The following is a 1,153,433-nucleotide window of genomic DNA, read 5'->3' on the forward strand; positions in this document are numbered from 1 at the left end:
AAAAAAAATACCTAGATCACCCCTAATCCCACATTTCCGGGAATTTAAACAAGAGACTTGGAAGGAGCAAGGAGCGGGAGGTGAGCCTGCAAAGCACAGCAGGCCCAGCCGACACAGCTCCCCTCCATCGCAGCCTGCTGTGGACACACAGGGTAACTTTGCAAAACTTTTCCAACAATCTAGATTCTTACGCAAAATCTCCTGCTTTTTAAATATTGGCTCATAGTTTATAAGTACCATGCCAGCTAATTAAAACACATCTGCAGATTGAATGCAAATGACAGGCCACCGTTTGAAACCCTTCATATATAATTTTGCATCCAAACAAGAGTGAACAGAAGAAACTGATGTCAGTCTATATATTTTACACTTTTAATAATCAGAGCATATTTGAAGAAATATTCTCAAGAATCTTAATGGGTTTCAGCTTTTGAACATATTAAGAGGATACTAAAATAATAATGTAGCTAAAGAAAAGATGTTGGTGAATCAAAACTCCTTACTATGTATTTTTACCAGGAAAACATGTCTTAATCCACCATAGTTACATGCACAGAATTATAAATTTATCTTTAACAAGAGGACCTACTAGAAATGCAAATGTATATTAACCGAGGGTGAAATTGAGAAGATTATTGGGCAAGCATGAAGTCACTCTAATACTATAAGGCAGGGATCCTGGTGCAAACACAACTGAAAAGAATACCTTTGAAAGATTATTAGATTATAAGGAATAACAAAAATCCCCTTTCAATGCTCAAGACACAGGAATTAAGTTATAGCCCATTTCAGAAGTGAATGTAACTATCAAGTAACTGTGTTGCACACTCACTTCTGCAAAGAGATTTCATTTTCACTGCAGGGGAACAAGCTTGGCCATTTCAGGCACACACAGCAGAGGGTATCTGCCATAGCATGGAGTTCTAAGTTTATTTGTTCATAACTCAAGTTCACTCAGAAACTACTGTTTACCTGTTCATTACTCTTTGAGCATCCTTGATGTAACCCAGGGAATATAGAGATGAACACAATAGATGGGGTGCGTGATCTGGTAGAGAAGAAGTGAAATAAAGACAAGTGTCCAAATACTTGGATAAGTCTGAAAAAGTGGTAAGTGCAAAGAAGGCACCAAGCAGCCTATAGAAATGCCTATGCATCTGTCTGCACAAGCAGCCTAGAAATAAGTGGGAAAAAAAAAATCAGGACAACCAACCATGGGGGCTGGCACTGTGACGTTCACCACTCCACAGCCCAGGACTCCCGTCTGCAGTAGTAAAGGCAGACAGGTTCTTCAGCGGGAGAGCCTTGAGAGTATGAAGGTGAGTGCCTCATTGTTAATTATTTACATGCTGTCATTAAAATCAATTACTCTATTTGAAAGAAGCCACTCATAACCACCTCGAAACAGATTCAGGATACCCTAATCAGAGGATATCGGCAACCATCCCTTCCCATAGCAATGACATTGCAGGTTGAGGGTGAAGAGGCAGAGTGACCATGACTCTTGCTGCTGAGCCGGTTAAGTCCCAACACAGACTGGTATTTTAGAATAGACAGCTAGTCCTGAGCGGGCCTTGGAGGTCATCCCCTACCCCCAAACTCTAGGATGAGGCAACCTCCATCCAACCCCAACGATTGATTAAGTACCTGTTCTCCTGAAGCAATTTCCTCTTGAGCTTATGATCTGTCATCACCAGGATGATTTGCTATTGAAGACACATGGACAGCCAACCCTTGAATGTAAAACAGGAGCATACTCAAATAAAGATTTATTTTTGTTTCCTGCTGTGCATGCTCTGAGCTAGGGATAGTCGATGAGGTGCTATCGAGTGTTGGGCCATAAAGCCTCCTCACGCTAACTGCAGGCATGTGAAGGACTGAAATGTGAAGCTCTTTCCGTAATTCCCCTCCTTCTTGTTCATGAATGGAAGCGAGAGTTAGGCTGTGTGGTTTTCACAGCCAACGCTGATCTTAAACAAGAATCTGGCTGTTTCCTCCCCGGGCTGTTTCCTGGCCAATCACAATATGATCCTAACAGGGCTGCCAGAGACCATGACCGCTTCTCAGGGGCTCCTTCCCCACAGCCACGGCACAGCTATGGAGCTACAAGAAAGCCAAGGACACAGCAGCCAAACGTCGGCAACGTTCAAGTCCCTTCCATGAAGCTAGAGAGAGGTGGTATCCGTGACAGGAAAAACCCAGGCACTGAAGGCTGAAGACTTGACTGTCCCTATTCCTCACCATCCCATGGGGACAAAACAGGCCGGAGAAGATTCAAGAAGACACTTCAGGCCAGGTGCTTCTAACCACTCCCGGCACACGGCAAATGCCCGATGCATTGGGCCGTGAAGACCATTCCTACTCAGCCCTCCCTGGCTCATCACTTTACTTTTCTGAGTCTTTCTTCATTAAAAGCAAAGATATTGGGCCAGGTCATCTCTAAATGTCTTCCTGGCTCTAAAACTCTAACTTGAGGACAAGAGCCTATTTCAAGGGCTTTCAGAACAGAAATCTCTTTTGAAATTGCAGAGGCCCAATTCCCCGCGAGGATCTCAAGCTGCAGAATGAAATGGGGGAGTGTGATTCAAACGAACTCATGGGATGCCAGGATCTAGCACAACCCCTGACTCGTGTGGGGGCATAAAGCATCTTAGCCAACACAGATCACAGAAAGCATCTACTGGTCCTACATTCACTGGGCAAGAAAAATGAGTAATTCGTAATTTGTCACACTTACATAAATAATCGTTTTTACTTTTATAAGCATTGCCATACTCTAACACATACTAGATACCACAGTGAGTGCTTTATATATGTTTTCTTTAATCCTTCCAATAATTATGTCAGGCAGATTTTTATAGATAGGGAAACAAGGCTCAGAAAGGGCAAGTGACTTGCCCAAGGTCACACAGCTATTACCTTCATGCTCAGTAGAGCAGCCTGGATTTGCACCCACGTCTGCAGGCTCCAAAGCCACTCTCTTTTCACCATGTCACGAGCCTCAAGGGTATGTTGAATGTTTTTACAGGAGGAATTTTTATTAAAGTTCACAAAACGACAATGCACTAGCCACTTTCATCAGTCACTTCCCGGGAGTGGGTGTGGGTGACGGGGACCATGTGCTGTGAACTGTACGGGCTGACCCATCGCATGGAGAAGCCATGGTCAGCAGGGAGACACAGCCCCTGGGGGAGTCATCACCCATGAAGGTGAACAGGGAGGCTGTTGATGCTGACAGTGCAGTGAGGAAAAGCCACTCTCAAATTTCTACCCCATGTAACTTCTCATGGTTGGAAAAACCAAGGCTGCCAGTACCATCCACCACCAAGGAGGAAAGAGCCCGAGGCCTGTGAGGCTGGGCCACCCACAGGATAGCCTAATCAGGACCAGGCTTCCCGGCACGGAGGACACGGGGGCGCCTGACAAAGAAGTCACCTCTGTGAAATGCCTTCCATGCCTCCCCTCTGAGCCGAAGCCCAAGGCAACCCCACCAGCAGGGAGCGAGCTGCTGGGGGAATGCACCGGGGAGCAGCCTGCAGGGAGCTGCTGGGGGAATGCACCGGGGCGCCGCCTGCAGGGAGCTGCTGGGGGAATGCACGGGGTGGGGGGTGCCACCTGCAGGGAGCTGCTGGGGGAATGCAACGGGGCACGGCCTGCAGGGAGCTGCTGGGGGAATGCACCGGGGAGCGGCCTGCAGGGAGCTGCTGGCGGAATGCACGGGGTGGGGGCACCGCCTGCAGGGAGCTGCTGGGGGAATGCAAGGGGCGCCGCCTGCAGGGAGAATGCACGAAGTGGGGGGCGGTGCCGCCTGCAGGGAGCTGCTGGGTGAATGCACCAGGGCGCCGCCCTGGAGGCCTGCAGGTAACTCCCACCAGAGGCACAGAGCGCAGTCTTAGCCCCTTCAATCAGAGTCTCGCTTTCGGCCAGGTGCGGTGGATCCCGCCTGTAATCTCATCACTTTGGGAGGCGGAAGTGGGCAGATCACTTGAGGCCAGAGTTCAAGACAAGCCTAGTCAACATGGTGAAATCCCATCTCTTCTAAAAAAACAAACAACAACAAAAACAAACAAAAGTCTTGCTTTTCTTCCCCAGTGCTAGCCTCTGGCTCTGCACTGCTGTCACTCCACTCTCCCAGCCCAAGGTCATTATTCGACTCTTTTATAAACTCCTAAATGACCAGATCTTTACAGAGCACCCACTGTATCCCTGTCAGGGCTTCCGGCCCCTGAGGAAGTGTCCCCTAGCTGGGTCTTTCAGGGGAAGTGACAGAGGCTCAGAGAGGGAGCGAATTTGCCCAGGGCCACAAAGCAAGCCAGTGGCGGGACTGGGCATCTAGCCCATGACCGTGGGCCACGTCTGGCTGTCTCGCTTCTAGACCAAGGGAGAACAGACCCAAACACACGAAAAGCTAAACAATAAAAGGGACAATTCAAATAGGGCGAGGCCTGGCCCGGTGCCCCCCAAGAGTCCTGTGAGGCTGGGCACCCAGCAGCCGATGGGACTCAGGGCCTGGGGTGCCAGCGGGCATTGGAACAGTTTGCCTTTTAGAGAAGGCGCCTCTGTCTTGCTCTTTGGGCCCCTTGGTCTTGTGGACAAAGTCCTGTTGCTCTGCGTTGGAGAATGCACAGGTGTTCCCTCTCCCGGATACCTCCCACCCACCGTGCTTCCCTTCAAGGACCACACTTGGGTCTGCCTCCAGTGCCCTGCCCCGCCTGTTTCCCTCAGTGTGGCTTCTCATGTCCTCAGAGGCTCAAAAACTCGGCGTCTCTGCCTTCTTGGGGGGCCTCCGTGATCCCACTCTCTCTGTGCGCATCCTCCTCGCCTACCTCGCCGTCATTCGTCACAGCAGCCTCCTGTCTCTACTCGCACTCCTCACCTCCAGCCCAGCATGCACATTTCCCTTGGAAACTTCCTTCACAGACCCAAACCTCCATGTCCCAGCTCCAACTGCATTGCAGACGTGATGTGCCTCGCACAGGTGAGTATGGAAATGCCCCCTAACCGTCTCTTCTGTGCTGATTTGATCTCACTTAGACCGTTAATTTGATACAGAGATTTTGTGTGTGTGTTCGTGTGTGTGTGTGTTTTAGTATTATTATTTTGATAGAGACAAGGGTCTCGCTTTGTTGCTCAGGCTGGTCTCAAAATACCGCCTCGAACGATCCTCCGACTATTACGTAATTTGATTGCAGAGATTTTGTGTGTGTGGTTTTTTGTTTGTTTGTTTGTTGTTTGTTTTTGAGACGGAGTCGTGCTCCGTCTCTCAGCCTGGAGTGTAATGGCACAATCTCAGCTCACTGCAAACTCCATCTTCCAGGTTCAAGCAATTTTCCTGCCTCAGCCTCCTGAGTAGCTGGGATTACAGGCACCTGCCACCACGCCCAGCTAATTTTCTATTTTTAGTAGATACAGGGTTTTGCCATGTTGGCCAGGCTGGTCTCGAACTCCTGACCTCAGATGATCCGCCTGCCTTAGCCTCCCAAAGTGCTGGGATTACAGGCAAGAGCCACCGCACCCAGCCGGGTTTTTTTTTTTTTTTTTTGGTAGAGACAGTGGTGTCACTTTGTTGCCCAGGCTGGTCTCAACTCCTGCCTCGAGGAATCCTCTGGCCTCACCTCCCAAAGTACTGGGATTATAGGTGTGAGCCAGCATGCCAGGCCTTGTATTTTATATGTTTGAACAATTCCTCCGTGGTGCTCAGCGCCTAGTAACTACAACTAACTAGTAGGCAATTATGTCAGGCTGCCCTGAGCCAGTTTCTACCAACTTCTGTCCCCACATACACACATTGATTACCCAGCTTCCTGAGTTTGCTGTAGATTGATGAGGTCCCTGCGTTCTGCCCTTCCAGACATGTGAGCTGGCACCGTGAAGGGAAGGATGCTCTGAGGCCTGACAGCACATAGACTAACTCTCCTGCGGCATCCGGAGTCCCTGTGAGGCTGGGGGTCTCGGGACGCACGGGCCAGCCAGAGGCCAGGCTGGGATCGCTCTTGCCAAGTGTGAGGCCCCGGACTCGCCTAGTGCTCTGTCCTTTCTGGTACCCACAGGACTTTTGCAGTTAACACGTACTTGACCACCATTCAATTGACCAGGGAAACTAGTTTTTGACATTCTTTATTGCGAAATAACAAGCTCTCAGGTGCAGATTTAGATGGTGGCATTTGAAAGGCTTGCTGAAGAACAGGATCATGCAAGGTTTTTCTGTGAAGAATCAGCTAGTGAGGAGTTTCGCTTTGCAGGACATGTGGTCTGTGTTGCAACCAGCCAACTCTACTACTGTGGAGGAAAAGCAGTCTTAGACAATATGTAAATAAATGGCCTGTTTGCATTCCAACAAAATGCTGTTTACAAAAGTGGGCCTGCCAGCCCTGCTCTAGAAGGTAGATTCTTGATTGAGAGCCTTCAAAAGTGAACCAATGAAAACTGATTAGGGCACTTCAAATGTTGACTATCAGCCCTAGAGTGTAGCTTTCAGGTATCAATACCTACATATCACAATGGGAATACTGCAGAATATTGAATAAACAACAGACAATACTATGGTGACAGAATATTAATAGATGCCATTTATTGAGTATTTACTATATGCTAGCTAAAGCACTGTAGGGGACTTACTCTTTTAAACTGCTCAACAAGCTAGGCACGGTGGTTCATGCCTGCAATCCCAGCACTTTGGGAGGCTGAGGCGGGAAGGATCCTTTGAGCCAGGGGTTTGAGGTTGCAGTGATGGAGCCACTGCACTTCAACCTGGCTGGCAGAGTGGGACTTCGTTTCCTAAAAATAAAAAAATTTAAATGGTAATTAAAAAATAAACTGCACAATTCCACAATAATAGTAGTACCTGAAATAGGTACTACTATTATTATTCCTACTTTACAGATGAAAAAACTGAGGCTTCAGTGAGGACAACTGGCTTGCCTAGCATTGAAGAGTCAGGAGGGGTCACACTGGACAGTTGGGCTCCAAGTCCACACTCAGGCTGCCCCCATTGGCAAATGAAAACCAGAGCCTTCTTCTGCCCCGCCCCACACCTGCTGTGGGACTCTGGGCATATCACGCTGAATCTCAGTCTCCTCATCTCCTAAATGGGGGTGATGATTGCTCCTTTTGGGAGCTTTCCAGTGTATTATACAATACATGTGAAAATGTCCACCACAAAGCTAGGCAGTTGGTGTCAAGTACAAGCAAAGTGAAATGTAACAGCTTTGCTGATATATACAGTCAGCCCCCCTTATCCACGGTTTCAGTTACCCATGGTCAGCTGCAGTCTGCAAATAGGTGAGTACAGTATAATAAGCTGTTGTTGGGGGGAGTGGGGAGAGACCACATTCGTGTAACTTTTATTGCAGTATGTTGTTATAACTGTTCTATTTTATTATGAGTTGTTGTTGTTAATCTCTTGCTATGCCTAATTTATAAATTAAATTTTATCATAGGTGTCTATCACAAAAAAACATAGTATATATAGGGTTCTGTACTATCCTCAGTTTCAGGCATCCACTAGGGGTTTTGGAACATGTCCCCATGGATAAGGGGGACCTACTGTAATCACCTATCAGAGAAAGTATCTAACTCAGTGGTTGTTAGTATTTTCAGAATTGTGCAACCATAACCACGATCAATTTTAGAACACCATCATCAACCCAAAAGTGTTCCCTTTAACAGTGACTCCCCAGATCACCCCAACATCTCAACCCCAGCCCCAGGCAACACTTTCTGTCTCCGTGGATTTGTCTATTCTGGACCATTCTATGTGGGATGAAATCATACAATGTGTGGGCTCTGGGTTCTGACTTAGTTCATTTAGCATAATGTTTTCAAGGTTTGTTCATGGTGTAGTGTGCATCAGTACTTCACTTTTGTTTACTGCCATATAATATTCCATTGTATGGATACACTATATTTTATCCATTCATCAGTTGTTGAACATTTGGGTTGTTTATACCTTTGGCTATTGTAAGCAATGCTGCTATAAATGTTCATGTACAAGTTTTTGTATGGACACCTATTTTCACTGCTCTTGGGTATATGTCTAAGATTGGAATTGCTGGGTCATATGGTTACTCTATGTTTGATCTTCTGAGGAATGGTCAGTTTTTCGAAAAATGGCTACAACATTTTACATTCCTACTAGCAATATATGAGAGCACTGATTTCCTCACATCTTTGCCAACACTTCTTATTATCTGTCTTTTTGCTTATAGCCACCTAGTGAGTGTAATGCAACATCTCATTGTGCTTTTGATTTGCATTTCCCTGATGGCTAATGATATTGAGCATCTTATTGGCTATTTGTATATCTTCTTTGAAGAAATGTCTATTTAGATTCTTTGCCCATTTTTAATTATTTATCTTCTTATTGTTAAGTTGTTCTTTATATATTCTGGCTACAAGATTCTTTTGATATATATAGCTTGAAAATATTTTCTCCTATTCTGTGGGTTGCCTCTTTACTTTGTTGGGGATATCATTTGCAGCACAAAAGTTTTTGATTTTGATGAAGTCCAATTCATCTATTATCTTTTCTCAATTATGCTTTTGGAGTCACAGCTAAGGAGGCTTTGCCTCACCCAAGAGCACAAGATTTATACCTGTTTTCTTCTAAGAGTTTTATAGTTTTAGCTCTTACATTTAGGTCTTTGATTCATTTCCTAAATATGGTGTGAGGTAGGGGTCCAACCCTATTCTTTTGCACCCTTTGATGAAAAGGCTATTCTCTTATGGTATTAGCCATAAATGTAAAAGCTGATTTCTGGACTCTCAATTTAGTCCCATTGGACTACATATTTGTCCATATGCCAGTACCACACTATCCTGATTACTGTAACTTTGTAGTAAGTTTTGAAATTGGGAAGTCTGAATCCTCCAACTTTGTTCTTCTTTTTCAATAATGTTTAGCTATCCTGAGTCAGTCCTTGCATTTCTATATAAAGTTCAGGATTAGCATGTTAATTTACATAACAAAGCCAGCTGGGATATTGATAGGGATTACATTTAATCTGTACATCAGTTTAGGGACTATTGCCATCTTAACAGTAAGAAGTTTTCTGATTCATGAATATGAGATACCTTTCTATAGATTTAGGTCTTTCATTTTTTTCAACAATGTATTATAGTTTTAAGAGTAAAAAGCTTTGCACTTCTTAAATTTATTCCTAGGTATTTTATTCTTCTTGATACCCATGTAACTGAAATTGTTTTATCAATCTCATTTTCAGATTTTTTATATATTATTTATTATCTAATAATAGCAATAAATACATAAATATGTATATATTATATATTATATACATATTTATAATTTATATTATAAATTATTAATGTAATATATCATATATTAATATAATGTATCATTATATATTATAATTTATTGATGTATTATTTATATATTTATAGTATATATTTAAGTATATAAATATTTATATTTATTGCTATTAGAAATATAATTGATTTTTTATATTGATCTATTGTCCTACAATGTTGCCTAAATTTCCATTTTTACAAAAAATAGGCTGAAGGGAAGTAAACTATACTATCAGGAGGCTAAGAAATAATTTCATTTTTATAAATAAAGAAAGGAGTTCTGGTTCTCAGTGGGGATTGCTCAGCAGAAATCCTTCCCTGTACTGTTGGAGCCCTGCTGCAGGAGGAGAAATAGAAAGTTCAGTCACTTATTTATGTACTAAAAAGTATTCATTGAGTGCCCACTAGGAGCCAGTCAGCTTGGGCTTAAATACTTGCTCTGACACTCAGTAGCTGTGTTACCCAGTAGCTGTGTTACCCAGGGCAAGTTACTGAACCTGCTGGTGACTCTGTTTTCTCACCTATAAAATGGGGGGCGGTAATTGTATCTACCTCATAAGTTTTTTGTGAGGGTAATTTAACCCTTTAAACAGTGCCCAGCTGGTGATAAGCACTTTTTAGGTATTAGCTATTGTTTGTATTATGGACAGGCCCTGGACACAACATGAACAAAGACCAAATCGCTGCACTCAGGGAGCTTGATTTTAATGGCAGGGCAGGGGTGGTTAGGAGGGGAAACAGTCAAAGAGATAAAGCAGCAATGATGCCAAGTGCTGATAAAAGAGGGGAAGAAAAATAAAGCAAAGGAAGGGAGGAGGGAGTGCAGAGGGGGAGGGTGGGGCCAGACATTTCAGGTGGGAGCAGGTTAGGCTTCTCAGACTGATGACATCCGGGCAGGCAGCCGGCCAGGAGCAGGACATGCCAGAGAAAGGAGCTGTCCCTGTGAGGGACTGGAGCAGGGCAAATGAGGTGCGTTCCAGGAGCTGAAGTTGGAGGGGGCTGAGCGAGGGCAAAAGTGAAGGCAGAGGCACAGAGGGGCCGTGGGGCTCATGCAGGGCTTTGAGGTCAGGGAAAGAACTTTTTTCAGATGTAAATTCACTAGCCAATTTATTCAAACTGTGGATTTGGGAGTAGGTTTAATAAAGTTTCTTCCTCCTGTATTTTGATAATAATTGTACATATTTATGGGGTACAGTGTGATACTGTGATGAATGTTTACAATGCATAATGACCAAATCCGGGTAATTAGCAAATTCATCTCCAGACATGTATCATTGCTCGGTGTTCTGAACATTCAAAATCCTCACTTCCAGCTTTTTGAAATATACAATAAATTAGTGCTGACCACTTCACCCTACAGTCCTGCCCCAAGGCAGAACTCTCTCCTTCTATCCAGCTGTAATTTGGGACCCGTTACTCGGCCTCACCCCACCCTCCCTACCTCTCCCCCTCCCAGCTCTAATAATCAGGGAAATAACTACCTTTTGTATGCACTGGACTTTCCCACCAGGGAGGTGGGCCAGTTATCTCGCCACATAACAAACCACACCAAAACTAGGTGGCTTACAGCGAGGGCGATCCATTCTGTCTCCTGGCTCTGTGGGCTGTTGGAGCTCACTTGGGAGCCTGCACCCAGCTGGCACCCGCTGGACAGGTCTGCAGGGCCTGCCTCACAGGCCCTCCTTCTTCACATGGGCAGTCGTGACTCAGTTTGTCTCCGCCAAGGCTTCCTTACAGGCCGCAAGAGCATTCTGAGAAGGTCATGGTGGATGCACAAGGTTCCTGGAGGCCCAGATTCTGACCTTGCGCGTTGCTGGGTGCTGCAATGCATCAGTCAAAGCGAGTTATAGGCCAGCCAGGATTTGGGAGGCAGGAGAAGCTCTGCAGCTGCAGAACACTGCAGGCCCTGTCCACCTGCTACGGGAGGCGGGATGGTACTGGCTGCAAGCTGAGGAGCGACCTTTCTAGAGGTCTTCAAGAACGGGCCACACCCTCCCGAGGGGGATTTAACTGAGGCCATGGGACCTGAAGTCTAGCCATGTTTCTGTCTAGAGATCGATGATTACCACGTGCCTTTTTATTGCAAATTTTGCCCAGGACTCTTTTCTTCAGCTTTTAGCAGTTCAAAGATGCACTGCCTGGCTGGGGCTCCTTGAAGAACTGCTGTTTTTCTAAACTCACTCTTTTCTTTTGAGGTTTTGACATCTAGTATTTTCCTATTTTCCCCTGAGCACAGTGTCCTGAGTTGAGCCTCGGAAGTGACTCTGAATGTTTAGGTTGGAAGTCTGGAGGAATCCTTGCTGCTAAGGCAGATATCAGGGGGCTGTGATTTCTGCAACGCCCGGAGACGTCCAGGCAGTCTGCAGGGAGGAAAACCGACCTGGTGTCTTGACTGCCATCTAGTGGCGGTGCCGTCAGGTGGCAGGATTCCATTTAGCTGGGTACTGTCCAAATTACCAGCTCATGGAAATCGGGCTACAATTTTAATTTAGTTTTCATTTAGAGGCAGTAAAGAATAGTGATTGGGAGGGAATCGGCTCTAGAGTCTGACTGCTGGGTTTGAGTCTCAGCTCTGACACTTACCTGTGTGGCCTTGGGTGATTATGTAGCCTCCTGGTGCCTTGGTGTCCTCAACCATGAAGTGGGTTGTTGATAGTGCCTGCTTCACAGGGTGATTGTACGGAGTAATGACTCGATACAGATTAAAGCATTTAGAGATTGTGAGCACACAGTGCTGTATGAGAGTTAGCTATTACCAGGTTAGCATCCCTCATCCAAAAATCCAAAATGCTCCAAAATCTGAAATTTTTAAGCACTGACATGATGCCCCAGGAGGAGAATTCCACACCTGACCTCATTGATGGGTAGCAGCCAAAACACAGGCACACAAGACGTAGTTTATTCAGCATCCCCAAGGGAACAAAGACCCTCCCAGCCCCCTTCAGCTGCAATGTATCTTCCACACACCAGATATGTATGTCATATTTTTTGACTATAAAGTGTGAATAAATGTAAGAAAATGATTGCTTATTGGTATCACATAAATCCAGAGTCAGGAATGATGGTGATGCCAAACAACCACAGGTTGTTCTCATGGGTGGCTGAGATAGGATCACTCTTTCTTTTTCTTTCCTTCTTTCCTTCTTTCTTTCTTTCTTTCTTTCTTTCCTTCCTTCCTTCTTACTTTTTTCTTTCCTTCCTTCCTTTCTTTTTTTTCCTTCCTTCCTCCTTCTTTCCTCTTTCTTTCTTTCTTTTTTTTTTTTTTCTGATGGACTCTGGCTCTGTCACCCAGGCTGGAGCACACTATTGCAATCTCGGCTCACTGCAACCTCCACCTCCTGGGTTAAAGCGATTCTCCTGCTTCAGCCTCCTGAGTAGCTAGGATTACAGCCACACGCCACCATGCCCGGCTAATTTTTGTGTTTGTAGTAGAGACGGGGTTTTGCCATGTTGACCAGGCTGATCTCGAACTCCTGGCCTAAAGTGATCCGCCCGCCTTGGCCTCCCAAAATGCTGGGATTATAGGCTTGAGCCATCGTGCCCGGCCCGGAACACCTTTGCTTTCTGATGGGGCCAATGTGCACCAACTTTGTTTCATGCACAAATTTATTTAAATATTGGGTAAAATTACCTTCAGCGTATGCATATGAGACGTATATGAAACATAAATGAATTTCATGTCTAGACTTGGGTCCCAGCCCCAACATATCTCATTATGTATATGCAAATATTCCAAGATCCAAAAATTTAAATACTTTTGGTTCCAAGTAGAGCCCTTTGACATACACCTTGAGTGAAGCAGAGGAAAGAGAAAAAGGTGCTTTGGACTAGGGTGGACCTGAGTTGAAAGGATGTCAGTTTCTGGGTATCTTGTGTTCCTTATAGCATAGTTGTGTGTAAGTTAACGCACTTGTGAATTGTAAGGAACCCACATGGGTATGGAGTTGTTAGAGAGATCTCATGGCCACAGGCACGGTGTTCCCAGGGAGGACAGATGATGAGTAATCCCCAGTCCTTGAAAATAGACAGGATTGGTCCCTGTGAGCCCATCAGATTCCCCACATCCTAGTTACCTGCTTTGATGCCTACTTTTTGTAAATAATTTTTTTAAACCACAGAGTTTTAATTATATATTAGCAGCAGTAGTAGTTGTTGTTTTTAAGACTATGTTTTTCTCCAGAAGCTTGTAGATACAAGATCAGTTTTGCTTTTTTCAGCCGGAACACTAGTTCTACTACAATTGAAGCAAAATAGTCTTTTATTATAGAAATAAGATCACTCCACTGTGTTTCCAGTAGCTATCTCCACTTTGTAGAGAATGCTCATCCGAAGTATCCATCCCTCTTTCAATTGTTTAATTTTTCTCTCTTTTAAATGTTTACAAAATAAGTCACATTTACCAACGGCTGCACACCATCTACCACATCTGTTAGAGATCACGAGGAAGTGGCAAGAGTCCTTTCTTCCACCGCTCTTGGTGTGTGAGACTGGCGGTCGCTCCTCACAAGCAGCCTATCCAAAAATAGATGCGCTGCTCGAGGAACAGGAAGGGGGCACGCTTCAGGCAGCCCAGGCCCTACCTACTGGTTACCACCCCTTCCCAGGAGCTGAGCCTGGACCATCCATGGATAGAGCTGTGCCCACGGCCACCAGAGTTGAGGCCAGGGCTTCCCAGCCACAATTCCTCCTTTCAGAACCCAAGAGACAGCTCCTCACAACTCTGCCACTCTAGGATCCTTCCAGAAACCGCCAAGGGTACGGAGACCTGAGAAGCCGTAGTGTCTCTCCCTGCTAAGTAATACACTTCCGAAGTTAAGGAATTCATCCCCACATTTTTAAACCCAGCTCCACCTGGTGACCACGGACAACCACGATACGTTTCTGGAAGCCACCCTACCGTTCATGTCCACTCCCACGATAATAACAGTCTCAGTGCCCTCCAGACAGAACAGCAAGGATGTTCTATCCCCAAACACTTTGCACACGTGATTTCATGTAATCCTCATCTTACCCCTTTTGGCTGAAAGCTCAGAGAGTTTAGGCAAATCTAAAACTGCACAGCTGGTGAGTGGGAGCGCTGGAATTCCAACCTCTCCAAGCATTTAGGAGAAGTCCCTGAAGAAGACCTTGGGAGAGAAGGAGCTCAGACATTCCAAGTAAGCGGGGAGCCTGTAAGGTGAAATATTCCCTTCTCCTTCTGTGTGACTGACTGAGTGGAAGAAGTGCTTGCAGAGAAACCAAGGGCCAGGACGAATCATCCAACTCACAGTGCTGCTACTCACCAATGCACAGTCACACACAATTCACTGAAACATCTTTTACATACGTTGCACAGATAACAGAAGACAATTAAAAAGTACAGATTTTTTTTTTTTTTTTTTGAGATGAAGTTTTGGTCTTGTTGCCCAGGCTGGAGTGCAATGTTCGGATCTCAGCTCACTGCAACCTCCAGCTCCGGGGTTCAAGAAATTCTCCTGTCTCAGCCTCCCAACTAGCTGGGATTACAGGCGCCTGCCACCATGCCGGCTGATTTTTGTATTTTTTAGTAGAGACAGGCTTTCACTATGTTGGCCAGGCTAGTCCTGAACTCCTGACCTCAGGTGATCCACCCACCTCGGCCTCCAAAAGTGCTGGGATTACGGGCGTGAGCCACCTTGCCCAGCCAAAATTATAGATTTTAAGGCTGAATGCAGTGGCTCAGGCCTATTATCCCGGCACTTTGGGAGGCCAAGGTGGGAGGATTCTTTGAGCCCAGGAGTTCAAGACAGCCTGGGCAACACAGTGAGACTCCATCCATCTCTACTAAAAATAGAAAAAAAAATAGCTGGGTATGGTGGCACACGCTTACAGTGCCAGCTGCTCCGGAGGCTGAGGCTGGAGGATCGCTTGAGCCCAGGAAGTCGACGCTGCAAGGAGCCGTGTTGGCACCACTGCACTCCAGCCTGAGGGACAGAGCAAGACTCTGTCTCAACAAATAAATAAGAATAATAAAATGACAGATTTTAACGTAGGACTTTGAAAATCCAGGACATAGCCCTCTATTCTTTTGCACAAAATCAGCAGAGTTTATGCCAACATATGTCTTATTTTAAATAATGTGTCACTCCTCTGCTCCATGCTCCCTGGGTGCTCATTTATGAAGACTCTGATGCCAACAGACAGAGTCTCAGAGGGAGTGGCTGTGCCTCAGGCAGGTGCACAGGGAGGCAAGCCACGCCACACACCACAGGGGTCGTGAGCACTCAAGTCCGGGTGAGGCAGTGAGCCCCAGTCACCCAGGAGAGGGGGCGAATTTAACATGAGCTGCTGGCTGACTCTGCAGTTCACCACGGCACAAAGAATTATTTCAATGAGAAGTGCTTATCCCCCTGTAGAATTCCTTTCTTTTTAGAGACTGGGTCTCACTCTGTCCCCGAGGCTGGAGTGCCGTGGTACAATCAGGGCTCACTGCAGCCTCAACCTCCTGGGCTCAAGCAATCCTCCTGCCTCAGCCTCTGGAGTAGCTGGGACTACAGGTGAATGCCACCATGGCTGGCAATTTTTTTTTTTATGTAGAAATCGGGGGTCTCAATATCTTGCCTCCACTAGTCTCGAACTCCTGTCCTGAGGCGATTCTCCTGCCTCAGCCTCCCAAAGCACTATGATGACAGGTTTGAGCCACCACACCCAGCCCTGTAGAATTCTTATAATGAGGGGGAAAAAAACCCAAAACTTAAAATTCAGAGCATAGCTTTTCTGATAATATAGGTGAACCATTATCTATGCCAACCTTCTGTGATTCATTCACACCCCTGCTCCTGCCTGCGTGAGCACTAACCTCTCTGGACTTCCTTCTCCTCATCTGAAAACCTGGGACTATGAAACTCACCTCACCATTTTGCTTAGAGAATCAATAAGATAACATTTGAAAGTTACTCCTTTCCTATGCCTCATCTTCTTTCAAAGATGAAGCTAAATAACTCTATAATGCTTCCCTGACAAGGAGTTTAGTGTAGTTTTATTTAAAATGACCATGTTGTAAAGAGGGAAGTGGAAGGAGAGTTGATTAATAGGGATAATGTTCCAAATGTCTGGGAAATATAAGGTAGGTATCCTATTAATACACATCAATAGGAACTGTAAGAAACTGCTAGGAAGCTCTTCTTCCATGTTAGCCTGGGTGTATGTGCCTAGCAATGCTTAAAAGGATGCTCTGAACAGTGATGGCGAGGATGTGGAGAAACTGGAACCCCTGGGCAGCTGCCACGGAAAACTATACAGTGATGACTCAAAAAAGGTAACCTAAAGGCTGGCCATGGTGGCTTACCCCTGTAATCCCAGCACTTTGGGAGGCTGAGGTGGGCGGATCACCTGAGGTCGGGATTTCAAGACCAGCCTGTCCAACATGGCGAAACCCCATCTCTACTAAAAATACAAAATTAGCCAGGTGTGGTGGCATGCACCTGTAATCCCATCTGCTTGTGAAGCTGAGGCAGGAGAACTGCTTGAGCTGGGAAGGTGGAGGTTGCAGTGAGCCGAGATCACACCACTGCACTCCAGCCTGGGCAACAGAGTGAGACCCTGTCTCAAAAAAAAAAAAAAAAAAGTAACCTAGAATTATCATCTGACCTAGCAATTCCATCTGGGACATCCACAAAAGAATTGGCAGCAGGGTCTTGGATAGGTATTTGCCTCCCATGTTTATAAGAGCATTATTTACAATGTCAAGGAGTGCAACCAGCCTGGTGTCCATCAGCAGATGACTGGACAAACAAGATGCCATCCATCCATACAATGCAGTGTGAGCCAGCTTTAGAAAGGAAGGAAGTCCTGAGACGTGCTACGGCATGGATGAACCTTGAGAACATCAAGCTCGGTAAAGCCAGTCGGTCTCAGAACGGATAAATACTGTGTGGCTCCATTCATACGAGGTATCCAGAGGAGTCAGGTCTCAGAACCGATAAATACTGTGTGGCTCCACGAGGTATCCAGAGGAGTCAGGTTCATAGAGATGGAGAGTAGAATGAGGATTGCCAGGGGCTGGGGAGAGGGGGAATGAGAGCTAGTCTTTAATGAGTGCAGAGATTTATTTACAAGACGAAAAGAGTTCTGGAGGTGGGTAGTGGTGATGGTTGCACAATAGAGTGAATGTATTTAATGCCACCAAACTGCACACTTAAAAATGGTTAAGATGCCAAATTTTATGTTATGTGGCCACAATAAAAAAAATAAAGAAAAAAGCAATCTGTGGTTGCAGGGTGGACCTGTTCCCAAGAGGGGAAGGAGAGGTCCCCCTTAGCTCCTGGAGGGGTCCTGTGACTAAAAGACTCACTCTGATGGCGGCTGGGCACCTCCGCCAGTGGGCCCGGAGGTCTAGATGCCACAGCAGAGCCTCTGCCCGCCCCCAGCCCTCCAGAATTATGTTCATGAGGGCAGATAGACAAGACTAGCCTCAGACACAAAACAGCAGCAGAGAAGGCATTGCCCTAATGGTGGGAACACATACTTTGCAGACACCTAGATTCAAGAGAACGTGTGTAATGTAAACATTGGAAGAAAGCCAGGAGCCTGCTCAAAACTCCAGGTTAGAAGACAAGGGAGGCGGGATATGGGGGAGCAAGATCCCTTTTTTTAAAAAGTTGTTACTGGGTTTTTCAGAGCAATAGTTAAAAGGGAAGGTTTCTTTTATGACACAACACCGCCATCTCATGGACAAAACTCATATGACACCAAGTTTCTCTAAAGCGAGCCCGTCCTCTACTGGGAGCTCGTAGCGTTGGCCCTAACAGCTCCACCTCCACATTAACCCGGCATTCTCAGAGTCCACGAAGGAACATTCCATCTTTGCAAGCCAAATATGGGGCAAAAGTCAGATTCTCATCTCGTCTCCACTTCCCTCTGAGGCTTAGAAAGTCCTTTCAGCACTTGAGTTTCAGTGAAGAGTCTGGACGCTGTCTCACACCAAAAACTCCCCCCGACGTGGGCGCTGCAAGAGCGCCCCTGTCCTGGTGGTCCGAAAAAGCAAGTGTTGGCTTTATCACAGCCAGAAAATGAAACAGTCTGCGAGGAAAAGTACCCCCTCCATCCTCATCACCATTAAATGGCAAGTTCCACTTCTCTTATTTCCTAATTCAAAATTGTTTTTTTAAGGGATGGGGTGGGTCTCACTATGTTGACCAGGCTGATCTCAAACTCCTGGCCTCAAGAGATCCTCCCATCTCAGCCTCCCAAAGTGCTAGGAGTACAGGCATGAGCCACCGCACCCAGCCTCCCAATTTTAAATTGTATGAAGATGTTTCCAGGAGTCTCTGCTCTGGCCTCAGGCTGTTGTCGTTTTTCTGTGCTGTGTTTTTAAATTGCGGTGTGGAAATTTATTTTGATAGTGTAGGGTTTCTTGGATATATTTGTCCAAATCAAAGCTTAAATGCAGAAAGTCTGTTTTTAAAGTGAGTCTTGGATTCACTCAGCAAAGGTTATGGAGAATCCACTCTGGCCTAGCCACAGGGCAAGCTGCGGGGCAGCAGGTGGAGATGCAGCCCGCAGTCTGCACCGGCCCCAGAATTATCTTCCCCTTAAATTGCAAGAACTATACCCGGGGGGAAGTGAGAACATTAGGAGCAGTGTGGGTCTGGGCGCCTGGGACCCCGTATGTGGGGGCTGCAGGTGGAGAGAGGCAGTGATCTCAGTTGGGCAGGGAGTTTGTGCCTCTGAAGGACTTCAGTGTTTCTGGTGCTGTCTCTGGCACAGTCTCTTGGGCCTGGAGAAATGAGCACCGGTTGGAAAGAATCTCAGAGCCCAGGGACTGCCAGTGTCAGAGCTCAGGCTGTGCTGGGTGCCTCACACCCACACTGGGGCTGCCCTTTGGGTCTCCATTCCCATCAACACACACACACACACACACACACACACACACACACACACACACACATACATTCTGGCGACTTCTCCCATCTAAATAAAAAGGCAGTCCCCCCACCCCCACCCCACTTCCGTCCCTTTCCATTCTGAGTCCTCAGCTCCTTTGATTTCTCAGGGCACCCGATGCAGGCAGGCTCTCAGCAACTCCTTCCCAGAGACCCCTCCTTTCTGGCCTCCAGGACTCACCTCTCCTCGCTTGCTCCTAGTCCCTCAGGTCGCCCCTGCTGTTTCCTCTCATTAATCAATAAGCACTGGAGCGCAACAAGCCTCTCCCCTCCCATCCCACCCAGCTCCTGCCTTTCAAAACAGTCGCTATGCTAATCACTCCCAAACGTGTTGCTCTCCCCCATGCCTTAATCACCTGCCTACCTGGCACCTCTGTTCCTGTCCCGTAGATTACCCTAGATGAAGCACGTCCAGAACTAAACTCTTGATCTTCCATGCAAAAGCCTGATCCTCCCACACCCCCACAGAACACCACGACCCCGAGCCCTCACTGGCCCCGATCCAAAGCCCTGAGCTCCACTGTGGCCTCTTTCTCTCACACACCACATCTGATGCATCAGAATAGACCCCTGTCCAACCATGCTTCTCCAGCACGCCTACCACCCTGGCCAAGCCAGGGTCAAGGCTGCAGCCTCCTCCAGGTCTCCCAGCCTCCGGTGGCTACACTTCCTCTTGTCCGGGTTTCAACCCCTCCAGGGGCCTTCCATCCCGCTCAGGGGAACCCTAGGGGCCTGGTTTTACCTACGGGGACTAGCCTGAGCTGCCCTGGAGCACCCTACTGCAGCCCTCTGGGCGTCACCTCTCTGCCCTCTTCCCTCCCTTCTCCTGCTCCTCCCTGGGCTGCTACAGCAAACTTCCCACTGGCCGGGCCCCTTATCCCCGTGTGCCCGGCTCCCTCCCTCCCACCTGCATGCCTCAGAACAGCCTTCCCTGACCACCTGCTCCCCCCACCACCCTCCCCCCAGCCTTTACCCTTCCCGCTGCATGTACCCCCTCCTCTGGCGTGCCGTGTCTGCCTGATCCCCTAACCTCTCTGCCTTTACCTTTCCCGCCACATGTACCCCCTCCTCTGGCTTGCAGTATTTTACTCCAGTAAGTTCCCTCCAGGCACGCCCTTTTGCCGGTTTTCTTCACTCCTGCATCCCCCGCACCTGGCCCATGATGGAGGCTTCATCCACAGAGAATTGTGTATCTGATAAAGGACTTGCTTGCAGCATATATAAAGTGTTCTCCAAACTCATTCATCATTTTTTTAAAAACCCAATTTTTAAAAATGGGCCAAAGATATAAACAGACATTTCACCAAAGACCCTATAGGGGTGGTAGAGAAGGAATGAAAAGATGTTCAACAGCTTTGGTCACTAGAGAAATACAAGTTAAAATGGAATTATTACCACTGAGCTGCACAATTAAAAATGGTAAAGATGATAAATTTTATATGTATATTTTATCTCAATGAAAAATAAAATTAAAAAGAAAAAGAAATACAAATTCAAGCCACAGTAAGTGACCACCGCGCACCTTTTAGAATGGCTAAATAAATAGCCTGGTCACAACCGGTGTTGACGAGGAGGTGGAGGAACCGGACTTCACAGACACTGTGATGGAAATGAAAAATGCTGCCGTCACTCGAGAAAAGAGTTGGCAGTTTCTTTAAAATCCAAACATACGCCCACCCTCCCACCCAGACAGTCCATTGTTAACTTTTTACTCTCCAAAACTGAAAATATGTGACCACACAAAGACTTATCCAGGAAGGCTTATAGCAGCTTCATTTGTAAGAGCTCCAAACTGGAAACAACTTACATGTCCATCAATGGGTAGATGGGGAAACACAATCTCATGGATAAATGCATTGAGTAGCATCCATTCAATGGGACACCACTCAGCAATAAAAAGCAAGGAACTGGGCTGGGCATGGTGGCTCACGCCTCTAATCCCAGCACTTTGCAAGGCCAAGGAGGGGGGATCACCTGAGGTCAGGAGTTCAAGACCAGTCTGGCCAACATGGTGAAACCCCATCTTTACAAAAATTATCCGGGCATGATGGTGGGTGCCTGTAATCCCAGCTACTTGGGAGGCTGAAGCGGGAGAGTTGCTTAAACCCAGGAGGCAGAGGTTGCAGTGAGCCGGGATCACACCATTGTACTTCAGCCTGGGTGACAGAGCGAGACTCAAAAAAAAAAAAAAAAGCAATGAATTATTGAATACATGCCACAACAGAGCCACATCTTCAAATAATGCGCTGGGCAAAAGAAGCCTGACCCAAAAGAATCATACTGCCTGGTTCTACTTTTATGAAACTTTAGAAAATGAGAACCAATCTTCAGAGAGAGAAAGTTTGGAGGAGGGGACTGGAGCAGGGAGGGGTGAGAGGAAAGGAACACAAAGGGGCCCAAGGGGACCTGGCGGATCACAGCCATCTCCACCCTCTGGACTACGAGTTCAAGGCTCTAACCTCTGGCAAGAATGTGAAGTTGTAAAAAATATAGCAAGGCTTTGGAAGTGACCAGTCTGGCTCTATCCCACAGTTCTGCTGGTTTGGATTTCCCACAGTCACAATTCTTTATAATCATAAACATTCCCCAATGCAGGGCCAGCTTCAGGAGGGCAACGCCCATTCAGTCACATAAGGCCCAAGTTTAGAAGCCCCCCACCCCCGAATTCCATTTAATGCTCTCCTGTTACTGTCTCAAAGTGCTTAATAATTTTTTATTTTATTTTTTTATTTTATTTTTGAGATGGAGTCTTGCTCTGTCTCCCAGGTTGGAGTGCAATGGCGTGATCTCGGCTCACTGCAACCTCCATCTCCTTGGCTCAAGCGATTCTCCTGCCTCAGCCTCCCAAGTAGCGGGGATTACATGCGCCCACCACCACGCCTGGCTAATTTTTGTATTTTTAGTAGAGATGGGGTTTCACCATGTTGGCCAGGCTGGTCTTGAACTCCTGACCTCATGATCCACCTGCCTTGGCCTCCCAGAGTGCTCAGATTACAGGCGTGAGCCACTGCACCTGGCCAATAGTTTTTGAACAAAGGGCCTCACATTTTCATTTGACACACTGGGCCCCATAGGTTATGTAGATGGATCTTCCTCAAAGTGTGTTCTACAGAGTTAATTCTTTACTTCCGTTAATTTACGTTAATTGCTGTTGTGGAAAAGGAGCATTTGGGAAATGCTAAGTTAACGTTAAATAACTTCATTTTCCCGAGGACAATTTGTAGCAACAGTTCAGATTAGAAACTAATATTTAGTCATCTTACCAATGACAGAAAAGTCCCATTCGTTATCACAGAGATGTGTGTATATAGTTTTCCCTTGGTATCCACAGGGAGGTTGGTTTCAGGACCCCAGCAGATGCCAAAACCTGTGAATCCTCCAGTTGCTGATAGAAAATGGCATTGCATTTGCATAGAACCGTGGACTTTAACTCCTCTCTGGATTACTTACAATACCCAATACGAGGCCTACACATCACTTCATTCACGTAGATTCAATGTAGTACTCAATGCGCAGCAAATTCAAGCTTTGGTTTTGGAACTTTGCAGAATTTATTTTCTGAAACTTTTCAATCTGCAGTTGGTTGAATCCATAGATGCAGAACCCCTGGCTGTACTGGAGATTAGACCATGTCCCATAAAATCATGCCTCTCACACTTGGACATGCACACAAATTAAAACCAGCCCAATTGTCCCATAGAATTGGGACACTGTTTTGAATAAACATAGAAATTGACCCTCCTGATCTTAAAACTTGAAACTTACATTTGTCTCATCTGAGTTGCTTCCTCAGGAAAGGAGCTGAAACTCATCAGATCACCACATCCAGACAAGATGCCAGTCCGCTCATTCATGATTGCTTCCTGTGTTAATCTGCTGTCACACTGCTATAAGGATATGCTTGACACTGGGTCACTTGTAAAGGAAAGAGATTTAATTGGCTCACAGTTCAGCACAGCTGGGGAGGCCTCAGGCAGAAGGGGAAGCCAACATGTCCTCTTTCACATGGTGGCAGGAAGGAGAAGAATGAGCAAAAGGGAAAAGTCCCTCATAAAACCATCAGATATCATCAGGACTCACTCACTACCATGAGAACAGCAGCACTGGGGTAACTGCCCCCATGACTGAATTATGTCCTACCAGATCCCTCCAACAACACATAGGGATGACAGGAACTACAATTCAGGATGAGATTTGGGTGAGGACACAGCAAACCATATCATTTCCTTACCCCTCCCTAATTCTGTTTTACACTCCTTCCTCGCTATATAAACTCCCCAATTTTAGTCAGTCAAGGAGACAGGTTTGAGACAGATCTCCCATCTCCTCAGCTGCAGCACCCAGTTAAAGCCTTCTTCCCTGGCAAAACTCAACTCAGTGATTAGCTTTCTGAGCAACAAGAAATAAGACCTAGACCAAACCCCTGGCGTTTCGGTAACAGAATCACTTGGGGATCTTCTTAAGGTACACCATCAGTTTCATTAGGTCAGGCCCTAGACACCGTATTTCTCAGGTGGTTCTGATTCTACTGGTCAGCAGAGCACACTTTGAGTAGCAAAGCTCTAAAATGTACATATGCGTAGGTGGACGTAACCCTCAGAGGAGGCTTAGTTCTGTCTGTTCAATTTATATGTCGGTTTCATCACTTAGTGTCCATGTGACTGAGGATAAAGTTATTTTCTCTGAGCCTCAGATTCTTCAAGGTGCCCAAGGTAACCATTCCTAGAATTATTTCAAGGATTTAAGCAAAGTAATTTTATGCTGATATTCATTTTAACAGCCACTTATGGTGAGTGAGGCAGGATAGATACCATTATCTCCATTTTACAGATAAGAAAACTAAGGCTTAGGGAGGTTAAATAATGTGTCCAGTGCTAAAGCATATAAGCAACAGCAAGGGCTCAAAACTTCGTCTTGATTTATTTACTTATTTTTGAGATAAGGTCTTGCTCTGTTGCCCAGGCTAGAGTGCAGTGGCCCAATCTTGGCTCACTGCAGCCTGGACCTCCTGGGCGCAGGTGGTCCTCCTGCCTCAGTCTCCCGAGTAGCTGAAACTACAGGCATGCGCCACCATGCCCAGCTAATTTTTGTGTGTTTTTGTAGAGACAGGCTCTCGCTTTGTTCCGCAGGTTAGTCTCAAACTCCTGGGCTCAAGTGATCCTCTCACTTTGGCCTCCCAAAGTGCTGCAGCCCCTGTGCCCAGACAAAAGTTTATCTTTTAACTCTGACCCCTTGGTCTGTTTCACTCGAAGATTTTGAGTGTCTACTATATACACCAGGCTCTTGTCTTTACATCATTCTGACTTATGGAAGGGTTTGCTTTGCAGTGAAGTTTCAAGTTACTCTCCTTTTGCAGATAGGATCCTTTTTCTTCCTTTTGAAAACGAATTGATTATTCTTTATCAAAATTATAAATGTTCATTGCTTAAAGAATTCAAGCAATACAGAAGAGAACAAACAACAAAAATCTCACCATCTCAGACGTGGCCTTCATTAACATTTTAGTGACTATTCTTCCAGTCCCCTCTTTATGACCTATGGGTGACCCATTGAGAGGTTCCTCTAGTCAAATAATTTTGAGAAGCTTCTGTGTATTATAGTCCCCTCCTGGAGGTCACAGAGAGCATTAGAGTTTTCAAGGCTCACAAAACTTACAGCAAAAAGTTTTGCCACTACAAACAAGCGTCCTTAAGTGTCTATATTTTTTCAATTGTGTTATTATTTTCTTAGGGGAAACGAAGAATGCATAGTGCCCTCCCCAAAGGCTGTGCAACTTTATACTCCCACTAATTACTCATGAGAGTTCCCATTTCCTAAACCCTACTGCTAGCAGACTTTACCAGTTCCTTTGCTTTTGATCAATCTGATAACACAAACAAAGCCAACTGCTGTTTCTATTGTTTCTTCTATTGTTCATGAGGTGTTTATTGATTAATTTATAAATTGTCAATTCATGTTCTTTCCAAATTTGGATTTTTATTTTTTTACTTTTTTTGAGTTCTTTAATAAGGAAATTTATATTTTAGTATGTGAGTTGCAAATATTTTTACCAATTTAGTTTTCAACATGCTTATTTTATTGTGTTATAAAGTCGTTTTCCCCAGCACTTTGGCAGGCCGAGGCAGGCAGATCTCTTGAGGTCAGGAGTTCGAGACCAGCCTGGCCAACATGGCAAAACCCCATCTCTACCAAAAATGCAAAAATTAGCTGGGAGTGGTGGCACATGCCTGTAATCCCAGCTACCATGGAGGCTGAGGCAGGAGAATCACTTGAACTCGGGAGGTGGAGGTTGCAGTGAGCCTAGATCACGTCTCCAGCCTGGGCGACAGAGCAAGACTCCGTCTTAAAAAAAAAAAAAAAAAATAGTTGTTTTCAATTTGTATATCACCAAATACACGGATTTGGGGTTTGGGGATTTCTGACCTGTTCATTTGAAGGACCTCTTGCAACCAAGATTATAAAAATATTCACCCATATTTTCTTATGATATCTTATAATTTCCATATTTACAATTAAATCCTCAATCCACCTAGACGTTATTTTCATGTGAGGTCTGAAGTAGAGCTCTACCTCTATTTTTTGTTTAAGTCACCAGCCTGTTATACCTCATATATTAGATAATTTATTTTTTAACTCTAAGATGACATGTCTTTTTAAGTTTTGTTTTTTATTGCATAATATTATTGCATTGCATAATATTCACTTCTGGTGTATAGTTGCATGATTTGGGCAAATGTGTAGAGTTGTGTAACCACCATCACAAGGCACAGGACAGTTTCATCACCCCCCAAAACTCCCTCTCCCTGTACCTTTGTAGTGATCCGCACCCCCAACCCACAGCCCTCTTCTCCCTCCCAGTGCTTTGCCCTTTCCAGAATGTCCTAAGGAGGGAATGGCGTGGTGTGCACCGCTGAGCACCGCTTTTTTGACTAAGAGCAACCCATGAGATCCCTCGTGTTGCTGTGTCTGTGGACAGCTCATTGCTTTTCACTGCTGAGTAGTATTGTTGGGCCAGAGTCTGTTTATCCGTTTGCTAAAATAGGCAGACAGCTAGCCATGAACAGGATAAGGAACCCCTGAAAAAGGAAGCTCTGGAAAGTCTCACACCCTTGGGATCACCTGCAACATGCCTGCTAGACATGAGCAGAGAGGAGGGAAGATTCTTATGCAGAAGGGGACACCCTGAAACGCTCCTTAGTGTGTCCGGAATTGGTGGGTTCTTGGTCTCACTGACTAGAAGAATGAAGCCATGGACCCTCGTGGTGAACGTCACAGCTCTTAAGCTGGCATGTCTGGAGTTTGCTCCGTCTGATGTTCGGATGTGTTCAGTTTCCTTCTGATGGGTTCGTGGTTTTGCTGGCTCAGGAGTGAAGCTGCAGACCTTCACGGTGTGTTACAGTTAGTAAGGCAGTGCCTCTGGAGTTGTTCCTTCCTCCCAGTGGGCTCGTGGTCTCGCTGGCTTCAGGAGCAGAGCTGCAGACCTTCGCGGTGAGTGTTACAGCTCATAAAAGCAGTGTGGACCCAGAGGGTGAGCAGTAGCAAGATTTACTGCAAAGAGCAAAAGAATGGAGCTTTCACAGTGTGGAAGAGGACCCGAGCAGGTTACTGCTGCTGGCTCGGGCAGCCTGCTTTTATTCTCTTATCTGGCCCCACCCACGTCCTGCTGATTGGTAGAGCCCAGTGGTCTGTTCTGACAGGGTGCTGATTGGTGCGTTTACAATCCCTGAGCTAGATATAAAAGTTCTCCACGTCCCCATCAGACTCAGGAACCCAGCTGGCTTCACCCAGTGGATCCCGCATCGGGGCTGCAGGTGGGGCTGCAGGTGGAGCTGCCTGCCAGTCCTGCGCCGTGCGCCCGCACTCCTCAGCCCTTGGGTGGTTGATGGGACTGGGCACCGTGGAGCAGGGGGTGGCGCTCGTCGGGGAGGCTCGGGCCGCACAGGAGCCCATGGAGGGGATGGGAGGCTCAGGCATGGCGGGCTGTAGGTCCCGAGCCCTGCCCCGCGGGAAGGCAGCTAAGGCCCGGTGAGAAACCGAGCGCAGCGCCGGTGGGCTGGCACTGCTGGGGGACCCAGTACACCCTCCGCAGCCGCTGGCCCGGGTGCTAAGCCCCTCATTGCCCGGGGCCGGCAGGGCCCGCCGGCTACTCTGAGTGCGGGGCCTGCCAAGCCCACGCCCACCCGGAACTCCAGCTGGCCCGCAAGCGCGGCGCGCAGCCCCGGTTCCCGCTCACGCCTCTCCCTCCGCACCTCCCTGCAAGCTGAGGGAGCCGGCTCCGGCCTTGGCCAGCTCAGAAAGGGGCTCCCATGGTGCAGCGGTGGCTGAAGGGCTCCTCAAGTGCCGCCAAAATGTGAGCCCAGGCAGAGGAGGTGCAGAGAGCGAGTGAGGACTGTCAGCACGCTGTCACCTCTCATTAGGACACCCAGTCATTGCTCAGTCTGCAGTTAACCTGTCAGAAGGTCGATAGCTGTGTGCTGATAAGAATGGAAGAAGGGCGAAGGGAAATTCCTAAGAGATACACAGGCGCAATAGGCAGTAATGTAACCGCTACAGGACCTTCCTGGGGTGGTGGACATGAGCAATGCTGCCATCAGGCAGGGTTCACGCTGGTCACCAGCACAGGCACGTTAACTGACAATAAAGGAGAATCCACAGACTTGGGGTGGGAACTAGGCAGGAACAAGGTGGAGACTCAAGACAGAGGCAGGAACTTAAGGAAACAGTCTGATGTAATAAACAGCCCAACGCAGAGCCCTCAGGGCTGCTCCCAGCCGGGCCAGCCCACTCCTTTCCTGGGGTGTACTCTTAGTCCTTCATAACCCACACTTCCCAGGAACACATTCACCAGTTAAAGGACATTTGAGGGGTTTTCCACTTTTTGTGGTTATGAGTGAGTTTGCTATTCACACTTGCCTACAGGTTTTCTGAAGAGAATGCATTTTCATTTGTCTTGGGCAAAAGTCCAGGAGTAGCGTTACTGGGCCATTGCGTGTAGGAAGTGTGTCTTACCTTTCTGAGAGACGTCTTGCTGTTTTCCAAAGCAGCGGCCCGCTTTGCCTTCCCACGGGGAGCGCGTGGGAGTTGCAGCCGCCCAGCGTTCCCAACAGCACTGGGTCTTTTCCATTGCTATGTCTTTCTGGCTTTTTTCTTAATCCGCTCTAACGGGGTTGTCGTGGCGTCTCATTCCACTAATGGGTAATGGCCTGAAGCGTCTTTTCATGAGTTTATTTGCCATTTATAGGTCTTCTTTGGTGAAGTGTCTCTTCAAATCTTGTGCCAATTTTTTTATTAGGTTGTTTTCTATTTCTGAGTTGACACTGTGTCTTTCTTTGCGTGGCATTTCCAGGTCTGTGGAAGTCTATTTTGAACCTTCTGTTCCAGTCCATTAATCTACCTGTCTGTTCCTGGGCCAGGACCACACTGTTTTTATTACTGTAACTGTTGTGTTACTATAAGAATGTATTTCATTTGGATAAGACAATTCTTCCCTTATTATTCTTTTCCAAAATATTCTCAGTTGTTTTCAAATATTTATTTTCCAGCTCAACTTTAGAATAATTTTGTCAAGTTCTCCCCAAATTTTGTTGAGATGTTTACCTTTAATGACACTGAATTAAATAGAATAATTTAGGGGAAATTATCCTTTAAAATACTGTCTTCCAGTGTAGAAACGACAGATTATTCCCTTCATTAAAGTCTTTGTTTGTGTCTGATAGGTTGATTGCTTTTCAGGTATTTGTATTTAGTCTGTTTTCATAGTTGGCCCGTGCAGGATCGGGGTAAAATCAGTAATGAAAACGGACACACTGGCAGAGCTCTGATACACTCGCAAACTGGATGGGCTTGAGATCAGACAATGTTAGTGATGTGTTTTACCTCTGTCCTCATTTTAGCTATTTGTAAAACTTACAACATTAAATTTGAGGATTAGAAAAACAAATCGCCTCCCTAACAGTGACAGCTCCATCTCTGTGCTGCCTGTAAATCTTCACAGTGGGTGAAACTTTCAGTTTATTTTTCCCCAACAGAGAGCTGACCTCCTTTAAAAAAAAAAAAAAATCCAGTAGCTTTCAGAGTACAAGTGGCTTTCGGCTATATGGACGAATCTTATAATGGTGAAGTCTGAGATTTTAGTGCACCCATCACCTGAATAGGTACAATTACCCAATATGTAGTTTTTCTGTTTTGTTTTTTTGAGACAGTGTCTTGCTCTGTCACCCAGGTTGGAGTGCAGTGGCACAATCACAGCTCTCTGCAGCCTCAACCTCCTGGACTCAAGAGATCCTCCTGTCCCAACCTCCCAAGAAGTTAGGACTACAGGTGAAGGTCACCACACCCGGACAATTTTTATATTTTTCTGTAGAGATGGGGTTTCACCATGTTGCCCAGGCTGGTCTCACACTCCTGAGCTCAAGTGATCCACCCACCTTGGCCTCCCAAAATGCTGGAATTACAGGTGTGAGCCACTGCACCTGGCCTGCAATATGCAGTAAATTATTCCTCATTCCCCCCCACCCTCCCCCTTTCTGAGTCTCCAGTCTCCATTGTACCACTCAGTATGCCTTTGCATTCCCATAGTTTAGCTCCCGCTCATAAATGAGAATATACAGGATTTGGTTTTCCATTCCTGAGTTACTTCACTTAGAATAATGGCCTCCAGTTCCACCCAAGTTGCTGCAAAAGACATCATTTCACTCTATTATGGCTGAGTAGTATCCATGGTGCATATGTATCAGGGTGTTTGTGTTTATTTATTTACTTTTATTTTTATTATTTTTTATTTTTTGAGATGGAGTCTCCCTCTGTCACCCAGGCTGGAGTGCAGTGGCAGGATCTCTGCTCACTGCAAGCTCCGCCTCCCGGGTTCACGCCATTCTCCGGCCTCAGCCTCCCGAGTAGCTGGGACTACAGGCGCCACCACCACGCCAGGCTAATTTTTTGTATTTTTAGTAGAGACGGGGTTTCACCATGTTAGCCAGGACAGTCTCGATCTCCTGACCTTGTGATCCACCCACCTTGGCCTCTCAAAGTGCTGGGATTACAGGCGTGAGCCACTGCCCCGGCCTGTATCAGGTTTTCTTTATCCACTCATTTGTTGATGGGCACTTAGGTTGGTTCCTTATCTTTGTAATTGTGAATTGTTCCGTAATAAACATACAGATGTCTTTTTGATATAATGACTTTTCCTTTGGGTATATACCCAGTGGTGGGATTGGTGGATTGAATGGTAGATGAACTTTTGGTTCTTTGAGAAATCTCCACACTGTTTTCCATGAGGTTGTACTCATTTACATTCCCACCAGCAGTGTGCAAGCGTTCCCTCTTTTCCACATCCTTCTGAGGCATTTCAGAAGGAATTTACGTTGCTGCTGTGGGTTGCAGCCATGCATACGTAGCTACACATTGTGGCACATTTAAAATGCCACTTTATTAACTTTTAATATAAACATGATCCCATGCAGACACTCATTTTCTTTTGAAAAGAGCTATTTAGCCTGATCTACAAAAGGATTCTTGTGAATAAGAATGCAAATCACCAGTCTGCCTGCTGACTGCCCAGACTCCTTCTTAGCTGCCAAAGTGATCCATTCCATCCCCAAGTTTTCTCTTTCCGTCATTCCCTAGTCTCGCCTTTGCTTCATTCTGAAGAGACTAGTTTCCGTAATTTACAGTTTGGGAGGAAGAAAATGACTTTTACATATCTGACTTCAAGTCTCTTGATAAGCTTTCAGTACCATGAGTGCTCTCAGTTTCTCTGAAAATCCTTGGTTTCAGGACCTTTTGCTTCCTGGAGCCTTTGCATTCAACAGAATTCAAGTAAATGTTTTGATCATGATGTAGGCTCAGCTTCCTTACAAGACCCAAAATCACAGTGGCTTAAATGAGAGAGAAACTGATTTTTCTCTAAGAGTCCAAGCTGATGCAGCAGTTCAGCTCTGTGAAATTGTCAGGGGCCCAGACTCCTGCCTTAGAGCACTGCCATCCTTCTGCTTGTCTCCTTTGTGGGCATGGACTGGCGGCGTCCCAAAGAGACACTCCAGCACAGACACAGCGAGGACTCAGTTACACAGCCACGTCCTAGCTTCAGGGGAGGCAGGGCAATGCTACCTTTGTCATATGCACCTCTCTGCCCTGCTAAAAATTCTCTGTTAATCTAAGAAATAAGAGGAGAACAGATATTGAGACACAAGTAGCAGCCTCAGAGCCCGCCTGGGCATTAAGAGATGTTTACAGGGCTAGGCTGGGCTTTAGTCAGGATGGGCAAGATGGAGCAGGAACAAATGAACCCCAAGACTTCATTGTCTAGCTGCACAAAAGGTGAACTCTTCCTCAGTCCATTGAAGGCCCAGGACACCTTCTCAAACAACTGTCTCCCTGGGAGAGTTCAGTATTCCGGGTTGCTTCACACGTGCCAACCTGGGCTCCATCATCACACTGGCTGGGAGGATATGGCATGGTAAACCTGGTGCCAGCTCCCAAATGCTTCCACCTGTAAGTGGCATCCAGTGTGTCTGCTCAGATTTCCCTGACTGAAGCAAGTCACATGGCCACTGCTAACTCCAAGGGGACAGGGCACACCCCTCCATGAACTTGGAGGAAGAAGAGGCCAAACGAATGAACAAGAACATGGTCTATGGCATTTTGAGGAGCTGCAGGTCAGCCCCACTGCAGCAGGACGGTCCTAGAGAGGCAGCAGGCAGTCTGGCACCTTTGCATGGCTCCAGACCTGGGATGCTCTCACAACCCACCACACCAAGGTAGGTGCTAGTGGGTCCCTGGGTTTGGATGGCAGATCATTCACTTGCTTACAACCAAGTACAGTTTTTGATTTTAGCTCCGAATGAGCTTTGTGAAGGTGGAACTCATTCCAACAGCGGGAACTGAAAGGACCACAGATGAATTATATATTGTTTACCCTTCAACATAGACCACCCACCTCTTAATTACCCTGGTGCTTGGGTGACCTATTAAATAACTTAGAAAGCATCAGGCACAATACCCTCAACTTGAAAAGCCCGAACAGTGCAAGCCAACATAAACACACACTCTGTGCATTCTCTGCCATGGCCGTCATTTAGTGGCATGGAACCCACAGTTTATTTTAATGAGAATCACTCCACCAAGGGCTCTTGTCCTGGATCCTAGTGTCTTTCTTGTAGCATCATGTGGTTTTAGCATTTACTTCCTCTCCACTCCCAGGACCGTATGGTAATACCGACCTAAAAGGAAGATGCGGAGGCAAAACTTACATAAGTAGAGAGTTTCTTTGGATCAGGGTTTCAAGTTGCAAGCTGGGAGCACAGATGCCAGCTGCCCTGAGTATGCCCTCCAATTAGCAACAGTTACAAGGAGGCTTTAAAGGGAAAGAAGGGGTAGTTCCCAAATTATTTACCAAGCAGATACATTAAAATAACATCAGCTATTGATTGTCTATACATTGTTCGTTGTATCACAAGAATCCAGGAACTTAATGAGTGAGGCAGCTTGTCAGTAACAAAATTACCTGAAGTAATTGTCACTGGACTGAGTGGCTCATGCCTGTAATCCTAGCACTTTGGGCAGTTGAAGCAGGAGGATCCCATGAGCTCAGGAGTTTGAGACTCCCCCGTCTCTACAAAAAATAAAAAAATTAGCCAGGTGCAGTGGCATGCACCTGTGGCCCCAGCTACTCAGGGGCGTGAGCAGGAGAATTGCAGGTTGAGGCTGCAGTGAGCTGTGATTGAGCCACTGCACTCCAGCCTGGGTGACAGAACTAGACCCTGTCTCAAAAGAATAAAACGAAAACACTAGCCCCTGGGCATGGGTGCAGGAGTAGGGATTAGCTAAACCCACACTCTTTTCTCTCTGGGTCTGTGTGCCTCATAGAGCTGAGACTTCTCTGCGCTATTTTTCTTTTCCCAGTATTTAATGAGGCATCTTAGTAGCTTTAATTCATCCTTCCTAGGCCACCCCAGGTGCTCTGCGACTGGGGATGGCAGCACTTCACATTTCACTGCTGCTCCCCTTCTTCCAGGGGTGGCCACCTGTCTCCCTTAATCTACTCGGAAGGTTTCTCCATTTGGAAAGAGTAACTGTGACTGTTGTAATGAATAAATCTCAACATTTCCATGGCTTCCTATGAAACAAGTTTGATCCTCATTTACCTAAATCCCAAATGGATATTTCTGACTATCATCAACAGCAGGCTCCAAACCACAGAGTTATGCAGAAACTTAGGCTAACAGAGGACCCACCGTCTTCAGCAATGTTTCCAAGTTTGTTCTGGACACCCACAGCCCACCCAGCAAGGACAGGAAGAGAGAACAGAGAAGGTACACCTACAACCACCTAATGGGTTCTTCCTGCCCACGGCACCGATAAAAATCAGCACACTGAGACAACAGCATTGCAAAGGAGAAAGACTTTAATTGACTGGAGGCTGTCCCACGCAGGAGAACAGGAGTTCACACTCAAATTCACCTTCCTGTAGGCTCAAAAGTTAGGGTTTTTATGGACAATTTGATGAGCAGGGTCCAGGGAATGGGTGTTGCTAATTGGTGGGGGATGAAATAATAGGGGTGTGAAAAATGGTCCTTCAGCATGGAGTCTGCACCAGCTGACTCACAAGTCTGGGTGGGGTCAGTCTGAAAAACATCGCAAAAAAGCCCTTAGGTTCTACAATAGTGACGTTATCTGTAAATGGAAAAGTCACAAATCTTGTGACCTCTAGCCACATTTTCTATAATCCCAAAGCAGTGAAAGATTACAGAAAATATGTCTATATCTTATCCGAGTTCAGGCCCCTCTCATAATCCTATTCTTGCTTACAAAGTATTTGATGGTGAGCAAGGAGGGAGTTAGTTTCTGGGAAGGACTATTATCATCTTTATTATCATTTAAGTTAAACTATAAACCAAATTCCTCCCACAGTTAGCCTGGCCTACACCCAGGAATGACCAAAGACAGTTTGTTACCCACCAGGAGCTCGTGGGCTCTCAATGAGATAGAAATTGACATAAGGCTGAAAGAGTTTTCCAGACAAGGCTTCACTGGAGCTTATGCCTGGGCATAAGGGAGGCAGCACGGGAGGGAGAGAAAGAGAACTCCCTGACTGACTCCCTCAAAAGAGCTGGTGGGACTTTTTTATTAGGCGAAGCATGGGAATTGACACGAGGGATAGGGTGCACAGGCTGGGCTGGGCGAAGTGCGTGAAGGGTACGGTATGCAGGCCAGCATTATTTGGTTGTAATGGTTCTCTTGATTAATAGTAGGTCACCTGGTGGTCTGGCCAACAGCCACAAGGCTACGAATCAATTGTTCAGCATTCCTTCCCGAGGTGGGACACTCCACAACCTTGGTTATCTCCTAAGGCCAGTTTCTGGAATTCTTTAAGAAAAAGGCATGGTTAAACACGGTGTCAGTGAGGTAGTGGTGTGGGTTTTGTGATCAGTGGGAATGCTCCTGTGGGGATGAAACTCCACCCCCACTCTGTCTCACTTGGAGGTCAGAAGCGAGATGGAGTCAGCTATGTCAGATTTATCTTACCGTCATAATTTTGCAAAGGCAGTTATGCACCCAGTCTTCAGGAGTCACCTCAGGCTACTGTCACAAAGTACCACAGACTGGGGGGCTCAAACAGCAGAAGTCTGTTGCCTCACATTCTGGAGGCTGAAGTCCAGATCGAGGTGTGGCCGGGTGGGTTTCTCCTGAGGCCTCTCTCCTTGGCGTGCACATGGCCGCCTTCCCCCTTGTGTTCTCATGAGGGCTTTCCTATCTGTGTGTCTGTGTCCTAATTTCCTCTTTTTATAAGGACATCAGTCATATTGGATGATGAAGAAAACCAAAATATTTTGTCTGAAAATAGACTCCTTGGACATATTTGGAGGTGCCTGTCAGAGGGCCTGCAGACAGAGGTAGCCCTGCGATGCTGCCTTTTGTGGGGAGATGCGCCTCTATAGAGAAGCCACTTTGACGAAGCCAGACTTTCTCTGAGGCCCTTCCTTGGGAAGGACCTAGAAAAGATTACATGAGTCGACACCATGAAGGTCAGAGAGAAACATTTGCCATCCCTTCTCTCTGAGGGCTGCTAATGTGAGGTTTCATCTACACCACAAGACCAACTTTGCTGGCCAGACCTCCTCTTCTCTACCTCCCATAACCTGTCTTGGCACTAGAACCTGACTCACCACCATCCCTGGTTTTGCCTATGCTGTGAGCCTTATTCTTTTTGGAACCTCAGGATGGTATATAAGCTCTGTACACCATTGAGGGGTTGGGGTAACCACTCTGTGATATTCCCTCCACGCACCTTAACACATTTGTATGCCATTTCTCTTATTAATCTGCTTTTTGTCGGTTGATGTTTCAGTGAAACTTCAGAGGGTGAAGGGAGAGTTATCTCTTGGCCCCCACAGATTTGGCATGCTCAGCAGGACTCCAGAGCTCTGCTCTTCTGGAAGCCACAGTCAAGGGAACCTAAAAGGCAGGCAGAAGGGGAAAAAGTTAGCAGCCAGCTTTGGCCTCTCTGTGTGGAATCTGGTTGAGCAGATGGTAAAAATCACTCTCTCTGAAAAGTTTTGGTTAATAGGAGCAAAGGATTTATGACTTGTCTTGGGCGTAGGAACTCTGTAGTACTCTTTAGTGTGAATGTTCATATTGCTTGATCCCTTTTCCTCCCTGAGTCTATTCCTTTGTCTTTGCCTTTCTGTGTTGTTTCATTAAGAAGGGTACCACAGGATAGCACACGGGCCTAAGTCCATCGTTGGAGCCGGCCCTGCCGGCTGGTCAGTTTTACCGTTCTAATCAGACCTGTATCTATTTAGACAAAACTTCACTGTGGGTCCCTAAATAAAGGTTGGATGAGGTTCCCTGTCATCTTGCATTATGTCCCTACGAGCTTGACTTGTGACCAAGTGGGAGCTCCCTCTCAGTCTCCACCATCCGGGGGGTGAGATTTTTGGGTCACATCAGGTGGGCGATCTAAAAATGGCTGAGAATCTGAGACACATAAGACTTAAAGCAGCACACTTTGTCTTCCAATCATATCAGGCTCTCAGGGGGGAGTTGTCTTACCAAGAAGTCCCATCCATAAGGGGTTTTTGTCATCTCAACCCTTGTGACCTGGTCATCCTGGGCAAGTCCAATCCTAAAATGGCCTACACAGTGTCAGAGATTAATGAGTCTGTGACCAGTGGCCCCCCCCATACATTTGTGGGCTACTGGAGGCGTCATACACACAAACATTATCCTTAACCATCTGTGGCAACCACAGGCTTTGGCTATCTTAGCTTATTCCTGCAAGCGGACTTTTTGGGAATAATTAGAACTGCCTCTTCTATGCCCTCTCCAGGAAACACCTCTTGCACATATGCTAAAAATTTAACCTAAACCTGGAAAATTACTTCACGGGCTTCCAACGAAGAGTCTATTGGATTGAGTTGCTATTGGAATAAGTAGACCATTGAAAATTCTAATTGTTAGTGGTAAAAATATGGATCCTTAGAATTGGACTTCTAAATTTAAAAAAAAGAGGATTTTAGAGATCTCTCCTTCTAAGCAATTGCCTTATTTTTAAGATTAAATTAAAAGAAAGACAAATAATAGTGCCATGGCTAGCCTTAGAAACTCCCTTGATAAAATTAAAGAGCAAAAATACATGACCTTGGCTGGACCCAAAGGCTCATGCCCTAATCCCGGCATTTTGAAGTCAAGGTGGGAGGATCACTTGAGCCCAGGAGTTCAAGACTTGCCTGGGCAATATGGCAAGACCCTCCCTATTAAAAAAAATTAACAAAAAATGACCTAAAGCAGTTTTTATTTATTATATATATTTTTTGAGACACAGTCTTGCTCTGTCACCCAGGCTAGAGTACAGTGGCATGATCTCGGCTCACTGTAACCTTCGCCTCCCACGTTCAAGCGATTCTCCTGGGCTCAGCCTCCTGAGTAGCTGGGACTACAGGCATGCACCACCACACCCAGCTAATTTTTGTATTTTTAGTACAGATGGGGATTCACCATGGTGGCCAGGTTGGTCTCGAACTCCTGACCTCAGGTGATCCACCCACCTCGGCCTCCCAAAGTGCTGGGATTACAGGCATGAGTCACTGTGCCCAGCCTAAAGCATTTTTTAAATCCTTGTACACTCGAAGTACCTGCTTTGAAAACCCTGTGGAATTCACAATGAAGGCTACTCTACCTGTAGGCTGGCAGTTAAAACTTCATGCTTTCACTGTCACAGTCTGGGTTCAATTCTAAGTCAGGGAACCAGTCCCACTAAAGATAATAAAAGATTTGAAAAAAAAGTTTTTAAGGGCTCTCTGATCAGAAGTCAGATTAATTAAAAGCTGATGTTCTAGCTATGTCTACATAAAGGCCTTTCTGCCTTTTCTCTTTTAGATCCTGTTTCTGGGAACTTTTTTCAGTTGAGTGACACCCCTTTTTAAAGTATATTCAGTCCTTCTGTTTGCTTCCTTCCTTGTTGGTATAATTTTTGCAGGGAAAAATGTAATATTTTCATTGGCCTTTTAGAAAACTTTAAATATCCTCAAATTGGCTTCTGTAGAAATTTTTCTTCCATTTCCTTCCACTTGCTGCCTCTCCTTCCTTTTACCATCTTCAGCACCACATGCAGCTTTCTAGAGAGGACTTCTAATGACTCTGCCACCCCCTTAGGAACACAGAAAAAGGCTCTACTCAATCCTTTTATGCACTATTCTGTCTTCCTTGTGGAGTCTATAAAGTCGTAGGCAGGGTCCGTGTTCCTCTGTCTTTCTACTGCATCACCAGGTCTCTTTGGCTTTTGTGGATACCAGAGATTACTTTGTACTGTAAGGCGAAGAAGCACTTGCCCTTTGTATGTGTGGTGGTTGGCAGGTCACTGTCAAGGGCTGCAGCTTTGGAGGTGGCTGACTGACAGTGTGTGCAGTGAATGATTATTACTACAGGAGTTATTCGTTTCTTTGTGCATTTATATAAGAAAGCTGTGGTTTGAAACTCAGAGGCTATGGAGCACTCACCATGAAGGAATAAGACTCCCATAGGGGATGAGCTGACCACAGGGTAGGCTGATGGTACTGGGCCGTCCTTGCAGCCAGGTGTACTGTGGAAGCATTGTGGAACACAGTCCTGTGGAATTTCCCGCTTGGGGGGACTCAAGATTCAGTGTAAAAGCAGGATCCTTGATATTTAAAGATCTAGACGCTCTGACTTTCAGCTGTGCCTGGTTTTCACATATTTAAATATTAGACCCTGAAAACGGCAAATGCTTTCTTCGATCTGTTAAGGTGTTCAGTTGCCCAGTTGGAAAACAGAGATTAAATTAGAAACTACTGATTAAAACTAGTCTCATTATAAAATCCTGTGGTGGGGGCCATGGAATGGCCGGGTGTGATGATTCACACCTGTAATTCCAGCACTTTGGAAGGTCAAGATGGCAGGACTGCTTGAGCCCAGCAATTTGAGACCAGCTCGGGCAATATAGCAGGGGCCCATCTCTATAAAAAGTATGTATATTTATATATGATATTTACTATATTATATATTATATTTATAATAGAAATATATTTATAATATAAAATATATAGTAGATAAATATTTTTATATATGATATATATTATCATACTGTATATTATATATAATACAAATATATATCATAATACAATATATACTATAATACTATATTCTATATAATACAATATATATTATATATCCTATATATTATAATACAATATATTATATATAATATATATTCCATATATTATAATACATATTATATATAATATATATCCTATGTATATTATATGATATATATTATATACAATATATATTATATATATTCTATACGACATATATTATATATATTCTATATTACTACGTTATATATATTCTATATATAACATATATATTATATATATCACATATTACAATATATATTCTATATATATTACAAAATATATATTACAATATACCCTATATATTAATAATTAAAAAATATATTGTTCCAATATGTATTCCATATGTATATTACTATATATACACTATATATAATATATAAAGTATATATTCAATAGATATATATTACATTATATAATATATACACTATATAGTATATACTATATAGTATATACTACATACTATATACACTACACTATACTATACTATATAGTATATACACTATATACTATATATACTATAGTAATAGTATGTAATATATAGTATATGGTGTATATAGTATATAGTATACATAGTATATATATTATATATAGTATATATAGTATATACTATGGTATATATAGTATATATAGTATATACTATAGCATATATAGTATATATAGTATATACTATAGCATATATAGTATATATGGTATATACTATAGTATATATAGTATATATGGTATATACTATAGTATATATAGTATATATGGTATATACTATATAGTGTATATATAGTATATAGTATATACACTACATAGTATACATACTATATAGTATATACTATATAAAGTGTATATAGTATATATTATGTAATGTAATATATATCTATTGACCATATATACACTATATAGTATATACTATAATATATACTATGTAATATATATGGTATATAGTATATACTATATAGTATATATAGTATATTATATATAGTATATATAGTATATAGTATATACTATATATAGCATAGTGTATATACTGTATAGTATATATAGTATATATAGTGTATATATAGTATATATAGTATATAGTATATAGCATATATACACTATATATACTATATATAGTATATAGTATATACTATATAGTACTATAGAATATATATAATATATTGTAATATATATTATATATAGTATAGAATATATATTATATATAATATATATCGTATATAATATATCATAGAATACATGGGATATATATTATATAGAATATTGTATTATATATATAATATATAATATATATTGTATTATATATAGGATATATATTATATATTGTATTATATAGAATATAGTATATATTGTATTATAATATATATTTGTATTATATATAATATATAGTATAATATATATCATATATAAAATTATTTATCTACTATTTTATAAATATATATATTTATATTATAAATATATATAATATAGTAAATATAGTATATATGTTTTATAGATATATATTTATATATTAATTATATGTATATATTACATATTATATATATATAATATAGTATATATATAAACTATAAATATATATTAAATATATATTTATATAAAATATATAATAAATGTTAATATTAGATAATATATATTATAATGTATATATTAATATATATTATTATATATTACATATTACATATGTAATATATATTATATATCACATATATTAAAATATATATTATATATTATATGATATAATTATATTATATAATTATGTACTATATATATTAATTGTATATCATAATATAAAGATAATATATAAGATAATTTATATTATATTATATTATATAAGTATATATTAGTTTATATTATATATTATATATATTTTATATTGATGTTATATTGATTTTATATCAATATGAATATATGTAATATATAATATATAATGTAATATATGTAATATATGTAATATATATGATATATGTGTAATATATGAAATATATTACATGTAATATATGATATATGTAATGTGATATAATATAAAATACTATATAATATATACTATATATAACTTATATATCATAGAATATGATATATATAATATATAGTATATAATTATGTAGTATATAGTATATACTATATACACTATATATAGTATAAACTATGTACTATATATACTATATATACTATATATACTATATAGTATATACTATGTATACTATATACACTATATAGTATATAGTGTATATAGTATATACTACAGTATATATGATATACTATATAGTATATATAGTATATAGTATATATACGATATAGTATATACAGTGTATATAGTATATATACTATATACTATATACAGTGTATATAGTATATCGTATATAGTATATAATTATATATATCATATATCTATGATATATATAATATATAAGTTATATATAGTATATATTCTATAGTATGTAATATATATAGTATGTAATATATGTAATATATATAGTATGTAATATATATAGTATGTAATATATGTAATATATATGTAATATATGTAATATATGTAATATATATAGTATGTAATATATGTAATATATATAGTATGTAATATATGTAATATATATAGTATGTAATATATGTAATATATATGATATATGTGTAATATATGAAATATATATACTATATACTATATACAGTGTATATAGTATATCGTATATAGTATATAATTATATATATCATATATCTATGATATATATAATATATAAGTTATATATAGTATATATTCTATAGTATATTATATATTATAATATATATAACATCAAATATATAATATATATTACATATATCTCATATATTACATGTTATATATTTCACATATATTATTTATTACACATATATCATATATATTACATATTACACATATAATATTACATATATTACATATATATTACATTATATATTATATATTACATATATTCATATTGATATAAAATCAATATAAAATATATATAAAATATATATAATATATAATATAAACTAATATATACTTATATAATATAAATTATCTTATATATTATCTATATATTATGATATATAACATATAGTATATAATTATATGATAATATAATTATATCATATAATATATAATATATTATATATTTTAATATATGTGATATATAATATATAACCTATGTAATATACATTATAATATATGATATATTATCTAATATTAACATTTAGTATATATTTTATATAAATATATCTTTGATATATATTGATATTTTATATAAATATATATTAAACATATATTTATATTAATATAAAATATATAATAGATTATACATAATTTTTATATTAATATAGTTTATATTAATATAAAATCAGTATAAAATCAATATATATACAAAATATATATTAAATACCTATATATCTATTTATAAAAAAATATATAAAATATAAAATATATATTTGTATTAAATTTATATATTATATATCATATATGATATATAATACATATTACAGATATGTAATATATAATATATAATGTATAATATATCATATATATTATATATTATGTTTATATTATATATTTTTATATATGTATATTATATATTATAATATACATAATATATAGTTATATATTATATATCTATAAGTATATAAGTATTCATATTTATTACATATATATTTACAATTATATGCATTATGTATATTATATATATTTTATATATAATTTATATAATATATAATATACATATATAAGATAATATATATATTATATATTATAATCTTATAATATATTATATATTATAATCTTATAATATATTATATATTATAAGATTATAATATATAAGATAATTTATATTATGTAAATTTATATTAGAAGATAATATATGATGTATATATTGTATATAATATATGATATATAAATTTAATATAAAAGTATATTTTATATATTTTCATGTACATATTTTTATGTATAACATTTTATATATTATATATCATTTTTTATATTTTTTTAATTGAGTTTATATTGATTTTATATTAATATAAGTATATTATAAAAATATATATATTTTCTATAAATTTTATATTAATATATATTAATATAAAATCTAAATATATAATTGTATAATATTTAATATTAAAAATATATAAATATATTTTTAATATATTATGTATGTTATATATGTAATATATATTATAATTTATATTAATATAAAATATATATATTGTATTATAATTATATATTATATTACATAATATAGATCATATATAAATCTATATTATATATTGTTTATATATTATATATATTTTATAAATATATAATGTATATTTTTATATATTATAAATTTTTTTATATTATATATAAATATCTATATATTTTTAAATTAACCAGGTTGATGACGTGTGCCTATAGTAGCAGCTACTCATCAGGTTGAGGCAAAGGGATTGCTTGAACCCAGGTTGAGACTTCAGTGAGCCATGATTGTGCCATTGCACTCCACCCTCAGCAACGGAGTGAGACCCTCCCTCCAGAAACAAAATGAAAAACATCCTGTGGTGAATTTCTACGACTTTTTATTACCTTGAAATCCATTTTTAATCTTCCTCTAACACACGCAAACTCCTTCTTGAGAAAGCTAAAATTCCCTCTGTGCTTTGAGATGGAAATTTGCTACCCTGCTTTCTCTAAAACTCTGTAAGGTAAGGACTTCAACTATATAGGACAGATACATTTTAAATTGTTCCATTTACAGAGACACAATTTAATACAACTGTCCTTTTAAACTAGTGAATCTTACCAGTCTCATAGCTAGAATTTTAAAAATAAACGTATATAGTCTTTATTTGTGTTCATTTGTATTTTTATGTATGTGTGCATATGTCTGTGTTTGAACACTGTCTACATGGTACTGAATAGGCTTATAAACAAATGAGTACTCATAAATTAAGTAAATAAGCCCAAATGCTTTTCAGATCAATGGGACTTTAGTCATGTTGGGTAAATAAAGCTAGTTTTTAAAATCATTAGTAAAATAAAATTGAAATCTCTTCAGTATTTAGACACTTTTACCTGGTTCTATTAGCAGACACGTTTATATTGTCTCTGACAGATGTTTTCATGTCATAAAACTGTTGCCTTTGTGATATTTTTTGATACCTGCTTAATTTTTTCATGAGCCTGTGTCCTTGGCTTTGAGCCTTTTGATGCTGGGGTCTATATAAGTGGCCATGGTGAGGCCTGCAGACCCCGTCCTCCCCAGCCCAGCCGTGTCTCTTGCCCTTGCTAGAAGGGATCAGATCCTCCAAGCATTGTTTTCACAGCTCTGTCCTTTGTCCTGGGCTCTGCATCTGATACATAACAATTAAAATGGCTTACTGCCTAGGTTTTTTACTGAAAATTAGAGTTACTAAGAGTTAACATTATAATTAATATATGTAATTAAAACTACTAGATATAAGACAGACACTTCTTAGGCAAAACACACAAGAAAAGTAAGAGGTGTTTTTGGTAAGGAAGGCTATAAAGAAGGCATGAGAATGTAGTTTTTGTTAAAAGAAAAGAAATTTTGTCAGTGTAGGGGTAATTTAAGGGCTGTTTTAAATTGAAGGGGAAAAAAGAATGATAAAACTGAATAGATAGAGAAACTCGAGGAGCAAAAGAGAATGGAAAAAATTATAAAAGGTTCTAAAAGGCTTATGGAAATCTTATCTTGTGTGGTTAAGACAGATTGGATGAATCTGTTTATTAAAATTAGCTTTAGTGTCAATACACTGATGCAAAGACAGAATTTCGTTCTCTGTTTGAATAAGATGTTCATATAGTATTAAAAAGTAGTAAAAGATTTTTGCTTACCTTTTGAGTAAATGACAAAAAAGAAAAAGAAGAGGGTTTGCCTCATTCTGTCTTTATTAGATCTTTTGATTGTTTTAAAAATTGAGTCTCTCCTGACTATCAAAGAGCTAAGTTTTTGCTTTTTAAATTTTTTTAGGTTCAGGGGTACACGTGCAGGTTTGTTATATAGCTAAACTGTGTGTTACGTGTTGTGGGGGTTTGGTGGTTTGGTGTACAGATCATTTTATCACACAAGTAATAAGCACAATACCCAGTAGGTAGTTTTTCTATCCTCATCCTCCACCCTCAAGCAGGCCCTGGTGTCTGTTACTCCTTTCTTTGTGTCCGTATATACTCACTGTTTAGCTCCCACTCATAAATGAGAACATGCAGTGTTTGGTTTTCTGTTCCTGTGTTAGTTTGCTAAGGATAATGGCCTCCAGCTCAAGTTTTTGCTTTTTGAAATATTTTAAATATAACTAAAAGAACCTGGAAGTCCAACAGAGACATATTAGGCTTTTTTGATATGTTAAAATCATACGGGAAGGATTGTCAAACAAGAGTGGTCTTTAACTTTGAGTTATATTTGTATAAGCGTATTATTATTAATAGGTGTCTCAAAATTGTATGAGATTCCTAAAATTCTGATGTCTTTGTCTATGTTACCAATCATAATTATGTTTATTATGTTAAACTGTTGTATGCCACGGAAATAACCAAATTTTCTTGTCAATTGTGTCTTTAACCATAGCTATTCTAATTCTTTTGTCATCCACAATTATTGTTTTACTTTAATTCTTTTCAAAAAGTAGTTTACAGTGTGCGACAGTACAAAATTTGCTTCTTCTTAAAGGAAATGCATGTAAAGGACCCTGACAAGTACTCTTAAATGCAAGTTGCTAATATATTTGGAGATAATACCATTAGATTACGTAAAAATTTCCTGGACTGTAATTAAAAAGTTGATGCATTCATGAGGATTGCTAACCCAACATCAAGTAGAACAAAAGTTAATTCCACGGAACTGAACTGATAGAGTACTGAAATGCTTTTTTATGACTTTTGTTTGAAATAGTACTGATTCTCTTTATGTTTTGTTTTCCAGAGTCAAGAAAACTTTTTTTTCTTTTGAGCTATTTATGGCTTACAGCAATTGGGTAAAGTATACTTCTGTAAGAAAAATTCAAACGTACCTTTCTCTCTAACTGATTTCTCCAGAATTCAGAAACTATTGGAAAGTATTCTTATTTTATGGCAACATAGTTATTTGCACAAGTTTAATAAGAATGTTTTCTCCTGTAACAGGACACAGTTGGTAATGCTAATTATTTTATCAAGGCTTTGACTGGAATGGCATTTTTTGTTGTTGTTTTTCAGATGGAGTCTCGCTCTGTCACCAAGGCTTGAGTGCAGTGGTACGATCTTGGCTCACTGCAACCTCTGCCTCCCAGGTTCAAGTGATTCTCCTGCCTCAGCCTCCCAAGTAGCTGGGATTACAGGCATCTGCCACCACTCCTGGCTAAGTTTTTTATTTTTAGTAGAGACAGTGTTTCACCATGTTGGCCAAGCTGGTCTTGAACTCCTGACCTCAGTGATCTGCCTGCCTTGGCTTCCCAAAGTGCTGGGATTATAGGCATGAGCCATCACACCCAGCCAGCATATTTTTAAATATGACCAAACTGCTGTGAGGAATTGAAGTTGACTTTGTAGAGCTGATAAAAAGCCCCTTGGAAAGACCAGCCTTGTCTATGCAGTTTCCTTACATGATTTCTGACCTGTGGTAAGTAAAGAATGTCACTTTCTGACAGACCCAGGAACCTCAAGAAATATTGGGAACCTCAAGAAGAGAGGAATTCACTGACTCATTCAGGTATTACACAGTCCGATGAAGAAATTTTGACTTGGCTTTCCAGCCTCAAGAGGCTTTTGAAAGTCTAACTGGAGATTCCTTATGAAAATATTTCAGCAAAGCCAACTTAAAAGAAGCCTAAGTGGCCAATTACTATTTGTGCTGCACTTTATGCAAATAAACAGGCCAAGTACAATAATACTAAAACTTATTTTGCAAATAAATTGGTCATAATATTCTTGGTGTAAAGGTGGGACTGGAGAGAGACAAATTGTGATTCAGAAGTGTTAAAGCAAACTAAATATGGCCTGAGAAGGACTCTGTACTTCTATATTTGAGTCTTTGTGGATGAACCGCAACCTAACGTAATAGATAAACAAGATTGAAAACCTATCCTAGGAATACATGCCTGCAACAATCGCTGAGTCTTGGACAATCCCAGCAGCCATACTTCAACTAGTCATACACTGCTGAGTGTTCAAACTGCGTTCAGATAAGGCAAACACCAAGCTGTAACCAATTCAGCTTTTCCTATACCTCACTTCTGAATCCTGTATGTCACTTTACTTTTTTTGTCTATAAATTTTTTCTGACCACGAGGCACCCCTTGAAATCTCTCTGAATGTGCTGTGATTCTGGGAGCTGCCCAATTCTCAAATTGTTCATTTTTCGATTAAAATTCCTTTGAATTTAACTCAGCAGAAGTTTTTCTTTTAACAGAAGAAAACTACAGTATACCTGTTATTAGATTATAGCCTTGTCCATTGTTTTTGAGTTTTTATTTTTAACCTACAACATGGACTGAATCCTGAATCCTTTCCTGGCTATAAGCCTCCAAACTAACATTTTCAAAGTTTTCTCCCGTTTTTTTCTGACTTGGAATCACTAGAAAATAAAACTATGCTTTTCTTAAAGCCCTGCAAACTGAAGTTAGACAACTTAATATAAACTTCAGGAGAAATTCCTACAGTCACTCATATATAAACAGCCTTTGTTCCTGTGGATGCATGGACTACTCAGAAAGTCAACTAGAAGACATGATTCAAACTGCAATCCAGAAAAATCTGTCAGATTGCCAGTGAAATCTGAAGATGCTTCAGGTTCTAAGAAAACTGGTGTACTAGACTATCCCAGACATAAACCTTTGTTTTCCTTCTGTTTCCATAGAAATGCCTCTCACTAGAGACCTGTTTGCCTGCATCCTATGTAGAGGCCTAGCTCTGAGAGCTCGCCTGCAAGGCCACCCCCTGGAATGTGACACAGCTATTTAACTGATCTATTCTCAGGACTAAGAGAATGGTTCAGACAGGGCGTGGTGGCTCACACCCGCAGTTCCAGCACTTTGGGAGGCTGAGGTGGGCGGATCATCTGAGGTCAGGAATTTGAGACCAGCCTGGCTAACATGGTGAAACTCCGTTTCTACTGAAAATACAAAAAATTAGCTGGGTGTGGTGACACACGCCTGTAATCCCAGCTACTCAGGAGGCTAAGGCAGAAGAATTGCTTGAACCCGGGAGGTGGAGGTTGCGGTGAGCCAAGATGGTGCCATTGCACTCTGGCTTGGGCAACAAGAGCGAAACTCCATCTCAAAAAAAAGAGAATGCTTCAAGAAGGTATGGGATGATATATTTAAAGTTGTTCCTTTCTGCTTATCCCAATATGTTCTTCCCTTCCTTTGCCTATCTCTTATCTAACAACCTGTAACCCAAAGCTATCAACTTGGCTTTGATGTGAAACTTTCTGAAAGTACAGTTTCAAAATGGGGACTGAAGGAAACCAAAATATTTCACCCAAAAAAATACTTCTTTGACATAGTTCGAGGTGGCTGTCAGAGGGCCTACAGACAGAAGTTGCCCTGCAACACTGTCGTGTGGAGAGATTTGCATCTGTAGAGAACCCACATCCATGCAGCCAGGCTTTCTCTGAGGCCCTCCCTTGCCCTGATCTAGGAAAGATGAACTGAGAGGCTTGGTACCTTTAAAGGTCTGAAAGGAACATTTGCCACCTATTCTCTCTAAGGGATGCTACCCGTGATGCTGCATCTACATGACAAGACCACTGCCGGGCCTCTCTGCTCCTCTCCCAAAACCTGTCTTGCCACTGTAACCTCATTCACCACCATACCTGTTTTTGGTTATGCTCTGAGCCCCTATTCTTTTTGTAACCTCAAGATGGTAAACAAATCCCAGCTGCTCAGGAGGCTGAGGCACAAGAATCACTTGAACGTGGGAGGCAGAGGTTGCAGTAAGCCGAGATTGTGCCACTGCATTCCAGCCTGGGTGACAGAGTGATACCCTGTCTCAAAAATAAAAATAAAAATAAAAAATAAAAAAATAAAAAAGATGGTATACAAGCTCTGTACACCATCAGGGGGTTGGGGTAACCACGCTGTGATGTTCCCTCCATGTATGTGAATTCATCTGTATGCCATTTCTCCTATTAATCTGCATTTTGTGAGTTGATTTTCAGAGGGTGAAGGAACAGCTTTTCTTGGACCTTACAATTAGGAACCACCCTAATGATCTCATTTAATCTTAATTACTTTTTTAAAGACCCTATCTATCTTCAAATATGACAATAGTGACATTCTGAGATATAGGGGCTTAAGATGTCAACATATACATTTGGGGGCGGGGACATAACTTAGCCCATAACACACCCTGAATCACATTAGATCATGAAGTTGTACCCACTGGCCAAAGCCACTCACACAGCCCCACCTGGACGCAAGGGCCACTGGGCAGGTAGGTGCCCCACAGCTGGCAGCAGCTTCCAGCAAACACTCTCCACTGTGCAGCCAGCCAGCTCTGCCCTAGCAGGAATGCGTTCCTTTGGGCCTCTTCCTCCTGTCTCAGCTGTCACATGCAGATTATCCACAGCAGGGACTTGAAAGCCCCAGAGGATGTGCACAGAATGCTCAATAAAATAAGTCAGCACGCTGCACACATTTCTTTACTTACATTGGGTGATGAAGACCAGACACAAGTTCCCAGTTTCTTCCACTGCATGCTTGATGCAGAATAGATTCTTTTAAAGTTTCAATTATGCACTGAGGTAGCAATTACCATCCTGGGTGTCATCAAAAAGAAGAGGGCCAGGCGTGGTGGCTCACGCCTGTAATCCCAGCACTTTGGGAGGCCAAGGTGGGCGGATCACGAGGTGAGGAGATTGAGACCATTCTGGCTAAGAGTGAAACCCTGTCTCTACTAAAAATACAAAAAAAATTAGCCAGGTGTGGTGACGGGCGCCTGTAGTCCCAGCTACTCGGGAGGCTGAGGCAGGAGAATGGTGTGAACCCGGGAGGCGGAGCTTGCAGTGAGCCGAGATTGCGCCACTGCACTCCAGCCTGGGTGACAGAGCAAGACTCCATCTCAAAAAAAAAAAAAAAAAAAAAAAAAAAGTCAACCTTCCCAGAACTCCAACTTTCCAGATGTCCATGAAACCCTAGCTGATGTCAGAATCAGCTGTGGAATCCCGTGATGAGCCACAGCTTAAATGCCAGCCATGCAGGCTCAGATAGGCACACGCCTCCATTCTAGCTAATGGTTAATAAATGGAGGACGAGTCTTGACATACTCACGAGTGCAAGTTGAAGTGTCTGGAGCCAACATTCTACTTACCCTGAAGCCTAGTTTACTAGATGCCACTGCCTGTTCTGTGAACCTCATGGTCACACATAAATTGTAACACAGAATGGTCTCAGGAGGAAAAGGGTTTCAGTTTAAAAAGATGATCCTGTGTCAACATGGGGCACTCCCTAATTAATTTCTAGTAGCTGCCTTATCTCAAACTTTAGGACCTTGTTCCAGTGCCTTCTTTCTGGGCAAGATGGTCAGACAGTGCAGGGGCCAATAAAAAACTCCCCTTTCATCCTCTGAAGGTTTGCTGAAAAATCAACTGACAAAAGGCAGACTAAAGGAACAAAGGTATATACCAAAGTATTACCATGCACGGGGGTCATACAAAATGTAAGCAAGCAAAGAAGTGGCCAGATGCACATAAGGGTTGCAGAAAGAATAAGGGCTTGGATGGCAGCAAGACAGGTTACGGGAGGGGGAGAAGAGAAGGCCTGGCTAGCAAAGGTGGCCTTGCAAAGCAAAATAAATAAATAATAAACAAACAGGCTGGGCATGGAGGCCCACCCCTGTAATCCCAGCACTTTGGGAGGCCGAGGTGGGTGGATCATTTGAGGTCAGGAGTTCGAGACCAGCCTGGCCATCATGGTGAAACCCCGTCTCTACTAAAAATACAAAAAATTAGCTGGGCTTGGTAGTGGGCGCCTGTAATCCCAGCTACTTGGGAAGCTGAGGCAGGAGAATCGCTTGAACTCAGGAGACAGAGGCTCCAGTGAGCCGAGATCTGAATGACAGAGTGAGAATCTGTCTCAAAAATAAATGAAGAAAGAAAATTTCACAGGTTGAGCAGCGTCAGAGAGAATAGAGGTAAATGTCCCTTTTGGACCTTTAGGATGGCAGAGTCTTGGTTAATCTTTCCTAGATCTGGACAAGGGAGGGGGGCAGAAGAAGGCTGGCTGTGTCCACGCAGATTCTCCACAGAGACTAATCTCCCCACAAGACAGCGTTGCAAGCTGGCATCTGTGTGCAGGCTCTCTGAACAGCCGTCTCAAAATATGTCAAAGATGTGTATCTAGGGGCGAAATATTTTGATTTCCTTAAAGGGTGAGTGGAACTTTTCCATGTGCCTCACATGGTTTCTGTCCATTTCAGAAGACAAAGGTATATTAAAACAAAACTAAGGCACTGTTTTTAAAACCTGAAAAATGTGTGTCCACACCTTCCCCTTGCTTATAAACAGATTAAAAACAAATATCTATACACATGGAGATTTTCTTTTTATGGAACTAGACTCATTGTATGCACACATTGATGAAAAAAACAAACTGGACGATGTGTAAAGAGGTCTAGTCTGAGCTAATATGAGCGACCAAGGGCTGAGCACGGTCTCAAGAGGTCCTGAGAACATGTGCCAAAGTGGTCAGGTTACAGCTGGGCGTTATACATTTTAGGGAGACAGAAGTTATAGGCAAAGACATAAATCAATACATGTAAGGTATACCTTGGTTTGGCCAGCAAAGGTGGAACATCCCCCAGTGGAGTGGGGAGGTGGTGTTACAGGTCATAGGTGGATTCAAAGATTTTCTGATTGGTAATTGGTTGAAAGAGTTAAGCTTTGTCTAAAGAACTGAAGTAAATGCTTGAGTTAAGATAAGGAGGGTTTGGCTGGGCATGATGTCTCAGGCCTGTAATCCTAGCACTTTGGGAGGCCAAGGTGGTTGGATCGCTTGAGCCCAGGAGTTTGAGACCGGCCTGGGCAACGGGGCGAAACCCTGTCTCTATTAAAAATAAAAAAATTAGCCAGGTGTGGTGGTGCATGCCTATAGTCCCAGCTACTCTGGAGACTGAGGTGGGATGCTCACTTGAGCCCAGGAGACAGAGGTTGCAGTGAGCCGAGATTGTGCCACTGCATCCCAGCCTCGGCAACAGAGTGAGACCCTGTCTCAAAAAAAAAAAAAAAGATAAGGAGGGTTGTGGAAGCCAAGGTTCTTGCTATGTAAATGAAGCCTCCAGGTAGCAGCCTTAGAGACAATATAGTAAATGTTGCTTTTCAGACCTTAAAGGTGTCAGACTCAATTAATCTCTTAGATCTGGGAAAGACCTAGAAAGGGAAGGGAATTATCTACAGATACAACCTTTCCCCACAAAAGACAGCTTTACAGGTCCATTTCAAAATATGTCAAGGAAATACATTTTGAGATAATTTTTTTTTTTTTGAGACGGAGTTTCATTCTTGTTGCCCAGGCTGGAGTGCGATGGTGCGGTCTCGGCTCACTGCAACCTCCGTCTCCTGGGTTCAAGTGATTCTCCTGCCTCAGCCTCCTGAGTAGCTGGGATTACAGGCACCTGCCACCACGCCAGGCTAATTTTTCTATTTTTAGTAGAGACAGAGCTTCCCCATGTTGGCCGGACCGGTCTCAAACTCCTAACCTCAGTTGACCTGCCCATCTTGGCCTTCCAAGGTGCTGGGATTACAGGCATGAGCCACCACTCCAAGCCGAGGTAAAATATTTTGATTGTCTTCAGGGTCTGCCATCTGTCACGTGGTGCCATACCAGGGTCAGGTTGGAATTTGATATCTTATTGCCAAAAGCTCTGTTCTGTCAGCTTTAGGATCTCTATTTTAATTCTATTTTTTAATCCTATTTTAATGCTGGTCAGTTCTGCCTAAACTGCAAAACGGAGGGGTGTCCGACCTTCTTTCCCATCATGGCCTAGATTTCACTCTTTCAGCTTTCTATAGGGTCCTCCTGGCCAAGGGTGGGGGCGGGTCTGTCCAGTTGGTTGGGGGTCTTGGGATTTTATTTTTGGTTACACATATTAATTGGCAACAAGCCTTTTTGACCTAACATATTTCACTTAATGTACCTCCTACCAATGGCAAGACCAGGCTCCTTTATCTTCTTGCAGAAAGATGTAAAAGCAAAGAAAATGACCAAAGTGAGTCTCAATCAATAAAGGTTTGTTTTGCCAAGGTTGAAAATATGGCCTGGAAAATGGAGCACAGAATTACAGGAACGTCTGTGATCCATGCTTTCTCCAAAGAGGGTTTGGGGACTTCAGTATTTAAAGGCAAAGAGGGGGAAGTAGGGAAAAGAGGAGAAATGAAAGGGGAGTGTATAAGGGTCAAGCAGCTGCATTCTTTCCAGGCTTTGATCAGCTTTCAGTGAATCCATGTTTTGCATGTGAGAGGGAGGGGGTCGAGGATCAGTCAGTTATGCTCAGTGAATCTGCATTTTCACATTAGATATACATAGAGGGGCCAGTTGCACATGCATTTGTCTCAGGTGAGCAGATGAGTAACTTGCAGTCCTGCCTTCCTTCCCTACCTGTGAAGATAACCTGCTGATTTACATTGTCAGGGTGAAATTCAACAGAATTGTTTTAGGGTAAAGATCTTGGGGTTCACAAGGAATTTCCTTGTGAGTAAATTATGTGGGAGGCCCCCTGGGGAGCCTTTTTTTTTTTTTTTTTTTTTTGAGACGGAGTTTCACTCTTGTTACCCAGGCTGGAGTGCAGTGGTGTGATCTCAGCTCATTGCAACCTCCACCTCCCAGGTTCAAGCTATTCTCCTCCCTCAGCCTCTCAAGTAGCTGGGATTACAGGCACACGTCATGATGCCTGGCTAATTTTTGTATTTTTAGTAGAGATGGGGTTTCCCCATGTTGGCCAGGCTGGTGTCGAACTCCTGAACTCAGGTGATCCACCCACCTCGGCCTCCCAAAGTGCTAGGATTACAGGCATGAGCCACTGGCCCTGGAGAGCCTTTTTTGGCCTTTTATCCTTGTAGCCATCTGCTTAGGAAAAAAAAAACAAGCAGTCTTTGCATGATTCAGTTCCCAAGCTTGACTTTTCCCTTTGGCTTAGTGAGTTTGGGGTCTTGAGATCCTATTTTCCTTTCACAGACAGGTGAGAGTTTACAGAAATGGAGTCACATCGTATAGATCAAGCTTTGCGGCTGACATGGCCTTCTTTTCCTTGCTGGCTTGCCCCCACCTGGTTCTTCTCTATGTCACCTCCCCCTGCCTCCACCACAGGTAACACCAGGCATGTGTCCTTCAGGGAGGGCTTCACCCACACCCCTGTAACCATCGGGATCTGTGAACTGTACGACGGATAGGCATACCAAGGCTTTTCGGTGTTTCTTTTATAAATTTCGGGTCCCAGTATTCACACTTCCCCACGCCTGCCTTTCTACACTCGTAGACTCCTCATGGAATCCCACCAGGTGAGCTGGCAGGGCAGCTGGAACTCGTTTCTTTTAGTGGCTGCATAAAACTCCCTAGAGTAGACCTATCCCAATTTATTCAACCATCCTCGGCCAATGGACATTTACTTTGCTTACATCTTTTCCACAGAGACCAATAGAACAATGCTACTAAATGTTCTTTAGGAAGTTAATTCTTGGAAATTTTATAACATAATGCAAATACACATTCATTGGAACAAATAAGGTGGAGATTTCACCAGGCTAGGTGGACATTTTTCTTATTTCAGGGCTGTGGCATTTCCCCCCAAGGATTCCCTCAGGTACTGTACGAGCTGGGTCCCAGCATGACACTCCACCCAACCGTCCCTGTCACACCCCAAAGCCTCACGTCCTTCCTGGCTCTCTCTCTTAAACATCTCCTGGTTTGCCGAGCTCTAAGCTTCCTCCTCTACTCCTCTGATCCCAAGGGTTTGCTTTATGAATTCTAACAAAAGTATTCATTTCCAAAAAGCATCTGAAGCAGTGATTTTGAAAAGCAATTGTGCAACTCTGGGAAAGTGTGTGCTTTTTACAAACCAGACCCTTGAGGAAGGGGTAGGGGCTTTGTCAGAATCCTTGAGGGACGAGGGGACAAAGACAGCATGTACTGACCATGAAGTCACTCTTGTTTGAAACTGACCATCCAAGAACAACTAAAGAAAGTCACAGTTCAAGTTCTGCTCCTTGGTTCCTCCGTCTCCTGGTCATCCCGGAAGAGGGAACTGGCTTCAGGAGCGTCCTTCTTTCCCCTGGGGGCTGTACTTACCTTAATACACAGGCCTTCCCTGCCCATCGGTAACGAGCTTCAGCTGGAAATCATCACGAGAAACCACAGAGCGGTTTTTCTATGTGATTCTATTCCTGGAACAATTAACACCTTTCACTGGCTGTGGGCCCCTCTCTTCTCAATCCGCCTCAAACATTGCTGACGAGACAGCTCCTCTCTGATTCCACTGAAACCAGCAAATGTACCCCTCGTAAGTCTTCATTGGTTCCTGTTTGCTGAGTGAGATTCCTACTGACACCAACATACTCTATCTCATCTCCAAAATTAGTTGTTTTCTAAGTGGAAACAATCAATGAGCATCAAGGTGAAAAGGCAGAACTACAGAAGTAAATGGCAGCTGCGGAGGATTTATAAAGAGGTGCAAGAACCTTGCGTGATTGCTGTGGGGGAAGAGGGAGAGAGACTGCGGTGTTTTTCTATGCATGGCTGCCCTAAATGTGGGAAGAAACTTGAAATGTTTGAAAGGCAGAAAAAGTTATGTGGAGTGGGCAAGGGACAGAATAATACAATACGAGCCGAAGATGGCAAGCAGGTCAGTCTCCTTTCTGATTATTGCAAAATCAACCAATTAGTGGCCCAAACACAGGAATGAGAGCCCAGCAGGTCCATGGCCCCACTCATACCCCAGGGAGGAGCCATCAGGGTGAGTGCTCAGGGCCCCGGATCTCAGCTTTCACAGGCCATCTTAGAACTCTGCCCAGGACAAGGAAGGATTGACAGCTTTGGAAAATGCTGACCTAATGCACTGACGATACCTAATAACACTCCACTGTTCCTTAAGCATCTCCTCTGTGCCCAGTACCTTACCAGGCACCTAACACGGCCTAGAGCTGATCCGTTGCACAACCCCATGAGGTAGGTCCTGTGACTCGACCTGTAACCAAGTAGCTTAGCTCCAAAACGCATTTTAAAACATCCTTTTCTTCTCTCTAGTTTTAGCTTTGAAATATACTTTGAAACTCTGTTTCCCTAACTTCCCACTGGACCCTCCTTGCACTGCCATAGTTAATCTAATTATGTGCTTGCTTAGAAATTCCAGGGCCTAATCTTGAAATGAACCAGGCATGGAGACCCAGCTGCAGACCCCTCCCATCTAGAGGTGACCTCATGGTGGTTAATCTACAACTGAGCCACTGTCGAGATGGCTCCAGCCCGCACTCCAGGTGGACCATAACTCAAGACAGCCATCGAAACAAGACTCATAGATCTCATATCCAGCGCCATTCCCACAGGCTTCTCATACCGAGTTTCCCTTCTTAAACCCTTCACTGAGCCAAAACAATATGAGATGGTCTTTCAGAGGCACGCGCCTGGCCGTTTCTTGACTGCTAGCACCTAAATAAAGTTGCTTTTTTTTTAACTGCACCTTGCTTCTTGTGTGGCGAGCAGGCGAACTTGAATTGGTTACAGTCCCAGTTTACAACGTTGAGATTCAGAGGAGCTAATGACTCCCCAAGGTCAGGCTGCTATGGCAGCACTAGGGCTCTAGTTCAGAACCATCATCCACCAAAGATCAGGCGTTACCTGAGTCTAGAGGGTTGTGACTGGATTAGAGGAAGAAATTACATGTCAGGCTGTGCTCTAGAGAATACCCTCATTCCCTGCAGATAACAGTCCACATCCTCCAAGCTCAAACCCCAACCCGGTATGGCCCCTTGCCCTTCGGGACTGTGCCTCTCAGCACTTCCTCTCCTGACACACCTTTGGGGTTCACCTCTACCGTGGCACAGGCCCTCCCTCTCACACATGGCCCACTGTATCAGCCCTAGGTGGGTCTCCCTGGCCGCCAGGTCCTTCTGAAACCCAACTGGGCAAGAGTCTTCTCTGAATGCCACGTGCCCCCCTTTTCCCTTTGCCCCTTCCCAGACCAGTGCCGCTTCTTCCTGTCGGCTCCTTGGGGCTGTGTTTATGCCTCAGTCACCCCACAGCCTCTGGCCAGCTTCTATTCAGAACCTGAATAGATGAACTGTCAGCTGACCAGACCAACAGAGGGGCGCTGAGTCTCTCTGAAGGCACTAGAGGTGTGTCTGAGCAGGCTGGCTGAAGCCTCCAGGGCTGACAGGACTCCTGACCTGGGACCCCCACACCTTGTCTTCCCTTTTGTGCCTCCATCCTGGGGTCACAGCAAGGATGCCTCCTGCCCTCTGTGCCTCTCCATCACAGAGCCCCTCCATTTGAACCAGCTGGTGGCGGGGGAGGAGTTTGCTTTTTGTGACCTAAACACCTTAAGACACACATGCCAGGCCTCCTGACATGAGACCTTGTTCTTAATTGCTACTTCAAAACTAACCCTCATTCGCCAGGGGCTGGGAGGAGTGGGGTATAGGGAGTTGGTGTTTAATGGGTTCAGAGCTTCAGTTAGGGAAGATGGGAAAAGTCCTGGGAATGGGTGGTGGTGACGGCTGCACAGCAGTGTGAATGTGCTTAGTGCTACCCAACTATACACCTTAAATGGTTGAAATGGTGGATTGTGTGTATCATAACACAACTGTAGATAGATAGATAGATGGGTGAAGACAGATGATAGATAGATAGATGATAGATACATGGATAGATGGATGGATAGATGGGTGAAAATAGATAGATAATAGAAAATAGATTGATGTAGACAATAAATGATAGAAATATAATAGATATATAGACAATAGATACATAGGTAGATGCATAGATACATAGACAGCTGATAATAGATGAATAGATGACTAGATACACAGACAGATGATAGATAATAGATAGATAGATAGATACATACATACATACATACATACATACATACATACATACATAGACAGATGATAGATGCATAGACTCTCACTCCTGTCTTCTGGACCCACCCAGCCTGCCCTTTCCATGCTGTGCATCCTGTGCACTCAGCACTCAGGGGCCTCCAGGCATTTCCTTTGTCTCTTTGGTTCACTTTGAAGTCACACATTCCACTCCAACTGCCGAAATCCCCATGCTTCCTTTCAGGCCCAGTCTAAGACAGAGTTCCACAAAGCCCTCCTCACCGGCACCATCGCGAAGGATGCCTTCCCCTCACTTAGAGCCCCCTCAGCCCTACTGCAGAGCCTCTTCCACAACTGCAAATACTTGCCTGTGGCTCATCTTGGTTTCACGTGTGTCTGTGTGTCTGGAGAACACAGGGACATTGTGAGCGCTCTGAGGACAGAGATTCCTTCCTGAACAACGGACAAGCACCTCTCACTGAGTGTCTATGTGTTTCCAGCTCTGGGGAACCTGACTCATGGTCTCTGTCCACAAGAAGCTTTTATTTATTGTGTTAAAATATACATAACATAAAATGTACCATTTTAACCATGTTTAAGGGTATAGTTCTGTGGTATAAGTAATTCACATTGTTGTGCAATCATTGTACAGCATTCATCTCCAGGGTTTTTTTTAATCTTCCCAAACGGAAACTCTGCACCCATTAACCAATAATTCCCTATTCTTTCTTCCCCAGCCCCTGGCAACCACCATTTTATTTTCTGTCTGTATGAATTTTACTATTCTAGGTACCTAAACAAGTGGAATCATACAGTATTTGTCCTTTTGTGACTGGTTTATTTCACTTAGCATAATGTCAAGGTCCACGCTGTAGCAGGTGTCAGGATTTCCTTCCTTTTCAAGGCTGAATCATATTCTGTTGTATGGATCCATCACACTTTGTTTAGCCATTCACCTGTTGATGGAGACTTGGGTGGTTTCCACCTTTTCCTATTGTGAATAATAACGCTATGCACATAGGTATAAAGTATCTCTTAGAGTCTCTGCTTTCAATTTGGGGGTATATACTTAGAAGTGTAATGCTGGATCATACAGTAATTCAGTGATTAACTTTTCGAAACCAAGAACCTTCTAACAAACTCAGAAGACAGAACCAATACACACAAGACCATCTGAGACCAAAGAACAGAAGGAGCTTTCTGCTCAGGCCAGAACCTGCAAAGCCTGACTCCACCACCAGGGATGACCTTGACTCATACCTTAAACCTCACTGGGCCTACCTATAAAAGTGAGGTCTAAGTAATACATCCTTTTTTCCTGTTCTAAGATGCACATTGCCTTCACTTTTAGTAGCTCTAAAATCAGCATTGGTTATTTTAATTTCAGCATGTTTTTCCTTAATAGAATGTAAAAGGATAGTGCATTCTGCTCATGACTGGTGGAGCCTTAGACTCCAAACACAGCACCATGGAGGCAAAAACAGATAATAGAATAAGTACCCACCACTTTAATTTTCCTTTATTCAGTTGTGTGGTAATGACTATACAAATGTAATCAAAGTCAAGGAAAGATCACCACCACAACATAACCTAACCTGAACAGACATTTCACCAAAGAAGAGATTGCAAATATGCAATGAAAAGTTGCTCAACTTCATTAGCCATTAGGGAAATGCAAATTAAAGCCACAATGAGATACCTGACACATCACTACACACCTATTAGAACAGCTAGAACAAAGAAATAGTGCTGGTTCCAAACACTGGCAAGAAGGCAGACATAATTGCATCTCTCAGACGTTGCATGTGGGGAGGCAAAGTGGTGCAGATACTCTGAAGAACAGTTTTGTGGTGTCTTATGAAACTAAACATATACTTGTCCAATAGCGCAGAACTTGCCCCTCAGCATTTATCCCAGAGAAGTGGAAACTCCTGTGCATGCAAAAACCCACACACAAATATTTGTAGCAGCTTTATTTGCAACAATCAAAACCTGAAAATCATCCGAATGTCCTTGGGAGACTGCATGGTTAAACTGGCATATCCACACCGTGGCATACTACTGGGCAGTCAGAAGGAACACAGTGCTGAGGCTTCATGCTGAGTGAAAAAAGCCAATCTCAGAAGGTTCCATACGACATGATCCCAGTCATATAACATTCTTGAAATTACATCATTATAGAGATGGAGAAAAATTTGTGTTTGCCAGGGGATGGGGATCCAGGGGGGAATGTGTGTGTGTAGTGGCATGTGACTGTAGACAGGCAGTGTGCCCAGCAATTCCATTACTGGGTGTATACCCAAAGGGCTATACATCATTCTACTATACAGACACATGCACATGTATGTTTATTTCAGCACTATTTACAATATATAGATATATAGACAATAGATAGATACATAGGTAGATGCATAGATACATAGACAGCTGATAGATAATAGATGAATAGATGACTAGATAGATACATAGATACACAGATAGATAATAGACAGATAGATAGATACATACATACATCCATACTATAGACAGATGATAGACCCTCACTCCTGCCTTCTGGACCCACTCAGCCTGCCCTTCCCATGCTGTGCATCCTGTGCTACCTCTCACCACTTGCCCACAGTCCCCTTCCCCCACATCAGCCCTCTCCATCCCCTGACCACCCCACCAGCACTCAGGGGCCTCCAGGCATTGCCTTTGTCTCTTTGGAACCAACCCAAATGCCCATCAATGATAGACTGGATAAAGAAAATGTGGCACATATACACCATGGAATACTATGCAACCATAAAAAAGAATGAGTTCATGGCCTTTGCAGGGACATGGATGAAGCTGGAAGCCACAATTCTCAGCAAACTAACACAGGAGCAGAAAACCAAACACTGCATGTTCTCACTTATAAGTGGGAGTTGAACAATGAGAACACATGGACACAGGGAGGGGAACATCACACACTGGGGCCTGTTGGGGTGTGGGAGGGAAGGGGAGAGAGGTCATTAGGACAAATACCTAATACATGTGGGACTTAAAACCTAGATGAGTTGATAGGTGCAGCAAACCATCATGGCACATGTATACTTAGGTAACAAACCTGCACATTCTGCACATGTATCCCAGAACTTCAAGTAAAATTAAAAAAAAAAAACTCCACACACACACACAAGAGAAGCAATGTGAGAGTGACGTTGTGCAGATAGAACAGTTGGGATTTGGGCTGTGGTGGAAACTGCACATGGGACAAGATTGCATGGAATTACACACATACACACACAAACACACGAATGAGTGCAGGTGAAAACTGGGGACTCTGCCTAAGGTCTGTAGACCAGTCAGCAGTATTATACTCATGTCTATTTCCTGGCTCTGTACAATCATCATGTAAGCTGTTACTCTTGGGGGAAAGTTGGGGAAGGGTACACAGGCCTTTTTGAAACTTCCTGTGGACCTATCATTATTCCAAAATAAAAAGTTTAAAGTTTTCTTCTGAAAAAAAAAAAAAAATCTAGAAGTTAGTTGGCTAGATATTCAAGACTCTGTAAAGTATCAAGATCCTTTGAGTCAGCAATGACATCCTGAAAAGGGCCTCTCCGCCAAGCTTTTAGAGGAGAGGCCACCCTTCATGTGAACACATTAACTCCTGCTCAGCTGCGGGTCATCAATGCCCACTCTGGGCTGCTCCAAAGTCTTTCCACTGGAAATGGGAACTTTCTACCTCCCAATTCTAATATTAGTCAGAATTGTGAATAAGCCTTGGGAGGCTGAGGAGGGAAGAAAGGCAACACCTGGAGATACGGGGATATCTCCTGTGTGCATGTGTATGCGTGTGTACATGTGCACATGCATCCGTGTGTGCAGGTTATGGGGGGCGGGGGTTGCTTCAGATAACATTGCCAGCTGTTTATTTTCCCTAGAGTTGGCTCCAGGTAGATCACAGTGCTGCTTGGGCTTACCCGAGATTCCAGGTCCACTCCCTTCGATCTAACTTAGTTTTGTTCCAAAGCTACGGAATGTCCTCTCACCCACTGGTCTTAAAGGGGTCTAAAATGGAGTAAGAGTGGGTCCGTACTAGTCTTTGATAACCCATAGTCTAGGTGCGTGCGTTCTCATAAGGGAGGATTCCTGGTAAGTTGGAAAGTTGGGTTTCAGAGTCACATCGAACCAGACTTGAATTCTGCCCCTTACACCCATAACTGTGGGACCAAGAGCATGTGATATAATTCCCCCCACCCCCGCCGGAGAGTTAGAATAGTTGTAATCATAGCTCATATTTCTCCAGCTTCTTCTGTGTGTCAGGCACTGTGCAAAGGGCTCACCTACCTTGGAATTTTCTTGGAGAACTAAATGAGCTTATGAATCTTAAGTTGCCTGGCCGAATGCCTATATCAAGAAGATAATTGATAAACTGTGCACTTAACTAATTATTATTCCTATTATTATAGTGTCCAAGAGGAAAAAGAAACACACTTCTCAAAGAGTACAAAGAACTCTGAAAATCACACCAAATGCTTATTTTCAAATGTTGAAACAAGGCTAATTCTGCTATGTGATTTCTATTCATTAAGTGTGCTCTGCACTAGACATTAGTTATGATCCCTGAAAATTTCAGCATAAAGGATCCATGTGTTTGCTGGCACACATCTTGAAGTTGGATTTCTCCTCAAAATACTGTAAAGATTAAGTGCTCCCCTTAGCGTTAGCAACTTGGAAAACACAGCTATTTCCTTTCGTCTAACTATGCGATGATGCATCAGCCAAAGTAAATACGAAGAACACAGCTAGGTAAGAATGCAAGGAACATCAATGAGATGTAGTCTTGAAATAAATTAAATTCCTCAAGAAGCGTTTGGCTGAATTGTGGGGTAAAATGCGAAACACGACCTGACTTTGATGTATAATCCTTGACATAAGAGAGGTAATGATTTGAAGGAATTTTGTAACAGATGGCTGTTAAATTAGGATTTTAATCCTCTTAAGCAGATTTAGTAAATATAAAGCCTGGGTGGGCTGACTTCTACATGCAAACTTTTTGTCCTTGCTTTTAACCTGAGGTTTCTGGTTCAAACATTGAGGGTAGCGTTTTGGTCATGGTGGTGATGGTGGTGTAGTGGTGGTGGTGGTGGTGGTGGTGGTGATATTGGTGATGATAGTGGTGATGGTGGTGGTGGTGATATTGGTGATGATAGTGGTGGTGGTGGTGTAGTGGTGGTGGTGGTGTAGTGGTGGTGGTGGTGATATTGGTGATGATAGTGGTGATGGTGGTGGTGGTGGTGGTGGTGATATTGGTGATGATAGTGGTGATGGTGGTGTAGTGGTGGTGGTGGTGGTGACATTGGCGGTGATGGTGGTGATTGTAACGATGGTGGTAATGGTGGTGGTGGTGGTGATAGTGATGATGATAGTGATGGTGGTGATGGAGGTGATGGTAGTGGTGGTGATGATGGTCGTAATGGTTTTGATGTTGGTGGTGAAGGTAGTATTGTGGTGATGGTGATGATGGTAGTGGTGGTAGTGGTGGTGATAGTGATGATGGTCATGATAGTGTTGTCATGGTGGTGGGGATGGTGGTGGTGATATCGATGATGATAGTGGTGACAGTGGTGTTGTGGTGGTGATGACAGCGGTGGTGATGGTGGTGACTGTAACAATGGTGGTAATGGTGGTGGTGATAGTGATGATGTATTGTAATGTGGTGGTGATGGTACTGTGGTGGTAGTGGTGATGATTGATGGTGATGGTAGTGGTGGTGATGATGGTGCTAATAGTTATGATGTTGGTGGTGGTGGTGAAGGTAGTATTGTGGTGATGGTGATGATAGTGTTGTCATAGTGGTGGTAGGGATGGCGATGGTAGTGGTGATAGTAGTGATGGTGATGGGCAATGGTGATGGTTGTAGTGGTGTTGGTGGCAGTGGTGGTGGTGCTAGCAGTTATGATGGTGGTGGTGGTGGTTGTGGTGAAGGTGGTATTGTGGTGGTGATAGTCATGATGGTGCAGGTGAAGGTAGTGGTGGTGTGTATACATGTATTGGTTACACTAAGTCCCTTGGAATGAGACCAACGTGCCTAATCCTCATTACAAAGGACACTAATAGACAACTACATAGAGTGTCAAGTTAAACAGACAGAATCCAGAGCCTTGCAAGCAGATCCTCTCTCTCAAATATTATATCCTTTCCCTACCTCTCCTGCCTTCTTCCCTCAAACTCTTAGTCTTTGAATTACCACATTCAATTTTGTATTTCAGTTTTTATGAAACTCAGCATATGTTCAAAGCCAATTGTGGCTAACTTGACTCAGGCTTGACTATTTCCCAATCTGGAGAGAAAGAAGATAAATGGCACTATCACATAAGAGACTCTGTTTTCCAGGAGTTACGTGTCACTTTCCCCTGCAAAGGAGCAGGCATGGTTTTTTGGGAGATTGTTTGACATCAAACACATCTGTTTGAAGTTATGTTGAACATAGAGGTTCCAAACCCTAAGTAAAATGGAAAAACTATTTTGTGTGGTTTTCAAAGCAAGTAAAGTGGCCAAAAGCACTTATGTTTCTTAAGCCCCAGAACAACCACTAGGGCCCTCAATCTTTCATTGAGTCTTTTCCAAATCAGTTACTTCTGGAATTTGGTCTCTTTAATCTTCCTCAGCTTTTCTCTCGGTGTAGTTGGAGGTCTATAAAGTCACCCCAAACCTCTGTACCCAGCTAAATTTATTGGTAAGTCCATGCCTCCTAATTTGTTTTTTAAGTTGCATTTTAGGCCTTTAGGCCCAAAGAAAAAATATCTGGAAAGCAGGTAAGTCTCAGAAATTCATTAAGCAGCCTAAAAAACAATTCAAATGAGCTTCATTTCTAAGCTGAGGTTGTCATTAACCAATGTTAATTCTAAAAAATATATATAAATTCCAATAGTTCAGAGTGTACGTTTATTGAAGTTTAAGGATCAAATGCTTAAAAGAGACACTGAACTACCACTGGTTATCCTGTTCTATTTCTAGGAAAGACAAAAAATATCAGAAGGAAATTAGCTAATGTTGGGGATTTTGTGAAAGGAATTTGCAAGAAAATAAAGAATCTTCCAGGGACTTTTCTGAAGTCTGTACATGATAAGCCCAATCCCTTGTGCCTTCTGTTCCTCTATTATCAGGGCTTTAACAAGAGAGCTGCTGCTCCAAACAGGAATCACTGAGGTCTCATGAAACCTTCAACTGTGAAAAGCAGTGTCTATTATTATGTAGCAAATCCATCTTCACTCATTCATTTAATAAATGACTATTGAACGCCCACTGTGTTCTAGGGCTAGGGTTGGGATAGAATGGTTCTTTTCTTCACGGGGCTGGGTCCCAGGGAGGTTCTGGTAGGCTCTTCCTTCTGCCTTGAGGTCAGTCCTGAGCTGCTTACTGGGCAGCTCTACCTGGTACTGCAAACTCAGCCTGCTGAAAGCTGGAATCATTACCTCCTACATGCGCCTCTGCCTTTGTCTTGGATGTAACAGAAACTCATTAGAAGTAGCTTCAGAAAAATATGGGCTACCACAAGGATACAGAGGGAGCCCAGCAGAACCCAAGGACAAGAAGTATAGCCACGCCCCATAAGGGATGGGAAGCAGGAAATGCAAATCCTCTACAACCAGGGCAGTCAGCTCTCCCACACCAATCTCTGGCATCCCATAGTTTTTGTCCCTGCTTCTCTTTATTTCTCTGTGGCCCAGTCTCTCTCTCTCTGTGTCTGTACTAGTTTGCCAGGGCTGCCATAACAAAATACCACAGGCTAGGGAGCTTATATTTTTTCATAGTCCTGGAGGCTGGAAGTCCAAGATCAAGGTGTGGGCAGGGGTGAATTCTCTGAGGCCTCCCTCCTTGGCTTACAGATGGCCACCTCCTTGCTGTGTCCTCATATGCCATGTCCATCTCTGGTATGTCCCTTCTTTTTTTTTTTCAAGACAGGGTCTCACTCTGTCACTCAGGATCACCTGAGCCTTCCACCTCAGCCTCCCAAGTAGCTGGGACCACAGGCATGCACCACCACATCCAGCTGATTTTTTTTGTATTTTTTGTAGAGATGGGATTTCACCACATTGCCTAGGCCGGCCTCAAACTTCTGGACTCAAGCAATCCTCCTGCCTCAGCCTCCCAAAGTCCTGGGATTACAGGTGTGAGCCACCTCACCCGGCCAGTGTCTCTCTTCCTTTAGACACACAGCTCTGTTGGGTCAAGGTCCCACCCTTGTGACTGGGTTTAACTGTAATTATCTCTTGAAAGACCCTATCTCCACACACAGACACATTGGAGATTAAGGCTTCTACATGCGAATTTGAGGGAAACAAGATTCAGTCCCTAATCGTGTCTCAGTCTGTCTCTGACTCTCTCTGTGTGTCTGTCTGTCTCTCTCTTTCTCTCTCTGGGCCATTTTTCTGTGCTTCTCAATGCAGAGGGCAAAAGACAGCTTTTACTTGGTTCCCAAAATTTGTGTCCTCCCAGTTTAAGCTCTAAGTAAGCCTGCTTAGTGACTCCAGTTTCAATTCCAAATTCTTAGGAGAGTAATCATACTGGCATAGTCTAGCTATGGAACACTGCTCAGCTATGTGACCTTAATCAGGAGGGTCACAGCCTGGTACAAACACAGCCACAGGGGTCTATCCACATGGCTAGGGCATGAGAGTGCTGAGGAGTGGCTTTATAGAAAAGTCACCCAAATTCTTTGATACAGAAGAGCTTTGGAAACATCACGGCAGCCTACCTTCCCAGCCTCCCTCTGCATTCCCTGACCTGATGCTAATCTTCTGGCCACTCTGAGAAAAGTCACATGCTCCCATCACTCCTAACATGGTCCCACTCACCCATCTTCTGAGCCCCTGGTGAGCACAGAGCATGTGAGAAGCTGAGCCAAATCAAAGTCTGTTAGCAAGGACTGAAAGGAGGACCAGCTTTTGTGCAGGACCCAACAATGTCTGTGACTCTGCGTGCTATACCATTAAATATTACTGCAGGCTGAAACTGCTCAGAATTGTTATCTTTAAGTCATTTTACGCAATTGCATGGATTGGTGTGCGACAAGGCTTTGAAGAGTTGATGTGTGCATTAATAGCAGTTTTCATCAGGTGGATGTTAGAGGTTGGGGAGGGGTATTCCAGGCCCATGGGACAGTACGTGCAAAGGTACAGAGACTTAAAACAGAAAAGCATATTCAAGGAAAATTTCAAGCACTATAAGTTAACGTGCATGCCTGGGGTAAAGAATTCAAGTGGAGAGCAGAGGTAGAAGCGGCCAGAAACATAGGCAGGGCTAAATCCCAAAAGCCTTTGGGCACTCTTCTAAGCAACTGAGACTTCATCCTCTGGGCATAAGAGTGTCATGTAGGATGAGCATTTTAGAAAAATGACACTGGTAGTGATGTGGAAGAGAAGCATGTCTGGAGGCTGGAAGATGAGTGAGGAGGGTTGGAGGTAAGAGGATGAGGAATGCAGGTAGAGGAACAGGCAGATTTGAGGGCTATCTAGTAGATGGAAGTGACAGAACTTGATGCTGGGTGAAACAGAATGACCTGTAGCTGTCTGGCATGGGAAGCGGATTTTTTTTACAAAAGGAGAAGTGAGATTTTGTTTTAACCTATTTTTATTCTAATAAATTGGACTAAAAGCACTGGTTTGAGCCTGCGCTCCAGTGAAAGTTTCATCATGACTGATAGAGTTGGCCTTAACATCACTGGACTCGACACAAAACTCTTGAAAAAACTGTGACGTTTAACTCTCAGTGTCGCCAATGTCACCTTCCTGTTTTGTTCTATTCTTACCATGAGGAGGCACCTATACAATCAGCCAATTACTATTTTTTGAGCACTTACTCTGTTCCCACATCTTACAGTATGGCACTTAACACACAAAATGAAGTCTCTCAGGTTGGGGATTGTGGTAGATCATCTGCAAAGATGGCAGCCAAAAGTTCCTCCTGTCTCTGAATGCACATACACTTCTCCCATCAAGAGTTAGAGCCTATTTTCCCCTTCTGAGATTATGGCATTGCGACTCACTATGACCAAGAGAATGCAGCAGCCATGGCAGGTAAGAGTGTCAGAGCCTGGACCGTAAGAGGCACTGCAGCTTCCATGCTTGCTGTCTTGAAGTCCGGAGCTATCATATAAAGAAGTTCGAGGGCCAGATGCAGTAGCTCACTCCCGTAATTCCAGCACTTTGGGAGGCTGAGGTGGGCAGATCACCTGAGGTCAGAAGTTTGAGACCAGTCTGGCCAACATGGTGAAACCTCGTCTCCACTAAAAATACAAAACTTAACTGGGCGTGGTGGCAGCGCCTGTAATCCCAGCTACTCGGGAGGCTGAGGCAGGAGAATCGCTTGAACCCAGGAGGTGGAGGCTGCAGTGAGCCAGGATCGTGCCACTGCACTCCAGCACTCCAGCCTGGGCAAAACAGCAAGACTTCATCTCAAAAAAAAAAAAAAAAAAAAAAAAAAAGTTCAAGGATTCTGCCAAAGAGAACTCATGGAGAGAGATGATCAGCCAAGAAGAACAGACCCAAGCTGTTTCAGCTGTCCCATCTGAGGTGCCAGTCATGTAGGTGACGCTAATTTGCATCACCCGCCCCCATCAAGCTGTCAGATGACTGTGCTTCATCAGTGGCCTCAGATGAGACAGCAGAAGTACTACCTGGGTCTCAGCTGAGCTGGTATCATATTGCAGAATTGTAGGCGAATAAAACATTATTATTTTAAGTAATTTAATGTTGGAGTGTTTTATTATAGAGTGATAAATACCTGGTAAAGAAAATTAACTTTAACTGTGGTAAAGTTTAAATTTTAAAAACTAAATGCAAACTTAGTTGTTTTTCCTAAATAAAATCAGAAAGAGGGCAAGACCTATTAGAAATGAACTAGTCCATCAGCCTACACTAATCTGTTTAGTACCTACAGTATGCCAAAAATGAGACGGTTATTCTAAAACACAAAAAGCAGAAGGCATGGAGCCTGCAACTTAGTGAATGAAGGAGACCATATTTTTTGTTTTAGTTTTTGCTTTTTTGAGACGGAGTCTCGCTCTGTCGCCCAGACTGGAGTGCAGTGGCGCAATCTCGGCTCACTGCAAGCTCCGACTCCCGGGTTCACACCATTCTCCTATCTCAGTCTCCCGAGTAGCTGGGACTACAGGCGCCTGCCACCACGCCCGGCTAATTTTTTGTATTTTTAGTGGAGACGGGGTTTCACTGTGTTAGCCAGGATGGTCTCGATCTTCTGACCTCGTGATCCACCTGCCTCAGCCTCCCAAAATGCTGGGATTACAGGCCCGAGCCACCGCGCCCGGCCAGAGACCATATTTTTACAAGAACACAGCACACAATAGAATAATTGGCAATGGTGAAATCCAGGCATCGGGGCAGTTGAATGTGGTGTGTATCTTAGGCAGATGAGTCACGGTGTTCCAGGTAGGTCGTTGTTACTGGGCAAAAGGGCTTTCTGCCCAATGTGCTGGGAGTCAGTACTGTGATGCTGAGTTCTTGAGAAAAGAAAAGATTTTATTGTGAGTCAACTAACAAGGAGACAGGAATCCAACTCACATTCGTCTCCCTGTGCTGACTTCAAGGCAGCTATTTTATTAGAAAAAGCTTAGGGAGTGGTTTCTGGGATTAGCGGGTGATGGGGGAAGGAAAGAGGTCTGAAGGTCCTCAGGCATGAGAGTTATCTCTTCCTGCGTCCTCAGGGGTGGCACATACAAATTTGAGGGGAGTTTGTATGGTAGAAATTCGGGCTGTTAGGTCAGCAAGTTCATTCTGCACAGACTCAAGTTGGCTACATTGGTTCCAACCAAGTTCAGCCAGTTTTGTTATCTCACAGGTGGAGGGAGGCCATGCACAGTGGCTCATGTCTGTAATCCCAGCACTTTGGGAGGTCAAGGTGGGTGGATCACTTGAGGTGAGGAGTTCAAGATCAGCCTGGCCAACATGGTGAAACCCCATCTCTACTAAAAAATACAAAAAATTAGCTGGGCGTGGTGGAATGTGCCTGTAATCCCAGTTACTTGGGAGGCTGAGGCAGGACAATTGCTTGAACCTGGGAAGCAGAGGTTGCAGTGAGCTGAGATTGAGCTATTGCACTCCAGCCTGGGTGACAGAGCGAGACTCTGTCTCAAAACAAAACAAAAAAAAATGGAGGGAATTTCAGTGTTTCAGCATGTTTTTTTCTTATCTGCTATCCTGTAAGCTCAAAAATTTCTATTAGTCACTGTTTTTTCTTTAACTCTATGGGAACAGTTTCTAGGTAATCAGGGAAGTCTCTAATCTATTAGAGAGTTAAAGGACAGGCCTCCTGGGCTCCGTTTATTTAAACCACACAATAGTCAGGTCTGGACTCTGCCACCCTTTATAAATGGGACCAAGGTTGATTGGTCCCACTGGACCAGTTGAGACTTCTGTTGATTCCAACAGAAGTGACTTAGAGACAGGACTGAAAAGGGCCTTAACATTTTTCCCTGGCAAGTTTCTTCTTCTGCGTATCTAAGATTTAGGATTCCCAGAAATAGGTTGAAGCTTGAAGAAAGTAAGTCCGTAAGTAGGCCAGGCATGGTGGCTCATGCCTGTAATCCCAGCACTTTGGGAGGCAGAGGCAGGTAGATCACCTGAGGAGAGGAATTTGAGATCAGCCTGGCCAACATGGCAAAACCCCATCTCTATTAAAAATACAAAACTTAGCTGGATGTAGTGGCGTGTTTAAGTGTCTATAGTCTCAGCTACTAGGGAGGCTGATGCAGGAAAATCGCCTGAACCTGGGAGGCAGAGGTTGCAGTGAGCCAAGATCGTGCCACTGCACTCCAGCCTGGGTGACAGAGTGATACCCTGTCTCGAAAGAAAGAAAGAAAGAGAGAGAGAGAGAGAGAGAGAGAGAGAGAGAGAGAGAGAAAGAAAGAAAGAAAGAAAGAAAGAAAGAAAGAAAGATTATGCAACAACAACAACAACAAAAAACTTATACTCTCACCTCACACCATACACAAAAAACCCAAAATGGCACATCAACTTAAATATAAAAGTTAAAACTACAAAATGGCTAGACGAAAACATAGGAGGAAATCTTTGTGAAGTTTAGTTGGACAATGATTGCTTAGAATGACACCAAAAATATAATCAAAAAGTTTTTCATAATCTGATTTTTAGAGGGATGAATTATTTCAATCGGTGTTTCACCAGAGAAGAAATGTGAATGGCTAATAAACCCACGAGAAGGACTGCAAGCCCACTGGAATGGCTGTAGCAGGAAAAGGAGAGCCAATCCAATGACCCATGCTCTAACCCAGATGAGTCTCAGAAACATTAAGGGAGGAAAGCCAGACAGAAAAGACTACATATTGTGTGATTCTATTTATATAAAATGTCCAGAAATGGCAAATCTGCAGAATCAGAAAGATCAACAGATGCCCGGGACTGGGGTAGAAGCAAGGACTGCAAATGAGCACAAGAGAAATTTCTGGAGTGATGAAAACATCCTAAAACTGGATTGCAGTGATAGCTCCACAACTTTCTAAGTTTGCTAAAAAAAAAAAAAAAAGTCATTGAATTGTACACTTGTACAGACAGTCCTTGACTTACAATGGTTCACGTTATGATTTTTTTGACTTGAGGATGGCTCAAAGGCAATATACATTCAGTAGAAATCATATTTTGCATACCCATACATCACTTCTGTTTTTCAGTTTTGGCACAGTGTTCAATAAGTTACATGAGATATTCAACACGTCATAATAAAAATAGGCTATGTGTGGAATGATTGTGCCCCATGATAGGTTAATGTAAGTGTTCTGAGTATGTTTAAGGTAGGCTGGGCTGAGCTGTGATATTTGGTAGGTTCGGTATATTGAATGCATTTTCAACTTAATGATATGTTCAACTCACAATGGGTCTATCAGGACATAACCCCATTATAAATTGAGGATCATCCGTAATGAGTGGATTTTTATGGTGAGTTATTCTTCAATAAAGCTGTTTTTTAAAAACAGGGAAAATGAGTGATGAGGAAAAGCTTATGAGCCATGAGTGCTGACTAATGAGGCAGCTCCTGTGAACAGGGCACTGTGAAGCGTTAAGCTGGGTATGAATCACAGCAGTGACGACGAGGATGCAGGGTGTGGTGTTTACAGAAAATAACACAAGGAACGGACTCATTTAAAGTGACCTTGACAGCTGGAGGAATTTGGGTTTTATAAAAAGGACATAAAAAGCTTTCAAAATGTTTTAATGGTTGTTAAATTCTACAAAGTTTAAAAAACTAGTGCCTCTTCTGGAAAAGGGAAAGCTATGAAGACAGAAAAAAGATCAGTGGTTGCCAGGGATCAAGGGGAGGGCGGGATGAATAGGCAGAGCACCAAGGATTTTTATGGCAGTGAGACTACTCTGCAAGATGCTATACATCATACATGTGTCCAAACTTATAGATGTCTAACAAGAGTGAATTCCAGCATAAACTCTGAACTCTGGGGATGAACAGTGTATCAATGTAGGGTCACCCAATTGTAACAGATGTGCCACTGTCCTGGGGGATGCCTGTAGTGAGGGAGGCTGTGCATGGGTGGGAACAGGCAGTGTATGGGAACTTTCTATACCTGCCACTCAATTTTGTTGTGAACCTAAAACTGCCCTAAAAAAAAATAAGATTTAAAAAATAAAATATAAGTGGAATAAACACCTAAATCTCAGTGTTGTCATCCTGCTCCCGAATGGTGGTCACCAGAATTATGTGAGGTCATTGTCATCTTCTCATTTGCACAAGCAGGCAGTCTCTGTGGTTATTATCTGGGGTGAGTCTTCACTCTGACTTCCTCACTTACTGCACACAACATCAACCTAGTCCACAGGTGCACAGGGAAATCTCAAGCCTGTAGATGGTCTTGAGAACTCAAGAAGTGTCTAGGCCTACAAACAGCCCACCATTAATACATCTCCCCTTATCCCTGCCCAGCATCCTTCCTTGCTCCCAGATCAGACCCTTCGTTCTCACAGATGGTGAGCTGGACTGGCCAAAGCTGGAAAAATGCAGCCATTTTGAAGCCATGGTATTGAGACAGCTATCAACAAGGAAAAGTTAAATTACTCTATTTAACTTGGTTGTTTATGAAATTACTGTGTAAAAATATGTATTCTTGAGAACAGAATTTATGTTTTGTTCTCCCAGCATTTTGATAAAATCTCCAGTGCAAGCAGGTCAGCAAGCCTGTGGGGACGTTTACATCACAGAGCCGCACGGGGTCACCCCAAGCCCATTTCTCACCTACCTTTGTGAAGGCCTACTCCAGGTGGTCAGCACAGATCCCCTTTATTACAGGGCTGGCCTGGGACAAAGGAAGGAAGCGCTTGGAAAGCCCTGTCCTTAGGGTCAGTGGCTATGCCACACCCACCAGCCGATGGGCCCATCGGGAGGGAAGACAGTGCAGGGATTCCAAGCTGTCTCTCATCTGGCTGCTGATTCATGGTTTATCTTCCAGTGCAGGCATAGATTTTAATTAAAGTAAAAGCTAAGTTTGTTGTGAGCTAGCCAGGGCATGTTGATGAGCTACATTCGGTGCTGGAGTCGGGTGTGTGACCTCTGGCCTGGACTTGTTGAGGAGATTGTGTGCTGTGTTCTGGGAAGGCAGGGGAGAGAGGACAAGGGGCCCAGCACTGAGAAGGGGCCAGGGACTGTGAGGTCCTCCCCATGCCGGTGTTCTGCGATGATGGCAGGCACTCAGGGGCAGCTGAATGACACGTCTGAGGAGGCCAGGCCTTGAGCACTGTCTCTCAGTCCCTGGAGAGGTGACCATGCTTTAGCAGCAATAGAATTCGTGTCCACTGAGAGTAAGAACTCAAGTGGTGACCAGAATGGCCTCCCAGGTGCTTTGGGACTCAGATCCAGTCCCCTTTGCCAAATACTTGGCATACAATTAGGACGGTTATTATCCAAACAAAAACATAAAACATAACATAACAAGTGTGGGTGAAGATGTGGGTATTGGAACCCTTGTGCAGGGCCAGTGAGAATGTAAAATGCTGCCACCACTGTGGAAAACAGTATGGCACTTCCTGAAAAAGCTAAACTTAGAATGACCATACAGCCCAGCAATTCTTCTCCAGATATATACACAGAAGGATGGAAAGCAAGAACTCGAACGGATATTTGCACACCCATGTCCATAGCAGCATATTCAACAGCTGACGGACACACAAATGTGATTGATCCCTACAATGGAACGTTACTCTGCTGTAAAAAGAAAGGGAATTCTGACACACGCTACATGAATGAACCTGGATGGCAGGTGCTCAGTGAGATAAGCCAGTCACAGATGGACAAATACTGTGTGGTTCCACTTAGGTGAGGTACCTAAAGTAGTCAAAGTCATAGAAAGTAGAATGGGTATTGCCAGGGGCTGGGGAAGCAGAGAGTGGGGAGTTAGTGTTAGATGGGTACAGAGTTTCAGTTCAGGAAGATGAAATCGTTCTGGAGATGGATGGTGGTGGCGGCTGCACAACATTATGGATGGACACTTAAAAGCGGTGAAAATGGTAAACTTAATGTTACAGATATTTTACCACAATGTAAGAAATAAAAAATATAAAAATGAAAACACCTTGCTCGCAGCCCCAAGAATGACTGAGGTGGATTTTCCACCAGCTCAGCAGGGGAAGAGCTGAGTCAGATTTGATTGAAAGGAAGAGAGAAGGGCAGCCTTTCCTATCTGAGTTTGCGCGGTCAGGTTCACACCTGTTACAAAGCCAAGGCCCCAGTAGCCATGCTGGACCCTGCACCCTGATATGGTTTGGATTCGGGTCCCCGCCCACATCTCCTACCAAACTGTAATCCTCGGTGTCGGGGGAGGGGCCCGATGGGAGGTGATTGCATCACAGGGCGGACTTCCCCTTTGCTGTTCTCGTGATAGTGAGTTCTCACCAGATCTGGTTGTTTAAAAGTGTGGGCCGGGTGTGGTGGCTCATGTCTGTAATCCCAGCACTTTGGGAGGCCAAGGCAGGCAGATCACCTGAGGTCAGGAGTTCAAGACCAGCCTGGCCAACATAGTGACACCCCGTATCTACTAAAAATACAAAAATTAGCCCGGTGTGGTGGCACACACCTGTAATCCCAGCTACTCAGGAGGCTGAGGCCCAAGAATCACTTGAATCTGGGAGGTGGAGGTTGCAGTGAACCGAGATCTCACCACTGCACTCCAGCCTGGGCGACAGTCAGACTCTGTCTTGGGTCTTATTTTAATAATGATTTTATTTTATTAATGACCTTATTTTAATAATGATCATATATATTTATTAATTACAAAGATAGGAGACTCCATTAAAGAGGAAAAGTACTGTCCATGGTTTGCCTCTATAAAAGTACAAAAAAAAAAGCGTGTGGCACATCCCCCTTCACTCTCTTCCTACTGTTCCAGCCAAGTGGGACGTGCTGACTCCCTGTTCACCTTCCGCCACAATTGAAAGTTTCCTGAGCCCTCCGCAGCCATGCTTGCTGTACAGCCTACAGAAACATGAGCCAATTAAACCTCTTTCTTTATAAATTACCCAGTTTTGCGTAGTTCTTTACAGCAACGCAAGAACGGACTAATACACACCGTCTTCAGCACTCCCTAGCCCCATGCCTGAGCCCCTCTCATCCTTACTCCCCAGAGCTGGGGCTGGGTGGGAGGGAGGCAGTCAAGGAGGGAAGATATCTTTTTCATTCATGACATTAGAATAACTTCTTTTCGAGGCTGAAAGCTTTATGATTTGTTTTCTAGGTCACCTCAAAATGTCCCCAAGCCATCGCTGGAACTGCCCAATGAAGGTCGTTCTTCCTTACAAAGTAGATTCCGTTGCTAGAGCTGCCATAACAAAATGCCACGGCCTGGGTGGCTTAAACAGAATTTCATTTCCCCACAGTCCAGGGGGCTGGAAGCCCAAGGTCCAGGTGTGAGCACGGCTGGTTTCCCCTGAGGCCTCTCTCCTTCGCCTGCAGATGGCTTCTTCTCCCTGTGTCCTCACAGGGCTATCCCTTTGTGTCTGTGCCCTCATCTGCTCTTCTAATAAAGACACCAGTCATACTGGGTTAGGGCCCATCCTAATGACCTCATCTAACCTTATTTATTAACTCTTTAAAGGCGCTATCTTCCAATTCAGCCATTCAGAGGTCCTGGGGGTTGAAACTTCAAGACAGGAATTTGGAATGAGGACACAGTTCATTCCATACAAAGACAGGAGCGGCTTCATCCAGAACCCTGAAAGTCCGTCCCTCTACAGAAACCCAGATCTAATCGTGTCACATGCGACACCAGCTAGGTCCTTCTCAGTTCTTTCTCTACTCCCCTGTTTGGGCGTTGAAGGAAGTTTGCAAAGCGTGTCTGGCCGAACGTTCTCATTGCTTGACGGACTTCATCGCAATGGAGGGACCTCTTCCAAGCTGATGGCTTATTCAAAGCAAAACTCTAGTTTTCCCAATGAGATTTTTATGGTCGAGTGTAAGGCTGATCTTATCAAAAGGCTTTGTCAGCACAGTCTCTGGATTTACATAGGGGCCTCTCGAGAAAGCCACATGGCGTCAAGACAAGGCTGGACTGTAGCCTCTCTTTTGGTAACCAGATTGGCATATAATACCCTTCCCAGTCTCGTTTTTCAACTTAAATTATATATTCCCCAAGTCCCTGGCTGAGTAAATAAATCGAATCAGGGGTGGGGTGTCCAACTTTGAAAGACACCGCTCTGGTGTGTGAAACTCTAGATGGCTTTGTCTGGGACCTAGATCCATTGTTCTTGCTTGGCAATAATGGTTTGATTCTCACATTAAATGCATTAGTTTGATAAAGGGCCAAGAAGTGCACACTCATGAATCTGAAATGACCCCTTTCCTCACCAAGACCCTGGCGTGGCCAGCTATCTGCAGGAGATGAAAGGGACCCAGCTTCTATTTTTGTGGCCTCCCCAAGGAGCAAACTTTTTATTTCTACTTCGATGTAGAAATAAAAAGGCATTTCTACACCAGCAATCCCTTAGCATGAGCATTTAGCATGAACATTTTGTATCTGCCCAGGAATTTCCAAACTTTGATGCCATTACGGTCTGGGAGAGCATGACTGATGCAAGTAAGCCAGGAGCGCAGGCAGGAGCACCGAGCCCAGCCGCCTCCCGCACCCTCTCCACCCGCCCCATCTAGAGCCCATTGCATTAGCAGCCGCCTCCCGCGCCTCCACCCACGCCATCTAGAGCCCACTGCATTAGCCCAGAGGATAAGTCATTTTGCAGCAAAGCCACATCACTGATAGAACCAGCTCCTCAGGCACCCTCATTCCTGGAGACGCACTTGACGGGGCAGAGCCTGAAGCAGAGTTTCCAGGAAGACAAGGCGGCCAACTTTCCTAGGAACTGCAGATGGAGGTCCCGCTCATGCGTTTCTGTGAATTAAGGTGGGGCCTTGGGGAAACAGCAGAAGAGCTCCCCAAGCTGCCTGGGCCCAGGGTACAGGCTGAGTTAAGGGCCGCGTGCACGAGCTTCACCGGATCTCAAAAATGCGGTCACCGTGCCCTCGCTGGGCCCGTCCTAGCCTGCCCCAGCGTGGGGCAGAAAGGGGCAGAGGGTGGCACAGTGCAGGGGAGCTGGTAAAGACTGGACAGGGAACTGCAAACCCCGCCCTCCCAGGGCCTTCCAGCCAAGTCTCAGTTTCTTTTAGGCTCCTCTCTTCCATAGGATTAGCCTCAGCCCTCACCCACAGGCCGACCGAGGCTAATCCTCTGCCATTTCTAGCTGTGGATCCTGAGCAATATTCACTATACAGCGCTTTACTTTATCTACAAAGTGGGGCTCATTGCCCCCTCCTTGGGGTGATCAAAGAGCCCAGGGAATGGAATTATTAATACTGTACTTTCTGGGACTGCAGGGTCGCCCCTCACACCATCAGCTCATCAGAGAAGAACCGAAGCCTGGCTGTCCCCAAATGGCCTCTGGACCAGGCCAGCATGTGGGCCCTCCCTGGTGGTCACACCTCACCATCCAGCACTCAGGGGCCTCTTGTCTCTTCCCACTAACAGAAAGAAATGCTGTGCGGCCACTGGCCTCTGTCTGAGCACAGGAGACACCAAATGGGAGGGTTTTGGCAAAGGGAGAGGGAACTTGGCCCCCTTCCCACACCACGCTCCTATCCTCTGGAATGCAGGGAGGGAGGCTGTGTTCTGCATGTGGTGGCTCTGAAACTAAATGCTCCTTATTTTATGCACACCCAGCAAAGCCAACAGGACACTCACCCACCAAAGACCAGCCTCCCCATTCTACACACGAAGGTCAGGTTTCCCAAAGTCATGCTCAGGGGACCCTAGGAAAAAAGTTTCATCTTGAGTTGGCTCTAATCTCACTGAGGAGAGAGAGTAATTTATTAATTTTTATTAATTATTAATTAATATATTAATTTTTTTAGAGATGGGATCTCACTATGTTGCCCAGGCTAGAGTGCATTGGCTATTCACAGACAATCACGATGCAGTCATGGTGCATCACATCCTCAAACTCCTAGACTCAAGCGATCCTCCTTGCACAGCCTCCCAAGTAGCTGAGACTGCAGGCACACGCCGCTGCACCCAGCCCTGGACTATTAATTTTTATATTTTTTATATCCATAGAGTCAGGCAGCATCTGATGCACAGTAACCATGCAATAAATGTTGAATCAATAAATGTGAATGACCATACCCATGCATAGACATATGCATCCATATAAATCTCAGCTTATCTCATTTTCCTAAGCAATGCTGACAGCCTTGGCAGCTTTTGACAAACTGATTAAAAACAAAGCCTTGATTTTCCCATCCATGAAGTGGGGCTAAAATATGCCTAAATCTACGGATTGCCTTTAGAAGTCAGTCTCCTTCAAAATTTCAAACTAAGGGTCTCACCCCCATCAGTGCATCACGAAGTCAATTTAGTGAACTGTGACCGACATTTGTAAAAAATGAGGTAGAAAATAAAAGGACCCACCAGAAAATATGATTGGAAATACCAGAGTCGATGATGGGGAGGAAGGGAAGGCAGGTCGCTATTTTGTGAAGCTTTTGCTTTGGTTACGTATATGGGTATGTGCTGGGTTGGAAATGTCAAGGCAGTTAAAAAAAAAAAAAAAAAAAAAAAAAAAGGGCTTGAAAGTCACAGCCCTCCAGTAGAGTGTCCACGGCCAGATCTGAGGATGGGACACGGTGCCGTGCCTCATTTTGTGGAGCCTGGCTACACCCTGGGTTGGCAGAAGCGTTTTTCCCCAGATCTGTGGAGTGGCTGCTGCTGTGTTGCAGCCCCTCTGGGATGTGTTCACTTTTTCACGGTGCAAAGGTTTCACCTAGAAAATAAGCCGTGAGTGAAAAATCCAGACTCATGCAAGTCTGTCATTTATTATGTGAAGGTAAAGAAACTACAATTAGGACTAAATTGGTCTTTTCTCAGGGGATGCATAAACACATCCCCCAGAACCTTTTTTAAAACACTGCAGGCAGGGCCTGTAGTTCCCGTGTGAACGTCTTGGATCCAAAGGCTTATCTTTGAAGGAGAAAAGTTGAGGCTTGGAATTATAGAATCCTGAGCCCTTGGAGTAAGAAAGGTCCTTTGGAGTCACTGACCAGCCCCATGCACAAGTCCTCTTTGCAAGGTCACTCCCTGAGCTAGGAATTTCTGCTTCCTGCCAGTACAAAACCCTGCTTCTGTCACTTCAATTACTGATCCTAAAAGCCAAAGAGAAAAGAACTCTGTTCCCATATAAAGCCCCTCAATCAACTTATCCTAAAGAGTTTTTTTTTTTTGTTCATTTTTGAGACAAGGTCTTGCTGTCGCCCAGGCTGAAGCACAGTAGTGTTGTCATGTCATGACTCACTGCAGCCTGGCACTCAAGCTTAAGCGATCCTCCCTCCTCAGCCTCCCGAGTACCCGAGACTACAGGTGCATGTCTCCATGCCCGGCTAATTTTTTTTTCTTTTGCAGAGACTGGGTCTCACTCTGTTGCCCAGGCTGGTCTGGAACTCGTGGGATCAAACCATCCTCCTGCCTCAGTCCCCCAAGGTGCAGGAATTACAGGGTCACACCATGCCCACTGAGTTAACACTTTTTGATAGCCAAGGGACTGTACAAGCCTCTGAGCTCAACCCCACTTGAATCATCTTGAGAGACTTGATCATAATTCAAGTTCTTCTTTGGCACATTTTTATCATTGGCTATGGATTTACATAAAAAACAATGAGTCACAGAGTGGAGAGAGCTATTAGATTGGCAGTCCCCAACCTTATTGGCACCAGGGACCAGTTTCGTAGAAGACGATTTTTCCACAGATGGTGGGGTGGGGGGTGGTTTTGGGATAAAACCGTTCCACCACAGATGATCAGGCATTTCTTAGATTCTCATAAGGAGTGTGCAACCTACGTTCCTCACATGCACAGTTCACAGTAGGGTTCGTGCTCCTGGGAAAATCTAATGCCACCACTGATGTGACAGGAAGAGAAGCTCAGGCAGGACTGGTCGATCACCTGTCACTCACCTCCTGTTATGCGGCCCGATTCCCAACAGGCCACGGACTGGTACCGGTCTGTGGCCTGGGGGTTAGGGACCCTTGTATGACATGAATGTAAGGAAACCAAATACCCACAAAGAGGAACCTGACCGGTGCTACCCACATCCAGTGTCAGTCTCCCTTATGAAGACTTGAACTTCCAAGGTCTAAGCAGAGAAGGGCTTCAACAAGACAGTGTGTCTCCAGGTGGAGAGAGGAGCTGGTGACATGGTCCGAGACTATGTGTGTCCTCCTTCCCTGTGGGGGCTCCGTGCTGACTTCTGCTGTGGAAACTTCCTCTTGTCTCCACACCCGTGTCGCTGCTCCATCAGAGCCCCCTGAAGCATGCTCAACACATTTTATCCGCGGATGCTCTGAGCACTCAGGAGCGTACTGAAATTTGCAGCAAGAGAATCACCCCCGCTGTGCAAGCATCCACAAGGAAATAGACTCAAGGCATTGCTTTTGACACCGTGGACTCTTAGAGTGCTCAGGCCTGCCTGGGCCCCGCCCTCATTCTCTCCAACATGACACCATCTGCTCAAGCCCTTCTGGAATCCTGTGCTAGAAAAGCACTTCACTTTATAGCCTTAAAGGTTCCATCTGGGCTTCCGGGTTTCCATCCTGGCCTGAACCACTTCTCCATTACTCACTAGCTGGATCTACCCTGCAACAAACCTCAGCTCCCTCTCCTACCAGCCAACAGGATCTGGATCTTATCACATGAAGTCCCCCTCGACCCACCCGCACTGTGATCCAGTAGCCTCATTGCTCCTTTTTCCACCCCACCCTCACCCCCCACCCCCAACAGAAAGTGAAAAAGTGCCTTCTCCAGACTTAAGGGACTCACACACGAGTTCCTGTGCCCACTCTGTTGGGCTCCATTAGGCACTCGTTATTTTTCTAAGTAGAGATAAATAAGTAAACACCACAGTGAATAGTCACATCCTCCCTTAGAGACCAAACTCCTAGGCACTCAGGTGTCCCTAGAGACCTGCTCCAGTGTCTCCACCTCCCTATCCCCATCAGCCTAACAGTCGCTTGTTCATTCACCACTGACACTTGTTCTGGGACTCTCATCTGTCCCCCGTCCTGTGCCCCACAGCTCCAGACATTCGGATGGTGGGTATGAGAATGGTTGTCACATGGGAAGCCCCCCTTCTACCTCCAAAAGCATATTGGGGCCCAGGCACATGAGCCAGCAGATCCAGAGAGAAGCAGATAGCAGAAGCTGCCCCAAATCCAGTTCTAGTCATTCGACCACAAATGCAGAGCAAAATGCATCCCTCCTTCTCAGACCCTCTCAGACACCACACCCTTGACTTCCCAGGAGATATTTGATACACTTAGATAGCATTTGAATAAGACTTTACTGGTGTACATCCATTCCTACAATCTTAGCGCTGGAAACATCTCTGAGATCCTTTGATCTCTCTTATCGTTTTTACAGGGTAGAAGCTAAAGCCCAAGGGATTTGTCCAAAGCCAGTCAGCTTGTTACTGAAATGACAGGGGCTGGTATACACCTAATGCCAACATGCCCCACATGATCTCCCCAAGGTGCCACATAGGGCAGTTGGACACTAAGGTCTTTGCCCTCCTTCCTACTGAGACGTGGGGGCAATTCCCTGCACCCTTTAAAGCTGAGTGGGCTCATGGCTCCTCTGACTAGTAGAGTATGGTGGTGGAAGTGATGCTGCATTCTACTGTGAGGTCATAAATAGCCCTACATTTGCTCTTTGGAACCCCTCACTCTTAGATCCCTGAGCCACCATATAAGAAGTCCAGCTACCCTGAGGCTGTGGACTGCGGCTGCCCTCCAGTCTTTAAGCCCAGCTGTGCTCGGGTGTCTCACTTTCTACACTCCACCCTCAGCATCAGATATGTGAGTCTCAGACCACCCAGACTGGCCAGTCTGCCCACTGAATACCACCAAGTGGTGCCAGGCAATTCCACACAGAGAAGAACTGCCTGGCTGAGCCCTGCCTGAAATCCTGGCCCACAAAGTCATGAACTATATATATATATATATATATATATGACTGTGACTTTAAACCACTAGGTTTTGGAATAATTTGTTGTGCAGCAATGAAAAGCTAGAACACTGCCTCATCTCCTATACTAGTTTGCTAGGGCTGCCATAACAAAATATTGCAGACGGGATGGTTAAACAGAATTTTATTTATCACCATTCTTGGGCTGGAAGTCCAAGATTTAGGTGTCTATGCGGCTGGTTTCTCCTGAGGTCTCTCTTTGGCCTGTAAGTGGTGTCTTCTCCCTGTGTCCTCACATCACCTCCCCTGTGTGTGTCTGTACCCTCATCTCCTCTTCTAATAATGACACCAGTCAGGGGGGATTAGGGCCCACTCTAAAGATTACATTTTTACTCCTTTGCTCCTGTAAAGACCCTATCTCCAAATAGAGTGACATTCTGAGGTACTGGGGCTTAGAACTTCAACATATAACTTTGGAGGACATAATTCAACCCCTCATACCTCCTTGAAAGGAAGATTGACCTATCTGTAATTCACATTCCCCAAGTACTGAGTTCTCACTGCTCTAGTAGGAACACCAACTCACTGTGTATTCTTGCTTAGACACTGGATAATCATATGTACTAAACTGAAATTGAAATTCTATACAGGGACAAGAATGGAAGTTATGATTACGTGAACTCCTCCCTTGTGTACAATGGAAATACTAGTGCCCACTTCCCATGATCATGAGAATAAGAAAAGCCCCAGGGGGGGCCGGGCGCGGTGGCTCACGCCTGTAATCCCAGCACTTTGGGAGGCCAAGGCGGGCGGATCACGAGGTCAGGAGGTCGAGACCATCCTGGCTAACACAGTGAAACCCCGTCTGTACTAAAAATACAAAAAATTAGCCAGGCGTGGTGGCGGGCGCCTGTAGTCCCAGCTACTCGGGAGGCTGAGGCAGGAGAACGGCGTGAACCCCGGGGGACGGAGCCTGCAGTGAGCCGAGATCGCGCCATTGCACTCCAGCCTGGGCGACAGCGAGACTCTGTCTCAAAAAAAAAAAAAAAAAAAAAAAAAGAAAAGCCCCAGGGGTGTGGTGACAACCGGCCAAGGAGGCTGGAGTCCTAGGTCACACCTGTGCATGTTACCCCAGGGCCTCTTCTTCAGGGTGCTGGGGGGAGGGCCAAACCTGCCAGAGTTTTTCAGGCACCGACACAGATGGCTCCCCTGTGAGCCTGGCTCCCACGGTCAGGCTGTTAGGTTAGGCACGAGTCCCACCTGCTGAGAAAAAGGGACAAACAGGACGCTCAGTGTTCCATTAAGGACCTTGCATTTCACTCAGCTCTGCAAGCTCCTGTCATGAATGATGTGTGTGATGCTGGGCCAGCCGGGCAGGGCCAGGGTGGGCAGCAGATGGGCACACTGACTTTCCCCTCTGCAGAGCCCAGAGCCAGGCCCCAGCCCCGCCAGCCTGACAGCAAAGTGCGCTTGGCAAGCAGAGCCCGTGTCTGGTTTATGTAGAGCAAGGAAAGCACTGGCAAGCGGTTCTCTTGGCCAGCGCTGTGGGACACAGCCAGGCCCAGATTGCAGGGGTGTCTGGTACAAGCCAGGGGGGCTCTGCAGCATCCCGCAGGGAGAGTGCCTGTCCTTGGAGTAGAAGCTCAGTTCACAGCAACAGAGCTGAATCCTTTATCTGGGAAAGCTCCTTTTCCTCTGTCAGGCCACCTCACAGCATCCTCCCTATCACGTGGTTGTTTTCAATATCCAAGCTTCCCCAGGCGTCCCCTTTGTGTCTGCACTTCAAGCTCTCCTGTGCCTGTGTTGTGCTACCAAATTCTTCAAAAAGGGAAGTCGCAGGCTCTCCCCTCAGCTCCGTCTGCCAGGCCCTGGCCTCAGATCCTGCTGGTCTGAGCTGGGCGCCTGTGGGATTGTGCCTTACTCACTGTTTCTGCCTCTGAAACCTTCTCATTTGAGATGGGCTGCTCTTCCTGAGGCCTGCAGCCCTGCAGCAATTTGTTAGGCACAGGGCAAGCATCCTTGGGTGTGACTGGGGGAGTCTGGGTCATAATGTGTGCTTTATCATTGGAGAGTCAGAGACCCAGGCCAATGGACAAATGCACCTTATCCCCTCAAAACTACTTTTTTTAATGCATGAGGTTATTTTCCTCCACCATAGACTCTATCTCAGAAGCAGAAAGCCATCCGTGAACAATGACCCGGGACCAAGCCAACTCATAACACTAGTGGGAAACAGCCTCGCCACGCTTGCACCTGCATCCTAGTCTCCCGCTGCCTTACGGGACCCTTGCTGTCACCTGGGACTTCAGCAGAGCACAGCCTCGTCTTACAGAGGTCAAGTGTCCCACTGCTGCAGGGCCTTCAATCTGGGTGGGACATGGCCAGGGTGAGGAGAGGGCGGGATGTGGGCACATAGCCCAGTACTCTTTCCCAGACATCTGCCCTCTGGGGTCAGGGGGTCACACGAGCCTCCCAGCCCACACGAGGACAGCCATGTCTCGTGCTCCCTTACCATGCGGGTCCGCCCACCCCAGATGTTCCCTCCAGCCCAAAGTGTTCACAGCACCAACATGACTCAGCTTCAGCAGGAGGCAGGGATTCGGGGCAAACACAGGGATGTGTTCATGGCATGACCCGAGCCACCTGTCCATCACCTGTGCCCACTGTCAGTTTATCGACAGCTCCATATTCACCCATTCATCATCTACCTACAAAACACGGCTGGCCCACTACGTGTGCTTCTTTCGCCAGCTGGCAGTGCTAAGCTTAGTCAGTAGAGGGCATTAGAGGAAGATTATAGGGGAAGGGACTTTCCGTCCTGGTTCCAGTGGGCCCTCTTGTCGAGGTTCCTGCAGGACATGGCAGCCAGCAATCCCCAGTGGCCAGGAGCTCCCTTCCAGACCCCCACCTTGGGTTCAGGCCTTTGGCAAGATGTCTCTTGGTGAATACCTTTCCCTCGATACTAGAGGGGAGATTTCTAGCAAGTTCTGAAGGATGGATTTCCAGAAAGTCCTCCCACACAGTACCACAGCAGCTTCTCTGCCATTCAGGGAGCCATAACTATGGCTGATTAGATCTTTCTAACCAGGTCTGAACCTCAGGTTGGGGAATAGGAGCCCTTTCTTGGGGAAATGTATCTCAGCCCATGGGGGGCTGGGCCCTCCTTATGTATATGCTATTTTTTACTCTTGAGTCCACTTCTAACTAGCCAGTCCTTCAGGACTCCAGTCCCCTGTTATGTTAATAATTCTTTTTGTTGTTGCTGTTTTCTGTTTTGAGTTGGAGTCTCACTCTGTTGTCCAGGCTGGAGGGCAGTGGCACGATCTCGGCTCACTGCAGCCTCCACCTCCCGGGTTCCAGTGATTTTCCTGCCTCAGCCTCCTGCTGGGATTACAGGCACACACCACCACGCCCGGCTAATTTTTTTTTTTTAATTTTTAGCAGAGATGGGGTTTCACCATGTTGGCCAGGCTGGTCTCAAACTCCTGACCTCTGGTGATCTGCCCACCTCGGCCTCCCAAAGTGCTGGGATTACAGGCATGAGCCGCCGTGCCTGGCTAATAATTCTTTATATTAAACTTTCCCTGTTCAAATTTCCTGGTTGGGCCCTGGCTGATGCACTGACTAAGGGGCTCCCTTTTTCCCTCTGAAAAGCAATGTGGGTTTCTAGATTCCAAGAAGGGAGATCAAGTCTTTGATGGAGGCAGAAATCATGCCACACTAGGGATAACTGGCTGGAATCGAGGGCAGCTGGAGGACATTCTAGCAGATGTGAGCCGCTGCCTTCAAGTTCCCAGGGAGCTGGCTTTGGAAACAGACTTGGCCTTGTTCTGTTGGATTCAGAAATCAGATAGAGAACGAGCCAGGAGGTCAAAGCTATGGGGGAGGGGCCAGATTCCAACTCCACATACATGAGGCCCTTCTCATCATTCTAGCTGTTTGAGCATGAAACACATGTGCCATGCCTGAACCTGCTCCAGCACACGCTCCTCAGGAGGGAGGTACAGGCTGGACAATTGCCTTCAGAGGACGATATGGAGGGTTTGGGGTACGATGAAGAAGATTTCTAAGAATCAATTATGCTGAGAAATTTTAACAAATGAAATATAAGGCAGAGCATTACAATGATCAAACAATAAGAAAATGCTAAAGAGTAATCTTAGACACCTCTAACCTAAGATCTTGGGTCTCCATGTCCTTCTAATAATGACATGTATTTGGCCAATGGATTAATAAAGTTGTTATTAAAAGTTTCTCTCCAGTTTTTACTATTTTGGTATAATGTATCTAGCTGGATAAAAGTAATGTATCAATAATCACACAGTTACGTTGATGCTCAAAATATACTGAACCGTGTGAGCGAAATAACATTTTCAACTAAGGTAAGCACAGTATTGCCAGAATTTATATATTGTATAGATCTACAATTTAATTTTCAATTTGATCATAAAATCTCATTTGCTGTTTTTTATCTCAGGAACCCAAGGGCTGTTTAACTTAGACATTTGTGATGTACTAAAGTTATTGTAAGGCTATTTAAACAGTTAAGCATTAAGTGCACATGAATTTACAGTTCTATAAATGTTCTCTTGAACTGTATAAGGTACGGTACTCCTGGAAACCCAGCTGAGAAACCCAGACCCAGTTTCACACTGCCAAATAATTCATTTTCAATCAGGAAGCAATGTTTTTATCTTCACAGATTTAAGTTCACAAGCTTGACCAGGACACAGAAAGAGTCTGATTAATCAATCTGGTAACTTAGCAAATATCTAGTACTTGTCTGAGGCCAGGCACTCTGAATACAGCACTGAGAAAGACAAACACAGCCCCTGCCCTCATGGAGCGAAAACATCATTATTCATCTCATAAGTGACACACAGGCTGAAACTTAACAGGGGTAACTGGAGCTAAGGCTGGGAGGAGGGAGGGCTTGTCGGGCACAGCCTCCATGGAGAAGGCACATGTCAGCTGAGCCCTAAAGGGTGGAGTGAAAGAGGCGAGGGGGATGTTTGCTGGGGGTGGGGTCGTTGCAGGTGGAGGAAACCTCATGTCTCACCATGTGAGAACACAGCCCTTCAGACCTGGCAGTGAGAGGCCAGGGAGGGTGGTGGGGACAGGAACGCAGTGCAGATGCGCTTTACTCTTACATTTATCTTTATCCTATGCATCTTTATTCCTTATCTGAGCATCACAACCCATCAAATACGCGTGTGCGCATGTGTGTGCACTCGGATGTGCGTGTGTTTATTGGGTCTAGATGTAAGAAGTCTTCCTTACAATTGACACGAGTCAAAAACTGTGAAAAATATGGCTTTCTCCTGAGTGAACTGGGAAACTATTGAAGGCTTTTGGGCCACAATGCTGACCAGATTGCATTTTAAAAGTTCTACCCTGGAGCCGGGTGTGGTGGCTCACGCTTGGAATCCCAGCATTTTGGGAGGCCCAGGCGGACAGATCACCTGAAGTCAGGAGTTCAAGACCAGCCTGGCCAACATGGTGAAACCCCGTCTCTACCAAAAAAAAGTAACAATTAGCCTGGTGTTGTGGTGGGTGCCTGTAATCTCAGCTACTCAGGAGGCTGTGGCAGGAGAATTGCTTGAACCTGAGAGGCAGAAGTTGCAGTGAACCAAAATCATGCCACTGAACTGAGGCCTGGGTGACAGAGCAAGACTCTTTCTCAAAAACAAAAAAAAAAAAAAAAAAAAAAAAAAAAAGTTCTACCCTGGTGGCAGAGAAGAGAAGGGACTGACGGGGAATGAGACTGGAAGCCAGGGAAGGGGCTGCAGTGGAGACAGCTGGTGCTGTCCCACATCCGGGTCATGCCAGTGGGGGTGAAGGAGACGTGGATAAGTGTGAGAACTATTCAGGAAAGAGAAACACCAAGATTTGGCGGTGAATTAATATGTGAAGTGAGGAGCGGAGTCAGTCTCCCAGGAAGCTGGCCTGACAATGGCTTGTACGGTGGGGCTGCTTTCTACAAAAGGGCATCCTGGGCAGGAAGCAGACTTGGGAAATGTCAAGTGTGAAGTCCTGCAAGCTGTTAATCTGGAGGTGTTGAGCAAGTCGTCGGATACGTGGTCTGGAGTTTGGAGAGACAGACAGGATTGGAATGAGGTTTACTCAGCAGTTAATTCCCAAGCCCACACCCTTTGCCAGATGCTGCACCTTACATTCTAGACGTCCATTAGTAAACGAACAGGTGCTAACACTGCCACCTGGAACCTAGAGCAGCTGCCATTTAAATGGAGCAGAGGTACAGGGATGGATACTTACCTAGGGTGAGTGTTTTCAGTATGTTGAAATGGGCTGCTACACCCATGATTTGAAATAGAAGAATACTCACCAGAAGGAGACCGAGACATGGAAAAACCAGCAGCATGTCCCGTCCTGAGAGCCAAGGAAACAAAGCATTGCCAAGAGGTGGGTGCGGGTGTCCAAGTCGATGCAAATATCAAATTGAAATGACAGATGTCGCCCACGTGATGGAGGTACTAGCATGTTTCTCTCCTACTTCCCAGCTATGCTCTGAGGATGAGTAAAGGAAGAAATATTAAAGCCCTATAAATTTCAGGATAGAAATTGCATATAAAATAGTTTTCATTATCTTTATTATCATCATTGTAACAGTAATGTCAAAGCTCAATGCAAGAAACCACAACTGTAAAAAGTTAAAGTGCCACCATCCATGACGACTTTTCTTTCAGAGATTAGAAATGGAACAGGGGGCTGTGCGAAAAATAAAACATAGTGAAACTGTAAAAAGAGAAAACAGAAAAATCAGATTCATATTTCCTGGCATTCCCAGTAAACGGTATTTATTTGTTGATGTGTTTATTTATTTACTGTTCTCCGTATGAAAATGTGTAGAATGCAATTAGTGCTTTTCTGATATTGAATAGTCTCACAAATCAAAGAACTCCCACTCTCTTGATGGCTAAGTCTCATAAACACAGAGAAGCTATCAGAGAGCTTCATGCCAGAGAAGTTAGCTCACAGAGCTTTGACTCCTGAGCTGATGCACTGCGCGACGGAATCCTACATCCCTAGGATGAAACCTAAGCAGTATAATCCCGTGAGACAAGGTGGAAATGTAAAGTGTAACGATTGTCATTGTTGTTACTAATGGTCTCTGTGATAATTGGAGGACACTCAGGACAGATGGCAGCTAACTGTAATATGGGACCCTGGATTGCACCCTGCAACAGAAAAAAGGACACTAATAGAAAACCAACTAAGGTCTGTACTTTACTTAATATTGGACTAATGTTAATTTCCTGATTTTGAACATTGTAAAACCAATGTGTCAGATGCTAACATTAGGGGAAGCTGGATGGAGGGTATACTGAACAGGAATTCTCTCTGCTTTACCTCACATCCATGACATCACTCTAAGTCTTCAAAATATTTTCATGCTTCAATTGGCTTTGGCTGTTTCTTCAAGTTTTTCTGCACCTCCGCATAGCAACTCACCTCATTTGGACCTACTATACTAGAAGAAGCCTGGACTCCATGCACGAGCTTGTAACAACAAGTGAAATAGCGTCACTGGCTCTTAAAAATCATGAATCTATCTTTTTACATTTTATTGTTTTAAATTTACTGCCTATTACTCCAAGAATTATTTTTGTATGCTTGTTTTTAAAATATCTATGTCAAAGTATTCTCTGCACTTAGTCACTTTCTGTGTACCAATCTGCAAATGGTCCAGTTTAGTGTATAAACCATCTCGACTGAGGAAGGCTTTGTCAGTGCTCATACCCACACATGAAACACCCATCTCCATGTGCTACTAATTCGCCTGGCAAAAACATGTTATTGAAACAATGCATGTGTGCAAAACATTGAAATTGCCTCTTTTTGTGGTGGTATCATAAACAATGAAATCTGACTGTATCATCAGGAAACACTTGCTCTCCTGTCTCAACTCACATTATTATTTGTAAATGTACTAAGTGTTATAAATGGAAGAGTTTGCCAAAATCAGCAAAGTCCATTAAAAAAAAAAAAAAGCCTGGATATTTGGCTCTGAAAACCTTCTCTGGCCAGATCCTTAAGTCTTTTTTCCTGCTCAGGACTTGCATGAAAACTACAAGAGGACCTGTATTGAAGCCTGTGGGCTGGGAATCCCAGTGGCAGCAGCACCAGGTGGACCAGAAGAGACCCTCAGCAGCAGGGAAGCCCCTTGATCTAACCTCTCCTAATGTAAATGTATTTCATCAGTGCATAATGCACTTCAACATCTCACTTAGACACAGAAAAATGAATTCCATGGAGGGAAGCATTATCTAGAATAACCTTGATTTAACAAGAATGATTTCATTGAGCAAGCATTGAACCATCCATCTGAAGAACAATTTGCTCAAAGAAACCACTAATCAAGAACTGCTCCAGTCAAAACGCTAACCAAGTAAGAAAGCAGCCTGCTGGTTTGGGACTGGGAGAGTGCAGAGCGCTAAGACCACGCTGCCTGCCAAGAGGCTGTGCCTCGCATTTGAATCCCAGCAGTGCTGCTGGAGGTGGCATTGATGGATCTGCATGTCCAAGCCAGAACTGAAGACACTCTCGGGAGGATAGCAAGTGACCTGCATGCCAGAACATGTGGTTTTCTTTACAAGGCTTTCCACCTCTGCATTCTCTATTTTCTACTTAGCAGAAAGTGTGCATGCTACATGTTTTACAGGGCATACGAGGTGGCCTAATCCCGTTACCAAAAACATGTAGCTTATTTTTCCCTGCAAGACTGTCTTGAACAGCAGGGCATCCCTCCATGTTCAGGCGAAGCACTGAAAAATGAAGCTGGGGGGAGCAAGGAGGCACCAGTGAAGCAAGTGTTACAAACTGCAAGATGGAATTCTGCTTAAGCAGAATGGGGAAGCCATTAAAGCCAATAATTCACGTTGGGATCCCTGAAAGGATTCATTGAGTTCTGCTAGCTACATAAAGATAGTCCCTCCAGAGCACAAATGTGTAGCATTTGTTAAAAACAGTATCAGTGAAACTAGATGGTCAGAAATGGAAAAATAGGGCACTGACTTCCTTGTAGCCCCTCCCAGACACCCAGACTGGCCGCGTCAGGAAGAACAAGGCTATCTGGCCTCCTTGCCTCAGACTCGGGTGCAGAGAGCCCAGAAGGTCCCAGGTGGCACTGGAGTGGCAGCAGGGGGACATTGGAACACCCTGGAAGGTGGCCCTCACCTCATAGTGACGGAGTGGAGCTCTTTGTCCCATCCTCAGCCACCCTCAAGACGCAGAAATGAGCAGACAGAGCAGAAAGCGGCACAGACAGCCAGGGGAGAGTTTCGTTCTGTCCAGACACAGACAGGGCACAAACAGGGAATACCTGGTGTCTCCCCCACCACTTCCGTTTTGCTCAGATTAAAGAAGAAAACTGGAAACCACCGTTATCTAGGACACAGCAGCTCTGCTAGCAGTGAGCCAGGGCCACATGTGGACTGCGTCAGAGTGGTCAGGAGCATAAGATTTGGGGACAGAGAAGGGCATTGGGACAGGGGCTGCATCCGTGCATTTGCTTCAATTCTCTCTCCTGCCAGAATCAGAGAATCAGATCTGGTTTTCTGGTTTTTTTGTTTTTTGTTTTTTTTAATGGAGATGGGATCTTGAGCTTCCAGCACCTTCTTTTTTAGCGTAAATATCTCCGTCAGTCCCCACCAGCTAAAATTACATTGAATGGAATGGGACTCAAGGCCAGCACCCTTGTGTTAGAGGAGGGACCCCTCCATGAATCCTGTCTCTCGAACCGCATATCCGACCCATGAGCAGGTCCCGTAACTCTACCTTCCAGATAGCACCGAAGGCAGCTAGCACTTGCCAGTTCCACCGCTGTGCCCCGGGCTAACCACCCCACTCTTCTCTCACCTGTGTGCTATACGGGCTTTCTAATTGGTGTCCCTGAGTCCTTCCTTGCACCCTTCATCCTAATCTCCACATAGCAGCTAAAGCAATGCTGTTAAAACATGTGTCTGATCACACCAGCCCACTGCTCAGAACTCTCCAAGGGTTGTGAGCCAAGCAAAGTCTTACACGGGTGGCGAGGCCCTGTGTAACTGGATCCTGTTATTTCTCTGACCTGTCTATTCTTCTTGCTCAGGCCACCCCAGCCATTCTGTCCTTGTAACTCCTTGAACTTTCCAGACATGGTCCCCCAACAGGGCCTTTGCACCTGCTGCTCCCTCTGCCTATAAAGTTTATTTCTGAGGCTCATTTCTCATCTCTTCCCAGTCTTTTCTCAAGCATGCACCCCACACCCCCCATTCCCTTTTCCTGGCTTTATTTCATTTGTTTATTTATTTTGAGATGGAATCTTGCTCTGTCGCCCAGGCTGGAGTGCAGAGGCACGATCTTGGCTCACTGCAACCTCTGTCCTGGCTTTATTTTAATTCATAGCCCCTGTCACCACGTAACAAGCTATTGACTCCACTTATTTACCTTGCTTACTGTCTGTTTCCCTCAACCAGGATTTGAGAATAACAAAGACAGGGATCTGTTTGCTTATTTTGTTCCATGATGTATTCTGAGAGCCCAGAACAGTGTTTGGTATAAAGTTAGTACTCAGCAAATCACTGTTACCTTCACCGGTGGGATGAATAAATATTGAAGGAATTGCACCAATCAGGCAGGATACAAGAGCACTGAAGAGCAGGCAAGAGATGCTGAGAACCCGCTGGTTCTGCAGGACAAGGCATTTCTTGATCTTTTGGTTGAGAGTGGGCAGAAGAGGCCGGTCGCGGTGGCTCACGCCTGTAATCCCAGCACTTTGGGAGGCTGAGGTGGAAGGATCACTTGAGGTCAGCAGTTCGAGACCAGCCCGGCCAACATGGTGAAACCTTGTCTCTACTAAAAATACAAAAGTAGTCGGGCTTAGTGGTGTGCACCTGTAATCCCAGCTACTCAGGAGGCTGAGGCAGGAGAATCACTTGAATCCAGGAGGCAGAGGTTACAGTAAACCGAGATCATGCCACTGCACTCCAGCCTGGGCGAAGAGAGTGAAATTCCACTCAAAAAAAAAAAAAAAAAAAAAGAGTAGGCAGAAGCACCCTCTAGCACAGCATTTCTCCTCCAGCAGGCTGCCCATTAGAGGGTCCTGAGATCACTGCAGTGGGCCGTGACCACAAATATGAAGAAAATTTTAAAAGAAATAGCCACCCAGGGTGGCATGTACCTGTAGTCCCAGCTGCTTGGGAGGCTCGAGGATTGCTTGAGCCCAGGAGTTCTGCCCTGTAGTGCGCAGTGCCCATCGGGTGACACCCATCAGGTATCTGCACTAAGTTCAGCGTCAAGAGCAGCGGACCACCAGGCTGCCTAAGAAGGAATGAACCAGGCTGCTTTGGAAACAGAGCAGCTGAAACTCCTGTGCCGATCAGTGGTGGGATCACACCTGTGAATAGCCACGCCTGCCCGGGCAACACAGACCCTGTCTCTTGCTAAATTAAAAACTTAAAAATTAAAAAAAAGAAAAGAAATACATAAATTAATTAAATAAAAACAAAATTTTAAAAAATTTAAGGAAATGGAATCTTTAAAATTGGAGTAAATCAAATAGAGTAAGAATAAGTATTATTTCAAGAAATTTCTGTTTCCAATCCACACACACATATATGTGTCAGATTGTTGCAATGTAAAATGTATTGCTTATCATAGTTCTCAGTCAAAAAAGTTAGGAGGCTGGGTGCAGTGGTTCACGCCTCTAATCCCAGCACTTTAGGAGGCCTAAGCGGGAGGATTGCTTGAGGCCAGGAGTTCAAGGCCAGCCTGGGGAACATAATGAGACTCCCCCCACCATTTCTAAAAAATAATTTTTTAAAATTGACCAGGCATGGTGTGTGTGCCTGTAGTCCCAGCCACTTGGGAGGCTAAGGCAGGAGGACTGCTTGAGCCCAGGGGGTTGAGGCTATATTGAGGTGTGCTTGCACCACTGCACTCCAGCCTGAGCGACAGAGTGAAAACCTGTCGCAAAAAAAAAAAAAAAAGTTCTCTATTCCCTGTGACCAAAAGACTTCAGGAGTTTAAAGTATTTTCTGGTTTGAGTCACGATTACGACTGTTGTTATTGTATGCAACTAATGAAAACAACATAAATGTTATAAATGCTGATTTAAAAATTGTGTTACTAAATGCAAGGAGAAAATTTTAATTGGAAATGTATCATATGATGAATGTTCTTTTTTTTTTTTTTTGAGATGGGGTCTCACACTGTCACCCAAGCCAGAATGCAGTAGCGTGATCGTGGTTCATTGTAGAACTCCTGGGCTCAAGGGATCCTCCTGCCTCAGTCTCCCAAGTGGCTGGGACTACAGGTGTATGTCACCACACTCACTCTATTTTTTGTAGAGATGGAGTCTTGCTGTGTTGCTTAGGCTGATCTCAAACTCCTGGGCTTAAGTGAGCCTCCCAAAGTGCTGGGATTACAGGTGTGAGCTACTGCGTTGTTTGAATTTTCTCATTTTAAAATGTAACAGGATAAATATACCACTGCCAGAATGCAACATAGCTCAGAATTAATTATTTTCCTACTTTTTGTGCTTTGTAGATATAACTTCTGGAAAACTCCATCACAAAATTAAGCTGATGGGAATGGAAAAGGTTTGTTAAAGAAATGTCCGTCAATTCTCCCAATTCTTTCCTCATTTTATTCCCCAGATCATCCAGGTCTTCACAGGACTCTCCCCCAGAATGATGCCTCCTTTGACAATAGCTGGAGATGTCAGAGATGAGATCATTACTCAGCACTGGATGCAGTGGTGCGTGTCTGTGGTCCCAGCCACTCAGGAGGCAGAGACAGGAGGATCACTTGAGCCCAGGAGGTTGAGGCTGCAGTGAACTTTAATCTACTCCAGCCCAGGTGACAGAACAAGACACTGTTTCTTAAAGAACAGTAATAATAATAATACATTTAAGTTTGGAAAATCTGTTGTAGGTAATACTCCTGGAGTAGCTGAAATACTCACATTTTAACGGTTTTGTAGAGAGAGATCTTCCGCGGCCTTCTTGGTGCTCCCATTGTGTGTGCTTACGTATGGTGAGCTTGTGGACAACATTTCTCCAGGGCTCTGCTCATTTTTCTTTATTTTTTTCTTTCTGTTTTTCAAGCTGCATAATTTCTACCTATCCTGTATATCTGCCTTCAGAGTTTGTTGATCCGTTTTATCTGAACAGCTCAAATCTCCTGTTGAGCATTTCTAGCGATTTTTACATTTTTGTCATTGTGCTTTTCAACTCCAAAATTCCCATTTGGCTCTTTTTTGTAGTTCCTCTCTTTAGCGACGGTCTCTAAGTATGAGTCATTGCTATCAAACCCTTTTAAAATTATTTACACGTGGTTTCCTTAGTCCTCTGAACACATTTACAATCCTACTTTGAGTATGCACCTGCTTGGTCCCACATCTGAGCCCCCTTAAAGGCAGTTTCTATTGCCTGTTGTTTTTCCTGGGTATCAGCTATTCTTTGTTTCTTTGTAAGCCTAATTTTTTGTTGAAAACTGGACATTAAATAGTACCTTGTAGTAACTCTGGATACTGACATCCCATTTGGCGGCTTGATTTTTTTTTGTCATTTTGTTTACTTGATTAGTGACGTGGCTGGGCTGAATCTGTGAAGTCTTATTTACCTTGCAGTGTGATGTCCGGCTCAGCTATTTTCCCCTTGAGTACGTCTTTTACCCCGGCATCCTAGTGTTCACCCTGGGTCTGCATAAACCACTTATTGGTCAAAGACTGTGCTTAAGCTGCTTAGCCAATTAGATTTTCACCTTTAGCACTGCATCTGTGTGTGGTTGCAGACTGCTTTCACTGCTCAGAGAGTTCAGGATTTTGCCCTGCCTTTAGCCAGGGTCTGGTAGCTCAGAGTTTCTCTTTCCTAAAAAGGTGTAGCCTTGGGCGTCTGCACAGTCTTCCAAACAAGCAGGAATCAGTATGATTTTATTTTTAGACCTGGCTTCCTAGGAGTCAGTCTTGGGTCAGAGTAACTGTTGTTTAGCCAGTGTGTGGTCAGAGGCTGTGCTCAAGTCCCTGGAGCCAGAAAGGCTCAAGGCCCCTTAATGATGGGTCTTCAATTGCTGGGCCTGGAAGCTCCTTCCTACCAATGAGCTGGAGTAGGGCAATTGAGCCCCTGTATTCTTTGTCCTGGGCAAAACTCTCGCCCTACAAATGGAGTCTTTGTGATGAGGGAAGCCCCAGTCCTCCATGCTGAGCTCACCACTTAGCACTTCCACAACACAAGCCTGGGGAAGACGGGAGATGCACATGGCCCTCCCCCACTGGTGTGAAGGCTGGATGCTGGACTGGGAGCTGAGGGTAGAGGGAGTCCCCACCACACAGAGCTGATGAAAAGGCCATGGGGGTAAAAGCCCTGGCTCAAATGCCATAGACTCTTGCTATTTTGATTGAGATTTCATAGGTTTTCTTGAATGACACTTTTCCCTTTGCTGTTTGGCCTTAGAACAACTATTAGAGGCTTTAAATGATTGTTGGTTTATGTTTTACCTTTTAATTAATTTTTTCCAGTTAAATGGTTGCTTTGCTGAGGAAGTCCTGCCCCCTGTGCCTTTTGTACAATCCACATCAAGGTCTTACCGTGTGAAAGTGACTTTCTGTGTGGAACTCAAGCTTAATGTGCCAGGGCCAGCCTGCTACCTTTCAGCCAGCACCTGTTCGATGGGGCACCCCCAAATTCAAATCTCCTGGGCCTGACACAAAGAGGAGCCAGAGGAGAATGAGGAGGAATGGGACACAGAGCTCTTGCTCAGGGGTGGTAGGGCCCAGGGGTCGAGAATTCAGTCCCAGACAATACATATTTACTGATGGAGTTCCCCACATCAGACCTGATGTACTGCCTGTTTTCTTCCACCAGACATGAGGACCAAGCAGATGAGGTTTTTTTTTTTTTTTTTGAGACGGAGTCTCACTGTCACCCAGGCTGGAGTGCAGTGGCGCGATCTCGGCTCACTGCAGGCTTGAGTTTTATTTATTCTGTCCTGTGCTGTATCCCCAGAGCCTGGAACAGTGCCTGGTACACAGTAGGGCACCTGCTGACCAGGTGCAGTTCATGGCCACCACCTCTAGTTACCTGTGGTTGGAGATAAGACAGTAATGAGGCCAGAATTCTTCAAGAATCCCTTGAGCTTCCTAACACGCAGCTGTGCAGCCTGTGCTGCGTTATTTACCAGAGCCCCAGCTCCAGCCCAGGAGGGCTCCCACCCGACTCTGTGGCAAGCTGGACGGAGCACCACAGTTGCAGTCACACGTCAAGCCATAACACTGGCAGAGCTCCTTGAGAAAGCTGCCTCCTCCACCACAATGCACTCCTGCCTCAGTGCCTCCTGTGTAAGAGAAGAGCCAGGCAGAGGAGACGCTTCTGCCTTCATCCCAGGAGATGAGCTTGAACTGCATGGGTCCACTTAGACGTGGATTTTCTTCCATCTCTGCCACCCCCGAGACAGCAAAACCAACCCCTCCTCTTCCTCCTCCTTCTCGGCCTACTCGATGTGAAGATGAAGAGGACGAACACCCTTGTGATGATCCACTTCATGAACAGTGAATGTGTTTTTCCTTCCTTGTGATTTTCTTAATACCATTTTCTTTTCTCCAGCTTACTTTAAGAAAACAGTACATCATGCACATACAAAATATCTGTTAATAGACTGTTTATGTTATTAGTAAGGCATCCGGATGACAGCAAGCTATTCATAGGGGAATCAAAAGTACTCAGATTTTCAGCTGTGCAGGAATCAGTGCCTCTACCTCCACACTGTTCAAGGGTCACCTCTATATCCACTTTATTTTTTTAATATTTATTTTTATGTCAATAGTTTTTGGGGAACAGGTGGTTTTTTGTTACATGGATAAATTCTTCAGTGGTGATTCCTGAGATTTCGGTGCACCTGTCACCTGAGCAGTGTCCCTTACCCCCCTCCCACCCTTCCTTCCAAGATCCCAGAGCCCATTATATCATTCTTATGCCTTTGCATCCTCACAGTTTAGCTTCCACTTATAAGTGAGAACATATGATATTTTGTTTTCCATTCCTGAGTTACATCACTTAGGATAATGGCCTCCAGTTCCATCCAAGTTAGTGCAAAAGACATTGTTTCATTCTTTTTATGGCTGAGGAGTATTCCATGGTGTATATATACCACATTTTCTTTATCCACTCGTTGGCTGATGGGCAGTTAGGTTGGTTCCATATCTTTGCAATTGCAAATTGTATATGTACTTTATTTTTATTATTTTTTAAATTTCATTTCTATATTTCAGAAAACCTACTTGAATACACTTTGAAACAAGAGTCCAACAAAATAGAACAGACTCCAGATGTTGAATATAAAAACTATTATAGTTCAAATCTGAACACTGGTACTTTCCCTCATAAACTTCAACTAAAACAAAAAAAAAGTAAGAAAAGAAAGAAAGGAAGAAGGAAGGGAGGGAGGGGAGAGGGAGGAAAGAAAAAAGAAAAGGAAAAGGAAAAGAAGGAAGGAAGGAGAAAGAAGGAAAGAAAAAGAAAGGAAGAAAGAAAGAAAAAGAAAAGAAAGAAAGAGAAAGAAAGAGAGAAAAAGAAAGAAAGGAGGGAGGGAGGGAGGGCGGGGAAAGGAAAGGAAAGGAAAATAAAGAAAAAAAAGAGAGAAAACTCTAGTTATTAGAGCTACCTGACAAAAATTCATGCTGATCCTGAACTTCCAAGTGACAGTAGAACTGAAACTGTTATGTCTGCACAAATGGCAGGGCTAAGCGAGTGACACAGACATGTTACAGCAAAAGGCCAGGGCCAACTGTTAATTTGTCCACAATTAAGAAACTGACAGACTTAAACTACCATATAAAATCTTACATGTAAACTCTATAACAATACTGTGCTAGGTACAAGATTCAAAAAATTTTTCATTTAATAAAAAAGCTTTACACAAACAAGCCATTAGTTTATTTCAAGAAAGAAAACCGAAAATTAGTCGAAGGCCTTTGTTTTAAATCAGCTTACGCTATATGATCTCTATATATATTTTAATCGTGCTAGACCTTTTTTTGCCATCCTCTTTCTGAAGTTTTTGGATCCTTTCTTCAATTCACATTCTAAAATACATATATTAGGACAGTGTTCACATAGCACCAGTTGAGTACTGTGCGAACACAGTAATAATTGCTGGTACACATATAAAATGCATCAAAAATTGCTATATGTAACAAGATCACCCATCCCAACCCCTCCCCACTGAAACTGAAAACTATATAACCTCTTACAGAACGTCAGTGTTCAAAGTCTTAGTGTAACTTGATAGCTTAGTGAGCTGCTTGGTCCCTTTCAATCCTTTTTCTTAGCGACAGGTTCAGTTGTTTTCCTACTGCAAGAGGCAGTTTTCTGTCAGCATCTCAATACATAGTTTATTTCCCACTGAAACATGGGATAGGTAATTTATTTCCAGTAAGCTTGCTTGTTTTCTTATATGCATTAAACTGTTTTAAAGTCTTCTTTGACTTTTCTTGATGACTTCCCTTGCCAATGTTTATGTCAGTACTGCCACTAACAGCCTGAAGTCCATGGTGGGGCTGCTATTTTATTTCTCACATGTCACAGTAGTCCTTCTGTGTTCACAGTTACAGGAAAGGCAGTAGCTGAAGGCGCACTGACAACCACTACGTGGGTCACTGTCTTATTTCCATCTGCCAGTTTTTCTTCTACCAACTGCAAAGTTTCCACATCACGTTCTTGCTTTTTTGCCACTGCTTCTGATTTAACCTCCGGCCCCTTTATGACTACAGCGATAACTCGAGGAGGAGTCTGCCCGGATGCCTGCTGAGTAGGCACTGATAGTCTCATTACAGGTGTACCATGGGCTATTGAAACGGGGTAACTGCTCTCACAGCCAGTGGGGCTCCAACAATGTGAATGCTTCCTGATCCAGTCAGATTTGACTTTGCAGTTGACACTGTGCAAGCTGTGTAGCTGGGATGGAAATAATTTGGGGACACTGCATGGTGATTTTGTCTCCGTTTTCAGTAGAAGCTGGCATCACAGTAGGGATTGCCTGAATGAGAGGATTGCCCTTGGAGAGGGGGCTGTTGTTGAACTAGTGCTGATTATTAGTGGTGCACCTGCATTAGGTGACTGAACTGCCACAGCTGAAATTTTCTGGCCCAGTGATATCATTACAACAGATACTTGCATTGCCACACGAACTGTCCTTGAAGCTGCTGTTGCTGATACAGATGCAGTGATAGCAGGAGATTCTTTTTCATTGGTTCACAGCTATCTGGTGATGGAGGAATAGGAGAGGTATCCATTGGTTCAGACTCTTCAGTTGACGCCTCCACTACAGTTTCTGTAATGACATCTGGCCTCATAGCAGCATGGATAAATTCTGGAGTTGATACACAGGAGGGACAAACACTTCCACAGGACTTCTGGAATCCCTCAAGCAGGTAGGAGATTCCACATGAAGCAGGGCTTCAGCAGCTTCGCTTGTCTTATCTGTACAGTGTACATTACTGCTGTGAGCAGATGCTTCCACCCCCGAGATGGGCAGATCCAGCTGGTTCGTGGGTCCCTCATGCAGAGACGTTGCCAGGTTTATCCCCGGGCTGGAGCTGCTGCTTCCCACTTACTTACACCGTGAGCAGCGGCGGCAGGGGAGGAGGTGGAACCCACGGCCGGAGACACACGCCGTGCGGTCGGTCAACACACACGCGCTTGCACACGCTCCAGTGCCCGGAAGGAAGCTGAGGCCGGCCCGCCTCCCGCCGCAGAGCTGAGAAATCCCGCCACCTAACGGCAGGGGCAGGGGCCACAGCTGGCAACGCCTACTTTATTTTTTAAAAGAATCACCGGGGCCTGGAGCGGTGGCTCACGCCTGTAATCCCAGCACTTTGGGAGGCCAAGGTGGGCAGATCACCTGAGATCAGGAGTTCGAGACCAGCCTGGCCAACATGGTGAAACCCCGTCTCTAATAAAAATACAAAAATTAGCGGGGCCTGGTTGTGTATGCCTGTAATCTCAGCTACTCAGGAGGCTGAGGCAAGAGAATCGCTTCAACCGGAAGGCAGAGGTTGCAGTGAGCCAGGATCATGCCACTGCATTCTAGCCTGGGCAACAGAGCAAGACCGTCTGAAAAAAGAAAAAGAAAAAATCATCCGGGAATACATTTTGTGCCATATGTATTGGGTGAATTAAGGAAAGGCTCTTTATGTGATAGCTCATTTATGCCTCACCACCACCTCCTAAGATAAGGAATAGCAGACCATTTTCCAGATGAAGAAATGAGGTTTAGAAGGAACGTAATTTTAAAGTCACATGACCAGCAGGTCCCAGACCCTGTATTGGAACCTGAGTATATCTGGCTTATGTTCCTCCTACTGCATATGCTATATCTTCCAGGAAGAAAAAATTATTTACAGTGTCCTAAAGGTCGTCATAGTTGGAAAGGACCTTATGGATAATCCAGGCAGAAGTCTCTCCCTTTTTACATTAAGCTATATAAAGTCTTAAACTGAACTAAGTCTCAATTACGTTAACTGAAAGACGTTATCCCATCGTGTGATCCAAGATGACCCTAGTGGTGCTCGGAACTTGCTTTGCCCGGCAGCAGCTGTTCGCCAGTCCCCTCCTTGGCCCCAAGCCCCCCGGTGATCGTCACATGGCCTCACACTTATGAGCTACATTGTTACAGATTTTAATAATATAACATCCTTCTATGATGGATGTCCAAAAGCAGGCATCAGAAACCACTGACATTTATTATCATTGTCTGTTACTATGGGAAAGTTGGAAGCTGTCGTTTTTAATGCAGATAAATCGGGTCTTACTGTCTGAACCCCCTTTGCTCAAAGCTCTGCTGAAGTGAAGCACGTATTAAATAGTGTTTCTAAATGACCACTGACCTGGCATTTCCCCAATCAGAGATGGTTTTTTTGTTATTTATTTTTAATTATGTCACATCTATGAAACACAATTTGCCAAAAACAAGCCCTTCAGCAACCTCTGAGCACGGAGTTCTGACAGCACAGGGGGGAGCTGTGTAACAATCGTGTGTGTTTTCCGTGATCCCAGAGGACTGCCCTTCAGCTCTGCGGAGAAGGCTCCTCTGCAGCACGAGGCCCACCAGGCTCGAGGCACAGACGAGACCAGAGCACATCTACACTCAGGTCTGGTGCTCTGGCCAGAAGCAGAGGCTGCCAATTGTACTGAGCCATACTTAATTAAGTAATAGTTTTATGAGGTGGACGGCAATACCCCAGGGGCCAACTCAAGGCCACAGGATTTATTGAGCTCTAACTGCAAACCGGCAGTCCCCGGCATGCACACAACAGAGCCTGTATTACGAGAAAGTTAGTGTTGCGAGAGAATTCTTTCCAGGGAAAGTGAGGTGCCCATTCTTCATTTGCTAGTAGGTTCTCTGCTCCGTGAAGCACCAGCACTTCCAGCAGGAGCCTGGGTGGACACACCGTGCGGAATGAAAGATGGGGAGCAATGACCTGAAAGCATGCTTGGGGTTTGCCTGGTCAAGGGAGGCAGGAAGTGGTAGCTTCTAAAGAGGAAGCACCTTCACAAGCAATAACCAACAGCAGTGGGATTTCAGTGTGGGAACAACTGAGGACAAGACAGGTCAGGCAGGGGTGTGATAATTAACTATGGTTTCAAGAAGGAGAGGGCCAGAGCCAGTCACCTGTCCCCAAGTGTCACTGTAACTCCACCCCTCCATCAGCCAAATCAGCGGCAGGAAGCGGGAATGAGTGATGCAGGCAGCCGAAGGGACCACTCACCCCTGGATCTCCGTATCTAGCTGTTTAGCTGTGGGGAACGTTATTGAGTGTGGATTTTAAGGCACAGAAAATACTCTGCTGAAAATCCAAGGAAACACACTCGTAGACTTACAAGTCTACAGATTCTAGCCCATACAGGAGTCAGAAAGTCCATGAGAACCTGGAAGCACCTGCCTGTTTAGATTTTGTACTTCATCTTTTCTGCCGTCACCCTTGGGTAGCTCTCCCAGCAAGACGACTGGAAGAAAGACTGAACTTAAAGCAGCTGTTTCCTTGGAATACTTATAAAAATATGAAGGCTTTGTGTGTTCTTTTTAAAAATCTATAACATTGCAACCCAATTCAAAGCAAACACATAAAAAAACACAAGGCTGATGGGTAAGAAAACGACCTTAATGAGGGATCCTTAGAGATGTTAATATATTGAAGCCAGTGGGTCAAGGCAGAGACCCTTTGAGGCCCTTGCAGGAACTGGTTAGTGCTGAGGACAGTGGCCTTCCCTTCTAGCTTGCCCAGGGCAGTGTCACTTTATCCTGCTGTCCTGGGGTCATCATGAACACCATCCCCTTTCAGACTGAAAGGCATCCTGTAACCACAGAACTAGTTCAAACCGATTCAACCCATCAGTAACAAAATGTAATGAAATGTGAGCTGTTTTTCAGTGCAACAGACCCCCAGATTGCAAGTCATATAATCTGAGTGTGCCAGATGAACTGAGCAAGCCCTATGCATGCTGGCCAGAACATAAAAGCCAACCACAGGTGGAACCAAAATATTCAGACTGCAGAACAGAGAGCAAATTAAGAAGCAAATGAAGAAGCAAGAGGTGCCCTGTTTTGTTGCAGTACAGACTTTACAGCCAACGGCCCATCATTGCCCCTTTGCATGACCCAGTTGGATCCCACCTTGTGGCATCTTCCTGTCTCCCCCATAGTTACCCTCTGCCTATAAAACCTGCCCTCAGACTTTGGCTGGGGGAGATGGATATGAATGCCCTCTCCAGTCTCTTTGCCAGTCCATTCACAATAAGGCTTTTGCTTTTCTCAAAAGCCCATGCCACAGCATTGGCGTCTATGTGTGTTGGGAAGCAAGCCCATGGCTCAATGACGATCCCAGTTTGGACGACAAATTCTGCAGTCATCTGGAGCTGGGAATCAGACCTGGAGCTCTGACAGCTTCTCATCCTCCAGGTGAAGGCTCCAGCAACGACCACCAGCCTGGTGCCCTCGATTGGCCTTGGTTCCAAAGCGGGCAGTGGTGATTAACAGTCCGAGGCACACCTGAGGCCCGAAGCCATGTCAGCTCCTGTGCTGGCCTGAGTAGCTGTGTCTGCCCCATGTGACAGGGAAGTTAACCACTCAGCCTCCCTGGCATCTGCCCCAGGCCCATCGGGATGGATGGCATCATAGTGATGGGAAGAAGCACTCCCCGCTTTGTGACCTGAAGGGCAAGACAGTGCTCTTTCCCAGCCCAGCTAAGGAGTCCTCTTTAACCTTGTAATAGCCATCAGCCTACTTGGTTGTCCTGGAAACACAAACCAAAGATCCCTGTTTCTCATTAGGGTCCCATCACATTCCGGCGTCTTAGGGAGAAACTTTGGGAATAGCCAGGCATCATGGTGGTGAGCACCTGCACTCCCAGCTGACTCATGAGGCTGAGGCAAGAGGATCGTTTGAGGCCAGGAGTCCTGGGCCACAGTGAGCAATGATTGTGCCACTGCACTCCAGGCTGGGCAACAAAAAGAGACCCTGTGTCTAAAAAGTAAATAAATAACTAATTTAAATTTAAAAACAAAGGAGTTTGTTGCTCTCTTGCATCACAGTCTAGATGAATGTTCTAGTTTGACTGGTGGTTCTGGGCCACGCAGTCATTCAGAGCCCCAGGCAGAGAGCATGTCTGCCATCTTTGGCCCATGACTTCCAGGGTAGCTGTGGTCATTGCCACTGTTGTCAGTAAGGAGGGAGCAGCGAGGATGGATGATGCACTCCCATTGTTTTATGGGCCCCAATATGGAGATGGCCCACATTATAGGAAGAATTTAGCTAAGTTGGCCCAAGTACTGCAGAGAGGACTGGGAGAGGTTGTACCTGGTTGGTATCCAGATCCCAGGTAGAATTTATTTTTATGAATGAGGGGAAGAGTGGATGTTGGCTTACAACTAGCATTTTCCATCACAAAGGTGATACTTCCTTCCCCTCAGGCTGTTGCAACAAGTAGGTTACAGTAAATGTGCCCAGCACACACTGGTATTCAAGAAATGGGAACTCTTCCTCTTCCTATTTCTAACATGCTCTTGTCTGGTCTCGAGTCTGTAAATACCCTCCCTGTGCTGGTCGTTTCCAAAATTACATGACTTGCACTAAATTCTCCCCTGAGCTCCAGCTCTAAATATCCAACTGACCTCTTGTCATACCCACTTGGATATGTAATAGACATCTCAAATTTAGTATGTACATATGTTGAAATTTATCAAATCATGCATTTTAAATATGTGTAGTTTATTGTGTGTTGATTATACCTCAATGAAATGGTTTTGAAATAATGGTATAGACAAAAAGGAGCACCTGCTTTTCCCCCTGAAGGAGACCCTTCCCCAGCTGCCATCATTTCAGCAAATGGCACCACACGGTTGCCCATTTCAAAACCTGAGGTCTCCTCCTTGGGTCCTGTCCCCTCCTTACTCCCACATTCAACCCGTGGCAGTCCTGTCTGTGCCATGTCGCAGGCCACCTGCTTCTCCCCACTCATTGCCATGGCCCTGGCCGGGGCTGCCAGCATCTTGTGCTCAGTTCCTGCAACAGCCTGCCTGCTGGGACCCTGTCTCCACGCTTGCAGCCTTCCAGTCCCATCTCTGTGTGTGTATGTGGTGAGATATAAACAATATCAAATGTACTGTCTTAGCCATTTTTAAGAGTACAGTTCAGTGGCATTAAGCACATTCACTTGGTTGTCCAGTGAATCTCCCCAGACTGAAACTCTGTCCCCATTAAACACCAGCTCACCATTCCCTTCACTCCAGCCCCTGGCAGCCACCACTCTACTTTCTTTCTCAATGAATTTGACTACTCTGGATACCTCGTGTGGGTGGGATCACACAGCATTTGTCCTTTGGTGTCTGGCATATTTCAGTGAGCATGACGTTCGTGCATGTTGTAGTATGTGTCAGAATGTCCTTTTTTTTTGAAGACTAATATTCCATTGTGTGGATAGACCACATTTTGCTTACTCATTCATCTGTCAATGGACATGAGTTGTTTCCACCTCTTGTCTGTCATGAATAACCCTGCTATAAACATGGCAGGTAAGTAGCTGTTCGAGCCCCTGCTTTCAGTTCTTTTGAGTATCCTGAGAAGTGGAATTGCTGGATCTTATGGTAGTTCTATGCTTAATTTTTTGAGGAACCATCATACAGTTTCCCAGCCACAGCTGCCCCATGTTACATTCCTACCAACACTGCACAAGAGTCCCAGTTACTCTACACCCTCACCAACACTTGTTTTCATTTTTTTTTTTTTCATGATAGCCATCCTGATGGGTATGAAATGGGATCTCCTTGTGGTTTTGCTGTGCATTTTCCTAATGATTGGTGATGCTGAGCCTTTCTTCATATGTTTATTGGCCATCTGTATATCTTCTTTGGAGAAATATCTATTCAAGCCCCTTGATAATTTTTCAATCGTTTTGTTGCTGAGTTTTAGGTTTATCCTTTAAAACATAAATCAAATCTAGTCATCTTCCACTTCACCCCCTTATGGCTTTCCACTGCATTTAGAAGGCAATCAGTCTCCTTCTCTGGTTACTAGCTACCTCCAAACCACCTCTCAGCACTTCCCTGCTGGCTCCCTGAGCAACCCCTAGGGCCTCCTTTCCCTTCAGAGGCACCAAGCTCTTGCCCAGCTCTCCCTCCCAGCCCTGAGCATCGCAGCGCAAACAGGTCTTCCCTGACTGCCTGAGCTATCCGCCTTAGGAAAAGGCCTGGCATTACTGTCAGTGCATCATCATATTTATCATGACCTTACAATCTTGGTTGCTCTTATCATTTTTCTCTTTCACACCATCTCCCTCTTCACACAGCCCCTCCATGCAGGTGTCTTGCCTGTCTCACGCATGATACCTGATGTCTGCTCACAGCAGGCTGAAGTAAGTATGCGTTAAATGAATGAATTAATCTTCTATTACTCTCCTGTCACTATCACCACTACTTCTGCTCCTACCATTTCTACTATTTATTGAGAATCTCTATGTGCCAGGCACTGTGCTGGGCAACTTCACATACATTAATACCCTCAAAATCTCTGAAAATCAGGCAGGTTGTCCAAACTGGGATCGTCATTTTCAGTCTCTGAAAATCAGGCAAAATCTCTGAAAATATGGAATGAGCGTGCCCATTCCATAGATATGTCTCAAGTTATTAAGAAACATGTCCAAGGTGGCAGAGTATAATGGCGGAAAAATCCAAATCTTTCCACCTTCAGACCTCATAGCTTTTTTGATGCAGGAGCTCAAAATTGGCTTTCTGCTGTTTCGTGCAAAAGGAAAACTGACCAGGGAGATAGCAGAGGTCACCTTTAAACTGTCCGTTGTGGAAAGCTCTGGAAATAAATGCTTACACCTGTGAGGAGAGCTTACCGCTCTGCCTCCCTGTGTCCCCCTCCCTTACTCAACTCATCTGACCCTCTTCCTCCCAGCTCAAGCCCTGCCTCCTCCTCCAAGGAGCCCACCAAGCCCGTGGGTTCCCTCTCAGCCCACCGTGCTTCCTCCCTCCTTGGAGTCCCCTGAACCCCCAAGCCAGAGCTGCCTGGCTTGTCTCAGCATGGTCCCCATCTGCTGACCAGCCACAGGGCTTAGCCTCAGCCTCCTCACCAGACTACACAGACCTGAAAAGAGAAGAAACCCCTCCACATAAAGCCAAGCAAAGACCAGAAAGCAGAAGGAAGGGAGACCAGATTCGCTTGGACGTCCTCTCCAACAGACTTGCGCTCGGCTGAAACTTCCTCACTGGTCTGTGCACACAATGGAATGTTATTCTGCTTTAGGAAGGAATCGGTCAAAACTCCCGTGCTGATCAGCAGTGGGATTATGCCTGTGAACAGCCACTGGGCTCCAGCTGGGGCAACATAGCAAGACCCCATCTCATAAAAAAGGAAGGGAATCCTGTCACACATCTCAGCATGAGTGAACCCTGAAGATGTTATGCACAGATACAAGAAGACAGATACTGTATCAGTCCACTCCAGGTTCCTAGAGTGGTCAAATCCACAGAAACAGAAAGTAGAATAGAGCTTGCCAGGGGCTGGAGAAGGGAAGATGGCAAGTTGGGGTGTAATGGGCAGAGTTTCTGTTTAGGAAGAGGAGAAAGTCCTGATTCAGGTGGTGGTGATTCAACCATGTGAATGTACTTAATGCCAGTGCACTGCACACTTAAAAATGGTTAAAAGGGTGATGTTTATGGTATATATTTTACCATACAAATAATATACGTGTATATATATATATATATATATATATATATTTAAACGTCATGAGTGGAGCAGGGCTCAGCTGGCAGAGGTGCACCGCCTCGCTTGGTTTCCACTCCTCTTGAAAGAACAGGTGCTCGCATCTGCACTACTCTTAGTAAAAGTCAGCACTGCTCTGCAGCCCCCGGGGGCCAGCGCGGGATGCGGGTGGGGAAATAGTCACTACAGGCCGGAGTACCCCCACTCCCTCCCCAGGCCCATTTCCCCGACGAAGTTTCACTCCACTGTTCCTGGGCATCTCCAGGGGTGTCTGGTTTGAACAAGAAAAGGAATGTTCTGTATGGCTGGTCCTGGGCGCTCACCGGGAATGAACGGGAACCGCTCTTTCGCACACAGGCCGCTTTGCGTCCAGCCACTCTTGGGCTGCCCTGAAGTGGTGTCCTGGTGGTCCGTGGAGTACACGGGAAAGTCCAGCAGACAAACATTATCAAGGTCAGGCATTGTGTCGGTTGTATAAACCCATTTTCTCTAAAATACTTAATGTTAACTTAGAAAAAAAAAAAAAACACAGAAAAGCTGCTTAAAGCCGGCCAACGCTCTAAGTCTCACAGAAGCGTGTGAAAATCCCCACGCTCAGTAGCCCCCTCCCTGCACACGCCCTGAGTCCGGGTCTCCCTCCTGTGTGAATCCAGGGAAGCGGGAACGCGGTGAGGGGTCTGGTGCGGAGCAGCCCCAGAGCAGCCGAGTGCAGGGCCCGAGCTCCAGGAACCCAGCCCGTGCCGGGACGGCCCTAATTCCAGCAACGCTAGAGGGCGCCCGTGCCAAGCGCCCGCTCCCAGCAAAGCCGCGTGCTCCCGGGAGGCTGAAACCGCGGGCTGAGCGGGCGGGGGGAGAGTAATGGAAACACGTGCCACGGCCAGGATGAACCTGCAGGGCAAAACGCTCAGTGAAACCAGCCAATCACCAGAGCACAACTACTGCATCACTCCACTGACCACCCACCTACCTGTCATTCTGTTCCGCGTTGCCATAGAAAAATACCATAGACTGTAGCTTATACATGACAGAAATTCAGTTCTCATTGTTCCGGATGCTGAGAAGTATGAGATCAAGGGACCGGCAGATGCGGTCCCTGGCGCAGGTCCTCTTCCTGGTTCTTGCCGTCTTGTCACTGCAACCTCACATGGTGGGAGGGGCCGAGGATCCCTCCAGGGTCTCTTTTATAAGTCCAGCAATCCCATTCAGGAGGGCTCTGCCCCATCACCTGTTTGTATTGTCTCCCAAAGGCCCCACCTCCTAAGACTATCACTTTGGGGGTCAGGATGTCAACATGTGACTTTGTGGAAAAGGGGGTGTGACATGAACATTCAGTCCGTTGCACTACAGTAGTCAGACTCGTGGAGACAGGAGGTAGAATGGTGGTGACGGGGGCTGCAGGAAGGGGGAATGGGAGCTAGTGTTTCCTGGGGACAGAGTTTCACTTTTGCAAGATGAAAAGTTCTGAATATGGATGGTGGTGATGGCTGTGCACCATTGTGAGTATACTTAATGCCACACTGAACTGCACACTTTAAAAATGTTTAAGGGCCGGGCGCGGTGGCTCACGCCTGTAATCCCAACACTTTGGGATGCCGAGGGGGGTGGGGGGGATGGATCACTTGAGGTCAGGAGTTCGAGACCAGCCTGGTCAACATGGTGAAACCCCGTCTCTACTAAAAATACAAAAATTAGCTGGGTGTGGTGGCATGAGCCTGTAATCCTGGCTACTGGGGAGGCTGAGGCACAAGAATCACTTGAACCCAGGAGGCGGAGGTTGCACTGAGGTGAGATCCCACCACAGCACTCCGGCCTGGGCAACATAATGAGACTCCATCTCAAAAAAAAAAAAAAAGTTAAGATGGTAGATTTTATGTTATGTGTATTTTAACACAATAAAAAATCAAAGGTAGCTAATTCCCATTCTGCCCCAATTTCAGAGAAACACATGGGTGAAGACAGGGAGGGGTGACTGTCGGTGCTTCCCCAGGCCCTGCTGCCTTCCAGATCTCTGGCACCAGGGCTCCTTCTAGCTCCCTCCCCAGAAGAGGACATCAGCGACTTGCACAGGCCCCTTCCTGGGCCTGCCTGAACTGCCAGGGGCGATGGTTGTGGAGAGAACCCAGTGCGTGGGCAGGGAGCAGGCAGCATGCCCCTTCCCATTCTGCTCCAGCGTATCACTCTTGTTGCAACACAGGGCGAGTGTTCCCACACTTCATTTAATATTCACGCGCTATAGAGTGCTTCCTCCAGCTCCTCCGTCTTCCAGACAGCCTGGACTCCAGGACTGGTGGTGAGAAGCAGCAGAAATAACAAGCATCTCTTGGGGACCTCTGGCTCCCTGGCCCAGCTTGCTGGCCCCTGGTTGCTTTAGGGAGTCCTGTGCCTTCTCTGAGCAGCAAGTCCCTCATTGAAAGTGAGAGGGTTGGACAAGATGATCCCTGAGAAGCCTTGGAGTGCCAGCTTTCTGAGAACTGGCCTGGCACAACACGCCCCATTTAGTACACACGAAGCCAAAACAGAGAGAAGTGAGTCCCAGCAGGAGGAGTCAGCGAGCCGGCCCAGAGCACGCTTCTTAGAAAAGAACACACTCAGGGCCAAGGGCACAATGACCTTCCCGAAGGCACACAGGGCACAGGGCTCTGCAACTCCTGTTTGTTCCCGGTAGAACATCTCACTGTCCCGGGAGAATATATGAGGAGTGCATAAATATACAGCCCTGCACTGCTTCCTGGGCTCCCGTGTGATTCCAGGGCCTGTTCTCCAGCAGCTGTGAGCACCCACCCAGACCCCACTGGCCTGGGGACGGCCACTGAGCCAGTCCCACCTGCAAGCCCTTCAGCGATTCTCTGGCCCCCATCCCCACCCGTCTGTTCACTTTTCCTGGCAGGCTCGTTAGGGGATAAAGCAGATGCGCGGGACACTTTACTTGCACCTTTCCCGGCCACCCCAGTTCAACCCTCCAGGTTACCCTCCGGCAGCAGAGCCACCCCTGCTCAGGACGTGCACTGCCTTCCATTAGGCAACAGTTTCATGAGGCATTTGCCGTCCTCAAGAGGCTGATGTGACAGCGCCTGATTCACAGAGCCTTCCCTCTGACCTGGGTCTAGCTGGCTCCCCAGTGGGACACCCCAGGACCTTTCCTGGCCCAGATCTGCCGCTCTGGGCTGTCCTGAGTGAGGAACACCTGAATAAGCCACAACATCAAGGAAAGGATCATGAGGATGGGATCACCTGGGAGCAAGCCCCTCCCTGAGCCTTGGAAACCCCATGACTCCTATTTTCCATGTCATTTTCTCCATCATGGAATGAATACTTAGAAACTGGAAGGTCGTGAGCAGAATGATTCCGTCCTAGAGCCTGAAGGAGTGCATCAGGGCCGGGCACCACCCCCCTGCAGCATAGCTTCTAAACCAATGATTGATATCTTCATTTACCAACACGATAAAAAAGGAATTCGTTTTCTTAGAAGCTGTGCCTGTCACTCTGCTCAGAAACAGTCCAAGCAGCCGTTCCAAGTGCGGCCTTCAGCCCATGCCAAACTTAGATCAACTGCAGGCTTGGAGCTTTCTGAGGCGAGAATGGAAGTATGTGTGCTGCAGTGGTGTGTGTGGGTGTGCACTCGTGTTTGTAGGTAGCATTTACACACACCTACCGTGGGCATGCACATGTGTCTCCCCGTGCCAGTATGCTGAGAGCTTCAGGACGTGGCCAGCACTCCACACGCAGGGGATGGAAAAGCCATCACATTTATTGTCTGTCCTTGTGCGGTATTTAAAATACAACTGCGAATGTGTGCAGATTTTTAAATGTTACTGGACCACTTGGGTTTTTTTTTGAGACCGGGCTGACTCTGAGCCAGACTGCATCTGTCTGCGTTGAAAGGGACCATTCTTTCCCTCCTGCTCCCGCCCTGCCCCCTCCACACACACCCTCCTTCATGTGAAACCCGAGAATTTCCTTTCCCGTAAGCCTTCTTCTAGAAGCCTGTGCTCAGCACAGGGGCCAAGCCCTGCGGCTAAGGCAGACCCACGTGACTCTTGAACTGCAGACTCAAGTCCCAAGGTGGGAAACCGTTTGTCAACGGCCCCCAGATTTACAGCCACGAGGCCAGGCTGGTCTTGGGGTGCAAAGCCATTGTTCAAACCATCAGTCATGCAAGGCGTTCCCAGGATTGTTTATTTTCCCCTCCAAAAAGCTCTCTTCAGCTTTGAAGAAATGCTGTTTCCTCCTCTGGTTACTTCTGCCTGATGAGAATTCTGATCTAGGGATCCAAGTAAAGGGTGGGCCACAGAGCACCTTCTCTCTTCGTGAAAGGACACCCCTGTTACTAAGCGTGCCTGAAAGTGTCTGAGTGTTTCCCAGTCCTCATCAGTGTAATCTTAAGCTAGAAGCTCCCCTTGGGCAATGCGTCAGGTCTTCCACTTTTTTCCAATAGACCATGCTTCCTAAAAGACAGGTTTTAAAATCTTCTACTTTTTTTGAAAAACAATTTTGAATCATTAAAGAAATTTTTGAAAATCGTTTTCTATAACCCACACTTCTTTGTGAACCCCATGATTTTCATTTGTGGAAATTTTCCGATTCTGACCATGGGAATGTGTGTCTTACCAAATTTCAACCAGACGTCCAGTGTTTCCACCTAACATGCTATTTAAAGCCACTTCCATATTCAATTCAGTCTGTGCAATCCTAGTTCCAAACGCTCGGTTTCTGTTCCATCCAGAGAATGTGCTGAGATTCCTTTTGTCATTCCTTTATTGCTGGACATTTAGGTGCAACAAGTGTAGACGGTTGTTTTTTCCAGGAATTATTTCCTTCAGATGAATTTCCACAAGCGAGATGACTGGATCCACTGGTATAATCATTTTCAAGACTTGATGTATTTCAAATTACTTCCCGAAAAGCTTTTAACTACTTACGATGCCACCAAGAGCTAGCACAATTTTTTTATTGTGAAATTGCCAGGAATTAAATTAGCTTTTCTTGACTTAGCAGATAAAAATTGACAACCTGAAAAGGTTCATTTTCATTTCTTTAATGACTGGTGAAGGTTTTATTGTTTTGCTTTTGTTCCCCACCCCCCCCCAAACTCTGTGCGTGTTTAAATGTATCCTGTGGCTACATCTTCATCCTTCCTCTCTCAAATCCTACTGCAAAGCAAAGGATGCAGATGGGGGTTGTAGTGAAAGGGAGCTGGGATCATCAGAATGGCCTATAGGGTAACCTCCCCATACAAATTACAATGGAGACCTCCCTAGCTATGAGAACATGGGAGATTGAGCCAGGAGATAGGGTGGGGGTGTGCAAAGAAGTCATTGGCAGGGAGAGTGATGGTTGTAGCATATTTCTTCCCTTTTCTGGGTGATGGTGGGTTTTCTGTGCTGACACCTGCTTTATCCTGGGCCTACTGCCTTCCATGGGACTCTCACATCCCAGAGCCTTAGTTTCCCTTCCTAACCACAGGGATCCAGCACTTAAGCTCACTCTATACAGCTGTTTTGCCTTCAAAGACTAGTACTTCTAATACACACTCTCTACTTTCTCTCCAACAGTGGCGCTGGCTTTTAAAGTCTTTCTTCCTTGTGAAAGGGAGCTTCAGGGCCATGGGCCAAAGCCTCCAGGGGCTCCGCTTTGGGAATCTGATGGAAAGCAGGCATACATCCCATATCAGCCACTGCAGCCACCACGGACTCTGCAGGGATGTTCCGTGTTGCCCTGGTGAAGACACTGATGCCTAGTCAATGCTTTGGGATGGCTCTTCTTGAGGCCTGCCAGGACTGATATTGTCTTTTGAGGAAGTTAAGGGACAGCTTTGGATGATGAGAAAGAGAAACCTGGTGAGAAATTAGGGGCAGGGTATCTGCCATGTTTCCCAGATGTTGAGGTGTCTAAGGAGTTTTCTACTTATGAGGATCTCAATTCCAACATTCAGGACTCTTTATTCTTATATTAAACAGCCCTTCCCAGAAAAGCTTCTCTACTGTCCTAGACAGACGATTTCCCTGTAAACCATCAACCGTGGTCCCTTGGACAATCACACTTCTGAGCTTCTTGGGGTTCCCATGCTGTGCCGTGTTTTTCCCTCTAGCGTGGCAGGAATTGCCCACATGACATGTGTCTGCTTGTGTCTGTCTCTCTCATTAGACTGTCAAGTCCGGGAAACAAGAGCATCTCCCACTTGTCCTATTCCCAGCTCGTGGCAAGCCATGGGGGTGTTGAGTGAAGGAATGGCTTTGGGCATGAAACCAAGGGCTAATCTGACTAAGCCCATCAAATTTAACCTGCCTTGCACGCTTCTAATCACTTGCTTCTTGTCAACTTTTTAACCTATGTAGCTAAAAGTCACATAGCCAAAAGCACCTACCTCAACTCCCTGAGCTTCCTGATAGATAACATCTCTGACAGTGGGTCACTATAGTAACAGTCGCTTAAAGTTGTTTTTTAGCAACTGGGGTGGGGGGGGGTCCAGTCCAGTTTAAACCAGTTGAGACCACCAACCTTTCAACTAGGCCTGCATGAATGCCTGAGAGGTGACCTTTTGAGATCACAAGGCCAAAAACTGCCCCCTCAGGTCATGCTAACACCACCATTTTCTGAACAGGCAGCCTATGAAGAGCCAGGAAAAGCCACGAAGAGCCAGGAAGAGCCACGAAGCTTGACTATGCATGTGCAGATGGCCAATTAACCTCGCTTTTCTTCCCCCTCAGTCACCTTTCCCCACACCTCAGATCACCTTGCTTCCTTATGCCATATATATCTCTAACCTGACTTTTGGGGAGGCAGATTTGAGACCTGTTCTCCTGCCTCCTTGCTTGGTAGCCTCATAGATCAACCCTTTCTTCTTTGCAAAGCCCATTATCACAGTGATTGGCTTACTGCATGTAGGCAGAGGGAGCCTGGTTTGCTATCAGGGAGGCAGACCTAATACTGACCCTCCTTGAGTAAGTGGATGACTGCAGAGCTGGGATGGAAATCAAGGCACAGAGAAGGTAACAGCACCAAGATCTGTTCTAACCATCCACCCCAAACGGCTCCCCTGCCCAGCATCTCATGTGACCAAGGGCCCATGTGAACCCACGCAGAGCCCATACGAATAAAACCTTTGACATCAGCTTCTTGGGAACCAGCCTGCCACCTCCTGAACCAACCAGCTACCAATTAAGCATTAGTCCCCAGAGCAGGAAGCCTGGGCACCTGCTGCATTCTTGGTGGAACCTCATCAGCCCCTGCAGGGTAATCACGCCATCCTAGGTGGTCTCCTGGGATCAGCAATCAGCGACACTCTGATAATAAGATTACTGGGCCCTGATTGCAACAAACTTCCTTGAAGATCCTGGGCCAGTCTTTCTATCTGGGTATTGTGAGAGATAATCAGTTTCATCTGGTTTCGGTTCTTTTAAAACTCCCCCTTTGAAATATTCAGATCATTATCTGTAACCAGTGCCTTGCTTCAGCTTTATACAATTTGTGTTAGAGACTGCTATGTGTTCACCAAACCCCAGACAGCTTTTTAAAGAAATTTTATGCATATATAGTATAGGCATGTACATAGCTTCTATTTTTTGCATGTGATAGCACAATATTACTTTCTTTTCACTTATTACTATCACTTATTACTTATTATCCACTTTTCATTTATTACTAATATTATTACAATATTACTATATTTTCACTTAGCACCATGTCTTGGAGTCCAGTCTGTATCAGTACATTTAGAACTGTCTTGTTCTTTTTCATGGCTGTGTAGTATCCCCATGTGGATTTACCATAATCTGTTTAACCTGCTACCCACTGATGGGCATTTAAGTTGTTCTCAGACTTCTCCTATTATGAGCAATGTTGCACATTCTTGTGAAATTATATCTGCAAGATATAGTCCTAAAGTGGGATTGCTAGGTCAAAGGGCATGTGCATTTTTATTATGGGTAGGAATTGTCCAATTGTCCTGCACAGATATTGATGCCAGTTCTCACTTAAGTTGACCATGTGTGAATGTGCCTGTCTCTCCTTATGCCTATGATATTTTATCACCTGTTTAATCTTTGTTAATCTGATAAATGAAAAAAATCTCATTGAAGTTTTGAGTTGTATTTTTTTTTTTTTGTGATGGAGTCTCACTCTGTCACCCAGGCTGGGGTGCAGTGGCACGATCTCCGCTCACTGCAACCTCTGCCTCCCCAGGGTTCAAGCAATTCTCCTGCCTCATCCTCCCGAGTAGCTGGGACTACGGGTGCGTGCCACCACACCTGTCTAATTTTTTTGTGTGTTTAGTAGAGACCGGGTTTCACTGTGTTAGCCAGGATGGTCTCGATCTCCTAACTTCATGATCCACCTGCATGGGCCTCCCAAAGTGCTGGGATTACAGGCGTGAGCCACCGCGCCTGGCTGAGTTGTATTTCTTCTATTATGAGGTTGAGCATCTTTTGCTAGGCTTTAGAGGCATTGATTCTGCTTGTCTTTCAACTCTCACTTCACCCTCTTTGCCCATGTTTCTCCTGGGTTCTCTCCTTACTAATTTGTAAGAACTCTACACATCAAGAGCATTAGAACCCTGTGCAGTCCAAGGTGAAGCATTTCTTTCCCCCTTTGACTCATGAATTTGGGGTACTTTGCTGTTTTGTTTGTTTTCCGCCATGTGGAAGGTTTTTTCTTTTACATACAGTCATCCCTTTATGGGTCCACATCTGCAGATTCAACCAACCACAGATGGAAAATATTTGGAAAAGAAACAATTGAAAATAACAACACAGCAATAAAAAAAAACAAATAAAAAAACTATACCATATAACAACTATTTACATAGCATTTACATTGTATTAGCTATCATAAGTAACCCAGAGATGATTTAAAGTATACAGGAAGATGTACATAAGTTATATGTACACACTATACCATTTTATATCAGAGACTTGAACATCTGCAGATTTTGGTATCTGTGGGGGTCCTGGACCCAATTCCCCAGATACCGAGGATGAACTATTTATTTTCTTTTAGTCTTTTTGCATTTTTGTCATACTTTTAGCATGTATACTAAATTCTAATATGTATTTGAACATTCTTGAACTTTATAGACTGTTCCATTGAGCTTTTGCGCCACATCAGAAACTCAGTGTTTATTATTATAGCTTAATATGTGTCTAATTTCTGGCACAGATAGTCCCCTTCCCCTACCATTCCTTTTTTTCTAGAACTTTCCTGCCTCTGCTTGCTTATTTATCTTCCTATAAGAGCCTTGGCATTAACTCCCTACATCCAAAAATATTATATCGAAATATTTAAACTATAGAAAATCGACCTGTTAATGATATCTAGTGTTATACAATAACATGGTATGTGGGTTTTTTCTTGTTGTTCTGGGGGGTTTTGGTTTACTTGTTTGTTTGGTTGGTTTTGGTTTTGGTTTTGGTTTATTATTGTTGTTGTTTGTTTTTGACTAAGTCCTAAGCTAATGACTACAGGGCATAAATTTTGATTCCAGCCAATTTGCTAAAATATGTTACTGTTTTTAATTCCCTGGAAAACCCAAGAAAACCTGCTAGAATAAAATAACTATCACAGAAGCTTCAAATGACGATAGTTTACCTTCTCGCCTTTTAAATTTGTATATACCTCATTTCTTCTAGTGTGTTATATTGACTGATCTCTAGAACAGTGTTACATGATATTTGTGAAAGTGTATATACTTGTCTTACTCCTTTCTTTAATGATTCAAGTGTTTCTGCATTTTTAAGTATGATACTGTCTTTGGGATTAAAATATGCTTTTATATCATGCTAAGGATGTATTTATTATTATTTCAAGATATTTTTTGCAGAATAAATAACACTAATGGATTAATGAAGCTAAACACGAACAAAAAATTGTGCTAACATTGCAAACAGTCATCCAGCTGTTAGGTATCTCCTGAGAGAAAAGCACACACAACCTAAAAAGTAATTTTTCATAAAAATATCAGTTGGATCTCACCAAGCCTCTAGATCTAACTACCAACTTACAGAAATGCAGAGGACAGAACAGTCTATTTAATACACTACACACAGGGAGCACACTGCAAAACACAGACTCTGGGAAACTCTACAGGACACACAGCCCAGGTCTTTCAACAAATGTGTTCCAAGTGGTGAAAACCAAAAGATGGAGGGAGATCCCTTTAGGTTAAAGGAAACTTAAAACACATCAACCAACTGCAATGTGTGGCCTTACTAGGATCCTGATTCAAATCAACACGATGTCAAAAAAGTATTCACGAGACAATTAGAACTTTGAACACTTACTGGATATTTGATGACATTAAGAAAGTATTGTTAATTATTTTTGGTGTGATAATGTCGTTATGATTGTTTCACAAAATCTTCATCTTGAAGAGATATGTACTAAATCACTGAAGGATGAAATGATGTGCTGTCTAGGATTTGGTTCAGAAGAGTATACACGGAAGCATGGGGAGGAGTATAGAGTAATGAGATTGGCCATAGTGTGAGCTGTGCGGTGGGTGCGTGGCAGTTTATTTACTATTCTGTCTACTTTTGTATTTGTTTGAAATTCTCCATTACACAAAGTTAAAAAAAAAAGAATAATGCATTTTGATAAATGTCTTTTTAGAATCTGTGGAATAACGGAATTATTTTTCTCTTATATTGTATTAATATGTTGAATGTGATTAATATATTTCCTACTTTGAGCCAATCCTGGCTTCCAGAAAAAAAGCCACTGGGTCATGGTTCATTATTCTCCTAATGAGCTGCTAGGTTCTCTTTGCTGCTATTTTGATAAGGATTTTGAATTATTATTCTTAAATGAGATTAATGAAGACTTTCATTTCAAAGTAGATCCAAGGATAGATGCCTGAGGTCCTCACAATATAATAATTACGGCAACAAATATTGATTACTGGCCCTTGTGCTGAACACTGTATATCTTAGCTCACCCTGCCCCTCACCTTACGGACCCCAAGTGCACTGGGGCAGGAAGCGGAGGGCGGGGCAGGAAGCGGAGGGCGGGGCAGGAAGCGGAGGGCGGGGCAGGAAGCGGAGGGCGGGGCAGGAAGCGAGGGCGGGGCAGGAAGCGAGGGGGGCAGGAAGCGGAGGGCGGGGCAGAAAGGGGAGGGCAGAGCAGCACACATCAGTGGGACACACACCTCTGCATGTGTCATTCCTGAAGTCAGATGCACAAAAGCTGCCAAATACCATGCATGCTTTCCTAGTCTCAGTTGCACAGCCAAACACCCTCCAGTTCCAATGAGAGGTCATTGCCCAGAGAATGACCTAAATCAGGATAGAAGTTGTTCCTTGACAGTCTTTTCCTGGGCCAATATCCTGCTTCATTCACCAATGATGCCATCTTAGGAAAGTTGGAAATGGTCCATTCGAATATCTTGAGACTCTTTGAACAATGAAATATACTTGGAAATTAAAGTTTCACGTCCCGGCACAGTGGTTGTCTCTCATGAAGGGTATCAGATGTTTTACAGGTTTAACTTACATTAATATAGTCGGCCCTTCTTATCTGTGGTTCTGCATCCACAGATCCAACCAACCATGGATCAAATTATCTTTAAAAATAAAATAAAAACAATACAAGCCAGTCACGGTGACTCACCCCTGTAATCCCAGCACTTTGGGAGGCCAAAGCAGGGAGATGGCTTGAGCCTAGTTCAAGACTAGCCTGGGCAACATGATGAAACCCCATCTCTACAAAAAAAAAAAAAAAAAAGATATATATATATATATATATACACACACACATACTTATATATATAAAATAATATATATACTTATATATAATAATATAGATAATAAAAATAATATATATATTTTATATATATATATATATATATATATATATATATATACCCACACACACAAAAATTAGCCAAGCATGGTGGTGCATGCCTGTAGTCCCAGCTACTCGATCCTTGAGGTGGAAGGATCGCTTGAGCCTGGGAGGCAGAGGTTGCAGTGAGCTGAGATCATGCCATTGCAGTCCAGCCTGGGCGACAGAGTGAGACCCCATCTCAAAAAAGAAATTTTAAAAATAACAATACAACAATAAAAAATACAAATAACAACAGTGCAGTATAACAACTATTCACATGTTATTTTCACTGTATTTGGTCTTAAAAGTAGTCTAGAGGTGATGTAAAGTATGCAGGAGAATGGGCTTAGGTTATAGGCAAATCTTACATTTCGGAACTTGAGCACCCGAGGATTTCGGTATCCTCCGGGATCTCAGAACCAGCTCCCCAGATACTAAGGATGCCTGTAATGACCACGGCGGGGGCGGGATTCAAGAGCAGCCAGGGACGGGGACCCGTTAACTTCCCCCATCTCGGGTGCAGCTTTCACCTCACAGCAGCCGACAGCCGGGCTGTCTCTGCAGATCCGTCTGAACTTCCACTGCAGCCGCTGTGGGACTTGCCCTGAACACAGCGATCCTCCGGGCCCCCACTCCCAAATCATGGACGGTGCTTCCAAAATGCACCTCTGCTAGCTGGATGTATCTCCATGTGCAGAAATGGCACACATACCCTAACGCTGTTTTGAAAACTGCACAATAGGTAGGCGCGAGGACATTTGACATTCTCTGGCTGTGCTCGCAGACATAAACAGTTGGCTAAAGAGCACACCACGTTTTCAGAGAAACCTACTCCCTCTCCACCCTTAACAAACCCACAAGTGCAAACCATAAGGAAGGGGGCCTGCAGGCTTGTTTCCTCTGTCTGCTTTTATTACCCAGCATGGACTCTGCTCCCCGAAGACGCCTCAGGTGGACTGTGGTGGCTACTGTTTCAGAAACAGTGACAGGACGATCAAGGGCCGGAACCACCGTGATAACAGCAAGAGTGCCCAGACTTTCAAGAACAGGGGAAACTGACCTATATAAAGCCACTTACACACCACTTAAAAATAGACGCACCAAGGTATTGCAGATACTGCCAAAGAAATAACCCCTTTTTAAAGAACAGCTTTCAGTGGTCTGGAAGAAATGAAGGTTTGCTTAAAAAAGGAAACAATTTGGCTCTCCTCTCAGTACCAACTGTGCCCTTTATAAAAATAAGAGACCTCAAAATTGTCCCAAGCCCATTCCTTGGGGTTGCTGAGGCAGGATTCCAGGCGCTTGGGTGGTCAGCACCGCGTAAAACTGACGGAAGCAAACCAAGGGAAATTGTGGGAGGAAGTGCTTCGTACAAAACAGGGAGGATTATTTGGGAACATTATTAGGAGTTACGTGGTGATAATAGGTTGCACTGACACCAGGCCACGGGAGCTCACGTATCCCTCTGAAGACGCGCATGAGCTTTCAGTATGAAGTAAATAGCATTTTTACATCTATTTTACAGTAGAAGTAATGGATTTTCCCATTGTCTGCAAGGCACAGAGTAGGTCTGGTAGTTATCTGTTTTATTTGATTCGTCTGCAGGTAGCTGCTAGACTGTTCATTTGGACAAAATCTATTTTGAGGGCTAATGGATCCAAATAGGCAGTGAATTAGGCTCAAAATAGCTGGTTGATCACTGCCATGCTTTGTTTTGTTTGTTAATGTATCTGTTTGTTGGTCATGGCTTTGAGAAATTAACTCATTTATATCTACTTAAGAATAGAGCAAGAATTTTTAAACCAAAAATAATAGACCTTAGTGATGGCAATTTACAAAATAAATGAACAGACGAAGACCAAGGAAAAGGAGGGAGGGCTGGGAACGCACCCTGGCTTCCTACCTCACTCCAGTCCCTGCCCCAGGCTGCTGTCTCCCTTGTGTGCAGACCTGACATCAGTACGCCCTCAGCCCCCGGAGGGCAGAAGGTGCTGTAGTATAGATGTTGGTGCCTCGGATGCCAGATGAAGCACACAGTAAGGCTTAGCAGACATGAATCGTGGACTCATTTCCTAAGATGAGTTTCCCTTTGTTGGTCAAACAGTTGGTTGGGTTGGTCTGCTCAGAGCCTCTGTGGCCCACATCCATCCCATACTCATCAATAATCTGGCCTGAAGGAAGTATCTCCCCAAATAAGGTGGGCTTAAAGCATCCTTTCCCAAACCTATCGGATCAAGGGAGTGTCTTCCTTTTTCTCACAGAAATGGCTAATTTCCCTGCAGCTGGTGTTGTGAGGCGCAAGCCTTGGCAAGTGCTGTGCTCAGCTGTGTTCCAGCCTCAGATCCCCCTGCAGGCACTGGTTCTGCTGGGCCCCTCTGCTGGCTCTCCAGGCCCCTCACCCACAGCCACCGGCTGAGCTTTGCTGGAATGCTTTTACATGCGTGAACCAGATTCAGAGATGCTGCGGGGAAGAAAGATGGAGAAAGGACGCCTACATTACAACTATGATGACACGTGTGTGTAGGCATCAAGGCAGGCCTGGGCAAGTTCTGTGCAGATATATTTAACTCTGTCCTTGTAATTTCAGGGTCCCTAGATAAAATGCTTGTAAGAGCCCAGGTCGCAGAGCCAGGGAGCTGGGAGGCCTGTGGTTCCTCTTCCAGAGCAGGCAGCTGGACTTGAGCAAGGACAAGGAGTGCAGAATGTTTTTCCTTATGTGAGAACGAGAGAGTCCCAGGGCCTCGGCTGGCTGGCTGACGTCCGACACACCAGAAAGATCGCCAGAAAAGCGATCCGATGGGCCAACAGAGAGAGCAGGCCCACTTTCAATGTTAGGGTTTCAATGTTGAAACCAGATGTCTCGAAGGCTCACACATTCACAGAGCATCCAGCGATGTGTGTACACACACGGGGTGATCTCCCAAGGCACTTCGACTCACTCCGTGGCTGCCACAGAGGAAGAGGTAAGAGCACTTCCATGGCTGGCCTATTGCGGTAGAAATCACGACTGATGTCAAGGCCAGGGTCATTGCCAGCTCTCTTTACTGCTCTGTGACCCAAAAGACTCCACCGAACCCAAGTCGGCCTGCACAGTGCTAAACTCTCCAGATGTTCCCAAGTATAAAGATTTAAACCAGTCGACAGTGTACTTTCAATATCCAGATGTTCTGCTGTATTGAAAAGATCCTGTTGAAAATATAACTTATAACTTGTTTTCATGGTTTCAGGCACTACCTACTGAGGACCTACTAAGTTCTGCAAACTGTACTAGGTGCTTTAAGCATAATTTCTAATCTTTACAGCCACCTTTCTTTCTTTTTTTTTCTTTTTGAGACAGAGTGTCACTCTGTCATCCAGGCTGGAGTGCAGTGGCGCGATCTCGGCTCACTGCAAACTCTGCCTCCTGGGTTCAAGTGATTCTCCTGCCTCTGCCTCCCGAGTAGCTGGGACTACAGGGGCGTCCCACCACATCCAGGTAATTTTTGTATTTTTAGTAGAAACGGGGTTTCAGCCACCTTGCCCGGCCACAATCACCTTTCAAAGCAAATATGATTACCCCCTGTTTGGCTGTCCTTTTCCTTACCTCAGTCTTGCTGACAAGGAGAGCACCCACCATTTTATGGGGACGAACTGAAATTGGAAGGTCCTGTTGCCTCAGGTGGAGTCCAAGCACTGGCAAGAGCAGGAATGGGAACACAGGTCTGCCCAACTCCAACGTCCACTCTGCCTTCCTCTCTCTGAACCTGTTTCTTCATCAAACCATGGCCACAATGCCATCTTTGTGAAGTTGTTGAGAAAATTAAATAATGTATGTATGCATGGACTAGGAGGCTACAAACTCAAGGCCTATTTAGCCAATTTAGCAACAATATGTATAACTTAGCCAGTGCAGTACTTTGGAAAATGTGTCCATCGACATCAACAGGCAGGGCTGAGGTCACCCGTGAAACGCAAGTACGCCACTCTCCAATGTCCCACCCTGCCGACTCACTAACTGACCTTACCTGATTGGTCCTTGAAATTACGTGTGTTAGGCCGGGCGTGGTGGCTCACACGTGTAATCCCAGCACTTTGGGAGGCCAAGGCGGGCGGATCCCTGAGGTCAGGAGTTTGAGACCAGCCTGGCCAACATGGTGACACCCCGTCTCTACTAAAAATACAAAAATTAGCCAGGTGTGGTGGTGGGCACCTGTAATCCCAGCTACTTGGGAGGCTGAGGCAGGAGAATCGCTTGAACCCCGGAGGTGGAGGTTGCAGTGAGCCGAGGCCACGCCACTACACTCCAGCCTGGGCAACAGAGAGAGATTCCGTCTCAAAAAAAAAAAAAAAAAAAAAAAAAAGTGTATTGACAACCCTCCCCACCCTGCCCCGGGTATGCAAAGCACAAGGACGAAGTCGACAGCAGGCACTCTGTGCTCTTGGGATCCCCGGGATGTAAGAAACACAGGCTGATAAAGATGGCAAGAAGAAAACCCTTCCCTGATCCTCCATCTCCACAGGTGCTCCTTTCCCATGAACAAGCCAGGAATCACAGCCTCTCTCCCATGCCACAGAAGAAAGCAATCTCTTTTTTCATTTGTATTTGTAGTGTGGTAAAATACACATAACATCAAATGTACCCGCTTAGCCATTTTTAAGTGCAGAGTTCAGTGGCATTACTGCACTCACATGTTGTGCAGCCACCATCATCCATCTCCAGAACCTTCTCATCTTCCCAAACTGAAACTGCACCCACTAAACACCAACTCCCAATTCCCTTTGCCCCAGCCCCTGGAAAGCCCTATTGTACTTTTTGTCCAAAAGAGTGACATCTTCCCTACCCTTCCCAAACATGGAGAGCCTTAGTTAATGATTAAACCGGAGCCAGGACACCCCGTCTGCCCTGTCTTATATCAATTCTATGAAGGCTGAGACTGTTTTGAGAAGCTGAGCATTTTGGCCTGTGTTGGAATATTCTGTATTCAGATAAATGATACAGTGGAGTGATACGTTTTTCAGATAACTTTACCTCGTACATTCTTCAACTACTGTCGGAGAATGCATCACCCTGGAGGAAGATTCATGGGGGCCCAACTCCCAGGATAGAGCAGGACTGTGAACAGAAAGCCTGAGCACAGAGAAGCCTGAAGTGTGAGCAGAGGAGAGAGCTGGGGGCAGGAGCCTCTCCTCCATCCCATGGGATCCAATCTGTCTTTCATCATAGGGTGAAAATTTGATATTTCTGGATCCCTTGTGAAATGATCAGAATCATCCAACTCCTTGAGTAGCAATTAGAAAACATATTGGGATTGCTTATAGTTGACTAGCAATATTACAAAGAAACAGAGGACCTGGGTGGGCACGGTGGCTCACGCCTGGAATCCCAGCATTTTGGAAGGCCAAGGCCACCACATCCAGCTATTTTTTTTTTTTCCTGTAGAGATGGAGGTCTCACTATGTTGCCCAGGCTGGTCTTGAACTCCTGGTCTTAAGCAATCCTCCCACCTCAGCCTCCCAAAATGCTGGGCATGGTGGCGCTCCTGTAGTTCCAGTTACTTGGGAGGCTAAAGTAGGAAGATCACTTGAGCCCAGGATGTCTAGGCTGCAGACAGCCTTGATCACACCACTACACTTTGGCCTAGGTGACACAGCAAGGCCTTGTCTTGAAAGAAAGAAAGAAAAAGAAAGAGAGAGAGAGAGAGAGGTGGGGGGGAAGAGGAAGGAAGGAAGGAAGGAAGGAAGGAAGGAAGGAAGGAAGGAAGGAAGGAAGGGAGAGACGAAGGAGAGAGAGGGAGGGAGAGAGGGAGGAAGGGAGGGAAGGAAGGAAGGAAGAAGGAAGGAAGGAAGGAAGGAAGGAAGGAAGGAAGGAAGGGAAGGAAGGAAGGAAAGAAGGAAGGAAGGAGGGAGGGAGAGAGGGAGGGAGAGAAGGAGGGAGGAAGGGAGGGAAGGAAGGAAGGAAAGGAAGGAAAGGAAGGAAGGAAGAAAGAAGGAAGGAGAGAGAGGAAGGAGAGAGAGGGAGGGAGAGAAGGAGGGATGGAGGGAAGGGGGAAGGAAGGGAGGGAAGGAAGGGAAGGAAGGAAGGAAAGAAGGAAGGGAGGGAGGGAAGGAATGAAGGAAGAAGGAAGGAAGGAAGGGAGGGAGGGAGGGAAGGAAGGAAGGAAAGAAGGAAGGGAGGGAGGGAGGGAAGGAAGGAAGGAAGGAAGGAAGGAAAGAAGGAAGGAAGGAAGGAGAGAGAGGGAGGGAGACAGGGAGGAGAGAAGGAGGGAGGGAGGGAGGGAAGGAGGGAGGAAGGGAGGGAAGGAAGGAAGGAAGGGAGGGAGGGAGGGAGGGAAGGGAAGGGAGGGAGGGAGGGAGAGAGGGAGACCTGGTCTTCCAATGCCGTGTGTTCTATGGAGCAGTAATTTCATGAAATGCTCAGGGAGAAAACACTCAGATGATTTGGGAAGACATTGTTTGTGGAGAATCACAAAACACATTAGCACATGAAAGGCTTGTGAAAATTACTTTAAGATTTATTTGTCACTAGAATTGACTTTTCAAATCGCATCATTGACAGCTACTGACAGCCCATGAAACTAGGTATTGTCAGAACATACTCTGGAAACACCAGCCTACTTATGTAAATTAAATGATACATTTTAGAATTTAGAGCCAAGGTACTATTTTCTCTGCTGATAATTGAGTATGCTTTAAAATTTCTGAATATATAACTGAGCTCAATACTCATCTCACAGATAATAGATGGAAAAAAATAACATAACAGAAGCTGTTAATTGCCTCATAATATCCTTTCTTCTCTTCTTCTTTAGTCACAGAACCCTGATTTTATTTGGGGGTAGCAACTTGGCCAACTAAAAACTACATCTCCCAATTTCCTTTACAGCTAAGTATTGCCAATAACTATATTCTGGCCAATGAGACAGTACTGGTGGGGCTTTGGGGAGGGTTTCTTAATGAGAGCTAATTCGGTTGGGTAGTGAGCCCATTTTGCCCTTTCATGGCTCCTTTTCTCTGCTGTCTGGAATGCAGATGTGATAGCAGGAGCTCTATCAACTATTTTGGACCATGCGGTTACCCTGACAAAGGAAGCTATGCATTAAGGATGTGGGATCGGAAAGGCAGAAGGGGCCTGGGTCTCTGCTGACATTGTGAAGCTGCCATACCAGTTCAGGAACGCCTACATTTAGACCTGATAACAAAATAAACACTTGTATGTTTAAGTCACTATAACTGGGGGTTTTCTTTTATATGTAACGAAGCCAAATCTTAACCAAAGAAGACAGTCACTACTTGAGAGAGTTCTTGATACCCCCGGCTCAGGAGATCTGGCCAGCTTTCCAATAAACTTCCATCTTCCCAGCTGTTGTCCCAAGTGAAACATGATCTATTATCTGATAACAAACAGCAAAATTTTCTCTCTGTCTAGGGATTCCTCCTCACCCAGAATCTTAGCCTGTGGCCCTTTCTCCTTTCTACAGGAGAGGAATTATGTTTTCCTTGCCAGATTCCTTACAGTGTTATACATGTGGGTTTGCACCAATCTTTGCTTTCATGATATAAATTTCTCCTGTAAATCTTATTCTTATTTTCTTGCCTGCTTGCCCTTCTGGATGGAGACTCTCACCATGAGGTTGCCAAGTCACTCAGTTGTGATCTTTTCTCCAGGTTCCTACCCCTTTTTCTCCATCTGTCAGGAATCAAGTTTCAATAAAAGGAAGTTTATTTTTGATTCAGTAAATTGATGTAAGAAGGGAAGCAAAACTATTTTGATTAGAATATGTTTGATTAGATACCTTTTCCAGCTGTCTGACCCCAACTCAAGAGCTCCTTATTTAATTCTTTCTATGTGCAAACAAAATGAAGCAAGGCCCACCTTAGAAACAAAAGGTTTTCTCACAATGAAAATGTCAGATTCTTCTTCCCCTCAGAAATAATGTCATCTAAGGAAAAGTTCATGATAAGTTTGCTTTCTTCTTTTAAGGTAACTTTTGCATACGATGTTAAGTAAAATATGAGTTGAATTTTGCAAAAATATCATGATTTAGTCACTTGCTTTGGTCTTTAGAATAAGGATGGATGAATAAATAAAGAGATAGATGGATTGATGGGTGTGTGGATGGGTGAATGGAAGGATGGGTAAATAAATGAATAAACTGATGTGTGGGTGGAAGAGTGGATGGATGAGTGGATAGGTAGATGGATGGGTGGGTCGGTGGATGGATGAGTGGATTGGTGGGTGGATGGGTGGACGGATGGATGGATGAGTAGATGGGTGAACGGATGGGTGGGTGGATGGATGGATGGATGGTGGGTAGATGGATGGATGGATGGATGAGTGGATGGGTGGGTGGATGGATGGATGAGTGGATGAGTGGATCGGTGGATGGATGGGTGGGTGGATCGGTGGATGGATGGGTGGGTGGATGGGTGGATGGATGGGTGGAAGGGTGGGTGGATGGATGAGAGAAGGGGAGGAAAAGAGTAAGAGAGAGAGAGAGAGACAAATAGAGAAAGTATTAGAATCATCAGATGATTGAGAGAAAATGTAGTTCATTTCCCTTTATTTACTGATGAGGAAGCTGAAGCCCAGGGAGACCAAGTCCATGGTTCCCCCAGTGAGACCTAAAATCCAAGACTGCTGCCTCCCAGTCCAGAGGTCTAATATTGCTATTTTGTCTCAGTCCTAATGGAATTAGCCAGTTCAAACTAATTTATTCTGCAATAGGAACCAACGGCCAAATCTCCATGGCTCAAAACAACAATGGTTGACTTCTTGCCTACACTACAGGTCCACAGCTGTTCTGCAGAAGGGTGCTCTGCTCACCTCAGCCAGTCAGAGACTTGGGCTGACAGAGTTTCACCATCTGAGGTCATGGCCATCTCCCCAGACAGTCTTCAAGTTCACTGCTGCGGGTAGAGAGAACATAGAAGTCTCCCAGCAGCTCTTCCATGCCTCTACCCAAAAGTGACCTGTGTCCCTGCCACTCCCATCTCATTAGCCAAAGCAAGTCTCTGGGAAGTTGGAGAAATGTAATCCTCCGTTATGCCCAAGAAGGGGAGAATAAAAATATTAGGGAGCTTGAGAAATGTCTTCCACACCAGCCCTGCCTGCGGTCACTATTTAATAACCCACAGGGCAGCTTTGGGAATGGTCTATACCTCCCACATTTTGCATTATGAGGGTAGGGATAGACAAAAACAAGGCTCACTGTAACACCTTTCTCAAAATAACATAGAATTGACCTCTGAGAGAAGCTTGGAAAAGTCCCAACCCAAAGCCCCAGGAAGCCCTAGACAGCTCTAGTTCTGGCTCTTTGTCATCAAATCTGCGAATACTGAGGGTCCGATCTTAAGACCTTAAGCACATAATACAATGGCCATGAAGAAAACTCTATTTTTAGAGCATGCCATATCACTAAGCTAGATGGTTCTGGAGAATGTTAGACCTGGAACGAACCATTTCCTCCCTTATCTCTTTTAACAGCCCCCATATAGCTGACTGATAGATATTATTATCATCAGTTACAGATGGCAAAACTGATACTCAGAGGATTAACAAGAGTGGACCAAGTGCATTAGTCACAATAACCTGGGTTACCTATGGTGACAAACAATCCTAAAATCCCAGTGCCTCAACATACACGTGTGCTCTTGCTCACATGGTATCCAACATGAGTTGCACGAAATTCTGCTCTACAGCCCCATTTGGGACCTAGGATGGAGGCTCTGCCATCTTATAGCCACAGCATCAAAGCACATGGCCTTCTCATCTGGGAGGTTGGGGAACACATGTCTCCTGCATCTCATGGTGGGAGAAAAGGAGGCGACCAGCGATCAAAGTGCTTCACCCACACAGAGCACAAGTCATCTCCACTCACTGCCTGTTGGGCAGAGTTGGCCACGTGACTGTCCCCCAGCAGTGGCTGGGAAGTACACTTCTCTTTGTGGGCAGGGCAGGAGAGAAGCTGGCGACATACACCAAGCCAGGGCAGGCAGCAGCAGAGCTGGGTCCAGAGCCCAAGCATATTAGTCTGTTCTCACACTGCTATAAAGAAATACCTGAGACTAGGTAATTTATAAAGAAAAGGGATTTCATTGGCTCACAGTTCTGCAGACTGTACAGGAAGCATGGTGCCAGCATCTGCTTGGCTTCTGGAGAGCCCTCAGGAAGCTTACAGACATGGTGGAAGGCAAAGGGCAAGCAGACACCTCACATGGCCAGAGCAGGAGGAAGAAGGAGGGGGGAAATGCCATACACTGTTAAACAACCAGACCTCGTGAGAACTCACTCACTATAAAGTACCAAATGCTAAACCATGAGAAACCAGCCCTATGATCCAATCACCACCCACCAGGCCCCACCTCCAATACTGGGGATTACAACTGAACATGAGATTTGGGTGGGGACATAGATCCAAACCATATTACCAAGTCCTCTGGATTTCCTTCCAATGTTCCTATTCTGTGGCCAGAGTAAATGGCTCAAGTGAAAATTCAGCTAGGCTCTAATCCAAGGATCTTGGATTGGTCACTTCCCTACCTGAGACAACGTTTGCTCACTTGTAAATAGGAATAATAAAAGCTACCCCAAGGCCTATTGTGAGGATTATATGAGATAATGAATATTAAGCACTTACTATAGTATCTTGCACCTAATCAGCCCTCATTAAATTCTTGTTGCTGTTGAGATTGTAGTTTTAAAGCCACCGTGGCCTTTGATGTCATGAACAGGGTCGGCTAGGTGATCGAAACATCTGCCTCTTCTCTGCAGACCTCAGACGTTGTCAAAATCACCCTCTGATGACCCAACTTTATTTCTGGCACCATCCTGGGACTGACAATTTGTCACTCAGACACAAAGAAAAACCTTCTCATGGACCCTCCAAGGAGTCTAGGTTCTTATTATGAACCCTCGTTTTATCTGTTAATTCAGTACATATTTATTAAGCACCTCTTCTGCATTTATTTCCTAGGCTGGGAATAAAATTTTAGAGAAAACAAACATAAATCAACTCATGGCATTTAAGGTCTTTGTTTTTAATTTTTTATCTTATTTTATTTTTAATTAATTAATTTTTGTTTTTTTAGAGACCAAGTCTCACTCCGTGGCCCAGGCTAGTGGTGCAAGCATAGCTCAAGGTATCCTCAACCTCCTGGACTCAAGCGATCCTCCTGCATCAGCCTCCCAAGTAGCTGGGACTACAGGCGTGCACCACCAAGCCTGCCTAATTTTTTTTTTTTCATTTTGAGATGGAATTTCACTCTTGTTGCTAAGGCTGGAGTGCAATGGCGTGATCTCAGCTCACTGCAACCTCCACCTCCCAGGTTCAAGCAATTCTCCTGCCTCAGTTTCCCGAATAGCTGGGATTACAGGCGTGCACCACCACACCCAGCTAATTTTGTATTTTTAGTACAGACAGGGTTTCACATGTTGGTCAGGTTGCTCTCAGACTCCTGATTGAAAAAATTTAAAAAAAAATTTTTGGTAGAGATGGGTCTTGCTTGTTGCCCAGGCTGGTCTCAAACTCCTGGGCTCAAGTAATCTGCCCACCTCAGCCTCCCAAAGTGTTGGGATTAGTGAGCCACTGTGCCTGGCCCACTTTAGAGTCTTTGAAGAACCACAAAGTTACCTCGCAGAGTCTTTGGAAATAAGTAGGCATAGAACTCACCCTTTGCGAGTGAATTGGACTGGCAAACACTGCTGTCGCATTATGTACCCACGCAGAGCCCCGCTTCAGGCACACTTGGTCCACGTGATCTTTGTAGGTGAACCCTGCATGCTGAGTCCTGTGGTGGCCCCTGGCCCCTGCCTCCCTCCTGGGATTGCGCGCTCTCACAGCCACAGCAAGCTCAGCCAGCGTTCACTCTTCTTCTAGCCCATCCTACTTACCACAGTCACTTAACTCCGAAAAATCCTGGCACCTTCTCACTGCCTGCCAAGTTGTACTCCATTGGCAGGGTGGATGGTGTGCCCGCCTTTACACGTGGCCGGGAATCTAAACCCCACCCGGCCCAGGGCCATGGCAGGGTGTCTGATGCAACAGCTTCCCAAGTTGTCAGAGAAGAGCCTTAAGCTTCCTCGCTGCACGGGACTCCAGGAGTCCCTTAGGAAGCTCAGGCTAGAGCCTGTTTGTTCACCTTTCCCGTGATTCCATGAGCCATTTAATATCCTGAAATAAATCCCTTTCTGCTCTGCTCTGTAACTGAACCCTGACCAATACCAAGACTGGAATCAGGAGGGGTCATAGGACTGAGTCTTAGGAATCAAAGTCTCAGCTCCCTCAGCTGGGTGGTTTTCAAACTCCTGGGCCCAAATGTATACACATAATTTTAAAGAAATCAATTTCCGGATCCTTACCTCCTTTATACACTCTTGCCCCAAGGCAAGTGTTCAAAAGCACACTTTATAAAGGAAGCACTAGCCCTCAGCCTTCCCAAACTTACTCCACAAGGGTTTCTAAACCCTCAAATGCCAAACACAGGGAAAGGCTGTCCTGATAACCAAGCAAGGCCCCACCATCCTCTGCCTTTCCAGCTTTCCCTGCCTCGTGGTACTTTCTGCTAAGGAAGGGGCCTGGCCTTTGGGCCACGTTGGGATGTTCTGAATTCAGATATATGACAGTGAGCTGGTGAGTAATGACAAGTGCTGAGTAACGACCCCATCTCTGACATATCTATCTACCGTCAAAGGGGGCAACATTCTGCAGGACAAGTCCTGTGAGGACCTGGGTAGGGAATGCTAGGTGATTTGGGGAAGAGAAAGAGGAAAGAATTGGGAGAATTGACTGATGTTTCTAGAACAAACCTTTTCCATTCCCATCAGCTTAATTTTGTGATCAGGCTTTCCAGCAATTATACCTATGAAGCACAAAAAGTAGGAAAAGAACCCAGGCAGAACCATCTGGCAGTGGTAGATTCTGGCGGTGGTAGATTCAGTCATACATTTTTAAAATAAGAAAATCCCAGTTGGGCCATAGTAGCTCACGCCTGTAATCCCAGCATTTTGGGAGCATCACCTGAGCCTAGGAGTTTGAGACCAGCCTGGGCAACATAGGGAGGCCTCATCTCTACAAAAAAACTTTAAAAATTACCCAGACATGGTGGCACGCACCTGTAGTCCCAGCTACTCGGGAGGCTGAGGTGAGAGGATCGCTCGAGCCCAGGAGTTTGAGGCTGCAGTGAGTTGAGATTACACTACTGCACTCCAGGCTGGGCAGCAAAGTGAGATCCCGAGAGAGAGAGAGACAGAGAAAATTTTAAAAACTCATCATGTAAGTGAGACATTTCCAATAAAATTTCACTCTTTGAATTAACACAATTTTTTTAGCAATGTTTATAACATTTATGTTGTTTTCATTAGTTGCATGATAACAATCATAGTAATCATGACCCAGAAAATACTTTAAATTCCGAAAGTCTTTGGGTCGCAGGAAATAAAGAATGCCTTACAATTTCGATTCACATACATTTTTGGTTGCAGAAAAGGGTGATTAATAAATGTTTCAAGTGTAAGTACAGGATGAACCTTGAAAAAGTTACACTAACTGAAGGAAGTCCGTCTCAAAGGATAGCATGCTGCATGATTCCATTTACATATAAATGCCTGGAGTGAGCAACTCTATAGAGACAGAAAGTGGATTAATGGTGACCTAGAACTGGGTGGGTTTGAGGGAGATGGAACAATTGCTGGGGTGATAGCTGAGGGGTGTAGGGCTTCTTTTGAAATAAAAATGTTCTAAAATATATTGTGGTCATGATGTAAAAGTCTGTGAATATATTAAAAGGCATTCAATTGCACACTTATGTGAATTGTACAATATATAAATTATATCAAAATAAAGCTGTTAAAAATATACATTAGGCTGGGCACAGTGGCTCACACCTATAATCACAGCACTTTGGGAGGCTGAGATGGGAGGATTGCATAAGACCAGGAGTTCAAGACCAGCCTGGGAAACATAGTGAGACCCTCTGTCTCTACAAAAGAAATGAAAAGGCAATTAGCTGGGTGTGGTGGCACATGTCTGTAACCCCAGCTTGTCAGGAGGCTGAGGTGGGAGGATGGCTTAAGCCCAGGAGTCCAAAGCTGCAGCGAGCTATGATTGCGCTACTGTACTTCAGCCAGAGCAACAGAGTGAGACCCTTTTAAAAAAATATATACACACACACACATTACCTTATGAAGTAATCCTGAGAAGAAAGTGAAATGGAACTTTATATGTTCAAGAGTAAAAAGACAAATTTTCAAAATTTTGAAAAATTTTCAAAAATTAAAGAGATTGTTCAAATATTTTAAAGTACATGATGATGGATAGCATGTCATTATAGTGTTTAGGCTCCATGGATACTTTTTACAAAGTTACATGACATTTTTATCATAATGTCCCTATTGACAGTGCAGCGGTAGATTCACCCCAAAGCTAACAAACCCCAATCTTCAGAGGCTTTCACTAGCACAGGCCACCTCCAAGGCCTAGAAATGGCTCTTCTGGGTCACATATTTTAGTAAAATTTGCAAGAGTAAGACCTTTCAACCTTAAGAATTAATACCTCTTTTTACACTCCCCTTTGTCTTTCTTCTCCTCATGTGTGGTGGCATTGCAGTGGCCATGGGTGCTTTTGAAAGTCCACTAATTGAATTGGGATAAATAAGTTAGTTGGGGTTTCAGAGGATATATTTACTGGTGCAGTAACTTCCACATATGATTATGTTATTGCTAGCCCCTCTGGTGTAAAAATGATTTCTAGAAATACTCCCTCTGCCCATGGTCCTGAGGGCCAGAAGTCATGCTGTGATATTCATTTTCTGTGGTGACCAGCACCATGAATGTGTGGACAGTAGAGAAGAAATAAGGTTAGAAATGTACACAACCAGAAGCCAGTCTATGCAAAAACATAATAGAGATGAATCAGGCAGATCTTCAATAAAAAGATCTCTTTCTTAGGTTTTGTCATGTTAGCTTTTTTTAAACTTCTAATGTTCTGTGATCCATTTCAACTATTTACACTTATCAGGAAAAGGTGAGATGTGAAGTTAAAAGTGGGTGAAGGCGAGGTCAGGAGATGGAGATCATCCTGGCCAAAATGGTGAAACCCTGTATCTACTAAAAATACAAAAATTAGCCAGGTGTGGTGGCGCACACCTGTAGTCCCAGCTACTTGGGAGGCTGAGGCAGGAGAATTGCTTGAACCCAGGAGGCAGAGGTTGCAGTGAGCCAAGATCGTGCCACTGCACTCCATCCTGGCAACAGAGCGAGACTCCGTCTCAGAAAAAAAAAAAAAATTGTCTTCAAGAGTGCATGCAGAAAAAAATTTGAAAACCACTAAGTTATCTGACTTGGCTGGGCTTGAAGCACAGGAGGTCTCATTCACATCAGAAGGTGGGACCCTGGTGCTCTGTAGCAAGAGGTGACACAACAGTTGCTCGAACTCTGCTTTCAGAGTTGGGGTTATAGGAGTCAAGTGATAAGTGGAGTTTTGGCTCACGTGCTTCTCATGATGTACCTTGTAGGTCTATAAACTTATCCTGTAGCATTTCCTGGGTTTCTGAATGCAGAGCATTGTCTACGCAGAAACTCTGTGAATGCATGCAGAAACACCCCAGCTATAGAATCCCCACACTCATCCTTGGCCCAGGAAGTAAGGATTATTTAGGTAAGAAAGAGCAAGTGGAAAACCCTGGAACCACTTCTTCCTAACAAGAGTTATCAAAAGCAACATCACATCCCTGAATGAACTGCCAAAGACTTGAAAGATGTAGAGATGGCTGGGCGTGGTGGCTCATGCCTGTAATCCCAGCACTTTGGGAGGCCGAGGCAGGTGGATCACGAGGTCAGGAGATTGAGACCATCCTGGCTAACACAGTGAAACCCTGTCTCTACTAAATATACAAAAAACTAGCCGGGCGTGGTGGTGGGCACTTGTAGTTCCAGCTACTCGGGAGACTGAGGAGGAGAATGGCATGAACCCAAGAGGCAGAGCTTGCAGTGAGCCAAGATCACGTCACTGCACTCCAGCCTGGGCGACAGAGTGAGACTCTGTCAAAAAACAAACAAACAAACAACAAAAAAAAAACAGATGTAGAGATGACATTTCCTATTATGGCCACTTAACACCCCTGCTTCACCTATGTAGAACACATATGGCTGTTGGAGGATAATGAGGGTTCACTGTTAATTTAGTCGACAGATGGCTTCAATTGCAGCTCTTGTTCTAGACATAGTTTTATGACTGTAGCAAACCAACACAGCCCCCAGCACCCAATATGCAACTATTAATTTGGTAAATGTGTTGTCTCTTTCCCAATGAAACCACCAGAAGCAATATTCTTTTACCTGGTAGGGGCAGCAATACACCTCCACAGTCTTACCCTGTGTCAGGACTCTGCCTTCTCTCCCAATTACATCTGCAGGGAACTGTGTTCATGTCACCATTCCAGAGGACACCACATTAGTAATATCATTCTTATTGCACCTAGTGAGCAGAAACAAGTATATTATGTGCCTAGATGTGTGCCAAAGAGTGGAATGTTGTGTCACAAGAATTCAAGAACCTGCTCTCTCAGCAGAATTGCTGTGCCCAGTGATCTGGTGAGCGATGGGATATCTCTCTGAATCTTGCACCCCCTACTGCTAATAAAGAGCTATAGCACTTGATACGACTCTGGATTGGGGAACCAATATGTACTATGTGTTTGTGTGTGTATGTGGGTGTGTGTGCAGCTCTGACCCATATTCTAAATAACCCATTAGTCTGCCAGCTTTGAGAAAATCTCAGGGCAGGCCAGGCATGGTAGCTCATGCCTATAATCCCAGCACTTTGTGAGGGCCAAGGCAGTAGGATCGCTTGAACCCAGAAGTTCGAGACCAGCCTGGGCAACATAACAAGATGCTGTCTCAAAAAAACTTTTTTAAAATTAGCTGGGTACATGGTGGCATACACCTATAGTCCTAGCTTCTCAGGATGCTGAAGCAAGAGGATTTCTTGAGCCCCAGGAGTTCAAGGCTGCAGTGAACTATGGTTGCACTACCATGCCACTCCAGCCTGGGTGACAGAGACAGACTCTGTCTTTATTAAAAAAAAAACATTTCAGGCCATGTGCAAGCAGCTTTACCACCGTTTGGATCTGTAACAGATCTAATAGTGCTGGAAGTGTCCATAGCCAGTCAAGATACAATGGTGTCTTATTTTAAAATGTTAGGTCTTATTTTAAAAATGTAAGACTGAACATACCACTGCCAGAATATACCACTGCAGAACTCCTCAAGGAAAATCACAGGCAAGGCTGTATGTCCAATCACAGAGTTGGTGGAAGACTACAGCATCTCAATACAAGAAAGACCATATAGAAATAGGACCTCTCAGGAAAAAAGACTTAGATCGCTCCACTAGATAAAGAGCACTAACCAGCAGAGGCGCCGGATATGGTGAAAGGAAATACATGCTAGGATAACGCAAGGATGCTCAACAGTCCAACCTCAGACTCAGAAGCCTTGGAAAAATGAGGAGTGCCATATCATTGTTTTTCTTCTTTTCTCTATCCTAGTCAATTTATATTTGTCCTCCCCGTTTCCCTTAACATTTTAGATTGGATGTGTTTTATATAAGATGTGACTTTATAATTAGGTCTACGGGTTATAAGATATCAAGGTAGGATTATGACTGAACTCAAGTGAACACCAGGACAGAATCTAGAACATAGAACCTCCGTGAGGACAGGATGCAGTGGCTCATGGCACTTCCCCCTTTTGGGAAGAAAGTGAGTTCCATGTTTTACTGCATGGGGAATCACTGCCATTTGGAAGTGTACGTATAAGAAGAGAGGAGCGTATGGGAGTTGAGTAACCAGGTGGAGGACTGTGATGGGAACTGCGGATTGAGTCACCAGCAACCATGCTGACATCATCCTAGCATGCCTTCATGTATTGTAGGAGCTGCGACGCTAGGGTTTTTACTATATTTCCCCAACTCTCTTGCATCTAGGGTTCTACAGTGATTTAGATTCCACTATTCGGGAGAATTAGTGCGAGATTAGGAAGGCGCGTTTCTAATATTCTGCTGACGAGCACCATTGTAAAAGGTACCTGGTTTCGCTCTGAAAGCGTGAGGAGAGGTCTCAGTGTCTACTTACTGGCTTTGTGGAGTATTAAGAAGCACTGCCCAGGGAACCTATTTGCTGGTGTGGGTTATACCAGGGGGTGTCACGGTTTTGGAGCTGGCAGCACTAGCAGTAGCTTTCTGCTTGGGGGAGTTTCTTGACTGTATCAATTGCCTGTCACGGTGGTTTCCGCCCCAGGCAGGTGGCATGGGTCTGGAGCTAGCAGCTGTGGCCACCGTTTCCCTACTGGTGTCTGCTGAATTCGAGGAGGGGCATTAGTTTCTTTAGTTCTTCAGGGTGGCTTTGGGTCGTGTTCTTAAAAGATCAGTCTGGAATCTGATCCTTCAGTCTTCCCAAAGAGTCTGTAAACCACTTAATATCCTGCCGCAAATCCCTTTCTGCTTAAACTAACTAGATTGAATTCCGTTCTCTGCAAGCCAGCCTGGGCGATAGACCGCAGAACCCTCTACGCCGTTCCTCTCCCTGTGGATTCTCTTTTTCCTAAACGAAGTCACTACACGTGGATCTAGAATATATTATTTATTCTTCTCGGCCAAACCACAGGCTTTCCTTTTTAAAAAATCAACTTGAGATTTACCCTCTATGAAGGCATTTCAGATGAGGTCAAAAACGCTTCTCACTTCCTCTGCAACTGTGACCCAGACACTTCGGTAACGGCTTACTGGGGGCTCTAAGACCATTAATCGGTTTCAGAACCGGAGTCCCTGTGCCTCCCTTGGGAAGCACTTTTCACATCAAGTAAAAAGTCCTGTGACCTTAGCAGGGCAGACGAGGCCTCAAACACTGCAGTTTAAGGCTGGGATGGCAAAAGACGTGACCACTTATTCCTCTAGTCTTTCCAACTCTCTCTCTTCCGCTTCCTTCTCCCTCCCCTTCTCACGACGCCCGGCCATTGCCTCTGAAGCTGGATGGTGGCTGAGCACGCCCCGCGAGGACACTCGTTCAGGGGAGGGAGCCCGAATCTGTCAACAAAGCATCCCTACCTGCAGGAGGCCCGGAGCCCAGCGTAGCCCCCACGCCTGCCGGGGTCACCGAAACGCGGGGGCTGCAGCGCCGGGGGGTGCACACCGCCCCCTGGAGGCGGTTCCTGGCCCTGAGCCCCGAGCCCCGCCGGCGTTGACTCCACTTCGCGGCTGCGCACTTTCCACTTGGCGCCCAGCCCTGGCAGATCAGGACCCAAACACACACGCACCCACGGTTCACAAGAAAGACTTTTCACAGGAAAACTAAATGAGGGGTGGTCGTTCTAATAAATACAACGTGCGATGGCTCAACTACGTGAGAAATCATTAGAAAATGCAGAAAATGTGTTTCCCTTTCTCTGCCATTCCCATTCCAATTCACTGCTTTTTTAAAACCCATTTATGCCCTTCTCGGAAGCCTCCTCCGTGAGCAATATCACCCAACTTCGACAGCAGCGTCAACCACTTTAGAAAATGAAAAGAGATAATTGGCAATTAACAACATCATCTACGTTTTAATACATTTTACAAAATTAAAAAAATGCAAGGCACCCGGGCGCGGTGGCTCATGCCTGTAGTCCCAGCACTTTGGGAGGCTGAGGCGGGCGGATCGCCTGGGGTCAGGAGTTCGAGACCAGCCTGACCAGCGTGGAGAAACCCCCGTCTCTACTAAAAATACAAAATTGGCCGCGTGTGGTGGCGCATGCCTGTAATCCCAGCTACTCTGGAGGCTGAGGCAAACGAATCGCTTGAACCAGGGAGGCGGAGGTTGCAGTGAGCTGAGATAGCGCCATTGCACTCCAGCCTGGGCAACAGGAGGGAAAAACTCTGTCTCAAAAAAAAAAAAAAAAAAAAAAAAAAAAGCAAGGCAAACTAGTTGGTCAATTGTCATTTGTGTCATTTCCAAAATGACACTAATGATTATGTGTCATTTCCAAAATGACACTAATGTTTATGTGTCATTTCCAAAACTCAATATTCTTTGAATAATAAAACCAACGCTTTCTCTAACAACTTGTGTGACACGTCCCCGATTCAGCATTTAAGATTTCGAACTAAAACATAATCCGAAGAGATTCCTTAATGGGAAGTTTGGCAACCTTGCCAAGTACATAGACCTGGTCCTCTTCTTACTTCAACTGGTCTTTCTTTTAATGAGTGGATTGCATTATACACCTTTTTGTTCTGTTTTGCATTCACATATGCATTAAATGCTTGTTTCACTTGATCAATCAGATATTAAAAGAATGTAAACATATTCTGGCCATAAATGATAAAAGCTGCATTTGTAGACATGCTCAGTATACTTATTATTGGCCACTGGGTCAACGTTGAGAATTCCCAAAAGAAGTCCCCACCTGCATGGCAAAGCTGATGGAGCTTACAAACCGGGAACATCATAAGTATTAACCATCCTGAAGTATATTCTTTCTTACAAGACGTTGGAAAAACAAACGATGGGCATCTAGAATGACAATAGCTTCCTGCTCCTCCTGCAATTGTATCTTTTTTTAAAGAAAGACAAATGCTGAAAACCGTTGGAAAGGCACGCAAAATTGTATGCAAAGGTCCCATTCAGCCAGAAGAGGTGCTCCCAATTATGTTTACTTAAAGGCAGAGGTCCAGACACATTTTTGATATCCTCCTTTAAAAAAAGTTGCAGTCCTTAAAATTTGGTAAGCTTCTGTGACTAAAAGTATCTTTACTGCTACCTAAAATATGTACATATGTGCATGTTTAAAATCCCTTCTTTTCATCATTTTCAGAGACACTATTTCAATTTCCTGCCCTGAAACATGTGGAATTTCATTTTAAACAAAAGTCTCCTTTCAGGGACTTGCAGGCTTGGTGTGGCTGATTGGTGCTGGAGGCCGCTCAGGACCCAGTTTCTCACCTCGCCACACATGACCTCAGACATAGCAAGTGCCGTGCAGAGTGAGCTCTTGCTCTTCAACCCAGGTGACAGCCAGAAGCCTGGGCCATGTCTTCCACAGTCTCGATAGCTGCGGCAAGGTGCCTGTATTATCTTTTTTCGTTTTTCTTTTTTTTGAGGCAGGGTCTCACTCTGTTGCCCAGGCCGGAGTGTAGTGGCATCAGTCATAGCTCACTGCAGCCTCAACCTCCTGATCTCAAGCTACCCTCTTGCCTTGGCCTCCCAAAGTCCTGGAATTACAGGCGTGAGCCACCACACCCAGCCCATATTATCGTTATAATACACACAGGGATCCCAGGAACGAACAAGAGCTAGTACATGTAGAGCATATTCTATGTGCCAGGAATGTATTATTACATGGAATCTCTCACAGCTTTCTGGAAGGTAGGGACTGAAATTGCCTCCATTTTCCACCTGAGTACACTGAGGCTTATAGATGATAGTTACTGGGCCCAAGGTAAAGGAGCCCAGGGGTCCAACCCGGCACCGTTATGCTTAGCATTATATTGTTTTCTTTTAATAACTGCCTTTAATTAATTAATCAGGCACATTATTCTTCCCTTAGACCTGTATGTAATCGACAGTCAGTAAATGTGAAATAAGAATGATGGTGGCAAAGCCAAATAACAACAATGTGCTCAGATAAAAGAGTTTTTAAAATTTAGTTCATACTGAAGACCTTTCTACAGTGAGTTATTCCCAGAGTTTTACAATTAACTTATCAATTTAGACTTTAGGCCAGGTGCAGTGGCTCATGCCTGTAATCCTAGCACTTTGGGAGGAAGAGGTGGGCGGATCACTTGAGGTCAGGAGTTCAAGACCAGCTTGGCCAACATGGGAAACCCTGTATCTACTAAAAATACAAAAATTAGCCAGGCGTGATGGTGCGTGCCTGTAATCCCAGCCACTCGGGAGGCTGAGGCAGGAGAATTGTTTGAACCCAGGAGGCAGAAGTTGTAGTGAGCCGAGATCACACCACTGCACTCCAGCCTGGGCGACAGAGCAAGACTCTGTCTCAAAAACAACAACAAAAATTAAAATTAAAATAAATAAATAAATATAAAAAATAAATTTAGACTATATTTCAACTTAACTCATAATCAAACATTTCAGGATTTATTTAATATATCAGGTTAAATTAAGTCTAAATGGATCATGAAGTCTTTATGCTTCCCCTGAAAATGAAAAATGAGGGCTACATAATTTTTATACGTGAAAGACTTAAGCTTTACAATGCCATATAACAAAAAGATTTCCCATTCCAATACAGTGCTCCCAAGAAAATTAAGCTTTCTTTTCTCCACCATGATAGTTTCCTAAAACAAACAAATAAACTTTGATAAACATAATAAGTTTAAAAGAGTGGGAGAATGAATGAGTTCAGGCTTTTATGTACTGACATTCCACCAAGGGGGTTCAGGCAGCATCAAGACAGTTAGACTAGATAGTCTTTATTGCCTCTGTTTGGGTGGTTTGGATCTGTGTTCCCGCCCAAATCTCATGTTGAAATGTAATCCTCATTGTTGGAGGTGGGGCCTGAATCATGGGAGAGGATATCTCATGCATGGTTTAGCACCATCCCTTTGATGCTATTCTCATGATGGTGAGTGAGTTCTCTCGAGATGGGTCATTTAAAAGTGTGTGTGGCACCTCCCCGCCCCCTGCTCCCCCTTCCACCTTGTGAGACATCTGCTCCCTCTTTACCTTCCACCATGATTGGAAGCTTCCTGAGGCCTCCCCAGAAGCAGATACCTGTGTATCTTCCTCTACAGCCTGCAGAACCATGAGCCAGTTAAACGTCTTTTCTTTATTTATAACAATGCAAGAACAGCCTGATATACCTCTCCATTTTTTCTAGCTATTTATTGAAAAATATATATATATATTTGAGATAGAGTCTTGTTTTGTTGCCCAGGCTGAAGTGCAGTGATGTGATTTCGGCTCATCACAACCTCCACCTCCCAGGTTCAAGGAGTTCTTCTGCCTCTGCCTCCCTAGCAGCTGGAATTACAGATGCACGCCACCACACCCAGCTAATTTTTGTATTTTTAGTAGAGATGGGGTTTTGCCATGTTGCCCAGGCTGGTTTCAAACTCCTGACCTCAGGTGATCCGCCCACCTGGGCCTCCCAAAGTGCTGGGATTACAGGTGTGAGCCACCGCGCCCAGCTGAAAAATATATAAACAGTAGAGAGAATATTGTAATAATTCCTCCCATAGCCTTCACATAATTCAACAGTTATCAATACACTGTCATGTATTATTTATATATACATTTATCTAATTCCTCCCTCCCTCAGTTACCTTGAAGTAAAACAAGATACATCATTTCATACAAAATATTTCAGTAGGTATTTCTAAAATATAATGACTCTTTAAAAAAAGCACAACTATATTATAATTACCACACCTGAAACAAAGTAACAGCAATTTATTAACATCATCAAATTTCCTGTCAGTGTTTAAATCAATCATTTCATCATTTATTTTTATGTTCTGTTCAAATCAGGCCAAAAACCCATGCATTAGAGTTAGCTGATGTATCTATTAGCACATTTTAAATCTATAGTTTCTCTCTCTTTCTTTTTCCTTGTAATGCATTTGTTGAAGAAATCAGGTCATTTGTCCCATAGTGTTCTCTATGATCGGAATTTCCTGACTGCATGCTGGTGATGTCATTTCAACATCCCCTGTACTTTGTGTAAGCTGATAATTGTATCTAGGCCCTTGATAAGGTTCACTGTAACCTCTTCTGAGGTTGTTCAGCTTAATGATTTGCTCTTCCCCTTGAAAAGGTGTCTCAGTTTTGCCATTTCTAACTACTATGAATAAGGATGTCTTTTTTCTGTGAAATTTCTTAGTAGGGAGGATACACAAAGTCTTGCATGGTCTAACGGAAAGAGCACAAAATTTACAGTCTAACAGATTTCTGTGGAAGACCCACTGCCTGTGAACTATGTGATCTAGGGCAAGCTATTTACACCATAATTATTTCATTTATTAAATAGGAACAATAATGATTGACTTATGAAGTTATTGTAAAGAGTGGCAAGAGAAGCACATATAAAGCATCAATCACATCATACTTTTTTATATGAAGTACAGAAATCTATTTCTTACAATTCTGGAGGTTAGAAAGTCCTAAGTCATGAGGCCTGCTTCTGGCAAGGGCCTTCTTGCTGTGTTGTCCCATGGTGTGGAAGATGGAAGGGAAAGAGAGCGCAGGTGTGCATGAGAAAGATAGGGGAGAAAGAAATGAAAATATGAAACTTTTCATTCATTTAAGCATGAAATAGTGATGGGCACAGAACTAAAACATCACTAGGGCCCAATGATTAAAGCTATTACTCACATGATATTGACATTAATCCATTCACGAGTGCAGAACTCTCATGACCCAATCACCTCTTGAAGGTCCCACTGTTGCACTGAAGATTTAGTTTCCAACACATGAACTTTGGGGAACACATTCAAACCATAGCACCTACCATATCTTGCTGTAACTTAACCTAAGCTCTCAGTCTGCATGTTCATGTGCATACGTCATCTTTTTATCCACACAGTCATGCTCTTCCTGCACCCATATTGCTACTTTCCTTTCCTACACACAATTTCAGAACTATATTTTTAAAATCACCACAGATAGGAAGATTGTTTCCTGAAAACAGTCTTTTTTCAAATGACATCCCCAGAATTTGGACCATTTTTGACCCTAAAAAGCCTGCCCCTGACTTGAATGACATGCCTTCTGAGTGCAGTGCTTGTCCTGGAAGCTTGTCTTGTCCTGGGAATAGCATGTCAGTAGGCAGAGCCTCAGGCGGGCAGGATGGCAAGTTGTAAGACAGGAGGCAGGAGAGGGCTTGGGGGAGGCGTGGGATGGGGTTCAGGCATGAGCAGCTCAAGAGTCAGGGCAGATGGAGTCAAGGCAGGAAGGGCTTGCTGGAAATTGGGAGCCAGGCATTGAACGAAAAGTCAGGGCTGAGGGTTTTGGTACCTGGGTGGAATCCAGAAGGCGAGGGCCTGGAACCAAGGCAGCTGAACTCAATGCTGTATTGAGAGCCCAGGCAATGTAATATCTCAGGACCCAGGAGAGAGACCTTCTGGGGACCTTGCATGAGACTGTAAAGCCAGACTGTCTGGGTTTAAATCTTGGCTCTGCCCCCTTATAGCTGAATATCTGGGAGCAAATTATTTCACTTCTCAGTGCCTCAGTTTCCCCATCTGTAAACTGGATGACTCTAATAGTACCTTCCTCAGGGGGCTGTTTAAGTGAGTCAAAACAGGGAAAGTTCTTAGAAGTGGTAGTTGGCCCACAGTGCCATCAGATTCAGCTATTTTCTTTTAGAACTTAATCATTAGACCACTTTGCACATGGAGGATTCATCTCCAAGGGTATGTCACAGGCCCTGAGCGGCCTCTGATGTTGCTGGAAGGGGAGCTTATCTTATCTCCAACCCAGGGGAGTCTTGGCCTTGGTTAGCAAGATAAATTTTTAGTAATGTGTGTTATTATCCTCCCACTATGGAGATAGCAGCAACGGCTCTATTCTCTTCCTGGGATGTTCCTCTCCAACCTGTCCTCCTGACTCCATGCGGCTTTTCAACATTTCAGTCAACCATTACCTCTTCCAGGAGGTCCTCCCAAGCCCCCAGGCTGAGCTGCCAGCAGCTGCCCTGTCTTTTGTGTTATCAGCATTTGTCAAACCTCTCTTACGTTGCTTGTTTCTCTTCCTCACTAAAATGTGAGTTATTATACTCACAGATAATGCCTCTGTGTTTTTTATTTAAATGTTGTTTTCACGTTAAAATATTTCATGCAGAAAATAATATATAACTGATACTTAAGTACCCACCACCAAAATTCAGCAAAAATTGATAGTTTGTCTGTTTGGCTTCGTCTTTCTTCTTAAAAAAAAAAAAAAATGTTACCGACTAGATAAAGCTTCACCCCATACTTCCCTCATTATTTCCTTTTCAGAGGATATGCCCATCTTACAGCATGTTTTTGTAATTTTATTTCACACATACAAATTCCTGATCAAGACATACTATTGCATGTATTGGATCTTTAAGGTCTATGTAAATGGTATCAGGCTGTGTGGATACTTTAGCTACTTGCTTTTTTTTAGAACTGATGTTTTTGAGATTTATTCATGGTGTAATATGTACCTTTTTTTCATGATTTTAACAGCTGTGTTGTATTCCTTTCTGTGAATGAATTACCATTTATTTAGCCATTTTCCTACTCCGGGAAAGTTGAATTGCTTCCTTTTGCTGCTTCAAACAGTGCTCCAATGGACAACTGCGAGCATCCATCTTTGTGCACACACGTCTGTGAGCTAATACTTGTCAATGTTTCTCTGGGGGAAGAGATGACTCCACATTCCTTACTCCCAACACAGTGCCTGAAATAGCAAATGACCAGCCAATGTTTGTTGAAGGAAGAAATGAAAATATGAAACTTTTCGTTCATTTAAGCATGAAATACTGATGGGCATAAAACTAAAACATCGCTAGGGCCCAATTATTAAAGATATAATTATAGCTATGCAGGAGCATTTACAAATGTGAATGGGCTGCTATTTCTTGACTTAAGCCACAGAAATTCCTGTTCAAATGAATTATGGGGGAAATGAAGATATAATGCCAGAGAAAAGTGGTCACTCCCTGGGTTGACTTTAGCTATGTATCCAGTTCAGTTCTGAAGACAGAGCTTCAATTGTTATAGCAGATGAAACTGAAGGGCCAAGTCAACCACAGGGCTCTGATTTATGGCACTATGAGTTGCAAAGGGATCTAATACCTTGCATTACAATGAGGCCTTATTCACTTTTATGTGAATGATCAGGAGCTGGATCACGCATAAACAGATACACTTTGCCTTAAGAGGCTACTTGGGGCATATGATGCCACATGTTGGAACAACATTGAGATCACTGAACTGCTTAAGCTAAACATTATTCAGCTTCTGATGCTGCTTTAGAAACTAAATTATAAAACCTCATAACTTTGTTGTTTTCCAACTTTCCCAGGTGAGAATCTCCCACATGCAAAGGTAGTGTCAAAAATCCATCCATCCCAAACCATGGGAATACCTATGCTTTCCTTAATTAAATCATTAGCAATAGAGATGAGATTATACTTATACCAATTAGATCCACTCCATAAAGCTAAGTAGAGAATCAGCTTTCCCATAAGTCATATGAAAGTGAATACCACATGAAAAGGTAGATGCCTGAACTTTCCTCTTGAGAGGAAAGAAGCAAGGGATAAATCCTGAGAAGACAATCAACTGTGTCAACTACAGTCCACCCCTTTAGCTTCCTGATATCCATACTCCTCTTGCTCATGCCTACATGAAATGTACTCAATGTAACTCCAGTTCTCTGTGTAATGTGCAGTCATCTTCATCAAGTAGTTCCTCATGTTCAAACAACACACAGAAAATCCAAAAGAGTTGTAATTAAAAATCAAAAAATTTGAGTATAATATAGGAGATCAGGAAAGAGCAGCATTTCTGTTGCAATTTGAAAAGCTAAATTGGAATGATCATGTTCTAAAGGCACTGGAGAGACACAAAAGCAACAATAATTAGATGAACTAAATTTCAAATAAGAAAGAAGTCCTTTCAAGGTAATCCAAGGATCACTGGCCATTTTTTTTTTCCTGGGAGCATTTGCCAACTCTGGCCCCAATAAGAGGTACTAGGCTTGGGTAAGGAGATGCCATCAGAGCTTTTGGCAGTTGCATCAAACCAGCCCAAAGAACTGGAAGTGAGAGAGGGCCAAATGCAAGGCTGGCTTTCCTCATTAGTCATTGGCTGAATGCAGGGGTGGTGTAGAAGACTGGGGAGTTTGGCCAGAAAGACAGAGTAAAATCTTCCACAGTCTCGCAGTGCTGTGAAGATAATGTCTTGCTAGAGAGAAGGAGCCTAGAACAAGGAAACAACTGGTCTTCATTACAACACGTTTGTCAGATTTTGAAGCTACATCTAGCAGCAGGGGGTAAAAAACTAAGCTAAAACCTTGGAATGGCAAAACGTCTAAGGCTGAAGAGAGAAAGAATAGCTAGGCTCAATTCAAAGCCTAAAAGGACCACACCCAAGGAATAGGGATTAACCAGAGCTGAACCAAGTTCTACTAAAACTGCAACCTAGTCCCAGCCCAGCTCAGATCCCCTTTTCATTTAGGTAATCATAGGATGCTACGCAGAAGAAAATGAAGACTGGCCAGGCGCGGTGGCTCACGCCTGTAATCCCAGCACTTTGGGAGGCCGAGGCAGGTGGATCACAAAGTCAGGAGATCAAGACCATCCTGGCTAACATGGTGAAACCCCGTCTCTACTAAAAATACAAAAAAAAAAAAAAAAAATTAGCTGGGTGTGGTGGCAGGCGCCTGTAGTCCCAGCTACTCGGGAGGCTGAGGCAGGAGAATGGCATGAACCCGGGAGGCGGAGCTTGCAGTGAGCCGAGATCGCGCCACTGCACTCCAGCCTGGGCGACAGAGCAAGACTCTATCTCAAAAAAAAAAAAAAAAAAGGAAGAAAAAGAAAAAGAAAAAAAGAAAAGAAAATGAGGACCATTCCTGATTTTAAAAAATCAGATGGAGTCAGTGTAGTTATTTTGTGTGTGAGCATACAACAACAAAGAGACAGGAAGGTATGATCAAAAATCAAGACAAAAGTAAACAATAGAGGCAAACTTACCAAAAATCCAGGGTTTGGAATTGGAAGGGAAGGATATTCAAATACATAACATCATATTAAAGAAAGTAGAGGAAAAGATGAACAGAAGTCAACAGAAAATAGTGGAAAAGATTAATGGAAATCAACAGAGAATTGGAATCTATACAAAACAATCAAGTCAACATGCTAAAATTGAAAAACTATCTGAAATTAAGAATCTTAATTTCTTAATTTCAGGTGGGTATCATAAAAGGCTGGAAACAAAAGAAGTCAAGTTAGAGACAAATAGAAAATATATACACTGAAGCACAGAGAAGAAAAAGAAGGCATGTAGAGGACATAATTTTAAAACACACTATATACGTAACCAAAGTCCTAGAAGAGGAAGAGCAAGAAATCAGAGAAGAAGCAATACATGGGGCAGAAGAAATAATGGCCAAGAATATTCCAAAATTTATGAGAAGACATCAACGCACAGATTTTAAAATCTCAGAAACCCAAAGCAGGATAAATCAAAGAAACCGTGCCTACCATCCTATAGTCACACTACTGAAAAACCTGAGAAAAGTGACAGTCACAGGAAGAAAAGACACATTACCTTCAAAGGAGCAGCAATAAAACTGATGGCTGACTTTTCAATAGAAACTGGAAACCAAAAGACAATAGAATGACATCTTTACAGTGCTGAAGGAAACTGCCAACCTTGAATTTTATACCCAGTAAAAATGTTATTTGCAAATTAAGGTGAAATATGGTTGGACATGATGGCTCATGCCTTGTAATCTCAGCACTTTGAGAGGCTGAGGCAGGAGGATTGCTTGAGGCTAGGAGTTTGAGACCAGCCTGGGCAATACTCCATCTCTCCAAAAATAGAACATAAACTTAGCAGGGCATGGTGGCATGTGCCTGTAGTCCCAACTACTCAAGAGGCTGAGGTGGAAGATCACTTGAGTCCAGTTCAAGGTTACAGTGAGCTATGATCCCACCACTGCACTGCAGCCTGGGTGACATGAGCAAGACCCTGACTAAGGAAAAAAAAAACAAAGAAAAGAAAGAAAATAAATTAAAAGTGAAATAAAGACACTTTACTGAAAAACAAAAGCTGAGAGAATTTATCATCAGCACACTGGCACTATAAAAAATGCTAAAGGAAGTTCTTGGGTTGAAGAAAAATTGTCGTAGACAGAAACATAAAACTGTAGCAGAGAACCAAAGAGCACTGGAAAGGAGAAGAACTGTCTGCGCAAGGCCAGCTGTGAAGGAATAGATCCTAGTGCATAAGGCATAAGCTCTGTAATAAGTTTTGAATTCAGGAAGTGTGGGTCCTTCAATTTTGGTTTTTTTTTTTCAAGAATGCTTTGGTTATCCTGCATCCTTTGAATTTCCATATGAATTTGAGAACCAGTTTGCCAATTTCTACAAACAAGTCAGCTGGGATAGGATACAAATTGCTTTGGGTTGGTAGGTCAGTTTGGGAGGATGTATTACCATTTTAAAATATTAAATCTTCTGATCCATAAACACGGGATGTCATTCCATTTATTCAGGTCTTTTTCAATAATATTTTGTAGTTTCAATATATGTTTTTTATTTATTTTGTAAGTTTATTCCTAAGCATTTCATTCTTTTGTAGCTATTTAGATTTCAGAAAGTTTGAGTCCTGGCCTGGTGCTGTGGCTCACGCCTGTAATCCCAGCACTTTGGGACGCTGAGGCGAGTGCATCACCTGAGGTCAGGAGTTTGAGACCAGCTTGGCCAACATTTCTACTAAAAATACAAAAAATTTCTACTAAAAATATACAAAATTAGCCAGGCACAGTGGCTTACACCTGTAATCCCAGCACTTTGAGAAGCCGAGGCAGGCAGATCACCTGTGGTCAGGAGTTCGAGACCAGCCTGACCAACTGGAGAAACCCCATCTCTACTAAACATACAAAATTAGCCGGGCGTGGTGGCACATGCCTGTAATCCCAGCTACTCGGAAGGCTGAGGCAGGAGAATCACTTCAACCCAGGAGGGGGAGGTTGTGGTGAGCCGAGATCATGCCATTAAACTCCAGCCTGGGCAAGAAGAGCAAGACTCCATCTCAAAAGAAAAAAGAAAAGAAAGTGTGAATCCTTCTAGTTTGTTCTTCTTTGTAACTGGAATTGTTTCTTTTCTTGCTCCTTATTTTTACGTACCAGTTGTATGTTTTTAGATTTGAGATTACCATAGACTTGCAAATAATATCTTATAATACATTATTTTAAGCTGATGACAACACTGATTGCATAAACAAACAAGTAAAAAGAAAACTAATAAAAACTCTATACTTCAACTTTGTCTCCCTACTTTTTACCTTTTTCTTTTTTTGAGACAGTATCTCACTCTGTTGCCCTGACAATCACAGCTCACTGCAGCTTTGACTTCCTGGGCTTAAGTGATTCTCCCACCTCAGCCTCCCAAGTAGCTGAGACTACAGGCACACATCACCACACCCAGCTAAATTTTTTTATAATTTTTTGTAGAAACAGGGTTTCACCATGTTGTCCAGGCTGGTCTTGAACTCCTGGGCTCAAGTGATTTGCCTGCTTTGGCCTCCCAAAGTGCTGTGATTATAGACATAAGCCACCACACCCAGACTTTTTAACTTTTTGTTGTTTTTATTTATATCTTATTGCACTATGTGTTGAAAAGTTGATGTAGTTATTTTTTCTGATCAGTTTATATTATCATCTTTCTATTTAGAATATGAGTAATTTACACACCACAATCTTTCAGATTAAAGAACTCCCTTTGGCATTATTTATAGGACAGATCTGGTATTGAGATCCCTCTGCTTTTGTTTGTCTGGGAAAGCCTTTACTTCTCCTTCATGTCTGAAAGATATTTTCACTGGATATACTAATCTAGGGTAAAAGTTTTTTTCCTTTGGCACTTTAAATATGTTATGCCACTCTCTCCTGGCCTGTAAGGCTTTCAGTGTAGAGTCTGCTGCCAGATGTATTCGAGCTCCGTTGTACGTTGTTTGTTTCTTTTCTCTTGCTGCTTTTTGGAAACTTTCTTTATCCTTTACCTTCATGATTGAATTATTAGATGCCTTGAGGTCGTCTTCTTCGGGTTAAATCTGCTAGGTGGTCTAGAACCTTCTTTTACTTGGATATTAATATCTTTCTCTAGGTTTGGAAAGTTCTCCGTTATTATCACTTTGAATAAACTTTCTGCTCCTCTCTCTCTACACCTCTTTAAGGCTAACAACACTTAGATTTGCCCTTTTAAGGCTATTTTCTATTTTTTTTTTCCTTTCTTTTATGATGTCTTTGTTTGGTTTTGGTATCTGGGTAATACTGACCTCAAAGAATACCTTGGTAACTGTTCCCTCCTGTTCTTTTTCTTTAAAAAAAAAAAAATTAGTATTAACTCTATTTTAAGGTTTGGAGAATTAAAAAGTGAAGCCTTTTGGGCCTAGGCCATTTTCGTGGGAAGTTTTCACATTGTTAATTCAACCTCTTCATTTTCACAGGTCTATTTAGGTTATCTATTTCTTCTTGATTCAATTTTAGTAGTTTGAGTTTCCTAGAAACATGTTCATTTCATCTAAGTTTTTTGAATTTGTTAGCATATAAATGTTTATAGTATTCCCTTATAATGCTTCTTATGTCTGTGAGGTCAATAGAATTGTCATCTTTTTTATTCCTGATTTTAGTAATTTGAGTCTTCTTTTTCTTGGTCAGTCTAGCTAATTGTCAATTTTGACGATCTTTTCACAGAAACAACTTTTGGTTTTGTTCACTTTCTCTATTGTTTTTCTTCTGCTTCGTTAATAGCTGACCTAATCTCTATTACTTTCTTCCTTTTGCTTGTTTTAGATTGAATTTGCTCTCCTTTTTTCAGTGTCTTAAGGTGGAAAACTAGGCTAGTGATTTAAAATCTTTCTTCTTTTTTAACAGAGGTATTAACAGCTATTGAATACCCTCTAGACACTGTGTTAGCTGCATCCCATAAGTTTCAACATCCTATATCTTCATTTTCACTCACCTCTAAGTGTTTTGTAATTTCCCCTGTGATTTCTTTATTGATGTATTGGTTATACAGGGATGTGTTTTTTAATTTGCACATATTTGTAAATTTCCCAAATTTTCTGTTATTAAGTTCTAGTTTCATTCTATTGTAGTCAGAGAACATACTTTATAGGATTTTAGTTTTTTAAAAAAATTTGTTAAGGCTTGTTTTACAGCCTGGCTTATGGTCTCTTATGGCAAATGTTCCATATGCATTCGAGAAGAATGTGTATCCTGCTATTGGGTGGAATGTGTATTTCAAAGACCTAGTTGATTTATGGTGTTGCTCAAGTCTTCTACTTCCTTGCTTCTTCTACTTCCTTCTGCTTTGTTGTTCTAGCCATTATTGAAAGTGGGATATTGAAGTCTCCAACTATTATTGTTGAATTGTCTATTTTTCCTTTCATTTCTGTTTTTGCTTCATGTTTTTAGGAGGCTCTATTATTAGGTACATATGTGTTTATAATTATTACATTTTTCTGATAAATTTTATCAGTTTAAATGTTTGTCTTTGCCTTTAGTAACATTTTTTGTTTTACAGTGTCTGATATTAGCAGAGCTGCCACTTCTTTCTTATGGTTACTGTTCGCATGATAAATGTTTTTTCATCTTTTTACTTTTTACCTATTTGTATTGTTAGTTCTAAAGTGTGTCTCCTACACACAGCATATAGTTAGGTCTTATTTTTTTATTCAGTCTGAAAATATCAACCTTTTAGTTGGATTGTTTAATCCATTTACATTTAATGTTATTTTTTAAAGTTGGACAAATGGGTGCAGCACACCAACATGGTGCATGTATACATACGTAACAAACATGCACGTGGTGCACATGTACCCTAGAACTTAAAGTATAATTTAAAAAAAATTTTTAAAAAGTTGGTCTTATGTCTGTCATTTTGCTCTTTGTTTTCTACATATCTCATCTCTTTTTTGTTCATCTATTTCTTCTTTACTGCTTCTTTTGTATTAAGTAAATATTTTCTTGTGTAGTATTTTAATTGCTTTAATAATTTTTCACTGTATTTTTGAGTTATTTTCTCAGTGGCTTTTATATGGTTTATCACATGCACCTTAACTTAGAATCTACTTCAGATTTATATTAACTTAATTTCAATAAGATACAGAAGTGTTGCTTCTACATAGCTCTATACCTTTCCATCCTTTTTTGTGCTGTTTTATATATATATATATATAAAACAATAATACCACATATACATATATATATAACAAACCCAATGGTACAGTTACACTTATTGCATTACATAATTTTATGTCTTTTAAAGAAGAGAAGAAAGGAGAACAAGTTTATAATTATGAAGTTTGTTATATTAACGTTATTATTTACCATTTATAGCTCTCTTCATTTGTTCTTGTACATTCTAGTTGCCATCTGGTGTTATTGTCTTACACAAATACAGCTTTGTTCACATTCACTTCATTGGTACTGTTCTTCTCAAATATATTACATTTCTATATGTTTTGGCTCAACAATACAATTAAATAAATACAAATTGTTTTATACCACTGCTTTTCAAATAGGTTGAGAGAAGAAAGAATAAATATCCATTTATTTTATAATTACATCCACGTCTTTTACAGAAATGTCCACATCTTTTATAATTGCATACTTACCTTGACTGATGTCCTTTATTTTTTATGTAAACTCAAAATTCCATCTGGGGTCACTTGTCAACCTGAAAATTTTTCCCTTAAGTATTCTTGTGAGGTAGGTCTTCCAGCAATAAAATCTCTTAGTTTTTGTTTATCTGGGAATATTTTTATTATACCCTCTTTTTGAAAGATTGATTTTCTGGATATAAGATTCTTGTTTGAATTTTTTCTTTTAGCACTTTGAATATGGAATCCCATTGCCTTCTGGATGCCACTATTTCTGATGAGAAGTCAACTGTTAATGTTTTGGAGGTTTAACATTTTTAATATGATGTGTCTGGGCACGGATTTGTTTGCATTAATCCTACTTGGAGTTTGTTGGGGTTCTTGGATATGTATATTACTTTTTTATCAAATGTGATACATTTCAGCCATTATTTCTTCAAATATTTTTTCTGCTCTTTCCTCTCCCTCTTCTTCTTATATAATCATCGTGTATATCTGTACACTTTATGGTGTCCCACATTTCTTTGAGGTTTTGTTCATTTTTCTTCATTTTTTGTCTCTCTGTTTTTTATTTCACAATCTCTATTAATATATCTTCATGTTTGCTGATTCTTTTTTTTCTGGCAGTTCAAACCTACTGTTGAACTCCTCTAGTGAATTTTCTACTTTGGTTATTATACTTTTCAACTCCAGAATTTCCATTTGAATCTTTTTAATCATTTCTCTTTATTGATATTCTCTATTCAATGAGACACCATTATCATCTCTTCTCTTACTTCCTTAAGCATGGTTGCCTTTAGTTTTTTGTATATATTTCTGATGGTTATCTTTGTTAAGTCTTGTGTTTGGGCCCTCTGACAGTTTGTGTTATCTGCTTTTACCTCCCATGTATAAGTCTCCCTGTCATGTTTATTTGGGTGCCTCATGATTTTTTGTTGAAAATTTGAAATTTTAGATAGTATACTGTAGCCACTCAGAATACTGATTTTCCCTGAAGCCCCTGTCTCTGGAGATTGTTGTTCTTTGTTGTTTATCTGTTTAGTAATTTGGTGGCCCATCTGAGTGAAGTCTACTTTTCCTGCAGTGTAAAGGCACTGATGTTGCTCCTTAGAAAGCACAGCCTTGAGCATGTACATAGTCATCATGGGATAACAGTGGTTTTAGCAGGGTTCTCTTTCACTGTTTGTTTACCTGATCTGTCTGTAAGCTGTCCATGTCTACGTCTCTTGATATCTCACCCAGCTATTAGACTCTACTAATTGCCTGTTGGTTGCTCTATTGTTTGTGATAGTGTCCTGGTGCATAAATTGCTCCACGGTCTCAGTCAATCAAGTTCAAGCCCCTTTGCAAGGATAGTTTTGAGCTAGCTTTGAGATTTTGTTTTCGTTTTTGAGGCTCAAGAAGGCCCTTCTTAGATGTCTCTTTCCATGGTTTTTTTTTTTATAAGCTGATCCACAGTTTCACTTGTTGCTCTCATGGAGCTTCCAGCCTCTTCTTCACTGCTTACCACCAGAATGTCTATTGTTTTTGAGAGCTCCCTTAGGCGTGAACTTCCCCCACATTCTGTTCTAAATAAAGTCAGTTCATTTACAGAAAGCTTCCAAGCTCTCTGTTCTTAAGGCCCACTTTCTGCTAGGCAAAAATCTCTCCCCACTGCTGAGCAACACCCCATCTTTCTGAGCAGCATCCTGGGCAGGGAAAGTAGCCTCTCTGATCTTTTTGCCTTGCGTCTCCCAGCATGGAACTTCTACCCAAAGAGTGAGCTGGGCAAAAGCAATTGGGACCACAGTATTCTTAGCCTGCCACATCTGGGGTAGAGCTTCCACTCTATGAAAAAGAGCTGAATGGAGGAAGGGAGCCCCTGACCTCAGCCACACTCATTTGGAATTTAACCTATTCAACACAGAATTTGGGAAGATGTGAAATGCTGGTGGCCTGCCCCTTCTGAATAGGTACTGTAGCCCCTGACTGAGAGCTGGCGGGAGAGGAAGCCCCATGTCTTGAGCACACACACCTGGAGTGTGACTGCCATCATGATGAGCTGGTGGGGAGAGCAGGTTGCGGCTTCAGTTCCACAGACCCTTGCTCTTCTTACAGAGATTTAATAGAGTTTCTTGAAAAAACTATTTGTTAATTCATTTAATGCTCTTAAGACAACATCCAGAAGTTTTAAATGGTTGAGCTTTAACAACATAATTTTAATTAGCTGTGGTTGTTTGGCTAGGGACCATGTCCATGGAGCTCGTCACACCACCATTCCAGAAGTGAGTTCATCGTATGTGCTTATTTAAGCATAATCATGCTTAGGGGAGAATATTTAAGAAATTGTTAATGGGAGAATGGAGGGGGAGATAAAATTACTTTCATTTAAAACCAATCTGCATTGGAATATGTTTTTCCTTTTAAAAATAATAAAATAAGCAATTTCAAAGCTAGATCATAAAATATCGTGCAGATTCTGCCTTGTCTGATGAAGACTTGCTGTAGGAATCCTCAGCTCTCTTGTGAGATTTCTGGCTGTCCGGAGCCTGCCATACTATAAGGAAGCCCAAGCCACATGGAGAAACCCAGCTAAGCCAAGCCGTCAAGTCATCTCAGCCCACATGCCAGCCCCAAACATTTAAATCGTCCCCAGCTGTTCAGCTAAGGACCAGACATTGTGCAACAGATGCAAGCTGTCCTTGCCATGTCCCAACCAAAATCTGACCCACAGAACCTGTCAGACTAAGAGAATGGCTGTTTTAGGCCCTGCAGTTTGGGGTGGCTTATTACACAGCAAAAGATAACTGGAACTGGGGGTAACATTCAGAATGTGTTCCAGTGATAGTTCTGTTCGCAGATTTGCTTCCTTCTCTTATACCTTCTGATCAGCAGGTGGAAATTAAAAGAGCACTGTGAGATGCTGGAGAGATCCAGAACCACTTGCCATCAATGCTGGGGAATCCTAGCCAGTCAGCTCGCAGGAGTTGGAGCAGTTTTTTCAGTTATAGCAGTTAGAGCCTCTGGCCAGGCCCCTCGACTCTGTACAGATGCCAGTTCCTACAGTTGTAGATGCTAAAAAGGAAGGGATACAATGAGGTGGGGGCTGAAGTGTTGCACAAGGTAGAGTTTACTTGGTTGCATTCACCACAGTCCAGAGATCTGGTGCCTTCTCTTATTCAGGGTGGTCAGTACTGAAGCCAAATTATAATAGGGAAGTTGTTTGGTGAGCAAAGAATCAAAGCGAGGGGTATTCATAAAAACGCAAATATTTAACGGGGATCAGATTCAAATAGGCTGGCAGATCCAGCTGCACAAAGAGGCATAGGTGAGCAAAGCAGGAGCAGGCATCCATGTGCTGCCCTTTTTCATGGTCTGCTTTCTGATTGAGGATCATCCGCAGATGTGTTCATAGCCTCCCCGGGTTCACAGGGCTTCCCATCACCGATTGTCATGTGGAATGCAGGTACAGTATTGCCAGATGGTCTGACTTTTGGAACAGAAGTTAGAAATCCAGACTTTAAATATTCCTGATTTTTAAAATAATGATTCAGAATGTTTGGAAACACTGTGTGGATCCATTTGCAGAATAAATCCAACCTGTGAGCTGCCAGGTTGCAACCTCTGGGTGAAAAGTCGGGTCTCCTTATCGTGTGTGGGCATGGCCAGGCCTGCTCACGGAAAGCCCCTAGCAGGCATCAGAGGGAAACTCCTGGGCCCAGAGAAAGGGAGGCAGCCCAGCAATCACTCCACATAAACCTCAGCGCCCCTCACGCCAGGCTTGGGGGACATGGCTCACCAAGGAGAAGTGTTGCCTTCTATGGTTGTCTCTGCTGTTTCTGGGGCTGATGTGGCTGGAAATATAAAAGGCAGTGAGCACACGGTTCAACATTCCCCCACACTGGCAGTCGACCCACGCCGTGCAGCCTGCCAAGAGCAGGGAGCTTGGGCACAGAGCTGAGAAACTCACAGGGACAAGGGGAGCCACAGCTGCCATCCACACCCCATCTCCTTTATACTCTTTGCACTGCTCTTTCCTACTTCAAGGGCAAACAGCTTAAAGCAAGATTGCACCAACTAGGCCCAGTTCTTGCCCATCTGCAATCCTGGGCCAGACTTTACGGCCTGGAACAGGAACAGGCGACTTTGATAATCCTCACTCAGCGATTTCTCTCCCACCCCAGGTTTCCCAGCTTGCACAATTGCCCCCAAGGCATCCACACTCAGCTGAATGAGCTCCAGGCCTTGCACCCACGACGGGCCCCATCCGGACCAGCAGCCTTGGCAAATGACCGGCGTGGTGTCCTTTCCCCACGTAATGACCTGATGGCCACAGCTCTGATTTTCCAGAACAGTTTAAATTATGAATGATGAGTTCCTTTATCAGATCATGATCAGATTTTTTGGCTCTGAAAATTTCTTCAATGGCCCTAGAAAGGCAGTTCCCACAGGTGAAAAGGCAGGGTCCCTGACCCAACCTTTGTGAACCCTGTGTCCCTGAGCTCTACGCTAACCCTCCTGGAGTCTCAGCTTTCACATCTGTGAAAAAAACAGCAGAGCCTTCCCAGCCTGCTCTGAGTGTCTTCTAAGTGTCTGGAGAATGCAGGGAGGGCTGCCTTGGCGTTTGCTCACTAGGTCTCTCCTTCCTGCACCTTGAAGTGTTAATTACCGTCCCAGCTAGCAACTCAATAAACCTGAGCTCCCTTCCTCCTAATCCCCTGCACAGATTTTATCTTCACACAACCCCCCTCTCCCGCCCCCCTGCCCCCGCCACAAGGGCAGAGTTCTGTTGAGGCCCCGGGCTTGCCCTGTGGTGTCAGGGCCATGACCACCCACCCACACAGGAGCCTGGAGCCTTCCCCCAGCGCCTGCCCTGGCCGGGCCTCCTCTGTAGGTGTGGGTAGGCCTGGGAACCCTGGCCCTGAACAGCCTCAGAGGGCTTCGGTGCTGGAGTGAGCTGGGACCATAAAACTCACAAGCTCCAAGTTCCCAGGCTCTTTGTCAGCCCACGGAGCCCTGTCACCTCACAGCTAACGCAGGCAGTGGCCAGCAATCCCCTGGGAGCGGTTTAAAAGTGCAAGTCTGGTTTTTAGAAAAAGCAGCTGAGGTTTTAGTAAGCAGCTGACAGTTCCCCCACAGCTTCAAGCTGTAAGCAGCAAAGGGAAAGAGGGGAAGGAGCGTCCTGAGCGGCGTTCTCACAGGAGAGTCGTGTCCACCTGGGAAGCAGGGAGATTTGGGCAATCAACCCGCTCTGCCAGGAAGACAGCCAAAAGCCCCACTGCCCCACAGCCGCCCCACTGCCCCACAGCCTCCCCACACCCAGGCCAGCCCCACTCCGGCCTCAGCCCAGGCGTAACACTGACTCCCCCACCGGCCACAGAGGCTGTGGTCTCAGGGCTTCAGACTGCATTTGCTCCTGTTCACAAAGAAAAGGATTCCGGTAACACCAGAAGTTCTCTCTCCAAAACCGGCAGACCCGGAAGCCCTATTTTGAAACGTTTCTTCACACCCAGACCTCAGCCAAAGCAGGAAAGACGGCACTCAGTGGGGAATGAAAGGCTGGCCTTGTTCTGATGGGAAAGCAGCACTGTGGCTCCCCACAATCCGAAAATGCAGTTTTGATGATTAAAGTGCACATTTCAACAGGCTTTGTGACAGACACTCCTGGCGGCAAGGTCTGGGAAAAGGAGGCTGCCAGTAAACCGCCTGCCAGCCTTGTTTGCTCTGAACTTCTGGCCCCAGTGGGAAAGGAAATTAAAACTTCATTTTTAATTTTTAGTTATGACCCATTGTGCTGCAGGGTCACGGCCGGGGGTTTAGAAAACCTAGCCTCGAAAAGGGTCTGAAACACTGTCTTTGAGGTCAGTTCACAAGCCCAGAAGCACCCGAGGAACAGCCGGGTGGCAGAATGTTTGCACAGGACAGACACCTCTGCAGAGAGCCCATAAACATCCCTGAGACCAGGAATGCACTTACAGTTTTGCAATTGACCTAATGGTGCCTACAGGACTTTGTCACTTGTACTCACACCCCAACTTGATGGACTTCGGCTCTCAAATTCTATCACGCTATTTTACTACGTATTTCTTAGAGGTCAGTTTATGAAATAACATGCAGAACAACTAGTCCTGGCAATGATGAAAGGGGAGGAGTTGGAAAAAGACACAACCAGGGCCCAGACTGCACCATTGCTCAATGGATAACCTAACTTCATGGGTACGTTAACTCCCAGTAATTTAAGACAAAGCTCTTTAGGAAACACCAGCTAGTGTCTCTTCTTGACTTCACCGAGGAAGACTAGAAAACGCTACTGACCATGGGAAAGCAAACAGACCCAAAATGGTCGTGTTTGGCCTTCAGGGCATTTTGTTTGTTCTTTTGAAAGAGGTGAATTAGTCACCAACATAGGCCGGGTGCAGTGGCTCACGCTTGTAATCCCAGCACTTTGGGAGGCCAAGGCGGGCGGATCACGAGGTCAGGAGATCGAGACCACGGTGAAACCCCGTCTCTACTAAAAATACAAAAAATTAGCCGGGCGTGGTAGCGGGCGCCTGTAGTCCCAGCTACTCGGAGAGGCTGAGGCAGGAGAATGGCGTGAACCCGGGAGGCGGAGCTTGCAGTGAGCCGAGATTGCGCCACTGCACTCCAGCCTGGGTGACAGAGCGAGACTCCGTCTCAAAAAAAAAAAAAAAAAAAAGAAAGTCCTGGTTTCCTGCTCCTCTCCGTGGATTGGAAAATGAGGCTTCGCGAGGCCCACCGGCCCGTGTGGCATCATCTGTGGGGCTGAGAGCACCTGCCCCCTAGGTCAGTTGTCCCACTCCCACTCAGCACAGCCGCCACGCCAGGCTGCTGGGAGCGTCTGAGCTTCAGAACCCTGTTCTGGAGTGAATGGAACATACTCAACACCCTTGGAGCCAAGCAACTGAGATGTACCATTTTCAATAGACTTCAGGGCCCTATCAGAAAATGCTGTCAAATGATTCTGTTATGTGTAACAAATACACAGACAGAGAGCAAACGGAAAAGGGCCCTGCCAGGGGGCCCACAGCCTAGACAGCCTCCACACCCCGGCTCAGAGGTACCACCTCCCACCACTGCTTTGGCCTGAATGCCCCCTCAATCGGCTACTCCTTCTGGCTGCGGCCCCTCCAGCTTCTGCTAGCAAACGTCCCATAGAGGGTCAAGGGGCACTCATCCTTCTCCCAGGACACTGGCTGCCCAGATCTCCCCCGGCCTGCAGCTGGGGACCTGAATTGGGAGAGGTGAGATATTAGCATCCCCTGGTCCATTTCAGGCTTCAGGAGCCCCGCCAGCCGCAGGCCAACTTTGGAAGACATTCGTGGTGTGGAGACAAAACCGAGTCCCGGCTGGTCACCCCCAACCGTCGGGGCAGCTGTGCCTGCCAGCCCTGCCTGCCCTTGCCATGCCTGCCACACTCCTACCTGGCCCAGGCTGGAAGGCATCCAGGACAGGTCCAAAGTCCCAAATGAGGATGAGTATCTGAAAATGGGCACTGAAAGGGTGCAGAATACATGCGCACTAAACTGCATGTAGCTGTCAAAGCATTTGGAAACAACAGCAGCCTCAAAGCTCAGTGCTACATTTCCACACTGTGATCATTAAAGGGTAAGAAACAACTGTATCAAGAAGGACGAAGAGAACCTTGGATGCCATCTGTGTCAAGCTGTCCCTGGAAAGAAAGAACAGTGAGTCCTGAGGGCAAAGGCGAGAATAAACACCGCGCACCGTCAGCCGGGGCCCCACATTCCTCCGTGGTGTTCCACTTTTGGAAAGGAAGCACTTGGGTACAGAACAACCTGCCTTCAAACGCCAGTGGCGGGATTTGTTTTTACATTTACATCTTATTATTTTACGTAGAAAATCTTGCTTTTGGACACCTCAAAAATGAAACTGCAAGGAAAGGCCAGTGAGACGCAGGGAGGGGTGAGAGGGACTGCGCGGCACCCGGCGCTCTCGGGAAGAAGGCCTGCCGCTCTGCTTTCTGCATTTCTTTGCTGGAATTTATTGCTCATCCAAGCACAACTGATAATTGAGTGGGCCACTCCACCAGCTCTCCAAAAACAATAATGCCGTATGTCCAAAATTCCACGGCTGCAAGAACCTTGTATCCAACAAATTATAAAGAGTCCCTCTATGGTAACCATCTCATACCAAATAAATCCTCCTGTTGTCGCAGACTGGCCACGGTTCTTTCCATTTCTTACGTGGGCTTTGAACAGACCATAAATTCATTGATGAATTAGTCAGATTTTGACCACAGTCCTTTCCACAGAGGCTGGGCTAGGTATGAGGAATTTAAGCCTAGTGGCCATGCACAGGAAAAATCATACAAATTCCCTCCTCGTAAATTGAGGATGAGGCATTGTGGGGAAATGCCCAGTGAGTTCTCGCTTACATCCAGATTTATTGATCATTTATTAGCTGTTTGAACAAATGGTCCGGAAAACATCCTGCATGGGTTCTGGTCCAGTGCACCAGCAGCTAACCACGACTGTGGTCAGGCCACATCTGTCCCCTCTGATGCTCAGATGCCCCAGCTCTAAAATTAGTCCCTAATAGGCTTCTGGCCTGAAACTCCATGATCTTACCTTGTAATTTGCAAGAAAAAAAAATCAGGTAATATCTTGGAAGAAATGAGCAAGAAAGACTGAAAAGGAACTGATGATGGGAATAGCAGATGGCCCTGTCTCCCCTAACGGGAGGGAAAAGGGATCCCTCTGGATTCTGAAATCAGAGTTCATCCTTTCTGATTGCTAGAGAGATTCTGCAGCCTGAGTTTAGCACCCCAGTAGGCAAAGAGATCTGGGCTGAGATGCACACCATTCCCCAGGCTGAAAAGAGACCATGGATGGGACTTTTCTTTACCTGGGAAGAACACACTTCTCACCACATCAAAGCCCTCCAAAGGCAGAGAGGCCACATTTTTATTAGTTCATGTCTGCTCCCGTGGCAGATATAGAGACACAGTGGGAAGATGACGGGGGAAAGCAAGGTTCCAGGAACGGTCTGGGTGTATCAGTGAATAGCAGAGTCATTATAAATACATAATGTAATGTAGTCACAGAAAGGAATTTTTTTTAAAGACATGATACACTGGGTACATACAAAGAGGCAAACACTGCAGGCCTGGGTGAGAACAAGACGTCCTTTATTCTGCAGATCCCAACCTTAGCTCAGCCCCAAAAGAAGACCGCAGACAGTTTGGAGCACCCCAAGTTCAGAGGAACATTGAGACACTGGAAACTTTCCAGAAAGGAGCCACAAAGCTGAGTTGCAGGCTGTGAGGGCTGAGCAGCGGAGAGAGGGTCAACAGCATTAAACACTGAGTAAGTGCTGTGGCTGTGAGTCAACCGGGGCAAGAACGACCTACAAATAATCCCAGGGCCTCCCCGAGGAAGAAGGTTTCCATTCTGCCCAGGATGGAGACCTGGGCAGCTGCAGACCACACCCAGGCTCCGGGCCAAGGAGCCCATGATAAATTTATACACTTGCAGCTTCCAGGGCCCGTGGTTGCTGGCCTGCCTGTGCTAGGAATAGCAAGGTCAACTGTCAGGGACATTGTCCCACAGGGGGTAACAAGCTCCAAAAGAAGCAGCCCCCAGGGACAGGGAAGTGAGCCCAGGTTAGTGTCAGGTGTGTTCCCCCCTCGTTTCACCCCTCCCGTACGCTCGTTTCACCCTTTCCTGTACGCTCCTTCCTCCCCACTACTACTTGCAAGGACCCTTCTGCTACACCAGCCTCCCCAGTCCAGGAGGACAATGAGATGATGAACAGGTTTCCCTGAAGGTGCGAGTAGCTCTGAAAATTCACCTCCAAGAGGGAAGCACCTGTGCAGATAGAGAAGCCAGCGGACCTGGTGGCTGGGGACGGTCCTGGGCCACTGTCCTCCCCTGTGTGAGCTCCTCGCTCAGGCTGGAGCCAACGCAGCATCAGGGGCAGAGACCAAGGTCTGCTCTCCTCTGGGACGAGCCATCTATCCTCCCCTTCCCACAACCATCCCAAGCCTATCCTTCCCTAAAACACACAACTGCTTGCTCTAAATTAAAAAAAAAGAGATACAGAAAGATGTGAGAGAGTTACCTGCTGTTTTCTAGCTTTGAAATCAATGGTCTGAGAAAAAGCAGCTTTCCGGTCCACTAACAGGATTGTTACTTGGGGCAGCTTAGGGATGGATTACTCATGCCCCAGCTGGGGAACACTCTCATGAGTCTACTTTAAAAAAAATAATAATACTGCATTGGCTAAAAACAACCAAGGTCCAGTTTTACATGAAGTGATAAAATCAGTGTATAGAAAACTCCACGAGCCAGCACACCTGGAAGAGAGGTCGTGGATGACTTACCTGGAGCCCAGCTTGCAGGGTGGCCGAGAAGCACCCCATGCTTTGCTGGTGGAACTGGGGGCCACAAAGGGAGGGGAAAGCCAGAACTCTGGGATCAGAATCTTCAGAACCTGTTGTCTACTTTTCTGCCTTAGAAAGAAGCCTTTAGAAGCACAAGAATTATTTTATAATTCAGGCTTGGTCAGGGGCACAGGTCCATCCCGCGGTGGTCTCCCACCACGGAAAGGCACAGGATGGGACGTCGGCTGACCCGAGCCATGAGTGGGCTGAGGAGGGGAAAGCAGCGCAGCCGGCCTGGGGGGCAAGCTGGGGCATGCAAGTGTGTGTTTCCGCAACACTTCCAGCTACCTCGGTTCCCCCTGGCATCCTCCTGCCTTCCTGCAGCCCCTCGCCCTCCTTCTTCCACCTTTGTCTTGCAGGCTCTGGGATGGTGGGGATCCTCTACACCAGAGTCTCCTGCTCATCCTGGTACTAAAGCAGCAGCTGGGCATTGTCAGAAAGGCTGAAGGAGGGACTCAGAGAGGCTGCAGGAGGGAGTCAGGCCTGAGGCGGGTGAGGGCTACTGTCCTATGAGACCAGGAGAGCAGATGAAGGACCCCTGAGCCCAGAGAGCACTTGGCCTGCCCAGAGTTACCCAAGATGCCTAGGGAGGTGAGGCTTGGAGAATAAGTCCCAAAGACCCCAGCAGAGACAGTGGCCAGAAAGCCTCCTGGGCCGTCTCTGTGGGGCTGGTTCACCCACGCGACAGCCACAGGGTGGGGAGGGGCTAGCGACAGGGTGGGGAGGGGCTGGCCACAGCGTGGGGGTGCACTGACCTGAGAGCCCAATGCTGGGAGGCTGGCTCCAGGCACGTCACCACCTGCCTCATGTGCTCTTCTTGTGCCGCCGTTCCAGCAGCGCCCCATCTCACCAACTCCCACCTTCACGTGTGGCCGCCCACCTAGAGCCATGCCTGAGCCACCGTCCCTGACCACAAAGCTTCGGGCTGATGGAAGCATGACAGCACTTGGGGCCCACACTGGAAGCAGGACTGTCCAGAGAGGGAAACGGGGCACCGGGATCGGGAGCTGGGATGCACGTTGGTCAAGGTGTACAAGGGAGGTATCACTGCCATGTGGAGCCACTACTCGGGGGGACGTGGGCCACCCGGAGCTCAGTGACGCTGCTCCTGGGAGTGTACATCGTTGGTAATGTCCACGACAGTGTCCCTGCCTGTGACCCAATAATTTCACATCCGGGGACACACTTCACAGAAATGCATGCACAGGCACAACAGCATCGAATGCGAGAGCTGCACAGAGCCTGTTCATAGCATCCCCAAACTGGAAGCAACCCAAACACCTAGCGGATACAAATGAGTAGAAAATGAACAAAGGAGCATTATAAGCAATGAAAACAGTGAACCACAGAGACACACATGAGGCAGGCTCCATCTCACAAGCGTGAGGTTTAGGAAGAGAAGCAACCAAGACCCCAAGTTGGCCAGGCACGGTGGCTCACGCCTGTAATCCCAGTACTTTGGGAGGCCAAGGCAGGTGGATCACCTGAGGTCAGGAGTTCGAGACCAGTCTGACCAACGTGGTGAAACCCCATCTCTACTAAATACAAACAAATTAGCCGGGTATGGTAGCACATGTCTGTAATTTCAGCTACTTGGGAGACTGAGGCAGGACAATCGCTTGAATCCGGGAGGCAGAGGTTGCAGTGAGCTGAGATTGCACCACTGCGCTCCAGCCTGGACAATAAGAGCGAAACCCTATCTAAAAAAAAAAAAAAAAAAAAAGTCCAGGCAGTATGACGCCACTTCCAGAAAACTCTAAGACAGGCACAAGAAAGACCACTACCCTGTATGGTTTAGGGGTTACATCTAGGCAGCAAAGCAAACATCTACAGAGAAGGGAGACAAAGATGCGATTGGGAATGGCCCATGGCAGCTGCCTTCCTGGGGTGGGACACAGTTCTGGGGGGTTCATAAAGTCCCATTTCCCATATCTCAGGTGGTTTCACTCAGCCATTCATACACAGACCTTTAGGATGAAACTTCAAAATGCTCCTGAAGAACACAGGGTAGAGCTGTGTGGATGGGAGGACAGACCTTACTCGTCTCTTGTGAGGAAGACTCAGCATTAAAGGGCATCAATGGCCAGGCGCAGTGGCTCACACCTATAATCCCAGCACTCTGGGAGGCCGAGGCGGGTGGATCACCTGAGGTCAGGAGTTTGAGACTAGCCTGGCCAACATGGCAAAACCCTGTCTGTACTAAAATACACAAAAACTAGCCAGGCGTGGTGGCAGGCACCTGTAATCCCAGCTACTTGGGAGGATGAGGCAGGAGAATCGCCTGAACTCCGGAGGCAGAGGTTGCGGTGAGCCGAGATTGCACCACTGCACTCCAGCCTGGGGGACGGAGAAAGACTCCATCTCAAACAAAAAAAGGCATCAATTATCTCTAAGGTCACTTATATATGAACATCATCTCCATTTTTAAGAGAGGATTTTTCTGGAACTAGACATGTAGTTTTGAAGTTAATATGGAGAAAAAAAGGAACGAGCAAGACAATTCTGAAAAGAAAGAAAAATGAAGAAGGACCAGCCCTCAGAGGTATTAAAACATATTCTAAAGGTGTTAATTAAATAATTAAAACTGAAAGGCAGACCTGTGGAAAAGAGTCAAAAACTCAGAAGCAGGGTCAAATGAATATGTGAAACCAATATATGATCAAGACTACATCTTAGCTTGGTGGCAGTAAAGATGGACTTTTAAATAAAGGAGGCCGGTGCCATCAGGCAGCCATCTGCAAAAAGGTAAAGTGGACCCACCCTTCCCAGAACGTGCCGGAGTAACTCCAAATGTATCACAAATCTAAACATAAGAAAATAGAAGCACAGAAAGTAGCAGAAAAATTCAAGGGCAGATATCTACCTTTAAAGCCTTGAAGAGGGAGATCTTTTTAACTGTAATGCAGAACTTCAGCAGCCATTTAAAAAAAAAGATTGAGGGATACTGGCTAATCTAAACATAAAAATCAAAAACTTCTATGTGGAAAACACCATAGATAGTATGGATGTGAGATGATATTAAGGAATTATTGTAAATTCTCTTGGATGTGATAATGGTATGATGAGTGTATAATAAAATGTCCTTATTTTTAGAAGGTACACACAGAAGTCCTTGGTGTCTAGAAGCACACAAACACACACACACATGCCCACACATGAGCACACACACATGCGCACACACAGAGATAAAGCAGAAGCAGTACCTGATGTCAATTCAAATTGTTGAATTTAGAGGGTGGACATACAGCTGATCATTGTACTATTCTTTCCACTATTTATTTATGCATAAGAGAAAACTGAAGAATACACCATCAACGAAGTCAAAAGACAAATGACAAACTGGGGAAAAAAATGTTTGTAACTCATATCATAGATGAGGGTTAATCTTCCTAATACATAAAGAACTTCTATAAATCAGGAAGAAAAAGTCCAATAACTCAATAGGAAGGTGGACAAATGAATAAATAGTTCACAGGAAAAGAAATAGAATGTATGAAAAGAACTCAAAGGAAATTCTAATTCAACTACATTGAGATAACATCTCTCACTTATCAGATTGGCAAAATCCAAAAACTGGTCAGCACGTTAGGTTGGTAAGGCTGTGAGGAAACAGTCCATCTCCTTGTGGCTGGTAGGAGGGCAGGGAGGTAAAACGCCGATGAAGAGGGATTTTCCGTCTATCAGAACTATCAGTGCATGGCCCCATGACCTAGCAATCTGACTTTGGAAATTTGCTCTGTGGATGCTCCCACTTCTGTACTTAATGACATATGGCCAAGGCGCTCTGTTGAATCCGTGTTTGTTACGGTCAAGGCTGGCAACAGCACAAGTATCCATCTATAGGGGCCGTGTTAAATCAACTGAGGCCTCTCCACCCCATAGAATACCAGGCAATTCTAAAAGGGGAGGCCCTGTGTACAAAGGGGAGACCAACAGGATGCCATATTAAGTGAAAAAAGCAAGGTTGTATTGGTCATGAAAGAATGAAAAATAAGACTTTTCAAAATTATGAATATATTTCCATAAGGGATGGATGTACTCCCACCTCCCCTCGCACAAAACTAATCGAAGTTATATTTGCTTAGTAGTTATATTTGGCCGTGGGATTTGGACCTGAATGGGAGAAAGGCTTCTCAATGTCTATCTTCTTAGGTCTTTTTTCTATTTAAATCATGCTCATGGTTTGCTATTCAAACAATAAAATTTGATTTAAAATAAAAACAGAGAACTGTCAGAAAAACTCAAGGCTTTCTTCTGATTTTTGAATAAAATTTCTTAAATGTTGGTAATACTTATTTTGAAGGGTATTCTATGAGTTGTCAGGTCAAAACCTTTACTCTCAACATTTTACATAACCTTGGTCATCTCTTAAATTGCGCAAAATAACGAGCCAATATTTCACTGGGTGAGTTTAGTGCTTATGGGGAGCTCACTGTACCAGTTCAGAGCATGAAAACCCTCTCTTCGGCGGCAAGGAACAGGGGCTTTCCTCTGCATGTCCCACTGGCCCTCCCACATGGCTTTGCTTGTGGAGACATTGCCTGGCTTCCCCCAGGCGGCCCTGGAACTCTGTCTCGGTAAGCTCATACAATCACCTTTCCAGATAATTCATAAACAAATACGGAGGTGAGAAGATCAACAGCACAAGAGTGTTGGCTGTCATTCAACAGAGAGGGAATAAGAATCGCTCCACTGGGTCTTGTCCAAAAAACCAACTCAAAGCACCTCTTCCCCCGTCTGAGCCACCCCAGTGCCGGAAGGCCACATGTACAGACTCTATTCGTTATAGTTCTTTTCATAAGAGAGAAGAACCGAGTGTTTCACACGCCTGTAACACGGGCAGGAAATGCTAGGATCCATGTGAAACCCACCACCCTCCCCTAGAAGCTCTTGGCTTTAGCACGGAATACTCTGCAGAACGTAGCTGCCGTGATGATGGCCCTGAACTGCCACACTCCCCAGGGAGGTGATGGGCGAGAGACCGAGGCTGTGGCAATCCCGCCAAGTATCCCCCCCATCCTCCCCACATTCTGACACCCTACTGGGGGCTTTCGTGCAGGTGAAATCTGGTTAAAAGAAACAGTTGGGAAGAGACTAAAACAGTCACTAGAAAGCTCCTGCAGCCAGGAGGAAAGTGTCTGTAGAAGGAGGTGGTGCATTTCCTTGGCCACCATGGGTTCCCCGACAAGCTCAAGGAGAAAGGGTCTTTCATGGATGCAGCAGCAAAGGTAACTCTGCCGACCCGGCAGGGGACCATGGCCACTGCTCAGTGCCCACAGAGCAGGGCCTCTCGTGCAGCCGATTGAGCCATTCTCTGCATCCTCAGTCCCCACCCGGAGGACAGATCAGGCACTGGCTCCCTGGAGGGTCAGCGCAGCCTCTGAATTCCTGATGAGCACCCTGTTGTTCCAGCCAGGTGCTCCCTGGAACAAGCCAAGCCAACCTCAGCATTCCATTTTCTTCTTCAATTCATCCTCTTAAATTCTTTGACCTTTTCCATTCTGTGACTTTTGCCTTTTTCTGCTTTCCTTTTGCAAAATAAAAGAACAAGGCAATACAATTTTTCAGTATGGAAAATTAGGGAATTCAGTTTTTCCCAAATCAGGTAATGTTCGTGTCCAGTTATTTTTCAGAGCCCTTGTGAAGAGAGTTTCAGGTTGTAAAAAGGTCTGTTAAATAAAAACTATCGGTTATGATTGTTGCTCTCCCAGAACCATACCTCTGACTGACTAGAAGTCACTTTATTCATCAAGCCAGCACTTTTCCCTCCAGACAACTGCAGATAGTAATTGCTACTGACTATAGCTATTGACAAGTGGCGTCCACTCTGCTGAGTATGGAAGGCATGGAGGAAACGGAGGACGACACGGAGGCAGGCTTGTGCTCACCTCCATGGCGGGGGTCTAGCCACAGTGTCTTCCTCCTTCCTCTTGTTTTCAAGGGTTACTATTTCCTACCAAGATAAACACGCAGGTCCGGGGGCTGCCCCTCTCCCCCTCTTATGTGGTAACAGGCATTGAGCGAACGTGCCCGGGACTCAGCCTTCACTGCTGTTCCCATTCAAATTCACACTCCTGCTTTTTTTTTTTTTTTCTGTTTGTTTTAGAGACAGGGTCTTACTGTGTGGTCCAGGGTGGCGTGAAGTGGTGTGATCTCGGCTCACTGCAGCCTCCAATTCCCAAGCTCAAACCATCCTCCCACCTCAGCCTCCCAATTAGCTGGGACTACAGGTGTGCACCATCACACCTGGCTAATTTTTTTTCTAATTTTGTGTAGAGACGGGTCTCCCTTTGCTGCCCAGGCTGGTCTCTAACACCTGTCCTCAAACGATCTTGCCTCGGCCCTGCAAAGTGCTGGGATTGCAGGTGTGAGCCACCACACCCAGGCCACACTCCTGCTTTTGAAGCAGCAGGCAAATGAGTGCATTTGTTTGTTGCTGAGAAAGAATGGAGGGCATGATCTGATGAGTTTGTCTGCTCCTCCAGCCTCCCCTTCCCACAGGACCAGGTACAAGAGCCTGCAGTGCCCCCGAGGGAAAAATGACCTTGTGGTTCAGGTTTGAATGGACTAGACCAAGAGTGTAGGCCCTGCATGTGTGTGCGTGTGTTCATGTGTGGTGTGTGCGTCTGTGTGTGTGGTATAGTGAATGTACTGGGTGTATAAGAGTGTGCATGAGGGCGTGTGTTGGGTGTGTGTGCGTATGAGTATGTGAGAGAGTGTGAGAGTATGGGTGTATGTGAGTGTGCATGTGTGTAAGTTGTGTGCAAGTGTATTGGGTGTGTGTGTGTCTGCTTATGTGTGTGGGTTGGGTGTGCATGTGTGTATTCAAGTATTGGTGTGTGTGTGTATGTGTGAGAGAGAGAGATCTTTTAGGTGACTGAGCTAAGTGCTGAATTACCAGAGAACCGACGCCAACAAATTCAAATGAAGAATTTCTTTTTTCATTGATTCAAGAAAGGCTTAATAGCTCTGGCAGAAACTCTCCAGAAAAATTTACCTTTGGGCAGACGTGGCCCAGCACCAGACAAGAAAGCTTTCAGCCTCAAAGAATTTGGCAGAAAGTTATGAGCAAGTGAATAAAGAAGCTGGAAATGAGACTCCATAGATCACTGCAGAGAACCTGTTTGCTCCTGTTAACACCAGGCAGCACCGGTTCTAGTCTTGACTCAGGCACAATTCCCCAGGCAGTGAGACTTGGCTCACCTGGCTTGGCAGCTGCGGCGTTACAACCCATGAAGGCTTTTGTGCGCTTATGTTAAGTGACCTTTATGGAAATATCATATGCTGTCGACATCACAGGAAAACCCATATACTTATCCTAAAGCTATCTCCATGCAGAACCTTGCTTGCTCAGAATCAATCCCACAGTAACCCTTCCTGCAAAATATAGACCCACATCTAAGAGCAAGTTGTCCTAAGTTCATGGTAAGAGTTTGTAATGTTCCTGAACTTCTGCCAATCCACAACGTGGAAATTCACGTGAAAGTAAGGACATGTAAGGAATATGTGGCCCCAAACTATTTGTGCCTGAATTATCAAGATAATGCGTGCTAATACCCAGCACTGCCTTGATTTATCTGATGACTCAAGTCTCCACTTCAGTCACATGTCATTAGTTCTCCAAATGAGCAAAATAAACAAGTCTAAAAATTAAAAGTATGAAAGTGACTGTCTATATACTCTGTTTTGCTGAGTAGTTAATTGTTATTTCTTACTTGAGTCATCATCATCAATTTTTTGTTTGTTGGTCGGTTTTTTGTTTTTTGAATCGAGGTCTTGCTCTGTTGCCTAGGCTGGAATGCAGTGGCACAATCCCGGCTCACTGCGACTTCTGCCTCCTGGGTTCAAGCAATTCTCCTGCCTCAGCCTCCTGAGTAGCTGGGATTACAGGCATACACCACCACACCTGGTTAATTTTTGTATTTTTAGTACAGACGGTGTTTCACCATGTTGGCCAGTCTGGTCTGGAACTCCTGATCTCAAGTGATCTGCCTGCCTGGCCTCCCAAATTGCTGGGATTATAGGCGTGAACCACCATGCCTGGCCCATCATTAATTGTTAACAAACATTTATCAAGTGTGTGTTCTGGGCCAGGTACTGAGAAGACAAAGATGAATAAGAAACAGATGTTGCCCGGCATTATAATTACAATGGGCAGTGAAGGCTATTTTCCTTCGCTCCTACCACAAGGCCAACACTGTACAAGGTGCTTTGCAATTTCATTTATTCCCCAACAATTATAGTCAATTCCATTCAAAAAATCTTTGTACGAAACATTGTCAGCAATATGAGAGTGATTGTTCAGAGCAAACCTACAGTCTTCAAGCAGTGTTTGGTACAGAGTGGGTGTTTGATAAACGGCAGCTGTAATTGTTACTGTTTACTTCTTTCAATTGGGACAGAAATTACATCTCACGGACTGTCTCCTAGTACTTAGCACAGTGACTGGCACATAAGAGGCCTTTAACTACAATGCCATCATGTTTTCTCATGGACAGAGATGACTGATATGAAGTCTCAAGTTGCGCAAAGTAAAAGAAGCACATTGAGAATTCATGACCCTCTTGATTGATTGATTGACTCCCCTTCCAAAAGCCCATTTTAGAGCAATCTTTTAAACATACTATTATGATCTGGTGGCTGGGCATGTGACACTGTCCACACAAGAAATGTGAACAGAGAAGGAAAAGCCACAGCATTTCAACAATAGTCATTACAAGACTGGGATTGGCCGGCAGTGAACTTCTGCCGAGGCACTCCTCAAATCTTTGTGTTTGGTAACTGAGGTGGAGATGATTATCAATTCACCCAGAAAAGCAAGATCAAAGGGAAGTCACTATGAGTTTCGTTCTTCTCTTGGCAACTCCAGGTCTCATTCACCTTTGCACTGCCCACACCAGGCAGCGTCTGCTCCTCATCAGTGGTTAATAAATGCTTCTTACACAATCAGGCATGAGAGAGGAGCATGTCCATTTCAGTGCTTGAAAACCAGGCAATGATCCCCTAATACCCCTACTCAAAGAGAAAAAGAGAGCAACCATCATTTCGCTTATGCAAGACAGCGGGAGGGAGTCTTTCATTTCACTGTGGCCACCACCCTGCCTGCCCTCTATCCGTGAGGGAAACAACACCAGAAACCAAGCACTGGGGCAGCACCTCAGCCTCGGACACTCCCTGTGTATTCTGTGCACCATCCATCTGGTCCTTATCGGAGTGTTTCCCAAAGTGATCCTGGAGAACACAAATCCAGGAGATCATTCCATGGTCAACTCTGTGAGATACATTCCATACCTTGTGATTTCAAAAGGTACATTAGCTGCTGAAGGCTCTGAAAAGGTCTGCAGCAGGAAACAATTCAACATCGCTCATAATTTCCAAGTTTATATGATTACATAACCCGTGTTGCTGGTTCTCTATGGCACTCAGCTTAGGGAATGGTGCCCTATGGGGGCAGCGTCATAATCTTGCTTAGGAAAAAGTTGATAAACCTCCCTTTTCATGAAAACGTGAAAAGGCCACATGAAAGAGATCCTTTACGTGAAGTATTTTTCCCTAATATAGCCCAAGAGGGCAAAAACGCCATCCCTAAGTGAAATTATTCTCTCCCCCAATATGTTGAAAATGCTCATATTCCTAGTTCAACGATGATGAAATGCTGGTCTTTAGGACATCCCAGAACCCCGTTATTGTTGACAGGTAAATGAGGCTTAACACCAGGTCCTTCTGCACACCCAGAGATGCAGAAGGTGTTTGGTGGGTGATTCCCTTGGTGGATGTAGACAGACAACCTGGAGAGACAAGCTTGAAAGACTTCAAGGGGCAAGAAAAGTAAAGAGTTATTTCCCAAGTCATGTCTTCACCAACAAAACACTGTATCAATGCAATTAATTTTTTTTAATGGTTTGACATTAGATAAAACCCCAAACTCGCTTCCTAGGAGTTAACCATTATCCACAATCAACAGATCTTAAAAATGCACATTGGCTGCATCAATATATGATCAGCCCTCATGACTCACAGATTCCATATATGTAAATTGCTCTCCTAACTAAAACTTATTTGTAACTCCCAAATCAACCCTGGTGCTGCTTTCCCAGTTATTCGTGGACACGTGCTGAGCGGCAAAACGTTGGAGTTTCCTGACATGCATGATCCTGGCTGATCACACCACGCTCCAGCTCACGTGGTAAACACGCATCCCTTCCACAGCTGATTGAGTGCCCCATTTTCACACTTGCGTTGGTGGTTTCAAGTCCAAGATGGCCCCAAACACAGTGCTCAGCTATGTAGTGTTTCTGAGCACAGAAGGCGAGAAGCCAGGTGTGTTGGTGAAACTCCATTCAGGCACAAGTGCCGGTGGCGCCACTCTGAGTTTGATGCTAATGAATCAAAAACATAAATACAGTGACCTTAAACAGGAACACACATAAAACAAAGTGTAGGTCAGGCATGGTGGCTCACGCCTATAATCCCAGCACTTTGGGAGGTCGAGGCAGGAGGATTACTTGAGCCCAGGAGTTTGAGACCAGCCTGGGCAATATAGTGAGCCATCATCTCTATGAAAAAAAAAATTTTTTATTAGCCAGGCATGGTGGTGTGCGCCTGTAGTCCCAGCTACTCAGGAGGCTGAGGTGGGAGGATCACCTGAGCTTGGGAGGCAGAGGCTGTAGTGAACCATGATAGTGCCACTGCACTCCAATCTGGGCAGCATAGCGAGTTCCTATCTCAAGAAAAACAACAACAACAAAAAAACTAACAAACAAAAACAAAGGGTAGTGATCAGTTGACAAAAATGTGACCAGAGGCTTGCAGGAACCCAGCCCTGTACTTCTCCTAAGAGCAACGGCGCATGATATGCTAAGTCAGTGTTTGTGGCGACTTTGTAGAACATAACTACTGAGATCATGAGAATCAGGCGTTGTATTTGGATAGCAATGAACAAAGTTTCTGTCAAGAAAATGTCTTACAGAAGTTGAACAGGATGGTTTCAAGAAAGTGAACAGACTATGGATGAGTCTGGGTGCTGCGAGATGCCAAACCTTGGGAAGAAAACAGAAGCCGTCACCCAGCTGCCAGGCATTCTTCCTCGGGCCCTTTCTGATAGGGCATGCAGCTAAATGTGCTATCTGCACTCAATCTGCAGCCAGTCTGTCAACCCTGTGTGTGACACTGTCTTCTTTCTAATTCTTTCTAATTCTACCCTCAGCAGTTTTTTTTTTTTTTTTCAATTCCTAATAGAAACAACCAAATGATGCCCCAGATGCAAAACAGTATTCCCAGCAGGGCGGCTGCCGCGCTAAAATACTGTTCTTTTCTCGGCTCATTTGCGGTCAAGATCTACTACATTTGAAACATCATGACAATAAAGTACGGCTGTAATCGCAAGCAGCTTTAGGAAGGTCTGCAGGCATCAGCAGACATTTTTCACACAGCAATCTCACCCTTTTCTCTAAAGAATTTCGGAGATCATTTCTGAATGAGGCCAGGCTCACCCAACAGTGGCTGCATCACCTGCAGCTGTGCCAGGCCAGGCCATGCAGCTTCCACTGACTTGAAAGAGAACTGGGCGACATGGCAGAGGGTCGGATCCACACAGACAAAGCTCCTGGCAACATCAGTCATCACAGCTCAGCCATCCTGGAGCTCCACAAACACCAGCGTGGCCCACATTAATTCTGGAGGACCAAAAGCTCAACATCTACAGTCCTACTTCCTTGCAGTATACTCTCCCTACCCCTCTACACACACACACATACACACACACACACACCCCCCACACACACCCACACCCCACACACACCCACACACCCACACACCCACACCCACACACCCCCACACGTCCACACACCCACACACACACAGACACACCCACACCCACACACACCCACACACACACACATAGACAAAACATCCTCAGCAACATGGATCTTGCTTAATCTTTAATAAAATACAAGCTTCTTCCCATGCAGCCATAGAAAATAATGAAATCACGTCCTCTGCAGCAACATGGATGGAACTGGGGGCCATTACCCTAAGAAGCAGAAAATCAAATATCACATGTTCTCACTTATGAACGGGAGCTAAACAATGGGCGCACGTGGACATAAAGATGGAAATAGTAGACATGGGAGACTCCAACAGCAGAGAGGATGAGAGGAGGGGGGAGGGGCGAAAACGCCTATTGGGTACAATGTTCAATATTTGGGTGTTGGGTACATTGGAAGCCCAGTTCCCACCATGACACAATAGACCCAGGTAACAAACATGCATGTGTACCCCGGAATTTAAAATAATTTTTAAATGTTTAACCCTACTATAATCGTGAGGAAATAATTTAACAAATCCAGATGGTGGCACATACTACAAGACAGCTGCTCTGGACTCTTCAAAAATATCAATAACATGAAAGACCAAAAAAAGCAGGGGCTCATTCTAATCGATTTAAACAAAACTTAAATAACATGACAACTGAAGAAAAGCATATGCATGCCCCTAGACTCAGCCCATGAACAGAAGGTTGCAGCGAGGTAAGTCTGATTTTGAGGTATATTCAGTGGAAAAGACATGCAAGAAAAGCACTTTCTGGTCATCCCCCGCCCCCAGGTACGGCATGCACGGTGCGTGATGTGATGATTCTGTCGCTATAAAGGGTTACATTCATGGACTGAAAGAGCACATTTTTCCTTTGAACTAAGGAAAAGATCCTTGGGCGATGTTGAAGGCTGTGCGGAGTGTTTGTGAGGAGTGAGGCAATTCCCAGGGATTTTTCTTCCACAAACACACGACGGGGGTGAGAAAATCAGTCACAAAGTCAGGCTTCATGAGGCTGAGGAAGAACCTTTCCTCCTTTAGCGAATTTTCTGGAAGCCCTGCCGAGGCTACCCCCACCCCATGAATGCAGCCAATGCTTTTGGGAACCTGTGCTAATCTGTCGGGTTTGTGCATATCTCTTTGCCCAACCAAAGGGATCCCAGACCCTGTCACCTTTGTCCAGAAGAGCTGGCCTCGGAGGGACAGAGACTCTGAGCCCGCGTCCCAGGAAGAAGGTCACAGGTAGGAGCTTCGGGCCCCCTTGCCCTCCCCAGCAGCCCCACCCACTGGCAAAGGACCCGGGTCTCTTTCTCCAAGGGACAGGGGGGTCGGGACACAGAAAAGACAAGACTCTCCAGTGGGAAAGAAACGCATGTGAGGGGCTGGAGGGTTTCCTTCCTTCTTCTAGAGTTTTAGCAAAAATAGATTCTGGGATGAGAATGTAGGACAAGGAAGTGCTCCCTGGCTTGACTGGTGTTCTTCTGCCCTCACTGGAATCTGCTTGGCAGCTGAAGGCGGTGACGTTCCTGTGGCTTCCATGGTGAATTCAGGTGTGTGTGTGTGATAAGCTGTTTTCATTTTACCATCCTAAAAAAGGAAAAAGACGAAGGCACAGAAAATGGCTGAGAAAGAAATTCCCGCAAGGGCACCCGGTTCCTAGCTCTCCTCCAGCCGCTTAGCTGGTCACCGGGACACTTGGGTAGCCCAGGAGACAAATCTGCTTCCTCTCTGGGGCTCCCCTGTGGAGAGGTCGGCGGGGTGAGCCGCCATCTTTCCCTGTGAGTCCGAGTCTATCCAGACGCAACGCAAATGCCGAGGAAGCTGCCGCGCCCGGAGTTGCCCCTGGAGAGAGACTGAACCTTCTGACGCGCAAGTGCGCGCTCGGGCGCCTCATGGCTCCCACGATCCCAGTGGCCGGGAAACCAGGAAACTGTCAGTCAAGGGTGGGCTGCAATAGAACACTCGCCTCACGACTGCGGCACCGAGAGAAAGCCCTGATTTCTCTTTCATTCCTCAAGGGCTAGAATTCTGTGGTCTAAAACCTGCCTCGTGGAAGCCCGTGGAACATTTGCCTGTGGAAGAGACGCGGTTGTGAGCGCTTATAGCGCGGATGGAGCCGAGTGACCACAGCTGAGGGAAAACAATGAACTTTATGTTCTTCCAGAACAAACTACACGCTCCCCCCAGCTCATAAAGGCTTTTTATATAACTGCAGTCAGGCAATACCTGGGCAGGGAGCGACTGCGGGGGATCCACATCTCCGGGCGGCTCTTGCCTCGGGCGGCCCCACCACGCCCCTCCCAGCACCCAGGGTGTCTCGGCCCTGCCCAGCCGGGACCCACCTCGCAGGCCCTTTTCCCCACCGGGATCCAGGTGCTGACTCGGGCCCTTCGGGGCCACGGGCCAAGGGAGGAGGGAGGGGCAGGCACCTCGCAATTGGAGCTGGTCTCTGGAGGAGCCCAGCCTAGCAGGGCGCTGGGTGAGACAGGCAGCTGGACACCAGCCGTGGTGGCGAGGAACAGTGTGGGCTGCAGCGCCCTCACCATAACCGATGGCGACGACCGAGGCAGGCTCAGGACTTAGAAATGAACATTCAAAATGTACAGCCTAAACACCCTCCTCCGAAAGCCCAGCCTGCTCTCTAGGCGTTCTATCCGCCGTGCTCCTCCTCCCTGCCCATGCCGAAATGTCCTTCAGCCTCGGCGCCCCCCGCAAGCCCTCCCTGCTCTCCAGCCGTGCGCAGGCAGGCGACAGTCTCGCCCCACCTGTGTCTTGCGTGGCAACCAAGCAGAGGAGGAAAGGACGGGCCCAAGCTTGTCCGGGCGGTGGGGGCCTGGTCAGGCAGACACAATGGCGCGCAGTCCTAGCTGCTTTATTGAGGATACTGTGTTGAATAAACCAATGACTAAGAGAGACGAAGGTGAGCTTTCTGTAATTCCCAGGAATCGTCGGAGACAGTTACAAACATTTTGTTTTATCAGTTCATTTCACCCATCATGCCCCCTCATGGGAACCACAATTGAGGTCTCTCCACAGGCTGTATTTTTAGGTGACACACCCACATCGAAGGCCGCCAGCAGACTGGGGATGGTCGGAAAATATCTGCCAGCAGACTAGGGATCCCCATCAGCCCAGGGCTGCTCCTCAGGACGGTCGTGGGGCCGTGCACACCAGCCAGGGTGGGCGGCTGTTCCTGGGCCCCAGCGGGCGCCTGCCCTTCCCTACAGCAGGTCCCGGCACCCCGCATCTACTTCCAGTTCAGAAGCGCAGCACTGAACAGGGTGAGGTGGCCATGGCGCCTTCCTCTCTCAGTGAGAATCTGGACCCTGGGGGCCACGTGCCTCACACAGACTCTCCAGCAGCTGCCTGGGTGTGGATCGCTTTAGGAAACTCAGCTCCTAGCTCCCTAGCTTCTGCACACACTCTTCCCTGAAATCACTGGGCCTGAGACTGCTCCTCGGGGCTCTCCTTCCCACCTCCCTCCGCGAGTGCCAGCCTGAACTTTGCAAACCACAGGGGCTTGCCCCTCCACTGGCCCTCCTCCGCCTTCCCACTCTCTTCTCTCCCTGCCCCCACTACCCAAGTTTACCGTGGAGCACCAAAAGAACAGCTTGGTTTAGGGGGCCTTCTTTGAGGAGGGGCAACAACGGGTTCAAAATTAATTTTGGAGATAATGTGAGCCACGCTGGCCAAGCACAGCCCTCAGCTCTGTCAGCAGAGCCGTGTGCTGCACACACATTTTCAGCTTTTCTGGGCCTCCGTTGCCTCTGGGTACATTTGGATTTGGAGCTGGAGAGAACCAAGCACAAAGCAAGGAAAACGAAGTTCATCGAGGGCTTTTTGGCCCGCCGTAGGGGAACAGGCCCACCAAAACACACCCCAGTTCCCCACTGTGACATTCAACTGCTCTCTCTCGCTCATGAGCTGGAGTCACACTATGGACCCAGCAATAAAGCCCATGCGGTGTATTTCCACTCCAAATCTGGTGGGAAGGCTCTCGGCTTGCAAATGCTTAGTCCTAAGGCTCAAGGACTTCACCTGGCAAACACATCTCACCACCTCGCTGGTGTGAAACCGCCTGGGCTTTCACACCAGCAGAGGCGAGGTATCTAAGTGCACTTCTCCGGTGTTGCCACTAGATGGCATCAGAGCTCCATCACAGTCCCTGCCCACTGGCGCCTTAACTCAGACTGGATTCCTGCGGGGGAAACGAAAAACAAAAGGAGGGGAGGGGGCGGGGGTGGGAAATAATTTCTGTCAATACATTCTTATGAAGTTGAGAAACAACTAAAGCCACTGGTTCCAGCCTTGAAAACCAAGGCCCATGGGTAGTGGGTTATCAGAACTTACTAACTTTAGAGTCACTGAAGTTGGTATACAATGCCCCACTATTAAATTGGTAAATAATCCAAACAAACAAACACAAAAACCAAGGCCCAGTTCTAGTTTATTTGGAATCATAAGACAACACAATGCATTAAACCCATAGCAACTAAATTTGCAACAAATAAGTACAAAAGATGGAAGCTTTCTTTAATTTGTAGCCCCAAATAAAATGCCACTGATTGCATCCAGACATCTGAAACAGGCTGGTAAATGATGGATTTTTAAAAGCAATTTCTTTTCCGTAGATGCTGATGGACAAGAAAGCTCATCTTGGCTGGAGTTGAACACGGGGAACTTCTTGGTTCCTCTCACTCTTTCCCATTCTCAGAGCCTCTCTTCCGTTTAAGACAGACATCACCTAAGATCCCAGCCTCCTCCTCCCCCTGTTACAGTGTGCAGAGTGAAGTTCCAACAGTCGACTTGCCAAGAGACAAGGCTTCATGAAAATTCTCCCCCTGGAAAAGCCAGAGTCATTTGCCCTGGAGGCTCACAGGGACACACACACACACACACACACACACACACACACACACCCAGCCCAGAAAAAACAAGAATGGCCCTCAGCCCTCCTTGCAAGCCCCCTCCCCCCAGCTCCAGTTCTGGCTCCTTCCCTGCCTCTACACCTCCCCACGATAAGCCCCAGAGATAAGATTATGGCAAGTGACAAGGGAGATCCACACTCCCGAAGCCTGTGCCCGTAACTACGCCCCCATCCTCATGTCAATTCTCAGTGCCTTCATTTTGTGAATCAGCAAATGTTATATAAATGATTTACCATTTTAAAGGTGTGATAACATCAGACCAGAGGGAGATAATGGGCTTTGTGTGACACTTGAAGCCACGGTGTTGGGAGTGACTGAGGCTTTCCTTCTCTGCCTTCCCAGGGCTTAATGCCCCTTGTTTATCTCTTCCTCTCACCAAATTACTTCGGGCCATTTACACGTCTCCTTCCCCCACCAGCTCAGCTTCCTTCTCTTCCCACGCCTTCTGTGAGGCTCTCTGCCTGTCCCACCGCTGGTCCCATGCTTATTGGTGGGGATTTCTCAGAGGCTTCTCTGGATGTGTTCTGAGCTCTCAAATGGCAAACAGTGTTTTTCCAAATTCTATCTTCCCACTGTGTAATTTAAGAACCTACACGATCATACAAGCATCATCCCCTGACCTCGGCCATCATTTTTATTTTGCATTTTCTTTAACATTCTCCATCCAAATGAATCCATCTGCAGCTCGCCATTCCAGGCTTTGCAAAGTCCTCATTCTTCTTTTTTTGTGTGATTTCATTAAGTTGATGTTTTTAGTAGTGGACATCTAGTTGGCTTAAAATATTTCACTATTGAAAACCTCACTTGTGTTTAACATCTAACTCACACTGGAGTAAACTAGTATGTTATGCATATTAGTCATTTATATATATTTACAAATCTAAATATCTATTGCAACATATAAAGGATGACTTTTCCTAGACTTCATAGCTCCCTTTGTTTCAAACTATGACGCAATTTTTTCTGAAGCTCGTTGAGATGGTTTATACACAAACTATGATGGGTGAGAGGCGCAGGCAGGTGCTCTGAGGGGAGACTTCCTTGGCCCTGCAGGCATCTGAGCCTCTCCCAGCCATGCTGCCCGCCTCCGTCTGCAGCTTCTTTCCTTAGCAGAGTCAGATTCGAACACACGGCTCCCGGCAGCATGGGGGCCCTTCAACTCTAGCGACAGAACCGTAACTTCAGAGCCCTACCCACCACACTCACTTCTGGTTTATCCTCGTGTTTTAATTTCCTGTATTTACACAGTTTTTCTCAAAGGCATTCCAAAGGTTCTCCATTGAATCATCTCATTAAAACCCCTTAAAAGACAGCTCAAACGTTTAAGTTATAAGAGAGAGATATGATTCATTCCTTTGAGAAAAAATAAACTGAGGCACGGCTAAGCCGGTAGTGCCCCTGGGCCTGACTGGCGGGCAGGGCCTTGCCATGCCTGGTCTAACCTGTAGCTGCTGGTGACCAGGCTGTGTCCCCCGGACCTCCTCGGCCTTCAATGGAAGAAAGTCAGATTTCTCAGTCAGATTTTGCTTGGAGAGCCCAACTATTTCGTTCCATTGAAATAATTGGAGAAGTTCTTTTTTCCACAGGCATCCTGCCTGCACTTCATCATGTGTATTATTTTGGATTTGCTTCAAAAAGAAAAATGGCCTTTCATGGCGTATACAGAATGTGGGCAGAAATTGGACCGGGCAGACACAGAGCTCCGCACAGAGATGGAAAATATTCAGGGTGAACACCCACACTCGACACCCACGCTCCCGCAGAGAAGCGAGCCCCAGCGCTGGCCCCACACCTGAGTGCCTCCTCCGCCGGAGACGCGCCAGCGGCCAGGCAGCCTCTGCTCCCCAGGCCGGCCTCCGCACGTGCTTTATCCGCCCCTGGGTGGCTGCGATAGGAAGGTCCAGAAGTTTCCTGCCCGTGTGCGCTAAAGCGCTCCGTGTGCCTGCGCCCCGGGACCCACCTGCGGAGGCCTGGAGAGGCCCTGCCAGCCCAGTCTCCTCTGCACCTGAGGAAAGGAAGCGGCTGCCCCTAGAACGGAGGAGCTGGCTGAGAAGCTCGAATCCTGGGACCCCCCGCCCCCACCCAAGTTCTGGATGCCAGTGGGTGCCAGTTTCCCCTGCTCTCTTCACCAGAGGGGCCTTCTCTACGCCACCTCCTCCCTCTGTCCCTTCCCTTCCCCAGGGCCCAGTGTCTCTAAGGAAGGAAACGATTACGTCAAAGCAACCAGCACTGAAGTTTCAGAGAGGTCTTGTATCTTTTAAAACAGAAAAGACAGAAAAAAGAGGAGGCGTCTCACCCTGCAGTCAAAAGGACCGCAATCCAGCCAGCAGACGCCAAGGGACGCTCTGTGCACGGCCATCCCGGGGCCTTGCCATGCCTGGCAAGCAGCATCACCAACCAGGGGAAGGAGAGCTTCCCTGCGACGACTCTCCCTGTCACACAGTTTGCTCCCTGTGGTCATCAATGAGCCCTTCCAAATATGAGGGAATTTACAACACAGTCCTCGTGCTTCCTTAGAGAAGGTCGTCGCAGTACAAGGCCCATCACACTCTTTCTTCACAGTTCTGGACTCTATTTGATCTCTTTTCTGAAGCCACCCCCATTCTGTCTTCTATCCCTCCACATCCACCTAATGTCACACTTCAAAAATAATGCATATTTAACAGCCAGCAATTGGGCACCTGGGGGAGGATGAATTGAGGCCATCCAGGGACACACCAGAGTGAACTCCTCAAAATTCCAGAAACTCTTCCTAAGAGAAAGAAATCATGCATCCATCATTTTCTTTTTGCCCCAAACGTAGACACAACATTTGTTTGCCTGGTGGATAAAACTGAAAGTTACGCTAATATTGGAAACCCAGATCTGGGCATATCAGAGAAATTTGTTTTTAAAGACATCGCCAAGGACTTTGAATCCAGCACTCGACCTGTATTTCATATTACTCTGATCTAGTCGGGGATGCCTTCTGGGTTCTAAATACTTAATTGGAAAATGTCTGGCACAGCCAGAAAAGAAAGCCCAACTCTCCTTTTATGAGATTTACAGCAGACTGTCAACACCATCTGATAATTGAATCTCCTTGAAATCGGCAGAGCTATAGAGATCTCATCAGGCCAGCTGATGTGCAAACCAGCAAGAAGAAGAAAAAGAATTAGAAAAACTGATTTTACTCCATTTAATGCATAATCAAGGGAAATGCAAAATTTGCCCAACTAAGGAGAAAGAGAAATATAAGGTATAGTTTTCTCAAGCTTTGTTTAGAAGCAAAAGGATCCCTCCACTACATTCCAGCCTGGGTCACAGAGTAAGACTCTCTCTCTCTCTCTCTCTCTCTCTCTCTCCCTCTTTCTCTCTCTATACACACACACACATATATATTTCTATATATATATGGAAATATTATTGTCATGCATTAGCTCTTTTAAAATATCCAAAGATAACATGAAATGAACAAAGCAGGAGGACCTGGGTGAGTCTGAGCCCATTCCAGAAAAAACAGTTGGCAGCAGTAAGAGTGGTGTTTACTAGAAAATTAACCTACTTCCAGCAGACAGTAGACAATGTGACTGATATTAAACAAAATGCGTGGATGTGTTTGCCTTGATGTTGGAAGGGTGGAGCTCCATCTATTTTCCTATTATGTAAAACCCCTGCCCCGCTCCTGCCAAAACATTCTCCCAGTGACACGTCTGCCCGCCTCTGGATGCGTTCCTTACTAAAACAAATACGCCTAACACAGCATCTTTGATAGCAAATGCTCACAAAGGCAAACAATGAAAACTCCTAGGGTGCGTTTCTTAGGATGGCACCGGGTGCCATGCAGAATTGCCACACACAAAAGCAAAACAGTGCTGCTGGCTGACTGGGCCAGGCCCCAGATGTCAGCAACTTTTAGTAACTTGCTCTTTCTCGGCGAGTAACTAATTTCCTCCGCTCTGGGCATCCCACAGTCCTTCCCTAAGAAGTCACCCTGTGTGTAGATGTTGTCTCTTTGAGGAGAGTGATAACTACTCAAGCAAACCATTCTTATAAGCGCACACTTATTTACTCTCACGAATGAAAGGAGAGTGTCTCATGGAAGTAAGATACTGGCACCCTATAAAAGTGCAATTCAACCTTATCTAATCTGCTGCGTGTTTCATCACAGGGATATGCAATCATGGAAGCCTTTGTGCCAAAGGAAGAAGGAAAGGCTCTCACACACGGGCGAGGTGGCGGGGGTCTGTGACCTGGCCCGGACTTTGTGCGGAGCTCTCAGTGAGGACTTCGCGGTCCTGGGGCCAGTAGGTGAGAAAATGATGGATGGGCCGGGTGGGCGACTGCAGGAACGGCCTGGAGAGGGCTTCCTCCTACCATCTGCTCAGGAAGGACGTCAGCGCCAGACTAAACACAGGCCGGCGCGGCTGCAGTGTGCGAGCTTGTGCCCCGGCCGCCGGCCTTTAAAAGCACCTTCCTGCGCGCGAGGGGGAGACACTGGGAGACCAGGCGCCCCGACCCATCGGCTGGTCTTGAGGAGAAGCAGGGCCGCCCCAGACTGTCGCCGCGGCCGGCAGAGCCGGGCGCTCCCCGGGGAGTCTGGGCCGCGGTGCCCCGTGCCCCACTCCACCAGGACTGGGCTTCCCCGGCTCTTCCAGGGAAGAGGGCACAGAGAAGCGCCTGGGCACCCCTGTGGCGGGCCGGACCCCGGGAAAGTAGAGCCCCTGCTGCCCCGCGCACCCCTTGGTGGCCAAACACCTCTGGAGCCCGAGGTCTTGGGCCTCCTGTGGCTCTGCGTCCTGGTTCTCTTCGCCCCGCCAAGGTTGACCTTTGGGTCAATCGTCCAGACCAAGCCAAGCTCGTGTTGGGCAAGGGAGGAATTCCTGGAGAAGGAAAAAGCGCCTGCCAGCCTCCGCCCTTCATTCATCTTCCCTGCCACCCACTCTCTCCTTTTCCCTGCTCCTGCCCCAACCCTGACCCTCAAGGCCCACCTGGCCAAAGACGACAGCTGCGTTAGTCGCTAGGCCTTGGTGGGACTGAAGGCGGAGGTGCCTGGGCCTTTGCTGGGGCAAGGCCGCGGTAGACTGCAAGTCCTGGGTAGAAGCCCTCCTCTCTTCTGAGAGCCTCAGTTTCCCTCTCTATGATTCCAAGGGCTTGACTTTGGTGACTTCTGGACAACCCCGGCATGGTGGTGAGCTACAACCTGAAACCCACTTCCTGCTGCCCATCCCTCCTCCAGCGTCCTCTGGCTGACATCTGCCATGGGTCCGAAAGGAAGTGCTCCTGCTTCCTCAGTGTCCTGAGGCTCCTGGCCTGCCGGCCTGCCTGCCCATCTGTCTGGGGCTGTGGGTAAGAGCCGGCCCACCATTGAGGCAGGGGCAGAAAAGAGCCTCTCTGCTTTATTTGCTGTGTTTTCTGGAGAATCTTCCTTGGGGAAACTAAATGAAGGGAAAAGCAGGAGAGGAGCCACCAGATAGCATCCAGGAGGAGAGAAAAATGCGTTCACCAGCAGGTCCTTTATTCGTTTATACAGAATGTCTGTGTCCAAATATATACCCTTTTTCTGTGCATGCACTTATACCAGTTTCTCCTCATGGCACTGGTGTGAGCATCTCTAGAAGAGTATAGAAGTGTGCAGATAAACCAGACCAGTGCAAGTCAGTATGTGTACACATATATAATAGATTCAAGGGTTGCTGTGGGTAAACATCCTTCCCATAATAATTAGTATTTAGCTTCGTGGATGTCTGCAAAGGGTGTTCTGTTATACACCCAGCTGCTACAAGAAAGCCAAACAGGGAGCAGGCCTCTCTATGTGTTTGTTGATTACACGAATTAGTAAACGTATCATTGATCTGAAATGCACATTTTTTTTTTTTACATTTTAGCAACTGAAACAGAGATGAGATTTACCACTGATGATATTTAATAATTTAGTTTTTTCCCCTCTTAGTGGCTCATAAGCACTGTACCTTATCATAAATGGTGTCTTAGGTCCAGTGAGCCTGTGCAGAGGGCAATTGCGAGGGCTGTGTAATCCTGGGAAAGCTCTTTCTTTCCTTTAAGCTCAGTTTCCTCATGTATAAGATGTAGATCATAATATCCATATCAGCGTCCTTGTGAGGATTAGGTGAAAGGAGTATTTAAAGCACACAGCAGGAGGACCGCATACTAAGTGTTCTGTGCATCCTACCAGTCTTTATAATTGTGGTTATTAGTGTCCGTGTTTAAGATTGGAGAAACATGGAATAAATTTGCCCCTCATTAGCGTGCACACTCTGCCCCAAACCCCTTTTTTTGTGGGGGGTTTTGTAATTCCCCCCACATCCCCTAACTCACATCTAGTGAGTGCGGAGATTTTCTAATTCCCACTGGGGTCCTTGTGACCCCAAGCCAAAGCGGACCTTTAGTAAATGTAAATTCTGCATTTCTCTGCTGCCTTCATTTATAGTCAACCCAGTTGGACTAAAAAGAACTATCAGGGCAACCATAACTAAACACTACAGAGCAAGTGCCTCCTTTCCTTGCATGCATTTATTTCTGTGGAAATTCGCCTATTTGCTACAGTTTGTCTTTTCTTATTTCTTCACTTCCAAACTAAACAGCGCTAATCCGAACGCATACCTCTCTGTGTGCCAACGTTTAGCCTGTGTCTGTGTCTGCTGCGTATGTAAATACGGGCAAGCCTCTCTGTGGGCAAAGCCATGGGTGTGCATGGTCCTTGTTCCCATAGGTGACTTCAGGGTGTGTAATTGCACGTGGGGGTGTGAGACCTCGCCAGCACCGCCACTCACTGGTCCTGTTCTCGAAACCGGTTCTTTGGAGGCTCAGTTTTTGGTAATTAAGACTAAGGAGTGTTTAAAAAACAGAAGTACATTTTCCTGGAAACCAGCAGTCTTTATTTGCAACTTTTATTGGCAAACCTGGCTGCCAGTAAATACATTCCTTGGCATCTCCCACAATGTAATTCACTTGATGGAGCGGCCTTGCCTTTTCTGTAACGTGTACATCAATTAAAAGGGCCGCCTGGAAGGAATGCGTAGTGGTGGCTGAAAGCCCCAGTCTCAGGTCACCTCCCTCCTCTCCAGGAACAAAAGCGTCCGTGGTCTGTGCCTGGAAGTCTGAGATGGTCTCCCCGATGGGGCTATTCCCGCCTGAACCCTGAGGGATGAGAGTTGCAGCCTAGAAAACCAGGTGCCAGGCCCTGCGGGGTCCTACGCCGGCGGCGTGATCTTCCCCAAGCCTCCTCCTCTAGAGACCGGTTCCCAGGGGACGCTGTGGAGGGACAGGCTGAGCCGGCCCTTGGAGCCCGGCGCGGGCAGAGGCGCCGCGGAGACAACGCCTCCGACGGCAGGGGGCGCTCGTAGCACGCGCAGTGCCCGGTGCGGGCGCCCAGGACGGCTGCCGGGCCCCGGGTTCCCGAGGCGCGGGACCTGCCGGGGTCTGGTCCCCCAGCCTGAGAGCCCCAGCCTGGGTCGGCCAAGTGGCCCCCGGGCTTCCACATCATCCCTTTTTCTGCTTATGCTCGCGGGGAAGCGGCGGGAAGCCTGTGGAGGGCGGCCTGGGAGCAGACCACCAGGTCACCAGTGCACGCTTCCAGGCGCCGACCCACTCGCGAGGACCAGCAGTTCCCGGAGGCGTCGGCCCTCAGGTCCTCAGGGGAGGCCAGCTGCACCGAGCCAGGTGTCTGCCTTGTCCCTGTCCTGAGAGGTGCAAACACCGGCCCCGGCCCAGGCCCCCGGGGCTGCTGCCTAGAAGGTTCAGAGCTGGGGGCCGACCGCGCCTTACCCGCAGCAGGCCCGGCGGTGCCTCCGCGTGGTGCCACTCCCCGGCCGGGGTGAGGGACGTCGGAAGCAAGGTCCCAGGGCGCAGGGTTCCGCGAAGGTAGCCCTAGGAAGGAAGGCTGGCTGCAGCCCCGGCGCCTGGGTCCGCTGCGGCGCGGGGCCGGAGACCCGGGAACAGCCAGCCACCTGCAAGGTTGCAGCCCACCTCACCACGCCGGCGGCTCCGGAACTGTCTGTGGGTCTGTCTCACGGAGCAAAGCCTTTCTTCCGACACCCATAGCCAAGGCGCGTCCGTGCAGGGGCACACGCCTTCCGCTCCAGCCCCAAGAAGGCGCCTTCGCCCTGCAGTCCTCCGACGGCCGGCTCCCGCCGCACCCCGCACCTCGCACCCTGGCTCCGGCAGACTCTAGAGCCTGGGAACTCGCCCACCCTGCGCGGCGCGCCCCCCACATGAGCCGAGGTTGGGAGGCTGCGGGGCCTCTGTCCTTGGAGTGCCGTGGAGTGCGGCGGCCGCTCTGAGTCCGCTGGGGACCTGGATGGAGAGAAACTGGGGCTCGTTCGTGCACACACGCACCATTTGTTCTTTCCGATCATCTATCCCTTTACAAATTTTATTTTTATTCTGGATTGTTAATGCAAGACGACAGTTTGAATCTCCATTTACCTCTGCCTGAACACAGGAAGCCCTAAGTCTTTTGAAGCCGGGCACCAAAGTTAAAGATTCACTTCCCGCATTCTCTATGGTCCCCTCTTGCAGCTTAGCTCGGCTCTGAGTCCCCGAAACGCCCTTCGAGGCGGGGGCTTTCCTGCAAAGGGGCGACAGGTGGGCCATCCCGAGGCGGGAACGAGCAGGTGTTGGCTGGCTTTTTCCTGGGTGAGTAATTAGGGGAACCGCCCCTCTAGGGGAGTTAGGAGATGACATTAAATTATCCCGTCACACAAACTTCCCGTGGAGGTCTGCCCCTAGGAGGGCAACTATCGGATTAATCCAACCACGTAGACAGGCAATATGGATCACTTTGTCTTTAAAACAATCGAAAACCAAACGCTCTTTTCGTTGATTGTAGAAATTTTTCTACTAAGGAGGGGGCTGAATTGGAGGGACTGTGCTAACAAACCCTCTACTTGAAAATCCCCCAGCTAAGGAGTATCTGCCCAAGGTCGCGGCCACTCAGATGTTCGGTCCCCACTCCTTCCTCCGCTGAAAAGTCGCACCGATGACTAACGTTGCCTGCCGGCCTGGTGGTTTGAAAACGAATGCCGGGCATTGATACAAGGATATCCTTCCCTACCCCTGGGCTTCTGGTCTAAGCAAAGGAGGCCGAATGGAGAACTAAGACAATTATCTAAGTAATCTAAATAGCTCAAAGCCACCCCCAAGCGGACCTTGCTCCAGTGGTCTGTGATGGCAGCCTAGTGGGCAGTTTTCTAGTGGCCCTCTGGGGTTAATTGCCTTAATCTTCCACTTTGTCTCCCCCAGCAAAGGGAAAGATGCTAAAGCAGCTGTGGACTTGCAGCCTCCCTCCTGTGTATGCAGTGCCTCCAGGAATCACTGCCCCACTGGAGCAGGAGAAGCGCCTTCCCTCATGCCCTAAGCCTGCCTTTTCTGCTGTCCCCAGCTCCTGGGCCAGGTGGAGCCCCCCCGAAGCTGGTTTCTACCTACCCTCGCCTCCCCACTGCAGCCCACAGGTCGGCTTTCAGGGCTGAACCCAGAGCCCAGGGGATGGAGACGCCAGAAAGCGGGGAGGTAAGGGAGAGGGCGTCTAGGCACACCACAGAGGTGACTGCGCTGTGACGGGGACAATCCGCACAACACGAGCTAAGCTCACACCCCCAGGGAGTGATTTTTCTGGACTGCCCCCATCCCAATCTCCACTCCCTCTGCTTTACTTGAAAAAGAAAGAGAGCTCCTTCTGGCTCCTGGTGACCCATATTTAGGACACCATCCCATCCCCCAGCACACACATTCCTACAGTGTCACCTGGTCCCCAATCCGAGCATTTCCTGAAGTGCTCGCCACATTCCCCTTCCTGGTGCTTTTCTATGGTGGGGCCAGGGGAGGCCTTGTTTTGAACATCGCTGTGACGTCACTCCCCCTCCTCCGAGCTAAGCACCCCTCGGTGGGCCCTGGGAATTATTGCTTGGCCTGCTGGGGAGGGGCGGAGTGTGGGCCCAGGGAGGGTTCCACCAAACCTCCATTACCGCTGTCACCTGCGGGGCCTTCAGGCTGCAAGTACGTGAGGTGTCAGAAAAGAAGCCGAAGGGTTCCTGTGGGGGCTCTTCTGCCAAATGAGTCAAGAGATGTGCGGAAGAGGATGACTGAAGTACCCCGTGGAGTAGCAGAAAGGGGCGTCAAAAACTGTAACCTGAAAATAAAAACTTTAACCTGTTCCCCAAAAGACTTCACGCCTGCGTCTTAATGTTCAAAGAACACCATTAACAACAAAAATGAAATAAGAAAAGTGCTTGAAATACAATCAAGCCGCTTACTGGAGGCTTGCTTCCGAGTAAGTTTATAAAACCCAAATGCAAATATCTTTTCCTGGCGAATATCCAGAGCTAAACCAGTGGAAAGTTGATCTTGATAAAACTACATCCCTCCATTTTTTTTCGCATGCCAGATACTAATTTCATAACGGCAACTTTTATACCCAAAACGGAGAGCTGAGAACACCGCTGCAGTTCGATTTGCAATTTACATAACAAGCTGTTTACACTTCACTGGGCCGATGGAGGGAGGAGGCAGGGAAGAGCAGGAGGCGACAGGCTGGTGGGGGAGGGGGCAGCGGGGCACAATTGCCTGTTGCAAAACTCGGGGCCGAAGGCGTTTCCCGCATTCGGAAAACAAAGCATCCGTAATCGCTGCGTTCATCTCCGCGCACCGCTAGCAGTGTTAAAGGCAGCTTAAAGACCGAATTCACCACTCGCTGAGGTGTTCAGGGAGACCACTGAAGTCTCCTCCAGGCTGAAGCCAGAGCACTCCTTAAAGCCTCGACCAGGGGGGCTGATAAGACCTTCAGGGTGCCGGGCTGGGGGCTGAACACGAATTAAGTGTTCAAGTCGTGGGGCTTCACCACCACCCTCGCCCCTGTCTAGTGTCCTTGGCACCCAGCAAGTACTGAGCCTCCTGTTGGTGCTTCTCCAACCCACCAGTGACTTGGCCCGCAAACCACCTGGAAAAGCAGTCTCCAGCCCCCGGCGCACAGCAGGCCAGGAGGCAGCTGCCCCGGGATTCAGAGCAACCTCGGGGCAACCCTCCCTCCTCCAAAGGCCAGTTCTAGAAGTGGCAGGTCCTCTTTCCTTCGATGTCAATGTCCATTATGAAACAGTAATTTTTAAACGTTCAGGTGACACGGAGATGCGCCTGCTACACGTCAGCGTCCTTCACATGTAACAACCGAAGCTGCAATTTGAATTTTCCTGCCAACGTGAGGAAGCCGGGATTCGAACCGGGGAGACCAAAGGGGTCCCGAACGTGTCCTTGGAGTTAATACATGGTCGGAAATCAGGGGCAGCGGAGCTGTTAAATGCGTCACGCACGCCTCTTCGCAGTCTCCTGAACTCGCCACTTCCCCCAGCTTCTAGTGAACGACTTGGGATTCAGCCTCCGGGAGGGTCTCTCCTCAAATCGCTAAAATGCAGAATCGCCGTGCCGGGGGAGGGAGGCCTGGCTCTTCCCTGCTCCTTCGTTTCTTTCCCTCATTGCTCTTCTTCCTGTCCCATTCCAACCACCCAGCGACGGCAAATCTCAGGCGTGCGCACAACGAGCGGGGGCCCTTCTGTGCGTATCCCCCCAGAATCCTTGAACCGCCCTCTAGGTGCGATCCTGCACATTCCCCCAGACACACCCGTTATCTCTGCGAGCCGGCAGCCCCGCGCATGTGGAGATGGAGACTGGCCCGGGGAAGCGTTAAGCTCTTAGACATATTTATTTGCTTCTTGTCATCACACCTGCTAATGTCACCGAGCCCGCAGCCTGACCCCTCATCTCAGCCGAAACGCGCCTGACGGGATCAGAGGGGGAGGCGGCGCGGCGAGCCGGTGGGACCCTGGTGGGCGAGCAGGGGAGCGCGGGGAAGCAGCTGGGCTCCGGCAGCCCTTGCCGTCCGCACCCTCAGGCCGCCAAGGGCCGGCCCCCCGGGGAGGGGGGCGAGAAGTAGGGCGGCCCACAGCCGGGCAGGCTCATCCTTCGCGGGTGAACGGCCGTCGGAAACTCCCAGCAGGGCCCCGCACCCCTTGCCTTAATTTCGACTGGGGAGGGGTCATGGAGGGGGGCCAGATGGGCGACGAACCTTCTTCCCCACCGCGAACAGGGCCTGGCTGTGACCGAGCCCTCAAAATCATGTCTTTTGTAGCCGAGTTCAGGACAGGAGAACCTCCAAGTGGAGAAAAGCCGGAGACGTCAGTGACCCGAGTGAGACTGGCGTTGGAGAAGGGAGGGAAGGGGCTGCGGGAGAGGAGAGGCGGCGGGGAGGAGAGGCCGGGGCAACCCCAGCGCTGGCGTCGGCGGGGCTGGCGAAGGAATGAGAGCGAGCCAGCACGAGGCGGGGCGGAGACGCCAGGGCCACTCGGGAGCCGTGGACGGAGGAAGGGTCTGCACGGGGCCCGGGAGTACCCAGGAAGTCTGCGCGAACAGCGGGCGTGGGTCCGGAGGGCCCGGGGTGGGAGGTCTGCCGGGCGCCGGCGGCAGGCAGGTGGACTGCACGGGGCGAACCGACGGCGGGCCGGTCGCCGGCGCGGGCGCAGGGCCGGGGCCCGGGCCAGGGCGCCCGGCGCGCGTGTGGTCAGCCCCGCGGTCCTCCGGCCTCCGGGAGCGGGCCGGCAGGGCTCGGCCTCCGGCTCATTCAGAGGCGGTTCTCACCTCCCATTGGCTGCCGCCGCTGGCGGGGCGGGGCTCCGCTGCCCGGAAAAAAGTGTAACTGCGTAAAAAAGTCCTCGCCTGGGTGACGGATGCTCAAAAGTTCAGAAGTTTTCCCAATGCTTCCTTAAGCGGCTGGCGCGCGAGAGACCGAGAAAAGGTGACGCGGGGCCCGGGCAGGCGGCCGGCGCGCGGCCCCCCCCCCCCGCCCTGGTTATTTGGCCGCCTTCGGCAGCTCAGGGCAGAGTCTCCTGGAAGGCGCAGGCAGTGTGGCGAGAAGGGCGCCTGCTTGTTCTTTCTTTTTGTCTGCTTTCCCCGGTTTGCGCCTGGAAGCTGCGCCGCGAGTTCCTGCAAGGCGGTCTGCCGCGGCCGGGCCCGGCCTTCTCCCCTCGCAGCGACCCCGCCTCGCGGCCGTGCGGGCCCCGAGGTAGCCGGAGGCGCCAGCCCCAGCGAGCGCCGGGAGAGGCGGCAGCGCCGCCGGACGCACAGCGCAGCGGGCCGGCACCAGCTCGGCCGGGCCCGGACTCGGACTCGGCGGCCGGCGCGGCGCGGCCCGGCCCGAGCGAGGGTGGGGGGCGGCGGGCGGCGCGGGGCGGCGGCGAGAGGGGGCCATGCAGGCGCGCTACTCCGTGTCCAGCCCCAACTCCCTGGGAGTGGTGCCCTACCTCGGCGGCGAGCAGAGCTACTACCGCGCGGCGGCCGCGGCGGCCGGGGGCGGCTACACCGCCATGCCGGCCCCCATGAGCGTGTACTCGCACCCTGCGCACGCCGAGCAGTACCCGGGCGGCATGGCCCGCGCCTACGGGCCCTACACGCCACAGCCGCAGCCCAAGGACATGGTGAAGCCGCCCTATAGCTACATCGCGCTCATCACCATGGCCATCCAGAACGCCCCGGACAAGAAGATCACCCTGAACGGCATCTACCAGTTCATCATGGACCGCTTCCCCTTCTACCGGGACAACAAGCAGGGCTGGCAGAACAGCATCCGCCACAACCTCTCGCTCAACGAGTGCTTCGTCAAGGTGCCGCGCGACGACAAGAAGCCGGGCAAGGGCAGCTACTGGACGCTGGACCCGGACTCCTACAACATGTTCGAGAACGGCAGCTTCCTGCGGCGGCGGCGGCGCTTCAAGAAGAAGGACGCGGTGAAGGACAAGGAGGAGAAGGACAGGCTGCACCTCAAGGAGCCGCCCCCGCCCGCGCCGCCCGAGCAGGCCGACGGCAACGCGCCCGGCCCGCAGCCGCCGCCCGTGCGCATCCAGGACATCAAGACCGAGAACGGTACGTGCCCCTCGCCGCCCCAGCCCCTGTCCCCGGCCGCCGCCCTGGGCAGCGGCAGCGCCGCCGCGGTGCCCAAGATCGAGAGCCCCGACAACAGCAGCAGCAGCCTGTCCGGCGGGAGCAGTCCCCCGGGCAGCCTGCCGTCGGCGCGGCCGCTCAGCCTGGACGGTGCGGATTCCGCGCCGCCGCCGCCGCCCGCGCCCTCCGCCCCGCCGCCGCACCATAGCCAGGGCTTCAGCGTGGACAACATCATGACGTCGCTGCGGGGGTCGCCGCAGAGCGCGGCCGCGGAGCTCAGCTCCGGCCTTCTGGCCTCGGCGGCCGCGTCCTCGCGCGCAGGGATCGCACCCCCGCTGGCGCTCGGCGCCTACTCGCCCGGCCAGAGCTCCCTCTACAGCTCCCCCTGCAGCCAGAGCTCCAGCGCGGGCAGCTCGGGCGGCGGCGGCGGCGGCGCGGGGGGCGCGGGGGGCGCGGGCGGCGCCGGGACCTACCACTGCAACCTGCAGGCCATGAGCCTGTACGCGGCCGGCGAGCGCGGGGGTCACTTGCAGGGCGCGCCCGGGGGTGCGGGCGGCTCGGCCGTGGACGACCCCCTGCCCGACTACTCTCTGCCTCCGGTCACCAGCAGCAGCTCGTCGTCCCTGAGTCACGGCGGCGGCGGCGGCGGCGGCGGCGGAGGCCAGGAGGCCGGCCACCACCCTGCGGCCCACCCAGGCCGCCTCACCTCGTGGTACCTGAACCAGGCGGGCGGAGACCTGGGCCACTTGGCGAGCGCGGCGGCGGCGGCGGCGGCCGCGGGCTACCCGGGCCAGCAGCAGAACTTCCACTCGGTGCGGGAGATGTTCGAGTCACAGAGGATCGGCTTGAACAACTCCCCAGTGAACGGGAATAGTAGCTGTCAAATGGCCTTCCCTTCCAGCCAGTCTCTGTACCGCACGTCCGGAGCTTTCGTCTACGACTGTAGCAAGTTTTGACACCACCTCAAAGCCGAACTGAACCGAACCCCAAAGCAGGAAAAGCTAAAGGAACCCATCAAGGCAAAATCGAAACTAAAAAAAAAAATCCAATTAAAAAAAAAAAACCCTGAGAATATTCACCACACCAGCGAACAGAATATCCTTTCAAAAATTCAGCTCACCAGCACGAAGAAGACTCTGTTTTCTTAACAGATTAATTCAGAGCCACCTCCACTTTGCCTTGTCTAAATAAACAAACCCGTAAACTGTTTTGTACAGAGACAGCAAAATCATGGTTTATTAAAGGACAGTGTTACTCCAGATAACACGTAAGTTTCTTCTTGCTTCTCAGAGACCTGCTTCCCCTCCTCCCGTCTCCCCTCTCTTGCCTTCTTCCTTGCCTCTCACCTGTAAGATATTATTTTATCCTATGTTGAAGGGAGGGGGAAAGTCCCCGTTTATGAAAGTCGCTTTCTTTTTATTCATGGACTTGTTTTAAAATGTAAATTGCAACATAGTAATTTATTTTTAATTTGTAGTTGGATGTCGTGGACCAAACGCCAGAAAGTGTTTCCAAAACCTGACGTTAAATTGCCTGAAACTTAAAAATTGTGCTTTTTTTCTCATTATAAAAAGGGAAACTGTATTAATCTTATTCTATCCTCTTTTCTTTCTTTTTGTTGAACATATTCATTGTTTATTAATAAATTACCATTCAGTTTGAATGAGACCTATATGTCTGGATACTTTAATAGAGCTTTAATTATTACGAAAAAAAATTTCAGAGATAAAACACTAGAAGTTACCTATTCTCCACCTAAATCTCTGAAAAATGGAGAAACCCTCTGACTAGTCCATGTCAAATTTTACTAAAAGTCTTTTTGTTTAGATTTATTTTCCTGCAGCATCTTCTGCAAAATGTACTATATAGTCAGCTTGCTTTGAGGCTAGTAAAAAGATATTTTTCTAAACAGATTGGAGTTGGCATATAAACAAATACATTTTCTCACTAATGACAGACCATGATTCGGAAATTTTAAGCCCATGAATCAGCCGCGGTCTTACCACGGTGATACCTATGTGCCGAGAGATGGGACTGTGCGGCCAGATGTGTACAGATAAATATTTGGCTTGTGTATTCCATATAAAATTGCAATGCATATTATACATCCCTGTGAGCCAGATGCTGAATAGACTTTTTCCTATTAATTTCAGTCCTTTATAAAAGGAAAAATAAACCAGTTTTTAAATGTATGTATATAATTCTCCCCCATTTACAATCCTTCATGTATTACATAGAAGGATTGCTTTTTTAAAAATATACTGCGAGTTGGAAAGGGATATTTAATCTTTGGGAAACTATTTTAGAAAATAATGTTTGTAGAACAATTATTTTTGAAAAAGATTTAAAGCAATAACAAGAAGGAAGGCGAGAGGAGCAGAACATTTTGGTCTAGGGTGGTTTCTTTTTAAACCATTTTTTCTTGTTAATTTACAGGGGACAATCCGGATTGGGCCCCCCCTTTTGTAAATAACCCAGGAAATGTAATAAATTCATTATCTTAGGGTGATCTGCCCTGCCAATCAGACTTTGGGGAGATGGCGATTTGATTACAGACGTTCGGGGGGGGGGGGGCCTTGCAGTTTGTTTTGGAGATAATACAGTTTCCTGCTATCTGCCGCTCCTATCTAGAGGCAACACTTGAGCAGTAATTGCTGTTGCTTGTTGTCAAAATTTGATCATTGTTAAAGGATTGCTGCAAATAAATACACTTTAATTTCAGTCAAAAACTGCTCTACGTGGCCTGTGATTCGCTCGGTCCCCTCCCCCAGGGTCGTCACCTAATCGCCGGGAAGATCGCAGCGGCGCTGGCGCGGGTGTCTCCTCCGGGCAGGCCGGCTGGGGGTGGCCTCACGGCCCCGTTTAAATCTCGCTGGGCCGTCGCGGCGCTAGGTCCCGGGGCTGCCTCCAGCTGCCTCGGGTTACAGCCTCGCTCGAGGCGGGGGAAGGGGAGGGGGTGAAGGTAAAGACCCATCGCCGGGCTCCAGGAGTTTGGTGTTACTGCTCCACTTTGGGGAGCCGAGCGAGGAGCTGGGATTTGCGGACAAAGGGCCCGCCGCCGGAGCTGGGGTGTCGAGGCCCGGAAGGGGAGCTGCAGCAGGTGACTTACGGCCCTGTCCCCACGGGCGGGCTGGCCCAGCCCCAGGCGGAGCAGCTCGGCCGCCGGAGACGGTAGCGTTCTCGACGTGTCTGGTTGGACTCTGTGGAGTAGGGGGTGGCGGGTGGAGACCCGCGCGGCCCACGCCTGGCTTTCCGGCTGGGGCGTTTCTCGCAGGCCCAGTCCTTTCCGAGTGGCGCCCGCCCCGACGCCGGCCTCCTGGACGCCGCTCGCGACGGGAACGCTCTCCAGCTAATTAGCTGTAATTACCCGCGGCGGCCCGGGCCCGGCTTCTGTTTGCGTTTGGAGCTCCTTCCTCCCCACACCCCGCTCCGCTGCCTCCCTCCCCAGATTAGCCCCGGCCTCCGCGGCCTCCTCCTGAAATGAGTCGTTGGAGAAAACAGAGTTAAAGGAGACCCCTGGTAGTTTACTGGGCTCGTCGCAGGCGGGGTCGGGGTGCCGGGAAGACCCCGCTGAGACAGGGCGGCAGGCGCGGAGTTGCCGGGGATGGGGACCGGGCAGGGGGCGCCGAGCGGGGAGAAGCGCCCTCGGGACTCTGGCCGCGACGCTCGGAGGAGCCCGCTCCCTCGCCCGGTCACCCCGCGTCTCCGCCTGGCGCTGCAGGGCCCCGCCGAGCTCTCACTTCCTCCTCGCTGGCCTTCTTTGTTGTGAAGACACACGTGTGTTTAGGAGCGCTGCTGGGGTGGAAAGGTCAGAGGCACTTCATTGCTCACGGGTGACAGCTCGCCCCGCGCCGGCCCGCAGCCTCCAGGCGCGGGACCCGGAGCTGCGCGTTTGCAGGACCGCCCCCGGCCCACCCGCCTCGGCCTGGCCGCACCAGACCTGCCCGGGCCAGCGCGGCGGCCCCAGGCGGCCTCCCCGGCAGGGCTGCGTCCTCGCGCGGTGTGTGAGGTTTGCAGAGGCCGCCAATCACTTGGCAGTGGCTGTGCGGGGAGTCGCTCGGCCTCAAGGACGCCAGAAGCCCTCGGGCGAGCGGCAGGCTCAGCGTGTTCGGAGCCCACGTGCCTGCGACTCTCCACTCTCCCTGGGTCTCGGCTTTGCGGCCCGGAGGAGGTGGCGGCCGCAGTCAGCCCCGGCCTAGGCCCAGGTCGGCAGTGGAAAGCCCGGCGGGCTTTCTGCACCGTTCCCAGCGGCGGGAGCGAGCTGCTGGGGTGACCTGGGCGAGGGAAAGAGTCGACTCGCTCCCGGCTGGGGGCCCTTCTGAGTCTGGCCTGCCGAGGAGTGGGCCGAGAGCAGCCCCTGTCCTTCCTTGCGGGGCTCCAGTCCCAGCTGCAGGAGAGGAAGCGGCTATGGGGCGAAGCGCGGTGCTTTGGTTTCTGCGGCCAGCGAGGAGCCCCTGGCCCACAGGTCGAGAGTGGTCATGGGCGTGCGCGAGCAAAGCGTCTTAGCAACTTGCTTTACCCTCTTCTATTCGAATGTTTGAAAATTAGGCATGAAACATACATGTGTCTAAGAAGGTGTTTGTGTTAAACATACATGACGTAGTCATTTCTGCACTCGCTGCTGTGCAAGTTTAGAAGCTATGTTAGTGGAAGGAGAAAAGTTCTGCTCATTATTCGGATTTTAAAAACCACATCTATGTAATGTCTGCTACTATCAGTACATTACCTTTTCCATTCTCACATCCGATTCAAGAAAACCAACTTCTGCCAACCTTATTTAACGTGGAACTACTTATTCCTTAGAGGTTTGCACGTTTGGTTTGTACTGTTCTAGGAATAAGGATAATTTTCCTGTGAAATATTCTAAGAAAAACTCCTTGATATTTTAACTAATAGCCAGTACATTTTGAAATTAGCCTGTGACAGCGGTCCAGATCCATGGCGGGGGATTGGCTAATTTTTAAAATAGCCTCTGTAAAAAGCTTTAGGAGAGTAGGTATTTTGTCCTTTATGTAGAAATGGGCACATTTATTTTAATGGCAATTTATGCCATGACTACATAAATGCCAGCATGCCACATGCCATAGGCAGTCTTGCATTTGGCATGTTGCACGTGTGGGAAGAACCGGTGCTGTATTTTCCAGGGTTATGTAGTTAGCAGACCTTTTTCACCAGACTGAGTGCAAACAAGCATGCATTTTACAATTTATTATTCCACAAAATTTGTGTCATTAATAATCGATGCTTGCAAAGGAATAAGGCTCGATTGTACTGGTGGCCTATAAGCTCCTGGCTGTTTCCTGCCGGGTCAGAAACAAGGGTCAGGAAACAAGAGTGCCTTATAGTCCTATTGGGCTCTCCCTAACTTTGACAGGCGAGGAAAGGACCTGGGGCAGGAAGGGTCTCCATTTTTAAGGCGGACTGTCATTAGTTTTGTTCTTAATGGTGCAGGTGGAGGCTGTCTGGACAGATTGCCCAGGAGGGACAAGAGGTGTCCATACTTGATCAGGCCTCAGGCACCCACACCCGTGTTCTCTGAGGCTGTTAGTGGCACCCAAAGCAAGGCCAGTTGGAGTGACAGTTTCCCTCTACTCCTGCCCCATCGCTGAGAGCTCTGTGAGAGGGGCTCTCATTTGCGAGGCCCCCCCCCCGCCCCCATTTGCTTCAGAGCTTAGCTCTGAGTCCCCTGCTCCTTGGGCCTGCCTGGTATTGCAGGGCCTTCTCCACTATAGGCATTTCATGGACAGTTCATGAAGCCATTAGCCCCTTCCCACCCGTCATAAACAAATGTCGTGTTAGGGGCAAGATTGATGGTGGCCAAGTCATAAAGCTGGCCAGGCAGGACAGAATATGATTGTGTGCGGGCAGCCATTCTTCAGCCAAGCAGAGAGATTGGGGTGTGGGACCAAGAGACTGTGTCAGTCTTCCCCCCACCAATCTGAGGGGGAGCTCAGGAGAGCTCCCGACAGGAAAGTTTAATTTATTCTGACAACGTCCACTTAGGCAGGAAGAGAAACCCACTGAGATTTGCCATGGGGCCCTAAATGCCAGCTTCAGAAAGCCCACTTTCTGAAATCTCCTGTTTCCATTTATAACAAAGCCAAAAGTTTCCCTGCAAAGAGCTTTTATTACTGATGCTTTCCCTCCCACCTTAACCGAATGTCTTCCTTTGCAGCTGGAGCTCTATCTTCTTGTCTGAAACTTCTGAGGCCTTGATTTCCCACCCTCTTTTATCCCATCTCCCCCTTTTCGGTGGGAATCCACCATAACCATTAGGCTCTGTGCGTCTTTGTGTCTGTCTCTTCGTCTCTGTCACTTTTCCCCATCCTTCTCCCTTCCTGCCCCCACAGAAGGCTGTGGCGCCCCCAAGTTTCTCCGGGATGTCCCCACTCCCAGCCCAGCTCAGGGGCCTGCATGCCTGCCCTCCACTGCACCATCTGGGGGATGGGCCGGATGCAGCCCTGATGCGGAGCTTGCGCCCAGGCCTCAACAGACTTGGGGCCACACTGCAGCCGGACAGGCAGGTTCCAGGTCCTAGTCGGCTGGGAAAGAAGCAATACTTAAGTAAATGAATTCCAGCTCCAAAACCCATTCAGGAAAATGAAAGCAGCTTCTCCACGAACCTTCTCAACGTGATTACGAGTGGAAAATTGAGCAAAATGTACCATATCCACCTTATTGGAAACCAAAGTACGACGCGGAGAGCATACAGCTCAATTTAAGACCTTTGTTGTGCTCCTTTCCCATCTTACCCTGGCCCCAAAGAAACCCTCTGGTTTATATTATTTTTTTGGTTGTTTACTTGATTTTTTCCCTCACTGATTTCAAATTTGCAGCATATTGAGCGTATTATGGGAGATGCAGTAGGATCTGGAATTTCCTTGCACGTAGACCTGGCCCTGTCTTGGAGAAGGCTGGAGCTCACACAGGGAGATACAGCCAGAGAGAAGAGGCTGGGTCTGTGTGGTCCTCGGGGAGGGCTTGGAATTGTTCCCAGCTCAGAATCTCCCTGCCTGGGGTTGGGAGGGTGACCTGGCAAGCCTCAGTGGGGCTTCTCCCTGGCCCCCTCCTGGTCCAGAGGATGCCTCCCTTTCTCCAAAGAGCATCTTCTCTCTCTGGCCTGTCCGTGGGCCCCTCCAAGCCCACTGGTCCCCATGGGTGTCATTAGGACTTGACGGGTCCACCCTCTCCTGCAGCTGCCACTGCAGGCTGCTCCTACTGAGGGGACTCAGTGGGCTGCTCCTTGGCCCCCTAAGTCAACACAGCTTGGTGCTACTTGGGTGGGCATGGGAGAGCAATTTGTGAGCCCAGCAAGTGAGCATCAGAGCGGGAGCCAGGACCAGGCAGTGAGGCCTCTGGCTTGACCCAACTGGTGGGACCCCAGGCAGGGCCTAGCGAGGCGGAGGAGGCTCCAGGGAGGGGCTCCAGCAGGGTGGTTATGTGGTTCCATGCACTCAAGGTTGGGAAAGGAAGGAGTTTTTTGGAGAGCTTTGAGGACGACTTAGATCCCGAGATGGGGGAGAGGGAGATGGAAAGAGAGGGGAGGGAAGAAGTGGAGAGAGAGACATACCCCCTCCCATTACCTACCCCGGGGAAAAAGCAGGAAAACCAACACATTTAGCGCCATTAACTCTTGAGGCCTCCACATTTCCTTCAGTATAAAAGCAGGTCATTGGTCCCGGAGGCTGTGCCGGGGCTCGTTAAAGGCTACAAACAAACCGGACGGGTGGGAAGCACGTTTCAGCGGCGACTGGATTTTTAAAAATCTGCTGGTAGAGTGACAACAAAAATTGTCCTCCAAGTTGGCAAAATCGGCGTCCCAGACCGTGCGCAGAAGGGTCCTGCGAGGCCTGTCCCCGGAGCCCCGCGCCAGTCCTGGAGGCCCGGCTGGGTCCGCAGCCCGGTGTTCACTCGTGGGTCGGGCCCGGCCGCGGGGTCTTGCCGCAGCCGGGACACTCAGGACAGCAGCGGCTGGGGAGCCGGGGCCAGGGGCTTCCTTGCGATGCCAATGATTTTTATTATTATCACTCGCAAACGACACACGCGGCCAAGGCCGGGCCTCACAGTGGCTGTGCTGGTCATCGCGTGGAGCAGTGCGCGCTAACCCAGGGGCGAGAGGGGCGCGCCCGGTGTCCCAGGGAGAGCTTCGAAGGAAGACGCCCACCGTGGTTCCCACAGTCAGGGACAGTCTGGGTACTAGAAATTCCCAGAGAGAACTCGAGGGGCTGATGTCCTGGGTCACCAGTCCCTGGTGCCTGTGGGGCTTCCTGCGCGCCCACCCCCATCTCCCTCCCCCCTCCCCCCACCTCAGGTTCGACGGATTCTCCCGGAGGCGCAGGACAGTGATTTACAGTAAGTGTTTGGTGACAGTGGAATAACGTGACAGTCCGCTGCATTTGCCAGCTGGCTCCTGGGCGGGCCTACCCGCCCGGCCCGACCCGAGTCGAGTCTTCGGAGCCGCCGGGTAAAGCCCCCTCCCCCGCCCCGGTGCAGCCCCGCGTTCCCCGCGCCCGGCGCTGCCGGGGAAAAGTGGCACAACAGGAAAGCCTCGCCAGAAGGCCCTTCCCAGTCGGCTTCCTCGCCATAAAAAGCCAGACTCCAGCCGAGGTCCTGACCCCTTCCAAATATACATTCCCTTGCCCGCGGCCCGCCACTCCCGCCCGGGCCTCGGGCTGTGCAGCTTCCTCCTAGGCCTGCCCGGGCCCATGCCTCCCCCGAAGCGGCGGGAGTCGGTGCAGCCCCAACTTCTATTGCGTGTCCCAGTTCGCCAACCAGCTTTGCTCGCGTGCCGTTGGCCCCGAGGCTGCCGCGCCGGTCTCTGCGTGCGCCTGAGCGCACTGGAGCATTTGCGAGGCCAGGGCTGCTGACGGCGAGACGATACTTTGATGAACACGGTGCTTCAGTGCCGCCCCAGCTCTCCGCCCGAGCTGGAGGTTGGGGCGCGCTAAGCCGCAGCGCCTGGACAAGTGCGCGGGCCGGAGCCACCCAGGCTTGCACCCAGGGGCTTGCGGCCGGCGCATGCGCACGCGCGGTGGCGGGTCTGCAGGCCCAAAGGCCCGGCCCCTCCCTCAAAACCGGAGCGGGGAAGCCCAGGGGCTGAGAGCCTCGCCCCGGGTCGCAGGAACTGAGGAGCGCGGACGCGGGCAAGCTAGCTCTTACCACCTGCCGTCGGGGCTCCTCCCCGCAGCAGCGAAGGGGTCCCAGTGCCCGTGGCAGTGCACGCCCAAGCGGACACGCTGGCTCCCAAATTCAGAGATCAAAGGGGCAGCTGAGAACGGGGCGTCCGCTGTGTGTGACCCCTGACCGTGGAGGAAGGGCGGGAGCCGAGAGTAGGCGGTGGGGCTTGGGGTCAGGCCCCGGTCGTCGGCTCTCAGTAAAGGCGCTCTAGCCCGGGAAGGGGGTGAGGGTGGGTGGCCTGCCCCTGCCGTCGTAGTCATACCTGGGACGTTGAAATGGGCTTTGGGGATAGAGCTCACTCCCAGCGCGCCCCACAGGAGAAGCCCGCAGCTCAGGCCTGGGCCGTGCAGACCCCTGGGCGAGCTCGGGGGCCGAGGATAGCAACACGGCCCGAGGTCCAGTCGCGAGTAATAACCCCGACAGCACGGCCCCTCAAGACGTGTTCCGGGCACCGGGGGTGTGAGCGGGGAGGCCTCGGGCCTTGGGCCTGCTTGGCACGGGGCGGGGGCGCCTCCTGCAACTCCTGGAGATCAGGCCCAGACCCCGGGTGTTCTCAGGGGACACCGTGGACGGTGGACCAGTTCCTAGCACCGTTTTGTCCCCCATTGTCGCTGCTGCTTGTTAAAAGTATTAGCGACCCCCGTGATGACAATCCACAATTTTTGGAGGGTGCGGGTGGCATGTACGGACGTGAAGATCTCTTTGTAAGGCATGTCCACGCACACACAGGGACACTGATTTTGTAAAACCTAGATGGGCGCTGCCACCACCCCTCCATGCCACCCGCGTACCAGTCAAGGCTGCAGGTTGTAGAAAATACGTGGACGTGTGTGGGCTGCACCTTAAAACAGAATTCACCCGGTAGGCACTCCCAAATCCAAATAAAGTGCGTAGGGTGCTTTGAGACTTAGGGGGAGGGGTGTTAAAAAAGTTACTTGTAAACAATACGTTTAAGGTTATTTTCAAGCGAATGTTTAAAGTGTTGCCTGCTCCAAGCTCTAATAACACATTAGTGTTATAACAACACTCCTTGCATCTGCCAGGAGCCCTCCAACTGGCTGCCAGAGGTTCCACGAGGTTCGTGGTGGTTGGTGTAGGCGAAGGCTACTAAAAGGGGCGAAAAAGAACCCAAAGCCATGCATGTAGGGTTTGCTAGCGCCCACCCGCTCCTCGCCAGCGCCCGAGGCCAAGCGGACCCGGCCTTCCGAAGGAGCCATCTTGCGCGCAGCACCAGCGGCCCACGCCCTTTAGCACTCTCTTAAGGTCGCGCAGCCTGCACGGCTGAGCCTGAGCCTCTAAACAGCTGCAGAGGTGTGACAGGTTTATTATGCTGGGTCTAGCTCGCTCGTAATTCCTTAAAGACAAAGGGCAGCAGAGAGAGCCCGCGATGGGGCCTGGCCTGCGGGTCAGACAGCCGCTGGGAGGCCCAGGTTCCACGCACCTCCTGCACAAACTCGGGCAAGACTGCTTTGCCATGGTGTGTGAGTTTACCTGCAGGTTTAACTTTCTGAGTTTTTCCTTAAAAATATCAAGGTGGAAGACGTTTTATAACATTTGAAACAAACAGCCAAAGTTTGGCAGAGCAGGAAAAAATAAGTTTACTGAAATTTAATTGAGATCTAAGAAGAAACCTGTAATAAGAATTGTCTTGAAGGATGTCCAAATGAAATTCTCTTATAGCACAGAAAGATAAAAAATACCGAAGTAAATCTATTCTCCTTTTCTCCTTTTAAACACATACACCAGGAAACCAAATGAACTCCCGCTCCGTCCATTACTCAGGGTGCAGGAGCAGTGAGAAGGTTGCAACCAAAAATACTTTAGTTTCCTTCAAACATGGATGCTGCCATCCGTTTGGAGAAGTAGAATTCAACATCATGGCTCAACTGGAGTTGCATAAACCCCTGCCTAGAATCTCTCCTGATTCTAGGTGTCCAAACAAGCAACACTGAATTAAACAGGGCCATGGCAAGCCTGAGGGCCCCTGGAATAGTCTCTCCTGGGTGTGGGAAGGGGGGTTCCGGTGGTCAGAAGAGCGAGGGTGCCTGCCCATCAGGGTCAAGGCTAAGAGGAATGTGGCTCTTTGTGAGATTTGTTGGAGGATGTGTGTGACAGTGGGTTTGGGAGTTGGGTTTGCAAGTGTTTGTGAGAATGTGTGACTGTGAGATGGCATGTTTGTGGAGTGTATGTGCACTTGTGAATGGATGTGCATGGATGTTTGTGTTTGAGCCAATGTGTGAGTATGTATCTGTGTGTGTGCCCAGTATCCCGCCCAGGCTCAGAGGCCCGGCCTCCCAGCAACCATGTGTTTCCAATTAGCAGCATCCCGCCTGGGAGTGCAGAGAAGGCGAGTCCTGGGGCAGCTTCTGAGGAGCGGGTGGGCTAGCTCAGGCCCCCCAGTTCTGCTCCATTGAGGGCGAGGCCGCCTGGCCAACATGCTTTCACAGCGACTGGGCAGCCACACAAAGAGCCCTCTCTCCTGCGCCAGTCGGTGGAGACTCGGTCCTCCCCCAGATCATAAACCTGCCCGTGAAGACGTTCAGAAATAGTCTCCCCGCACTCACACACACATGTGCAAAGGCTGGAATTCCATTTGCTATAAAGTTTTATTTTATTTTGCTTGGAAGGGGAGTGAGGGGGAGAAGTGGTGTCCTGACCTAATTTGTTCTAGGGCAAAATACTGTATTTCACGTAGAGGTATACACCTGTACACGAATCCTTGCTTGCTGCCTGTGGGTGTCCTGCACATGTGTGCGTCAGCCTACCTGTAGCTGTACACCATACACAGCTCAGGAGCACACACCTGTGGTCTTACCCAGGCCACCTAAATGATGCACTCAACGAAACCAGATCCAGAGATCTGAGGCTGAGCCTTAAACCTTTGTATTATAACTTCAAATGAACGCTGATGTCGTTCAAGTGCATAGCACAATGTCTGGCATGTGTTAGGCCCTTAACATAAATGGCTGAATGAATACATTAAACTTAGATTTAAAAAGTGACCTAGTAGTAATAAGAAGAGGTTGGAAATAAGCTCTGTGTGAAAGATGCTAGACCACAAGGAAAGGCACAGGCTCAGCGACCTCTGGGTAACCTGGTGGCTTTGCCATGGAATGTTCCAGCAGTATTTGCTTACCTTCAAGTTTCTTCTTCTGACCCCCCTTTATTTCTCAAGCCTTCTTTTCAGATGGTGAGAGTCCTTGGGTTCTAATTATAGTCAGCAGAGACCAGCCAGGGTGTGAATTCCTCCCTCCTGCAGGAACTGGGTTTCCAGAGTGACTTGTCACCAGGAGGGGAAAGAAATGTCCCAGGCAAAGACTAAGGAGGAGGCTCCCGGAGCACCCCCGCCCCCCTTAGCCTTGCAGGAGTCCTCCCACCAAGAGCTTTCTCAAAACAGGGCAAGGCCTGACCACGGCGATCTCATTGCAAGGCCTGGATTGTGGGGTTGTTTGGGGACCCTTACCGCCGTGTTCATAACTTGGAGAAAACATCCACACCGACCCTGGAAATGCTACTTCACAGAAAGACCATTTTTAATATGAAAAGAGAAAAACAATTTGAAGGCCCCACAATTTGTTGTCTAACAACATAATTTCAAGTAAAGTGAATGTGATTAAAACATCTTGATTTCACAAAGCCATTCAGAGGAGGCTTCGACAAAAGCAAAGCGACCCAAACCCTGGAGGGTCACATCCCGGCTGCTACAAACCTCGGCGGGGCGGCCCCGCTCCTGCGGCAGGGACAGCGCAGCGGCAGCAGGGGCCGCAGGGGCCCCGCAGATTGGCACGCCCTTCCCCATCCCCACAGCGCGTCTGCACCGGCGACTCTACGGGGATTGTAGCCGGAGGGCGGGCCGGGCTCCGCGGCGCTGCTCAGGCATTGGGGTTTGTCCTCATGAGCTCCACGTCGGCGTGCACCATCTCCCTCACCAGCTCCTGCAACACAGGGGTGGGCGTGAGGGAGGAGCTTCTGCCACTCTCTCCTGGTGACACCCCACCCCGGGCGTCAGCCCCAGAGAGGCCTCCGCGTCCTCCTTCCAGCTCCCCCCACTTCTCCCGCACCCGCCCTCTGGGCTTTGGGCATCTCAGGCGCCCAACCCTGACCGCTGCCGCCCCGCAGCCCGGGGCCCCGCAGCGGGCAGCGTGCGCCCTAAGAGATACTCACATCGAAAGCGACCCGGGGCTTCCAGTTCAGCTTCTGTTTCGCTTTGGTGCAGTCGCCCTGCAGAAAGTCCTAGGGAAGAAGAGGTGGAGACGAAGCAGGCGTGGGTCGTGGTGGGGGGCAGCAGGTCCCGAGCCCCGGGAACTCCCTCCGCTCCCTCTGCGCGCACAAGCCTCCGGGTTTCCCCGCTTTCAGTCCCTGCTGCGCGCGTTCAGTCGCGGCTCTCGGCGCCGTAAATCACTAGGTCGCGGTTAAGAATGTGCTGTGCGGGCCCGTGAGGACCATGACAGCGATCCATCCCCAGCTACCTCCACCCCTCTTCTCCCCCAACGCGTCCCTTGGGCTCTTAATGCTTTTTTTTTTTTTTTTTTTTTAAACATGAAGTTGTCAGGGACGCTACTATGAGAACTGTTACGAATTACTGCACTTCTCCGGCTGGGAGGGAAGTGAGTAAATCACCAGGCGCCCCTCCCAGTTGCCCGTGTCCCTGCGCCGCTCAGCTCCTGCCGCAGGGCTGGCCGCGCCAAGCGCCCATCCTACCCAAAGCCACCAGCCCCGTGGGGAAGGGACTCGGGGTGTGGGGCGCGAGGTCCCAGGACTCGGGGACCCCTCTATCTCGGCGGGAGCGTGCGACCCTCTTTCTAATGCGGCCGTGGATGTTTCTTACCGGGCCGCAGCCAAGCGCGGTTCTTCCTGGGCGGTGGCTTTGGGCTTTTCGTACCCACAGTAAAGTCAGTTCACATCGCCTCCCGCACACACACGCGTTCATAAAACGAAACTGGAGTTTCACGAAGCAATACTTAGCCTTAGCGTCCAGGAACTCTGTAGACGGTCTATTCTATTCTACCCCTATTCTACTCGTTCGATTCTGTTCCTAAGAAAATGCTAATCTCGACCCACTTGTCCTTCTGCGATCCAGCACGGAGCTGCAGCCAGCAGCTCTGCAGGACCCCGCACTGAGCGCCACCGTCCCCTCTGGGAGTGCCTCCCTCCTTCCGCTTTCCCCAACTGCTCCACTCGAGGAAACAAGGGCATTTCATTTCCATCGACTTAAGAGGCTTCCTTGGAAGGAAGGCTGGCTAAAAGAAACCAGCGGAGAAGAACTTAATCCCGCTCTCAGCCCCTACTCACCAATGTCTTTGTTACAGCTCTGTGAAGACTGATTTACATGAAGACAGATGAGAATTTCAAGATGAATTACAAAATAGGAAAGAAGGAAGAAAGGAAAGGAGGAAAGGAGAAAGAGAGGAAGGAAAGGAGGGAAGAAAGAAAAAAGACTGAGATACATAATTGTTAGAAGTGAGATAAATATTTAGCTTTTCCACACACAAATGTACTCATCAAATAACAGATAAGATGTGATTCCTCGAAATAAACCGAATGCGAAGGCAGTATGAAAATAGCCGATCTTTAAAGGTGAGAAATACTCGATCATTCTATTTCAGCTACATACAAATTAAAGAACAGCCTAAAAGGAGTTTCATCGTGTGAAAGTAACAGTAAAGCTGCCACTGAAAGCCTTTCCTGCTTATTTTCTTCAGACTTCCCTGAAACTTGGCAGGTGGGGGAATTTGTTCTAGATTCATGATGGGAAAGGTCGGGAGGGCAGGGGTAGGACCTGCTTTGCCCTGGGTTTGGAGCTCACCTTCTCTGCTAAGCCTTCTAGAGCAGAGGCTGCCGGCGTCCTACTGAATGTCTGCACCGTGGGCTTGAAATGGGGCTGCAGCAGTACACGCACCGACTCTCACTCTCGTTCTCATCATCCATCACTACTTTTTCAAACGCTTTGCATTTCGCAATACACTAAAGTACCAGTTTCCTCCCCAGAGTGTTAATAATACTAAAACAAGTTATTTCTGCTGGCCCTAAAAGTCCATACACAGATTCTACAGGAAAAGTAGAATACAAAAAGTAGTAATTAGCAATTTAACATAGCGCTACAAGGAAACAGCAATATAAGCAGAAAAACAAAGTAATTTATTTTTCTTTCCCCTCCCTAAATAAACTTGTATATATTTCTACAGGCTTCTATTTTTCTATAAGCGTCACACAAAGATACTCATTCTTTTTCCCCAGAGGAAGCTGTGCAATGTGGAATCATGCAGCCCACTCCTCCCCTCTCTCAATCCTATAGCAGCTAGATGGTGTGGAGAAACATGGTTATTGTTTAATCACATCACACTGGCTGTAAATCAACCAGCACGGCATAGGATGCAATTCATGGCTGTGAACTCATAGTTAGCAAAACCCTAAAACCCAGTTTGGCTTCAAATAATCTTGGTAGGCTTGGGAAATGGAGCTTTGTATTGTAATTATGTTTCCTGTAGTTTTCTACAAGTAGCTCACAATATAAAAACAACCAGGGAACTACAATTAAGGAAAAAGAAAAATGGTTTTCAAAGGCTTAGAAACAGACATTGCTACCATACACTGTAAAAGTATTTCATTGAAACCAGAGATGCACCCAGTTAAACTTCTCAATTTAGTTTTGAGCCTAGCTCCAATACTGCAGTCTAGCTGCTTCCTTTAACCTTCTGCCAAGGTTCTGTCTCCCTGAAATTTAATTAGACCAAGAGACCTTGGGAAGAAAAAGGATGAGTTCCCCTCTGAACAAAACATCATCGGCTCTCTGTGCCAGCTGTTCCTAGGCTGACATCTGGACTGGGCAGTAAGCTTATGTTCCAATCAACTTTTAAGGACAGATTACAAGCATCCCAGCTTGTTTTACACTTAACTGTTCCTGAAGGAATTTCTTACTTCTTCCCACTGTGTCATTTATAGAAAAGATATAGTCAGTGGTTCATCCTGCAAGGTTCTAGGCACAGGACATACTTAAAGGGTGGCGTGGGGAGGGCCTGTGTGGGACAGTGCACACAGCTCTAGAGGGAGAGCAAGGATGTGGATTCCCTTCTTTAAATAAGGCTTCCTCTGGGCTGAGAAGGAATTAGGTGGTGGAAACTGCTCATACAACGGGGTCCAAACTGCTGTGCTCAGATACAGAACTGTGAGGAGTGAGAGGGGAGCGTGGGCCATGATACACGTTCCTTTAATCTTTACCTCCCTCTTAAAGATTTTTGAACTTCCACAAATCCCCTCCACTAGGGTATAATCAGCTCCTAAGGACCAGAGAGAAGAATAAGCTTATCTACTGCGCTCTTTTCTTCTTTTTTGACAGTTCGGTTCCTTCATTATACATACGCTTACAGCCTTAGTATGACAACGGGGGCAAAAGCTGAATTAAAGTGATGATTTTATGTACAGCTTCCCAAAAGGACTTCCACCAGTGCAACTGGGTGGTCTGGAGCTTTTCTTGAAAAAAGAGAAAATAAAGCTTCGAGAAAAATTTAAAGTATTTCTATGTGAATATGACATTTCCTGAACTCTGGCTTCTGGTGTCTTCACTGTTTTCATTGCTATTCCTTAGGTGAACTATACAGTTTCAATATGTAATTTATAATTGTCAAATTCAATTAGGTTTAACTGAGCATTTTACAGCAGCAAAACAGCAGGAGCAATGTCTCCGTCCACACGGCCCTTCAGATTTCTGACTCACGGACTGTGTGTATTCATTTGACCTTCGGGAGTTGTCCTTTAGCTGTATCATCCAGGCATACATTTACAGAGCTGCAAACAGCAGCATGGAGGAGGGCATGTTTGGCTGCAGCCATTTTTTAGGCTTTCCTGGCTTATGTTCTTGTTAAAGTGAACTGATAAAGAGCCAGACCAAATGCTGGAAAAGTCATTAAGCCCGTTTCTGAGCCCACAGTAGTTAACGCAAACTCCAGAAAAGGAGAGACCAGAGTGTGCCATTATCTTCTACCCTAACGACAGGTCCCTTTCCTCAGATCTCTTCCATCTAGATAACAACGCAGCTTTAAAATCACACTGGTTAGTTTTCATTCCTTCCCCCGATGTTATTTTGATCATTCTTTAACACATTCATTGCCTTTGATACTCCCACCTCCATACCACTTTCTCTAAAACCATTTTGGGGAATGCTGTTAAACAGATTGTATCACATAGGATGATTTTTTGAAGCTGACAGTCTCATTTCATTTTCTCCCCTTTTCACTGAGTTTGCTTTGGGAAAACCTTAATATTTAGTTCAAACTAGGCGTTGGATGCCACATTTCCTCAACAGGTCTGCTTATAAGGTTTGCAAAGAACATCTGTTTAGGTGGAGAAATATTCTAAGAGTATGAGATCTTTTGGCAGATTATTGTTGAATTTCTAATGTCCATCTTGGAAGAAATTGACTCTTGAGTGCTATAAATAGGAGAAGATGTATGGACGGGGATGTTAATAAGGAAAGCCGAGACTGATGAAAGCCTTCGCGAAATATCTTTAGGAATTTCAGATACAGAGCTGTGAGTGGTACTGAATATTCTTTTTTTTTTCCCTTCTACTTTTCTTAGAAAAGCAAAATTGAGGAATAGCTCAGGTTCCAAGGGAATAAAAGAATGCCAGTGAATTTGGTTCTTGATCCAACTTTCTGCTAGTGTAGAGTGAATGGGGAAGCTTGACTCTTGGGCTAATGTTTCTTTTTCAGAAAGGCAGAGCTGCTAAACAACAACAAAAAGCCTCAGGAAAAAGCTCTCAAGTCGCACAGAATATCCTAGTCAAGATTCCAGATAGTTGAGAATAAGACTGGGAAATAACAAAAAATGAATTCTGAAAGATCCCCCAGAAAATTTGCAATATACGACTTCTTGGGTATAGCTGGAAGCCTTACATGCTCACGAATTTATCCTTTGGTTTAATCCTTCCCAAAGAGGGAGCGAATGTCCGAGCAGTAAGACATGCTGTGGTGTTAACAGCGGTAATGAACATTCCCCCTCGGTTCCCTTACTGCTGTCTATCCACACAAACTGAAGTGGAAGTCAGACCTCTCCTTTAATGACAAGGGGCGATAAGAGAGGAGAAGAAAACAGCAGGTGGTCCTGTCTGCTCAGGAAGCGGACTCGGTGGGACTGTCCGTCAACAGAGGCTAACAGAATGCCGGCAGCGCTCAAACAATGCTCAGGCAGCCTCAGGGAAATGGAGTCAGTCAGCACTGGCCTGAGGAGGGTGCAGGCAGTGGAGAGGAAGTGGCAGAGGGAGGAGCAGGCCCTGCACCATCGCCTCGTCCGTAGCCACCCTTATGGAGGCTGCTGTGTGGCAATCAGCAATGGTGTAGACTTGGAATAAAACCACCACTGGACACTCCCACTGTCGCCACTGTCACCTCTGCTGGGAGCCTCCTTAGATGACTCAGGATGTGCGGTCCAGTCCTCCTGGAGGTGTCTAATGGGCACTTTAAAATCCTCTGACCACCCCTCTCGCTGATCCCACTTTTCTGATGGGATCTCAGTTGGTAGAATTTGTCATTTGGGATCAGCAGCTGTTAAGCACTACTAAACAAATGGAAAGAAATGCATCCATCCATATGCATGCCCCAGAAACCAGCGACAAAGTCCGGCTAGTACAGTAGAGCTTTCGTGGAAAGTAAATGAGAACACGGTCTTCATTATGTGCCTACTTGTCAATAAAGCTTAGGGTGGTAAAAAAAATTACAGGTGTTCACTTCATGAAAGGAGAACTTAATGGCATGTATAGTGCAACCTATATATAAATGGATCTTTTTTCATTTATATTTTAAAAATATGGTTGATATAGTTGACATAAAACAAGAAGTGTAGTTAGGCGAAAAAAGGGCTCTGTAAGCTACACAGACAACATAATTATTTAGGAGAAATACAGGATTTAAGCAAGTCAACTTCCTTTTAAACAAAGTTTTAAAACGTATTCTGGAGAAAGCCCTTCTAGCAGACATGCTGGAGATGTGTGGAGATGAGTGCAGCAGTCCTCTTTCCTCCATGGGATGAACCGCATGTGGTCTAGGCAGTTTATGCCACCCCAAAGCTTGTTCCTTTCCCAGACCAGGCGGTTGCCCTGGCCGCGTCCGCCTGCCCATTGGCTGCCTGGCCTTTGACTGGGACAGAGGAGCACGCCCCCCCCACCTCCTGAGTGGGTCCCAGCCCAGGAACATGCCCACTCTCTACCCTGTCCAGCCCTGTGCAACTTTGAGGCCTTCCCCGTTCAACCAGGCGGCAGTCTGAGCCAGCTGAGCAGAGGAAAGCACTTCTCAGAGGCTGCGCTGCGAAGCTTTTCGGGAGCTGCCTGCTCTCAGGTAGGTGTCTATGGTTTCTTTAAATGAAATAACCATATAAGACTTTGGGGATGTCATCTTGCATCATACATATTTACAAGGTGCTGTGTCTGTCTGTACCTGTTCTACATCTATAATTGCAATCGTGGAGTTAATTTTTTGTTAGCTTTATTTCTTGATCCCTGGTGCTTACAGTAGCATCAACCTGGGGAAAGCTAGATTAATCACTGTAACTAGAGCCCTCTTGGTTCCGGTTACTTCACTGATCTCCACTCTGACTAGCTGAGCTGGGGGGCGGCTGACTCATAGCTGTGATGCAGGGGTCATTTAATGAAAAGGAGATAAGGCTGTCAGTGACCTCAGCACTCCAGGCTTCAAAGCCAGCACCATCTTGGTCGGAAATTACTGGTTACTGTTAATAACTGGATCTAGGGTGTAAAGATTTATCCGTGCTGGAAGGAGGTGGCAAAACCCCGAGGACAGGAGATAAAGCGCCTTTGAGTGGACCGATTAGGGACTCTTGTGACATCGCTGGCAAGTGGCACCCTGGATACAAGAGGCAGGCTGCTGTGCTCTTGCCACTTAGGGCTTTCTACCCTCAAAGCGCTTTATAGACATCAGCTAATTAAACCACAAAACAATCACATCCAAAATGCAACTTAAGAGGTTTTGTATCTGTTGCAGGTGGCCTCTTTCCTAGAGATGAAAGTTCTGTGCAAAGCAAAGTATCTCGGAGGTAAAAGCTAAAGTACTTGTCATCTGGCTTATCTTTACCCTGAACCTTCTCATCTAGGAATGCCTACCTAGGCCACAGGGGATCCTGAATTGCATAAGAGGAAGGTAATTGTCCTTGCTTCCTTCTAGTTTGTTAGGAAATCTACCCACCTCTTAGAAATGCCCCCCCCACCGCCCCACTGCTTCGGACATGAGTACTACACAGTACAATATCGATGGGATTTTTTTCCTTTATGTTTTTTCTCAATGTATACAGTATATTAAGTCCTCCAATTCAACACACCTCACTTCAATAATCCTTCCTTCCTTCCTCCCTCCCTCCCCTTCCTCCTTCTCCCCAATCCAAATATAAATAACATAACAGGGTCATTCAAACAGGGTCTATCAAACATATACCCACAGGCTCCTCCAAATATTCATTCCCTCAGCCACTTCTTAAGAAACTCAAGGCCTAGCCAAACACCTGACCACATCCAGATTCTTGCTTTTTGGCCATTTCTCTGGGGACTTTTATATTGGAGAAAAGATTAAGACAATTACTATGATATTTGTTAGCCAATTTTTGGAGAGGTATGGAGAGGAGATGAGCATGATGGCGACTCTTTAGGTTTACTGTAATTCTATTATCACCCATTTGGCCACCCATCGTCACAGGAAGGCTAACAGGGTTTTGTCAGGTGTCTATACTACATGGTCACCTGGCACTCCTTCTTTACATCTTCATGAGAGGAACAAAGTCCTTTACCGAAATGCATCTGCAGAGGTATTTCAGCCAAGCCAAGTACTTGAGAATGTCACAAAGTCATCTAGTGGTCAGGTTCTGCTGATTCCTAGTCCAGCAGTCACAACACTCAATAGGACAAAAACCCTCTGTAGAATGTGTTGTAAGCAATACACTTTACACACATTAATTTGAGTGGCAAAGAGGTCTCTAAGTAATAGATGGTATCAATACACAGAAATACCAACTTAATGCTGGATGGAAACTGACACAGAAGAGTCCATATTGTACATATTGTATGATTTGCTGTATGTGAGGTCCCAGAAGAGGCATCCATGGTTATAGAAGAGAGACTGGAGGACAGGGGAGGAGTACTCACTGGGAAGGTTCACCAAAGAACTTTCTGGAGTGATGCAATGCTCCTTATATGAATAGGAGTGTCAGTTACATGAGTGTGTGCATTTGTCAGAACAAACTGTGCATTTCACAGTATATGGATTTTATCTCAATACAAACATTTGGCCAGGTGTGATAGCTCATGCCTGTAATCCCAGTGCTTTGAGAGGCTGAGGTAGGAGGATTGCTTGAGGCCAGAAGTTTGAGGCCAGCCTGGGCAATATGGCAGGACCCTATCTCTATAAAAAACTTTAAAAAATTAGCTGGGTGTGGTGGCACTTGCCTGTGGTCCCAGCTACTTGGGAGGCTGAGGTGGGAGGACTGCTTGAGCCCAGGAGTTTGAGGCTACAGTGAGCTATGATTACACCACTGTACTCTAGCCTAGGTGACAGAATGAGACCTTGCCTCTAAAAGAAGAAAAATTCTTAGGCACAACCAACATGGAGACATTGCTGGAGAGACCTGGAATCATAACGTGGCTCAACCACTTAACTCTTTCTTAATAACTGTGAGATTCAGGTTTTAAATCTGTCAAATGGGGCAGCAAGGCTTGCAAAGTTGTTTTGAGAATTCAAAATTGCACAAGAAAAGCAGCTAGAACCATTTCTAATTCATCCTATACAGGCTTTCCATTGAGGCTATTATTTATCACTAAAATGTAGGAAAAACATTCTTTTAATTTCTTGTAGTAACATCATGGATGAAGATGTAATATTTTTAAGTGGGGTGTTTTATAGTTTTTCTTTGATACTTACATGCAACTTTTACCCTGCACCCCAAACCTTCCTCTAATTTTAGATAATCATTTTCTGAATAGCTGTAACAGAGTGCAGAAGATTTTGTACTCTGCTGTCCCTCAATTTCCGCAAACATTTCACAGTCTCTTGCTTGCTCGTTGCCACATATTTACTGCTTTAGGCCTTGGGGAAGCAAACATGGACAAGAGAAGGCCACGGCTGTCATGAAGCCCATGTTCTAGGGGTTGACAGCACAAGAGTTTGTGGAGACCTGAGTTTCGGCTGATGGGAGCGTGAGGGAACGACTGCAGAGGGGCCTGGCTTGTTGGGAGGGCGGGAGGGCACTCTGTACGGGCTGGGTGGGCAAGGCCTTCCACAGACATCACTGGATCAGAGACCTGCACAATGTGCAGGGGCCGGTCACGGAAAGATCTGGGGTGTGAGGGTCTCCTGGGGACACTGCAGGTAAAAAGGCCATAAGGGAACCCCGGAGAGAAGGCTGCTGTGACTGGGCATGGGGAGTGAGGGGGAAAGGAGTCCATGACCACGAGGCTGGAAGGGACACAGAGGCAGGCACTGTTGGCCTCCCGGGTGGCTTCTGCCACGGAGCCCAGGCCTTTCCCAGCAAAGCCACGTGGTTGCGAGGCTCTGCTGTCTAGTCACAGTGACTGCCTTGGAGCACCTGCAGCCTGCAGGCTGTGGCTGGAGGTTGGAAAGCTGGCTACCTCAACTGGATGGAGTTTACAAGTCTGACTTTCTGGTGCCAATCTTTGAAAGTATGGAACTGACTATAAACTGACATTTAGCTATGTGTCTTTTTAAAAAGGTGGACGAGTCATTCTTGCCCTGCATGGCCCAACTCTAATACATAATCCCTCTTCCCCTGGAAACTCTGCCACTCTTTCATGTGCTTGGGCCACCTAACCTTAAAGCACCTGGTGACTCAGGTGCAGGCCACTGCAGCGGGACTGCACCCAGCTGGCCCTGAAAGACATGGAGACTAGGGAGTCACCTGGCCATGCTATTCCAGCAGTCACCTGGCCATGCTATTCCAGCACCTGCGAGGGTGTGCCGTGAAAGGGCTGTCCCTCTTCTGGCCAAATGAGGACATGCTCAGCCTCTGAGGGCTACTGAGATGCCGCTCCACCCTTCATTTCCTCCTGCCTGCAGTGAAGCTGTGACGCTGAGCTCCCCTTGTTTGTTAAAGGCCTTCTCCTTTCCGAGTAGCTCTCAAGACGATGAGGCACAGCACTGAAACTTGCCTGGGTTTTGAAAACATTTTTACCATTCTCTTGTGTGTATGTGTCTTTCTCTCTGTCTCTCTCTGGGTGTGTCTCTCTGTGTCCATGTGTACTGTGTAAAAGTCCACTCATTTACAGTGAGAACCCACTCAGTTTGAACTCCATCCTTTACTGGCCCAGCACATCCAATATGGAGTCTGGGCTTTGCTCAGAGCCATAGTGGGGTTTCAAGTGCTGGGGGCATATGCTGCGATGGATGAGTTCAAAGATGCCTGCAGATGCTGCCCTGTGGGTTAGAAAGAGGGGCAAGAGCGGGGAGAGACCAGCTAAGAGACTCCAGCCACAGATGTGGTGAGACACGATGGTGGCCTGGACACGAGGGGTGGGGAGGGGACATAGCGAGGGAAAGGCATGGGTGAACTTGAGATGATCTTGGAGAAAGGGCAGAAAAGGCCTCCCTGGGGTTGCAGGCGGTGGTGAGGGAAAGAGGATTGACAGAGAATTCCTAGGATTTTCGTTTGAATGACAACCTTTTTATTGCTTTCAAAGACATTCTATAAATCAACAATGCCAGGAAGTTCTCCTGGTGGAGTCTGCGTGTGCCTCCCATCACAGCCCTGCCAGCATTACGTATCATCTCCTTTTTCAGGATTTCATGATTACAGAACAGGGACCCTTCCAAAAGATCACTTCTAGAGAATCATTCCATGCAGCACACCTTCTTGTTTTGATCCTGATTTGAGGCCAAAGCCTCTCTGCTGAGAAAGTCTGCTTAGCTCTGGGAAAGGAGCTCCGTTTCCCATGTCCTGGCTATGCTCCTGTGAAAGGCAGGCTGAGGGGACACAGCTTGTCTTCTTCCGTGACCCTGGTCCACGGGACAGGCGAGGAAAGGGTTAAGGCAAGCTGTGTCCACTGCGCAACCAACATGGCCCACTTTCATCCTCCCGCTGCAGCAGGAGGAAGTCCGAGAGGGGGCCTTTCACATGACATCATAAAAGCCTGATTTATCGCCAGCCACCAAACATCTAGAAAATCATAACATCCTTTCAGGAAAATGCAGTGGAAAATAATCAGGCTGGCTTTGATGGGAGCTTTGGTGGGGACTCCGAGTGCGACACTGTGCGGTGACCCTTGGGCAGGTGCTTTGTTTGCCGTCGGGGCCAGCCTCACTGACAAGGCTGAGGGTCTGTGCTGTGCAGAGCCCACAGGGGAGTGTGGCCCTCAAGTCTGCAAATGCAAACGAGAGCTTGGTTCATACTCTGCCAACTTGCCTAAAATGAATACTGCGGTGGATGTGAAAGTGCTTTGGAAAAGAGACAGCTCTATCCAGATGTGAGAAATTACTGATTACAGCCTTGTACATAACCCACAGCCACTCCAGGGAAGCAGGGCCGAGCCTCGGCACCTCCAACACGGCGTCTGGGAGTTGCTCTTCTCTGCTCTCAGCTGGGGCTATCTTTAAGACACTACTGTTTGGTTAGAGCCCTTTCCTCCCAAGGCACTTTTCCTACGTCGCATTTCCAGAGTAACCTGCTACCGTGGCAGCCCTCCTCATCACAAAGAGGACTAGGAGACGACAGAAAAGAGACACCCCAGAATGTCAGCGGAAATAGAAACAAAGGGATGAGATCCGCGTGCCACGAGGAATCTGTTCCAGGAATGTCTGCATCTCTTCGGTGCTTCTCTTGCTCAGTAATTTGATAAAACCAGCAGGAACCTCTTCTTTGATGTGCACAACATGCTCTCCAAATAAACACAGGAAAGAGGGACAAGGGTAGCCTAGAGTGTGGGATAGTTCTAGAATTCTGGCCACATCAATTCTAAAAAGCCTGTTGGTGTAGAAAGTAGGCCTGTCTTTGCAAAGTAATGCCCACTCTGAAGGTCTTGGGATTCCTGAGTTTGGAGCAGACAGACATTATAAAGATTGAGCCGGGGCTGACAAAGGGCTAGCCTGAGGTTGAAGTTTGGCAAAAATCAACCCTTGGACTCAGTTCAAAGTTACTTTCACTTCACTTAACTGTTATACCAGCAAGTGTGCAGCATGATCACTCACGAGATGATCAAAGACTCATGTGAGAACACAGCCAGCAGCACCTCTCTGGCCGTCCTGAAGGTGCCTGGAAGGTTGGTGCTGATGCAGCCCCCATGGAGGAACGGGCTCCCATGGAGGTATGAGCCCCCAGGCTGGAGAGCTCAGGGCCTAGTCTGACACCATGAGCCTAGGATTGGGGGCACTGGCTGCCACACAGGCAGCACTTACCACGCTACGGTTATGTCCTTGCAAGTTTGATTCTTACCCGCACCAGCGGGCCCCGGAAGGTCTGCCCATGCCTCACCTGCCCAAGGTTCTGTGCAGGAATGGGAATGGCGTGGAAGGCAGCAGGGAGGAGAGGTGAGGCCTAGGCCTGGCCCTGCAGCACAAGCTCTGAACCTGGGCTTGCCTCACCTGCACGCGGGGGAACACTGGGACTGGAAGAACTCTAACGGCCCCTCTCCAAGCTACTGCTTGCCATTCTGCCAGGCCTGCTGGTGCTCGCAGAACACCTTGAGACTGCTTCTTGCCTTTGGGACCCCGCACTGTGCCTCCTAGCCTAGCGCCAGGCATGGCTCCAGGCAGCTGTGGCAGCAGAGCAGTAGGACTCAAGGTGTCGCAGCTGGGCTCCATCTGGCTCGTTGTCTGCACCGAGTCTGAGTCAAGCCAGGTGTCTGGGGGAGCTGGGTGACTCAGCACATTGTCAGGTGGCAAAGGGTGGTGGAGAGGCCTCCCTTGGCCCTGGTCTCCCTGCACCTCTGCCCAGTAAGGCCTTTCAAGGCATCTCTCCAGGCCCAGGAGCCCCACAGCTGGGCATGTGCTTCCCCACCAGCCCCGCAGACAGCACTTGTGAGGAGGCAGGTGGCCTGGAGGGCGGAGGTCTGACTTGGTTCTGGTGTGCTGAACAAGACTCCGAGGAAACTACTGCTTCAAACCCTCCTCCGTGAAAGCACGGCTGGACTTTGGGGGAGCTGTCACCTACGGCAAGTCAGGCTCTGGGTGCTTATGCTCTCTCATGGCTATAAAGCGGACACTTGTGGCACCTTATTGCCCTGGGTGGAGCAGGTCACTGAAGCACTTGCATAACACATAAATAATGGCACAAGGGGGAAGCATAACCGAATGCACAGACCATAACCAAATGCCTGACCTACTGTAGACTGTTGTGGGGACAGAGGCCTCTATGCAGAAGGCTCCCAAGCGGAGTTCCCTCTGCAGTGGGCCAGTGAGTCCCGGCACTGGCTGTTCAGGATGGGTTTTTTTACCAGTTTAGGCGAGGGTTCCCCGAGGGCCCTTAGACCAGCAGCAACATGCCCCCTGTCCTTCAGCCTTCGAACAGTCCTACGAGGCAGGCAAGGAAACAGCGGTGCTGCTAAGTAGGTAGCTTGCCGTGTGCCACTCGAGGTGGATCCTGGTTCCAAACCCAGGCTTATCTGACTGCAAAGACGAGGTAACTAGCCCATTAACCTCGACCCCCTCCCCTGGGGGTCTTCTCTCTTTAGTTATGTGTGCCGACACTCGGTAACAATAAACGCAAAGCCAAGCGTTCACCACCAGACAGAGGCTGAGGTGTGTAAAGAGAGAATTTGCCAACAACACGGACAGAAGAGAGAGAATATGCTTCTGCGCTACAGAGGTCCAGATGAGATTAGAGCAGAGAGAGGAATGGAACCTAAGAGTTAGAAACGAAGGTGGGGGGCGTGAGAGACACCAGGCAGAAACGAGCACGGGTCTCTTCATGTCAAAGCCCCACACTAACAAAGCCTGATGCAGCCTTGGGTCTAGAGCCAAACAGAAATTCCACTGGTTTTCTCCAGCTGGACATGAATATGGTTTCACAGAGGGAACCCTGGCTGAAGAAAAAGCATCTCTGATTTGGTTAATTAATGTAGCTTTCTCGAAAACACTGGTCAACTCCTCGAGTGCCAGCAGGATAGCCATGATCCTGAACTTTATACTTATGAGTAGCTGAAACACAGGCCAGTGGCTGCGTGCCCATGGATTGATTCTATGCCCCACCCCCCAACCCCCGACACTATGAGGCCGTGAGACTCCCGAAGACTTCCTCAGGCAGGACTGGGCTTTGGGGGCATTATTCAAGGAAGTATTGCTTTTGAGGATGGCAAAGAACACTCAGAGCCACCTGACATGGGGGGTTTGGGGTACTTCCAAGGGACCTTTGCTTGGTATCCATCCCCTTTAGAGCACTCTTTTCTATGAAAGGAACCCAACTCACAGAATTAGAAAGAACTCTCTGGGTCTTATTAATGCCACCACCATGACTACTAACAGAAACACAAATATTCCTTAGGGCGTGGAGACTGAGGGAGACCATGTCTTCAGGTCAATGGGACCTGCAGGAGTAGAGTGACTCTGGAGGTACATAAAGACTTTATCTACAACTGCTTAACTCATGAGTCTGGATAGTGAGAGTTCAGAAAGAAAGAGACACCTTGAAATCTTCTTATTCCATCCTGGCCAACATTCCTTCATTCATGCAGTCAGTCCAGAAACTCAAGGTCAGTGATGGAGAATGACATAGATGGCGATCTCCGACAGGTACCTGTGCCTGGGGTAGGCAACAAGGGCAGGCTAGCAGAGAAGGAGGTGGGTACCTGTGGATACGGGGAGAGGGCCCAGGCTTGAAGAGGAGCAGGAGCAGAGGAGAGAGGGCTTGGTGGTGGCCTCGACAACGCACCATGTTAAGGATGCCACTGAGGCACTTGCAGAAACACATACTGGGTGACGTGCCTCGCATTTTCCCACTGGGGGAAGTGGAAGGATTAAGCTACCTTCACAGTGGGACGCAGGAGGGGCTCACAGGCTAGTGAAGTGAGGGCTCTTGGGACATACTTGCCAGAGAAGATTTTCCCTGAGCTGGGTTGTGAGGAATGAGCAGAAGGTAGGAAGACAAAGTGCAAGGCTAACAGTCCAGATGCAGACGGTTGTTCAAGGACCCAATGGTGTTAGAGAACCTCCCAGGAACCGCCGCGTTTAGTACGGCTGGGGGCCAAGTGGAACTCTCTTGTTTGCTGAATGTGGACCCCCAGGTGCAAAGCAGTCATCGCCAGCTGACCATGAGCTTTGGAGTCAGATCCAAGCTAAGGCTGGGCACGGTGGCTCATGCCTGTAATCCCAGCACTTGGGAGGCCAAGGCAGGTGGATCGCTTGAGCTCACAAGTTCGAGATTAGCCTGGGCAATATGGTGAAACCCTGTCTCTACAAAAACCAGCCAGGTGTGGTGGTGCATGCCTGTAGTCTCAGCTACTTGGGAAGCTGAAATAGGAGGATGGCTTGAGTCCGGGAGACGGAGGCTGCAGTGAGCCAAGATCATACCACTGCACTCCAGCCTGGGTGATAGAGCCAGACCTTGTCTCAAAACAAAACAAAACAAAACAAAAACACAGATCCAAGCTGAATTCCAGTTCTGCCACTTACTTTCTGGATGCCCTGAACCTCACTGGGCCTAGGTTCCACGATGTATAAGCCTGTTGAATGATATCGACCAATGCTAAAGATCAGAGATAAAATCAGTACCTGATGTTGGGTAAGTGACCAACAGACAGCAGCTCCTGCCACTGCACAGTCAGTGACGGCTCTACTGGGGCCCAGGGAATGCAGTTAGACCCCTGAAGGATGTACCAGTCCATGGCACCAGTTCTGCAGCACTGTTGCCCAAGGCTCCCCCACATCACTCTTCATTTCTAGCAATCTGCAGCCCTCCTTATGCAGTTGGTTCCCGACAGCCTGGAATATGCTTCCTCTTCTTCATTGAAACTGTGCCCGTGGAGAAGCACATGGGATTTAGGGTCACAGAGACTTAGGTTGACACTAGATTCACCACTTTTGAGGTGGCACTTCTGAGGTGGCTTGGTGTCCTCATCCTCAGGCATGCCACACCTGCAGATGTGTTATGCACCTGTCACGGAGTAAGGCCTTCCACGTATGCTCGCTCTCCTCCTGCCTCAGGTGCCTCTTTAAGCGTTGGCCACTCCCCAGTCTTGTGCCACCCTGACCTCCTTCTCTGCTGAGCGGCTCTCTGAGGCTATCCCATGCCCGTGGAACATGCTGGATGTGGCTGTGCCTTCTAGGTGCCCGTTTTGGAGAGGATAAATTTCTTATAAATGGCAGGGCAGGCTGTCTCAGGTGTGGTTCCAGAGTACATGGAATGTGCCCTTGCACCTCCACAGCACAGGCCCAGGGCTGCCGACACAGCACCCAACCAGACACATGGGGAGCTCATGTTCTACTGTGGGGGCACTGGCAGTAAACAGGCGAACAAGGGAACAACCAGGTGGTTACAAGGCCTCTGATAAAAATACAATTGGGTAATGGGGGGTCAGAATGCCAACATGGTGCTGTTTAGGCAGAGGTATGATTGACAGTGGGGGCTGCCCTGGGTAAACCTCGAGGTGGAGACAGCAGGCTGGGCGAGGTAGAGGCAGCAGGCTGGGCTGGGGCCCTGAAGTCCAGAGTGACCCCCTGGGGCTGGGGTCAGGGAAGCTGGTACAGGTGGCGGTGGCTCCACGGCTATGAGAATTATTTCTAGCTTCCTCAGGAAAGATCCCTGTATGTATTTCTTCCTCCAGCGCTCATTAGACCCTTTGCCTGCAGATGGTCTTAGGAGTTCCCTTGGGGAAACTGGTGGCCACCCAAATGCTGGAGATTGGATTGGACTCATTTTGGGACATCCTGAAACATGCTGTCTGTCATTCAGGGGCTTCTGGGGCTCACTGAGGTCCTCATCCATTCCTGTGCACCCTAGAGGTCCTGGAGGATGTAATTCAGGGGCTAGTCTTATGTTCCTCAGGGACAATCTATGTCACTGTCATGTTAGTGAAGATAAATGGAGAGAAATATGCCCTGCCAGCTGGTGGCACTCAGAAAGTGCCATGGAGCAGCACAGCCTGCATCTCAGAATGGACAGGAAAAAAAGCTTTATCTTCTTCCTGTCAAAGGAGGGAAATACCTTGTGGAAGGTCAGGGTGCTGTGCACCTGGCAAGTGCCTGCCTGACCCCAGCCTGTGGCAGAACCTGAAAGGCCACTGCGATCTTTATCAGGTGACTCAGTGCTTAGCACTGGGGAAGGACAGAGCATGGAGCAGGCACAGAAGGTCCCGTGGAGAGGCCCTGAGCAGCCCAGACAGGAGGGCTCCATTCTGCTGCTCAGGGCATTGCCTCTAGCAGTCAGGCGCGCACAGCTCACGTCTCTCGGATGACTTCTCTCTCTCTCTCTCTCTTCTATCCCTCTTCTCTCTCCCTTTCCTTCTGCAGGATTTAGTTAATTGAAAGTCAGGTTTTTAAATATTGGTCAGCCTCCTGTTGGATATTTGGAGTCTGCCCTGGGGCTCCCCCATGCATCTCTCTTACGTCATGAAAGGTGAAATGGAAGTACCCCAACAATTCGGCACACTTCTTTTGTCCCAAACAGTGGAAGCACACTAGAAAGTCCTCAGAAACCCGAAGAAAGCCCTCATTTCACCTGCTCCTTCAGGACACCCCGTCCTTTCCTACTGGCCCCCGGCTCAGAAAGTTTGCCCTGCATAGCACTCTCCTTTTCATCCTGTCCTCGCTCACTTGCAACCCTGCTCTTCAGAAACTAAGGGGAGTGCAGCAAGCCTCAATTCCCTTGAAATCTGGGCAGTTTCCATCTTTTTTTTTTTTAAGAAAAAAAAAATAGGCAGAGTCTCACTCTATCGCCCAGGCTGGAGTGCAGTGGTATGATCTCGGCTCACTGCAACCTCCACCTCCCAGGTTCAAGCGATTCTCCTGCCTCAGGTTCCCAACCAGCTGGGACTACAGGAAGGCGCCACCAAGCCTGGCTAATTTTTTTGTGTTTTTAGTAGAGATGGGGTTTCACCATGTTGGTCAGGCTAGTCTTGAACTCCTGACCTCAAATGATCGGCCCACCTCGGCCTCCCAAAATGCTGGGATTACAGGCGTGAGCCACCACACTCGGCCAGTTTCCATCTTTAAACCTACCCCAAAGGTTATATAACTGTTGCTCAGATTTGTCTGAAAATTTTGGTTTTGTCAGGAAGAAAATAAATTTCTCCTTCAAAATCTCCTCCTTCCCCCTAAGGTGAAGGTCAACCTGGTCTTTGTCCTCTAGGTTGGAGAACAGGGTTCCATGGTGACCATCGTCCTGAGTCCTTATGCATAACAGACGTGGGGTCATATTTGGACTTTATAAAGCCTGCCTTCATCATGGCTTCTTCTGTCTTTGTGAACAGCACAGGTGGGCAGCTGTGCTGGTCCCATGTGGGCGACAGGCAAGCTGGGCCTGGATGGTCTGTCTCTCCAAGTCCAACAGGAAGATCAGGATGGTCCTCAGATCTCCGCTCCTAAAGCCGGGCCCCACGAAGCCCCTTTACTCCTTATGGAGTCCCATTCGTCACTGAGCTTTCCCCTATTTTAAAAGAGCTCTTCACGGAGACTCTTTGGATGCTTTTAAACAGCCCTGGCCTCAGCAGAGTTAACACAACCACATCATGAGGCATCTGCTGACGAGGGGGCATCCTGCAGAGCCGGTCCATACTTCCTTTTATTTTCTTATCCAGCTGCTTTTCTTCCCCTGAGTCTCCCCAGAGAGACTGGTGATTCTCAACACATCCTGTGGAGTCTGTGAAAAGTGGAGCTTGGTGAGGTCCTCAGCCAGGTGAGACGTGCTGGAATCTCCAAGGGTGCCCTCATAGAAGGTGTCTGAGGATTGATTCACCAGACCAGACAAGTGTGGGGGGCAGGGACAGCATCTCACTCAGCTTGGTGTCCCTGGGACCCGGCACATTTGGCAGGACACACAGGCATTGTAAGGAAATGCCATTTCCTTAGCCTTCCTGCAAACGAACCGACTGCCCACGGTGCAGCTGAGTCCCCGAGGCTCTGTTGCTGCAACTGTGCTCATCTCCAGGTGGCTCTCAAGGTGCTCATCCCTCCCTCGGCTGCCATGGCATGAATGAAGCAAGGAGAGCCTTCGAAAGCCCTTTTAGGAGAGTAGGATGTGGTTACCAGGGCCTTGGGTAGTTGCGGGGGTGCTGGTCAAAGGATACATACCTATAGCTAGGTGGGGACAGCGGAAGTTCAGAACAGGCAGATGCATAGAGACAGGGGTAGAGAGGTGACCGCCTGGGCCACGGTCGGGGGGGAACACTGGGGACTGCTAATGGTTACGGAGTTTTTGCCTCCGGTGATGAAAATGCCCTAGAGTTGATTGTGGGGATGGCTGCATACTGAGAAGACTAACACCCACTGATCATATACTTTAAGTGGGTAAACTGTATGATGTGTGAATTATACCTCAATAAAATTGTTTAAAAATTAAAAAAAGTTGAAAGTCTCTTCCCAGCTCCCCTCCCCTCTAAAAAAAAAGTCCTTTTAAAAACCCTGAGAGGAAAGAAAGGAGAAAAGCACCCTGCAGGTGGGCCCTCTCTAGAGGCCAAGCCTGACTCCTCAGCTGACAAGGCTCCCAGGGCAGACGGCCCTTACCCAGCCCCCGCTGTCCCCAGATGCCTCTCCTCTGAGCCCCAGGGCCCAGTCCTGTGACTGACGTTGCCGCGGGTCCTCGGCCTGTTCTTCTGGCAAGGAACCCCCAGTCTGCAGGGAGGTCAGCACGGCACCTCAGCCTGCAGCCATTAGTAGCCTGCAGCCACCAGTATGAGGATCCACTCTTCCTCCAGGGACCCACCCGGGGAGGGCCCTCCACCGCCAGGGGAGACCCCGATTCCACCTGAGGGAACGTGTGAATGATAGCAGAAGGCACCGCAGCTGTGACTAGGGCCTGTCAGGTGGACTGCAGATTGCCACCTGGAAGCCCTCGCTGGCATCCAAACCTGCCCTCAACACGGCCAGAGCCTTCCTGCTGGCGTCTCACCATCGCCATAAATAGGCTGCATATGAGCCACTAGGCTGCACTCCCGATAGGCTCAAAACTTTGCTGCTGCCTTTCTCACCACCTTACGCTTTTTCCTCCCTTCCCAAGTTTCCCAGCTGAAATTCTCTCCACTTTAGAAGATGAAATTTGTGCTCTGAGTCAGCCAACATTTCTCAGCATCTCCAGTCGGGAGGAGCCAGGTACCCTCCCACAGGGTGCTGCTCTAATCCCTGCTGCCCCCCCCAGGAAGGAGATCCCAAAGTCCCTGATTTATGGTGAAGAGGGACTGTGAGGTTTTCTGGTGACCACAGAGCCAGGGTTCATGGCCACCCCCACTGCCGTTTCTTGTACCTGTACTGCGAGCCTTGCATCCACTGCAAGCTCTGACTGCTCTGGCCACCTCAGGGCCTGGCTGGCACCTGCATTCTGCAAATGAGGAAGCTGAGGCTTAGTGAGTAACTTGCCCAGAGTCATGAGGTTAGGAAGTGGGGTGTATCAGGATGAGATTGCAATCCTGGTCCTTTTTTTTTTTTTTTTTTTTTTTTTTGAGACGGAGTCTTGCTTTGTTGCCCAGCCTGGAGTGCAATGGCGCGATCCTGGCTCACTGCAACCTCCACCTCCCGGGTTCAAGCAATTCTCCTGCCTCAGCCTCCTGAATAGCTGGGATTACAGGCACGCATCACCACGCCCAGCTAACTTTTGTATTTTTAGTAGAGACGGGGTTTCATCATGTTGGTCAGGCTGGTCTCGAACTCCTGACCTCATGATTCACCCACCTCGGCCTCCCAAAGTGTTGGGATTACAGGTGTGAGCCACTGCGCCTGGCCTGCTTGATTCTTATACTCTGTCATCTAGCACACTTCCTTCACCAAACTGAATGCAAGCCCCCCATGGGCAGAGAATCTATGGTGCCCATTCTCGGTCACCCGTGCTGTGCCTAGCATAGCTTCCTGCACCCATCAGCGCTAAAATATCCCATGGATGCTGTCTTGATGGCAGAAGGCACTTGTCAATCACTGTGCAAATGGCGCCTTCTATCCCCACGATGGCATGTGCACGGCATGCTCGAGTGCCCGGGGACGCTCAGCCTGTCCTCCTGGAGGTCCGCAGCTCTCGTCTGGTGTTCCCTGTGCTGTCCTTGCCTTGCCTCACTTGCTCTTTTCCTCCCACTCTCCAGGTCCAAGGCTTTGCCCTTGGCTTTAGTGTCTCTGCTTTCTGCAGGCTCTCCTGGGGCGGGCCCCTTTCTGCAGACAACTTCAACGATGGCCTCTATGTGAGGACATCACTATCTCTCTCTTCAGCCTTTGCCTTTCTCCTGGATTCCAGGGCTGCATTCTTCTTTCCAGCCTGATAGCTGCAGCCAGTGCCCATGGCCACCGCAGCGTCACCCTGTCTACAGCAAGCATCTCCTGTGCGAAGTCTCCACATGTAACTTCGCTTCTCTCTAGCACAGTATCCTCTTCATTTCTCTGAGGACTTTTTAACAGTCTGTGGTTATTTTGTCAATCCACCCACTACCCTGTCGTCTGCCTCCCTAGAACGTCAGTGCTGAGTGCATTATATGGACCTCTGCCTTCAGGACCTGGCACTGTGCCTGGCACGCAGTATTTGCGGAACGCCTCGAGGGATGTTTAAAACTGAACTCAATATATCTGCCCCCAACTAAACACACTTGTTCTTTTCCTGTTGCACTGTTACCATTCCTCTCACCCACTCCCATCCTTGAGACTTAAAATCTTGGCCACCTTTAGCTCCTTCTTCTCTATTTTGCCCACTTCCAGTACCTTTGGCACTCTGGCTTTCCTTGCGCCTCTTCTGCACCACCGCTGTGGCCCAAGCCCTCAGTTCCCGTGTCCTTGGAGGATGACAGCATCCTCCCCCTTCACAGACCAGCCCTCCCCTGCTCTGGGGTCCGTGCTCATTCCACCTAGGGCTTTTCTGTGACAGTCCCTTAGTCAGGACCCTCCATCACTTGCCAAATAAAAGCCAAACTCTCACCCTGACCTCCAATATCTGACCATTGTGTTTTGAGACAGGGTCTGGCTTTGTCACCTAGGCTGGAGTGCAGTGGCACGATCATGGCTCACTGTAGCCTCCCAAGTAGCCAGGACTACAGGTGCATGCCATGGCACATGGCTAAATTGTGTATGTTTTTGTAGAGATGGATTTTTGCCATGTTGCCTGGGCTGGTCTCAAACTCCTGGGCTCAAGCGATCCACCCACTTTGGCCTCCCAAAGTGCTGAAATTACAGTCATGAGCCACTATGTCCAGCCCGGTATCTTTCAATGTGATCCCAACCTCCTTTTCCAGGTTTATTTCCCATTTTTTTCCAATTATATCCTGCATTCAGGAAAAGTCAGACTAGCCAGGAATCAGGCACAGGCTGAAGACTCCCCACTTCTGCACATTTAGAAAACTCCCTGAAGAGGAATTCATTGAATGCCTGGGTCCTGGGCGCCCCATGTGGTGGGGGGTGGGGTGGGGAGGTTAGTTCAAAAGCCAGGTCAGAGGGGGCCTATTAGGCTCACTCAGTCTCTTACAAAAAGACCACCTTGATGGCTTCTGTGGGCATGGGTGGTAGTCAGGCCTCTTGCCCCTTCCTTGCCCGGGCTAGGGTGGGAGGATGGCAGAAAGGGCTGGGCTGCTTTGCATAAAGGTGACAAGGGCTGGTCAGGGCAGCTGGGCAGGTGTAGAGGGAGAGGAACCCCATCCCTTCCCAGAGGAAGCAGTGTTCTGCAAGTAACAATGAGCAGGAAGCTTCGAGAACAGGCCTGTCCACTATGCGGCTTTAAAGTGGTTTATTAACCAAGACATAAGCCCTCTGCTGAACACCTGCAATTACAGAACATCTTATTTGCTCTGGGATGTAGGAAATGGAGGCTGCAGGGCATTCAGAGTTTCAGTGGAGCCAGGTAATTCTCAGAGCTACTGGGGACACATGGGGTTTCCTGCTGGATGGGAATAAGAATTTAAGCAGCTTCTCCCCACCCCCAAATCCTAAAAACAGAGTGTCCCCAGCAGGCTGAAGGGTCTGGAAGCTGATACCTGGGATACTGAAATAAGAATTAATACCTTCAGCTACACAGAGGATGTGGCCACTCTCTCAAGAGATATATTTTGAGTACTCACTATAGGCAAATAGGTACTAGGCTCTGAACAGGGTGGCTAATGAACAAGGTCGAGGGGACACAGACACATATGCCAGTAACTGCCATGTAGTGTGACAAGACACTGACTTAGTTACTGGGCACAGTGGAAGGAAAGTAGGAAAGGGTGTGAGTCCCCACTCTTGTGTGGAACGGAATGCTCTGCAGAGAAGGAGTCGTCTGGGCTGAGTCCTGAGGAATCTCAGATACATTCTCAGGCCGGAGTGGGGGAAGGACAAGCCCTTCCTTCTTCCTGGAATGTCCTTCTCAGCATCTGGACCTACCAACACTGTACTGATCCCTCCAGGGCCAGCCGAATGCCACCTCCTCTCAGAGTACAACGATGCTAGCGGTCTGGTCTTCCCTTGAACCATAGCTGTTCTCATCTCAGGGACCAGCACAGTTCCCGCATCCCTGATGCTTGGGTGTTCTGTACCTGCAGGGGCTTCTCGACGGTAAAGGAACTCGGTCTTGTTCATTAGCCACCCTGTTCAGAGCCCAGTACCTATTTGCCTATAGTGAGTACTCAAAATATATCTCGAGAGAGTGAGCACATCCTCGCCTAAAGCTCTTTCTCCTGATTAGACGGAACAGGCCTGGGGCTCTGTAATTTGGGCAATGGCTTATCATATCCTCTCTTCTCAGGATCTCCTCACTACTACTCTTCAGAAGTGACAATATAAACAGTGTGGTTGTTCTGTGTGGCAGATAACAGTGGAAGTTACGCTGGATAAATTTCATGTTTCCTATATCTGGACATTTCAGGTTCTACGTTGGTCCAAAGGAAACCTTTCTCTCCAGTGTCATGCGTTCTGATGTAGCTGCCCACTTATCTGAAGCTGCCTATGATCTGTATTCAGTAACATAAGAGACTCTGAAGATTATTTTACATCACCACTAAGGGCAGTTCCATAAAGTATGGCTTAATTTCACAACTAGCCTCACAATGCTACTGTAATTTATGTGGGGAAAACTTAGAACAAGTATCAATAGCAAGGAATCATTTTGAACACGTTAGGAATATGCGATGAGATTTTCCTCTGCACACAAAAAAGCATGGCTCTTGCCTCTTTAGTAAAACTGCAAAGAGGTTTTGCAAAGAGAACTGTCAGATCCGTTAGTGTTGTAATACTTTAATCACAGGTTGTCTAGCTAATTACCACTCCCAAATAATGAAATGTAACTTTTAACAATTTAGAATGCCATAGTTTTTTTGTAAAATAGCTCCGTTTTACTGGTCTAAGTTTAAAATATTATGGCGATCACTGGCCTGCTGCCTCCCTGTTTGATTTCTCCGCTAGCTGTCCCAGAGATCTTGCTGATAAAAGATCTAAAACATACAGTCTTCTGCGAGCTCTTATTTGACTTTTTTGCTCCAAATTTCCAGATATAATGGTTCTCAAGGCAACACTATACAGAATCAGAAAGAGAACATGAGCTTACATTTAAAGCAATCATTCACATTTACACACATATAATTACAACTCTTATTTTTAAAAAGTGTAAATTTATGACACTGTCCTTCAACTATTATTCATACATCAGGTTTTGGGTTATGCTGCAAATCACTTGCCAGTAAGTCTGGGGTTCATGGGGCAGGCATGACACATGAACCCTGTCTGGCCACTGGGGGTCCTGGTTTGGAATAATACTGTGATGCACTGTCAGGAAGTAAGCTTGGGTACTAGGAAGACATTAGCCGACTACTCTTTGGGGTTTTATACAGTCTTGCTGTGATTCACCTCAACTCGTGTTTCAAGTATATGTCATTAACTCTTCACAGACAGGAAAACTCAGTCTCAGAGGTCAATGACTTGCCTTTAGTGCAAATTGAGGTCAGAATACCTGATAATTTCCTAACCTCTAAATTTAACTCATGATACTTATGCCATGAACATTAACACTGACTATACACTGTGCATCCAGCCTCTTTCAGGACACATTTAATAGTACACTTTAATTTTGCTCATAATACGCCATTAAAGTAAGAGTCCTAGAGGAACTGAAATCTGCTATCTTTGCACCTTGTAACATGAAGGCACGTTATCCAAGGCACAGATGCACTAGATCCAAATGCTCCTGCCCTAATTACTGCATCTTTATGTGCAGGCCAAAGGGCATCTTTTTCCCTTTGCTACATTCCAACTCATTCTCAAGCACAAGGCCAGTGACCCCAGGTTCTTTCCAAACTGTCTCTTCTTTATTTTTAAAGAAAGTTTATTGCATCCTTCTCCAATCAAGACATTTTTACTGCGCTTCAAAGACACCCCTTGGATACCATGCTCCAGCGGCTCTGCAGGAAAACAGTTTTAGGTGTCTTGTCCCTTTAGGAGGGTGGCCAGTGCCTGGTTTCACAGTTTTCTAAATCCATCTGTCAAGAGAGCCCTTGAAAGAGCAGACTGGAACTTTCCAGCAGTCTCCTGGCCAGTGAATGTGCACCTTGCTTTCTGTAAGTAACTTCTGAAGTGATGATCTTGCCGTCTGACCTTGGGCAAGCAACGACTGCCATGGCCTCAGTTTCTGCAGCTGTAAAGTGGCAATGTTGGCTGTGATCGTCTAGGTTCCCTCAGCCACGCAGCTCTGAGATGGCCTCCTTTTCCTTTCCTCATCTAGCTCGTGGGGACTGGTGCCAATACTACCAGCAAATGCATTTATCGTACAAAGAGTTTTAATTGTCAGGGCAGCCGTGGGCCCAGCAAACTCTGACAGGATCAACTCCTGCCCGTGGCTCTGACAGCTCTTTTGATCCAACTCACGCCCAGGAAGAAAAAAAACAACCACTAATTATATGCTAATTTCTTCCTTTAAAGACATAAGAGACTCCTTAGGTTCTCAGCCCTCCTGGTGTGTCCCATCCGACGGCTTGGTACAGTGGCACCTTTTTAAGAACGTGTGAAATATTCCAGTCCATTTGGATTCAGGCAGAATACAAATCACTCAAAGCCTTCTCCTACCAATTCTTATTTCATTTTAATGATCAAGCACAGAGGAAAAACCCTCTTAACCCTTACTGTCTACTGATTAAACACATTTATTTATTTATTTATTTATTTTGATATAGGGTCTCGCTCTGTTACCCAGGCTGCAGTATAGTGGTGTGATCTCAGCTCACTGCCACCTCCGCCTCCCAGGTTCAAGTGATTCTCCCACCTCAGCCTCTCGAGTAGCTGGATTACAGGTGTACATCACCACGCCTGGCTAATTTTTTTTTGTTTTTTTTTTAGTAGAGATGGGGGTTTCATCATGTTGGCCAGGCTGATCTTGAACTCCTGACCTGAAGTGATCCACCTGCCTTGGCCTCCCAAAGTGTTGGGATTACAGCTGTGAGCCACTGTACCCAGCCAAGTTTCTATCCTTATCCTCTGACTCTTAAGATTAAATGCTTTAAAGAATAAAACAGTCTTGTTAGATTGAAAAGCAAATGAGTAGATGAATGAAACAGAAAAGTACTCGGCAACCCTGCCATGTCCCCTGAAGAGGCAGGGCCAGCTCTACAGTGAAAATCGGTGGGTGGTTTTCCCGGGCCCTGCATGGGAGGAAAACTAGGCTTGTCCTGAGTGGGTGCACCTGCCCTGCTGAGCTGCTATCTGGATGACGATGGCCATGCTGGGCCTCAGCTCCACTAGGAGTGTGGCATTGTGCTTGGTTTGATGGGGCAGGCCGCACCCGTGGCAGCGTGCACCCCTTCTCACCGGGTCTTCAGCTCACACCCGTCATGCTGGTTTGGAAAATTCAATGATAAGTTCAGAGTCCGGCTGGTGTGAGGGAGCAGCCTGGCATGGCTCACTAAGGCCCAGCACGGTGTCTCACAGGAGTAGTTCTGTGCACACTGACCTGGGACTGGCATCTCAACCTTCCTGGCAAAGAACAGGGAAGGGAGGTAGATGTTCTCCTGGGGCCTCCTTCTCAGATGCTCTGTGCATCTTCACTTCCAGGGCTGGTGTCACCAGGGTTCCGGCCATCCTATGTGCACACCCTCCTTTAACTAGAAGAACAGTTGTGGGGGGCTGCACCCAGGGCGTGGGACATACTTGGCTCATCCTGTCCAGGTCTGAAGCTAGACTTTTACCCTGGCCCCATCTCTGTTCTGGGAGAAAACAGATTCCAATGTGAGCCTGTGGCTGGCATCACACAAATGTGACTGTTCAGTTTTTACCGTCTTTGAGATGATCTCCGTGCTAACTTCTTCATCTTTAGATGGACACCATGACCCCTGCCCCACAGCGTTGTAAGGAAGTAAATGAGATAATGTGTAAGAAAAACCCCTACACCTGGCACTTGATAAACAACAATATTCATTTGTTCCTATTTAAAAGTATAGCTGCCCAAATGCCTTGTTTTTCAAGGGTGCGTTAGAGATAGAAACAATGCACTTTAACATCACACACTCAGTTGGGTGTCTTCTGCACCGCACGTGCTGGGGAATGAAAGTTCCTTGTTTGATGTTTTCTCTGTTGGCAGCAGTGCAGAACTCAGAAACGTTAATCTGAGCTTTCTCTTGGTGGAACTGAGAGATCTAAGATCAGCAGAAATCTTCTAAGATTATCCTTAATAGGCTGGGTGTGGTGGCTCATGTCTATAATCCCAGCACTTTGGGAGGCGAGGCAGGTGGCTCATCTGAGGTCAAGAGTTCAAGACCAGCCTGGCCAACGTGGTGAAACCCTGTCTGTACTAAAAATACAAAAATTAGCCTGCTGTGGTGGCAGGCACCTGTAATCCCAGCTACTTGGGAGGCTGAGGCAGGAGAATCTCTTGAACACAGGAGGCAGAGGTTGCAGTGAGCTGAGATCGTGCCATTGCACTCCAGCCTGGGTGACAAGAGTGAAACTCTGCTTTAAAAAAAAAAAAAAAAATATATATATATATATATATATATATATATAGAGAGAGAGAGAGAGAGAGAGAGAGAGAGACAGAGAGAGAGACAGAGAGAGAGAGAGAAAGAGAGAGAGACAGACAGACACCTTAATAAACTGGATTTCTTTCTGGCCAGCTCAGACACTGAGGTCTCCGTCCTGTCTGGATCTGCTGTTTGTCCTGCCTCTGCTTGTGGGATGTGTACAGGCTGCCACGCTCATATGTGTGCTGCTGGCCTGTTTCCTGCCCTCCTGGGTCACCCGTGTCTGTGTATGTTCCCTCCCGATCCCTCAGGCTTGCCTGCATTGTATTTTGGCCTTCCAGGCCAGTTGCAGTCACCCAGGTCTCCGACACACTAGACACCTGGCCTGCGTGGCTCCTGTTGTCTCCCACAGGTCCGACTGCTGGGCAGCCTTGAGGAGCACAGAGGCACGCCTCCCTCCACAGACCCCCGTGGCACGTCCCCAAGGCGCCAGTGTCACTTCCCATCTACACTCTTATTTGTACAATTTGTCTTATTGTTTAAACTGGACCGTACACTGCCGTAGGAAAAAGATTAAATTATTTTTCCATGACCACATATACTTCACTTACAAGTACTTCACTTATAATAGGCCTTCAAATGCAAGTTGCAAAAGACACCAATAAATGCAAAGACATCTTGTGTTCGCGGACTGGAAGACTTGCTATTGTTAGGGTAAAGATCATTACACAAAGTGATCTACAGATTCAGTGCAATCCCCATCAAAACCCCAATGATGTTCTCACAAAAACAGAAATCCATCTTGAAATTTACATGGAATCTCAAGGGATCTGAAGAGCCAAAACAATTTTGAAAACAACAACAACAAACAACAGCAAAGTTGGAGAGCTCACATTTCCTGATTTGAAAACTACAAAGATACAGTAATCACAACAGTGTGGTACCAGCATAAAGACACGCACGGATACTAATGATGGAACAGAAAACCCAGATACAAACCCTTATATACCTGGCCGATTGATTTTCAACAAGGGTGTCAAGACCACACTATGGGGAAAGAACAGTCTCTTCAACAAATGGTACTGGAAAACTGGATATCCACATGCGAAAGAACACAGCTGGACCCTTACCTTACATCGTATATAAAAATCAACTCAAATTATTGAAGACCTAAACATAAGACTTAAATCTATAAAACTGAGAAGAAAACAGGAGAAAAGCTTCATGGCATTGGGTTTGGCAATGATTTTTAGATATGACACCAAAAGCATGGGCAACAAGAGTAAAAACAGATAAAGTGGACTCCTACAACTAAACAACAACAACAACAAAATAAAGAACAAGCAAATAAGAGAGTGCACAACATCGCTACTCATTAGGGAAATGCAAGTCAAAACCAGCATGAGATACAATCTCATACCCATTACGAGGGTTACTATCAAAAAACCCAGAAAATAAACGTATTGAGGAAGAATATGCAGAAACTGGAATCCTTGTGCTCTGATGACTGGAATGTAAAACTGTGCAGTCATAATGGAAAACGAGTATGGTAGTTCCTCAAAAAATTAAATATAGAATTACCGACATTTCCACTTCTGGGCTAGTAAACAGAAGAACCGAAAGCTGAGTCTCGAATAGACACTCGTATACTCACATTCATAGCAGCATTATTCAAAACAGCCAGAATGTGGAGGGAACCTAAGTGTCTGTTGACAGATTAATGAATAAACAGACTGTGGTAATATTTGCTATGGAATATTATTCCTCCTTAAGGAGGAAGACAATTTTGACACATGCTACAACACGGATAAATCATGCATCAACTACGCTAAGTGAAATAAGCACATTACAAAAAGACAAATACTCTGTGGTTCCACTTACATGAAGTTCTTAGAGTAGTCAAAGTCACAAAGATGGAAAAAATGGTGGTTGCCAGAGCTTGGGGTGGAGAAAATGGGGTAGAGTTTTAGTTTTAAAGGAAAAAAGAGTCCTGGAGATGGGTGGTGGTGATGGCTGCACAACACTGTGAATGTACTTAATGCCACTGAACTGCACACTTGAAAATGGTTAAGATGGCAAGTTTCATGTGTACTTTACCATTATTTAAAAAATATTCCACCAGGCCGGGCATGGTGGCGCAAGCCTGTAATTCCAGCACTTTGGGAGGTCGAGGTGGGCGGATCACGAGGTCAAGAGATCGAGACCATCCTGGTCAACATGGTGAAACCCCGTCTCTACTAAAAATACAAAAATTAGCTGGGCGTGGTGGCAGGCACTTGTAGTCCCAATTACTCAGGAGGCTGAGGCAGGAGAATGGCTTGAACCCAGGAGGCAGAGGCTGCAGTGAGCCAAGATCGCACCACTGCACTCCAGCCTGGATGACAGAGTGAGATACCGTCTCAAAAAAAAAAAAAAAAATTTCCACCAATACTTAACTTGAAAAATAAATCATTATATTGAATCACTAACTCTCATTTTTCTTTTCAAAAAAGAGATTAAAAGTATATCTTCAAAACAGACAAAAAGAGCCACACTAGAGCTACTTCCTTGGGGGTATCTGAGCCTTAACCGTTGTATCATTGGCACCTAGCACAGTGCTGGTTACATCATGGGAACTGGGTAAATGAAATTTTAAAAATAATTGCAGGGATGAATACGTGGGTTCTGATTATTCTTTTCTTAAATTTCCAAGGCTACTCGCTAAGCTATTTCATATTGCACTGACATGTATATATTCTTTTTTCAATTGAAACATTTTCCTATTTATGTAAAATATTTACATTAGTTTTCTTCCTTAAGGCTGAAAGCCTTCAATACACGCGCGCGCGTGCACACACGCACACACACACACACATTCTTTTTTGAGACAGAGTCTCCCTCCGTCGCCCAGCTGGAGTGCAGTGGCGCTCTGCAGCCTCCGCCTCCCAGGTTCAAACAATTCTCCTGCCTCAGCCTCCTGAGTAGCTGGGATTACAGGCGCCAGCAACCACACCTTGCTCATTTTTTGTACTTTCAGTAGAGACGGGGTTTCACCATGTTGGTCAGGTTGGTCTCAAACTTCTGATCTCAGGTGAGCTGCCCACCTCAGCCTCCCAAAGTGCTGGGATTACAGGTGTGAGCCACCGCGCCTGGCTGTCTTTAACATATTTTTATACAAAACTGGAGACAAGAGCACGATGAGCCTGTGGATACATTCCCAGATTCAACAGCTCAGGATTTCTAATTTGGCCACAGTGTATACGTGTTAATGATAATGTCCTCAGAGCCAGAATCACACTGGGATGTCACGCACACCTCACAGCCAGGTCATACATGTGGAGGCTGAGGCACATGGAGGTGAGTGACTGGACCCAGATCACACAGAGAGTGTGTGGTGGAGCTGATGCTGGAACCCAGGACACCTGTCTCCATGGCCCTGGCACCAGGACATCTGCCAAATGTATTAGCCTGAATTTATTTATACAAGTTGATCTTAACTGATAGGATTAATTTTCCAAAACTTAGCTCATTTTTCAGATAAAGTTAATGGAACTTTCTAAAACAGAAAATAAATGCCTTATGAGTCAGTGGTCTCCTGGCCCTGGGGTTTGAGCTTTTGAAATGTCACTACCGTCTCCAAGAGCTCCAGAAATGGTTTTTGCCCTCTTTTTTTCATGCTGTTCCCCAGACAGATTTGCCACCACAAATTCAGGCTCAAAGGAGACAACATCTGTAAAGTGTTCTGTAAATGGTGAATCAGTACACATGGTGATGTAGGATTGATACGACTGTTGGAAAACATAAATTCACATCTTCTGGGGCCGGGCGTGGTGGTTCACGCCTGTAATCCCAGCACTTTGGGAGGCCGAAGTGGGTGGATCACGAGGTCAGGAGTTCGAGACCAGCCTGACCAACATGGTGAAACCCCGTCTCTACTAAAAAAATACAAAAATTAGCCGGGCGTGGTGGCGGGTGCCTGTAATCCCAGGTGCTCAGGAGGCTGAGGCAGGAGAATCGCTTGAACCTGGGAGGCAGAGGTTGCAGTGAGCCGAGATTGCGCCACTGCACTCCAGCCTGGGCGACAGAGCAAGACTCTGTCTCAAAAAAAAAAAAAAAAAAAATTACGTCTTCTGGATCTGGGCTTGGCTCCTGGCTGCACATGGTGCCTCTTTCCACCGTATAACTGAGATACTACCTGTACAGGACTTTGTTGGAGAAGTGCTGAGTGTCCCTTCAAGCAGCCTCTCCCCAGGAGGCAATCTTTACCTTCACTAGCCACAAGGAAAGACTGAAGTCTGGCGCCAAGAGCACCATGCTGGAGGTCTCAGTGGCGGGGGCACATCTCACCCAAGGCCACTCTGCCCTTTCCACTTGCAGAGGGGGTCCTCGGTGTGGGGGGCAGCAAGGGGGTTTCTTTTGCCACAGGACGACCATTGGCCCCTTGGGAGCCTTGGTCCCCTTGACTGATTCAGGGATGGCTGATCACGAACCCTCTTAAAGAGATCTTTGATGCCACTGGACTCCTGACAAGCATGACGTCCATGACGACGTGTCACGGGCCTGCTGGAATCTCTGTTTCAAGGACATTCTTCCCCAGACAGAGTGGAGAGTGAGGACTGAAGGGAGAAAGACAGTGCAGGTGCACGGTGGACGGCACCCATCGACCTCTGTGCTGGAAGCAGTGCTTATGCACTTAGGCAGGTGCTGAAATGAGAGAGGCTGTGCCTGAAGACAGCAGGTCAAGTCTCAGTATGACAGCAACATGGCAGATTATAAAAACCAGATGAGCCAGCAGATAGCCGCTGTATGGGAACTCGTGCCACAATAAAAATGTCAGTTTTCTGTATTATTTTACAACATTGACTAGCTTAGGAATGCTTTCAAGCAGGACACCGATACCCTCCATTGTTAAAGACAGACATAGGCATTTATTAACTGGTGTTCACACGGCTCTTTCACTGCCTGAGTTTGTGAGGCGAGACCAGATTTCCTGTCCTTAGTATTCCTGCGGGAGCAGCAACCATGTGGGCGCCTCAAAACATTTCCATCAGAAATGATAGTCGGGGGCAGGTGCCCCGCACTCACCAATTTCTATCCCACTTACTTCCTCTCTCCCTGGAGAGTCGGGCAAAATTCTCTGTCATTACTTTTATTCTTTACTCCTAAAAGATCCTTGTAACAAAGAACTCAAGAAAAAAAAAAAAAAAAAAAAAAAAAGAAAGAAAATCCCATAATTAGACTAAGTGGCATCCCATCCCTCTCCCCTTTTTAAAGTGAAGTGAGCTCTGTGCACGGCAGCAAACTGGCTGCCTCTGCAGGTCGGCCTTGTGTAGCGCCAGGGTCTGGAGTTTCTGGAGCATTCCCTTGGAACTGCTCAGAGGCTGGGAGTGCCGGGGGTGTGTGTTTGCAAATAGATACCTGAATGATTATCTAGAAAACGTGCCTCTGAATTCCAAGTGAAAAGACATAATTTTGAGGGTTATTTGCCTTCCGTTTGGGTGGTCCATCGTGAGCTGCCTTTATACATGCCACTGTCCTTCCTACTGAAGGTGTCCACAGCATGATCTCTTCGTGGGGATTGGGATGAAAACACCAGTCATCACCCAGCAGATGTTGCTTCTTTACTGAGGACCCTTCAGCTTGTTCACTGTTTCAAACCTGAAGCTGCAATTTGCGAAGTCGCATTTTCCCGACGGCTTTTCCACCTGGGCCTTGCTGAGGAACATACAGTATCATCCCACCGACTGCTCGCATTCGGCCCTGTGCCCACACAGCCCAGCGCTCTGCCCACCTGTGTCCAGGTGACAGGAGTCCTCCTGGACAGGCAGAGGGAAGCCCTCCATTGTTACAGAATGCTTCCTCTACTGTATAACATACTCAGTTGAATGAAAAGAAACATCAGTCTTTCTGAATGGGTAATTATATTGTTTTCTTAAAGAATACTTTCACAGAAAAATAAAAAAATACTTCTGGAGTAAGATTTAAAAAATCAACGTATACATTTGGGATTCTTTGTCTCAAATCACAGACTCTAGAATATTTAAGTTGCTTGAGACACTATTAAGCTCGGCTTTCTGCTCACAGACAGGAACTGAGGCACACGCTTGGGAAGGCCAACATTCTGACTATTGTCACCTTGCTGGCATGGCACTGTGGCCCCAGCCAAGCTCGCAGTTATAAACATCCAGGGAGCAATGAGACTTTGCTTAGAGAAGAGAGCTGTCCTGGAATACCTGAACGGCTCTCACAAGGGTGAGGGGCTGGAACTACTCGGGGTAGATACACGCAGAAGTCACATGAGGCAGGTTTAGAGTTTAATAGAAAAAAACCCCAAAACAACTTTCCGATGGCCTTCTGAGAGTGGAAAGGGCAGCCTTGTGGGCCAGTGGCGAACTCCTCATTAACCACGGCCCTCTGTGGGGTGTATGCAGTTCCTGCTACTCCTCATTAACCATGGGCCTCTGTGGGGCGTATGTGGTTCCTGCTCTGGTGGGAGGGAGGCTGGGCAGGGGACACTGGATGCTATGGGCTCTTCGGTGGCAGGGCCTCTCTCTCTTTTTTTTTTAAAAACATATTGTTGCATGTTTTACATATCATAAAATTCACTTGTTTCAACTGCAAGATTCAGTGGCCTTTAGTAACTTTACCACGTTGTGCAAGCTTCATGATACATCAGTGTCAGAACCTTTCATCCCAATGAGGTCCCATGGGGACAGAGTTTCAACTAAAGCGGGTCTCTTGGGACTACGGCTGTCTAGGGAGGGGCCTGTCTCACATGCATTCCATCCTAGTCCTCCCAGTTACAGACTGGCTACCTTGCTTTGGGTGCGACAGGGTGTTGTACCAATAAGCAATATCCATACTGTCTACCCAGATAGGTTCAGGCAAGGAAGGGGCTGGATGGACAGGAAAATGTTGGCAGGTGGGTGACAGCACCCAGTGGGCCAAGGGCAGATGCCGCTGAGGGGGCAACAGGATAGGGTAGCTGCTTCTCTCACTGCCCCCCTGCCCCATATTCCCATATAGTGAATCTGTTTCAGGCAGAGGACACTTTTCACGCTGACCATGTATCATAATAAACTTCAATGGTTCTCTTAGCAATATTGAATTACTTGAAAAAGACTTTGTTATTCAGGAAACTGAGTAACTGAAGCTCAGAAACTTCTAGTAAAAAGATGATCATAATTGTTACATAATATCCATTATAAAAAAAAAACCAGTAACAGCCATTTTAAACCCAATTCGTTTCCCTGACATGTTAATATACGTTAACCAGAAAAAGGGAGTCCTTTTTAAACCTGGGCTCCCTGTAGTGCACCCCAAAAGGAAGTCTCGGTGGCCTAGACTCCGACGTCCAGTGAGAGACACCCTGCATGTGTCACGTGGCTCCCCAGCCGTGGACCTGCTTGTGTTCTTACAGAAGGTGCCTAAGTGGCACCTTGAAGAAGATGATGTGCTTGCTGTGTTATACACACCTGCATCCTTCCTTGCTAAAGCATTCCTGGAAAGCCCCTGCTGACCGTATCTGGGGTAATAATCATGGGATGGGCCAGGCAAAGCCACCAAACCATGTGCCAATTACATTTCAAGCAAGGGGTCCTATTGGGACCAGCATCATTTTTTTAAGGCAAAGTCTAGGATTTCAGCTGTAGGAATTTAAAAACAGCCGGAGTTAATTTTTCACACAAATCTTGAAGAGTGGGGGCTTTTAGTGTCTTTAGGTTGATAGCATCCAAAATCCAAAAGAAACAAAAACAACACAACGTGCCCAGAAAACTAAGAACACCATTTTGGCTTTCTGAAACTTTGAAAATCCTGCAGACATGGGATGCATTTCTGCGGAGAGGCTGGGGAGGAAAACGGATGTAGGGGGTCACATGTGGCACATCCAGTAGGAGAAAATGAAGACACGTGTCAGCGAGGAAAAGGCACAGGAATCACATCTCTGGTTCAAGTCGTCAGGCAGTGTGATGAAAGCTGTGAGACGCGGGGATGCAGATCAACTGAATAAGAGGCATGTCTCAAACAAGATTTGGGAGTGGATTCTCTCTATTCTGATTATTAGCATCTAGTACCTGAATTCAACCTACCAATTTAGTTTGTGAAGTATAGGCAATACGAGATGACAGGAGATGTTGGCGGCAAAGAATATTCCCAGGCAGACCTGGAGTCTTTGAGAGCTGCCTAGAAGACAACCATATTAGTAACTCTTTCCAGCATAGTTCCACGGGTTTGTAAATGAATCAGAGCTAATCACACCAGATGGCCTCCATTTCCTCCCATCATGACCTTGAGATATGGCCCAAGCAGATCACAAGTCCCAGCAAGCAGTTTTCAATCCATATCTGAGCCGCGCCATATAAAAGATGTGGCTTGGGTGACTGGTACCTTGGCATCTAAGGATCAGAGTTCCCACATGATTACAAGGAACACCATTTGCAGCAAATACCATGAGGCAGTCCTCTCGGCTTCTGGAAAACTGCTAAGGAGCCCTGTAACTGGCCTGAAGTCTGCGTACAGGCCTCACTGATATTTTTTTCAATTATCCATTTGGGTTAAATCCTCATGGGTAGTACCATAGATCCCTGAGTGGATTGCACAGCAGGTGCTATTAGATCCTACTTGTAATCACCGAGTGATGGTCCAGGAACCTGGGAAGGTTCTAATAACACGCAAGGACTATCATCAGAATACTTCAACACTTAAGCAGCTTTGCATCTTCAAAGCTCACTACAAACATTAATTAATTAATATGTACAACACTCCTGTGATGTCGTTAAGTATGATTACCTCCATTTGACATATAAGGAAACAGACAGGTTAAGTGGCTTGCTTGAGGCCACACAACAAGCCCGAGTGGGTCTGGGAATGTAATTTGGAAGCATCTGATCCAGCACACACGGAGGCGTGCTAGTGGCAGGTCAAGAGGCTCACCCACTCCCCAGCCCTCGCCATCCCCAGCAAGTGGGACTGTGGCTGCAGGAGATCTGCTGACAGGCTGTCCGAGGGCCCTGCCCGGATCTTCCTCAACCACGTTCCAACCCAGAAGAGTTAGTAAGAGTCTGACAGAGAGCCAGTAAGCAAGAGCAAGCTCTAGCAAACCCACTGCTGGGTCCAGCTGCAGTGATGGGGAGTGCAGCCCTTGCTTCCGCATTCCCCCTGCTGCTGAGGCACAGTAGGCAGTGGACAGTCGGATGTCATTGTTAAGGGGCGGGTGCCCGAGGGGGGAGAAAATGGAGGAAGCATGGGCAGGAGGTGGGTATCATCTGAGGGTCATCAAAAAGCCCATGACAGAGAGCTACACTGGGGAGATGGAGGAAGGACCTGAGAACTAGATGAAATAGTAGGGCAGGAGCACCGGGACTCACAAATGGCGAGTTGCCCTGCTCCGAAGCTGCTGGTGGGGCGAGAGGAACTGCGTGGCTGGAAGGCATTGTGCAGGGCTGGGAAAGGAAGGAAGGGAGCCAGCACTTCTCGGTGCCTTCCGTGTTCCCGACCTTTACGGCATTCACTTATTCAATCCTCAGATCACCTCCACCAGGTGAACATTACTTCATCGTATTCTTATCTTAGCACTGGGAAACTGAGGTGACAATGGCGAGTTTTCAGGCAGGATTAGAATCGAGTCCATGTGTGGATGATGACAGCGATCCCACACCACCAGACAGGTAAGGACTCTGGACGTTGGAAACAGTGACATGGCAGGAGGGCCTCTGGGAAGAGCTGGAGAAGGTGCAGACTTGGGAACAGCTGGAGAAATGAGAGCAGCAAGCACCCTGTGTGCTGGGGGCTCCACTTTGAATTCTGGAACCTGTGGCATGGGTAACTAGTACCTTGGAATCCAAGGACTAGAGTTCCCACACAAAGAAGTACAGTTGATCTGAGGACAGAGTCTCAGAGAGATGGGGGGAGCCCAGAGGCGGGAGTGGGAGGTCCAGGCCTGTCTGTGCCACTGGAACATCCAAGGAGAAGCAGTCAAGTGGACTGTGTATATGACATCAGCTGCTTTATGTTAATGTGTATATACTGTCCTGAGGGCCAAGGGAAATGCCTTAAATTCTTAACAAAGCTGAGCTGAAAAAAGTCATTCCAACATTTTCCCCATTAGTTGACAGAAACACAAATTTAGGGCTTACTGCTGCATAACATTTTGTATTCTCTCCTGCCAAGATGTGAGGGCAGTCGGCTGGGAGGAATGCTACTTTGGGGATGAATTAAAGTTTGTTGAATAAAGAATGAGCACAGATTCAGAAGCAAAACTTCCATAGTGTATGAATCCCCCAACGAGACTGTCAGAATAAGGATATAGGTTTGCATTTGTTTATTTTACTAAAAGCTTCCTACTTCCCTCCTTTCTGGATATCGTAAGGGGTTTGACCTTTTCGTTTCAAATACGACATTTCTTTCTCTGATCTCCTTTAGCCAGATGTCAAACCTAAAATAGAATTTCTTAGAACTTACTGCTCAAATATGATACTTAGGAGCAGACTGTAGCTTTTCTTAGTGTCTTATGGCTTTTCTAGAACATGCACTGATAAGGAAAGGGGGAGAAATTCAACCTGGGGCGTCTCTGCAACCTTCGTTAGGGATGCTGGGAAGTGATGGCGATGCACAGAAGCACAGTGCAGATGGTTGGCTCAGAAAAGGCAGCCACTGCTTTCATTCAGGAGCCCAGCTCAGTCTGAACTGTGGGACCTCCTTCACCAAAGCACCCCCATATTGCCTCTTGTTCTTACCTACTTAACTGAAACGTCCCAAAGTTCCCTAGGAGAGATTTTAGCTATCATCTCTTCTAGAAGAGCAGGAAACCAAGCTCCCTTTTCCCTGCTTTTATCCTTGCCCCTGCGGAATTTTTCCAAAGGTGCCAGTGATGTTTTTGTGAATGCAAGTACACGGCGGCTGTCCTCCTCACAGCCTGGAACCCCAAACCCTACCACTGGCCTGCAGCGCCTTATGTGACTGCTTGTGGCTACCACCCTCACCACTTCTCTGTGCCAGGAATACTGGCCCCACTGCTGTTCCTTCAACTGGCAAAGCATACACCTGCCACAGGGCCTTTGCACAGGAGTCCCCTGGTGTCTGTTGAAGATCTGTGTGGCCTGCTTCCTCATTTCCTTCACGGCTCTGCTGAAATGTCTCATTAGAGAGGCCTTGATCACCTTTACCCTGCTTTATTTTTCTTCATAGCACAGATCTCCTCCTGACATGTTATTAACATGTTTGTGGTCTGTGCCCTCCTGTATGAATGGGAGCATGTAATTTATTTGTTGTAATTTGTTGGAATAAGTCACCTACCGGCTTAGCCCCCTCAGGACCCACAGCAGTGCCTGGCACACGGTAGGCACCCAGTAAGAATTTGTTGGATAAGTGCTTACATTTATTTCAACAAATAAATCACATGCATGCCCCGTTATAGTTCTTTACAATAATTAGGCTAAAAGTTGCTTATAAAAAGAAAAAGAAGTAACCTAGTCAAATTTTACTTTGGTGTTTCTTAAATGTTACCCATTCTTACTCCAAAAATCAACTCTTGGAATCTTTATCATTTCTTTGTAAGGCCAAGAATCTGCTCTTTGCTACTTGAATCTTGTGTCAGCCTTCAGTTAAAACTAATGAAAGTCTGGTCCAACGAGCTGGCCCCAGATTTCTGGATCATCCAAGCATCTCCTTCACTCTCTGGACCCTCTCACCTGCCCACCCCCTGGAACCACACTGTCCTCTGTCACCAACAGTGAGGAGGGGGAGCGTTCTTACACCTTCATCGTTCACTCATGTGGGAGACCGCGAGTCTTCTCTTCAGAGGGGAGGAATTGTTTCTCCTCAGAGAGGCCTGAGATGAATGAGTGTCCTGTTCTCTCTCGAGTCCCCGATTCATGGTGTCTGGCCTCTCCTACAGGTACAGCACGGACAATCACATAACGAAGCTGAAAGCAATGTGCTTTTGAGTATAAGCCATACTGGTTAGAGGTGATTTACTGTGTCCCTCTGTCATATTGACATGTTTGAGACTCATGTAAACTATTCCCTGATCAGCTGCAGTTCTGGCCTAACAGGGGGAAATGCTAATGTTTAATAATTTAAGCATAATATTCAATTTGGAAAGTACTAGTGATTATATAGCAGTAAAGAGGCTTCACATGTGGGTAGAGATTTTTTAAAAATCTCATTGATACCCAAGGTATAGCACAGTAGAAACGTTTTGAAACTAAAGTTAAAAGCGTCCTAACTGTAGAATGAACATATTCACGTCAGTATTGTTCACTGGGATCACTCACACACCACACGTGCTATGTGAATATAGATATACTTCTGCATATTCAGTTGGCTTTGCACATCTCTACCACAGAGTACGCATACCTCTTGGACAGAGTATGACTGGTGGAAGTGGCATTTGGCAGTTTATCTTTGATCACTGTATTCAGTGGTGGCTTATACTTTTTCTTTTTAATTTTTTTTTATTATTATACTTTAAGTTCTAGGGTACATGTGCACAATGTGCAGGTTAGTTACATACGTATACATGTGCCATGTTGGTGTGCTGCACCCATTAACTCGTCATTTAACATTAGGTATATCTCCTAATGCTATCCCTCCCCTGCTGGCTTATACTTTTAAGGGCACAAAATATATAACCATGATTGCTTTAAAGGGATTTGTTTCAATTCCATGTTTGAGGGAGGTAATGGGCCAGTGTAAGCATCAAAAGTGACAATGAAATATGAACGTAAAAGGGAAGGGAGACAGACCTTTGGCTTGTTAGTACAACAGAATACTTACTTGGGGTTCACTTTATACATTACTTTCCCCCATTTTCCTACCCATTTGGGTAGGAAGGAGATCTGACAGGGAGGTGCATGGGGCAGAAGGCTTTGCTGTTGTATTCGATGTCTTGGTTTGCTTCTTTTACCGGGACCAGAGCAAGAGGCCTCCTTTCTGCTCTCTGGGGGCCCATATAGTCCTGTCTTGATGAGCCACAACTGGATGAAGGAGGACATGCGTGTGCCTTGCTACACAGAACAGCTAAACAGCCCTAGAAAAACAGGGTCTGTGTACATATAATCATGTCTGAAGGCTACCAGGAAGCTTGCTGTGTGAAAAAGCTCTCCTGAGCTCCAATAAGAACTACTTTCTAAGTATCACCTTCATATATCTGGTAGGTCTGGATTTGGTATGTCAAGTTGAGTCCTATAATACGTAGCCTATTTCCTTCTGGAGACCGTATTTTTAATATCAGTGACTTGGAGGAGTTAAACTTGACCTCTGGGCACATTAACAGCCAAGTGGGTGATCAGTGGAGGAGTGACAATGACACTTCCATTCACGTAGGGCTTCCGGTCTACAGAAGGGCTTTCACATAATTGGGCTGCGTACGTGGGAGGTGAATTGATTACGCATTTGCCCCTTGTTATGGATGAAGCAGCAAAGGCCATGAGAGTCCCTGAGGGTCAAGTAGCTCTGAGATCCTAGAGATGGGGGTCCTGCTCTGCCCAGCATCCTCTCCCCTGCACCACAGTACCTGCATCCCCTGCTTTTCGGTGCCGTCGTTATTTTACAGTATGGATCTGGTGGGCTAAGATTCCTCTCCTGCTGGTCCTGATGATGCACCAAGACCAAGACTATTTCTTATTTATGGAGGAAATATGGTTAAGTGCTAAGTGTACAGCCTGACCCTTCCTCTACCCTCTCAGTCCAGTTACACCAGGGAGGCAAATCCCTACCTGTTTGTCTACCTACTTGTTTATATTAAAAGTTCTTGCAAATTTAAAAGGTTATACACTCAGTGATCCAAAGGTAAAGCTGAGAAGACTATAAAAGACCGTAAGCAATATGAAATTATACAGTCAGCTTTCCACATGACGGTGATGTGATCACTAATGGAATTACCGAGTTTCCACAGAATGAAAAGGACGGCTGGGATCTGGAGCTACAGTTTAAGCTGGTCCCTCTCTGGAGTTGTTGTGTAGCAGGCTTCTCCTATAACGTCTACAGCTGACTTATGACACATTTACATTTTTGGTCCTCAAGGTCACAGTGTCCTTCTAAGCAGAACAGTGGTGGAGACTGGGAACTAACTTCTTCATCTCCTCTCTTTGACAGACTGAACTCAGCTTGGCACTGGCTTTCTATCCACCTTCTGTCCAGCAGTGAATGGAATCAACTCTCCCATTAATGGAGCACCTTCTGGGGGACGGGCACTGTGCTTTCTGCTGAGTGCTAGGACCTTCGCAGTCTTCACAGAGCAACAAATCAGAACTCAGCGAGAAGAGCAATGCCAAAGAGGAGGCCTAGCGAGGAGACACACGTGAGCCTAGAACAGCTGTGCCCACCCCAGGCCCCTGTCATTGACTCAGTGTGAGGACAGCTGTCTTTGAGAGTGGCGACGGTAGGGTTCTATAGAAGAAGCAGGTCTGTTAAGCAATCTGCAAGATGGCTGGCCTCAGACCAATCAAAGTCTACCATTTTGTCTTATTTATCTAGAACCATAACTCAAAAATGAAATTGCCCCAGCTTTTCTCCTCCCACCATTAAATTCCATTCAATCATAGAGGGCAAAATGCAGTCACGCTCAAGCAGCCAGATGTTATCATTACAGACTGCTCTTCATAAACCCATGCTGAAACCTGAGTGGTTGATGAGACCAGCTAAGCAGTTGTACCTCTGACCCAATTGCATTAAACTTGCCCTATCAATTTAAGCTCAGTATAAACACCATTCCCAGAGCCCCTCGTGAAGTCAGCAGTGAGAAGAAGCTGACTAAGCCTAAACATTTTTTAACAGCAATCTTGTCTTACAACACCAAGGGGATTTACTGGGTATCTGGGGCTTTATAAAACCATATGAACATGCTGAAAGAATTAAAATCCTTTAAAAATGAGAAATTGATGGTGACACTCCTGTCTGAGACTACTTGGTCTAATGGCAACGTGGAATGGGCACTTTTGTATTTTTTTTTTTGATCTGAGACACTTTTGTATTGTTTTGTAAGTAATATATTTGTATTATTTTTCTTCTTTCTCAAATATTTGCTTTAAGGTGGCCATTCCAATTTCTTAAAAATGAAAAAAATGTGCCCCACTTATCAGTAAATTGGACATTTTAAGAGGAAATGAACATATTTACTGTCCTGGTTAAGTTTCTTTCTAATGAAGACTGGGACCCTCTCCATATTCAAACATTTCAGATAATAAGATCACAGTTCCCTCCACATCACATGCAGCTGACATCCCAGGAATCTGGCCTATGCACAAGTCCCAGGGTGAAGGAAGGGAGTGATCGTACCTGGCTATTGATTTGCTCATATTTCAATAAAACTTAGATGTTCTATAAAAAATGTAAGCATATATTTGTCTTTTGTAAATAAATATACCTCAATGTAAAGGTATTTCAAAAGAGAAGGCTGATCTTAGAAGTGTTTACTTTTTCCTTTTTTTTGCTTTGTATGAAAAGTTTATTCAGTTACTTTGTGGCTGAGTTTCCAAGTAAGTAGGATACTGTTACTTTCTGTTAAAATGCTAAAATAGGACACTGGAGAACAAATAAATGTTTAAGATTTATAAACTCTTATAGAAATGACTTTGTAATATATCTTAGTAAGATAAAAAGGCCTTTGAATTATAAATTGTAAATTATAAAAATTAGGTAGAAAATGTAAATATTTAAAGAGACACTGGGGGCTGGACGCAGTGGCTCACGCCTGTAATCCCAGCACTTTGGGAGACCAAGGCGGGTGGATCACCTGAGGTCAGAAGTTCGAGACCAGCTTGGCCAACATGGTGAAACCCCATCTCTACTAAAAATACAAAAATTAGCCGGGTGTGGTGGCGCATGCCTGTAATCCCAGCTACTTGGGAGGCTGAGGCAGGAGAATTGCTTGAGCCTGGGAGGCGGAGGTTGCAATGAGCTGAGACCACACTACTGCACTCCAGACTGGGCAACGGAGTGAGACTCTGTCTAAAAACAACAAAAAAACAAAAACCCACTGGGGATAAAAAGGAGCCAAAACATTAAAACAGAACATTCTCCATTAAGGGGAAGAAAACAATGCTACGAATTTAGAAATAAACTTTCTTCAAATATGTGTAAAGATGTATAACTAGATAAAGCAGCACATCATGTAATTCTGGCCAAATCAAACAAGTACCAAGGTATCAGCTCAGGAGAACAGAGCCAGTGAATTGCCAAAGGGACTTTTACACTGAACTTGACACACCCTGGAATTAGTGAAGACTCACAGACCTGAATGGAATATATTTCCAACTTATGTCAATACTGTTTTCACTAGTGAAGAACTCTCTGCAACATTAAAATCTAATACCAGGCCGGGCACGGTGGCTCACGCCTGTAATCCCAGCACTTTGGGAGGCTGAGGTGGGCGGATCACGAGGTCAGGAGATCGAGACCATCCTGGCTGACACGGTGAAACCCTGTGTCTACTAAAAATACAAAAAATTAGCCGGGCGTGGTGGTGGGCGCCTGCAGTCCCAGCTCCCCGGGAGGCTGAGGCAGGAAATGGCACGACCCAGGAGGCGGAGCTTGCAGTGAGCCGAGATCGCGCCGCTGCACTCCAGTCTGGGCAACAGAGCAAGACTCCGTCTCAAAAAAAAAAAAAAAAAAAAAAATCTAATACCAAAGTCTAAGAAAACTTTGTCAAATGTCTTGCTGCCCTGATTCAAAGAATTATTATAATTTTTCTCTGGAAGGAAGAGACAGAAGACATTCATTTCATATCATAATGGAAAAAAGTGCAAAGCAGGGTTGGGCAGGCTGGGACGAGGGTTGGCTATCATAGTCTGGGGTGCTTTTTGGGAATTTCAGGGGCCTCTTTGGGGCTTAGCCAAGCATGCACTTCAGAGGAGATGGCCTCTGGGGTTCATTCAGGCTCCACTATTCTCAGTCTACACTCCGGAGGCACACATACTCTCGGGGATCAGTCATCTCTGAGGTTCTTCCCATTTCTAGGATTCAATAAATGTATGAAACGTTTGTTTAGAGAGAAAAACGCACTTTGTGGATGACACCTTCCTATGTCATGTAAATAGAAACACATACTGCATGTTTCGCCATAAAAATGGGGGTGCTGAAAATGAGACTGTCATGTGCTGAGCACTTCACTGCAGCTCAGGCAACTCTGTGTTCAAGCAGGGGTTTGGCATCAAGAGCTGTCATCAGCTGAGTAATCCCAGCACTTTGGGAGGCTGAGGCAGGAGGATCAATTGAGGTCAGGAGTTTAAGACCAGCCTGGCCAACATGGTGAAACTCCATCTCTACTAAAAATACAAACATTAGCCAGGTGTGGTGGTGCACTCCTGTAATCAAAGCTACTAGGGAGGCTGAGGCAGGAGAATCGCTTGAACCTGGGAGGCGGAGGTTGGAGTAAGCCGAGATTGCGCCACTGCACTCCAGCCTGGGTGAAAAAGCGAGACTCTATCTCAAAAAAAAAAAAAAAAAAGAAAAAGAAAAGAAAAAGAGCTGTCACTGCCTGTCCCATGATGGCTGGGTGACTGGAGAGGTCACAGGGCTTCCTTGGGAATGGAGGTGGTCAGGAGGGGCTGGGTGGGCTCCACAGGCACATCTTGGTGTCACAAATGAGGGGAGATCTTGAACAATGTTTTGAAACCCATCATGTCTCCTGGAAGCCTCAAGTTAGAGAGCTGCGCACATGCACGGCACTGCCCCAGCCCCTCAACTCCTCCCTGTGGCACCAGCAGCTCGGGGACTTCTGCCCAGCAGCCTTCCGGGACAAGGGGGTGGGAGGGTGTGAAATGACTGTAATGAGGACCACAGACAAGAAGGGATGCACTGGTTACAGGCGTTGCATGCGACTTTCAGAAGTAATATTTTTCTTGCCCTGATTTGAAAGGGCTACTTCCAAATCAAGTGTTTCTGGTTTTTGTTTGTTTGTTTTGTTTTCACCTGAACTAAAAGTGACAGCATGCTTTGGGAAACTTTCTCGTAATGAGACAAATAAATCTTTTCCACTTAATGTAACACATGCTGGAATGTGGAATTCTGTGTTTCTGAGGAATGGTCACTAATGCTGAGTTTTTCTTAATTAATGAGCAGCTCAGATATGCAAAAGAAATTGGCTCATCTACACCGGGATAAGACAGAGAAGAAAACACTAATATGAAAAGCTAGAATATTTTCTAAGTGGCTCTGTAATTAAAAAGAACACTTAAAATGAGGAAAAGTTAATAGACTTCCAGGCTGTAAATATATTCTTCCTAAGGTAACAGTTCAGTAGTGCTAGAGAGAAAGATAACCATCTCCTCGTGCCTTTTGTCTTCAGCCATACTTTTAGTTTTCATTTGCATTCCATGGTTCCAAACGCTGAAGTCATCTGCAGGTCAAACCATGGCCTGGGGTGAGTACCTAGTACGTTTTTAAAAAATGCATCTTCATTCTGAAAACATGAAAACTCTTGCTCTGAGGCTGGATTCAATGAACCACACCTCTTACAAGTTGTTCATAGTTCCCTGCTCGCCTGGACTTTTGCTCAGAGTTTTGCTGTCACCCCATGGCTGCAGGGCTTTTTGGAATTCTCGACAATGAAGCTCATTTCCATGTTGCTCCCCTCGCAGCGACTGTGGGGGCCTTCAGAAGGCTTGAGCCTACAGACTCAGGCAAAGATCTGATGGCAGCTCCCCTGCAAACCACAGTAACCCACGAAGGCCGCAGAACAATGTAACTGCTCCAAGTGTCAATCAGCGGCACTGAGCTTACCTTTCTCAGCAACCTGTGACCTACAAAGACGCCTGCCCTTCAGAGTCTGGTGGCGGCTGATCACTCTCAATTAGGAGTTTACAGACACATTCATGTTGGTGCATGTGTTCAGGAGGCTGCTTCTCACTCGACGCCCTGTTTAGAGGAAGCAGCGACTGAAGACTGCTGCCCTGCTGGGGTGCTCTCTGGGAAGCCCCATGATCATCAGCAGGTTAATGCCTTGCTTTTGTGATCAGGCCAAAAACAACACCCACCCCCACACACCCCACCACAAAAGGCTACTCTACTCAAGGGCATTATTATTTTCTGAGTTTACAGTCACAATGTATATAAATGTAAACCACCAAGCAAATATGTAGAAACACGGGATCAATGACATCATTCTGAGAATTTGAGAGGAAAGCATTTTGTCCATTCCTAAGTATGTATAAGATATTAAGGTTGGTGCAAAAGTAATCTTGGTTTTTGCCATACTTTTAATTACTCTTTTTTTTTTTTTTGAGACAGAATCTCGCTCTGTCGCCAGGCTGGAGTGCAGTGGTGCGATCTTGGCTCACTGCAACCTCTGCCCCCAGGGTTCAAGTGATTCTCCTGCCTCAGCCTCCTGAGAAGCTGGGATTACAGGTGTGCACCACCACACCCGGCTAATTTTTGTATTTTTAGTAGAGACAGGGTTTCACCATGTTGGCCAGGATGGCCTTGATCTCCCGACCTCATGATCTGCCCACCTCGGCTTCCCAAATTGCTAGGATTACAGGCGTGAGCCACCATGCCTGGCCTAGTTTTAATTACTTTCTGCCATTAATTCTAATGGCAAAAATTGTGATTATTTTTGTATCAACCCAATAAATTTTAAAATGGCAAAATTGCAGATCCAACACAACCACACACTACCTTATTATATTTCTACAAAAGAGTGTTTTTTCCTGGATTAGATGATGCCCAGTAATCACCAAGACAACTACATTTGGGTCTGGCTTCAGAGACGACGACTGTGGGGTATTTGAGACGTTCTGACAAACTTGAGGCCATTGCTGCGCCATGTTCTCCCAAATGATAAAGGCAGCCCAAGTGCCCAAGCCATGATGCATGAATGAGAGTCAGGACAAACATGGAGTGGAAGAGCAGGGAAGGTAATAGAGAAAAGTGGGTAGCTATGATAGAAGGCTGTCCATGAGCCACGGATTAGGGCCTCTCTGTGTGTGCAGGCATGTGTAGACAGTGACCAAGAGTTTTGTGCAGTTCCTGCAGGACAGTGGTGATTCTTCCAACAAAAGTCTCTGAAATTTCCAGCTCTATGTCTAACATTCTCTGCCACTATTTATGTCTTTCAGATTAGCGTAGAAAGGAGCATTTCACAATGCCTGGTTTCCTTAATAAGCAAAATCTGATGCTGGGAGATAATTCTAAGATTGGTTAAGAGGATTCCAAGAAATGGCAGACTGCAGAGGGTTCACCTGGGAGTACAGAGAGAAAACCTATTTCATCACCACCTGACTGGGTACCTTTCCAGAAAGTGAAAACCCTCCTATTCAAATAGGTTTGCCAGAGAATCTAAGCACCTCACCAGGCAACGGAACAGTGGTGATGCAAAATTCTGGGGTTAACTGTGCTCTGTCTGATGCTGCGTTCTTCTGACCCTTTCTTAGGAAACTGCCCTGAGATGCTACTCAGATGCTGGAGATGTCACAGGGCTGGAGTGAAGGCATTCCCTGGTGTCCTTTCTGGATGTGACAAAAGAAACATCTAATTGCTGGCTGTGCACTCCCACCACCCCCAGCCGGGCATTTCAGCGAGGATTGGGAATTCCAGAGTCTATACTGTATTTTCAAACAGCATGAAACAAACATTGATCAGCCAACAGCAGCTGCCAGCGGATCAAGCAGGCCCACCAGTGGCTTGAACTTCAGTGAAAAGAGATGAGGTTTAAGATCTCAGAGAGGTCTCTCCAGTTTCAGACAGTCACCAATGTCAGCTCGGTTTTCTAGTATCTCAGGCTGTTCAGCCTGCTCATCCTCAGCTGACTGATGCCCGCACAACGCTGTGGCTGCTTGGTTCAACAAATTGCAGGGCCAAGTGATCAGGGGACCACAACCCTTCCCCTCCATCCCACTACTGTTTTGGCATGAGGAGACTCAGTTTTTTTCAACTTTGACTGCGACTTTTCCTCAGTTAGGTTACCAAAGGGCTTCTTTTTTTTTTTTTTAATAGACTTAGTATTTTTAGAGCAGTTTTAGCTTTACAGAAAAACTACACGGAAAGTACAGAGAGTTCTCACGGGACCTTTCCTCCACCCCACTCCTGCACAATTTCCCCTATTAACAATGTACCTTAGAGTGTTATATTTGTTATAACTGATGAACTGATACTGATTATTATTATCTAAAATCCATAGATTTTACATTAGCATTCACTCTATGGCATGAGTCTACAGATTTTGACAAACGTATAATGTCATGTATCTACCATTACTTGAGGCTACAGATTTTGACAAACGTATAATGTCATGTGTCCACCATTACTATATCATATAGAATAGTTTTGCTGCCACAAAATCCCCCTGTGCTCTTCCTATATCCCTCCCCTGGACCCTGAGCAAACACTGATCTTTCAACTCTCTCCATAGTTTCGCCTTTCCCAGAATGTCATGTAGTTGGGATCAAACAGTACTCAGCCTTTTCAGACTGGCTTCTTTCCTTTAGCAATATACATTTAAGGTTCCTCCATGGCTTTTCATGGCTTGAGAGCTCGTTTCCTTTTATCACGGAAGAGCATTCCATTGTATGAATGTACCACAAGTTGATCCATGAGAAGGATGTCTTGCTTGCTTCAAGTTTAGGTTGATTATGAATAATGCTGCTATAAACATCTATGCACAGGTTTTTCCGAGGACATGTTTTCAACTTAATTGGGTAAATACATAGCCGCAAGGTTGCTGATTGCGTAGTGAAACCATCTTGCTTTTCATGAAATTGCAAACATTCCTGCAAAGTGTCTATACCTTTTGCATTCCCACTAGCAATGAATAAGAGTTCCTGCTGTTCCTCCTCCTAGTCAGCATTTGGGGTTAGTATTCTAATTTTTTGCCATTCTAATAGGTTTGTAGTGGTATCTCATGGTTGTTTTAAATTCCTTAGTGATGTATGACGCTGAGCATATTTTCATATGCTAACTTGCCATCTGTATATCTTCTTTGGTGAGGTGTCTATTAGCTCATTTTTAAATCAGGTTGTTCATTTTCTTGTGGTTGAGTTTTAAGAGTTCTTTGTACATTCTAGAGAATCAGTCCTTTAACAAATGTGTGTATTGCAAAGCTTTTTTTCCCAGTCTTGACTTGGCTTTTCACTCTCTTAACAGTGTCTTTCATGGAGCAGAAGTTTTTAATTTTTCTGAAGTTCCAACTCATCAACTCTTTTTTTTTGTTTTTTTTTAGACATAGTCTTGCTCTATCACCCAGGCTGGAGCGCAGTGATGCAGTCACATGGCTTATTGCAGCCTCAACCTCCTGGGCTCAAGCTATTCTCACACCTCAGCCTCCCAGGTAGCTGGGACACCTAGGTAATTTTTTTTTTTTTTTAATAGAGATGGATTTTTACCAGTTGCCCAGGCTGGTCTTGAACTCCTGGGCTCAAGCAATCTGCCTGCCTTGGCCTCCGAAAGTGCTGGAATTGCAGGTGTGAGCCAACATGGCTGGCCCTTCATATAGAACTTACACATAATTTTTTAGACTTACAACTATTTCTTTTTTGGGGGTGTTAATATAAATTACATTGTTTTAAATTTCTTTCCTTTTTTCTTTTTTGAGACAGAGTTTTGCTCTTGTTGCCCAGGCTGGAGTGCAATGACGTGATCTCGGCTCACTGCAACCTCCACCTCCCAGGTTCAAGCGATTCTCCTGCCTCAGCCTCCCAAGTAGCTGGGATTACAGGTATGCAACACCACGCCTGGCTAATTTTGTATTTTTAGTAGAGACGGGGTTTCTCCATGTTGGTCAGGCTGGTCTCCAACTCCTGACCTCAGGTGATCTGCCTGCCTCGGCCTCCCAAAGTGCTGATACATTGTTTTAAATTTCAAATTGCACTCGTTCATTGTTAGAATATGGAAAACCAACTGACTGTTGTATATTAAACTTGTATCCTACAACCTTGCTATAAATTAGTTCCAGGATTTTTTTTTGGTTGTTTCTTCGGGATTTTCTATATAGACCATTATGTCACTTGTGAAAGGCAAAGACAGTGTTATTTCTTCCTTCCCAAATCTGCAAGCCTTTTATTCCTTTTCTTACATTATTGTATTAGCAAGGACTTCCAGTACAACACCGAATCGTGGTGGTGGAAGAAGGGACATCCTTGCCTTGTTCCTGATCTTGGGGGAAAGCATCTAGTTTCTCACCATCAAGTATAATGTTAGCTGGCTGGGTGCGGTGGCTCACACCTGTAGTCCCAGCACTTTGGGAGGCTGAGGTGGGCAGATCATGAGGTCAGGAGATTGAGACCATCCTGGCTAACACGGTGAAACCCCGTCTCTACTAAAAATACAAAAAAATTAGCCAGGCGTGTTGGCAGGCGCCTGTAGTCCCAGCTACTCGGGAGGCTGAGGCAGGAGAATGGCGTGAACCCGGAAGGCAGAGGTTGCAGTGAGCCAAGATCGTGCCACTGCACTCCAGCCTGGGAGACAGAGTAAGACTACATCTCAAAAAAAAAAAAAAAAACGATAAAGGAGATATCACCACTGATCCCACAGAAATACAAACTACCATCAGAGAATACTATAAACACCTCTACACAAATAAACTAGAAAATCTAGAAGAAATGGATAAATTCCTGGACACATACACCCTCTCAAGACTAAACCAGGAAGAAGTTATTTGGAAAACCCCATTGTCTAGCCCAAAATCTCCTTAAGCTGATAAGCAACTTCAGCAAAGTCTTAGGATACAAAATCAATGTGCAAAAAGTACAAGCATTCTTATACACCAATAACAGACAGAGAGACAAATCATGAGTGAACTCCCATTCACAATTGCTTCAAAGAGAATAAAATACCTAAGAATCCAACTTACAAGGGATGTGAAGGACCTCTTCAAGGAGAACTACAAACCACTGCTCAACTTAATAAAAGAGGACACAAACAAATGAAAGAACATTCCATGCTCATGGATAGGAAGAATCAATATTGTGAAAATGGCCATACTGCCCAAGGTAATTTATAGATTCAATGCCATCCCTATCAAGCTACCAATGACTTTCTTCACAGAATTGGAAAAAACTACTTTAAAGTTCATATGGAACCAAAAAAGAGCCCGCATTGCCAAGACAATCCTAAGCAAAAAGAACAAAGCTGGAGGCATCATGCTACCTGACTTCAAACTATACTACAAGGTTATAGTAACCAAAACAGCATGGTACTGGTACCAAAACAGAGATATAGACCAATGGAACAGAATAGAGTCCCTGAAATAATACCACACATCTACAACCATCTGATCTTTGACAAAGCTGACAAAAGCAAGCAATGGGGAAAGGATTCCCTATTTAATAAATGGTGCTGGGAAAACTGGCTAGCCCTATGTAGAAAGCTGAAACTGGATCCTTTCCTTACAAATTATACAAAAATTAATTCAAGATGGATTAAAGACTTAAATGTTAGACCTAAAACCATAAAAACCCTAGAAGAAAACCTAGGCAATACCATTCAGGCCATAGGCATGGGCAAGGACTTCATGACTAAAACACCAAAAGCAATGGCAACAAGAGCCAAAATAGACAAATGGGATCTAATTAAACTAAAGAGCTTCTGCACAGCAAAAGAAACTAACAGTGAACAGGCAACCTACAGAATGGGAGAAAATGTTTGCAATCTACTCATCTGACAAAGGGCTAATATACAGAATCTACAAAGAACTTAAACAAATTTAGAAGAAAAAATCAAACAACCCTATCAAAAAGTGGGCAAAGGATATGAACAGACACTTCTCAAAAGAAGACATTTATGTAGCCAACAGACACATGAAAAAATGCTCATCATCACTGACCATCAGAGAAATGCAAATCAAAACCACAATGAGATACCATCTCACACCAGTTAGAATGGCCATCATTAAAAAGTCAGGAAACAACAGGTGGTGGAGAGGATGTGGAGAAATAGGAATGCTTTTACACTGTTGGTGGGACTGTAAACTAGTTCAACCATTGTGGAAGACAGTGTGGCGATTCCTCAAGGATCTAGAACTAGAAATACCATTTGACCCAGCCACTCCATTACTGGGTATATACCCAAAGGACTATAAATCATGCTGCTATAAAGACACATGCACACGTATGTTTATTGCGGCACTATTCACAATAGCAAAGACTTGGAACCAACTCAAATGTCCATCAATGATAGACTGGATTAAGAAAATGTGGCACATAGATACCATGGAATACTATGCAGCCATAAAAAAGGATGAGTTCATGCCCTTTGTAGGGACATGGATGAAGCTGGAAACTATCATTCTGAGCAAACTATCGCAAGGACAGAAAACCAAACACCGCATGTTCTCACTCATAGGTGGGAATTGAACAATGAGGACACTTGGACACAGCGTGGGGGACATCACACACCGGGGACTGTTGTGGGGTGGGGGGAGGGGGGAGGGATAACATTAGGAGATATACCTAACGTAAATGACGAGTTAATGGGTGCAGCACACCAACATGGCACATGGATACATATGTAACAAACCTGCACGTTGTGCACATGTACCCTAGAACTTAAAGTATAATAAAATAAATAAATAAAAACATTCGAATAAAAAAATTCCTTTGTTAGCCTTCTAATATCAATGGGATTAACAGTGATGGAACTTCTTTAATTTTTTATATTTGTAATTTCCTGTTTTCACTTTTATTAATTGCTGCTCTGGTTTTTATTAGCTTGAGAGGTCAAAAACTCTTGGTGGCCAGGCTTAGGAAGGACCCCACAACTTGCACGAGTTTTACCCCTTAGTAGGTTCTCAAGGCGAAGATCAGGAAAAAATCCCCTGTGCTTCTGGCAGGAGGAGGAGAAAAGTAACCATTCTGAAATATACCCAGAGGATTCTGTTCTCCCTAACAAAGGTCTTCCCTCAAGCTAGTCCACACGGAGTCTGTAGCCATTAGTCAATTACCCTCCCAATGTTCCCACCCAATGCTGGCTCCAGTGACAGTTGTTGCTCCTGGCAAGCTCTGATTCTTTGTATCCAACGATCTCTCCGATTTTAGCAGCCTGGTTCCCTGGTGACCTTGATTCACTAAAGGAACCAGGAAGAGCTGCTGATTTTCAGTTTGTTTGGCTTTCTTCTTGTTGTGGGGACTGAGTGACAACTTCCTTGCTCCTTACAAGTTGGGCTGGAATCAGAAGTGAGTTCAATGGACTTTTACTTTTTTTTTCCTCCTCAACTAAATGCAACTCAGATCAACATGGAAAGGTAACACATAAAGCAGGGACAGTGGCAAAAACTAGACAGGATGCCGGGAAGAACATTTTAACTTAAGATTCAGTCAGAGATAAAAGATTAAAATAAACTTTGTAATTATCTTTCCACATGACACATTTATAAATTCCTGTAATTTCCTGTGCCAAAATATATTTTCAGGCATCTCTTTTGATCATTCAAACTTATTTTTAAAACCTTTACATATTTCCATTTACACAAGTAATGGAACACAGACCAGTCAGCTGTATTGCTAAACATTACAAGGATATTATTACTTGTTTTAAACAAGCACCTGCCATAGCACACTCTGATACCTGGAATATGATTCTGATAGCAAAGCAAACTGACTAAATGAGTCCCATTTACTGAAACAACCCTAGACAAAAACTGCTTCTCAGACTTATGTAACTCCAAACATGTGCATGCATACAGAGTCCTCACTCTCACACACACATTTATTATGCACACAATGGACGACATCATTGTGCTTGTGAATCCTGTGTTGAGAACAGACAGACGGCGGTTATCAAATACTTTGGCACTGATACACAGGAGACAGTTACATCTCAGAGGGGCAGTAACTTGTGTGAAGGCTAACGTTGGCACTGGATCCAAACCTGTGCACAGAGCCCTGTGACACCCTCTTCTACTGAAGTATATGAATTGTTTTAGGCCATCGAGGTGGGCTGGGAGCTTAAAATATAAATAGAGACCAGGACAATGACTATATTTATTCAGAGGTGACAACATCCTTAAATAATTTAGGTCAGCTGATGCAAGAGCTGAGAAGCTGAACAACAACTGGCATGGTGCTCTGTCTTCATTACCAGGCCAGGCAAGGGGGCCCCAGCTAATGTTGCTCTGTGCTGATTTGCTCTCTGCTCCTCATACTTGTTGGTATCGACCTTGGAAGAAGGTTCAGATCCATGAGTGGCCCATGATGGCTGAACACTAAATGGATGTAGGGAGAAGCTCATCTCTCCGTGGATGCACTCCACTCACGCAGGGCACCTCGAAGGAGAAGTCTGGTTACTGCAAGTTGTTACAGTTCAGTGTACACCGTATTTTGATAATACACAGAGAGTGTTTTATTGCAGTCAAATAATATCTTGAGCTCTCACAACAGCAAACTTCAGGAACTTCAAAGGAATTCCAGTCCAACTGGAACCGTCATTACAAAACAAATTTTAGCTTTATTGTTAGCCAGACCACAAAGGGGCAGAGACTGTGCCAAAGTAAATGCTCTTGAGATCTCTCTATATTACCTTTGAACAATTAATTGGTCTCCTGGAGACAAGGAAAAAAAAAGGAAAGAAAACAAAATAAAAGATTGACAATGAAATATATTGTTCTTGGATGTCACAGCCTGGATAAGCCATAGCCACATTGAACAAATACCTGCCAAATTGATCATTAATTTCAACTAGTCTATAATTTCACACACTAGGCTAAGTCTTGTATACTGAAATTACGCTCACTTTGTAGATTATATTTTCAGTTGGTCACAAAGAGGAAATTCTACTGCCTAAGAAAATACGCATCCAGATATTCAAAGACCAGGCCTCAGAGGTGAACTTCACTTATGAGGCATTTCTCTGTGCTACTGTGAATTCTTGATGTGCGCCCTTCATCCACCTGCTTCCTTGTAGCACCTTTCAAACCATCCAGACATGACTCTAAGTCATCAGGTTAATGAACAGGACAGGCAGGGAGCTGAGTGACAGTAAAGAAACAGGGCCCTGACCCCTATCAGAATTTAAATGTTTTAGGATCCTGACCCCAACTATCAGCATTTGTCAGCATTGCTAGTTCTCCTCTTATACCTCTGCCTTCCAAAGTACCACACCAATGAGGGTGCAGGTCAGGTGTTAGTTCTGCTTCGGCACCGAGACCTGACTTTTCACACTGAAAGCGGCACGGACCTTCTGGCCTTCCTCCCTTGGGCGCCCAGCCAGGACACGCAAGGTCATACTGCTAAGGCCCTTTGAGATCTTCGAGTTAAAGGGGCTCATAAAGGCAAAGTGTCACGAATGGCGTATGTTCCAGGTGCATCACTTGAGCCGCCAGGGCCACATAATGGTTTGCCTGGTAAGTGCCTTTGCCCAGCATGTGCCCTACTGGACAAACCGCAAAAATAGGACTGTAAAGGGGTCTTCTTATAATAGGGCCTGGTGCCTGGTGGATGCCCAGAGCCCTTGCCATTTCTGAGATGGACATAAGTGACCTAAAAGGCAGCTTTTCATGACAGGTTACCCTGGATGATGTTTCCTAAAGAAAAGTCACATCAGTGGGTGAGACAGAATGTAACAACTAGTCTGTTCTCTCTCACAGTTCACATTTACTGTTGCCTCCTTGGCAGGGAGGATAAAAAGAAAGAAGTAACACAAATATACTCTCACATACATGGTATATACATACACATGCTAACACATACACACACAAGTGCACAACACACTCATACACATACGTACACCTACAAATGCACACACTTACAAATACACACACCTATATATACACACACACACCTCCCCCACCAAGAGGCCATGAGCACAGGGCATGTGCCAATGCAGAAGAGGACTGTGTCTACACACCTGCCTCCTGGCGGTGTCCTGCCACCCTGCTGCCAAGACGTGCTGGTACTTGTTGGGCTGTGATAAAAGCTTCTGCTTGGCTGCCATATGGGACATCTTACTGTAGATTGTTACCTGGTGGATATGCTGCTTAGTTTTCAGTCTGCTGTGTTCTAACATCCACAGTCCCAAAATGGCTCAAGAAGAAAGTGGTCCTACTGAGGTCAGAATCTGAGGTTGTAAGAAATGATGAAAGCTCTGCCATTCAGGACAAGATGGAAATCAGTGTGGCTCCCGGTGAGGAGGACCAGGCGGTAGACCCAGGCGCACAGTGGGAATAGTCCATGACTGCCAGAGAAGGCCTCCGGCAGAGTGGCATCCGCCAGCTCCCCAGCAGTCCCAGGCAGAGAGGCCATGGGATTTCACCAGCAACCCCCACCATAAAGTGCTAGAAGGTGCTAAAGAGAATGCTGTAAATCTGATTTTCAAAACACCACTCAGTGTGTTCGTGCAGAAACACAAGGCTGGAGTGCAGCGGCACGATCACAGCTCACTGCAGTTTTAACCTCCCTGCACGCTGGTGATCCTCCCACCTCAGCCTCCTGAGTAGATGGGACTGTAGGCATGCACCACGGTGTCCGGCTAATTTTTGTATTTCTTATAGAGACCAGGTCTTGCTATGTTGCCCAGGCTGTTCTCAATTCCTGGGCTCAAGTGATTCATCTGCCTTGGCCTCCCAAAGTGTTGGGATTACAGGTTTGAACCACTGTGCCTGGCTTTTTTTTTCTTAATATGGAAAGATTATGAGATTTAGATTTAGAAGACCTGGTTCCACAGTATGGCCCCTTCACTTACGAGTCTCCTGGCCTTCAGTATTGCGTATGCCTAGGTTTATGAAATGCCTTTTCCTCCCAAAACTTTGATGTTTGTTAAATACCTATGTTTTACCTTCCCAAGTAATGCAATTATGAGTAATTTGATGATACGCATTTATTTTATTCTATAATTTATTTTATGACAAATACAAAGGAAGAAGTAAAAGGAATCTATATCCCAAAAGACAGGTACACTTCATAACACCTTCCGACAGAAAGAGGCAGCAGTGTCTGAGCCCAAACAAGCACCTCTGCCAAGCCCCGCCTCCTCAGGTCTCCACCACTACCAAGCTCAGCCTCACTGCTGGCGTTTCTGGTCAGCTCCCATGAAAGAGATTGAGGCTTGTGCCCTCTGGCCATGCTGGTGCCATTGCCACTGGGAGGACCAGGGACTCTGTGTGCCCACTGGGCCAGGCAGGCGGGCAGGCCAGTCAGAGAGGAATCTGCCCCAGCGTTGATGGTCTTTCATTTTTTTAGAAAGGGAAATCTGGATTTTTGGGTGAAATTTGCTGACATTTTCATTCAATTACAGAAACCACTTCTATTGGCCTAGTTGGTCCTAGAGGCCCCCAGTAGAAGACGCATGGCTGGGTCATGGGGAGGGGCACAACCACGCACGTGGGTGGGCACATGGGAGCCTCACTATGCGGATGTTGACATCCTGTCTCTGGGACTGGCTCCTACAGCACACATTTTACCCCAGGGATGGCTCTAGTTTTTTTTGTTTTTTGAGTCAGAGTCTTGCTCTGTCGCCCAGCCTGGAGTGCAGTGGCGCAATCTCGGCTCACTGCAAGCTCTGCCTCCCAGGTTCACACCATTCTCCTGCCTCAGCCTCCCGAGTAGCTGGGACTACAGCCGCCCGCCACCATGCCCGGCTAGTTTTTTTGTATTTTTAGTAGAGATGGGGGTTTCACCATGTTAGCCAGGATGGTCTCAATCTCCTGACCTCGTGATTTGCCTGCCTCGGCCTCCCAAAGTGCTGGGATCACAGGTGTGAGTCACCGTGCCTGGCCTGGATGGCTCTAGTTTTAAAGGTCTTAGGATATTTGCCTCAAGCCCTGTCACAACGGAGAAATTATTTTAACCCAAGAAACTCTGGTGGAAAACATGTGAGAGGGCCAGGTGTGCTGGGTCTGATGCACCATCTTCTCCCACCTTTAGCAAATAGGATGTGACCATTGCCATCATGGCTTTCAAGGATGAGGATCGGTTATTACATAAAAATGACATGACACACGCATCTGGGGGAAAAACCTTTAGACATGAGAGGTGCTTTTGTCTCACTTGTGTTTTTCCTAAACTTGATTTTTAGTTAATTTAGAAAGTTCCCTTGGACATGTTCAACTTTTCATAACTCATGAGATGAAGTAGTATGCTCTTGGCTTCTGCCATTCAAGTAATCACACTGCACTTGTCCTAATGTCCTCTAGGTTATGAACGGAAGTTTTTCTAAGTCGAAGCATAACACATTTTATACCGTAATACAAAGAGGGTGGGTTTTGCCATCAGGAGGCCTGGATCTGCCCTCTATCAGCTATTTTTTTTATTTTTATTTTACACCACTCACTCTCTTCAGGCCTCAGCTTCCTCCTTGGTGAATGAGAGTCACAGAAGTAGTGACTTCACCGTGCTGTGTGAGCATCTGTGAAGTCGTATGGAAACACCAGGATGTGGGGCGGCTGGAAGTCTCCCGTGTTGCTGGTGGGAATGCAACAGAGCAGAGCGGCTGTGGAAAACAGCCTGAGCCTGGCCACAGACATACTTCCCAGATGAACCGTGGGCTCACTCAAACGTATGCAACCAGAGCAATAAAAACACATGTCCAGACAAACTGTGAATGCAAATGTTCACGGCAGCAACAGCCATATCATCCCCAAAGGAAACAACCCAAATGAGCTTCAGGGGAACGGCTGTGCAGCACTGCACCCACACGAACGAAGACCATGAAATGAATGAAAAGAACACACGGACACACCGGGGAACGTGGTAAATCTCAATAACATTGTGCCAGGTAAAGGAAGGCAGGCACAAAAGACACATACTGAAGGATTCCATTTACACGACATTCTAAATTTACAGTGACCAGAAAAGGGGCGGTGCTGGGGGCAGGACTGACTACAAAGAGGGAGGAGTGAGCTTTTTGCTGGTGCTGGAGATGGTCCTGTCTTGGCTGTGGTGATGGTTACACAACTGTATATGGCTAAAACTCATCAAATGGACACTCTTAGTGGGTGATTTTTATTTTAAATAAATTATACCTCATTAAAGCTGGGAATTAAACCGAGTCCAGCATCTGGCACCAAGTAAATATACACAGTAAATTGTTCATCCTCTTCCTGTTAGTTGCCATTTAGAATTATCAACCTGTGCCTATGTTAATGTCACCTGCCACTGAAGCCACAATGATGTCAGGCTTAAGTGTTGCTTTTCTCCTTCAAATACTACGACACAAAACTGCTCCCTTCCTCCCCGCCCCCCGCTTTTTTTTTAACTACTTACCCACCTTAAAAAAAAAAAGGTAGACTTAATTAACACTTGTAAAGCCCACTGAGACACTTGAATTAAAAAGTAATAGAGGAGGCTGAGTGCGGTGGCTCATGCCTGTAATCCTAGCACTTTGGGAGGCCGAGGTGGGCAGATCACTTGAGGTCAAGAGTTTGAGATCAGCCTGGTCAACATGGTGAGACCCCGTCTCTACTATAAACACCAAAAAAATTAGCCCGGTGTGGTGGTACACACCTGTAATCCAAGCTACTCAGGAGGCTGAGGCTGGAGCCGAGATCACGCCACTGCACTCCAGCCTGGGTGACAGAGCGAGACTCCATCTCAAAAACAAAAAACAACAAACAAACAAAGTAATAGAGGAGTACCTGGCACTGTTATTACTCTTCTGTTTTCAATGATGCAAATAGTATAGCTCTTTGTTTGCTAAGTGACTTTGGTAAGGGTTTTTTTTTTTAATTAAAAAAAACTGTTTAATCTGAAAATGAAATTCAAAGGCCTGCTGACAATATATTCCTCATCTCCCTTCATGCCAACAGATGACTATGTCAGCGTTTGCAGATTTATGCCTATGGATTTCCAAACTGGGAGACAGGAAATGGGTGTCCATTCTCCTCCACCTGCAGTTCCAAGCTGGCTGCACAGTCCTGCACAGAGCACAGGGAGGTTTGTTGCTCAGAATGTGGGCATAACATTTACCAGGAAAAATGGAGTGAAAAGGATGGGAAGGAATGGAGGGGCACAGGATGGAGATTTTCCCAATCAAGTTGGGGAAAAGTATGGCTGTTTCACTCAGCATTTCTCGGCTTCACTAATTAAAAATGATTTTAAGAGCTAACAATTGCAAAAATCTTCTTAAGCTTATCAGTGAATTCTTGAATATCCCCTGGTGACGTCTTCTTTTGGCATAGACGGGCATGCCCGAATCTTAATTTCTCTCTACCATTCTGGGTGATCATGCCATAAAGCACAGGCCGTGGAGTCATTTTCTGAGACAAGAAGTCGTTCCACGTGGAGCTTTCTGGCTGGTTCTTTTTGGCCGTGGGTCTGGTTACAGAGGTGGCAGAAGAAGCGAAGTCTGTAGCCCTCATTACAGACCCTTTCTTGGCTGGGGGCATGTGGCTGCGAGAGAGGAGCAGAACTGAAGCCAGTTTCTCCTGCTCTGCACTCTGAAACCCGAGATGACGCGGCCTCTTTCCCGCACAACACCGTAGAGCGTTCAGTTGGTGTTATGACTTGTCTGGTTCCCACAGAGGAAGGAATCCTGCCAAATATTTGTAATCTGCACTTAAGTATGCAATCAGGGAAACCACACCCAGAAGCAAGTGCACGGCTGCATAATTAAAATGGTCTTGCTGGAAGACCAGCTGGAAATGGTTGCAGAGGGTGTGGGGGGAAGCTGATGAGTGAGTGTCACTGGGATCTCTGACACTTGGCCATCATTCTCTGCAAAACATTTTCTCCTTAGACTCTAGCAAGCACGCATCTTTCTCTGTGTCCACTGATTAGTCACAGTATTCGTCTTTGTGTAACCATTTAAGAAAATATTTGCATCTATTTAAAGGATCTAAATAGACCCCCCCGGGTTGGCTTGTATTTATGTCATAAGCCATAATGGAATGTACTTATATGCAAACGATCTTTTCCTCTGAGTAAAGCATTTTGGCATATTTTCTATGACAGCACTGAGTCACAGTGCATGATATATTAACGCAGCAACTTCTGAGATTGAGCTGCCCAGGTTGCAGGGCTGGCAATGCTTTATAAAAGGGTTAAAACCATTCACTCTGAGGTACTGGTAAGATAAAGGACTAAACAAATTAATGTGTTATCCTTGGAGGCAATACAATTTTTTTAAATGAAATTACTGAAATTAGTAAGGATTAAATTTAATTTTTAGTCAGATAATAGCTACCAGCAGCGCCATCTGTTGAAATATTCCAAAACTTCATTTCCTGCATCCGAAATAATATTTACTTAAAGAAAGATACAAATGTTTAAAATCACAAGTAGGACTGGAACTCCATCCTCAGTTTTAGGCAAAATCACAGCTATAATATTTTCCAGGACAAGAGGCGCCACCCCGTTTGCCAGGCCCCAGAGATGTCCTTACCTACATCAGTAACCCTTTCAGGGTTCACAAACCTTCTCACTGACAAAAAACTCCCATAACAGAAACGAAAGAGCTCCTGCTCAACTCCAGCAACACCCCTGAGGCTTGAACATCAGGGAGGATGTGGACAGCTGGGCAGTACCTGCCACCCTGACTCTCCCGCACTTCACGGGCTGGTTGGGTTTCAGACCTGGAAGTGGCCCAGGCCTCCATCCTTCAGGGGAGGAGGATGAGGCCAATGTTCCAGGTCGAGGTCTTGCCTAAGATCAGACGGGTGGCAGGTATCAAGGTCAGGAGCTGCATTCAGGCCCCGGGTGTTCTGAATTTCAGCCAGAATGCTTCCCACTGGATTCCAGGGCCAATACTAAGCCCTCCACTCAGCAGGCTGTCAGCAAGCTCCTGGGTTCCAGGCACCGTCCTAGGCACTAGGGAGAGAGTTGCCAGCACAATGGACAGGGCCCTGAACCACGCAGCTTCCATTCTAGCGGAAGGAGAGATATACTGAACCATGCAGCTTCCATTCTAGCGGGAGGAGAGATATACTGAACCATGCAGCTTCCATTCTAGCGGGAGGAGAGATATACTGAACCATGCAGCTTCCATTCTAGCGGGAGGAGAGATATACTGAACCATGCAGCTTCCATTCTAGCGGGAGGAGAGATATACTGAACCATGCAGCTTCCATTCTAGCGGAAGGAGAGATATACTGAACCATGCAGCTTCCATTCTAGTGGGAGGAGAGATATACTGAACCATGCAGCTTCCATTCTAGCGGGAGGAGAGATATACTGAACCATGCAGCTTCCATTCTAGCGGAAGGAGAGATATACTGAACCATGCAGCTTCCATTCTACCGGGAGGAGAGATATACTGAACCATGCAGCTTCCATTCTAGCGGGAGGAGAGATATACTGAACCATGCAGCTTCCATTCTAGTGGGAGGAGAGATATACTGAACGATGCAGCTTCCATTCTAGCGGGAGGAGAGATATACTGAACCATGCAGCTTCCATTCTAGTGGAAGGAGAGATATACTGAACCATGCAGCTTCCATTCTACCAGGAGGAGAGATATACTGAACCATGCAGCTTCCATTCTAGTGGAAGGAGAGATATACTGAACCACGCAGCTTCCATTCTAGCGGAAGGAGAGATACAAAGAGGCAGGTGAAGAATGTGAGAGGAGGGTTCAGGGAAGTCATGGAGGCTTCTCTGATGCAGAGACTGAAAGAGTTGGGGGAGCAGCCCTGCCCTCTAACTTTCTGGGGGAGGAGCAGGTGTCAGTGCCCCGAGGTGTAGCTGACGGGTCAGTGTGGTTGGAGAGAGGGCATGGGTGTAACAGGGCAGGAGCTCAGCGGGGTGAGGTTGGGGCGGGGCAGGTCACGGAGAACACTGTAAGCTGCGGGAAGGACCTGGAATTCCACTGAGAGAGTTGTAAAGCCACAGGTGGGTTCCGAATGAGAGGTAATGTGGTCTCACTTAGGTAAAAAGTGCCACTGTCTTCACAATGGGCTGTAGGAGGGCAAGAATGGAGGCCGTGAGGCTGTTAAATCCACAGCAGAGAGGATGGCAGCTTCGTTGATGGGGGCTTGGGAGGCTGGTGAGACACGGCTGGAGAGTGGTGAACAGTTTGCTGATGGATAAGTTGTGGTGTGAGAGAGGGAGGGGAGTCAATGTTGACTCTGATGCTTTGGGGGTTCGGCAAAAAGAATACCAACATTTGCTGAGCACCTACGAAGTGTCAAGCATCTTTTCTCTATTAGTCTCAGAAACTCTCAAGTGTGGGCATTTGCCCCCATTACACAGATGAACGACGGCTCGTGGAAACCCAGCACCTTGCTATGGTCACGCACGTGGAATGTGCTGAGTGGAATACAAGCTGGTCTGGCTCTTTTTCTTTCTACTTGGATCTGCTTCCAGCAATCAAGCAACTCCAGTTCCCTCTGCCTTCTAAAGTTTGTGTGTGTTTCTACATTACATCCTCTCCGTGATTCTCCTCTGAAATCTCTCCACGCTCTTCAAAGCATATATTTAGCTATTGAGCCACAAATTCACTGCAGCTCTCATGAGGTCTTGATCTTAAATACCAGCCAAAAAGAAAGAATTTGCCTGGGGGCTTAATACTCCTGCGTAGAGTTTAATTTACATTAAACATATTTCTGTAATGGTCTTCATTAGAGGCACCAAGATGGGATACAGTAGCAATTCTATAAAGATAGCCAGCTAACACTTCTGAGGTATATGCAGATTTTGGGGGTACTGCCTTTTCCAATTTATAGCATCTATTTGAGGAATGTGAGTTTATTTTATTTCTTTGAAGTCAGCTCTCTACATATTCCTGGAAGTTTTGGAAGTGAAATAAATGAAAGCACTTCAACATACTGCCATTTGCCCTAAAACTCACTTACAACTGACATTAGAGAATGCAGATGTGGATGATCATTACTGTAAAGGTTACTTTCTTATAACATGGTCTTGCTATGAGGGTTGCATTGAAAAATGATGCTCTGAAACGATAACCTTTGGGCCATAATAAGCACCAGTGACCTTTTACATGGACAGACGCAAAGTTGTTTTTATTAAATCAAGCCGAGGTGTTGGTTGTGTCAGATAAATATTTTTAACCATGGTAGAGTTGCAGGAGGAATGGCGTTTGTGGGATTCCATATTTCAAGCTTGGTAGAATACAATCAGGGAAGGATTCTGCAACCACTTCTCTCTTCCTCTTCATCTGACTGCTCCACACCCAATACTGCAAACATGAGTCAAGAGAGCCCATAAAATTACCCAAGTGTAGGCCTACCTCACAATGAATACTTGAAAGCTTTCACTAGCATTATAAAGTAACTTTTCATTCTTTGAATGATCTGTCTCATGAGTAATGTCATCTAGCAATGTAGCAAGGTAGGACACTCCCCCTGAATAACAAGCAGTGTGGAATTGAAATAGAGATATAATGTTAGAAATGACACCATCTCTTCGAATCAGATACATTTGCATCTCCTGGTATAAGACAATGGATATTAGGAGTAAATATGTTCCTGGCAACCCTGTCTAAGTAAACTTGAAAACTCAGGGTTGAGCCCATCCCTCACTGACACACAAATCTCCTTCTTACTGCTTTTGTGTCCTGTAACTATTTATCTTCCCAGGATTTTTGTCCAACAACATTGTCTACAATTCTAATTCAATGGTCACCTTGGCACAGGATTAATATACTGTAATGTCTAGCAAATGATCACCTCATAAATGTCTTCTGAAAAATTGTAATAAAGTTAAGACGCATGATTTCCTTAGGTCAAGTGGGGCATACCTGGATTAATCATAAATGAGCATTCACACTGGCTTACAACAGCACAGAAAACAAGTTGAAATCTATGTAGATAACATGTAAAGCATGACCACTGATTAATAAGATTGCTTTTATTAATCAAAATAAAACTGGGCACCCATCTGTAATCCCACCTACTAGGGAGGCTGAGGCAGGAGAATCTCTTGAACCCGGGAGGTGGAGCCTGTAGTGAACGGAGATCGCATCACTGCACTCCAGGCTGGGAGACAGAGTAAGACCTTGTCTCAAAAATAACAACAACAAACAAACCAACCCACAAAAAACTGGGCACTCATTTATATTTACAAATAATTTGAGCATCATTTGTTTTAAAGAAAACACCTTTTGCTGTGCAAAAGCTCTTTAGTTTAATTAGATCACATTTGTCAATTTTTGCTTTTGTTGCAACAGCTTTTGATGTTTTTGTGATGAAATCTTTGCCCATGGCTATGTATGGTATTGCCTAGATTTTCTTCTAGGGTTTTATAGTTTGAGATTTTACATTTAAGTCTTTAATCCATCTTGAGTTAATTTCTGTGTAAGGTGTAAGGAAGGGGTCAAGTTTCAATTTTTGCATACAGCTAGCCAGTTCTCCCAATACTTTCCTAAATAGGGAATCCTTTCCCCATTGTTTGTTTTTGTCAGGTCTGTTGAAGATCAGATGGTTGCAGATGTGCAGTCTTATTCCTGAGTTCCCTATCAGAGTGAACAGACAACCTACAGAATGGGAGAAAATTTTTGCAATCTATCCATCTGACAAAGGTCTAATATCCAGAGTCTACACGGAACCTAAACAAATTTACAAGAAAAAAAAACCCAAACAACTCCATTAAAAAGTGGGCAAAGGACACAAACACACACTTCTCAAAAGAAGACATTTACGCAACCAACAAACATATAAAAAGAAGCTCCATATCACTGATCATTAGTGAAATGCAAATCAAAACCACAATGAGATACCATCTCAAACCAGTCAGAATGGTGATTATTAAAGTCAAGAAACCACAGATGCTGGCGAGGCTGTGGAGAGATAGGGACGCTTTTACACTGTTGGTGGGAATGTAAATTAGTTCAACCATTGCGGATGACAGTGTGGCAATTTCTCAAAGACCTAGAGGAAGAAACACCATTTGACCCAGCAATCCAATTACTGGGTATATACCCAAAGGATATAAACCATTCTATTATAAAAATATATGCACACATATGTTCACTGCAGTACTAGCCACAATAGCAAAGACATGGACTCAACCCAAATGCTAATCAATGACAGACTGGATAAAGAAAATGTAGTACATATATACCATGGAATACTATGAAAACATAAAAAGGAATGAGATGATGTCCTTTGCAGGGACATCGATGGAGCTGGAAGCCATTACTCTCAGCAAACTAATGCAGGAACAGAAAACCAAACACCACATGTTCTCACTCGTAAGTGGGAGCTGAACAATGAGAACACATGGACACAGGGAGGGGCACACACACTGGGGCCTGTTGCGGGGGGTGTGGGGGAGAGAGAGCATCAGGAAAAATAGCGAATGCATGCTGGGCTTAATACTTAGGTGATGGGTTGACAGGTGCAGCAAACCACCACGGCATACGTTCACCTAAGTGACAAACCTGCACATCCTGCACATGTACCCCGGAATTTAAAATAAAATAAAAATAAAAATAAAATGATCTTAGAAGTCTACGATTACCTACACCAGTCTTGGTTCAAAATACGTCTTAAGCGTCCCTTTGGGAACTGCCTTAACAGTGGGTCTACAAGGCACATTAGAAAAGCAGTTTTATATGGTATAGTTACGGTGTTCTAAAATTTATTTTGCCCTAACAGCTTTATTAAGCTATATAATTAACATGCAATAAAGAGATGGCATCCTATCTGTGCTCCTATGTAAACATACCATGTCCTTTTTCTCTGGCTACCTTTAACATTTTTGTTTATCACTGGTTTTGTGCTGTATGATTATGAAGGACCTCAGTGCAGTTTTTTTCATGTTTCTTTTGTTGGGATTTGTGGTGGTTAACACTGAATGGCAACTTGATTGGATTGAAGGATGCCAAGTATTGTTCCTGGGTGTGTCTGTGAGGGGGTTGCCAATGGAGATCAACTTTTGAGTCGGTGGACTGGGAAAAGCAGACCCACCCTCTGTCTGGGTGGTCAGCATCTAATCAGCTGCCAGTGTAAAAGCAGACATGGGAAGGGCAGACTTGCTGAGTCTTCTGGCCTCCATCTCCCTCCCGTGCTAGATGCTTCCTGCCCTGGAACACCAGACTCCACGTTCTTCAGCTTTTGAACTCTTGGACTTATACTAGTGATTTGCCAGGGGCTCTTGGGCCTTCGGCCACAGATTGAAGGCTGCACTATCAGCTTCCCTGCTTTTGAGGTTTTGGGACTTGGACTGGCTTCCTGGTTCCTCGGCTTGCAGACGGCCTATTGTGGGACTTCACCCTGTGACCATGTGAGTCAGTTCTCCTAATAAACTACCCTTCATATATTCATCTATCCAATTAGTTCTGTCCCTCTAGAGAATGCTGACTAATACAGGGCTTGTTGAGCTTCTTGGATATTTGTGTTTATAGTTTTCATGAAATTTGGAAAAAAATGTTTAGCATCATTTCTTCAAATATCTTTTCTGTCCTCCCCTCTTTTTGGGGGACTCTAATTATACACGTATGTTAGGGCATTGGAAGTTGTCCTCCAGAACTGATTCTCTGTTCATTTTTTTAGAATTCTGTTTTTCTGTTTCATATTAGATAGTCCCTATTGCTATGTCTTCAAGTTCACTAATCTTTTCTTTTACAATGTCTAATACGCCATTAATTCTGTCAATATAATTTTCATGACACACATTATAGATTTCATCTTTAAGTCCAATTTGAGTGTCTTCTTTATATCTTCCTTTGACTTAACTTTCTTAACATACAGAATAAGGTTCTAAAAATCAGTTTAACATCTCTACTGCTAATTCTAATATCTGTATCAGTTCTGGGTTGATTTTGATTGGTTGTTTTTCTCTTCTTTAGGGGACATATTTTCCTGCTTCTTTGCAAGCTTGGTAATTTTTTATTGGATGCTGTAAACTGTGAAATTTATCTTGTGGGGCAGTAGATATTTTTGTATTTCTGTACAAACTCTTGAACTGTGTTTCTGGGACACAGTTATGTTACTTGGAAGCAGTGGTCCTTTTGGGTCTTCCTTTCGTGATTTGTTAGGCAGATGTGGAGCAGTCAGCGCCCCTTCTAAGAGGCAAGATCCTTCTGAACACCCTAACCAATGCCCTGTGGATTTTAATCTTTTCCAGTCTGGCTGGTGGAAACAGGCAACCTTCCCAGCCCTGTGTGAACATTCAGTACTGTTCCCTCTAATCTTTTTGGGTGTTTCTTCCTCAGCCTTAGGTAGTTTCCTCCTGTGCTGATCAGCACTCCCCTGACTGCTCCAGGGGCACCTCTGCAGATCTCTGGAGCAATCTGTGCAATTCTCCTCACCTTTGCCCTGTGTTCCCTTACCAGTCTGGCTGCCCTGAACTCTGTCCTCTAAGCTTAGGGAACTTGCTGGGCTCTGCCCGAATCCTGTCCCCATGCTGCATCCTGCTCAGTCTCCCAGCAGTGAGCTAGGGTAGTCGAAGGGCTCACCTCATTTGTTTCCCGTATCTCAGAGGTTACTGTCCTCCGTTGCCTGATATCCAGTGTGTACTAAAAAACATATTTCCATATATTTTTGTTGTTGTTGTTGTTTTGTCTTTTGGGCAGGAGGGCAAATCTGTCCCCGTTACTCCGTCTTGGCTGGAAGTGGCTGTCTTAATGCTAGTGTTTAGTGTCACTCGATGCAGCCATCAACTTGGCAAGGGTTGACTTTGGATTACTTTTTCTTATTTCAGGAAAATAAAATGGCAAAGATAAAGTTCTGTTACTAGCAAGCACAATTACTAGTTTGTTTTCTCCGTTATCATTTACTGAGCACGTACTATGTTCCCTCCAAGTAGGCTGTGCTTCATGTACATTTTTCTTATTTTAATCTTTCTAACAAACTTATAAAACAGATACTATGATTTTTATTTTATATAAGAGGAAACTGAAACTTAGAGAGTCAAATAACTTGCCCAAGGTTATACAACTAGCAGGTGACAGGGCTGAGTTGAAAACAAGTTTCTCCAATGCCAAAGACTGTTTTTATTCACTGCACTTCTGAATGCACTAAAGAGAAGATTCTGGGCCCCCAAAGTGTGTTTGAACAATGGTAGCATTGTAGAAATACATAATTCTCTGATGACTTGACAAAGCATAATGATGCCAATTACTCTATTTTACTGATTCTACTATGCTACGGATTGTAAGAGGTACTATTATTTTATCTGTCCGTAAGAAGGAAAACAATCTGCCCGTTAAACCACGGCATAGTGTTTTAGATGCCGTTAATTTTAGGGTGGATCTCAACGTTAGGGTTGTTAAAAAAGAAACAATATGCACATTAAAATCAATAAAATGATACAGTATCATATACTGGGTACCTATTAAGTACCATTGTTGCTTTTGATTCTTTCAACAACCCTAAAAGCTAGTCATTGTGGTACACGTTTATACAAGTAGAAACTGAGGCTCAGACTCAAGGGTAGGTGGCATGTCTAAGGTCACACTGCAGTAAATGGCAGTGCCAGCTTTTTGCTACTTCTTACATGCTTGTCAAAAAAATCAGTCCTATTAAAATGCTTTTAATGGCATGTCAAGCCCATGTGTGTATATACACACGTCTGCACACATGTATATTCCTAGGTGCTCCCTGGGAGTTATATTTGCTTTAGTAGTAGAGCAAGAGGTGGAAATAGGATAAATGAGTGTGCTGGCAGAATGAAATTTCTCATCTGCCCACAATCTAGTGAATAAACAATTATGTCATGAAGGTTACATAAACTTAGAAAAAGCTTACAGTATTTACAGCAGCAATAACCAAATTTTAAACTAGGACCTACATCTGTCGAAATGAGAAGTACCTATTACTTTTACAGATTCCTACCCAGTGTGAGCACAGTGAGACCCGAAGCCAACGCTGCTTTGGGAAAGTGTTTGTCTAACGCGCTTCGAACAAGGAATGCTTCCTCACAACACCACAGAGGAGGGTGCCATTTCAAGTAGAATTTCTTTGTTTTCTTGTTAATTCTGTATCTCTTTAGTGTGAAAAACAGAGAACAGAGTCATACTTCTTTCTATGAGCAAACTAAAAAAACAACAACAAACTTCCCTGAGGATCAAAGCGTGAGGATGGTCATTTACTTAGATTGACAAATGCAGCCCATGACGGTGTCCGGGAAAGCTCGTCTGCACAATACCACCAGTGCCTTAGGTGACGTGGAGAATCCTGAAGAGTCTGGCTCCTGTTTAAGATCCTCATTTCTGATATGAGTCAGAAATCTCCACAGTGAGTGAATCTTAAATTTGGAGTCTTCTGTAAAAACTGAACCAATGAATAGCACTGAAACGGTAGAATGAAATTCAACTACCTTTGAGGCCTCACATCAGTAATCCCCTCTACAAAATCATAGTTATCTTAATGCAAAGACTGCTATAATCCTGGCCTTGCAGTGCACTATTTTTCATATGAATGGTTCAACTGTGTGTCTTATTTCAGAAGAGGAAGGTGTGGCAGTGACATACAGGGCACAGATTTTCTGAATGTTCTAATGGTAATCATAGAGGGCTCTCTCATGCAGCAGCAGATAACGCCTAACAGCCAGTTCTTTCTTAACATCAGCATCAGCATGTGGCCATGATGAATGAAGTTGGGAAGCAGCTCTTGGCAGAATCCTTAAGGCTGAGCAGAAGATGTGTGCTTTTCCCTGCAAGGCCCCCTTGTGCGGGGACCCTGCCCTGTCACTCTGAGGTCCTGGCACCGCCTCTTCAGAGTCCCACGTGTTCTTTTCCAGGCTCAAACTGAAGAGCCTGGTTCCCAGTGACTGGGCCCTTAGAACAAACAGTGCTGAGATGAAGCCTGTGGCTCCACGGGCAAGCTGAACTGGCCAGAAAGCAATCACAACGTTCTTGTCTTTTTTTTTTTTTTTTTAAGTTTTAGCTTTGATTACAAAAAACAATGCTGGAGGAGAGTGACAGCACCAGGTTGAACCCACGTGGACCAGCTTTGACGATGAAGCTACAGGCAGCCAAGTCAACACACACATAGAGAAAGTGGAAAAAGAACAGAAAAGCAGGAGGCAGAAACAAAAACACGCAGGAGAGGGTGATTCTGTTCCATGATCTTGGCTCAGTGCTCCAGGGTTCCTAATGTTTCAGCAAAAAGAAAATCACTTTAATGAAATGTAACAAGACCCTTTGACACTGAGGAAGTGACAGCTCGGGCTTGGCCTTCTACCACACACCCATCACCTGTGACTTGCAACAGAACGTTTCCCGAAGAGCGCAGTCCTCCCTGAGCAAAACGGCTAGGGCCTGCGCCGTGATTTGCTGCTCTGGAATGGGACACACATGTTGCTAATCCTTGCAAAACCAGCTGAAGAACCATTTTCCTCCTGAGAATTTTCTTCTGTTCACTGCTAATTTTGGCTACTTTAGTTGCTTTGTTTCTCCTCCACTTAAGTAAATATTCCTCAAGTTGATGTGCCAAACCTCTCTTTTGGAATAACAGAAGGTTTAACACATGTATGCTCATAGGGACAGCGCTTTCACAGGTTACTGACAGCTTCATAAACATCATTTCTATTTCTCCTCAAGACAAGCTAAGGCAGAAAGTAAGGCAGGCATTATTATGTCCATTTCACAGATTGGAAAGAGAGGCTCAGAGGGGTTAAAAGACGACCTGATACAAGTCACAGAGCCCGTATCTGGAAGAAGCAGGAGCAAAGTCCAGGCATCCTGATCCAAGCTAGGTCCACTGCCTTCCACTCTGGAGAGGCTTCATCTCCAACAGAGGAAGACACGTGAGTGGCTGGAAAAACTCATGGATAAAGAGCCTCAGATTTAACGCTCCTTGGAGTCACATGGTAAAACAACAAGTGTCTGGCCTGTGGTTCTGCCACTTTTACCATCTGTGACCCTGGGGTAAATAATGGCATCTTTAGGCATTTGTTTTTGAAAGATGGAAATGATGATAATTAGCTGATTGGGCTGCAGTGAGAAGAAAACAGGCTGGTACATGGATGATGCAGAGAAGTGTGTCTGTCACATTGTAGGAACCCAGCAGCCCATGTGTTACTTCAGACGATGGCAGCTGTTTGGCTGTGTGAGCCCAAATGCCACAAGTGGGCATGTTTAAGGTGGATGTGATTCCTACGTATGCCTCCTGAGGAACAATTAACATCCCTAAAGATTGTTGCACTGCATTGACGGCAGGTGTCCCCCAAACTCTAAGTGTCCTGTGGAACCCCAGGGCAACACACTCACAGCCTTTCCAACAGGGCCTCCTCCGAGCCAGATACCAGCAATGTAGATAAAGCATTTGGGAAGCTGGATCAATAGCGAAAGTGGCCAATTCATCCCAGTTTGCCCAGGACTTTCTCAGTTTCAGCATGAATCATCCTGTGCCCCAGGGCAAACTGGGATTGCTGGTCACCCTCTCAATCATAGAGTCTAGGCTGGTAACAAAGTTAAAAAGCTAAAACCTATTTCTTATAAGCTATTCCTTAAGAGAAAACAATGCAAAAACCTTGGCGCGCTGCAGCCTCATGTTCTGAACCAATGGTTCTCAAAGTATGGTCCCCAAACCAGGCCAGCAGCAGCAGTGTCACATGAGAACTTGTTAGAAAAACAAATTTGGGGCACCACGCACACCTCACGAGTCAGAAACTGTGGGGATGAGGCCTAGGAATCTGGGTTTGAACAAGCCTTCTGGGTGTTTCTGATGCTTGTGCAAGTCTGAGAACCACTGGTCCAGACCATAAGTAGAAGTCAGACTAGATGCCAAGGAGAATTAAAACAATGCAAGCTCACGAGAGGAAGCTTTCTTCCTTTCTCATGATCACCTCCATTTCGGATTGCTCAAACTGAACAGGGAAAATATGATGGAAGCACTTCCTGCTCTCTTGTTCCATGGGAATCCAGTATGGCTGCGGACGATCAAGGGTAAAGTATCTCCATAAAGTAACATACTGACAAGAAAGGCATCTTTAGGGGCAAGTCAAGCATATCATTTCATCTGTGGCCACATGTGAATGCTAGCTATGCATGTGTTCTAAAAAGCAAAGAGTAGACAAAGAGGAACGCCGCCCAGCCTCCCAACACCAGAGTCTCACTTCCTCTCCTCAGCTGGCGCTCTGGGGCCGGACTCCAGTAATAACAGCCTCCTGGGGAGATTAAAGCCCTGGCAAGCACAGTTTATCTTGGTGAATGTCCACTGTAGCTTTTGTGTATCTACACATATACATACACTGCAGTATTTATAGCTGGTATACATGTGAGGTAGGCTGCAGACAAGGACTGGAATGGGTGCACAACACCTATGAGGTTGGAACAAAGATCTTTTAAATGCAAACTTGGTTTCCCTTAACTGTCCCTCCACCCGTGTGGTCCAAACACACACTCAGGTGTTTCGGGAAGAACATCCTCCCTCCCTGCAGATAGGGTCAGCAGTCTTTCTTCTGTTTCCAGAAAGAGGTGAGTATTTTGTGGTGGCTTCTTTCATCTCTGGGGACTTTGCTTATTAGAAAAATACACAGAATCACCAATCTCCGAGTAAGGAAATGAGATGGCTGGGAGATGAGCTGAGTCAGGGCTGCTGCTTTAAGTCAAGTCTACAGTTTCAGTATTGAGGTGGAAAAGCAATCAGTGCAGCACAGCCCACTCTGAGAAGGGCAGGCATGGGGGCCTTCCGGCCCCTGGACAGAGGGCGGCCTCCAGTGGCAGTGCTGCTCTGTGGCACACTGGGGCCTGGTTTCCTTTTTTGTTTTTTTGGTGGGGGCACGTATTTCCTCAGGAAGGAGCAGATAAGTTCCTCCTTAGGCTTGTGAATACTTTCTTGTCACCTGGCCAAATGAAATTCCAACGATATTGTGAAGAGGCAGTGCCACTTCACAGCAGACATTCACGACAAGCCACAGTCATGGGGTGGTCAAAACTCCCGATCTCCAGTTTCATGCAAAGCTGAAAGGGCAGCTCAGACCTTTAAAAAGTGTCATGAACACATAGGCCCTCTTAGTCTCTGTCTGCTTGATAGGATCTCTCAGTGTCCATGTGTGATTGAACAGCACATGCCCACAGTGTGTGGAGTGAGGGGCTGCCAGAGCCACACGGTGTAGCCTTCTGTCCCCCATGGAGGCACGGGTCAGAGGAGAGACACAAGACAGAGAGGAAGACTGCACATCAGGCTGGGGAAATGAGCCTGAGGGTTTATGTTTTGAAGATGCAAAGAAAAGAAGAAAAATAAGGAAGACGGCGGTGGGGGAGAAAGAACAAGCTGGGTGAGGGGCGGAGGAGGGACGTACAGGAGACACGGCCTGCGGCAGCCAGGAGGGGTCTCCAGGAGGGCCTAACTGTGGAGGCTGCTGAGAGGCTAGAGGGGAGAGGCTGGAGCCAGACCAGCCTAACAAATTACCACAGGTGGAGGGGTTTAAAACAATACGTGTTGATCCTCTTACAGTTCTGGGTGTGGGCAGGGCTGGCTCCCTCTAGAGGCTCCAAGAAAGAACCTGTTCCCTTGCCTTGTCCAGCTTCTAGAGGCACCTGCACCCCTTGGCTTGCAGCCCCTTCCTCGAATCACCCTGACCCCGCTTCATCTTCACTGCTCCTTTTCTGACTGACTCTCCTGCCTTCCTCCTATAAGAAGGACCTTGTGGTTACCATTAGGGCTCCCTGGAAAATCCAGGACCATCTCCAGACCCTTCACTCAATCCCATTTGCAAAGTCTCTGGATTATCATGTAAGGCGACATAGCCACGTATTCTAGAATTAGCATGGGGACTTCCTTGGGGGGGGGGGACATTCTCCTGTGTGCCACAGAGATTAGGACGGCAGCACGCCATCTGCTGTGACTCCTCCCTGGCACAGCTGAGCGGCACACACAGCCTCCATATGCAGAGGCAGCTGGCCTAAGCCCTGGGGCTCAGCATTTCACCCATGCTCTCCAGGCCCAGGTGAGGAGAGCAGCAGCTCACACGTGCAGAATGTGAACATTCTGCAAAAGTGAGATATTTTTGCATTCTTTTTCTACAGAAGACCCCCCCTCCACCACCGACACCAAGGTGTATGAGCTCCCACAAAAGTTGGATCTGTCCCTGCTTACTCATTTTGTCCATCTATTCAAAGTGCAGGGAAAGGAACATTTCTTTAAGGAAAAGTCTTCATGCTTCTTCTAATTTATCTGTATATGAGAATTTTTTAAAGTATTATTAGAAAACTTCTCACCTTTATTCTCAATTACTCTGCGAAAGTTTTTATTTTTACTCTGGATTTTAAAATATGCTTGTGGGGAAGAAATCTACAATCCCTTAATTCCACTTTCATATAGTCACAAAATCATCAGAAGAAAATGGAATTTTCTGTTCGGATTAAATAGAGCCCCTCAGTACCACTGAGAGCAGGAGGGAAGGGAGAGCCTGGGGCAAGTTTCATAGACTCTGAATTACTAGCTTCTGCAAATCATTAGTTTCTCCCTTGGGAGAAATGCAGCTCTACAGTCTTCTGGTTCCAAGGCACTCTCAGCAGGGTCAGGAGCTGCACGGCCACATTTTAAATTCCAGTGGGCAGCTAAAACAGGATGAACCGAAGTCGGCCTGGCTATTGGGACACTGATTTGAGAAGTGAGATGACAACGCGGGACAACAGCATCTGATTTTGATGTCTTTTGTCTAGTGATGTCCTATGTGGTGGCAAGAAAGAAGACAGCAGGTGCCAGCACACCTCGCGCTGTCCCTCCTCGGGCCCGGCACTGGGACCCGAGGCTGAGCAGTCCACCTCCACTGAGAACAGGGATGCCTGACACTCAAAGGCCATCCCAGCACTAGTTCTGGAAATCTGAGACCCTGACTGTACTTTAAAAGATAACTGACAAACAGGTGGCAGGAGTCAAGGAGAAGGGTCAGTCGTAACTTATCCTGTTCATAAATCACAATAGTGAAGCGCAAAATCCCAGAAGCCAGCTCAGGCTGGTGATGCCACGGGGGTAACAACAAACCAGGGACTAAGAAGTCTGGGTTCAGGAATCTTTAGGTAAGTAACTGCAGAATGACTAGATACCCCCTCCCATATTTACAGCGCATGCCTTTGCTAAACCCATTTTCCCTCCTTCATTTCTTCCTGTCTCCCTGCCTCTCCCTCCCTTCCCTTAGCGTGGAGTACATCAATCTGTCCAAAGGGATAAACTATATTTGTGTTAAGCTTTCATTTATAATTAACCAACTGACCCCAATTCCACACATAAATGGCACTTATTATTTAAAAAATACAGGCTACATTTCTTTCATTGTTCACTGTGTCGTTATGTATACATAACGTTTTCTTCCCACAGAGAATAAAATAATGACCAAAGTCCTATCCTTCAACTCAATGTCTCTGCAGTGTCTTTCCACCCTTGCTAAACACTGCCTGCTTCCATGTTTTCAGAACACATGACCCGCATCTGCTCTGACACTTTCCCATTCATCGACAGAGCAACTTCTAGTCCTTAATTAGGGCAGTGTTTGAGCTTAAAGGCAAGTCTGTACAATTGAAAAGGTGCATATTCAAATTTTTGAGAGAGTAATATCATGGTCTGTGATGACAAAACTAAAAATAATTTATTACATTTTATTTTCTAACGTTAATCCATTAAATCTAAGGTCACTGGGGCAGAGGTCTTATTTTCAAATAATATATATTTATTATAATAAATAAACTTATTTATAAATTCTTCCTTTCCATGCCTCTATAAATGTGCCTATTTCTGTAAGTTTAAATTAAGTTCCTTACAACTAATTATTTTCGTTTACTGATGACAGGTATGACAATTTTATATGGAGTGAAACATGTTCTGATTCAAAGAGAAGTAGTTCTTCCAAAGTAGCTGAAAGCTGATTCACAACACAGGAGTTTGCCTTTTACAGGCAGACATGATGTTATAAAATGTCAGATGGCCAACATTTTTGAGATGGGGGTGTGAGAGATTCTTCTCAAATGACGCATGCCTCTCTTGGGTATTATTGAACTTGAAACTGGAACGCCCCCTGTAAGACAAGGAAAATTTGGAAGAAAGGCGCCACAACGCCACACAGTCAGAGCTGGCGGTTTTCTCAGCAATGCCTGATGCAAGCTCCAGTTTTGACAGCAGTAGCTGGACTCTGACTCTTCATAAAGGTGCAGCTTAACTCAGGCACTGCTAGAGAGCCTTGGAGAGAATTACAGACGTTTAGAGTGGCAGGAATGCCTGGTATGGCTCCTTGGTTTGAGTCAGGGCAGAGATAAAGCAGCACACACTTTAGTCAGAGCGTAGCCTGGCCTAAAACATGAGACTGTATTCTGTTCTCTCACCCAGAGTCTTGATTAAAAATATTCTTTGCCCGTTCAAGAGCTTGATGTGCAGAACTCTTTCCTGATAGCATTGATTCTGGCTCTGTTTTATAATTTCACTGTATGTGGGAGGAGTAGTTAGGAGGGCAGAGAAAGCAGCACTAACAAGATCCACACTTGCTATGACTGAAGCTCATTCCTTAGGGAAGATGATAGAGAGCCTTGGAGAGAAGCCACCACGTGTGTTGTCCCTCTGTGGGTCCCCCAGCTGTGGTGGCATTGATACTATTGTTGATAAGGGTGGTGGCCACCTGTTGGGAACCCTGGGAAGGCCTTAAGAGCTTCAGCAGGAAAGTTTCTGCAAGGTTTCAGGCTGATGCATTTAAGCCATCAGCACTCAGGGTCTTAGAGCTCCAAACATTGGATAGCAGATAATGTCTGCCTCACTGCCCATCTGGCGACCCTAACCTCAATCTGGGGAAATCACTTCTCTATGAAAGATAACTTCGGCTCTGTGACAGCTCCACCCCAACCCTCACTAAGAGGAGGGCCAATACATTGTGTTGACTTATGATCGCTGGGTTTTGTATCCCAGATCACTATCCGTGAGGATTTCCTAAGCCACTGGACCAGAGTCCACATGTGCAGAGACAAGTTGAAGTGCTGAACAAAACACATGCCCTGAGCTACAGCTGCAGGAGCACCTTTTGGGGGAAGGAAGCCGAGATCTTTCTTAAGCGTAACGAGGACAGGCACATGCAGTGGGTTCCTTGGTGTCAGCAACTCCTGTGTGAAACGGAGGAGTCCCCGCATGCTGGCTACGTGGGCACAGGGCACGGTAGGGAAAAGTGAGCTGGGGTAAGTGGGGTGTGCTCACTTTGTTCTCTCTCTCTGCCTCCTCCGTCCCTGCCTCCACCCCTCTGGCTCTTGCTCTTCCTCAGGGAGAGCAGATGTTTTAACTGATAGTTTGTAAATATTCTTAAGGCAGAGAGTTGCTACCTGACTTCACCTTTCTTATCTCCAGTTCCACCCGAAAGTGGTAACACAACATATCCAAACATGCCTTGTCATACCAAAGAGAAGTCTGTGGCTCAGCTAGTTAGAGACTTTCATTCAAAAAAAAAAAAACATTAAAGTTGCTTTTTTATACTGCTTTTTCTGTGCTGGGTGGAAGTCCATTCGAAGCTACTTTGTATAAATAAAGAAATATAATCCTCTTCCCTACTCCCCAATAAAGCTGTGGGGCAGCATGCTGGCCACTGCGCCTGGATACGCCTGCTGGCATCTGTCGAGGTGTCCTGCCCCATAGCTGCCAGGTGTACTGTGGAGACATCATTTACCTCCTGAGCATCACACTGGTGTGACAGAAGCCCGGGGCTGAGCCGCACTTGAGGACCCCATGACACAGGCTTGGTTCACACTCAGCTCACCAGTGGCTGCAGCGCCAAAGCTTTTTCCACGTGTAGCACTGTGAAGTTGTATTTCTCCCACAACTTGATGTTTAGATCTATGTTTAAGACTTACAGTAATCATATTTCTCTTTTTCTTTTCTTTCACCTTTGGCATTAGCATCTTGTAAAAATGAATTTAAGAGCATTGTCCTTGCAAACCAGATTATGTGTTTCTGAAAGTCTGTGCACCCTGCTCATCCATCACCCTATTCATCGTCACCTATCATTTGTCTGCCACAGTGACAGGCACGAGGAAGACATGACAGCAAGACAAGACCTGGTTCTTGACTCCAACAAGTTAACATTTTTGCTAAGGGGACAAGATCAACGCTGATGATACAGCGAGTCAACAACACAAGGTTGTCTCCAGGCTGACTTGGGGATGCTGGCTGTAAATGTAATAGAGCAATCAGAAGCAGAATGAGGACAGCAGGGGTGGGAGCAGCCTGAACAAAGGCACTGAGATTCAAGGCGGGGTGAGTGTGGGGGTAAAGGCAGCCCTGCCTGAGCAATGCACAGGAAACCAGGTTCTGGACACTGAGGCTGGCAGAGTGGTGTGGGCTCCATGGGGGTGGGCAGCGGAGAGCCACTGAGGGTAACTGAGCAACAGTGTGTCTGTGAGGAAGGAAGGTCAGTACGGGGTACCATTCAAGATGGTCTGTTGGAGAAAAAGGAGGAAACCAGCAACACCAACTAGAAAGAAACTTCAAAAAATTAAAGGAGCACCCCAGAAAGGAAGAGAGCCAGGACAGGTGGACGCGGGGCATGAAAATATCTGTGTTGTGATGTCACTGAAGAGAGTAAACGAGCAAATGCACCGGGAGTGCTGAGCAGTGTCCAGTGTGTCATACATACTCAGTAAGTGCTCACTCCTGAACTTCTGTTGTTGTGGCTATTTTCATGTGTGAGAAGAGAAATACGTAAATTGGAAGTAACAAACACAGTCCCTGCCTGCGTGGAGCTTGCTTTGTGGATTAATATTAAGGCCACCTGGCTATGACAGCATTTGTTCTATTGTTTTGGCGGTGGGGGGCGGGGGTGAGGGGGGTGTGGGGGTTCAAGTACACACTTGTTCTTCCTAAAAAGTACCTTTGAAACTGAGTCATTGAATGGTTGTGTTAGTAAAGCATTTAATAGTACTACTCATGTTTAAAATGCTGAACAAAGCCTAGGTGGAAATTTCCCACCTCAGTAACTTTTGACGGTGGGATACTAGTTCTATAGATAATTATTAAATGCCACTAAACAACAAAGTGATGACTACTGAACACTTTGACTAGTAAGTGTTGATAGCTTACTGCATGTCAGGCAAGGCACTGGGGATACAAATGGAACAAAACACTTTCCCTATACTTAAAGAGCCAAAAAGACAGTGGTAGAAATAGACACAAATAATCAGAATACAGGTGCACAGAGCCTTTCCAAAGCCTCCAGAGAGCTTGGAGGTGAGATGTTTTGGCTCGCAGAGATGCAAGGTGATGGGCGCAGCACACACAGGTGGACATTTGCCCTGTACTGCCAGGACAGGCTGAGTTAGGCTTGTCCTGGTGCTGCCTCTGTGCCCTGCCCCTTGTACTCTCAATAGAGAGGTGGTAAATTTGTAGTTACCCTAATCCCATCTTTCTGAGCAGCCCCAGCAACATCTGGCCAGCACACCATAATCAAATGTGAATATTCCTTCAGCAAAATGTATGAACAGTTACACTAAGTGATAAAAAGACGGACTACATAATTAGTCTTGTGTCAGGTCGGGCCAGATTTTGTAGTTGAATGGGTTTTAAGGGAAGTTTTGATTTTCCCTGAGCTCTTTGGATTTTGGAATCATGGACAACGGACTGCGCATGGTGTGGGGCTGTAAGCGTGGGTGTTCATGGCAACAGAAGAGGGAACGCCTAGCTCACTCCTGGGAAGCTGGAGGAGTTTCCAGAGGAAGTTCCAGTAAACCTGAGACCTGAGGGAGGAGGAGAGGTAGCTTCAGGAGAGTTTGGGAACTGGGGAGGGCGGGAATGACCATCAAGTTGCAGTCCTGGGAGGCGGCTGGGCACCCAGCGATCTGGGGCTAGACCCACACAGCAATGAGAAGGGTGGCGGCGCAGCAGGAAGGCTCTCGCAAGAACAGGTGCATCTGGGGGGCATTAGGCCCCGAAGAAGTTTTAGGGTGAGTTGATTTAGTCATTGTTGAATAGCAATTAACCAGTTGTTGATAAGGTGCTTGGAAGTTAGAACTAATATGGGAGGAAATAGAATGATTGGTACTACAGCAGGTAGGCCTAACATTGTTGGGGCAATGAATGAAGTGAACAGATTTTCATTCATTTCGATTCTCAAGGGTTGTTATGGTTTTGTATATTAATCAGATGTACATATTGTATATTATCAGATGTGTGCAGTGTTCTGGCAGCATCACGGCACAGCTGCGATGATTCTGAGGGGAGGTGGTGGGCAGGCGCTGAGGCAGGAATACAAGAAGTAAGCCACAAAGGCAGGCATTCCAGAGACAGAAGCACAGGCTTGGTGACTGATCAGAGGTGGGGGCAGCAGAGGAAACAGGGGAGTCAAGGAAGCGTCCATGCTGTTCTGCCTACGTGTTCTAACCTGAGGCCTGTGAAAAATGCTTGTCTCTTCCCTCACGCGTTTCTTTATTCTAACTGTTGAGAACGATGCTGAGGTCTGACCAACATACTTCACCATTGTTTTCTTTTTGTTGTGAAGTCACACATGTTCGCTAGTGAACATTTGGAAAAGACAAACCGGCAGAGGAGAGCCCGTCACAGGCCCGTCATAGGCCCGTCATGAAGACAACACCGCTGTTAACAGCTCTGCTGGAACGAGGCTGGAACACGAGGCGTCCACAGCACGTGGCTGATTCCCAGTTTTGCTCAGCTGCGTGTAGCTTTCCTTACATGGCTGTGATCATACTGTTTGCGCCTTTTTTATGCTTCTTTTTTCACCCATCGTTTTATCCCAGACACTGCCCTGAGCTACTCCATAGTCTGAATGGACACAGATTTTAGTGGGTTTGCTGCATGACGGCATTTGGAAGGACTGTGCTCAATTATCCCCCACAGCTGGACACTGTGCTATGGAACAGATCTCTAAACCTGAAGGAAATTGCTTTAAAGGCCTACTCCCATGGCAGTATTTTCGGGAAGGCAAGGAAGCATTTGGCATCTCATACTGATTCCTAGCTTATAGCCTTGTGAAGTCTCTTGCTGTCAACTGAACTGAGCATGGAAACATTTACAACTGGTAGTTTGTGGATAACAGAGTAGTATCTTAGCAGTTAAGTGAATCTCAAGTTTCAGTGCCTCTCAAATGTTGCTTACCCGAAATTTCAATATTAGTATTGGTTGTGAATAGAAGGAATTAAAATTACATCTCCATTGTGCCCACCAGAACCACGTCTCTGCTAACCATACTTTTTAATGTGACTTTAAGGAAGCAAAACCCAGTCATAAGGTTTTGAGGTCAAAATGTGAGCTGAAAATACTCTGATTTTTAAAAATATCTATCTGTTGATCCATCTATCTATGTATTGCTTAGAAATACTTCTCGGTCTCACAGAAGGGGGAGGAAAGGCTTTAGTGATAGACCGAACAGCCACACAGGTGAGAGAAGTAATCACAGGACACTCTCTCAAAGGCCCTGCTCCAGAGTCCTCCCCTCCATGGCATTGTCCAGAGTGAGCAACCAGATGGAGGTGGGCTCCCCGCCTTCCTCCTCCCAGGCAGCCTGGCATGGTCCACCACACACAGGCCTGGGAGGAGCTCTGCCAGCCCCCAGCCTTCCCCACTCACCCACTCTTCTGAAAGACACACGTGAGTAGCACCCAGGTTTGGAAGTCGGAATGTGTACTTGCATTGAACGCAATTTTACACATGGTAACTAGTATGCAGTTAAAATATTTTTATTAGTATTTTAGGTATATTATTGGGAAAATAGGCTTGTGTTGGCAGGGCTGGGGCCCTCATATCATTTAAAACACGCTTTCTGGGAGAAAAAGGTTTTCAAGTATCAAATCTGTTATTGCACTGAAGACTTCACACACTAGGCTACATCCTTACCATTCACATGCGTTATTAAACACTCTCTGGAGTAAGGTAAGGTATAAATAAACGAAATACAAACAAAGAAACAAATACAGCACTCATCCGATTTTAACGGCATAGAAAGGAAATATCCAGAAGTATTAAGTGGGAAAGGTGCTTGTCCACACCCTCCTGGGGCTCTGAGGGCCATAAAGAATGAGCCATTTGCTCACCATCCACAGAAAAGCGTGAAACAAAATGCGGCATCTGTGTATATCTCAAAGGTAGGGAAGGAAACGACTCGAAGGCTGTAACTTTCCTGACACTTGAGACGTCACTCCTTTGCAAGGCAGCATTCCCAGCAGGCAGCGAAGCGTGTTTGGAGAAGCTGGAGGGCAGATGAGGAGCGGAGGGAAGGCGGGTAGGGGGCTTGCATTCGAAACCACCTCTGAAGGCGTTCTCAGTACAGCAATAGCAACAAGGACCAACATGCCACACGGTGGGTCCAAGTCTGAATTGCCCGGGGCGAAGTCAGTCATTGCGTAATCGAGTATGGTGTAGCTCCAAAGAATGGATCGGGGTGAGAGCCCCATTACATCAGAAAACTGGTGGATCAAATGGTTTAGATCTTGGGAAAAGCAGGTTTGGGTTTTCCTCAAACCATGCCTGTTATAAACTACTGGTAGAATATTCCTTTCAAATTAAAATCTCATAGTCTATTCTAAGAACTCCAAGGGCACATGAAAGAAAGGCCGGTGGCTGCCTGGGGCCTTCTGGGCCTTGCTGGCATTCCTTTGAGCACTGCTACCTGAAACAGCAAAAGGCCAAATGGGGTCACGTCTCTGTATGCTGCATCTCACAGCTTTGGGTTTTAAATGTAAAAAAGAAGCACCTTTACATGGTAAGTAAGTGTGTGCCAGTCACACACTGAAAAGACAAAAAGCCATTGTCAGGCGCTGTGGTGATATGTTCAGCTGGGCCCTGACCCTTCCTACTCCCAGAAAATCCTTCAGAGCCTTCATGCCTGGTGCCTGTGTCGCTGGAAAAGAGGGTGCAGCTGTCTGATGTCCCCTGATTGCCTGAGAACCGTGTACACTGCCTCAACTCCACAGGTAGGCATGACAGGTTATGTCCCCTGAACGTACAGCAGGTATCTGACTGCTGGTTTATAGATTCAGGCCATTAAGTAGGTGCGAATACACCCACTGCCACACTGAGAAAAGGCAGGAGACAGTGTCCATAGAACCGGAGTGCCAGCCACCCTTGCAATGCTGCTGCTGAGGGGTCTGGCTAGAAAGTGCTGAGAGCAGCTGTCCTTGGAGGCTAAAGTACAGAAGGGCAAAGTTTTTGGGTGACCCAGTGCACGTGATCTGGGAGGAAAGTTGGGGAGGCTTCGTGGGGGAGCACGGCCTAGAAACTGGCTGTGCCACTACCACACAGCATGACCTTGGGCAAGTCACTCGGCTTCCTGGTGGCCCAGTTTCCTCATCTGACATGACGACAGTGAAGATCGTGTTCCCTGAGCAGCTGGAGGAAGTGACAATGGGGCTCTGTGCTGGAGAAGCCACGGTGGCAAAGGCCAACATCTCAGAGGTGACGTGTTGCCTGGCCCCCAGGACCAGGACAAGCCCTTAATGCTTGGAACTGATTGTCACAGATGGAAGGAGAAGTGGACAAGAAGGTGGGTGGGCTTGGCTCCTCTGTTCCCCAAGGCACAAACCCACTCCTCTGGCTGCCCTTACACGGCTATTGAGACTGCTGCTTACATAACAGTAGATGCAAAAAGAGGAATTTATTGAGAATTAATGCTGTAACTAGGATTTAGAGATGGGACTGAGAGTTATGTTTCAAAACCAGAGCTTGAAGTCTGGGGAGAAAACAAATGTCTCTTCTCTCAACAAATACAGTCCTTTGGTTGGGCTAAACCTGCCTAGCTCGACTGGGGCAGGGTATCTATGGAGGAAGAGTTTTTGCCTCATGCAGCTGCTTTTGGCTTAACTGCAGAATATTTCCGGAAATAGTCAATAAAAATTACATACATATATATATAAACCGATAACATAAAACCCCAAACCATACAAGTACACTTAATATAAATGACTTTGGATATTTAAAAATTGTTTTTCTACTGCTGAAGTCCCTGAAGTCAGAGCCCGTGCTACAGCTGGACCCTTCCCAAGAATCACTGCTTGTCAACACCGCTCCTGCAGAGGAAGGCTGTTTACCTCCACTCTGCCTGTCAAGTTGACTTTGTCTCTAAATGCTCTGCTTTTGATTACTACCCTCCACCAGACCGGGAAAAACATTTGTGTATGTGTATATTCCTGAGAAGCTTAACCACATTACTGCTGAGAACAAAGCAGATCTACTCATCAACTTGTTAAAGAAACCAATCGCACTGATTGATCAGATGCCTCAAACGGCTAGTTGATTTTCTTTCCCATGATTTTCTTTCCCATATGTCTGCGGCATTCACTCAGTCCCTAAACCCTGAGCAGCCACCTGCTCTGTACCCGCCGTGGTATAACCAGGCTGTGGTCAAATCTGATGGAGCTTCTGCCTATCAGAGAACTGTGTAGGGGCAATGCCCTCCGGGGCTTCACCAAAAACAACCAAAACACACGTCTGCCCTGACATGGCAGATACACTTTCGAGGTTCCCCTTGGGAATGGTCCCCCTAGACCTGGAGCTCTCCGAGGATGGGGTCAGGGAAGCTGAGACTACCTAGGCACAAAAATCTTGACGTCTACATTTCTATCATCAATTTAACTTCAATCGGTAAATGATCTGGTGACACTGCCAAGCTCAATGTCCAGGTCCTAAGCACACCCTCCCTTGCAGGGCGGGGGTGCGAATGGCTCTTATGTTCCATTGGGGAAGGGGATGTCAAGCTCTTACAAAGCACCCATGTGAGTTTGTGGAGGGCTTAACGACAGACTTGTGAAGGGGTTGACTACACATTGTCAGAAATTATACCAATGACAGTTTTAATCACTTGAAATGAGCATTTAGAAAATAAGTACACCTATGAAAGGAGGTGCCAAGCCAAGCAAAAACTTGGGGCTGAAGAAGAAAGGAGCCGGACCTGGCAGTTCAGCTTTGCTTTCTCCGCATGGACAGCTGGACAGGCACAATTCCCTACAACTACACACATGATGTTGTATTCTGAGCATTTTCCCCCCGGGGGGAATCAGCTTTTATCTAATTCTTCAAGACGTGAATGAAACCAACAAAGTTAGGGACAACTGAACTGTGTGCGTCACTCCCTGACTGCAGCCCAGGGCACAGCTGCCCCCACTTACCGAGACTTGGCCAGTCTCAGAGCTGGCTGCCTCAGGATCCCTGCAGAGTCCTACGTTTCCAGGGTCCACTGCTCAAGTGGTTTGAGGATGAATCCTGGAAGACTGTATTTTCAACAGCTTTCTGGATGAGTCTGTCGTACCAGGCTTAAGAACCATGGACTAGGGTAGCCACCCTCGACAAAGGATGCCTGCAGTTTTGCTTAAAGTAGTAGTATTGCCTGAGAAGAAATGGGTAGCCTCTTTTAGGAACACTCGGGTAACCCACACATCCACAACAGCTCCGATGATTACAGGCAAAATGAAACACATGGGTGGGAAATAAATGTACAGACTCATTTTGCCAGTTTGCACCAAATCTGTGTATTTGTGGCCTGTGGTTTTGGAGATATTCCTCTGCAATGTTTGCACACGTTATGTCTAGGTATGGTTTTCCATCCACCTTGCTTATCTCTGTGCTATCAGCCTGTCTTTGCCTCTTACATCCCGGCTGCCTGCATACCCCTTCCATGCCCCTTAAGTGACCTGGGAAACCTGTGGAAAGCCACCTTTTCAGTCCGATTTTGTGCAGCATGGAGGAAAGTCCCTGTTGATTCTAAGGAATGAGCTGGGTAGAGGGACAGTTTTTCTGGCACAGTGAAGGCCCCACCCGAGCACCAGCCAACCGGTGACTGCTGAGAGCAGCACTGCACAGTCACCAGCAGAACATGCCCCCCAAGTCCCATCCAGCCCCTCACCTGAGCCTTCATTAACACCCGACACTTTTCCTCTGTTTACAAGTTCATGACTGCAGCCTACTCTCTAACCCTCTCCAACACTTGAAACAGACTCTAAGATCAAGAGAAAACTGCAAGAGATTGGGCTTCAGATATAGAAGATATAGAAGATGCTAGAAAATTCAGTCAGATACAGAAGATGCTGGAAAATTCAGCCAGATTAATCCAGACTCTTGGTTTGAGGAATTCTTTTCTTTGATAGTAATCACACCATTCTGCAATACTCTGGTATCTTAGATCATAAGATCTCAACATGCTTCACAAACACTAATTTAACCTCCCACTACTTTTGTGAAGTTTATCATAATCATCCTTCACTTAGGAGATAGGGAAACTGAGATGATGTGTAAAGTAGAAGAGGTAAATAGCTAAATGAACTTTCAAGTGCTGTGTTCTTATCTTAGCTCCTAATTATTTTGACTGAAGTGTTTTTTCTTATTTCCTTCTGATGAATAAACTGATATCAATGGTTTACATAAACAACAGAAACTGCAAAACACACATTCCTAACTTACTCCCTATAACTAAACCTGGGGTGCAAAATGTCACTCACATGGAGAGAAGATGCAGCAGACATAATGACTTATCAACCCAGGGTTTGAAACAAATATCCACTTTACTTTGATGTCTCTGATGCTGACCACAAAGTATGAGGGTATCGGAAAGCTCAGAAGTTCAGACAGAAGTTCAGTTCTCTGAAAAAGTTATAAAGATGGAGAAAGGGAAAAAGCAAAAGGGTTGAATTCTTTAAAAAAAATCAAGATCATGAAAAAGTCAGAAAGGAAGAGGAGAATATTTCTAGCAAGCAATAGGTTATTAAGTTTGGATTTCAATAGAGGTTGTTAGCAGAACAATGTAAATATTACTTAGTTGGAGGGCTGAGGAGAAAGTGGTGTGAATCAGAAAGCCTGACGAATGTCCCTGGATGACTGGGGACAGGGGGCAGACACGAGGCCGTTTCTGCTGCAGAAAGCGAGAAGGCCATGCCATCGTATCTGCATTTCTCCCAAAGCAACAAATCCGTCAACACGAGACTATGTAGAATCCAGCCACGGATGTCAGACTGACAAGTCAGAAGAAATGTGGTAGATCCATAGTGGCCACTCTCAAGGACAAGCAACTGACTCGGTTTTATGTTTTGCCAATAAACCCATAGGCCAGCGGATGGGCGCTAGTCTTTTCGTAAGTACGCCAAGTCAAACCACCATTCAAAGCACGCCCGTGGCCACTGCGCTCCCTGTGGGATGAAGTGTCCTCGCCTCCACTGGATTCCCGCCTGTGTTATCTTTTCACCTCCTTTCTGGGATGAGTTGGTGGTTGCTCAGCACCACATGTGACGACTAGGCACAGGCCCTGGCTGCTCCTGGCACCCACTACCGGCCCACGCTGGGATCCAGTGCTGGCACTGTTTGCTCTGAGTCTCCGCCCCATGGCTCCCTCCCACTACCCACCCCCGCCAGCTGAAAGAAGAGACAATGTATTGGCACTGACGGCCATCCCCATCCCACCTTTAGGAGGAGGTGCTGATGCATGAAGATGGTATTTCGTCTTGCCAATAGACAAACAGGCTCTTGGGATCAATGGGCTACACACACACACACGTACGTGTGTTTGTGCTGCATTTTACAGTTGTGCCAAACTGCATGAAATGGGCCTTTCTCTCATCTTAGTTTGGCAGCGTGAAGCACAAACATCACAAAGGAAAATCAGCAACTGTTTTTATCCATAGTCTCTTCTCTTTTTCTTATTCATCTGATCCACGGGCCCATGTGAGTTCTTATTTTTTCACATCCTCACTGTGAGTTAACAATTTTGGTAACAGAGGCATACTCAGGCCACTTCTCTTCATGTGGGAAACAGAATATTAAAAAACAACAACTGTAGTTAGATACTTGTTTTAGAAAACATATCCAATGACTATTCTAGTGCATTTGATTGAATTTTCCACCAAAATGGATGTGCAAAGAAGAAGACACTGTACACCTTCTTAGGAAAATCTCTATAAGCCCAACACTTTTTCAGACTTTTTTTTGACAGGGAGTCTCACTCTGTCGCCCAGGCTGGAGTGCACTGGCGTGATCTCAGCTCACTGCAAGCTTCAGCTCACCGCAAGCTCTGCCTCCTGGGTTCACACCATTCTCTTGCCTCAGCCTCCCGAGTAGCTGGGACTACAGGCACCCAGCACCACGCCCGGCTAATTTTTTTTTTGTATTTTTAGTAGAGATGGGATTTCACTTTGTTAGTCAGGATGGTCTCTATCTGCTGACCTCATGATCCACCTGCCTTGGCCTCCTAAAGTGCTGGGATTACAGGCGTGAGCCACTGTGCCCGGCCTCACTTTTTCAGAAATTTAAAAAATGTTGTTCTAAATGACTATCATCTTACACAATCACATATTTAAGTTCTTTGCACTTACATTAAAAAAAAAAAAGAAAAACATTGAAGATACTAAGTGAAGAAAAAAAGTAATATCATGCCACCAGGTTTCTGGAAGACCTTGGTTCCACGATACCAATACCAGCCATGATGGCCATTCACTGAGTGGAACTTATTTCTCACTTTGTAATTCAGAAAGTTTCAGAGTAGCAAAGAAACGTGTGTGATGGGGAAAGCCAGAGAACTGAGTGTCTTTTATGTTAGGTGACACTTTGTTCCACAAATATAGCCTCAGAGTGGGTAAAGGAAAGATGGCGGCTGACAATGGGGCATTTCTTATGGAGGCTCAGAGCTGGCAAAGCCTCCAGTTGGCAGGCATACTCTCTTCAGACAGAAGCAACCTTGGACACCTTTTGCATATGCATTATTGTTGATGTTGTCTGCCAAGGCTTCAAGATACTATGGGGTTTTCACACAACGTGCATGCTGTGGATGCCGGAGGCATCATGCCCCAGTGGCCTAAAGGGTGGAGCTGGGCTGCAGTGGCTGTAGTATGGCATCACCAGGTCTTCCTATAGAGAGGAGCCAGGCAGCACGTCTCGAGTGCTGAGCTTGTGTGAGACAGTTGGGATAGATCAACAAGAAAGGTGCAGAGAGAAGTGGAGAAACAAACGGAACCTATGAAAATAAGAGTTTCAGAACAGATGAAGAAAAAAGGAGAGAACATCAGCAAAAACATAAGGAGATAGGAAAGTGGCAGAAAATGAAAGAACTAGTGAAAAGACGTGTGTAGACACAAAGCAATAGAAACGAAATATGACCTTTTCAAAGGCTGGATTTACAAGTGTAAGTTGTGAGTGAACTTAACACTCATCTTGCCATGGAATCTCAAATAGAAAGAAAGAGGAACATTATTATTTTTATTTTCTTTGCTATTTAGAATAGTTTAAACAATTGCTCTCCAATAGTTTAATACACTGGTTTGAATAATTTTGGTTCTATCAGAGCTGGCTGTAAAGCGTAAGAATGATTCTTTGGCAATGCGCACATTCATTCATTCTTTATCGCCTGACAATGTGCCAGGTCATCTTCGAGGCCCTCAGATGTCATTCTTCCCCCAGGACCCCAGGTGGAAAGGACCCATCATAATGCAATGGGACAAGTGGTAAGTGCTGACTGCCTGGGGGAACAGGTGCAGGCTGCACCAAGGAGCTGATACTTGTGTAGGGTCTTGTAACTAGTATTTCATCAGTTTTTTAAACATGCCTATTGAGATCAGTGGGAAAATATTCGTCGTTATGTTGTAGCAGGAAAAACAGAAGTAAGGAGAGGTTAGGAGCTTCTAGAAGACCTCAAAAGTTTGAGAGCTGGGAATAAAAGGTGTTGAGATATATACTTTTAAAACTTATAACGCAAGCTAGTAGGACATATTCAAACTACCACTATACTCTTTAAATTTTAGAATTTCAATAACGGACTATAGTACTTTCTAATCCTCCAAAATAAAAACTGATTCAGAAACAAATACATCTTATTAACTTCAATACCTTAGCAACTTGTCTTAGAAAAAATGACATATTCCCCAAAATTCAAACAACAGGTTTTAGATGATGATGTTAGGCACATTTTTCTCCACTGACCTCTTTTCAAATAATAATAGAAACAGCCTGAATTTAAAATGTACAGTGTCTTTCTAATACCACTATGAAAAACATTCACACAGAATTAATTTCATTCTCAACGAAATCCCTGTAAAATAGCGAAACATTTCATTATGAAGTCAAAGAATATGTAGAAAAGATTAAAAACATCTTTAGATTCATTTTCCCTGAGTAACTGTTAAGGATCCATGTTTATGCTATAAACAAACCTCTCTTATGAAAGTAAGGCCCTCCCTACTCCTGGCTCTGCCTTTTAATCAATGAAATAGCTGGGAACTGTTTAAGAATTTGTCTCAAACACAAAACTTGTTTAACTAACTTAATGGAACAGGTGAGGAGACACTCTTCCAGAATTTGAACCCATCAGGGGTCAGATGGCAGGTATCAAAAGACAGATTAGTGGTATCAGAATAGTGGCTATGTGGAGTTTAATGATGAGATATGACTGGTTTTAAGACTCGTGACATAAAGAAAGAAAAAGGCAAGAAAATAGGAGGTACAAATAAAAGAGGAGTGGCTAAGCTGCTGCACAGACAGACTTGGAGACGAGGCGGTGAAGAGGGGTGGCCTGCTGGCTACGTGAGGGAAGGCCTGGCCAGGGCAGGGTGTGGTGATATTGGCTCTACCAACCTCGCTTCTCAGGGTTCCCGGACTGGGCCACCCACCCACTCCACCTGACAGAGTCCCTGCCTATGTCTCTGTTCATGCCGCTGGTTCATTCCCACAGCACCTCCTGCCCCAATTGTGAACTCCTTCCCAGTTCCTACACCCCGTCCCCCAACTCTCTCTTTTAAGTACAAATCTTTCCAAAGCCCTGCTCTAAAACTCCCCTTTATTAGGAAGCCTGTCCTTGACCCTCTGTCTGATGTTTCCTCAGGCCCAAGTACGACCTGTCCTCATTTCCAGTTGCCCAAATGTATCAGTGGTGTTTTCTGAGCGTGTACATTATGCAATTTTAAATAGATGATGCACCAGAGTCTTCCACTTTGGTTCTGTCTGCAAAGTGATTAACAACATGCTCTCCATTCCATAGAAAACACTAGCCCAGCATTGGTTCAGAGTGATTAACTCAGTATTCTCTGCCAAGAGAAAACCTCACTGTCCAAGAACCCTGGAGCCTCCACAAGGAAGGTGGCTTTGCCAGCACCTTGATTTAGCTCAGTGGGACTCCATTTGGACTTCTGACCTCCAGAACTGTAAGACAGTGAATTTGGGTAGTTTTGAGCCACTAAGTTTGTGATTATTTGTTACATCAGCAATAGTAAACCAACATAGATTTTAGACTATCAAAGTGACACTCAGCTGGCTCTAGGGAGCAAGTATAAAGATGGGTTTTTGCAGACAGGTTTCCAAGGGAGGAGCATTGGGGGTGGTTGGCAGGTAAAAGCAGATGACAGCCTGATGTGTTCCTTGGTGGCTGCTCTCTAGCCTACGGGGGATACTGCAGTTCTAGGAAGAGCCGTAGAGCTTGCTGGATCTCAGCGCCTGTCACATTCCCTTGAAACATACCGTTTAGGCAGAATCAGAAGTCGATCACCAATTCAACATATCCCTACCTTCCACCACGATCATCCTTTCTACCCCCGGGTCAAGAGGTACACAGCTGGCAGTACTAAGGAACAAGTAACTTTTTCTGCGTGAAGCTCTATAGGTATAAAACAAAATAAATATTTAAATAAAAAAAGTCAGGAGTTGAAGAGCCCAAAGTATCCTTTCAGAAGATGTCTTTGGATAACTAATAATTTCACAAGAGTATATGATAATGATAATTAATAATGATGACTAATAAAATGACGATATGCAGCACAAAGTACCTTATACTTATAAAAGCCCTTTCACCTTTAAGAATCCAAAAATGCTTTGCAACCTGACTTCCAGGACACAGTGATTTGAAATTGGGTCTCTGCTTGCCCCCTGAAACTCAGTTTTTCCTGGATTGAGATGAAGTAATCTGCCAATTAATGTAAACTCTTTGATATTAGCTCTTTACACATTAGTCTGGCCCTACAGCTCTCTGATACAAGTGCTTAGTTTGTGTATTCTGTGAATTATTAACCTACTTTTTCAAAATATGTTTCTGAGACTTACCTCCTGGAATTCGAATTTGCCTGGCTCTGCAACCAGCAGCCTGTGCACACTCTTTTTTCCCCTAGAAATGCTCCTTTAGGGAGTTTATACACGTCAGGATTTCAACTCTTGCACATCTTGCACATCTAGGCCCTAGCCCTGACCTCTTTTCTCTACACTAGGCCTCCAGCTCCAACTGCCTCCCTGATTTTGCAGCACAGATATCCCCAAGGCACCATGAGTGTGACAGAACACCCCAACACCTCCCCCTGCAAAATAAGTCTTCCTGCTGGATCTCTGATCTGGGTTCCAGCATCGTCACCTCCCCACTACCCTGCACGGTTCAGCCTCTGTCCTGAGAGTCACCCTCAGCTCTGTCTTCTCTTCCACATGTCCTTAGTCCACTCTGATTCCATGGTCTCCATCTCTGCCATGTTCTGGCACTTGTCACTGCTTCTCTCGCCTGGGCTGCCCTGGTTCGGTGAGTCCCTCGCTACCCCCACCCCACCCCGGGCTGTCCGAGCAGCTTTGCAGCTGCTTCCCTTTCATCTGAGAGTTTCTACTGGACACGGGCCTTATCTCATCTATCTTTAAATTTCTTGGTGTTAGACTGGGACTTACTTTATGGTAATGGAATGTTCAATAAACATTCTTTTCAAATTGAATGTTAAGAACTCAACTATATATTTTATTTTCATATATACTGATATATACCTGAGAAGCTGAAGGTAAATCAGAATTATATTTTAAATGTGCATCGTCAATGTACTATCTAAAATATTCCTGTAATAAATCCTAAAACCTGCAGAATCTTTTAGTACCTACACGGTCACTTATTTTTTAGTTTGGATATTCTTATACCAGGTTTTCATGGGGGCAACACGTACCTGATTTACACAGGAAACTAGCAAATTGATGACAGCATTACAAAATGTACAAAAGCTAGATTTCGCTATTAAGGACAGTTCCTATTTTTGAGTAACAGCTGAATGAAACCAGGTATTTACTGATGGGCCAAACCTGTTAAGCATTAAATGTCTAGGAGGCAGATCAGAGCAACTAAGCTGGGACGGAAGCCCGTCGGTGGTGGACCTATCACCTTGGCAGTTAATGACAAAAGGAGCCAGTGAGTTTTTACCTTTGCTACTAGATGTAACAGTGGATAGAGAAGCCAGCCTGGCATGAGCCACAGGTGTGGGCAGTGAGGTCAGAGAAGGCATGCAGGGGGAGGAAAGGTGGTGCAGCGCTCACAGTAGATGGGCATGGACTATATTTCAGCCCCAGAATATTTTAATGTCTGCAGAGCAACTGTTTTCAAGTAAAGAAGGTGCTAGGAAAACAATTAAATTTGATAAAAAATAATTAACCTTATTGAGAGCACAAGGCAGAAGCGGGTGAGAGAAACTGCAGGCAGTATTCTCTGTGAAATCTCCATGAACACAGATTTTTGGATTGCTGTTATTTTGGAAGATAAATATGGCTTGGTAGAACAGGAAGAGCACTGCTGATTTGTTAAAAAAAAAAAAAAGAGGGATTTTTTAGATTTCAGAATACAGAGGTCATCGGCTAGAGATGAAAATAAAGATGGAACAGGTAATCCATCAGGGATGAATAGATCGCTGATAAGTAATTCTATTCTTTAGGTGATCTACTTCAGAGCTACTTTAGGTAGAAGTTGAGCTCAACAACTAATTGTTCCTCGTACGGAAAGTTGATGCAGATGCTAAAACAAACTTTAAAGATGATAAAAAGATTTTGAAACTTATATTGTAGATGTCAATAAGTCTACATTATGATGATAAATGAAGATAGTCAGTCACCACCTGGATAGCTTTATGGAAAAAAGGTACAGATGTTGCAGGAATTCCCTACGGGTGCAAGTAATGAACATATCTACATTAGGAATACCAGAGGGACTTAAGGATAAATCAAAAAAATTCTTAAATAAGGGAAGATGCACAGCTATGTATAGCCACAAAGATTTTTGAGTCTTCAATGACATCATTTTAATCTAGGTCTGATAATAAGAAAAGAAACTTCAAGGAGAAAAGGAGGAAGTTGGGGGTATTATGATCAGTACACAATTACTATTTCATTAGATATGAAATGCTCTTGAGGGGGGACAGCACCCGAGGAAAGAACCCAGGCTTCAGAGGGAATGTTATATGGCCCTTGGGGTTTTGTATGCGATCCTATGAAGGATGGAAAACAAATAGTGGAATATTTAAGAATCAACTGAAGAGACTGAAACTTAAAGCTCCCTTGGTTAAGTCCAAGGAAGGAAAAGGGCAGGAAAGGCCAATGTGATTAAGGAAGGATATAAAGATTAGTATGAGCAGCCTAAGAGGGAGGCTTAAAATATATAAACAGTGAGTTAGAGATATCAACTATTTATAAAATACAAGCAGTAAGAAGTTCAGAGAATAATTACAAAAGAGGAAGCATTCTGATCAGCATTCCACACTACTGTGGTCCGAAAGTTATGGGAGCAGAGGATGCCAGGATATTAAAATGGGAAGGGACCTTACAGATTGAGTAGTCTCGCCTCTCTTTCTATAGGCCCGGGAAGAAAGGTACTCATCCTTAATCTGCTCTCTCCACATCCTCTGACTCCCACTGGTCAGAGAAAGGAACAAAGAAGAGCAGGGCTGGAGGGGAGGATTACAGCCTTAGAGGTCAGAAGGAGCAGGACCGGGAGGGATGGACTGGCTTCTAACAGAGCTGGTACAGATGAAGGGATAGAGTGGGGGGATCTAATTTCCTGCGTTGGGAGGGGAAGTGTGAGAAGGTGGTGAGAACAGCTATGGGAGAAACGGGGGACAGTTTCAGGACAAAAGGCCAGGCTGGTGGGTGTGTCGAGGGCTTTTCACCCCCAAATGCAGAGACAGAGCTGAGGGAAGCTCTGACTGGTATTTATTTAAGTCCTCTGATGACAGATCAGGTTCCTGAGGTCTGGAAAGTGTTACATATCATTATTCTAAACAGGGCTATGAGATAGAGCAAGCAATTATAGGCCATTTAACTTAACATCATTTACAGAAAAATATTAGGAAAAGTTTGTGGGGGGTGGGGAGGACAACTCCACAAGCATATGGTAATTTGATCAGAAACAGCCACATGTTTTTACGGGAGGAAGGTGTTGTTTTAACTAGCTTGTTGGACTTGTTTGAAGTTATTGCTTTCTTAGTTCTAGGTTTTAACCCACGATTTTTCCCTGATATCTATAAAGATTAGGAATAAATATCAGATATCTAAGTAAATAAAACAAAAACCAATCACAACTGGGGAGATTAAAAACACAATGGGAAGAAAAATGAATGTTAAAGACAAACAGTGTAGCAGGAAAAAAAGGAGTAAACATCAGTTAGTAGAGTTTAAGCCAAGATATTTTCATGAAAAATACTTGATTTGGGTCTGTGAATGTGTCCCTTTATCCCATTTCCTAAGATGCTCTGCAGAAAAAAAAGGGACTTTTTGTTTGTTTGACTGAAAAAATCTCTTTGCTTTTTTTTTCTTTGGTTTTGCTTTTTTAGTGGATTGAGCATTTGATGTGGTTAAAAATTGGGCACATTAGGATGACTACTTCATTAATCCTTCCTTTGTGAATTTTTAAGTTAAAAATTCTCAAATAAGAAGAAGACATATTTGTGGTTATTTTATATATATTAATAGGTCAATAGTAGTTTTCTCATATTTACACAGTATTTCTGTACTACTGAGTAGCTCCTGAACTTTCAGAAAGAGGATCAAAAAGGGTGAAAACCAAGAAAAAAATGAGCATTTTAAAAAGTGCTTAATAATGTTCACTAGAAGCTTCAAGTATGTTTCCTTATCTATTTTTGGCTGGTTAGTCTGCACAATTCACTAATAATGTTGTTCTACTTCTCCAAAGATTCTGGACTCCAGGAACTGCTATCATGTCTTTTTTTTTTTTGAGATGGAGTCTCACTCTGTCGCCCAGGCTGGAGTGCAGTGGTGTGATCTTGGCTCACTGCAAGCTCCACCTCCCAGGTTCCCGCCATTCTCCTGCCTCAGCCTCCCCAGTAGCTGCGACTACAGGTGCCCGCCACCATGCCCGGCTAATTATTATTATTATTTTTTTGTATTTTTAGTAGAGACGGGGTTTCCCCATGTTAGCCAGGAAGGTCTCGATCTCCTGACCTCGTGATCTGCCCGCCTCAGCCTCCCAAAATGCTGGGATTACAGGTGTGAGTCACCGCACCCGGCCAAACTGCTATCATTTCTACATTTGCAATCTCCACAAGGGTGGGGACTGTATCTGTTTTGTTCGTCATTGTACTCCTAGGGTCTAGCACCGTGTTTGATAAATATTTAGTGAATGAATGAATGGTTAAGAACAACATCAATATTGGATATTTACTCTGCGCCAGACACTGTACTAATAAGTACTTTGCATAACTGACTGTGAATTCTCCAATAATTCTTTGAAAGAAGTCCTATTATTAATCTTATTTTTAAAAATGAGGGAACAGAGGCACTGAGAAGTTAAGGAACTTGCCTAACGTCACACAGCTAGTAATCAATAGGTTTCAAATTCAAGCAGTTTGGCCAACAGGCCCACGTTGGAGCATAATACCACTTTCTCTCTGAGAATGAACACACAGTGCAATAAATCTGTGTGTCAATGTATGTATGTGTAGAAAATTATACACAAGACAGGGGTCTTAAGTGGCACAGAACTCAAGTACTAATGTTATCATCAACAAATACCAGCATTCAGGAGTGCTGGAAAATTTAAAGTCTAATTTCCAGGATGAGGCTCTCTGTGGTAACAAACCTCTGTAGGCAGAGTACCAAAAAATGTTGCTCAATTGAGCTTTAATTGGATGCTGGAGTCCTTAGTCCAGAACAAACACTTTGAAAACTTCACACTGGTACAGAAGCGATATTTAAGGTTTTGAGGCACTAAATCAATGAGGAAAAAAAAATTACCAGCACATGTGGAACCACGCCCTCTATGGAATCACTGGTGGCCTCTTTCAAGCTAGCACCTGCCTTGGCTGAGCAAAGGGCCGTTTTTGAGACCATTCTGAGTCTTATTCAAAACACAATATAAAGCTCTATTTCCCTTTAGTCTTGCTGTAGGATGTCAGTGTTCTGAGACCTGATGTGTCCTCACCACTTTTTTTTTTTCAAATTTTCTTTATGGCATTTTTTTTTCCTATCAGTCATTCTGAAATGATTCTAAGAAGGCATAGTTATTGGTTTGAGTGTCCCTCTGTGCAGAAGATCTTGGGGGATAGATGACTTCAGCTGATCAGTGAAAGCACTTTTATAGACTATAAGAAGAATAAGAAGGAGCCTTTGGCATGTGCAGGATGGACTGAGACCCTGAGAGGGAAAGATTCAGTTTAGATGTGAGAGAATTCCACATCTACGCTAAGTTGAATGTGGACAAACCTCAGAGAAGCTTGGTGCTTTTCAGGACTCATACAAAATGGCTCTAGACCATTGGCTGTTGGGACCTCACACCTAACTGAAAGCTTATTTACAATGTAATCTCCAGTTCTGGTTACCTTTCAACTGGAAGAATATTCTCACCCCTGAGGCAACTCAACAGGAGGCTGTCAAGTTGATCCAAGTTTTAGGAAAACTTGTTGTTCTGAGGAATGAGGTTAAAAGTTTAGTCTCACCATACAAGAAAAGCTTACCCAGTGGAATATTAAGTTGAAGTGGAGTGAACGAAATTAATGCAGCCTAGAGGCTTAGAAAGATAAAATGTAGTTCAAGATTCAAAATTGGACAGTAAAGGGAAGCTCAGGAGAGAGCCAAATCAGTGGAAAAATAAAGCAAGCATATGAAATCAGACACCACTCTTATACTCAAAGAATGCTAGTGTCAACAGAGCTGCAGAACAGGTATGATGATAGCATTTGAATGAACAAAAGAAACGGGAGGGATGCGGCGTCGGTCACGGCAGGAAAGGGGGTCGATGCAGATTCAAGAACAGTCTTGTTAGTCTGAGGGTCCTTTTCCTGTTCAGTGAATTCTTTTGTTCTGTGTGCTTATCAATCCCACACCTTGTCTAAGTAGGAATGACAGACAAGCCATTCTTAATGACTTCCTAGCTTTTGAAACTATTTTGGTGTCAGAGAGGGAAAGAGCCACATTTAAGTTGTAAAAATTGAGGTTTCTGTTGGCTTAGTAAATTTCCTTCTCTGAGATGACCACTTTTGACTGTAGATACAGAAACGCATTTGCGTAAATATGCGATCTGTGCAATGTTCCAGAAAATTGACATCTCTGTCGCACCTCATCAAGCCAGAGAGTCAAATGGCAGCACAGCTCAGGGCTCCGGCCGGCAGTCCTTGCTATGTCAGCACAGCGTGGCTGGCATCTTCCTCCCTGAGGGCCAGTATACATCCTCTCCTAGGCACACCCACTCTCCACTAGCACCGGGAACAATGGTTCACTGTGTCAGAGCCCCGGCCACACCCTGTGCCCGGACAATGCACAACTCCACAGCCCTACCTCTCCCAAGCACTGGTTACTTCCTTTCCTTTTTATTTCCTCCTGTGTATAGAGTGCATGAAATACAGTTTTCTCCTGTCTGAAGCAGGACATTTTAAAGAGTGGTAAATGACCGATTCACTTTCAGTCTCTCCTCACTGGGGTTTTCCTAACCTCTCCAAGGTTGTACAACAGATAGGAATTTGGTTCAGAACATAGGGAAAATGGTTTCAAAAAAATTCAATTTTCACAGTTGATGTTCACTAGGTAACACATATGAACGTTTCTCTCCAGAGACGATGCTTTCTATTGTCTTTAGGTCTATTTCAGCAATCACAGCAAGCTTAATAATTAATAATAACAGCAAGCAATTATTAAATTAATAACAGTTATAATTATTATTATAATAACAGGCAGCTTTATAAATTTAGGAAAGGAGGATGTTATGTTCTAACAACCATTTTTTAACACAGGAACTTCTGTATTTAGAAATTCACCCATCCATCTAGCAATCAGTCAGTATTTATTAAGTACCTACCTTGTTATAGTCTAGTCTAAGACTTTTTTTTTTTTAAAGACGGAGTTTCACTCTTGTTGTCCAGGCTGGAGTGCAATGGCGCGCGATCTCAGCTCACTGCAACCTCCGCCTCCTGGGTTCAAGTGATTCTCCTGCCTCAGCCTCCCGAGTAACAGGGATTACAGGCATGTGCTACCATGTCCGGCTAATTTTGTATTTTTAGTAGAGATGGGGTTTGACCATATTGGTGAGGCTGGTCTTGAACTCCTGACCTCAGGTGATCTGCCTGCCTCTGCCTCCCAAAGTGCTGGGATTACAGGCGTGAGCCACCGTGCCTGGCCTTAAGATATTTTTTAAAAGTCCCTATCCTCAAAGAGTTCACAATTTGGTAAAGACAGAAAGACATGTAAACAAATGATTATAGTGAGTTATAATAGGTACTATAATAATGTATAGCATATAATGCGGATACAAAGAAATGAGTGGGAAGGAATTTCAGCAGTACTGATGTATTGGCCAGAAAAGGCTTTATGGACAGGGTGGTACCTGACCTGAGTCTTAAAAAAAGCAGGGGAGACCATTTATGGTATAGCGTGCAAGTGTGTACTTGTATATGAGGACACAGACACAGCCATAGACACAGCTGGAGAGGCCCCAGATGTCCCGCAGGTCTGGGAGGGCATTGTTAAGTCAGGCATCCTGTAGGTTATAAGGGACCAGCCATTAGAATAGGAGACCAACATGAGGAGATCTGCTTGTGATGTGAAATTTCCATTTCTGAAATCAATGATTTCTTTTGGTGGGTTTAACTCTTGTTTTCCTTTATAGAGCAATGAAGTTTGTGGTGAGAATGACAATCTCGAATTGAATTCACTGTGTTCTCATTTTGGAAATGCATGCTGAAGGATGCCAGGGAACTGAACTGACAGCTCCAAAGGCTGGCAGCAGGCATTCCATGAGCGCATTTTCCCAGCCAGCCAGCCAAATGTGGCCACGCACTGGGTGGCCAGAGAGTCCTTACCACTTCAGTTGGCCGGTAGTACTTGAGATCCACGGTCACGTGAACTTTGCCGGTCTCTTTACATCTGCCCACTTCATTTTCATTCTTTCCTTCCCACCTGTAAAGAAGATAAACACTGAATCAGCTCCTAATTGCTTGGGAACATTTGGCCATGCTGTAGCAGCTTCAGATGCCCCAGCCCTCTCCCTGCAGGAGCGCTTAAGCTCATTAACCACAGCAGCACAGGCTGATGCGCAACTTGATTATTAAAGCAACGGGGCCTTTCAAAGACTTTCTAGATCTGTTTTGCAAGGGCAGAGTTTTTTTCCTTTTCAAGAAAATCATGATGAATTCAGAAGTGAGACTTTAGAAATGAACAGATTAGCCAGAAAATAAAATTGGTCAACTTTCAGGGATTTCAAAGATTTTGTATTTCTCTAGACCATTCTTGGTCAATTAATTATTATTATTATAAATTAATTAATAATTAATAGAAATTAATTAATGTCTTTTGTCTTCCTTTTTTTTCTTTCTTTTGTAGTTTTACTGATATTCAGTGTTAATTCAACGCACTCCATTTGGGAATAAGTTTCGTAACCTAATTAACCATTCAATGCATCCCTGGATCATATACAAGTTCTCCTGCTCTCCCCAGTCAATGGTGGGCCTCCTTAATAAGTCTCAGATGATTAAACCTCCAAAAAGTACAGAACTAATTGTTTGTTTCCTGCTGAGAAGAGGGTATATCAATATTACTTTCCTATAACCTCCTCTGACCTAGCTAGGATACTGTTTGCACACAAGTTTCCTTTGCTGAACATCCACGGTTGACAGCAGTAAGGATCCCAGGAGCAACTCCTCAAGTCCACCCTATGCAGGATGAGCTCATATGCTTCGAGATTACCTTCTCGCTAAAATTCTACTTACCCATTTTATGTTCTCATTTTTTATAAATCAAGCCACTTGCTTAATGGTAACGTCTAGATGTCTATAATACTATAGAATTTGTATTATTATTACATATGTATACGTATATATAATACGTATTTGTATTATTTTTACATATGAACTTTTTGCAAAGAAAGAAGAGAAATTAACAAGTATGACATGTTTGACTTTACTGTTTATCCTTAGAACCGGTTTGCATTATGAGCTGGAGATGAATCCTATGGACACAGGACAATTCTGTGTGCTCTCGGGGTCAGTCACCATGGGGAAGACAAAATTAGTTACTTGACTATGTAAGCCACAGGCACCACTGAAAATGAACATTAAATGTTGATCCCAGTTATATTTTGGAATAGATTGAGAATTAAAGATATAAACTGGCCTCATAAGCCTTATTTCTGATGAATCACCTGAATGTTCTGTCAAATCACTTCTTGGTAGCAAAGGGGAAATATTTCACTGTTGGAGGAATAATCAGTTTGTTAGTGTGCTGAATTTACCAGTGGACTCAAGGCAAATATGCAAATTGTCCTGTAACACAGAGAATTATATAGCACAGTATGCTGAATAATATACAACTGTACAACTGGTCATTTCCCCATGACTTTTATATTAATTAATTAACACAAAAAGGGATGTTTGGTAATTTGTTTTCATTTCTTTCTTAATGTTGATTACATCAATTTGGCAGGTCATATAGGTCTAAGAATTTCAAAGCAAGGGAATTGGTAGGTAGGATCAGAGCTAAGTTTTTGGAAAATTCACTGGGAAAGGGTAAGTGGATGTTTTGGAGCATGGAGATTGAAAGTGTTTTAAAACATAACCTAAAGGAATGATGACCCTCATACATCTCCTGTGGATAAAGACCAAATCTTAGCTAATATACACAGGAAGGGAGGACAATTGGTTGTCATGATTTTTTTTTTTTAAATAACTATCTAATTCTGAAGTTAATTGTTTAAGTAGGACCTTTTAAAAAAATTTTGGTTAGGCTTTCAGTAGATGAAAATATATCTGTATTTCACAGGCATGTTTTATCTATTTTTGCTCACATTTCGTACTTCGCAAAGAGAAACAAGTTCAGCAGATACTTGTGTGATAGTATCTCCAACCAGGTCAAAGGGTTAACAGAAATACCATTTACAATTTTGCTGACTGGTTTTTCATTTGTAGCTGGCCACGCTGACTTATGTGCACATCAATATTCCACTGTTCTTCCACTGGTAAATCTCAAATGCCACAAACATGAGAACTGGTGATTCAGATTTATAATTCAGTTTTTAAAAAATCACACACAAACACACACACATATTTAAATCGACAAAACCTTGGTAAAGACTTGGAGAGCTTTTCTTGATTTAGGAGGGAGCGTGTGAGTCAGGAGAGGACTGAGGCCGTGCCTGAGGGGTCTTTAGACTTTAGTGGGGTCTATAAACTGTTTCTGTGAAGAGCCAGACAGTAAACACTTAAAGCTTCACAGATCACATATAGTCTTTGTTACATATTTTTCCTTTCTCCTCCTTCTTTTTCTGTTTATTCTTCGTCCTCTTATTTTTTCTTCCTCATTATTTTCTTCTTTTTTTAAATCACCCTTTAAGACTGTAAAACCTGTCCTTACTTCCAGGACAGTTTAAAAAAAAAAAAAACCACCAAAAACAAAACAAAAAGGGCCTCAGCTGGGATTTGGCCCACAGACCCCAGTTGCCCACTCCTGCTTTGGCCGATCAGGTTAGTGGTATCGCCTCACCCTCAGCTGAAGGAAAGCATTTAATTCCTGTTTATAGCAGCGGCCTGCATGGGTAGACTGCTTGAATTTTAGTGTACTACTGATTCTCTTTGATTGCTTTGCTGGTCATAGACTCACATTTGGGATTTGTAACACTAGCTGAAATGGGAAAAGGCTGAAGGAGAAACACTCCCTCTCTGAGGGGTTTATTAAATACAGCCTGAAAGTCAGACCTGGGTCTGGTGCTACTTTGGCGCTCAACAGGCACCAGCTCCCTTGCACGACTTTCTTGCCACTGTCTGAACGCTGTCTGCCGGACTTCCATCTTGCAAATGCTGTCTACGGTCAAAACAGTCTCTAAGGGCATGGCATTGCCCTGTACAATTGATATAGCTACACTGAATAAGCAAATGTAATCAGGAAATGGCTCAAAGCTGAATTGAGTTGGCAAAAACCACTTTCTAATTTGCACCAGGTCTGAATGAGGGCAGTAAGCAAAAGTTTCGGCCAAGTGCCAAAAAACATTCAGTTACAACAATACATGAAACATTTGTATTAACAAGTAAAAGGTAACAGCTAACATGTCCTAACAAGTGATGTTATGACTCAAAGCAGGGCTGCACTGTTAATGAAATGACGGTGGCTTGACAGAGAGGAGAGGATTCGGTTAATTAACAAGAATTACTACCCACTAATTTAGATCAACAGCTCACCAAGCAGGGATCCTGTATAATTCAATTTTTAAAATAAATTGTTGGCTCCTAATAAGCATTAAATAGCAATAGAAAGCACTGAAGAATAACAGAATCAAGGACAGTAAGGCAAGATAAAGCGCTATGAAAATCTATTCGACTTGGCATTCCTTTGAAGGAACAACAAAAGCAAAGTCAGCCACATGAGTCAAGTTTGGGGCTATGAGACCTAAGTCGGTGGGTGGGGGGAGGGGGGGGCGGAAAAACACACTCCTTGCAGTGACCATGAGTCAAGTTTGGGGACTATTAGACCTAAGTGGGGCGGGGGCAACACACTCCTCGTAGTGACCCAAATATCATAAAAGCGCTCAGGGATTATTCTGAAGAAAGGCTATTTAATTAGGGTATGGAAGTAGGAAGCTGCAGGAGCTAAAATGTAGTCAGTGCCATAAGGCAGGCCTGGAGGAAGCATTAGCTTCTGGATGAAGACGGTGGTTTTCACACACTTTTGCTCCTTCCGCAGACCCCTTTCAAAAAAGGAATAAACTCACATGAGCTAAGAGTGCAGGAAAGAGATGTGAGAAACCAAATTCTGGAAGCTGGAAAGCAGATGGATGAGTGTTAAAGGACTTAGCAGAAGTCCTAGAAAAGTCTTCTAAACCAACAGTGGGAGAGCTGAGAATGGCCCCAATTTACACTTGCAGAAGTTCCCAAATGCTCAGGAAGTGAGGCCTGATTGCAAATCTCCGTAGGCAGCAGTCTGGGGCCTGATTCCCTCCCCGATTCCGCACTGCTTGGCCACTCTCTGCCTCACCTTCCCTGAGGTAGAAGGTGGCTGGACTGAAGGCTATAGGCTCAGTGAATAGTGGGGTCACCATGCTTAAGACAGAGGAAATTAGGTGATTGTATGCATGGCGAATCCTGAGACCCATCATCCAGCTCTCTGTGGGCTGGCAGTCAGGCCTATTTCCTTCCAATGAAGACACTGGGGAGGCTCCTCTGGGCATCAGAGATTCTCCAACTAAAAGGCCCTGTCAATTCCTCTTACAATAAAATAGCCACAAGCGCTAACTATGCTCTCAAAACTCACAAGTAGCTTTTTAGGACCCCCACTTTTAAAGAAGCAGAAAACCAAGTATTACGAGACAGGAAATATATAAGGAAAATCACATATATGAAAAATAGAAACCAAAACAAACAAACTGAAAAAAAGCAACTTGGAGGAAATAGAACAAGCAGGGGGAGGAGAATTAGAAACAAAATAAGACAAACAAGAAAATCCCCACATATACTACCTTTGATATCCTCAGACAGAGAGATCAGGAAAGATATCAAACAAACAAGAACAGGATACTACATAAAAAGAAACAATATGAAACACGGGATTTTAGAAGTTGAAAACAAAACATAGAATTCATAATCCAAGAGGAGATTTTAAACATACAGTTAAGGAAATCTCCCAGAAAGTAGAGCAAAAAGGTGTAGATATGAAAAATCAGAAGAAGGAAGATAAGAACATTAGAGTGCCTCAGGGCAGTCAGTATAGCAGGATTTCCAGAAAGAGAGTACAGAAAAAAATGGAGCAGAGCAAACAACTCTCTCAAAATAAGTCAAGAATATTGATCAAAGCAGAGAGGCACATGCATTTCCACACCGAAAGGGTGTCCCCCAATAATGAATGGGTCTAGACCCACCTCACATCAAGCTCCACACCACTGGGACCAAGAGAAGGTCTGAAGCACTTTCCAGAGGGGACAGATGGGACTGGGAGTCAGAATGGCTCTTGGTTTCCCATGGTGATACTGCAAATTAATAGGCAATGGAGTAACACCTTCAAAGTTCTGAAGGAAAATTATTTCCAATCTATAAATATATACCAGCAACATTATTAATTTTGAGATTGGACTGAAGATATTTTCAGGTATATTTTGTCACAAAGTATTTGTTTCCCATGCATCCTTCTCAGGAAACTAATTACCATTTTGCTTTACCAAACCAAGTAGTCTTGAATAAGACGTCAGGAAATAAGGGCTCAGTGCCGGATAGCAGCTAAGAGAGCGCCCCAGAGGACCATGAAGTGACACAGCAGGGTTTGACCTTCTGGCCAGTCCACACGGGGTCAGGTCAGAGGCTCTAGGCCTGCCTCAGGAAGATGTGACTGACAGCCCAACCGGAGTTTGAGAGCCTGGAGAGGTGATTTGCACAGCTGGAGCAGAGTATGGGGTAAAGTTAGTGATAAGTACATAGAAAATGAATAGAACAGAGAAAGAAGGCATCTGTTAGCTCTACAGTAAACAAATGACAATTGTACATAGAAGATAAAATAGGCCGGGCATGGTGGCTCACGCCTGTAATCCCAGCACTTTGGGAGGCCGAGGCATGTGGATCACAAGGTTGGGAGTTCAAGACCATCCTGGCCAACATGGTGAAACCCTGTCTCTACTAAAAATACAAAAAATGAGCCAGGCGTGGTGGCGGGTGCCTGTAGTTCCAGCTACTCGGGAGGCTGAGGCAGAAGAATCACTTGAATCCGGGAGGCGGAGACTGCAGTGAGCCCAGATTGTACCACTGCACTCTAGCCTGGTGACAGAGCGAGGCTCCGTCTCAATAAATAAATAAATAAAAATAAAAAAAGATAAAATAAATGTGGTTTACTGGAATGCATAGCATTCATCAGTCCTGGTAATGTAACACTAAATATTGACTTGACTTCAAAATTAAAATATAACAATTGAGTATTAAGAGAATGGAGGGATGGGTCAAGGGGAGAAAAAGAGAGCAAAACTCTTGTTTTGAATAAGAGGAGGCCAACAGATAAGGCCTAGAGGGGAAAAATCAACAACGACATGTTATTTGGAAACATGGAGATAAATGCCAAAATAATTGTAACACAGTACAATAGAATTTCCAGAAACAAGTAATTATCTTTAAATAAGACAGTGTACCACAGCAGAACAACAAACATTTCTGTATGTCAGAAAGGGCCCACAGAGCACCGCAAACAGCAGAGCACAGAACATTCCCCAGCAGATGGGCCTAGCCAGGGAACCAGGGAAATGGGCAGGGGGGAAGCAGAGGGTAGGAGACAGCAGGGGTTTGTGAGAACTCCTGTAGAACGATTCAAGGACTAGGGTGCTGGAGTAACTGGACAAAAACATCTAATAAAGAAGGGAAAAAAGAATTATAAATGTGAACTTTGCAAGTAGCAGAGTGTGAGTGACTAACCCCCTCCCCGCAGGCCCCTCTACGTTGCAGAGAAAGCGAGACTGGGAGGAAGAAGACAGGCCTCAGCACACCCCAGCCTGAGCTCTGCCCCAGGGATGGGTATTCTGTCGCACCAGCTCCGCTACAGACCCAGCACTTCCTTACAGGACTCCCCTGTCACCCTGCCTCTGGATGGGGAGGGGATGACATCTTTGGCGCCATCAACATTCCAGATCCCGCATCACCACAGAAGCCACTAACAGGGTGGGCAGATGACAGCTGCAGAGAAGATGGAGCAGGCAACCCTGGGAAGAGGCAGGCCAAGGTGAAGTACGCGACCTCAGCAGCCCAGGGAGGAGGGCGGTGAGCACTGCCAAACTGTGATGATGGACAGATGTCAGGAGGATGCAGGGACTCAAGCAGGGCCCTAGGCACATCAGAGAAAGCTACCTGCATAGGGTGTTGGGAGCTGAATGGATGGGGGGAGGCTGTGTGTGGAGGTGGCTCCTTGATGCCTTTTGGCAGAACAGGGGGAGAGAGAGGCCAGGCAGTGACTGGAGGGACCCCGATCCTGAAGGGGCATCTGTAAAAGATGAGAGGGAGCCTCCAAGGAGGGCCAGAGGCCAGATGCAGTGGCTCACGCCTGTAATCCCAGTACTTTGGGAAGCCAAGGCAGGTGAATCACTTGAGGCCAAGAGCTTGAGACCAGCCGGGACAACATGGTGAAACCATGTTAGGTCTCTAAACACAAAAATTAGCTGGGCATGGTGGTGTGCACCTGTTGTCTCAACTACTTGGGAGGCAGAGTTGGGAGGATCACTTGAACCTGGGAGGCAGAGGTTGCAGTGAGCTGAGATCGTGCTACTGCACTCTAGCCAGGGTGACAGAGTGAGACTCTGTCTTAACAACAAAACAAAGCAAAACAAAACAAAACAAAACAAAACAAAAGGGGGGGGCAGGGCTGAGTGGGGAGGCTGAGCCACAGCCTGAGCCTCTTGAGCAGGCAGAAGGGCTGAGGCCATAGGCCAGGAGGAGGCAGTCTTCCAATGGGCATCAGGGCGACCTGCTAGTGGGACAGGGGAAACGAGGGCAGGTGCCATTTTTATGCTTGGGAACCACTGTTTTAATTACAGAGCCACTCTAACATTTAAAATACAGCACCAGTGTAAACAGTGAGCCCTGGATCTATGAGAACCTCAGCTGTGTATGGCCTCTTGCATTGCTACTGAAATGGAGGCTGGTTAGCCTCCATCCATGCCTAGAATTCTTCAATTTTATTTATGATAATTATTCTAAGTAAGGGGCTTCTGGCAGTATTAAGCCCAGCTGTTATGTTGTAGTTAAGGAATAACCATCTACAACAAAAAATGTGAAATTTAAATCCATTATACAGCTGTTCATGTAGAAGGCACTTCTTAAGATTAACGCCTACATCTATTCTGTGATTTCTCTATCGTGGGGCCCTTATGACTGTTACTTGCTGAATTCATAAGCCAAGAGGCAGGCAAGTAGCATCATCTGTAGTGCATAAATGGAGGAACACAAATTTACAGGGCTGAACAATTTACAGATGGCACATGGGGAAGGGGTGCTGGAGTCAAGACTGCCAAGCCAGGCTTCTGGGCTGCCCCACCCTGGGCCCAGACAACACCTGTTTCACATGGTCTGAGCCGAAAAGGTGTGGTACCCTCTCAAAAGGGCATGGCCATTTTTGTGGGGAGGCCTCCTCACACATTAATTTCAGTAAGAGTGGTCAGCTGGTCAATACTTCCCTTGCTTTCTTCTTTTTAGCAGTAGGACTGAGAAATTACTTAATAGGGAGGCTCTCCTCTCAAACAGTCTTTTCTTATGCTTCATCCCTAGGGAGTCAGGCTAGGAAGATGAATTCAACGGAAAAAGCCTTGTGAGGTGGTGCCTACTGAGGGTAGCTGAAGAGATCAAATAATAATAATGATAACAAAAAGACAAGACCAGAGATGGCTCTCCTCAGCTGTGAAAATGACAGTGAACGGATCTTCTGACGCAGAGCTAGCATTTCAACGAGACTCAGCGTGTCCACGCCACCTCGCACAGCTCATTACATGTGCTCTAGCTGCCTGCTTCATTTATATTTACCCAACTGGGGCATATTAGCCACCCCCAGTGGATAAGGATGGAGCTTCTGCTGTATGGGGGAAAGCAAAACTTACGGAAGCTTCCTGCAGGGCCACAGTAAGTAGACAGTGCCAAAACGACCAGTGCCCAAGTACCCCCAGAGCCGCTGCCACTGTTCTGGGCTATCTGCATCTGTACTTCTTTCACGTACACAACTGCGTCTATCCATCTCCTTCCTCCCACCCCCACAAATCTTCACCAAGCACCCACTAGGTGCCAGCCAGTAAGCTAAGCCAGTTGCTAAGGACACGGGTATGTGGAAGCTAGACATGTCTCTGTCCTTAAGGAGACTGCAGTCTATGGCCACCAGTGAGGGAACGATGGCAGAGAGCCAGGGTGCTGTCAGAGCAAGAGGTAGGCACCTAGCACAGACTAGGCGGAGGGAGGGTGTTGGTCAGAGGGAGGATGCCTAAGCTAAGACCTGAAGAATGAGTGGGAAGCGGCCAGGAGAAGCAGACGGAACTGTAGGAGCAGGCATTTGACGAGCCCACTGTGGCCAGGCTGGTCCACCCTCGTCCATCAGCTCACCCAGCGCCCACACACAACGCACTAGCTCCTGCCTCCATGCCTCTTCTCATGCCATCCCCCCCACCTGGAATGTCTTCCTCCTTCCTATCATCCGTATCTCCCTATCTGGACAAGGGCCAGCTTACATCTAACTTTCTGCAGACATAACTCCAATCATGATTGTGAGGCTATTACTTCAGTATTGATAAAATAAATTTGCACAATGTCTTCATATTTGCATAGATATTTGTAAATAATGTGTTCTTATTAATTGACATCCAATTAGAGTCTATATTTCTCCAGGGCGAGGAAATCCCTTTCAATTCTCTTTGATTAGTTTGGCATTGAGAGGAAATGAGATGAGCAAATAACACATTTATAGAGCATCTAAGAGGTGTGGGGTACTGTGCCAGCTGTTTAGGTACTTATGAAGGCAGCAGTTATTTTGAGGATCTAACAGACCCTTAGTTAAGAATGAAAACGGGTCCACGACCTAGTGAATTGCACCAACTGCCTATGAAATGAAATGAGGGTTGCCTCAGACCCACAGCCCAGCATGACATCAGGGCTCAAATTAGATCTTGCAGGTGCCAGTAATTCAAAAGTCTGTTGCTCCAGCAAAGGCACCACAACATCACCTTATGTTGTAGTATTTTGTTTTTTAAGGGTTAAAAATCTAAGCATCTTAGAAGTTCAGAAATATAAATGATAGTAGGATTCAGATTTCCAGGAGGGAGGTAGAGAGACAGAGAGGAAGAAAGCGAGAGGAAAAAGAGAAGGAGACCTCATTTAAATGGTAACTTGAAGCTTATATGAAAAGTCCTACCTCTTTCTGATGACTAAATATCATGTGAATACTCTTGAAGGCGTGAGCCCCTTTAGAGTCTCTCCAGAACGTTCTCATGGTACTCTACGCAGGTTTTCTCAGCATGACTGCTTTTTCTAGCTCTGATGGGGATTTTGAGTGACGATGAGTGAAGGTGAGTTATATTTCCATCACTCAGTGTCACAGATTTTACTCAACCTGGTCATAGCATGGACATCAAAAGAAGCTTCGGCAAGCTGCTGAGATGGGAGTTAAATCTATCTCAGGGATCAAAGGTGGCTGGTCTAAACAGCACATTGAAAGGTTAGGGAATGATACAGAGCTGCAGTGAGTTTCCTTCTCCTGACTTTGCCCCTACATAGAACCCTTAGAAGTACGGCTCATCACATGAGAGTTCTGTTCATCACCAACAACTGACTGAGTGGAGGGATGTGCTCTCCCACAGTGAGTCTGACAGTCCCAAGCTCTGCAAATTCCCGAGGAATGCATTACAGTAGCTACACTGGCCACAGGATCCACCCCCTGGAACCTGCTGCCAGGCCTTCCTTCTCAGGAGCTGTCTTCAAGATCAGCCTCCAGAGGCTTCAGCGCAGGACCCAGGGTCCAGAAATCCCATCCATCAGGAAACAGTGTCAAATGAAGGGAGCAAAAGGTGCGTGAGCACAAAACAGCTTGTTACCTCTGCCAGGAGGACTTTAGAAATGGGTTTCTTTTCTGATGTATAACAATGTTGCCCTTGTTACTTTCACTGAAAATGTAAATTCAGTATCACAGACTATAACAACCATTTCCATATCTGAAACATTACCCACCCCCCACAACGACAACAAGCAGCAGATGTTGATTCTCACCTGGTTGTAGGGTACTCTTACAACCCTCTTCTCAAAATTTAACAAGATTTATGACAGAAAATTAGTCAAGACAAGTATTTGCCTGTTTGGGTTATCCTCCTATCATTTTAATTGTAGGAGAAAAGTGTTTCCTTTTCACCCTACATACTTAGTGGTAAGTTGATGTGAAAGGAAAAACAACACAGCACTAAAAAGAGCCCCAACAATGCAATGTGCTCCAAACACACACACACACACACACACACACAGATACACACACATACACACACCACACCACAAACACACACATACACACGGAGATACACATACACACACACCACACATACACACAGATACACATACACACACATACACACACACACCACAAACACACATACACACACACCACACACACACACCACAAACACACACATACACACACACCACACACATACACACCACACACACACCACACACATACACACCACACACATACACACAGATACACACATACACATACATACACACACACCAAACACACACACACACCACACACATACACACACACCACACACACATACACACACACCACACACCCATACACACAGATACACATACACACATACACACACACATACACATACACGCACACACACACACAGACACGCACACACACAGACACACACACACAGATGCTATCGAAAGAAAGCAGTTGTCATAAGGCTGCCTTTCTCAGTACAAATGACTGTGTAAGAATTTAAAACGTTACCTTACATTTTATCAGGACTGCATGTGGTACTGATCTGCTTCCCCGAATATCTTCTACTAACCCAAACTCAAATTAATGTGCTATTTTCTAATAAATGCAAAACAAAAATTATTCAAATTACTCAAGTGATGTCAAAGAGTTCAAGAGGAAATATCTGTGTGGATTCTAAATATACAGATGGAAACACGTGTCAAGCCTTTTCGGAGAACATTACAACGGATAAATTTTTAAAACGATAACAAAAATGAGAAGAGACAGCAGATCTTAGAAGAGCAAAGTGAGAATGTTCCAGATGCTGACTGGTGTGTCTGATACAGTGTAGCCTCATGTAATATGAGGCGAGCACACAAAGCACAACAGGTGGAATCTGAGCGAGCAGAAAGCTTTCTAGCTTAATTAATGGCAACGCTAACGAGACTAGAGAGCCGGGCTGTCCTTCACCCTCTACATCTGGCTGTTCACCAAATCCCGCTGATTCTAAGGCTCAAATCAGTCGCTCCTCTCCCTCTCCATGTTCTCAGCTGAATGCAGATCCTCCTCATCCTTAGCTGGACAGCTCCAACAGGCCTCTAGGGAGGAGCATGGTGGCTTCCCTCAAGCTGTCCCCACCATGTGAGAGGGAATAATGCTAACCATGAAATCTGTGGAAATCAGGGTGACAGTGGGCGTTTCTGGGAGGACTTTCTGGATAAGCTGGCTTTTGGGATATCCACTTGTGCTTAATTATTTACAGAGCACCCTCAGCTGTTGAGAGCACTGAGGATAACCTGGGAATGAGACGATGCCCACAGTCATGAAGACCTAGGTCTGTGTTCACTGCAAATATCCTATCACAAAGTTTTTTTTGACAGCATATGAACAAGAAGGATAAAAAGTGCACATAAAGAAAAGAGGGGCATCTTGGGTCGCAAAATTCTCATTTCAGACCCTGGCTCTGCTACTCCCTGGCTGTGTGACCTGGGGAGAGCACTGAACTGCATTGTGCCTCAGTTTCCTTTTCAGTGCAATAGTGCCCCAGCCCTGGAAATTAAACAGAGTCGGGGCGTGGCTCCTGGCATGCTTCCAGGCTCGCCCTAACCACTCCCTGCGTGCCGCCGCGAGCATGGGCTGTCTCTATCTTGGAGCACATTCTGCTGTTCTTCTGCAATAGCATCCTGCTAGAGGGGAAGACCCTGCTCCCCCACATTCAAACAGTGTACTTTCAGTGGGGCTGCTCATCCCAGAATCCTCACATCCTGAAAACAGGCCAAGGCCTGGGATCCAGTCCCACACTGGCTACAGCGACAGGTGTAGGGATAACTGCAGGACCTACACAGGGCCAGCCACAGTCCTTCCTCAGGATTTTTCTAAGTGGATTGTTCTTAAAGGTTCTGTTCCTCTTTTGACTGTGTGAGGCTGTGTCCCCAGAAAGGCAGTCTAGACTGCCCTCTGCCATGGGGAGCAGCTGAGGGATGGAGGCGACATCCCAGGGGCACTGGAGCCAAGAAGCAGACGGGCCCTGAAGGAGCACCAGGTACCTAAGGCTACTCTGAGTTCAGTTTCAGTTCCTGAAAAACAAAAGAACTCTGACTGCTGGAAAAATCCATTCACTTTTCTCCCTTTCCTAATATATTACTAAATACTTTCACTATGCTTAAGCCTTCATTAGCATAGATACTTCACACATTTAAAAAATAATTCATGCGTATCATCCTTTGCAACTTTTGGAGCATAACAGGACACTCCTAATAATAAAATGTCACGTTCGATTCCTATAGAGAACATAAACAAAAGTGCACATATTTTTTTAAAGAATAAGATGTTATGCTTACATCTTATTTTTATCATTAAACTTGTTTAAGTATAATCTGTGTTATTCACATATACAATATAAATTTGGTAAAATATGTTTGAGAGTTATTAAAAAAGTAATTAATGAGAGTGGCAGATATCAATTTCTGCTAAACTATACATTTTAATTAAAATTTTTGGGCCGGGTGCAGTGGCTCATGCCTGTAATCCCAGCACTTTGGGAGGCCGAGGTGGGTGGATCACTTGAGGTCAGGAGTTTGAGACCAGCCGGGCCAATATAGCAAAACCCCGTCTCTACTAAAAATACAAAAATTAGATGGGCGTGGTGGTGCATGCCTGTAATCCCAGCTACTTGGGAGGCTGAGGCAGGAGAATCACTGGAACCCAGGAGGTGGAGGTTGTAGTGAGCCAAGATCGTGCCACTGCACTCCAGCCTGGGCGACAGAGACTCTATCTCAAAAAAAAAAAAAAAAAGGAGGGTTACTTAGAAGCAACATAAATTTTATATTTCAAAGGTATTAAAAAAACCTCAATTCCAAACATAATCAATCCAACAATGCATTTTTAAGTCCACGAAAGAATAAGGCCAATTTTCTTGAAAAATGAGTTATCTTCTTTAAAAAATAAAATAGAAGGCCAAAAGAATCAACATAACCAAATTACACTTCAAAGATTATTTTATATCTTCTTGCTTCTTAACTTTATGCTATTTTCCAACTCCCCATATTATACGTAAAATTTGAAAAAGATCTTATTTTTGCCTTCTCATTTTCAATTTTCTATAATTAATGTCATTAGTTTCCTGAACAAAGTTTTTATGCAAAACAAATTTATTTAACTTTTGGCCATGAATTGTCAATATTTTTTCATAAAATTGGGAGTATATTGAGACAAAATGTTCACAAAATAATTGGGCAGTATCTCTTTTTCTGAATGTTCTTATTTTTGTTTTTAAGATTTTAATTGACACATTATAATTGTACACATTTATGGGGTACATTTTGATATTGTGACACATGTATATGTTGTATAATGATCCATTCAGGGTAGTTAGTGTATCTATCAGCTCATGCACATATTTCTTTCTGGTGACAACATTAAAAATTCTCTCTTCTAGCTATTTTGACATATATAATAGGTATTGTTAACCTTAGTCACCCTATTGTACAACAGAAGACCAGAGCTTATTTCTCCTATCTTATTGTTACTTGTACCCATTTACCATTCTCTCCCCAGCCTCTTTCCACCCCTTCCTTCCTCAGCTTCTGGTAAGCACCGTTCTACTCTCTGCTTCTCTATCATCTTCCTTTAGATTTCACAGGAGTGATATCATTAAGTACTTGTCATTCTGTGTCTGGCTTATTTCACATAACACGATGAAAGAAATTTGGAAAATTTTCCAAATTTCCAAAATTTTCCACATTTCTTTCATCTTTCTTTTAAGATGTTTTTGGCCAAGCATGGTGGTTCATGCTTGCAATCCCAGCACTTTGGGACGCCGAGGAGGGCGGATCACCTGAGGTCAGGAGTTCAAGACTAGCCTGGTCAACACGCTGAAACCCCGTCTCTACTAAGAATACAAAAATTAGCTGGGCATGGTGGCACATGCCTGTAATCCCAGCTACTTGGGAGGCTGAGGCAGGAGAATTGCTTGAACCCAGGAGGCAGAGGTTGCAGTGAGCCAAGATTGCACCACTGCACTCCAGCCTGAGTGACAGAGCAAGACTCTGTCTCCAAAAAAAAAAAAAAAAAAAGAAGGTGCTTATATTGAGATAAAACATTTAAAACTTAAAAAACAATAATAAAATAGTATTTAAAAATAAATAAAAACATCTTTTTTGTTTGTTTGTTTGTTTTGAGACACAGTCTTGCTCTTTCACCCAGGCTGGAATCCAATGGCGTGATCTCAGCTCACTGCAATCTCCGCCTCCCGGGTTCAAGCAATTCTCCTGCCTCAGCCTCCTGAGTAGCTGGGATTACAGGCGCGCACCACCACGCCCGGCTGATTTTTGTAGTTTTAGTAGAGATGGGGTTTCACCATGTTGGTCAGGCTCGTCTTGAACACCTGACCTCATGATCCTCCCATCTCGGCTTCCCAAAGTGCTGGGATTACAGGTGTGAACCACCGCGCCTGGCCAAAAACATCTTAAAAGAAAGATGAAAGAAATGTGGAAAAACTTGATTTAGATGCTGACCAACATTTGACAAATAACACAAGTAGGGTTGGATGCAGAGCAGAGCAAAGGCCCAACTCCACACTGAAACTTTCTGTATTGCTCTTCAGGGGAGTGAAGAGGGAAGATGGCAGCGAGAACTGAGGCTTCAGCAAGCTCAGGTACAGACCTGCCAGAGAGCTAGAAGTGGTCAGTTCTCAGGTATACTTACACAATGGTTTTTCCAATGTGCAAGAATGACTTCTCGACAAATTCCCGGACACTGTGGACCTCCCCAGTAGCTATAACGAAGTCCTCTGGCTCATCATTCTGCAACATCAACCACATAGCCTAGAGGGAAAGAGAGGCAAGTTCATTTTGAAGTCACACTCAGTGGCCACACGTTGTTTTCCAGTGCACATAATCAGATGTGGACACGGACAGCTGGCACATGAGCATGAATTTCATACCATATTCTAACCATAACAGCAATGGCTCCCAGCTTGTACTGAGCATCGGAATAATATGAGGAACATCTCGGTGTGGATGCCAGGGCCGCAGCCGCAGAGCGGTGGGCTCGGAGGCCTGGAGATCATCTCTCAGAATATCTATCCTTAACATCCCAGGTGATTCTCCTGCTGCAGGTCCTCAGACCACAACATAGAGGAACGTGATGTGAAGCAGTGTCTGTGGCAAATAACCTTTCTATAGTATTATTTACAAAAACAGCAGTTCTAAAAGCACTGTCTAATTTTTCTTCGTATCATAGATAGTAGGCAAGGAAAAAAAACACTTAAAGACAGATATTTGTCCTCAAAAGTAGAACTTAATTTTTGAACAATAAAGTTGAGAAGGTACTAGTCAAAAAACAAAATAAGTGCGAATCATTAATGGAGAGTACTACTATTATAAAAAAGCTGTCTGAGAGGCAATGAAAACATTTATGCCAGAGGTAATGGGTTCATAAGGCAGCATTTCAAGGCCAGGGGCTCAACTTCCACATCAAAATGGATGTCTAGACAGGTTCACTTTCTCAGTAGGAGCCAGGAGTCTGGGGCAAAAATGCCACTGCATGTCCAAGGCACAGACTGGTGGCACCAGCACAGCCCGGCTCCCCGTGGTTAGCTTTTATCAACAGCAGATAGGCCTGGAGTTCCTGTATCTTGCAATTGCACCTCAAAGATTTTTTTTTATTATTATACCTTAAGTTTTAGGGTACATGTGCACAGCATGCAGGTTAGTTACATATGTATACATGTGCCATGTTGGTGTGCTGCACCCATTAACTCATCATTTAGCATTAGGTATATCTCCTGATGCTATCCCTCCCCCCTCCCCCGACCCCACAACAGGCCCCGGTGTGTTAACACAGATAGGAGATGGAGATTTAAAAAAAATAAGTGTAGCAGGAATCCAACAGGAATATGTCTCTTCAAAAAAGGTTGCAGCAAAAAAAAAAAAAATCAATCTCTATTTTTTCATCACTTCCACCCGCTTCTCAAAATAAAATAGGTAAAAACAATAAGGACTTAATTATAACACAGCCTCCAATGATATGTGCATTGAACTCTTGTTCCAGCAAAATTTAAACAAAACTGTTTTGGTTTGCGTCTCCCTAAGTTGTTCCTTGATAAGCCGAAAACAAGAAGTTGCTGAAATCAATGAGCCAGCCTATTTTCTCTTAGGAAATGCCACCAAAAAAGTTTAATTTCCTTTTTATTCATTTGAATTTGTAGAAACCTTCTAAAAAATAAAATTTAAAATAATTTGTCTTTTACCTGAAGTCATTTCCTGTGTATGTTTTTGTATTTTTGGTCTATTACAAGATTGTTTTAAATCGTATGGAAGACAAGATTTTGGGCTATTTTACATGCCTTGGAGATGTGGCATGCTGGTTGGGACAATGGTAATAGTTTCAAGTCAGTGATATTCTAAAGTAACTGACAGATGAAATTGTCTCGGTGAGAAGACATATTTGTTCACATTAATGGAATACCTGCAATTTCATTTTGCCTTAAGAAATCATGGTTAGTGAACTTAGCCACAACACTTTTTAAATGTTATACTACCACTACTACTTCTACTAATAAAGCATGAGCTTTTAAAAGGCATGAAATACAAGTTGTTCACTGTTTTGGGATAGTCCACGCAAGCAGATGGAGTCTACAATGGCTTGGTAGCTCCCTGAACGCTGTTAAACCCTGGGGGCTGAGGAGAGCAATGAGATCTGAAGTGCAGCCCAGGCCCGGCACCGTTTGTCAAGAAGTTCCCCAAGGTGTCTTTTTGAAAGTGGCACCAAGGCCTGTGTGCACGAGCAGAGGCCTCGTGAGCAGCTGCTCCTTGTAGGTCTGTGCCTTCAAGTGAAATTCCCGCGGCCTGGAACGCCCTGTCTCCTCATCTGTCTGGGAATGCTGACCTCTCTCTAGGTCCCGGACCAGGGTCCCAAGTCTAGCCATTGGAATGAATTCCACTGCACACAGTATGGTGGCTTCACTGGGATGGGGCCTGCCCTTTGGCCCCCTTCCCAACTAAGCTGAGCCTCCCACTTCACCCAAGTGGGCTCAGGAGTGTACCCGTGGACACACACAGAGGCACACGTGCACACACACACAGAAACTTATTTTGGCTTTTGCCAAAATACCTTCAGAATTTTTAGGAAAAGTTAAATTATGCTTATGGCTAGAATTCCTATCTGAACATTCTTCTGCGGGATTAGATGTAAGGGAATAAATACACTTTAATGTGTTTGACTCAAATTTCCATTCTAAAAATAACATTTCAAATAGGTCTTTCAGGACCACTCAGCTTATTTTACTTCTTTAGAAACAGTCCGCTGTGTTAGAATGGTCTCAAAAAAGTCCTATTTTTAGTCATGTGAAAGAAGGCAAGGGCGTGCTAAAAATGTAAGGAGAAAATATGACCGTTGGTTAATGGTGGATCACTTTAAACACCGGCCCGGGTCCCCTGGTGCTTGTTTTGTTCCCGGCAGGAATCTGGGGATCAGTCAGGGCCTCTCCTTTTACTAGAGCAAGAGCCAAGAATCTGCTCTTTTCTTCTCCATCAGACTATCTGTGGCCTTTGACCTATCAATTTCTAGGCATTTCCTCTGAAGTTCATATTGTACCAGACTCCAGTCTGGGAATGAGAAGAGAAAGGATATACAACTCCAGATTTATTTGTTATTACTGAATAGTTTACTGGTTTCAACAGAGGGATAGGGCTTTGTTTAAATTTCCACTGAGCATAATTAATGGTTATTGACTGGTAAATGAAGAACAGGTGACACTCTGGATTAGAAGATAAATGATCCTGTGTTCTGGTGTGATAATGGGTTAGTAATTCACCACAAAGCCGAGGCTGAGTGCATCCCGCCGTAATGCTAGATCATGTCCAGGAGACAAAGGCCCCTGTGTGAGAAGGACGCAGCCATCCGCCTCCTTATACAGCTGCACACGTTGATGTGCTCCATTTATTCTCTGATGGATGGCACAACTGAGGCAAAAGTTCACCCGTTCTCACCTTCCTGTTCACATGCTGGACCACATGACCCATGACATGGCCAGGCCACACTCTGTGATCAAATCGCCACCCAGCTTTGGCTTCTGACGAGAGGAACAGTGTTGAGGTTACATGTTTTAGAGGTCAGTCTTCTCTCTTTGTCTCTCAAGGAATGGAGGAGGAAAAAGACAGTCTTCCTGCATTCTTTTGGTGTCCTTTGAGGATGTGACTGACTTGTCCACTTCCTCAAACACTTATTTACTTTCAGTCCTGACCTGATTACCAGTGCACAGGAAAAAAATCTCCTGTTTTTTAATCCATCTCACAGAGAAGAAAGCAAATCAGTTAAGGAATGTGCCAGGGCTTCAGATTCTTTAACATAAAAATGTCCCTTAATTGCCAAAAAAACAGTGCCGTTTTCAAATCATGTCTTGTATTCATTTTGCTTTTAAGCAAATGAAGTTTAAGGGAAATCTGACTCCATACCATTGACTTTTGATGGCCAAGTCAAGATGGGTATAAATATTACTTAAATTTGGACATGTACTCTTCTGTAACTATATAATTAATCTATCTGTTCTACAAATCCAATTTGGGGAAGTAAAAATAAAACTTTAATTTTATTTATTTATTTATTTATTGAGACAGAATCTTGCTCTGTCGCCCAGGCTGGAGTACAGTGGCACAATCTCGGCTCACTGCAATCTCCGCCTCCCGGGTTCAAGCGATTCTCCTGCTTCGGCCTCCCGAGTAGCTGGGATTACAGTCGTGCGCCACCACACCCGGCTAATTTTTGTATTTTTAGTAGAGACGGGGTTTCGCCATGTTGGTCAGGCTGGTCTTGAACTCCTGACCTTATGATCTGCTGGTCTCGGCCTCCCAAAGTGCTGAGATTACAGGCGTGAGCCACTGCTCCCGGCCTAATAAAAATACCCCTCTCTCACAGTCTCCCATTTGGTAATTTGAGGGGTGGATGCGGAAGTGGTCTGGGAGGCGCAGGAAGGGCCACTCCCCTGCTTGGGAAGCTGCCAGCTCTGGTGGCTGTTCAGAGCTGGACCAATGAAGGAAAACACTCAAAGTGCATCACCACAGCCGACTGACTACACCTGATTCCGTGCACGCCTTCTGTGGTGGGACGTGTGTTTGTCTTAAAAGTCTGGATTCTACAATTGCTTCCACCTCGACGTTAACCTCCAGTTCAGTCTCCAAGCCACAAACACTTATTAACTGAGCTGGCATCCATGAATAACAAGATTTGTTAATGAAGGTTATGTTTAACTATGTCTATTTGACTGTTACTTTTTCACCCTGGTGCTTTTGTGCTTTACGTGCTACTGTCACAAAAACCTTAAAACTACACACACACACACACACACACACACACACACACACACACACACACTTATGTATGTATACGCATTTCAGGGGAGAACATGTATGAAATAACTCTAATAAAAATCATGGAAATTTGAACAAATGGAAATTAAAGTTCCAGAGAAAGGATGCCCAGTGTGTACCCATTCATATGCATTTCATCTCTAAACATTATTTAGTAGCTGTTTTCACGATGGCAGCCTGGTATTTAGTTTGAGTCAGGACCTCCAGTAGTTTTGTGGTCAGCCAGGCCTTATTCTTTGTGGAATCCACATAGGTAGGTCTTAGGTCTTTGGGTTAGTTTTAATTAATAAAACTATACTAATAAAAACAAACAGTGTAAAACTGAAGTCTGGCCTTATGGCTATGTCTATTTTCTTCCTGGGCAAAAACACTGTGTCACACGGATTCCTTAGATTAAGGGACTTTTAGACATTTTAAGGATACGATGTTACTGAACAGAAAAAAAAAAGATAATAAATTAATAAAAGGACCAAAAATAAAAGAACACAACCCAGAAAGCCATATACCTCTTGCTTCTTTCTTTGCTAACATATCATTCTATATCAACACCATATGTACTGAAAGAGGCAATGTCAAAATTTGTTTTGCCCTTTATCTTTTACCTCTAGCCAGGAATACACAGCTAAAAACTCCAAGTTGGGGTTAATGTTTCTCTTCCCTAGAAACAATATAAAATCGAACAGCTCCTAGTCTTGTGTTAATCATTCTGAATCAGTTTTCTAGGATATTATCTGTTCTTTCAATTTGCAGATTCTAGTTATATATTTATTTCTTCTATTTACCTGTGAATATATCTTATCTCTTCGATTCCATTTCTTTTTGATGCACACCAATTATGCATATATCTCTTTTGTTCCATCTTTTACATCTATCACCTCCGAGCTAATCATTTTTGGGTTTTGTTTCATATTAATTATATGATTTCCTCCAGCCTGTTCACCTGATTGTTTTAGTAAACTTTATTTTATATTTTGTTGGTAATATGGTTTCAATTGCTGTAAGGGTTTTTTTCTCTTCCATACTTTTCCTGTTTACTACCAGGTTGCTTTTTATCTTTTTGTGACTTTATTTAAGCCAGGGGACAGACAACTGTTTTCTTATAGAGCCAGATAGTAAGTATTTTAGGTTTGTGAACCACATGGTCTCTGTTTCTCTGCTGTTGTAGCACAAAACAGCCATGGACAAAATGGAATCAAAAGGGTATGACTGTGTTCCAATAAAACAGTTACAAGGCCCATGGACTATGATTTGCCCACCTTTGCTTTCAGCAAACTTAACAAAAATATGTTGCCTGTAATTTCTTTGACTCTACAGAGAAAAATTACCCAAGCTCCAGCTGCTAATTTTTTTGAATGATACCCCTTATGATATGCACAATGCATCTGTTTTGCTTATGTTCCTTTTCTTCTTGCAATCCTTTCCCCACTCACACTCAAGCATAGATTCTGGGGTAGTGCCTTTCTACTTATTATTATACTTGAACAAGGCTGGCTGTTCGCTGAAGAATCTTAGGAGGGGGAACATGAAAGTACACTGAGGACAGCCTGTAGCTTTAATTCAGGCTTCTCTGAAAGCCCTCTACCAACCTCATTGCACGCTTTGCCCCAGGACATGGCTGCCACAATTTCTCAAGATTTTGCTGGTGAGTGTGATAAGTGGAAAGAAGCCCATGAATTGTAGGGCTGCCCTAGTGCTATCTGGTGATGTTTGCTTTCACTTTGCCTTCACCCCAGATCACAATCTGCAGCGTTCCTTGGCTAGGTTATGCCAGCAACAATAAAACTGACTTCTGGCTGGGTGTGGTGGCTGACACCTGCAATCTTAGCACTTTGGGAGGCTGAGGCAGGTGGATATCTTGAGGTGAGGAGTTTAAGACCAGCCTGGCCAACATGGCAAAACCCCATCTCTACAAAAAATACAAAACTTGGCTGGGCTTGGTGGAGGCAGGGGCACCTGTAATCCCAGCCACTTGGGAGGCTGAGGCACAAAAATCACTTGAACCCTGGAGGCAGAGGTGGCAGTGAGCTGAGATCGTGCCACTGCACTCCAGCATGGGTGACAGAGACTTTATCTCAAAAAAAAAAAAAAAAAAAATTAAACGTAAAAAAAAGAAATTGTCTTCTCTTTCAGCAACACCTTCTTGCCACTGTGTAGTGTACAAGTGGGTATCTATGAGGATATTTTCCACTTCTAATAGGTAATATTTTACGGGTTTTTTAGGACTGAAGTTATTTTGTGTAAAATTCACAACCTGTGTGTATAGTTCCTAACATCTGCTCTAAATTTTCTTCAAATTTCATGGTATCTGTCTCAAATACTTTTTCATTTTTTTTGTAGACAGGGTCTTACCCTGTCACCCAGACCATAGTGCCGTGGCTGATCGTAGCTCACTGCAGCCTTGAACTCCTGGACTCAAGTGATCCTCCAGCTTCAGCCTCCCAAGTAGCTGGGACTACAGGCATGCACCACCACACTTGGCTAATGTTTTTAATTTTTAGTATACAAAAATACTAAAAATGTATGTATGGGCTACATTGTTCCTGGCCTCAAGAAATCTTCCTGCCTTGGCCTCCCAAAGGGCTGGGACTAAAGGAGTGAGCCCCCAGCCTCAAATTACTAATACCTCATATTTCAAGTTGTGTCCAATTTCACTGTTATAATGAAGCAGAAGTTTCCTCTTAGCTTTATTTTATTATTTTTCTTGATTTCAGAGGGTTTCAAAAAAAGGAGTGTTGAATGAAAATGTCCTTATATTTAGTCATTTAAAAATGTATTTCTAGAAGATGGCTAAATAGGAATAGCTCTAGGCTGGAGCTGCCAGTGAGGTCAACACAGAAGGCAGGTGATTTCTGCATTTCCAACTGAGGTACCTGGCTCATCTCATTGGGACTGGTTAGACAGTGGGTGCAGCCCACAGAGGGTGAGCCAAAGCAGGGTGGGGCATTCCCTCACCTGGGAAGTGCAAGGGGTTGGGGAACTCCATCCCCTAGCCAAGGGAAGCCTTGAGGGACTGTGCCATGGGGAATGGTGGATTCTGGCCCAGATACTACGCTTTTCCCATGGTCTTTGCAACCCACAGACCAGGAGATTCCTTTGGGTGCCTATACCAACAGGGCCTTGGGTTTCAAGCACAAAACTGGGCAGACACTGAGCTAGCTGTGGGAGTTTTTTTTTCATATCCTAGTGGTGCCTGGAACACCAGTGAGAAAGAACCGTTCACTCCCCTGGAAAGAGGGCTGAAGCCAGGGAACCAAGTTGTCTTGCTCAGCGGATCCCACCCCCATGGTGCCCAGGAAGCTAAGATCCACTGGCTCGAAATTCCTGCTGCCAGCACAGCAGTATGAAGTCGACCTGGGACGCCAGAGCTTGATGGGGGAAGGGGCATCGCCATTACTGAGGCTTGAGTAGGCGGTTTTCCCCTCACAGTGTAAACAAAGCCATCAGGAAGTTCGAATGGGGCGGAGCCCACCGCAGCTTGGCAAAGCTGCTGTGGCCAGACTGCTTCTTAGATTCCTCCTCTCTGGGCAGAGCATTTCTGAAAGAAAGGCGGCAACCCCAGTCAGGGGCTTATAGATAAAACTTCCATCTCCCTGGGACAGAGCACCTGGGGAAAGGGGTGGCTGTGGGTGCAGCTTCAGCAGACTTAAATGTTCCTGCCTGCCAGCTCTGAAGAGAGCAGCGGATCTCCCAGCACAACACTTGAGCTCTGCTAAGGGACAGACTGCCTCAAGTGGGTCCCTGACCCCCGTGCCTCCTGACTGGGGGACACCTCCTAGCAGGGGTTGACAGACACCTCACACAGGAGAGCTCCGGCTAGCATGTGGCGGGTGCCCCTCTGGAATGAAGCTCCCAGAGGAAGGAACAGGCAGCAATCTTTGCTGTTCTGCAGCCTCTGCTGGTGATACTGAAAAAAACAGGGTCTGGAGTGGACCTCCAGCAAACTCCAGCACACCTGCAGCAGAGGAGCCTCTTTTTTCATTTGTTTGTTTGTTTGAGATGGAGTGTCGCTCTGTTGCCAGGCTGGAGTGCAATGGCGTCATCTCGGCTCACTGCAATCTCCGCCTCCCAAGTTCAAGTGATTCTCCTGCCTCAGCCTCCTGAGTAGTTGGGATTACAGGCACATGCCACCACACACAGCTAATTTTTGTATTTTTAGTAGAGATGAGGTTTCACCATGTTGGCCAAGATGGTCTTGATCTCCTGACTTCATGATCCACCTGCCTCAGCCTCCCAAAGTGCTGGGATTACAGGCATGAGCCACCGTGCCTGGCTGGGCCTGACTGTTAGAAGGAAAACTAACAGAAAGAAATAGAATCAACATCAACAAAAAGAACGTCCACACAAAAACTCCATCTGAAGGTCACAAACATCAAAGATCAAAGGTAGATAACTCCACGAAGATGAGGAAAAACTAGTGCAAAAAGGCTGAAAATTCCAAAAACCAGAATGCCTCTTCTCCTCCAAAGGATCACAACTCCTTGCCAGCAAGGGAACAAAACTGGACAGAGAATGAGTTTGATGAATTGACAGAAGTAGGCTTCAGAAGGCGGGTAAAAACAAACTCTTCTGAGCTAAAGGAGCATGTTCTAACCCAATGCAAGTAAGCTAAGAACCTTGAGAAAATGTTAGATGAATTGCTAACTAGAATAACCAGTTTAGAGAAGAACATAAATGACCTGATGGAGCTGAAAAACACAGCATGAGAACTTCGTGAAGCATACACAAGTATCAATAGCCAAATCAATCAAGTGGAAGAAAGGATATCAGAGATTGAAGATCAACTTAATGAAATAAAGTGTGAAGACAAGATTAGAGAAAAAAGAATGAAAAGGAACGAACAAAGCCTTCAAGAAATATGGGACTATGTGAAAAGACCAAACCTACCTTTGACTGGTGTACCTGAAAGTGACGGGGAGAATGGAACCAAGTTGGAAAACATTCTTCAGGATATTACCCAGGAGAACTTCCCCAGTCTAGCAAGACAGGTGAACATTCAAATTCAGGCAATAAAGAGAACACTGCAAAGATACTCCTCAAGAAGAGCAACCCCAAGACACATAATCGTCAGATTCACCAAGCTTGAAATGAAGGAAAGAATGTTAAGGGCAGCCAGAGAGAAAGGTCGGGTTACTCACAAAGGGAAGCCCATCAGACTAACAGCAGATCTCTCGGCAGAAACCCTACAACCCAGAAGACAGTGGGGCCAATATTTAACATCTTAAATAAAAGAATTTTCAACTCAGAATTCCATATCCAGCCAAAGTGAGCTTCAAAAGCAAAAGGGAAATGAAATCCTTTACAGACAAGCAAATGCTGAGAGATTTTGTCACTACCTGGCCTGCCTTACAAGAGCTCCTGAAGGAACACTAAATATGGAAAAGAAAAACCAGTACCATCCACTGCAAAAACATGCCAAATTGTAAACACCATCAACACTATGAAGAAACTTCATCAACTAATGGCCAAAATAACCAGCTAGCATCATAATGACAGGATCAAATTTACACATAACAACAGTAACCTTAAATGTAAATGGGCTTAATGCCCCAGTTAAAACTTACAGACTGGCAAACTGGATAAAGAGTCAAGACCCATTGGTGTGCTGTATTCAGGAGACCCATCTCATGTGCAAAGACACACATAGGTTCAAAATAAAGGGATGGAGGAATATTTACAAAGCAAATGGAAAGCAAAAAAGAAAAAAAAAGCAGAGGTTGCAATCCTAGTCTCTGATAAAACAGATTTTAAACAAACAAAGATCAAAAAAGAGAAAGAAGGGCATTACATAATGGTAAAGGGATCAATGCAACAAGAAGAACTGTCCTAAATATATATGCACCCAATACAGGAGCACCCAGATTCATAAAGCAAGTTCTTAGAGACCTACAAAGAGACTTAGACTCCCACACAATAATAGTGGGAGACTTTAACACCCTACTGTCAATATTAGATCATCGAGACAGAAAATTTACAAGGATATTGAGGACTTGAACTCAGCTCTGGACCAAGCGGATTTAATAGACAGCTATAGAACTCTCCACCCCAAATCAACAGAATATAATTTCTTCTCAGCACCACATTCCACTTATTCTAAAACTGACCACATAATTGGAAGTAAACACTCCTCAGCAAATGCAAAAGAACGGAAATCATAACAAACAGTCTCTCAGACCACAGTGTAATCAAATTAAAACTCAGGATTAAGAAACTCACTCAAAACCGCACAAATATATGGAAACTGAACAACCTGCTCCTGAATGACTACTGGGTAAATAACAAAATTAGGGCAGAACTAAATAAGTTATTTGAAACCAACAAGAACAAAGACACAACCTACCAGAATCTCTGGGACACAGCTAAAGCAGTGTTTAGAGGGAAATTTATAGCACTAAATTCCCACAGAAGAATGCAGAAAAGATCTAAAATAAAAGATCTAAAATCAACACCGTAACATCACAATTAAAATAACTAGAGAAACAAGAGCAAACAAATTCAAAAGCTGGCAGAAGACAAGAAATAACCAACATTAGAGCAGAACTGAAGGAGATTAGAGACACAAAAAACCCTTCAAAAAATCAATGAATACAGGAGTTAGTTTTTGGAAAAGATCAACAAAATAGGTAGACCACTATCCAGAATAATAAAGGAGAAAAGAGAGAAGAATCAAATAGACACAATATAAAATGATAAAGGGGACATCACCACTGATCCCACAGAAATACAAACTACCATCAGAAAATACTATAAACACCTCTATGCAAATAAGCTAGAAATTCCAGAAGAAATGGATAAATTCCTGGACACATACACCCTCCCAAGACTAAACCAGGAAGAAGTCAAATCCCTGAATAGACCAATAACAAGTTCTGAAATTGAGGCAGTAATAGCCTACCAACCAACCAAAGTCCAGGACCAGATGGATTCACAGCCGAATGCTACCAGAGGTACAAAGAGGAGCTGATACTATTCCTTCTGAAACTATTCCAAGCCATAGAAAAAGAGGGACTCCTCCCTAACTCATTTTATGAGGCCAGCATTATCCTGATACCAAAACTTGGTAGAGACACAACAAGAAAAGAAAATTTTAGGCCAATATCCCTGATGAACATCGATGTGAAAATCCTCAATAACATCCTGGCAAACCAAATCCAGCAGCACATCAAAAAGCTTATCCACCATGATCAAGTCGGCTCATCCCTGGGATGCAAGGCTGGTTCAACATGCACAAATCAATAAATGCAATCCATCACATAAACAGAACCAATGACAAAACCCACATGATTATCTCAATAGATGCAGAAACGGCCTTTGATAAAAATCAACACCCCTTCATGCTAAAAACTCTCAGTAAACTAGGTACTGATTGAACGTATCTCAAAATAATAACAGCCATTTATGACAAACCCACAGCCAATATCATATTGAATGGGCAAAAGCATTCTCTTTGAAAACTGGCACAAGACAAGGATGCCCTCTCTCACCACTTCTATTCAACATAGTGTTGGAAGTTCTGGCCAGGGCAATCAGGCAAGAGAAAGAAATCAAGAGTATTCAAACAGGAAGAGAGTAAGTCAAATTATCTGTTTGCAGATGACATGATTGTATATTTAGAAAACCCCACTGTCTCAGCCCAAAATCTCCTTAAGCTGATAAGCAACTTCAGCAAAGTCTCAGGATACAAAATCAATGTGCAAAAATCACAAGCATTCCTATATACCAATAATAGACAAACAGCCAAATCATGAGTGAACTCCCATTCACAATTGCTACGAAGAGAATAAAATACCTAGGAATACAACTTACAAGAGACGTGAGGGACCTCTTCAAGGAGAGCTATAAACCACTGCTCAAGGAAATAAGAGAGGACACAAAGAAATGGAAAAACTTTCCATGATCATGGATAGGAAGAATCAATATCGTGAAAATGGACATACTGCCCAAAGTAATTTGTAGATTCAATGCTATCCCCATCAAGCTGCCACTGACTTTCTTCATAGAATTAGAAAAAAACTACTTTAAATTTCATATGGAACCAAAAAAGTGCCCATATAGCCAAGAGAATCCTCAGCAAAAAGAACAAAGCTGGAGGCATCACACTACCTGACTTCAAACTATACTGCAAGGCCACTGTACCCAAAACAGCATGGTACTAGTACCAAAACAAATACATAGACGAATGGAACAGAACAGAGGCCTCAGAAATAACGCCACATATCTACAGCTATCTGATCTTTGTCAACCTGACAAAAACAAGCAATGGGGAAAGGATTCCCTATTTAATAAATGGTGCTGGGAAAACTGGCTAGCCATATGCAGAAAACTGAAAATGGACCCCTTCCTTATGCCTTATACAAAAATTAACTAAAGATGGATTAAAGACTTAAGCAAGCCCTAAAACAATAAAAACCCCAGAAGAAAACCTAGGCAATACCATTCAGGACATAGGCATGGGCAAAGACTTCACGACTAAAACACCAAAAGCAATGGAAACAAAAGCCATAATTGACAAATGGGATCTCATTAAACTAAAGAGCTTCTGCACAGCAAAAGAAACTACCATCAGAGTAAACAGGCAACCTACAGAATGGTTGAAAAATTTTGCAATCTATCCATCTGACAAAGGGCTAATATCCAGAATCTATAAGGAACTTAAACAAATGTAAAAGAAAACAACAACCCCATCCAAAAGTGGGCGAAGGATATGAACAGAATTACCATAAATAATATATACCCCAATTATGTGACCATGTAAATAATGTATGAAAGAATCTTAATGAAAAATACACATATAAATAAAGGCTGTTTCACTGTCTGCTGATGCTTAATAAGCCATCCCAAAGCTTCATGGCTGCAGCCTTTTGTTCTGGTTTTTTTTATTTTCTTTTTTTCTTTTTTCTTTTTTTTGAGATGGAGTTTTGCTTTTGTCTCCCTGGCTGGAGTACAATGGCGCAATCTCAGCTCACTGCAACCTCCGCCACCCATGTTTAAGCAATTCTCCTGCCTCAGCCTCCTGAGTAGCTGGAATTACAGGTGCACACCACCACGCCCAGCTAATTTTTTTTTTTTTTTTTTAGTGGAGAGAGGGTTTCACCATGTTGGTCAGGCTGGTCTTGAACTCCTGACCTCAGGTGATCCACCCGCCTCGGCCTCCCAAGGCGCTGGGATTACAGGCATGAGCCGCCATGCCTGGCTGGCTGCAGCCTTTTGATTGTTTGTGATTCAGTGTGCAGGAACTCAAGAGGGCTCAGAAGACACAGTTCCTCTCTGCTCCCAGTGGTGATGGCCACGGGGGGACTGATTGGGGCAGTGGGGCCAAGATGGCCTCCCTCACAGGTCTGGTGCTGGGTGCTGGATGCACCTCAGTTCTCCTCCACGTGGCCATTCTCCAGCTAAGCCTTCTGTCCTTGTTCATTAGTCTAGTCGATGCTTCTTTACGTGGTAGCTGCTTCCAAGGTGGCAAAACAAAGCTGCAAAGCATCCTAAGGCCTTGGCCTGGAAGCTATCCAGTTCACTTCCTCCGCACACACTGGCTACAGGATCAGCCCAAATTCACACAAAGGGGAAACAGACTCTCCCCCTTATGGGAGGGGTGGTAGAGTCACACTGCAAAAGGACATGCAGGTTGGGAGGGGTTACCATAGCCATCTCTAGAAAAAAATCTACCACAAAGAGCTATCTTGTGATAACTCTAACGTCAGCTGATTGTTTCAATATAGCAATGAAGTTATTATTCTTACCTCTAATATAAACATTGCTTCAGCTTGCAGTTTTTATGTAAGCTCCATCTATCTTTAACATTGTGCAGTGACAGGTTTAAACGAGGGCAAAAATAACTCACAACGCATACACCTGGGATATGGGAGCTCACTATTGGGTCACCCTAATCTAACGAATGCTCTAACTGGCCCTAATACCACTACTGTCACAACGTACTTCTCAGAAGTGGCTGTTTCCTGGAGCGTGCCAAGCCGCCTACTTCAGCCAGGTGTTTCCAATTATCTTCCGTCGCTAGGATACCTGGGTAAGCCATTCTAGAATCAGTTCCTGGCCCAGTAGGAACAACATAAAAGCTCTGGGCATGCAGGAGGAAGTTTCGTTACACTCATGGCCACCTGATCCTTCATCTCCATGCTCTTGGCTCCTGACTGTGCTACCTAAATCTGTTCCTGGGAAGCCATTATGACCTTTCTATGACCTTATTCTAAAAGCTAGTCATCCTGACCACCTGGTTCTGCCTCTTGGTCTAACTCTGACCTTGGGAATTTAACCTCTGAACTGATTCTAGGCCCACTAGAATTCCTAGATTAGGTCCTAAGATTGTCATAGGTCTCTTGGTTGAAGTGTTGACAATCACTGTTACCAGAAAATATCAACTTATGGCCATCATAGTGCGTGCATTAAGGTGGATGTAGACAGGACTTCCAGGATTATTCTAAAACAGCACTGCCCCATAGAAATATAATGTGAGCCACATGTAATATAAAATTTTCTATCAATTGCATTGAAAAAGTAAAAAGAAAAGGTGAAGCTAATTTTGATGTTTTATTTAATCGAATATATCCAGTATGTTACCATTTCAATACAAAATATGATTGAGATATTTCACATTCCTTTTCTATGTACCAAGACTTTGAAGTCTAGCCTGTCTTTTGTCCTCACAGGACATCTTCATTCAGAAGAGGCACAATTTGAGTGCTCAGCAGACACACAAGGCTGTGGCTACCACTCTGGGCTGTGTGGGGCTACAGAGCCAGCCTTATGTTCAAGAGGGAGAGTGAACCTTGCTATGTGATACCCTACTCTAATCCTGTTTGCTCATCCTGCTAAAACACTCTGCCAGGCTTCTTGGAGAAGGCCTCCTCATTTTCTCCACAGCACAACTGGAGGAATAATGGCCCCTCCTCCCTTCTTGGTCATTATCTCCACCTCCTGACTTCTTCAGTAGTGATTTCATCAGCGATGACAACTGGGAGAGAGTGAGTGTTTGAAAAGTAGTACAACTAGCTCCTAATTTACAGGCATTTGACGTTTGAATGTCTGCCTGCCTCATCCATCCACAAATGGGCACTCATACCACACTCCCTCCCCAGTTGGAATACCTGGCAGTAAACAGCTGAAAAACCCTTCGGAGTTTGGTGAAAGGTAGTGCTGAAGAGGTGGTAGGTGTTCTCAAATGTTAGTGTGCATTAGAATCATCTGTCAGGCTAGAAGTGTGCACTGCAATCCTCTGGAAGATTAGAACGCAGGCTGCTGGCCCCCTTGAGCCCTGGGGCTACAGATTCAACAGCCCTGGGTGGAGCTGGAGAATGTGCAAGTTCCAGGGTGAAGCAGGCGGCTGCTGATCTGGGAAGCACGCTGAGAAACTCTGTCTGGAGCTCAGGCTGGGAATCAGAAACCCACAACTAAGCTCCAGCCCCACTATTCACTGGGCGACTTCTGGATTACAGGCACGGTGGCTCACACCCGTAATCCCAGCACTTTGGGAAGCCGAGGCAGGTGGATCACCTGAGGTCAGCAGTTAGAGACCAGCCTTTTCTCAAAAAATAATAATAATCCCTACCTCAGGAGGCTGTTTTATTTATTATTTTTGACACGGAGTCTCACTGTGTCTCCCAGGCTGGAGTGCAGTGGCACGAACTCAGCCCACTGCAGCCCACTGCCTCCCGGGTTCAAGTGATTCTCACGCCTCAGCCTCTAGAGTAGCTGGGACTACAGGTGTGCGCCACCACGCCCGGCTAATTTTTTCATCAGGATGATGACAATGATGATTACATATCTTGAGGGAATTACTGGTGCCCGGGAGAATGTGTAGTTCATCTCCACAACCAAACTCTTGCACCCATAAATAGCATGGGGAAGGAAGACTGACAGGGTGGAGTGAATTAAATCCTGATTATGTTAGTCAAAGCCACAGAATTTAATAGCTGGAAGGGGCCTTAGAGGTGTTTTCATTCAATTCGACCAATGTTAAAGATGAAGCAGCTGAAACTGGAGAGATGAAATGGTTCACCTGAAGTCATACACCTGCTAAGCGCTAGAGCTGGGGCCGGAACCTCAACTCCCTTTCCTGTATTCTTGCGACGGCATGATGCTCTCGTGCATTCTCCTAACGGCTGTGTGTAGAATGCATTTTCTTGTTGAAACTCTATTCTACATGCTGGTTACAAACAGCTGTGTGGACTTTTGTGAGCTAACCTGGGGACCTGACCAGACAGGGAATGAATGTTTACAGTGTGCCTGCTAGTTGCTGGGCACTGTGCTGGAGTCTGGCGATAGACCACGTAGGAACAGACAAGGAAGACACTGTGCCTGGCCAATGTGCTTTCAACATTTATATAGGAAAAAGGGTTTTAAAGTCCAAATCTGATTTAAGAAATAACTTTTGGGACAGAGGCTTCAGGTAGTTATCAGGGAACTATCAGGTATGGCTCCTTTCTAAGACCTTCCTCCTAACAAGACTGTCCCCACCCACCGCTCTTGATGAAGGGGTGAGTCAGGCCAGGTGTATTTAAACCAGGTGATGTGTCCCTGTGCCTACTGCACCCCAGCCCCCCAACCCCCAACACCCTTCGGTCTCCATGGATGGAGACTTAACATATTCTGGGCCAACGGGAGTGCCAAAGACATTTGCAGCAAGAGACGCAGAGGCAGAAACAGCAGGAAAGGGCTGAGCACCGAGCCGTGAGACTGTCACCCGGGGCGGAGCCAGCTGGAGCGACTGGGAGGCATGAAGACCTGTGTGGGCAGCAGAGTGGGAAAGGAAGCCCATGAGGAAGAGGGAGTGAGGGAGATGTGCAGACAAAGAGGAAAGCAGATCCTCCTTTCCCATTCCTGCGAGGTGCCCTGAGGCTCCTTACAAAAAATCCCATTTTCCATGAATTTCTTTGAGTTGGTTTCTGCTCCTTTAACAAACAAGTTTGGATAAAGAGCAAATAGGACTTCTGGACCACGAGTATATGGGGGACCAGTTGTGTATCAGCTCTGTATTCAGTGGTAAGAAGAGAGTTCCGGGGGGATAAGTCACCACCTGTTGACCTCAGTATCCAGTGGGGAAGACGGCCACTTGCCCAGCCAGCCACCAAAATGATGGGAGAGGGGCCAGTGGGAAAGGAGCTGTGGGAACACAGAGGAGGCAACCCAGTACACCAGAGGAGGAGGAGTACTCAGGGTCCTCAGGAGGGTGCCATCAACCCATGGCCCCCGCAGTCCGCACTGCCGGGGACCACCCCCCGTTGAGCACCTCTAAAGAAGGCAGGCTGGGACATGCACCATCTTTGCAACTGGGAACCTAGTGTCCTATGCACTTGTTGGTTAAAACTCATTTCACATGTGTTTCCCCAGTGTCTTCATTCACAGAAATCAAGACGTCAAGTTAAAAGTCACTCTTCCACTCAGTACTCTGAAAAATATGCTGAATATAATTAGATTTAATCATTCTTCTTTTAATTTTTGTTTGCTAATCTAAGAATGTCCCACTATGAGGAGTATCTGAGCTTTGTTCTTTTGGGTGGTCAAATTGCTCTTACTAACTTGATCTCACCCGGGACTGGGACGCTCTGTTGTCATAATGATTTCCCAGATGCTGACTCTGCAATGTCCTGGATCAACACAGATGAAAAGGGAAGCCAGTTATATTTAAGAAAACAATGATTGTAACGGTAACATTTGAGTGTAGTGATACAGGAGGAAAGAAATTCTACTATATACATGCAAACAGTCGTCTAGAGAAACCTCCCCTTCCATGGAAGGGCCTGTTCACATTACTGAAAATTAAACAAAAGGCCCCCTGTGTTCTCCAAGATTCAGAATAAAACTCAAGAGTGCACCTTGAAGTTCAATTGTTTTAAAAACACATTATAGATGATCAAGGGAGTTTTTAAAAAATTAAGTCTACTTAATTCTAGATGAAATCTGGAAAAACAGGTAGAAAAAGCCTACAATGAATTAACACTTTTAAAGTATTTAACTTATCGAGTATTTGAAAACTCCAAAATATCCAAAAGATACTTTAAAAAATCTTTGAGAAACTTAAATTATCAGATACTGACAATGAACATTTATTTTTTGATGACTAAAATTCTCAGTAGTCTGACAAGTTATCAACGACTGCTCAAGATTGTTAACAAGAAACCCTGTCTAATACTATACAGCACCATAAGTAATGTCATTTACGCCACTGCTAAAGGTCGAGTTCTGAGGAGCAAGCTTTTCTGTTAATATAACACAACATTTTTCACATTCATTTCATGTGAATGAACAATGTCTTCATTGTTTTCCTGAACACTAATTTAATGTTGTATTTTTTTTGCTTGTGTCAATGAGTGTCAAAATATTGTTCTTTTAATACATGAAAGTATTTGCATAGAGCTTTATTACTGATCTTCAGATGTTAGCCAGAGGCAAAATAAAACAGAGACGCTCCGGTTGGGAAATCTCGCTCACAATGAAAAGCAAGAGTCCTTAACATATTCTGCTCTCCTGCCAATTTTTCTTCCAAGTACACAATGATTTATTTACTCCATAATTGGTGAAATTAAAAGCAACACTGGAGACGAAACAAAAACTATAAGAACCCCTTTCCCTAAAAATGAAACAGAGACTTTGCAAGGAGGAGTACAAAAACTCTAAGAGCAAGTACTAAGATGTGAGATCTTGACATGAATTAGAGGACAATCTGATATAAACCTGATTACAGAAACAGCCGAGAAGCACAGTGTGTTTCAACCATGAAGTGAGAAACACAGAGGCAATTTTTATTAAGTTATGCCTTTCAGCATCATCTCATCATTAAATGCTCAATTGCTCATAACCGTCTGCATTTATTAAGAAAAATAAAGCCACCACATTTTCTGCCTCCACAAAGTTGAAGAGTCCATAACCAGCTATCGGATGTGGTTTTCAATTCTGTTTTTTCCCTCCCTAACACTAATTATCTTGCCATTTTGTACTGCCAAAAAAGACAAAATGCCCTTTCAGAGAAGCATGGGCTCCTGCTGACGGGTTACTCACAACGAAACTTCAGGGCTGTACCCAGGTTGTGGTCAGGAGTGAGCAGTCCCAGAGCTGGCTGCCAGGGCAGGCTGGTAAAGGCCATGCTCGCACGGCGGGCAACCCGACCAGCCTTTCAAGTCAAGTGTTGGCTTGTAGACATATAAGTTAATCAGCTATGAAATAACCACCACAATGTACTTATTGATCACACAGGGCTTATGATGAAACTCTTGGCCCAGGGAAGATTTGTGCTTCTTTCTTTCAGCCTCCAACCTAAGAGAAAGAGCACTTTGAGGGTGGTGTTTATGAAAAGGCAGATGTTAACTTCATGATTTGCACCTTCCTTGGGAAGATGAGAAACATGCCTGGTCTTCAAAATAAAGCATACCAAGCCCAACACATTCACGTCTCTGTTCATTTTTTACAGAACTTGATATTTTCAATGTATTGTGGTTACTATTAAGGTAAGAGCATTTAGAAAGTTTCAAACTGATAAATCTTAAATGTGTTACCCTAATTTCTTTGCTTCGAGACATTAGGGAATGCTGATCATTTTGTTTATAAATCAATAATATCAAAGAATAGCAATTGAACGTTTGCTCCAAAAATCAAAACTATGTTTTAGAAAGCTGGTAGTTTTAAAGTGCTAATGTATGTACAAGCAGAATGTTTAGTATACTTTTTACTGCTCTTGAAAATGAGCTGGTAAACACATGTGGTAATTATACTTTCTGCTCAATCTTCAGTTCCCATTTCTACTAAATTCTTTCTAAGATCGCCAAGGGAAAGACAAGGTGGGTGAGGCTGACTGGTGCTGCAGACATGTTCGAAGATGCTGGCAGATGTGGGCCATGGGTCATCCAGAAACGTGAAAAGAAACCTAAGTCTTTTCCCACTAGGTCAGCCCCATTGCTCTGAGCTGTCTTCTAATGTGTATCTTCTTAACCAAAAATGAAAAAGAACAAATTCAGTTCTGATTTTAGTGAGAGGACTATAGCAAATGGGCTGAAGACTCAGTGACTGAGGTCTTTAAGGGAAGCATTCAGTAAGTCAATTCTCCAAGGGCATGGAGATAAAACCCAAGTGACTGCCCAAGAGCAAACCTACTGGCAAGTGATAAATCCCCCCCACTTCCAGAGTGCTGCCCTTACTATCTGGCGAGGCTACAGATTACAGGTGGACAGACATTAAAAACCACGGCCAGTGTGAGAATGAACATGATGGATGGTATGACAATTATGCAACTGCTCCTTCCTCTTTTTCTTTTCTTTCACATAGATTGCCCTGTGTGTGACTGACTCCAGAATAAACAGATTTTTTAGAGATCAAGTATTTCTAACAGTAAAATGGACTTCCGGTTTGCCCAGGGGGAACAATGGGACATCCCAGTCATCATGGTGGCATGAAATCTAGAAAGCGGAAGAACCAGTTTCTCCGTTTGTACGAATGTCTCCCACTCAGTAGCTCAGTTCGAAACTTTGCTAGGACCACTAGTGAAAGTAGCGAACATCCGCTCCTAAGAGTGAAGAGTGCTCCCTGTCTCCACACTGGGGGCACAGGTGTAGGGCTCCCTTGGAGGGAACAGTGCCATCTGCTGAAGCTGCGATCCACAGGAGCTGAGGCACCCCCTCTTGGCAGGCACCCCTGCTAGTTTGGAGGGTCTGCGGGGAAAGACAGGGTGGGTATCGCAGGCCTGCCTGCTGCTTGTCCGGTCCATCTCCTCATAGCGCTACTGAGGCTGGGGGTTAAGAGTGAAGGAGCGAAGAAAAAAAAAAGCTGTTTGTTTGAAACGATTTTGTTCCCAGCAGTAAAAACAGTGCTGGTAACTGAGAAGGCCTTTCTGTGATCACAAATGTACATTCATACAAGATGGGAGACAACTATTTAAAGCTGGGAATGTGCTGTGAGGGTGAATACGAAAACACACACTCAAAACGGAGACCTGATGTGAGAGCCGAGAGGTTCACAGAGGCAAGAGATAGAGGCTTTATGTGTTTCTTCATCTTTCCAAATGAATTATTTTTACAGGAAAATACTCAATGATAAAGGATAGTCTTAATATCATGTCGTGAAAAGAACTCGGACTGAAGTCCTAAAACGCTGGGCCCTGTCTGGAATAGGCTTGTCACTTTAGACAACTTACTCATTTCACCCTTGATTTTCTTACACAGGTTATATAGGGTTTTAGGTATCCCATCAGATAACATGTTAAAAGCACTCTGTGATCTACAAGATGTTATTGCTATTATAAATGATAATATTATTGGAGAAAATCCCTGGGTTAATGCTTAAGAGATCATCCGTGCTCCCCAACGATCATCAAGATGTGATGTGATAATTCCATGGGGCTGTTATCATACCAAACGGAAACACGCTGCATTTTTCAGAGCATGAATTCTTTTCGAAAGATGAGTTTTAGACCTGAATCTGGGGTTTCAACATTTCCATTCTAAAGAATTTCTGATTCCCTGCCCAAAATCGTTTGGTTATATTTAAGTTTTGAAAGAACATAAAAATCCTGGCAATTTAGATGTTTGTCTTAACATGCGGGATTTTGCAATTTCAAGAAAATAAATGTGTATTATATAGGTAGATATTTCAGAGGAGCTGTCTTTTTTTCTGAATAGTTAGCTTCATGAATTATTGTTAGTGTTCCTTTAATAGTGTTGCTAAATAGTAAACAGCTGTGGGCACATTTTTTTCCCCAGTGTGACTTCTCAATGAGGAAGAAACGTTAACTGACAAGAGTGATCAGAAGATTTAAACAATTTAAATCTTTTAAAAAACAAAACCAAACCAAAAAGAAAAAAAAAATTTTTACAACAGATCAGTTAACTGGAGATTGTGCTTTTTGGAACCGGATTCTAACTTAAGCATGATAGCAATTCTAATGCTATCTTTTATTCAACACCATTTTCCTAATTATCTTGGTCTAAATGTTTCCAAACTTTGTTGTTTATTTTGGCATAAAGAGTTCCCAAGGCCACCGCCTCTTTTCCTAGAGCTGGGGATGGTGTTAACAAGAAGGTGAGATGGGAACACAACCCATTAACAAGCATTGAGAGGGCTGTGGTCTGAAAAACCCCTCAAGCAGATAAGAAGGCGCTAGGCAAGAGCGAGCCCAGGAAGAGAGCAAGGCAGAGCCCCCAGAAAAATATTCATTCGCATTGTTTCAGTGAAGATAATCAGAAGGATTTCCCTCAGGTTGCTTATAAATAACATTCATTTCATTGTCTAATTTTACAGATGGAGAAACTGAGACATGCTTGGAGGACTGACCTGCAACAGGGTCACGCGGAGGCTGGGCAGGAACAGAAGGCAAATTTCCTGGTCCTTGGGCCAGTTTTCCACCCAATCTACCCCGTCTAAATGAAACGGCAGAAGCTTAGTTTTGATAAGCAGTTCCATGAAAACATGTCCTGTGCCAGATTCTCTCTGGTGCCCGAGACACTCCCCGATGGAGGGTTAGGGCTTGAAGCCCTTTAACTCCTTCAGCACAGTGGAGAAAGGTTTAGGAAATAGCAGAACAAACGCAAAGGCCTTGGGAAGGCCCTTCCGAGAGTCAGCCAAGGACTCTTCTCTCTGTCCTATCTTTAGCCCTAAAGCAAAGGGCTGAGGATGTAAGAAGGCTTTCACCTGGGTCCTTCGAAGCATGCCTGGTGCCTTTATTAACTCCTCCACTTCAGAAATCAACTGCAAACGTCCTCTCTCCCAGTGGGCAGACCGGCTGCACTATATGAAAACGACACATGTGAAATGGAGGGTGCGTATGTGAAGTACGGGATGATTCACATCTTCACAAAGGGATTCGCTGCCCGTCTGTGTAAATGTAATACTCTTTCAGTGCATCGAGATACCTCATTCCATGATTAATTTTTGTGTGCGGCACTGAAGAAAGGAGAAGTTAGGTAATTTAAGCTGATGTGCATTGAGTCACTGGAAATTGGACAGGAGCAAAGATCACAGAACTTTTGAGGCGGCAGGTTCATTTGGGCTTTAGGAAAGGCATTGCGTGAGCTGCTTCAGGTGCTGGGGAAAGGCTCTGCATTAGAACCCACACCTTCCATCTCCCAGGCCAGGTCTCTTTGTAGGCCACCGCGGAGAGAGAAAAGCATCTTGAGAATCCTAATGTGAACCAACGAAGAAATGAGTGTCATATTTATATATCTGCTCTAACTTTCTAATGAACAAAGTCGCTTCCTTTGAAAAGTGATTTCTCTCTTGTGTATGGCCCGGGAGGAGGGTCTAAGGTGGGCCTCGCTACCCCAGTGCCTCCGGAGCCCAGGTAAGCTCACCTCAGGCAGCCTGCAGAGGCGCTCCCCTTCTAGAAGGTCCAGCGAGCACCCCGTTTCCCACAGACGGTTCCCACCTGGGGATGTTGAACCAGTCTCACCAGATCTGCTTACACAGAGGAGCTGCACAGCGAACATGCTAAAAACTGAGTTATGTTTTTTCAAAACACAACAAACTCTAACATGTTAACTGTGGGCCGAAACACTGACTGGACTGAACAAAGCCTGGCGATGGGCCAGATCTGGTCGGCCAGGTCTCCCAGCTCTGCAGTCAGGCCCAAAGGAGTACCGGCTAAGGGCTCTTTATTTCCTGCTGAATCTGACTTGTGTGAAATCGAGCAGGGATCCCCAAACCTTCTTCTCACACCACAGCTGTAGGGCACACTGAACTTTATTCTGTTCAGTAGAAAATGAAATGAACAAACTATAAAATGTAGCTCCTTAGGTTTGTTTATAATACAGATTCAATATTTAATAATACTTTTGTTTTCCTAGTTTTCTGAAATTCTTCATATACGAAATGTAAACCACAAAGGGAATATGATTTTAAAACCGGAAACATATTTTCTACCCACCCCCCCAATTTCATTAAATGCATAAAAGAAAATATCCTTTGTAAATCAGCTAATATAATTACAAAATAATTAGTCACAGAGGTCCTGTATAATAGAAACAACAACAACTCTTAAATTTCAGTCATCAAGAATCAAGGAACTTATTATTTAGGAAATAAAAATACCAGTTCACCTTAAAGTAAATTTTGGGTTAAAAGGAAAAAAAGATGGCCAAGCAAAATCAAGTTATTACTTCAACCTTATGCCCTGTCCATCTTTTCAAATGTACTTCAGATAAAAACAAGCTACAAAAGCAGAAAGTGCTATTGGTGGCCCTCCCTTGAATTCTTCTCTGAGCTGCCACCACTCCCGAGTCCCCCAGACTGACCTCTGAGTCAAGCCAGATGGGACTGAGAGAGATGTTAAGCAAGTGCTGAAAAGGTGACTTGAGTCTCTGGCAGCCGAGTCTGGAGCGAGTTTCTCTGCAAATTCTCTGGGGGTTGTTGCTTTCCAATTTCTCAGGAATGTTTAATTCTCCTCATCCCTTCACTGAATCTCTCTCTGGAGAGGTCACAGGGAAGACTGTGACATCCCCGGAGGGCACTGCCTAACTAAATTAGCATGAGATAACTTTGGACTCTCTCCCAAACATGAAAATACAAGGGAGAGAATTTCATTAAAAACAGAATACTAGGTGATCCAAGTTAATCCCGGCTCTAAGCTGCTGTAGAAGTGCCCAGTGTTTATATTTTGACTCTCTTCTCTGTGACAGTTCACTGACTATACTGCCAGCTATGTTATGCATACAGCTTGCCCTCAGCTGACCAAACCTTAGTTTCATAATAAAGGTAAAAAGTGGGTCTGGTGGTGTTAAAATAGGTATTTAGCCTGTTTATATGTTACTATATGAAGCAGAAGATCCAGAGGTAAAAAATAAACATTTCAGTACTGAGGCCTTTAAATATCTTTTAAATCAGGAAACAGGAAACCTTAATAGCTAACATGAGTCATTAACCATATGAATGTGTGTAAACGGGAATATCTAATGTCACTTCAGTAAAGCATATAATGTCATAGAGACAAGCTTTCTATTATATCCACAAATATTTGAAAGAATACATTGTAAATATTTAGAACGACAGTATGACTAATAGGACATGTTCAAAAAGTGCAAGGATGATGATTTCATCATTTGCTTCTAAAAATTTAATTGGAAGAACAGCTCCAAAAAAGGGATCAATATTGCCAGCTACTACCAATATATGACAGATAAGATACTGAAGAATTCAAACTTGGGTACATACCTTAGAACTCCTGCTTCAACCAAGGAGGTGCTATGCTTACGCATTCCTTCATGAATAAATGTTTCTTGTTAGTCACTATCACGTAATATACAGGTTGAGTGCCCCAATCCAAAAATCTGAAATCTGAAATGTTCCAAAATCTGAACTTTCTGAGTGCTGACTTAACACCCAAAGGACATGCCCACTGGAGCATTCCCGATTTTTGGATTTGGGATGTTCGACCAGTAAGTATAATGCAGATACTCCAAAACCCAAAACATTTCTGTTCCCAAGCATTTCAGATAAGGAATACTCAATCTGTATATTTTGCTTTGATTTAAACATGTTTTTGTATCTTTTGAATATTCATAATTTGTAAAAACTGGCACTTCACAACTACTATTTAACTACTGACATTTTACAGACTAAAAGAGTTATGCGTATATTTCTCATTTTTTGTGTGCTTATTCATTTTGAGTTCCTTTTAATATTCCTTCATTATTGTAAGAGATAAAAGATACAGAATAATATGCCCAGGAGAGGAAATAATGGCTTACTCTGTCTGATTACACTATATTCTACAGAGAGAAAAGTACTCGGTGATAAAAAATTATTCACTAGTATAGTATAATTTAAGTTAGGTTATCTACTGATGTAATTTGTTCCTAGAAAAGTCCTTTATTTTGACTTGGTGATTCTGTGTAATCGACTTTCACTCAAGCTTCATAACAATAACTGACACTAATAGAATTGGGTTTACGGAGATAAAGAGGAAACGGATCCTTCTCCCAGAAGCAACCAGTGTCAACAGAAGGTACGCAGTCTAACTTGTAAACAGAATTCTGGGATGTCCAATACTGGGGTAACAAATTCTCTCAAAGCTGGAGGAAATAAAGAAAATGACACTTTCACCTGTGTCAAGCTACTTCTCAGCTAAAATCCAAGTTATATTCACACTGAAGCTGTGAAAACACAAACAACCCAGGAAGCACAGGGATGAAATTGATTGGCATACTGTAACTCCCTGCCTTCCCTGTTGTTCACCCCTCGTGGGCATTTTCAAGGTGACTGGCAGGCCTCAGTGAAATCCTCAGCCACATAACCAGGCTATTCATTGGCCAGGAGGAAGACTGAGGCCCAAGCTTCAACCTCAATAGTTTAAAGCTCTCACAAACCAACATCAATTAGCACAGACACAAAATTTTGATATCCTTTACATGACACAGAGTTTAAATTTTTTTTTTTTGAGACGGAGTCTTGCACTGTCACCCAGGCTGGAGTGCAGTGGCATGATCTCTGCAACCAAAAAATGCGTGATCTCTGCTCACTGCAACCTCCACCTCCCAAGTTCAAGTGATTCTCGTGCCTCAGCCTCCCAAGTAGCTGGGATTATGGGTGTGCACCACCAGGCCTGGCTGATTTTTGTATTTTTAGAGGAGATGGGGTTTTGCCATATTGGCCAGGCTGGTCCCAAACCCCTGACTGCAAGTGACCACCCGCCTCGGCCTCCCCGAGTGTTGGGATTACAGGTGTGAGCCACCGCACCCAGCCTAAATCTAACTTTCTAATGATGTATGTCTTTTGTTATGGATGCTAACTAAAGTCTTAAAACATTTTGGGGCTCTCTGTTTAATTTTTTAAAGCACTTATTATTAAGTTTACTTGAGTCATGGACTCCTTTGAGAATCTGATGAAAAACGAGGAGGGTATCTTCTTACCTGAGAACTGCACACATGGGTGAGCCGACACATGGACACAGTTTTACCTATGACTTGAGGAGATTCACAGACAGCTTTAGACCCTAGGTTAGGAAACTTGGATTTTCAGAGAGAAAGCCACAATTTCCAGTCATCTTTCACTCATTGATGCTTCAATTCTGCATGTGTTTACTGAAGACCATGCATAAGGCACGGTACTAAACGCTGTGTGGGACACAAGGAGCTATCAAATCTGGTTCTGGCAGTGGAGAATCTGACCGTGGAGCACACACAGGGTGAAGCCGCAGACACCGTCAACGCGGCTGCTCCACAGCGCCTCCGGGATGGCCGTTTCCTCCTTGGTGATTTGGAGTCCCTGCCATGACCCCACGGTGTGGGGAGTGAGACAATGAGAGTGAACAGTACTTGCTTTGTAAGTGGTAAACCACTGTGCAAGTGTTAGCTGTTGGTTTTATGAAGTCAAACTTGCTTTCCTGTTTTGAGAGCCAACCATTGAGTAGTAAACCAAAAATTTATACCAGGAAAGTGAAAGTGAGATGGCAGAGGATTAGTCAGAAACATCCACAAGGGTCTTCTTAATGAGGACAGAAGATCACTTAATCAGGAGTCTGCATACCAAAAGCATCCAGTCAACTGTTCTGAAAAGGTATTTTAAAATGATGATCCAATAAGAAAGAAAACTGCCAAGGTAATAATTGAAGAGGCATCTGCCATTGCAGCATGGAGCTCTGCCTGTGAGTTTATGAAAAGTGTTATTTTAATTTCCATTTTCAGGCAATCCCAGATATTTTTGATATATGTAAAATAATGAGCTATTCATGTCTTCATAGGATATATAAACAAACTAAAATTAAATAAGTGAAATGTTTATAAGGCATAGTCACTTATTTCTTATACAGAATATGCTAAAATAGCCCCTCCCTGGTGTTAAAATATCAATATTCTTTTGGAGTGAAGCCATCTAAGCCTGAAAGTGTGATTAATCTGGAGCGTGTCAGCTACCAGACAGTCAAACAAATCATACTCAGTTCCAGATGCATCGCACTGAGGATGGCTGTGCTGGGGGTTTCTGTCTTCTCTTCCTCCTAACTCTCTTCATCCTAACTTAGGATGCTGAAAGAAACCGTGAGGAAGGCCTGGGCCTCAGACACACTCTGGTTTGAATCCCAGCTCTGCTACTTAATGACTGTGATGCTGGCAAGTCACCTCCGCTGTAAAATTATGATAACAATGCCTCCTTTGCAGGCCTAAACAAAATGCACAAGAAAATGAGTGTAAAATGCCTGGAACGGTGCCAGGCAAATAGTAGTGAGTCGATACAATGGTGGCTACAATAGTGTGCACTGATGATGCCACTTCCTCTGAGTCAACTGGATGCATGTATCCTACAGCTACACAGCACTGTCTGTTTTGCAAAACACCTTCATGCAGATGTCATTTGTTCCTCATGACAAATTTCTGAGTTTTGTGCAAATCTTACTGTAACCTGTGAGATGTTCACTGATTTGTCAAAGTCACACAGTGTAAAAATAAGAAGTGGTCCAATTGAAAACTGGAGTTTGACAATATCTGATATGTCCAGCCAGAAAAGCATCCTACATTATCAGCATCTATTGGTACAGTACGATGTTCAAGCTCAGCCCTATGAATACTGTAAAAATTCAAGAAAGGAAAAAAGAGAAGAGCTATCTGAGAAACATGAACGTATAACTAGGAGGCAGTCAGTCTCAGGAGAAACTTTAGACTAAGAAAGAAAAGGAAGAGCAGGAAAAGAAGGTTTTTGTTTAATTTCCAACAGGAATAGAAAGAACAGCCCTGTGAGCGGAAACCTGTGGCCTTACTGAGGGCTGGGCTTACAGGGACTAGAAGAATGATATTTATGAAAACAGTACAATAATGTGTCGAAGTATACACTGCCCTTTTGTAATCTCCAGAATCTCATGCTATTTTCAGTTACTGTTACAAGGAAAATGAAGAAGGAGACAATGAATTGAAGACCATGATCAAAACCTAATGCATGAGCGCTCTCTTTTTTAACCCCTGAGGGTAGCACAAGGAAGGAATATGCTAAAGAAAAGAAAAAATGTGTTTCTTATAATTGGAAAGTGCCTGTAGTATGTGTGGAGAAATTCTGATGCACATAATTTCCTGAGTCCTTTCTTTTAATCCCCAGGGAAAAACATGGCATACCCCCTTCATTTGAATCTGCACGTAAAGAGAAAAGGCAAGTTTCAAATCCAAAAGGGGCCATTAAAGGATTTCACTGGGTACTGGAACTGCATCTGACAATGGTTAGACATTTTACAAATTCTACTTATTTCTTCAATTAAAGTAAAAAACGCTTGAACAGAGATGCAGAGGTCATTCACTGAAGTTTGGGGTGCAACATCACCTGCCGTCGTGTGCTGGCTTATCTAGACTGAGCAGAGCACGGGGGAGTATACGTTCGTGGGAAGTGGCATATAAGAACTTTGAAAACCAGCTGATGACTGTGGACGAAGCCTGGCTGAACAATTGGTCAAAACCAAAAACAAGCATGGACTCAGGGTCTCTTTGCTTCCTCTCCACTGTTCTGTAGGTGGTGGCTTGTCAGCAGCAACTAGTTTCTATATAGACAGTTTTATTGAAAATACTACCTCTGTGTTCCTGTTTAATATTCCTCATGCTTAAGCTGAAATGGATGTTTCAGAGCAAAATAACAGTTAAAAAGATTACATAGGAAAACTTTTGGCTGTCATTAGCTGGAACCAATACTGTAAAATCATATTCTTACTTTGTGAATGACAGAGCCTGCTAATCCCTATTTGCAAACATTAGGCTCAAATGGCAGGGTTAAAGCAAACTGCAAGAACAGAGGCGGCTCTTGGCAAGGAGGGTTTAGACTAACTCACTGGATGATGAAAAAAGGCAGCAGAAATTCAAGGGGAAAAACAGAGCATAGCCTTTATATTTTATATGCATTTGAGGCAGTTAGAAAATGCACAGAGGGTCCTCTTTTTTTTTAACTTTAAGAGAACTCTACTATTCGAGAGCAATATCTACATTATTTGGGTTCACCAAGGTCTTTCTCAATAGTTATGATATTCCTTGAAAGTAATAGCATCTACTGAAGTAATAATTCTCTAAATACAACTCTCTTCTCTTAACAAGGTTATTAACGAAAGCTCTGACCATTGCTTAGAATGTTTAGTGCTCAGCAATGTCAAAGTGTTAGGCATGAAATACATGTTTGTGCTAAGTCGTTTCACAAAATGGTTGGGGATGCCTGGGGACTACAACCCGCAGAGTGATGCTCATGGAGGAAGAGGGCTGCACTTGGGCAGGTGCGTGCACATCGGAGGGAAATCTGAGCACGTGTGGTGTGACAGCTTCACAGTGGGCCAGAGAAGGGCTCGACTGGCTCGGAAACAGGCCTGTGCTGAGCAGCGTCGATGGCTGTCAGATGGACTGGCCCAGTTCTCCATTGGGAGTGTCTGACACAGGAATTCTAACCGTTTCACTCCTCTTGAGAGGATTTGTGAGGAAGAAACTACCATGGGGGTAGTTATATCTTATTCCAAGAAGGAAAGAGTTAATCAAGATTTCAGTCTCCTTGGGAAGCACCCAGGAGAGTTTCACATGAAAGGGTGTAGACTTGTTTTTAAGAAATATCAAATCCATTAACAGTTTATGAGTATCTCAGACTTCAAACATTTACTATTGGGTCAAAAGTTCAAACCACTATACACTGTACATTTTTGAAAAATAGGAACTAAACTGAATTTTGAGTAGTAGCTTTAATTTAAAGCACAGAAATGACAAACTATTTGAAGCCAAACATGACGTATAAAAATTAATTAAAGAAAACTTTGAAAGAAGAAAGCGATGATCATTGTTGCTCCTTAAAAAATTCCCAAAGAGCAGTGAATATATCAGAGGAAAGGCCTTACAAATAAATGAATCAGAACCATAAGAATTCTACTTCCCTCATCTCTTTTCTTCACTGTAACGTTCATGTAAACATAGCTGCAGAATAAAGGACAGTATATTATCTGGTGTGGAGAGATGTACTGTCTTCGTAACTCACTTGTGCCTCATCACTCACATGTCACAGGCTAACCACCCCCGCTGCAGAAATCACAGCATCTATCATAGGATCTTTCTGCATCTGTGGAGGACACTCAGAGCAATGAGTTGATATGAGATATGGAGTATATCCCACAAGGAAGAGGGGCAGGCTCTCAGATGAATTATGAGGGTCATTCCTTCACAGCTGGAGATAATTTTCATATTTTATAAAGCAAAACATGAGGCAATCTCTCACTGTGTTATTAAAGTGGATTAGGGCCCATCAGCATCCCCAAATGATGACTGTGTGTAAATGTGCAGACACACAGACAAACATGTACATGAATGCACACACTCGTCCTTCTGTCTGTCTCACCAAATATCCAGGAAAGACGTTTCAGGCTACAGTCACATTGAAAACATACGTGCAGAAAGGCATGCTAACTCATGTCGGGGTGGAAACGACCTGAGCTAAAGAAGGAATAGCTTCCAAAGTTTTCCTCTGTGGTTATAAAGAAGCAAACTTTCATCAGTCATCACTGCAGTCATCTTCACCTGCCACTCTGATTGAATCAGTGTGGCATATAACTTCAGGCATCAGAAGACTGGAGATTGAGGAAAGGGAACTGAGTTTCAGAGAGCTGAAGGTGGGCAGTTCATCAGAGGCAAGGCCAGGCTGACTAGCGAGGAATGTCTTTGGGACCAGGCAAATGACTACCCATTCCAGGGAGGGTTGAAGGGGATGAGAAATTTCCAAGCGGAACCTGCTCAATGGCCTCCTGTCTTTGGCTTATTCCAAAAGACAAGTCTGTTGGAGACAACAACTTAATACAATCTGTAACACCTAATATGATTGATGGGAAAAGTAATAATAAATCAAGGACCCAGGAATGAAGTTCTTCAGAAATACCAAGCCTTCTAGAGAAGAGCTGGATAATTATGCCAGCAAGTGAATGCATCGCTGAAGGTGGGGAGTTTTATGGGCAACCTTGGTAAGACCCCACTACTCATCTTCTTTAGTCATACAACATCTTCCTGTCTATCTGCGTAGTATTTGGAGATCCTGGAAGAGCCCAAACTATGCAAATATTAAAAGACAAACACTGCATAACCACCACCAATTCTACAGGGTGGCTGCTAGCTCAAAGGCATCTTTGAGTGTCTTAGAGGAAGGTGCCTTTTCCTTTTACTCTGTTGAAAAACTATATTAATATGTTGATTCTTACGATAAAACACTTTACTGTCACTTGCCAGAAAATTACCACAAGTATACAAATCAAAGATGTCTGTAAGAATGGCACTCGCACTGGACATGATGTGCTTGCACCCACTATACTTTGAAGCTTCCTTGACCTCATGTTTAGCAGGGGTCAAAACACATTACTTTGAAGCCTGTGTATATAGAGCGATTTGCAGCTGGCCTGATGCCCTGCTCCAGGGATCCAGGGATATAAAAAAGGCAGTGTTTTGCCACATAGTTTCCATGTTGCTGTGAAATGAAATGAAAGTTTTGTTTTTCCTCTAGAAACTTCTGTGGCTTGGAGTTCAAAACACGGTTCTTTGAAATACAGAGAAATTATCCTACATTTTTTCAAAAATATGAGTAATAGATGGCTGTCTTTATGTAATAGTTATTTTTTCTTCAAGTTCTCTGAATTCTCTAAAACGAACATTTATTCTTTTCTGTCTTTATTGTGAAAAACGAAAAGTTTATTTTTGAGAAATAAAAAGAGGGAGATGGGAGGTATGTGGGGTTTTATAATATTCTACCGAGCAATACAATGGGTGTCCTGTCCCCTCCTGTGCTGTACTGGCACAGCCTCTGCACTGCTACCACCGTGGAATGACACGGGCAGCCAGCTGGACTCGGAGACTCAGTGCCTGCATCAACCTCCAACGAAAGCCATGACCGTTCAGAATCCGGAGTTGACTATACACCAGGATCAAGAAGACACAGGGTTTTCTTAATCATTCATGGGAGGGCAGTGAATAAAGACCATTTCTCTTTCCATCGAGTTTGGAAAGTCAGAGGACAGTTGCTGCCTCTCTTTGAACAAACTATGCAAAAATACATAGAATTTTCATTTAAGATTTCGTTAAATCTAAGGCATCACCATTATTATGAAGAATTATGTCCCACACCGAATTTTTGGAATATTAAATCCTTGGTTTTCAAAAAATGGTCTGTGGGGCCAGGTGTGGTGGCTCACATCTGTAATCTCAGTGCTTCAGAGAGCCGAGGCATGGAGATCACTTGAGGCCAGGAGTTTGATACCAGCCTTGGCAACATGGCAAGACTCTGTCTCTACAGAAAATAAAAAAAGAAAATTAGCTGAGCATGGTGGTGTGTACCTGTGGTCCCAGCTACTCAGGAGGATCACTCTGAGCCCAGGAGTTGGAGGCTGCAGTGAGCTATGATCGCACTACTGCACTCCAGCCTGGGCAACAGAGCAAGACCCTGTCCCTAAAAAAATTAAGAAGGTCTGTGGGCATCACTTGAGAGTGAAATGTGTGGACTCTTAGGCTCTGTTTTAGATTTACACCATTGAAACCTGCCTCTAAGTAAATTTTCAAAGCACTGATTTTGCTCCTTTCTATCTGGGCACTCAACTTGCCTGCCCTGAAAGACCATTAAACAGGAAATGCACAGATATATGGGTGAAGATTGACACTCTTTTCCCCCAAGATCTGCCAAGTCCTGGGGGGATGTGGCCCAAACCTCATCAACGAAGGAAGCAACAACAAGAGCATCTGTAGGTGGGGATCTGGCCAGAGGTCCCAGATGATAGATGAGGTGTTAGACAATCGTGAGTGTGAAAACAAACGGCTTTAGACACTAATTCTAGGCACATTTTACCCTGTAAAATTTGGCATCATGATAAAGCCCCTCACTGATGAATGTCTACCGTGTGCCAGGCACCATATGGGCATGCGCCATACCCCTAGTCCTCACGCCAGCAGTGAAACAGGTTACGTGGCTCCTGCTAGGTGGCAGAAGACACGGAGGGGAGACGCACTGCTGAGCCTCCATAGCACAGCTCCTATGCAGCCTGGAGATCCCGTCCACTTCAAAGGTAACATTCGTTCCACTATTCCACGCTGCTTCCTTAACGTTCATGTTGCTATGGAGGATGTGTGATTTTTTTTTTAAATGTGGCAATTCTAGAAAGAAAACTAATCTGCTTGTATTTTTATTTTATGTTATTTCTATATTTCTTCTTGATATACTTCCAGATTTACTGCTGAAGGCTGAAGTCACTTTGTTTTGAAAAATTAACAAAATACACACACACACCAGCTCCATCTGGAGACTCTACTTCAACAGTGTGTGTTCCACCATCACTCTGAAAAGTTTCCCGAGATTGTGATGACATCAATAATTCTAGGAAAAAGGAGAATGCTGAGCAAGTCTCTGCTCCTGAAATGCAATTATGTGCATTCAACAGGCATGTGTAGGGAACAGAACTAGAGTTAAAATTAGATGATCTTTGGATGAAATTCACATTTGTGGAACACTTTCTTCTTCGGGGGATGGAGGGATAGCAAGAGGGTATAAAGTACCTTCTCCATTATAAAACGCAAACTGTTCTCAGCAGACGGCTCACCATGAATAATGAACCAGGGAATTAAAAGCTTTAAACCTGTTAAAGAAGCAATATTAAGTTTGGTATAAATATAGCTGAAATAATCCAGACAGTTTTATGACCTTACACCCCAAATAAAGGTGAAATGCTGAATTCTTTCCCTAGAAATAGAGGTAAACACAGCTAACAGATGGAAGAGCTGAATGGAAATTTCAATAAAGAGGGCCACAAAGAAGCATTTGTAAGCTCAGGGGTGCATGCATTAAAAAAAGAAGCTGAAAAATGGAACTTTGTTTTATTTTGATAGAGTGCCAAAACAGTACTGCATTCCTTAAAGAGCTGAATAAAGGATCAAGTTAGACTGGCCTTCTCAACACCTCACGAAAAGCCCCCTTGGGTCTCATTTTGCTGGGATGACTATTTATATGACAGGTAAGGGAATAATTTTGCTGGATTCTGTTACACTAGGGCCTCTGTGACCCCTAGGTCAAAGGAGCAAATGCAAAAGTGACAATGTGGATAATTGCCTGTTTAGGATAATGGAATACTGATTGAAGTCAATTATTATAACACCTGAAAGATAAATGAGCTGATGTTAAAGGTTCAGTGGAGACAGCAGACAAGTGGAACGGCAGGCACTGTGCTGAGGAGTGGCCAAGGAATTGTGGAATTCAAGAGGAGGGGGCAGCCTTCCTGACCTGGAACTTACTCCAGCCTGGAGTGTTCCAAGATCTAAAATAGGTTAGTTTGTAAAACATGCCATAAAACAGAAATTTAGCCCAATGTCTCAAACTGCAGGATTAGAGTAACATTAGTTAACGTGGCCCTCTATTAATTTTCACTATAACCTCTGAAGGCCTAGACTTGCCCCAAATCCATTATTTTTGTCTGTCACTGGAGGGAACTTTCCCTTCCTGCCAGCCAGGAAAAAGCCTGCTGACGTTTGCAGCTCAGACCTCAAAGCTCGTCGACAGCAGCGGCCTGACCAGTGTGGGCCAGGACTGTACCAGCTCTGCAGTCAGAACTTGGCCCCTTGCATTTTCTTGTTTTTTTTTTTTTTTTTTTTTTTTTTTTCTCTTATAGCAGAAATATGCCTGAAAATGTTTTTCCAACCCCAACACCCCTGCTGCCCTCCTGGTTCAGGTTTCTTATTGCTGTGTCTGGCCCTTCAAAGGCCTACCCCATCATCTCGCAGTGCTGGTGTGGCCTCCCATGCTGATCCCTGGACCAGTCCTGGCTGGGGTGGGAGTGAGGAGGGAGCGCTCAAGTGGGGGTCTCAAGAGAAGTGAGCTGTACTCTGTTTACAAATTAGACCAGATGTGATCACCACTGTCCACGTGCCTCTGGGTACGAGGACAGCCTTCCTCCAGCAGCCCTCTCAGGATCATGCTGGAGGACTTTCTGTCCAAGGCTCCACCTACTGGAAACTTCAGAGGAGGGTCTTTCATCCCCTGATGGTCCCCTCTGAGCCCAGGCCCAGTTCTGACCATTCTAGCCCAGTCCTACTAACACAGGAATTATACTGCTTCTGGAGCTGGAAGTGCTCCTGTGGCATCCTGATGAATTTGCCAATGCCCAAGGTCACAGATCAGGTGAATTAACAGCCTGGGACTGTACCTGGGCCCTCTGCCTCCAACTGCCACCACAGATAAAGGTAACTGTGTGAACTGAGAAGCTTCTAGAGACAATGACTCTGGAAGGAAAGTTTTTGACAGAGTCTGCGATTTTCCAGCGAGAAACAATGCGTGTGACCCCTGCAGAGACAACCCTCATCTCCTCCATGCGCGTGCGTCTGTGTGAAAAGGAATGTCCTCTGATAGGAAGTGACCCCAAAGCGCTCTTGTGTTTCCCATCCCCTCCCGAGAACAGCGTATAAGCAGCTGCACAAGCATGACTCAATCCTGGATGCGAATCTGTCCCTCTAACTGATAGTGGTAAAATAAAAAAAACCGAACACTGACCAAATTCAATTTCTTCTTTAACTGATTGAAGAAGACACTTTAACAGACGTAACTGAGCTAAGTGTCTGTGTTTCGAGTGCACACAGCTGAGTGGAAGTCGGCCCTGTGACTGTCACATCAGGCATATTTTGGTGAACAACAGACACAGCCAGGCTGGTACCAAAACTGCTGGAGAGAGTCGCCTTTCCCAAATCCTGCCTCAGTTGGCTGTTGGGCACCAAAGGCACAGTGTGGTCCAATTCTGAGTTTAGTCTTTTGAGGGCATATCCCACCCAACAGCTCTCTCAGGCCAGGAGCCACAGTGAGCACGCCTCACTAAAAGTGGGGAACGGACGCCAAATCGAAAAAGAGCGAAGTGAATCCGACACACTCCCTCCGCTTGCAGCCTATCCCTGGCTTATATGTAAAGATACATGCTGGCAATTGTGTTTGGTATATATAAGTAAAAGTTTTGTTTTCTAAATAATGATTTCTAATCCTTTGGCAATGTGTGACTTCAGGCAAATCACTTCTCCAGGTCCTAGTCTCCTCATCTGTGAAATGGCGATAATACTATTTAGTGCCATAGAGATTCTTTTAGGGGTTAAATTACAGTGCCAAGGATGGTAGAAGACACACAGAATGTATCCAATAAATGGCAACTACTACTGTTATCATGGGCTACTCATACAGTGGCAACGGTGTCCCCCCAGCTTCCTGGGAGCGCTTCCTCTGCTGGCCTGAGAGAGGAAGGCATGGCAAGGCCTCCATCTCTCTGCCTGTCTGCAGCGCCAGGAGCCTTTTGGTCAGTTATAAACCCTCTCCTTCCCCTCCTGCTTCCCAGCCTCTCTGCCTGCCTGATGAGAGTGGGGCTGCTGGGTGTAAGGCCCAGGAGCTGGCTCCCGCACTGCTCTGCCCATCCTCTGCCCGTCTTCTGCCCAGGTGCTGGCAGCATCAACACGCAACGGCTCACTGCCACCTCCCCAAGCTGCAGGGCTCACTCACTCCATCACAGGAGTTCTAGTGCTTGGTGAGATGTCAGACTTAGAAGAACCTTGCCATCTTGTTTTGCTTTGTTATACACCAAGGTGATGGTTCCATTTAATCAGAGAGACTGAACTGTAACCCAGGATTTACAAATTACATCAAGGAACCAAACTTATATTTTAAAAACTAGAACCAGATTTCCCTTTTACTTTTCCTTTCACATCTCATTCCGAACACAATTTGAGTTTGAAGAATTGTCTGTGGGGAGTGAGTTTTTCTCTGAAACTGTTGCAGTTCAACAAAAACCAATCTGTGCTGTAAAAGCATCAAACTCACAAGCACTGCCTTAAGTGGGAAATCACATGATTGCAAGATGAAGGAAATAGAGAAGGCACATGACAGCTTGCTGTTTAGAAAAAGCTCTTTGCTGACCAACAGTAAGAAAATGGCCTTGTGTTTCAGGGAACCACGGCAGGCCTCACGAAGGGGTCTCCAGCTCTGCCTGGCTCCCTGCCTTCGCGGTCCTTCCTCCAGGTGTCCTTGCTGCTGGTTCAGGTCCCGGGTGAAGGACAGAGCTCGGAATGGGCTGTGTTCCTGCTGCTGCTGGTGGTCCTTGCCCAGTGTGCAGACCTACTGCCCGGCTCCCGGGCTCTCGCTGCTTACTCTCGCTGGTGTGGGTTTCTGGTATTGTGCTACTCTGGGCCCTGGCCTGGGCTTCTAGCCCTCTGCTCCTCAAGCGGACTCTGCCGAGCCTTCTGCCTGCTTCCTTAGGCCACTGCTCCCACTGGGCCTGATGAGCCTGAGTGCCCGCGTGTGAAGGCTGAACTCTAGGGCCTACTCCCCTCTGCTGTCTCCCTGCCACCCTCACACCCAGGTGGGGCCACCTCAAGTCAAATGTGGTGACGGCTCTTCCATGTGACCTTGAGCCCTCTGAATTGTCAGCTGGGAGAATGACATCCCGCTGTGAATATCCTCTGAAATGAACCCTGCTGGTCATAACTTCCTTTCCTTTCAACTTAGTACTGAAAGATGAGTCACCAGATTCCAATATTCTTAATGGTCATGGGGGCCTTTGTACAATTTTATAGTATTGTAGGAATAATAATTTAGAACTGGTGCAATCCTCTCAAACCAATATATTTTTTTTTTTTTTGGCAAAAGCTGATTTTTAGAGAATCCCAGCTGTCCTGAAACACTGATGAGCAGGAGTAAAGGGGGCTAACTTCAAACACAAATCCCGGTCCCTACACTCGCCGCCAAGTTCAACAGACTGCACAGCAACGGGCTGTTGTGCTTGGATCAAAAGGATCAGAGAGTCTTGAAGCAGAGGCTTGAAATACAACTGATTTTATTATGAGTAAAATTAATTCAATGGAATTCTATCGAAACTGCATGGAAGAAAGAGAATTTGACCCCGTTTAGTCCAGAATCACAGAATTTGGTCCAATTCTTTCATTTACTACCTTACACCAACTTAGCCCAAAATATATTTCTAGCCAAAGACCCAGTCACATGTATTTAAAAAGCATGAAGGAAAAATAAAACACCAAACCAATAAGCCTAAACATAGGTGTACTGTAGGAGTCACTGTTTCCAGATGCCCATAACCAAACACACTCATCTACAATTTAAGCTCTGTGAACATTCATTTACTTATTTATCTTGAGTAAGGACAAATAGATAACATTTTTATTATCTCATCAGAGGCCACAAAAAGCTTCAAATCTGTAATCTTTTAATAATATCTTCCCAGTCCAAGCCTTAAGACCAACTTTGTTAGGACTAATAAAAACCTGAATTTAGAGAAAATAGGACCATCGTCAAACACAAATTTCGTATTACCCATAGAAGGATGAACGCGCTTTATAAAGAGACTTTGGATAGACATGCCTCATGGCTAACTGGCTGATTTTTAGAGCTTACTGATTTTAACTCACTCTTGGCAAAGGCAAATATTAGGAAGTTGTTAGGAAGGGATAAGTACGGGTGGAATGAGAACATAGATCGAAATGAAATAAAACACTTATAAAATAATTTTACTAAATGTCCACTGTGGGCCAGGCACTACCCACCCATACCTGGGTGTGAACTTGTCTAATTCTCAGAATAACCTTGTAAAGGAGGCATTATTATTTCTCTGTCAAGAAAGGATCACAGAGGCTGGGTGTGGTGGCTCATGCCTGTAATCCCAAAACTTTCGGAGGCTGAGGTGGGAGGATTGCTTGAGCCCAGGAGTTCGAGACCAGCCTGGGCAACATAGTGGGACTCCGTCTTTACAAAAAAAAATTTAAAATAGCCGGGCATGGTAGCATGCACCTGTGGTCCCAGCTACTCTGGAAGCTGAGGTGGGAGGATCACTTGAGCCTGGGAGGTCGAGGCTGCAGTGAGCAGAGATCACACCGCTGCACTCCAGCCTGGGCAACAGAGTGAGACCTTGTCGAAGAGAGGAGAGGAGAGGAGAGGAGAGAGGAGAAGGTTAAGAAACTGGTATAACTGGGGGAGTAACCGGGGAGCTGAATTCTGAACAAGTTATTTAACACCAAACCTCAAACAGGACTTAATCACTCGACTTCAAGCACTCTGATATCCCTTCCTTTGGGAGATCTTGCTCCTGAATGTCCACGGGGTACAGGTGCAAGTCTTAATGGGCTCTGATATTTTAATAATCTATTTACTTGGGCATGTCCCACAAAATTATACATCCCTTGAGGGAAGTATGGTGCTTCGTTGACCACTGTATCCCTAATGCCTGACTCAAGTATCAGACAAACACTGAAGTCAGGATTCACACGTCAAAAACAATTCAAATGGAGGAGCATGTTTCTCTTATTGTTTGGAATACAGAATCTGAATAAAATTTGTGAATCCAAATAATAAAATGCACACTGAATAAACTTAACCTTTCCTTGTTCCTTACGAGAAGCCATGATGTTTTATATAGGTAGTGATAACATTGCTACAATAAATACTTGGCGATTTCAAGAGGTGATAATTTTATTACTACTGAAAATACAAGGTAGAGAGAAATTTCCAAACATTAAGTAGGTATAAGCTATCTGACAATGAAGCTTACTCATTCACATTAATAATCTTCAAATACACATACTAAAAGGCCACGAGGCTCTTTGTACTTAGTGACAGAAACGATGTTGAGATGTGAAGGTTACTCTGGGTGACTGTAAAGCCCTGTCCCTTGCCCCTGGGTCTATGCAAGCCCTGGATTTTGTAATAACTCAGTAGGTTGTGACACAAGATGAACAAGCCTAAAAAAACCTCAAACCATGAACATGTCTCCACTTTACTTAAGGCCTTAGTTAAGGCCCTAACAGCAGTAAAAAAATTAGGAAATTAAATCTGTTGTAATAAAAGTAATATTTGTATGTTATAGGTGGGATATTTATTTTTGTCCATTTAAAAAGATTTCTGAGTATAATAATATGTGACAGAGACCTGAAAAGTCAGTTTGAAAATCTTGACCAACCTGACCAACATGGTGAAACCCTGTCTCTACTGAAAATACAAAAATTGGCTGGGTGTGGTGGCGGGCACCTGTAATCCCAGCTACTCAGGAGGCTGAGGCAGGAGAATCACTTGAACCTGGGAGGCGGAGGTGGCAGTGAGCCAAGATCGCGCCACTGCACTCCAGCCTGGGTGACAAGGCGAGACTCCATCTCAAAAAAAAAAAAAAAAAAAAAAAAAAGAGAGAGAGATTTTCGCAAAACTCCTTCCTTTTCCCCTGCCTGAGGATGTTTGGTTTGCCTGATCCCAGGACTACCCGGGGCGGGAAGGAGAGCAGAGGCCAGAGCCAGAAGGGAGAGAGGAGACAGCCGATTTGGCCGGATGTCAGAGCAAAGTCTGGGGCTGAGAGGTATAAAGCAAATCTGGAGACATCTGGGGAGATGGATGGTAGAGAAACTTTCGGACTTACTGCTCTGGGTCATGTGATTGACACCCCTATGCCACTTCTTCTAGAGACTGCAGAAAAGAATAAAGCCATTTTCCCATGCTTCACAGTGTAGTTGGTTTATGCTTCTTTCGGATGGAACACTGGACTAAGGCTGACCACCCAGCAGCAAGCTTCCTTCCTTTGCTTACGTGTAAAGTGCACTGATGTCATTCTCCAATCTATGACTGTTATGCCTTTGCAAATCTGACTGAGGGAGCACTGCTGAACACCAACAACTGAACAATTAATTGAACTACTGCACAATTAGTTTTGAACATTACTATTCATAAAATGTGAAGAAAAGTTACTTAAGAATTTTCAAGAATAGTTCTGATGCAAAAACAATCTGTGCTATAACAAATTTTTCTCAAAGAAAGGATAAAAGGTGGCTTTTTGGTCTAACAGGGCAAGGATCAACATAAAACTGCTGGATAAAGCTATAGTAATACCTCAAAGTCTGAGAAGTTGACCCATTATTTTCTAACAGAGAGTTATATTGCCCAAACAGGGTTATGTATATAATTCATGAAGCTCTTTGTCTTGCTATAACAAATCTAGGTGGTTAGTAATTGAAAAACAAAATAAAAAATGTGTTTTCATTTATGCTCTTAATAAATCTTCAGCATGGAATGTAAAAAATAAAAAAAAGCTCTAGATGGTAGGTTAAGAAAAATTCTAACAAGTAGCAAGAACAAATTGCCTTAAAACTTGGTAGCTTAAAACAACCATTTTCTATGGTCATGAATTCTTTGGGCCAGCAATTTGGACAGAGGTGTTGTCTGGGGCCTGAGCTGGGAGATTCCACAGCTGGCAGCTGCACTTGTTGCAAAGGCCATTCACTCCTGTGTGCGGAGGTCAGTGCTGACCTCCAGGCCCTTCCACGCAGCCCTCTCCATGTGGGCTCCCTTGGACACCCTCCCAGGACAATGACTAGATCCCATGAGAGCAAGTCGGGGGGGCAGTGTTGCCTGCCAGGACCTGCCTCAGCACCAGCCCTGTCTTCTCTTCACCTGGGCAGCCATGACTGTCCTGCCCAGCATCCTTGGCAGGGAAGGAGGCTCCATCTCCTGATGGGGGTAGCAAGGCTCTGGAAGAGCATGTGGGACTCCAATGCGTCGTATTTAGAGCATAATCTGCCGTGGTGGCTTGGTAGAGCTCATCTCTGAGCTTCAGAAGTGCTCATTTTCTGCTCACCGTTCAGCGCCCTCTTACTCCCAAGAAGGGATGACACTTCTCCTTTGTGAAAAATGCTCCTGGAAATAAATTCAAATGCAAGTGCTGACGGAGGAGGTGAAGAGGCTCAGCAGAGATGGTTCTTAGTCAGAAATTTGAAATATTAAGGAGTGAGATGTTAAATATAACAGTGGTAAAGGAAAAAAAAGTTCACCTAAAACCGTGTGCTACTATTTCAGCGTGATGTTCCAGGGCTGTCTGAGAATTTGGAGATGGCGAAGGTCTTGGAAAGTCTTTCTAGTGAAGCTCAAGGTCATATAATCTATGCAGAATGATGTGATTTTAATAACTCCATGAAAATGTTTTATCATTTACAGTTCAATTCAGTTCACCAAAATTCATTAAGTTGCAGCCATCAATGAGGTTGATAACTATGATCCGGAAGGATGGAAATGAATGCCTCAGTACAAAGCACCCAGGAGGTCTAGAGCCTCAGCTGAGGGAAGCAGCAGGAAGCAGGGGCGGCTATGGGCAGGCACCAGTAAGAACCAAGGCCAGCAGGCCAGGGAAAGAGTGGGACTCCAGTTTCTGGGGGTAAAGGATGCAAAGACTGAAGACAAGCCCCTCGCACAGCCTGGGCAAGCACAGCAGAGGCTTCATGGGCAGGAGGGGACCTCAGCATCCCAGGCTGGGGCCACACACGGGAGCCAAATGAACTGAACTCTGGCCCTGAGCGTGTGATGGTTCAGGCACTACCCGGAGTGGCACTGGGCAGTCTCCTCCTTACAGACTGAGCACAGCAGAGGCCTGAAAAAGTCTTTGGGCCTGGAAGCTCGAAGCAATGCTGCCCACACTCCCAGGAGCCTGGTTTTGGTTATGACAGCAGGAGCTGTGGCATCTCCTAAATGAGACAGTTGTATAGCGAAATTATTAAAATCAAGGAAATCTGTCAGTAATTTGTGGTATTTTTTTTATCACTGCAGTAAGTTGAAAACTATGATTACAGTGGAAAAGAAAAGAAAAAAAGAATGACTACCAGTTACTCAAAATGTACAACGGAAGTGAGTAAGCTGACTGCAGGACTGTGACCATGAGCCACCTCACACGTACCTAGAGCCTCGCGCCACTCTGCCAGCGCGCGCCCGCAGCCAAGGGCCCATCAGCAAGCTCAGCCCCGCGGCCACTCACGACTCTCCAGACTCATCTGTGTCAAAACAAAACTAAAGTTTCCCACTTAATAAAAGCGAAAGGCTAATAGACTTGAACATTTACTGCATGTTTCTGCGTATGCCTTAATCTCTCCCCTGGCTAAGCTGCCATCATATAAATCAGAGCCGTAAGTTATCATTGTTCTAGTAGCAATAAAAATAATAATAAAAGCACTGTGAGGTCAGAAAATGTCAAGACCAGTCAGAAAAATGAGCGAGACATAAAACAAGTATAAAGGACCAGCTAGGATTGGAAAAATTCAGGTACTGTACCTCCAAGTATACTACAGCAGGAGGTAGCTGCCACTGCTGTTTTATTTAATGAGCCTCCACATAAATCCCAGCTGCTAACCATGTGATAAGTCCATCTCAGAACACGAGAGGCCCCATTCACTATTGGTGTTCAGTCCTGGCTGCCATTAATGGGAATTTCACTTACAGTAAGGGAAAAAACAGATCTTGAATGTTCTGTTGGATTTAAGTTGTTAGCTTTTTAATTTTAATATCAATTGGTTTGACTATTTTTTAAACAACAAAATTAATATGCAAAGTCTTTTTACCTAAATACATGAAAAAGGAGGGCGAACAAGTCCTGGATACTTGAAACATTTTTAATGTGAAGAAGGTGTAAAAACATTTTCCTGGACACCAAAGACAGAATTCAGACTGCAGAGGAGAAACAAAGCCCACATAAGTTTCGTAAGCTGCCTGCAATGAGTAAACACAGAAAAGAGGGGATTTTGTTTGGAATATTTTTTGTGGGACACACACACTTTTGTAAACTTTTTAACCCTAAGGTTTTGGTGGCAAATGCATCATTTTTCAAAGAGGAATGTGTACAGGACTGAAATGTGGACCTCCGCCTGGTGCTGGAGGTGCAGCTAGTGGGAGGTGGCATGGGAGAGTGTGGAGAAGTAACCCAAGACAGGCAGACTGGGAGCCCAGACCTGCCGCTGCCCACCGTGCAGCCTTGGCAGCTTGCTCACCCTTGCTCTCAGTCGCCCAGATGTCAAATTGGAATATTAACGCGCGGAGGTTAGACAGGCAATGAGGAAAGGCTTGGCAAGCAAGCCAGAAGCAGGCACAGAGAGGAAACCATGAGTCACAAGTAAGGGAGACAGAGGCAAAGGCTGGGAGCCGACCAAGGCCACAGTCGGGAGGGGGATCCAGAGTTCAGACCGGGGAGGTGGAGGAACAGGCAGGCTTAAAGAACGCAGGGCAGAATTGCACAGGTAAAGGATGTCTTACGCGTCCTGTGTACTCCAGGGGATTCTTCAATTTCTTCAAAATTAAAAAGCAATGGGACACGAGTTAAAGAAAGGCAGTAGCACATGAATGCCTAATTTTGGGGGCATTGTTGTTGGTTCCTAAGAGGCATGCGTCAATTCATTCACAGGCATTACTATCCTGGGGTTTCCTGGCAGAAATGTCTGGGAAGATCTGCTTGGAAACAGTTACAAGAAAGAGGTAGTTTCTGATATTACACTAGCAATGGAAGGGGAACAATAAGACCTGCGGTGATGACTTCATTACTTCAGGTAAGAGAAAAAGAGCTTCTGTCAGAATTCTCCTTTTTTCACAAACTCTAATTTAGGGCTAACCTTCAATCTGGTCATTAAGAAATATCCAAGTTTCTCAAATGCTGGAATTTGGCTCAAATGCTGTTAATGGAACTCTATATTTTAGGTCAAATAATTTTAACTGTTTCAAAAGCCATTTCTTGGATTTTAGTTAAAATAAAAAAAATAATTAATTAACTTAGATTTCTGGACACCCTTTCATTTTCCTCTATGTGTTAGTGTAAAACTGCAAAGCAATTTTGCTGCTACCCACCTAGAGTTAGGGAGTGACTCTGCAGACTGAAGGGCACGATCCCCAACAAGACAGCCCTCACTTCGGGCACCAGCCCTGGTTTGTGGATCCCCAGGTCATCTGCACTTACAAACAACTGGTTATAAACTTGAGGGGCTTCCACCTTAAGTTTGATAATTTGCTAGGATGACTCACAGAACTCAGGACACAACAGTCATGTAATGACAGTGTTATTAGAAAGGATACAACGCAGGACCAGCCAAATGAAGGGACAGCAGGGGACGGTCTGGGAGGGCCCCAAAGGCAAAGCTTCCATGTGCTCGAGATGCATCACTCCCTTATTACATCGATGTGTTCACTACCCGGAAGCTGTACTGCCCAGAGTTTTTATTGAGGTTGCATTACGTAGTCATGACTGACTGAACCACTGGCCGTACGCTGACCTCACTTGGCTCAAGGCCCTGACTCTCGAAGCCCATGGTTGGCTTATCTAGCATGGCCAGCCCCCACCCTGAAACCATACAGGGGCCCACCACGAATAACAGAGACATTCCTATTACTTAGGAAATGCCAAGGATTTAGTCTCCCTCCTTGGAATCAGGACAAAGGCCAAATTCTTTATTATATAAGTTAGATAGAACTTGACCAAAAAATTATTTTTTGTTTTCTTTTTTTTTTTTTTTTTTTTTTTTCTGACAGGCTCTTGCTCTGTTACCCAGGTTGGAGTGCAGTGGTGCGATCATGGCTCCCTGCAGTCTCGACCTCCCAGGCTCAAGCAATCCTCCCACCTTAGCCTCCCTGGTAGCTGGGACTACAGGTGCATGCCACCACACTTGGCTAATTTTTGTGTATTTTTTTTGTAGAGATGGGGTCTCACTATGTTGCCCAAGATAGTCCTGAACTCCTGGGTTCATGTGATCCTTCCACCTCAGCCTCCCAGTGATGGGACTGTGGGTGTGAGCCACCAAACCCAGCCTAAAATTACTTTCTAATTGTATCTTACTGCTGGTAACATAGCTAAATATTATGCCAGCATTTAAAGAAGTGGCATATCTGTTTAAATAATATCACACTTATATTTATGAGCCGATCCACTCTGGTATATTCTATCATTCTTTCCCCATCTTGTATTCATAAACATATATTTTTCTGTTCCTAAATATATGACAATGCATTTATTGCTATTAAAGTTCTTATTATTTTTGATGAAATGCTTCTCACATTTTCAGAGTCATCCTGAAAACCTCACTCTTTCTGTCAACAATCTTATCAATCCTACTCATTTGGTGAGAAATCCAGAAATAAATGGTCACACTCCAGTATGACAGCTCAGAAAGAAATTTTCAGCATTTAGGGCTTATTAGACAAGCCCTTCTTCTCAAAAAGAAGATGAGCCAATAATTAGCAATAATAATAATAAAAGCTCCCAATTACTGAATGCTTCCTATGTCTCCATGGGAGTTAGGCACGGTCTTACCACAGCCCAGTAGGGCAGACACTACTATTTTCTTTATTTTACAAAGAAGCAAAAGTGAAATGTAGAGAGGCTGAGGAACTTGTTCAAATTCACATAGAAAGTGGTGAAGTTGGCTTTTAAAACTGTGCTTTGACTCTAGCACCTAAACTCGTAGCTGCTGTTGGCTTACCTACCCGTTTTAAAGGAAACAAGTAGATAAGAATTTCCTGAGGCAAATTTTGAATGAAGTTTCCAAATTTTCCAAAATATCAAGGTTTTCTATAGTTTTTCTATAGCAGTTATATATAGTATATATAGTTTTTGTATAGTATATATAAGTTTTTCTAAGTAGTTATATATAATTGTATGATTTGAATTTTCATTTATATCCACATGTACCGAGGAATATGTGGTCTTCAGTGAATGCCAATTCATTGACAACAATCGTGATACTTAGGGATTAAGTGTAAAGAAGTTCTGCTGCTGCCTCCTTTACCTCTTGTGGTAGGCTGAGTAATGCCTCCCAAAGATGTCCATGCCCTAACTCCTAATCAGTGACTATGTTACCTCACATGGCAAGATGGTCTTTGCAGATGTGATTAAGAGAATGCTGAGTTGGGGAGTGATCCCGGCTGTCTAGGTGGACCCAATGTCATCAAAGGGCTACAAGGCAAAAGGTCAGAAGACAGAGAAGGTAAGTGACGATGGAAGCAAAGGATAGGGAATGTACTTTGTAGGCACTGGAAAGAGCCACAGGCCAAGAAATGCAGGTGGCCTCTAGAAACTGGAAAAGGCAAGGAAACAGATTCTCCCTCAGAGCCTCCGGAAGGGATGTAGCTTTGCTAGATACCTTGACTGTAACACTCATTTGGACTTCTGATTCCAGAACTGTAAGATGGTAATTTGTGTTTGTCTCAGTTTGCTTGGGCTGCCAATATAAAATACCTTGTAATGGGCGCTTAAACACAGAAATTTATTTTTTCACAGTCCTGGAGGCTATACTTCTGAGATCACACTACCAGCACGGTCTTTTTCCAGTGAGGATGCCCTTCCTAGCTTATAGACGGTGGCTGCATTTTCACTGTGTTCTCAATGGTGGTGGGCTGGGGGAGAGCTCTGGTGTCTCTTCCTCTTCTTATAAGGACACTAATCCCATTATGAAGCCCTGGTCTCCTGAACTCATCTAAACCTAGTGATCTCCCAAAGGCCACATCTCCAAATACGATCACATTAGGAGTTATGGCTTCAACATATGAATTTTGGGGAGACACAATTCAGTCCACAGCAGTGTTGTTTTAAGTCACTAGTTTTGTGGTAATCAGAAAAAATAAGAAACAAGTATGGTTTGTTCCCTTCCTCCTAAGTGGAATTAACATATTATTTCCTGTTCCTAGAATACAACATGCATTTTGGTGTTTTTAGTAAAGATTAAAGCTGAATACATTTTTAAACTTTACTACTGTTTATAACATATAGCTAAATGACATGTTTTTAAATGAATTTTTAATCTAATCAAAATAGCATATATAAGTAATATAGAAAGTCAAATATTGATGAGACTGATAATAAAAAACAGAAATGTCTTGTTTCTTGCTCCTCCCACCTTGCCAGACTCTTCAGAGTCCCCTTTCAATACTTATAGTTTGCCAAATGATGTGTCTATTCTGTTATCTCCTGATCAGTGTATCTGAGGAATTAACTATTGACTTCTTATTACAGCACTAAGGAATTTTTAGCATATTTATATACTTTTAAACTCACTTCCCCTCTATAATTACTTCTCAATTTTTGGTTAAGTCTATATTCATAGTAGCAATTATTAGTTTCTATATAAATATTATTTTCTTCAGGATCAACTAGTATAACATGATTTCATTCCTTTCTTTAAAAAACCCATCCCCTTTCCCCACCAGGCTTAACTGTTAGTTTTTTTTTTCTCTTGGATTAGTTTTCCTTATATATCATTTTCTCACACTCTCCAACTTTCTATAACACATGCCAATGTAATTTTTCATACCTTCAAACCTATCAGAGAACTTACTGCCTCCCTTTTCCTTTTCTCCTGGAAACCTCTCTCTTGAAGGGATCAGTGTTCAATACTGTTTGTTTCACCTTCAATATTGATCGTTTCACCTAGACCAGCTACTGTTGTCTGCTTGGGACTTTCTTTGCTGTCATCCTGAGAATTCCCTTCTCTCTCTGTGTTGGATCTCCTGCAACTATTCCTGAATACTACACCTTCATCTTTCTTGATTTATTCCCTTGTTTTGGTAGAGTATATCTACCAATAGCTTTCTCAGAAAAGTACATGGAGGATAATTACATTAAAAATGATACGTGTTTGAAAATGTCCATAATATCTCGACTTGGTTTCGAATTTCAAATTAAAAGTCATTTCCAAAATTTAGAGGGTGGTTTTGCTTTACTGGCTTCTTATTCCAATATTGATAGAATGCCAAATTTACTCCTGATCATGTGTCTGAAATCTGTACTTCTGGAAGTTTTATGATCTTCTCTTTAACTCCAATGCTGAAATTTGACAATAACAGTATTTGGTGTGGGTCTTTGTTCATCCACTGAGCTGGACAATCACACAGCCTTTACAATCTCAAGAATTATATTCTGCTCTGGGAAATTTTCTTCACATACTCATATGATAATTTCCTTATATTTTCCATCTCTCACTATGAAATTCTTATTAGATGTTTTCAGTCTTCAATATATCCTCTAATCCCCATATATCTCATCTTCACCCCTTTCCTGATGCCCTTTCCCTATCTATCTTCACTGCAATAGTGCTCTCTAGTTTCAACAAACGACTTCTTCAGGTTTCCTCCGGGGGCGCTGTGGGGCAGTTTCCTGGGTCATGATAAATTCCCCAATCTCCTGTGTTCTGTGATCGTCTCAGAACCCATGATAAAATGACTATGCATTTGTGAGGTACTTCTCTACTCCGGGACGGCTTTAGGAGCCTACGAGCCTGTTCTAGGGATAGAGAGATAGAGGTTAACACGAGCTTAAGAGTTCCAGCTCACTTCAGAACAGTTTACAAGAAATTCAGATAAACTTATAAATTCCATTTCCATTTAAAGTAGGCCTGAACCAGGGTGGGAAACTTTAAATGACCTCTTTCAAGAAGTTCATGAAACACAAATCTGACTTATGACCTTTAAGATGTCCATGGACTTGATGAGTCTGCTTTTATGTCAGCGAATGTCATCAACTGCAGGACACCTGGATGTTTCTGAGCCACCACAGGTGGAGACTGGAGTGCCTTGTGTACAGAGGTGACAGATATAGTTTATTGTGAAGGCAGCTAATCTTCCTACTTTAAAATGCCAAAGGAAGTCAACAACCACGTGGAGGATAATTACTACCCTTTTCCTTCATTCTCTGCAATTTTATGGTCACCTGGGATTCTGGGTTTCTCATTTTGCTTAGTATTCCTGGAGAAACATAAATTCCCTGCCAGCATATCTCACATCTCAGTGCTTCTCCCAAATGTCTAAGATTTAAAAAAACAGAAAGTTTGACCAGCTTATTGCCAAAAATGAAGAATGTTTGTACTCAGTTTAAAATATAACGTGATTAGGTCTAGTAGGACAGAGCCGCCAATAATGGTAGAAGTGGAATGATGGAAAGGGCTTTACATACTTACGTGGGAGTAACTTCATTTTAAGTGGACAGGAGATGGAGATGGATACTTCTAAACAAAGATTGGGTTAGTGAATGATTATCCCAGGAGGATGAGAAAAAAGAAACAACAAAATACAATGTTTGGATCTGTATGAGAAGTTTATCCTAACATTTTGAAATGAATTTACCAGCCGCTTTTCCAATACCCTATCAACACCTAGTGGGTTCTTCCTCCTTTTATGATAAACCCATGAAGATTTCCAGTTAAATAATTGCATTCCAAATCCCATTTACTTATGTCTACTCTACTCCAAAGATGTATCAATCTAAGATATTCTCTAAAACAACTTCACTGAGGCAAAAAAAAAAAAAAAAAAAAAACAACTTGGAAAATTGCAGCACCATATATAAACCACTGAGGTGGTACAAAACATTTAAATAAACAAAGATACATGTATATCAGCAAAAATCACAGGGAAGGGAAACTGCGGCATTATACAGAAAGCTGGGTATTTGGTTGGTGGTTGAAACCATGGAATGTTCTATGTCTAGGGACAGAATTTGAGGTCAAATCTGGTACCGAGAAGCTGCAGGAAATGTACTAGCCTTAGAGAATTTGGCCTCAGTTTGACTTCATAACACAGTAGGGTCAACACTATTGGGTTGAAGGAATGATTAAATATCATTTTCAAAACTTCCTATCAACTCTGAATATTAACAATGGTACCCAAATCATTTTATAGATTGATTGAGAGCTATCTATATTTCCTGACCAGACCTTTATACGTGTACTATTCGGGACACGTCATTCTTATCCCAAATATATAAAAATCATATGGAACCTCTGAAAAGGAGACAGATGGTCGATTCTAGATTAAATGTATTTAAAATTTAATTGACAGGGGTGAGCCACTGCACCTGGACGATGATATCCTGAGTAATCTAAAATGAGGCTGGGGCCAAGGTGCGGTGGCTCACCCCTGTAATCTCAGCACTTTGGGAGGCTGAGGTGGGGTGGGCGATTACTTGAGCCCTGGAGTTTGAGACCAGCCTGGGAAACATGGCGAAACCCCATCTCTACAAAACAAAAACACAAAAATTAGCCAGGCATGGTGGCACATGCCTGTAGTCCCAGCTACTCTGGAGGCTGAGGTGGGAGGATCACTTGAGCCCGGGAGGCAGAGGTTACAGTGAACTGAGATAGCACCACTGCACTCTTGCCGAGGTGACACCGTCAGACTCTGTCCCAAAAATAATAACAATCATCATCAAAAATGAATGTATTTTCATACATAGACTTCTACATGCTACCAAAGACTCTGAGGTACAGATTTTTTGTTTTTTAAGGAATTCCCAGTTATACCTAAAACCCACAAGGCATCAAAATTACACAAATGCATACAACATTAGTCTAATGGCTAAAATGACTGTGTGGAGTCTACTGATTTTCCTTCTGAATATTCATCCCTTTTCCCATATACCTGTATATATACATACAGATATACGATGCATATATGCATATATTTCTCTTAAATCATTTATTAGGAAGAGTATCTACGCATACCTCATAAACTGTGTTTCCTTATTGGGGAAAAATTAAAAGGTGAATGAAACATTACAGATTCTAAAATGATAATCAAACAATGAGAAATGGGCAAATCAGGAGGAAATATGCTTTGAATTCAAATAAAATTTAAAGATTAGGTCAAAACAGGAAGTTCACATGAAATGCTTCAATGGTATAATAAGCTTTGCAATTTAAAGAACTCGTAAATAAATGTTCTTATTCTGAAAGCATTTCATTCACATTAACAGTCATCCACATTTCAGTGTACTCAATTTAAACATCTCCTTAATTTAAAAATATGCAAGAAACATTTGCAACAGGACCCTAAATAAGCACTCGGATGAATGCTAATAATTTATCCGAAATACATAATCTGCATAGTCACAGTGACCCAATAAACAGTGAGGCCAGAGATGGGGGGAAGGCGGGGCCTGGCCAGTTCTCTTCTCTCTACAAACTCCACCAAATTAGCAGGATGCCTGTATCAGAAGAGAAAGTGGTAACCAGAGGTGTGGCTTCAGCGGAAAGGGTTCTTCTCCCCATGTAAGCACAGAGCTGTGTATCCTTCTCTATTCAAATCCCCACAAGACCTGGAGGGCTCTGCAGCTGTGAACTGCGGACAGGGCTCTGGGGAAGAGATTCTGGAAGGCTGGTTCTGGAAGTCCACCCAGCCTCACAGTTCCTCCTTGTAGGCTTACCGAGATCTGGGATCCGTAGTCATTCTATCTTAGGAAGACACGTAGGAAAAAAAATGTATGTAGGAAAAATGTATGAAACTTGTCATTTTTCAGTACGACAGACCTTCAAAAAATAGGATAAAAAATGAAGCTGGTCCAGGTTATAGACTACTCTTAGTGTATTTTCAGACCCTTGTGGCATTTTTTAAAAATACAAATTCTCAGGCCTCACGCCTGCAGATTGCAATCAGGTATACTGGAGAGGGGCCCGAGAAACTCTAATTTTATAAAGCTCTCCAAATGCTCATAATGATCACGTCATGTTTGGGAGCTCAGATTTGATGCTGTTTTGGGAAATTTCCTTGGGATAATATGACTTCAAATCACAACACTCAAAGCTTATTTCAATCTTCTAATATTGAACTTCTACATACACTTGTCCATTAGCAACACAATAATTCACTGAGCCTCTCACTTCAGCTAAAAATCACAATCATAAAATATTAATTTGCTGTGCTTTCCATTCAAATGCTCACTTTGTTTCAGTAGCAAAAAACTCGAGGAAGCAGAGAATAAGCTTCTTCCTTCCTCGGCACTTAGGAAAGATCTAGCTCCTTCAAAGGGTAGTGAGGTTTGATATGCTCATCAGATGCTTCACCCATTCCCTTATAGTAAGTCAGTAAAAAAGCGATTTGATTCAGTGAGGAATGTTTATTCAAATGGCTCAAAAATGCAGGAAGAACGGTGTTACTATATGCCCAACAAATGATCATTAGATCATGAGTGCTGTGTGCTCAGGCAGGGATCCCTAACCCCCAGGCCAGGGACCAGTACCAGTACATGGCCTGTTAGGAACTGGGCCGCACAGCAGGAGGTGAGCAGCCTGCAAGTGAGCATTACTGCCTGAGCTCTGCCTCCTGACAGATCAGCCGAGGCATTAGATTCTCACAGGAGCGTGAAACCTACTGTGAACTGCACGTGCGAAGGATCTAGGTGGCACACTCCTTATGAGAATCTAATGCTTGATGATCTGAGGTGAAACAGTTTCATCATGAAAGCATCCCCACCCCCTGGTCAGTAGAAAAATTGTCATTTAAATGTTACAGCTGGCCTGCTAAAAGCACAGGTGTATCTGGTAAACTCCACATGTGTTAAAAAGGTAAAAAGAACTCTCTCACTTCCTTCTTGAGCTTAGGTCATAAATATTTTAATAGACTTGTGTCCATCTATGCTGACTTTCTATGAAACTGAAAGCTCCTCTCAAGTAAGTGTTTTGTGATGTTTTGATTTGTACAATGCAAAACAACAGTGGCAAGTATATGTCAGTATTGTCATCATCATCAGAGTTACTAGCATTTTAAAATAGTCACAGTCCAAAGCTACACACATTAATGTGTTTAATTTCCCACCGGAATCCTATGAAGTAAGTATGAATCTTATCTTCATTTTACATAGAGAGAAACTGAGGCACAAAGAACTTAATAGACTTGGCCAGCATTTCACAGCAAGTGAAATGTGTGGCAGAGCCAGTATCTGAACCAGGAAGCTCAGAAATTATGTTCCAAGGGACACCATTCACATAAATACAAGGGAAGGTGTGTATTTGTGGACCCCAATGGGCACAGCTTAGAGTGTCCTCTGTAATTACCAGACCCCATGCCTTGGCATATACCAGGACAGGTTTGCTAACAAGTCAAGGCATCTGCACTTTGATGACAGACACTTTGATGTCTCTGTTTGTTTCAGTTTTGTCTCTGACTCATTTTTCGGTTCTAATCCTAGGAATGTCACATAGTTATTTCCTGGTTTTATATATTCAAAAGTACTCCCGGAAAACATCTTCCTGCAATTCTTGAACAAAGGAGTCAAAGGACACAAAGTTTTCACATTTTTCCAGTTTTGGTTTCGATCTCAGTTTGTACCAGCTTCAGAAAAGCACTCATTCCAAAGTTCTAGAAATTTCATTAACTGTGACTGCACTCTGAAGAAGAACCTTGCTTAAATTTTGATTTATAAGTTTACTTCTAATTACAGAGCACACACATGCACACACGCACACACTCCTGTCTTAAGAGAAAAGTTTTAAGAATTTAAAAGCCATCATTGCAAGATGCAACTCCACACTGTTATGATTTTCAAATAAGTCACTGTAGTGGATAATTTTAAAAGAAACCAGATTTTTAAAGAAATATTAAGAAACTGTTTCTGTATTTAGTTCTTGGATAAGAGCAGAACCTGTAGAACCACTGAGTCTTGTGCAAACCTTTTGTGTGGGTGGGTCTGGAAGAGCATCCAGGCTTTCTCGTAGCTGGAATGTGAGTGAGGCCCATGTGGAGGTAGAAGCATGAGGCGCCTTTGGATCAGAAGGCTCTGTAATTCTGCCTAAAGCCAGCCACCTGCTGAATCTCCAAGAGAAGGCAGAAGCCACCCCTTCTCTTGGCGTATTACTTGCTTGGGAGTCTTCCAAGCGAATACCCCCTAAATGTCAAACAGAACCGAGCACCTTAAAGTTCTGTTTTGCCAGCGCCTCCCTTGCAATCAGATCCCATTTTCTGGTTTTGGCATTGCATACTGTTGGAGAATACGAGACGGCTTTGTTGACACATACACCGGGTGTGTGAACTGCAGGCTATGACACATTGGTGGCAACACAAACCTGTATCTTGCTTGCTTCAAAACATACTTCTTCTTATGGAAAGTACAGGAACACAAATAACTTAGAATCCCACCAATTTACTTCTGTCAAACATAGGGTGTTCTGGGCCTGGTCCATACTTCATGAGCCAGCAAAGAGGCATTTTGATAACTATGACTTGTTTTTAAATAGGAACTTTCAAACCTTTGCTCCTACCGATCCCCAGGATATCGTGTAGGTCAAAGATGAGCGAGGGAAGGGACTGGAGCCAGGGAGCTGGGCTGGAGCTGGAGTAAGAGTGGAGAACTGGCCGCGACGAAGGTGGAGGGTGTGGGTGGGGAGGGGAGGCAGCTAGCTCTGTGCTTCCCGCTGGCAGAGTCCCCCGCTCCCTCCTTCTTTTCCCCTCAATGTTCAGATAATAAAAAAACAGTCTCTTTAAAACTTCCAATTTATTATTGATTTAATCTCTAACGATGATATGCTGGGGTAAGAAAGCCCAAGCCCTGGCCATATGGTGCCTTTTGACTCCCGGCCACCTGCCTTTGGTCTAGTTTTCTTTTTCAAGTTGTGATACCTCTGATGGGAATAATTTTTAAATGGGAAAACTGTGATCAAGATATACTTTTAAGTCTGAAGGTCTTCATTATTATCGAAATAGGTGCAAGAAGACGAGAAAATATGGCTGTGCGTTTCCTTCCCTACTTTCTAGTCACATTCTAGAATAACAGAAGTCAGGAAAGAAGGAAGGCAAAGCAAGGAAATCAAGAGAAATTGGCTGAGGGGCTGGGGAGGGAGGGAGAATTGAAACTGGAGGAGACTCCAGAAAAGATGACTCTTGATATATGCATATGCTGTCCATTCAATGCTGTATGTGACCCCTGATATACGCACATGCTGTCCATTTAATGCTATATGTTGCCACTAACACACGTTGTTGATTTCAGGGTTACAGCTTACTCAACAAACTGCGTACTTTATTCCTAGATACACTAATTTTGGGACTCCTTCTCTGAACAGACAAGAAAACTCAACCACTACTTCAAATACCTCCTCACACATTTATATCAGTTGGAGATTTGTTTAGATTAACAAACTCTCCAAGGGTTAAGACAGTAGGTCATTCAGACCTTAATGTCTTTAAAAAAAAAAAAAAATCCCAGCTAGCTGCAATGGTCTCAGTGATTCAGAGCTTTGCAGTAAGGGAAGGGGGCAGGAGGCCACGGGAAGAGAGGCCAGCCTTCCCTTCCTTCCTCCCACCTTCACTAGGGCTGCTTGATGATGCCCATATGGTGGTTGGCCTCTGAAATTCTTCCTTCTGGACAAGGTCTCCTGAAATAAAATTTAGGTTTCCAAGGTGAGTAAGGTCTAGTTTAAGTAACGTGATATATGGAAATAAAGAAGCTTCCAATTCTGAGAATTCTGGTTGTGAACCCTAGCAACTCCAAGCACAGGTTGTATTGATATTGGTGAGCTCCTTCAACTCTTTAAGTCTCAGTTTACTAATTTGTAAAAAGTGGATAGTAACACCAACCTTTCTCAGGAGGGTTAGACATCTATAAAAGGCCAGCAGAATGTTCTTATGACTCCTAGTAACGTCCATTTCTTTTTTTTTCTTTTCTTTTCTTTTTTTTTTTTTGAGATGGAGTCTAGCTCTGTCACCCAGGCTGGAGTGCAGTGGCGCGATCTCAGCTCACTGCAACCTCTACCTCCTGGGTTCAAGTGTTTCTCCTGCCTCAGCCTACCGAGTAGCGGGGACAACAGGAATAAGCCGCCACGTCCAGCTAACTTTTCTTTTTCTTTCTCTTTCTTTCTTTCTTTTTCTTTTTTCTTTTTTTTTAAGTAGAGATGGGGTTTCACCATATTGGCCAGGCTGGTCTTGAACTCCTGACCTCAAGTAATCTGCCTGCCTCAGCCTCCCAAAGTGCTGGGATTATACATCTATTTCTTTAGAGCATTGTATAGTTATCATCAACTCCTTAGCCCTGGGTGAAGCAGGCACAGCACAGCAAACAGCTGCAGGAAATGGATGTGATTCTGCATCTGAAAGCACAGAGGTGGGTCTGGACCTCCAAGAATGGAGTCACACCAAAAGATGTCAAGGTGCTGAGTAAACTTCCGGGAAGAACTGCTGGAGGAGTGAACTCTGGTTATTGGTGATTCTTGAAGAGTATGTCCTGTTTCAGGGTAGTGAATGTGACAGATCTCTGTAGCAGGCAGCTGCCACTTCATCCCTGATCCTGAAAAGTGACACTTGGGGGATACAATCTGCTTCCAGGTGCTCCCTGGAGCCTGGACTATGAGGGCCTGTGACTAGAATAGCCTGCCCGGAGCTGTAAAATGTGCTTATTCTATGAGACCTGCACCGAATTCCCTTTCAGGAACAGAGAAATATTCTGTGAGGAAGCTATGCAAGGTGGCCTCTTGAGGAAGGGGGCACAAGGATACATTTCCAGTTTGTTCATGAATTTTCAAAAAAGCAAGCTATGCTCCTTACAGGAACGAGAATCTTGCCTTGTTGGAGAATAATGAGTACACCGATTTTTGTGATTGTTATTCAAGCTGCCAATCCTGGTAGCTATTCAGTAGATAAGTAATTAGTAACAGTTTTGTTGGACCATGAATATGAGAGATTCATACCCTTTGAATAGAACCTTAATACAGCAGTAAAGGTTTATAGCTGTATAAAGCTGTCCAACTGGAGTGGAGGCAACCCGCAACATTTTCCATGCAAAACCCACTCACATGATGCATTCCCCACCCCACCTCACTCTCCCCACCTCACTCCCGTTGGAGAGGCAGGGCAAAGGGAGCAGATGTTTGCACGGGAATTTTCCCAGGGCTTAATTCAAGAAGCTAAAACAGTGAGCACACCTGGGCAAATGAGGCCTGACTCTGGCGGGCAGCCCTGGGCAGATGCCCCACATTTTTCCAAGACTATGTTTTCTGCACACAGAGAGCCATGGAGGGTAGAAAAGAAAGGCATTTTCAAGCTTGAAAGTTGGAATTCTATCCACTTGCTATACTGTTTAACTTTATCAGCTTTCACGAGGGGACAATGAAGAACCACAGTAATTTTTAGCTCGTTGAATTTTGTGGTTTATTTATTTACATCTCAGAGAAAGACTTCATCTAATGCTGCCCTCCCACCCCGAATAAAAAGGGCACTAGACACTATAATGTTGAAATAGCCACTGACCTTAAAAGCCACTGTCTCAGGCATTGCCAGTAACAAAATTTGGAGTTGGATATTTAAGCAAATTGTACTTAATAAAGGCCATATTTACTTAAATAGAAAAACTGAGATGCAGTACCACCTAAAGTGAAAAAATGTTGAAAGTTCCAGTAGATTATTCCAATGTAAAATAAAATCAGCTTCTTCAAATATTTCAACAGAGGTACAAATCTTCATTTAAGAATTTAAATTTCACATAAATTAATACTGTCCTAATGAATGTACAACTTTGCAGACACCAGTTAGTCTGGGATCTTGTATATAGTCGTTAATCAATATTACTTGAACTGAAGGACAAGACAGCAATCTGTGAGATCAAAAAAAATAATAGTAAAGTTTCTACACAGCAAGCATTTTCTATAATAGGCGTATCTCAAACTAATAGGCAGGAAGTATATTTAAAAAAATGTTTTTGCTTTAGGTCTAAAAGATTTTCCTTTCCAACTATAAAACAGCTGAAATCATGTATCCTCAGCCCAACATAATTTCACGCCTAATTTATGGAAATAGAATACCAAAGGCCTCTGAAAGGGAGAGGGCAGGCAGGAGAGAAAGGATAGTGTGACATTAACACAGGGACCTGCTCCGCTGCTGTTGTTTGGCAGGAGGGAGGCCTGGGCGAGTCTGCCCTACAGGGCGGCACAGTGAGATTCCAGCAAAAATATGTGTTATGCAGGGAGGAGGGGGCGCTCCGCTGAATGAACTTACTGTTACCTTTTTCCCCCCTCACATAAGTCTTCTTTTTCCTGATACTGTCTGAATTTGAAACATCTAATTTAATCCATTGGAGGGCCAGTCTTCCTTTTATTTCCTGTCTGTACTGAAGCAGTCGCCTGTTTCAATTACGACTTTCTCCAGCTCCTACATTTCTTGTGCTCCAGCTGGCTTAAAGTGCACTTCCTTGGAAGGTAAAATGCACTAACTGTGCTGATCGGAGACTGATAGCTGGAGAGCCACAATATTTAATAGCTGCGCTGATAAGGAGGTTTAAAAAAATCCATTTTTGAGCCTAAACAAAAGGATATTATGTAGCTGCATGTTCAATTAAGATCTAGTTAAATTCTTTTTTCCCATTATGTGGAACCTCATGCAGGCAGCCGACATAACTCATAGTGTTATGGCAAATTTCATCGGCACTGTATGTTTGAGAAATGTTTCCCTCCTGCTTTTCAGTTAGTTACTGCTGATTTGGGACCAGCTTGGTGCAATTATTTCAAAGAACAGAAATGTGGGATTGATACGGCATTCTTGCAAAACCTTGGCTGGCTAAAAATAAGACTGTTTTGTAGTCGAGAAGGCAAAAAACGTCTCTGGGCTGTAAACACCAGTCAATGTATTTCTTTTCTGCTTTATGAAAACCACAATTTTTTTTTCTTTTTTCCGTCTCTCCTTACTCATAGCGTAGTTTAATTACAGTTTAATCTCTTTCAGCGAGCAGCCCTTGAGACCTTATTGTTCAACCACAGTATTATCAAGGCTACAGCTACAATTTATGGCAAAAGGTAGAGGCTCCCTTTAGAAAAACCAAAATGCTCCCTCCCCGCCCCCCAAATAAATAAATAAATAAATAAATATAATAGTTACTTTATTACAAACTCACATTACAAATTTTTATTAGGCTCTAGAGATGCCAGGCCAATAATTAAAGAAATACCTGAGAGGTGTTGATCAACACTTACCCTGTTTAACTCTGCTGGGTCAATAAATCTGCAGGAAAACTTTTAAGTTAACAAGATTGTTTGGGCCTCTAGTTGCTGAAAGTATTTGGTTACACTGAGGGGAAATGAGGTGGGAGAGAGTGGGAGAGGTTCAGAAGTAAAACACGGACTCTCCACTTGCTTGAGGTACAGGAAATATACAGTAAAGAGTTTGCTGCAACTGAAGGGGTGAATAAGGTCAGTAAATTATTTTTGCTGCTTTAAGCTCACAGGTATAATTTAGTGTCTCTGAGTTTTAATACACATTTTGAAAGAAGTGCCAAAATCCTAGGGGTTTCAGTAAAAGAGAAGGTAAAACTTGGCTGTTCACCACAAGAAAACAGATTCTAAGCATAAGGTGGCTACGCAAATTCAAGACGAAACTTTAACCATTACTTTGTTGTTGTTTTTGTTTTTAATAAGATGCGCTGTTTCCTTTTTGTCTTCATCCTTTAAATGCTTTATGGTCAATTTGATTTGTAAATTCATTTGCTCTAAAGAAGCAAGAACAATAAAAGCTCTCTGTGCAGCCTGCCAGTCCTCACTGCTACGTGGCGAGTTCCCCTTGTGCACACTAGCTTGGTTCTAAAGAGGCCGTGGAAGCCATGCACTTCCCGTCAGTCTTAACTCACGGCTGGCCAGCGGCAGATGCCCATGTGGCACACCCCAGCCATCCCTGAGGCTCATCTCCACCACTGGTAACTGTGGCGTCTGCCACCTCCACTTCTCCTCTCTGCTTTTTTCTTCACCACTGTTGGGATTTTGGGTAAAACTGTTGGCTTTATTGCTGATTTTGCCAGTGAATCAGAACTGCAGTGCATGCTGGGCCTCTTAGCGGATTCCACTACCACAGAACACTCAGATCTCTTATGTATCATGAACTGTATATGCTTTCATTTAAAATTATAGAACTTCATTATATATTAACTTTATGGAAAGAAAGAAGCCAGCAAACAGAAAATTCTAAAAATTTATTAAAAACTCACTTCGAATCCTTATCAATAGGTTTTTTTTTTTTTACATGGCAGAAATGTGTTTATTCTACTTTGTGATTTTCTACAATTCTTTAACATCATATGCTCATTTTCAATGGCAGCTGAACTATATTACCCTTAATATTTTTTAGGTTGAAGTCATCTCTGCCAAACTTTAAGACGTAGAACACTAGGCTCTCAATGGAATGTATTTCCCAGTGCTTCAAAAGAATTAATGCCTTCGTTCGAGGAAAAACCTTGGTTTCTAAGTATCCTCTAGCCAACCTTCTTAAGAAGTTGAGTGGCTTTCTATTTCAAAAAGAAATTAAGACAGGTGTCTTACCATCTATAATAGAACTTTCCTACCTGCTTTATTTCATTTTTGGAGCTGATGAGTCTCTCTTCAGTAACACAGAACTCATATCTCTGTCTTTATATTGTTAGATTTCCGTAAGATAAATTATTAGTCTAGTTCTTTGAGATGGTTCAATGCTAAGCTGTTGGATTTTTATTAAATATTAATATAAGAAGGGGTCTGACATTTATGCTTTATTTTTCCTGGTAGTTATATGTGCACTAAAGTATTACAAGATACACTGTTTCTTTTCTTACTAGGAGGAACATATCTTACTAAAAAATGTATCTCGATATATTGACAGTCCCCTACATACATGCCACTGTACAGAGTTATATGGTATTCTGCTGTACTGCTCTAACATGTTTACCATAAGCATTCTAATAGCACAGGGCAGCAGTTCTCAAAGTATGGTCCAGGCACCTCTGGAGGTCTCTAAGACGCTTTCGTTTGGTCTTCAAGGGCAAAACCAATGTTATGATAATACTAGAACCATACTTCTTTGGCATTCACATTCTTTCACCAATATACGGGAGATATTGAAACAGTTAAGAGAACTCAATTGTCTTCTGTCAATGTAGACATTAATGAGATTTTTTAAAATTATGAAACAATGCCACTTTACTACTATTTTTGTCTGGGAAAATACAGTTATTTTTCATAAAAATATTTATCATGTTATTTTTAAAGGAATTAATAAATATCCTTTAAATGTTGCAGTTTTATCTGCTACTATGGTTGATAGATATAACCCACATAAGCAAAAGTGCTTTTGGACCCTCAGCATTTTAAAGACTGTCAAGAGGAGTTCTGAGACAAAAACAGTTTGAGAAACTCTGATATAAGGTATTTAGGTTGTTTCCAATTTTGTGCTACTTCATTATGAAACTTCAATTTATATGAAAATGTAGATATATGTAATTGCCGTAGGTATATAAAAATATATGTGGGTTCTGGGCTTGATGGTATGAGACAGTAGTCCCAGCTACTCAGGAGGCTGAGGCAGGAAGATCTTGTGAGCCAAGGAGTTTGAGTGCAGCCTGGGCAACATAGTGAGACCCTGTCTCTAAAAAAGGAAATAAAGGAAAGAAATAAAGCTTTAAAAAGGTATCCGGGTAATCAACTTTTCTCTCCAAGTCCAATTTAGTCCCTTATACATTGGAGGAAGGAGTCAGTCATTCAAAAATTAAGTTTAGGGGCTTGAAAGAGAGTTATTCTCACTTAAAAAATAGGTCCTAGTATTTGCTTATCGTAGACTAAAGTACTGAATACTACTAAAGGTTCTTATAAATTGAAAACTCAGTTTTGGATTAGAGAGGCAGATTCTTTTAGATTAGGGTTTATGCTGTCCATGTAATTCAAATCAAAGAAAGACTGAATTCCGAGATGGGTGCTCTATCAATTGTCAAAAGAGACCTCGAGCACATGGGAACACACACACACACACACACACACACACACGCGCATGCACATGCATACACACAAATCCTTAATGAGACCCGAGTCTGCAGGCTCTTTTGTAACTGAACAAATCAGGGCTTAAACATTGTTTCCACTCTGTCCATTTTATTATTTGACACCAAAACCTTCTGTTATTACAGCTATTAATAGTTGGCAGTGACATATAATGGATTTGAATTTGTCTAGGTTAGAATTTAGGATTCTTACATATCAAAATGAGAAAGAGCCTCTGTTGATATTTTCACATACTGATACCAGCATTGAATCATAGGGTTTTATTTAAGCAATGGTTATCTTTCAAAAATAGAACCGTAAATATCTCTCAACTTCAGGAACCAACTAATGGTTCTTCCTGTGAGTTGACAGCCACTGCTCTGTCTGTATATGCATGTCATCAGGTTTAGGATAAAGAAGTCTCATCGTTCAACCACTCCAGCCTTGTGAATTATGGATATATTCTGTCCTCATGCTATAAATATAATATGCATATTTGTCTTAATTTAGACCAGAAAAATCTCAATACGGGGAGAGGAGTGGAAGCAGTTTTTAAGCTTTGAAAAAGCATTTTCAGAATTATAATTTTTTTCTGAGACAGGGTCTTGCTCTGTTGCCCAGGCTGGAGTGCAGTGTGGCAATCAAGGCTCAACGCAGGCTCAACTTCCTGGGCTCAAGTGATCCTCCTGTCTTAGCCCCCTGAGAAGCAGGACTACAAGTCTGTACCACCATGCCTGGCAAATTTTTACATTTTTTCTAAAGACTAGGTCTTGCTATGTTGTCCAGGCTGGTCTCGAACTCCTGGGCTCAAGCGATCCTCCCGCCTTGGCCTCCCAAAGTGTTGGGATTACATTGCACTGAGCCTAATTGTTTTGTTTTAGTCACAATATGTAGTTTAAAAATTCAAAGAACAGATTAGAGGCAGTGAGATTTACTGATAGGGACCCCATGCTTAAGTTGACAGATTTTTACTCTCCTACAATCCTGTCCCTGTTTCAATCTTAATCAAGGGGTAGACCCATGGACTATGAACCCCATGAGGGCAGAAACTGTCTATTTTTCACCCTTGTTTTGACAATACCTATACCATAAACTCATTAGAATTCATTAGGATAGTTTTTATAAATGTATCTATTATTCTAATTTTTAAATGAATGACACCATCAAAGCAATTCAATGGGGCAAAGGAAGGTATTTTCAGTAAGATTCCAGAGCAACTGGATGTCCATGTGGAAAGTAATGAATCTCCAACCCTACCTCACATCACACAGAAAATTAGTTAGCAGTGGATCATAGCGGTAAATGTGAAAGCCACAACTACGGAGCTTCTCAGAGAAACACAGAATATCTTCATAACCATAAGGATTAAGGCAAATATTTCTTAAAGGCACAAAAATCACTAACCATGAAAAGAATTATAAACTGGACTTGATGACAGATAAAAACTGCTCATCAAAAGAAACCATTATGGAAGTGAAAAGGAAAGCCATAGATGCGGAGAAAATCTTTACAATGGACATAACTAGCAGAGGACTTCATTTCTAGACTATTTAAAGAACTAGAAATTCATAAGGAAAAGCCATTTCCCACTGTATTATATAATTTGCAGTATACTTTTCTGCCTCCCTGATTAAACTGATAACTTCTTGTCATGTATCTGATCAATTGTGTGTTCACAGTTCCTAACGTGAGTCAAGTACCAGGAACAAGGAACATGCTTGAATGAATCAACAAGTTGCTGCCCTGCCGGTTGGTTTGATCCTATTTCTCAGGGCAAATGATGATCGTTAGTTGGAAAATTGGGGGCTCTTAGCTTTTCCTTATGACGAGGCTTGGCTAAGTTAAAGGGTAGTCCTGAAGGTCGCATAACTAGTTTCATTTCCTTCTAATCTTATTTTTATTACTGCCACTTCTACCACACATACTGAAGTCTTACTTGTCCACCTCTTGCTAAACAGAGACATGAGGCAATGGCTACAGTGAGGTTAAATGAATGACTTGTAGAACGGATAGCTAGGTGAACATCTAGAACTTACTTTCAAAAGAAATGGAATTTTCTTATTGATCAGTATTTAGAGCTTGAATTTAGATCCAGCTTTTTGACAGTGTTTCATACAGTTTAGTACAGAACTGAATTTCTCTAATCCTAGGTGCCAGGTACATACATACAATAGTTATATCAAAGGAGGTAAATTTCTAGTTTTAAAATATTAAAAAATTAATATTGCCTAATGTTGCCATTTAGAAAAAGACTAACTTACCTTGAGAATTTCAAGATTTTCCTTTCCTCCAAATATATTAAAAGATAATAGCTAGAATTCCATTACTTACTAAACTGAAGCCAACATTACAAAATACTACTGATATAAATGAGTAATTTTTAAAGAAAATCCTAAGCTTGCTCACTCAGACTTCTTTGCACTAGTGCATGCTCTCTGTGTGTGTGTGTGTGTACACCTATACACATCCATTATTTACCTACTTCTGTGTCTATATTTAATGGAATTTAACAAAATTAGTATTTAAGGAAATTTTAGGTCCTTATCTTTTTCTTTCTCAAAGATGATTTTATATCAATACTTTCCATGAACACATCTGGTGTTTCTTTATAGCCTGGATTTACTAAATGTCATATCTAATGAAAGTGGGATTTATGTTTTTTTAACATAAATTCATTTTATTTTCTCCAGGCTCCTCCCTCACTACTCAAAGTTGATGACTTCTTAAACCAAAATGGTTGGTCAGAATCCAATCAAGAATATAAAGGCAACTGAATAAATAAAACCATGAAGTAAGTGTAAAATACTAGTGTCCAGACATCTGAGATGTATGTGGCTACTATGAAACTTCCACAGCTGTACCGGCCTGGAGCTCACGTGGTTCCTCAGGTTTAACAGAACCCATTACCAGTAAGAGTTTTATTTGCTTAATAAATTACATTCTAAAGCACAATAGCCTAGGCTCACAGCTGTAAAATTGCCAAATATTGTCGATGACCACTCTCTGGTCATAAATAACAAAATAATCTGTGACTCATTGGATTTTTGATTCCCAAGGCAATTCTTTCTCGCCATTACTCAAAAATGTGAAAAAGTGCCTCTACATGGCATTTTATGGAGGATATAAATTACTCAAAGGAGATGACATAGGACAGATTTGTAGGCTGAGTAACAGGAACCAGCCAACCAACTGTGTAAATTAAAGAACTAGTGACATAGAAGAGGGCTAGTGAAAGAATTCTGAAGTCCCAAGAACAGATCAGGATTAAGATCCTGAAAAGAGAATCTTGGTATAAAAGATGGTATAAAAGAAAAGAGAATCTTTTCTCTTTTCAGGGGAATGAAAGGAGAGTGACGCAACAGCCAATCATGGAATATTTATGTTAACTGGAGGGCAATGCGTTACAATAAAACTCAGGTTCACCGGAGGGCAATGCGTTACAATAAAACTCAGGTTCACTTTGAAATATATTTTATATTTATGGTCTTATTTGCACATATCAAAGGGTAGACACTGGTATCAAGTGTCACAGAGATAAATATTGGGGGGTTATTTTTAATAACCAATATTAATTCTTAAATGTGGTTAACAGTTCCTTCGGTTATGCAGCTCAACTACGCTGAGCAGTTGCTATGTGCTAGCCCCTGAGCCAGGGGTCAGGTATTGAAATTAATAAGGCACAGCCCTGCTCTCCCCTGGAGGAGCGCACATTCCAGACGAGAGGGAGCTGGCTGAGTATGTCACTGTGTGCTGTCACAGAGCAGCCCCAGGTGTGGGATGGTGCACACCAGAGGGATGGAACTCGGCTGGATAGGTGGGCAGGACAAGTGGGAGGAATAGGCAGGGGGCAGAGGAGAAGTTTATTTTTATTTTTTTATTTTTGTTGAGATGGAGTCTTGCTCTGTCACCCAGGCTGGAGTGCAGTGATTCACTACAACCTCCGTCTCCTGGGTTCAAATGATTCTCCTGCCTTGGCCTCCTGAGTAGATGGGACTACAGGCATGTGCCACCACGCCCGGCTAATTTTTGTATTTTTAGTAGAGACAGGGTTTCACTGTGTTGGCCAGGCTGGTCTCGAACTCTTGACCTCAGGTGATCTACCCGCCTCGGCCTCCCAGAGTGCTAGGGTTACAGGTGTGAGCCACCACACCTGGCTGAAAGGAGCAGTTTTATGGCAGGTGGAACAGGGTATGTGAAAGAAGCGTGAAGAGCCTGAACTGCCAGGGAACAGACAGGGAGGAGGGGAAGAGGGAAGGTTGGCAGCAGTCAAAATCACCAAGGGTTTCCTCAGCCAAGATCAGACTGGCATTTAGAAAGATTATTCCTTCATCACTGTGGCGAATTTCATTACAGCACCCCTTAATGATCAAAGTTAGGCATTTTGGCTTTTAAACAGAACAATAACGGAAACTAAAAACATATCTTTGTGGCGATTATGTATCTTTGTGGCATTTTCTGTGGAAACGGAAGGTATCTCACAATGATACTTAGGCATGAGCTTGCCTTTTCTCCTGTTTTTTTTTTTTTTCCCTCTCCCAGTATTGCTGTAAAATGGTTTGTAATTGTTTTAGGAAGATTCTGACAACATGAAACAGAATCTTGATGATCGCTGGTCCTGTGTGGAGAGGACAGACTTTTAAAGTCTTCTTTCGGTTTTCCGATTACTTAACTCACCACCAAGACAACGCTGTGCTAAGTAAACGCTCATATCTTTCTGAAGTTGAAATGATAAAATAATTGTTTCAGATCTTTTACCCTTGTCAAAAAGAAATATGTCCTTTTCCATAAAGGTCATCCAAGAACATACTCTTGCGATCTTTTCTAATATTCAGTATGATGCCATGAAGTTTGAACTGCCATGAACAGACATTTGGACAAACAAGTCATGGAAGCCCCATCAGCTGAGTTTTATTAATGTCTAGTTATAATTCTCCAGCATTTTTCACAGAGTAGGTGATTAAAAACACCTTCAATAAATGAAATAAATGAGTACTGCTTTTAACTGGAGTAGATTATTTCATTTTAATGTATCTTTAATACACGAAATTTTATTTGTACAATAATTAAAATATTTAGACTATTCAAGCTTTTTTTTTTTTTTCAACTGAAGCCCTTCACAATGCTTTCTGGAGACTAATGGGAAAGAGGTGTCTTGCTTCCTGTTACAACAAGCATTTGAAACATCTACAGGCACAACCTTCGTGCCTCACTGAAAGATGCAAATACTGCTAATCCTCCACTGTCACTGCACACAGTAGGCACTCCATGTTTAATGACAGTGACATACTGGTTCTCTATTCCTATTTTGCTAACTGCAATTCTTTGAGTAAGTTTGATGGTCCATTACAGTACAGACTATGCCCACGGAATTCTCTTTGGCTATCTAACACAAATCCACTGGAAATTAAGTACCTAATTTTAAAAAGCTCCGTTTTCACATTAGAATCAAAAGCTCTGATATTCATTTAACCAATGTTCATTGTACACCTACTATGTTCCAGGTACACTGCTGGAAATATAAAAATGATACCTTTCTACTGTCCGAGGAATCATAGTCAAGTAGGGGAAGAGATTTACAATTAAGATCTAATAAATGCTAAAATACAGATCTGCACATAATGCTATAGAAGTACTGCAGAGAGAGGAATTAGTTTTGAATGGTATAAAAGGTAGGTTGGCACTAAACTCACAGAGGCAACATTTTAGAGGAGGACCTTGTAGAATGAGGAGGCGCTCACAAGCCAGGGAAAGGCTGTGTAGTCCAGGCAGAGTAAACAGGACCAGCAAAATACACAGGACTCAGAGCACAGAGCAAGTTAAAGAAAGGCCCAGGACCCTGGTGACTGATGTGAAGAGAGTGTGAGAAGGGGGATTTCAGTCCATAAACCTACTGGGGCCTCCAGAGTTTCGCTAACAGTAAATTTAGAAAAGTAGAGCAAACCAGGGCTTCCCAGTGTTGGCAGCTGTAGAATCTTCTAGGAAATCCAGGAGGAGGATCTGAGGGGAAAAAAAGAAGAAAGGGCAGAGGAAAGAAAGGGAAGGGGGAGAGGGAGAAGAGGAAGAGGAAGAGAAAGGGCAGCAAGGGGGACACAGAAGAGAAGCCACGAAAGGAAGGGAGCAGGTCAGGGCCACCAGGACAGTAGGAGGACAACTAGATTCCAGTTCCCAAACCCCCAGCGACTGAATCAGGATCCGCAAACCAGGGGCTGAGGAAGCTGCAGTTATTATGCAACCAGGTTTGAGATTTGTTAGTGTAAATTCTCAGTCTCATTGAAGAGGAGGTAGATGGTTTCTTCATCTGTGTTTGAAAAGAAAACAAAAGGCTCAATTTGATGTAGATTTCTTAGACTTCAGTACAAAAAGAATGTACACTGGGAACAGAAATTTATTTTTGTTAGTGCTTTTGTTGCTTTATCTTTTTGATTATTCTCTAGGTGCTTCTAAAATAAGTTATTAAGCCAAGCGTGGTGGCTCATGCCTGTAATCCCAGAACTTCGGGAGACCAAGGCAGGAGGACTGCTTGAGGCGGTCGAGACCAGCTGGGCTAATACAGCAAAACCCCATCTCTACCAAAAAAATTTTTTTAATGATGGGTCTGGTGGCTTATGAGCACAGTCCCAGGTACTCAGGAGGCTGAGGCGGGAAGATGGCGTGAGCCTAGGAGTTCAAGGTTACAGTAAGCTGTGAACGCGCCGCCGCACTCAAGCCTGTGTGTCAGAGCAAGACTCTGTCTCTTAAAAAACAACACAGAACAAAAAAAAAACCTTAATTTAAAAAATTGAAGTAAAATTAGATATTAAGAATCAATATGTTTTCAAGAATCTTGGGAAAGAATAAGAATTATTTTTTTCTAAGCTAATCACTTTAAAGCGTTCGTTAGATGAAGGTTCAGAAGAGAAACCCAGCGCTCAATGCCTAAGTGAGGTTATTTTAGAAACCGCTACTCCTGAGCCATTCCTATCTTCACCTGACTTGAGAAAAAGAAATAACTTTTTGAGGCTTCTTTTATCATTTGAAAACTTCACATGATGTCCCAGGAGACAGAAAGAATCATAAAATCCCTAAAGTGGTGCCTTGAGAGTAATTAGTTCTAGATAGCTAATAATGGATGGTTGAGAAAACAGAGAGCTCCAGAGGTTTAAATAAGAGCATCTTTCCAAAGATGATAGCATCCCCATGCGACACTTAAGGTCTGCAAGTAAGAGAGTAGCAGCGATTCACTGACTTTTCCTCTAGTAATAAAGCCTTTACTGATTTGTGCTCATGTATTATTTTTTTTTTTTAAATTCCTTTTAGATTTTTATTAGTATGAGTCAACTAAATACAGAATTATCCATCTTACTGTCTTATCATTGGAAACTGAAATATTAGGCGGGAAAATCAGAGAATAGATCCATGCATTGCTTAACATAAACAGTAATATTCGGGCTCATATAAAGACATATAGAGCCTGAACTGTAAAATCTAATTGCTTCATGTGAGTAAATTTTGAAAACTGACATTATGAGAGCTGTGCTGTACTTTCAAAATGAAATTCAGTGTTCTAAGGCAACCTGGAGCCTATTTGTGATTTGTGTTTCCACTTTCATTTCAGCAGATTCTGACATGTTGATAAGAAAAACTAAGATTGACCACATAATTTTAAACCAAATCAGAATGTCAGTTCTAGCATAAGAGTCTGATTAAATGCAATGTGGCTACAAGAAGGTTTTTAGTTAGCAAAACTGGGAGGCTTTCATTCTCCTTAGCTGCAGGAGTGCCTGTACCGAGACAGGCACCTTCTCCACTACAGGAAGAAGCATCCACACTCAAAGGACCACGGCTAGAACAGCTTTTTGTTTCCTTTCTTTTCTAAAAGAGGTGTCCGCTATTACTCAAGGGCACCCAGAAAAAAAAACATGCAACTGCCTTTGGAACCCTCAGGACCACCCACGCTGTATGTTCTAAGTTTGGGGCTGTGCCACATGAGGCAAGAGAGCACGTTAAACACGTGTGGGATATTATGAAGACCTGAGCAACTTCATGTCCATCGTTTTAAGGAACTCTAAAGTAAAAGATAAACAGATTTAATCTGGAGGTATTTTATGTTTTTATGAAGAAATATCACATGGATGTAATGTATATATTTGAATGATAACTTAAAAATTATATTCATATTTAATTATACTAAATATTTAGATGCCATATGTATGTAAATATATATATATATATTCCAAATTCACTTATATGAAGCAATCCTGTTTTATAATTCAGTCTCTAAACCTCTTTATATAAAACCAATTAAACAACTGGAATTTATTTCATGATTCTGTAACATTTCCTGATATTTCAGTTTCTAATTAAAAATGATAGTAGGAACGGTTTTGTATTTAATTGACTTGTACTAAGGAAAGAAAGGTGTCTATTTCAAATCAAATGTGGAAAACAAAATAGGTCACATCTGTGGACAACAGGCATGCAGTAAAATATCATAAATTCTAAGACAAAACACATAATCATGTTATGAAACACCCCTCTTTAAGATGAAATAAATTCTGCTGTGGGTTAATCTCCCACGTACATAGTACATCTTTTTCACATAGAAAGCTGGGGCTCCTCTCTGTGCTCAAAGACTTCAGACCATTTCAGATTTTTTCACCCAATGCATGTATTGTCTGCAATAAAAATGCAATCCATCTACCGAAAAAAATTCAGCAGTTCACCTTAGGTTTGAGGCAGGCTCATAGTCTCAATTAGCCACGTAAGTAAAAATTTTACCCCAAGTTATTATATGCAAATGTATTTAATAAGGGATATTTTCACAAAGTATTATATAACTTCGGTACTTCTGGAGAAAAATAGTTATAGCAGAAAATTTCAGTGCCTTCATTTTTACTGTTAAGTTCTAAATGAAGACTACTTGTGGTCTCAATCTTATTGATCACACTGAATAGATCCCCAGACCTGGGCAACAGCCTGATATGGAATTAAAAGGGGACCTTCCACTTGGTGAGTAAGGCCATGGAATAATCCATTTATTTGAAAATCAAACGAAAAACAGTCTAAATTTTTGTTTTTCTCCTCTGTGATGGGCCACATGCTTTTTTCAAACATCTTTTATTAAAAATAATCTATAAGGTTGTTCAAGTGAGATTTTAAACATAAACCGACTCCCACTCTCAAGGCAAAAGATGAGACTTCCAATTCCTTTCTTTTTGCTTTCTTTTTTAAATGAAAAGGAACAGAAGAAGAAGGCCAAGACACATTCTACGGAGAGCTTGCTGTCGTTAGCTCAGCTGTTTTTGATGACCCTCTGCCTGTTTTACACCTTATCCTGATGTCAGTTCTTGTTTTCACGCTTCCAGATTTCTTTCACAAGAAAACAGCTGACAGAATGTTGCAAAATAAAGAGGAAAAGGAAGAACTTCAGCTGGGAATGGAAAGTCTTCATCCATGACACCGAATACATTTCCCCACCTCTGACACCCTACGGTTGCTAACCATCCCGGCTCTCTGCAAGGGGGAAGCAAATGAGCACGCATGCTCACTGCCCCACCAGTGAGGGCTCTGAGCCAAGTTGGGGGCTGAAGGTGGTGGGATGGGGTGGGCGGTAGAGGGTGGGAGGAGAAGTGACCATTCATTCACTTATCTATTCACTCGGTATTTATGAGAGCCTACTATGTGCTTATCCCAGGTGGTATTTACGGAAGACCTGCTCTGTGTTAGCAGCTTTCATTATCTCATCTTTGTACCACCTTAGAGAAATAATATTTTTATGACTGACAGATAAGGAAATGGGTTCAGAGAGCTTATTTAGGAGTCCTAAATCACATTAAATAAGGACCGATTTATGGATCACAATTTTGTCTCATTCCAAAGCTCAGGTGTTCACTGATGACTGTATCATGGGGACCCAACAAAATACCACCATTAATTCGATTTATTCTTATACAGTGGCAGCACTCTCTTCTAAAATACGGATGTTATCCAAAGAGGTAATATGGAAGACAGTACTAGTAATTCTCAGTATACTGTAAATGATTTTGCTTTGTTTTCTGTTTTTTATAACTCATATAAGAGTAATATATTCTCATCGTCATTAATTGAAGAACACAGAAGTACACAGAATTAACACGTTTCTCCACCTTTACAACCAATTAATGAACATCTAAAGTTTAGTGTATTTCTTTTCATACTTCTATCTCTGCTCACAAACTGCAACAAATAAATACAGATTTGTTTTTCTCCTTCTTCTTCTTTTTTTAAAGTGGTGGAGGTCTTTCTTTTTGTCTGCTGACCATAAGGCCCGGGCGGGGATAGGAGTTTCAATGGAAGGGGGGTGATAGAGTTTGGAAGACTAGGAAAACTGCCAGAGAAAAGCAGGTCTGGGTGGGGTTGTCACAGAGTTTAACATTTCATCAAGAAAATATTTTTTTCCTTAACTCTAAAGCAGTATCTAAAAAAATTTGTCATTAGTAAATTAGCAGTGTCCATACCTAAGAAAAGCGGCATGACTAGATAGAAGCTGGTATTTATACATATATTTAATACATTGCTCCTTTACAGACACACACGCTCACATACACACATACAAGATGCTACTGATAGATTGCAATCTAGAACATGCCTTCCTGTTCTAATACAAATGGGTCTGCATTTTCTTTTAACTTGGCAAGGTTGAAAAACAGACTCGTCATAAGTGTGTAATGTCTTGAACCAAAATAGACTTCCTTAATTATTTGTTTTCTCCAATTTCACCACAAAATGTAACGCAGCCAACAAAAGAACTATTCTTCCCCCCACGTATAATAACATGTTATTCAACAATCATGTAAGAAAGCCCATACATAAGACTGCCAAGGTTCTGAAATTGAGTTTCTAACTGAAATGTTTGGAAAGAAATCTTTTCTTTTTTAAGTTTTACTCCGAGGGTTTGAGTGAAGTGATATAAATATCTAGGAATATACAGTTTTGCTTTACTACTATAACATGCTTACAGAAGTAGTTATGGTTTACTTTATAACATGGGTCACTGAAAACATTAACCATAAAAACATATAAAAGTACAAACAAGTTCTCAGTAGACCATTTACTCTGTAGCGGAACAAACAATTTAATTGCGTATGTCCTTGTGAGGGCAATAGCTCCTGATGAAGCTGGGTCAGGAGCACCCCTTGGTTTGTGGGGAGTCTACAACCTGCATGCTATTCACGTGACCTGACTCTCTCAATACTTCAAGGGTCTGCACCCCAGGACGGAGGTAAAAGCCTGGTTAACAGCAGGAAAAGAAACCCATTCCCAATACGGTAAGGAAGATTATAACAGAATGATCAACTATTTTTCTTTTTCTTTCTTTTTTTAATGAAGAACTGCAAAGGAAAGAAAAATTGTAATGGTGCAAAAAGCTAAAAAGGGGGAAAAAGTGAATCCACTATTTACTTTTCTGAAATACAGAGTTTGCCTTAAAAGTGTGCCCCATAATCACTAGCCCACCTGAAAACTATAGACAGTACAGAAGACTGAAACTATGCAAATGCATAATCTGAATGCACATTAATGCATGATGCATATTTATGGTATGACGACAGGTATAAATATTACCAAAAATGAAAATATCTCCTGTATCTGTTAAATTTCTGGGAAATAACTAGGTAAACTAAAATGTGTTAGCCAAGATAAGACATAGTTAATTCATTTTTAAAAATCAGATTATCAAGAACACATTTTTCTAACGAGTGAAAGTTAAGTTTTTCTAAATAAAAATTTTCTCCTTTGGCCAGGTGCAGTGGCTCCTGCCTGTAATCCCAGCACTTTGGGAGGCTGAGGCGGGTGGATCACCTGAGGTCAGGAGTTCGAGACCAGCCTAGCCAACATGGTGAAACCCTGTCTCTATTGAAAATACAAAAATTAGCCAGGCGTGGTGGCAGGTGCCTGTAATCCCAGCTACTCGGGAGGCTGAGGCAGGAGAATCACTTGAACCCAGGAGGCAGAGGTTACAGTAAGCCGAGATCGTGCCATTCCACTCTAGCCTGGGGGACAAGAGTGAGACTTCATCTCAAAAAAAAAAAAAAAAAAAAAAGTGAGCAAGGGGAGAAGAAAGGCTAACTATCTGGTGGGAAAAACACTACTACAAGCACATCTATAAGTATATATGTACATATATACACATGCATATATATACATACATACATGTAATAAATATACATAGACACTGGATCATCAAAAAAGTGGTTCATTTTGTATTTCTGATTTAGGTGGGGATCCTGGGTTTAAACTCCAGGTCCACTATTTATCATTTATGTGGCCTTAAGTTACTTCACTTCTCTTTGTCTCGAACTAGAGATAATACTACTCACCTTAATTCTAAAGCAGTATCTAAAAAATTTGTCATTAGTAAATTAGCAGTGGTCATACCTAAGAAAAGCTGCATGACTAGATAGAAGCTGGTATTTACACATATATATTTAACACATTGCTCCTTCACACACACACACACACACACACTCTCACACATACACTCACATGCTCACATACAAGATGCTACTGACAGATTGCAATCTAGAACATGGCTTCCTATTCTAATACAAGTGGGTCTACATTTTCTTTTAACTTGGCAAGGTTGAAAAACAGACTCATCATAGTAAATTAGCAGTGGCCACACCTAAGAAAAGCAGCATGACTACATAGAAGCTGGTATTTACACATATATATTTACATACTCAGAGAAATAAAAAGTTAATGCAGGTAAGGCCCAAGTGTTATACCCTGCAATTACTAAGTGGTTTATTTTAATAAACTCAAAATGTTTGTATTCGATGGATTCATTATTTTCTGTGAAAAGCACTGAGTTGTACCTTGGTGTATCAGCAAAGTCACATGGAAAAGCTCTGCTCTTTGAAAGGTATTTCTTTATATCCACTTAAAAATCTACCTTGGGGCTGGGTGCGGCGGCTCGTGCCTGTAATCCCAGCACTTTGGGAGGCTGAGGTGGGTGGATCACTTGAGGTCAGAAGTTTGAGACCAGCCTGGCCCACATGGTGAAACCCTGTCTCTACTAAAAATACAAAAATTAGCCAGGCGTGGTGACAGGCGCCTGTCATCCCAGCTACTTGAAAGGGAGAGGCAGGAGAATTGCCTGAACCCAGGAGGCAGAAGTTGCAGTGAGCCGAGATCATGCCACTGCACTCCACCTAGGCAATAAAGTGAGACTCTCTCTCAAAAAAAAAAAAAAAAAAAAAAAAATATATATATATATATACACATATATCTACCTTGGGTTATGTTTCTCATAGAGATAGAATATGACAAGTAGACATTTTAGGGGTAATGTTTATCTCCTTGCTTCACTGTAATAATAAAATCATTAAAGAAAATAAAATAGTGTGATACAGATTAGGAATCCTCACGCTAAGCAGAAAGTATTACTTTAATTTTGAGTGTTTATCTTGGCACACTCTACACAATAACTACATATATCACACAAACATTTCTGTCTGGTACTAATATAAAAAGCTCTCTGAAAACAATTATTTTATGATATTGCACATTTTCTAGTTCTTCTTATAGTTTATAAATACATATTTCTGACAGCATTAATGAAATGAAACATAAAATCTTGAAAACATTTAATATAAATTAAAAATAGGAGAAAAGTACTTAGGGTAGTTAGCTGCTACTCATGTGTTACTGAAAGAAGAGGCATGAATTTTATTATGAAAAAATAAATGTGGATGAAGAATGCTTTGGTAGTAAAAACATACACACAAAAAGCATTGGATTTCACAATCAAAGTCCAATGAGAATTTTCCCCCTTTGGCAGTCAAACAAAAATTCCAGGAAAATAGTTTAAATTCCCTTCACAAAGTTCAAATGTAGCTATTGGTTATTAACTTGCAAATATAAGAAATAACATTTCGGTCTGGGTATCTGACTAATGGTTATTTATGGACCCTATAAAATTTAGAATAATTTTTGCATTTAATATATCTCACGTACAATTAGTGTTTCAGTAGTCCAAAATCTGTTTAATGCAATTCCATACAGATGAATTACAATTCTAAATAGAATCCTCAAATTCTATTTAAGTTTTAATGTAAAACACTTCACCTAGAGGGATAAGCAGCACACTCATTATTTCTTTAGAGACAAGAATATTTTAGAGAGGTAACAATTCACTTTTGAACTAAGTTCATTGAATTTCCAAAATTCTAATAAGCACTATAGTTTACACAGTGCTTTGTAACTGCAAGCCTGCTGCTTTTCAAACAATTATGCATTCCCCTAATTCATATTTTAAAAATATGAATTGTCAATTGAGATTTCTCTGCCTATAACATGGAGATCTCTGTTCCTGGCCACTGGGTGGTTCTGCACGCGTGGGCATGGGGCTCTAGCTCAGGCCCGACTGTCACTAACTTCTCTATGGCTTCAGAGAAGTCACAGGGCCAATGTTTTCTAAACAGAAGTATATTTTAAAGTTATAGAACATGCTTACAAAATGCCACCTCATTGTGTTTTATATGCATGGACTCTATATATGGATGCATATACTGCAACCAATTATAGCTATCCCAGGGTGAAAGGATATTTTGAGAGAAGCAATTATTACAGCAAATGAGACAGGAAACATCCTTTTCCATTGCTCAAGAAACACAGACATTTGTTTCTTGTCTCTTGGCAAAAATGGAAAAACTCTCTTGCATTTCAGGAGTGGGTCTCCCGGAGGTTCTGAGAAGGTTCTATGCTAAATAATCCTAAACTGAGCAAACCCTCCCAGCTCCTTTGGAGCGGAGAGGCTGAATTCAACACTGCCAGGGGAGCTGCGGCTGGTGGATGGGGACGGGGGACAGCTCGCTGTCGTGGGCTTTAGGGAGCAATCTCTGTCAAGCTGGGATGGGCAAGGATGAGGAGGGAAAGACTGACAGTTCTTTGGTAATAAAAATGCAGTTTATATAAACTGTAGGAGACCTGGTGAGAAAGTAACAGAGGTAATTGTGCACATTCCAAACGTTTTAATATATAAACTGTGTAACCATCACTCATGAATAGCGCAGCTGCTAACAATTTATTTGTTTCATCAAGATAAAAATCATGCTAAAGCCAAGAGATGTTTCTCTAGTGAATGATATTTTGAAACTCTGGTCAAAACATAACTGTGACATAATAAATTTTTAAAGAAGTCATGAAAGCTTGTAGTTTGAAATTTGAAAGAAGATCTAGTTTTTTCCCCAATTAGGAAGGACCACATTTCAACTTTAATGACAGTGGCGGGCTCAGTCTTGTGGCGGGGGAGGGGAGGCCAATTCTGCATGCACATCTGTTTCCAGTGCGATGCTGGTATGCAAACTATTGTCTATTGGAAGTGTGTTGTGGTAACGTTTGCCAGGGTTAAAGGCTGGGTCAATTTGATCAAGACGCTAAAATTAGCTTCTGTGTGTTTTCCTGAGAAGAAAAAAAAAAATACTGTAAAGCTCTTTGTTTTCCTTCAAGTACCATTCTCAGATTTCAGTTTCTGGTGTGTAAACTACCAGGAAACAGACGGCTATGACAACTGACTTCTTGTTCACTGAGTTCTGCATAATGAAATGGTACCACACGTCGCCAAGCTGGAGAACTCATGGAGAAAGCTAGCTTTCTGACCCAACTCACATTTTCCCATTTAAAAAATATCAACATTATAAAATCACTTAATGTGAATGCATTTGGAAATTCAAAACCATAGCTATATTTTAAAGTGTGTGACGGCTTGGCAAAGCCCAAACACATTTAGAAACTCATCATTCTGAGAAGTATTGGGGTAAGATTTAGGTCACATATTCCTGGTAGTATTGACAGTGCTCTGATTATTTTCACAGGAAGTGAGTTTGTTAGGATGAAAAAGAGGGAAAAAAATACATATACAAACTCCGGTAATAATCTGACGAATTCCAAGAGCAGAAAGGAATCGTGGAAACAATACATAGTCATGAGATAGTTCAAGAAAAATATTGATATTTTTCTAGATTAGCAAAATTAGAAAATTACTTAACAGTTAATATTCCAATAGATGACAAAGAAGAAAAAAGGAGAAACAGAATTATCTGTTAATGTTTAAGGCTTTGTGATGAATGCACAAATAATCCAAGGTAGAAGCATGTTTGAAATTTATTTACATACTTGGAGACTTGCTTTTTCTTATATGAGATGCTAAGTCAGGTTACAATAATATAAAAGTAAAAACTTCAGTGAAATGCCTCGCCTATATTTTAACTATTTCAATACTGTTGACTTTTAAAATGACCTATAATGTAAAAAGTATTTTTTGTGTACATTTTACTATAAATATTTCTGATTAAGAGAAGTCTGAGAGAAGAAATAAACAGGTTTTCCCCAAATTACAAAATGCAACAGAAAAATCCTTCAATCTAGTTACAGTATGGTGAAAATACTATAAATTTGGGTCATTTATAACACAGGATTTCCTTCTTTGCAAACATCCTCTCAATTCCAGTGGCTTTTTGCACTTTTATAATTTAGAACTCATTAAAAAGATTTGGTATGGATACTAGAAGTGTGTAAAATATTTGGCAAAACTCATTTGTAAAATAAAACTTATTTGTACAGCATACATAAAATTACCCAATTTTTATATTTAAATGCCCCTAGAGCCAAACACAGCATGGTAGTTACTACTAACTGCTTATTTTCTTGGGTCAGAAATTAGTGAAAAATTACTATATATCGTGACACCAAATTATTAAGATTCCGTATTATCTCTAATTTCTCACAACCAGCTCTTCTTCAGTTTAAAATCTGACCTCTTTTCTCAAAGTTATTTGTAAAAATGGGAAGAATAATATTGAACTGCAATAACTCATCAAGTCTAAAGTTTTTCAGTCATGACCTTCCCAACTGTATGCTCTTACACAGCTGAGCACAGCCTTCTGGTGGAAAGACTCTGGGCTCCTAGGACACTACAAATGGCAGGTCCCTATTCTTCCTCCTGCATGTGTCCTGAGGATTCCTCCCCCCCACCACTGCCCACGTGCCCTTTCTGGCATCTGAAGTTTAGCATTTCCTAAGGTTGTGACCTTACCTCCCCCTTCTTTTCCTTTTACATACTGTTTTCCAGTAAATTTACCCACTAATGTATATGGCTTCAAATATCTATGTTTTTAGCCTAAGGATTTGTTAAGCTAGGCACAGAAGGTCTATGGAGGGAGTTTAAATATTCATTAGACTCCTGTACTATGTTAGAATGTATGTGTAAATAGATGCATTTTTTGTTGTTGAGAATCCAAAATTGTCATGGAAAGCTGTCTATGACTCAAAAAGAAAAGAAAACCCATCCCCGCCACCACTTTCTACACCAGAATGGCTCCAATAGCCTAACTGAACACCTTCACTTGGGTATTCCCAGCATACTAGTACTTCACACTCAGGCTGTTCTCATGACGGGCCTCCTCCGAAGAACATTCCTTCTCCTGTGTCTCCTATGTGCTTATGATATTACCACCCCACCATCTCTGAGACTCTCCTTTCTCCCTCATCCAGCAACTCCAATTAGCTGCAAGCCTGAGGCTTCTCTTCTCATCTGTTTCTACCACCATCCCTTTAGCCCAGGACCCTTGAAGTATACTATGTGATTAGGCTGCCTTATAACCGTCTCCTCATCCAGGGTGGCCACTGTTGCACAATTCCAGGGGCTGCAATTCATGTCACATTCTCTGCAAATGCAACATATCTCCATGCAACATGATGGAAGCTCCAAGGCTGTGTGCACAACCAGTGAATTCAGGTGTGCACTTCTGTACTTTCTACAACATCATTCTCACTTCCCTCTATAGCCTATTTCAACTGTACCGCCGCTCCCTGCCCCCCATCCAAAATTAACTATTCACATTCCCTGAATACATCCACACTTTTTTTGTCTTTCTATCACAATGCCTGCTGATCTGCGTTTCAGAAAAATACCACCAAATCCCCACCTCTCACAATGGCTGGTGGTCTGTCTTCTGTTTGTCTCTCCCATGAAGCTTTCAGCAGGTCAGAGTGTAAGCATGTGGGTATCAGATCAGGATCCAAACCCAGCTCCACTAACATGAACTACTTAAGTAGTCTTCTGTAAACTACTTAAACTCTCCACACCTATGGCCTCCTTTTAAAGCAGGGACAAAATCTAACAGTTAGGATGTGAAGATTAAATGAAATATAGTGCCTATTAAGTACCTGGTACTTTTTAAGTGCTCAATATTTTTTAGCTGATATTTTAATCACTCCCAGTAACGATTTCATTCTCCTGTACCCTCTGCTTCGGACTGTAGTACCATACATTTGTTGTTTTCTCGCCTCCCAAATATGATTTTAGAAGTCAGGGGCATGCGCTATCATATTTAAACCACCTTGGGCACCTAGCACAGTCCCTTACACATAGTAGGTGCTTACTAAATACGAGGTTATTTTTCTGAAGTCATTCTCTCTTGGGCCAGACTTTACTGGAGGTCAAGGGGGCATAAGGGTGGAAGAACTACACAGATGTTAGATCCTTTACTTGCAAATAAATCTCATTATGAAAGTCAGTCACCATTTCGGAGTTGCACATAGGACACAATGCCTAGTGGGTATTTACATGTACCAAAGCAACGCAACGGGTTGGCTGAGAAGATCGCTGATGAAGTTTAACTTTGTACAGCATCCTTCAAAACATCATGACTCTTGGGAGAACATGTTCATAGGATATAGAAAACATAAAAATTCTACCAAGCATATATTCTCTTACCTCTTAAAAATGGACCAAACCAAATGCATTACAAAACCTCAGGTTTACAAAATAGCAGACAAATAAATTAAACATTGGCATAATTAAGCTATGGTGAATAAATACTGCCAGTCTAATTTGAGGAACTAGTTTGAACGCAGTCATGCATCACTTAACGACAGAAACACGTTCTGAGAAATGTGTCCTTAGGTGATTTTGTTGTGCCCCAATCATACAGTGCACTTACATAAACCTAGAAAGTAGAGTCCACTATACAACTAGGCCATGTAGTATAATAGCCTATTGCTCCTATACTACAAATCTGTACACCATGTTACTATACTAATTTAAGCAACTATAACACGGTGATAATTATTTGTGTTTCTAAACATTTTGAAACAATTTTACTGTGCAGTAAAATATAGCATAAAAGAAAATGGCTGGGTGCCATGGCTCATGCCTGTAATCCCAGCACTTTGGGAGGCCAAGGCGGGCAGATCACTTGAGGCTGGCTGGGAGTTTGGGACCAGCCTGGCCAACATGGCGAAACCCCATCGCTACTAAAAATACAAAAATTAGCCGGGCATGGTGGCAGGCACATGTAATCCCAGCTACTTGGGTGGCTGAGGCACGAGGATCACTTGAACCCAGGAGAGGGAGGTTGCAGTGAGCGGAGATCACACCACTGTACTCCAGCCTGGGTGACAGATTGAGGCTCTCTCTCAAAAAAATTAAAAGATAGAAAATGGTACACATGTATAGGCACTTACCATGAAGGAAGCCTGCAGGACTGGAAGTTGCTCTGGGTGAGTCAGTGAGTGAGAGGTGAGTCAATATGAAGGCCTAGGACATTACTGCACACTGCTGTAGAATTTCTAAACACTGTATACTTAGGCTAAAGGAAATTTAAAAATAAGGTAATTGCGCTATGATGTTTGGATGGCTATCATGTCACTACATGATTAAAAAATTTTCAAGTCCATTATAATCTTATGGTATCAACATTGTGTATGCGGTCTGTCGCTGACCAAAATGTCATTACGTGGTGCATGACTATATCTTCAGTAGGAGGATCTTGGAATATTTCTAAGTAGAGAGCATATGAGATCCAAATTTACAAACAGACATAAAATTTATTTTAGTAAATAGTTTTCATGCAAAGGGAGGTTCTAAAATTATTTTAAGTGCTTAAAAGTTTGTTGTAGGTGTGCATTATTTGGACCTTGTTTAAACCATTAATATGCTAAACAAATCCTTTCTACAGATATTGTCGATATAGTTATAAACTCCAAATTAATGTGGCAAGTTAAAATAGCCTGACTTTCATTACACATGATACCTGATTGCATTTTCAATTCTGAGGTTTTATCAAGAATGTCCTGAAGCCCTATGTAGGCTTCAAATTGTTATCTGAAATCGTTTCATTTTAGAAGCCCGGTATGTACAAAATGAAGTTTGTAGAGCTATTATTTATTATAATTTAACAAATATCTGGCTGGGTGTGGTGGCTCATGCCTGTAATACCAGTGTTTAGGGAAGCTGAGGTGGGAGGATCGCTTGAGGCCAGGAGTTTGAGAGTAGTCTGTGCAGCATAGTGACACTCTCTAAAAAAAGGTTTCTTTAATTAGCCAGGCACAGTGGCATGTACCTGTAGTCCTAGCTACTTGGGAGGCTGAGGCAGAAAGATCACCTGAGCCTAGGAGTTCAAGGTTACAGTGAGCTATGATTGTGCCCCGCATTCTAGCCTAAGCAGAAGAGCTACCGTCTCTTAAAAATATATATATGTGTGTGTGTGTGTGTGTGTATGTGTATCCAGGATATATACATATTTACACACACACACACATACATATCTAGGATATATATATATCCTGGATACACACTCGCTTCAAGGGATTGAATACAATGTTTTGGAATATATATATACATGTTTTGGAAAATATGTATATACACACACGTTTTGGAAAACATGTATATACACACACGTTTTGGAAAAGTCCTAAGGTAGTTTCCTCAGCTTTAATGTTTTACGTAAGCTTCAGTAAAAGACAAGGCTTTGACATCATTATTTCAACTTCCACTGGCTGAAGCAGCTTCCAAGGGATTCAAAAGAATCGCACATAATTTTTTGGCTATTTGAAACAACTGCATAGATGAGGGGATTTAGGAAGCCACCATGCATACCCAGGGTGAAATGCAGACTCAGAAAAGACCTCACAAGATCTTAAGATTTCAATTCAGGATGATCCCTGGCACAGACACACCCTACAACAGTGAGGAAACCCACAGCAAATGCTAGGGAAGGGAAAGAACTGGATTTCCAGAGTTACTACATTCTAAGATTCAATGTCCAGGTTTCAACAACAATGGAAAAATAAGACATAGAAAGGAAAAGGAAAGTACAGAGCATTCAAAGGAACAAAATAAAATGACATAAAACATACCTGAGGAAGCCTAAACTTTGGGCTTACCAGATAAATATCTTTAAGGTAATCAAAGATCTAGGGTAAGTCATGGACAAAGACAGGAAAACAATGTATGAACAAAATGAGAATAACAACAAAAAGAGAAATTTTAAAAAAGAAACCAAAAGAAATTCTGGAGCTGAAAAGTATAAGTAAAATGGAAAATACAATAGAGGGGGCTCAAAAGCAAATTTAAGCAAGCAGAAGAATTAGTAAATTTGAGGATCAAATTTACTGAGTTTGAGAGACAGAAAGAAGAATGAATGAAAAAAGTGAACAGAGCCTAAGGCACTTGAGCGACACCATAAGCAGACCAACATAATCTGTGGGAGTCACAGAAGAAGCAGAGAGAAGAAGGGACCAGAAAGTGTATTTGAAGAAGTAATGGCTGATAACTTCCCAAATTTGATGAAAAACATGACCCTACAAATCCAAGAAGCTCACCAAACAAGTAAGATAAACTCAAAGAGAACTATCCTGAGACATATTCAAATTGTCAAAAGCCAAAGGTAAAGACGGAATCTTAAAAGCAGCAAAACAGTAACAATTCATCACATATAAGGGATCTTCAATAAGATTATCAGCCAATTTCTCATCTGATATCTTGGAGGTAAGAAGGCCCACTGGCTGACATATTCAAAGTGCTAAAACAAAAACAATGTTAACAAAGAATTCTATATTTAGCAAAATTGTCCCACGAAACAAGGCAGAAAATAAGACATTCCCAGATAAACTAAGAAAGTTCATTACCACTATACCTCTCCTACAAGAAATGCCAAAGTGAGTCTTTCAGTTTGAAATTTTAAAAATGTAGCATAGTTGACCCTTAACACGGAGGGTTAGGGGTGCCAAACCCCTGCACAGAAAAAAAAATTACATATAATGTGTGACTCACCAAAAACTTAACTAATTCCGACTGTTGACTGCAAGCCTTGCTGATACCAAGAATTGTTGATTAACACATATTTTGTATATATGTACCATATGCTGTATTCTTACAATGAAGTAAGCTACAGGAAAAAATTTCATTAGGAAAATCATAACATATATTTGCTATTAATTAAGTGGAAGTGGATCATCATAAAGGTCTTCATCCTTGTCTTCACAGTGACTAGGCTTAAGAGAATAAGAAAGAGGAGGGGTCGGTCTTGATGTCTCAGGAGTGGCAGAAGTGGAAGAAAATCCATGTATAAGTGAACCTGCACAGTTCAAACCCATGTTGATCAAGGGTTAACTGTGTATCTAGATTTCTGAATGAATATATATGGATTTAGGAAGGTATGTGAGCATGTGTGTGTGTATATAATTTTAAATGTTTGTATAACTAAATAAAAAAATATATTATGCATAGGCATTTTCCCCTAAAAGGCTGTTGATTCAAGTTGACCCTACACCCAATTTGTTTCGTTTGTTTCGTTTCTGGGACACAGTCTTACTGTATCATTCAGGCTGGAGTGCACTGGTGTGGATCACAGCTCACCACAGACTTAACATTCTGGGCTCACTCAGGTGATGCTCCTGCCTCAGCCTGTAAAGTAGCTGGGAATACAGGCACACGCCACCATGGTTGGCTAATTTTTAAAATGTTTTGTAGAGATGGGTTTCTGCCATGTTGGCTGGGCTGGTTGTGAACTCCTGGGCTCAAGCGATCCACCCTCCTCGGCCTCCCAAAGTGCAGGGGTTACAGGCACAGCCACTACATCTGGCTGCTTACACCTAGTATGCTAGTGAATCTTCTTATTAGGTGGACGGGGGGAATCAAATCATCATCAAATATTCCAAGCCACTTTATACGTAGGCATGTATGGTACATTTTAATTCTTCAATACTTAGCTCAAGAATCACCCTCTGTGTGTTATGTTCTTGGAAAGCTGCCTCTTGCCTCAGCCTAATTCAGAATCCTTTTCCTGTATGTTCTCATAACCACTGTCACAAGCCTTGGTTTTGAGTTATCTTACATAGAGCTATAATCACTGGTTAACTTATTAGTCTCTTCTTCTAGACTGCCGCTGTCCAATATGGTAGACACTAGCGGCTTTTTAATTTCAATTTAAATTAATCAAAATTAAATTAAATTAATAATTCAGTTCCTCAGTTATACTAGCCAAATTTCAAGTGCTCAAAATCTACATGTGGCCGTTGGCTATCACGTGGGACACTGCAGATATAGAACATTCCCATAAGCAGATAAAATTCGATTCAATAGAACTGTTCTAGATCAGGATTTCCCAACCTAGGCACTACTGACATTTTGTGACAAATAATTCTTCGTTGTGGAGTCTGTCTTATGCATTTTAGGATGCTTAGCAACTTCACCCACTAGGTATCAAGACCATTCCCCCAGTAGTGACAACCAAAATGTCTCCACACATTGCCCTGGATTGAGAACCACTGTTCTAGACTCTAAACGTCTTAAGAAGAGGGAGTGGCCAGGCGCGGTGGCTCACGCCTGTAATCCCAGCACTTTGGGAGGCCGAGGCGGGCGGATCACGAGGTCAGGAGATCGAGACCATCCTGGCTAACACGGTGAAACCCCGCCTCTACTAAAAATACAAAAAAAATTAGCCAGGCATGGTGGCGGGCGCCTGTAGTCCCACCTACTCGGGAGGCTGAGGCAGGAGAATGGCATGAACCCAGGAGGCGGAGCTTGCAGTGAGCCGAGATCGTGCCACTACACTCCAGCCTGGGCGACAGAGTGAGACTCTGTCTCGGAATAAAAAAAAAAAAAAGAAGAGGGAGTATGTGTATTCAGCTTTGTATTGCATATAATCAGCCACAGAGGATATAGTACAGGGGTTCAATGTATGTTAAAAAATAAAGATAAGAAGATGAGACGGAAGCAAGGCCTAAGCAGTGAGTGCTTTTCCACTCTAACAAAGGTACAGCCCTTCTCTAGTTTTTTTTTAAGCCAACAATAACTACAACAATAAATGATGTAGTTGCTTTTGCCTAGAATGTAAGCGAATGATAAACTGTATCTGGCACCTGTTCAGAAATCTATGTGATAGTTATTATCAACAAGGTATTAAATTGTCTGAAATTTATATAAAATTGAATCCTCTGCACTACACCAAGGCATTTCAGGGATAAGAAACAGATATAACTCTTAGAACCTCTGCCTGTTTTGTAGACCGATATGTGAAAATGTACCCAAACACTCCAGAAAATGTAGTCCTTCTGTTCATGTCTAGAAAACTATTTGCCCAAAGCATTATAATTTTTAAATGGTTCTTCAAAAGTAATCCACATAAACATGATTACCTTGTTTGCTATATTTGGCCAATGGAGATACAGGTTCGATATTCTCAAATCAGAATGATCCAGCAGGGTTATTCTGCTAAGGCCATTTGTAAATTGTTTCCTGATTGGCTACAAAGGCATTACTGCCATTATAGGATTAAAGTAAGTCAATGGCTTTCTTCCCTCTAAATCATTCCGCTGGTTACACTGGCCTCCTGGACATTAGGTCAAAGCCCTCCCATCCTGAAACTAAAGGAGAATTCAGTGGCTGTGTCCCGTCTGCCCTGTGTGACAAGTGATATAAGCAAGAATGCCTGTACTCTGGATCTGCCACTTACCAATGTGCCATTTCTCAGTTTCTTTAGTATAAACGAGGAGTTCAGATAATCATTCCTTTAGGGAAGCGTGAAGGGAAAATCTCTATGAACCACAAAACACTAAACAGATGCCAATTTTAAGTATTTTAGGTAAGGTTATAAAGTTTTTAGCAAAGGGACTAAAGAAGAGCACTCATCAATGAGAGTTACAATCCCAGAGGCAGTTACGGAAACATGACTTAGTAAAATAAAAATAAACACTGTAGGATGCCATGTCACTCAGGCGACAGAAGAAAGTTTTTTATTCCAGCTTTCTGAGGATTCATCTGAACACACATATTCCTAACCTTTTTAGGTTTTTTATAAAATCTTGAAAATTCTTTAAGTACCTGTAGGGATTATTTATCTGAAGGAGCTGAAGCCTGCTTCTAGAGGTATTTGCCAGAGCAAGCTAGCATATTGAAAAATCAGATGTTCAATCCCTGGTAGCCTAGTTGCAGCCCCCAGTCACCATCTCTCGCCAGGTCTCTACACAGCCAATGCACAAAGGCCAAAGGGTAGTTTCAGCCACTTTTACCCTCTCTATAAGAATTTTTGTAAATACATAATTCCAAGGAAATTTTTTTTCTGGTCACAGTTGGTTTGTTTTAGAACAAAAAACCATAAGGTGGTTGATAACGTCTTCAGAAATTTAATAAACATATAAAAACTACCATCTTACATGGTTTGATTAGCACTAAGTGAAGGGAGGGTACAGAATTAAAATCTCTTTAGAGCAGTGGCTCATGTCTATCATCCTAGCACTTTGGGAAGCTGAGGTGGGAGGATCACTTGAGCAACTTGCTATATTGCCCAGGCTGGTCTCAAAGTTGTTCAGGAGTTTGAGACCAGCCTGGGCAATATAACAAGACCCCGTCTCTACAAAAAATAAGAAAATCAGCCAGGTGTGGTACTATATGCCTGTAGTCCCAGCTACTAGGGAGGCTGAGTCTGGAAGCTCCTTGAACCCACCAGGAGTTTGAGGTTGCAGTGAGTTATGATTGAGCCACTGCACTCTAGCCTGGGGGACGGAGTGAGACTCTGTATACCCCTATTAAAAAAACAATCCAAAACTCCTTAGAGGTTAATTTTTATTTGTAGCATTTGACTCTATGACTCGAGTGATGACTTTTATTTTTTTTATGTGTGTTGGAGAGCATGTAAATGCACTGACAGCCAGTCACAACATGATCATCTACTTTTGTGCCCATTACACAAGCAGTAACTTGGCTGTTCCAGACTCACTGGATGTTCAGGATGAAAAAGTGAAGTGGAAAAGGACAGGTAAAGGTAAGACACAGCCAAAGACTCTTTGGTCTTAAAAATAGTCCACCACATGTATTGTTAGCTTGACTGCAAAGTTCTTTTCAGTAAGAAAAGAATGAACAAAGTGAGGCCGACACATTTCAGAAAACACATTTGCAAACTGCCTATAAGGCAAAAGTGAACTTTTCATTTTCTGCAAGTTGGGCTTTGCCTGCCACAGACCTGATGAGCTTCAGCGGAAAAGTCAGCGTGGACATGTGAAGCACACAATGAACTTTATCAGGCTGCGTCTCTGTGGCCACTTTCCAGATCACATATTTACCCAGTAAAAACATTCAGGCCACACGAGGAAGGAAGTCTTCGGCTACTGAAGATCATTAGTAGCACTGAGTGCAACCACTGTCAGTTTTGTGGGGTTGGCCTCTGATCACTCACACAAAGGACGGAAAATTGCTGGCGCCGCTGGACCTGTGCCCAGCTCACCCGGCAGTGGAGCATATGAAAGCCTCCCTTTTTTTTTTTTTTATAACTAATGCACTGGAAGGGGGCAAAGGGTGGCATGGACCCTCAGGCACATTAATCAGCAGGGGAATTGGCCAAATGTCACCTCCTGCTGGGCTTCAATGCCAAAACTACACGTGTCAGTGACTTCCAGAAAAGGGGAGGCCCCAGAACAACACTGGACGCATCAAATGTCCTCCCTTCCTTCATATGGAAAGCTCATCTCGGAGGTGTCAGGATAAAACATGAGAACAGCATCTGTCCTCAGAGACCAAGCAGAGTGATTCACTATTTCATGGCACAATGAGGGGAGGAGGACACTGCAATAAAAACTTTATAAGGTGAAATCTAAATCCTGAATGCAGCACACATTTTTAAAAACTTTTTTTTTTGCCTTTTCTTCCTTTCCCTTCTCCTCCCCTTCCTGAGGGAAAATAACACAAGGTAATTAAATGGTAAATTACTTGAGAGAGAAATGTTTAGACTCATGACAAGTCTTTGTGCAGAAAACAAAACTTCGCACCCCACACATATTTTGGATGACCTAATTCTTCCAGTGAAGTTTAAAACTATAACCAAGGTTGTTTAAAAAACCATTTTCACAAGGAAGGGCAGTGGGTTGAAAGATCCTCATTATTCAAGAGAAGGGAAATTTATGAAGGCAGAAATTAATACCAAACCCAAACTGCTCATTAAACAAAGTAAACTAAGAAGCTGTTGGTTAGGTTTTCTCTATTTCTAGTCAATGTCTAAATGAGAAATATGCTCTCCTTAAAATCACAATGCATACATCCCATCAAATCCATAGAACAATTCCAATATTCTTACTCACTCAAAAATGAAGACATGTATATACAAACATAATTGAATCACAAAGTCAGTGCTTAGGTTCTGGTTAAAATTTACAAAAAAATTAAATAGAAATTATTAAGAATTAGCACCTTAAAATCTAGTAGTTAAAGTTCAATCCAGGTAGGTTACGGATTTGCAAGTTAAAATGCTTGGCATGCTTTGAAATTAAAACAGATGATATCAATTTCATCAATTATCAAGAAATAAAAACTATTCTATAATGATTCATTAAATGTCCACTGAAGATTTAAAAATATTTAAATCTAAAAGAGATTCCATTTAAAATGTTCTCAGTGGTGGGGGAAAAACTGCTGGGCTATTTTAAGGCACTAATTTCCATCTGGTAGAACAGATCCAGACCTACAATGTTGCATTTCCCTGAGCAATTGCTCTGAGGGCCTGGAGGTTACAGAATGTCAGAGGCACCATGATACATCATCTGTCTGTTGGCTCCAGTTGGGATCCATCTTTTCTTAGCGCTTGACATCTGTGGGGAGAGTCAGCAACTCCCTTTCATTAAATAGCAAAACACAACAGAATCCTTTATTTACAGTGCTTTTGTAAGATTTGGTTTAAGCATCAGAAGTACGTTAAGCTTTTAACATACTTCTAAGTTAAATACAAGATTACTCTCTTCTCAAAGAGAATTGAAGGGCAATTTCTTATTAAACAATTTCCTATTAAACTTATATAAACTATAACTTATTAAACTAAACTTACAATTCCAGAATAACTCATTTTTAAAGATCAGATATTGCATTCATATGGTTAAAATCTCAAAAATTAATGAGGCATTACTCGATTGTCTCCATCCAGGTCCTGGGAACCCTGTTTGTTCAGTCCCCCTTCCTGCAACCAGGCAACCACAGTAACAGTCTTATTCCCCCCATCCACCTTTTTTATACTACTTTATACACACTATTCTTGTTTTTTCAACTTAATGTCTCTGAGGGCATTTCAGTTTCATGGAGAATGTTCTTGTACTTTCCTACAGATGCAAGCAAATCACATGATAGATTTATCACTGTTTAATTATTTTTTGATTTAGACATTAATTAGTTCTCTACTGATAGAGAGGGAGAGGGAAGGAGGGAGGGAATATAAAATGAGTGCTAAGTGCTAACACGGGGCAAATGACATGGAAAGGAGGGGCACAGAGTCTGTGTTGCGTGAGGGGAGTCTGTCAGGGAAGTTTTCCTTGAGGACATGACATTGAAACTGGCTGAAGAATACTGTAAGGCAGCCAGGAGAAGAGCACACAGGGACAGATCACTGGGATAGGGTGGAGGTGGCTTATGCTGCTGCAGGTCGGAACTCAGGGCAGCATTCTACATTCTCTGTCTCTAGAAGAGTGGAAGGAGGAGGCTTTGCTCTCCTTTCCCAACTCAGCTCCTACAACAACTCACATGCTGGGAGGACAGCAGCATTCTTTGTAGGGAGTTGTTATATCAAATTTGGTGAATTCTTATTCTGTTTTTACAGAAAATAATGTGAAACAAAGTTTAAGTAGAAGAAGATATGTCACTATAAAATAATCTTTAAAAACCTAGTAATTTTCACATTTAAATTACTAAATTAGATTTATGTCTTTTTAGGCTTAATAAACCCAACTATTTTATAAGTTCTTAGATCTCTTTTGTATTTCTAATTCAAAAAACAAGTGCAGGCAGATGGGCATAAATATCATTTAATTTGTTGATTGTGAGGAACCATGAATAAAACTTCACATAATAAGTGCATTTTGATTAAAACAATTCTTTAAGAGATCAATTTGGTAATAGGGCAAAAAATAACTATTAAATCAGGAAAGAAGAGGCCATCAATTTAATGTTCATGGGAGTCATTAGAGATTTTTTTCATTTGCTTTTTATTTTATTTTATTATTTTTTTTTGAGACAGAGTCTCGCTCTGTCACCCAGGCTGGAGTGCAGTGGCGCGATCTTGGCTCATTGTAAGCTCTGCCTCCTGGGTTCACGCCATTCTCCTGCCTCAGCCTCCCAAGTAGCTGTGACTACAGGCACCCGCCACCATGCCCAGCTAATTTTTTGTATTTTTAGTAGAGACGGGGTTTCACCGTGTTAGCCAGAATGGTCTCTATCTCCTGACCTCGTGATCCGCCTGCCTCAGCCTCCCAAAGTGCTGGGATTACAGGCCTGAGCCACCGCGTCCAGCCTCGTTTGCTTTATTTTTTAAGTACGTTTTTTGATTCACTAGTATCTTGTCATGCCTGATAGTCTCTTTTAAAGTCTCTTTCCTGGTGGTTTTGCTGTGTAAATGAAAGAAAAATTCTGAGACCTGAACTCAGTATTTGAGATATGAAAGCTAGTAGACGCCAAATTAAATGCTCACAGATCAGCATATGTATGTTACCACGTCACCATCAACTAAGCAACTGCTACACTATCTCACTAAACTGAAAAAGGCATTTGTGTTGCCTGTTCTAATTTGTTTATGGTTGGATGCCTATCATAGTATTTTCTATTATGTTGCTAGATAAAGACATTTTTAGAGTTTCACTGAATCTGCAAAGTGCTGGTGCATATTTTATGATAAAATAGCTAATGTCCTTTCATTAGTATAATGAAATCTACTAACTATATTAGTTTGCAGAAAAATATTCTTACGAAAATAGTCCATAAAAGGGAGATCGGGTAGAAGCGGCTGATGAACTGGTTACATTAACATGTGTTTCTTCACTGAATTTTGTACAGTTTCCCCTCTTCTTCTTATAAAACTCTATGGACTCTGACAAACCATTCTTTTGCAGCCAAGCTCTCATTCAGGATAGAGGACACCTGAATTACATAAATCTCTATCACAAAGTTACATTTTCTGTGCAGAGCAAGAGCTGTCAGGAAAAAGGTAATGAAGAAGAATAGCTTAGACAGAGGGATTTAATGATATCCAGCTGCTATTCTTTGGTACTTGCTGATAAGACTTTGTTTTAAGTTTACAATGGAGAAAGTTTGAGAAAAGGCTAAAAATTCACATACAGGAAGTGGAAGTCTTTATATTTCATTTGTTCAATTTCCGCTAACTCTTGCAATAACGTTCATACAAAGTTTAATTTTCAGAATGTTCAAATATGTCACTGTAAGTCTTTAAAAATAAAATGTAAATTGCATTAAAATGTGTGGAAATATTGTACCTTAGGGAAAAGACAACCAATTTGGGCTCACCACATGTTCAGATGATAAGATAAACCTGGGAAAAGTACAAGATTCTTAAATGTTTATTATAATTGTATGTCATCATTGTGGTGATTTTTCTGTATTTACAAAAGGGCAGGGGTGGGTGGAGGGAGAGTTCTTTACCAATGGAAGGGACATAGCAGGTTCTTCAAAACATATGGTAAGTTAACATAAAATTACAGAAATGTGGTCTTTGCAGAATGGGAAACCCTAAACAACTTACATTTTACTCAGGATTTAGATTTCATTACCATGTGGCCTTTTTGCTTCCTAATCTGTTATTTGCATACATGATGCTTAATGGCATGACTCAAAGTGTTGGTAAGCGTGGTGTACCCCCGTACCGAATCCTGAATTTTCTATGGACAGGAACACATTTTAATAAACCCTTGCCTAGTAAAGGAAGTTACTGGGAAAATTCTCTGTGGGAGCCAAGCAATGAAGACTCTCTCAAGAACTTCGACATCTTACATGTGAATACTGCACTCAGTGGACTGACTGCCATAGGGGCCAAAGAGTTAAAGCGAAGGCACGATATTCTTTCAGGCTAATGAAGCCTTCCTGCTGGGAGTTCCTTCCCCAGTGAGTGGGAAAGACGCAGGATGAATGGCTGGGGCTTTGTGCACTTTCCCACAGGTCTGGACAGGATCTCCAGCTCAGCATCTACAGCTCAGGGAGGAAGGAGACCCAGGCCTCACAGGGAGCAGACAGGAGGACTAGGGGGACACTGCTCAGGCCGCCCACAGGCTCCATGGCCCACCAAGTGCTCTGAAAGGCTTGACAAATAAAAGCATTGCTATTTTTTTAAGGGCAAAAGGTGCATGAAGGTCAGTGGTAGGTACCTGTCTGGAGGCATTTTATGCTATTGGTGCAAACCTCCCACGAGTTGAACTTAAAGGAATGTTCCATCCTTGCAGGAAGTCTCCAGATACAGGAAATGCTAATAAAAGAAAAAGGGAGGAGGCTTTGCTCTCCTTTCCCAACTCAGCTCCTACAACATCTCACATTACAAATTTGCAAACTAATTACTTAGAGCCAGACATATTAAAAAATTTCCCTTTACAACTAAGTGAATACAGAAGAGAATCAAAATAGAGCTCTTGGCTCCAGACTTAGACAGGGCTCTGAATTTAAAAGTCTAATTAAGACAAATCATGTTTGCTGTGTAGTTCTCTCAAACACTAGCATTATTGAAATTACTCCTAACAACTTAATTGATATAACCAATACCTCAAGTAAAGATCATGCAGTAATTAGTTCAGCCTGCAGAAGTTGGAGTATCAGGGATGATGAGGTTTTCTATAAAGGCTTTGGCTGTTTTTTTCCACATAAATTTACCTCTGAAATTTTGGGTTAGACAATTTTATTTTACACAGACTTGGCAATGCAAATAAAATATCAAAAATAGCTGAACTGTTATTAAATGGGATGATTTCTTGGTTAGTACTGTGATTGGTATGAAGACTGGAGGAATTCCTCTTTTGTCTCTTTCCTTTGGAGCTCTCTATTGAAAGGAGAAAGGGGAGATGGCAGTATTTTATGAGTCATTCTTTGGAACAGCATTCCAAGTGTGATTTACTTAATATAGCCCTATAAATCACCTAATGCAGAAATAATCTCAAGATCTGCATGTAAACATACCTATTAAAATATTACAATTACTCTGTTTGCTTAGTGCTCATAAGGTATATCTCATCTGAAGGTAAACAGCTTTTTTCCTGAGGTGGGGCATCCAAAGTAGCGTCCAAATTACATGCCCATGTAAGGATGCTGAACTTAAGAAAAATATCACATTACCTAAGTATAACGACAAGTGTTTGACTAGGAAAGGGACTATTATACCTTCAGCTGACATTTTTCTGCCTTCAATTTGCTGTTCTGGTTTGAAAATCCAATTCATCTAATTTCATAGTTGGCTACAGCACTGGTTGGTAATTATTAATCACAGAGAAAATTTTCAGCTCAGAAAAAAAAAAGTGAGCATGTCTACATTTGTTTTAGTGATTTGCTCTGCAACAGCCAGAGGGCATTTATTTTTAAACAAGAAGTGAGCCAGGGGACTCAGATCTATATGCTTGTGGTACTGCTTATTTTGGGCTCATAAGACTTAACTTTCTTTAGTATGGTAATCTGTAACTGTAAGCAATCATCCTCCCGATTAGTACTGGGTTAAAAACTGTAAACCACCTACAATTACTAGCATGATCCCTAACCTCTGTAAGGTGGTAATCCAGTATTGGTTGTTAGCTGTCAAATTTATTTCCCTTTGGTGAAATATACCCTGGATTTAATTAGCAGTCATTCTAGATACTTTATGGAGCTGAGCCCAAGCACTGTGGCTTTGACATTTAACCCCTGACCCTTAAATATTTACCAGCTTTTAAACTGGTTGTGTACAATTATCCCTTCAAGTATATATCAGATCCATCATTCTGACCACTCTAGTCAATTCCAGGTCAGATGTACTATTCCAGCTGATGTTGTAATTTTCACCCTGGAAGTGGAAATAAAATCATGGGCTTCACAATGAGCTCTGCCAGGCAAAGCGGAAAGCACTTGTTGCTAGATGCTACCCATGGAAGGGGCAGGGTGTGCTGCCAGTTAGGAGTCCCAGTGAGGAGTGTGAGGAGCAGGCTGCAGCCGAGGGGACATGGGTTGCTCTTCGGCTCTGGCCAGCCCAGTGCGCCTTTGTAGGATGCTTTAGAACCAGTTTCGTCTTCGGCTCGCAATCGTGAAAGGAATATTTTGGAAACTGTTTTCATTCGTTTGAAATCAACTTTATTGAGGTATGATTTGGAAAGTGTATTATTTAAATTTCCTTGAGGTTTCCCAGGCAGAAAATGCCTAGATAGAAGCAATGCGAGGCGAGGACTGCATTGTTTCTGCTATGGTGTAAAACTCTCACAGAACGTTACGCACAAAACCAGGGCTCTTCAAATGTCAAAGTTCTTGAAATGTATTTTAATCCAAAAGATGGACTAGAAAGGGCCCTCATTAGGCAATACCCACTTTAAAAAGATAAATGAATGCTATTCTGCTGAGACTTTGCAAGACCTCCCACCTGGAAGGGGCACCCAGGTCTCCAGTTCAGGAGTGATACCACCCCTCTCATGCTCTGTCTCCCCTCACCCCTTCCAGAACACACATCATGTGCCTGGCGCCTAGTAGGTTCTCCAAAACTTTTTGAATGGGTGTTAAATAAACCCAGCAGTCATGAAAATAGCTTACAGAGGCAAACACACCAACCAGAAATGTCAACTAGGTTTGTGCAAGTAGAAAGAAGAATGTTACTGGAAGTGAGAGAGTCCAAGCCAGGAAAACAGGAGCATGTATTGCTGATATCCAACCCCCACACTATACCCCAGCAGAGAGGAAAGAGGGCAAGAGATGTATTTGCTGCTAGTGGGGAGCCCCTACGCTCAGTCTAAATTAGGGCCAGATGCTCGTTTTTGGCTACTCTAAGAAACCAAAGTGTGGGTCAGCTGCACTTCCAAGTGGAACACTGAGTGGAGACCGGGCTCTGGTGGCCAGCTAATCCAGAAGCCTGCTTTCTGAAAGGAGCCAAAACTGGCATGTGACTCTGCTGGACTTAAAAAAAGGAAAAATTTGTAGAATAGCCGTCATGTGTGGTCTTGAGGGTAATCTCAATAAACGGCGTTCGGGTTGGTTAAAATGCCTCAGTGGCAGTTTGGAGCTCACCGGATCTGGCAGCCACTAATGACATTGTGAGGGCGCCTGTCGCACCATCCAGCTACACTGTACGCATAATGCAAGTTACAAACAAACAGGACAGACGGAAACTTATGAGTCAAATTTCTTTCATGTTTCTGCCAGGTGGACACACTGGACAAACAGAATTTAGGTATCAGAGACTGAACAAGCTAGACGTTTTTAATTCTCTGGATTTTTTTAAGCTTTGTTTATTAACGTTTTATAGTGATATAAAAAGATCCTATGTAGTAAAAGAGTAAGGCTGGTAAGTCATGGGCATTTATCTTTAGGGAGTGCTAAAGTGCGGGAAGTGCTAAAAATCAAATGAACTCTCTCTCCTATGATCCCTTGCTTTCAGAACATCCCAAAATATTTCAAGGCGTTCCTTGTTTTCAGTTTGGTCTTAGTTCAGAGGTGAACTTTATGCAGGGAGGAGGTTGGCTAAGCATATTTTAGTCCTTTGTAAGAAACATGATCCTGGAAAATAGCGTTTCCTCCCAAACTCTCACTGTGAAGTGAAACTTCTATGGAACCTAACAAACTCACAAGCTGATAACCAAATGCTCAGGTTTTTGAAATGATTGCTTCCTACTAAAGATCCATGTCACAGCTAATTAGAAATTACCAACTCATTTTTTTCCTCAAATAGGCACAATTGTTTATTTAAAATATTTCCAAAGATTAGGAAAGGGGATGCTATTAATATTAGAATGGGTAACACAACAAATTAACAATATTTTGCACATATATCCCTATTTTTGCTGTAGTGTCACTGCTATAGAAATTGTCTCTCTGTACAGGTATAGATGGTGTGCATGTGTATGTTTGTGATATAGAGACACAGAGAGGGAGGGAGGAACAACCATGAGGAAGGATGCTGACACAGGTGGTTCCAGTGGCTGGAGGACATGTGACTTGTTCAGATCCACCACTTGACTCCTTTCTTCTCACTCACTCCTATCCCACTGGCCAGAACGTCCTGCAATGCTTATTTCCCTAAATGCCACTTCCTCTCCGTTTTTCCCACCATTGTCTTAACCGGGACCTTCCTCATATCTGCTCTGGATGCTCTTACAGTTTGGAACGGCATTCAGACTTCTACGTGACAGACACAGACTCTTCCCCGGGCTCATCCCCGTGACTCTAACCATTCTCCATATTCACATACTCACAGTTCCCTCTAAAAGGCTGCGTTCTCTCCCACTTCTTAACTTTCTGTTTACGATGTTCCATCAACTTAAAATCTCCACCTCACCTCTTCCTAACTCTATTTATTCTTCAAAACCCAGCACAAAACCCCCTCCTCCAAAAAGTGTTCTGTAGTGGCTTTGCTCTAGTGGTCATTACATTCCCACCTTCTCCTTTCTGAAGGGAACCCCACTGTAGTTTGGGTGTTTGTTCTTACCCTTATGCCTCAGGGAGGCTGCCCACAGCAGGTGCCTAAGAAAAAGCAATCCCACTCCTCTGACTGGCAAACAGCCCGGGTCTGGATATATGACCCTACTCTAGCTAGGGAGATGGGAGAGGAGGCCTGCTGAGGACTTCAGGAAAGGCCAGGGAAGTCACTCTGTTTCTCCAAATGGAGAAGAATGTGACTCCAACTGCTGCTGGCAGCCGACCTACAGCCACAACAGGGACTAGCATGGGGATGATGTCAATACCGTGGACAGCAAAGAGAAGCCTGGGTCCTAGATGCCTCTGGATTAGCCAACTACAAATCCCAGCCTACTTCCAAATGTCAGATCACAGGAGACAATACCTTTTCTAAGGTTAAAGCCAATTTGATTCAAATTTTCTGTTACTTGAAGCTAAAATTATCCTATTTTGAGGGATGGGGATAGGGGATAAACTGCCTAGTATTTCTTGCTTTCAAAGGTTGCAATGAGGTACAGATGCTCACATTGCATATTTTAAGTAAGAAAATTTCAGCCAAGAGCCGTGGCTCACACCTGTAATCCCAGCACTCTGGGAGGCCAAGGCAGGCGGATTGCTTGAGCTCAGGCATTCGAGACCAGCCTGGGTAAAGATGGTGAAACCACACTGCTTCCAAAAATTAGCTGGACATGGTGGTGCACATCTGTAGTCCCGGACACTTAGGAGGCTGAGGTGGGAGGATCAGTTGAGCCCAGGAGGTGGGGGTTGCAGTGAGTGAGCCGAAATCATGCCACTGCTCTCCAGCCTGAGCAACAGAGTAAGACCCTGCATCAGATAAAATAAAATAAAAATAAAGAAAAAATAAAAAGAATTTCTAGCTAGATTCTGCCTGGTTGGCACAGAACAGACAGTACAGATTATGAGGGTTATGAGCCACTGACCAGTGAGCCAACATCACTGCCCATACCCATGGGGATGGCCCTCAGATTGGCAGTAGGTGCTGGTCTCAAGCAGGCAGGCCCACTCATGCACAAAGCAGGCCATGGCCATGTGGATCAAAACCAAACATCTGTCAACTTATCTGGGTCTCCGGACTCCTATGTTAGAAAAGAACCCACATCAATGTACAGTTAAGGTGTGAGAACAACAAAATAAAAAAAGAGCAGAGCCCTATAGGGTCTCTCTTAAATGCAAGGAGCAGGCCAGGCATGGTGGCTCACACCTGTAATCCCAGCACTTTGGGAGGCCAAAGTAGGTAGATCACTCAAGCTCATGAGTTTGAGACCAGCCTGGGCAACATGGCAAAACCTTATCTCTACTGAAAATACAAAAATTAGCTGGGTGTGGTGGCACGCACCTGTAGTCCCAGCTACTCGGGAGGCTGAGGCACGAGAATCACTTGAACCTATGAGGTGGAGGTTGCAGTGAGCAGAGATCATGCCACTGCAACTCCAGCCTGGATGACAGAGTGAGACCCTGCCTCAAATAAATAAATAAATAAATAAATAAATAAATAAATAAATGCATGGAGTATGTTGGTTAAAGCCAACCTTTGCTGAGAACAGGGTAGCTTCTGACGCTGCCATGCCGCATCCCACCAGGCCCCTCCAAAAGAAGAAAGGGGAGAACTGAGGCCATAGCATCTGCATGATCTGTCAGAAATGCAGGAGAGCTGTGGTGTCGGCTTGTCAGCAAGAGACTTCAACTTGCCCTCAGCATCTCTTTTCTCACCTTGTTCACAGGGTGCGCTTTCAATGTGAGGATATAAGTAATCACAATAGCAACAACTACTACTTATGGAATATCTATCATGTGCTGGGCACTGTGTTAGAAGCTTTAGATATACTGACAGATCGAATTCTCATGATAATCCCATTCACTAGGGCTTATTATCCCCAAAGTCCACAATTGGTTAAATAGCAGAGCTGGGGTTTATATGCAAGTTTGTCTCTAAACTTTGTATTTTTCCTAGTGTGGTATATTACCTAAATAAAATGAAGCTTAAAAAAATCTACAGTAGAATGAATTTTTCTCAAAGAAAAGACTAGGATGAAAACTTATTGACTACTGAATGGATTGTATGTACTTGAATTGTACATTTAATGTTGAGATTTGGTCTTTAAAAATAGTATTACAGCAAACCTACCTCAAACAGTTTTTACCTATTAAAAAACTTAATAGGATTAAACTTAAAATTCTTGGCATAGCATACTTTTTGCATTCAGCTTGAATTTTCAAACTTAATGCTTGCCATATTTATTACAGTTAACTTGAGTTTTCCTAAAATCAATTATAAATAGCCTTCATTATCTGAGAAAATATTTCAAAACTCTGTAACAAGAAACATAACAACCTATACCTTTTTTCCTGGATCTGAGAAAAAAACCTGATTTTAGCAGTGTCTTCTCTTGTGTTTAAAATATTTGGGTCTGCAAGTATGACAAAGAAAATGGAAGTTCAAGCTGCACCTATCTAGCAACTTTCAGTGACATTAATAGATGAAAGTGCATCTCAAAATGACTTTTGGCCCAAGAACAAATATATACTTTTATAAATAGGTTAGCTTCTTTCTCAGACAACTTCATTTAACTAGAAGAAATTAACAGAGAGTTACAACTGTAACCTGAAGGTAACACTTCTTTATAAGAATGGATAATAACTAAATAAGTGGCCCTACTCAGGAAGGAAAATTTGGCCTCAGAAGAAATCCTTAGGTTTTACTGTACCAGTCAGTAAGTGTTGCTAAAGCTCGGTGCATTTAAATCATGTACTCTTAATATTTTTCTCATGTTCAAACTGATTATGAAATGTGACTCTGGTTACAGGAGGAAAGTAGAAACATCTGAAATAATGGCAAGACAAATCGTTTTCATATCACACAGCATTTTACATCTGAGATTGAGGCAATTTGTCAATGTCATCATCTGACTCTCTAATGATTTCTCTATTGTACATTAAAAGTAAAATAAGTGACTTATATAAGGTCACAGACTGAGTTAATGGCAGAAAGTGTAATGGGTTTCATGGTCATAGTTTATTATCCCATACTCAACATTGTACTTACGCTTTTAGAGGAAGAAAAGGATACCCAGATTCTCTTTGTACCATTTATCAGTGATGAACATATATATAACATAGATCTTGTAGAAAATGCACATTGAAGATTATAGTAGAATAACTGTCTGGTCCAGTTTTATTAGCCAACCACTCCACGGCTTATACACATTAAATGAATATCTAGCATATGCTGAGACATTCTCAGGTGGTTCTCTACTACTTTAAATTCTACACAGGCTACCCTTCCTCTGAATGCTGTAAGTCAGCGGTCCCCATCCTTTTTGGCACCAGGGACTGGTTTTGTGGAAGACAATTTTCCCATGGACTGGGGGTGTGGGGCGATGGTTTTAGGATGAAACTGTTCCACCTCAGATCATCAGGCATTAGATTTTCATAAGGAGTGCATAACCTAGCTCTCTTGCATGCACAGTACACAATAGAGGCTGTGCTCCTATGAGAATCCAATGCTGCCACTGATCTGACAGGAGGTGGCGCTCAGGAGGTAAGGCTTGTCCACCACTCACCTCCTGCTGTGCGGCCTGGTTCCTAACAGGCCATGGACCAGTATTGGTCTGTGGCTCAGGGGGTTGAGAACCTCTGCTGTAAGTCCTCATAGCAATATTCAGGCATGAGGACATAGTGGAGTAGCATTGAATCCTTGGCCTGCAGCATATGATCCCTGGGATACCAGGTGTCCTGTGGTCTTTTTGATAGTATTAGATGGGGAGTCAAGGTCCAGGGCCAGACACCATGTTTCTTTCTTTTTTTTTTTGTTTTCTTGAGACAAGGTCTCTTTGCTCTGTGACCCAGGCTGGAGTGCAGTGGCACAATCACAGCTCAATGCAGCCTCAACCTCCCAGGCTCAAGCGGTCCTCCCACCAAAGCCTCCCAAGTAGTGGGGGCTACAGGTACACGTGTGCCACCATGCCTGGCTACATTTTGTATTTTTCATAGAGACAGGGTTTTGCTATGTTGCCCAGGCTGGTCTTGAACTCCTGGGCTCAAGTGATCCACCTGCCTTGGCCTCCCAAAGTGTTGGGATTACAGGCGTGAACCCCTGTGTCCAGCCAGACACCATGATTCTAACGCCCTTTTTCTTTCTAAAATTCTCAGTATCAACAAAAGGAAACAAAACTACTACAATATTGGGTTACAGTGAACCATAGTTTATAAAAAACAATGAATACGTTTCTCTCCATTGATAGGAAAGATGGGAAAACTGTAAGAGGCTGGCAGGGACAGGGAAACGATGTGGAAGCCATGGGAACATGGAAAGAGAAGCTGTTCTCTACATTCTTTCCAATCCTAGATTGTGAACCTCTGTTTCCTCCAATGAAGGTCAAAATGGCAAACCGTACTCTGAAAGACTAGGGCTGGGCAAAGCAAAGTACTGAGGGGAACACTCAGTAAAGTTAGAGATGTGGCCAGAAGACTATGTGTGCTGGAAAGCATAGCCTCAGGACAGCATTTGAGCAGATACTTTAAAAACACTTAGAACATTTATGTACAGCTCATGTCTTTTAGGATGCATCAAATATATCACTGTGGACTCTACTAAACCAAGGAGGCAAAAACTCCAGCAAAACAATGACAAGTATGAAGGTGGAGAAGCCTCCTGATAATGACTAAGGTGCAGGGGGAGACACAGCAGATGAAATCATGCTTGACCTTTCAGATGTATTTAAATAGAATTATGATGTACCTTTTATTGGGGACAGAGTAAATATTTCCCCCACCCTCTTTTTAAAATAAAAGACGGGCTTGCTCTGCCACCTAGGCTGGTGTGCAGTGGTGCAATCATAGCTCACTGCAGTCTAGAACTCCCGGGCTCACGTATCCTCTTGCCTAAACCTCCCGAGTAGCTGGGACTACAGGTACAAGCCACCATGCCTGGCTAATTTTCTTATATTTTGTAGAGACAGGGTCTTCCTGTGTTGCCCAGGCTGGTCTGAAACTCCTGGGCTCAAGTGATCCTCTTGCCTTGGCCTCCTGAAAATTACAGGTATGAGCCACCGTACCTGGCCTAGGGTAAATATTAAGAAATCTAGAAGATGGTGAGAAAGATCATGGGAGAACAGCAATGAAATAGTCATTCATGGCAATTTTCAGAAGATCGAAGTAACAGAAGCCTATTCAGTCTGTCTTGGAGTGGTTTTAAATACCATCACCTCAGTGGACATTCATCTCTAATTCCATTCCCTAAGTTCCCTTGCACATGTCCCGTGCTTACTAAATCTCTCCACACCAACACCAACCAACACTTCAATCTCAGTGTGTCCAACACAGAACTCAGCTACTTTCTGCAGAATGTGTCAATCCATGTTTCATAGATAGAAATATTAATATTAATAATCTGAATGTACCACATGCCCCTATTAGGAAGGCTTACAACCTTGGAGTCATTCTTAATTCATTTTTCACTTTGCCCCAATACTAATCAGTTGGTAAGTTCTACACAGTATCTACCCAGGCAACATCTGTTAACCAAGGCTGATATTTTGGTTTGTGCGGTCGGGGTGTTCCAGTACGCTGAAATAGACGTGGTGAGGGTGTACTGTCTAAGGGGAAGATCAGCACTTTAGGAGGAGGAAAGAGCGAGACGAGATTTATGAAAGAGAAGTATAAGATACCCTGGGAGTGTATGGCCAAGGCATTAAGCCAAACCATGGGTGCTGGAGAAGTCTCTCCAAGGAAGTGACATTGAAATGAGACTTGAAGGATGTGAGGTAGAAGGCAGGCATTGCTGTTCGTTTGTCTCCTAAAATTTACCGCAAATCATCTCAATTTCCAATCTTCATAGTTCCACACTGGCTACAGAGTGAAGCGTGGACTTCTCACCTTTGCGTGTAAATTCTCCATGACCAGGCCCCAACGTACCACCCCATTTCGTCATCTACCGCTGTAGAGTCACAGTGCTCCGTCATGTAGCCTCTGCTCACGGCTCTGCTTCCAGCCTCTGTGCCTCTGCTCATCTGTTCCCTCCACCCGGAATCCCAGGTGATTAAATGCCACTCATCCTTCATGCTCAGCTCAGGTGGCAACTTCTCTACAAAATCTCCATGGATTCCTGGCCTCGCATCACACTCTGTCTCCTACTGCCTTTAAAGCAAAAAGCACTTTATCCTTATTCTGAAAACTCTTGGCACCTCTCTTGACACTGACTACTCTCTGTCTTGGGTACCTTATGCAATTTGATTTAACAAAGTTTTTGGCTTTTTTGTTTTGTTTTGTTTCTAAGTGACAACCACGTGCCCAGTGGAATGCTGTAAGCGAATGTTTGAGTAAAAGATGGTGAATTCCAACTTGCTTGCTCTGTGCTTGAAAGAGCTTTTGAAGATAGTGGGGTGGGAATGTTCAGAGGGCAGGATTGCATAGGGCTGGACTTCAGGGAGTGGTCTGGGCTGAAGACAAGAATTTGTAAGTAATGATGGTGCACACGGCTGTTGACAGCCCCATGAGTGTAGGAATCCCCTAGCAGGGTGTGTGAAGTATAGTGAAGAGGGCTGATGGGTAGGGATGGGTGAGCACATACTGTCTCTTCTACTAGCAGTTTTTCAGCAGTGGCATCACTGACGTTTTGGGCCAGATAGTTCTTTGTTGTGAGGGCTTTCCTGTGACTGTAGGATGTTTAGCAGCATACCTGGCCTCAACCCACTAGATGACAGTGGCAACTACCTCCCTGTTCCCCATCCCCCAGTTATAACAATCAAACCTGTCTCCAGACATTGCTAAAATTCCCCCGGGGGGCAAAATTGCCAACATTTGAGCACTGCTGGCCTAGACCTGTAAGTATAGGTTCTAAGCACGTTTCTTTCTTCCTGTGATTTAGTCACTTGTTGATTAAATTAATTGTTAAACAAATGCTTGATACACTTCTATTATGTATAAGGCACACTGGAGGCCAATGCCAGATGCTTGATAAATATTTAGTAAATAAATGAAAAAATGCTACATTTCGGGAAAATATCTGGTAATATAAACCCAGGGATTCGTAAAGGAATATGACCACCATAAGCATGTTGATTGAACTGTTTCATCTTCGCGCACCTACGGGCCACACACGTCATGAATGAACACAGGGGAGTAGGAATGTAGTGACTTCATGTACATGATGGTCTTTCTTAAAGGAGGTGGCTAATAAATGCAAAAAAGTGAAGGCTTTTTATTTCGGAATAATCTGTGAATACCCAGTAAATGTACTTCAGTTATGTGGAATAAAATAATTTTAGCATTGCAAAAATGAATCCTAGAATTACTGTTGTTGTAGCTTTTCCCTGAATTTGACTTTCCAAAATGTTTATTATAAGCTCTTTAATCTAAAGAGTCTACTGTAAGAATTACCCTATTATGTCTAGAGAACCGACAGAGCAGACTGAAGTTCTTTGCCATATTATATAAAACAGCAACACCATCAGTATTACGGTGACACAGTTTTGCAATCCCTTCTGTCTAACAAAGAACTTTTCAAAACCCTTTCGTGGAGCCAGAATGGCTGAAAAAAGTGGGTGTTTTTTGCAAAATAGGAAGTTCGTTTTTCAAAATAAGGAAGCGAGGTCTTAAAGAGCTTTTTGTACCTGAAGACATTCACTGCACATAAAATACTATTTGTTTCCCCGTAAATGATCCTCATGTGTTCCAACGTAAAACATCAGAGACATCTTTTTTTTCCCAGTGCCTTTTCTTCCTAATCCTCCTCATGCAATCTCATGGGCCTTCTGCTAACTGCCTCCAAATAAAGGCATAAACTGCAGCAAACAGATGGCCAAACTCCTGAACACTTTCTTCCTTGTGCCAAGCTGCTATCGGATGTAAATACATTCCTAGACTGTGTTAAAAGCAGGATCTTTCTGGTTTAGCTTCAGCGTCTATTACTCAGGTTCTGCTAATTAGGAACTCATTACTATGGATGTAGGTGTCAAGATACATGTTGTAGTGAGGCTATTCTACATGTGCACAGTAAAACTTTTATCTAGGCCACTAAATACTGCTTTTTATCTTTGTCAGTTTTCAATTAATTTACAATGCTAACTTGTTTATCAGAACTGGAAATGGGCCAGGCCTTCAGTGTATTTGATGAGCCTTACAATAACCCTGAATGCACCTGTTAATTTTGCCTTTGGGTAAACAGTTGAAAACTCCTCAGCTATTTCCTCAAATTGGGTGGAAACAAAGAAACATGAGATTAAAAAAAAGTCTAGATTAGGGAATTGGAGATGCATTAATTTAAAAAGGGAACAGGGTCAAACGAGGGCTAGGAGGCTAATAAGCACAGAGCACACAGCAAAAAAGCTCCCAGCAGGGTAAGAGTTCACTCAATTTATCCGGCGATCTATTCCAGACGCAGTCAATGATACGTTATTGGATCCAGACCCGCAACTGCTTCCTAAGACCAACCTCACTTAAGTGTCATTGCCCTCCCTTTTAGAAATATTGCTATTACCCAAACCTGTTCGCAGGGCGGCTCACTCAGCTGGCAGCCCACTGACTTTTGTTCTTTATGATGCTCCCTCTAACTCCCGTCTCTGCTGTGGGAATTAGGTATAACAACCACCATGCAAACCGCAGAACACCCAAGTTGATCCTACTCTACGAGATTTTTAGTACTTTATTACACAGAAAGCCAATCCCTGGGATAACAGACTATAAACAACAGCAAATGCTCTATCAGGCAGGCTGTACAAGGTTAAGGACTTTGAGAGATTTACTGGAGAGGTTGTGGACGGGGATGTTCCATCAATCAAATGCGCTTTCTTACACATTAGATAAAAAAAGAAGAAGAATGGAACGTAGGACATTTTGGCTAAGACATTTAGAAAACTTGCATGTTTGTCCCAAACAACGAGGGGAAAGGCCGAGTGATTAGCTATGTAATTAAGGCTGCCTTCTAACCTTTTAATTATTATTAATGTGGAAAGTTGTGAGACTGAGAAAACGCGTATTTTATTGCAACAGGAAATAAGGTTCAGGTATTTGCTGATACCATTTCAACATTAAAATATTTAAATTCATTTGGCAAACAATATAATATTATACTTATATTAAAGGGGCTTATTGGAAATAACATACTTTATTAAAGTTAGGACCTTCAAGGCAGGGATTTGTTTCTTTCCTGTGCTATCTAATTGTTTGAAAACACACATACTGTATAGCACACCCCATACTGGACAGCAGAACACAGGCATTTAATACCTTTAATAAGGGGAGTGTGTTTGTAGGGCTATAAATGTGGGCCAGCTAATGAGGAAGTGATCACTGGTATTCCAGTATTGGGGAGCTTTCCCTCACTCTGGATTTTACCACTGAACACTATATTTCTTAAAAATAATGATTTTAAAAGAAAAAAAAGAAGAGCTCAAATTCAGAATTGCGCACAGAACATGAAATGCTTTTAATGGCAGTCTGAGCTGACTGTGTTGCTTGTTCAGAACAAGCACCTTTGATTTGTGGAGATGAACACTTTCCAAACGACAGGCTCCACCCACAGCAGACATCCAGAGCAGGCGCACACATGTGTGTCTTGTCATCACCTGGGCAGCTTCTGTGACCATGGATACTAAGGTCTCAGCGCCCTATCACTGGCAGGGAGAGGGAGGAGGAGAGGGAGGAGGACAGGCTCCCACACACGGAATCACAAGGGTCCCTGAAGGGAGCGAGAAAGAGATGCAGAACGTGTTTCTGGACAGTGCCATCCACTTTATTCTGGGCCATAGTGGAGGCTCTGAAATAAGTCTCTTCCACAGTGAAATTCAAAGCCATGTGTTGGTGCAGTAGCAGCAGATGAAAACTCAGCGGGGCATTACGCAGTTCCCTCAAAGCCACAGGCCTCAAGAGCTCACAAAATGCCCTTTAATGAAGGAATGGTTACCAATATGAAGTATGCATGCCAAGAACCTAAAATCAAACAATAAATTTACCAGTATGTCCTTTTGTTCAAAATCTTTCAAGGATATTTTCTGTAATAAAAGTTTTTTGCTTAACGAGTAAACTCAAAAATGGCAGTTGAGGTGCATATGAAAAAAACTTCAGTAGCCTTTCCATTGTAGGCACAGTGCTACATTTTCTGCCCTGTGCCTGAGAGCAAACAAGTTTAACAGGGCTTTTTCGCTATTTCTTTTATTTTCCACAAGCTTCCTCTTCACTAAAAACGTGTGTTTTTTTATAATACTTGCTTTGAAAATTGAGCATTATGTTTTTCTTAGTGTCTTTTTTTTCTCTTAATTTTGTTACTATCCTGAACTATTTTTTCTGTCCCTGGGAAGGGTGGAAGGATGGTGGGATGTGGGATCTGCTTTTTTTTTTTTTCCCCCCAAGATGGAGTTTCGCTCTTGTTGCCCAGGCTGGAGTGCAATGGTATGATCTCAGCGCAATGCAACCTCTGCCTTCCGGGTTCAAGCGATTTTCCTGCCTCAGCCTCCCAAGTAGCTGGGATTTCAGGCATTCGCCACCACGCCCAGCTAATTTTGTATTTTTAGTAGAGATGGGGGTTTCTCTTTGTTGGTCAGGCTGGTCTCGAACTCCCGACCTTAGGTGATCCGCCTCAGCCTCCCAAAGTGCTGGGATTACAGGCGTGAGCCACCACGCCTGGCTGGGATCCGCTTTAAAGTCTGTGTGCATCTTGGAGAATGTTCTCATTTCTGCCCTTGTTGAGAGAAAGGGGAAAGGGGAAATGCAGGCAGGACTTGCTAGGAGAATTTTTTCCCCTTTCCTACTCGCTAAGGGCATACAGGAAACTCTGAAAAGTGTCTGAGACATGAAATACTGCCAACACAAGACACAAAACACTGCCTTTTTGGAAAAGACTGTCTCAAGATTATCCAAGGAGATAACTCATGCGAGTGTGTGTGTGCGTGTGTATACACATTTGGACAACCACGTGTACGGGGCAAGACATAAAACATTATTTCAAGCTGTCTATATGGGTTGTTAGTAGCTACAGAGCCTAATGAAAATTTCGTATCATAAGTTATCCAACAGAGAAGTGATTAGCTATTGAAGACTCAGTTAAAATAGTCTGGGAGATAGAACCAAAAGACATTCTTATCAGTTTGAGTTGTCCATATATGGTGAAATATATCAATTCTATGTGGATCAAACTTACTTATTCATTGTAGAAAATCCCCCGAGTTGAATGAACGAGTCATACATGCAAGGTGTATTTTCAATTTCCCCCCTTCTGATATCAGTGCCAAATCCTTCCCCTCCATGGTCCTTTAGCACCATTCAGAGGCAGACAGTGCTGCCACTGTTTTCAGAACATGGACATGGTCAAGAGTGGAATAATATAATGATACCATTTCAAGCAGGGCAGCTAAGTTGTGTCAGCATTTCCATTATAAAAATCTCTTTTCAAGGATTAGTATCTCAGTTGTAAAAATTCACACCCAGGCAAGATTTGGTAGCAGAAATGCTTTTATTCTGTAAAACTGAAAACTATGCTTGTCTTAAAAGTCACATTTTAATGTGCACCGATTTTCCATACACAGATATGTGATAACAGAAGTTAGAGAAAGACGGATTATGAGTCTGTGTGTATGGATGAGGCCACGGACATTGAGTTTACCTGAATGGCATTATTTTACTGAAAACAAGGGCAAAAATACCACATACCAAATCGGAATTTCAGACTTAAGAACTCAGATTTTGTTGTAAACACCAAAACACAACACGCTGATGACAAACTTCCAGTGTTTTCTGTTAATAATGTCCTCCAGCACTATCTAGCTCCTATCTACCCTTCCAGAAGAGCGGTTTCCAACTGGGAGTGATTGTATCACCCAAGCTACATGTGGCAATATCTGGAGACATCTGTGAATGTCACAACTGGGGCTGTCTGGGTGCTTCTAGCGGGCAGAGCTCAGGGACGCTGTTGAACAGAACAGCTAGAATTATTCGGTCTAAAATGTCAGTACCACATCGCAGAGCCATTCTCATTCAGCATGTGGGCACATCGGACACTGCCTGCAGACTCACGATCTAGCAGCGAGATAGGCTGCATTCACAAACAGCCTTATCCCCAATGTCTTGAGATTGTCTTGTCTTCTTTTCACGTTTAGAGGAGAGGAGATACCTCGAAATCTCAAATTATCCTGGAATATTTCCTTTATTATCATCCTTTCTTGCTAAGGGATAGCTCACTCTAAAGCACAGAGATAATTAGTAAAAGGAACGAACAACAAGATGAGAAACAAGTCATTCTTTACTATTAACTGATGGTAATTTTTTGTGTTTTCTTTTGAGAGGAAAAGTCTGTGGGTCATAGTTGTCAGAAAAAAAATAAAAAGTTCCTCATCTGTAATAGGTAAGCACTTGGCATCTAAAAACCTTTCTGCATTTATTTTGTTGATCTTTGTTTACCTATGACAAATAGAGAGAGCTAACTCCCATACTTTACACGTCAGTTCATCAACCAAACAATCTCCGCATATGGGGCCAGGAAAGACATCAGGTGGCTCCAAGTGCCTGTATGACCTGCTCTGGGAAAAGCACTGGGGATCCATAGACCTAAGATATTCAGAGTCCCAGAGCTGTCAGCCATTCACATCAACATCTTCTCTAGGTGTCAGCCATTTGCTCAAACCACTAATCAAGCAAATTTTGGTGACTTAAATTACAACTCATTTTCTTTCTTATTTCTACCATTGAAGGGAGGGCCTACTTAGTAAAGAAAAAGTAAAAATGCAAGAAGCTGGAGTCTGGCCAAGGATTTTTCAGTTACCACTAAACAGAACAGAGCTCTATTCTAGAATAGAGATCACTGCAGAATCCAGAACGCACAGTTTAGAGAGGGCTGGTACTACTCTCCAAGTATTGAGGGGGTACCTGACTTGTTATGTAAACAGCTGTCACCAGGAAGTAGTAAATGAAGTTAAATATCAGAGGAAAAAGAACTCAAAGATCCACTGAGAGAAATATTCAACTGGACCAAGTGATAAAAATGTTCCAAAATACAGTCTGATAGCAGGATGCTGACTAGCAGATTGACAAAGAAACAATATTTTTCAAGAACAAAATGTACACAAATTCACCCTTCCGGAAATGGAAACATTTGAAAATGAATTTTAATTTACTTTTTCAACAAATTTTAGGCACCATACAGTCTAAGCTTCTCTTTTCCATCTGCTACTACAATGCACACACACAAACACACATATGGATGGATGGATGCAGGCAGGTATATTACAGGGAGATTCTGACTGTGACAAATTGGATTTATAAATATATATTCATACATAATGTGTGTCTGTGTACCTCATCTCTCAAATCCAAAATCTCCCCACAACCGTTTCAACATCCTCCAGAATTTCAAATGGCTGAACAATGAACAGTAAAGTATCTTGGGAATCCTTAACCTCCCTGTAAGTACATAGACTGCCTCAGGGGGTCAGTTTTGTATTTCGGAATTATGGCTGGTGAGGATCAAACTTGTCGGTAGTGATGGTGATAATGCTGGTGTATGTGTCTTTAAAATACCCTAACTTTTCTCATCTTCTGATTTTGGTGAATAAAGTTGCTGAAAATAAAAACCCTCTTCATAATTCACATAGGCTTGCTGCAACGTCACAGAAAATGCGCTCTAACCTACCTGTGAGAGGTTGCCTGTATCCATTCCTACTTACAACTCAGCAGCTACACTCTCTCCCTTTACTTCCATAAATCAGAAAACTCCTCCTGGCCCTGAAAACATTATGAGCTACCACATGGAGTGCCAAACTCTACCACTGCTGTAGACATTAGCTCTTCAGATGGCTGAGAGCTAACGTATTTGCCCAATTTGCATTTTAATAGTCTGCAGCTGCAGTGGACTCCTTTCACTTTATGATGGGGATGCCCCAGCTTTGCTCAAGACAGGCAATCCTGGCATACTGCCCAGAGCAAGGAAGCTGTCGCGGATCTGGACAAAATGCAAGAGTACAGGCTCTTATTTACAACAGAGTTCAACAGGTAGGGGGCGCCACCCTAGACCCAGCAGCTAGCTTAGAAGTGCTTGGCTTGGAACTCTTTTGGCTGCATAGTTTTGATATTCCATCCTAGACATCTTACCCTTGTGACCAATCACTTCGCTCCCTACAAGGCCACATGGATGTGAACAGACTCCTTCCTTATGTCCATCTTGGAGGTGAGGGGCATCAACTCTCATGTGCCACTGAGAGAGAGGGCAAAAATATTAAAAACCATTTCTGGAAGGACACCTTGTGAGTTCATAAATTTTTCAGCATACTTATCATCTAAGAAACTAAACAAATGAACTCAGTCCCAGAATGCATAGAGTTGTCCCACATGCTAATAGATTTCCATCTCTACCAAGAGTTCCCTGTGCTTTCCAGAGGGAATCAGCACCAGCACTTGCCATTCTAATGTCATCAAGATGCTCCAAGGCTCTTATCTCAGACAATGTTGACTCCATTACCAAGTTATAAAGTATAAAAGGAAGTGGGTCTTAGAGATGGTACAGAGGAAAACATTCATATGACATTCCTTGTTGTAGTGAATGTAATTGGGTTTTGCTGTTTTCACACTTCAAAAAATCACCTGACAGTCCATATGCTACGTTCAGTTCCAGTCACCATAAAGGGAAGCACAGGATTACCTGGGTGACAGCTTCCAAAGCCCATGAACAATAAATAAGGCTGGGGACACACAGAGACAGCAGCCTCTGCAGTGTGTTACGTTGGATCTGGGCTGAGAGTTGCTGTCTGCTCTAGTATCTTTATCTCCTTACACCTTGGAAATTGCTGGTTGGCACTGGCTAATAGTCGGTTGACTTTAGGATCACAGTAGGGACTAACTTGGAAAGTGCCCCTAAACTTATTTTTATCAGGATGCCTCTTATGGTTAAATATATTTGCTTCCTGTTCATGAGTTGGAGAATTGCCGAGCAGAACGTACACGTCCCTCAAACTCGAAAGGATGGATGCTTCTACCTTTTTTGCGTTATCGAAGAGATAATAAAGTGTATTTGTGTTATTCACTGTATCTTTAGCAAGACTGAGCCCTTAGTCCATGTGCAGACTTCTTGGTTTTATTAATAAAAATTGTAAATATGGCTGCAACTATTCTGACAGTCTAGAAGTTTCCACCCTTGTTAGGAATTGCATTTCTGTGATTATGATAAAAATATACTAAGGTAGTTGTCTATAATTATCATCTTGGAACACTCATGGGCCATTCTAAGATAAAGAACTACCACATCCACCATAAGCTTGTGTTATGTTTATGACCATCAGTGTCACACCATGTTAGAGGAAAGTGCATGTATTTATGAAGATCAACGTCACCCTGTGTAAGAGTAAGGAATGTATCGTACTTATGAAGACCTATGTCACACTACCTAAGAGTAAAGTTACAGAGTTGAGAGTCAAGAGTCTTATATCCAATTAGCCTACAACTCCAAGTATCTCAGTACATGGAATAAAACATATAAAACAGACAAAAAAAGAAGCTATAATGTAAAACCTAAAAAGAATAATAAAACCTAGAGAAAAGTGCTTAGACGTTACCCCTCATTTCTTGCAAAGTAAGCTCATATTTAAGTTCAGATGGACCGGGTTAACAATCGCTATTTTTAATGTTAAAATGCCCTAGGGAAGTTATAAACGCACCAAATATGCTGTTAACCTTACTTTATATTGTGTGCAGCTGTATGGCTTTGTACCAGGGACCAAACTTTCTAACTGGGCCAGCAAAGTGAAAGAGGCTTTTTTCCAAAAACCTTTCAATAACAATGCTTTGCTTGTCACTAGATTTCCATTTCATTTTTTTCTACTACTTCACACTAGTATTTGGTTTAGATTTTACTTATTTCCAATTACTTTCTTTGGTTGTTATTTTCACTGAGAAATGCACACTATATATTACTGAATAGGGATAAAAACAGGGAGAGAAATGTAATGTAGAGAGAAGAGCAAATTCAAATGTTTATTTCTGACACCGAGAGCCAATGTTGTTTTAACTCCCAAGATCATTGTCTCTGGCAAGTTTAAAGAGACATTTTAACATTTCTACAGACCTTCCTGGGATCATTAATACTGAGCACCATTTGCTGATCTTATGAGAATGCAATAAAAATGACCATTTTTGTTTTTTCCTTACTGTCTACATAAGAAGTTACAATCTATTCAACTTTAAGAAATGAATTTTAATGGTTTAAGATCATCTATAAGCCTTGGCAGGGTACATTAAAGGAGAAATGGCTGTATCTCAGTGCTTTTTTTTGGGGGGGCGGCGGGCACTTAACTGGATGACACAGAAGCGCACTGGTCGGATTCTCAGGTCTGAGGTGACGCGGTCTGCCCTACAGGTCTGTGCTTTGTGAACTTTGCAGCAGACCTGCACAGAGATGGTGCTTCCAGCCAGCCCTGGCAGTAACTGATTGACTAGCAAACTGTCTTGCAGCTCTTGCTGACATCCAGATGCAGCACTTACCTACGAGTCTGAGTCTGACCGTAGACGCTGATACCTCATTGGAAAAGAGGATTCCAATGTGGAACCCTGGTGCTACTTCGGTGCTCCTGACAGAAATGGTGTCTGCAAATGCTGCCGCTTGGACAATGGCCCTCTACAAACTATTTACTAAAATGTCTTTCGTGACAGAGAACAATAAAAATAAAAACCTTCCACCAGGTGGAAAGTCAAATGGAGCTAGGCAGTAGTTTGTTGGATGAAAAAAAGTAATACAAGAAATTCATTCGATTTGGCATAAAACTGCAACACTTCAGCTGTAATGGCCACCAAACATGCAATGAAATGAATCCAATTACTTTCACAAGTTTATGCCTCATGATGATGCCGCACTTCAAACCTTTGCCTTTTTTGTTTTTGGTGTTTTGAGCCAAGGAGAAAGAATCCTAAAGCCCTTGTTTCTGGATGGTCTGTCAAAGACCCGTAAGGTAGCCTCAGAGGAAGTGCTGAGGAGCCTCTGGAAGCACGCCTGGACCAGGAGTGAAGACTGGGGTCTGCCCTTCCACTGAGTGAATGACTGAGGGGTCCCCGCATCTGTTGAGATTCCCTACTGTGAAATCAGGGGACTGACAGGTGATTTCTGCAGCCCTTATGGTAGTCACATTTGATCTCCGAATCAGAACCCTTGATTGTATCTGAAGAACAAACATCATAATGTATTATTGAATGCCTTCAAACATATTCAGTCCTTATTTTAAGAAAATAATACATAGGTAAAAATTTTAAGAAATTAGAAAATCTTACTTTAATACGATTGGAGGAGAAGCCTATTATACAGATTGACCTATACATTGTCCTGCAGACAGTCCTGATCCCCATTGGCCTTCTAGACTTCATATTTAGTGAATAAGATAAACTGAAAATAACAGTAACACAAAACAAAACCCTATATAACAATGTTTAAAAGAGGACTATAAGAATTAAAAACCATTGTATCTCAGACTTTAATTATATGTAACTTAAAATGTTAAGAATACATATAAATGTGATACGTAATAAAAATCTTATAATGAAGTTCCATGATTTTGTTTCTGAAGTTAAAAAATAAGTTGACCTATAAAATAGATTACTATTCAGCAATAAAAAAGGAATGGACTACTGATATACATAACATGGATAAATCTCAAATGCACATGTGAAGTAAAAGAAGACAGACTCCAAAAGTTACCCAGAGGGTTATTCCATTTATATGATATCCTGGAAAAGGAAAAACATTTAGGGCAGAAAACATTAGAGATTACAAGGTGGGGGCTGGGGAGAGCGAGGAGGAAACCGACTCTGAAGATGCTCAGGGGAATTTTGTGCAAGATGGATCGTTTTATATCTTGATTATGGTGGTAGTTACAGGCCTATATGCAGTTTTTAAATCATAGAACTACATACTAATAACAGTACATTTAACTGTATATAAGTTACACCTCAATACACCTGCCTAAACGGCTTTCTTCACCAATATATGTCTGGTGCCCAAAAAAAGGACGAGAAGAGTCTTCTCACATTGTCAACTGGGAAGAAGAGAACGGCTGGTCCACAGGTTTGGGTTGTAGGAACTTGATGGGGAAGGCAAAATCCAGGGGTACTTTCAGAAGATTAAATAAGCTAAGAAGTTCTCCAACTTGCTGAGTTACATGGCAGGCACACACTGATGGGAAGGAGAGAGGAACCTGGGCAGGTCTGTGTTTGTGATGTGTGCCCAGAAGGGCTGGTGCCTTCCCTAGTCTTGCTCCACTAACTGCACCAGTCAGCAGCACACTCTCACTCACATGCCCTTGGCCCAGACTCCACCGTTAGGGCAATGAAATATCACACTTCTCCATTCAAGAACAGTTACCGAAACAAGATCTGTGTCTGTCTTTACTCTGCCTTCCAGTTAGTGCACTGTTAAACTACTCAGTAAGAGGTCTGCTTCTGAGCCAGATCACGGGGGGGAGAGTTTTAGACATCGCCTGGAGGGTGACGTGCACACAAGGGGAAAGCACCCTCAGTGAATGGAGGGGCAGGAAGCCGACTGACATCTCTAGTTCTGGGCTCAGTCCTGTGTTGAGTTAGTGTTCACTCTGGGAGGATACATGTGTATAAAATGGGAAGAGATGATGAAACATATTTAAACAAAACAAAAGAACGATTTGCAGAATGAACAAACAGGACTGAGAATCACACCGTCTAGAGAACCAAGAGGGGCCGCTCCAGCGTGGTGCATCTGGGGATGGTGAGGGGGTTTAATTTTACCACACAGCCCGGGTTAGGCATCTTGGAAACTACATTTTTGGGGTAAATCAGGAGAGCCTGTTCCAGTGGGAATACCAGCCTACAGGGTTGGATTGCTAGCACTAGCCAGGCTGACCAGATTCCTCTAATTTCGGGGCATGAAGCAGAAACGTCAGTGGCTAAAGGGCATCACTGCTCTTTCCCCGCCCCCGCCAAAAAAAAATGCGAAAAGGCAGGAGGTATCCCATAGGTTACAGGGCAATGGGCTAATTGGCTAGAGTGATCTGGCCTCCTATCAGCCTCCTGACCTGGTGTCGTGGCTTCTTCTGTGGAGAAGCCAACGTGAGAGAATTGGAAGAAATGTACTTTAGTCCCCAGTCACAGGTGAGTCTAGGGTTTTATGAACACATTTTGTCTTTTCGGACTTCACCTCTGAAAAAGTGAGTAGATAGCAAAGTCTACATAAAATAAAATATATTTTATCTGTTGCACTGAAAATTATGATTGTTAAAATCTGAACTGAAAGCAGGTATTCGTGAATGTATTTTGGAAAAGAGAACAATGGAATTACCCAAACTTTTAAATAATAAAAAAGCTTCACAGAGAACATTCACTTCAACCACTTTCCCAACCATCTAAGTTTCATTACACTTTAAATCTTTGAGTACTTAACTGGGATTTACAGACAATAACTAGAACAGGAAGGGAGCTGATGATGAGGAAAGAACAGATACTTACTTCTACGCTGGGACTTTGCATTCTTCATAAACCAGCCCAATAAAAATAACGTTGTTTGATGATTTAAGCTCATTTATTTATTTTTGTGGCACTGGGTGATCCATCAGTATTGAAATAGAAATAAAAATTATTTTAATATTTTAAACTAAAATAATGGTTCTCCCTTTACATAAATACACCTTGAACAAGAGGTATCAGGAAAAGACAAAGGATCCTGCTGGCACAGCTTTGAATCCGCTGGGACATCACTGAAATGTATTAGAACACACACCACTGCTTTACTCAATGCTAGGTGCAGCTTATCAAGCTATCAAAGAGAACCTGCTGAATATACCGTGTCTCAGAAAAAAATTCTTTGTATTAACTAGAACAAGGTTAATAAACATTATAACTGTTCATAAAAGGATTCTGTGATTAATATATTTCCACAACTTGCTGGAGCTTGTACTGATTAGTCTTTGCCAAAGAACCTTTCCCAGCTGCATTCAGCAATATCCTGGAATGACAACCCTGTCAAATTAACTTGAAAACATCTAACGTTTTATTCACTTAGTTCCCTGGGTAAAAAAATGCCATACTTCTTATTATGTTGTGCCGGTGATCTATCTTCTTCTTTAGAATAAAATAATGGGGATAACATAAGATTTATTGGTGGAGAGCTATAGTTTTTATGCATATAATGTCTATAACACTGTTACGCGTAAGTCTTTCAAGCAACATTATCTCTTCCAAATACAAAACATACAACTTATACAAAACACTGAGAAAACATTCCCAAAATTGGGTAAGTTGAATACTAAAGGTATAGATAATTCATTATGAGTAATAACTGTTTAAGGCTAAACTAACCACATTATTCTACTTTTTAACATGTAAAATGTTTGCATTTTCATCCTGCAGAAAAGGAAGAAATTTTTTTAGTAACTCTGATTTTAAACATTAAATTCAAAGGTTTCTGATTGTTGTCTGTTGCGTCAATGGTTTTTATTACCTGTGTGGCTGTAAGGGGCTGGCGGATCTTAATGAACTGGCCCTATCAATTAGCTCTTAGGAGGCGTTAAAATCACCCATGACCATTAGTTTCTTCTACATGTTTAGGAAAATCCACCATAGGAAAAATCCTCGCAAGTAAAAAAGAAAATGTTTTTAGGATTTCACTTCAGAGGGTATATTTTTCCTTATTTAAGTACACATTTGTGTTTAAGAAGGGTGGGAGTGGAAACAGCACCCACAAACGTTTGGCTGTAAAATTCTAAGGTATTATGTAATGTGTCCACATATTAATTCTTTATATAGCACTTATAAACACAGAAAAATATTGTGTGTGTGCGTGCATGTGTGTGTGTGTTCCAATAGAAGTGGGGAAGGGGACATTCAATATCTCTCAATTTACATGAAGTACCCGGTTAGCTTTTTGTGAATAAAATAGTAGTAATTTAAAAATTCTGACACCTCCCACAAGCTTCTTTTAAGTCTTATAAATGAAATACTTCTTTAAATTAAAGATTTAGACAGGTTTACAAGGTTGCCTGAGATCACACAGGAACATCATAATATATGTGTCTAAAGAGTATAGTAGTTTGATAATCTATAAATCACTTTATCTTTATCATTATTGCAAAGCCAATAAAAGCCAAACATCTCACATACATGTACATTTCTTCACATTTCTGCATTTTAGCAAATCACAATTACCAAACTTTAAAGTTTTCACATGTTTATCTCAAAATAAAAATAAAAGTTTAATATATATTTTCTAATGTGTCATTTAAAAAAAGCATTAATGAATTTCAAACAAATTAGCCAATAAACCAGCAAAAAAATGTGGCCATTTTCAATTGATACAATTAATTTCTCTAAGAGGGGTGGGTCATAACGTTTTATTTATTCAAGTTTTGTCACTTTTTGCAAAAATAAATTAACTTTCTAGTTTATCATCAATTCAAAAAACAATCCCAAGGAGATAAAACATTATAAATATCAAGAATTATCTCTAAACTTTTCTTATTATTTATTAGTATTACTACATAAAATGATACTTAATCTTTTATAGTAGAGATTTGGGAAGCTATTGTTAACTTCTGTGTTAGAAAAAAAGATAATTTCAATATTACATATTTTTACATAATGCAGTTCCTAACAGCATTTTTCAAAACAGAAGTGTAAACTTAAAGAACCATGACAAAGGAAAAATGATGAATTAATACAACAGCCCTCCATTCTTATCTTCAAACATTAAAATTATTGAGCTATTTATTTTCACTATAAATAAGAAATGTTAACTGGACATTTAAATGATCAGACCACTAGTCAAAACTATGAAGCAAGAGCCACTCTACGACGACATGAATTTTTCTTTTTCAGTAGTGGATGCTAGAATATAACCAGCGAGGAAAGCAAACCCATGGTCCCCGTTTCTGCTCTTCGTTCATTTAGTTGTGTTGACTAAATGTGGCAAAGTCAGATTTGCTGGTGATGAACTCAGGATAAAATGGGAAAAATGTGAACCTTGACCTTTTTAACACCACTTAAAAATCAGAACCAGACCTGTCAGTGCACCGCCCCACTGCCTATCGCCTAACAAATTGGTAACCTGATCTCCCTCCCCTGAATAGAAAGTAGGCTTGTCAGAGGCTAAGCTGAGCAGCAAACACCCGACAAGGCTGAGCTGAGCAGCAAACTCCCCAAAGCAGGGAAAGACCCCAAGTGTAAAGTCAAACTTCATATGATACCTTGAGTTTACAACAGTGTGAGATGTTAAAAATAGTTTTGAACATTGTTTCCTTTGCCTTGTTTTCATATTTCATTTGCAAAACATAGTACAGAAGATAGAGTTTTTGACCGAACGAGAAAGGATGTTTACATTTTTATTGCCGGAGCATAGAAACGCCATCATCTGTGCTCCCCACCTCCACGCTCCCATCTCTCTCTCTTCAGGGATTATCATTTTAAATTGACCAAAATATCCTAACTTAATCAGTCAGCACTTACCACAGACATAAACTGCTTTCTGTAAGAAATATTCCTCAATTAAGGTTTCTTGAGAACTTTATCTTCTTCATTTTGTCCTTAATTATAGAACCTTGTATTTCCTATTTCCCTTTCATTTCTCCAACCTAGCAGATTTGTAATAGTGGAAAAATCACTGCTAGGAATATTACAAATACTTGGTGTCAAGTCTAGTACAGAATTGAGTTTGTGTATTTCCAGGAAGAACAAAGACTGCTGAAAATATCTGTTGTCTTCTATTTCTATTTTATTTTAAACTGGAAAACCTGGTACTAGGCAAAAATGAGGTGAAATTTTACAACAAATTAAGCTAGAGTGATAAAATCCATGAAGGAAGAAGAGAAGCAGATTAAATGACATTTAAAAATATCCAAGCCTTCATTTGATTAACTTTAATCTAATTATAAAAAGTTGCTGCTCACTTCCCTACCAAACAAGGAGACCTCAGAATGCTTAGGTTAAAAAAGAAAAAAAGAAAAAAAGAACGAAAGGAAAAAAGAGGTTAGAGAAGCAAAAATAACGCTGAATTAAAGCACTTGGAGGCCAATGGCTTTGAACCTGGGCTCCACCAGTCATTCCACCCAGCGAGGCAGTCTGCACAGGCTTGGACTCCTGTTAACAGAGCCCTCATTGTTTCCAAAGGCAGCTAGAAAAATGCTGCTTTATATCTCCTCACACCACAGGCTCCGCGCACAGCCCCAAGAAAAGGTGGCTGAGGGCGTACAATCCACAGGAAGAAAAAAAAATGCATGGCTATATATACAGCCCCCAGCCCCACACCCTACCAACACAGAAAAACACTACCCCAAACTCAATTCCTGGCTGGCAAACTGTGGTAAAGGATGTTATGGTGGTGCATAATTTATAACTGGAAATTTCTGATTCATGTGGGATTTGGGGCATTTCTTTGCCCTTTACCCACCACCTCTCCGTTTCCACCTCAAGCACAGGGAGGTGAAAGCTGTCAGGCAGTGGGGCCGAAGCCATCAGGCAGCGAGGAGATAAACACTGCATTTTTGAGAGTGCAGTTATTCCACACCTGTTTAAAATGTTTATATAGTAATTAAAGATTAATGCTTATTCCAGACCAGATAAATATTAGACAGTGCAAGTGTGTATATACATATATGAATCTGCAATGCTGCAGAGAACAAAGATTTTATTGTATCAAGCTTACTTAGCAAAGGGTATACATTTTAAAAAGGCCTGAGCTTCACAAAGTTTACATTACAGAGGGGAAAAAAGGCTTAAAAATGTTAAGTGGTTGGAGCTACTGAGTGCCATACAGAGAGCAGGTAGTTAGCAGTGAGTATGAGCTAATTCTGCTGCTAATCATTTGGTTTTCTATTTATTAAAGGGCAGGTCTCAGTTTACTCCTGAGCGGCAGCCAGTTCAATGGGCCACTCTGAATTGTTTCCCGAAGTTCAACAATTAAGCCTGCTGAGACCAAGAAAAAGAAAATAATTAAGCTTTACAAATGTAGTAGTTACAATATAAAAGTTGTATTTTTAAAAAAGGTAATGCATGAACTGTGTTTGGTGAAGAGCTCTGGGCCACACTACAGCACCAACATCCCAGAAAACAGCAGGAAGCCTGCTCGGTGAGCAGATGCAGCTGAACCTGGGGAGTACACTTGGCCACACAGTGCCCCCCAGGCACCCCTAAACCCCTATGGTCAGCACATACAGCATGGACAGTGTGCTTGCTCAAGAAGGAGAATCATCTAACACACACCATGCTCATTGGATGATAACAACAATATATTCCTTGGTTTATAATTGATTGTTTTGTTAACTTTTAAATTAACAATAATTTTAAAAAAGTTAAAACAATCGGTGGTGTTGTATTTCAATTTATGTAAAAATTATGCTCCTGACAAATTACATGGATATATTTAGCTACATTTCCCAATTCACTGACCATAATTTACAGAGACTCATTGTATTCCACTCTGATGATATTAATTCTGGTGAAATCTTTAATAAATGCAAAAGTTACTTTGAACTCAAAAAAGTTGTAAATTGTGACTATTTTAAAAGTTACAATGTTCACATACTGCATTTTCTTATACGACATGCTAATAGGGTCAACTAAGGATTACTTTTAAAAGTAGTTAAATAAGTCTCTTTAAACATTTTCTAAAAAGAAATTATTTTCCTTTGTGAAATATTAACCAAAACATATTTTACTTACACTAGTATAGGGCAATACAATCAATTAGGTGTGTGTTTAAAAAGATCGATCGGTAAGATGATGTCAGCCTGACAGATATGATACAGTGGGCAGGCAAACATAGACAGGAGCAATTTGTACAAATCTAGAATCCATTTATCTGGCTTTTACAACATTGTAGACGCAGACTACCAGAATATTTTCATCCTAACACTCACCAGCTTACTGACACCTACCCAGCCAAAAGCCAGAACCCCGGACATTCCCTAAGCACTGAAGAAGGTCCTGTCACAGAGATCTCTAGAAACAAGTGGATACATATCTTAGAGGATAGGGAGATAAGAGAAAATTTCCCTCTATTAATTAGGTAATTGTAAATTATTCATAAGCATAAGATGTTTAGTAAGTCAGTATATCAAAAGAAAAGTCTGAGAAAACAAATCAGAATAAAAGTTAAAATTGAGAGGTAAAATGATAAAGAAAACACACATTGAGGAATACTGGTAATAGAAGGCAGGATTTTTGGAGGTACAAGAAACACTCCTGTGTTATTTGTAGGTGTCCCTCGTGTCTGTGGATGGGTGATTCCCCCAAATGATGGTCCTAGGAAGGGAGGCTCCTAAATGCTGACTTTCCTTCTCAACAGCTGTTCTTTTTTTTTTTTTCCTGGAGTCTCGCTCTGTCGCCCAGGCTGGAGTGCAGTGGCACGATCTCGGCTCACTGCAACCTCTGCTTCCCCAGTTCAAGCTATTCTCCTGCTTCAGCCTCCCGAGTAGCTGGGACTACAGGCACCCGCCAGCATGCCGGCTAATTGTTGTATTTTTAGTAGAGATGGGGTTTCACCATATTGGCCACGCTGGTCTCGAACTCCTGACCTTGCGACCTGCCCGCCTCGGCCTCCCAAAGTGCTGGGATTACAGGCGTGATCCACCGCGCCCAGCCCTCAACAGCTGTTCTGCCGTCATGTTTACCCACTACGTTTCTTCACCAGTCTATTCTAAATGTCTAATCAGGTAACCTGGGACATATTTTCCTACATCGATGAAGTAAATATGGGGTAAATACACACACGGATGAGCCAAGGAAGGCCGCAGTGACCCCGGTTGAATGCATTTAGTTTCCTAGACCCTTCATCACAAGATTGCCTCACATTCAGGGAGCAAAAATGGATGGATGGAAATTGAGAGCGATATTTTGCAGAGCACTGAGGTAGCATGTCTATATTTCTTACTTTATTTAATAATTTTTAGTATTCTTTAAGAATTTTACAGATGAAAAATTTTATCTCAAAGTCACCAAAATGGCAGAGTTGGGATTCACTCCTACATCTCTGAACTCAAGTGTAGGGCTCTTCCCAGTATAATGTGCTGCAAAGGTTACAAGTAAATGCTTAGTGGCTCCAGAATGTGCTGAATATATTATGTATGGTTGTGAATTCAGAGGCTCAATATCCAGATAAAGTAGCTCTATAACTTCGAATCTTGTAAGGCAGTAATTGTACATTATTTGAAATCAGAAAATTATGAATATGTTTAAAATATTCATTTTACTCATAATTTGTATCTACTCTCCTTCTAAAAATGATTTAATACGTTCTTACAATATGAACACGTACAAGTGAAATAATAAAGTGCAAAAGAAATATTAAAATAGGGATATGAAACCATCCGTGACAGTGGGGAAATGCCCCAGAGCTCTGCATAGGATTGTTAAAGCTTATAAGCACCATCTTTTCACTCTCTGAGAAGATGAGGCAACTGCAGCAGGAAAAGGCCCTGCTTGGGGAGATAGCTCAGGCTGCTTGTATAAAAGAAAAATACTAGTTCTTTAGGGAATGCTTTTCTCTGGCACTAGGTACATAAGGTCTCATACATGGATACTGATTAACGCAAGTGGGAAGGTTTTCAAAGTCGTAGATTGTTCCTTTCTTTGTCCCTGTTTTTTAAGTAGCGTTCCTAAATAAAAATCAAGGACGTAAGTCACAGGCAGGCCACAACGAGAGGAGGAGGTGATCCATCTGTGGCTCAGGTATGTTTCTCTATGGTGATCTAACTTGAGGCCGACTGGGGGTTTAGACAGCAAAGAAGAGGGTGGCATGGGGTCATTCTTTCAACAGTAGTTACTTCAGAGTCACTTGTGGCAGGAGCTGAAGGGCTGTCAAGGTCTTGCTCCTGGTGAATGTCTGGTATTTAGGTATTTGAACTGTTGATCTGCGTAAGAACCACAGCCTTTAGATATTCAGGCAGTTTCTGACAATGGTTAGAAATAATGAAAAACCTGCGACCATTTTACTTCTGCTTCTCAGCAAGGGAGGAAAATAAGTAGCAAAAACACTTACAGGCAGAAAGAAACTTCTAATGTTAAAAAATAAAAAAGAAATGGGTACAGAACCCAGTGTTTGGGGGCACAGTGTGGAAAAGGAACATTTAGTGGATGATATCTCCCTCACACTCTGTGGAGGACCCACTGATCCCCGGCTCTCACACCTGGATGTGCTACTGTTACAAAAGCAGGAAGACTAATTTCTTGGCACATTTTTTCCACACACTCTGGACAGGAGAGGGCAGCCAAACAGCCCCGCATGCCTGGAGGGTCCTTCTGCCGCAGGGTGGGTACAGCTGAGACGGCTCAGACCACGACTGTCTGCTGTCCACTCTCCCCAAGTAGGTAGTGCCTGTTCTCTCACAGGTTGTGCCTGAGGCCTGCTTTCCTGGGCAGATGGGAAGACCATGCCAGGACAAGAGCCACACAGGGCTGGCGTCTGCCAGGTGTGTCTGGCACTTGAGTTGAAGGGTTTAATTCAGTGGCCCTTTAATGTCATTTTCCTCTTTCTGTCCCTCCTTGCTCATCAGTGCTGGATGACACCCCACGATCAACACAGCAGGTTTGTACAGAGAAGTGCACTTGGTGGTGACAGCTATGTCACTGGACACTGAGTAAGAAACTAGGAGATCCATTCTATGAGCTCTTCCAGAAGAGCTAAGGATGAGCACTTCATCCAGCTTGTACTTTCAGCAATGAAGATATGCCCAACCCTTAGAAGCATGATATACACCTGTGCCAATCAAGCCACAATCTCAATCTTCCTCCCCCACCCCAGCCCCACAAACACCTACACACACGCATACAAAGCACAGCTGCAAAATAGTCCAAGCCAAATCATCATAGTGGCTCTTTGCTTGTGATTTAGGATGCCTCAGATTGGCTGTGTGAGTACAGTCTCAGCACATTTTGTCTTTTAAGGGAAGGAACTATTTAGTTCAGTGCCAGTTATCTTGAGATAAATATCTTTAAATATGCTCTTCCTTATACATACTCTTTTTAATAGAATAATTATTTTTGCTACGCCCAAGACACACCTATGAAGTTTAAGATGTCACTTAGAAATAATATCCAAAACAAATGCAAAACACACAAACACACACTATTTATTAAATTAAGCCATATTAAGAGTAAAGTTTTATTTTTTCAGAAGGCAGAAGTGATACTTTTTTAACCAACTAACCTATGTAAACAAAAGTAAACACAAACAGGGCCCAGGGAACTAATAATGTCACCTGTTCCAAATGCCAGATAGGTGTCTGGGTCTGCTGCAGACATTTACTATTTTGCATATGAAACAAATCGAGGTTTGGATGGCTTCCGCTAATTAGAGAGAAATGCCTATCCTTTCCAAACTGCATTCACCCATCCATATCACTATCCCCCAGCACACACACACACACACACACACACACACACACACTCTTAAACCACTGTCTAATTACTCTGAACATCCACAAGGACAGTTAACAAGTACCAAGGGTTAAAAGGGGCTGGCCAGAAAGGGGAGGGGAGAACAAGCTGGGGGACCCTCCAGCTGGGACCTGTTTGTGACTTCTCGGCCTCACTGTTTGAGACTTTCTGGCATTTTTATTGCCTGTTGTCTCAGTGATAATGTGCATAGAGATATATTAAAAACCTAAGTGAATACGTTCAAGGAAAGAAAAAGAGTAGGTCATTAGAAAACAGAGAAAGAACATTAATTTTGAAACGGCATGTACAGAGAATGTAATATTTTAATTTTAAAAATTGCCGTGAGAATATGAGTTAAGGCCATTATTATTTCAAGTGAGTACTTCGGGGAATACAGTCAAATAAATAACAATAAATGATGTTCCCTGAAATGAGGAGCTGAAAGAAACCTTTGGTAAACTGGACTTTTTCTATCCTTCTTTGTTACAGAAATTACTTTCTTTCATGAAATTATAAAAAGGTTCATCTACCAATTTTATAATAGAAAAACGTAATGATCCTTGTTTTAAACATACTTGATACTTGTTCCATGCTAAATACGATAAAACTGCTGTCCTAAGCTGCTGTTGCTAATAGTAACGAAAGCCAATTATGACGTATTCTTGTAAGGATTTTTTAAAAACAGTTACAAACGGCGCAATTATTTTCCTATTACTCACATAATAATACTTTCTACAAGATCATAGTCCACATTAACAACACGGCGAGTTACCTGCCTTCTTTTCATTTTTCTTTTGTGAATGAGGACGAAGATACTGCTATCAAAGCCAGCCAGCCCAGACGTGCTGGCACTATCCTCTTTCTGTGAGATGCTATGAGCACCTACAGTCAACAGATTATTTATTAGGCAAGAGAAGCATTTAATTCTAACTTCTGGCTAGCAAAGCATCCTCCTTTCCCTATTACTGGACAATTACTTTCTCAGATCCCCTCTTTCAAATTAATCTTTCCCTCATCCATGGTCCTCTCTATCCCAGCTGTCACCCTCTCTGTCTTCTGGCAGTGGACAACAACGCCCTTGGCACAGCCCACAGCACAAACACTGGCCGGAATGCAGTGCTGAGCTTAGCTGGGCTGAGCACATCCACCGGTCTGGCTAGCAGGGATTGCTTGTTTTCACAAAGGGAACAGATAATATTTTAACTGTAATAATTCAGTCCATATTAACTAGAATAATTCAGTACTTATAATTTATATTCTTTTGCCTGTGACTTGCATGATTCGTGATGTATGTGCCCAATATCCAAGAAAAATGATATTTATGCTTTATGGAAAGGTTGAAGAAGTGAACACATTTGTTAGTAACTGGACTCCTTTTAGCATTTTTTCCCCAATTGCTCTGTCAGAACTGACTCTTTTTGCAGGGATATGATAGTCCTATGGATAAAATAGCCCACATTTGCTAGCTACTTGTGACAACGTCCAAAAAGGGTACAATATATCACTGAAACAGCCCACAAACTGGCTAGTCACATTATTTATTACGAGCCACACATGTGACAAATTATTTAACTCAGTTGATCCTAATAAGTCAAAGAGCAAGCAATTAGCTAACTCAGTCAGAGGGCTGTTTGTGGCAATTTATAGATGCGCTCAAGCTGTCCCAGCACTTCAAAGCCCCATTAAGGGGAAACCTTTTAATGACTCACTTGAGATGACAAGTATTACACAGCACATATGGCAGTCAGGAATTTGGCAGCCTATTCTGTTACACTCTGCCCGCCCCCAGCCCCCGACAGCTGTTTACAAGTTTTCAGTCTCTGCGCCTTGCTGTTGTGAGCAGCCACAGGGCTGCAGGCGCAGGAGGCATGGTATTTTCTAGAGCAACAAGTGGCAGTAGATTCCTGTATCACACCGGTTTCTGGGAACCGCTGAAATCCCCACTCTTTCGTGGGTCTGTGTGAATTGTTTCACAGGAAAGATAGAGACACCTAGACAGTGAGGGATGGCCCAGGTGGCATTCGGCAAGTCGCCTCCTCCAACTCTGTCTCAGTTCTTTAAAGGCAACGTGAAGCTATTATAATAAAAACTTATCTCCCTACAGGGCCGTTGGTAGAATTAACGAACTAAATGTTAGCAAAACGCTTTGAAGATGAAAAGGGTTATCTATACCAGTCCTAAAGGTTATTACTATGCATTGCAACACTGCTGCCTGTCAGAGGGTGTTTGCATTTGACCTCCTCCCACCACTTCTCCTTAAGAAAATTTTCACTTGGGCTGGACCCACATCCACATCCTTAATTCCATCGCCAACCATCCTGCCCCACCTTTGGAAGAATAGTGCAATGCCACAACTAAACTGTGCAATAAGGGAATGGAATTTTGAGCAACAACTTCCCAGAAGGATGCCTATATTGGGGCCACTTTTTCCCTGGAAACAGGGCACACAACAAGCTTAGACAGTGAGAAATGAAATGCCAGCTGACATACTTGGTAATTTTATTATTGTCCACAATATTCAGGCAGCACTGAAGAAACTAGCACTAAGACTGAAGGACTGAAAAAGACAGGAAAATGAAGATTTTACTATGTAAGAAGCTGAGAGACACAAATACCGTATCAGTGCACTAAATTTTTAAGCAGTAAAGATCCTCTTTATCTGTGATTTCAAGTACTTCAGTAATGCCAGCTTGGTGAAAGACAAGCGTAATCAAGAGGAGAAGCTGGTGACAGCAGGAAAACACAACACCCTACCCTGTTTGGATGGGGCCACAATTTACTAAGAAAAGACAAGTGCCAACCTCTACCAAAGTACCAGAACTCATCAAATCCTCTTATACCACACACTCGCTTTATTCACGTGAAACAATCAATCAATGGTGCTTTTGTATTCCCCAAGGGCCACAGCTGTATTAGGGCCATAGTGTAATTACAGCTTGCAGGAGGCAGACGGACCAGTGGGAGGAAGGGTGACCACTGTCTCGAACAGGGCACCGGCCTCCAGAGACGACCTGCTTGGAGGTGCGCCACCCCACAGGGATCGCACAGCCACTTGGCCTCCGGTGCTAGGAGTCACTCTGTTCTGGACTTCACTTTTAGTTCTTCACTGTGGCTTGATGGAGTTTCAAGTTTGTTATTTTGATTATATAGAAAAGTTTAATGCAAGAAATGTTAGGCTGGTAGAAAGAAATGTGAAAATCAACAGATAGTATAGAAAAAATGGTGGAGAGGTGAACATTTAAGTTGTGGTTTAAACTTTCAATTCTTCCTCCCTAATACTCCTTAGTAAAAAGAGGGTCGGTCCCCTTATACTCAAGTACTATCAAAATCCCATGTATTATGGGGCAATTTCTCAATTATATTATTTTGAAGAACTAAGTACTACGTTGGAGTGGTGGAGAGAGAGGACACGATAGTTTGAAATAACATTAATTAATCCTAGTTTCCATGCTTCAAGGGTCACACAAGAGAATCTCTTGAAGAGATAAAAATGTAGCTGTCATTTTATGAGTATGCTCTTATAAGAGTTATATGTCAGTAACCCTTTAAAAAAGCAATATATTAGGAAGCTAGGGGAAGCATGACAATATTTAATATACATGTGTATATATAAAATATGTATATATAATATACATCAGCACACGTCCTCATATATGCACTGAAGACTCATGGCTTGGGATAGACTTCCCTTTGGCAGCACTAGCAATGGATTTGAAAGCCCTGTGTGAAAATGTGCTCTAGAAAACAGATGACCAAAAAGTGTCTTGTAGTAATAAAGACATTGATGCTGAGGATGTGTTAAAGGATATTGAATAACATTGGTTTTCAAAATGTGAGAAGAAACAACCCCAATGTTTGGAAATATTTTAATGTTATTTTACAAATGTATGCATAGCTATTCAGTAAATTAAACATTTAAAGTCACTTGACCATTTTGTCCACATTCTTAAAAGTTTAAATATTCAGTTGGCTTAGAAAATTTTTTGTTTCTTCTCATGTGGAAAACATGGGACTGCCCCCATTTGGGTTACCTGTTCTTGGGTATATAAAATTCAAAATAAAAAGAATAATATCCAGTAGAGTTCTATTCAAACAAGTCCTTTGAAGTTAATAAATTTAAATTGACAACCTCAATTTTGATGTTTGTAATATTTGAATATCTCTGATTTGGGATATTCACATATTTGAATAACTCTGATTTAACCAAATACATTTTATATTGAAGTCTTTTTTTCTATTTACACACACATACACACATAGACTGGAAAGATATGTATCAACACAATCTCTGAATGTTAGAATTTAAAAAAAATTTCAAACGTGTATAAGTGCCACAAGAGGTATTACAGAAAAATTGTAGCACACTCCCCCCCGACACACAAATAAAACCCACAGCACTAGATATTACTGTCTTAAAACCTTTAAAAATCAGAATTATATTGGCAGATTCAAAATCTTAAGAAATTGTCAGATTTTAATATTCTTATCACTATTCTTAAAGTCACTATCTTGTGTGTCAAGATGTTTTCAATGGGTTTTTATCCTTGTAATACTGCCAAATATTTTCACAATTTCTATTGCCAAATATTATGCCAAAGCAAAATTTACTCAAAATAATAATAGCACATTGTTAATCACATGTTTAAAAATACGTGAGCATAGCTGGGCATGGTGGCTCACACCCATAATCCCAGCACTTTGGGAGGCCGAGGCCAGTGGACCACCTGAGGTCAGGAGTTTGAGACCAGCCTGACGAACATGGAGAAACCCCGTTTCTACTAAAAATACAAAATTAGCCGGGCATGGTGGTGCATGGCTGTAATCCCAGCTACTCTGGGGCAGAAGAATCGCTCGAACCCGGAAGGCAGAGGTTGCGGTGAGCCGAGATCGCGCCATTGCACTCCAGCCTGGGCAACAAGAGAGAACTCTCTCTCAAAAAAAAAAAAAAGAAAAGAAAAGAAAAGAAAAGAAAAAAAAATGTGAGCATAAATAATGCAGTCTTCTACTATATTTTCATTTAAGAAAAACTGTTAAAAGAATTGGCTGGGTGTGGTGGCGGGCACCTGTAATCCCAGCTACTAGGGAGACTGAGGCAGGAGAATCGCTTGAACCCCGCAGGCAGAGGTTGCAGTGAGCCGAGATGGCACCATTGCACTGCAACCTGGGCAACAAGAGCGGAACTCTGTCTCAAAAAAAAAAAAAATTCTGTTATACAGAAAAGGACACTTTCTAACTGTGTTTTCTGCTATGCTCAGGAGCTGAAGGTGATGAGAAAAAAAGCCGTGTTTGAAGTGAAACATAAAAGAGGTAACTTTTTGATTTATACATTCTTTAACCTAAGGATGTAATCCTTATGATATAATAACTAGGCTCTGAAAATAAATGTGGTGATTTGTTAAAGAACTAAACTTAGAGCCAGGTTGTCAGGAGGCTGTGCTGTTAGGCTGGTAGAAAAGAGAGGAGGTTTGAGTAGAAAGACTAGGCTTCATGCCTAGCTCTTAGACAATTCCTGAACTTCTGAGATCTTTATCTCCCTCACTTCGAATGGTAATAACAATACTAACTTGTGCTATTGTGAGAAGTGATGAAAGGAGGTTATTCATAGGGAAAGCCTTCTGGAAACTCAATATAAATATAAATACAATATAAATGCTAGATGTGGGACATTTCTGTTTGTTAGTTCAAAAAACTTTTATTTGGAATATACCATAAAATCAAATGCTTTCCTTCTTTTTTGATTTCTAGTAAAAAAATAAGACAATTAATTCTCCTGTGTAAAGAGGTTCTCTGATCATCTTTACCCCTTCCTACAGTGGACAAACCAGGAGAAAGTGACCACATTGTTAAAAAATGCCCTGAGAACCGTTATGGCTGAAACACCAGTGTGATTTGACATCCTGTATCTCCTTTGTTTTGGAACTGTGGTCCTCTCAGAAGTTCTGGCTCTGGTCTCTGACATGCTGATGGACAGCAGGGTAAGACTTTCTTCCCTCTTCAGTGTCACCTTGGAAATCTGCCTGCTGGGGCTGACCATCACATCCCAGCCGGTGAAGGAAGGGAACGAGTTCACGTAACATTTCTTCCATCGAACAGCCAGAGCCATAGAAGTCTCGGTGTGCTGTTGATTCCCAGATGTTCAGTTGAACCATCGATGGAAAATATAAAAGAGGCCAAAAAAAGGGAAGGATTGAAGGTACACCTTCTTCTGTCAAGTCTTCCATTTTCCTCTTCAGACCTCAGATATCCATTAAAAAGTGCATTTTGGAGGGGAAAAAATGTACAATTAAGATATATCCAGCAGAGCACGGTGGCTCACCTCTGTAATCCCAGTACTTTGAGAGGCCAAGGTGGGAGGATTGCTTGAGGAAAGGAGTTTGAGACCAGCCTGGGCAACGTAGCAAGATCCTATGTCTACAAAAAATAAAAATTAGCCAGGTGTGGTGGTGTGTCCCTTTAGTCCCAGCTACTCGGGAGGTTGAGGCGGGAGGATCACTTGAGCCCAGGAATTTGAGGCTGCAGTGAGCTATGACTGCACCGCTGTATTCCATCCTGGATGACAGAGTGAGACCCCATCTCAAAAATTAGAAAAAGAAAAGACAGGTCCAATACAGGTTATTTCTAATACACTGAAGAGACATTTAAAGAATGAAAAGGTTGGCAGCTGCCTTGTTTCTCTGGCCACCTGGCATGAGGGATCTTAAGTATGTACATCCCAGGATACGGGGGTCAGTGGAATTTAACATTTTCTGAGAAATGCTTCACGTGGAAAGTAAAATTATACAAATTATATGATCTAAAAGCAAAATATTTTTGCTATTTGAAGCAAACTTTTAAGATTTAGAGGTTAGCCACACCTGTGTGCTCTCTTCAGCCCTCTTGGCCATTTGATTGGCTACATCCTTGGTATGAGGAGATGTAACATATAAGTGTATGTAGAAATGTCATTCTTTAATCAGTCCTGCTGGGCGCTGTGGCTCACGCCTGTAATCCCAACACTTTGGGAGGCCGAGGTGGGCAGATCACGAGGTCAGGAGATCGAGACCATCCCGGATAACACGGTGAAACCCCGTCTCTGCTAAAATTAACAAAAAAATTTAGCCAGGCGTGGTGGTGGGCACCTGTAGTCTCAGCTACTCGGAAGGCTGAGGCAGGAGAATGGCATGAACCTGGGAGGCGGAGCTTGCAATGAGCCGAGATCACACCACTGCACTCCAGCCTGGGCGACAGCGAGACTCCATCTCAAAAAAAAAAAAAAAAAAAAAGTCTTTTAAGTTAGCTAGGCAAAACAATCGATGTGAAAGTACTCCCCAAAGACAGCCTTCCATTTTTACAACTACGGGTCTTCTAAGAGATTCTAGGAGATGTTAACCCTCAGAAATGTAGACAAGCAAAGGGGAATTCTCAGCCCTATAGATGTGCCCAAAGTGTACAGACACAGACACGTGACATTCATTCCTGTGGGGAGGCTCAAACATTTCTGCTGGCCATGCTTGTGTGGAAAAAAGAAAGTAACATTTACAGAAGTGTGAGGTGCAAAATGCAAATGTACATGTTAATACCCAACAGCAATTATTTAATACCTAAAAATATTAATTATAAGTAAATATAAATATGAAGTATAAATGAATAGAGTGTATTTTCTATAGTATCTAGTACAGTAAGTGATTGGATATGCAGAAAATAACACTTAAGAATATCATTGAAAAGACTCTAAAAGGGTGAAGATTTTCCCAGCAGATATATACCGAGAAAAGCAAATGATAGAAAGCAGTGTTTGAAACAGCCCCAGCCTTTTCTAAATATACCTGGGCCCTGAGCTATCATCAGCCTCACCACCAGTGATTACACTTGGTTTCTGCAAGCATGTTTCTTTGTTACACAGGGGGCCCAGCGAAGGCAGAGGCTCTGTTGTATTCATCCTGTTGTCCATCCCCAGAGTGAAAAAACAGTTTCACTAAATGGCTGGTATTTTTTAAATAGTTGCTAAATAAATGATTATACAAAGTTGCGATAAAGATTAAAAAGAAGAATTCAAGAATTATTTCCAAAATTTCATTACAGACATGGAAAAGAAAGTAATTATCTGATTATTTTCTATTTAAACAAAATTAAAATTAGGTAAAAATTAAAATTGGGTATAAAATACAGCAAAATATTTACATATAAGTGAGGAGGACGTGAGCACAAGAAGAAAAAACATTAAACAGGCCACTAAGAAAGGTGGTGTAATTTATCGGCATTCTCAGAAACCTTTGAAATAAATGCACCCCTTGCATAGGGTGAATATTCACCTGCTAAGGAGGCAAGCTTGCTGGGTGAGTAAACTTCAAGTGACTTCAGAGCCCCTATGGGCCAATGAACCAATACAGGCACTTTTATACTAAATAAAACAGAATTATAAGCCAAGATAGGCATTTTTATGTTAAGCTAAAAACTATTTCTTGAAGACAGAAATCTATTCTTATTTCTTATTATATTACTAAAGGTTTTTTTTTTAAAGAATATTGAGATAATACGGAGAAGTGCCTTTCACTATAGATTTTCTGATTTTTCCTCCTCTGTGTTGAAGCAGTACTGAAATCTGTAGCACTGGATGGTAATCATGCTAACAGAATAATCCACTGACTCTTATCAGATTAACCAACTCGGACATCTGTTGTATTTCTAAAGCATCTCTAAAAACTTTCCTCACATACAGTGAGATCTGATCTCAGTATCGTGTATGAGACCTCAGAGAGTGTTACTATTGGCACTAGTAGTACAGCCTTTCTAGGATGACAACATTTTTGAACCCTGATACTGTATTTAAGGGTATAAGAGGCACAACCTATATTGCCTCAAGAACACATGACCTCGTCTTACATACGAGATGTTAAAGGAACTTGACAAAGATGACAGGAGAGACAATAAACTGATTTTATTATTCAACATATATCTGAGTTGATTTGGGAGAAGAATGAATAATGATAAGTGATGATGAATATTTCTTAAATAGAGTTTATATTACAGGAGTAGAAAGGCACACAGTGAAAATAAAAAGAAGAGGAAGGTAAAGTCACAAAAGTATTTTACTGTTACAAAAATTTTTAGGCTGGGCACAGTGGCTCACACCTGTAATCCCAGCACTTTGGGAGGCTGAGGTGGGAGGACTGCTTGAAGCCAGGAGTTTAAGACCAGCGTGAACAATGAAACGAGATCTCATCTCCACACACACACACACACAAATCACCAGGTATGGTGGTGCACGTTTGTTGTCCCAGCTACTCAGAAGGCTGAGGTGGAAGGACTTCTTGAGCCCAGGCATTTGAGGGTGAGTAGGCCCTGATCATGCCACTGAACTCCAGCCTGGGTGACACAGCAAGATTTTGTCTCTAAAACAACAACAACAACAAAGAAATTTTTAAAAATGTAAGTGAGCTACGTTGGGGGCTTACTACGCTTGTTTAACTCAACACTGCTGAGTACTCTTCCTTTACCTAACACTCTAAGTGTACTGCTTTGGTTCCTAGCCATCGTGGTTAACATCCAAATAGCTGCTAGAGTTGGTATTTCTGCCAGGGTAACCAGCAAGTGTACACTTCCATGCTACCTTTCACTGTGAAAGCAGAAGGGCAATATAGTTGACCTAATATTTTCCTAATTCTAACTAACTTCCATTAATATACTTCAAAACTCTTTAGAAACAAAGATAACTTCAGTAGCAGAAACAATGGCCTTATCCATTTGGAAATGTCAAACCCTGCCTACCCATTATAATATCTCCACCTGTATTTAGGTAATTACTGAAATGAATATCACTACTAGACAGACAGGTACTTAGTAGAAAACTTAAACTAGAAAGAAGGGTATGAATTGTTGATGAAATATTAAAGTAGAAATCTAGCATAAAGAAACAAAAGAAGAAAATCCTAGGATCTTGAAAATAATAGACTGCACCAAAAGTAAGATCATTCCAGCACTGCATTTCTGAGATGAAGTGGAAATGTTAGAAAAGGTATTTTTCTGTCATCAGTAAAAAAGACATTCAACTATTAATTTAAAAACAGGCAGGAGGGAAGTGGGGGCATATATAAATTTAAAAGACCAAACACAATTAAGAAAGCAGCCTTTCCTGCAGAAATGGAACGAGTGATACAGACAATAAACTTGGCATGTATACTGAGAACATGGGAGAAACAAATGAGCAGACAAATCAAACAGGAGAAAGTATAATATTTCACACGATATTTAAACCCATTTGTAGCCAAGCTTGAAGAATCTAACTTACAAGATTCCTCTCCCCCCAAAAATCATTATAAGATTAAAAAGAAAGAAAGATTGAAAATTAAGAAGACTTACTTTCTAGGAAAAAAGGGGCTGAATATAGATTTAAGAGATTTTGAACTGTCTAAAGCATGTCACCATAAATCTGTCATGCAGCCTTGTAACAGCATTACTGATGTGGTCAAAATAAGTGAATCTGAAGAAATAATGTGTTGTATTTTAAACTGCAAAGATGTGATTAAAGTACAAGGCAGGTATATGAGGCAAATCAATCCATGCACAAAAAAATGTTCTGTTTTCAGCAAAGTTCTCATCTCTCATTCCAGTTTCTCAACGGGACTGCTCCAATTCTCATCCCAGAAATCCAACTGAGTTTACTGGAAATAACAGGATTCGGATTACTCAAATGACCAAGAGCATCTGCTTTCCTGCAAGATGCACAGCGGGATGAAGCAAAAGGCATCACTCAAGATCTGGCAAGGTGACCAACAGTCAGCGAGAGATCTGGTAAGAATTACCATTAGAAGGAGGCAGACAAAACCTTCCAGAACCACAGACAGCAGTAAGATTCAAAGTCTTGCAAGCTACAGTAAAAGTTATAGCGCTTTTCCAAGATAAGGTCCTATGTCACCAATTCTTGGTCCACAGAAGATAATCTAAGTGATTATTTTTAAATACGCATATAACTAGGTTTATTTATGCTGAGTATTTTATTTTTAGAATTTCTTTTCTAAATCAACGAAGGAAGGCATGGGCTTAAAAACATGGTGTGGCATTTTCAAACTGGAACATACAGTTTATGCTGTCTAAATTAAGCATATTTAGCAGGCATCCAGGGTCTGAGAATTCTTCATAGCCCTTGGTCCCTCAGAGCTGGAGGCAGAGAAAACTGACATACAATACTCTCAGTGTATAGCACCAAAGAGCTATTTAATTGGCTTTTTAAAATGGATATATAATAGTGCTTAGAAATGCAAATATTGGTTAAAATTCCCAGTTTAGTTGAGCATGCACAAGGATATATATGTGTGTGTACATAAGTACATCTGTATACACTCAAATATGAATAAATGGCTAGAATGAAATAAACCAAAGTGTAATGAGAGGTGCTCTTAGAATAGTATGACAAGTTAATTACAAGATTCCATATTTTGCAATTAGAATGATCATGACACAGAATCAAATAAAAAGAAGAGAGAGAAATAATTAACGAAGGACTTTGCATAGGGAGTTAAGGGAGAAAAAAGAAAAAAATCCAATCTTAAGAACTCAACGTCGTAAGCAGTATCTAGCAGAGGGTCAGTGAGCAAAAGGATCCAAACACAATTCTTACTGCTATCTAATAAGCACTAATGTGGCCACAGACAGGATACTTAAATTCTATGTCATATTCTCTTGAAGTCATTATCTAATGGATTTATAAGGATAAGGCAACATGACATAATAGAAAACTCATGGGTTATCCAAGTTCAGAATTCCCCGGTCTTTATAACTTTTAGGCTTAGCTCCAGTTTTTTCCTTTGGTAAAACAACAAATCTCTATCACGGGAGATTGTTGTGAGGATTAGAAGAAATCGTGTATGTAATCCAGCCTGGTTCCTCATAGGAACTCATATCATGGTAGGTATGCTGGCAGTACTAGCATGAGCCATTTCTTAGAGAAAAGGATTACTCTTTTTGCATATGTGCAATTTGTGGCATTAAAAATAAATATATATGTAGGACTTTGATTTCTTTAAAAATATAATTTTATGGGCCGGGTGCGGTGGCAATCCCAGCACTTTGGGAGGCCAAGGCAGGAGAATCACGAGGTCAAGAGATCCAGACCATCCTGGCCAACATGGTGAAACCCCAGCTCTACTAAAAATACAAAAATTAGCTGGGTGTGGTGAGGCACGCCTATAATCCCAGCTACTCGGGAGGCTGAGGCAGGAGAACTGCTTGACCCTAGGAGGCGGAGGCTGCAGTGAGCCGAGATGGTGCCACTGCACTCCAGCCTAATGACAGAGTGAGAGACTCCGTCTCAAACAAATAAAATAAAATGATAATAATAATTTTATGGAAATCACAATTGTCCATTTATCTTTTTTATACATTGATTAATGGATTTTAAAAAATTAAACAAATTAAATACCTTAAAGACAATTTGAATAAAAAGAACCTTCCACGTATATTACAAAATCATAGATTCTAAAAGCTAGAAATACTCTCAGATAGATGAGCTCACTCTAAAACCCTGTTTTGCTGAAAAAAATCTAGGTAAGTCTAATTTTCACACACATACATATTTAAGGAGCAGACACAGCACCACAAGTCAGCTCCCCTGGTACCGAAAGACAGACATTTCCTCCTACTTAAAAATGTACAAATTATTTTGTGTACTGAGCCAAGCAGTAAAAAAGCTTCACCATTAAAACATGAATATTTAAATTTTAACATTTAAATATATCTAAAAGGAATTTTGACCCCATATACTTTGTTTCAATATTAACTAAATAAAGGGCATAAACTCAAACACATTATTACACGTTTATTTAATCAAAACTAGGCATTCCCCAATCATTACAAAATTTATGACCTAGTTTTAATCCAAGTTCATTTAGAATAGACGGACAGAACATGGCCACCTATATAATATTTATTATACAATTTTTAACTAGTAAGGATTTTGATTTAATGTAATTACAATCAGAGTGAGAGCCTCAATGTAAGGAAAAGAAGCCATGATTAAACCACATATAGGAACCTGAAATAGTCATTTCCTTCCACCCCATATATCTTACTTTTCTACCAAATGGTCCCAAGTACCCAATCAAATATCCATGTGAAAAGCAGATCAATACAACCATTCATTAAACTTATACAGTTGAGAACTTCCCTTGGGAGAATTATCCAAAGACCAAAACACTGCCAACAAAAGAAAATATGATATAAGAGGGCAATTTATATTTAACTCAAATGATCACACTTAATAAAAAGCACAAATCCCAGAGTTCTAAGGGGAGGAAATGATGTAGCGTTAACCAGGGAAAGTCTACAAATAGGACTGGTGGTCAGCTATGTCTTCACCAAAGTGGCATTTTTGCCAACAAGACTCTTGGCAGCCATTAAGGGGCTAAGCTAGTACAATTGACCAAATATGGTGGGGAATGTGAAAAGTTCGCAGATATTAGCATTTATTTTTAAGGCTAACATAACACAGTCCACAGGCCTGCCATCAGAGCCTGCAGCCATTAAGTGATAACTGAAGCAGTGGAATGCAAATAATCCATTGGTTCACATTAGTGTCATGCTCATTTGTAAATGTTCCCAGTCTCCTTCTGGCCCTCAGGGTACCTCACTTGCATTTTAGGGGCATAACCCATGGGCAGTATATTTAAAAAGGAGTTAAATTATGAACACACCAGTTAGCAATGATTTACTCATTAAAAAGTGCATTAGGCTACGGTGCCCTGAGTTGCTCGACCTCATAGCTGATCACTTCTAAAATGCTTGAATAGACATTATTTATCTACTGGCAGTGGCCCAAGATTTATCTATTTCAGTCACAAAGTTCTATCATTTATCTATACGCTCCCTAACTCAATGTTAAATTTTGAAATGCTGATTTAACTATAGGAGGAAACTACATTGAAATGAGTGAAAAATGAATGTAGCACTCTGATAAAACAGGAGATATTTAAGCAATCTGGCACCTCTCCTCTGAGATGTTAAAAGGATGTTTTAAGTAATTTATGAATTTAAGGGGATAAAGCCCTTGTTATAGAGAAACAAGGTCAGAAGGCTCAGAGCACTTGACCCAGAGATGCTATTTTGGACTTCTGATTCTGGAAAAGAGTAAAACCCTGTAATTTATTAGAAAAGCCTGAATGGAAATTAATTTACAGCCTAGTTATCTCCATGTTACAGAGATAAATATAATTATTTCTCATTTTGAAGTTGAAAAAGAAAAGCTATCTTAGAATAAGTGGATTCTCCTCCTTACTCTCTGGTTCTGCTTGTTTATCTTTATCATATATCAAATTAATGTGCCACAAATCCCAGTAAAGAAGTGAAATGTTTAATTTGAACTTTATTTCACTTTCTCATACCAAGGAAGAGTAGGAGAAACCATGGGAGGGATATATCTAAACTGACATTGGCTGGAGACTACAAAGGCAAAGAACGAAGCAGTGTTTTCATAGTGCTAAGACACCATGCTTTAGTTTATAAAGATCACAGTGGAAAGTGACGTGACAAAGTCATGATTGTTCCTTGGTCTCCGAGGTTCCCTAAGAATTAGAGGGCAGAGTCCACCTTGTCAGTCTGTGGGCTGCCCGCTTCCCACGTTTTAAGTGTCTGATGTTACCGTCTACTTGCTATTCCCTACGGGACATCGCTCCTCCTCTGGTATGGAAAGTGAAGACCACAAACCTTGTTTAAACTACTGCAGTGGCAGGCTGGCCTAGGGTACCATGCTGCATCTAGCCGCAGGCAGAGGGGCCAATTTTATCCTTTCCTCTTGTTCCGCAACTCAAAACAAAGGAGTCTTCTGAACTCACTAGGCTGCACTGACACAGACTGAGTGGTTCCCAGACCGCTCTGATTACTGCTGTCTGTAGAAATGTGAAGGGCAGGGTAAAGTAAAGTGACTGAGCCGGGAATCACAGCATGCTGTTCAATCTGAACGTTTCTGTAATTCATAAAAAATTTCCTGCTTGGTCATTTGTCTGAGAAAAGAAGAAAAGTTATGATTTTCCTCCTCCCCTCCTCCCAAAAGGTAAAAGCAATGCCAAGAATGTCCCCTTAAAATATAACATTAATTTCCAACTTCAAGAACTTAGCATACTGCCATCAAGTTCAATCTCCATTAGAAATCCATTAGGGTATATACTTTTAGGACCTATCAAATCATTCTCTCTCAGTTGTGTAATTCTGTTGGAATTTTACTATAACAACTAAATATCAATAAAAAATGAGAATGACCAGAAATGACACAAGTTTTATTCTGTGATAAATCAAAAAATGTCATGTATCAGAGATGGAAATAAAACATAAATTAGAGACCCTGTTGTTGTGAATGCAAGTAGATTTTATATTATTAAGACATTTCATTTACAGGGGCCTATAAATCTAATAGTTACTTTATTAACAGCATTCTCAATAAAAAATAGACTGCTAGAATTACTAATAGCATTCTCAATAAAAAATAGACTGTAAGTGCATCTTACTGAGCAGTTTTGTAAGGAACAATGACCACTTTACTTATTTCATTTTAATCAATTACATTGATTTTTTTTAAATCAAGAATAAAAACAATATTATATTTATCAACACCAGTGCCTCAGGGAACAAACCCTAAAGTTTCTGTGTCAGGGTGATAATGTCTGGTTATTATAATAAGAATTAGATTTGACTCTTTCAGCAAATATTAAACTTTTTCCCAGCAGCTCCAGGCTTTAATTTCAAAAATGATTAAATTAGCAGAACTCATTCTTATTGGTTAGCTCTCACTAACAATTGGCAGATTTTTTTCTTATTTGCTCTTAGCATTTTTACTCTGAGTAGTAGTAAGAGTGGTGGCAACTGCTGCTACTACTTTCAATTGCTGAGCAAACGTACAGATGTGCCGGGCTCTGCACTCACACAGATGTTCTCATTTATTCATCTTCACCACCACATGACATAAGTACTTTTATCAGATCCATTTCACAGATGAGAAAACAGACATGCAGAGAGGGTAAGCAACTTGCCTTGGATTCAAACCCATGAAAGCCTATGGTAGGGTCCTGTTCTTTACCACTTAGCAGCTATATATATGATTCAATAATACCTTTGTGATAATCTTAATAAAAACCTTGCAAGTAGATACCATTACCACTTTAGAGATGACAACGCATACTTGGAGAAGTTTACAAAATTTTGCCAAAGCTGGTAAAAGGTAGTGCTGGCTTCTGACCTCAGGGTACCAGGAGGGATCATACAAAGACTCCAGGGGTTAGAAGGCCATAGATTTGGAAACACTTTACAAAACTGCAAGTTATCAACGTTTCTAGGTATATTTTTCATTAAGTAAAAAAGCCCCAAATTTATACCGAACATATTTATGTTTGGCTACCTCCAAAACAGGAAGAAGGAGCTGTGAAGGTGAGAATGAGGTACCGCATGTTTATAATAACTGGATCCAGAGTTTTATTCTGTTACGAATTTTCTTCTGCTCTGCCTTCATTATCAATCATCCTTCTCTACCGGTTCCTTTCCTTCTGCCTTTAAATCTTAAGATTTGCTCTTCTAAACAATGTCATTGTCATTAGCAAAAACAAAACCTTTCTTCAACCCTCAGCAATTTCTTTTCTTCTTCCTCCCAAATTACTTAAAAACTACTCCATACAGGCATCCCTCAGTATTTACAGAGGGTCAGTTCCAGGACCTCCTGCAGATATAAAAATCCAAGGATGCTCAACTCCCTTATGTAAAATGGTATAGTATTTGCATATAACCTACATGCATTCTCCTATATACCTTAAATCATCTCTAGATTACTCATAATACTAAACACAATGTAGATGTTATATAAATAGTTGCATTGTATTTCTAGTTTTTAGGTTTTTTTGTTTTGTTTTGTTTTGAGAGACAGGCTCTATGGCCTAGCCTGGAGTGTAATGGTACCATCATGGCTGTCTGCAGCCTTGACTGCCTGGGCTAAAATGATCCTCCCACCTCAGCCTGCCAAGTACCTGAGACTACAGGGATGTGCCACCATTCCTGGCTATTATTATTATTATTATTATTGAAGAGATGGGGGTCTTGCTGTATTGCCCAGGCTGGTCTCAAACTCCTGGGCTCAAGCTATCCTCCCCGTATTAGTATGTTTTCACACTGCTATAATTACTGAGACTGGGTAATTTACAATGGAAAGAGGTTTAATCGACTCACAGTTCAGCAAGGCTGGGGAGGCCTCAGGAAACTTATAATCATGGTTAAAGGCAAAGGGGAAGCAAGGCACCTTCTTCACAAGGCGGCAGGAAGGAGAATGCCAGAGGAATGACCAAACACTTATAAAACCATCAGATCTCAAGAGAACTCACTCACTATCACAAGAACACCATGGGGGAAACGACCCCCATCATCCAGTTACCTCCACCTGGTCTCTCTCTTACACGTAGGGATTATGGGGATTATAATTCAAGATGAGATTTGGGTGGGGACACAAAGCCTAATCATATCATTCTGCCCCGGTCTCTCCCAAATCTCAGGTCCCTTTCACATTTCAGAACCAATCATGCCTTCCCAACAATCCCCCAAAGTCTTAATTCATTCCAGCATTAACCCAAAAGTCCAAGTCCAAAGTCTCATATGAGACAAGGCAAGTCCCTTCCACCAAGAAGTCTGCAAAATCTAAAGCAAGTTAGTTACTGCCAAGATACAATGAGGGTACAGGCATTGGGTAAATGTTCCCATTCTAAATGGGAGAAATTGGCCAAAACAAAGGGGCTACAGGTCCCATGCAAGTCTGAAATCAGCTAGGTGGTCATTAAGCCTTAATGTTCCAAAATAATCTCCTTTGACTTCATGTCTCACATCAAGGTCACACTAATGCAAGAGGTGGGCCCCCATGGCCTTGGGTACTCCCACCTTGGCCTCCCAAAGGAGGACTGGGATTATAGGTATGAACCGCTGCACCTGGTCAATATTTTAAAATATATATATATATATATATATATATATATATATATATATATATATATATATATATATTTTGCTGTATTGTTATTTTTTTATTGTAGAATCCATGGATGCGGAATGTGCAAAAACAAAGGGCTGACTATGCTACTTTCCTTAAGCCTTCACTCATTCTCCACACACTCATTAAAACTTTGTATGTGGCTTCCACCTCCACTGGATCTATATGAGAAACAGCTACCTTCCAAACATCAAACTCAGCGGTATGTGGGTCATTCCATGGCAATTCCCTTTGTGACTGCCTATTCTGTAAATCTGCCTCTCTTCCTTCACTTTCATTATTCTGTGCCATCCTGGTTTCTTCCTTATCTCTCAATCATTCTTCTAACTTCTTCCTAGTCCTTAAAAAAAGAGCCATGCTCCCAGATTCTGCATTCCAACAACTTCACTGCTTTCCCTCCACATTCTCACTGGACACTCGATTCACTTCCACGGCTTCAACTACTTGTCTATGCAAGGAGCTTCACGTTTCCCTCTGGCACAGACCCCTCTCCCAAGTTCCAAACATCCACTGGATTTTACCCTGGCATTTATTTTTGGTTTCTTAAGATTTTTACTACTTAAAAAAATCTTCATTGACATATAACATAATTAAATTGATTTTACTATACTCAGGGAGTCACACAACCATTACCATGACCTAAGTTTAGAATACTTCATGACCCAAAAAGAAACACTGCACCCATTAGCAGTCGTTTCCCACTCCTGGTACCTAGCCCATGGCAACCGCTGTGTACTTTCAGTGTCTATGGGTTCACGTATTCTGGACTTTTCATATAAATGGAATCACATAATATGTTGCCTTCTGGGTCTATCTTTTTACTTAGCATAATGTTTTCCAGATTCATCCATGTTGCAGTGTCCTTTAGTACTTCCTTCTTTTTATGGTTGAATAATATGACATATTACGGATGAATTACACTTTTCCATTTATGAATTAATGGACATCATTCTACCAAAAGTTCCACTTTTTGGCTATTGTGAATAATGCTGCTACTAAGATTCCTGTGCAAGTTTTCATGTGAACATATGTTTTCATTTATCTTAAATACGTGCCTATCTTGAACACCGAGAAACCGTCAAACTGCTTTACAAAGTGGCTAAGCTGTCTTACATTATCAATGCATGAGGGTTCCAATATCTCCACACCGTCGCCAATACTTGTTATGGTCTGTCTTTTTTATTACAGCCAGTCGAGTGGGGGTGAAGTGGTATTTCCCTGTGGTTTTGAGCGGCATTTCCTTAATGACTAACGATGCGGCACATCTTTTCACGTGCATGTCCTTTCATGTCGGCTGAATATTTTCTTTGGGGAAATGTCTATCTAAGTCTTGTGCCTATTTTTAATTAGGTTATTTGTCTTCTTATTCTGGAGTTGTAAGAGTTCTTTATATATTCTGGATACTGGCCCCTTATCAGATATATGACCTGCAAATGTTTTCTCCCATTTGGTAGGTTGCTTTTTTACTTTTTTGATGGTGTCCTATCAGAACAGTTTTTAACTTTGATGGAGTCCATTTTATCTATTTTTTCTTTTGTTGCTTGTGCTTTAGGTGTTATATATCTAAGAAGGCTATGTCTAACTAAAGTTCAAGAAGAGTATCTCTCGCCTGTGTTTTCAATCAATCAGCCTTGGTAATCTGGAATCTGCCTGTAACATACCTTTTACCAAAGCCCACAATAAATCCACTTCTAATTAAGCTTTTAACACTTCATATGAATTACTTAAAAATAACAGATAAATTTAGCAGGGTGGATTAACGTTCAATGGTGTTTTCAAAAGAAAGTGTTACTATTTTTTACCCCAGCCATGTCAATGTGAACAGTTGATGCCTCAATTTTAGCACTTACATTTCCAGCTAGGATCCATTTTGGGTTCATTTTGAGTTAATTTTTGTGACGTTCTTTCCCCACTGATTTGTCTGGGTACCCTTGTTGAAAATCAACCAATACAAATGTATGGGCTTATATTTTAAAAATCAACCTTATTTTCTTTCACAAAGCCAACTCCTGATTTTTACTGGTCTTGCCATCTATTCTCCTGGTCTGATACATAAAGTCATCTTTGATTTGTTCCTTGCCTGTGCCTCTCCCACACAGGCATTAGTCAAACCATGTGGTTTCCATCTCTACAAGTTGTTTTCACTCATCCTTTCCTTTCCATTTTCAGTGTCATTATATCAAATCAAATCCTCACCACTGTTATCTTTAGAAGGGCTGAGAAATAAATTCATGTCAAAATGGGCACACTGTGCTGTCATAAATCCAACCTACTATACCTCTAATGGCCAGAGCAGAGGAGTTTAATGTGCTGGGATGGGAAATAAGCTGGTGCTATGAATGGCTGTGTCAGAACGAGGGCCAAACCTATTCATATTCTAGCCTAATCCCTGAACTTCTAGAGTAGATTATGCTAATCTGGAAAACAGTTAGGGGCAGTCCTGGAGGATTCAAAAATTTCCAAGTTATTTAAAAGAAACTGCCACTTAGTATTAAGTATTTGATCTCCTAATTTAACAAGAGAGGCTAATTTTTAAAACTTGGTTACCACTTCCTTAGTGTTAGGTCAAGATGAGGATGAACCACTAGGGCAGCCATTCTCAAAATGTGGCAGCAAGAGCAGCAGCATCAGTATCTCCAGGGAACTTGTTAAAATGCACAATCGTGGGTCCCACCCAGGTCTACTAAACGAGAACTCTGGGAGTGAAGACCAAAATCAGTGTTTTAACAAGACTACCAGGTCATTCCTACATACACTAGAAGTTTGATGACCACTGGGCTAGGAGACAGATGAGGATCCAGGGCTGAGGTCATATGACAACATCAACACCTCTTCCAAATGCTGAAATTGCCAAGGAGGGCACAGAACTCCACAGATCCCATCGATTGTAAACATTCAGTAGTTACGCCTTCATGATATGGCTACACATATAAATTGTTAGGATCCATGCTTAACTTCTGAAGGTAGCGTAGGCTTTTGAAATTATTCAGAATTTAGTGTTCTCTTAAGAAAAAAACTATAAATAATATACTTGCTTATTTTTATACCACAAATCCCATATAACAGAAACAACATAGTAGAGATATAAGTAGCACCTATTACTGAAGTATGTTCGTACTTAAATATGACATTTCTTTTCTCTTGGGGGAGACTGAAGTATATATCCAAAGAGAAAGCCATAATACACATACAGCTTTTACCTAGAAATCTGTCTTCCCTAGACTTGAAATCAATCAGCCTTGGGAATCTGGAATCTGCCTGTCTGTAGTGCATTTCAGTAACAAATCTGTTACCAAAGCCTGCCACCAGAAATCCGCTTTTAATTAAGCTTTTTTAGACGGAATCTCGCTCTGTTGCCCAGGCTGGAGTGCACTGGTATGATCTTGGCTCACTGCAACCTCCAACTCCTGGGTCCAAGCCATTCTCCTGCCTCTGCCTCCTGAGTAGCTGGGATTACAGGTGCCTACCACCACGCCCGGCTAACTTTTGTATCTTTAGTAGAGACAGGGTTTCACCAGGCTGGCCAGGCTGGTCTCAACTCCTGACTTTAGGCAATCTGCCTGCCTCAGCCTCCCAAAGTGCTGGGATTACAGGTGTGAGCCACCGCGCCCGGCCCATCTCTGTTCCTTTTTACTGCTTTGCTGCTGCAACCTTCTCCATCCTCTTTTTCATTCTCAGTTGCCATTTTGAGCTTTCTTTACAAATTGAATCCTGTTTTCCAAATTGGCCAGTGAAAAGTTTTTGCCATGCTGAAATCATTTCCAGAGCTAAATCGGGAAAGCTGAGGCAGCCGGGCCACCTCCAGCTGGCTGGAATGCAGCTGCAATAAAAGGCAGTGTGAATAAGGTGTATTGAAGCTACACTGGACTCGTGTGAAGGGCCGTTTATTCAGAGGGGGTGAAGGTGAAAGGAGAGAAATTAATGAACAGAAGAAATTAAATTAGCTCAATCACGCCTTTAAAAAATATACTGAAAAATAACCAACCTGCCATGAACCTTTTTACAAAAATGGAGACCTCTGGGTTTATTCTTTGCCCAGCCCCCTGGCAGGAGGCGCTCCTGAGTTAGATAAGAAAGAGCCTGGAGGGGCTGAGGAAAATCTGGTTTCTCTTACTGCAGCCAGAAGGATGGAAGGCACAGTTGGGAAAGTCAATATGCAGCTGAGAGACAAGAGGTCACCGGAACTTATGAAAATATTTAATTAACTAATCGCAGAATACCTGACACAAAAATAAACATGTCTTTTCATCTTAGCTATCACATTTTTCTTCAACAAAATGAAATCATGACCTATCATGTTCTCGAAAAATTATTGATCAATTTATGAGTCTAATGCTTTAATTGATTGCAATAATATTTTACTCACACTTCTAATCTGATCTTACTGCCACTCTAAGAAAAGCTATGGGGAATTCCAATGGAAGAATGATGGTGTAGCTACAGGCAAAAGGTCCTTTATACTAGAAATATATTTCATATTTTATGTTATAGGTATTTCTATTATGTTTTATATTATAGGGGTATTTAGTAGGACAGTATTATGGAAAATTGTTCCTTCCCTAAGTAACCACCTAATTTTAATGTTAAAACATTTCATAATATTAAAACATTAATAGAACAATAATGAATACTGGTATTAAATATCTTAAATGCTGTTTAGTGCTTTCTTTACAGTTTCAAAGTGAGAGCACGCATTTATCTCATTTTCACCTAAATCTCTCTTATTACACAGAGAGCGAGATGTTATACCTATTTTTTTATTTCCACAATCAGATATCCAGTAAGGGAATAAACACAAATCAAGTACCACAGGATATTTTGTCAAAAGCATTATAGAGAAATGGGATAGTAATACAATCATTTTTTTAAAAAATTCTGTTTTATACAAAAGACTGAGCTCCATGGAGTTTGGGGGTTACATCTAAGAGTACTCTTAGGTATGACCCCAGTGTCTATAGATACTAAGATTAAAGCAATCGGCATTTAGGAAATAGTTATTAGTTGAGGTACAGGATTTTACTTTACCTACTGAAAATCTTACCCTCAAAAATCACATCCTCTCAAAGTAAATTCCAGACAAAAGATGTTCTTTTCCCCCCTTTAGGGTCTATAATTTATCAACAGGTTGGATATCTTCTAGAATTACTTTATATTCCTTCCCATTTGAACACAGCACACTCTGAACCTGTTCAAAGGTCAGACAGGATTTACCTTATAAGGCATTGTTGTGGCATGAGTTGGCACTTGGACTAACTTTACCCGATGGGCAGTGAGTTTGGGGAGTGCCTGAGGGTGTGGTACCTGGCTTGCCCTTCATGATTTTTGATGACTGCCCAGCTAAACCTGCCTTCCGTCCACCATTTACTCATGATGTGACTCAGAACACTAGGGTTTCTTGGAAAGATGAACCGTTTCTCCACTGCATGTTCTTTTAAACCTTTGTGTTATCTTCCTCTGGTCAAAATGAACTATAGAAAGCTTAACAAAACACTCCCAAGGCTATCATGTGTAGTGGGGTCAACCTAAAAACAGACTTCAGCTCTGCATTGCCCACTAAGGTAACCAGTGACCACCGTATGACCATTTAAGATAATATCAATTAAAATGATAAAATTAAAAGCTGAGCTCTTCAGGTGCACAGGCCACACTCAAGTGTTCAATACACATGTGTGGCCAGGGCTACCGTATTGAATAGCACTGATAAAGAACATTTCTATCATTGCAGAATATTTTATTGAACAGACGTGCTTTACATGATTATTCTTCCCACCTTCTATATAAACTCTAGTCATTATCGAATAGAAATGAGTAACGAAATGAACACGCATGCCAGTTACGCACTGTCGGTTTGAAACTAGTATCCTGCTCAATAGGTTTTGTACATAGTTCTCAGTTTACTCGCCACTTGGCCCCTCTCTCTGTTTCTAACCAGAACCACCAGATACACAGATAGATCCAGAGCTGACCTAAGTTTAAAACGTAAAGAGGTGAAATACGCCATTAGCTTCTTCTCCCACTCCTTTCTTTCCCTATCCATTCTTCTACTCAACTATTACTTACTGAGCCACAGTGCAGGCACTGAAGATACAAAGCTGAGTGATTCATCGTTCCTGACCTCCAGGAGCACAATCTAATAAAGGATATGGAAAAGGAAAAAGAGGAATTTCCTAAGAACTCCACTAAAGGCACAAGCAGAGTTGGGGGAGCAGAGAGCTTCGCTTGAAGATAATTATGTAAGGGCTGGAGCTAAGGCAGAGTTTCTCAAACTTGGCACTATTGGCCTTTTGGCTTGGACCATTCATTGTTGCCCTGTGTATTGGAGGATGTTTAGCAGCATCCTTGGCCTCAACCCATTAGATATGTGCACTCCCCCTAAAAACTGTCTCCAGACATTGGAAACGTTCCCTGGGGGCAAAATTGCTGCCTTTAGAGAAGCACTGAGCTAAGGCCTTTAGGACACTTCATTTATTTACTCCATAACATTCTTGAGGAACTTACTGCAAACAAAGTGGTGAGAATAATAAGAGGGAAGGACAAAGTCCTCACACTAAGGACCTCAAAGTCTGGTGGGAACTAGAGTGGACAAATGGGCAAAGGAGAAGGTGACTTCAGAATGCGGGGACAGCATGTAAGAAATGCATGACAAATCCGGGGAATCTGACAGCAGGGAAGGGGGCTCGGTGCTGGGAGGAGAGGGGGTGTCAGGTGAGGGCCATGTGAGGCAGGACCCATGTGAGGTGGGAGCAGAGTCAGATCATGAAGGTGTTGGTGTGCTGCAGGGGTTGTATCAAAGTTAGATTTTATTGTGAGGAAATCTGAAGAAAGGAATAAATGGGCAGGATTACCTTTTGGATGGTGGTATAGACTTTGTCCCATCAAAGTGTGATTGACAAACACAAGTGTCTACACTGCAGAGAGACTGACTGGGAGTCTTTTTCTAGGTAAAGATAACAAGGTTCCAAATCACAGGTGATATAATAGGGATGAACAGGGAGACAGCGATTTGACTGATGTCTCTGGGAAGGACAGGGCTCACTGTTGGTGTCTTAGGGAAGAGGAGGGCAGGGCTCTAGGCTGATTTCCCAGTTTTGGGGCAAGGACAACTACGTATATGGGGCTCATATCAACAAAGGTGGGAGATTCGGGAGGAGCAGCAGGTGAACAAAAAGAGGTCTGGACGAGGGAGGGGAAGGCTGCCTTAGTTGGTTAGGGCTGCTGTACCTGCTGCACCACAGACTGGAAATCCAAGATCAAGATGCCACAGGCTTGGTTTCTCCTGAGGCCCCATCTTGGCTGCCTTTTCCCTGTGTCCTCACATGGCCTTTCCTCAGTGTGCATGTACTCCTGGGGTCTCTCCCTCTTCTCATGAGGACACCAGTCCTATTGGATAGGTCCCCACCCTAATGGTCATTTTAAATTAATCACCTGTTTAAATAACTTATCTCCAAATATGGTCACATTCTGAGGTACTAGGGGTTAGCATTTCAACATCTGAATTTGGTTGGGGGTAGGTGGCAAAATTCAGCCCATAGCAGAGGGCAAGGATGGCATCCTGGAAAGGGAGCTTAATGTGAGGTCGAGAGCACGGTTAAATTGCGTGGAGTCCAGGTTCTGCCTCCTCTAGCTTTGGGACCTGGACAAATTGTATATCTTGCCAATATTTAAGGGACAGTCTGAAGAAACGAAGTTTGTAATAAAGACTGAAAATGAGTGGCCAAGAATGTTCTTTACCTCAAACATTTATCAGTTCTCTGAGTTGGGAGCATCTGATTTCTCTTTTAGCTACTTTGAAATACATGTAAAATTATTCTTAACAACAGTCATTCTACTGTGCAATCAAACACTAGAACTTATTTCTTCTAGCTAACTCTTATGTATGTACTCATTAACCAACCTCTTTTCATCCCTCGGCACGACCTGTCCAATGCTGAATGATCCCTGGACAGCCTTTCACAGAAAAGCAGCTCCTGATAACTGAGGTTATCTAATGCGTCCCACAGGCTGGGTCTACTCCACGGCCACCCGTGCCATCCTGGACACCTATCCTGGCCTCCCTTACCCTCTTCTGCTCAGGGTTCTTCACTGGGTGGCAAATCCCACCCTGGAAGAGACCCTGGAGGCCTTTCCCCTGGCTTCAGGACATAATAAAACTTACTGAAGTTTATTAAAGAAAATAACCTTCTAAATAAAATTATTTGGCAATTTAAAAATCAGAATTGCAAGATACCTTAGAAACTGCCTAGCTGAGTCTCTTTAAGATGAGGAAACTCACGCTTGCAGGTATAGACAGTTCTGGTGCCGGTATGTTTCATACAAGTGATGTGATTACAGTCCCCATTCGCTTCCTGGGGTCCAACCTCCTTTCCTATAAGATGGGCAAAATAATAGTTTCCACCCTCTTTGCTTGGAGGGCGTTTAGCAGTCCCTAAGTCTGTAGGGGCACAGCAATGAAAAACTGCACACCAGTCAAGCCCTCCTGACCGTACAGTCTAGCATGGAAGACTGAACAACTAACCACAAGTGTCCTGTCAGTTATAAAATAAAAAACAGGATCCAATGCAAGCTTGCGAATGAGGTGCCAATGTAATCTGGGGGATCAGAACAACTTCCTGCGGGGAGATAACACTCTAAAGGAAGGTGCTGTGAAAATCAAATCCCATCGTGTATTGATTTCAGATATTCCTTCCCACCTATGCTGGGCCAGAAAGTGTGCCAGTGGCTGGGGATTTCCAATGAGCAGGACAGATGGGGCTCCTGCCCTAATGGAACTTACAGTCAACAATAAATCATCATGGATTACACAAATAATGAATTAAGTACAATGGTGATAAATGTCATAAAAGGAAATGAAATAATATACATAACAGTGAGCTTTCACCTGCCTTATAAATGCTCGTCTGTGCTAGGAATAATAGAAGTGGTAATGGGAGAATAAAGTTAGAAAGCAAGCTTCCTTTCTTCCTGCTTTCCTCTCTCCCTCTTCCTCCTTTTCTCCATCTATCCTGCCTGTCTGTCTAGGGAGCTGGTAAGATATCTCTTGTGAACATACCAGGCACACGGTAGATAATTAGATAGCCATTTATGGTGTTATTTTTCTTCTCCAATCTTACTTAGAATGTCAGATTTAAACGTTATCAGTGTTAGTTTTGATTTGTGCTTTTTTTTCCTGGATGCTTTGATCCATCAGAATGCATTGGCATAATTAGTAATATCTAACTTTATTACTAGGAGAAAATTTAAGACCATGGTCCCCATGCGTCCTGGCTAAGGGGATTAAAGTGAGTAGCAGTTACGATGCTTGATGTGGCAAAGTGGAATAAACGTGACCCATGGAACTTTTTAAGGAGTAGACTCCGTTAAAGAGAGAAGGCCTTTACCAAGAAAGCCTGGTGCTATGGCTGCACTGAACCAAGAGAGTAAGCCGGTGGGCCATTCCAGGAAATTATGGAAGAAAGTAGAAGTTTTAATACGTTCACTATAAAAAATATGAAATTTCAAAGCCAAAAAACAATCTCCTAAGGCTTCAGTGGAACCTTAGCTCAGACTGTTTTGTAAACATGACCTAATCTTTATTAAACGCTGCATCATTTGGAATTTGGCAGTGAAGGAGTAGAGCAAAGAGAACACAGACGCCACTCTAAGGCCACGTGGAGACCTGCGACAGGGCACCGTGTTGTTAGCTGCTGAAGAAAGTCCACACATCTGCCTACACACTCTGAGCCAACGTTCAAGGCTTAAGTCACTCTATTCTCTACATGAACTGTCCCTTCCCTAGAAAGGCAAGCTTGGAGGAGCAGGGAGCCCTATCTGGGTCAAAGGCATCGCTCTGAAGCCTTCTTCATCAGACGGAGAGAAACTAGGGTTGTAGGGTGACCTCCATGGGGTTCCAACACAGAGGTAGGTGTGGATGGCCACACATGTAGAGGCAGCTCCTGAGCAGATGCTGCTAAAATTTCACAATCTGAAGCGTTATCATGCAGAGTCTACAGTGAACACTGTCAACAATGCGTGCAGGAAAGAATTTTAAAATGTCTGATATGCCAGCACATAACACACAAGCACCAATGAAATCCATCTTTTTATAACTACTTCAACTTTAAGAGCTAAGCCTTTATTATGATTAAAAATGTGTTGATAAAGAGCCCCTGCTGGTAAGTCTGATGTCAAATTTCATAAATCATGAAGTTTTTAAGATAACTTCTACTGAAGTATAATATACAAATTAAAAAGTACACATATCACAAGCACATGGCTTGATGTATTTTCAGAAACTAATCGTGAAGTTTCATGGCCAACTTCTACTAATCTTTCCAATAATGTGACAAGAAGAGACAGTCTGGCATAGTGAAAAGGAAAAACCAGTAGCCAAAGAAGCTGCTGGGTCATTTTATTTCATTCTGGCTCTCCGACACTGGATAAATCAGTGACTTATTTCACTCTTCATTTCCACATCTAATCAGAGTAGACAATTTCTAAGTGTACCTTCTAGCCTAAAATGTTATACTTCGAAAATGTACGTACCCTTAACCGCAAAAGAGCACTCTAGATGATATCACTCAATGTTTCAGATGACTCAGTTATGCTAACATGTAGCGCTAACTCACTACCATGCAAGGGAGAAAGTAGTTACGCTGAAACTTTTTCCTTCCCAGGCCACTTCCTAACACATTTACTAGCAAGAAATGCATGTCTTCAGCAACCATCCACATCAGAGAAAGGCGAAGCGCTGGTGGCAGAGCATAAGCAGCCCTTGGGTGCCTACACCTGCTTTCCAGTGAGCCTTTTAGATGTGGCTCCCTGGTTCCGTGGCTCCCAGCTCTCAGCTCCTGGGGGCAAGCATGCCTGCAGTCGCCACATGGTGCCCAATATTCCGGGCTACAGAGATGGCCTGTGCTAATTGAGATATGTTTCTCTCCACGATTGTGGAACAGAATTCTGATTTTGACTATGGCAAGCTCTTCAGCCTTTTCTGAATTTTAACAACGTGTTGCTACTTGGGCTTGGGAACGAGATGTTCTTGCTTGCACAGGTAGCGTCAGCTCCAACAGTGCATATGCTCACATTGATCAAAACTACGTTAGGTCTGTTAAGTCAGCTTTTCATCTTATTGTAACGAAAAAAATAGAAAAGAAAAAATACATAATGAAAAAGATGATCCTCAGAGGCCAGGCCGCCTATTTTAGGGAATTGCAGTAACTCCTTCAGATCAGCTGAAGACCACATACTATGGTTTCCACAAAATAAAAGGGATCCAAATACAAAGAGTTAATGCATCTTCCAAAAATTCTTACATGCTAGGAGAATTTTGTTGCTCTTTCCCACAAGGCTTTTTTTTTGAAGCTCAGAGAACTCTACTGCGGCCTTTGATATGTCACGGCAATGACTCACCAAACTGTCCCTAACTAGTCTGAAAAGACACAGGCCAGCCTTTGCTCAGTCAGTCAGTATACACTGAGTTCATTCTATGTGCTTGTTACTAAGTTAGACACTGAAGAAACAAAATGAAATATGCCATTCTTGCCCGTAACAAACCAGTAATCTATCTGAATAGGGAAACACATAAACATAAGTAATCAGTTACTGCTATGGAGGCCACATGCACACAGGGGAGACAAGGAGAAGGGCTACTGTGGGTGCTCAGATGACTTCTGTGCAATGGTAAAGGATACAGCTTTATTTAAACACGAAAATACTTCAAAATTAAAATACAAAAGAACAACCTAATGGATTCGAAAATCTGGGGGGAAATGTCACATACGCTGTGCCATTTACCAAATGCCAACTGGCTCAAAGTTCTAGAAGTGTGTAATTAATTCTGCACACTGGGAATTAAGTATGCAAGAGTATTTAAAATGGGCAATGGGGCAAGCTTATTTATCTAAATTTCCTTGCTCTTAAAATCCAGTCCTCATTCTGGAGACACATTGTCCTAAGCCATTCATTCTCACTTGATGTTATTAAAACTAAAATACAGAATAAAAGGCAATGGTAAATACAAAAGTTATTTATGGACTAAGCAGTAAAGCATGACACAGTAACCCTTCTAAAAACATAAATTATCTGAACTAATGGAAATGTAAATTTGTAGTAAATATTTTTTCTAGATTATTGACTAAAATAAGTAAAGGGTCCTAGAGGAAAGGCCTTACAAAACAAAGTATCATGCTGCTAGATCCTTAATAACCCTAAATGATCTGCCAGTCCTCAGTAATCTCAACAGAAATGTGTAGCACACCTGGAAAACAGGTGAAATTCCTGTTTCTGGGAAATCGCACAGGTATGTTAAAATTCATTTAAATTGATACTTCAACCACAAGATAAGCTGAATATAGGATAAAAAATTAGTAAGATGCTATATATGACCACTCACAATGTGACTATCAAAAGGCCAATGGACTTCTACAAATTCCTTACAACTAAATATGATTGCACATTTAAATATCTGGGTCAAATAACAGGTAAAAACACTCTGATCACTCAAATAAAAGCATAACATTTTTCTTAAATCTGTTCAGCACATATAACATTTTCAGGTCTAGAATTTAAACATCAATATAACATTGTGAGGAAATAACATCTTCTGGGGAAAGCTGAATTTTCCATGGATAAAAGCTTAATGTTAACATAAAAATAGGCTGTATAATAGCAAGCCTTCCTAGTCACAAAAAGCCCATTTATATCTATCAAAATATTCCAATTATTTGCATCAAATGTGTCTATTATAAATTGCACAGCAATCAGGAGATTCACTTTGTTTTATTTACAAAGTTTCTACATAGCTGATTTACAGATATTTAAGTAAGGAAAGTATGTATACACATTACCACAAAAAAAGATTGTGGATTTATTAGTCTTTGATGATGTCTTCTTTTTCCAACTTCAGAATCAAATTTCTACAAATAGTGGTAAAATTTAAGTTTAAAGTCATATAACAATATGATCACGATATAGGGTTTTGAATTATACACTGTTTCTTGTTTCCTACTTCAAATGCAGTACTTTGTACATATGGAGAATTAATGTTGCACATTGCTTTTCATATGAATTTCTTCCATCGGAATTTAATTAGGCACCCTTTTGTTGAGTACATGGAATTGTGTAGAACTAAAGGAAGAACTGGATAAATCCTAATCCAAAAGCTATTCCCGTCGAATTCAACTTTCTGTGAATAAAAATACCTCAAAAGCGTTTCATCTACACAGCTTCTCTGGTCTAAAAAATTTACAAGTTCAGTAGGAACCAGGCATTAATCTCACTGCATTTTTTTAAAACAATGAAACCTCTTTAGTTGGTGCATTTTCTTTTGTCTCCTCAATTAAAGCACACCTTCTGATATATTACATTTTCCTTCCCTTTAAATACCGTACACACATAGTCTGACATAGATTTTGTTTCTTGCCTTGCTGGAAAGCTTGTCCTATTTTCTCCAAACTGGATAAAGTTCACTTAGATGTGCTTATGGGCGCCTCCCTCCCCTCAGCGCCCTCCCAACCCTGGATGCCTTTCTGTCCTCCTCCATATTCTTGGGTGGGCAGGAACCTGGGGAGATGCAGCCACCAGGCAGCTTGCTACTCTCCTGAAGCACATCTGGGCTTTATATTAGGCCTTTAATTAATCCTCAGTGAAAGCCAAGCTATGACATTTTGACTGGGCAGGCTCCAGTTCTGGACAGGTCTTGATTTATTGCGACTGAGTCCCAACCAACTTTGATTTATTTCAGCTTAGGGGAGGAAGGCAAGCTTGGAACAGAAAAGCGCTGTCAATGTCGAGCACGTGATGTCAGGACAGGCCCTCCAGACTTCCAGGGCCACGGGACAAGCGGTTCCGAAGAGAATGGCTTCTGAGAAAGCCATTTTAAAACCCTAAGATTTAAATAACACGAAATTGCACCAGACAAAATAAATGTAATCACAGAGGAGAGAAAATGGCTCCTGAAACAGTTGGCTGATTGTGGCAGGGTAGGAAGCCCCAGCCTTATCTCTGGGAAAAGGAGGAAACCCTGGGGGCCTTAGTGTTAATCAGGACTCTCATTTGCATTCGGGGGCTGCTCTGTGTGGCTGTCTGTCCTTCCGGAGAGCAAAGGCCAGGAGGACTGCCCCTCCTCGGCAACACCAACAACTGATAGTCCATTAAATAAGAGCAGATTTCCTTTTCGCAGTCAGACAGAATAAGTCAAAAGAAGGCAAAGTTACTCCATTAAGCAAAGACAAAAGGGTCAGTCCATTTAACGAATGAATTTGTTTCCTTTCCGGCCAGGCTTTCCTGACTGAGCCGTTAGTAGTGTGCTGTGCTCACCGCTGTGTCCTTGAGCATGGGCCGTCAGAATAGTGACTACCCGGCCCCCACACCAGCACTGCACAGTACCCTCCTGTTGGCCAAGTTAGGGCTCAGGCTGGTGTCCACTTAATACCTCACTGCAGGCTTCACTGGGCCTAGCATGACGCCTGGCACATAGCCAGGAGCCCCCAGCACAGCAGCTTTGACGGCTGACAAAGCCCTGTTCCCTCCTTGGGGGTGGCAGAAGGAGTGCATGAGATGGACCTGTCCCCAGTGTCACATGGTTGACAAAGGGCAATGTCAACAATTCTCAGAGGCAACGTTAAGTTCCTTAAAAGGGAGATAATGGTAGGAAAAATGTGTTGCAAAACAAAGAAGAGGGGAAGCAGAAGAAAGGGGATAAGGGCGGAAAAGATGGATAGAGGTAGCATGGCCCAAGAAAGTAAGAACAGCATAAGCTCTGGCATCCATGACATGAGATTCAAACTCCATCCCAGCGACTTACCTGCATGTGGTCTGTGCAAGCTACTTAACCAAGCTATGCCTCCTTTGGGGAGCGAGCACTTATTCTGCAGGGCAGCTGTGAGGTCCGGGGGAAAGGCTTGCAAAGCTCTTCCACCCTGGACCTCACCCCTGGTGCCGAGGACACTGGCTGGTGTCATTAGAGGTGGGGACCTCAAAGGTACCTGTGCATCTGCATGTGGGGCCAACCCCACATAGCTATGGGTGCTGGCGTGTGACAATAACCCCATAGGCCATCTGGGAACATGTGTGCAGGTGTCGCTGAGAAGGAGCGCCCAGGTGGCTGTTGAATCCGAGCCATCTGACATGCTCAAATGGAAAGTACCCACCGAGTCTTTCTTCACAGATCCACACAGAACGGCTGCTCCAAAAAGCGATACAATGATCTTTACATGAAACTACCAAGTAAGTGATGCTTGTGACAAGTATTACTGTAATTGTTAGCTTTGTGACTAGTCTTAAAGGTTGAGCAGCACATTAGGGACCTCAGAGAAGTGCTATCCCATTTCAAAGCTGGCTGCACGGCATATGTATATATGTATACAAGCCATCCTACATATGCACATAAGCCATCCTGTGGATGGTCAGTTCCCCATTCCTGCTAATAGTCAAGCGCCAGCAGTGAGGGCTGGGGTGCCAGGACTCAGTAAGCCAGTTCCAAATGTGCAGTGAGCCCTTGCACCATGAAATTAACACAATCCCAGGGATTCTCAGGTACTATTCAGCCCACACCAAAACACTATTGCTGTTAAGTAAAATAACCTGGGTCAAATTGGATATTTGCACAATAAAATGCAATTATTTTGTCATTGAAGTCAGCATATTTTAATTTTTATTGCCTTTTTTAAACCTAGGTTATTGAATACATGTATTCACTGATTTTAGAAATCAAACTCTTTTCACATCTCTAGGATACTCTAGTTTTTCAAAGAAATTCTCAAGAGGTTACGGGGCTGTGAAGCCCAGAATGCTGGCCATTCACAAGACCTATGCAGCCCACAGGTCCTGGGTTTGCATGCCAGGGGGTTTCCTGCAGTTCCAAAAGCTTTTGTGCTGGAGAGCAGGGAGGGAGGACAAGGAAAGGAGTAGGAACTCTCCCATCTGGGAGCTATCTTCAGATCACACAGACAGAAGGGGCTGTTCCCAAGGGTCCCAGGCTACCCAAAGCACAGGCTGCAACGTCCTTTTCAGCAGCAATTCATTCCCTAATAACACTTTACATAGCAGGAAATGGGCAGAGAACCCACTGCAGGGGCTCCCTGCACACAGCCCCAGCCTCCCAGAGGAGGCAAGGGTGGATGGCACATGTTTCTCTCCCAGACCATGGAGGGCGAGAGCTCAGATGCACTGCCAAACTTTCAGTCTGTATGCTTCCAGGATTCCTTATTTTTCTGTCATTTTCTCACAGGCACATATATTTGTGTCTGCACGCACACACTCTAACATTATTTGCCGTTTCGCAAGTGTAATCTCTCTACCCATTTGACAACTGGCTTATGGGGAAGATGGCTGGGCATGCATGCGTCAGTGTGTGTGTACCAACTTGAAATCAACACACATAGACTCAGATACTCTAAAGCTCCACGTGACAGATGAGGGGGAGATGAGAAACTGGTGGATTAGCTCCAGCAAATCAAGCACCCCACGGTCCCATGTACTGATTTTCAAAGCTGAATTTTAACATAATTTAAGCCAACAAAACAAACTTGGCACAAAGCAAGATACTGAGACCTCTGAATAAAAGCAACTTCCTAAAAATATTTAAAAAGAAGTTTTGTTTAAGAAATCCCAAACCAATACCCACCTTGGGCCAATACAGTATTGAAACAAGGGAAGTGACAGGAACCCTTCTAGAAATGTCCCACCTTTGAAGGTATCATCTCACTAACATAGGTGAACTCTCTGTTTTATGACATGGTGTATTTCTTTTCCCAGGCAAATAATTTCCTAAAGCAACCGTCAGTGACTCATTTAATGTTACAAAGTCAGTCTGACACAGAACAAGCATGAAAGTCTTCTTCCATGGGAGGCAGCTGAGCCTCTTGAGCTGCTACACATTTTATAAAAGTACAGCATTTTAAGGGAATATAGGGTTATAAACGTAAGTTGCATGTCCATATAACAGAGACAATAACTGGCCAATAAATGAACTATACAGTGGTCCCCTCTTATCTGTGGGAGAAGTTCCAAAGTCCCCGGTGGATACCTGAAATTGCAGATACCAAACCGTACACACACGATGTTTTTTCCTCTGCACACATATCCATGATAAATCATTTTAAAATTAGACACAGTAAGAGCTTAACAACAAGAACTAATAATAGAACAATGATAACAATATGCCAGCATCAAAACTCTTGCACCATGGGGCCATTATTAGGTAAAGTAAGGTTTCAGTGAACACAAACACTACAATACTTCAACAGTCAATCTGACAACCAAGGAGGCTACTAAGAGACTAACGGGAACATCGACAGTGTGGATCCACCGGACAAAGGAATGGTTCACATCCGGGCAGAACGGAGTGCAATGGCGTGAGATTTCACCATGCTACTCAGAAAGGTGCACGATTTAAAACTTATGAATTATTTATTTCTGTAATTTCCCATTTAATATTTTCAGCTCATGGTTGACTGCGGACAGGTGAAACCGTGGAGAGTGAAACTGTGGACAGGAGGGGACTTACTGTACCATTCTTTGTAGGTTGCTTTTCTTGTATTTTTCACTTAAAAGCTTAAATTAATGTTTCTGTGTCCCAAGTAGTTTACAAATGTTGACCAATTTTGTTCTGAAAGTCTCTTGGCAAAAAATATTTACTTGAATCAAAATTTTCTTTAAATTTGGGCTATGCTACAAACCTCAATAAAAGTGGCATAATTTTAATTTCATCATTCCCGTTAATAAAGAGGCACAGAAAGTATATCACTCTACTCAGCCATCCTCCCTTCCTCTTGACTTCTTATCATTCCTCTGATCCTCAGACACACACATGGCACCATAAGGCAGGAACTGCTGCTCGAAGGCTTGATGATTCCAAGAGAGGTGAGAGGTAAGCTCTTCCCCATGGCTGTTTGCTTAGACAGCTGGACATGTATTGGAATAATCTGCTGTAGTCAGTTTCTTCATATTTTTACGTAGCTAAAGATTAGAGCAGAAATTCAAAAATCAAGAGTTCTGTGTTAAAATCCCAGGTTTGCACCTGACTCATGGCTGACCCTAAAGGCAAGCCATTTTAGCTGGAGGGGAGTTAGAACATCCGCATCTCTCTAATTAGCATGCCTATGCCAACCAGTTCAGACAAAAATACTTTGAGATTCCCAGGAGAAAAAAGGCTACGTAGATGAAAGAACGACATGGGATCCACCAGAAAACGTAGGATATTAGTCACACCGGTCAAGTGATAAACGTTTAATTTATTTGTATTGCTGCCACTAGGAATAAAAAGAGCACATCATACGTCTTGATGAAATTCCTTTTAAACAAAGACTTTACGGTTTTTGGAACAAGTAAAGTTTGGTAAATTAAGTGAGATAAATCACAGAGAAAGGTGCAGCTAAACTGCTCTCCATAATGAAATTAATTCTTAGTCTGAAGCCGAGGCACTTGAGTAAAGTTTTTTCAAAATTCCCACTTGACAATTCAGGTTCTGCCTACTTGTGAATTACCTGCTTAAAAGAACAGTTACAAAGATTCTGTCTAGTACAAATCAAAGACCCGAAAGTATAGACTATGTTCTTTGGTTAATCCTATGTCAACAACTAGATGCTTTCTTAGGTCCTTTACTTTAGAAATCCTGGGATTCTCTGGATTGCAACAGGATCTTGCTGTGAGTGTAAGCTGCCCTCCTTCTGAGTGGGGCCCAGTAGTCGCTGAGCGTGATTCCTGTGTGGTTACTTTTCTCCAAGGACAACCTGTATTCTGGAAGGTAAAATGTGTCCATCTGTGCGTGGTGCTGGCTACAGCCACTCCAAAAGCTCCCTGAAGACTCTCCCTCTGGGGATGAGATGGGGAAGAGTCTTCTGCTTACTCCTTCCACATGCAGGGATGGCACGGCTATGGCCCCATGGGCGAGTCAGCAGGCACAAGGTGAGGGTCACATGATCACCACACTGAAAGTGATACAGTGCTCATCCATCAAGATGGCATCATAGAAGCATCCTGATTTCCTTTTCTCATGGCTGCCCCTCTTCAGGATTCCATAACTGTAGTTAAGAACAGTGGTTTCTAAATATGTGATTCCGTGTATAAGAAAGCAAACTCTCGATCAAGATCCAGAGGCCTGAAATGTGGCTCATCTGAGATGAGGTGTGCTGTGAAGTATAAAATGTACACTGGAATTTGAAGACTTCATACAGAAAAAGGAATGTAAAATGTCTCAATAATTTTTAAATATTTTTTACATGTTTAAGTAATATTTGGGATTTATTGACTTAAAAAATTCTTAACATTAATGTTACTTTTTTTACTTTTTTTTTTGAGACGGAGTCAATCACTGAAAATTTAAAATTATATAACATATGGCATGCATGTATAGCTTGAATTTTATTTCTATCAGGTAGCACTTTCTATAGTATTTTTTGTCCTGGTATGTTAAAAAAAAAAAAAAGATGTTAGCTTAGCTTAAGATCAGAATAATAAATGAAACTGAAAAAAAGAAGATGATACTGGGCTTTATAAATAATTTCTTTCACTGAGGGACTGTACAATGTTAAAACACAAAATCATCCTCTGTGTCACAGAACACTACGTTCTGTTAGCAGATATATTTAAAAACAACATAAAGTTTATACTAGATGGTAAATAATGCTGTGTGGAAAAAGTGTTCAAAAGATGACACCATATTCTCAGTTTCTAAATCTTAACCTGTGTTTAACTCCAGCCCCCTCTTTGAATATAAGGAAAGTAAGATTTGGATCTAAGTGATTGTAGGAGGCCAGGCAGCAGCAGGAAAAGGCTGAGGACCCAACATAGAGCACAACAGATGCTTTGCACATACACGAGGCTCTTTTGATTCTGGCGTACAGTCACCATCCTCACCGTGAAAAGCCTCAGTCTGAGAAAAGCGTGGCGATAAGATTTAATATTCCATTTAGAGATAAATTCCACAAGTATATATATCGTTAATAAAAACAAGTGATGAGGCTAATGCCCTCCAGGAAATGTATCATAGTGGTTTTCTCTGAATGAGTTAAGCATTGACTTTTTAAAAATTGCTATTAAAAATCTGGCATTGCGTTTTTAAGAAAAATCTCTGGAAGTTCTGGAGAAAGGGCAATTAATTAATTAAATTTATCACTAAAAAGTTCACTTCACTTCCCAAGGTGGTCTGATGCAAAATCTGTTCCCACAGCCTGGACTCTACAGTCAGGGACAGATGGAGGGTCTAGTTCTAAAGCATTTTGAAAGCAAAGGAAACAGCAACGTGTAGCATATATTTGAACATGGGTAATAGACAGGGCCATCCAAGAGTAACGTTTCTAAAAGTAATAAGCTTTCCCTACATACTGATCCGCGTAACCAGAGCTGGGGAAACTGTCTCCAGGGACATGCTAATGTCTCCCAAAGAAGGGCAGTCAGAAAGTTCAGCTGTTCTATCTTTGGACCATTAATACTGGATGTTGAGTCAGGCTACATCCCAAAACACCTACAACTGAAAAGTAATTCTTCTCAAATGAAAACTGGCATATTAAGTGTACCCTCTGGGTTTGGGGAATGTTTCCCATCCCAGAATAAATTTTTAAGCACAAAGAGACAGTTAGAAATGGTCACTCTGCTGATAACCATGCTTTATTCAGTAATCTGTCAAACAGGAAAAAAATGGCAGAAAAAACAGACGTTTATATTTTAATTTCCTTGTGCCTGTTCTTTCCCCTATTAAAAAAAAAAGCTGTGGATTTTGTCGAAAGAATGAACAGCAATCATGAGAGTATGATATGCCTTTCACGCTGCATGGGCTAGTTTTCAAGGGAAAAGAATTACAGCAGAGAGAGGATGTTGCCACACACATATAATAACGGTATGAACCATTCTGACTTGCAACATAAATTGAACCACTGAAGGATTTAAATGTTCCTCATTAACTTTTATTAGCCTCAATTTTTAACTTTTTTCCTTCCTCTTAAAATTAAAAATGAGCATTCCCTTCAACTTTGCACACCTTCAGGCAACATTCCGACTAGGCGAGGTCTTCCAGGGACCACGAACTACTCTGTAGGGGAAAAAACACCTCCAAAAACCGAATCCTCTAGTACAGAGTTTTTTTCAATGTTTCTAAACTCTTCATAAAAAATAATAGGTCTGAGGCTACATTTGAAGACTTTTTCAGACTAAGGAGAAGAATAAAAGATTTCATAATCTTATCATTTTAGAATCGACCATTTCTGATCACTAAAAATAAGTGACCTTGGCCAGGCATGGTGGCTCACTTCTCTAATCCCAGCACTTTGGGAGGCCCAGGCGGGTGGTGGATCACCTGAGGTCAGGAGTTTGAGACCAGCCTGGCCAACATAGTGAAACTCTGTCTCTACTAAAAATACAAAAATTAGCCAGGTGTGGTGGTGGGCACCTGTAATCCTAGCTACTTGGGAGGCTGAGGCACTAGAATGGCTTGAACCCAGGAGGCAGAGGTTGCAGTGAGCCGAGATCACGCCACTGCACTCCAGCCTGGGCAACAGAGTGAGACTTTTGTCTAAAAAAAAATAAAAAAATAAAAAAAAAATAAGTGATCTAATCAAAGGATTGTGGGGAGCACTTCAACTTTTTAGAGTTCTTTCTATGTGAGAGGCAACAGGTTAAACACTTTGCATTATCTTATGCAGTAAAATTTGAAAGCTTTAAATACAAACAGTTATAAAACACAGTCTTATCCAAATCTGAAATGTAGTGCCTACTGGGTGAATGTGATACCCCACCTTCCCTTAAAAAAAGAAAAATAAAATACTATGGGGTCTTCCTGTCTCCATAGCTTGTGCATCTCAGCTACCCATGGGATGTGCACAGACCAAAAACAAAAAAAGAGAAAAAGAAAAAAAATGAAATATATATATACAAACAAAAATTTTTGGTGACTGTTTCTAAAAACAAAGATTTAGAAAGCAGTATTTCACAAAGTGAAAAATAAGTGCACATTTGGTCAGAAAATTTTCAAAATCTGTAGAATATTACAACATAAAAATACAGTATTTCAACCTCATGCACACACCCTTCTGAAAATGTGCCCAGTGACCAGCTGGGATTCTCTGTGTGTACTGCAAGCCCAAAGCAGCATTACACATTGCCCTTCAGGATGAGACTACCTTACTTCTGCCACACAAACTATAAACTCAATGTCACAACCTTTAGTTATGTAATTTGCTCATTGTTTATTGTTAACTTGCTCCTTTATTGTTATTTGATCAAGAAAACTAGTTATTAATAATTGATCCTTTAAGAACATTTGCATGTGGTAAAAATGTCTGGATTATATTCTCAGTTGCCTCAGTTTGCTGCCAAGGAAATTTGGTAGCCAACTATCTAAAAGATGTTTTTAGAAGCGAGTTTTCTTCCTCAAAGAATAGAAGGGTGTGATTTGTTTTAAAAGACCATATTCCAGTTACAGGGAAAAAAAGGCTATGTCAAAAATGACAATAATACGCACTTTTTCACCTTGGAAACTTTAGACTTGAAAGAAGCCCATGGTATAAGTTTTCCATCACTCCAGTTGAATTCTAAGACCACCAGTGAAACAGCACCACTCAGAAAACCACAGGGGTGGCCCTGCTAGAATACACATATAGTTGCTGAGGAACAGGAAACGAAGCCAGATGGTTCTGCTGAGGGAAGCACTTTTTTTCTTTATAAAACCAAAAAAGTACTAATAGGTCAAACATAAAAATGCAGATATGGTAAAGCGGAAAGCTAACAGGAAGATTTATGTAAATAAGGCAAGCTTAAGATTGCATTATGTTCCCATCTACATCAGTGAATGGATGTAGGGGGGGAAAGGAAAAAATAATACAGTACATCCATCCTATAGATCTTTTTGTTGATGGGAAAAATGCTACTAGCAATCCCATTTAGGCACTGCTGCTAAACTGTGGGAGCCAAAAGCCAGTGTACGATTTGTGTTACATAGAACATGTGTGAATTATCATGAAAGCGTTTTTGTTTTTTTATTAATTAAGAGAACTTTTGGGCTGGGCGCGGTGGCTCAAGCCTGTAATCCCAGCACTTTGGGAGGCTGAGGCGGGGGGGGGATCATGAGGTCAGGAGATCAAGACCATCCTGGCTAAAACGGTGAAACCCCATCTCTACTAAAAATACAAAAAGTTAGCCCGGCGTGGTGGTGGGCGCCTGTAGTCCCAGCTACTTGGGAGGCATAGAACCCTCCCGTTGAGGAGAATGGCATGAACCCAGGAGGTGGAGCTTGGAGTGAGCCGAGATCGCAACACTGCACTCCAGCCTGGGCAACACTGCCAGACTCTGTCTCAAAAAAAAAAAAAAGAGAACCTTTAAATACAGAGTCTGAAGTAACTATAACCTTGACTCTGGCTTCTTACACATCTGGTTTACTGTAGTTATTCACAGTCTCATGAAGTCCCACTGCAGGGTGACAAGTGACACCTGAGACTATTTCCAGGGAAGATCCCCGGGCTCCAAGTTCCCAAGGTGCGCCCCTCACAGTGTCAAAGGCAGAACTGCACCAGGCACTGGGCCTTAGTCTTGTGTCTCACAGGGCTTTGGATGGCAAATTCTGGATCCTCTCCTGTCGTGCCCAACTACCCATCCTTCTCGACTGGTATCTGCAAAGCTCAACACCCAGCCACTGGGTCTCCCTGAAGCACAGCAGTGTGGTCACGCACCCAGCTCTGATGAGTGAGGCGCTAGGGCCCTCTCGCCCACACAGGCCCCCCTCCTGCTTAGGCCTGGGCAGAAGTGTGCGAGGTTGCCACGACCTTGGGATGGTGAGGACACCTTGGGAGGTCTGCAAGTCAAGCAGCAGCCAGCTATGGCCCACCCTGGGCTCCAGCTACAGCAGGTAGCTGGCATCTACTAAAGGGAGAGCAGTACGGAGGCCTCGCATGCCCTCAGACCTCGAACCATCCACTGTGTCTGCAGAAAACGTGTGTCCCCACAAAACCAGTGGTTTTGCTTTTCCCATAAAGAAGCTGGATGCTTGGATTTGAGGCTGAGTTGGTTTGACTGAGTTCAATCTCAGGCAGTTGAGCACTGGGGTTCAAGACGCTGTGAGAGATGCTGGGGGCCAGATGCAAGCATTGTCAGCCAGGCCCTGGCAGGGGCTCTCAGCGCTGAGAATAAAACACTGCAGACAAGGCGGGAAATGGCCAATTCTTCAGTGAAGTGGCCAGGAGAGTAGGGCCCCTGAGGAGGGCATCTGCAGAGGCAGCTGAGTGCTGGGCCTGAGCAGGACAGGACTCCAAGGGCAGGCAGCAGGGGCAGCCCAGGGCCGGCACGGTGCAGGGCCAGCAGCTCCGGAGGAGGACACTGGGGCCCTGCCCAAGGCCGAGAACACATGCTCCAGATAGTGGCCTTTATTCCGTGGTGGAGACACTGATGGTTTCAAGTTGAAATATGACAGTGTCTGTATCTCAGAAAGATGACTCTGGCAGCCATGTGGGAGGCAGGGAGAGCATCACAGTGCAGGGATAGCCAGCACAAGGGTCGGCCGAATGAACGCGCCTGATCTGGGCCAGACTCAGCAAGCCTCTCTCTCTCTACGCCTTATGTTTTCCCTCTAGTGAGAAAAATATGAGAATAGCACGTATCTTACCAGACTGCTGTGAAAGTAAGCTTGTAAAAGTGTCCAGCAGTTCATGCATTTTCAGTACGCAATAAGGTTTTGAACTTGAAAATAAAGACTAAATGGATATTTTAATTAATGGTTTCAGCCTCAAGGAAGGCTTTTTCTTTAAAATAACAACTGACTATTAGAGCTGTTCATAAAGAAAGGGCCATATTGGGAGGTGGCAACACCTTCATCATTCAGACATGTCCCGCCCAGACACTGCTCATGCAGGCTTCGCAGGTGGAAGCTAAGCTGTACCTGAAGATCTTGGCATTCTTACTGGTGTAAAAACTGTCATTAAACATTTTTCAATACACAATCATGGTTTTTACCTAGTTTAGCCCTTTATTCCTATGATGTTTTTGCTACCTTATTCTAGATGGACAACATGGCTGTAGGGAAAGGAAGACCAGCAGCCACCTAGTTACAAGCTGGCACGCCCACAGTGACCAGCGCTGATGAAACGTGAGGGTGCAGCGGAAGGAAAACGGGGCGTCTGCCAGCTGGTCACCAGGCTCTATCAACCCTTCACGTGTGGGGGAGGAGGGGGTTGTTCATACTCAAGATGCCATTAGCGCAGATTCTCCAAAGTAAGAGTTTTCATAGTGTATTCCTACCCCACAACCTGTGAAAGAAAGGGAGAGGGAGAGGAGACGAGCTGAAGGGAGGGGAAGGGAAAGGGAAAGAGGGAAAAAGAGAGGTAGGGATGAATAGAGGGAAAGGAGAGTGAAAGAAAGAGAGAGAGACGAAAAAGGGACGGGGAGGAAGAGAGAGAGCCAATCGTGGCGCAGTGACTTAGGAAGAATCCTACTGAAATGCTCAGTTCGTGGTGCAGTGACTTAGGAAGAACCCTACTGAAATGCTCAGTGAGAGAGATGAAAAGGGAGGGAGAGGGAGAGAGAGAGCCAATCATGGCGCAGTGACTTAGGAAGAATCCTACTGAAATGCTCAGTGAAGTCAGTGTAATTTCTTTGGGCCCCACTGGACTGCTAACATTTGAGAGCACAATACCACGCGCAATTAAACAAGCAAACCCACAATTCATTAGGGATAATTTTAATAGATGACTCATTAGCCAGCCAGTTAATGATGCTCTGTTTTCCCAGAGGCCCAGGCAGATGCTTAACTACAATGAGGCTTCCACCGCCACTGACGAAAGGCAATGGAATCTAAACCACCCATGCCACGTCTTCAAGCTTCTTCAGGTTTTTTTTTTTTTTTTTTTTTTTGAAGATAAGGATCAAATGAAATGACTTCTGTTAAACTTGTATTTCCTGTACAGAACTGATATCTTCTTCAAGTTATATGATTGTACAACTATTAAAGTACTACTTGATGTAGAGGAAGTCTGTTTAGGATACAGGGCCTGGCCTTTTAACATGTGGCTCCTCAGATGTTCTACAGTTTCCTTCTCACTCAGTTTCTCATACTGGAGTGGTTTCACAGGATGATTAGCGATATTTAGGCCAGCAGTAGAGATGCTAGTTTATATGTAATTCCTAGCGAGAGGAATACGTTTGCTACACAATCAACACTTGAAGTCACTAAAAAAAATGACTTTAAAAATCTCACAAGAATGACTAAATATACCAAAAATCAACCCAGAAACATGGCACAGTATCATGGTCACTGCCCTGAGGAGTTGGCAGAGCAGGGCTGGAACCCACTGCCTGATACCAAGAGAAGACATCACACAAGGGTTTCTCCTTTCAGTGTCAGCCTTTTCCTATGAAAATGACTAAAAACAATTCGTGCTCTCCTAACCATGGTCAAATATGTGTTGGGAGAATCAAATACAAAGATGTAAATGACAAAGCACTACAGGAATAGAATAGGACAATCTTCCAGGGTTTAAAATAAGTTCTAGTGATAGATCTTCGTATTTTATTTTCAAACTTGAAATTTGAGACCCAGGCAAAACCAGCAAGTAATTCTTGACTAAAGGACACACCATAAGAAAAAACACATGAAACTATGCAGCCCTTGAAATCCTCATCTCTGCCTTTTTCTGGTGAGACAAAGTAGGCGCAGCTCTGCTACCTTGAATGAGTATCTGTATCCTGTGGACTTGGTGACAGAACGGCTCGAGGCAGGAGGCCAGCCGAGTCACCTTCCTGGAATGCAACCTGTACCCTCCAACACAGGCACCCACAGACTATCGCTCTGCTCTGTGAGTCAGAAGCTGGAGGACGGACCCAAGAACAGGGATATGTCGTCTGAGCATGTGGGTGATGTGCGACCAGGGAGGAAATGAAATCACACTCATGAGGGACAGAAAATGGTACTGCAGAAGGCTTTTCTTTTCTTCTTGATGCACTGTTTGCACAGATATTCCCAGAGCCACTGTCAAATAACTACAGAAGAATCTTTAAATTCTATATGTATTTAAAAATAAAGTCCTATTATGACAACATGACTTGCTTCTAATTTGCATGTGTTGGTGATGGGTACAGACTGAGAGGGAGGATAGAGAGGGGAGAAGGGAAGGGATGGGAGAGTGTGAAGGTTTTCCATAATAATAGAGCCTTCCTTGGAACTCTGGCTCTCTAGAAGAATCCTATAACAAACGAGATCCTTGAAAACTGAGAGGAAATAGTGATGATCACACAAAAAGGTTTCTGAATGAGCTGATGTCGACATCATCAAGTACTCCCGTGGGTACTTGGTCTTATAAGCTAATCCCTATATTAGTGATTTTTAAATATTATTTTGTAAAACAGGGCCAGTTTATCCTTCTGCCTTTCCATTTTTCTATCTGCTTAGATATTCTTCCTTTAAAAATAAGAATAAGGCCGGGCATGGTGGCTCATGCCTATAATCCAGCCCTTTGGGGGGCCGAGGTGGACAGATCATTTGAGCTCAGGAGTTCAAGACCAGCCTGGGCAACATAGGGAGGCCTCATCTCTACTAAAAAGAAAAAAAAATTCAGCCGGGCATGGTGGTACATGCCTGTAGTCCCAGCTATTCAGGAGGCTGAGGTGGGAGGATCACTTGAGCCTGGGAGATCGAGGCTGCAGTGAACCAAAATCATGCCACTGCACTCCAGCCTGGGTGACAGAGTGAGACCTACCTCAAAATAAATAAGTAAATCAAAAGTAAAAATAAAGCTAGGAATAAAGTCTAATAATAGTAGAGTCTAGAGATAATCAGGAAACCGGACACTATGTGAGAACATATAGACATTACTTCCTTTCATTTATGGTCTGCACTCAGCCACAAAGAAAGGTGCTTGCAACCATTCTGCTGATATCAAGTAAATCCAGCACAACTCAACCTAAGTGTGGTAAGATCCTATTCTGGGGGCAATGTCTTGTGCTAGCTAAAGAAAGCATCTTTTAACAGTAAAAGAAATGGAACACATTTCTTACATACACAGATTTCATTTTTATAATTTTATAAAGAAATGATGGGCAGGGAGATCCAATTCAGGTATTTACTGGGCATCTGTTATGTGCCAGTCATGCTGGGAGGGATGATTAAAGATAAAGAGGGATAGGATCCAGGTCCTGCCTTCAAGGAGCTTCCCCAAGAGAGACCGACGTGAGACAGCTAACAAAGTCCTGACTGCTCCTCAGAGGTCTCCCTCACTTTTCTCTCTATAGCGAGAGCCCAACCATTCTCTCTATGAGAAAAAATGGTAAAAGTGATCTCAAATATTTCACATAACTCTGAGAGGCACTTAGGGAAGCTATCCTATGGAGTAATTTCATGCCTTTCTTCGAGAACTCTACTAATAATTTCCACGAGGCTTAGGCCAACAATGTAAAGACAATTTCTCCAAGGATTTCTCAACTTTGCCTTTACATAATTCGGCTTCTGTAAACTGTACCTGTAACTAACTGGCCCTAGTAGAAGTCCAATTGTTTTTCTCTTCTAAAAGGAGAAGGAGATATTCACTTAACTATACCTGACATTTATCTGTTTGGGGCATAGGTAGCATAGTTTCTGAAGCAACTCTAACAAGTCAAAAACCCTCTGGAAATTTCATCCCAAGAGAACAATGGCTTTTGAATATTCTTCACCTTCAGTAAGGCATGGAGTAGGAGCACATGGAACAAAGTCCCCAGCCTATATCAAACTTATTTCTCCAGCAAGTCAGTGTTAAACATCTTATTCTTACATGAGATCTGGCCCATTTCCTACAGTATCCATTCCATGTTGCCTGGTCTTACCGTTGATGCCCTGGGCCATCAGACAATCAGAGTCACAGGGATTTCAGGATCAAATCAGCACTACAAAGCCATCAATTATCCCCGCTTTATTGAAATCGACAGGTAGAAAACTGAAATAACAGATACAAATGACCCAACACTCACAGAGAGGATCAAACTTTCTTCTTTACCTGAGAAAAAGGATAAGGAGAATCTTTGTGGCATTACTGCTATAATTCCTTCCCAGAGAATAAGCAGAAGAGATGTTTTCTAGCATGAAGTGAACGGGGCTGAAAATAAAATGTGTTTCTTTGCTTTCGGGAACATTCAACTTAAAAAAGGTTTTGTTTTGTGTCTTTGGATACAAAGGCAAGATTAACATGCTTGTATTAGAGGGTCCCCTGAGGATGAGCCTGGGAACCTGGAGCTTGGGCTTGGGCATTCAGGTGGCCCAAAAAGGGACAGAGCAGAGAGCCCCCAGGCTTCTCCACCAGAGCTTTGCAAAGACAAAACATGTAATTTTAGTAAATTATTTCCTGCGATAAAGGTGCTAATAAGTAGGATAAAGCCAAACGGTATTTTAGCATGCATTTAAAAACAGAGATTTGACTTTTAGCTTGTGTGTGTAAAGGAAAGCGACAGAGCAAGAAAGATAGAGTGATTAACTTATGGTACGTGTGCAAAGGACTGCCTTGATTGCAAATACATTTTGCCCTCTCCAGAGTTCATGAATGTAAATATGAAGCACTGAATATTGAAGATATATACCTTGTATAAGCAAAATCATCACTAAATTTAGATGATGTCACATCTTATGAGAGATATTTACATCTATCTCCCATGGACAGTCTTGTTATTAAAATTAAACAGTCAGTTTAGTTCATATTTTCAGATTTTCCAGACTTTCACAGAAGTCACAAAAAAGTGGGAGCATTAGTGAAAGAAGAGACAGCTGGGGAGCAGGTAGGGAAAGAGGAAGGGCAGACCAGGCTGGGGTGGACTGAGAAAGCTCAAGGAATCTCATGGACTTGGTAAGTGTAAAAGTGAATAGCTAACCTTAGTGTGAACAGTTCTTTAGTGTAAGAACTTTCTTACACTATTTTCCCAGGAGTTTTGCTCTCAAGACTAGCACCATGACTTTCTTAAGTACAATGGGTCACTTCATGATCCGCAACGGCATAATGAACTTCACATCAATGAGCGTGACTAAAGGGTGGAGTACAAGCTTCCATCTTAATGTGGTTAATTGCTACCCATTAGAACTTAAGCAGCACTTACATGAAGTTTCATAATCCTCATAATCCACGTCCACAGGCACTATGCCCAACCCATTTTATATGAATATGCAACTTTATTCTCTATGCATTTGCATCCTCTCTCCATATATACCCTGGCCAATAACTGCTTGTCTGATTTAATGACATATACTCAATTTTATGTGGTTTAAATCAAGCTGAAAATGTGATCTAAGAATGCATCCAGTCTCATGTTTCTAAATTATCTGTGAATGAAAACTCAATTCATACTAGAAATATAGGTGATATGGGTGTCTTTCATTAAACAACAATTTAAAACGGGCTCTGCAGGTTCTTATTTGGGGACACAGCAGCTCCTGGGATGTCATTCCAATCAAGCAAGGCCTAGCCAGATGAAACAGGCAACTGACTTTCTACATTTGTCTTATTTTAAATAATACACTGAAAAGTTTACTGTACAGGAGGAAGAAGAGAAAAGAGAAAAAAAGAGAAATGACAAGCTGAATGTGTTATACAGAGTTTTCCACAGCCAGATCAGGAAAATGGCCTTTTGCTTAATCTAAACATTTTATGTTTCAAAGATGTAGGAAACGGTTACAAGCTTTTCTTTTCCTATAAATAAAGCTGTTCTTTTTTCTTTATTAATCAAGGCCCTTGAATTGCCTTTCTTAAATGTTTGGTTTGTTAGAAACAACACAGAAACCACGTTCTTCTAAATACAGATAAAGGAGAGACTATTTATTTAGTTATTTTCATTTGTATTTCTTGGCGTATTTTTCAAAGAGAGTGTATTAAATAGCCCCATAGAAGGCTAGAAGATTTTTTCCCACAATGGAAAACAACAGCAATACCTCACTAATCAATATAAAAAGTCAAAATAAAAAATCAGTGAGTATTGCAACACATTCAGTGAGGAGGCCACTGACATATTTCCCTTCCAAGAAAGAACACCTTAGGCTCCTAAGTAATAATATGGAATTAGACTCCCACAGTGAGTAGAAATTCAATTGCTGACCTTATTACCTAACTAACAGTCACTTGACAAAGATTCTAATAGAACAGATTTTCTAGGAAACTCCCCAGGTAAATATCCTCTGCACACAGTTACACAATGCCTTCCCCTCTGCTACGAAGACAGGAATGATGTTGTTATAGAGAGAGGTCTCAGCAGAGGCCTGGTTTTTCTGGACCACTGTCACTTTATGAGACAGATACAACCTCACCGTTGCTTTCTGTTAAGTAAGGCCTTACTAACAAATGGATTCAGGCACCACCAACACTTTAGACAACGGAAACACAAAAAGATACTACTGCTATATGCTACCCTCCTGCATATGAACAAACACGGTCTACTGATGGTGACAGAGGCAGGAGGCAGACAGGGACAGGTCCCTGGTGAAGCTCCACCTTCAAACCAAAAAGCCTGAAACTCACAGCCCAAGGTGACGACCTCTACTCCTGTTTGCCCACTCTCTCATGAATGGTTCTTTCTGAATAATGCCTTTTTGCCCATTAAATGTTGCCTTTTTCAAAACTACTGATGGCCCGTCCTGTACCCCATCCTCTGCCTATAAAGACCCCAGACTCAGTCAGTAGAAGAGAGAAAAGTGGCTTGACTGGAGAGGGAAGACTTGACTTCAGAAAGCAGCTGGACTTTGGAGGAGAGACAGCTTGACTTCAGGGAAGAGCCTGCTGGACGTTGGGGGAAGACTAGCTGTTTGTCCCGTCCCATCTACAGCTAGCTCCCGTCTCTGCTGAGAGCCATTTCCGTCGCTAAATAAAATCCTCCACTGATACAGTTTGGCTGCATCCCCTTTCAAATCTCATCTTGTACTGTAGCTCCCATAATTCCCACGTGTTGCAGGAGGGACCCGGTGGGAGATAACTGAATCATGGGGGCGGTTCCCCCATCCTGTGCTCCTGGTAGTGAGTAAGTCTCACAAGAGCTGTTGGCTTTAAAAGGGGAACCCCTTTCACTTGGCTCTCATTCTCTCTCTTCCCTGCTGCCATGTAAGACGTGCCTTTCGCCTTCCACCATGATTGTGAGGCCTCCCCAGCCACGTGGAACTGTGAGTCCATTAAACCTCTTTGTCTTTGTAAATACCCAGTCTCCAGTATGTCTTTATCAGCAGCATGAGAACGGACTAATACATCCACCTTCACCATCCTTCAAGTGTCCACACTACCTCATTCTTCTTGGACTCCCGACAACAGCTCAGGACCCCTGAGTGCGGGTACCCAAAAAAAGCTGCCACACTGGCCCTTTGCCTTCGCTGGTGGAGGGCAGCTGCTCCACGTGACAAGGCAAAGGACCAACCGAGTTGATAACACACTGCTGTCCACAGACGGCAGAGCTAAGAGGGCACTCTAACACACCCTCTGGGGCTTTAGGGTCACAGGCACCCCCGCCTGTGTACCACAGCAACACTCACACGAAGACTGCTCCCGCCGTTGACCAGAGCAGCCGGTCTTGCTCTCTCACGTGCTCCCTCCCGCAAGGGGTTGAGCGCAGCAGGCTGACTAAATGGAGCTTACTCGTGCCAGCGCACAGAGCAGCAGCCAGCGGATCCCGCACTCGCTCACTCGCGCGCTCCCTCCTGCAAGCAGTTGAGCATGGTGGGCCAAGTACACGGAGCACCCTGTCACAAGCCCAGTGAAAGGGTCGTGAAAAATCCGACATCAATGGTGATATTGCAACAAGCAAACTTCCCTTAAATAAGATCTCGAAGTTTAAATGACATCTCTTCCTTCCAGATTTGTGTAACATAGGATACAAAATGCTAGTAGAAGATGGACAGAGAGGAAAGAAAGGACTGGGCGGCAGTGGGCAGTTCTCCCAGCTCTGTCTGTAACCTAGGTACCCTTCCAGAGACTCCTCACCTTCCCCAGGTCTCTGTATTAGCTGAGAACTGAGAGCTGCAATGAAGGTGAATTCATTCAGAGGACAAGGGATAGAGGGGGCTGGAGACCTGACTACATATTTTCCCCAAACACACCCTTTGTTTCTTTACCTGATACGGTCAATAGCATAGGTTCGGCAAGATCTGACAGCTGTCTCAGCCAGACTCTTTCTTACCTTTAAAACCTATAAGAAGTCTTAAAAGTTTCTGGCATGTAATAAGTGCTTAACATTTGGCAATTCTGCTTATTCCTAAAAGTAGTTTTGTTATTATTCAGTCTGTGCTCACTGTCCCCTACCACCTCCACACAAAAAAGGATGCAGGAATATGATGTTAAATTCTGATGAATTTCAGTGCTCACCCCTAACAGTCCTCACGTCCTCTGGATTACCAGTAGGATCCTTCTGGAGCATCTGTGGGATTAGCTGTAGCAGGAAAACCTCTTGCCACTTTATGGCTTTTGCTGAGTCCTTAAAAGAGGCTGGACTTAGGTCTCTTGATTAACCCTGCCTCCCAAGAGCAAGGGGCCTTTTTTTGTGGGTGGTGAAAGCCTGAAGATACTCTGGCCCAGCTCCTACCAATTAGCTTATCAGTCAATACGTTCTGGCTATGGTTGTGTTTCACATATTTTTATCAAAGTGGGATCTCATTGGGACCATACGCTGCCATTTGTAGCAACCAGAACTGTGACCATGGCAGGTACTCAATAGAATACATGTTGAATGAACAATGACACCCTGAGAAGTCAGAGGTTCTCTCCCTTGCTGTTTTCAGCCACCACTGCTATAATCCTGACTGCTGGACATTGGTTGAAAATGGCATGCATTGCCACTAGAGTGTTCTCGTGAAGCTGCTTGAGCCGATCTGCAGGGAGGTGGGCATAAAAGCAGGTGGTGGGGTCAGGTAAATACTTAAGATAAAAAAATTTTAAAAGTTTGAACTGCTATCTATACATAAAATGCAAATTTTTAGTATTCTTGTGTTTGTGCAAGTTGAATATTTGTAGCTGTAAGCCATTAGCACTACAGTAATTACTTAAATACTAATTTTTGTTCAAAATGCAACAGTAATTGTAGACATTAATTACAGAATTTGGCTGGTATGCAGGTGTTTGAGGTAAAATTTATTCAGTTATTCTATATGTTTAAAAAGTTTTATAATAAAATACTGGAAAAGATCTAATTGCCTATGACTTTATTCAGAAGTACAATACAATTTAATATAGCTGTATATATTTTTTCTTCAAGTTGAAATACTTCTCACTTATTTAAATAACTTTGAAAACATCTTGATCTAGAAGCAAGACTACAGATGGATGAAAATAAATTGGAATCAGCAACAACTAAGGACTTTTTATAAATCGTTGTGAAAATTTTTACAAGTCAGAGGTACACTCTATTCATATATGTATGTATAGCACACTGATGCTAATTTTTTACAGGGTTTATATTCTCTCCTTTCCACAGATGGAAAAATCAAGATAAAACAGCTTGTCTAAGCTGAGAAACAATCTACTTGCACAGCAGGGATCACCAGCACCCACCTCACAACACGAGGAGAAAATGTCTCTGCTCTTCATTATGGAAATTCAATGACAAGTAAAAAAGTGTCAGTCACTTCATCTAAACGTTTACTAAAATTTTGGCATATAAAAGAGAGAGGCTGTGATACAGAAGAGGGGCAGGGAAGTGCCGGGAGGAGAAGGGCAGGTCCCTGGTGAGGGCTCCACCCCCAGGCCTACGCCCACGGACCAGGTGAGGACAGGCACTCCTGCCTTCAGGCCCAAATGTTGCATTTCCCAAGACCACCCTGGCCCACCACATCCCCATGCTGTGCCCATAAAAACCCCGAGACACAAGCGGCTGGACATCAAGAGGAACACACCAGCAGCTGGACGTTGAGAGCATGTCGAGAGCATACCAACAGGTACCACCACACCAGCAGGCCACAGACCGGCGGAACTATGCAGAGTTTGGCTGAGGTTGAGAGAGCAGAGCACCGGCCACTGAGAGACCCGACTCCAGGGGAAATCCACCTTCCCACACCATCTCCCTTCTGGTTCCCCCATCTGCTGAGAGCTACTTCCACTTAATAAAACCTTGCACTCATTCTCCAAGCCCACGTGTGATCTGATTCTTCCAGTATACCAAAGCAAGAACCTCAGGATACAGAAAGCCCTCTGTCCTGGAGATAAGGAAAGGGGTCTAACTGAGCTAACACAAGCCACCTATGGACGGCTAAACTGAAAGAGCACCCTGTAACACATGAGCACTGGGGCTTCAGCTGTAAACATTCACCCCTAGATACTGCTGTGGGGTTGAGCCCCACAACCTGCCCATCTGCATGCTTCCCCAGGAGGTCTGAGCAGTGGGGTACGGAAGAAGCAAGCCACACCCCCATCACACACTCTGCGAAGGGGATAAGGGGGACTTCTCCCAAGCCACACCCCCATCACACGCTCTGCGAGGGGGATAAGGGAACTCTTCCCATTTCAGCTGTATAATTAAAATGTGTGTAAATGAGATGGCATTATGACTTGTTTGATCTACGTTTGCGAACACTTCTTTATTCTAAAGTTGATTTCAGTGTCAGGGTGCATGTGTGTTTTAAACAAACAATACCTCTCCTTTTTCATTTTTATGATTGCTGACTTTAATTTTGGCAACAAATTTACCTTTAGTCATAAATCTCTGGAGTAATCTTATGTTAATACATTTAAAATTGCAAGGAATGATAATATTTCTTAAAATGGAGAGTACCAAGCTATAAATTCTTACTTAATAATCATACCTTTTCAGAAACCAAGAAATTTAGACTTTGTTCAGAACACATAAATGAGAACTATAAAATGCTTCCTACATCATCAACATATTAGAAACCCAGGAGAGTCCTTAACACACAAGACCCACTTGTATTATAGAACAAATCAAGACTTGGATGGCAAGGAGAATGACCTAACATTCTATCTGTCTCTCCATGGAATCCGACCATTTCAAATTTTTATTCAAAGGGTTGAGTGTTTATGTATTTTTATTCAAAGAGTAGAGTGTTGTGTGAATATGCTGGCTTGTGAAAGGCTGTAATGACACCATCTTGTCAAGCAATCATAAAAATGACTTCATTTAACACAACCTTTTTGCACCAACCCCTATTTGAGCCAAAATGTTTATAAAATATTTTTATTTTATGCTAATTCAAATGTGGGCCTGTTGTGCCAAGATGTGGACTACACTCGCAGCAGTGCTAGCTTGGCATCTGGGGAGTGAGATGACAGCATGGTCCTTCCTTCAGATCTACTCGTTTACACAAGACTTCCTCCTTACTTACTTAACAGTCTCATTCATTTTCATGGGACTTTTTGGCCTATTTCTGAAATATCACCTCCTACCCCAGCCAATTACAAAGGTTTACACATGTTCATTTAAAACATATGGAAAATAAAGACAGTATAAAGAAGAAAATAAACATAACCTGTAAAAAGCACTATCAACATTATGGTACACTGTTTCCCTCACTATCAAAATCTATTCGATTTCTGACTCCTTTTTCACCTAAGTGCAAAATAATAAAATTGAATGAAATTTAATCTATTTGGTTCCTTGAACTTGGAGAAGAGTTTGGATAAAGAATACCTATATAGGGCCAGGTGCAGTGGCTCAAGCCTGTAATCCCAGCACTTTGGGAGGCCAAGGCGGGTGGATCATAAGGTCAACAGATCGAGACCATCCTGGTCAAGATGGTGAAACCCCGTCTCTACTAAAAATATAAAAATTTGCTGGGCGTGGTGGCACACGCCTGTAGTCCCAGCTACTCACGAGTCTGAGGCAGGAGAATCACTTGAACCCGGGAGGCAGAGGTTGCAGTGAGTGAGCCGAGATTGTGCCACTGCATTCCAGACTGGTGACAGAGCGAGACTCCGTCTCAAGAAAAAAAAAAGAAAAAAGAATACCTATATAGCTTACTATGTAGCTCTATGCAGATGCTGATAGCTAGAAGACTAAACAATAAATAGATATTGAGAAAATAATGTATTTTTACATAACAAACCTCATATTTTTCAGTAGGTAAGGTCATTTAGGTTAGACAAAAGAAAGTTTTGGCTTCTCTTGCCAGTATCTACTTTCTCATAATTTCTAAGTGTGGACCTATATATTTTTTGATGTGATGTTCTGAAAATATATCTAAAGATTAACATCATAAAATGCTTCTTTGTAATTATAGCTTAGAAGCACATATTTAAAAGATCTAGGCTGGGCACGGTGGCTCATCCCTGTAATCCGAGCATTTTGCGAGGCTAAGGTGGGCGGATCACCTGAGGTCAGGAATTTGAGACCCGCCTGGCCAAAATGGTGAAACCCTATCTCTGCTAAAAAAAAAAAAAAAAAATTAGCTGGGTGTGGTGGCGTATGCCTGTAATCCCAACTATTCGGGAGGCCGAGGCAGGAGAATCGCTTGAACCTGGGAGACAGAGGTTGGAGTAAGCCGAAATCATGCCACTGCACTCTAGCCTGAGCAACAGAGTGAGATTCTGTCTCAAAAATAAATAAATAAATAAACAAATAAAAGATCTAAATGTTGCACTGTTCAAAATTTAAAGTCAAAGCTAATTATTTTGTGCATAACAGAAATCAGTATTAGGTATTCAAACACACACGCATTTTTTATTGTTATGAACAAAAACAAGATTGCAGGTGAACCTAATCTCTGCACTAGCAAACTGTTTGCTTTCTTTTGTAGGCATTAAAGTTTCTTTTTGAATTGCATAAATGAACAAGAAAGTTGGGTCCAGTTTCCCAGAGAGAGATCATTCAGGACAGAAATAGGCTCATGAGCACTGAAAATCTGTGAGCACTTGAACAAGGACTGGCAACTCCAGGGAGAGGACAACGTCTCCATCATGCTTGCTCACGTCTGGCCACAGAACCAACGTGGATATTTAAAAGCAGGGAGATCAGGGCAAAGTAAAAGGTAACCATTTGTTTATAAAAGAAAAATCATACTACTTGCGTATGTAATATATGCAAACCCAAAACAGCATATCTAGGAATGCCAATAATGAAAATCTGAATTTCCCTTTAACAATATCCATTATTTTACAATAGAATTATTATTAACATCTTTCTCTATGTCTCTTTAATAGGGAAAGCTCAACGACATGCAATATAACACGTTGAGATGTGTGTGATGCAATTACCAGACTCTTCGGCAATAACCAGACTCTTCGGCAGCAGAAAGCAAAGAATTCCATAAGAATATCACTTTTGGTGGAATTTAGTAGAATCATATGAGTTCGAGAATCTTGGATTATATACATTGAAATGAGGCAGTATTTCTAGAAGATCTGAGAACTAGTACTTTTATACCCCCAAAACAAAGAGGAGCACCATTCAAACACTTTTTCCATCTATCTATCCATCCATCATCCAGCACAAATAATTGAAAGAATATTTGTGAAAGTTTTCCTCATTCAAGTACCATTCGGTGTAAGCCACCTGTACTTCTGAGCCACCGATCCCTGAATTGAAAGTGGCATGAGTGTAAACACATCTGCATCTGCGAAGGTTTGTATGCCCCCACCTCGAGGTCACACTTCATCGCTGCACGCTTGGCATTTAGAACATCAATGGATATGGGTATTTTCAAGAATGTGCCAGTTCCTACCTCCACATAGTCCTTGGCATGGCCCCAATCTCGTTTGGCATCCAGATTTCCCAAACTGAAACATTCCAGTTGTCCCAGGTAAATCTTAGCTACTGACCGGCTAATTTTTCGAGTAACGAAATTAGCTCCTAAAAAGAGGCAAAAGATGTAGTATCAGTCAAGTGCATTTGACACATTTAACAGTTTGGTGAACCAAACCCGATTTCGGCCTCTGGGCATTTCTTTCATTCTACACTCCCAGCCACCCTGTTAAAATAATAAAAGAAAAGAAAAAGAGAAAAGATCATTAACTGTCATTTAGACAAGTTAAGAAGCCCTAATTCTATGTGTCACATCAGCTCTACTTTCAGAACAAACGTTTTCCTTTGGGGGACATCTTAACATTCCTAATTTGCTGCTTCAATATGCGACCCAGGCATTAGGCCAAAGAAAAGCTGGTGGAATGCCAGTTTTTAAACAGAAAATTCAAAAGGGTTGTATAAAGGGAAATGCCAGAATGGACGACAGACATCTAAGACCACCCTGATTTTTTTTAAGAACACAAACATCATATATTCCTATTAATAAAGCTACTTTGGGACTCATGGGGAGAGAAAGAAACATATAGCTTAGTTCACAGGGTAACTAGTTAAAGGAAACAGGAAAGGAATTTATCTGGGCTGCCTTTCTCTTAACAAAATAAGTGGTGATGGCTCTTATTTAGAAACCTGCACAGCCACCCAAATGATATGATGTGCCCCCTGGGCAAAAGTTTCTCTGTACTATACTCAAGGCAATGCCACTTTCCAAATTCATTTCAGTGTTACAAAAATGGCTCCTAAATTTTGTGTAATATTTTGAAATGATTGGATGAAAGTACTGAAATCGTTTTAATGTTCTCTGGTGTTTAATGAAAACTCTATCTGCTTTTCAAAGATCACAAAGTTAAAAGGTACTTCTGAGACAGTTTCACCTTGTATCTAGGTAAGGTTATGAGAAAACACCATTTAATACCAAATTCTCAAGGTAATAATACACATATTAGCTAGTTAATAATGGATTCATACAGTTTAGATACGTGAATACCATAATTTATCACATACCAATGACTTTAATTATGTTCTTTTGCAGATGAAGCAGGGAGGCAAATATTATGATCAAAGTGTTTGGCTTCTGGAAAACCAGCACAGGGATAAGGGGAATATTTCTAAATAGGTTTTCCAAATTTTGGCAAGAACATGGCTTAGCGTAAGTTCAAACATACCCCAGATTCGCTTACTCCACAAACTTGATACGTACATTTATACCTACACCATGATCATTAAGAAATACAATGGGACTACCGTGGAAATCCAAATTTTCAATTCCCCTTGTCAATTCAGATGGTATGTTAAGAAATACAAAGCTTCAACTTTCCACAGAGGTTTACATAGCACACTGAGGTCCTTCACAAAAAGCGCCTTTCGAAATGCAAAACTACTTATTAGCCAGTAAGTAATTAGTGGCTAATTAGTAATTGTAAAAATTTTTCTATTGACTTGTAACAATTAAATTTAAATTTAGGGTTTTTGATGTTTATCGTTATTTCAAAGTCAGGACTATACTATTTTCTCAAAGTATACTAAGAAACCAGTGATGGCAAATTATTAAATGAAGCTTCCAACACGAAACATTTCAGATTAACCTGTTTACCAGTAAATTAATGTTTGGGAGTCCAATGGAAGCATTTGACCCTATTCATACAATTTATTGATTCTTTCACCCAGTGTTCACTACGTGCCCACCCATCACTAAGCATTGAGCTAGGCACTGGGGATCTGGGAGTGAAGCAGCAGCCCCTGCTCTCAGGTATCACAGAGAGGGTCAAGTGGGCCAGTAAACCAGTGCTGAACCTAGTAAAATGACAGGTCTGCAAGGGGGGAAAGCCTTGGGGTTGTAGCATGGCTGCCAGGCGCAGCACGTGAGAAACGCCCACCAGAAATGGAGCTCGAATGGAGCCTCCAGTGAGGTCATGAAGGGACTCATCAAGCTGTGAGACAGGCTGGTCCTCCAGGCAGGAGGAACAGCACCTGCAAAGATGAGGAAGGGCCTTTCTCTTCCAACTCTTACCACAACCTTCTCCAATGAGGGCTATCACTGACAGCACTGTGCCAAGCTCTTTAGATGGGGTAACTCATTTAATTTTCCGAGCAACCCATGTGCTAATATTACCCCCATTTTGTACATGAAGAAGCTGAGATTCAGGGAAGCTATATAAATTAACTATTCTAAAACAGAATTCAAATCAAGAGCTATGTGACTGCCAAGTTCTTATATTACCAGAACTTTAATGTCATGCTAGAAAGGTAGATCTTTTCTTATCTGGTTCCTAAAGTTATCTTGGATAACTAGTCAAAATTAACTATAATTTCTAATTCTTTTTTTTTTTTTTGAGATGGAGTCTCACTCTGTTGCCCAGGGTGGAGTGCAGTGGCACAATCTCAGCTCACTATAAGCTCTGCCTCCTGGGTTCACGCCATTCTCCTGCCTCAGCCTCCCGAGTAGCTGGGACTACAGGTGCCCACACCACGCCCAGCTAATTTTTTGTATTTTTTAGTAGAGACGGGGATTCACCGTGTTAGCCAGGATGGTCTTGATCTCCTGACCTCGTGATCTGCCCGCCTCAGCCTCCCAAAGCACTGGGATTACAGGTATGAGCCACCACGCCCGGTCAAAATGTAATTTTAACTATTATTTAGAACAGCTATTTTGAGATATAATTCACATAGCATACAACTCATTAATTTAAAGCATATGCTTCAATGGCTTTTCTTATATTCATAGAAATGCACAACCATCACCACAATCAATTTTAGAACACTTTCATCATCCCAAAAAGAAACTCTGTAGCATTTACCAGTCACTCACCAGTTTTCTCCTAGTACCCTATCCCTGGCAAATAGATAATCTACCTTTTATCTCTAGATTTGCCTATTCTGGACACTTCATATAAATGGAATTATATTAATGTCTGGTCTTTGTTTCTGGTTTCTTTTACTTAGCATAACATTTTCAAGGTTCATCCATATTGTAGCTTGAATCAGTACGTCATTCCTTTTTTATGGCCAAATAATATTCTATTATATGTATATCCCAAATTTTATTTAACCGTCCATGAGATGACTATCATGTTAGCATTGTGAATAATGCTACCATGAACGTTCATGCCTTTTTGCGAATGTATGCTTTAATTTCTTTTAGGTATATACCTAGGGGTGGAATTACCGGGTCATATGATAACTCTGTTTTACCAATTGAGGAATTGTAGACTTTTCCAATGTGGATGCACCACTTTACATTCCCACCAGCAGGGAAACAGGGCTCTGATTTCTTCCCATTCTCCCAGTACTTGTTATGGTCTGTTAGACTGTAGTCATGCTAGTGGGCGCCAAGTGGTATCGATGTGTACTTCTCAATAACTAATGATATGAAGCAACTACCTTTTCATGTGCCTACTGGCCACTTGTATATCATTTTTGGAGACATGTCTATTCAGATCCTTCGCACATTTTTAAATCGGATTACTTATCTTTTTATTATAGAGTTGTAAGAATTCTTTATACATTCTGGATCCAAGTCCCTTATCAGGTATATAATTTGCAAAGATTTTCTCTCATTCTGTAGGCTGACTTTTCACTTTCTTGATTGTGCTCTCTGAAGCATAAAAGCTTTTTTATCTTTTAATTTTGATGAAGTCCAATTTGTCTATATTCGCTTGTGTGGCAGGTGCTTTTGGTGTCATATTTGAGAAGGCTTCATTAATCCAAGGTCATGAAGATTTATTCCTATATGTTTTTATGAGTTTTAGTTTTTCTTCTTACATTTGAATTTTTGATCAATTTTTAGTAAATTTTTATAGATGGTGTGATGAAAGGGTCTAACTTCGTTCATTTGCATGTTCACATCCAGCTGTCTTGGTATTATCTGATGGAAAGGTTATTTTTCCCATTCAATAGCACTTTCCTCAAAAATCAATTAATTAATCAAAAATGCGGGAGATAATTTCTGACTTTCAATTCGATTTCACTGATGTACTCTATGTCTATCCTTATGACGGTATCACACAGTCCCGGTTACTTTAGCTCTGTGGCAAGTTTAAAACTTACGAAGTATGAGTTCTCCAACTTTGTTATTTTTTAATGTTATTTTAGCTACCCTCTGTCCCTTGAATTTCCATATGAACTTTAGGATCAGCTTGTTGATTTCTGCAAAAACACCAACAAGGGGCCAGGCGCGGTGGCTCACGCCTGTAATCCTAGCACTTTGGGAGGCCGAGGTGGGTGGATCATGAGATCAGGAGTTTGAGACCAGCCTGACCAACATGGTGAAACCCCGTCTCTACTAAAAATACAAAAATTAGCCGGGCGTGATGGCGTGTGCCTGTAGTCCCAGCTATTCGTGAGGCTGAGAGGCAGGAGATTGCTTGAATCTGGGAGGCAGAGGTTGCAGTGAGCCGAGATCGCAACAGGGATTCTGAAAGGGATCATGTTGAATCTGCAGATCAAAATGGGGGCTACACCCATGCTAACGTGATTGTGCCTTCCAATCCATGAATATAGGATGTCTTTCTCCTTCATTTTGGTCTTTTAACATTTCTTTCAACCATGTTTAATAGTTTTCAGAGAATAATTTTTACACTTCTGCTAAATTTGTTCCTAAACACTTTATTCTTTTTTATTTTATTGTAATTAGAATTGTTTTCTTGACTTCAAGAAAAAGTTTTGGATTAATTTTAAACATTTTTGTAACCACATGTTTTACTGTTTAATTCTCAAGAAAGGCTTAAAATGATTTTTTTTTAATTTGCTCTCCTCATTTTTACTCCATGTTACAGAAGAATGCTCTCTTAAGGAAAAAACTATATAAAAGCATAGAACATAAGGGCTGAGACTATCCCAAGTGAGAGGTGAAGAAAAGCAAATGCACAGAGGCTGCACACCTGTCCTGAGTCAGGACAAGTAGCTGAGCCTGACCCAGGCCTGTCTCACTGGCTTTCTAGCCTTGTGCTGTTTTGCTAAGCCACAGTGCAATGCAGGAGGAATCTCTCTTGCGATGAGATGACCTGTTTGTGAATTATAGCACATGTGGATAATGGAACCCCTATAATTAACTTAAACACATACTTGATTTATAAAGCCTTAAACTATAAGATTCTAGTTAGAAAGAGGACTAAGAAAAGTTAGCTCAATGAATGGAGGGAAAGCCAGCTCTGTTAGTAACCAGCTGTGATATCTTACACAAACCATTTAACCACTCTGAAGTCATAGTCTCCTCTGTGTACTACCTGCATATTAATATTTGCCATGCCAAATCACTGGGTACACTAATGTAGACTAAATGGCATTTCTTACAGAAATGTAAGAAAATCACTATGCCCTTGTTTGTAAAATAAGGATAGTAATAGTACCTAAAAGCTTTGATGTTTAAAGGAGAAAATCTAGGTTTTATGGTTATCAGTAAGTACTCAGTAACTGTTAGCCATTATTATAATGACTACATTACAATGTTAATTGTATCTACAAATTAAGTCTCAATGGAAAGTTAAGACTTCTTAGTTCTTTTATTAATAGATGACTACATCTCTTAATTCTCTGATTTTGAAAGTCTGAGATTGAGAAAAAATCTAAATAAACAGCCAGGCATGTGGGCCTACATAGGAAGCAGTAATAAACATTTCTGGAATGATTTTGGCTTTCAACATTAACTCATTAACCTAAGAAAGAGAGTATGCAAGTAAAAGTATATCCATAAGACCGAGAGCAATTAAGAGGGTTTTTAGCCTAAACACTCCTTAGATTGAGATAATGAGTTTTGCTAGCATTGATAGAATGAGAACAGAACTTCTGTTCAAGCAATACAGTAGACAACAAAAACTGCCACATTAAAAAAGCAGTATATGCTGGGTAAAATATTACTATTCCTATTTTGTTAATTACAAAGTTGAGCCTCAAAGAAATAAAAGAAAATCCCCAGGTGAAGAGGGATCTCCCGAGCACAGATCCTGGGTGGGCACTGAGGAGTCTGGGCTGGGAGTGAAAATGGAAGGCCATCTCATGCCCTGGAAACAGGTTCAGCTTTAATATCCAGCTGTGACAAAGGACAAAATTTTCAGGGTAGATAAACTAGAACCGTGTCTAACACACTACGTTAGTTATGCATAATTCTGCTTGCTACTTTTGTCAGTGCTATTATCTTAAGCAAGTGTTTTAAGTTCTCAGTTCTCTTACCAATGAAATGGGATCATAATCCACACTAAAAATAAAATATCATGCTACAGTAAGCAGTGAAGTAAGGCTCAATGTGAGCAGTGGCAAGAGGGCCAGCAGGCCTGCATGGACCCTAAGGCAGTCCCTGAAATGGTGCATTGAGGCTTGAAGGCTAAGACTACTTAGGAGTAAAGCTCACTCCTTCCATGAACCTAGGGAAAGCAAAGCCTGTGAATTTTACCAGCAGCAGACACCAGGCACAGCCAGAAGTGGGACTAATCCCACCTCCTGTGTGGCCATGAGGCAAGGGAATAGCTCAGGCCAGCAAGTCATCAGCTGAAACCAGGAGGCATTCAGAATGTACCACAAACACCTGAAGACACCACCTGCCCCCTTTTCAACACTAGGTCAAATAAGCCACATCTACGTCCCATATAGCGCCACATGCCACACAACAACGTTTAGGTCAAGCATGGACCGCTTATATGACAGTGGTCCGGTAAGATTACAATAGAGGCCAGGCACAGTGGCTCACGCCTGTAATCTCAACACTTTGGGAGGCTGAGGCAGGCAGATCAACTGAGGTCAGGAGTTTGAGACCAGCCTGGCCAACATGGTAAAACTTCATCTCTACTAAAAATAGAAAAATTAGCCAGGTGTGGTGGTGCGAGCATATAATCCCAGCTACTTGGGAGGCTGAGGTACGAAAATCGCTTGAACCTGGGAGGTGGAGTTTGCAGTGAGCTGAAATCATGCCACTGCACTCCAGCCTGAACGACAGAGTGAGACTCTGTCTCAAAAAAAAAAAAAAAAAAAAAAAAAAAAATTACAATACAGCTGCCCAATACAGGCATATCTTTTGTCCTTTATATAGTATTTTTACTTCACCTTTTCTATGTTTAGATACACCAATACGCATTGTGTTGCAACTGCCTACAGTGTTCAGTGATCTGCTGTCCCGGTTTGTAGCCTAGCGGTGATAGGTGTGCAGCAGGATATGCCATCTAGGCTTGTGGAAGTGCACTCTACGTCTACAACCTTCACACAATGACACTGCCTAATGATACATTCCTCAGAACGAATCCCTGTGGCTCTGTGATGCCTGACTGTAGGTAGATGCCATTCTGAAGAGAAACAAGAAAAGAAAGCACGCCTAGAAAAAAGCTTCAACATTCTGTTCTATTAATAGCAGACACTGAACTTTCTTTTAAATTTTAATTTGTTGTTTTTGAAAAACAAGTATAAATTAACTATTAAGGACTGTATTAGTTTCCTAGGGCTGCCATAACAAACTCCCACACACTGGGTGGCTTCAAACAACCAAAATTTCCTGTCTCGCAGTTCTAGAGGCTTGAAGGCTAATATCCAACAGGGCCATGCTCCTGCGAGAATATCTAGAGGAGACCCTGATGCTGTCTCCGTATGCGATGGCATTCCTCGGCTTCTGGTCCAATCTCTGCCTCATATTCACACCATAGGAGTCGTGCTTTCTCCAATGTGTGTCTGTGTCTCTGGCTCTTCTCTTTATTATGTGGACACTTGTCATTAGATTTAGGGCCCACCTTGGTAATCCAGGATGATCCCTTCATCTCAAGATCCTTAACTAATTATAACTGCAAAGACCTCATTTCCAAATGAGGTCACATCTATAGGTTCAGATATGAGGATGTGGACATATCTTTTCTGGGGGCTACCACCCAACCCACCATAAGAACCAAGGTTTAGAATATTTGAGATGATAGGCTAGGTGCAGTGGCTCATGCCTATAATCCCAGCACATTGGGAAGTGGGAGGATCACTTGAGCCAAGGAGTTTGAGATCAGCCTGGGCAACACAGCAAGATCCCTTCTCTACTAATTTAAAAGAAAAAAAGGGGGGATACTTGAAATACATGATAAAACATGAGTGGGGCACTGTTTCCTCACTTAAACATCATTTTAAGGGTAACTACCTTCCTTTTGTGAGCATAATAGCCAAACAGGGTCTCCATTTGTAGAAGATGAATTTAGAGGTAATAAAGTAAGTTTCCCCTCTGTTTCAGCTCTGCAAGTTTTCCTCAGTTAATTTAAATAGCTCCTTGGGTCTCCTTCTTCAGGGGAATATACATCTTCTTATAATTTCCGACTGAAAATTCTGTATGTATTCCTGTGTTTACCGATTTCCTTTGTCACCATTCTTTCTTGCATCTTTCTTGCGGCATAAATTCCCTTCTTAAAATGCATTCTTTAGAAGTTCCCTTAATGTGGAAAAATTAACTAGCTCGTATTTGAAAGAAGTTTTGCTAAGTGCACAGTTCAAGGTTGAAAATTATCTTCTTTTCCATGCTGACAGTATTTTCCCACTGTCTTCTGGTTTGCAGTTTTTGCTAGGGAGAAGTGTGTTTCCGGTCTAATTGTCATTCCTTTGCAGGTAATGTAATGGCAGTTTTTGCTAGGGAGAAGTGTGTTTCCGGTCTAATTGTCACTCCTTTGTAGGTAATGTAATGTCTTTTTTTCTCTTGTTAATGTAAAGATATTCCTGTTTTCTCTGGTGTTCTGGGGTTTCACTCCAATGTGTCTACACATGGCTTTCTGCTTGGGGTCCATGGTGCTTCCTGCATCTGTGACTCTTTTATCAAGTCTAGAAATTTCTCAGCAACTATCTCTTTAGATATTGCCTCTTTTCACTCTATTTTCTTCTGGGAAAGGATATTAGACTACTCCTTTTACTTTCTACTCTCTTGATTTCTGGTTTTTTTTTGGTAATTTTCATCTCTTTGCTCTTATCTGTAATAGTCTGGGTTAATTTCTGTATAGCCATCTAATTGTCCTTCGGCAATCTAAGTCGGCCATTTAACGCTTCCTTCTTCCCTTCCTTCCTCCCTTCCTTCCTCCCTTCCTCCCTCCCTTTCTTCCTTCCCTCCCCTCCCCTCCTCTCTCCTCTCCTCTCCTTCTCTCTCTCTCTCTCTTTCTTTTTTGGCACATCCAAAGTTCTCTTTGCTTCTTTTCCAAACCTGCCTGGACATTTTTACATTCTGTTCTTGCTTGCTTATTTTTTCTGATTTGACATCTTCATTTACACGTTTTTGTAATTTTATATTCTGAATTAGATAATTCCAATATCTGAAGTTCTTGGGGGACTTATTTATTATTTATGCTGACTTTGACTGATGGTGGTTTGTTTCCTTGTGCATTTAGTGAGGGTTCATGTTTAGTAACCTTAATTTGCTGGAGACCAGAGGACATCAATGCAAATGACGGCTTCCTCCTGAGACAGTCACTGTTTGTTTCTCTTGGGGGCCAGGAGATACTAACACCTGGGATGCTCATCCCCTTCCAGAATGCACAGGTTAACAAGGTTCTGCTCTTCCCCTTGACTGCTATCTACTGATTAAAGAGGCTGGGTGTTCCCTAAAGACCCAAGTATATATATATATACACACACACACATATATACACACACACACATATATACACATATATACATACATACACATATATACATATATACATATATACACATATACACATATATACACATATACACATATATACACATATACACATATACATATACACATATACACATATATACACATATACACATATATACACATATACACATATATACATATATACACATATACACATATATACACATATACACATATATACATATATACACATATATACATATATACACATATATACACACATACATATACACACACACACACAGTCCATGTTAAAGTTTCTATTATATTATAAAGCATACCAACATCTCTATCTTCTATAACAAACGTTAAAGGAAAAAAACTGACAAAATTTGGAAAACACAATTTAAATTGCCAGCATTAAACTGAAAACAATGGAATTGCCTTTAAGACATGAATAGTAGCCAATTTATTAAAGAATTTGATTGGATATTAGGTCACAATCTTTTCCACAATGTATGACTTCAATAGAGATTTATTTTTAAAAACAAAACGCAACCTTGGACGCCCTCTGATGATGCCGTAGATGTAAGGAAGGGACCCCACGGGAGGTTCACTAAGTCCTACTAGGGGCAGTTCTACTTATCACACTACACAAAATTACTTCTTTTTCAAATGTATATTTCCTATGGCCCTGTGGCAATTTTTACTGTTTGTGTGTATACAGTTACACACGATTGTGTATGTGCACTTACATATGTAAAAATTATCCATCCACATCCAAATGGTACTTGAAGTAACCAAAATTTGTCTAACAAAAATTCTATTCCATTGCTCAGTACTTCATCCAAAAGCTTTTGATTTAAAGATTTTTTTGGAGTTAGATAAAGTACAATGACAGTTTGGACAATATTCATTGGAAAACAGAAATCATTCCAATTTATCCTGAACCCCACATGAACCTCCACCTTGGGGCCCTGCATTTTTCCCCTCTGGTAATCTCTGGCCACCCCACTGTGAACTGCCTGGGCCATGGCTCAGTGGAGACAGGGTGTAGAAAGAAGAGACACTGAGAAGGTCATGGCTGACTGAGCAGACGACTGAGATCAGAGAGATCATACCTCATTTGCTCACTAAGTTCTGCCAAGGGCAACACTATTTAACTGCAGGTACTCAAAATCCAATAGGCACGTTTAAAGGAATCTCAGGCTTAAAGAGGACAATTCACAATGTGCATTTGTCTGAGATAGCTACCACCTTCCGGCAACTATTTAAAGTATGTGTTTAAAGAGAAATGTTCAAACTACTTTGCTATTTGTATCAAATGTTCAATGCATTTCCCACTGACAGTGAGATAATTCAAATGTGTAAGTCTTCGTTTCAGGTTTTCTCCAGTTTGGTACTATTGACATTTAAGGCTGAATAAGTCCTTTTTATTGCAGGTTGTGCTGTGCTTTGCAGTGTTTAGGAGCGTCACTGGCCTTTACCTAGTAGATGCCAGGAGCACCCCCTCAATTATGTTCACAGATGTTGCCAACTTCCCCCTGGGGGGACAAAACTGCGCTGGTTGAGAACCACGGCCTTAGTCAAATAAAACAGCCCCGCAAAGACAAAATCCCCCAAATCAAAACAAATGTATAGCTTTTAAGTATCTCTATTCATTCCATACACCAACAAAACTATCGGGGAGCTAATAAACATGAAATACTTAAATCAGGATGAGACAAGGGTGAGTCTTCATTTAACACCGGAGTGAATCTATGAGCCTGGCCATCCAACGAGGGTCCAGGCTGAGGGCATACATTTGGGAACTATTTATGTATGGATGATATTTCAAGTTCTGAGGCCGGCTGAGACCACCAAGAAAGGAATGCTAGCAACAAAACACAAATGGTCAGAGAACCAAATACACTGATGATATAATGTTTACAGTCCAGATGAGGAGGAAGCAGTGAGGGAAAGCAAGGGCACGGGAGTATCCTAACAGTCTGGAAAGCCTGTATCCAGGAGGGAGTGATCACCATGACTGCAGGTCAGAAGGACAAGGACAGAGAAGTGACCTTGATGGGAGAGCTTCCAAAAGAGGTGGACAAAAGTCCAAGGAAGGAGAGGGCTCAAGAAAGAATGGAGGTGAGATTTCGGAGACAAGGAGCACAAACAACTTCTGAAAACTTCTGCTGTCAAGGGGAGAAGGGGGTGAGACTGGGAGGACTGCATTTCAAGACGGGCATGAAAGCAGCTTCTTTGCATGCTGAGAGAAAGATCTAGTGATGACGGAGAAACTGATCCAGGAGAGAGGTGAGAATTGCTGATGCCAAGTCTTCAAGGAGGTGGTAGCAGATAGGAGCTCCAGACAGCTCCTCCAGGGCACAGGAGAGCAGGTGGGGAGAACACAAACGCAGGAAGGCAGAGTTCAGATGTTCTGAGGACTTTTCTTCCTGCTCAAACCTTAAACACACACCCCATTCTGACTACACGACTCAACGCCACCTCCCTCACCTCTCCCACTGTCTCTGCTCCTACACTGTGGCCTGAGTCTGAGGGAGAACCTTTGCTCACCTGTGCTGACTGCACTCTCCAGCGAGAGCTAGGCTCATGCTGCCTGGTCATGATGACCTGCAACTTCCTAGTCAGATCTTCCTCCTGTTCACCTCAGGAGACACTACCATTAGCTCTAGTTCGCTTCTCCTTTTACCCCAAGCTAACACGACTTTCTGGATGGCCCTGCATGGTGAATGGTCTCACCCTGCACCCAGCAGCCTGGAGTCCTCTTTGATTCCCTTCTCAGTCTTCCATTAGTCAACTGCTCACCAAGTCCATCAAGTCCTTCCGAGTCTGTCTCTTCAGCAAGTCCTAAATAACTCCCCAACCCAGCCTCTAGCAGGCCACAAATGAGGTGGCTGCTCAATGCACATTCCCCAAAGCATGCTTTGGTGCTCTTTCCTACTTCACATGGTTCTAACGGGAGTAGCCTGACCCTGCCATCCTGACTGCACTGATTTATTCAAGAGTAAGATCCTGGCCCAAGCTGGCCCAAAGAACCACTCACTGGCTACTGGGACTGGTTGAGGGAGCGGAAACCTGACCAAGGCCCTACCCCAAGCCATTCCAGATGGAGTTGAGAGAGAAAACAGTTTTCCTCCAAGGTGGCGAGACTGAAAGTAGCAGTGATCCCAGTTCTAGTTTCATAGAAAAAACTAGACTGAAAAGATGAGGCCAAGACAGAAAGAAAAATGGAGACAGAAGATAAAGAGGGAGAATCCTGAAGATATCTGAGTTTCCGGTTCCAGCTGTCCCTGAAATCGGACATTCCTGCCATTCCCATACTTGGGTAACACCCATACAGCTCTATCTTCAATTATTTCACTTAAGCTTAGAGTGAGGTTTGTTTTTTGCCATTTCTAAAGCCAGAGTCCTGATAGACGCACAAGCACAAACTCGGCGAATAATTCCATTTGGCCCAGGCCCTTATCATTTTCTTTACTGGATTGCTGTCACTGCTACTCTCTTTGCCCTGACTCTCTTCCCGCTCTGCACCTGTCCTGAAAACTCATGACTTCCAAATGCAAATGCAACCACAAGCCTCTTTCTTCAATGGCTATAAACTGCCTATGGGCCGGAAGCTCCTGTGTGCCCTGTCACTGGCTCCATCCCCAGCATCTCCTCCTGCCCTGTCCCCTTCACAGATCTCTCCAGTGACATCCTACTGTGTGCAGACCCCCCAGCCCGCACAGGTGTCTTCTCCTTCTCTGGACGGCCCCTTCTGTTTGTGAGAAACATCTGTATCCATAGTTGCTTCCCAACTGCCTGGCATTCCAAGTGTCATCTCAGTGGAAGGGTTTCCTGACTCCTCCCCTGGTGCGGGCTGTCACTCTTCTGTGCTCCTCCATCACCCTTGCACAAGCTACCTACTCTCATTACACCCCACTGCAATCTTCAGTTTACTCACCTCAACTGTGAGCTTCTTAAAGACAAGCATTCTATTCTGTCTCTGTAGTGTCTCGCCAGTGTCTAACACAGTACATAACACATGATAGGTGTTCAATCAACATTTTCTGCAGGGAGAGTGAGGGGAGCAGGGCTATTCCACAGTTTAAACAGGAAGGTATCTTTACATTTACAAACTTAGGACATAATGAACCTGATTCTCTTATTGCTTCTGCCATAATTCCAGAGTCTCAGGAATGATTAAATGCTTCCACTGATACATTTGTTTTTCAAGGACTTGCATACTAATAAGAATAAATGTAATACCACAGATGCCAGTTCAGAACAAAGAAATTATCTGGTCACACGAGGCAGCTTGTCTCTCTTCTGACACATATTAGGGTTTCTTCTCTGCCTTCATGTTTGTAGGGACCTCTGTATACACTTTTACCTCTATAATCAGAGCTGGGGCAAATAGAGGAGGGATGTGAGAAAGATAAAAACTTTCTGTTGTGACAGAGAGAGTATCAAATTCAATATATTCAGTCTATATAAGAATGAAAAACACATGGAACAATACAGAGACATGTATATCATCTTCTGAAATCAACTCCTTCTTGTAGAAATGACTTATTTGCATTAAAAATGACTTATCCCACATCATTCCACATCATGTTTGGGCTTTACTTCAGAATTGATAGAGCTATTTCACAGAAGGACAATGTTCATACTTCTGTTTGAGGACACTCATACTGAGACCTCTTGGATTACAATTTCTCTTTAGCTCCCATCTCGACTTGGAAGTGTAGTGACATTTAAGAAGTAAGGCAGAGCCACTTCCTGTAAATTTCACACTCAGCCGGGTGTGGCGGCACACACCTGTAATCCCAAGGCCGAGGTGGGCGGATCACGAGATCAGGAGATCGAGACCATCCTGGCTAACATGGCGAAACCCCGTCTCTACTAAAAATACAAAAATTAGCCAGGCGTGGTGGTGGGTACCTGTAGTCCCAGCTGCTCAGGAGGCTGAGAAAGGAGAATGGCGTGAACCCGGGAGGTGGAGCTTACAGTGAGCCGAGATGGCACCACTGCACTCTAGCCTGCGCGACAGAGCGAGACTTCGTCTAAAAAAAAAACAAAAAATTAGCCGGGCGTGGTGGCGGGCGCCTGTAGTCCCAGCTGCTCGGGAGGCTGAGGCAAGAGAATGGCGTGAACCCAGGAGGTGGAGCTTGCAGTGAGCCGAGATCGTGCCACTGCACTCCAGCCTGGGTGACAGAGTGAGACTCTGTCTCAAAATTAAAAAAAAAAAAAAAAAAAAAAAAATTCACGTTCAAAGTAACTTAACAAAAATAGTATTGGCTTATAGCCACCCAGCATAAAGGCTGCAAAGTAACGAAATCTTCAAAAGACCTTTGATTCAAATTCTTGATCTGATAGAAAATTGGGACAAGATAAATGTCCATAAAATGATGCAATCATGTCTCCTTCCACAAGAATCTTACTTGGCTCTCATGACAGTTTCCGTGATTCTATTCTGTCACAGAAAAGTAAATATATGCAATACCCTGAAAACAAATGCATACAAAAGATATTAATTCACCCAAGGAAAATAAGTAACATTGCCTCCTCTGTAATAACTATTGCTAATTAGTGATTTGGACTTCAAGTAGTTTTTCAAGAAGGGTCAGACTCCAAGAACAAGCATAATTAGAAATAAAGGATGACTTCCAGGAATTGTGTGCCAGTCAGAAAACACTGCCTTAGTTGTTGATATACAATATAAAGTAATATTAAGGAATGAAAAATGCAAGGAAGGGAAATTACGGCTTTCTTACTAGTGACTTAACCTCTCTGCCTGAATCATATCTAAAACTTTTTGAGGTTCTTTATAACTGGGGGGTTCTCAGCCACAAGCCTAATGAGATGAACGGGCATGCAGGAGGCAGCAGCGTGCCTCTCAAGCTCACCAGAGCGGCGGCAGAGACTGAGCCTGTGCGGCACCAGGAGTGCGGCCCAAGGTACACTTTCTGGAAATTAGGTAATGAGCAAAAAAAGCATTTGGTCAGTACTAGATGGGATGTTTTTAACACATGCTGACAACAGACCATAATATGCAAGGAGATAAAGTTTCACACTTTTTTTTCTTGTGGTTGGTTATGGTCCGGTTGGCTTGAACTTTAGAGTATGCACATATGGCTACAGAGGCCCTTAACTGATTTGCATGAGAGCAATGTCTGTGAACCCAATATTCTTCAAGCCTGGGGTCATGGCCTGCACCCATAGACCCAGCCACTAGGGAGGCTGAGGCAGGAAGATTGCTTAAGCCTAGGAGTTAGATTTCAGCTTGGGAAACATCGTGAAACCGTTTTTTAAACAACAAACACCACCAACAAAAATCCCCAACATTCTTCAAATCACTCAAGAACAAATATTGTGAAGAGAATCACAGAAAAGCAGATTTAACAACCATGTAAAACAGGTAAACTATAGATAATACTAAAACCAAAGGTATCTGTCATTCAGCAGTATCCCTGACATGGTATTCCCAGGATAGTGTCTATAAACTAAACACCATGAAACAGTTTTTTTAAAGTTAACAGACTGAGTTACAAGACAGCGTAACAGCTTAGTCCCAGTTTCTATGTCACCTATGTGGCAAAATTTCAGGTGGAAGATTTGCTTCCATATTTTACTCCATCACTTCCTTTTCTAATTAAATTTAGAATTTAGCAAACCTAAAATGAAAAATAAGGAAAGGAAAGAAGCAACAAAAAGTCAAACAGGAAGAATGGTCTTGAGGAAAAACTAGAGGGCCAGGAAAGGCAGCTGATGTAACTGGAAAAAAGCTCACTGGGGCAATGAAATGTGATGGAAGGGACAGGCCACCATAGTAGCCGCACAAGGTAATGGACAGTCACACAGTTCTAGGGTCAAACCGCATGAGTCCAAATCCTATATCCTTTACTACTATGGGAGAGTAATTTAACTTCTCTAAACTCCTGTCAGGATCCTTACCTGTAAAATGGATATAACTACAACTACTTCGTAGTTTTATTATGGGGATTAAAAGAGATGAGTGACAGAGCATCTGGCACATGGTCAGAACTAAATAAATGTTACCTGCTATGCTATCATTATCATTACTAACATTACTAACAGTCCCGTAAGTTGAAACTTTTAAAAATTCTAAGACATTAGCTCAAGAGCACTCTACACTTCTCAAGAAGAATTTGTGTTTAAAAATTCCAGTATCAGATGCACTTAGAATTCGGCCAAAGAAAGGGGGATATGCTGAATACATCAAGCAGGTATCGAAGGCTTTCCGGGAAGTGATCACAGGGCATGCTCAGCCCTTGGCTGCAGAAAAGCAGGAGCGTGTGTCAGGTACAGCCCCTGCACCAAGGCTCAAAGTGAATGGGCACAATAGCCACCAGCGGGCATGTGCTGGCAGCCCTCCTTTGGGCAGGAGTGCCACGAAGCTCTCTAGGCATGTTTCACAAGGAGTACTCAACTATTGCAATCCCCATCCCCCAAATCTGGCTCAGAAAAGCAATTTCATTTTAATAACCATCAATCTTAATTAATGTAGCAGAATTCAATGGTGTCTAGCGAGTTCTGCACATTTTTTGGAAAGAAGTAAATAGATCATTTTTCGCATATGGTATATTAGCTCATTTTAGTGCTGGGAGTGGAAGAGCAGATTATCTTCTTTTCTTATATTTTCAGTTCCCTGCCTTAATATTTGCTTCCTATAGGGAAATATTTCCTTGTGCTTGCAGATTTATGGAACATTCCTCAATGTCCAGCACTCCCAATTAAATGTTCTCCATGAAATTGGGACCACACAGTCGTTTGCCAGCCAGAATGGGGATATGCTAGTACTAAGGTTCTCACCAACCTACATTTTGTCTTCCTCAAAAAAAATTTATCAGTATTCCTCTGAGAAGCACCTTCATCCTCCTTAAAACAAGGTTTATTTCCTACAAATTAACTGTTAGGGTCGTAAGAGGCACTGAGGCCAAGGTTGAGCTGTTTCCTGGGTACCTCTACCAAGCCTTCTTTACACTGTGTGGGCACTAGGGCTTCCCTTATTCCTCTGATATAATTGTGCTGAAAACCCACCTTTCTTGCTGCCAGGAGGGTTTCTTTGTGACCACACTGATGTTCACTTCCTTACTTGTGTACCCTCATGGGCTGGTTATCCTCATGTACATCCTGCTTTAGCTGCTTTTCAGAAATCTTAAACTTACCAACAGAAATAGAAGGCAGAAGCAAGCCTTCTGAAACATAAAATCTGGCTTAATCTGGGATTTTTTTTACTCTAGGAATCATTAGAGTTTGTCCACAACAGAAACATCTAATAACAATACCTGGGAATTAGCCCATAAACAACAGAAGCAAAGACCATTATTCTCTAGCACTTAATATTTAATATCCCATAAGTTACTTTACCAGATCTTACCTACTTTACTTACCACTTACTAAGCTCTGAAATCTTAACTTTTTTAACTTGTTCAGAGAAAACAAAGTCATATATTCCTTTATGCATTTTCCCCTTTATTCCTCCTGTGTATTAATTTTAAGTTGCGAGGTGGCACAAACTGAGCTTACTTCTCTAGGTGGGACATTAGCAGCAGTGATGGTAATAATAATGACGTGCTAATAACTTCACTTCCACGATTTCCTTTAATGCTTATAACAACCTTAAGTGAACACTATGATTACCCCATTTTACAGATGAGAAAACTGAGACTCAGAGAGATTGAGAAACTGGCCAGAGTTGTTCATCTAGTACGTAGTGGAACCTGGACTGAGTTCAAGTAGTTGAACATTTCTATATCCTTACGTGAACCACTTAAAAAGGCAAACAATATTCCATAACAAATAGTGGAAAAGAAAGTTTTGACTCAAACTAAATTTTGAAAACTTAAGAATGTTATTTTGAAAAAAAAAATTTCCACTTAAAATTAACAAAATTTAAATTACAACTGCATCTATGTAATTTTTGTTAGTCTAGTCACAAAGTAAAGTAAGATTTTCTTCTTGTAATTTTTTTGACACAACCATATAAATTTCACGTAAGATTTTTAAAGGACCATTAAAAAAATACATGTATCACTTAAAAAAATACTTGAAAAAATCAGCCTGGTGTGGTAGTGTACACCTGTCGACCCAGCTGCTCAGGAGGCAATGGCAGGAGGATCTCTCGAGCCCAGGAGTCCGAGGCTGCAGTGAACTATGATCATTGCTGTACTCCAGCCTGAGCGCTGTGCAACACAGTGAGGCTGTGTCTCTATTAAAAAAAAAAAAAATACTTGACAGTTTCACTAATTTTCTCAAGAATCTTTCACACAACCTTGATATTTATCCATAAGCCTTTCATTCATCATCGTCTTTTCTTGACGTTTCTAATTCAAATGTTAACTGGTTTACCTGCCAAAATCTCGTTTTGATGGCTTTTCCTGTGATTCCAGCAATTCTTCAATACTATTTACATTTTATCTTTTTGCAATCCATGGATGTCTCGGTGAACTACTCTGCTTTATCTGTCAACATCACTGAAAGATTCTTGGCTTTTGGTTCAGACCATCTTCAGTTGGCTGGCACTGCAGCGTTCACCTTTCTCACTGTCCTCTTATGCCAGTAGACACAGCAATCTCACTAACAGAGCTGCCTCCAACAGGGTCTTTCACTTTGGAAGGCAAGGAGCAAGAAAACTAATTCTCTAGCTTTCAGCATTGAAAATACAGGAAGAGGGAAGAAAAGAGAAAGGAAATACGAAATAAATCTTCAAAATCTACTATGCATTGTATTCATCTTTTCCCTGTAAGCTTTCCCCGTCACCTTCACAGTGAGCTGAAATGACAGAGCTGCACTTTGCTCCATCAGGTGGGCGTTATTAACCTCTCCATGTGCAGATGCAGAAACTGAGATCTGAGTGACTTGCCCAAATGCACACAGCTGATGATGCGTGGCCAAATTCTCCGTGTATACTGCCTGGCTATATTGCGGGGAACTGTGCTACAGGTCATCAGACAGTTATCAGTTTGGTTTCAAACATAAATGTCACGTACATTACAAAACACTGAAAAACAAACCCTTGATTCAATTGAACAATTCCAGAAGTCTCACCTCAGGAGATGGGAGGGATTTCATTTTGTTTGGTGGTAATCAGCACCTGCATTAGACCAAGTATTGCTTCAAAAGTCTTTTATGTTTAAGCAATTACACCTCATCTCTCCACAAAGAATAACACGGGCCAGACAGCTTTGTGATCGCCAAGTGTACATGTCATCTATGAAGTATCATAGTCTACAAATGCAATGGTAAACCAGATGATGTCACTTTGTGCCCCAACCAGAAAGGCTACCCAGAACCTGGTGGGTCCAAGAGTAGTGGCCAACAATATAACCATTTATGGAGAGACAAATGGTATTGTGTAAAACCTATAATGCTCTACTGAACTCCAACGGGAGATTACTTCATCCCCTGATTTCACAATGGGCTGCTAAAATTTTTTGCAATAAATGAAGGCTCTGATGCTCATCTACAAAAGCCACAAAGCACCTTTATAGCTAGAAACACAAATAAAATATTAAGGTATTTGACTGGTTTGCCTGTTTGATACTTCTACAGTGCATGATTTGAATTTGCCAAACTGGCAAATATTCAGTAATTTTTTAAAGATTATTTTATTTAGATATGTTATATGTCGTATTTACACAGAAAGAAAGTGTTCTCTGCCTATTGTGATTAAGTGAAAACAAGTCCCAGTTACCTAATTTCTATCATGCATTATATTATTCCCTAAAGCACGAAAACATCTATGAATTCTAATAGTTCTAAAGGAAAATTCTCATATGCAGTGAACCTTTCACACTAATATTACTATAATCCTATGCATTGAAAGATAATCTTTCAGTTGAATCAGTTCTAACCATTGTTTTATATCAAAGCCAGATCATGGACTCTACAACTTATTCCCAAATGAAAAATTTGTTATTCTTATAACTAATTAACAAAAAGTAAACATGTTCATTGATTTTGGAGGCTTGGGAGGGTCCCAAACCCACCTTGACTTGGCTCGTGAATCAGTGGGTCACTGAGGTGAGGGTTCAGCCTCCAATGATTAGAAGCGTCCTGAGTTTGAGTTGGGTCTGACCTGCAGCAGACCATAATACTTAAGGCCCTGGAGCTATTTGAATCCGAATGTTTTTCTTTGGTGTTCACGTAAATGTTTGCTAAAATTCTATGAAGAATTTACTGTAAAGTGAAGGTGATCTGTAAAGAAAAATGAGACCCTACTGTTGTTCTATGAAGAATTCACTGTGAAGTAAAAGTGAAGTGTAACAAAAAATGAGATGGCATTCATCTCATCTGTTACAGATGGCATTCACATAGATTCTGTGAGAACATTTTGAAGGATGACATTCTGGGGCAGGGTTTCTTATCCTCACCACTATCAACCACCTGGACTGGACAGTCATTTGTCATAGAGCCATCCTGGGCACTGTAGGATGTTCAGCAGCATCCCTGGCCTCTACCTACCAGACACCAATAGTAGCCCCTCCTCAGTTGGGACAATAAAACTATCTCCAGACATTGCCACATGTCCTCTGGGGGAAAAAGTCACTCTCTCCCCATTCCCCACCCCTAGTTGAGAACCACCATTCTAGAGCATTAATCTTATCTTTACAGCAACAAATAAAGACAATCTTTAGAAAAAAAATCAAAAGGAAAATTATCCAAAATTTTACTTAAATTTTGACAAGTAATTTTTACATGAATTATTTTAAAAATTCCGAAGATTAATTTATAAAGACATAAATACAGTCAGACATTTTATAAAGCAAAATACTTGGCAGCTAAAGAAATGCTCAAGACAAAAACTCAAAACCACAAGTTCATGAACCTTAAAAATGTCAGATTCTTTCAGTCAGGTGAATACTGTGTTTAGACTGATGTATATGATTTCTTATGAAGCCCATATTTAGAGGAATGTCCTATATCATCTAGAAATGGCTCAATATCTAAACAGTGCTAGTACACCATCCATTTGTGGTAGTCTCACACTGTTAATTATGGGTATATTTAAAGTACTTTATAGCTTCCCATTGCCACATGATTTTTAATGTTTTGTTTTTTATTTTGTGGTAGGGATGAGGTTTCACTATATTGCTCAGGCTGGTTTAAAACTCCTGGCCTCAAGTTATCCTCCTGTCTTGGCCTCCCAAAGTGCTGGAATTACAAGCATGAGCCACCATGCGTGGCCTGATTTTTAATGTCTTTTATATTAGTTCTTCCTATTACCAACTTCTTGATAACAGGCAAGAGAAGTTATTTATTTCATATCACATTTATATTCTAATATTATAAAACTATGTTTATTGTAATTATTTCTGTCAAACATCTTAAAGGAATATTGCCTTTAAGCAAACTAATGGTCTTTTACAAAGATAAGAGCAGCTGAGACAGTTTCCAACTTGTCCACTGGCTTCACTGCCAAGCTGAAGTGGCCCACTCAGTGCCACAGGGGTTTCTTTGCTCAAGTTCAACTCTAAAATTCATATATATGTTATTTCCACAAATATGTACAATATTTACATGACTTCTCCTAGGATTATTTCTGGTCTCAGTGTTAGCATTTATTGGCTTCACGACCTTGGACAACTCAATCTCATGCTGCTTCTGTTTCCTCATTGCTGAAAAAAGTGAGATGGAAGAAGCTTTAAATTCCTTTTTCACAAATTCTGAGGGTATTTTGGGAGAATACATACAGGTGGATGTTAACTGGCTGCTCCCTGGAAGCTCTTTCAAGGAAAAAATAGTATCTAATGGCTTAATACACATTTTTAAAATTAAAAAATAGAGAAAAATAGAAATACACGTGAATTTCATTTCCACATACACATAAAAAATTTGTAAGTTTAGCAAGTTAGTCAAAATGTCTCTAAAAGTACCTTTGGAGTATTAAATCACTATGTCAAATGCAACACAAAGAGCTAATGAGTATACGTTTTTCACAGTGAGGATGATGATGATAATGATGATGACAGCCAAACGCCTCTGATTCCTCAGCTGGGAGATGATTAAAAAAAATTCTTCATGACTCAGAATGAAATACAAAATAAACCAGCTTTCTGGTGGTATTTACTAGGATCTCATGAAATTTTGAACAGACAGTTTAGCAACTGAAGAGCTCCTGGGGGAAGAAGGTAGTGATGGAATCTGTTGCAAGGCCCCATGGTCAGAGAGGGAGGAGCAAAGTTACGTATGGCAAGTAGAAGAGAGGCTCAATTAGGAGTTAGGCAAATATGGAAAGAAAGAGAAAAGAAGATCTACAGGGAGAGTAGATCTGAGTAAATGTCCCATTCTTAAACACTGAGGGAAGAAAAAGAGCGGGAGGAGAATGGAAGAAAAATGCTGTCAACATGGAATGTGATTTCTTACTCAGGCTAAAGGTATCCAGGGATGAAGCCAATCCCTGTGAGTGACTCACGGCTGGTAACCAACGGCCCACGAGGTAGGCTCATGTAACCAAACATCGCCTCCTCAGTCAGTCCCAGAAGTAGAGGTTACTACATTGCCCAAACTTTCCTAACGATTGAAAGACTAAAATGAGTCAACATAAGAAAAATATCCTCATCGAAAGACGGAAATCTTCAAATGATCTCCTGCGGAAAGCAAAGGCCTATTCGGTATGAGAGCCAGGCCTGCCGACAGCCGGCAGCACAGAACAACTTTCTCCGTGCACACCCCTGGGTCAGGACTTTCTCCTCCAGGACGTGGATGCTAGGAAGTCTCACAGAAACTGAGACTACGGTTCTTAGTGTAGGAAATCTAAGCCGCTAATTCTACCCTCATACTGAAAACTGAAAAATCACATTAAAAAAAAAAGAATGCTGAATATTATGTGTATTTCACCCTTTATTCACAATAGCTACTGTCAGCAAAATTAGGAAATCAGGGATAATCTAATCATTAAATTTTTTAACCTTCTAAAAGTAGAAGGTAGAATGTATTTTTTGTTTCCTCTTAATTATCATGCAAAATGTTTTTTTCTTAATTTAGAATACACTCATATTAGTGTTATTTACAGTTTTGTAAAGGTCACCATATTTGTATTTATGGCATGCCAAAGTACTCTGCCAATGTTAAGAATTCAGACATAATTAGCCCAACTGGTTACATTACATAGGTGATGAACAGTAGTTATTCTTCTTATTTACCTCCTAATGTAATAAACAGTCAAAACTAGAAATATTGCTAGCTTTACTAAATAGGCTTGCTTCCAATGTTCCAATTTATAGCATAATCTTTAAGAGTAGATTTTATTACTGGTAAATAACATATTTGAAAAGAAACTAATATACTTATTTATGAACTATTTTTAAATAACTAAAAAACCTCTCAGTATTTTCCCTATAGTTTACAACTTATATAATAATTAATATCTTTATGACAAGTCTTATTGTTTAGTTTTTCAAAGAAATGTAATAAGGCAAGAAAATTTTTGTATATGTCAATTTCCTCACGGATATTAAATAGTTTGAGATAATAAACAAAACCTTCTTCCCTAAATAGAGAATCTATTCTCTATTACAGATAATGTAAATCTGTATTTCCAGTAGAAAGCTATCATTATATCCACATTTGTGGCAAAAAGAATACTGTATGTATGTAAATATAAAAATAAAGATATGTAATGGAACAGCCAGGTAGATATACAATTTTAGGTTTGAAGAAACAATACAAAAGGAAAAAGCAGTTTATTAAGCGTGTAATAATAGTATGCTTTTAAAAGCCCTGTACAATCTTAACTAAAAACTGCTTTCTCACTGAAAAATGTTAATGACCATCTGAGCCTTTTGCTGGTAGAGGTCTTGCGTCAATGTTGACGGCTGCTAACTGATCAGGATGGTGGCTGCTAAAGGCTGGAGTGGCTGTGGCCATTTCTCACAATAAGACAACAATAAAGTCTGCTGCAGTCACTGACTCTTCCTTTCAAGAAAGATTTCTCTGTAGCATCCAGTGCTGTGTAATAGCATTTACCCACAGTAGAATTTGTTTCAAAATTGGAGTCAATCCTCTCAACCCTGCTGCTGCTTTAACAACTAAACCTATATAGTATTATAAACCCATTTTTTGTTATTTTGACAACATTCACAGCATCTTCACCAGGAATAGATTCCATCTTAAGAAAATACATTCTTTGTTCATCCATAAGAAGCAACTCCTCATCAGGGAAAACTTTATTATGAGATTGCACACGATAAAAGCAGTCACATCTTCAGACTCTACTTCTAATTCTAGCTCTCTTGCTATTTCCCCCGCATCTGCAACTACTTCCTCCACTTCGAGGCCAATGTAGGGCTATTAATTGGCCTAATTTCAATATTGTTGTGTCTCAGGGAACGGGGTGGGCGGGGGGCGGGGGTAACGGCCAGTTCATGGAGCAGCCAGAACACACACAATATTTATGGAATAGGTTCACTGTCTTTTATGGGTGCAGTTCATGGTGCCTGCAAACAATCACAACAGTAAAACCAAAGATCACTGATCACAGATCACCATAACAGATATAATAATAATTAAAAGTTTGAAATATTAGGAGAATTATCAAAATGTGACACAGAGACAGGAGGTGAACACCTGAAAAAATAGTACCTATAGATTTGCTTAAGGCAGGGTTGCCACACACCTTCAGTTTGAAAAGAAAAAAAAAAAGCAATATCTATGAAGCACAATAAAATAACATATGCCTAAACTCGTGTATTTAAACATACCCAAACACAGAAAAAGTACAGTAAAAATGTGATTTTTTATTATAATACAGTATTATACTCTTAAGGGACCATTGCAGTCCATCATTTACCAAAATTTGTTATGCAGGTTATGATAGCCTACTTTTTTATTTTAAAAAACTGAGTATATATGAAAGAAAGCACCTGGTTAATGTCTGTGAATATCAGTATATAATACATAGTAATAGTTATTCATAAAACATACACTACTAAAATTCTATTATTCTTACTAATTTGTAGTAAATATTACTAAAGTGCTCCCATTTTATAAAAAGCAAGCCTATAGTACAAGTGCCATCCACCTCTTATTTCACCAGCAGAGTGACTGGACGGCTGACTGAGGGGTGCAAAGTCAGTAGATTACTGGCTTTATTCCTTAAATCAATGATTTCCAACTGTTGATCTGATGCTAACACAGGTGATTCTTACTATCTCTAGATGTATTACACGGTTCTCAAAACAAATATATTTAGAAAGAAAACCTAAATCAATAAATGAAGTCTTCAAAAAAAAAAAAAAAAAAGAAAGAAAACCAAAAATGGTTGGGATGCAGAAAAGACACAGAAGGCAGTCACAACCAGAAAGAGCAAGTGCCCAAGCTCAGGAGCTGTGGCTGTTGGACGAACTATGCTACGTAGACATCATCCGTTACTAGCTTATTTGGTTTCATACATCACTGACAACTAGCTTTCCTTTAGAGCACTTGGTCATAGTGCTTGATCCTTTGGAGCACTTGGTTACCTGCGTACAGCAGTGAAGTACAACAGAACCCCAACCTGCCAAAGCACTTCAGAATTCTGCTTAAGGACTGGTTCACTATGCTCTTTAACATTTATAGGAAATCTTTCTAAAAGACTACATTGCTACCATGGGAGAAACCCACAATCAACCCAAGTGAAAGTTTCTCGAATGTTCAGGATCTGTCTACAGCTGGAACCAGCAAATGTTTTCTTAAAGGCCCAGACAACAAATATTTTAGGCTCTGCACACTACAAGATTCCATAGGTGAAAGCAGCCATAGATGATATATAAACAAGTGCATCTGCCTGTATTACAATAAAACTTTTATTTTCAAAACTAGGCTGGTAGGCCAGATTTGGCCCATGAATCCTGGATTGTCAACTTCAGGTTTAGCCTATTGTTAGATTAAAAAATACTTTTCCCCACTTTTGAAAGTCAGAAATTCTCATGAAATGTTATTCATGCAATGAGAGGGCACCTTTGACAATTATACTTTGTTAGAGAAAAAGTATATGGCCTCCAAAAACTGCATCAACTTGGGCTCTACAAATTCAGCATGGGTGATTGGATACCCAGGACCAGACTGAGGTTTACCAAGGTTTTTCCACACCATGTAGAAAAAAAAGGGTTTGTTCCTTGTAATAACAGGGAACAAGAAGACCGATGTGTAAATGTTCAACCAACTTAATAAACTCACTTAAAGTACCACAGGAAATTCTAGGTTTACAAAGATTATTAACAAAAAATGAATTTTATCTGTTTATTAATGTATATCAGATTGAATATTTACTTCAAAACCATTTATTAGCTTTTTTTTTTTTTGAGAAGGAGTCTTGCTCTGTCACCCAGGCTGGCGCAATCTCGGCTCACTGCAAGCTCCGCCTCCTGGGTTCACGCCATTCTCCTGCCTCAGCCTCCCAAGTAGCTGGGATTACAGGTGCCCACCACCACACTCAGCTAATTTTTTGTATTTTCAGTAGAGATGGGGTTTCACCATGTTGGCCAGGCTGGTCTCAAACTCCTGACCTCAAGTGATTCAACTGCCTCGGCCTCCCAAAGTGCTGGGATTACAGGCATGAGCCATTGCACCCGGCCCGTTTATTAGCTTTAATTACTATATGAGTAAAATCAACAATATATAGATATTTATAAATATCTATATAATTTCTATTTTTCTGTAATTCAGACCACCTAGCTTCCAAGTCAGTAAGGTGTTCCTGAAACATGAGATATTCATTTATTCATTCATTTAAAAATATTTACTGAATGCTTATTAGCAATTAGGCACTGCCTGGAAGCTGGAGATGTACAAATACAACACAGTTCTACCACTATGGAATTTTCAGTCTGGAAAAGAAATCTCCTCAGAAAACAACATTACTGTCAGATTAATTTAATATGAAAATTAATTGTCAAGTTTTAAGAAATGCTGTAAATAGTAGGCATCACATATCAAAGTATTAATATCATTTTCACACACGTCTTTTTCTCATTATTTGATTATATAGTTAAAAATGTGATAACCATTGATTTCCAGGCATATAATAAAACAAAACAAAATGGTGTATGCCACAGTTAAGGTCAAGTTCCTAAAGATATTTAATAGAAGCCTGAAGCTGCAGAACAATATGTATAGCAGAACTCTCTCTATATGTTTGAAGAGAGATAGAACTTTTCTGAAGGAATGTTAACAGTGGGTCTGAGGATAGGGCTGGCAGTTATCACGAGGGTGGGAACTTTATAATTTTATTTTAAATGGAGAAGTATTATTTTAGAATATTTTTTATTACTTTAAAACAATTTTTTTAGAGACAGGGGTCTCACTATGTTGCCCAGGCTAGAGTGCAGTGGCACAATTACAGCCCACTGCAGACTCGAACTCCTGGGCTCAAAGAATCTTCCCAACTCAGCTTCCCGAGTAGCTAGGACTTCAGGGACACACGACCACACCTGGCTGATTTGTTTTTTATTTTTTTGAGAGACAGGATCTTACTATGTTGCCCAGGCTGGTCCCAAACTCCTGGGCTCAAGTGATCCCCCCAACTTAGCTTCCCAGAGTTCTGGGATTACAGATGTGGGGCACTGTGCCTGGCCTTAAAATATGTTTTTTTTTTCTTTTTTTTTTTTTAGTGGTTAACATCTACAAAGACAAAAAATAAGTTCTCATTAGGGGGTACACAAAGAGAGAATTAGGGGGAGTTATATTTAAATTTATCTTTTTTTACTTTGCAACCCAGGAATGTTTATCCCTATCCTGACCTGATTCACAACAATTAACTTTTATTTATTTTTTTTTTTTTGCAGGTGGAAAAGTTGAGGGAGGAAGAACACAGAAACCCACACAATGTGTATGAACATGTTTGTGAGAAAGAGGCAGGATTACCATGACTGGGCAGACTCTGTGGGCGCCCTCATAGCACATGCTGCAGGCAACCACAGCTAGGATCTTCCTTTTCCTTTCTCCCTCACCACTGGCACCCAGGACCACAAAATGCATTAAAGAAATCTTTCTCGCTGCTTGTGAACTTGGTTTCCTTTCAGGCAATGTGATGACAGGCTGGGTTCTTATGCTTTAACAGCCCATCATGGGAATTTTTAACTTAAGCAATTATAAAATAAAAACGTACTGACGCTAAAGATACCTTTATAAACCTGTCACTTTAATCTTTCTTCACGACTTGTTGGTGTAATTAGGTAGCTATATAGTCACATAAAATTTCACTGAAAAATTATATGCTTACTAGTTGTTGGTCATGAAACAACTTATAACATTGGACTTCACATTTATTCTCAGACTAAAAATCTAAATGATAGTGAAATTTAACAAAACTTCTTGGAAGGTTTACAGATAATTTTTACTTTGTAAAGCATGTGCATGCTTTGGAAAGCTTTCTCATTCTTTCAGTAAATCAGAAGTAATGATGAGGATACACATTTTCTTACTTAATACTGGGAACAAGAGAACTAGCACATTGCTACAGTCTCATCAACAACTCTGAAAAGGCAACAAGCCAATGCAAACAAATACAGTTTTCCAAAAATATCTGATAATACTTCTAAATTAAGAGCTGACCTCAAGGGAGTGAGGAATAAGGAGAGATTTCTTAAAGAATATAAAATTGTGGCTCCAGTGGCACAATCGGTTAGCGTGTGGTACTTATAAGAATATAAAATTACAGCTAGACAGACACATGAAATTCTAGTGTTCTGTAGAGTGCTCTATAGTTTATCATATTATTATGTATTTTTCAATTAGCTAGAAAAGAGGCTTTTAAATGTTCCTAACACAAACATACAATAAATGTCTGAGGTGACAGATATGCTAATTACTCTGATTTGATCACTATACATTGTTTCAAAACATTACTATGTACTCCATAAAAATGTTATGTGTCAATTTTTTTAAATCTTGTTAAAAAACTGATTTCAAATTTATTTTAAAATACACTCTAGAAGCACAGTAATTTCTGGATGTCTATTTAATGAAATGTAAAGAAAGAATACTGAATATCTAACTGATTCAAAGTCAAAAAATAACATAGATTCTACAAATTGAGTCTATTTGAATAGGAGTAATTTCCAAAAACAATCCTTAGTTTCCTACTTATTCCTTTGTATTCGTATAGTAGCTTCCTAATACTCAGGTTGAAAACATGCTTGATAAGACCTACTAATTAAAATAGTAAAACTGGAACACTGTTCAGTTTTGAATGTTAAAATTGAAAACCCCACAAACTCAAAATAAAATTACAAAAAACTAAGGCTGGGTATACATTTCTTCATTTGCCACTCTGACATTCATAATAATTAGATACACATAGGAAATTTTTCAGTCTCTGTAGTACATACACCAAATACACATGCAACTTGTTGTTGTTCAAGTCTGAAATTCTCTTTTCAGTTAATATATTTACTGACCTCTTCTGGGACTCTCATGATTGAAGAGAATGCCATTCACTGCAAAGAGATTATATGCCTCACGGAAGTTCACCACAATCCAATAGGCATAGAGTTTTGCTGCCCCTGTTGGAATAATTTTTTTTAAGCAATGAAGTTTATTATAAAAGACAGTGATTTTCACCCATCTTAAACAGTAACAACTTGCCAGAATAATAATTTGTAATGCGTCGAAATACAAAACGTATCAAAAACCAAAGACAAAATAAAGATTACTATGCCAGTTAATCATGTTCATCAGGAAATATTTTAAGAATTTCTTACTTTTGTAATGCCCACAGTGCACTATTTGACAATCTAATTTATTGAATCTTTCTTAGATCTTATTCTCTCTCATTCTCTCTCTCTCTCTCTCTCTTTTAACTTTTGAGGAATTAGAATGGAAAAAAATGGGGATCTTAACATTCCAACTGCTTTGAAATGCTATCACTAAAGTCTTTCGTTAGTATTCTCCTTACAAACATATTAGACTTAATGGTCTTTTTTTTTAAGGTTTTGAGCTGAAGGAAACTTTCATGGAAAATAAAAAAAAACAGGAAACCTTATCACTTCAGTATAATCTCACAACAGTTTAGAAAAAGAATCACATTGGGTGTGATTTTCCATTTAAAGTGATCTGTATGGAAGGGTTGAATGAACATGGGTTGGTGAAGTGAGAAGGTAATTTCACCCCGAAGGCAATGGCAGCAAATACTTGTAGTTAGCAACGTATAAAGGTATGCTTCTCAACAAGTTCAGTCACTTTAGTCTACCTTAATGTTAACCTCACACCCAAATGACTTCAGCTGTGAGACATGAACAGAATGAAAGAAAAAACACACCCCCCCACACCCACAGATAACGCCACACATGAGCTCAGGTGTGCACACGCATTCTCACCATAGGGTGACCGGGGATAGAAAGGGGTGGTCTCCTTCTGGGGTATTTCCTGCACTTTCCCATAAAGTTCACTTGTTGAGGCTTGGTAGAACTTCACAGAGTTGATAAGGCCACAAGTCTTAACCGCATCTAGAAGTCGTAGAGTGCCAACTCCATCAACGTCCGCAGTGTACTCAGCGAGGTCAAAGGAAATCTGGAGAAAGCAGGCGGAGACAGGGCTGCATTAATAGCTTCACAGCACAAAGGTGCTGTCAGCAGGGACAAAGACTACAGTTTCACACATTGTGAAATGTTGGTGAGAAAATACTATTTTCTAACAGCACAATAAGAATGTGGATGTCATCTGCATACAATATCAAATCGCTAAAAATATCTTAATTCCTATTAATTACCTATGGTAATGTGAAGAACACTTTAACCACCCTTCTACTACTCCTAATTCTAGGCTGGAGTTTAGGGCATGGCTTATTACAGGGCAAACCCTAATCCTCAGAATTATCTGGGGTGTTCCTTAAAAATTCAGTTTGAACCAATCTCTTGGGGGTTGGGGACCGAGGAAATTTACATTTTTAATGAGCCCCCGTTGATTTTTATGTACAGAGAAGTTTTGGAACATGTGCTTTAGAACACAGTTGAATTTTAAAAGGGTTGTTTTATTTTCTATTTTAAAGGTACAATAATGAATTTGTAATCTATTACACGAATGTATAATCTTTTTTTAATATGAGACAGAGCATATAGCAAGATGCTAATGTATATATGAACTAACTTCTAAGAGAATGCTGAGGAATAATTCAATATTTTGCAGTTCTTTAGAGCACTTTTTAAAAACAAGTGTGACTGATATGCTTTCTGAAATTATTCTATTTACACATAATGAACAAAATAATCTAATATTAAATCCCCTAAAATAATAAGGCTCAAAATCTTTTTCACTGGTTTATTCGTAGGCTAATATAGCTGGGCACGGTGCAAACAGGCTTCCCCTGCTGCCTCGTGAATCCTCACCTGGAAAAACCCCTTTGAGGGGTAAGGTCACTGGCCTTCGTTACTGCTGGGTCCTGCATGTGTGCCCTGGAGCAGAAGCTGTCCCCTGGCACGGGCAAACGGTATTCAGGCAACTGCTCACCAGGGACCCTATTTAGACCACTAAACTCATGTCATTTAGGCCTGTGAGTAAAGGTCATGTGGCTGCCGGGAGATCAAAAGAAAAAAAGTATGTTTCATCCACAATCTTTCAAAGGTAAGAAGGCAAATTTGGAAGCCTGTTATTTTTATTCTTTTCTAATAACGGTTCGTTAAGATATAATTCACACCCATAAAATTCATCCTTTTAAAAGTTTACAATTCAGTGGTTTTTAGTACATTCACAGCAGTATATGCAATCATCAACACCATCTAAGCCCAGAACATTTTCATCACCCCGAAAAGAAACTCCGTGACAGTACCTCAGTGCCTAGTATCAGCAGCCACTCCCTGGTCCCCAACTCTAACTCTGACCCCAACAGCCCTGTCACTGTGTATTCGCCTACTGTGGATATTTCATACAAATGGAATCATACAGTAGGTGGTTTTTAGTGACTGGCTTCCTTCGCTTACCATGTTTTCACTTTGGTTGAGTATATACCTAGGAATGTAGTTGCTGGGTCATACAGTAACACTATATTTAACATTTTGAAGAATTATCAGACCATTTTCCAAAATGGTTGCATCATTTCACATTCTCACCATCAATGAATAAGAGTTCCAATTTCTCCACATCCTACATAGACTTGTTGTGGTCTTTTTTGTTATATCCATCCTAGTGGTGTGAAGTGGTATCTCATTGTGGTTTTTCTTTTTCCTAATAAGTAATGTTCAGCATCTTTTCATATGCTTATCAGCCATTTGTATCTTGTTTTTGTAGAAATGTGTATTTGAATCCTTCAGCCATTTTTAAATTGGGTCATTTGTTGAGTTGTAAAAGTTTTTATATATATATATATATATATATATATATATATATATATATTCTGAATACAAGTCCCTTATCAAATACATGACTTGCAATCTTTCCTCCAATTATCATGGTTGTCTTTTTACTTTTTTTTTTTTTTTTTTTTTTTAAGATGGAGTCTTGCTCTGTCGCCCAGGCTGGAGTGCAATGGCGTGATCTCGGCTCACTGCAACCTCTGCCTCCCTGGTTCAAGTGATTTTCCTGCCTCAGCCTCCTGAGTAGCTGGGATTACAGGCATGCGCCACCACGCCCAGCTAATTTTTGTATTCTTAGTAGAGACGGGGTTTCACCATGTTGACTAGGGTGGTCTCGAACTCCTGACCTTGTGATCCACCCACCTTGGCCTCCCAAAGTGCTGGAATTACAGGCATGAGCCACTGTGCCCGGCCTAATTCCTTTTTTTTTTTTTTTTAAAGACAGGGTCTCACTATGTTGCCCAGGCTGGAGTGCAGTGGCTATTCACAGGCATAATCATAGCAAACTATAGCCTCAAAACCTGCTCAAGTGATTCTCCTACCTCATCCTCTTGCTGAATAGCTGGGAAGACAGGCATGTGGTACAGTGCTGGGCTAATGTCTTTTCACTTTCTTACAGGTGTCTTATGAAGCACAGAAGTCCCATTTATCTACTTTTTCTTTTGTTGTGTGTGCTTTCACAATGTTATATCTAAAAACACTTTACTTAACCCAAGATCAGGAAGATTTACTCCTAATGTCATATCCCAAGAGTTTTATAGTTTTGTTTCATGTACTTAATTCTATGATCTATTTTGAGTTAAATTTTGTGTGTGGTTAGGGGTCCAACTTCATTTTTTGCAGATGGGTATCTAGTTGTCCCAGCACCATTTGTTGAAAAGGCCAGTTTTTCCCTGTTGAATGGTTTCTGCAGTGGGTCATTTTGTTATCAGGAAAAGCCACGGCCTTATTTTGAGGAAACAGTGCATTGAGAAGGCCTTGGGAGAGGGGGTGTCAGGGCTCTGGGACCATTGGTAGTGGCCATTGAGCAGATCACTCAGCCACTTCCGCTGGCCGTAGTTTCCTCACCACAGCAGTGCCACAATTGTAATTTATATGACACTTTACAATTCAAAAGTGCTTTTGTTCGAGCTTTGTAACAATCCTAGGAGAACAGAAACTAGGTACTGTGGTTCAGAAAGATGGAGTTGCTAAAAGCCACACTTCCCAGAAGCTGCAGAACCAGGACTCCAAGCGAGTCCCTGGATGATGCTCGCCACAACAGCAGGATTCAGCCACTGCCTCTGTGAGGGCCTCACAAAAGCCAGATGCTCTGAGGAGAAACACATACGCACACACAGACACAAACAATTGCCTATGCTTTCCAGAGATTTGTGGATTGCAGATTAAGAAACCTTAAACTAGATCTTTCTGAAAATCTTCTCTGACATCAAGTGTCTGTACTCAAAATATTTTTAGGTATAAGTTCTTATCCCATGGTATTTGCAGTCTTTTTCAAGGGACCAGTCAAATTTGAACAACAATGAGAATGTTGTGAGTTTTTTCTCTTTCCTTGACTAGTTTTTCATTTATGTAAATGCTGCCTAAACAGCTGCAAGAAGGAATAGCTAGTATTTCTTAAGTACTCAGTACCAGACACATGCATATCATCCTAGGCATTCTGCGAGTATATATTATTTAATCCTAAGAACAGGTTAAGTGTTTACACTGACACAGAGAAGCTACAGCAAGTGGTGGCACCACATGTTATATTCGTGGTGAATGTTCTATACATTGAATAGATTATATATGGATATGTTACATTCACAGTGGACCACACATCCTCGCATAAGCACCTTAACCATTAGAACATAGAATAAGGAAGCTGTACAACATGAAAGTTTTCACTTATGCTAGGGAATCCAATTTAGTTAACTAATAGGTCATTATTTAGAGCACATAACTCATGGAAAAGAATTAAGCACTGTTAGACTAAAGATAGTAAATAAGATAGGGGAGCATGGGGGGAAGGATGGTTGCGTGTTTGCAGATTTTTAGGTAACTCCAGAGAGAATTAAGCATATGTGTTTGATATTCAACATGCTACAGGATAAGATTAGCTGATAAAATCTAATTGATTACAAAGTGTTTTATAACATAAAGTAACAAATTAAGTGGTTTTCTTAAAAAAGAAAATCTGAACAGTACAGTGTGACTGATCAATTCCTAAAGCTTAGAAGTGTTGGCCAGGTGCAGTGGCTCACACCTGTGGTCCCAACACTTTGGGAGGCTGAGGCCAGAGGATCGGCTGAGCCCCAGAGAGCAAGACCAGCCTGGGCGACACAGCAAGGTCCCATGTCTAAAAAAAAAATTAACAGTAAAAAAAATTAGCTGGCTGTGGTGGCACATACCAGTGGTCCCAGCTACTCAAGAGGCTGAAGCAGAAGGATTATTTGAACCCAGGAGGTCAACACTGCAGTGAGCCATGATCATGACACTGCACTCCAGCCTGGGCAACAGAGCAAGACTCTGTCTCAAAATGAACCGTAGGTTAAAGAGAGAGAGAGAGAGAGAGAGAGAGAGATTATTTTTAAGTAAAACAAAAGGTTAGAAGTGTGATTCTGAAACACATGAAAACATGGAAGGTCCAGAGAGCTACAGCCCACAGGCCAAATCTGACCTACCATCTGCTTTTGTAATTAAGTTTTATAGGTCATAGCCCTACAAACATTCATTTGTTTACAGGTTTTCTATGCTTGTTTCCACACTATGACAGCAGGCTTGAATAGCTGCAACAGAGGTATTTCCCAGGAAGCAGAAAATATTTACTATCTGGACCTTTACAGAAGAAGCTTCCAAACCCCCAAAACTAAACCATAGTTACAACTGGGAGCCGAAATGAGTAGGGTTTTGCTTGTGGTTGTGTTTTATCATTATCTTCTTCTCTATCTTCTCAATACTATGGGATGATTATGAAGTATGCTTCCAATCACAAAGAGAGCTGCATTTTCAGAGGCAGGCAGACCAAGTTAGCAGTAAAAATCTTATTTCACCTAATAAGGAGAACAAAAAATCAGACTGATAAAAAAAAAAAAAAAAAAAAAAAAAGCCTACAAAATACTGCCCAGACTCGCCTTCTTGAAATATTTCCTCAGTGGGCTCCCACATCCCATATTCTTCCAGTTTCTTTCCACTCGATTGGCATCAATTCTCCAAGCTCTTGTGCCAGTGCGCGCAGGTCTACCAGGTCCCCTGCACCCCGACTCCAGCCCTGGGCTCAGTGCTGAGGGTTTTCTCCCCCGACCCACCCTCCAGCTGTGTCATCACTCAGTCCGAGGTCTCAATCCACCATCTGTCCAAATGGGCCCAAAGGCCCACCTTCAGGACACCTCTTGGAGCAGCAGCCTCTCATATGTTCACATGTCCCACTGAGATGGCCCCAGACAGGGTTCCTGAAGCTGCCTCCAAAGCTCTTCTTTCCCATGGCCCCTCCCTCTCTGTAAATAGCACCCATTCCAAGCAAAACCTAGAAATCTTCCCTAACACTTCTTTCCCTGAGCAGTTCACTGAAATCTAACCAGTTCCCACCACTTAGCCCACACCTTAATTTAGTCTGGCATCACCTTTCATGGGAACCACTGCAGGAACCTCTAACTAGTTCAGTTTGAGTCCTTCCCCACCTGGCACCCTGGTACTTGACCTCATAACCTACCACACTCATCCCCCACTACGATGATGCAGCCTCTCCAGCCACCCTGCGGTCCTAGTCTGGTGTCAGCTGGTCCTGCCTGGAGCCTTCATGCTGCTGACCCCTCTTATGCTGTGCCCCTCACCACTTACCTGCCTCCCTCTCTAAAAACATTCCGTCCTTGCCATTCTATCCTTATCCACCCCTGTGTTTATCCTGCTTCATTTCACCTTAACTTTCAACTTTTATCTGTTTACTTATTGATGATCTATCTCCCCCATTAAAACGTAAGCTCCATGGGAGCTGGGTTTCATCTTGTTCTCCGCAGTGTCTCCCGTGCCTGAAGCACGGCTTGGCACAGTATTTGCTGAGCGAATGAAGACAGTGTTTAAACTAATGAGAAATCTAAATGTCAAATATACAGACATCAAAATAAAAACACAAAAACCAGTAGGAAAGAAAATGAGCTATCAGAATGACGAAACAAGTTTGATAATTTAATATTACTGAAATAAAAGGTAAAATTTCAAAGGGCAAGACAGATAAAACTCTATATAAATTTCAAAGCTTTAGCATAACAATAACAATAGTTTTAACAGTTACACTACATAAGCAGTCAGAATTCAGAGTGCAGAAGAGGAATCTTAGACATAATCGAAGTGTGGTGGGAGGAGATAGTTACTAAAATATCCAAAGACACTGTGATGGAATATTCATTCTTAAGGTACAGTCAGGGCAGTCTCAGGGGCGAGTAGCAAAGCCAGAGAAATGAGAGAAAAATTTAAAGTCATAGGAAACAGGAAATTTAAGTTCAAATATAAAGTTAATTTATCAACATTCAAAGATATAAACAGATACCCAAAGAATTGTCCACATTTATTTATGAGTGGCAAATCATAGCCTTTCTTAAAGGAAACAGAAAATTAGAATTAGTCCTTTAAATAGATTGAAAGGGACCAGATATAGATGCTGAAAGTTCGCGTGTCAATTCTGTAGTCTACAAAATGGAATGTAAATCCCATGTGCTTTTAAAGCTGCATCAGTGAAGGCCTGAGTTCACTGTGCTAGACCTCACAGCAAATAAAACAAATGATAACAATCATTCCAGGATCACTGAAGCCCTTTTACCTCTCCAAACTCATTATAACTAAATCATTCCAGGATCACTGAAGCCTTTTTACCTCTCCAAACTCATTATAACTAAATGTTAATTTTATAACTATGTGAAATTGAACAGAGATGAAAGAGGGCATTCTAACCAAGTAGGATAAGATAAATGCCACTATTAACATATAATATATTGACTAGTCATAATAATGACAAACTATTACTTATATTAGATGATTACAAGAGAAAATAGACTGTGTCTAATTAGTCGAGTGGTTGTCATGTGTTGGTAACTATAGTGCTCACAATTTTACATATTTAAAATGACCACCAAAACTGAATCCTTGAGGTCAGAAATGTCACACATGTGACTCTTTTCCCAAGAAGCACAGCAAGTAACATTCCAGCTCCTGAAGCCAGGATCCTGGAAGATCCTGAGAGACTGCTGATCAGGCACCATTCTGGAGCTCTCTGCAAGGCCCACTCCCCTCTTAGGGGTTTATAGTGTTCCAGCTCCTCGCCGTGGTCCGAGTCTGTCATCATGGACTAGCTCTCTTCCTCAAATGGCAGTCTGGGAGGGGTAAATTTCGGGTTCAGAGAGAGAAGCGGCTATGGTCATCAGGAGTCTAGTGTGAGTGGTCTGCCAAGACTGACCCACTGCGTCTCCCTCATATTTCCTCCCCACACACTGTACTCTTACTTCAAAATATTAATACAACTAAAGAGCACACATTTTTAAAATTCTGAAATCTACTGAAAGCAAAAGCTGGGGTAAATGAAAAAGATCACAAACAGCCCCTACCCCCACTAGACTGTAAACTCTACAGCAGCAGAGCCCTTGACTATTTCTGTTCACCATTAAATCCCCAAGAATTGTACAGAGGTAAAAATATATCTGTATAATTTTAAAACAGAAAGCCATGTGAAGAGAAAGTTCATTTATTTATAAGAAATTGGCCGGGTGCGGTGGCTCACGCCTGTAATCCCAGCACTTTGGGAGGCCGAGGCGGGCAGATCATGAGGTCAGGAGATCAAGACCATCCTGGCTAACACAGTGAAACCCCATCTCTACTAAAAATACAAAAAAATTAGCCGGGCGTGGTGGCAGGTGCCTGCAGTCCCAGCTACTCGGGAGGCTGAGGCAGGAGAATGGCGTGAACCCGGGAGGTAGAGCTTGCAGTGAGCTGAGACTGCGCCACTGCACTCCAGCCTGGGCGACAGAGTGAGACTCCATCTCAAAAAAAAAAAAGAAAGAAAGAAAGAAAGAAAAAATTAGATGAAATATATATTTATACATTTAATTATCCTGTAAATGTTAATAGAAATATCATCTTCTAAAGTGTAAATGAATTAAGGGAAGGTATTTGAATAACAATTTTAGTAAGGAAAAACATTTCAAACACAGCAGAAGAGAAGTCCACAACAAATTAATGAGTAAGGCTGAATGAACGGTCTTTACAGGCTTTTCAGCTGAAACAACAAGAAGAATATAGGTAGGAATGTGAAGACAGGCAAAATTGCTTGTAACATACGTTGTTTGCCTCTTCAGTCCCGTATGCTTCAGTGGGGCGGCCTCTAAGTTCCAAGTGATTTGTCCTTTCCAGTTTGACTTCCTCCCATCTCAGGGTCTGGGTGTTGCCCCTTCCCTCTACTCAGAACATTTTCCCCAGGGTTCAATCCTCCCTTCCTTTCCCCAAGAGGCCTTCCTGGACCTGGCCATCTCTACCTTCACCTCATTCTCCCCTGGCGTGCTTCACTTCGGAGTTCTCAGTCCACTGGACTCTGAGTACAGAGAAAGCATCTTCACTGGTTTAGGGAGCTTGTTAGCTCCATGAGGTTAAGGGTTCTGTTCGTTTTTTCTCATTGCTCCCACCACTTAGAATACCTGCCACATGGAGAGTACTCAGGAATATTACTTGAATGAATAAGACAGCATTCAGTCTGAAGTTTAGGCATATAATTCCCCAACGATTTCAGTACACAATTAAGAATAGAACAAACTTTATATATGGAGTAAATTCCATTTAAAAAATCTCAATGAATGCGCCAAAGTTTCCTACTACAAATGTGGTGTTGGAAAAAGATTTGTCTGCAAAAGAACTAAATGTGGTAAAAGATAACCAGAGAACAGGAAATCTTTTCCTCTAACATTTGATTTCACAGACACAAGAGGAGGCTCATGATACCAGTGAGCTGGAAATGCATAAGACCACACAAGCAGCTGCACTGTTTACTGCTTCTCTGTAAGTGAAAGTTATTAATCAAGGACAGCAACAATAAAACATTACTTTCCATCATGAACCAGTTTTTCCCAGTTAGCAGCTCAGCAGAGCTGACATTTACTTAGCAGCTGGGGCCAGATGCAAATCTTTCCCCCACCTCCGTCCCCCTCCAGAGCTGGATAGGAGTCAGGCAGGTGTGGACCTAGAAGCACTGCAGCTCAGTGGGCAGGGAAGGAATCAAGAGAAGGTGCTACCTACCATGAGCAAGCCACAGGTTCTGATTCCAGGAAATCCAAAGGTGAAAGAGACAGGGCCTTGCCTTGCCTTCCTGTAGCCTGCCTTATGGATGTCAATTAGACAGAGGTTTGAAGAGGCTACAAAAGGGAAGCCACAAGGATTAAGAAAGGCATCCTGAGATGGTTACAAAATGTGGGAGTGGGAGGATAGAGATCCAAAGGAGGGACAGATGACATGGACAGATCAAAGTGGGGTCCACAGGCACAGGGAGGGGAACAACACACACTGGGACCTGTCAGGGAGGTGGGAGGAGGGAGAGCATCAGGATAAATAGCTGATCCATGCAGGGCTTAATACTGGGTGAGGGGATGATAGGTGCAGCCAACCATCACGGCACGTGTTTACCTGTGTATCACACCTGCACGTCCTACACATGTATCCCAGACTTAAATTAAAAAGAAAAAGTAGGGTTCACAGGGTGGGCAGGGGTGGGGGATAGGGACTGGGGGAGTGGGGGTTTGGAAAGGTGAGGATGAGACATTCTAATGGGGGCAGGGATCATCAGCATGAGCAAAAGGAGAGACAAATGCACTGGCAATGTTTGGGGAATAAAGTGCTATATTTATGTAATGTAAGTAGAAGCTATTCTGGAGCACATTATATATGCCGGTCTATAGTTTGTTCAGTGGGCACTGGGGAGCCAGCAGCGGCTCTGGAGCAGAGGACAGCATCACTTTATCTGGGCCCTTTCACCAGTGCTATACTCCCAGCCTCTTCTATTTGCCTCCAGCCCAGCCCAAGGCCCAGCTCTGTAGTTCAGAAACTTTTCTTCCTCACACTCACAACCCCAATTTTGTATGATTTTTCCTTATTCTACTGCGATTATATTTTTCTTCAAAAATGTTTATAATTACAATTTGGAACATCATACAGTCATAGGGCTGTTACTCCAGAGTGACAAATGCTAACCCGACTAAACAAATGTGACATCTTTGTTTGCCTTTGTATGCTCAAGGCTTATTAAGGTATAGTTCCATTAGAGTTTCGAAATGCTCAAAGTAGACTAAGGGCTCTCATAGAGAATCAGAACATTGATTACACAGGACAAGGTAACAATCCCCAAATGCACCCCGCTCCCAGTGACTCTGATGAGAGGCAAGGCTGCACACACTGCTTCTGTCTGTCCGTCCACTCTTCACACCGTGGGGGCCATGGCTTTCCATCTCTCACCCCTACTGCTTAGCACACAGGAGGGCTGGAAAATATTTGTTGAAATAATGGTATTGATTTTTGTCATGTGTTTACATTTTAGCCACAGAGGCGAATTGGAGCTTTCACAAGTCAGAGTAGAAAGCATATGTGGGGCTCTGTTCTCACAGCACCCTCCAGCTCTTGCCTTTTTCTAAGGACTCAGCTGCTGCTCTGGAAGGCTGACCATGCTTTAACCACCTCACCAAGTCTGCCAGCTCTTCTGACTTACTCGAAAACGAAGAACAGCTGCCCCACCAACATTCCTTGAGTTTGAGAACCTTCATTTCTAAAATGTTGGGTTATGCGCCCCGCACCCTGACTTCAGTTATAACTCCTTGGTCACAATTCTTTGCCACTTCCACATCCTCTGAGAACCTCTGGTCCCATTCCTGAAAGTCTTTCATTCTTTTTCAGTTAAAAAATATATATTTTAAAATAAATTCTAATTTGTTCTAATTAGTTAAAATTATTTAAAACAACTATTGAACTAAGTCTCCTGGGTTTTTTTTTTTTTTAGAAAATCTTAATTTAAAAATACTTTGTGACTCCAATTATAAGAAATTAGCCATATTAGATGTCTTTTGTCTGTCATTTTACAGTTTATCAGTTGCTGATAAATACAGAAAAACCTGTCATGATTTCTGTATAAGAAAATGGCACCAGAAGTAACTACCCAGGTTTTTCTAGAGAAAAACTCACAGAGGTTCTTTACAGATAAACAGAAATAACAAATCAACTTACCTAATGGAATTTATTACAGCAGGAATACTTAACCAAGAATTCACAGGGTCCATGGATAAAACTCAGGAGAGCACACAGATTTGGATTAAAAAATTTAAAAATGCATGTCTTCATTTTCACTAAATTCTATCTGAAATTCTGAGTTCCTTTCTGTTTTGAATGTAAGCCACAATCCCCAGTAGTAATAGCACTTGTGACCTTTCCACCAATAGAGACAAAGGCATTTCAACACGACCACACAGTCGCTGCAGATTCCTGGAGGCATCACTTGTGCCCATCACTGCTTAAGTTCCAGTGTCTACCAGGCCCACTGCCAGGTCTTGTGCTATAATGTGTTATGGCACATTATTATATCACAAACCTGGTTTTTAAGTATATTAACAGATTAAGAGTCCGTTTCCTTGGCAATTCTACACATTTGGTTTTATACCTCTACAAATATTATTCTGAGAATATCCATAGACTTCACCAGATTGCTGAAGGAGTCCATGGCATAAGAAAGGTTAAAACATCTCCTGTAAATCAAGTGGTAGTGACAAAATTTCAGTATTTTAGAATGTGCTTAAAGAAGAAAAGTCACTAAATCTCTCTCACCACCTATATCCAGCCAGATAAATAAGCTCGCATCAGCCATTTTGAAATCTGCACGTGTGTGACCTAAAAGCATTATTGCTACATAACCAATTGCTCAATGGTTTGGGTCATTCAATAGGCTCCTGACCTCAATGACAAAGCGCCGAAAGTACATAAATACACTAAGGCATTAACATGACACTAGAGTTGTACATATAATCAAAAATTGAACAATGAAATCAGCTTTCACATGCATTTTGTAATGTTTATAACTTTAATCTGAGTTATTTTGATCATATATCTACCAAGATGAGTTAACATCCCCAATCTCTGTTGGCAGAGAGTGAAGGCACAGGAGTGAATAAAGGGACTGATTATATGAGGGGTATTTAGCCAATGGCCTGTACCCTGGGGATTAAAAATCAGGGATTAAAAATATTTGTTGGAAAATAATCAAGAGATAAATAGAAGATTTAATGTTTGCTGCCAGTTACCACCCAGATTATAGTAAATAATGAAAAGTCACTTCAGCTGCATATAAAGAGACTGAAACACAGTAGACATCATATAGTCTTCATTATTATAATATTATAAAGTTTTACTTTCCTTTTATGAATACTATAATTACATTTAAAATGGTCACTACTATAACATTAAAGTAGGAAGACAGCAATAACCTTGGCATCTAAACAGATAATAATTCTTTAGTTAAGAGATAAAATGACAACAACAACAAAAAAAAGAGGACTCGCTGAAATGCTTCAATGACTGAGACGCCACAACATGGCCTGTGGTTACAACAATGTAAGTCTCAACTATCCATATGGGAGAGTTCATTTAAGACACGAAGTAGAGCTAAGGTTTCCAGGCAGGACAAATAACTCAGTGTCTGGAGCCTTCAATCCCACTGGCAAGTGGTATATTCAAGTCTTTGTAAGTCACAAAACAAGAGAGGTCAAAGCAACATCATATTATGTGGATAATAAGCTGTTTTCCTTCCTTCCTCACCTCGATTTCTCTTGACCTCTCTCCTTCAAAAATAGCAGATAGTAAATTGATTTTAGAAGGAATATTTTTTAAAAACCTAAGCTGTGAGAGAAATGTAAAAGAGCCTTTTTAAAATAAGTAAACCCTCATGAGACACCTACGTTTCACTAGAAATATTTTACTGAAAGACTTGGAAAGAAGGACCAGAAGCTCAAAACCAACAAGAACTGTATGATACACTGGCAAGCAGAAGGAAAATGGGAAAAGGTGCCTTTAACAAAATGGAGTAAAATTAAAATAATGCTCAAGAAAGAACAGAGTGGGGTTCAAGGACAAAAATGCAAAATAAATAAGAAGAGCAACCAGATACAGAGAGAAGGCTGCTAGGGAAATAGGCACAGGAGGGATGCAGAGGCCCGGGAAAGGAACAGCCACACATTTTCTCTCCATTTGCTGTGGAAGACACAAGGCAGGTTCCAAGTCTCAAACTGCTGTTTGAGACAGGTAGGTAGGAACACCGGTAAATATCAAGGAGTCTCTACATCTAACAGGCAAACTAAAATGTCAACAAATTGCTAAGAATGACTGGCATTCAAGAAGTCAGGAGTGATACTGTAGAACTACATGTACTATGACGAAAATGCCAACAGATTACTAATGCCCGTAAAAAGGTAACCAATGGGCTGGGCATGGTGGCAGATCATCTGAGGTCAGGAGTTCGAGACCAGCCTGGCCAACATGGTGAAACCCCGTCCCTACTAAGAAAAAAAAAAAAAAAAAAAAAAAAATATATATATATATATATATATATATATATATATTAGCCAGGCGTGGTGGCGCGCGCCTGCAATCCTAGCTACTCGGGAGGCTGAGGCAGGAGAATCGCTTGAACCCGGGAGGCAGAGGTTGCAGTGAGCTGAGATCACGCCACTGCACTCCAGCCTGGGCGACAGAGTAAGACTCTGTCTCAAAAAAAAAAAAAAAAGGGTAACCAATGGTCACACTGCAGATGAACTCAAACTGCCAGGATACTGTTAGATATCATTTCCACAGTGAAAAATCTAGCGAAGTCTATGGCAGCACACCAAATAAAGGAATAAAGATAATCCAATGGCAGAAAGTAAAGTGGCTTTGTGAGAGTCAATACCACCTCACGATTTTTGCAAAATTCTTTAAGGGATAAATAAGCATATGGGCAAGGAAGAAGGAGGGGGAAACCCATGGATATAATTCACCTACACTGTCACAGACCTTAACAAATACTGTAACAAAGTGCATTTCAGAAAGCAGTAACATTGACTCTGGAACTGGGAGAATGTTCCAGCTCCCAGTCAACAACAGCAGGCTCTGCTGCATCTCCAGCACCTCCCACCCCACTATAATCAGGAAACTTCGGACAGAAAACTAAAAGTAGGAGTAAAACATACAAGCTGAAAAAGCAAAATATACAAAGTAGATCCTGTCAATGGCCAGTTTAGAGATTATTCTTACTTAATGTTTTAAAAACAATCTAGGAAAGGGAATACACTATGAAAATCTCCTAAGGCTCTAATGTTTTTCCAGAAAAGTAGAAAGTCACCTTAGGAATATGAAACTGCAAGATCTCTTGGGGCTACCTAAAGGATTTGAAAAATGGGAAGAACATTCAAATTGGACCATTTGAAGACAATGCATTTCAAACAGAAGGGAAACAAAGAAAACTGTACCCACAGTCTCAGGGCGCTGAATATCCTCAGTTTCCTAAAGATACCAGACTTTGGTTTGACACTAAAAAAGCCAAGAAAATGTAGTCTCAACAAAGAATAAGCAGAGTAGAAAGCAGAGTCCCTCTGTACAAGCCTGAGGTTCTTGCACCCCTAGGAGGCTGTGAAGTCCTGGTAACCACGCTTTGAGATGGTCACCTGGAACTCGAAAAATATCTACACAACTCAAGAAAAATGTTCCAGGAAACAGAGCGGCTAGTATGTGAAGAATGTTACCAAAAAAATTAGACCTCTTTGGCTTGTGAACTCTAGGTCAAGAAGTAGTACAATGATTTAGGCTTTGTAAAATAATAAAGAATATGGATAGAGATCATAGATCAGCCCATTATGAGCCTAGAAGACCTGAATGAGAGTATACCCTTTGTTTAAGTCTGATTAAATTAATAGAAAAGAAGGTTGTCTTCAACTGACTGATATTTGAAGAACAATGTGCTTATTCTGCTCCATTTGGAGAGCCCATTCTCTTGAGAAGCAAATCATGCATACATAAAACCATGAAGTTTAGAGGCAAATTTAATAACAGGAACTACCTCTGTCTTGTTCACCAGTATGTGCCTAACCCAGTGCCTGGCACATAACGGGAACACAGCAATGTTTCTTGAGGCAATGAATGAATAAGAGCAGGGTGTTCCAATATCATCCAATATGGCAGAGATCCTCAGAGAAGACAGTGTTTCCAAAAGGCTTCATCCTCTCTAGATGCCTTTTTCTAAATTCCATGTTTAAGCTTCTAATGGAGCATAATTTCAATAGTAACAATGATGTAACAAACCTAATATAAGCATGTGATTAGGCAATTCAGCAAGAGATATTATTCTCTAAGAGGAAAAAATTAATGATAATAGTATACTGTTATTAATACTTCTGGTATTAATGTTTAGTAGTATTAAACATTACTTTAAAACTAGCATCTTTCTAATAGAAACAAAAGCTATTTACCACATACTTTCCAAAATGGAAAAACATGAATGCTGTGTTTTCAACTTTTTCATATTTAAATTGCTGTGCAATACAGTATTTAGGTCTTACGGGAAAACACACCCCACACTGAACAGGATATATGTCTTACTATCTTTTGAATATTGCTCATGATTATTCTACTACAATGCAGGTCAATGTCTGTTTCCTTGGGATCTGCAGGCTGATGAGAAACAAGCAAAGCATCTGAAGACTAGAGGCTGGAAGAGAATGATGCCTGTACCTACGGAACTGTAGAAAAGCAGAGGAATTGAGAAACAGAAATTAGTTCAAAGTAAAGAGGAAAAAAATCACTATCCAAGTTGGAGTTCAGCAAAAGAATCACAAAGCAGAGGAAGAAAAATACTAATTTGCTATGACAAGTAATTCCATTGAGTAAGTGAAAAGATGCTTGTGTATGTGTGAATGATGAATGAGAAACAAAAAGAAACTGACATTGAAACTTATTTATGACAACTAACTAGAAATCCATATTTTGCCAATAACCAACAGGCAAAGAAATCAGCGTCTCTAAACCTCAGCTTCTTTCTCCTAAATACCACACCCTGACTCTTCTATGGAATTCAGGATGCCACACAAGTATCTAGCAAACATAAATTTGAAGATCAGAAGAAGCAAGGAAAACCAACATTCAATGTTCAATTCAAAATAGCCAGTGAGGGAGAGGGGCCAATTAGAAGCAGCTGCGGTCCATGGCACTCATGGAGAGGAGTGAAAAGGGGTGAGTGAATACAGCACCCTCAACTGAAATACCTAGGCTCTCACATTGGAATGGATTAGGAAAACAACTCAACCCATAGAGAATGAAGAAAAGCAGGGTGGGGCAATGGCCCACCTAGGGGCATCACGGAGCCAAGGGAACCCCCACCCCCAGCCAAGGGAAGCGATGAGTGATTGTGCGACACTGGGAAAGCATGCTTCTCCCACAGATCTTTGCAACCCACGGATCAGGAGATCCCCTAGTGAGCCCATGCTACCAGGGCCTTGGGTCTGACACACAGAGCAGTGTGGAGTCTTGGCAGAACAGCTGCTCAGGCACACACACAGACCCAGAAGCTTTAGATACTCCAGCCACAGGATCCCCAGCAAATATGTCTATAGCTCAGGCAAGGTGGGAGGTCTGCACATACCCTAGGAAAGGGGCTGAATCCAGGGAACCAAGCAGCATCATTCTGCGGGACCCACTTCCATTGCACCTCACAAGGTAAGACCTACTGTCTTGGAATTCCAGTTGGCCACCAGCAACAGAGTGGAGACTACCTGAGACCAGATGGAGCCCATGGAGAGAGGGGAAGGCTGCCACCTGGGTTGCTGGACAACTCAGCTGTTCCAACCTGCGGGCTTTGGAGAGTCCAAAGAGTCCCAACGAGGAAGGGTCCCCCCAGCAGTGAACCACAGCAGCTTTGCCAGATAATGGCCAGACTGCTACTTTAGGCAGGACATCAATCCATTCCTCCTCACTGGGCGGGACCTACCTGGTGGGCCAACCAGCCATGCCCAAGGGCACGTATTAGGGACAGAGCTCTGATGTCTCCCTGGGATGGAGTGCCTGGAAGAGGAAAGAGCCACCACCTGGGTTGGTTGGACAACTCAGCCATTCCAGCCTGCCAGCTTTGGAGAGTCCAAACCAACTGGGGCAGAGGGGGTTCCCCACCATGACAGCTGTTTTGTAGAGGTGTGGCCAGACTGCTTCTTTAAGCAGGACTCCATTACACTCCTCCTTGTAGGGTGGGTCCTCCCAGCTGGGGCCTCCAGCTACCCCTCCAACCCCATGTTCTATGAGTCCTAAAGTGCTCTAATTTCACCCTGGGACAGAGTGCCTGAGTGGTGGGGCAGGTCATCGCCTTCCCTATTTGGGCTTCTCAGCCAGTCCAGCCTGTGGACCACGGAGAGCCCAAACCAATCAGGGGCTGAAGGGATCCCCAACACAGCATAGCTGCTCTACCAAAAAGCAGCCAGATTGTTTTTTTAGGTGGGTCTCTGATCTTGTTCCTCCTGAGTGGGTGAGACTTCCAACCAGGGTCTCCAGCCACCTCCTCCAGGTGTGTTCAGGCCAGCAATAGGTCAGTACCCTTGTGGGATGAAGCTTCCAGAAGAAGGGGCAAGCTGCCATCTTTGCTATATCACAGCCTTCACTGGTGATAGGTACTGAAAAAACTGAGGCAACTACGGTCTGGAATGGCCAGACTATTAAAAACAAACAAACATAAAACAACAAAAACAAAACCACAAGAACTCCATCCAAAGGTCAGCAACTCATTTGTAAATAAGCCCACAAAGATGAGAAAAAAAATCAACACAAAAACTCTGAAAACTCAATAAGCTGGAGTGCCCTTTTCCTCCAAACGACTGCAGTACCTCTCCAGCAAGGGCTCAGAACTGGGTTGAGGATGAGATGGCTCAAATAACAGAAGGAGACTTCAGAATGTGGGTAATAATGAACTTTGCTAAGCTAAGGGAGCATGTTGTAACCCAATGCAAAGAAGCTAAGAATCATGAGAAAACAATACATACAGGACCTGACAGCCAAAATAGCCAGTCTAGAGGAACAGAACCAACCTGATAGAGCTAAGCTAAAAACCACGCTACAAGAACTTTACAATGCAATCACAAGTATTAATAGCAGAATAGACCAAGTGGAGAAAAGAATCTTAGAACTTGAAGATTGTCTTTCTGAAATAAAGCAGGCGGAAAAGAATAGAGAAAAAAGAATGAAATGAACAAAACCTCTGAGAAATATGGGATTATGTAAAGAGAATGAAACTACAACTGATTGGGATACTTGAAAGATATGGGGAGAATGGAACCAAGTTGAAAAATATACTTCAGGTTATCATCTAGGAGAACTTCCTCAGCCTAGCAAGATAGGCCAACATTCAAATTCAGGAAATCCAGAGAATCCCAGTAAGATATTTCATAAGAAGATGATCCCCAAAACACATAATCATCAGATTCTCCAAGGTCAAAATAAAAGAAAAAATGTTGAGGGCAGCCAGAGAGAAAGGCCAGATCACCTACAAAGGGAAGCCCATCAGACTGTAACAGCAGACCTCTCAGTGGAAACTCTACCAGCCAGAAGAGATTGGTGGCCAATATTCAACATTCTTAAAGAAAAGAATTTCCTATCTAGAATTTCATATCTGTCCAAACTAAGCTTCACAAGTGAAGGAGAAATAAGATCCTTTTCAGACAAACAAATGCTGAGAAAATTGGTCACCACCAGACCTGCCTTGCAAGAGCTCCTGAAGGAAGCACTAAATATGAAAAGGAAAAACTGTTACCAGTCACTACAAAGACATACTGAAATACACAGACCAGTGACACTATGAAGTAACCACATAAACAAGTCTGCAAAATAACCAGCTAGCATCATGACAGAATTTAATCCACACATAACAATACTAACTTTAAATGTAAATGGGCTAAATGCTCCAATTAAAAGACACAGAATGGCAAGCTGGATAAAAGAACAAGACCCATTGGTATGCTGTGTTCAAGAGACTCATCTCACATGCAAGGACACACATAGGCTCAAAATAAAGAAATGAAGAAAAATTTACCAAGCAAATGGAAAACAGAAAAAAGTAGGGGTTGCAAATCCTAGTTTCTGACAAAACAGACTTTAAACCAACACAGATTAAAACAAAAAAAAGACTAAGAAGGGCATACATAATGGTAAAGGGCTTAATTCAACAAGAAGAGCTAACTATCCTACATATAGAAACACTCAATAAAGGAGCACCCAAGTTCATAAAGCAACTTCTTAGAGACCTTCAAAAAGACTTAGCCTCCCACACAATAATAGTGGGAGACTTTAACACTCCACTGATAAGATTAGACAGATCATCAAAACAGAAAATTAACCAAGATATTTTGGACCTGAACTCAGCTCTGGATCAGGTGGAACTGATAGATATTTACAGAACTGTCCACCCAGAAACATTCTTCGCATAGCCACGTGAGACTTACTCTAAAATTAATCACATAATCAGAGGTAAAACACTCCTCAGGAAATGTAAAAGAACTGAAATTATAAGTCTTTCAGACTACAGCACAATGAAATTAGAACTCAAGACAAATAAACTTACTCAAAACTACACAACTATTAATACATGGAAATTAAACACCTGCTCCTTACTGACTCTTGGATAAATAATGAAATGAAGGCAGAAATAAAGAAGTTCTTTGAAACTAATCAGAACAAAGAGACAACATACCACAATATCTGGGACACAGCTAAAGCTGTGTTCAAAGAAAAATTCAGGCCAGGCGCGGTGGCTCATGCCTGTAATCCCAGCATTTTGGGAGGCCGAGGCAGGTGGATCATGAGGTCAGGAGATCGAGACCATCCTGGCTAACACAGTGAAACCCCATCTCTACTAAAAACACAAAAAATTAGCTGGGCGTGGTGGTGGGTGCCTGTAGTCCCAGCTACTCTGGAGGCTGAGGCAGGAGAATGGCATGAACCTGGGAGGTGGAGCTTGCAGTGAGCCGAGATCATGCCACTGCACTCCAGCCTGGGTGACAGAGCGAGACTCTGTCTCAAAAAAAAAAAAAAAAAGAAATAAAGAAAAATTCATAGCACTAAATGCCCACATCAAAAAGCTAGAAAGATCTCAAATTAACAACCTATCAGAATTAATGGAACCAGAGAACCAAGTGCAAACAAAACCCAAAGCTAGCAGAAGACAAGAAATAACCAAGATCAGAGCTGAACTAAAGAAGACAGAGACATGAAAAAACCTGCAAAAAAACAAACAAATTCAGGTTGGTTTTTGGAAAAAAATTAATAACATAGACTGCTAGCTAGATTAATCAAGAAGAAAACAGAGAAGATTCAAATAAACACAATCAGAAATGATAAGGGGGATATCACCACTGGCCCCACAGAAATACAAGCAACCATCAAAGAATACCACAAACACCCATAAGCACATAAACTAGAAAATCTACAGGAAATGGATAAATTCCTGGACACATACACTCTCCCAAGACTGAACCAGGAAGCAACTGAATCCCTGAATAGACCAATAATGAGTCTGAAATTGAGGCAGTCAAATCAAAGAAAGCCTAGGACCAGATAGATTCACAGCTGAATTCTACCAGAGGTACAAAGAGGAGCTGGTACCATTGCTACTGAAACTATTCCAAAAAAACTGAGGATGAGGGACTCCTTCCTAACTCATTCTATGAAACCAGCATCATGCTGATACCAAAACCTGGCAGTGGTACAACAGAAAAAGAAAACTTCAGGCCAATATCCTTGATGAACATCAGTGCAAAAATCCTCAACCAGATACTGGCAAACCAAATGTAGCAGCACATCAGAAAGTTTATCCACCATGATCAGGTTGGCTTCATCCCCAGGATGCAAGGTTGGTTTAACACAAACAAATCAATAAATATGATTCATCACATAAACAGAACTAAAGACACAAAACACATGATTACCTCAATAGATGAAAAAAGGCCTTTGATAAAATTCAACATCCCCTCATGTAAAAACTCTCAGTAAACTAGGTATTAACAGAACATACTTCAGCCAGGCATGGTGGCTCACACCTGTAATCCATGCACTTTGGGAGGCTGAGGCAGGGGGATCACCTGAGGTCAGGAGTTCCAAGACCAGCCTGGCCGACATGGTGAAACCCCGTCTGTACTAAAAATTCAAAAATTAGCCAGACACGGTGGTAGGTGTCTGTAATCCCAGCTACTTGGGAGGCTGAGGCAGGAGAATCACTTGATTCCGGGAGGCAGAGGTTGCAGTGAATATGATAAACCCACAGCCATTAACATACTGAATGAGCAAAAGCTGGAAGCATTCTCCTTGAAAACCAGCACAAGACAAGGATGCCCTCTCTCACCACTCCTATTCAACATATATTGGAAGTTCTGGCCAGGGCAATCAGGAAAGGGAAAGAAATATAAGGTATTCAAACAGGAAGAGAGGAAATCAAACTATTTTTGTTTGCAGATGACATGATCCTATATCTAGAAAACCCCATTGTCTCAGCCCAAAAACTTTTTAAGCGACAAGCAACTTCGGCCAAGTCTGAGGATCACTGTGCAAAAAACACTAGCATTCCTGTACACCAACCACAAGCAAGCTGAGAACAAAATCATGAATGTTGCCACAAAAAGAATAAAATACCCAGGAATACAGCTAACAAGGGAAGTAAAGGACCCCTTCAAGGAGGACTACAAATCACTGCTCAAAGACATCAGAGATGACAAAAACAAATGGAAAAACATCAAATACTCATGGATAGGAAGAATCAATATCATGAAAATGGCCATATTGCCCAAAGCAATTTATATATTCAATGCTATTCCCATTAAACTACCATTGACATTCTTAATGGAATTAGAAAAACTTTCAAAATTCATATCAAACCATAAAAGAGTCCAAACAACCAGGACAATGCTAAGCAAAAAGAACAAAACTGGAGGCATCATGCTATCTGAATTCAAACTATACTATAAGCCTACAGTAATCAAAACAGCATGGTACTGGTAGAAGAACAGACACACAGACCAATGAAACAGAATAGAGAACCCAAAAATAAGACTGCACACCCACAACCAACTGATCTTTGACAAACTTAACAAAAGCAAGCAATGGGGAAAGGATTCCTTAGTTAATAAATGGTGATGGGAGAACTTGCTAGCCATATGCAGAAAACTGAAACTGGATTCCTTCCTTACACCATATATAAAAATCGAGTCAACATGGACTAAAGACTTAAATGTAAAATCCAAAACTAAAAAATCCCTAGAAGAAAATCTAGGCAATACCATTCAGGACATAGGCACAGATAAAGATTTCATGACCAAGGCACCAAAAGCAATTGCAACAAAAGCAAAAATTGACAAATTGTATCTAATTAAACTAAAGAGCTTCTGTACAGCAAAAGAAACAATCAAGAGAGTAAACAGACAACCTACAGAAAGGAAGAAAATTTTTCCAATCTATCCATCCGACAAAGGTCTAATATCCAGCATCCATAAGGAACTTAAATCTATAAGAAAAAAATAAACCATTAAAAAGTGGGCAAACAACATGAACAGACACTTCTCTAAAGAAGACACACATGTGGCCAACTAGCATATGAAAAAAAAAAGCTCAACATCACTGATCATTAGAAAAATGCAAATCAAAACCACAATGAAATACCATCTCATGCCAGTCCAAAAGGCTATTTAAAATGTCAAAAAACAACAGATGCTGGCAAGATTGTGGAGAAAAAGAAATGCTTTTACACTGTTGGTGGGAGTGTAAATTAGTTCAACCATTGTGAAAGACAGTGTGGTAATTCCTCAAAGACCTAGAGGCAGAAACACCATTTTATCCAGCAATCCCATGACTGGGTATATACCCAAAAGAATATAAATCATTCTATTATGAAGATACATGCATGCATATGTTCGGTGCAGCACTATTCACATTAGCAAAGGCATGGAATCAATCTAAATGCCCATCAATGACAGACTGAATTAAGAAAATGTGGTAAATATACACCATGGAATACTACGCAGCCATGAAAAGGAATGAGATAATATCCTTTGCAGGGACATGGATGGAGCTGGAAGCCGTTATCTTCAGCAAACTAACAGAACAGAACAGAAAACTAAATATTGTGCGTTCTCACTTATAAATGGGAGGTGAATGATGAGAACATATGGACACACTGGGGGGACTAACACACACTGGGGCCTGTCAGAGCGTGGGGAATGAGAGGAGGGACAGCATCAGGAAGAATAGCTAATGAATTCTGGGCTTAATACCTAGATGATGCGACGATCTCTGCAGACAACCACCATGGCACATGTTTACATATGTAACAAACCTGCGCATCCTGCACATGTACCTCTGAACTTAAAATAAAAGTTAGAAATCCCCGTCCCCACCCTCCAAAAAAAAAAAAAGAAATAGCCAGTGAGTAATCTAATGAGAGGTATAATTAGGAAACAGGGCTGGCCCTGAGGGTGAAAACAAGACATCTGGGCATCACTGAATATCCAGGCCAGTACACTACAACTCCTCCTGGTGACCCTAATGTCCTTTATAAATCTACCCCCCCCCAACACCTTGGATCTCTCATGACTCCTTGGCCTATAGGCAAAATTCTTCAAACAGGTTTCCTGGTCTCTATCTGGCCTTTCTACAATCCATCCTCCATGCTACCAAAATTATCTTTCTAAATTGTAAAACCTACTCAGGTCACACCCTCCTAAAAGTATAATGGCTCCCAGAGCTTTCGGGTGAAGTTCAAACAGCTTAGCTTAAATAATTCCAGTAGGCCACAATTCCCACTGCTGCCACTCTCTGTACAGCAATGATGAAATTTTAAATTAGAAAATTAAAAAGGCATGACTGGGTGGGACTGGCCCAAAACAATACAAAGCTACTGAAAAGCAAAGCAGAAAGTAAGGCTGAAGCTGCAAGTTTGTTGGGAGTTCAAGGCAAAGGTGGGATTTCAGCCCCCATGAGTAACAGGATAACAGCTAAAAGCACCTAGTGAAGAGGGAATTAAGTCAGGCTTGCTGCTTAAAATCCAATGCAGAGGGAGAATTTTCCAGCCCATGAAAAAAAGATCAAAGAATTCGTTTCTTTTTTATTTAACTTAAAGTTAAGTGTCTAAAAAAAGAGGCACATGGCAACAGACAAAGCTTTACACAAGGGTCTGCTCCAGATGCCTGCTGGCTTTTCCACTGAACAGAGCTGTTAGATTTCCAATATCAGAGCTGGATGAAGCTCTATGCCACCAGTATAGAACTGGTTCTGGACCAGAGCATCCTAGAGGCTGAATGGTGGCAGCCACACAACCATTAACAATATGGGATAAGAATACAAGACGGGTAGGGGTCCTATGTAATACAGGCTTGCAAACCATTTTTTTTTTTAAAGAACATTAATGTCAAGAAAGAACCAATAAGAACTATTTAATATAACTGAAGGGAACATTTACTACAGAGAACATGAAAATAAGATAGCATTCTGAAAATGATTCTGAAACATCTCTCTTTAACAATGACTTTTAAATATATCTTAAAGAAACCAAGAAAAAAAAAATCAGCTAAAAACAAGAAAGCATTTTTATAAGCAGGCTAAAATGAAACAACAGATTTGAAAAGGAATCAAAATTCTGGAAACAAAACTCAAAATATAGAAAGGTGCAAGCCTTTAGAAAATACACCTAGAAAACTCATAGCAAGAACAGACACCAGAAGAAGACACATAGGCAGAACACATCCCAGTTCAGTGAAAAGTGGGAGCGAGAGAAGGATGATTGGTGACCAAACAAGGAAGAGGTGAGCTACTGAAACTGAGCTCTTCAAGAACTGAAAGGTGGCAGAAGTTTACTGGTCTTAAAATCTAGCTTAGAGGAAAATGGGCAAGTCAGAATTTGCCCCTGGCACTAGTGGTATTTGGGAAATGGTGCATCTCCATAATATAAGAACCACTTTATTTTTCCACAGCTTCAAGATGCACAAAGCTTAGCTTGGTACACTGGCATATTTATGACCCTTTGAAAAATGGATGACCTAGAAAACTAGTGAGGGACCATAATTTTAAGTTTCAACATTTCTTTTACTCAAAATAACATGGCTTTCCTTGAAGATTTATGTCAATAAGACAAGGTCTTGAATCACAGGTAATCTGTAAACGTGTTCTTAAAAACAAATGAGAAAAGGAGCTTCCCCTGGGAGTTTTCTAAAGTCAAGTGAGATGTTACCCGCTTTCCCTACCTCAGATTACTCTTGCTTCGTTCCAGGTTAACTATCCAGGGAAGTACCAGTGCCACCTGGACAAGTATAATACGAAAAAAGTGTGCCTCCCTCAATGCTGGATGCTGATACGTGGTACAGTGGCAGCGAAAAAACTGATAAGGCTTCTAAACTTACCATCAACAAAGACCCAGAATTTGCATCTGTGAATTCCCTATGAAACCTAGTCTTTCACTACCTTAAAGAGGTCAGAAAATATATTAAGGATTAAATACCTAAGAAAGTTGTCTTAAGTTTCTAAGAATGTGGTGCTACATTATCACAAAGCTATATTAATAGCTAATCTTCAAACTTCTCTATGAAGGTAGACTGCACATAATCAAACACTACAGTATGAAAATGAAAGGAGGGCTGTAGGAGTGATCTCAGGAGACCCTGAGAATCACGATGACTCCAAACCTCTGTCACAAAGCTTTAAGCATGCCATTAGTTTTGCTTATCCCTCCACTCATTGCTATTCATTTAATGGTCTGGGGAGCTGTCAGGGATATTTGGTAAGAGAAATTTCTCTTCCAGGATAATCTCCAGCCCATTATTCAAAATTTTTTTAGCTTTAAGCTACACAGAATTTGAGAGTAAGGGTGCTGGGTAGGGAAGGAAGGTAAGAAGGATGGTGAACAAGCTAAGAAGCAAGAGACATTTCTTCAAAGGAGATACTGTAAACACTGTTCTCTTTATTTCACACTGCAAAAGCACAATAAACCAGTAGTTGAGCCAGAAGAGGTTTTGTTGTTTGAGGCAACGTTGTACCCTCTGTGATGAGTGACATGGTAGTGCTCTGCGAGTTTGCTTACACAAGCCAGAGCCAGCTGTGCTAGAAGCTTCCCTACTACACAGAAGTTAGGGGCAGAAAAGGGACTTGAGAAACCACCAGAGAACATTAGTATAAAGATTTAAAAAGATAGCCCATTCATATTTTCCTTATTTGTGTCAAGGGAAAAAAGACTGAGTCTAAATGTGGGAAAGGAATTTTTAAAACCTTTTTTCAACTTCTTTTTTCTTCCTTTCTATTTATATACATACATTTAAAACACACTCAAAGTTTAAAATCTACTGAAAATTACGTGTCTCTCAACTGGTACGGAATTTTCTCTCATTTTACTCTTTTCAGTTTTTGCTTAAGACACATTGAGTATTTGCAAAACTATCACTTGATAGTCGTATTTTTGTTCATTCAACAAATATTTATAGCGCAACACCTAAGGCCCTGGAACTGTTCTAGGCACCAGGACACAATCGTGAAGGGAACAACCAAAAACCCCTGCCTTTTAGAGCTTACATTCTAGTGAGAGGAGAAGAAAACTGACAATATAAAGAAGTGAAATATATAGTAAGTTCAACAGTGATAAGAACTATGCGGAAAAAAGCAGGGAACGGAAAGGATGTTGGGTTGTACTTTTAAATATGGTAAAGCTTTTCTAAGCAAAAGAATGAAACATAAAAATAGAAACGTAGTAGGCACTGAAGAAGCAGTTGTAGTCTACTTCATAGTAATTTAAGTTTGAAACTTGCCATGTGCCAGGCACTAGGCCAAGTGCTTTACATGCACTCTGCCATTTAAGTATTATGACAAGCCTGTGAGTCAGGGACTACTATTATATTTATCTTACCTCTTGAGAAAAGACTAAAGCTCAGAGCAATTAAGGAGCTTGCTTATGGTCACAGTTAGTAAGCAACAGAACTGGGATTAACACTAAGGAAAAAATAATAATATAAGGAAAACAACCAAACCACCACCAACACATACACTTCCATGCACGTGCACAGCCCTCCATATGCATTCTTTACTATTTTCCATAACATATTTTCTTTAACTACAAGCTAGATACAGAATTGGTAGCCTAATTTTCTGTGCAATTTAACACCAAGATGATGCTTCACTTTTTCTAAAAACAAGGTGGTTGTGATTTAGAATCAGGTTGCCTCTAAGAGTATATTTTCATGACGGTTTTTCATGATTCAGAGTGTACTTTCTCTTAGATACAATATAGTAAATAGTGGCTTAACTTCATATAAGCCTACGTGATTCAAGGTGAAGCTAAATAAATATACAAATACAAGTTTAAAAAAGAAGAATGGGATAATACATCCTCCCTGCAACCGTACCCCTTCTCCAACCCAATCCCACCCTCATCTCCTCCCTTTAGGATGAAAGAGCTCCTTCTTGGTGGGGGTGAGGGGGCGCTCCAAACCCAGGGTGCCGAGTGTGCTCCAATTTGGGCTCCCTATCCAAATCACCTCAAATGCATGTTCTTCCCGGTAGAATAACCCTCCATGTGAATTTTGGAACATGCATGCCATCTGTAATAATGCCATGTCCTGTGTATTTAACAAGAAAGAATTATTTTGAACTGCAGAAATAGGCAATCAGGGCCTGATAGGCTTAAGTATTGTCAATGTTTAAAAACAATATTTAAAAACAATGTTTTTAAAAAAACAAAAGAAAATAAATCAATATTTTAAAATGAGAAGTGGATTTTGAAATATTTTGAATGTTTGTTAGCTAGCTTTGAGAGATGAATAGGATACAGATAAATGGCTTGGAAAAAAATACAGGTGAGAACCACAAAAAAAAAAGCTTAAGGAAACCCCAGGTTGATTTGGGCAAGCTGCACTTGTCAAGAGTTATGCCGGGAGCAGTGAGCAGTAAGAGCAGAAAGGCTGGCCCTCTTGGATTACAGAGGACTTCTAAGAGTCAGCAAGGACTCAGGGCAGCAGGGGGCATGAGCCCATTATTTTCGTACAGTAATGATCCTGACAATGGGAACGGAGAAAGTTGACACAAGTTTATTCCACATGACAGAATTGGTGTAGTGGAAGGTCATGGGGGTATGGGAATTTAGGAAAGTCCTACCAGTTACAATCTGGTGGTTAATGCAATACTTTCCAAGACATTTAAGGTCAAGAAAAGAAGTAGATAGGGCTGAGTACTTTAGAATCCGAGAGCTAAGAAATGGGCATACTCTTGGTGTGAGGAAGAGAAGCAGAGAGTCGGTAAAAAGGCTGTTAACGGAAAAGAAGGTTACATGTGCAAATTCCTACATCAGAACAGCCAGGCTGGTATGTGGTCAAGGTCAGGGAAAAAAGAGAGAGATCAAGAGTTCGCTCTGAGGTGAGAGGGTAACCCTGAGATCCCCAAAGAAGAAAGGCTAAGAAAGGCTTTGTGTTCACACGTTCATATTTTCACCCAGTGTGACACTTTACATTTAAATTCAAGAGGCAGAAAATTCATTCTGCAGATTTGTAAGGAAAAATCCAAAAGACTTTGTTTAATCTTTGAAACGCAAAAAAGCTCTGAGTACCTAGAACACTGTGGGCGCTAGATGACTAACTCCTCCTAGGGACCCCCGCCACAACAAACCAAGACTGGTGCACACCCTTCCAAATGCTCCTCTCTGATGCTCCCCCTCGGCCTGACCCTCATCTGGAGATTCACAATCACAGTCCTGGCTAGCTGCTCTCTGGGACCTGTCTAGCCTGGCCCTGCCTTCCCTGGTCTGGAGTACATCCAACGTGAGGGGCTGAAGATACACCCTTGGGGCCAGGCCCAGCTCTACTTTTTAGCAGGAGTGCAACCTTGGCCACTGTACTGAACCTTTTAGTACTTTGGTTTCTTCATATGTAGAAGATGGATACAAATATTATCCACCCTACAAGGCAACTGTGAAGATTTTCCATGTAGGTGCTTAAGAAATGTTAGCCACAGGCTGGGCGCGATGGCTCATGCCTGTAATCCCAGCACTTTGGGAGGCCGAGGCGGGTGGATCATGAGGTCAGGAGATCGAGACCATCTTGGCTAATACAGGGAAACCCCGTCTCTACCAAAAATATAAAAAATTAGCCAGGCATGGTGGCACGTGCCTGTAGTCCCAGCTACCCAGGAGACTGAGGCAGGAGAATCAGTTGAACCCGGGAGGCAGAGCTTGCAGTGAACTGAGATGGCATCACTGCACTCCAGCCTGGGAGACAGAAGCGAGACTCTGTCTGAAAAAAAGAAAGAAAGAAAGAAAGAAAGAAAGAAAGAAAGAAAGAAAGAAAGAAAGAAAGAAAGAAAGAAAGAAAGAAAGAAAGAAAGAAAGAAAGAAGGAAAGAAAGAAAAGAAAAGAAAGAAAGGGAAAGAGAGAAAGAGAAAGAAAGAAAGAAAGAAAGAAAGAAAGAAAGAGAGAAAAGAAAGAGTTAGCCATTGCCACTGCCACCACCATCCCATCCTAATGAGTCCCTCTCCCTTTGGCCTTCCACTGTGACCTCTTAAAGCCATGTTCTGGGGTAAAGGAAATTCTCCATTGATTCCACCTTCTGCTCAGATGTCGTTTCTACTTTCTTTCAGTAATCTGGCTGGTTCTCTGTTGATCAGTCAATTAACCTGTATTCTTACTAATACACAGTGGAACATACTCCCTGACAAATGTCAACCCCTTATCAATTGTTTCTGTTTTATTCTTTTTTTTGTTGAGACACGGTCTCTTGTCACCTAGGCTACAGTGCAGTGACACAACCTCGGCTCATTCTAATCTCCGCCTCCCAGGCTAAAGCAATCCTCCCATCTTAGCCTCCAGAGCAGCTGGGACTACAGGCGCACGTCAGCACACCCAGCTAATTTTTTTTTTTTTTTTTTTTTTTTTGGTAGAGACAGGGTTTCACCATGTTGCCCAAGTTGGTCTCGAACTCCTGGGTTCAAGTGATCCTTCCATCTTGGCCTCCCAAAGTGCTAAGATTACAGGCGGCCAGCTGTTTTTCCTTCTATTCTAACTCTTTGGCTGCCAAAAAATGGGCGTAAGTGGGCATCATCAACTTGTGGATGGTAATATTAGTAAGGATGTTGTAATATTAGTCAGTATAGTGTTCAGTCACGTCACATATTTTTAATTAGCTCCCTTTTTGGGTTCCCTACCCCTCCTCTCAATGTTCCTATCCCTTCCTATTCCTCTTATTCTCCAGCAGACTATCCCCTTACCTCACCCAGAAAACAGACGAGTCCCTGGAGTGTAAGTTTTCTCAAATGCTGTACTTGGATAACTCCACCAGTCTTCCCTTCTTTCTGCCTCTTATTGGGAGAGATGTCCCTATTCCTTTCCAGGACCAATCTTCTCCCAGGCCCCGACTCCCAGGCTCTTCCACAGCTCCAGCATTTTCAACTTCTTCTTCTGGTCTCATATACGTGCTCAAGGGCCCCCCCGTAAAAAGCTCCATCTCCTTTCCCGTACCTGGCCTACTCCCCACATCATCACCCACCCCACTTCACTTCGTTGTCAAACACTTTAGAAAGAACAGCCTGCATGGCTGCTTCCCTTCTTTACCACCAGTAACTGCTGGTCTCCTGTGACCAGGCTCTTAGGAGGGTGGCCAATGATAGGCTTGACTGCCAAGTCCAATACCCCTTCTAGGACTGTGTGCTCCTGACTTCCCTGCGTGTTGACTTCTCTCTCTCCCCAGGACTTTGATCACTTCATTTTGCCCAAATTCTCCTCTGATCCCTATGGTTGCTCTTTCTCTGTTTTCTTTACTGGCTTTTCTGGATCCAGGGCTTCGTTCACGTTGCCTAGTGTGGGATTGAACAGTGTCCCCCCAAAAAAGACATGTGTAAGTCCTAATCCCTGGCACCTCAGAATGTGATCTCATTTGTAATTAGAGTACTTGCAGATGTAATTTGATAAGATGAAGACATACAGGGGTAGGGTTGGCACCCAGTCCACTGTGACTGGTGTCCTTGTGAAGAGAGAAGACACAGACACAAAGACACAGGGAGACGTCGTGTGGTGATGAGGACAGATCGGAGTTATGCAGCTCCATGGCAAGGAAGGCCAAATCGTTGCAAATCCCTAGATGTGAGGAAGAGGCATTGAAGGAGCCACCCACCTGCTTCAAAGGGAGCACAGCTCTGCTGACACCTTAGTTTTGGACATTAGCCTCCAGAATGGTGAGACAGTAAATCCCTTTTGTTTAAGCCATACAACGTGTGGACCTTTGTTAGGGCAGCTGTACCCGAGCATATATTGTGAGTTTCTGAGTATTCCGCAAGGTATATTTCTAGCCCAGTACCCCCACTGAGCTCCAGACTCACACTATACAATGAACTGGCCCTTAACTGGGCACTCTGCGAGCCTCTCAGTCTCACCCTGTCTAACATCTCCTCACTAACCTGGTGATCTCTCTGGCCTTCGCTGTTCGTGGCCACCACCTCACCTGAAGCAAGGCTGGTGACCATCCACTCCTCCCTCCCCTTCTTCAGGCTAACCTCAGGTCTTCTCTGTTCCACTGCCATTCTCCCAGGCCAATCCTCTTGCCTATTCACTCACATCAGCATCCAGGCTGTTCCTCAAGACACCAGGCATGTTCCTGACCTAGGGGGCTTTGCAGCACCTGTTCCTACTGCCTAAAATGTTTCCCCTAGAAATCTGCATGGCTGCCACCCCCAACTTTACTCAGCTTTTCGCTCAAATGTTGCCTTCCAAATGAGGCCTCTGTGGCCCATGCCCACACTGCCTCTGCCCTGGCACTCCCGGTACCCTTGGCCTACAGGATTCATCATCTCCTAAAAGAACATATAACATGCTGGCCTGTGGCTTATTTACTCAGTATTACTGTCTTCAGTCACGAATGTACTCCCCACCAGGGCTTACCTTGTTCCCCAACAGGTCCCAAACACTGAGAGCCAGTGCCTGGCAAAGAGAAGCTGCTCTTTAATTTCCTGCTGAGTGTGTTGACCTACAGGAGATGAACAAGCTTCCTCTGGTATTCCAGTGACCAGCTCTGTCCCAACCAACACATCCCCTGCACTTCCCACAAAAAGCACAGTGACATTTCAATAGGACTATATTTGACATAGTTTATGAACGAAAAGAAAGAACTATTAAAAGGCAAATGATGCAGCACCACAGATGTGAGTAGATCATCCAGCTGCTTTTCCTACAGAATAAATACTAGATTCTCTCGGGAACGCTCACAGTGCTCTGTCACCTGGATGCAGTCCCATCTCCTCTCCCTTGCCCCAGCCTTGCCCAGCCCACATTGCACTGTATATCCAGTCCACCAAACTTCTCTTTCTTCTCCGAGGTATGGGTATTCTCACTTCTATGATGGCTCATGGTTTTGTTAGTTTCACTGCTGCCTTAGTCATGTGGGGGATTCCTGACCAATTCATCCTTCTTGGTAATCCCTCAATCCCAGGAACTGAATTAGGTAACTTTTCCTCTATCACTTTCAACATTACATTATCAGCTGCAATAGAAGACCCTACACTTCTGACTTGTGGACTCCTAAGAGCAGGGTCTGTGATTATTCCACACGTGTATGGCTCTGCAGAGGGCCTGGCACCTGCTAGATGCTCAATAAACCTCTGCTGAAGGCAGCTGCTAAAATAAAAAGGAAAATCTTACCACGGAAAGTAAAAGATGATCACCAGGCAAGAAACAAACAAGAGTGACAGAAGCTCTGTTTCTATCTCTTCAGGGCCATGCTTCATTATTATTTCCTCATTCTCCAATTCATCACAAAGCTCTATTTTATAAATGTTTGCAGAGCTTTAAGTTAATCCTAACATTTACTCTCCAGCCCTCAATCTTTAATGACTCCTTCTCTAAAAAATAAAAGGGCAAAAAAAGTAAAGATTTATATAAGTTCAAAAGAAACTTAAAAATCCAGACAAAGACTTATCATCAGCCACATATGGAATGTGAGTGGATTCTTGCCTAAAAAGCTAGCTCTAGCTGCAAATTTCCTATATTCTCCCAGTGCCATGGGGCTGTGATGAGAGGTCTCCCACTCTATGGGGCTCTGCCCACCTCTGCTCACCCACTCCACACCTCCCACCACACTTTTCTAGTGCTTGAAGGAAGTGAAGATAGTAGCCTTTAACATGTTCCATTATAGCAATTACTTTGGTGTAGTGACTTACAAGGAAGCCTGCAAAGGAGGCATTTAAGAACTGGTTTTATAAGTTCATAGAATAGTTAAGAATCTGAATAATTTTCTTATTCCTTGTATTTGTACTTAGATGTGGCTCCCAAGATAAAGTCACATTGTCTACTTTATTTTCTTGTTCTTTTTATGCTAAAAACCATTTAGAATATTATATCAACAAAACACACAGACACAAACCCCTTTCCAATTTTCTCAACCAAAACAAATACACAATCATGACAGAAAGTTAGTATGCGAAAGTAGAAGGCTACGCTCTTAAGTGATATTAACGTCACTCCTGAAACTAATTCTTGGTATTTCAGTTTTCCCATGAGGGAAATGATATGCTATATTCCATAATTTGCAAGCTTTTAATTTTCACAAAGCATCAAGAAGGTAGGCCATAAATAACTCTTCAGCAAACATTCACGAACCATTTACTCAGGCCAGGCACTGTGCTGAGTTTGGGAACAGAAAGATAAATGAGGCGCAAACTTTGTCATTGAGGAACCCATGATATATCTGGGACACATAGATGCAAAGCAATAGTAACATTAAAATCTTTTTACCACACGGTCAGAAGTATGGGCAAATGGTGAGCAGAGAAAAGGGACTTTAGCAAGTATGTGTATACATGCTCTAGGAGCCTGGGGCTTCCAGAAGGAGGTGGCATTAAGCTGAGTTTCACTGGATAGGTTGGGAGGAAGGGCACACAGAGGATACGTGGCCTGCAAAGGCACAAAATAGTCCCACTTTTAAGAAGAAAAAGTGATAACTCACATTTATTTCTCCTACTTAAAAAGGTCATATGGAAATCACTAAAGTAATATAAAATTAAGAAAAATATCAATAGCAGCTCCAGGAAACAGAAAAGAGAACACCCAACAAAGGAAAACTGAAGAACTTTTTTGAACACTATAAAGCATGTATGATTGGATCAGACAAAAATAATCCATGCTTAGTTAGTATCAACACAACACAGAGGCAGAAACCTTACACGAAGTCACCTTACAAACCCCTAAAAACCTGCAAGCCGTAAGCAGCAACCTGGCTGTACACCACAGCCAGGGAGAAATGGGGCAGCAGAAACCGAGGGGCCACTATGGCAATGCCTGGAAAACATGGCTCACCATGTAATTGGGAGGGTAGGTGTTGTGCCACAGATCATTTACAGGGGGGTGCAGGGGAGGACCACAATGACAGAGAGGGAATGGGAAGACCAGTCTTGCCCCACACCTCCAGGTCTACTCCCCTGCCAGCTACAGCTCTGACTGGACACAGGCTGCCTGCGACCCCGGCCCTAACCAGTGCACAGGCTCTACCAAAAAGAGTAAGGAAGAAGGAGCAGAAGATGGGAAGCAAACCAACACACTCAGGGATTCTATCAAAAACTCCAAACAGAGAGTGGCTGTCCACAGTATTCCATCCCTGTGTTGTCTCAGAGAGAACAAAAAATCAACTCCATGCCCACTAACATTTCCATGGGTACTTGCGTAAGGTTTACCAGAGATCCTGCACTCGGGGAAATAAACACGTGAAGCATTTAACCTTCCACCACTGCCCCCAGCTGCACTGTGGCAAATACTCTTTCTCCTAACAAGAACCTTCAACCACATGTGGGCAGATCCAAGACGTTCCTGGTTACTTTCTGACATCACCACTCTAATTTTCCAACTTTTCCTGCAATGCAAGTCAGTCCTATGGCTCAGGGTGCGTGGCTTGGGAAGGGCCATGCTATCCACTGAGTGGGAAGAGAAGCTGAACCTGGTTCTGGGAACACCTCCCTCTTTCTGGTCCTGCTTAACTGCCTGAGGTTACATTTCCTTCTTTTTGGTGATCTCTACTTCTTTGTTTAACAATGCCCAGCTGGGTCGCTGGGTGGCAAATAGACACAAGCTAACTCAAGCATGCTTTGCTGAAGTTGGATCTGCAAGAGCCTGGGAGTGGAGGGGAAGGCTGTACCACTGCACAGTTCCCTGAGGGAGGGAGAAACATGGCTTTGGAATAGCCTCTTCTTCTTTTCTTTTCTTTCTTTCCTTCTTTTCTTCTCCTTCTTCCCTCTCCTTCTCCTTCCTCCTCCTTCCCCTTCCTCTTCTTCCTCCTTCCTCTTCCTTCCTCCTTCTTCTTTCTCCTTCTTCTATAACTTTGGTACCAAGGGACAGCCTCTTCTCAAACACTCCCTGCCCCCAACAACTGCTTCAAGCACAGCCAACACCACCACAGCTTACAGTGTCCGGCTGCTGGGGTTTACTCACTGGGAGTGCATCTTCCTGGGTAGTGTACCTTTTTAAGAGAGAGGGGGTGGCTATTCCATTGCTGTCCTTTCTCTCTGCCCTGCCATTTCTCTTCCCATTCTCTTCTTCCCTGCTTTAGTAGACTACCTCTATTAGAACTAAGCTCATGTAACAGTGATAGAAAAGCTAGAGAAATTTAAATAAGATGAAGGTTTATTTCTCTTTCACTTACATAAGTCTGCTGGTAGACAGGAAGTGCTAGTATAGTATCCTAACAATTACTAGGGACGTTATTTTTTTCTATATATTTCCCCACTGTCTGCATCATATGGCTTCTAACTCTTGGTCCAAAATGGTTGGCAGAATTCCTGCCATCACATGCATCTTCCCCTCAAGAGGATTCTTTCCCTTCTACTTTACTGGTTCTTCTAAGAAGCTGCACACATCATCTCTACCTAACAGTGATTTCTTAGAATGGGGTCACATGACCACGCCTAGGTATAGGGGGAGCTAAAAAATGTAGTTCTTCATGTCTGAGGACATGTACGCAGACAAAAATTGAGAATTCCACTACTCAGAAGAGAAAAACAGAAACTGACTGACAACCAACAGCGTTTTCCATACTACCTAAACAGATTTCCAACTAAGGAGTAAGATCCTAGTCTTTTTTTTGTTTTTAAAGCACCATCAAATTTTCCAAGTAACTCTTTTGATGCCCGCCTCACTCAGCTTGGTGAGAGGAGGGACAGCCATGGCATTTCCTAGTGGGCTGATGATTCTCAGCCTCCTCCTTCTACTCAATGTGCTCTGACAGCCAGGGAGAGGAAGGGATGGGGTAAAGAGGGAAGGTGCTGGCAGATAGCAAAGTTGGTTCTGATAACTGCTTCTTAAGACCTGAGGAAGGAATAGGTCCCAGTTATTGATGGTTTTCTTGAGAAAGTGAAGACTGGCTGGGCACGGTGGCTCATGCCTGTAATCCCAGCACTTTGGGAGGCCAAGGTGGGCGAATCACGAGGTCAGGAGATGGAGACCATCCTGGCCAACATGGTGAAACACCATCTCTACTAAAAATACAAAAATTAGCCAGGCGTGGTGGCACACGCCTGTAGTCCCAGCTACTCAGGAGGCTGAGGCAGGAGATTCGTTTGAACCTGGGAGAAGGAGGCTGCAGTGAGCTGAGATCGTGCCACTGCACTCCAGCCTGGGAGACAGAGTGAGACTCTGTCTCAAAAAAAAAAAAAAAAAAAAAGATGTGAGGACTTCACATCTCTAAGACCTCTGCTTTGGACAGAAATCATCAGTGTGCAGAAAAGTCCTCCTCAACCCCTGTGCTGGCTTCCTAAAGGGGTCATGATTCTTGTCTGTTCCCAGGAAATACACCTGGAAGGGAAGGCCAACTTTTGGCCTGTGGACCCTAGTGAGGTTCATCTCCACTGGCCATTTGGTGAGCAGAGACCCCTGGGAGACAGCAAACAGAGACTTCCACAACTGCATCAAGGGGCACCTGCCAACTACCCACATTGGTCAGTTTATACCTCTCTATAGAAACAAGCAGGCTATGAAGAGTCAATGAACACTGGAAGAAGACCAAAAATGGCATAGGAGCCAAGCTGAGTAGGCAGGGGAAACGGCCTTTCCTCTGTATCTTCTGGGAAATGCAAAGATACTGCCTCTCAGAGGCAGTACAAGAAGCCTGTGAAGAAGGAAGAGCAAATGAGTAGCAAGAAAGAGCTCTGGGAAATGAGAAACCAGTTACCTCGGGAACTGCTCACTGGAGACCTCAGGCAAACAAGTAAACATCAGGGAAGATCAAATCTTGATTTAGAAAATGATCTGAAAGTGACCTTCCAGAATGTAAAGGAAAAATAATGAAAGAACAAAAACATAAATGTCATATCCAGAGTTATCATAGCTGTGAAAACGATTGAATGAAAGAGAAAGAATCATCAACCTAATGAAAAACTTCCAAGAGGATAAACAGCCCATGAAGTGCCAGATAAGAATATTGACAGATCATCTACGCACAAACTCCTGGTGGAGTTTCTAAAGAAAATAATAAAAAGAAAGTCACCATGAGCTCCCTAGTAAGAAATAAGGAAAGGAAGGAAAAGGAGGGAAGAAAAGAAGGGGAAGGGACAGGGAAGGCAATTCTAAATGCTAAAAAGTATACAGCAATAATTACACAAATCTGAGGAAAAGGATTATAACCCCAGAATGGAAACAAAATATTAAACAGTCAGCCCTTCATATCCATAGGTTCAGCAGCTGCAGATTCAATCAACCACAATTCAAAATATTCAGAAAAAAATTTTAATAACAATACAAAAGTATTACTTTTTAAAAATACAGTATAACAATTATTTACACAGCGTTTATAATGTATTAGGTATTATAAGTTATCTAAGATGATTTGAAGAATACAGCAGGATGTACATATGCTGTTTGCAAATACCACATCATTTTACATAAGCAACTTGGGCATCCATGGATTTTGGTATCCAAGAAGGCTCCTGGAAGCAATCCCCCATGGATACCAAGGGATGGCTGTATTAAGTGTAAAAATAAAGGAAAACTGTTTTTATAAAACAAAAAGACTTAGAAATTATACAGCCAATGCAAGATATTACTTGGGAAATACTTCAGCCAAAAAAGTACAAATAAATAAGATATGCAATGAGCAATAAGTAATAAAGATAATAATTCTAATTATCCCAAACCATTTTAAATAATGCAGATAATAGGCCAGGTGCGGTGGCTCATGCCTGTAATCCCAGCACTTTGAGAGGCCAAGGCGGGCAGATCACGAGGTCAGGAGATTGAGACCAGCCTGGCCAACAGGGTGAAACCCCGTCTCTACTAAAAATACAAAAATTAGGAGGGCATGGTGGCGCGTGTCTGTAATTCCAGCTACTTGGGAGGCTGAGGCAGGAGAATCGCTTGAACCAGGGAGTTGGAGGCTGCAGTGAGCCGAGATCGTGCCACTACTACAGCCTGGAGACAGAGCGAGACTCTGTCTCAAAAAAAAAAAAAAAAAAAAATGCAGATAATGAATTAACTGCAATTGTTCAGAAAGGTATTAAAAGAGAAAAGGCATACTGTAAAAACAAGCTGATCTAGTAGTTAAAATATAAGTTATTTCTACAAAACCTAGAATTTCAAGTAGAAGATGGTAGTCTAGCTTAAAAGTATGCATAAGATTTCCTTTGATCCTTGGCAAGGATACAGTGGCATGAAGATATTGCTACAGTCTTGGAATTTACAAGTTCAAATATTCTAATGAGGAACAACTAACAAAATATAGCTGGAATAAAAAACTAAACTGGAGGCAGAATATAGTTTTAAAAAAATTACATCAATCAGAGACATCAGAAACATAAAAAAATAAAATGAGAACATAAATTTTAAAAACAAACAAAAAGGAATGACAGGAATTAGGACAAGGGTAATATGCTGTGAAAGATAAGGAAATCTCCTCTCCCAATTTTGCTAGATGATATTACTCCCCTTTCTTAAAAACATAGTTAACACTGACATTCTTATCTGTTGCCATAGTGCACACAGCTGTGTGGTGTTACTTTTTAAAAATACCAGCTTTATTGAGACATAACAAGATATATATTATATATATATATATATATTTTTTTTTTTTTTTTTTTTTTTTTTTTTTTTGAGACGGAGTCTCACTCTGTCACCCAGGCCGGAGTGCAGTGGCATGATCTCAGCTCACCGCAAGCTCCACTTTCCGGGTTCACGCCATTCTCCTGCCTCAGCCTCCCCAAGTAGCTGGGACTACAGGTGCCCGCCACCACACTCGGCTAATTTTTGGTAGAGATGGGGTTTCACCATGTTAGCCAGGATGGTCTCCATATCCTGACCTTGTGATCCACCTGCCTCGGCCTCCCAAAGTGCTGGGATTACAGGCGTGAGCCACCGCTCCCGGCCAGTATTTACTATATTAACTGGTTTCTACAACTATCATCATAGGCCATTTCAGAGCATTTTAATCATCCCAAAAGAAACTATGTATTCATTAGCAGTCACCTCCCCAACCCCTGTCCCTTCAACCCTCCCCAATCCCTAAAAACCGCTCATCTATTTTATGTCTCTATTGCCTATTTTGGACAATTCATGTAAATGTGGTCTTTTGTAAGCTACCTCTTTCGATTGGCATTAATATTTTTAAGGTTCATCTATATTGGAGCATGTATCACTACTTTATTACCTTAAAAAAAGAACTGTCAGTCTCACTTGTTAATGAAGTCTCTTTTTTCGTTAGTGGTTCTTTGAGAGACAGGATCTTGCTCTTTTGCTCAGGTTGAAGTGCAGTGGCACAATCACAGCTTACTGCAGCCTGGAACTCATGGGCTCAAGTGGTTCTCCCACCTTAGCCTCCCAAGTAAGTGGAACTACAGGCACACACCACCATGCCCAGCCTTCATTCCTTTTTAAGAAATACTATTCCTTTGTATACCAGTGTATAATACATGTGTTTACCCGTTAACCAGCTGATGGACATTCGGATTGTTTCTATCTTTTAGCTGCTATGGATAGCACTGCTATAAACATTCTTGTTTAAGTTTTTGTGTGGACCTATGCTTTCATTTCTCTTGGGTAGAGTACAATTGCTAGATCATCAAGTGGTAGTTCTATGGTTAACAACGTGAAGAACTACAGACTGTTTGTAGAAGTGGCTGCACTAATTTACATTTTCATCAGTAGTGTACGAGGTTTCCAATTCTCTAATTTCTTCACCAACACCTGTTATGATCTGACTTTTGATTCCACTCATCATAATAGATAAGGACTGGTATTTCATTATGGTTTTGATTTGCATTTCCCTAATGACTAATGATGTCAAGCATCTTTTCGCATACTTATTGGTCATTTGTAAATCTTTTCCGGAGAAATGTTTACTCAGCTCCTTTGCCCACTTTTTAATTGGCTTGTCTTTTTATTACTGAGTTGTAAGAGTTTTTAGATATTCTCAATCTCTATCCCTTATCAGATATATGATTTGCAAATAGTTTCTCTCATTCTGTGGGTTGCCATTCACTTTCTTCATGGTTATCTTTTGAAACACAAAAGTTTCTAATTTTTTTCTTTTAAGAGTTTTATACGTTTAGCTGTTACATTAGGTTTTTGAAACTGATGCACTGATTTTAAAAATCATATGAAATAGCAAAGGATCTAGAATAACCAGAAAAGGAACAAAGTTGGAGGACTCACACTTCCTAAATTCTAAACTTATGATACAAGCAACAGTAATCAAGAAAGTGCTGTACTGGCGTAAGAACAGATGTATAAATCAATGGACTAGAAACACGAGTCCAGAAAAAACCCATGTGTCTAGGATCCACTGATTTTGACAAGAGTGCTAGGACCATTTAGTGGGAAAGAGTAGTCTTTTCAACAAATGGTGCAGGGACAACTGGAGAGCTACATGCAAAAGAATGAAGTTTGCCCTTACCTCACAGCATATATAAAACTTGACTCAAATGGATCTAAGACCTAAATGTAGCAGTCTCAGTTTTATATTTAAATACATTCACTATTTACCACCAATTCCTTTTACTGTGGCTTTACTATTCCAATTTTCTTTATTTTGCTTCATCAATTTGCTGGCTGAATTATACTTTCAGATGGTTTCCAAGAAGAAGTGCGTAGTGCTGAATAACCACAATTGTTTAATATTTGTTTCTAAAAGTTTGTTTTAAAATGGTCTTGAAGGGAAAATTGGATTTATATAAAGTTTTGGAATCACATTTCCTTTGTTCCACCATTTTCTAAAACCAAGAACTTATTCATTCATTCAGTCATTTAACAAATATTGTTGCGTGCCTACCGCATGTTAGACAGTAGTGGGAAAGACAGTATCCCTGCCCTCAGGGCTCCTTTATCCTATTGGAAGGAAATAATCAAGGAAAGTTATATATCAGTTGGTGGCAAACAGTACAGAGATAAGGCAGGATGAATGAGGGATATAGTTAGAGACTCAATTATAAATGTAAACATACTGTCAAAAAATGTGTCAACTTCTATGTTTTTCATAATCCTTTCTTACCTTTACTGTTGAGGATCTTTTAGGAACTAATGTCAAATATTCATACAATGAAAAGGAATTAATCTGAAGTTGAGGAGTTCTTTCAATGTCACTACTATTTATTCCTTAAATTGAAAATATGCTTCTATGAAATCCTACCCTATGCTAATTTCAAGAACTTAAATATTGAAGAAGTTTCTAGGCCATACAGCTCCATTTCATAATAATTTCAAACCACATCAGAGACAAGCATCATATACTTCTGAGCTGAAAATCCATGTATGAGACAACTTTTCTAAAACACTGTAACAGAAATCACAAATACTACCCCTAGAAATAAATTCAACATCTACTGTTAAGTCTCTAGTACCTTCAAAGTGTTACAACTGTAAAAATCCCATACTTAATATTCTTATCTTCACAAATTAGATGTACTGTAAAGTCATGCCAGAAACATCTACCACTCTTACATGGGTGTGGAAAAGTTCTTGCAGACAGGTTATTTTGAAAATTTGAGCTTTTATAAACCTATTTTCCAACTACCAAAAGTCAGAAAAAAAATATATTTAACATGAAGAATCCCTGTTTGAACATATAGAACGCTGGCTACCACAAGATCATCTTCTACAATAGAGTACCTGATAATAAAGTATATGCTTCCTAAGCTAACATACTTGTAAAAGAGTGTCAGAGTGAAAATCAGGTTCCATATATGGAATAATTTACTCCTTAGTCATAATAGTCTAGATACAGAGAAAACCTTGATGACAACGTTGCTAATGGATGATGATGAGCAGGAGGATGATGATACATATATTTATGTGGCATCAGGATCCCACTGAGGTTTGGAATGGTACCTTATTAATATCCTTTGTATCTCTTTGAGGTAAGGAGAGACCACATATTTCAATTTTGCAAATTAGGAAACCATAAATAAAATAATTTACTTAAAATTCCAACGAATCAAAGCACTGCCAAGCTAAATGACTAGTGTAAACAATCTGCCCATTAAACCATAAATTTAGCAAGCACTTGTCATTTATACCCCACCCACTCCCCAAAAGAATCTGTGACAAAATTAAAGCAGAAATGTCCAAGTGGCAGCACCAGCCTCAAATTCCAAAGGGATTACCCAGAGTAAGACTTGCTATGACTGAAGAGCTGCACAGGACCTACCAGTTTCCTTAATCATAAGGTATCTGCCTTACAATCTCAAAACAGTTAAACTGGAGTACAAAACAGTTAAATTTGGAGTAGCAAATTCTCATGTTTTGAAACAACTTGCTGTGCAATAAGGAGGGATAAAATCATCTCAGAAATAAATTGACACCTTTCAAAGGTCAAGGAAATGACTGCCCTGAGCTAGCATCAGGGCCATGAAGTTACTACTGCACCGAACTCCTGTTTATCATGTCCCTTTTCCAATGCTATCTTTGCCCAAGACTGCTATTGTGCACTAAATTTCTGGTAAAGATCTAATGTAGGCAATTACATTCTGGCATTAGACATCTACCACACGTTAAATTAAGATTTGATATCATGTTCACTTAGCAGCCTAAACTATACGCCACAGAGTTAAATCTTCCATGGCTATGATTCAACCTGTGACAAGGCTCTTCTTCTCTTTGAAATAATACAAAATAGTCAGAGATCAACGAACTAATAAGTCATCTGGACATACATCTCTACATTTAAAATTATTTATTCAAGCTTTTAGAGTATGCTCATTTCCAAATGGCTATAGGGCAAGCCCTTCCATTAGACTGACAATTTGAAAGTACTTATTGAGGGCCGGGCGTGGTGGCTCACGCTTGTAATCCCAGGACTTTGGGAGGCCGAGGCGGGCGGATCACGAGGTCAGGAGATCGAGACCACGGTGAAACCCCGTCTCTACTAAAAATACAAAAAATTAGCCAGGCGTGGTGGTGGGCGCCTGTAGTCCCAGCTACTCGGAGAGGCTGAGGCAGGAGAATGGCGTGAACCCGGGAGGCAGAGCTTGCAGTGAGCCGAGATTGCGCCACTGCACTCCAGCCTGGGTGACAGAGCGAGACTCCGTCTCAAAAAAAAAAAACAAAAAAACTACTTATTGGTCATAGAACACCTACTGCCTAAAAGGAGTGATATAGATTTAAAGCAGCATAGTCTCTAAAGGACATTTTCTGGATATAGCGCTTTGTGGGGATCATGACCTATGGAGGCCATCAAGAGGCCGCTATTTATTATCCCTCACCATGAAATAGCTACCTATTACTATTAATATTTCAAAACAACTCAAAATTTGAGAGTAAAATGTAGCCATTTTTTGAATTTTACAACTCACTTAGTAATTTACTATGATACTAACTAACTTTAAAAACATTGAAGGTATTTCTCCTCTTAAGTCCCTCCAGATGATACCAGGTATTATACCAGGGAAGTCTGACAGCTCGTAGTTGCTTAACACAGGGGAGCTTGATACAAAGACACATCCTCTGGGCTTGGCTCAATATTCTTACTGACAGAAGCCTTCTGAACTATCACTGAACTTAGTGGCTGATACCACAACTTGAGACTTCCTGAAACAGGAAAGAAATCCTCAACACTTCATCCAATGACATTTCCCAAAATTGTGTGAGGAGACAGCAGAAGTGATCAAAATAAGGATTGTGGGATAAAGGTGCAAGGAGTACAAAGACAGGCCCTAATTTTAAGAAAGCTTTAAGTGGGTTTCTGATGTTTGGATTTAATAATGCTCGTTAGAAAATTATTTGAGCGAATGTTTGACATTAGTGGCTGAAATCTATAAAATACAGCAACTGGAATTAAACTAATAAAATCTTACACAGTATCAATCCACAGATTTAATAACCAGATAAGGGTGATTTGCAATGAGTATGTAGACAGTTTATAGGTAAGTTAGAGCTTCTCAAGTACTTAAGAAGTACTTAAGGGTGCTTATAAACAAAGTCCTGTTGTAAGTAGTTCAAACATTCTTGCTAAAATCTTGTTTGCACTATTAGTTTGCTTAGTGGAACTTTTTTCAGAGACTGTTATTGTGAGTTTTAATAAGGCTTGTGTCTGGAATAGCTCAAGTCCTTACTCAATGGGGCCTGGATTAATAAGGTTTTAAATTACCTCAAAATACAAGGCCTCATGCAATATGTTAAGTATCACTAGGATTCAGGGAATTCAACTGTATGGTCCAAGCTAGAGGTAAGAAAATCCTAGTCGAAGCCAGTGCATAATGGCCATTTACCCCTCAGAAAACAATTGCTGCTTTATGATTTCAACTCTTTAAGGGGAAAGCAGAGACAAATTGATGTGTCTTGGAATGGACAGAGACTGGAGTTACATCCTAAATCAACCGGCATTTTGACATGCAAAATCTATTTTAACAGTTTTCGTTTCTGTTGGTTCATTTTCCATCAGAAATCTTGGTACAGCAGAAAAAAGTCTAGACCCCATAGTCTGTCACTTGACTCACTCTATCAGGACCAATATCTTACCTTCTTGATCTTCCATTAATCCAGTACAACCTACCCATTTGTCTTCTCCACTTCTACACCCAGTGTGTTCAACCTCAAAGAGAAAACCACAGAGGTCTGCCAACTGGCACACACCTCAGATATCCAGCTTCCAGACTCAGCTAGACCCTCCAGACCACCTGCGATGGCTGACAGCATTTGACTCAAGGAGGCCGTGCCATGCTTCTTGAAATATGTTCCCTTCCCTTGGTCTTTATATATCACCAACTCCTAATTCTCCTCCTACTTTTTTCATCACTCCTAACCAGGCTCTTTTCACTCGACACCCTTGACACTTGGTGTTCCCAATGTCTGTCTCTTTCCCCCACAGAACTCATCTTGTCAGACAGATTTCCTCACACCCACCTGCCATTTAATACACTAATGACCTCCAAATCCTCATTTCTAATTCAATCACCTTCTGAGTTCCAGACAAGCATGGCCAGCTCCCTCCACCTGAATGCCCTCACCTCCATTCACTCATTGGCACCAAGAGAAATATAAAAATTGGCCAGGCACGGTGGTTCACGCCTGCAATCCCAGCACTTTAGGAGGCTGAGGTGGGAGGATCACTTGAGCCCAGGAGTTTGAGACTGGCCTGGAAAACACAGGGAGAATTTGACTCTACAAACAATTTGAAAAAAAAAATAGCCAAGAATAGTGGAGTAGTGGCTCATGTCTATAGTCCCAGCAACTCAGGAGGCTGAGGTGGGAAGATCGCTTGAGCCTAGGACATTGACGTTGCAGTGAGCTATGATCATGCCACTGCACCTCTGCCTGAACCACACAGCAAGATCCTGTCTCCAGAAAAGAAAAAAGAAAGACAAGTACAGAAATCATCAAATCCACTGGTTTCCGGCATGAAGAAAAAAGCGCTGGGTTCTAAATCTCTGCTCATAATGCCATGCATTTCTTAACAACTGCCACAAAATGGAATTTTTACTAATTTCTAGGAAAACCTACAAATTAATATTTTATATACTATGTGTATTGTTTTATGTTTCTATATTAGCTGAAACACACTTTTCAACATCATTTTCCTGTGTCTCCCTCTCAATAATTTCCACGACCTTTTCCATTCTGTAACCAAAAAGCTAGCAAGGCATTTAGCTTTCCCCTAAATAAATTAATCACACAAAATTACTTCACAACATTCTGACCTTTGAATTAATTTATATGAATACAAAGTGTACAAAGTTTTGCAAACACAGTGTTCAAAGCAATTGGGAGAGTTAGCTGCAGGACACACTGCAAATAATTTGCCCTCAAATGCAGACCTGTTTTGAGCAATATGGTTAGTATATGCTTATGCAGAAGAAAAATGCCAATCTGTTATATAATTTCTTTTCTTATAACTTTCCCTAGGAATAGAGAAAAAGTGACAAAAGATTAAAGAAAGTTTCACATACAGTACTCTCATAAACACAGTAGAAAATAACAAATTACTCTAGAAAATACAGTTTTGAACAGATTTTGATGAGGTGGAATAACTGTACAAAAATCTGAGCTTCAAGGCATAAAATGCAGGAAAGTATCCCAGATTCTGTCAGGCATGCAATTATTCCATGAAACCACAACTTTAGGAGCTGTGTGTGTGTGTGCATGTGTGTAACACAAACTGTGTTACTGAATGAACTAACAGGACCAATGCAAGTAATACCATTATAGCACACTGTAAGCTTTCCCCTAACTAAAACATGACATTCTTTCATAATTCTAAGCATGTACCTTTCTGGAGAACATTATCTGTCCAGGCATTTATAATGAAAAATTCTGTAAGAAATTTAGCCTTTAATTAGTTTTCTCTTGCTACTTTCAGTTTTTTCTTTTCTTTTCTTTTTAATTTTATTTCTTTCCAACTTTTATTTTAGGTTCAGGGGATACATGTGTGACCTTCCAGTTCTTCTACATTCAAGAATATTACATAGCTTGACACTGTTTCCTCACTATGTTCTCAAATTTACTTGGTTTTCTCATAAAAGAGCCTGATGTTTTAATTTCCTGGCTTCCAAAGCTTAAGGGCTTTTGCACTGTTGCAAACAATCTTATAGTTCTTCAAAACTGAATGGTTGATATTATAAAGTAGTATATTTTAGGGGAAAAATGTTCAAATAATAGAAGGATTCTCAGCACAGCACTTGAGTCAGCAGTGCTACAGGGTATATTCTCTTTTCTTGAGTATTTGGTTCCACAAGTTTTTTCAGGGTCAACTGTAAACTAAATATCAAAACTTAAGTGCTTATCACCATGTATTACAAAGAAAATATACTATGACCTCATTTTACTATTTTGTGTAATTTCAGAAAATTTTAAAATTTATCTTTTCTACTCCATTTATTTCCAAAATACTTTTTTAAATTGCAATTTATAGTCTATTTACATTCAAAATACTTTAGAAATAAAATATAAGTAGGTTAAAAATCATATCTTTCTCATCATTTGATTAACAGTATCCATATTAATTCTTCCCAAGACAGCAACATTTTCTTGGCACTAAATTTCAGTAGGAAAGCCTTTTTAACATCGTTTTGAATGTAAAATGTTCTTGTTAAGATTGTTTCTTATTTTGATTCTTGATGAAAAACAAAATATATGGCTTTGATTTATATCTATTTAAACCAATACTTGTCACATTTACATATGATGCGTTTTTCTTCACTGACTGTGGAGTTAATATGTTATGGCATACATGTCAGGACTGGCTGATCTAGTGGATGGAATCAGCAGTGTGTCCCTTGGCTGCCTCTTTCATAACTATTCCTCTATTCTACCCCTGAGCTGGGCAGCTAACAGTTCACTATCAAGCTTGTTGATGACTGATAGAAATGCTGATACTCTATATTGCTGGGCAAAAAGAGAAGCATTCTTGTAGATAACAGACTATTAAGGAGCTTAGCTTTCATGTACCTAAACCATATTGATAGGCCAAGACCGTAGAAACTGACTCATTTAGAAAAATATTTTATATCTTAAATGAATCTCAGAGATTAACTAGTGCTTCATACTTGTCCTGTGAGTCCTGCTGGAAGTCCTTTTGCTCCCAAGGTGGTGTAGACATGTGCTCCACAGCACTGATCTTAGTTCGTTACATACGCTAGCAGGTATGTAACATACCTCATTTTTTGGTTTTGTGTTTAAGTTTCAGCTTTCTCTCTTACTTCGTCAATTACCATATGAAAAGCAAGTTGCTAGACTGGTAACAGAGTTTATAAAAATAAAAACAGGAAGCAAGATGTTAAGTGCTGTTATTACTGTCATTATTTTATATTCAGCATTTCATTTAATCTTTGTAACAATCCAATGAGCTAGGTATTTTTAGTCTAATTTAAAGGAGAAAAGTGGTTAGGTTTGTATTTAGTGCCACTTCTTGACTGACCAGTCACATTTAGGAACACATTTTAGGCTCTTTTTTCCCAAACTAAACTCGGATATGAACATTCACACATCCTGATGCCTCTACATTCTATATTTCTTGATTGACATTTGGTTAAACCATGAAGAAACAGTGACCACCCAACTCTCAATAGTGAAACAGGCTCCATTTAGGTGACTTTTTATACAGACTGCTTCCCAAATCCCATACTATACCTATGATATCAGACACTTGAAGAATGGGAATTCAGAATGTTATGTTTAGCTATATGGCCAGATTCAGGAACCAATGGTTTAGTAAATTACACCTCAGAGATCTTAGGTCCTGTAATTGCTGTCAAAAGCAGACTAGAATCCAAGATTGCCAACTGGGAACTTTTCACAATGCCACAAAGTTATGCTTTTAAAAGGCAGGGGGATCTCTTTCACAAATATATTAGATCTGAGCACAGAAAACCATTCAATCCTTGGTTTGTTTAAAGCAGCACAGATAAGTCTAAGCAAGGAATAAATCAAGCAGCAAAGATTTAATGTGAACCCCAAAAATCAGGAACAAAGGAGATGAAAACTGGTAAAGATACTAAAAAATGGAAAGGGAAAATGACAGAATGTGATAAAAATGGAAAGGGAAAATGACAGAATGTGATAAAAGCTGCCAATGTCAATGACAAATGGGATCTTCATCTCTATCAACAGAATTCTACAAAGTATTCAAAAAACACAGGTTACTGTACTCTCCAAAACAGATTGCTTATATTTATTTTGAACATAGCCTCAATGACCAGTTGGAAAAAGTGGTCTAACATGCTATTGAAATACAAGAAAAATACTTGAAGACATAATGGCTGAAAACTATCATAAATTGATAAAGACTGTAATCCTTCTGATCCAAGAAACCCAACAAACCCTGAGCAGGATACACACAAGAAAAACACATAGCACATCAGGCCAGGCACTGTGGCTCACGCCTGTAATCCCAGCACTTTGGGAGGCCGAGGTGGGTGGATCACAACATCAGGAGTTCGAGGCCAGCCTGGCCAATATGGTGAAACCCTGTCTCCATTAAAAATACAAAAATTAGCCAGGTGAGGTGGTAGGCACCTGTAGTCCCAGCTACTCGGAAGGATGAGGCAGGAGAATCGCTTGAACCCAAGAGGCAGAGGTAGCAGTGAGCCGAGATCGTGCCATTGCACTCCAGCCTGGGTGACATAGCAAGACTCCTGTAGTCCCAGCTACTCGGAAGGATGAGGCAGGAGAATCGCTTGAACCCAAGAGGCAGAGGTAGCAGTGAGCCGAGATCGTGCCATTGCACTCCAGCCTGGGTGACATAGCAAGACTCCATCTCAAAAAAAAAAAAAAAAGAAAGAAAAACACATGGCACATCAAAATCAAATTACCCTAAGCTAGTGATATAGCAAAAATGTTGCAAACAGAGTGAAAAAGACCCATAGAGAAACAAACACAAGGATGATGAGATTACTTGTCAAAATGTTAAGCAGAATCTAATCTAAAAAGAGTTTTAAAGTGCTAAAAGTCACTAGCATTCTGTATCTACGAAAATAACACTCAAAAAGGTAAAATGAAGATGTTGGCTGACACAAACAAGAGCTGAAAAAATTCACTGAGAGCAAACAGAAACTACATGAAATGTAAATCAGACTAAACAAAAACTATACCAAATAAAAACTTCCATCTATGTAAAGAAATGAAGAATGTCAGAAGTGATAAAGATGTGAGTAAATAAGCCTTTTATTCATTTAAAAATTGTTTTAAACATTGTTTAAAGCCAAAATAATAAAAATATATTGCAGGGTTAAAAACATGGGGAAATAAGATCTATGAAAACAATAGAACGAAGACCAAATGAGGAAATGGAAGTATATTATTGTCAACCTCTTACATTAATGTAAGACACATAATACTGTCTCATAATAATGTAAGTGATATAATACTGTCTACAAATAGAGAGAGATAAGATACAGGTGCATATAACAAAATCTAGAGAAATTATTTTTTAAAAAATCAAATAGGTATAAACAAATAAGATAAAGATTTAAAAGAATGCTTTAAAAATACCCAATTCGGTCGGGCGTGGTGGCTCATGCCTGTAATCCCAGCACTTTGGGAGGCCAAGGTGGGTGGATCACAAGGTCAGGAGATCAAGACCATCCTGGCTAACATGGTGAAACCCCGTCTCTACTAAAAATACAAAAAAATCAGCGGGGCGTGGTGGCGGGTGCCTGTAGTCCCAGCTACTCAGGAGGCTGAGGCAGGAGAATGGCGTGAACCCGGGAGGCAGAGTTTGCAGTGAGCCGAGATTGCGCCACTGCACTCCAGCCTGGGCAAGAGTGTGAGACTCTGTCTCAAAAAAAAAAAAAAAAAAAATACCCAATTCAACCCAAATAAGGCAAGAAAAGACGGGAGAAAGGATCCAAGAACAAATGTGACAAATAAAAACCAAAAAATTAAAAGGGCTTAACTCAGCAAAGGACATGAACAGACATTTTTCAAAAGAAGACATACAAATGGCCAAAAAGCACAAGAAAAAATGATCAACATCTTTAATCAGGGAAATGCAAATTAAAACCACAATGAAGTATCATTTTACAACAGTCCGAATGGCTGTTACTAAAAAGTCTAAAAATAGAAGATGTTGGTGAGGATGCAAAGAGAAGGAAACACATATGCTGTTGGTGGGAATGTAAATTAATACAACTTATATGAAAAACAGTATGGAGATTTCTCAAAGAACTAAAAATAGAACTATCATTCAATGTAGCAATCCCGCTACTTGGTATATCTACCCAGAGGAAAAGAAACAATTATATAAAAAAGATACCTCCACTCATATGCTTATCACAGAACTATTCACAATAGTAAAGATGTGGAAACAACATACATGTCCATTATTGGAAGACTGGATTAAAAATGTGGTGTATATACCATGGAATACTACTCAGTCATAAAAAAGAATAAAATCAGGGCCGGGTATGGTGACTCATGCCTGTAATCCCAACACTTTGAAAGGCTGAGGTGGAAGGATTGCCTGAGGCAAGGAGTTCATGACCATCCTGGGCAACATAGTGAGACTCAGTCTCTAGAAAAAAAATTAAAAATTAAAAATTAGCTAAGCGTGGTTGCACATTACCTATAGTCCTGGCTACCTGGGAGGCTGAGATGGGAAAGCCCCTTGAGCCTAGGACTTGAGGCTGCAGTCAGCTATGATTATGCCATTGCTTTCTTGTCTGGGCAACAGAGCAAGACTCTGTCTTCAAAAATAAAAAGTAAAATAAAATAAGAACAAAATCATGTCTTTTCTAGCAACGTGTATGAAACAAGAGGCCATTATCTTAAGTGAAATAGCTCAGAAACAGAAAGTCAAATACTGTATATCATCACTTATAAATGGGAGTTAAAACACATGGACATAGAGAGTGGAATAAAAGATATCACAGACTTGGAAGGGCAGGAGGGGGGTGAGGGATGAGAATTACATAGTGGGTATAATGTACACTATTTGGGTGATGATTACACTAAAAACCCAGATTTCACCACCACACATATATCCATGGATCCAAATCGCACTCACACTCACTAGATTTATACAAATACAAATGAAATAAAATTAAAAGACTGTATTTAATTAGATGAATAATTACATTAAGTGAAATGGTCTAAACACTCTAATTAATAGAGATTGTCACACTAGATAAAATTGTGAGACTCAATAATATGTTTTTTATGTGAAATGTAAGTATGAAGACAGATTGGTTAAAAGGGTGGACACTTTTATCATGCAAACACTAATGAAAAGAAAGCTGGGTGGTTTCAGCTACAAAATATAAAGAACCTGGGTTTATCACTAGTCCTCACAACAAGAAAAATGCTGAGGAAATGGAAAACCAATGACTTTTCTTAGGTCCATCTGAGAATTTAGGTCACAGGGCAAACAATCACATTAAAATTATTATTATTTTTTTTTTCTGGAGAGACAGGTGAATATAGAGAATGGCAGTTGAGATTGGCTTATCTGAAGGAGAAACCACCAGGAAAATCAAAGTAGTAACTTCAGTGAATTGCTGGAGAATGAATATGCACTAGCCTGGGAGTTAAAAAAGTCCCAGGAGCCCCAACTTAGAGGAGTCCCCACACTTTTAAGAATTTTACCTCCAAGAACTCCAAGACAGTCTTTATGGTGAACATTAGAGAAAACCCCCTTCGGTTGCAGTAACAGTTTTGAAATACACCAAGGGTGTTATGGTCTCCCTAACAAAAACTTGCCTTTTCAGGGAAAATGCTTCAACAAAGCCTTCTCTGACCTAGGGGAAAAGCAGACACTTACCTCTGGCCGTATCATCTGTCCTGTCTCCTTTGAAAGAGAAAGGAAAAAACTGCTAAGAAGCAATTCTGGTCACAGGCCAGAACTTTAGCCTTATTTTAAAAATAGGATGTTACCAACATTCATGGGCTTCCATATAGTAAGAGTGGATTAAAACTGAGAGAGCAGCAAGCCACAGGCTCTGTTTAGGAAACAGTTCTCAGGGAATCCCAGACAAGACAGGGAAGAAACAACATCACAAGTCAACTAGAGAAAACTAAAACCTGTGGCACTTACAGCTACAGCAAATACTAAACAAAACCCAGCTCATAGTCAGATTAACATAAAACCGCACACTAAAAGCTTACTATCTCAGTTCCTATTACTTGACAAGTCCAGCTTTCAACAAAAAAATGACAAGGTCATGACAAAAGAAAAACAAGAAAAATCACCATCTAAAAAAACAAAGTGAGCATTAGAAACAGATTGACATATAACAGATTTTTTAATTATCAGATAGGAAAGTTAAAATAATTATGATTAATATTTTAGGGCCCTTAATGGAAAAAGTAGACAACATACAAGAAAATATGCGTAATGCAAGAAAAGAGATGGGAAAAAGAACCAAAAGAAAATGATAGAAATCAAAACACTGACAGAAATGAGTTCCCCTGACATGACCACAGAAAAAGTCAGCGAGCTTGAAGATATATCAATAGAAGCATCGCAAACTACAATGCAGAGAAAAAAGAAATGAGACAATGTCCAAGAACTGTGATACCATTACAAAAGGTGTAATCAACATGTAATGAGAATGCCAGAAAAAGAGCAAACAAAGGAAAGAGAAGAAATATTTAAAGTAATAATGGCTGAGAATTTCCCAAATCTAGCAAGAAATACCAAATCAAAAGTCAAGGAAGCTCAGAGAACACCAGAGAGGATAAAAACCAAATATATATGTGTGTGTGTGTATATATATATATCTAGGCATATCATAACTGCAAAAAAACAAAGAGAAATAGAGTATCTTGAAAGAAGCTTGTCAGAAAACAAGCAAGCCAAAAGAGAACTGCATGAAATATTTAAAAGTATTAAAAGAAAAACACCCAACAAACTAAAATTTTATATACAACAAAATTATCCCCCCTGCAAAAATAAAAATAAAAACTTTCTAAAGCAAATAAAACTGAGGGAATGTGTTGCCAGGAGACCTGCCTGGCAAGAAATGCTGAAATAAATTCTTCAGTGAGAAGGAAAATTATATAGGTCAAAAACTCGGGAAACGGAAACAACAACCATAAAAAAAAAACAGAATAAACAAGGATAAAATAAAGTTGTTTTTATTCTTAACTGATTTAATATATAACTGTTCAAAGTGATAACAGACACGAAACAACATATGGGTGATTATAGTATATGGATAAGTGAAAAGAAGGACAGCTATGTTATAAGAGGTGGAATGGAGATGTTGAAAATACTCTGTTACAAAGTACATGAACTGTCTGTGAAGCAGCATACCGTTATTTAAAAGTGAATTTAAATTAGCTACTAATGTATATCCCAAACTTTAGGGCAACCACTGAAAATTTTTTCCAATAAGTTTTTTGGTTAAGACAGGAGAAAAAATAGAATATTAAATGCTTAATGAAAATCAGAGAAGGCAAGAATAGAGAGGAAGATGAAGAATAAAATATAACTGCAAAAAATAGAAAACTGATACATATATCACAGATATTAATTCTACCATATCAATAATTATTTGCAATGTAAATAGTCTAAATATACTAATTAAAATACAAAGAGTGACACAGTGGATAAAAAATAAGACCTGACTATATGTTGTCTGTAAGAAACTCACTTTTAAGTATAAAGTCACAGGTAGATCAAAAGTAAAGGGATGGATAAGTGTATATCATGCCAACACCAATCAAAAGAAAGTTGTAGTAGGTATATTAATCTCAGAGAGAACAAAGAACATTATCAGGAATAAGGAAGACATTATGTAATGATAAAGGGGTCAATTCTCCAAGAAAACATAATAATCCTTAACAAGTAAGTACCCTACAAAAGAACAACAAAATTCACCAGACATGACTAATAATGCAAGGGGAAATAAAGCCATTATTAGAGATGGAGACTATACACCTCCCTCTATCAGTAATTCACAGATCCAACTGGCAGAAAATCAGCAAGGACATAGCTGAAGTGAAAAACACCATCAATCTGCTAAAAAGACTTAATTGATATTTACTGATTACTTCAGAGTACACATTCTCTTCACTATCACATAAAACATTTACTAAGATAGACCATGGATGGGACCATAAACACACAGTAACAAAATTCAAAAAACAGAAATTAAACTGTGCCCCCAGATCACAACAAAATTAAATTTAGAAAATATCTGGAGATTAAATAGCATACTTCTAAATAAAAAATAGATCAGAGAAGTATCAAGATAAATTTTAAATATTTTTAACTAATAAAAGTAAAACTACAATTTATCAAAATGTGTGGGATGCAGGAAAAGCAGTGCTTAGAGGAAAATGTATAGTATTGAATGTAACATTAGGAAAGAGGAAAGTTCTCAAATCAATAATCTTAGGAAACTAGAGAAAGAAGGGCAATATAAACCTAAAGCAAGCCAAATAAAGAAAATAGAGCAGTCCCCCTTATCTGTAAGGTGTATTTTCCACGATCCCCAGTGGATGCCTGAAACTGCAGACAGTAGCAAATCCAACTACTATGAATTGGAACACACGTTTGTTCATGTCTTCTACCCACAAATTTAATGCCTTTCCATCTTAACTGGACATTTATCACACATTGTGGCCCAACTTTTGTAGTTCAGCAAAACTAGCATGACTTTTTCTTTCCCATTTTAAGAATAGAAGATTCATTCTTAGCAACCTCAGTTTATGTTTTTTTTCTTTCCTTGTTGAGAGCTTTCACCTTAAAGGCAGGCTAGATGTAGTGGCATAGGTCTGTAATTCCAGCACTTTGGGAGGCCAAGGCAGGCAGACTGCTGGAGCCCAGGAAATAGAGACCAGCCTAGGCAATACAGCAAAACCCTGTTTCTAAAAAAAAAAAAAAACAAAAAACAAACCAGAAAAATTATCTGGGCATGGTGGCACACAACTGTAGTCCCAGCTACTTGAGGGGCTGAGGTGGAAGGACTGCTTGAGCCTGGGAGGTTGAGGCTGCAGTGAGCTGTGATTTGCACCACTGCACTCTAGCCTAGGCAACAGAGCAAGGTTCGGTCTCAAAAAAAAAAAAAAAAAAAAAGCAGAAAGCAGATGATGAAAAAACAGACGATTGTCCAGAAAACAAACAAACAACAGAGAATCAAGGAGTACTTCCAGAAATAAGGGGGAATCTATCACAATAAAAAAGTGGTCAATTAATAAAGAAGGCATAACCATCCTAAATGTACATGGACCCAATAATAGAGCTACAAAACATATGATGCAAAAACTACCACAACCAAAAGGAGACAGAATCAAATTCAGAATTATTATTGGATATTTCAACTGTTTTATCAGTAATTGCTGAAACTAGAGAACAGGAAATTGAGAAATAACACTATCAACTAACTTGAACTAATGGACAATTAATGAACACTATATCTAAGAGCAGATGATTATATACTCTTTTCAAAATCCTCATGTAGTAAGACTATAAAATGGACCAAAATCATGTTTCCATAAATTTAAAAGGATCGAAATAACAAAGAAAATACTCTAACAACAATAGAATTAAACTATAAATCAATGAAAACAATTTCTAGAAAATATGCAAATATTTAGAAAGAGCATATTTCTAAATAAACCATGGGTCAAAGAAGTCACAAGAGAAATTAGAATATATATTTTAATTGATTGAAAATTAAAACATATCAAAAATTTCAGTCAGCAAAGGCAGTGCTGGGAGGTTAATTATGGTTTTAAACACTTACAGAAAGAGCAGAAAGATCTAAAACACATAATCTAGATTTCATCTTGAGAAGCTAAAAATCGATCCCCAAGTAAGCAGAAGAAAAGAAATAAACATAAAAGCTGAAAGTAATGAACTGGCAAGGAAAAAACAACAGAGAAAAATCAATGAAGCCAAAGGCAATTTGTTGAAAAGATCAATAAAATGAAGAAACATTTACAGGTAGCACTGAAAGGTGGTGGGGTGGGGCAGGGAGGACCATGGAGATAAGACACAAAATTTTCATACCAGGAATGAAAGACAGCAAATTATCTGCAGATCTTACAAATATTAAAAAAGAAATGCTATAAACAACCACAATTGATTCTTTTTTTTTCCCCGTGAGACAGAGTCTCACTCTGTTTACCAGGCAGGAGCGCAGTGGCGCTATCTCTGCTCACTGCAACCTCCACCTCCTGGGTTCCAGCAATTCTCCTGCTTCAGCCTCCTGAGTAACTGGGATTACAGGCGCCTGCTACTGCACCCAGCTAATTTTTGTATTTTTAGTAGAGACAGGGTTTCACCATGTTGTCTAGGCTGGTCTCGAACTCCCTACCTCAGGTGATCCGCCTGCCTCAGCCTCCCAAAGTGCTGGGATTACAGGTGTGAGCCACCATGTCCAGCCCACAATTGACTCTTTTAACAACACAGGAAATTAGGAGTGCCAATCCCCCTTGCAGTCAAAAATCCATTTATAACTTTTTACTTCCCCGAAACTTAATTGCTAACTACTTACTGTTGACTGAAAGTCTTAACCATGGATTAATACATATTTCATACGTTATATGTATTATATACTGCATTCTTACAACAAAGTAAGCTAGAGAAAAGAAAATGTTAAGAAAATTGTAAAGAGGGAAAAAACGTTACATTTCCAAAAAAGTCAAATCTAAAATTAAGCCATATGGTCACCAGGTCACCATTCTAACACTACTGAAGAAAGCTGCATACGCTGCAGGTATACTTGGTAAATAATTAAGCTTATCTTGTTTTTTAAAAATAGAAATAATTTTTAAATTTAAAATGTTCAACTTAATTCAAAATATTCTGCCATCCATAGCCTTCCTCATCCTGCTTGTCATCCACAAAAACCTTTACAATTTTTGTTTCTTCATTGAAATCTTCAGCTACAGTTCTGTATAACTTTTATTTTCTCAGAGTATTAATTTGAACCTTCTGTATCTACTGGCAACAACCTGACGTATAATCTGCCTTAAACTTTAAGGTCTATAATGATTTTAGAATAGAATTACACTGATTCTATGACTCAAATCATATCTGAACATACATAGCTTCACTTAATGAAACAATAAGGAGTTGTGTCAAGTTCTTGACAGTGGTTCTGTTGAGATATAATTCACATACCATGTATGTGAATTTACATTACTCACCCATGTAAACTGTATAGTTCAATGGTTTTCAGTAATACATTGATGGTTGTTGAACAACCATCAACATAGTCAACTTTAGAACATTTCTAACACTCTCAAAAGAAACCTTATACCCCTTTTAGCAGTCACTGGCCATTTGTCCCCAGTCCCCCAACTCTAGACAACCACTAGTCAGCCTTCTATGCCTACAGATTTATCTATTCAAACTCTTCATATTAATGGAATCATAATATGTGGTGGTTTTTACTAACTGGCTTTTTCACTTACCATAATGTTTTCAAGGTTCATCCAAGTTGTAGCATAAGTACTTTATTCACTTTTTGTGGCTGAAAATAGTTCATTGTATAGATAAATTACATTTCATTTATCCATCAATAAATGAACATTTGAGTTGTTTTCATCTTTTGGCTATTATGAATAATGCTGCTGTGAACATTCATGTACAGGCTTTTCTATGAATATGCATTTTAATTTCTTTGGGGTATATATCTAGGGATGGAATTGCTGGGGTACATGGTAACTTGGCATTTAACCTTTCAAGGAACTGCCTATCTATTTTCTAACGTGGCCACATCACTTTACATTCACCCAGCAGTGTATGAAAGTTCCCATTTTTCCACATCCTCATCAGCGCTTGGTACTGTCTTTTTTATTACAGCCACCCTAGTAGATGCGAAATGTCACCTCACTGTGGTCTTGATTTGCATTTCCTTGATGGTTAATAATGTTTTTGTGTGCTTATTGACCACTGACAGTGTATAGAAATACAAATGATTTTTATATATTGATCTAGTATCCCAAATCTTTGCTGAATTATTGGCTGAAATAATTTTTAGTGGATCCCTTAGGATCATCTATATACAATATAAGATGATGTCATCTCCAAATAGAGATAGTTTAACTTCTTCCTTTCCACTGTGGATGTCTTGTGTTTCTTTTTCTTGCCTAACTGCTCTAGCTCCAGCCTCTGTGCAATGTTGAATGAAGCAGAGACAGCCCATAATCTCCTCTTGTTACTCATCTTAGAGGGAAAGCATCCTATCTTTCGCTACTAAGTATGGTATTACCTGTGAGTTTTTTCTACATCTTCTTTTTCAGGTTGAAGAAGTTCTCCTTTTCCTTTTTTTTTTTTTTTTTTTTTTTTTTGGAGATGGAGTCTCGCTCTGTTGCCCAGGCTGGAGGGCAATGGCACAATCTCAGCTCACTGCAATCTCTGCCTCCCAGATTCAAGTGACTCTCCTGCCTCAGCCTCCCAAGTAGTTGGGATTACACGCACCCACCACCATGCCCGACTAATTTTTGTATTTTTAGTAGAGATGGAGTTTCACCATGTTGGCCAGGCTGGTCTCGAACTCTTCACCTCAGGTGATCCACCTGCCTCGGCCTCCCAAAGTCCTGAGATTACAGGCATGAGCCACCTCACCCTGCCAGAAGTTCTTTTATTCCTAGTTTGGTGGCTATTATCATGAAAGGGTGTTCTATTTTTTCAAATGTCAAATTTTTCTGCATCTACTAAGACCATTATGTGGTGTTTGCCCTTTGTTCTACTGATATGCTATATTATAGCAGCCAAATTTTGTATATGAAACCAACCTTGCATTCCTGAGATAAATCTCACTTGGTCATGGTGTATAATCCTTTTTATATGTTGCTTGATTCAATCTGTTAATATTTTGTTTTGGATTTTTGCATCTATTCAGAAAAGATATTGACATATTATTTTCTTGTGATGTCTTTGACTGCTTCTTGATATTTGAAATCATGTTTAACCTAAAATCTTAAACTGTCAAAAGTCCAGAAAACTGCTATGAGCCTTAGGAGTTTATATATGTATGACTGGTGCTGCATATATTCATATTTGTTCCAAGAAAATAATATTTTAAGGCTAGCCTTGAGAACAATAAAAGTATGCATAAAAATTGAAATGGTCAACATTGAATATGTATGCCTAAAGGTCATAATTTAGGGGTAAATAAAAACAATGTACATATCAGTTATGAGAGATCACATAGAGAATCCTAAACAGCAAGATTTAGAAACTAAGATTACATAAAAAGAATCTGAAATGTCTTAATATTTTATTGGTTCTACTTTAGCAGAGGTAGAATGCTTTCAATTTCTTTAAAATTTATTTTATGGAAACAGAGTTTTAGTTTACCGTTGTAAAAGTAGTAAAATTACTATAGATAATACATTTTGCATGCTTTAATGCATCATGAGAAAACACTACAGTGCATCCAGAGGCATATATTTTTTAAAAAATCAAAATCAGAGAGCCCCTTAATGTCAAAAAAAAATGCTTACTGAAGTAGAAATCCAGTGGGGGGAATTAATATTTAATGTAAGTGAAGACAGTGATTCTGTTAATAGTCAGAATAAACACTGAAAGAGGAAATTAGGCAAATTTGGGACAACAGAATTACCTAAAAATAATACACCTACTCACAAGGAAGAATTTTGATAAACCATACATCATTAGATTTATTGTTTCTGCTTAAACAGCACATAGAGGGTTACTTCAAAAAATTTAACCCCCAGCGCTGCATATGTGCTTATCTACTAAGCATATTTGGAAAAATAAAACAAATCTGAAAGGTTTTGTAAAATCATCTTCCTCTAAATTTCTGTAGCAGTTCTACCCCCAGCTGAGATGGTCTTGAGCTTCCTCCTTCTCCCAGCTGCTTCTCCTGCATTTGGCTTTCATCAGGTGCAGAGCAGGAACTCCACATCCTGTTGCCTTACTCTGATTAGGAGGAGTCAAATTCTACAAATTGGCAGGTTTCTGCCTGTAGTGATTCTACTTGATGAATCATTTGCTTTTAAGTATTTGAAAAGGGCCATTAGTGAAGGAGCAGCTCAGCTTGTTGCTATTTTCCGGTCTATTTATAACCAGCCTCTCTAAGGGGCCAAATGCTGATCATCTTTATCTACTGGAACCTAAAAGTTAGGAATGAAACGAAGAATGGATAGTCACCTAATTCTGAAATAAAAAACAGCAGAGATCAACAGATGAGACACTAGTTGTAGTGGTCTCTAGACCCTTAAGATAGTCGATTAACAGACTCAGAGATCTAGGTGCCTTTTTCCTAATAATAAAGAGACATAAAATGAGTGATTAAAGGCTTAGTCCAAAAACTTAGGAATTCAATCACTAGAAACAATAAATTCATAAGTAAAGATACAAGGTGGAAAAAAAGCCAAAAATTAATATAAGTAAAATATTTGTGGCTCTCTTAGTCTCCAGGTCTTGTGTTAACCTCAGTTCCTAAAACTCTAATCCCAGTTTTGCAAGTGGGCAGCATCTCAGACAGGTAAAACATAGCAGTCATATCCACTAACGACAGCATTCCAAGTTCCCGTCCCCACCCATCTGTGGAAATGACTCTCCACCACACCACACACCCTGCACTCCCGGGCTCCAATCACTCTGTAAGGCGATACTAACAATGCATGCACCACCCAGCTGGTGGGGTGGCAAGGAGCCAGGCTTCCTCAGCTGGATAGTCTTGATTTAGAGGTTGTGAAATGGCAGTCTCATTAAGACTTGGCCACTGTCTCTTTCTCAACATCATTAAATTGCTAACAAAGCAGGCCCAACATCAAATGGCCTTTGTGTAATCCTAGTAAGCCAAAGGATGAGAAAAGCTGGACTTGAGGATGAGGGAATGCTTTTCACTGAAGCCTGAGTTTTATAGCCTGACAGGCTGCCTAAGCCTAACAAGGCAACAGGGTATGGAAAGACGACACAGGCAACTCTTATAAGCTGTACCAAAAGTAGAAGATGCAAAACCAGAAGGACAGAGAACAGGGTCTAAAAAACCAAAGTGGAGCGAAATCTAAAGAAAATCTCATAGGAGGGTAAAGAAAAATTTAAAGCAAATATATCAGCCAGGGTAGGAAGGGCAAACCTTCAAGGTACTAATTGTAAATGGGTGGATATAGGATACACACATAGAAGCAGTAGCTCTTAATCCCTAAGTGGCATAAAACCCATGCTCTGAAAGACAAGTGACAATTTTGTGGCACTTTTCTGGTATTCTTTTGCATTTGTGAGATTCATGAGATTAAGAGCACTAAGTGATGCTACACAATATTTAAAATAACACTGGAATTCAATGATTTTTAAAATTCAAATTTTAAAAGAAAAGGAGTGGGAAATATCAGAAATGAGATCACCTGTTAAATCTGCTCGTGATAATACACGTTATGAAATAAAAACCACCACATTTAACAGTACAAAACTGAACTTAGCTGCACAAGATTTGTTACTATCTATACCCAAGGTTCTAGTGCACAGAATTTTAGACTACTAAAATCTGTATTTTTGAATTTCATTCTATTGACTGCATATTTGATGAAACAGGAAAAGAGCATTCCCAAAACAGCAAAGATTTTACTTTATATGTAAAACACAATTGGAAATCAGTTAATTAGAAAGCACCTCAGCCAATAATACTGAACATTTAGAACACACACAGAGAACTTCCAAAACTCCAATAAGCCCTCTGTCTGAGGAATAATAAAAACTGTTCAGGCATGTGTCTTTTAAGAATTGTGTGTTAAATCTAAATTTATGTAATTAGAGGGTTCTTTAAATTATTTATAATTTCCTCTCTAATTTATTTCATTAAATATACAGATCCTGGAACTTCTTGGCAAATAATGTCAGCTAATATTGATGTAGGACCTAGAATCTAGGTAAATGTTCATCAAACCGTGTTTCCAGAGATGTTCTGGGCATTTTTCAAATAGCTTGCTTGAATTTCATTTTACACTATAGGAAAACTATATTCAAATTCACATGTAAATGACACTGACTTTTAAAACACTAGTAATTACCTAGATATGTACTGTCAAATTAAACTTATTTATAGTTTGACTTTAGAATAAAGCTTCCCCTGCCATCTTTACATATACTCGAACCTCTTTCATTAATGACGATGGCCATAAGCTACAAAAGGACAGGACTTGTGTCTCTTCCTCATGACAACTATGGGTTGGATAAACTGTTCTGTGCCATAATTTTCAGAATTCAAAACCTAAGAAAACTTGTTTGAAACAGATGAAACCTGAGGAGTCTTGGCACAAGCAAAGGTGAGACCCTCGTCAGGGGCCCTTCTGCAGCCCAAGTGGACAGCGTTCCACGGAGGGCAGAGATGTGACACACAGGAGCATGTGCACTCCAAGAACTAAACACAAAATACAAAGGTCTCTCTAAAATAACTGTATTTGAAATGTTCAAAGAGGTACAAGAAGGAAGTAAAGTCACAGGCAAGAAAAAGTAGATTTGAAGTAAGCACTAAACAGAATTTTCATATATTTAGTAAAATGGTCATAAAAATTATCACCAAATGGATAAGGTGAGTAGTGACACCATGCTCTAAAAGACAGAGATGAGAACATCATCCAAAATGCTGCACAAAAACCAAAAAGTTAAAAATAGATGAAAGAGAATCTTAAAGATACGGAAGAGAGGCTGAGATGCTCCAAAATGTGCCTAATAAAGGTTACATAGGAAAGAAATAGATAATATGTGAGTGAAGCAAGGAGATATGGTTGAGAATTTTCAATAATCAAAGAAAACCACAAATTCTCAGGTTAAAAGACAAGATTAACCCACATCCGGATATACTGTAATACAACTGAGGAACATAATCAGGGAGAATTGATTTTCACTTTCTAATGATCAAAAAAAGAAAAGAAATTGAGGAGAAAAGAATCTTGAAAGAGTAACCATTACACCAATAGCAAAAATAGATCATAAGAGATAATAGGATATTTTCATATTGCCAAGAGAAAATTACTGCCAATTTAGAATTTTGTAACTAGCCAAAATACTATTCGAAAGTAAAAGCAAAATAGAGATTTTTTTCAGACAAGACAGAGAGTTGATAACACACACACCTTCACAGAAACAATCATCAAAGGACAGACTTTATCAAGAAGGAAGATGAACTCAAAATGCAGGAGCAAGACGGCAGAAATAACAGGGAGTAAAGAAACTGGTGGACATACGGATACATCTAAAGAATTACCAGCCTTATTTAAAAATAACATAAATAACAATGATTAATTTGAAAGAAAGGCAAACAAGAGAGAATGAAATTACTGGAAAGCAATAAATGGAAACATGGGAAGTAGCAGTTCAGAGTTAAAGTGTTCTCAGTAGGCAGTGAGAACTATTAATTAGATTTAGACTTCATCAAGTATGTATGTTAAAGTTAACTATAAAAGCAAAAAGAATACAAAGAGAAAGTATAAATTTGTAACCAACAGCCATGGAAAAGGAAATGAAGAAAATTCAATCAGACTAGCCAAAAGCAAGAAAGAAAAGAGAAGCAAAGAAAAAGGACAAAACATAAATTAACAAGATAGAACTCATCTCCTTTATATCAATAACAGCAATAAGTGCATTATTACCCATAAAAGGGAAAGACAATAACTCCTAAGTTAAAAAAAATACCGAATTATCACTCAAATACACTGAAAGCAAGAAGGACAATTAATTGAAAATATTAGTAGAAAAAGAAATCCCAGGCAACTAGTTACAAAAAGAAAGTTGATTTAGCATTAATCCTTTTTTCTTTTAAATTCTAATACTAGTAAGAATAAAAAAGCATACCACATACTAGTAAAAGTATCCACCAAAAGGATATTATAATCATATAACAAGGAGAAATAGGTAAAACTATAATGACAGTGAGAGATTTTGATACTTTGTAGGAATATTACAGTCTTCAATGCAATCATTTAGAAAAAGATACTAAAATAAATGAGCCTAACATTCAATAGAAGGAACAGAAGCAAACAAATCAAAGAAAGATGACATTAAAGTTGATTTTTATTTTTATTTTGTAAAGACATCGAATTTGTTTCCATTTGTATTCACATGTTGTTAATGCCATTAAGGGCTTATATATTATTAAATGTACTGGAATAATTCAAAAACCAAAACTATTAGTTCTGTAAATCTGATGGTGGGGTGTGTGTGTGTGTGTGTGTGTCTGTGTGTTTTGGTAAATATTAAGTGCCTATTAAATGGTCAGGATAAAATGTTCATGTCAAGAAAATAAATATTTAGAACCAATACACATGCACACACACACGCACACATACATCCACAGTGGAAGATTTCTCCTTGTAATTGAAAAAAAATCAAATCAAGCATTCACTTAACATTATACAGCTATTATTATCCAAGTAAATTAAACTAACATACTGCATGAGTAATAAAAAGAAAGTATTTCCTAACACTTGTACCTTAACCTTTGGGTCTATAAATGAATGAATAAAGATGTATATACCAAGTAGCCAGCTGCTAAGTCAGTATGTTCTGCAGCAATCTGAATACATGCTTCAAGCTCAACTCAGTATGTACAGAATACAAAATGGAAACAAAGAGGGCAAGTTCTTTCTTAATCCTAAAAAAACTACATAGGAAATTGGCTGAATAATCAGCTCTGTAAATCAGATTATTCTACCAGTCACATGGTAAATTATCACGTCTCCCTTTCTCTAAGATGTTACAACTTTTTGTTAAAAAAAGATTTTTAACTGCTACATGGCCACATAGTCCTTAGAACTTTTTGACGTTACCAAATAACTTTTTAAATTAATTTTAAGGTTCCTTAGCACATTGTACTCAAATACTCAAGTTTCAGTATTTTTTTTAATGTAAGAGGTTTAATTCTAAGAACAATTAGTTTAGTTCAATAGATATCCACCAAAAACAGTGCTCAAAAGGCAAAGGGAGGTCAAAGGCCACCACCTGGTCCTGGGCCAGAGACCTTCTGGGCTTTCTGGCCATGTGGCTCACTCTTTATCTCAAGGTGTGAAAAGCCTCACAGCTTCTCTCACTTCAAACTCAAAAAGCTCCATCTAGTCTTAGTTCCCAAGCACACACCTTCACTCTCCATTCATGAGGCTCCATTTGTTCTGCTTTCCCAGTCTTCACACAAGTATCTTCAGAATGCATCATGGACTTAATGACGTGGAAAATAAAGATAATAATAACACCAAGTCATGCAGAAAGATCTTTGCAATTTACACGAGACATAAAGAGAAGGGTTAACGCACACACCATTTCTCTTAGCATGATATTCAAAACCACCAGCAGCTGAATCGACATTTTTATTTTCTGCATCACTGGCTATAGACACAAAGTTGTTGTGAATCTCAGTTTTGTAATTTGTACATGTTATCAGAAAAATTGTTTTAATTTTAGCATGAACATTTCCTAAAGTGCTCACAGCCACTCTCAATACTTCCTGGGAATTCCTCCCAGTGCCTGGTTTGGATAATGCTGATGGATACAGAGCAAAGTGAACTTCATAGAACCCAGTGTCTGTGGATGAGGCAGCCAGCTGCCAGAGCAGTAGAGAAGTGGGATGTCAGTGCATATTAATCAAGCCGAAATTGTCTACTTTGTAACTTGACTATTACAGCTTCATTAGTTTATTGAATATTGCCCACGTGAAGACCTTTGTACTAATTCTGAGATGTTACCAAGAAATAGGAAATGAGGTAAATACATTTTCCAAGGAATAACACAGATCATATAAGAAATAATAACATCAAAGAAAACATACCAAAAAATCCCCCAGAAATTATGGAATACATTTTAGCATGCACATAATCAAAAACATAATGGTAAACTAAGAACAGGAACCAGAGAATACAGTTTAAAACAAGATCATTGTGTCTAAATGGCTCCGTGAAGAAGAGGACCCTGGCTGGTGCTCTGGAAGTTGTAGCATTCTGATCTTATGAAGGGAGGGAGAATGAAGTCCTTGGAGAAAAACGTGGAACAGGTGGACAGGGCCAGAGGAAGGAGTGAACACATTTTGAGCAAGGACATTCTCTATGTGAGACTGGCTGTATGGGGAGAACAAGTGAAGGTAATAGGAGAAAAAAGGCAGCCAGATACAGAGAGATTCACAGGTAGAAAGCTCTGCAACCCGGGCTTAATTAATAATATTTTCCTTTCCTTTGAGTTTAGTATGCTCAGAAAGGGGCTAAGGTGATTTTATTTTAAAGCAGGGGATTTCAAAGATTTTTATTTGAATATATAAAATATGCAGAGACGGAGGGAGAAATTCTTGCAAGTCCAGGAGAAAAGTGTTAGGGTTTGGAATAGGAAGAGAAATCAGCAACATAATGATAAGCATATTTGGCAGGAGTGAGAAACAACAGCAGAACTTACTGCTCTATGAACACGGCAGCTAAACGCAAAGAAGATTCTTCCAGAAACAAATGTAAGGAAATAGCAGAGTACAAGACAGTTATTAGAAAACAGGGCAAATAGCATGTAATAATACAGACACATCAAGAAGCCATAAATTTATATTTCATAAAGTTTACGAAGTTTTTATTAAAAATATATTTTAATGGAAAGTAAAAACTTCACAAAATGATCTGCAAAATTTGAACATGTACAGTAGAAGAAAATGGAGGTTTTGTCATATTAATCAAATTGCTTTCTATCATACTACAATATATAAACTTATTGCCACTGCAGAGTCCTTTTCTTCTACACTTTTAGACTCTTACAAAAATTCTAGTGTCTGTAGTTCTTTGAACAAAGGTTTAAAAAAGCTTCAAAACTTTAAAGAAAAACAGAACTCTTGGTGAAAGCTACTATTAAAGGGCCCGCCTTAAAAAATTCTAGCGTGTAAAACAATATCTTACATATTTCAATAAATTCTGATTTAGATCTCCATTTTAGCTTCTTTGAACAAACATCTTTATGTGTAAAATGAATACTTTCATTCATACAAACAGCGTCTCATTCCATTTAGTATAATTCATAAGACTGCTTAGCATATGACACTGATATAGAATCGCCTTATAAGATTAAAAGAAGCACAGACAAGTTCACTTAAGTTAAATATGTTTTAAGTTTCTCTAAGTGAAGAAAAGCTAAACATATTTTTAAACCCTAAATCATTTACCTTCTGCAATTATCTCATCTACCAGAACTCTAAAATCAATTTGACTGGACTTTCATTTATGCTTTATAATAGGAAAAAATGACACATTTCCAAATTTAATTAACCAAAACAAAAATTCTTAGGACACCCCATGTAATTCTGAGCGGACTAAACAATACATCTTAGCCGCTCAGGACAAAAGGTCATTTGGAAGGGATGTGCCTTTAAGGGTTTACAAAGGCTTGATGTTCAGTCTTGTAATAAAAGAGGAAGCACATCTCAGAGAGGAAGGATGCCCACTTTAAATAAGGAAATGGGCTTGCAGGATGCACACATGCTGCTTTCTATTAATGATAAGCACAGTCTACAAAAAGAGCCTCAGAATGCTTTAACTTTCATGTGGAATACCTGCAGAGAATGTCTAACATAAACAAAATGACAAGTAATGTGTCCACTCACCGTTTTATTAAATGATTTATGTGTTCATAATAGAGGCTAGTAAATACTAACGACTATATTCCAGTTAACAGCTGTAATTACTGGTGTGATGATTGTATGCCAGGACCAACGCCAATAATGTTTTGGGAGCAAAGCATACTTTAGGGGTTTATGAGGATAATTATACAAGATAGACGGCTCTGCTGCGTGATTTTTTTTCTTTTTTTTTTTTTAACCAGAGGGAATGAGAAGGCAGAAATTAAGACCTTTACCATACCTTTTTTAAAAAACAGGTTATTATATACAAGAACTGTAAAGCATTTTGTTAAAGTTTAATCTCTTTCAAGACAGTATATCCAATCAAAATCCCAGCAAATATTAATCTAAATTTAATTGTGGACATCACCTTTCGGCTTCTTCCATCTCTGCCTGTGTCTGTGTGTGTCTGTCTCTCACACACATATATTTACACACACACCCTAACCAGATATTTTGCAACTACATTAAAATAAACCATAACCTTTATTTAATTACTCAGCAGGTGACTGTCCAGTTTGTCAACCTGCCCTGTCTCTGACTCCCCTCAAATTCCTTCTCACCACCTATCAGTAATCCTTGGGGCATTCTGCTATTTCTTAACACCTCAACTAAGAGATATGGAAAGCAGATAAATTATCTACCTGGCAAAAATTTACTGCAAATTGTCCAGGGTATTGGTAATTTCCCAGAATTGTGTCTACATTGACAGGACAGTTTTGCCAACTGCGCCTGCAGTCCAGCCCAACCTCTCCTCCCAGTATAAGCGGCAAACTTAAAAAGCCTGGAAACACTTTGCTCATTTTACAAGACTTGTGTCAGGCATCGCTTCTATTATGAAATAATCTTGAATTGTGTTCTGGAGGGATCTGGGGCCAACCCCATGCTGGATCACATAAGTCTTACTAAGTGTATGCTTGGATTCCACGTGTCACCCCAAAAGAAAAGCTTATTTTTAACAAATTTATCTAAAATTTTGACATCAAAATATTCCAAAGAAATATTTTGAAGAAGGCACTTTAATTGAAATATAAATTTAAATTTCGTGTCATTTTGAATTATATATTGGGGCGTACAGGAGCAGCATGTAATACTATCTTCTGTGCTAGGGGCCTCCTAAGGATTTTACTCAGGTCCTGGTCAAACCTCTACAATAAAAACAGACAGCAGGCACTACATTCCACTTGTGAACTGCCTTTCTCCCAGTGCTATGAAGACAGTCCAGAGAAGAGGGCAGGTTGGAGGAGGAGGGAAGCAGGTGCCCACACAGAGATCAACACGCAGCCCATGTGGTTGCCACAGCATGCTCTGCACAGCCAGACAGATCCATCACTGCTGGTTACTGTCCATCTCATCCACAACAGTCTGTGTGTTTGGTCTTTGCAAGATCATTTTGAAATTAAAAGTGGACAAAGATAATATATGCCCACATCTTCTTAAAGTATGTGTAGGGGTGGTGCATGGGAACATCTGTGTCAAATTTGTGATGCTGGGGAGCCAAGAAAAAGATAACGGAGGCAAACCTGAATCTGGTGGTTGTAAAGCACCTGAAGGATATTTTGCTGTTCTTTCTTCAGCATCTGCAAATTTGTAGGACGAGGTTAAGAGGGGGCACACAACTTCCAATGTTGTCCCAACTTCTATTTTACATGGACCTTGCTCCCTACATAAAATGCACATAAAACCCTTTCTTATTTAAATTTCCCAAGGATTTGCAGCAGTTTGTACAACACACTTGGCCACAGTAAGTCTCAGGGCTCTAAATAACCTCTGGGGATGAATGACATGTGCACACAGAAGAATTTATAAGACTCACTTGATAACAGTTCCTTTGGAACTATTACTTTCTGAGGGTGGAGGTAATAGTTTTTTTTTTATGTAGTACAGTTGACAAACTATGCATTGGCTCCAAACAAGGCCGTGTGCGTTAGACAAACATAGTAAAACTGTTATAAAGTGGTTCGCTAAATTGTAGATATACTGTAGCTCAAAACGTATTGCTTGGGGACATAGTGATATATAGCATATGTTTCACTAAAATGTGAAAAAGCCTAGAACACAAGTATTATCTTTGTGACTCAACACCAATACAATAACAAGGATTTTCTCCAATTCCTTTTATAAGCAAAATAAGTTATTACTGTATCAACTTTCTCACAGGTAAAGATGATCACATTACTCTCTATACCAGGGTCACAAATTCAAATGCAAGCATGTAGCATAAATACATAAAGCAGGCCAGGTGCAGCTGCGGTAAACTCAAACAATGGTTCTCACACTTTAATGTGCATACAGAAATCGCCCTGTTAAAATGCACATCCTGATGCAGTAGTTCTGGGGTGGAGCCATGGATTTTGAATTTCAAACAAGCTCCTCAGAAAAGCAAAGAACTAGAGAGCTCTTTTCCCTTTCAGCTGTTTTGCCCAGGCTGAGGCCTCCACACAGGAGTGCCACTGGGCTTGGTGCTGGTGATTTCTCAAAAGCTGGAAATTCATTCATTCAATCAGTTTCCCAACCTCTTCTGTGTTCTGCGTATCCTAAACACTAAAGATATAGCAGTTAACCAAACAACTAAAAATGCATGCCCTCACAGAGTTACCTGGATAACAGGAGAGGAAAGACACCCAACAAGATAAATAAGTAAAATGTATAGGCTAGTGTAAGTGCTTAGAGAGAGAGAGAGAGAAAAAAAAAAAATCAAGTCGAAGAGAGTGTGTGTGTCAGGGTGGGGATGGGGATACAATCTGAGATAGGGTGACCAGAGATGGTCTCACTGAAAATGTGATATTTGAGTCCCTGGAAGAAAGTGAAGAAGAAAGCTATGACGACCTCTGCGGAAAGACACAGAAGTAAAAAATAGAGGTAGGAAATCTGGGCTCAGGGCATTCCTTTGGTGCGTGAAACTGAACTGGCCCAGAGGCCAGGCGGCTGAGCAGCAGAGTGACTGTGGGCAAGCCTGACGGATACCTTAGAGCCTAAATGTTTCCTGTACTTTCTTCTGATTTCTAAATGCTAACAACTAAGTTGTAACTTTAGAAAATATTTTAGGCCCATGGTCACCACTTTCTGGCCTCTATAGTTTTAAAAGTTTGAAAATACAATTAACATTTTAGTGAAATGCTTTATGAAAACATTAGCCATGTTTATTACTGCCTAATTTCTCCTAAGTCTTAAACTACATTAAAAATTTATAATTGCATAATCAGAATTTATTATTGAAAATGGGCACACACAAAGATCCATGAAGAACAAGTGTAGAAGTTAGGACCTCTCAATGACCAAAGGGTGGAATAAAATCCCAGCAAAAGACAGTATCCAGTTGCCCATCAACAGTTGCTAGTTCATCATCTGGAAGACATAGACTGTGAACTGTTTTTCTGGTGCTGGTGATAGGTTTGAACTGGAGACATACAGCTATTCCGCAGTCTCTCTGTAATCAATGTCAAACATTTGAAAGGAAAGTAGCCCAGGTCAAGGATGCCTTAAGAGACAATAAATCAAATTTGTCTTTTATCTTCTTATTATGGAATCCTATACAGCGGGAAATCTCAGAGCCAAATCTGCAAGCCTTCTCAGGAAATCTACAGAATTTCATGGATATAATTTGTATGTGTACTAATCTCATTTTTGGTACCATCTTATTTTGCTCCTTATATTTTTCCATTGTCTCGTTTTCCATACCAATATTAAATTTATTTTCTCTTGGCATATTGTATTTATTTGCACAATCCTTAAGTCTCCTTAAATCCTTTTCAAAATGAGATCTGGAATCCATTCATTTATTAAATATTTACTGATGCCTACTACACGACAGGTATTGTTTTAGGTTCTTGGGTATATATCAGAAAACAAAACAAAGATTCCGGCCCTTAGAACGCTTACGAAAATGTAGAGAGGCATAAAATAAAAAGGTAACTTGCTCACAAGGAGTCTGATTTAACCAGTAACCTAACTGGTAGCAGTGGTATCTCCATTCATCATTATAAAACTGCTAATTCACAGCTAGCTAAAATGTCTTCCACAAAGTCACCATTTGGAATACAACCTGTGGTGATAGATACGATACAGTTTCTCTTACTGATTTGCCATGTAACTCACTAATTCCTCCAAGGAGAGGATGCAAAGAAAACTTCTAACACCAATCTGGAACTTCTCAAATTTCATTTTGAAAAATTCTAAATTGAAAGCATAAAATGCAAATAAACATGTAACATGTAGTTAAATTAAGTTATATTATCTTTTCAAAGGAAAAAGTATGTTAAATCTTGCAAACAGTTGAATGAATTATCATGAAGGAAAATGAAGTCTTTGCAAATCAAGTAGTTTCCAATCCCAGATTATTTTAAATTGATACTTCCTTCATTTATAGTTTAAGCCAAACCATATGACCAATGAAATAATAATTGCATAATCACTGAATCAATAATGCAATGATTCATTAACCAATGAATAAAAATTGCTGAAAGATACCACAAACCCAATCATGTGGTTAGGAGTAAAGAAGTCAGCAAGAAGTTTCCAAAGTATCATGTTACACTGCTCTTAAATTAATAAGCTAGAGCAATATTTCCCTTAAACATCTATCATATTAATTGATTGGGAGGGTTCTCAATTATTTTTGACCAAGGGCCTCAGGAAACCCTTCCAGACTTTCTGAAAAAGATGTATACTGAAACTGGTCAGGCATAGGACAAACCTTCGCTTTACCACTGAACCAAATAGTCTTCTCTCTTCTTAAACCTTTTGTAAGTAACTTCCTAAGGAAAAAATTAACAATGTTTGATTTATAAGAATAAATTTATTTCTTAAAAGAATGCTTTCAGGATATAAGAAGGCTTCTGGAAATTAGTGACTTAAGGATTAAACTATCAGCTGTTCACCGCCATTGCTTTTAGTGCCCCTTTTGCCCTGTGATGAGCTTAGATCCTAACAGTACAGAGGAGTCGTTCCTAGACTAAGTTGCACAAAGAATCACCGGAGGTACTTTCTAAAATGCAGATTCTTGGGTTTAACCTCCAGAGAACATGTTTCAGTAGCTCTAAGATGGAGGTGCAGAAACTGTACTTTTCACAATTGCCAAAATGTTTCTAATATGGCCTATTTGTAAATATTTTGGAATAAGATCCGAAGGAGACTGTGTACCAGTCGGGGGGCATGTAAAAGAACCCATGGGGATACTGAAAAAAATATTAAAACTTTCAAAGTCATTGTTATGTCATCCACTTCAATTTTTCAGCCAAATGATTTCTAACACACAAAATATACTGGTACAGGATTAAAGGTATTTAATGACAAATATATACATGCATATGCATATATGTGTGTGTATATAAGGGACACATGTTCAAAAATATTAAATATGTGCACTGATCTTCTATAACAGGGGTCAGCAAACTTCTTCTGCTTAGGGACAAACAGTAAACTATTTTAAACTTTTCAGGCCACATATCATCTCTGTTGTATAATCATCTTTGCTGTTTTTCTTTTACAAACCTTTAAAAATGTAACAACTCCTACTAAAGAAAGATTACATATTGTATTATTCCATCTACATGAAATGTCTAGAATGAGCAAAGCTACAAAGACAAAGTACATTCATGGTTGCCAAGGGCTGGGGGGTAGGAGAGAAAAGAAATGTTAGTGCCAATGGGTATGAGCTTTCTGTTTGGGGGTGATGATAATGTTCTAAAATTCACTGTGATGATAGTTACACAACTCCAGGAATAAACTAAAAACTACTGAATGTTATACTTTAAATAGTTGAACTTATGGTATGTGAATTTTAATGTCAACAAAGCTGTTATTAAAAAAACGTAACATTCCTTTTTACCTCTGGGTTGCATCTGGCTCACAGGCCAACAGTGATCTAGAACAACAGTTCTCAAAGTATGGTCTGGAAGTCCAGAGAGTGCCCGAGACACTTCTGGGGTGTCTGCGAAGTCAAAACTATTATCAAAAAGTACTAACACATCATTTGCCTTTTTTGTTCTTATATTCTCACACGTATACAGTAAAGTTGTCCAGAGCTTACCTGATACGTATTAAAACATACCAAATGCAGAAGCAGATATGAGAAGCCAGCCAATCCTTTTCTGGCCTGGAAGGTAGGCATTGTTCCCAAGGTCAGGCAACCACTTTGAGACCATGAGGAAGAAACCCAGGATGAGGATGGTTGGGGGGAAAAAGCAGCAGCTGCCACCCCTGCTAGCCCTATGGAACTGCTACACCATCTCTAGTCTACCTTCTCTAGCCTTCTTACCACATGAGAAAAAAATGATTTAAGCTGTTTTCGGGCCTCTAACTTATAGCTGAATAAAATTCTTCACACACACAGCATCACACTGCTCCACAATTCATAAACAGAACCCTCCCCCTGAACACTGTCTCGTCTCAGATGGCCTCAAGCCAGGCTACACCATGTGGAGGGAAGGCTTCATTACGAAAAGTGTTAATCATTAACAAAGATGTCAAATTAACTGCTCTCCCCTCATGTGCCAAGTTTTCTCTCCTCGGTACTTTGAATGTTGTGCCTGACCTGCCTAGATGCCCTTCTCTCCATCTCTCAGAGCTCAAAGCTTATCCATTCTTCAAGGCCAACCCAACTCATGAGTCAGCTCCTCAGGATATGTCTTCTTTGATTTTCCAAGGATTCACCACTACACTTCTCCAGCATCTTGTGCCTCAAATGGCACTTACTTTCTATTTGGCATTTGACCTATTTCTGTCTTATCGTTCATTTCTGTATCCCCCATCATACGTACCAAGGGACTTTTCTCCTAAATAAAAGCTCAAATTTGTGTCAATTATATCAATACTATTACCTATGATCAAGTTATTTAGGAAGCAGAAAATAACATAGAACAACAGAGTAAAAGAGTAATTTATTTATTTATATTTATTTATTTATTTTTTGAGATGGAGTCTCGCTCTGTCACCCAGGCTGGAGTGCAATGGTGCGATCTTAATTCACTGCAACCTCTGCCTCCCAGGTTCAAATGATTCTCCCACCTCAGCCTCCTGAGCAGCTAGGATTACAGGTGTGCACCACCGTGCTCGGCTTACTGTTGTATTTTTAGTAAAAACGGGGTTTCACCATGTTAGCCAGGCTGGTCTTGAACTACTGACCTCAAGTGATCCAACCACCTTGGCCTCCTAAAGTGCTGGGATTACAGGTATGAGCCACCGCGCCCAGCCACAAGAGTACTTTAAAATCCTCTCCACAAGTAATCTCATGTCGCAGGGCAGCCTGGCCTGGGGGACTGTCTCAGTCGTCATTTATTGCGCCTCCAAGAATTAGATGACAGTGTTCTCCTTTCACCCAACTTTAATTTAATGTAAGAATTTGTGTGCCTAATGAAAATCAACTCAACCCTAAACTCCCTTTTAAAGTCAATGAAGGAAATCAGGGAGACTTAATTAAATGGTGAAATAAAGCCCTTTTAAGGAGGATTTATGACCCTTCTGTGTAAAGTATTTAAGATAACAAGGTGTTGATAAATTAGGTCTTGGCTGGATAAAGATCTAAACACATCAGTATAACAGATTATGAAGTTGTCTTTCATAAACAGATCTTGGGAATAAACTTAGTTATTGATTCATTAATAGGTTTGCTAACTGGAAAAAAAAAATCGCTGATTTTCAGAGCCTGTTTGTTGGCACCTAGTAATCAATGCTTCCTCCCAGCAAGGTCTGTCTCAGAGATCACTTAGTACATCAGCTGTTCTAGGCTTTAGCAATCCATACAAGGCATATAGAAATTCCTGGCATTACCCATTATCATACTTGTGTGTCCCAAATAAATGGGGCTCCAGGCAAAATGCCAAGAGTGTGTTAAACAGTAAGACCATATATGTTGATTAATGATAATTCTCTTCCTACAAATGTCAGAAAGTAAATATAGGATATACTGAGAATAAGCAGTTATCCTCACAAAGCATATTCTATGGGAAAAATAAACCATAAACAAGATAAAACAAGCTGCAATGAAAGACTTCAGAGCCTATGGCATGGTGATACGTACTGTGAAATCTGCATGGTGAGCAGAATTCTCCAAATTAATGTGGCGTGGCTCACCTTATGCTATCTTGAGCCATAAAACACACTTTCGTAAGGTTTTAAATAAGTACTCACTAGATATCCCAATTTCTACTTCTGTTCTATCTGGAGTTATCTTTTGGAGGCAAAAGGTAATGAGGTAGGAACAACTTGAACTTGTCAGATAAAAGGAGAGAGCCCTTGGTAGCGTCATGATTATAAATGATACCTCTCTAATAAAGGTATCTCCACTTAGGGAGCTGAAGAAATGGTTCAGTCAGGCAAACTGTCTGGTTATCAACACTTCCTATGCTTGGAGCTCTCCTGTGAACTGACAATGCCACTTCAACTTCACCCTCAATGAGAACTGCTTTTTGTACAAGTAAAAGAAGGTGGGAAACAGATAAAAGTCTTAGTGGAGAGTTACGGATGGTCCAAAAGGGAGGTCAACTAGATTAAGTTCCTACACTGTAGAATAAGTCAAAAAACTACACTATGTTGTTGTAACCAGAACCTTCAAATAAACCAACCATTCCCACTGAAGTACGCTGGCTCACACCGCAGGTCCCTCACTAGTCAGCTGTGCATGGGGGTCCTGCTCAGCCTGGACTCCCAGGACAGAGAAGTAGCATCTGACACATGTCCCTCACAACTGGGGAGGGAGTAGCAGGAAAGAAAACTCTGGTTTTGGTAAGTCTGAGTTCAAACAGACAGAGAAGTACGATCCTATCTTGTGCCCAGAACAAGAAACCAAACATCTGTGATGGCATCAATGTCTACGTCAGAGTTCACGTCAAATTATGTCTTTGGGAGGGGAAAATTCTACAAATTATGCTGTAACATAACAAAGCACCTGGATGCTGTGAATAGAAAGAAGTGGTTGCCTGGGATTTGGTTCTGCTGCTCTCTAGTGTTTACAACCACTAAAGCCGCACTGTCCCTCCCACTAAGGTCTCAAAATTGTTGGTAATCTGCACATTGTTTCTAAAGGAGCCTGAAAGGAAGACAGAAAGACAAGGAGTAAATGAAGACAAGAGAGCAGGGGAGAGGGAAGAGCGGCAAAAATAAATAAATAAATACATACATACTGTAAGTAGTACTAGTATAATGGTTGTTTCCAAAGATAAACATTTTAACTACTCCCTGCCACAATATCTCTAGTTTACCTGCCTTGCTACACCATACTTTTAAAGTTAACCTTGAACCTTGAAATAAAGAGGGTAGAGGGGAAAAAGAAAAAAAAAAAAAAAAAAAAAAAAAAAAAAACTAGCTCACCAAAGAGCCCTTATAAATTAAAGCCTGAAGTTGGGTTCGGTCCCTTTTCATTGAAGATCGCCCCCCTTTGCCATCCCCACCTCCTGACACAAAGCTGGTTTTGTCCCAGCCTTGCATCAGCTGCACAGTACAGGGTGTATATGCTGAAAAGCAGCTGTTTGCTGACAGACTGCGAACTGGGACAGCTAGCTAGAGCTAAGTGAAGGGGTTAACCCACATCCCTTCCCCACTGATAAAGTGCTTTGATAAGCAAACTATACTGGTAAAAGCTGGAGAGACTGCCAGAAGAGCCGCGCTCAAGAATGAATGCAGGCTTGTTTTGAGGGAGCTTATGCTTTCACACTGTCGACTTTAGACTTCACTCCTGGTCCCCACCTCCACTGGGCCCACACACTTCAGTGTTCCTTCAGCTAGCAGCAAGACCCATTCTTTGATATGTCAAATCAATATCCTGCTCATACAGAAAAACAAATACATATTTTAAAACACTGCAAAAAAACAGCTCTTCATATAACTTTTCTCAAAAGTATTCTTCCCAATTCAAACTCCTATGAGAAGTAGAGCATTAATTCCTCCTGAAATATGCTCCTCAGATCAGTGACTGCTGAGTGTAACACAAACACATAAATTTTTTCTCCAACTTTTATTAACAAAATGAAATTTGAAGTTAAAAAACATGAGGGTTATTTGGAGTTTCAACTACTGTGCACTCTGGACATACAATTGCTCATTAATGGCAGAAGGCAGGGGCAACATGAATGCGCACTAACCTTAACTAATGTTTTTCTTTGGGAATGTGTCCCTCATTTAGATTTCTGAACTAGAGTGCTTGAATTCCACTAACATACAGCCATGTATCACATAACAGCAGGAATACATTCTGAGAAATGTGTCACTAGGCAATTTCATTGTGCGAACATCGTGGAGTGAATTTACATAAACCTGGATGGTACAGCCTACTATACACCTAGGCTGTATGCTAGAGCCTATTGCTCCTAGGCTCCCAACCTGCCCAGCAGGCTGCTGTACTGAATACTGTAGGCAACTGTGACACAATGGTAAGTATGTGTGTTTATAACAGGAAAAGTACAGTGAAAGTACAGTACAAGAGATGAAAAATGGTACCTCCGTATAAGGCACTTCCCATGAATGGAGCTTGCAGGACTGGAAGTTGCTCTGGGTGAGAGTGAGTGAGTGGTGAGTCGATGCGAAGGCCTAGGACATTAATCCACACTAACATGGACTTTGTGAACTTTATGGACTAATATGGACTTTATGAACACTGCACATTAGGCTACATTAAAGTTACAAAAATATAATTAACCTTAGCTTACCGTAAATTTTTTACTTTATAAACTTTTTAGTATTTTTAATTTTTGATTCCTTTGTGATATTACATAGCTGAAAGTGCAAACACACTACACAGTTAAACAAAAAATATTTTCTTTATATCCTTATTCTATAATTTTTTTTTCTAATTTTTATGAACTTTTTAGACTTTTTTTTGTTAGAAATGAAGACACGAGCACACACATTACCCTAGGCTTACACAGGGTCAGGAACATCAATATCACTGTCTGCTACCTCCACGTCTTCTCCCACTGGAAGGTCTTTGGGGCAGTGATATGCAAGGAGCTGTCGTCTCCTATGATAACACCTTCTTCTGAAATCCCTTCTGAAAGACCTGCCTAAAGCTGTTTTATAGTTAACTTGTAATATAAGCAGAAGTACAGTCTAAAATAATGATGAAAAAGTATAGTATGGTAAGCATATAAACTAGTAGTACAGTCATTTATTATCAAGTATTATGTACGGTACATAACTGTATGTGCTCGACTTCTGTACCACTGGCAGTGCAGTAGGTTTGTTTACACGAGCGTCACAAACACCTGAGTAACATGTTCTGCTATAATATTACGATGGCAACATCACTAGGTGATAGAAACTTTTCAGCACCATTATAATCTTATGGTGCCACTGTATATCCAGTCCTTCGTTGACCAAAATGTGGTTATGCAGCACATAACTGTACTTCCTCTAAGCCCAATGGCTCCTCATTACCTAAGTGAGAGTGCACACCAGACCTCCCTTGTACCTCTCTACAAAGAAGGGAGAGTGGCAAAGGGCAGGTAGGCTGCTACGTCCACAGATGCATTTAAAGTAGGGGCTCAATGCAACACTGGGCCAATAAGAACACTCATCAGTGTTGATCAGCACCAGGTGGTGGGCATATCATAAATTTGGCTTAAACGCTGTGTAATAAAACACAATTTTATGATCGTGCTTTTTAGAGAGAGAATCAGTGACTGTATGAAATTAGAGGCTAGTTACTATCCAGAACATGGGTTAGGAAACAGTTACATGATTTACATGGCTTACTTGCTATCAGAAAGGATGGCTCTTTATAGAAAGCACATTAATAACATTATCTTGGTATTCATTATTCACATGTTCCTTTCCAGCAGCAATGTACATTAATTTTTAAAGTAAAATATATCAGCCTGTAAGAGCTGTAGAGGACTTTATGAAGAGAAAGTAGAGGCGATAGGAGATGATGAGGTTTAGGACGCATTGCCCCAAAATATGGCACACTGACATTTCAGAAAACAGCAGAAGCAGGAAGGTCACTCTCACCTTCTCCTCACCCTTCTCCCCCAAAGCACGTCATAAAACTCTTCTTCCAGAGGTGTCCTCCCAATACCCAGAGGAAAAGAACACCCTTATCTCTGATCGAAGAGATCAAACTCTGTTATCCTGCAATCACACTTGTCTAGACTGTCAATTTCTTCATCAAACACAGCACAAAAATACACAGGTACCCCTGTTTCTTTGGGTCTGCATTTCTGAAGACTGCCGTGTAACTTATAATTGACAGCAAATAAACATCTATGCTTTTCTTTTATTAATCTTTTATTTTAGGGGCCTTAGCAATGAACCTTGTAATAGATGAGAAAGGATATTACTTTTTCTCTCCTACAGAGACAACTTTACTTGCAGAATTCTTGCTCTGTGGTTCTAAGGTAGAAAGCTAACTAATACTCAAAAGGAGATAACATCCATGCACAAATGCATGTAAATATGTATACAAAAATGCACATATGCCGACATATATATAAACAGAATTTCTAATAACTGCAAAACCTGCAGTAAAAGGTGAAAAAAAGATTAGATAAATAAATGCCTAAGGCAGTACTTGTTATATGTATGCCCAAAAAACTGTAATAAATGAAAAAACTGAAATGCAGGAGAATGTGACTATTTCAGTCACCTGGAGAGTGGTGTGTTCACTAATGGACCACAGGTAACGATAATAACACCCATGACATTTATCTCAGACCATTTAATTAAACTATATGGCATGAGACATTTTTTACAGAGCCATTCTGACACCAAGGCCATTTTGACTGGGCTTAAAGAAAACAAACCATTGAACTGTTTCAACATGATCCACTAACATGTGCTAAAGACAGCTGACCTAATCCCTGATCCTCACCCTCCCATCCTGGGCCTGAAGAAGAGGTAGGGAGCAGGCTGAGGTGAGGGTCAAGGGGAGGTGGGGTCACGGGGAGGTGGAGGTCAGGAGTGCAGTAGGGCTCAGGGGTGTCTGCTGAACATACTGCTTGATACATTTTTTAAACATCAATTTTATATCATATGACATTGTAAAAACACATAAATTTGGAAACTCCTAGAAAACTTTCAGGTAAAAATGGTAGAAAGTCTATTACAAATAGCAGCATGGACAGAAGTGGAAATTAAGTAAACAAATACCTTTTTAAAAAGAAGATATGTGTCCAAGAGCACAAGTGACAATGCCACCCACAAATGTGACCATTTCCCACATGCATATGCACATCGACTGGGTAATATTCCATCCCATCCAAGGAAATCACCTTAATGGAAAAGATATCACTTAAAATTTGGGTCAAACACCCTGACCAATAAGTGAGACTTTGGGTCTGAAGGAGATAACCCTGAGATAACTGTGGGAAATCATGACAAAATGACATACAATTTTAGAAAAGGCAGTAAAGAAAAACATTTTAAGTTTGCTTGCCTGAAAGCTACATGAACTTGCATTTATGGGTGTCCCACTGATTGTACTTAACTTTAACAAGCATTGCCTTTAATAGTGAATACCTTAAAGTATTCAACAGTTAAGAAAAAGAAAAGACTATTAAAAATTATCCACAATGGCTAAGGAAATTTCTTGGTCTCTTTTCTTCTCCTAATGCCCAATGGCTGACCCGTCAGTAGGTCTTTTCTGTTCTACTTCCCAATATCTCTCAAATTCACTTCCTCCCAACCCTACCTGAACTCAAACTTGTCCCCACCCCATACCCTAGGCATCCTCCATAGTGTAGCCAGAGTCACCTTTACAGGCTATACACCTCTCTCTAAAGCTTAAAGCAAAATAATTACATGGGAAAACTATTCCAAAACAGATTTATGGGGCTCATCTATTGAGATTCTAATTTTTTAAATTCCAATTTAAAAAGTTGTAGCTTAAAAAAATTTTTTTAAGTTGTAGCTTAGTACCAAGGAACCTGAATTTTCAACATGGAGTCCAGATAATTTTGATGTATGTAGTCTTTAGAACCTATTTTGAGAAGTGCTCTTATTAGATTCCAATCCTTTATCATTTTCAAAACGAATCAAAAACACATGAAATTTAATATTTTTTAAAGACCCAGTAACAACTAACAAAGCCTGCTGATGACTATAATTACTTTCCACTCGGACTCGTTTCCTTAAATTAAGACACTAAATAAATTATGGTATGATTCACAAACACCCTCCAAAATGTTTAGGTAAAGTGAAGACTGACTATGACCTAAATATTCATAATCATCCATATGACACTTTCTATAAGTTCCCTTGGTTCACTAAAGTACTAATAAAGACAGCACTACAGATAGAAAGGCACCTGTGGACTTCTCTGGGGTTCATCAAGTCTCATGAGTCTAAAAGAGTGATGTGAAGACAAAGGGGTCCTGCAGCAAGCAGAAGGCTCCTGCCGTCACTCAACCTCAGCTGGAGGAGGCAGAGATGGTTTGCCCACAGTGACAGCTGTCCTCTGCAGCTAGCTTACATGGCTTCACAAGTCAGACCTCTCTGTTCAAAGCAAGGTTACATCACTGTTGAAAAATCCTTTGTTTTCCTGTCCCTTAACAGGGCTCCTGCAAATCTTTACTATTCAAGCAATCTTGTAGGAAAAGTACTCAAATATACCTCATAAGATCCTAGTTGCTTTCCTGATTTCGTCTCAGCAGTCTCAACACCTTCATAAGCTGGATGGAGCTAGAGAGAAGCAAAGCCAGAGCACTGGGAGCCACAGCGGGCAGAGCCAGCAGCATAGCCCTGTCTCCACAGCTCCCACCTGTCTGACCACACAGCAGCCCCTAGCACAGAAACACTTGGAAGAGGGCCACTACCATATGTTAAGCACTCATTTGGATATTCTGAATTAAATAAAACATATTGTTAACACTAATTTATCTGTTTAAGCTTTTTAAATGTGGCTATTATAAAATTTGAAATTGCAAGTGATACACTATATTTCTACGAGATAGTGCTACCTTGCACTCTCACCTGTGAGATAAAAAATAAACTTGTTTTTGAGCTTCTGCACAGCAAAATAAACTATCAACAGAGTAGACAGACAAGCTTACAGAATGGGAGAAAGTTTTTGCAAACTATACATCTAACAATGGTCTAATATACGACACATATTAGTAACTTAAATCTACAAATTTGTGGAAAAAAAAAAACAACAACCCCATTAAAATGGGCAAAGGACATGAACAAACAGTTTTCAAAAGAAGACATATGTGCGTCCAACAAGCATATGAAAAAAAGCTCAACATCACTGATCATTAGAGAAATGCAAATCAAAATACAGTGAGATACCATCTCACACCAGTCAGAATGGCTATTATTAAAAAGTCAAAATAAAACACGCTGGCAAGGTTGTGGAGAAAAAAGAATGCTTACACACTGCTGGTGGGCATATAAATTAGTTCAAACACTGTGAAAAGCAGTATGGCGATTCCTCAAAGAACTAAAAACAGAACTAACATTCAACCCAGCAATCCCATTACAGGGTATATGCCCAAAGGAATGTAAATAATTCTATCATAAAGACACATGCACGCATATGTTCACTGCAGCACTATTCACAATAGAAGACATGAAATCAACCTAAATGTCCATCAATAGTAGACTGGGTTTTAAAAAATGTGCTATGTAGACACCATGTAATACTATTCAGCCATAAAAAAGAACAAGATCATATTCTTTGTGGGGACATGGATGGAGCTGAAGGCCATTATCCTTAGCAAACTACTGCAAGAACAGAAAAACCAAATACTGCATGTTCTCACTTGAAAGTGCAAGCTATGATGAGAACACATGGACACATAGAGGAAAACAACAGACACTGGGGCTTACCAGAGGGTGGGCAGTGACAGGAGGGAGAAGATCAGGAAAAATAACTAATGGGTACTAGGCTTAATACCTGGATGCTGAAATAATCTGAACAACAAACCCCGTGGTGTGAGTTTACCTATACAACAAACCTGCACATGTACCCCTGAATTTTCAAAAGTTAAAAAAAAAAGCTTTTAAGTACAGCATAGTTTCAAAGTGAATACAGGAAATGCCATTATTAATTGGAACACTTCAAGTGTTTCACGGATAAATATGTCAGTTAATGGTTCCAGGTAGAATTTTATTTATGCCTGGCACTTGTTCAATCTAGAATTTTTTCTTTTCTTTTTTTTTTTTTTTTTTTTCAGGCCTTTGATAACTTCACAATTCGATTAGGAACTATCTCACTTTTTTCAAAGCACTCCAAAAATTAAATGGCACAAAAATCATCCATTCACTAAAGGCTTATACAATGATGAAGAAAAAGAGCCTTTCAGAACTTTGTTTTCACAATTGTTACTAACGTTTTGTAACTGTTATTTCTGTGGTCACTAGTCTATTTAGATTTTCTTCAATCAATTTTAATAATTTACATTTTCCCATAAAATTCATTTCATTATTTTTCCCATATCTTGTATCATGTTAAAAAGTCTTAAATTTAAGGAAAAATCTCCTCTCTAAAAGATATTTCATCTCTCATTTCTTACATTTTTAGGCGTGTATTTCTTCCCTCCTTTATTCTTAATTAGCACTGTCAATCAATAACCATATTTTAAATTCATTAATTATATTGTTTATACATCACTGCTTAATGTTTTTATATTTATTAATTCCTTCCTCTATTTTTTCAGGTTCTTTGTTTTTTCCTGAGAAAGAATTGAATAATTAGTTGTTTTCTTTCTTGCTTAATGACAAAATTTCGGCATGATTTGTAATTGTAATACTATTGTTAAGGTCAAAATAGTCCATTCTCAAAGTTTCAGTTTCTTTTTTTAATTCGAAAAGTTAAAAGGCATCATGTTGTTGTGTTTTATATTTCACCATAATTGGTTTTGGGGGTTTTGTTTGTATGTTTGTTTGTTTCTACAAGAGGTAGTGTTGCATGGTGACAGTGGTGGTAAGTGAGCAGGGAGGTGATTATCAGCCTTTCCTGAAGTAATCCTAAATGTCATGACAATGGAGTTCTTAAACTAGTGCTGAAATAAAGAAGAGGTAGCCCCAGTCAAAAAAAAAAATCAAATTAAATTACATATATTTTACTATGAGTTTGATTTCAACGATCCCATTTGTAAGTAATAACTATAACATCACTAGACATGGATGAAGGCTACAGGTCATTAAAAACAATATGCATATATGAGACAGCTTAGTTTTTAAAATCATAAGCTCAGCTGCTTACATCTGTAATCCCAGAACTTTGGGAGGCCAAGGCAGGAGGATCACTTGAGCTCAGGAATTCAAGACCAGCCCAGGCAATATAGCAAGACCTGTCTCTACAAAAATGTAAAAAACTAGCCAGGAGTAGTCACACACACACACTTGTAGTCCCAGCTACTCAGGAGGCTGAGATGGGAGGATCGCTTGAGCCCAGGGAGCAGAGGCTACAGTGAGCCAAGATCATGCCACTGCACTCCAGCCTGGGCAACAGAGCAAGAGCCTGTCTCAAAAAAGTAAAATAAAATCATAAACTACAGAAAATTAGACAAACCAATGTGTTTTGTAAAACTTTATAGGATTCAAAAGCTGACAGATTTCTGAAAGCACATTGTTTAGGGAAATCTCTTTTTTGATCCTCATATGAAATAACTAGATTATCATAGGAAATATCCACTAATCAAACCTAAAAAGTAACACATTTACAAATCACAGTCTTAATTACATAGGCAAAACCTTCCTTCTATGATGTTTCCTTTTTTTTTTCTTTTTTGGACACAGGGTCTCACTCTGTCACTTAGGTTGGAGGGCAGTTATGTGATCTTGGCTCACTGCAACCTTCACATCTCAGGCTCAAGTGATCCTCCCACCTCAGCCTCCAGAGTAGCTGGGACTACAAGCAGGTGCCACCACCCCCAGCTAATTTTTTGTATTTTTTTTGGAGATGAGGTTTTGCCATGTTGCCCAGACTGATCTCAAACTACTGAGCTCATGCGATCCGCCTGCCTGGCCTCCCAATGTGCTGGGATTACAAGCTACAATGTTTCTTGAATTTGCACATCATCCATGTTCCCTGGCTAAACCAATGTCCAGGTTTCCTATATTTATATATTACTTGAATAAAGTGACATTGATTTGCTCATTTTCTGACACATTTTTCAAACTGTTGGGGGCAGTGATAAAGAAATATGGGCAGTGACTGGTAGACTAAAAGTATCCCCCAACTCCATCATAATCCTTACATTAAATGGTGAATTCAGGAATTAGTTTTATTTTTCTACTCATGTATACTCATGAATTTGTGCAGCACAGAAGCATATGCATACACACAAAGCAATTGCTAGAAATTCTGATTATATTGAGTATAAATTTTACTTTTTAGTTTTGTTTGGAAAAATTCCAGACACTAAAAAATCAGAAGCAGATTGAATATATACTAAAGCCAATATCCAATTCACATTCTAGATTATAGTTGTATTGTAACTGACATTTGATATAATCCATTAGAACACAAACCTTCTGGCCATTCTCTTTGTACTGTCCTGCATAGTTCAAGTTATATTAAGAGTTGTGAGCACACAACTCTGGCAATATCCTTGTGAACTGGATTCACCAATGTAATTTTACCTTAACAAACTAGGGAAGTGGAAAAGAAAGTGTGACTACTGAGGTCACTGAGGAATCTGTGGCTGTGCAAAGCAAATTTAGTGTGGAATTCCTCTAAAAAAAGTCACATGACTTTTAAAAACTGAATTATACTCAAATCATTCACATAATTTTGTTTTTTCTTTTTTTTGAGACAGAGTTTCGCTCTTGTTGCCCAGGCTGGGCAGTGCAGTGGCGTGATCTCAGCTCGCTGCAACCTCCGCCTCCTGGGTTCCAGTGATTCTCCTGCCTCAGCCTCCTGAGTAGCTGGGATTAGAGGTGTGCACCACCATGCCCATCTAATTTTCATAATTTTAGTAGAGATGGGGTCTCACCATGTTGGCCAGGCTGGTCTCAAACTCCTGACCTCAGGTGATCCACCAGCCTCAGCCTCCCAAAGTGCTGGGATTACAGGCATGAGCCACCGTGCCCAGCCCGTTCACACAATTTTTAAGCATAAAATTATATAAAGATTATACATATTAAATATTTTTTTAATTGCACTGTCACCCTTTAAAGGAAATTCCACAAGGAAATTACATGTAGTGTTAGAAAACCTGGCAAAGTTTGAACTAGATTTTGGATTCCAGATACTTTTAGATGAAGCTATATCAATGTTCCATAATGCTGATACCCTTGGGTTCATACTGGATAACAGCACTAAAAACGTATGGTGCAATCACTCTGAAAACCAGCATTCAAGAAGTCAACGGCCATTCTTCATGTGAACACATTCTCACTTGCTAACAGTCTCTGATGACCAAGAGCAACCTCATCATTCAAACTGCAAAGATCAAAAAACGGGTTAAGCTTTTTACGTCCTATATAAGAGATCTTTCCCTACCTTAAGGTTATGAAAATATTCTACTCTATCATGTTTTAGAAGGCTAATTATTTTTTCTTTCACATTCTATAATCCATGTAGAAATGTTATAGATGGTATAAGAATTTTTTCCATATGGCCAGCATCAATTATTAAAAAGATAAGTCCTTCCCAAGGCACTACACAAAGTCCTTAATACTCTGTTCCACTGGTCTATATGTTACTCTCAGGCCAATGCCTCACTGTTTTAATTCATATGACTTAAAATACATTTTACTAACCACCTGAGCAGTTCTTCCCCCATGCTATGTTTTCCTTCAAGACTGTATTGTCAATTCTTGTCCCTTTGCATTTACATATATATTTTGCAATCAACTTATCAATTTACATATTCACATATACATCTGCTGAATTGCTTATAAATCTATAGATAAATTAGGGGAGCTACATATTAATGATATTGAGTCTTCCTACTGACCACCATCATATTACCTACTTTCTCTTAAGACTTCTATAATTTCCTCTCAATAATGTTTTTCTTCTTATGATCTTGCACATTTTTACTGCTTCTAATTGATATTTTATGCTATTATAAACAGTATATTTTCAAATTCTTCTTTTCTGTCTGTTGTTATTCTATAGAAATACAACTGATTTTATCCACTGTATTGACTTTGCATCCAGCAATATTTCTATTAAGGACTGAATGTTTGTGTCCCCTCCCAAAATACAAAGATGGGGATGGAGATGGGCCTTTGGGAGGTAAGCAGGGTTAGATGAGGCATGAGGGTGGGGGCCTCCACAGTGGATTCGTGCCCTTATGAGAAGACACACCAGAGAGCTTACTCCCTCTCTCCCTGCCACGTGGGGACACCACAAGGAAGTAAGCAAGCCCTCAACAAGAACTGAATTTGCCTTGATCTTGTGACTTCCCAGCCTCCAGAACTGTAAAAGTAAAAATTTCTGTTGTTTAAGACACCCAGTCTGCAGTATTTTGTTATGGCAACCTCAGCTAAGATTAATGCCAAAAATTATGTATTATTCCAGTAATTTATCTACAGATTCATTAAGAATTTCCTTTGTTTACAATCATATTTATCTGCAAATATGAGAGATTTCTTCCTTTCTGAGATCATATTTTGTTTACTTATATGCCTAAATGTATTGGATATGTCCTCCATTCCAATGTCAAATACATATGGTGTTAGTGGGCAATGCTGTCTCATTTGTTGTATCAGAAAGATTTTAACAATTAAGTAGAATGTTCTTTACACACATTCTTAGTGCTGCAGTACTAAGCAGAATAATCTCCCCCAACACAAATGTCCATGTTCTAGTCCTCAGAACCTGTGACTATGTTATACCTTGAAGCAAAAGGGACTCTGCATATGTGATCAAGGTAAGGATCTTGAGATGGGGAGCTTGCCCTGGATTACCCAGATGGGCCCAAAGGAATCACTAGGGTCCTTTTAAGGGAAAGAGGGAGGGCCAGAGTCAGAGAAGGTGCTGTGATGACAGATAACAAGGGTAGAGTGATGCCTCAAAACCGCACAACAACATGGAAACTGAACAACCTGTTCCTGAATCACTACTGGGTAAATAACGAAACGAAGGCAGAAACAAAGATGTTCTTTTAAACCAATGAGAACAAAGACACAATGTACCAGAATCTCTGGGACACATTCAAAGCAGTGTGTAGAGGGAAATTTATAGCACTAAATGCCCACAAGAGAAAGCAGAAAACATCTAAAATCAACACCCTAACATCACAATTAACAGAACTAGAGAAGCAAGAGCAAATTAATTCAAAAGCTAGCAGAAGGCAAGAAATAACTAAGATCAGAGCAAAATCGAAAGACAAAGAGACACAAAAAAACCTTCAAAAAATCATTGAAACCAGGAGCTGGTTTTTGGAAAAGATCAAAATTGACAGACTGCTAGCAAGGCTAATAAAGAAGAAAAGAGAGAAGAATCAAATAGACATGATAAAAAAATGATAGAGGGGATATCACCACCGATCCCACAGAAATACAAACTACCATCAGAGAATACTACAAACACCTCTACGCAAATAAACTGGAACATCTAGAAGAAATGGATAAATTCCTGGACACATACACCCTCCTAAGACCAAACCAGGAAGAAGTTGAATCTCTGAATAGACCAATAACAGGCTCTGAAATTGAGGCAATAATTAATAGCTTACCAACCAAAAAAAGTCCAGGACCAGACAGATTCACAGCTGAATTCTACCAGAGGTACAAGGAGGAGCTGGTACCATTCCTTCTGAAACTATTTCAATGATTAGAAAAAGAGGGAATCCTCCCTAACTCATTTTATGAGGCCAGCATCACCCTAATGCCAAAGCCTAGAAGAGACACAATGAAAAAAGAGAATTTTAGACCAATATCCCTGCTGAACATCAATGCTAAAAATCTCAATAAAATACTGGCAAACCGAATCCAGCAGCACATCAAAAAGCTTATCCACCACAATCAAGTGGGCTTCATCCCTGGGATGCAAGGCTGGTTCAACATAGGCAAATCAATAAATGTAATCCACCACATAAACAGAACCAACAACAAAAACCACATGATTATCTCAATAGATGCAAAAAAGGCCTTTGACAAAATTCAACATCCCTTCATCCTAAAAACTCTCAATAAACTAGGTATTGATGGAAAACACCACATTTTCTCACTCATAGGTGGGTAATGAACAAGAACACTTGGACACAGGGCGGGGAACATCACACACCGGGGCCTGTCGGGGGGTGTGGGGCTGGGGGAGGGATAGTATTAGGAGAGAGATCTAATGTAAATAACGAGTTGATGGGTGTAGCAAACCAACATGGCACATATATACCTGTGTAACAAACCTGTACGTTGTACACATGTACCCTAGAACTTAAAATACAATAAAAAAAAAAAAAGGTTAGAGTGATGCAAGGCCATGAGCCAAGGAATGCAGGCAGCCTCTAAAAGCTTCAATAGGCAATGAAATAAATTTTCCCCTGGAGCCTCTAGAAGGACACAGCCTGCCAGTGACACCTATGTTGGCTTCAGGTCTCCTGTAAGAACTATAAGACAATACGTTTTTGTTGTTTTAAGCCACTAGGTTCGTAGTTATTTGGCAGAGCAGCAGTAGAAAACATATACATGGCAGATTTTTTAAGTTCCCTTATTATCAATTTTCTGCTTCTGGTAAAAGAAGCATGTAAGTTTTCATCTTTATTTAAATAACATGGTAAAATACACTAATTGATTTTAAAATGTTAAACCATCTATATATTCCTGGAATAAACTCAATTGGCTAATATTATGTTAGGCTTATTATATATAACTAGCTTTTATTTGCAGGATTTTTTGTGGGGTTTTTTGGTATGAAGGTTCATAAGTGAGATTGGTCTGTAATGTTCCTTTCTCTAACTATTCTCACTAACTTGTACTACTTTATAAAGGAAATTGAGGAGTATTCCCTATTTTTATATTCTTTGGAAGAATAAGTCTGATGCCATATACCCTAATCTAAGTATATGTTAAACCACATGATTTGGCCCTTAGCTAAAGTGATAATTGTGTTGTTTAAATCTTCCTTCTTTTCCGTCTGCTTCTAGCAGTTATTAAGAAAAGTGGACTGGCCGGATGCAGTGCCTCACGCCTGTAATGCCAGCATCTTGGGAGGCCTAGGTGGGCAGATCATGAGGTCAGGAGTTCATGTTGGTCAGCCTGGCCAACATGGTGAAACCCCATCTCTACTAAAAATACAAAAATTAGTTGGGCGCGGTGGCAAGCACCTGTAATCCCAGCTACTTGGGAGGCTGAGGCAGGAGAATTGCTTGAACCTGGGAGGCAGAGGTTGCAGTGAGCCAAGATCACGCTGCTGCACACCAGCCTGGGTGGCAGAGCAAGACTCTGTCTCAAAAAAAAAAAAAAGAAAAGAAAAGAAAAGTAGGCTAAAATCTCCTGCTATGTTTGTAATTTGTCTACTTCACCTTTTAGCTCAGTCAACTTCTGCTTTATATGGTTTGATGCTAGGTTAAATGGAGACAAATTTAGAATTGTTATCTCTTCCTAAGAATTGAACCTTTATATTACAAAGTATCTTTCTTTACCAGTAGTAGTACTTTTAGCTTTAAAATCTCTGTATTTTCTGATATTTAAGACTTTCAGAAGAATTTATCTCTAAGCTGAAAGTTAAAGGATGGGAAGAAATCTGTTGGGTAAACAGAGAGAAAAACCTCCACGCAGCAAGGTGTGCTTGGTTCTGACAATGTCCTGAAGGCAGGAGAGAATATGGCTCTCACGGAACTGAAATATCTTTGCCGTCTAAAATCTGTGTGTAAGAACAACAGTCTCCACCTTACACTCCTTTCTTGGTAACAGCCAGAGCCCTAATTTTGTTCTGCTATTCACTCTTCCAGGTGGAAACACATGGTCTAGACCAAGAGCATAAATTATTACGGTTGCAAGACAATTGTAAGAATTCTATTCCCCCAGCCAGTGGAACAGAATACAGGAGAAACTTAAAAAAAAGGTTTTCTCCTCTAATACGACCATCGTGGGGGAAAAAATCCAGATATCTGGAGCTGTAGCAACCACTTTGTAAGAATGAGGAAACTAGCCCTAGGACCAAGGTAATACAATAAGACTGTCAGGCCCAAACAATAGAAAGAGCCTCTGTCCACGCGAACACTGCTGACCTAGACCTGTGTCCAACTTTCTGCTTTATAAGCTTATAAACTTTTCATCATTAGGAAACTTTTAGCTAAGTTTTTTCTGCTCCTTGCAACTGATGCAAGATCCTTACGTACCACTTTTTGATTGGTTTTTAAAACTCCCAATGTTAAATAATAAGAGATTGCTAAGAATATTTCCAAAACTATATAATCTACACAAGAAAATATCTATTTTTTACTGTTTCCCCATCCATTGATACATACATATTACATAATTGTCCAAAATACTTAGAAATGTAAATTTTACATTATCAAAAAATAGCCCTTATATAAAACGTAAATGGTAAATATATAACCATTTGTAAATATATAACCATTTGTAAATGGTAAAATATATAACCATTCTATAATCCTTAAAAATTAATAGTCTTACAGTGATTCTATTTGAAAATACAGTTTCCATGTCTGCTCTTAATAAGAAATAAGACAAAAAAATGAATATAACTAAATCCCAGGAAAACAACCACACAAATAGCATACACACAATGCAGCCTAGAATGAGACATTTCAAAATTAAAGCTCTTATGGCTTTTCTGGGATTTTTAAACAAATCATCAAGTATAAAAAGAAGTTAAAATTTTTACATTTTTCATTATTTTCCATATTCAAACCTACACTTAACTTTTTATAGTTGTCCTATCAAATTTTGCATCATAATAGTTCAAATGAGAAAATTACAGAAGAGTGAGACATACATTATCTAATAAGGTACTTATTCAACATATTAAAATTTCACAGTACATAATTTTGAGAAATAAGGGATTAAACACACTGAGAAAAATTTTTTCCAGTTCCTATATGATCAAGCAGAAACCTTTGATTTTTTAAACTCTAATCAAGAAAAGAAAGATAAAATATTTCCAATAATGGTTATGCATTGCTAACTAGGTTAACATTATGTCAACTAAGTAAATAGTTGGGCAATTCTCTAGGCAAATTAAGCAGAGTTTACTTTTCCTCCTATTACTAAACAATTATATAACACAAGAGTTTTAGCAGGTCAAATGTTTCAATATATTAAAGAAAGCATTCTAATTCCTATAAAAACCACATCAAATGTGATCACTGAAAATTGAGAATAAATTACATTCATGAAAGACACTAAAGTTACAAAAGAATACATTCATTTATCAGGGAAAATGAAGTAAGAGCTGTAAACCTCCACTGCAGGGTGTTGGGAAGCAGAAATTTCATTATTTCTTCAGCCCAAAATGTAACCTTTATAGATGTCTTCCTCACAAGAAACATCTGCAGGTATTAAAAAGGAAGATATCCAGAAGAGTCCTCTCCAGAAGAAATTTTAAAAGACCTATTTTTTAATTGCCTACATATAGTAACTATAAACCATAAATGACATCTAAAAACAGACAACAATAACAAAACTAGCTAATGGCATCTGAGATCATCAAAAGTGGGAAGATTCTGGAAGGGAAGTGACACTTGCAATAAAGATAAAGGAATAGCTCTAGTGAATTTCCTATTTTTTATGAATTTGCAAGCTCCACAGATACCAAAATCTCCAATAGAAAACCCATTGTCTTACTGGCTTGAAGAACCAAAGGACAGAGTTTAAGGCAACCATAGCTACTGGAAATGAGGTTGGCAATAACAGTGAATCCCAGCAAAGAGACAGACCTAGAGAAGACGATGCATAAATTCTGTGTATAAACTCTGCCCAAATCTCTGGCTGACATTTAAACCAGACTGAGACTAAAACAAATGAAGTATGATTTCAGTTACCACCCATGAGTCTGAGTTTGCAGTTTGAAATATGATTTCAGTTACCACCCATGAGTCTGAGTTTGCAGTTTGAGTCACCAAAATTAATTCTTTACCCGGGGGGCGGGGAAAAAGCATTGTTGAAACAAATGTAACAGAATCCAGGAAAACAAAAACAAAACAAAAAAAATGCATGATCCATTTTCAGAAGAAAATCAATGAAGACTGACCTCTGACCCTGAGTAGACCCAGATGTTGAAATTAGCAGATCAGGATCTTCAACCAGCTGCTATAAGTTTGATCAAAGTTATACAGAAAAAATATGCCCATGATGAATGAAAAGAATATCATCAGAAAAAAATGTTGTAAAAAAGAGTCTAATAAAAATTCTAAAACTAAAAAACATCATACAGATATATAATTGACATTGTTAAGCAGCAAATGGGCTTAGCAGACTGGTGATGACAAAGAGTCAGTAAAGACTTTCCTGTGAAGATAGAGCAATAAAAACTACTGAATCTGAGGACTGGAGAGAAAATGCATCAAACAAAATGAAGAGATCTTAAGAACCTGTGGGACAATATTATAACATTCTTATAATTGGGCTCCCAGAGAAGAAAAAAAAAAGAGAGAGAGAGAATGAGGCAGAAGACATATATTTCCCTAAATGGATATAAGTCATAAATCTATAGATGCATAAAGGTCAGCAAATCCCAAACAGGATAAATACAAAGAAAGCCACACATACGCATGTCAGTCAAATGACAATCGACAATGAAGAAAATCACATAATTGTTGGCCAGTCCACTATTTACTATATGACATTCACAGTCTTCCTACTTACTGTCATGTCTGGTTATGATGCTTCTGGTATTTGTACAGTCCAGAATCTTCCCCTAAGGATGTTAAATTACTGTATTCTCTTTCTTAACCATTTTTTCCCTTAACCTCATAGGTTAGCATTTAGGGCTGAGTGGTTAATGGAGAAAGAACACTAAATCGGACTCCCCTTGGTTTACATTCCTTGCCACATTACCTAAAAAGGACTAACTCTGAGGATTAGGCACAGATCTGCAGATTAAATATCAGGATAGTCAGTATTGCACAGTGGTTATTAGGCTGGGGTTTAGAGTCAAGTGTGTTTAAATCTTAGTTTTGTGATTTTCTTAGCTGCCTCAAAATCATCCCCCAAAATACCTACTATGATTCCTGTTATGAAGATAAAATGCTTAGCACTGTCCCTGGCATAGAGAAATGCCCAATACTTGCTTGAAATTAATACTCATCATTGTAATTATTCAGTTTAAAGGAAAGACCAAAGCATTCCACTTTATTTTTAATAATTAATACATCTAATCATTAGCATGTCATAAATGAATGTAAGACATCATCAACGTAAGATAAGATCTTATTTTATGTACCACACAGAAAGAAAGAATGTTGCCAACTGAACCAAAACATTCTACTGCCTGTATGTCACCATATAAGAAACATATGTCTCCTGATTCCAGACGTAATAACATCTTATTAAATAAGATACATATAACTCCTTCAATTATCACAAATTAAGCTCTACAAGATAGATACTATTATCCCCAATTTTCAAGTGAAAAAATTGAGGTCCACAAAGTTAAGTAAGTCCCTAAGTTACAAAGGTGGTAAACAGTAAGGCAGGATTCAAAGACAGGCAAACTGGTTTCAGAGCTCTTGCTATTAGCCACTGCACGTACCTCTATTTTTCTTGAGTTCCACCTTTTTATTAACTTTGAATGTTCACCAATACCACAAGCCTCAAATCTGCACAAGAATAATGTCAGACTCTGACAGATGTAAAAGAGGGTCATTCCATGCTGTGAGATACAAAATGTGGCATTATTTATTACAAAATTCCACACAAGAGACCATGGTTTTCAACCCTGGCTACCCATCAGAATCACTTCAGGTGCTTAAAAAAACCACAGATGCCAGGAAATAACCCCAGACTTACTAAATCAAAATCTCCAGGGTTGGAATATAGAGATATGCACATACTTTAATGCTCCAAAAGTCACTCTGCCACATGGCTGGACTTGAGGACCAATCAATCTTGACCAATCAATCTTGTTTTAGAGTAATTTTTTTTTCCATTGATACACTCTCTGTTACTCTTACTACCATTAATCTGCACCCAGGTAATAAAAAGTTCACTCTATACCGACCAAAAGTATTCTGATGTTAATATGATCTTAATTTAACCTCATTATATTTTTTAAAATAAAAAAAAGTATTACTGGTATATTTGAGACTGCTGAGAAAGGGAATTTCTGTTTCTGTATAAATACAGGATTACTGCCCATCTAATACTAATACATTGTGAAATGACCAAAATGTGGCAGTTCCTAGCCTGATGAGGAAAATGAAACAAAGTGCTTTTGCATAAAACAATGTCTTTGTCAAGCTGCCACCTCGGTGACAAACACTGAAAGTGCCTGCTTGGTAATGCTTTCCCAGGCTACCAGCCTTACTTCCTAAGGACATCATCCCTCTCTCAACCATAGCACATGGCAAAATACAGTGATGCGCTTCTGTGTTTGTCTCACCCACTGATACTACCATGAGGCCCTCCCAGGGAGAGAGCTCATGATAATATCTTCTATATGTAGTTCAGTGTCAGAACAGAGTAGAAACTCAACAAATAATTACTAAATGAATGAACAAATTCTTCCTCTAATTCATACTTCACACTTACATCAGTGTTTTACATATATGTACATATATATTTTTTAATAGAACTTAATTTCCCCAACTTCTTCTTTTTCCAAGTACATCTCTAGGTGAAAACCTCACACTTTAATCGCCTGTAATGTTGAATTATTCAAGTCTTTGTTACCCAGTCTTGCCAAGAAATTAACAAGTCCACCAATATCTATTCTCAAAATCATACTCTTCCTTCAAAACACAAATTAAACTGCATCTCTTCCATTTAAACTTGCCTGACTCCCTCAAATAAAGTGTCACCTTAATCATCTGCTATAGTAAAACTGAAGAAATAAATGCAGGGAAGTATGGAGAAATAATTCCTGGAATTTTTATTTTTCAGAGTACTAGGGATCAATATCGGACTACAGCCATACTGTCCAGCAGAACTTTCTGTGATAATAGAAAGATTCTGTATCAATGCTGTCCAATAGCCACATGTGGCTAATGAGTACTTAACATGTAGCTAGTGAAGTTTAAGGGCTAAATTTTTCATTTCATTTGGCTTTAATTAATTAAACTATAAATCAAAATAGTGCACACAACAACCACATTGGGCAGCACAGGTCTAGAGGCACTTCGGGGTACACCACAGAGAAACATCTCCAGCCTCAACCTACTCAATCTTTATATTAGCACTAATACCTCACATCAAGTGTTTCAATGATAAAAAGCTGAAAAGGGGCTAGGCACAGTGGCTCATGCCTATAATCCCAGCACTTTGGGAGGCCAAGGCAGTCGGATCACTTGAGGTCAGGGGTCCGAGACCATTCTGGCCAACATGATGAAACCCTGTGTCCACTAAAAATACAAAAATCAGCCGGGCGTCGTGGCATGCGCCTGTAATCCCAGCTACTGAGGAGAATCACTTGAACCTGGGAGGCAGAGGTTGTAGTGAGCTAAGATGGCACCACTGCACTCCAGCCTAGGTGACAGAGTAAGACTCAAAAAAAAAAAAAAAAAAAAAAAAGCTGAAAAGAGAAGTTAATGCATTAGAAGGAGGAATAATGTCCCTAAAAAAGATACTGGTGCCAGGATACCAGTACCAGTGGTATCTAGCACATTTAATAAAAATGAGTAAAAAGAGACTAAAATACCAAACCCCAAAACAAGCACAAAACCCTCATGACAGCGTAGAGCTATCCGAAGGTAGAAAAGAATATCTTGAGAGGTAGAGAGTTCCATATAACCCAAGATGCTCAAGAATCTCTCCAACTACCATATTCAGGATCCCTGGGAAGGGATGTGGAGCCTGGGAGCAGCGTGTGGAATAGCAACCATCAAAGTCTAAGCGTGAAAGTCCAGCAGAGATCAACGGAGTCAAGACAGAAGAATCTGCTTTTCTAAATATTGTCATGTGAGTCAAAAGGATGGCAGGAGATCCAGACCTTCCGGCCTCTGATCCATTCTGCCCACTAGACTAGGGGCATCCATCACACATTTCAAAGTTGTTTAAAAGGTCCTGGATTTCAGCTAAAATTGCTGGCAGTGACGTCCATTAAACATGTCATCAGGCCGGGTGGCATCTGTAATCCCAGCAATTTGGGGGGCCAAGGTGAGCAGACTGCCTGAGGTCAGGAGTTCAACACCAGCCTGGCCAACATGGTGAAACCTCATCTCTACTAAAAATACAAAAATCAGCTGGTCGGGGTGGCGGGTGCCTGTAATCCCAGCTACTCGGGAGTCTAAGCCAGGAGAATTGCTTGCTGGGAGGTGGAGGTTGTAGTGAGCCGAGATCACGCCTCTGCACTCCAGCCTGGGCGACAGAGCAAGCCTCTGTCTCAAAAAAAAAAAAAAAAAAAAAAAAAAGTCATCATGTCCAGTGCTTCTTTATGAACCCAAAAGAGGTGTATATTTGAAAATATGTAATTTATTTGAACTGTTTTAATTTGAGACATATTAAATATTTGATTCTAGTATTAGAAAATATTTCACAGTTTTGCCTACAGAGCTCATTATCATCCCCTTAAGTGATGTTTTAGAAAATTATTCGTTTATTTAGCAAGACTTAAAAATGCACTACTGTTCAATTCCTAAAGAAAAAATAATGTATTTAATCCTTAAATACTTTTTAAACTTACCAACCCCAAATATATAATAAATAATTCTGATAGGGCAAAGCTCAGAGGCACTGGCCCCCCAAAATTTGCATAGTAATAAATATAATTTTTTAAATCAAAGTAGGACTGCCGCATTCTCAACATTGGTGTTAGAATCTACCTTTTGAATTTCTTTACATTTATGAAATAAGCTTTATGAATGAAATGACAACGAATAATATAACCACATTTTCAAAATTAAAAAAAAATACATAAGCAAATAATAAACCTCCCTCATTTTTTCACTAAACTACGTTTTCCTTTCTTCAAAACTGTTCTCTCTAGTCATTAAACCCCAGAAGGGACATCAGTGACACAAACATCCACATTTGATAGGTGAAAAACTGACTGGGATCACTTGTCCAGCCTCCCAAGCAAGGCGACCCTGGCGTACTGCTTCCCGGGTCCCTGCATTCTCTGCCCCTCTGCTCCACAGTGCTCATCACGACTGCCTTGCTGCTTTGACTCCAGGAAAGCTGACTCCAGAAGAGGCCTCCATGATGCTCGTTTTTTGTTTTTTTTTTTCCTTAAATACACAACAGGAAGCACAGCTTGCATATTCATATTTTATTTTAAAGTTCTTGAAAACAGCAAAACAAAATGAAGTTACCTTTGAAGTGCTGTGATTACACAGAAAATCTCCTTCCATTCATTCAAATCATGACGACTGGGCGCCTAGGATGGGCCATCACCATTTGAGACACCATTCTAGCTTATCCATTCTAGGAGGTGCTACACAGATAAAAATCTCTGCCTTAATGGACCTCTTATACTTTAGTGTGGGAAGAATAAACAATAGATAAGTGAAATACGTAGAGTGCGTTAGATAGTGATAAATGCTATGGAGAAATGTAAAAGCAGAGAAAAGGATGAGGTATAAGCAGACTGCATGTCAACAGGGTGAGGGAACACGTCACTGAGAGGTGACCAAAAGAAAGAAAGAAGGGGGCCAGGCGTGGTGGCTCACACCTGTAATCCCAGCACTTTGGGAGGCCGAGGTGGGTGGATCACAAGATCAAGAGAACAAGAACATCCTGGCCAACATGGTGAAACCCGTCTCTACCAAAAATACAAAAATTAGCCAGGCGTGGTGGCGGGTGCCTGTAATCCCAGCTACTTGGGAGGCTGAGGTAGGAGAATCGCTTGAACCTGGGACACGGAGGTTGCGATGAGCCAAGATCGCACCACTCCAGCCTGGCAACAGAGCGAGACTCCATCTTAAAAAAAAAAAAAAAAGAAAGGGAAAGGGAAAGAAAAGAAGCAAGTTGTGAAGGCGTCTGGGAGCAGAAGGCCATGAGGCAGGAGCATGGTTGCTGTGTCCTGGGTCTGCAAGAATGCCAGTGTGGCTGACACCCTGCACCTGAGGTCATAGAGGAAAAGGATGGGAAACGAAGGTGGAGCCAGACCCTGGAAACCCTTGTAGAACTGACCAACTGCTTGTTCACCACCTTTACCACCCACCATCCTCACTCACACCCTGTATCCCTGAACCTCACACATCTGAGATGAGATGAAATCAAGTAAGAAGTCATTACGGTATTTTGAAAACAAGAGGAAAACATTTTTCCATGAATTGGCAGTTTCCCCAAATCTACCCTCAGGTGTATGAAAATCAGTATTAAAGATCTGAGGTGGGCCAGGCATGGTGGCTCGTGCCCGTAATCCCAATGCTTTGGGAGGTTGAGGCGATCGGATCACTTGAGGCCAGGACTTAGAGACCAATTTGGCCAACATGGCAAAACCATATGTCTACTAAAAATACAAAAAAACTAGCCGGGCATGGTGGTGCACACCTATAACCTCAACTACTCAGGAGACAGAGGCACAAGAAATGCTTGAACCTCGGAGGCGGAGGTTGCAGTGAGCCAAGATCGTGTCACTGCACTCCAGCCTGGGTGACAGAGCAAGACTCTGTTTCAAAAAAAAAAAAATCTGAAGTGGTTACCAACCCTCACTATTTGAAACTATCTCAGTTGGAATGATCATTACAGATGCTTATTACAGCCCCAAATAAAACAATAGGAGACTAGAGGGTAGAGGAAGAAATATGTGTGTTGACATAAATTTTATCTCATTAGTCATTATTTATCTTTACAATACATTAAAAGGATTCAAATGTTTTTACAGCTTTGAATTTTGACTTTAAAACCTGAAATCCTAAGCCACAGCAAGGTAGTTGGCCTGGATTATATCCTAGTGCTACAAGTTTGGCAGCTGAATAAAATTGAGAACTATATGTTAATCATCCACTCAATATTTTCTTGACCACAATTATGCCTAGATCAGCACAAGAAACCAAAGAAAGCCTGCCAGCAATATTCCCTGCAGCAGGCCCTGAGGCAATTTTCCCATCTGTGGTCACAGGAGGGGGAAGCTTCTTAGTGGCCCAAGAGAAGCATCTACCTGAGGCGCTGGATGGGCACCTGAGAGTCCTGCATGGTTGCATGCAGCAGTCGCTCTTCTGGGTCATTGTCTCCCTTCAATAAACAGATCCATCTACTACAAAATCTCATAGAACTCTACAAGTAGGTCCAACTCAAACACAAAACTCAAGACTACATAAGGGATTGTTTTGCATTGTTGACCTGAAACATTTGTGCCTTGTGACAAAAACTAGGAAGAGGGATTCCATACACTTAAGATCACTGGGACTGACGTGGATATTTGTGAAGATCCCAAGAAGAACCGTGACAGATACATTGTCACTCTGCAATAAAATAAGAAAAAAAAATCCTCTTGCCATAATGTATATATACATAAGCTCCATCCAAAAATATGCGGCTGGTAAAATTTGAAAGCCAATCATTCTTCCTTCATTCATTCAAAAAAACAAAAGTCAAGATACAAAAATAGCCATTTTCTTTCTTGATCCAAACTACCAAGTTTTAAATGTCAATGCCTTGATTTTATCTTAAGAAGAAGTTAATAGCATTAGTCTTAAACCTGTATTCAGAGATAAATCATAATAGAAAGGAACAACTGGCAACAAAAAGACTGGAGTTTTAAAATTCTCATGACTAGCTGTGATTTGGGACAAACTAATTAATGTTTCTGAGCCTCAGCTCATTCACCTATAGAATGAAGCTAGTAACAGCTCTTTCTCACTTGTAAGGGTTGGAGATATCATACACAAAGCATCTAGCTCCCAGTGAACAGGAGCTGCAGCATTACTGCTACCAATCTGTGTTAGAATCTGCTTTTGGTGAGCTCCTACAGACACGGCATTTGCCGTGACGAGCCAGAGATACAAATTGTGGCACACAAGCCCAGGACAAGGTTTCTGTTTGTCTGCTTCACTGCCACCTCCCCCATGCATGGCACAGTGCCTGAAACTTTAAAGGTATCAAATAAAGATATTTTTGTTGAAAAGTAAGAAAAAAAGATAAATCACTACCCCTGTGGAGTATTTTAATAAACCTCGAATTTGGGATTGGCCTATCACTTCCTGCTGTAACAGGATACTCTGATACTTCTGGTACTGAAGATATCTAATCAGCAAAAGTTTTAATTTCTTAAGGAATTCATTTACCTGAAACGGTAAGATCTGTTGTATTTTTTCAATTTGTAAGTAAATACATATCAAGACATTCTGTGTGTGTCTAAAAGGCCAAGAAATCACAAAGCACAAATATTCACAACCATAAACACAGTGGCTGTATTCCTCATAACGGGAAACTATGTAAAAACAAACCAAACCAAACCATAATAAATGCTAGTATAATATTAATACTAAAATGAAACTATAATAAATATTAATATGTAAAATGTTTAAGAAACTGCTAACACTACAGTTGAAACCTTTATGAGGCTAGCTCTCACAGGCATGTTCCAAACTCAATAAAAGAGGTGAATGCCACAATGGCTGTCAGAAACATGCAAGTCAAAACACAATCTAGAGGGAACAAAGCATTCGTGGAGCCCAAGGTCTCGGCAGCCTTAAATAATATCCCACCTGTCATTATGTCAAACAATTTGGCCCACTTCCATAACAAGACAAAAGTCACTTTTGTTGCATGTCAAATGTGCGGAGAGAACGAGCCAGAAAAAGCTGTTTGAAGGTTAGAAGTACTACGAGCAGTTTAAAAGAACAGCAATAAATAAAACTTGTTAATGCCCCAACATTGCTAGTCAAAAATAGTCATGAATTAACAGATGTTACTAGTATAACTACACGCCCAAGTGATGGGCAAATTGAGTTATCTAAATAGGTGATCTACAAATAAAGACATGAAGAATGAATAATTAATAACAGACCATGTGGAAAAGAGATCTCGCACATTTAAAACACCAACAAAAGGCACTCAATAAAATGGCTTTCAAAATACAAATAGTAGATCTCATACTTTCCATCACCTGAAAAGCAGACCCTGCATAAGTTATGTTTTCATTGATCCAAGTGATACTAAAAGTTTAGAGAAGTACTTCAGAATTTTTAACAATTAAATTTTGTTAATAATCACAAATTATAAATGTAATTACTATATTTTTCAGTTTATCAAATTTAGTAAAATTATTTTGGAAATCAGAATAAGAAATAATAAGGTCAATAGAAGGTTTACAAAAAACCGAAGTGTGGGAGGAGGAAGAGCAGAGGGAGAGAAAAAGTATATTCTGACCAATCAAGTTTACACACTTGATGCAAAATCCTTCTTGACTGAATACTTTCCCATTATTTTTGTCCCTGGGGCTTGCTGACAGAGACATTGTGTCCACGTGAAGGGAAAACCTGTTTTTTCCCCCACCTGGGATCCCAAAGGACCTCCTCCCCGACTGCCTACAATTTCTTCTACATTACCCACACCCCTTCATCCCACTCTGGCCAAGTCACCCAGGTTCCTGCAGCCTGTTCCTGTTGCTGACAGTTAGACTTCCTGACACAAGGCCTGATGTTGAGGTGAGGGCAGCCCGGTCAGTTAATTAAGCTGGCACGGGGGGAAGAAAGGAATCCCTTTTCAGAAAACCTAGGCTGATTTCATATGAGCTGATTCTTTGGGGATTCCACAAGAGACCACTTAGAGAGTGCTTTTGGGGAGGGATGTCATTCTAAGCATTTCATTTATATTCCTATAAACTTCACAATAACCCAACAGTACTGTTATGGAGAAGGAAGCTGGGAACAAAAAAGTTAAGCAGCTTGCCCAAGGTCACAAAAATCAGCACGTGGCACAGAAAGGGCTCAAACCCAGATCATCTAGCCCCAGTCCACACATCCAAACCACTCAACCTACTGCCCTGAAACTCTTTTCTCCGAAATCCTATTTAGAACCTAGAAGCAGCAAACCACACAAGTAAAATTTGGGTATAAACAATTATTTACTAGGATTCTTATAATATTTATTTGATTACATATTGACATAAATCTCACAATCAATAGATTAGGAGGAAAGCAAAGCAACTCAAAATAAAACTATAAAGTCATGAAAAATCCAGGCTCTTGAAGACAAAGTGGTTGTGATGTTTTATCTCTCTGGGTTTCAGAGGGGACAGAGAAATCAATCAATCAATTTTAAATGGCATTTGGATCAAAACAAGGAAGGGAAAATATAACATGAGACAGTCATGGTGTATTAGTCCGTTTTCATGCTGCTATAAAGAAACACTCGAGACTGGGTGATTTATTTATTAGAGACTCAGAATGGAGACCTCAGGGCAGAATTTGGCACCATTTTGTGCCGTGGACCTCTCTGGCAATATAGGAAGCATGCGGACCCTTTTTCAGAATGTTTTTAAAGATACAAAATAAATTTGTACATAACATTACAAAGGAAGTAAGTCATATTGAAAAACCATTATCAAAATATTCTGAAAAGCAAATTTATGATATAGTAATACATATCCTTTAAGATCTAGCAATCTGATGGATGAGGTCACAAGAGCTGGGGCTGGAAATGTCATAAAATATATGAACTGAAAACACTTCTTTATATATGTTATATATGTTTAAAGGCATTATCAATACTAAGACCACCGTATAGCAAAAATCAGATGATCTCAAAAAATGGCTCTAAATACTCCTGATCCAGAAGCTTTATCAGTCCTGGTGCACTTGACCTCACCAAAACTCCAGGGTCCCAGGACGTCTTCACCCATGGCTCCTAAGAACCCATGCTTACCTGCATCTCCTACTTTTCCATTTCCGTTCCTTCTGCAGTTCTTCCAATTTCTGAACACAGATATGTCCAAAGGATTCCCATCAGAGTGTACATCATAAAACCAGTATCCAGTGGAACACTGCTTAGTAAATTCCTGACTGGCTCTCCTGGTCTTTATCTGCCACTACCACACACCACATTTACTCTTAGTGATATTTCCTCACTCTTGTCTACCCACAGAAGACGTGCCCTTGCTCCAGAAAGGACACCCAGAAACCCTAAACAACAGAACAGATTCCCACCAAGGAGAGGGAAAGTGCTCTTTTTCCAATGGCTTGCTCTGTCTCTTGTCCACATACATTATCTGCTCTGAAGAACATGAGTTGCCACCAAGCATTCCCTACTGAACTCACATCCCAGATGTTAACTGGGTCAAAACCAGAATTATAAACCTCAAATCCTAAATTCCCTGTTAAATTACCTACAAAACCCAAATTAGAAATTTTTAAGATAAAGTGCACAGGGAATTTCAGCTGTCTTTAGTTTTCTTTCTACATACCTTTTCTACTTCTTATCCTGATGAATTGGTCTCAACTAAGAAATCACAAATGTTCCTTTTACCCCATTGGCATAAGGGTGACAAGAGTTTGTCCTGTGTGAGACACTCCTTTATTCCGTTCCATGAGCGCATGTGCCCTACTAAATAATAAATTTCTTGAGAACAAAGACAATGCTGTACACATTTGTATATCCCACATGGCTACCTCGTAATTAATAGGAGCTCAATAAATGCTCCTATTTATTGAGGAGGTGTACAAGAACAGCAAAGACACTAAAGATGTACCCAAAGGCAGCATCTCTCGCAAAGAAAAAGCACTGCATCTTCCTCAACATTTAACAACTGAAAAAGCTATGAAAAACAATGACATACGGGACACTTTACATTTAAAAAAAAAAAAAGAACAAAAATTCTAAGCCCTCAAACCCCAAACCTCCATCCACAGACCTGTAGTGCCATAGTTGAAGCGTCTAAGATAGCAACAGGGCAAATGATTGCGAAGACTGAATACCAGTTCCAAGACGGTCCAAGTTCAAGCTGCTTATGTCAACGTTTCTTACATTAAATGTTGTCTTGGGCAGTTCACACCACATACCTGTACCTCACTTTCTTTATCTCTAAAATGGAAACACTTTGATTAAAGCCACAAAGGGGGAAAAAAAAGAGTAAAAGTGATGAAAAAGCCTTCTTTGAATTTGTAGAACAATTCTTTATTAACGAAGAAACCCACATGTGAATAAGAGTGTTCTTGCCAGGCAGGGGGGTGTGTGCATGTGTGTGTGTATTGCATGTCTGTGTGTTGCTTGTCTGTGTGTGTCTGTGTAGGTGTTTGGCCATGGATACAATTTACATGATTAACTTTTCCCTTACACAGTAGGAAATGTATGCCTTAGAAAAAAGCCACTATTAATTTACATTAAAAAACTTTTGTTTCTACAATTGAGATCCAGTAAAATGTTCAAAATTCTAAAAGAAAGGGGAGCAAATCTCCTTTACCTTCAATACCATAATTCATGAAGGTTCCAACAGTTACTCCTCATGAATATTTGAAGAAAAGTAAGATATCTACAAAGGCTTAGGATGTCTGAAGGCAGCCTGCCTATCCTTTTCATTTTAAATAAAACTGATCAAACATGGATTATTGCTCCAAAATATGCTGGAATTTTCAATTCTCTCAAAGATATTAGGAGCATGAACTCTAAGTTTTAGTTTCATAGTAGTAGGGAGTGGATTCTGGGAGTTACAGTTTTGTTTTTGGGTGACCAATTTCTGCAAACTGAAGTTAAAGAAAGATACTGGCTGTCATCCAAAATCAATCTTCTTTCAATTTCATCATTTCAGGACAAGCAGTAGATCCTTCACACTGCATGGAACAAAATCAGTAGAAGCCAAGAACAACAGGCATTGCTCTTTCAAGACCATTTCATCAGCATTTAGCAGAAGCAAACACAATGAGGTATCTATAAGCTGCAAGAATATTAACAACATTTTCACTTTGTTATTCACTGTGCTCTAACCTGAACCCTATCTTCTTGTTCCAAATGCCATTTCAATACTTGAAATTGCTATAACTGGTAAAATCACAAACACATTTGTGAATTTCTATTTGCTTAAATAAGCTGAGTGTGTGACCTTTCTCTATCTCAGGTTCATTAACAGACTATTTAGACTAATCTTCATTAATAGACTATTTTCTTTTTGCATATGCTGTTTTAATCAATCTGAGGCTCAACGTCCCTTCCCTAGAAATACCAACTAACGGTTTTGTTTCCACCATGGAATGTTTATATTAGACAGTCAGTGCACAGGGAAAATTAATACAGCCTCCACCTGATGCAAATCATGTTAATTTTTGCCCACACCACTTTGTGCCAAATGCACCAGTACACCTTGGGAATAGCTCTGGGCCCTGGGGAGGCACCTTTTCTAAATGTATCTGGTTACTCTTCGTCATCGTGGCATCCTGGAAAGGCAGAGCATCAGTCTGCAGAATAAAAAGAAGCCACTCAGCAAATGCATAAAAAAGGAATATCTTTAGTATTCAGAAAATGACACTCTGTTTATAGGCTGCTTTAAAAACAAACAAAAACTTTTATGGATACATATTTTACATATTTTCGGAGCACATGTGATATTTTGCTATATGTATAGAATGTGTAATGATCAAGTTAGGGTATTTGGGGTATCCATCACCTTGAGTATTTATCATTTCTATGTGTTGGGAACATTTCAAGTTCTCTCTTCTAGCTACTTTGAAATACACAACACATTGTCACTAACTACAGTCACCCTACTCTGCTACCAAGTATTAGAACTTACACCTTCTTACTGTATGTTTGTACTCATTGACCAAACTCTCTTTATCTGTTCCCCTCCAAACCCTGCCACCAACACGTCCTTCCCACACTCTCTGGCATCTATCGTTCTACTCTTTACTGCCACAAGAGTAAGTTTTTTAGCTCGCACATATGAGTGACAACATGTGGAATTTATCTTTCCGTGCCTGGGTTATATAATGACCTCCAGTTCCATATATGTGGCTCCAAATAATATGATTTCATTCTTTCATTATTTTTTATGGCCAAATAGTATTCCATCGTGTATATATACCACATTTCTTTATACATTTGTCCACCGATGTACACTTAGGTTGATTCCATAATTCACTTTCCTATTGTGAATACTGCTGCAATAAACATGCAAGTGCAGGTATGCCTTTGAAATACTAATTTCCTTTCCTTTGGATAGATGCCCAATAGTAGAATTGATGGACAGTATGACAGTTCTATTTTTAGTTTTCTAAGAACTATCCACACTGTTTTCCATAAGTGGTTGTATTAATTTACCTTCCCACAAACAGTGTACGAGAGTTACCTTTCCTCCATATCCTTGCCAACATCTGCTATTTTTTGCCTTTTTAATGATAACCATTCTAACTGGGGTAAGATGATACATCCTTGTGGTATTGATTGCATTTCCCTGACACTTAGTGATCTTGAGCATCTTTTCAAATACCTGTTGGCCACTTGCATGTCTTAGGAGAATTGTCCATTTATGTGCTTTGCCTACTTTTCAATGGGATTTTTTTTATTGTTGAGCTATTTGAGTACCCTGTACATTTTGGATATCAGTCCATTGTTGGATGAATAGTTTGCAAATATTTTTTTCCGCTCAACAGGTTGTTTCTTCATTCTTTTGACTGTTTCCTTTGCTGTGGAGATGCTTTTAGTTTAATATAGTGCCATTTGTCTATTTTTGTTTTAGTTCTCTGTGCTTTGAGATCTTAACCATAAAATCTTTGTCTAGAACAACGTCCTTAAGTGTTTTCCCTACGTTTTATTCTAGTAGTTTTATAGCTTTGGGTCTTATGTTTAAGTCTTTTAAAAAATTAATTATCTATTTTTAACAAAGATAGGGTCTCACTACGTTGCCAAGGCTGGTCTTGAACCCCTGGCCTCAAGAAATTTTCCTGATTCAGCCTCTCAAAGTGCTGGCATTACAAGCATGAACCACCACGCCTGACCACATTTAAGTCTTTCTATATTGGGAGAAAGTCAGGTCCAGTTTCATTCTTCTGCATGTGGATATCCAATTTTCCCCAGAACCATTTACTGAAGAGGGTGTACTTTCCCTAATGTATGCTCTTGGTGTCTTTGTCAAAAATCGGTTGTTATCAGCATGTGGATTTATTTCTGGGTTTTCTATTCTGTTCCACCGATCTATATAACTTTTTATAGCTATATGATGATATTTTGATTACTATAGTCTTGAAATATATTTTGAGGTCAGATAGTGTGATGCTTCCAGCTTTACTCTCTTTGCTCAGGATTTCTTTGGCTGTTCTCTTTGGTTCCATACCAATATTAGAATTATTTTTTCTATTTCTGTGAGAAATGACATTGCTATTTTGATAGGGACTGCATTGATTCAGTAGATGCCTTTGAGCACTATTGTCATGTTAATGCTATAAATTCTTTTTTTTTACAGGAAAGTGGATTTTGTTTTATTATACTTTAAGTTTTACGGTACATGTGCACAACGTGCAGGTTTGTTACATATGTATACATGTGCCATGTTGGTGTGCTGCACCCCTTAACTCGTCATTTAACATTAGGTATATCTCCTAATGCTATCCCTCCCCGCCCCCCCACCCCACAACAGGCCCCAGTGTGTGATGTTCCCCTTCCTGTGTCCATGTGTTCTCATTGTTCAATTTCCACCTATGAGTGAGAACATGCAGTGTTTGGTTTTTTGTCCCTCCGATAGTTTGCTCAGAATGACGGTTTCCAGCTTCATCCATGTTCCTACAAAGGACATGAACTCATCATTTTTTATGACTACATAGTATTCCATGGTGTATATGTGCCACATTTTCTTAATCCAGTCTGTCATTGTTGGACATTTGGCTTGGTTCCAAGTCTTTGCTATTGTGAATAGTGCCGCAATAAACATACGTGTGCATGTGTCTTTATGGCAGCATGATTTATAATCCTTTGGGTATATACCCAGTAATGGGATGGATGGGTCAAATGGTATTTCTAGTTCTAGATCCCTGAGGAATCGCCACCCTGACTTCCACAATGGTGGAACTAGTTTACAGTCCCACCAACAGTGTAAAAATGTTCCTATTTCTCCACATCCTCTCCAGCACCTGTTGTTTCCTGACTTTTTAATGATGGCCATTCTAACTGGTGTGAGATGGTATCTCATTGTGGTTTTGATTTGCATTTCTCTGATGGCCAGTGATGATGAGCATTTTTTCATGTGTCTTTTGGCTGCATAAATGTCTTCTTTTGAGAAGTGTCTGTTCCTATCCTTCACCCATTTGTTGATGGGGTTGTTTTTTCTTGTAAATTTGTTTGAGTTCTTTGTAGATTCTGGATATTAGCCCTTTGTCAGATGAGTAGATTGCAAAAATTTTCTCCCATTCTGTAGGTTGCCTGTTCACTCTGATGGTAGTTTCTTCTGCTGTGCAGAAGCTCTTTAGTTTAATTAGATCCCATACAAATGGAAGAACATTCCAACCTCACGGGTAGGAAGAATCAATATCGTGAAAATGGCCATACTGCCCAAGGTAATTTATAGATTCAATGCCATCTCCATCAAGCTACCAATGACTTTCTTCACAGAATTGGAAAAAACTACTTTAAAGTTCATATGGAACCAAAAAAGAGCCCGCATTGCCAAGACAATCCTAAGCCAAAAAAATAAAGCTGGAGGCATCATGCTACCTGACTTCAAACTATATTACAAGGCTACAGTAACCAAAACGGCATGGTACTGGTACCAAAACAGAGAGATAGACCAATGGAACAGAACAGAGCCCTCAGAAATCATGCCACACATCTACAACCATCTGATCTTTGACAAAACTGACAAAAACAAGAAATGGGGAAAGGATTCCCTATTTAATAAATGGTCCTGGGAAAACTGGCTAGCCATATGTAGAAAGCTGAAACTGGATCCCTTCCTTACACCTTATACAAAAATTAATTCAAGATGGATTAAAGACTTAAATGTTAGACCTAAAACCATAAAAACCCTAGAAGAAAACCTAGGCAATACCATTCAGGACATAGGCTTGGGCAAGGACTTCATGTCTAAAACACCAAAAGCAATGGCAACAAAAGCCAAAATTGACAAATGCTATAAATTCTCTCGATTCATGAGCATGGGATATCTTTTCATTTGTTTGTCTTCTATTTCATTCATCGATCTTTTGTAGTTTGCTTTGTCGAAATCTTTCACCTCCTTGGTTAAATTTATTCCTAGGTTTTTTTAATAGCTAGTGTAAATAGAATTGCCTTCTTGATATCTTTTGTGGCTATTTCATTATACTTGTATAGGAACACTACTGATTTTTACATGTTCACTTTGTATTCTGCAACTTGGCTGAATTTGTTTATCAGTTCTAAGAGTTTTTTGTGTCAGTCTTGTTTTTTTCTAATAAGATCATGTCATCTGCAAAGGTAAACAATCTGACTTCCTTTCTACCAATTTAAATGCATTTTATTTTTTAATCTTGTGTGATTTGCTAGGATTTCCAGTGCCATGTAGAATAGGAGTGGTGAAAATGGGCATCCTGGTTTTGTTTCTGTTCCTAAAGCAAAGACTTTCAACTTTTCTCCATTCAGTATGATGTTAGCTGTGAGTTTGCCACTTATGTCCTTTATGATTTTGAGGTATGTTTCTTCTACGCTATATTTGTTGAGAGTTTTTATCATGAAGGGATGCTGAATTTTATCAAATGCTTTTTCTACAACTATTGAGATGATCATATGTTTTTTATCATTCATTCTGCTTATGTGATGTATCACACTTGTTAATTTGCGTATGTTGAACCATCCTTGTAGCCCTGGTATAAAGCCCACTTGATTATGGTGTATTATCTTTTCGATGTGCAGTAGGAATCAGTTTGCTAGTATTCTGTCGAGGATTTTTGAATCTATATCCATCAAGAATAATGACCTGTACTTTTCTTTTTGTGTGTGTTCTTGTCTGGTTTTGGTACAAGGGTGATGCTGCCCTCATAGAATGAGTTAGGGAGAATTCCTTTCTCTTCAACTTTTTGGAATAGTTTCAAGAGGATTGGTATCAGTTCTTCTTTACACATATGGTAGAATTCGGCCAAGAATCAATCTGATCCTAGCCCTTTCTTTGCTAACAGACTTTTTATTACTGATATGACTTTGCTACTGGTTATTGGTTTGTTCAGGTTTTCTGTTTTTTCCAGATTCAAGCTTGATAGATGGTAGGTGTCCAGGAAATTATCCATTTCCTCTAGATTTTCCAGTCTGTTAGTGTGTAGCTGTTCATGACAGTCTCTGATGATCCTTTGTATTTCTGTGGTATCAGACGTAATTTCTTTTTTATTTCTGATTTATGTGGGTCATCTCTCCTTGGTTAGTCAAGCTAGTGATTTATTAATTTTGTGTCTTTTCAAAGAATCAACTTTTCATTTAACTGATCCTTTGAACTGTTATTTTAGTCTCTATTTTGCTTATCTCTGCCCTGATCTACATTATTTATTTCTTTCTGCTAATCTTGGATTTGTTTTGTTCTTGCTTTTCTAGTTCCTTGAGGTGCATCATTAGATTGTTTATTTAAACTCTACTGGTTTGATGTGGGCATTTATTGCTATAAACTTCATGTTAGTACTGTTTTTTGCTGTATCCCACAGGTTTTGGTATGTTGTGTTTCCATTTTCATTTGTTTCAAGAAATTTTTTAACTTCCTTCTTAATTTCTTAATTGATCTAATCATCATTCAGGAACATGTTAAGTTCCATACATCTGTATAGTTTCGAAAGATCCTCTTGATATTTCTAGTTTTATTCCATTGTGTTCCGAGAACATACTTGATAAGATCTTGCTTTTTAAAAAACTGTTGTTACCTATTTTGTGGCCTAACAGTCTATTCTTGAGAATATTCCACGTGCTGATGAGAAGACTTTATATTCTGTACTTTTTGGATAAAATGTTCTGTAAATATCTGTTGAATCCGGGTAGTCTAAAATCCTGTTTAAATAAAAGTTTATAAATGTTTGTTAACTTTCTGTCCAAATGATTTGTCTAGTGCTGAGAATGGGGTTGGAGTTCCCCACTATTATTGTATTGTAGTCTCTCTCCTTAAATCTAGTAATATTTATCCTATGAATCTTGTTGCTCCACTGTTGGACACATACATATTTAAAGCCATAATATTCTGTTGCTGAATTGATTCCTTTGTCATTATATAATGACCTTGTCTTTTTTTTTTTTTTTTTTACTGTGTTTGACTTAAAGTCTGTTTTATCTGACATAAGTATAGCTACTCCTACTCACTTTTGTTTTCTGTTCGTGTGGAGTAGCTTTTTCCATTCCTTTATTTTTAGTCTACATGTGCCATTATAGGTAAAGTGTGTTTCTTGCAGGTAATATATAGCTGGATCCTAATTTTTAATCCATTCTGCCAGGCTGTAGCTTCTAAGTAGAAAATTCAATCCTTCCACATTCAAGATTATTATTAACATGTGAGGTTTTGTTCCCATTATATTGTTACTGTTTTCTAGTTGTTTTATATACTCTTCATTCCTTTCTTTTTCACTTATTGTTTCTAATTTTGGTGTGGTGGTTTTCTGTACAGGTACCATTTAATTACTTTCCCTTATTCCTTTGTGTGATTGCTTTATTAGCAGGTTCTACACATTCATAAGTTTTCAGGATGGTAAATGTAGTCATTTATGCTCCCAGGATTAGGACTCCCTTGAGCAATTTCCAGGGAAGACTTTATTTCTCCTTCAGTTACAAAGAATATTTTTGCTGGATATAGTATCCCTTGGATAGCATTTTTTTCTTTCAGTACTTTGAATATATCATTCTTTCCTGGCCTGTAAGGTTTCTGCTAAGAAATTCACTATTAGCCTGATAAGGTTTTCTTTGTAACTGACTAGGCACTTTTCTCTTGCCTTTTTCAGAATTCTGTCTTTGACTTTAGATAGTTTGACTATAATGTGCCAAGGAGAAGACTTTCTTGCATTGTATATGTTTGGGGATCTTGGAGCCTCCTGTTTCTGGATATCTAAATCATTTGCTAGATTTGGGAAGTTTTCCTCTATTATTTAATAACAAAAAAATAGATGAGTTTTCCAATCCTTTTGTTCTCTGTCTTCTGGGACCCAAATGATTCAAATATTTGGTGGCTTTATAGTATCCCATATGTCTCGAAGGCTTCAATTATTCTTTTTTATTCTTTTAACATTATTTCTGTCTGATTAGGTTATTTTGAAAGACCTGTCTTTGAGTTCTCAGATTCCTTCTTCTGCTTAATCTAGACTATTGTTGAATCTTTCTAACATTTTTTATTTCATTCAATGAATTCTTCAGTTTCAGGATTTCTGTATGGTTCTTTTTTATGATAACTATCTCTTTAGTAAATTTTTCATTCATATCCTGCATTGTTTTTCTGATTTCTATGTATTGTTTTCCATAATTCCCTGGTATCTCACTGAGCTTCTTCACAATCAAGAATCTGAATTATTTGTTCGGGATTTTGTGAATTTCTTTTTTATTGGAATCACTGCTGAAGAATTATTGTGTTCCCCTGGAGATGTCACATTTCCTTGCTTTTTCACGTTTCCTGCATCCTTATATTGCTACTTGGGCATCTGGTGTCAGTCACTGCCTTCAATTTTTTGAATTTACTTTAACAGCGGAGGGCATTTTTTTGAACATGTATCTATGGTGTTGGTTGGGTAGGGCACTTTAGCTATGATTCTAGATGTGTGCAGTAGTGTAGTCTCCGTAAGATTTCTTCAGCTGTACACAGCATCAGTTATCTGTGATTTCCTCAGCAGCTTATGGTGCAGTTATTAGTGGACGCTGTGGTAACGTTTTGCTAGGGCCTGGGGTGGCAGGTAAGTCAGTGTTCAGGCCCATGGCAGCAGTGGGTTGAGCATGCATTTCCTTGGGCCCCAAGGCAGTGTACACTGGCGCTGGTGTTACAGGTCCAAGCAGGCCAATTCTTGGGAAGTAGAAAAATGTGAAGATTAATTCTGGTGTCATCAGAGCTGAATTAGAATACCATTCCTGTCACTTCCTGGGTATTTCATCTCAGGTAAGTTATTAGGTTGAACAACCCAATACTGCTGATATTCAACTACTGTATTTGGGGGCTACAAGATCGCAATTTCATATGGCCCAACTGAATAATTATAGTAGCCTCAATTTTCTGTAAAACTGAAAAAATATCCCCCAACTTAACAGGGCCATTGTATGGGCTCATACAGTAGTCTCACAAAAACTCTTCCAATATTTTTATTAAAGGTTTGTTTTAAAATGTGTTAGTAAACGTAAAATGTCAGATTCTTAGTGAGAAACCCATGTTCTATATTTTAAACTTTTGAAAGATGAAAAAGATAATGGTAAAATCAGGACTTCTGTGCTAGAAAAAACAAAAAGAAAAACAAAAACAATCAGGACAGAAAAATATGCCCTAGGAACTCCGAATGGCTTTCTCTGGCTACACACAAAGAGTCTGCACACTGCTAAGGGCTCAGTCCCAGAGGGCTGCTCTATGCCCTCTCTGTGCAGCTCAGTAAGATGGCTCTGCCTCCTTTCCCTGAACACCCAACAGCCTTATGAAGGACCACACAAAGTCTTTCATCAGGACTTCCCCTCCGGATTCCTCCAGACAACCTTCTGCTTGTCTGTCCACATCTCTCTGCTCTGGAATGTCCTTGTCCTGGAGCCCTTCCATCACCTGATCATTGGAACTTACATTAACCAGTTCTGCGGCTTGCTCCCCTGACCTAGGCTGACTTTGGGGGGCGGGGGGAGGAAGCCAATGTTTGCGTTTTCGCAGTAAGATTAACCACAACCCTGAAAGTCACAGGCCACAAGCCACACTCCATGCTACCACAGTGAACCAATTTGCTCTTACAGGCCTCCTTACAGTATGGGTTTGATCTGGAGCCCTTCTCTCTGTTTTAGAGAATATTCACAATGAAAAATTCAGCGTAGGTGAATGACCTATCATTTCTGTTCTAATGAGGTCTTTGGAATTCCAGAATAGATATGCTTATTGCTAAGATCTCCCCTCTCCCTCTCTCAAGCAAAAAGGTATCAACAAAGGTGGCCTCTCAGTTATCACCCACTTCAAAACTGTCTGACTTCCAGGAACGTGTAAGCAAGCAGAGTGCCCAGTTCAATCTCACCACTGCCACAAAGTTCAGGCGATTTAGCCACAACAGGAAATACCCTCATTGTTCTTAGACATGATGGAACAGTATTTCTACGTTCATCCCAGCTACACAAACAATTATATGCATAGTAATAACATTCAAGATGAAGAAAAGTAATGAGATAAAAGACACATGATATGTGTTCCCTACTTTACACACGTGTGCACGCACACACACATAAACACACACTCAAAGAGAAAATCCATGGACTCTTCAAGAACCCATCAGCTGATGACATTTACCATAGGGCTCACGGGTCATTTCCTTGATGCACTTCAAGTATTTTCCTTAACAATCAGGAAAAGTAAGGCAGCACAAAGAACGAGGTACTGCAACAGGGAGACAGTCAACAGAAGGGGACAAAGAGAAGAGTGTCACTGCTGCTGGCCAGGCCAGCGGCCCAGGGCCCCACATATCCCACAGCAGTCTATCTGGCAAGTCCCCTCATAAAATTGCAGGCATGGGCTCCTATCATGTCCCCTGCATGATACAATGAGGATTACAGCTCAACATTGCTAAAAACTCAACCTGCATTTCTTTGATCAAAAATAACAAAATTGAATCCTAAATCTCACTTATAAATCCTAACACTGAAAGAGCTGTCTGAGAGCATCTAAAACAGTGTTTTTCAAACTGAAAGTAATGGTTATGGGTCACAAAATCAACTTAGTTAATGACACTTTTAAAAAATAAAGAAATATTGCACATCGTAAGAACATGTACTGGTTTGTAAAATTTCTGTTTTCAACACGTGTCTGTGCTATAATGTTTTATAAAACGTATTTCTTACTGTGGGTTGCACTCATTTAAACAAAAGGCTTCAAAACATTTATCTAATTCAATAGCCTCACTTGATGACAAAACTGAACCCTAAAGTGGGTAAAAGTGGTTAAAACAAGTTACATAACTTGGTACTGACAAGGATTCAAACCTATTCATTCTTCATCACAAGATGTCTTTTTAAGAAAAACCACAATCCCATTTCTACAATTCTTTTTTTTTAAAGTCCCACTAAACATCATCATTTATAAAACACAGAAACAGGTATCTGCAAATTTTTCAGAGAATTGAGTATAAGCAACTTTAACAATTTCTCCAAGTCACTTGGCAAATGTAGGTTCTCAGGGTAAAATCAGACAGTGGGATTAGAAACAAGGCACTGTGGCTTTTAATCAATACAAGATTACCTTTAACACTTTAGCACAATGTCAAGCACTTAACAAATGCTTGTATCTTCCTTAATCATACTCCTGTACTTTCACATCCATACAGCTTGAGCCTGGATGGAGCCCAGACCATCCAACAATAGCAAATCTTCCATCTAATCTAGCTACCCAACCATGGTGTTACCGTTATTAAGTAATCTGCAACTCTTCAAGTATCTAAGGCAGCCCTAAGAAAACACAAGAACCATAAAAAATCCTCACTTATTCTAATGGGTTATAAAATTAAATGAAGTGGGTAGAAAAACAAGATTCAAAACAACCATTTAAGAAGGAAAAATCAAATCATTCATTCAAATGAAAATGCCACCCTGAATACAGAATACAGACATCTCTTCTGACATTTTGGTTAATTCTAACCACTTTGAAAGATCGACCCAAACACCTTCGAGACAATCAAGAGTTGAAGGTTATGCCTATACCCTCAGAAAGCTAATTTTGCCTTCATTTTACAGTCAAGTCTCTTATTTCTCATAAATCTTCATGCAATTTGAGTCTTAATATAACTACAGCTTATTGGGTAAGTCCATCATCAACTAATCTGCAAATTATGGTATATTTATCATTTGCTATTGATATCCTGTATCCTGACAGATATACTCAAGTGAAGGTTTATTTTTAACAAAATATTCCAGTTAATTGGGGGGTATTACAATGGCCCACATTAACAGAAATTATTTCAACTTGAATAGAAAGAAACAGCTGAAGCTAAAATATATAATATTTAAGATATAATAAATCATAAATCAGTCAAATTATATGTCTCAAGGACAGTTCTAGGCAGAGAAAACCAAACAAATACTTAATCAAATGCCCTCTATAAGCAAAATACTGTGCTAGACTTTATATTTTAGGTAAATGCAAGTAACTTACTTTCCTAGCTAAAGTCTTGGGTCAGATTATAAAAATTACAATTGATTACATAAAACTTAATTAACCTTTTCCTTCCCCCTCACAGATACTCTTCATATCAATTTATGTGTTTCCAAGTACTATACCTATAATGTAGAGGTATCTGGGTTTGAGAGGTTTGAGGGAGAAAAGAGATTTTAAAAATCATATAAACTTTAAAAACAAATGAACAAGTGGCCACCCCATAAACATATCCTTTTGCATCAAGTGGTTGGACTCACATTTGCCAAGCTGCTTATTTGTTCAATAGCAGACGATGATCAAACTTTCCAATCTCTAAAATAGCTCCCAGATTCTAGATTACTCAATTACCCTTCATTTCACAGCAAGTAGCTATAATAAAATAATCTAAATAAAACTCTTTTTTTTTTTTTTTTTTGAGACGGAGTCTTGCTCTGTTGCCCAGCCTGGAGTGCAGTGGCGTGATCTTGGCTCACTGCAAGCTCCGCCTCCTGGGTTCATGCCATTCTCCTGCCTCAGCCTCCTGAGTAGCTGGGACTACAGGCGCCCGCCACCTCGCCTGGCTAATTTTTTGTATTTTTTTAGTACAGACGGGGTTTCACCATGTTAGCCAGGATGGTCTTGATCTCCTGACCTCATGATCCACCCACCTCGGCCTCCCAAAGTGCTGGGATTACAGGCGTGAGCCACAGCACCCGGCCTAAATAAAACTCTTTGATTCAACTTCTCAAAAGTAAAAGAGTGGGTTTACATATAATTTGAGCAAACCAGAGAGGACTATTCCCTTCATCAGAGACTTTCTGACACTACTAAAGTGAAAGAACCAGTCTTGCCATTAGTTACATAAAACCACAACCAAATTCAGAAGTCAGTACAAAATTTAGCAACCCTATCATTTTTCAAGGTTGTACCAGTTTTTACTAGACAAAGCAAATAAAGCCTAAGAAAATAACCTGAACATATTCACACTTAGAAAAGTCTACTCTTCTACAGTCCTATTTAACCAACGTCATGAGATCCTTAAGTTTATGAAAGTATTTTCTCTTCCATGAAAGAAGCAAAAAAAAAATTATTTTTCTTAGCTTAGAAATCTTTAAGGCAAACCCAGGCCCACTTTCATGACCTTATCTTTTTCTATTCCTTCCCTGCTCCCTAGGTATCTGTAACATGGTTATTTTCATTGTTTTCTCACTTATTTTTTTCTTGTGAATCACCTGTGGCTTTTTAGTATAGCGAATATGCTAGGCTAAATTAAAAAATTGGGTTTCTTTTTTAAGTCAAGTAAATAACTCTGATTATAATATTTCATCTCAAATTAACATTATTCTTAATTGCCTATGCACCTTACCTTACATTTTTAGCAGTCATATCCACTTCCTTCTAGTTTCTCTGACGTTTTTGCACATCAATCTCATTGGAAGAGAAAAACCTGACTTTTTTCTTTTTTCTTTTTTTTAAACGGGGTCTCACTCTGTCATCCAGGCTGGAGTGCAGTGTCACTATCTCAGCTCACTGTAGCCTCAACATTTTGGGCTCAAGTGATCCTCCCACTTCAGCTTCCAAGTAACTGGGACTATAGGCACTCGCCACCACACCGGCTAATTTTTGTATTTTTTGTAGAAACAGGGTCTCACTATGTTTCCCAGGCTGGTCTCGAACTCCTGAGCTTAAGCAATCCACCTGCCTCGGCTTCCCAAAGTGCTGGATTACAGGTGTGAGTCACCACACCTGGCCAACCATGAAATGTAGACTAGTATTACTAGAGTCAGGCATACCTGAACTCTCCAGTCATTCATTAATCCAGGCTCTCCTGTCATTCATTAATTCTGTGGCCTTAAGATATAAAAACTCTCTGAGCTTATTTTCTCAATAAAATGAGGGATATAATACAGATAACATCAAATTATTAAATAAACTAATGTGTGGACACAACTCTTCACAGAGAGTGTGGCACAGGTGAGGAACCAATGGTCACGCTGGGGTTGCTCTCACTCTCTGGTTTTGGTTGTTTGCTCCACATGAAAACACACTGTCTCAGAAGCACACCTGATTTTCCTCCAGACATGAGATGTACAACACCCCACTAGCCATGACTGTAAATCAATCTCTGTAGTGCCATTTACCCAGCAGTTGTGCCTCCTGAGGCAGTAACTATTTACGTGCACTGACCTAGAGGCTGGCAGTTTCCATGAAACCCTGCCTCCCCTTTCTTCTTTTCATCCCTCTACCAGAAGCAACACTTTTGTTCGAAGACACAAGTCAAAGACATTGATCTTACACAATAGAAAATTGTGGCTCACACACCTAGAATTCCCATCATTCTAATACAATACAGATAGCTACTCTATTAAGATCCAGACCTTCCAAGGCACACTGGCAAGGCAGCATCTCCACTAGAATCAGAAGGGAACAGCCAACCATGAGTAACCAGCACGCTGCTGCTCCTCCCCAAAGCTGCTGTCCTGCAGCTAACTCAGGGACTTCGAAACAACTTCAGTAGTGGCAAAGGCTGCTCCCAGCTTTCACATACTTTTCAATTCATATAATAGACATTTCACAGAAAGTTGTTGATAGATTTTCTTCTGCCTGTGCACATCAGTTAAATGTGTTTTATTTCTCTTCTGGGCTGTTTGCTGGCAGAGAACAACACAATGAAGAGGTAGTAGTATGCCTTTCCAGGCCCTTTATGGCCAAGATTATGAAAGAAGTGCTTTGACGAAGAATGTGCAGGCTGACTATAATAGTTTTCCTTTCAGTGTATTATTGTTGCCATGTGTTTGCTGCTGTCTGGAGCAATAAAAAAGCTCTGAAATATTTGTCTGTGTCCTCCATAGACCCAAGAGTTTCCATAAGAGAAATCACTTGGAAAGTCACAATATTGCTCCAAATAAAATATTAACATAAAAAACTTGTTGAAATGTTGAGCTAAAATACTAAAGAATTATGACCACAGCTGTAATTCATGAGGATACGAGTGCCTTCGCCTCATAAGGGCCTTTCTACCCCCACCACAGGCACATGTTTGGTATTGTTCTTCACACAACATAGATGCCACCAACCAGAACGAACTGCTTTGGGGATCCTCAGAAGTTCTGACAGGATAGATTAGATGGACAAGGAAAGCTGTCATGATTCACTTCTTGAGCAGACAGACACTTAGTAAACCAATAGTCAGTTGTTACAATTTTATTTGAAGAAATGATGATTACTTCTTTTGTATATGAAAAATACTTTTTATTTCTTCCTGTCATCCTAAATGTAGATTTATTTACTTAAGTTGAAAAATTTGGCCTCAAAATGTAACAAATTAATTAGTGATAATAATCTATCAGAAAGGAAGTGAGCTCAACATTAGTAACATAAATAATCTTTGAGTATTCATGAATTCTCTCTAAACTCAATCTTAACAGAAATATTCTCATTAAGAAAATCTCTAACAGAAGAGACAATTTGCCTCTCAGGCCCACAATTTCATCTTCACTATTCAAATTTCAGGACAGATTTCTGTGTTTATTCTCAGTACCCAGAAAAAGCAGGCACTCAATGAATGCTGTGGTAAGTAAACTTCATGTATTAGCACTTAGCCACATGCAACTTTAGTATTCCTTGAATGTTGTTCACTTGCTTATGAACCTGAAAAATAAGTCCCGGACGTTTAGTTATCCCAAGACCTAACGCAGTGTGCCTATTTGCTCTCAAATATTATCAACATCAAAGAAGTTTTTATTTCTCCAAAATGTTAGATTGAGTGAAGTCCCTATAATCAAGATAGATTATCTGCATTGCCCAAGTTTTTGTCCTCAGATTTTTATAGGCATTATTGCGCATCTTCTATTGACATTTTGTTTATACAACTAGGATCTTTGTTTTTCCTAACCCAAAAGGGCTGAAAGAGGAGCTTTTGACTTAACAATTAATTCAGCGTTTACCTATTTTATTTGTCTACAAAGTAATAAGCTCATACGCTGAAGTGGAGGAAAGAAAGGTGGCTAGAAAGGTTAAAATGAGATGCAGAAAGTAAAAAAAAAAAAATGCTGTGACATAGAGTACAGATTTTACGAACAAGAATGTTATGGAAGAAAACAGTCAGTGTCTTGCTGCGATTACAAAGCTTAATTAGTGATAGTAGCGGAGATCAGAAAAAAATGCAATCAAGAGCAGAGTATGGGGGATAGGGGAGGTATTCAGCTAATGCTTCTGGAAACGATCTAAGTTACTCATTTGCAAAAAGAAAGGTTAGCTAGACATTAACTTGTCTGTAAAATGGTAATAATAGGAATCTGCTTTGCCTGTATCATAGGATTGGTATAAAGACAAAAAGAGGTCATACATGGAAAAACCTGCAAACTATAATGAACCACCAGTGAATGCAGGTTCCTCCTATCAACCTTATCTTGCCTGATAACTCACACATTCTTCCAGTCTTGAAATTCCTTAAGTCTTTGGGTTGTACAAAATAAATAGTTTCCTGATTTCTCTTTTTTATTGAGATAGAAATTTTCTATGCATAGCTTACTTAAAATGAATGACATTGTTACTGGCTCTGGAAATTAGAGAAAACTGGTTCTTTCTGAACACAACCTTGATCCTAGAGATGAAACACTCCACCTGACAAGAGAGGAAAATCCAGGCCTCATGCCATGCCCTAAGCATGGTTTATGTTGGCACCACTCTTTCCCTATATCCCACCACCAAGAGAGCTGAAACTCAGAATGCTGATAAGATGCAGAACTCAATGGGTACTGGCGATACACTGAAAAACAGAAAACAAAGGACAATCCACAGTGCGACAACAAGCATATCAGAGCTGGCCTTTCTCCCTTTATCCTTGATAGAGGCAACATGTGCCAAGGGAGGCAGGTGACTGAACAGTTTTATCTGTTCTCTCTTTAGTCATTAATTCATCCAGTGAGCATTTATTGGGCAGCTATTATGTGTAAACCACTACACGAAAAGCCAATGGTAATACTAAAACAAAGCAAAAAAAATCTAATTTCTCAAACAGTGTATAGATTCCTTTAAAACATTGTTATCCAGTATGGAAATGAATGCCATGAATAAATGGTGCTCAGTCATTCCCCCAGCTTCCAATACTTTTTAGTTCTTTTATCTGGGGCCAGATTACAAGGAAATCAAAAGTCATGCTCAGGAATTTTCACAGAGAAACTACTGAAGGATTGTGAGAAGAGACTTAATTAGCCTGAACCTGATTTACTATTGAATTTGGGAAGAAAAAATAAAATTAAAATCAACTAAAAGGTTCTAACAATAGACTGTTTGTGAGATGACAAGGAAGGACTTAGCCAGAGCAACAGAACTGAGAACAAAAAAAAAAATAAATGCTTCAAGAGGCCACAAAGTAGAGGATGATTTTCAATGGAAATAAAACAGCTATAAAAGTTGAAGAAGGGAGAATAGATAGTAAGAAAGAAAAGAGAAGCAGAAGGAAAAAGAGAAGCAGCACCCAAGTAAAAGGGAAAAGGAGATGTAAGAGGAGAGGTCTCATTAGACTTTTTCCTTGAGTGCCTGGGTATTTTTTACTATGTGTTGCTCACTGCCTTTGAAAACTTATTCTTGGGTCTTATTTGTGGTGACTTCCTCCAGAGAGAAATTTTGTTGGCTTGTGTCAGGAACCTAGGACTTCCACAAGTTCCTAAACTCCTAAAACTAAGTCCTGAGTTTAAAATGTTCCGGACTACCCAAGCAATATGTCTTTGGATTACAGTATGCTTGAGGGTCTACTTGTGGTTACACCTTCTTAGGAATCCCCTTCCACTCCTGCTCTGCACAGCACAAAAGTACTTTTCCTGTGGAACACGCTGGGGCCATGTGGAGAGAGGGTTTAGGTATAATTCACCATAAATCTAAGAATGTGACCCTTTGATTTCTGTGCCTTTGATCACACAGGACTGTCAAAATGAACTTCCAGTTTGCCAAACGGGCAAATGTCCTTAGGATGAAAACAGCCTAAATTTGTAGCTTACCTCCTCTACTTTCCCATAAGTATCAGCCTGATAATGGCTCACCATGTAGTTAGTTCTTCAATTATTTTAAGGAGATTTTAAAGAATTTTATATTCTGCATTTTTAGTTGTTTTCAATAGAGATTTGATCCAAATAATCTAGCCTACCAAATTCCTGGATGTGAAACAAAACAATAAATTCAAATCTCTATACAAAAAGCGTTGTGGTCAGCCACGGAAATACCTGGTCCCAAATCTGATGGCAAAGAGTAGGAAACACGTATAAGAAATTCCTATACTTCAGAAAAAAATCAGTATCTGAAAAACTGAGGTTAACAAGTTTATCTGACGATAGTTATAAACACATTTATACACCACTAAAAACTGTGTTATTAGGCCATCAACCAACAGTACATAGAAAATACTCATAATGATGTACATTCTAAGTATCAACAAATCTCTTACATTTTCAAAGCAAAATTCAACCTGAATAAACAGAAATAGATTTTTTAAACTCTTAAGCTTATAAAATGACCTGTTTTAAATTGCTTTCTAGGATTCCAATCATAAGCTAGAACAACAACAACAAATCCTCGTTTCTCAATCTTAATTACAGTGGAATAAAAACCAAAAGTTTTTGGAATGGTACTATGTTTTATACTGATACTCTTACTGTGTTTATAGTGGCATTAAATAATTTGAACGACTCTTCTGCAACTGAAGTGGAATATATGCTTTAGAGTATTGAAGAAGGATTTAGCTCAAGTTTCGAGGTCTCATCACTTATTAGTTCAAACTATCAGCATAACAGAACTAAAAAGAAAAATGACACTATATTCATTATGTGATTTAAGTATAAAACACTGCCATGATAAATATTTGGAAATTCCAAGCTTTTATAAAAGCACACTTTATGTACAGTATCAGCATTCATCCCTTTAGGGTGTACACTGTGGACTGCCTCGTGGGGGGAGTTTATCTCATTTCATTTTCATTCTACATTCCACTTTTGAGTTGCCAACTAAATTGCTTCTTGGTTTATAGTATGGAAGACTTCACAAAGTTTAGTTGGAATTGCTTACTTTTAAAGTACGCTGATAGAAAACCCAATGTGGTTTGAAATATCCTCATCAGATGTTTGGATAGATATGAAACCAACACATATCAAAAGGAGATCCAAACTACCATTAGCTGTATAATACATAGACTTATACATTTAACAACTTCAACTGATCAAAACACATTAAAACTCTTCAGGGGAAATGAACTTCGTTCCTGCATTTTCCATTACTAGGAACTCAAATTCTGTCCATCCTCTTTGGACTATCAGGATCTCAGTAAATGTCAAGTAATGATGAGCTACAAGGACAGTGTAAGTACATTTAATGTGACTGGACAATGGAACAGTTTGATACGGTCACCAATAGAGACTCATACTCTTAGTCTGAAAAACATAAGTTTAGTCACTAGAACAAAGAAAATGACAGTCTTATTTCTTTCCAAACCAGTCAGGCCACACCTAGTATAAGATGCTTAATTCTGAGCATTATACCTTAAGGATAAAGACAAGTGAGATGTGCTGGGCAGATAAGCATCAGGAGGCTGGGCACAATAGCTCATGCCTATAAGGGAGGGCAAGGTGGGAGGATAACTTGAGCCCAAGGAATTCACAACCAGCCTGGACCCATCTCTGCAAAGAAAAAAAATTTTTTTTAATTAGCCAGGTACAGTGATGCACGGCTGTGGTCCCAGCTACTCGGGAGACTGAGGTGGGAGGATCCTTTGAGTCTGAGAAGTTGAGTGAGCTGTTATGGCACCACTGCACTCCAACCTGGGAGACAGAGCAAGACCCTATCTCAGTAAAAGGAACAAAAAAAAAAAATCAGGAGAGTTACAGGACCATGAATCTACATAACAAAAAGAACAACTACAAGGATAGGGCTATATGACCTGGTTTGGGCCAGGACTCAGGGAAGACTGGATTCATGGGAACAACTCTTTCTAAATATTAAAAATAGAAATATACAAAAACAATGAATTTTACACGGATTCCCAAGGAAAGAAATTAGAAATAACATGTGTAAAATAAGCTATGGAGAGAGACTTTCAACTAGAGTTGTTTGTGGATGGAATGAACTGCTACGACCGGTTAGTAGCAGTGAACTAAACTACTCTTTCAGGGTATACTTGTTAATCCACACTAAGTATCCATGCACCATCACACAATCTTGCCTAAGCTGTGCTGTTCCCTGAACCAGTCCCCTTCTGTGACTACCTGGCAAAATATAACTTCAATCATTCTACTCACACATTGCCCTTGCTACAATTTTCCCTGACATCACTCTTTCCCCTAAACCTTCCCAACCTTAGAATTAATCATCGCCTCATTCCAGCTTATGCAGCACTTTTTGTGTTCTTCTATTACAGTATATACCTACACTAAAGTATAACAAAACATACAGACTACTGTAATTACATTCTTGGTACTTGTGTCTGGCATAATTTTAGTACATTTATTGTAGGTAACAGATTTATTTGGACTGTTACATGTATGTTATGTAACATACATATATTTATGACTGTTACATGTATGTTATGTAACATACATATATTTATGACTGTTACATGTATGTTATGTAACATACATATATTTATGACTGTTACATGTATGTTATGCAACATACATATATTTATGACTGTTACATGTTATGTAACATATGTATATTTATGTCTGTTACATGTATGTTTTGTAACATACGTATATTTGTGTCTGTTACATGTATGTTATATTATGTTTACACATGTTATGTATTATACATTATATCTTATGTATTATACATAATATATACATTATATAGTATGTTATGTATTATACATAATATATACATTATATTATGTTACATGTATGTTATGTAAACATACATATATTTATGTAGATAATATACAAATAATAGATGCAGAGTCAACCTAGATGACTTTAAGACACTGAGATTCTATGGTACTAGAAAATGTAGAGACATGTTTAAGGACTTTTAGCAGTGAACATAGAAGATTCTCTGACACTGATATGCCTAAAAAAGTACTATACGTGTACCCTTAAACAGAATTAGAAAGACTCAGAATCCAGTACATTTCTTCCAACATTAAAAACAAAAAATTCATGCAAAAACTCCACAGGTATAAGTTGGACATTTTAGATATCCAAAAAACAACCTTTAATTGAATAGCAATATAAATGATATTCTAAATAAAACAGAATGATAGATACAGAAAGATAATAGGAGGTTGTCAAGAAACATGAAGGAGTATGTGTATTCAGCCAGTAGTTACCAGATTACAAATCCATAAAACAAAAATTATTCATGATCCTCTTTTTCTGGGCTCTATTTTGAACTTACTCATTGACATATGCCAAAACTATAAAAGCAAGACAAAGCAGGAAACCTATAGTCTCACCACCAAGTCAAATATTTCCATTGTGACCCGTCTTTCCACGTGCAGCTACATGGACTACGAATTAAGTCCAAACATATTTACCTTAAGCCATTCTTGTTGGGCTTTGAGAAATCTCTACTTTTAAAGAAAAACAGGTCTACAAGACCATGAAACATTCTTTCTCATATTTAAAAGCAGCAGAGAAAACACTTGTAAAAAATACAAATAAATACAAATAAGCCAAAAACCTTTGTTTTTTGCATTATGCATTCTATTTCTCGTAAAAGATGAATGATGAGAAAACAAAAATATAAATTTGACTTTAAAAGAAACATTCAGGGTGTTTCAAATGATCAGCAAAGATTCAACTTAATCCCCTAAGAAACTAGTAATAGTTGTTAATGACTGCAATAGTACCAATTATAGATAACCAGGGAGAGGATCCAAACAAATGAGAAAAATGCAGAAGACAGCATTTTAATTATAATGCTCAATATAAATATAAGGTTAAAAATCATTATTCTGCATCATCCTTCAAGGTGAAAGACTCATATACAATTATGCAGCAAATGAAATGTTGCTTATTGCAAAAAGAAGAATGGTCTTATAAAAATTAAATTCTAAAAAAGATACAAATTAAATGCATATTATGACTGTATGTATATCAGAAACATCTGATAACAGACTAGAAAGAAACGCAGCAAAAAAAAAAAGATAGAAAAAAAACATAGGGTCTGGTGTTAAGATTTTAGGTAACTTTTTTTGGTTTTTCAAATTTGTGCTAATATTATGTCACTTTTGTATTATTGAAATTTCATTTGCAATTTGTTAGGAAGACCTGGAAAATAGTGCTTACGCCGAGAGACAGATTTCTCAAGAAACAATCCTGTGATAATTTCCCAACAATCTTGAAGCCTCAATGAAGTCCTTCATGACATCCTTGCAGACTGGATAATGAAATGTGGGCCTTTGTGCGGAAACAGGGAGATTCTCAACTGGCTAAATGACCACTCCCAAGGGACCTGAAGACCAATGTCCATAAGATTCTACTGGACACAACAAGAGCTCTCTTCACAAGCCTGTCCTGTGCACTACATGTGACAGTGAGGCAGGCACACACTGAGAAACATGTTGCACACGTTAGAAAGTACTAGAAATGATTACAATTATATTAGACACTGTATAACAGACTAAGATTTTTTGTTTCATTTGTATAGAATAGAAAAATTTGAGCTAGATCTACAAGATTGCAACTTAACAAAGATAAATCTAAAGTCCTCTACTAGGTCCAAATATTAACTGTATAAGTGGGGCACAAGGAAATATAGCTAAGAGACCAAATAATTGAGGAAAACGTAGGCATTTTAATTGTCACTCAACAGCATGGCATGACTGCCAATAAAGCAAATACAATTCTAGACTGCTGAAAAGAGAAGACGGTCGTGCCATATACCGTGTTCAGTACTGCATTCTATAAAGGACAGTCATGAACTAAGTACTTGGAAAAAAAGGAGCAGATTTAAGAATAACATTCACATTTTAAAGGAGAAGTTACTTAAGAAGTGGGTAGGCATATTTGGTGCAGTTTAGGGGTTGAGGGCAGTTAGAATCAACGGTATAGAGACTGGTAAGAAGCAGATTTGCGTTCAATATAAGGAAGACTTTTCTCACCAGAAAGCAGCCCAAACACAGATCGCGCTCCTAGCAAAGGCAGTCAGACGGAAGCACACATTAACTCTTACATGTGGTCAGGGAAGCTACAGAAAAGACCCCTGCACTATATAAAAGATAAGCATAGATACCTGCAAAATCTCTTCCAGCTGCTATATTTCTTTTTTTTTAATCTTCTTCTAACCTATTTCTTTTTATTCAATATTTTATATATGTCTTTCCATATCAATTACATATACCTACATCATTATTTTTAAAGACTACATGCTATTTCATTACATAAATCACATTTTATTTGTTCACTCCTCTTTGCTGCTGTATTTCTTGAGGTGTTAAACCAACTGAGGTACAGTATGGGAAGCACAACTATACCAACACTGAAAATGAAATGCTTCTCTATGAAATTTTCTCACTAAGAATCAAATGAATGGTTATTTTCGCTAGAAACTGTGGAGCAGATGCCACACTCCCCCAAAGCACTAAACACGTGCACCCAGGTTTACAATATAGCACAGAATGCCATACATATTCTCATATTCTATTATCCCCAAAATCAGGTTGTACCTTATAATCGCAGTCGGCCAGGTTGCAGTGGTGTAGTTGTCCTTGCCTGATCAGGTGCACACCTGATCATCACTGTTAATGCCAGTTACTTGAGTTAAATAGTGCATGCTTCAGGTATTACACATCTTAAGTTTAATGACACTATAATTCAGTAATAAGACAAAAAGTTAAACATAGAAAGTAACTAAAATACTCAGTGGGGCACAAACTTGTATTAACTTAAGAACATATCTGCCACTTGAGGGATGTCTACAATTCTGTATTTTCTTGCAAAGTAATCAATTCATTTTGCTATTTGTTTTAGACATATACACAAGAGTAAAATGATACAAATCTACGTCTCAATAAATCTAAATAAGCTTATCCATAAGTATAAAATATTAAGAATCTCAGTGGTGAGAGACTTGAGTCATAGTTTAATCAGAAGAGCTTGTGCTTTCCTAATGGTACATAAAATAATGATGCATCTGAAAATCGGTGTTGCAGAATCAGTGAAATAGAGTGTGTTTCTTGCAAATGTGATGTAGATTTTATAGACAGAGCACTTTATTTTTAATCTATCTTTAATATAAGGAATCTTAGAATTGTAGAGTTGGATGAAACCTCGGAAGTCATTTGAACATAAACTCAATCTAGCATATAAATCCTTTCAATGATAGATCTAATGTGTTGGATGACAACTTTTAAAGAAGCTGAAAGACATCCACCAATTGTGGAAAGTATGCTATCCAAAAGAAGAATTCGCAAGTTAAGTCCCCTCAAAAAAGGGGAAGAGAGGCTTGACCTCAATGAAATTTAAGATTTATGTTCTGTGAAGGACATCACAGATACAGCAAGCATAGAAGTGACAACTGGAAGAATATATCTGCAACACATATACCTGATAAAAAGTTAATAGGAATTCCTACAAATTAGCAATAAAAACTGAATGGACAATGGATAGGAAGAGGCATTTGACAGAAAGAAACACCAGAATATCTAAATCTATAAAGTGAGTTCAACCCCATTATTAATCAGAGGTACAGCTATGACATAATGTAACTCTCCTCCAGTTTGCAGAGTAAAAGGGTAGATCTTAATTTTAATGATGTGAAACAAAGTTTATGAAAAAGAGGCGTGAAATGAAAGAAGTAAATATTCATGTAATTCGCTTTTTAAAGTTTTCATACATCCAGTGTCTTAAAGCAGGGACCTGTACAGAGAAATAAACTATATTTTATGATTTCCAAGTAAAAACATATATATATTTAATTTGTTTTGATTTTATTACTAGAATTTGTTTTTGTTTCAGAAAACAACACATTTACAAACTTGAACACTGTTTAAGCACAGCCTAGTCAGGGAAACATTCACCGTGTCTATTTCAGAAATAAGACACTTAATGTTAACTAATGTAGTGGAAAGGACTACATTAATGATTTGCCATTTTAAGGAAAATGACAAGCTAAGTAACAGCTGTCAGTAGGTCAAACGCAATTCAATCGGCATAGTTAGTTCTAAAAAACATTTAAATAGGTTCTTTAGCTGTGAAGTCCACATATTACTCAGTAATTCTAGAACTAATCAAAAGCAAATAGAAAGAAACAATTCTCACTAGCTTGGGGTCAGTGAAAACCTATTTGACCTATGCCAAAAAGGGAGGTTCTCCATTCAAACAGATGGATAAAAGCTCCAAGTACAGTTATCTCACTAAAATGCCAAACAAGTCACAATGAACACATGACACAAAAAGCCCACATCGACTTTATATTTTAGTTGTGTGCATGTATATTATATGTATGTGTACACAGACACATCTAGAGACTAATTGTTAGTGATTGCAAATTTTATATATAAAAATGCCCATATATTTAAGACTCAAAGAATAGTTGTCTTTTTTATATAGTCACTAAAGACAGATATATAATATGTATGTATACTAACAGACAATGTGAGTTCAACAGGTATCATTTTAATGATATCATGCTGTACAAACATATAAAGAAAATATATTTGAAAAGAAAAAAAAAGTTTGCAAATTCCAGGTAATAAATGAAAAAATGAATTACAAGAACACCCAGAAACCCAAAGGAAGCTGTTACAGATCACTGAATTTTTGGAATCTGAAAACTCTGTAGTTTTATATTTTATTATTGTAGATAATTGTATACACAAGCCCCCACAGAATAATGCCTTGTCTGTTGTTCTTGAGAGAGAGCAGAACAGATGGTTCTAGTCAAAGCCCCTCGGCGACTGAGCATTATCACCTATCTAGGGAAGGAGATGGTGGTGCGGGGGTGGCAAAAAGGAGGATGAAGGCTTCTGGGAAAAGAGGGTGTAGCTTAAGTAAAAAATGGACAGCTAAAACGATGAGGGGTGAAACTGAATGTAAATTATGCCTGGCCTTAAATATAAGAGTTTTAATATTTTATTCGTAATAAATCCACTGTTTTCCCCCTTAAACTGCTGTCACAACACGTGCTAGTGGCCCCTGACAAATGCCTGAAATCTTTGCCATCATTATTACACAGGAAAGGCTTTGAAAGAATTCCAAGCAATCCATCCATGTCATACTTTGACAAAGCAAGGGAGAGGCCGTGGGAAGAAGAGATTTAGCTCCAAGTGAAGAGTTAAGAAAGTGAGCCTTTACTCTAGGCTCCAGTTCTGCCCTAAAACCTAGCTGTTGACTGTAGAAAAGACTAGGATCTTCTCCTAGAAAGGCAATTACCAGTCTACATGGTTAGGATAGTGACAAGCAAAAGAAACATGTCAAATAAATAAATGGTTACCATTAAATAGAATTTATTTGCAGGTACTTTCTAAATTTAGTACCATGACTATAAAAAACAAAACAAAAAACAGAAAACCTTTCAAACTACCAAAGCATGTGAAAACAAAGTATAAAGCTGTTTCAATACTCCCTTATGTTAGTTTTAAGAAAAAAAAAAAACTAAACTGGGACAATAAGAAAATTACACATTTTTTTTTTTTTTTTTTTTTTTTTGAGACGAAATCTCTTTGTTGCCCAAGCTGGTGTGCAGTGGCACGATCTCAGCTCACTGCAACCTCCATCTCCCAGGTTCAGGTGATTCTCCTGCCTCAGCCTCCCGGTAGCTGGGAATACAGGTACCCACCACCACACCCGGCTAATTTTTATATTTTAGTAGAGATGGTGTTTCATCATGTTGGCCAGGCAGGTCTCAAACTCCTCACCTCAGTCAATCCACCTGCCTCAGCTTCCCAAAGTGCTGGGATTACAGGCGTAAGCCACCGCGCCCAGCCACATAAATTATTTTTATAATTACTCTTCAAATAAGGAAAATTTAGTAACAAAGAAAGTAATCTACTTGAAATATTTTTAGCTATTATAGATTAACAAGGATAAACACCAATCTAAGAATTTGTATGTAGCTTATAACTTTATTTAGAAACAAAATCTTAAATCCTTATGGTAATTTCATAAAAGGTTGAAAAAGTCTAATTTTTATATGCTTAGTTGAGAAACACTTAAAACAAACCCTGCACTGAGCTGAAAATTTCCACAAGACATATAAAGAAACTTATAAAAGCTCGGAGTAAATCTCTTAGGAATGTCTTGATTGGGGTTAAAATATGGCTGATAATAAGCTTTAAAAAACTAACTTAGGAACAAGTTTGCCACCTTGACTGTATGAAATGCCACTAAATTGAAAATGGAATCTGGATGGCTTTAAAATAATTCAATCTATGCTAGTTATAAATCCTGGAATCTTTTACTTGGGAATCCATGGTTTAAATACAATGACAGTTAAGAGGAAAGGTTTTATTATTATATAAGTATTTTTCTTTGACTTTTAGAAACTCTACAAATCAAGAGAAATCCCTTATTCAAGTAAAAAATTCACAAAAAAAACGCTTTGAAAATTAAAACTTTTAACTATTTTTTTCTGCTACAGGTGGAATTTGTGCTGTGCTTGGGATACTACAATACTGTCTCTTAAAGATACATTTTTAAAACGTTTACTTTTTGTTCTCTAAGTCATCTACATTTAACCACTATTTTTACATTATAAACTCTCATTTAGCATACATTTACTACAGCGGCCAATAATGATCTATTATTATACAAATCAAATATGTGTTTTAAACTTTACTTCTCCAAAGAGCTACTTCCCCTTCCCCACAAAAAAAAGCATCAATTCGTTAAATAGAAATTTCTGGAAAGTTGTACTTGAGTGAAAGCTACAGTATTAAGAAGCTTAGTTTTCATAATCACATCCTATATAGTCAATATAGTTACAGCATGAAATAGGTTTGTTTGTATTTTTCCCTGGTGAGCAATTTTGGGGCACAACAGGTTCTACTACAATTGTCTGTAAATTATAATAAATACCAAAGCTAAATGTAGAAAATTAACGCTGGCACCTAAATTTATTTACATGCCTCAGAATCATTTCATGGAAATTCATGTATATTTATTTACCTGTAAGAAAACTCAGCAAATCAACTTATTCATTCAGATTTCTATTTTATAGAAAATATTCACATACTAATTTTCTCTAGATAAGATATTCCCATACTAACAGTATGACCAAAGGCTTATACAGCATTCAACTTTAATTTATACTTTCTGACAAAAGAAAATATAGTGCCTTTTCCATCCCAGAATCTCCACTATTCTGCATTAAGTTTTTAAAAAGGCGTAAGATAACTTTATATAAAGATTTTAAATATTTCTTGAGAAAAACCATTATATGCTAATATCTGACAATTGTTTCTTCCCAAAAAGTATGATTTTTAAATGAAACTGAGCTTTTCATCCTTAGGTTTTATTAACACTGATGTTTTCATTAGACAGGATATGTAATTTATATTGATAAGCACAATACCACTTCAAAAACAAATTGGACAATCATGAAATTTTGGGGTTGTAGGAGATCTTGGAGAACATACAACATAACTCTTTCCTATTTCCCAAAGCCTCACATGCTATTTTACAGATGGGAAAACTGAGGCCCAGAGAGATTATGTGTCTTCCTCACAAGTTTGTTTTACGTGATTATAAAAATTCTGACAAGATTAATTCCTTTAATTTCTCATCACAAAGAAAAAGTACCCTGTGCTAGTTAGAATTTAGAAGGTTTTATATTTCAATATACCAATCAAAAATATAAATCAATGAGGCTTAAATCACAGAATTACAATTAAAATTGGGTTAAAGAAATGTAAATAAATTGCCAATATAGTGAAATTGTCATTTCATGTGTCAACCCTATAGTTATCTTTTGGATTTATTACAAATTCCTATGAGGTAAATAACTTCTAAGTTTTCAAAAGGTGGCCACATCTGTGTTCTTCTAATGTCCTATACATTACAACAATTAATATTTTTATCATTACACTGATGTTTCAATAAGATACCTCTATATGCAACCAACCATTTTATTTCATAAAGCTCTACTAGAAAGGTCTAAAGTCACAATACAATGTAAATAAACTACAGATTATTCCGTAAAACATTTTATATGTGGCAACAAACATATGCCTTTAAGTTTGATGAATACAAACGGTAGACTATTAATAAAAACTACACGACAGCAACAAAATCTATATCACTGACGAGTCAAGATAGTACACATAGCATCAGATCATAGAGCTAATGTGAAAAAAACTCAAACATGTGATAGGGGCACTACACAAAATGTCATGTGCTAACATCTGGAATTAAGATTACTTACAGTGGGGAAAATAAAACGTCCCCGAAAAGTGAAGGCACGCATTAAATCTTGGCACTCTTTTTATAGTTGTTTTACACATAGAAATGTAATGCTTACAAAGAACTAATTTCACTAAAGGTTACAATTGTACTAGTATTTTCTGTAAGAATGCAAGAAAATGAGTAAGATTAGTCAAAACTCTGTTAACTTCTATGTTATTATGAAAGATATTGCAATTTTTGTATTAAACATTTCATGTGCCTATGACCTGACATTACTGAGATTTCTTTTTTTAAAAAAGTGAGTATTTAAGTGTCAAAATTTTACTGAAAAGTTTTTACTGAAAGTACTAATTTAGTATGTAATTTATGTTACATTATAAAAAACACTTTTTTACTAGCTAGGAACTAAAAATCTCTGACCAGATAAGGGTTTAACCAGGTTAAAATATGGCTGATAATAAGCTTTAAAAAACTAACTTAGGAACAAGTTTGCCACCTTGACTGTATGAAATACATCTTTTCCCAAGTGATAGAACTTGGGGAAGTTCTTATGAAATTCTTTCATAAGTAGTATGGTAAAAAAAAAAAAAAAAAAAAAAAAAACACTAAAAAAACAAAAAACAAAAAAAATGAGAGAAAATAAAAAATGAAATTTCAGTAAAGCTTTTCAGAAGAAAAAACACAAGAAAAAGGGACAAACTAATATTTCACACATTGGAAATCCAGTAACTGCTTTATGGATTAGTCTCTGGATCCTGTGCCAACAAAGTTGCACCACCAAGAATCATCATCATATAAGATGGTTCAACCTGATAAGTGGAATCCCCAGTTAGAAACTGACAGAAAGAGAAAAGAATCTCCCACAAAATGAGAGAAAGTATATCAAATCTATCTGAAACCATTCCTCAAGAAAGACGAACTATAAGCAATACATTTATGAACTTATGTGTTTATCTAAAATAAAGACACAACCTGTGGGGAAAAAAAGGCAATTAAATTTAGTGCCAAAATTGAACTTTAGGGTAGTTATATTACACAAATTTTTCCACTAACCATTAACACTTCATTGAAAAACAATGGCCACATGAGAAAATATACTTCGTGATTACATGCAATCATCTATCAATTTAAATAATTTTAAAAGTATCTATATATGTTTAAATATTTTACATCAGATAAAAGAAAGGACAATTTGGACATAAAGGAAAATCTAAGTATCATAAGCACAAAACTTTGGTATTTTAACCTCAAACAACAGTCTGTGCTCTAGTTTATTAATCAACAGGAATGCTACTTAATTAACTATGTGAAAGTTAAAGTAAGTAAGAAAGACAAACAAGGCAAGTATTACTTAAGCTATTATTATACTATACTGGAAATTTTTCAGATATCTAAGATTTTGTAAGATGTAGTCACCTAAACAAATGTAAAGCCATCATAAATTAAAATTGGTTATAAAATGCCAATAAAACATTGAAGTCCCCTGTAATTCATACAAAATCTGTTTTTAGAGTTTAAAAAGGGCATCAAAAACTATAGTGTATCATTTTTAAAAGCCCATTTAAAAATTATAAGCAAATTGAAAAAATGTTATTAATTATCCAACATTTAATTATTCATGCAAAATATTTATAAAATATTGTCAAGGAAAATAAATGTTCTAGTGCTAATATGAAGAAAATTAATATACTGGTTTTTAAAAAAATTTTTAAAACAATATTCTTCAGTTAGTAAGCAACACAAATCACTTAGATTTGCCTGCTTGAGACACGATTCTTTTGAAACCAAGCAATTGAAGGAAATGGTGTTGCAATACTGTCTTTTTAATGAAAACCGTGGCAGTGAAAAGGTCACATAAATAATCTGCACGATGTTATTCCATTAAGAAAGTCACAGTCTAAATCTAATGACTGCCAAAGAGGGGCTAAAAGTGTAAAAGAAAAAGTATGCAGTCACCTGCAAAACATATTATATTCTGATTAAAAACTGTTTTTAAACAACCTTTTAATCTAAAACCCATTTGCTATCTCAAAAATGACCTATAAAGAAATGTTTATGTAATTGTGACTAATTCAATCATCTTACACTCTGGGTTTTAAGAAATATATGATAATGAAAGTTCAACTTATAAAATTCCATTTGATTAATTAAATTAAAAATTCACAAAATTGTGGGATTATGTGTTTAGACATCAGAATTTTCTTTGTTCTTGTTTTCAAACCACCTACACTACTAAAAATATTAGGGTAACACAGATAATATCTGTGCATACAAACTGAAGTTAACACAGTAGACTGCTTAAAACAGAAAAACTACATACATATCTTCTTTTTCCACTGATATGACAGAGTATAACCAATTAATCATTAATAAGTAACAAGCAGCAGCCAGAATATGTTTAATGCTTCATTAAAACAACATTGAGGCCCAATACAGTACACAGCAAACGATGCTGGAAACCACCTTATACCCTTGCAAACCGCATTCCCTTCTAACCTCATTTGGTGGAAGCAGCTAGAGGGTGAATGGCAATATACTCTCAAGTAAGCTTTTATTAAGTATGAGAAATAAATTACATTAAGTGTTATTTTTTGAACTCAGAAATGAGGGAAGGGGTTGTTAAGATATCAAATTTACTAAGAAAATAATTATGTGAGAAATACGTTGCTGTCACAAGAGAGACTTGCCAGATACTGCTTTTAAGCACGTTGTTATACACACCTTTAGAATAAATTTTGTGACCCAGAGATTAGTCTATGGTACTAAAATTCCTGAGAATAGACCAGAAATAAATGGAGGGTAGGAGAAATGTTTTCCTAAACAATGTTAGCATTACTCTAGGGGCATTAAGAAGCCCTTATTTCGTTTATAATTAGTAAGATACTGAGGTGATGGGATTGTTAAGGACATGTTACAAATTGCTTTTCTACGACTCACTTCCGAATCTCAGCTTCTACTAAACGTGATTCTACTTCATCAGAGCCTCATGACTGTGATCTCAGCAAATGCAATTCTAAAACTTGAAAATTACCTTGGAAATTTGTGAGAAGCCACAGAAAGGTCCTCGGAAGCACACACATATTAAATATTAATTATAATGATGACTGTCATCTTTTATAGTGATTATGTCATTATTTAGGAATGCTAATTAAGACATAAAATGACTTGTTAATAGCAAATGCATTCTTAAGCAATATATTTGTACTTGTGCACTTAACAGCAAACCCAGCATGAGGACTGAACCGTAATAGACTACAGTTCTATTTTCTAAAATGCTGACATTTGAGCAAACGTTCCCATGGAATGTTTGCCTGATTCGTGGACTGACATTTCCTCTTTGTAACTTGCTTAACTAAAAAGGAGACATGCAGGCCAAACTCCACAGTGCCCGCAGGCAGCAGGCTATTGCTTGCCACTGCAACGTATGCGCGGTTTCTCTTTTACTTCCCTCTTGCCCTACTGCCCCTCAGCCCTTCACTGTCTCTTTATTTTGACATGCATATTATCTTAGCTGATTTCAATCATCTTACAGGAGTGGATGACATACCTTAAAAGATTAAGCTTTCCCACCTGGGATTTGTCCAGAAATTCAGTGTATTACAGCTTCTCAGAGCCTTCTTCGTTCTCCTATATTCTTGTGTGATCAATAGTAGCTTTCTTTCTTATTTTATGTTTAAGTATGAGACACAGGCAGCTATGCTGATGGAGTCAGTTTGTACTGTCACTCATCTTTCATTGTAACTGCAAGGTTCACTTCCTTTGTCTAATTCTTTGCTGCCATCTATGTGTATAAAAGAGCACAACATTCTTAAACACACCAGAGACTTCCTCTGTTTCAAAAACAATCATGTCTCTAATCCAGAGGGATGAAGAATGAAGCTTTAGGAATAATTTGCTTCCCTACTCAAATGTAAAGCTTATCGGGAATTTCCACTTCTTTCTCTGTGAAGCAAATTTATAAAACTGAAAAATGACTGAAGGTACATTATTTAACATAATATTATTGAACATAACCAATAGATTTTTTCCATTATTGCTGTAGATAAATTTTAATTTGGCAAATTTGATGAATTTATGCTTGAAAAAGAAAAGTTGAAATTTTAAGTCACTTAAGTAAACAATTCCAATAAGATAAATTAATTTTTGCTAAATTGCAATCTAAATATCTTGCCAAGTGATAGAGGGAAATGATCACTAAACCAAAACACTTTCATAATATTTAATATAAAGCAAATGCAAAGCAAACAGATAAAAAAGTTATTTACACACATTATGTAAACAACCAATAACTCAAATATTGTGACATAATAATCAACTAACCTCTGTCAAATATTCAAATACTTCTTCTCTAGGGAAGATGGAGAAATCTATCAGCCTCTCAGCCTCCCCTTTAGGACTGACCATACTGGCTCTGAATTGTCCTAAGATACGTTAGTGTCAAACAAACAAATAGAAAGGCACTCTAGTGTGGAGCCATATGGGAATGTTAAAACAAACAAAAAACCCTGTCCCCTACACCATTTAACAATTAATCCATGCAGTCACGGTAAAGACTGGTTATTTACCATCAGTACTAATAATATGGGTTGACAGTCTTGAAGAATGTCCTAAAAGGTTTATTTTGTCAATACCACGAATTTCTAAAAGACTTTACTGTTATATATTAAAAAAAAAAAAAAACCTGGCACCAATGAAACATATGGCATGGGAGTAGAAAGAAAACTCAGGAAAAGGTTTTTTTACCCTGATATGCCAAACAACATAAGAAGTTCGAAACTACTGCCTCTTCTCTATCAACTCCCATTTAGAATAACTGCATAATTGCTATCAACACAATATTCCTCTTCTCTGGCAAACATTTCATTTCAATTCTCAACACTAGAACCATACACAAGCTGAGCTCATCTTTCAGGGTGCAATATTTTCTAAAGAATTAGTCTCTTAATGATAAACTTAACAGAGTTTTAACATACCAAACCAAGGCTTGATGCATAGTTTCTTACAAATAAAGCAAATTTAAATTAGTTGTGGATTACATTTTAAATTAACATTTCCAAACTATGAACATATTATGTCATTTTTTAAAAAGTAAAAATGATACCTACTAATCACTCATCTTCGATGTTAGACATTTTTCAAAAAACAGAAATCTGATACATGAAAACCATTTTCATATGATTTATTTCTTGTTGGCACTGGTAAGGTATCCAATTAACGATTTACAGTAGAAAGTAGCAGAAAAAATTCTTACGCGTTACATTTTTTGAACTAGAAAAGATTTAATTTTATTTTACCGTACCAACTTTAAGGATCCAACTTTAACAAAGCAAATTTTATAAACTCCACCTATATGTAAGGATAAAGTAGAAATCATATTTAATATCAAGCTTCACTATGTATTTTAAAAGAGGTATTAAGTTTAATTTTTTTAAATATACATACAAAGTTTGGGGGTGGAGGAGATACATTTTGGTATTAAAGTATCATTTATGTCTTCACCTTAATTTATGTAAATTACATGCTGTAATCTGATTAAGAATCCTGGCCGGGCGCGGTGGCTCACAGCTGTAATCCCAGCACTTTGGGAGGCCAAGGCAGGCGGATCACCTGAGGTCAGGAGATCGAGACCAGCCTGGCCAACATGGTGAAACCCTGTCTCTACTAAAAATACAAAAATTAGCCTGGCATGGTGGTGGGCGCCTGTAATCCCAGCTACTCGGGAGGCTGAGGCAGGAGAATTGCTTGAACTCAGGAGACAAAGGTTGCAGTGAGCCAACACTGGCACTGCACTCCAGCCTGGGCGACAGAGCGAGACTCTGTCTCAAAAAAAAAAAAAAAAAAAAAAAAAAAGGAAAAGTTTTACTCACAATATATTTACTAACTTACTCTTCACTCACCATTTTTATAAATAGCATCTAGAAATTAATATTATGGTAAATATGTACATTTAGCTATTTGTATTAATTTTAGCTTAATATATATAAAATAATGTTGCAATACTAAAATAATGCTACTTTGGATTTTATTTAGTAAACAAGCCACTATTTATAAACACATTAAGGGTGAAAAACCCAACAAGCATAGCTTTGTGTGGTCCACTAATTAATTATGAGCAAAATTCCAAACATTATTAGCTGTTATCAAAATTACAATACCACCTAGCTCTAATAAAACAGAACAATCTGTTTGAACAGGGAGAGGAGAACTTTCATAGAGTGTTCTCTCGCATATAAATTCTTAATGGACTATAAAGGACTTTTTAAGTGGTTTTAGATTTGAATTCAATTACTCAAATCTACAACAGGCTTCCAAGAAGACTTTGAGCCAGATGACACACAGGCACCCACCAACAGCGTACACTCCTGCCTACCCTGACGAATACAAAGTCGAAAATGCTCAACTTCTTCCTAAGAACCATGGGAATAAACTAGTCATATTTACAATCGTGGCATTTATTCATTATAAACCTAAACATGAAATTATAAAATGAAAAAGGTTTTGTATTGCAATTTTGCCCTGTAACAAACAAAAGTGGTTACGAACTGTATTAAGTATTACGGGGGCTGTGTCCACACAGGTAAAGGGACAACAGGACTGATTAGAAAGAAATGGGAGCTTGTAGAACAAAAACAAACAAAACCATAACATTACTTGACCATAGAGGTTTGTTCCATCCACACCACCTATCCACAGAGATTAAAAGCATCCAGCCTTTGCTCCAAGCACCTACTCACTTTACCTGTAAGAGAGCTAATTCTTCTAGACACAAAATGCACTATAGTATGCAGGGATATTAGGTCTAAATGCAAACATACCTTATTAATCCTCAGGCTTTCAAAGTTGTACTCACTGCTCTTTAACAAGTAAAGCATTCTGCTCATAAGGAATCTTTATTATTTGAACATTCATAACTTGCTAACAAACTAGAGTGATTTATGTTTCTCTGAGCACATCTAAAAATTACATATGAAGATAACAATGAGTTTTAAAACTCATATAACATCATAATAAGCTATATCGATTCATAAATCTACTAAGCAAAATAAGTTATCTTCAGAGACCCAATATGAAGTTACAGTTTGTGTATACTAATACATGGACAAAAATGTATTTTCAGTGCTAAAGCAGAAATATTTATTTTTAAATCTTAGAAAATGGTTAATTCACATTATACTTATATAACTGACTTGACAATTTCATTTAAAAATAATTGTATGAATAGGAACAAGCTGCTCATTCTAACAATGTCTTCATTAAGAAACTGTAGCAAATATTATTTGCCTCCCATAGCTTTTAGGGAAACTAACTTACAAACCACCATGGTATAGATATATATTGAATTAAATTGTACTACTCTAACCAAAAAGATGACTATCATTCCTGATGAGTTAGTACTGTGAATTTCTGTTTTCCGTGTATATTAATTTTATGTTAGTATCACTGATGTGCTAACATTGCACCTGGCATTGTTGAATTTGGGGATCTTCTAGCTATTCAAATACTCTTTCATATGGTATTAATTAAAACCAGTTCCCTCCAGCAAGGAAAGAACAATGTTTTAAACTCAAACCTACTGCACCAAAACTTCATTTCACTGTAGTAAACAGTGGGAATGACAAGGGGTCGGATATAAAGCATCAGAGTCCTGTGGTATCTTCCCCTCACAGTTCAACGATACTGCCCACCTCGGTATTCTTAGCTTCGTAGTGTGACAGGAAGACTGAGTGGCATCATCTCTGGGGTTGGAGACTAGGTAGCGTGTGGCTGCTTATCAACTGCAAGTCCAGGTGGGCACCTGTGAAATAAGTGCTTGAGCTGGCTCTGTGCCAAAATCTCTGCCACTTTAGAATTCTAGAGCCCATTTATTAAAAAACAAAGGATCCAAAACATCACTTTTTCCTTTAGAACACATCATAACAAGTTAACATTTTGGTGGCAGGAAATACAGTTATTTGAATGAGGAAGACATTCTTGCAATCATTTCAAACAGCAGCTAAGGCAAATGACAGGCCTCCGTCCCAGGCAGAAACAGCAAAGACGGATATGTTGACCATGTAACCTGAGCACATCCATTTCTCTAGATAATTTGCCTCAGGTTGGACTGAACTGTGAGCAGGCAGCACACTGGGACTGAAGTCAAGGACACATAGCGGCCAATGCGCATTTCCTTTCCCCCGTGCCCACTGCATTCACTGCTTGCCTCCTTCATCAGGACTTGGGGTGGTGAGGGTCCAATCCCAGGAGAGGTATTATTGGAGATAGGATGGTCAGGGGGCCTCACTGAGAAGCTGATGCTTAAGTTCGAGTGTAGTTAAAGGGAATGAGACAAGTAGATATCTAGGGAAAAAGAGTTACAGTCAAGTCCACATACATAGGCCCACAGGTAGAATCACAACTTAAGGAAATACAGCCTAAGGCAGGTGCTTGCTGCATGGATGAGAAAAACAGAAGCATAAAAAGGCTAAGTGCCCTCTTAGGTTCGTGTAGTGAGCATGTGGCATGACCAGGATTTTAAGCCACAGAAAAGTCCAAGACCCAAGGTCTGGTGTGGACCTGGATATGAAGTTTTAGAGTGTGTCCCAGGAACTGTGATGTGCACCCCTGATTTGATAACCTTGTCTGGACCATAGTTTCTTGTGAGAACATTCCTCTCTTCTGCCCCATGACAGTCGCCTATTCCAGTAGTGGTCATAACGTCTCCCCGCTGCATCCTCTGGGCACAGGGCCTGGTAAAGGGCCGATGGCTGTATTCACACGTGTTAACTTACTGAATGCTAACATGCAATTGTATGGGCCACAGGCCAGGCCCTCACCCACATTTAAGGATGTTTAACAGCTTCTCTTTCCTTCTAACAGCAATAGCTATGCTCCCTGCCTACTCCTTACTTTCCTGCTCTACTCACAGCTCCCCGTCAGGCTCCCCAGGGTCCAAAATAAATAAATGAATGAGCAAGAACACAGAAGAACAGTCCCTCTCTGCTGTTTGCTCTGGGTTTTTAATAGGCTACCCCCTATTCTTACTGTAATTACATGGTAAAGGGCCACGCTGTTGCAATTTTGTTTTGTTCTGTAATTGGGTTAGTCAGGCACTAACCAGATGTTCAACTATAGACTCCCACCTTTCACCAACCGCCCTTCCCCCCCATAATGCAATTCTCCCAATATATTTGTTCACCCACCCCCTTCCCTCAATTAGAACAGCCCCAAGAGGTTCAGGCTTCCTGGGGACGAATATGGGGGTCAGCTATTAAGGTATGAATTTCGACTCTCAGAACCACCAGGAAAATGTCACTGGAGATGACAGTTCTTTAGCTTAGGTAATTCAGTTTCTTGGGCCCTTTCCCAGGGGCCACAGATTTAATTCCCATGACTATTTTTATTCCCACCTCCATTCCTTTAACTAGCTTTTCTGTCTCATCCCTCCTCGATTCTAACTTGGTGCCAGGTCACTAATGCACTGGCCCCTTGACTCACCATCAACTCTGCTTCCTGGCTGGCATCCCAAGCTTGAAGTCTCATGTGGAGGAGTGTTTAGACTCAACCCCTTGGGGCTTCCACAGTCAGAATCTGCTAACTTGTCCCGCACAACTATGGGAGGAAATCTCAGCTTCTGCCAGATGGTCATGCCCCAGTGTACCTCCCAGGCACTCATGCCTCCTAGCAGTCCTGAAACAAAATTAAACAAATAACCTACACAGAGCCTTGAAAAGGAAAGTAATACAGATATTTAAAGGGTTAGAAAAGGAGTAGAATGTATGGAGTTATTCAATCTGAGTAAGAGAAAGTGAAAGAAAGACATACTCATGGTTTGTAACACTGACAAAGAATTTGAAAATCCTTTTCAAAACTAAAAAACAGACTAAGTAACTTTCTGTCTCCACTAAAGACACGTTCCACGATGGAATAACTGTTGTTTCTTTGAGAAAAATCAAGGCAATTCCAACATGGCATTGTGAGGCAAAGGAAAGAAATACTGCACTAGGTTCACTGTAGAAAGATCTCACCAATACCACTACTTTGAAAATGACACTAAGATTATTAAAGAAGCTGCAAGACATGGGGGACAAATCGAAAATCAGGACAGCAATTAAAGTTAAACAATTAAGAAACACTATTACTTACACAGCAAAAAACACACAAACCAACCAACCACACAACCACAACAAAAAAGCAGTTTCCTAAAACATTTTCTCCATCAAATGGGCAGGACTACGCATTGGATAATTTGTTCCTACTTGGATGATGTCATCATGCTAGGTTTAACTTCTTTTAATAACTAGTACATTTCAGTCATCTCTCACTTTCTCCCACATAAGATCAAACCAGCCTTTCAATGACCTACTTCATGAGTCATAATTTTTCTGTTTATGATTCAGAAAAATGTCTTCAGTCAGTATTTCCCAGACTGCTGTGGGTTTCTTCCAAGAACCAATTTCATCTTCATTGGTTTCCTACAGGAAACCAGACCAACTTCCTATTATTTTATTTTCCTTACTTTTAGCATACCCTAGCCCACATCAAATTAACTGGAAGTGAGAGTGATAGGAGACTTTATTCCGTACAAACAGAAGCCAACACAAACAATACCCAGTCTAGAAGTCACGGATTCAAAATTAAATGCAAATATGTGCTAATATTAGAACCTTTTTTTAAAAGGACACCAAACCAAATAACAAGAAATTTAATCTTATGGCAAACATTACACTGTCAGAAGTAACTTTTTTTGTCTAAATATATCTATGAACACAATAAATTCTACAAAGCTGATTAATATAGAGAAATTAACTGTAAGAAACAAAATATGTATTTTTTCATCCTAATTCCTTCCCTAACAAGCTACTAGAAAAAACAAACAAACAACTGCAACCCACCGTGGAGAGCCCTGGAGAGGTGAGGGAACACAGCAGCATGCTGCCAGCAACCTGACAGGTGAGCAGTCTGCAATCCCACGGCGCCATCATCCCAAGCCCCTTCCCCATGCCCGCTCTGGCCATGACTAAGCCTGTCCACAGATCACAGCATAAACAGTGGTACGGAACAAGGGATTTCGAAGGGCATTCTAAGAGAAGCTGTTCATACTAAGTACTTGAGAAGTATTTATTATCTCAGACTATGTACTATTCAGAAAAGGAGGTTTCTGAATATCAAGAACTTTGATATAAACATATATCAAATTCTCTTTCCATTCTTGTAACTCCTGACTGCAGACATAGTTTTGGGCTTTAAAAGCTCATTAAGTCATTAACTAGTAAGTAATAGGATTATTTTACATCAAACTCAAAAACCTATACATTAAAGGCAAAGGTCTAAGAAGAAAGCATTTAAGGAACATATTCTATATGCATAAACCAAGAAACCTGAAACACTAGAACAAGGGTTCTCAAAGTGAGGTTCCCAGACCAGGGACAGCATCATCTGGACACATCCTAAAAATGCAAGTTCTAAGACCCCACTGTAGACCTAAAGAATCAAGGATTCTGAAGAGAGGCCTGGCAACCCACACATGATGCTACAAGCTTTATCTATCATATTCTCTCTTGTCCCTCTATATAAAAATTTCTGGAAAAAAAAATGCATTCAATTTGCATTTCCCTTATAACCGCTCAACTTCTAAACCCCCTGCACACTGGCCAAGTTCTTCTGTCACGTCACTAAAATATTCCTTTAAAATGTCACAAATCCTCGCTGGCCTAACTGGCAAGGCCGGTGACTTTTCCTGGTGCTCATTCTCCTAGCCTCATCCCCTCTTCCTTGCACTGACCTAATTTCTTGACCGCCATGGCACAGTCCCACCCTCTGCCTCCTCCACTTCTCTCATCAGCCCTACTCGTCCTCATCCCGCCCTCTCACTATCAGCATGTTTCCAAGATTCAATCTTCAGTCGTCTACCCATCTTTCTCCAGTTACTACTTGGCATCTTTCAGACCTCAAGAGCTGAATATACACCTCTGTACCCTAGATCTCTCTCAAAACTCACAGCATATTTGAAGCTACCTTACAGCCTGCTTCCCTTGAATGTCCTTCAAGTAATGCCAGTAAAATGTTTCCAAAAGGGAACATATTTCTCCAACCCCACTCCCAAAGTTCCTCCTTGAATGTCGGTTTCTAGTACTGGTTCTATTGACCTTCTGGTCCCCTGGGCACTGCAGCCCTGGGTTTCCCTCTTCTCTAGTGACCACATCAGTGCATAGAGGAATCAGCCCCACCTGGCATCCTGTTTCATTCCTCACTCCCACCCCCATTTCTAGTGACACCATCCTCATCCAGCAACTTCCTAGCTCTTCTTAAGCCCCACCTCTAGACTCTTACCTCTAAAAGTCATCACTGAATATATCTTCCCCCGTTCAAAACATGGGGAGGCTGTCCAGGCACAGCCCAGCTTCCTACCCGGCCTTACCTCACATTTCTCCTCATACTGGTTCTGCTCAGCTCATCTAGAATGCTCGTGATGCTGCAAACATGTCCCAAGTTTTCCCACTTTTCTCTTTGCCTCATATTATTACCCCCATTTCAACTATTAGTTTCCCACTATGTCTGTAACTCTGTAACTGTCCTCTCTATACCTCAACACGAGAGCCAGTGTCGGTTCCACCATGCACTACCCGTAATACCCTTAGACGCAAGTTCTCTCTTACCCTCCTCTAAAGAATCAGACATTTGTGCCAATCACCCCTCCTACAGTTGAAACCCCCACAGCAGAAGAGTATCTGACACATCTTTTTGTACTGTACCATGCATGATACCTTGCATGAGGTAGGCACTCAATAAATATTTGTTGGAAGATTAAATGAACTTACAAACCAAAATTCTCACTTAAGAGTACCATTTCTGCCCATTAACTAACCATTAAGAAAAGCAGCCAAAATACCATAAGAAAAGATAAACTTCACATGTGTAGCAATGGAGAGGGAATCAACTCAATAGCCTATGATTTCTATTACTTACAGTACAACCACACCACAGTGATAACAAAACACTATCATGATCACTACAACTAAGAAAACAACTATAACATATTTCTGAACTATAAATATGTTTTGAAGAAAGGAAAGAATCAGCCCATTTAATACTAAATGACAAGGGGAAGGTCTTCTATAAATAAACCTTTATAAAAATTTTCTGCATCTTTCATTACAATTTTTAGCTCCTAGAAGTGATAAACTATCTATGATTACCAAGGAAACTTCTTAATCTAAAGGAAACTGAATAACAGAATGTTCATTCAAAAACATTCTGTTTTGTCTGGAAGATACTCTCATGGCTGGTCAGGAAGGTCAAGAAGCAGCCAGATGAATTATAATGTGGAAGATAGACTGACTACTTCAATTAGGGAAAAATAAAGTCTTCATTCCTGGAATGATAGAAAGTCACCACTTCTCCACAGGAAAGAAGGGATGTAATATCTCAAGCACAGTATGCATAAGAGACTTTCCAAAATGAAAAAACACACAGAGAATCATTTAGAAAAACAGCTAAGCTGTAACCTAAAGACCCTGATACCTTTCACAGACTTCGGTGAAAGTCTGGATATAGAACAGAATCATCACAGATTAAGAAAAGAAAAATGTTTCTTCATGGACAGCACAGGCAGATATGAGGTATCTTCATTCATCAATATGTAGCCATCCTTCAAGGTTAACATTTGAAAGAGATACGTATAACGAAGACTGACAATCAGTTATAAGATTGAGTTTATTGCTATGTTTCTCTCACTGTGTTCTCCACTTAGTTTCATTTTATCTAGTTCATGATTTCTTCCTTGAACAAGCAGAGGTATACATAATAGGCATTTAGCTTCCATTCTATGCAAACTTGGGGATATAGAAAAATAGCCAATCACCTAAGAAAAACTTTCTAAGACTCCTGTACTTGTTCATTAAACAGAAAAAAAAAAAAAAAACAACTCATAGATTTTCTGGAATTTTGGGGGGCTTTTATAACTTAAGAGTTACTTGCTTTTATTTCTAAGGTCCACTAACCATCTTGTCTGAACAAGTATCTAAACAGAACTCCTATCATTCATGGCTTCAGATTTCACTTATTCACGTGAGCAGGAAGACACAGCAACAAAAACTTGAATTAAGCAGATCACTAGAACCCTAAGGATGGGCCTGTGATGTTTACTGTGATTCCTTCCACAATGCGAATAGAGGAGAAAATCCACATTGGCTATATCACACTGAGGAGAAGGGAGACTAAAAAGCTTTCTTCCAGTGATTTTCACTATTCACAATTAAAAAGTTAATTCAGCTAATTTTAACATATTATTGGGACTCAAAAATATTATCTCAGCCAGTAATTTAGACGCTACCAAAAATTGATATAAAGGTTTTACTTAGTTACATCTTCCAACATTTTAACAAAACATTTAATTCACAATCTGTTATTTGAAATGGCAGAAATCACATCCATGGGCCTCACGGCTACAGGAAACAGCCCAAAATAAACAAATACTGCTATTTCAATACTAGTGGTAAGGTTTTATTATACTGTTCAACAACAGACAAGAGACTTCTAAAAAATCTATGAGTACTTCAATTAGGATTCATAAACTAACACTGACAATTCAACTTGAAGACTAAGACCAGTGATGATATGACTGTCCTGAGAAGCAGCAGACACAAGTAAAATACAGAACGCCACAGAAACACGGCCAGAGAAATCCTAATGAAAATGCTTACTTTGACGTGGCTCTGGGCTCCGAGGTTGTAGATCTCCGTGGGCTTTACTTCATTAATGATCTTCACAAGGCAGGTACTGTCAGTGAGATCGCCATAGTGCAACTTCATGTCTTCAGGATACAAAAACATCCCATTAGATAGAGAAAAGCAACATAAGCTCAATTTTTTAAAATATCAAAATTGAAATGCATATTTGGAAAGCCTGAAAACCAGGGTCAAAATGGAAATGCTGCACTGGTGGTTCTGGAGTAGCAGAATCTAACTGTCATCTTTAACCTAAACAATAGAAAGATAGCTACATAGTGCCTACGTCTGTAAAAGATGTTGGTGGTAAACTCAGAAAAACTTTTTTTAAAGCACAGTATCATGAACATGTTATACAATAACATATCTTAGGGCTCCAGGTGGTTGTAAGATGTGTTCTGCAAGAATGAGATTGGGAAAAAGAAAACCTTGTAATAACATGTATACCATCTAAAGAAATCTAACACTGATGATGATGAAGACAGCTCTCTTTGCGTTAGATACTTTTATCTAGTAATTTTTAAGTACTTTATAAACATCAACCTTAGGCCCTGCCTGAATGCCTGATGTGGTGACATAATTGATTGAAGGATGACTCCTAAATCTAAACAGATCCTTACACTGACTTCATTAGCATAAGAATTTGACACATGTGGATGGGAGATTTACTAACTTGATCTTTTCACCATTTTTACATAATATTGATCTATATCTACATCCAATGGCAGGACTGTTCTGAACTTTGCACAAAAATAATAATGATTTTCAAAGACAGCGCACTTAATGACTTAAAGTGGACAGCCTTTTACTGTAGACAACTGCACCATCTTCCTCATGCCGTCACTATCTATACAAGTAGCCCAAACCTTCAAATATGCAGGGGTTGAGGGGTGAATACAAAACCACACATGGTTTACAAGCTGACTGTATCGTCCTTGCTGGCTGGAAAAACTGGCCACATAAAGCAGGCTGAACTTGGAGTTAAAATCCCTGTGTCCTGGTGCCAGCTCTGCCTTCTTCACAGTGCGCAACCTCAGAAAACTCATAACCTCTCTGTCTCCATTTCCTCAACTATAAAGTGCTCTCTGGGTCTCCCTATCCACCTCAGGAGTTGCCATAAGCTCAAACAAGAAACCAGTCTGCTTGTGCTATATAAACTGTACAGCTACATACAGACAAATTAACAAAAGTAGCAAAACAATTGCAAATACTGACAATGATCAGTCATTTAGAACAGTTTTGATTGCCATTTATTTGGGCCTATCTTCACAAATTATTTTTAAAAATAATTAAATGTACAAAGATGGTTTAAATTGATTAAATTGGACTGAATATAAAAAGTGGGTTGGTGCACTGCCCGTATGGAAGTGCTCCTACTTGAGGGGATAAGGACACCTGCAGAGGGGTGATCAAAGGCATGCCCTTCCTTGGTCTCACCAAGCCATCTACTCCACAGCCTTCTAACAGCCAAACCATCATGACACTGTGGCCTAGGGCAGTGAGCAGGGAAGGTTTTCAAGGCATGTAAATTGTATTCAGTGCAGTAATTCATGGGTAAATAATTGTGACTTGTTGGGCTTTGACAAAAAATGACATTTGAAAACACCTTATCTGAACATAGGAACATCTGAAAACACCTTATAGAAAGAGATTCCAGAAAAAGAAAATGACTTACTTCCTTCAATGTGAGCCTGGGGATTCTTATACAGATGCTCGATTCGACCCGTATTAAATGAACTGGACCGCCGTACAATTCCATGGACCTGAGTTTTTACAGTGTGGAAAGATAAATGTGCAATGAGGACTAACAGACAACTTCTTTAGCTAATGTTTAGCTTTATGAAAAAAATGATTTGTAAGCATTATTTTAAATTATTAGAAATAGTCCCACTGCTTACTTTCTCCCCAACCACTGTCCACCAGCTACCAACATCCTACCTCTGTCTTTCCCCAGTGATTTTACTGCCAATCTCAACAAACGTAATCAGGTAATTATGTGACTTCATGCTTAGTTGTAGATACTCAAATGTCTCCTTTTCCAAACACACACACTTACAGCCTAACTGCTGACAAAAATATCTTTTCCATTTGAAACTGAAGACAGACCATTTGAAGCCGTATCGGTAAAACAGCGTTTGTGGCCTGCTTAACACAGAGCACAAGGCCATCACATCTTCTCAGTGGCCTCAGAGCCTGCATTTTGCATCTACTGAATGTATTTCTGGAGCCACAGACATAATCAGAGAGCAGATATTACTATGCAGCTAAGTAGAAAAGTCAGAAAGCTAAAGAGCACGGGTAAGAGACAACATTTATGTACTACTCGATTTAAGACCTAAAGAAAACTCAAACGAAGAGAGGATTCTTAAAATTGTTTTATCTTGACTTAACCATAGGTGGGGGGCAGGGGGAAAGTTGATAGAACAGGAATGTAATGCATACTTGCCTGATATTGAAGAAAAGACTATTTGTGTCTGACACACAGGAGAAATTGTTCCAGACCTGGTCCCACTTCCTTCTCATGTCAAGATTGCTCCCTTTGTGCTGCCAATGCTAACACCAGCTTATGTCACCAGCTGCCCAAGTTCCAGTTCTACTGGTGGCAGTTTTAATCCTTGACTTATTTTAGAAGTGTTCCTTCTTATGTTGAAAAGTTCATTTGCAGCTGAATATACTTCTATATTTTAACTCAATCATTTCTATTTCAAACCAAAATTAATCCTTGGTATGACTCGAATATTCCAAATACGGAGGTAAATTATAAGAATATAAGACTTTCTTTCAAACAGAAAGAAATGTCATCATTTTAAATGGCATACATGAGAAATTGACTTCTGCAAAGGATACAACACACCCACAGTTAATATTTCTGTTGGTTAGTTGCTTTGGAAGAAAAGCACTCATCAACATTATTTTCCAAAAGAACGAAACCAAGAAAAGTTGGTAAACATGAAAATATTTTAGGAAAGGAACTCAGCAAACTTGGTTTCACATTTTAGGAGGCAAACATTCAACCCTAGGAAGTATTCAATTGAGATTTGGCTACACATATCTTCTTAATTTAAACGTGGAGAAAACACTAATTTTAAGCTTATCTGTTCTACTTCATGATCTCCAATTTTTCAGGTTGCTAGTTAATTGTAAAGTTGAACTGCTCTATAAACTTAATTTTAACAAAAACTATATATTTCACATATATACTTATACATAGCAAAACTTGTGTTTACTATCAAAGTTATTTATGAAATAGATTTCTCAGATGTAAATTCTCTGTTTTATTAAATAGAAAAGAATGTCTATATTCTAAAAACAGTAATTTAAGTTTGACAATGAAAAGAATAACAATAGTGTTATTTAGGCTATCTTCTCTAGATTGCTGGATTCTGGGGAAGTCACATATTCCAACAGCCCAAAATATACAGACATGCCATTTATTAATATATATTCATTACATATAAACATAAAAAGCTTTGACAAAAATATTAAATGATTTTGATGCATTCCATCTAAAATGCAGACAACTATACAAAGTCACAGCCAATCATAACCAAGACTTTACTGTCACATTAAAAATCACAAGCATTAAGCCCTGGTTGCTTTTTTTTTTTAAATCAAGTGTTTTAATTTCCTCTAAGTCCCAACATTTGGTATGTGTACACAGGGAAAGAAAGACCTGCCAAATGCTTAATCCATGACAGCAGGTATTATTCTAAGAACTAATGAAAGCTGGGTCTGTCTGCTTCTGAGACAGGTGAAATACAAACTTCAAGACAAACCAAAATGTGTGCAAACTGCATAATCTAGTTAAGAATTTGAGATTAGCGGCTTTCTCTTTACAGAAGGGATGTAGGTAGAGCTTTTTGTTTGTTTTTATAAGGATTTTGGGAGAAAAAGATATGAGGAGTTAGGAACCAAATTGAAAAGATAAAAGAGCTGAATTTGGCTTTATATAAACTTAATCAAAATCATTACAAAGTTACAGTAGTTCAAAAACAAAATATAGTTCTGAAACACTGAGGTCTTATAATAAATGAAAATGAGTTTTTTGACAAATTTCATGTCCCTCTTAACAAGGTGATAAAAAGGAAAATTTCAAGTTCTTTCCATTCAAAACAAAGTTGGTTTAACTTCAAAATCCACAGTCAGATCAGGTAACATAACAGAAATGCTTTATTATTTATTAATTATGATCAAGAAAATGGAAAATTATTATCACTGAATTTCAAATTCTTAGTGTCTAGATTTCTCTTGGAGGCAAGGATGACTCCCAGGGATGGTTGATGTCACTCACCTTTTGAAAAGTGTAGATTATTTAAGTAATATCAATAGCTAACACTTACACAGCAATGATCATGTACTAGACACCGTTCTCTATATGTATTAAATCACTTAATCATCACAACAACCTTACTATAATATTAGCGGTCCCATTCCATGAATGAGGACATCGCCTGAGATAACACAGCTAGTAAGTGGCAATGTTAAAGGACACAGACTTGGTCAACCCTGCCAACACACAGTATAGTTTCAAAATGAAATCCATAAAAGCTTCGCCTTTTTTTTAAATCAAAGTATAAAGGTTTCTGGGATAACAACCCAGAAGAAAAATAGTTCAAGGATTCTCATAGATGAAGAAAGAAAGTATAGCAACTCCATGTTCTAACAAAAAATCTCCCAGAGATAACAATGGGACTATCCTTATATCCATTTCTTTTCTATGCTGATACTTCATGTCACAATTTACCTATCCTTTAAGTTCTGATACATTGTGTTGTAGCTGTTACCAAGTTATTTAATATATTTCATATAGTCCCAGATTTTAGCTTTTAAAGGGTTCAACATTGTCTTTACTTCTCTGGTTTTCCTCTGTACCTAGTGCAAAATGGGTATAAAAGTGTGTTGTTGGTTTATCTGCTAACAGTGGTGCTGGAAACGCACTCAGAACTAGAATGCACTTTCATAAAAAGCTTCATTTCTGTCAATCCTCCATTTTCCCTTATGACAGGAAGAAATGCAAACAGCTCCAGCTTCCTAGGCAACAGAACATGCCTGCTGCTCAGGAATACTCATTAATGAATCCAACTAAAGAGCCGATTAAAGATCCGTGTCCACTGGCTTGTCCACATTAGACCCCACGTCACTCTGCCACCTCCATATCAATAAGCCCATGAGTCCCACAGAGCTCCACTGGGCTAAGTATTTTCCATATACTGTCTTATCTAATCTCCACAACCACCTCAGGAGATAGGTGTGCTTATCATCCCCATTTACAGAAAAGGCAACTAAGTCTCAGAAGGGTCAAGTGACTTGCCCAGGGTCACGGAGCCTGCAAGTGGCAGAGGAAGAGTGAGACACAGATGTCCAGTGCCCAGCCTGAGGCTCCTTTGCCACAGCGAGCTAACCACTTTGTCCACCCCTCTGGCTCTGTGCTGGTCAACAGGGATAAAGGAGAATGATCCTCTGCACTTCAGCAATGTGTAGAATTAAGTGTATAGAGTAATCAAAGAGTGATCGTACATAAAACCCAGCAATTCTTGGGTTTCCTCATTATGAGATGACACCTATAGGTAATAAAGAATGAAAGAGTGTTACATCTATTCTCCTTATGCTCTCCTTAACATTTAATCCTGAGCAAAATTCAAGAAACAAACAACATTAAAAACTGTCACTTTAAACTTTTAAATTCAGTCTCTTCTCAGTGAGAAGTAACCCTTCACTTTTTCACTTCAAACGGTTCATTCAGAGCATGATCAGATGTGTGGATTTCAGAGGCCGCATCTGATGGCGAGGCCCCATGGCTTCAGGAATCTAAATGTGCGTGAGGTGATACAAAGTGATTAACCATAATTAATCAATCTGTTAGTATACGCTATTGCTTTTCAAGTCATCCGCAAATGCCTATTTTTGCTTTAAGGCCAGCTAAGTTACTTGTACTTTCATTTTGCTTTTCTGATGGGATAAAAAGTAAAGGAGTGCGTCTGACTGTGCTACATGAATTCCATACACAGGGTTTGTTTTTGCCTACACCACCCATCATCACTATCCCACCAACCTGGCCCTGCTCTCCCGCATGCTCCCCTCCAGGTGACCGTGGCCTCTCCACACTGCCCATGCTTCCCAGCTTCAAAATGCACAGCTGGCCTTACCACTGCTAACCAACCAGTGTGCCTTTCTTTTCTAGAAAGAACAACCAGCCTCAGCATGAAGCCTCTTCTTCACAGCGTTTATCTGTTCCTGGTTTGTCCTCTGCTATCCCTAAGTAGGTTGTTTCCAGCTGTTCCTGACCTTAGTAATATGCCTCATACAAAGGCTAGATTCAAAATAATATGGTAACCCAGAGAAGCAAGGCCTCACAGATTTAAAATGTCTTAGCATGGTACCTTGTTCAACCTCATCATATGATTCAATCAATCACCTGATCTCATCTAAACCTTTAGCTGTGCTGGTTTCTCCATCTGTAGTACCCAGGCAAGCAATGTCACACTGACTGGGGTCATGTTAGAAAGAACAATTCCCAGAGCCCTGAACCGGCCTTCTGTGTCTTAACAGAGCCTGAGTGATTCTGATGCACACTAAAGGCTGAGAGTCTGAAGTCTGAAAGCATCCAAAATTGCTGATGTTGACCACCACCACTGCCCCCCACCCCGAGTTCACACATAATAAAATACGTCCCTCTCTCATCCTAATTCATGCAATCTACTAACCCTATTCTTTTACTCATGGCCTTCAATAATCAGGGACTGCAGCTGATAATTTGGGAAATTTTCCAATGCAGCCAATTTGAAAAATTACTCTAACATTTACTTTGACCTAAGCATAAAAACATAAAGCCTGTGCCACCATCAGGTTCCTCTTAATGGTTTATTCTCCAATTATACCAATCTCCTAAAATTGAGGACAGCAGCCTATTAAAATTGAATACAGTAAGGATAAACACACTTACAGTCCCATGATATGCAGAGCTCACATTTTCCCTGGACTAGGAAGAGAACTAATTTCTGATTATGCTTTGTGGCTGTGTACTTTCCCGCTAGAGTGTCAACCATGTTTCCTTCTATCAGTTTACGGATCTCTCTCCTAAACCTGTTTTCTCTCTCAACCATTGTTTCAGTGATAAATTCCTCCCATTAACTATGATTTGCCAAGTGGGCCTTCTATTATCTTTTTGTATCAGAATAAAATCTGCTCTCACAATTTCAAATACCACAAAAACATGTGCAGCTTATCAGGCAGTCCTAGGTTCTTGTTACATCTATTTGCAAATCTCTCATCCTTCTTGTCTTCTGAAGTCTGCTAGTTCCTTAACAAGGGACACCTAAATGGAGATCTGCTTCTCTGCCTTTTCCAGTAACACTGACAGTACCAGGTGCTTGAGAATGGTTGCCATCTACACATCCAAACTCGCCCTGTCACTGTCACTGGGTCCACCATCACTGCAGCGCACAGCCGTGCTCCCTCCTCCTCTGGACTAGACACAGACGCTGCCTGTTAACACCACCCTCACCTCCAGTCACAGCCCACCTTGTCCCCCAAGAGTGGATCTCAACACTCACGTGGTTTTGAGCGTCACTTCTGACATGCCACCTCAATCGTCACAAGTGCAGCGATTTCTGCTCAGCTAGCTCATTTTCTAGGTTCACTCAATACACAACAACATCACTAATTCCTCTCTAGCCACCAAACATATCTCAGCTGGTCCCAAATATCTGAAACACAGTATGGGCGTCTCTCTGCCAAGTTATTCCTTTTAATAGATATTAAGGCCTTAGGTTAATCTAGCCTGAATAAATATAAGTCTTTCTCTAAAACCAACACTTTGTACTACACATAACCTACTCTAAAACTCTCTGCTCTGTAGAATATGCATTTCTTTCTCGATTATTAAAGCAACTTATGCATATGAACATACGTATACATATGTATTTTCATAAATCCATTTATTTTGATATAATTACAAAACGTAGCATTAGCTATTAGGTCAGGGTACAGAAGGTGCTAAACACATCTACTGTTACTTCTTCAAGTCTAAAAGTCAAGGCTCTCAGATTATGAGTTAAAAGAAAACTAACTTTTTGTCTTCAAATAATGTTGGCATTTAGATGCCAAATTATTTCCTGTTGTGTTTCCATTTGCCCCAATTACACATTTTTAAAACAATGAATCCAACTAAAGAGCCGATTAAAGATCCGTGTCCACTGGCTTGTCCACATTAGACCCCATGTCACAACAGTTAGAATAAACAGACAATCCTAAAGTATTAATGTAAACATTCATAAAGCAGATCGGAGCATACAGCCACGGTAAAGGTTTCTTTTTTTCTGTATAGCATGAATTTATATACATGTATATATCTGAAAAACGTTCTTTAAAAAATTAAGTTGTACACACTTAGCACATCAAAATTAATATATAAAACTTGTTTCTTTTAAGGAAAGGGGAAACGGTGAAGACAACGACAAAAGCAGCAAACCTAAAAGTTTCAGCTCCATAAAATATATGGTTGCCTATTAGAAAGGAAAACCTCCAGGTATAAATTTTTCATTCAAGTTTGCCAACGATCAGCTTGGTTTTTATTGCTCTCTGTAATTTCTGAATTAAGTGACTTCATTGTGAGTAGGACTTTCTTATGAAACACATTACATCATAAATTAACCAGAGTCATGTTACAGCTTCGCTTGCACAGGCTGCTGTGTTATCGGAGAATGTGGGAAGTGTGCACCACAGCTGAACACTGTAAGTGCAGGGGAGCCACCAGTGCTCACCAGCAGATAAACAGCACAATGGGTTGGCAGGCTCACAAGCCCAAAGACACATTCTTCCCTGGATTCTGATTTGTTATCTGCGTTTCAGTGGAAAACACACTCAGAGGACAGCAGCACAGGAAGCATGTGGCCGCCGCATGTGAGCAACCCCACCAGCCTGCGCCTGCTTCCCATTGACTCACTCACCTCATAGCCTTTCTCCAGCAGGAACTCAGCCAGGTAGGAACCATCCTGGGAAGAAAGAAAAAATTGCAAAACGTCAGTCTCATAGTGGGATAGAAAGGTGGTCTAGATGAAGAGTTTTGAGAAAAGCATTTAAAAGGCTACCTAACATAAGGACAATGGCAACCTAAAATAAAAATAACACTAATAATGTCGATAAATGCCACATGGTGTTCCACTATACACAAAGCATTTTCACAAACAGTATTCATTTGAGCTTCACAGAAGACAGAGGATGAAAATGAAATCCAGGAAAGCGATATGCATCAACAGACACCATGAAGTTCCAGAATCAGATGGATTTGGGTTTAGGTTTTGCCACTTACTAGTTGTGTGAAACATACAGAATATGGGGGCAGAATGCCTTGGTGTCATAGCAACATAAAGCAGAAATCTTAGTAATTCTGGGGGGTCATTAAAAAAGATCACTGGGGGTCAGGCACAGTAGCTCACACCTATAATCCTGGTACTTTGGGAGGTCAAGGCAGGAGGATTACTTGCATCCAAGAGCTGGAGAACAGCCTGAGCAACACAGTGAGACCTTGGCACTATTACAACAAAACAAAACAAAACAAAACATTGGTGGAGATGGGGTCTCACACTATGTTGCCCAGGCTGGTGTCAAACTCCTGGACACAAGTGATCTTCCCACCTTGGCCTCCCAAACTGTTCAATTACAGGTGTGAGCCACCATGCCCAGCCCAAAACATCTTTAAAAATTGGCCAGTCATGGTGGCTCGTGCCTGTGGTCCAGCTACTTGGGAAGCTGAGGTGGGAGGATCACTTGAACCTGGGAGTTCAAGGCTGGAGTAAGCCATGATTGCAAAACTGCACTCCAGCCTGGGTGGCAGAGGGAGACGTTGTCTCCAGAGGGAAAGAAAAAAAATCACTGGGGAAGGGATAAGATGGGAGCTAGGTGGGTTGGGGATATGGAAGGGCTAGTGTGGACAGGAAAAGACTCCATGGTAGAATAAAGAAGGCCAGGGGACGCAGAGGAAGGTGAGTACCTTTGGAGGGCTGGCCTTTCCAGGCAACGGCCACAGCTGGCTACTAACCCTAAAGGTTCTGGAAAATCACTGAAGGCTTGAAAGGGTTTTAAGGTGGCAGGGAGCAGGATGGGGATCAGATTGTATTATTATGCACATACACATACGAACTTTTAAAAAAAGAAGATATTCTCTTTTTTTATAAAATCATAAGTATTTCCTATGTATTAATCTTAAATCATATAGCTAATTCCTGCCTTAAAATGAAGGTGTCTGACAAAATACAGAGATTCTCAAATGGTTCTTAATAATTCTTTTTAAAATTTCTGGGTAGGGGTCTTCATTTGACCTAAAATATTTCATATGCCACTTTTAGAGGGAAAGCATGAAAGACATATAATTAAAGTATTTAATAGGTCAAAAGTACAAAAATCACCATTCCTGAGGTGCTATAAAAAGTCACCAGCCTCTCTCAGAAAATAAATTGGTTAAACATTTTACAGTCGATCCCATAATTGCTCCTCTGCTTTCTGCCCAACTAGAGGGTCCCCATCCATCTCATTCAGATGAAAAGATAAAAATGGGAAGCTCCAACCACTGGAAATTCGTGTCCTCAAAAGTGGTTGGGGACGTTTGGGTTTTCTTCGGTTTCTTCAATTTGAATAGGCTTTAAATATCCCTTTGAGCTTCAAAAGCTCCTACCAGATAGTCCAGGGGAAAAAAAAAAAACAAAAAAAAAAACCTTTTTCTTATTACTTGACCAAAAGCTGGTATTGGAAACACCCTATGGGTCCTGACAATGAAAGGACTGCCAAGTGAGTGTTTCCTACATTAATGCAGAAGTCGTGCATAAATTCAGGCAGAATGACAAGGCGAAGCATACAAGGGACACATTCTGTGGTTCATTAAAACCTGGAGCAGATTTTCTTCTTCTTTTTTAAGATGGAGTCTCGCTCCTTCACCCAGGCCGGAGTGCAGTGGTGTTATCTTGGCTCACTGCAACCTCTGCCTCCGGGTTCAAGCGATTCTCACGCCTCAGCCTCCCAAACAGCTGGGATTACAGGTGCGTGCCACCACCCCCAGATAATGTTCATATTTTTAGTAGAGACGGGTTTTCACCATGTTGGCCAGGCTGATCTGGAACTCTAGACCTCATGTGATCTGCCTGCCTCGGTCTCCCAAAGGCTGAGATTCAGGCGTGAGCCACCATGCCAGGCCTAAAATCTCCAGCCGATTTTCTTCTGACGTCTTGAGGTAAATATTCCAGTTTACAGATTCATGTGGAGAAGAGAAAATGTTTGGCATATTCTTTTTTAATCCCATTCTTACAATTCTTACGGTTTTTACATATCTAAAATATATGTCAGATAATGACACTGACCATTATCTAAGTTGGATGATGACACTGACCAATTCAGACTATGACAAGCCAAGTCGGGCTACACAACCATTGAAAATGTTATTATAGGATAATCAATATCCCTATAAATCAATCAATGAGAAAACAGCTTAATAGAAAAATATTTACAATAAGAATAATAATTTGGCAGTAGGTTGGAAAGCCCTGTAAAGTATGAAGTTTGGACTTTGTTTGGCTATTATTGTTTTGAAGCAGGCAACACTACACTTCTATTCATTCTCTTGGAATAAAAAGTTTGAATGCTTTGTGTTCTACCATAGCTACATTAAATGTTGAAAAAAAAAAAAAAAAAAAAGCCAGAGGTAAACGTGCTAGAGATCCCTGAGGTGGGAAGAGCTGTGATTATTTAGAGAGCTGATGTGAAACAGACCTGACCAGGACTGAACCCTGTCAATAAGGTCTTGTTCTTCTCACCCAGGCTGCTTCTCAGACTTTCCACCGACACTGGAACATTCTGAACCAGTGGTGGCACCGGCTTCCTCCTCACTTCCTTGCCAGGCCTCTCGAGTGATAGGGCCTGGACCGCACAATGAGTGGGAAACGAGCCGAGCGAGGGCTCCTGGTCCCCAGCCCAGGGGGCCCAGCTGGCCGCCCCCTCGTCCTTTCCCCAGGCCCCTGGGGGACTCCAGGAGAGACACAGTATCTGAGCAGGCAGACGTCCGCCAAGCCAACAGGATGGTGGTTTCCGCCGCCTCTTGAAGCACAGGGCTGATAAAGAATGCTCCAATCAGACTAATGACTGAAATGTCATAGCAAATGAGAACCTACAACTACCATTAAATTCTGACACTTGACTCCTCTGAAACAAGGAACAAATAGACTAAATCTGTAACTCATTCAGTATGAACACAATCTGGTATAAAGTCCTGCCTAGGTTCAATCCTTGTTACAGAAAACTTTTTAATTCTAAAGATAATGTCCCAATGTGACCCTTTTAATTTTTCACATGGGCTATTAAGGGTACCTATTTTATATTAAATGCCATACTATTTTGAGCAATCACCATGGCTTTAGCATTTTCAAGACACAGAAATATTTTCCTTTTTTTCTTTTTGAGACAAATTTCACTCTTGTTGCCCAGGCTGGAGTGCAATGGCGCAATCTCGGCTCACTGCAACCTCCACCTCACGGGTTCATGTGATTCTCCTGCCTCAGCCTCCTGAGTAACTGAGATTATAGGTGTCCACCACCACACCCAGCTAATTTTTTGTATTTTTAGTAGAGACAGGTTTCACCATGTTGGCCAGGCTGTTCTCAAACCCCTGACCTCAGGTGATCCACCTGCCTCGGCCTCTCAAAGTGCTGGGATTATAGGTGTGAGCCGCCCATCCTACTTTCACAAGAACTAAACTAGGAAGGTGGGCAGATATTTGGCATCTCGGGTAGCTGGGGCACAGGGGGGTTAGCCAACTCTTCTAATATCACACTAGTTACAGACAAAGCCAGGACTAGAATCCTAGCCACTCATTGTTTCGAAGCAGAAAATAATCTCCTTCTTCCCACTCCTTTACCAGGCACCAAAACATGTCAAAACCCAACAAAACAATAAAAGACCATAAAAGATACATTTTCAAACCAAATTGATTTAGTCATTTTCCATTACAGGGTGTTTTATGGATTAAACAGTGCTTCCAGTTTTAATCAAGTGACCCAAACACAGAGAAGTCATGTAATTTTAGAACACTCCAGAGCTCAGAGGAGGGAGAAAGGATACAGCACCTGAGATTTTCCAGGTCTGGGTTTTTGGGGCACTTGCACTGCCCATGCAGTGGTTCAGTGTTGTTTGGAGGTGGATTTAGAGTGCTGGTGGTTGTAGGTCTGGCTTTGGGGCCAAAGGGCAGGGCACCAGGGTCCCACGGGGCCAGGTTTCAGTGTTCCTGACGCCTACCCTGTTCTTCCGAGGGGATGGACCCTCACTTTTCATGAAGTACTCAGAAATGTTCCAGACAGAGCTATGTAAAAATTAAAGACCAATTCCAGAAATTCACAGAATCATGTTTTGACTACAGTATGACAACTACCTAAAATTCCACAACTATGAAAAGCTGAAAGAAACACAGAAAGTCTCTCCCTTCTCTCAATGACCACAGATGGCTGAAAAAAGGCTGATCTCACATCCACACCCCCCCACACACACCCCATCCAAACCCACACGCATGAGGGCAAGCCATCCTCCTGCAACACAGAAAAACGAGTATTTTTCTCCTCTCTTCCAATACACATGAATAAATAGCCCAGACAGACAAACAAAAAGGGAACTTTCTTATATGCAATGTGAGAACTTGGCCCCTCTGAACTGCATGCTAAATCATACTGTATGTTTCTACTTAAGCACCCTGTGGCAGCTTCTTTGAAGAGGGTAAGGTCATGGTACTGGGCTAAAGAAACCATGCCACTAATAAAACGAATCTCTTTGTTTAGATCATCTCAAGCATCAGGAAATAGAATACCCCCTTCTGCAAGAAGAGAAAGCACTCGTTTGCACTGCCTTTTTATGTTCTTTAACTCCATGTTGTCTAATTACTCCTAAAGCATCTTCCCAGCTAATCGGAATTACAATATCAAGGTAATCTGTACCTCTAATAAGCAAAATACGAACACTTCAATGATTAACAAATGATGATGTTTTGAATGAGAATGAAAACTTCCAATGATTTAACCACTGCTGTGAAGAATACAGTGACAGAATATAATAGAAAAGTATTTATACCTAGGTCATGTTTGTAACACAAATCATTGGACAAAATCTCTGTCAGACACAAAATTCAAAAGACCATGGGGATTAATTAATCCAACCCTCTCATTTTACAGATCAGGAAATTGAGATTCAAAGCAAGTAAATATTTATTGTACAGTCACAGTTAGGAAGCAGCAGAACCTGCAACCGAAAAATAAAAATGAAAACCAGGTCTCTGGATTCCCAGACCTCAGAATTTTGCACTAAAACATACCGAATAAATATCTAAAATGAAGAGGCTGGACTAATGACTACAAATGAGAACCAGGTAAAACAAATGGAATTACCAAAGTGAAGAACAAGAATAGAGCCAATAATTATCAACAGAGCAATAATTAACTAATTAGTAGAGAGGAAATGAGGATATCATCAATATTTAAAACAGAAATAACTCCCATCTCCTATAGTCTTCAATGGTGAAAAATATATCCCCATAAAAGCTGCTGTCACCAAAGAACCAACTTTCACTTTCTTTGATTTACCTCCTGCTAGAGAGAAGCACTGCAGTCCAGCAACATGATCAATAACCTCTGAATAATGAAGAATTGCTTATGTCCAGCAGCTAAGATACTCTGTACATAGCCACCCCTTCCCTCCTTTCAAGGGCAATCGCCTTGCAAACAGGTGCTCAGTGGTTGCACATACACCTCAAACACATCAAGAAAAGAGAGCCGCTCTGTGGCCAGACACAATACCTTCTAGTATTGGGTGATGAGTGTAAGGCTAACCAGGTATCAACGTTTTAGAGGCCAGAGGCTTTCAATCATCCTTTATATTGGTCTATCATGGCACAGAATTCTCTCCCCCAAAACATACTCAGTTTCAATACATTGCAATGTTATGTTATGTCCATTAGTTTGATTAGAAAAAAAGATTTACATATAAAAAATATCAAACAGGGAAGAAATGCCCTAAAAGATTAATTAAAAAAAATACTTTCCTCAATGTGATAGGTTTTTAAAAAATGGTACAAACATGTTTTTTCATTTTTTGACTAGTATTAACACTACAGAGATTTTGGTGTTTGTGACCTTAATTTTTTTTTCAGGGAATTATATATACACTTTACCTATTTTTCTAGTAGGCTGTGTTTTACCAATTGGTTTGTTCTTAAAAGTATCAAGAACATGTATAAAATTGACTAATTTTCACCTCCAATGAAAGCCACTCAAAAACTGGTATTCTGAAGCAGGCTAGCAAATCTTCAGTCTCTTTTATATTGCAAATGATTATTGTAAACCCTTAGTATAATATTAGAGCAAAGAAGGATGCAAACACAACGTGAACTCAGGAGTTCACATCTTTGCACAACCCAACATGTGTAATAATACTAATTTCAACATACTAAAATAATTTTCTATAATTTAGGCAAACTCTATTAGGAAAATGAGACTAAAGGGTTTAAAACAAGCAGGTACAAAGGAAGCAACTGTTGGTAAGGTATAGAAAGATTAACTTTTAATTAAATGATTAGGAGAAAAACAGCACACACACACACACACACACACACACACATACACACACACGCTCCAATAAATACAGTCCCAGAAATGCTGGAAAAGCCTCGAAAGGACAACCAGTCCCCAACTTACGATGGTTCCACCTACAATTCTTCAACTCTATGAAGGTATGAAAACGATACACATTCAGTACACTCCTCGACTTACAATGGAGTCTAAGATAAACCCATAATACATTGAAGATACTGTAAATCAAAAATGTACTTTCGATATTTTCAACGTACAAAGGATTTATAGGGACAGACCCCCACTGTAAGTTAAAGAACATCTGTAAATCCAAAGGCATCTATTAACAGCCTGTGTGTGTGCTCGGTGGTACATAATACATAGATACAGCAAGGGTGAGTCCACCTGCTCATCACTACATGAATACAAGCATGCCCAAGGAATACAGTATCTCACTGGTTTTCCTGTTTTTTTTCTTAACGTAAGTTCCTTTTGTTTGAACCTCTATTTTCCTCTCCCTCCCTCCCTCCCATTCTTGCCACTCATACTGAAGTTTTTATCCATCAGAGAGAAAAAAATCTTCATGTGGCCTACTATCACTACAAATGATGACAGCAGTACTAAGAAGGGTAGTGAGCACTTGTACAGCACTTGGTATATGCCCAGCATGCACTAAGTGCTCTGCATTCAGTATCTTTTTAACTCTTCACAATAACCCCATGTTGTTGGTACTGTTTTCATCTCGATTTTACAGATGAGGAATCTGAGGTGAATTGAGAGGTAATAGCTCAGGGTCTAATAGTTAGTAGGTAGAACAAGGATTTAAACTATGTCTACTTGTAATACACTATTTATATGGCAATTTGCTTCACTAATAGGATCGATCCCTCTATAATGGATACTGTTAGAATGGATAATGATGGGCCTAGAGATATTTTCACATAAAATATGGCTTCTATAGAATGTATTAACAATGACTATCAAACACCCATTTGGACCATAGGTGTTATGGGATGGAGGAGGACAGGAAGGAAATAAGAAATTTAGTCCCTGCTCTATTGCTCTGAGAAGTATCTGGGAAGCCAGGCATTTCCTGGCCTAGATAGGATTATGTTTCAACATCGGCTAGGACCTCCAGATTTCACACACATCCACCCACATGTGGACAGGACTAGAATAATAAGCAGGTAACCTGTCCAGCTAATCAAAACGTTCTTGCTATCAGAGAATGCCAGTAGATGCATGAGTCACAGACAGAAGGTGGCAAGGCTTTGTGGATGAAAGAAAAGCTATGAAATACTACCACACTGACCTCTTCTATACTGGATGGCACAGTGCCCTGGAAAAATAAATCACCACACACGAGCATGAAATCAGCATTGGGAAAATACACAGGAAATATAAGAAGAATATCCCTATCAAATCCTTTTAAAGATCTGCCTAACTGGCCAGTTCAGTGCTGATGTGAATAACTCCTTTCAAGTTTACAATATACTAGCTGAAAGTTTTTAGAACTCAGGGTTCCAAACACATTAATAAAGATTTGTACAGGTGTGTAGGGAAGTTAATAATAAATTAACAGTGAGCTTCACACTGAAATAACAACCTCTTTGCAGTAAATAGCTACACATATTAAAAAATTAAAACTGTATGAAAAATAAAATTAGAGCTCCTCTCTCCTCCCTTTCTCACTATCTCTCAAAGTGACAGGCCACACAATTAAAGGCTGTTTCTTTGCAAAGACCACGCTTTGCAGTTCTAATCACTCGAGTGATTTATAGAGGAAATGATGTTTTGCAGGTACTCTAAAACAGAGCTGCACTTTGTCCAGTGTGCAAGGCCATGTTAATGAAAACCTTTAAATTTGGAAGGAAAAAAACTGCAGTAAAAAGAGAATTATGAAATTTTAGTATTTACTTGATTTATTAATGTTTCCTTGTACATTTTTTTTTTTATAATTTGTGTCCTGGCTAAGGCAGGAAGGCAAAACAAATGTCCTTTTGTTTATGGCTTTAAAAAGGTCATAAGAATAACAAAAGGATACATAAATACTGATGACTATATCTTTCCCTATTTCACTGTACATTAGTTTAACAGTCTGCTACTGAAATACTGCTGTTGGTTAAGCACAGAGTTAACTATTTAAAAATATTCTTGCTCTTTTTAACCCAATTTCTTTCAAGGATATAATTAATCCAGTTAAGACCGTTCTTAAAATATGTGCATGTCATGATAGAAATGTCACTTGTCAACTCCCTGATGCATTTCAGATCTGCTCTGCCACTACAGAGTTCCAGCCAGGCAGGAAACATTGTAAATCACTGAAGAAACATACAAGTTAAGAACTGTGATTTTGTTACTTAAAATTACTGAAAAATAGACAAAATTCAAGCATATATACAGGAGTGTAAATGCAGAAATCTGTAAGCATTTACCCAGAAAGGTGCAGATCATTAAACTAATAAAGCTAACTCATACTCAGCACCCGAGGATATATCAAATTTTGTAAAAACAACTTTAAGTCACCAGAGGCAAGGAGAGCTCCAAGCTAGCACAAAGAATGTTGATTTCACTGGGGTGTGGTGACTGGGGATAGGTTCACCTGGCAAAACTCAATTCTGTGGGCTACTAAATCTCTGTATTTGTTAGGTTGTGCTATATTGTGTATTAGGGTTCTGCCACCCAAAGAAGGTATCCAAAATAACTTGGGGTGGGCATGGGGGAATCACATATTAAAAGTCCAAAAGTCTGTGCCTCCTTCATGCTTGCAGCTCTCTTCCAGTGTCACTGCCTTGTAGACTGTACAATCATGGTGTGATTCTAGATAGCTCAGCTCCACCACAGAAACAAAGGGGATAAAATGAACAGTTGGCGAGATACTGAGATTGCAGTTTGAACCTCTACAAGACTAATGCTTTTAGGTTGTTTTTTATTTTGTTGCTTTGCTTTCTTTTGCCAACAGCAGCGGGGGCTTAGCTCTTATTCAACCATATACTTTTTAAAATCTCTACTTAGTGGTACTGATAGAAAACATTTTCAAGATTCCACTGAAAAAGACCAAAGCTTTGTAAGGGTAGTGGAGTTCTCTAGGTGGAAAAATAACTTCCTGGCCTAATAGGGATTGGGCTCCACCACCCACATCTTGGTCTCAATAGCACCAAACTTTAAATTGCCAATCTGGCCAGGCCCTTAGGCTAAGGCCGAAGTGAGTCTTACCTTCAGTGTAGAAGCTGAAAAGCAGGTAGGTGTCTCTGATTCAGTCTAGCCTGACCACATGCACCTTTTGGTCTAATCTTATGATACTTAAATGTCTAACAACTACTTCTGTTTCCCAGCCATTCTCTCCTAATATTTATGATATATCTGGGCTATCTGACAGTAGATTTGAGTCATATAGTTAAGTCAACTATTTGAGTCATATAGTTAAGCTATCAAGTTTCTATAGACATAGTTTGCCTTATAACACACATTCTTCAACCTTACACTATACAGCATTCAAAATATTTATTATTGTTTCTATCAAAATAATATCTTACATTTCTGTAATTCCTTATAGTCGCGAAGTACTCTTAAGATGTTTTTTCCCATTTATATCTCACAACATCCTGGTGAGGTAGCTGATACTATCCTCATTTTTCTGGATCAGAAAATTGAAGAAAGCATAAATCCCTTGTTCAAGGTCATAGAGCTAGTTAGAGAACTTGGCAGAATATGAAACCAATTTGTCTAATTCTAATTACAGTGTCATGTCCATAATACCTCTCCCTCAATCAAAATAAAAATGTTTCAACCAAAATAAGATGCCACAGCAGTTTTTTAAAGAAATTAATAAATTTATATAAAAATCCATATACAGTTTAGTGCAAAATAATGTTTTAAATTTAAGTATCTTCAATTATCCTCGCAATAATCCACTATTAAAAGCCATTGCTTAAACTAATCCCCCCTTTAAGTATACTAAACAACGTTCTACTGTGTGTATTTGTGTATCAGTGAATGAGTGTGTGCATGCTTGCCTGAGCTCATTTAAAGGGATATCTATACCTTTATCCTGAGGTTTAAAAACAGCGAGGTCTGAATTTTCAATGTTAGAAGCAGATCATGGAGCAATCAATCAGCTAATAACCATCTATTAATATCTGATGTACTATGCAACATGACAGAGTAAATGAAAATAAGAATAAGATGCATTTCCTACATTTGAGTTTATATAATCTAGGGAGAGGACAGGGAAACAACACATCTACTACATCATCATCATCATCATCATATTAGCAACGACATTAATGCCAACATTCATTCACTACATACTTCTCACATTTTAGGCCAGCACTGGCCAACAGAAATATAATATGAGTCACATATGTAATTTTTAATTTTCCAGTAGCCAAATTAAAAAAGGTAAAAAGAAACAGATAAAGATTAATTTCAATAATACATTTATTTAACACATATATCTAGAATGTTTTATGCAGGTTAATAAAAAATTATCCAGATATTTTACATACTTCTTCATATTAAAGTCTCCAAAATCCAATGCAGTCAATGAGTTACGTAACTACGGAAATACATTCTGAGAAATGTATCATCGAATGAACATTACAGAGTATACTTGCACAAACCTAGGTAGTAGAGCCAACTACACATCTAGGATATATGATATAGTCTTATGGTGCCTAGGTTGCAACCTGTACAGCATGTTACTGTACTGAATACTGTAGGCAACTGTCGCACTATTGTAAGTATTTTGTGTATCTAAACAGAAAAGGTGCAGTGAAAATATGGTATCTTATGGGACTACCATTGTATGTAGTCCCTTGCTGACCTACATGTCATTATGCAGCACATGACTGTATTTTACACTTATGGCATATCACAATTCAAATGTAAATTTTCATCAGAAATACTTGATCTGTATTTAGATTTCATAAAACTGATCACTGAAAAAGTAAATTCATGTACCCAACTTGTACCAAATATACTTAAAAGTTTTCTCATAACGAAATTGAGTATCCAAAAAATCATTTTCCTTTAATTTTCACGAGTACATTGACAAAACTGGTTCACTTTTGTTTAAAAGAACTGATTTGGGCCAGGCGTGGTGGCTCCTTCCTATAATTCCAGCACTTTGGGAAGCCAAACCAAAGCCGAAGTATGGCTTCAGGCCAAGAGCTCAAGGCCACCCTGGGCAACACAGTGAGACCCCATCTCTACGAAAGATTTTTAAAATAATATTTTTTTAATTAGCTGGGTGTGTCCCAGCTGCTCAGGAGGCTGACACAGGAAGATTGCTTGTAGTCCAGAAGGTCAAGGCTGCAGTGTGCCATGATCACACCACTGCACTCAACCTGGGTGACAGAATGAGACCATGTACCAAAAAAAAACAAAAAAAAAGTTTGTTATTTTAAAGTAAACTGGGCATGGTGAGGCAGGCCTGTAGTCCTAGCTACTTGGAAAGCTGGGACAGGAGAATTGCCTGAGCCCAAGAGTTCAAGACTGCAGTGAACTATGGCCAGGCCACTACATTCTAGCCTGGGTGACAGAGTGAGACTTCATTTCAAACAAAAAAAAAAAAGAAAAACTGATTTGACTTTGAAGTATAAGCATATCAGTTTCAAATCCATATCTGTTCAAGTTAAGTAAGCTCACTAACTCTTGTGTCAAGTCAGTATTAACATTGGATTCAAAGGAATATTTGCATAAATTGGAAAACAACTCTAAATTTATCAGTATCAACAAAGAGCTCTTCAAATTCTTTCTAGTTTTTGTAGCCAATGTATATAATGGTATTTATAATTAAAATCTTCTGCACATTGATTAATCATTACTATTGACTTATATTATGAAAACCTTCAATTTCAACATGAATTCTAATACCTGCCTAGCTAGTTGACAAATTACCTTGTCCTTTCCTGAGAGTTCCAAATTAGTTCATTCAAAAGTAGTGTGATCTGAATCAGAAAACATAAACCATACTGCTATATTCCCTTTTTTTTTTTAGATGGAGTTTCGCTCTTGTTGCCCAGGCTGGAGCGCAATGGCGTGATCTCAGCTCACTGCAACCTCCGCCTCCCCGGCTCAAGTGATTCTCCTGCCTCAGCCTCCCGAGTAGCTGGGATTACAGGCATGCATCACCATGCCCGGCTAATTTTGTATTTTTTAGCAGAGACAGGGTTTCTCCATGTTGGTCAGGCTGATCTCGAACTCCCGACCTCAGGTGATCTGCCCACTTCGGCTTCCCAAAGTGCTGGGATTGCAGGCGTGAGCAACTGTGCCCGGCCCATATTCCCTTTTTAAGCACTGAATACTTGGGCAAGTGTCCCTTTTTGTTTCAACAAAAGATCATCTTTGGTTGGAGTAAATATTATGCTACAGAAATCTGTGTAAAACTCATCCAGGACTCCACCAACAAGTGCTGCTAAAGATCGCAAGATCACTGCCTTCATTGTCTTCCATTTCTTTCAGCAGGTCCATAAACCAGCAATGATCTATGGATTTACACTTACAGACTGGATAATTTTAACTACTAGTATCTGTGACACTTTTTGCCAAGTTAACTACTGTATTGTACTCTGTCCAGCTTCAGAATACAGTGGAATGGAGCAATAAGAGAAATACCAGCCTCTTGAAAAATTCAAATAAATACAGAATTCGGCCTAAAAGAGCTGGGTCAACTGTGTCTGTTGTGATAGAAATTAATTTTTTCATATCCATCTGAAATTCTTTGAAACAGTCAAATGTTTGAATTGAATGTTCTTAAAACATTCAAAAATATCTCTGCCACAAATCTTTTATTTTTGGCAAAAAAATTACAACATTTATTTATAAACCTTAAAGTCTGTATTAATTGGACAGTGGATCATCATACTGTATAACTTATACAAAGCTAAAGGAAAGTAATTGAAATGTTTCAAATCTCAAATGGGTCATGTAGTCTACAGGCAACTGTTTGGTGAAAAATATCTTTAAGTTTTTGTGAAATATATTTTTGTCTCATAATTTTCTAATAAAATTTTGGTACCTGCAATAATTCCTTCTGCCATCTCTCCATCTTAAACTGGCTTCCTCTATAGTGCATGAATCCAAGACACCGCATAGGTGGCCAAAGTTACAGGCTCATACTCTGTTAAAAGTTTTAAATTTATTGAACATTTGATATAGTTTTGATTTTTGTCCCTCCAAATCTCATGTTGAAATGTGATCCTCAATGTTGAAGTTGGGGTCTAGTGGGAGGTGTTTGAGACATGGGGACAGATCCCTCATGAATGAGTGTTAGTGTCATGCTAACATCTGCAGAACTGAGAGCCAAATAAACCTCTTTTCTTTATAAGTTATGCGGTCTCAGGTATTCCTTTACAGTAATGCAAAACGGACTAATAAAACACTAAATTCTGCTTTCAGGCAATTACTTGCATCAATTCTTCACTGACCTTTAAGGAAAAACTTCTCATCAAATCTACCACAGATTTCTTGAAAATGTCTTAATATTGTCCATTTCATTTTAAATTTTTTTATACAATTGCAAATGAGATTCATCATGAAGTCCCTAGTCTCTTTTTGTTCCCACTGCTTGGATCATACTACTAATTTCTGTATCTGTACTCACTCGGCAACAGTAGTATGCCTTCGCTTCAAATTTAAAAACTGTCCATATTTGTTTACTAACAAGTAATGTAATTACCTTTATTTTATGTATCACTTAAACATTTCTGGGGGGGTGAGGGATAAAAACCTACATGTCAGGTACCAGGTACACTACTTGGGTGACAGGTACACTGAAATCTCAGACTTTACCACCATATACAATTCACCCACGTAACCAAGAACTTCTTGTATCCCAAAAGCTATTGAAATAAAAAATTAAAAACAAACATTTCTATTTAATTACTAATAATAATGTACTTATATCACTATAAGCTGCACTGTCTGCACAAAATATTTAATAAATACTATAAAGTGAGAACACAGAAAAAATATATACTGAATAAATTGACACCAACAAGATTGGTAGTGTGTTTATGTATGTTAACATAGTCTTACCAAAACAAGAAAGCTGTGTTTAACAGAAATATATTGTGCCTTGCTCCCATCTTAAAGATCCTGTTCCTCGGGTGCGCTAGCCACACCCATTGCTCGACAGCCACATGTGGCTTATAGCTATCGTTCCTGATCATACGATGAGAGGCTGTGTTCACGGCGGTCTGTATTTATTAATTGTGGTAATTCTCACAAGGAAGAGAAGTATTTACTCTAATTATCCCCACATCACAGACAATGGAATTTAGGCAGAAGTAATTAAGTGACTTACCCAAAGTCACAAAGCTATTAACTGGGGAACTGGGATTTCAACCCAGACAGTCTGACTGCAGAGACTCTTATCCACTATTCCACACTGCCAGAAGTTCAACAACAGCACAGGGTTTCATGAGAGATGAGGCAAGAGATGCAGTGTGTTAAAAATATATATATATATAAACCAAACTACTTTGCAATGAAAAGAAGGAAGCCAGAACTCACAGGAAGACATCGTGAAGGAGGAAGAAAGACTTGAGCTGCGTAGTCCAAGATAAATGCTGCAGATAAACAGCACAGGCAGCTGGGTGCAGGAGGGGTAGGTGTGCGAAGTGTGAGCAAAGTGTGTTTAGCCATGAACAAGTAAAGTGAGTCAGCTGTGGAGTTAATGCAGCAGGCTAAAAAATGGCCCCCCAAAAGATACAGCCATGTCCTCACCACTGAAATCTGTGACTGATACCTTATATTAGAAAATCATCTTTGCAGATGTGGTGCAGTTAAGGATCTTGCGTTGGGGAGACTGGAGATTATCATGGATTATCTGGGTGAACTCTGAGCACAATCACAAGAGTCCTTACAAGAAAGAGGCAGTGGGAGATTTCACACAGTCAGAAGAGGCCATGAGACCACAGAAGCAGAGATTAGGGCCGTGTGCCCCAAGTCAAGGGATTCCAGCAGCCACTAGAAGTTAGAAGAAGAAAGCAAGGAATTCTCCTCTTGAAGCCTCCAAAGGGAACCTGGCCTTTCTGACATACACCTTGATTTTGGACATCCAGAACTGTGAGAAGACAACTGTGTTGTTTAGGCCACTCAGTCTGTTTCAAAAGCCATAGGAAACTAACACAGGTTAGAACCTCTCAAAACCTGCAACATGCAAAGGGACCTTGTGCATCAGCAAGAGGTCAAGCTAGCAAGCAGTAGTTCCCAATTTATTTAATGAGAGAATCCCCACTCCCCAGAAAGAGAAAGCTGGTGGTGAGGCAAGCACCTTTTAGCATCTGGCATACCTAATATTCCTCTAACAAAGTTTGGGAATTCCTAACCCAAGACACGTTCTGGAAGGCAATTTAATCAAGTAAGTCTGAACTTTATTCAAACAATGCAAAAACCACCAAAGGTTTTTAAGAAATGTTGCAAGAAGTCAACCATTTGGGGTGAGGAAATCCAGGACCCTGTGACCCTGGATTCAGGGTAGCTTCAAAGTGGCAGAATGCATTGCTTTGGAAGATAAAACATGTCAGCAGCTGAGCCAGCCCTCCCAGCTGACAGTAGTGAACTCTGCCCCGATGGAACCACCTCCTCTGGGAAGTGCTCCTGTCATGAGGGATGCTGACAAACTAAAGTGGCTTCACAGTGTGACGAGTGAGAAATGACATAAAAGAATGAAAGAAGTGTTGTGCTAGACAGCAATATTCAAATGGGAAACAAAATAGTACCTTCAAGTAAATGAAGGGCTCAAATATATTATTAATAACAAAAAATGAGCTACAAATGGTTCAATAAAAGTCAAAGGTGAAACCATCAAGGGGAGTGGGATTAGGTCAACAGGAAGCTGCCCATGGGCATCTGCAGTAAGAAGCTCCTGACCAGTCTGGATCTTCTTGTGGAGACTGGAAGACAAGTTATCAGACTGCCACAGGAGAAGCAAACCCACACTGCATAGGAAGCTGGACCTCAAAACCAACTAGCTTCCACAAGTCTAAGATTTCATGCCCTAAACTGGACACAGACTGTTTATCATACCCACATGTAGAGCTGGAATAAAAACTGAATTTCAAAAATATTGTGTGAAACTAGGGGTGAAATTCAAAATATTGAATAACCTGCGTAGCACAGGCACTGACCCACCAGAATGTATCCCAGCTTATGTGCCTACAGGTAGGTGCCCACCTCCTGAATTTCAGCCTTCATAAAACCGTGAACACTGACCGATAGTTGGAAACAGATTCTGAACAGCCAGGGATGAAGACGGGTGGGGAAGAAATTACTGCCGTTTAAAAACTCCCTTGAACTGACAGCAGGTCCCCCATTTTGGGAAGCCACAGGAGGTCAAGGAAAGGTGACCAGGTAGGCTGGAAGCCACGTTCTAAATACAGCATCTCTGACCACAAAGGGCCAGCAGCCACACACTGTGGCACTGCCATCTCCAAGGCCACTGGCTCAGCACTGCTGCAACCTAATGACACACTGGGAAGTCTGGGTTTGGTTTTGCTCTCTCTCTCTCTCTTCTCTTTCTTCTCCCCCACAACACTCCTTCTACCATCTAGACTCCCCCTTCTCTCCGACCCTGCTCCTATAGCATAAATTTTGGTTCCACTGGTTGCAGGCTTATCCATTTGGCGGCAACTGTCTGGTAGGTTAATGCCCAACAATAGGCACTTGTATTTTCTTATACGGGGGAGGTAAATTATGGCACTTGAACAAAGACCTTATTATTTAAGTTTTACTGCACGTTTACTACAAGCCAGTTTCAATTTTACGTTTTTGTCCCTAGGCCATAAGACAAAAAAGAGTAGGTTCCTGTTCATATTCGAAGGAGCTATTTAAATAATAATAACAACAATATCTGGCAAAAGCAGGATCTGTTATAGGTCGAATTCTGTCCCCCTGAAAATGTATATGCTGAAGCCCTAACCTCCAGGACCTGGGAATGGGACCTTAGTTGGAGATACGGTTGGTGCAGATGTCATTATTTAGATTAGGTCATACTAAAGTAGGTGGCCCCTAATCCAATATGAGTGGTGTCCTTATTTAAAAAAAAAAAAGAAAAAGAAAAGAAAATCTGGACACAGGCAACACCCAGCAAGAATGTCACAGGATGATGAAGTGGAATGGTGTTTCTACAAGCCAAGGAACACCAAATATTGCCAGAAAACCACCAGCGGCAAGGTAAGAGGCCTGGAACAGATCCTTCCCTCACAGCCCTCAGAAGGAACCAACCCTGACGACACCTTGATCATGGACTTCCAGCCTCCAGAGCTGTGAGACAATAAGTTTCAGTTGCTTGAACCACCCAGTCTGTGGCACTTTGTTATGGCAGCCCTAGCCGACTAACACAAGACCCAAAACAATCAGGAGAGTAGCAACTGAAAGGTCAGGGAAGGTGGCCGGGAAAGTTTGGAGGAAAGAGTTTCCACTCTTTGCACCTCTAGTTAACTGTCAGGAAGCCCCCAGCCCAGCCTGTCTGTCACACTGGCTTTCTCTGGGCTCCATCATCCATCACTCTTGAGCTTGGCATAAGCTGCTGGTTCTTCCTCAACTCTCTCAGCTGCCCCTGTCCCTCACACACTCATTCAGTGGAACTCACAATTCCAAATGTCGGTTCAACCATCACTTTCTCAGAAAATGCATCCTGGTCCCTCCAGCCTGCATCAGACCCCACTGTTTCCCACTGGTCTGTAGGGTCTACAAGGACAGGACCACAACTGCATTGCTCAACATGATGTGGCTGGTTGGCTGGAATACATATTTGCTCCATAAATTAAAATTCATTGTCCTTGGGTTACTAATCTCACAGGTCCTATGGCTCCAGCAGACATGCCAATGCCCTGATGATGTCTACAACTTGTATAGCAAACCTGTATCACCAGCTTGGCCTCTTTGTCTTAAAACATGAGATACCCCTGGGCTCTGGTCTCCCACATTGTCAGTTGAGGGGCACTACTGACCCTTTCTCTGCAGAGCCACACGGGCTCTCCCTTCCCCTACAGAACTTCTCAGACTTAACCACTGCCATCCACTCCCACCCCCATCATCTGGGCAGTGTCCACGGTCTTCCTGCCCCAGCAACCAGGTGGCGCACCCACACACCAGGATAAACTGGCTGTGCTACTCTTTACTTAAAAATCAACTTGATTTCCATTGCCTATTCTAAAGTAATTTTTTTTTAAGCAGAAATCAAATCTATGCGAAGGATTACCAAAGAACTGTCTGGTTTCTGGGTGGGGAAGCTGTGAATGGCTGTGGGAGAGGCAAGGCTCCTCCCAAGCAGTGGCCTCCCACTCCCCTTTGTGTCACACTCCCACCCCACCTCTTAGCAAATCTTGAGGCATTCCAGGTAACCCAGGGCTCCTCACAACAGTGTAGAAATCATAGGTCCCTCTGGTTAAACCCAGCCTTTTTTGTAAAGGAATCAAGGCTCTTCATTTAACTATCACCTCCATTGTCAAAAGCATAACCAAATAAAAACAAACATCTTCACGTGAACATTCCACATCTTGGCCCCAATTCTCCCCTCCCACATTCATTCAATCATTCGTTCATTCATTCATTCATTCATTCATCAGAAATCTGCTGCTGTTTTAGGAAGTGGTCCAAGGTTACAGAGACGCCTTGCCTTCAAAAAACAGCAATGCAGTAAAAAAGACACTTGTGTCCATTAACATATGTAAAAATAGTAATAATAAAAATAACAGGCAATATTTACTACAGGCAGCACTGGAAGAAGTATTCTATGTGCATTAGCCCTCTGAACAACCCTTTAGGGAGGGTCCCATAATTATCCCAATTTTAAAGATGAGGAAATAGAGTCTTGAGGAGCTGAGGTCAGGTCACCAGCTAGAAAGAGGGCAAAGTGAAGATTACAAACCGTACGTTCTATGCTATTTTAGGTGATCCCAGTCAGGTGTGGCCACAAGAGGCAACACAGTAGAGGCTCAGGAATCAGTTGATTGTCCTCAGTGATCCTAGAGACGGGAGGCCCGCCACGCAGGCCACACTGGAAAGCCTCAGGGTGGTAGGAGGCAGAGTGGGCAGGAGGAGGAGAGAACCAGGCCACAGTCTTTAATGGACTTCCAGGAAAAACAAGGCGGGGCAGGGTGAACAGGTCAGGAGTGGCTAAGTTGAATAATTTCAGCAGGCTTTGGACTACAGAGGTGGTCTCCAGTTGCCTGGCACCTAGCCTTGAATGATGTAAGCAAGGGAATACTGCTTCCTGAAGTGTAAGGGCCAGATAGAGGAGGTCTGGGTATGGACTAGTTGGTTTGTATCTCAAAGGCATGCTCCTGGCTAGGCCTTGGTTCCCTCTCAGAATTGGCTAGACCCATAATGGCAGCCTCTTCCCAACCACAATGGTTTCTAAGATGTCAAAACATCATAATATATAGAAAGTAAAAACCATAAATAATACACCAGACTACCTGACTTCAAGCCTTCAGCACCTGTGCCTGCTGCATCCCCAGCATAGTGACTGCACAAAGTAAGGCCAAGCAGGAGACACAGTGAAGGCCTCTGGAAGGTAAGAAAAAGATCCACAAAGGCAGCACTTGAAGCATATCAACAATAAAGGAAACACAGAAGCTTCCACGAGGATAAGAATAAAAGAAGGACTTTCCAGGCAAAGGGACTGACCAATAAAAAGGCAACCTGGCCAGTCCAGTTAGCTGCTGTGCCTTGATGTCTCTGGAGCCAGGGTCCTGGGACAGCACTAAAGATGAGGATGGAGATGCGGGCCTGGGCAAGAATCCCTAATTTTCAATTAGATGTATAATGACAGATAGTACGAATAGATCTCAAGGGTTTATTAAGTACTAAGTATAGTGTAAGCTCACATATAACAGAAACATTTAGTACCCAAAATACCAAACGTATTTAAGAAGTCTTAAATATCAAATTTTAGGCTGGGCGCGGTGGCTCACGCCTGTAATTCCAGCACTTTGGGAGGCTGAGGCAGGTAGATCACCTGAGGTCAGGAGTTCGAGACCAGCCTGGCCAACAGGGTGAAACCCCATCTCTACTAAAAAAATGTAAAAATTAGCCGGGCGTGGTGGTGGATGCCTGTAATCCCAGCTACTCAGGAGGCTGAGGCAGGAGAACTGCTTGAACCCAGGAGATGGAGGTTGCAGTGAGCCGGCACGGTGCCACTATACTCCAACCTGGGTGACAGAGTGAGACTCTGTCTCAAAAAAAAAAAAAAAAAGAGACAACCCAGTGGAAACACAGATGGCCTGCTGCATCCACGGATTAAACCAATGTCAGATGGAAAATATTCAGAAAACAAACGATAAAAAAAACAGCAATGCCACATTTAAAAATATAGTATAACAACTATTTAGACAGTGTTTACACTGTATTATATAAGTAATCTAGAGATGATTTAAAGTATTCAGAGGACTGCAGTCCCAGCTACTTAGGAGGCTGAGACAAGAGGACGCCTCAAGCCCAGAGTTCAGGACCAGCCTGGCTACGTAGTGACATCTATCTCGAAAATAAAGTATACAGGAGGATGTACATAAGTTATATGCAAATACCATGCCATTTTATATACGGGACTAAGCACCCATGAGGGTTCCGGGAACCAATCACTCATGCATACTGAGAGACAACTATGCTGGCAAATGCATGGGCAGGTATGTCACAGAAGACAAAACATAAGTCACCAGTAATCACATGAAAGATCCTGAGTTTTCATTAGCAATCATGGAAATGCAAGTTAAAATCACAACGAAATAACATTTCACACCTAGCAGATTAGCCAAAGTTTGATGAACTACCAAAATCAATTATTAATGAAGACATGTTCTTGTGCACTGTTGGTAGGACTGTAAATTGGTAAAACCACTTTACAAGAGCAAGAGTCATTTATTTTCCAATGTTGAAGTTGCTCATAGCGTAAGATGTAGGATATACCTTGAAGACATATAAAGGTGGTTAAGTTCCTAAATAAGGGTAGTGATATGAACACATAAAGGATGGGCAAAGTCAACACATAAAGGATGGGCAAAGTTACAGGGCAAGAGGAAGGAAGACAGTCGAGTTAACTGAAGAATGGTAAAAATGGGTGGGCTGGTTTGGTGGGAAAAGATGACACTTCATTTTGGGCATTTTGAGTCTCAGCCATTAACAAAATACTCACAGATAGGAATTGTGTTATATTACATGATCTGTAATGACCCTTGTAGCCCTAAAGCTTTGTGATCCTACGATACTATCAGAAAGGGCCAAATTCCATGGCTCACTCAGGTATCCTGCCATAATTAACTTCTTTTGCACTCTACATTCTTGCACACTCAAACAAGCTTTTTAACAACACCCCCCTCTCAACATGTCTTTATAGTAGGGATGTTTGATTTTTTTTCTTGGTTCTTTAGCTAGACAATCAGTTCCTGAAGGGGTATAAAAGTGTTGATCTTCTTTCCTCAGAGTGCCTTCTACTACAACATTAGGCATACAAAAAGTAACTTTTTCCCTCTAAATGGAACAGAGGAAGAGTTAACTGTTAAGTACAATCTAACAACAAAGTCTTCCTAAAGATAAATTTTCAGCCAGCCTTCTGGAGATGGAAAGGAACTTACTTAGCAGAGAAGAGGAAAGCAGTATCATTCTTGGTAGAAAGAATGGTGTATCCCAAGGATATGAAGACTGGAAAGAGGATGTTACTGATAGATCTGGTACACCATTAACTGGCACTGCAGGACCACAGGCAAAGGAAAATCGGAGGCCTATTTGACTTATACTTCCCCAGTTGATTCTTAAACTTAAGATGTCTATTTTCTTTTACTATTGTAGAGTCAAAGGCAGTATACTGAGATGAAGAGAAAAACAGGACTATTCAGAAAGCTGTTTGGTTTTGATGAAACTTTAAAAAAGTTACCGGTTGGCCAAAATGCAAGAGCGATAGTCTGAAACAAATCATGAAGGTAATCAAAATGGTAACCATTTAAACCTCTGACACAGCAGACTCTGCCAAGAGTAGAAAACCAATACTAGCTTGCCCCCACTCACATACACGTTTAACGTCCCTAATTTCAGCAGTACGTGACATTGGTTGCTAGCCCAGAAGAGATGCATAAGACTCTGAACCTAAAGTTTCCAGTGACTTGGTCCAAAAGGATATTTTGATAAAATTCCAAATGGGGAAGGAAAGACCTAGACATCAGACTCCTATAATTTTGAAACCTTAGCATTAATTATCACTAGTCTGGCGTTAAGACATCGGAAACCTCTGCATCATTCCCAGATCATCACTCTAGAGTCCCCTACATTTATCAATTTATCCCTCCCCTCTCCACATACATGCCACCACCATCCATCAAGTGAGAAGAGCAACAAGCTTGTATTTCTCACAGGGATTCATTTCTTAATGAGATGCTTACAAAGCAGATCATGCTACAAAACACAGACCTTTTTCTTTAAAAGCCTCAAAAAAATGTAAAGATGTATCCAAGCCTAGTACATGCTTTAAATTTAGAGCAATTCCCCTGAGCATACCAGATAATTCCACAACTTAGAAACTAAAAGTAGTTACATTTTATGCATAATGACACAGATGTGTTGCTGACAAGTTGTCTTAACAAAATATTTATATATTGACTCACATTTGAAATACGTTAGGAGTAGAATCTTGGGAAAAAGCCTCTAAAAAGGTTGTTGTATATTAGACATTCTCAAAGTGGGGCACCCATACTATAGAATTAAACTCCCTGTTTCAGTCCTGTGTTTTGAAACACATTTTTACTTTTCCTGGAAACACTTTCACATTTTTGTCAGATGTTGAGTGAGCAACAGGGTAAATAACTTTTCAAAAGCATTTTTAGAGTAGTAAAACCTTAAGTTCCTTGCTAGAAGGGCTGATCCAAAATAAATTAAATGCTGGTGTGACTAAGCCAAGTGTGGTAAATTCTGATTTGCAGTATGAACACCTCCAGTTAATAGATCTATTCAGTGATTCAACATGCACCTCCAAGTCGTAAGTTGGGCAGCAAAGTATAAATACGAGACTTAAAAGCATTCTCTGATCTCTGAGTTTGTATTCACATCTATGAAGCTTTTTTTTTTTTTTTCAGATGGAGTTTACCTCTTGTCGCCCAGGCTGAAGTGCAATGGTGTGATCTCTGCTCACTGCAACCTTCACGTCCTGGGTTCAAGCGATTCCCCTGCCTCAGCCTCTCAAGTAGCTGGGATTACAGGCATGCACCACCATGCCTGGCTAATTTTATATTATTAGTAGAGAAGGTGTTTCACCATGTTGGCCAGGCTGGTCTCCAACTCCTGACCTCAGGTGACCCGCCCACCTTGGCCTCCCAAAGTGCTGGGATTACAGGCATGAACCACCACGTCCGGCCTGAAGTTAGTCTTGATGGAAGGTTCTCAAAGACTTATTCTTACATCCTGTGTATTATATCAGCTTTGTCAAAGAGGTGAAGTTTAGGAAGCTGAGTTTCATAAAAACCCCAAATCTGAGTAAGTCTATGGGCGTACCATTCGCAGACATGCAGCAACACAGTAGAACAGGTGAGAAATGGCTCGTCTGGACTGCACTGTAACACACGCACCCCGCCCTAGAGATACAGCTGACACACCAGCACTGTAACACACGCACCCCGCCCTAGAGATACAGCTGACACATCAGCACTGTAACACACGCACCCCACCCTAGAGATACAACACGCAGGTACTGCTGACACACCAGCACTGTAACACACGCACCCCGCCCTAGAGATACAGCTGACACACCAGCACTGTAACACAAGCACCCCGCCCTAGACATACAACACGCAGGTACTGCTGACACACCAGGCTTCCACAGCAATGGTTAGGAATCTTCAGATCAGACATGGACAGCACCTGAGGGATCACCTACTCTAACTGCTTCACCAATGAGGAAAGCAAGACCTTGATGACGTAAAATACAGAAAAGAATAAAAATAGATAAACATAACATTTCTTTTGCTTGCTCAAAGTTATCCCCAACAATTTAAGATGATTAAGGGCTTCATCTTGGAATGCTTAACTCACAGAAAAAAAGGTAGGCAACTATATTCTTATTAATTTGAAAAATCACTGAAGAGCCAGTGGTTTGATTTGAAGAGATAATCAGTTTAGTTGATTTCATTAAAATGAATGTAAAGAGAACAAGATGTATTGACTTTTTATTTTTTTAGCCACACTGCCAGCAAATACTGCATATAAGTATATGTGTGTTTCCTTCTGTTTGGAAATCCTAGGTGGACAATTTAACTGCCACAAGACTCCGATGAACAGGCACACACAATAAGCATGCACATAAGGATTATGTGAGGCATCTATCACAGAATGGCTTTTTCAGCCACCTGAACCTAGGTCCATTAAAAGAAACTAGGCAGAGTGGAGCAGAGCAGCTGTCTCAACACAGGCAGTAATGGAGCTGACAATATTCCCACGCCAGTTCTGAATCCAGTCTATTTTATGCTCTTGCGTGGATTCAAGGAAACAGAACTACTATTTAAAAGTGCATTTACAAAGAAGGCTTTAAAAAGCATTAGAATAAATTACTTTGAGGTGTGTTTCTACAACACGCCTCCAGCTTTCCCTTCTTTTCCTATTTGCTCGTCCCCAGAACCCAACTGTGACTATATTTAACTGACTTTACAAGCTGTGGGGAGACTGAGTACACACAGCAGATTCCAGCCAGCATTGTGTGCATTAACTAAGTCCCAAGGTTTTTTGCTTTGGGAGTTTTCTCTTTCTTTTTTTCATCTTCTTCACGTCTTAAAATTACCTTATATCCTGGAAATAACAGAAAATTTTTAAAAGACCCTCTATTTTGGTTTGCTGTATAGGTTGAGTCCTGATATTTTATTTATATTAACAATATGCTCAAGGCAAACACTGCCACGACCCAGTATTCTTACAGTTTGTAAGTATTTTATTATTTCCTTGAAAAAATACTCATTCCACCTAGTAAGTATTATGAAAGAAGATCAAGTACTTGTAAAATAATTTTCATTTAGGAACAGGTATATACAGATTATAGTATTTGGAACTGACTAGAATGACAATGAAATCACCAACTTCTAATCAAGGTGAAATAAATTAATGATTTCACTAAGGCCAGGTGCAGTGGTTCATGACTCTAATCCCGGCACTTTGGGAGGCTGAGGTGGGATCATTTGAGCCCAGGAGTTCAAGACCAGCCTGGGCAACATAGTGAGACTCCTTTCTATTTTTAAAAAATAAAAATTTTAAAACATAAAAATAAAATTTCACTAAGTGGAATGCCTCTGGCTGTAAAGTCTACCTCTCCCACTAACACAAAACTATCTCCATGGAATTCTAGAGATATGGATTCCAGTATCAGATCAGCTTTACCATTTATAACAATGTCCTGTGGGAAAATAACTAACTTCTTTCGGCTTCAGTTTTCTCATCTATAAAATTAGGGCTTCACACCCTAAAATAATCTCTAAAATTATTTCCACCTATAAGAAGCAATTATTTCAGGTTAAGAATCCACAACAATCTTAAACTAAAGAATATTTAAAAGATGGGGTGTTTCTGCAAACTTTGTAGATTTTGGCCATAAACTGAGTTCTAATTACTGTAAATTTAAAAGTGCTTACGCTGACTACCATTTCTGTTATCAACACTTCTATCTTTAATTATATGATACCTAATACAAGCTATACCTATTCCACAAAAATTTATACAGACCACAGTCAAAGTTCACAGCTTCTAGCTAATTTGAATATTTGGAAATTATGAATGAGATATGATTAGACTGCTTTTACACTGGCAAATTTCCCTTAGAAATGCCTGAACTATTAGTGATATCCCTAGATTTAATGAGACAAAGTACTTTCATGTATTTGTCTATAAGGTAATATTAGTTTGAAAATATTTAATTTTATGGGTACAAAAAATAGTTAAAAAGAATAAGACCTAGTATTTGCTAGCACAACAGGGACGCAATCATCAAAAATAATATAATTATACATTTTAAAATTAAAGAGTATAATTGGGTTGTCTGTAACATAAAGGATAAATGTTTGAGATGATGGATATTCGATTTACCCTGATGTGATTATTACACATTGCATACCTGTATCAAAATATCTCATGTAACCCATAAATCTATACACTTAATATGTACCCACATTATTTTTTTATTTTATTTTCATTGAAGATCCCCAAATGCAAATATAACTTGTAAAAATAATTATCCCATGTAAATACGAATTGGAGTGAATTCTGAGTAAATAAAATTTACAATAAATGAGCAATATAGCCATTTGCTAGCTATGTAATCTGGTACAAGTAAGCTATATGTCTTTGAGACTGTAATGCCAGGAAAGTAAATTCTTGTAATCAGTTTATGAGATACTGTATAAAAGCTCTTAGTGTAACCTATTACTCATAATAATCTTCAGTATTATCATCAGTACTGTTATTTACTAAGACCTGCTATTAACAAAATATGCAAAAAACCTGCTCTTTATCTCTGAAAATTTAGGCACCTTAATATTAATCTAAAACTGGGTTTTCTATATTTCAATCAATTTCTCATACTCTTTAAGAGTTTAAGACATTTGTGTACTGTACATTTTTCTTTAAATCCATTCATCTTTACTTAATCTTGTTCTAACTATATGTCAACCATTAACGCACAGGTTAGAAATGGGTATATGATTTTTTCTTATGACAAATTAAAATCAGATATAACTATTATTTTAAAATGTACCCCTTAAAATATTTCATGTTACCTTACCAATAGTTTTAAGAAACACTGGCCTAAACTGGCATTTGCTAATCCGTACTAGGTTTTCAAATTAAAGATGACATGTTCTGTTAGAAAGTCCATCACAGCTGAAGGCCACACACAAGTCCACAGGTCAATGTCATAAACACATGAAAATATCAATATAGTAAACAAATACCTAAGTCCACATTTTTTAGTTCCTTATACTCTGACTTTATTTAAGAATGATGTTTAAAGTCCTTTATTAAATACAAAACTGAAGTCAAGAGTACCTTTCTGAAAGGCTCTTTAAAATCAAATTGAATTCATTCAAGGCACTTTATTGGCCAATTTGATAGTATTTAAAAGATGTAGAATTTGTTACTGCTACTAGCCAATGCAATTAAATAAAAGAAAGAAAGAGAAGGCTAAAATTATCATTTGATTGGTGATATAACTGTATACCTAAAACACAAGAATTTATTAACTGGTTACAAAATTATTATTCAAAATCAGGAGTTTCCAAATTTAAAAATGATAACATTCAAGAAAATTATGCTGGGGGGAAATATCCTATTTATACTAGCAACAAATTGGAACACCTAAAATGGAGTTAACAAGATATTAATAGGAACAATATAAAGAAAACTTTAAGCTCTTCTAAGATGTATAAACAGAAAATATTTTTAAATATCGAAAGAAAATTATTGCTCCTGGATTAGAAGATTCAACACCATGATGACATCCACTGTACTCTAATTAACTTTAATTAAACAACAGGTTACAGAGATTTGGACAGGTGACAAAATTATATGCTGGAGTCATATAAATATGCAAGGATAACCTAGATCTTAAAAAATATTAAAAGGATAGAATCATTTTAATCATAAAAATTATGTATTATGAAAATATAACTATATCAGAGATACCAATGATACAATCAAAATCTAGATACAGTCCCAAATACATACAGGAATGTAGTATAAGATAAAGGTAGCAATTAGCCAGGCGTGGTGGTGGGCACCTGTAATCCCAGCTACTTGGGAAGCTGAGGCAGGGGCATCGCTTGAACCCAGTAGGCGGAAGTCGCTGCACTCCAGCCTGAGCAAGAAAGCAAGACTCCTCCTCAAAAAAAATAAATAAATAAAAAAGATAAAAGTAGCAACTTTTAACCAATGGACTATCCAATAAATTATGCTTGGAAACAACATTTTAGGAAGCAAGTAAAGCTACAGCCCCACTTCATTCTTTATGCCAAAAGACCTTTCAGATACAACAAAGGTTAAAAAGGAAATTTTATGATAAAATACTAGAAAAAGCCTGGATAAATGTATTTACAACCCTAGACCGGGGAATATTTTAAGCAGGACACAAAATCCAGAGATCATAAAGGAAAAAGACTGACAATTTGACTGGCTACAGGAAAACTAAAAACTTCTGTAGGGCCAAAAAATACCAAATAATTAAAAAGCAAATGACAAACTGGAGGGAAAAAATGTATGAATATGACAAAAAGAACTAATGTCCAAATAAACAAAGAATGTGTCCAATATGAAAAGTAAACATAACAACAGTCCAGTAGGGAAAATGGCAGTTGATGAACAGGCAATTAAGAGAAATGAGTTCATATATAAATGAACTCATAAATAGATTTACAGGCAAAGATACCCCTACTCGAAATGAAATAAATATAAATCAAAATGAAATATTATACTGTTCACCTATTGAATTGACAAAAAAAGTTATCTAAACCCCACTGTGATAAGGTGTTTTCATATGCTATTGGTAGAGATACTTTTAGAGAAGAAAAATTACCCTCTGACCCAGCAATTCCAAAGCTAAGAATTTTAGACTAAGAATATACTCAAAAATGCATGACAAGTTATATACATGTGCAAGAACAAGAATGCCTATTCCAGCAAAAGGCAGAACTGTATGCAGAATATAACGTTTACATAAATTTGTAGAGGTTAGACACTAGTATTGCCAGAAAATATACCAAAAATTATACTCTGAAGGGAAGATATAGCACTAGGGATAAATGTGACCAGAGAGACTTTATATAGTTTGATTTTTGCCTTTCATTAAAGAAAAGGTAAGAAAGGATGCATGAAGGTTGCTTTTTATGTTTCTATATTCAAGCATTCAACTAATTATTCTTCCCAAAATGCACAATTCCAAGTCACAATCACGTTTATTGAAAATTTAAATTAAAAGATTTTTATATTTCAGGGTAGATTTTAGACACAAAAATGGAAAAACCATGAAGTATATTTAGTCTTTCTTCTTCAGCTGTTGGCCCAGTCCACATTTTTCTGACTTAAAAGAAAAATGGTTTGTGAATACATACAACAACCCTATTTGGGAACGCATTTACTTCTATTTCAGAAATTCTATCCAACATCAAAATAACATTTATAATAAATTTTCTTTTCTATTCAGATTGCTGTTAATAATTTACATTAACTAACATACAAAAAGTAATGTTCAAAAAGTACTCATATTCAAAATTAAATTAAGATACTGGGAAGTGGTTAAAATCTGTAATTTGGATTTTGGCATATAAAATAGGAAAGAAAGGCAGTGACCACAAGTATGCACCAATTCTTTTCCAACTCAAATTCAGAAAAAGATTTTTTCCACCTCAACTTAGGCCACTCGACTCCAGACATTCATTGTCTGGTGCCACCCAAACGTTGTCCTCTTGACTAATTCTAGAGTTTATAGTATTAATAATAATTACATCAATAAACATATGCCCAGATATGCAATTATATGACTGATCAGAGAAAAGCTGGATTTTTCAAAGTATTTATCACTAATGACCTGAACTTTTGGCCAGACCCAACCCTGTATTGAATTTTATTTGGCTAAAGATGAGTTCAACAAAAGCCTCTTATTGAAGAGATGCAAAAAAAAAAAAAAAAAAAAAGAAAGAAAAAACATACACACAAAAAAAGACAAAAACCAATCTATCCCAAGAATAATATAAAAAGTTGAACAATATAAAATTCCAGTATTCAACATTTTACAGATTTTTACCTATTTCATATGGTTAAGGCTAATATTTAACCTTTAAAGAGGCTGATAAATCAACTCTTTCATAACATTATCTTTTTTCAACCCATAAGATACGTATCATACTTTATTTTTTATATACATTTCCCATACTGGCACAAATACTTGATAAATGTTGACCACTTCAAAAAAGCAAACAAATTAACATCTTTAAATGAGGCTTTATATGCCCAATCTGATACAATGCAAAGATAACAAATCATAAGGATATTTGTCCTTACCAATTAGAAGACTATCTACAACCAAGTTTATCTTTACTATTTCCTAGCAATTATATTTTAACAGACAAAACACAAAAGCTGAGAAACTGCAAAAAAGACTATGATTTTTCCCCGATAGTTAATTTTAAAACAGAAAATTGGACAGTTTCCAGAAATGAAGCGGATTCACGGCATGACATAAAAGGTAATTACCATTTGGGTGGATGTCTTTTGTGGCTGAACCTTGTGACCAAAGGCCCAAAATTTATTTTGGACCTCTCTCACAGTTCCTCCATTTAAAAGGAAGCATTTTACTTCCTGACCACCAATATATGACAGATCAACATTTCAACCTAATTGCATCTGACTGACAGGAGAAGATTGGTGTGTACCAAGCAGCAGATAAGGACATAATTGTTTTAAATTTTTCAAATTCAGGCACCACATTCACAGGAGTTGCATATTAATGGAGCACTCTGGGATACCATATCCTTAAGAAAAATGATGTGTAAGAAGAATAGCCATGATACCACTTTTCTCTTAAGCAGCAGCTCCGTCAAGCTGTTTGCTCTTTCTTGAAATGGAGGATAAGAATCAGCATCTCTGCTGAAAAGTATTTTTAAATCAGGTCGTGAAGATTTCCCAAATGTGAGTTCTAAATTACGTAAATGAAACCAGATATAAAAGCCATGATTTGAAAAGATATTTTAAACTAATCTACTTATAAAATCAAACTCAGGTATAAAGAAATAAACCAACAACAAAAGAAAATTTAAATAACTCATTGTTTTTTACATTTATTAGACTGGACTATTAGGGTTACTTTTTTTTTAATGATTCCAGGAAGGCAGAATAATTATTAGCTTTCCTAAATGTTAAGAAAAATCTAAATAGATGGATAAGATAGTGTTTTCTTGCTTTAAATATTTTCAATTGATACCACCTTCTGATTCGGGGCTTAGAAAATTATAAATATATTATAGAGTGTCTTGAAAAGCTGGTTCTCCCATATTTGTTTGTATGTTGCATGTCATAATTTCAAGGTAAAGGTGTGAAACGAAAACTAGCGACAGACTAATTGTCACTCAAAAAAACACCTTCCTGTGGTAATGCAATTATCTCTACGTCACTATCACGGTGAATTTTTTTAGATATCTTTACTGAAAAGGGATATTGATTTTTTAAAGAAAATCAAAGGCAAGCCTGCCTGCCTTGCACAGTATCAGCCCACAGCATATGCTCGACAAATGGTGAGATTAATAAGAAAACAAAAGAGAATCAGGCAAACAAGCAAATACTGACTTTCACAACAAATTTAAAAGTCTTTTTTTTTTTACAAATGTAATCTTAGAACATTTCTTTGATAACTACTAAAATATTAAAATGAGTGTAGTGATACTTTGTTTTAAGAAATAAAAAAAAACTTAAATTTCAAAATATGACCAACAAAGCAAATTACTTTCTTTTTATCCTAAGGTAAGGTAAGAACTGAGATTATGATTCAAAACATCACTATTTTTAAAAGATAAATATGTCTTGGGGTAGATATTATTTTTATCTCTGTGCATGAGAACTTTTAAACTTCCTTTCTGAATATACATCTATTTTCTTTACATATGCCACATATAAACCCATACTTTCTTCAATGTTCTGTTAAAATGAGAAGAAAGGAAAAAGGTCTCAGGGTTTTAAGAAAGCCAAATGCCACAGTTTTCTCTGTACATATTGCTAAATTCATTGAACATAAAACTATCAACAAATTATTTTAAAAATCACAGAAAAACTAGTTCAGATTATTTTTCTACCTGTGTATATAATAAACTTTTATTCCTTCATATTCCAGAGGAATTTATCTTTTGTAAAAAGTACTGCAGCGACTGACAGACTCACTAAAAACTCCATTTATAACTGTAGTACAGCACAGATTGTCTTCATAGACTTATGTTCTAGAGCAGAGCTTCTCAAACTTTACTTGTGCATCCAAATTACTTGACATCTTATTAACATGAAAGTTCTAATTTCAGTATGATTGGGCAGGGGCCAGAGACTCTGCATGTCTCATAGGCTTTCAGAGGACACTGTTTATCTGTAAACCCTACTTTGGGCAACAAGTTTCTAGAGACCTCCACTAAGACAGTCAAGTGCATTCAAATTCTTTGTCTTCTTTCTGACTGTGGGCAATATGATTGCTAATTTCTGTGGTAGAATGCAAGCTATTGTCTTTGATTCATTTTAAGTGAGCCAGGAAACAAGTAAGTGGTAAGAAATCTGTGTCTCAGCCCACTGACCAAGGACAACTAATCTGCTGACCTGAGTAGAAAAGATGACCCATCCCTATGGCTAATCTCAGCATCCAGATGTTGCCTTAACCAGACCAGATATGCCAGTGCTCATCTTGTCATGTGAGTAATTTTCACTACCAAAATGAAATCTATAGAGGAGAGATTTGCCAAAGAAATTAGGGTTTCAGTAATTAGGAAACCACAAGGCACTAGGCATCTTGCATCAGCCAGAGATGAATGGGAACACTTGCAAAAGTATTTCACCATTAGCCTGTTTTGTGAAAGAGAGCCACAGGAAAAAACAGGAATTTTAAAATTCCTTTATTACTCAATACAATTATATGTTTCAGCCTAAACTAATGCTGGCACTGTTCAGCAGAATTCCTTCATTCCGCAAGGGTAAAATGAGAAGCAGAACAAATACAGATGGTCTATGTGACTGTTTCCCTGTGTATCTAAGAGAGACATCTCTGTTTGGAAATGGGCATTAAAATCTGCCTGCCTGATACAGTTCTGATTCACTATTGTCTCTAAGATGGTAGCTGAAACAAAAACAAACCTCGGCCCCCAAAACCACATCAATACCTCCTTCCTCATGAAAGCACCATTCTTTCATGTTCAACTCCCACAGTGGCCTTTTCATCACCTTGCTGGTTCCAGCTTTTGTTTTCCCTTCATAGTTTCTAGTAATGCTATATATAATATATATATATATGCACATATATAATAGTTTAAAAACAATAGCAAAATAGTTTCTAGTAATGACATATATATATATATACATACATACATAATAGTTTAAAAACAATAGCAAAATAAAACATATGTATGCATAAGGGAAACAGAATTCAAAGGCTATCTCAGTTTGACATTCATATAACTGCTTTAGGAGGGATTCCTTAATTTATAATTGAAAGAAGGACTTCCTACAGTTTGGTAAAAATACAACACAAAAGTAAAGCATAAATATGTGACAACTGGTTTTTCTGAAAAATGAAAAAGAATTGTAAAGCAGAATTTCCAATCAACCTCAAATAGATCATCTACATGCTAAAATAAATGGCATTCCCCATCAGTTAAATGGAAGTGATAATGTTTCAGAAGACATCAAAATAGGAACTTCCAACCTCAGTAAGAATCACAAATCAAAACTGCTCACTCCTTAGTAAAAACCTCTTTGGCTATCTGCTGGCCACTTTTTGTTTACCAAGATATTTGGTCTGACTTCCCTTCAGTATTAGGGCAAGAAAGTGCGGAAAATTAGGATGGCGACTTAACGAATCGCTTCTTACCGCCCCCTAGCGCTCACTCAAAGCAGTGGCAACATAGATGCGCTGACTATGGCCTTTCCTTTGCCAACCGGCATCAATGATGCTTCCTCCCCAGTGTCCACGGTGGTTAATTCGTTACACTGCCAGAGGCGGTGAGGTGAGCCAAGTTCTTAGCTGTTTTTGACAAGTATACCTACTTACATCAAAAAGCATCAAGGTTAACTCTCATAAGAAAAGAAATCACTGAACATAAGGTTGGGGTTTAGAAGGAAGATAAGTAATCATGTGCTCTGGATAAACACAGGTACTGAGTATGTACTGAATTTTTCCTCAATTTTTTAGAATCGCGACACTTCATGAAAGTCAACACTTCCAAAGTGTTTCTATCACATGTTAAGTTAAACTAAGTCCAACTTTGGGGATACATATTAAATTTAGGCCAAAAAAGTTATTTTTAAAAATTCCTTCTACGTATAGTTGACCCTTGAACAATGTGAGGGGGAGGAGACAGAGGGGTACCAACCTCCTATGTGGTCAGAAATCCTCAGATAACTTCTGATCCCAAAAATTTAACTGCTAATTGCCTACTTTTGGGCTCAAGTGATCCGCCCACCTCGGCCTCCCAAAGTTCTGGGATTATAGGTGTGAGCCACCACATCCAGCCAATTTTAACTTTTTATGATAGATTTGTGTATATTTTATGAGAGTAAATGACAAAACAGACTAGTATCTACATACATTGTATGCATTCATGGTACCTTTTTCTTAATTTTTTCACTATTTCTTTTTTTTTTTTTGAGAGACAGAGTCTCGCTCTGCCAGCCAGGCTGGAGTGCAGTGGCGTGATCTCGGCTCACTGTAACCTCCATCTCCCAGGCTCAAGCAATGCTCCTGCCTCAGCTTCCTGAGTAACTGGGATTGCAGACGTATGCCACCACGCCCAACTAATTTTGGTATTTTTACTAGAGACGGGGTTTCACCATGTTGGCCAGGCTGGTTTCAAACCTGACCTCAGGTGATCTGCCTGCCTTGGCCTCCCAAAGTGCTGGGACTACAGGTGTGAGCCACAGCACCCGGCCAATTTTTTCAATATTTCTAGGCTACACAGTTCATCTATGTGTTTTTTCAAATTGTCACAAATCTCCAAAACATCTTCCAATATATTTATTGAAAAAAAGTTCAAACCCGTGTTAAGGGTCAACTGTAATATATAAAATATGCCATTTTATAGTCATATTATATAGCACCATGCATAGGAGCATAAATTAACAAGGAAACCTACAAAAAATCTTGGGCTGAAAAAATAATTCAATCTTTTTAGAGCTGATAGAAAGCAACTATGAACAATTTAAGTCTAAATATTAACATATTTCAAAGAAAAACATAAACTTCTCCCCCATTAAAGTAGTACTATATTTTCCAACAGATTTTTACTACATGCAACAGTTTTTATCTTTCTAAATTGCAAGTTCAGCCAAAATATCATATCTGAACTCTGAGAAGAGTGAAGTTTGGATAACAATTTCTCATCAGAAGAGTGACAGTGGCTGACATCAACAGAGAGTGTCCAGACCTTGCACCAAATATGTAACACAGCTTCTAACATTTAATCTTCACTAAGATATAATGGATAAGCACTACTATGATCCCATTTTATAGGTGGAACCCTTTTCATCTAGAAAGAACTAAGAATCAACCTAGGTCTGACACCAAACTCCAACTTTATTAACTCTTTTTTAAAATTGATTCTTTTTAAAGACAAATTTTCAAGTTGTAGAAAAATGTCATTCAATTGTCATGATTGTTATGTAAGTCTATGAGGATTTTGAGACAGGTGTCACCCAGGCTGCAGTGTGGTGGTGCCATCATGGCTCGCTACAGCCTCGACCACCAGGTAGTTCCAGCTACCTCAGCCTCCTGGGTAGCTGGAACTAGAGGTGCACACCACCACATCTGTAATTTTTTGTAGAGATGGAATTTCACCATGTTGTCTAGGCTGGTCTCCAACTCCTGAGCCCAAGCTATCCACCCACCTCGGCCTCCCAAAGTGCTGGATTACAGGCATGAGCCACGACCACACCTGACCAAAGACTCTGATGTATTGTTGTTCAAACTCAATTTACTGAACAAGCATAGACTGTTCCAATAAATACCACTTCTCTAAATATATTATTTTCTTTATTCTTTCAACCTGAATAATCAATGACCATACCCTGAAGCTCTTTGAAAGAATTATTTTTAATAAACTTTGTCAAAAGGATTATATGTTAACATTTTTTTTTTTTGAGACGAAGTCTCTCTCTGTTGCCCTAGCTGGAGTGCAATGGTGTGATCTCGGCTCACTGCAACCTCTGCCTCCCAGGTTCAAGTGATTCTCATGCCTCAGCCTCCCAAGTAGCTGGGACTGTTACAGGTACACCACCACGCCCAGCTAATTTTTTGTATTTTTAGTAGAGACGGGATTTCACCATGTTCACCGGGATGGTTTCGATCTCCTGACCTTCTGATCCGCCTGCCTCAGCCTCCCAAAGTGCTGGGATTACAAGCGTGAGCCACCACACTCGGCCTATATGCTAAGATAATTTTAAAGTATAAAATCTTTCGTTCTGTGTATATGTTAGTTTTGCTCACTGACTGAAACAAGCTATTTAAATAGTAAGAAATGACACGACTGATCACAGGTGCTTGCAGTGCACCTACTGTATCTACCGTCTTACATCTTATGAGTACTGGGACAAGATTTATGAATATCAGAGGATAGACAGCTTCCCTCAGGAAGTTTCACAGTGTTTCTTTGAGGTTTTCTGTTTCCATTTGGGTGTACTTGAGGATTTGAAAATTCATTTTCCACATCTTAATAAAACTGTGCTATAAAGTGCTGACCCAGAGGTAGTGGGGGAATCCCCAATTCCCCACTGTGACCCTCAAACCAATCAGTCTAGGACAGAACAAGGACCTACGTGGGGCTGGTGAAAAAGATAAGGGACCCAACAGAGAAACCAAAAGACCCGTTTAAGGACATTTCCCAAACTGTCCCTGAAACACAAAAAAGGGCTAAGGGTTTGGTTTCAAAGGACTTCCTGGCTGTGACTCAGACTGCTAAAAAGTCAAAATAAAAGGAGAGAAAGCCAAGACTTCATTCAAGCAAGTCACTAATGACAGGAGTCACTGTCAATAAACTCAAAAGCAAGATCTTGCCACAGATAAGCTACAATACACCTAATTCACTCAGAAAAAAACAGGGCTGGTTCTCCATGCATGTTTTATACCACAATATATTCACCAAGAAAAATAATGCTCTGCCAAGGAACATCTTAATGACACAGGAAATTGTCTATGCTTGATAAGGTCACTGCATTCATAGACAAAAATCTCTTGAGACTAAACTGGCCCCAGAGCCACACCAAGATATACATTCCAGTGCCTATTTTAAAAAATAAGTCAATTTTCCAAGGAGCAGAAAGAATACCTGTGGGTGCCTAGGTTCTAATCATGCTTCTGCCCCAAGCTACGTGACCTTGAAATTGTGAGTAAGCCACAGTGCAGGGAGGCCAGTTTTTGCAATGGTGACAAGGAATTGACTAGACAAGTTTGGTGGTTCTCAAAATCTCCTCCCATGGAACACCAGGGTTCCACTAATTAAGACTGTGGCTTTCTGTGGCTAAAATCAAATAATAGACATCTGTTTCCAAAGTTCTTTCCCATAATTTTTTCCTTATACCTCTGGGGCTTGAAACTACCTGTCTGCTAAAAGGAAGCAGAAAAAAGGAGTAGACCTTACTGTTTTTTCTAGTCTCATGTATTCAGGGTTAGAATTTTAAACTTCATATTTAAAACAGTCTTGCTTATTGCTAGCAAAATTATTCCTGGTTCAAATAATAGAATAAAACATATCAGGTTTTCATAACATTCCAGCGTGTGCACACGCACACACACACACAAACACACACACACACAACTTTCCTGGTGCTTCCCTACATTACCAGATTTGAGTGAGACCCATGAGATAAGCAACATCTAAGAAGTGGCCCTGGGTTGAGAGGAGACGGCAGCAGTGATGCACACTTCCCACCCACACTGCTTCCACAGGAAACTGAGTTCCCTCCTGCTCTCCAAGTTCTGGGGCCACTGCAATTTCAGTTCATTCCTGCCATCCTTTGTTCCTTGTGGCCATCCCTCTCACTCACTCTATCGGCTCTGGGACTACATCTAAAAATAAAAAATTAGAGGAGCAACAGCCCACTGATCTAGACAGCTCTCTCATTTTCTCATTGATCCTTGCACACTGTAGTGTGGCTGATGTAAACTGTCGTAAGGAGAGTCTGGACAAGTTCTTGACATATTCAACTGAGACTGATGACATGTGCCTAGGAGGCTACTTTTATAATGCTGAATAATAGGCCCAGGTAACAATAAACTGTCCTAACAGTGAACAGGGACTATAAAAATTGCCTACAAGCCAGGGAAGTGTCAGAAATCATTTCATTTGCCTTGATTCTCAGGTGGAAAGAGAATCACCAAGGAAAAGTCAGATTTCCAAGCCCATTCATATCATGTGGGATTCTTGAGCAGGTCCACAGGGTCCAGGAGAGGCAAACACTAAATAGCTGTGTTAGGGTTCACCAGGAAAACTGGACCAACAACGCGTGCGTGTGTGTGTGTGTGTGTGTGTGTGTGTGTGTGTGTGCGTGCGAGAGAGAGAGAGAGATTTACTACAAGAAACTGGCTCGTGTGCTTATAGAGGCTGAGAAGTCCCAAGATCCACAGTCAATAAGCTGTAGACCCAGGAGAGCCAATGGTGTAAGTTCCAGCATGAAAGCTGACAGGTTCAAGAACCAAAAGGAGCTAACGTTTTAATGTGAGTCCAAAGGGAGGAAAAGACCATGTCCCAGCTCAAGGCAGTCAGGCAGAAACAGTTCTTACTTGTTAAGAGGATCAACCTTTGTTCTATCCAGGACTTCCAATGACTGGTGACACCCACCCACATTAGACCCACAGGCTGAACTAGCCAACACCACAGGCTGAGTGCTGCCACTTGGCCCCTGGGATCCAACTGCTCCTGCTGCATGAGGCTTCCCAATTCGGGGACTACAGCTCCCACTCTAAGGCCTAACAGACAAAAGCAACCACAGAGCTCTTCAAGGATGCTGGGGCTCCCCTCACAAATGTATTTCTCACCGTTGTGAAAGGCATGTCTTCTGGACCCTCCCGTGGTGGGCAAGTAGGTCTTTAATGACAAATCCACTCTAACATTTCATTCTTCCTAATAAGCCTTTGAATCCTTTTCTCTACATTAAAACGAGCCAAGTCTAGCATTTCTAATTTAACCACTGTAGGCCACCCTTTGGTCCATGGTTCAGCCAACCCAACATACTATTAGAGCACTTTCTAACTCACTAAACTGCAACATTAAATGCAGAATCTTTGCTTAGTGAGTATATGTCAACAAATTCAGCCCGACACAATTTCACATTCCTTCCATCATTATTCCACAGTCTTAATATCCACGCCCACATTTGTTCCCCAGGTTTCTGTCTGTATAGGTTAGAAAACTCAAGTAGTTATTTTGGAGTGTAGTGCACCTCCTCAGGGGTCATGCTTTGAACCTTCACCTTTAGGAGCCTGCTGGAGTTACTGGTCCAAAAACAAAGGGCCGTGGTAAAGGTGAGTCCTGAGTAGACTCAGCATTATCTTACAAAGCAACTGCCTCAAGGAAGCCACTACAGTTTCCTTAGACAATGCAGGGTTAATGCCCTCAAAAAGGGGTGGAGAGGCTACTCCCACTGGGGGTGGAGAGGCCACATCCACTGACAAAGAAGACTCATCAGAATTTAGGGTTCAATATCCCGTTTCATCAGGGTCTTCCCACACATCCCCATCCCAACTTTCAGCACCCCATTCCTTCCCAATCAATGCCTTTAACAGTATTCACCCTATGAGACTGGGAGTTCAATTTGCATCATAATACAGCCAGTCACAGGATAAGATTCTGGGTTTTTTAGCCTTTTCAGCCCTGCAACTAATACAACTAAAGATTCTCCTTCAGAGCACACATACAAGCCTTCAGGGCATTTATGTGGTGTTTGAGCTGGGAATTTAAATGCTTGAGCTCATCCTTTTCTTTCCCCACTTTGTCCAGTGACAACCAGCCAATCTCACCATATTTGTTAGTTTACCAAAAATGTTCAAAAATATCATATACACAGTACCCAGATCCCTGATTGCTTTAAGTGGTTGGTTAGGAGTATCCAATGGTGATATCTTGTATATCTCTATTGCCAGATCATGCCATGGCCTATCAGTGCTCTCTTTGCTACTGGAAAGAGTTATCAGCATATTTTAGTCTTATCAGATTAGAGAGTCACTTCTAGAAACCCCAGAATCACATTCAGAAAACCCATCCTGGAAACTCTGCTCCTCTAGAACCACTCCCAGTACCCAAATCTGTACTAGTCAGGATTCTCCAGAAATAGAACCAATAAAGTGTGTGGAGAGACACAGAAACAGTAAGACAGAGAAACTGGCAATCCCAAGATCTGCAGCCCACATGATGAAGAGCCAGGAGAGTCTTGGTATAGTTCCTGTCTGAAAGCCAGCAGCTTTGAGACCTGAGAACAGCTGGTATTTCACTTTGAGTCCAAGGAAGGAGAAGACCCATGTCCCAGCTCATGGATATCAGGCAGGAGGAATTCCCTCTTACTCATGGGAGAGTCAGCCTTTTTGTTCCGTTCAGGCTTTCAACTCACTGGATGGGGCCCACCCACATTAGGGAGGGCCATCTGTTATACTCAAGTTTACCAACACAAATGTTAGCTTCATCCAAAAACACCCTCACAGATACACCCAGAATGTCTGACCAAATGTCAGTTGGCGCACAAAATAACCATCACATAGCACAGTATGTTTATCTCATAATCTGCATCCTGTGGAGGACAACTCATGTTAAAAACTACATAAAATAATGTCAGCTCATATAGCATATATTAGACAACAGAACATTCTCCACAGGACTTTAAAATATATAGAGTTGAGACATAAAGGAAGGAATCAAATTCATAATGCAACAAGAGAACACTTTGAAATAAAAATGGGCAGTTCTGAAAAAGAAACACAGACATTCCAGATAGTTATTAAAATGAACTCAAGGATGGGTTAAACAGTAGACTTGACAAAGGCAAAAAAAATAAAGATTAAAAAAAAGAATCAAGGCAAATGTCAGAAGAAATCATCTGAAGTTACTCAGAGACAGGAAGCCAGTAAATACGAAAGACAAGCATGGAAACAGACTAAATGGATGACAGACTGGGCAACCCAACAAGCAAAGCATTCAACAGGAAAAACAAAAAAGAGGCAAGAAACAGAGAACGTGAGCATTCACGTCAACACTCGCAGAACACTAACCAGAACTGAAGATGGTCCCCACGCAGAAAAAACATACGGAGTATCAGGCAGAATAAATAAGGGAAAATTCATTCCTATACTGAATATCTTCAGTTTATCTTACTGAAACTCCATAAAGTAACTGACACAAATTCTGAGGGGAAGAAAAGCCCACCTGTTCCCAAAGATTCACAGTAAAAATAACAACATAATAAATGGCTGTCAGTTTCTGTGCTGTTACTCTTTGCCAGTCCCTATACTAAGAAAATATTACAATTATCTCTTTTAGTTTTAGGCTTCAAAACAGCCTGTGAGAATATTTTCATTGTACAGATGAAGAAACAAGCTCAGAGTTCAAGTAAATTACACAAGGACATCTGAAATTCAAATTTGGATCTGACTCTGAACCCTAGAACCTTATTCATACTACTCCTCACAATCACCCACAAATAGCTGCTATTAGATTCTTCATCCGGAATGGTAGAGTAAGAAGATTTATGTGAACAAAGATTTTAAAATAACTTTCCCAGGTCACAGAGTTAATAAGTATCAAGTCTAGCGCTATCTTACTCCAAAAGCATGCTCCTTCTGCTGTGATAAATCACTCATCGGCAGGCCTCAGTTTCTTCACCTGTAAAACATGAGGCCAATGCTAATTGTTCTCCCAGTTCCTCCAAGAGTCTGACACCTTGCCAGCCTGTCACACCTAGTGAGCAAAACCCCAACTCTGCCATCCCACTCCTTCCTCATCGGCCAAGATCTTGTTTACATTCTCTGTTCCTAATCCCACGCAGCTGAAATAGGCCAAGGAAAATCCCAGGGAAGACTGTTGCCTCTACAAATAAAGATGATTTGATTGCAATTGCAGAGTCAGAACTGCCCAGCAAAGCTGTGACATCTTCCAGGCCACTGTTTCTCCCAAGCAATTTTAAACTGTGACTGAATCATTACACTTTGCCATTTCAGTGAATTCACCAGTGACTTCCTAGATACCTAATTCAGTGGACATTTTTTCAGACCTTGTCTTCCTTAAACTTTTCGTAGCATTTCATTTGGTTAGCCAGGAAGTTATGGGTGCTAATACTCACCCAGTCACTTAAGGCAAAATGGGAAGGTCATCCTAGATGCCTCCTCTATACCCGCCAATTAGTCAATAAATTCTATCTATTCTGTCTTCTTGATACTTACCACACCCACTTTCTTTTATCTATACTGCCTCATCTAGCTCCTCCTCACCCCTAATCTCAAGTAGTATACTAGTTTCCTTACTGGTCATCACACCTGTGGTTTCATTTCCCTCTCCAATTCATTATCTACCAGAACATCATCTACCAGAATGATCTAAAACCTAGCAGAATGATCTTTCAAAATTCAGATCTCATCAGAGTCAAACCCTCTTCAACTTTACAGGTCCCCCATAAACCTTAATTCTACCAGAAGATATACGACGCCCTTATGATTCCACCTAATCTTTTGCCATGCACCCTCCCCCACCCTCACATGTAATATGCCCTTTCCTGTCTTCACATGCAGCTTCTTCCTAGAATGCCTGCCTCCAGCTAGCCTGCCTGAAAAAAACTCAGCCCAAGCCAACCCTCCTCTGATAATTCCTCTGGCTGCTCTTATCTCCTTGCTCCCCTCACAAGTTACATAGACTTCCATTTCAGCAACATCCCACTCCACAAAATTGTATATATATACACATTCCTCTTGTACCTTCAATGCCTAGTGAAATTACTGGATTCACACAGCAGGCAGTCAATAAGTACTTCTTAAATAAGCAAACAAATGGCTGGATGACTAAGGTGCCTTGATTGTAGCATTTATTACGTCCTACCAATTTCAAAAATTCCTTTAAAGTGAAAGTTAGCCAATACTGAGGCAGGAAGCAAGACAATACCATGGCTCTCCTTTGTGGGTGTCATTTCATGCCTCTATGCTGAGGAGGTACAAACTTTTCTAAGGGTGCCCCTTCCATCTCTATTTTTTCTACATTTGCCTGCTCTTTCCCTTCCTTCCTCAGAAGGAAAGATGTGTTAGCAATAGTCATGCTCTAGTTCTTTCCATTTCCCCTCCTTAGCTCTCTGAGGGTCTGCAAACTGCAGGGAAGGGTGAGCATGAAGCTTGTTCTTTACCAACAGTAACATCCAAAACCAAAACTACCTTTATACCTGACAGCTTCACTCGCACCACTTTAAGGCCTGAGATCCATGAGCAGAACAAACAAGGAGCAAAGCAAACACTTCCCTACAAACAAAATGTGGGCCTCAGAATGTGAAGCAAGAAAATCTTACGTGACATGAATGTCAGATGGCAGCTTTTAGCCTACGTCATTACAAATCAATATTAAATAACCAAGACATTGTATTTCTACATTGAGTAGAGAGAGGATACACTGTAGAAAAGACCCTAACTATGTTTCCATTTCATAAACCACAAATTTAGATTTCTACTATGCTTTTTCTTTTCTTTGCTGTACTTTCTGAAGTTAAATGAATCAGTTAAATTCTTCGAATACCAGTCAGAACACATCAACTGCTTCTTTTAAAAGAAACTCTTAAAATGGGGCAAAGTAGATGCCAAATAAGGACTCTGTTTCTAAACATAAATTTAATACAAGAATTGTAGGCAAGGTCAAAATTATTAAAGGAACTCCACTTCTGAATATTTAGAATAAAAGAGTCTGCTCTCAATTTTGATGTATTTCTAAGTCCTTACAGCCAACAAAGAACAAAAAACTCCACTGGTATTTAAAATTCTATCTGGATATATTATATTGACAAGATATGATTATATAACCAAGACTGTATCATGTAAATACTGAAAGTTTAAAGTCATAGGTAGAAAGAACACTTGAAAAAAGATACTAGGATTCAGAGAGAATTTGTGGATTTTATTGTAGACTCCACAATCATCTTTCCAGGGGGAAAAAAAACTAAAATTTTCCCACATTCTTAGTATCTAGGATAACCTTAAACATCAAAAGGTGTTAAATTCACCCAACATGAGTCAGGGACAAATTAAGAACTGGAAGGCACTTTGAAAAACTTAATAATGAAACAGAAGTTATTAATATCGTTATTATAAAAATACTTAAAAGTCCATTTGATATTAAAACCAGTTGAAAAATCTTCATAAGAAAGAGTTCCTTCAACAACACTACATATAACAGTATGGTGGCTCATGCCTGTAACCCCAGCACTTTGGGAGGCCAAGGTGGGAGGAACACCTGAGGCCAGGAGTTCGAGACCAGCTTGGCCAACATGGTAAGACACTCGTCTCTACTGAGAACACAAAAATTAGCTGGGTGTAGTGGCGAGTGCCTGTAATCCCAGCTACTCAGGAGGCTGGAGCAGGAGAATCACTTGAACCAAGGATGCAGAGGTTGCAGTGAGCTGAGATCACATCATTGCACTCCAGCCTAGGCAACAGAGTGAGAATAGTTTAAAGCCACCAGGCAGCAAAAAAAGCAAAAAAAAAAAAAAAAAAAAAAAAAAAAAAAAGGCAATATAATTTTAAGTTTTCTGGGAAAACAGAGGCCATCAGAAGAATAACTTATTTTTCCCTTTGATTTCATAAAATATTTGCCAGGATCTGAGACTTTTAACTTACACAACTTGTACAGCAGAACACCATCCTCAAATACCGATTCAAAAAACAGATCCAGAGAGAACTCAGTCACGTGTTCAGTTGGCAAGCCCTGACTATCAATTACTGCTTTAAGAGTCCTGGGCTGATTCAGAATGTGCTATCTGGTGGTATATTAGAAAAGAGGACTGGCCAGGCGGTGGCTCACGCCTGTAATCCCAGCACTTTGGGAGGCCAAGGTCGGTGGATCACCTGAGGTCGGGAGTTCACGACCAGCCTGACCAACATGAAGAAACCCCATCTCTATTAAAAACACAAAATCAGCCAGGCATGGTGGCGGATGCCTGTAATCCCAGCTACTCGGGAGGCTGAGGCAGGAGAATCGCTTGAACCCGAGAGGTGGAGGTTGTGGTGAGCCAAGATCGTGCCATTGCACTCCAGCCTGGGCAACAACAGCAAAACTCCATCTCAAAAAAAAAAAAAAGAGAGAAAGAAAGAAAACAGGATTCTACTTTCTCCATGCAATTTTACGAAAATGTTATTACTTACAGATTGGTTTAAGTCCATTATCCTTGTTACCGTATGTTCTAAACTAAATAGAAGCACAATTAGGCCAGGTGCACTAGCTCATACCTATAATCTAAACATTTTGGAAGGCCAAAATGTTTGGAAGGCCATTTTGGAAGGAGGATCTCTTGAGGCCAGGAGTTCGAGACCAGCCTGAGCAACACAGCAAGACCCTATCTCTACAGAAAAAAATAAAAATTAGATGGGTATAGTGGTGCACACCTATAGTCCCAGCTACTCAGGAGACTGATGTGGGAGGATCACTTGAGCCCAGGAGTTCAAGGTTGCAGTGGGCTATGACTGCACCATTGCATTCCAGCCTGAGTGACAAGAGTGTGACCCTGTCTTAAAAAAAAAAGGCATAATTACATTACAGACTAACCCATTTGATAGAGTTAAAACTCTAAAAACAGGCCAGGCGCGGTGGCTCACGCCTGTAATCCCAGCACTTTGGGAGGCCGAGGCGGGTGGATCACGAGGTCAGGAGATCGAGACCACCCTAACTAACACAGTGAAACTCCATCTCTACTAAAAATACAAAAAATTAGCCAGGTGCAGTGGCAGGCGCCTGTACTCCCAGCTACTCGGGAGGCTGAGGCAGGAGAATGGCGTGAACCCAGGAGGCGGAGCTTACAGTGAGCCGAGATCGCACCACTGCACTCCAGCCTGGGCAAAAGAGCGAGACTCCGTCTCAAAAAGAAAAAAAAAAGCACTCTAAAAACAAATATGTATCAGACTGAAAAAAATTACTACCTTTAAATATCTGTCAATCAAAATCATAGTACCAAAAGTTGCAAATACATATCGGTAAATGAATTCAGGAACTCATGAACTTGAATTCAGGACTCTGTGCTTCTTAATCTTAAGAGTAAAGCTTATGGCATTGTCACACAACTTTCAGTGGTCTCAGGAGCTTAATAAAATGGAGTGATGAGTTTGTACACATATTCAAAAGATTAAAAGAATAACAACAAAAAAGGAAGACAGGACAGAGACAGAATGTAAGTAATTTGTTTAACATTCTCTTGGCCCATTCGGTCTGCTGTAACAAAATACCATAAACTAAGTGCCTAGTTATCTTCTTTTTCACAGATTTGGAGCCTGGGAAGTCTAAGATCAACTACTCGAACAGACAAGCAAATGGCAAATAAATAAATAAATAAATGGCAGATGTGTTGATGATTAGATGCAAATAACTGAGTGGAGAAAAATTAAAATCCAGAAAACAAACACAGAATAAAGTCTGTCTAATTTATCTATGTATCTCTAGGAAGGAGTCAGTAAATATATTAGGATTTAATAAAGAGAAAATAAAACTAACAAAATTGAGCTTGCTGCAGGTGGATGGATATCACAGGGAACAAAAAAATGAGACCGTCATCCTAAGGACCCAGAAATACATAATGTGAAACTATTTACCACAGAAGCCAGAAGAAAGCAAAAGGAAAGTCTTCCATATCCACATTAAAATGCACAAAGACTTCCATGAAAAAGGTGCAAAGAGCCATAATGAAAGAAAGAAGTTAAGGTGAAAAGATAATAGGATAATGTAAGGAGATGAACAAAATAAGGAAGGAAACTAAAGTTTCAACAGAACTTAAATCCATACAGAGAGCAGTGAGGGGCTAAACTGACACAATAAATGGCAGAGAAACAATCCACCTGCCGGCTAATCTGAGAGGCTTTCACAGACTGTAGAATTAAAAAGAGATACCTTCCAAACACTACGGAAGACATCAAAGACAGCATGTGTAACAAAAAGCAGACCTCCCAACCCCCACGAAAAGCAAGAATACATTTAAAACAAAAAATAAGAAGGCACAAGTAGAACTGAACTTATCTTTTATGATGATCATCATAAATGAATTGACCTCCCCAATATTAAAGACAAAGGAATTGACCTCCCCAATATTAAAGACAAAGTCTCTCAGATTGAGTAGAAAAAATGAGATACTACCTCTCAAAACAACCAGATACGTTATATCTCAAGAAGATAAAAATAAAAGGAGAGAGTGACAATATTAACACAAGACAAAATAGAATTCAAGGCAAAAGTATTAAGTGGAACAATAAGACACAAAAAGCATGAATTTCTGTTTGAACTATCATTACACTGAAAGATTAAAAAGAATTGATATGGCCGGGCGCAGTGGCTCACGCCTGTAATCCCAGCACTTTGGGAGGCCGAGGCAGGTGGATCATGAGGTCAGGAGTTCAAGACCAGCCTTGCCAAGATGGTGAAACCCCATCTCTACTAAAAATACAAAAAAATTAGCCGGGCATGGTGGTGGGCACCAATAATCCCAGCTACTCAGGAGGCTGAGGCAGAGAATTGCTTGAACCCGGGAGGCAGAGGTTGCAGTGAGCCGAGATCGCGCCACTGCACTCCAGCCTGGGCGACACAGTGAGGCTCCATGTCAGAAAAAAAAAAAAAAAAGAATTGATATGACAAAATGCAAAAATTATTAGAATTGCATGGAAAACTGCTGCCCCAAAACCTACTCACATTAGAAGAGCACACACCTCAGTCTGACCCACTGTGTAGGAAAAACTTAACAAAGCATGGAGGACTGGAATTATATAATTGATAACATTAGTGGATATCAGGCTTTGTATTGACATTTTAAAAATATATCTTCCTCCTAAAGCATTCGTCAAACATTTTTTTTTCTTTTTTTTTCTGTTGACTTGTTTCTTTTTGTTGTTGTTGTTGTTATTATACTTTAAGTTTTAGGGTACATGTGCACAACGTGCAGGTTTGTTACATATGTATACATGTGCCATGTTGGTATGCTGCACCCATTAACTCGTCATTTAGCATTAGGTATATCTCCTAATACTGTCACTCCCCTCTCCCCCCACCCCACAACAGTCCCCGGTGTGTGATGTTACCCTTCCTGTGTCCATGTGTTCTCATTGTTCAGTTTCCACCTATGAGTGAGAACATGCAGTGTTTGGTTTTTTGTCCTTGTGATAGTTTCCTGAGAATGATGGTTTCCAGTTGCATCCATGTCCCTACAAAGGACATGAACTCATCACTTTTTATGGCTGCATAGTATTCCATGGTGTATATGTGCCACATTTTCTTAATCCAGTCTATCATTGTTGTACATTGGGTTGGTTCCAAGTCATTGCTATTGTGAATAGTGCCGCAATAAACATACGTGTGCATGTGTCTTTATAGCAGCATGGTTTATAGTCCTTTGGGTATATACCCAATAATAAGATGGCTGGGTCAAATGGTATTTCTAGTTCTAGATCCCTGAGGAATTGCCACACTGACTTCCACAATGGTTGAACTAGTTTACAGTCCCACCAACAGTGTAAAAGTGTTCCTATTTCTCCACATCCTCTCCAGCACCTGTTGTTTCCTGACTTTTTAATGATCGCCATTCTAACTGGTGTGAGATGATATCTCATTGTGGTTTTGATTTGCATTTCTCTGATGGCCAGTGATGATGAGCATTTTTTCTTGTGTTTTTTGGCTGCATAAATGTCTTCTTTTGAGAAATGTCTGTTCATATCCTTCACCCACTTTTTGATGGGGTTGTTTTTTTCTTGTAAATTTGTTTGAGTTCATTGTAGATTCTGGATATTAGCCCTTTGTCAGATGAGTAGGTTGCGAAAATTTCCTCCCATTTTGTAGGTTGCCTGTTCACTCTGATGGTAGTTTCTTTTGCTGTGCAGAAGCTCTTTAGTTTAATTAGATCCCATTTGTCAATTTTGGCTTTTGTTGCCATTGCTTTTGGTGTTTTAGACATGAAGTCCTTGCCCACGCCTATGTCCTGAATGCTATTGCCTAGGTTTTCTTCTAGGGTTTTTATGGTTTTAGGTCTAACATGTAAGTCTTTAATCCATCTTGAATTAATTTTTGTATAAGGTGTAAGGACAGGATCCAGTTTCAGCTTTCGATATATGGCTAGCCAGTTTTCCCAACACCATTTATTAAATAGGGAATCCTTTCCCCATTGCTTGTTTTTGTCAGGTTTGTCAAAGATCAGATAGTTGTAGATATGTGGCATCATTTCTGAGGGCTCTGTTCTGATCCACTGATCTATGTCTCTGTTGTGGTACCAGTACCATGCTGTTTTGGTTACTGTAGCCTTGTAGTATAGTTTGAAGTCAGGTAGCGTGATGCCTCCAGCTTTGTTCTTTTGGCTTAGGATTGACTTGGCAATGCGGGCTCTTTTTTGGTTCCATATGAACTTTAAAGTAGTTTTTTCCAATTCTGTGAAGAAAGTCATTGGTAGCTTGATGGGGATGGCATTGAATCTATAAATTACTGTGGGCAGTATGGCCATTTTCACGATATTGATTCTTCCAACCCATGAGCATGGAATGTTCTTCCATTTGTTTGTATCCTCTTTTATTTCATTGAGCAGTGGTTTGTAGTTCTCCTTGAAGAGGTCCTTCACGTCCTTTGTAAGTTGGATTCCTAGGTATTTTATTCTCTTTGAAGCAATTGTGAATGGGAGTTCACTCATGATTTGGCTCTCTGTTTGTCTGTGATTGGTGTACAAGAATGCTTGTGATTTTTGTACATTGATTTTGTATCCTGAGACTTTGCTGAAGTTTCTTATCAGCTTAAGGAGATTTTGGGCTGAGATAATGGGGTTTTCTAGACATACAATCATGTCATCTGCAAACAGGGACAATCTGACTTCCTCTTTTCCTAATTGAATACCCTTTATTTCCTTCTCCTGCCTGATTGCCCTGGCCAGAACTTCCAACACTGTGTTGAATAGGAGTGGTGAGAGAGGGCATCCCTGTCTTGTGCCAGTTTTCAAAGGGAATGCTTCCAGTTTTTGCCCATTTGGTATGATATTGGCTGTGGGTTTGTCATAGATAGCTCTTATTATTTTCAGATACATCCCAACAATACCTAATTTATGGAAAGTTTTTAGCATGAAGGGTTGTTGAATTTTGTCAAAGGCCTTTTCTGCATCTATTGAGATAATCATGTGGTTTTTGTCTTTGGTTCTGTTTATATGCTGGATTACATTTATTGATTTGCGTATGTTGAACCAGCCTTGCATTCCAGGGATGAAGCCCACTTGATCATGGTGGATAAGCTTTTTGATGTGCTGCTGGATTCGGTTTGCCAGTATTTTATTGAGGATTTTGGCATCAATATTCATCAAGGATATTGTTCTGAAATTCTCTTTTTTGGTTATGTCTCTGCCAGGCTTTGGTATCAGGATGATGCTGGCCTCATAAAATGTGTTAGGGAGGATTCCCTCTTTTTCTATTGATTGGAATAGTTTCAGAAGGAATGGTACCACTTCCTCCTTGTACCTCTGGTAGAATTCAGCTTTGAATCCATCAGGTTCTGGACTCTTTTTGGTTGGTAAGCTATTGATTATTGCCACAATTTCAGAGCCTGTTATTGGTCTATTCAGAGATTCCACTTCTTCCTGGTTTAGTCTTCGGAGGGTGTATTTGTCTAGAAATTTATCCATTGCTTCTAGATTTTCTAGTTTATTTGCATAGAGGTGTTCGTAGTATTCTCTGATGGTAGATTGCATTTCTGTGGGATCGGTGGTGATATCCCCTTTATCATTTTTTATTGCATCTATTTGATTCTCTCTTTTCTTCTTTATTAGTCTTGCTAGCGGTCTATCAATTTTGTTGATCTTTTCAAAAAACCAGCTCCTGGATTCATTGATTTTTTGAAGGGTTTTTTGTGTCTCTACTTCCTTCAGTTCTGCTCTGATTTTAGTTATTTCTTGTCTTCTGCTAGCTTTTGAATGTGTTTGCTCTTGCTTTTCTAGTTCTTTTAATTGTGATGTTAGGGTGTCAATTTTGGATCTTTCCTGCTTTCTCTTGTGGGCATTTAGTGCTATAAATTTCCCTCTACACACTGCTTTGAATGTGTTCCAGAGATTCTGGTATGTTGTGTCTTTGTTCTCATTGGTTTCAAAGAACATCTTTATTTCTGCCTTCATTTCGTGATGTACCCAGTAGTCATTTAGGAGCAGGTTGTTCAGTCTCCATGTAGTTGAGCGGTTTTGAGTGAGTTTCTTAATCCTGAGTTCTAGTTTGATTGCACTGTGGTCTGAGAGACAGTTTGTTATAATTTCTGTTCTTTTACATTTGCTGAGGAGAGCTTTACTTCCAACTATGTGGTCAATTTTGGAATAGGTGTCGTGTGGTGCTGAACAAAATGTATATTCTGTTGATTTGGGGTGGAGAGTTCTGTAAATGTCTATTAGGTCCACTTTGTGCAGAGCTGAGTTCAATTCCTGGGTATCCTTGTTAACTTGCTGTCTCGTTGATCTGTCTAATGTTGACAGTGGGTTGTTAAAATCTCCCATTATTATTGGGGGAGTCTAAGTCTCTTTGTAGGGCACTCAGGACTTGCTTTATGAATCTGGGTGCTCCTGTATTGGGTGCATATATATTTAGGATAGTTAGCTCTTCTTGTTGAATTGATCCCTTTACCATTATGTAATGGCCTTCTTTGTCTCTTTTGATCTTTGTTGGTTTAAAGTCTATTTTGTCAGAGACTAAGAGTCCAAACCCTGCCTTTTTTTGTTTTCCATTTGCTTGGTAGATCTTCCTCCATCCCTTTATTTTGAGTCTATGTGTGTCTCTGCACGTGAGATGGGTTTCCTGAATACAGCACACTGATGGGTCTTGACTCCTTATCCAATTTGCCAGTCTGTGTCTTTTAATTGGAGCATTTAGCCCTTTTACATTTAAAGTTAATATTGTTATGTGTGACTTTGCTCCTGTCATTATGATGTTAGCTGGTTATTTTGCTCGTTAGTTGATGCAGTTTCTTCCTAGCCTTGATGGTCTTTACAATTTGGCAGGTTTTTGCAGTGGCTGGTACCAGTTGTTCCTTTCCATGTTTAGTGCTTCCTTCAGGAGCTCTTTTAGGGCAGGCCTGGTGGTGACAAAATCTCTCAGCATTTGCTTATCTGTAAAGTATTTTATTTCTCTTTCACTTATGAAGCTTAGTTTGGCTGGATATGAAATTCTGGGTTGAAAATTCTCTTCTTTAAGAATGTTGAATATTGGCCCCCACTCTCTTCTGGCTTGTAGAGTTTCTGCCGAGAGATCAGCTGTTAGTCTGCTGGGCTTCCCTTTGTGGGTAACCCGACCTTTCTCTCTGGCCGCCCTTAACATTTTTTCCTTCATTTCAACTTTGGTGAATCTGACAATTATGTGTCTTGGGGTTGCTCTTCTCGAGGAGTATCTTTGTGGCGTTCTCTGTATTTCCTGAATCTGAATGTTGGCCTGCCTTGCTAGATTGGGGAAGTTCTCCTGGATAATATCTTGCAGTGTTTTCCAACTTGGTTCCATTCTCCCCGTCACTTTCAGGTACACAAATCAGACGTAGGTTTCGTCTTTTCACATAGTCCCATATTTCTTGGAGGCTTTGTTCGTTTCTTTTTATCCTTTTTTCTCTAAATTTCCCTTCTCGCTTCATTTCATTCATTTCATCTTCCATCACTGATACCCTTTCTTCCAGTTGATCGCACGGCTACTGAGGCTTCTGCATTCTTCACATAGTTCTCGAAACTTGGCTTTCAGCTCCATCAGCTCCTTCAAGCACTTCTCTGCATTGGTTATTTTAGTTATACTTTCGTCTAATATTTTTTTCAAAGTTTTTAACTTCTTTGCCATTGGTTTGAATTTCCTCCTGTAGCTCGGAGTAGTTTGATCGTCTGAAGCCTTCTTCTGTCAATTCGTCAAAGTCATTCTCCATCCAGCTTTGTTCCGTTGCTGGTGAGGAACTGCGTTCCTTTGGAGGAGGAGAGGCACTCTGCTTTTTAGAGTTTCCAGTTTTTCTGCTCTGTTTTCTCCCCATCTTTGTAGTTTTTTCTACTTTTGGTCTTTGATGATGGTGATGTACAGATGGGTTTTTGGTGTGGGTGTCCTTTCTGTTTGTTAGTTTTCCTCCTAACAGACAGGACCCTCAACTGCAAGTCTGTTGGAATTTGCTAGAGGTCCACTCCAGACCCTGTTTGGCTGGGTGTCAGCAGTGGTGGCTGCAGAACAGCGGATTTTCGTGAACCACAAATTCAGCTGTCTGATCATTCCTCTGTAAGTTTTGTCTCAGAGGAGTACCCAGCCAAGTGAGGTGTCAGTCTGTCCCTACTGGGGGGTGCCTCCCAGTTAGGCTGCTCGGGGGTCAGGGACCCACTTTAGGAGGCAGTCTGCCCGTTCTCAGATCTCCAGCTGTGTGCTGGGAGAACCACTACTCTCTTCAAAGCTGTCAGACAGGGACATTTAAGTCTGCAGAGGTTCCTGACTTTTTGTTTGTCTCTGCCCTGCCCCCAGAGGTGGAGCCTACAGAGGCAGGCAGGCCTCCTTGAGCTGTGGTGGGCTCCATCCAGTTCGAGCTTCCTGGCTGCTTTGTTTACCTAAGCAAGCCAGGGCAATGGCAGGTGCCCCTCCCACAGCCTCGCTGCCACCTTGCAGTTTGATCTCAGACTGCTGTGCTAGCAATCAGTGAGACTCCGTGGGCGTACGACCCTGCGAGCCAGGTGCGGGACACAATCTCTTGGTGTGCTGTTTTCCAAGCCCGTTGGAAAAGCACAGTATTAGGGTAGGAGAGACCCGATTTTCCAGGTGCCCTCTGTCACCCCTTTCTTTGACTAGGAAAGGGAACTCCCTGACCCCTTGCGCTTCCCGAGTGAGACGATGCCTCGCCCTGCTTTGGCTCGGCTCATGCACGGTGCGCTAAACCAACTGTCCTGCACCCACTGTTTGGCACTCCCTAGTGAGACGAACCCAGTACCTCAGATGGAAATGCAGAAATCACCCGTCTTCTGCGTCACTCACGCTGGGAGCTGTAGACCGGAGCTGTTCCTATTTGGCCATCTTGGCTCCACCCTCTCATGAAACATTTGTAAAAACTAATATTAATATGTTAGGCCACAAAGAAAATTTGAAAATTTCAAAAAGTTCCAAACAAACATAAACTGTACACAATGCCGTGTTCTCAATTTCCAAAGAAATACAATTACTAATTTTAAAATTATACAAATATTAGAAATTTTTAAATACTAGTCTAATTAATGGATTAAAAAGAAATCTGCAATTCTAGGTTATTTTAAAAACAACAATACTACTGCTTATCAACACTTAGGAAATATAATCAGATACAGTCTGGAGAAAATTGAGTCTTAAAGCCTTTCATTATTAAAAATAGAAAAATCTTCCTGCCTACTTGCTGATACCTAGTTTATCCAAAAAGAGCAGGAGGGTAGAAATGTTTTCATCTACAGTAAGAAATTAAAGGAGTTAGAGTACAAATCCATAGTTTAAGACAACGTGCTTCAGAACGAACCAGTTTTAGGTCACCTGCACCCAGCCAATGATTTGATAACATTAACTAGTACCAGATGCTTCCATGTTTTTACAGGGCATGGAGGGAAGGAGGGCAGCAAGGCAGAGAAAGTCACGGATTTAGAAGGCTCAAAAGTAGAGACTGGGGGCACAGAAGACAGTTTAATATGTATCCATTTTTCTTTGTATAATTAATTCTGAGTGGGCATAAATTGAAGTTATACAGAGAAGTCGTGAAAACAGGAAGTTCTATTCTACATCAATGATACAGGAAAAAATAATTCCCTGATTGCTTATAAAGGTTGTGGTTGCTTGTAGTTCTGATAATCAAGAGTCAAGGAAAACACCCAGGCTTCTGAATTACTGCAGTGGTAGTTTTTGTAAGTGAAATAAGCCCACATGCAGAGATTATAAAATAGATGGTTTCCACACCCACTGAGTCTTACACTAGCATTTCATAAGATTGGTTTTAGGAATATCTACCATTCCTCAAGCATCTGAGTGCGTAACATTTCTTCTCATCCTAAGGAACAGAAAGGGCAGGTTGGCATCGCCAATTTACTTAGAAGCAAACTGAGTTCCAGAATGGGTCCAAAGGCCGTATAACTAGCAAAGGTCCAAGTAAGGATTCCAACCCTCGATCTCAATACATTATAATGATTGAGTAAAACCATGAGACTTAGGACCAAGACATAGATGAATTACAGGCTACTAACAGTAACTAATCATGTGACCTTGGGCAGTCTCACTCATTCAATAAATATTTATTAAGCATCTTCTGTGTGCAAGGTTCTGTGCTTAGATGCTGGAGGCTCAGAGTTCTTGAATTTCAAAAAATATAAACAAATACACAATCCACTTCAAAAGGCTGAGGGGATGGATGATAAAATGCTTACAAAAGTACTTGTTAAAAAGGATAAGAGAATGAATACCATTCTTTCCTGCTAAGATATCTTCAGGTCTCGCATAGAAAAGTTTAGAACTCCATGCTTAAATTCACCCATTTCATTTTTTTTCAACTATGCTTGCGGAGTATCTAAATCAAGGATAAAGACCATGCTAAATTGTTTAAAACTTCATTTTTTCATCTTAAGTATTGTTGAAACAATCAAAGAATAACCAAAAATGGGAATAGAATTTAATAGTGCCTAGTTTTTTGTTTGTTTTTGTTTTTTTTAATTGAGACAGAGTCTTGCTCTGTCACCTGGGCTGGAGTGTGGTGGTGAGATCTCGGCTCACTGCAACCTCCACCTAGTGGGTTCAAGTGATTCTCCTGCTTCAGCCTCCTGAATAGCTAGGACTGCAGGCACGTGCCACCATGCCAGGCTAATTTTTTGTATTTTTTTAGTAGAGACAGGATTTCACCATGTTGGCGAGGCTGATCCCGAACTCCTGACCTCAAGTGATCTGCCCATCTTGGCCTCCCGAAGTGCTGGGATTATAGGCGTGATCCACCAGGCCTGGCCGAATGGTGCCTAGTTTCTAAAGGCTCAACCACAAATATGAAATACAGGAAACTGCATAAGACATGCACCTGGGAACGTAGAAGCCTTCAGGACTTGGGGCCAGGTCTACAGCCACTGTGGGGCATCAGGGCTCTCCAGGCAGGCCACACAGACCACACCAGAGGAACTCTCTCATCATCTGAAGGGGGAGGGGGATGAGGGTAGCTATTTGAAACACAGTACAAAGTAATAATTTTAAAGATCTCTTGAGAAGTCTTATGGTTGGACAGATTTGGGGATCTATGAAATAATCACATTTTTGCTTCTTGAAAAAGGAGATGTTTTATTTATTAACGTAAGTTAACTTACAATATATTAACTCAAAAAGAGAACAGCACGTTACGCAATATAACAACAGTAAATTGAAAAATTGAAGGTGGATAAAAATATTATTAACCTTTAAAAGTCTCAGCAATTTAAGCAGTCTAAAGAATGACAAAAACATGGTTCCTGTCACTGTTGAGCTCAAAGAGGAAATTCTTTTCCAAGAAGACATATGCCACCTTCGACTTGAGGTAGGTAAGTTCCTATGTAAAAGATGTTAAGCAAAAGAGACATCAGCCCCACTACTCTGCAGATATTCCTGAGGGAGTTGTGTCGACAGAAAACAAGAGAGCAGCATTACTATACCTCAGCTTGGGAAGAACCAAGAAGCAGAGGTTGTATCATTTCACTCAATGAATTGCCCCTCTCCAATTTAACTTTCCAGTCATGCTCACACTGTAACTACCCAAGCCTCACAGAACAGAGCTCCTGAGAAATGAGCATGCTTTTAATACACATACAAAAGCAGATACACTGCCCCTCTCATGTTACCATAAATAAAATATCCAATAACAATTTCTATTAAGAATAATAGTAATTATTATTTTTATAGCTAACATTTATATAGCCCTTAAAACATGTTCTAAGCACCTTATGCATGAACCCACATAAGTTCATGAACCCACATAAACAGCCCTATCAGGCTTGTGGCACTATTATTAGCCCCATTTTATAAGGTAATACTATTTTGTCACCATTTTACAGATGAGGAAACAGAGGCAATGGTAATGTTCCCGATAAACTGCCTGTATACAAAACCGGATCACACAAAAGTGCCTCAGAGCACAGATGCTTTACTGTCAGGAGGCTGAAGACAGCAGATGTGACTACAGCTAAATGCACACTGACGACATGTAATTCTGGTGTCACCAGCCCCCCTTTTACAACCAGGGATGACTGCCTCCCCACATCAGTTACTTTTGCTGATTGACAAATAGTACCAAAACAGGACAGATTCTGATTCACTATATTTATTGATAAATTATATATTAGCAATTTTCTAAACAAAGAGTTTAGAAAAACCCATTTTTCTAAAAAAAACAAAAAACAAAATAAAAAAACAATTTTTTTTCTTAACATTTTATCTCACTGTGGAAAGAATTCCAAGCACTTAAGACAATGCAACAATGGTTAAAAACAGACTTTGATGTCAGAAACTTGGTTCTTCCCAACTGCATTACTTCAGCTAAGTTGTTCCACATTTTTGTGAAGTGAGCAGTGTTTCATGAAGTTGAGCAAAGATTAAAGCACGAAGTTCCTAACCCAGTGTCTGGTAAAACAACTTAACTTGGAGGAAATTTGGGGTTGGGTGGGAATAAACCAGGAAGGAAGCAGAGCAAAGCTCATAGAAACCACCTACTGGCTTAACTTGGGGCAAGGTGTAGAGACAACCTGATCTGCTGGTTGGGGTAGGTGGGGAGGGCATGTGAAGAGTGCAAGGAAGCAAGAAAGGTGGGAAAGAATAGCCATATGGAGAGATCCTTCATCTCACGCTCCCTCTCAGAAACTCTCCCCAGACAATCCTGGGGAGTAAAGTGGGAATTGGCCCAGAAGCAATTGCTTCCTTCCCTGCAGAAGACACCTTTCAGTGCTAGGGCAGTCCTGCACACAGGTTATAGTGCAGGACCAAGGAGGGAGAAGGGTCAGGTGAAAGGCCTGGCACTGAGGGGACACCTCGAAAAGATGTGGCCATCAAGGCAAGCAGATTAGGAAAGCAACCTAAGCAGGTAGCAGTGACAAAGGAAGAGAGCTCTTATTTTAGGAAAGGGATGGTCTCAGAAAATTTGTAGGCAGGTGGGGAAGAGAGAAACAGGAAAGGGCAGGAAATAAATGGAGCTGGATCCAGTAAAAAAAAGTCTTTGGTACCAAGAACACAGTTGGAAGGCCAGCCTTGGTAAGGAGGAGGCACGTTTTCCTGCTCAGAGACTAAGAAGAGGGGGACATTAAACCACAGAGAGATTATGAAGGGATGAAGGTATTTCACCTAAGGACGGACTTAATCTCAATGAAGCAGGAAAAATTTGTTAAAGGGGATGGTCTGCAGTATGTATAATCTGGAGAGATCAGTAGACTGGGTTTGGGGTAGTAACTATGAAGACAAAAACAACTAAACAATCAGATGAATAAAAACATAGCTGGCCATCATCCTGATATCAAAATTTGGCAGAGAAACAACGAAAAAATAAAATTTCGGGCCAACATCCCTGATAAACAGACATAAAATCCTCAACAAAATACTGGCAAACTGAATCTAGCAGCACATCAAAAAGTTTATTCACCATGATCAGGTAGGCTTTATTTCTGAAATGCCAGATTGGTTCAACATACACAAATCAATATACATGATTCACCACATAAAGAAAATTAAAAACAAAAACCACATGATCATCTCAATAGACACAGAAAAAGTTTTCAATAAAATCCAACATCCTTTCGTGATAAAAACCCTCAAAACACTAGGCATCAAAGGAACATGCCTAAAAATAATAAGAACCGTGTATGATCAGATGATAGCCCACATCATACTCCACAGGCAAAAGCTGGAAGCATTCCCCTTCAGAACTGGAACAAGACAGTCCCAAAAGAAAATAAATCATCCTACCAAAAAGACATGCATACTTGAATATTCACCGCAGCATTATTCACAATAGTAAAGACATAGAATCAACCCAGGTGCTCATTAACAGTGGACTAGATAAAGAAAATGTGGTAGCTATACACCATGGAATACTATACAGCTATAAAAAAGAACAAAATTGTGTCCTTTGCAGCAACATAGATGCAGCTGAAGGCCATTATCCTAAGCAAACTAAAGCAGAAACAGAAAACCAAATCCCACATATTTTCACATATAAGTGGGAGATAAACATTGGGTATTCATGGACCTAAAGACGGGAACAATAGACACTGGGACTACTGGGGGGAGGGAAGAAGGGGAGCAACAGCTGAAAAACTACTTATTGTGTACTGTATTAGTCCATTCTTGCACTGCTATAAAGAAATACCTGAGGCTAGGTAATTTATAAGGAAATGATGTTTAATTGGCTCATGGTTCCACAGGCTATACAGGAAGCATGATGCTGGCATCTGCTTGGCTTCTGGGGAGGCCTCAGGAAGCTTACAATTATGGTGGAAGGAGGTGAAGGGGAAGCAGGCATGTCTGACATGGCCAAAGCAAGAGGAAGAGGAGAAAGGGAAGAGGTGCCACATGCTTTAAACAACCAGATCTCATGGGCACTGTTTGACGAGAACACCACCAGGTAGATGGTGCCAAACCATTCATGAAAGATCCACCCCCATGATCCAATCACCTCCCAGTAGGCTCTACCTCCAGCACCAGGGGTTCCAATTCAACATAAGATTTAGGCAGGGACACAAATCCAAACCATATCAGGCACTATGCTCACTACCTGAGTGACAGATTCATTCATACTCCAAACCTAAGCATCACACAATGTACCTTTGTAACACACCTGTGTATGTACTCCATGAATCTAAAATAAAAGTTTGAATAAAGAAACATAGCTGGCATTAAGTCAGGATTTAAAAGAATTTTCATATTTAATTCCCCTTTTTCAATGTCTTTGAACATCCACAGGCCCTGACTTCCCCAACTAACAATGATATTCTGATGCCAAAACATCCTTGGAAATATTCTTTGTTAAAAAATGGTGTATACCACAAATAAGTATAGAAAAATGGAGATGTCATTATCAGAACAGAATAATTTGAAATCTCTCAATATTCTTCCATTGAATAACTCTGTGCAAAAGACAATTTCATTCTTCATGTGGCATAAACAGCAAATAAGAATGCTGCCTGTCTTCAAGAATACTAATATGAAATCCAAGGGATGAGAAATAAATGCAAACCACCATAGTACATGCACGTAAGCAATGTAAACACAGTAAAATGTTATAGCACAAATATTACAGAACAATCCAACTTAAATCTAAGATAACTCCTTTATAGAAACAAGAGGTTGTTGGCTCTCTAATAAAACATTTCAAAATAACTTAAAACTTGATTTCAAGAAGTAACAGTATCAAGGTCCACAGAGAAGACAAAAAGGTTATGCCAAAAAAAATATTTTAGGGTTCTCGATTTTGAAATTATAATTACTGTCTGCTATAGCCTAAATGTTGCCCCAAATCATGTGTTAAAACTTAATCCCCATTGTGGTGGTATTAAGAGGAAACACCTTTGGGGAAGTAATTAAGACATGAGTGTTCTGTCCTCATAAATAAATTATGCCCTTATAAAAGAGCCTTCAGAGAGAGTCATTCTCATTCTTTTGTTCTCCCACGTGAGGACACAGTGATCCTCCCCTCCAGAAAATGCCATGACTAGGCACCATCTTGGAAGCAGAGAGCAGCCCTCACCAGACACCAATCCTGCAGTGCCATGATCAGACTTCTCAGCCTCCAGAATTTGAGAAATAAATTTCTATTATTTATAAATTACTCAGTCTGTAGTATTTTGTTACAGTAGCACAAACAGATTAAGGTACTGCCAAATTATGTAAAATCAGTGAAATCATCATTTAGAAATAGAAATGAAACTTAAGGTGATAAACCCATCTATCTATCTACCCATCTACCAGACATTTAGAAGCCTTGAAAAGAAGTTTCTTATACCAATGTGAGTCCATAAGATCATACAAATATCCTGAAACACCCATCTATCTCAAAACACCCATCATTTAGAAATAGAAATGAAACTTGAGGTGATACACCCATCTATCTGATCATACTTAAAGATGAGAAAGATGCACTGTAACAGCACAATTTCCTACCAGTGCCCATTACAAAGAACAGGCTAACTGCAGGTGGACTGACCAAGCAGTTCTTCTGGATCTGTGGTCTAAATGAAACCAAATGGGCACTTCAAGACTGCCCAGGAATGCAGGAGGAAAACAAAGCCAGAGGACTAGCAACTGGCTGGCTACCAACATAGGCATGGACACCAGAGGTTGTGCAATGTCAAAGGCATATTTCAAAATATCAAAGGACCTCTCTCAGGGAAATAAAAGATGAAAGATGTCAAGATCTCAACTTACAGAGCACAGACCAAATATAAAGCACCTAGATCTTTTTGAAAAGACTAATGCTACAGAGAAAGGTATATACCAGAACTAATCTGCTTTCTCAGCTGTCCTGACCAGGGGCTAGGTCCAGTGTGGTAATTCCAAGTTTGACAATAAATTTTGATCTTTTCATCTTTTGAATGTACTAAGAAAAAAATGGTTAGCAAACATAAAAATCGGAAAATAAAGTTCAAGACTTAGAACTAATATGAAAAATTGAATTTTTCCCTTTTTCTCTCACTGACTTAAGAAAAATTGTGGTAAAGCTATATAATAGCCCACAATATCTATCTATACTTGACTACTTGAGTAACTTGTTCCTCTGTGGAATTAGTTGAGACATAAATTCTACATAAATAAATAAATAAATACAGAGCAAGATGCCACTTTGGAACAAATAATAGCTGATGTGAACAAATCCTCCCATTAATTCCAAAGAATTTTACAAAGAATTTCCAAAATATTTGATAAACAAGATTTATTTCTCCAATGTTTTTAAACTGTTAGAACCAGCTAGAGGTTGAAGAAACCTACTTCATTACGTATTTCCTCTCCAAGTCATTTGTAACAAAAGTACGTAAGACAGATGGATGAAGGCTGGGCGCGGTGACTCAAGCCTGTAATCCCAGCACTTTGGGAGGCCCCAGGCGAGCGGATCACAAGGTCAGGAGATCGAGACCATCCTGGCTAACACAGTGAAACCCCGTCTCTACTAAAAATACAAAAAATTAGCCGGACGTAGTGACTACACCTGGGCGCCTGTAGTCCCAGCTACTCGGGAGGCTGAGGCAGAATGGCATGAACCCGGGTAGTGGAGCTTGCAGTGAGCCGAGATCACGCCACTGCACTCCAGCCCGGGTGACAGAGCGAGACTCCATCTCAAAAAAAAAAAAAAAAAAAAAAAAAAGAGCGATGAAATTCCATGTTTAACAGAATTCATTAAAAAGGTACACAGCAGCAAGGAATATAACTAATACCTCTCAATTCCTAATTCCCACCTACCTCTCTCCTCAAAAAGTGTCTCTGCTCAATAGATGGCATCTGTATTCATCCAAATGATCAAAACAAACACTTAGGATTCATTCTTAACTCCCTTTCCTCTCACAAAATCCAATCTGTTAGGCAACAGGGGTACCTTAATGGCACCGGTTCCGGATTCTTCTTCCCTCCTTGACTGGGCACTGTCTGAACCCGCCAAAGGAGGGCCAATAAGAAAGAAGCATCTCCCGCCTTCCCTTGGGCCCGCCCCACGTAGGCCCAAGGGATATAAAACCCAGCACACCAGCAGCTCTCTCTCTCTCTCTTCTCTTCCTTCTCCTTGTGTGGTGCCGCTCGATACCTCCAATAAAGATCTCTTGACCGCGACCGGTGTAGTCTGATCCTTGCCCGCCTCTTTCACAATCCATCAGCAAATCCTACCAATTCTATTTCAAATTACAGCCATATCTTGTTTTACTGTGCTACGTTTTATTGCAATTCCCAGACACTGCTTTTTTTTTTTTAATAAATTGAAGGCTTGTGGCAATCCTGTGTCGTGCAAGCCTATAGGCTCCATTTTTCTAACAGCATGTGCTTGCTCCATGTCACTATTTTACATTTTGATAATTCTCACAGTATTTCAAACTTTCTCATTATTATTATGTCAGTTATGGTGACCTGTGATCAGTCATCTTTGTTACCACTGTAATTGTTTAGGGGAACCAGGACCACAAACCAAGCCCATATGAAATGGTAAATTAAATCGGAAAATGTCATGTGTGTTCTGACTGCTCCACCAACTGACTCTCCTCCCTCTTCCCTCTCCTCAGGTCTCCCCCTTTCTTAGAAAAACAACATTGAAATTAGACCAACTAATAACCCAGCAATGAGCTCCACGTGTTCAAGTGAAAGGAACAGTCACACATCTCTCACTTTAAATCAAAAGCTAGAAATGATTAAGCTTAGGGAGAAAGACATGTCCAAAGTCAAGACAGGCTGAAAGGTAGCCTCTTGCACCAAACAGTTAGTTTAGCTGTGAATGCACATGAAAAGTTCTTGGATAAAATTAAAAGTACTACTCCAGTGTACATACAAATGATAAGAAAGTGAAACAGCCTTACTGCTGATGTGGATAAAGTTCTAGTGATCTGAATGGAAGATCAAACTAGTAACAACAGTGCCTTAAGCCAAAGCCTAATCCAGAGCAAGGCTCTAACTCTCTTCAATTCTGTTACATGATGGTTGAGAGAGGTGAGGAAACTGCAGAAGAAAAGCTAGAAGCTAGCAGAGGTTGGCTCATGGGGCCAAAGTGAAAAAACTATCTCCATAACATGAAAGTGTAAGATGAAGCAGCAAGTGCTGACAGAGAAGCTACAAGTTAGCCAGAATATCTTGCCAACATAATTAGTGAGGGTGGTTACGCTAAACAACAGATTTTCAATGTAGACAAAACGGCCTTCTATTGGAAGAAGATGCCATCTGGGACTTTCATAGCTGCAGAGAAGTCAATGCCTATCTTCACAGCTTCAACTGACAGGCTGACTCTCTTGTTTGGGACTAATCAGCTGACTTATGTTGAGCCAGTGTTTATTTGCAATTCCAAAAATTGTAAGGCCCTTAAGAATTATGTTAAATCTATTATGTTTCTGCTGTATAAATGAAACAACAAAGCCTGGATGAGAGTATATCTGTTTACAAATTGGTTTACTGAATATTTTAGCGCACTACTGAGACCTATTGCTCAAAAGATTTACTTGTCTTTGAGAGAGTCTCACTGTGTTGCCCAGGCTGGAGTACAGTGGTGTGATCTAAACTCACTGCATCCTCTACCTCCCAGGCTCAAGTCATCCTCCCACCTCAGCCTCCCAAGTAACTGGGACTATAGGGTATGCATCACCACGCCAGGCTAATTTTTGTATTTTTTGCAGAGACAGGGTTTCGCCATGTTCCCCAGGCTGGTCTCAAGCTTCTGGGCTCAAACAATCTGCCTGCCTCAGCCTCCCAAAGTGCTGGGATTACAGGTGTGAGCTACCACGCCCAGCCAAAAGATTATTTGCAAATCATTACTGTTCATTGACAATGTACCTGGTTAACCAAGAGCTCTGATGGAGATGTACAAGGAGGTAAATATGTTGTTTTCATGCCTGGTAACACAACATCCATTCTGCAGCCCATGGATCAAGGAGTAATTTCAACTTTCAGTCTTAATATTTGAGAAATGCATTTTTCTTAGACTATACTGCCACAGAGAGTGATTCATCTAATGGAATGAAAATCTTCTAGAGAGGGATTCACCATTCTGGATTCGTGATTCACGGAAAGGGGTCAAAATAGCAACATTAACATAAGTTTGGAAGAAGTTGATTCCAATCCTCATGGATGACTTTGAGAGGGTCAAGACTGCAGTGGAGGAAGAACCACAGTAGAAGTGCAGCCTGAAGACAGGACTGAATTGCTGCAATATCATGATAAAACTTGAATGGCTGAGGAGTTGCTTCTTATGGATAAGCAAAGAAAGTAGTCTGTTGAGACCAAATCTACTGCTGGTGAAGATGCTATGAACATTGTTGAAATAGCAACAAAGAGTATTACATAAACTTAGTTGATACATTTAGCAGCAGCAGGGTTTGAGAAGATTGATTCCCTTTTTTAAAGAAGTTCTACAGTGAGTAAAATGTTAGCAAACAGCTGAATGCCACGGAGAATCTTTTGTGGAAGGAGGAGTCAACCAATGTGGCAAACTTTATTATTGTCTTATTGTAAGAAATTGCCACAGCCACCCCAACCTTCAGCAACCACCACCCTATCAGTCAGCAGCCATTAACAGAGGCAAGACCCTCTACTAGCAAATAGATTACAATTCACTGAAGGTTCAGATGATCATTGGCATTCTTTAGCATAAGATATATTTTAGTTATGTACATTTTTTAGATATAATGCTACTGTACACTTAATAGACTACAGTACAGTGTCAACATAACATATATGTACAACATAACTTATATATGCATAAGTTATATGTAACTTATATATTCATGTGACTCATTTTATTGTCATATTCACTTTATCACAGTGGTCTGCAACCAAATCTACAATATCTCAGAGGTATGCCTGTATCATACATATGGGCCACTTCTATTTTCTCTGCCCACACTTTTATTCAATCCTCCAACATCTCTTGCCTGACTACTGTAATAGCCTCCTAATAGGTACATTTTCTTTTACTATTGGCTCCCTAAAGTCCATATGTAGCAAAAGTGATCTTAAACCACATGTGAGACACCACTTCCACTCAACAACTGGCACTAAGAATAAAACTAAAACTCACGACCAAGTCAATTAAGCCCCTAGAAGATCTGGCCCTTGCCTACCTTCCCCCCACCTCTCTTATGATTCTCTTACTCATTATACTCCTGGCCTCTTTCCATCCCTTGAACACACTAACTAGGCTTTTTGCTACCTTGAAGTCTTTGCACTTCTATTTGTTCTGCCTAGAAAGGTCTTCTCTGATGACTTTAGATTTCAGTTCAAATCTCATCTCAGAGAGGCTGCCCAGACCTACATAGCTATCATTCCCTGTCACTCTCTAGCACGGTGCTTCCCAAACTATCTGTGATGAAGGACCCATTGTTTTTCATTGTCAATCTATCATAAAACTCTTCTTTTGTAAAAATGCAATAAAAAATTTTCTTTTAAAAATGTAACTTTAAAAACATATAAAATACAAGCCCAAAATTCTCATAATCAGCATTAACAGTCAAAAAATCGGCCGGGCGCGGTGCCTCACACCTGTAATCCCAGCACTTTGGGAGGCTGAGGCGGGTGGATCACGAGGTCAGGAGATAGAGACCATCCTGGCTAACACGGTGAAACCCTGTCTCTACTAAAAATACAAAAAATTAGCCAGGCATGGTGGCAGGCACCTGTAGTCCCAGCTACTCTGGAGGCTGAGGCAGGAGAATGGCGTGAACTCAGGAGGCGGGGCTTGCAGTGAGCCGAGATCACGCCACTACACTGTGGCCTGGGCGAAAGAGTGAGACTCCATCTCAAAAAAAAAAAAAAAAACAGTCAAAAAATCTATCATATTACCATAAGAGTCTCTCATTTTCTGTGTTTATACCATTGGGAACCATTATAATCAGCACGCAACTGTCAGCAGATAAGACTGTGACATTGCTCCAGTGTGCCACCAAGCTAATTCCTTTCACAATACTTGCCACACTCTAGAGTAGCTGTTCATTTATGGGTTGATCTGTACCAAACACTGTTTTAGGCACTGGGATTGAAGCGATCAATGAAACAGACAAGATCCCTGCGCTCACAGGGCTCACACTCTATGGCGGAAGCCCAGGGAGGATAGGCTATTGGTCAAGTCCACAAGGCAAAGCCAGCTTTAAACTTAGATTTGACTCCACGGCTTTTCCTGGATTCTGAAAAATCTTCAGCACTTAGCTAAGCAGTGAAGTATGCCAAACGCATCCCAATCAGGGAGGAAGAAATGAAAGCTGGGATACAATTACTGAACAAACTTACGTTTTTTCAAAGTTGATATCAACAACATCCTCCTACAAAACATGCCTGTGGTCACTGCCAGCTGTAGTATATTGGCATGCATCTGATCCAGTGTGGTACTTCTGACTCTCATGTACACCACCATTTCTTTCTCAAAAATACTGCACTTTGCATTATGTATTCTTTATAGTGCACACCGACCAAGTATTTTAATCAAAATAATTACTTCTAAATTGGTACACATTGAGATACCAACTCTGAGGATCCAACAATGTGGAAGAGTTAAACATCTTCAACCAGTGTCTGGAGGCAACAACAATAAATACAGTTACAGCCATTTTACTCATTTTCCACAGCCAAACTGCCCAGATGTGTACCAAGGCTGTCCTGCTGTGTCATTCCACCCTGTGTGCAAGTTCCTTCACCCACATGTCTCAGATCAGCAGTTAAAACAGCCAGAATTTCTCCCAAGATGTAATCAAGCCTAAATACTGCCACCCTAGGGCCAAGATAATGTTAAACCTAACAAATTCATAACCCAATTTCCTTAAGCCTCATCAGCTGGTGAGTAAAATAAGGTCCCCATTCAGAATACATCAGCCTCATCTATGTAAGGCTAGGGCTGTACCCCGAATTTCTAGGACATGCTCATATTCTTTGCACTGTCATTCAATCAACTCACTATCTCCCCCAAAACTCTGCAGATTGTTATTATTCCCATTTTACAGATGAGAAAACTGAGAACCACACGTTTAGTAACATTTCTCAAAAAATAAATTAACATATATTTATTTAATGTTTATATTAAATGTTCTTACCAATGAGTCCCAAACTTGGCTAGGCTTCAAGTCACCCAAACTGTAGTGAACAGAGTTACCAGGTGGTTCTAATGAAGCCAAACTGGCACTAGGAACCAATGAAATTTGCCATGTAAAAACCAAGTGTACATACAAACAGAAACATAAAGGGAATGTAGGAAAATGAAATCTACTCATTTCCAAAGCCTATGGGGACTACTGCAATGTTTTAATGTACAATGTTAATAGAATACTATTTGTGTAGCAAATAAAAAATCACTTCAGATGTTTATGTTACTGTAATCAAGGACTGGGCCTATCCCTTAAAAATAGCAAAAACACAAATTAATGAAATCTGGCATAAGTCTACCTACTCAGCTGATTCCCAAAATAAGGCTAAGGGCACTATTTAAAGATTTCCATTAATACACTTGAATATCTGAATCAACCTGGATGAAAGAGGAATCTATAACAAGCCCCTACAGTTACGTCTGCAGAAACAATGTGTTCGCTAGCCTTTCCATAATAAATTAAACATGCTAAAAGAACTTCATCTCTGTATTTGATGTCCCTTCCAGCTGCCTTCAAGCATTTGCTCTAATACACACTGAAGACCATTGTTTAGGTATATTTATTAATTTAGAGAAAAAAAAATCCATTCTGTCAAGCAAGTACTAAAAACCACACAACCACCTACACAGTTTCACTTAGGAGGATCTGACTAATCAAGGTGAAGAACTGAAATTACTGAGTAGTTATGTACCAATTCTCTCTCATTGTTGGAGTTTAAAACGAGTGCCTAAAAGAAGTCTTTATTTGGATTTGCCACATTGCACAAATAGTATACATATGTGTACATACATTTTATATTTATAATTATGTATGTGGATAAGCTTTATACTTTCGATAAAAAGTCTACTATTAAACATTAGTGATTCTCTAGGTTTAAAAACAATAAACGTAAAAACTTTACCAGATCATTAAAACATTCTAAATGATTCTTGCTCTTTAGTCAATCATATTTCCTATTTTCCTCTATATAGTGCGTATTGTACGAATTGTACAATGACAGAGATATTCTTCATTCATCAGCAAAGTTCACAAAAGAAATGGATGAGTAAGTTGGCTTCAGCTGGTCCTTTCTGCACTGAGGCAGGAAGATGTCTCAGGCTGGTCTGCAGGTAAAGAGTTCCTGTCTCAGGCCAAGGAGTGGCCCCTACCTGTCTTCAGATTCTACTTCACTTCTACCCCACTGGTCTGGGATGAAGTCACAGTGACTAACAAGACCTGCGGGAAATACGTTTCATTCTTTTATCACCAGCAAATATTCATATTTCTCTCAATTTGGTTTACCTGTGACGCCAATAGTCATGTAACAAGCTTGACTCTCATCCAAGCAGACCTAAACTACTCCTTAGAGAGGTAGTGAGCTCTGAGACAAAATGCAAAATGGAAGAAACACAAAAATGCCTCCTCACAGTGTTCTATTTAGAAAAAATTTACATTGAGAGATACAGTGCTTGCTATGCATCATTTCCCTTAATCCACTATGAGATCCTATCCTATGAGAGTGGTGCCACCATCACTATGCCCACTTTCCAGAAAAGAACACCAAGGTTTAAATTTAAGAAAGCTTTGCTTAAGATGACACATCAAATGAGCAGAACAGTAAAGACTTAAACCCTAGGCTGTGACTTTTATCTGCCTTTCTTTCACTGTAACAGACAATATAAAAATAGCATCCACATTAGGAGAAAATGAAGAAAGGTTTTTACACTGAAATTATTTTATTCAGAGAGACTGTTATTTAAAAGCGGTTTCAATAAAATTTCTAAAGAATAGGAAATTGTGTATTCAAACCACCACTCTCGTTTCAGAATCACTATTCAATTCTTGCCTCTAAAACCCTAGAAAACAATATCCACAAGTAATTTGCCTAGGAAAGGAGAACAGTCAAGCCTTCAGTCTCCTTGCAGAGCATTCAGCTTAGGATGGAAATGATTAGTACACTAACCCAGGTCTGTTAATAACTGACAAGTCAATTCCATACATATGCAGGCTGGTTCTCAATTCAGGCTGACAACCTGCTGCATTACCGGGGGCAAGATGCCCTTCAAGGAGGGGGACTCAAAGGGTCAAGAAGCACACACAGAGCTCCTGCTCTGGAGACAACTGGAGTACAAATTTGGTTATTTTACCCAAATGCTCAGAAATGTCTCCTCAGACACAAAGTCCAATTTAGCTGAAATGCATCAATGGCCAAACAATAATTTTAGCTTTCTTATTCAACACCTTAATTCCAAAACCAAAGGTAATTTAGAGCTGCCTATAAAAACAGTATCAACAACCTTCTTGTAGTCTCCCCAGCTGCCTCATCTGGGATGTCTGAAACTATCATATGCTGCTCACTAATCCATCTCTCCCCTTGAGAGCCAAAGGGAAAAAATGCTATTTTGATATGGACGGGGATTCATTACTGAAGTAGGAAAAAGTAGTTAAGACGTTTTAATTCCTACTCTTTGCAGCAATGAAGTACATTCCAGGTAATTTCACTTCTAAAGAATTCAACACTTATTGCTTCATCGACAATGGTTAGGTTACTCACTAAGTGTCAGGATATCAAGATGACGAGTCTTGGTTCTCAAGGAATTTACTGTCCAATCATAATGATAAGCCAATAACTGACTGATTATAACATACAACAGAAGACCGCGAGGCAGGTGAGGGCACATGTTGCAAAGGAGGAACCAGGAGGCCTTCTAAGTGCATGAAATTTGAGCTGGGTTATAAGGCATGGTGGGAGAGCAGCAGGTGAGGACGTGGAAGAGGCTGCCATACTCAGAAGCAACAAGGTGGGCCCTGGAGAAAGATCAGCAGGGTAAGGTAAGAGAACACTCAACAGCCCACTACGGCCAAAGCTTGCCATGCATAGGAGAGAGAGAACTGGGGTAACCGTGTCACAAGGCTAGAACACTTGGCTGAAGAGCAGAACTCAATATCAGAAGGCTGCCCTAAGAAAACAAATTTCATAGTTATGTGAACTGGTGGAGAACACTGAATCCAGTAAAACCAATGAGACTGCAAAATACCAAGTGAGGGTTAATAAAAACATGGACAGGAAAGGGACAAGGATAGATAAGAAAAATGAAAGAGACAGAACACACGGTGACTGGTCTGAGGGAAAAAAGGGAGCAGAAAACTGTTCAAAGGCAACTGGTGTTTTGAGTCTGGGTTACAGGGAGGTTAGCCAAGCAAACAACAGAGGTAGGAGCAAGTTGAGAGGAAGGAGACCATCAGGGGTGCAGATGGGTCGTTTTACCTGTGGTGACTTTCAGATTTAGGGAGAGATTTAGAGATATCGAACAGACAACTGGAAATGCAGGATAATCTTAACATGTGGAGTGTTAATTTTTCAATCCATAATAGTGATTCCCAAATCCATATGACTATCAGAATCAACTGGGGAACCTGTCCTCCCCCAAAAGTCCCACCCTAAGAAATCCTAACTAAGTAGATCTGGGATGGGGCCCAGGAATCCTATGATTTAGAAGCCCAGGGTGGGAGCCACTGCCCTCTGCTGCTCTGCTCACCATGCAGTTCATAATCTCCTGCCTTAATAGTTCTGAATATACATCCAGAGCATTTTTCTGGGGGGAGGGACATTTGCAGAATGTGAAACTAGTACACTGCTCTGGAGGATTGGAAGCACACTCTCACATTTGAAAATAATTACTTCTCAGTCTGTATTCCACCCGTTCTGGGGAATGGCTTTGATATTCTACTACATAACTGATGGCCTAAGTCTGCAAAGTAACAACTACTACAACACAAAGATCAATTCTGCTAAAACTTAAAGTGACCAAGATAACTCACGACTCCAGGACTACTGGGTTGGTAACAATGTGCAGTAAGCAGCATTTTTGTTTTAATAATGGAGCACAGTGAGATTATGGGATAACGTATAGAATCAAATGGGAACCTTTTACAGACTCCTGGCTCCAAGTCCTTTCACTACTCCCATCTCCTTCTCCACCCCATCAAGGTGAGATCATTAAGCTCAGGAAGGCAGCTCAGCCAATGGAAAACATTCACCCTTCAACTTTTAATAAAGTACAGAATGCTTTTATCTTATATTTTATTTCTGAAAATAACCACATTGGGGAAAAAAGAGCAACTGTGGAATGGAAACCTGACATTGCAAACTACGGGAATTTTTTTTAAACGTTTCTAATAAAAGCAAATATAGTTTAGTATGAGTAACCCTAACCCCATTTTGATTGCTTGTTTTCTCACTTTTGTTTTAAAAAAATAGTAAAAGGAAACCTTTTATGCACTCACTATAATATACTGTGAAACTCACATAAAATTTCTCATTTAATTCTCCCGGTTACTCCGCTCTGTAGGTAATCTCATGATCCTCACTTCTACAGACAAAAACACCAAGGCTCAGACAAGTCACGTTTTTGCTCAAGGTCTCACTTCTCATGGGGGCAGAACTAGAATTCCCACCCAGTGTTTCCTGAGGTCAGCATCCTCTCGGACAGGACCCCAAGAGGCTGCCACAACTTGGGAGAGAATGGTTTTTTCTGGATTCCACCAGCAGCCAAGTTACCTCGCCCTCCCTGACACAGCACGTTTTTTCGCACAAAAGACTGTACTCTCTTGGGGAAGGAAACCAGTGGCACCATCCTCCACTCGGCAGCACCTATCACTGCCTATCACAAAGAAGGTTCTTAACAGTCCTACTGATGGCAGCAGGGGCCCATCCACAGCAGCGGAGGCGTGGGTGGTGGTGGGAGGTGGTGGCAGGAGCGGCTGTAGGAGCAGCAATGGCAGAGGTGGGTCCCCTGTACCCCGTGTCCCCAAGACAGCAAAATGCGCTGCCCCCACCCTCATGTGGCCAGGCAGGACCCACACCCAGGCCTGGAACCTCAGTGGCTCCGGATGCTAGCCCCACACCACCACTCTCAGCCACAACTGCTGCGGGGAGGGCACCAGGAGGAGGCAGCACTGGGGGACCCGGGGTGGGATGGGGAAAAATGGGAGCAGTGCCCACTTCAGGGACCCGGCCAGTGGTGTGACCACTGCGTCAAGGACACCAGGCTCCTGCGCCTCCAGAGGCGGCTCTGCACAGGGCCGCCCAGGGCCGTGTCCCAGGGGTCCGCCCCGCATACCACCGGGCCTGACACTGCCGATCCACTACCCACTCCTGGAGATACCCCCTGGGGAAGGGCCGCAAGTGGGACGAGGGGGAGCTCTAGGCTGCCCCTGAGTGCCAGGGCCACGGTGGAGCTCGCAGTGATGTCCCTGGACACCAGCCCAGGCCCAGCGAGGACCTGGAGCCCCCACTGCAGGCTGCAAGGGGGGCACAGCTGGGACTTCCCGCTCCATGGAACCAGGAGCCAGGAGCAGGCACCAGCCCTGCCCTCCCAGGCACAGCTGCAGCCACCCAGTTGGGGCTGTGGACCTGGGCCTCTCTGCACTCTTGGGGGCCCTGGGAGGCCCCCACCTTGCCCTTGCAGGCTCGGAAGTGCCTACCCCCGCTGTCTGGTCTCTGCCCACTCCAGGCACCTGCTATGATCTCCGAATGGGTTGGGGCCAAGCTGGGGAGCTGTCACAGCCCAGCCGGGTATGTGAGGGTCCTGCCACCTCAGCTCCCTCCAGACTTTGTGTGCTGACAAGCATGGGATGTGGAACCTAGGGGGACACTGAGGGCAGCTTGATGCTGGCCTGCAGGTAACCCTTGGCACGAGCAGCCTGGGTACCACAGACCGTGGCAGGAAGCAGACAGGCTCCTGGGTGGAAGGAGGTAGGTCCCTGGTGAGGCCCCACCTTCAGGCCAGGGAGAGCCTGAAGGCTGGGAGCCAGGCTACCAGTCCCACAGACCAGAGTACAGGCTTGTGGTGACTTTTCTGGGCCTGCCCATGGCCACCCATGGACCAATTGGCACACACTTCCTCCACTCTGAGGCCCATAAAAGCCCCGGGCTCAGCTAGAGCAGGGCAGGGGATGGGGAGATGATGAGATGACCAGCTGCAGAGAGGAGCTACCCTCTCTGCTCAGAGCTGCAGAGACAATGGGACAAGCTGCCTACAGAGAGGAGCCACCCACTCTAGGGCCTCCTCTGTGCCGAGAGCTGCAGACCACAGGAGCTACCCTCTCTGCTGATAGCTGAACACTTGTTGGGATGACCAGCTGCAGAAAGGAGCTACCCTCTCTGCTAAGACGAGAACACTTGTTGGGACAACCTGCCTGCAGAGAGGAGCTACCCTCTCTGCTAGGAGCTGAACACTCATCGGGACACCCTGGCTATGGAGAGGAGCTGCCCACTGTGGATCTTCTCTGAGCTGTTCTATTACTCAATAAAGGTCCTCTTTGCCTTGCTCACCCTCCACTTGCCTGCATACCTCAGTCTTCCTGGTCACAAGACAAGAACTCAGGACCCACTAAATGGCAAGGCTAAAAGAGCTGTAACACAAACAGGGCTGAAACATGCTCCTCACTCATCATATTGCAGGTGAAGAGGAGAGAACAGCTGTGGCCCTTCAAGGATCCCTGACCTGGGAGGTCCCCAAGCCAGGGCTGTGACTCCTTCTTTGGGGAACCGTGGTTCCTGGCATCTCCAAGCTTCTGGGAGCCATTGCATTCCTTGGTGCCCGCTGAGGAAGCTGTCTGCAGTGCACCTGGTCCAGCCACAGCCTCGCAGAGAGCCAGTGCCCATACTGGCACCTGGAGCTGACAGCCCCACAGCAGCAGCCAGCGTGTCTGACTGTGAAGTAGCCAGACCCCACACTCGCTCACACACCTCTTGCCAGTCCACGCCTGACTCAGTCTCCCTTAGAGGTGTGGGATCCAGGCCGGTAGCATGAGCTAAGCGCAGCCTGCCAGGCCAAGTGGGAGGAACAAGCCTAGCAGGCCCAAACAAAAGTTGGGCAAAGACGCCACTGACCACAGGTTTCCAACCAGAAAAATGACACCCCAAAGATCCCGTAACACTATTTCCAGAAAGTGGCAGAGAAATGTGCTAGGGCTTAACCATTGGCTCTGATAGCCCTCATCCCAGGATCCCTAAGGAGGGTTTTGGGAATTTGTGAACATTTCAGTTGTCACAATCACTGAGGGATGCTACTGGTACTGAGTGGGTGTGGAAACCAGAGACACTCGAGGTCCTAAGACACCCAGGACAGTCTGCACGGCCAGACTTCTGCATTCCTCAGAACTTCCTCAAGTCCTGCTGAATATTCATGTGGGTAAAAAACCTGTTTATAATTGCCTGAGCGTAAAACCTCACTCAAGTTATTACATAGGCACAACGTACGTGTTACAAAGTATGTGTTAAACAGGAAGACGACCATTTTATTCCAAATTTAACCAAATTTGGCCATTTCAAGAAACAATGACACCAACAGCCCACCACCAGTGCTTGCTGAGTCTCCACTGCCATCCACGTGCCACAGTCTGCATCTGCAGCTGCCACAGCAGGGATGCTCCCAAGGTGTGACCTCTGAGCAGTTCCTCCACACCCTAGGCGGCAGGGTCTCCACATCTGAATACTGAGATGCAAGTTCTCCTGGCAAACAACTTGCTTTTCATTTCCTTTTTCACTGTAATAAAAAGGGTATATGGATTTTTTTAAATAACGTGTGTAGTTAGGATATGTTATTCACAAATTTCATTTTAGGATTGTAAAGGTGGCGAATACACATGAAATAGCCAGATGGATTCCTGGAATAGTGGAATTTTAGTGAAAATGTTTTTTTTTTTTTTTGAGATGGAGTCTCGTTCTGTTGCCCAGGCTGGATTGCAGTGGCACAATTTCGGCTCACTGCAAGCTCTACCTCCCAGGTTCACGCCATTCTCCTGCCTCAGCCTCCTGAGTAGCTGGGACTACAGGCGTCCACCACCACGCCTGGATAATTTTTTGTATTTTTAGTAGAGACGGGGTTTCACCATGTTAACCAGGATGGTCTCCATCTCCTGACCACGTGATCCACCCGCTCGGCCTCCCAAAGTGCTGGGATTACAGGCGTGAGCCACCACGTCCAGCCAAAAATGCTATTTAAAAAAAAAAAAAAAAAAAAAGGATTATAAACATGATGTGTCTTTCTCAATTCAGCATGATGCAAGTCAAGTTAAGTAGTTCCCATGCCTCAGGAAATCCTGGCTTACTCTCAGCTCTGTAAGCAGTTTGGACTGTCTGTGTGTGAGGGGAGGAAAAGGCACCTATTGATCAAGGTGCTTTTGTATTCTCCATTGAGTTCTTCTTGAGTTCAAGGCTTAATTTTTTAAATCACTGTAATCTTTGAATGTTCTTTAAAAGAACATTAAAGCAGAGAGAAATGGCATTATAATATTCACAATACAAAAAATTAAGACTTGTAAAGAAGAGTGAAGAAAGTTGGAGAAAATATGCTTCATGATTCTTAAAGGTAAATTCCCTATGGAATACATTTTAAACATACACACATAAATATATAGTTGTTTAAACCCAATAAATAAACATTTCAGCTAAAAATATTGTAACACTAAATTATATCTTTAAGCATTTTCTACCAATTTTACTTCCTTACTTTATCAATCAACATGTTTCACATCTCTAATCTGTTTATCATTATAACAAATTTCAATTTTTATACCAGGATACCAATACAAATAAAAGACAATTAAGGTTAAAAAGTGCTACACACACACACACACACACACACACTTTTTGGTTATTTTATTTCCTAAACATGGAAGAGGGGAAAACACAAACAGCTTTTTCCACATGTGTCATACACAGTAAACATTCTTTAAAATCACACCAGTTTCCTTGACAAAAATTAGTACCTTAATAAAGAGCCATTGTTTAAAACTCTTGGTTACCACTTGGCTAACCATGCATAAAACAGGACAATTAGTGTAGACAATTGAACATATATCAAGACTTTCAGACACAGTAACACTGTTCCCAGCCAAGTACAGTAGTGATGTTCAGTAAACGCTGCTCTGTTAGCCACAATTACCCCTTAAACAGCCTTTGGAATTATCAGCCTGTACTTTGCTAAAAAGAAAAAGAAAACATTATTTTAAATAATATCAATAAAAATCTGTTTCCTTTCTGAGGTAATTATACACACATGAAGTTAGCAAGAGTAAAATCGTAGTAATTTTAAAACACATGCTTAAAAGCTTGCATCTTTTCCTCCAGTAAAAGCTTTAACCAGACTTAGTATAAAGAAAAAATGGATTTGAATTTCACTGTCTTTTCCTTTTTCTTCTTCTGTAGACGCGATAGTACTTAATGATTCTGTTCAAAAATTCTGAAGCAAAAAGACCTAGATAAATAGGAAATTAGACATTACATTTTTCAAGAAGTGTTTTATTTTCCACTATTCCTTAAGGCTATCAGACCGAAAAAAAAAAAGTCTATTCCAACAACTCTGTGATTCAAATATAAAAAGTATGAGAACCAAAACTGAGATGCTATGCCTTGGTCTGCTGAGAACCGTGATAATTTTCTTGAACTTTGTTGCATATATATTCTAAAGTAAAGCAAATACTTTGACATTTTATTCTTTTTATCCTAATGTAAGTGGGAAGCTACGCAGCAACTTCCTTTTCAGGGGATAAGGTAAGTTTTTAAAAGCCTTCTTGGGAAATAATTAAGTCCATAAAAATTACATGTTGATTTCTAGGTATTATGTGTCCCTCTTTTTTTCTAAAGAATGAAGGTATAAAATAAGAGAATATAAACCATGGCAACAAGGTTGGGTATGGCAGCTCATGCCTATAACCCCAGCTCTTTGGGAGGCCAAACCAGAAGGCTGGCTTGATACCAGGAGTTTGAGACCAGCCTGGGCAACATAAGCAAGACCCTGTCTCTCCCAAAAAAAAAAAAAAAAAAAAAGTTGATAACAATAAACATATAAATAATAAATTATGCTGACAGTTTAAATTTCAACAGTGAAGTTTAACATCTATCTATTAATTTCATTTGCAACTGTGGAGAGTATATGCCCAAATAAATATATACATACATAAGTAAATAATCATCACATCCCAAGATGACAGTTGGGGACTTATTTCAGCCAAAACACAAATAATGTCTAAGTTTTTATTTTATTAAGCAAAACATAGTGTTTGTGTCCAAAAACTTATAAACATTAGTAACAGTTCAAAACAGTCAATCTTCTACTTTAGCATTCTAAGATTGTGTGAAAAAAACAGATACATTCTTACAATGGTTTATATTAAATGATCTCCCTAAAGTACAAAGCAACTGCAAAACTTTATAATTATCAAGGACTAAAACATGCAGATGCTATATACTTGAGCCACCTGCTGGTTTATTTCCCTCACTGCACCGATAAACACCTAGTGCTATGCACACAACCTTAATCAGACTCTGCAAGTTTTACTTTCGGTGCCAAGACCAAAAAGAGTTTACTTTTACCAAAATGTAGTAATAGTGTGGGTCACAAGGCACAAGTCTCCTTGGAAGCACTTAAAAAGTTCACTATTGCTAAGTACAGAAGGCACTCCTGAAATCTACCACAGCAGGTCTCTAGAATTGTTTTCTTATGTTTTTTTTCTACAGTGTTTGATGCCTACAGTAAACATAGAATCCAAAACAAATTCAAACAAACTGCAGATCATGCCTCAGGTTTGCTTGTGGTTTCTTTACCTCTTGCCTAGTTCTGGACAGCTCAGGACAGACCACATTAACTTCTAAAGGTTGCTGTCTTAACTGTCAAGCAAGGTGGGAACAGGTGTTCAGAGACGTTGGTTAAAAAACACAGGAAAAAAAGTTAAACAAAAGGTACACTCTGTTACCAAGAGGAAAGCTGCAGAACACCAATCTTTGTGACTCTGACTTCAAATTAGGTAGTCTTGGGGTGATCAAGATTTTATCAAAGCAGAATGTGTCCAAAGCATACCTTTATCTTCAAGCTTACTAGCCTAACAGCTGGAGTGCATGAGACAGCAGCCATGACAATTCTAATGATGATGGTGGTGATGACTTGATCCTAAATGGATACTTGTCAAAAAGCCAGTGAAAATTTAAGCCTTTTAACCAGTAAAAGGGTTGGAGAGTTAAACCTCTGTGTCCAGCAGCAGTCCCACACCCTTCCTAAGAGAAGTAACTTCCTCACTTTAAGTTTCAATAATGTCTTATGCGAAGAATGAATAAACTCAGTATTAAATAATGTCATTGGCAAACTGACACATCCATTATAATAACTGCTGCCATTACTGGCTTTAGTAGGAGGTGATGCCAGAGGCTCTCCCGCACCCTAAGGCAAAGCGCTCCATGTCCCTGACTCATCCAAGCAACTCAAGGCCGCCCAGCTCTCCAAGTGGAAACACTGAGTGGGAAGGAGGCTCTCAAAGGATGCCTCTATTCCTCCTCCCGCCCAGGTTCTCGGTGGAGGGTAGATGCTATTAAAAGACTAGTTTCCTGAGGAAGGTAGATAGTTTCAGGGAAAGACCATTTGGCTGGAAGGAGGAGGCTTTGTTGCCAGCTGTTCCTCCAGCTCCGCTGCCTGTGTGGTCCCAAGTAAGTTGCTAAACCTGACCACGTCAAGGGCCAGGTCTATAAAAATGATGACATTTCCCGTAAAAGGGCCTGCCTGGCTCTGTACCATTTGCCTTCACAAGGGAGCACTGCACTAGAGAAGCTCTGGCTTTGCTGTGAACAAATCAAAAAGTGACACATGGGATTGGCATTTTCCTCCATGCAAATCAAAGTATCCCATTTCCCTGAAACACTCTAACAGGATAATATGGCTTTAATTTTCCACACTTCCTAATTCTGGGTGCTACCAGGACACAGCCGCCTTGTGAGAGGAACAATGGCACAAGTAGGGATGGCAAAGGAAGACACCCCTCTCATAGAAGCCACGTTCTCATAGAGGAGCCCATTCTGCAGGGCTAAAAGGCAGATTTTACTTTCTGTCATTCATTTCCTCAAGCTGTTATTGAGAAACAACACAGGTACCAATGGAGGATGCGTGCATTAGAGTTAGAAAGCCAGGTCTCCCCAAATCCCAGCTCTGTCATTTACCATCGGGAAGACACTGTACAAAGTAACTTCTCTGATCATTCCTATCCCCATCTATAAAATGGAAATGATGTACATCGTGCCACAGGCTTACTGTGAACGAATGATGAGAAGGTGTGTGAAATTTACTAAAATAAGCAGCCACTGGAAGGGAGGCTGAGACCAGGACCAGCCAATGAGAAAAGTAACAAAGAATGCAGAACTTGCAGCAGGAGCTAAAGGGCAATTTCCTGGCCATGATGACAAATCTGGCTATGTATACACAGATGCATATGCCTGTACACAATATACAGATACATGTTAATTCCTGAAGACGGGGCTGCCTGTTAACAGGTATATCCTCATTGCCTGCCTCAAAATAGGAAAAAACATTTGTTAGGAAGTGAAATATATCCAAAATATTAGAGGCTTTGAGAAACTTCCCATAAACTAATGTACTTTGTGTCCCCTTCAATTCTGTTTATTTTTCTTTCCTAAAATGTCAAAGTATGCTAGGACTCTTCAATGACCAAAAGGTCCAAGTTTATATGAATTTTTAATCATTTTCCAGAGATCACTGGATAAGAAACAAACAAACAAACAAACAAAAAGAGAATTAAGCAATAAAGAAAAGTAGTGCTGTAGAGAAGAAATGAATAAGGAAAATTTCATTTTACTGCTACGAGGTATTTTACAGAATCAGAAAATTATGTTTGCCTGTGTGAAACTGGAAAATATTAGAACTGTTGAAACTTCTATACCACATCAGACTTCTCAACAAGTTCAAGAAAAACTAAGCATTTTGAAATGCATGGTGTCTGGAGTAGAAAGGGTAGCAATTGTGGATCCTAAACCAGAAGAATTATACTAGTCTATCTACAGAGGTGTCTGTAGCCTAGCTGTAAGACCACTCTTGGTTAGAATGAGAACAGGCAGAAAACAGACCATTTATGAAGTCAGTAATTCAGGCTTGGTAATGGCTTACAGCTTTGCTTATGATGTCCTTATATCAAGTGTTTGCCATTGCTAACCTAAAGAGAAAATACAACTATCTTTATACATAAAGCTGAATCTCCAATCATCTACCCATTTTTCTACCCTAAAATATTTCAAAATGTAATTCCCTAATTCATATAAAGAACTTCACATGCAACATTATTCATTTCTTATTGGACATAATGGTATAAATATTTAGACTAATTTACCTTTTGTTTTTAACTTCATGTCCACAATACATGGTGTTGTTTACTCATTAATTAAGATTTTCCTAAACTCCATTTAATGAAAATATTTAGTTTTATGGATAGCAACAAAGTATTATACTCAAATATCTCTGTTGGACCTTAACAGGAACCCAAAATAAATTAATTCTCTGACACAACAACTCACAGGCAGCCAGAAATCTTTATAAAATACAAATCAAATGTCATTCCATTGGCTTCCCATTTCTAATGGAATAAAATATAAACCTGACAAAATGGCCTACAAAATCCAACACAATCCATTTACTTTCTGCCTTCAAATGCTTCCACTCTCTCTCCTCGCTACTCTCCCCACTCATTGCTCCCTCCCCTAAATGTACTGCAACTTTCTCTGTGTTCTAGAATTCAGCCTACTCGGGCCCTTGGCGCCATCTTTTCCACTGCCTGAAACCCTTCCTCCTCTCCATTTTCAGCTCCTCTGATGCCTCCTCAGAAGGCCTTCTTACCAACAACTTAATGCGATGCCCCAAGCTCAATTCAATCTCTATTCCTAAGATGATTTTTGTAGTTTTTATCATTTGTTGAAATTATTAGTATCTTCATTTATTTCAGTCTTCTTCATTCAAGTATAAACTCCTTAAAAGCAGAACACTTATCTGCTTGTTAACCACTTTTCAGCAGTACCTAGAAATAGTACCAGGTACAGAGCAGATACAAGAATATTTATCAAAAATAAATAAATGAGTAAGAAGTCTAAGAATTAAGAATTTCTAAAAGATAAAGCCTACAAACCCAAGCTATATATGGTAAATGTTATTCCATACCATAGCAAATTAGAAACATTACAGGATTGTATGTTATACATATGAACACTGTGATCCGGAAATCTCTGCTTTGGACAAATAGCTCTAGAATATATTCATTCATTTATTAAACAAATATTTATTGCACATCCACTGTGTCAGATACTATTCTAGGCAGCAGAGATTACAGCAGTAAACATAAGACTCTACACTGAGGAAGTTTATGCTGTAGACAAGAGACACAGACAAGAAACAAATACATGTGCCAGGTGATGAACAGTGCTATAGAGAAAAACACAGCAGTGTAAGAGTGTGGAAGGGATGGGAGCACTATTTTAAGGGCCTCAGTAGAAGATGACATATTAGCAGAGAGGTGAAGGATGAAGAGAGAACACCACATGGACATCTGAGATGAAACAGTCTAGGCAGTGAGGGCAGCAAGTGCAAAGGCTGCATCAGGAGCATGCTTAATGCATTCAGAGACAGGGGAGACCAGTGTGGCTGAGGCTAGCAGGGGAAATGGGACATGGGGATGATGAAAGAGCAGGAGGGGCTGGCTGAAGGCTTTCGGCAGGCTACAGAAAGGACTCTGGCTTTTCCTGAAATAGATGTCACTGGATAGTGCTGGGAAGAGGATGACATGACCTCAAAAAGTCACTCTGGTCACCCCACTGAAGAGAGATTCTAGGGAGGTAAGGAGATTCTAGGGAGGTAAGGGTAGAAGCAAGAAAACTAGTTAGGAATTCCTGCACTAGAAGGGAGGGTCTTTGCTATGTACTAAGTGTTTAGGGCATACAGCACTTATTTTAATTACTTAGAAGATTTCAGGCTTTTTCTTGTCAGTTACTAAGTTATTTCACAAATAACTAAGATTTGCAGAAGTCTAACCTCTAAATAAATAGATTAGTATACTATGGCACTCAACAGCAAACATTCTTAGCTATATAACACAAACACTAATCATAAGAAAACTGGGGGGCTAATTAATATCAAAGTAGACTTCCAAAGAAGTAATATTACCAGGGATAAAGAGGAACATTTCAAAAGGATGATGTAATAATAAAATTATCAAAAAAGACAATCTTCCTTAAAGGAGTATTGCACATGATGACCAGTCTTCAAATAAATTAAGCAAAAAAAGATGGATGAATTCATGCAAGAGATAAGCATATCCACAATGAAATGGGCACAGCTCCTCGGTGCTTTCCCGGTGCCTCCCAGAGGCACCCCTGGAGCTTGCCAGTCTGTGCAACCCACTCAGGGGAGAACTCCAGATCTGGAGGAGCCCAGAGCCACAGGCTCTATTATATTCTAAGCTGGGGAGATACCACTTCAGAGATCAAGGGTCTGTTGCCCTGTAAGGATTCCACAAGGCTCCACAGCTATGTCTTCCTGTGTTTAATGCTTTTCACTCAACCTCAGGCCAATGGCAGACCTGGCCATGGCCCACCACAGCACACTCAAAGCTGGGCAAATTCTAAAATCTTGAAACAAAATTTTACCTTCAGCCATATGATGCTGTTGTTTTTATGGGACAAAAATGGCTGAATATTGGTAAGATCATATCGTTAAACCTATATGTTGTAAAGAACAAAATATAAATCATCATCATTACTGGCAACTTAATTTTTAAAAAAAATTTTAATAGGCTTTATTTTTGAAAGCAGTTTTATGGTTCACAGAAAAATTGGGCAGAAGGTACAGAGATTTCACATGTCCCCTACCCACAATGGGAGAGAGTTTTCAGTCTCTCCCATTATCAGCAGTAACTTCATTTTCAACTGTAAACAGGCAGTCACAATACTCCACCTTTTGATGCGATAATTTAGTAGGAGTGATGTTACGTAACTATTCCTCAGATGTCCTCAGCTCTGTGTGGTCCATGCAGTGGGACCAAGCTCTTTCCATGTGTTCGCTACCATTGGCAAAACTCATTTGCAGGTGTTCAATGTGGTAACAATGGACTAGCATAGCACAGAAAATATGGACTAATATGGACTAGCACAGCAAATACTTATTTTGATAATGAAAAACAGATGTAATTCTAATGTGTGTGTGTATATATATGTGTGTATGTGTGTGTGAATTAAGACTTAGAGTGTTTTTGAGTTAAAAACTTTAAAAAACAGTTTTGTTTGCACTCAGCTCAGCATGTTATGGGATACTTTCCAGTGTTGTTGCTGTCGACCATTATTATTGTTAATTATATCACCTTATAATAAACCATATTATGGTAAATGGGAAGAGCACCTAGCTGGCTCTGGGTAACTTAGATGTGGTCTTAGCACAGTCAAGTAAGACTGCTGCCAATGTCTTTTTTTTTTTTTTTTTTTTACAGATACAATCTTCTCTGACATTGATATGCTTACATGTCTGGTTTCAACTCAAATGCTTATTTGACAGCCTCTTAATTCTCTCCGTGCCTCAGCTGGAGAGGAGGGGATAGGCTGATGGAGGAGAATGGAGTTAACCAATGGAAACTGAGTAAGGTGGGAACAGCCACGGTAGCTCATAGGCTCAGAGACTGGCTCGTGGCCTATGTCCTAGCAAAGGAAGGGAGCTACTGCATGAAAGAGCTATTGAATCTGACATGATGCCAAGTCTGTTGTGGTTTGCCTGGATAGAATGGGCTGTTTCTGCCTTGAAATGCCTCCTGCTGCAATAAAGATAAGCTGTGCCCCTGGTTCTGGACCACAGTGGAGAGAGGGGATGGCGCAGAGACGGAAACAAGGAAGGTCCCAGATCGTGAGCACGGTCCTAAAGAAGCAGTCGTGGCATCTTACACTTGAAAGGATCTGCAGAAAGTCACCCTGAATCAAGCAATAGAGGCGCCTGGGTCTGGGCTGTGCACCCCCTTTGGCCAGAAGTATCCTGCCACATTTTCATTTGCAAGGTTTCTAAGAACCGTTCTTGGTGTGTCTTGAACGGCTCATACTTGTTAACTTTACAGGAATGTGTGTTCATAGGAAGCCTGTTAATCAAATTGCCAACATAAATTACTTTTCCTCATTTGTGAAGGCTTGTCCAATTAATAAAAGGCTGATGCTTATGTACTGGACTTACTTTAGGCCACTGGGGGTTGGGGGGTAGTTAACGTTTATTGATTCAACGTAGTTTTTCCTGTCACTTTGAGGACATTTATTCAATTTTGAAATGAAAAATGATGGTAAAATTGGAAAAAAAAATATGTAAGAAATTTATGAAAAACAACTCCCCAATTTAAAAATAATACGGCCTTCCCTGTCGGGCTTTGCTGGCAGCTGTTATTTAAACTTGTATGCTCCTGCCTAGTGAGAGTCAGCAGCTGAGAGTGTTGTATTAGCAGGAAACCAGGGCATTTATGATGGAGTTCCTGTTATTGACTTATTCTTAGACAAAATGCCAAGTTTCTTTAGACAGTACAGTAGGCCCACTGTGGAAGCACAGTGTGAATACTGGTGTGACATTTAGGCTATGATTTTTTTTTATGTGTCCAGATTTTTTAAATGACTTTCAAAACAATGTTTTCTGTAATGATTTGGAGACAGTGGTTAACGCTACCAAAAAAAAAAAAGTGTGTTTTTAAAATAGAATCTAACTGGTATACCAAAGAAATATAAGTAGTTTAGGCTGATTCCAATGGCTCTACCAGGTTTTCTTCACAGGTGGGTACATTTTAGTAGAAAACCTTGCTGTAGGCTGGGAGGAAGGCAGGCGACACATCATCACAACAGCACAGTGAATGAAAACTGTAAATGATCACACAATTTCACTCAGAAAAAGGTATTTTGTAAGACTAAAGATTGTTGTAGACCAACATATATCACCATTTAACATTTTCCTTAATTGAGGGTGAGACGGTGCGATTTCCCTTGAAGCTAAGCAGAGGTATATCTCTGGAAAACTTGACTTTACAAATTTTCTTAATTTGGGTGACTAACATTCTTAGGGAAACTTATTTCAGGAAACTACAAAACCAGCATCCTAGGTTGTCTTTATTTTGATAGGGTTAGGGATATGGTTAAGACTCACACCATTTTCTCTACCTGCCAAGTATACATCATCAATCACCAGAGCTGTGGGCTGGCCTGTGATCGGGTCATTTTCCCGGCCCTCTTTATGTTTGCCTTTCCGCAGGTAGAGTTAATTTTTTTATCAAGAAGTGCTCCTGCACGCTTTGTCATCTCCCTTCTTCCCCCAAATCTTGTCCAATGCTCTCTCATCCCTCTACTACTGTAATGCAACAATTAAATAGCAATGATTCCGTTTACCATCTTCCTGCATACATCCCTTATGTGTAAAGGATACCCTTTCACTCATTCAACTAATATTTACCAAATATTGCTCATGTGCCAAATGTTGCTTTAGGCATGTAGGTACAGTGATATGAGACAAAGTCCCTGCATTTATAGAGCTCACCTTCTAGAGCTGTGCTATTCAATACAGTAGCTACTAACCACATGCGGCTACTTAAATCAATTAAAATGAAATAAAATTAGAAATTCAGTTGTTCAGTTGCATTAGTCATATTTCAAGTGCTCAGTAACTACATGTGGCTAGTGGCTGTTATTTTAGATGGTGCAGAACGGAACATTCCCATCATTACAGAAAATTTTATTGGCCAGCACTTCCCTAGCGGACAGGTTACCTTTATCACTGATGGTTTTAGTCAGGTTACAAGACCAAGGATCATCATATAATCTGTCCCTTTCACCTACTGGTAAAAGGTGGCAAACTATTTAGCTCCACAATTTGACCACAGCACTCTTTTTTAAGCCCATGCTTGTGTTAGGGGCCATTTTTCTGTTATCTCCTACATAATTACCATAACGCTAAAATTTATGAATACCATTTGTTTCTGTAACAAAAGTCAATCTATACTATGTGTGGTTTGATGAAGAACTTTTTCTAATATTGAATTTTTTTTACGTCTAAAGTTTTACAAAGAAAAATAATTGACATTTACTGAGCATTTGCTGTCTGCTGGATATTGTCCTAAACCCTTTAACAGAGTTTTTCTCATTTAATTCTCTCAGCAATCCCAAAGGTGGATGTTAATAACACCATTTTACAAATAAAAATTTTGAAGATACAGCATAACTTGGTTAAAGCCAAGCTATCAGTGGATAGTTGCAAAGCCGAAGCAATCAACTCAGAGTTGTATGTTCTTCGCTTTTAAATGCTACTCTTCCCCATCCTCTGCCTAAGTTCACCATCAGTTGCATATAAAACTCCCCCATTGAAAAGTTCGTCTCCTTAAGTTCAATCCTGTAGCAAATCCCACACATCCTGCCGCCTTCTCACCATGTCCTCTAATCCAAGGCACACTGTCCTGGTGTCCAGACTATTCTAACAGCCTCCTAACTGGTCTCCCTTCTTCCAATGTGGCCCTCTGGTGTCTAGCTTCTATAAAGCTACCAGAATGAGGATTACATTACAAATCACATCCTAATTCTTTTCTATTTAATAGCTCCCATTTGTTTCCGATTCCAATAGAATGACACCCAAATGCCTTACCAAGTTCTTACGAGTCCTGCACGATGCAGCCCTTGCAATATGCAGAGATGTTACCAAAGAAGTTCTTATGCTGAAGCCACTGCATCTCTGCTTCCATCTCTTCCCTCTACCCCCACAGATTGCTACAAGTTGGACTCTTTCTCACTCTTCGGTCTAAGCCTTCAGGGTGTGTGTCGCGGTGTGTGTGTGTTGTAGGCTTTTGTGTGTAAGTCTGACAGAGAGATTTTTGATAATGGTATCAATTTCTTTAATAGATATGCTACCACATGTGTGTTCTGTTTCATGATAAGTCAGTTGAGGCTGGTTGTCCTTTTTCAAGCAACTTGTCCATTTTTCACTGCAACAGTTTGGTCGCAGTACAAAAGCACAGACGGCCGGGTGCGGTGGCCCACACCTGCAATCCCAGCGCTTTGAGAGGCCAAGGCGGGCAGATCACCCAAGGTCAGGAGTTCGAGACTAGCCTGACCAACATGGAGAAACCATGTCTCTACTAAAAATACAAAATTATCCGGGAGTGGTGGCACATGCCTGTAATCCCAGCTACTCAGGAGGCTGAGGCAGGAGAATCGCTTGAACCTGGAAGGCAGAGGTTGTGGTGAGCCAAGATCGCACCATTGTACTCCAACCTGGGCAACAAGAGCAAAACTCCGTCTCAAAAAAAAAGCCCAGACATCCAACTCTGAAATGAGTTTTTCCACTCAAGCAAAGTGTTGTTATCTTTAATATTGGACGGTTCTGGGTTCTCGCCCCAAGTGGAGTGTGGTCAGACTCCAGAGTTGCCTCTGGGAGGCTCTAAGAGGCACTGAGGAGCTATGCCCACTCCTTCATAGGTCTACTTGTCTCTTGCATGAATTCATGCATCTTTTGATGTATTCATTTGTCCATTCAGTAGTAAATAAGAGGAAACAAGTTGAACAGAGACCAAGTGGTCATTTCCATCAACTTTGTCAAACTCAACCATCACTGTCACCTGGCCAACCTCATATTCATATACCACTTTGAGTATCAAGATGCAGAAGACCATATAGCAGTGGTTCTTAAACTTCAGGCTGCATCCAAGTCACTCATTCAGACTGCTGGGCCCCACCCCTCAGAGTTCTGGCTTGGTAGGTCTAGAATGTGGGCCTAAGATTCCAAACAAATTCCCAGATTGATGCCAGTATTGCTGATCTGAGGAAACACTATGGGAACCACTGCTTTAAAGTATTTCCAGGTATATTTGTTTAGGAACAGTGCAGATGATATTCCTTAGTCTGAGGATTTCCTTACCTGTTACCTGAAATTACTCCAGCAGTCCATCAGAACCATGAAGGGAGAATAAGCACAGGGGTGAACTACTGAAAACTACACTCCCAGAAGTCTTAGTGGTGGTATTCACAGCCATGCCATGAGGTCAGAGAAAACACAAGTTTTACTTATAAGGTCATGAAAACATAAGCTTTACTCTGTTAGGATTAGGTGAAGCTGCACATAAGTTAGAATCCAACACACATGACGTAAAAGAAGTCTGATGGTAGCCAGTCAAGAACAGCTGATTACGGGGTCAACAATAATCAATGACCTAGGTAGCCTTCTATATCTGGCTTCTACCCTCAAGTTTATGCCATCAACCAGAACTGCTGCTGGAGCTCCAGACATCACATCCATGTACCAAGAAACAGAAAAGCAGAAGGTAAAGGCACAGGGGACATGTCTCCCAACTCTCAACTTCCTTTAAGCAGGCTTTCCAGAAGTTCTACAAAGCACTGTCACTTATGTTCATTGGCCAGAATTGAATCACAGTCACATTTACTGCTAAGGAACCTGGAAAATGTCGTCTTTTAATTAAGCTCAGAGTTCACCCCAAATAATATAGAGATTGTATTTATAAGGAGGAAGTGAAGACTAACTGGTTGTCCATGCCACGATGACGACGAACTATTGAGCTTATAACATTAGAGTTTAGTAATCAAACTTAAAAAATCTGTATTGGATTCAAATTGCCCATTAACTTGTCTGCATTGTTCCTAGAACCGTTTTGTTCCTAGCAGCCAGCAGATGCTCAATAAATATTTGTTGAAGGAATGAATACTATCCCTAAGAGCAATTAGCCTATCGTTACGTAAAAATAAAAGTGATTCTCATTTTAGATCACCCCTTCCCCTCTGGAAATTACAGTCCTGCCCATTTGAAGTTTCTGCAGGGAAGACTGTATGGTTAACATGGCCACAGGCAATTTTCTTAATAACTAAGGGGAGTTACACAGTAAATTCCTCTCAATAGGAAAATATTGAGATTTCTCTAAAATAGGATCTTGAGAACCAAGAAATTAAGCATATATATGTTTGCCAAGTTAGTAGCTTTTTCCAGGCATATGAAAAACCCAGTCAGGAAAGATGAGGTGGAAAAGGCAGACAGGTATTCCCTTCCCAGATTAGAAAAGTTTTATTTATAAGGTCATGAAAACATAAGCTTTACTCTGTTAGGATTAGGTGAAGCAGCACATTAAGTTAGAACCCAACACACATCATATAAAAGAAGTCTGATGGTAGCCAGTCAAGACCTGCTGATTACGGGGTCAACAATAATCAAGGACCTAGGTAGCCTCCTTCTATATCTGGCTTCCACCCTCAAGTTTATGCCATCACCCAAAACTGCTGCTGGAGCAGTTTGGATTATAAAAGATTTATCCATCATTTTCCGGAGACCTGTTCTGTCACCAGCTGCATCACAGCTGAACAGGGCACTTAGCTTATCTACATTCAATATTCCGTTTTACAGATGCCAAAATTGTCACAAAGAAAGATTAAACAACTCACCTAAGGATAAATATCAAATCAGTAGCAAAGCTAAAAACAGAAGCTACTATTCCTGATTGCCAGTCCATACTTCTTACAGTCACAGGAAAATTGTACAGTGTATTATATACAAGCTGTAAATACAATTTTCCCACAGCTTGCAGGGCCACGAAGAGGTGGTACTGATGGAGGCCCACATATCTTAGATGCTTGTAAGAAACCGTCTGCATGATTATTCAAAACACTTTCCCATAGATTTATGGCAGCCCAAACTGTAGAAGAGCTCAGTGCAGCTGAAATACCCGAAGGAAAGTAAAAGCACTTTAGAAAATAGCTTGCCCAAGATGTGGTAATTTGAGAAGCCATAATTTTAGAAAGAGCATGTTTTACTATTTTCTTCAAGTTAAACACATTTTGCTAAACGATTATCACTAACTGAATTCTAAGGCCTGTACAGTGGGCTACATTAAAAAAAAAAAAAACTATTAGGCAATCTAATGTTCTCAGTAGCACAGGTAACAACTATGTGCCTGACCCACGCAGTCCTGTCCAAGCATAAGATCAAGAATCTTACCAAACTTAATTCTCAAGCTCAATTTTAGAAACCTCTTCCATCACTTCAAGAAAACTGTTTTGGATCCCCACCTCCTTAATGTTAACAGCACATGGTTAAGTGTTCAGCAGGGCATTGCAAAGTGAAAAAAGAAATCAAGATATTATTAGATAAGCCCATGACTCAATAATCAGACTTCTTATAACATCTTCTACTGTTGAGATTACTTCCTAACTATTCTGGTGTTAAAATATCCTTTATTTTAAATGATGAGAACCTAAAATATACTTGGTTGAAAAAATAAGAGCACTGGTTGCCCCATACTGAACCTGAAATTAGTACATACTGTGGGGGTAGAGGCTGCTAGTTAAGGAAATCAAAAAGTCTGGGCCACTGAACACAATGGACTCTGCAGATCTGATGTTTTAGGCAGCCTCAGCTCAATGGCAAATGCCAGAACTGGCTGACTAGCTCATCTTCCCCCTGCAGGGGGAGCAGTCCCACACAACAGGCAGGTGTTAGCCAAGATGCCTCGACCACAGTGGGTACTCACACACCTGTTGTCAGTTTTCAAGTGCCAAGTCAAACCTTGCATATAATGTATCTCTAATACACATACACACACACACACACACACACACACACACACCCCACACACACACATTCTCTCCCTCTCTCTGGACTGAATTCTAGAAAACTTCTGCTTATATTACTTATGTTTAGCATTATCAAATATGTGCATTTATTAAAACCTCTAGAAAGCCAGTAAGTGCCCCTAAAAAAGGACACGTAAGAAAAAATAATTTTAAAATTGGGAGGAAAATCTATCTTGGGGGTTCTAATATGATTTACCACAATGTTTAATGCTAGGCTTAAGACAGATTCTTAAGCTGTTTCAGATAAAACAAGAGGCTAACAGAGCCCAGCTCACCACTACCATGGCTGCCAGGCACAGGAAGATAGAACACACACTCTTACCCACCACTACCATGGCTGCCAGGCACAGGAAGACAGAACACACACTCTTACCCACCACTACCATGGCTGCCAGGCACAGGAAGATAGAACACACACTCTTACCCACCACTACCATGGCTGCCGGGCACAGGAAGATAGAACACACACTCTTACCCACCACTACCATGGCTGCCGGGCACAGGAAGATAGAACACACACTCTTACCGGAAGGACCCAAAACCTAGCATGAAATGATCCATAAACAAGACAGCCTTAACATACAGAAAGGTGATATATTCTGTTGTATGTGATTAGTGAAAAAGATAATCACTATTCTACACTGTAGAGAAAACAAAGCTTCATATAAATAAATTTTCTAGCTACTGAAAGTAATCAATTTAGCTCCTGAATGCCTTTTTTATTATAATCAACAAATTTGTATAGAATATTTCAAAAATCTATTTCCTACTTTCCACAGATTGCATTTTAAGGATGCAAGCTCTGAAACCAGAGTGCCCAGTTAGCATCCCAGGTCCACCACACAAGGCAGGGCAAGTTCATCTCCATAAGCCTGTTTCTGCACCTACCTTAGCACACTGTTAAAAGGATTAAATGGTATAATGCACATAAAATACTTAGAACACTTAGCCTGGCAAATAGTAAGTGCTCAATATATTTTACCTATTATTAAGAAAACCCGTAGTGGTCAGGGTGTGTTAACTACCAAGTTATCTAACAAAATCCCCAATGTGCTTACCCATCCTTTCCTGGTGTAACGCAGCCCCAGGAGTGCCTCCAGAATGGAGGGGCTAAGATGTGAGTACAGGGTTCAGTACAGACCAATGAGACAGGAAAGGAAATCAGCTAGGGGCTCCCAGGAAAGGTCTGCTTACTCCCAAGGTCGGGTAAGAGACAGACAGAGGTGGGACATGGGCAGAGGTGTCTCCTCCTGAACCCGCATCTCTGAGCACGGCACCTGGAGGGGCTACACCCACTCTCTGCCCTATCACACCACAGGTAGTTCATCCCTTCCACAGCACTTAGTGACTGACATGGTTTGGCTCTGTGTCCCCATCCAAATCTCATGTTGAATTGTAATTCCCAGCGTTGGGGGAGGGACCTGGTGGGAGGTAACTGGATCATGGGGGCGGATGTCCCCCTTTCTGTTCTCGTGATAGTGAGTTATCATGAGATCTGATGGTTTAAAAGCGTGTGGCACTTCTCCCTTCACTCTTTCTCTGCTGCCGTGTGAAAATGTGCTTGCTTCCCCTTTACCCTTCCACCATGATTGCAAGTTTCCTGCAGCCTCCCAGGCATACTTCCTGTATAGCCTGCATAACTGTGAGTCAATTAAACCTCTTTTCTTCATAAATTACCCAGTCTCAGGTAGCTCTTTATAGCAGTGTCAGAACGGACTAACACAGTGATGACCCAAAATAGCTCTGGTATGTTTACTTATGTCTTTCCTCTGCCATCACATTAGAAGAGTAACAGGAATGTCTTTTGGGGATGTGCATTACTAATGCCCCTTACACAAGTACTTGACATCTGGGGCCATGTCCACCACGTTCATTCCCACCTGAACTAGTGGGTGTTCAGCAAATACCTGCTGAAGAAGTAATAAAATCATCTCACTCCAAGGCAAGAATGTCTAACTATTTGTTTTCCAAATGACATCTGCTTATTTTTAATGTGTATAACACTTTCAATTACTTTCTCCTACAATTCTCTAATTTGCATGTTAAACTTTAGATAAGACTAATTCAATAGTATCATCTGCCCTATATATTTTTTAAAAAATAGACCCTACATCAAAAGATGTTCAAAATAAACCAAAAGGATGCTCAAATAGTCTCACTATCCTTTTGGGCAAGATCCTCCCCACCAAAAACAACTAGAAAAAATTTTTTAGCTCCCAAAGAACACGTAAGGCAGGAAAAAATATGTATTTCATGTTAGTATTTTTTTAAATAATCTATGTCGTAAGGTCAGAAAACAGACATTAGTGAGAATGAGCCCAGAATTCTAAATTCCTGTGAAATATTTATTCAATTTGAAAACAATGTTACCAAGTTTACGACTTCCAGTCTTTTAGGTAAGCCAAAGTAGGAACTAGGTACTCCTGTAAGACGTAATATATAAAAGCCTTCCAAAAATATGACTTTCCTATCCCTTTTCCCAGTTTCGTCACCTAAAATTTAACTAAACCTTCAACAATTGGTAATAATTTAACCCATCTCTTTTGAATTACAGTTCATTCAAGTAAGTAAATATAGTAAAACTGTGCAGGGAATTTTAATGTCATAGTACCTATTTGTTTTTAATTTAGAACCTGTGTTACATTTCTCTGTAATTCAATTGATTAAGAAGCCAAGTAGATGTGATATTTTGTGATATGATAAAGAAAAGTTGTACTACTTCAAACCTGGAGTTTTTAACATATGAATTCAATTATAAAATAGCAATATCTCAACTAACTCCTTCAGTGGCTCTAGTGTTATTTTCTACTTGGGAAAGTTAAGAGTTCAAGAAGGTCTTTGTCAAAAACTTAAGCAGGCAAGCATACAGACATGTTAACAATTCAGAATCCACCCAAGCTGAGACAAAACACTGCTTCAAGCAGCGAGCATTGCAGGACCAACATTTCAAAGTATTTTTCCTAAAAAGAAAGAGCAACAAAAAAATCAACAGGACAAAACCTCAAAAACATCACAACAATTTTTAGATAATAATACAAGTTATAGGATATTCCTTATGCGCTTAAAATTTACACTTAAACAATCCATATTCTCTAATTGCATAGCCCCAAACCCATGTTTCACAAGGGAAAAAAACTATAAAGTTATTAAGAATATAATTGCTGGAGAAAACATCCTTGGTAGTCTTTGTGTTAGAAAGGACCTGCTTTCTTTAATTATCAACTTTTCCACTTATACCAAAATTAGATTAACTTTAAAAAAAAAACAAAACTAAATTAGAAACATTGAGCTTACTACTTGAAAACAACACAACATTCATTTTTCACATGTGCAGCCCGACATGGATTCTGACTATAAACCATAAGAGCGTGTGTCATCCTCTGGAAAGCTTAAAAGGGCAGTATTTTCTGAATGGTTAATTCTGTAAAAAATAATCAGTTTAAGTCTTTAAAAAGAAAAATATCACCTTTTCTTATCATTTCTTCTGTATGCCCATGGCATTCTTTTACTTAACTTCTATCCCCTAAGGTTACTCCCTTTCTAGGTGACTTAGGAGCCTTAGGGACAGGGAAATCAAAATTAGCCCCTACTGTACATTCTTTTTGTCCCAGTATTTTCGAATTCAATAAAGGGGGCATGGGCTCTCACTGCTGATCTCTGTCCACAGTATTAGAAATCATAAAACTGTAATCCACAGCAAAAGCTCACCACAGGTGGCAAATATCACTGAGGGATGCCTTTTTAGACTGTCCCGACTCAAGAGTCCCTCAAAATATGTAGCAAGGAATCCCTTGATTTATGGTAGTTGGTGAAACCTGGCAGTGGGGGCGGACTCTGCAGCTCTAAATTCTAATTCCAGCTGCTCATTAATCTGTCATTTACTAATGGTAGGACCTTAGGCTCATTAAACTCTTTGGGTTTCAATCTTTTTCATTTGTGACATGAAAATAACAATACAGACCCAATGGTCTTGACAAAGCAGTTGTAGGAATTAAATGGGATATTTAATGTAAACTCACTTTGAAAAAGGAGAGCAAATAAAACACAAATTGATTTTGTCATAAAGGTACACAAAACAGTTCTACTATAGTTTGGGAGGAAGGAAGGAGCACATATGGAGTAAAAAAATAAAACAAGGGTAGGTCCAGAGCAGATTGCTGGGCCATGCTTCAGTGTAGGGCAGCTAGGAAGAGCACCCTTTAAAAACTAACCCACATAAGGAGATACCAATCAGCGAGCATTAGAGGACACAGCAGGACCAGAAGAAAGCACAGTGGGGTCATTATGAGAATAGGATGACGAAGGCTAGAATTCAAGCTTAAAGGGGAGAAGGGATGAACTAACACTATTGAGAGTTTTGGGTTAAATGAAAAGGTGAACAAGGTAATGTTCCTTACACACTTTGAGGCAACAACTAAAATAAGCACGTTAGCAGAAACGTCAAGATGACCTACAGAGTGTTAATTTTTCATTTAAATATTTTCAAAATTAAAATAAACCTTCCTTTGGGCTCCTTAGAAAAAAGGCTGATTCCAGACCTGGTGCAGGAAAAATGTATGAATCCTCTTGTCATACCAGAAAGCAATGAAGCAAAGACTATCGAGCCTGTATCAAAAGGACACACAGGCCAAATGGAAAGGTTCACAGATTAGGACAACTAGATTAGGCCACAGATTAGGACAACTAGAACTTCAACAATAGGACAACAAGCTTCAACTGACACACATCAACAATATTTCATTCCATGAATTCATAATGGTACTAAAAACAAAATTAGTCACCATTGGAGATGGTATGAAACCAAGTCATTAAAAACTGATAAAGAAAAATAACTGATCATTTATTTTGCCTTTTCTATACCTCAGCATAACCGAATACAGTTGGCCCCTGTATCCATCGGTTCCTCACTGAGGATTCAACCAACCGCAGATCAAAAATATGAGGGAAAAAAATGGATGGTTTTGCACCTATAATGAACATGTACAGACCTTTATTGTCATTATTCCCTAAACAATACAGTATAACAACTATTTACACAGCATTTTCATTGTATTAGATATTATAAGTAATCTAAGTATGATTTATCATACATAGCAGGATGTGTGTAGGTTATATGCAAATATTATGCCATTTTATTTAAGGGACTTGAGCATCTGTGGATGCTGGTGTCTGCAAGGGTCCTGGAATCTATCCTTCATGGATACCAAGGAATGATTACACTTACGAGCTTCTTTTTTTACATAAATTTCCTTTCTTTCTTTGAAGAGACAGGGTCTCACTATGTTGGCTGGGCTAGTCTTGAATTCATAGCCTCAAGTGATCCTCCCTCCTCAGCCTCCCGAAGTGCTGGGATTACAGGCAAGAGCCACCACACCCAGCAGGAGCTTCTCTTTTTAAAAGTATTCCACTAATCACTGAAGAAAAAACTACAGAATTAGATTATCACAACTTTGCAACTTCTAACAAAACAATGGATAATTTTGAGAATGATCTTCAATGGTTGCTGATATTACATGAAGAAAACCAAGACACCACATGCTTCTTAATGGAAGTACATAAGACCAACTGTGAAGTACTTTTGTCTCCACCCCACATCAAGAAAAATCAAGACTGAAACTGATCAAGTCTTTAAATCTAAACATCAATTTACAGGAAATAAAGGGATAAAAGAACACTTTGGGAATATAATCAAATTCAGACTATGGAAGAAACAAAACACAGCAAATGGCTCAGTGTCCTTGATAAACAGATTATGAGAGAGGATGGGGAAGGGAGAAAGAGACACACACAGAGATAGAGACACAGAGAAAAAGAGACAGACAGACAGAGGGTGTTATTAGTCCATTTTCAAGCTGCTGATAAAGACATAACCCAGATTGGGTAATTTATAAAGAAAAAGAGGTTTAATGAACTCACAGTTCCACATGGCTGGGGAGGTCTCACAATCATGGCACAAAGCAAAAGGAAAAATGAGAGCCAAGCAAAAGGGTTTCCCTCTATAAAACCATCAGATCTCATGAGACTCACTCACTACCACGAGAACAGCATGGGGGCAACCGCCCCCAAGACTCAGTGATCTCCCACCGGGTCCCTCCCACAACACATGAGAATAACAGGAGCTACAATTCGAGACGAGATTTGGGTGGAGACACAGCCAAACCACATCAGTGGGGGAAGGAGGGAGAAAGAGATGGTAGAGAGGGAGAAAGAGATGGTAGAGAGGGAGAAGAGAGAAACAGATGGGGAGGGAAGAAAAATAGGAGAAAGGAAGGAAAGAAAGGAAGGGGGAAGGAGGTAATTAAAGACAGGCTAAGAGACATCGACCAATTTAATGTATCACCTTATTTGGACCCTGATTCAAACAGATTATTAAAAATTTTGAGACAATTAGTGAGATCTGAACACTGATAGACATCTAATTGTATTAACAAACTACTATTAACTTAGTAAATACAATAAAGGTTGTGTGGTTACTTTTTCAAAGAGCCAATTAAAGATATATAATATAATAAATACAGCTGAAATCAAAGAGTGACCAGAATTTACTGTAAAAAATTTGGAAGGGGATCACGGAAACACAGAGCTACATATGAAATAAATTTGTCTATGAGTTAATAATTACAATTAGAGGATGGGTATGTGGGGGCTCACTATACTATGATTTCTACTTCAGTATATGTTTGAAATTTTCCTTAATAGAAAGTTTAAATAAATAAGGCTGCCTTGAATCATTTTGGGAATAGGACAGCATATAGACTTAAAAGATTTTAGATTAAATAGTTTTAAAGGGGACAATATATGCTACTTAAGGAGTTACAATGAAAGACATTTTGATTTCTAGTTACATAGCATTTAAGGTTCAGAAACATGTACTTAATGTGTTTAAACTCTATTGAAGAGACTAACAATCTCATTCCATAATTCCTACATTGTAAGTTATTTTGAACATTTTAACAAAAATATGATCTTTATTGGCTCAAGTTAGTATGAAACAGATTCTACCGTAATCAGAGTGACAGGCATGTGTTTCCAGAGTGCTATGAACCTCTAAGATTACATAGAGGTGTGTGCATGTGTGAGCACGTGTGCACATGGGTAAACTGCACTCACACTTCTTGGTAGGAAAGAGCCTGACTTCAGTTAAAGAGGTCTAAGCTGGTACGGCAGCACGCACCTGTAGTCTCAGGTACTCAGAAGACTGAGGCAGGAGGAGCACTTGAGCCCAGGAGTTCAACACCAGCCTGAGTTCAATGCCAGCCTGGGTCACTGAAACCTGCTTAACTATCAACTTGCACACATACAAATTTTCTAAGGAGGAAGCACATCTACAAGATAATCACTACGATTCTTCATAGCCCTTTGTGCTGTCCCTTTTACGCTGCATTTACGTACTCCAAACACTCCCGAAGTTGGCTGCTTCCCACCTGCCTCTCTGGGCAGGTGCCTCTGCAGCAGCCCCTGCACCTCAACCCCTTTTCGCAGCCAACTCCCATGGCTCCTCATGGAAAGCAAGCTCAGTGGTTCCTACTCCAGGACACTTCCCAGGGACTTGGCAAGGTTTGGACCATTCTGAGACCCGCACATCAGACCTCCCTGCCAGCCTCCCGCAGCCGCCCTGGCTTCAGCCACCCACCTGGCCTGAGCGCTCAGCACGTGGACTCGAGCTGGCTCTGCACCCAGCTCAGAACACAGCTCTCTACTGTAAGCATCAGGTAAGCAACTCAGCAGTGGTCACTAGAGGGACAGAGATCATCAGACACCAGTTTCTGTGAAGCCCACACTGGGACACCTGGCTGCACCCCCTCCCACCTGACCCTCCCCTGCTTCCTGGCCTGCCCTGCTTTATTTCCCCTCACCTCACTCTGCACCACACCAAGAGCTGCCAGTTCTATTACCAGTACATGTGTTTGCCTGTAATAGAGACCTGCCATATATTTTTAACATACTATAATACTTTTATAATACAACTTAATATTTATATAGTAAAATATATGACATGTAACGTAATACTTTCAATATTAAGTGAAGGTTTATATTTGTGGTTTGTTGCTTAATTTTAAGGGAGAAACACATATAATTTCATTAACTTGCTTTTGAACTAAGCCTTTTACTGCGCTAAGGTAGGAGAAACATCTCCCAACGCTGTTTTAAATAGTAAACATCAAAATGTGCTTACAATAATGCTGCAAATAGCTTATAAAGTGATGGTATCTTCTGAGGATTAAACTTGCAAAGATCTTAACACACATAAGGCCTGGTATACATAAGCACTCAATATGTTTCAGCTGCTGTTACTAGTGGCTTTGCATGTTAATAACTGCCCCTATCAGGGCACTTTAATACAGGTAAGTGAGCCCGTCCCATTCCCCTCCAAGCCTCCCAGTGCCCCCCAAGGCCTTGGATGAACTGAGTTAACTGGAGCCAAAGCCTACCAAGAAACAGCCCTACACATCCTTCTTTTAAAGGAGTAAAGAAAAGATTAGTTTTGATCCAGAAAATAAAAAGTCAAGCAGTATTTTACCCAAGTTAATTTGGACTCTGGAATTATTCTGCCAGTGTCTAAAGGACAAAGTGACTGAAAACAATTGCTCTCGGGCTCCAAAGGAGCTGACAAGTGGTTTGTCAAGTGAGTATTCACTACCACCTGTGGGGGTACCCCTAAGCCCCAAAACGCCTTCCAAACCTCCTCACCACCTTTCCTCACTGCTTCCCCACCACCACCCCAAGCCTGACCATTTTCTCACTTACTCCCCTTTTTGTAACATATGCAGAGTCAGAGCGAACACCTCAGAGAAAAAGAGGAAAAGAAAGAGAAGAAAGTCGAGGATTACGATGAACTCATCTGAATACCAAGACAACACCCAGACTCACCTCTGGAAATGCACAGGTGAAAGAAAAGCAAGGCAGTAAACAGCAAAAAAGAACCCCATCTTTCTCTACCTCAAGTCCACAGAAATTGCCTCCCTTCTAAGTTTTAATGAGGAAAAACAAGGGATGAAGATATCTTTGACCACAGCCACAGGAAGTGAAAAATTAGGCCAAACCAGTTAGATCAGATCATCCGTAAATTACAAAATTTTTCACCTTATATTGTTTCTTGGACTAAGAGTCTGTCTTTGCCAGAAAGTAGTGATTCACTTTTGCAAATATACTATGATACTACACTTTAACATCTTGCAATGGAAAATACGCAATTTTTAAAAATTCACCTCAGAGAGTACAGAACATTATCTTAATTTTTATCTTTCCCAAATAATTATTAAATATATTTAATATGCACATTTGTATTGTGAATCTTCTATATATCTTAATGTGTATTCTAAAGTGTTCCAGATTATAATCACCATATCATTTATAGAGAGCTATGTTACCTGCCAACAACCCTGAAATTAGAGTTAATTATCTTCATTCTATACATTATGAAACTGAGGTTTGTAGACACTAAAGTTTATTCACGGTCACAAGGTTCCAAGATCTAACCTAACACCTGTGCTTTTTCACAAGTTCTAAGCATTAGGAATTTCTTTAAAAATCTTTTAATAAATAAATAGGCTGGGCACAGTGATTCAGGCCTGAGTTCCAGCTACTTGGGAGGTTGAGGAAGGAGGACTGCTTGAGCCCAGGAGGTCAAGGCTGCAGTGAGCTACGATCATACCACTGTACTCCAGCCTGGGCGACAGAGCGAGACTCTGTGTGAAAAACAAAAAAAGAAAGTTAACAGGCAACAGGTGGGTCCTCTGAGAAGAGGAAATGGGGAGGCGGCGGATACGCATAGGATGACTCACCTGAATACCCATTTGCATCTTTGTATTTTAAATTAGGTGAATATATTACCTACCCAGAAGATAAATAAAAATTTGGAAATAAAGCAAAATCTAAATAGAAGCCGGATTATAGAGGAGGTAGAAACTTGAGTCCCTACAGAACTGGTTTAGCTGAAGAGCATGCTGACACTAGGCCATCAGCCAACAGCACATCCTGTTAAGTGAGAAGACAACATAGAACTTACTATATGGATGTTATTCGTAATCACTTTACACAGGATCCTCTAAACCAGTGCTTCTCAAACTGTCTGCAGTAAAGAACCAGTTATTGTCAGCATCCTCATTTTAAATTTCTAATCCATCATGAACTGGTTCTTTTGTAAAATACAACTGAAGGTGAATTACTAAAAAAAAGGATTAGATGTGAATGTCTCAGACACGTCAATTTGCTATAAAAGCTTCTAAACTTACTCTCATTTCCTGTACTTACCTTGTCACAGACCAGTAACAAACACAGTACCGACCACACCAGTTAAAAGACCACACTTCTTGGGCACCAACTTGAACCAGAAACTTGAAAAAAAAAATTCCCTCTGATTTCAGTATCATGAATATTGCTCCTGAGCAGCCAGCCGGGTTTTGTTTTCTTCAAATGTGATAAATTATCCAACTACAGGTTAAGCATCCCTAATTCGAAAATCCAAAATGTCCCCAAATCCAAAACTTTTTTAGTGTCAACAAGGCACTAGAAGTGGAAAATTCCACCCCTCTGGTTCCAAGCATTTCAGATAAGGGATATTCAACCTATAATGGTGACAATGAAGATGATGTCAACACTGCAGAAAAAGTGCCTATAGACAACATGTTGAAAACATGTGAAGGGCTTATTCAACGGCTAGGGCAGTGTGCATTCATAACAAAACATGAAATCCTGTCAGTGTATAAAATCAAAGGCTTGTAAGACAAAAATCATGGCTAATGAGGCAGATGACTCCGGAGGAAACGTCTTTAAAAGCCATCCAGTAGAATGCCTCCTTATTCTTAGAGGACCTAGTTTCCCCGTCCTTCAATACTTCTGATGTTTCTTTTCACTCCCAAAAGACAAGATACAGGTACGGTAACCTTTTAATCAACACAAGGCATCACAGATGGAGACTGAAAGCCTGCTGCTGTTTGCTGTTGCTATGGTTTAACAGCTGGTACAGGTGTCTGGTGATGCTCCCTGTGCTGCTTAGTTACCCTGACACTTATTTTCTCGCTGTAATAATGGTATGTCGTATTTTTTACTGTTAAGTACTTTAACGTGAATAGATGTAAGACAATAATTGCTTATATGTAGCATATAAATTCAGCCTCAGGAAGGATGCAGATGCCAGACAACTACAGATTGTCCACATGGGTGGCTCAGATAGAGTCACCTTCACTTTCTGACAGTTCAATGTACACAAACTTTGCTACACGCATAAAATTAATGTATCGTATAAAATTACCTTCAGGCTATGTGTTTAAAGTATATATGAACATAAATAAATTTCATGTTTAAACTTGGGTCCCAACCCCAAGATTTGTATATACATTTCCCTACATATATGAAAATATTTCAAAATCTGAAAAAAAAAAAAATCTGAAACACTTGTGTTCCCAAGCACTTCAGACAAGGGATACTCAACCTGTACTTGTATGTCCCTGTTTGATAATGGTAATGAAGCTGTGGCCTTCTAAGAAGGGATGTACAAGCTCAGGCACAGTGGCTCACACCTGGAATCCAAACATTTGGGGAGGCCAACGTGGGAAGATCACTTGAGATTAGGAGTTCACAACCAGCTTGGGGAATATAGCAAGACCCCGTCTATACAGAAATTTTTCAATTAGCCAGGCGTGGTAATGTACACCTGTAGTCCCAGCTCCTCAGAAGACTGAGGTGGGAGGATTGCTTGAACCTAAGAGTTTGAGGTGACAGTGAGCCACTGTACTCCAGCCTAGGCAACAGAGCAAGAAGCAAGACCCAATCTCAAACAAACAAACAAACAAACACAAAATTGCGGCTCAAAGATTACCTCTCAGCTTTATTCCTGGCTTCACATAGAATTCCAGTTCTCACTTGTAATATCATGATTTATCCATCTGTTTTGACTTCAGTTGCATTTTATTATTTTAATCAGGCTCCCTTAAACACAATATTACATTATTTAAAGTAGTGTCATCTAAAATGTTCTTTTTTTTTTTTTTTTTTTTTGAGACGGAGTCTTGCTCTGTCGCCCAGGCTGGAGTGCAGTGGCGCAACCTTGGCTCACTGCAAGCTCCGCCTCCCAGGTTCACGCCATTCTCCTGCCTCAGCCTCCCAAGTAGCTGGGACTACAGGTGCCCGCCACCACGCCCGGCTAATTTTTTGTATTTTTAGTAGAGATGGGGTTTCACCGTGTTAGCCAGGATGGTCTCGATCTCCTGACCTCGTGATCCGCCTGCCTCGGCCTCCCAAAGTGCTGGGATTACAGGCATAAGCCACCGCACCCGGCCTTAAAATGTTATTTTAACAAAGGGATTTTAGTGAATTTTGCAACATGAGTAAAAGAATAAGAATGAAAATGTTCTTTTAACAAAGGGATCTTAGTGAATTTTGCAACATGAGTAAAAGAATTAATGAGAATATCGTATTCACATTATAGCAGTCCCAAGCAAAAACAAAACAAACAACAACAACAAAAAAGAAAATACTTTCAGAAGGTGCCATGGAGTATAAAAGAATAAAAAGAAGACAATCTGTGGCCACTGCCCACAGGGGCAACAGGAAACTTGGTGCTGCCCCTTTAAGAAGCCGCCAGGTCAGTGGGAAGAAAAAGAGAAAATGAAAGTCAAAGGGCCGTAAAGAAACAGGTTTTCTTAAATAGGAAATACAAAGTAATTCTACCTAAATTATTCTCCAAGATAATGAAAAGCAACAATGTTTCAGTCTAGGCTCCCCTGCATGGAGGTGATTAGCTGGAAGCATCCAGTATGCTGAAGTCTGATAAGTGACAGCTTTTGCACACTGTCACCAAATTACGATGCAAATTCTATGGAAATCATTAGACCAGCACTCACTGTAAGAAGTGTGATCTGGGATTGAGTTTTGGAGCCTCTCAGAGGTTTACTCCGATCCTGTCAATTCGACTGCAGAGCTGCTTTCCCTGGGCATCTAAAAAGCTCTCCTGGGGATTAGAGACCACACCCTGGTGCAGTGAATGGGATTCCTCCAATTCAAAATGGCTCCAAAACCTCTGCTTTCTCCCTCAACGGCTTCCATTCTCACTGCTTATCTCCGACCCTTTGGCCCAAATGTTTCTCCATTCATTCAGTGCCTCATTACACAATTATTGGGTACTCATCAGGTGCTTAAGCACTGGTGAATGTAAACAATAGAAGCTTGGTCCTTGAGGCATACCGATTCTGTTAGGGAAGACAGGCAATTTAAGAATACTCACAGCGAAGGAGGAATACCGTAATCGAAGTAATTACCAGCCAATTAGGAACAAAAAATGGAAATGCTGTACTAAGAAATGCTATGCTGCTTGAGAAGGTCAGGGCAGGCTGAGAGTGGAGCACAGGATGAGTGGCAGGTTTCCAGGTGGTCAGTAGGCACCACAGTAGGTGTGGGGGAAATCTGGACAGATACAAAATGAGCAAAATTGTGTGCTAACTAGGATATGCCAACCAGACTTGGTCAAACACCTGCCTAGATGTTGCTCTGAAGGTTATGTTTTAGATGTGATTAACATTTAAATCAGCACACTGAGTAAAGCAGATTACTCCCTATAATGTGAGTGGGCTTCATCCACTCAAAGACATTACCCAGGAGGCACAACTAATTCTGCCTCCAAGCGGCCTAGATGTTGGACTGGAGCTGCAACATCAACTCTTTCCTGTGTCTCTAGCTTGCCAGCCAGCCGTGCAAATCTCAGACTTGCCAGCCCCCACAATCACATGAACCAATTCCTTCAAAATCAATCAATCAATAGCTCTCTCTCTCTCTCTCTCTCTATATATATATATATATATATATCTCCATATCCATCCATCCCACTGGTTCTGTTTCTCCAGAGAACCATGACTAATGTGGATATGGTGAATTCAAGAAACTATCAGTACAAAATGGCTGGATTACAAAACACATACACACAAGCTGGAGGGCATGTGGTGCAAAGGCAGGAAAGTGCTAGTCACAAAGGGACTGGGACACTGGAGAATTTACACTCCCCCCAGGGCAAGAGAGAGCCACCAATAGTTTAAGCTGAGGAGTGATCATCTGACATGATCAGATGGTCACTCCAGCTAAAACTCACTGGCAGCAAATGAATGGAAAAAAGAAAGACTGGAAGCAGAAGACTAGGTAGGAGGTTACTACAACAGCCCAGGCAGGACAAGATAACTGATGTGGGCAGGGAAAGGACCAGAGATGACACGGCTACCAAAGCTATGTTAGTGGGGTAAAATCAACAGGACCTGCTGGTGAAGACATGAGGAGTGAGGGGAAAGGAGGAAGATAGCATGACTCAAGATTTCTGACTTTGGCTCCCAAATGGATTGTGGTCCTGCTTTGAACTAGGATGGGGAAAAACACAGAGATGATAGAAGGGAGGGACATGTGGAGTAGGAGATGTCTATCAAATACCTATATGGAAATGTTGAAGCATTTGGAATTCAGAGTCTGGAACTCAGGAAACAAATCTGGACTGGAGACAAGGCTTTGGGATTCACAAGGGAAGAGTGACTGCAGCTGTAGACATAGAAAGTGAACAAAGTAGGAGAGAGCCAGGAATGGTATGTTAAGACACACTAACCTGCAAGGGTGGGCAGAACAAAGCGCTAACAAAGAGGTACAAGGAAAACCAGCAGAGGAGGGAAAATCAAGAGGAAAAGTGACAGTGATAACACATGCCAACAAAGCAAGTAAGACAAGGACTGAAGTTACAGGGTTTAGCCATGAAAGGTAATTTAGATGACCTTATATAATAACAGTTTAGGGTATGATAGGGAAAGCAACCAAACACAATGAGTTGAACAGTCCCTACAAGATAAGAAAATGGACATAGTGACTGAAGCCGCTGGGCTGTGAAACAAAGGCTGGGCGAATAATGAGAAGGATACTGACAGCCCGTTGTGGAACCCTAGAAATTATCCACCCTTATTGACACAGGTGTTGGGTTACCGTGCTTCATCTTTAATTCAGCTCTGTTGCAGGGATCCCTAATGCAGAACACTGATCACAAGGCCACAATGACTTCTGGACATTAGATTCAGACAACTTGGCATTTTCAGTTGGGTGATGATGTTGGAAACTGTTCAATTTGGAACCTAATTGCTTCTCAAATAAAGATCTCAATGATGCTTCTTATAGGAGAAATACATTTATTCCAAAGAGTGCACTGAGTAGTTTTTAACTATTTTACATATAATTTTATAGTTATAGGAGCAAAGATCAGTGATCAGAAATATTTTGTGCACAAGTTTGGTATTATGTCTCAGAGAAAAAAAAATCATAAGTATAGCATTCGTTAATGAACACCAAGTACCTTCATAAAAACATGTTTATTTGAACATGCAAATAAGAGTTGTTTACTCTTATCAAAATTATAGCATGTCTTCAGGAAAAGAATTCTAGGTCAAAGCAGACTAATGTTCAGGACAACCAAGAGTAAAACATTAATATTTATTAATATTATGTGCCAGACACTGTGTCCTTCAACCCTCACCTCTGGGTAGTACCATTATCCTCACTTTACAAAAGAGAAAACTGAGGCACAGAGAGGCTGAATAATTACTCGAAAGTCACAGAATTGAGAACTGGCAGAGAGGAGATGTGAATACATGTGCGTCCACACAATGTCAGACACTACCTGAGATGAACAGTAAGCCTTGGCCGGGCATGGTGGCTCAGGCCTGTAACCTCGGCACTTTGGGAAGCCAAGGTGGGTGGATCGCTTGGGCCCAGGAGTTCAAGACCAGCCTGGGCAACATGGTGAAACCTCGTTTCTACAAAAACTACAAAAAAAAATTAGCTGGGCATGGTAGTGCACAACTGTGGTCCCAGCTACTCGGGAGGCTGAGGCGGAAGGATTTTCTGAGCTGGGGAGGTCTAGGCTGCAGTAAGCCAAGACTGCACCACCGCACTCCATCCTGAGTAACCAAGCAAGATCTTGTCTCAATAAATAAACAAACAAATAAATAAGCCTTTATCCTATGATCTCATTAAAGACAGAGGTGCCCCCTAACTTGTCCTTTAACTTGCAGTCTTGATCCCTGCAACGAAGCTGAACTAAAGATGAAGTGCAATACCAAACTGCTCCCTAACTTGTACTTTCTCCTGCTTCTGTGCCACAGCTCTCTTCCACAGGTTCATTCTGAAGAGTCCTAGGCTGTTCTATGCAAATGATGAATCATTTGCCAACCCTTACATTTTCCGGCTTGCATCCGGATCAGTGTGTTTGCTGTAAACCAACCAACACAGATGATCAATATTACAGCACAAAGGAAGTAAAATGCACTTGTGATTATCCAGTAAGCTAGGGATCAGAAAAGAATGATTGCAAAATCCTAATGTACAGTAGAATAAGGAAATGTTTCAAGGGGTTTGTCAGAAAAGTGCCAGCTTCCATCTGGACCATGACCTACAAACACCATTAACGCTCTTAACAGAACTATTTAAATAAGATTCCACTGTTTGGTCTCTGAAATCTCCTGGGACACAATGACCACCTAGAAGGTAATCAGACCTCGACCACAGGAGAGCCAAGGACTGCCATTCTCACTTCCTGGCAGGTGAAATCTGCTCCCATTCCAGTCCCTGAAAGCCTAACCTAAGAAGAGAAAAAAAAAGAGGGGAATAGAAAAGAAAAAACTGTGAAAAGGAAGAAATGAAGGAGAGGGAGAAAACAAAGAGGAGGGAGAAAGGAAACAATTACACTAGAGGTAGTTTCTGCTAGACCAACACTGAGCCAGGTCATCCCAGTTTTCACTCTCTTCTGGACACTCACCAACAATATACTTTACTTTTGTCAAAACTGCCTTTGGGTGAGGCATCCTGATTCCCGGGTAGAAATAACACGAAACCCATGAAGTCAGAGACTCTTCTATTGTAGAGACCCAGAATGCAGTTCACTAGTTTTGAAAGAATTTCTCAGAGCTGTAGGAGACCTGTGAGATCATGATTGCCGCTTGCATCTAAGAGTTAGATTCTGCCTATGATAACTGTCCCTAAGGGCAACATTCCAACTAAATTTTCACATTACTGTGTGCTATAATTAATTTTTTTAATCCAGTTAATAAAGTGCTTTCACAGAGTATATCATTAACAAAAGTTAATCGATAAATATTCCAGAGTAATAGTCCCAACAAAGATATTATAACCCTCTTATCAGAATATGCAGAAATGGAATATGAGTATCTGGAAATGCAAACTTCAGCAAACATCACAGGAATTTTTTTAAGTGTTTGCATATAACATGTCAAAAACTAATGAACTCTGATTCTACTAGCATTTACTCTCCTAAATTATATCACTCAAAATAATATGAAACCATTAAAAACACCTAACATGTGAACTAAAATATACACACAAATGTCTATGACAATCATAATAGGAGGTGCTAAGCTGGTTAACTAACAAGATCTCTTGAGGCTGGGATTTTCCTCACCCTAGACCCCCAGATGCATTCATCCCTGTAGTCCCTTGTACTCAGTCAATACTTGATGACTCCTAAAGAATCATCCAGGAATGATTCCAGACGCAATTTAAATTCCATATCCAATTCTAGGCCAGTAACATTTGCTGAAAAGCAGTGAAGTCAATCAGTAACAAGTTAGTCAAAACAATGAAGAAAGATACTGCAGGCAGTAATTACTGAGTGGTGTGATTACGGGTCTTAGGTTTTTTTTCCCCTGAAACTTTATATCCTCCTATACTTCCAATTTTTCAATAGTGAACATTATTTTTACTATTCTGAATAAATGTTAAGGAAAAAAGTTTATGAAATATATATATTTCCATATATATGTCATATATATATATATATATAATGTTTCAAGTCACTACTACGGTCCCCATAAATGAGTGGTTCTCAACCCCAACCTCACTTTTCAAACACCTCAGAATGTTTTTAAAAACAGCCAGCTCCAAGTCCTACCCTAAGCCCACTGAACTGCATAGAAGAGCCAAGAGTTATTCAACCTACCCAAGTAATTCTATTACACCACCACCATCAGAACTATGCTTTATGGATGCTTCAACTACAAACAGCAACTTTCTTATCTTTGGAGAGGACTGAAATCAAAGGTCAGAACATCAACAAAAAAGCAAAGTATTCTTTTGGAACAAGCTCTAAATCTAGAGAAACAACTGATTCTAGTGAGAATTTCAGTAATTCCTAGAGAGTGACTGTGGAAGAGGCAAGCACAGCAGGAGACACCTGAGATTGCACTGGACGCAGGGAGTGAGATACCAGTTGTGGCTGGAACTATAGGACAGAGTGGACAGGCCAGAGCTTGTTTGCCTGGGATTCCAGAACAGAAGGCTGTGCCACACAGGGGTCCCCTGGGTCACAGTGGCAGCTGAATCTCAGTGGCCATGAGAGGAAGGCAACGACAGGGCCAGCTCCCCAAGGTCCAAGTAAGTGCAGCTGCCCAGCACTCCCCCTTGCTGTCCAGACACAGGCTCTCCTACCTGCTTCCATCTTCAGTTCTGTGGCATTTCCAGGAAACGTGGGTAGTTAACACACAACCATGCTCAATGACAGCCAACCTGTGGCTGTGCGGCCCTTTCTCGACACGTGGCCCAGGCCTATGCTGGGTCTACACAGTGAAGTACAAGGTAAAAAGAAGGCAAGCAGCTTCTTACACCTCCCTCCCAGTGCTGAACCTGGAAAAAAATGTGCCCCTCTTAGCACCTTTAGGAACTTTTCCTAGAGAAGCAAGAACGGCAGGCACCTGTCTGAGCGTGCTTGGTTCCTCTTGGATATAAAGTGCAAGCCTGTATCAACTTCTGTGTCACTCAGGATTAAATGTTTATGACATCCCACCACTGATCTAAAAGGATTCATTCACAGAGGAAAATGAGGACTGAAAAGCCAACACCAACACCACCCTTCTGTGCTTCTCCGCACTTCTGGGCCTTCACGTCCTCCTTTTCCTCCCCCACCTTTCTAAGCGCTCCCCTTTTCTTCAGTGTACACTCCAAACCCTCTCCGTCCCACCTTCAGTGATCTGCCTTGAGCTAAGCCCAGTTTTTAAACAGGTAAAACTGCTTTTAAGAGAACGAAACATTTCTCCCATGCAGAGTACAATTAAGAAAGCATCCCTTCCCCATCCCCAGGGCAGTCAAGCCTCCTTCCACCTAAGCTTGGTGAGCTTTGGAACTGGTGGTACGAACTGATCCAAAGGGTATGCTTTAACAAATCCTTCCAAAGAAAACTTGGAAATCAGCTATTTAAACTTGGAGTCCATTTCTCTGTAGGAAGGGCATTCACTTGAACACAAATTTAGTTCCTGAGCCATCATGTGCAGTGTTAAAGAGTAACCCTGAATAATGCATTTGCTGCATGGAATGGCTTTCCCAGTACAACTGTGTAGTGTTGTAGAGCTCCCTTTTTGCCCCTGGAATTAGCCCCAATACCCCCTGTTGACAGCTTCAGCAAGTGAGGTCCAGGTATGACATCTGAGAAGCGAGTAAAAGAAGGCTCCAGTCGACAATGGGGCAATGGAAGTGGCCAGGCAGCCAGGCTCTGGACAGCAACCACACCAGAGGCTGGCTCCTGGAGGCAAACTCTATGATTGATGTGATGAAGTGGGGAAAGGGAATGAGAAGAAGACAGGAAAAGCAAGAGTCCCTGAAGCAAACTTCTAGTGGTGGGGGTCTCCCGTGGCTCCACTTTTCCCCAGGGCTTCACTGCAGATGGGGTGAGAGAGGGCATCAGCCAATCACTGTCCAGAGGTAGGACACTGCCTGCATCCAGTCTGGTATACAAGAAAAACCAAAGTGATCCTCCAGGATAACAACGTTCCCATTTCCAGAACATCATTATGCAAGGCACTTTCTTTTGTCCTAGTACAGATAAGGGTGGTTGAAAAAGACTCAGGAGTTTGCCCACGGGCTGTGCATGGTGATTCATGCCTGTAATCCCAGCACTTTGGAAGGCCAAGACAGGAGAATCACTTGAGCCCAGGAGTTCAAAACCAGTCTGGACAACACAGACAGACCCTGTCTCTACAAAAAAAAAAAAAAATACAAAAATGAGTCAGGAATGGTGGTGCACACCTGTGATCCTAGCCACTCAGAAGGCTGGGGCGGGAGGATTAGTTGAGCCCAGCACATCCAGGCTATAGTAAGCAAAGATCATGCCACTGCACTCCAGCCTGGGCAAGAGCAACACAAAAAAAAAGTAAATTTGCCTGTGACACCCAGTGAGTATTGAGGTCAGGAATCAAACTCGTGTTCATCTTTCTCTCCTCTCCCTTTACAGATTCATCTTAATTCCAAGGCCAGAATTCAGGTACCAGAAATGGGTACTTTGCCCAGATCATCCCTGACAAAATTATTTGCCTATTAACACAATCTTACTACAACTAAATAGAAAACAAAAACTGTTGACCTATAAGATAAATGAATCTTTCAAAGCATTATTTGGTTGCTCTACCTGAAGAATACTAAGTTGTAACCCAGTCATCCAGCATGAGCCTCTACCTGTAAACCCCGAAGGCTTATTCCTGCCTAGAGCCCCAGGGAAGCAGCTTCCGCCTCCACATTCCGAGCTGCCAGGGAAACAACAACACGGCCTCTTCCCCTGCAGGCTTTGCAGGCTCCTCTGAAGACCCGTCTCCAGAGTCTACAGTTGACCTTCCTCCTCAGAATCCCACCACAGGATTAATTCCGGAAATCTTTCCCAGATCCAAACGTTAAGCATTATCTACATCAGTCAATGGCCTACTAAAAGTTTCCATTATACATGCTATAAATTTTGACTGAGGAAAACTAAAAATCTAGACGCTTTTATTAGCTACGTATATTTACATCTATTTTCTGAAATGTATATTTAAAGAGAAGAAAAACCACAGTCCCTAAAGTTTAAGTGAACTCCAAAGACCTAAGCAGAAATCTCAGGTTTCCTGAACCCATCCCTGAGCCCTCCACTAACAGCGATGTGCTATATAGAGAATCTTCTAAGATTTCTAGTTGGGCTCCCAATTATTTCCCTGGTCTAGATAAAATACTTCCTTGTTTTTAGCAACTAAGATCAAATTTTCCATAGTAACAATCTGGCAATAGTATAAACTTTTGGTAACGCTTAAATAGGTTACAAACTATATGTTCAAACGGTAAATATTAAAAGACAACTCAATGGAAAGAAAATGCTAGATAAATTTAAATAATTTGAACTTACTAGTCAAAATAGCAAAATTGATAAAGGATAAAATTAAAAACCACTGTTGTCCACAAAAAAGCTGAAAGGAAAAAAAGAGGGACTTCAATACTTGGTCAACTCTTCCTATTTCTCCTTTTCAAGGTTTATATTTAAATGTAGAAAAGCAAAACTTTACAAAAATCTACTATGTATTATTACTTCCCCTCAAAAACAACCCCCAAAACCTTCCCATCCACCTTGAGAAATGCACTTAATGCATTTAGCATTCTCTCCCCCACCCCGTTCCTTCCCCTAATACCCAGGGTTGACCAACTCACAAAGCCAGCAGAATGCCTAAGTCAACATGATAAGGACAGGAGGACAAGAAAGAATGCCTGGTCAAAACAACAAGATCTGTCAGCACTTAGAAGCTCCCCAAAACTTGATTTCAGTTTCAAGTTCCCAAGTTAAACCTGAAACAACACAATGATGATTTGAATATTCCTTCCAAGCACACTCAGAGACTAGGGAGGGCTGCAGAAATAGAGCTGTAAGGATTCCCTGGGGATCCTGACTCCCAAGTTCTGCTAGTATACTCTTTGTGAGGTATGAAAAGTGCCTAAGGGCCAGGAATAGTGGCTCACACCTGTTATCCCGGCAAGGGATATCCAGCAAGGAGGCCCGAGGTGGGCGGATGGCTTGAGCTCACAAGTTTGAGACCAGACTGGGCAACATGGCAAAACCCCATCTCTACAAAAAGAAAAATACAAAAAGTAGCCAGATATGGTAGAGCCCACCCAAAGTCCCGGGTACTCAGGGGGAGGTGGGAGGATGGCTTGAGCCCAGGAGGCAGAGGTTGCAGTGAGCTGAGATGGCTCCACTGCTTTTCAGCCTGGGCAATAGAGCCAGACCTTGTCTCCAAAAAAAAAAAAAAAAAAAAAAAGCCTAAGGAATTTGCCCAGCATGCCAAAGGAAGTGGTTAAAAATGAAATCTGAAACAACCAACAAACGAATGCTTACCAAGCACCTTTTATGGTGCTCAATATCAAATGGGTACCAGGAAGGATGAAGTATTATAAAGTATAGTAACTCCAAATTCTTCCAGACAGCCCTGGTTTCCAACATCCAGTTCCACTCTAGATCATTTATATATGAAATAATGAGGATTCGACCTTGGAGTCCAGAAAAAAATAGTCACCACAGGTTTAAGACATGATCCCTATCCCCAAGAAGTTCATATTTCAGTTCTGAGCAAATGAAATCAGATAAATGAAATTGTTTTTCATTTCAGAATCTGAACAAATGAAATTGGACAAATGAAGTTTTTTAATAGTATTCAATAGGTGGTTCCCAAATGTACTGTATGGACTAATGCCAATCCATGACACATTTTTAACCCATTCTTTAGCAAAATGAAAACAAAATGGAAATGAGAAAAAGTAGTTCACATAGCCAAAAGTATATAATTTGGTGAGTGTTCTTTATTCTGGGAGCATGTTCTTCCTACATTTTGGTGTGTAAAATGGGTTTTTTTTTTAATTATTGTGATATCAGATAGCAATTTGTTATTCCTAAGATTCTTACTTTCGAAATAACCTAGCCACCATATATCAATCTCAGGTTTTTACCAGTCTATGTAAAATCTAAAACTCCATGAGCTACTGACATTCAGGATTTTTACTCATTCATTCTCCTAGTCCCCAAAACGGGGTACAACAAACACCTTATCCTCAATTCCTGATGCCACTTTTGAAACATCAAACCATAACAATCTTTGTTTATCAGCGCTTATAGCCCATGAAATTTACTCACAGCACTCTAATCAAAGTCACAACCTCACTGGTGTGATCTACCACTCACATCCACTTTCATGTTTCTTAGAGGACTTCAAAACTCGTTTGTCATCTCTCTGTCCACCATCACATATATCATCATTTTCTATCGTTGTTCAAGTAGGAAGCCACAAAAACCAATCTGCAGCTAATTGAATCGGAAATCTATGAAAGCTACAGTGCAGCCTGAAGAAGATGACTGAGAGCCTTCATAACGAGGAGCAGCACCCAGAATCACACTGCGGAAAAGCCCCCGGAGAACAGCACTGCAATGACAGAGATGGCAGCACTGCAGTGACAGAGATGGCACCACTGCAGCACCAGCGCCGGTGCAGGACTGGATGCTCGTGCCCATCTCAGGCCTCCAGATGCCCGTGACCTTCTCCCCTTCAGCCTCTTCCACAACCACACTACTCCTTTCCTCCGTCGGCTTCTCCGCTGACTGCATAGAAGCCCATTCCCCCTCCAACACGAAAAAAAACCTTTCCCACATCTAAGGCAAAGGGAAAAACATACAAGACAGAATGTAAATTTGTGCTGCCAGGGGCTGGGAAAGGAAGGGATGGGGAGTGACTGATGAATGGGTATGGGCTCTCCTTCTGGAGTGATGAAAAAGTGTTCTGGAACTATAGTGGCAAAGATGGCACAACCTCGTAAATGTACTAAATGTCAGTAATGATAAATTGTATGTTACGTGTTACCACCAAAACAACATCATCATCTCTGGCCTCCCTCAGATTCCACGATATTACTCAGTACTTTTGTTCTCTCTCCTCTCGCCTCCCTCCCTAGCTTCCTTCTCTTCCAAGCCTGAAATGCAAATATTTTCCTCCTTCTCACTCTCATCCTTCTGTCTCCACATTCTCTCATTTGGAGACATCATCTATGATCAGTAGCAATTCCACTATCCACCCTAAGGAAGAGAGCTCTACAGCAAATCTTAGAAAACTTTTTCAGTGAAGAGCCAGATAGTAAACATTTCAGGCTTTCAAAGCCACACAGTCTCTGTTGCAGCTATTTAACTCTATGTGGAAGCAGCCAGAAACAATAAGTAAACAGGTGTTCTATGCTCTAACAAACCTTTATTTACAAAAACAGGGCCCGCCGTGGTGGCTCACACCTGTAATCCCAGCACTTTGAGAGGGCGAGGTGGGCAGATCACTTGAGGTCAGGAGTTCTAGACCAGCCTGGCCAACATGGAGAAACCCCAATTCTACTAAAAATACAAAAATTAGCCAGACATCGTGGTGGGCACCTGCAGTCCCAGCTACTCAGGAGGCTGAGGGATGAGAATCTCTTGAACCTGGGGCGGGGGCCGGGGCGGGGGTGGGGGCAGAAGTTGCAGTGGGCAGAGATCGCGCCACTGCACTCCAGCCTGGGCAACAGAAGGAGAATCCATCTCAAAAAACAAAAACAGGAAGCAGCTGGACTTGGTCCAGGGTATACAGTTTGTCGATCCTGCTCTAAAGTATGATACACTGCACATCTACATTCCCATTCCTTCTTATATGCAGTATATTTCCTCCAGGATTTCTGAGGAGGTATGAACTCCAGATGTCATTCAACAAATATCTATTGAGAGCCCACCATATTCCAGACACTGCACTAGGGATACAGCAGTAAAATACAGTCTTGTCCTCATGGATTTACACAAACTGAATGTCATTGGTATCAACCATAAAAATAAACACAACAAACAAAACAAAAACCCTTACTTCTCCTGACTTCCCCAATCCAACAATCGAATCAGTAGCTAAGTCCTTTTATTCTCCTCTCACGGCTTTCTTATTCCTTCCTATCCATCATACATGAGGCTTCACCAAGAACAAGCATTCCTTGTGTACAAAAAGCAGACTCTCTTAAATAAAATATGCAGATTTCTAGATATTTCAATGATAACATCAAAATTCATGAAAATCAAAACAAGATCTTACTGGGAGGCCAAGGCAGGCAGATCACCTGAGGCCGGGAGGTCAACATGGTGAAACCCCATCTCTACTAAAAATACAAAAAATTAGCTGGGCATGGTAGCGGGTGCCTGTAATCCCAGCTACTCAGGAGGCTGAAGCAGGAGAATCACTTGAACCCGGGAGGCGGAGGTTGCAGTGAGCCAAAATCACACTACTGCACTCCAGCCTGGGCAACAGGAGCGAAACTCCATATCAAAAAAAATAAAATCCTAGCAAACTTACAAGATTTGAAAAGACATAAATTTTCTGACCTCGAGGGCAGCCCTATTAGCATATGGTAGACACTAGAGAAACATTCTCAAAAATGATAGCAGTAATCTCTAAATGAAGGTATGAGAGTTTACATCAGGTACAATTTTAAAGCAAAAAAAAAGAGAAAGCACTGAAATTAATGTAAGAGGTTTACGGTCACTCGGTGAGTAAATTAAAAACAAGTGATGACCTATAATCCCAGTACTCTGGGAGGCCAAGGTGGGCGGATCACCTGAGGTCCGGAGTTCGAGACTAGCCTGACCAACATGGAGAAACCCCGTCTCTACTAAAAATACAAAATTAGCCGGGGGTGGTGGCACATGCCTGTAATCCCAGGTACTCTGGAGGCTGAGGCAGGAGAATCACTTGAACCTGGGAGGTGGAGGTTGCTGTGAGCCGAGATTGTGCCATTGCACTCCAGCCTGGGCAACAAGAGCAAAACTTCATCTCAAAAAAAACAAAAACAAACAAAACAAGGGATGATACGTGTACACAAAGAGGCCACATAAGGAAGGGAAGGTTTTAGCAAACAGAGTTAGAATCACCCCCTTAGGGGTGATGGGGAAGCAGGCATATTCTTCTTCAGGACTGGAAAAATGTCCTTCTGAGCTAGACTTCTTCAGGCCAACTGAGACTAATTTATCAGATTAAACTTACCAAACGTTTCAACAAAACCAAACCTACATACTTCCCATGCCTATACATACAGGGAAATATAAAATGCCTCCCCCAGGGACAATGCCTAATTCATTCCATACTAAGCACCCAAATCCAGGTCTTATCATTTTGTTCTTCAAGCAAAAAGAAAACAAATGCAAAGCTGGAGCTTCCCATAGTCTGCAGGGAGAAATCAGAGGAAAACTGGGGCCAGGCACAGTGGCTCACACCTATAATACCAGCACTTGGAGAGGCTGAGATGGTAGAATTGCTTGAGCCTAGGAGTTTGAAACCAGCCTGAGCAGCGCGGCCAGACCCCATCTTAACAAAAATAAAAAATAAAAAAAATACAAAAATTAGCCAGGCATAGTGGTGCACATCTGTGATCCCAGCTTCTCGGGAGGCTGAGGCCAAAGGATTGCTTGAGCCCAGGAGGTTGAGGCTCCAGTGATCTGTGTTTGCACCGCTGCACTCCAGCCTGAGCAAGACCCTGTCTGGAAAAAAAAAAAAAAAAGAGGAAAACTGCTCTGTGTTGCCAATCTGGTAAGTTTCAGGAACAAGGCAAACAAATGGTGTTGGGAGCCAGTTCTCTATGGGTCTCTCCAGTTTCCGCATGTCTTATGAGCAGATTGCACTGACAGCTTTTATTGGCTACTATCTTTCCTGTACAGGACATCTGTAGATAGCATTTTAAGATAGCAATAGGGTTTCTCTCTGGAGCAGATGGAAGATTTGTTTGCTATGCAGAATAATAAAAATAATGTCTCCCTTATAAAAAGTTGGGGTTTCCCAATCTCAGATTTTCTCAACTGTGGTGCATACCCACTGCATGGGCAACATCCACCTAGACCCACCCAGCCACCATGTTGCCCACATGGTCTTTGAGGGGCAAGAAAACACTATACAAACAGAGCTGTCACAAACATGAAGTTCATACTGCCTGCTAACCCAGGAGTGCTGTGTCTTCTGCCATCATCCGTGGAATTTTAGGAAGCTAACTTGTTAGCCTGCAAGTAAGGTAAAATCTCAGGCCTCCCACAATTCTTGACAAACAGGGTTTCTGCTGTCTTTCTCCTTGACTGGGTTTACTCCAACCGGCATATATGCCACACTTGCATTTTCTCCTGCAGGTCTCTTGCAACAAAGCTTCCATTTTGAAGGATTCCACTGTAAACTACAATAAATATGTTTATCAATATTGATCGCCAAAAAATACTACTGGTGTCTGCATATACTTGCAAAATTCCAATTCATCATTTTTAAAGAACAGATATAAAAATATAGTTCGAATAAAGCAATACTAAAAATCTAACTTCTTTTGTGAAAAGTTATAGAAATACAGTACCCTTCTAAGAAACATAGAAAAATCATGTTTTGATTTTAAAAGATTTCTAAAAGTGCCAATTAGAGGCTTTTTCACTCACCATTAAGGAACGTATTTTTGTTAAACATGATCAAGCAATTCATTTCACATTACAATCAAACCCAATGCTCAAGCATAATATATATATAATACAACCAAGCTTTGGTGGTTCATTTTCCCAAGTGTAATTAGTCGGTATAAAGAAATATTTTCTATAAATCCCTAGTAAATACCTTTATTTTTTCACTCTTAAGTTTAAAAGAACTTAGTATGAAGATCTGAGAAAGGATTCCCCGAAAATCACATGTGGCAAATTGTTTAAAAGGCACAGTATGAACAGTCTGAAACAAATGAGGTAAATACCCTTCAGCCAAGAATGTCACTGCATATAAAATCATCTAACCTCAAGTCTATGTAACTCAATTCTACATAAGCAATTGCCAAAATAATATCCTGGAAAGCTGAGTCATTTCAATGAGTAAATTTATATAAACAATTGGGTTACTACTTATGGTAAGTCACAAGAGTTTGGCAGGAAAATTGCTTACTGGCTTGCCAAAGACTAGGTTTGGCACATTGGTGCCCCACTGCCAAGAACATTACTGAAAATCAGCTTTCTGTCCTATAGGATTACCTTTCAGACATGTTTTACTCACTCATTTCCTATGTGTTAAGCTTATATAGGAATGGTTAAGGCAACTGAGCACCTTACTTCCGGAAATGTGGGATTCCCAAAATTCCTCAAGAAAGGAAGAAAAGCACGAGAAATTGTAAATTGGAAGTATCTTTTCTTTTTTTTTTTTTTTTTTTTGTGACAAAGTCTCACTCTGTCACCCAGGCTGGAGTACAGTGGTATGATCTCGGCTCACTGCAAGCTCTGCCTCCCAGGTTCAAGCGATTCTCCTGCCTCAGCCTCCCGAGTACCTGAGATTCCAGGCTCCCACCACCATGCCTGGCTAATTTTTGTATTTTTAGTAGAGATGGGGTTTCTCCAGGTTGGCCAGGGTAGTCTTGAACTCCTGGCCTCAGGTGATCCACCCACCTCGGCCTCCCAAAGTGTTGGGATTACAGGCATGAGCCACCACGCCCCGCCTGGAAGTATCTTTAACAAGGTTTTGGCATTAGGAAATGCAAATAATCAACAAATAAATAAAGGAGAAAGAAAGGAGAAAACTGAAATATACTAAGAATAGCCTGGTTAACATCAATCATGAAACTAAAGGGAAAGTGTTAGTTTTCATGCCTTCTACGTAAGAGTTACAGAAAGTTCTGGGAGACAGGGAAGAAGACCGGCTAAAGGTACAGCACAGCAGTATGGCCACCTTTAGGACTTGCCCACTCTACAGCAGCCACCTCTGACCGCCTTTAAGTCATTTTTAAGACAAAGAGGCCAGGTGCAGTGGCTCACACCTGTATTATCAGCACTTGGGAGGCCAAGACCAGAGGATCACTTGAGGCCAGGAGTTCACGACTAGCCTGGTCAGCTGGTGAGATACTGTCTCTACAAAAAAAAAAAAAAAAAATAGTAAAAAATCAGTCAGGCTTGGTGGCAGCTACCAGGGAGGCTGAGGCAGGAGGATCACCTGAGCCCAGGAGTTCAAGGCTGCAGTGAGCTATGATTGCACCACTGCAATTCAAACTCCAGAGGAACAAAATAATTCACTGTCTTCCCCCAGAAAACTGATTTTCCTTCCCAGTGATTGCATTTCTGGCCATACTATTACCATCCAATCTGTCGCCAAAATGCATTTGCATCCTTGATCTTATTATCCTCATCCTTTTACTATTCTCATTCATCCTACATACCCCTAACTGCATTCCCAAGCACTTCTCCATCCTTCTCTCATTCCTTCCCATTGTGAGAACTTATACATAATAAATAAGAACTATCACTTCATAAACAATACATGCCAGCAACAGTGGTAGGCCTTATTATAATATAATCATCATTTGTAATCCACACATCAATTTGTGATGTGGGCATAATTAACTCCATTTTTCTACCCAAGAAAAACCCAAGAATTTAAAACTCCTTCCTCTATCCTAATTTCCCTGCTTTGATCATTACACATTACATGCATGTACCAAAATATCACACATACCCCATAAATACGTACAATTATTACGTACCAGTTAAAAAAAAACCGTTCCTCATCAAAAAGTCAATTCATTCATTTGATATGTCCTACAAAGATGGACAGCTCCAAGTTTTCACTCTATCCTTACAAATTCTGACAACATACAACTCATATGAATTTCTTCTTAGTTTACAAACTTAATTTCAAATTCAGTAAAATTAATAGTTCATTGGTTTCATTTAAAAAATATTATCCTGGCCGGGCACGGTGGCTCACGCCTATAATCCCAGCACTTTGGGAGGCCGAGGTGGGCGGATGATTTGAGGCCAAGAGTTCAAGACCAGCCTGGCCAACATGGCAAAACCCCAACTCTACTAAAAATACAAAAATTAGCTGGGCGTGGTAGCGCACACCTGTAATCCCAGCTACTCAGGAGGCTGAGGCACAAGAATCACTTGAACCGGGGACACGGAGGTTGCAGTGAGTGACATCATACCACCACTGCACTCCAGCCTAGGCAACAGAGTAAGACTCTGTCTCAAAAAAAAAAAAAAAAATTCCAATTGGCTTTATGTCTAAAACTGAAATTACTGCACTGCTTAAATATAAAGATAGTTGTATAATTTCTCTATTGTACACATAATCATAAGTCAGCATGTAAACCAAGCATCACACTACTGTAGACTAGGAGCAGACCTTAGATCCCTAAGAATAACCAGGTAACCCTTTCACTTGACAAGTTAAGAAAAACACTCAAAAACTGTAAGGCTATACAATTAATTGGTATCAAAACCCAACCTCTGATTCCCAGTCCAGAGCTCTTTCAATTAATCACATGTAACAGTCTTTGATTAAGCAGGACAGTACTCAAGACATCTCTCTCACCTCCAATAATGCCAGACCTTTTTTTTTTTTTTTTTTTTTTTGAGATGGAGTCTTGCTCTGTCACCCAGGCTGGAGTGCAGTGGCACGATCTCAGCTCACTGCAAGCTCTGCCTCCTGGGTTCACCCCATTCTCCTGCCTCAGCCTCCCGAGCAGCTGGGACTATAGGCAACCGCCCCCATGCCCAGCTAATTTTTTGTATTTTTAGTAGAGACGGGGTTTCACTATGTTAGCCAGGATGGTATCGATCTCCTGACCTCGTGATCCGGAGATTTAGGAGGCCCGCCTCAGCCTCCCAAACTGCTAGGACCACAGGTGTGAGCCACCACGCCCAGCCCAACAATGCCAAACCTTTTATCCCAGGACTGCAAATCCCAGCAAGGAAGATTTAGAATGGAAGTCACTGCCTACAATCCTCTTATATGAGAAGATAAGACCAGCTCCCAGATCTGCTTTGCACAGTCTTGAAAGACTCACTGGACATTAAATCTGTTGGCCTCCCAGCACTTCATAGCCTCATGGTTGATTCCAAATACTACATAACTTTCTGCTTCTAGATAATAGATTCCCCATGCAAAGCAAGGCTAAATAGTAATACCTCCCACATTCAACTTCCTTTCCTAAAAGTCAAGAAATCTTTTATTATCCTGTTAACACTGTGGAGGGAAGGTCCATTCCAGTAATGAGGCAAAGGCCACTACTATGTGCAGACTTATTTCCTATTTGATAAGAATTACTCTTCCAACCTAGCAGAAAAGTGACTTACCCAAAGCCAGTGCAGTTCAGAAAGAGCTAAGCAGTAATTCAAACACCTGTGATCCCAGCTACTCAGGAGGCTAAGGCACGAGAATCACTTGAACCTGGAAGGTAGAGGTTGCAGTAAACCGAGATCACACCACTGCACTCCAGCCTGGACAACAGAGTAAGACTCTGTCTCAAAAAAAAAAAAAGAAAAAGAAAACCACCTCATAGAAGCTCTCTGTTGCTTCAACAAATATACTTTGAACAAAATGCAATGCACTTTGAACAGTACCTGGCACAAACTAAATGCTCAATACTTAATTATTTTAATCTACCATAATTATAACTATCACCAACATCATACCACTAGACTATTAATGTCATAAGGAAGATGGTAATTCAGTCTGTTGCATTTGCTGTTCAAAGTGCATTACTGTAGAACTGGTAGAGAAAAGGGAAACAGATCAGAAAAATTTTTCAAATCTACAACCTGGCCATGTGATAGTGAAAGAAACAGCGTTTTTCAGTAAAGAAAACCAATGGTGCTGGGGAGCAATCACTTGCTAAAGAGGTTGGCATGGATAAAAGGGAGCCAGGTGCTAATAGTCAGAACAATGGGAAAAGACCCTGAAGGCATCTCAGACATCTCTGAGGCTGCCTCTCCCATCGGAGGCCCAGAGACCTAGGAGGACAGCATGGTTTGGGGAGACAGGCCCAGGGCACAGCTGGCCTGGAACACCTCAAGGAGTCCTGGAACGTCCTACATGCTGCTCCAACATCCTGGCTAATGCAGTCACAGAATGTCTACCCAATGACTGTACAACCATTGTATCTTGGAAAAAAATAATTTGTTTTTGGTTTTACAGGCTCATAGCTAGAAGGAACTTGCTTTGAGTCTCAGACTTTGAACCTTTAAGTTGGTGCTGGAACAAGTTAAGAATTTTAGGGACTATTGGAATTGTATTTTGCATGAGAAGGATGAGATCTGGGGGGTCAGGGGTGGAATGCCATGGTTTGGATGTGTGACCCCTCCAAATCTCACACTGAAATTTAATCCCCAATGTTGGAGGTGGGAACTAATTGGAGGTGTTTTGGTCATGGAAGCAGATCCCTCATGAAGGCTTGGTGCCATCCTCACAGTAATGAGTGACTCCTCACTCTATTAGCTCCCGCTAGAGCTGGTTGTTAAAAAGAGCCTGGCACTCCACACCCCACCCCACCCCTTGCTTCCTCTCTCACCATGTAATCTCTGCATACACCAGCTCCATGAGTGGAAGCCTAAAGCTTTCAGCAGAAGCAGATGCTGGTGCCATGCTTCTTGTACAGCCTTCAGAACCATGAGCCAAATAAACCTCTTTTCTTTATAAATTACCCAGTCTCAGGTATTCCTTTATAGCAACACAAACGGATGAAGACAACTTTCATATCTCTGTATCTGCAGCAGCATCAAAACAAGCCTTGGACACTGCAGACATGCAGTGAAGATGTGTTCTGCTAATGGAAAAAGTAAGTCAACAGTTTTGAAACCCCACTAGATGAAGCCATGTGGGAGGTAATAGGCTGAAAATGAGATTTCTATCTTAAAGTAGTTTATAATCTCAAGACCAAAGATATGTAAATTACTTATACAATCAACAGGGACTGCATGCACGTAAATACAGAGGAAGTTCCTGGAATGGCTGCATTTGTCAGGATTAGGCTGAGAACACTGAGGCTCAAGGTAAAAGGAATAAGAATTGTGAGGCCATTCAGCCACAAATAATTACTCCAAAGAGGTACAAGGCAACAGTATTCAAAAAACAGCAAGAACATCTCCAAGAGTGCAGTAAAGAACAGCATCATTAGCCAATGGGGGTGAGCTTTCAAGAGTGGCTGGCAGAGGGCCTGGAGACAGCAATGCAAAGCCAGAGCCTGAGCTTCTTTAAAGCCTATTTAATAAGGTTCCCACTTTGGAAAAGGAGTGTGTCAAGAATCGATGGGGGGGGAAGGCTAGAATAAGAAGCCTGACAATACATACTAGAGATACACAGCAGCCAGGACACCCTGGCTGTCCACACTATTCTCAAGAGGGAATTTGGGACAACCCATTTAAGAGCCCATCTTGGCACAAATGCCATGATAGCCCTAAGTGCCAGAGCAGTGGCATTTGAATCTGAAATCTCTTCTTAGAGATTTCAGATTCTCTCTGTCTCATAAGGCTTACCACAGTCTGTATAACAAAATGACTTAGAGCAACTGCTGAGATCTGGGTTCAGATCTCAGTTCTGACACTCATCAGATGTACAGCCTCAGGGAACATACTTAATCTTACTTAGCCAGGGATAAATGGGGATAATTATTATACCTGTCTCTTAGGTAGGGATATACAAAATGCTGAGCAGAGTGAATAGCTCAGTAAGTTCTCAGCCAGTATTATTAAGAAAACGTAGAATAAGGTATGGATTTTCAGACCCCTTGCATTAATACCACAGTGCTCCAGAGATCCTTGATACTCAAGTTGGGAGTCACTGTCCTGGAATACAAATAAAAACCATAGAAGAGCAGTAAATTCCATCTGCAAATGTTTATGTGGTAGCTACAGAACTTAGCACTACGCTAGGTGGTACAGAAGCCAATGCAACACCAAATGAGGAGACAATGCACAGAGCAGATGCTGGAGGGAGAAAGAAACACGGGCAGAGATTCAAACCAGCCTGAAAGCCGTGAAATGAGGAACCAACAAATTCTGGTCAGGGAGTGGTCTGCTGAGTGTGGTGCTACAGGTAGACTCCCACAACTGGCTGCAGGACAAACTAGAGTGGGCGCCCACTTCCATACCTTCCTGGCCACTCAGTTCCAGCCAAATGACTGCTCCTAAAAGTAAAAATTAGGTTCCATTTCTAATCTGCACTGATTCATACTGCTGGTCATGTAAATTGGTATAGGCCACACCAACACAGCACATTAACATCTTAACTAATTTCCTGACAATACTAAAATAAAATCTCTACTTTCCAGAGATTAGGTAAACTTGGTAAACATTTGAGCTTCAGGTCCAGTCTGACAAAATGGAAAAAAGGGAATCATCTGCAGAAAGGTCCCAGCATTAGAAAACAAAGAGAAGGGGGAGGACAGTATGTAGGCCTGTCTTGCTGCCTCAATTCAAGGATTCAATTTCTCAACCTCAGATCCTTGCCCTCTTACTAGTTTTCAAACTCAGATCCACCTCTTACTAGTTTTCAAACTCTTGTCTATTATGATTACCTTAAGCAAAGCAAGATGCATGAATAACCAGCAGTAAATCAGGTATTCAATACTTGAAATTGTGTAATATTCTGTGACTGTGCATCTGGCCAATTTCAACTTCTCCTTCTACTTTTTTTTTTTTTTTGAGGCAGGATCTCACTCTCTTGCCCCAGGCTGGAGTACAGTGGTGCCATCACTGCTCACTGCAGCAGCCTCAAACTCCTGGACTCAAGTGATCCCCCTGCCTCAGCCTCCTGAGTAGCTAGCTAGCACTACAGGTGAGCACCAACATGCCTGCCTCATTTTTTTTTTATTTTTTTGTAGAGACAACGTCTCAATATGTTGCCCAGGGTGGTCTCAAACTCCTGGCCTCACCTCAAGCAATCCTCCCTCCTCTGCACACCGAAGTGCTGAGATTTCAGGTATGAGCCTTTGCCTCCTGCCCACTTAGCCTTTTCTAACACTAGAGAACTTTGAGAGTGGTTTCAATACCAACTGGACACTTTCCAGCGGTTTAACCTCAGGCAAATCAAACTCCCATGCCTCAGTTTCCACATCTATAGAGATAATAAAAGTACCTCCTCAAAGCGTTTGTTATGAGAACTAAATGAGTTAATATTAGTCAAGCGACTGGAACATATTAGACACAATATGTATTAGCCATTATCATCTTCATTTCAGTGCTATATTGGCCACCACCCAGAGGTACCCAGGGGTACACACATCACATTCTTTCTCCGGCAATATGTGGGCATGATTACTTCATGACCACTGAATCTAAAACAGCACAGCTTGATAAGGCACAGCGGTCGGATCCCACCTATTGCAACACCTCTAAGAGACGATTCTCACAAACCAGCCATGCTTAGCCTGAGACATTCCGAAGACCTCCTCTTGATTACCTTACTCGAGGAACTTTTTCCTTTGGAAATGGAACTAGCCTCACTTTTGGACCAGTGTGTCTCGGATACACTTCCAAATGTGTGAACCTGAATCTCAGAAGTTGGTGTGATTTTAAAAAGTTTTTTAAGTTCTTTTTCCTAAACATGTCCTAGTGGGTGACTCCACAGCGTTACTTTCTTACATGTTCTCTGTTCTATCTGGAAATCCGGTGACAGGGGAGGAAACCAGCAAAGCACCCTTTCTCCTGCTTCCCAAACATTAGCAGGTAAGCGCCCCTTGAGCTGAGACACATCAAGAAGACCTCACCCGCAAGTTCATTGATCACCCGTTCTTTTCCCTTTCCGGCACTAGCAGCTGCGAAGCATGAAATGGGCTTGGAGGAAGAGACACTGCGGTCACCTGAGGGGCAGGTGAGAGCGGGCGGTCCTGCCCGGGTGTGAGGGCGACATCCCGCGCGGCACACACGCTCACAGCCCCCAGAGGAAGACCAGGGGCAGTCGATGCATCCAGCACGCCCCACACGCAACACACGAACTGCACAGTACCTTCCGTCCACCTCCCGGCAGCAGACCCCTTCCGGGACGCCGAGAGGGCTGTTCCTGGAGACACCGCAGCCCGCGAGTAGCGGCGCGTAGGGAGAGCACGCGTGCCCAGGCTGCCTCGGCCGGCGCGCCCCCGCCCCCGCACTCACCTGGCCTGTGATACCGGTGATGAGCGCCACGTTCCTGGGCTTGCCCATCTCGCCGTCCCCGGAGCCCCGGGCGCTGGGGCAGCTTGCCGGTGCGTGTGCCATGTCCCGCGGCGGGCGTGCGGTCGGCGGCAGGGCGGAGCGCGGCAGAGGGCAGGCGCGGTGCCGGCAGGAACGCGGGGGTGTGCAGCACGAAGCGCCTCTCCAGGCTGCGGGCGGGGAGGGAGAGCGCACCGCGCGACAGGCCGCCACGGTCTGACAGGGGCGCACGGGAGGGCGCGCGGGGAGGGCCGGGGGCGGGCCGAGCCGGCCGAGGCGGGACCGACGGGCCAAGCAGCGGGGCTGCGGCCTGACTGGCGCCGCGTCATCCGCGTCAGCCGGCGACGCTGTGGCAGGCCCCGCCCCTCCGCCGACGGCCACCGCGCGAGAGGGGCGGGGCCTGCCGCCGCCGCCGCCTCAGGGAAGAGGAAGGAGGCGGCGGCTTCGCGTCCCGCCTCTCGCCTGGCTGGCTATGGGGGGCCTGGACGCAGTGGCCTCCCGAATCTCCCAGGAATCCTAATGTCGCCCGAGGATGCTGGGAGGAACACTGAGCCGACCTCTCCGTTAGGCTGAAGGTCTGAATTTTCAAACCCAGGGGTCACAGGGCCGGGGTCATCGACTTTGATAAATAATTCCTGGAAACCTGTTGCAGTGCCCTTTGAGAAGCCTGGTTTATGGTACCTGAAGGGCACTAGCGTTACGAGACCCCTAAACGGGGGTCACAGATGTGGGAGTGACTAACTAGGCTGGCTCTCGCTCTTCTGGCCTTTCCTGGGGCTCGGAACCAGTAACGAGGTTCCAAATAGCTGAATTCAATGTTTTCTGTTCTGAGGACTGGCAGTGCACAAGAAAGTCCCTAGCCCCCACCCGTATGCGCATAAGGAAATGTTGAAAAGACTGCCCGGGTCAATAAACCTGGACGTAGCAAATTTCAAAGAAAGTAATTCAAACGCAGGTGGGGTCCTGGCTTATATCTGTTGGATTTGGCTGCCATTTGGCAGCTGCTCGTTGGACAGGGAGAGGAGAGGAGGTGACGCAGAGCCGGGAGTTCAGCAGGTGTGTGTGCCTAAGCAGCTGGCTGCAATCCAGGGCCCAGACGGAAACTTTCCGGTCTCCGTTGCTCTGCTTCTCTGTCCATATTCCTCTCCCTAATCGATAACCTCAGATTATCATTTCAAATCACAGAGTTACTACGGCTGTGCCCAATAGAACATGCAAGAGTATGTATAGCAATAGTATATATAGACCTGGAACCCCCAAATCAGAAAAGCTCAGGATTACATTTAAAACCTCCCTCTCCCGCTCCGCGAAGTTTGTTAGGAATATTTCTTAGCTTTATATAGACTGGTCTGGTTTCACACCTGGCCTCTCCTCTGCATTCTGTGAGGAGAATGGCTCAACAAACATCTGCTGCACCAGGAGGATGCTGCCTCTGAGCGATGAAGAGACCCTGAAGCTGAGGAGAGGGAACACTTCCATTGAGAGGAACATGCTATAAGCTAGAAATGTCTGTGAAATATACGGGAATATGCTAAAACTATATTCATTTTCATGTAAATACGCTTTAAATTAATGCATGAACCAATTATTTAACATTTTCCTTAAAAAATCACTGAGCAAGCCGGGCGCGGTGGCTCACACCTGTAATCCCAGCACTTTGGGAAGTTGCGGCAGGTGGATCACCTGAGGTCAGGGGTTCGAGACCAGCCTGGCCAACATGGTGAAAACCCGTCTCTACTAAAAATACAAAAAATTAGCCAGGCGTGGTGGTGGGCGCCTGTAATCCCAGCTACTCTGGAGGCTGAGGCAGGAGAATGGCTTGAACCCGGGAGGCAGAGGTTGCAGTGAGCTGAGATCTTGCCATTGCACTCCAGCCTGGGCAAGAAGAGCAAAACTCCGTCTCAAAAAGAAAAAAAATCACTGAGCAAAACTGGTACTTACGGGAGATATGACACATTTATCCTGTAGTTTTGAGACCTCCTATCACACAAACACTGGAAGTTGACACCGGTCAATTTCCTGTCACACCACCAAACACCTGCCCTAGAAGTGTGTGACAGTAGAAGAAATAATGGAAGTAAAATCAACATTATTAGGGCCTGAAAATATTTACAAAATGATGAGAAATGGTAGGTCAGAGGAAGCTTGAAGGATAAAGGCTATTTCTCTAGAAAACTTTCCTGAAGACAGGTGGTAGGTCTGCTACGGCAGCATACCATCCATAGGGTGACAAACGATAGAAATGTATTTCCTCGCAGTTCTGGAGACTGGAAGTTTAGGATCAAGGGCTGATTTCTTCTGAGGCCTCTCTCCTTTTCTTGTAGCCAGCTGTCTTCATGTTCACATGGCGTTCTCTCTATATGTGTGTCTGTGTCCAAACTTCCTATTCTTATAAGAACACCAGTTACATTTGATTAGGGCCCACCTTAATGACCTTATTTCCAAATACGGTCACATTTTGAGCTACTAAGGGTTAAGACATCAATATACTAATTGGGGGAGGGACAAAAATTCAACCCATAATTGACAGCTAGCGGGAAAAAGAGATCTTTTTTTAACTGTTTTTGGGCTCGGGGGGAGGAGGTTGGTAGTGGAGGTTGTTGTCATTTTCCCAGTAGCATTAGGGCAACTTGAACAAAGTCAGCACAGGGTCTGGGGCAGCATAAGAAGATTACATTAACTAGAAGTAAAGCTACCAGCTGTAGTGGAAAGCTCTAAGGGTGATGGCTCAGTTGTATTTTCCTCTAACACAGCGGTTCTCATCCCTGGGTGATTGTGCCCCCAGGGGACATTTGACAATGTCTGATGGCATTTTTGATTGTCACAAATGGAGTTGTGCTATAGGTATCTAATGAGTAGAAGTTAAGTATTTCGCTCACCATCTGCAGTGCACAGGACGCCCCCACAACAAAGATTTTTCTAGCCCAAAATGTCAATAGTGCTGAGGCTGAGTGACCCTTCTCCAGGAGGCCAGTGAAAGATGTAAACAAGCGGGTGGTTGAACTGACAGACACTGGCTATACTATACAGTGACTTCATGGTATGTCAGAAGAAGCAAATACACTTGATAGCTAGTTGTTGATGCTGACACCTTTACTCACAAACTTAGCTAATCTCCAAAAACATACTAGGGTATGTATGAGGGTATAGCAGTAGAGGAGAAATAATCTTCATGGGGCCATAATCTAAAAGGGATATGATATTGAATCATTTTGTGACTTTTCATAACATTTTCGTATTTGTTTTTACATGATACAAAATATGGAGAGAAGAGTGAGGTCTCCAACTCCAAGTTCTCCAATTGGATAAAAGTCAATCATTCTATACAAGACTAAATATGTGCAATAACATTTTTCACATCTTTCTTTCCCATCTCTTGCCACTGAGTACATGCCAGTTATTCAAGAATGATTCTCCTGCATTCCCTTTAAAATTCTCACTTCTCTACTTTTTTAAACATTTCTTTCCTTTGCTTCTCACCTGGAACATTTGCTAATCTTCTTTCTCAGATTGCACAAACCATGATAATGGCCAGCATGGATGGAGGGAGCGTGTGAGATGTGCGGGGCAGTGCGCTGCGTCTCAGCCAACTCTAGGAGGTAAGTGTGTTTGCTGTGGTAAAATATATATTTGGTCTTCATTTCCATTTTCCTGGCATGCAATTTCTAAAATGCTTAGAATCACCAAAGTGATGTATTTTGTAGGGCAATGAGTGAGTTCACTGTTGGCTGGCAGCCCTTAGGTGGCCTCAGGGTGGAAACTGGTCATTGTAAAGACCAAGGCAGGATTAGAGGGCTGGGACCTTCAGCCCCATCCCCTAACCTCCAGGGTGGAGAGAGAAGCTGATGGTTAAGTTGATCACCAATGGCCAATGATTTAATCAATCATGCCTACGTAATGAAGCCTCCATAAAAACCCAAAAAGGACCGTGTGCGGAGAGTTCTAGATAGTTGAACACGTGGAGGTTCATGGAGGGTGACGCTTCAGGGTGGGCACCAAAGCTCCAAGCTCCTCCTGTACCTTGCCCTGTACATCTCTTCATCTGCATCCTTTGCAATCTCCTTTATAGTAAACTGGTAATCCTGAGGAAGGGATTCCCTGAATTCTGTGAGCCACTCTTTCAGATTAATAAACCTAAGAAGGGGGTCATGTGAACCCCAATTTTTAGCCAGTCTGAAGCACGGGTAAAATAACCTGGGGCTTGCAATTGGCATCAGAAGTTGGCGGGGGCACAGTACTGGGGACTGAGCCCTTGACCTGTGGGATCTGATGCTATCTCCAAGGAGACAGTGTCAGAGTTGAATGGAATTGAAGGGCACCCAGCTGGTGTCCCCTATAGAATTGATTGCCTGCTTGTGGGTGGGAAGAAATCCCTTGCATACTTGGTCACAAAAGTCTTTTCTGTTGATTGGTGTTGTGTTAGAGCAGGGGAAAAACAATTTGAGTTTTTCCACACTCAGTATGATAATGATCTTTATTTCACAGAGTCAGAAACTAAGGATTGGAAACATTAATAAACTTGCCCAAGGCCACATAGCTAGTGGCTGGTTATGGTAGATATTATACTCATTCAACTCCCATTCCATATTCTCTTTGGAAAAATTAGACTGCTAAAAGCCACACGTTCCAGACCATTTTGCATCTCATATATAGGAAGCAAATTGAGCTTTGTCAATTAGATGTGTTCCTCCTCAGTCTGGCAGGTGGAAGTGAAACAGAAGCCATCCTTCTGCTTTCTGGTCCAACTGACATGAGGATTAATGGCAGTTAGAGTCCAAGTTTGGGTCTAGTCAACATTTTCGTGGGCATGAGAGCCACTTGGGTTGGGGGAGCAGCATGGCAGCAGGAGTGGTTTTCTGAATTCTGGCCTTCAGCTATGGCGGTAATGTCCTGACATCAACAACTGAAGACCCTCTGAGTTATCTTCCTGTCTCATAAATATTTTTTTCAACTGATAATTGTAGATTCAAATGTATTTTTTAAGAAATCATACAGGGAGTGACATGGTCATGTCTTCAAATACTATAGAGCAATAGCACAAGCAGCATATTGGCATTGATAGAATTCACCAATCTCATTCAGATTTCCTCAGTTTTTGTACTCGTCTGTGCAAGAGTATGTCTATTTACTTGTATACCGTTTGGTTTGGTTTGTTTTGTCTGAGACAAGGTCTCACTCTATCATCCAGGCTCACTTGCAGCCTCAACCTCCTGGGCTCAAGCCGTCCTCCTGCCTCAACCTCCTATGTAGCTGGGACCACAGGTATACACCACCATGTCTGGCTAATCTGCTTATTTTTAGTAGAAACGAGGTCTCACTTTTGCCAAGGCTGGTCTTCAGCTCCTGGGCTCAATTGATCCTCCCTCCTTGGCCACCCACAGAGCTGGGATTACAAGCATGAGCCACCATGCCCAGCAATTTTTTTTTTTTTTTTTTAATTTTGAGTAGAGACAGGAGTCTCACTTTGTTGCCGAGACTGGTCTCGAACTCTCGGGCTCAAGCAACCCTCCTGCCTTGGCCTCCCACGGGGCTGGGATTACAGGCATGAGCCACCATGTCTGGCCTACTTCTATACAGTTTTATTGCATGTATATATTCATGCATCCACCACCGCCATCAAGATTCCAAAACCACCAGGACACCTCATGTTACCCCTTTATAGCTGCACCACCTCCCTCCCACCCCCATCCCTAACCCCTTGAAAACACAAATCTGTCCTCTATTTTTAAAATTTTGTCCTTTCAAAATGTATTATAGGCCGAGTGCAGTGGTTCACGCCTATAATCCCAGCACTTTGGGAGACAAAGTCTGGAGAATTGGTTGCACCCAGGAGTTTGAGACCAGTCTGAGCAACATAGCGAGACCCCAGCTCAACAAAAAATAAAAACTAGCCAGGCATGGTGGCATGTGCCTCTGGTCCCAGCTACTTGGGAGGCTGGAACCTCATTTGATCCCAGGAGATTGAGGCTGCAATGAGCCATGATCACACCACTGCACTCCAGCCTGAGTGACGGAGCAAGACCTTGTCTCAATTTTTTTTAAGTATCATAAATGAATAATCTTTTGAAATGTGCTTTTGTCATGCAAGTTTCCTGGAGATTCATCGTCTAAGATGTTGTGTGTATGGATAGTTTATTTATTTATTTAGTTAGTTATTTTTAAGAGAGAGTCTTGCTCTGTCGCCCAGGCTTGGAGTACAGTGGTGCGATCTTGGCTTATTGCAACCTCTGCCTCCCAGGTTCAAGCGATTGTCCTGCCTCAGCCTCTCAAGTACCTGGGATTGCGGGCACCCTCCACCACACCCAGCTAATTTTGGTATTTTAGTAGAGACAATGTTTCACCATGTTGGCCAGGCTGGTCTCGAACTCCTGACCTCAAGTGATCTGCCCACCTCTGCCTCCCAAAGTGCTGGGATTACAGGCATAAGCCACTGCACCTGGCCTCATTAATTTTTATTGTTGAGTAGCATTCCATAGTATGGCAGTACAATCGTGGTTTAACTATTCACTTACTGAAGGATATCTCAGCTGTTTCCAGTTTGGGACCACTACAAATAAAGCCGCTGTGAACATTCACGTACAGGTTTTTGTGTGAACACACATTTTCACTTTGCCCAAGAGTGCAATTGGTGGGTCCTATGATCATTGCGTGTTTAGTTTTTTTTTTTTTTTAAGACTGCCAAATTTGTTTCTTGCAAGGATTTTGTAAACACAGAATTTCCTGTATTAAGTCCCTTTCTACTTGAGATCCCTATAGTGGCTTCTGTGTCCACCTCTAACCCTTGGCAGACATGGCTCAAACTTCAGACCCAGTGCTCTTAACCAAGACTGGAAGACCAAAGAGATGACCTCCGGAGTGCGTGAAAATGAATGAGAGAGAAGGGTCGGGGCAACAGAAAGCATCCAGTGGAGAAGTAGAGACCATTTCCTTTTTTTTTTTTTTTTTTTTTTACCTTCCCTGAACTTCAAGATTTATACCAGTTTTCCAATTCGGGTAATAAGCAGAATAGAGGCACTGGATTTTTAAATAAAATCTTATACAATCCAACTTTGTTGGACATGAGACAACTTAGATCCCTGCTTTTCCACTGGAATAAAATACATTGCATAAATCTTCTTTCTTAGAATGCATAGCAGAAGCAGCAGGGTTTTAGAAGCAGAGTTAAAAGGCAATGAGATAGCTCTAAAATTTCTTTTTATTTTTGTAAGACAGAGTTTCACTCTTGTTGCCCAGTCTGGAGTGCAATGGCACGATCTTGGCTCACTGCAACCTCTGCCTCCTGGGTTCAAGCCATTCTCCTGCCTCAGCCTTCTGAGTAGCTGAGATTACAGGCATGTGCCACCACACCCGGCTAATTTTTTGTATTTTTAGTATAGACAGGGTTTCTCCATGTTGGTCAAACTGGTCTCAAACTCCCGACCTCAGGTGATCCACCCACCTTGGCCTCCCAAAGTGCTGGGATTACAGGCGTGAGCCACCACACACAGCCAATAGCTCTAAAATTTCTAGAAAGTTCCTGAAATCTGTCACTTCAACTTTGGAATATACCATCCTACAAATGAAATCAGACTACAGCAAGTTTTTTGAATGATGCATTTAGAAAAGGAAAAATAAATGTGTTCAAAATAATTGAACACATTTATTTTTTTTCTCTTACATCCTCACTCATACAATTTCCCATCATATAGCTGTCTTCAGACAAATGAGTATTACAAGTATGAGTTCTGGGCCATGTGTATACCTTATCTATAGCAGGCTATGTATGTAAGCCTAAGTCACTTTGTCTCTAGCTCCTCTGGGTTTTTGTTGTTGTTGTTGTTTTGTTTTTTGAGATGGAGTCTCGCTCTGTCACCCAGCCTGGGGTGCAGTGGCATGATCTCAGCTCACTGCAACCCCCGCCTCCCGGGTTCAAGCAATTCTCCTGCCTAAGCCTCCTGAGTAGCTGGGATTACAATCGTGCCACCACGCCCGGCTAATTTTTGCATTTTTAGCAGAGATGGGGTTTTACCGTGTTCGCCAGGCTGGTCTCGAACTCCTGACCTCAAGTGATCCACCCGCCTTGGCCTCCCAAAGTGCTGGGGTTTCAGGCATGAGCCCCCGCGCCCAGCCTACTCCTCTGTTTTTTAATTTTTCTTTTTTCTTTTTTTTTCTTTTGACCAATAGTCTTCAAGCTAGAAAACTTCACTGGGGACATTTTATTGGGAAGGTTTTCCACTCTAATAATCTCAATTTCTCAATGCGCTAAAACCCAGGGAGCACAGCCTTGGAATCATTGCTATACTGTCTAATTAGAACCTCCTCTCAAGGAGCACTGCGTTGCTTTTCCATTAGCAGCATCAAACCCAGAGAGGAAAAGCATGTGAAGGTTTAAGTCGTCCATGGCCCTTATTTTCAGCATTTTTCCTTCAGGATTTGAGAACATGCATATGCCCACTCCTCCCTTTGTGACATTTCTTAAAGCCTTGCTCAATAAAAGTGAATCTCTAATAACATAAAACACTAGAGATGAAGTAATACATTGTTCTTTAAAATAGATGAGGTAATAAAACACCATTGACTGCTATGGAAACTTTCCAGTTCCTGGTTACTAGTCTGATTCTTATAATGTGTCAAAATTGCCTCAAGGTTAAGATATTGGTCTTATTGCTAATTCTAAGCACTGTAATGCCAGAGAAACCTTACCATTTTGTACTAATATGTTTAACATGTTCAAGATGCTGTCATAAATCTCAGGCTCCTCATGGCTCAGTCCACTTCAACTAGTAATGGCTTCCAGTCATTTTTGATGGCTGGTAAAGGGTTGGCTAAGGGCCTGATCTGCATAATGGGAATGCTAGGACTATAAAGGCAAGCATCACGAATCCTATGCCATAGAGAATTTGCTAGACCTTCTGGGAAAGAGAACTTTGATCCTAATGAATTTTTTTAAATGGCCCCCTCATTCCCACTAAGAGAGATCTTCCATCAGCCTCCAGGAGGCATGCCTTGGGAAACTCGCCCTAGGATAGAAGAGTGCTGAAGAGTATCTGGGCTCTGTCCTGGATTGTGTCCTAATTGTTAGTGAGAAGACCCATTTTTGACTTGACATTGGACATAGGATCACTAAATAACCCTGACATGCAACTCTGGGGTAATTTGTTCCATATTCTCAAGCAAAGTAAGTCTTAAAAAAGCAAGCTGCTCCTCTGGGAACCTCACCAAAAAGCAGTAAGCACTAGTGAAGATGGAACCTTCAGCAGCCAGTGAGCAGTGGAGATAGTTGTGGCAAAATCAGTATCAGCTGGGATCCTGGCAAAATGGCCATAGCTTCAAATAATTATGACAGATGCTATGGCTTGGCTCCCAACACAAGGAGTGTTCAGCCAAGTAAAGTGTTCAGTGAAAATGCCAGGGAGTTAATCCTGATTCATCTAAAGCCATCATGGTAGTTCCATTCCCCTTGTCAAAGAAGGGCTTGGGCATAGCCATGTTATGCAACCGTAGCTCCTGAGATGAAATAGGTGGAATTATTCTGCTATTGAGTCCCTCCTGCCCACCTCCTGTAGCAGATATCCTCAGGTGAGTGTTGAAGGCATTCAGCCTTTCCTGTATGAGATCCATCCAGATCCTGCCTGATGGCAGCCCATCATTCTATGAGTAATTAGGATGGGGTTCTGTTGAGCAGTTATTCTGCTCCTTGTGACATTAACTGGAGTCACTCAGTGGTATTCAGATGGTGGCTGGAGAGTTCATAAAGTCTTCCCTCACAGTTGCGTGCCTTGACAGGGAAGTCTGGAAAGCAGGGCTCAGATGGAATCTAAGTGGCAGGCCTCTCTCTCCCTGGAATCTCTATGGCCTCTCCACATGGTCCCTTCAGTGTGGGAGACAGCTTACATGGTGAGTCAGTACTACCAAGCATAGGGTTCTAAAAGACTGAGGAAAAAACTATAAGACTCCTTATGACTTAGCCTTGAAGTCTCAGAACATCACTTCTTCTCACATTCTACTAGACAAAGTAAGACACAAGACCAGTCCAACTCAACAGGAAGAAATTAGATTCCACATCTCAATCTAAGGAGCAGCAGAAATATGCAGAGAGGAAAGGAATTGATTGAGGCCCTCTTTGAAAACTATCTCAGGCCATCCTTGGGCCTCCTCAATTCATAGCTCTTCCTTATGCAAAATACACTCACCTCTTGCATTTGTTTTCTATGCTGCATAACAAATTACTACAAACATAGCAGCCTTAAATCATACACATTTATTATCTTAGTTTTTGTGGGGCAGGAGCCTGGGCATGACTCAGCTAGGTCCTCTGCTCAGGGTCTCATGTGACTGCAGTCAAGGTGTCAGATGAGCCATATTCTCATCTGGAGGCTTGACAGGGGAAGAGCCTACTTCAAGTTCATTAGGTTGGTGGTAGAATTCACTCCATTGTGGATGTATGACTGAGGACCCTGGCTTTTTGGTAGCTGTCAGAAGAGGCCAGTCTTGGGTCCTAGAGACCACCTGTGGCTCCTTACAATGTGGGCTTTCTCAACATGGCTACTTACTGCATGAAGCCAGCAAAAAGAATCTCCCAGTCCAGTATGCTAAGACAGAGCCTTGTATAATGTAAGTCCCACCCTCACTCAAGGGGAGGGGAATGTTAAGAGGACATAAACAGCAAGAGGTGAAAATTATTGACCCTAGGACCTGTCCATCACATTCCCTTTTTGGAGGCCCCAAATTTGATGGTTTAATTAAAGAAAAAAAATGTTATTATCTCTTGTGGTTCCATGTGTTGGCTGAGCTCAGATGGGAAATTGTTACTTGGGATTGTGATTCTGGTTGCAGTCAGATGGCATCTGGAGCTGGGATCCTCTGAAGGTTTGATTGGGTTAGAAGTTCAAAATGGCTTCTTCATGCGCATGTTCCTTTCCTGGGTTGGGATGACGAGAATTTAAGGGCCTGGCTGAGCCTTTCTTTCTCTCCACAAAGCCCCCTCCATGTGGCTGGCCTGGGCTTTCTCACAGTGTGGGAGTCTGAGTGGTGGGACTTACACGTGGTAGTTCACTTCCCAAAAGTAAACATTACAACAGTCCTAGGAGGAAGCTGCAAAGCTTTGGATGGTCTGGGCTCAGAAGTCATGCAGTGTGACTTCTGTCACATTCTATTAGTCAAATGCAAGTCACAAGGCCAGCCCAGATTCAAGGGGTGGGGACTCCCCTAGGGTGTGAACCATAGGAGGCACAGCTCATTGGGGGGAGCTGTTTGTGGAGACTATTAAATATATCGACTTGGAAAAGCAACGTAATTACTATATATGGTTTCTAAAACTACCTCCCACAAGAGCATCACCTAGATTTATATCCAGATTCCATGTACAAATTTTGACTGAGCAACTAATGCCATGTTGGTGCATTATATAATAAAGCCAGGCATCAAACATGCATAATCACATGGTCACAATGAAAGTATGTTCCTAGGCCGGGCACAGTGGCTCATGGCTGTAATCCCAGCACTTTGGGAGGCTGAGGCGGGTGGATCACCTGAGGTTGGGAGTTGGAGACCACCTTGACCAACATGGAAAAACCCCGTCTCTACTAAAAATACAAAATTAGCCAGGTGTGGTGGCGTGTGCCTGTAATCCCAGCTACTCGGGAGGCTGAGGCAGGAGAATGGCTTGAACCCGGGAGGCCGAGGTTGCAGTGAGCCGAGATAGTGCCGTTGCCCTCCAGCCTGGGCAACAAGAGTGAAACTCTGTCTCAAAAAAAAAAAAAAGAAAACAACAACAACAAAAAAAACAAGAAAGTGTGTACCATGCCATGGGCATGCATTGTCCATTATCTCTGATAGCTCAGAGTTCATCACAACCGAGTGTGCTGGGCTGGGAAGGGCTTCCCTTCCTGAAAAGAGATGGGCAAAGACAAACTTAGCTTTCTGGTTGTGGGGGTTGTTCTGTAGGTATGATGCCTAGAGTTATACTGGATATCCTATGACTATGAAGGGAAAGTCAAAAATTGTACAAAAGCAACTCAGAATCCCAACATAATTGAGCTGCGATAGTAACCAACCCTGAAACTTCTTACCTTTAGATTTCTATGTGAGACAGTACATTTCTTATTTTTTAAACCACCTTAACTGGATTTTCTGTTCCTTGCAACTCAATACAATTTTTGTTTTAGCCAACTCATCTAAACTAATTTTGATCAATTTATTTTTATTGCTACATCTCTGTAGACCACCAAGTAGTGAAGAAGAAAGGAGCCTGGAGCCACAGTAGAAGAACTTTAATGGCAACTAAGAACGTACAATCATCTGGCACCCTGCCAGGGAAATTTGAGGCCTTTGGAGCTTAATGCTTGGAAAACCACACCCTTAATTTTCCTCCCTTAGCCCAAGTGGACTGAGAGAACAAGCTTAGGTTTTGTTTCTTAGAAAAATTTTTTTTTTACCCATCTGACCCTTAAACATTGCTATGGTTGGAAAGTGATGCCTCCAAAATTCATGCAACAGAACTGGGAGGTGGGGCCTAATGGGAGGTCTGTAAGTCATGAGGGCTTTGCTCTCATGAATGGATTAATGCTGCCATGAAAAGGGCTTGTGGAAGTGGGCTTTCTCTCTCTCGCTCTCTCTTCTACTCTTCTGCCATGTGAGGACACAGTGTTCCCCCTTGCTGAAGGATGCAGCAGTAAGGCACCATCTTGGAACCAGAGACTAAATATGCTGGCACCTTAATCTTGGACTTCCCAGTGTCCAGAACTATGAGAATTAAGTTTCTGTTCTTTAACATTTCCTAGTCTGTGGTATTCTGTTATAGCAGCACACACACACACACAGACACACACACACACGACTGATAATCATTCTTCCCTTTTCTAACCCTAGCTTAATGTGGAAAAACCAAGTTTATATTTTAGGGGATTTATCCCTACTTACCCAAAACCTTGTGTCATCTCCATCTGTTCCACTGGTTATTACCAAACAGAATTAGTCAATTGACCTTTTGTGCAGGGGTGTATTAGTCTCCTAGGACTGCTATAACAAAATACTACAAACTTGATGACTTCAAACAAATTTATTCTCTCACACTCTGGAGGCTAGAAATCTGAAATTAAGGTGTCAACAGGCCCACATCCTCTCTGAGGCTCTAGGGAAGGATTGTGTCTGCCTCTTCCTAGCTTCTGGTGCTTGCCAACATTCCTTGGCCTTCCTTGGCTTATAGACACGTTGCTTCCTTCTTTGCCTCTGTAGTTACATGATGTTCTCCCTGTGTGTGTCTGTGTTAAAAATTTCCATCTTTTAATAAGGACAACAGTTGAATTAGATCAGGGGCCCACCCTATGCCACTCTGACTTCATCTTACCTTGATCACATCTGTAAAGACCCTATTTCCAAATAAGGTCACATTTATACATACCAGAGGTTAGGACCTAAGTATCTTTTTGGGGAACTCAATTCCACCCACAGCAGTCAAGTCTATTGAAGGACTGATGTAGTAATGAACATCACCCTCAGTAGGAAGAGTCTAATAAACTGTGTTGGCAAAAGACAAGAGCCTAAGGGCAGGTCTGAGAAGGTTGGATGAGGAGGAAGGAGAATGTAAAAAGAAGCTGATAAAGTTTTCTGAGGAAATGGATTTCTCTGGGGTTGTCAGGAAAATCATATGGGGAGAATAAAGTCTTTTCTTCATTGAGCACTTATAAGTTGGTAGCCTTTAGATGAAATACTGCATGTATTGTTTCAGTATTCCTCACAGCCTACAGGGTAGGAAGTATCTCCATTTTTTTTTAGATAAGGAAGTTGGAACATAGGGAAGTTACAGTCAATTGCTTAAAGGTTATTTAGTAAATAAATGGCAAAGCCAGGAATGAAAGCCCTCTCTGTCTCATAGCAAAGTCCATGCTCTTTCCATTTGTGAAAGTAATCCTGCACTAAGTCAACAAATGATTATCCCATATGTAATATATGCTGGGTACAGGACCCAGGGTTGTGTCAGGATATATGGTGCCAAGCTGCCTTGGACAAAGGTGATCACAGTTTACATTTCCACTTACAGTGTAGGAAAGTGCCTGATTCCACAGACCATTCCCAGCACTGAATATTCAACCCGGAATTGTTTAAAACCAGATGTTTAAAAAGTGGTATCTTGTTTTAATTTGCATGTTTTTGATTATTAATGAAGTTGAGCATCTCTTCAAATGCTTAACCATTTCTGTTTCCTTTTCTCTGAATTGACTTGTCATATATTTTGTGCATTTTCTGTGAGGTTGTTTATCATGTACATTTGTTGAAGCTTTTTATATATGATAGATATCAACATCGTGTCATTTTATATGTTACAAATACATCCTCCCATTAAGTTGCTTTTCATTTTGGTTTGTTTCTGGGAACTTACTTAGAAAGATATTCCCCACAGCAAGATGATAACACTGTCCTTCTATTTTCTTCTGTATATGGTTTGTTTGTTTGTTTGAAGAGATAGGGTCTCACTCTGCCCCAGGCTTCAGAGGTGTGATCCTAGCTCACCACAGCCTACAACTTCTGTGCTCAAGCGGGGGACCCTCCCACCTCAGCCTCCCGAGTAGCTGGGACTACTGGCATGTGCCACCATGTCTGGCTAATTTTTATTTATTTATTTATTTATTTTCGTAGAGATTTTTTTGCCACTTTTTTGGCTTGTCTCAAACTTCTGACCTCAAGCGATCCTCCTGCCTCTTGGCCTCCCAAAGTGTTGGATTATAGGTGTAAGCCACTACTCGCCCCTGTATACGTATTTTTATGTAAAATGTAATAAAATGTTTTTTCTCAACTGGGCAGTCATTGATCAATGATCTCAAAGCTGCCTGTTAATTAGTCCATCCTCCCCCCACTAATTTGATATTTTGTCTTTATTGTATCTTGAATTGGAATTTACATATAGATATTTTACTAGAAGCTCATTTGTTTAACTGGCTTAATTTTCTAACCTTTCAATGTCAAGCTTTTTCAATATAATAGCTTAATCATTTCCCCTTTATGATTCTTCATTTTTAAAATTTATGTACTATTTTTTTTTTTTTTTTTTTTTTTTTGCGACAAAGTCTTGCTCTGTTGCCCAGGCTGGATTGCAGTGGTGCAATCTCGGCTCACTGCAATTTCTACCTCCCAGGTTCGAGTAGTTCTCCTGTCTCAGCCTCCCAAGTAGCTGTGATTACAGGCGCATGCCACCAAACCTGGCTAATTTTTTTGTATTTTTAGTAGAGACGGGGTTTTACCATGTTGGCCAGGCTGGTTTCAAACTCCTGACCTCAAGTGATTCGCCCATCTCAGCCTTCCAAAGTGCTGGAATTACAGGCGTAATCCACTGTGCCGAGCTATGTTCTATTCTTACACATTTTCTCTTCCTAGAAAATATCAGGATTATCAAATTCTTTCCACTAGGATTTTTTCTTTGCAGTAGGACTAATATTATATTTACAGATTAATATAAAATACCTATATTTTATCTTAATATGTATAGAATTATTTTCTACCAATTTAAGACTTAAAGTTTTAAAGTTTTGTCACTTAGCTCTTATGTTTTCCTTATTACATTTCAGCCAAGGTTTTATAATTTATGTTGCAATTGTGAGTGGGAATCTATTTTTCTTGATATTTCCTTTTATAGTTATTGCTGAAAAAATAAGAAACCGAGATATAGAAACCATTATTTCTGTATCTTGTTTTTTTTTTTCACACTACTGGATTTCACCATAATCAATTCTTTATGTCTTCCTGAAAGTCCTCTCTTTTCTGATAAGCTAGTTCTGTCTCTCTTGGCTTTCTAGTGCTTTTATGGACATTTAACATTATATATATTTAATTATATAAAGATTATATATATTTTAAAATCGACTTTGTTTTATAGCAGTTTTAGATTTATAGCAAAATTGAACAGAAGATACAGAGAGTTCCCGTATCCCCCTTCTGTCACATACCCAAAACCTTCTCCACTATCAACATCTCGCACCAGAGTAGTACATTTGTTATAATCAATGAACCTACACTGACACATTATTACCCAAACTCCACAGTTTATATTAGGGCTCAACAAGTGTTGTACATCCTATGGATATGGACAAATGTATAATGGCATGTAATTACCATTATATAATAGTATCATACGGGATAGTCCTACTGCCCTCTGTGCTCTGCCTATTCATCCCTCTCCCCTGGCAACCCCTGACAACCACTGATCTTTTTACTGTCTTCATAGTTTTGCCTTTTCCAAGGGTAATGTTGTTGGAATCATACTGTATATGGCCTTTTCAGATTGGTTTCTTTCACTTACTAATATGCATTTAAGTTTCCTCCATATCTTTTCTTGGCATGATAGATTTTTTTTTTTATCACGGAATAATATTCCATTGTCTGGATCTACCAGAGTTTGCTTAGTCATTCACCTACTGAAGGAGGTCTTGGTTGCTTCCAAGTGTGGGCAATTAGTAATAATGTCGTTACAAACATCTTTGCGCAAGTTTTTTTGTGGACAAAATTTTTAACACATTTGGGTAAATAGTAAGGTGTGTGATAGCTGGATTATGTGGTAAGAGTATGTTTAGTTTTGTAAGAAACTGCCGAACTATCTTCCAAAGTGTCTGGACCATTTTGCATTCCCACCATCAGTGAATGAAAATTCCTGCTGTTCCACATCTTTGTCGGCATCAGGTGTTCTGGATTTTGGCCGTTCTAATAGATGTGTAGTTGTGTCTTAGTGTCATTTTAATTTACAATTCTCTAATGACATATGATGTTGAGCATCTTTTCATGTGCTTATTTGCCATCTATATACTTTTATTTGGTGAGATATTTATTCAGGTCTTTTGCCCATTTTTTAAATTGAGTTATTCCTTTCCTTATTGTTGAGTTTTGAGAGTTCTTTGCATATTTTGGATAACAATCCTTTGTCAGATATGTATTTTGCAAATATTTTCTCCCCGTCTGTGACTTGTCTTTACATTCTCTTGAGAGTCCTTTCATAGAGCAATTTTTAATTTTAATGGAGCTTTGCTTATCAATTTTATCTTTGTTACTGTATTTTAAAAACAATCACCATATCCAAGGATATCTAGATTTTCTCTTATGTTATCTTCTGGGAGTCTTATAATTTTGCACTTAACATTTAGGTCTATGATCCATTTGAGTTAACGTTTGTGAAAGATGTAATTTCTGTGTGTCTAGATTCAGGTTTTGTTTTGTTTTTGTTTTTGTTTTTGGCATGTGGATGGCCGGTTGTTTCAACACATTTGAGGAAAAGACTGACGTTTCTCCACTGAGTTTTCTTTGCTTCTTTTTCAAAGGTCAGTTGTTACGTGGTTCTATTCCTGGGCTCTCTATTCTGTTCCCCTGATCTATTTGTCCCTTCTTTTGCTAATATCACACCATCTTGATTACTGAAGCTTTATAGCAAGTCTTGAAGTTGAGTAGTGTCAGTCCACAACCCTGTTTTTCTCTTTCAATATTGATTTGGCTATTCTAGGTCTTTAATCTCTCCATATAAATTCAATAATCAGTTTGTCAATATCCACAAAATAACTTGCTGAAATTTTGATTGAGATTGCATTGAGTCCCTATTGAGTTCCTATTACATAGTGCTTAATAAACCACCCCAAAATGAGATCAAGTTGGGAAGAACTGATATCTTGACAATATTGTCTTCCCACCCATGAACATAAAATATCTCTCCATTTTATTTAGTTCTTCTTTGATTTCTATTATCACAGTTTGTAGATTTTCTTATGTATATCATGCACATATTTTGTTAGATTTATACCTAAATATATAACTTTGGGGTTGCTAATGTAAATGGTATTGTGTTTGTAATTTATTTGTTTATTGTTCATTTTTATGAAAGGGATAGATTTTTATAAATTAACCTTACATCCTGCAACCTTGCCATAATTACTTATAAGGGCCAGGAGGTTTTTGGAGATTCTTCTGAATTGTCTATGTAGATGATTGTGTCATCTATGAACAAAGACAGTTTTATTTCTTTCTTCCCAATCAGCATACATTTTATTTCCTTTTTTTGTCCAACTGTACTAGCTAGGACTGCTAGTATGATGTTGAAAAAGAGTGGCAAGAGGGGTCACCCTTGTCTTGTTGCTAATCTTAGCCAGAATGCTTCTAATTTCTCACTATTAAGCATGGTATTAACCATAGGGCTTTAAATATATATATCATTTATCAGGTTTAGGAAGCTCCCCTCTATTCTTAGTAGGCTGAGTGTTTTTATCATAAACAGGCATTGGATTTTGTCAAATGTCTTTTCTGCGTATATCGATAAGATCATATGATTTTTCTTTTTTAGCCTGTTGATGTGATGGACTACATTAATTGATTTTTGAATGTTGAGCCAGCCTTATGCATGTGGGATAAACCCCTGTTGATCATGGTATATATTTCATTTTATACAGTGTCAGATTTAGTTTGCTGGATTTTTTAAATATGAAATCTCTTCTATCATTTCACTGGATATTGGAATAAAAAAGATGTAGATGCATATATTCAGTCATTCCTTTTGAACCAGTTTTATTTCTAAAAGCTTAACAAAAGTCTGGAGAAATCTCTTTTATGTTCTGAGGAGTTAAAAATTATATTACAAGGAAGCAACAAGAGAAAAGGCTTATCCCCAATTGTTCCTGGTGCCTATTATTGCTTAGTAAACCACCCCAAAACTTGGTGATTTAAACAACAATGGTCATTTATGTTGCCTGTGAATTGCAATCTGGGCAGGGCTCTGCAGGGAAGGCTCATCTCTGCCTCACAGGGACATTCAGTGGCTGGAAGGTCCACCTCCAAGCTGGCTAACACACAGTTGGCAAGTCCGTACTCACTGCCTCTGCATGGGAGCTCAGCCACAGCTCAGAGCTAGGCATTCTCACAGCAGGATGGCTGGTTCCCAAGGCCAAGTATCCTGAGAGAGAGCTACAAAAATGTTGTATTGCCTTCAGCTGTACTCTGTTAGTCAAGGCAGTTACAAAGTCACATTCAGGCTGAAGGGGAGGGAACAGAGACTCCATGTGAGGACACAAGGAAAAGGCAGCCACCTGCAAGCCAGAAAGTAAGGCCTCACCAGAAACCAAATTTTCCAACACCTTAATCTTGGACCTCTTTCCTCCAGAACTGTGAGAAAATAAATCCTGTTATTGAAGCCATCCAGTCTGTGGTACATAGTCATAGCAGCCAAAGCAGATTAAGACAAACCCCATTAGGCCTTGAATGCTAATGTTAGGCAAAGACCTAGCATATTAAGGCCGTTTTCAGACAGCGAGCTTTTTTGACTACCACAATGGTAAACAGAGCACGCCAGTCATGTAAAGAAGCCCATAGGGTAGAAATCCCTGCCATTCTAGTATTCTTATGACAAGCTGACTATATGCAGGCAGAACAAAGGGACAGATTCCCCACTAGTGATTAAGGAAACAATGTGCCTTGGGGAGACACGAAGGCTCTAGAATGGTATGAGCGCCTTCAGATGGGTAGACTTGGATTCTAGAAATCCTTATGTGGATGGGTAGAGCCCAAATGGCCAGCACCTCCACTCATGCATGATACCAGTGCATAAGAGATACACATCATAGAGTTTTCATCTGCTGCTGGGGTCTGGCTCTTATACCTGTATGAACATGGGTAGAGCCTAGGTAGGACCATCCTATGAATGAATGTTCAGGAGTCACCCATCCCCATGAATGGAAACTAGGACTGATGGAACTAGGTATTTCCTGAACACTCAACCTAATGGTGAACAAAACCACATCTGAGAAGGAGAAAGCATAGGGACTACCTAGTGTTAGGAAACAGTCCCCGATTTCTGACTCATCCTGCTATAAGCCAACTTCTTTCCCGCAAGACAGTACAGGACACAGCCTACAGGAGGATAGGCTGTGTCAGGAGGATAATAGAAGTCCTGATCTTTCTCTTTCAGTATCCCATGCTGTCAGACGTCACTTTAGCTAGGCTTTAAAACCAGAAGGAAAAGAATCTCAGGATGGCAAAGGGATGTGCATGGTAGTGATAAGACGATGAGTTGTGAGGGGCAGAGGAATAAGAAATTTAATAGATTTTATTCAGACTTTATTATTTGGGCATGAGCCATTGGTGATTAACTCAATCTCCAGCCCCTCTGCCCTCCCTGAAGGTTGGGGAGGCTGGAAGTCCATCCCTCTGATCATGCCTTGGTCTGCATTCCCCAATCCCCATCCTGAAGCTATCTAGGGCCCCCAATACCCAGTCATTTCATTAGAGAAGGACACTCATCACTCCAGAGATTCCAAGGGTCTTAGAAGCTCTTGTGTTAGAAACTGGGGACTAAGACCAAATATTATAACAAAAAGATGTTCCTAGCATTCCTATCATTCAGGCAGTTACAAAGGTTTTTGGAACTCTGTGTCAGGAATCAGGAGCAGAGACCAGATATCTGTTTCTTGTCATGTCACAAAAGAGGATGCAGAAAATCTGGGATTGTCACACTTGATGGTTATGTAATCTCAGGAAACTTCTTTGTCCTCCATTGCTTCACAATTAAATGGGGCAGATATACCTCCCCTCTCTCCCTCTATTTCCTGAGCACACATTCCAGAAACTCAGCAAACTCTAGAGACTAAGACACAGCCCTGGCCCCCAGGGAGCAAGGTCTTAGGGTGCTGGAGAAAATTATCGTTTTTGTTCCCTTCCAATAGTGAAATCTATGATCATTAAAAAAATATGGTATACCTCCTAATTAAGCCAAGTTTCCCTTCTCATTTTAATTATCAGGAATTTAAACCAATCAAGGCATAAATTGGACCAAACATTATTACCACTGTTCATTGATATCCTTAACTAAGAATGTTACTGAAACTTTCCCTTAATACTTATTATATATCTTCCAAGTCAATCCTGAGAAAATCCATAAAGCTCATCTCAGGGCAAAAGCTTGTACATTTAAGTAACAGGATTCCAAATAAACAGTATTGCTGAGTTAACTAAAAATAAATCTCATCTAAAATATTAAAAATGGGTATTTTTAAAATGCTTTTTGTTTTTTAAGTGTTCCTGGTTAAATGTGGCATCTAAGAATGGTTTTTGCAACTTATAAAAAGCTGCTGCCTATCTTTTTAAAAATCCCTGCCAAAAAAAAATCACATAAATGGTGAATTTATAAAATGTCATAAAATCGAATTCATATAATGGCAATGAGAATAAGTAAAAGGAAAAAATTATAAAGCATTTACTCACAATAGTATACATTCCATTCAACTATGCTGGGAATTCCATTTATATATGCAAAGTTTCTATTAACTTCTTTGGAATCCAACATAAACCTTTGATAGTATTTATAAAAAATTTTAAAATGTGAAATGGCAAAATGGAAAGAGAGCATTCAAAGAGAAAGGAAATTCTTGGTCAGTTAAAACATTTCACACCTCCCTAACTGCCTTTCTCTGCTTCTTAATTCAAAGTTCTAAGGCAAGTAAACACTAGAAATTAGTGTTTCCTTTAAAAAGCCTTCTTGGGTTATGCCAAATCAAAAAAAAAAGGCATCTTAATTCACACTGTTGAAAAAACAGAGCATCTCTGAAGTTACGAGCTGTACATTTTACTTCTTTGAACGCACCCAGACACATTGCAAAGATATTCAGCAAATGCCTACTGAATTGAATCTTGATGAGAAACAGATAATTCTGTTCTTCTATTAGTTTTATTTTATGGGGGTAGCTTAAAAATTAATCAATTTAGATGATGACATTCAAGGTCAGGAATGTTTTTCCTTCTTCCTCACTCTATATTCCTGGAAGCCTTTTACAGCTTATTGTATTCAGTATTCCTCCTTGCATAAAATACAGACTAGTCACCAGAATTCCTATAAAAATGAAAAACAAAAACAAGTGCTTCTATTAAAAATTTTAAGAAGTCATTTCGTCAAGAGAAAAGCCTTTGTTAATGTTCTCTTCAAGTCTAATCAAGGGCTTTGAGAAAAATGCTGAGCAGTTTCCTTTTTGCTAAAGTTCAAGGAAGACAAAAGAGACAAATTTACATTTTGATTGAACATTTTATTTATTCAGCCTTCACTCAGCAAATATTTATTAGTGTCCACTGCACACCAGGCACTGTGATAACTACTTGTTAATGCTGAGTGAGCTGCTAGAGTGAGCTACTAAGGAAGTGTATAATATGAACCACTACAGATCATCGATGGTATGCGTGACCACTCTGTCCCTTGGAGGGGCAGTGGGAAAATAGGAAATGGAACTAGGTAAAACTCAAAGCGGCCCTTACCTCTTTCACTCTAACTCCATGCTCATCACAAATTTCAAGATCAAAAACTTTGGGAGGCCGAGGTGGGTGGATCATTTAAGGTCAGGAGTTTGAGACCAGCCTGGTCAACATGGTGAAACCCCAACCTAAGCCCCATCAGGTGAACACCTAACATTAACCACCACATTGGTTCCAAGAGTGAGGATGGGGGAGGGGTGTTGAGAGTTTAAGGAAGGGGAATGAGAGTCATCTAGGAGAGTAGAAGAGAGAACAGACTAGGGAAATGGCCTGGCAACACTCAAGTTTAACTTGGTTAATCATCTTATACTTAAAGTAATAGTTATGAGTTTTTCTTGGGTTATGTACAACTGCATGGTGAAGGCAGAGAGTCGAATTTAACCAAGACTGTAACTTTGGTGAGGATGTATGACCAAAAGAGAGAGGAGGGGGTGTATGGATGAGATTGCTTGTATGGATGAGGCATGGAATAACCGTGGCAAGGAGAGAAATAAGGAGATGAGGGGTGAGGGACAGTGAGATGGAGGATGGATCAATGTGTTGTGGGTCCTGCAATGGTAGAAAGACCATCAAGGTGCTCGAGGGAGTGAGGAAGAAAATAGGAAATAGTGGCTGGAGAGTGGTTACTTGAAACTGAGCTTATGGCAAGGATGCAGAGGTGTGTGTGTGTGTGTGTGTGTGTGTGTGTGTGTGTGTGTGTGTGTGTTTTCCGTAATGGAAAGGTCTAAGGTATAATCGTGGAAGTCAAGCTTTTTGGAGGTGAGGAGAGAACTGAGGGGGCCAGGACAATGGATGGATCACCAGATGCTGAAAGCACTAACTCGTGTTGGAGTGAGAAGGAACTGGAAGTGCCAAGCAGCAACTAGGGGCAGTCAAGGATAGCAACCACAAGAGCAAGTGGGTGGTACGACCTGCTGGCATGGGACACAGAGCCAGGAGGGCCTTGGGAGGGGGGACGAAGAGGGAAACAGGCACCACTGGAGAGAACTACAGGGGCAGGAGTGCCCCAGGTCAGAGCCAGGTTTCAGCAAGACCAGGCAGGTGATGGGGATGTTCAGGAAAAAGTGGAGGATGTGGGGGATTCTGCTGAGGACTGACTGTGTCTTCCAGACCAGAGTGTCTCAAACTTTAATGTGCAGCCATGTCGCCTGGGTAGTCTTGTTAAAATGCAGATTCTGATTTAGCAGGTCTTGGGTGGAGCCCAGGTCTCTGCATTTCTTTTTTTTAATTATTATTATTTTACTTTAAGTTCTGAGATACAGTGTCTCTGCATTTCTAACAAGGTCCCAGGTGCTGCTGCTGCTGGTCTTTGGACTACACTTAGAGCACCAAGGTCCCATGTGGGAACTACCAGCACATGTGGCTGCTGAGCACTGAAAATGTGGCTCATTTGAATTGGGATATGCCAGAAGTCTAAAATGCACACTGGATTTTCAGGACAATAAAAGAATATAAAATGTCTCATTAATAATTTCTTGGGTGAGTGCAGTGTCTCAGGCCTGTAATCCCAGCACTTTGGGAGGCCAAGGTGGGAGGATCACTTGAGCTCTGGAGTTTGAGACCAGCCTGAGCAACACAGCAATACCCCATCTCTACTAAAAATCAAAAAAATTAGCTGGCCATGGTGATGCATACCTGTGGTCCCACTACTCAGGAGGCTGAGGCAGGAGGGTCACTTGAACTCAGGAAATTGAGACTGCAGTGAGATATGATCATGCCACTGCACTCAGCCACTGCACTCAACTTAGTTGAGGCTGCTGTAACAAATTGCCATAGACTGGGTGGCTTAAACAACACATGTTTTTTCTCACAGCTTTGGAGGCTGGAAGTCCAGTTTCAAGGAGTCAGCCTCATGGGATCTGATAAGAAGCCTCTTCCAAGTTGCAGACTGCTGATTTCCAGTTGTCTCCTTACATGGTGGAATGGCAGCCAGATAATTCTCTAGGGTCCCTTTCACAAAGGCATTAATCCTACTCATGAGGCTTCTACTCTCATGACCTAATCTCCCAAAGGCCCCACCTCCATAGACCATCACATTGGGGGTTAGGATTTGATCTTATGAATTTGGGGGTGATATAAACATTCAGTCCACCCATAGAAATTATTGTTATTGAGACAGCGTCTCGCTCTGTTGCACAGGCTGGCTGGAGTGCAGTGGCGCAGTCGTGGCTCACTGCAACCTCAAATTCCTGGGCTCAAGGGATCCTCCTGCCTCAGCCTCCCAAGTAGCTAGGACCACAGGTGGGTGCCACCACTCCCGGCTAATTTTTTTATTTTTTGTAGAGACGAGATCTAACTTTGTTGCCCAGGCTGGTATTGAACTCTTGGGCTCAAGTAATCCTCCTGCCTCAGTCTCCTAAAGTGCTAGGGTTATAGATGTGAGCCACTGTACTCAGCCAGGTTATATATTGAAATAATAATTTCTTAATATATTTAATTAAAATATATTTAAGGCAATTTTATCTGTTTCTTTTTACTTTTTAAATGTGGTTACTGGATAATTTGAAATTATGTATATGACTGTCATTCTGTTTCCTTTGGACAACACTATTCTCAAGGGTACTTGAGAAAGGTTTCCAGAGCTTAAAAGAGGGAGAAATAAAGTCAGATAAAAGGATGTGTGGGGAAGCATGCAGGTCAGAGTCCAGGAGAGGCCTGGGCCCTGGGCCACATCACAGTGACATGCGAAGGGCATGGTGAGATCAGTCCACCTGCTCCAAAGCTCATAGCAAGGACAAGCCTGAGAGATGAGGGGCAGGGGCAGAAGGCAGTAACTGGGAATATATTGGGACTGAAATATTTACACGTTTAATACCAAAGAAAGTAGAATTTAAAACACCCACCATTTACAGAATTTGCCTCATGTTCTCCAGGTATCTCAGGGCCCATAAAGGGAGAACTTTCTCAGTTTGAAATAACATGATCTACAGAGAAGGTTAATTGAAGGAGTCAAAAAGCTCTCAAAGGTAGTAACCAAAAAATGCCACTTTGAATAATATTGCTGGCAATTTTGTGAAAGAAAATTAATAATCATGATACCTGTAAACCAAAAAGTATGAGACAGGTCTAAACTGATTTAGAGGTTTATTTTGCCAAAGTTGAGGGCCATGGCCAGTTACACAGCCTCAGGAGGTCCTGAGAACATGTGCCCAAGGTGACTGGGTTATAGCTTGATTTTATACATTTTAGGGAGACAGTAGTGACAGGCAGTGACACAGATCGATACATTTAAGATATACATTGATTCAGCCAAAAAAGGCAGGACATCTTGAAGCAGGTGGGAAGGGGCTTCCAGGTCACAGGTGGATTCAAAGCTTTCCTGGTTGGCAGTTGATTGAAAGAGTTAAGCTCTACCTGAAAAGTTGACATCAGCTTGAATTAAGGTAAGTGTTGGGGTGGCGGTAGGGGTGGAGGAGTTGTGGAAGTTAAGGTTCAGGTAGAAGGCTTCAGAGAGAACAGATGGTAAATGTCTCTTAACATACCTTAAAACGTGTCAGACTCAGTTAAATTGCCCCTGGCTCAGGAAAAGACCTGGAAAGGGAAGGGAATTCTCTATAGAATGTAAATTTCCCCTACAAGAGACAGCTTTTCAAGGCCATTTCAGAATGTGTCAAAGAAACATATTTTGGGGGTAAATTAGTTTGATTTCATTCAGGGCCTGTTATATGTCATGTGATATTGTAGCTGAGTCAGGTTGACATTGGTGTCTGATTGCTACAGAGAGTCTGTTCGGTGAGTCTTAGGATCTCTGTTTTAGTGTGAATGCTGGTCAGTTGTATCTAAACTCTAAAAAGGAGTGGGTATAATGAGGCATGTCTGACCCCACTTCTCACCATGGCAGGAACTGGTTTTTCAGGTTTCTTTGGAATCCTCTTGGCTGGGGGGGTCCATTCAGTCAGTTGGGGGGCTTAGAATTTTCATCTTGGTTTACTCACCAAATAAAAAGTCTTTAGAGAAATGCCATTGACCAGTATTAGACACAGGTACAACTAAGAGACTCATCAAAATATGTGAAAATGTACCAAGGTTAATTTCCTTATAATATTTTTCATGTCCAGATAATTAGCACAAATAAAAACTTTCAAAAATTGCCAACAAGCAGACAAACAACTCTTTGTTTGTTTTTAAAGAAATTTTAAGTCCTTGGTTGCAAGTCCTCTGCTTTGTGCTGACTTCAGCGCCTTCCTGTGGTAACACCCCCTAATAACTGGATGTTTTGGATCTCATAGTTCCTGCTGGAATCTTGCTGTTGCCCATTCAAGTGTGGTGGTTCCTGTGTATTGGGGTGGCCTTGCTTCTCCTGCTCTTAGCTCTGGAGGAGCCCTCGGCTGGTGCTGCAGTGAATCTGTCAGAGTCATCCTAACCAGAGTGCCCCTATCCTGAATAGAGGCCGGTTAAAGCCAAACCTGCTGGGTTATATTCCCAGGGGATTGGGCAGTCCTGGTCACAAGATATTTAAGGTTGAGGGAGTAAGTTAATGATGCTAAATAAATAAAGACCCTGAATTCTTTCCCGTGAGAGATCCAAGAACCCACTCTTGGCATCTGGGACAAGACCCTTTTTCCAGTAACAATCCCCTGCCCTGGCCCTTTCTTCCTTCCGGAAAACTCAAAAAAAAATAGGCCTCAAAAAGAATGCATTAATCTGAGAAGAAACCACTGAATATGGCTACTAAGAGAAGCTGGGATTTTCTGATTTTTAATGTCGGTTTCAAAGAGAGCAGGTATACTTTGCAGGAGGGAACCATGCTAGCTGCAGAGTCATGGACCAGCTGGACCACAAGTTTTTACACAGTGTGCATGCTTTTGTTTTCCTGTCAACTTCTGTTGTTTTCATCAAAAGCCATCAGCCCGCCTCAGCCAGGGCATCATAATGTACATGCACCAGAATGTTGCAAGAAACCTTCAGCTGAGACCCTAAGAACCTGGACACGCAATGCCAGAGTGAAGTGTGAGGACCACAGCTGTGCAGGACATGCAGAAAGGAGGGGCAGAGAGCCAATGAGATGATGTCCCACCGCTCACCTGTGTCAGTGGAGACCGAAGGAGACTTGGAGGGTGCTTTTGGAGAGAACTGCTGATGTTTTGTGAGCCTCACTCTCTCTGTGTGTGGAAATGCTGGAGGATGAAACTGTCTAAACTCTCCTGAAGTCCCGGGAATGGAGTTTTAATGATAATGTGTGATGGGATGTGTGTTCTCTTATGGTATGGGAGACACAGAGGACTCACAGAGGACTGGCCTCTGCCTCTTGACCAGGGATCGGGAGAGATGGGAACTGAGCTGGTCAGCTGCTCTTCAGAGCTGGCCAAGGAGAGATTTCTGCTATGCTGGGAGGGCCTAAAAACATGCATGGATGGAGCCCAAGGACCAGGTGCAGATCTTATGCAAGAACGAACCAGGGGGTGACTTAGGTCCACCGAAAGACTGCCCAGAGGGACAAAAGGCTATCAGTGAAAAGAATCTGCAAATGAACTGCCGGTTCCTCAGGGGCTGAGGCAAGATCTTAATTTTGAGCAGGAGGAGAGTGTATTACCTACAACAACGATACCACAGATGAGAAAACCCCAGTTTTAAACCTGCTACATCCAAAGAGAGTAATGCAACTCTGGCAGTAGCAAAAATGTTGTGCCTCTCCTTTCCTCACTCCTAATTTGCCATCCCAGGGAAGGTTCAGAAACCATCTTCTGCAAGATGGGAGGAAGGGTAGCAGCCAGACTGCAGAAAGGGAGAAGAAACCAGCTACCTCTTGCTGTTCTCAGTGGCAGACTCCCCACCTGCAACAGGTCAGGTCTGTTACTGGAGAGAAAAGACAGGTAAGCAACACATGACAACTGCAAAAGATGTTTATAGTGGTAACTTTTACTTGGGACATGAAAATTATAAGAGCTGTGTGAAAATATGTTATTGTATACTGACAAAATTTAAGGAAGCACAGCAAAACTTCAACCTGGGGAAATGGGGCACGACAAAGTTCACTGGAGACACTTACTGGGGTTATGATTTGAATCTTTGAATGGAATTATTCAAAACAATGGACTTACAAGTATAATGGTGATATGCTTGAGGAAAAAATTATTATTTCTGAATACTTGATATAAAAAAGTTCAGTTTTAGCCAGGTGCAGTGATTCACACCTGTAGTCCCAGCTACTTAGGAGGCTGAGGCTGGAGGATTGCTTGAGCCCAGGAGTTCAAGGCTGTAGTATGTTATGATCATGCCTGTGAATAGCCACTGCACTCCAGCCTGGGCAACACAGCAGGACCCTGTCTCTAAAAACAAAGAAAAAGTTTAATTGAACTGGAAATCCCTTTGCATTATGATTTAACATTTGCATTCCACAATAGGAATAGCTAGTTGTTAGACTTAAAGAAGTATAACTTAAAGGAGCAAATGATCTGAATTCCAGTTGAGGACAGGAAAGCGGTTTCCTTCAGTTGCAGAAAATGAATGATGTTCGTGGTGACAAAGTATTGAAAGCAGCCTGCGTATGGGTAGGTGAACCATGTGCCTGCACTCCATGGAGCGCCATGCAGCAATGGGAAGCAGAGGATGAAAAATACACAGAACACTTTGGATTGTGCTGAAAACAAAGCAAAGGAATAAAATGAGGTATAGAACACAATGCTGTCTACACAAATTAAAAGTACATCATACAAAGCAACAAAGCACATTTCATAAGAGCACAGACAAATAAGAAATACACATGAAATAGAATAGAGTGGTTGCCCTTTGGGAGGGGCAGGGCAGTGATAATGAGAGTGGGATAAGGGAACAATCAGCCCAGCAGGGACCAATGATACAACTGAAGGGTATAAAAACCCACTGGGGTTCAGAAGAAAAAGAATTATTCTAAAAAAATGTTCATTTTCTCATTAAAATTTTGATCACATTTTATTTGGAAATTTTAAACTCAGCATTTAATACTTTCCTGTATACTTAACATTTTAGTTTTCTTTTAATCATATAACATAAAGAAATGATTTTTTTTTTCACTAAGTTCAACACAGCTGCCCTCTCACCATTGCCTTTAGTTTACCCAACATATGGAAAACTGTACTATTTTCCATTACTGCCCTGAAAAGGAAAGGCTGGGGAGCCCTGGCGTACTTTGGTTGTTACATAGAAACTTGACTGACACATCTACTCATGTCTACCCTTCCATGCAACAGGCCCCAACTTTATGTTTGAAATACAAGTAGTATGTGGCTATCTTTAGCATCTGTGTTTTAAAAGGTTTGATGGTTATTTTTGCTGAGAACCTCCTCCCCCTACCCTCCTAGTCATTTCCCATGTGATTAAGAGGCATGATGGCCTGTCACTGGGACAGTCTGAAGCAACAGGATTCACATGAACCTAATGTGACTACCTTTCCTGCCTGGCAGCTTCTGACCTAACCCTCCTGCAGCTAAGAGGAAGGGCCCTGCTCTCTGAGAACCTGTAGCTGCTGCAAAGACCCACACCTCTCCTCTGTGGTGCACACACACACACATGCCGTACTCTGCCAGGAGTGGTACAAAACAAATTATCCTCTTTGACTAGGAATTTTCTCTTTCATTTCACACTGGGTCTCTGGAGGGAGAGGAGGTGGCAGTAAATTTGCTTGTGTATTTATCACAGGCTGTGAGGCTGAGTCTGTGTGAGGAACCATTCATCTAGCAGAGGTGACTGCACATTAGCATCACCTTGGGAGCTTTCAAAACATACCAGTGCCAGCACTGAACCCCAGACAAATGGAATCAAAATGGCTGGGGGTGGAGTGTGGGCACCAGTAAGTTTTAAAAGCTCCCCAGATGCTTCTAATATGCAGCCAAGGTTGAGACCCACTGCTCTAAGCTGTATACTTGAAACTGGAGAGTTAGTTAATTCAGCTTCTTATTGAATTAACAAGACAAGAACTAACTTTAAAAAATCAAAGTTTCAATCTTTTTGTAGCATAAGATCACACTGTAGAGTTCCAATCAGAAATTTTCAGTGGATTCCCCTTACATCCCCCTCTCTTTTTGATCCCTGAATCTTACAGGGTTCCTTGAGGAATTATTACACAGTGACCTCACCACATTCTTATGAGATAGAAACAGTAAATATAACCAATCCAAGTTAACGCCAGGGCAGTGTCAGAGAGTTAAAGACTCATTCATTTCCTTCTTAAAATTTAACCATTGGTTTATTCCATGCGTATCTATTGGCTGCTAATTATGTGCAAGGAAGTGTCATCACGTGCTGCAGCAGATAAAAAGATACTTAGGATACCACTTCAGTTTTCAAGATGCTTACAGTCCAGTTTTCTACAACTAACTAAACCCAAGGAGGTGTGTAATGCCTTGAAAGAAGTTCAAGGTTTTATACTTCAAGAGTGGTAGGGATGAAGCTAAAAACAGGCTGGGGCTAACTTGGACTTTACAGGCAATGGGAGCTTATGAAATGGTGCAGGGTGGAGTGGTGACACGACAAAGTGGTGCTTTAGAGATTATTGTAGCATCTGGATGAAAGGTTAATTAAAGGTAAAGAGTGATTCTAGTTGAGGCAGGAAAACCAGTTTGAAGACTACCTCATAGTCCAGGTTGGTGTGAATTAATAAGGGCCTGACAAAACTCCTCTGTGTTGGGGAAAACTGGAACCGAAGTTGTTTTGGGGAGGAAAGGTGGCCACTGATGGGGAAAGCATGAGAAAACTTTTGGGGGTAATGGTAATATTCTATATCTTGTTAGGAATTTGGGTTCAAAGGGTATATTCATTTGTAAAACAAATCAGTAAATGTACACATAAGATTTGTGCACTACATTATATGTAAGTTTTGTCACAGAAATAAAAACTGTAAACATGGAACTCTGGTTAATGATTGCATTTAGAGGGAAGTGCACTGATGTCTGTAATCTACTAAATGTATCAGAAACTAAGACGGATCAATGGATGAAGAGTTATGTGATAAAGCAAGTGTAGTTAACATGTTCATGGTAGAACCTAGGTGGTGAGTATATGCACGTTCGCTATACAATTCTTTCAACTTTGTTATATATTTAAAATTTTTTGTACTAAACTGTAGGAGAGAAAAGGGTTTGAAGCAGAGAGTGAATCCAGTGGCATTTTAAAATTTGAATTGATAAAGCTTGGCATAACTGAATGTAGGGAATGAGGACCCAGAGAAGTGGGAGTTACCATGAACTTCAGTGATTAGAATAACAGGAAAATAAAGGTATTATTAATAGAAACCATTCACTGAGCCCCCAGTTATGTACCAGGTATTGTGGTAGGTGAACTATGTAGTTTATTTTTCATCTTCACAACAATTCCATATGGAAAATAATATTATATCCATTTACAGATGAGAAACAAAAACCCAGACTGGGGCTGGAACAGACTTCACACTCTTCTCTTGGTGATTCTGATTCCATTTGTCCAGGGTTCAGTGCAGGCATTGTTTTTCTTTTTTTTGTCATTGGTATGTTTTGAAAGCTCCCCAGGTGATTCTAATGCATAGTCACCACTGCTAGATGAATGGTTCCTTACACAGACTCAGCCTCACAGCCTATAATAGCCAGGCTGGTTAAATAGTAAAAGAAATAGGGAAGTCAGAAAAGGTTTGAGGGGGAAATGATAAGTCTGATTTTGAGATGAAAGAAGCATATTAAAATAATTTAAAATTTTCATATATTTCAGGTGTGAAACATGATACTTTGTTTTACTTTGTTTTATTTTTTGTTTATTTATTTATTTTTAGATGGAGTCTGGCACTGTTGCCCAGGCTGGAGTACAGTGGCATGATCTTGGCTCATTGCAAGCTCTGCCTCCCTGGTTCAAGCCATTCTCCTGCCTCAGTCTCCTGGGTAGCTGGGACTACAGGCACCTGCCACCATGCCCAGCTAATTTTTTGTATTTTTAGTAGAGACGGGGTTTAAACGTGTTAGCCAGGATGGTCTCGATCTCCTGACCTCGTGATCCACCCGCCTCGGCCTCCCAAAGTGCTGGGATTTTTTTTTTTATTTTTTGAGACAGAGTCTTGTTCTGTTGCCCAGGCAGGAGTGCAGTGGCGCGATCTCGGCTCATTGCAAGCTCTGCCCCCCGGGTTCAAGCCATTCTCCTGCCTCAGCCTCCTGAGTAGCTGGTACTACAGGCGCCTGCCACCACATCTGGCTAATTTTTGTATTTTTAGTAGAGATGTGGTTTCACCATGTTGGCCAGGCTGTTCTCGAACTCCTGACCTCAGGCAATCTGCTCGCCTCAGCCTCCCAAAGTGCTGGAATTACAGGCATGAGCCACCACACCCAGCCTAACATGATATTTTGAAACACATGTACATAGTGAAATGATTACTGAAGTCATGCGAATTAAAACATTCATCTCCTCACATAGTCACCCCATTTTTTTTTGTTTTAGAGTGAGAGCATTTGAAGTCTCAGCAAATTTCCAGTATACAACACAGTATTATTAACTATGGTCACCATGCTGTACATTAAATCTCCAAACTCCTTCATCCTATAGAACTGCAACTTTGTACCCTTTGACCAACGTCTTCCTGTTTCTCCAACTCTCTGCCCCTGGGAAGCACTGTTCTACTCTCTGTTTCTGTGTATGACTTTTTTAGATTCCACATGTAAGTGAGATCATGAACTGGTTTTCTTTCTGCACATGGCTTATTTCACTTAGCATAATGCCCTCCAGCTTCATCCATGTTGTTGTAAATGACAGAATCTCCTTTTTTTTTTTTTTTTGAGACAGAGTCTCACTCTGTCGCCCAGGCTGGAGTGCAGTGGCATAATCTCGGCTCACTGCAAGCTCCATCACCCGGGTTCATGCCATTCTCCTGCCTCAGCCTCCCGAGTAGCTGGGACTACAGGCGCCCGCCACCGTGCCTGGCTAGTTTTTTGTATTTTTAGTAGAGACGGGGTTTCACCATGTTAACCAGGATGGTCTCGATCTCCTGACCTCGTGATCCGCCCGCCTTGGCCTCCCAAAGTGCTGGGATTACAGGCGTGATCTCCTTCTTTTTTAAGGCTGCCTAATATTCCATTGGGTGTGTGTATGTAAGTGTGTATATATACATATACATCACATTTTCTCTATCCATTCATCTATCAACAGATGCAGGTTGTTTCTGTATCTTAGCTGTTATGAATTATGCTGCAGTGAACATGGGAGTTCAGATGATCTTTTTCAGGTACCGATTTCATTGTCTTTAGATATATACCCAGAAGTGGGAGAGCTAGATAATGTGGCAATTCTACTTTTAATTTTTTGAGGAACCTCTGTGCTGTTTTTTATAAATGGGGCTGTACCAATTTACATTCCCACAAATACTGTACATGCTTCCCTTTTCTCCATACCCTCACCAACACTTATCGCTTGTCTTTTTGATAATAGCCATCCTAACAGGTGTAAGGTGATATCTCATAGTAGTTTTAATTTGCATTTCCTTGATGATTAGTGATGTTGAATACCTTTTCATATATCTGTTGGCCATTGGTATGTCTTCCTCAGAAAAATGTCTGTTGCAAGTCCTTTGCCCATTTTTAAATCGGGTTGTTTGTTTATTGTTATTGAGTTGTGTGAGTTTCTTATATGTTGTGGATATTAACCCTTTACCAGATATATGGTTTGCAAATATTTTCTCCCAATTCATAGATTGCCTTTTCATGTTTCTGCCTTTGCTGTGCAGAAGCTTTTTAGTTTGATATAGTCCCACTTGTTTATTTTTGCTTCTGTTTCCTGAATTTTTTATGTTATGTTAAGAAATAATTGCCAAAGCCAAGATCAAAAAGTTTTAACTTATTTCTAGAAGTTCTGTAGTTTCAGGTCACATTTAAACCTTTAATCCATTTTGAGCTGATTTTTATATATGGTGTTAAAGAAAGGGGGGCCAATTTCATTCCTTTGTATGTGGATATCCAGTTTTCCCAGCACAATTTGTGGAATAGACTATCCTTTTCCTATTGTGTCTTATTGGTGTCCTTGTTGAAGATCAGTTGATAAATGTGTGGGTTTATTTCTGGGCTCCCTATTCTGATCCATTGGTTTATGCATGTGGTTGTATGCTAATATCATACTGTTTAGATACTATAACTTTGTAATATAATTTGAAATCAGGAAATGTAATTCCTCCAACTTTATTTTCCTTTCTCAAGACTGCTTTTGCTACTCATGGTCTTTTGTGGTTTCTTACAAATTCTAGAATAAGTTTTTCTATTTTTGTGAAAAATGTCTGAAATTTTCATAGAAATTGCATTCAATCTGTAGATTACTTTTTGTAGTATGGGCATTTTAATAATATTAATGTTTTCCAATCCATGAACATAGAGTATCTTTCCATTTATTTGTGTCTTCTTCAATTTTTTAAATCAATGTTTTATAGTTTTCAGTTTTCAAATCTTTCACTTCTCTGTTTAAATTAATTCCTAAGTGTTTTATTCTTTTTGATGCTATCATAACTAGGGTTACTTTCTTGATTTTCTTTCAGATGGTTTGTTATTGGTGTATATAAATGCAACTGATTTTTGTATCCTGATTTTGTATTCTACAACTTTAATGAATTTGTTTATTAGTCAAATCGTGTTTTTTTTTCTGGAGCCTTTAGTATTTTCTACATATAGAATCATGCCATCTGTAAATAGGGATAATTTTACCTCTTCTTTCCAAATGGACACTTTTTCTTTTTCTTGTCTGATTGCTGTTGCCAGTACTTCTAGTACTAGGTTGAATAGAAGTAGTGATGATGGGCATTCTTGCTTTGTACTGGATCTCAGAGGAAAAATTTTCAGTTTTTCTCCATGGATTATGATGTTAGCTGTAAGCTTTTCATAAATGACCTGATATGTTGAGGGAATTTCTATCTATTCCTATTTTGTTGAGTGTTTATCATAAATGGATGTTGAACTTTGTCAAATGCTTTTCTTCATCTATTGAGATGATCATATGGTTTTTACCTTTCATTCTGTTTGGTAGCATATGACATTATTGATTTGTATATGTTGAACTCATCTTGCATCTCAGGGACAAATCTCATTTGGTCATGGTGTATAATATTTTTGACGTGTTATTGAAGTCAGTTTGCTAGTATTTTACTGAGGTATTTTGTGAGTTGGTAATGTTTAGTAGGAAATTTAAAATATGTGGGTCTTACTACACAGGATAAGGCTAGAGATCTATAGATTTGGTGATTGCCTACACTCCAGAAGGCAGCAAAACAGAGACATCTGAAAAGAGATAATGATTGAAATAAGGTAAGCAAAATGAGACTCTGAAGAGAAGCAATAGACAGAAGAGGGATAAAAATAGAGAATATGGGAGAATGGCCACAGCTGGAATGGGAAGAAAAAGAGAAGCTAGAAAAGTTTACATCGTGCCAAACTCTATCCCCATTCTGGAGTGGAAATAAACTGGGTAGGACTAGGAACTACAGTGGCAATTTCATGCTTAGCCACTGTGAGATCAAGCAATTCTTTCTACTCCCTCCTGATTTACTCTTTATCCTTGTGACTAGTGTTCAACTCATATTAAAGAGCAGTATACCTTTTTAGCCAGTCATCTAGTGCAACTTTCCCTTATTCTTTTGCTTGTTTTCTTTTCTCTAAGCAGTTTGGGCTCTACCTGTTATCACTCTCAGCCAAATGGACAACATGGATCTTTACTCAGTATTTTGAGATACTCATATCCTCAGTCCCTATATCATGATTCTGAATACTAGAAAGTTTGAAACTGCCTGTGACCATCACAAATCTTTTTGATTATGATGAAATCCCTGATGCTATCTCATGGTCAAAATGATAGTGACATTTTTCATCATGCAGCTGGTCCTACCCTGATTACTACTTCCTCTTTTGGCTAAGTCCATTCACATTTGTGCCGTTCACCCTTTGAATTCTCTTTCATTCCCACATGATTTAACACATAGAAGTAGTAGAAGTAGTATAGAGTCAGATGGGGTTATTGTCTCTTCCCTGTGAGGAAAGAGATTTGAAGAAGATAGTAAGCAGTCTCAGCTGATACAAAGGAGACATAGAAGGATAGAACTGTAGTAAGATCTTTGAAGATGGCCTTCATTCTTTATCTGACTTACTAAGTTTAAGACTTTTTGTGGTATTAATACACACAAAAATTCTATCAATTTTTAATAGTGTGTCAGATAAATAAATTATATACAAATGATTTTAAAACAAGATGTACATCAATTCTGAAGTTCACAGGATCAATTAATAAAAAACGAGGTATACAGTGAGAAGGAAATTTTGGACAATTTCAAGAGTGTTGAGTGTTGTTTCTGTAAAGTCATAGGGCAATTGCCAAATTTTAGTAAAAGAAATATTTGATATTGTGGAAATGGAGATAATTAAGGCAGAGTTTTAGACCATTTGTGGCAAAAGTTTGACTATGAAGGAAAAGAGGAAAAGTAGATTGATTGGAATGGCAGGTAGAAAAGAATTCCAAGGGCTTTTAGTGAGAACTATATACAATGAAGACTCCTAAACTTGAGCTTAATATATGCCAAGTACTATTCTGGACATTGAAGATACAAGTAATCATAATGTCATATTCTTACCTTCAAGTATCTCAGGGTCCACTGGAGAAGATAAATGGATTAACATACATTATAACAAATAAAGTGTTAAAATAGTAGTATCAACATAGATATTTACAAGAAGGAGTATCTAACTTTTTTCTTGGAGCACAGGCAAAGCTTCATAGAGGAAGTGGCATTTAAGATGAGCCTTACTGATCATTAGTAGCTTGGGAAGAGAGAAAAGGGAAAGGGAATTTTTAGCAAGAGATATGGCTTGTGCAAAGGCTTAAAACAGTGGAAAAGCATGGTATATTTGAGGATTCATGAGCAGTTCAATTTGACGGAGTTATAGGGTGAATGAAAGGGAGTAGCAGGAGATGAAGCTAGAAAGATATGCTAACACTAGGTGATAAAAGGAACTTCTCTGACCTGGTAAGAAGTTTGGATTTTATTCTGTAGGCAAAAAAATAACTCAAGCTGAGTAGAATATTATAAAATTTTTGTTTAAAAAAGAAAACTTGGCCAGGTGCGGTGGCTCACACCTGTAATCTCAGCACTTTGGGAGGCTGAGGCAGGCAGATCACCCAAGATCAGGAGTTCAAGACCAGCCTGGCCAACATGGTTAAACCCCTTCTTTACAAAAACATAAAAAAATTAGCCGGGCACCGCCAGGCGTGCTGGCTCACACCTGTAAACCCAGCACTTTGGGAGGCCAAGGCGGGTGAATCACCTGAGGTCAGGAGTTCAAAACCAGCCTGACCAACATGGAGAAACCCCATCTCTACTAAAAATACAAAATCAGCTGGGCGTGGTGATGCATGCCTGTAATCCCAGCTACTTGAGAGGCTGAAGCAGAAGAATCGCTTGAACCCGGGAGGCGGAGGTTGCCGTGAGCCAAGATCGTGCCATTGCACTCCAGCCTGGGTGATAAGAGCGAAACTCTGTCTCAAAAAAAAAAAAAAAAAGCCGGGCATGATGGTGGGTGCCCACAATCCCAGCTACTCAGGAGGCTGAGGTGGGAGAATCGCTTGAACCCAGGTGGCAGAGGTTGCAGTGAACCAAGGTCGTGCCATTACCGTCTATCTAGCCTGGGCAACAGAGTGAGACTCCCATCTCAAAAACAAACAAACAAACAAAACCCTCTAACTTTCAGGTATGATGGAATAGTTCAGACAGAACAATGCTTCTTCTAAGATCAGCTAGAGAAGTTAGATAAATATATATTTTAAATATATGTTCGAAGTAATCAAAAAGCTACAGAGGAAAATAGTAATTAACAGGACAAAACCTTGGAGAAGGGAGAACCATATAGAGAATTCAGCTGACATTATGCAGTCACTTTTTTCTTCAGGACATTTTTAAATTCTAGGTATAGAGCAATAAAAGAAATAAATAATTCAAGCAAAGGGATCAGGAAGAGGATTGCTACTAAGAGGCAGAGAAACCAATGAAGCCTTTTACCATCTCACACTAGAAAGACAAAAAGTCATAGAGGCTTGATTTTTATAAGGAAAGAGAAGTGAGAAACTGACCTTGATACTTTGTTGGACTTGCCTGAAGACATTTGCTGAATTCTCAGGCTGTGCTGGGATGGAGATTAGAGGCCAAATAAAAACCTCTGGTAAATAGTGCACAGGTTTTGGTAATCACTTATTGCTGAAAAGGGAGGTATTAGATGTCAGGCCTCCATAAGTCCTCAGGTGAAACATCTAGATGCTATGACCGAAGAGTCAGAGTTGATCTAGAAGTAAACAGAACCTGTAGTCATCTCAGTCTCGAATGAGAACAAAGCATTAATCGCCTACTTGATCTGCTAGCAAAGGAAACAGTAATCACTGAAGGAAGATAAGATAAATCATCCACAACCCCTAAACATTTTCATACACAATGTGCAACATTTAATAAAAAGTTGCTAGGCGTGGCACACCTTATGACTGAAAAATAACAATAGAAAAAACACAATAAAAACAGTTTCAAGGAAAGCCAAATATTAGAATTATTCAAAAAATAATTTAAGATAGCTATGATTAATATGTCAAGATAATAGAGAAAAATGGAGAATTTTACTAGAAAATTTGAATCCATAAAATAGAAATACTAGAACTGAAAAATTCAAAAACTGAAATTAAGTACTCAATAAAACAGTTTAACAGCACATTAGCCATACAAGACCAAAATAGTAGTGAACTAGAAGAAAAGTGAACAGAAAATATATAAACTGAAGCATAATGTTTAAAAAGGGTGGGTAATATAGAAAAGAGAGTACTGTGTACTTTTGAAATTAAAGTCTCCAAAAGAGAAAAGTACAAGAATGGGTCATGTATCAGTTTGTTCTCATGCTGCTTTAAAGAACTGCCTGAGACTGGGTAATTTATAAAGGAAAGAGGTTTAATTGACTCACAGTTCTGCCTGGCTAGGGAAGCCTCAGGAAACTTACAATCATGGTGGAAGAGGATGGAAACATGTCCTTCTTCACATGGTGGCAGGAAGAAGAAGAATGAGAGAAGTGCAGACCAAGGGGTGGGAGAAGCCCCTCACAAAACCATCAGATCTTGTGAGAACTCAGTCACTATCACAAGAACAGCATGGGGGAACTGCCCCCGTAATTCATTCACCTCCCATGAGGTCCCTCTCCAAACATGGGGATTACAATTCAGATTAAAATTCAAGATGAGATCTCGGTGAGGACACAGGGCCAAACCATATCAGGTCAGAAGCAATATTTTAATCAATAATGGCTGCAAAATTCTCTGAAATTAATGAAAGACAAGCCTCAGATTCAAGCCTACAAACCCAAAGTAAGATGAATTTAAAAAATACAACCTAAGCACATTATAGCCAAACTGTTATAACCAAAGACGAGTGAAAATCTTTCAGGCAGTTAGATTTTAAAAAGGCATAGTAGTTGTAAAAGCAACAAAAGACTTAAATTCACTCCTCAACTGAGATGATGAAAGATGGAAGACAATGAAATAACATTTAAAAAGTGCTGAAAGAGTTGGGTGTGGTAGCTCACACCTGTAATCTCAGCTACTTGGAAGGATGAGGCAGGAGTATCACTTGAGCCCAGGAGTTTGAGACCAGCCTGGGGAACTTAGACCACATTTCTAAAAAAAAGAAAAGGAAAAAGAAAATACGAAAAGCAAAAGGTGCTGAAAGAAAATAATTGCCAATCTAGAACTCTGTACCAAGCAAAAATACTATTCAAAAACAAAGGCAAATTGAAGACATTTCTAGATAAACAAGAGTGAAAATATTCATCATTAGCAGATGTGAACTAAAAGAAATACTAAAAGGAATTCCACAGACAAAAGAAAAATGGTCCCACACAGAAGCATAGAAACATGAGAAAATAATAAAGAAAAATGAAAAGAGATGATATGAGGGTAAATGTAAGTAAATATTCATCATATATGTCAATAATTTAATATCCTATGGGGATTAAAATGTAGAATGAATATAGGAGCAGAAAAATATAAAACAGATGTTCACTAGAGAAAATAAACAAAACCCAAAGTGTATTATTTGAAAAGAACAATAAAATTGATAGGTCCTTTAGCATGACATCATAAATAGAAGCAAAGACACAAATTTTCAATATTAGAAAGAAAAATGAAACATCCATCAAGTTATATATATATTGAATAGATAATAAGGAATCTAATCAATAATTATGTCATTTAAAATTGTGGTGAAACTGAGAAATCCCTAGAAAAACATAGCTTACCAAATTGGACACAAAGAGAAACAAAAATTCATATATCTATTTTAAAAACCTAACCTATAATTAAAAACGTTCACACAAGTAAAACTCCAGATTCAATGGTTTCACCAGTGATTTCTTTTAAACATTAAATGAAGAAATAACAACAATCTTACATAAATTCTTTTAGAGAATAGAAAGAGGAAACACTTCTCTACTTTTTTGTAAGGCCAATATGATCTTAATTCTAAAACATACAAGAAAGGAAAATTATAGGCCAATTTCTGGAAGAAAATGCTTTTAAAAATTACCAAATAAGAAAGACTAATACATTACAACAAGTAAGGGTTAATTTCAATAATGCAATGTTAGTTTCCCACTTAAAAATCCATCAACATGATTGCTGGCAAGATGGCCGAATAGGTCCAACAGCTCCAGTCCTCAGCTCCCAGTGAGATCGACGCAGAAGGTGGGTGATTTTGCATTTCCAACTGAGGTACCTGGTTTATCTCACTGGGACTGGTTGGACAGTGGGTGCAGCCCACAGAGGGTGAGCCGAAGCAGAGTGGGGCATTGCCTCACCTGGGAAGCACAAGGGGTTGGGGAATTCCCTGCCCTAGCCAAGGAAAGCTGGGAGGGACTGTGAACAGTGCACTCCAGCCTAGGTACTGCACTCTCCCCATGGTCTTTGCAACCTGCAGACTGGGAGATTCCCCCTGGTACCTACACCACCAGGACCCTGGGTTTCAAGCACAAAACTGGGCAGCCATTTGGGCAGACACTGAGCTAGCTGCAGGAATTTTTTTTTTTTCATACTCCAGTGGCACCTGGAACACCAGAGAGACAGAACCATTCACTCCCCTGGAAAGAGGGCTGAAGCCAGGGAGCCAAGTGGTCTGGCTCGGTGGGTCCCACCCCCACAGAGCCCAGCAAGCTAAGATCCACTGGCTTGAAATTCTCACTGCCAGCACAGCAGTCTGAGGTCAACCTGGGATGCTCGAGCTGGGTGCAGGGAGGGGCATCCACCATTACTGAGGCTTGAGTAGGTGGTCTTACCCTCACAGTGTAAACAAAGCTATCAGGAAGTTCGAACTGGGCAGAGACCGCAGCTCAGCAAAGCCACTGTGGCCGGACTGAGATTCCTCCTCTCTGGGCAGGGCATCTCTGTAACAAAGGCAGAAGCCCCAGTCAGGGGCTTATAAATAAAACCCCCATCTCCCTGGGACAGAGCACCTGAGGGAAGGGGTGGCTGTGGGCACAGCTTCAGCTGACTTAAAAGTCCTGCTTGATGACTCTGAAGAGAACAGTGGATCTCCCAGTACAGTACTTGAGCTCTGCTAAGGGTCAGACTGCCTCCTCAAGTGGGTCACCGACTCACATGTCTCCTGACTGGGAGACACCTCCCAGTAGAGGCCGACAGACACCTCCTACAGGAGAGCTCTGGCTGACATCTGGCAGGTGCTCCTCTGGGATGAAGCTTGCAGACGAAGGAACAGGCAGCAATCTTTGCTGTTCTGCAGCCTCTGCTGGTGATACCCAGGAAAACAGGGCCTGGTGTGAACCTCCAGCAAACTCCAGCAGACCTGCAGCAAAAGGCCCTGACTGTTAGAATGAAAACTAACACACAGAAAGGAATAGCATCAACATCAATAAAAATGATGTCCACTCAGAGACCCCACCCAAAGGTCACCAACGTCAAACACCAAAGGTAGATAAATCCATGAAGATGGGAAGAAACCAGTGCAAAAAAGGCCGAAAATTCCAAAAACCAGAATGCCCTTCTCCTCCAAAGGATCACAACTCCCCACTAGGAAGGAAACAAAACTGGATGGAGAATGAGTTTGACAAATTGACAGAAGTAGGCTTCAGAAGGTGGATAATAACAAACTCCTCCGAGCTAAAGGAGCATGCTCTAACCCAATGCAAGGAAGCTGAGAACCTTGAAAAAAGGTTAGATGAAATGCTAACTAGAATAACCAGTTTAGAGAAGAATATAAATGACCTGATGGAGCTGAAAAACACAGCACAAGAACTTCATGAAGCATACACAAGTATCAAAAGCCAAATTGATCAAGCAGAAGAAAGGATATCAGAGATTGAATATCAATCAATGAAATAAGAAGACAAGATTAGAGAAAAAAGAATGAAAAGGAATGAACAAAGCCTCCAAGAAATATGGGACTATGTGAAAAGACCAAAACTACATTTGATTGGTGTACCTGAAAGTGACAGGGAGAATGGAACCAAGTTGGAAAACACTCTTCAGGATATTATCCAGGAGAACTTCCCCAACCTGGCAAGACAGGCCAACATTCAGGAAATACAGAGAACACCACAAAGATTCTCTTCCAGAACAGCAACCCCAAGACACATAATCGTCAGATTCACTAAGGTTGAAATGAAGGGAAAAATGTTAACGACAGCCAGAGAGAAAGGTCAGGTTACCCACAAAAGGAAGCCCATCAGACTAACAGCAGATCTCTTGGCAGAAATCCTACAAGCCAGAAGAGAGTGGGGGCCATTATTCAACATTCTCAAAGAAAATAATTTTCAACCCAGAATTTCATATCCAGCCAAACTAAGCTTCATAAGTGATGGAGAAATAAAATCCTTTACAGACAAGCAAATGCTGATTTTGTCACCACCAGGCCTGCCTTACAAGAGCTCCTGAAGGAAGCACTAAACATGGAAAAGAACAACCAGTACCAGCCACTGCAAAAACATACCAAATTGTAAAGGCTGTCAACACTACCAAGAAATGGCATCAACTAATGGGCAAAATAACCAGCTAACATCATAATGACAGGATCAAATTCACACATAACAATGTTAACCTTAAATGTTAACGGGCTAATTGCCCCAATTAAAAGACACAGACCGCAAATTGGATAAAGGGTCAAGACCCATTGGTGTGCTGTATTCAGGAGACCCATCTTATGTGCAAAGACACACATAGGCTCAAAATAAAGGGATGGAGGAATATTTACCAAGTAAATGGAAAGCAAAAAAAAAGCAGGGGTTGCAATTCTAGTCTCTGATAAAACAGACTTTAAACCAACAAAGATCAAAAGAGACAAAGAAGGGCATTACATAATGGTAAAGGGATCATGCATCAAGAAGAGCTAACTATACTAAATATATATGCCCCAAATACAGGAGCACCCAGATTCATAAAGCAAGTTCTTAGAGACCTACAAAGAGACTTGGGCTCCCATACAATAATAATGGGAGACTTTAATACCCCATTGTCAATATTAGACAGATCAACAAGACAGAAAATTAAAAAGGATATTCAGGACTTGAACTCAGCTCTGGAACAAGCGGACCTAATAGACATCTACAGAACTCTCCACCCCAAATCAACAGAATATACATTCTCAGCACCACCTTGCACTTATTCTAAAATTGACCACATAATTGGAAGTAAAACATGCCTCAGCAAATGTAAAAACGGAAATCTTAACAGTCTCTCAGACACAGTGCAATCAAATTAGGACTGCAAATAAAGAACTGCAGATTAAGAAACTCACTCAAAATGACATGGAAACTGGACAACCTGCTCCTGAATGACTACTGGGTAAGTAACAAAATTAAGGCAGAACTGAAGATATTCTTTGAAACCAATGAGAACAAAGACACAATGTACCAGAATCTCTGGGACACATTTAAAGCAGTGGTTAGAGAGAAATTTATAGCACTAAATGCCTACAAGAGAAAGAAGGAAAGATCTAAAATAGACACTCTAACATCACAATTAAAAGAATTAGAGAAGCAAGAGCAAACCAATTCAAAAGCTAGCAGAAGGCAAGAAATAACTAAGATCAGAGCAGAACTGAAGGAGATAGAAACACACAAAAAAAACCTTCAAAAAATCAATGAATCCAGGAGCAGTTTTTTTTTGAAAAGATCAACAAAATAGATTGCTAGCCAGACTAATAAAGAAGAAAAGAGAGAAGAATCAAATAGATGCAATAAAAAATAATAAAGGGGATATCACCACTGATCCCACAGAAATACAAACTACCATCACAGAATACTATAAAGACCTCTACGCAAATAAACTAGAACATCTAGAAGAAATGGATAAATTCCTGGACACATACACCCTCCCAAGTCTAAACCAGGAAAAAGTGGAATCCCTGAATAGACCAATAACAAGTTCTGAAATTAAGGCAGTCATTAATAGCCTACCAACCAAATTAATTCAAGATAGATTAAAGACTTAAACATGTAAAACCAAAAACCATAGAAACCCTAGAAGAAAACTTAGTTAATACCATTCAGTACATAGGCATGGGCAAAGACTTTGTGACTAAAACACCAAAAGCAATGGCAACACAAGCCAAAATAGACAAATGGGATCTAATTAAACTAAAGAGCTTCTGCACAGCAAAAGAAACTATCATCAGAGTGAAAAGGCAACCTATGGAATGGGAGAAAATTTTTGCACTCCATCTAACAAAGGGCTAATATCTAGACTCTACAAAGAACTTAAACAAATTTACAAGAAAAAAACAACCCCATCAAAAAGTGGGTGAAGGATGTGAACAGGCACTTTGTAAAATTAGACATTTATGTGGCCAACAAACATATGAAAAATAGCTCATCATCACTGGTCATTAGAGAAATGCAAATCAGAACCACAATGACATACCATCTTACACCAGGTAGAATGGTGATCATTAAAAAGTCAGGAAACAACAGATGCTGGAGAGGATGTCAAGAAATAGGAACACTTTTACACTGTTGGCGGGAGTATAAATTAGTTCAACCATTGTGGAAGACAGTGTGGCGATTCCTCAAGGATCTAGAACTAGAAATATCATTTGACCCAGCAATCCCATTACTGGGTATATACCCAAAGGATTATAAATCATTCTACTATAAAAACACATGCACATATATGTTTATTGTGTAAACAATATGCAGTTTTCACAATAGCAAAGACTTGGAACCAACCCAAATGCCCATCAATGACAGACTGTATAAAGAAAATGTGGCACATATTCACCACAGAATACTATGCAGCTATAAAAAACGATGAGTTCATTACCTTTGCAGGGACATGGATGAAGCTAGAAACCATCATTCTCATCAAACTAACACAAGAACAGAAAACCAAACACCGCATGTTCTCACTCATAAGTAGGAGTTGAACAATGAGTACACATGGACACAGGGAGGGGAACATCACACACCGGGGCCTCTCGGGGGGCAGGGGCTAGGGGAGGGATAGCATTAAGAGAAATACCTAATATGGATGACAGGTTATGGGTGCGGCTAACCACCATGGCACATGTATACCTATGTAACAAACCTGCATATTCTGCATATGTACCCCAGAACTTGAAGTATAATTAGAAAAAAAAAGAAAAATCAACGTAATTTACCACATATAAAAAGAAGTGGGAGTAAGAGAAATTTTCAGTCAACAACATGTACTTATAAAAATTCAAAAGACCACAGAAAAATATTAGAATTATAGTTATTGGAAGTCCTAGCCAGAGCAATCAGGCAAGAGAAAGAAAGAAAGGGCATCCAAATTGGAAAAGAGGAAGTCAAACTATCCCTGGTTGCCAATGATATGACTGTGTACATAGAAAACCCTAAAGACTCCTCCAAAAGACTTCTATATTTCATAAATGAATTCAGTAAAGTTTCAGATTACAAAATCAGTGTACACAAAACAGTGGCAATGCTATACACCAAAAACAACCAGGCTGAGAATCAAATCAAGAACTCAATCCCCTTTACAATAGCTGCAAAAGAAAAAAATACATAGGAAGATACTTAACCAAAGAGATGAAAGATCTCTACAATGATAACTACAAAACATTGCTGAAAGAAATTATAGATGACACAAACAAGTGGAAATATATCCCATATTCATGGATTGAAAGGATCAATATCATGAAAATGACCATATTGCCCAAAGCAATCTACAGATTCAATGTAATTCCTATCAAAATACCACATCATTTTCCACAGAATTAGGAAAATGATCCCAAAATTGATATGGATCCAAAAAAGAGCCTGAATAGCCAAAGCAATCCTAAACAAAAAGAACAAATCTAGAGTCATCACATTACTCGAACTTCAAATTATACTATAAGACTATAGTAACCAAAACAGCATGGTACTTGTATAAAAGTAAATACATAGACCAATGGAACATAATAGAGAACCCAAAAATAAAGCCACGCACTTACAACCAACTGATCTTTGACAAAGCATACAAAAACATAAATTAGGGAAAGGATACCCTATACAATAAATGGTGCTGGGCAAACTAGATACCCACATGTAGCAGAAAGAAACTGGATCCCTATCTCTCATCATATACAAAAATCAACTCAATATGAATTGAAGTCTTAAATCGAAGACTTGAAGCCATAAAAATTCTAGAAGAAAACCTAGGAAAACCTAGAATTTATGACTAAGACTCCTGAAGCAAATACAACAAAAGCAAAAATAAATAAATGAGACCTAATTATAACTAAAAAGCTTCTGCATAGCAAAAATAATAATCAGAGTAAACAGACAACCCACAGAATGGGAGAAAATATTTGAAAACTATGCATCCAACAAAGGATTAATATCCAGAATCTACAAGGAACCCAAACAAATCAGTAAGAAAAAAACAAATAATCCCATCAAAAATTGGGCAAATAACATTTCTCAAAAGAAGATGTACAAATGACCAGCAAACATGAAAAATGCTTAACATCATTAATCATCAGGAAAATGCAAATTAAAACTACAATGAGATACCATTTTACCCCTGCCAGAATGGCCATTATTGAAAAGTCAAAAAAACAACAAATGTTGGCAATGATGTAGTGAAAGGGCAATGATTTTTGTTGTTGTTGTTTTTTGTTTTGAGGTAGGGTCTCACTCTGTCACCCAGACTGGAGTGCAGTGGCATGAAGATGGCTCACTGCAGTCTCAAGCTCCTGGGCTCAAGTGATGCTCCTACCTCAGCCTCCCAAGTAGCTGGGACTACGGGTATGTGCCACCATGCCTGGCTAATTAAAAAAATTTTTTTTGGAGAGACAGGGTATCACTATATTGCCCAGGCTGGCCTTGACCTCCTAGGCTCAAGCAATCCTCCCACCTCAGCCTCCCAAAGTGCTGGGATTACAGTCATGAGCCACTTCACCCAGCCACAAATGCTTATACTCTACTGGTGGAAATGTAAATTAATACTATCTTTAAAAATAGTATGGAGATTTCTCAAACAACTAAAAGTAGATCTAGTCCAGGTGCAGTGGCTCACGCCTGTAATCCTAGCATTTTGGGAGGCCAAGGCAAGAGGATTGCTTGATCCCTGGAGTTCCAGACTAGCCTGGGCAACATGGTGAGACCATGTCACTACAAACAAATAAGTAAAATATTAGCCACAGGAGTTGCCAGCCTGTGGTCCCAGCTAGAAGATGAGCTGTGGTCTCAGGAGGCTGAGGTGGGAGGATTGCTTGAGTTCAGGAGGTAGAGGCTGCAGTGAGCCATTTTCATGCCACTGCACTCTAGCCTCAGTGACAGACTGAGTCCTTGTCTCAGAAAAAAAAGGTAGATCTATCATTTGATCCAGCGATCCCACTACAGGATATCTACCCAAAGAAAAAGAAGTCATTATTTCAAAAAAATACACCTGCACACATATGTTTATTGCAGCACAATTCACAATTGCAAATATATGGAACCAACCTAAGTGTTCATCAGCTGATGAATGGATAAAGAAAACGTGGTATATAAACACCATCAAGAACTACTCAGCCACAAAAAAGGGTGAAATGATGTCTTTGGCAGCAACTTGGATGGAGCTGGAGGTCATTATTCTAAGTGAAGTAACTCAGGAATGGAACAAATACCATATTTTCTCACTTATAAATGGGAGCTAAGCTTGAGTATGCAAAGGCATACAGAGTGGTAGAATGGACATTGGAGACTGAGAAGGGGGAAGGGTGAAATGAGGATAAGGGATAAAAAACTGCATATTGGGTACAGTGTACACTACTCAGGTGACAGGTACACTAAACTCTCTGACTTTCAACTGTACAATTAATCCATGTAATCAAAAACCACTTGTACCCCTAAAGCTATTGAAATTTAAAAAGGAAAAAAAAGAATTATAGTTATTAATGTAGAATAACTGTAAGTAAATTTAACAATTTTGTGAAAGGAGATCAACATACAAAAAATCAATTTTTTAAATATTAGCAACGAAGTAACAAAGAAATAAGGAAGATGATATTACTTACAAAAAATTTATAAACCTTAGAACAAATCTAATCAAAGATGTAAAAGATCTTTTGAAGTAGCTGTAAATAAATGGAGGGTTATATCATGTTAATGGGTTGGAAGACTCATGATTGTAAAGATTTTAGTTCTCCCCAAATCAATAGATTTAATCTAATCCTCATCAAACTCCCAGCAGGTTTATATAAAAGTAAGCTGATTCTAAAATACATACAAAGACAAATGTGCCACATATTGCAAAGATGTTCTTGAAGAATATTTGTAGATATTACTACTGGATTCTAAAACTTACAGTGATCATAATTAAGACAGTGTGGTATTAGCACAGATAGGCAAGCTGACTAGACAACAGAATAGAAAATCCAGAAATAGACCACTATTGATTTTTTTTTTATAAAGGTGTTATTGTAGTGCAGTGGGTATGGTCTTCCCAATAAATGGTGCTGTGCCAATCAGATGTCTATAAGTAAAATAAATGTATCCAGAACGCTTCTTCTTTACAAAAATCACAAGAAGGATTTTAGACCTAATGTAACAGATTAAACTAACAAAGCTTTCAGAAGAAAGCATAGGAGAATATCTTTATGACTTTGGGGTTGGCAAAGACTTCATTAAAAAAGTATTCATCATACTTTATTGATACATTGAAAAATTGGGCTCCAAGAAAAATAAGAGCTGCTATTTCTCAAAAGACGCCATAATAGGAGCAAAGGCAAACTACACACTTCAAGTAGATATTTGCAGAGTATACACTTGGCAAAGAACTTGTATTCTGTAAAGGATTTAGGTGACAGGAAGGAGCTCCTTACAGTAGGGAATCCATTCAGAAGTTCAAACTGATTTAGAGACACCTTGATGTAACACAATCACACTTCGGGCTCTCAAATGACTCCAGCTCACCCGCCTTATATATATGTATGTATGTGTGTGTGTGGGGATGGTCATACTATACTAAAATGAAAGTAGTTGGAGCTCCATCCCCTTATTCCTCTATTTCTATGAATTCTCCTGATCTTTGCCCTTTGTTTCCTGTGTCGCTACTAAATTCCATCTCAGTTTATCCTTCCTCTTGTTTCCACCTCTCCTCTTCACAACTAATGTGGGATATAGTATTGGTTTTGGTGTTGTTTTAAATTCCCACAAACTATCACTAACATATGGTAGTTGTGTAGTGCACCCCTTTACCAAAAAGCTTCTTTGGAGGCAGTGGCAGGGGTGGACAGGCAGGGGCAGTGGTAATGAGGATAAGCAAGCACCAATAGTTAGACTTCCTTGTTCTCATTTCCTCAGTCACTCTCATCTCCCCAACCCCCCTTTCGCACCATGGGTTCCAGTTTACTGGGTTGCAAGGTCCTATCCCTCTATCTGAAAGTTTTTTCAGGAAACTCCAGATTCTTTTTTGTTTGTTTGTTTGTTTGTTTGAGACAGAGTTTCTCTCTTAATTCTTTATCATGTAGACTAAACCATTTAGCTTTCTTTGTCTCACTCCTCTGCCTTTTGTGATCATGTCCTATGGCTAATCTTTCAGCAAACTCCATTGACTTATTTCACCAAGCAAAGGAGAGGCATCTAGATAGGGATTTGGGGACTATCTTAAAGAATTATTCCTTAAAATCCCAAATTGAATTCATTAACATAAGACACACCCTTCTCTTCTCCCAACGTGGTTCTTATACCAAGTTCTTTATTTTGTTTTTCTTTAAAAATTTTTTCCAGGGGTTCACACTGCATTGCCTAGGCGTGTTAGAAACTATGGGTTCTTGGGCTCTTAATGCAACAGAAATTGACATGAGGCCCAAAGAGTTTTCCTGAGACTTCACTGGAGCTTATGCATGGGCATAAGGGAGGTAGCACAAGAGAGAGAATTCCCTCACTGACTCTCTGAAAAGGTTGGGATTTTTATTAGGCAAAGTGCAAGAATTGATATTGAGGGTAGGGTATACAGGCTGGGCTGGGCAAAGCACGTGAAGGGTAGGGTATAGAGGTCTGCATATCTGGTTGTGATGGTTGTATTGAGTAATGGGCCAACTGGCGGTCTCACCCGTGGCAACAAGGCTGTAAATCAATTGTTCAGCTTTTGATTTTTCACGCTTATAGGTGGAGAGCACTTACCTTGTCTCAAAGAGACTTTGGACTTGGACTTTTGGGTTAATGCTGGAATGAATTAAGACTTTGGGGGAGTGTTGGGAAGGCATGATTGGTTTTGAAATGTGAAAAAGACCTGAGATTTGGGAGGGGCCAGGGTCAGAATGATATGGTTAGGCTTTGTGTCCCCACCCAATTCTCATCTTGAATTGAAATTTCCATAATCCCTATAATCCCCACGTGCCAAAGGAGAGACCAGGTGGATGTAATTGAATCATGGGGGCAGTTCCTCCATGCTGTTCTTACACTAGTGGATGAGTTCTCACAAGATCTGATGGTTTTATAAGGGGCTTTTCCCCCTTTGCCCAGCAATTCCCCTTCCTGCTGCCTTGTGAAGAAGGTGCCTGGGTTTCCCTTCACCCTCTGCCATGATTTTAAGTTTCCTGAGGCCTCCCCAGCCATGCTGAACTGTGAGTCAATTAAGCCTCTTTCCTTGGTAAATTACCCAGTTTTGGGCAGTTCTTTTTTTTTTTTTTTTTTTGAGACGGTGTTCGAACCAATACAAGAACCTTACATTTACAAGTAAGTGCAGTCTGAAGTATTTCATCTTCAGGGAGATTCATGAAAATAACTGATAGGTTCAGGTTTCTGATAACTTTGTTATACCTTGAATTGGGTAAGGATTTCCAGAACTCTAATAAGGAAACTCTTGGGTTCGTAAAATTGCTAGAACCAAAATCTAGCAGAATAAGAATTAGTTACATGAGACTAAATGAACTCATGACATTTTATTTGAATCATTGCTGGTTTTGTTTTCCAGATTTAAGCAAAATTTTCTCTTTTCTCTTAGACTACCTATTGCTTACAGCAGCTTGGTAGATTACTCCTTTATAAACAAAATACAATTACTTTTTCTCCCTACTTGATCCGTCCAGAATTCAGAAGCTATTAGTGACTATCCTTTTTTCATGGCAATAAAGTTATTTATGTAAGTTCAATAAGAATCTGTTCTCTTTGTAACAGAACATAATTGGAAGCATTGGTTTTATAACCAAGGTTTTGACTGGAACGTCATACTTGAGAATGTGTATAGATCAGATATGACCAAGTGATGCAGAATTTTTGCTCCTTAGTTAAGCTAAATCTGGGTTCTTGTGTCACAACCCGAAAAATTAGGCATGTGGACACTCTGAAGGGTGAGGACAGTGGAATTTATTGGGCCAAAAGGAAAAAAAAAAAAACTTTCAGCAAAGTGAGGGATGCACTGCCAATGGCCTCCCACCTCGTAGATTGAATATCAGGCACCCACACATGAGCTGAAGAGCCAGACCCCTCCCCCTGCGTAAGGTGCAAATTCCTGGTCACTCCACCCCATTCCTGCAGTGCACATGTGGGCATTATTCAGAAAGAATCAGTTGGGAAAGGGTGGGCAAACAGGCAATTCTCCCCCTAGGTCGTGTTTTTCATCTGATGCCAGCAGTCCAATCTTTCAGCCTTCAGGCTGTTTTAGGACTGAAGGTGGGGTTGCACTGGGGACTTTTCACTGTCTACTGTCTCTATCACAAGCAGCTTCAAGAAACTAAGGTTGAGGCCCAATGGCTCATGCCTGTAATGTAATCCCAGCACTATGGGAGGGTGAAGCACATGGATTGCTTGAGCTCATGAGTTCTAGACCAATCTGAGCAACATGGTGAAAACTCGTCTCTACAAAAAAAAAAAAAAAAAAAATACAAAAAATTAGGCAGACATGGTAAGGCATGCCTGTAGTCTTAGCTACTCAGGAGGCTGAGGTAGGAGGATGGCTTGAGCCTGGGAGGCAGAGGATGCAGAGAGGCAGAGGTTGCAGGCCGACAGAGGTTGTAGTGAGCTGAGATGGCGCCACTGCACTCCAGCCTTGGTGACAGAGCAAGACCCTGTCTCAAAAAAAAAAATAAAAATTTAAAAAAGAAACGAAGGTGGATTTTATAATGCCAATTAATCTCTCTTCCCTTTGGAAAAACTGGACTGATACCCAGCTTACAGGGTTCTGGGCCTTATAGGTGAGAAAAGAATGTCACTTCCTGGCAGGCCCAGGACCCTAGGATATCTTGAGGATCTCAACAAGAGAAGAATTCATCCAAATCTGTAGGTATTGTTACTGGAAAGGGATACTAATACAGACTCCATTTAATACAGACACATTTAAAGCAGTGTGTCAAGGGAACTTTATAGCACTAAATGCCCACAAGAGAAAGAAGGAAGGATCTAAAATTGACACCCTAACATCACAATTAGAAGAACTAGAGAAGCAAGAGCAAACAAATTCAAAAGCTAGCAGAAGGCAAGAAATAACTAAGATCAGAGCAGAACTGAAAGAGATAGAGACACAAAAAACCCTTCAAAAAATCAGTGAATCCAGGAGTTGTTTTTTTAAAAAGATCAACAAAGTTGATAGACTGCTAGCAAGACTAATAAGAAAAGAGAGAAGAATCAAATAGACGCAATAAAAAATGATAAAGGGAATATCTCCACCGATCCCACAGAAATACAAACTACCATCAGAGAATACTATAAACACCTCTACGCAAATAAACTAGAAAATCTAGAAGAAATAGATAAGTTCCTGGACACATACACCCTCCCAAGACTACACCAGCAAGAAGTGGAATCCCTGAATAGACCAATAACAGGCTCTGAAATTGAGGCAATAATTAATAGCCTAACAACCAAAAAAAGTCCAGGACCAGACAGATTCACAGCCGAATTCTGCCAGAGGTACAAAGAGGAGCTGGTCCCATTCCTTCTGAAACTATTACAATCAATAGAAAAAGAGGGACTCCTCCCTAACTCATTTTATGAGGCCAGCATGATCCTGATACCAAAGCCTGGCAGAGACACAACAAAAAAAGAGAATTTTAAAGCAATATCCCTGATGAATATCGATGCGAAAATCCTCAATAAAATACTGGCAAACCGAATCCATCAGCACATCAAAAAGCTTATCCACCAAGATCAAGTCGGCTTCATCCCTGGGATGCAAGGCTGATTCAACATGCTCAAATCAATAAACGTAATCCATCACATGAACAGAGCCAAAGACAAAAACCACATGATTATCTCAATAGATGCAGAAAAAGTCTTTGACAAAATTCAACAGCGCTTCCTGCTAAAAACTCTCAGTAAACTAGGTATTGATGGAATGTATCTCAAAATAATAAGAGCTATTTATGACAAACCCACAGCCAATATCATACTAAATGGGCAAAAACTGGAAGCATTCCCTTTGAAAACCAGCACAAGGCAGGGATGCACTCTCTCACCACTCCTATTCAACATAGTGTTGGAAGTTCTGGCCAGGGCAATCAGGCAAGAGGAAGAAATAAAGGGTATTCAGTCAGGAAAACAGGAAGTCAAATTGTCTCTGTTTGTAGATGACGTGACTGTATATTTAGAAAACCCCATCGTCTCAGCCCAAAATCCCCTTAAGCTGATAAACAACTTCAGGAAAGCCTCAGGATACAATATCAATGTGCAAAAATCACAAGCATTCCTATACACCAATAATAGGCAAACAGAGAGCCAAATCATGAGTGAACTCCCTTTCACAATTGCTACAAAGAGAACAAAATACCTAAGAATTCAACTTACAAGGTACTTGAAGGACCTCTTCAGGGAGAACAATAAACCACTGCCCAATGAAATAAAAGAGGACACAAACAAATGGAAGAACATTCCATGCTCATGGATGGGAAGAATCAATATCCTGACAATGGCCATACTGCCCAAGGTAATTTATAGATTCAGTGCCATCCCCATCAAGCTACCAATTACTTTCTTCACAGAATTGGAAAAAACTACTTTAAAGTTCATAGAACCAAAAAGAGCCCGCATTGCCAAGACAATTCTAAGCCAAAAGAACAAAGCTGGAGGCATCACGCTACCTGACTTCAAACTATACTACAAGGCTACAGTAACCAAAACAGCATGATACTGGTACCAAAACAGGCCTCTGGAACAGAACAGAGGCCTCAGAAATAACACTATACATCTACAACCATCTGATCTTTGACAAACCTGACAAAACAAGCAATGGGGAAAGGATTCCCTATTTAATAAATGGTGCTGGGAAAACTGGCTAGCCCTATGTAGAAAGCTGAAACCGGATCCCTTCCTTACATCTTATACAAAAATTAATTCAAGATGGATGAAAGATTTAAATGTTAGACCTAAAACCATAAAAATCGTAGAAGAAAACCTAGGCAATACCATTCAGGACATAGGCATGGGCAAGGACTCCATGACTAAAACACCAAAAGCAATGGCAACAAGAGCCAAAATAGACAAATGGGATCTAATTAAACTAAAGAGCTTCTGCACAGCAAAAGAAACTATCATCAGAGTGAACAGGCACCCTACAGAATGGGAGAAAATTTTTGCAATCTACCCATCTGACAAAGGGCTAATATCCAGAATCTACAAAGAACTTAAATTTATGAGAAAAAATCAAACAACCCCATCAAAAAGTGGGCGAAAGATATGAACAGACACTTCTCAAAAGAAGATATTTATGCAGCCAACAGACACATGAAAAAATGCTCATCGTCACTGAATGCTCATGCATTTCTCATCAGAGAAATGCAAATCAAAACCACAATGAGATACCATCTCACACCAGTTAGAATGGCAATCATTAAAAAGTCAGGAAACAACAGGTGCTGGAGAGGATGTGGAGAAATAGGAATGCTTTTACACTGTTGGTGGGACTGTAAACTAGTTCAACCATTGTGGAACTCAGCGTGGCAATTCCTCAAGAATCTAGAACTAGAAATACCATTTGACCCAGCCATCCCATTACTGGGTACATACCCAAAGGATTATAAATCATGCTACTATAAAGACACATGCACATGTATGTTTATCGTGGCACTATTCACAATAGCAAAGACTTGGAACCAACCCAAATGTCCATCAATGATAGACTGGATAAAGAAAATATGGCACATATACACCATGGAATGCTATGCAGCCATAAAAAAGGATGAGTTAATGTCTTTTGTAGGGACATGGATGAAGCTGGAAACCATCATTCTGAGCAAACTATCACAAGAACAGAAAACCAACACCACATGTTCTCACTTATAGGTGGGAATTGAACAATGAGAACACTTGGACATAGGGCAGGGAACATCACACACTGGGGTCTGGTGTGGGGTGGGGGTATGGGGGAGGGATAGCATTAGGAGAAATACCTAATGTAAATGACAAGTTAATGGGTGCAGCAAACCAACATGGCACATGTATACCTATGTAAAAAAAAAACCCGCATGTTGTGCACATGTACCCTGGAACTTAAAATATTAAAAAAAAAAAATAGTCTGACTCATGAAGAGCTCTGGCAATGGCTAATTAATTATGGTGTTTCTAGAAGTTAAATCGACAGGAAGCCTACTGCATTTCTGCTTAATTTATAAAAGCAGAAAACTTCTAGGTCGAATGGACAAAATACGGATTTGAATTATAAAAAGAGAGAATCACAGCCCCTCAATTTCCAGACTGGAGCCAGTTTACAAACCTGGAACCCCTTGAATGAAGGGGAGGCCAGGTCCCCTTCAGGAAGGACCCCACTACATTACTAACAATTTATGTAGTGAATCTTTCACCCATCCTTCCTCAAGGAGACCTCTGGCCTTTTACCAGGGTTACTGTGCACTGGGGAAAGGGAAATGATCAGATATTTCAGGAACTGTTGGACACTGGCTCTGAGCTCACATTGATTCTAGGGGACCCAAAACGTCATTGTTGTCCTCCAATTGAAGTAGGGTCTTATGAAGGTCAGTAATTAATGGAGTTTTAGCTCAGGTCCGACTTACATTGGGTGCACTGGTTCCCTGGACTTATCCTATGGTCATTTCCCCAGTGTCAGAATGCATATTTGTCATAGACATCCTTAGCAACTGGCAGAACTCGCACATAGGCTCCCTGACTGGTAGGGTGAGGGCTATTATGGTGGCAAAGGTCAAATCAAAGCCATTAGAGCTGCCTCTACCTAGAAAAATAGTAAATCAAAAACAACATCACATTCCTGGAGGGACTGTGGAGATTAGCACCACCATCAAGGATTTGAAATATGCAGGGGTGGTGATTCCCAACACATCCCTGTTCAACTTTCCCATTTGGTCTGTGAAGAAGACAGATGAGTCTTGGAGAATGACAGTGGATTATTGTAAGCTTAACCAAGTGGTGACTCCAATTGCAGCTGCTGTACCAGATGCGGTTTCATTGCTTGAGCAAATTAACACATCTCCTGGTACCTGGTATGCCACCATTGACTTGGCAGATGCATTTTTCTCCATTCCTGTCCATAAGGCCCCCCAGAAGCAATTTGCCTTCAGCTGGCAAGGCCAGCAATATGCTTTTACTGTCCTACCTCAGGGATATATCAACTCTCTGGCTTTGTGGCATAATCTTTTTCGGAGAGACCTTGATCGCTTTTTGCTTCCACAAGATACCACACTGGTCCATTACATTGATGACATTATGCCGTGTTGATCCAGTGAGCAAGAAGTAGTAAACTCACTGGACTTACTGGTGAGACATTTGTGTGCCATAGGATGGGAAATAAATCCGGGTAAAATTCAGGCAACTTCTACCTCAGTAAAATTTCTAGGAGTCCAGTGGTGTGGGGTCTGTCGAGACATTCCTTCTAAGGTGAAGGATACGTTGCTGCATTTGGCCCCTCCTACAACCCAGGAAGGGGCACAATGCCTAGTGGGCCTATTTGGATTTTGCAGGCAACACATTCCTCATTTGGATGTGTTACTCCGGCCCATTTGTCAAGTGACCCTAAATGCTGCCAGTTTTGAGTGGGGTCCAGGACAGAAGACTCTACAGCAGGTCCAGGCTGCTGTGAAAGCTGCTCTGCTACTTGGGCCATATGACCCAGCAGATCCAATGGTGCTTGAGGTGTCAGTGGCAGATGGGGATGCTGTTTGGAGCCTTTGGTAGGCCCCCATAAGTGAATCACAGCAGAGGCCTCTAGCATTTTGGAGCAAGGCCCTGCCATCTTCTCCAGGTAACTACTCTCCTTTTGAGAGACAGCTCTTGCCTGTCACTGGGCTTTGGTGGAAACTGAACAGTTGACTATGGATCATCAAGTCAGCATGGGACCTGAACTGCCTATCATGAACTGGGTGCTTTCTGACCCATCTAGCCATAAAGTGGGTTGTGCACAGCAGCATTCCATCTCCAAATGAAAGTGGTGTATAACGTTATTGGGCTCAAGCAGGTCCTGAAGGCACAAGTAAGTTACATGATGAAGTGGCTCAAATGCCCATGTTCTCCACTCCTACCACCCTGCCTTCTCTCCCCCAGCATGCACCAGTGGCCTCATGGGGAGTTCCATATGCTCAGTTGACAGAGGAAGAGAAGAGAGGAAGAGAACTAGAGCCTGGTTCACAGATGGTTCTGCGTGATATGCAAGCACCACCCAAAAGTGGACAGCTGCAGCACTACAGCCCCTTTCTAGGACATCCCTGAAGGACAGTGGTGAAGAGAAATCTTCCCAGTGGGAAGAACTTTGAGCAATGCACCTGGTTGTGCACTTTGCTGGAAGGAGAAATGGCCAGATGTGTGATTCTATACTGATTCATGGGCTGTAGCCAATGGTTTGGCTGGATGATCAGGGACTTGGAAGAAGCATGATTGGAAAATTGGTGACAAAGACATTTGGGGAAGAGGTATGTGGATGGACCTCTCTGAGTGGCCAAAAACTGTGAAGATATCTGTATCCCACGTGAGTGCTCACCAATGGGTGACCTCAGCAGAGGAGGATTTTAATAATCAGGTGGATAGGATGACCTGTTCTGTGGACACCACTCAGTCTCTTTCCCCAGCCACCCCTGTCATCGCCCAATAGGTCCATGAACAAAGTGGCCATGGTGGCAGGGATGGAGGTTATGCATGGGCTCAGCAAGATCGACCTCCACTCACCAAGGCTGACCTGACTATGGCCACTGCTGAGTGCCCAATTTGCCAGCAGCAGAGACCAGCGCTGAGCCCTCAATATGGCACCATTGCTGGGGGTGATCAGCCAGCTACCTGGTAGCAGGTTGATTATATTGGACCTCTTCCATCATGAAAAGGGCAGAGGTTTGTCCTCAATGGAATAGACACTTACTCCAGATATGGGTTTGTCTATCTTGCATTCAGTGCTTCTGCCCAGACTACCACCCAGGGATTCACGGAATACCTAATCCACCATCATGGTATTCCACACAGCATTGCCTCTGACCAAAGCACTCACTTTATGGCTGAAGAAGTGTGGCAGTGGGCTCCATGATCATGGAATTCACTGGTCTTACCACGTTCCCCATCATCCTGAAGCAGCTGGATTGATAGAATGGAGGAATGGCCTTTTGAAGTCACAATTACAATGCCAACTAGGTGAAAATACTTTGCAGGGTGGGGGCAAAGTTCTTCAGAAGGCCATGTATGCTCTGAATCAGCGTTTAATATATGGTACTGTTTCTCCTATAGCCAGGACTCACAGGTCCAGGAATCAAGAGGTGGAAGTGGAAGTGGTACCACTCACCATCACCCCCAGTGATCCACCAGCAAAATTTTTGCTTCCTCTTCCCATGCCATTATATTCTGTTGGCCTAGAGGTCTTAGTTCCAGAGGGAGGAACACTGCCACTAGGAGACACAACAACAATTCCATTAAACTGGAAGTTAAGATTGCCACCTGGACGCTTTGGACTCCTGCTACCTTTAAATCAACAGGCTAAGAAGGGAGTTACAGTGTTGACTGAGGTGATTGACCTGGACTATCAAGATGAAATCAGTCTACTACTCCACAGCAGAGGTAAGGAAGAGTAAGCATGGAATACAGAAGATCCGTTAGGACATCTCTTAATATTACCATGCCCTGTGATTAAGGTCAATGGGAAACTACAACAGCCCAATCCAGGCAGGATTACAAATGACCCAGACCCTTCAGGAATGAAGGTTTGGGTCACTCCACCAGGGAAAAAACCATAGCCTGCTGAGGTGCTTGTTGAAGGCAAAGGGAATACAGAATGAGTAGTAGAAGAAGGTGGTCATCAATACCAGCTATGACCACGTGACCAGCTGCAGAAACCAGGACTATAATTGTCATGAGTATTTACTCCTTCTTTTGTTAAAAACATGTTTTTGCATGTATACACTTGTCCTAAGAAAGTATCTTTATTTTGTTTCCTTTCTCCTTTATCATGTGATGTAAGATTTATTGACTTGACATCAACATTTAAGTATTGTTAACTTTATGTAATAGTATTTGGGTTGGGGATTGGTGTTTCCAGTTGTATGAAGGATAGTTATGTTAGGCATAATTATGACCTTATTATTGTCTTTATTTGAATATTATGTATGATCTCAGGAGATGTGTATGGGTTCAAGTTGACAAGGGGTGGACATATGATGGTGCCATATTGAGTGTCAACTTGATTGGATTGAAGGATACAAAGTATTCATCCTGGGTGTATCTGTGAGGGTGTTGCCAAAGGAGATTAACATTTGATCCGTGGGCTGGGAAAGGCAGACCCACCCTTAATCTGGGTGGGCACAATCTAATCAGCTGCCAGTGTGGCTAGAATATAATAAGCAGACAGAAAATGCGAGAAAAGGTACTGGCTTAGCCTCCCAGCCTACATCTTTCTGGCATGCTGGATGCTTTCTGCCCTTGAACATCGGACTCCAAGTTCTTCAGTTTTGGAACTTAGACTGGCTCTTCTTCCTCCTCAGTCTGTAGATGGCCTATTGTGGGACCTTGTGATCATGTGAGTTAATACTTAATAAACTCATATATATATGTATAAACTCATATATGTATATATATGTATGCATATATTCCTTTAGTTCTGTCCCTCTAGAGAACCCTGACTAATACAGACCCTGAACACAGGAGAAAATCAAAAATAATTTTCCACATCTGGCTAAAACTATGAGCTTTACTCTATCTAACTTACTCTGTTTTATCCTGAGCAAGTTTATTTTGTAACTTCAAGTCTACGATTTTTATTGAATTCCCTTCCCCACCCCAATTTATGTCTTTGTGGCAAAATAATCTTAGAGAGTCTTAGATAGTTTTGGGAGGAACTCTTTCCTCTACCATTTGAGGTTCCAGTGGTTGGAGGCCTGCAAATTCACTGACAATAGATTAATAAGAAAAAAGACAAGGTTTATTTCCATGTGCAGTTGAGAGTTGCTCAATGATGAGCAACTCACTGAATAACCAGAGATAAGAATTTATATAACAATTTAATGGGAGGGGAGGGGCTTGTGGTGTTAGAACTTGAAGGGGAACAATGGGAAAGTACTACTGGGCTTTTTGATGCTAATAGGAATGGACAGTCTGTCTCTTTGGCAGCTGAATTAGCAGGAAGCTCCCTTGGAGGGTGGCTAATGGTAGCTGTATTTTGGGGAAGGTCTGCTATAGTCAGATCAGAGATGTTCAGAAAAGATTCCTTTCGGCATATTCCGTAGCTCAAATGCCTTCACTTTAAAATGATCTTTATGCCAACTTTGGGGGTGTAAATGGGCCCCCACAGATGTTAAGTATGGCTTACTCATATCTTAGGAACTCACAAATTCAAGTTTTCCAGAAAACAATATGATTTTAATATCTCCCTAAAAAGTAAAACAGTGTATATTCTCCAAAAACAGGTATAACACTTCATTCCTTATAAGCATACATTTTATTGCCCTTCTAAAATTCAGATAACAACTTTTAACAGCTGGATATCTCATCTTTGCCTAGAACAACGAGGTATGCATCACCAGAAGGGATTGGAATGTTTTTTATTTTTTTATGGTTCCTTGTAGCTTACCCATCATCAAGTTGGTGATAGTAGAGAATCACTACTGGATCAAGGACCAGATTATCCTTAATAACCTAATCATCAGCCTGTTAGAAGATTTTGGCTTTAATCCCTAGAGGGTGAGCTCTTAGTAATCTCTTCCAGACTATTGTGAAGTATGCTATACTAAGCTCTGTCAGTGTTTTACCAGAAATTCTCTTCCTTGAGTACTAATCCTAATGCTTGTGAGACAGGATATTGTCTTGGGACATTTAAAAATGTTGCCTTCAATTTTACTATTTTAAAATATTTATTGAGTGCCATTGAACCAGAGACCTTTGGAAAGGTCTTATTACAAAAGGAGCCTCAGGGTTGTGTATGCCTTTCCCAGGAACAAGAAAATTAAAGATAATGAGAATCCAGAAAAAGCACACATGAATGTATATATAATCATCTCCTCTGTTTTGTTTCAGTCTTAAGATAGTACCACCAAAGCATCCTTACTGACATCTACACAAAAATATTCTATATTTTTGGTCTTTGAAAAATTAAGTTTAATATTTTCCTTCCATTTTTGATGATGTGAGAGTTCTGTAGGAGTTCTTATACCAGTTTTAGGTCAGTTTTGAAGTTTTATGGGATAATGCTTGCTGTTTTCCACACCAGAAGTCACTTTATTTGAATACCATTTTTTTTTTTTTCCTGCTAGCATACTGGCAAAGACTATTGGAAAAAAAAATTTGTAAAATTTGATTTTATTGCTACCCTGACATATTAGCCATAAGGTGGAAATGTGAGAAATCTCCCGCTTTGCAAAAGGAAGTCAGCATATCGGATCTCTGGGCTCTATGGAAATTGGTAATAAATTCTTAGAACTTTGTACCTAATGCAGATAATTGTTTAGTTAGTTGCTATCATAAAAACAGAGAGGCATGCCCTTCTTTTTTTGTTCTTTTTTTTTTTAAGGTAGAGTTTTGCTCTTGTTGCCTAGGCTGGAGTGCAGTGACATGATCCTGGCTCACTGTAACCTCCGCCTCCCGGGTTCAAGCAATTCTCCTGCCTCAGCCTCCTGAGTAGCTGGGATTACAGGCACATGCCACCACGCCAAGCTAAGTTTTTGTATTTTTAGTAGAGACGGGGTTTCATCATGTTGGCCAGACTGGTCTCAAACTCCTGACCTCAGGTGATCTACCCACCTCAGCCTCCCAAAATGCAGGGATTACAGGTGTGAACCACTGCACCTAGCTGCATGCCCTTCTTTATCCTTCTTGCTGGTTGGAATGTGGAGGTTATGGCTATAGCTCCAGTAACCACTGTGAACAATGGAGGAAGCCATGTATTAAGGATGGCAGAGAAATAAGGTAGAAACCTGGCTCTCTATGGTCATAGAGCTGCCATTCTAGCCCAGGATTATATGAGGGGGAAAGAAATTTCTAGCTTATTTATTGAAGACTTCAAAGTAACTAAAACACATGTATTAATTTTCTCTTTGGGGAACAATGTTGGCTAATCTTTCTATTCTGTGCAAACCTAAATTGTTATGGGCTAAATGTGTCCCCCTCAAAATTCATATGTTAATGCACTAACCCTCTTATTAGGTATTATTCAGAGATGGGGTTTTTGACAGGTAATTAGGTCATGAGGGTAGAGTCCATATAATAGAATTAGAGCCATGAGAGAAAAAAAAGAAACTTTCTTCTCTGCTCTCACACCACAGCAATCAACACAAAAGACTTCTGTGACCAAATGTGTGAGGGTTTTTCCCCACACACCAAGCAAGCAATTAGTTGTATAGGAGACACCAGCTGGGTGTCCTCTAATTTGATTCAATTCTGACACTGTCTACCTGAAGTTAGCATCAGATCCCACAGGTTGAGGGCTCAGTGCCACAAGACTGCCTCCACTTCTGTAGCAGGACAAACTGTAGACAAAACCCCTCAGGCACTGAGTTAAGGAAGGAAGGGCTTTATTCAGCTGGGAGCTTCGGCAAGACTCACGTCTACAACAGCCGAGCTCCCCAAGTGAGCAATTCCTGTCCCTTTTAAGGGCTTACAACTCTAAGGGGGTCCGTGTGAGAGGGTCGTGATCGATTGAGCAAGCAGGGGGTACGTGACTGGGGGCTGCAAGCACTGGTAATTAGAAAAGAACAGAACAGGACAGGGATTTTCACAGTGCTTTTCTATACAATGTCTGTAATCTATAGATAACATAATCAATTAGGTCAGGGGTTGATCTTTAACTACCAGGCCCAGGGTGTGGCGCCAGGCTGTCTGCTTGTGGATTTCATTTCTGCCTTTTAGTTTTTACTTCTTCTTTCTTTGGAGGCAGAAATTGGGCATAACACAATATGAGGGGTGGTCTCCTCCCTTATTCCACCCCTTTGAGAATCTCACTCGATAGTGGGAGTTCTCACTTTCATTCTCACTACCTATGCCTTCTTGCAAGACTGATCGATAGTGATTCATATAGTACATTTGTGCTGAAGCATTTTGGTGAACTAAAGTAGCAATGAAGCTTTTTATCATTTGAAGAAGTACAGGTAGCAAACAAGGGAGAATTAACAGGTAGCAAACAAGGGAGCATTAAGTAGGTTTCTATTACTGTTATAATTCCTATTGTAAGAGTTTTAAATTTTTTAGGACTGGGAACCATTTTCCAAACATGGCCTCAGGATCAAATCCATGCCATACTTGCACGGGCACATGTGCCAGTTTTGTCATATCTCTAACTATGTCTTCAACTACTTGCCCTTGATCATCTATGTGTAGACAGCAATTAGTAAGGTTAAATTTTCTACAGACCCCTCCTTCAGCTGCTAACAAGTAGTCGAGACCCAATCTATTTTGATAGATAGAATTTATCATCTGAGTTTCTTGCCAGGCCAGAATAGTCAAGGCTCTGCCGGTCTTATTAATAATTATTTCTAAGACAGCTTGTAACAGTATGATTTGGTTGAGCATGTAAATGGGGTTTGGGTATCCCCACGAGCTGTCTTGTGCCCAAGTACCAGGTCCATAATATTGTATGATTCTCTCAGGGGGCCATTAATCATCTTTTTAATTTTCTATAGCTATGCTTCTCTTTTTGCAGGAAGCACAGACAGGGAAGGCCAGGAGTTCGCCTGTCTTTATGAGCAGTAGGAAGAAAGATGGTTTAATAGTGCCAATAGCACAACTACCTACCCACTGGTCAGGTAATTTGGTGTAAGCTCTATGTCCACATATCCAGTATAATCCAGTGGGGGCTGTTCAGTCCCGGTGGGTCTCTGGGTGGGTTCACACAGTTTGCAACTTTGGGAATTTACTAAATGGATTTTTCTTAGTGTGGTTTGAACTCCAGTAGGTGGCTGTTTTTGTAGTATTATTATACAGCTTTTGCCCAAGGCAGCTGAGTCTTCCCACAGGAAAGGTGAAGTCCTTCCCCACTTTTGCTATACAGTATTGTCTAATGATTGAGGCTTTTAGGACCCAGAAGTTATCAGCATGATTCCTTTGAGCCAGGAATTAATCAGGAACTGGGTCTGTAGTACTAATTCTCGGGCTTCCTGTGGTTATTGATCTCCTATTAGAGTTCCTCTACATACATAACATGAAGTGACATTGAGAGACTGGGCTACATGCTCAGCTAATTGCAAAAACAAATTTCTTGTTTTTCCTGGGATTTCTGGTACTGGTACATTCAGTTTATCATAGAAGGTTTGAAATACTGGCTCAGGAGTGCGTTTATAAACTTCTCCTCAAACCACAATATTTACTCGAGGATCCAGTCCAGCCTCATCAATTCCTAGGGTTACATGCTCCCCTTTTTTCCAGCGAGGATCAAAGGAGTTGGTTATTACTAGTTCTAAGGGTTTACACTGACCACTGGTACAGGAAAGGCCACTTTTCCCTTTCTGAAGGTGGACAGGATCCTTTTTATTTTTTATCCAAGTAGCCTAAATGACACAAGACCAGTATCTACATTCATTTCCACACAGTCCTAATTCATGACAAATGTAATTATTTTCTGCCATATAGCCTCTTTCCTAATTAAGAGAACTACATCCTATTCCTAACTTATTACTATCAATGACAGCACAGGCATCAAACTTCAAGGTGACTTGTTTGGGCACCCCTTTTTCTTTTGTTTTGGCTAACACTTTACTCGTATCATTTATGAGCCCCCACCATTCTTCAGTCCTTAATCTTATTTCAAAAACTGTGGTCATTGGAGGCTCAGATGGTTCATAACACACATCAGGTTGGTGATTTCCTGGGCTACATACCTTGCATAGAATAGCATTATACAAATTAAGTTTTTTTTTTAGAGTCCCAGTACACTTATAATAATCATAAAATAATAGGACTGTAGCAACTTTTTGTCCTACCTCAGTGACTTGATGTATACACTGGGAACAGTCCTCAGTCTGAGGAAGGTCAGTTAAAGTCCTTACTGTACAAGTCTAAATTTTAAGGAAAATGAGTACTGCGATGAGTTTTCTCATGCTTCGGCCATGCGTCAGCTTCCGGGTATGACTGGAGCGGGGCTTGTCATCTTTTTCAGAGTCACTTTGCAGGGGTTGGCGAACCTGCTCCCATCCACGTACAGCTCACAGTCTACTGATATTCAGGGATGGTTTCGGAGGTTGGGCCCACTAAAATAAACTGAGTCCAACAACTCTACACAGTTATGTTCAACTGGGCTCTCTGAAAGCGGGAGCTAGGTGGCGGGATTTAGGGTATTGCAAACCTCAGTGATTATGCGGGGATTTTCACATGGCAGGCTTTGGTACTTGGTTAATCTAGCATTTGTTAACAATGATGTCCTTTGGTAGTCATTAAAGTTACCACAGCATGGGGGGTCTTTATATTCAGGTTTTGCCCAAGGGTTAGTTTATCTGCTTCTTGTGCTAACAGGGCTGTTGCTGCCAGGGCCCTTAGACATGGGGGCCAGCTTTTGGAAACCCCATTTAGTTGTTTTGAGAGATAGATCACTGGCCTTAGCCAGGGACCCACGGTCTGGGTTAAAACTCCAACTGCCATTTTTTCTCTTTCTGACACATAGGGTATAAAGGGTTTTATCAGGTCAGGTAGCTCCAGGGCTGGGGCCGACATGAGTTCTTCTTTTAACTCATGAAAAGCTCGTTGCTGTTGGTTGTAATAGATGTAGTTTATCCAATTTACATTTTTATTAAGTATCACCTACCAAAATATTGATTCAAATCCTGCAGCTATTTGATTTCAAGCTTTAAATTGATCTGGTATTCTCCATGGGACTCCAATTGCATCTAAATGGATGTGAGAGTCGATAGACCCATAAGGGGCTTCTCTCGCTTTACAATGTCTTATTTTCCTCCCTCTGGTTGATAAAATGCCAGGGTGAAAGGGATAGCCAATTGGACTAAAGTACAAGTGCCACTCCAGTTATTCGGCAGAGTGCCCAGTAAAGATCCACCACAATACCACCTCACATCTGCTCGGGGATGAACAAGGGCTGACTGATTGATAAGCTCTTGAAAAATTTTAAGCTCACTGCATCCTTTCAGGTCTCCAAGGAATGCTAAGTTTCTTCCCTGTCATGAGAGACACGAACTGAACTGGATAGCCCTTGGGAGCTGACCCGCAGGGTGCCGGACTTTGGGATATAGCAAGAGAGCTTGGCACGACTTATTACTCCAGGCTGTAGAATCCTGGAAAAGAGCTACCATGCAGCCCATGCCTGGTCGACTGGAGGACCACCTTAGTGGAAGGGGGACAATCTGGGCCTCTGGCCTGCCATGTGCACAAGCATAACAATTGCTTTTGTTTAACCTGCAGATGGAATATTTGATCCATTCCAACCAGGCATTTGCATCTTGGTATGCTGTCTTAATTGCCAAAGTTTGTTTTAAGTCTTTAACTTCCATGATCCTCTAGTAAAATGAATGTGTGATTTTGGGAAATTACAAAAATTGGTTGGGGCAGTCCATCCTTGCTCTTTAGTGGTCCACAGAATGTTGGACCAACTACGGCATAAAAGCTCTACACTGGGGAGCAAGACTCCTGGTTGACACTGGAGTCTTTATTGAAATTTCCCCAGATTAAATGGTCCTAGTTTACTAATGCCCAGTCTGAGGAGAGTCAGGAAGGATAGAGGTACTTTTCTGAAGTAGAGAGCTGTCTTTGACTTGGCAAGTCCCCACAAGGTATAACAAGGCAAGCATTAAATGCAATAGTTTGAAGCAAAATCGACTTGGTCAGCAATAGAGCGAGGAAAGAAGAAAGTAATAGAATAGACAAAAGAGTTAAATTTTTCTTAGCATTAGTTTGGCACGGTTTTCCCCTGGGACTGTGGCCCACAACTCTGGAGGGGGTGGTGCTTTGAGTCGGGTGTGATGAGTCCATCCCTTTTCCACTGTATGAACAGCAGTCTCGGTGGTTAGCAGCACAAGGTAGGGTCCTTTCTAGGCTGGCTTGAGTTTTTCTTCTTTCCACCCTTTGATAGGAAGGTGATCTTCAGGCTGCTGGTTTACTGGAAATTCTAGGGGTGGTACTTATACTAAAAAACTTTTAGTTTTGAGGGAAAGGAAAGTGGAAGATAAACCAAATATATAATTTCTAAGAAATCGACTTTTTCTTTTAAATGTGGGGACATCAACAGTGGACTTTGGTCTTTGGTGCCTTCTTACTGAGAAATTTCCTTTAGCACCTATTTTTATTAGTTTTTAGACCAAAGAAAGCCAAACACCATTTTATATTTAATAATGCTTCTTGTATGATTTTTATACCAGATAAGCTAAATTTCACTTTTATATTAGTGTGCTATTAATGTTAAATTTAGTTTTAATAAAACTTTGTATACATACTTATTCAATTTTAATGTCAGACCATAAGGTAAGATTTTTACAGACTCTTTTTAACCTTTTATAATCTTTGTTAAAGAGCAGGTTGGTGCTTTAAGAAAAACCCATTGTGTTTTTACTTTAATGTCCAGTTCACAGAAAAACTGGATGATACTCCTTTAACTGTAGCTAATATGTTTACACACAGAATTTTTTTATATAATTAACGTTTTAAAACTTGCTTACACCTTCAAAACAAAATTTTTTTAACCTTTTAGTGTAGATAAAAATTTGCATTCTTATTCCTCCTTATAATCCTTTTACCAAAGGTATATTTTACTTTCCTTATACACCTTGCACATAAACTGTTTTTTTTTTCAATAGTTTTACATTTAGGAGGCCTAGTAACTTTTAAAGTATACAACATTTCTTGCATAAATTCTTTTTTTATATCATTTTTCTCTTTCATGACTTTTGTAGACAATTCTTCGACATGCCTCAACTTTCTGACTTATTACAAACATTTATGTCTTTAAACAACCAGTTAATTTATTTCAGGACAAGAATTTACCATATAACACTCTTTTTACATAAATTCTGCCCCCCCTTTTTTTTCCCTTTTGTTTTTCGAAGATGATAAACATTCTTTCCCAAAGTGAACTTCTTTTATGTCTGTGGACTAGACGGTCTAAGGCCACAAGATTAGAAGTTACTATAATACATGTTACACTGTTAACTTTTAGCAAACTTTACTTTTGTTGAAAACCTTGTAAGTTTAATAAGGCCTTGTTTTGTCCAAATTAACTTAGAATTGGTATAGATGGCTTTTGTTTTTTTCCTTCAATTACCTGGGAGGAACCATCGATCCTCCTGTCCTGAAGGGAGTTCCTTCTAGGTCTGGTCGGACCTTTGTATGGTAATTTAGATTTAGATCCCCGTTAGGAAACCTGCTGGGTTAAGGGAATTTTCAGTGGTTCCTGTTAAACCATCCTTTTTTTTTTTTTTTTTTTTTTTTTCATTAGGATACTTCCGAACTGGTGAGGTGTGCTCACAATGAGGTTTCCTCTAAAAGTTATTTTTTTACTTTTTTCTATTAGCAAAGCAGTTGCTGCTACAGATTGAATGCACTTGGGCCATCTGTGGGTTACTGGGTTAAGGGTTTTTGATAGGAAGGCCTCAGTGCTTTCAGGATATGCCCTTGTTTACACTGACAACAAAGTGGTATTGTAGTGTTATAGGGTAAGGAGAATACCTTCAATTATAGGTTTTTAATTTACCTTGGCTTTTAAAGGAATAGGGTACACTGTTTTTCTTTCTTAACTACTTATATATCTCTTTCTTTCTCTCTTTGATTTTCTCTTTTTCTCTTTGCCTTTCCTTTTGCATCTGTCTCTTTCTCTCTCTCTGCCTCTCTCTTTCTCTCTCTCCATCTCTCTCTCTTTCTCTCTCTCTGCTGGTCTTTCCTTGCCTCTGCCAACCACCTATGCTGCTGTTCTCTCAACCACTGTGTGTGTGTGGAGGGGGGGTGTGAAACCAGCTATAACCAAGTGTCTATGTACGGGAACTGGTCTGGGTGCCTTGGCTTATGGGTTACCTTGTGCCATACCTTTGAAACAAGGGACCTGTCCAGGCTTCCTTCTGATGGCCAGCCCACCTCTAATGCTGGCCAGTCTGTCTTACACAAAGTTTTAAGTTTTCCTGGTGTCATAGTACTCCATAGTCTCCCTTAAATCCTTTCTTGAAATTTCTCAACATAGTTCCTAGTGGGGTGGGCTTACTTTGTGCCTGACCATGCTTCTTTGAGACAAAACACCATGCTCACACCACATGCACACCACAAAACAAAGAATGGGTAAAAAGGGCACACACACACTTTTACAGTTTACACCAAACCAGAATCAAAACCAAAATCAGAGTATCAAGAAATCCCAGCCAGGTCAAAACCAAAACCAAAGTATCAAGCAATCCAAGTCAAGTCAAAAACAAAAACCAAAGTGCTGGTACAGGCACGTTGTGGGTGATCAGGCCACGCTTCCACTCAAATGGAGTGGGCAAGTTCCAAAGACCAGTCTTACCAAGTTTCAGATGTCTGGACTCCAAGTGCCAGTCCCTTCCTGGTGTTCAGCCACTGCGTTGATTCTCCATGGGAGCCTGCCATGCTCTGCTCTGGCGAGGCGTTCCACTGGGCAGTTGCCTCCCCAGGAGTGCTCTCAGGATCTGTGTCACTCAAGCTGACCAGAGTCCCCTGCAGGGATGCTCCACAGGGCAGGCCTAAGCCGCCTAAGGGTCTGCCTCTACCGTCTGTTAATCACCTCACTTCCCAGTCAGGGAACCAAGAAATGTAGCAGGACAAGCTGCAGACAAAACCCCTCAGACACCGAGTTAAAGAAGGAAAGGCTTTATTCGGCTGGGAGCTTCAGCAAGACTCACGTCTCCAACAACCGAGCTCCCCATGTGAGCAATTCCTGTCCCTTTTAAGGGCTCACAACTTTAAGAGGGTCCACATGAGAGGGTCATGATCAATTGAGCAAACAGTGGGTATGTGACTGGGGGCTGCATGCACCGGTAATTAGAAAAGAACAGAACAGGACAGGGATTTTCACAGTGCTTTTCTATACAGTGTCTGTAATCTATAGATAACATAACCGATTAGGTTAGGGGTTGATCTTTAACTACCAGGTGCAGGGTGTGGTGCTGGGCTGTCTGCCTGTGGATTTCATTTCTGCCTTTTAGTTTTTACTTCTTTCTTTGGAGGCAGAAATTGGGCATAAGACAATATGAGGGGTGGTCTCCTCCCTTATTTCCAATGCCAGTTGCAAACCCAGGTTTTTGTTTGTTTGTTTGTTTTCTTAACCTGTGCTTCTGACCAACTGGCTATAAATCAACACCCTATGACTTCCTCCTTAGGTTCGATTAGTTTGGTAGAGCAGCTCACAGAACTCAGGGAAACATGTTTACTGGTTTATCATGAAGGATATTACAAAGGATACAGATGAAGAGATGTATAGGGTGAATTATGGGAAGGGGCATGGAGCTTCCATGCCTTCCTTGGGTGCATCACTCTCCAGGAACCTCCACGTTTTTAGCTGTCCAGAAGGAAGCTCCCTGAAGCCAGTCCTTTTGGGTTTTTATGGAGGCTTCATTATATAGGCATGATTGAGTAAATCATTGGCCATTGGTGATCAACTCAACCTTTAGTCCCTCTCCCCTCTGAAAGATAGGGGGTGCTGAAAGTAGAAACCCTCTAATCCTGCCTTGATCTTTCTGGGGACCAGCCCCCCATTCTGAAGCTACCTGGGGGCTGCCAGACATCAGTGAACTCGTTAGCATACTAAAAGAGGTATTACCTTGAGGATTCCAAGGATTTTAGGAGTTGCATGCCAGAAAACCAAGATGAAGGCCAAATATATATTTTAGAATATCACAATCCACCCTGATCTTTGAACCCGAATACCTTATATCAAAAGGACATACAGTTGAAAAGATACTGCCATATTGCTAGCATCCCATTTGGTCATTAATAATTACTCCAGTCCATCATCTCATGTGACTGTCTCTCAGGGTGAAGCCACTCAGATTTGCAGATTTCCATCCAATCTTGTCAGTTTCCAAAAGCAGGAGGAGTCTTGGCCAACACATGCTTCACCCTTTCAGGCAGCTGCCATAATTGAGCTAAGACAGCATGTCCAGGATGTCATCTTTTCAGGTGTTAATGTAATACTAGATTTCTCTCAATTTGTAATCCATTCGTTCATTCTTTTACGCTCAGCTACTATTCTTCCTTCTCTTCATTTATACCCAAACTTTTCCACCTCCGGAAGAGACATTAGGTTCAGCTACTGTGCTTGTCTACACTGCAAACAGCAATACTAGTCTAGCAGCAAGTTCCTTCCCTTCAGTTTATTCCCATTGACATAGGATAAGGTGAAACAGGTGCAAAACTAGTGGGTGATGATGCAGGATATTTTCATGACCCCTTTGTTGGATTCATGGCAGGGTGTCTCATTTACTTAGCGTGCCCCATTCAACCCCTTGTGGGAGGGAGCCTGCGAGCAAACGAGCACAGGAACTTACTGGCTTCTGTGGTGCCAGCAAAAACAAATTCCACTTGCTTGGGTCTGCTGTGCTTCACCCCTCATGGGAGGAAGCATGCAGGTGAGTGAGTTCAGAAACCACCCGCTTTAGTGCCAGCAGTAGTGGACTCTGTGCAGGCCCCATGGCAATATCTAGCTGGAGGTGGCTGCAACCCCAAGGACCCAGAGGGCGTGTTACAATGCTCTCTTAGCTCCATTGTCTGAAGACAGCAGCGTGTTATCAGCTCAGTGGGCCCTTTGCCTCATTGTGTGGGGTGGCTGCCCTCCACCAGCAAGGGCAAAGGACCAGTGTGACAGCCTTTTTGGGTACCTGCACCTGGTGAGTCCCAAATTCTTATCTGGTGCCCAAGAGGAATAAGGTCCCACAGACGAATTGAAGGATGGTGAATGTGGAGCATTTTGTTGAGTAATGAAAGTGGCTCTCAGAGGAGAGGGGAGCTGGAAAGAGGATGGGAAGGGCAGGTCACTGTGCCCTGAAGTCAAGCTGCCTCTCTGCCTCTCTCTTCCAAAGTTAGGTTGCCTCATCCAGCCACCATCTCTGAAGTCGAAGTTGCCTCTCCCCAATGTCCAGCTGCCTCTCCCTGATATCCAGCCGCTTCTTCTCTCTGTCAGCTGAGTATGGGTTCTTTATAGGCACAGGATGGGAGCAAGGGGGCTGTAGGTAGTTTTGGAAAAGGCAACATTCAGTTGGTAAAAAGACATTATTCAGAACCAATCGGGAGAGAGTGGGCTAACAGAAATGGAAGTTCTCACTTTGAGCCGTGGGTTTCAGGCTTTTTGTCTCAAAGGTGGGGTTTTGCCAGAGGCCTACCCCATTTGTCTAGAATTTCTCTGCCTTCTGTCACTAACATTGTTTTTACCACCAGGCCATATAGTTGCATTCACTGCTAACCCCAATTATGCTAGTTGGAGTGAAGTACAACCCACTTCTATCAGGCCCTTAGGAATTCTAACATAAGATTTCTTAGGAATTATACCTACTTCCAGCACTTGTAGTTGTAGCCCTGGTCCTGTGACCACTGCATCAGGTAGGGAGATAAAAGTTGAGGTAATACATGGAGAAAAGGAAAAAAGTATGATCATTATACCAGCATATTCCCCCCTTGGCAAGAATTGCATAGTCATACCTGCATTCTCTCCAATCCGTCTTCCTCAGATGCACCAGAAAAACGGAGAATTTTAGATCCTTTAGTTCCACTCATGTTGAGTGTGAGCACACAGTCATGAAGGTGTGTAATCCAATCTTTATGCTTTTAAATAGCGGTTTTAAATCAATGTTTTAATTGCCTGTTTTACTTCCCTATCAAACCATTACTCTAAGGAGAGTATCTCTCTGCCTATTGCTGGACATTACAGGCTGTACAGTGTGTTCCTTAGTCTGAAGAAATGATATTGGCCAATAAATCCATGCAATATCTTATTTTCTGGTTTACATCTATATCTCCTTTTACCCAGATATGAACCACGATTCTTAAGGTTACTGGTAAATACAATTAGCATATTACATAATTATTTATTTCCTTTAACCCACAAAACATGTGCAGTAGTTTCAGAATAACAGTACTAAACGCAACCAACGATATTATTACTGAAAATAGTTTTGATCTTTTTGTTTTTCATCTCTTTTATGATGCAATGATATCACTGTGTTTTAAACTCACTTGGAATAGTTAGCCTCTATGTTTATGCCTCCAACTAGGTATACAATTAAGTTAATTTGTTATGTTTTATTCTCAATTTGTAGATGTCTTTTAAAAAATTATCTTTTGTTTTACAATAAGGTAGGAAATTCACATGGCTCCAAAGTTAAACATACCAGTTTTTTAGTAAGCACAGTAACATCTCCCTAAGGATGTTTACCTCCTACACCAGGTATGTGGTGTAAGAAAAGGGTCCAATTTCATTCCTTTTCACGTGGATATTTGGTTATCCCAACACCATTTATTGAAGAGACTCTCTTTTCTTCATTTTGTCTTCTTGGTGCTCTTGTCAAAAATTTGTTGAATGTATATAGATGGGTTTATTTCTGGGCTCTCTGTTCTGTTCCATTGGTCTGTTTCACAGTATCATACTGTTTTGCTTAATGTAGCTTTACATGTTTTGAAGTCAGAAAGTATAAGGCCTCCAGCTTTGTTGTTTCTCAAGATTGCTTTGTCTATTTGGGTTCAGCTATTGTTTGGCTGAATTTTATGGTTCCATATACATTTTAGGATTCTTTTTCTACTTCTGCCAAAAAATGTGATTGGGATTTTTATAAGGATTACTTTGAATCTGTAGGTCACTTTGGGTACTGTGGACATCTTAACAATGTTAAGTACGTTCCATGTACACATGGTGTCTTTTCATTTATTTATGCCTTCTTTAATTTTTTTAATCAATATTCTATAATTTTCAGGGCATAAATCTTCACCTCCTTGTTTGAACTTATTCCTCAATATTTTACTCTTTTGAATGCCATTGTAAATGAGATTGTTTTCTTAATTTGTGTTTGCTTTGATTTTTTGTAGTGTATAGAAATGTGACTGATTTTTGTATCTTAATCCCACAACTTTGATTTAGGTAGTTTTATCCTGAAACTTTGCTGAATTAATTTTTTAATTCTAACGGTTTTGGGTGGCATTGTTTTGGTTTTCTACTTATAAGATTATGACATCTGCGAACAAAGATAATGTGACTTCTTCCTTTCAGATTTGGATGACTTTTATTTTTTATCTTGCCTAATTGCTCTAGCTACGTCTTCTAGAACTATGTTGAATAAAAGTAGTGACAGTAGGCATCCTTGCCTTGTACCTGATCTTGATAAAAAGTTTTTAGCTTTTAGCTATTGAGTATGATATTAGCTATGGACTTTTCATTTCCTTTGTTATTGGGAGGTAATTTCCTTCTATTCCTAGTTTGTTGAGTGTTTTTGTCATGAAAGAGTTTTGAACATTGTCAAATGCTCTTTCTGCATCTATGGAAATCATCATATGATTTTTATTCTTTGTTATGTTAATGTGGTATATCATTATGATTGATTTTTGTATGTTGAACTGTCCTTTCATTCCAGGAAAAATTTCACTTTGCTATGGTATATAGTGTCATTAATGTGCTGCTAAATTTGGTTTCCTAGGTGACAATTTTTGCATCTCTGTTCAGATTGGTCTTGAATTTTTTTTCTTGTAGCCTCTTTGTCTGCCTTTGGTATCAGGGAAATGTTGGCTTCATAAAATAAGTTTGAAAATATTCACTTCTTTTCACTTTTTTTGGAAGAGTTTAAGAAGGATTTGGCATTAATTATTTAAATTTTGATGGAATTAACTAGTGAAGCTATCTGATCATGGACTCTTCATTGTTGGGAGGTGTTTGATTGCTGATTCTATCATTTTACTAGTTTTAGGTCTGTACAGATTTTCTATTTATCATGGTTCAGTCTTGGTAGGTTATATGTTTCTAGGAATTTATTCATTTATTCTAGGTTACCGATGTGTTGATGTATAATTGTTCATACTAGTGTTCTATAATACTTTTTATTTCTGCGTTATCTTTTGTAATGTTTCCTCTTTCATTTCTGATTTTATTTAGAGTCTTCTGCATTTTTCCTTTTTTTATTTTTCTTTTCTTTTTTTTTTTTTTTTTTGAGACAAAGTCTCACTCTGTCACCCAGGCTGGAGTGCAGTGGTGTGATCTTGGCTCACTGGAACTTCCACCTCCAGGGTTCAAGTGATTCTCCTGCCTCAGCCTCCGAAGTAGCTGGGATTACAGCTGCACACTACCATGCCTGACTAATTTTGTATTTTCACCATGTTGGTCAGGCTGGTCTCAAACTCCTGACCTCAGGTGATTCACCCACCTCGGCCTCCCAAAGTGCAGGGATTACAAGTGTGAGCCACCGTGCCTGGCCCCTGGATTTTTTTCTTAATATAACTAAAGGTTTGTCAACTTTATTGATCTCTTCAAAAAAGAACCTTTACATTTTTTTTTTTTTTTACTGTTTTTCTATTCTCTATTTCATTTATTTCTGCTCTAATCTTATTGTTTTTTTCCTTCTGTAACTTTGGACTTAGTTTGTTCTTTTTCTAGTTCCTTGAGGTTAGATTGCTAATTTGAGATATGTGTATATTTTTATACATAAAGTTTACGCTATAAACTTTCTTCTTAGTACTGCTTTTACTGCATCCCATGAGTTTTGGTATATTGTTTCTATTTTAATTTGTCTCAAGATATTTCCTAATTTACCTTCTGATTTCTTTTTGACCCACAGGTAGTTCAAGAGTGTGTTGTTTAATTTGTACATATTTGTGAATTTCGCAGTTTTTCTATTGTTACTGCTTTCTAGTTTTATCACATTGTGGCCAGAAAAGATACTTGGTATGATTTCAATCATCATAAATTTGCTATGATTTATTTTTTAACCTAACATATGTTTGTTTTTTTTTTTTTTTTTTTGAGACGGAGTCTCGCTCTGTCGCCCAGGCTGGAGTGCAGTGGCGCAATCTCGGCTCACTGCAAGCTCCGCCTCCCGGGTTCACGCCATTCTCCTGCCTCAGCCTCTCCGAGTAGCTGGGACTACAGGCGCCCACCACCACGCCCGGCTAATTTTTTGTATTTTTAGTAGAGACGGGGTTTCACTGTGGTCTCGATCTCCTGACCTCGTGATCCGCCCGCCTCGGCCTCCCAAAGTGCTGGGATTACAAGCGTGAGCCACCGCGCCCGGCCACATATGTTTTATCCTGGGTGATGTTTTATGGGCACTTGAGAAAAATGTATATTCTATACCAGCTGGATGGATAATACAGTACATGTTTCTTAGGTTCATTTGGTCTGTAGGTGATATCATTTGGAGTTGTGTCCCTGCCAAAATCTCATGTTGAATTGTAATTCCCATGTTGGATGAGGGGGCCTAATGGGAGGTGACTGGATCATAGGGGCAGATTTCCCCCTTGCTGTTCTTGTGATAGTGGGTGAGTTCTCACTAGGTTTGGTTGTTTAAAAGTGTATAGCACCTCTCCCTACTTTCTCTTCTTCCTGTTCCAGCCATGTAAGATGTGCCTCCTTTCTTTTCACCTTCTGCCATGATTGTAAGTTTCCTGAGGCCTCCCCAGCCATGCTTTCTGTACAGCCTGTGGAACTGTGAGTCAATTAAACCCCTTTTCTTTATAAATTACCCAGTCTCAGGCAGTTGTTTTTTTTTTTTATAGCAATGTGAGGATGGACTAATGCAGAAAATTTGTACCAAGAGTGGGGTATTGCTATAAAGGTACCTGAAAATGTGGAAGCAGTTTCAGAACTGGGTAAAGGGCAGAGATTGGAACAGTTTGGATGGCTTAGAAGAAGACAGGAAGATGAAGGAAGTTTCAAACTTTCTAGAGATTTGTTAAATTGTTGTGACCAAAATGCTTTTGGTGATATGGTCAATGAGGTCCAGGCTGAGGAGGTCTCAGATGGAGATGAGGAACTTATTGGGAACTGGAGCAAAGGTCAATTGTTATGCATTAGCAAAGAGGTTGGAGGCATTGTGCTCCTGCACTAGAGATCTGTGGAATGTTGAACTTGAGATTGATGATTTATGGTATCTGGCAGTAGAAATTTCTAAGCAGCAAAATGTTCAAGATGTGGTCTGGCTGCTTCTAGCAGCCTGTGCTTATATTTGTGAGCAAAGAACTGACCTGAAGCTGGAACTTATATTTAAAAGGGGAACAGAGGGTAACAGTTTGGAAAATTTGAAGTCTGGCCATGTGGTAGAAAAGACAAATCCATTTTCTGGGGAGGAATTCAAGCTGGCTGCAGAACTTTGCATAAGTAAAGAAGAGCTGAATGTTAACAGCCAAGACAATGGGGAAAATGCCTTGAAGGCATTTCAGAGACCTTTGCAGCAGCCCCTCCCATAACAGGCCCAGAGGCCTAGGAAGGAAGAATGGTCTTGGAGGCCAGGTCCAGGGCCCTGCTGCCAGGCACAACCTTGGGACACTGCTCCCTGTGTCCTAGCTGCTCCAGCTCCAGTTGTGGCTAAAAGGGCCCCAGATATGTCTCAGGCTGCTGTTCCAGAGGGTGCAAACCATAAGCCTTGGTGGCTTCCGTGTAGTGTTAAGCCTGCAGGTGCCCAGAAGGTAATTGTTGATGCTTGGGAGTTTTCACCTAGATTTCAGAGGGTGTATGGAAGCACCTGTGTGTCCAGGCAGATGTCTTCTTTGGGGCATAGCCATCATGGAAAACCTCTACTAGGGCAGTGCAGAGGGGAAATGTGAGGTTGGAATCACCATGCAGGGTCCCCACTGAGGCACTGCCTAGTGGAGCTGTGAGAAGAGGGCCACTGGCCCCAAGACCCCAGAATGCACCATTCACCTGGAAAAGCCACAGGCGCTCAATGCCAGCACATAAAAGCAGCCAAAGGGTCTGCACCCTACACAGCCACTGGGACAGAGATGCCCAAGGCCTTGGGAGACCACCATTGGCATCAGTGTCTCTTGGATGTGAGACATGGAGTCAAAGGAGAATATTTTGAAGCTTTAAGATTTAACAACTGCCCTTCTGGGTTTTGGACTTGCATGGGGCCTGTAGCCCCTTTGTTTTGACTGATTTCTCCCTTTTGGAATGGGAGTATTTAACCAGTGCCTATACCCCCACTATATTTTGGAAGTAACCAATTGGTTTCGATTCTACAGGCTCATGGGTGGAATGAACTTGCTTTGTCTCAGATAAGTCTTTGGACTGTGGACTTTTTAGTTAATGCTGGAATAAATTAAGACTTTGAGGGAACTGTTGGGAAGGCATGATTGGTTTTGAAATGTAAGAAGGACATGAGATTTGGGAGGGGCTGGGGTGGAATAATATGGTTTGGATTAGTCTCCCTGCCCAAATCTCATGTCGAACTGTAATTCCCAATGTTGGAGGACAGGGCCTGGTGGGAGATGATTGGATCATGGGAGCAGATTTCCTCCTTGCTATTCTTATGATAGTGAGTGAGTTCTCACTAGATCTGGCTGTTTAAAAGTGTGTAGCACCTCCCCCAGCTCTCTTCCTCCTGTTCTATCCATGTAAGACATGCCTCCTTCCTTTTCACCTTCCCATGATTGTAAGTTTCCTGAGGCCTCCCCAGCCATGCTTCCTGTGCAGCATGCGGAACTGTGAGTCAATTAAACCTCTTTTCTTTATAAATTACTCAGTCTCAGGTAGTTCTTTATAAGCAATACAAGAATGGATTAATATAATAGGGTTTCACAAATCCTATTTTGTTATCGATCTTCTGTTTGGATAATGGTCTATTCATTCTTGACTGTGGGGTATTGGAATCTCCTACTATTATTGTGTTGCTGTCTATTTCTCCCTTCAGTTCTGTTAATGTTTGTTTTACGTGTTGGGTCCATATATAGTTATTATTGTTATATATCCTTGGCAAACTGACCCTATTATCATTATATAGTGACCTTCTGTGTCTCTTGTGACCAATTTGACTTATAGGCTCTTTTATCAGATATAGGTGTGGTCACCCTGTTCTTTTTGGTTACCATTTGTGTGAAATATCTTCATCCTTTCACTTAGACACTATCTCTGATATCTAGAGTGAGTCTCTTTTTATGTAATTGACAGAGTCATAGACATGATACAGTTAAATCTTATTTTTTTCTTAAAATCCACTTAGCCACTCTATGTCATGTGATTTGGGAGTTTAATCCTTTAACCTTTAAAGAATTAGTAATAGGGAAGGACTTACTATTGCCATTTTGTTGATTGTTTTCTGTCTTGGAGCTTTTTGTCACTTTTCCTCTCTTGCTATTTTCCTTTGTGTTTTGTTGAACTTCTCAGTTACATACTTTGAGTCCTTTCTAATTTTCTGTGTGTCTTCTATGGAGATATATATATATATAGATATAGATATAGATATAGATATAGATATATATATATATTTTTTTTTTCTTTTTTTTTTGAGATGGAATTTTGCTCTTATTGCCCAGGCTGGAGTGCAATGGCACGATCTCAGCTCACCGCAACATCTGCCTCCCGGGCTCAAGCGATTCTCCTGCCTCAGCCTCCCAAGTAGCTGGGATTACAGGCATGTGCCACCACACTCAGCTAATTTTGTATTTTTTTATAGTGGAGGTGGGGTTTCTCCATATTGGTCAGGCTGATCTCAAACTCCTGACCTCAGGTGATCTGCCTGCCTTGGCCTCTCAAAGTGTTGGGATTACAGGCATGAGCCACCTTGCCCAGTCAAATATTTTCCTTGTTGTTACCATTGGATTTACATAAAACATGTTATAGTTATGACAGTCTATTTAAAGCTTATAACAACTCAATTTTAATCACATACAAAACTCTGCTCTTTTACTTCTCCCCTCTACTTACTGTCACAGATTACATATTTGATATAATATATATTTGATGTAATTGTTACTCCTCATCATCAATTACACAGATCATTACGTTTGTGTAAACTGTAATTGATATCATGAGTTCTATTTTTAATGTGTACCATTAACATATTTTATAGTTATATACTTATAAGGCAGGTCTGGTAGTAGTGAACTTCTTTAGATTTTGTTTATTTGGAAAAGTCTTTATTTCTTCATTTTTGAAGGATAGTCTTTCTAGGTAATAGCATTCTGGATTGGCATTTTTTTTTTTTTTTTAAGAATTTGAATTTCCATTCCCTCAGCCTACAAAGTTTCTGCTGAGAAATCTGATGATTGTCTTATGGAAGCTCCCTAGTATGTAATTACTTGCTCTTCTCTTGCTGCTTTCAAAGTTGTCTTTTTCTTTGACCTTTGCCAATTTGATCATAAGTGTTGTGGTTTGCACTTCATCAGTTTATCTAGTTAGAGATATTTGAACTTCTCAAATCTGGATGTCCATTTCTTTCCCTAGATTTTGGAGGTTTTAGACCATTATTTCTTCAAATAAAGTTTCTGTTTCTTTCTCTCTGCCTTCCCCCTTCTTCTTCTGAGACTTACATAATGTGTCCATTGGCCCACTTGACGGTGGCTTATACGTCCCTTATGTTTTCTTTATGCTTTTTCATTCTTTTTTTCTCTCCTCTCACTGGGTAATTTCAAGTGACCTGTTTTTGAATTTTCAAATTAATTCTTCCATTTGACCAAGTCAACTGTTGAAACTCTCTGGTACATCTATCTTTCTTTCTTTCTTTCTTTCTTTCTTTCTTTCTTTCTTTCTTCCTTTCTTTCTCTTTCTCTTTCTCTTTCTCTTTCTCTTTCTCTTTCCCTCCCTCCCTCCCTCCCTCCCTTCCTTCCTTTCTTTCTTCCTTTCTTTCTTTCTTTTTGACAGAGTCTTGCTCTGTCACCCAGGCTGCAGTGCAGTGGCAGGATCTTGGCTCACTGCAACGTCTGCCTCTTGGGTTCAAGTGATTCTCATACTGCACCCTCCCAAGTAGCTGGGATTATAGGCGCATGCCACCACGCCTGGCTGATTTTTGTAGAGACAGGGTCTCACCATGTTGGCCAGGCTGGTTTTGAACGCCTGGTCTCAAGTAATCTGCGTGCCTTGGCCTCTCAAAGTGCTGTGATTACAAGCATGAGCCACCACGCCTGGCCTCTGGTACATTTTTCAATTCAGTAATTGTATGTTTCATTCACTAAATTATTGTTTGGTCCTATTTAATATTTTATATCTCTTTGTTAACATTCTCATTTTGTTCTTGCATCATTATCCTGAATTTGTTAAATATCTTTATTATGTTTCTTTTGAATTTTTTTGTTAGGTAATTCACATACGTTCATTTATTTAGGGTCAGTTCCTGGAGACTTGTTTTGTTTTGTTTTGTTTTTGATAGAGCAATGTTTCTTGTTTCTTTATGTGCCTTGTAACTTTGTGTTGGGATCCATGCATTTGAAAAAACAGCTACCTCTCCCAATCTTTGTGGACTAGATTTGTACAGAGAAAGACCTTCACAATTAGCTACTCCTCTTAAACCTTTTTTTTTGTGTATGTGTCTTCCCTGGAGTTACATGTGTGAATTATCAATTAGAAGGATCTGCTGTTTTTCTTTTCAGGCACTCCTAATCTCTTTTTTTCTTTAATGATTGTGCCTTGAGCAGCTCCCCGAAAAGACAGAATGTTGGGTACATGGTGCACTATTTTCTCCATTTCTCCCACAATGGAGAGGTCACTGAGCTGTGACAGCCACTGTCTGCTGCACTGTGGGTCTTCTGGGATATAAGCAAATTACCTGTCTCTCTTTTGTTCTCAGGAGCTCCCAGGCCTCTACAGTTTTCTGGGTCCCATTAGTTTCTGAGACAGGTGAGATGGAAACATGTCTCTTGGGAAGGCCCCCAAAAAGCCCATTGTCATAGAAAGCACCTGGCTTCTAATGTAAGTGTGAGAATTGGAGAGAAATATCTTGGTAAAAGATAGAAATAGGAGAGAAGAAGTATGTCAAATTCCAGGTCTAAATAGGGGAATCTCTAATGACTTTATTCTGTGTTTTTCTCTAACATACCAATATGATTAAAGTAATAAGTTGCTTAACAGCAACTGGGTGTAAACACTGTTATTTTTATTTATTTTCCAAATCAGATAAAATCTGTCTTTGAGGTCTAATGTGTCTAGTTGAAAACAGATTAAATTTATTGTTTATTTAGGTGACTCTAGCCCAACTTTATCAAGGTGGGGGCTGGGGTAATGCTATTGTTATCCAGAAAACTTGATGAAATCTTTCTTGTTCTTAGTCTATTAAACCGTTTCACTATCATCTGCAGCTCCTGAATCTGTCTGCTGGTTTGTTCTTGTGAATTGTTATCTATGGCCATCTCTGAAATGAATATTCTAGTGTATTTCCAGTTTAGAAAAAGTACAGGGGACAGAAGAACATGTTAAAGAATACTATAGGGATGCAACCAAGAGGTTTATTTTCTGAGCCCATGGTGACTATTGGAACACCAGTAACTCTGCTGCTTAGGCTATTTCCCTGCTTTCTGTCAGCTAAACCTTTAGAGTAGGGGTTTGGTGCCTAGTCTCACATGTCAACACCATCAGAGGTCCTACCTCCTCCTGTAGCACTGTGGAAAGTGCTGTTCCCATTTTCATCACCAGCAGTTTATACTATACATCAGCATAGTTTGCCACTGGGATTAGGACTTTTCCCTTATTCTTTCAAATGAATGAATTCTTGCTTGGAATAATCCAGTATTTTTTCCTCTATTAGTATGTTAGTTACCTATGGCTAGTGGAACAAAGTACCACAAAATAGATGGCTGCAAAAGGCAGATATTTGTTCTCTTAAAGTTTTGGAGGCTACAAGCCCAAAACAAGATGTAGTCAGGGTGGCTTCCTTCTGATGGCTCTAATGGAGAATTTGGTTCATGCCTTTCTCCTAGCTTCTGGTGGTGTCTCACAATTGTTGACATCCCATGGTATTATCTCTATGTGTCTCCGTCTTTCTCTCTGTTTTTTGTTTGTTTGTTTGTTTGTTTCGAGACAGGGTCTTTTTCTGTTACACAGGCTGGAGTGCAGTGGCACAATCATATCTCACTGCAGCCTTGAACTCTTTGTCTCAAGTGATCCGCTCACTTTGACCTCTCAAAGTTCTAGGATTACAAGCATAAGCCACCACTCCTGGCCCTGTCTCTGTTTTCTTTTCTTTTCTTTCTTTCTTTCTTTCTTTTTTTTTTGTTTTGAGGCAGTCTCCCTCTGTCACCCAGGCTGGAGTGCAGTGGTGTGATCTTGGCTCACTACGTTTCCCAGGCTCAAGTGATTCTCAGCCTCCTGAGTAGCTGGGATTTCAGGGATGTGCCATCACATCCAGCTAATTTTTGTATTTTTAGTAGAGATGGGGTTTTACCATGTTGGCCAGGCTGGTCTCAAACTCCTGGCATCAAGTGGTCCATCTTCCTCAGCCTCCCAAAGTGTTGGAATTACAGACATGAGCCACCATGCCTGGCCTCTGTTTTCTTTTCCTATAAGAAACTGGTCATATTGGAAGGGTGCACCATACTCCAGTATTATCTTAATTAATTATATTGGCAAGTACTTTATTTCCAAATCAGGATGTATTCTAAGATATGGATGTTAAGACTTCAATATTTCTTTTTAGGGGTCACAATTCACCCCATAACAACTTGTCTGATCTTGTGCATGCTACCCTAGGAAGCCCACCACTCCCCTCATCCCACCTCCAATTTTAAAACACAAAACTTAGCTTGCCCTTTTACACAGTGAAGCCTTGTCTCTACTAAAAATACAAAATACTAGCCAGGTGTGGCAGTGTGCACCTGTAATCCCAGCTACTTGGGAGGCTGAGGCAGGAGAGTCGCTTGAACCTGGGAGGTGGAGGTTGTAGTGAGCCAAGATTGTGCCACTGTACTCCAGCCTGGGTGACAGAGTGAGACTCCATCTCAAAAAAAAAAAAAAAAAAAAAAAAACTTAGCTTGCCCTTTTAAAGGAAGTAGGGAAAATACTTCTCATAGAAAAAATTTAAAGATAATCACTACTATTTTTTTAAATTGGAACTATCTTTATTATTTTTGCTGATTATAAGTGGAATGTATTCCAACTATAAAAATTTAAACAATTTAGAAACATGACTAGAATATAAAACAGACCAGTTTCCTAATATAACAGAGGAGGTGAAAGAAAAGAACAAATTGTTGTGGACTTAGTTATTAGAACCAACCTTCCTTCTGAAAAGACCTACAATTTTGGGAAAAATAGAAAAGATTTTTTTTTTTTTTTTGCAATCATTGAAAAGCTGCCAAGATATAAGAAATTCCCCGGCTAAAATCTAAGGGAAAATGAAAGCTCAGGAAGGTAAGCAGAGCACAGAAGCCTCTTGGGTTCTAAAGGCATTTGCTGGTCTGGGAAGGTTGATCTTTGGTTTCGATGGCCTTAGAAGATGACAGAAAGCAAATTGCATGATCTGCCTAAGAAGAGGAGAAAACACTCCTCATATTAAGACGGGTTCAAAAGGCTATACCATAAGGATAAAGTAATCAGAAGTGAACTCTCACCAGATATCTATAAGAAAGTCTACCCTGAAGTTTATCAGAGGTGATGTGGAGGACAGGGACCTTATTCCTGAGAAACAGTAACATGTAGCACTTCTTATGGATGTTCAGCATAAATTCTTGTCTCCTGCATAGCCAATTTTTTTTAAGCCATGAGTTTATTTAAAACTGATCTTGGTATAATCACCTTGGAAGACAGTTTGGTAGATTTTATAAAGTTAATCTGTGCCTACCACCTGACCCAGGAACTCCATCCCCAAGAGAAACAAAAACATATGTTTACAAAAATATTTGTAAATGCCTGTTCATTTATGTGAATGGGACTATTCATGAATGGTAGCCGTATTGAAAATGACCAAAATCTGGAAACAATTCAAATGTCCATGAGCTGTTGACTGGATAAATAAATTGTGGTATATTTATAACTTGAGTTACTATTGAGAAATAAGGACAAATTGCTGATACATACAACAACATGGATGATTCTCGTTATACTGAATAAGAGTAGGCAGACACAAGAGTATAAAAAAGCAAAAAGTGTGCAATGTAATTTGTGTCAAATTCTAGAGTGAGCTAAACTAATTTATAGTGACAGAAAGCAGATTAGTGGTTCATTAGGGTTTAAGGTGGGAAAAACAGACTGCAAATGGACACAAGGTAAATTTCTTTTTTAAAAAAATTTTAAGTTCAGGGGTACAAGTGCCAGTTTGTTACATAGGTAAACTGACACACAGTAATTTTCTAAGGAGAAAATTCTATTTGTTGACATTGACAGTGGTTACACAGTTTGTAAACTCTTGTTAAAAGGCACTGATATGTATTATTAAAGTATGCAAGTATTGTTTTATGTGGTTTCCCAATAATATTGTTTAAAAAGTTAGAAAAAAAGTGGTCATTTTACTAATAGTGCCACTAGGCATTTACCACTGGGTAGAGATATCTTTACCTTAGGCCTCAAAAAGTCTCCACAAATAAATTTTCATGGATAGTGCCTAGCACACAATTTAAAGAGTGTACATAGATTCACTGCATTATGGGCACAAAAAGAGAAAAAGGAAAAAGCAGAAACATCAGTTTGCAGAAATAAACTCATAAGCACTTCAGGCAGTGAAAATATCATCCATGGATTGATCGTAAAACAATCAGGTTTGCTGCGTTTAAAGGAAAAAAAATATGCAGGAATAGAACCCTATAAAAAGTGACCTACCAAATCTAAAAAAGAACGAAATAGAGTAATAAATGGAAAATAGAAAGATTAAACTTTAAAAATTTGTTGGATGTGTTTAACAAAAGATTAAACTCTACCACAGATAAAATTAGTTAACTGAAACATAGGGGAGAATGTTTCATCTAGCCTGTATTATTGAGACACAAAAAGATGCAAAATATGGAAGGAAGGTAAGAAGGTGAGGAGAATAAAGTGAGCTCTAACAGTTAAGTGGAGTTCTAAAGAAAGAGAATGAGAGAGGCAATATTTGAGAAGATGAAATCTGAGAATTTTCTGGAATTAATGGAAGATCAGAAATTCACAAATATGGGATGCACACTAAGTACAAAGATATCTTCATCTAGCCTCAAATAAATATCATGATAAAATAACAAATACTAATAAAAATGATGATAGCCAAAGACAAGATAAAATGTTTAAAGCAATTACTTTCAAAATATTATCAGAGTGTAAAAGCAGACTTCTCAACAGCAACAATTTAAACAAGAAGACAATTTGCTGAAGGAAAATAATTTCCAATCTTGTATTCTGTAAGCAACAAAAAAATACCTTTTCAAAAATGACCTTTAAAAAAGGCATTTTCAGATAAATGTCACTGTCAGCTGAGCATTACTAAATGAAATTTTAATGAATATACTTCTTGATGAGGCATGGTGGCTCATGTCTGTAATCCCAACACTTGCAGAGACTGAGGCAGGAGGTTTGCTTGAGGCCAGGAGTTTGAGGTCAGCCTAGGAAACATAGTGACACCCTATATTAGTTCGTTTTCATACGGACTAATATAGGCATATCTGAGATTGGGCATGTTCCACGTGGCTGGGGAGGGCTTACAATCATGGTGGAAAGTGAAAGGCATGTCTCACATGGTGGCAGACAAAAAAAGAGAATGAGACCCAAGCAAAAGGGGGTTCTCTTTATAAAACCAGCAGATCTCATGAGACTTATTCACTACCATGATAACAGTATGGGGGAAACCACCCCCATGATTCAATTATATCCCACCAGGTCCCTCCCACAACACGTGGGAATTGTGGGAGCTACAATTCAAGATGAGATTTGGGTGGGAACACAGCCAAACCATATCACACCCTGCCTTTTAAAAAAAAATTAGCTGGGTGTGGTGGTGCATGCCTTTAGTCCTAACTACTTGGGCTGCTGAGGCAGGAGGATTGCCTGAACCCAGGAGTTTGAGGCTGCAATGAGCTACAATTGTGCCACTACACTCCGACTTGGGTGATAGAGTGACATCCTGTTTAAAAAAAAAAAAAAAAGAATATACTTCAGGCAAAAGAAAATAATTCCAGTGGAAGACATAACATGCAAGAAAAAGTAAAGAGCAATGAAAGTGAGAAGTATCTAGATAATCCTAAAGGAAAAAGATGAACAATAATATTTAATGGGATTGAAGAAAAACAGTTAATACAACAGTAACTATAAATTAGGAAAAGGGTAAATGAAATTAAATTTTTTCTGAGGTCCATTCATTGTCTAAGAGGAGGATATCTTTAGATTTTGTTAAGTATGTAACCATAGAATTGGTTCAATCTAGTTCATCTTTGTGCAATAAAATGGTGAATTGTTTTTCAATTGCTGTGAAGCCTTAGAATGCAGGGCACATAACCTGAGCATGCCCAGATGAACCAAATGTGCCTTATTCATGACTCCCAGATCCAGGCAGAACTACAAAGTCAACCACAGGTGGAACCAAACCTCTCATATGGAGGAACAGGGGCTGAGTATGGCAGCAAGCCTGGGGATTACCCCATCTCATGCTCTAATTAGATAGTACCCTGGCATCACCTCATGGCATCATCCAATTAGATCACACCCCCAGGCATTACCTCTTTGCAAGATCCAATTAGATCACACCTAATTACCCTTTCCCTGTAAAACCTGCCCAAGCCCCTGGCTTGGGGAGATTTTTTTGGGGAGATTTGAGCACCTTTTTGGGGAGATTTGAGCATCATTTCCTGTCTTTTTGCCAGTTGATTCACAATAAAGTCTTTCTTTTCTCAAAAGCCTCTGCCGTAACATTGGCTTCTATAAACATCAGTCAGCAAGTCCATTGCTTGCTTAGTAATAAGTATTCATGTTTTTATTTCTAGGATAACCATTAAAAGAATAGTATCAGCAACAATCTCACTACTGGGTATCTACCCAGAGAAAAAGAAGTCATTATACGAAAAAGATACTTGCACACACATGTGTATAGCAGCACAATTAGCAATTGCAAAAATGTGGAAACAGCCTAAATGCCCAACATTCAATGACTGGATAAAGAAACTGTGGTATATTTATACCATGGAATACTACTCAGTCATAAAAAGGAATAGAATAATGGCATTTTACAGCAACCTAGATGGAATTCAAGACTATTATTCTGAGTGAAGTAACTCAGGAATTGAAAGTCAAACATTGTATGTTATCACTCATAAGTGGGAGCTAAACTATGAGGATGAAAAGTCATAAGAATGACACAGGCCAGGTGTGATGGTGCACGCCTGTAATTCCAGCACTTTGGGAGGCCGAGGCGGGTGGATCACTTGAGGTCAGGAGTTCAACACCAGCCTGGCCAACATGGTGAAACCCTATCTCTGTTTAAAAAAAAAAGAATACTACAATGGACTTAGGGGACTCAAGGGAAAGGGTGGGAAGGGGGTGAGGGATAAAAAAACTACAAATTTGGTACAGTATATACTATTTGGGTAATGGGTGCACAAAATCTCAGAAATCACCACTAAAGAACTCATTCATGCAAACAAATACCACCTATTCTCCAAACACCTATTGAAATAATAATTTTAAAAAGCCCCTTTCAATCATACTGGAGTCTGCGCTAATGAGGTGACTCTTGGAAGATGGGGTCTGGTGGCCAGAGGAGCCAATCATGTGATTTTAAAAAAAAAAGCTTGGTGCGGTTGAAATCTGAAAGAATATTGATTAATTTTTCATACCTTATTACATTAAAGTATATTGTTTTATCTTATAAAAAAGAATAGGATCAGATGATCTAATTTGAAATCAGTAGAGAAAAAAATGAAATGATAAACAATATTACAAAAGGAGTAGAAGAAAGAAACATTGAACAGCTATAACAAATATAGTCTAAAATATGCTAGATTTAAGCCCAAATATAAAATAATTATATTATATGCAAATGGCTTAAATACTTCAGCTAAAATACAAAGATTATCAGATTAGATAACAAGAACATCAAAACCATAAGAATACAATTATGTGGTATCTACAAAAAGTACTTCCAAAATATAAGGTAGAGAAAGGTTTAAAATGAAAATAAGAAAAAAGATGCATTATTCACATTATAATTGAAAGAATCTGGTATAGCTATGTTAATAAACTAATGCTGGGGCCCAGCATGGTGGTTCTCACCCGTAATCCCAGCACTTTGGGAGGCCAAGGTGGGTGGATCACTTGAGTTCAGGAGTTGGAGACCAGCCTGGCTAACATGATGAACATGTCTATTAAAAATACAAAAATTAGCCAGGCGTGGTGGTGCATGCTTGTAGTCCCAGCCACTTGTCTCAGAAAAAAAAAAAAAAAAAAAAAAACCTAATTTTGGTATATTCATACAATGGAATACCATACACGATAAAAATTGATTAACTGCAGTTGTACGTAACAACATAAATGAATCTCATATATAATGTTAGATGAAAGAAACAGGACACACACACACAACACATTCAGTGTGATTCTATTTACATACTTTTTAAAAAATTTTATTATTATTATACTTTAAGTTTTACGGTACATGTACACAATGTGCAGGTTTGTTACATATGTATACATGTGCCATGTTGGTGTGTTGCACCCATTAACTCGTCATTTAGCATTAGGTATATCTCCTAATGCTATCCCTCCTCCCTCCCCCCACCCCATAACAGTCCCTGGTGTGTGATGTTCCCCTTCCTGTGTCCATGTGTTCTCATTGTTCAATTCCCACCTATGAGTGAGAACATGCGGTGTTTGGTTTTTTGTCCTTGCGATAGTTTGCTCAGAATGGTGGTTTCCAGTTTCATCCATGTCCCTACAAAGGACACGAACTCATATTTTTTATGGCTGCATATATTCCATGGTGTATATGTGCCACATTTTCTTAATCCAGTCTATTGTTGTTGGACATTTAGGTTGGTTCCAAGTCTTTGCTATTGTAAATAGTGCCACGATAAACATTTGTGTGCATGTGTCTTTACAGCAGCATGATTTATAATCCTTTGGGTATATACCTAATAATGGGATGGCTGGGTCAAATGGTATTTCTAGTTCTGTATCCCTGAGGAATCGCCACACTGACTTCCACAATGGTTGAACTAGTTTACAGTCCCACCAACGTGTAAAAGTGTTCCTATTTCTCCACATCCTCTCCAGCACCTGTTGTTTCCTGACTTTTTAATGATCGCCATTCTAACTGGTGCGAGATGGTATCTCATTGTGGTTTTGATTTGCATTTCTCTGATGGCCAGTGCTTTTTAAAACAGGCAAACTAAATTATATCACTTAGAAATGCATAAACAAATGGAAAATTTTAAGCTAGAAACTGAATTTTGCAAAAGTCATAATGGTTATTTCTGATTAGGGAAGGAAAGGATTATGATTAGAAGTAACACACTGGGGGCCTCTGTAGTGGTCACAGTATTAGCTTCATTAAATTTTGCATATATATGTGTATATATGTGTGTATGTGTATATATATGCACAATTTTGCATATGTATGTATATATATACACACATACATTTGTACATACACATAATTTTGCATATATATATGTGTATATCTATATACACACACACTCACAAATGCCACTAGTGGGGATTATAGCTAAAGAAATGGATAACACACTACTTACTAACGTAGGACAAAGGCCAATACACCCCACCAAACTGATACCCCCAAACTCATTTATATGATTAAGTGTATGAAACTTACTCCATAAAATTGCTGAAGGCAACTTTTCCATCAGATGTGTAAAATTAATGTAGGGATACATCAAACATTAAAAAGCAAGGAAAACAATAATTCTCCAGTAACAGTCCATAATTATAAGAAAATATGTGAAAGGTGGAGAAAAATGTAAAATAATAGTCATAAGGAAACTCAGTGAGATACAATAAAATGCAGACATACAAACTCAATAAATTCAGGAAAGCAATTCATGGTTTGAATTGATTTGAATGAGAAATTCAACAAAGAGACAGATATCATAAAAAAGATCTCATAAAAAAGAACCAAACAGAAATCCTAGAGCTAAATAATTCAATGAATAAAACAAATAAAATTGATAGCTTCAACAAAAGACCAGATCAAGTAGAAGTAACAATTTCTGAACTGAAAGACAGGTCTTTTCAAACAACTCAGGAAGTAGAAGAAGCAGAAGCAGAAGCAGGAGGAGGAGAAGGAGGAAAAGAAGAAGGAGAAGAGGAAGAAGAAGAAGAGGAGGAGGAGGAGGAAGAAGAAGAAGAGGAAGAGGAAGAAGAAGTAGTAGGAGGAGAACAAGAAGAAGAAAAGGAAGAAGAAGAGGAGGAGGAAGAAGAAGAAATAATGAAGCAATGATATCAGATTTATAGGGCACTATTACACCAAGAAATATTCATATTATGGGTGTTCCAGAGGCAGAAGACATGGGAAAAGGTGAGAAAAACACATTTAATAAAAAAATAGCAGAAAACTTCACAAGTCTTGAGAGAAAGGTGGACATCCAGGTCTAGGAAGCTCACAGAATTCCAAATAGATTCAACCCAAACAGGTCCTCTCCAAGGTACATAATAATCCAATTGTCAACAGTCAAAGACAAAGAAAGAATTCTAAAATCAGCAAGTGAAAAGTGTAAAGTCATACTTAAGGGAATCCCCATTAGACTAAGAGCAGATTTCTCTTCACAAACATTACAGGCCAAGAGAGAATGGGGCAAGATATTGAAAGTACTGGAAAAACACCCCTGTCAACTAGGAATATTATACTCAGCAAAGCTATCTCCTTCAGAAATGAAGGAGAAATAAACTCTTTCCCAGACAAGCAAAACATAAGGGAATTTATTATCACTAACCTGATTTTATAAGAAATGCTCAAGGGAGCCTTGCATCTGAAAGTGAAAAGATAATAATGTGAACCCAAAGTATCTGAGACAGGTCGCAGTCAATTTAGAAAGTTTATTTTGCCAAGGTTAAGGATGCACCCATGACACAGCCTCAGGTGGTCCTGAGGACGTGTGCCCAAGGTGGTTGGGGAATAGCTTGCTTTTATGCATTTCAGGGAGACATGAGACACTTCAGGACAACTTGAAGTGGGGGCTTCCAGGTCAGAAGTAGATAAGAGACAAAAGGTTGCATTCTTTTAAGTCCTCGATCAGCTTTCCAATGAACACACAATTTAGTCTGGCTTGGTGCGTCTGCATTGTTACATAAAGAATAAGGCAGGGGAAACAATCAGATATCCATTTGTCTCAGGTCAACCTCAGAGGGATGACTTTGAATTCTGTCCTTTGCCCACAAGGAATTTCCTTGAGACAAGGAAATTCCAAGTCTCAAAACACTAAAACATCAAAATTATGTCAAGTATCTTATGTGACCCAGTGGAATAAACTAGACATCAATTACAAGAGGAACATTCAAAACTATGCAAATACATGGGAGTTAGAAAACATGCTTCTGAATGACCAATGAGTGAAGGAATAAATTAGGAAAGGAATTTAAAAATTCCTTGAAACAAATGAAAATAGAAACACAACATACCAAAACCTATGGGGCACAGCAAAAGAAGTGTTAAATGGCAAATTTATAGCAATCAATGCCTACATGAAGACACTAGAAATATTTCAAATAAACAACTGATGATGCACAAAGATACAAATCTACAAAAAGAAGAAAAAACCAAATCCAAAATTAGTAGAAAAAGGGAAATAATGAAGATCTGAAAAGAAATAAACAAATTGAGGCTAAAAAATACAAAAGATCAATGAAACAAAAATTTGGATTTTTGAAAAAATAAACAAAATAGACAATTAGCTAGACTAACTAAAAAAGAGAGAAAACCAAGTAAATAAAATCAGAAATGAAAAGGGAATGTCACAAGGGATATCACAGAAATACAAAGGATAATTAAGAACAACTATATTTCAATAAATTTGAAAACCTCAAGGAAATGGACAAATTCCTGGACACATACAACCTCTCAAGATTTAACCAAGATGAAATAGAAAACCTGAACAGAGTGATAAGAAGTAATGCAATTGGGCCAGGCGCGATGGCTCATGCCTGTAATCCCATCACTTTGGGAGGCTGAGGTGGGCAGATCACAAGATCAGGAGTTCGAGACTAGCCTGGCCGACATGGTGAAACCCTGTCTGTACTGAAAAAATACAAAAATTAGCCAGGCATGGTGGTGTGTGCCTGTAATCTCAGCTACTCAGAAGGCTGAGGCAGGAGAATTACTTGAATCCAGGAGGCAGAGGTTGCAGTGAGCCAAGATTGCACTGCTGCACTCCAGCCTAGGTGACAGAGTAAGGCTCTGTCATACACACACACACACACACACACACACACACACACACACACACACACGAAGTAATGAGATTGAATTAGTTATAAAAAGTTCCCCAAAAAAGAAAAGTTCAGGACTGGATGGCTTTCCTATTGAATTCTATTGCTCCTTTAAACAAGAATTAATACCAGTTTTTCTCAAGTTATTCCGGCAATATTGAAACCGCGTTCTTACTAATTTATTCTAGGAGGTCAGCATAACCCTGATACCAAATCTAGGCAAGAACAGAACAACAACAAAACAATCTACAGGCCAATATCCCTGATGAACATAGGTGAAAAAGTTCTCAGTGAAACACTAGCAAACTGAATCCAAAATTACATCAGAAAGATGATACACCATGCTCAAGTGAAGTTTATGCCAGGAATTCAAGGATGGTTCAACATACACAGATCAATAAACATCATTATTACATCAATAGAATAAAGGACTAAAACTATGTCATCATCTCAATAGATGAAGCAAAAGCATTTGATTAAATTCAACATCCCTTCATTATCAAAATTCTCAGTAAATTAGGTACAGAAGGAAAGTACTTCAACATAATAAAAGCAATGTATGACAAAACCACAGCTAACATTTTATTCAATGGGAAGAAGCCAAAAGCTTTTCTCTTAAGAACTGGAACAAGATAAGGATGTCCACTCTTATTGCTTTTGTTGAACATAGTACTGGAGGTCTTGTCCAGTGCAATTGCCAAGAGAAGAAAATAAATGGCATCCAAATTGGAAAGGAGGAAGTAGAATTGTTCTTTGCAGATGACATAATCTTATATACAGAAAAACTTAAAGGCTCTACCAAGAATTCTTAGAACTGATAAATGAATTCAGTAGAGTTGCAGGATACACAATTAATATACGAAAATCAGTAGCTTTTCTAGGCACACACAATGAACTAACTGAAACAGAAATCAACAAGGCAATCCCATTTACAATAGTTACAAAACAAATAAACTACCCAGTAATGTAACCAAGAAGGTGAAAGCCTGCTGTAAGGAAAACTACAAAACTTTGATGAAAGAAATTGAAGAGGATACAAACAAATAGAAAGACATCCCCATGCTTATAGGTTGGAATAATTAATATTGTCAAATGACAATACTACCCAAAGCAATCTACAGGTTCAATGTAATCCCTATGAAAATACCAATGACATTTTTCACAGAAATAGAAAAAAATCATAAATGTATATTATACTACAAGAGACTTTGAATATCTAAAGCAATCCCAAACAAAAAGAACAAAGTTGGAGGTATCAAATAAGAAGGGTGAGAATGCCCCCTGGGCTGACCAAAGCCCACAGGCCACTGCATCCCTTGCCAAGTGCCTACATCCCACTGCCATTGCTGCCATCATGCCCAAGACAAAGGTTGAAGGGGATGCTAAAGGAGATAAAGCCAAGGTGAAAGACGAACCACTGAGAAGATCCGCGAGGTTGTCTGCTAAACCTTCCCTTCCAGAGCCAGAGCCCAAGCCAAAAAAGGCTCTTGAAAAGAAGGGAGAGAAGGTACCCAATGGAAAAAGGGAAAAGCTGTTGCTGGCAAGGAGGGGAATAACCCTGCAGAAAATGGAGATGCCAAAACATACCAGGCACAGAAAGCTGAAGGTGCTGGAGATGCCAAGTGAAGTGTGCACATTTTTATAACTGTGTACCTCTAGAGTTGACTGTAGAGTTTGAAATACTCTTTTTATCAAGTTTTATAAAAAGCCAGCATTTTGTTTCACTTTTTTTTAAAGCTATGTTGTTAGCACGTGGAACAATTCATTGTTGTTTCTGGGAAAAGAATGTCTGTGAAGCTGGATTGATGTGGAGAAAATACTTTTCCCTTCCACTTTTGAGAGACTTCCTCTTGGCTCCTAGGAGGAGGGATTTCCTGACTTTAACACACTTGGCCACCTTGTCACAAAAGCCATTAAAAACAAATTCATTTTTATGTCCTCTTCTCCCTTTCAACCTTTCAGCATAGACTTAACTCCCTTAAACCCAGACACCTGTTGGGATGTGATCCCCAATAATTGGTTACCAGTGTGTCAGGCAATCTGGACTTTCCAGTGGTATCACTGAGATGGTGCTCCTTAAAAGAGCAGTGGTACCATTTGTAGGTTGTGGATCTTTGGATAAATTCTGCCATTTTCATTTCACTTCCTGAAAGCCAGGGTTGGCTCATGAAAAGGTGTTGAACAACATGCTAAATGTGAAATGTTAACCCTCACTCTAAACTTTCTCTGTTCAGAGCATCAGATGAAGACTTAATTGAGTTTTATAGTGGCTTTCTGATTTTTGGTAGTCAACTGAAGAAGGGAGTTTGAAAGTTGTTGTGTACTGTTAATGATTGTCTGCCCATGTCCTGCTTGAAATACCATGATTGTTTATGGAAAGTACCTTTAGTAAAGCTGGATAAAGTTTGAAATAAAAAAAAAAAGTTGGAGGTGTCACACTACCAGACCTCAAAATATATTACAAAGTTGTAGTAACCAAAATAGGCATTAAAAAACACATACATCAATGGAACAGAATAGAGAAAACAGAAATAAATGCACATATTTATAGTCACTGATTTTTGACAAAAGTACCAAGAACACTTATTGGAGAAAGAACAGTTTCTTAATAAATAGTGCTAGGAAAAGTGGATGAAACTAGACCCCTACCTCTCACCCAATACAAACGTCAACTTAAAGTGGATCGAAGACTTAAATTTAAGACCTGAAACCATGAAATTACTAGAAGAGGAAGTTGTTCTGGCGGAAATGCTTCAGGATATCAGTCTGGGAAAAGATTTTATGAATAGGATATCCAAAGCACAAGCAACAAAAACAAAAATAAACAAATGGGATTATAGCAAAGTAAAAAGTTTCTGCAGAGCAATGGGTACAATCAATAGAGTGAAAAGATAATTTACAATATTAGAGAAAATCTATGCAAACTACTCATCCAATTTGGGATTAATATCCTGAATATACAAAGAACTCAACACTTCAACAGCTAACAAAAAAATAATAATAAAAGAAAAAATGGACATGTGGGCCAGGCGCAGTGGCTCATGCCTGTAATCCCAGCACTTTGGGAGGCCAAGGTGGGTGGATCACTTGAGCCCAGGAGATCGAGACCAGCCTGGCCAACATGGTGAAACCCTGTCTCTATTAAAAATACAACAATTAGCTGGGTGTGGTGGCACATGCCTGTAATCCTAGCTACTTAGGTGGCTGATGCATGAGAATTGCTTGAACCTAGGAGGCGGAGGTTGCAGTGAGCCAAGATCAGGCTACTGCACTCCAGCCTGGGCAAAAGAGCAAAACTCTGTCTCAAAAAAAAAAAAAAAAAAAGGCAAATGATCTGAACAGACATTTCCCTAAGAAGACGTAAAAATGGTCAAGAAATATGTGAAAATGTGCTCACATCTCTAACCATCAGATAATTGCAAATCAAATCTACAATGAGGTATCATCTCGCCCCAGTTCAGATGGCTGTTATCAAAAAGAAAAAAAATATAAAATGCTGTTGAGGATGCAAAGAAAAGGGAATTCTTATACATTGTTTATACATTGTTGGTGGAAATGTAAACTAGTATAGCCACTATGGAGAACAGCATGGAGATTCCTCAAAAAACTACAAACAGAACTACAATATGATCCAGCAATTCCACTACTAGAATTTATCCAAAGCAAAGGAAATCATTATATTGAAGAGACATCTGCATCTCCACATTTATTGCATCACTATTCACAATAGCCAAGATGTTAGATCAACCTATGTGTCCAAAACCAGATGAATGGATAAGAAAAATTATACACGCACACACACACACACACACACACACACACACACACACACACACTGGAATACTATTCAGTCATGAAAAAGAATGAAATCTTGTCATTTGCAGCACCGTGGATGAAACTGGAGGACACTATGTTAAGTGAAGTAAGGCTAGAAGAGAAAGTTAAATACTGCATGTTCTCACTTACATGTGGAAGCTTAAAAAAGTACATTCATAACGTTGTATTTAGGTTGATGCAAAAGTAATTGCGACTTTTTTGCCATTGAATGCTATGGCAAAAACTGCAATTACTTTTGCACCAACCTAAAATACCATCACCACTATCTATTTCCAGAACTTTTTTCATTATCCCAAACAGAAACTTACGGTCTGGACTGTCCCAAATTATTAATGTTTCCAAGGACCACAAATAAACTAGAAAAATTTTTATTGAGGGGATCATAACCATGCATCATACTGTTTATTCATTATTAAAAAGTATTTATTGAACTTCTAAGTACCCAGCTCCATGCTAGGTGCTGTGAATAATAACAGCAATTACTCGGATTTGTACAGTACACATTATGTACAGGTACTGTTCTAAGTGCTTAACGTGTATTAACTCAACAAAGACAAGTAAGCTGGTCTTTGATCCCAAGGACCATACATTTAGAGTGCTAAGGATTATGATAAAAATTGGCACAGGCTAGCACAGGCTTAAGGAAGGTTAATAAACCAAACTGAACACCCAAGTCCACCTAAAAAGGTTCTAACATCAATCCATTTTAAGCCTATTGTCCTTGAAGATTGGCTGAACTAGTTTCACAGGTTACATAAGCTGTCACCATATTGCATTATGGCCCATTCGGGTTGGCAGCCTTTAATACCGGCGCTTACTTCAGGGAGGGGTACAGGAACTTTTCAGTTCAAAAGGGATCACTCCTATTAATAGATTCTTGCTGTATTCTTGTTCCAGAGCTGTACCTCAGGGGGTGTTGCCGGTTAGACAACATTTTCCTTTTGTCCTCAGATTTGGGTGTGTCTGTGAAGTTTCCGTGTGACAGCTACAAAGCGCCCAATACACTGGCTGCTGGGAGGGGAATTTGTTCCTAGGAACTTTGCTCACAGGGATGACAAGAATCTCCTCATGATGCAGCAAAAATAAGGATTTGGAAAGCTTTTAGCCTATCCAGCAACAGGTCTCAAAATGTGGTCCCAGACAAAAAACATGAGCATCACTTTGGAAATTGGACCCCATGGCAATTTGAGTTTTAACAAGTTCTGGAGGTGCTTCTAACTCTAAAGTTTCAGTAGTCAATTCAATCTCTTTTCTTGTATGGTTACTTTGTCTGAAAAAACCTATTTAGTATCCTTAATATTCATACTTAGATATTATACTTAGATTTCCAAAATGGTCTCTTAAGAACAGAAAGAAGTCAATGAACTTTGGCTGTTAGACAGGGATCTGCAAGCCCCAATTTTTAAAAGTTTTTTTTTTCTTTTCTTTTTTTTTTTAAGACGGGGTTCCCTCTTTTGCCCAGGCAGGAGTGCAATGGCACGATCTTGGCTCACTGAAACCTCCGCCTCCTGGTTTCAAGCGATTCTCTTTCCTGCCTCAGCCTCCCAAGTAGCTGAGATTACAGGTGCATGCCACCACGTGGGGCTAATTTTTGTATTTTTAGTAGAGATGGGGTTTCACTATGTTGGTCAGGCTGGTCTCAAACTCCTGACTTCAGGTGATCCACCCACCTCGGTCTCCCAAAGTGCTGGGATTACAGGCATGAGCCACCACGCCCAGCCAAGTTTATTTTTAAAAAATCAAAGAACAGGTGACAAATGCAATATGGTCCTCAAAGCCTAAAATATTTAGTGTGACCCCTTTTAGAAAAACTGTGCTGACCCCTGCTTTTAGAACCTTATTTCATTTGAATTAAACACTTCTATTGCTTTTGTAAATGTAGTCTAATGTCCAAATTTATAGTAGAATACAATTTTTCCTCAAAAAAATTGCTTTAATTTACTGAATTGTGTTTTTCTGTTAGTGAAATTTAAACTCTGTACTGCTTTTTATGACTGCCTATCCTCTGCTTGGAGAGGAACAGGTTCCCCATGTTTTGCTCTCACCTGACAAGTGTTAAGCAGACACATAGAGAAAGTTAAAATTTGTTTTGAGTCCTTAAGAGTGAAGTTAAGGAATCAGACGTATAAATGGACACCATGTGATGAGTGCTGTCATCAAAGCATGGCCAATGGGCTTTGGGAGCACATTAAGGGGACACCGATTTAGTACTCCATTATAGGGGGGCAGCCTCACTCATTTATCCTGTGCCCTGATTATGGACATTTTGGTTGTTTTCCAACTTTTGTCTATCAAAACAATGTTGCCATGCATAACCTTGTACATGGTTCATTTCATTCACATGGGAACAAAAGTGCTGGGTTGAAGGCTATGTGCTGAGAGACCAAACAGACCAGTGGACAATGGCCAGGCTATATAAAAATAGAATTCAGATCCACGAACTGCAGCAATAATCTCTGTAACAATTGGCCCAAAATGTTAAGAACTTGTTTTTTTTTTGAGACCATGTCTCACTCTGTCACCCAGGCTGGAGTGCACTGGTGATCATGGCTAACTGCAGCCTTGACCTCTTGGGCTCAGGTGATCCTCCCACCTCATTCTCCTGAATAGCTGGGACTGCAGTTACAGCCAACATGTCTGGCTAATTTTTTTTTTCTATTTTTTGTAGAGACAAGGTTTCACCATGCTGCCCAGGCTGGTCTTGAACTCCTGGGCTCAAGTGATCCACCCACCTTGCTCTCCCAAAGTGTTGGGATTACAGGCATGAGCCACCATAACATGTCAAGAACTTGAGTGATGACTGACAGCTTCTCTAATTTTTATTCCTGCTTCCAACTAACAGCCAATCAGAGAAAGTCAAATATGTACCCTAACAATCACATAGGAGGCCCCACTTCTAGTTAGCTGCCTCCAGCTTTCCCATGCCTACATCCTCCAATCAACACGCACTTGAAAGCTTCTCTTTATTCTACTATAAAGCTTTCCTACCTCTCTGCTTGCCTTTGAGTCTCTGCCGAAATGCCAGATGGTGGGTGACGCCCTTGCTATGGCAAGCTCTGAATAAATAGTCTTTGCTTGTTCTCACTTGGTTGGTCTTCATGTATTTCCGTAGTTAACAGTGGAGGTCTGCACACTCTGTTGTCCTGGACTCAACCTTCAGCCAGGTCTGGTACCCACAGAGGCCCCCTGTGTCTTGCTACTGGAAGCACGGATGTGCTAAGTCAGCCCTGAGTCTAAACCCCATTCTCTTTGTGTTGAGTTCCTTGACTATGCTCACTTTGGTATCCAGCTTTTGTTAATAACTGGGTATTAGTTCCCATTTGTTTGGCAGCCTTGGTGGAATCATACCATTCTTTGTCAGTCCTTTTTGCTCACGTACCTGTGAGCTGTGGTTCTCACTGACAGGCACCCACTTGGACAAACTCAGCTATGGGTAACCAATAAAACCAGATGAGGTTCTCCTTCTGTCTGGATTTTGTGTCTTGAGAGCTTGACTTTGATCCATCTGGATTTTGTGTCTTGAGAGCTTGACTTTGATCCAGAGACAGCATTCTCTCTGGCTTTCTGCCTGCTGGGAGAGCAGATTGTGAAGCCTGCATTCGGGGGGGCCACCTGTCAGTCTAGGGGCCCGAGACAGGAGGTACAGAGCATTACATCCTTTCCAACCCTCACCAGCTCTCAGGGGCCTTCGAAGTCTGAATCCTCTCCTCTACCTCAAAACACTCCTGCTTCTTATATGCAACCTGACTCAGTCTAAATTCTTGTGCCTGTTTCTCTAAATGGCATAACTTCACCAAGGGTGATTGGGCCTTCAGTGGCCACTCGGCAGAACATTTCATTTGAACAAAATGGTCTGTTTGAGAAGAAATGAAATAGTGTTCTTCCGGCCCAATGGGTGGCATTTTTTGATTGGCACACCTCCAGATAAAATTCTGAAGTACAAAGTGCTTCACTAAAAGATTCATTGACCAAAGCTAATGAGCAATTCGACAAATGTAAGAAAGAACACAGTAGACTCATTTTTCTGGAAAACCTCCCCCTCCATGCTCCCTTGATTGTCTCCTAATATCCAGCTCTCTTTTCCTTTTATGCTCTGATCACTGTCCTTCCACACCCACACCGCCTCCCTCATCTTCCCTTGGTCCAGACCTCCTACTTTTCCCAAACGACCCTCCTAAAACTCCTCTTGCAAACCAGTTATGTGGGGCAACTGTAGAATTAAGCCTTGGACCTGGTCTGAATTAAGAGGTATAATTAAAGATTTCCCTAATGCCTGTAATCTCAGCACTTAGGGAGGTCGAGGCAGGAGGATTGCTTAAGCCCAGGTGTCTGAGACCAGCCTGGGCAACACAGTGAGACCCTGTCTGTATTTTTTTTTAAGTTGAAAAAACAAATGATCTCCTTAAAGCCAAAGAAGACCAGCAAATATTTATTAGAAAAGTTTAGAATTCCTCTGGAAGCATATGACCCAGGGATCCCTGACTTTGTACACGTGTTGTACACATGTGTACCTTGTACATTCATCAGTGTGTACACATGTTGGTCAGAACCTCCGATGCTAAAGCTTGGAGGGTAAAAGCTGATTGGACTGACCAGGAAAGATACCTTATAGGATTCCCCTTTCCACAATAAACCTGACAGTCAAAAAAAGGGACCTACCCAAAATGTAGGTCAAGTGCCCTAAAAGTCATACCCCAAATGTTTTCAATACAAATCTGCTGGAGCATAATTGAATCATGCAAACAAACAAAGAAAAAAGATGACACTATGGGAGGTTTCTGAGATAGACTAGAAAACAACTTTGGATGACAGCTGAGCGTTACAGAGGTGCTGAGGTAGCAGCAGCCCTTTCATCTGGCTTTGTCAATGGAGTTGAACCTGAAGTTGGAGACCTAATTCAAAAACAGAAATGAGAATGGAGAATAGCACTTGAGATGAGCAACAACACCAGGCACAGCATGTTGCAAGGGCTTTAGAACAAAAACGAGGCAAGATCCAAAGTAAACTGTGGCCTTGCAGATCAAACAGCTGGGTAGCCCACTCCCCAGTCAACCACCTACGGACAAGGACACTTCGGGATATCTTAAACTGGAAAGAAGATCTTCCCATCTTACACACACACGTGCGCACACACACACACGGAGAACAGAAAAATAATGAAGACAAAAATTCCTCGATTCATATCAAAGAAGGGGTTGTGTAGAAGGACAAAGGGCACGATATCCTGTTATGCTTAAACACTCAAAGTGAATTAGCTTAACTGCAGATGGCCGTCCTCATCATCTGCTAGTAGACACTCTTTATACATTGAACCCTGCTGCCTTTGTTCAACCTCCTCACGGTAACAACTCACAAGTCATTGGGATTTCAAGTAATCCGTAGGCTTTTTGTGTCTCTCAGCCCTTAACCACAACCTTTGGGCTCTTCCTGTTCTCTGACACCAATCCTGCAAATTTAGTTGGGAGAGATCTATTCTGCAAATGGAATTGTAATATTAAATGCATACCAGGAGTGGGGGGACTATCTCCTGAGGTGTCAGAAGACCCTCCATTCATAATCATGTCGCCTGCTCTGGCTGTCTGTATACCTTAGCCTCTTTTGTTATATTTGAGGCACACCCAAGATAAGGATTATGGGGCAATGTAGGGTTGAGGGAAATTTGTGTTAGGATTTAATAGAACGTTCTGAAATTTTTGGAGAAAAATGATGGACATAATATTCTTAATAACAGCTACAGTAGTATAGAGTATATACAGCATCCAAATAGGAATAGTTGTAAATATTTGTCAACATTAAATTTAGTTTAAAATAAAAACCTTGGGAGCTCAGTAGTTAGCTGAGAAAATGTCCTAACCTTGCATTTTGAAGGGGAGATTGACATTTCTTTTTTTTTCCATTTTGTTTATTTATGTATGTATTTGTTTTTCAATTTTACTTTTTATTTTAGATTCGGGGGCGCAGGTGCAGGTTTGTTACAAGGGCATATTGTGTAATGCTGAGGTTTGGGCTTCTAATGATCCCATTGCCCAAATAGCAGACATAGTACCCGATGAGTAGTTTTTCAGCCCATGCCCCCAGCCTCCTTCCTTTTGGAGTCCCCAATGTCTGTTTTTCCCGTCTTCGTGTCCTTTTGTGGTGAAGCTAAACATTGGTTTAGCCTATAAGTGAGAACAGGCTGGGTGTGGTGGCTCACGCCTATAATCTCAGCACTTTGGGAGGCCAAGGTGGGAGGACCACTCGAGCCCAGGAGTTTGAGACTAGCCTGGGCAACATGGCAAGACACTGTCTCTACAAAATTTTTTAAAAATTACCTGGGCATGGTGGCGTACACCTGCAGTCCAAGCAACCTGGGAGGCTGAGGTGGGAGGATTGCTTGAGCCTGAGAGATTGAGGCTGCAGTGAGCTGTGATCATGCCACTGCACCCCAGCCTGGGCTGGGCTTTTGAGACAGAGCAAGACCCTGTCTCAAAAGAAAAAAAAAAAGTGAGAACATGCAGTATTTGGTTTTCTGTTTCTGTGTCAATTCGCTTAGGATAATGGCCTCAGCTGCATCCATGTTGCTTCAGAGGACATGTGTTCATTCTTTTTTGTGACTTTGTAGTACTCCGTGGTGTATAAATTTGACATTTTTTTCTTTCTTATTTATTTATTTATTTATTTATTTATTTATTTATTTATTTGAGAGGAGTCGTGCCCTGTCGCCGGAGTGCAGTGGTACGATCTCAGCTCACTACAGGCTCCACCTCCCAGGTTCATGCCATTCTTCTGCCTCAGCCTCCCAAGTAGCTGGGACCACAGGCACCCGCCCGGCTAATTTTTTTGTATTTTTTAAAAGAGATGGGGTTTCACCGTGTTAGCCAGGATGGTCTTGATCTCCTGACCTCGTGATCCACCCGTCTCGGCCTCCCAAAGTGCTGGGATTACAGGCATGAGCCACCGCGCCCGGCCGACATTTTCTTTATCCAGTCTGCTATTGATAGTCACCTGGGTTGTTTCTATGTCTTTGCTCTTGAGAACAGTGTTGTGATAAACATACAAGGGCAGTTGTCTTTTGTGATTTATTTTCCTTTGGGTGTATAGCCAGTCATGGGGTTGCTGGGTTGAATGGTAATTCTATTTTTGCTTCTTTGAGAAATCTCCAAACTGTTTTCCACAGGGGCTGAACTAATTTGCATTCCCACCAGCAGTGTATAAGCATGTCCTTTTCTCTGCAGCCTCAGCGGCATCTGTTATTTTTTTGACATTTTAACCATAGCTATTCTGACTGGTGTGAGATGGTGTCTCATTGTGGTTTTGACCTGCATTTCTCTGGTGATCAGTGATGCCGAGCATTTCTTTTTGTGCTTGTTGGCCATACATTTGGAGATTGACATTTCTGTTGGATGACAATTATGGGAAAAAAACTCACCAGTACTATAATCTTCCTTCTGTGTAGAAAGGGGCATCTCCTATGTCCCCAGACCATCACACTGACTCTACAAGGTTGGGTTCTCTTGTCGTTATGGTGCTGCAGAGCAGGGTGTGCAACTCTGACACTCACAGGAGATCAGGTGGGTTATAGGTAGTGTGATTTAGTAGAGTGAAAACTATCCAAGTCACCTGGAATCCAGACATGAAGCCATCTTGATAGAGGGCCCAAGGGTAATCCACTTCAGTAGCCGGGAACCTCTTGAGCAAATGCCACTTTGTGATAAAAATTTATTGTATGGATCACAGTGTCCCATAAAGTAGAGACTCTAAGTCTTAAAAACAACACTGGCTGCTTGACTTGATTAGAACGCAGCAGTTTGATATGTTTAAATGTGAAAGGCGAGAGGCTTGGCTTCCTATGTTTAAGGAGTTGATCTCGTGATGTTTGGAGAGCCCAGCTTTGAGATGCCTGGTCTCTGCTGATGCTTCCCTTTGATTCCACAAAAGGGAGGGCCCGGTGGCTGCTGAATGGAACAGTCGGAGGCAATGACACAGGCTGCAGGTCTCTGCCAGCATTGGAGACCCTCAGACACAGTGTGGCTGGTGACCACTGGAGGAGGCAGGGTTCAGGTTCCTGGGCATCTGCAGGCCAGCTCCCAACCCCCCACCCACCTCCCACTTCCCCCGGAACCCCCAGCTCTCCACAGCTTGTACCTGTCCTGCCTGGAGTAGTAGTGAGAGTTGTATCCCTTAATTCCCATTTTTATTGGGTTTCTGGACAATGCTGGAAGGCATTCAAAATAGCTCATATTTTTCTCTTACCTTGTGAGTCTAAGTAAAGACCCATTCATTTCAAGAAAAATAACTTGCTTTTGGTTCTGTCCTTGGAGCTAGAAAGCTTGCTGTTAAGTAGATTGATTATGCATCAGCCTGGAATAGCTAGTTCCTTGCTCTGTGACCTTGGGCAAGCCACTCAAGTGCTCTGGGCTGTCATTTACTCACCTGTGAACTAAGAGGGCTGAACTAGATGATATTGAAGGTCCCTATTAGCTCTAAGTCAGGGCCCAGTATGCAGGCATATCAAGTTTCTTTTCTTCATTTTCAAAAAGTAAGCTTCTGAGAATATTTTTGACAGTATTGCAAAGTCAAAGATAAATAATTATTGAGTGAGCCTGTTATTTCATGCCATTCCTTTTCTACTAGCTAATCTAGTTTGCAAAATACCCTATGCTGCTGGTGAAAGGAAAAAAAAAAAACCAAAGTGTGAACCCAAAACTCATGATTCATTCCAAGTTAGTTCAACAGATTAGTTCCTCATTCCCTCAGATCTCCAGGGAGGAGACATCAACACCAGCCCATTGCTGATACCCTTTGTCCTGGCCTCCGGAGCGCTCCCTGCACGGTCCCAAGTCTACAAGAAGGGGGATCTTTTCTTGAAAACCTACAGTGCTAATAATTGTCAAAAATATATAAATTCTAAATTTAAAATTTAAAGTATTGGTGCCTATGGAATGTCCCCAACACAAAGAAATGATCAATGTTTGAGATGATGGAAATGCTGATTACCCTGATCTGATCACTCACTTTATATGTATTGAAACATCATCATGAACTCCATGAATATGTATAATTGTTATTAGTCAATTAAAACAAATAAAATTAAAAATGTTTAACAATAACAAGAAAAAAATGTTGTGTTGTCAACACTAAGTTTTAAAACACGCTGTAAGGTAGTTACTGAAAATTGCCTGCTGTGCTTGATATGTTGTGCACAGCATTATGGTTATTTATTTGGGGGTGTTTCCAGTTGTTTTCTCTTGCCCCTGTCGCCACACACAGCCCATTGTGCAGCATTATGAGTGTCTCTTGGGCCAAATTTTCTGATCTCAGGTCCAGGATTTTTATTTCTTAGTGATAATAGTATGCATTTTAAAAAAGTATAAATGATTAGTATCAAATTCTAATATGTAGCTTTAAATTGGAAAATTTTTTAACTAGAAAAATTTTAACATCATATACAGGCTAGAGTCTTTTTTTCTGCCAGTCTTTGTGGATTTTACTGGAAAAATATACATACATCCATGATAGAATTTATTCTCTAGAAGATGATTGGCAAACTTTGGCCTGCAAGGCCACATCTGCCCTTCCTCTGCATCTGGTACTACTCTTGAGTTAAGAATGGCTTTTACGTTTTTAAGTGGTTATGTAGGTGCCCACGTAATAGTCTCGACTTTACCTCTTGGTCCCCAAAGCCTGAAATATTTATGATCTGATCTTTTGAGAAAAATTTGCCAACTCTATTCTACAGAAAAGGAATGAACAACTAACTCAGCAATGCATATGGAAAGGAGAGGAGTATGTAAGTAAACCTGAGAACTTTGGTAATAAGAAAAGAGAAAATTTTATTCAGATTATACAGAAGTATTTATGTTTATAAATGCATCTTTGACAATATGATCTGTTTCAGTTTATCTTGTTGGCATGATTCAAAGCCCTGATGTCAGAGATTGTTCCATTAAGTAGGCAGATTAAACACACACACACACACACACACACACACACACACACACAGAGATAAGGACATATCAAGTAAAAGTACAATTAAAGAGAAGTTTGTGGGAAGATCCTGATTTGCATATCCAGAGTGGGTCTGTATACACATTAATCTGACAGCAGCCTGGACGATTTTAATGTTTCTAACTCCACATATAAACTTGTGTTTCTCTCATGCAGATGTTGCCCTTTCTTCTGCTTATAGGAAAATTCCCATGTAGTTTCAAAGCCCTGTCATGGGCAAGGTAAACAGTGGTGCTTTTCTAGCTGTGAACAGATAAAATGTATATCCATCGATTAACTAAGGCTTGGAAATGAAACACGTCCTGTCTCTTGAATGCTGTACACAGAGCCAAGAGAAATAGATGGATCATCATGCTTTACAAAGGGAGTTCACAGTAGTCGCTGATACGAGGGAATCGTATCTTTGAAAGTTTCAAAACACAGATAAGATGAACTCATTTGTATTTCTTGGGAAATACTCTTCTGAAACAATGAGAAGCTCCTGCCAGGTTTAGGCTGTTTTGGTATGCAGTCAACACCGCCACCAGCTGGCCTAATTGAGAAAGACTATTTGTGTCTAAATTTCTCTTACAGAAACTATGCGATAAAAATAAAACACCTGGCAGAAGTATGCAAAGCCCTATCATTTCAAAATTCAGTTTTTTTCCGGTTTTGTGAAATGGCTTTCACAGAAATGTGCCTTTAGGTGTGACTGTTACCTTTTGATAGGAGTGAATACGTATTGGTATCATATGCAGCTACAAACCATTTCCAATATACGTATAAAGTAATGGGAATTATGGATCTTTGTGGTGCTAATAATTACGTTTGTAAATACCCTGGTTTCCACTTTTTTGTCTTTTCATTTTCAAAATATGTGTATAGCGGAGACAAAGGAGAAGAGAGTGAACCTTACATTAACCGATTGTATCTCATGCTGGCAGGCATTCGTGAAATGTTTGGTGAAAGGGAAGTTTAAAATTACTGATTAAAGTGAGGGTCTGTGTTTACTAAAGCATTGTACTTTAAAGCCATTCTTCATTGATATAGAACATTTCAATGGCGTTCTGTTGATTTAATCATAAAGGTTCTGATGTTTATATCTGCTTATACTCTTCTACTGCAAACATTCACTTCCCAACAAATTTATTTGAACCACACATTACATTTTGGGAAGTTATGTTAACCAAATATTGTTGCTACTATCTCTGTAATGTGACTGCATTTAACTTTACTTTTGAATTTGTTTTTGAAAAGAGTACTTGCAGACAATGGGAGCTGCCTGGAAGAAATACATATAAGCAACATTTGTGTAATGGGCTAAATCCTTTAAAAAGCAGTGGTGGAGGTGGTAATGGAGGGGTAGAATTGATTTAGGGAAATCTATGTGTGTGTTAGCTGAAATATCTAAATCTGAACTCAGTGATAATACCATATGTAAAATTTCCAATGCATGTAACTTGAAGTATAGTATATATGCCCAAAGACATACTTTATTCTTTGACAAATTTCTAAAATTTCTAGTGAAAAATGAAATTGAAAACCCCAAGCAACAACAACAACAACAATCTAAGAGAAATATGACATTAAAAACCCATTGATCATAGTTTTAGACTTTAAGATAACTTCTGTAATATTAAAAGTTGAGGCAGAGAACCAAAAGTGTGTCTGTATTAACATACAAATCAAATATTTTGGTTAAAACCGTATTTTGGTTCCTATTCTTAAGGCAACACAACTTATTTTCAGCAATTCTGTCTTCTTGGACTCTAAGCAAGTTTTACGACTCTTGGAGAATAGCCCAGGGTTTCTTACTTAGTGGTTAAAGTCTATTTGGAGTGCTTGGCATTTGTAATACTTTAAACATTAGTTTAAACTACTCCTCGCTAAAATGATCCTGTTGGTTTTTTGAACTGGGAGACGCCATAACCACCACCTGATCCAGCCCTCTTTTTGGGGGGAAATGGAGGCCCTGTGTGGCCAAGGAAGTCATCTCAGTAACAAAATGTGTTTCTGAGTTAGGACGAGGATGTATGTTAGACTAAGCAGTGGGTGCTGGAGTTGTACTTCCTAATTGAATGAGTATTCTTGTGAAGCACTAACTAAACTTTTTTATTGACTGTTGTTCACACATTCATTGTTCTACTTTGGGTCTATTATGTCTTAAAACAACCTTTTGGGTGTATACATTTAAAAAATTTATAGTATGTGTTGATGCATGCTATATGTATTGATGCATTAGATATGTCAAACAAATCAATAGTGTCCATGTGATTTAAAAATTAGTGTCTTCATTAAAAGATGAGTTCACAGTTAGATTTTAGCACTCCATGCAACTACTAGATCTGCTTAAGGACAGTGAGAACATGTGGCTGCTGCCGAGTGAGGAAGAAGAGGGAAACTGTTGGCAACGACTTGTACTTTCATTACTGTCCTTCATAGATGTATTGATCCCAGATGATGAGCCATTCTATCCAATCATTTGTTTTTTATTCATTCATTCACTTATTAATTCATTCTGTGTTTTCTTCATTAAGGAGAGCCTATTATGGCAAAACTTGTGTTAAAACATATGTGGAAAGAGTAAAGTGGAGAAATTAAGAAAAAGGTGCTCTTGTATTTGTTTCCTAATTCTTCTAGTGGGTATTTTTAATCTTCCTTTTGAGCAGAGCAGCCTGTGAAGTTTCCTGGTCTTTTTCTTCTTTTCAGGGCTGTTCCGCAGGGCTCCTTTTTGCTTAGAGCAACATAATGTTTTCTTAATATGGACTCCCAAGACATCTATTGCTCTGGAGCAAATTTAGAAAGAGCTGGCATACTGTATTTTAATATTAAATTAATGTGGATTAGCCTATGTATGGCCAGCTGCACTTTTACATCAACCTTTTAGACATATACAGGAAGTCTTTCTTCCTGTGAAAAAAATGTGCTTTAATAATAAAGACTAATTTTGAATGCTTCCAAGTAGTGATCCTAATTTGGTAGATTGCCCATAGACAAGCATTTTTTCCCTTGTTTATCTGGGCTCTTTGCTGTAACTTGCCTGAATTTTTCATTTGGTACTTTGGTGTTCATGAAATTTAGTATGAAAAGTTATCAAGGGATACAATTATATAGCATGAATTTGTTCATAATATCAGTCAGAAAGCCACAAAGCAAACTAAGATATATGCATTTTTTTTTTTTAGCTTAAACAGTTTGGAAATTCATTTCATGTAGTAAGGAAGCCAGAGGTAGGAGATCCCAGGTTCTGCAGCTCAGCACCATCATGACAACTTGTACTTCCTCCATCCTTCATGCATTGTAGAATAGCAGCCTCCAAAGATGTTCACGCCCACATCCCTTGAAACTGTGAAGATGGAGAATCACAGTTAATTACAAGAAAGAGCCTCATTTTTTTTTTTTAATTTGAGATGGGGTCTCCCTATATTGACCAGGCTGGTCTTGAACTCCTGGCCTCAAGCAATCCTCCCACCTTGGCCTCCCAAAGTGCTAGGATTGCAGGCGTGAGTAATGGGGCCCGGCTGAGCCTCACTTTTTTGTTGTAAACTGTTGTCTGCCCTTTTTCCAACAAATGGATTCATTGCTGTGTGTTATTTGTTATGGCCCATTGTAAACAAAATGCTTATATTATGGCATATAAACTGTTACTTGCTACTGCCTACAAATCAGATGAACAAGTAACAGCACATTCACTATTTGGAGGTCAGGAAATGATGGTTTAAGCATTTCACATCCTGACATGATAGTTTATTATGTATATGTGGACATTTCACTGTGTTGTAGTTATATATTAGGAAAATGGTTGGGGTTGTGGTTGCCATGCACTGTAGTATAACTTTTTTTCAGTTTACAAACAATGATAAGAAAGTTTTTAGTGGTTTTTCACAGAATATCTCATTTTCAGGAGCAAATTAATGAAGTTAAGTGGGAAATGTTGGGATCATCCAAATTCACCCCCGATCCCCACCCACCGGCGTCACTGCCGTTCTAGTCTAAGCCTTGACTGTCACGGTTGCCTCCTAAAAGGGTCTTTCAGCTTCCATTCCGGCCATCCTTCCTCCGACCTCTTCTCCACAAAGCAAACAGAGAGACTTTAAAAAAAATCGTGGTAAAATTTATATAATATAGACTTTACCATCTTCACCTTTTTTTTTTTTCTTTTGAGACGGAGACCCACTCTGCTGCCCAGGCTGGAGTGCAGTGGTGCGATCTCGACTCACTGCAGCCTCCACCTCCCAGGTTCAAGCGATTCTCCTGCCTCAGCCTCCCGAGTAGCTGGGATTACAGGTGTGCACCACCATGCTCAGCTAATGTTTTGTATTTTTAGTAGAGATGGCATTTCACCACGTTGGCCAGGTTGGTCTCGAACTCCTGACCTCAGGTGATTTGCCCACCTCGGCCTCCCAAAGTGCTGGGATTACAGGCATGAGCCACTGCGCCCGTCTCATCTTCATCATTTTTAAGTGCACAGTTCAGTGGCATTTCTGCACTTACAGTGTTGTGCAGCTATCACCACCATCCATCTCCAGAACTTCTCATCTTCCCAAACCAAAACTCGGTACCCATTAAACACCAGCTCCCCATTCTCCCTGCCCTCGGGCCCTGGACACCCCTGTTCTGCTCTCTCTCTATGCTTTTGACCATTTTAGGTAGCTCACAAAGTGGGATCATACAATATTTGTCCTTTGTGTGTGGCTATTCTCTTAGCATAATGTTTTTGCAGTTCATCGTTGTTGTGGCGTGTGTCAGAATATTATTTCTATTTATGGCTGAGTGGGTATTCCAGTGGATGCACCATATTCTGCTTATCCATTCCCCTGTTGAACATTGTGCTGCTTCTGCCTTTTTTCTGTTGTGACGAATGCTGCTATGAGCATGGATGTACAAGTATGTCTTTGGGTCCCTACTTTCAGTTATTTTGGGCTTATACACAGAGGTGGAATGCTGGATCATATTATAGTGCTATGTTTAACCTTTTGAGGAACTACCAAACTGTCTTTCACGACAGCTGCAACATTTTACATTCCTACCAGCAATGCATAAGTGTTCCAGTTTCTCCACATCCTTGCCCACACTTGTTATTCACCCTCATTCTCACCTATTTTGCTAAGAGCCATCCTAGTGGCTGTGAGGTGATATTTCACGGATATGCACTTCCCTAATGACTAATGTTGTTGAACGTCTTGTCATGTGCTTATTGGCCATGTGTATATTTTCAGAGAAATGTCTATTCTGGTCTATGCCATTTCTGAATTAGATTTTGTTTTTGTTGTTGAGTTGTAGGAGTTAAATGAGTGCATTTTTATTGTTTTCTTTTTGGTTTCCAAGTCATACTACCAAATTGTACTGTTAAGTTGAAAATAAAATGTGAAGATTTAGCTCACGTACTCTTGATATTTCTTGATAGTGTTGAATAAGGTGTTTATATAGTTAATAGTTGCTTTAAAAATGCCATGTAAGTCTCAGCCTTCATATTTCTAGGATTGAGAAGACAAATGGACATGCCACTGAGACGCATACCTGGTATTTTAAAAATGCCACTCCCAAAGTGTTGGGATTACAGGCATGAGCCATTGAACATGGCAAAATTTTTCAATAGAAGTTATGCTTTTCGGTAAAAGTTGCTTTGCCAGAGAATAACACAGCGGTTTGGGCTATCCTGCTTCATGGCTGCAGCTGCTCCTCAGCTACCATTGAGCTCCCACTTCCCTGCTCTTAACAGAGGAAGACATAGGGAAAGAAAAGTAGATAAAACCTAAAAAAGCTGCTTTCCCAGTTTGCTGTTGGCTGGGATGATATCTTATTGCCTGCTGCACACCTTCATTTGTCAGTCTCCTTTGATTTGAGGAGGACATTTTAGTGGGCATGTGGTGTCTCCCTGTTATGGGCTAAATTGTGTTCTCCCTAAACTCATATGTGATCATATTTGGAGACAGGGTCTTTACAGAGGTAATCAAATTAAAATGAGGTCATTAAGGTGTTCCTTGTTCCAGTATGACTGGTGTCCATATCAGAGGAGGAGATGAGGACACAGACACACATAGAGGGAAGACCACATGAAGACAGAGGGAGAAGATGACCTCTACAAGCCAAGGAGAGGGGCCTCAGGCCAGCACGAGAGCGCAGGGCAGGCGTCTCTTCCTGCTCACTGGGGAGAGCCTGAAGTCTCCACCGTGGTCACCGCTGATAAGCTGTGTGCTTGGAAGGAGGGCAGGGGCAAGAAGGCCAGGAACAAGGAGTGAGTGCCACTGTGTTCTCAGGGACCTGGCTTCTGCTGGGCTCAGCTGGGCGGCTCTACTCTGTCACCATCTCAGCTTCCCGTGGCTTGGCTGCTTCCTGTGCATGAATACACCATCCCCACTAACCAGCTGCATGGCAGGGCCTGTGTGTCGGTTGGAGTAGCTCTGTCTGTGGATGCCAGGGAAATGAACGAAGGTGCTGAGACTCTGCACTCAGGCACTTCCAGTAACATTACTGCATCTAAAGCTGTTTGTTTCTCTTTCAGAAGGTGAATTCCATGAGGGCCCTCTGTCATCTGTCCTATCCTCTGCACGTAGTGCCATGCCTGGCATTTCATAAGTGGTTGTTAATAGTGAGTGTAGGGTAGGAAAAGGTTTGTAGTATGGATAATATAAATAATTGGTCTAATGAGACCGATACTGAATTCTGCTATGCCACCTACTGTCCCATCCCTCCACAGGGCCTGTCTTGAGATGCACCTTGTTTGCCCATGGGGGAAACGTGCTTTGGAAAGTGCTGGACACCATGGCTGTGCAGGCCCAAGAAGGTGATGTATTTAGTGTGCTTCAAGAAAACTAACATTTTCAGAGGGAGCAGATTACCTATTATTGGTTACCCTTAATGTATACCATCTAGATTAAGCATATTTATTTCCAAATTATTTGCTGAGGTACAGGTCCTTGTCTTAGGCAGTCTGAGCTGCTATAACAAATTACCATAGACTGAGTTGCTTATTAACAACAAATATGTATTTCTCATGGTTCTAGAGGCTGGAAGTCTGAGGTCAGGGCGCCAGCATGGTTGGGCTTCGGTGGGGCTCTCATCTTGGTTTACAGACAGCTAGACAGCTGTCTGTATCCTCACATGGCAGAGAGAGACAAAGATTGTAAGCACTCTGCTGTCTCTTCTTATAAGGGCACTAATTCCATCACGAGGGCTCTACCCTCATGACTAATCATTTCCCAAAGGCCCTGCCTCCTAAAATCACATTGGGTGTTAGGATTTCAACATATGAATTTCGGGAGGATTCAAACCTTCAGACCATAACAGTTCATGACTAAGATTATAAATGACCAAAGCCCAGTGTCACCAATAATCCAGCTCTAGAAAGTGTGGTAATGGAAACGACTTCATCCCCATGGGATGGAAACAGTTAGAAGGATGAATGACTCAAGCCTTGACAAGGATATGGAGAGACAGGGTGTTGCTAATGGGAGTGCAAACTGGTACAGTCATTCTGGAAAACCATCCGTTTCTTTGTGAACTCAAGTGTGCATCTGTATTCTGACCCAACAGTCCCACTCTTGAAGTTGTGCAATGTGTAGCTTTTACAACTATAAGCGGTGGCCCTGATTCAAGACCACAGAATGAGCCACTGGAACATCTGGGATGAGGACCTCCTACTTGCCAGGTAGTTGAAAGACCTAGGTTCGTCATAGCAACAGGGCCTGGAAAAGAGAAGAAATACAGCCTTTGTATTTCTGGGATTGAGAAGGAAAGCAGTCATGCTACTGAGAATCTCTAGGTCTGGAAAGGGGGTTGGTCATTGTGAATTCCATGAAGGCTCTGCCGGAAGAATCTGGAAGGACTGAGTCTTCAGAGCCTTAGCCCTGGGAGGCCGAGTGACAGGGACCTATACCGATTGAGGACAGAGAGGAATAGATCCCTGCTGAGCACTTCTCTTTTGAAAGACCCTCTGGCTGCAGCCTGGATGAGCAATGCTGACAGGTGATTTGCAGTACTGGCTGGCACTGTGAACCAAGTTAGCAAAATAGAAGCAGCAGCCTGGGAGAAAACAGAGCTTGGAAGAAGACTGTGGTGGAGCCTTCCAGGACTCCTAGATGATCCAGGAGGACAAGAAAGTGCAAGTTTGGGATCCTGGAATTCCTGCCAATCTGCAGGTGGAGCCTTAAGCCAGTACTGATTTAATCTGAAATCTTAACGTGAATGAAGTGGCTTGCACAGTGCAGCAAGCGGCGGGAGCAGTGTCTCCATGCCAAGCCCACCAACATGTCCATTTCTTTACTGGGTGGTGACTGTCTCAAAAGGAGGATCCACGTTTGGTTTTACTTTGTATCACCATGACTTGGCACAGGATCTGGTACATAGTAGTTCTCAGTAAACGCTAGCTGAGGGGCAAATAAGGAATGGTACAAAGTGTGTGGACACAGGTGAACCTTGTGGAGGTCATAAGAAGGCAGAGGGGAGCAAATGGAGCCCCAGACATCAAAGGAACTTCCCCAAAGCCCTCCCTACCCACCTCTCTCTTTCTCTCTAACAGTAGGGTTTACAAAGAGCAGCTTACTCTGGGTAATTTGCCCAAGAATCTGGCAAGGATAGGGTCTCTGTTTCCAAATACTTCTCCTGAAGAAGCAAAACTCGGAGAGGGATATTGATTGACAGGTGATAATTACTCTGTGATATACCCACCATGCTTACTTTGTGACACACCTTGGAAGAGGATCCATCCCAAATTGCACTTTTAGCTCAGATTTCATCCTGACCTTTTCTCATCCATCCAACATCCAGCAAAGTTCTGGTTAGAAACCCAAATAACGACTGGAATGGAAAAACAAATTACCCACATTCCAAGAGCTGGCGTGCATAGTAGGAACTTAATTCATTTCTTGACTGATTGATTTCCCTAGAATATGTGTATTTTCTTGTAATACTTTGTACCTAGTAGTCCGTAAAGGGGCACTTTGTTTCTAACATTTGAGGGAGAAGGCTATTGAAACTTTAACCGCTGATAAGAATTTTTTTTTTTTTTTTGGTATTTAATTTCCACAAATCTTGACCTTTGCTAACAGAATTTAGTTTTGGCCTCTCTATGGTATTTGACAGATTCCAACTGAAATGAAAACTTTAGCTGCAGTAAGTTTTAGTCCTTGGAATGGAGACTTGTGAAATGCGTTAGTCGGATTTAAGGATCGATTTATCAGTTTTATAATAAACAAATGCAGATCTGCTCTTTCTAGACAGGCTCTGTTGAGTTTAATGGCTGGGGGTATTGATATGGAACCCTGAGTAGACCAAGGTGTAAAAGGTTATAAACAATCTCTTCAACTCCTTATCCTATTCTTGGGGTGAGGTGCATTTCAGTGTTTTCCTACTACATTAATATATGTCTATGGATATAAAAACAATCATAGATTAGATGTGAGATAGGCTTTAGAACACAGATTTATAGTTGTATACACACTGCGTAGGGTAGGTATTTCCACAGCTAAGTTGTATCTGGTTTACTTCTGTGTCCAAGCACATGGGAGAATTGCACATGCTCCTCCTGCCCTGCCTGGTCATGGCTGTGTGACTTGCTTCAGTCACTGAAATGTGGTTTCTGCCTTTCTAGCCATTTGCTTAGCTGTCATGGCTATTATGGAAGCAGGTATCAGATGGTCAGTCTGGGTTCCCGAGTGACTAGGATGAGCAGAGCTGATCCTCTACATTAAGCCTATGGATCATTAGTAAGGAATAAGCTGAGCCATTCAGGTTGTCTATGACTGCAGCATAACCTAGCTAGTCCTGACTAACACAGTAAACTCCATATTGGTGCACATAAAATGAACACGCAAATAGGTGGGAAATAAATAATAGGAATAATGGACAAAGTAATGCATTCACCAAGCTGTATCTTTTCCTTCCTGGATACCAAGATAGGCAACATTGTTCAGCTTCTCTTGCAGGTAGGAGAAATGTGAAAAGAAGTGAGTGGCCATTTCTAGGCCTGGCCCATAGAACATCTCCCGTACAATTCCCTGCATATTCTCTAAGCTTTTCTGCCATTCAGATGCAGAGAATCCGGGAAGGCTTCTGATGCTCTGGGAATAGTAGTGCCAGGAAATGGAAGGAACATGGGTCCCTGAAGGATCTCATGGAAGAAAGTCCTCACATTCACCTGTGACCCATGTTGGGCTCTGATTGAGTGATTAAAACAACAACCTTTAAATCACTGAGATTTGGGGGTTGTTTCAGAAATTAGCAATAGTTGGATACTTCCTTAAAATAAAAGATACCTATTTTAGTCTCAAACCAGCATCATGCGTAATGGGGAAATACAAAGTATTCCACCGAAGTTAGAAGCAGGGGCTGGGTGTGGTGGCTCATGCCTGTAATCCCAGCACTTTGGGAGGCCACAGTGGGTGGATCGCCTGAGGTCAGGACTTCGAGACCAGCCTGGCCAACATGGTAAAACCCTGTCTCTACTAAAAATGCAAAAATTAGCTGGGCATGGTGGCAGGTGCCTGTAATCTCAGCTACTTGGGAGGGTGAGGCAGGAGGATTGCTTGAACCCAGGAGGTGGAGGTTGCAATGAGCTGAAATCATGCCACTGCACTCCAGCCTGGGTGACAGAGTGAGACACCATCTCAAAAAACAAAACAAAAACAAAAGAAAAAAAAAACCCAAAACATTACGATAATATTTAGCATTGTTTTGGTGGTACTAGCCACTGCAATCAGATGAGAGAGAGGTCATGGATTTTAGCTATCTCAGACAGACTGTGGGATACACTGGCCCTAACACCTCCAAAGATTCACTGTATGATAAAAGGGAAATGAAATCAGGGAAGAATAGATGGGTCATGTAATAAATAATGCTGGGACAACAGGACAAACATCTGAATAAAATTGGATTTGGTCTTAAATATTAGCACCATGTAAACTGTAGATCAACCAAAGCTTTGAGTGTAAACAAACAAAAAGCCTAGAAAGGAAGGAAGGAAGGAAGAGAGAGAGGGAGAAAGAGGAAGAGAAGAGAGTAAGAAAGGAAAGAAAGAGGAAGGAAGGAAGGAAGGAAAGAAGGAAGGGAAGAGGAAAGGAGGAAGGAAGGGAGGGAGGGAGGAAGGAAGGAAGGAAGGAAAGAAAAGGAATGGAATTAGGGGTCTCGATCTTGGTTTGTAATTGTAAAGGACAATTATTCTGTGAAGAAAATGTACTTAAACTAAGAGAAACATTTTTTAAAAAGAGAAAAGTATTGGCTCCTGTTTTGAGAAATAACTATCCTGTGGAACGTGCTGTGTGCCAGCACTCATGCCCACACATACACATGGCACACATGCATGACAAACACACACACACACACACACACACACACACCCCACACACTCCTGTATTGGTAACTTGGCTCTTTTCCCAAGTAGAATGAGACAACACACACATTTAGAAATTGTTTCACAAACAAAGAACTAAGTTCCCTAATATTTAAATTATTCCTATGAACACACACTCTGGCTTACAATATGCAGTTCTGAGTGCCTCTGCTGAGTCTTGGCGCTTGAGAGGAGGCTCTGTTTGATCAAACACCATGTGTTCTGAACTGCATTTTATTTTACAGCTTTCCAAAGAGCTGTCCAAAATGCCCCCTGCCCCCTGCTTTTCCACAGAGGAACCCCAGCCATCTCAGTGTGTGTCTCACTCACCCAGCTGACCTGGCTGAAGGCTGTTCTAGGTGCCAAGAGGACCCTTCTGTCATCGGGGGGAGCACTTGGGGATGGTTGCGTTTCCTGCCTCATCCCATTACTGAGGCTTGCTACTCATCTCCCTTCGGGGCACTCTCTTACCCGAGTTGAGATACCTCTGCAACTGAGGGGTTGACTCCATGTCATTTAAAATGGACTTTCCAGCTACATTTGTAAAATTTCATGATGCTCATAAGAATAATAAATCTATGCAATTTAGTAGAGAAAAATTTCAACTCAACTCAGCCCTGAATGGAAGCTGACTCGCTGTAATCAATGCATCAGCACTGCTGATCTCCGTGCTAACTAACCCACAGTTTTACTGACCAATAAATACCATGAGCCAGGCTTTGTTCCAGGTGCTTAAGGATGCTGGGATAAATAAGAAAGGCAACGTGCATGTCCTCCTGAAGCTGATAATTGAGGGATGCAAACTTTGTATTTAGTGTTCAGCATGTAATCAAGTCTTGCTGTGCTGTGCTGCTGGGACCCTCTCGGAACCTGGTGCTCGTGCCTGCAGCTGCCACAGTGTTGGTCGCTGACAGTCCTCAGTGAAGCCCCTCTTTGGGTACTGCCCTTAGTGGAAGAGAAAGACTTAGGTCCAAGGTCTCACCCTCCTCGAGAGGCACCCTCATCCAATGGCCAGCTGTTCATAATGGTATGATGCAAAGTCGCAGTCCCCCACTCGTGGCCAGGACTGATTTTTTTTCTTAGCCTTGTTCTACAAGTGACCTAATTTCTTTGTTAAGAGAGCAGAAAATAAGGACCTTGGTCATTTCTAAGAAAACAGAACACATAGTGACTTTGGTCATTTCTTAATCTTGCTCTTTCTTCTGTAAAGATCTACTATTTCCATGAAATCTGTGCCCTAATTATAAACATATGTTTGTAGAATAACCTTTTAAAACTTGGTGTCTCTTTTTCCAACCATATTTGATACTTAATCCAAGTCAGTATTTCAAAGGAGGTCTTCCAAACTAGAACCTCTTCTTGCTTTTAGAACCATCAAAATAAAAGTTGGCTGGGCGCAGTGACTCACACCTGTAATCCCAGCACTTTGGGAGGCCGAAGTGGGCAGATCACTTGAGCTCAGGAGTTTGAGAACAGCCTGACCAACACAGTGAAACCCCGTCTCTACTAAAAATACAAAAAATTAGCTGGGAGTTGTGTTGTATGCCTGAGAATTGCTTGAATCCAGGAGGCAGAGGTCACAGTGTGGTGAGATTGCACCACTGCATGCCAGCCCGGAGTGAGACTCCAGAGTGAGACTCTGTCTCAAAAATAAATAAAATAAAGCAAATGTTTAATTAATTTAAAATAAATGTTTAAAAAACAAGCATACACGAGGTCCACATGAGACTCACTGGTGGAATTTGAGTTTAGCATATCCCACTTAAAAATATTTCTAGGAGATGATTAAAGGATGTCATTCCTCTTTGTCACAGGTTTCTATATGCTGCAAGTGATAGAAAAGCCTACTGGAACTGACTTTAAGGTAAAGCAGGTGTTCTCAACTTGGGCCTATTTAGCATCCTCACTCTCCTTCCCCAAGGAACATTTGGCAACGTTTGGAGCATTTTTGGTTGTCACAACTGAGGAGGGGGTGCTACTGGCATCCAGTGGGTAAAGGCAGACATGCTGCTCAACATCCTACAATGCACAGGACAGTTCCTACAACAAAGAATGACCCAGTCCAAATGTCAATAGAGCTGAGGTTGAGAGGCCTGATGTGATGACAGTGGCAGCTCAGCATCCCTTTCCGAGGAGAAAGGAATTTCCTCCTGGTAGCCTCTCCAAAGGAAGAGCATGTTTTTGGTTTCCCAGAAGTCCCAGCAAATAGCTGCCCAGCCTCACTGCCTCAGGAGGGTCTTGCTCACTGAAGCCATGCCACAGGGTGATACATGATTTAACTCAGTCATGGCCTGACACTAGAGCTGGGGAGCGGGAGGAGGGGGCCTCTAGAAAAAAACTGAGGTAGGCTCTCACCAAAAGTGAATGTATGGGTACTAGCAGGAAGAGAGAGAGAGAGGTTTCCTCTCCTGACTCCAAAGCAGAGCTTCCATGGGACTTTGCAACAAAATGTCTTCTGGGTGTTTTCTTTGCACAGTTAGGGAAATACTGCAGAACCAAGTGAAAGCCATGTTGTGCCATTGGGGTCTGATTGCTCCAGTGCCACCAGACTATGGGCCCTCTGACGGGCAGCCTGAGCCTTCAAGGGGTATCTGGGGCCCAGAGTAGCCCTGAGTATCCAGAGTAATCCATTGGAACTAGGATGGATGCAGGAGTGCCACACTTCCCAAAGAATTCCTCTGTAGAACCTCAAGTCCTACATGTGTGTGAGCCCATGTGTGTCTGTGTGTGTTGGGGTGGTGATGGAGGGAAGTGCTTTGGTTTCACCTAAAACCCCCAAACCTTTAGGATAACAATTAGCAATCTGCTCTTTCTCTTTCTTTTCTATCCAACCCATCCCCATTAGGAATTATTGTACACAATAAGAAATGATAGTAATAACTAATATCATTGAGTGCTTACTACATGCCCGACACCTTAAATGCAAATGGCCACAAGGCCCCTGTGGCAAACATATTTTTATTCCCTTAGAAGGTGAGATAACTGAAACCAAAAGTGGTTATCTGAGACTAGTGCGTGGCTCAAGGGAATGGCGTGGAGGCAGGGAAGGCATGGTGAATTGTTGCTCTAAATCAGATTAGATCACTGTGGCTCACAAACACGGTCCTGCTCTAATGAAGCTCTGTCTGGATGTGTCCTGCTTCAGTTAAGGATGTAGAAGGGGACATGTGGCCTGCCACTCTTAGGCTGGGGCTCCAAGAGCCAGCACCAGCATGTGATCTGGCTGCTCCCTCTGCCTCCTCCACGACGACCACCAACATGGTGATATTCCAGAGAAAGTGCACCATCAGTCAACCTGCATCCCAGGGGCCTCAGGGGCAGAGCAAGAGCAGACCCGAAATGGATAAGAACTGTGGGCAAGTGAAGAGTCTTTGGTGGAGGAAACTCCTGAGATCTCGCAGCTGTTTGCCATCCTAGAAGAGTGTAGTTATGCTGATAGATTCAGGGGCCCTTGGGACTTTTGGCCTTAAAGATTTGGATCCCTAGAGTTCGCGGCTGAGAGGAGTGCCTGGCAGAGTCTCCTTTGGTGAGCTGTTGTGCTAGCCATGGGACCCGTGTGCAGAGGATTTACAATGAAGCAGTGGTCGGGTGGGTCCCACCTTCCCACACCCCTGGGTTGCTGGGATCGGGGGAGTGGTGAGTATTGGAAGGAGGTACTCAGGGAGAGGGCTTCAGCCTATAATCTGATATCTAGGTAGACATTTGCCCTATTGTGAAATAAATGAAGTAAGGATTTCTAGGATCTTTTATATGAAATAAAATTAGGCCCAGATGGTTTCACTGGTCAAATTTTCTAAATATTTAGGAGAGAAACAATAACAGTGCTATACAAAGTTTTCCAGATGATAGAAAAAAGGGAATACTTTCTGTTATGAGGCATCTACCCTGAATATCAAAATCTGACAAGGAAAAGACAGGAAAATCACAAGATGCTTAATTCCCTAATAAGATATTAGCAAACCAAATCTACTAGTGTATGAAAAGGATAGAACATCATGTTCAGATGTGGTTTATTCTAGGGATTCAGAGTAGTTTGGCTTTTGAGAATCAATGTAATTCTTTAGATTACTAGAACAAAAGGGGGAAATTGTATGCTCGTCTTGATAGATGAAGAAAAAAATTGGACAAAATTCAGCACTCCTTCATGATAAAAACTCCCAGCAAACTAGGAACAGAAAGGAACTTTCATAATCCAATAAAGAATATTTACAAAAAACCCACAGCAGCAAACATGATACTCAATGGTGAAACATTGAAAACTCTAGGGAAAGCTGAGGCTTTAAACAAACAGGTTTAAATGGAGTCCCCAGAAAAGCATGTGTACTTGTGGCACATGGGTACAAATGCACACATATGAATGTTTCGGCTTCATAAATGCAGTGATAGTTTTCTTTCCAAAAAGACCCTGAAGACCAAGCCTTTGCTCACTTCTGTGTTGATTGAAACACTGTTTGAAATGTTGAAATCTGAGGAAACTTTGGCTAAACTCACAAAAACAAAACCAAACAGGCCAAAAAGAAATCAGATATCTGATCAGGACTCCATATTGTGAAGGTTTTTGTGGTCACACAAATAGTGCATTAGAATGAGTTCTCTCTGTGAAGTCTGATCTTTGAAACTTTAGTGGTGCCTTTGGTTCCTGAGCTCTCTTGAATAATGAAGAGGTCTATAGAGCGTACATTTCATATGGGCTAGTGGTTCTCAACCTTGAGAAATGTCTGCACAAATCTCTTTCAAAGAAAAAAATTTCTGACAGAATCCCCCAGTGTTTAAATAAATTATCATTGTTGTAGTACTTTAGTATGTACAGTCCCTAAAGCTGTGCATAAACTCCCTTTACTTTTATAATTTTATAATTTATAGTTTATATAATTATATAATTTATATATTTAATGATCGCCATTCTAACTGGTGTGAGATGGTATCTCACTGTGGTTTTGATTTGCATTTCTCTGATGGCCAGTGATGATGAGCATTTTTTCATGTGTCTTTTGGCTGCATAAATGTCTTCTTTTGAGAAGTGTCCGTTCATATCCTTCACCCAGTCTTTGATGGGGTTGTTTTTTTCTTGTAAATTTGTTTGAGTTCATTGTAGATTCTGGATATTAGCCCTTTGTCAGATGAGTAGACTGCAAAAATTTTCTCCCATTCTGTAGGTTGCCTGTTCACTCTGATGGTAGTTTCTTTTGCTGTGCAGAAGCTTTTTAGTTTAATTAGATCCTATTTATCAATTTTGGCTTTTGTTGCCATTGCTTTTGGTGTTTTAGACATGAAGTCCTTGCCCATGCATTAAAAAGGAAACAACAGGTGCTGGAGAGGATGTGGAGAAATAGGAACACTTTTACACGGTTGGTGGGACTGTAAACTAGTTCAACCATTGTGGAAGTCAGTGTGGCGATTCCTCAGGGATCTAGAACTAGAAATACCATTTGACCCAGCCATCCCATTACTGGGTATATACTCAAAGGATTATAAAACATGCTGCTATAAAGACACATGCACACGAATGTTTATTGCGGCACTATTCACAATAGCAAAGACTTGGAACCAAGCCAAACGTCCAACAATGATAGACTGGATTAAAAAATGTGGCACATATACACCATGGAATACTATGCAGCCATAACAAATGATGAGTTCATGTCCTTTGTAGGGACATGGATGAAGCTGGAAACCATCATTCTCAGCAAACTATCGCAAGGACAAAAAACCAAACACTGCATGTTCTCACTCATAGGTGGGAATTGAACAATGAGAACACATGGACACAGGAAGGGGAACATCACACACCAGGGACTGTTATGGGGTGGGGGGAGGGGGGATGGATAGCATTAGGAGATATACCTAATGCTAAATGACGAGTTAATGGGTGCAGCAAACCAACATGGCACATGGATACATATGTAACAAACCTGCACATTGCGCACATGTACCCTAAAACTTAAAGTATAAAAAAAAGTGGTAATGGGAAGGAGGGACTTTTACTGTAAAAAAAAATTATATATTTAAATTTATAAATTTAAAAATTAAGTACATAGACTCCATACCAAAATCTCTGCTTTTAACGTGAATATGGAATGGACTATTAAGGTTCAGTTTCTTTTCTATTTTTAATTCAAGATGACCATTTTAATATCTTCTGCAAAATGATGCTATTATTCTGCCATTTCTCTCTATTCAAACCACCAGCAAGCTTTCCTGTAACACTCTGATATGTCATCTGGCCAGCAGTTGGCTCAAGGTATCATTAGGTCAAGGGTGGGCAAGGTGTAGCTTGTGGGCCAAACTCAGCCTACTACCAGTTTTTGTAAATAAAGTTTTATCGGAACACAGCCATGTCTACTTAATCATATTTAGTCTATGGCTGCTTTCACACTACGTCAGCCATCAAGTAAATGTGACAAAAGCCAAAAAGCCTGCAAAGTCTAAAGTATTTACTATCTGGCCATTTACAGAAAAAGTTTACTGACCCCTGATTGATAGGATAAGCTCTATTCTTTTATTAGCTCATTGCAATTAAGGCAGTACTTTTTTAAAGTACTCATAAAGCCCAATGCAGAAGCAAGCATTGATTATATCAAGGGGCAGTACTTGGTAATGGGTAGCCATTCAGATAACTCAGGATTGATTTACTGATTATAAATTATGTTTCTGGAGCAACTTAGACCACTTCACACTACTAGATGCTAAGTATTTAGCACTGACATAAAGTTAGAGGTGCTATGGTGTGAAAATGTCCCCTCCAAAATAAAGGTGTTGCCAATGTGATAGTATAAAAAGGTGGGACCTTTAAGAGGTGATCAGGCCATGAAGGCTCCTCTTTCATGAATGGGATTAGGCACCCTTGTAAAAAGGGTTTGGTGGAGGGGGTCTGTGTCTTTTTGTTCCTTCTGCCTTCAGCTATGTGAAGATGCAGCAGGTAGGCCCTCACCACATGCTGGCACCTGGATCTTGGACTTCCCAGCCTCTGGAACTGTGAGAAATAAATTTCTGTTCTTCATAAATTATCTAGTCTCAGGTATTTTGTTGTAGCTGCACAAAACAGATTAAGACAAAGGGAATAATTGCTGGGGGACAGTTGTGAATGGAAAAACACACTTACTCCCCTCACATAAGCTTAGCAGGATGGATGGCTTTACGTAAGTGCGGTGAGATGTGACAGACATCATGGGATCCAACAATAGGAGAAGTCAGGAACAGAAGAAGCATCTTGGAAGAAATCATGTTTGAGCTGAGACTTTGCATATGTGTAGGAGTTAGATAAGCCAAGAGGATAGGAGGAAACTTCCAGGCAGGATACAGAGCATGTGCCCAGGTACATTCTTAAAACTTTTGAGGAACGAAAAAATGAAGATGTCTATGGATACATTGGTCGCATACATCTGAGTGATTTGCACACTCTGACTTTCAGCTATTTATGTTTTTGGCCTGGGTTCCATGTTAGAATGTCGAGATAGCATCTCTGGGATAGTTCGTTGCTGGACATTTATTGACATTAAATTCCATGTTTTCTTAGTGAGCACAGGAAGAAGTTTTGCTTTCCTACTCACCTTGTTCCTACACAATCTCAAAAGTAAAAGCAGACAGACCAGTCTGTATTTGCCAAACTCTTTCATGCTCTGAGCTTGTAATATATTGGCCTATTTCTCCATTTCCCCAAAGAAGGAAACTTTGCTCTCATATTTCTTTTTATGGTGAGACAAACTCATACATACATATTTCACAGGAGTTAAAAAATACCTAATTTCAAGTCTCAGAATATTCCTTAATGATACTTTCTCCTCTTTCCTCATCTAGACCAATTAGATACAAATGCCCTCAATGGAGTGTGGAAAGAATATCTTATTCTGCAAAGGGTTTATTTTAGCAGGAGTGTATTAAGAGTGAGATCTGTTTGGTCAAACCTGCTTAATGGCTGTGTGCATCCTTGCTCATGACAAACCAAGCACAGTCTCTTTCCTGGAGCTGGCACAAGAAGGTGCTGGGAGGTGGGTATTTGCAAACCAGTTCATGTGAAAGTACCTAATTTAGTGAAGTCTGTGTTAAAGCATGGCTCCCTATGTCCCCATGGTAAGATGGTCCTGAGCCAGCTGGCTCTCTGTCCTGTGTGTGCTGGTATCCTTGATGGGTGCCTGTGGAAACTGGGTGCAGAGAGCATGATTTCAATTCCTGGCCTGGTTCCATGCAACCTGCTAAGGTCCTCTGGACAAGTCATTTTATACATTTGGGCCTGAGGTGTTTGCACCAGATGATCACTAAAGTCCCTTCTAGCTGTAGCATTCTGTGAATGAATCTATTGAACATGTTGAAAATCCCTAGACAGATGGAAGTGGAGGTTGAAAGTTTATTTAGTACAGCAATTTATGGGGAAATCAGCACAACTGCAAGCCCTCCTCACGCTGCTTGCTGCTGCCATTTAAGCTAGTCACCTGTTTAACAATAGTAATAATTTGATTTGGTTCATCTCAAGGACAATTGAGATTGAAGGAAGGTTGTGAATTTGAGTGCAGTGTCCAAAGGATGACATCCGTGTTTGTGCCTCCTCCCCCGGCAAAAGCTCTTGTCTGAAAGACCACTGTTCCAGAACACCTGGGGCTTCTCTACCTGAGTTTATGCTATTCTCATTAAGCACAAGAACATGCAACAGTTATGTAGAAGTGTGCGTGTGGGGAAAATTCAACACATTTCACAAGGGAATGGCGAGGGAGTGGGTATACAAAGCCGGCTTTGAACCTGCAAACCCGGGCCAGCCAACATGTCACAGGTGAGAGCGTGTTAGTGAGAGGGTGATGACAGTTCTGGAGCCATTAATTCATGGATCCTCAGATACACTCAGGCAATTGTTCTGGGTTTCCGGGCGGTGTGAGGGCGTTCCTCCTCCAGGGCGCGTGCAGGCCACGCCGAGCAGCCCTGCTGAACGTCTCCTGGTGTGCCGTCTGTTTCTCTGTTCCCCTTTCCATCTTCTCTCTCATGTTCCTACTTGTCCTTTCTTCTTGACTTCCTCCTTTCCAATGTGATGATTATGGACAAGTTAGAAAGAGGTAGTAAAAAAAAAATGAAGATAGTCTATTTGAATATTTGGCTGCCACCAATATAGCGTAATATAAAATGCAGAAAAACCAGTTGGCAACTTCTCGTTGATTTGTAGGCCGTGTGACACCCAGGTGTCATCAGGGCAGATGGAGAGTGTCTCCTGCATTGTGGAATAAGTATGAAGCTTTGGCTCCGGCAATGACCACAGGAAGTGGCATAAAAAATGAGTTTTTGTGTGGGGTAGAAATCTTTCCTGTTTGTGCTAGGAGCATTTGTCCCTTGTTATACACATAACACATATACAACCTCCCCCACACCCAACACACACACAGCACATCCAAATCCAACACACCACACACACACACATATATGCACACATCCAAAACACATTGACACCACACACACTCCACACACCACACACACTCAACCCCTCCTCACAAACTCTAAACTTATAACACACCACACAACATACACAAGCCCAGTGCACCAGATAAACATACATATATGCACACACACCCAATACACACACTACAGCCAAACCCAACACACTACACACACATACACATATGCACACATGTACACATACCCAACACACACACAGCCAACACAGACACCACGCACACTCCACACACCACACACACTCAACCCCCTCAGAAACTCCCAACATATACCCAACACACACCACACACGTACACATATGCACACACCCAAAACACATTGACACCACACACACTCAGCCTCTCCCCACACAGACTCCTAACATATACCCAACACACACACCACACAACACACACAAAAACAATGCACCACACAAACATACACACAAGCACACACACCACACCCAAACCCAACATGCCTTACATACACACACATATGCACACATGTTAACATACCCAGTGCACATACATACCACATATATATTTTACACACCACACACACTCAACACATCATACACACAAACCCCCAACATACACCCAACATACACCACACAACACACACAAACCCAACACATACATACGCACACAACACACACAAACCCAACACACACATATGCACATGCACACACACATGCAATACACATACACATCACACACACACTCCACACACCACACACACAAACCACCAATATATCCCCAACACATGCACCACACCACACACAAACTCAACACACCCAACACACATACTCATATAAACACACACACACCCAACACACACACACCCAGCACATATACACACCACACACCCTCTACACACCACACACAAACCTCCAAATATACCCAACACACACACCAACCCAATGCATCACACACACATACACAAATATACACACACTCAACACACACACACACCCAACACACACCCACATCCCACACACTCCACAACAGACTGCACACACAACCCCCATATACACACCTAACACACACACACACCATACCACATGTATCCACCACGCATGTACACATGTGCACGCACACACCACACGTGTGTGCCCACTCACAGCCAGATGGGGAAAAGCAGGCACAGCCAGCCAGGGGTGAGCAGCTGAAGAACGCTGATGGGAGCAGGTAGCCTGGAGGGACGTGGGGTTAACTCTTTCCAGATAAGGAGCTTTCAAACTGTCATTTCCATATTCTAAGGCTTGACAACTTTTACAAGGATGAAAAGAGCGTGTATTTTCCAGAATCCTTCATGTGACTATTTGCTTCATTTCAATACCTCAGAACAAAGAAAAGAAAAAACCCACTCACACCCTCGCCGGTGGTTGCTGCAGTGCAATTGGATGCAGGCTTTTGTTTAGAAGTTTGCAGCAGTCCGGGAAGGAGGTTTTCTTCCCCCCAGAGCTGAGAAGGCCTGTCTTCAGCACCAACTTGGCTTCTGGCCTTGCCAATAAAGAAGTAAGAAGCCACTGTGAAAAAACCATCATTCTCAACAATAGGCCAATAAACAGTTGGCAGAAATGCCATGCGTGCCCCTCCAAGGATGGGGCAGCATGTTTGAAGAGTCACCATGGTAGTGATATTTTATGACCATGAGTCACTTGTCTGTTTTTCAGGGAGCGCTTTGCTCGGCCCATCTCTTTTAGTACATTTCCATTTGGTGTGGTTTGGCTGCTGAGTGCAATGTGGCAGCAAGTTACTTAAAAACATTTCACAAAAAGCCAGATTCCCCAACGCTGGCATACCTGCGGACCACATAGATGGCTGTAATTGCAAGCAGCTGCCCACCCACCCATGGAACAGTGAGAGGTCATTTTAAAACATGTTAAAAATAGCATGCCCCAGGAGCAGCCGGTTCATTTGTTGATTCAAAAATATTTGCCACCAAGAAGCGTGTTCTGAACATATACTCCAGTTAATGTTTCAGAGGTTCACTCAGGACTAGCCCAGGTTAACTTTAGTCCAGTTGCTCTCTGTATCCATGGATTCAACTAACCACGGATGAAAAATATTCAGGAAAAAAAAAACAATAAAAATAACAACACAACAATAAAAATAACACAAATTAGAAGAATGCACTATAAAACTACTTATATAGCATTTACATTATATTAGGTGTTATAAGGACTTGAGATGATTTGAAGTATACAGGAGAATGTGTGTAGGTTATATGCAAATGCCATTTTATATCAAGGACATGAGCATCCATGCATTTTGGTATCCAAGGGGGGCCCTGGGACCAATCCGTGGTGAATACCATAATTGATAATGATGATGATGGTGATAGCACATATTTATGGAGCACTTTCTCTATGTGTGGTTACATCTTGGCATTGTGCATGCACTAAGAGCCCTCACACCCCACGAGCTGAGTACTGCCCTGCTTCACACCTGCATGGGAATTTCTGAGAGATGCTAGGAAGGCTGTACAGTATAAAGATGTCTCCCTTCTCCATTTGACAAATCGTGTTTGTTAGTTTAGAATTACCATAATAAAGAGTGTTCCTCAACTAGTCTTCCAGGTGCCCTGAAAAATAGAAAGAAAGTAGGAGACAGAGGGAAAAAGGGAGGAAGGAAAGAATCAGGGAAGGAGGAAAAGAAGGAAAGAAGGAAGGAAAGAGGGAAGGGAGGAAACGAGGGAGAGAGGAAAGAGGAAGGAGGGAAAGTTCTAAAGTCAACTCAGTTTTTAAGGACTGTTAAACAGGTTTGTTTCTGTGGGACTTCTCAGAGCCTTTATTGTGACTTAGAGAAGGTTGGCATATGCGCTGTTTCCCAGACTTGACTTCTGATCCATTATTTCTAGGGCTGGTCTTGATGATTCCATATTAGAATTGTCTCTGTGGGTGTTACACAATGCCCTCAAGAGGAAGGCCTCTTCTAAATGCATGTGATCCTAGGGAATTCTTCACACCTGTGAGGCAACTGGTTTCATTTATATTTTTTCTTCACAACGGTAGAGGCATGGGATACTTAGGTAAGATTGTCCCCCTCTTCTTGCAGTGTTTATGGAGCACCAACTCCGCTAGGGAATTTGGAGAAGATAGACCTTAATGAGGTTTGTGGGTGTGCAGAGGTACTGAAAAATGGGCCGAGTTATGAAAACAGAATAAAAAGGCATTCCTGAGTCTTAGCGGATTTTTGTAAACATGTGCAAACTAACCAACAATCTAATAAGCCAAACAGTTTTGCCAACCTATAAAGGGTATCACCAAAGCATATATACAAAAGCCTATATAAAGTATTTTAATTGATCAGTGCTAAAAATGTCATTAGAGAAGTTATCTGACCTGTTATATTAAGTTGATGATAGTAATGACTATGATGATACACATTGTGCACACGTACCCTAAAACCTAAAGTATAATAATAAAAATAATAAAAATAATAATAATAATAATAAAATAAAAAATAAAAACAAATACATGGTAAACACAAATATATCGTTTTATTTAATTTCCCAGTCACCTTCTGAGATAGGACAAGCAGTGAATTCATTTCACAACTGACCTATCACAAAGTTATTTACAAAAACCACTTAGGATAGTTTATTTATAGTGTGTTAAAGAAGCATTGGGAAATCAGCTTACATAATTTGTACATCTGTGAGATTTAACAGCTTTTCCTAGATACTTGCTCAATGCCAACGCTGTCTTCTGCAGGGCATGAGGCATATAAATAGAACCGAATGGGTGCAAGGGGCCGGCAAGGGGCTTTTGGCCCATTTTATTTGTTTGCTGACTTTACTGTACTCACATTAAAGATTACTGCTTTGACTGGTTCCTTAATTTTGAGATAACTGCATTAGATCTTAATCTAACTTTCTGCCTCAGTATATGTGTTTGCGATAGAACTTGCAAAAAAAAAAAAAAATCAAGGCAAAACCAAACTGAAACAAACGAAAACGAGGCAGGAAGATGTCATGGTGACTCAAGTACACGTCTCACGGTCCTGCCTGTAACAACAACAACAACAACAACATAAAGTGGCTTCGAAATAAGTCATTATGAGTTGCAGGGGGAAATGAACTGACAGGAACTCATAGTGTTTTAGCTATAGAGAGGCTGTGTTTCTGTCCATGGAGGGAACAGGGTGTTGCTTTCCTCTTTTGCTCATATGATGTAAAAAATAAATTTATATTTAAATGCTTATGCTTTAATTTGTCCTTTAGTCTTTTGTTGTTCAGCCTCATTAAAAACAAGGGCAAAAAAATTGCCAAGTTATACAAACATGCAGTCACTCTAATAAAATCCAACATGTGATTCTAGCAGAGAAGGATTGGTTGAGTGGAGACCTAGGCCCCAGCTTCCCAGCTGTATAGACTTGAGTGAGTTGCCTATCCTTGAAACTTCCATTTCATTATCTAGAAAACAGTCCAGGCCTTGTCTACCTTGCAGGATGGCTGTGAAGATCAAATGGATAATTACGTAGTTGGCTAGTTAGTATCCTGCTCTTTTCCAAAAAAATAAAGAGAAAGATGTCAAGCGATTGCCTCAGTAGAAGGGCTTGCTTCAAAACTAGAACTCACTGCAGACATGTAAAGCAGTGTTACTCATCAAGTCCATAGAAGGACAGAATGCTAAACAAGACTAGAATTTATACCTAGAGCCCTAGATACTGGAAAAGACAGCCCCATCACAAGCGGGCTTCACTCCTGCTGAGTTCTTCATGATTTATCCAGTATTGCAGAAAAAAATAGATTATTTTGCATCTCGGGAGTCAGGAGGACTTGAGAATTTAGCACCGGGGAAGAACTGCAAAATCACTAGTCTCTCAGTGCTGTGTGATTAGAATCATGCTGCTTTATAAGGCATGGATCCTGATGTTTTTTAGTGTCCATCTTCCCTTTTAAACTGCAGAAGTCACTAAGGCAGGGTCCAGGTCTGTTTTGCTCACTGTGGGGTCCCTAGAGCCTACTGTGGCTGGCACATGGTAGGCCTTCAATAATACTCCTTGAATAAAAGACTAAATGATGGAGTGACCCAGCACATCTGCCCCTCTTGCTTCTCAATGGGCTGCGCTGGAGTAAGGTGGCAGGCTCAATCAAGCAAGAGCTCACTACTAACTAAAAGGTGGGAGGGCGAGGCCCATTGAGGTACCCAGGCAAGTTAGACAGAGCCCCCGCTTTGCATGTTCCCCTGGCTGGATGCCCTTCCTGCACTCTGAGGAATGTACATCTGCTCTGGCCATGCTCGGTTGAACTGAAATTATAGTATCTTGTTCCAGATAGAACAGAACCAGTGTGAATGGCCTTCCCGATAGCTTTAGTCAGTGGAAAAACTGAGCAGTGTGGCCCAGCTTGTGGCCAGTGAACCTTCAGCACAAGCACATCAAATAGATAAGACCCTGATTTTTGTCTACATGGCAAAAATGCATTGGGATCCATACATCACACACACAGGTATATGCCAGCATAAATGGTTGAGACATGTTAAGGAATCAATTAAGTCAGGGACATAGCTGATGGAGTGAATGAGGTTCTGACACACACACACACACACACACACACACACACACACAAACACAGCCAGGCCGGGCGCAGTGGCTCACGCCTGTAATCCCAGCACTTCGGGATGCCGAGGCGGGCAGATCATGAGGCCAAGAGATCGAGACCATCCTAGCCAGCATGGTGAAACCCTGTCTCTACTAAAAATACAAAGATTAGCTGGATGTAGTGGCGCCGGCCTGTAATCACAGCTACTCGGGAGGCTGAGGCAGGAGAACAGCTTGAACTCGGGAGGCGGAGGTTGCAGTGAGCCGAGATTGTGCCACTGCATTCCAGCCTGGCGACAGGGCAAGACTCCGTCTCAAAAACAAAACAAAACAAAAACACAGCCAGAAAAGTGGTGACCGGCTCTCCTGATAAAACATTAGTGTGTGATGAACACATTGTTTTCTGATTTAGAAAATAAGGACTATGGAAAATAAGGGACGTGAATGGGGAGGGGAACTAATATCATGACAATATTTCTCTTTGAGTTAAAAAAGCTCCTAATTTCACTAAATTTTTTCAGCATCCACAATATCTAGGAATTATGCATAAATAGATATGCCTATCTAATTTGGGTAGGAAAACTTTCCCCAAATTGAAGGAAAAGTAGATTTAAAATGTTTTCAAATAAAGAATTCAGATATTCTGCAGTTTCCAAAACCAAATTAAAGTGTCACAAAGGAGTCTGGGTGTGGTGGCCCACACCTATAATCCCAGCACTTTGGGAGGGCAAGGAGCATGAATGACTTGAGGTCAGGAGTTCGAGACTAGCCTGGCCAACATGGTGAGACCCCCATCTCTACTAAAAATACAAAAATTAGCCAGGCATGGTGGCATACGCCTTTAGTCTCAGCTACTCCGGAGGCTGAGGCACGAGAATTGCTTGAACCCGGGAGACGGGGGTTGCAGTGAGTTGCGATTGTGCCAGTGCACTCCAGCCTGGGAGACAGAGCGAAATCCTGTCTCAAAAAATAAAAATAAAAAATAAATAAAATAAAATAAAATAAAGTGTGTCACAAAGGAAAGTAACTCAATTACATGAATAAAGTGGTCACTACCTAATTGTTACTGATCCTTTCAGAAGGAACATTTAATCATTAGGTGTTTATTCTACCTTTGACAGCCAGTTCCTGGTGGAAGCCATAGGCTCACTGCCTGCTCTTATCTTAGTATTATTTCTTTTAGAAATGAAACGACTTAGTCTCTGAAGGAATACATTGCATTGAAATGAACCAGGCAAAAGGAACCCAACAGTTACTGTCTTTGATCAGGGCACAGAATATTGCTTTATGCTAAAATGAGACGTTTATGGTGTCTTTACTTACGTGAATTAAGAAACGAGGGCTGTGTTGAATATCATAATGTAAATAAAAGACATTCTTGGATCGTATCGTTTTAGGAATGCCGTGTTGCAGGCAAATGTCAACTGCCAGAGAAATGAAGATAGATTGAATGGCCTAGGAGGCGAGCCAGCACTGTGCCAGCCAAGGGCCAAGCCAGCCACCACACAATTCGATCCTGGCCTGGCTTTTCCCTAAGACCGTTCCCGCCGCTCCCCTGTCCTGGTGCCTTAAGGGAGAGCCGTATTTAACATGTGGCCAGTCTCCTATTTGATTCCTGGCTTCCTAATATTAAATTTTCTTCACCTCACAAAAACCATTATCCTGATTACTTCTGTCTTTCCTGACTAGTCAGGGGTAGATAATTAAGGCTGCATCCAAACCCTTCTCTCTTCCATCTTTCCCAAACATCCATCCACACTACAGGGCAGCAACATCTCATTACGTAGATTGAAGTGTTGGGAAACCAGGTATTGGTTGGTCAAGACAGCCATGTCTAGGAAGTGACTTGGAACACAAGCCTGAATTACTGTTGGCAAACTTTGCAAGACTGTTCTGTTCCAGGAATAAGGGAGATGATGACCATGTAACTTGGAAAACTTGGTTTGGGGCAAATGATATGCTACATGATACATTTCCTGCTATGGAGAATGGCATGAACAGAAGAGGGAAGAAAGGTAATCCAAGTGGTCTTCAGTTAAGAACGCCTTAGCCTCCGAAAGCCTGGTAAGGTTATGTGTTCAGAGTCTGAAACCCACATGTACGCGGCAGATGTTTCAATTTCTGATTTCATTTAAGGATTGTGAGATTGAAAACAAAACTGCTTAGAAATTTTTTTTGAGATTTTATGGTAGGAGGACTAAGCTGTGACCTCTTGTGGGAAGAAATTTTTAAAAATAGACAAGCGTGAAACTTACAGAAAAAGAATTTTTATTTCTTTGTCCAACAAAGAAGAACTTCTTGTCATCTATTTCTTACCGATTTGGTTTTATCACCATTATTATAATTTTCTTTTAGTTTGGCAGTTAGTATTGTGAACTCTTGGGTAAAGAGGTTTTTGTTTAGAATTATAACATTTCTTGGAGCAGTAATTCACACCCATCTAGCCTTATTTGCATTCACATTGGAAATTTCCAACCAGGACACATACTTGGGCCAACTTTTTCTGGTCAGTTTTCTGTAGTATGTTACTTAGTTTGTCTAGAGTCCACTAAAATGCTTTTCAGACATATTCAGCTGCTGGGGGCTTGTTAATTTTGGGCACATGTAAGACTCTAATTGACATGAAATATAATTTACATATCTGTGATGAATACATTCTTTTTTTCCATCCATTATCCTGACTTTCTTTTTTCAAATAAAGGGCTTATCTTTTACGTGTGTTTGTATCTAATCAGTATCTAATTCTTCATCCTATCTCCTGTTTGTTCGTTATCATGAGTTCAGCATGGTTAGGTTTATAACTGATTCTCAAAGAGCTCAACTGGGCAAATAGTAGGTCATAGGTGTATTTCATGCCTATGTGTGAGGCTTTAGTTTATGTGAACAGAGCAAGCACATATTTTATCTTGTCCGGAGATATGTAGGTCATAGAGGTGAAGTAAAAAAAAAAAAAAAAGAGAGATCCAGATAGAAAAAAAGTTAATATTCCCTCTACTTTTGTGCAGATTTGAAAATTTTTATGATAAAAATGTTTTAAGGCCAGGCGTGGTGGCTCACGCTTGTAATCCCAGCACTTTGGGAGGCCGAGGCGGGCGGATCACGAGGTCAGGAGATCGAGACCACGGTGAAACCCCGTCTCTACTAAAAATACAAAAAATTAGCCGGGCATGGTGGCGGGCGCCTGTAGTCCCAGCTACTCGGAGAGGCTGAGGCAGGAGAATGGCGTGAACCCGGGAGGCGGAGCTTGCAGTGAGCCGAGATCGCGCCACTGCACTCCAGCCTGGGTGAAAGAGCGAGACTCCGTCTCAAAAAAAAAAAAAAAAAATGTTTTAAAATATCTCATATATACAGTCAATCCTCATTATTTGCCATTCCATATTTGCAAATTTGCCTGCTTGCTAAAATGTACTTGTAACCCACATCAACGCTTGCAGTGCTGTTGTGGTCATTCACAAACATCTGCAGAGCAGCAGATAATTTGAGTCGCTTGATGTGCATGGTCCCAGCTGAGGCTGAACAAGACATCATCGCTCTGCCTTCTCGTTTCAGCTCTCGTACCATACATAAGTGTCTTTTTTGCAGTCTATTTAACTACGGTTTTTGCATTTTTGTGCTTTTTGTTGGTGATTTCACTGCTTAAAATGGCTCCCCAGCAGTGCTGAAGTGACTATTGTTCCTAAATACAAGAAACTATGATGTGTCTGACAGAGAAAATACATGTTTTAGATAAGCATTGTGCAGGCATGAGTTATAGCTATTGGCTGTGAGTCCAATGTTAGTGAATCAACAATATATATTGAATAAGGTGACTTTAAACAGAGACACTGTTCATGCAGGGTTTTATGTTGATCAGTTGATGAACATGTTGTGGCCAGAGGCTTGCAGGAACCTAGCCCTGTGTTTCCCTTAGGAGCAATGGTTCAGTATTCACTAACTGAGTGCACCTGGGATAACAAGGCTCATCTGCTCATATATAAATACATTGCATTGCATCTAAATAGCACTAAGGAAATGCTGGTATGTTGTGATCATGGAATTATGTGTGCATATCAGACAAGTTAGGCTGCAAAGGGTCCTGTCCCCTATTCACTTGGTCCATTGTGGACAGGACCCAATTCTATTACTTAGATTGTACCACTGTCCATGATGTTCTCCAAGTCTTCTTTCTTTTTTTTCTTTTCTTTTTTTTTTTTTTTTTTTTGAGACGGAGTCTTGCTCTATTGCCCAGGCTGGAGTGCAGTGGTGCAATCTCAGCTCACTGCAACCTTCGCCTCCCAGGTTACAACTTTCACCTCCCAGGTTCAAGCGATTCTCCTGCCTTAGCCTCCCAAATAGCTGGGACTACAGGCACATGCCACCATGACCAGCCAATTTTTGTGTTTTTAGTAGAGACCAGATTTCACTATGTTGGCCAGGATGGTCTCGAACTCCTAACCTCAGGTGATCCACCTGCCTCGGCCTCCCAAAGTGCTGGGATTACAGGCTCCAAGTCTTATTTCTATTGTTTCCTTTTAGTTGTGGCAATTGCCATTGCGACCTCCTGGGTAAAGAGGTTCTGTTCAAAATGATCTACAGAGTAAAAGCCGGCAGGTCTATTCTCACTGCCCCGTTCTGAGGTTTCTCTCTCTGATGGGCTGCACTGTCTACAGGATCAGAAAACATGAATCTTCCTGAACTGGTAAGAGTTTATTTATCCCCCAGACCTCACATTGTACCTGGCAGGCAGTAGGTACCCAATTGCATGACTGCATAGAATACTAATGAAACGTACAGTCATAAAACATGTTAAATTAAAAATCTCACAAAATAAGTAGTGACTAACGTCTAATATAACAGCTGGGAAATGGTACCCGCAGGGCAGAAGCTGTCTTAGATGTTTAGAGACTTAGTATTGGTTACAGAACCTATAAAATGCACAGAAAAATAACCATATACGTCTATAAAACCACACAGATTTCTTGTGATAAATAATAGAGTTTATGGATTTTATTGGTTTGGCAACTGACAGCAATAACTGTAAATAAACAACTGAGGTAACCTTTATTAGTCAGACCAGAATAGTAAAATATTGCCCAGGGGACAGAAAAGCAAAATTTTAAAGCTGATATCCTGGCTTGGGAATTATTTCACAATTAAGGTAACTTCTATCAAGAGGGCAATATTTTCCAGCTGTTCCCTGGAACCTTTACCATTTACATTCTGCTTTGTATTTTTGTTGAGTAATAGAAGCAATTAATTCTAAGCATTATAGTTTATTCTGCATTTGGGCATCACGATTCTGAGGAATGGATTTTTTTTTATCCAGGCAGTTGAACAGGATATAAATGTCATTTTAATAATAGGAACTGAGAATTTAATACTATGGTATTAAACTGTAAGTATAAGTGAATAATACTAGTCCTAGCTTACTTGATTTCCTACAGAATTCTGGCCTATTCGTGGAATTTTTATTAAAGGAATGTGGTACTGCAACTTTTTTTTTTTTTAAGTAAAGAAGATTTCAACAGAAATGCAAAGGAAAAAAAGGAAGATACACCTTGAGATACTCATACAGTTCTTGATATAAAAAAATTCTCTTTGTCCGAAATATTCAGGAAAAAAGCAAGAGAGGTAAGATGCGGTTTTCACTTGAAGCATTTCCTTCACTCTTCATGTAACTTGGCTACATCAGTCAGTGTATGAATAAATATGGAACTACTTGAGGCCATACTATATATATTTTAAAAACCCAAGAATACTTTTGGAAAAGCCAAAAAGTATCAGCATAAAGTGAAAAATAAAATGAAACAGAAACTTTTCCAACCAAACAGACGTAAGCCAGATGTTAGAGTCTCCCGCGCAAGGAGGGCCGTGTAAGGCCCCTGTAGCTGTGCCGAGTGCATGCTAACGTGGCCAGAGAGAGGTACATGGCTTAAGTTCACTCTCTTTACACATAAAAATGACCGTTTCTCTCTGTTTCATTTTGACACATTGACGTAAATGTGGCTAGCTATGGCAATAAAAATCATGATTAGCTATTTTATAACTCAAGTCGGAATTTTCATTGAGTGAAAGAAAGGATATGTTACCAATGAAGAGAGATGTTTGATCAATTAAAATGAAAAACATATTTACTATACTTAACTCCTGTATATTTAAATATTATCCTACTACAAACTTAAAAAGAAAAACTTTTCACTTACTTTTCCAGTGCTTTTTATGTTCTTCCCTTTTTTCTGGGTTTGCTGCTGTCTGCCAACTGAGCCACTTTCATTGAAACAAACTTCCGCCCTAACCAATCTGGGATGCAAAGAGAATCACAAGTTTTATTTAGGCACTTTGCGTTTTGGAAATTAAACAGAAAAAAAAAATCAATATTCTTCTCCCACTGGCACAAACACATTACTTTTCTTTCTTTTTTTAGTTTTTTTTTCAACAAGGAGGAAAGGAAGATTAAAGAAATGGGATACTCATAAAAATCTGTTTTCCACAGACATGCCTTATGTGACAGGCTGTGACCTAGAACCACATGCTTTTGGGGCTGTGGGCACGGTGACTATTTCTTGGCAGAAAGATAGATTTCAAGCAAGTACTCACTCTACGTCCACCCAAATAGGTTCCGGAACTTTTTGGCTCGTAGGTGTCAAGGTCTTTGTGCACCTGAACCTGTAGAAGGCCGAGGGGAAATACACACAATATTTTTATTATAGGACTGTCCTTCTTGAAACACAGCCTGCAGGGCTCATGGTTTGAATTATAGGGTGTCTCATGTGAAGTTCTCACATCTGGTTTGACAATCATCTTTCCAAAAATGTAGTCTTTTGTGAGCTTGTGACGCAAAATGATATGGTAAAATGAACACAGGCGACTCACAGTTGCTTAAGTTGCAGTAGTTACAAAACTAAGAGAAGGAAAAAATAAAACTGGACAGAGTGCAATGTAATAAAATCTAATATATGAATAGGAGGCATATCTAGTGTCTGTCTACCTGTGGTGGGCTGAATGGCGACCCCCCAGAAGGATATGTCCACATCCTGATCCCTGGAACCTCTGAATGTGACTTTCTCTGGAAGAAGGGTCTTTGCCGACATAATCAGGCGAAGGATCTCAAGATGAGAAGACCATCCGGGATTAGGTGGGTGGGTCCTGAATCCATTGACAAGTGCCCTTATAAGAGACACTTGGAAGAGAGACAAAGAGAAAAGGATGCAGGAACGTGGCTACGGAAGTGGGGATTGGAGTGAGGTGGCCACAAGCCAAGGAACACCAGGGCCACCAGAAACTGAAAGACGTGAGGAACGGATTCTCCCCTAGAGCCTCTGCTCTTGGGGAGTGTGGCCCTGTGGACACCTGAATTTCTAATTTCTAGCCTCCAGAACTGTGAGAGAATAGATTTCTGTTGTTTTAAGCCACCCAGTTTATGATACTCTGTTATGGTAACTACAGAAAACTAATTATCTATCTATTGGTCTATGTATCTATTTATCTATGTATTTATGTATGTATGTATGTATGTATGTATGTATCTATCTATCTATCTATCTATGTATCTATGTATCTATGTATGTATGTATCTATCTATCTATCTATCGATCTATCTATCATCTATCGATCTATCTACCTATCGACCGACCGACCTACCTACCTACCTACCTACCTGATATGGTTTGGCTGTGTCCCCACTCAAATCTCATCTTGGATTGTAGCTCCCACAATTCCCACCTGTTGTGGGAGGGACCCGGTGGGAGGTAATTGAGTCATGGGGGTGGCTTCCCCCATACTGTTCTTGTGGTAGTGAAGAAGTCTCACAAGATCTGATGGTTTTATAAGGGGAAACCCCTGTTGCTTGGCTCTCATTCTGTCTTGTCTGCCTCCATGTAAGACATGCCTTTCACCTTCTGCCACAATTGTGAGGCCTCAGCCACGTGGAACTGTGAGTCAATTAAACCACTTTTTCTTTATAAATTACTCAGTCTTGGGTATAAATTACTCATCTTAATATCATCAATGCTTATCTCCTCACTGGGTTGGTTTTTGCCAACCCATTCCTATTTCTTTTATACATATTTAATTATCCCATGTACTCCAGAACAACTTTACCTATTAACTGAAAAAATGATAAATTGTAACCATTCTGAATTTGAGATAATACCTGCTTTCTGTATTCCACTTTATTACATATATACATATACACTAAAATATGTGCATATGTATTAAAGGAAATTTTGTGTTGTTGGATGCCATCTCCAGTGTCTGGGTTAGTGCTCGAGCCTCAAAGAGAAAGGGACTGTATGTCTTAGATTCCTTTCCAGTGGCTCTGATGACCAGGCTATTTATTGATCACAATTTTCAGGCACATCCTTTCGACTTAAATTAAAAGTAAGTCAGAATATGTGTTAACAAAACCAGGAAACCAAAGATTAACAAAACTAGGAAACCAAAACCATTCAACAAAACCTGCTTCTATTCCATTATTCTTTATTTCACTCAGTGGTATCGGGCCACATCAAGTCCCTTCAGCAAGCTCCCCAGGAGTTACTTGGGCCGTGTTTTATATGTCACCTGTCACTAGGTGCTCCCATTCTTAATGTCCCTCTGCCCATCTCCTCGCCACCATCCTTGCTGAGTTGTCATTTCATCTATCAGCCACACAGCTCTGATTATGTTCTGCATCAGGACCCGAAGGGTTTGACTGCCCAGCTCCCCATCCCCACACTGCTGCTAATAGACCCCCACTTTCCTTCTGGAAACTGTCTCCTCCCCAACCCCACTGCTACACACACACACACACGCACACCCTCACACATGTGCACATGCACTCACATATGTACACCTACACACTCCCCACATACATACCTACACATCTGCACATGCACACACACCCCATGCATGCACACATACCAGTGCATACATATGCACACACACCATGCACACACAAACACATGTGCACATACCCAGGCACCCATGCCTGTATGCACACTCCCTGAACACACCCCACACCCACACCCAGACCCTCATACACATACACACATACACACACCTCTGCATGTACACAGTGCATACACACAAATGCCCTATATGTGTGCACACACGTGCACACTCCCTGTCACCACATTCCACACAATTCTCAGGGTCCCTCAACTACTGGGACCAGCCACTGTGGCTGGATAGTGTCCCTGTGACTCATCCAGCACAAGATTCAGACCTAACTGGGGTTCATCAGAGACCTTCTGGGAGATACCCATGGATGTGGGGGAAAGAGTGGGCACTCTGGTTTTTCTGGGTGCGTAGGCTGAAGGGGTGATGAAAACCTGGAACTTCCACTGACCATTTTGCCACTGCAAGGAGAGAACTCAGCCAGGAATAAAATGAATTCAGGAAAGTGGAAAGTGGTGGAGGGGCCACAGGAGAGAGGGAGAGAAAAGAAGGGAGTGAGAGAAAGAGATAGGGAAGGAGAGGGAGAAAGAGAACCATCTTAATCTCTGGATCTCACAGGGGGTGAAGCAACTGCTTACCTTGAACTTAAGTCTTGGGAACCAATAGAATCCCTCTTTTGCATAGGCTAACTTGAGCTGGAATCCCATAACCTGCAACACAAATTGTCCCCATGGATCTAGTTGCTCTCCTGGTTAAGAGAGCAAGCCTAAGGCCCATGGTTCTTGGTGAGTTCACCTGTTGCCTACGTACAACGTCAGCATTGCCCTTTAAGCCCCTGTATCTTACAATCCAGTCATCCTGAGTGACTTGCGGCTTCCTGAATGCAAAAGGATGTTTCACCCTCAGGTCTCTGTACATTTATTCAGTCATTTATTCCAGAAATATTTACTGAGTACTTATTTTCTAAGCACTGGAGATATAGCAGCAAACAAAACAGAAAACAATTTGCTGCCTTCATGAGGTTTGCATTTTAGCAGAGGTGAGGAAACAGGATAGGATAGAACTAAAATTAATAAGTAAAATATGGACTATGTGCAAACAATCACAGAGGCACCATGTGACCCAGTAATTCCGCTCGTAGCTGCACACCCAGGAAAAATGAAAACATCACATCACAAAAAACTCGTGTTCACAGGAGCATTATTTATAATGGCCCCAAAGCGGAAACAGCTCCATAGTTCGTGGACCGACTGGATGTGGACTGTGAGCACAGAAAGAGTCAAGAATAATTCCATGTGCTGTCCCTTTCGTCTGAAAGGCCTCACCCTGTCATCAGAGCACCTGCTGGTTGTCTGTGCCCTGGATTCACCGGAAGCACGTGGATGACGGGGCTGTATTCCTGCCACTCAGCACCGCAGTTGGACGGAGTGGGATCTCCAAAGCAAGTCTGTGGATCAAATGTACAACTCAAGTGTACAGACTTGCCCCCAGGCCATTTTCAGCATGGTGACATGGCTCAGGGAAACAAGCATGGACATCTAAACACCCAGAAGGGCCCTGCTAGGCCTTGGCTGAGGGTCTCTTGACTGTTCAACACACAACAAGAACCCTGCAAAGCCTTCTCCCCACATCTCTTCAAGAGCCTCTGTGGCTACTTCTCCCTGTCTTTCTCAGTGCCCTTCCAGTTCCCCATGATTCTTCCTCTGTTCCCACCTGCTAAACTCTCCTCCTCCTTCCCTCCCCTGACCTACCCATCTCATCTGGATCAGGCCTGCCCTTCAGCATCTGACATGCTCCAATCCATCTGTTAGTCAGTGGAACAGAACTGAAAAGCTAACGTGCCTGAGCAAAGCGTCCTTTCTATTTAAAAGGTGAAGAGGGAAGCAATTATTAGTAACTGTGTTGCAATAATTTCGTTTTTTTTTTTTTATTTTACTTTAAGTTCCGGGATACATGTTGTACAGAATGTGCACGTTTGTTACATAGGCATACATGCGCCATGGGGGTTTGCTGCACCTATCAACCCATCATCTAGGTTTTAAGCCATCTCAGCAAAACAATTTCCTTTTATTCTTGTCACACATAAATGAATACTATTCCACGGTTCTTAATCTGGGATATGGGAAAACTTGTTTGATGTTGCTGTGTGTTTGCACGTGCTGTTTCTTATGCTTGGAAATCTCTGTTCTTTCCTTCTTCTGCAGTGAAACTCCTTGTCCAGATCCCTTTCCTGGTGTCCACTCCTCAGCAAGGCAGAGCTGGGGGCAATGCAATGGGAAACCCTGTGACAGTGGAACAAGCCTGGGTTGGCATCTCAATCTCATTTCTCATGAGCGGGGACAGCTTGAACCAGCTGCTTACACTCATGCAGGCTTCTTACACCATTTTTGGAGTTGTGAGAAGTTGATGGTGTAACGTAACTCATCCCTCCCTGGCTGTATGGGACAGTAACGTACCTGAGGATGGGTTAGGATTGCTGAGATGGGCTGGAGCTGGGGCAGGGGGCCTCCAGCTAAGAGAGGCCTCCTGAGCTTACCTCATTTGGTCTCAGGGCTATTCTCATTTTCCAGATGAGCAGTCATGTGAACAATATTGGGAAGCATCAAAGAAATTGATGTAAAGTGTCTGGCACAGAGTGAGTGCTCAGTGACTGTGGGTGCCCTCTCATCCAGCTCCTCTCTGCTCTGAGCATGCCTTTCTCACGGCACTTATGAGAATGTGCCATCGCTGTTTACTCCTTGCTTGTCCCCCTCCACACACTAAGTTCTTCAGGCCCAGGGACTGTGTTACACTCATCTCCACAGCCCCAGGCCTAGCACAGTGCCTCCTGCCTAGTAGGTCCTTAGTATTTGCTGAATGAATGGATGATGATTTCATGGAAGAATCACTCCCTGAAGTTTCCAGCCACAGGCTGAGGAAGCTCAGGATGAAAACATCAGGTATCTTGCCCAATCTTCACCATGCTTTTTAGTGGCGGTCACTGCACTGCATGTTTTCTTTAAGAAGAGTGAGTTCATGCCAAGGACAAGGGCGTGGGACCTGTGCCGGGCACTTCCCAGTTCCACGTTCTGGGTGTGGGGAAGAGGGAGGATGCCCACAGAGAGGGAGGGAACCAAATGCAGGAAAGGAGGGCAGGAGGGGCGGTGTTGGCTCCTGGCGGGCCTGGCATATGGCTGTGCTCCGAGTTCCTTCTGGTCCTGTGTGTGGGGCTGAAGCTTCAGCTGCCACCAGACATCCCTGCCGCGTCCCTCTTGAGAGTCCTAACCTCACTTTCAAGACTCACCCCGATGCTCTCCATGAAAATAAAACACATCTTCCATGAAGTGTCCCCAGAAAGCTCCACGGGGGAGGAAGTGCCACTGAGAAATGAGCACCAATCCCAGGTGAAAGTCATGAGCTGAAAGGCCCATATCAGGCTGTCGTGGATGACCTTGGATGCCCTTGAGGTGTCTTGAAGGAGGCAGCATTAGCTTTCTCTCAGTGTATGTGTGGCAGACCACATGCAAGCTTTTGGGCTGACCCAGTTGTGACTATCACTGTGTCCTCAGGTTTCATCTTGGGGAGGGAGTTGGACCAGTTCTTACTCCTGGAGGCTGATTTCCTAAAGTGCAAAATTGGGCCAGTCTGTTGAGGCCCAAGTGTTCTGGAAAAGGTCTCTGACAGATACATGGAAACTGAATTTAGTTGCTAGTTAAGAGCTTTCACAGGAGCAAAGCTATTGCCTGTGGGTTTCTTAATTATCAGGTATACATTAGGGCAGCGGTCCCTAAACTTTTTGGCCCTGGGGACTGGTCTTGTGGAAGACAGTTTTTCCACAGATTGGTTTCAGGATGAAACTGTTCCACCTCAGATCATCAGGCATTAGATTCTCATAAGGAGCATGCAACCTAGATCCTTCCCATGCACAGTTCACAGTAGGGTTTGAGCTCCTATGAGAATCTAATGCCGCTGCTGATCTGACAGGAGCTCAGGCAGTAATGCTTGTCCACTGCTCACCTCCTGCTGTGTGGCCTGGTTCCTAACAAGCAATGGACTGGTACCAGTCTTTGGCCCAGGGGTTGCGGACCCCTGCATTAGGGGACAGAACAACATTTTGCAGAAAGAAAAAACTGGTCTTCTTCTTGCTTCTCCTTTTTTCTGTACTCTGCCTTCTCTCGCTTGTGGACACTGCATGGACATAGAAGAGGGGGTATAACACTGTATCTGGCTCCTCCAAGTGTGGTCTAAGACCTGCAACCTCTGCATCTCCTGGGAGCTTGTCAGAAATGCTGAGGCTCAGGCCTCAGCTCAGACCCACAGGATCAGAATCTGTACTTGACAAGACTCCCCCGGTGACCTGAATGCACGTTCAAGTTTGAAAACATTGATCTAATCATGGAGATAGGTGTTTTGTGACCCAACAGTCCTCACTTGGATTCTAGATCCCAATCCATAACACACTAACTGTGTGACTGGGGCAGGTTACTCTGAGACTCTTTGAGTCTCCGAATCCTCATTTGTAGAATGGCACAGAAGTGCCCACTCTATTACAGAGTTGTTGATGGGATTAAATGAGTGAATGGATATAAAGCTCTTGGCACCCAGTGCTGGGAAGGGCAGCTATGGAGATGATAATCATTCCCCTTTGCCCCCCTTCTCAATTCTGGCACCCAGGACCCAGGCCAGTGTTCTCAGCAGGAGGGAAGCAAGAGCACTGGCTTGACCTGTTGGTGCTCAGGATGGGTAGCACTAAACAGTCCTTCCAATCAACTTCACGTTTCAAGTGCCTCACTGAGGATGTTGATAGCAATGGGTACAGTTGAGTAACAGTTTACTTGTATTATTTCATTAGATATTTTTATTAGTGCTGTTATTTCCATGCTTTTGAAGGAATTCATGAGTTTTCAACTTGTAAATGCAACAAATTTTAAAATAGCAGTCTTTAAAAGTTATGGTTGTAAGTCTTAGGCCCTCTGAATTAATGTCCTGCCCTATGTATCTGGGCATGAGGCCACAGATGCCACACAGACTGTACCTAGTGCTGAGTGGAGCCTATGTGGAAGGGCTGCAGGGTTCAGCTGGAAGTATCCACTGGGGCAAAGCTAGTGTTGGAAAGATCCTGGTCTGGCAGCATAACGGGCATCAACGTTGTAAGACTGCATGTAGCAGGGGGTGGCTGGATCACCTGGAGCCCAGGGACAAGCTTGGCACATCTATCCCTTTTAATTGATTTTACATATTGAAGTCTGCTCTCATGGGTCTCTTTGCCTTGAAGATAATTTTCTCTCTTTTCTGCTAAGGTCCTGAACATTTCTGGCACATTACTTGGACTTGATGGTAAACTCATTGCTTTGTCACGAGGCACTGGAAGCTTATCAGCACTGACATGCTTTCCAATGTGCAGTCTCAACCCAGTCTCCTCAGCACACCCACTTCACTTAGACAGTGGGACCTCAATAAAAATGTGTTTGAAAGGACACTGTGCCATCATTATTGGCTTAATGGTCAGGGCCAGTGGGGAGAAGGGAGCAATGTTGAGAAGTGTGAATATGAGGGATATCTCACAAAGCAGGTAGGAAGTCAAGAAATCTAGGTGAAATGGACAGGAAAGATTTTTTTTTTTTCCATAAGCCTCTTCATGTTTATCTTGGAAGTGAAGAATTCTAAGACTACTCCATGAATTGTCATTGTGGTAGCTACTCAATTATTCTTAGATAAAACCAACGATCCCAAATCTCAGATAACTGTAAGGATTAATGTTAGAAAAGTCAAGATGAAATCTTTCTGTGCTTTTGAGCATCACACTTGGTTTTGATCCAGGCAGCCAAACCACACTGTCCTGCAGTATGGCCACTCTGTCAGTTGGTGACTTCTTGCTCCAGGGAGCCCTGGGAGCTGATAACTCTAGGTTGGGGAATGTTCCCCTAGCTTTTTACCAATTCAGTCTTTCATCGACTGGTTATTCTTGCTTTTGTGGGCGGCCATACAAATCATGTGCTGTGGGGAAGTCATGTCAATCATTTCACTGTCTACAGGATTCCCTGGAAGCTTGAAGCAATTTTGCAGATAATTAAGTCCACAGAATACTTTTTTTTCCCTCAATGATTGGGATATCTCAAGTGAGTCAAAACTTTATTGCGATTGCCTCAATTCTCCATTTTCCTGGTCATATATCAAAAAAGACTTTCTGCTTCCTATATGTGGGGCTTAGCGTCCACACTGTAATTCACCAGAGACTCTCTGGAGAGCTTGGCTTGGTCCCATGTATCCTAGTACAAGCTTGCCACTGGTCTAAGTTAGAAAATATCCAGATTTGAGGCTCACAGAAATGTCCAATTTTATCCTTTTTTTTTTTTAATGGTGAGGAGTCTCTAACTGAGTGAGAGAGGATTTGGAAAAATGGCCAGCAGAGAACAATAACAATAGTGACTAACATTTATTGAGTACATACTATGTGTTAACTGTGTGAAATAATTTTCATATAAGCCTTTTGGCAACCTAAGGTTGACAGCATGGAAGCTTTGAGAGTGTAAGTTTCTTGTCCAGAATTTTATAACTAGAAAGTGACAGAGCCTGGATTCCAACCTATACCCATGGACACCAGAGTGTCTATATGTGTCTTTCCAGTGAGCGATGGTTCACACTCACTGGAAACATGAGTGCCATTGGAACATACTAGTTAATATGATGCTGAAAACAGTAACAGAAAGAGTGCAGGTGTTGAATACGTGTTCCTTTTCATACTGGAAAGAAAGATGGTGAGAAGTTGGCATGTCTTCCACGCAATTCCATCCCATCAGCTGGTCTCCAAATTCCCACTCCTCTTGGTTCCCCACTTCTCTTTGTCTCTTTCCAGAAGGAAACAAACTCCTTGATGACCCTCACTGAAAATTCACAAACTTTACAAATTTCAATAGATTAGCTGTGGCTTCTTTTTAAAATGCTCCTAGGTAGCTGGGTCCTGGAGAGCTCTAAAGCCCTCTAATTTTGCTCACAGACTGAAGAAGGGAAGCTCGAGTCACTGGAGACAAAGGGGCAAAAGCATGGGTTTGGCAGCAGAGGGAAAGAAATGGTCTGTGACTAGGGCTTAAGCTGTCTGTGTTGGCTCTGAATGACAGTATGCTCTTGCTCCAAGGACCTTAATTGGCTGATAGAATGATTGCTTTGGCCAAAGGTCCAATTAATACTCAAGATTTGAGGATTGGTTTTCCAACCCCAGTTGGATGACTTTCCTGGCAAGCAAAGGTTACCACTGTAAATTCAATTCGCTTCCTTAACTGTGCACCCACTCTATAATGTAAGGCTATCACTCTGTCTGGTTAATTCCAGACAAGACTTTGTGAGCAGATGGGGAATTTGGATTTTCAAATTCAAAAAAAAAAAAAAGCATAAGTGAGTGTGAGTTTTATGTAGTTACCTCGATGCTCCACCTCGTGGAAAATGTGCTAAATCCCAATGTAGTAGGAGGCAGGATTGCAAATGTGAAACAGAGTGGTTGGCCCAGGGGTTTATGCTTACTGAGAATGTTCTCATCAATAGCTTGCTGTGATTGGCTATGGACCTATTGAAATCACCATTAAACTAGCAAGCAAAGTTACTCAGCCCTTGTGTGGTAAGTGTCTGAGACAGTAATGCAGAGGCCATAGTCTGAAGGTGGCACCTCGCACTACAGAACAATGGTAGGAGCTCCAGGTTCCGATCATGGTTCTGAAATTTACTAGTTGTGTGCACTTAAGTTGCTTAGTCTAATTCATAAAGCAGGGATGATAATTCCTCTTTACAGCTTTGTTGCAAGGATTGCATTAAAGAAAACATGTAAAAGCATAAGGGCATTCAATTAATGTTACAAGAGCCCTTCCCTCAACCCCAAGGGTAGCTGCAGCTATTCAGCCTGACACTTTATGTGTGCTGGTCATAGTGCTGTCTTGGAGAATCACGTACAGGATAGTGCTTACCTCCCCATAGCAGCCACGTCACAGCAAATAGCTCATTAGCATGCAGTTTCTTCCCTCCCTGTTCAGCAGCAAGCAGACAAGCTGTCTCAGAGCCTGGATTTCAGCATGTTACACTCACCGCAAATATCCCACAGACTGCCCACTCCGTTCTGATGCCCTTCGCAAGGCTTCACTTTGGCCTCCAACCCTTTTTTTCTTTAGTTTACCAGATGGAACGAAGTCTGTTTGTGAAAACACCCTTCCCCTCAGTTTACTTGGACCTGATTTTGAAAGTAGCAAGTCACTTTATTTGGGCTGGAGGAAAAAGCACTAAAGCAGATGTTGAGGTGACCGGGATTCCTGGAAGACATTCTTCTTCTCTCCGACGAGACACATGATGCATGAAGTAGGAGCCCCTGGCAAGGAGCCCAGGCCGCCATGGCCTCACTCGCTCATGCTTCCTGGCATGGCCCTGAGGCTAGCTGCCTCTGTACTGCCTGAGCATCGTCCCCTGGCGTGTCACCAGACTACCCACTACCTGTGCTTGCACCTGCGGGTGGGCAGTTCAGTCACTGCAGGCTGAAGCTCCCTGTCACAGGAGTCCATCAGCACTGGAGTTCACCAAATGGCCCAGTCCAGGTCTGTGTCATATTGTTTTGCAAAAGCAAGAAAACTCATTCAGGGCTTGTTACTTTTATCCCTGACTTCCTAAGTGAGCAGTGTAGCCAGAGAGCTACATCCCTTGACATCCTTTAAGAGCCATGACCACTCCTGCCCTTGCTTTGTGACAGGCACTCCTGGATGCTGAGGTGCTGTTGCTGTGCACCGCTGTGCATCCTGTGCAAGGATGAGTTGCTCCCTCTTCCCGTGGCTGGCTCATTAGCCAGAGCAAACTGTGGCCTTGAAGGAGCAGAAGGAGCATTTGACTCTTCCCAGCTGTCAGTCTTTGGAAAATTGAGCAAAGTGGAATGAAAGGCATTTATTCATTTAACTGGCAGTTATTTGAGCATCTATTATGTGGCAGGCACTGTGGTGACACTGAGGAGAGAAGGGTGAACAAGGACAGTCCTGAGCTCAAGCAGGCTGCTGGCAGGTGGTAGTGGGGGCAGACAAGTGAAGAGGCACCCATGCCATGGCCTGCAATGCACCACCTCCAGGACAAGGCTCGGGACCCATCCCTGGGTCTTGGGGGACATTCTAAGAGGAAGCAGTGGCTCAGCATAGACCTGAAGGACAAGAGGGCACCAGTCATGTGTGGAGTGGGTCGGTGGAGATGCGCAGAGTGCAAGGAGGTCTGGAGGTGAGACTTCCAGGCAGAATGGAGGGAGATGTGTCCCATAGCATGTGGACTCTAAGGGGCTGGGAGATCTTAGGGGTTCCCCAGAGGCTGACTGAAGGCTGGCCAGGGAGCCTTCCTGGTAAGGGCCTCCAAGGTCAGGTATGGGTGTAAGAGTAGCCATTTCTAGCGCTGGTTGAGGTGCACTGCCCTGTCAGTGCCCCCAAATCCTTCAGCAGTGTCTGATATGATGTTCTAGACTGGCATTGTTTCTGGTGCAGGCCCTGTCTCATTCTTCAGGAAGCATGGTCATGGCGATACCTGGAGTCTCCACTGCAAGACCAGAGTGATGGAGGCAGCAGAGCTCCTCAGCAGACCAGGAGTCTCCAGAGGCACTGCAGAATGTCTAAGAAGCAACCTCATTGTATTCCCAAGACCTGGGAATCCAGGTCTCACAAATATGATGATACAATCTATAGCCAGGATATCTCTTCATGTGTAGGTAAGTAGGCATGGGGTAAGTTCATCTGGTGTTTCTAGGCTTTCTTGCTTTTCTATATGCCACTGACGCCTTTCACCTTCATCCAATTTTCAATGAATACTAGGGTAAGCAACTATCCCAGTCTTCCCAGGATTGAGGGACTTCTCCAGATGCTGCACTTCCAGTGCTAAAAATGAGGAACTGAAATGAATTAGTCACCCAAGGAATGCTGACCCTGTGCTATATGATCACATTTACTCTTTAAAGCAATGCTTTGAGGTAGGTAATATTATTTCCATTTTAAATAATTTATAAATAAGAGATAAAGTGTGTTTCCCAAGGCCATTATCCAGTAAGTGATAGAGACTGGGTTTAGGTTATATTGTCTGATTTAAAGCCAGTATATTTGTTATCTACATAATAAATTACTCCAAATCTTGGGCTTAAACCAACAATAGAAGTTTATTCATAGTTTCTGTGGATCAGAAGTTGAGGAGCAGTTGAGCTGGATGGTTCTGGCTCAGGATCTCTCATGATATTGTCATCATAGCATTGGGGGCTGTGGTCATCTGAAGGCTTGACTGGGGCTGGAGGACCTGACTTCAGGATGGTGCTCTCACATGGCTGCTGGCAGGGAACTACACAAAGGACAGGCTACCATAGTCACTGTGTATCTGATGCTTCCACAGCTACCCCTTAGGACTCTAAGTCCTAGAATTGGGACTAGAAGTGGAGATTAAAGGGATTCCGTAGGATGAGATTGACTACAAATAGATATACATGAACAGACATACACAGGAATATTCATTATATGTGTAAATACCATCATCTGTATTCAGGCACACCTTGTTTTATTGTGGGTTTATTGCACTTCACAAATATTGTATTTTTTTTACAAATTGAAGTTTTGTGACAACCCTGTGTTTAGCTAGTCTATCAGCACTATTTTTCTAACAGCATATGCTCACTGTGTGTCTGTGTGTCACATTTTGGTAATTCTTACAATATTTTGAACGTTTTTATGACTGTTATATCTGTTGTGGTGATTTGTGGTCTTTGATATTACTATTATATCTTGTGGTGATCTGTGGTCTTTGATATTACTATTATATCTGTTGTGGTGATCTGTGGTCTTTGATACTACTATTGTAATTGTTTTGGGGCTTCGTGAACCGTGCCCATATAAGATGGCAAACTTAATTGATAAATGTCGTGTGTGTTCTGAGTGCTCCACTGACCAGCGTCTCCTTCATTTCTGTCCCTCTCTTCAAGCCTCCCTATTCCCCAAGACACAATAATATTGAAATTAGGCCAATCATTAAGCCTATGATGGTTGCTAAGTGTTCCAGTGAAAGGAAAAGTTGCATGTCTCTAATTTTAAATTAAAAGCTAGAAATTATTAAGAGTGTCAGGAAGGCATGTTGAAAGCCCAGACAGGTTGAAAGCTAGCTAGGCCTCTTGTGTCAAACAAGCCAAGTTGTGAATGCAAGGAAAAAGTTCTTGAAAAATTAAAAGTCCTACTCTAGTGAACACACGAATGATAAGAAAACAAAACAGCCTTAGTGCTGATAGGGAGAAAGTTTGAGTGGTGTGAATAGAAGATCAAACCAGCCACCACATTCCCATAAGCCAAAGCCTAATCCAGAGCAAGGCCCCAACTGTCTTCAATTCTATTGAGTAAGGCTGTTCTTGTGTTGCTATAAAGAAATACCTGAGGCTGGGTGATTTATAAAGAAAAGAGGTCTAATTGGCTCCTGGTTCTGCAGGCTGTATAAGAAGTATAGTGCTGACATCTGCTTCTGGTGAGGGCCTCAGGGAGCTTTTGATTATGGCAGAAAGTAAAGGGGAAGCAGGCACATCACACAGTGAGAATGGGAGCAAGAGAGGGAGTGGGGGCTGCCATACACTTTTAAACAACCAGATCTCACCAGAACTCACTATCGCGAGGACAGCACCAAGACATGAGGGATCCACCATGAACCAATCACCGCCCACCAGGCCCCACCTCCAACATTGGGAATCATATGTTAACATGATATTTTAAGGGGACAAACATCCAAACTATATCATCTTTCAAGGCTGACAGAGCTGAGGAAGCTGCAAAAGAAAAGTCTGAAGATATCAGAGATTGGATCATGAGGTTTAAGGAAAGAAGCCATCTTCATAACATAAAAGTGCAAGGTGAAGCAGCAAGTGCTGATGGAGAAGCTCCAGCAAATTGTCCAGAAGATCTAGCTCAGATCACTGACGAAGGTGGTTACACTAAACAATAGATTTCCAAGGTGGATAAATCAGACTTCCATTGGAAAAAGATGTCATCTAGGACTTTCATAGCTAGAGAAGAGAAGTCAATGCCTGGCTTCAAAGCTTCAAGGGGCAGGCTGACTCTTTTGTGAGGGGCTAATGCAGCTGGTGACTTTAAGTTGAAGTCAATGCTCCTTTACCATTCCTAAAATGCTAGAGTCCCTATGAGTGCTGCTCAATCTACTCTGCCTGTGCTCTATCAGTGAAACATCAAAGTCTGGGTTACAGCACATCTATTTACAGCATGGTTTACTGAATATTTTAAGCCCTCTGTTGAGACCTACTGCCCAGATTTAAAAAAAAAAAAGATTCCTTTCAAAATATTACTATTCACTAACAATGCACCTAGTCACCCAAGAGCTCTGATGAAGATGGAGATGAATGTTATGTTCATGCCTGCTAATACAACGGTCCATTCTGCAACCTGTGGATCAAAGGCTAATTTCGACTTTCGGTCTTATTATTTCAGAAATACACTTTCTAAGGCTATAGTTGCCCTAGACAGTGATTCCTCTGATGGATTTGGGCAAAGTTAATTGAAAACCTCTGGAAGGGATTTATCATTCTAGATTCTATTAAGAACATTTGTGATTCCTGGAAGGATGTTCAGAAGTTTGGAGGAAGTTGATTCCAACCCTCTTGGATGACTTAGAGGGGTTCAAGGCTTCAGTGGAGAAAATCACTGTAGATGTGAGAAAAATAGCAAGAGCACTAGAATTACAAGTGAAGGCTGAAGATGTGACTGAACTGCTGGCATCTCATGATAAAGCTTAGATGGATGAGGGGCTGCTTCTATGGATGAGCAAAGAAAGCAGTTCCTTGAGGTGGAAGCTACTCCTGCTGAAGATGCTGTGAACATTGTTGAAATGACAGCAAAGGATTTAGAGTATTACGTGAACTTGCTTGATAAAGTAGTAGCAGGCTTTGAGAAGACTGATTCCAGTTTTGAAAGTTCTACTCTGGGTAAATGCTATAAAACAGCATTGGAGGCTACAGAAAAATCTTTTGTGAAAGGAAAAGTCACAGATGCATCAAACTTCATTGTCCTAAAGAAATAGCCACAGCCACCCCAACCTTCAGCAACCACCACTCTGATCAGTTAGCAGCCATTAACAGTGAGGCAAGACCTACAAGCAAAAGGGTGATGACTTGCTGATAGTTAGCATTTTTAAAGCAATAAGTACATTTTAATTAAGGTATGTACATTGCTCCTTTAGACATAATGCTATTGCATACTTAATGGACTACTGTATAGTGTGAACATAATTTTATATGCACTAGGAAACCAAAAGTTTGTGTGATTCCCTTTTTTTTTTTTTGCAGTAGTCTGAAACTGAACTCACAATATCTCCCAGGTATGCCTGTGCTCAAATAAGTGTGCTTTTGAAATAATCACCATTGGCTGGGTGTGGTTGCTTATGCCCGTAATCCTTAGCACTTTGGGAGGCTGAGGTGGGTGGATCACCTGAGGTCAGGAGTTCGAGACCAGCCTGGCCAACATGGGGAAACCCCCATCTCTACTAAAAATACAAAAAATTAGCTGGGCATGGTGGCAGGTGCCTGTAATCCCAGCTACCCTGGAAACTGAGGCAGGAGAGTTGCTTGAACCTGGGAGGCAGAGGTTGCAGTGAGCCAAGATGGTGCCATTGCACACCAGCCTGGGTGACAGAGCAAGACTCTGTCTCAAAAAAAAAAAATCACTATCTTGGTGGTCTACATACTTGCTCTAAGGAGGTTTCCATCACACCAAATATTTTTGTTTGGATATTAATTATGGATAATAGTTTATTCCTGATTTTCCAAACTTTATAATATCAACTAATATATCATTTTATAATCACAAAAACATTTTGTTCCAAGGTTTATAATATAAACATATGTATTGATTTTATAACCAGATGAAAGTTCTTTTAAAAAACATTTTTATACATACATATTAACATATATATGATGGATACTGCTTGGATTTCCACTTATGTCTTTATAAAAAAGCAGCCTGTTCAGATGTTTCAGAAGGCAAAATATATACTATTACTAGCGGATACAATCACATATAGAATTGTATATTCCATTATATATGCAAATATGTACACCATTTCCTGGAATTCAAATTGGTGGGAGGGTAGGGAAGGGAGGGAGGTTAGGAAACCAGAGATGCCAACAATAAGACATTGGAGAGAAGATAAATGGGAAAGACTTGGAGTGAATGTTACCTAGTCCCAGCACAGCGTTGCTGGGTGGTCCATGTTAATTTGAAGGAGCTGGAATTGTACAGTCACAACTACTCTTTCTGAACCTTAGTTACTTCATTTGTAAAGCAGGGGAAGATAGTGACACTTGTGCTTTCAACTCCATTGAGCTGTCGTAAAAAAGAAATGAGAAACTGCATGTGAAAATACTTGGAAAAGTGTAAAGTCCTAACCCGGAGGAAGGTGCTCCCACCACCATCATTAGAGCTGTTATCTCTGGAAGCGTACCAAGACCTCCTAGGGGCAGGGCCGCTGCTCCCAGAACTACGCACTACTACTGTTTTGCAGCCCTGGAAGCCCTTCTTTAAACAGTAATAGCTACACGTCTTGCTCCAGTTGTCAGACACCTTAGCCACGGTATTTTCTTAAGCTCTGTTTCCATGTGCGGCCTGGAAGTGCATGGTTCTGTGGGTGGAAACGAGGCTGTTGGCAGGGCTCTTTGCTTGTGTCTTCTTGCTTATGCCTGGATGTGAGGTCAGGTGGGGTAGGTGTGCACAAGGCCTGCCGTCTGGTGTTGGTGTGTACACAGGGCTGGCATCAGGCCACAGAGCTCCTAAGGAAGCAAGTGCAAATGGTCCCAAAGGCAGTAAATGGAACATGCGAGTAAACCTTAACACTTTTTCACATTCCTTGCCACATCAGCAAGGCCAAAAATGGGAGAATTGCATTTCTTTGACAAATATTTCTTTTTTATTCATTTTCTTATAAAATTATCCCCAACCTGTCTGAAGAGTCTGCCAGCCATTCATGTATCTCTACACGAGGCAGTTCTGCATCTAAAAATAATTTTATTGGCCATTTGAATTTCCTTTTGCATGAAATGCCTGTTTGAGTTCATTGCCATTTTTCTATTGAGTTGTCATGTTCTTATTCATTATTAGTAAGATCCTTTGTATTAGTCCGTTTTCACGCTGCTGATAAAGACATACCTGAGACTGGCAGTTTACAAGGGAAAGAGGTTTAATGGAGAACTCACAGTTCCACCTGCCTGGGGGAGCCTCACAACCATGGCAGAAGGTGAATGGCACGTCTCACATGGTGGCAGACAAGAGAAGAGGGCTTGTGCAGGAAAACTCCCCTTTATAATAACCATCAGATCTTGTGAGACTATCACAAGAACAGCACGGGAAAGACCTGCCCCCATGATTCAATTACCTTTCACTGAGTCCCTCCCACACACGTGAGAATTCAAGATGAGATCTTGGTGGGACACAGCCAAACCATATCATCCCTGTACAGATCATTGATATTAGACTTTGTGGGTTACATGCGTTACAAGTATCTTCTTTCACTCTTTGCCTTGTTTTCTCATTTTCTCCAGTATGTTTTTTGGTGAAAATATGTTTTTAATGTTAGGGTTGCCAAATACCTTACAAGCAGAAATTCTTGTAATTTCTGCTTATAAGAGCCTGTTGGGGGAGGCTCTCTCAGGTTTTTTTTGTCGGAAAAGGTTTTTATTTATTCTTCGTTCTTGAAAAAATAATTTGACTAGGTATGGAGTTCCAGGATGACGGTAACTGAAAAAATTTCGCAAACTGAAAAAAAAAATTCTACTCTCTTTTGGCTTTGATTATTGTTGATAAGAAATCAACCTTTAATGTAACTCCTTCCCATTGAAGGTTGTTGTCTTTTCTCTCTGGCTTGCATTGAAAACCTGCTTGTCTTTGATGTTCTTTGGTTGTTGTTGTTTTTTTAATAATGCATCTACCTTTGGATTTATTTTATTTAACCCACAGGGAATTTATTGGGCTTCCTGGCTCTGACAGTTTGAGTCTTTCAACAAATCTGGAAATCTCTCAATCATTGTTGTATTGAATATCACCTCTTCTTCATTCTCTCTTGTATCTTCTACTGAACTCTAAACATATGGTACATCTTCTTATTCTCTCTTCCATCTGTTTGTTTCTCTGGGCTGCATTTTGAACGATTTCTTCATGCCTATTTTCTAGTTTAGTAATTCTTTCTTTGGTTGTGCTTAATCTGCTGTTTAACACGTCTAATAAACTTTTCAATCTGAATATTATAGTTTCCATTTCTAGAAGTTCTACTTTACAAATTTGATTCTCCTTACAAATGTGCTCATTTATTTTCAAAACTCTAAAGGAATGAAATATTTATTAAAACCTTAAAATACTTGGCCAGGCACAGTGGCTCACATCTGTAATCCCAGAACTTTGGAAGGCGAAGGCGGAGGACAGCTTGAGGTCAGGAGTTTGAGATAAGCCTGGATAATGTAGTGAGACCCCCATCTCTAATATATATATATATAATATATAATATATATATATATATATATATATATATATATATATATATATATATATATATATGCCAGGCATGGCGGTGTGCACCTGTAGTCCCAGTCTTGGGATACTGAGGTGGGAGGATTGCTAGAGCCTGGGAGCTTGAGACTGCAGTGAGCTGGAATTGTGCCATTGCATTCCAGCCTGGGTGACAGTGATACCCTGTCTTTAAAAATAAATAAAATACTTATTTTATATTCTATTTGATAGGTTCCATACTGAAAATCTTGGCCTCTCTGACATCTAATCTGTCTGTCTGTCTATCTATCTATCTATCTATCTATCTATCATCTACCTATCTGACACAGAGATGTGCCACCTATATTCCACATCAAGGAAAGAGTTGATGCCCAGATGTCTATGCCCAGCTGTGCGGGGAAATGAGCTCAGCAGGCAGCCTCCATCTGCAGGGAGCTGCCTTGCCTACAGCCATGCCCTATTCAAAATAGCCTGCATCTGGGGACAGAGTGAGGGTATCAAGACCTGGGGACAGAGTGAGGGTATCAAGACCTGGCCATTTTGGCCTGGTGTGGGGCATCTCTCATGGATGATATTTTCACCCACTGGGTTGAACAAGGGTTTGTTAGAACTATATTACAGTTCAACTTCTCCTTCTCCTCCCCCCTTTCACAGTTGCTGACCCTAATAAACACTGTATTCCAAGGTCTGACCCTGTGGCTGCTTCCAAAGCACCCAATCTGCAACATGTGTGAGTGTGTCTGCATGTTCTGCTGCTACTTGCTCATGTTCCTTGCTCTTGTTCCTTGTTTCCTTCTGTATTTCTGTTTCTTGAGACTTTATCTGTTGAAATTCTTTGAGATTGAGTTGAGGTTGGGTTCCTTTTGAGAGTACAGATGGTCCCTGACTTATGACGGTTTGACTTAACAATTTTTTGACTTTACTATGGTGCAAAGTGATATGCATTCACGGAAAACTGCATGATCCTCTTTTGAGATGCTAGGCAGTCAGCCAGGAGATCATGATCGTAAGGGCAAACAACTGATAAGTGACAGTGAGCTGTGTTGTCTGTTGCCCAGCTGCAGGTTAATGTAAATTCTGAGCACACCGAAGGTGACTAGGCCAAGCTCTGATGTTTGGTAGGCCAGTCGTATTAAATGCATTTTAGACCTATGATATTTTCAACTTACAATGAGTTTATCAGGAGGTAACCTCGTGGTAAGTCGAGGAGCGCCTGTATATGAGATTTCTTCTAGAAGTCGCCTGGGGCATGACCAGCTTGAGACCAATTTAAGTTGTCTGTTTTTTCAAAACACAGACATAGTGTGTATTGGCTGAAAACCCATATGAGTGGGGATTGTAGTTAAGACTTCTCAAGATAGGCATGTTCTTTCTTTTCCCCTTCTTTGCTAGTCTGTTTCCTACTTACCCTTATACTAAGGCTGTAGACGTTCTTGGCTTCACTTGGTGGGGCAGTCTGTCCACCTTGGGTGGGCTTAATTTTCCATTTCTCATGCCCCTGTAGCTCTCAAATGGAAACGAAAGGTCATCAGAGTTCAGTACTTAGTTTTCGGTGGAGGCTGCTTTGGATCTTCCTTACTTTTCATAGTTCCCAGGCTCAGTGTCTTACTTTGAAACTGGAAACTCCTGCTTCCAAGTTTCAGAGTAAGATAGACGCCTCACTTTATTGCCAGCATGTTGATTCACTAAAATGTTATTTTCTTTTGTTTCATATTTATCCAATTTCATTTATTTTCCTTTTCTGAAATTGGGGCTGGGTCACTTAGGGTTTCTAGTCCACCACACTTGGAAATAAATGTCTGGAGTCATGTTTACGTGGACTTTACCTAAAAGGGCCACCTGGAGAGCCAGAGACCCGATGGGGGAGAGAGTTTGTGTTGATTGGACCATCAGAAACAGAGTTAATAGGGAGTTGTAAGTGGTTAAACATGGGAAGCAGGGAGCTGTTTTTGAGAGATCCACAGTTATGGAGAACGTCTCTTAAATGTACTCCAAGAAAAATAGCCAGTTTTGAGGGTCCCCAAGACAAGAGAGCACTATTAGAAGGTGGAAGCACTGTCTGCCAAATCAGACCTTCCCTGTCCTTGGCTTTCTCCCAGAAGGAGCCAGAGGAGGGTTTGTAATGAGGGGGCAGTACAGAAGCATGGAGCTTAGAAACAGAGACAAGAGACCCCTGCCCACTCCAAGGCCTCCAACGCAAAGCTGAGAGTGGGGAGAAGCTTTAAGTAAAGTTCAGAATTTTGATTAAGATGGAGGAACAAGCACACCAATGGCTAAAAGAAGACCACTCTTATATGTTCTTACAACTATGGTTGTACCCAGTCTCCCTTCCAGAGGAGGGCAGGAACAAACTCCACAGGACAGGTTGAAATGAGGGGGTGCAGAGAATAAAGGCACTTCCTGGTAGAACCTTGTGGGGTTTCAGTATGCTTTTTTGTTTGTTTTTGAGACAGGGTCTTTCTCTGTCGCCCAGGCTGGAGAGCAGTGGTGCAATCACAACTTACTGCAGCCTTGACCTCCCGGGCTCAAGCAGTCCTCCCACCTCAGCCTTCCAGGTAGCTGGGATTACAGGCACACTCCATCAGGCCTGACTAGTTTTGTATTTTTAGTAGAGATGGGGTTTCACCATGTCAGCCAGGCTGTTCTCAAACTCCACCCACTTTGGCCTCCCAAAGTGCTGGGATTACAGGAGTGAGCCACCGTGCTTGGCCATTTTTTGTTTGTTTGTAGAGATGGAGTTTCGCCATGTTACCCAAGCTGGTCTTGAACTCCTGGGCTCAAGCAATCTGCCCACCTGGGCCTTCCAAAGTGTTGGGATTACAGGCGTGAGCTACTGTGCCCAGCTGCTCTTTGTTTAAAGTAAGGGGGATTTGAGTACATTTCTCTGTGGTTGAGAATGAGCCTATATAGAAGGAGATGGTGAAGGAAAAGGAGAGGGAGATAGTCATGAGAGGGAAAGCCCCTCGGATGCAGAAAGGTGGGCTCCAGAGTGGAGGTGAAGTAACCTTAAATGAGGGGGGAGGACACCTGTTTCATTTTAATAAGGAGGGAGAAGAAAAGGTGAATGTACTTACAGGTTAAATCTGTATATTTTGTGGGAGAAATTTGAGGGATTACTGATCTGATGACTTCTTTTCTCTTTGAATTGGGGCAGGGTTATTTTTGTACGGTAAAGGGCCAAGTGATGGGGTGATGAGTTTTAGGCAAATCAAGGCCACTTGAAAGAGCTTCTCTGGAGGATGGGGGGCCTTGTCACCCAACCAAGGCTGAAAATCAAGAATTCGTATTGGAACTCATCAGATACAAAGCAGATGGGGACAGCTGAGGGTCCCTGTGCAGAACAAACTCAATCTTTCTGGTGTCCAGAGTTTTTAGTCTTTAACATAGAATTTCTTTCTCCCCCTTCCCTCTCTTCCTACACAATTTCCCAATTTCAGGACTCCTTGATGTAGGTTGTAATGTGATCAGTTAGAGTGTCATTTTTCTCAATTAAGTCCCTGTGCTGTGACTTGATTGAACAAACACCTCTGTCTTCAACTCTAGCACGTATGTATAATATCTCTCTTGGGATAGGTTATTTCTGAGCATGACAAAACTGTGCCAGTATGTCTTTATTCCTGCAAATATTGTCTTCAAAAATTAGTAATCTTAAAATTCAGGGAACTTCACCAGAAGCTTCCATCTGCCGACTGCTGGTGCAAGGAAATAAAGACTCAGATGCTTGCTGGGGGTGCCACTGCAGCGGTCATCCAACTTCAGCAGTGTCGGAACCAAGAGGGTTGTGGACGGCCTTGTGGGCCCTACTCTTAGAGTTTCTTATTCAGTTGGTCTGGGTCAGGGTCAGAGACTTTCAATTTCTTCTAAGTTCCCAGGTGATGCTGCCAGTCTGGGAACCATACTTAGAGAACCACTGTGCTGAAATTATAAGACAGGTGGTAGCAAAGCTTCATAATGGTCATAGTCGAGTGGTCCTCATCTTTGATCTGAATAATGCACTCAAAGTCAAGTTTAAAAGGAAATGTATCCTAAAGAGATCCTCTTGCTGGGTTCCTCAATTTTGTTGAGCAATGTTCTGCTTACTGTTTTCAGTGTTGCACTATTTAATCAGGCCTACATGTAAAGAGGAAGGTGGAAGAGATAGGCAGCTCTGGGCCCCTAAAGGCGTGAAGGATACCATCGGAGTTGTGCTGTCCCAGCTTCCTATACACAAAGGCAGATGAAGAATGGCTATTGGGTTTTTGCTGGCATCTTTATGTCAATATTATGGATCTTTTTTTTTTTTTTTTTTTTTTTTGAGTTGGAATCTCACTCTGTCTCCCAGGCTGGAGTGCAGTGGCGCGATCTTGACTCACTGCAACCTCCGCATCCTGGGTTCAAGCAATTCTCCTGCCTCAGCCTCCTGAGAAGCTGGGATTACAGGCTTGCACCACCACACCTGGCTAATTTTTGTATTTTTAGTAAAGACGGGGTTTCACCATGTTGGCCAGGCTGGTCTCGAACTCCTGACCTCAAGTGAATTGCCCCCCTCGTCCTCCCAAAGTGCTGGGATTACAGGCATGAACCACTGTGTCCCACCAATATTATGGATCTTAATGGCTGATGAGAAAGAAATGTTACAATGTTTCAGTGACCCAAATCAACCCAAGGCTTTAGACTTAAATACACCAGACCAGGTCTTACTTAGAATAAGAGCTGAAAAAGGAACTTGTACTGAACGTTCCATAAAGATAAGACATGATAAATACTCACCATTTGGATATTGACAAGATGATTAAGGTCACAAAAGGTCAAAATCCATCATATTTTCCAAAGCCAGTGATGGGGAGAACTTCCGAGGTGATGGATCAAGTACAATTCTAATAAGGGACCAGGGTAAGTGACTTGGCAACAATTTCCTTGGGAAGCTGCCAAAATCTTATCTTCAGTCTCAAAACTCCTGTCTGCAGTCATAGCTAGTCTAGAAAGGTAAGTCTTGATTTCTTAGCTAAATGAGTAAAGTTTGTGTTCTAGAAAGAAAATAGAATACAAATAAAAATAATAATGGAGAAGCAAACTTAAATTCATGGAATTAAGTCTTTAGTGAACCAGTTTGGGTATAAGTGTAGTGATCTGTTTTGTATTCATCATGATAATTTTGTTTCCTTTTTACATGTTTAAAGCATCACTAAGACTTATGCCATTTAAATGTTTGGAAGAATCTGATTAATTTTTTATATTATTTAATGCTTAAATGTTTAGAAGGGTCAAATTTGTTAAATGCATAGTTTTGTTTAATACTTACTTGATAATTTAGCTTTTTATTTAATATTAAGTTTATGAAAGCAGTGTATATTTAGGGAAGTGTTAAATGTTTTAAAAATGATCAGCAGACAATAAAAAAGTACAAATAATGGTGAGCATGTTTCTCTCCAGACATGAAAGCCAGATAGGGAAGAATTTGCAGCCTCATACTGATTGGCCAGTTGAGGAGTCAACTCATCTCTCTTATAGAAAAAAGAAGATTACATTTATGGAATACAGAATATACTGTGCTCTCTACTTACCAAGAGATTTCTTTCTCTATTGACAACTTTTTGTTGACGTGATTACTGTGCAGGTTCTGACAGTCGATTGTTTCCACCTAGCTCACTGCTGAAGCTATAATGATTTCCATTTTGCAAAAAGAGGATGATTACTTATTACCTGTGACCATTTCTCAATTCCAGAACAATTGAGCTGCATAGTCCCTGAGATCTTGTAAAGGCATTTGGCCTGGAAGATGCTCTGCAGCCATGTGCCAAGAACAACGGCTATAGGGACAATGTTTTGTTAACCCTAAAGCAGCAACCTGAACCTCTTACTGTACAATATTTGCTCCATTCACAATTAGCTCGACTTGAGTCACAGGATGGAGCTTACCAAAAGGAATTCCCATGTCCAAGGAAGGAACCAAGATCACTGAGAGGTTATAGTGTGAAAAGTGCAGAGAAAAAACCTATTCTAAACATTTTATTAGTTGTCAGTAATTATTTTAAAACATTTAATATAGTCTCCTACCTGGTCCACTGGCATCAAGCTGCCAAATTTACACGGTCACTTTGGGAAGCCAGCTGGCAGGCAAACATGGAAAGTGCTGGCTCCTAGCGTAGTGAGAAGACCAACAGATAGATGGTAATTTTCTTCTTTGTTTTATTTTTCTTTTTCTTCTCTCCCTCTTTTTCTTCCCTCTTGCCTTTCCCTCCCATTGCCCACTTTCTTTTTTTGGCTATTGAAGATTTATTGCCTTTCAGTACTTACAGATGATGTTTTCATAGGCTCTAATGAGGTCCCAGCAGTTTTTAACAATAACAGGACATTACTGTTCCTAAGATATATTATGTGTTTTCCCTCATCTTTCTCCCTTGAATGAAATGCTTAAAAGTAGTCTAACCCCCAATTCCCTTCCCTTTACTATGATAAATGGCTCCGTTACTTAATAGGGCTAAATACTCTGCTGTGACTTTTATACTGCTCATTTGAATAAGATCTTATGAAAAGCGTTTCTTCTGTGTTTTTCAGGTACTTTCTAGGAGAGTACCTGAGCATGTGCATGCAAACACCTGTGTGTTATCAGCCTTGAGAGTCCGTTTTTTTTTGTTTTTTTTTTTTCTGAGACAGGGTCTGGCTCTGTTGCCCAGACTGAGTGTAGTTGTGCAATCATGGCTTGCTGCAGCCCTGAACGTCTGGGCTCAAGAGATCCTCCCACCTCAGCCTCCTGAGTAGCCGGGACTACAGGCGTGTGCCACCACGCTTGGCTACATTTTATTTTTGGTAGAGATGGAGGTCTTACTTTGTTGCCCAGGCTGGTCTCGAATTCCTGGGCTCAAGTGATCCCCCTGTCTCAGCCTCCCTAAGTGCTGGGATTACAGGTGCAAGCCACCGCGCCCAGCAACCCTTTCTAATGCCATCCTTGCTAGTCGTGCATCTTGATGGCAAGTCTTGCAGCATTTCCTGATCCTCCTTGAGAGCTGTCCAGGGAGACTGCTCCCTATCTCTCCAGTTCCTGGGTTCTGGAGCAATTCATGTTGTCACCCATGGCTCCAACCCCATGTGACACGTCCACCTTTCACAGGAAGTCGCATCCTTTTCTGAGTTGCCTGCAAAGGCCGGACATCCTTCAGTCGCCTCAGTGCGACCCATGACCATGGAGGTATTTTTTAAATGGAAAAACCATTGCCATGAACAAGTCCCTCAGCACCACATGACTTAACTAGGGTGGTCCTGACACTTGTTCTTCTGTGGTGACAGGGTTGGCAGCCAACTCCAGAGGTATTTTTTTGTTGTTGTTCTTAAGGGTAAGACAGATTAAATGTGAGTAACAAGCAACAAAGAAAGGGACCAAGCTGCATCCCATGATGTAACACGCAGGGATTTCAATACAGTCAGGGTTTTTCCTTGAGGAGTTACAAGCTGTAGGGAATGCCTTTTAGCCAGAAGGGCTTCGAGCAGGAAAACTCAAAAACATTCTGTATTACTGTGTTCTATTTTGGTTCTGGGCTAGCTTTGGATGGGTGGCTTTCACTCTGCCCTGAAATTAACATGTTATAAACGGACGGGTTGGGTCTCAGATCCAGCAAAGAAGCCAGCTTGAAAAATCATTCTGGGAAATGCACTGAATCACTTGTTCCAGGAACAGAAAGCCACTGTGCCTTGAGAAACAGGCCGTCGGCAAAGTCCCTGAGACAAGCACCCTCGGATTTGCTGTCCAATCGTCACCGTCCTCCCTTCATTCTAGGGCTTTCTGTCACTTCACTACTCATATTATTGAGGGCTTGACTTCTGCTAATAGGTTCTCTTAAAAGACTATCTGGAGACAGCTTTTTAAGAGCCTTCCCTTTCCGGATCCCTTTGGGATAGAAACCGCAGAGCTATTTAATAGTCTGCGATAACCCTTATTTTCCATCCTCTGTTTTCTGGGCAACCCTTCGCACACACAAGGTAATGACTGCAAATGAATTCCAGGCAGGAGCAGAAATCCTCCTGCGATGTGCATCGTCTGCCCTGCGCAGGCCTGCATATGGGCTTTGCACACTGCTCACTTTTTGTGCCACTTCAAAGTCCTGTCCCCTTGAGTCCCAATCAAGATACGTCTCATTCCACCCTTGGGCAGGAGGGCAATGCTGATGAGGCTGTTTATAGCTTCGGTTCCTGCGCACTCCATGTTATTTAGTTGTTGTTCCTCCACTTTTTCCAAACAAGCAGTCTGTCCAAAAAAAAAGGATCAAATGGAAAACTTTATAAATACTCCAAATGGTGGAAACAGGAAGTGGAATAAAAATGATGTAGCTATTCACAGAAAACATGCTGTCATTTTTTTCTCTGTAAATATATACCATTCATTTTCAGAAAGAGGCTGTGCCTAAAGAAGAATTAAAAAAAAAAAAAACTACACGGTGACTCGGCTGACTTTGGAGACTGTTCAGAGAAGCTGCCTCGGGCTGCGCGGGATGCTCTGGGGTGGGAGGGGCAGAACGGCACGGCCCGGAAACCTCTGAAAAATAGGTACGGGTTCTACTGCGGAAATGCAAAATGATGTCTTGTTGGGTACCCAGGTCTCAGTGTCTTGTGACTTATTGGACAGCTGAAATGCTCCATCCATATCAATCATGTCAATGGTATTAATTCCAATTCCAAGTGCAATTCCAATGATCTAATCCTTAAACCACATTCAATTTCTTCTTGGTAACTTTGTTCATATAATAATAACAATGAACATTTATATAACGCTTACTATGTGCCAGGCACTCTTGTAAGTGTTTTACAACTGTGGACTCATTTACTGTTCACAGCAATTCTACGTAGTAGGATATTATCATCCCCATCTTATGGATGAGGAGACTGAAATATAAATGAACAACTAAGTTTTCTGAGGCGACCTAAGTTGTAAATGATGGAGCTGAGCTTCAGCCTAGGTAGTTGGGTTTCAGGACCCATGTCCTTACTAGTATCTCCTTATTGTGAATTAAGAAAAGACTAGGAAAGCAAACACAAAGCACAGTGTGGTTGTGAACCAATCAAACATTTCTTTCTTCTTTCCTGTTTCTCTCTTTCTTTCTCTTTCTTTTCCTTCCTTCCTTCTTTTTTCCTCTCTTTCTTCCTTCCTTTCTCTCCTCCTTCTTCCCCCTCTCTTCCTTCCTTTCTCTCTCTCTCTTTCCTTTCTCTCTTCCTTTCTTTCTTTCTCTCTCTCTCTTTCCTTTCTCTCTTCCTTTCTTCCTCTCTTTCTTTCTTCCTTCCTTTCTCTCTTCCTTTCTTTCTCTCTTTCTTCCTTCCTTTCTCCCTTCCTTCCTTCCTTTATTCCTCTCTCTCTTCCTTCTTCCCTCTCTTCCTTCCTTTCTCTCTTCCTCTTTCTCTCTCTTTCCTTTCTCTCTTCCTTTCTTCCTCTCTTTCTTTCTTCCTTCCTTTCTCTCTCCCTTCCTTCTCTCTCTCTCTTTCTTTCTTTCTTTCTTTCATTCGTTTTTGAGACAGGATCTAGCTCTGTTGTCTAGCCTGGAGTGGACATAGTTCACTGCAGCCTCCAACTCTTGGGCTCAAGCAATCTTCCTGCCTCAGCCTCCTTAGCAGTTAGGACTACAGGTGTGTGCCACCATGCCCAGCCAATTTTTAATTTTAATTTTTGATTATATGTGTGTGTATGTGCATATATATATATATATATATCGAGAGAGAGAGAGAGAGACATGGTCTTATATATATATCGAGATATATATATATATATATAGAGAGAGAGAGAGAGAGAGAGAGACAGGCAGCTCTGTCACTCATGCTGGAGTGCAGTGGTGCAATCACAGCTCACTGCAAACTCAACTTCCCAGGTTCAAGTGCCACAGCCTCCTGAGTAGCTGAGACTATAGGTGTGCACCACCACACCCAACTAATTTTTATTTTTTGTAGAGACAGGGTCTCCCTATGTTCCCCAGGCTGCTCCTGAACTCCTGGCCTTAAGTGATCCTCTGGCATCAGCCTCCCAAAGTGTTAGGATTACGGCACCCAGCTCAGACATCTCTTGTTGACATCGTTGGGCTGCAACTTCAAAAGAAGACTCAAATATGATTATAAAGGGATTGCTCAACCTGAATCAAACAATGGTATCCAATCTACATGTGTCTTTATAGAGAAGATTTCACGCAGACAGAAGAGAAGGCCAGGTGAAGACAGGCAGAGACTGGAGGATGTGGTCGCAGGCCCAGGGACCCCGCAGCCATCAGAAGCTGGAAGAGGCAGGAGCAGAGTCTCCCTTAAAGCCTCCAAAGGGAGCACAGCGCGGCCAGCACCTTGATTTCAGCCTAGCAGTGCTGGCTTCAAACTTCCAGCCCCGAGAATGGGCCTGTCTACATTCTCTCTATTAAAACTGCCATCTTCCAGGGGCAGAGGAGCCAGAGGAGGAGGATTAAATGCTGTATCCCCTGTAATACAGCCATCTGAATGCAGCAGTTCCCACAGTTTTGGGGCTCAGTGCCCCTTGTCACTTTAAAAAATTATCAAGGACCCCAAATAGTTTATCATTATGTGGAGCATACCTATAGACAATTACCATATTAGAAACCCAAACTGGGCAGATTTAAAATATTTAATTCACATGCAAACATCTTTCATTAATTCACATAAACATAAGCCTATTACATGTTGACATAAATGATGTTTTTATGAAAAACTGCTGTATTTTCAACACAGAAAACTCAGTAAAGTGGCATTGTTTTACTTTTTTTTTTTTTTTAAACAAACCTCTATCATGTCTGGCATAATAGAAGACAGTTGGATTTTCATACACGCTTTGCATTCAATCTGTTGCAAAATGTTGTTTTGGTTGAAACATATAAGGAAAATCTGGCTTCACATAGATACATAGTTGCAAAAGTAGAAGCATTTAAATAGTCTTTTGGATAATTATAAATATTCTTTGAGTCTTCATAAATTTAAATAAATGATAATTTTTAAAAGTTAATTGCAACAGATTCTGAAACAATATAAAAAACTTTTGGTACTCTGTTATGTTAAAATTCATTGATGTATTTTATATTTTGAATGTACCTTTTATCTGTAAATGATTTTTATTTACTTATTTTAAATTGTGGTAAAATAGACATAACAAAATTTACCACTTTGCAGGGCACAGTGGCTCACACCTGTAATCCCTGTAATCACTTTGGGAGGCCAAGGTGGGTGGATCACTCGAGCTCAGGAGTTCGAGACTAGCCTGGCCAACATGGTGAAACCCTGCCTCTACTAAAAAATATAATAATTAGCCGGGCCTGGTGGTGCATGCCTGTAGTCCTAGCTACTTGGGAGGCTGAGGCAAGAGAATCACTTGAACCCGGGAGGTGGAGGTTGCAGTGAGCTGAGATCGTACCACTGCACTCCAGCCTGGGCAACAGAGTGAGGCTCCGTCTCAAAAAAAAAAAAAAAAAAAAAAAAATTACCATTTTAACCATTGTAAGTGCACAGTTCAACAGGGTTAAGTATTCTTATTGTTGTGTAACCATCATCACCATCTATCTTCAGAACTCTTCATCTTGTGAAACAAACTCCGTATTCATTAAAGAATAACTCCCATTTCCCCTCCCCAGATCCCTGACAACCCCATTCTATTTTCTGTCTCTGAATTTGACTGCTAGTCGAATTCCACCTCAAATAAGTGGAATCATGCAGTATTGTCCTTTCATGACTGGCTTATTTCACTTAGCATAGTGTCCACAAGGTTCATCCATGTAGCATGTGTCAGAATTTCTTTCCTTTTTAAGTCTGAATAATATTCCATTGTGTGTTTATGTGTGTGTGTGTGTGTGTATACATATATATATATATATATATATATATATATATATATTCCACGTTTTCTTTATCCATTTATCTGTTGTTGGACACTTGAGTTGTTTCCGCCTTTTGCTATTGTGAACAATGCTGCTATGAACATGGGTGCATGCGAATCCATTTGAGTCCCTCCTTTTGATTTCTTTTAGTATATTTCTAAGGGTGAAATTATCAGGTCATGTGATAATTCTACTTTTAGTATTTTGAGGAACTACCATACTGTATTCTATGATAGCTGCACCATTTTAGAATCCGATCAACAGTGAGCAAGGTTTCTAATTTCTCCACATCCTTGCCTATATTTGTTATTTTCTGGTTTTTTTTTAAATAGTAATCCTAATGGGTATAAAGTCTCATTGTGGTTTTGATTTGTATTTCTCTAATAATTAATGATATTGGGCACCTTTTCATATATTTTTTGACTCTTTGTAAATCTTCTTTGGAGAAATGTCTATTTGAATCCTTTGTCCATTTTTAAAATCAGGTTATTTCTGCAGTTGTAGTGAGTTGTAGGGATTCTTTATATATTCTGCCTATTAATCCTTTATGAGATGTCTGATTTGCAAATATTTTCTTTCATTTCAGGGGTTGCCTTTTCACTCTGTTGATTGTGTCCTTTGATGCACAGAAATGTTTAATTTTGATGTAGTCCAATTCGTCTAATTTTATTTTTGTTGCCTGTACTTTGGGTGTCATATTCAGGAAATCCTTGCCAAGTCCAATGCCGTGGTGTTTTCCTCCTAAGTTTTCTTCTAAGAGTTTTATAGGAGGGTGGCACAGCCTCCCTCCTGACTGTGATCAAGGTGTCAGCTGGGCTTTGTTCTCATCTGGAGGCTCAGCTGAGGAAGAATCCACTTCCAGCCTCCCTTAGGTTGTTGGCAGAATTCATTTATTTCTGGTGACTTGCTTCTTCAAAGTCAACAAGGAGAACAAGACTCCAGAGAGAGGCTACTGGCAAGGCAGAGTCTTTTATAACATAACGTTGTAATAAGAGTGACCTTCCAACACCTTTGCCATATTCTATTGGTTAGAAGCAAGTCACAGATTTCATTCATGCTCGAGGGGGGTGAACTAGAATGTGAGTACTAGGAGGTGGGGTCATGGAGGTCACTTTGAAGTCTATTCATCCCATCTGATGCATGTTTTAAAAAGATGTCTCACTATAATGTGTGGAGGTTAGACTGTAGTGTGGCGGAGAGACAAGGCTTAGTGACAAAAGGCTGTTGTATCTGGAAATTAGGAAATCATTAGGAACTGCTTTTTCAACAAATATTCATAAAATCTACTATATGAGAGTCACTGGGTTAAGTGTTAAGGATGCAGTGTGGAAGTAAGATTTCTCATTTTTTAACTTTAAAAATTTTGATTGACAGAATAATTATATATATTGATGGAATACATGTGATATTTTGATACATGTACACAATGTGTAATGATTAAATCAGGGTAATTGGGATACCTATCACCTCAAACATTTATTGTATCTTTGTATTGAGGATATTCAATATCCTCCATTCTAGCTATTTTGAAATATACAATAAATTACTGTTAACTATAGTCATCCTACTATGCTATACTATGCTCTATCCTGTAACTTAATTCCTCTTATCTAACTGTAATTGTGTTCCCATTAACCAACCTCTCTGTAACCCTCCTACCCGCTTCCCTTCCCAGCTTCCAGTAACCACTAGTCTACTCTCTACTTCTATGATCTCAACTTTTAAACACCCAGTGGAATATTATTCAGTCATAAAAAGAAAGAAACTCTGTCATTTGCAGCCACATGGATGAGCCTGGAGGACATTATGCTAAGTTAAATAAGTCAGGCACAGAAAAAGAAACACTTTGTGATGTCACCCATATGTGGGAGCTAAAAATAAAAAAAAGTTATCATTTTTGAGAAAGGATTTTCTTGAAAAGACAGGGGCAAAAGTTATTTTAAACTGGTTGAGGAGGAAACAGGAGGTGTGACTGTAGTGATGGCCATCTAGAATATTTTCATAGACTTTGGAGAAGAATAGAAAGAGAGATGAGACAAGTAGTTTGAGGGGGCACAGGGTTGAGAGTGTTTATGTATTTTCTTTTTGTATTTATTTTCCTCTGGCTGAAAGGTAGGAATAGTAGAAAGAAAGAGGCAGAAGATACAATAGAGGGCACATTCCACTGGAGAACTGGGGGGATGGAATGAGGGGCATGGGAAGAATTATCTTGAAAGGAAGTGAAGACATCTTTTTGAAACCACAACCATAAAAACATTAGTAAGGTTAGTCTAAAAGTAGAGGGGAATTGAGGGAGTATGTGCCAGATAGCATCTGTTTTCTCTGTCAACTCAGAAGGGAATGATATTTATTAAGAGGTGTAAGGGCGTTGTCACTTTGAGGAGAGTAGGCAAAGTTGGGTGTAGCCTTCACTGGAGAAGGGAAGGGAAGGGGGACTGACCTCCAATGACCAAGTGAGCTATCGTGCAGGACTGTGGTTCCAGTCCAGACTCAAAAACATTAATTTCCAATGGAGCCAATCCACATGGGTGCATCATTTACTTTGGTAGTATTTGGGAAATCGAGGAAGAGGAATGGAGAAAAGAGAGAATCAGGGTGATCTGGGGCTGAAGTCAGCATGGGCCAGGGCAGCAGAAGATTCCTGTGGCAAGAGGTAAAGACAGCTACTGAGACTGTCAGAAGGCAGCAGCCTCCGCAGAGTGGGGAAGGACAGGAGCCGTGCTCAGGTTGGGTGGGGGTGACAGTGGGGGCAGCAGACAGAGAAAAGTTGCATTTTCAGAGGGGAGTTTTATATTTTAGCATCTTTAAGGTCATTGTAAATTTTAGTGCAGGCTAATTCAATCAGGAGAATTGAGTCAGTAAAAAGTTAACGTTAATAAAAATTTCCTAAAAGCAATAGGCCTTGAGCTACACATTACACCAGATGTCTTCGTTCTATGAAGCCTTGGGGAATGGCCCTTTCCCCTCAGAGGCCACTACAAGGAGACAGGGTTTCCAAGGACCCTCCTTCCACCTCTGTCTGCTTCTACATGGATTTATCTGTCTGATCGATTAGGAACCTGTAGGCTGACATTTAAAGAAAGGGTACAGAATCTAAAAAGACATTTGAAAACCACTACCCTACAGTGTAAGAGACTTCGCATGTGGTTCTCAGGGATACTCTGCATGGATATGCACGACCTGAGAGCTTGTTAAATGTGCAGATGCCCCACCCTCACTCCCAGGCCATCTGCTTCCCGGATTCTGGGAGACCCGATCTGCACTTCCACAAGCACAAACATGACTTCAGACAAAGTTGGTTTAGTGGGTCCAAGAAAGTTGACACCCATGGCATGCAGAAATTGTTCTAGGTGTTTGTAGAAAAACAGGGAACAAAACAAAGACCCTGCCCTATGGAGTTCATATTCCAGTGAAGGAAGGTAGATAATAAGTTGATTATACGATCTATGAGAAGGTGGTGAGGGCAGTGATGGGAGAAAAATAGACCAGAGGGTGGGCAATGGAGGGTCATAGTAGGGACAGGCTGCAATACTAAGGAGAAAGGTCAGGTGAGGTCAAAGAGGGAATGATGGGAGCTGGGTAGGTTGGGATGGGCGACTTCTGCTTTTGCTCAGAGGGCCACAGAAAGCCATCTGAGAGTGCTGAGCAAAAGACTGAATAACCTGCAGAACATTTTCTGAGGGTAACGTTGGCTCTTGCCTTGAGAGTAGATCTGGAGGTGGGGTAGAAGTGGGGGAATCTATTAGAAGGTAATTGCAGGAATCTAGGCAAGAGATGACAGTGGGTTGGACCTGGTAGCAGCAGGGCAGGTGGTGAGAAGAGTTTGGTCCTGGGGATATCTTGAAGGTAGAGCCAGAATTCCCCATAGGATAGGATGAGGCATAGAAGAGAAAGAAAGAGGTATAAACAACTCTAGAGATGGGTCAGCATCAACTGAAATGGGAAAGGCTGCTGGTTGGGGAGGGAAGATTGAGAGTTTGATTTTGGACTCATTGAAGTTGATGTGCTTATCAGACATCTGTGGGGTCTGTGGAGTGGATCGTTGAAGTTTGGGAGAGAGGTGTGGACCAGGGAGGGTCATTGGCATATAGATCCTGTTTACAACCATGAGACTGGATGAGATCCCCAGGGGAAGGAGTGTCTATAGAGAGAGGGTGGAGGCCAAGACATGGCTCTGGGAAACTCCAACACCTGAAGTCAGGGAGTAGAGGGGAGCCACAATGAAAATGGGAAGGAAAAGGCCAGTGAAGTGGGAGGGAAAGGGGAGTGTGGTGTCTGAAAGCCAAAAGAAGAAAGAGAATCAAGGAGAAAGGAGTGACTGGCCATGTCCAGAGCTACTGATGAGTCAAGTAAGATGAGGACTGAGAACTGGCCGTGGAACTTTATAGTGAGAGAAAGCGTAGCATGATTGTATGCTGATAATCTGGTTGAATGGGAAAACATAGTGATGTAGGAGACAGGGAGCAATGCCCTTGGGTAGACCTGAGGATATGGGCTGGATAGTGCAAATAGAGGGCTTTGCTTTAGCAGGAGATTGTATAATTTATCTGCAATAAAGGAAGGAAGGCAGAATGCATGGGTGCAGATGCTGGGAAACGGGTGGGTGAGGTGTGGGAGTGTAGGCATTCTCTTCTGGGTGCTGTGATGTTCTCAGGGAAGTATAATCGAGTTTCTTGAGAGTTAGACATGATTGAGATTGTATTTTTGTTAAGAAAGCATGACCAAGCCAGAAGAAGCAAGGAAGCTGAGGATATGTGCAAAGAAGTGATTATACCGATTTACCATGGAATGTAAACTAAGCTTCAAGGGCATCACATGAGTGTGGGCCACGGAAGGCCTGGATCGCTGGGTTGGAGGTACCAATGAGTCAGCAGCATTATTGCTCTGGGAGATCAGACACACTGAGCAAGGAAGAGAAAGTGGGGGCCAGAAATAAATGTTTTTGGTGCTATTAGAAACTGTATTTTCCTTAATAGAAGATGAATTCTTCAGGAATCAGACCTTCAGTGTATGTGAATGAAGATGATAAAAGGAAAGGAGGGGACTGTTAGGTCAAATAAAAAATTATTTATTCATCATTTACTTTATGCCCTGTTGTGTGCTTGCCTTTGGGGAAACTTTTAATTTAGTTAAATCTACATTTTCTAAGAATTTCTAGTGAAGTGCTAAACTAGAGTGTATTGACCATTAGAACTCCCAGTGTACAGAGAAGGTGCTGTGTTCCCACCATTCTTCAATGGGTGAGTGTTTCTTGGGGATGTGGTTGGTTCTCAAACTTCTGCAGCCACTTCCCTTTCTTGCCTGCCATCTCGTGTGCTTACATTGTACATATATATTCAAAACTCCAAGACATAGGAGTTCTAACCCTGACACTTCTGAGTATATTTACCAAGACAATGAAATAACCAACTTAAAATTCAATAGCATTCTGGGTATCTCAGGACACTTGGCCAATGTTCAGTAAGGAAATTCTATCACAGTGATGTGATGACGTTCATTCCCATTCTGTTCCTCACTGGCACTTAGTGTAAATGGTGCCCCCTGAGGTGGTTCTGTGCCTCCTTGGAGATTCTCACTGGGATTTCTGAACTGTCTATCCTGCAGGCATCACAGGAGCCAGTGTCCCCAACACCAGTGAGTACACTAATCACTCCTTGTCTGCCCCCGTGTCACCAGTTCACAGATCCTTGAACCACAGGTGAAAACTCTGTCATTGTTTCCCGTAAAGTTTTTTTTTCAGGCTTTCTACAGAAACTCTCATATATTATTAATGAGAGACCATGGAGCAAATGAGTGTGTCATTGTATTTAAGCTGACACTTGAATGAGAAGAGTTGGATGTTCAAGGAGACACATTAGTTTGCTCCCTCTGGGGCAGACCCTGCCTGAGAAAGCAAAGGATATTCACTTGTGTTCATTTCCACCCCCACACACGTCCTCTGTTTATCTGCGCCTGCCAGCCACAGAGGATTGATGGCCTTCAATTCACCCTCACCAGCACCTGTGATTAAATTATTTCTCTCCTCATTTTGCATGGATACTTTAAGCAGGGCAGGCAGATAGTCATTTCCCTCCCTCTTGGAAAGTGTTCCAAGGGGACGGAGGCCACTCAGAAAAACACCAGTAAATTCTATTGGCTTCAAGTTTGGATTTGCGTCCTGCCTTGGGGTGATGGGTTGGGCAGAGGCCTGGGAGAAGGAGGGAAGTGGAAGGAAGAAAAAGGCTTGCATCCAAACCAGAAGTCGCAGTGTCTTGCAGTTCCTTTTATACTTTCTTTCAGGTAAGATTTCACTTCTTTTTATGCAAACTCAGGCCAAGCCTGTGGTCAAATTCTGCCCCTCAAAGGAGGGGTGAGGATAGGGGGACATAGTGACAATCTGAAACTCTGGCATTTCCTGATGTCATCCTTCATACTACAAAGGCTGGTTTCTCCTGCTTCCTTGGCTTCCCCGGAGTGCTTACTTCTTCTAACCAGTGAAAACTGAATCTCACAAGTAAGCCCCCAAATTTGGTATCTTGATTGGTGGGGTTCATTCCTGGGGCACTTACTGAGGCAGCTGCTGAGGCCCCATTCCTGCCCAAGCATATTTTTTTGTGCAAAATAATAGTTACATTGACCCAGCCCTCCTTCCAACCTAGAGTACATGTCTCATCTCTCCCTTTGGTGAAACTGCAGATCCTATTTCTGAGTCCTCTTTGAAGACAAATCTTCATATTCTGTCTTATTCATTACAAAAGCTGTTTGCCTTATCTACTGAATATATATATATATGAGCTTGTATTATGACTTCTTTAAGTAGAGGGGCTGATGTTGTCTGCTAATTGATCTTTTGGCCTACTCATGAGCTTTTGGAAACGGAAACAAGAATATTTGTTGATGATACCATAAAGACCCTATGAAATGGCTTTAACTGTAACTTCCTGTAAGAGATTTGCTGAAAACTCGCTTATGACTTCAGGGTGATTTTTACTTATTTGGTGTCTACTCTATTGGCCCCATGTATAGGATGAGGAGAGAGTACTGAAATGATCAGATGCCAGTCAGGCTCCAGAGCGTGTCCCTCCCAGCATGAGTTCTGTGTCCACTAAAGAGATGGACCACAGTGCCCACAGCAGCATTGTTCTTAACAGCACAATCTGGAAACAACTCACGTGTCTGCGTACAGAACCGTGAACATGTAAATTATGGTAGATTCATTCAACACAGAGCAGTGGAAGGGAGCAGATTACTGTTACCTGCAATACGATGACAAAAGGTCAAGTGAAAGCAGACAGCTCCAAAGAGTACAGACTCCATGGTTCCGTTTCTATGAAGTTCAAAACTGGGCAAAACTAATTCCTGGCAATGGAGGTCAGAATAGTGTCAACTGGGAAGGGTCATGGGGCAGGGGTCTTGGGTCCTAGAAACTTGTATGTCTTCATCTAGGTGGGGTCACCCAGGTGGATGCGTGTCTAAAAATCAATTGAGTTGCTTACTTAAGTTGTGTGCGTTTTGTCAGATGTAAGTGATACCCAAGTTCAATACTGAAAAGAAAAAGATGAGTCACAGAGTCCCTGGCTTGGAGGAGCTCATGGTCTGGTAAGAAAGAAAAATGCAAAGGGAATCATTTCCCTAGAATGTACTAAGCGTGGTCATAGAGGCACGCACAACGAGGAGACACAGAGACAAGTACAGGGCTCAGGGAAGGAGGAGGAGAGAGAGAGAAACACACAGAACTCTTGGAGAGAGGCAGGACGCTTGAGGAGAGGAACAGCTCAGTGTGTCTGGTGTGGTCCGTGCCACTGTCATGCCAATGAAGCTGCTCTACAGAAGGCCACTAAATCCCAGGGATCTTTCCCAGCTTTTCTTCTCTTTGATCTCCATGGCATTTGGTTTTTTCAATGGCTTTTATTTTTGGAAACACTCTCTTGCTTAGTCTCAGTGACATTTCCCATTGGGTTTTTTTTTTTTTTTCTTCTCATTCTTGACCATTTCTTTTTGTTTTCCTTCCTGGTTCCCGCTCCCAGTCCTGCCCTTTAAAGGCTGCTGTCCCACAAGGGCTGGCTGTGTCGTCTTCCTCTCTCATCCTGTCTCTGGGCAGCCTCATCCATCCGTGTCCGTGGTTTTAGCTAACCCTACCTCTCCTTCTACCTTCCCCCAGCCCCACTGCCCAAATGTTGTTGACTACAAATTTGGTATCTCCAACCCATATGTCTACCATTACCTTAAGAATTGCGTTTTACATCCCGACTGGGCATGACTACACAGATGTCCTGCAGACAGCCCAAAATTTCATATTTCTAAAACTGGGCTTTTCATTTCCCCTGCTCCCCAAATGTTCCTCTTCTTGTTCTCCCTCATCCTGCAAACTGTCTTGAGAGTTGTCTTTTGTCCCAGGCTCAGTTGGGTGGTCTGTCTCTGCTCTTCGGCCCTACCTTCTGTGCACCCCATCATGGCACAATTCATGCTCAATTCAAAGCAGGGAGCAAAATGGAGGCAGCCACTGTTGTGTGTCTCCACTGCTAAATGAGGCTCTCCCAAGTGCAAGGCTGCAGGGGGGCTTTGGGAGAGCGCTTGGTGGAATGCGATTAGGCTTACATTCTTTACTGGCAATGGCCTCAGAGTTTTCCTGCTTTTTCCCATAGCTCTGTGTGGACATTGGAATTATGAACCTGGTATTAGCTTGATGCAGTGACAGAAATGTAACTGTTGACTCAGGCAGAATGGGAACCTACTGAACAGTGTTGGATTCAACCTGGGGCACAATTGAATCCCAGGCCTTCGAGGATGGCGTCATTCGGATTTGGTCTCTCCCTTTCCCGCTGCCCTCTGTATCTCAGCTTTCCTGCCTGGTGGCTTTGCCCTCAAGGGGAAAACTGAAAGCTCAGGACTTACTTGACCTTTATGGCTGGCAGTTCCAGCAGAAAGAGGAAGCTTCTCTTCATGACAGCGTCTCTGCACCCAGCTGGGATCATGATCTCCCCGCTGAGCCAATCACCAAGGCAAGGCAGGTGGAATGCTCCTGCACCCTGCCAGGAGCTTGGTGTCCAGCCAACCCTCCAAAAGCCTGAGTCTGGGGTACAGTCAGGCCCACAGGAAACCTGAGGGGCTGTTAGCAGAAGAAGAGGGAACTTATGCTGGCCAAGCAAAACAGCACTTGTGCATCAGAGGCCCTCTTTGAGGAGGCGTGGGAGACACGGCTGTCTGGGCAGGGTTCGAAGTTGGCGACACCATGCTCCAGACCCAGCCTGGGCCCCTCGCTTGTGGCTTAGCCTTAGGCTCACTCCACCTGGGGCTGTCCTCCTGTCAGCCCCACACTTCCCACTCCACGAGTCATTGTCAGGTGAACAGGACTCAATGAAAAGGAGCCTTTTAACCTGCATTTTCAATTTGCCCTCTGTCTTTACCTGCCATGGCCTGTGCTGTGTCACGGGAATGAGGAAGGATGGTGCAGCAGCCAGTGCTGGCTGGTCTGTGTGAATCACCTGCAAGTCATGCAGAACGATGTTGTGGCGGGGTCAGACTTCCAGCATCCGCAGCTCACACACCTTTCTATTCCACACAGGACCTGGCACTGGGCTCTGGACCACCCCTGCCCTTGGTCCATCAATGTTGCTCACACTAAAAACAGAAGCCATGCTGGAAGACAAACAGAGCTGCTGACCTAAAACCAAAGCCCAGGTAAGGTACAGACAACAGGCAGGCATCGGAGTGGCAAGGACCATCACGTGGTTCCTATGTCCATGCGTGTTCTGCCCGGGCGACGGCTGGCGCTCTGAAACGCCATTCACAGCTCCAGTCCTGGCCCTGCCGCCACCTTAGCTTGTGCTCTCATGCAGCCACCGACCCTCCCCAGATGTCCGTGTTTTTATCAGGAGAATGAGAAGCTGGATGTCATCGCTCCTTTGCAATGATTCTGAGGTACTGCATTTAGGGAGAAAACCCCACCACACACATGCTCAATACAAACCCTATTTCTGGGGGTAGATTTGATTTAAAATGTCACCATAAACCATTTAAAGCATCCAGTAATTTACTAATAATGTGTTTCCTGATGAGGGGAGGGAAGGCCGTGGTTTCAATCTCTCCTACTGATTCAGTATGCGCTGTTCCCTAAAATAAAAATCAGCTTCATCGAAAGCTGCTGAAAGTTTTATGTCGCCTTAGCGCACACCACACCTAAACTCAGCAGGACACTGTTTCCTTGTTAGAGGATACATAGCAGAGAGTTCCAAATAATAGCTCAGCTGTCCAATGTCTACTTAATGGATTAGCAAAGTTAACAAATGATATCTTATTCCTGGCTCCTTCTGCTGAAATGCGATACTTCCAAAGGCTGGAAACCGTTCCCACTTGGTGACCTTCCTCCTTTCAAAGAATGAACATATTTGCTTCTCTCAACCTAGGCCTTTTCCCCTCACCACAGAATAACCCAAAACATCTGGAGATACTGTGGGGTCTCTCTCAAGAAGATTACACGTTCTTTTCAGCTTTTACTTTTCTGGGAGATGAATCTTGACAACTGGAAATTAGCAGCTGAGTTATGGCAACAAGGAGGGCCCACCTCACGGTCCCTGGGGACGTCTCCGTCCTTCTCTTCAACATCGTCTCTGCCGTTCCCTGCTTACTCTCCCTCCTTCCTTCTTCTTTCTTTCTTTCCTCAGATGTTTCACTGAACCTTGAGAATGTAAGTCACAGAGAAGCTTCCTCCTCCTCCCTCCCGTTTCTAGCAGGGAAAGAGGCCCCTGGAATAGGAATTGGGCATTCCTGGCTCCCAGCATGTTTCCTCTGGGCCTGGCCTGAGGCCAGGGCTGCTGCTTAACAGGGCAGGTTTTACCTCATCTCGAAATACCCCTAAAGGCCATCTAGCTCTGGCCTCTGTGTAGGTGTCAGTAACAGCTGGAAACCTTGAAGGCAGGTGGAACATGTTCCTCTGTCCCTTCTGTCATTAGGGGTTTTACAGAGCTGGTCCGCGCCACTGCTAATCACTTACTCATTCCTTTCACACTAATCTTCAAGCAAGGGACCTGGTTGAGTGTCCGCTCCATGACAGGTGGGGGACTCTTTGCCCATGGAAGCTCTAGGGCTGTTTTCCAGCTGAGGTTTAAGAAAAAAGGGAAGATGTGGGTCAGAGGACACCCACAGAGGACAGGTGCTTTCCTTCTCAGGTTGCCGCAAACATCCCAATGTCTCTCCTCTTCAGTTCCCAGTTGAGAGCTGTCAGCTAGGTTCTTCGAGGCCAACTTTTGCTAACGTTTGGTTAGAGAAAAAAAGAGGAATAAACCCTCCTCTGAGTGCGATGGTTACAAGGATGCCCATTGGTATGTCGAGCTGGGGATCAGAGCGGAAAAGCCAATGCATCACAGGATATTGTAAGGATGGATTATTTCAGGAAAAGACGTATTTTCCCTTGGGATGTGAACAAGTGTGTGTGGGCGGGAGAATGGGTAGAAAATCGGGTGATGGGGATATAAGGAGAGTGTGGGAAGACACTAATGGTTGAAGTGCAGGAGGGTCTAAAGAGCCAGGCTTGTCTGCCTTGGCTGATTTTGGTACAGGTGGAATGTGAAATGTGAACTGTTTACACATCTCCTATTTCCATGGACTAAGAAAAACAGAGAAAGCTGGGCACAGAGCTATAACTGAGCTCCCTTCTTCTGAGCTCCAAACCACTTCTTTAAAATGGACCGTTAGATCTTGGAGGAAGCCGTTTTCCACTAGGCCTAGTGGTGCTGGAGCAGAGCGTGTGCCACCAGCTGAGAAAACAAACCCGAGAAGGAGAAAGTATACTCAGGTTAACAGGCCCCGGGCAAAAAGTCTCCGTTCCCTGCCTCCCCGCCCGGCCTGCCCTCCCCTGGGGCTGGAACCCTGGGCTTTGGCAGGAGAGGTCTCAGGTTGGGGCTGAGGATTGGCTGCCCCAGCCGCATAGAACATAAAGAGATTTACAGTCTTCTACTTCTGACTTTTATTAAATGAAAACCAGAGGTATAAAAATAAGGCAGCAAATAACACCATAACAGGAAATAAAAGGGGCGAAGCGGGGGCAAGGCCGCACCTTGAGGATGGCGTGCCCATGGTGATGCGGGTGTTCACAGCCACGACTCTCACCAGCCACGCTCCACGGAAAGGAAGCCACCACGGAGGAGGGCGGCGGGGCAGGACTTTCTGCATCAGGGGCTCGCGGGTCTAGAGCTCACTGAGAAAGGTTTAAGCTTTGGTGAAATCTTAACTATGCCTTGTCAAGATTTTTCCTCTTTTGCTTGGAAATCTTTGTTTATTCTAAGTAACTTCTCACATATTTGTTTCCAGTTTGTTTTATACCTCCCTGAAACTAGTTAAGTTAAAAGCCACCTGATGCTGGAAAACCCTTTATGGACTGTGCATGCGTATGTGCCTGTGTATGTGTGTGAAAGAGAAAATAGTCATACTTTTTATTTTAAGTAGCCAGCAATTAGAGCTAAGGATGACATTCTGAACCTTCGTCCGTAGTTTCCGAGTGGGGTTTGTTCTTTGGAGGCAATCCATGAACCTCCCAGCCACAGAGCTCTCATTTGATTGGCAATTCCCAGCACTGAAGAGCAAATCCTGCTTTGGGAGCCTCACGTATTTCTTTTCCTTTTTCCAGACCCGTACCTGGCCTCTGATTCATCAGCTAAATTCAGGTGGAAGATATCAGATGCTTATAAAAATATTCTAAAGTCATGCCTAAACTTTTAAGGGGGAAAGGTTTAGATGTTTCATTAAACATTTATCACTTTTTTGGAGGGAAAGAAACTTTATTTTCCTCTCTTGGGGAATTACCCAGAAGCCATAAAATCCTGTTTTATAACTGAATATCCCAGTTTACATCTCATGGAACGAAGCAAAATAAATACAAACTTTAAAAATATGGTCACAGCCCATATATTTTAAAAAGCATTGTCACCACGGACCAACGCAGCTCAAATATGTTTCTTTCATGTTTAACCCTATGGGGTGGGTAGATTTCCTCCCCATTATCAGTCTTGTTTCCCTATGAACTGTCTGTTTTCTGCTGTAGTATTAGTAAAAAGGAGTGGTAATGGAATCTTATGTCTTATTTACAAAGTAAAATGTTACCAAATCTGAGAATAATTCCTAGGGATGAATTTATTTTCTCCTTTCCCCACCGGGTCCTTCAGATTTTTCTTCAGTGGCTTTACTTTTGCTTTTCTTCAAGTTTTACTTTCCCTTGGAGTTTATATGAAGGAAATGGAATGAGGTCTGGGATTTGCTTCAAAACAGTCCAGTGGGGCGAGCCAGTGGGGGATGCAGGTGAGGGTCTAGGTGAGACCAGCTTGGATGTGAGCTAACTGTTATTGAAGCTACGTGTTGGGCGCAGGGAGGTTTATTAGATTACTCTGTTTTGCCATATGTTTGAAAATTTCCATTAAAATGTCTTCCTCAATTCTCTCCAGATTCACTTTTCTCTTTTACTGGACCCTGGTTTGTTGATCCATAATTCTCTCCTGCAGACTCCATGTTTTTTTCTGGAAAGGGCGCCATTTTGCCCAGTTCATGGCCTCTGGCAATGAGATTCCTGGAGCTCTTTGTGAAGATATCTCAACACGAGAAGACAATGCTTGCCACGCAGTGTGGCTGGGTGCTGCCATCCAGCTTCTGTCAGGGTGCATGTAAGACATGGGTCCACCAGGGCATGGGCTAGCATGAACGAGATAGGCCCTGTGGCACCAAAAGCTTCCTCCTTTCAGCTCCATTTTTGCCTCCTCTTCCCTCTCTTCCCCTTCTCTTTGTCTCCCTTCAATATTTCTTCATCTTATTCCTTCTCTTTCCTTCTTTTCTTTCAGGTGTGGGAAAGCGGTTCTGTAACCATTTCTCAAATTCAAATTCCTCTGGAGTGGTGAGCCAGAGCTCTTAGCCGCTGTGGAGTGGCGGGCCAGAGCTCTTAGCTGCTGTAGGGTATCCATCCACTCTGCTTTACTTAACGCAGAACACATCCAAACAGGTGTCTAGACTTAGCCCTTGTTTGACGTGGGGCAGAGGAGTGCCAAGGGAAATAGCTTGAACTCTGTCTATAGTTGAGGATTAGCTATGTTCGGGCAAAGCAAATGGGATGTGTTGGGGGAGGATATTACCAGCTGAAGTCAGAAGGCAGAGATGGACCTGAACTTCTGAAAGTCTTTCTGCTCTGCCAGGCTCCCCAGAACTTAGTAAAACCTGCCTCTATTATCACTACATGAAGCTAAAATGGATAACCAATAAAATAGATAAGAGTATCAGAATTCTACATTGCTTCAATAGGCGAGAATGACAAACTAGAGCCAATAAGGTAAAATGAAATATTAATAATTCTAAATTCCTGCATCCAGGTGAAAATGACCAATTGCAGTAATGTGATAAAGACCTAACATTATTCATATGCAAAAGACCTGGGGCTTCCAAAATTTTGGCCTGAGCCAATAATGAAATGCAATTACTGAAAATGCAAACGTACTTTCAACTGAGTTAGTAGATTTGCAGTATACAGATCAGAGGAGGTAAGAGTTTCATATTATGAAAATTAAGAAAAATAATGAAAATAATGAAATCCAGAGGCAAGTGAGTGAGATGAAGAGGAGTCTGGAAACGATAAATTATAAGGGATCATTGAAGAAACCAGGGCTACCTCTCCTGAAAAGAAAGAAAGAATAGATGGTGCCTTCTCTTGGAGGGCAGAAGGAAGGCAGGCTGACAGAAGCTGCAGGGAGCTCCTGATGACACAGAGCAAGCTCTCCTCCTCTCCTCCCCATCTCTCCAGTGGTATGTAGCTGCAGGGCCAGGACAAAGGCACGGAGCAGCTACTGGAGGACTCAGAAGAGCAAGTTGTGGAAGGTTGACTGGAGAAGGAGGCCAGAACTCCAAGTACTGCTGAGCTGGCAGTGAGTCTACCAGGTTTTTCCTCCAGTTCTCTTCACCGCTTGGTCCAGGATGTGGGTGCAGCTGCAGAAGGGCTCAGCACAGTGGGTAACTAAAGTTCCAGCTTTCCAGATGGAGGATCAAAAAGGGGAGGGCCAGGGAACTAGCAAGGACTCACAAGAACACAGAGGGGAAGGAGTTTGGGAAAGCAACCCTTCAAGGTGGTTATGAAATCCTGGGCTCCCCCTGAGCTGCACACGAATGAATCTGATTCTAATCAGCACACAAAGGACTTTGAGAACTGAAGCAACAGACAGACCACCGTCTAGGGTCCAGACAGTCACTGAGAAGCACATCTGTGGACAGATGTAAATAACACTGCAAAGGCCCTGAAAATTGAACTGACCTTGAAACCACAGACCAAAGATGGCAGGTTGGAACTTAAGCCTCAACCTACCTGGATTTTATTGTCTGCTAAGACAAAAATACTGACATTTCCCATAGGATTTAAACAAGACCCCATTCATAACATAATAGTCAAACTGTCTAGGATACAACCCAAAATTACTTGGCATGGGAAGAATTAGACAAATCTCAACTCAGATGGCAAAAAGCAATCAACAAACACTAAGGTGACACAGACTTTGGAATTAAATGACAAAGATATTAGAGGCACTATTATTAATATTAAAATGTTCTAAAAAGCAATTGTGGACACTCTTGAAATAGATGGAAAGATAACTAGTTACCCCACTCTGCTGAACTAAAAAATAAAATAACTGTAATTAAGAAACAACTTCACTGGGTAAGCTTATTTTCCTTTGTTTTTAATATATTTAACTGTAATTTTATAATTGATTTTTTAACAATTACATTTTTAAGCACCTGTTTGCCAATTCCTAAAAATTTAAAAGTCAGCTCTCGTGAACTGGTACAAGCTAGCTTTATAACACAACTGACATCCACCATGAACGGTCTGTCGTAATGAACAGTAAATATCCCACATTGTAGGACTCCTTAGAGAACTGAATATAGAAATAGACACTGTTAAACACCATGTGAGAGATGAACGTGCATTTCTGAACATAGTTAACTTGTAGTCCAGGGAAGATACTTTTGGAAAGGTTGATGTAAATGAACAATTCAGCCCTAGGTGCTCTGGTTCTTTTGACTACATTTTATTCTCTCTCTTGCTCCATAGCCACCTACACTATTACTTTCACCCTGACAATCTGTTTTGCTGTGTTTGTCTTCTTTCTACCTCTCCCCTGAAACTCATCTCTTGGACAAAGGAAGCCCTCATTATTATTATTATTTCATAGACAGCAGCCAAGCTTAAAATCTGGAATTATGGGTAGGAATTTTGGAAAGGCTGTAATTTCTTTCTTAGTTGGTGAAAAGGGGCTTTTGCCATTATTCTTTCCCAGACTTCTTATAAGACTTACACCATCAAAATTGTCTCTCACAACATTCATACTCTTCACAGCTATTAAATCATAGAGAAGATGGAGACTGTCTGAGAAGCTTGGCCAGGCCAGCCTCTGGGATACTGTTTGACATCAGCTCCCTTTTTGGTGGTCATATGCATGTGATTTGTCCCCACATCCCCATCTGTGCTGACCTTCCTCCCACCACTTACTTACTGGGGCTCTCAGCCCTTGTTGACAAGAGTAGGAGCAGCCAAATAGTTAGGGATGATGTGATTTCCCCCTTCACTCTCAGATGGACGATAGATCACAGACTCGCTATCATCAGCATCCCTGGATCTCGTATGGGAAACACTCCTTTTTATGACTTCAGACTACGTTTATGTCAATGAAAATCATCCCCAAGCTACAGGAATTTGACTCAATAGCTAATTTCTCTTAATTTGCCCACAGCTGTTTTACCTGTGTTGACAATTTTCCTAAAGAAAAATGTTACCCCTTGTGGAGTTAAAGCCTTTTTCAATTTTGCCAGCATTTCAGAAATAAATGGTGTGCTAGTGCAAAGTTGCTTTTCAGTGAACCACGGTCTTGCCAAAGCTGCGTGTCCTCCCACTACATCATGGCTGTGAAAGGGAACTTTTAAAGCGGGTGGTGCCTGAGGTTTAAGGCTGGCTGGAGACAAAAACAAATGGAGGAGGCAACTGTTTTGAAAAACTACAACTCCCATGTGGAAGCCCCATTTGGGAATCAACATTTTAACTTACAGTGGTTGAAATACTTAATTAAATTCCAAGTAGAAGCTGGCCGCCACAAGACACCATCTCACCATTCCTTTATGAGCCCTTTAAAGTTGTAACTCAAACTTTGGCAAGTCGGTTTTAAGGCAGATTTGTTGACACGCTTGTGGATGGCCAAAGTCAGGCTGCTGGTTTGCTTATTCAAAAGAATGGAGATTGTCTCTATGTACACGGTAACGGGGCTGTGATTCATAATCACTGCCTCTCAATGTTATGCTTTATTTCTCTTCCAGAAATAGTGATACACTTTCTTTCTTTAGAGATTCTAGGTGTTTTGGAATACATAGATTTGTTTACTTTTTTACTACTTCTAAAATTGCTGGTCTCATTAGTGGAATGAAGAAATTCAAGTTGAGTGTTATCCTTCCTTGCATCTCTAACTCCTGAGGCAGAGCTGGTTGGGCAAATGTCAGGAAGTGAATGAGTGAGTGATGATGGTAATGGGTGAAGTGGTGTTTATGGTCATATACAGGGCTGAGTACCAAAGGTCAACATTTCCTTTCAGTTGGTAATGGGCTCACTGCTGTTAGATAACAACTAATATTTTCAGGGGAAAAAAGTCAGCTTAGAAATGAAGATTTATCTTTCCCCACCCAATCCCAGAAAATGATTTTGTATTTATTTTGATCTAGGCCCATTGTTTTTGGCTGTGATTCAAGAAAAGTAGAACAACCCTCTTTCCAAGTGGGAATTTGGGGGCTGCTATCTTTCTCTATATTTTTAAATCCTCAAAATCAATAGGGGTAATATTGCCCCCAGATGAATAAAAATTGGTTCTTAAGGGGGGTGTTTTAAAAATCCTTTTTATATATAAGTCACAGATATACACTTATGTAGTACATAAACACTGTATCTGTGGTATTAGAATCATATGGGGGATTGATTAGGGAAAATGTCTAAAAAGCGTTCCTTGGCGGAGGGGTGGTAATGAGTAAAAGATTGAGAAACAATCTTTTACTCATTCTAAGTGGTCACTTTTTTTATAACTTGCTATTTGTAACACTAAGCATAGTTTCAAAATCCCTGACTCCATTTACTCATAAAGAGATCCCGTAGGTTGGACAGGGTGGAAATAACAGGTATATCAACTATTCCAATCATGTATTTGCTAATCTTTTTTTTTTCTTTTTTTTTTTTGAGATAGTCCCAGCCTGGAGTACGGTGGCACAACCTTGGCTCACTGCAGCCTCCGCCTCCTGGGTTCAGACGATTCTCCTGCCTCAACCTCCCAAGTAGCTGGGACTACAGGCACGTGCCACCACACCTGGCTAATTTTTTGTATTTTTAGTAGAGACGGGGTTTTATCTTGTTGACCAGGTTGGTCTCAAACTCCTGACCTCAAGAGATCCGCCTGCCTCAGCCTCCCAAAGTGTTGGGATTACAGGAGTGAGCTATGGCGTCTGGCCTATTTGTCAATCTTAATGGCCAAAACGTAACTATGTTATTTCAAATAGCTTCAGTGTTGCTATTAATTTACAGATTTATATCATGCCTATGTTTACATTGGTATGTTAGCTACGTAAATATACTCCCATTACATGAATAAAATTGATATAATCTTTTTAAGAAAGAAAGAATGGTCATTCATTTTAGACAATATTTGGCCCAACACAATAATAGATAGTTAATTTGTGATCAGTTAACAATTAAGTTCTCTTTATTATAAAAATGTCATGCTGACATATGTGATTAAAACTTCTTGGATAGAATCTATTGCTGCTGTTATTGCTGAGGTAAGAACTAAGGGAAATTTTCCCTTTCATGTGTGAATAGTTATATCCCCTTTTAATCTGTGATATCAGCATTTGTCCAAAAGCAGTTCTGTTTTCCAAAGATGATCATCCAGGCTAGGCATTAGAAAAACAGAAAATTCTATTAAAAAGAAAACATAAATCTGAGATGTGTATTTAAAATAAAGAAACTAGCACTTTCCAAAGTAAATGAAACAGGGTTTATCTTATTTTTCTCAGAAAAGGAAGGTTTGAAGCTAACCTATTTATGATTTCAAAGTCATGAACAGATTGGTGAAATAGTGATGGATCCAGTGTATATTTTATAGTAGCATGGAATTTAAAAAATAGGAACTCCTACAATATTATTTCATCCAAAGCATAATAAATAGAGAGAGTAGGGTCATTGGAGTTGATGATTTAAACAAATACCGTAGCTCAAGAGGCACCTAACATTGTGTGGAAAAGGTTGAAAAATGGCATTCATCTGCTTGGTGTATTAAACACACTCCTCCTTCACGATTAACATGAAGATAAACCAAATGAGGCCAGCTTTGCATTTTTCTTTTGGGTCAAAGGAAGTCACTAAGATATAATTTCATGTCCTACTCTGAAAATTTGGGGCTTAGTGTTATCATGATTTAGGCCATGTTTTTGATGGATTATACCGGGAAAGAAAAGTTGCTACAGTGCTCAGACCATTTAATTCCTTAGGAAGGTAACGTGATAGTTTCTCATGCCTCACATGAAGCCCACGCTGGGGAAAGGTGACCTTCTGAGTGCAAAGCCAGTCTTGAGGTGCAGGGTCTTAAGGTGCCCATAGTATTCAGTTTGCGAGTAGGGAGAGTAGATGCTAAGTTAGTTGTTAAGTGAATAAATCAGACCGTAACTTCTCTTGGGCAGGAACTGTGATTTTCTTGATCTAAAGGGGCATCAAGAAGGAGGAGGAAAATATTCTGTTAGGTTGGTGGAAAAGTAATTGAGGTTTTTGCCATTTAAAAGTAATGGCAAAACTTTTAATGGCAAAAACCGCAATTACTTATGATCTATAGACAGGAGATGAGGCAAACAAAGTTCGCATCCTTCAGAGTCATCCTAGAGGCATTCCAGAGGGCTGTAGACTTTGGGCCAAACCTTTAAACCTGCCTCGGTTTCTATTTATGTCAGATAAAACTTCTGTGCCATCCTTTTCTTTCAGGAAATGATTGATCCAGAAGGGTTTTGCAAGTGACTTAATAGCATTTAGACTTGTTTCTTTGTCAATAAATGGGGACACCAATAGTTACCTTCATGTTTCTTCATAAAACTTGTAGAAAGTGCTCAGCATATAGTGGGTGCTCATGTAAGTAGGAACTCTCTATTAGGGTTCAACTGAAACCAAAAGTTGCTGTGTGAAGATAGAATTGAGACCACCCATGTCAACATGATTTGTTTGTTCACGGGACACTTTGCCCAGGGGAGATAAGGTTGTAAATCAAAACTTATTTTCACTGTTTGCTTCAGGAAATTTCTTCAGTGAATTTATTGGAGAAAATAGTCTGCTCACCGAGGTAAACAGCTTACTTATTTAAAAAACAGTGAACTTACCCACACTCACTTCAAGACAGTCATTTTGCTTCATCCACCAATCCCAAATGCCCAGTCCCTATCATTCCTTACCTTGGAATACCTGCCTTAAACAACTCGAGCCCACAGCCCAAAGTCAGAAGGCTCCACTGCTGACTTTGTTCTTCTGAGACTCTGCTAAGATTCCGTTAAGGTGATGTTGTCTCTTCCTTCAATGAGCTCAAATAAACTTAATTTTGCTTAATTAGCAGTTAATTGACTGGTGACATTTTGGGGGGTTCAACGGTAATAATTATACACTGGGTTTTGATCTCTTCATTGTATGTTTCACGTGTGTTGGTGCTAATGGCAGTGGCAGTAGACTTTCTTCTGCTCAGTCCTTGGGCTACTTTCTGGTGTTACATTGGGTTAGTTTTCTTTCTTTCTTTCTTCCTTCCTTCCTTCCTTTCTTTTTTTTTTTTTAAGAAAAATCTACAATTTTTTAAATTAAAAATTGTTTTGCATCTGGCTGGGAATAGTGGCTCACGCCTGTAATCCCAGCACTTTGGGAGGCCAAGGTGGGTGGATCGCTTAAGCCCAAGAGTTCAAAACCAGCCTGGGCAACATGGCGAAACTCCGTCTCTACAAAAAAGTTAAAAAATTAGTCAGATATAGTGGCACACACCTTTAGTCCCAGCTACTTGGGAGGCTAAGGGGAGAGGATTGCTTGAGCCTGGGAGTTTGAAGCTACAGTGAGCTATTATGGCACCACTGTACTCCAGCCTTGGTGTCAGAGTGAGACCTCATCTCCAAAAAAATTGTTTTGCACCTAGAAAAAATGTTATTTTTCTTTTACTTTTCAGTGGCTTTTTTCATTTATTAAGTTTTTAAATTTATTTTTAATTTTTAATTGACAAATTATCATTTTATATACTTAGGGAGTACACCATGATGCTGTGATATAGGTATACCCTGTAGAATGATTAAATCAAGCCAATTAACAGATCCATCACCTCGTATACTTATTTTTTATGGTAAGAACGCTTTAAATTTACTCTTGGCCATTTTGAAATACATAATACATTATTATTAACTATAGTCATCATGCTCTGCAATAGATCACAGAAATGTATTTCTCCTAACTGAAATTTTGCACCCTTTGACCAGCATCTCCCCAGTCCATCCACTGTCCTGCCCTTGGTAACCACTATTCCACTTTCTACTTCTAGGTGTTTGGGTGTTTTGGATTCCACGTATAAGTGAGATCACATGGTATCAGCCTCTCTATGCCTTGCTTAATTTACTTACCATAATGTCCTCCAGGTCAATCCATGTTGTCAAAAATGAAAGCATCTCCTTCTTTTTAAAGGCTGAGTGGTGTTCCACTGTGAATATACACACCACATTTTCTTCTTTATGTGTTCATCCATTGCTGGACACTTAGGTTGACTCCATATCTTGGCCATTGCGGATAGTGCTGCAATGAACATGGGGGTGAAGACATTCCTTTAACGTACTGACTTCAAATCCTTTGAGCATATACCCCAAAATGGGATTGCTGGATTGTGTGGTAGTTCTGTTGTTAGTTTTTTGAGGACCCTCCATACTGGTTTCCATAATACCTGTATTAGTTTACATTCCCACCAACAGTATGCAAAGGTTCCCTTTCCTCCACATCTGCACAGTTCAGTTGAGTTCCTCAGGGAGCAGTGACACTGGCAGCCGAGGGAGCGTCATGGATTCCAGCTTTACTGATTGTCTGAAAGCCGGTGGGGCATCCCTACCTGCCTAACTTACTTGGCTGCTGGAGACCCTGGCTTATTCTGTCTTTCTTGTGTAGTAACCAGAATTTGCTGAGCATTCCAAAATACCTGCTTGGTTGTTCCTCGGGGAAAAAAACCCAGGCAGCAGCTAGAGCTGGGTATTCTGCTCAGGTGACCAAGATGGAAGCAAAGTTAATGGGTGAGAGATGCCACGCCAGCGATGACATTGGGCGGGCCGTTGTTCCAACCCCTTGGTTTCTACCTGGGTTTGGCAGAAGAGCAGCTAAGTCTTTGACTCGTTTGGTGTGACTTGGGCTGAATCCTGTTGTTATCTGTCAGCCTTGCTTTACAAAAACCTCATTTCCTAAGCTGAGTTTTGCATCAATCAGAATAATAAATCAGCCAAATTATCTCCATCTGGCTTTTGGCAGCAGAAAGCTCTTTAGGCTAAGAGAGAAAGGAAACCTTTCTTTATCTTCTTCAAAAGCTATAAGCAGTCACATTTTTAAATGTATGTAAATTTATAGTCTTTTAAAAATATTTTCTTGCAATATAGACGAAAAAGATTTTAAACTTGAAATTCTGTAGACAGCATAGTGCGGCCATTTCCGGTTTGGGTGTCCTTGATGTCTAGGGGTTAGGGTTGACAGATTCGGCGAATAAAATTACTGGAAGCCCAATTAAATTTAAATTTCAGATAAACAACAGACAGGTTTTAGCATAGATATATCCCAAATATCATCTGGGATATACTTATACTAAAAAGTTATTTGTTGTTTAACTGAAATTCAAATTTAACTCTGTGTCTTGTGTTTTATCTTGCAGCCCTCCTAGGGATTCATGAAAGTGCTTGAACTAAAGCCAGGTTTTCTTACTCGTCGTTCTAGATTCTTTTGGAGCATGCTATAAGCTTGCTGTGCTTCTTAAATTGATTTATTGGGTTACCTGTGTGGTACAGGAGCAAAATCCAATTAGCAAGAAACTACAAAAAAGGTATTGTCACATAGAAGCAGAAGTTTACTGTGGGAAAGGAAAAGGCAAGAACAAAATTGAGTCTTTTGAGTTCAGGCTTCAGGGAGGGAATGGAGCAGTGCCTGGCACAGATCTTGAGTGTAGTGCTTGGAAATAATATTCAGCTGTCACAACTCGGTCTGAAAGTGTGTCTTTCTATCATTCTTTCTTGCCAGGTTCATGCCCTGTGAAAGGCAGTCAGGGAGTCTATTTTATGACACTAGGCTGATTGTGGCCAGATGTTATTCTTGCTGTTTGCTACATTTTATTGCTGTTATATTATCTTTAAACTATTGAACGATGACATGTAATGAAACTCCTAATATCCAGTAGTCAAAATCATTAAATTACAAGGTCTGCGAAGCCCATGTCCATCTTGAAAGCATTTTTCAATACCTTCCACACTTCTCTAACGTCCATTCATTTATCTTAGTATATTATAGCTAAGAGCACTACATTCATGCTCTGAAAAAAAAAAAACAACTTCTGGGGAAAATATGTTGATGTAGTTATTGTTTTCATTATCATACATCATGTTCACATTACTATGGGAAAGAGCCCTTTTCGCTTAGGGAAAAAAAACAAAAAATGTCCTGAGAGGCGGGAAGGTGGAAACACACCAAATACAACAGCACCCTCCACTGGGCGTTAAAGGAAAGTGTGCCTTTGTGATGTGGACAGGAGGAAGTGAAGAAAGCCATTGTAATGAGAGGCAGATTCGGTTGCTGTTTGAAGCACAGGGTATCAGAACATAAGTAAGTGATTGGAATCGGGCCATTTTTTAAAGTAGCGAGAACAATATAAAGAAATGTCCACTGACTCTCGGTGCTGGTAACTGAGAACGGAACTGTAAATCATCTCGAGTGAGTGTTTCGCTGTGACGTCATCGCAGAGGATGTGGGGTCCTTCACCATGATTAAGTTTTCCCTCTCCTTTTTGTTGGAATAGATTCTGACAGACAAAAGCAAATTAAACTCAGATGCAGTTCTCAACAGTCTGGAGAGGAAGCTGGATGTGAGTGCTGACCCTGGAGCCACTGGCTCTGTGAAGTTTGGTTTGCTTTGGAGCTTGACCCAGCTGCACCCGGGCGTCACCTGCTTTTCACCGCAGCCCACCTGGAACAGCGGAAGTGTCTGTTTATTCCGCAGTGAAAGCACTCTGTTACCAGTGCCGTCTACCTAATGCGACTCCCCCGCTTTGGCTATCTTGTCTCATCCTAGAATTCTCACTGTGTCCTAGAAAGCCCCAGTGTTAGAGGTGTGAGGATCTTTAAAGACCATCTAACCTGACCTCTGCATTTTACACTTCATAAGTCTGAGGTGAGTCACTGAGTCATCTATACATAAATATTTTATTTCAACTAGCTGCAGTGTTGCTAATAACTAACTCTGTTTGGTGGCAACACCAATTTTTCGAAGAGATGTTTCATAAAGGACCCATTATAATCGAGGACTATCCAGGATGGAGGGCATCCAGCTGCCGGACTAAGGCTACTGAAACAGTTTGCTTTATTGCTTTTAGGGTCCGTTTTATTCATGGAAATGGATGAAGTCACACCCCAAACTGATGAATGGTTAGTTTTGGTCTGTTGGGGAATTATTCTTCCATAACATCGGTATGTGAAGTGGATGGTAAACCATTATACCCAAAGCAAGTCTAAAATGTGGTTTGAGTTTTTCACTGGCTCCTAGAGATGCCATCGAATCAAGTTAACTTCATGGCCAAATTAATATGCTTAACAAAATTGACCAATATTTTAGTATAATTAAGCAATAAGAGAGAAACTAAGAGTATCTCAGACACTTTATTTTTCTTTCATAGAAAGTTTCTAAGTTCAATTATCCCAAGTCTTAGGTTTATAAAATTGAAAAGCAACATGAAATAAAACCAAAGCAAAACAAAACACCAAAGATGAGTTGACTCTCTTTAAAGGTCCTTAGAGCAACTTCACCATTTGAGCCATGCAGCCAAATGTTTCTAATAAATTGTGGTAAACAGAGCTAAAGAAACTAAGTGTGTGTGTGGATGGTAGTCTCTCAGAAATCAAGTCAGAAATTGGTTGCCAAACCATCATCCTTCACCCACGCTGTTAGGTTTATTTGTCACTACTGTTACTGGGGAGGTAGCCCAGGGGCAACGTAACCTCTGGTTTTCTGAAAGATGCCGCGTAGACTTCTTCTGTGACCAATTTCCATAAAGTTCGTTTAGCAGTTCAAACTTTATTAAGACTCTTGACAAAAACAGCTGCTAGAATTGCAAAGGAATGTAATAAAAAACATAGAGTCAGAAACAACCGGAGTCTATAAAAGCAATATCCAGAGTGGCCAAGCCCCCTTGGGGGTGCAAACTGATCCCTGTCTCCATCAGCACCGCACGGACCCCCGTGGGACACCCGGGCTTGACTGAAGTGCAAAGGCTCGAGGCTCCTGCCATCACCCGGCTGATAACCTAGTTACAGTCCAGGCAGGATGCCAAGTAAAGAATAGCACAAGCAGGTGGGGCATGGAGTTTTAAAGAGTGAAGATGCACTGGAGCAAATTCATTTTATGTTGCTTTTATTATGCAGTAAAGAAAAATCTCCAACACGTACTCATTTACAAAAAATAATAATAATAAATGTTCAGTTGATTGTAGTTTCCATATTAGCACAAATGGGCACAAATTGGTGTTAGCCAGAGACTCTGAGATGCATTTGGAAATCTTAGTGGAAAATTTCAGGTTTGAATATAAATACATAGCAGGAATTCGTGCTGACAATCCACTAATGTTAAGCTGCTCTGATGTGGGGACTCTTTGAAATACACTTCATATGTTATTAGAATGACCTCTAGACCGTTCAGGGAAATATAGGAACACAATCACTGGTATTGCTGTCCACATAAAAATGTAATATTCAGAAAGTGAAAAATTAGAAAATATAGTTTATTTTTGTGGGTTTTGACTGAAATCCCAAGTGAGGCAGTTTGAAGAAGCTGGCGTGATAACGGAGGAAATGGAATCAAAAGTTAGTTCCCTCCCTTGGCCCTGCCTCTGCCCCTTCCAGCACACAAGCACAGAGTGAGGAGAGGACCCTCTCTGGAGACACTTGGAGTGCAAAATCAAATCTTCAAAGTAGGATGTAGGAACAGGCATTACCAGGATTGGCCAGTGAAGAATCGTTTTGGAGGATCTTGGATGAGTGGCCATCTTAGTGTGAAAGCTGGGGGTACAACACCCTGTGTACCGTCTTCAGAGGATGGGATTCCATTTGGGGATATAGAGAGGCAATCATTCAAGATCTCCCAGCTGTGCAGCTCTTGGCAGTACTTTTATTTGCAACTTCCCCTGCCGCCTCAATGTGAGTGTTGTCCCCTGGGTTGTCTAATGTGGTAGTCCTACCATTCACTCATTCATTCATTCAACAAACATGTGAGAGCTGATTATGTGTCAATCACTGTGCTAAGCAATGGGGATGCAGAGATGTACACACAGCCCCTGTCCTCAAGGACTTCAGAGATCAAACAGAGATAGACAAGGACAATATAAGTTCTATGTCAAAGGTGGGAGCACAGAGGAAGATCGACTAACTCAGATTGCCAGGGTCTGGAAAGGGTTCGAAGGTGAGGTAGCAGTGGACTGAGACCCAGAAATAAAGTCAAGTCAGTGGATAAGGGATGGAGGGTTTTTCAGGCTGAAGGACTCCTGGACAGCCTGGAGCATTTGGGGGGCACTGTGCCTGCTGAGGGAGGAGTGCTAGGTGGTGAGGCTGGAGCACAGGCAGGAGGAGGCTGTGGGGAGAGGCTGGAGAGGCCAGGGAGGCCCTGCGGGGTCCAGGGTGAGATGGCAGCCTCCTTTGCAGGGGGCACCTGGCTTCTCCCCATTCAAGCTTGCACTATGTGAGGGGGACCAAAGTCTTGGACAGTGTCTGCTGTCCCCCTAGTTGCTTATGTTTTATAAGGAAGAGTGAATGACTCAGTTGTCCAAATTCACCAAGAGGGTCTCAAACTGGGTTCTATAGACACTGGTCAATGTCCACTGCAGAGGGGCTGAGAAGATGCTGGAAGAGCCGTTTCCCTCACACACTGAAGACATGATCTATGAAGACGTGAAAGCACATGTTACAGCTAAAACCCAGTTCCACTGGCATCCGCAGGATGGCACAGGCCAATCACGGCTGACGCAAATGGTGGGAGGTGCTCGTGCCTTTTTCATGGTGATCAGAAACAGCAGTGTTGCAGGTGACGCCACTTCACTTAACACTGGGTGTGGGCGGATTCATCCGCTCTGAAAATTACATCTTTGGTGGACATCAGCTTGGACTTCGGTGAGGACACAACTTTTTTGAGGGTTGTGTGTGTATGTAAATTGTTTTTATTTTTCACCTTTATTGAGATATAATTCATATACTTTACAACTCACTCATATAAAGTGCATAATTCAGTGGTTTTGGGCATATGACGCTATTCATTTTTTAAAATGGTGGTAAAATAATTTTTTTTTTTTGAGACAGAGTCTTGCTCTCTCTCCCAGGCTAGAGTGCAATGGCACAATCTTGACTTGCTGCAACCTCCACCCCCTGGGTTCAAGCAACTCTCCTGCCTCAATCCCAAGTAGCTGGGATTACAGGTGCCTGCCACCACGCCCAGCTAATGTTTGTATTTTTTAGTAGAGATGGGTTTTCGCCATGTTGGCCAGGCTGGTCTCGAACTCCTGGCCTCAGGTGATCCACTGGCCTTAGCCTCCCAAAGTGCTGGGATTACAGATGTGAGCCACTGCACCCGGCCCTTTTAACAATTTTTTAAGTGTACAATCAGCAGCATTAATTACATTCACAAATCTGTACAACTGTCCCCATATCTAGTTCCAAAATGTTTGCATCATCTCAAGCAGAAGTCCTGCCTAATGGTTATTAAACAACGACTTCCCGTTCCTCCCTTTCCCTATCCCCCTTCCCTCCCTAACTGAATCCACTTTCTGTCTCTGTGAATTTGCCTATTCTAGGTGTTTCATGGAGGTGGAACTATACACTATGTGTCCTTTTGTGTCTGGCTTATTTCACCTAGCATAATGTTCTCAAGGTGCATCCATGTTGGAGCATGTGTCAGAATGTCCGTCCTTTACATGGTTGAATCATATTCCATTGTACTTACATGCCACATTTTATTTCTCCATTTATCTGTTGATGGACACTTGGGTTGTTTCCACCTGTCAGCCATTGTGGATAGTGCTGTGTAGACATGGGTAAGTATCTGTTCAAGGCCCTGCTTTCAATTCGTTTGGGTATATTCCTAAGAGCAGAATTGCTGGGTTATATGGTCATTGTTTAGTTTTTTGAGGGACCATCAAACTGTTTTCCATAGCAGCTGCACCATTTTACATTTCCACCAGCAAGTATGAGGGCTCTAATTTCCCTATATCCTCAGCAATACTTGTTTTCCACTTTTTATTTAACTTTTATTATAGTCATTTTAGTGGGTGTGAAGTGACATCTCCTTGGGGTTTGATCTGCATTTCCCTAGGAACTAATGATGCTGATTTTTCATGTCCTTATTGGCCATTCGTATATCTTCTTTGGAGGAATGTCTATTCAAAGTCTTTGCACATTTTAAAATTGGGTTGTATGTCTTTCTGTTGTTGAGTTGTGGGCATTCTTTACATATTCTGGATGTTAAACCTTTATCAGATACATGATTTCTAAATATATATTTCCCATTCCATAGGTTGTCTTTTCACTTTCTTGCTAATGTCCTTGGATGATCCACAACTTTTCCAAAGCAGCTAAAATAGCTTTTCTCCCTCTTTCCCTCTCCCCATCCCTAGCTTTCTTGCTGCCTCCCTTCTCTGTGAAGGCAGACAATTAAGTGACTGTGGGAAGGAAGGGGCTTTGATGTGCTGGGACACCAAGGGAGACCTTCTCAATCTGGCTTTCTCAAAGAGACCCTTTCTTTCCTGAGGGTATCACCCTGCAGAATATAAAATTCCTCATAGTGAATTAATCATTTCCCATCTACAGAGGCTACTTTTCAAAGTAAATATCCCAATCATCTCTCACTCCTGGGCAGAGTCCTAAGCTCTGCTCAGCCACATCTGCTTCTAGCATCCCATGTGTCAGGACGCCCACGTTCCGGGGCAGAAACTCCACCGTGCAATCACAGAGCAAGGCTGCTTCTAAGACCTTCATGTCTCCGCTGCTTCATAATGGGGAAGAGATGTGCCTGAATGTTTCAAATTAAGACGGGGTGTGGGAACCTAGTCCTACAATGAAATGACGGGAACCTCAAAGCTGGGGTCATTGCAAAGGATGCTGTTCCTGTTTTCCATCTGAGTCCAAGACTGAGCTTGGCGTTCTGTGGAGAGTAGTCCAGTTTCATTAATGGGGTCAGGGCCACTCCCACTCCCGGAGCCCCTTCTCAGCTGGATGAGTGCCCACACCTGCCAGCAGCCGTCCCTGCCTGTCAGCTGTCCCCAACTCCAGAGGTCCTGTGGGTGACAAGAACAGATTCATTCCCCAGGACTGTATCAGTGAAACTCGGCCAGGGCCTTGTGCTTTTTAAAAAAAAAAAAAAGAAAAAAACATTTATTATGGAAAATTCTAAGCACATGCAAAAGAAAACCTCCAGATTCCCACAGTCAGCTTCAACAATTATCCACACATGGCCAATCTTGTTTCAATTTTACCCCCACCTTCTGCCCCCTGCTCAGTACCATTCTGAAGAAAATTCCAGGCCTCATATAAGTTCAGTCATACAGGTTTCAGATTATATATCTAAAAGACAAGGACTTATAAATATAAAGACCCAAATCCATTGTCACATGTCAACAGTATTAACAATGATTCCTGATCATCATCCCATATCCAGTCATGGCTCACATTTCCAAATGTCTCATCAGTGTCTGTTAATGATCCTATCTGTTTGTTTGTTTGAATCGTAGATCCAAAAAAGATTCACGCATTGCATTTGGTCAATATGTTTCTGATAACCTGTAGCTACACGGGTGTTAAATAAGCTGAATCTGGTCCTTGGGAGAGGGGGTGGCAGGTGGTGTGTTCTGGAGAGGTGGACCTCATCACAGCAGAGGCCCCTGAAGTGGGTCTTCAGGAAATGTTTGCAGGAGGTTGTTCTCAGAGAAAAGTGTTAAAATGGAGGATGGAGTGGGGGGTTGGGGGAAGTTTAGGTGGGATATTTACTTCGTAGCATTTAACATTTTTATAGTGAGACTGTATTTGTACATTATGTATGAAATTTAAAAGTGAGTTTAAAAATAAAGAAGAGAATAAAATGAAGACAGTGCATCAACCAGCTTGGCAGGTTCTGGAGATGTGGCTTGGAGACAGAGAGGTACATGCAAGACACAACAAGAACAAGTAAGGCCCTGAGCGGAGAAGGCCAGGAGCTCCCTCCATCCTTTGTCTCTTCCTTGGGCTAGATGGACAGCAGAGAGGAGGACCTGGGCGTTCTTTGGTCCTTGGGCATGAGCTCCACCCTCCTTCTTTTGCTAGACCTGTGGACATACAATTTTTTGTACGTAGATTTCAACCCTCCACCTTACCCTGCTGTGATTTTTAGGATCCTGTCCCCCATGGCTCACGAGATATTGAATGCAATTACGAGAATCAGATAGAGATGAAAAACTACTAGCTCTGATGAAAAATGCAGGACCAGCAGCCACAAGGGCTTTTTAAATTAAAAAAAAAAAAAAAAAACCCTTGAAAAGGTCAAACTCCCTATGAGCCTCAGGCACAGTCCTAGCTGCCATCCCCCACCCTGCTGGAGAGAGCAGGGCAGGACCCCTGACCTGGCCTGAAGATGAGGAGCCCAGGAGAGGCAGAGGTGCGCTTGCCCTTACTTCCTTCTCCCAAATGAACCCGTTAAACAGAGGTCGCCATTCTCTGGGGAGGAGAGGGTGAGGGATGGAGAGAAGCTGCAAGACTCCTCCCCAGCTTTTCCCCAGAGGAGTGTAGTGGAAATTTCATTCCCTCTTAGAAAACCTAAGGACGTAGGAATAATGCTGCCTCTGGCTTAGCTTCTGTGCTTCATTTAACTAACTGGAAATGTCTTTCACTCTCCTGTGACTGAAAAGAGAAACAGTCTTTTAAATACCTCATCCCAACCACCATATGGTTCTCTAGGGCTGACTGGGAAGTGCCTGTGTTCAGACTCTGCCCTTAGGGCCTAGGGATTTAGTGAGGAGAAACAGCATAGACTTCAAGGTGAGTGACTGAACGTATTTGGCTGCTGTGTGTCGTTAAGATAATATCCTAATGATGTAACCAGGAGGCCCGCAGAAAGCCCCTGGTTTAGATGTTCTCATCAGATTCAGAAGCTTCATTTCTAAGGCAAGTTATCTCCAAATGGAAGATACAGCACTGTTCTGTTGCATGTGGACAGTGAAACGCTAAATCTACAGCTGTGGAAACATAGATCCCATTGTACACAATTTTTTAAATAAACTCTATTTTTTAAAGCAGTTTTAGGTTCACAACTTGAGGGGAGGGCACAGAGATTTCCCATGCACCCCCTGTCCCCCTCTCAGCCTCCCCGACCATCAGCATCCCCCACCCGTGTGAGACATTACTTACAATGGATGAACCTGCATTGACGCATCATTATCACTCAGAGCACATGGTTTGCATTAGGGTTCAGTCTTGGAGTTATAGTTAATACATTCTACGGTTTGAGTAAATGTCTATTGACATTATCCACCACTGTAGTATCACACAGAGCAGTCTCACCACCCTAAAGATACTCTGTGTTCCAACTGCTCATCCCTCCCTCCCCTCAACCCCATTATCAAAAGACAAAATTACCACAAATGTAGTTCAAAGACCGAATTGGCTGTTACTTGTGATTCTAGAATCAGGCAACATCGCATTCTGTAAAGTAGAATGGGTGCTCCAATGAGATGAGCAGGGGCAGTTAGTTGTTTTTGTTTGTTTGTTGTTTTTTTGGTGTGTTTTTTTGTTTTTGTTTTTGTTTTTGTTTCAACGGAGTTTCGCTCTTGTTGCCCAGGCTGGAGTACAATGGCGCGATCTCGGCTCACTGCAACCTCCGCCTCCGAGGTTCAGGTAATTCTCATGCCTCAGCCTCCTGAGTAGCTGGGATTACAGGCATCCGCCACTACGCCCAGCTAATTTTTGTATTTTTGGTAGAGACAGGGTTTCACCATGTTGGCCAGGTTGGTCTCAAACTCCTGACCACAAGTGATCTGCCCACCTCAGCATCCCAAAGTGTTGGGATTACAGGCCTGAGCCACTGTGCCCAGCCCGAGGTGGTTAGCTCTATAGGCAGAAAAGGGCTGAAGAAAGCAGAGATGGGACAAAAAAGCAGATTGGGTGCATCCAAGTTACTTTCCTTGTAGGGTTAAAACAGAGGGGACTTCCTTATTACAAGGATTCAGATTGACTGTAATATCCTGGGTTTTTTGGGAAAACCGACCAGTTTCAAAGCTGAGCTTGATTATGTGGCGCTGAGCACAAGGGACTCCATTCTGGCTTGGTGTGGTCTGCTGGGGCCTGGCTTTGTCCAAACCAGTGGCCTCCTGTAAAAGGTATTTACCACCCACTGGCTTTTCAGGTCCTTGAGTTTTGACTCCTCTTTCCAGGCTCGGGCATCTTTTATGTCTTCCAGACCACTGGGGCTCCAGAGTTTCTATCTTTAGGCCTGGAGAGTTTTCTGAGAATTTCCATTCCCAAGGTTGGCCCTCACTTAGCCTGCAACAGTATCCCCTTTCTTTGTCTCATTAACTGCCATTGTAAGCTAATTTATTCATGTAAATCAAGGAATCAAAAAAAAAAAAAAAAACACCAAACATACCAACTGAGTCAGGGGAGAACAGAGAAATAAAAGTGTATGGTAATGTTATGGTAATAGCATTTTGATTATTCAAAGAGCATTATTTTTCCCCAAGGCTATGAACAAAGGTTGTTGATTTATATGATGGGTAGTACTCTGTCAGAATATAGTTATTTATTTTAATTTTATAATTGCAACTTCTAGGGTTAAGTCATCTTAAGGCACAGTTACAGAGGAATAACAATTAGTTAATTGAAATATGTGACTAGTATAAAATTACTAGTTTTAAAATCAGTAAAACATATGACGATCTTTCTTAACTTATACAAATGAAGACTGAAAGGTTGTGTTGTCTTGGCCAATGACCCAGTTGCAAAAGTAGAGGGTAATTCAACCTCATGCAATTCCCCAGTTCAAGCTGTGATGATGGATGTCCACTACACTTATTTTATGTTGACATAGAGTGGTTAACCTAAGCACAAATGTTTGATAATAACAGTGTATATAGCAGGCCTGGACATATGAGGCTTGTTCACTATTTCAGAATTAACTTTTGCAGTGATAAAAGCCACAGATGTGCAGAGAGAAGAAGGAGAAGCAGAAGGAGAAAGAGGAGAAGAAAAGGAAAAATTCTTGGCATAAATTGTTCATCAACAGGCGATTTTCATTAAAACAAGGCTAGGATCAACTCTGGAAAGCTTGATAAATCCCTGATAAGGTGCCCAGATGTTCTAATGAACTTTGTTGGGAGTTTTGCCATTTCAAGTTTATGCATTTTGCCCAAAGGCCAATGATTGGGATGGCCTCAGCATCTGATACTGATTCTTCAAAGAAGCGCCCCCTCCTTGCCCTGGGACATTGAGTGCCTGCTGGAGAGGCTGCAAATTGGATCAGCCTAACAGAAACTGCAGTCAGGCCTGGAAGCAATATTCAGGCTCACTTTTCCAGGAATAGTGTTCCAAGAAAGAAAGGATTCTTGGGATCTTTTCACTGCCTGACAGTGATGAGTATGTTTTTCCAGACAGAGTACAGGCTGCCTTCTAAGACCCCCAAAATGTTTTCAAGTCTGCTTCTTGAAGGCCTGAACACAGAAGATTCACTCAAAAACCAATTTATCCACAGTTCTTTGGTTGATCTCAAGCAGAGTCTCTCTCCTCGAGGAACTTACTGTCCTATAGAGACATATGCCAACTGCCGAAGACCATGACGTGGCCAAAGCACAATAAGACTGTTATCTTCCTAAGGCCCCGAGAGCCTCAGCCTAAAGCTCCCATGTGGGGCTTGATGGCTGCTGACACCCCGGACTCTGTTCCCCTGTCTTGCACATGCATGGGCTACTAGGTCTACTGAATTCGTTTCACCAAAGAAAGATTCGTCATCAGTTGTTCATCCTAATCTGATTGCTTACATTTTGTAAAATTTACAACAGGGAAGAAGGAAATGGACTTGGAGAACATAACCAGATATCAGTTGCCTGAGCTACAAAATGATTTTTTAAAAAGTTGGTTCTCATTTGGAATCTGGTTCAAAATATAAGACCAAAGATATTCTATTGTCCTACAAAAGGGCATCAAGGTTCATAAATGAATTTGGAGATATTTTACCTCAAATAAAAGTATGTTCTGTCTTAAAAAAAAAAAAAAACCGATCAGCCTTCACTTGAAGTTAACTACAAAAAAAGGAATATATAAATAGCAGGATTGGCTGGTCTAGCCCACTGTTCTTAATGCCATATTGCTGTTGCATTCATTTCATACAGTAATAGGCTGTTAGATCTGAAAGGAAGCTTAGCCCCAGAATGGCAAATCACTTTCATTAAGAAAGCCAATAGCAGTGGGTTGGTGGTGGCTGCCTGGAGCCCAGGATTGAGAAGGATTCTGAGTTCACCTCAGAGCCCAAGGACCTGATCAACGGAAGATGTCTGTCATGGACATGGACTTGGGGAGGGAGGGCATGCCTCATAGGTGCCAGCCTTCTTTTCTTATGCATAAGAAACTGGATGCCCAAAGCCATTGACATACAATAAATCCAATGTGTGCTCCTGGCAGAGCTTAGAGGAGAACCCCGTGTTTCCCCCTGATGTAGGGGAACACAGACCGCAAAGGAGGAGCTGAGTCAACCAGGGGAGCCAGCAGCCGGCAGGGAGGACACGCACACGGAGCAGCCCTGGCTGCACACACCACACTGTGCAGTGGGGCAGCTGTTATGGCCCCTGCCCAGTTTCCTGTCCACTAGAGGCCTTTCCTTGGCGGTGGACGGGGACTGGAGAGCAGGACTTGACCGAGCAGAGAATGAGGGAGGGATGTGCCCCGGCATATGGGAGAAGAAGTATTCCTTGCACGAGTGGCAGCGATTAGTCACACTTGGTTCTAACCATGCTTCCAAGCCTGGCTTATCTTTAACACCCAGTCTACCTCAAGACAAACAATATAAAGGAGAGAAAAACACTTTGGGGTCATTTAGAATTACTTGCGTCACAGATCCAATGACAAAGGCAGCCATCGAGCTGCAGAGCAGGGAGAGGAAGCTGGGTGCCAGGTCCGCAGCTCAGCTGCCAGCTCCTCGCCTTCTGCAAAAAGTACTTTTGTTAGACATTCCTTGTCAGGACTTAGAAACTGATGTTTTGTTCCAGAAGTTCTTTATCCTGAAATAGCTCTAAACTAGGTAGCTTGCCCCAAAAAGTCAAAAAAAAAAAAAATTAAAAATTGCAACCTCTGAATTGAGCCGACAAGAATAGCATATCTGGGAACAATAAAATTTCATTATGCTAATAAAGTAGCAAAATTTGAGGCCTAGAATAATAATTTAAAAAAATTTAGCTGGATTCTAATGGAACAGAAGACCAACTGTTTGAAGACAGCAGAGCAAACGCTAGCCAAGTGCTCATGGGCAGAAACCACCAGTATTCTAATCTACCTGGTAGAAATGATATTTCTGAATTCTGTTCTGAACTCTTAACAGAACATGGTTCCTCTGTTTTGGTGAACTCCTATCCAATGGAGGGGTGTTTCAGGTGTTGACAGCCACCCATGTTCTGATCCGAGGAATGTTCCCAGCTCCTCTCTGTTCCCTGTGACCTTGGTTTAGGCTGATATCTTAGTGTGAACGCTCTTGCCACCACGGGACACGTCCAAGCTGACCGACTCCTGCAGGCCCCTGATGAAATTCTCTCTCATGAAGCCTTGCCTCGTAGTCGCACTCACTGAGGCTGTCTTTCCATTGTTTGAACATCTGCCATTCCATTTGCCCTGCACTGATTTTTAATGCTACCCACTGCTTGTACAAAATAGTGACTTCGGCTACAGACCTGTGGTGCAGTGAGCAGGTTTGTCTGAAAGTGCCCCTGGGGGCTCTGACTTTGCGTTGTCTGATAGATAAACTCTCTGGTACCAGGGGGTTCCCTACTTTTTTCAGTAGAAGAAGCTGCTCCAAACCTTGTTCCCTCAGGACTGGGGATTCCTCCCATTGCAGGAGGGACCACAGATTCCCACAGGTGCATAAACTCTCCAGGCTCAGCTGGGCACGGTGGCTCACGCCTGTAATCCCAGCACTTTGGGAGGCCGAGGCGGGTGGATCACGAGGTCAGGAGTTTGAGGCCAACATAGTGAAACCACATCTCTACTAAAAATACAAAATCAGCCGGGACTACGTGCCTGTAGTCCCAGCTACTTGCGAGGCTGTGACAGGAGAATCACTTGAACCCGGGAGGCACAGGTTGTGGTGAGAGGAGATCATGCCACTGCACTCCAGCCTGGGCAACAGAGCGAGACTCCGTCTCAATAAATAAATAAATAAATAAATAAATAAATAAATAAATAATTCTCCAGGCTCAGGGTGGCTGATGTTCAACAGGTGTCTCATCCTGTAAAGAGCCGACAGAGCAAACCCAGACAGCCTGGCACCGAGCAGGCTGTCGATGCCCCCACGGACAGGGCTGCTTTGCTGTGGGGTCTCTGTGAAGAGGGAGGCCTGCGTCCCCTCCTAGAACGAAGCCCACGCCTCAGGTCCTGCTGTGCCCTGGGCTGGCACATTGCCCTGTGGGGTGTCGGGAAGCTCAGGGAGTCCTGTGCCTGTTCTTCTCTTGTTGACCCAGGCACAAGTGAAGTCTCCTGAGAAATCCTGCTCAGGTCATACTGTGCAACTTCCAGACGTCCTCCTGCACTTCCGCAGACGAGGGGTGGAGGCTCACAGAGCGTCTCGCTGGGCATGAAGAGACCCATCCTGTGTGACTACGTCTGATCTCCCCTAGTGGATCAGGGATGGTTTAGCCGGATGGGGCCATGGTAGCTCCTATGACCTGGTGAGAAAGCTGAGGAAGGGAGACACGGGGAGATCCTGGGAGATCACAGGGTTACCGTGAAGGTCACAGCGATGAAGAAATGAAGGCTAAGGAAGGGGGCTTGGATAGCAAACCCACAAAATGAGACCCTGAAGAGTCCTGGTCCAGCCCGCACGTGCACTTGAGCAAAGTCACTCAAAGTCTCTGAGCCTCACCGATGGCCTGGAAATTCAGGAGTCTGCCCGCCTGTGATGCGAAGTCGTTTTCTTCTCCGTGTCCACCGCCAGTTGCCCCTTTTCCTCAGCATCCTCTTCGCTTCAGCATCCATGAGCCCTCTCTTGTTTCATCCTGTCCTGCATCCCAGTGACTGTGGCTTTTCTCTTCTCCATCTGCCTCTTCCACCCTCTCCTCCTCTCAGGCCGTGTCCCCTCCTTACTGGCCTGGAACATCTCTCTGTGCAGGGCCAGACGTGACCAGGACAGCTGCCACCTCTGGGCACTGTGGGCCAGCGCAGGGCCTGGGGCCTCCTTGGCATTTGCTGAATTTAATTGAGAAGAAAACAAAGCTACGTACGAGCGAGCGCCATGGTAAGGCACCACGCAGTTCCAGGGTATCCACAGGTGCCTTAGGGACAGAGGGGCCGGTTGCAAAGGCGTGAGTGTCTGGAGAGCGAGGAGCTTTCCGCAGAACAGACTGCATCACAGGCCTCCAACTACAGAAGCAGAAGGAGCCCAGGGGCCCAGCTGCGGGCTCTGAAACCCATCACTGGCTTCCACCTGTCCTTGGAGGCTGTGCTTCCTACAGGCAGCTGGGATACTGAGGCAGTATCCCTCCTGGGAAATGGGGAATTCCTCTGATAGGCACTGTTGGCTTGAGAGCTATCTCATGGCTCCTCAGAAACATTCTTAGACTATGGAGTGGTCCGGAGGCCTTCCCCAACCCTCGCCCCACTCTCTCCTTCACTCGGTCTGACTTGCATCCCAGCCTGGCAGCTCCCCTAGGCTTACCTGGCTCTCCCATTCTTAGAGGTGTTTCCCTTTACAGTGCTTGCATATTTCACAGGCCTTGGTACCTGCTTCTCTGGGTACCTGGACTAACACAGTGGGCCTTGCATCTGACCGGTGTTGGCAGACACAGGGAGGAAGCCTCACATGCTGACCCTCAGAGCTGGAAAGGGATCTTGAACCCTGTGACAAGTCAGTAAATGTCTGTTGTTTCCCACTCCTGGGTAGTAACCACATGAATGGCCAGTGTCTGCAGAGTGACAATTAAAAATTCCTTAGACATGCCCAACAAAAATGTGATAGAAAATAACAAGCACGCTCTGAGATTAGGGCAGGAAAATGATTGATACAGAGTTTATTGATACAGGGTTATTCTGCTAATTATACAAATCTCTGCTTCTTTTTTTTTTTTTTTTTTTTTCCAACGGAGTCTTGCTCTGTCGCCAGGCTGGAGTAAAATGGCACGATCTCAGCTCACTGCAACTTCCACCTCCTGGGTTCAAGTGATTCTCCTGCCTCGGCCTCCTGACTAGCTGGGACTACAGGCACCCACCACCACACCTGGCTAATTTTTTGTATTTTTAGTAGAGATGGGGTTTCACCATATTTGTCAGGACGGTCTCAATCTCCTGACCTCGTGATCCACCCACGTCAGCCTCCCAGAGTGCTGGGATTACAGGTGTGAGCCATAGCGCCTGGCCAAATCTCTGCTTTTTTTTAAAGCTTTGAAGACCCGTCTAATTAGTTAAGATGTATGGCAAGCATGTCACAAACATTTTTTCAGCTAGCTCAAGCCATTCTACTTTATAAAAGCATTCCAGGAGTACCTGTTAGGAAATTCAGATGATCAAATAAAGACTGTCAAGAATTCTTTCCAGATACTAATGCCCAACATCCACTAGGCACTCTTGGAACCATGACTGATTAGAATAATAATTCTAAGTTAAATGGTGAGAATGCTGGGTCTGCAGAGGAATGGGGTTGGATTCCCTCGGCAGGAGCTGACCCTTTGTTCAGTGGGGTGTGGAACAGTTCATGGAAATGGGGAGACGGCACTGACCTAGCCACTTCATAGGTGCGATTATTACAGCATCGCCATGACATATTTATTACTATGCCCATTTTGCAGATATGGGTGCAAATGAGGCTCAGGGTGGTTAACTTTCACAATATGAGCAACTGAGGCTCAGGGTGGTTAACTTTCACAATCAGTCAATAAAATTGAACTCCATGTCTGTTTTGTCTAGTCCTCCCTGCATCCGTACTTTCAAGGGCCTGCATTCATCCCACCAGGTGAGAAGATGCTAAATGGCCCTGCAGAGCGCAGGCAGAGTCCATGCCCATCCACTTCTCTGCCCTGAGCACCCAGCTTCTGTCTGGCACAGACAAGATCCCCCAAGATGTTGCTGACTTGAAGGGAATTGAGTGACAGTTTAATGAAGGGCCATCTTTCCAGTGTTTAGAAACCATGTTTGCTTATTTGTTTTTGCTTCAGCTTAATTTTCCTTTAAGCCTCCACCTGTGGGTCTCTGTGGTTTTCAAAGTTTAGACTAGTTCAGCAACTACAGGATTGCCCTGCCCTGGGGCAGTCTTCCTTCCAAAGAGCAGGCACAGGTACCAAACTCTGTGCCCTGTTCTTTGGTCTGGAAAACATAGTCGCTCAGCAAAGCCGGTTGTCAGCCCTCGTGGTCTGAATTACACCCAACTGACCTGAAGGAACCCTGGTAGCCCTGAAAATGGAATTCTCTTGCGTGAGTGGGTCAACACCTCTTTTGAGTTGACTTTTCCTTCCATTTCTTAGGGGTGGCTTTTTGAGAAATGTTTTAAAAGTGTACCTTTTCTTAACACACAAAAAAATGTTCATTATAGGAACATTAGATATAAACATAAGCAAACAAAAGAGAATTTAAAAACACTCATGATTTCTCATGATTTCTTTTTGTTGTTGTTTTGAGACGGAGTCTCACTCTGTCACCCAGGCTGGAGTACAATGGTGTGATCTCAGCTCACTGCAACCTGGGTTCAAGGGATTCTAATGCCTCAGCCTCCTGAGTAGCTAGGATTACAGGCACCCGCCACTACGCCCAGCTAATTTTTGTATTTTTAGTAGAGACGATGTTTCACTATGTTGGCTAGGCTGGTCTGGAACTCCTGACCTCAAGTGATCTGTCTGCCTCAGCCTCCCAAAGTTCAGGGATTACAGGCGTGAGCCACCGTGCCTGGCCTGATTTCTTTTTTTAAATTTACCATAATTGTGACTACATAACACTCGTGATTTCATCGTCCAAGAATCACTGTTCTTTACACCCCAGCACGTACCTGTCCAGCCCCTTTATACATTTGTCCCGAGTGTCCCATCATGTTTCAGTGACCCCTGGGAGCTGACATTGCTCTCCATGCACACTGATGCTGGAGGTGCACATTTGTAATTTTAAGATATTCAGAGCAGATATTGGTAAACATCTGTTTTTCTACTTGTGAGAACATACAGTGATAATCATATCTTTTTTTTTTTTTTTTGAGATGGAGTTTTGCTCTTGTTGCCCAGGCTGGAGTGCAATGGCACGATCTCAGCTCACTGCAACCTCCGCCTCCTAGGTTCAAGCGATTCTCCTGTCTCAGCCTCCCAGGTAGCTGGGATTACAGGCATGGAGTAGAGATGGGGTTTCTCCATGTTGGTCAGGCTGGTCTCGAACTCCCGACCTCGGGTGATCCGCCTGCCTCAGCCTCCCAAAGTGCTGAGATTACAGGCATGAACCACCACGCCTGGCCTAATTGTATCTTTAATTGGGATACTCTGTATTTAGACATAGTTGTTTTTAATTGTCTCAGTTTATACAGGCTGCTCTGTAATATCTTTTTTTTTTTTTTTTTTTTTTGAGTTGAAATCTTGCCCTTATCCCCCAGGCTGGAGTGCAATGGCGCGATCTCGGCTCACGGCAACCTCCGCCTCTTGAGTTCAAGTGATTCTCCTGCCTCAGCTTCCCGAGTAGCTGGGATTACAGGCACCTGCCACCATGCCTGGCTAATTTTTGTATTTTTTTTAGTAGAGACGGGGTTTCACCATGTTGTCCAGGCTGGTCTCTAACTCCTGACCTCGGGGGTTCCGCCCGCCTTGGCCTCCCGAAGTGCTGGGATTACAGGTGAGAGCCACCGCCCCCAGCCTGCAATATCTTTTTTTAAGTTAAAATTATGTGGTGAACATCTTTCTACATTCACCAGTCGTCATGCTAGTGGCAGGATGGAACCTCCCGTTCTGCAGGTACCGTCACTTACTCACCGAGTCCTCTGTTCCTGGATATTTAGTGGTTGATGCTTCTCCCTACTCTAAATTACAAAGGATGCTTTCAGGAAAACCATTTCACTACGTCTTTTTGTTTTTCTCCCTAGGATATAGTCCTCAAAGTAGAATTTCCAGGTGAAAGGGTATGCAGATTTTTAAAGCTTTAAATACTCATACCAAATACAGTTCCAGAAAAGTTGTTCTTATTCACATTCCCTCAACACTGATGAAAGAGTCGATGTTCTGACGACAGGCTGTTGCAGCTCCGTGTGTGTGGCGTGTATGTATGTACGTAAAACTGCCAACTTGACGAACAGTGTTTTATTTCTGAAAATTTGGAATGCTATCGTTCCCTGTTACTTTTTAAAACATGGCTGGTTTGCAAGAAAATAAGCCTATTTTTCCTAAGAAATGAATTCCTGGTCTTTGATGTCTCTGGCTAGAAATACCTGTGTTTTAAAATGTGAGTGTTATTCTTATTCGGGTATGTAAGACCAACAGATCAGGAGATGACTACCACTGAAAAGGGAGCTTATCACACACAGTTCCAAAGAGGAGGGGCGTGCCATGTCATGGGGGCACATGAAAGCACCAGGCTGGTTGGGAGGTAGAGGAAGGGGAGAAACTGTGGCCAGAGCCTTCACTGGGGTTTCAGCAGGAAGGAACAGGTCAGGAAGGGTAAGCAGGCTGAGGATCGGCCAGGTGGAATAATTTCAGCAGGCTCTGGCTCATAAGACTGTCCCTAGTTGTCTGGTACATGGACCTGGGTGTATTAGGGAAGGTGGATGGTGGCCCAGAGCATGAGAGCCCCATGAGGGAGGTGGTTGGGGTGTCTATGAAAGGTGAGCTTGCAGGTGAATTGTTTATCATCTCAAGGAATTAACTAACTGGGGGGTGGTGAGGCAGAGTGGGGAGGAGCAGTCTCTCCAGGGTCAGCCTAGGCCCTGGATGTGGAAGCACCAGAGTATAGAAAATAAAGGCATGGTTCATACGGCATGCCGCTGGCTCATGGATGGTGTGCCTGAGTGTGCAAAACGATCTCGTGTCAAGTGAGGTGGCTCAGGCTGCTGTCCTTGTCGCTGCAAGCCCTGCTTGGAGAATGAAAGCTCACTTGTTGTAAGGGTCCTCCATGCATCCCAGCACCCCTGGGTGGGGCCAAGGGTATGCTGCACCTTCTATCACAAGGAACAATTACTATTAACAAGACGGCGCCGCGGAATGCACTTCCTAAATTGTGGACAGTGTTAGCAAATTCCTAAAAGCACTCAACACCTCTTCAAGCAGGAAGGTGAAGCCTTGTTGTTCAGAGTTCACTTTTTCTTTGTAACGTATTCTATTTCTGAGACTTTTCTTATACATTTTATTTAGCCAAGGCTCTTTGCCAAGGAGTTTGCATCCACCCCACTGCTATTTGAGGCCATGCTTGCTGTGAGTTTCTCCAATTCCTCTCCCTGCTTCACCCACTCCTTCTGAAAAACACAGCTAATTGATGTTCAATTTGGCCACAGAAACCTATTATTGGAATTGATGGAATACAGGAGGATTTGTGGACTAGAATTTTTTTTCTTCTTCAAGAATTACAAGCTAACCCCAAATTATGGCAAGAATTCTTCAGGTTCAATAATTAAAAGCAAAAGGCAGTCCCCACGGAGAAAAAACAGTGTGGTCTGGAAGATATCTTTCAAATTGAAGCAGACTGTGTAACTCCCAAATATTATGGATACAAATTAGCTGTATTTGATCACTGGGTCTTATTTACCCTCATTGTCTTCATTTCTGTGGTTTTCTCATACACTGTGTTTACAGCACACTTGGTTTCGCAGCTCAGTGTCGGAGTCTGGGCTGCAGGGGTGGTGAGATCGAGCTTCATATTTGAGGAGGGGGAGAGGGTAGACAGAGAGAGAAGGGGAAACAGAGAGACAGAGAGAGGAGAACAGGAGACAGAGGGAAGGGAGAGTATAAGGGAGAAACAGAGACACAGAGGAAGGGAATGAGAAAGACAGGGAAGACAGAGACATAAGGACAGTAAGACACAGAGAAAGGGAGGGAGAGCGAGAGGAAGAGAGAGAGAGAGAGGGAGAGAGGGAGAGAGGGAGCAAGAAAGGGAGCAAGAGAGAGAGAGAGGGAGAGAGAAGGAGCGAGAGAGGGAGCAAGAGAGAGAGCGAGAGTGAGAGAGGGAGAGAGGGAGAGAGAGGGAGAAGGAGAGAGAGAGGGAGCGAGACAGAGAGAGGGAGCAAGAGGGAACGAGAGGAGCCTTTTTTGGGAGATATGCTTTTCCTCAAAGACACAGAAGTCTTACACATTCAGACCAAAGATATGCTAAAAGCCAGCACATTGTGTTATGTGAAATGTTTCGCTTGTCTCTTGGAATGATTGATGTGAACCTGAGAAGAATTTGAAATTTGAGCAGCCAAGCAACCAGGAATTAAGACCTTATCTAAAATTTAGGCGAAAACTCCAGACCACTGTAGTTAAGAAATCGGGTTAGAAATCTCCTGAGAAGTGACTTTCCCACAAGATTCCTGCTGCTTCCTAGTTCTGAATGGATGAGAAATATGACAAAAATGTACCATTGCATTTAGCATCGCCTGTCCCTTTTTCTGGTTTGGGGTAAAAGTAGGAAACCAAGAGATGCAAACAAACGGATAAACAAGTGTCCCTCCAGGGAGTCACTCTGGTGTTTGGGGCTGCACTGGTTTGGATTTCGGGAATGTCACAGGGGTTCTCTTTTCCAAGCTCTCTTTTCTGTTCCCAGAACCTCAGCCTGCAGCGGATGTGGCACTATTGTCACAGTGAATGCGGACGGTTGGGCACTTGCTCCCCTCCGGTGACTTGACTCAAACTTCTGGCTGGGTCAGAGGAAAAATAAGACTGGTGGTCTTGATGGACCCAGTTTTTGTGGGCATCTGTTCGTGTGGCCCTTGCATGCACAGCCTGCCCTGCAGAGCTGGTGGGCATCCCAGCAAAGTCCCAGAGCAGAATGGGGGGATCCCAGTGGGTGCTGCGGGGAGGCTGGTGGTGGCCTTGCTGTACTCACCTTTGCCCACAGCTGGAAATTAGTGCTTCATGTGTGAGGAGCATGTGTTTACACTTCCCCTGCACCAGGAGTCTCCACACACCCAGTGCCTGGGTGTGCATTTATGCTGTGGGACGTGGGAGCAGTGGGGACCGTGTAGACAGAGCCACACCTGTACCTGGGCAGGAAGCAGAGCAGAGAATGTGCTTGGGAGTCCGTGCGTTCATGCATGTGTATGTGTGTGCGTGCACATGTGTGTGCATGTGTGTGCTGCATGTGGACGTGTGTATGTGTGCGTGTGTGTGTGCAAAATGGGGCTGTGGTGATCTAGTCTGCTAGATTCTAGGGGTTATAATTGACTTCAGGATGGATCACGAGTAGCTGCTTGTATCCCTGACAAGCTGGCCATCCTGCACTGATCCATGCAGGCTATTTCTATGACAAATTGGATTTGCTCCCAAACAGCCCATTCTTGGGGAAATGCACTGCATTTCTTCTTTTTTGGATAAATGATACAGCCTCAGATGTGGGCTGGCTCCTCCCCTGGCTGAGCCGGGCGAAGATGCAGGAGGCCACACTCTTCCTGGGGTGGCTGTCCTGAGAGCTGCCAGGCCCAGCTCACTCCAGCTACTTCCTCAGGATGGGAAGCCCAGGTGAAGGAGGCACATCGGGAAAGTTTTGGTCATTTTATCTCTTTCCAGAATAAAGCTCCAATATTGTAGATTCATGGAAGAATTTTGTTTCATTTCAGTTTTGGGTTTTTCTACCCAATATAGGTCAGCTGGATCTCACAAGCTATTCTGGCTTCTAAGGCATAGCCTGTCGATTCTAAGGAAATTTGTATTGTTATCCTCCATCAAAGAAAGGGGTAGGGGAGAGTTTCTTGGGGAAGAGGAAACAAGAATTGCTAAGACTGGTTAAGAGAATGTCTACTCGAGAGTTTAGTTCTCCCATGCCTTTGGGGGACAGAGAATTCTATAAGGATCATGAGGCTTCCCAGAGCTTTCCACCTTTTTAAATGAGGAATTTGTTTAAAGTCATCCACAATTTAGTAATATGTTGCTTTAAGATGGCAATATTTTAAAATAAATAACCCCATAGTAATCAATAAGCCTTCTATTCTTTTAATTGTTATTTGCTAGAAACTTTTGCTGGACTTGCTCCATGGATCACAATTTATTATTTGTTTGGTGTATGAAAATAGTCCATTAGAAATTGTGTTAGAGTTTACTTTATAGCTCAGTATCCAGGAACAGCCAGAAATCTATTCACCTCCCTGTCTACAATGCTTGATTAGTTCCAGCATTTCAGGCTGATAGCACTTATTTGGTTCTTGCTTGTCTCCAACTTGCGGTAAGATAATCTTTTATAAAACATATATAAAGATATAAAACATATCTTTCAAGGTTTATCATTTATAGCCTGTAGATTGAGCCATCAAAAAACAAATGATTTACGTTCATTAGTCTTAATTTTAGATGTGTTTCTGCCACTCTGAAGCTTATTAAACCAATTACCGTAAATGAGTCTGTTCATTCCTTTTCCATGAAATGCACGGGCCCGGCACACATAACTGCTTTAACTACTTAGCTATTAATTACATACTAACTACATAAATATGGAAAATCATCATACATGTTTTACGTATCACCCCTGAGATGTGCATGTCGGTTTGGAATTGAGTGGAGTTGTATCAAAATTGCATTTCACTTCTATGAATTCAATCTTATGCGTTCAGCAAAAAGAAAAAAAATACTAAATGCTGTGGTCGGTTACACACTCTCATGCTTCACTGTGTGTCCTGTAGTGAAGCAGGGCTGGGGGCTCTGCAGGTGCCATGCCCCTCAGCAGCCACATGTGGCACAAACATCCCATGCGCTGAGTGTGAGCCTAGGGCTTAAAGAGAAACGGCCTCTAAACCCAGGCAACACCTTCATTTGGTGTCCGACCATAGAAGCAGCCAACACTTCAACCAATGAAGAAAATGACGAAGGGCATGTCCACGTGGGGCATTCTGAGGACGGTTCAAGGTGACGCCCTCTTTCCCTCTTATGTTCTGATATGAGAAGCTACCCTGTGGGTGAGCTCCAACTCCACTCAAAATTAATGACGGATGGGTGGCATTTTCAGCACAATTTGAATTTCCTCGTTTCTTTCTCATGTTTGCTTCTCTGATATTTCTGTGATCCTTTCCTGAACTTTAGCCTGCACTCAGCACGTGCTCGTGGCCAGCTGAGGAAACCCAAAGCGACGAGATGAGTGTGTTGGAAAGTTGGAACAAGAGCCGGCAGGGCGTGTCAGTCTCAGCATGGCTCCAGGCAGCACCTTCCCTCAGCAAAAGCTGTTTTTGAAACAGAAAATAATTCGGTTCTGATACATGTGCAATTCTTACAGAAGCAACCTGTGCCTCAAAGGTCCCCTTTTTTAGGGTTTCTAAGGAGGTAACCACGTCCTAATTAAACACTAAGTAGGCCTAACCTGACCACTGCTTTTCAGTTATACTTTTAAAAGAGCCATTTTCTGAAAATATGCCTTGCCCTGATTTGAGCTGAGAATGGATTTTTATCATTAGCTATAGCTGATATGCTGTGAAGTTAATTGCCTTCAAAATCTGAAGCTGCTTTAGTCATGAACCAAATGTTAAAATATAGAGTGAATTTAAAAATTATAGAGTGAATTTGGGTATTTCCAAGCACACACGATAATAGGTTTCCTTTGGACTGAGTCATCTGAGTTGACTTTTTACGGAATAAAAATGTAAGCAATAAATGGAGACTCCCCAATTTTCTCTTTATTGGATTCAACAGTCATCTGAATCTGAAGTCCCATTTGCATCACTGTTAACCAAAAGCTGCACCAACGTCACCTGGCCCTGCAGATTCTGGTGTACTAGATCACGGTGGCACAGAGATCTGAGGTCGGGTGATGGTAGTAGTTAGTCTTTGTGTGAGCCGGACCCTTCCCCACATCTCCAGGAGAAGGTTTCCAGTTGTTGCTATGGCCTGGCTTGTGCGGCACCATTGGGAATGCTGCTCATGGAACAGGACGGCCTTTCCTCTCTTCCCATCTCCAGGCCATCCTGCAATTGTCTGGTGTGAGGTCCTGCTGTAGGCACCCTGGCAAAAAAGAGAAACTCACAGACAGAATGCATGACAGACATAAAATTTGCATCACAGAGCAAAGTGGAAAGATTTCCACAGCTTCCATGGCTGTGTGTCTGTGCATGGATCTCCACAGGTGCTTTACTCTCCTGGCAGTCAGATGCTCCGGGCTGCCTGGAAATAGGCCATTGGCAAGTGTTCATTAGCCTTAAAACATGGGACAGGCTTTTCTCTCTGGTTATAAGCAGCTGGAATTCCCCGTTTTGTGGACACTGCTGCCTCAGGGTTTATAAGCTAGTTACTTCACTGTACTATAAGACCTTGGTCAACGTTAGCAGAAGCTGTCCTCTAAGTGTCCTCCCCTAGTTCTCTTCCCTTTAAGTTATGACAAGAGCTACGTGTATCAGAGAAGGGACAAGAGCCTCTTTTCTCCTAACTCACATTCTCACTCCATCCCAAGACTCATTACATCCATCTAGGTTCCCTTTACAACCCCAAAAATTATGCCCCTGGACATCTATGTAGGAGGAGAATTTGTACTTCACCTTAAGGTCATGGAGAAAAGTCATGTAGGGGGTATAAAGGGTTGAAAAGCAATGCCTCTCCCCACCGCTGTCCAACCTCAAATTTATGTCTACTTGGAATCTGTGAATGTGGCCTTATTTGCAAACAGGGTCTTTGTAGACATAATCAAGTTAAGATGAGGCCTACTGGAGTAGGGCGACCTCTAAATCCAACATGACTAGTGTCCTTACAAGAGAAGAAAGCTTGGACACACACACACACACACACACACACACACACACACACACACACACACGGAGAACACCATGTGAACACAAGCAGCCATCAGGGGATGCTTTGCAAGCCAAGGAATGCCAAGCATTGCTGCAGCATCAGGAGCCGAGAGAGAGGCCCAATACAGAGAATCCCTCAGGGCCTCTGGAAGGAACAGACCAGCAAACACCTGGGTCAAGACTTCTGGCCTTCAGAACAGTAGGAGGATACATTACCATTATTTTAAGCCACACAGTTTGAGGTGATTTGTTACAGCAGCCTTAGGGGTTAGAACTGTGAATAAATGTTAGTAGCTCTTATTGAATTATCTATACTATAAAATGAAACAATACCGGCTAGACACTAGTTAGGGAAGTTATTGGTGGTATTTAACGCATCTTACGTTGGTAGTAGTGAGGACTCCACAATTACTTCCCACTTCTCATTCCTTATTCGATGGAGACATTTCAGGATTTTCCTCTCCATCCATTCCAATGAGATGCCTGTGTCATTATTTTCCTTTGTGGCAGATAACACAAAGTAAGAGGCATTTTTCTCCTGGGTCTGCTTGAGTGGAGAAACACCCCCAGGGTCCCCCACTCCCCACACACAAGGCCGCACGCCGGAAAAAGCAGGATGGTTTTCAGGTCTGGGTTAACCCTGCCCCTTGGATTGCTCTCAAATTAGCGCTGAAAATTGACACCACATCTCTGTTGTGTACTTTATCTCCGTTTCTCTTCCCAAACCCCAGTCTCCTATTTTCTGTCTGTCCTAAACAGCGCTGGCCAGGAGGGAACATGGGTCAGAAGGGCAGGCGGGGAGGAGCTGGTACAAATCACGGCACCGAGACCCTGGTTTTTGGTGTACTGATGTAAATTCTGCCAAAGAGTTTTTACCAGTCTGCCTGGGGGCCTGAAAACATCTTCATCAGGGCCTTAAACCAGAGCCTTTCATTGGTCCAGAATCCCAATAGGAGAGGTGCAGCATGCACACACACTCAGAAGTGATCAAAAAGATAAGTCTACCCAGAATGAAAATTAATACAATCACTCCAGAAAACTATTTAGCAATGATCTCCTAAAGCTAAACATACACATTATCTAAGATTCAATGATCCGACATACATGCACACAGAAATGCATACACTATGTTCAGCAAAAGACACGTGTATGTTCATGGTGGTACCGTTTTCATAGCCCCTGATGTGGAAACCACCGGAGCATTCTTCTAGAGTAGAATGAATAAATGCTGTGATGTCTCCAAACAGTGGAAAACTGTGCAGCAATGAGAATGAACATATGCAACAGCCTAGATAAATGCCGAAACGTAATCTAAAGCAAAAGGAGGTCAACACAAAAAGGTACATATAACACGGTTCCACTTACATAACATTCAAAAACAGCACAAATGGGACGATGGCATTAAAAGTTTGTGTGAAATCTCCCACTGGAGGTGGAGTGGCTGGGGCCAGGAAGGAGCTTGGAGGATGCTGGTCATGCCTGTTTCTTGATCCCGGTGCTGCTGGCCTAAATGTGCTTCCTTTTGGAAGATCCATCCAGGTGTTCAGCTGTGGGTTGTGCGTGTCTAGCAATATTCACGCAGGCCAGCGTTGTTCAGTGTAGAGGGTAGACCGCCAAAGAACCACGAGATAGACCAAAGACTTTAATAAGAGTTTTCCAGAGAAGCCTCTCAGGTATGTACAACCCTAATGGGCCACATTGGAGCATGCATTACAGCACAGATCCTTTCCTTTCTGCAGCCACAAACATCCCCGAACCTCAGAACATTCTAGTACATGGCGCGTGGCTCCAGCCTGTGCCTGGCCAGACCTCCCCATTAGACCCCGTGTTGAGTCAGAGTCTCCACAAGAAATGAATGGTGAAACAAAGTGTAATAATTTGAGGGGATGGACAAAGTTGACGACAGGGTTTAGGGAAATGACAGGTGGTAGTAACACTGGATGAGGGTGGCCAATGGTTACAGGAACCTGAAAGGACAGAGTGCTGTGGCAAAGGCCGACTGCAGAAGAACTGTCAGCTTAGCTCAGGGGACAAAGCCCATCAGAAGCAACTCCTCAGGAAGGAAGCTGGGGAACAAATACCCTGACCTCACTCTCTATCACCAAAGCCAACTGGAAGGCAGAGGACAGGAGCCCACTGGGGAGGCCCATGCCAGGATGGAGAGATGCAGCATGGACTGTGGGAACCAGAACAGAACCCCTGGGCACAGATGCCGAGAGTGCTGCGCGTGAGCCACGGAGAGCTGCAGCCCTTGGCCAGGCCCTCTGTGCCCCAGCTTTGAAAGCCTTTCAAAGCCTTTGAAACATAGATTGTGTTTGCCCAATTTATTACCTTTAAATGCTGTCTTAGAAATGTCTTGATTTCTGACATGGTCGAGAAAGGGTACTTAGATAAGAAAATGAATGAATTCCTTGCACAGGGTTACCCTGGAAGAAAAATGCAGCAAGATTTGCTTTTCTTTATTCTGATACCTTTTTTCTTGTAGTTTGCTAAACACAAATGTGACAAAATCTAAAACACGCAAAGTAGTATCAGGAGCAGTGGCTCATGCTTCTAATCGCAGCACTTTGAGAGGTGGAGGCAGGAGGATCGCTTGAAGCCAGCAGTTCAAGACCAGCCAGGGCAACATAGGGAGACCCCCATCTCTACAAAAAATAAAAAAAATTAGCCAAGCTTGGTGGCATACACCTATAGTCCCAGCTACGCAGGAGGCTGAGGTGGGATGATTGCTTGAGCCCAGGAGTTCGAGGCTGCAGTGAGCCACAATCACACCACTGCACTCGAACCTGGGTGACGGAGTGAGACCCTGTTTCTAAAACAAAAACAAAACCAAAACACCCTGCAAAGTAGAAATTGTTGAACAGAAGCCAGGGGGTGGGCGAAGAGACGACACCTGAAGTCAAGACAGGAACTGGCAACAACAAAATCAAGGGCAGGAGATGGATTCTGGTATCTGCCTTCTCCCTAAAACCCGCATGCGGCCATCTCTCAGGTATAACACAGCCAGTCCAAAGCCCCAGAACCTCAGTGCACGTTAGAGGACTTTTCCTTTATTTGCTTTGTGCTTACCTGAGACTTAATGATGGAGAAGAGACAGGGAGAGCACGTCTGTGGTCATAGTTCATGTACATTTAAAACATGAATTATTTTGGTGGGGATGACACAGACTCAAAAATGTGCCCACAGGAGCAAACAGCTCAATGCACTTCACGCTGTGGACACACCCAGCAGCCATTAGGCTGTGACGTTGTCGGGAGCCTTGGGTATGCTTGGCTGAGCAGTTAGGCTGAGTGCCGTGGGAGGGGCTGCCTGAGCCACCCTCTGGGAATCAGCCCAGGCTTCTTGTTCCTGGTGCACTCGGAAAATGATGGATCATCCTAGGGAGAAAAATTATCCCACAAAAGTGCTTGCATAGAGTTCTGGAAAGGAAAGAAAAACAAGATAGTTAAGTGGGATGGGATGAATTGAAGATGATACAGGAAGTGTTAGGCCATAGTTTATAGAAATAGTAGCATATGGCCGGGTGCAGTGCCTCACACTTGTAATCCCAGCACTTTGGGAGGCCAAGGAGGGCGGATCACAAGGTCAGGAGATCGAGACACTCCTGGCTAACATGGCGAAACCCTGTCTGTTCTAAAAATACAAAAAATTAGCCAGGCGTGGTGGCATGCACCTGTAGTCCCAGCTACTCGGGAGGCTGAGGCAGGAGAATCGCTTGAACCCAGGAGGCAGAGGTTGCAGTGAGCCAAGACCACACCACTGCACTCCAGCCCAGGGTGACAGAGCGAGACTCCATCTTAAAAAAAAAAAAAAGAAAAAAGAAATAGTAGCATATCCAACATTTCTGCCCAACCTCCTTTACTCATCCGGAAGAAGCAGGAACCGTTAACGATGTCACGAGTAAATGTAGTTAATTCTAAGGCATGACTTGCTTGACAGCAGGAATGCTAACATCAGGGATGGTTGTATTGTCAAAAGAAGATGTGTTTATCGAAACTTAATTGAACCTTTAGGCTGACAATGGGCTTAATAAAAATGGCCTCTTTTTGCTACTTTATCGCATGAAATCCAGTGAAATGAGTCAGAAGAAAAGTGACCTAATACATATTGCCACTCCATCAAATTCACTGTCACAGGGAGCTGTGGATTTAATGATACTGACCAGACTTTACAAGTATTGGGTTCTTTTGCTCCATTAATAATATTTAGGGTGTGTAGTAGCCACAAATGATGGTGAGCCTGGAATAATGAGCCTTCAGGTCTTGGGGCTTATCCTGCTTTCTGGTTATGTTTTCCATATAGGATTACATAATTGGCTAGCAAATGTATAATGGTTTGGATGTAATAATGGCATAGTCTGACTTCCTAGCGGGCCCTGACTTTCCAAAACCCAGATTCATCCAAAAACTTAAAAACCAAATAAATATTCCTTCAAGTGATTACTGCATTCCAGTTGTCATCTGGCTTGTAATGGCTGGTTTTCAGTGTTCAGTGATGGCCCGGGCATAAAATAAATCTCGCTCCGATCCTCCATGTCAGCACAGGCATTAAAGCCCATAAACCATCCTCTGCCTCGTCTGTCATTGCCACCACGTTCTGAGTACTAGCTAATATAAACCTGCCCCGCCGGCCCAGCAGCCACCAGACAGACATTTTATGGTTGCTGTTCCCTAAGCCAGATGAAAATGATTATAAACTACAAGGGCTCTTTTGATATGACCTATTAATAGCCATGTTATTTTTTGATGAGGGTAGCAGGGAGCCTTGGCATGGAATGGGTGAAGAGTGGGCACTGTCTCATCTCCCAGGGTGATGCCTGGGGTTGCCCCGTGCCTCGGCCCCCGGGACAACGCTGTGCCTCCATCTCCCACACTGCTGCTGCTGGCCTCCTTCTGTCCCTCCACTGGGAAAGAATGTTCGACATTCAAGCTATTCCAAGCAGCATCCTTGATGTCTCGTTTCACGGGTCTGTTTCACACCGTGGTGAGCGCTAGCTGTAACTCTCATACCTCAGCTATTTGTCTTGGCAGCTCCTCCTGTTTTGCTAACTGGACAGAATCAGGCAGAGGCGGCCTCCCCTGCACACAAGGGAAGGGGTGACATCTGTCATCCTCTTCTGCCTGCGGGACGCCGACAGAGACCTCTGGGCAGGGCCAGAGGGTAAACGTCCTTCATCTTTCTCTTTCTCCCTCTCTGAGCTGTGAGGAAAATGCTGAGGGAACGATTTTGCTCACAGCCTTTTGGGCAGACATTGAAGCAAAACAGATGAGGAGGGTTGGCAGGGCTGACTTGGCAGTGGATACCTGGGGAGGACACCCAGGGCTCCCACCTGCCATGCTGGCCACCCCTGGCATGAGTATGCACTTTGCACCGTCTCCAAGCTATGAAAGCCTCTGCGTGGGGGGTGGTGTGTTTTCCATGTGCCCAAGTGGCATGGCACCCCAGGCACCATCCAACAGGGCAGGGGCATTAGCCCAGGCAAATCTTTCTCATAAGTTTAGATCTCCAGGCTCATCAAAATGGTTGGATACCTCTTGATGCCAAGGGAAGGAGAATGGGCCAGGGGAGGCAGAGCTTTAAGGTAGAATTTCTTCTGAATTAGGGGTAACACTGACTATCAGGTTGCAGAGTTTATAGAGTCATGAAAGAGGATTCAGAATTCGGAGAATGAGTTCTAGTCACGTGTCAGGTGGGAGTATCTATCTCACTCTTGGCTTCTGCTGAGGGAAGTAGGGATGAGAAATTGGCTTCATCCAAGGTTGGCTACCATATTTCTGTGACTCATGGCTTGTGTCTGGCACTGGCCTTCAAGAAATGTTAGCTCCATTGTTCCCAGTTTGGCTTCTTCATTGGCCTTTACTAGAGATTTGCACATTGGAACACATGTTCATTTAAAAGTCCTCCAGGATAAAATCCTCCTGTTGTCGTTTGGACAAGTTTGAAACATTCTAAGCAAGATGATATTCCATGGACACCCCTTGCTGTGGCCCTCTCACGACTGTTGTGTCCAGATGGTACTGGGGAGAGCTCAGCCTGTCCTTGGCCCAAGCAGGACGGAGTCAGTGACAACAAGGACCGGGCTGGAGTCGAAGAGGAAGAGAAGACAAAAAATAATGTGTCAGAGTGTAGAGCATTTGTCTCTGAGGACGGGGCCAGAACAGTCCATCCTTGGCATTCACATGACGTGGTTAGAGATTTGAACCCAAATAGTTATCTCTGTGGAGGACAATGTCACCAAGGATCTTAGCAAGTGGTCACTGAAAGCCAAGGAAAGGATGTCATACATACTATGGGGAAATTAATTTATTCTGGAAATGTTGTCTTAACTATGGGGAAATTAATTTTTAAAGAAGCCACAGAAAAGTGACAATTAAAATAAACCATGTGTGGGCACTTTTTGGCAGTGTTTTGGGGCTTTCCTTGCCTCTATAGGGACCTTTTCTCACGTGATCCCTCGTGGGAGCTGTTTTGGAGCTCTTTCTCATTGGCTCAGATTCATCTGCCAAATGGACTCTTAGCTTCACTCCTCCACTCCTGCCCACGGGGTCTTGAGAAAGTTGTTTCACCTTATTGAGCCTCAGTTGAGTCGTCTGTGAATAGGAAGAACCTTGATTACCTCTTGGAGTTCCTGTTATACATAAGCAACAGAATATCTAGATAAAATGTGTGCAATTGAATTTTCTATTTTGCACCAGACTCTTTTTGTTTAGGAAAATGTTGAACAAGAAAAACCTCTTTGTTCCCCTCTGCCTCTTACGTCGAAAACTCTTGATTTCTAGAAAAAATACTTCACAGTTTCCATCGTAGCATATTTCAGTGTCTTTCATCATGGACAGCCAGAAAGTGTTATCTAGTTCATAAACCATGCACTTCCCTATTTGGCAGGAGTGAGCAAAGGGCCAGTTGCACCAAATAGGGATTTTATTTTCGCCTGGAGAGCGTGGCTTACATTTTGATGGGAGAGGACAAGGAACGTTTTGGAGCATGCTTCCCAGGCTCTGGAAGGACAGCACAGCAGAAGAGGGGCACCCCCAGCCCTGAACACATCACAAGTGAGTATCACAGATGTCCAGGGCCTTGGCCTGGTTCCATACAGGCACTGTCCAGGCAGCCAGCTGAGGCTCCATGCCGGGTCTCCACTTCCTCCTCCAGGCATGCTGCCTCCTCATCCCTTTCAGCAGGGTCATTTAGGGCTGGTATGCTGTGACTTCCCTGTGTGGGAATCGCCAATTTGCCGCTCTTGTCACTTTTCCCTCGTTATGTTCTGTCTCTCTCTCACACACAGACACCTGCCCTACTGTTATTTAAAACATTGCTTTTGGCACTTTCCAAGCCAAGCTATAAATAAAGGGTGGACTGACCTTGTCAACTGTTAAATTGGAGCCATGGTGCTTGCCTAGAGCATCGCGGATGACCCCGAGCAGCACAGCAGAACAACGGCTGAGAAAGAGCTAATTCAGCTCATCTAACTAGGATGCTGTCCTGCCAGAGCCCTGGGGGTTCTTGTCTCCTGGGCAAGAGCAGCATGCAACCCTTATGAACCCATCTTGGAGGGCATTCGGGGAGCCCAAGACAAGACCACTGGGAGCCTCAGGGTCACTTTGGGGGGTCTCTGTGCTGGAGGGCTGTACCTCTCATGAAATAGACAACTGACTGTAAGAAGGAGGTAAGTTATGCACGGACAGGAAAATAAGAAGCTCCTACTTAGGGCTGTGATATGCGTGGTAGCCATTTAACATTGACAGCATCCATGTGAGACAGGTGCGAGTACTGCCCCATTTCATATTGGAGGACATTGAGGCACACAGACTGTATGACTTGCCCAAGGCTGCCCACCTGGTTAGGGGAGCTTCAGGATTCCAATCCGGTCCTAACTCAACACCAGGGGTGGCGCCTACAGGCTGGGGTCAATCTGGATGACTTTCTGTTGTAGGGCCTGGCAACTAAAAATTGTTTTTTACATTTTTAAATGGCTGACAAAATTAAAATAAGAGAATATTTCATGACATCATCAAATTACATGAAATACAAATTTCAGCATCTACAAATACAGTTTGATTGGGACACAGCCACCCTCATCTGTTTGCAGGCTATCCCTGGCTGCTTACAGGGTCCACATAGTCCATGAAGCCTGAGATATTTACTATCTGGCCTTTTACAGAAAAGGCACCAAACACTAATCTAAAATGTTAGCATGCATCGGAACCCCTTGTGGGGCTTGTTAGAATGCAGCTCCCTGGCCCCACACCCAGTCTCTGAGTCAGTAAGTCTGGAGCAGGGCCTGGGAATTTACATTTCAAAATAATTTCCCAGGTGATGCTCATGCTGGTCCACAGACCACTTTGAGAGCCACTACCCTAAACCCCGGTGCTCTACTGCTTGTTGTCAGGGTGGCCGGGTCGGGTGAGAAAGAAGCCTAGACATCCCTAGAGCCACCTGCTGTGCAGCCACCTTTTGAGAAAGTGTCCCCAGTGATCTTTTCCCAGGTTAGCCTTTGTGGCTTGGGCAGCCAGCTTTTCAGAGATGTGAAACCGCACACGTCTTCAGATGAACAGCTGCTCGCCCCCATGTGCTCAAGGGGTTCAGGATGTGGACACATCCTAGTGAATGAGCTAGACAACGTAACTGGAACTGTCCAGAACACCACGATGGGTGACATTGCCATCTGCAGCAGTGCTGTACTTCCTTCCGCCAATTTGTAAAGTGCAGGCAGGACGCTGGATCAACTCACTGCTGCTAAGGCCAGTGTCCTCTAGGGCGTATTCCCACGTTCCTTTGCAGTAGCTGCTCGCCTTTGTAAGCATGTGAGTTATTCACGCTGTCTGTTGTGATCCTAAGGAATCCAATGGTCAGGACCAGAACTTCTGAAGTACAGCCCAGCATTGCTGTCTGGCATCCCCAGAAAGCAGATTTTGAGATTAGCATGATGGCCATTAAGCAGGGCGTTCTCTCTGGAGCAATGTCTAGCCGGGGTGGGAGTGGGGAGAGAGAGAGAGAGGGGGGCTGCTGAGGATATCACAGAGAGATGGCAGCCTTTCTGCAGCATAGGCCTAAGTGCGCACTCACTTGGCTATCACTGAGAGGACTCTCTGTTCAACAGGGCCACTCAGGGGTTCCCCTGCATGGAGATCTGAGTGTCCAGGGAGGGGACGTGGTGAGCATTTCTCTGTTCAAAGGGTGCAAAGGAAAATCTGCCCCATTCCTGCCAAAGTGGTTGACATGGAGGGAAGGGGAGTGCCAGTTCTGTAGGCTGAGGTGGTGGCTGTTAGAACTACTCCTAGGCTAGCTGGTGTTCTGGAAGGTTCCCCTCTATGTGAGATGAAAGAGCATATCTTTAAGAGCTGCAACTTTGAGGCTCTAATATAGAATGCTTTTGGTGGCAAGCAATACTTTGGTAAGGGCTTGAAGACCCCTGAAGATCCCTGGTGGCCTAGGCAGTTCCTTTATTGCCAGGGCTGTGCAGGACTAAGCTTCAACAGCACCACCATGGGGCAGCAGAAGCAATTGCAGTGGTGCATTGAGGGTTTTCTTTTGCATTGAGGACTCAAGTCCCACCTTGGTAAATCTTTGGGGTTCATGGACAATTCTGAGGAGGAGATACTTGAAAGTGATGTTAGAATTTGATGTTTTGGTTTATTGTATCAGAAAAGAAAAGAAATTGGATTTACATCTCAGTTTGTGGTTCATACCAATTTAAATAGCTTTGAAATGCTGATAGGACCATCACGGATTTTTGGTTGCTGAAATCCCGTAACTAAAGCAATGCCTCAGTAAGTTTTAAATCCACAGCTGCCATGCCCAGGTCTATAGCAAAGTTTTTACATGCCTCTGGGGAGAAACAATTATGAGGCAAACATTTATAAAGTTAAATTTATTACATTGCTAGTTCTATTTTTTATTTTGCTAGTGTATTGTTATATATTTTCCTATGTATTTAGTGTAAACATTTTCTTCCTCTTATAAAATGTTAGTGATTTTAAATGATGATGTGTCCGGAATTGGTTCCTTCCAGTGGGTTCAGTCTTGCTGACTTCAAGAATGAAGCCACAGACGCTCACAGTGAGTGTTACAGCTCTTAAAGATGGTGTGTCCAGAGTTTGTTCCCTCAGATGTTCAGATGTCTCCAGAGTTTCTTCCTTCTGGTGGGTTCGTGGTCCTGCTGACTTCAGGAGTGAATCCGCAGACCTTTGCAGTGAGTGTTACAGCTCTTAAAGGTGGTGCGTCCAGAGTTGTTTCTTCCTCCCAGTGGGAATGTGGTCTCGCGCAGCCCTTGCAGTGAGTGTTACAGCTCTTAAACGGGGAGCGGACCTGACCATCCTTACTAAAATACGGTGAAACCCCATCTCTACTAAAATTACAAATATTAGCCCTGAGTGGTGGCAGGTGCCCATAGTCCCAGCTACTCGAGAAGCTGAGACAGGAGAATGGTGTGAACCCAGGAAGCGCAGCTTGCAGTGAACAGAGATTGTGCCACTGCACTCCAGCCTGGGCAACAGCGGGAGCCTCCATCTCAAAAAACAAAAACAAAAACAAACAAAAAGGCAGCACAGACCCAGAGTAAGCAGCAGCAGGATCTATTGCAAAGAGCCAAACAACAAACCTCCCACAGCGTGGAAGCAGACCCAAGCAGGTTGCCAGTGGCTAGGGCAGCCTGCTTTTAGTCCCTTATTCGGCCCCACCCACATCCTGCTGATTGGTCCATTTTACAGAGAGCTGATTGGTTCATTTTACAGAGTGCTGATTGGTCCATCTTACAGGGTGCTGATTGGTCCATTTTGACAGAGTGCTGATTGGTGCATTTACAAACCTTTAGCTAGACACAGAGCACTGATTGGTGTGTTTACAAACCTTTAGATAGACACAGAGTGCTGATTGGTGCCTTTACAATCCTTTAGCTAGACAGAAAAGTTCTCCAAGTCCCCACCAGACCCAGAAGCCCAGCCAGCTTCACCTCTCAATGGGATTTTTAAAAATGTTTTTACTTGGCAAATAAAGACTTAGCAACCTAATATCTACCTCTCAAAATTTTTGTAAATTGTACTGATCTATAAAATCTATTGAGATTTGTTGATATAATGACTCATAAAAGCAATGTAATCCAAATTAAAATTCGTAAAGCACTGCATAATTTACATAGTATTTCTGTCTCAACTATCTTTAAACCATTAAGTTAAGAGTGTGACTTTGGATGGATGCAGTGGCTCACACCAGTAATCCCAACACTTTGGGAGGCCAAGGCGGGCGGATCACCTGAGGTCAGGAGTTCAAGACCAGCCTGGCCAAAATGTTGAAACCCCATCTCTACTAAAAATACAAAAATTATCTGTGCCTGGTGGCATGCCCTGTAGTCCCAGCTGCTCAGGAGACTGAGACAGGAGAATCTCTTGAACCCAGAGGCGGAGGTTGCAGTGAGCCAAAATCGCGCCACTGAGCTCCAGCCTTGGCGACAGAGTGAGACTCCATCTCAAACAAAAAAAAGAAAGAAAGAAAATCTCCTCTAGTCACTTCTAGTCACAACAGTTTGATTTTAATAATTAGAAGACCTACTTCTGTGCAGAAATATGAACTCCAAACCTCTGGATATGGGGACAGAAATTGCCATGGCACACTAAAAACTTTGTCCAAAGAAATGCTGTCTTCTATTTTCTTTGCCATTAACCATTTTATATCCTTGAGATGGTGTTGAGTTGAGCTGCAAAGCCGGCCTTGGCCACCTGCCCTGATAGTCTTGCCCAGATGCCCCAGCACCTTGCCCTGGAACGTGGCCAAATTGGCCACCTGCTGTTTTGTTCGTCCCTCTGATTTCTGTCTCGGTTGCTCTCTTTTGGAGTTCTGCAGTTGTGTATGTGCTTTTTCTTGTTCTGGGTCAGTTTTTTTCTCATCTGTCAAACCAGGACACATAATTTTACAAGGTCACACAGTGAGGAAAGCCTTGCTAAATCTTACTGCTACGATTCACGGCATTGCAGAGGCCCTGCTTTTAGAGCTGCAACAGATCTCAGAAGTTTTAGGCTAATTCCTTCATTTTACAGACGACTAAAATGAAATCCAGGGAGTTTAAGTGGCATGACGAGAGCTAGAGGATCCCTTCTCAAGTAACTATGAAACAAAGCCTTCGAAACGCATACATTGGTACAGAGTTAGGCTGAGAGGGGCCTGAGCTTACATAATGTGGGTGTCCTCTTTCAGAAAGAAGAAATACAAAATTAAGTACACAATTGTTATCATTTAGAAAGATAAAAGAAATTACCATGAATTACACACTTTCAAAACCTGTGAAATACCACAAACAGCATAAAATCCAAGAAAATAACATCTTTATTACTTAATTGTCCAACCAATCTCTGTAATTCCTGTTTTCTTATATTTTCTGCTGCATAATGTTTGATGGCCTTTTCTCTGACTACAGTTTTGTAATGTCATTTCTATAGAGATAATAGTGAGAAAATTCAGTTTTTAGCACAATCGATCACAATTTGGTTCTGGTTGATAATTTGAAAATTTTTCTTTCAGTTTTATAACTCACTGTTGATAAGTCATGTAAGTTTTAGTGTTATTGTCAAGTTGTGGATAACTTCTGTCAACTTTTTTTCATGTGTAAGCTGTAAGATTTGGAAAATCTTTTGACAGACTAGCTTCTGACTCTATCTTTTTCAAACTTCCATTCTCTTCCCTCCCCACGTACTTCCCATGCTGTGGCACATGTTTGGCTGGGAGATGACCTGTGGTTCTGCACTTCGGGTCACACGCTGGGTGCATCAGCAGAATGGGCTTCCTGAGCATTCCCGGACGCTATGTCCACACCAGGATGGCAGCAATGATTTTACTGTACCTGGAAGTAATGATCTGTGTAAATGTAATCCAAACTAAGTGTATCCCAATCCTCCACTTGCTTTGACTTGGAGCACTGAAGGGCTGTGTCCTAGGTGCACATACACACACACACATGCACACGTACACATAGAGCCTTTTGCAATTCCAAGCGTGTCCCTTAGCCTCATGAGGCGGTCAGTGGCTTCACCCCATCTCTTTGCTCCTCCCTTGGGAACATGCAAATTCCTCCAGCGAAAAAGGGACCTCCAGTGCTGAGCTCAATTCTCCCTTCTGGAAGTTGGCTCGGTAATTCTTTACAGTCTTATTAGCACCTGAGCTTCAAATTATTTCTATGAGAAATTTTGGGTTACAGAATCTAGAAAACAATGAAAAAGTAACCACACTTCTTAGGAGATGCGACAGTGTGTACAAACACCAGCTGAAACAGCTAACAATGGCAACAGAGCCACAAAGACTCCAGAGAGTGGAGGTACAAATTTAATAGAAATAGAAGAAGAAAATAGAAAGTTTAATAGATATACAAACTTTTATATAACTTTTTTTTACTATGTTCTAGGAGATAAAAGACTATAGAATTTTAGTAGACATGAGAGGTTGTAGTGTATGCTACAAAAACCAAAGGCAAATTGGAAAACCAAAAAATTCAATAATCAAAATTAAGAACTCATTGGCTGTCTTTGACAGAGGAGTCATTAAGGATAATTGGAAAGCAGATTAGGAGAAAACAGAATAAAATATGATAAGGACAAATAATGGAAAACTACAGAAGGGTGGGTCAGAGACAGAGGATAGAGCAATAAGGCTTAACATCAGCAAAAGAGGAGAGAATATGCAAAAGAAATTTTAGAAGTGTAAGGACATAGGAAAAACAAACTCAGTTTCTCCTGCTATACTCTCAAAACACTCACACTTCTGTATCCCCAGATGTGTGGAGTTTTTCCCCACATACCAAGCAGTTCTGCAGATGATTCTCCAGTGGACACCAGCTGGGTGTCTTCTAATTCTGTTCAGCTCTGACACTGTCTAGCTGGAGATTGTGTCAGATCCCACAGGTTGACGGCTCATTCCCACAAGTCTATCCCTCAGTTCGGATGCCACTTGCAGCACAGGTGGTGACCTGTGTTTTTGACCAACCAGCTATAAACCGCGATTCCACCAACCCTCTCCTTGGGTTTATTTAATTTGCTAAAATGGCTCACAGAACTCAGGGAAATTCTTACATTTACACATTTATTATAAAGATAAATTACAAAGCATTCAGATGAACAGCCAGATGGAAGAGATACGTAAGGCAAGGAATGGGAAAAGGGGCACAGGGCTTCCATGCTCTCTCTGGATATAGCACCCTGCAGGAGCTTGTACATGTTCTGCTATCTGGAAGACCCAGAGCTCAGTCCTTTTGGATTTTTCTGGAAACTTCATTAGGTAGGCATCATTGATTATATCATTGGCTGTTGGTGATCCACTCAATATTCAGCCCTTCTATCCTCCCTGGAAGTGAGAGAGGTGGTTGGGGTGTGGGGGAGTAGGAGGTGGGCTGAAAGTTTCAACCTTCCCTCTTGGGAGGGTTGAAAACAGTGAACAGCCCCCCACCTGAGACTATCGAGGGGCTCCAGTCATCTCATTAGCATACAAGAGCCACTCATCACTCCAGAGATCCCAAGGATTTTGGGAGCTGTGAATCAGGAAACCAGAAGACCAAATATACATTTCACAGCATCACAGGAAGAAGCATGATTAAGAACTTTCCAAACTAATTACAAATGTAAAAAATCTGCAACACAACTTAAATGTCACAAAATCTAAAAAAAAAAAATTATTATCAGTTAACTTTCTGATGCAGCTCTAAAACACTTTTTCTTACCTATTTTTGTTGTACCCTCTTTGATCATCTCCTCAAAACACAACAGTTTTGCAGTACCATTTTCTATAGAGAAATTAGAAAGATAATTCAGACCTTCCTCTAGTGTGTTTGATTAAAATGTATTATTGAAGATTTGGAGAATTTTTTTTTTACTTTCCCTTTTCAATTCAGTATTGGTCACATTATGTAAAGTTCAATATTGCTAGATTTAAGGAAACATTCATTATATATGAACTGTAAGATTTGACAAATAAAAATAAAATTCTAAGCCCCCACCCAGCTGAACAGATCCACTCTTGGCCAAGGGGACCCTGAAGAAACCTTAAAAACTGAGTTCCTGGCCACGACAGGAGGGAAGGGCAGCCCGCCTTGTTATACCGCCTCCCTTGCTGACTGCCACTGGCTTTCTCTTTAAGGGTTACATGGAAACCAGCCATTTGGAAAGACTGGCTCTACCTCTGATACCAACCAGCCCTCATGCTGCCCCTCCCTTACAGTTTTGACACAGGACTAACCAGCATTCCTTCCTGATGAGAGACCACTGGCAACAGAGTGGCTCTGGCCAGTCTACGGATGCTGCACACAGAGGGCCTCCATGTCCTCTGCTTCACCTTTTGATGTTTAGAGCCTACTTGTAATACATTTAAATGTTAAGTCTCCTCTCCAAAGTGAGCAGGCAAGCACGTTGCATGCCTGTTAGCTACCACACATGCCCTTGCCTCCCTTTTGTGAGTTCCCATCGCTCCTCCTATGACCTGCCGAACATGTCTACTTAGCCAACCTGCTCAACCTACATTCCAGTTCCCTTGACCCCTCCCCTGAAGTACTTGTTATGGAGGTTACACTTCCCAGCCTGCAAGATGGCCAGCCTGCAGGCTGTAATGCTTTATGAGAAATAAAGCTCTTTTACCAAATTTATGAACCTCATTATTCTTCAGCTGGCAGATTTCAGGGCATTTCGGTTTTTCATGTACAGTGACTAAACATATTCATTGAATTGATGACCTGCATTAGCTAGTTTGGTTAATGATTTCTTATAACAAACTTTTGTGAAGGTTATGGTATTTTCATTGATGTAACTAATTTGTCTCAAATCCACAAGACATTTAAAACTTACCCTTAATATGTTCATGAGATTCTTGCATCTTCATTGATTAGATATTCCAATAATCCAATGGCCTGTTCATGATTTCGACTCAGAATGTATTTGTTCTTTTTGATGGATTACTTTTTGAATTATCTGGACACTTTTTGGTTAAAATTGGTCATCTATATCAGAATAATTCCTATTAATTCCATCACATGGCTTCTTGACATTTGTCCATATTCCATTGAATTTGATGTGAATTTTTCTCTCAGGTCCTTAATAAATTTAAGCTTGACAAAAGACAACACTTCAAAATACATTCAAGTCAAGGGTTCATTTATTTTATTAAAATGTTTTCTCTTTCTTAATTGCTGAAAAAATGTGTTCCAATTTTATCAAATATGCCATTCCCATCAAAAAAGAAAGAAAGCATGGTGAACTTCATTTTGACAAGATGTTGCTGACCCTGTGCAGATCATTTTACATCACTGATGATTGGAGGAATTTGTCTTTCCTCTGTTGCACTCAGCTGGGTGCTGTAGGATGTGTTCTTATTGCTGGCCCTGCATCATCAATTCTTCTGCTGGGTGAGTAGACACAGTATGCAGCAGGGACATTCCTAGAAGCCATCCCTACATTAGGATAATTAGCAATCATTTAACAGTAAGAAGAGTGCCTGGAAGTCACATAAATGTATTCCATTAAATCCAAATTAATTATGTCCCCAACTCTACTGCCCCTAACTGGATCCCAAGTGGCCTGCGGGCACCAGAGCTCACCCTGCAGAGGAGAAATGTGATGAACTGGACATGAGCATGGAAAAAGATTCGAATCCATTGCTCTTAAAGTAGGTTACCTTTGCAAATTGTATTACGTATGGGCACAGTGTTACGGGCCCGCTCAAGAAATACATGCTCACATGGACACTGCCTGTGGTGCTCACCCAGGCCCTGGAAGGGGATCGTGCAACGAAGGGCACTGCAGCATCAGCTTTGTTTGTTTTACAGTAAATCTACTTTGGACACCTATTAATTAATTCATTTGGTCGTTTCTGTTAATTCTTAAAAATCCGACTACGTGCCAAGCACTGGGGGATATCAAGGGCAGGAGAACACTGTGTATGGGTGAGCCTAGTTCTCTTTTCCCTCTCCCTCCTTCTCAGATGCTCTTTTCCAATTTTACAAAAGAAAGGCCTCTTCCTCACATTAGGGCACATTCCTCTAGGAGGTAAAAGTGCTTGAGGCAACAAGGAAACAATTCAAAATATTGGTGTTAGAAAGCAAATGAGGAGCCAGCTTATTTTTAATACTTTGCCTTTAGTAAAATTAAAGGAAGAGTTAATGAGATTGGCAGTTAATAGAGCATTAAAAATAACTTTGATTATCAGTCATAATATGACTTCTGGCATATTACTTAGAAGTTCAAAGAATTGAGTGACATGGCACCAACAAATCCTTCACTTACCATCTACTTTTTTAGGTGAACAGTTTCTTTGTGTTTACATGTATAAAACAAAAATTAGTAAAAGATTCATCGCCGAGTTCTTTCTTATTCTAACAATATGTAGTTATTGTCCAAGGATGTGTAAGTGCAATTAAGAATTGCACACATATACTGAAACATTTTTGAAAAGTTTGAAATGGGCAAAAAGATTACTGGGTGTCCTGTGCAGCACACCCTTCCAGGTTATCTCTGACTTTCATCATCTATGAGCTATTTTAGAACACTGAATGTTGAAAAAGTTGCATAGCAATACAAATAATTCTTGACCAAAAAAATGTTGAATTAGTTCCAGTGGTGATAACGTTAATTATTGCCCCTGTAGAAGTTGACACATTTTGCATCTATTTGTAAGTTCATTTCAACATTCCTAATTGCCCCTGCACACCCCCCAACCCCAGCGCGTGGGAGCGTGTGTGTTTTGTGTGTGTGTGTTGTGTGTGTGTGTTGTGTGTGTGTTGTGTGTGTGTGTTGTGTGTGTGTTGTGTGTGTGCGTCCGTGCGTGTGTTGTGTGTGTGTGCATGTGTGTGTTGTGTGTGCATGTGTGTGTTGTGTGTGCGTGTGTGTGTGTGTTGTGTGTGCGTGTGTGTGTTGTGTGTGTGTTGTGTGTGCATGTGTGTGTTGTGTATTGTGTGTGTGTTGTTTGTGTGTGTTTGTGTGTGTGTGTGTGTGTGTGTTGAATTCTATTTTGAACTGGTTGTAGTTGATATCTTACTGGTGCCCTCCTTGGTTAATGATGTAAACAAAATCTTTGATATGTTCATTTTATGAAAGTCATGAGGATTTTACCTTTTGAAAATTCACACACACACACACACACACACTCACGACAGAAAACAAACTTGACCTGTGTGCTTTCTACTTTTGAACTGTATTGAGATATAATTTTTCCCTAATAAATGGCCAGTTTGGAGGTATGCTTTTTGCACTGTAACCTGGATTTCTAAGATCCAGGGCAAATAATATTATGTACCCCTCCAAATTAAAAAAAAAAAAAAAGTCCTAACTCAATAACTTCCTGCAGATCTTGAGGACTGCACGGATGAAAGCAAGTTTCTAAAGGGCACCTGAGCAGATGTGTATGGAAGTGGAGGCATCAGGAGAAGCCCTTTAGCTTGGCAGAATTCCGCTGCCTGGGACAATCCCGCTGTTACTGCCCATCGCTGCTCTGGGCTGATTGCAAACACCAGGGACTTCTTAGCATCAACCAGAGGATGCATCCCTGTCTCCCAGGGTCACTGTCTAACGTCCCTTCAGGCATGATGGCTCTGATTTTCTATTCCCAAGGGATTTTTGTCTGATCAGAAATAGCCCAAATACTATTTGTCAATTGTACTGTTTTGTTTTTTGCTACCTGCTTTTCTGTTGTTATGCTTTCAATATCTTTTCAGTGAAACACTCCCCAGTAGCCTCCCCTAACTCCCATGTACCCACTGTGTCCACTCAGAAAAAAAACAACAAATTCACTGTTTACAGAAACTCGGAGGAGTACTTGATTTTTGTCTGGAGCCAACTAATTATATCTGCAAAGTAACCAGAAAATTCCTCACAGTGTGTCAACTCCACAGCTAGGCAGAGGAGACAAAACTCAACTAGGCTGATGTATGGCGATTCAGACCCTCCCAGGAGCTGAATAACACCCCGGTGTCACGGTCCTGGCAGCACAGTGATATGTTAGATAGACACCTCTTCTGACTGGCTGTGAGTGGGCTTGACGTGAGCAAGGAAGAAATGGCTGACGTTAGATCCATTTCTGGAGGTGGGTTTGAACAGGGAGTGGAGAGGGAGCAAGAGGGCATCTTGTGCTTGGCAGGAAAACTTGTACTGAGTAAATATGTGCCTGAAGGGAGGCCAGGGGACAGCAAAGGGAAGGAAGGAAGAGAAGAGCGCAGAGGGATCCCTAACAGGGGCCACCAGAGAAACTTCCCTGAGACCCAGGAACATCCAAGATGCCTGGAAAGTTCCGTGCCTTCTCCCTGGCTTGGGAGGATCTGTAGGCTATAGAATGTCTATATCTGTCAGTGTGAGTTATACCTCCAGGGCACACTCCTGTATTTCATCACACATAGGTTTTCTTCATCTCACAGGGCTGCAACCTGAGTCTGTTTGTGAGCCCAAGGCCCGGCCGTTTAACATGTTTTCCCCAACTCTGAATCTTTTCATCTGCTTCCCAGCAAGTCCTGGAGACGTCCAGGTGGTAATTGAAATGACTGCATAGGCACCAGGTTCAGGTGGAGCATGCTGATTATAATCTGGTTGGCTGAAAAACTTGTTGGCAGTTTCTTTCTTAACTCTCTCATGCCAATGGAAAACAAGCCCACTGCCAAACCCCATTCAGTAAGAGGCGCTAATGAACCTCCAGCAATCAGACCGTTGATGTCAGACTTGTTAGCTGGGGCCAACACTTGTGAACTTCGATTTTGAAGCCAGCTTTCACACACACGTGCACAGGCACACACACATGCACACACACGCACATGCACACACGTAAAAACACATGCATACACGTGCATATTTGGCAATATTTTACTTCCCTGCTACCCGCTTATCCATGAACACACTTTTCCCCAATCATCTAGAGATCTTTTACCTACTCCTAGGAAAGGTGAAGGTCACAAGTATATATCCTCAGTCTTCTGATAACAGAGAAGCAGATTCTAATATTCAAAATGAAGCTACAATTTATGTAAGCCTTTCTTTTTCTTTTTTTTTCTTTTTTTTGAGATGGAGTTTTGCTCTGTCACCCAGGCTGGTGCAATCTCGGCTCACTGCAACCTCTGCCTCCTGGGTTCAAGCGATTCTCCTGCCTCAGCCTCCTGAGTAACTGGGATTGCAGGCATGTGCCACCAGAGCTAGCTAATTTTGTATTTTTTTTAGTAGAGACGGGGTCTCACCATGTTGGTCAGGCTGGTCACGAACTCCTGACCTCAGATGATCCACCTGCCTTGGCCTCCCAAAGTGCTGAGATTACAGGTGTGAACCACCGTGCCCGGCCAATTTATGTGAACTTTTAAGAGTAAGAGTCTGCTCCCCATATGCCTCAGTGCAGTGTCTGGGCACATTGAACTGGAGAAGGCGTCTGCTCAGGCTCTGGGTAGTGGTATGCTGGCAAATACTTAACAATCAGCTCTCCAACAGTGAAAAGCCCTGGCAGCGTTTGCCTATTTCTATGGTGTAAATATTACCTTCATGGGTGATTATAAGCCACCAACACAAGGCCACTCAACATGGAGTTGTGAAGGACAGCACATGGTTTGCTCTCAGAAGCCAGCAGGAGCCACCTTCAGCACCCGACTCGCTCTGGGCTTAGCTGACCATGAACCGATCTCTAAGCATAAATCAACTACCCAGAAGAGTAACAGCTTACGAAGTAATTAGGGTCAGATTTGGAAGTGGGGTGGTGAAGAGGACCTGAAAGGGATTTTCAGATTCAGATTTCCCAAGAATTATCTTCAGCAGAATAAGAGCCAGTAGTATCAGATACACACGAGAATGATCAGTCTCTTGAGGTGGACAATATTTATCAAGCGTCTTCTCATGTAGCACACTTTAATAAAAGTCCAAGGCAAAAGGGGCCAACCTATGCCCTCTATGGCAATATAAATCTCCAGAAGTTGCTGACCTATTTACAGTTTGTGACCCAAGATTCTTTATACAATAGTAATAGGGTTTTGTGAAATTTTAGGATTTGGAAAAGACCTCACAGATTATCTATTCCAGTGACTTTCAACTCTATCAGACTCAAGATCCCACTCTTCCCCACTTTATGGAGGAATAATGGAAGTATGTATTTGAGGTGGACAATCTGATCAGTTTTGTGTATGTATACAGCTTTGGAACCATCAGCACCACCCTCTCCTTTTAAAAATATTCTGTAACACACCATGAAAGAAATTCATCCACTTACAAATATGTTTTTAAAAATCAATGTAATGGTCAATTGCTAAATGCTCAGGTAGTTTTGTGCCAGGAGGACATAGTGAAGAAGTCAGATGGGTGCGTGTGCATAGAGAACCATCAGATATCAACAGTGTCAGTATGAATGAATGAACAATGAACAATGAATGAATACATGTGGGCCTCAAAAGTGGGCAGCTTTGCAAAATGTGAGCTGATTTTCCAAACTAGTGCCCAATCTTGTTATTGTTCCAACGATAAAATTTAAAAAGTCTCAAGATTTACATAATCACTGTATATTAAACCTGTGTAAAGATTCTTTGTGCTTTTATGTAGAATGGGGTTAGATTCTAGGCACAGATAATGCTATAAGCAGGCTTCTCACCTACATGGCTATACAGCAGAAAATCCTCAGATCTTGCAGAATGTGAGAGAGTTATTTTGGGGAACAGTCCTGTGTATCGTAGGCCATTGCCCCCTTCAGTTCTTTTGACAACCCCAAAAGGGTCCCATTGCTCTTGGCAAGGCACAGATATACTTAAATATGTATTTTGCAGAAACAGCTGTTGTGCTCTAGCTGTATTAGTTGTTTTCAGTCATAAATAACATAAAGCTCTGGCTCCCACTGGCTTGGACAACCCAAGAATTTATGACCTCACAGAACAGCTGCTCAATAAGGTCACTGGAGACCAAGATTCCTCTTCCATCTTTCCTGCTGCCCTCTGGTTGGCTGCAGGCTGGCTGCACAGTCCAGCTCCTGCTGGACGCCAGTCTCACCAGAGGAGAAGGGGATGTCTCAGAGATGCCGCTTCTGCAGGCTCCCTCATTTAACATGCCCCTCGGGCGAACAGGGCAAATGTGGTTGGCTGAGTCAGAATCTTCCCTGGGTGTCTTCATCTGTTTGGGCTGCTGTATCAAAATACCATCAACTGGTGGATTCTAAACAACAGAAATTTATAAACAGCCCTAGCAGTCCTGGAGGCTGGAAGTCCAAGATCAAGGTGCCAGCAGGTCACTGTCTGGCGGAGTCCCACTTCCTTCATCAATGGCTTCTTCTTGCTGTGTCCTCATGTGGATGGCAGGCTGAGGTGTCTCTCTTGAGCCTCTTTTATGAGGGCACTAATCCAACTGATGAGGCCCCACCCCCATGACCTAATCTCCTCCCAAAGGACCCACCTCCTAAACCATCACATTGGTATTGGTTTCAACACACGAATTTTAGGGGGACCCAGGATTCAGCCCATAGTATTCGGGCAGGAGATGACATCACTGTGAGCAGGGTGGAAACCGGATAAAATGGGGATTCTCAGGGGAAGAAAAGGGGGATTGGGGATGTGGTTTAGGCAATCAATGGACAGCATCCAGTATGTAGAGAAACTGGTGAAATGTTGACTGGTTGTGGGTGGGGCCAGGTGGAGAAGGGAGGTGAAGGAGGATGGGGAGGTCGCACCCTGAGATCACTGCTCACCTTTCTGTTTCCTATGCCAGCAACAGCAGAGGCCAGCACGAGGGGAGGAACCCAAGCCTCCGATGGTCCCGGTGTTTTGGTCACCCTCTGTGATCAGATGGCAACATGATGGGGGTGCTGGGCCTCAACGGCATCTCACAGAACCCACAGCCCTGAAAACCATGCTTCCTGGTGCCTGCCCACGGCAGTGAGCGCCTTGTGGGTGGGCTGGATTTGTATTCCGTTTCAAGCCTGGCACTTACTGTGACCATCACACATGAAGCACTTGATGGTGTTTTACCAAATGACTGAAGGCAGCTCTGTCTCTGGGCTGGCCATTTGCCATTTGGGCTACTTGTGGGTCCACAGCCTGAATTGCCAGGCACATTTTCCACTTCATACACCCCCGCTTCACTCATCCATCCTCCTCCCTCTCTATACAAGGACTATTTTAATTCGTGCTGGGAAATGCTAAGCAGAAAGTCACTTTAAGAACTGACTGTGGAATTCCTCCCTTGGACGAGCTGACTTTGCTTAGGAATATACCTAAATGAGCATGTTTGTTTATGAAGACGAGGGCATGGCCCACAATGGTCAGGAAATGACCAAGAAATGGAGAAACTGCATGGTATTAGAAAATAACGGGAGATGGTGGGTGGAGACCAACAACAACGCTTGAAGGAGAGGTGCGAAGGCACGTTGAGACCATTTTCCCCATGCCGGGATACCAGAGTCGTGGGGGAAAGTCAGCCAAGAGGCTCATGGGAGCAGCTCTGGAGGAGGGATGCCTGACTTTTTGTCTTGAATTATCTGCTACACTGCATGGTGTGCACCCCATCCCCATCCTCCTTAATCTTGAGTCAGGGTCTCCTATACACCCGCTGACTTGTGTGAGTGGAGGGTGGTGGAATCTGTGGCTGGGTTGGGATGACATGGGACAGAGAGAAGGAGACGGTCACAGGAGGTGAGCTGTGCATGAGTCCAAGAGGTCAGGAGGTCAGAAGATTGGAACAAGAGGTTACCATGGGAATGTCACTCCCACGGAGTTTGCAGAAATCTTGGGTAGGGCCCTGGCCTTCCCACAGGATGTGGGAAGGAGGCTTAGCCAACTCCAGTTGAATCCTGGAGGACCTGGTGGCCCCACTGACTTCTATGTTACACAATCTCCTCCGTTCACTCTTCTGGCCAAAAATGGACACAGGGAATAAAGAAACCTAGAAATCCAGGATCTTGATACATCAAGTTTGGTGTGACTATAAATGCAAAATAGTACGTGATAGGCACCTGGCAGCTCTGTTCACAGTTGCCCAAGCATCCATCCCATTCCTAGTATTTGCAGTCCTAACAACTGGGCCAGGCACCAGGAATAGCAGGCGTGTGGTCTCTGGTTGCCTCAGTGAAGGATTCCTCACATTGGACCCACTACCCTATGGCTGTCAAACCGAGTCAGGCATTTCCCTCACTAGCTTTTACAAACAGTCTGCTATTCACCACCTTGTGGCTGGTGGGGCTGACCTGGCCTTGGGAGTCTGGAAGCTAATCTAAAGGAAGGGACTTCTGGGCTGAGACTCAAAGGACGGGATGGTGTTAGCCAGGCAAAGAAAGGAGTTTGATGAGTAACAAGCATTCCAAAAGTCCCCACGGCCCGACCTGTCTCTGCAATGGTTTGATCAGAGTTGTGGTGTCCCATAAAGGAGAATTGCCTGCAAAATGACTTGGATGTTAGGTCTGTAAACTCTTAACTCCTTCCCAAGACCCGTATGTATGTGGGCACACACACATGCAAACGCACATCGCATCCTTTCCTCATCCTCCAGTGGATGGGAAGCTCTGATGTGCGTGTGTGTGTGTGTGTGTGTGTGTATGTGTGTGATTTATGTCATTCTTTGCTGTACAAAGAATGAGGATATGGTGGGGAGGATGAATAGAAGTTGCTCTTATAATTAGATGTGTGGGAGATTTTGATTGCTTGTAAGACAGCAGTCTGAAAAATGACACAGTACAGCAGTGGTTAAGATTACAGCCGCCCCTCCATTTACAACAGGGCTACAGCCCAACAAACCCATCCTTAACTGGGTTTGTTGTAAAATATCCTAAGTCAAATATGTGTGGCTGATGGAGTGGGGCTCGTTGCCGCTCCCTAGCACCATGAGAGAAGTACGGTTTCTATGAAGGCGTCACACCATCCTGAAGTCGAATCATTGTAAGTCGGGGATGGTCTGTACACACTTTGAAGCAATTGTCTTCGATATCTGGCTCTGCCAACTTCAAGCTACGCCAGCTTCCTGGCATCTCTGTGACTCATGTCTCTGTTTCCCGTGGCAACCCACCTGACACCATCCATCTCATGGGCTGGTTGCGAGTGGGGACTGAGATCGTGCAGGTGAAGCACTTGCAGAGCACTCACTAAACATTAGCAAATGTTACTGTTTTCACACAGGAGAGGAGCAGGTCAAGATGGCTCCTTTAGCTTCCCCACTCGCTGAGGAGCAAATGGCGTGAAGCATCTGCCTCTGGATCAAAGAGAACAATCCATTTCTAGAGGTTCCATTTTACAAATTTGGTTCTCTTTACAAATGTGCTCACTCATCTTCAAAACTCTAAAGTAATAAAATATTTATTGAACATTAAAATATTAAAATAAATAATTAAAAACATTAAAATAATACTTGGCTGGGTACAGTGGCTCATGCCTGTAATCCCGGCACTTTTGGGAGGCCGACATGGGAGGACTGCTTGAGGCCAGAAGTTCAAGACCAACCTGGGCAACAAAGAGAGACTCCATCCCTACAAAAAATAAAAAGATGAGCCAGACACGGTAGTGTGCTGCTGTAGTACCAACTACTTAGGAGGATGAGTTGGGAGGATCGCTTGAGGCCAGGAGTTTCAGATCACTTTGGGTGTATTAGTCAGTTCTCACATTTCTTTCAGTAACTACCTGAAACTGGGTAATTTATAAAGAAAGGAGGTTTAATGGGCTCACAGTCCCGCAAGCTGTACAGGAAGCGTGGCTGAGGAGGCCTTAGGGAACTTTCAATCATGGCAGAAGGCGAACAGGAAGCTGGCACGTCCTGCAAAGTGGAAGCAGGAGGAAGAGAGTGGAGGGGGAGGCGCTACACACTTTTAAACAACCAGATCTCATGAGAACTCCTCACTATCATGAGAACAAGAGGAGAGTTCTCCCCCATCATCAAATCACCTCCCACTAGGCCCCTTCCACAACACTGGGGATTACAATTTACCATGAGATTTGGGCAGGGACACAAATCCAAACCATATCACTAAGCAACAGAGCGAGACCCTGTCTCTACATAAAATTAAAAAAAAAATTGCCATGCATGGTGGTGGCCCATGCCTGTAGTCCAAGCTACACAAGAGGCTGCAGTGGGAGGATTGCTTGAGCCCAGGAGTTTGAGGCTGCAGTGAGCTATGATTGCACCACTGCACTCTAGCACTGTAGCCTGGGTAACAGAGCAAGACCCTGTCTGTAAAAGAGAGAGAGAGAGAGACAAACTCTTTTTTCTACTTCCTATCACTGTATGTAGTAACTATATGTTGGGTGGGTTCTTGAGGATGAATCCAGAGTTATCCAGGAAAATTCAAAATATCCCCGGGAAATTGCAGGCTAATAATGTCCCCAGGGCACCTTCGTAAGCGTGTGTATCTGAGCAAGCATTGAGTTAAGAGATGGAGACTCGGGTCCGCATTCTGGTCTTTAAGGCCTCCGTTTTTATACCTCTCAAACAAGTATACTTTGCTTTGCTCTTGTGATTTGTAAGATTAAATTGTATCTATATAAACAAAAGTGCTTGTAAAAATGTGATTCATTCCATAGGTGAAAATGATACCTGTGCCCATTTCTCATTTGGTGGTGTTCTCTTAGGAAGCAGTCACTTCTTCAAGAATTTCTCAGGACACATGAAGAAAGAGTGACTGAAATAATTTCTGGGTAATTGCCAAGCATTCGGGGGATGAATGTTTTGTTTGTTTGTTTTTTAGATATATTATCTCGCTCTGTCACCCAGGCTGGGGTCAGTGGTACAATCATAGCTCACTGCAGTCTTGAACTCCTGGACTCAGGTGGGTTCAAGTGATCTTCCCACCTCAGCCTCCTGAGTACCTGGGACTACAGGCACGTGCCACCAAGCCCAGCTAGTTTTTGTTTGTTTGTTTGTTTGTGTTTTTTTATAGAGATGAGTTCTTACTATGTTGCCAGACTGTTCTCAAACTCCTAGCCGCTAGCAATCCTCCAGCTTCTGTCTTCTAAAGCGCTGGGATTACAGGTGTGAGCCATCAGGCCTGGCCTGAAAGGTGGGTTTTAGATGTCATATACTACTGCTGTTGCCTACAGTGATTGACGTCTTAAGCTGCCACAATTCAAAAGCAAGACAGCTAGTCCTGGGTGAGCCATTAAGAGTTCTGGAGCAGAGGGAAAATGAAAGTCATTCCCTTTCACGGGTGTAAATTTCTTTCCCAGTGGCCCCCAAGACAACTCCCACTGGGGTGATTGAGGGGGGCACTTAAAGAAGGCATCACCAGGTCTAGTTTCTCCATAAAATGTCCCTGGTGTAAAGTTAGCTGTACGTCTCTCAAACTAGCCACTTTGAATGGCTCTGTCATTAGGAAAGAATTTAGTGGCCTTACATTAATATAAGCTAATGGTTTCTGGAGGATTTTTCAGCAGCAAATAATAAGTTTAAGCAGCCTCCTGAGAAGGTTGAATGACGTACAAGCTCTAAAGCACCTGAGAGCAGTATGTCTGCCCTCTCCAGGAGCAAAACGTTGGTTATTGAGCTTAGTTAATTTGCCTGAAAGCTGCTAGCTCCGACCTCATATCTGTACTTGACCCTCCTATTTCTCCCATCTCCATGGATGACTCTTTTGTTATTTATTTATTTTATTTATTTATTTTTTTGAGACAGAGTCTCTCTGTCACCAGGCTGGAGTGCAGTGGTGCGATCTCGGCTCACTGCAACCTCCGCCTCCCAGGTTTAAGCAATTCTCCTACCTCAGCCTCCTGGGTAGCTGGGACTACAGGCACGTGCCACCACACCCAGCTAATTTTTGTATATTTAGTAGAGACAGGGTTTTACCACATTGGCCAGGAAGCTCTTTTGTTCTTATCTCACGGTGTCTACTGCAGAAAATGCCTCCGTGCATGTGTTTCTACATGTAAAGAAACTGACACACTGATTTTGCTGACTGCATGGTAGAGAAAAACAGTTGACATCAAGTCACAACGCAGTGCCTTGAAGTGTGTAGGAATACTTCGGTGGACCTGAAAGACTGCCAGTTAACATTTTTTCTGACACTAAACTTTTGGGAGTTCTACACCAATGACATAAGAACAAACCATAATCTGATATATTACACATACATAACACACATAACATAAAATTTACTGTTTTAACCTTTTTTTTTTTTTTGAGAGATGGGGTCTTGCTCTGTTGCCCAATCTGGAGTGCGGTAGCATGATCATAGCTCACGACAGCCTTGAATTGCTAGGGCTCAAGCCATCCTCCCATCTCAGCCTCCCAAAGTGTTGGAATTATAGGCATAAGCCACTGTGCCTGGTGGCCTGTTTTAACCATTTTTTAAGTTAACCATTTTAAGCTCTGAGGCATTAAGTACATTCACACTGTTGTGCAACCATCACCATCATTTATCTTTAGAACTTTCTCATCTTCCTCAACTGAAACTCTATGCCCATTAAGCAGCTTTCATTTTTATTGGAAAACAGGCAGGTTGTTGAGGATGACTGTTGACCGTGGCACACTGACGCGCACAGGCAGTACTCTCAGAGGAATGCCATTCTGGGTTGTGTCTCCATGGGAAGGGGGTCATCAAAGCAGGCTCTTTGGGGGCTCACAGAATGATGGGGAGTTCAGATTAGTACCCCAGCCATGGGGAGGGCCTGCAGTAACAATGTAAAGGAGGGCAGCTAGACGCCCCCCAGTGGTGCTGCAACGTCATTTCCTGCATGCTGACCGGCTCAGCCGTCCCTCCTGGGAGTGTGGGAATACAGCCCAGCTCCTGCCCACGGCTCACAGGCTGACCCTTCAAAAAAATACCATCTGAAAATTTGGCTATTGCCAAATTGCCCCAGAGAAATGATCTTTGAGCAAAGGGAAAAGCATTTGTCACTCCTAGCCTGGTGAGTTTTCTCCAAAGCAAACAGATGTGCCCTTCCAAAAATAACCATTCTGCCCATTGGGTCATAACTGTTTACATTCGGTCAGAGCCATAAAGAGCCAGGATTTAGGCCAGGAACACTGTGAAGAGGGCATCTCCTGGATGAAGGCTCTTGTTCTGCTCTCTGGAAAACGCTTTCAGGAAAAAAGGCGGAGCCTCCCAGGGAGGAAGAAGGAAACGAGAGAGGGCAAGGGCAAGAGGGATTGGAGGAGCGTGGTGGGTGCAGTGCCCTGGGCTCGGTCAGTGCGCCCTGCTGCAGGCCCGGCCCTGGTACTTCTGAGGGCGGCCCCCAGTTGCTGTGGGCCTGCTGGCATTGTTGGGGAGGAGGTGGGCGGCAAGAGTGGGGTGTTTCTGGGGAGTTGATGGCATTTAGAAGTTATTTTCTGAAACATAACTCTAATGTCTCGTGTTTTCATGATCTGAAATTGCCTTGGGAGACTTTCAGGCTTACTGGAGTCCCGGGGGCGCTTAGCAGCTCTCCGTGGAAGTTGTGGTGAGCAGCTGGAATGTTGACCCAGGAGCAGAAGCCACCGGGGGCAGTCATAACCGCCCGCAGGCCAGCAGCATTGTGAAACAGCCCTCCTGAGGGGGAACGCTCACATAGCCGGGAGGGAGTTTGGGGAAGAAAAGAAGGAGAAAGGCAATAGCGTGAAGGGAAAGCCTGCTGCATGCCAGGCACCTGGCTGTATCATTCAAGTCTTTAAGGAAAAGCTCCGAGAGCTTCAGTAACTTGTTCAAGGACACGTGGGGTATGAGTGTGTGCAAGTGCGGGTCTCCACATGCCCCCAGTCACAGGGTGCTCCGAAGACGCTTCAGGCTTCCTGACTACTTCCAGCTAGAAGGAATGCTGACGATCAAAAATATTTCAGATAGTTTCAAGAAGAGACAGACATGCAGAAAACCACAGAAAACTTTTTTTTGAAAGTCTTAGCAATAGTTTGCATTTATATAGTAATAAAATGATAGATTTTATGTGTAAATCCAAGAGAGTTTACATAGATATGAAGTATTTAAAAGACTGTCCTATGAAGCCAGGTGCTAATATTCCCACTTTACAGATGAAGGCACTGAGATTCAAAGAGATGAAGTGACTTCCCTCTAGGTTCATAAATGAAGAAAGAGGAAGAACTAGTTCTAGAACCAGATCTTCCCATAGTTAAATTCTTTCTGTAACAACCCATTGCCTTTCAGTAGATCAATGTAATGCATTTTAAATTTAGATTGATCAAAAGGTAACTGTCAGTGAAATTATAGTTTTGTTGGTCAGAAAGCCTTTTGAAAAAGATTTTTGTTAAAAACACGTAAAACAATTATTACCTGATAAGCTGAGATTTTGAAATGCCAAGTTCTTTCCAGACTAACGTCTGTGTGAGTCTTGGATCCTCTGAATGACTTTTGCACCGTTAAATACATAAAACATAACACCGAGTTAAACTATTGATCATACGGGAGGGGAAGGATGGTTAAGAAAATTTGGAAGAGTTAGGCAAGAGTGTAGAAAACTGTCAGTTTATTGGAAAAAAAAAGACTAGGTTTTTTGCTGTCCAATAAACATTGTATTTCTTTTAGTCATTTTCTCTCGTCCAACCTGTGCAAAGTACCCTAAGAGGGAAGAGAAGCTGTCTGAATGGAGTGCACCTCAAGGTCTTGGGGGAATTTAGCAACAGGCTGTTCAAGAGATCGACATATCGTAACTTTTGCTACACTGAAGAACCTTAATTGCTGTTTCCCAACCAGGAAGGAAGAAAATGATTTTGATGTGTGAAATGCAGAGTCAAATAGATTTCCCAGAAGAATTTCAACTGTGGAATGAAGGGCCTGTGGGAATTATGATGAAGCGTCAAGCCCGGAAGGGAGAGAAGAGGGGAGGAATGGTGTCAAAGAGTGATTGATAACAGAAGTGTCCAGATGTTTTTATTATTTACATTTTACTCCCAGTGCTGTATGTGTAAATACTAGCAAGGTTAGTAACAGGAGTTACAAAAGACGCTTAACCTCTATCAGGTTATGTGACTCATCCATGGCTACCCCTGGCCTGGACTCCCCTCCGAGACTGGGGACTGCGTACCCCACTGCCCACTTCACATTTCCTCTGAGATACACAGAGCAGCTCAATTTCCACACTTCAAAACCACGCTCGGGGTTTCCCGTGGAAGCTGGTGCATGTCCAGCTCATTCTGTCTCTGAAGCCCAGGACCCGGCTCCAGCGGGTAAAAGTGAGCAACTTCCTCCCTTTTCCTACCAGCTCCCGCCTCGTCTTCACTCACTCCTCACCCCTCCTCACCCCCTCCTCACCCCTCCTCACCCCTCCTTATCCCCTCCTCACCCCTCCTCACCCCTCCTCACCTCCTCCTCCTCACCCCTCCTCACCCCTCCTCACCCCTCCTCATCCCCTCCTCATCTCCCTCCTCACCCCCTCCTCACCCCTCCTCACCCCTCCTCATCCCCTCCTCACCCCTCCTCACCCCTCCTCATCCCTCCTCATCTCCTCCTCACCCCTCCTCACCCCTCCTCACCCCTCCTCATCCCCTCCTCACCCCTCCTCACCCCTCCTCACCCCTCCTCATCTCCTCCTCACCCCTCCTCACCCCTCCTCACCCCTCCTCATCTCCTCCTCACCCCTCCTCACCCCTCCTCACCCCTCCTTATCCCCTCCTCACCCCTCCTCACCCCTCCTCATCTCCCTCCTCACCCCTCCTCACCCCTCCTCACCCCTCCTTATCCCCTCCTCACCCCTCCTCAACCCTCCTCACCCCTCCTCATCTCCTCCTCACCCCTCCTCATCTCCTCCTCACCCCTCCTCATCTCTTCCTCACCCCCCTCATCTCCTCCTCACCCCTCCTCATCTCTTCCTCACCCTTCCTCATCTCCTCCTCACCCCTCCCCATCACCTCCTCACCCCTCCTCATCACCTCCTCACCCCTCCTCATCCCTCATCTCCTCATCTCTTCCTCACCCCTCCTCACCCCTCATCTCCTCCTTACCCCTCCTCATCTCCTTCTCACCCCTCCTCATCTCCTTCTCACCCCTCCTCATCTCCTCCTCACCCTCCTCATCTCCTTCTCACCCCTCCTCATCTCCTCCTCACCCCTCCTCATCTCCTCCTCACCCTCCTCATCTCCTTCTCAACCCTCCTCATCTCCTCCTCACCCTCCTCATCTCCTTCTCACCCCTCCTCATCTCCTCCTCACCCCTCCTCATCTCCCTCTCACCCCTCCTCATCTCCCTCTCACCCCTCCCCATCTCCCCTCATCCCTCTATACCTCTCCTCATTTAGTCTTTACCTTCCCCACCCCTCCTCACCCCTCCTCATCTCTTCCTCACCCTTCTTCACCCCTCCTCATCTACACCTCACTCACTCCTCACCCTTCCTTACTCTCCCCCATCCTTCCTCCCCCCGATCAACCCTCCTCACTCCCCTGTCACCACACATTCCCAGCACCTTCCTTCCCCAGTCCAGACCATCAGGGTCTTTGTCTTGGACCAGTGTGTAGCCTTTAGTCAGCTCTGCCAAACCCTCTGCTGCCCATTCCAAATGAGTTCTGACTCTGCAGCCAGATTAATCTTGATAAAAATGAAACTTGCCGCACATCAATAGATTGTGCTAATTATTTCACAATGTATTCATATATCATAACATTATGTGGTATACCAAAAGCATGTGCAATTTTTATTTGTCAGTTATACCTCTATAAAGTTGAGGAAAAGCACAAAAAGCCATCAACGGCTTCCTCCTGTCCTTAGGAGAATGTGCTGTTCATATGGTGTCCAAGACCCTGGCAGGGGTGGCCCCACCAGTGCCTTGAGCACCCCCTCACCGTGCTGCTCCCACCCTCAGCAGGCCCTCACCCTCCCCATGCAGCCCTGCCACCCACCCTCTGACACGCCCTGTCAGAGGCATGGGCAGACATGTCTTCCTGGCTTTGCTGAGTTAACTCCCACCTACCTCTCCTTGTCCTTCAGACCGCAGCTGGGTCCTGACTTCCCCCTTGGGCGGCGCCCCCTGTTGGAAGAGCCTGGAACTCCCGGTGCCTCTGCTTGGAAGCCCTTTTTAGAATCCTACTTTAACTCCCCTTCAGGACTATTGAATGATTGTGTCTGCTTCTCTGGACTGGAAGCCCTACACAGGCAGACACCGTTTCTGGCTTTGTCTTCTATATTTTTGAATTGAAAGAATCAATAATAAGTGAAATCCTGAGCAGGAAATTACTGATAGCGTTTTTGTGGCTGCCATTCCTATGGAAAGCCTGACCGTTCAGTCCCGGAGCGTAACTAAGTTATGCTAATTTAGACAAGATAAGAAATAGAGAAGTGGTCATGGTAAGAACAGCCATGGAAGTGCAAAACTAGAAGATTATGGTAAAAAACTCACTCTGGCAAAATGAATCTGTAATATCATTAATAACATTAGATTCTGCGTGAATTAAGTTTGGAAACACTTAGCCAGACCTCTTAGTTTCCTCTTTCTCCTCATTTTAACTAGAAGGCAAAGACAGGGCTGCTTTCTGCATATGATAACTTCCTAATTTTCCAGTGATTTACCCCCCTTTCTTACTTTCTCTGTTATCCTGGAGTTTTGGCTATCTCTGTACAATTAGACATGACTTTGGAGCCCTCAGAGGAAGAATCCTCACATATTTGGAGAATGTGGGGTTTGAGAAGAACTTTGAACGGTGTCCAGCTTTGAAAGATCTTGGAAAACTTCACAGCCATCTCAGCTTGCTTGTTGTGATTTCTGTGGATTTTCACTTAAGTCTTTCAATGTACACATCTGAAATTTTGTGAATAAATTTAGTGTGAACCAATTGATCAGCAACTCGATGGTTTTATCAACTTGCTAAAGTTGAAAGTTAATCTCTATCCAGGGAGGTTTACTAAGTGGAAGTCTGAGTTTGGGGTAAGGCTCCCTGTTCTGTGAGTGTTTGCTTGTGCATCCGACTCTGTATCCGCATTGACGTTCTGAAGTTATATGAAATTTACAAAGGCAACGGAAACAAGAAGTGATTACATATCCATGGGAACTCGGGGATACTGTAAATCAGCCCCCCTGGCTCTGAGGACTGACCTGACATTTTGGCTTTTAGATTTTGGGAATATAATTCAGTCTCAGTGCTGGGTTCATCTATGTGGCTTCTTCCCAGAAGGGCCTGAAAAACGTCCTGAGAGTTTTCAGATTACAGCTTATTAAAATTCTTAAATCATCTCAAGAAGGGAAATAGAACCTGAGTAAAACAAGCCTGGTGTTTTATACTAAACAATTATGATGAATTGGGCTGCCATGGAGAACCATTTCAGGCTTTGGTTGAATTTAAGTCACATACTCATGGCCGTATAATAATAAGTATATTATGCTTAAGATACATGTCTGTGCATGCCCCATGTAACACAATATTAAGAAACTTGAGGCCAGCTTTCAACAGCTGAAGCAGAAGTTTCAACAATTTTCCTATGAATTAGCATCATTCTGAATTAGCAGCTTGGTTAGACAGCCAATTTGGACAATTCAGACCACAAAGTGGTGTCTTAGGTCTGATTTATTTGTTTTGGCTGTCTAGGTAACTCCCAGTCGCTAGACAATCATTCATGGGGAAAATGGGGAAATGTCCTCTTGTGTGGATGTCTCCTTTCTGGGCCAGTATTTAAATATGAGTTGGTAAGACTTTGCCTTTCCTGTGATTGAAGGAATGACTTCACAAGGTCTTACATTTTTACTTTTCACTCTTGAAGCCCAGACAGCAATGGAACTTCACGAGCCCTGGAAAGCCCCTGATGGCAATTGTGGGATGACATGTTTTAATTGACAAAAGAGCCCCTTGGCTAAATTCTCAGCTTTGTAGAACTTGTCAGAAGTGTTCAGTTTCAAGCCAAAAAGCTGCCAGAATGAGGGCCAATCATTAATGACAGAAAGATTAGGAGAGCAGACATCAGCTGGCTGTTCACCAGCACATAATGAGACGAAATGCTGAGAGTCAACTAAGGGCAGTTGACCCACAGCCAGTACTTCATAGGAGGGGACCTCAATGCCAAATGCCTACCACCTCACCCTGGCATTTCTAACACGCATAGCAACGATTTGTCTGTGCCTCATGATACAAAAAATATGATGTTCTGAGTGTATCCCTAACTCAATTTTTTTTCTTTGTTGCACATTTACACTGTTTCAGGCACAGGGGAAGATGGAAGAGTGAAAAAAAGCAAGTGAATACATTACCCAACTTATTTACCGAGCAAATGCTAGAGAGTGGATCCTACATATTCCAGTGGTCAACGCTCACACACAGTGGACCCCATATAATCCGTTGTGGATTATTTTTCCAGGCTGTGAATTATCTCTAAGAAAAGTTTTTGTATTACTGAGTTATACATGAGGTTGGTGGATGATTTAACAAAAATACAGTGTGGAGACTTCTGTGAATGCATCTGAAGATAATTCTGCCCTTGCCTTGGTCATTGTGGTTTTTGACTTGTTCTTGGCGATTGAAGATGGTTGCTTTTAGCTTTACAATAGCTACAGGTGGAGTGGGGAACTTTTTTTTTCCATTTGCTTCCTGGCAGCACCCCTTTCATGGTGCCAAGTCGGAAGAGCAAGGTGCATGGAGGAAATGAATTCCAGTTGATCTGTCTTGAGATTTACTGTTTGTTGTGATTTCCTAGAAAAGGAGTTGGAATTTGGCTAAGAAACTTTCTGAATATTTATATTTTCCCCTAAACTGTGGAATCCCCATCAATGTAAACAATGACAGGAGAAATAATTACTACATGAGTATTTGCACCTTCTCCCCACTCCCACTCAGAGAAGGGCATCTGTCTTAACCTGCTTCACTTCTGAGTCTTTATTGGACAGAGATTATGTGAGGAGATAGTGGTGACGATAGAGAATCCAGGAAGAGTTGATTGATTTCCAGAAAGTTACAGGTGAAAAGAAAGGGATGGATGGACAGGGAGAAGGGTGAGCATCAGCTCAGACTGACTTGAAGGAGTATTTTGGGGAGAAGGAGGAGGGAAGATTTAGGGGAAGTTGACATGCAATTCAGACATTCAAAGAAAGAGGATGATGGGGAAGAACATTTTCCTTAGTCCTTTATGAGTTTTTATTTGTTTCTTTTTTATTTTATTTTACTAATTTATTTTTGTAGAGATGGCATCTCGCTTTGTTGCCCAGGCAGATCTCAAACTCCTGGCCCCAAACGATCCTCTCTCTTTGGCCTCCCGCATTTTATTCATTGTTAATTAATAGAATCCCCTTCTACATTTCTAAGGGACTCCAATAAAACCTATTTTAATTGTTTTTCCAATTAACATTGTGGATGTCAGTGTATCTTTGTATTTACACCTTGCTAAGAATGGGTGGCAAAGTGTCTGGGTTTATGTGGTGACCTGTGTAATGGAAGTCATGCCCAAAGGATGCTGAACATTAGTGTGAAGAGGGGCGGCTGTGCCAGAGGCCCACGTGTCCAGGGGCTTGTGTGGTACTTGTGATGCTTGGGTTTGATGTGCAGGTTGTAGATATCCAAGTATCCCAGCTCTGTGCCCACTAAATCATAAGGGTCAAGTTTCCAGGAAGAGCTGGAATGAATGATTAAACTGCACACACAAATACTAGCACATCCCTTTTACGTGTTTCCAATAGGTACATTCCTTGAAATAAAATGGTTTGTTTTAAACCTTGTGTGTAACTAAGGTGGGGCAAAAACTTTAAAGCCCCAAAAATACCATTTTCTATTTTCTAAAAAGCTGCTATTTTGAAAAATAAAAGAGGGCAGAATAATCATCTCAAAGTGAAACCGTCAGTGCTTGGTAATTTTCCATCTGTGTCATAGCAATTTTCACTAGCAATTTTTTAAAATCCTGTCCTAAGCAGAAAACAGTTTTGGCCATGAAAGTTAACTCCCTCCCTGCTCGTGATCGAATGTGACTTCCAGATTTATAAGCTCACGGGCCACTCATACCGTGTTAGTTGTTGAAGCGGGGCGAGGTTTGGCTTTGAAAGATGTTTACAATATTTTTTAGGTTCTGTAATAAGCAAGTGTCCAGTGAAATTCACCATGTGGACCCCAGAACGCCACCGCATGATACTTCTCCGCCTGCGCTCAGGTGGTTTGCTGCCTGAGTTACCAGCCGAGCATTGCTGCCTAGTTTGATGACAGAGGCTTAAACAATATCAGAATGACGTGGTAATGCTGAATCATAAGATGCTGAAAGACCTTTATCTGAAGTGTCCTACATACCAATGTTAAGTGAAATCATCCTTTCTAAAAGTTTAGCAGATTACAGGTTTTCATATGCCATGGGCAGGAAGCCAGCAGTTTCTGGGAACACGAGAAAGGTACGGATTTGTATCTCCTCTATGTTTTCATGCAGTATGAATTCATTCTGCTCAAATTATTTTATTGAAACCTCATCTAAGAACCTGGGGCTGGAGAGTCGTGGCGATGCCTGCAGAATAACTTGGCCGTCCTCGTTTCCTGCATCTTCATGACTCCCGGCCATCAGTGCAGATGAGGCTCCCCGCCACTGTCACCAAGATATCCCGGGGCTCAGCATTTCATGTAGTTATTTCCGGACCCCAGGCATTCGGAGGCCCACGTGGCTTTGGCTACCAGGTAGAGCCGTCGACTGGGAATGCAGGGAGGTGGTTAGAAGCTGGGATGAAGAATGACCTGCGTTCCTCGGGTATACTCGTCCTCACAGATAATGTAACCCTAGGGCTAGCACTTTGGCAACGATTTCCCTTGTTCTCTCTACAGCCCCTCCCACGCTGCTGTATCATGCTCTCTGCAACAGCTTCTCTTCATTTCAAGTCTACTCTGTGTGTTTATTTTCATCAGATTCAGCACAAAAATGTTAAAGAGGGTAGAGGAGGAAAAGGTTTGCTTTTGGTTTGCTTCTAACACCGCCCCCCTCCCCAAACACACAGACACAAACTTGGTCTTCATGATCCCGTTGTTTAGTTCTGTGGCGTTCCTCCTTTCCTCCTTCCTATTCAAATCTTTCAGCCCAATGAATTGCACAAATTAATGTGAATTAAAATAAAAATTTTTTGAGAGCTTATCCAAGAACCCTGAATATCAATTAGGCATGCATTTCGCTAAATGTAACCGAAAACCTGAGGATGTTTAAATAATGAGATATATTTGTGTCAGGTAACAAGATATCTCAGTGTAACTGGAACACTGTTGATATCCAGGCTCTATCTGACTTCCTGCTCTGCCACCCTTGGATTGTGGGTTTTTATCCTCATTGTTGCAAAGCGACTGCCTTGCTTCCAGGCACTGCATCTGTATTCCAGGCAGGAATAAGGAGGCAAAGGAAGGCAAAGGAAGAAAATGCCGAAAAAGGGCAAAAGGGGAAGCCAACTGATTCTCTCCTCTTTAAAAAGCTTTCTGGGATGCTCAGCTGTAATAAATCTACTCACTTATCATAGCTCAGAAGTGGCTCTCATATCTGCCCTTTGCTATACACAAATTCTCTAGCTTCTGTATCGGAAGAAGGGGTGATGCATGGCTTTTGCATAGTTTTGTGAGGACTTTGAACTCGGTATAACAAAATCCAGAGGAAATATATATCTTGACTCCATGAAAGTGGCCTTGAGGCAGGTTTAAATGAAGAGTCAGGATCAGCTATGCTTGGGGTGGTCCTATGTCCAAGATTGTCTGAGATGCTCCCAGCTGAAGCCTGGGTTCCTGGCCTAATTGCTAATAAGCACCACCTGTCTTTTACTTTCCCCCAACTTGTTATTATGAGAAATTTCATGTTATCATGAAAAAGGTTGAGAGGATTTTATGGGAATAACCGTATATTATCTACTAGATTCTGCCATGAACTATTTACTACTCAGATCACTCCATTCATCAGACCATCTTATATTCTTTGGGTGCATTTTGGAGTAAATTACAGACATCACTATACTTAATTACATCATTAATCAGAGTTCTACATTCATTTACAGTTTTTTCTTTTGAAGTAAAATTAACATAAAATGAAATGTATGCCCTAAGTGTATATTGGCAGAATGTTGACAAATGGGTAACTCAAATCCCTACCAAGGCATAAAGCATCACCGCCACCCTAGAATGTTCCCTTATGGCCTCTCCTGACTGGAGAGGCCACCTCCTCTGTCTCCCTCCACCCAGATGATCCAATGTCCTGATTTTTTTTTCAATATATATTATTTTGCCCGTTTTAGAACATCTGTTAAATGAAGCTATACCATAGGTACCCTTTTGGGTAAGGCTTATTTTACTCTGCATAATATATATTTTTTAATTTCTGTGGGTACATAGTCGGTGCATATATCTGTGGGATACATGTTGTGATGCAGGCATGCAATGCATAGTAATCCTATCGTGGAGAATGGTGTATCCATCCCCTCCAGCATTTATCCTTTGTGTTATCTGCATAATATTTTTTGAAAATCATCCATGTTGTTGTGTATTTCATTGCAGAAACTTATTTTTTCATTCTTTCTATAAGAACAAAACAAACTCTAGTTTCTAGTTAAGTCAAAATTGGTTATTTTCAAAGGTGGTTTTTAAAAACTCTCTGTAGGGAGTGAATATCTTTAAAACTATCAGAGAAATGCTGCTCCCCGCTATGGCAAAGAACACAAACTCCTGGAAGTAAAGAAATGTTTGGGTCTTTATTTTACAGAAAGGAATGTGAAGTTGGAACTTCTAAATGGCCGATTTTAAATTTAATGTCTCTCTAAGAGATATAAATTAGCAGCAGCAAAATATTATGGCCCTTTAGATGCTTCGGTCCATGAACTGTAAATTCAAGTTGGTTTAGCCATTTGGTGGGACTTACTAGAAAGAGCCGTTAAATATTTTATGGTATGTAAATGTACTTGCAACCATGAGCAGCGTTCCTGCCCCCTGACACATTTTTGTTAGAGTGAGAAAGGGAACAACGGAGAATGCACATAAAAATATTCCCAGTTAACAGAAGTTGAAATGAATTAGAGACATAAAGAACACACATGTTTGCACTTAGACATGGTATCTGGCTAATTTTTTCATGAAGAGTGCCTTATTACTTTTGCTCTAAGCGGTATTCTAAATGCTCGACATTTGACAAGGGGAATTTCCCTTCCCTTCTCTCCTTTCCCTACAGTATATATTAAACTAATTGCTTTATTTTAACAAGGGGGACCCTGTTTCCCTAACCATCCTCTGGACCCCCAGCCTGACCTTCAACTCCACGGATCTTTGCTGGGAGATAATTGCACCACCAATGTGATTTAGTACACTTTGGCTCTGTGCATCCAGTCTTCTCTGTCTTAGCAACATTTTTAAATCTCAGAGGGTCAGGTTCCCATCCTCTATAATTCTTGGAGAGTCACATAAAACTTAAATTTGGCCCAGAGTTTCCTTATCATTTATAATTTCCATAATACTCTCAGAGTCACAAAACCATCTAGTGTTTCAGGGATGAACGATTTGTTGATTTTCTTGAATAAAAATTCTCTGAAGAATAAGGTAAGGAACGCCAATAGGTTTAAAACTGTCACGGGAAATTGTAAATAAAACTCATGCCATAAGCCACAGTGCCTTCTTTCAGGCCTACCTTTAGGAACACACGTTGCTTCAACTGCTCCTCAGAAATTTCTCATGGTCGAAGTAAACACGCAAGACAACTCGGCAATGGGGTGAGCGACTGGCCCTCCGTCATGGATGGAGGGAGAGATGGAGACTGCACAGGCCTCAGTGTCCCCATCCTTCAGGGTTCAGGTTCCCCTTCCCTGAGGAGTTCTCCCTGGCAGAGCCGCTCCGAATTCCTCCGGCAGCACCACCAGTCCACACAGTCAGTGTAACCCACGTGCTTCCTTCCCGCTTCCCTTCTGTTCCGGGGTTTTGGTGGTTTGCTTTGTCTCTCCAATTCTTTGTAGTCCTTGAACACAGGAACCATGTACTATTCTTTATGTTTTCATATCACATTATGTTTATACTTATTTCAATGTGTCTTGTAGCCTTACCTTGTTTTTGTTTGTTTGTTTGTTTGTTTTTAGATGGAGTCTCGCTCTGTCGCCCAGGCTGGAGTGCAGTGGTGGGATCTCGGCTCACTGCAACCTCCGCCTCCCGGGTTCAAGCGATTCCCCTGCCTCAGCCTCCTGAGTAGCTGGGACTACAGGCGCCCGCCACCATGCCCAGCTAATTTTTTTTTTCTGTATTTTTAGTAGAGACAGGGTTTTGCCATGTTGGCCAGGCTGGTTTAGAACTCCTGACCTCAGGTGATCCGCCCGCCTCGGCCCCCAGAAGTGCTGGGATTACAGTTGTGAGTCATTGCGCCCAGCTTTACCTTGTTTTTTGAGTCTCTGGGTTTTGTGAAATGCAGACAGTTGTGGGGAATTAGATCAAATGATCATTAAGGTATCTCCAGCTCACGAATTCACTCTGTAATTTTACTATTATTTAACGGAAATTTCAGCATATAATCGCAATCTAGCAACAGCCCTCACTGGTTTCAGTGGGCGAATATCAACATTCATTCTCATCCCCCAGTGGACTGCCTTCGGATCATTCATTCATCGGGAAACTCTACTCCCAGATTTGCAAACCTGAGGGTTAGGCTTGTCTCTGAATTTAACATGGAATAAGATCATAGATTGCCTGGGCCCAGATTTCTGTTCTGCCACCTCCTTTCTCATTGAGCATGTTACTTACTCTCGCTGTACTTCAGTTTCTGCATCTGCAAAATGGGAATCATAACAATCCTACCTCATAGGATTCATATCAAAAGTAAATGAATTAATATTTGCAAAGTGCTTAGCATGTGGTGGATACGACGAAAGCGTTTGTTAAAAAATAACTCAGGGCTTCTACTAGCAGGCGAGGAAGCCACTTGTATTTCTCACACTTCAGGTGTGCAGGGGCCGTGAGTAAAGCAGAGAAGGCAGGCTGCCGGAGAATTCAGAGGGCGTTCGTGTGGGAGCTGTCTAAATGGTGTGACTTTTGGATCTTCTGCCTTTCGAAATTCTTTCCCCTTGGCTCACTGAGGCCTGAAATTCCACAGTCACACCCTCCCATGCCTTTGATGTCTGCCAAACAAGGACTTTGTCCTCCGCGAGATACCCCGCAGTGGGGAGAGCACAGGCGACGCCTCTCGGGACGTTTTTGTCTCCTCAGTACATTTTCAGATTCTTCCTGAGAGGAGATTCCATTGGGTGGATTTGGAAAATGAAAACAAAGCAAGAGAATGTTGGGTGCCTGCCTAGTATGTGGAAGATAAGAAGGAAAAAGAAAGATCGGGACCTTGCCAGGGGTGGCCACACCCTGGGAACAGGTGTAACAGAGAGCTGGCCTTTCTTGCACAGCGTTGGTGTCAGGCAGGGCAGTCCGAGCCCCAGCTCAGCCAGTATGAGGTGGGCGTTCTGCAAGTCTGATCCTCAGGTTCCCACCTGCAAAGATGCAGGTGGTCACCTGGCCCCATAAGGCTGTAGCAGGAATTGTCTTCAGTTATTTGAAATGCTTGGTGGTGTCTCCACCAAGCAAGCACTCAGTAAGTAAATATGTATAACCTTGCTCCGTTCAGGCTTTTAGATAATCTGCATTTCAAGTTTGCTCTTTGACCCTCAGAAGGCAAATGGCGTTTAGAAAATCAAGGAAGCTTTCAAATAGTTATGTATTTCAGAACCCAGAGTTCCCAGTGGAGTTTCTTAAATGAAAACAAACGAACAATGCTAAATCAGTCACTGCAGATATTTCCAAAGAAAATTGTTTATAGCTTGCAAGTTTGCTTTAAGTAGTTGCCTGGCGAACAGAATATTCAAATTCATACTAGTTAGCAATGTAGACAATTATGATTCTCTGATTGTCAGATGCTAGAGGACCCTGTTAAGAAACTGGAAATAATGATGAATTTTTCTATCCAGTGGCATTAGCCATTCAGATATGGTGAGTGAAAAACAAATTGCGGAATGTATAAATATGAGGCTTTCAAAACAAGTGGCATAATATTTCATTTATTCACTTTCTACCTAGCTGTTACTTCTTAAAGGAGAAGCTTGCTCTCTGGGATAGGCTTAAACAAAGAACTTTTGAAATATACTCTTTTGCAAGGCATTGGGCTGAGTCAGGGATTTTATTCATAGCGTTATCTCCAGGCAGCCTCAGATAAGGAACTCTGAGGACTCTGCTTCTGAAAACCAGACCCCGCCCTGACCCCGCTGCTTCCCAGCTGAAGCATCTGGGGCAAGTTACTTTGCCTCTCTAGGTCTCGGTTAGGTCTTGGTTGTCTTGTCTGTAAAGAGGGAACAAAATGATCCTCCCCACAGCATTATTGTGAGGCTATATAAGATGTAAGCATTTTAAATCTGTGAAATGCTATGGAGTAGTTATCACTGTCACTAATTGATTGTCTCCTTTTAGGCAAGGACCAAGTCTGAGCCAGGCTCCTTTATAGTCCCATGGCTAAGTGCCATGGTCCTGAAGAGTATAGCACACATTGATAATGAGGATGAGAGTGAAACAGAAATGAACCTGAAGCTCTGTGCGAAGATGCCTTCAACTCTTTGCTATTCAGGGATTCAGACAGAGGGGGTGGCACACCGGGGCAGGAGGTGTATGGGGAGGGAGGGGCATGGCTCCTTTGAGGCTGGCCAGTGGTGACACCAGAGACTCAGCTCCCTCCCAGGTAACTGAAGAGCAGAGGACCAGACTGCGTGGGGCTCAAGTAGAAGACAGGATTTCCGAACACCTCAGGCAGGGTCTCTTCTGATCAACCATGCATGAGATGCAGGGTGCCCTCACACCCCCTCCAGGTTACTGTGAGTCCTGTCTGTACTGCAAATCTTTGCCTTCCTTTAGTTCTTTGAGAATCCTTCCAGCATCCTCAGCCAGCATCTGTTGCCATGAGCGTGGTGAGCCAGCAAGCATAGCTAACACGTGGCAGGAAGGGGAAGGAGGAGAGGCACTGTCAATCAGCACCACAACCCCTAGGACAACTAGTTCATTTCAGATAAGCCAGTGGCATGGCATTCTTGCCAATGTTAATCCATTTCACTATTGGAATTTGGGGAGACGAGATGAGTTTCCTGCGCTGGCTGGACACAGGAGGCTGTGTGCTCTGCTGTGCTGTTTTCCAAGATTGCCCCCTTACCACTTGCCATTCGGGGCCTGCTGTTTGCTGAGGCTTGTTGTTCTCAACTGTCATTCATCACAGATGGCAGCTTCTTGTCTCAGTCCTGCAGTGAGGTGGAGATGGTCTTGCTGAAGATCTTGGAGTTCTCCCTCCAGCTGTGGGCCATGATTTCCAACCCAATTCCTTTTGTTATTTTTCATCTTTGAATAACTTCCAACCACCAATCCCCATTTCTATCTGTGACCAGTTAGTGTAGTTGATGGCAACCCAGTGGCAACAAATGTATAGGTTGGCATGGTTTCAATTTCTGAGCAAGTCAGTTACGCCATGGTTGGACAGAGTGTCTCTAAAATGTCCAGCCATCGAATCATCCAGCAATCTAGCAAGTGCTGGGTATTGGCCACGGGGGAAAAGGAGGAATATTTGGTGGGATCTGTACAAATCCACCATCAGCACTGGAAAAGTGCTTTCTGGAGGAAGTCCTGCCGATGTGTATGTTTACCAACATTTTATGGTCAGTGCAGCAGGCCAGTGCCCATAAGGGGCTAGCCTCCCTTTCTGGTCCCTCACTATGCCCCCGCCTCCTGCAGGAAGAGGTCATCTTTTCCTACATTTGGTCCTGACTGTGTCTCTGGAAACTTGACTTATCCTATTTCCAGTTAATTGTTTATAGATTTGTTTTCTTCTACTAGATTAGAGGCAACATTTTTCTGTAAGGGGCCAGATACTACTTTAGGCTTCGTGGGCCACAGGGTCTCTGTATCAACTACCCACCCCTGCAGTCGTAGTACAAACTCCCAAAGGTCAATATGTAAACAAATGGGTGTGGTCGTGTTCCAACAAAAGCTTATTTATGGACACTAACATTTACATTTTATATAATTTTTACATGCCATGATCTAGAAGCAAATAATCCAAACTTATATTTGCCTAATTCGTTACAGTTGAATAAATACTTTCATCAATGTCATTTTATTTTTCATTCCTATGCCTGATAACCACAGGGAATACAAAGATCCTGTTTTATGGATGATGGAATTTATGGATGGAATTTATGGAATTTATGGATGATGAAATTTATCCGAAGAGAGCATTTTGGCTTTTCTAAACCTATCATTCCAACACATTTTCAATGGTGTCCAAACAATCCCCCCACAGAAAATGCCTGGCTAGTCTTTTTTTTTTTTCTTTTTAAATTTTTATTTACTTTTGGAGATGTTGTGGGTAGTTTTGGTGACCTAATAGTGAATCAGTTCTCTATAACACACTTCAGCTTCTTAGTGACCATACTTCACACCTGCCAAGAGAGTAAAGTCTATCAGTCCTTGTGAACATAAAGTAGGAGTGAACTCTGGAAATGCCATCAGTGGTTTAATCTCGGAAGAAAGGACATGCCCTCCATGGGGGACAGTTAAGCCTCAGGGGCAGGCGGCGACTGGGCTGGCTATTGTTTATTGGCCACTCAGCCCGGATCTGTTCTCTACCCTTCTTTCTCAGCGTGCTTTGTGTCCTGGGAGGTTGGTGAGTTGGGTTTGATCAATGGGCAACATCAGCGGAATACCAGAGGATGAGAGGGAACCGAGACTGAATGCTTCACCCCCCTGCCTGGGGTCTGCAGTGCCTGTGTCTTCCATGGGGGACACTCCCCTCCCTGCCCTGGGTCTACCATGCCCCTGTTCTTCATCTGGAATATTCTTCTGCCTTTCCTGGGTCTGCATGACTCTATCCTCCACAGAAGCACTGCCCTTCCTTTCCTGGGTCTGCAATGGTTATGCTGTTTGTTTTCATACTAACTTTAGAAATCATCTTATTTAGTAAAAACTATCTTATTGGTTTTTTATTGGGATTATGGTAAATGTATAGATTAATTTAGGGAAATGCCTTTTTTGTGTTTGTCCAAGTCTTTATTTCTGGCCTTCAGTAGCATTTAGGAATTGCATATTTTTATTAATTATATGCTTGTTTTTTTTTTTTATTACTTTCACAAATGGGGTCTTTTCTTTCATCATTTTTTTTTTTTTTTAGAGACAGTGTCTCACTATGTTGCCCTGGTTGGAGTACAGAGGCTATTCATGACAAAATCAAGATGCACTGCAGCCTCAAACTCCTGGCCTCAAGCAATCCTCCCACCTCAGCCTCCTGAGTAGCTGGGACTACAGGCATGTGCAAACTTGCCCAGCTCTTTCATCATATTTAAAAAATTCCACCAGTGGTATAACCTATGTTTATTATAGAAGTTTTCTACTCAAAAATGTTGTTGTATTCTATTATTGGTTACAGTAATTTTAGATTGAGTCTATTTGGTAAAATCATAATAATTTTACTTTCTGTTTTCCAATTTTGTGTTTTTATTTCTTTCTCTTATCTAATTGAAAATTTACTACCTGTAGAACAATTTTAAATAATAGCAATGATAAAGGACATCTTTTATTTGTTTCTGAATTTAAAGAGAATCTTCTTACCAAATAAACTTTTTATAAATTATTATTTTAAAAATCAAGAATAGAGTTTGGATGTTGAGTTTTACCAACATTTTTCATTATCTGTGAAGATTGTAACATATTTTTTCCTTTAACATTTCAGTAGGTACATTATATCAACAGATTTTCTAATATTGAACCATCCTTGAATTCTTGGGATAAAGCACTTGGTGTGGCACATTACTCTTTCAGTATTTTTCTGGATTCTATTTACTTATTGAGGTAAGAGTTGGTCTGTCCAAGATTGAGCTCCTGAAATGTGGCCGCCAGAAAGAGAGCTGGTCTTTCAAGCTATGTGGAAACTGGCTACAGTGCAGTGTTTAAGCATCATTTCTTTTCAATTGCAAGGCCTGGATCCCAGCTTCTGAATGTGCCAGGGTAGGAGCTGGTATTTCCCTAAACATGAATGCTGAGATGATAAATCCTGCCATTACATTGCTTCTTTATTAACTATAGCTGCAAAGTTTGAACCCCAAGGTTTGCAAGGAATCAATCCCTCTCTCACCAGAGGCGGAGAGTACAATGCTTCTCTCCAGACTCCATGAGCCATGGGCTGGTAGGCTACAGCAGAAACCAAGGTCCTACAGCATCATGTTGGTATTGCATTTTAGCACTGATTACACCAGGTAAGGGCCAATCCCTCTCTAGTAACGCAGCATAAAAGCCCCTCAGCCCGAGAGTCAGGATCCTTCTCCCCCAGTCTCATGTATGGCTCTACCAGGTTGCCTGTTGTGCTTCAGACAGCATGGATAACAAGGGACTACACATTTGCCTGAGGATGCTGAGTGTTCCCTGTGCACGCTGCTCCGCTGGGGCCATCTGCCCTTATCTGCACTATTTTGTGTGTGTTTTCTCCATGGGTCTTCACAAATGAAATTGGCCTGTATTTTTCTTTTATGCAATAATTTGTGGGAGGTTTTGTTATCAATGTTATACTACTTGAATAGAAAGAATATGAATGCTCTGAAACAAATTAAATAGCACTAGAGTGACCTAATCCTTAAGGCTTGATAGGAATCTGTGGAAAATGTCCAGATTTGATGCATTTTGGGGAGCAGATCTTCATTAATCTTAATTCTTCTGTGTTAATTGGTCTGAGTAGATTTTTCTGCTTAGGGATCAATTTTGATAATTAATATGCATTTATTTGTATAACATTTTAACATTAGTCTCTTATAATTTTTAATTTGTACTCTGTATTCGTATTATTATCTCTAGTTTTTTTATGTTTGTATTTCTCTTCTTATTCATTCTAATGTTTTTTGATATGAGTTTTACTAAAAGCAACCACTGAGTTTATTTATGGGTACTACTGATTTTCTTTTTTAAAATTGTTTCATTTCTGTTTTTATCTGTATAAATTTCTTCTTTCTGTTTTCCTTACATTCATTCTGTTATTTTTTCTCAAGTTCCTAAAATACATGCTTAATGTACTCATCTTCCATATTTTGTTTTTAACAATATAAACATCTAAAGCTACTATTTTTCTCTGAGTACTGCTTTACTGGCACCCCATAGGCTTATATATATATTGTTCTCATTATCATTATTTTCTAAATATTCTGCAATTTTGATTTTGATTTTGATTTTTCCGTGATGGAAGAATTAAAAAAGAATTTTCAAAATATTGTTAGTGGTGGTTTTATTTATTTATTTATTTATTTATTTATTTATTTATTTATATATTTTTGAGATGGAGTCTCACTCTGTCACCCTGGCTGGAGTGCAGTGGTATGATCTCGGCTCACTCCGACCTCCGCCTCCCAGGTTCAAGTGATTCTTCTGTCTCAGCCTCCCAAGTAGCTGGAATTGCAGGCATGTGCCACCACGTCTGGCTAATTTTTGTATTTTTAGTAGAGACAGGGTTTTACCATGTTGGTCAGGCTGGTCTCGAACTCCTGACCTCAGGTGATCCACCCACCTCGGCCTCCTAAAGTACTGGGATTACAGGTGTGAGCTGCTGCGCCTGGCCCTGTTGATTTGTTTTCTAGTTTCTAATTTTATTATTGACTCCTTATTTTATTGAATTATGATAAAAATGTTTGTACTTTTTAACTTAAAAATAATTGATGTTTTCTCTCTGCCTGACTGTAGTCCATTTTTAGGACTATTACTAGGTCATTTGGGAAAAGGATTCGTTCATTCTCTAACTTCGGAGTATAGCATCTGACATAATAGCAATTAGATCCGTTTCATTACTGGTTTAGGTCTTTTGTTTTACATTGTATGTGTGCACATGTGCTTGATCTAACATGAACTGAGTTTCCTATTGTCAGTGAATTTCTGCATATTTCTTCTTGCATTTCCTGTGGGTTTTACTCCATCAGTGTTGGTGCTGTGCTGTACGGTGCAGGTTCATAACAATTATATCACTATTGGGGATTGCAAACTCCAGCATTTTAAAGTGTGTGTCTTTGTGAATTCTATGATCCTACCACTTAAAGCACATGTGTTTGAGGGCATATTTTTATAGCACAGCTGTCCTGAAAACACAAACCAACCAAGGCCAAGGAAAGACAAGAGCCTGATTCTTTTAAATTTATGATGATAGCACTAAAATTCCTGCTACAAAGTGACATTCCCGGTCTCAGAAAATGGCTTCAGTTCAAGTGGCAGGATCTTTTACAAAAAAAAATTCTCTGTCTGCACATATTTGAACCTTTCTGACCAACAGCAACACAAAAAACACAACACAACAATGTAAACAGCACATTACTCACGACTAATCACCGAACCACAGAGGGAACTTCACTTCCTTCCTTCTTCACCACTTCCCCTTTTCCTCCTAACCCTCGCCCCCTCTACCTTCTCTCTCGCTGTCTCCTGACGTATATGCCTTGAATAAATGTGCTTTTTCCAAGGAAGATCGCTCCTGGCTCCTACTCTCTCGCGGCTACTGATCAGTTGAACTCAGGATGCTGGGTCCACTGGTGATTAGGTGTGGGCTCCCACAAGTGACAAAAAACCCATCTGGGCTGCAGGGTCTTTAAACCCCAACGCTTCACACATTCAACTTCTCACCCTTGAGAGTCTGTCACTTAGAGTTTTGTTTTTCTACTCCCACTCTGTGCCACTCTATCCTGTAGACTCATTTTACAAAAGCAGCAAGATCTAAGACTGACAGGTAATCCCATCTCTCCAGATTAGATGAGCTTGAAGCAACTTCTTGGCCCTGACATGTTGTGCAGAGGCACACAGCCAACCTTTGAAAGCACAAATGGGGGAAATTTGGAAATAGAGAAAGAGTGATGTCTCATGACTGTTACTATGATTTAGGTTAACACATCTTTGGCTTGGGCCCTGGAAGTTGGATTTTCTTACAAGGTGGACATGTATCAACACAGAGCCTGCAGAACACCTAACTGTACAAGGCATACAGTGACCAGGAAGGGCAAAGGCTCCCTGGTAGCCAACCTTTATCCTGGGGCACGTAAGTATCAGAGAAAGAGCACAGAACAGTCCTGGAGTCTTTCAAGTTGGGTCAGATCACCATAGATTTTGAACAAAATTAGTATCTTGGAGTTTATGATGACTGGGTTATGAATGCACCTATTGGGAAAATAGCTTAGAGTTTTTAGAAACCAGAGGCAATTGTGATTATAGATGTTTTAGTATTTTATTATGAGATGTTACCTATTGGAATTTTTTGTTTGGGGGATTTTAGCAAGATATTAAATCAAGAATAGATAAACATCCAGATTATTGGAAAACCTTGGTGATGTAATTTCAGGGTCACTTTGCTATGTTAACTCATGGATCGTCATCACAGTACCACCAGAAGTGGGGAACTGGGCAAGGTCCTGCTTGTTTACTTGCCTAAGCACAATGGCTGAATTTTGGAAATGATGAACCAGTAAGCTTGAAATCAATCCCCAGTGACCTTCAAAAACACATCACTAAATTAATATTCACCAGTAGATATCACACATGAAAGAGCAGACACATCATTTCTGTTTCTGATGGGGTTGCAATGACAAACTTATAGATGGGAAAAAAGAGCTAGCCCTTCACCTCAGAATTGCTGCAAAAACATCAAAACGTTCTCATTTGATAGCTGTCAAAGACCAAGCTAAATGAAGATATAGACAGGTGGAGTACAGTGAGCCTCTTTTCTTATGTTCAACAGACAAGTGCTTTTCCTTTTTTTTTTTTTGAATTGTCTATTCATATCCTGTGCATTTCTCTACTGGGTCATGGATCTTGGCTCTCTGCTTTTAACACAATTGAGAAAAGTTAAGCACTATATATTATTTTGGGTCTAAAAAATTCCATTGCCTTTTTAATGTTGTAAAACTTACAGTAAGTCTGCCATTTTAATACTAGTAAATATGTCTTATTATACTACAAAATACTCTTTGTTCAGAGGCTGAAATTAGCAATTTCAATCATGGCTCATATGTATGTGTGTGTGCATATAATGATGTCCTTCTTATAAAGTCACATGAGGCCATAAAACTTTACTCCAAAAAGGGAAAGTGAACTCAAATGAGGTCTCTGGAATATAGCTATTCTGAGGCTTAAAAATAAGGTCCCAGATTAGCCTAAGCATCGCTCACTTGAAGGGGATAACCTTTTTAATTATTTTAAGCCCATTTGTTGAACAGTTTCCAGTCTAAATCATTAATATCAAACCAGATTCCTGCATTGGCTATTTGATTAGTGTACAGTGCATTATATGTATATTAAACTCCACTTTATTAATGATTTTTAAAAGCACACTAGACATCATGAAATAGAATGTCAGAGCTGGAAAGACCTCTGTCATCTTGTCTAAACCCCTTGCTTTACATAAGCTATTAATATGGGTTTTTGGTTTTTACTCCTCTCTCCTTATTTTTCTTCAGCTTTTAAAATGTTTTTAATACTTGTCATCCTAACATCTGGTTATAAGTACCCTTAACTTCCATGTTGTATAGATAAAGTCTTTCTTGCCTAATTCTTGGCTACTCTAAATTTTAGTGGTCACTAGAAAAAGTTCTCTATGCCAGAGGTCTATTTTTTTTAAGTGGATAAGCTTCAGTTTCCCCATGGGTCAATTAAGAAATTTTTATTAGAAGTCCTCTAAAGTTGCTTAAGATCTAACCATCTATAGGTCTATGAGAGAATAGGATGGATTCTTCCACTTTCCCTAAGGAAAGGGCTGCCCTGCTTTGGGGCAAAGTTAATATTTCTGTGTAGCTTTGTTACATTCTATTTCCTGAGGTCATAACAGTCTGGGTTCCAGTTACATTCCTAGAATAATGAGCCTGTTACAGTAAATGAACATTTTCAAGTGCAACTGAATAACCACCTATTGAGTGTGCTGGCACCTAATAATTTTCCCCTTGGCAGAGGGAAGAAGTGGGCATTTGGGTAATGGGAGGTAGTTTGTGAAATGTGATAGAGAAAAGGATGATGAGAATCTGAAGCAGCTTTCCACACCTTGCAGGGCCTCTGCTTAATCAAGGCAGCTGGGAGACGAAGGCGATGGGCCCTTTCTGCAAAGGTGGAGGCCCCTGACTCTGCACTGCCTCAGGGTTGGCGCTAACCTGACCCCAGAAGTCATCTAATCCAAGTTTGCCTCCTTTCTCCTTTTTAAAGTTGTGATTGATATCAAATGACAAACCAGTATCCCGACTGTGTTAGATTAGAGCTATCTCAAAGAAAGGGGCGGGATCAAGAAGCCTGTGTTGGGAGAGTAACCCTTAGCAAGAGATATTTTTTCAAATGTTAAAACCGTGGTTTTCAACAAAACGTGCTCTATGTAGCAATATTTATTGCCCTTTGGCTTTGCGGTATTTTCATATGGTTTTTATCAAGGCAACTTTGTGACTGGACATACACAAGGCAAGCGTTCTGTTCAAACAGCAAAAAGAACATTGGCCCGTGACCATTAGCGTAGCAAGTCCTGATGAAAGAATTCCCCTCAATGAGAAATGCGGCAGGCCCCCAACCAAGGAGAGAAAGGAGGAGAAGTGTCAGGACATTGTCATCCACAAATCTCTATGTATATTTTTTTCTTACCAAACAATTCCTAATCTTTCAAACCTCCACATCATATCGGAAAGAACAGTATGTCTTTTCTGGCTCCACAATTTTCTCTGTGAATTTGCACAAGCTCCCTCTCTGCTCTGTATCAAGGTAGACTACCCAAGCTCAGTCAAGTAGTAGCTCCATTTGCAAATACTGTGCTCAAGACCAGATGTGGGACTGTTGCTAGGGCAGATTCATGAGGCCTCAGGTACACAGTATCCATTTGGTGGATGTATGTTCTAGTCCTATCAGAAAAAAAAAGGATCAGGCACCATTTGTATTCACATGAAAAAGATAACAATATGCATTCATATTTTTGTCCCAGAACCATGTTAGCTTTCTACTCTCTGTATTAGTCCAAGGAAATATGGACCACTGGACATCCTACAAAACATTCTGTTGATTTTTTTAACTTGATGACATCACGCTGATTGGCCAGGACAAGCAAGAGGTGGCTAGTATATTGGTAAGATACCTATGTTTCAGAGGGTAGGGGATCAACCACATAAAAATTCAGGGGCCTGCCATTTAAGGAAAGTTTTTAGGGGTTTAGTGGTCAGGAGGGTTGCACAGATATCCCCTCCAAAGTAACAGATACACTGCTACATCCTGCATCCCTACGGTAAAGGAAGTACATTGCCCGTTTAACCTCTTGGAGTTCTTCAGGCAACACTGCACACCAAGGATACGCTCAGGCCCTATATCAGATGGCATGGAAGTCTTCCAGCTTTAAAAATGGGGCCTGAAGCAAAACCAGACCTGCCATGGGGGCTGTATGAGCTGGCACAGATCCTATGGTATCAGAGGTGTCAGTGGAGCCAGACGCTGTGTGAATTTGTGCTGAACCCCAGCAGATGAATCAGCACCTGCCTCTGGGGTGCTGGAGCAGGGCCATGCAATTGCATCCGCAGTGGGGCACTGCACACCTCGTGAGAGACAGCTCTTGGCATGTTACCAGGCTCTGGGGGAGATGGAACGCACTTGACCATAAGGCAGCTGCCCACTACAAGCTCATTCATCAGACCCATTAAGTCATAATGTTGGCCCAGCGGCCACCTATCATCGGATGGAGATGGTACATCTGCATCAAGTCTGAGCAGGACCAGGGGAAGAGCAAGCTGCATGAGCTGCATGACCCGCATGTCACCAACCATAGCTCTTCCCTGTGGCCAGTGGGATCCTCTATGACCAGCTGGAGGAGAAATTTAGTTAGAGACCGTTAAACTTGGAATGCGGGTGCAAGCCAGAAACAGACAGTGGCTGCATTGCAGTCACATTCAGGAGTGGCCCTGGAAACAGTGGGCAGAGCTGTGTAGTACACCTGGTCATCCACTTTATGTGGAAGGAGAAGTGGCCTGAAGTGGAATATATAGTTTTCTGGGTTGTAAGAAATGGTTTCACCAGCTGGTCCAGGGCATGGGAGGAGAAGGAAGACAAGATCAAAGACAAGGAGGTCAAAGACAAGGACGTCTGAAGTCAAGATGTGCAACTGGGGAGGGGATACAAGGAATTCAGCTTTTGTATTGCTTGCTGGTGTCCACCATAAACCATACACTGCATAAGGAAGAAAACAAACGGCTCAACCAGTTCAGGCTGACCAGGCTTTGTCTCTGAAGCTAGTACAATGAGCATGCAACTAGAGCAGCCATGGTGGGTGCAAATGCTTGAATTTTTATTTACCAGGCTAGTCTAGCTACTGTTGCCTCTGGCTGGCCAACGTGCCAGCAATAGAAAGTTATGCTGCGCCCCCAATGTGATACTATGTTTCAAGGAAACCAATCAGCCTCTTGATGCACGATTTCCATCCTGGGAGAGCCAGCAAGTTTTCTTAACAGAAGTAGATGCCTCTTCAGATAGTGTTTGCCTTTCCTGCCTCTAGGGCCTCAGCCAGCACCACTATCCAGGTGCTCACAGAATGTCTGATTCACAGGTATGGAACCCCACACAGTGCAGCATTCAACCAGGGGGCCCACCTCAGAACAAAGGAGCTGCAGATGGGATCCCCTGGTTTTATCACTTCTATGTGCTCCAGAAACAGCTGGCCTCAGAAAGTACTAGAATAGCCTTCCAAAGGCAAAACTGAAGCATCAGCTCACTGAAGGGATAGGGTACCATACTTCGGGACACAGCATAGGTATTAAACCAGCAACCCTTGTATCACGCATGCTGTTTCCCCAGCAGGGGGAGGAAGGGCTGCTGTCACACAGTGGAGGCAGCAGGAATACGTGCAGCACTCAGGCCATCCACCCAGGGACCCAGTTGTAACCAGGAATGGCAACATGCAGCAACTCTAACCTGAAAAGGACGTGATAACCAAGGGCTCAGATCCCTTAGAAACAAAGGTTTGAGTCACACCACCAGGCCCCCAAGGCCACCATGGTAGCCATAAATGAAGGGAATTTAGAATGGATGGAGGAGAAGGGCTGATGAGTATCAATGATGGCAAGCAGCAACCCCCTGCAGTGATAGGGGTGTGGTTCCCCCATGGATTAGTTGGCCTTCTCTGGAGAAACAGAACCAATAGGAGAGAGAGAGAGAAAGAGAGAGAGAGGTTTATTACAAGGAATTGACTCACGGGATTATGGAGGCTGAGAAGTCCCATGATGTGCTGCCTATAAACTGGAGACTCAGGAAAGCTGATGGCATAATTCAGAAGAGATGTCCCTGCTTAAGCAGTGAGACAGGAGCAAAAGGAGTGAATTCCTCCTTTCTCTGCTTTTTGTTGTATTCAGGGCCTTAAAGGATTGGAGAATGCCCACCCACACTGGGGAGGGCCATCTACTGAGTCCACTGATTCAAATGCTAATCTAATTTGCTAATCTCACAGACACAACCAGAAGCAGTGTTTGGGCACCCCGTGACCCAGTCGAGTTGACCCGTAAAATTAACCATCCCACCCCAATAACGTCCCTCTCCTAAGTCTCGTCTCAGGAATAGCCCCCTGGATCATGGAGACACGCATGGAGATGTGGATTCACATCCGTCACAGTGACATATCTCTTAGAGGTCTCCTTCAAGACAATCTGCTGCAGAAAGCACAGTTGACTAATGGCCTCAAGCTACAGTCCCTTTGGATCCACCATGGTGGTCATATTGAGCCTGTGTTTCCCCCAAGCTACATCCAGCCATTGATTGAACATGGCAGAACAACTAAACCTGGCTCATTCCTGCCAGAAATGGGACCCTAACTATGGATAACCTTTACTAAAAGACTCCTCATCAGCTTGCCCAAGACTTTCTCTGATTTTCAGAGGACCTGAGCTGGTACAGGTTATAAGTATCTGAAAAGACAAGAAAGTTAGTTAAAGATGAAGTCTGTGTTCAGCTTTGAAAGAAAGGGGTATTATCCTATCTTATATTTTACATGTGTAGTGACCAATTTATTGAGGTTTTTAGTTTGTGGAGACACAGTCATGTGTTGTGGTTAAGAGCATGGCTTTTGGAGTTGCACCAACCCTACCTTAGTCACTCATGAGCTCTTTGGCTTTGGACGATTTGTTTAACTCCTCTGTGCTTGGTTTCTTTATGTGAAAACTGGGTGTATCAGCCGAGGCTCAGTCCGGGGATAGAAATTACACAAGGTATTGATTTGCATTTCCTTGATGATTCGTGATGTTGAGCATGTTATACCTCAACATAAATTCCCACTGGTTCACAATGTAGAGCACAATATACTTGTTGGCCATTTGTATGTCTTCTTTGGAAAAATGTCTATTCAGGTCCTTTGCCCATTTTTAAATTGGGTTATTTGTGCTTGTGTTTTTACTATTGAGTCATATGTGTTCCTTATACATTTTAAATGTAACTCCCCATTGGATTAATGGTTTGCAAATATTTTCTCTTACTCTGTAGTTTGCCTATTCATTTTGTTGATTGTTTCCTCTGCCACACAGAAGCTTTCTAGTTTGAGGTAGTTCCACTTGTTTATTCTTGCTTTTCCTGCCTGTGCTTTTGGTGTCATATTCAAGAAATCATTGCCAAGAGCAATGCCAAGGAGATTTTCCTCTATACTTTCCTCTAGGAATTTTATGATCTCAGGTCTTACATTTAAGTCTTTAATTCACTTTAAGTTTATTTTTGTGTATGGTTTAAGACAAGGTCCAATTTCATTCCTTTGCCTGTGATTAACCAGTTTTTTTCAGCACTGTTGATTGAGGAGATTCTTCTTTCCACATTGGTACATTTGTTGAAGATAAGCTATACATGTAGGGGTTTATTTCAGGTTCTCTGTTCAGTTCCATTGGTTTATGTGTCTGTTTTTATGCAACAGTAGCAAACAGTTTTGATTACTATAACTTTGTAATGTAATTTGAAATCAGGAAGTGTGATGCCTCCAGCTTTGTTCTTCTTGCTCAAGATTGCTTTAACTATTTGGGGTCCTTTGTGGTTCTATATGCATTTTAGAATTATTTTTTTCTATTTCTTTGAGAAATGTCATTGAGATTTTGATAGAGCTTGCACTGAATCTGTAGATCACATTGGGTAGTACAGATATTTTAACAGTATTAATTTTTCTAATTCATAAATGTATAATATCTCTCCATTTATTTGTGTCTTCTTTAATCAAAACCACAGTGAGATATCACCTCACACCTGTTAGAAAGGCCATTGTCAAAAAGTCAAAAGATACAGGTGTGATGGCTCACACCTGTAATCCTAGTATTTTGGGAGGCTGAGGTGGGTGGATCACTTGAGCCCAGCAGTTCAAGACCAGCCTGGGCAACATGGCAAAACCCTATCTCTTAAAAAAAAAAAAAGCACAAAAAGTGAGGTGGGAGGATCACCTGAGCCTGGAGAGGTCAGGTCTGCAGTAAGCCATGACAGTGCCACTGCATTCCAGCCTGGGCAACAGAGTGAGACCCTGTCTCAAAAAACCAAAAAGTTAAAAATAGAGCTATTATATACACAATGGAATATTATCCAATCTTAAGAAAGAAGAAAATCTTGACATTTGCAATAACATGGATGGACCTGGAAGACATTGTGCTTAGCAAAATGAGCCAGGCACAGAACAATAAATGCTGCCTTGTCTTACTTATATGTAGAATCTAAAAAAGTTGAACTCATGGAAACAGAGAGTAGAATGGTGGTTCCAGGGACTGATGGCTGGGGCAAATGAGAGAGGTTGCTCAAAGCGTATAAACTTTCCATTGTAAGATAATAAGTTTTGGAGATCTAGTGTACAGCATGATGACTATAGTTAACAATGATGTATTTTATATTTGAAATTTGCTAAGAGAGTAGATCTTCAGTATTCTCACCACACACACACACACACACACAAGTAACCACGTGAAGTGGTGAATGTGTTAATTAGCTTGATTGTGGTAGCCATTTCACAATGTATATGCATATCAAAACATTATGTTGTACACCTCAAATATATACACTTTTTATTTGACAATCATGCTTCAATAGACAAGAAGAAAGAGACAGTATGCAAGGTACTTTCTGGCTTAAACAACACAGTTCTGGAGGTGAGAAGTCCAAGGTCAAGGTGCAGGCAGGGTTGGTTTCTTCTGAGGCCTGTGAGGGACAATTACTTCCATGCTTCTCTCGTAACTCCTGATGGTTTACTGGTAATCTTTGGTGTTCCTTGGCTGCTCTCTCCTTCAGCCTCACAGGGCAGCTCTTCCTGTGTGCACATCTCTGTGCTCAAATCTCTCCTCTTTACAAAGACATCAGTCATATTGGATTAGGATCCACCCTAATGACCTCATCTGAGCTTCCTAATTACATCTTCTATTACCGTATTTTCAAATAATGTCACATTCAGAGGCACTACGATGTTAGATTTCAACATACGAGTGTTGCATGGGACTGAATTCCACCTCTAACAGGTCAAATAGAGTCAAAACAGACCTCTAAGTAGGATGTGGAACTTAGCTGTTGCTAATATCTCTGAGATCAGAGGAGGAGTCCCTTTGGCCTGCAACCCAGACCCCTGGGGAGGGGACATATGTGCTGGTGCTGATGACTCAGAGGGGATGCAATGACACTGATTCTGCAAATACTGAAAAAACTTCAAATGTGATTCAGCTGTTGCTACAAGAAGAAACTGCAGCTTCCAGATTGAAGAAGTCTTGTTGGGATGAAACTCACAATTGCAGGCAAACAGGAAGCCAACAGGAAGGAGCAAATCCCTTCTTCTTCCTCCTCCTTCCGGTATCTCCCCAGTCACACAGTGTGCAAAGCCTAAGAGGGAGCGAGCTGGAGTGCAGACGGTGGTTTGCAGACCCCTTGCAGCAGCATGACAGAGAGGCTGGAAAGAGGAGGTCGGGGCAGGGGCCAGGCATGCAGTCTACCCCTTTGTCCACTCACCTTCCAGACACACCCTCTTCTATTTGGAATTTCATACTATGACAAAACCAACTCTGTGTTTTCACCTGATGAGAGGCAACTATCCTTGGAACAAACAAAGGTGTTTCTACCCTCTCCTCAAAATGAGGGAAAGCAGCACTCACGTCCAGCTCTGGGAGCAGACTGGGAAAGGCACACCATCCGTCTCTGTCTACCCTAATCAGTCCTCAGATTCAGCAACAATCCCACCTGCATGTATTGTTGCTTAAAGACTAGACTGTAAAGTTACCTTACATCAAAACTTATATACATTAATAATATTTCTATAAATACATAAAAGGTAAATATAGCTGCTACCATCCCTGTGTCTGTAACTGATCATGAGATGATAGTTGGTATGATTTTAAACGTCTTTATTGATGTATAATTCACATATCACAAAACTTGACTGTTTAACTGCACAATTCAGTGGTTTTTCATATAATCACCAAGTTGTGCAACCACCACCATGAACACTCTAATCATCCCAAAAAGAAACCCCGTACCCACTAGTGTCACTTCCCATCCTACCCTCCCCTGAGTCCCTGGCAACCACTAATCTATTTTCTTTCTCTGGAAAGACATGTGCCTACTCTGGACACTTCATAGTTCGTATAAATGAAATCATATGATATGTGACTAACTTCTGTCACTTAGTGCAATGTTTCCGAAGTTCTTCAGCTTTCTTCATAGCTGATGTTTATAATAACTTCATAAATGGCACAGTGGGTAATAATAATACTCATTCCATAGAGTTGTTATGCACATTAAACAAGTTAATGCATGTAAATCTCTTAGAACAATGCCTGATGCAGTTAGTGCTTAATAAACTAGCCTATTATTTGTTGTTTCACATGGTATAGAAATGTTTATGGAGATAACAATAAAGGTGTTATGTTCCGGCTTTACTGACAAATCAGCAGATGTTTTTTAAAAAACAGGTACATGTTTAAAAGACAAAGTGGTGAGCACCAAGATGCTTGATTCGAATTGAGATTTGTCAAGTTGCCAAGTTGCATGATATATTGTCTAGTACAGGATAAGGTCAATATACCCCTACTCTACTCACTCTATAGGAAGAAACGTAGGGTAACACTTCAAGTTATTGTATTCTAATATCCCACTCCAAATGTGGAGTGGGTCCCCCAAATGTGTTCCTTATATTGAAACTAAAATGTGTGTTAGATTTGTGCTTTTCTCATCTTCTGTTTTTTTTTCTCCCCCAAATTAGGTTGCTGCAGCCTGAGGCTTTGTAATTACTAATATCAGAGGGATGAGGAGGGTGCTCAGGTACTGTCTTTGGAAAGGGAATCAGGCTAGAAATCACCGAAGTCTCACCGCTATTCTAGGAGGATTCCTTGTTTCCTATGCAAGAGTTCCTGGCGCCTGCAGGAGCTCCTAGTGGACTCATGTGAGTGGCCTGCTGGCCCCTGGGGAGGAGACAAGCTGTGGTCTTGAAGGAGTGAGTTATGGTCTTGAAGGTCGAGAGAGACTTGACCTGCTCAGGTAGGAGTGAGGTGAGCTCAGGACTGAAGCAAAGCTGAGACCCTCTGGAGCTGGCGGTCCCCAAGCTCTTGGAGAGTGAGTGAGCTTTGGCCGGGCAGTTGCGCCGACTGCCCAGGCCCCCACTGTGATGATGGCTCTGTGAGGAGCAGAAAGAGCTCCCCTCTCACCTGTCCTCTGAGCACCTGAAAGAATGTCAAAGAGGAGGAAGCTGCCAGTGGGTCAAAGGAGGAGTCAATTGACAGGACTGGGAATTTGCCATTGGATTGAACTGTGTGGACATCATTGGTGACCTCAAAGAGTGATGGTGTCAGAAGAGAGATACATACATCTCCCAAGTCTTTACATTCTTAGCTTGTGGGCTGTTTACAAATACCTGCAGACTTATATATTATGATTAACATAATTAACCTCACCATTGCACGTATGAACTATTTCCGGTGTGTTGCTATTACAAATTCTATTCAATTAATAAACTTTTGTCAGTTGCCTTTACTTCCAGTTTTTCCTATTTCATTGTTTTCCTTATTATTTACCCATTTTCTTTATTATTTCTTTTACTATTTAAGAAGTCAAAGAACTATTCCCATAACATGGCACAAATTTATTATTTGACCTTTTAAAATTGTTCTATTATTAATATTTTAATTCTAAAACAATACATGCTCATTATAGAGAATTTAGAAAACAGAAAAATCTAAAGAAGAAAATATAAATCACTTGTAGATACAATACTCAGGAGTAGCCATTATTAATATTTTGTGGACTTTTTCCAATGATTTTTTTCTAAGCATATGTATATGTTCTTTAAAAATAACAAAACTAGGATAATACTATATGTATATACAAGTATTCTTCTTGAAATTCTTTTCTTAGTCATGAAAGCATTTTTTAATATCATTAGAAAATATGTTTTTTCAATAATAAATACCATTTAGATGGCTACATAATGTAACATTAACATTATATAACAATTTATTGCAATGCTTTTCTGGAGTTTCTGACTATTTTTAGGTTGGATTCCTGAAGAAGAATTGTGTTTGTTTAGGTCTCTTTTTTACAAATGCTCTTCCAGAGAGGATGGACCAAAACCCGGTCGTTTGAGCAATACGGGGTGGGGCTGTTTCTCTGTGCATCCCTCACCGTCAGACTAGGGACAGTGACAATTCAATCACTCAGTCACTTCTCAACATCCCGACCTTGCTGGATAACTGCTATGTCTTCTCTGATCTTTTGTCTGTAACGCAGCTTTTAAGAGCCCATGTTGTAGAATTACACAAACATTGGTTTAAATCTTGACTCGGCTGCTTAGTAGTTAGTCTGACCTCGGCCAAGTATTTACAGTACTCGATTTCCTAACTTCTTAAATGTGGAGGCAATATCTACTTCATGAGCTGCTGTGAGGGTTAAATGACACAATGCAGGTAAAGTGCTCAAGACAGTAGTTACCCTAGAAAGTTAGCTCGCCTTAGATCTAACTCCTTCTATGAATTGTCTCTCTCTCTCTCCCTCTCTCTTTCTCTCTCTGTCTCTCTCTTTCACACACGCACACACACACACACACACACACACACACACAGACTCACACACTTGTTTTGTTTTTTGTTTTTTTTTTTTTGAGACAGGATCTCACTTGGTCACCCAGGCCGGAGTGCAGTGATGCAATCACGGCTCACTGCAGCCTTGACCTCCCAGGCTCAAGCGATCCTCCCACCTCAGCCTCCTGAGTGGCTGAGACCACAGGTCTGCGCCACCATGCCTGGCTATTTTTTGAAGAGACAGGGTCTTGGCATGTTGCCCAGGCTGGTCTCGAATTCCTGGGCTCAAGAGATTTGCTTGCCTCAGCCTCCAACGTGCTGTGATTACAGGCATGAACCACCACACCCGGCCCACTTTTTAAAAAATGTCAGACTTCTTTCACGACTTTTCTGGGCTCTTGAAATTTTCAGTTAAAAATTGTTTTGTTATTTCCAGACAAAAATGTTTCCCTTTTGCCATTAGTCTTCGGGTTTACCTGGTTGACCCTTGATGACAATCAGAAATTTATTTAAGATAATTTTATTGGTAGTTTTGATTTGTAAAGGAGAACATCAGAGTTGCGGCTCACATGGGCTCTGCCCAGTGGTCTGCTACTTGGCAGGGCAGCCAAGGCGCTTACACCTCCTGCAAAGCTTCAACCCCTTCCAGAGGAGCTGATGTCTACACTGAGAGGCAACTAGCAAGGTAGACAGGATGAGAAGGCCATTCCCAAAGAGAGAGGAGGCAAACCAGAGGCAGATGGGGGAAGGTTGCAGCCAAGCTGCTGGGAGCTACAGCCCTGCCAGTCTGCTAACCTGAAACTCCCATGCAGGAGTCATCAGGACCGTGGTGAGCAATCAGAACTCACATCATCACGTAGCTCTGGTAGAGCACTAACTTCTGCCCATCTCCCTTTCTTTCTATTGAACTCCTTCAAATATGTTGTGACAAGAGCCTCTGAGGTGGAGAGCATTTTTCTGTCCTGTGTGTTTCTCGAGTTGAATGTGTCTCTCGGCTATCTGGGTGGGCAGGGGCATAAGCCAGTGACATACGATGAACCTCCTCGACCTTCACGCTAAGATCCCTCTGACACTAATTGAACAGTTAAACTTGCTGAACTGGGTCTCCCCGAATTTATATGTTAAAGTCCTAAACCCCAATACTTAAAAATGTGGCTATATTTGGAAATGGGTTTTTTAAGAGGTAATTAAATTAAAACAAGGTCATTCGGGTGGGTCCTAACCCAGTCTGACTGGTGCCCTTATCAGAAGAGGACATGAGGATGCAGACATGCAGAGAGGGAAGACCGTGTGGAGACACAGGGAGAAGCCAACCCTCCACCAGTCCAGGAGAGAGGCCTCAGGGGAAACCAACCCTGATGACCCCTTGATCTCAGACTTGCAGCCCCAAAGACTGTGAGGAGACCAGTCTCTGTTGTTCAAGCCTCTCAGTCTGTGGTGCTTGTTACACTTTCCCAGCCGCCATACTCTCTCCCACCTGGGTCCCTGCAACAGCATACACCTGGTGTCTCAGTGCTCACTTTGCTGCTGAGAAATGAAGATAAAATCCTAAGCCCCTCAACCAACTGAGCAGACACCCTCTTGACCAGAGGAACCCTAGAGAAACTGTAAAAACTGAGTTCATGGCCATGATGGGTAGAAGGTCAGACACGCCTTGTTATACTCACTCCCTTGCTAACTGCCACTAGGTTTTCTTCCCTAATGGTTAAACCGAAACCAGCTGTTTTGAAAGACTAGCGCCATTGCTGATTTTGAAGAATCCCCTGACTTCTGCCCCTCCCTTTTGTGGTTTCAGCACAACTGCATTCCTTCCTGATAAGAAACCACCAACCACAGAGTGGTTCTGCTGAGTCTATGGAGGTTGCATACTAAGGGTTTTCCTGTCCTCTACTTCACCTTCTGATGTCAGAGGGCCAAATACTCCACTCTCAGGTTATGCTAGCACTGTCATTTTTTTGTACATGCCACCCATGGAGAGGCATGAAGCTCAGTTGTACATGTGCATGTTTCTCCTTTCATAAACATTCGTGTCTCCTCCTGTAGCTTCCTGAATATGTGCATTTGGTCACCTGGTTCAGCATAAATCCCTTTTATAGTCTTCCCACCTTCTAAGTGTCTGTTTCTAGCTTCTGGCCAGAGGCTACGCTTCCCAGCCTGTCAGAATGGCTACCCTGCAGGCTGCAACCCTGTATGAGAAATCTCTCCTTTCCAAATATATGAACCTCATTATTAAGCTAACACTGCCCAGCAGGCAGTGTGGATCTCAACGCATCACTTCAAACCTTCTTTGGCTCTTCAGATAAACCCTCTGGTCTTCACCACGGCCCTCCAGGCTCCTGCTCCAGGTTCCTTTTGTGCCTTTTTTCTCTTCTTCCTTCACGCCTCTATCTGTTTCTCAAATGCTTTTTTTCCCTGCCCCTGGGGACTTTGGTTGGTACCGGCCCCTCTACCCAGACAGCTATCTGTCCCGTAGCCACCTGTGCATCACTTTCCATTGCACATCAAACATCCCTTCCTCAGAGAGGCTTCCCTAGTTATGTGACCGTATAACTCCTTGGATGTCTATTTCATGTGAACATTTCATAACATATTTGCAATTACTATAAGTAATAATTTGAGAAATTAATCATCCCACCTTTGCTTCCCTATAGCTCTGCACTGTCCTGTAGGACACTGGGCACTGCTGGAAGCATTCCATAGTCTGTGCTGTCTAACACAGTAACCATTAGCCCCATGTGGCTATTGAGTACTTGAAATGTGGCTAGCATGTTGTATTATTCTGTTCTCACACTGCTAATAAAGACATATGAGAGACTGGGTAATTTATAAAGGAAAGAATTTTAACTGACTCACAGTTCCACATGGCTGGGGAAGCCTCACAATCATGGCAGACAGCAAATGAAGAGCAAAGTTATGTCTTATATGGTGGCAGGCAAGAGAGTTTGTACAGGGGAACTCCCACTTATAAAACCATCAGATTTCTTGAGACTTATTTATTACCACAAGAATAGTATGGGGGAAGCTGCCCCATGGTTCAATTATCTCTACCTGACCCTACCTTTGACACATGGGGATTATTACAATTCAAGGTGAGATCTGGGTGGGGACACAGCCAAACCATATCACACAGCATGTGATTTTTATTAGTTTAAATTTAAATTCAAGTAGCTGCATGTGGCTGGCAGCCACCTGGTTGGCCACACAGCTATGGGCTGCCCGCTCTGCACAAGCAGGTGCCAGTCTCTTTTGCTGCCCATGGTGCCTCCCACACGGGCATTTAAATATCTGTGAATAAATAAGTGAGTTTAACTAATTTAAATTTAACTAAAGAGGTTATGTATTTGAAACCAAATGTCCTATATAAAGAATATTGCTGGTATCACATTCTCAGCAGGACAAACTCTGCCATTATTCTTGTTGCCTTTTTTCCCTTTACCAGCAAAATTTGGGTTGACGATGAGAACTTTTTTAGGATGCACTATGTAATGCATCACTTGATTAAAATGGACTGATTTTCCACATGACAACTAGATGGGATTGCATATGCCAATAGCTTTTAGAAAATAAGGTAAAGAATATAATATAGACCAGGACCAAATGAAAATTTAAAAGCAGCAAGTAAAAAGCTAATAAAATTCTTCAAAGCAGCAGGCAAATATTCTTAGCTTAAATCAAAGATGGGTAAAACAAAAGTTTTGAGCTGTTAGACTAACTGAATCCCAGGATCTAGAGAGAACTTTAAGCATAGAGCTTGCTCAGGTGTAAGACTGAGTACCCCCCAGGAGAACGCAGTACATCTTCTCTATAAACACAGGGCTGGCCAGACGCGTTGGCTCACACCTGTAATCCTAGCACTTTGGGAGGCCAAGGCGAGCAGATCATCTGAGGTCAGGAGTTCAAGACCAGCCTGGCCCACATTCTGGAACCCCGGCTCTACTAAAAATAAAAAAATTAGCCAGGTGTGGTGGCAAGCACCTGTAGTCCCAGCTACCCGGGAGGCTGCAGCAGGAGAATCTCTTGAACCCGGGAGGTGGAGATTTCAGTGAGCCGAGATGGCGCCACTGCACTCTAGCCTGGGCAACAGAGTGAGACTCTGTCTCAAAAAAAAAAAAAAAAAGCAAAAAATAAATAAACCCACAGAGCTAACTCCTAATTAGCATTACCAGATAAAATTCATGACAGTTAAATTTGGATTTCAGATAAAGAATGAATAACTTTTTATGGCTTATCATAAGCTATTCATTCTTTATCTGAAATCTACATTTAACTATATTTCCTGTTTTGAGATTTTTTTTTTTTTTTGCTAATTCTTACAGGCATATTTAGAATACATGGCAATAAAATAGCCACAGAAGATGAAAGTGTGCCAAGTCAGAATATACATAACTTAAAATTTAATGCCAAGGAAGTGACTGAGAGTTTTTCCTCATTCTTGTGTCTCTCTCTCTCTTTTTTTTTTCCCCTTGATCATGTTGCCAAAAAGCTAGACCAAGTTTTGGCATCTTTTAGGGTTTTATTCCTGTACTGCATGATGACTCTTTTGATGCTGAGAGTTTATGAGCTTTATCAAGCAGGAGAAAGAAGGCAATAGTTATTGTATATGAGCTCCTAGGAACAAGAACTTGGTCGTAATAAATTCTATAGCCTCAGGGCCTAGCGTAGTGCCTGGCCCAGAGCTGGTAATTAACTGAGGTTGGCCATTCCTGTAGATACATCGCAATTCTGTTTGCAGTAGAGATAGAGAGGGACAGAATTGTCACTGATGTGCACATGTGTGATTCCTCTTCTTATCCCCATTGTTTTTCACAGCATCTCAAATATAAGAGAATCTCAATACATGCTCATTGAACTGAACTCAGCTGATTTAAGACCATGAGATTCCTACCTATTAGGGTAGATGTTTCTTGAGAAACATTTTTATTATTTAGCATGTTGTGGAAATTCAGATTTGCTAAACACCTCATAACCGTGATTATTATTTAGTTACTTTTTATTCCTTTGGGCTTCTTGTTCACGGCACACAGTGCTCTTTGGTGTGACAGATCTTGGCCTTAGTAATTCCAAACCTCAGCACTCTCATCATCTCGCCCCAGTGCAATTACATGAGTGCTTGGGAGCTGGCTGAGTCAGGAAAGTGGATGTAAGTGAAGCAGACAAGGTAGAAATGAACAAAGCGACATCTGGAGAGGACCACAGCCAGGACTCAAATCTAGCCTGTCTCCAGCTCACCTCCTCCCTCCTCGATCACTGCCCCTCCAAATCAGCACGTGATCGATCACAGAACTATTCACATGGGTCGGGTTGTGCTATCCCTGCTTAGCCTCAAGCCCCTCCAGGTAGGCAGCGCCAAGGCATATTTATGGTCATTTTTCCAAGCACTGTGGCTATATTTGTGTCTGGCCTATATCCCTTGAAAATGATCCTATGCGTAAACTCTTAAATAATCTTTTAAAAATCTCTAACCTCTTTGAATTTTCTACAGCAAGTTCACATAAGAATTCCAGCTTGGCCATGGACACTTTAATTAAGTTAGATAGAAAAAAAATGAAAACACTAGTCATCCAGGTGGTAGCATGTGTGGGTTTAAGGTATGCACACACTTTCCTGAATTTCTAAGACAGATTTTTATGGTTTTAATAAAAAGTACAAGCTTCCAGGATAATGCTAAGAGATGGTCCATTGAACTGCATTCTTAAACTATGAAAGCCTTCCAGTCATCCTACAATCCTTATATTGTAGAATTTTATGTCTCAACTATATTTAATTTTCCATCACCCAAACTGTTGGCTGGACTTCCACATTTTCTCAATAATGACTTTTCTTACTTGGCTAGTCATGTTACATTTAGCAAAAGCTGGGACGCTGATCACCTCTGCCCCCGTTCCCCTCTATTGGGTCATTTCTGATGCTGTCTTGGACTTCTTTCATCACAGTGTAGGTCTCTGCATCACTCTGCTCCACGTTCGTGAGAAACTGCTTATTTGGAAATCCATCCAAGCAGCCCCATCAGATCTTTTACATCAACTCGCCTAAATCTGCAATCCACACCATTGGGTGCAGGAAAGAGGCCTTTGTGTTCTTGCCTGACCACAGGGGAGCAGAGTGTGGTATCTATTAAACGTTTGTTCAGATGCCTCACAGTGCTGGAATATCTTACAAAGGGGTAGAAACACTGCTTGTTCACGAAGAGTGTGTGGCTTCAGTGGAAGGAGAGGTCTAGCTCTCCTTCTGTCTCACACCAAACACACTATGGTCTTCTTGAGTCTTGTGCAATGATTGCATGATTACATTGAGCAGGAAGAAGTGGGGGTGAAGACAGAGCGGGAGGATTTTCAGGCTCTCCCAGTGAACAAACCACAGAGAGCTATTCTGGGGACTGTTACTCTAGCAGAATGGAAATGTGCTGTGGAGCTTCCATCTCACACTTGGGGCTGGGAGGTGTGATCTGGTCTCTTAACTCCCCCACGTTGACTCTCACAAGTCCTCCTGAAACTGCCTTTGCAAAATTACAACAGTAAGAGAACTCTGACATAGCTAACTTCATTTGGCTTCTTACCTCTAAGCTCTCCTTGTTCATTGCTGGACATAGGCCAAGCTAACTTTGGGAGGAATTCAGTTTATAGTTTAACCTTAAAGCAAGGATGATAACAGCCTTTCGCAAAGCTATGCATTCCTTGTTCAGATACCAAATTGCCTTTGAAAAACTAATGAAAGGCCACAAGATTAGGGAGAGGTCTGAACTCTGCTAAGATGTAGGCATGGTTAAAGGATGACCAGCCATTGTTCCAGTGGTCATAAGATCTGAAACCTCCCCACCTGCTCCTATTGTAAAACCTAAGGTTGGTGTTTGAGGCATTTTTCAAACTCTGCATTCTGATGGATCAGCTGGCACCCCCCCAGACTGCTAGTTCATCCGGTCTTGTGGTCCCTACCCAGAAACTGACTCAACACAAGAAGACAGCTTTGACCCCCTGTGATTTCATTCCTGAAATTCCAGCCAATCAGCATTCCTCATTCCCTAGCCCCTCACCCATCAAACTATCCTTAAAAAACCCTATCCTCCAAATGTTCGGAGAGGCTGGTTTGAGTAATAACAAACTGCTGTGCTTCCACTTAGCTGGCTCTGCATGTATTAAACTCTTTCTCTATTGCAAAGACCTGCTGTTTTCAGTGCACCAGCTTTTCTGGGCAGTGGGCAAGATGAACCTGTTGGGTAATTACACTCCTGCATCACACTCAAAGCCATATTCATGCTGAAACAGTCTCACTTTGGGCCTTGCATATGCCTTTTCCTCTAACTAAAACATCTTTGTTCCTCCTACACATTGTGTGGCTCCATTCCTATTCAACCTTCAAGTCTCAGTTTTGCTGTTGCTCTGGTGGAAATCCTTCCTGTAAACTTCGAGTCTGGGTCAGGTTCCTCTCAGTGCTCTGGGCTTACTTCTACTATTCTTTGACAGGCAATTTGGAAGAAGTCTGTTTGTCTATCCACCCTGTAAGCACTCTCCCTGTCTGTACCACGCACACACATACACGTTTAGACACACATACTTTGGAACAGACATGCCTATTTAGATACATACACACTAGCACACATACACACACAGGCTATGAGTATCTTCAGGACCACAACAATATTCACTGTTCAGTGTTCACCAAAATCCTTAATCACAGTACGTGGTCAATAAATAGTTGTTGAACAAGTGTTAAATGAGGAATGATGTGCCAGAATATGCACTTCTTATGGTCCACTGCTGTTAAACATTTGATCAGGAATTTTCCATTTTTTTGATTCTAGCTGAGAATCCACTGATAACAGTTGGGGCTTTGAAGTCCAATTACTTCTCCCAGTTCCCAAAATACACCCAATCAGATAAAGTTTGAGCTGTCAAGGGCAAGGCAATGTCATCCTCTGAATAGTTTCTATCAAAGACTCTAGCAAATGGAGACAGTTCCTACTCTTCAGCAAACACTGTTTGTATTGAGAGTGGGCTAACAAGAGCAACGATAGATTAGCAGATACCAACAAGGGAAGCATCATAATAACATTAACTGTCCAAGAGCAACCCATAATACAGACACATGCAACAAAATAAAATAAAATAGCATCGTGAACCACATGCAGCCACAAAGACCGAGAAATTTCAACCTCATGAAAAATATAAGTGAAGAAAAAATATATGCGTATATGAATACACATGTGTAGATAGATAGACAGACAGATAGATGTATGGATGGAAAATCTAAAACATAAAGGGGGAAGCCAGCCTGTTGTTTTTACTTCTTAAGGCTGATGATGATATGAGCAAATTTGCCCTATACTGTACTATGCTGTGTTCCATGAAGGGTAGGGAGTGAGAGGCATTGGATGAGGTCAGAGATAAAAGCTATAGAGAGAATTTGAGTAAGGAAGGCAGGTCAAATAGCTCATCTTAGCACTTCGTGCTGGGCAAGGCTTGGTGGGTGGGTGTGGGTAGGAAAAGGGATGCAGGCAGGCTGGAGTAAATAGAGAACTAAGCTGATATTAAGATAGCGAAGAGCTAGGGGTCAGCGTGAACCATCTGCCCCATCCCTACATATGGCCCAAGCCTTAGCCTCAAGAAACCTTCAGTGAAGTACCTCGGTGCTTTCTAGAATAGGAATTGCAATTCTTTCATTTTCCACAGCCACCAAGACTGTGCCTCAGGACCCAGTATATTGTGCAAAACAATGATGATGATAATATCACCTGACATTTATATTGTACTTTGCAAACCAATTTCACACTTCATATCTCACTTGGCCTGTATATTTGAAGAGATGCTGCTTCCACGTTCCACCTGCAAGGCTTTGGGCTGCCAGGACACTCTTATTTGCTGCAGTCCCCACCTCCGAGGCCTTTTTGTAATGTGCTAGATTCACATGGGCCTTAACAGTGACTCAATCATGCATGGCCTTCCAAAGGCTATAACCCAATACACACCTCAAAGAGTTCCCTGAGGCATATTATCTTGCTGTAAAAGAAGATTTCTTTATTTTCGATAGTTCAGAATTTCCTTCCAATGCTCATGTTTCTCTCTATGAGATAAATCTAAAGACCCCGATAATTCAGTGTGGCCCATGGACCAGCAGCATCAGCATCACCTGATCTTGCTAAAACGCACACTTTCAGGGCCACCCAGCCCTCCTAGGATCTGCATTTTAACAGATCTCCCATGGTCCCAGGGGATTCCTGGGCACCCTGAAGGCTGAGAAGCTCTTCTATAATGGCTGCACATACCTAAAAAATGTTGAGTACACGGAGGGAAAATTCTTATGATTTTGTTGATAAATGCAGTATTCATTACAAGCCTTCATCCCGTATATCCTTTTAGCTTTGCTAGGTTACTGAATACTCACTGATATTCTTGATACTTTTGAACATATAGTGAGTTGGGGAGAGGGCTCCCAGGGTCAATGTCTGGACCTCAAGAAGTGTCCAGAAGTGGGAGTTTTAGGAAAAATCACAGACTACTTTTGCATATTGTTTGAGATAAATACTTTAATTCCTAGGTGATCTTGATTAATCTAGTGTTAAAATATGTACTCAATGAAAGCTGCTTTATTTTAAACATCAAGAAACTAGTGATTGGGATGTTCTCTGGTCTGCATAGGTTTCACATGATTTCTAAATAGACAGAAAGGCCATTGTTTTTATTTGTCAGGGTACATTAAAGTCTACCAAAAGAATTAGGAGGGGGCAGCTGGGCGTGGTGGCTCACGCCTGTAATTGCAGCACTTTGGGAGGCCGAGGAGGGTGGATCACCTGAGGTCAGGAGTTCAAGGTCAGCCTGGCCAACATGGTGAAACCCTGTCTCTACTAAAAATTAAAAAATTAGTTGGCCACGGTGGCATGTGTCTGAAATCCTAGCCACTTGGAAGGCTGACGCAGGAGAATAGCTTGAACCTGGGAGGCAGAGGTTGCAGTGAGCCGAGATTGCACCACTACACTCCAGCCTGGGTGACAGAGCCAGACTCCATCTGAAAAAAAGAATTAGGGGGGAGTAGTTGAATATCAAGTAACTGATAGAGTAGAAATTCATAATGGCAAAGTTTGAAGTATCCAATGGGGTAATCAAAAAATATTGCCTTCTTCTGTCTACATAATAGACAGTAATTATTAATGGTGGTCAAACCAAGCAGTCTACACAATAGGAAAACACTGCAGCCTTGCTTGAAGGTAGGGATTGTTCATTACTCTTCTTTTCCATATCCAAGGTCCTAGCACAGTATTGGACACACAGAAAATGATTGTTAAATACTTTTTGAAGTCAAGAACTCAAAGGTCATCTTTCGGAGAGTTTTGTTAATCTGATCAGGATGAGAAGAACTGACATATTTGAGAAATATTTAGCTGGACGCAGCTTCCAAAAGAAAAGAAGCCTCAAACAATGGCCCTAATCTCTTCTCCCATGCCCATCACACTGAGTTTCTAAATGTAAAATACCTAAAAACATGCCCAAAAGTGCAGCAGATCAGCATTTGCTGGGTCAGTGAACACGTGAATTGATTGTTTCAAGTCCCTCCACTTGCCTTCCTTGTGGAGTCTCGTTGTCATGGCTCTGGGATGGTTACAGACACAATGCTTAGTCCAGCAGAAGCTACAGCCAGAAGAAGGGCTATACAAAGATAAGGCAAGTGTTGAAAAAATAAGTTCTTATTCTACACAGATTTATTGCTGAGTCAGAACAGAACCTACATCTTTTAATTTTATCTATTTATTTATTTACATATTTTAGAGACAAAGTCTTACTATGTTTCCCAGGCTAGACTTGTTCTCTGAGGCTCAAGCAATCCTCCTGTTTCAGCCTCCCAAGTAACTGGGACTACAGGTGCATGCCACCATGCCCCACTAGAACTCACATCTTTGGAAAAAAACTTTCTCAATAAAAACAACAAACTGTCTTTTCTAATTATAATATATAATTATTGTAGAAAATACAGCAAAGCATAAGAGGAAATTAAATTTCCTCATACCTATCACTGGGAGATAGCCATGAGTATTATTTGGAGATATTTTCTTTTTTTTTTTTTTTTTTTGAGACAGGGTCTCACTCAGTTACCCAGGCTGGAGTGCAGTGGTGTGATCTCGGCTCACTGCAACCTCCGCCTCCTGGGTTCAAGCGATTCTCGTGCCTCAGCCTCCCAAGTAGCTGGGATTACAGGTGTGTGCCATCATGCCTGGCTCATTTTTTTTGTATTTTTAGTAGAGACAAGGTTCCACTATTTGGCCAGGCTGGTCTTCAACTCCTGAGCTCAAATGATCTGCCTGCCTTGGCCTCCCAAAGTGCTGGGATTACAGGCATGAGCTACCACACCCAGCCTTGGACATACTTTCATTTAATCTTTTTTTCCTGTGCATCGAAAGCATTGCATTCCTGATTTTGTGTTTTACCTTTTTCATCAAATACTGTAGCACAAAGTATTTACCATATTAATAAACATTCTTTGAAAATACCATACCGATGACCACACATATGCACATATACATATAAAATATATATAAACATTCTTCTATTGTTGCTATTCCAAACAACACTCTGATAACTCTCCTTGAATGTAAATCTTGTCCACGTTCTGATTATTTTCTTGGGGTAGTTTCCTAGAACACAGAAAAGGTTTTCAAAAGAACAGCAGGACACACGTGCCTTCAAGTTAAGCTAGAGAAAAGCCATGGTTGGGATCATCTCAGCTCACCTTCAAGGCACATGATCCCTACAGTGACTCGGACCTCCCCGGGTCCCGGAGGTCTTGGCTGCAGGCCCATCAAACCACTGAGCTTCTCTTTTAAAGTTTCTTAAATTTCCTGGCTTTTAAAAGAGAGAGAACTTCTTCAGTATTTGTTCCAAAAGCTAAGGGAAAAAGTGGAGGGGGATGTATATTATTCCTTGAAAGAGAAAGTAATATATTTTTCATCAGTGTGATCTTATCCCACACATCTTTGAAGGACTAGTATTAATTTAAAGTCTACTCAAGTTCATAAAATGTGCTTTTTCCTTACAATGGCCTTTTGTTAGAGGTATTTGAAGTTTGTTTTTATAAATAATTCTCACTTAAATGAGAATCTCTTTATAAAATTATTTCAGAAAGCAGTTACACTGTATCAAGGGGCAAAAGATTACCTTTACTGGCTGGGCGCGGTGGCTCACTCCTGTAATCCCAGCACTTTGGGAGCCTGAGGCAGGTGGATCATGAGGTCAGGAGTTCGAGACCAGTCTGGCCAACATAGCGAAACCCCATCTCCACTAAAAATACAAAAAATTAGCCGGGTGTGGTGGTGTGTGCCTGTAATCTCAGCTACTTGGGAGGCTGAGGCAAGAGAATTGCATGAACCCAGGAGGTGGAGGTTGCAGTGAGCCAAGATCGTGCCACAGCACTCCAGCCTGGGTGACAGTGCGAGACTCTCTAAAAAAAAAAATTTACCTTTACCAAAGTTAGAAAATGCATCTGCCCTTTCTGAAATGAAATAACTTCAACCCAATTTTTGTAAGAATGCATGACTTAAGTATGTATAGACTTTAATAACAAATACAAACGTATAGTAATATATAATGATATACACTGTGGATAGTCATTTGATGTTCACAAAAAATTTCCAACCATGATGTGTTTTGATAGTCATAATAACAGAACATGAGGCATGACTGATATTATTTCAGTTTTGCTGTTGAAAATAATAAGGCTTAAGGTTAAGTAAGTTCGCCTTCCTCCATGATTGGTTAGCAGATGACTCCCCTAATCCCTGCTGCTACACGGCTTCCCTAAGATCCTTCGTGAACTTGGTAACTGATTAATCCGTCTTGGTTTTAGTTCCATCTTGCAAAATATAAAGATGACTTCCTCCCCACCCCTCATAGAGATATTATATAAAGACAAAGCAATCTGAAAATTGAGTACACACACACACAGACAGACACACGCACGCGTGTTCAAGCATCTCCTATTTACGAAAGCATTGAGGTGGTCGGTAGCCCTACTAGGGACAGGAATAGTTTCACTAAGAAGGTAAACAACCAACGAAGATTTAAAAATTAAAGAGACAGAATTGCTACCATTTCTTTATTGCATTTTGCATGATATCAAAATGGAAATTTTTTTTCTTGTCAATGACTCCTTCAAAAAATAAAAGATGCCACGCATTGATAAAAATGTGAAATAAGAGGTAAAAACAAAAACAAAACAACTCCAAACTAGGTCACTGTGCAAGAAAGATGAAGAGGAATGGCTCTACAGGTGAAAAGATAAAATACAAACCCAGGGACCCAAGTTTCCGAAGTCCAGCTCAGAAAATAATATGTGTCAACGCTACTGAAGACTTGACTTTTCCCGGACTTCAATTTTTGTTATTTGTAACCAAAAAGCAAACATATTTCAAGGGCTGTTATTCAGAATGTGGTTGGCTTGTATGAGACTGCTTTGTTAAATCACTTCTGTAATTTTACCCAGCAAAATCTTTTAAATAGTAAACCTTGGAGAAAACTAATACAATGTGAAATATCCTGCAAATATAAAGTGCAATGTAAATGCTTCCTGATGGGGTGATGAAAACAGAGATGATGTCTACAAATTGCCAGTCCTGCCTCTGACTCAACTACTGAGGAGTGAGTTTGGCAACTTTAATCTTTCAAAGTACAGATTTTTAAAAAATGAACATGCAACCCCTTCTGACAGATGTTACCTCTCCAAGCAACACCTGATACGTAAGTTTCAAATAATGTGGAGACAAATTTGGCTTCTTAGCTATCAAGTCTGAAACAAACAAGTCACTCCTCTGATCACTTGCAGCCTCTCTGGAAGGATGGGGCCCCTCCTCCCCGAGGAGCATCTTAATCATGCTCTGCTGAAAGCAAGCCTTGGAGCAGCTTTCTTTTCTGTTTTTTTCCAAATCTATTTTTTATTGTATATATTTATTATTTAAGATGTTTGATATGATGCCAGGCAAGCAAATTAAGATATCCATCCTTCCAGAGTTACCTTCTGTCTTTTGTGGGTTTTGTTGTTTTTTGTTTTTTGTTTTTTGTTTTTTTTTTGGTAATAGCACCTAAAATCTACTCTCTGCAGCTTTTTCAAAGGCTTCCAGACGTGGCCACTTCAAAGGATCTTTAGAGAAGAGCATATGCCACAACACCAGGGCTTACGTTTTCAACAAGTTTGTCGATTTCTAGGTACGTCTTGATTTGTGGTTTCTGAAAGGGAATTCCTTCTTCCTCCCTCCCTTCTACTCTTCCTTCCTTTTGTTTCTTTCAAAAAAGTGAAAAAGAGCAGAGTGATCCAACGGCCTGAGCATTCTTTTGTCCTTGCTGCTTGATATCGGATCACTGGTGCCCTGAGTGGCTGAAGTGGGTGGTTACCCAATTCTACTAATGCCTCCCACTTGTACTTGAATAGGGAAAGTTATTTTAATTAGTGCACTTCATGTCAGTCAATAAAGAGAACTAAGCATTCCCCCAAACAGTAACACACACCCACACACACACACACAGAGTAGGTCTCTTCTAATTCGCCAGGTCGGATTTTCTAGCTAGGTTCTGCTGTTTGTTACAAATTCAGTCTTTTCCTCATCCTCGTGCTCAGATGGGTGGGAGGCGGGGGTGACCGGGCTCCTTCCTACCTGCTGTTCTGTTCTTAGGGCCCCCACCAACCTCGCTGCTGTCTCACAGGTCTTTTTGTTTTCTCCCCACCTTGAGACGGAGTCTTGCTCTGTCGCCCAGGCTGGAGTATAGTGGTGCCATCTCGGCTCACTGCAACCTCTGCCTCCTAGGTTCAAGAGATTCTCCTGCCTCAGCCTCAGGAGTAGCTGGATTACAGGATTACAGGTGCCTGCCACCACGCCCGGCTATTTTTTGTATTTTTAGTAGAGACAGGGTTTCACCATGTTGGCCAGGCTGGCCTGGAACTCCTGACCTCAGGTGATCTGCCCGCCTCAGCCTCCCAAAGTACTGGGATTACACACGTGAGCCACTGCATCCAGCCTGTCTCACAGTTCTTAACCTGGCAGAGCAATGGGATCACGTGGGGTGGGGACTTCAAAAAAATTGCCAGCTGTCAGGCTGCGTGACAAGAGACTTTGACTTGAATGACCTAGGTTCAGGCCTCAACGTTCTTTAATGTTTCCCCCAACCATGGTAAGGAGCAGCCAGAGTTAAGAACCATGGGCTAATTCTTACGTTCGAGTTCTCTCCTCACCCCACATTTTAGCTCCTCGTGCACCCCAGGGCCTACGAGGACAAGTTACACAGAGATTTTAAATTAAGAATTCAAGTGGGGTCTACTCTAGTGATGGGATTTTAAACATTTGAGCTGGGGAAGCCTTTGGAATTGGGCTCAAGTCATACTGTGACCCACCAGCGTGGGTTGACTGGAATGTAGGGTTCAGGTCACCCTGATTCCAGATGTGCTATCAGGCCTGGTGCCATCACCAACCCTGTTCACTTCTCAGCCACTTCTCCCTGGCAAATATACAGAGGCCTTTGGGAGCCTCCTGGGCCTTGAAGCAGAGTCTGCCAGCCACTGGAGGCTGCAGGCACACACACATGCTCCTTCTTGCCGGGCCCGCCCGCCCTGCAAGCACTGCCACATTCCCTACTTTACAGGGATTTTAAATCTCCACTCTTCAGCCAGGCACAGTGTTTTGTAATCTCAGCACTTTAGGAGACTGAGGCAGGAGGATTGCTTGAGTTGGAGGCTGCAGTGAGTCATAATCATGTTACTATACTCCAGCCTGGGCAACAGAGCAAGACCTTATCTCAAACAAAACAAAGAAAAGACACCCAATTTGACTCTTCCAAGAATGTGGCATTTCAGGGCACTTGCTCCATCCTCAACATTTCCCCTGCCTTCCCCTCACTCCTGTCACTAGAGGTGGGTGTGATGTAGAAAAATGGGAGAAAATAGATAAAAGACCGTTGTTTCAGCAGCCACACCCTCCCCTCTATGAACGATCTCTCAGGCTGTTGAAGTAACTCCTAGGAAAGATGCCTCCATTTAGTTCAACTCCAACTCTTATGAAACCCTAGCACTGGGTACGACCCACCAGAAGCCTTGCCTGGCAGGAGGGGTCTGCTCTAGCATGTATGTAGCATGTATGTGGTATGTGCACATGTTCATATGTGCATGTGCATATGGTGTGCTTGCATGTGCATATGTGTGTGCACTTGTGTGTGTGTCTGCTTTGTAGCACACATGCTTTGGTTCTGGCAGGGCCTGTTGCCTTTGACGCAAACTGTACCTAGATTTCTCCTACATCAGCATCTTGGGTTTCTCCCACACCCCAGTCACCCCAACTTGATCGCAAAGAAAAACTGGTGAGTATAATGGCTGTCCAAGATGTTGCTGGTGACCTTACATGAAAACCTGAGTGATGCGGTCGTGGGGAAGGGTGGAGTCTCTGAAATCCACTCCATCATCCTCACAGATCAGCTCCCCCATCTTAGGCAGGTCACTGTCTTTAAGCCTCAATTACTCCTGTGCAAATGGGCATAATAAAAGCTGCTGTGAGAATCAAGTAAAACAATGTATGTAAAGTGTTTAGCAGAGCCCTGGCACTCAGCAAGCACTAAATAAATGTCATGAGCCACAGAGAGACCAATAAACTCTTTAATAGGAGTTTACTTCACCTGCTCACCAGAACAAAGAACTGCCCTTTTTGTACCCCCTTATACTTCCCATCCCTTCCCCTCATTGGGCATCTGTGTGTAATGGAATTGCTAGACCTCTAGTTCCTGGGATGATTTTAAATGCTTTGTGCAAAGGAAACATTCAGGATGACTCCTAGGAAAGATGCCTCCACTTAGTCCAACTCCAACTCTCATGAAGCCCTTGCATTGAACATGACCCACCAGAAGCCTTGCTGCAGGGAGGAAGCTGCTCCAGGCCATGCCTCCTCCTCACGATTCTGGATGCCCCCAGCACCCGCCCTGTCCTCGGTGCTCTGTTTCCCTCACTCATTTCTTGCAATGCAGTGAATGGGAGAGAGAGAAGGCAGAGTCCCACTCCAACCTGCTTCCTCCCTCCTGGGAGGAGAGGACAACAAATGGCCACGCCAGCGCAGATGCTCGGGCTGCCAAGGGGTTTGGCACCTGCAGCTACACACTATCCACAGCCCCATGCTCCTTCGCTCTACGATCAGCAGGAATTTCTTAGTGACTCCCAGGGGCGGGACTAAGGTCAGAGCTTGGGCAACGCTATGGAAATAGCTGCAAGTCAATTAGGGGGATTTTATTCCATGATCTGAATGGGTGTCTTGTGCCTCGAGGAGAGAAATGGAAACCAAACCTCCACACCCCTGTGAGCATCCTCAGCTTTGTTCTCATGGCAAGTGGAGATGGATCGGCGACTTCCGGGGGTGCTAGGGCCCTCCTGGACTTCCAGTGCGATGCACAGGAATTTAATGACAGGCTGGGAAGAAAAAGGTCCACTCTGGCAATGCTCTGTGACTGAGGTCCCCAAACAAACCCAGTCTCTGAAAAATAGTCCATTGATCCCTCCTCTCTCTTCAAAGGCGATTTTAGAGAAACTTCTTGACATCTAAGTCATCATTTGTTTACAAGGCCCCATTTCAATGATCAGTTGGAAGCTAATGTTTCACAGACCACATGTTTAAATGCTCACCTCCCTCACTGTTTATGAAAAAGCAGAGCCTGAGATTTCCAAGAGGGCAGGCTCTTCCAGGGGGTCAGGCTGGTGGGGGGTGGGGGCATGGGAGGTCGGCACTCCCTCCTTCAGGAATCTCTGAGCTCGCAGAACCGTCCAGTGCGTGGGTGGTAGAGGGATCAGCTGACGGGGAAGTGCAAGCGTGAAGGCGGCCACCCAAGACTTCAGGTCACTGCTGACCTCCCGTCGGGGCTCAGATCTCAGCACCGGGAGGGCATCTGCTCGCCCTGCCAAAACAAACCAGCCCCTGCGAGGGGCACATTGCACAGGAAGGGGGGCTGGAGGGGCAAGGAGCTCCGGGTTTCACTTGAACAGTCTCAAATAACTGGTTTACAATGATGTGATGTTCTTGGCGTTGTGGATAACAAAACGGCTGAGGCTCAACTCCAGATCTGGTGAGCACTCATGGGCAGCAGCGCTGCGGAGTTCTAGAAAAGAGTTGGCCGTGTCTCTGGCCGGCCGTTGCTCTGGTGGTTTTCTACGGACAGGATTCCAAACTGCTATTTGTTGTCTTTAGGCCTGAGAATACATCTGGTTTTGATTCAGGTGGCCTCAGGCTTGCCTCAGAGGTGAAAAGGGTGTGCACTCAAATTGAATTTCTCACAAATTTCAACCCAGAAGAATCCCAGTCTTCCCACACAGAGCCCATGTGCTTGGGCAGCCCCTGGCCCTTCAAGCCTGGCATAAATCAATTTCACCTGTTTGGCTAAATGTGCACATGTTAACCTAATGAAAGTGACCGGTGCAATCAGATAGCTTCTGCACGTGTTCTAACTTGGAGGGAATGGGGAGGGGTGCTGACCTCTCCCTGACCTCCTCTGTCCCTGCTCTTCCTGGTGGGGACAGTGTTTCTGGGCCCTGGTGGGGTTGTTATGAGTCCTTGGGCCAGGCTCAGCTTGGGTGGTTCCTAATATGTAGAGTCCTACGTCCCAACTGAATAGGATCAGAGGAGAAGGAAGTTTTGTATCTAATTGGGAGGGCGGGGGTGGGTATGCCTAATGGGAGCCATTCAAATTAAAATTTCCCTGGAGGCTTCAGATGAAAAATGGTTACACTTTTGCCCCTGGCTTCCAAGGTCAAGTCTTGAAAACAGCACTCATATCATCAAGCTGAATGATGAGGCAATGAGACCAGTCTCTCGGCAGGATATATGACCAAGCTGAAACACCTGCTTGTTAAGACTATTCCCCGATGAACATTAAATATTGAATATATAAATATTTGATTCAAAAAAAAAAGACTATTTCTATATCTAGGTACTGCATGGGCATTTTCAGGAACAGTAATCTGTCATCACAGTTACTTTTCCTTATTGGAAACCATGAGTCAAGGAAGCAAACAGAAGTTGAATTCACTAAAACAGGGATGTGCAAATTATGGCTGGCGGGCCACATTTGGCCTGAAGCCTGTTTTTATGAATAAAGTCTTATTGGAACGCACCCATGCCACTTGTTTGCATCTTGTCCTTGACTGCTTTCTCAACAGCAGTGTTTAGTGGTTGTGGCAGAGACTGCAAAGATGAAAATATTGACTCTCAGTTCCTTTACAAAAAAAGTTTCCTGACCTTGCTCTAAAATGTTGTGATTCTGTTTTCCCTCAGCTGGAGGATGTTGTTAGCCTTCTTTTGTAAAGAGTAATCAAAACCCACGACTCCTTCCCAGAGAGCAAAAAGCAGACAGTATCACAAAGAGGGAAGGGGTTGGGAGCCTAAGGGAGAACCCCTGGGTGAGGCGGCAGTTCAGATGTCCCCTGGGTGAGGTGGCAGTTCAGATGTCCCCTGGGTGAGGCGGCAGTTCAGATGTCTTTAGCAGCCATTTCATGAATTATTCTTGCACCCAAGTGAAAATGAAGCCTGATTTCCTATTCAGAAAAATAGCAATCTATCCCTAAAGTCAACCGCAGTAGATAACATCTGGAAAGGGCTCAAAATTAGGTAAAAATCTTGAAATTGCTCAGTTTTCAAACACGCCCTGGACTGTTTTTCTCCAGCTTCGTCCGTCAGCATCTTGGGAGGGTGGTTGTGTCAGCGAGAGGCTTTAAAGGTTTCCATGTGAAAAAGCAGCTTGAAGTGATACCATCTCCACAGGAAAAGCAGATCTGCGCAAGGGTCAGCCATTCGAAGTTCTGATTTCAAGAGGAACTTGAAAGGAAGTGTGGAAAATAAAGACAGCCTCTGCCTCAGGATGAATGCTGGATTCTTCTGTGACCTGGCCCACGCTGGCCTTCAGCAGACAGAGTGCAGCACGATTCTGGGCTCGCTCTGTGACAAACGGACCACACAAAACAAAGAAGGGCAGTGCTGTGACCGAACACTGTTGCTGTCGATAAGCTCTCCGGGGTACGATTTCAAGGAGGCAGTTAATGGCCCCACTACAAAAGAGTCCCGGGGGTCCCTAAAGCTTGACCCCAAAACTTGAACTCTACCTGAACTGATTTTTTTCTTTTTCTTTCTCCTTTTTTGAGGTTTGAAAACATTTAATCAACTCCCCTCCCAGGACATTTGATTTCTGTGCACTCCTGCACTTCTGGGCTCCATCTGGGGGAAGAAGTGCCAAAACCACCATTCGAAAGGCTGCCCCGAGGTATTTTCAGTCAGACTGGAAGCAGCAGGTAACGGAAATCTTATGAGACAGTTTGTTCTTAGGAGGTTTTTCGGTCCAGTTTTGCTGACCAAAGCATTCCCCAGGTTCAGATAAACCTTGAATTAGCAAGTGCACTTTGAAACACTGTTTGGTGGTTCTAATTGCAATAAAAGTGCTTGAAAGCTCTACCCCATACACTTGCATTTGGCCATTCCTGATTTTGTCCTATGACATAAGTGCTTCCTGGGCTCCCTAAAATTTTTAGCTTCCCTTCCAGAAACTCTTGACATTTGGTTGAGTAGATCCTCTCAATGCTTCCAGTTCAGTCAACAAACACTTATGGAGCATCAACAGTATTCCCGCCGTATGCTTAGAGCTTGGAATGGAGCCTCACATGCCTGAATTCAAGGGACTCAACCTAGCACAAAGGCAGACACACTCTCATGGGAGCTTATAGGTAACATTAACAGCTCGATTAAGTACAATGGAAGTACAGAGAGGTGGTGGAGATGTACGAGGAGTTAATAATTGTTTATTTTTACAATAATGGATTACCAAGTTCTTTCTCCAAAATGCCAGTTGTTTTAGAGAGTAATTTGTTTTGTTTTATTTAATGATCTAAATTGATAGACCAAGGAATGGTAGGTAGGTTTCAATGCTGAGTTCATTGAATGGATGGGTGTGTCTCTGCGGAACACCTTGTTGAGGAAGATTCTGAGGTTGTGTTTGGTTTTAACAGGATATGGTGCTGTGATTAGTTGGTTGTCACTGATGCCTTGTGTGGAGGGAGGAACAGCATGCATGCCACAAATGTGCCTCGTCTGGAGTGGATATAGTCCAAGGATGAATCATTAATGCAGAGTTAAAACAGAGCTCAATGCATGGACTTCCTCAGCCCCCACTGTGAACTACAGCAGAATCCCCTTGTGCCAGGGCTCCATCTTACATTGATTTGTGTACTGTGTAGTTCAAAGGCTAGTTCCTGAAATATTAAAAATGCTTAGAGGAAAAGTCAGAGATTGAAGTCCACGTAGACCCCCCAACCTGTGATTTATAAAGGGTCTCTACTGCATTTAGATGCTCCATCCCAAGAAACAATAAAAATAAAACCTTCCCACCACTTTGCTATAAGGCTTTGAAAATGACCTGTGGCCTATCGGCAGGTATAGACTCTAGGGGATTATCTTCGAACTGTAGATTTACCAAACAAGAAGTGGGAATTTTTGAGTAGAAATTACAGTATCTGCCTAGAGGTGTGGCATATGTGTGCTTGTTGGGAAATGGAATTCCCAATTAATCCTGGAAGACCGGAGGCCCAGCCAGGCCATCCTGACAGCTGGTTGCCAGGCAGCCTCTGGTGATGAGGGCTCTGGGGGAAGTGAGATACCATGACTAGAGTGCTATAAAGCTGTCTGGCTATTTGGGAGTATTATTCTTATTAAATTAAAGTTCTATTAAAAGGAAACATGTTACTATTTAGATTTCTGTCTGCTTGGCAGCGTTTGCTTCATAAATCTTGCAGGAGAAAATTGGCCCACTGCAACTGGATGTTGGATATAGCATTTCTTCAACATCAAGAAAATGGCCACACATTTTTTTTAATTGTTTCCCTTGCAAATAATTTTTAAATAGTCTTACAAAAATGTTTTCCTTGCTTCACTCCCCAGTGAGTTAAAAATGCACACCGACATTGCCAGTTGGCATAATCTGCTGTGATTCCAGCAGACAGCAATGGGAATGTATGAAGTGATGGTTGAGGTGGAGGACAGCGGAACTGCTTTTTCTTGCAGTATGCAGTACGCAAAATGATCCTTTTTATTTTTAACTAATTCCTTAAAGCAAAAGCTCTTCCCACCCATGAGTGTTGCCTAATTGGGGGACATGGAAAATGAATGAAGAAACAATCGTCAAACAAGGACTGTTTGCTGCTCCCATTTCAGCACTAATTAATTACTGTTGTCAGGAAACTGGAAGTGTTCATGGAATTACATTTTCCAGAGCCTTCACCTGGATCTAAAGCTGGATTTGGGGTATGTTGCTCCAGGCTTCAAACGGTGGTGGGGCCCAAACGCAGGCTACGGGAGCTCCAGATCCACAGCCCTTTGGTGTAAAGGAGGATGTGTGTCAGTGTTTGCTTGTGGTTCTGAAATGAAACACTTTCCTACTTCAATTACATTGTGGTGGCTCAAGCATTACAAGATAAGCCTCAAATAGGAGTGTAGCCTTACCAGAAACGAAAGTATGTGTTTGAGTTTCCAGATTCAATAGTCATATGTTGACACGTTGAACTATGGGCTGTTCCATGTTTGGGGCTTGATAGGCAGAAACTGAAAGAGGCAGACATTTGGTTCTGAAACACTCCCAACTCCCTTGCAGCCTTTTTCTGTTTGTTTTCTTTAAGCCCTGGTCGTCTGCTTTGCCACCTGTAAACCATTCTTTTCCCCACCTTTAAGCCATTCTGTGCTCCAGTCCATAGGGGTGTAGTCCCACAGCAAGAGGTATTGGGTGGGGAGTTCTTTCATTCATTGATTTATTCAACAAATGATGAGTACCTCTTGGATGCTGGGCTCTGTGCTAGGCATTAGGGATGCACACCGATACGGTCCCATTCCTTTGCTGTGCAGAGGAGGAGAGAAACATTAATCAAATGATCACAAGAAAGAATTTGTCATTAAAACTGCAATAAGCATTGTACCAGGAAATAGAGTCATTATCATAGCATATCACTGGGGCAGGGTGGGGGCAGGCACATCGCTTGGTTGAAGGAAGTGGGTAAAGGGTTAGGAAGTCAGGGAAAACTCTGCTTTAATGATGCTTGGGCCAATGTCAAACAGCAACTAGATGGCTTGAGGAAGGTGGAGCATTTCCACATGAGTGGGGTTTGCTGGGTCAGAGGGAGATCCCAGGATGTGGGACTTTCAGTATTGAAACCAGGACAGTCCCAGGCAAACCTACACATAAGGTTACAGAGCCTGAAAAGACCCCGTCACAGAAGGGGGCATGGAGCATTTGAGGAATTGCTAGAGTTGCTGAAAAAAACTGGCAGTACCCAGCCCCAGCTGAGATCCAATGACAGACAAGGGGCCAAGTCACGTGGGGCCTTAAAAGTCATCTTCAGGTCTCTATCCTAACAGCAATGGAAAGTGTTTTTTTGTTTTTGTTGCCTTTTTTTTTCAAGATGGAGTCTCGCTCTGTCACCAGGCTGGAGTGCAGTGGCGCGACTGTGGCTCACTGCAACCTCCGCCTCCGGGGTTCAAGCAATTCTTCCTGCCTCAGCCTCCTGAGTAGCTGGGACTACAGGCGCACACTACCACGCCTGGCTAATTTTTGTATTTTTAGTAGAGATGGGGTTTCACCATGTTAGCCAGGATGCTCTCGATCTCCTGACCTCATGATCCACCTCTTGGCCCCCCAAAGTGTTGGGATTACAGGCGTGAGCCACCGTACCTGGCCTGGAAAGAGTTTTAAGCAAACAAATGACAGGATCAGATTTGCCTTTCAAAGATTTCACCCTAGCTAGAATATGGAGGCCATTACCATACAAAATTCAGACATCTTTTCTTCAAGTAAAGCTGGCTGTGGACCCTTGGTGGTGGTGTGCTGGTAAATGTTTCCACAACTGGCTTTCGGGGGGGTTGGTGTTATCAGCCAGTTCCATGTCCGTTCTGCCTGTGCACAGTAAATCAATCACTGTGACACAGGTTTTGCAAAAGAGAACAGAGTTATTCGCAGGGTCACCAAGTGAGGAAGTAGAAGATAAGGCTTGGGGATTTTTATGGGTTAGGGAAGTGGGGTGTTCTAAGGCTTGGAGAAAGGTGATTGACAGTGGAGAAAAATGAAGTAACAGGTTCATTCTGTGCGAGCACAGTCAGGGTTCCTGACATTTCATGGGGCATGTGTACAGAAAATGGAAGTGTTATCATGATCTGAGGGTGGAGCTTTTGGCTCTCCAATACTGAAAGGCCACCTCTTTGGGCATTTGCATAGGCCCAGTTGTAGGGCCGGTGGTCTCAACTGGTGTAAGTTGAACTAAGTTTCTGTAAACAACAGAAGTGACCATAACCATGGTGACCTATGAATGTTAGCTGTAATGTAGACAGTGAAGGGTAAGTCTCTGTGTTCTGCAATGAGGCCTTGAGCTACTGCAGCCTTCAGCTACTTCAGCCTTCAGCTTCATGGAAAAAGGAAAAAAAAAATTACAAAAAGCAGCCAACCAAAAGCAGGCAGGCCAGGCAGACCCGAACAAATTAACTCATTGATTTTGTCAGAAAAGGGATGGCAGGGAAACCCTGATTAACAGCATTTGCCAATTTCCATGGCGTAAAGCTGCTACCACAGTCAATTTCACTGACTGCAGAGTTGGGAACAGAAGGCATGATGAGCTCTCAAGAGTCATGCCTGTCACTTCCCCAGGTTTCTGTTCCCTGCGTGAAGAATGAACGGGATTGTTTAAATAAAATCTGATTCAAATAACCAATAAATTAGGGATGCACACTAGATATGGTCCCGTTCCCATGCTGTGTAGAGGAGGAGAAAAACATCAATTAAATAATCACAAGAAAGAATTTATCTTTAAAACTGCAGTAAGTACTGTACTACGAAGTAGAGTCGTTTTCAAAGTATATAATTGGGGCTGTGGGGACACATTATCCCTGGGCCCCTGAGGAATTCTGACCCAAGAGAGAGTTTTGAAAACCCTTCTACTACATGACGTGAAGATGTGGTTGGCACGGGCAGCTTGCTGCACTGACTCTCCAGGGTCTCAATGACATGGAAGAAACAGAATCCTGATAGAAATGTAAAAGCCATATTAGTTTAATAAGAGATTCTTTGAAAACCATCACAACATTCGTACAGCCTTCTGTGATGCAGGATGTCGACTAGAGAGCAGGACATCAAGACCAATAAGGTGCCCTGAGGTTGCTAAAGTTTCCACTATCTTGCCTCAAGTATTGAAATTTTTTGAAATTCCAACCAATATATTAAAAACAAAGCAAAACCTGTAAAACCCAAGACTCAGAATGCTGTGCGTGTCCGCATAGCTGGGTTATATGTCTGTGCCCTTGCAAAGAAGACAGGCATGCATCATTTTAACCCTGAATACCTGCAGCAGTAGAAATTCAGACACAGTTCAAGGAGATTTGCGTTTATCCGGAGTGGGGAACATTTCTTATTCATCACAGCGCCTCAGCTCAGAGTCAGGTCCCAGATAGAAGTTAAAAAGATGATAGATAGATGATAGATAGATAGATAGATAGATAGATAGATAGATAGATAGATGATAGCTAGATAAAAGTTAAAAAGATAGATAGATAGATGATAGATAATAGATAGATGACAGATAGATAGATAGATAGATGATAGATAGCCAGATAAAAGTTAAAAAGATGATAGATAGATAGATGATAGAGATTAAATAATTGATAGATAGATATTTGTTGTCTTGCATTAAAACGTCTTTATGATTAACTTTGTAATCATCTAGCCACGAAAAGCTGTCTTATTTGCTGACCTTGAATATAAACAAGAGTTAACCTTTTCAGAAAAGGGATAGCTTATTAACTTTTAAAAAATTTTAAATAAACTTTTCATTATAGGGTAGATTTAAATGTACAGAAAAGTTCTGAAGGTAGTACAGAATTTCCATATGCTTCACACCCAGTTTTCTTTATATTAATATCTTACATTTGTCTGGTACGTTTGCCACAATCAGTGAACCAATGTTGATACATTATTCTTAATTAAGATTCATAATTTACTCAGATTTCCTTCATTTTTACCCAGTGTCCTTTTTCTCTTCCACGGTCCCATCCAGGATGCCATGTTCTAGCCATTGGTCACGCCTCCTTAGTCTCCTCTTGACTGTGAGAGTGTCTCTGGCTTTCCTTATTTCAGATAACCTTGACTGTTTGAGGAGTACTGCCAGACACTTTGTAGAAAATCCCTCAGTTGGGATCAGTCTGATCCTTTCCTCCTTACTGGATTGGGTAACCCCAGTGTTTTGAGGAGGAAGACTGCAAAGTGCCATTCTCATCACACCCTATCAAGGGTACATAGTATTAACATGGCTTTTCACAGTCATGTTGACTCTTACTCCTGGCTAATGTGTTGGTCAGGCTTCTACACTGTAAAGTTGCTCTATTTTTTCCCCATTCAATACTGTATGCTTTGGAAGGAAGTCACTATGCACAGCTCATGCTTAAGGAGTGAAGAGCTGTGCCCTCTCTCTGCTTGAGGGCAGTCTCTACATGAACTATTTGGAATTCCTTTGCATAGATTTGCCTCTTCCCTCTCAATTATTTACTTATTCAATCATTTATCTATATCACTTGGACTCGTGAATACTTATTTTACACTTTGGGTTCTAACCCAATACTATTTCATTTATTTTGTTGCTCAAATTGTTCCAGCTTTGGGCACTGGAGTTCTTTCAGTTGGTTTCTGAGTCCTTTTGACATATTCCTATCATTGGGGGTTTTATTTTTGCACACTTCTCTACTTTCTGGTACTATAGATGCCCCAGGATCATCTTGTGTATTTCCTACCTTAGTCCTAGAATTGTTTCTCCAAGGTGCCCTGTTTCCTTTTGTTGGAGATAGAATCAGCCATTTCTCCAAGGTGCACTGTTTCCTTTTGTTGGAGAATGGTATTAGACACCAAGATCTGGGTGCTAGGGGTGCTCCTTGCTACTGGGGTATCATTGCTTCCAGGCCTTCTCAGCTAACCAAGCAAGGAAATATATATGTGTGTGGTAACCTATGTATATGGACATGTCCATAAATATTTCTCTATATATCCATCTGTGCCTATATTAAGCAAAACGTGTTCATAGCAATGTCTCCAACTGCAATCTATTACCAAATAGATCATTCTAACTTCTTTCCCTTGCTTGTCTATAACTTCTTACTCCAAGAGTTAGAAATCTACCGACCATCTGTCATGTATTTTCTTAATTGTTCAGTTCCAGAATACGTGTGTAGTGGTTTTATAATTATTAACACATTCCTTCACAAACAACTTTATACCTTCACAAAACTTTATACCATACCTTCATGAGAACAACTTTACAGTACAGTGCACACATTGAGTTCATTTTTGCCCTTAGTCAAACATCCGCCACTCATTTTCAAAGTTACTGGTGCCAGCATCTTTTTCCTCCAACCCCCTCAGTGAGGGTGTTTCATACCTTTGTAATACAGTTAGATTCTTTTGACGCAATCTGCATTCCATTCTAGGATCCCCCAACCTAATAAATGATTATTTTAAAAATTGCATACACTAAGGTTCACTCTTGCTGCTATAAAATTCACTGTCTTGACAAATACATAGTGTCATTGTCCACCAGAATAATTTCATTACCCTAAAAAAGATACCCCGTTTCACAGACGCAGCCCTCTCTCCACCCTAAACCACTGATCTCTTTGCCATCTCTGTAGTTTTGTCTTTCCCGGAATGTCATATTTATATATGGGGAATTGTGCAGTATGTAACCTTTTAAGATTAGCTTCTTTCACTTAGACATATGCATTTTGTAGTTTTGTCTTTCCCAGAATGTCATATTTACATACGAGGAATTGTGCAGTATTTTAAGATTAGCCTTTTAAGATTAGCTTCTTTCACTTAGACATATGCATTGAATGTTCTTCCATGGCCTTTAAGCTTGATAGCTCATTCTTTTTGATCACTGAATGGCATTTCATCCTATGGATGCATTACAGTTTTTCTAATCACCTACTGAAAGATATCTTGCTTCCTTTAACTTTGAGGCAATTATAAATAAATCTTCTATAATAATTTATGGGTAGGTTTTGGTGTGGACATAAGTTTTCATATCAACTGGATAAATACTAGGAGTACAATTGCTGGATCATATGGTAAGATTATGTTTAATTTTGTAAGAAACTGCCAAACTGTCCTCCAAAGTAACTATCGTTTTGCATTCCCACAAGCAATAAATGAGTCTCCTTTGCTCTACATCTTCACCAGCAATTGCCATTGTCAGTTTTTTAGATTTTAGCCATTTTTATAGGCATGAAGTGGTATGTCATTGTTGTTTTAATTTGTATTTCCCTAACGACAAATGACTTTGAGCATCTTTTCATTGCTTATTTGCCATCTGTATATTGTCTTTTGGGAAATGTCTGTTCTCATTTTTTGCCTTTTTTTTTTTTTTTTTTTTTGCACAGAGTCTTGCTCTGTCACCCAGGCTGGAGTGCAATGGCGTGATCTCAGCTCACTGCAAGCTCCACCTCCCAGGTTCACGCCATTCTCCTGCCTCAGCCTCCCAAGTAGCTGGGACTACAGGCACCCACCACCACATCTGGCTAATTTTTTGTATTTTTAATAGAGACAGGGTTTCACCGTGTTAGCCAGGATGGTCTCGATCTCCTGAACTCATGATCCACCTGCCTTGGCCTCCCAAAGTGCTGGGATTATAGGTGTGAGCCACCGTGCCTGGCCTTTGGCCTGTTTTTATATTGGGTTATTTTATATTTTTGAGTTTTAACAGTTCTTTATATTTTGGATACAAGTCCCTTATCAGATATGTATTTCACATGAATTTTCCCCCAGCCAGTGGCTTATCTTTCCATTCTCTTAAGAGTGTCTTTTGCAGAATAAAATTTAATTTTAATAAAGTTCAACTTAATCTACTTTTTTCTTTCATGCATCATGCTTTTGATGTTGTTTCAATATTTTTCTGAAAACTCATATCCAATCCAAGGTCACATCGATTTTCTTCTATATTTTCTTTTATAAGTTTTATAATTTTGCCGTTTTTAATTTAGGCCTGTGATTCATTTTGAATTAAGATTTGGGTGGGGACACAGAGCCAAACTGTATCACTATACCTGGGTAGCTCTGTTTCTGGATTCTCTATTCTATCCCATTGATATACATGTCTATTCTTTGGCTAGTATCATGCTGCTTTGATTACTGTAGTTTTATAGTAAGTCTTTAAATTGGAATGTTGAGTCCTCCAACTTTGATCTTCTTTTGTTTTGCATTGGCTATTCTAGATCTTCTGTTTTTCCATAGGAATTTTAGAAGAAGTTTGCCAATATCGACAGAACAGCTCACTGAAATTTTCACTGGGATTGCATTTAATCTACAGATCAAGTTGTGAAGAATGTACGTCTCAACAATATTGAGTTTTCCAATCCATGAATATTTCTGTTTATTAGATCTTCTTTGATTTCTTTCACCATTGTTTGTAGTTTCATGCATAGAGATCAGGTACATATTTTGTTAGATTTATACCCAAGTATTTCATTTTTTGGTGCTATTAAGGGGCATTGTTTTCTTATTTTCAGTTCCCAATTGCTTGTTACAGAGAAGTTGCCGAGAAGAATCTGATTTTTTTATCTTTGTTTTTTTGTCAGCAATCTTGCTATATTTGTTTAATAGATACTAGTCCCTTGTCAAATATGTGGTTTTCAAATATTTTTTCCTGGTCTATAGCTTGTCTTTTCATTCTCTTGAAACTTTCACATAGCGAGAGTTTTTAGTTTTCATGAAGTCCAATTTATTACTTTTTTCTTTTATGAATCATGTGTTTCATGTCAAGTCTAATAACTCTTTACCTAGCCCTAGTTCTCAAAGATTTCCTCCTATTTTTTTCAAAAAGTGTCATAGTTTTTAATTTTAATTTAAGACCATGATCCATTTTGATTAATTTTTATATAAATGAAATAAGGGTTGAAGGGTTTTTGTTTTTTTTTTGCCTACATATGTCCACTTGCCTACTATTTGTTGAAAAGGCTATACTTCCCCCATTGAATTGCTTTTGTGCCTTTGTCAAAAGTCAATCGGGCATATTTGCGTGCATCAATTTTTGTGTTCTCTATTCTGTTTCATTGATCTATGTGCCTATCCCTCCCTCAATGCCACACAGTCTTAGCTATGTAAGGAATCCTGAAATTGGGTAGGCTAATTTCTTTCAATTAATCTAAATTGGGTAGACTAAATTCTTTCAAGAATTTCATCTCTTTTTAAAAATGTTTTTGGCTATTCTAGTTTTTTTGCTTTTTCATATAAATGTAGAATAAGCTTATCTATAGCTACAAAAAATTCTTGTTGAGATTTTAGTAGGAATCTCATTAAACCTGTTTACTAGTTTCCTATTACTGCTTTAACAAATTCTCACAGACTTACTGGCTTAAAACAACATGAGTTTATTCTCTTACAGTTCTGGTGGCAAGAAGTCTTCAGACGTGTTGGACTGAAGTTAAGGTATGGACGGGGCTGGTTTCTTTTGGAGGCTCTGAGGGTAGGATCTGTTTTCTTGCCTCTTCTGGTTTCTAGTGGCCGTCTGCATGGCTTGGCTTAGGACTCCTTCCTCTATCTTCAAAGTCCATTGCTCCAACCTTTTGCTTTCATTTTCCAATCTGCCACTTGCACTTCTGTGTGAAATATCCCTCTGGTTCCCTCTTATAAGGACACTTGTGATTACATTTTAGATGCCCAAAATAATCTAGGATAGTCTCCCAACCTCAACATCCTTAGCTGAATCACAAGTGCACAGTTCCCTTTTTTTTTTTTTTTTTTTCTGAGGCAGAGTTTCCCTCTTGTTGCCCAGGCTGGAGTGCAATGGTGCAATCTCGGCTCACTACAACCTCCGCCTCCAAGGTTCAGGTGATTCTCCTGCCTCAGCCTCTCAAGTAGCTGGGATTACAGGCATGTGCCACCACGCCTGGCTAAATTTTTGTATTTTTAGTTGAGACGGGGTTTCACCATGTTGGACAGGCTGGTCTCGAACTCCTGATCTCAGGTGATCCACCCACCTCGGCCTCCCAAAGTGCTGGGATTACAGACGTGAACTACTGTGCCCAGCCCAGTTCCTTTATGTAAGATAGCATTCAGAGGTTCCAAGGATTATGACCTGAATATATTCACAGATTTTACTCAATCTACTATAAACTGTATATCAATGTGGGGAGAATTGACATTTTAATTATTTTAGCTCTTCCAATTCATAAACATGGTATATCTCTCCATTTATTTAGGTCTTCTTTGACTTCTTAGCATTTTGTAGTTTTCAGCATGCAAGTTCTATATATTTTGTTGTATTTACACTAAAGTGTTCCTTGTTTGTTAGTGATTATAACGGTGTTGTATTTTTAATTGGGGTGTCCACATTTTCATGGCTAGAATATATAAATACACTTGATTTTCGTACATTGGTTTGTCTTCTATCCTGTAACCTCGCTGAGCTTGCTTATTAGCTAAATAGTTTATTAATATGATTAATTTAGGAGTTTTTGTGGATTTTGGGGGGATTTTCTACATAGATCATCGTATTATCTACAAATAGGAACAGTTTTATTTCGTCACCTCTACTCTGTACGCCTTTCATTTTATTTTCTTGCCTTATTGCATTGAATACAACTTCCACTACTGTGTTAAATGGGAGTTGAGAGATGGGACATTCTTTGCCTTGTTCTTAATCTTAGAAAGAAAACATTCAGGCGGGGCACAGTGGCTTATGCCTATAATCCCAGCATTTTGGGAGGCAGAGGCAGGTGGATCACCTGAGGTCAGGAGTTCAAGACGAGCCTGGCCAACATGGTGAAACCCCGTCTCCACTAAAATACAAAAATTAGCTAGGCCTGGTGGTGGGCCCCTGTAATCCCAGCTACTTGGGAGTCTGAGCAGGAGAATCACTTGAACCCAGGAGGTGGAGGTTGCAGTGAGCCAAGATGGAGCCACTGCACACCAGCATGGGCAATTAAAAGAAAAAAAAAAAAGAAAACATTCATTCTTTCACTATTAAGTATATTGTTAGCTGTAGGGTTTCTGTAGATGCTCTTTATCAAGTGGAAATTCTCCTCTATTTGCATTTTTCTGAGAGTTTTTGTTATGATTCAGTTTTGAATTTTTAGAAAGTATTTTCTTCACCAATTGATTTAATAGTTTTTTTTAAGCATATTAGTATGGAGGGTTACATTCACTGATTTTGAAATATTTAAGCAGCTTTACATCTCTAAAGTAAACTTTACTTGAACAGGGCATATATTTTTATATGTTGCCAAATTCTATTTGCTAATGTTTTGATAAGATGTTTTGCATCTATATGGGTCTGTATTGTTCTTTTTTTGTACTGCCTTTTTCTGTTTTTTTTTTTTTTTTTTTTTGTACCAGAATAATACTAGCTTCATAAGATGAATTGAGAAGTATTCCCTTTTCTTCTATTTTTGAAAGAGATTGCATAGAGTTAGTGTTAATTCTTTAAACATTTGGTGTAATTTTTCAGCGAAACCACCTGGGCCTTGAGATTTTATCTTTGGGGTGTTTTAAAATTATTAATTCAATTCCTTTCTAGTTAAATGGATATTTAATGATCTATTTATTTTGAGTGAGTGGTGGTAGTTTGTGCTTTTCAGTAAGTTGATCCATGCATTTAAGTTGTCAGATTTATTTATTTTAGTATCACCTCATTATCCTTTTGATATCTGTAAGTTCTCTAGTGATCTTCCATGCCATTTCCAGCATTGGCAAACTGTGTCCTCTCTTTTTTCTTTGTCAGTCTTCATACTGGCTTGTCAATTTTATTGAACATTTCAAAGAACCATCCTTTAGTTTGATTGATTTTCTCTTTTTTCTTTTCAATTTTACTGATTGATGCTCTTATTTTTATTATTTCTTTTTTTTCCTGGTTTTGTGTTAATTTTTCTTTTCCTAGATTCCTGAGGTGGGAGACCAGACTATTGATTTCAGACTTTTTCTCTGTTCTAATTTAAGCACTTAGTAATATGCATTTCCCTGTCAGCACTATTTTAGTTGTATGCCACAAATATTTTTACGTTGTATTTTCACTTTCATTCAGTTTAATATATGTTTTAAATTCCTTGGAGACTTTCTCTGTTATCTATGGTTATTTAGAAGTCTATTGTCTAGTTACCAAATGTTTGGAGATTTCCCTGTTATCTTTCTGTTACTAATTTCTAATTTGATTTCATTTTAGTCAAAAGTACACTCTGTACAATTTAAAATACTTTGAAATTTTTGAGATTTGTTTTACAGCCCAGGATATAGTCTATATTGGTATATTTCTGTGGATGCTTGAGGAAAATATATATTGTGCTATTTGGGGGCAGAGTGTTCTATAAATGTCGATTCAATCCTATTGGTTGCTGACGTTATTGAGGTTTTCTGCATCCTTGCCAGTTTTCTGTCTTGTTATTCTGTCAATTATTGAAGGAAGTGTTGTGGAAGTTTCCAATTATAATTACAGATTTATATATTTGTCTTCATTCTATTTATTTTTTCCTTCACATATTTGACATATTTCTCTGTTGTTTGGTGCATACCTTAGGATTGCTATCTCTTCTTGGTGGACTGAGCTTTTAATCATTATGTAATATCTCTGTTTCTGGTAGTTTGCCTTGCTTTGAAGTCTACTTTATCTGATGTTACTATATAGCTAATAGTGATTTATTTTGATTTATATTTGTATACTATATTTTTTCTTCATTTTAATTTTAATTTGCCTCTATTGCTATAGCTGAAGTGAGTTTCTTTTAGACAGCACATATAGCAATTTTTAAAATTCAATCTGCCAATCTGTGTCTTTTAATTGAGTATTTAGGCCTTTACATTTAGTGTAATTTTTGCTATGTTAGAGCTTAAGTCTACTTTTTTGTTTTTGTTTTCTGTTTACTCTGTTTTTTATTTGTTTTCTTTTTCTGCTTTCCTGTTGGGCTACTTGAACATTTTTTAGAATTCCATTTTGATTCATCTGTCATATTTTTGAGTGTATTTCTTTGTTTAGCTTTTTCAGTGATTACTCTAGGCATTAGATTATATATACACAATATCACAGTGTACTGGTCTACATATTGCCAGTTTAAGAAAAGTGCAGAAATCTTACTTCCCTTATGTCCTTTTATCTTCCCCCATTTAATAACTGTCTTAAATGTTTCTTCTAAAAACTACATCAGTCATCAAACATAATTTAGGAAACTCAAGAAAAGAAAATGTATTTTATTTATCACATTTTTCTCTTTCCATTGTTCTTTCTTCCTTTCTGATGTTTCAAGATTCCTTTTTCTTTTTTTAATGATTTCCTTACTTCTTGGAGAATCTCCTTCAGCCATTCTTTTAGAGCAAGTCTGATGGCAGCAAATTATCTTTATTTTTCTTCATCTGAAAATATCTTAATTTTTCCTTCATACCTTAACATTTTCATCAGATGTAAGATTCTGGGCTAATAGTTCTTCTATGATAGCCTTTGAAAAATGTTGTGCCGCTTCCTTCTCACATCCGTGGTTTCTGGTGAAAAATCGACTGACATTTGAATCACTTTTCCTCTATAGGCAAGATGTCACTCCTCTGTTGCTACTTGTAAGAGTTTTGTTTTGTTTTGTTTTTAGAAAGATGGCATGATGTGTCTTGGTGTGGATTCCTTTAGGTATAGCCAGTTGAGGCTTTGCTCGACTTCCTGAATCTGTTGGTTTATGTCTTTTGCTAAATTTGGGGAATTTTGAGTCATTATTTCTTTGCGTACTTTTTCAGCACCACTTTCTTTGTCTTCTCCTTGTGGGACTCTGATGACCCTGATGTTAGATCTTTTATTATAGTCCTCCAAGTTTGTGAGCATCTGTTTTTTTTTTTTTTTTTTTCTAGCCTATGTTTTTTTAGTTGTTCAGATTGGGGAATTTCTGTTCTAACTTCAACTACTGATTTTTTTCCTTTGTCTCCTCCATTCTGGTGTTGAGCCCATTCATTGAGTTTTTAATTTTTGGTTATTGCATTATTTCAACCTTCAAATTTCCATTTGGTTCTCCTTTATGCCTTCTTTTTTGTGTAAACTTTCTATTTCTTTTCTGAAACTTTTAATTTTTTTTCATTTGTTTCAAATTTGTTTATATTTGCTAGTGAAGCTTTTTTTGTCATGGCTGCTTTAAAACCATTTTCGGATAATTCTAACATCTTTCTAAAGTTGGTGTGGGTGTCTATTTATTGTCTTTTTTCATTCAGATTGTGAGTTTCCTGGTTCTTAGAATGATGAGTAATTTTTTTATTGAAGCCTGGAGATTTTTGGGCATATAAAACCCTGGATCTTTTTTTTTTTTTTTTTTTTTGAGATGGAGTTTCGCTCATGTTTCCCAGGCTGAAGTGCAATGGCGCAATCTTGGCTCACCACAACCTCCGCCTCCCAGGTTCAAGTGATTCTCCTGCCTCAGCCTCCCGAGTAGCTGGGAATACAGGCATGTGCCACCACGTCCAGCTAATTTTGTATTTTTAGTAGAAACAGGGTTTCTCTGTGTTGGTCAGGCTGGTCTCAAACTCCCGACCTCAGGTTATCCACCTGCCTTGGCCTCCCAAAGTGCTGGGATTACAGGCATGAGCCACCACGCCTGGCCTAAAACCCTGGACCTTATTTAAGCCTTCTGTTTTAGCTGGCTTTCTGTGGCAATGCTCCAACAGGGGAAAAAGAGGGGCACTACTTATTACTGATTGGTGGGGGCAGAAGTCCAAGTTTTCTGCATGATGTCCAATGACACTATAAGAATGGGGAGAGGCAGGAGGCTCATTACTCACTATGGTGGAAGTCCCAGCTCCCAACTCAGTCCTCTCTGACGCCACCCTAGTCAGGGGTTAGGGCTCATTGCAGCCTTGCAAGAGTGAACTCTGGGCATCCTATCTGGCCTTTATTTGTGTTGGGCGGTGGGGGGCGGGGGGGCAAAGTTTTTTCTGTGCTGTTTGCCTGGAATAGAGCAGTCATTGTCTAAAAGTATCCTGTTTTGCTAATCTGCCCTTTTCCTGGTCCTTTAGCTAGAGAGAGCAGGCTTTTGTTGGGGCTTTTTTTTTTTCCCCCCCTGTGCCTGGGTTTCTGCCTTCTTCAGCTCCAAGACAGGGATATATGAGACAAAATGATAACCCCGCGAACTCACCACTATTTTTTCCTTAGCCCGTCATGTCCCCAGCTGGTCTCCCTTCTTCTCCATCTTTCAGAGTCTTCTTCTATTTGTTTTGTAGATAATGTGCATGGTCTTTAGTTGTACTTAGAGGGTGGAAAAGTGGATGAATTAGGGAAAAGTGAATGACTCTAGCTTCTTGGAAGCAGAAGTCCTAGTGAGTAATTTTTGTCCCATTATTTATTTTATGATTATAAAAGATATACCTATTCTTTAGAGAAAACTTAAAAATTGTAAAGAACGTTTTTAAAAATCATCTATGATTCCTATGTTCACTGCTAGCATTTTCTTTTATTTCTAGTTTTTAAAAATTCATGTATAAATTGTAGATCTCTTTTCCTAAAACTAAGGATTACTGGCAATTTTCATTTATATATTATATTAACATATACTATGAGTATTTTTCTTACAAATATTCTCTGAAAACATAGTTTTAATAACTGCGTACTATTACCATTATGACTAGATTTAACCTATATCTATATATTGGACTGCCCTATATTGGACATTGTTTGTAACTGGAAATTACATTGGAAATAGTTTGTAATTCTCTGCTTCTCTAAATAATGTTATAATAATAAATATGCTTATAGATACATCTGGATTGCAGTTCAGATTATTTCCCCAGGACAGACTCATAGAAAGTAAAAAGACAGATGCCATTTTAGATTTCTTTATGCACATTGCCAGTCTGATTTCTACAAAGGCCCAGCGTAGGTACTATCCACCAGCACCAACTATGAGTGTTATCACTAAAATCTGCGTGGATAAGGACTTCTCAGGAAGACTAAAGCCACTTTGATTTTATGGAATAATAGAATTTGAAGAGCTTGGGAGGACAGTAGAAGTCACAGTACCTACCACTATGATTTTATTTACTTATTCATGTTTTAAAGATGGGGTCTTGCTCTGTCGCCCAGGTGGAGCACAGTGGCATGATCATAGCTCACTGCAGCCTCAACCTCCTGGGCTCAAGGGATCCTCCCACCTCAGCCTCCTAAGTTGCTGGGACTACAGGCATGTACCACCACATCTGGCTAATGCTGTGATTTTGTAGATGAGAAGAAAAGTAACCAGAGAGGTACATGTAAAGGAACCAAGATTTTTCTAGCCTGGAACCATGCTGTGGCCTTGAAGAGGGAAGACACCACCTAGCCTTGGAGCACTACCTGAATCCTTGCTTCCCCTGATTAAAAAAAGAAGAAAGAAAGAAAAAAAGAAAAACCAGGACCTGTATTTGTAACTAACCTGACAGGAGGAGTCACAGTACTGTGAGAAGGGGAGGGTGACACTGCCTTTGCACCACCAAGAAACCTGAAGATCTGTTTTATAAAGCAGTTACAACCTGTGACAAATTCTTAATATTAGCCTCACTTCCCCCATTCTTTTGAAAAGGAGGTTAGGGAGTAGTGGAGGGATCCCGGGATTTGGGTCAGAGTTCTCTCTTCTACTCCTACAGGGACAAGACACAGATCCCTTCTGAGCTCTGAGTTTTACCTTTACAAGGAGAAGGCTGGCTGAGATGCCTCTGGGGCTGCCTCCAGCTTCAGGGTCCTGTTGTCCTGCTGTGGTTAGAAGAACCCAGCAGCCCACACCATTGCTGTGTGGTTCCACAAAGCCACACGGCCTCCTCCAAGCCCTGGTCCGCAGGGCCTCACCCACAGAGCCCATACCTGCTCTCACCTCTAACCCCAGGTCACATCAAACCTACCTGTTGACAAAATGACAACCCATTTAGCTCTCATTGGCTTTTATGAATGATTCATGAACCAGGGCGGCCTCCCTTCTATTAAACAGAATGACAGATCTCACTGGGCAAGGGCAGAACAGTGGGTTTGGTAAGGTGGGAACAGAGAAACAAGAAAAATCTAACTGGTTAACATGAGGATACTTGTTTTGGAAGGTTTGGAGAGCGTCACTTCCTTATTAGGCCGACTCAGTAGACTGGAATCTCCTGTTTTCAGGAAAAACTGGTCTGTTTTGGGCCCTATCTGCTTCCTTCAAGTTTCAGTTTGATGATGTGACATTTGGCATGAGTGATTCCATTTTGATTTGACCTGGTCTGTTGGGGCCTAGTGCAGGAGTTCAGTCTGAAGCGGTGGACTCACACCATCTTTGTTTAATGCCAGGTTTCTCTAACCCATTTTCAGAGGTGGAATCACAGCCTTTGAAGGGACCGGAGGGGTACTGGGTGATCTTGGAACACAGGAAGCATATTCCTGGTGTCTCAGGGCCCAGTGACTTTCATGGAGCCCTCCGGGCCCCAGTGGGCTGCGCACTGATGGATGAAGTGTTTCTGACAGGGCCCACATCCAGTCAGTGCGTTCACAGCTCCCACCGCCGCAGAGCCTGGGTCCCGGCCTCTGGCCAGTGTGCCTGTGCGTGACACATTGCAGCCGTGTTTTCCAAGTGAGTTCAGTGGTACTGACAGGATCCACATTTCCAGTCCGCAACCAGCCACACACACAATATTATCTGTGAATGGAAACCGTCACTGTAGATTTCTGCTTGGGTTTTGGCAGCTGCCCCTGATGGGAGAGTGCATGTCACAGACCTAACTGAAGTCAGAGTCCCCTCTGCACAGACAGCAGGGCTTGGACAGACCATGAGTAACGAGCCACATTCTCAAAGCACCAGGGAGTCTGCACTTCCTGCAGAGAGACATTCTGGTGAGGAATCAGCAACGCTTTCCATGGGGGCAATTTTACCAAGCCTGTCATGGAGACAAGGCTGTGTAGGCTGGACTAGAAGGGTGCTGGGATTGTGGAAGTGTCTGGATGGTTCTGGAAAAATCTGGTAGCCATATAAAAGGAAAAAAAACAAGGTAGGGTGTGGGAGTGGCAATGTGGAATTTCTTGGAAATAAAGAGAAAGAAAATAACAAGCCTTTTCTCTTGGCCTTGACCTCTCGCTGTACCCCAGGCTACCGACTAGACTGCTCCACCAGCTCTCTGATGTCACCACAGACTCAACTTATCCAAAACTGAGGTCATCCTCCCCCAGACTGGCTCCTTGTCCTAATTCTGTCAGCAAAACCACACTTCCAGACACCCAGAGCCGGCCTTTGGGGAAGCCTTTGTTTTTTGTTCCTTCCTATTGAATCTGTCTCCAGCCCTGTTGGTGATTATTGGTCTCCGGATTTATCTTTCTCTGACCTTTCTGAGTCATGATTTCAAAGTCATTGCTCACAAAAGTGAACAGAATTAAAGTAACCATAAAAGAAAAGGAATTTCAAAAAGGAGAACTAAACCCAAAATTGGAATAAACTGGGGGATGCCCCATTGCTTCATCCTGCAGACACCAGCCCAGCCCAGGACAGCACCTACACGTCAGCGCCGGTGCCTCCTGGGCCACGGCTGAGCCAAAGCCCACAGTCCACATCGTCTCTCAGGCCTGGGGCCCACTTGCAGCCTGCCACATTGAGTCCCATGTTTTGTGCCCACCTTCTGTGCCCAAGCCCCTGACCCAACCTTTCCTGCCATTCACTATTCTTCTTTATTACGCGCTCACACCATCCTGCCACCTGCCTCCTGAAATGCCTTTCCTTTGAGCTGAACTCTGTGAGTCTCCCAAAGCCCAGCTCAGCTGTGAAACTTCAGACTCGTGTGGCTCCTCCTGACTTTTTCCTGCTCTGAGAGTCTGTCGCACCCACAGCAAGGACATGGCCATGGTTACAAGCTCAGGCCCCAGAACCAGAAGTCACCTGTATGTCGTAGCTGTGCAATTTGGGCCAAGTCACTTAACACTTCAGAGCCTTCATTGTCTTATCTGTAAAATGGGACTAATCATAGTCCCCCAAACTTGTAAGGCTATAGAGAGAATTGAATAGGATATTGCTCACAATGTGCTTAGTATAGTGCCTGGCAATTAATTAAGAATCGTTCAACAAATTCTTGTTGTTGCTATAATTTTTCTTATTCTCCCATTTGAGCTTTTTCCTATTTGTCTGCTTTAATTTGTCTGCTTAATTACATTAAGGCCATCTTATCTACCCCATTAAGTTGTAAGGTCTTGAAGGGCAAAAGCAGTGATATCTTTCTATTGTGTTCTGCCCTGGTGGGCACCTCCCTACACCAGACACACACGCACGCACACATGGGACACTGCTGGACAAATAACTGGGAGCAGAGTGAATAGCTGTGGGTTGTTAAACTTCTCAGCTCTCTATGTATGGGGAGGAGGGAAAAAATGGGGCCTTTGTTATCTCTGAGGAGGAAACATGGGCCTAAGAGAAAGAGGAAACGCTGCCAACCAGGATAGCTGGTGAAAGGGCCTTCCTAGGAGACACAGTTAAATCAACTGTTAACCTCAAGGAAGGGTAGACTAATGTGATTTGGCTTCAGGGAATTTATAAAATAGGAGATAAAAGAACTGGTAGGAAAATGACAGCTTCCAAATCAGGATTTCAGACCCCATGTGAGAAGGAATTAAAGGAGTAGCATAAAAGATCTCAAACAGTAGAACTGATGTCAGACATTCGGTGATTTTATTTGATCCAGGAACAAAATAGATAAAGAATCCCTCCATTTTTGAGTCAAAATTCCAAAACCATTTCTCATCAAACAAAACTGAACTAAAAGGTAACGTCGAAGCAGAAACCAATAAAAGAGAATTAAGGACAGGAAAAATGAACCAAAATACTCTAAGATTCTTTTAGGATGTCATGCTAAATTAAAAGACAAGCAAAAACAGCCCTCAAATCCCTAACTGGCTTCCCAGTCTGGGAGTTACCAGAGTTTCTGCTTGTCCTATTGTTGTTTTAATCAAGCCCCAGGGCACCGATACTATCTCTTCTGGTTTATTCATTTCTTCCTTATTTGTTTTTCCTATCTTTAAAATGCACCATTGTATAGAATCTGGGCATGGCTTCAAAGATTACCCCACAATTCAACAATGGTCTACACTAAAGCCCAAGTCTCCTCTCTCCTAGACTCCAACCTGTTGGAGACTCAGTCAGGGATTCATATCTCCTCCAGCTCCTTCTCTGTCAGCCACTGGGTTAGATCACAGTGGGTTAAAAACAATTAGAAAGGCACGTGAAAGACCAATGGTTTTGGTTTCCACCAGAGAAGAAGTAAAAGATGCCTCAAAGGAGAGGTCTGTCCACTAAAACACAAAAGAAAATGACAGCAACAATAAAACAAAACAAATCGAGAATGCTAGAATCGCTCAACATAGTAGACGCTCAACCTAGTAGATGTGTGTTTTTCAGCTAAATGTCGATTTTTGGTTTCAGTACCCAATAGAGCATCAAGGTTGGTGTGAGATGGAAGTGGGCAGGTTGGCATTCTGGCTTGTACTATTGGTGCAAGTTACCGGTCAGACTGAGCCCATGAGCAGTGTAAGAAATAAAAGTGATTGTTCCAGCATAGGCTGCTGGGTCACACCTGCCTTTAAAGATATCAGCTTTCAAAACCATGTTTTCTGCCATTATGATGAGAACTCAGTCACCGGTAGGGGCTGCTGCCACATTCCACTGTACAGAAATGAGAATCAGATAGGCCACCTTCATTTGCAGTGAAAACCTATACAGGCAGGTATCTTTTCTTCTCTATGATGTTTTCTTTTTTCATTTCCTTTTTATTAAAATTTTTTTGATTGACCTAATTATACATCTTTATAGTGATGTTTTGATATATATAATGTATAGTGGTAATCAGCAGATCCATTAGGTCAAACATTTATCATTTCTTTTTGTTGGGAACATTCCATATCCTCCTCCTTCTAGCTATTAACACTATCCATATTATCACTGTTAACTACAGTCATCCTACAGTGCTGAAGAACACTAGAAGCTATTCCTCCTATCCAGCTGTTCTTTCGCCAATCCCTCCTTTCCCCTACCCTTCTCAGGCTCTAGTATCCTCTGTTCTTTTCACTTCTATGAATCAACTTTGTTTTTAGCTTCCACATATGAGTGAGAACACGTTGTGTTTAACTTTCTGTTCTGGGCTTATTTCAGTTAACATAATGTCCGCCCTTTCCACACTTACTGCTGCAAATGACAGTATTTCATTCCTCTTTATGACTGGATAGTATTTCATTGTGTATATATAGCATACATTTTCTTCATCCATTTATCTATGTTGGACACCTAGGTAGATTCCGTATCTTAGCTATTGGGAATAGTGCTGCAACAAACATGGGGGTGCAGATGCCTTAAAAGTGCCGATTTCCTTTCCGTTGGATAAATTCCCAGTAAATTCCTTTGGATAAATTCCCTTTCCTTTGGATAAATTCCCAGTGCTTGCTGAAGCATATGATAGTTCTATTTGTAGTTTTTTGAGGAGCCTCCATGCTGTTCCCCATAGTGACTGTACCAGTTTACACTCCCACCAACGGCATACAAGAGTTCCCTTTTCTCTATATACTTAACAGTGTTTTTTTGTTGGTTTTTTTTTTTTTTGTCTTTTTGATAATAGCCATCCTAACTTGGGTGAGATGATACCTCACTGTAGCTTTGACTTGCAATTCCCTGATGATTAGTGATGCTGAACATTTTTTCAAAACTTTTTCCATAGTTATTGGGGTACAGGTGGTATTTGGTTTTATGAGTAAGTTCTTCAGTGGTGATTTGTGAGATTTTGGTGCACCTGCCACCCATGTATGCACTGCACCATATTTGTAGTCTTTTATCCCTCACCCTCCTCCCACTCTTCCCCTCAAGTCCCCAAAGTCCATTGACTCATTCATATGCCTTTGCATCCTCATAGCTTAGTTCCCACAT

General features: G+C 42.1%; 2 protein-coding genes, 1 long non-coding RNA gene and 2 pseudogenes across 5 annotated transcripts; 3 read left to right on the plus strand and 2 right to left on the minus strand.

Annotated features, from left to right (window-relative positions):
• Positions 1–99,909: 99,909 nt before the first annotated feature.
• LOC100581395 lies at positions 99,910–102,541 on the minus strand (annotated as a pseudogene).
• Positions 102,542–146,378: 43,837 nt separating this feature from the next.
• On the minus strand, positions 146,379–829,241 carry GMDS (GDP-mannose 4,6-dehydratase). 3 transcript variants are annotated; one of them, XR_004031331.1, is made up of 12 exons: positions 828,872–829,241; positions 701,397–701,441; positions 694,124–694,211; positions 692,425–692,534; positions 541,898–542,090; positions 540,980–541,084; positions 510,954–511,081; positions 326,486–326,604; positions 310,675–310,771; positions 209,825–210,316; positions 209,161–209,229; positions 208,908–208,931 (listed from the first exon to the last, which is right to left on the minus strand). XR_004031331.1 is itself a non-coding variant. In XM_030817233.1 (11 exons), exons 1-11 carry the CDS (start codon positions 828,971–828,973, stop codon positions 208,869–208,871), a joined length of 1,119 nt encoding a protein of 372 aa, XP_030673093.1. In that variant the 5' UTR covers positions 828,974–829,241; the 3' UTR covers positions 208,506–208,868. The 3 variants fall into 3 exon arrangements, 2 of the variants coding, with proteins under 2 accessions (XP_030673094.1, XP_030673093.1); XM_030817233.1 differs by lacking the exon at positions 209,825–210,316 and having other exon boundaries at positions 208,506–208,931; XM_030817234.1 differs by lacking the exons at positions 208,908–208,931; positions 209,161–209,229; positions 209,825–210,316 and adding an exon at positions 146,379–146,818.
• On the plus strand, positions 194,555–198,548 carry FOXC1 (forkhead box C1). The gene has a single exon (XM_030817232.1). The coding sequence runs from the start codon at positions 195,129–195,131 to the stop codon at positions 196,773–196,775; it is 1,647 nt and encodes a 548-aa protein (XP_030673092.1). The 5' UTR covers positions 194,555–195,128; the 3' UTR covers positions 196,776–198,548.
• Positions 829,242–829,298: 57 nt separating the features above from the next.
• Positions 829,299–867,269, plus strand: LOC105740220. The gene is made up of 6 exons (XR_004031332.1): positions 829,299–829,482; positions 832,417–832,506; positions 847,200–847,283; positions 853,286–853,387; positions 855,376–856,959; positions 866,989–867,269. It is a non-coding gene; the product is annotated as an uncharacterized LOC105740220 (long non-coding RNA).
• A 57,154-nt stretch (positions 867,270–924,423) lies between these two features.
• Positions 924,424–924,736, plus strand: LOC115836335 (annotated as a pseudogene).
• The last annotated feature ends 228,697 nt before the right edge of the window (positions 924,737–1,153,433 follow it).

Source organism: Nomascus leucogenys, chromosome 8, assembly GCF_006542625.1.
Source record: "Nomascus leucogenys isolate Asia chromosome 8, Asia_NLE_v1, whole genome shotgun sequence".
Lineage (NCBI taxonomy): Eukaryota > Metazoa > Chordata > Mammalia > Primates > Hylobatidae > Nomascus > Nomascus leucogenys.

Coding starts and splice junctions, on each gene's coding strand:
- FOXC1 (XM_030817232.1), top strand. CDS start 195,129: ATGCAGGCGCGCTACTCCGTGTCCAGCCCCAACTCCCTGGGAGTGGTG.
- GMDS (XM_030817233.1), bottom strand. CDS start 828,973: ATGGCACACGCACCGGCAAGCTGCCCCAGCGCCCGGGGCTCCGGGGAC. Junction 511,082..540,979: donor TCATGAGAGTCCCAGAAGAG/GTCAGTAAATAT, acceptor GCCTCTTTTTAG/GAGCTAATTTCGTTACTCGA. Junction 310,772..326,485: donor CACATTGGAAAAACCATTGT/GTAAGTATACCT, acceptor TCTTCTTTACAG/GTGGGAAGGAAAGAATGAAA.